We start from the raw sequence: 1,153,433 nt of genomic DNA on the forward strand, positions 1-1,153,433 counted from the left end.
CACCTCCTGCAGGACAATTGATAAAGTTTCAAATCTTCCAGCCTCCTATTGTCAAATTGAAGCTATTCTGCTAATGGTCTCCCTTCCCTCTCCAATGCTGCTGGAGTTCGGTGACATGGCAAAGACTGCTGCTGCTCCCGCTGCTGCCTTTCTCGGGGCTAGGTAACGCTCCAGTTGCAGCGGTCGGAGCAGCCTGGAGATGTCGCTGCCGGCGGAGGGCTGTGTGCTCTGCTGCGCTTGTCGGAAGGGGTGGTCTGAAGGCGGGGAGAGGAGGGCTCCTCTTGGTGGACGGAGGCCCCGGGCGGAAAGTGGAAGACGCGCGGGCAGCCTCGCTCTCATCTCCCGGGCCAGAGGGGCGCGAGGCTGAGTGACAGGCGGCGAAGAGCGAGCTGGGGCCCGGGAGCAGAGAGAGAGAGAGAGATAAGGAGGTTCAGAGACAGGAGGCAGGCACAGTCTGCACTGGCAACTTCGACAGTGCGCGGTAAAAACATACCATCCTCCTGTGTTTATTTACTGTCGGAACATGTGTGTATTTGAATGTGGCACGAATGTATGGGAAAAATAACAAACTCATAGAAACCTATATATTTCCACCCTCCCCCATCCCCCAGCAACAACTCCTCCCTATGTTGTACTGTGTGTTCCCCCTTTATACGTATCCTCAGTTTGAGCGTTGTTCACTTCATAACTGCAACATAGAAAAATTGAAACTTTGCATTTGTGATTTCTTCGGGTTCTGTGTGTTTGTCGTGCTCACTGATTGCGTTTTCCTGGGCTGCAGTTAGCATTTTTTAGGTCGTCTATCTCCTCTCTTGACATTTAGATTTATGCTTCAAATGTTGGCCCTTCACCCCCATTCTCAGGTATGTGCAGCCAATCTCCAGAAGCTCGGACAGCTAATATTCAGCATCAGGAACCGTGAACTGATTTTGTTTTAACTCCTTGGTGCATTGCTTGTTCTGTATAGCAAAATGGCACAGATTGGAGATCATAGGATGGCGATCTAAGCTCTTCAATGTTTGCACTGCTCAATGGTTTAGCTGCTGCACTAAGCACTTGTCTCCTGAGGCATCCGGAAAGTGACCACAATACCCTGCTGTAGTATAGTTATAGAAGGGCACCTTCAACACTTTCTCAAAGTGGACCAATAAATGGTGATCGTGATATCAACATAGATTACAAAAAAACAATATTAGAATACTGACTGTTTAGCACAGGGCAATTAGAAGTGTTACCAATTTGTTAAAAATCACACAACACCAGGCTATAGTCCAACAGGTTTATTAGCTTTTGGAGCTAGTGCTTCCAAATAAACCTGTTGAACTGCAACAGGTGATTTTTAACTTTGTCTACCCCAGTCTAACACCAGCTGCGCCACATCGTGGGTACAATATGTGTGTGTTTGAAGATGGGGATGTACAGCTCATGGTGTTTGATCTAGTGAAGGTTCTAAGTACAGTATATTGAATCCAATGACTGAATGCCATTTATAGTCTTTGTTGACATAATCAATACAAGCTCAGCAGAGGGATGATGAATGTACATTCAAGTTTTAAGAACTGACGTATAACGAGTGACTTTAAAGCTAATTTATTTTGAGATAGATTGTTTTGAGGGGTATAAGTAAATATTGTATGTTATTTAATAATCTTGGTGTCAATCTTCTGGGGGCTGTTTAACTAAGAGGCATCTACAGAAGCTCAAAAATAGTGTTCAAATTTAACTTATGAGCATGGTGAGTATATGAACCAAGATGTCTGGGAATGCTGTTGGATGGATAACTAATTCAAGAGGGACCCAGATAATTGTTTACGCTGGAATTTAAATAACTTACATAAACTTTGAAGTGAATGTAGCACAATAGTCTGATCAGAATCTCCTTGTCACTTCAAAAGGGTTTGAATGGGATTAGCCGGTATGCATGAAGTGGCAGATCAGATACAACGTGAAGAAATGTGAAATTATCTCTCTTTTGGTAGGAGGAGCATATGTGCAGCGCATTTCTTATTTGGTAAGAGGTTAGAAAATATAGATAGTAGAAAGTGAGAACTGCTGATGCTGGAAATCAGAGTCGAGAGCATGGTGCTGGAAAAGCACAGCATGTCAGGCAGCATCCGAAGAGCAGGAGAATCTACGTTTCGGGCATAAGTCCATCAGTGATTCATTCCTGATGACAGGCTTATGTCCGAAACATCGATTCTTCTGCTCCTTGAATGATGTCTGACCTGCTGTACTCTTCAAACACCGCACTCGAGACTCTGGAAAATGTATATGTACAGATGGACCTAGCTGTCATTGTTGATGAGTCATTGAAGGCTAATATGCAAGTGCAGCAAACTATTAGGAAGGCTAATAGAATGTTAAGTTTTAGAAGACAGAAATAGTGAAGTTTTTCTTTAATTGTGTAAGTGCTTGGTTAGACTACACTTGGAGTACTGTTGCAGGTTTAATATCTTTCCCTCAAAAGATTGTTGCCATAGAGGGATGGCAACAGAGGCTTAATAGACGTGTTCCCAAAATGGCTAGGCTATCCTGTGAAGAGAGATTGGGCAAAATAGGCCTGTGTTGTTTATAGTTTTGAAGAATGAGACATGATCTCATTGAAACCTACAAAGCATTTAATGTGTTACAAAGGGTAGATAAAGGCAAGTTGCTTCCCCTGGTTGGAATATTTAGAACCAGAGCACAATTCAAAATTAGGAGGGTTTTATTTAGGATTAGGGTGAGGAGAGTTTCTTAGGGTTATGAGTCTTTGGAATTCCCTACTCCACAAGACTGCGGAAACTCGACCTCTGAGTATGTTTAAAGGAGAGCACGATAAACGTTTGGTTAGCATGGGAATAGTATGGGTAAATGACATTGAAGTGTTTTATCAGATATGATTGTATTAAATGGTTGAGCAGACTCAGGGCTGAATAGCCTACACCTGTTCCTGCATTTGCATATATTCAGGAAGATATTTTTAATTTATATTTAATTTGGATTTTTAAAAAATAAGTCCATATGACTCAGCGCATCTGAAGGAAATGTTGAATACAGATTAACTCGCAATCCGAAAATGTGTGGGGGAAGAACCAACAGAAATTTATTACTTATAAGTGTGAATATGCATACAAGAAGGAAAGTGACAAATCATTCTCCACATACGGGCAGAATTAGTATAAAATGAAGTAAGAGTCCAATAAATTTTATAACTTTGTGCCCTAAGTCTTAAATCTAATAAAATAATTTATGTAGCTGAAACAGTAGAATGTAATTTGTCGACGTAGTGCTCAAATTGTACAAGCATCAAGAATGTGATGGCTCAATATGTGGGAAATATTTGAGTGGAGCAATGGTGCATAAATATCACAGGATTAATCCAGCAAATCCTAGTCTTATCCTTCAGTACTTTGTCCCAATGAAGATAAAGTTGAAAGCTGTTGGAATAATTGGTGTAAAGCTATCCATGGTACCAAAAAGTAGTCCCTACAAGGGAGCTACTGAACAGTAAGGGTGTTGTCATGGAGGATTTGATTTATTAAGGAGATGGAACCCTCGAGAGAAAATATATACATGACTGACATGAAAACAGAAATTGAATCTGTCTAAATTGAGGCAAAGGATTTGGGTAATATATAGATTACAAGTCCCTAAGTCTGGATAAGCTGTATCCTGGGCTGTTGTGGGAGACAAAGGAAGAAATTACAGGGTCCTGACTCAAATTTTAAAACTGTCCTCCACAGGGAAGATGCCAGAGGACAGCTAATTTGGTTCCACAAGAAGGGTGGTAGCAATAGACCAAGGATCTATAGCTGAGTGCATCTAACATTAATGGTAGAGAAATTATTGTAGAAAATTGTGAATGAGGAAATTCAACTCCATTTCGAGTAGCAAGGTTTGATCAGGGATAGTCTTCACGCTTTGTCAGAGGAGCTTCTGCTTAACAAATCTGGTGGAAATTTTCAAGGAGCTGACCAAGTGTTTGGATGAGATGTAGTTTTCTGGATTTCAGCAAGTCCTTTGACAAGGTCCCACGTGGGAAGTTGATAAACAAAGTAAAAACTTATGGGATCCAGGGTAACTTGGCAAGATGAATCCAAATGTGGTTTAGTGGCAAGAGATAGAGGGTGGCGGTAGAAGGCTGTTTGTGTGACTGGATACCTGCTTGCAGTGCTGTATCACAGGGATCAGTGCTGAGTCCCTTATTGTTTGAGATATTCATAAAAGATGTGGATGTAGGTTTGCTCGCTGAGCTGCAAGTTTGTTTTCAGATGTTTCGTCACCATACTAGGTAACATCTTTGAGCTCCAGATGAAGAACTGATGGTGTAGCCGGCTTTCTACTTATGCGTTGGGTTTCCTTGGGGTGATGTCATTTCCTGTTCTTTTTCTATGGGGGTGGTAAATGGGATCCAAGTCAATGTGTTTGTTGATCCAGTTCTGGTTGGAATGTCGTGTTTCTAGGAATTCTCGTGTCTCTGTTTGGTATGTCCTAGGATACCCAGTGAACACAGTCCACCTATTTCTCAGCAACAAACCCAAACAAGCAGACAAATCACGTCCAGAAACCCTAGCCACACTTCCCCTACGTCAACGACATCTCGGAAATGACTGCCAGACTACTCGGACCCCTTGGCGTCATGGTAGCCCACATACCCAATAACACACTAAAACAGCAGCTAATGAACTTGAAATTCTCTATACAGACAACAAGCAAAACTAATGTCATTTACAAAATACCTCGCAAGAAGTGTAACAAACAGGCAGAAAATTAGCCACCAGGATACATGAACATCAACTAGCCACAAAAAGACATGACCCACTCTTGCAAGTATCCTACGTACGGATGAGGAAGGACACCACTTCGACTGGGACAACACATCCATCCTAGGACAAACCAAACAGAGACACGCACGATAATTCCTAGAAGCATAGCATTTCAACTGGAACTCTATCAACAAACGCATTGACTTGGATCCCATTTACAACTTCTTGAGAAAAAAATAGGAAATGACATCACCAACCCAAGGAAACCTAAACACACAAATAGGAAGTGGGCTACACCACCAATGCTTCACCCAGAGGCTCACTGAAGATGTTACCTAGAATGATGATGAAAAGTCTGAAAACAAACCTTCCAGCTCAGCAAGCAAACGTACATCCAGGACGTCAACCTGAGCTACAAATCTTCTCAAACCTCGCTCATAAAAAATTTAGATGAGAATGTGGAGGGACAATAAGTACATTTGTGAATCACATAGAATTAGCCAGGTGGTTAACAGCGAGGGGGGAAAGTGTTAAGTTACAGGAAGAAATCGACTGATTGGTCAGATCAGCAGATCTGTGACAGTTGGAATTTAACTCTGATCTGTGTGAGGTGATGCACTTTGGAAGGGGGAACAAGACAAGGGAGTACTCAATTAATGTCAGGATACATGTTGTGAAACTTGAAAGGGTTCAGAAAAGATTTACGAGGATGTTGTCAGGGTTGGAGGATTTGAGCTGTAGGGAGAGGTTGAATAGTCTGGTGCTGTTTTCCCTGGAGCATCAGAAGCTGAGGGGTGACCTTATAGAGGTTTATAAAATCATGAGGGGCATGGATAGGATAAATAGACCAAGTCTTTTCCCTAGGGTGGGGATTCAGAACTAGAGGGCATAGCTTTAGGATGAGAGGGGAAAGATGTAAAAGAGACCTAAGGGGCAACTTTTTCACACAGAGGGTGGTGTGTGAATAGAAGGAGCTGCCAGAGGAAGTGGTGGAGGCTAGTACAATTGCAACATTTTAAAAGGTGTCTGGATGGGTATGTAAATCGGAAGAATTTAGAGGGATAATAGCCAAGTGCTGGCAAATGGGACTAGATTAGGTCTAGTGGGCGTGGATGAGTTGGACTGCAGGGTGTGTTTCAGTGTTGTACATCTTTGACTAAGAAGGTCAGAAGAACTGACGAATCTTGGGGTGCTTGTCCACAGATACCCGCAGATGGCAGGACAGGTTAATAGGGTGGTTAAGAAGGAATGCCTGCCTCTGTCAAATATGACATAGATCATAAGAGTTGGGAGATTATTTTGGAGCCATCTGAACTTTGGTAAGGCCAAAGCTGGAGTTCCATGTACAATTATAGTCACCACACTACAGGAAGGATGTGACTGCACCAGTGTGTAGCGGATTTGCCAGGATCTTAACTGGAATGGAGCATTTCAGCTATAAAGAGAGGATGGATAAGCTCAGATTGTTTTCTTTGGAGCAGAGAAAGCTGAGAGGGGATCAGATTGAGGCATGTAAAATCATGCAGAGAGTGGACAGAGTGAATGGAAAGCTTCTGTACAACTTGTTATTGGATCAATAACCAGGTGCCTTCATTTTAAGATTCAGAGGAGATTCGACGGGAAAAAATGTTCTCACAGAGTGTTGAGGGAATCTGAAATGCACTGTCTAGGAGAATAGTTGAGCTAGAAAACCAAAACTTTTAAAGTGTTTTGATGAGAAATTAGTGTCATAACATTCAAGACTATAGGCCCAGTGCGGGAATGAGAGTCAAAAAGGTAGTCTATTTTTGGCAGTATTGACTTGAAAGGCCAAAAGTTCAATGACACTGTAGGGAGGAAGAAGAGCATAAGACCATAAGACATAGGAGTGGAAGTAAGGCCATTCAGCCCATCGAGTTCACTCCGCCATTCAATCATGGCTGATGCGCATTTCAACTCCACTTACCCGCATTCTCCCCGTAGCCCTTAATTCCTTGTGACATCAAGAAATAGACAAATAAATTGATCATTTGATATAAAGTCAATAAATAAAGTCAACTACCTCAAATACACCCCAAAGAAGGGATATGGGAAGAAAGAATGAAGTTTTCTTTTTACGCCATGTTCAGAACTCCCTTATGCAGAATGTAAAAAGCTAAACAAGAGTAGAACCATTACAGAACCTACTAATAGGAATTGACCCGGAGCAGATGGTTAAAATGAGCACAGGATAATGAACAGTGATCATAACAGAAATGTTCAAAATAATGATTGAGCACAATGCAAGACAAAAATCAGAGTAATCGATTTTTGGAAGAAAGATGATTTGTGAGGGCATGGAGGGCATAGATTAAGTAGACAGGAAGAGAGAGATCAACAACCAGCAGAATAGTTTGAAGGTAAGTGGCAGAACGTTTAGAGGGCAGTTAAGGAAAATCATGGAGAATGGAGCTAGCAGAGGTAGACTGTGAGGAAAAGAAATCTAGTGTTAGAACAACACTGGGGAAAAATTAAAATGGTGATTAGTTGAGTTCAAGAGAAATGTATTAAACTCAGACACAATTAATTAAACATCATAGATAAATGAGATAGTGAGAGTAAAGAAAAATGCGTCACTTTCTTGAACCATTGGTCAATGTTGTGTAGGTGCACAATGCTGATAGCGAGCTGTTCCCAAGGTTTTAGCCAAGTTAACATTATAAGAATAGCGGTATAGTTTGAAGCCAGCTTGATGTTTGTTTGGAAGGGAACTTGCAAGTGATGTAGTTCCCATGCATCTCCTGCCGTTTACCTTCTAGAAGTGACATGTTTGGAAGATACTATTGATGGAGCCTTAGTGAGCTGTTGCCGTGCATCTTATAAATGGTGCACAGGGCTATCACTGTGTGTGGTATAAGAGAAAGCTTAAAAGTGATGGTTGGAGTGCCGATCAACCAGGTTGCTTTGCCCTGTGTTTTGAGTTGGAGGATATTCTATCAGACTGCTGGCTTGTGACTAGTAGATGGTGGATAGGCTTTGGGGAGAAATGATGTGAGATTATTGCCACAGAGTTCCCAGCCTCTGATTTGCTCTTAGTCATAGAGATCTACAGCGCCGGGAAAAAAAAGTCCCTTGGCCCATCATGCCAGTACTGAACAGAAACAACCACCTAACTATGCTAATCCCAGTTTTCAGTACGTGGCCCATAATCTTGTATGTCTTTGCATCACGAGTGCACATCTACATACTTCTGAAGTAGTATGAGAGTTTTTGTATGTTCCATCCTTACAAGTACTGAGTTCCAGTTTCCCACCAACCCCTCAGTGAAAAGAATTTCCTTAACTGCCCTCTAAACGTTCTGCCACTTACCTTCAAACTATTCTGCTGGTTGTTGATCTCTCTCTTCCTGTCTACTTAATCTATGCCCTTCATAATTCAGCCACATTGGCCTCCGTATTTATATGGCTAGTTCAGTTTTTGGACATTGGTGATCTCAGGCATTTGCTAGGGGATTCAGCAATGGTCATGTTAAAGGAGCAGTGGTTAGATTCTTTCTTGTTTGAGATGGTCATTGCTTGACACCTGTGTGGCACAGAAATTACTTGCCACTAATCAACCTGAGAGAAAGTGAGGACTGCAGGTGCTGGGGTATAATAGTCAAAAGTGTGGTCCTGGAAATGCACAGCAGGTCAGGCAGCATTCGAGGAGCAGGAGAGTAGACATTTTAGGCACAAGACCTTCATTATTCCTGAGCTTCAACTCTGACTGGATCTGACTGTATATGGGCTACTTCAGCTTTTGAGGAGTTGCGAATGGTGCTGAACATTGTGCAGTCTTCCAGTAAATTCACTTTATGATGAAGGGAAGGATTTTGATGAAGGAGCTGAAGATGGTCAGGCTGAGGACACTACCCTGAGGAACTCCTGAAGTGATTTGTCCTGGGACTGAGATCATTGACCTCTAGCAACCATAATCATCATCCTTTGTTAAGTTTGATTCCATCCAGCAGACAATTTTCCCCCTGATTTTCATTTGCCTCTAGTTTTGAAAGGAGAACACTTTGAAGTTCAGGTCTTTTGTAAGTGTTTGAACTAAGGCTTAAGATATGTTGACTTAAATGTTATTTACCACAAGTCAGCCCAAGCTGATCAGGAGGTGAGTGGGCCTTATGAAGCCCAAGTTTGAATGTCAGTGAACAGGTTAGGTTAGCTCAGTTGGCTGAATGGCTTGTTGGCAATGGAGAGTGAGGCCAACATCGTGGGTGACGTTACCATGAAGCGCACTGTTTCTCAACCTTGCTTCTCCCCTGAGGAAGGTGACCTCTAGTTCAACCCCGACCAGTTGTCTGATTCTCTAATAAAAGAGGAACCCGGTGGCCTGGTAGGACAGTGGTGACCTTACCTTTGTTGCACAAGTGTTGCTTGATCGCACATTGATGACTCCTTCCATCAATTTACCGATAATCAAGTGTAGACAGGGGGATTAATTGGCCAGATTGGATTTGTCCTGCTTTTTGGTAAGGACCTACCTGAGCAGTTTTCCATTCTGCCAGATAGATGCCAATGTTGTCACTGCTGAGTCAGAGTTCATTTCAGCATGTGGAAGCCTGGAGGAAGTTGCAAGCATTGGAGGAAAAAGATGAATTACCTTGGATTTGTCATTTTGGTGCATGCTGGAGAGTTTTTTTGGAACAAGCCAAAAATAATTTATTCATAGTTACAGGTGTTTTTAAGTTGTAATATAAAATTTAGTTGGATTTGAATAGAATTTTTACTTATCAGCAAGGCACATTTTATACAAAATATACTTTGAAGTTGGCATTCACTGTGTTTTGTTCATTATATTTTTAAAACAACCTCAATGCAGAGGTGACTGGTTCTGAAAAATCTTAGACATACAATCTCCATAATAATTAATAACTATTTTAAAATTAATGTATTATTTCAATATCAATTAGGTATGTTATCAAAGGAAGCATATTTAAGCATGTGTAGCTTAAATATGCAGTAAAACCTGACCAGTAAAACTTGACAACAGGAAAGTTCAGACTTGACTTCAGTAGACATCTGTACCTGTTATTGAGCCAGGTGGTGTTTTGCTAATGTGCTTGAAAGTTAATTTAAATGATGATCCAAGCAATACTATAAATCTTTCCTTCAGTCAGATGGAGAATTTCTGAAGACATCATGGAGAGTGACAGTGGAAGCAGCCACATGGATTACCTTTATGGTGACCTGCTGCAAGAGGACAGTTTTGGTAAGAAACAATATAATTTCTTAATGCCAGCGTGTCACATACTTAAACTGTTGAGCATATGGCTACAGTTTTAGCACAAATATCCCGTCTGTGATCTCTAGTCACCATTATATCAATCCCAGTTAGTCTCCAAGTACAAGTTGATGGGGAAAGTTGCCCCATATCCATTATGTCCAGTACGAGTGTTTCGAGACAAGAACAGCGGTAGACCATTCGACACCTCAAATCTGTTCCATTCAATGAGATCGTGGCTGATCTGTGGCCAAATTCCATGTACCTACCTTCAGCCCATTATCCCTTAACAAAACTTTATCTGCCTCAGATTTAAAATTAACAACTGATTTTTGCATCCAGCCATTTGTGGAACAGAGTTCTATACATCTACCACTTTTTGTGCGTGGAAATGCTTCCTAATATCTCTCCTAAATGGCCTGGCCTTAATTCTCAGACTTTGCCCGAGTTCTACAGTACCCAACCAGTAGAAGTAGTTATCTTTATCTACCATGTCTTTTCCTGTTATTATCTTGAAGAATTAAACGAGATCAACCCTTAACCTTCTAAATCCTGCAGGCTGCCTCAGTATAGGGGATGACTGTTAGTTTCTGATCTTAATGGCGAAGTATAATTCTCAACTCGCAAAGAAGCGCACAATAGGAGATCTGCTCATGATCCAGAACTGAAATGCATTGCAGCATGTTAACTGTAAAACACGATCAATACTTTGAAGAAGACTGACAAATCCCGAATAGTATTGAATATAATAGCTATACTTGTAGCTATACCAGTGTTTCTTCAGTTAGACTGTGTGGGGAAGATATACATGACTCCCAAACTTAGAGATGTGTTGTGAAGGCAGAGGATATATTTTCTTGGTGTGGATGGATAAAGAAGATGCTGAGGTTGCGCATCCCTAGGAATGTTTATTTCCTTTTGTGCTTTTTGATGCATTTCCTGCATTTTGAAATCCACATTTCAAATATGAATGAGGATTTAACTTTTGATCCTGTCTTGCTAACACCAATCTTGCTATTTGGACATTAATTATTTTCTTCGCACCCGAAGATTTCTTGTGGTTATTTTGTGGTGACCTAGAGGAAATGCAGTTTTGTGTTGTGCAATGAGATGCATTAGGGTTGCTCATTTACTTCCATTTGTTATGTTAATGGTATAAAAATAATTATTGTACAGAAGGGCTAATGCCTGAAACGTAGATTCTCCTGCTCCTCGGATGCTGACTGACCTGCTGTGCTTTTCTAGCACAACACTCGACTCTGATCTCCAGCATCTGCAGTCCCTCACTTTCTCCTAGCACTTGTGTAAATGCTGTACAACACTTTAGCACTGTGCAATGTGCTAAATGATCCCAGGTGCATAAATAATTATACTGATGACCAATTTAGAATTGACCCTTGAACTTGCAGTGTACTATCCTTGTGCATACTGAAAGCTGGATGTATTAACACATGTTCCTATGTACCGTGGAGGCACACAGAACACGTATTCACACTGTTTCAGTTTCAACAAAATAAGTGACCGTTCTCTGGTCTATTTCTCAGGAAAATCCCTGGGGCAGTTGGTCAACCTGCTAGGTTTAACATTTCACAAAGCTTGACATTTAACTGTCGGTCATTGTCTAACTGGTGCATTCTCCATGGCAGTGCCTGTACAATCAGAATTCACTTGCCAGCCAATCAACACTCCTCTCCTACAGTATAACTGCTATATTTCCTTGCACTGGTCTTTCTTGTGAATTGTCCTGATGAGTGAGAAAATGTCTTTTTTGGGGTGGTGGTGCTTCATGGAAATTCCATGTCTAAGATTCTGTGCACATTGTACCGTTGTCCCCCCATATCCATGGAGGATATGTTCCATAACCTACCGCAGAACCCCGAAACTGCGGTTAGGAGCGAACTCATGCATTTAAATGGGAAATTTACCTTCCCCATCTGGTCCCTGGTTCCAGAAGATTCCCTATAATATATTCAGGCTGTAGTAAACCGCAGGTAACTGAAACCGTGCAAAGCGATTCCATGGATATGGAGGTCACCCTATAAGTGTGTTTTCTTATGTTTAATTGTTATTCTTTAAGTATTTTAAATTTGGGAATGTTGAACAAATATGTACCAATTTGAGTTACATATTGATTTTGTGATACTGGGAAGGTGGACTGAAGTTAAGGTCCTTCAATTCACCTGCTTTGTGGAATATCCCAAGCTTTAGCAAAACTGGGCTGGGTGGTTGGAGTTTGGCAACTTGTTTTGTCCTGGGGGAGTTGAAGATGGTGCTGATTTGTCTGTCATCAGAGAGGACGTAGATCTGATATGAGGTGATGGTGGGTATCATAAGTCTAAACACTGGTTTGTAAATTTTGAGGAAGGGTGCACAGATGTAGAGTTTAGTATTTTATCATTAGTTCCAGGAAATTTATCTGGAACTAAATACAGTGGTTGCTGGAAATCTGAAGTAAAATCACAAACTACTGCTAATACTCGGTAAGTCTGGCAGCGTGAAAGTGGAGAGAGAATGGAGTTAATATTTCAGTCCTGACCTTTCATCAGAATGGGGAAAATTGGAAATATACAGTAACAGGTTTTGAACAACTGAACAAGATGGAAGGTGGGAAGAAAAACCAAAGAGCAGTCTTATGGTTGGCATGGAGGTGCAGGAGAGCTTATGTTAGGAAAGGTTTAATGGCACCCATTTCCCGACCCCCTTTTTGGTTTACTGATGACTGTATTGATACTGTTATCTACCCATCCTAATGTTTAACATTTCATCAACCTTTGCCTTCACATAGTTAGGCTCTGACTCTTCCTTTCCTTGCCTTGCCTATCCTATATTGTCTCCATTCCTGGTGTTAGGCTTTCAATTTTTTTGTTAATAACTGCAGGTTGTTCTGCTTTAATGCACAGTTCGTTTTTGCAAGTTCACTTTAATGCGATTGATGAATTGGGGACACTGTTTCTAAGCGCAAACTTTTAAAATGCATGTTGGCTGTAATGCAATTACATCACCAACACTTTAACCACTATTTCTAAAGCACCATTTTTCTATAATATGGAGTTGCAATTATTATAGAAAAACATTATAGAAAAACTACCTGTGTTTTGTAATCAATCTGTTCAGAGATGTTACTATGCACTTCTGGACGTGAAATATTGACTGTACATCCATTGAGTTCCCTACTTCTCCATTTCCTTACTCCCTGTTTCCGATCTGGATGCTTTTCCATTCTAAAGTTTCTCCATCTCCATCCCATTTTTTTCAGATAATGTAACCATCCGTACTTGTGCTTCGAATATGTGTAATTTTTTCCTGAACGGTGGATTCTCTTCTGCCTGCCTCCATTGTCGTTCATGGGGTCCTCAATCATGTCTTCTCTGTGGTTTTTACCTTTCACCCCATCAAACTGCCTGTTAATGGATCATCCTGTGGAGTGATTGCTGTCAACCTCCTTTCTCTGCTTTAGCATTCTGAAGGGATCACTCTCTCCAGCTAACCTCAGTCCACTACTTGGTCACCCTCAGCATCCCTCCTTTTCCCAAGGCACCTCTCTGTGCAAGCACAGTTGAATAAACCAATTACCCTTTTAGTCCCTTTGGTGTTGAAAATTCTATTCACATCTCCCAATCCCATTCTCTTTTGCCTAATACCACGGGTCCTGTTCTTATTTAAACTTATCTGTATTTTGCCCTGTCACAGACCCTTTCATCCATCTTTCTACACTCCCCCTTGGAATTATGGTAGGTTTTGAAAATTTAAAACTATTTCCTGTACTGATGAAAGATTCTGTTTCTTTGCACAAATGCTGCCTGACCTGAGCATTTTTCTGTTATTCTTTATGGAAATATGTGTTTGTCTGTCATCTTGAATCTCTTTTTCCATCCCCACTTTGTCTTTCTGTCTCTGACCAACTCTCTGTCACCTTTGCCTTTACTCTCATGATGTTCTTCTGTTCTCCCTGCTAACTGAGCAGTTATTGTATTTTTATGTATTCCAATTCTTGGCTAACAACTACCCACGTGGTTTCAGGGCTACAAAGTAATGCGTTCAGTTTTGATTTGTGTGCTTTTAATCATTTTTGAAGTATTTGTTGGCTTTCTCTTTGTGCATCTTGTAGTTTCTCCAGCGAAGACTGAGAATGAAAACTCTGTAGATATCTATGATGGCCTGGACACAGACTATCAAGGAGGTGAACAGTCTGCATCACGTATGTTGAAAATAATAACATTCACTAATTTTTCAAAACATTTCAATGCTTAAAGGTTGTAGTGTTGATGCCCTCTAATCCTTCAGTTTTATAGCAGCATGCTGAGAGAATGGCCTCTTATTTTGGCGATGCTTAATCATTAGGGAAAAGGAGCCAAGTAGTTCGCTGCAACAGAATAGAATCACTCGTACATTTGGACAGTTCTATCACACATTCACAATGTATATCTGGGCCACAAGTCAGTAAGCTAAGTCTTTAAAATAATAGCACTTGTCAGACACTAAAGGTGTCATCCATTTTGTGTTTAAGTTAGAATTTGCTGTGTGTACTTCCATCTTACAAACTGTGTAACTGATTAGATCAGAGGTGTTTGAAGACAATCTGTCAGCAACCTATCCATTAATTGTAGTTTGACTTAGCTTCAATGAGCTGAGAGCAAATGGGTCATGATACCTCTGCAATTCCAAGGAAGACTGCAGTCAGTAACCTATCTCCCTATACTGGTTCTATGTTGAGATTAAGTATAATGCATGATTTGGAGATGCCGGTGTTGGACTGGGGTGTACAAAGTTAAAAATCTCACAACACCAGGTTATAGTCCAACACGTTTAATTGGAAGCATACTAGCTTTCGGAGTGACTCTCCTTCATCAGGTGATAGTGGAGGGCTCGATCGTAACACAGAATTTATAATGCAAGTCTTGAGGAGCTGGACATCATCAAAGCTGAATCGGTCTAAGCACAAGACAATATAACTAATAACTTTTCAGCATTTGGAGATTATTTAATGTAATTTCCAAAGATGTTGGTTATGATCTGGCCATCAGTCCTCTTAATTTTCTTCCAATTCCCGGCTCTAAGATTTTTTTTTAGACAGAATCCATTTTTGTAAGAGCTTCCACTCACTATGCAACAAATAAAAGGGATCAACAAAAAGAACATTTTTCATAATAGAGCTTAAAAACCTGAAGAAATGCTTGAACAGCAAAGGATGAAGGAAGTCAAGATAAACAATATTTGCACTGTTTGGTGTGAATTGATTCAAAAAAGTGGAAGTACTTTGAGAATGATGAGTAGATTTTAGCCTTTCAGATGTTGAGATTTGTAAATCAACATTTCAAGATGAGACAAGGGGAAAGGAGCCACTACTAGGGTAGGGGAATGGCAAAGAGAAAATGTCAGCTGAAAGGAAGGAGCAGAATCCAAAGTAATTCCTACATGATCATTGGCTGAGAAAATTGATCCCACAAGCCATCCAAATCCAAGTTCAAACAATGTAATACTAAAACCAAAGCAACCAGAAAGGGAGAGGAGACCATGAACAGAGAGCCTTCAGAGAAGTGGAGTAGCAGTTGCAGGTGCCATCTTGTCGTCTTTGTGAGGACTTACCTCAACCCCCATAATTAACTGAAGTGCAGCTGATAGGTTCCATAACCTTTATTTTGGATGTTTGATTGTATATTTCACGTACCCATTCTGGTACATTTATAATTTGTTGATATGATTACATTTCTTGTATTCTGTCCTGTTTAGAACATTTGGAAAGAAGCTAAAAGATATCAATTTACTTTGCCATTATTGTACAAGATAAAATTGAACAAAGGTTCACCAAAACAGATAAACTAATATAAAACCCACAAAACTTCTCTAAGCGCTAACTGCTTTTATGAGGTCAGTTGTTGGAAATTGTTGTTGCACTGTGGAGCCTGAATTACTAATGCACAAGTTTCTTTGCTTTGTAATTCTCATGTTGCAGGGCATGCAGTTGATATTATAGGTTGATAACTTGTAAATCCTTACCTGGTACTAACCAATAACTTCAGCCGGTGGTTGCATTTTTTTTTGGTCTTGAGTTCAATGCTTTGAGAGTTGAGTGCCTTATTTGGGATGGCGCCTGGATCCAATATTGAGGGAGAACGTTGCTGGTTGACCATTGTTTTGCATGTTTGGGTATGTAAACAGGATCCCTTACCTTGAGTCAAAGGTGACCAAACAATCCTTATGACAGCTGTCCTGGCCCACATTTTTCTTACAACTGACATCAAGATTTCATATATTTAATTTGCTGGTAATAAGTCTCTGCACTGAAACTGACAGCTGTGTATCCTTCTGAAGTGACATTGGTAATCCTTCAGAAGGAATACATTGACTATCAAATGCTTTGTGACTTCCCGAAGCCATGAAAGATACTATTCAAACACAAGTTCTTTAGTTACAATCTCGACTCATCAGTATAAGTATAGAATATTTGCCTATTGCTACTTGCATACCATCTAAAATCAATTTTAAAGGAACATTTCTGGGGGATTAGCATCAGTTAATTTTGTAACGACATGTCTCCTATACCTTAAAGGTTTTCTTTAGAAGAAAATAACTTTGTTTTTCAATGATTTATCAATGTGTTACAAAGTTACATTTTTGTTGCAGGTGACACTACAGGGAAGAGTAGACCTGCTAAAGATTGTTTTGATCTGTATGAGGAGATCCTCACTGAAGAGACAACTGCAAAAGAAATCTCTTTGAAAGAGGTACATGTTTGGTTGTCGCATCATTTGATTTACGTAAGGCCACCTTGTGAAATGAGCAAAGGCAAATTGCAGAAGTAAAAAGTTCATTTGATCCATAAAGCCTATCCCTTACTGCCACTTTCCAGTTGCTACTTAACTGTAAATGTACAATAAAGCTGTTTGCTGGATACAGGCTCAGTTCAGTTGAGCATCAACCAGAAATGTTGTCAGGATCAGCAACCCAATCAGTTTTGAAAACTTATTCCAGCCGCTGCTACTAATGTATTTAGATTGAAATTTGCAACCTTCGAATCAGCAGTATGATGTGTCAAAAGCTCATCTTTGGCAGTAGTGAAGACTGAGTCCAAGTAGCCTTTTATATCTTTGCAAAATTCTTGAGATGAGTGTCACTCTGTCCTAAGGAATGTTTCCTGCATAGATTAATTGGACCTCTGAATCCTAAATTGGCTTTTTTTTAAAAAAAAATTATTTTCATAGCTACTGACTATTTTCTTCTCCCGTGCCATGTGGCTTGTCATTGTAGCATCTTGTGGCAGCTTTCTAGAGCTCAAAACCTCCTCACTTGGTCATACAAAGTTTTTTCCTCCAACCAGTAGCAGAAAGCGGTATTTTTGCTTGTTCTGATTCGTCCTTGCACACAACCTGTTAAGAAATATTATCTTCAAGAATGTAAGTGATGAATGACAAAAATGAGCTTTAAGGCAGACATATGTCATTACCACTTATTTTTATCATGACAGTTTCAAGAAAAATTTATTGAAAGAGAAAGAAAAGTTGAAGAATTATTGAAGAAACTGCATGAAGTACAAATCCAGGTAATTGATGAACATTATCGTCCCACTTGTTTCATGATAATCATGAATTTCATACAGTTTTTGAGAGTTTGAAAGATGAGGCAATATTGCTTGAGACGAAAGAAAAACTTAGTCAGTTTCTGTGATTTCTGATCATTTTCAATTTTGAAATTTATTGGTGTTGGTCCCTTCTTCCATCCTGCTGCGTGAGCATCTAGCTTCAGTACTCAAAGGCTCTTTCGAAATCTTTTTCACTGAGTTTTAATATGTGGACCACATTGGGAAGAATGCATTTATTGTCTGTCACTAATTTTCCTGAGAAGGTGATGGTTGGCCTTGAAATGCTTGTGGAGATAATGTTCTCACAAGTATGTTCTAATGAGATTTCTAGGATTTTGACCGAATTGTAATAAAGGAACAGTATGTATTCCAAAATAGATGGCAATGGGCTTTGAGATGGTGCTTGCATAATATGGCACACTTGTCCTTGACAGTAGAAGTGTATCAACAGTGAGTTGCTGCATTGCATGATTCTCATGTAGCCCTTATTGAGAATAGTAAACTAGATTGAATTGCTGCTGTGTAAACCAAAGGATAATGAGTGTGGAGATGTCAAATAAATACTTGATGTTGTGCAAGATATGGAAAACCCTTTCTCCAGCCCATCCCAAGATGGTACAGACTCCCATTGTGCAGCTAAGCTACCATGACTAGAAAATAAAGTTAGTTGCAACATTATGCTAAGGGAAAGGACTTTCACAAGAATTTCCTTTATTCGCTCATGGGATGTTGACGCTGCTGGCTGGCATTTATTGCCCTTATTGAGGCAGTTGAGTCAACCTTATCGGCGTGGGTCTGGAGTCACATGTCAGCCAAGGCAGGTAAGGATGAGGAAGATTTGTTTTTATGATTGGAGTTACTTATACAATCTGGGCATGGCGGGTTGGTGAAGTAATACAGGTTCAAACTGATGTAAATTCAATGTTTCAAAGCTATTATGTAAACAAGGATCAATTTGTGGACTTTTTGGTAAAGGGTCATGGCATAAACTCTGGAATCATTTTAATTGTTGAAGACCGTGATGACAAGGTAAGGATCTGTGTATGTGGTTCAGTGAACTAAGAAAAACTTTCCTTGTCCCTGTTGATCTAACTAGAAGGGCACAGAAGATGATAGAAAAAGGGAAGTAATGGTACTTATGCTAAAAGCAGATGGAATTCATTTTATTTACTGTATGTATGAGGCAGGTTAGTGTGACGTTGTGTTCTACTAGTTGCACTATCAGAAACAGTTGACATGATTCCACCGCCTACAGTGTGATTATGAATTGGCTGTAAAACAGTGTTCCCCCTTCTGTTTCTTCCCAGAACTCCACCCTGTCAAATGAAAATACCCAGCTAAAGAAGAATATATCAGCACTAATAAAAACTGCTCGCCTGGAAATTGTCCGGAAGGATGAAGAAATTAATCGGCTTAACAGAAGGTAAAATAGTCGTGACACTGAGATAAAGTTAAAAGGAAAATTCTGTGCATGTGTGTGTGCACGCTACGGCTGACTTGAACTGTTACTTTCTAAGGCTACAATATGGTTGAGTTGTCCTTAATATAGAGTCATAGAGATATACAACATCGAAACAGACCCTTCACACCCGGCCGTTTTCCCTGGAGCATCAGAGGCTGAGGGGTGACCTTATAGAGGTTTAAAAAATCATGAGGGGCATGGATAAGATAAATAGGATGGGGGAGTCCAGAACTAGAGGGCATAGGTTTAGGATGAGAGGGGAAAGATATAAAAGAGATCTAAGGGGCAATTTTTTCATGCAGAGGGTGGTACGTGCATGGAAGGAGCTACCAGAGGAAGTGGTGGAGGCTGGTACAACTGCAACATCTAAAAGGCATCTGGATGGGTATATGTTGTAGAATAAGGGACTATCCAGAGGAATCAAAGGTAGGTGGACTAGACAGGATGTGGTAGTAAAGGATCTGAAGGAAAGGAAAAAGTGTTTTGTTTATGTATTGTCTTTTACAATCTCAGGACAAGTTGAAATATTTTGTAGTCAATTTTCAAGTCTAGGGACTGTTTTAAAATAGGGAAAACATTATGTAGCTCGAGCAGCAGTGCAATAATTTATTTTAATGATCTTGTCTGTGAACTAGTTTGGGCAGACCCTGGGAAAACTCTCATGTTTGCATAGGGCCTGGTACATCTGGAAAAACTAGATATCATTAGTTTGAATTGGAGATGCATTATCATTGAGTTAAGAGGCAGACAGTTTTTCCATTGAATCAGTGAAGTTTGAGGAGTAGATGCATGGAGTATTATTTAAGGCTTTGACATTTTGAATAAGGAGAGACTATTTTCATTGGTCAGGCAATGGCACTTATAAACTTAAAACCATCACCAAATAGAGATAAACTTAGAAGCAATTTCTTTACACAAATTAAGAGCATTTGATGCTCTGTCGTAGAAAATGAGTGAAACAGAGCTCGCTGTATCTTTTCAGTGAAAATCTGATAAATGTATAAAACGAGGATGTAGGTCTCTGAAGTGGGAGGAGGCAGCGGGGATTTGTTTTGTATGATCCTAGACTAAGAGCAGGTACAAATATGATGAGCAGAATGATCTCCGATTCTGTGAATGTCTTGATTTGAAACCAGCTTTAAATTATGATGTTAGCAGTTCCAATTTTGCCATGGAACATTAACAACAAAATTTGAGCCTAGGCATCATTGTGCAACAGAACCACCCTGATAAGCCATTGAATATGACACCATGAATGACCTTGTTCCTCCAGTTTCTCATGTCAGTGAGAGCTAGGCCTAGAGAAGACAAACCTTTTAACATTGGAAATGTATATTGCCAGATGGAGTCAAGCTTTTTTAAGTGGACTACATAATAGAGCAGGCAGTTGCATACACTTTACTAACTGTTGTACTCAGCAAAGAAAGAAGTACAGGTAGTACTTCTATAACGCAATGGTTGCGTTCTTGTGTAATGCCGCATTCCCACTTTAGAAACAACACTTCAAGTGTTGGTGATGAATTGCATTCTAGCCAACATATGTTTTAAAAGTTCATGCTTTAGAAACAGTGTCCTCAATTCATCAACCACATTACAGCGAATTTATAGCAGAGCGACCGTAAACTAGCAGATGCCTGCATCACGCTGCGCTTATAGATATCTGACCATTGCTACTGCAAATGGAAACCCTAATTTGTTCTTGCCTTTCATTTTTCACATTTCTTTGCAGTGTTGACTCCTTTCATCGTGCTTGTCTTGTAGACACCAGTTGCCGTTAAATCCCTTCTTGGAAGGTCAGAACTCATGGTTGACTTGCTGGCTGGAATCCACAAACAGATGCTAGTAGTATTAAATAATGGACAAGAATGAGCATTAAAATCCCAGTGCTTCAACTTGTCCCATGCCCTCTGACCTGGGACATGAAGCATTGCTGGTGCTGTCACATTTACGATCACTAATATGCTAACAGTGCGGTACGGAGTCAAACAAATGATCTTCCTGGATTGTCAGTTTCATTTAATCACTTGATAGCTAGTGAATCATCAAGGAGGTGGTGGTAAAAGTGGCAATGCCCAATAGTCACAAAACACAGTCGTCTTTAAGCCATATTCTTTTAACAATAGCTCCACCACATCCACTTTATTGCATAGGAAGGTAATGAGTTTCTAAACCTTAGTTTTAACTTTTTACTCTTATGTGATCATTGCCTTTCTGCTGTTTATGTATACAGAACAACCTTGATTATTTGAACATTAATTATCCAACATCTCAGGGCCCTGTAAATTGTTATGAACTGTATATAAAAACGCTCACTGAGAGAGACATCCACCAGGACGAAAACAGTTCTTTTGTAATCCTGCATTAACAACGACGGCAAATAACGCAAGAAAAAACTGAGCTGCAACCTGAAGTTCCTGTTCTTAGGGAATCTTGAGCACCTGTACCAATCTGCAATACCACGGAAACAAATGTTGAATTTTCTTTTTGTCCAGTTGCTTGTGCTCTTTTCTCTCTCGCGCTCTCTCTCTCTCTCGCGCTCTCTCTCTCTGGCTCACTCACTCTCAGGCTGTCTCTCACTTAGTCATTGACACGAACACAGGATGCTCCTGAGTGGACCAAAAGTTCAGTTAGAATGTTCAGTATTGCTTCTTTAGTTTACGATCAGATCAGTAATCTGCACAAAATAATCCCTGTCTGTCTCGTTCGGATAATCGAGTTTGTTCTGTATTGGTAATATGGAGAGTTACCTTTATGAATAGTTTCTTTTTGTTTTCAATCAGGCAGTCACTTAATTGGATTGGAAATCCAGGACTTCGTCATTACCATAAGCAACACCACCATCCCCCTGGGTCGTTCAATGTTCCAACTACACCACAAACTGACAACAAATGTCCCAGTCCAATACTTGACTGTCCATCCAGACCTGCACACTGCCAGCCTGCTGCTCATTTAAACAAACAGAGAAATTGTTTGGAAGGTGGATCACTCCGAGATGCAAGCCAACTTTTAGAGCCAAAGGCACAATGTAGTTTGAAAAACTCTCTTCCCAATTCTCAGTCAGTCCTGTGTGTGAACTCTTCGAGTAAACTATCCCCCCACACAGGTAAAGAATCAGCCCATCGAAGCAATGTATTGATGGATAAAGTGAGGCCCTCTCAGAGTGAAGAGAAAAGAAGAGTTGATAAAATAAATGGTGAACATTTGGGTAAACATACAAACATTGAAAAGTTAGACGATTCTATCACAGAACTCTCAAACCTTCGGAAAAAAAGCAAAGGATCCAATTTTCCAGAAAAGTCTGATAAAGTTGAGCAAACTTCTCTCAGCATAAGACCACATTCTGAAATCAGAGGCTCAAGCCGTCACACCCCGGAAAAGAAGAGGCATCACTTCAATCAAGATGAACTTATCAACTGTTCAAAAGAGAGTCTAGAGACAAGAGACAAGAGAACCTATGCTGAAAAGCAGGAGAGACATAGAGAGAAAGATGCAAGAAAATGTGACCCCAGGGAGAGAGAACAGAAAATGGGCCAGAAAAAAGATCAGAAAAGTAATAGGGAAGTTGACAAAGATAAGCTAAGAACTGACAAGTTGAGAGGTCACACAATTGAAAAGGAAAGAGACCCAATAAAGCGCCATGATAAAACAAAAGACTATTCCAAACTGACGAAACCTGCAAGCCCTCAAAAGCATTCTAGGCGGAACAGTTGTACAGTATCGGAGCACACTGTTGGAGAAAGGCGAGACTGCAAAATTGACGTTAAGAATTCAGGAAAGGAAAGAAATGTTGAGGATAATGGAGATCGAAGAAACAAACGTTCAAAAGTGCATGATCATGAGACTTCCAAGGACAGTCCCAAACAATGTGGTAAAGATGATAACAAAAACCTAAAAAATGATAAAATTAAAAAAGACGACAAGAGTAAATCTGAACAAAAAGATAGAAGAAACCATAAAGTTAGCAGGCATTCTTCAAGGGATGGAGGGGACTGTGCTAAAAGAGAGAGCAAGCGTCGAGAAGAAAAACATAAAACCAAGTCATCTGAGAGTCCTGAAAATACGACCAAGAGGCCTTGTACGGATCAGACACCAAAGAAAAAAGAAGAATCAGTCTGTAATGATAGCATGGCTAACTTGCTCACTTCAGCAGATGAACAAAGTTCAGTAAGAAACACTGATCCCAAGTTACATTTTATGGAAAAATTGCATCTTACTGTTTCTCCGGTGAAAAAGCCATCCACTATCCTTTCTGTAGGAGATGATGAAATGCAGTATAGCCAACTGCTCAGTGAGGATGAGGTGGTGGAAGTGGCGGAGAAAACAGCATCTGCAGAGGTCGGCTTTACTTTGGAGAAAATTTCCAGCCAGTCTGATGAAGCACAAGCAATGGACGTAAACTGCGGATCTACTGAGTCACCTGTGGGAGGAACTCAGACACAAGCAATGGATACAAACTGCGAATGCACTGAGTTATCCATGGCAAGAACTGAGATCCACACTTCTTGGGACACTCCAAAACCAGTGGAACATGTAGTTAGCCAGAAGGAACCACTTCAGGTTGAAGAGGAGGAAGGTGTTCAAGTCACATTAATAGAAAATGCTCCAGATCAACCCATGGAGTGTGACTGCATTGTAAATGACTCTGAAAAATTGGCCTCAGTCGTTGTAGAGACCATGGGAACTGTGGAAGTAGTCAGTGAAGCAATTTGTGAAGTGACTGAAAGTGCAATGCCAACTGTAGAAATTGAAGGCACTGACCCTGCAGAGGATGTGCAATCTGCTAGAAATGCTTCTGAAGCTGATGATGAATGTGTTAGTAGAATGAGTGGAAAATCTCCACGGCCTACAGAAGCTGACTGTGTTTCTGCAGATGGACCATGTACAAGTTCAGATTGTCTAATCGAACTTGATAGTGCAGTCAACAGTGAGAAGGTTGTATCTCTGAATATTGTTGAGAAACCTGAAGATTCGGGGAAGTTTGTGGATGTCAAGGCAGCAGATACTGAAGAATGGACTCGGAATTCAGAGCCAGATTTCACTGGTTGTGAGTTGCAGCAGCCAAATGGAAGTACTGTGTATTCTTCTTCAACTGTCAAAGAAACACCTGTTGAAAATATTTGTATAGCTGAAGACCAGGAAGAAAATTCCATTCAAAGCATTGACTTTACTTACATAGGGTCCATACCGGAACCAATCAGTCCCTTAACCAGTCCCTTACGGCCTGTTAGGCCTTCAACATTAGAGACTTCTGGTACACAAAAGGAAAAGGATGTTGACGACAAGGGTAGGTGTTTGTTTGCATATTCATAATTGTTAGAAGCATTTCCTCCTTTCATACATAATTGAGGATTGGCACAAAAGTATTTTTAACAAAATACATTCTAATACAAATTGTTGGTATTTTGTTCAGATAACAAACCTAACACTTTGTCTGAAAAGTAAATGAAAATTGCTAAGGTGATGAAACATTTGCTTTATTTATCTGGTCGATGTATATAGTAGCTATGTGATGTGGTCAGCACGTCCATTTGACTTCTCAGTCTGACTTTTAGTCCCATTCCTTTCCTTCAGTGATTCATTTTCACTGAACCAGGACCAGGACCAAGCATCGGGAATTGTTTTCTTTGGAGCAAAAAGGTTTAAGATGCACAGCAGTGTAAGAGATTTTCATAAGTTGAAATTCACTCGCAGTGTAGGTAGTGCAAAATTGTACAGGTAAACGCCATTTAGTAAATGACTCAAATTTAAGACAATTTGCAAAAAAAAAACAGAAACGTGATAAATATTTTATTTAACTTGATGAGCTGTAATCTGGACTGCTTGCCTGGAAGACTGGTGAAAGCAGATTTGAAGGTAGCCTCTTTGAAGGGGATTTGATTTAAAAATTTAAAAGCAAAGTGTATTGTGTTGAAAGCTGGCGAGTGAGACTAGGGAGTAACTTTTTCAGAAAATCAACAAATAGCTGCCTTCAGTGCTCTACAAGCTTAGGCTTAACAGCACTATGTATTCACTAGGGGCATTAGAAATTGCGATGAGACAGTGAAGATGAAGAATAGGACACAGATACAAGATTAAAATAATTTGCAAGGGATTTAAATCCCCAGCAAAAGTAAGAGTAGTGGGCAAATTGGGGCATTGGCGTGTTGAGGATGGAATCTGTGACGGTGTGACTGAGGCATCGTAAATATTTTGGCATGTGTGCTTTCAGAGTGGTAATCAAAAGACTGGAAGGAGATGAAAGACACTCTCAGAATATGAGAACATTAGAAAACAGACTCATTAAGGTATACTTGGTGGATAGGTCACTGCTCGGATGGTATGCTATGCTCTTCAGGTCATTGAAAGAAGGCAGACCATTGAAGTAATCAGTGAAGCAATTTATGAAGTGACTGAAAGTGTAATGCTAATTGTAGAAATTGAAAGCACTGACAAAAGCAGAAGATGTGCAATCTGTAGGAAATGCATCAGAAATCGACAATGAATGTGTTGTTAGAATGAGTGGGAAATCTCCACGGCCTATAGAAGCTGACTGCGTTACTGTATATGGACTAAGTGGGAGTTCTCATTGTCGAATTGAACTTGATCATCATAGAACCAACATACCATTACATTAATCTTTCTATCATCTTTATGCAAATATCGCCATGAACATAGAACGGCAAGTAAGAACAGGCCCTTCGACCCATGATGTTGTGCTGAGCATTTATCTTAATCTAAGACCAACCTAACCGACACGCCCCTCAATTTACTGCCATCCATGTGCTAGTCCAGCAGCCACTTAAATGTCCCTAATGTCTCTGAGTCTACTATCATCTTTGGCAGTACATTCTATGCACACATCACTCACTGTGTAAAAAACTTGCCTCTAACATCTCCCATATACTTTTCTCTACTCACCTTAAAATGATAAACCCTTGGGACAGCCACTTCTACCCTCGGGAAAAGTCTCTGGCTCTTTACTTTATCTATGTCTCTCATTACCTCGTACCTCTCTTCCTCCTCCTTTCCAGTGTGAAAAGCCCTAGTTCACTCAACAACGCTTCATGAGACAAGCCCTCCAATCCAGTCAACATCCTGGTAAATCTCTTCTGCACCCTCTCTAAAGCATTTGCATCCTTCCTATAATGAGGACACCAGAACTGGACTCTAAATTACAAGTGTGGTCTAACCAGAGTTTTATAGCGCTGCCGCAAAATCTCGCGGCTCTTAAACTCAAACTCCCTGTTAATGAAAGCCAAAACGCCATCTACCTTCTTAAAAACCGTAGTAACTTTGAGGGATCAATGTACGGGGACCCCAAGATCCCACTGTTCCTCCACAACTGCCAAGAATCCTGTCTTTAACCCTGTATTCAGCATTCAAATTCAACCTTCCAAAATGAATCACTTTGTATTTATCCAGGTTGAACTCCATCTGCCACTTCTCCACCAAGCTCTGCATCCTGTCACTGTCATGCTGTAGCCTGCAACAGCTGTTGACACTATCTACAGCACCACTGAACTTTGTGTCATCAGCAAACTTACTAATCCACCTTTCTGCTTCTTCATCAAAGTCATTTATAAAAACCAAAAAGAGCAGAGGCCCATGAACAGATCCCTGTGGGACACCACTGATTGCCGGCCACCAGGCAGAATACTTTCCATCCACTACCACTTGCTGTCTTCTTTCGGCCAGCCAATTCTGTATCCAGGCAGCCAAATTTCCCTGTATCCCATACCTCCTAACTTTCTAAATGAGCCTACCATGGGGAACCTTATCAGATGCTTCTCTGATATCCATATATACCATACCCACTGCTCTACCTTCATCAACTTGTCTTGTCACATCCCCAAAGAATTAAAGAGGGCTTGTGAGGCATGACCTGCCGCCCTCAAAGCCGTGCTGACTATCTTTAATTGAGCTATGTTTTTTCAAATAGTCATAAATCCTATCTCTCAGAATCCTTTCTAATACCTTGCTTACCACAGACGTAAGACTGGTCTGTAATTCCCAGGGATTTCCCTATTCCCTTTCTTGAACAGAGGAACAACATTCACCTCCTTCCATTCATCTGGTTCTACTCATGTGGAGAGTGAGGATGCAAAGATTGTCTTGCTCCTCGTTTACCGTAGTAAGCTTGGATATATTTGGTCAGGCCCTGGGGACTTTTCTATCTTGATGCTTCCCAAAATTTTCTGCACATACACTTTCTTAATATCAATCTGTTCAAGCTTATTAACCTGTTCCATGGCGTTCTCATTATCAACAAGGTCCTTTTCTCGTGAATACTGAAGCAAAAATCTCATTCAGTACCTCGCCTATCTCTTCAGGCTCCAGGCACAAGTTCGCTCCACTATTCCTGATCAGTCCTACCCTCCCTCTGATCATTCTCTTATTCCTCGCATTTGGGTTTTCCCTAATCCTTCCACCAAGGCTTTTTTGTGCCCCCTTCTAGCTCTCCTCAGTCCATTTTCGAGTTCTTTTCTAGCTACCCTTTAATTCTCTAAAGCTGTGCCAGAACCTTGTTTCCTTCTTCCTCTTAACAAGAAGCTCCTCTTCTCTTGTCATTCAAGGCTCTTCACCTAACCATTCCAATCCTGTCTCAGTGGGACAAAGTTATCCAATACTTGCAACAAGTGCTCCTTAAACAGTTTCCACATTTCTGTTGTGTATTTCCTGTAGAACAATTGTTCCCAATTTATACCCCATAGCTATTATACTGTCTAATAGCAGTATAATTTCCCCCTCCTCCAGTTAAATACCTTCCCATACTGTCTGTTCCTATCCCTCTCCATGACTGTGGTAAAGGTGAGGCAGTTGTGGTTACTGTCACAGAAATGCTCTCCCACCGAGAAATCTGACACCTGGCCTGGCTCATTGCTTAGCACCAAATCCAATATGGCCTCCCGTCCCCAGTCAGTCAATCTACATATTAAGTCAGGAATCCTTCCTGGACACACCTGACAAAATCGGCTCCATCCACACCATCTGGACTAAGGAGGTTCCAATCAATATTGGTGAAGTTGAAGTCACCCATTACAACAACATTGTTACATCTGTACCTTTGCAAGATCTGCTGTCCAATCTGTTCTTCGATCTCTCTGCAGCTTTGGGGGATCTGTAAAGAAAACCCAATAAAGTGACTGCACTTCCATCCATACTGACTCAGTAGACAAGCCCTCCTCAACCTCCTTTTCTGTAGCTGTGATGCACTCTCTAATTAACAATGCTACTCCCTCCTCCTCTTTTTTTTTAACCCTCCTTTTTTTTGAAAAGATCTAAATCCAGCAACCATTTCTTCCCCTGTGAAATCTGTGTGTTATGGCTACAACATCGTAGTTCTAAGTACTGATCCATGCGATTGAGAAAAACTAACGTATCAAGTTTCCTCAACAAGAGGATAAACTAGATGTGGTCCAAAACCAATTGTGGAAAGACTCTTGGAATCCATAATTTGAGATAGTGAGGACCGCCAATGCTGTCAATAAATGTGGTGCTGGAAAAAGCACAACAGGTCAAGCAGCATCTGAGGAGCAAGAGAGTTGATGCTTCATGCATAACCCTTCATCAGTTTGAGACTAAGCGAGTAAATATTAACTAACAAGCATTTCTTAATCACAGCCAAATATTTGAAACTGGGATTCCAGTGCTGTATTAGGAGAGGGGAACAAACAGATTAATATTAGATTATCCTAACAAACTTCCATTATAGTTAAAATGGATTGCAAAGTGGTCTTTGCTTCAAAAGCATTGTAAAGATGTGAGTTTAAAAGGTTGATTTGAGATTTTTTTTCCACCCTTCATTCCCTCACTCCCTCCCAAAGGATCTTTTTTTGAAATAATATGCTGGAGGGATCAACTTTCTGTTGGACTGAGAGTTGGTCATATGAGTTGGAATTTTACCTGTCTTACTAAATTAATGACTTTGTGACTAGGTTTTCTTTCAAGTTCCGAAAGTGATGTCTATAGTGAGAACTGTACCATGAATAAGCCATGTGAGGTTATTTTGTAACTTACTTCAATCTCTTGCACCACCAATCCTTCATACCAACGTGTCCTCTAATTCTCAACAGCACAGTCCCAGGGATCCACTCAGATATTAACACGTGCCCAGAGAACCATATTTTTTAACTTTCAAAAAGGCACTCGTTAGCTATCTTGAAGGAAACAGGGTTATGATTGTAAATAGCTGCAAAAATATTGTCATCAAGTCAACCACGACAGAAGACAAATTGGAGATTCTCTCTGAATCTGAAAACCCTCATCTGAACATCTCTCCTGGAATGGTATTTGTACAATTAATTTTAAATAGCTTGAATAATTTACCTGATGCATATTTAAATGTGATACATGTATGATTAAGATTTTGTACAATTCTAATTGAATTGCATAACTGATTCCTACCATCAAATGCTAGATTAAAGTTAGCATAATGTGAATTATTTGTTTTTGTGAGTCTTTTCTAAGGTTGTGAAAAGTGTGGGCTTTCTGTATTTTACCTCATGGAGTATCTGTCTCAGTGCAAAAGATGTTCAAATTATTTATGAATTATTAATTCTGCTTAACTTGCTTTGTTGCACATTTCTCCTCGTTTAGATTCTACCCTGAAAGTCCAAGGTGATTGTCCTTCAAGGAACTACACTCAAGAGCTGAATAAAAAAGATCAGGAACCGTTGTGCAAGACTGGAGCAAAGGCATTGGGCATTTTGTTCGAGAACTGTTTTTCAGAAGAAATAGAAGAAGGAGAAATTGTGAGTGATGATGAAGCTTCTGTACCTGAAGTACAGAAACTAGTGAGTGACGTTCAGATGGAGAAAGAGAACAATGACAAAGTGAAACGTAATCCAAGTAAAAGCAGACCCAAAGAAGAAGTAAGATTGGTAAACTGCTCCTCCGAGGACTTGACCAAAATAAAGAGTAGTAAAAAACAAAAGAAATCGGAAAAGGTGACTTCAAATCAAAATGCTGATGTGGAAATTCTCAACCCCAGTTCTGCAGAAAGAGATCAGATTAAGTCCTCGGTCTCAAATTTGATGGGAGCCTTAATGGTGACTCGCAAGACTGTTCGTAAAAAATACATGAAGCTCCATAAACAGTTTGAAATCCATAAGTTTCAGCGGATAGTTGAAATTGCCTCTGCCGACTTCATCTCTGTTGTTAAAAGTTCCAATTTTCCAAAGTCCAGGCGGCCATTAAAGGCCTCAATCTGTGCAGAAATTGAAAACATTCTGATGCAGGCTAAGTGCAATGGGATTGTAAATAGCATTTTCTCACAGCAGGCCCCAAATATGAAGGAAAAACTCTGGATGTTTGTGGACAAGCAATTTGATTTTATGTTTGAAAAGGTGCGTGACATGTTTATCTCTTGTGAGAGTATAAGTCTAGAATTGGCCTTGGAGGAGAAAAGGGAAGATGAGAAGTTTAACAATAAACAGAAGAAAAATACAGTGGTTAAACAGTTCAAGGACAGAGTTGGCAACAAATTATCAAAGTTGAAAGTTTCCCCCCCTCCTTCAGGGCCATCGTCGACAAATACCTTGTCAAGCAAAAAGAACTCTGGCAAAAATAAACCAGCCAATGATGACCGGAAACTTAAAGGAACTCCAGTATTAAACAAGCATTTGAAGAAGAGTGTAGTATGTTCAGCTAATGGTATCCCCAAGGAAGATGACCTGAGCACAAAAGGCAAATATGAGCTGCCTGTGACTCAGGTGAACTTGGTTGATCCACCAGCCAGTTCCAACACTGTGAAAGACTGCCATGATAAAACAGAACTTGGCATTCTGACTGAACAACAGGCCTCTACTCTCACATTTAACTTGGTAAGTGATGCTCAAATGGGTGAGATATTCAAGTGTTTATTACAAGGCTCAGACTTTCTGGACCAAGGGATTACAACTTTGGAATGTAATTCCTGGCCTATCCCAGATAAGGTACGGCCTGACATCGGAGCACAGATCTTGAGTAATGATTCCACTTCAGAGAAACCTCCACCAGTGTCTCAGCTGGATACTGCTACATGGCCTCCTGTTACGCCAAACACACATACAGTTGGGTTAAGGCCACCACTTGATCTGGACATTCTAGATGAAAGTTGCATGCTGGAAATTCCAGATAAGGTGATGCAAACCAAAGATTCTGTGATCAGTCCAGGTGACGATTCACATCGACAAAGGATAATCAAAAGTAGTTCAGTTCCAGAACGTACCTCTGTTCCCTCTATTCTCATGGAGGATTTGGCAGTTTCTCTTACAGTCCCCTCACCTCTGAAATCAGATGGGCAGATCAGCTTCTTAACATCTCAAAATGGGGAATCTCTGCATGAGGAAGTCAATAAAGCAATTTTGACTGCACATTATAGTGAAAGTGCTCTTCTTGATGAAGAGGATGCTTCAGAGCAAGATATTCACTTGGCGTTGGACTCGGATAATTCAAGCAGCCAGTCAAGCAATTCTTCAATGTGGAACAAACAGGTTTCAGCCTCCTCTTTTCAGTATCAGCTCCAAACCCCAATGCAGGCAGTCATAATGGAAAAATCAAATGATCATTTCATTGTTAAGATTAGATGCAGGCCCCCTGATACCAAAACTAGTCAACAAAGCCCACCTTCTGTGGGATTTGAGCTGGAACCAAATAATGACCTTGGCACCGAGGCAGTCAATGAGTCTGCAGTGCCTTGCAGCAGCGGGGGTGTAGTGCTTGGTCAGGATCAGGCACTGTCAGAATCAAGTCACGATCAGTCTTTAACTGCAAAACATCCAGAAGATAGCAGCAAAAACATGGATAAGTTGGAAATAGATGCTGATGTAAAACTAGCTCATTCTGAGGAAGATCGGCCATCAATTGAAAAGCACAAAAATGTGGAGCCTTTACTTAAAACTCCCAGGGACAGTGCTGCGAGTGAGATCTTGACCACAGCAACGTGTACAGAAATGGTTTCAGGACGTGGTGCTTTGAGTAGCAGGAAGAGGAAGTGTAACGTGAAAGCGGATTCCACCATGAAAAGATCACGAAAGGAGAATGAGCTTTTGAAAAGCACTAAGAGCAAAAATAAAGAAAGCAAATGTAAACGGACATCCCCCTCTTCAGCAAAGAAAGCTCTCAGCAGCAAAACAGTAGTTACTTCAAAGAAAACAATGGTAAATCCTTCCCAGCCTACAACCAAGTCACCAACTAGTCTTCCTGCTAAAAATGTCATCAAGAAGAATGGTGAAGTTGTGGTAATGTGGACCAGGTAAGAACACTCAATTTGTAGATATTCAAAAACATTTGTAGAAATGCCATCCCCCAGATCCATTATTATTAGCACCTCCTTTAATGTAATTACAAATATTCACTGTTGCGAATCCCATTTGTAAGGTGCACTTTGTTTATAACTGTGAAGCTTTGGTAAGTGGACATAGTCCATATTGAGGAATGACCATTATTGAAAAGATGGCAGAGATAATGTCACTGCATTCTCACCTCTTTCTGCATTGGGCCCCATTCTAACCAAACTTTGTCTCTGGGCTCCCCTTCTGGTTCTCATTTTGCATATTAACAAGAACGGTAGTAGACTCGCCAATTTTAAGGGCATTTAAATGGTCATTGGATAGTCATGTGGACGAAAATAGATTTGTTAAGGTTAGATCGGCTTTGATTGGTTCACAGGTCGGCACAACATCAAGAGTCCAAGGGCCTGTATTGAGCTGTTATGTTCTATATGTTCTATAACAAACCATCTAGTGTATAGTAACAGCATTGGCGAGGCAAAGGTTTACACAAGATGGCATAAAATAAGGGCTGTGATGTGGAGGTATTGGTGTTAGACTGGGGTGGACAAAATCGGAAGTCACATGACACCAGGTTTTAGTCCGACAGGTTTATTTGAAATCACGAGCTTTTGGAGTGCTGCTTCTTCATCTCTTCACCTAAGTGCGAATTGACTTTGATTCAGGAAACCTGGATGTAGAATTGGTTTGGGTAGAGGTTAAGAATAGTGGAGAAAGAAGTCACTTGTAGGGCAAATTTAGATAAATGTGAGGTGCTGCGGTTTGGAAAAGCAAATCTTAGCAGGACTTATACACATAATGGTAAGGTCCTGGAGAGTGGTGCTGAACAAAGAGATCTTGGAGTGCAGGTTCACAGATCCTTGAACGTGAAGTCATATGTAGACAGGGTGGTGAAGAAGGCGTTTGACATGCTTTCCTTTTTTGGTCAATGCATTGAGTGTAGGGGTTGGGAGGTCAAGTTGCGGCTGCACAGGACATTGGTTACACCACTTTTGGAATACTGTGTGCAGTTCTGGTTTCCCTGCTATAGGAAGGCTGTTATGAAACTTGAAAGGGTTCAGCAAAGATTTACAAGGATGTTGCCAGGGTTGAAGTATTTGAGTTATTAGGAGAGACAGAATAGATTAGATTAGATTACTTACAGTGTGGAAACAGCCCTTCAGCCCAACAAGTCCACACCAACCCTCCGAAGAGCAACCCACCCAGGCCCATTTCCCTACATTTACCCCTTCACCTAACACTATGTGCAATTTAGCATGGCCAATTCACCTAACCTGCACATTTTTGAATTGTGGGAGGAAACCGGAGCACCCAGAGGAGACCCAATTAGACACGGGGAGAATGTGCAAACTCCACACAAGACAGTTGCCTGAGGCGGAAATTGAACCCGGGTTCAATAGGCTGGGGCTGTTTTCCTTGGAGCATCGAAGGCTGAGAGGTGACCTTCTAGAGGTTTATAAAATCATGAGAGACATCAATAGGGTGAATTGTTAAGGTCTCTTTCCCATGATTGGGGAATCCAAAACGAGGGCGTAGGCTTAAGGTGAGAAGGAATGATTGAAAAGGGACCTAAGGGGCAACCTTTTCACACAGAGGGTGGTGCATGTTTGCAATGACTTGCCAGACAAAGTGGTGGAGGCTGGTACAATTACAACATTTAAAAGACATCTGGATGGGTATATGATTAGAAAGGGTTGAGAAGGCCAAGTGCAGCAAATAGGATTTATATGGGATATCTGTTCGGCATGGATGTGCTGGACCAAAGGGTCTGTTTCCGTGCTGTACATCTCTAAGACTTTAAGTCTACAGGTCTCTGAAGAATAACTCCAGTACAAAGAGAAATATGGTGTGCTTCTGATAAAGGTGTAGTGATAATCACTAAGTTTAATCCACATAAGAACTGGTAAAATAAGAAAATAGCCTTGATTAATTTATAGAATATTTTTGAACAGTGTAAACTGGAACTGATCAGACAGCAGGTTATATTAGACTGGGTATTGTGCAAAGTGACAAGTTTAGACCATTAGACATAGGCGCAGAAATAGGCCATGCAGCCCATTGAGCCTGCTCCACCATTCAATAAGACCATGGCTGATCTGGAAATCCTCAGCTCCATCTTCTTGCCTTTTTTCCATAACCCTTGATACCCTTATTGATTATAAATATGCCTACGAGTAGTTCTGGGATAATGCACGTTTCAGCAGTGCGATTTGACTATAACGTCACCGACGAATTAGGGAGTGGTATTTTTGAGATTCCTTACCTTCATTGGCAATGGCTCGATTCCAGTGGGGATCTGTTTGCACTTAATTCTGCATGCGCATCGATGTCTGCGCCAAAATCTCTGCACATGCGCCGGTGACTGCACCATTCTGTGCATGCGAGAGGTCAGTGCTGGTCTTGGTGCCATTCTGTGCGTGCATGATGTCAGTTGCCGGGAGAGCAGCTTTCAGTGAGAGGTATTGTACGGGGAGCAGTTTTCTTACAATTTTTAAAATGTACTGTTAAATTTACTTTTGTTTCGTTAATAAATGTGATTTCAACCTTCATTCAGGCTGTGCTACACTTGGCGTTAGACTTTTGGGCGGTGTTTGAGCGATCGTGATATTTATTTGCTGGTCTGCCCCAACCCCACTTTTCCCCTAGGCCCCATTATTTATAATCAGTGATTTTTGATTAAGCGAGGTTTTGCTGAAACACAACCATGGTGTTATAGGAGAACTACCTTTATTTCAACCTCTGAATTACCTGAATAACCCAGCCTCAAAAGCTTTCTACAGTGAAGATTTCTTCGGATTCTCAACCTTTTTGAGAGAAAAAATTCCTCCTCGTCTGTCTTAAATATGTGACCCCTTATTTTGAGATTAAATACTGTGGTCCTAGACACTATCACAAGGGAAAATAGCTTTTCCACATCAACCTTGTTACGTCCCAGAAGAATCTTCTATGTTTTAATAAGATCCTCTCTCATTTTTCTATGTACCAGCAAGTAAAGACACAATCTACTCAACCTATCCTCATAAGCCAATCCATCCATATCTGGTATCAGCCCACTAAATGTTTCTGGACTATCTCCAATGCAGTATATATTTCCTTTGATGAGGGGTCCAAAACTGTTCACAGTATTCCAGCTGTGGTCTGACTAATTCTGTGTATAATATTAGGCAAACTTCCTACTCTTATACTGAATTCCTTTTGAAATAAAGGCCAACATTCCATTTGGTTTCCCTTTTACCTGTTGAACTTGGATGCTATCTTTTTATGATTCATGAGTGAGGACTCCCAAATCCCTCTGTTCTGCAGCTTTCTGCAATCTTTCTCCATTTAAACTGCCCACTTGCTTAATTTCTCAGCAGGTTTTATCTTAAGCACTTACTGTCCCACCTATTTTTTGTCAACTGAAAACTTGGCTATAGTATGATAATTATCTCCAAATAAAGGCACCTCCGGGTTGCAGAGATTATAGTGCTTTTTTGCACTCAGTTTGAAGGAGATAAAAGTGGCTCCAAGACCATTTTAAACTTAAATAAGAACAATAATGTCTGCCTGAAAGTGGACTGGGATATTAGTCTAGAAGAAGAATTAGTAGAAAAGTGATTGCAGATTTTGGGGGATGCATTAGAATAATCGGATAAATCCTACTTTAAGGTGAAATTCCTAGGGGATTACCCATCGTACACTGAAGGAAAGGAAAACATTAAACTTGATGAAAAGTGTGTAATTGTAGGGGTCTAATAACTGGTTAGAATGAAAAGAACAGCAGAATGACAAGGATGTTGCCAGGGTTGGATGTTTGAGCTATAGGGAGAAGCTGAATAGGCTGGAGCTGTTTTCTCAGAGTATCTGAAGCTGAGGGGTGACCTTATAGAGGTTTATAAAATCATGAGCATGGATAGGGTAAATAGACAAGGTCTTTTCCCTGGGGTGGGGGAGTCCGGAGCAAGAGGGTGTTGGTTTAGAAGAAGAGGAGAAAAATTTAAAAGGGACCTAATGGGCAACTTTTTCATGCAAAGGGTAGAGCATGTATGGAATGAGCTGCCAGAGGAAGTTTTGGAGGCTGGTAAAATTTCAACATTTAAAAGACATCCGGATGGGTATATGAATATGGAGGGTTTAGATGGAAATGGGCCAAGTACAGGTAGACGATCCTTTATCCGGAATTCGGAAGTGGGAATTTTTCGAATTTCAGAGTGATAGTTTGATGGTGAAATTTTTAAAAGTCTTACCAAAGGAGCAGACTTACGAAGTAAAACACACCTTGAGAAAGAATTGAGGGCCTGCAGGTGCTGGGCTATGCCCCCCCCCATGTCGCATTTGAGTGACATGGATCAAGTGGGTGTTGACTTGGGGTTACTGTTTGCATGCCAAACAGCCTTGGTAATGAGAAAAAAACTTCACAAAAAAGACCTTCAGATTTCAGAGCTTTTCAGATTTTGGAACTTCAGATAAAGGATCACCCGCCTGCCCTGGCAAATGGGACTAGATTAATTTAGGACATCTGGTCGGCATGGATGAGTTAATTTGAAAGTCTGTTTCCATGCTGTACATCTCTAAGACTCTATGATGTGTTCATTAGGGCAAATAAATTAGAGCATAAGAGGAAGCTAGCCAGAAATGTAAGATCAGATAGCATGAGTTTCTACAGATTTAAAAGAAGGGTACAAAGAAATTTCTTCTGAGGGTGGTGAACGTCTGGAATTGTCTGTCCTAGAGAGTGGCTAGATCACAAAGTATTTAAAGAAGCAGATGGCTCTCAACATTTAGAAAATTTGATGAATGGGCACAAAAGAGGACTTGAAGCCTGGGACAGATCAGTCACAATCTTTTAGGATATTGGAGCAGGTTTGAGGGACTGAATGCCGTACTCATTCTTCTATTTCTAAATTTTTTTATGTTTCTAAAAATAAGCTCCACTCTTTAATGGACAGGAATGGGGAATTAAAGTAGATGACAAAGGAATGCAATGACTAAATACTGCCACTCCTCTGCCCATTAGCTCTTGCTAATTTCTCATTACTTTTATCCTTCTTACTAATTTTGGTTTGAAGCTGGGATCTGTGAGCTAAAGGTGACTCTTGCGTAATAGTTTGTGTTAAAAAGCAAAAAAACGATGAAAAAAAGCTTTTGTTTTTAAGTGAGACCAGGCCTCGAATTTAATTGCAGGTTTATTCCTATTACTGCGACTCCACTTTCAAGGAGCTACGAACCTGCACTCCAAGGTCTCTTTGTTCAGCAACACTCCATAGGACCTTACCATTAAGTGTATAAGTCCTGCTAAGATTTGCTTTGCCAAATGCAGCACCTCGCATTTATCTGAATTAAACTACCATCTGCCACTCCTCTGCCCATTGGTCCATCTGGTCAAGATCCTAATCGAGGTACACTACACCTCTACACCTCCAATTTTGGTGTCATCTGCAAACTTACTAACTACCTTTTATGCTCGCGTCCAAATCATTTATGTAAATTGCAAAAAGTAGAGGACTCAGCACCAATCCTTGTGGCACTCCACTGGTCACAGGCCTCCAGTCTAAAAAAAACCCTCCATCACATTCTCTGTCTTTTACCTTTGAGCCGGTTCTGTATCTAACTGGCTAGTTCTCTCTGTATTCCATGAGATCTAACCTTTTTAATCAGTGTCCCATGGGGAACCTTGTTGAATGCCTTACTGAAGTCCATATAGATCACATCTATGGCTCTGCCCTCATCAATCCTCTGTGTTACTTCCTCAAAAAACTCAATCAAGTTTGTGAGAAATGATTTCCCATGCACAAAGCCATGTTGACTATCCCTAATCAGTCCTTGCCTTTTCAAATGCATGTACATCCTGTCCCTCAGGATTCCCTCCAACAACTTACCCACCTCCGACATCAGGCTCACTGGTCTATAGTTCCCTGGCTTGTCCTTACCACCCTTCTTAAACAGTGGCACCACATTAGCCAACCTCCAGTCTTCGGCACCTCACCTGTGACTATCGATGATACAAATATCTCATCAAGAGGTCCAGCAATCACTTCTCTAGCTTCCCACAGAGTTCGAGGGTCTGATCAGGTCCTGGGGATTTATCCACCTTTATGCGTTTCAAGACATCCAGTACTTCCTCCTCTGTAATATGGACATTTTGAAAGGTGTCATCATCTATTTCCCTACAGTCTATATCTTCCATATCGTTTTCCACAGTAAATACTGATGCAAAATACTCATTTAGTATCTCCCCCATTTTCTGCGGCTCCACACAAAGGCCGTTTGCTGATCTTTAAGAGGCCTTATTTTCTCCCTAGTTACCCTTTTGTCCTTAACGCATTTGTAAAAATCCTTTGGATTCTCCTTAACTCTATTTGCCAAAGCTATCTCATGTCCCCTTTTTGCCCTCCTGATTTCCCTCTTAAGTATGCTCCTACTTCCTTCATACTCTTCTAAGGATTCACTCGATCTATCCTGTCTATACCTGACATGTGTTTCCTTTTTCTTAACCAAACCCTCAATTTCGACCCTCATCCAGCATTCCCTACACCTACTAGCCTTTCCTTTCACCCTAACAGGAATATACTTCCTCTGGATTCCCATTATCTCATTTGAGTTTTATCGACCCCTGCATTTCCATGTCTCATCCACCATCCGACCATAATCTAATTTGAGAAAACGAAAAATTGATTTTAAAACTTTACAACACTGTTTGCCTAAGTTGATAAATTGTTACTTTCTTAGCTTAAAGAAGGAGCTCTTAGCAAGTGTCTCGTCCTCCTGTCCTAAAGGTATTCGTTTAATTTTTAAGAGTCTTCTCAACATGAAATTGTGATAATTAAATCTGTGGGAAGTTTGGCTTTTTAAATTAGCACAAAACATGCTACAAATGTATTTATCATACACGTTATTTGACTTGAATTTTGCAATTCTCTGTGCTGATCATACTAAGTCTCACCTGTTTTCATCTAAATGCTCTTTAAATGATGCCATTGTTTGATGTGATAATTATTCTCAGTTAGCTGTTGAAGTATAGACTCTCATTCTTTCAGGTTTGGAAGAAGAAATTTTTACAACTTGAAAATTTAAGTTTCTTTGCATTTGTACTTATCTCTCATTCCCTCTGAACCCATCTGTTTCCCCCTTTGCTGTCTGTGCCTGATTTGTCCATTGAATTCATGTGTCAATGAACTCTGATTAATCAGATACTTAGAAGATTTTGTTGTTGACTAGCTGCTCAGTATCTCTCATTCCCCATTGTCAGCTATGTTTTCAGTGCAAAATGTTGTAATTTAAACAAAGGGCATGTTACCACATGATGGATGGTTGTTATCCTGTTACAGCAAATATTTGACCCATTAATGTCTGCTCTTCATCGATATCTCCTAACCTGCTGAGAGTTTCCAGTATTTTCAGTCTGCCTGTATATTGTTGTAAATGAATCATTTAGTTCGGACAAATTGCAATTTTTGTCTTTGTTTCTTTACACTTGTTTTAGGTTATGCTCTCTAATCCCTTTTCGTTTGTTCTTTTCAGGGAGGATGATCGAGCGATACTGATGGGTTGTCAACAGAAGGGAGCAAATGAAGAGACCTTTGGTTACATCGCTGGAAAACTGCATCGGTCCCCTGTTCAGGTAAACACTTGATACCTACAAAATGAAGCAACTCCTTGTTACTTCGTTTAGTAATACGTTGGCACTCACAGTAGAATAAACTTGCTCAAAATATATTTTTCAAACAAAGTAATTTCTTTGATGTCAGTTCCTCTTATCTGAGGAGAATTCTTTCCCATTTTTAAAGTTGTCACTGTTACGAAATGCCACGGACCTACCCTAAACGCAACTAAAGTTAGTTTCAGTACAAAATTGGATTGGCTATAGAACACAGAGGGTAGCTGTAGAAGGGTGTTTTTCTGACTGCAATCCTGTGACAGTAGGTGAAGTCTTAAATGAATATTTCTCATCTGTATTCATAAAGGAGAAAGACATTATAGCTACAGATTTCAATTGGATTGGTTCAGATCTCGAGCATGTTAATAATAACAAGGAACTATTAGATGTTTTAGTGTGTATAAAGGTGCATAAATCCCCAGGGCCTGATGAAATGTGTTCCAGGCTATTGTAGGTGGTAAGCAAAGAGTTGAAGGGACCCTGGTGGAGATATTTAATACTTCACTAGCTACTGGTGCAATGCCAGATGATTGGAAGATAGCCAATGTGGTGCTTTTATTCAAGAGGCTAGCATGGATAGGCCAGGTAATTATAGACCTATTAATCTGACATCAGTGATAGGGAAATTATTTGAAAAAATTGGAAGGGGCAGAATTAGCCAGCACTTGAAAATGTCAGAATTGATTAGGGTTAGTCAGCATGGATTTGTTAGAGGAAGATCCAATATGATTTAGTTGAGTTTTTTGAAAAGTGACTAAATGTATTTGAAGAGAGTAGTGTAGTTGATATGGTTTACATCGACTTCAGTAAAAACTTGGACAAGGATCCACGTGGAATGCTGACCCAAAGGTAAGAGCCGATGGGAGCGGTGACAAATTGGCAAACTGGATCCAAAATTTGTTTGCAAGTAAGAGACAAAGGATGATGATGGAGGGTTGTTTTTGTGATTGGAAGCCTGTGATGGTGCTGGGACTCTTACTGTTTGTTGTGTACATTAATGACTTGGATGTGAATGTAGAAGGTATAATTCCTAAGTTTGCAGATGACATGAAAATTGATGTTTATGATGGGGAGGATGGCCTCAGGCTACAGCCTGATATTGATCAGCTGGTAAACCAGACAGAGCTTTAATTTAATCCTGATATGAGTGAGATGATTCATTTTGGGACGCCTAATACAGGAAGGATATATACGATGTAAGTCTCGAGGGAGTACTGAGGAACAAAGGGACCTTGGTCTCCAAGTCCATGCACCCCTCAAGTTGTGATGAAGGAGGCATAATGAATGCTGTCTTCATTAGCTGAGTTGTAGAATATAGGGACAAGGAAGTCTTGTAGCAACTTCATAAAACATTCGTTAGGCCACAGATGGAATACTGGGTGCAATCTGGGTTACCACATTGAAAAGGATGTGATTGCACTGAAAAGGGTGCAGAGGAGATTCATCACAATGTTGCCTTGGGTGGAAAGTCTGTTATGAGGAGAGACCGGATTGATTGGGTTTGCTTTCCCTGGAGCAGAGGAAGCTGAGGGGGATCTAATTCAGCTATACAAAATTGTTATGCATCAACAGGGTAGATTTCCTCATGGTAGACATGTCTTAGATGTGAGAGTTAGTTTTGAGTGAGGAGCAAGTGGTTCAGAGAGGATTGGGGAAATTTCTTTTCACCCAGAGGTGTGTAGGACTATGGAATGCACTGCCTGAGAGGAAGATGAAGGAGCTACTCTGGCAACATTTAGGAAGCAAATGGTCAATCACTTAAAATGCCAGGGCATAGTAGGCTAAGGACCAAAGGCACATAAATGGAATTAGTATAGTTTAGTGTATGTTGGTTGGCATAGATATGGTGGGCCAAAGAGCTTGTTTCTGCGCTTTTTTGGCCATTTATTTGCACCATCATTATGAGTACCTTTTTTTCACCTTTAACAGAGCTTCAGACTTGTCTCAACTGATTTGCTGCTAAAACCCTCATTCAAGTCTTTTTTTTAAACCTATGGTCTAAATTATTCCCATGCTTTTGTTGGTGGTCTCCAATGTTGTACTCTCCATAAAGTTGAAGTTAACTAAAACTGTTTTCTGCTTCTTAACTTGCACCATTCAACGAGCATTCCTCTCCTTGCAGAACTGTATAGATTGCTGGACAAGCGCATCTTAATTTTCAAAATCTCAATTCTTGTTTCAAAATCCATTCATGGATCTGCTATTCCCTATCCCTATAGCTGATTCTGACCTCTCAACTCTCCGAGATCTCTGCGCTCCTCTAGAGCTGATTTCTTGAGTTTCCTTAATTTTGATATTTCCACCAGTGCTGATCCCAAACTGAGATACCCTCCCTACCCCTCTCACTCACTTCTTTTAAACTTGCCTCTTAGCCATCAGATCAGACAACCATAAACACGGTAAAAGAGCGTATAGCCCCCAGGGCAAGTTCGCAGTCTAGTTACTAGAAAAGCAGTTAACAGATGATCCGAGAGAAATTACCTGAATTATGGAGGGTTTGACAGGGAAGCAACAGCAACTTGGATTTATCTACCACCTTTAACGTGTTAAAATGTCCCAAGGTACTTCACGGGAGTATAATAAAACAAGTGTTCCAAGCAATTGGTATGTGGAATTTATTTTCTTTTCAGGTTTCAGAACGGTTCCATCGTTTGATGAAATTATTCAAGAAGTCAGGAAACATGAACAACTGAAAGATTGTGCATCTGTCCTTTTGTATTTCTGTCCTGCCAAGAGCATTCAAGCAGTTTTGAAGAAATATTAAGCCACAGAGATGGCTGACAACCCACGTTTCATATCCAGTGATTTTTCCATACTGTTAAACTTAGAAATGATTCTTGTGATTGCATCTCTGAAGCATTGATTTATGGAGACATATCTCAGAATGGCACACACCATACAGGAAGGACCTTTGTACCTAATTATGTCACCTTTAACCCTGAAAATCATCATTTTATACCGGACTAGCTGATGTTAACTTCGCAGCAAGCTCATTAACATATATCTTAAATCCCATGTTTTTTTCAGTTGAAGGTTCAGTGAAAGTGAATTGAAAATCTCAAGTTTTTAAAAATACATTCTTTGTTCTTGCTGTGTTCCCTCTACATTCGTCTATATTACCATCATTTGACTATGTATCCCAATGTGCTCACTGAAATGTACTGTCAGATTAATAGTCTGTAAAGTATAAAATATGTATTTGTACATAATGCAGTTTATATTTTTGTGAATATCTTTCAAAACAGGTTTGAAACTTTTTGAAGCTGTTTGCATTCACACCTGTGTAACATTTTATAGAAATGCTGTAAATTTGTTAATATTATAAATATAAGTTTTTGAAATTTACAGATGTTAAGTATGTTTCAAACTGTGAAAGACTAATTATTGTAATTTATTTTTGCTAGGTTGCAATGTGAAAAGTAAAGGTTACTTTTTAATTTTTCTATGTTTTTTTTGTATCACATCCAGAAAAAGTGTGTAATGTTTGTTGCAAGCACAGTTAGAATAGTTTAGATGTCTTGCTTGGCTTCAGTGCTAAAATTCCTTAATATATATCTCTTCATATTTTCAACTTACATGCTTCTGCTATTTCCCAATTCAAAACCAACTTCATAGATAGGTCTGGCACTATTAGATTGAGGACTGACCTCTTAAGGTGTCGGATGGGTTAGTTCAGTGTTAGCAATGGTTAGAATAATAGCTTACTACTTATTTTAGGTTTGTAGTTACATGACTTTTCCAGAATAAGTATTAAAATTGAGAATTTGAGGAGTTGGATATCTGGAAAATTTCAAGTCGCTAGAAAATAACTGCCACCATTGGTGGTACGTTAACAAAAAATCAAATAGTCAAAGGTTGTGCTTGAGGGTAAAGTGATTGCAACATCTTGAGATGGTATAGCTTAATGAGCTCTTACTTATGGAAAAAGCCTGCAAGTTCATTACAATTGCCAGTGCAACATTATATGAAATGTCTAATGCCAGACAGGAGGTTGCAGTTGACATCAGAATACTGAATACTGAAATCTCAAATGCTGATGCAACCATCTTGATAAATCTCATGATTTAATGTCGACTGCACCAAATACCTTGGGAGAAATTCACTTGCATAGTGCCTGTTCTAACACTATCGGTGAAAGTAGAAGCAGCATTTCATTTTTTTTTTCCTATTTGTGTTTTGACCTTTTGAAGCATGTACCTCAAGGGGATAGAATCATACGTACAGAAGAAGCCCTTCAGCCCATCAAATGTACATCACCAGAGCTGCACTAAATCTGCACCAGTCCCACTTCCCAGCAGTAGGCCCATAGCCTTGAATGTGTTCTGGATTTCTATAAACCTTTTGAATGAAAAGTACTTTGGAAAGACTTTGGAAAGACTTTGAATGCTAGATGAGTCCTTTTTTTTAAGATTCAGAAGAATGGGATTTTTGTTACAGAACGTTACAGGATTCTAGCAGGAATGGGCCATTTGGCTTTCGTAATCTGCTTCACCATTCAGCTTGATCAGGGCTTATCATGGCTGTGGTCTCAGTTCCAGTTTTCCGCCTACATGCCATAGCTTTTGAACCCTATGTCTAACGATGTATCTACCAAGCGATGCAGAGCAAAGGCAAGTGAAGTTGAGGTTCAAATAACCTCTTCACTTTCTGGTTAATTGTGTTGCTGACCTTTCTAAGTATTTGTTTGCTGGTAGTGGATAATAAATCCCAAATTAAGTTTCCTCCCCATTTACATTGTATTGAAAGAAAGTAGAGAAATGGTTGCCCTGACAGCCCTCATCACGCTTATAGAGAAGAATCAATTTTGCAATGATAGTTTTAGTAGTGCAGAGGTGAGGATTAGGATGCTGCAATTGGCTGCAGGCTCCAGTTTAAGAGGGAAAACTTTACCGTTCCAGATTTTTAAAATGAGATGGATGAAGTGAGTTCTGCAATCTTATAGACTGACTTAATTACATCTATTGCTTTGGTACCTGCAAAGCATGCTACCCTGGTCAATAACCAGGAGGACTCTGTTTTTCCAGCTTTTTGCCAATTTTTGGTTAAAATTGTAAAAGGTTTGTCTTTGCTGCCTTTTACTTCAGGTATTCATTTCTCATTTTAAGCCCTACATTGCTGTAAGTTTGTCTTAATTCAAATAGTGTCTTAAATTCTGTCTATTTAGTATCTTGATTATTCACTGTCCTTTTGTTCATTCAATGCTTTGTATATTGTCTATTCTAATGCTAAAGAACTATCCATTTGTAGGACTGTAGACTGCTCGGGCTAGCTGCATTATATAAAATAGTATTCATGGTTATAAGGCATGGTTCTGCCCCTGCACAGTTTAAATTAATAAGATCTTGATTTCACTTTTGTAACTTTATTTTTTTAATAAAAACCCTTTTAAAGTATACTTGCTTTTGTATTAAAACATCAAGTTCTAGTTCAGTCAAACTTGGTGCTGCACTGCTTGAGTCATAAGAATAGTTCATTTCAAAGCAACATCACTTGAGGAAGGACAAATGTGCTTTGTGCTTTTATTGCCACCGATTCCATTCTCCTCCCTGATGACAACCCTGACAGGCTGTATGTCACTTTGTTGATTTATTTCAGATGTAATTTTTAATTCCGTGACATAGACCGTACTTCTTGCCTATGTTGTTGTTTCAGGTCCTTCTCCTGCAATACTCCTGCTTCGACAGAACAGATATCTGGTAGATCCAAATTTGCTACTGGTGAAATCCTGACACGGCTGTGGGGATGATTCCAGATTATCAGTAATGCACCAAATTAAAATTCAAAACTTTTAAAATAACATTGCAATTTGACCACGCAGAATGGAAAGGTATAACAATTTGAATGACTAGCTTTCACTTTTCCCAGGCACACTTAATTGTATTGGGAAAGAATTGGAAACTTACCAAGCTTGAGTGGCTAAAAGGCCTGCTCTTATTCTTGTTTAATGGAGGACGCAGGAACAGTTGCTAAAACAGTAATAAATTCAAAGTTGTGTGGCAGGGAAGTGATGGAAAAATATTAGCTAACTTGTTTTATTAATCTTAGCCAGAAGAAGCAGTGAGTCTGCAGCGATTTTGTTCAGAATAACTCAAGAGACATATACTTACTCGGTAAAGGAACTAGTCATTTTGCTTTGAAGGACAATATGAAAATTGTTACTCATTTAATAATTGCAAGAGTGAACAATCTCCTGCAATTTAGTATAAAACCTAAAAGCCTATGAAGTTAAAAAGCAACAAATCATTAGTGAGTTCTCTTCAATCTTCTTTTGAGTTTCAAGGTTTTTAAATATTACAATGTAATATTGTGTGCACTTGGCAAGGTTGTTATTTGGACAATGCGAACTAAGTTGCACCTTAATTTCACTGATATTGGATGAAATCTGCAAGTATGTAATAGCACTGAACTATGAATTAGTTTTCCAGGAGATCCCTGGTTGGAAAATTGTATGCATGTGATATTGCTGCTTTTCATTCAGATGGTTTGAATTTATCCCATTTCTTAGAAGGAGCAAAGCTGAAATGGAGTGTTTGTGGTAATGTTGCATTAACAACCTCCAGAATGTACAATTTAAATGTTTCCAGATCAGGTTGCACAGTTGAATCCAATAAATGAAACACAGGAAACTGTTGGATTGTCTTGACAGCATGACTTATTCGATGGTGCCCTACCCATTTAGTCAATGTGAGAGTCCCACATCCATACTATGCTATTGAATCTTGGTGGCCCATAAAGACATTGGCTGGTGCTTTGAACTCAAGTACCAGTGTAAAATCAAAGGTAGCAAATCCTTTCCATTGTTTTAACAATCCAAAAGTACCTTCTGTACACACCCAAGTTGACATTTCTACCTGATTGTTCAATGGGCTGGATTCTCTTCAGCTGTACTGCCTGAGAGCTGAATGCATGACAATGGAGGAGGACAATATATGACGTTGGGAAGATGACCTACAAGTCCGTGTTCATGTAACCAAGTTTTATAATATTTACTCACCACTCTGTACTGTGAATCAAGGTTGCCTGACGCTTAGCTGCCTTGACATATGTAAATGATTGCCAATCTCCTTGCTCGCCTACTAATTGCAGGTAAGACCGTGTAGAGGAGGTGGCATATCAGACCAAGAATAGGTTACGGTGGTGGACATGCTGTGGTTATACTGCTGGATTAGCAATTCAGTAATTTGGATCATGGTAGCATGAAAATTTAGGTTCACTTTAAAAAGCTCACATCAATGAAATAGTTGTCAGAAATCTAATAACCCAATCTAAGTCATTCAGGATATGTAGTCAGGTCTATGTGTAACTCCAATCTCACAGTAACATGTTAACAATGCCCAGAATTCAGAAGAAGCTTCTTTAGCCAAAGAATGGTGAAAATGTGGAACTTGCTACCATATACAGTGGTGGAAGCAAATAGTTTAGATGCATTTCATAGGAAGCCAGGAGACCACAGACAATCATGTTGGTAGAGTTAAGTGAGAAAAGATGGGTAGGTGATGGAGTAGAAGGCTAACACCAGCATGGAGTAGATAGGCTGAATGATGTGTCTGTGCTTTTCCAGCTTCGCACTTTGTAACTATAAAGTGGCCAATCGAGAAACTAATTTGTATCCCAAAATGGTTCGATTAGATGGCATTGAATTTTTTGAAGAAGTGTCTTCATTTTGTTTCTGCCATTCAGTAATCTGTACCTTAACTTCAATCACTTGCGTTGGTGAGGACTATTATGGCAACCATCTTGCAACTTTTGTTTAATACAATGTAAATTGGGAGAAAACTTAATTTGATTGGTTAGACAACGCTCAATCAGTAAACAACAAATAGTTAATTAGAAAAGAGAGCAGCATAGTTAACCAGAAAATAAAAGGTTTTTTTCTGCATTCATTGAATCAGGGATGAACTGTATATTAACTTCACTCACTTGCCTTTGCCCTGTGTCACTTGATAGATTTGTTTCGACAAAGTCAAAAATTGAAACTGACAATAGGGCTGAAGTGTTTAAAGAAAAGGGAGGGGTTAGGCTTTAGAGGAATTTGAAAAAAAAATTTTTAAATTAAAGCAAAGTACTGCAAAAATCTTAAACACAAAAGCTGTTGAAGAATCTGAGGCGTTCGGACAGCACCTACAGACAGTAGGTGCTATGTTCTCAAGATTCTATTTATGAAGCATTTTAAAATCGAGGCCTTTCTTAATTCGAAGCTAATGCAAACCAATGAGCATTGCACTGAATAACATTTGTTGCAAAAAAAACACAGGCAGCAGAATTTTGAATGATCTTGAGTTAACAGGCTAGAAATGTTAGATGCTGGCCAGGTGTGATGATATACAGAGGAACCTCAATTATTCGGCATTTGATTATCTAGCACGATTGCAATGTCCCAATGCTCGGCTAAACTATGTTACCTGGCATTCGATTAATCAAACAAAATACTCCCTGCTCATGTCCTTCAGATAATTGAGGTTCCTCTGTAGTCAAATCAAGAGATAATAAAGGAAGGTTATAAAGTAGATCAACTGAGATGAGGATGGAGTCAGGTGGTACTTGTGACGATGCTGCACCTTTAATGAGGTTATTCTGTCCATGGCTTTTCTTTCAGAGAGGTTGTAAAATGCACAGACTCCAAAAAATCTGGGGTTGAAGGATTTCAGGGCCAATTTGATTGTAGCTAACAGATTCTGCCTCAGGCAAAAGGCTTTTAAGCTTTAAACAAAACACTTATACAATGAAAGGCGAGTGGTCAGTGGTTCCATTTCAGTTTTTCTTTGGCTTGGTTTTAGCATAGAAGAGTTGGGAAAAGCTGCTGGACCCAAAGAAGCAGGTCCAGGCTGGTTCTCTCTCTGACGTTTCTCCTGTCAGAATCTGAGTTTGATTTGACCTTTTGTACCAAGGGGTGCTTACAGGGATTGTTGCAAGTATTTGGAACAGCATCATTAAGTTGGGACAGTTTAATGGGTTTTCAGATAGGCCAAGTTATTCAGTATTCTGGTCTCTTTTACTTGTGTTTCATTCAATAATCTTGTAAATGAATTATGTTTAAAACTAAATGGTTTGATCAGCTGCATCACTCCTGGAATATCTGTGTTACACCTGCTAAAAACAACTAGCAAAGTTAGGGTCTGGGGCTACCTCCTTGAGGGGTTTGGCCTGGTCCATAATTATATTATGAAGGTGGAAATAGATGGTCTTAGCTATTGTATGAATGTAAGGTTGGTAGATCATTTCAGGGTCAAGAGTAAGACTGTGGTTATAAACAGTCTGATTCAGCCTTGCACAGTGACCAGGGAGAGGCATGAAATTGATGGGCAATAACAGTTTGTGGTAAGGAACTAAATGATTTTAGTCGACCCGATATTTAATTGGAAGAAATTTCTGCTTCTCCTGGTATGTGACACTACACAATCTGAGAGTTAAAAAGCTTAGTACTAAGACAGTGTTGAGAATAGAGATGAAGTTACTTTTCAGTCTAGAGGATAGTATGCAATGATGTCACACAGGAATCCCTTTTAGTTATTCTCTGTTGTCATGTATTAATGAGCTGGGCTTGAAACTCCTTGGTATAACTTCAAAGCGTGCAAATGACATGAAACACAGTGAAGAGGACAGTAACAAGCTTCAAGAGGTTAAATTAGTTAATACTGCAGCGGTTAGATTTGCTGCAGCTCTGACACTTAGTTCAGATTGCCTGTATTTACAGTTTTACTTTTGTACATACCTCTCGATAACTTTCCTCCATAACTTACAAAAGTTCTACTCTTTTTGTAGTTAGATTCAAGTCTCACAATTGGTTTTACACTTAAGCATTTTTGATGTTTGCCGCAGCAAACAGAAAACAAATACCATTCAGTCCGTTATTTCTTATGAACTTCAAACACAAGATTACTACCTTTTCCAACACCTGTGTTTAGTTCAATACTATTCAGGGAGTTTTATTCAATTTGGTAAAAATATCAACCTCCCCCTTTTTGGATTGTGATGGGGCTGCTGTATACCTCCAGTATTTTCTATTTAATTCAACTTTCCTTTCTCGCCCTCGAGGATATCCTTGGCTTTGACAGCTGAAGACCCTTCTTTTCTAAGCATGGTCATTTTCAAGTTATGGTCTTGGAAACTATAAAATGTTTTCTAATTAATTTTCCAAAGGCACGTTAGATAAAAAGGTCTAAACTTGTCATATTAGGTTGTTTTAGGTATTAAAATATTCTTTGTTAGAAGTCATTTTGTGCAAAATAAACCACAATAAACTTATGTTGATTTGCTTTTTCCTCAGTGTGCAAGAGAAACAGTATGTAGTTGATTTTGTAGTATTCTGACAAAGCTAGGATAATATCCTGCTTTCAATTTTTTTGGCAGCATGCTCAACAATTAAAAGTACGGGAATGAGTGTAAAATAAAATTTAAAAATAAGCTGGTGGTTTTATTACTTTATTAGTGACAAGAAGATTGTGATCAGGATCATCAAATTAGACTGATTGACATAAAGGATAATGAATACAAAGTAATTTCTGTAAAAATCATGATTCCACAATAAAATACTGCTTGACATCACGATCAGAATCTCTGCAGGGTGGAATTCGGCTCATCAACACCACACCGTCCCCGCAAAGAATATCACACCCAAACCAACCCCATCCTTGTAAGCCTACATTCCCCATGGCTAACACACCTAGTCTAAACATTCCCAGACACTATAGGCAATTTAGCCTGACCAATCCATCTAACCTGCACATCTTTGGACTATGGGAGAAAACAGACACTGGGAGAATGTGCAAACTCCACACAGATAGCCACGCCACGGTAGCATTGAACTTAGGTTCCTGGTGCTGTGAGGCAGCAGTGCTAACCACAGAGCCACCATGTCACTCTGATATACTATATTTGATGACTAATATGAAATTCATCTTACTCTATTAAAGGCAAGTTTCAGAATTAGTATTAAAAAATTTAAACCCACACAAAGTTATTTAGTAAAGGCAGTTTTAAGCATGAGGATGCCTAAAGGTTGTCTGCAAGAGAATTGTAATCCAATCAAACCCGTTAATGTCCATATTTAATTTGATATCAATGGTGCTCGCTCTTCATCAGTGTGAATCGCAGATAGTGGCCTACGTAAAGATAAAAATGTACATCATTATTTGATTGAAGACAAATTTTCATATAATAGGATGATGAGGATGTGAAGATTTTCTTTTTGTAGACAAAAAAATATACTATTTTAAAAAAGATGTTTTGAACATGCAGGTGATTTACTTTCTAATCCAGATATTCAATGCTCTGAAAAATATTCTAATAATGGATATCTAGTAAACCAAGTGCAATATCAACTTTTCAATGGTTAACTTAATTTGAAAGATATATCAATCATCCACTAACCAACCCACACTCCCATTCTATTTCTTGCAGTCCTTAAAGTACAAACCAAAATAACACAGAAATACTGATGTAATTTAATGCTAACATTTTTCACATGTGTTGTTAAAGCAGTTGTATAATGATGTAAGAAAACTTTATTATTCATTCAACAGAATGAAGATAACACTGTTTCCAGTGCTGAAATGCCCTTCATATCTTGTTGGTGAGTGGATTTCTTAAAATGAAGCAGTTTCTAGGATGAAGGTACATCCACAGTGCTGTCATGTGGGGAATTCTAGGATTTTAACTTGAGGCAATGATGAAAGAATGGGGATATCGCGCTTTTTTTATTTATTCATTTTACGGGATGTTGGGTCACTGGCTGACTCTCATGTATTGCCTGTCCCTAGTTGCCCTTCAGAAAATAGTGGTGAGTTGCTGCAGTCCATGTGCTGTAGGTTGACCCACAATGCCATTAGGGAGGGAATTCCAGGATTCTGACCCAGCAACAGTGAAGTACAGGCGACATATTTATGAGTCAGGATGGTGAGTGTCTTGGAGGGGAACTTGCAGGAGGGGGTGTTCCCAAGTACCTGCTGCTCTTAAGCTGCTAGATGGAAGCAGTCATGAGTTTAGAAGGTGCTGACTGAGGATCATTGATAAATTTCTGCAGTGCATCTTGTAAATAGTACGCACTGCTGCTACTGAGCATTGGTAATGGAGAGAGTGGATGCAGTGCAAATAAATGGGCTACTTTGTCCTGGATGGTGTCAAGCTTCTTGAGTGTTGTTGGGGCTGCACTCATCCAGGCAAGTAGGGAGTATTCCATTACAGTCCTGGCTTGTGCTTTGTAGATGGTGGACAGGCTTCAGGGAGTCAGGAGGTGAGTTACTTGCTGCAGTATTCCTAGCCTCTGACCTGCTCTTGTAGCCACTGCATTAATGTGGTGAGTCCTGTTGAGTTTTTAAACCATGATAACTCCCGGGATGTTGATATTGGGGAATTCAGTGATGGTAATACCATTGAATGTCAAGGGACGATGGTTAGATTGTCTCTTATTGGTGATGGTCATCATGAGGGCATTTGCGGAGCACGAATGTTACTTGCCACTTAGCCCAAGCCTTGATATTGTCCAGATCTTGTTGCGTTTGGGCACTGCTTCAGTGTTTGATGAGTCACAAATAGTGCTCAGCATTGGCAAACATCCCCACTTCTAACCTTATGCTGGAGGGAAGGTCATTGATGAAGCATCTAACTGTCAGATATGACTCCAACCATTGAAAAGTGTTCCCTCGATTCCTATCGATTTCAGTTTTGCTTGGATTCCACAATGCCCCCACTGTCAAATGCAACCTTCATGTCAAGGGCTGTCACTCTCACCTCACCTCTTGGATTCAGCTTTTTTGTCCATGTTTGCAACAAGGTCATAATGAGGTCAGAAGCTGACTGACAGGGAACCCAAACTGGGCGTTGCTGAGCAGGTTATTGCTGAGCAGGTGCTGCTTGCTGTTAATGATACCTTCCATCACTTTACTGATGATGACTGTAGACTGATGGGGCAGTAATTGGCCGGGTTGGGTTTGTCCTGCTTTTTATGTACAGGACATACTTAGTTAGTTTTCCACATTGTCAGTTATGTGCCAGTGTTGTAACTGTATAACTGTTGCTTGGGGAGCAGCAAGTTCTGGAGCACAAATTTGCAGTACCATTGCCTGAATGTTATCAGGACCATAGCTTTTGCAGTATCCAGTACTGCTAACCATTTCTTGATATCACGTGGAGTGAATTGAATTGGCTGAAAAGCTGGTATTGATAATTCTGGGGACCAGTGGTGGAGGCCGAGATGGACCATTCACTTGGCACTTCTGGCTGAAGATTGCTACAAAAGCTACAACCTCATCTCTTGCAATGTGCTGGGCTCTTCCATCGTTCAGGGTGGGGATATTCGTGAAGCCTCCTACTGCATTGTTTAATCGTCCATTATCATTCACGACTGGGTGTGGTAGGACTTCAGAGCTTAGATCTGATCCGTTGGCTGTGGGATCACTTAGCTCTATCACTTGCTGCTTGTATTGATTGGCATGCAAGTAATCCTGTTTGGTGGCTTTACCAGGTTGACACCTCATCTTCAGGTATGCTGCTCCTGGCATACCTTCCTGCACTCTCCATTGAACCAGGGTTGATCGTCTGACTTGATTGTAATGGTTGAGTGGGGATATGTTGGGCATGAGAATACAGATTGTGCTGGAGTACAATTCTGGTACTGTTGATGGCCCACATTACCTCACTGATGCCTAGTCTTGAGCTACTAGATTGGTTGGAAGTCTATCTCACTTAGCACAGTTATAGTGCCACACAACACATGGAAGTTATTCTCAATGTGAAGTTAGGATGTCATCTCCACAAGGAAAGTGCAGTGGTTGCTCTTTCTAATACTATCATGGACAGATGCTTTTACAGCTGGCAAATTGGTAAGGATGAAGTCAAATTTGTTTTCCCCTCTAGTTGGTTCCCTCATCACCTGCAGCAGACCCAATCTAGCAGCTATGATCTTTAGAACCTGACCAGCTCGATCAGTAGTGCGTCTGCCGAGCCAGTCTTGGTGGTGGACATTCAAATCCCCCACCCAAAGTCCATCTTTGCCCTTGTCATCCTCGGTGCTTCCCCCAAGTTTTATTCAACATGGAGGAATACGAATTCATCAGCTGAGGAAGGATGGTATGTGGTAATCAACAGGAGCTTTCCTTGCCCTTGTTTAACCTGAAGCCACAAGCCTCCATTTGCTCCACTTTGCCAGAGTGGCGAGGAGAGAAGGAGTGGTGAAGTGAGGGCTGCAGAGAAGGGTGAGTTTTCCCGCATTCAAAGGGACTTACCTCGGGAGAGGGCCTCCATTTGCTGAAAGGTGAGTGGGAGGAGCAAAGGACTTCTGGGAAGTCATATATTTGTGTGGTTGCGTTTCCCGAAACATTACTCGGGTAGTGTCTCCCACCCATCCTCCTCTTCTAACCAAAAAAAGGTTCTGTGCGCCAGATTGGTAAGATATCAAATTTATTTTTTATTCCTTATTTTTCAACAGTCTCTTTGGGAATTTAGAATAGTGGGAATGGAAGTGAGGGCAGTTGAGTGTGCATCCTGCAGAATGTGGGAGGTAAGGGTCACCACTAGTGTCCCTGCTAACTACATCTGCGAGAAGTGCACCCAACTCCAGCTCCTCGAAAACCACGTTAGGGAACTGAAGCCAGAGCTGGATGAACTTCAGATCATTCGGGAGGCAGAGAGGTAGTCACTCCTCAGGTACAAGAAAAATGCAGCTGGGTTACAGTCAGGGGACGGAAAGGAAACCGGCAGGCAGTACAGGGATCCCCTGTGGCCATTCCCCTCAACAATAAGTATACCATTTTGGATACTGTTGGGGGGGACAACTTACCAGGGGAAAACAGTGGGGCACAGGGCTCTGGCACAGAATCTGTCCCTGCTGCTCAGAAGGGAAGGAAGAAGAGGAGCAGAGCGATAGTCATTCGGGACTCCATAGTTAGGGAGACAGATAGGAGGTTCTGTAGGGACAAGAGACTCACGGTTAGTGTGTTGCCTCCAAGGTTCCAGGGTTCGTGATGTCTTCGATCGTGTTTTTGAGACTCCTTAAGCGGGAGGGGGAGCAGCCCCAAGTCGTGGTCCACATAGGCACCAACGACATAGTTAGGAAGAGAGATAGGGATTAAGGCAGAAATTCAGGGAGCTAGGATGGAAGCTTAGAGCTAGGACGAACAGAGTTGTTGTCTCTGGTTTGTTGCCCGTGCCATGTGCTAGTGAGGTGAGGAATAGGGAGAGAGAGGAGTTGAACACGTGACTACAGGGATGGTGCAGGAGGGAGGGTTTTGGATCCTTGATAATTGGGGCTCTTTCTGGGGTAGGTGGGACCTCTACAAGCAGGATGGTCTTCATCTGAAACAGAGGGGTACCAATATCTTGGGGTGGGACATTCACTAAGACTATTGGGGTGGGTTTAAACTAATCCAGCAGGGGGATGGCAACCAACATTGTAGTTTAAATATAGAAAAGGTTGAGAGTAGGGAGGGCCGAAATCAAGTTTCAGGGACGCAAGATGGCATCGGCAAGTAAGATGTTGGTTTGAAGTGTGTCTACTTCAACGCCAGGAGAATCCGGAATAAGGTGGATGAACTTGCAGCATGGGTTGGTACTTGGGACTTCGATGTTGTGGCCATTTCAGAGACATGGATAGAGCAGGAACAGGAATGGTTGTTGCAGGTTCCAGGATTTAGATGTTTCAGTAAGAACAAAGAAGATCGTAAAAGAGGGGGAGGTGTGGCATTGTTGGTCAAGGACATCATTACAGTTGCAGAAAGGATGTTTGGGGACTTGTCAACTGAGGTAGTATGGGCTGAGGTTAGAAACAGGAAATGAGAGGTCACCCTGTTGGGAGTTTTCTATAGGCCTCCGAATAGTTCTAGAGATGTAGAGGAAAGAATAGCAAAGATGATTCTCGATAGGAGTAAGAAAGACAGGGTAGTTGTCATGGGGGACTTCAACTTTCCAAATATTGACTGGGAACACTACAGTATGAGTACTATAGATGGGTCAGTTTTTATCCAGTGTGTGCAGAAGGGCTTTCTGACACAGTATGTAGACAGGCCAACAAGGGGCAAAGCTACATTAGATTTGGTACTGGGTAATGAGCCCTGCCAGGTGTTAGACTTGGAAGTAGGTGAGCACTTTGGGATAGTGATCACAATTCTGTTATGTTTACTTTAGTGATAGAAAGGGATTGGTGTATACCACTGGGCAAGAGTTACAGCTGGGGGAAAGGCAATTACGATGCGATTAGGCAAGATTTAGGAAGCATAGGATGGGTAAGGAAACTGCAGGGGATGAACACATTAGAAATGTTTTGCTGATTCAAGGAAAAGCTCCTGAGTGTCCTAGATACGCATGTACCTGTCAGGCAGGGAGGAAACTGTAGAGTGCCAGAGCCGTGGTTTATGAAGGAAGTGGAATCTCTAGTCAAGAGAAAGAAGGCAGCTTATGTTAGGATGAGATGTGAAGGCTCAGCTAGGGCGCTTGAGGGTTACAAGGTAGCCAGGAAAGACCTAAAGAGAGAAGCTCAGAAGAGCCAGGAGGGGACATGAGAATAAGGATCAGGGTAAATAGTCATTGTCTACAGGAATAGTGCCAGAAGACTAGAGGAAAGCAAATGTGGTTCCCCTGTTCAAGAAGTGGAGTAGAGACAATCCTGGTAATTATAGACCAGTGAGCCTTACTTCAGTTGTTGGTAAAGTGTTGGAAAAGGTTATAAGAGATAGGATTTATAATCATTTAGAAATTAATAATTTGATTAGGGATAGTCAGCACGGTTTTGTGAAGGATAGGTCTTGCCTCACAAACCTTATTGAGTTCTTTGAGAAGATGGCCAAACAGATAGATGAAGTAAACGGGTTGATATGGTGTATATGGATTTCAGCAAGGCGTTCGATAAGGTTTCCCCACAGTAGGCTATCGTACAAAATGTGGAGGAATGGGATTGTGGGAGATATTGCAGTTTGGATCAGTAATTGGCTTGCTGAAAGAAGACAGTGGGTGGTGGTTGATAAGAAATGTTCATCCTGGAGTCCAGTTACTAGTGGTCTACTATAAGGGTCCACTGCAGTTCGTCATTTTTATAAACGACCTGGATGAGGGAGTAGAAGGGTGGGTTAGTAATTTTGCAGACGACACTAAGGTCGGTGGAGTCGTGGATAGTGACGAAGGATGTTATAGGTTACAGAGAGACATAAATAAGCTGCAGAGCTGGGCTGAGAGGTGGTAAATGGAGATTAATGTGGACAAGTGTGAGGTGATTCACTTTGATTGGAGTAACCGGAATGCAAAGTACTGGGCTAATGGTAAGATTCTTGGTAGTGTAGATGAGCAGAGAGATCTCGGTGTCCAGGTACACAGATCCTTGAAAGTTGCCACCCACGTTGACAGGGTTGTTAAGAAGGCATACAGTGTTTTAGCTTTTATCAATAGAGGGATCGAGTTCTGGAACCATGAGATTATGCTACAGCTGTACAAAACTCTGGTGCAGCCGCACTTGAAGTATTGTGGATAGGTCTGGTCACCGCATTTTAAGAAGGAGTGGAAGCTTTGGAAATGGTGCAGAGGAGATTTACTAGGACGTTCCCTGGTATAGAGGGAAGGTCTTACGAGGAAAGGCTGAGGGACTTGAGGCTGTTTTCGTGGAGAGAAGAAGGTTGAGAGGTGACTTAATAGAGACATATAAGATAATCAGAGGGTTAGAAAGGGTGGACAGAGAGAGCCTTTTTCCAAGTATGGTGACGGCGAGCACGAGGGTGCATGGCTTTAAATTGAGGGGTGATTGATATAGGACATATATCAGAGGTAGTTTCTTTACTCAGAGAGTAGTAAGGATATGGAATGCTTTGCCTGCAACGGTAGTAGATTCGCCAACTTTAAGTGCATTTAAGTCGTCATTGGACAAGCATATGGACGTACATGGAATAGTGTAGATTAGCTGGGCTTCAGATTGGTATGACAGATCGGTGCAACATCGAAGGCCAAAGGGCCTGTACGGTGCTGTAATGTTCTATGTCTGTGTTCATGAGGACCGGAGTCAACATTTGAGGACTCCCAGAGCAACCCCCTCCTGACTGTATACCATTGTGCCACCACCTCAGCTGGGTGTGTCTTGCTGGTGGGACTGAACATATCCAGGGATGGTGATGGTGGTATCTGTGACATTTTCTGTAAGGTATGATTCCATGAGTATGACAATGTCGGGTTTTTGCTTGACCAGTCTGTGAGAAATTTTGGCACTAACCCCCAGGTGTTAGTGAGGAGGACTTTGCACGGTCGACAAGGTTGTTCGTCTACTGTCTTTTCCAGAGCCTGATGTGCATGTTGTCCCTTGTCCATTTAGCTGGCTGGATGCAAGTTTGGTAAGTGCAGTTAGAGATGGCTTAGTGGATTACAAGTGAATCTTGCAGATAGTCCATTTTGCTTCCATTGTGCATTGATCATGAAGGGAGTATCATTCAAGTGGGTTGCTTTGTCCTGAATGGAATTATCTGGAGTGTTGCTGGAACTACTCACATTCAAATTAAAGTACAACATCCATCAGAATCCCATTGGAAATTCAGAAGTAAATTCTTTACCCCAGGGGGCTGTGGAAGCTCTGTTATTGAGCAGGTTCAAGACAGAAATCGATAAATGTCTGGAAACTAAATGACATTAAGGCATATAGAGATTCTGTGCCAAAATGGCAATGAGGAGATGATCAACCATATTCAAGTTGGTGGCAAGCTCAATGGGCTGAATCCTGTTCTTACTTGCCTACTCAAAAGTGGATGTGGAACCCGTTAGAGCAAAGAGTAGTTGAAAAGAATAATAATGATGCTTACAGGGAAAACTAGATAAGCAGATGAGGGAGAAGGAAAAAGATGGTTACAGTGGTACTGAGAAAAGAATAGTCCAAGGTTTGAGTACAGTATAAATACTTGCACAAACTAAATGGTTCATTTCTGTCGTATTCCTGTGTAATCATTCTTGCCTATTCTTAAAATGTCACCATTCCCTCATTCACTCTTACACTTCAGCGTTCTTTTCAATTTAAGAAGATGAAAATACAAGTACAAACCTCCTTTTTTGAAATATTTCCACTACAAAGAACAAACCCAGCAAGGAACCCTGAAGACAGAAGAAAAGAAAATTGCAGATGTTGATTATTAAAGTGATCTTAGTTTTCAAATTTTACTTTTAAAATTGTGCAGTTTCAACTCTCTATATTCTATGCATCACCCGCGTTGTGCTTACTTACAAAAAAGAGTGAAAAGCCTCCTTGTATGAATGCAGCCCACTCAAAACACAATTTTTCATATAGATATCCACCCAGTGTTGGTCCTACAAATGACCTGATTTAAAAAAAAAGGTAAAATTCAATTTTGAAGGATTATTTTGTACAATTGCAAAATTTATGGTTTTCTGATTACAGCCTTTATTATCTTTAGCAGTACCATCTCTTCTGGTAGGTCAATGTGTCAGCTCCAGCAGCTTAGAGTTGTGATGACCATATTAAACTCGTGAAGCTAAAATTAAAGTTAAAACTTAATTCAAAGCTTGTAATATGTACTAGCAGCAGTAGTTATATCTACAAACCTGGAGGTACAATGTTTCGACTAGTTAACAGCACTGGGCAATAGTTGTGTGGCAAGACTGTTTAATGGCATTACATTCTTGCTTCTTCACACTTCGATCAATGTGAGTGAATTGATACATAAGTATCAAATAGCTACTTCGTTGAAATTGTGAAATTAATTATATACAGATGGCATAATTTGAGGCAATGTTATTTAGAACATTAATTTGGGTCAGGACGTTGGGTACAAAATAAAACACTGCAGTAAATAAAACTTCCACATTTACTAAATGCTACAAAAAAAATGAAATGGATCCAATGTATTGTTTCATAACATGATATTCTCTAAGTATAAAGAGCTAGAATTGTTTAACAGGAGTCGTAAAAGGTGTGACCAATGCAATTTGAAAATGAGATGTGAATGCATACAATAGTATGGCTGAACTCGTTAAATAAATTAGTGTTTGTATTTTATTAAGATATCTTCATGTAACAGGTCCTTCCTGGAGCATGTTCCTTCTCATCTGCTGTCACAAATTTTAAAAAAATTTAAGCAGTGGATTACAAGTTGGGAAGTGCAGTTGGAGGTGGAGTTATCCCAGCTCCAACGCCCTGTGCCATTAATCGAATGGATCCCCCTAATACCTAAGTTCTATAGCTTCCCCAAACATTGAGCTGGTGATTTCCCTCTTGACCTGATTGGCCAGCACATCTGGTTACAAAAACTTGAATATTACTCTTGATTATATGAGCACATGGAACTAAAGAATTAAAACAGACTAAGACACAAAAGTACTGGATACCTCATTAGATATACCAAAACTACTAAATTACTAACCTAAGAAATTAAACATATTTCTATATAGAAACACATGCAGATACATACCCCAAACACCAACATGCTCCAAACATTCCAGACACGAGACCTAAAGTACCAAGTCCCTCTTCAAATCCATTCTCACTGGATGAAAAGGTGAAAGTCAATGTCAATTATTACTATCAAATCTCACTAGGTCATTAAAACTTGTTCATTGGTATGCTTCTGTTTTTAAAACTTCAGGTGTGATAAGTCATCAACTTCTCAATTAGCATATCAAATGTAAATTCATTTTAAGAGTTTGAATCATCACTAGTCTAGTAATCCAAAGACTCAGACTAATAATCTGAGAACATGACTTGAGATTGTGAAATTTGCATTTAAAAAGTCTTGAACTCAATAGCAGCAGATAGGTTTGTTAGAGACAGTAGGAGAAAGTGAGGACTGCAGATGCTGGAGATCAGAGCTGAAGAAGGGCTCATGCCCGAAACGTTGATTCTTCTGCTCCTTGGATGCTGCCTGACCTGCTGCGCTTTTCCAGCAACACATTTTCAGCTTGTTAGAGACACTCAAAACTAGATTGAAAGTTAAATGAATCAACCAATTTTATTATTATCATGCTGTCTCCAGCATGGGTATATCTTGTTGACTCCGTGAATGGATTAGTGGCAGCCATGGAGACCGTGGTCCTGGAGAATTCAGTGACTCCTGGAAATGCACTCCATTGCTTTAGCCATTGGTACTCAACATCAGTGGTAAGGCAAGGGATAATCAGGAGCTTCAACTTTACTCAAGCATCTCTTCCTCTTCAGGAGGCAAGATAGTGCAAACAGGTATCCAGTCAGAAAGAGGAAGAAAATACAAGTGCCCCAAGTTTTCTGAGAATCACAGAATTGTAATGGTGCAGAAAAAGGCCATTCAACCATCATGTCAGCATTGGTTTCCTGAGCATTTTAACTTCATATCACACTCTTCCTTCAACCCTGTAATCCTGCATTTTGTTTCTATTTGAATAATTATCCAATTCCCTCCTGAATGCTTCAATTGAATTCATCTCCACCATATTTCCAGGCCATTGTCTAACTACTCACTAGCTCAACAAGTTTTTCCTCATCTCACATTTGCTTAGTTGCAAAACACTTTAAACTGTGCATTCTGGTTCTTGATCTAATTATAGCTCCCAAAATAAGGTCTATCAACAGTGGTAGAGGGGAGAGTTGGTTAATAAGATGATCCAAGGAGCCAGCCACCATCCTTTTGGGGGAAGACCATAACTTCCATGATATCAACCTGAAGGAAAAAAAGGACTGCTGCTAAGAAAGACCACCAAAAGCTACCAGAAAAAACTGCAAGACATTTGGGACATGGAATAGCATTGTGTCCTAGCCTCCATTTTAGAGAACAACTTCAGGATCAGTAAAGCATTCACATCTGTCTTGAGCCGTACATTCCCTTTCCTTTCTAATTAACTGTTGTACCATTTCTAAACTGCTGTTTCTGAATAAATGATCAGAATGTTCTTATAAATTGTCAACTGCCTACATTAGGTAGTTGTGGTCACAAACCCCAGTCTCCAGAATCAACAGTAGTATTAAACCTAAATAAAAACTGAAAGAACTATGCATGCTGTGTAAATCAGAAACAAACACAGAAATTGCTGGAAAAGCTGAGCAGGTGTATGAAGTGAAATCAGGTCTGGTGACTCATCCCAGTTCTGAGGAAGGGTCACTGGACCCGAAACGTTAACTCTGGCTTCTCTTGACAGATGCTGTCAGATCTACTGAGCTTTTCCAGCAATTTCTGTTTTTGTAGTGTAAACCTATCTATCTAATTGAGGCATTAAATTTCTGTCTGTCATTTAAACAAAGTTTTACTTCAGTAGAGTGTTCAATTATCACATAAGCATTTCAATTCACTTCACAGATTTGGCTTGTAAATTCTCACTGCAGGCTAGCATGAGGATTTATGACTACGCTGCACCAACTTTCATAAAATGCAATGTGAAATGTTCATGCCTCTTACTCATGTCAGGTATTTCCAAATGTTGCATGAATCCAGAGTGAGAACCCAATGTGACAATAAGGTTGGAAGCTCTGCTAGGCAATGTCGTCAACTATGCCTTGGTGTCACCAGAAGTTTCAACACCCAAATGACACTTTGCATCAATCCAAACAGCACTTGTTCACACAGGCACTATACTCCCATTATGTTTCATCATAGGTGAATCTGTGCAGACTAATGGACAAGAAGGCTTTCTTTTCCTGTGCATTGACAAAACAGAAAATTGTACACAGCAAGTTCTGAATTTGGAAAAGTCATGTATCTCAAAAAGGCAGACTACTTGGATAAATTAACAAGTACACCAGGGCCAGAGCAGAAAAACGAGAGATGGTAACATGAATATTTATCTACGCATTTCTAATTTTCCATTTCAGGGTTATAACAAAGTCTGACTGTAAATAATATAAAGTACTGCTCATGCTTTCAGGACAGCATGGTGATGGTGTTCAAACATTGACAAAACTGACATAATAAACCTCTTGAAGGTGGGCAGCCAGGAAATCCAAGGGGTGCTTTCTAACTGAACAAAGATGGAAATGAAGACCAAAATCTGAAGAGATGGTGAGTGCAGAATATAATGCGTAGATAAATATTCATATTACCATTGTCAAAGTCAGCCAGCTAAACTTTCCTCAGTTACAATCAACATGATTATTAAAAAAAGTATCTTTTAAAGTTGAAAATAATACATCATAATTTTAAAATTCTTACTAAACACAGGAGATAATTTCTGGGAAAACAGGAATTCCACATAAGCTGAGCGAAATCCCACTGATTACCAGCATCAAAACAAACATCCAGAGCCGGCTGCAAAGGAAACAAATAAAATTGAATCTTAGAAATGTTTCTATTTTGAGTCGGGTAAGTATCATTCATCTAGTATTTGAGATATGTTCTTTAAAAAAAGATTATGCCCTCTCCCCATAAACTAATAACCGATGATGATTGAGTACCAGATCAACCATTTTCAGTTGGTTTGCCAATGATTTGCAGATTGATTGTGTCATAAAGTCAAAAATTATTAAAACAACTGTAAAATGGAGCATAATTCCTGGAAATGTAAAATTATCCTCCCGATGAGAAGTTTGGAAAAGTTTTTTTTTCAAAAATTAGGAAAAATATTAATGATGTGGAGGTGCTGGTGTTGGACAGGGGTGGACGAAGTTAAAAATCACATGACTCCAGTCTATAGTCCAAAAGGTTTATTTGGAAGTACAAGCTTTTGGAGTGCAGCTCCTTCATCAGGAAGCTAGTGGAGCAGGATCATAGGACACAGAACTTCTAGCAAAAGATCATAGTGTCAAACAACCGATGTGATATACTGAACAAACCTGGATTGCTGTTAAGTCTTTCATCTTTTAGAATGGATTGCAGGTTTTGATTCATTAATATGTAAATCCCAGAACTTCTTTCAAGTCACATTCCCAAGATAACTTACGGTTTTATAAAAAAAAGAGGTGACATCTCAGCTCAGACAATGCATTAACGGTGTGAGTTTAGAGTCTGTACGTATTCTTATCTTGAGTCAGACTGGTTCTATTTCCAATGTAGGAATTTTTAAATGATCACATGGATTATAAAAAATATTGACTGCCTACAGATGTGTGCTTTCTGAACAAAATAGACTGTGTCTGTCAATACAATTCTGCAAATGCAAATTCACCCCATAGACTTGTGTGTCTGCGTGCATGTGTATGTTTGAGAGTGCTTATGTGTGTGCATGCTTGACAGACTGTGTGCGTGAGTGAGTAAATGCCTATGAGAGGGTGTGTGCAGGGGAGGTGTGTGTGTGTGTGTCTGAGATAGTGTGTATAAGAAAGGGTTGCGTGAGTGTGAAAGTATGTAAGAAAGTGTGTGTGTGTGTGTGTGTGTGTGTGTGAGAGAGAATAGTGTAGTGGGGTCACCTGAAGTGTGACATGAAAACTATTAAGTATGATGCGCACAGCGATTTGGCTGTACGTGGATAAGGGAGAGCCTGTGGATGTGATGTACTTAGACTTGCAGAGATTATTTAACTGACAGCCACATCAAAAGTTGTTGCACAGAAATAAGAGCTTACCATGTAGCAGATAATATATTGATGCGAATAGTATATTGGTTAGGTAACAGGATATGGAGAATAGGCATAGATTGATTATTTTTCTATTGACGAGATGTATTAAGCGGAATGCCACAGGATTCAATATTGGGGCCTCACTATTTACAATGTATATTAATGATATAGGATAAAAGGAACTTTACTTGAGGATTGCTGTAAAAGCACATTTTGAAGTTCTTCATTTTGCACTCATCAGGACAGGAAATATCAATGTAAAGGGAAAACAACCTGTTTGTAGTGGCTGAGAACTACAAACAGTTTTTTCCTTTGCTCTGGTGCTTCTTACAAATCTTGCTGATGCATGCAAGGTATAAAACTTTGACAAAATGAGTACTGCTGAAAAAAGATCCAACTTCTGTACTACTAAACAACTGAATATATGGTTGCTAAATTGTTGATGACACAAAGATAGGAAAGAAAGTTTGAAAGGACACAGAGAGACTGCAAAGGAAATGGTAATATAGAAATATTATGAGGAAATGTTGTTCAAGTTGGCCCTGTAATGATTGAAGTTTAGAAGAAAGAGGTGAAGTTATTGAAGTATATAAGATCTTGAGGAGACCTGACAGGGTAGTCTGCTTCCCTTGACTGCAAAATCTAGAACAAATGATCACAGTGTCAGCATAAAGGATTTAGGACTGTGATACATTTTTGAGGGTTTGAGAATCTTTGAAATTCTCTGATTCAGAAGATTACGGATATTCAGTCAATTAGTATATTCAGGACAAGGATCAACAGATGCTTTGGGCACTAAGGAAATCAAATGATATAAAGATATGAAAGAATGGAGTTGATGTACAAATTCATCCATATTATTATTGAATGGTGGAATAGGTTCAAGGGAATGCCTGTGTCCTGATGAAATGCTTTTGTTTGAAATGTCGATTTTCCTGCTCCTCGGATGCTGCCTGACCTGCTGTGCTTTTCCAGCTCCGCACTTTCGACTCTAATCTCCAGCATCTGCAGTCCTCACTTTCACCCTGTTTCTCTAGTGCTCCTACTTACACTTCTAAATTTACATTCGGTGTTACCGGATGTCAAATCTTAAGAAGCATGATGGATCGCCTAAATGTAGTGAATGTCATAATTACTTTGTAAATACTTACATGACAATGGTCTCTGACATGTACAGCCTGCTCAGTAAACAGACTTCAGAATTAGCAGTTTTTCCCACACTGACAGACTGTACTGCTTTAATCAAATAACAGAAGGAAACTATTTGACCTTTCATGTCTATATCAAGTCCATGAAAAAACTATCAATAAGATCTACTCTCCTTTACTTTCCCTACAGCCTTGAAATTGTTTTGCATTCAAATTTTTAGCTAATTTCCTTTAGAAAATATTACCAGCCTTGCAGACAAAGCATTCCAGATGACAACATAATATTACTGAAAGTAAAAACTTAAGAAAACAAAACAAAATAATACATACCACTTGATATGAAAAATTGGTGCTGGTCCCAATAAAAAAAAGCTAACAGCAATCAGCCAACTTCCAATAAGCATTAGCCACTTCCTAATTCTCTGGAATTGGGAGGAAGAATGAGAAAGATAATAAAATGTAAATAAATTAAAACTGAACAAGAAGAACACATTCTCTCCCACCTTTTTACAAATTCCAGATTATGTTTTGTAAGATTTCAATGTAACAATATGTCTGCGTAAGATGTTCTACACCAACGATTAAACCTTTGGCGATGATAGTGAAAGCATGAATCAGATACAGATCTCAATAAAACTTGGCTCACAATTAGATGTGAATCCAGATCCTGGAATTTTATAAAACGGAGCTGTGATGAAATGACATTTGATAAAACATGTAGAGGGCTGCTTATTTAGAATGTTGTAAAATATTGTGGATGTCTCAGCTGCAGTGGTGGAATTCATCACAACTCTCAAAATATGAACAGAGATTTCAGAGTATGGTGCTGGATGTTGATTGGGCTGAAACCTCCTCTGTGAATTGAATGCTCTAGATAAAGGAAAACCTCCAGGAAGACCTGTGTAATGGTAATGAGGTGGAGCTAACTCAGCATGGTAAAACCAAGGAAACCTAAAGACATAAATAGAAAGCGGGTCATGCCACCAGCGCTTCATACAGAGGCTCACTGATGATGTTACCTTGTATGGTGACAAAACGTCTGAAATGAACCTTCCAGCTCAGCGAGCAAACTTACATCCAGAACCTCAATCTGAGCTACAAACCTTCTCAAAACTCGCTAATACAGATGTGGTGTTCCCAAGTATCAGTTGTCCTTTTCTTTGTAGGTGGAAGCTGTCAAGAGTTTGGAAGGTGCTGTTTAAGGATATTTGATGATTTTTTTTCAGTGCACCTTGACAACAGTACACACTGCTGCTGAGTGTCATTGGTAGAGGGAGTGGATGGTTGTAGATATGATGCCAATCAAGTGAGCTGCTTTGTTTTATTTTAATATCATTAATTGTCACATGTACCTAGGTACAGTGAAGGTTTGTTTTGCATGCAGTACAGGCAGATCACACCACAGAAAGTGCAATAGGGTAACATAACAGAGGAAGGAATATAAAGTTACAGCCGCTGAGAAGGTGCACAGAGAGAAAGACAGAGAGAGCAACAATAAATTTAAAATTTGAGAGGTCCATTCAGAAGTCTAATAACAGCGGGGAAGAAGCTGTTCTTGAATCTATCCATACGCATATGCAAATATTTAGTTCTTCTGCCTGACAGAAGAGACTGGAAGAGAGTATAACTGGGGTGAAAGAGGTTTTGATTATGTTGGCTGCTTTCCCGAGGCAGCGGGAAGTACAGATGCAGTTAATGGTTGGAAGGCTGGTTGCGAGATGGATTGGGCTGTGTTCACGGCTCTTTGTACTTTCTTGCAGTCTTGGGAAGAGTAGAGTCATTGAGAGGTACAGCATGGAAACAGGCCCTTCTGTCCAACTTGTCCATGCCGACCAGAGATCCCAACCCAATCTAGTTCCACCTGCCAGCACCCGGCCCATATCCCTCCAAACCCTTCCTATTCATATACCCTTTTTAATATTGCAATTGAACTAGCCTCCACCACTTCCTCTGGCAGCTCATTCCATACACATACCACCCTCTGTGTGAAAAAGTTGCCCCTTATCCATGCAAAATTGCCCATAATAGGTTATTCAGGGATGGGTAGGTTAGGTGCATTAGTCAGGGGTAAATGTAGAGTAAAAAGTGAGGTCTGCAGATGCTGGAGATCAGAGCTGAAAATGTGTTGCTGGTTAAAGCGCAGCAAGTCAGGCAGCATCCAAGGAACAGGAAATTCGACATTTCGGGCATAAGCCCTTCATTCCTGATGAAATGCTTATGCCCGAAACGTAGAATTTCCTGTTCCTTGGATGTTGCCTGACCTGCTGCGCTTTACCAGCAACACATTTTCAGCTCTAAATGTAGAGTAATACAGTCAGGGAATGGCTCTGGGTGGGCCACTCCCTGGAGGGCCAGGGTGGACCTGTTGGGCCAATGGACCTGCTTCCACACTATATGGATTCTATGATTCAGAGTGAACAGCCATCCCATGAGAAATAGCAGCCAGCAATTAACACGTTTTAACCCATCGCCTGTCTCCTGGAACAGAAGCCTTTCAAATCTTTATGCACTATAGATGAAAAATGTAACACTATAGTAATAAGATTTGAATATGCCTAAGAACTGTGTGCAAAGGGGCTCTTGTGAGAGCTGTATATTGGGATTTTATTGCTACCTCAAACTGGTGCTGTGATTGCTGAATAAAGAGACTATTTTCACCACTCACCAATTGTGATTCACCACTCACCAAACAAATTGCGTATTTGAACATTATCCCACAATATCAAGCCAGGGCAATAATCCTTATACAAAGAAAAGCGTGCAGGAGGACGTGCCAAAAGTTGCATCAAAGAATACCTAAAAACTTGGTGAAGCCCCAAGACAGAACTATTGCACGTTTCTGTGGTTTTATGTCTAAATGAGGAAGATTCTTCCCATATTTGCTTAATTCTGTTGGGCTGTACAATCTGAACACAAAACACTTGTTTTGACAATCTATAAAAATGGTACAATATTATAAAGATATCAGGAACTTCAGAATTTCTACCTGAAAGAAAAAAATCAAGGTCCGGTTAATCATTTTGTACCCTCCTGCTGATCACGAGTGATAATTGAGCTGTTGACTAATCATAGAAATTAATTTCAGATCCTAATAAAAGATGCAGTAAGACCTCATTAGAGGAGATCTTTTGAAACTACAAAAGTTTGAAGTCACCTTTTTATTGAACAAAAGGATAAACATCTTGCTTACAAGAAAATTGAGAACTTATTTTGATAACAGTCAATGTGTTGCAATGAGTCAGATGAAATGTATGAGACCCATTCATTAATTACAGTTCTTACCTTTATCCATTCCTCTTTGTCCTGATCAGAGTTGTCAAATCACGCTGTGATACATCCAGACAGAATGCTTTCTATGGTGCATCTATAAAAATTGGCATGAGTCCTTGTGGACGTATTGTCCCTGATAGTATCAAACCTCTTATTGTTGGTAGAGCTGCACTCATCCAGGCAATTGGGGAATACCTTATGATACTCCTGACTTGTGCCTTGTAATTGATGGTCAGGCTTTTGAGGAATCAGGAGGTCAGTTACATATTACAGGATTTCTGGCCTCTTGAAGCCACAGTATTTATATGGCTAATCCAGTTCAGTAGCTAGTTAATGGAAATGCCCCAGGATGTCTGTAGTGGGAGGGGAATTCAGAGATGGTAATGCAACTGAATGTCAAAGGGTCATGGATAGATTGCCTCCCACTGGAGATGGTGACTGCCTGGCATTTGTGTGGCATGAATGTTACTTGCCTCTTTTCAACCCAAGCCTGGATATTGACCAGATCTTGGTTGAGAGTGTGGTGCTGCATTTGTACATGGACTGCTTCAGTGTCTGAGGACTTGAGAATGAGTGTAATCAATCATCAGCAAACATCCCCACTAACGATCTTATGAGGGAGAAAAGGATGTGATGAAGCAGTTGAGGATGATTAGGCCCAGGACGCTAGCCTGACAAACACAGCAACCAATTTACATAAGATATGTTCCCAAAAACTGCAATAAGATAATAACTGGATGATCCATTTTTGAGAGGTGGTGACTGAGGGATAAATCTTGGCCAGGAAATTTTTTTTGTTTATAAAATAATGTTTAGTTACACCTTAGAGGCGAGAATGTGCTACACTGCAGTGCAGTGTCAGCCTTGCTTTTTGGACTCAATCCTAGGGAATGAGAATGAACCCATAATCCTTTGATTCACTTGCAACTGAGTGACAGATGAAATGTATCTGAAATTTTATTTATTTTATTCATAGAAATGATATTATAAACAGGTTTTTGAAAAAAGACTGTAAACTTTGTAGGTACGTAAATTCATAAATTGGAATGATGATTGATTTACAGCATTTGTTTGAATCGAAGTATTAAAATTGAATATGCTTAAACGCTGATGAACAAAATCAATAGAACAAAAGAGGGATTTATAATGATGGGTAAAGAATCTGCATTTAGGAGATAAAAGTTTCAAAACACAAAAGACATTCAAGCTAGTCTGCATACTTACCGGTACTTCATCACTTAAATATCCAAGTAATGGGGAGGATAGAGCATATGACAAAGCGAATCCTAGAAATACTAGTCCTATATATCCAGAGTGCAGGTTGAACTGGAGAATAAATAAAAGAAAGTATAGCCAACACTGATCAAATCATAACTCAAGTAACATTCAATGGGCTTTAATCCAGCAGTCAAATGGTTTTTAAAAATGTATATATTGATGTTGATCATATTATGACATATCACTCTTAGGTATTTTAAAACAGCCATCCTCAGAGAAAACATTTATTCAATTTCTGGTTTTACGTTTATAAAATCCAGTGGTACACTTTAAGAGAACATTACATCACATGTTGGATGCTGAAAAGTTTCTGTTAATATTCAGATATACTGTAAGGCCATTTGATAATGTTATCATAGGCCATTTGTGGGCGGCACGGTGGCACAGTGGTTAGCACTGCTACCTCACAGCGCCTGAGACCCGGGTTCAATTCCAGACTCAGGCGACTGACTGTGTGGAGTTTGCACGTTCTCCCTGTGTCTGCGTGGGTTTCCTCCGGGTGCTCCGGTTTCCTCCCACAATCCAAAGGTGTGTGGGTCAGGTGAATTGGCCAAGCTAAATTGCCCGTAGTGTTAGGTAAGGGGTAAATGTAGGAGTACGGGTGGGTTGCAGTTTGGCGGGTCGGTGTGGACTTGTTGGGCTGAAGGGCCTGTTTCCACACTGTAAGTAATCTAATCTAATAATATGTACAAAACCAGTGATACACTATTACCTTACATCTAAATACTGAAACATAATAACATGAGAATTTCAGTCCCTTCTTGAGCCTATTCTCGTCCTGCATAGAATTTAGAATACAGAAACAAGGTCAGTTGACCTATGTGGTTTTATGGTTCATAAGGTGGTTTGGGTGGGTCTTCATGAAGGTTAGAGTGTTGCTGGGGAATCAGAGTAGAACCTTTCCCAAATAAAATATCCCAAACTGCACACTTTTCTTCTATCTTCTCTTCCTGCATGTTTTAAAGGGAAGACAGAATTAGAATTTGGAAGCAGGCACGAGTTGGTCACTTATGGGCCTCAAGATAAATGGTAGATGGGCTATAGGACACCTCGTCGACCTGCCAAAATATGCAAGATAGGTCTGGGCAGGGCAGGACAGAAGTAGGTCACCTGTTTCTCTACTTTCAAATATGCTGAACTTAAGGAAACACATAGGATACAAATAAAGAAATTCAAAGACAAGAATTCTTACCTTCTCAGTTACAAACAGTGATATGGTGGGATCCAGAAAGCCAATACAAGAACTTATAGAAATTACAATCAGGCACACAAATGTTATTTTGGGGATTGCAAGTAGTTTCCAGAATGATTCTTTGCTGGCAATTCCATCTAAAAATCAACAGCTTTGATCAACATATATTCCACTGTATTTTAACAATAGCATCCACAGTTGCATTATACAGTTTTGCCGAATATGTCACATTTTCAACACTCTTATTGCAAGCATTGCACACTTACCTTCATCGCTCAGACCATTGTGCACAATAGGAGTTGGGATGTTATGTTTAAGTTAGAGTCATAGTCACAGAGTTATAGAGATGTACAGCATGGAAACAGGCCATTCGGTCCAACCCGTCCATGCCGACCAGATATCCCAACCCAATCTAGTCTCACCTGCCAGCACCTGGCCCATATCCCTCCAAACCCTTCCTATTCATATACCCATCCAAATGCCTCTTAAATGTTACAATTGTACTAGCCTCCACCACTTCCTCTGGCAGCTCATTCCATCCACCCTCTGTGTGAAAAAGTTTCCCTGTAGGTCTTTTTTATTTCTTTCCCCTCTCACCCTAAACCTATGCCTTCTAGTTCTGGACTCCCTGATCCCAGGGAAATGACTTTGCCTATTTATCTTATCCATGCCCCTCATAATTTTGTAAATACTAAGGTAACCCCTCAGCCTCTGATGCTCCAGGGAAAACAGCCCGAGCCTGTTCAGCTTCTCCCTATAGCTCAAATACTCCAACCCTAGCAACATCCTTGTAAATCTTTTCTGAACCCTTTCAATTTTCATAACGTCTTTCCGATAGGAAGGAGACCAGAATTGAACACAATATTCCAACAGTGGTATGACCAATGTCCTGTACAGCTGCAACATGACCTCCCAACTCATGTACTCAATACTCTGACCAATAAAGGAAAGCATACCAAATGCCTTCTTCACTATCCTATCTACCTGCGACTCCACTTTCAAGGAGCTATGAAGCTGCACTCAAAGGTCTCTTTGTTCAGCAACATTCCCTAGGATCTTACCATTAAGTGTATAAGTCCTGCTAAGGTTTGCTTTCCCAAATGCAGCACCTCTCATTCATCTGAATTAAACTCCATCTGCCACTCCTCAGCCCATTGGCTCATCTGATCGAGATCCTGTTGTAATTGAGTTAACCTTCTCCGCTGTCCACTACACCTCCAATTTTGGTGTCATCTGCAAACTTACTAACTGTACCTCTTACGCTTGCATCCAAATCATTTATGTAAATGACAAAAAGTAGAGGACCCAGCACCAATCCTTGTGGCACTCCACTGGTCACAGGCCTCCAGTCTGAAAAATAACCCTCCACCACCATCCTCTGTCTTCTATCTTTGAGCCAATTCTATACCCAAATGGCTAGTTCTCCCTGTATTCCATGAGATCTAACCTTGCTAACCTGTCTCCCATGGAGAACCTTGTCGAACGCCTTACTGAAGTCCATATAGATCACATCTACTGCTCTGCCCTCATCAATCCTCTTTGTTACTTCCTCAAAAAACTGAATCAAGTTTGTGAGACATGATTTCTCATGCACAAAGACACGTTGACTATCCCTAATCAGTCCTTGCCTTTCCAAATACATGCACATCCGTCCCTCAGGATTCTCTCCAACAACTTGCCCACCACCGACGTCAGGCTCACTGGTCTATAGTTCCCTGGCTTGTCCTTATCACCCTTTTTAAACAGTAGCACCACGTTAGCCAACCTCCAGTCTTCCGGCACCTCATCTGTGACTATCGATGATACAAATATCTCAGCAAGAGGCCCAGCAATCACTTCTGTAGCTTCCCACAATGTTCTCGGGTACACCTGACCAGGTCCTGGGGATTTATCCACCTTTACCCGTTTCAAGACATCCAGCACTTCCTCCTCTCTAATATGGACACTTTGCAAGATGTCACCATCTATTTCCCTACAGTCTATATCTTCCATATCCTTTTCCACAGGAAATACAGATGCAAAATACTCATTTAATATCTCCCCCATTTTCTGCGGCTCAACACAAAGGCCGCCTTGCTGATCTTTGAGGGGCCCTATTCTCTCCCTAGTTATCCTTTCGTCCTTAATTTATTTGTAAAAACTCTTTGGATTCTCCTTAATTCTATTTGCCAAAGCTATCTCATGTCCCCTTTTTGCCCTCCTGGTTTCCCTCTTAAGTATACTCCTACTTCCGTTATACTCTTCTAAGGATTCACTCGATCTATCCTGTCTATATCTTATATATGCTTCCTTCTTTTTCTTAACCAAACCCTCAATTTCTTTTGTCATCCAGCATTCCCTATACCTACCAGTCTTTGTTTTCACCCTAACAGGAATATTCTTTCTCTGGGCTCCTGTTATCTCATTTCTGAAGGCTTCCCATTTTCCAGCCGTCCCTTTACCTGCGAACATCTGCCCCCAATCAGCTTTTGAAAGTTCTTGCCTAATATCATCAAAATTGGCCTTTCTCCAATTTAGAATTTCAACTTTTAGATCTGGTCTATCCTTTTCCATCATTATTTTAAAACGAATAGAATTATGTTCGCTGGCCCCAAAGTGCTCCCTCACTGTCACCTCAGTCACCTGTCCTGCCTTATTTCTCAAGATTAAGCCAAGTTTTGCAGCTTCTCTAGTAGGTACATCCACATACTGAATCAGAAAGTTGTCTTGGACACGCTTAACAAATTCCTCTCCATCTAAACCCTTAATACTATGGCAGTCCCAGTCTATGTTTGGAAAGTTAAAGTCCCCTACCATAACCACCCTATTATTCTGACAGATAGCTGAGATCTCCTTACAAGTTTGCTTCTCCATTTCCCTCTGGCTATTAGGGGGTCTATCATACAATCCCAATAAGGTTATCATCTCTTTCTTATTTCTCAGTTCCACCCAAATAACTTCCCTGGATGTATTTCCAGGAGTATCTTCCCTTAGCATAGCTGTAATGCTATCCCTTATCAAAAATGCCAGCCTCCCTCCTCTCTTGCCCTCCCTTTCTATCCTTCCTGTTGCATTTGTATCCTGGAACATTAAGCTGTCAGTCCTGTCCATCTCGGAACCATGTCTCTGTAATTGCTATGATATGCCAGTCCCATGTTCCTAAGCATGCCCTGAATTCATCTGCTTTCCCTGTTAGGTCCCATGCATTGAAATAAGTGCCACCACCACCAGCACCCACCCACCCACCCCCCCCCCCGCCACCTTACTTGTTTAAATCTTCCCAAGCAGCTCTGGCAAATCTCTCTGCCTGTATGTTAGTCCCCTTCCAATTTAGGTGCAATCCGTCCTTCTTGTATAGGTCACTTCTACCCCAAATGTGATTCCAATGATCCAAAAATGTGAATTCTTCTCCCATACACCAGCTCCTCAGCCATGCATTCATCTGCTCTATCCTCCTAGTCCTGCCCTCACTAGCTTGTAGCACCGGGAGTAATCCAGATATTACTATTCTCGAGGACCTCCTTTTTAAATTTCTGCCTCTCTGTAATCTCCATTCAGAATCTCAACCTTTTCCCTTCCTATGTCGTTGGTTCCAATGTGGACGATGACCTCTTGCTGGCCCCTCTCCCCCCAGTTGCACAAGAAGTTGATGAGGCCACTTTTGGAATACAGTGTACAATTCTTTCAAGTTGTGTCTTTCAAGTTAAGAGCAGCAACAACAAAATTTACTTTACATTTCAAGTCTGGTGACTCTTCATCAGAAGTGATGAAACGTCACTGGACTTGAAAGTTAACTGCTTTCTTCCACTAGTGCTGCCAAATTGGCTTAGCTTCACTAGCAATTTTTGTTTCGCCAGGATCCGCAGTACTTTGTTTTGTAGTAACAAAATTGAAATAATTATACCTTGATTAAAATAATGGAGAGCATAAAAATGAACTTGAACTTCATTTGTTTATTTGCTAATTTTTTTGATTTTTACATGTTTTACTTCTCATAGGGAATAGTCAATGCTTGTAAATTTCTGGTATTTGCACTCCAATATCCAAATAATAGTAATCACTGGCATTAGCAGATTCCTTTGAACAAAAGGATATCCATATCTGCTCATTGTTCAAAATATTATTATACCCTACTTCCATATTGGCTGGTTTACTTAGAGTCATAGAGATGTACAGCATGGAAAGAGACCCTTCAGTCCGACTTGTCCACGCTGACCAGATATCCCAACCAAATCTAATCCCACCTGCCAGCACCTGGCCCATATCCATCCAAGCCCTTCCAGTTCATATACCCATCCAGATGCCTCTTAAATGTTGCAATTGTACTAGCCTCCACCACTTCCACTGGCAGCTTACTCCATACACATACCACCCTCTGCGAGAAAAAGTTGCCCCTTGGGTCTCTTTTATATCTTTCCCCTCTCACCCTAAACCTATGCCCTCTAGTTCTGGACTCCCCAATCCCAGGGAAATGACTGTCTATTTATCCTATCCATGTCCTTGTGATTTTATAAACGTCTATAAGATCACCTCTCAGCCTCCAACACTACAGGGAAAACAGCCATAGCCTATTCAATCTCTCCCTATAGCTCAAATCCTTGAACCCTGGCAACATCCTTGTAAATCTTTTCTGAACCCTTTCAAATATCAAAACATGTTTCCAATAGGAATGAGACCAGAATTGCAAGCAATATTCCAACAGAGGCCTAACCAATGTCCTGTACAGCTGCAACATGAACTTCCAACTCCTGTACTCATTACTCTGACTAACAAAGGAAAGCATTCCAAACGCCTTCTTCACTATCCTATCTACCTGCGACTCCACTTTCAAGGAGAGTCCAAGGTCTCTTTGTTCAGCAACATTCCCTAGGACCGTACCATTAAGTGTATAAGTCCTACTAAGATTTGCTTTCCCAAAATGCAGCACCTCATATTTATCTAAATCAAACTCCATCTGCCACTTCTCAGCTCATTGGCCCATCAAGATCCCGTTGTACTCTGAGGTAACCTTATTCGCTGTCCACTACACCTCCTTTGGTGTCATCTGCAAACTTACTAACTATAATTCTTATGTTTACATCCAAATCATTTATATAAATGATGAACAATAGTTCTTTGTAAGACCAATTTCAGATTTACCCTCTGGTACCTTGTGTATCACCTTTTCAGGTACGAGCAAAGGAGAAAAGAGTGAAGTGACATAGAATATCTGATGACCACCAAAACCAAATATTCTTTCACATCACCTTGATTCCATATAAGGAGGATTCATATTTTGTCCTGTTTGATTTGCAACTAATCTCTGGTTCTTCTCTTCACTATTCTGGTAGTGTTCGTCCATTCCTGTCCTGAAGGAGTTCACACTTGCTGGACATGGGTCTAATGGCACTGAACAACTTTCAATACTTTGCTTAACTGGCCATGCATTGCTTGAGCACTCAGACAGAGCTTCAGCAGATATTTTGACCATGAGGGGTGGCACAGCCAAGTCCAATTCTGTTCTTACCTTACATCCATATAACATCACTTGCAAATACAGAGGAACCTCAATTATCCAAATATCAATTATCCAAATTTCAGATTATCTGAAGAAGATCTCAAGGTCCCGATAGAAACATTACATCAAAGAGGTTTCAACACTGATCGCGCATTTTGTTTACAATGATTAAAAATGAACCCGGCCTACTGAAATACTGCCAAGAACAGCCCTGGACATCGATGGGAGCCCAGGCACCATCTCCAAATGATTGACCGCCCACCCTCTCCCTCGCTCCGGTGAACGGGGTTTTTGGGGAGGGAGGGGCAAGGTTGGACGGGGTTGTAGGGGCAGACGAGGACGGATTGGGGAGGGCGGATGGTGGAGGGGGATGCAGAGTGGCATTGGAGAATGGGGAATGGGGGAAAATGGGGGCAGAGGTGCTCGCACGTGGTGTACTGCTGCCTAGTCTCCTGAACAGTGAGCAGACTTAGCAAGTACTCACTGTGTCAATCCCATTGAAATGGGGGGGGGAGGCTTCAGCAATGCTGCAGGTCCCTTACCTACCCGTGTGTCTCTGCTCATAAACAAACCTTGAGATAGAGAGAGGGAGCAAAGCAGGCAGAGCGGCAAAAAAGGAAACTTCAGAAAACTCCAAGCCCCAGAGGAGAGGCATTGAATCAATTAACCAAATAATCAATTATCTGAATGAAACAGTACCCGTCCATCTCATTTGGATAATTGAGGATCCTCTGTAATTAGGTAGAAAAACCAAGTCTAATTTTTCCCCAAATCAGAGGACTCAATTCAGTTATGATGGCCAGTTGAGATCAACTCACTATAGAGATCCTGATTTATTTAACCCAATTATTTACTGTCATAACTAGGTGAACTATTAAACGAATTGCAATAATTTTCTAATTAAAAAAATACAATTATTGCCTTACAATTTCCAAGAAATTTCCAAATGCCACAATTCATTACACAACAAGACATATATCTATGGCAGCCATCCAACATAATATTTAACAATATTTCTACAAGCAAGTAAAAATATAGAGCTTTACCATAATTTGGTAGAATACACATGTTCAAAGGTACCATCAAAAGAACGATACATCCCAGTGCAATGAAAGGAACTTCATACCCAAATGTCTGGTACAGAAAACCTCCAACAGGTGGACCCATTACGAGGCCAAGCCCAGTGAATATTTCCAGAAGTCCCTGAAAAATATGTTTGTAGTTTACGTTCTAGTGATTTGTTTGCTAGAAATGGATTTTCCTTCCCAGGATTCTCCATTCCCCTCTCAAATACTGTTCCACAGACATGCACTATTTTACAAAATAGACATTATCTACAAATGATGATTGACAAAATAGTTGTTTGTAGGGTTATCACAATGGAGGCAAATCTGGTCCTTCTCTGACATCCATTTCTACTATATGATGGAAAAAGAGTTGGTTAAAACTCAGTTTCAATTTAATTCTCACTTTTGTAACTTATGTCCTTGTTGCCATGTATTACATTTTTGCATTTGCTGAAATCAGCTAAGATACCACACTGAGAATCATGGAGAACATTGGGAAGATGGAATCAATAGCTAGAGAACATAGTTCGTGGTGAACAGAAAACAATAGCATCACTTCCTCTACCTGGAAGTTCAGCCAGTCCGTACACTACCTTGATATCACATTTGATCCCTGTAGTAATTAGAAAGAGGGCCAGGTAGATCTCAGTAATTATGAAATCCTTGATTGGGGTTGTTAACCTGGGCTAATCAGGGAGCCCTTGCTGACACTGATAAACAGAAGATGCAAACAGTCTCCTCACTCTCGGGACTGGATCTGAGCTAACTGGTCAGAGTCCATGTACTGTTAATGTGTGAATAAAGGGTGACCTGGTGATTGGATTCCAGCCTGTGTGCAGTTATTTCAATGTTGACAAGAGAAACCAGTATGCTATTGAAGAAAATCTGCTTGCAACAGTTGTCTTTGAGTTGGGAATTGCATTTTTGGCATCATGCCTTTTATCTGGGAAGCCTAACTTGTTTGATCCTGCCATCGAAGACTGAGCCCAGTGTGTGGAAAGAATGCACTATTTTGTTCCCAAAGAAATGACACTGAGGCAGATGAAAAGTAATAAACAATGCTTCTGACTGCTTTGTGGACACACAACATTTTCGCTTATTAGGAGTCTAACTTTCTTGAGGCACCAGATACTAAAATCTTTCAAGAGTTGATGGATTTAGTTAAGCAATATTATGACCCTAGGTCTCCACTAATTCTGAAATGCTGTCAGTTTTATTCAGCAGTTTGAGAACCATGAGAATCTGTATTGGGATTTTTGACAAGGTTACAATGACTGGCAAAGGCATGTGATTTTGCATTAGCCCTGAAATGAGACACTGAAAGAATGTTTAATATGTGGGATTAATGACGTAACAATGCAAAAGCACCTCCTAGCTGAAGCCCAACTGGACTTCAAACAGACACTACAACTGGCTTTGTCATTAGAAAATGCAGCAAGTGGAGATGAGCTACTGACTATCCCAGTGGAAGTGGACATCCTCACCTGTCTAACAGAGCTTGGGAAACACTACTTGAGTGTAGGCAATCGCACAGCCTCATGCAGGAGATAACCTAAGGAGAGGGACCCTCGGTCAGCCCACAGCAAAACCTCAAAACAAAGCTGAACCTCAGCTAAAATGTTCAACAGGATCTGGCCAGCAAGCTACTATAATTGCTGTCGATATGTGGACTCGAGGCAGCAAAGGAATCCTATGGGTCCTGACTTGACTGACAGGCCAGTATCTAGGAGAGCACACAACCTGGAAAGTCCATCTATATGTGGGTTGGAACAGTTAAATTGCTTAGCGACATCGAAATCTGAACCAATCAAAATAAATGTGTGGTTAAATGATCACCCAGTTCTCATGGAGGTCGATACCGGCGCAGTTTTATCAATGATTGCAGAACTAGTCTTTAACAAGATTTGGGCGGAAAATGTGTTGCTGGAAAAGCGCAGCAGATCAGGCAGCATCCAAGGAACAGGAAACTCGACGTTTCGGGCACAAGCCCTTCATCAGGAATCATTCAGGAATCATTTTCAGCCTTGATACTCTAGCATCTGCAGACCTCACTTTCTCCTTTAACAAGATTTGCTCTGGACTCTAACCTTTTGCAAGATCTCAGCCAAACTGAGAACCTATACTGGGAAACTATTGTAGATCAAGGGTATGACTTCGATTGCAATCTTCTTAAAGAAGTAGCCGGTACAATTACTATTGATTGTAGTAAAAGGCTCAGGCCTAAGCTTGATGGAGTAGAATTGTTGAAAAAGATTCACCTTTATTGGCTCAATATTTTTAAATTAGAAAATGGCTGCCTGAGTGAAGTCCTAATTAAATACCTGGAAGTTTTTCAGGAAGGTCTAGGGACTATCAAAGAAGCCAAGGCCACCTTACATGTTAACCAAGAAGCAACTCCACGATTGTGCAAGGTCCGTCTAATTCCATTTGGGTAAAAGTAGAGGCAGAAATCAGGAGTCTGGAAGGTGAAGGAATCAAATCAGTATAGTTTGCAGAATAGGTAGCATCGGTCATACTGACTTGTGAAGCCTAACGACTTGGTATGCCTTTGTGGGGATTTTAAGCAAATGGTAAACCACTTTTCACAGCTGGATAAAAACCCAATCCCTCGCATAGAGGACTTCTACATAAAACTAGCTGAGGGGGAAGCTGCTGTCCTTCATGTAGCTTGACATGATCCAATGTCCCTACAATTGTGACTAGATGAGGGGTCCAAGAGGTATACCATAATTAATATCCATAAGGGTTTATACCACATCCAGGACTGTCATTTGGGGTATCATTAGCCTGATGCCCTTGTCCAGTGGACAACGAAGAGCATTTTACAAGGTCTACCCCAGGTTGCAATGTATCTGGATGAAATGCTAATAACTGGGAAGACCAATAAACAGCCCCTGGAGAACTTGAACATAGTGCTTAAACATTTTTGCCAGGCAGATGTATACCTAATACAGGAAAATGGTGTTCCAGGCACCCAAGTGATCTACTTGACTACAGAGTTGAAAAAACCAGGTTACACCTGTTGGAAGATAAAGTGAGCAAGCAAAGATGCGTTGGCTGTGACTGAACCAGTACTTAAGTCCCTTCTTGGGTTGGTAAGTTATTACGGGAAATTCATATCTAACCTGGTCTTCATCTTGGCACATTTACACCTGCTATTGAAAAATGATCAGCCTTGAAAATGGTCATGTAGCCTTCAGGGAAGTGAAAAAGCAGGTATTGTTGTCTAAGGTATTAGACCAAGTGAGAAGTGGTGCTGACATGTGATGCGTCCCTGCATGGTATTGGGATATGTTGGCTCACTGATGGCCCAAAAGAGAGGAATGGCTGATGCTTCCTCGACTTTGGCTGATACTAAATGCAAAGACACCCAAACAGAGAAGGAAGATTTGTCCGTCATATTTGGTGTCAGGAAGTTTCATGAATACCTTTTAAGGACGTAGATTTTTAATAGCAATGGACAGCAAACTCCTGCTAGGGTTATATAAAGAAGACAAGGCACATAGCGGCCATAGCATCTGATCGAATTCAGTGGTGGGACCTTATTTTCAGTGTATGTAATTCACAAGTTGGAATACTGTCCAGGAGGCCAAGTGGCAAATGCAGATGCATTGAGCCACCTCCCACTGGCTGATACACCACTGGTGGTTTCTCTCTTGGAAGAGTCCATTCTGGTGTTAAAAACTTTCTGTTAAAAACCCTTCCTGTTACCATTGACAATATCTGACTGTGGACACAAAGATCCTATCCCGACAAAATTAAAACAATTGGTGTTGATGGGGGAAGTAAAAGGGCCATTATAACCTGAACAGAAACTTTTCTGGATCCAGCAAGACCAGATCACCGGAGAGGAAAGTACATTTTTTACGGGGAGCAAGAGTGATTGTTGCAAGTAAAGGTCGCTGCCAGAACTCCAACAGGGTCATCCAGGCGTTTCCAAAATGAGGATCTAGGCAAAACATCACATCTTGGTGGTCAGGATTGGATGCAACATAGTTGTATTGGTGGGGCAGTCCCCAGAGTGCCACCAAGGTCAAATTACCACCAGCAGCTCTCCACATTCATGAGAATGGAATGGTAAATTGTGAACTCGGTTACACTTTGACTATGGGGTCAATGTTCTTGGTCATTGCTGAGGCCCATTCAAAGTGATTGGATGTGCACAGACTTCATTTGGCAAACTTGGGGATGATTGAAAAGCTGTGAACATCTTTCACAATACACAGACTCCGGAATTATTGGTCACATATTGGGATGTTATTTACTAGCAGAAATTTTGAGTATTCCCTAAAGTCGAATGGCATTCGGCGTGTTCAGGCAGCTCCATACCATCCTTTGTCCAATGGTCTGGCAGAAAGAGCAGTCCAAATCTTGAAAGCAGGCTTAAAGAAATGGCATACAACTTCGCTCGATACCAAACTGTGTTGGTTCTTGTTTGATTATAGGATCACTCCTCACACAACTACGGGGTTAGCTCCAGTAGAGTTGCTGATGGGGATAAGGCTCCATACCAGATTAAACATTTTACTCCCAGGAAGGGGGAAGGTGCCTGTGTATGTGTGGTGGTAATGATGGTGATGAAACGGCAGCAGAAACACCCGTCACATGCCTCCTTTAAGCAAAGGAGACAGTTTACTTCAGGGTATGAAGTTTGGTATCGCAAGCACAGAAATGGATCTGCAGGTGAATGAGGCGCGGTCCACATGAGGTCAGATCCTGTAACTTAAAGTTCGGGTAGTGAGTCGATGCTGAACAAACATATGGATCATTTGAAAGCTGCTATCTCATAAAAAGGGCTGGAGCAAAACAACCTGGCCCTTTTGAAAAAGCAGATAGGTCAGAAACCAGGGGTTCATCCCCTCCATCAAGAGTCTGAGAGGGATGCAGCCTCAATACCGTTACTGCCTGAAGAGAGTCTCCCAAGATACTCAAGCGATGGGTCCATGCCCAAGTCAGTGGAACTGAACCTGAGGCAAAAGCATCCCAGGAGAAGCTACTAGAAAAAGAACAGACCTACCTACCCCAGACTTTTTTGTTGGTGGGGGTGGGGGCATTGAGAAGAATGTTGTGATTTGAACAAAGGCCAAATGGATCTCATTGAGTATGAGATTGATCCAGGTTAACAGCCTCAATCAGGGAGCCTTGGCTGACAGATATAAACAGATGATTCAGTCTCCTCACTCTAGGGACTGGCTCACAGCTAGCTGGTCAGACTCCATGTATTGCATGCTCGTAAATAACAGGTGACTTGGTGATGGGAAACTGGCCTCTGTGCAATTATTTCAATCCCTAAATCAGTATCCAATCTCTGCAACTGTTCCAGTTCATTACTACTGAAAACTTCATTCCTTTCTTTGTTTCCTCGAAACTGGTTGGTCCCTCTCACTCTGTCTTTCAGATAACCAAACACTGCTGCCCATGTCGTTAAGTTGCAGCAAGTATGATTCTTTCATACCACCTGCACCAGCTGGCATTCAGTGACTTATGAGCAAGTCATGTTTTATGTTTAAATTCTCATTCCTATTTTTAAATCAATTCATGCTTGTCCCTCCCAGTCTATGTAATCTCCTTCAGTCCCAAAATCCTTGCATTCCTATAATTCTAGCTCTTTGCACAGCCCTGATTTTAATCATTTTAGTATGTTCCTTTTAGGGTGAAGGGCAAGGCTGGTAGGTGTAGGGAATCAACTAGGATAAAGTGAGGTCTGCAGATGCTGGAGATCAGAGTTGAGTTGTGTTGCTGGAAAAGCGCAGCAGGTCAGGCAGCATCTGAGGAGCAGGAGAGTCAATATTTCGGGTTGGAGCCCTTCATCAGGAATCAGGTGTAGGGAATGCTGGATGGCGAGAGAAGCTGAGGTTTAGGTCAAGAATAAGGAGGAAGCATGTGGCAGGTATAGATAGCAGAAACCGAGTGACTCGTCAGAGGTACATAAAGCAGCAGAAATATACTGAAGAGGGAAGTCAGGACAGCAAAAAGGGGACATGAGATAGCTTTGGCAAATAGGGTTACAGAGAATCCAAAGGGACCTTACAAATACACTAAGGCCAGAAGGGTAACTAGGGAGAGAAAACAGCCCCTTAGAGTTCAGCAAGGCCACCTAGGTGTGGAACCGTGGAAGCTTGGTGGGTTGGGGAGGGGTGCAAATTAAACAAGTACTTTGTATCAGGGTTTACTGTGGAGATAGAGAACGTGGGGAAATAATTAGCAACATCTTGAAAAATGTCCATATTACAGAGGAGGAGATGTTGAATGGCTTAAAACGCATAAAGGTGGATAAATCTCTGAGATCTGATCAGGTGTACCCTAGAACTCTGGTGAGTTAGGTAAGTTGCAGCAGGGTGGGTTTGATCGGGTGTTTATCTTGTCTTTTTGTACTAGGAGCAGGGGAGTGGCAATATTCGTCTGAAAGGGTCTCCCATTTATTAGATTGTGTTAAAGAGCAGTATGGTCGGTTTGTTATTCTTAAGACCCTTATATATGGTGAGGAATATGGTATTTTGAATGTCTACTATCCTCTGGCCCACTCTCTTGAATTTCTGACTGATGCACTATCTAAGCTGATGGCCTTGATGTCACGGCATATTATTACGGGGAGGGGGGGGACTTTAATTGCCAGATGGATCCTGTGCTGGATAGAATGCCCAAAGGCCCCCCAAATCTTTCATCACAATCTAAGCAGTTGGGTGATTTATGTGTGGAACTGGGGTTGGTTGATGTTTGGAGACGTTTACACCCTATGGGCAGAGATTTTACGTTCTATTCCAATCCTCATAAATGCCACACAAGGATTGATTATTTCCTAACTCCCGTGGCTTTTTTAGATTTGGTGGTATCCTGTTCGATTGGGAATATTGCCATCTCTGATCATGCAGAGGTGTATTTAATGGTTAAGATTAAGAGTGATGCAATGGGTGCACCATACTGATGAATGGATCCCTTCATCCTCAAGGACAGCAAGTTTGTAGAATACTTCTTTCGGGAATTTGAAGCTTTCTTGGCCACCAACTCAGGTACAGCTAGTAATCCGTCCATTCTTTGGGAGACGGCTAAAGCCTGTGCTAGAGGGATAGTTATCTCATACACTGCCAGCCCGAAGTGACAGAAGGGATGGCAGCAGTGTCTGCTTGGACACTGAAGGCAGCTGAGACGGCACATTACAGTAGGCTGTCGGTGACTAAGCTGCAGTGGATCACAGTTCTCCGATCCACCTTAAACTCCCTGCAAACGCAAGTAAGGGACATTCCTTTGCAAAACAGAGGCTGTTTGAGCATGGTGATAGGCCGGGTAAATATTTGGCATATTTGGTCAGGAAGAAGAATGCCTTCCAGTCCATTCCTTCGATTAGGGAAGGGAATGGGACTCTTACTTATGATGCTAAAAAGATTAATGAGGCATTTCGGAGATTTTACTCTGAACTCTACCAGTCTGAATGCTGAGAGGACAGATGGGATAAGATGGAGTCTTTTTTTTAGGAATGTGGATCTTGTTGGGGTGTCTGCTGAACAGGCGTCTCTCCTTAGTGCTCTGCTAACAGCCCAAGAGATACAGGAGGCAGTGAGGCAACTTCAAAGTAGTAAGGCTCCGGGCCCTGATGGCTTAACCAGTGAGCTTTATAAAGAATTTGTAAACATACTCTCAGGACCAATGCTAGACATGTATAACTATTCATATAGTCAGGATTACCTCCCACCATCCTTGAGAGAGGCTAATATCTCTCTTATCCTCAAGAAAGGGAAGATCCTAGAAGACTGTGATTCTTACAGACCCATCTCGCTTTTAAACTCTGATTTTAAAATTTTATCGAAGACTCTGCCATTGAGGTTGGAAAGAGCGTTGCCCTCTATTGTTAAGGAGGATCAGACAGGCTTTTTTATACCCTGGAGCGGTTTGGCCTGGGTGAAGTGTTAACTCAATGGGTAGGGGTCCTTTACAGTGATCCTCTGGCAGCGGTTCTCACTAATGGTAAAAGGCCCGGTAATTTTAACATTGGTAAGGGCAGTCGGCAAAGCTGTCCTTTCTCACCTTTGCTCTTCACATTGGTGATTGAGCCGCTGACAGAGGCCATTCGTGAGCACCCTAGTATAGCTGCCCCAAAAGTCAGGTTGAAGATGCATAAGATCACATTATATGCAAATGATGTTCTCATTTTTCTTTCAAACCTGGCAGTTGCGGTGCTCTATTTGATACAATGTATTAATTCATTTGGCTTTTTCTCAGGTTACAAGAACAAAGTTTCAAAATCAGAGGCTGTGCCTATGGAGGGGGGGAGACATCTTAGGGGAATACCGGACGTTGAAGGTAGGTTCCCCTTTAAGTGGGCACAGGGAGGCTTTCTTTATTTGGGCCTCTCTGTTACCCCTAGTTTTGGTCAGTTTGTTCATTTGTTTGACAAGATTAAACAAGACCTTCAAGGATAAGGGTCCCTTCCAATGCCATGGATAGGTCGAGTTGCTGTTATTAAAATGAATGCAATCTAATAGTTATTAATACTGTCAAAGTGTAGAAGGGCAATGAGATGGATGGAGGGTGATATGTCTAAACGTCTTTCCATACTCCCATAGTTGGAATGCCAGGTTTCCAGCCAGGGACAATGGATCCTGGGTTTAAGTCCAGGGAGGAAAGGGGAATCTCTTATTTGGGTGACCTGTTTGAAGATGAAGCATGAACGTCATTTGATCAAATAATTCGTAAGGAAGGATTATCGAGTAGGGTCCTCTTCCATTTTTTTTCAGGTCAGAGATTTATTCAAAATAAGACTAGGCTTCTGACTGAGTATAGATCTGACGTGGAAACGAGGGTGCTTCAGGCTAAGAGCACTCCTTCAGTGAGTACTCTCTATCATTTGTTGGGGAGGGGGGCGGGCAGGGTGGGGGGAGGTTCCTCGAGCATTTACAGGAGGTCTGGGAGAGAGAGTTGGGGTAAAGATCACTCTGGAAACATGGGAAGACATTTGTGAGAATGCAAGGAAGACTTCAATATGTAATAGGACCCATGCTACGCAGTTAAAGGTTCTTCATTGGGCTCATCTGGCCCCAGATCATCTTGCAAAATTTAAGCAGGATGCGTCTTCAATGTGCCCCAAAGTGTAAAATAAATACGGGTCCCCTCACTCATTGTTTGTGGTCCTGCCACAGGCTCCGTACGTACTGGAGCGCGGTGGCAGGAGTAACAGAGAGGATCTTGGGGACTGAAATCAAGTGGACCTGGTTTCTCTTCTCCTGGGTTTGCTGAATTTAAGTCCCTTAAACGAACATGGGAAAAAACATTTTAGCATCCCCAGTTTTTGTGTGAGGAAGAACATTCTTTGTGCTGGGTGTTTGAAACCCCCCCCCCCCCCCCCCAAAGGGGTCTGTGGGGTGGCATGAGTTAATTATGGAACACATTCCTTTGGACTTTCTTACAAACATGGCGCACCAGAAAATGGACAATTTTTATAAGACATGGCAGCCCTTTTTGAATTATTTGGAAGCGGATCTGTCCACCAATTTAATTAGAGCTTTTGTCTAGCCATGGTGGTTTGGTTTAATAAGCCTAATACCTTGAGAGGAAGAATTTCAAGCAAACGTGTGTTTAATAATTGATGCTCTCGAAGGTTGAGCGATGTGGTTTTGTTACACTGAGCAGCATTATTTATTTATTTATTGATGTGTAATGAGTGTAGTTGTGAGTTCTTTTGTACAGTAGTATAGTGGTTGGTTTATTGTTGTTGTCTTTGTTGTTATGTTATATTTTCATACTTTTGTAATTTTATAATTTTGTAAAGAAAAAATTTTTCAACAAAAATATTTTTTAAAATGGTATCTGTATGGGGAAATTATTGGAAGGGAGTTACAGGGATATGGGTGAAATGCTGGCAAATGGTACTAGATTTATTTAGGATATCTGGTTGGCGTAGATGATTTGCACCAAAGGTTTTCCATGCTGTACATCTCTAATACTCTATGATTCGAACACGAGGCACCACATGTTCAGTAGCCTAGTCCTGAAGCTCCAGAATACCCTCCCTACACTTCTGCTTTGAGACCATCCTTAAAGCTCAATGTTTGATTATTTTGATCTCTTTCAGTGGATTTTCTTTGGGGTTGGACAATGGGCACTGGAATTGCCACAATGGTGGAGAAAGAATAAGGAACAACAGACATACTAAGAGAACAAAGCTTAGTAGAAGATATTCTTAAAATATTCTTACAAAGTATAAGTACATGTATAAAGTGTACATATATGTGCATAAATGCCATAAATAATTGCTAATCTTACTGGTAGACTGTGAATTATACATTAATTACGTTACTGAAAGAATTAAATTCATTCATACCATGATTGTGGCTACATTGTTTGGAAATGTTGAGGCAAGAATTGAAAATGAGGCAGTAACGCTTCCAGCAAATCCTATTGCATCCATTGATCTTATGATGAAACACAACGTGATAAATATAGATCCATTTGGAGCTTTATCCAATAGGCTGAGAACAGAAATAAAAGACATCAAATTCAGAAAAAGGACAATACATTCTTTCTGATCTACCCCTCTACCACCTCTCGTAACTCTTCCAATGTTGCTTAATCAATCATCAACTACTTGTTTAATAACCATTCCTGGATGAGCAAAGATTTTCTTCTAAGTACTGGAAAGTCAAAAACCAGTGCCCTGTGGCCTCACAGCACCAGTTCCAGCCTTGGGTGACTGTGTGGACTTTGCATGTTCTCCAATGTCTGCATGGGTTTCCTCCCACAGTCCAAACCTGTGCAAGTTAGGTGGATTGGCCGTGCTAAATTGCCCCATAGTGTCCAGGAATGTGTAGGATAGGTGGGTTAAAGAGTACAAGTGGTTATAGGTGGTGTCCCGCAGGGTTCAATACTGGGGCGGCAGCTATTTACTTTATATATTAGTGATCTGGATGAAGGGACTGGGGGGATTCTGATGACGTTCACTGGTGATATGAAGTTAGGCGGACAGGCAGATAGTACTGAGGTGGTGGGGAGGCTGCTGAAAGACACTTTGGGAGAGTGGTTCAGGAAATGACTGATGAAATTCAAGTGAGCAATTCAAGTGAGTCTCGCACTTTGGAAAAACGAATACAGGCATGGACTATTTTCTGAACGGTGAGAAAATTCACAAAGCCAAAGTACAAAGGGATCTGGGAGTGCTAGTCCAGGATTCCCTAAAGGTTGACTTACAGGTTGAGTCAGTGGTTAAGAAAGCAAATGTAATGTTGTCATTTTTCTCAAGAGGGTTGGAATGTAAAAGCAGCCATGTGCTCTTGAGACTTTATAAAGCTCTAGTTAGGTCCCATTTAGAATACTGTGTCCAATTTTGGGCCCCACATCTCAGGAAGGACATATGGCATGGAGCGTATCCAGCAGAGATTCACACGGATGATCCCTGGAATGGTAGGCCTAATGTAAAATGAATGGCTGAGGATCCTGGGATTGTATTCATTAGAGCTTAGAAGGTTGAGGGGAGATCTAATGGAAATGGACAAGATAATGCATGGCTTAGAAAGGGTGGTTGCTGAGAATTTGTTTCCATCAGATGGGGAGACTAGGGCCCGTGGACATAGCCTTAGAATTAGAGGGGGTCAATTTACAACGGGAATGAGACATTTCTTCAGCCAGAGAGTGGTGGGCCTGTGGAATTCATTACCATGGTGAACAGTGGAGGCTGGGACATTAAATGTCTTCAAGGCAGAGATTGATAAATTCTTGATCTTGCAAGGAATTAAGGGCTACAGGGGAGAGTATGGGTTAAGTGGAGTTGAAATGCCCATCAGCCATGATTAAATGGCGGAATGGACTTGATGGGCTGAATAGCCTTACTTCCACACCTAGGTCTTATGGTCTTAGGATAGGGTGGGGGGGTGAAATATTCTTTGTTGGGTTGACGCAGACTCAATGGGCTGAATAGCCTCTATTTGCACAGTAGGGATTGTATGATTCTATGGTCCTTCCACAAACTTTGCTCCCTAGCTCTGATTGTCTGAGGTTGAACCAGTTTGTCACCTTCCAACTGCATCTCTGTGCTGTCACTATGACCACCTATTTGCACTTTAGTAATATCACCCAACACTGCTCCTGCCTCAATCATCTTCAGGTGAAACCATCATCTATGGTACCTCCAGTCCTTGGTATCTCCAAACTTAACTACTGCAAAATATACCTGACCAACCTGCATTTGTACCATCTGCAAATTTGAGATTACATAAAGGTCTGCTGCACGTGTCCTTATTAGCACTAAATCGCATTCATTCATCAATCCTCTGCTTCTGACCTATACTAACTCTTCATTAAACAACTACTTGATTTTAAAATTTGTATCCTTATTTTCAAATCTCTCCTTGGTCTCACCCCATCCATATCTATGCAAGCTCTCTCTATTCCCAGATTCCTCTGAGTTATCTGTGTTTATCAAAATCTACTCTTGAGAATCCATGAATATCTTCTTAATTCTTTCACAGGATGTGGGCACTACTGGCTGGGCTAGCAGCTTTTACACATCCCAAATTGTTCGTGAAAGGATGACATTGATGAACTGTTTTCTTGAACTACTGTAGTACATGTTGTGTAGGTATGTTCACAGAGCTCATAGAGTCCTGTAAGAGTTTTGTTGTGTTTGAATGAGATCACCCCCCATTATTATCATCACAGTCAAGGCCAACTCTATTTAACTTTTTATCATGGGATGACCGCTCCATCCCAGGAATTAGTTCAGTGAATCTTTGTCACACTCCCTCTATGATAATTATATCTTTGAAGATTCTTCTTTTTGATTAGGTGGAGAGACACACGTTTTGGTTCCCTTTGTTCCCAATCCTCTCTCCTTTTGCTGTGCCAATGACCAGTGATGGCCATTTAAAAACCACAAAATTTTGAAAATCAATGGATAGTTTTTAGATTAGATTAGATTAGACTTACAGTGTGGAAACAGGCCCTTCGGCCCAACAAGTCCACACCGACCCGCCGAAGCGCAACCCACCCATACCCCTACATTTACCCCTTACCTAACACTACGGGCAATTTAGCTTGGCCAATTCACCTGACCCGCACATCTTTGTGATTGTGGGAGGAAACCAGAGCACCCGGAGGAAACCCACGCAGACACGGGGAGAACGTGCAAACTCCACACAGTCAGTCGCCTGAGTCGGGAATTGAACCCGGGTCTACAGGCGCTGTGAGGCAGCAGTGCTAACCACTGTGCCACCGTGCCGCCCACTAATAAGTTGCCGGCATAATAAGAGACGAGTGAAGGAGCATCACTCGGAAAGCTTGTGATTTCAAATAAACCTGTTGGACTATAACTTGGTGTCATGCAATTTTTGACTTTGTCCACCCCAGTCCAACACCGGCAGCTCCACATCAGAATTTATTTTTCATTGACTGCAAAAGCGGGGCTCTTAAAATTTTGTGATGGACATAAATGTAGAAAAGTTATTATACAATCTTTGAGAACCAGTCTTTAGCTATTGGAGTTGGGGTTCAAATTGTGGCGCTTTTGTATACAACTATCACAAAGAATCAACATTTACCTCTTGAAAATAAATGACCACATAGATTTTGTTCTCAATATTGCGAGGGAAAAAAAAATCAGTCTGGTAAAATTCTAGTTCCTGAATTTTAAAGAATTTGTCCCTGATTTAATGTTGTAATTGCATTCCAACCCCCTTCCATTGTGAAATTTACTGAAATTATTATCATGATTTGGAGATGTCGGTGTTGGACTGGGGTGGACAAAGTCAAAAATCACACAACATCAGGTTATAGTCCAACAGGACTATATTTGGAAGCACTGCCTCTCCATCAGGTGTTTGTGGGACGTGACAGTACGGCACAGAAATTATAGCAAAAGGGTTACAGTGTCATGGAGCGGTAATGAAATATTAAACAACTTTAGTTAAAAATCACACAACACCAGGTTATGGTTCTTAAACAAATTTACATTATGTCTTTCATCTTTTAGAATGGGATATGGTGGTTTAGGTTCTTTAATATCAGAATTACATTCTTAAGGTGGCATCAGCCTATTTAATATTAGGTGTCATCTCAGCTCAGACAATGCATTAAATGTGTGAAGGTAAAGTCTGCACCAATGTTGAATCAATCCTATTTCTAAAGTGGGGCCCACAGAATCTTACATGGATTCATGCAGTTTTTGAACAAAGCAAATGTAAATCTCCAAATACAAATTCACCCCATAAACTTACATGTGTGCAAGAGAGACAGAGTGGGTATGTGTGTGAGAGTGTATGTGTGTGTGTAAGGATGTCGGTGTGTGTGAAAGAGTGAGTGTATATGTGTGTGTAAGCTTGGTCAAGTATATGCATGAGTGTGATGGGATATCAGCCTGTGAGATGGTGCATGTGGGGGGGTGAGTGCAGGGCTGCTCGTGTGTTTGTGTGTGTGTGAGAAAGAGAGAAAGTGAGGGGGGGTGGAGAGAGAGAGAGACAGAGAGAGAGAGAGAGACAGAGAGAGAGATGACATGAACTCAAGGTCACAGTTGAGGCCTTCCCCATGGGTACCGAACTTGGCTATCAGCCTCTGTTCAGCCATTTTACATTGTTGCTTGTCCTGAAATCCAACCTGGAGGATGGTCACCCAGAGGTCCGAAGCCATATGTCCCAGACCGCTGAAGTGTTCTCTGGAGGGGAGGAAACAGTCCTGTCTGGTGATCGTTGCATAGTGTCCATTCATCTGTTGTTGTAGTGTCTGTTCAGCCTCGCCAATGTACCCAAGCCACAGGGCATCCCTGCCTGCAACGTATGAGATAGACAACGTTGGCCGAGTCACATGAGTACCTGAGGGGTATATGGTGAGAGGTGGCCCCACATGTAATGGTGGTATCCGTGCTGACACTCTGACATGTCTTGCAGCAGCTGCTGTGACAGGGTTGTATGATGTCATGGTTGATATTGTCCTGAAGGCTGGGCAGTTTGCCGCAAACAATGATCTGTTTGAGGTTTGGTGGTTGTTTAAAGGCAAGAAGTGGAAGTGTAGGGAATGTCTTGGCTAGGTGCTTGTCCTCATTGATAATGTGTTGCAGGCTGCAATGAAGAACATGGCATAGTCTTTCAGCTCCCGGGAAGTACTGGACAACAGCCAAGGACCAGCTAGCAAGTATATGCTATATAAAATCCAATGGATAACTTACCCAAAAATGACAGTATACCAGGCAGAAAGGAACATTCCAGACAAGATTCTGTGGACGCCACTTTAGAAATAGTATTGATTCAACATTGGTACAGACTTGACCTTCACACATTTAATACATCGTCTGAGCTGAGATGACACCTATTATTAGATAAGCTGATGCCACCATGAGAATGTAATTCTGGGATTTACATATTAAAAAACCTAAACCACCATATCCCACTCTGAAAGATGAAAGACTTAATCTAAATTTGTTTAAGAACTATAACCTAGTGTTATGTGATTTTTAACTAAAGTTGGTTAATATTTCATTACAACTCCATGACACTGTAACCCTTTTGCTATAAATTCTGTGTCGTACTGTCACGTCCCACAAAAACCTGATGAAGATGCAACACCTTGAAAACTAATGCTTCCAAATATAGTCCTGTTGGACTATAATCTGGTGCTGTGTGATTTTTAACTTTGAAAAGTACTGTTGAAAAGTGCTTTGCGGTAGTTGTATATAACTTGAAAAGCACCACAATCTGAATCTCAATTTACACATTCAACAGCCAAGGACCAGATTGCAAGTGTATACTAAATAAAATCAAATGGATAGCTTACCCAAAAAGGATGGTAGACCAGCCAGAAACGAACATTCCAGACAGAAACATAAATTTTGCTCCGATTTGTATAATCTGCAAATATATAAACAAGTTAACAGGAATTTTAATCTGTCAAAACAAAATCTCAACTTATTACATTTATATGGAATACACACTTTTACAAGAAAGGCTACATTATAAGCTTTAATCAATTTTGCAGGGCTATAATAAAAAAAACGGAAGTATATACTGATTGTGTAAAACATTTGGGTCAATGGGCTAAGGAGTGGCTAATGCAGTTTAATTTAGATAAAAATCACACAACAGCAGGTTATAGTCCAACAGGTTTATTTGGAAGCACTAGCTTTGGAAGCATTGCTCCTTCATCAGGTGGTTGTGGAGAATAAGATTGTAAGTCACAGAATTTATAGCAAAACTTTACAGATTGATGCAACTGAAATTTTATTGAAAAAGACCTGGATTGTTTGTTAAGTCTCTTATCTTTTAGAATGACCATGTTGATTTCAGTTCTTTCATATGTAAATCGCAGATTTTTTTAAAGTTACATTCTCAAGTGAACTTTAACAATCGGTGTCATGTTGGCCCAGATAATGTATTGAAGGTGTGAGCTTCTCTGTGTGATGCTGTCTATGCCACAATGGTTAGACTGATACTAATCTAAAAAATGGATTTACAGGATCATTTTAATTTAGATAAATTAATAGATTAATTAGATAAATGTGAGGTGCATTTTGGAAAAGCAAATGACAGCAGGACCTACACACTTAACTGTTAGGTCCTGGGGGGCACTGCTGAACAAAGAGACTTTGGAGTGTAGGTAGATAGGATAGTGAAGGCATTTAGTATGCTTTCGTTTATTGATCAGAACACTGAATATAGTAGTATAGGAGTTGGGAGGTCATGTTGCAGCTGTACAGGACATTGGTTAGGCCACTGTTGGAATATTGCTTGCAATTCTGGTCTCCTTCCTATCAGAAGGATGTTGTGAAAGGGTTCAGAAAAGATTTACAAGGATGTTGCCAGGGTTGGAGGATTTGAGCTATAGGGAGAGATTGAATAGGCTAGGGCTGTTTTCCTGGAGCGTCAGAGGGTCAGCGGTGACCGTAAAGAGGTTTATAAAAACATGAGGGGCATGATAGGGTAAATGAACAAGGTAGTTTCTCTGGAGTCAGGGAGTCCAGAACTAGAGGGCATAGGTTTAGGGTCAGAGGGGAAAGATATAAAGGGGCCTGGGGGTAACTTTTCACGCAGAAGCTGGTGCATGTATGGAATGAGCTGTCAGAGGACATGGTGGAGGCTAGTACAATTGAAGCATTAAAACGGCATCTGGATGATTATATGAATAGGAAGGGTTTGGAAGAATATGGACCAAGTGCTGGCAAACGGGACTAGGATATCTGAACTGCATGTACGAGTTGGACCGAAGAATCTGTTTCTGTGCTGTACATCTCTATGACTCTATGACTTTATTTGCAACTGCAAGTCCAAGACGCTCAACACTCTGAATTAGAATTAAATCATTTTTCCTCACTGTCACTGGGTCAAAAACCTGAAACTCCATCCCTAATGTCATTGTGGATATAGCTACACAAAATAAACCTCAGCACTTCAAGAAGTCAGTTCAACGCCTCAAACTAGTGTAGTAGTGGGGTGGGAATCAGAGAAGTAGGTCAGCATGTGGAGTGTTTGAAGAAAGAAAAGGAGCTAGATCAAGTAAGTCCAGTAGGAATAACAGGCAGGTCCAGGTTAATGGACACAGAGACTAGTGGCCTGAAGCATATTTAGTTTAAGACAAATGAGCTCAGTCTAGATTAGTACATGGAACTACGGTGTGGTAGCCATTACAGAGATTTGATTAATAGAAGGGCAGGACTGGCAGCTCAACATTCCAGGGTTGATTAGGCAGGGAAGTAGAAGGAGTGGAGGAGTTGCATTACTGATGAAGCAGAATGCCATAGCTATAGTAAGAAAGGACATCTTGGAGGAATCTCCAGCAAGGTCATATGGGTAGAAGTTAGGAATAAGAAAGGTGCAGTCACTGTGATGGGGTTATACTATAGACTTTCCAATAGCCAGTGGAAGTCAGAGAAACAAATATGTAAGCAGGTCATGGAAAGATGTAAAAACAACAGGGTTGTGATAGTGGGTGATTTTGATTTCCTCAATCTTCACTGGGACTTTCTACGTGCCAGGGACTTAAATGAGGCAGAATTTGTTAGGTGCATCTAGGTGGGATTCTTGAAACAATATGTAGATAGTTGAACTAGAGAAGGGGCCACATTATCTGGGGAATGAACCTGGCCAGGTGATCGAAGTTTCAGTTGGGGTAAAATTTGTGAACAATCATCAAAATTCAATAAGTTTTAGATAGTTATGGAATAGGATAAGATTGGTCCTCGAGTGAAAGTGCTACATTGGAGGAAGGCTAATTATAGCAGTGTTAGGCAGGCACTGAAAAAATTGCACTGGGGCAGCTTTTTGAAGATGAATTTAATATGTGGGACCCTTTTCAAAGCAAGTTGACCAGGGTTGAGAATCAGCATGTTCTGGAGTAGAATTTTGACATTTCCCTTGCAGTTTTTCTGAATTTCCTGAATTCTGCCAAGCAGCCCCACATAAGTTTAAATTCTTACCTGCAGATCTGGCTACTCAATTTGCTACCACATTGGTCTCAGATTGGTTCAGTAGAGCCTGGTACTCTATCTTTTCCAGTATCTGTGCCAATAAGCCATGAATCAAATTATCTGCCTCTTATATAATTCTTCCAGCCAACATTTAAACTTCTAATCCATTATTTCTCATTCTAATTGGATATAATAAGTAATGACCCACAAATATTGATGCACTGCTTTTTAATTTAAACCCTAACTCCTCAACTTTTCTCAGAAGACTTGAGGAACCAATGTCAGTAATCCTCCTAACACAATAAAGCCAGGAGGCTCTGCCATGTATTTGCTGCAATAAAAATTGTAGCTATACTTTACATCCAGTTAATTGACCAGGAATATTAGTAATAAAATGCTTTAATAAAAGAGACTGCGCTTTTCTAACATTAAATATATGTTGTCAGTGACAAGTTTTACTAGGTAATAAAAACCTTAAGGTTGCAGTGTGAAAGAATAAATATATTAAAATATTATACTTACATATTTTCCTAATACAAGTGAAAATACAAGATTAAATAAAGCAAAACATCCAAAAATCATTCCAACAACAGTGTCATTGGCTCCTTTCCTTCCTGCCTGCAAAGAAAGTAATACAATAAATGTAATACACATGCTTCAGTGGATTGAAAGTAGCAAATATGACTCTTGACTTAAAAGAGATGGAAACAAAAAGCAGGAACCTAAAGGCAATTATTTTAATATTTGCCATTGTTAAGATATCAGGTACTACTATTAGAGAATTTGTAGCTGGACTCTTAGTAAAATTCAAGAACATGGTTTTATGAAAAGAAAATGGCACTGAACAATTTATTGGAGTTCTTTGAGAAGTAACATACTATGGATTGAGTTGAAATAGTGGATATTCTGCACTTAAGTTTCTAGAAGGCATTTGGTAAAGTACCACATCAAACATTATTCCAACAAAATAAAACTTTAGGTGCTCCTTCCTCTTAAGAAAGACCATTAGTGCCAATAGAAACTCAATCTGAGAGAGAACCTTATGCAGGCTCCCCAGAAGTTTCCTTTCTGAACAGTCAAGAGATACCTAGCCCTTCCACCTCCACCTTGCGGAAGTGCAAACCAGAGAGAGGCAGCTTGCATTTGGCTGGGGCATTATCTGCATATCTGGGTCCTCTAGCCGAAAATGCTCCTGGGGTTATCTGTCCAGAGCTCTAACTTCAATGATCTCCATGCCAACTGTGAACCCGAGGACTGCACTGATATATAATGGAAAGGAAAAGAAAAAGAGAATGCTGAGAGGAAAATAGGTGGCACAGATGAAACTCCATTATAAAGAATGTCACATTTATAAATATGTGCTCACTTTATATCATCACCTGTGTGGTCAACTGTCATTTTAGCTGCAGTACAAGATAGAAAGCAGAGAGGATAGTCTTCCTTAGAGTCATGCAATATCCCCTTTCAGTAGGATAGCTTTTTTATAGTACCCATAGTAATACACAACAATTTGATTATTATAAGGGGGAGCTTCAGATGTTGTGAAGGCTGAACATTTCTAAACAACAGATCAGCCCCCACCCCCCACCCCCCCCCAACCCCCCAACCACATCAAAGAGACTGGATAGATATTGGATCATGCCCATGACTGACAATATCTCCTTAACTCGACTAAATACCACGCCCACTTCGTATTCAATGTACTGGAGGTTGGTGCTCTGTCGAGATCAACCTCCATGCGTGGAGGATGCAGACAGTTTTTGCCAATAGAATGTGACCTGTGATGTTGGGGAATGCTGGTCAAGATGAATGCCTGGAGAAGATACTGTAGGGGCTGAGAGTCTTTGGAACCATCTTCCTCAAAAGGCAATTGAAACAGAGTCCTTGAATCCTTTTGACGAAGAGGGAGACAGATTCTTAAGCAAGGAGTGAAAGGTAATTGGCCAGGACGGGTCAGCAGGAATGTAATGTCATCAGGTCAGTCATGATCTTACGGAATGGTGGACCAGGGTCTAAGAGCCGTGCCTTGCTCCTGATTAATACATTTGCATTATTAGTAAGCTGCCTATAGTCAAAACCTGTTGAATTTCATCCTTGGATTCTTTATTTTTTCCACAGGACACTTTTTAATAATGTGATTTACATGTTTATCAATTCTTGATACATGAACAGCATTCTCAATCATGTCAAGATAATTGCTGTGTGACAGAGTCTTCACAGAATCACAGAAGTGTTACATGCCAAAGCAGGCCGGTTGGCCCATTGTGTCTGCACTGGCTCTCCAAAACAGCATTATGACTTGATGCCATTCTCCTGTCTTTTCCCTGTATCCTTGCACATTATTTGAATAGAAATAATCATTCGATGCCCTACAGAATATCTCAATTGAACCTGCCACCACTATACTCCAGGCAGTGCACTCCTGACACAAACCACACATGTGAAAACATTTTTCAAGTCTAAAAAAAAACCTTCTTCATATTAAACACTAGAAAAACTCAACTTCAATTTACCCTATATGCTGAACCCTTGCTACTGACTGTCTCGTCTCAGCCTGAATCAGATTGCTCACAATTTCTGCATCCTATACATTCCTGAGCTGAATTTCCAACTCCACATTCTTTCCACTAAAATGGTCGACTAGTATCTCGATGCATTTCACCACACCTTATGGCTACTGTTAGATCTCATATTTTTCCAAAGATAGTCCAAATCAGATGGTAGATTCAGGTACAACTTTATTTTGGTACAACTTTGTTGCAGCTTCAGATTTTCTTTTCAGTAAGACATGCAAAAACTTCAGATTGTGTTCAGTGGCGCTGAGATGTCCCTCTGTAAGTGGCTTTCTCAAATCGCACCTTACACAGTTCACAACAATTTCAATGTATTTCCAATTAAGATCACTGAATGACAAAGATGGTCAGACTGGTAGTCCACCCATGTTCATAATGTTTTCACAGACTTTAACAATGAAGTCATTTCAACTGCCTGAAACTGGTTTGAATTTTTTCTTTTGTATTTGTGTAGATCTATAGCTACTATGGAATCTATATACATGATTATCTGAAGAATCTTAACTAAAACCTACTCTTAATGTTGTAACATGTTGATTAAATAAATCTACAGAAACAACTACTTAGTGTAAAATGTTTTTAACTATGTAAGTTGCACATTCTATCCCAGTCAGAAACCCTGACTAAACAGTCCTGTTATTGTTCGACTTGCTGAGATTATATTAAGAAAATATTTTCCCACGGCTCTCTATCTATTGTCAGCCATGTTCTGTTGTAATCTGTCAGCCATTTTCTGTTCAGTTATGGGCAGCCGTCGGCCATTTTGTGCTACTTAATTATGGGCAGCTCTATAAAGCTCCATAAAATTAATTCATGTAGTCACTTCCAGATTCAACTATTCCAAATGTTCTCCTGGTCATTCTTGGTTCTTAATCCTCATTCAACTTTGGCCCATCTAAAATCAATATCTTATGCTACTCAGAGTCCCATTCACCCACACTCTTAGTTCCGCTGACTTATTCAGGCCCAATGTTCTGAAATTCTCTCCATAAACTTTCATATTCCACTCCAACTTCAAGTCTCTTCAGAAAATCTGTCACTTTGATGGAGAATTTGGCAATCTCACCTAATATCTTCATCTTTGACTTACTAACCAAAAGACCAGCTTTTAATTGGTTCATATGCATATAATAATTACCTAACGAGATCAAGTCATTTGGTTTCAATTATTTGCATTTATATATAGTGTCTTTTTATGTATGAATGAATTGTTTTATGAAATTCTTCTTTGTTGAAAAAGCATAGGATAGTTTCAAAAGTTGAAACTAAACAACAAACAGATAACCTAATTCGGCAAGTCACTTACTACAAATAAGACAAGTGTCTGTAAAGGTAACATGTTCTAAAAACAAAATTATATTCACCAATGAGAAATAGTTGATAAAGAATATCATCAACAGAATTATTTGAACTAAATTTTAACCAACAGTTTGCCAATCAAGCACATTATATTAGTGCAATACCCTTGAACAGTAGAAGTAGCAAAGCATATTCATAGGGCAGCATGGTGGCTTAGTGGTGGCAGCATGGTGGCTCAGTGGTTAGCACTGCTGCCTCACAGCACCAGGGACCCAGGTTCAATTCCACCCTCAGGTGACTTTGTGGAGTTTGCACATTCTCCTTGTATCTTTGTGTGTTTCCTCTGGATGCTCTGGTTTCCTCCCACAATCAAAAGGTGTGCAGGTTAGGTGAATTGGCCATGCTAAATTGCCCATAGTGCTCAAAGATGTGTAGGATAAGTGCAATAGTCAGGGTAAATGTAGAGTAATAGTGTAGGAGAATGGGTCTGGGTGGGTTAACTTTTTGGAAGTTTGATGTGGATTTTTTGGGCCAAATGGCCTATGTCTGCATTGTAGGGATTCTATGGAGAGGACAATAAAAAATCCCCTACAGACTTGAGGGACTTTAAGGACTTGAGAAGGCAGCTCACCATCGCCTTCTGAAGAGCAGTTAGGGATGATCAATAAATGCTGGCCTAACCAGTGACACCCAAGTCCTGTGAATGAATAAAATGTTATGAAACCAAGTCAAATTACAAAATGCATGAACTGTATTTTCAATGATGTCTTCAAAAAGAATATAACTCAGGCAAATGAAGAACATGTTTATTACCTCTTTTGGAAAGAAAGGTGCCAAAATTGAATAACAAATCATAGAACTAAAGTTCAATGATGCTACAGAGACTAGTGTGAAAATTTGGGATCTTGTCCACTTCTGTGATTCGTTTCTTGAATTTTCATTTTGATCACCTGCAACTGTCACAAATTTAAGACATCAATTTCCAAACGAAAACTGTACAACATTATAGGAAATGTTGAGTTCACTTACAAGAACATTTAGCAACATTGAATGAGATAACATATGTAGTAAAGACTAAAACATATAACTTGTAAAGTTACTCTTCCATTTCCTCCTTTTAAAGTTGAAAATATTATATTTCAGTGGTCTTATTTCATAACTTAAACAGGCTGAATCACTAAATTTGTGCCAGATTTTGGGTTGAGATGTCTCTTTTGGATCTCGGTCACCATAACTCAATACCACACTCAAGAAATTGTACCAAAATACTGTACAGTTCGAAAGGTGACTACCTCCAATGTCTCCTCAAGTGCTTTGATTGTACTTTTTCCATGGTGCTAGGGAGATTACTCATCTTGCCATTCCCTCTTCTCTATTTCGACACACTTAGATACTATCTTCGAAAGTGGATCATATAAGAATTAACAGAGCAGCTAGAACTCAACTGTATTTGACGCAACAAATGTTGGTCAGTATTTTAAAGAAAAAGATGAATACTTTTCTGATGGCTATTCATACAGTCATAGAGTCTTAGAGATGTACAGCCCAGAAGCAGACCCTTCGGTTCAACTCGTCCATGTCAACTAGATATCCCAACCCAATCTCGCCCCATTTGCCAGCACTTGACCCATATCCCTTTAAACCTTTCCTATTCATATACCCATACAGATGCCTTTTAAATGTTGCAATTATACCAGCGTCACCACTTCCTCTGGCAACTCATTCCATACACACACCATCCTCTGTGTGGAAAAGTTGCCCCTCAGGTCCCTTTTACATCTTTCCCCTTTCACCCTAAATCTAAGCCCTCTAGTTCTGGACTCCCCCACCACAGGGAAAAACTTCGTCTACTTATCCCATCCAAGCCCCTCATGATTTATAAACCTCTAAGTTCACCCCTCAGCCTCTGAAGCTTCAAGGAGAATGGCCCTAGCCTACTCAGCCTGTCCCTATAGTTCAAATCCTCCAACCCTGGCAACATCCTTGTAAATCTTTTCTGAACCCTTTCAAGTTTCACAACATCCTTCTGATAGGAAGGAGACCAGAATTGCATGCAATATTCCAAAAGTGGCCTAACCAACATTCTGTACAGCTGCAATATGACCTCCCAACTCCTATACTCAATGCTCTGACCAATAAAGGAAAGCATACCAAATGCCTTCTTCATTATCCTATCTACCTGTGACTCTACTTTCAAGGAGCTATGAACCTGTACTCCATGGTCTCTTTGTTCAGCAACACTCCCCAGGACCTTACCATTAAGTCTATAAGTCCTGCTAAGATTTACTTTCCCAAAATGCAGCACCTCGCATTTATCTAAATTAAACTCCGTGTGTCACTCCTCAGCCCATTGGCCCATCTGGTTAAGATTCTGTTGTAATCTGAGGTAACCTCCTTCGCTGGAACTACACTTCCAATTTTAGTGTCATCTGCAAACGTACTATCTATACCTCCGATGTTCACATCCAAATCATTCATATAAATGACGAACAGTAGTTGAGCCAGCACTGATCCTTGTGGCACACCGGAGATCATAGGCCTCTAGTCTGAAAAACAACCATTCACCACCACCCTCCGTCTTCTACCTTCAAGTCACCTCCGTATCCAAATGGCTAGTTCTCCCTGTATTCCATGAAATCTAACCTTGCTAACCAGTCTCCCATCGGGAACCTTGTCGAATGCCTTACTGATGTCCATATGGATTGCATCCATCGCTCTGCCCTCATCAATCCTCTTTATTACTTTTTTAAAACCTCAATCAAATTCATAAGATATGATTTTCCATGCGGAAAGCCACGTTGACTATCCCTAATCAGTCCTTGCCTTTCCAAAAATGTGTAAATCCTGTCCCTCAGGATTCCCTCCAACAACTTGCCCACCACCAATGTCAGGGTCACCGGTCTAAGGGTTCCCTGGCTTGCCCTTACCACCTTTCTTGAATAATGGTATCACATTAGCCAACCTGCAGTCTTCTGGCACCACGCCTGTGACTATTGATGATACAAATATCTCAGCAAGGGGCCCAGCAATCACTTCCTCGCTTCCCACAGAATTCTACAGTACACCTGATCAGGTCCTGGGGATTTATCCACTTTAATGCGTTTCAATGCATCAAGCACTTCCTCCTCTGTAATATGGACATTTTTCAAGATGTCACCATTTATTTCCCCACATTCTATATCTTCCATGTCCTTTTCCAACACTGATACAAAATATTCATTTAATTTCTCCCCATCTCCTGCAGCTCCACACAAAGGCTGCCTTGCTGATTTTTGAGAGGCCCTATTCGTTCCATAGTTACTCTTTTGCCCTTAATGTATTTGTAAAAACCCTTTAGATTCTTCCTAACCCTATTTGCAAAAGCTACCTCATGTCCCTTTCTTCCCCTCCTGATTTCCCTACTCCTACTGCCTTTGTACTCTAAGGATTCACTCGATCTATCCTGTCTATACCTTATATATGCTTCCTTCTTTTTCTTAACCAAACCCTCAATTTCTTTAGTCTCTTTCAGAGAAAACCGTGAAGTCTCTCAATTTTTGATGTGATATTGGATTAAATTGATAGTACGAATTTAGTACAACTTAACTAATTGAAAAGGATAACAGGATCATTTGAAATGATTTACACAGAATTTTCACAATGCAATTGAGCATCAGTTGGAAGAAGCACAGAGGAAAGTACTCTGAATGGGAGACTTCAATATCCATCATCAAGGTGTTGGAAATTGGAATAGTCTGATGAGATGATACTGGATTTGAAATGTTAACTGTGCTTTTTTCCACAGATGTTACCAGACGTACTGAGTTTCGCCAGCAATTTCTGTTTTTGTTTCAACTCTCCAGCATCCTCATTTCTTTGCTTTATCATTATGTTGGAAGTTGGGAATTCTTTAACACTGCATTTTCCTGGTATTTACTGTGTAGCATATTTCACTTAACCACTATTACAACAGTAGTTAGCTTTCCAAATTTCCAGCCCATAGGAAAACAAAACCAAAGGCACAAAAATCACCAGGATCACCGAGATCATGATGCGCCACTGAATTGATATCAATGACTTATCTAGCACTGTATGCACCCTATTACCAAAATATTGTTTGGGAAAATAAGTTTTGTTCTTAGAAAGAATGTTAAACTAATCCTCAAATTTAGGCAGGCAACGGGACAACTGTCATTCTGGTGTCATGAGTAGCTGACCATGATCAGTGGCCGAAAGGGCTCAGACAGAAGATTGTCAGCCCCCAAAATAAGGTATATTAACGGGGTAAGTATGTCAGAGACGGAATGTCCATTGGAAAGAACCATCACCTTCTTGGTAGAAGATGAAGAGTTTAGGAGAAGAACAAAGACTTAATCAGGCTACCCCAAAGACTATAAAACATCAGAAATAAACACCCACCACTCAATACAGTCAGGGTCCACTGTCTCTGTGGGATGGCTTCAGGACCAGTAAAGCTTTCTCTTCTATCATGTCTAGTAGATTTCCTTCCTTTGTCTAATTAAATAATGCATATCTTAAACTGCTGCTTCTTAACCAACCCAATGAATTATTTGAATATGCTTCTAAATGGGTCCTTGCCTATATTGGGTAACAGTGATCACAGATCTCTGGCATTTGACAAAGAACAGTTTCGTAGCACTGCCGTCAACTGATTCCTGAAGGATATAGCTTTTGGAGAAGCTTGCTGCTGATGACAACGTAACCAACAGAAAGGAAAAAAAAAATTACATCAGGTCTTTGCTGTTCTGTTTGGAGTGAACACCATACTGTACTTGCAGAGAAGAGGACACTTCTTCATATTGAAAGAAAGCACGCAAGAAATAGTGCCAGGCACCAACGTGGTGAAGTTACAACACAAAATAAATGCAAAATATTCAGAAAATGTACAAAATAGACGAAACTAAGTGTTCCAACACCCAATGGATCAAATCAGAACTCTGCAGTCCTGTCACAGCCAGTCCTGAATGATGGTGGACAACTGAACAACTAACAGTAATGGTGACTACTTTCAGTGCACAAACTGCAGAAGGTTCATTGTTTTGGGGCCATTTAGTAATGGTCAACAAATGCCACGCTTTCCAATGGCGCATACAAACACAGAATTCTGGAGAAATTCAGTTAGTCTAACAACATCTATGGAAAGGAAAATAGAGTTAACGTTTCAAATCCAGTATGAGTCTTCTTTGGAACTGAAAGCTGTTTGAATTTTTTAAATATGCTTTTGATAGAGGTGGAGGAAGGAGAATGTAATAAAAATGGAGAAGGGAAAGGTGGTGTATAGGCTAGTGGTGCACTCCTTGATCACACCTTACACCATCACCCCCCCCCCACCCAAAAACCACCTTCCCATGCATTTACAAAAGGTATAATACTTGCTTATTCATCTCCTCCCTCCTGACTATAAAAGGCCCCAAACACACCTTCCAGGTGAAGCAGCGTTTTATTTGTACTTCGTTCAATCTAGTCTGCCATATTCGTTGCTGACAATGTAGTCTCCCCTACATTGTGCAGAGCTGCTGGTGCTGGACTGGGTTGGACAAAGTTAAAAATCACACAACACCAGGTTATAGTCCAACAAATTTATTTGGAAATAAAAGCTTTCAGAGTGCTGCTCCTTCATCAGGTAGCTGTGGAGCAGGATAAGACACAGAATTTATAGAAGATCACAGTGTCATGCAACTTAAGGTATCTCCTTAAGTTATAGGAGAAAATGAGGACTGCAGATGCTGGAGATCAGAGCTTAAAAATGTGTTGCTGGAAAAGAGCAGCAGGTCAGGCAGCATCAAAGGAACAGGAGAATTGACATTTCGGGCATAAACCCTTCTTCAGGGATCTCCTTAAGTTATCTCAAGAATGTGGCTTAAAAGAAGTTCAGGGATTTACATATTAATGAACCCAAATCTTGAACCCTTTCTAAAAGATGAAAGACTTAACAGCAATCTTGGTTTGTTAAATGTATTGTTTCAATTGCATGAAATTGTGATCTTTTGCTATAAATTCTGTATTTTATGATTCTTCTCCACAGCTACCTGATGAAGGAGCAGCCCTCTGAAAACTAGTATTGTACTGTCTAATACACCCAATGCCACCCTCACCCTGATGGCCACCTTTGTGTGTGGCTGCATCAAGCTGTGCGTGAATCCCCTGTACGCAAACACCAGGTGTCACTATGTACTGAGGTTTTACCTGTCCCCGGTGTTGCGAAGGATGGGCCTGGCCTCGCTGCCGCGGAATGCTCCGAGCAGTTGGACTGTTCCGTATCACCTGGCCTTCGTGGAGAAGTTGATGAAGAAAAACACCTTTGAACACAAGTCCATCAGGAAGTGGTCAGCACGTAGTGTCCTTGAGACCCTATGGGAAAAGGAGAGGGTGGATCCTATCGAGCGGTTCCCTGAGCAGACTGTCAAAGCCATTTGGCAGAATGCCTCATCGCCAGAACTTTCCAACAAGCACCAAGACATGGCTTGGCTGGTGGTGAGAAGGGCTCTGCCGTGAGATCCTTTATGCATGCCCGGACTCTCTCCTGCACCGCACGCTGCCCTTGAAATGGCTGTTGGGGGGACGAGACTGTCATATACCTCCTTCTGGAATGTGCCTATGCAGAAGAAGTCTGGAGAGAAATGCAGTGGTGTTTGTCGAGGTTTGTCCCGAGCAGCTCCGTGATGCGAGAGTCCGTGTTCTACGGTCTGTTCCCCGGGACGCACACCGAAACGAACATCAACTGTGCCGGGAGAATCATCAACTCAGTGAAGGACGCTCTCTGGGCGGTCCGAAACCTGTTGATCTTCCAGCTGAAGGAGTTGACCCTGACTTAGTGTTGCAGACTGGCACATTCCAAGGTCCAGGACTACGTGTTGAGGGACACGCTGAAGCTTGGGGCAGCTGCCGCCAAGGCGCAGTGGGGAAAGACCACTGTGTAACATCTGCCTGCCTAAGAAGAACAGGGGGCCCATGCAATCATTTGGGCTCCGCTGACGCCTCAGCTAAATATATGGACATTTAATTAATAAACATACAGACCTGTACAATACAAATGATAAATTCTGATCTCTGTATGCAAATGTTTACGTATGTATGGCATGACCAACTGTACAGACCATCAAATTATTTTATGAATAAAATATATTTTTGAAATTAAAAAAAAGTTGTACTGCCAAATAAACCTGTTAGACTATAACCTGGTGTGTGTGTTTTTTTAACTGTGTCCTTCACTACACTGGCAAGGCTAAACACAGACTGGGTTTGCATTACATCTTGCCTCTGTCTATAGCAATGATCCTGACCTCCCGGTTGCCAACTATTTCAATAAACCACCTTGCTCTGGTGCTTCTTATATTTCTGTCCTGGTATTGCACAACTCAACCACGAGGAACGATGATTTGAAGATGCCAGTGTTGGGCTGGGGTGTACAAAGTTAAAAAAAATCACACAACACCAGGTTATAGTCCAACAGGTTTGTTCGGAAGCACACTAGCTTTCGGAGCGACACTCCTTCATCAGGTGGTTGTGGAACAACGTATTGTTCTGTTGTTCCGAGGAACAACAACACAACCCCTGAATGATTTAACTTTAAAATCTGCCCTTAAACAAATATCCCTCCGTGCGCCGCATTTTTTTTAATTACACTCCATTGAACGAAACCCTACTCTTGGGAACAACCATTACTTTTCTGGCCTTTCGCTGCTGGAAGTTTCACTAGAAACAACTATCAGGTAAACACAGGGGGATGGGGCAGACTCACCTTCGGTTATTTGACCGGACATTGTATTTTGGTCGGAGCAGACGTTTGAGACCGGCCGATGGAAACAAACTCCTTGCTGCGTATCCCGAAGAAATGAAAAGGATCGGATCCGATCAATTTGTCCAGTTTGATCCGCCCAATCTTGTAGGCAAAACTTTTCAAATCCCCCCACCGGCCCTGTTTTATAAATGGAAATTCTGATTAAAAGCATTCAATTTGTTGGTTGCTTTGAAGGACTTTGTCCACACAAGTTGTCCCACTTCTATTGCAACAACCATGTGAAAACGCAGCAACACTCACGCTCACCCCAGTGACTCATTACAGAATTACATCTGATTCAGTTTTTTTCAAGATTTGGAGAAGCAGGTATTGGACTGGGGTATACAAAGTTAAAAAATCACAGAACACCAGGTTATAGTCCAACAGGTTTAATTGGAAGCATCAGCGGCGCTCCGAAAGCTAGTGTGCTTCCAATTAAACCTGTTGGACTATAACCTGGTGTTGTGTGATTTTTAGTTTTTTTCAAACACGACAACTGTCTGTAAATGTAGAGGTTATTGTATCTTCAAAGTTATGGTGTATAGAATTAAATCAATCGAAATCTCCATTCTAACTGACTTAACAGGTAATAGACTAACTATGTTTGTTAATACATTCGCATAAGTTGTACAACACTTTTGCTCTTATAATTTTTCTGTCAGATGTATTTTCTTTCACTAGCTGCTTAAGGAGCGAGAGGGAGCTCCTAAAGCTTGCAGTTTCAAATAAACCTGTTGGACTATAACCCGGTGCCGTGTGATTTTTGATTTTTGAATTAAAATGATAGTGAACAACAACAGAAACTGCTGGGAAAGCTCAGCAGATCAGGCAGCATCTGTGGAGAGAAATTGGAGTTAACGTTTCGGGTCGAGTGACCCCTCCTCAGAACTGATAGTGACCAAACCAACATTGGCTCAAGAATCCGCAGTCTGTCTCAGGGGATTGCTCAGCCCCTTGGTTAATGGAATTATGCTGCAGCTTGAGGAGGAGTCCTGCACCTTAAAAGAAATAGCAAAGTAAAGCTGGTACTGGAAACACTCAGCTGCACAGGCTGTGTCTGCCCAGTCTATCTCACATCCAAGTACAGGCCTGTCAGTCACCCAACTCAAGTAATCTTGCTACGTATAAATGGCAATTATCTTCCTTTCTTAGGATCAACTTATGGTGTCATGATCTTCACCTTAGGTAGGACTAGGAGGTAGGCCTTAAATCCAACTCAGCCAGAACGGGATCACAAACCCCATGCTATTGGCACTTAATCACACTGACCATCCAGCAAATTCCATCCCGGTCCCAAATTGTTGTCCCAACATAAACATTTTCTTGCACGCTCTAGCCTGGAGCTGGATAGTAATGGTAAAGGCTCCAATTTTGTTGCATCATATGGCTGATGAGGAATCTCTCTTCTCTTATGCTCTTGTCAATGATACATGTTGGAAGGATTTGCAAGTTCATATTCAACATATTGACCAAGTCGCAAGCACACCATCTTTGGTCATCAAGTCCTGAGTTGAATTTGAATCCAGAGTTTCAAGCTCAGGACGCTATCCACTAGGCCTCCACATGTGGTAAAAGCTTATTGAAAATAATTGCTTAGTGCTGAGGAATGGATTTTTTCTTCATTCTTTTTTGGGAAAGGGGCATTGCTGACAAGACCAGAAATGCGTAGCTGATGTTAAATTTGATCCCAGGTTGCCAGAGCAGGACTAGTGGCTCTGGATTACAAATCGAGCAACATTATCTCTACACCACCAGCTCTCCTCATAAGACATGAGAAATGTTTTTCTTAAACGTTCCACCCATTGGGTGGCCCTAATGTCAATGAATAAATAATCAACCCATGTACATTTTTTTAAGAGGAGTACAACTAATAAAAAACACGTGAACTTTGGAAAAATTTTGGAAAATTAAATATTCTCGTCAATGTGCACAATGAATTCCAGTATTGTAATTGTAGTACAAACTAGTTGCAGAAGAACTACATGAGGACTTTATTTAACGGTATATTTTGCATTACTAATACATACCAATCTTTATGAATTTTAATAGCAGTATGCTTCAACTATATCTTGATTGGATAGCTTAAACTAATTTTTGTACCAATGAAGTAAGATAAAAACAGTAAGGCAGATTTTATGACATCCCCCTCCCAGCTGTTTGAGCAGATTACCAAATAGAGTCAGATATCTTTTTATACCATCCATTTATTGCCCAATCATTACTTTTGCTGCACTACTGCAAGTATGCTGTTGCGCAATTCTGCCTGATTATACTGCAAATATCATTTTCAAACTGTATCCTAGTCTGATCAAGGCCTGGGTTTTGAAAGCTAATATCTATCTTGTTTATTTAACAATCTATTGATGCCAGTCCTATTCACTATAAAATTAAGGCAAAAATATTCTACAAATGTCGGTTTGTGCCAAAAGAGTTTTAATCTATTTATAAAAATCTACTTTTGTTTGAGACAACATTTAATTGAAGTCCACAGTTTAGATTCTAAAGTTCCCAGCCTTAAGCAGGCTTTGGCATGGTGTTTACTGGATAAACAATTTGGCGAATTCAAGAAGTTGAAACCGGTCCCTCTGTAACTGGATCACACAGATATTTTGTATTAGGTGCAAATAAAATTAGTCTTCTTGGTACAACATGAAAAGAGGGCGGGGTGGGGGTGGGGGCATTGCAGATTATTTATGGAGGAAGGGAAGAAGGTGCACCTGTGCTATTTCTAATTATTTCAGCCTCTTGGGATTTTTTTTGGCATGATATGGGACAAGCACAGGCTGGTGGGAATAATTTAGTTTGGGATTATGGTTGGCATGGACTAGTTGGACCGAAGGGTGTACTGTACGACTCTGATTCTTACTTTGCTGCAGCAAGTTATTTATTTAGTCAGTATCTGGAAAATGACTAAGGTTTATTCTAGTAAAAAATGAGGTCTGCAGATGCTGGAGATCACAGCTGCAAATGTGTTGCTGGTCAAAGCACAGCAGGTTAGGCAGCATCTCAGGAATAGAGAATTCGACGTTTCGAGCATAAGCCCTTCATCAGGAATAAGAGAGAGAGAGCCAAGCCGGCTGAGATAAAAGGTAGGGAGGAGGGACTAGGGGGAGGGGCGATGGAGGTGGGATAGGTGGAAGGAGGTCAAGGTGAGGGTGATAGGCCGGAGTGGGGTGGGGGCGGAGAGGTCAGGAAGAGGATTGCAGGTTAGGAGGGCGGTGCTGTGTTGAGGGAACCGACTGAGACAAGGTGGGGGGAGGGGAAATGAGGAAGCTGGAGAAATCTGAATTCATACCTTGTGGTTGGAGGGTTCCCAGGCGGAAGATGAGGCGCTCCTCCTCCAGCCGTCGTGTAGTTGTGTTCTGCCGGTGGAGGAGTCCAAGGACCTGCATGTCCTCGGTGGAGTGGGAGGGGGAGTTAAAGTGTTGAGCCACGGGGTGATTGGGTTGGTTGGTTCGGGCGGCCCAGAGGTGTTCTCTGAAGCGTTCCGCAAGTAAGCGGCCTGTCTCACCAATATAGAGGAGGCCACATCGGGTGCAGCGGATGCAATAGATGATGTGTGTGGAGGTACAGGTGAACTTGTGGCGGATATGGAAGGATCCCTTGGGGCCTTGGAGGGAAGTGAGTGTGGAGGTGTGGGCGCAAGTTTTACATTTCCTGCGGTTGCAGGGGAAGGTGCCGGGGGTGGAGGTTGGGTTGGTGGGGGGTGTGGATCTGACAAGGGAGTCACGAAGGGAGTGGTCCTTGCGGAACGCTGATAGGGGAGGGGAGGGAAATATATCCTTGGTGGTGGGGTCCGTTTGGAGGTGGCGGAAATGGCGGCGGATAATACGTTGTATGCGCAGGTTGGTGGGGTGGTAGGTGAGAACCAGTGGGGTTCTGTCTTGGTGGCGGTTGGAGGAGCGGGGCTCAAGGGCGGAGGAGCGGGAAGTGGAGGAGATGCGGTGGAGGGCATCGTCGATCACGTCTGGGGGGAATCTGCGGTCCTTGAAGAAGGAGGCCATCTGGGTTGTGCGGTGTTGGAATTGGTCCTCCTGGGAGCAGATGCGGCGGACTCCAACACACGAGACCAAACCCAGTGACCACCGAGTACCCTCAATCCCGTACTTCACTGGCTCTCCCTGATTCACTGAAAATTTTGAAGGTGTTCAGCTACTACCATCCTTGATTATACATTCCAACAACTTCCACACCACAGATGTTACATTAATTATTTGTAAGTCCCTGGTTTTCTCATCCACCTTTCTTTTGAGCATACAGAACTTCTTAAAATGATAGCTGTGGTTCAGATGTTCAGACTGTACTTGGCCTGAATTTCTAGATTTACCTGGAGGAGACATGAACTCCAGCTCCTATGAAAGGGCTTTGACACAAAACAGCTAATTCTTTTAACAGATGCTGGCTGTAAACATTTCCTTCAATTTTCCAGCATCTCCTGTATTTTACTTCGGACATAGCCATTCTGTAGGTGTCAGCACAGGCTGATAGTACATACTCTAACTGAGTTGGATGGTTCTGACCTTAAGCAGTTGGATCCCAGAAATGTAGGCTGACATCCTGTGAATAATTAAGGAGTGCTGCAATATCAGAGCTACATGCCATCTTTTGAAAACTTAATCCACCCTCTTGTGGGGGGGGGGGGAGAACTGGCATCAAGCTATCTTAGGTCTATTTTGAAGAAAAGTGAGCAAGCCATCATCCCTAAATCATTCAAATACCATGTTTGGTATAAATTCCAACATTACAACAAAAACCAAGATTTGGAGATTTGGTGTTGGATTGGCTTGTACAAAGTTAAAAATCACACACCAGGTTATAGTCCAACAGGTTTATTTGGACACACTGTCTTACAATCTTATCCTCCACAATCGCGTGATGAAGGAGTAGAGCCCAGACAGCTGGTGCTTCCAAATAAACCTGTTGGAGAACCAGGTGTTGTGTGATTTTTTTCAAAACTTTAATCAAAAATCAATGAGTTTGGGACTGTGTGCAAACTGGCTGTTTGACACTACACACGCAGGACTTTAAAAGCACTTCACTGGTCAGTGGCGTGTAGGATCTCATGGCGCATTGACAGTGTCCCTACAAAAGCAGAAACTGCTGGGAAAACTCAGCAGGTCTGCCAGCATCTTTTGAGAAGAAGCAGAATTGACGTTTCAGGCACACTGACCTTTCCGGAGAACCCGTCACTGGACCCGAACCTCAACTCCGCGTTCTGTCACTGATGCTGCTGAGTTTTCCCAGATTTGGAGATGCCGGTGTTGGACTGGGGTGTACACAGTTACAAATCACACAACACCAGGTCATATAGTCCAACAGGTTTAATTGGAAGCACTAGCTTTCGGAGCGACGCTCCTTCATCAGGTGATAGTGGAGGGCTCAATCGTAACACAGAATTTATAGCAAAAATTTGCAGTGTGATGTAACTGAAATTATACATTGAAAAATTGATTGTTAAGCCTTTCATCTGTTAGAATACAGTGATGGTTTCACTTCTTTCACGTGTTTTCCCAGGTATTTCTGTTTATGTTTCTGATTTCCAGCATCTTCAGTTCATTCCGGGATTTTTGTGTGACAGTGCACACACCTCTGAGCTGGGAGACCTGGGTCCAACTCCCACCGGATCCTGAGGTGTGTCATAACATCCCTGCACTGGTTGATAATAAAATACTTTGCACAGTGCTGAGGGCTATCGGTAATGTCCCTACCTCCAAGTCAGGTTCCTTCTATTGTAACGGCGTATAACAACATCGCTGTCTCACTTGGCAGGAGAGAGGACAAAGTTACAACGTAGGTATCGCGAAGGCGCCACCTAAACAGGTGTTGTTGTTGCTGGAGTCGTCGCCGCGGTAATGGTTTGCTGCCTGTTCCTTCAGGCGACTTGCGTGGCCACCTGTCTACTCGGTGACGGGAATCGCGGGGGAGGAAGGTGTGGGTCTTGCGCGAGACGGGGCGGGAGCGGACGCGGTGACGTCGCCGACGCACGCGTGCTCGCCCTTTTCCTCCGCCATCTTGTTCCCCTCCCCCTCTCTCTGTCCGGCTCGCGGTGAGTACAGGCTCGAGCAGGGGGCCCATCCGAGCGCCATCGCCGCCATCCTCGGGTCGGACCGCGCGCGCCCGCCCGCGATCGCACCGGCCGCCGCTAACGGTCACTCTCCGCTTTGTATTGCAGCACGAAACCGCCGCCTTCCGGCGCTACTAGACCTGCAGCGCGATGGCCGAGGAATGGTGAGTTGGCCCAACACCCGCCGCCATCTCCATCCTCCCTGTTTAGGCCCAGGCCCGCGGATCCGAGAGGAGGAGGAGGAGGAGGACCCCGGGGAAAGGCAGGGGGTGGAAAGGGGCTGCCAGGGAGCGACCGGGCCGCTGGGACAGAAGGAAAGCAGCAGCTTTGTTCGGCGACTCGCTCCCGCCGCTGTGCTGTTGGTTTGTCCCACATTTACGTGCACAGCAGCCCCCGGTGCTCTTTTGCAAGAACTTAGCTTGAGTTGGTGGGCGAGTAACCCTAAATGTAAAGGAAAAATCATAGGTAGGGCGTGTTTGCAGTATTCGGTGCACGGGGGCTTGGATGTCCTGGGACACAGATTTCAGAAGTTTATAACATCGTGAGGCGCACAGAGAGGGTGAATAGCCAAGGCCTTTTCTCCCAGCGTAGGGGGTGTCCACAACTAGAGGTTTAAGGTGAGAGGGGGGCGAAAGATTTAAAAGGGACCTAACGGGCAGAAGGCGGTATGTGTATGGAATGCGCTGCCAGAGGTGGTTGTGATAGAGGCTAGTTACATTTACAGCATTTAAAGAGCATCTTGGGTATATAACTGAGAAGGCTTTACAATGCTATGAGCTAAGTGCTGGCCAATAGGTCTAGATTAAAGTAGAATATCTGGTTGGCAAGTTGGACTGAAGGGTCTATTTCCGTACTGTACATCTGTTGACTGATATGATTCAGGTGGTGCAAGTGAATGAGAAGGTAATTGGAATGTTAGAATTTTTCGCAAGGGAAGTAGATATTAAACAAAATAGTTTTTTTCCCCCTGCACTTGTGCAGGGTTTTGATGAACTGCATCAGTATTGTGTACAATTTTGGTCATCCTGCTTGCAAAAAGAAAGTATATAGTTGTGTGAGAAGCCATTTGGGAAAGGTTCACTTGTTTCATATATGGCTTATGAATGTAGACAATACCCATTTTTAAAAAAATGAACAGATTGGACTCTTCTCATAGGGTCTCTACAGTGTAGCTGGAAGCTAGAGACAAAAAAAACCACAGATGCTGAAATCCAAAGTAGTCAAACAGCAGGCTGGAAGATCACAACAAGCCAGGCAGCTTCAAGAGGTGGGGAATTCAACATTTCAGGTATTAACCCTTCTCGGGGACCAGACACTATTTGACCCTTGGAAGAGCATCCCACCCAGACCTGCTTTCCCATCCTGTTGATGTAACGCAGCATTAATCATGGCTAGTTCCCCTAGCCTACACATGTCTGGCAATTTAGCATGGCCAATTCACCTAACCTGCACATCTTTGGCTTCTGGGAGGACACGAGTATGTGGAAACCCATACAGAATCTCCAAATGTCACACAGACAGATGCCCAAGGCTGGAATCAAACTGGCATTGAGGTCGTAGGGCTAATTGGAGTTTAAAAGAATGAGTGTGATTTGTGTTATAACAGGAAAGTGAAGTTGAGACAGCAGCTGGATCACCCATGATCATCATAAGTGGCAGAGCAGACTCACATAGATTATTTTTTAATCCCAGGTTCACAAATATATTCATGATAATGCTTCCAAATCCCTTAGAGATGGCGAATTCCAACGATTCACAAACCTCTGAGCATGCAGATTTCTCCTTTTCTCCATTTTTATTAATGGACCCTTCCCCATACTTTCCCCATATTATAGATTTTCCAGCAGTGGAATCATCTATGTCTGTCCTGTCAGGTATCTTCAGTATCTTGCATGTTTTAATAAGCGCATCTAATTGTTCTATATTTGAGAATATAGAATGACTCGCTTTGTGCCTCATCTCATGAACTACTAGGTAAATCTTTACAGTTCTCCCTCATAGGCTATCATCTATTACATTTGGATACAATCTGCACTGTATTCCAGGTGTGACTTCAGCAAAGCCCTGTGTAATTAGAATGAGACTTTATTTGTCCCTTCTCTCTGTCTTGCTAATTTCTGTGTACCTACATGCTTGTAACAGTACAGGTATTCTCCAAAAGTAGAGCGATCATATGAAAGTTTTCGTAAGCCGAAATGGCGTGAAGTGAAGATACATTAATTTATACGGAAAAAAAATTGACTTTTTTGTAAAATGGAAAATCGTCTGGATTAGCGAAAGCAGGTACGAATGTAGGTCTTTCATAAAAGCGAAGTGGTGTAAAACAAACTTCTGAAAACTAGGGGAAACCTGCACACTTAAAATCTCGGAATGTTTACATTTACCAGTTCCTGGGCCTTTTAATTAATATTGTTTTAATGTTGCTACCAAGTGAATACTTTCCACACATCACCTCTATCTGTCACTTGAGTAATCTAGTTCTCGTTGTAGCCTCAGTGTCCTCTTTGGTATTTATTTATGTGTCATAAGAAGTTGAAAAATTTGTTGCTGGAAAAACACAGCAGGCCAGGCAGCATCCGAGGAGTAGAAGAATTGATGTTTCGGGCATAAGCCCTTCTTCAGGAATGAGGTTGGTGTGCCGAGCAGGCTGAGGTAGACAGTTTGGGGGGGGGGGGGGTGGAGTTTGGGGGAGGGGTGCTGGGAATGCGATAGGTGGAAGGAAGTGAGGGTGATAGGCCGGAGAGAGGGTGGGGGCGGAGAGATCTGGAAGAAGATTGCAGGTCAAGAGGGCGGTGCTGAATCCGGGGGTTGGGACCGAGATAAGGTGGGGGGAGAGGAAATGAGGAAGCTGGAGAAATCTACATTCATCCCATGTGGTTGGAGGGTTCCTAGGCAGAAGATGAGGCCCAGAGGTGTTCACTGAAACGTTCCGCAAGTAGGCGGCCTGTCTACCCAATGTAGAGACCACATCGGGTGCAATGGATACAGTAAATATCGATTGCACCCGATGTGGTCTACTCTACATTGGGGAGACAGGCCGCCTACTTGTGGAACGTTTCAGTGAACACCTCTGGGACACCCGCACCAACCAACCCAACGGCCCTGTGGCTGAACACTTTAACTCCCCCTCCCACTCCACCAAGGACATGCAGATCCTTGGCCGCCTCCATCGCCAGACCCTGACCACACGACGCCTAGAGGAAGAGCGCCTCATCTTCCGCCTAGGAGCCCTCTAACCACACGGAATGAATGTAGATTTCTCCAGCTTCCTCATTCTCCTCCTCCCCCCCCCCCACCCCCCTCTCCTTATCTCAGTCCCAAGCCCCGGAGTCACCACCATCCTCTTGACCTGCAATCTTCTTCCTGACCTCTCTGGCCTATCACCCTCACCTCCTTCCACCTATTGCATTCCCAGTGCCCATCCCCCAAATTCCCTCCCCTCAACCCTTTATCTCAGCCTGCTTGGCACACCAGCTTCATTCCTGAAGAAGGGTTATGCCTGAAACATCTGGCCTGCTGTGTTTTTCCAGCACCACATATTTCAACTCTGGTCTCCAGCATCTGCAGTCCTCATTTTTCTCCTATGTGTCATAAGAAACCTTGGTACATTAAATATTTATTTTTGCCTATAGCATTGATATAAGTTGTAAATAGCTGAGGTCTCCCAAGTTGATACTTGCGGCATTCCACTAGTCACAGCCTATCATTTGGTGATATGCATTTCACCCTATTCTTTGCTGTTATAGGTTAAAACAAAATTTAGATCTTGTTACACCTGTCCTGTCAAGGGCCAGCAGGTTTGCAGTTTTACCCAGTGATTAGCTGGAATGATTTGTATGAATTATTGACTTTTGTTAGTGAAAGTGGTGAAAATATAACATTATTCCAAGTAGTAGCCCTTTTTAGATAACGAATATCTTGATCAAAGTGCACATATGGCTCTGAAAATTTCTTGAAGTCTGTTCATTTAATCAGGTTTTTTTAAAAAGGCTTAAAAATATATTGAGAATCACTGGTTGTATGAATTGAATTAAGCTACACTGTTGGAATGATGAACTTTTCTATGTCGGATACCCCTTCACTCTTGAGAATGAGTGAAAAATCTCTTCTGACAACTTGTAGCTCAAAACCATTGACTGCTTTCCTTAATCTAATCTAAGTTGAATATTGGCAGGTAGTGGAATTCTGCAACTGTATAATTCTAACTCTTTTGTCAGCATAACGGCAGGTGGTGTCATGGATGTGAATACTGCACTTCAGGAAGTGTTGAAAACAGCATACATCCATGATGGCTTGTGTTGTGGTCTCCGAGAGGCTGTCAAAGTACTGGACAAGTGAGTAGCTTTTTCGTAATTCCATAAGGGGCTCCAGCAATTTCGACTTGTAATAATATGATATATGTTAAACCTATTATACATGTAAATTATTGGAATTAGTGTTACAAGGAAGGCTGTGATATTGAAATGAGTTTTGTTCTAACAGCTTACTGCTAAAATCATTAAAATGTCCTGACTACTAAATTGCTAGTCAAAATATCTAGTTTTTAGCAAGTATGTGCACAGTTCTTGTTCTTATAAGTTAATTTCTGTTTAAACTGTTAAGTCCATTGTGAAAAAATGTTATCGCATCTTGCGCTTTTGCTAAATGTAGGTGTAACATTTCGTTGGGCACTGGACAGGGTATCAGACTTTTGGCTCCTGGACTTGAGACAGTAACTCCTACTGAATATGTAGTGTACTTAGCTACCTAGTAGCTTCACTATGGCAGTTGGTAACTTTGTTCCACAAAAGTCTCTTACTTGATGTACAGAGGCTGTTGCTGTCAGTTGAACTGTACCAAGAAAGCTAGATTTTTTTTTCTGTGGTAGACTGCATTGCTGGTTAGGCTAGAATTTATTATCCATCCATAGTTACCCTTGAGAAAGTGATCGTGAACCGCAGTAGTCTACCTGCTGTATATTGACCCACAATGCCATTTGCGGTGGAATTCCAGGATTTTGACCCAGTGACAGTGAACGAATACTAAAAAGTCAGGATGGGCGGTGGCTTGGAGGGAAATTTGATGGTAGTGGTGTTCCGATATATTTCGTAGAATCCCTACAGTATGGAAACAAGCCATTTGGCCCAACAAGTCCACACCAACCCTCCAAAGAGTAATCCACCCAGAACCATTTCCCTATCCTATTACTTTGCATTTATTCCAAACTAATGCACATAACTTACACATCTCTGAACACTGGGCAATTTTGCATTACCAATTCACCTAACTGGCAATCTTTGGATTGTGGGAGGAAACCCATGCAGGCATGGGGAGAATGTGCAAACTCCAGACAGTCGCCTGAGGCTGGAATTGAACCCGGGTCCCTGGCGCTAACCTCTGGGCCACTGCTGCCCAAACGATGTGATTTCCTGAAAATTTGCCCTGAGAAGGTGAGGAATTTCCTCTGGTGAGGAGCAGGAACTGGATCTCCAGATGGCCATCAGTGACAATGATCAACACAAAATCATTGATTCATTACAAATTGAAGGCTGAACTAAAAGCTGACTGCTGAGAGTTGAACACACAACCTTTGAATAGCAACTTTAACCAAGACATACAAGTCCAATGCACTCTCCATTGTGCCACAGAGCCTCACTGCCCTTGTCCTAGATGGAAGTGGTTATGGGTTTAGAAGATACTATCTGAGGATGTTTTCTGAAGGGCATCTTTTAGATGGTTGGATTTAGATGTCTGTGGTTGTATTGAGCTTTGGTACTGAATCAGTTTCAGGATTCTCCATTGCTTGTTAAACCTCATAAGAAAGAACATATCTTGTTTGTTGCTGTTGAACCTACATTCATATTCTTTCAAATTAGTAAAGGGCATTTCTTGGACCTGTCAGGATGTTGTCCTATCTTGAGAACAGGCTAAGTGTTTGAGGTAGATCCGATCATTTATATTAACATTACACTTATCGTTCAACTCTTGTGTGTGGTTCATAAATACCACATGCTTTAGTTTTCGAAATTGGTCATTTTGGCTTAAATTGTGGTTGCATACTGCCAGAAATAACTCAAGATAGTTTTGTGATTTTCTTTTAAACCCTCAGGCGACAGGCTCACTTGTGTGTCCTGGCAGCCAATTGTGACGAGGCACAGTATGTTAAATTGGTAGAAGCACTCTGTGCTGAACATGGGATCCACCTGATGAAGGTGAGTATTGCAATGAGCAAAGAACTATTGGTACCCTTGCAAAGCTGTATTCCATTGCCTTTTTATATTCTTAAAAAGTATTATTCTGGATTTTGATTTGTATTGTGAGCTGTATTCTGAAGCTTTGAAATGAGCTCCACATTCCCTGATCTTTCATTATGACTTGGGCTCCTTGCACCATTTCAATAGTTATTTCATTTTTTTGTTGATCAGGTGTACTCTATTGGTCGCCCTTCTATCGTGCAAACTTCTGACTCAAAATCAAAGTCTTGTATTTTTGAATAGTTCTTTGATTGTGATTGGTGATGAATGTTTTGGAAATCTTTATAATTAGAGTTGCTGCTGATATGCTTATAACCTCAGCCCACATTCCTGCCTATTCCTCAACCTTTTATACAACTTGTAATGGGTTGAAGGGTTATGGGCAGTTGGCAGAAATTGAGGCAGAGATGAGATTAGTCATGATTGCATTGAATGGCGGAGCAAGCTGAAGCACTAATGTGCGTATTCACACTCCTGGTTTTTCTATTCTTTCAACCCCTTGTTTAGGAAAAATCTGCCTTAAAAATATTCAAGAATTATGCTTCCACTTTTTTTTTGAGAAGACATCCAACAATTCTCAAATCAGAGCAAAAACATTACCTCTTTATTTTAAGTTATTCTTAAACGTGATCCCAATTGTAGGTTTTCCTATGAGTAAACATCCTCTCGGCATCTATCTTGTCAAACCCTCCCCAAAGACCTTGCGTTTCAGTCGAATTATTTCTTCTAAATTCCATTTGGCTCCTGGACTTAATGTGGCCTAGATGTGAGCCTTAATGTATCCAAGCTTATCACCACCTTCTCAAGGGTAATTAGTGATGGGCAATAAATGCTGGCCTAGCGCACGACATGCCTCCAGTGAATTTTTTTTGAAAGAACTGACATTTAAGCTCTTTGTTCTTGATAGCTGGGACATGAAACAAGAGGATGTTTGTCAAAACTCAATAAGTCACTACTTCAAAGGGGGGGGGGGGTAGGGTTGCATTATTGAGGCATTTATCTTTAAATTTATTAGAATGATTTGGCAATACTGTATCTGTGATGACCACTTGGCTCCCTCAACAGAAATCGAATGAAGGAAAATGCCAGAATTGTTACCCAAAAAATGTCTGAAATGCAGTATTTTTCCTTGCCATATGTTGGTGAACTTGGTGTTTACAAGATGCTGCACAGCTGCCTTTTTGTACATTGCAGGTTGATGACAACAAGAAGCTCGGTGAATGGGTAGGACTTTGCAAAATAGACCGAGAAGGGAAGCCCCGCAAGGTTGTAGGCTGCAGCTGTGTTGTTGTCAAGGTGAGTTACTTGAATTCAAGATTTAGTTTATTGATCAAGAAATATGGAGAGACTCTTCAATAGTTTTTTGGGCCTATGTTTGTGTATTTTATATTATATATTTTAGTACAATAAACTTTACTGAAATAAAATAATTACTACTGTTCATTCATAAAGTGTTGCTTTAATTTTTTCAAATTGTAGCTTGTTAAAACATTTAATCTGACACACATGAACACTTGTTTCTTTTTTAGGATTATGGGAAAGACTCTCAAGCCAAGGATGTCATTGACAATTATTTCCGAGGAAAGTGATATATTTCATAAATAAAAAGGAAAATTTATTTTTGTGACTCAAGATTTTTTCATTGAAATTATGCTGTTTGTGATATGGATATACATTTGTGTCAAAATGAGATGATTCTTCGTTAATAAGGTTGTAGTGTCATATAAAATGTACCAAAACCTTGATGGACTATTGATACAGACCATAAAGAATAACTATTACTGTATCGATGATGATCATTTGGCTCCCTCTACTGACGTAAGCAGTGAGGAAGATTGCCAGAATTGTTACCCAAAACTTCTGAGATACAGTACAAGTTCACCTTGCTATAGTGAAACTAAAACTCCAGAGAATATTGTAGTCCAGTTCTTTGTATGTATTGGGTGTTCTTTGCAAGGATGTAAGATTCAAATTCATAAGTAGTAGCAGACCATTAATTCCACCCCCACTTATGTTGTTTCAAACAATGCCTGTTGTGCTTATTTTGCCTGCAGTCAAGGAATGAGTACACTGCATTTTCTTTACCTATTCATTGACTTGTCTATATATCCTTGAAGACAGTGTATCTTAAACATTTGCTATCCTGTCCAGTGTAGTTACATAATTTGTGCCTGGCTTAAACATGTGTGATCCCTGCAGCACTTGTTAGTAACAGCTTATCAACCAGGAAAAGTTTTTTAAAATCTCTGGTTAGCTAATCATTTATGTTGATATTTCACTCCCAAAGTAACTTCTTTTGTAGGAGCCTTGTATGATGCCTTGATGTCTTTTTGTAATCCAAATACACTATATCTGATTCTGATTTATCCATTTTACTTGATACATCCTCAAAATATTACTACTCTAATGTATCCAGTTTTTGACAAAATATCATGTAAAAGATTGCTTATCAAAATTGAGACCGATTTCTAGTCAATGTCACTTTGGTGTAAAAGATGGCTTAAGGGCCGATTGGGGCATGGCAAACTGCTGTTCCCCATGAATCAATGCTTAGACCACTATTTCATTTTTTTAATATATGGTCAGAAGTGCTCTTACAGCTGAACAGGTCTTTCTTCCTCAAACCAAGTCCAGATGACCCTTCATAAACAAATTTGCCACTTGACTCCACTTGGAGTTGAATAGGTTAGCAGAATCTTCAGCCAAGTGTCAGATAAAATTTAATATAAAGAAGTGGCAAACGGGATGGAGAAAAAAATTGCAAAAGGACTTTAGTGAGTGTACTTGTGCAGGGAGCACAGTAAGCTAGCTCACAGTGCAGCGGTAATCAGGACGATCAATGAAATGTTGAGACTTATTTTAAAGGGGTATGAATATGATATTTAATGCAATTGTGCACTGCTGCTGAGATCATATTGAGTACGGAGAGCAGTTTTGATTCCCTTATTTAAACAATTACAGAGGAACCTCGATTTATCCGAATGAGATGGGCAGGCACTATTTTGTTCGGATAATTGATTATTCAGTTAATCGATTCCATGCCTTTCCTCTGGGGCTCAGAGTTTTCTGTAAAGTCTGCTCCCTGTTCAGGAGATAAGGCAGCATTACAGCACGCAACGCATGAGCCCCTGCCCTCCAGCCCTGTCCCCAACCCCCTCTGAGACTGCCCCTGCATCCTGCCCCCAACACTAGCCCCTCTGCCCCCCCCCCCCACACACACACACCGGGGCTGCTGGACTGGTCACCAACAACAAGACTGCTGCTACTGCCTTTTGGGGGGGGGTGTCTCCAAATAATGTACACCTGCAACTTTTTGACAGGTTCCACCTTTGTCCTGTACAGGACAATATCAGAGAGATTATCTGAGGAAGGGGGTTTAGGGTACATGCCTGTGTAGAACTCTAGGGAAAGTGTGGAAGCGAGAGAGAGGGCGGGCAGTCAGTCATTTAGAGATGGTGCTCGCGCTCCCATCAGTCTAGGACTCTTCTCGGCAGCACTTTTAATCACTGTAAACAAAAGACACAATCAGTGTTGGACACACGTTTTTGATGTAATGTTTCTGTCTGCACCTAGAGATCTTCAGATAGTAGTTCTGAAAAGGTTCGTTAGGATGAGCCCAGATATGGAAGGATTGCCTTATAAATAAAGATTAAATCGGTTAGAACTGGAATTTAGAACAATATGAAGGTAATCTCATTGAAACATACAGGACTCAAGGCTTGACAGGATAAATGTTGAGAGGGAGATTTCTGTCAGGAGAAAGTATAGGATGAGTATGTTGTCTTAGAGTGAAAAGATGCCTAGTTTAGACTGAAATGAGGAGGAAATTGTTCTGAGCCTTTGGGAAGTTGTGACAGATTTGTGGGGGCAGATTCCTTGTTTAAATTTAAAGCTGAGATAGATTCTTGATCAGTAGGGGAATTGAGGGTTAAAAGGAAAGTGGGCATGTGTCAGATCAGCCATAATCCAGTTGAATGGCAGAAAAGCCTTAAGGTGATCAATGCCCACTCTTGTCCATATTTCTTATAGTTTTGTATTTCAGATTTGATGGTGCTGCAGAGGAAGGAACTGGAGAGTAAATGTTAAGGAATCTTTGAAAGTGGCACAGCACTTCCAAGAAAATTGTTATCAAAGCATGTGGCATTTTGTACCTTGTAAAGTGAGGTATTGACTTCAAGAGCAGGGATGTTATTGCCAAACCATTATAAAATTCCGGTTCTGTCTAAACTTGAGTATTGCACCTTGTTCTGTGTACCAAACTTTACATTGTGCTATTGCTCCTGTTCTAATATTGGACCAGTAGTCTGGAGTCAAACTGAAAATTACGACGGTAAATGAAGACATTTACATTCAAGTGGTGAAAAATAAAGTCCAGAATGAAAACGCCATAGTAGGCCATATAGTTTATCGAATGTGCTCTGACATTCAAGCTGATCATTCACATCTACTATTTCCCCTGTATTCATTGATGTCGCTAGAATCCGAGAATCCATTGATTTGTGTCTTGAACACATTGAATAATTGAGGTTTACGGCCACTTGGAGTAGAGAATTTCAAAGCTTTTCAGTGAAGAAATTCCTTTTCCTCTAAGATTATAATTGGCTGATTCCCTGTCCTGAATTTGTGTCCTCTGGTCCCGTACTCCACAGCTAGCAGAAATGTCTTGCATACATCTACACTCTCATGACCTGTAAGAATTATATTTCAATGAAATCACATCTTGTGCTTTGAAGTAAAGGAATGCAGGCTTATTACAGGCAAAAATATGCAAGAGTTCTTTAGAGGCTGAAACAAGGGTATTAATCATAGGAATCAAGGAACTGGCAGGAGTTTTGAACAAGTATTTTGTATCTATCTTCACAGTAGAGGCAGAAACCATGTCCATGAAAAAGAAAAGCAGAGGCTAAAATAAGTAAAGGAACTGAAAACATTCATGGACATTATAAATATATTTGGAAAAAAATAATGGAACTGAAGCCTGACAAATCCTGATGGCTTGAACTTTATGGACCTAAATGAAATGATGCAGGACTAGAGGAAGCATTGGTTGTAATCTTGCAAAATTCTCTAAATTCCAGAAAGTCCCAGTCAATTGGAAACCTACAAATGTGATACCAATGTTCAAGGAAAGAGTGAGACAAAAAGCACCAAGTATGGCCCAGCTAGTGTAATATTTGACATTGGGAAAATGATGGAATACATTATTAAGGAGATAGAAGCAGGGTTTTTAGAATGTCAATAAAATCAACAGGTCAACAAGGTTTGGTGAAAGAGAAAGTATGTTTGCTACATTTATGAAGTTTTTGGAGATTTAACAAGAAGGGTGACTAAAGGGGAATCACTAGATGTTGTGTATTTGGATTTCCAAAAGGTCTTTACAAATAAAGATGTCAGGTAAAATGTTATTGCACAAAGTATGAGCTCATGGTCTTGGTGTTGGCATTTTAGCATGGGTAGAGAATTGGCTAACCCACAGGAAACAGAAACTCTAGAAAAATGAGTCACTTTCAGGTTGATAAACTATGAAATATAGAGTGCCACAGGGATCTTGGTTTCGAAAGAGTTCAGCAAATATTCATTTAACTGATTCCTGAAGTAAATGTTATTTTCTGAGGAAGGTTGAACGGTTTGGGCTTACGTCTTATAGTCATGAGAGTTTAGAAAGTGAGGGGTGAGCCTATTGAAACACCTAAGATTTTGAGGGTGTTTGACAGCATGGGTGCAGAAAGGATGTTTCCTCTGGTGAAAGAATCAAGAAACAGGAGCACAATGTATAAATAAGAGGCCTCTAATTTAAGGTGGAGATGAAGAGAAATTTTTTCTCTTGAAGTCTTTCAAATTCTCTTCCCCAGAAAGCAGTGGAGGCTAGGTCATTGGATAAGTTCAAGACACATTTTTGATTTCTTATGGGAGACGTGCAGAAATGTGGAGTTAAGACCACAGTCAGATCTGTCATGATCTTATTAAATTGTGGAGTTAGTTTGATGGGCTTTACTGCCTAGTTTAGTACCTATTTCGTGTAATTTTATGTTACTGGACTGGTAAGCTTGCTCCTCGGATGCTGCCTGAATTGCTGTGCTCTTCCAGCACTACTAATCCAGAATCTGGTTTCCAGCCTCTGCAGTCATTCTTTTTACCTGGTAAGCTTGAGTCTAGTCTAATGTTTCAGGGATATAAGTTCAAATTTACTGCAGCAGTTTGGAAATTTAAGTTCAATTGATGAAGTACATTTGGAATAAATCGTTCTATGAGTAATATTGACCATGAAACTGGTGGTTAGTTGTAAAATTCCATCTGGTGGAAAAATGTCTTGTCGGGAAGAAAAGGTGTTAGCTCGAGTTGGTCTGGTCTACATGTGACCCCAGACTCATGGCAATGTTTAACTCTAATGGCACACTGTAATGGGATACCAAACCATTCTGTATATCTTCAAAGGTGACTGAATGCCTTAGTGAGGTCCGTTCGAAATGTTCAAGGAAAATCATTGCTGGTGGCATCCACAACACATGAATGAACTAAACAAAATGAGCTGAACAGAGACTAATCCCTGCTCTGATCAGGATTCTTCAGGGCCTAATAAAGTTTTCTTTTATCTTTCTAAGATCTTCCCTGTTAAACATATATGTGGTGTTGTCTAAACCCTGGCTTGGGTTATCAGGCTGCTGTCGGTGACCCTCATGTCTCAAAATTCTTCATCTACAAATCGGTAAATTAACTGTGGGGGCTTGTCTAATTGTCAGTAAGGCCCGATGTGGGGCCAGCCTCATCTATCCAGTTAGGGCACACGCTGCTGTTTAGCTTTGATTCTACATTTGTACATAAAGGCAAACAAATTTAAATCCTAATGCCTGCTTTGGGTGGATAGAATCCTAATGTGTGCTCAGTTAATATTTAAATAATACAATAGATCAGGAAAGTTTCCCCATTTTGACAGTCTGGAGTTGTTAAAAAGGAAGAGAAAAGCACTGTTGGCTCATTTCTTATGCTGGAAATACAGATTTGAAAATATATTGTACAGTCCTGGCAGTGAATGATGTTGCATCCATGAAATATAGTCAATATCCTGACTGATTATTCCCTGCTCTTTTGGCATGAGTTGTGCAATTAACTTTAAATAGAATGGACTGTTGCTTTAATAAATTGCACTCCTGCTAACCATTTGAATGTTGGTAGCTGCAGAGAAATAAATTATCTGAGGGACAGTTTGGAACTCTATTCTAATCCAATTTTACATTTCTTGAAGTTAATGACCTGATAACATTGCCAGAAAATTCCAAACTCATGACGTGCACATGTCCAGAATTTGTTTTGGGTGTGCTTTTGCCATAGGAAGTGAGAGACATTTTTTTCTTTGGCTTGAATAATTCATTGTTTTACTGTAGACCAATCATATTCATATTGCTTGAAATGCATGTACCAAGTGCGAAAATGGATGTCGAGATATAACGTACTAGCTGCTCCTACCTGTAAAAACAGGTGATAGAGGCATCAGTCCCATTGCCAATGCGTAAATATTTTGTTCACCTTAGTTCAAAGTATAAAGGACCGGAAAGGCTTAAATTCAACACTTAAAAGTAAATTTAGTATTCTTGCGTGGAATTTAGGTATTTCTGTCTATATGTGCATTTTTGTCCATCTCTAATTGCCCTTGAACTGAATGGGTTGCTCAGCCATTTCAGAGTGAACCGTGTTTTGGTGGGTCTAGAATCATACTTAGATCAGACCTGGTTATAAGAGCAGCTTTGTTTCCCTAAGTGGAGTTTGCATTTTTTCCCCATGTCTGTGTAGATTTCCTCTGGGTTGCTCCGGTTTCCCCCACAGTCTAAAGGTGGGTGGATTGGTCATGCTAAATTGCCCAGAGTGACCAGGTATGTGTAGGCTTGGTGGATTAGCCAAAAGAAAAGCAAAGGGTAAATAGAATGGACTGTTGCTTTAATAAATTGCACTCCTGCTAACCATTTGAATGTTGGTGGCTGCAGAGAAATAGATTATTTGAGGGACAGTTTGGAACTCTATTCTAATCCAATTTTACATTTCTTGAAGTTAATGACCTGGTAACACTGCCAGAAAATAGGGTAGGGGGAATGCTCTTCAGAGGATCATTACAGACTCGATGGGTCGAATGACCTGCTTCTGCACTGTAGGGATTCGATAATTATTCTATAAAAGAAATGAGTGAACATGGTGTTTTATGACGATGAAAGTTTGATAGTCATCATTACTGAGACTAGTTATCAATGCCAGACCTTTATAATTTAAATCTAAATTCTATCAGCTGCCATGGATGGCACTATTGGACGAGCACCACAACTAGCTCGCCTATTTGAAAATGAAAATTTTGAGCCATAAAAAGTGTCATTAACAACAGTTTGATGACCCTCAGTGCTTTAGAATTGGCACATTGTCTGACTAATAGAAAACAGTCCAGACCCTTTTTCACAATTTCTTCACATGGTGTGTGAGCAATGGTAAAACCACATTTGTTGCTCACAGCTGGATATAATGATGATGTTCAAGTGACTTTCCAGGACTTCAGAATGCCCTGAAGGTCAATTGCATAGAGCTGAACCACATGTTGTCAGACAAGAGTAGATTGGCATGTTGGCTTCACTGAAGAATATTAGTGAATCAGTTGGGTTTTCATGGCAACATGTCACCTTTCTCAGTGCAATTTCACCATCACAGGGATTAATCTGATGAACCCCCTCAATAACGAGCTCTGCCTTGCAGTTTTCTACCACAGTGAGCCGCCACTAAATTAACTGGATCATGTTTTGAAACAAAATCTGGTTCACAAGCTGCTTAAGGAGAAAATCTTTATTTGAGTGTGGATTGCATTGTCCCTTCCCAGAGCCACGTGGTTGATTCTTAACTGCTCTTGGGAATAGATTTGTGAACCACTCAGTTAAATGAAATGGCTTTGTAAAATTCTAATTAAACTGAACAGAGAAGCTGACTATCATTTAGCTATTAAAAGCCATAAAGTCACAACCAACCAAGAGGAACTTGCAAAGTTCTTCCACCAGTAATATTTCAATTTGCCTGAAAATTAAGTCCAGGACCATCCACCTCCTTCCTGAGATTTCTACATTCTGGCTTAAAAAAGTCTATACGAATTCTAAGAATTTTCTGTCTAAACTTTTCATACAATGACTACTGCAGTTAAAGTTGGGGAAATTGAAAATCCCATTAATATTACCTTTTATTCTTGTCTGAAATTTGACTACATATCTGCTCTTTTGTTTCTCTTAAATTAGAGATTGTTCCTTTTTGTATTTTTAAGCTCTACCCTGATGTCTTCATTTGGGGAGATTTCTATCATATTAACACTCCTTACTGCAAAGTTAAACATCTTGCAACACCAGGTTATAGTTCAACAGGTTTATTTGAAAACACTGACTTTTGAAGCACTGCTCCTTCATCAGGTGGTTGTGGAGTATAAAATATAAGCGAATTTATAGCAAAAGGGTTTCAGTGTCATGGTGCTGTAATGATATATTAAACAAATTTAGATCAAGTTTTTCATCTTTTAGAATGGGATATGCTGGTTCCAGTTCTTTAATATGTAAATCCCAGAACTCCTTTTGTTACATTCTCAAAATAGCTTTAGCTTTTCTAATAATATATACCATCTCAGCTCAGACACCAGCACCTCCAAAGCATTCCTTATTGCAGTGATTGGTTTCCTAATTAATATAACATCCCCATCTCTTTTACCTCCTCAGGAGTCAATATACAGCAAAGTTGTATTTATTTCCAGAAGCATTTGCTAAATTACAGGATGATTGGCTACTCAATAAGACAAGACCCCATGGTGTTGAAAGACTTAGCATGGATAAAGGATTGGATAAATGATAGGGAATTGGGATTAGGGTGCATTTTCAGGTTGGTAACCTATAATTAGTGGAATGCCACAGGAATAAGTGCCAGGATCACAATTATTTACAAAGTCTACATAGCTTGGATGAAGAAAGTGAATGTACTGTAGCTGAGTTTGAATGCTACACAAAATGTGGTAGAGATATATAATGTGGAAAAATGTGAGGTTGAGCATGTTGGTAAGAAGAGCAGAATATTACTTAAACTGAGAAAGTTTGCAGAAACCTACGGCTCAACATAGTAGTCCAACTTGTTAATGCTGTGCAGATATTACACATTAGTCCCATTTGCCTGTATTTGGTCCATGTGACTCGAAACCTTTCCTATTCATATTCCCATCCAATGTTGTAATTGTACCAGCTTCCACCTCTTTCTCTTCCATACACACACCACCATCTATGAAAAAGTTACCCTGTAGATCCATTTTAAATCTTTCTCCTCTCACCATAAGCCTATACCTAGTTTTGGACAGTACCACCTTGGGCAAAAAAACAGCTATTTGCCCTATCTATACATCTCATCATTTTATAAACTTCAATAAGGTCACTCTTCAAGAGTCTGATGCTTCAGGGTTAATAGTCCTAGCCTATTCAGTTTATCCCCAATCTCAGCAACATTCTTTGCAAATGGAGTCATTGATATGTACAGCATGGAAACAGACCTTTCGGTCCAACCCGTCCATGCTGACCAGATATCCCAACCCAATCTAGTCCCACCTGCCAGCAAGCGGCCCACATCCCTTCAAACCCTTTATATACCCATCCAAATGCCTCTTAAATGTTGCAATGGTACCAGCCTCCACCACTTCCTCTGGCAGGTCATTCCATACCTGTACCACCCTCTGTGAAAAAGTTGTCTCTTAGGTCTCTTTTATATCTTTCCCCTTTCACCCTAAACCTATGCCCTCTAGTTCTGGACTCCCCGTCCCCAGGTAAAAAGACTTCGCCTAGTTACCCTGTCCATGCCCCTCATAATTTTGTAAACCTCAATAAAGTCACCCCTCAGCCTCTGACGCTCCAGGGAAAACAGCCCCAACCTGTTCAGCTTCCCTACAGCTTAAATCCTCCAAACGTGGCACCATCCTTGTAAGTCTTTTCTGGACCCTTTCAAGTTTCACAATATCTTTCCGATAGGAAGGAGACCAGAATTGCAAGCAATATTCTATCAGTTGCCTAATCAATGTCGTGTACAGCTGCAACATGACTTCCCTACTCCTGTACTCAATAAAAGCAAATTACTGCAGATACAGCTTTGACAAAGGGTCAGTTAGACTTGAAACATCAGCTCTTTTCTCTCCTTACCGATGCTGCCAGACATACTGAGATTTTCCAGCATTTTCTCTTTTGGTTCCTGTACTCAATACTCTGACCGATAAAGGAAAGCATACCAAACGTCGCCTTCACTATCCTATCTACCTGTGACTCCACTTTCAAGGAGCTGTGAACCTGCACTCCAAGGTCTCTTTGTTCAGCAACATGCTCTAGGACATTTCTATTAAGTGTATAAGTCCTGCTAAGATTTGCTTTCTCAAAATGCAGTACCTTGCATTTATCTGAATTAAACTCCATTTGCCACTTCTCAGTCCATTGGCCCATCTGGTCAAGATCCTGCTGCAATCTGAGGTAACCCTCTTTCCTGTCCACTAAACCTCCAATTTTGGTATCATCTGCGAACTTACTAAGTGTACCTCTTATGCTTGCATCCAAATCATTTATGTAAATCTTCTCTGCAATTTGAGAGTCTGCATAAACCTCACAAAAAAGCTAGCATATAAGTTCAGCAAGTAAAAGGGAGGCGAATGAAATGTTAACCTTTATTTGGAAGGGAATAGGAGTATAAAAAAATGGAAGTCTCGCTAAAACCATGCAAGACACTAGTTAGACTGCACCTGCAATGCAGTGCATAGTTTTGGTCCCACTATCTAAAAATACAAGTATGTAGGCTTTGGAGGCAATCCAGAGAAGTTATATTTGAATGATCCCAGGCATGGAGGAACGGTTTTACTTAGCTTGTACTTATTGGAGATTAAAAGGATGAGAGGCAACCTTATTGATTGTTAGGGGCAAGGGCTTGACAAAGTGGATGCAAAAAGATGTTGCCCTTTGTAGAAAAGCCTAGGATCAGCGGACATAATCTCATAGTAGGGGCTCGCCCATTTAGAATAGGTGAGTAGAGGGCAATGAGTTTCATGAATTCTTTACCACAGAAGGCTATAGAGGCTGCATTGTTAAGTATACTCAAGGCTGATATTAATAGATTTTTATTCAATAAGGAAATTAAGGGTGATGGAGAAGGCAGAAAATTGGAGTTGAGGAATCCAGATCAGACATGAATTTATTGAATGTTAACAGTCTATTTCTATGTCATATCTAAGCACAAAAGATAGAACTACCCATATGGTGTATTCTGGGTAGTGAGACTTCAATTACCAAGTGTTACACAGAAGCAATGCAACTGGATGTTGAAGTGCATAGGTACTGGATTTGGTCTTTAGGCAATACTCTGGATGTGAACATAGGAGGTATGGTTAGTAGGTTTGCAGATGACATCAAAATTGGAGGTGTAGTGGACAGTGAAGTTAACCTTGAGTACAACTTGATCTTGTTCAGATGGGCAAGGAGTGGAAGATGGAGTTCAATTGAAATAAAAGTGAGGTGCTGCAATTTGGAAAGGTAAGTCAGGGCAGGACTTAAGTACTTAATGATAAGGTCATGGGGAATGTTGCTGAACCAAGAGACCTTGGAATGTAGGTTTATGTTCCTTGAAAGGAGAGTCCAAGGTCAACAGGATAGTAAAGAAAGTGTTTGGTATAAATCTTCGAGTAAAAAATGAGGTCTGCAGATGCTGGACATCACAGCTGAAAATGTGTTGCTGGTCAAAGCACAGCAGGCCAGGCAGCATCTCAGGAATAGAGAATTCGACGTTTCGAGCACAAGCCCTTCATCAGAAAGTGTATGGTATGCTTGCCTTTATTGGCTTGTGTATTGGAAGTAGGAACATTGATTTGTGATGAAGGGCTTTTGCCCAAAACATGCACTCTCCTGATTCTCGAATCTGCCTGACGTGATGTGCTTTTTCAGCACCATGCTTGAAGCATTGAATATAGGGATTGGGAGACCATGTTGCAGCAGCGCAGGACATTGGTTAGGCCTTAGTTGGAGTACTATGTACATTTCTGATGTCCCTTCTATAGGAAGGATGTTACGAAACTTGAAAGGGTTCAGAAAAGACTTACAAGGATGTTGCTGGGGGTTGGTGAATGTGAGCTACAGATAGAGGCTGAAAGGGCAGAGCTATTTTCTTGTAGCATTAGAGGCTGAAAGGTGACATAATAGAAGTTTATAAAATCATGAGAGGCATGGATTGGGTGCATAGACAAGGTCTTTTCCCTGGGATGGAGGAGTCCAACACTAAAGGGCATAGGTTTAAGATGAGGGGAAAGATTTAAAAGGGACCTGAGGGGCAACTTTTGCATGCACAGTGTGGTGCTTGTATGGAATGAGCTCCCAGAGAAGGTGCTGGAGGCTGGTATAATCACAACATTTAAAAGGTATCTGGATGACTATGTGAATAGGAAGAATTTAGAGGGATATAGTTCAAATGCTGGCAGGTGGTACAAGATTTATTTAGGGTATCTGGTTGCATGGACAAGCTGGATTGAGGGGTTCATTTCAATGCCGTGTAGGTCTATGACTCTATCTTCTGCAACTACACTGGCACCACACCCCACCTTTTCCTCTGCTACATCGATGACTGTATCGGCGCTGCCTCGTGCTCCCACGAGGAGGTTGAACAGTTCATCAACTTTATCAACACCTTCCATCCCGACCTCAAATTCACCTGGACTGTCTCGGACTCCTCCCTCCCCTTCCTAGACCTTTCCATCTCTATCTCGGGTGACCGAATCAACACAGACATCTACTATAAACTGACTGACTCCCACAGCTACCTGGACTACACCTCCTCCCACCCTGCCCCCTGTAAAAACGCCATCCCATATTCCCAATTCCTTCGTCTCCGCCGCATCTGCCCCCAGGAGGACCAGTTCCAATACCGTACAGCCCAGATGGCCTCCTTCTTCAAAGACCACAGACTCCCCCCAGACGTGATCGACGATGCCCTCCACCATATCTCCTCCACTTCCCGCTCCTCCGCCCTTGAGCCCTGCCCCCCAACCGCCACCAGGACAGAACCCCACTGGTCCTCACCTACCACCCCACCAACCTTCATATACAGCGTATCATCCGCCGTCATTTCCGCCACCTCCAAACGGACCCCACCACCAGGGATATATTTCCCTCCCCTCCCCTATCAGCGTTCCGCAAAGATCACTCCCTTGTCAGGTCCACACCCCCCCCACCAACCCAACCTCCACTCCCGGCACCTTCCCCTGCAACCGCAGGAAATGCAAAACGTGCGCCCACACCTCCTCCCTTACCTCTCTCCAAGGCCCCAAGGGATCCTTCCATATCCGCCACAAATTCACCTGCACCTCCACACACATCATCTATTGCATCCGCTGCACCCGATGTGGCCTCCTCTATATTGGGGAGACGGGCCGCCTACTTGCGGAATGCTTCAGGGAACACCTCTGGGACGCCTGGACCAACCACCCCGTGGCTCAACACTTTAACTCTCCCTCCCACTCCACCAAGGACATGCAGGTCCTTGGACTCCTCCATCGCCAGAACATAACAACACGACGGTTGGAGGAAGAACGCCTCATCTTCCGCCTGGAAACCCTCCAACCACATGGGATGAACTCAGATTTCTCCAGTTTCCTCATTTCCCCTCCCCCCACCTTGTCTCAGTCGATTCCCTTGAACTCAGCACCGTCCTCCTAACCTGCAATTTTCTTCCTGACCTCTCCGCCCCCACCCCACTCCGGCCTATCACCCTCACCTTGACCTCCTTCCACCTATCACATCTCCATCGTCCCTCCTCCCTAACTTTTATCTTAGCCTGCTGGACACACTTTTCTCATTCCTGATGAAGGGCTTTTGCCTGAAACGTCGAATTTCCTGTTCCTTGGATGCTGCCTGACCTGCTGCGCTTTAAACAGCCACACATTTTCAGCTATGACTCTAAGAGAGCTATTGTGAAGGAGGAACCATTTTAAATAACGTACATATTTTGAAGATGTAGGGTCAATTTCCCTACAAACTAGCAAAATAGTTGAGCCAGAGAGAGTTGAATCATTGCCCCATGCCATTCAACATTATTACCATCATTGAAATCCCACTATTCTGGTCATTATTACCATTGACCAGAAACACAACTTGGTTGCCTCTAGAGATAACTGGCTACAAAAACAGACAGCAGCCAGGAGGTCAGCAGTCAGTAATACACCTCAACTCTCCAAAGTTTGCTTACGAATATGATGGAATATTCTTGATTTGCCTGGATGAGTGCAGCTCCGACAAAACTGAAGAAGCTTGATGCCATCCAGGACAACGCTTGATTGGCACTACATCAACAGATTTTCACTACCTCTACCACTGATGCATGGGAGTAGCAGTCTATAATATCTCCAAGATGCATTGCAAAACCCATGACCACTACCATCTAGAACAACGAGGGAAACAATATCATTGTTAAAACCCTTATTAAAACAGTATTAAAACCCTTGCACTTCCTATCATCGTAATGGGTCAACTTATACCAAAAAAAATCACCTGGGCTAAGATCTTCTCCCCTTCAGACTGATCTGTCTTCCTTCCAGATCTCAGCATTATTACTTTCTGAATTGTTCTCAGGTCTTGGGACTGCAATATATTTGACAAAGTCTCATAAGTAATGGCAATGATTATTCAGTCTTTTAAGAATTTGGACTTTAAGTTATAATCATGTCTCTCCGCTAGTCTGTATAGGCCCTTAATGAAATCACTGGATTTGCCACACGACGTACTATTCTGGTAAAACTTGTTCTTCACGGACTTGTATTAGTTGAGTTTGAACTAATTGTCAAGTGGTTTCAGTACCTCTTTGGATGCAACTCTTTTACCCCTTGGTGAGCAATAACATCATCTGATATACTTCAAGTTGTTATTGAAGTGTATTTATTTATTGACTTAATTTTCAGTTCAAAAGCTGTTCTATGCTTCAGGAATTATTTTTGTCAGGCTGTCCAATTTTAAAATTTAAAATCACACAACACCAGGTTATAGTCCAACAGGTTTAATTGGAAGCAACTTTGTACACCCCAGTCCAACACCAGCATCTCCAAATCAATTTTAAATTGTATTTGGAACATTTTGTTTTTAATTCCAGTTTACAAATTTTGCAGTATTTTGCTTTGATATTTAGTAACAGGTTAGCATTGCCACCATGTGTTACTTTATGGTACTGCTGTGTCAATTTCAAATGTCTAAATTTGAAAATAACCTTTTTTTTAAACAATTTGCATTTTATGAAACTCATAATTACACTACAAGAAGCTGATGTTTTTAAAATGAGAAAAATGGTAAATTGTTCCAAAACCATATAATTCAAGGCTCTGTGATTTATTTTTATCAAAGTCTTGTGTAAGCTTCCTGCTTTAAATCTGACTCCTCAGTTTTGAAATTGCTGTACTCAATCCTTTTCAAAATACCAACCCATTGCTCAACTTCATTTCCCATTCAAAGTACTTATGTGTGTATATTGTATTGACTTCCAACACGATGTTCATTTTCCCTGCAGCTCCATATTTGAATTTCTCTAAATAAAGCTCTAGCCTGCAACAGCAAAATGACCTTTAAGTAAAAAAGACAATGCATACTTTCCCTCCGCCTTGTCATCTTTTGCAGTTTTTAACATATTCATCTACTTCATTTTTCTCCAACACCTTTCTGCCCAGCTCAGTGGGATTATTCTCAATTTATGACTATCCATTGTAACAAACTATTCTTCTATCCCGCCAATTCTGCAGTTTACAAGGATCTTCTTTCCCTGTAACAACCCCTACCTCCAACCATTTTTCTCATTTATATGCTGTTTTTTGGTAACATTTTATGATATGGGATATGGTTCCACTTATGTGCTGACAGCACCCAACCTCTGAACTGCTCACTTTTTTTAGATTGTGGCTAATCCTCTCCATCAATCCACATTTTGTGCTGATTTAGAGTCTGATAATTGGGTGACCTGAGCCTTGAACGTGCTTAGGGTCAGTCAAACCCTCCCAGAGAATGAGGCCATCTGTTATTCTTCTAAACCACAGACAATATAAACTCATTCTATTCAATCGTACTTCACAGGACAACCCTATTTTCAAGCAATGAATCTTTGTTGTACTACCAGTATAGAAAGTATGCTTGCCATAAACAGCTATGAACTATCAACACAATGCAGGAGCAAATTACTGCAAATGCTGGAATCTGTTCTGGAAACGAAAGTGCTGGAAGTCACAGTGGATCAGGCAGCATCCATGGAGAGAGAGCAAGCTCGCATTTTGAGTCCAGATGACTTCATTAGAGCTGAAAAGCCATCTAGACTTGAAACGTTAGCTTGCCCTCCCTCCATTGATGCTGTCTAGCCCACTGTGATTTCCAGCATCATTTGTTTTCTGTCCATAACTACCAACTATCCCCTACACACATACAACTGGATGCATAAAAAAATGGTTTTATGGATGGAAAGAAATAAACTGGGAAATGCACCTGTCCATAGGGTTTGTTGGATTCTCCTTTTGACTCAGCAGGACGTTCTGCAATTTTCCTTCACCAAGTTCTTTCACTTTTTTGAAGGAGACAATGATGATACACTCACATACACGAGATCTTTTAGTTACTGGTTAAAGGGGTTGGTTATCTCAGCAGGCTGGAAGGCTTGCTTGCAAAGCAGAGATAATAGCATAGATTGAATTCGTGTACTGGCTAGGGCTACCATGAAGGTCCCACCTTCTCAACCTTATCCCTCATCTGAGGTATGGCATCCCTGAGGTTCAAGCATCACCAGTCATCTCTCTTTGAGAGCAACCCTGTGATCTTCTGGGATGATGTTGACTTAATCTACTTAAAAGTCAACAGCATACAGCTATTGGTTTGAGGAAAATAACTGACTTTCTGTAGATATTTTTGTTGCAAGGAGAGAGACACACACAATTTGCTCTTCCAGTAGTCCAAAGGCTTTTCACTGTAGAGTTCCCACCCCAAAGCTGTTCAGTTACCCTGAAAATCTGTTCTTGCCTGGTCTCACCCATATGTGACTCCAGACCATATGTGGTTCCTCTTAACTGCCCTCTGGGCAATAAATGCTGGCCCACCCTGTGATGCTAACATCCCTTGAACAAGTTTAAAAAGGAAATGAGTAGGGAGATGGAATTACTTCCAGTGAGGAATGAAGTTTCAAGCTCTCTTCTAATAGATTTGTTTTAGATTAGATTCCCTACAGCCCAACAAAGAGTAGCCCACCCAGACCCATTTCCCTCTGACTAATACAACTAACACTATTGGCAATTTAGCATGGCCAATTCACCTGACCTATACAACTTTGGAAGGAAACCCACGCAGACACAAGGAGAACGTGCAAACTCCACACAGTTGTCCAAGGCTGGAATTGAACCTGGGACCCTAGTGCTGTGAGGCAGCAGTGCTAGCCACTGAGCAACCATGCCACCCCAAATAACACCTACTCTCACAAGAAAAGGGTTAAGATTCAGCTTAAAGAATTATTTTCAGAACTTTTTATGAACTATCACAGAGTGAATTCAACTGCAATATCTGACTTTAATTCTCAAAAGAGACACCAATCCCTCATAGACTCCACAATGGTCTACATTGTCTCAGATATTGCTTCCTTTTGGTGTTATTGCTATCCCTCAACCTCAGCAACTTGTACACGATTCCATCGATTGCCAGTACAAGACAAGTTTGACAGTTGATTTTGGCAAAATTGTATTGGTCTGTAACAACATAACTTGTTACACAATGCACCACTCTGATGCATAACATTAGAGTTGCAAATACTACCTCTTAAATGTCTACTTGTGACCAAAAAAATAACAAATGAACATAGGAAGAGTTAACATGGGTCGGGTGCTGGCAGGTGGGACTGGATTGTGATAGCTGGTTGACGTGGATGAGTTGGACTGAAGGATCTGTTTCTGTGCTGTACATCTCTATGACTCGAAATAAATGCAAGGTGCTGCATTTTGGGAAAGCAAATCTTAGCAGCACTTAAACACTTAATGGTAACACCCTAGAGACGGCTGCTAAACAAAGAGACCTTGGAGTGCAGGTTCATGGCTCCTTGAAAGTAGGGTTGCAGATAGATAGGATAGTGAAGAAGGCGTTTGGTATGCTTTCCTTTATTGATCAGAGGATTGAGTATAGGAGTTGTGAGGTCATATTGCGGCTGTACAGGACATTGGTTAGGCCACTTTTGGAATATTGCATGCAATTCTGGTCTCCTTTCTATGGGAAGGATGTTGTGAAACCTGAAAGGGTTCAGAAAAGATTTACAAGGATGTTGCCAGGGTTGGAGGATTTGAGCTAAAGGGAGAGGTTGAACAGGTTGTGGCTGTTTTCCGTGGAGCATCGAAGGCTGAGGGGTGACCTCATACATGTTTGTAAAATCATGAGGGGCATGGATAGGACAAGTTGGGAGACCAAAGGGTCTGTTTCCATGCTGTATGTCTCTGCGTCTATGAACAATGCTTTGAAGAATTAGGAGAAAGTGAGGACTGCAGATGCTAGAGACCAGAGTTGAAAAGTGTGGTGCTGGAAAGGCGCAGCAGGCCAGGCAGCATTCGAGGAGTGGGAGAATCGACGTTTTGGGCATAAGCCCTTCTTCAGGAATGAGGATGGTGTGCCATGTGGGCTGAGATAAAAGGTAGGGAGGGGGAAAATTTGGGAGAGGGGCGCTGGGAATACAATAGGTGGAAGGAGGTGAGGGGGTGGGGGTGGAGAGGTTGGGAAGAAGATTGCAGGTCAAGAGGTAGTGCTGAATCGGGGGTTGGGACTGAGATGAGGTTGGGGGAGCGGAAATGAGGAAGCTGGAGAAATCTACATTCATCTCGTGTGGTTGGAGGGTTCCTGGGCGGAAGATGAGGTGCTCTTCCTCCAGGCGTCGTGTGGCCATGGTGTGGCGATGGAGGAGGCCAAGGACCTGCATGTCCTTGGCGGAATGGGAGGGGGTGTTAAAGTGTTCAGCCACGGGGCAGTTGGGTTGGTTGGTGCGGGTGTCCCAGAGGTGTTCACTGAAACGTTCCGCAAGTAGGCGGCCTGTCTCCCCAATGTAGACCACATTGTAGAGGAGACCACATTGGGTGCAGCAGATACAGTAAATGATATGTGTGGAGGTGCAGGTGAATTTGCAACGGGTGTTGCGAGCGGTGTTTCAGGGAACACCTCTGGGACACCTGCAATGACCAACCCAACCGCCCCATGGCTGAACACTTTAACTCCCCCTCCCACTCCGCCAAGGAAATGCAAGTCCTTGGCCTCCTCCATCACCAGACCCTGGCCACATGACGCCTGGAGGAAGATCGCCTCATCTTCTGCCTAGGAACCCTCCAACCACACGGGATGACTGTAGATTTCTCCAGCTTCCTCATTTCCCCTCCCCCAAACTCATCTCAGTCCCAATCCCCAGATTCAGCACCGCCCTCTTGACCTGCAATCTTCTTCCCGACCTCTCCACCCCCACCCTCTCTCCGGCCTATCACCCTCACCCTCACCCTCACCTCCTTCCACCTATCGTATTCCCAGCGCCCCCCACCTACCTTTTATCTCAGCCTGCTTGGCACACTAGCCTCATTTTTGAAGAACTAAGCTTTGGTACTTGAAATAAATGGAAACATATGCTAGTTTATGCCAGTAGAACTTCAAGGAATTACAATCATATCACAGCTATAGCATCTCACTTTGCTACGAATGTCATCTCAGCTGACATGTTTGACACCATTTCTTTCCCAATGTATCAATCTGATGTTATAGAGCAGTTATAATTTAAATCAGTCTTTTGCAGCTTTCATCAAGCAGGTTGACATTCCTTGATGACACGTGAGACATCCTGTGACCATGAACATGCATTTGCTTTAACTGTCTTCTCTACTTTAGCAAACTCCGTTTTTATGTTAAACCAATGGAAACAAGACCAGGATTAGACCTTCTGGGTGCCTGGATAATGATGTCGACATAGGCACATACTTGTGTGTTGTTACACGTTGCAATCATGTTCTTCAGCAAGTCCTCTCTGTCTAGAAATTCTTACATCCCTAGTGCCTTTTGTACAACTTTGAAATCTTAGTATATTCTTTATTCTGTTGCAAATTGATTATCACTTCTTATTATGTTGTTGAGACTTTTAATGAGCACAACATTTGCTGTTGCACTAACTATTATTTGGCAAACTCCAGTTTGGCTTCAAGCTATTGGGCAAGTAATTGTAGATTCAGTGCCAGGGTTAATTAATGCTGAAAATCAGCTAATGAGCTATTCACTGGTAAAATGTCAGGAGGAGTTGGCACACATTTGTAACCTTTTCTGATTTATTTCCAGTACACACTGTTATTGGGATCTTAGTTCTTATCCTTTTTCTGAAAGAACTTTTACTTTGTGTGAAGTGCTGTTGCCTTAGCAAGGCTCATTCTCTTTCTGCTTCTGCTGCTAATGATTTTTTTCCAGGTGAACAACTGACCTTCATTGCAATATTTGGAGAAAGAAGAATGTGCCTACTGTATTTCATATATCATCCATTGAATGATTGTTTTCATTGACTGCCATCAAATTGTTAAGCTCCAATCACTACACCACACATTGACACTTTACATTAATAAACATTTATGGGTTATTGAGCCAATGATTGTTCACAGCTCCATATTCTGCCCTGTATCATTACAAGCCTAATTCTGGAAAAGCGCAGCAGGTCAGGCAGCATCCAAGGAGAAGGAGAATCGATGTTTCGGGCATGAGCCCTTCTTCAGGTTTCCTGAAGAAGGGCTCATGCCCGAAATGTCGACTCTCCTTCTCCTTGGATGCTGCCTGACCTGCTGCACTTTTCCAGCAACACATTTTCAGCTCTGATCTCCAGCATCTGCAGTCCTCACTTTTTCCAAGCCTAATTCTGTCAACAATAACCAACTATGATGGATGGCACATGTTTTTGGAGTAGTTGTTGGAGTATTCACCCACCTTGTACATAGTAATTCATGTATGCCTGATAATATTACACTGCTGCATGATGTTTTTAACATTTCACATTATTCACTTAATATTATCTGTTCTTTACCTTCATGAAATATTTTACTGATAAAACTTTAACAAAGGATTATTTTAAGTCAAAAAATACAGAGATGAAAGAAATAACCCATTAAGAAGGATGATAATGATACCTGGTTAGAAATATAATGTGCATGAATGTAAAATGTTAATTACAGATGAAATACTGGAACCATTCAGAACCAGGATAAGACGCTTATAGAGTTACAGAGACATACGACACGGGAACAGACCCTTTGGTCCAACTCGTCCATGCCGACCAGATATCCCAATCTAATCTAATCCAAGTTGTCAGCACTTGGCCCATATCCCTTCTTATTCATATACCTATCCAGATGCCTTTTAAATGTTGCAATTGTACCAGCCTCTACCACTTCCTCTGGCAGTTCATTCCATACACGCACCACCCTCTGTGTGAAAAAGTTGCCCTTTTAGGTCCCTTTTACATATTGCCCCTCTCACCCTAAACCTATGCCCTCTAGTTTTGGACTCCCTGACCTCAGGGAAAAGACTTTGTCTAAAGTCAGAGAAGTGAAACATCTTTACTGTTAAAATTTTAATAAAGGATTCCCTTGAGACTGAAAAATAGATTAAATAAACTTCCAGTTACAAAAATGAAACACCATTACTGATAAATGTTTGATGAAACTTTATTTTAAGATTTACAGAATAAAGGAGAGATGAAAGGAGTAGAACATATCCCAATTAAATTGACTAGATAAGAACTCTCAATTTCACAAAGGATTTTCACTGAATAATTAAGGAATATTATTAACTGATACAGCATCACATTGAAGTGTGAGCAACCTTCCCAAGTGTTAGCACCCACATTTGCAAAGTAGGAGGAGTCCAAATATTATAATAAATAAAAGGCATTCTTAGGGATCCTCATATATCTCAAAAGAAATTGTCTTCTACCAAAGGAAGATGTCTTACTCAGAGATTTAAGGTAAAACTTTAAATGTCGATAGACATTCTATTCTTAAACATTTTATTCTTAGCTGCTCTCAGGTAAGATCACAAGATGTAGGAGCAGAAATAGGTCATCAGCTCATCATGTCTCCTCTGCCATTCAATGAGATCATGTCTGATCTGACAATTCTCAATTCCACTTTCCTACCTTTTCCTTTAAGCCTTCATTCCCTCATCATGACTTCTTAAAATTAAGCAAACCACTTGGAGAATTGTAAGATACTCAACAGCTTCTTCTCAAGTGGGATTGTTGTACAAACAGAAAACTAAGCATTAGTGGAATTTGCCAGCTTGAACTCTGCAGACGTAAGTTATCAAGGAAATGCTCCTGATCAAAACAAGCTCCAAAGGGAGACTTTAAAATGATAAATCACTTTGAAGGAATTGTTTTGAAGAATTGTTGAAAAAAATGGATTCTGTGTTAACTCAAAATTACAATTGATGAGGTGAAAATTCAATCTTTAGTGGCAGGAAATTCAATTCATTTGACCTTTATAGATTAGCTGCAGTAATTGACATTAGTGCACACTGTGAACACATAAAAAAGGATCAAAAGTTGGCCACTCAGTCCTTCTAGCCCGCTCTGCCAATCAATAAGATCATGCTGATCTGATTTTAACCTCAACCCGACATTCCTGCATATCCCTGATAATCGTTCATCCCTTTAATAATAGAGAATTTATCTACCTCTGTCTTAGAACATAGAACATAGAACAATACAGCACAGAACAGGCCCTTCGGCCCACGATGTTGTGCCAAACATTTGTCCTAGCTTAAGCACCTATCCATGTACCTATCCAATTGCCGCTTAAAGGTCACCAATTATTCTGACTCTGCCACTCCCACAGGCAGTGCATTCCATGCTCCCACCACTCTCTGGGTAAAGAACCTACCCCTGACATCCCCCCTATACCTTCCACCCTTCACCTTAAATTTATGTCCCCTTGTAACACTCTGTTGTACCTGGGGAAAAAGTCTTTGACTGTCTACTCTATCTATTCCCCTGATCATCTTATAAACCTCTATCAAGTCACCCTCATCCTTCGCCGTTCCAATGAGAAAAGGCCTAGCACTCTCAACCTATCCTCGTACGATCTATTCTCCATTCCAGGCAACATCCTGGTAAATCTCCTCTGCACCCTCTCCAAAGCTTCCACATCTTTCCTAAAGTGAGGTGATCGGAACTGCACACAGTACTCCAAATGTGGCCTAACCAAAGTCCTGTACAGCTGCAACATCACCTTACGACTCTTGAATTCAATCCCTCTGCTAATGAACGCTAATACACCATAGGCCTTCTTACAAGCTCTATCCACCTGAGTGGCAACTTTCAAAGATCTATGAACATAGACCCCAAGATCCCTCTGCTCCTCCACCTTACTAAGAACCCGACTGTTAACCCTGTATTCCGCATTCTTATTTGTCCTTCCAAAACTTGACGGGGTTGAACTCCATCTGCCACTCCTCAGCCCAGCTCTGCATCATATCTAAGTCCCTTTGCAGCTGACAACAGCCCTCCTCACTATCCACAACTCCACCAATCTTTGTATCGTCTGCAAATTTACTGACCCACACTTATTTTAGGTTAGAGGAGGAGGGAGCGTGGGAGACACTACACGTGTAGTGTCTCGGGTTCCTTCTCCACTCAAATAACAATCACTTACCTTCCCGACCAGCTCTGCGCTCTGACTTCACTTCCGCCCAGCTCCCGCTGCTCTCTGCTGCAAAAAGCTGCATAAAACATTAATAATACTGCATCCATTGCCTTTTGTGGAAGAGAATTCCAAAGACACAGAAACCTCTGACAGAAAAAAAATGTTTCCTCATCTCTTTTGTAAATGGTGGCCCCTTTTTTTTAAAACTATGACCCCTGAGTTCTAAATTCTCCCACAAGAGGAAACATTTAGGTGGCACGATGGCACAGTGGTTAGCACTGCTGCCTCACAGTGCCAGAGACCCGGGTTCAATTCCCGCCTCAGGCGACTCTCTCTATGGAGTTTGCACATTCTCCCCATGTCTGCGTCGGGATGCTCTGGTTTCCTCCGACAATCTAAAAATGTGCAGGTTAGGTGAATTGGCCATGCTAAATTGCCAGTAGTGTTAGGTGTAGGGGAATGGGCCTGAGGGGGTTGCGCTACGGTGGGTTGATGGGTCAAAGGGCCTGTTTCCACACTGTAAGTAATCTAATCTAATCCTTTCAACATCAGCACAATCAAGTCCCTCAGGACCTTAAATGTTTCAATTAAACACCTCTGATTCTTCTAAGCTCCAGAGAATAGAGGCCTAGCATGTTTAACTTTTCCCGATAAGGCAATTTGCTCATTCCCATTATTATCTTAGTAAACCTTCTCAGAATTGTATCCAATGTGTGAACATCCTCTGTATGTACAATGACCAGTATTGTGCATAGTATTTCAGATGTGATTGCACCAATGCTCTATATATCTGAAGCTTAATCTCCCTACCCTTGCCTCAATAAACACAACTTTCTATCAGTTTTTCTGATTACTTGCTGTACCTGCATACTAACCTATGACTCATGCAGTAGAATACTCAGATCTTCCTGTATCCTTGGGCTCTAAAACAACTCACCATTTGGATAATACTCTACTTTTTAATTCTTTCTACCAGTTTCACACTTTTCCTTACTGTACTCCATTTGCGACACACAACCATTCTCTATCCTTTTGTAGGCTCCTTATTTCTTATTCAAAACTCATTTGCCTACCTTTGTATTATCAGTAAATTTATCTATTATACCTTTGGTTCCTTAATCATCATCACTACATAAATTTTAAACAGTTGAGGCCTTAATACCAACCTCCGTGCTATACCATGACATTCTGCCAGCCTGAACGACCAATTTATTCCCACTCTCCTTTCTGTTAACCATTCAGTTGATAAGAAAGGTAAGCATCCTTATCACGTGCGTTCCCTTCAGAACCAGGATAAGACTCTTATAGAGTTCCAGAGACATATGACATGGAAACAGACCCTTTGTTAACATGTTAACTGTTAACTTGCCAATCTTCTATGCAAATCAATATGTTACCCTTAACACCATGAGCTTGTATCTTCTGCAGTAACCTGTGAAGTGGCACTTTATTAAATGCAATACGTCCACTGATCCCCGATTTTCTATACTACAAGTTTATTATTCAAATTAGTTATACATGACTCTGACAAAACTATATTGGCTCTGCCTGATTACCTTGAACTTGTCCAAACTCCTCTGGTAACACATTTAATAGTAGCTTCTAAGATTTTCTGTATGAAGATTTAAGCTAACTGACCTGTAATTTCCAGGTTTCTAGCTGCCTTTTTGTACAGCATTATCATTTTGTAATCTAAAGGAACCTTCTCAAAATCTCATGAGTTTTGGAAAATTAAAAGCAATGTATCAAACTATCTCACTAACTACATTTTTTAAGATTTCTAGGATGAAATCCATCTGGATATTGGGACTTGTCAATTTTTAGTTCCAACAATTTACTCAGTACCACTTCCCCAGTAATTGTAATTTCGTTGAGTTACTCCATCCCTTTCAATTCCTAATTTACAGCTTTCTCTGGAATGCTGCTTGCATCGTCCCAAGTGAGGACCAATACAAATCATCTGTTCAATTCAGATTCAATCCACCTCTGTTTAAGCTCCATTACTAATTTCTATCAATTTTCTACAGGACCAACACATAACTTCAGTAACTTTTTTTAAAGTATCTGAAGAAACATTTCCTATCTGCATTTATATTTTTGGCTAACTATCTCTCACACTCTAACTTTTCCCTCCTTGTTAATATTTTAAGTTAAAAATCGCACAACACCAGGTTATAGTCCAATGGGTTTATTTGGAAGTACAGTACTAGCTTTCAGAGCACTGATGAAGGAGCATCGCTCCGAAAGCTTGTACTTCCAAATAAATCTATTGGAGTATAACCTGGTGTTATGTGATTTTTAACTTTGTCCACCCCAGTCCAACACTGGCTCCTCCACATCATGATTAATCTTTTGGTCATACTTTTTTAAATATTCTGTCCAATTCTCTGACTTACCACCTAGCTTTGCACAATTTTATGACTCTTCTTTGACTTTGAAACTGTCTTTGGCCTTTTTTTTAAGTTAATCACGGATGGCAGGTTGTCCTTAAATTTTTTATTTTTTTGGCAAGTACCTATTCTACTCATTCTGGAAAATTTCCTTAAATGTTTACCAGGCATCGCTATTAATTTATCACTTAACCTAAATGATCAGTTCAATTTCACTAGCCCTTGTTTAAATTTAAAATATTAGTCTTAGACCTACACCTTTTTTCCTTAAACTGTATCTAAGTATTACATTAGCATATTACATTCATCATATTATGTTCACTGCTATCTAGGGGGATTTTCATTGCAAAGTCAGTAACGAATCCTATTTCATTGGCCAAAATCATGTCTAGTATAACCTGCACTCTGTTGGTAGCATTAGATGCTAATCTAAGAAATTGTCCTGAAAACATTGTCCTAAATGAGTTCTTCATCTAGACTACTTTTCCCTATTTGATTTTTCCAATGTTTAAGTAGGTTAAATTTCCCCGTGATAAATGCTGTCACTTTTCAACAACATACCATTATTTCTTCCTTGATACTAAGTCCAATCATGCAAATAGACTAGTTTATGATTGGCAGAGACCAGTTGGACCAAAGGATCGGATTTCATGCTGTATAACTCTATGAATCTATGAGATTACGGTTATGGAGCCTGTACACAAATCCCACAAGTGACCTCTTGCCTGAATCACTTCTCATCTTTTCCTCCACTGCTTCTGCATTCTGGTTTCCTTGAATTAGGTCATCTCTATTGTGCTAATATGTTCACTCCATATTTTTAGGTTAGTCAGGGGGGATTTTTTTAATCCTGCGCTCGCTCAATGCAGTGCCCTCTACTCAATGCAGTGCCCTCTACAGGGGAGCTGTGGCACCTGCGATAGGGTGAATCATGATACTTGGCCTTTTGCCTGGACTGCTGAAACTTAGAAGAACTGGAAGCAAGGATAAGGGTGATTTTTGATTCACAGAATGGAATGAAGAGGGGGACTGCAACTGGGAGGTTTGTGAAATGAACAATACGATTTGTTTCAGGGCAATGGTGGTGAATGGTCTCACATGGTGTGGTTTTCCCCAGGCCTCATATTTGGAGTGAATGTCATGAATTGGCTTTTGGCCTCTTAGTTGTGACCTGCTTCAGCTTAGGGTATCTCCCAACCCTTTTTGTTATTTCCCAATATGGCAGGTTGCATTTCAGACTGAAATATACATGTGCTTCTTGCTCATTGTATTAAGAACATACAAAATAAGAGCAGAAATGGGGATTTCAGTCGGTTAATATAATTTTGGCTGATTTCATCTTGGTCTCAACTCCATTTTCCTGTCTGCTCTTTGGAACATTCCAACAAATTACTAATTAAAATTGCTAATTAAAGGTTGTCTGCAGGCTACCTCCTGAACAGTAGGTGCTATGCAGGCTGAATGTAACGGCCGATGAAGGAGCTACATTCTCACTGATTGTTCCATGAATAGTGACAGAACGTAAGTACTTTTGTTTTCTTACCGTGGCTTAAACTCAAGCAACTACCAATTGCCATTGCTATAAAAATATTAAATAACTAACTAATTTCAGAGAGAAATTTCCATCTCTAGATTAAGTTTTTTTTCGCGAATCTCAGACATTTCAATCTATTGATTACATCGTTGTGAAATACAACACAGTTTGGGCCAGAAAGTGGCATTTCCATTCACTCCATATTTTCAGGTTAGTCAGGGGGGATTTTTTTTAATCCTGCGCTCGCTCAATGCAGTGCCCTCTACTCAATGCAGTGCCCTCTACAGGGGAGCTGTGGCACTGTGAGCAGGGCCAACCTCAACGAGCAAGTAAAGAATCCTCACAGAATCATGCAGACTGCAAATCAAAAAGCAAAACAACGAGAAATGTAAATTATTTTTAAATCACTGTACAGGAAGTGAAACAAAGATTCAGGCATGCACTTGGGCTTAAAGGAGGAACAAAGATTTAGTGAAGGAAACAATTTAAAGTTTAATTTAGCTAAAAAAAATTTTAATAGAAAGAGATGTCAAATTTGCAAATATATTTTTTCATAGCCAGGTATGTTTGTCAGAGGTTATTTTATTGTTAAAAACTGTTTTACTCTTGAATTCATTAGCCATGACATTCTCATTTGTTTTTAGCACAAGATTAGTGGTAATTAACTTAAATTTACCTTATTTGTAATTTCTATGCAAATTATTTTGGGAAACTCTCAAACAGAGAGGTGTGAGATTAGGCAGGGCATCATCGACAGCAATGTCTGAGTTCTGCATTTAAATATGTATGTGTGGATGTCAGGCTGTTATTAGTACAGCAGAATCCGTTCCGTAATCTTTTTATCTCCTACGCAGAGTCACAATCAAAACAAAATTGATTGTTATCATAGCATGCAATTCTGATTGACTAGAAACTTCTAACATAGCACTGGTCCCCCGACTTAAATCACGATCAAATTTTAACCTTTCTTTATGTGTCTTCTTTTTGGAAAAGTTTTTCAGTTACAGTACGATTAGTGCATTATATGAGGGACATACACAAGTCAATTTATGGTATGACCACCTCACAGCATATAGAAAGTGCTAAAGCATGGGTTTTAAAATTATTGTTTAATATGAATGTGTGACATTTAACATAATTAACACCATGACTGGGCATATGTTGTAAAACAAAAAAAAAGAAGAGGTTTGCAAACTAGCAATTATACCTGAGCATCTGATACATCTCTGAACATTCTCTAAAACATATTTTCTATTTTAAAACACATACTTAAAAAGTAATATTTAAATGTTTTCTTGTTCTTTTCTCTTTGGTTTAGCCAGACAGGTCAATGAGTATTCCAGCAAATTTAATCTGCAAATAACAATAGGACATCACTACTGGTCATAGGTTAGGGCAAGGCAAGTTAGCCAGTGTTCCTGTTCCTGACAGTTTCTGGAAAAGTGTGGCTAAGGACACCAGTGAGGAAAGCCATTGAGTTCAGGTGAATTTCCACTCCTTTCCTAAAAGTGAAAATAAAAATAAGCCAATATTTATTGCCTAAACTTGCACTTTAAAACAGTCATTTCGATGAGGTACTGAAGGGTACCTCAGACTGAACTAAATCTGAGTATGGAATCCATTCTATAAGAACAGGAGGGAAGGAGAAAATGGAAAGTGGCAAAAAGTGTTATTGTTGTGGATGTTTGCATCATTTATTTATATCATTCTTCTTACTGAATTTTGTTAGATAAATTTATCTTGTAAATATTTTGTCAAAACAAGGTTATGTTTCATTATCGAGTCTACAAAGCTTGAGTTAACAGCATGAGAGGTGTTTGCCAATTATTTAATCGCTGTGATTTTATTGATTGAAAATTCTGTATTGTCGCTCCTTTCTTGACTGCTTAAATCCATCAGTGAGCAACCTCAGTGCCAGGTTTACCCTGAGGTAAGCTTCAAGTCCAATCTATCACCAATGACATCCATTTCACCTCCATAATATTTGCCACCTCTGATCCCAGCTCTGACACTAATGAACATACATTTATGACTATGTCACTGCACACTCAACTTCTTCAATACTTTATATTTTCCCTGCTCCCTCACTTCAATACAATCCCATACAAACTTCAATACATCCAAAACTTTCATGGTAGTTTCCTACTGTATCCTCATCACAAAAAGACATTCGTTGTCCCAAAAACTGAGACTGTCTTAATCATTGAAATTAGTTTGTTTTATTCATTTTGAACAGAGATATCAAGACTGTTTCTGTACATGTATTTTCAGATAATTCACACTAAATATATTACAAAGAAACCCAGGGCCATTTAAATTTCCACAAGAGTTGATTTTAATGTTCAAAAAGCACAATCAAAATAAATAAAAAAAAATGAACAGTATATTGTTACCACTAAAATGTTGCTAAGTGGCCAATACTTATTATTCCATAGCCCCAGTACTAGAATCTGTAAGGAGAAAGTTTAACCAATCAGAGTGGTGTATCAATGTTATGTGCATCCTCTGAATATACCCTTTAGTAAATCACACACAGAGCTGAGGACACATTGTATTTACAGCATATTGGCAGATTATCTATTACGTGCAGTTTGCTTTTCTCATTTTCTAATGCAGGAAGGGTGATGAGATGGAGAGATCAGAATGTAGGTACTTTAACTCTTGAAACTATGCTGAGGTTTCCCTTGAAACAGATACAAGAAGATCAAAAACATAAAGGCTATTTCTATGCTACACAGTGAAGATGTCGACTGCATGTGGTATTAAATGTACAAATTTATAATGTGGTAATTGGGGTATTTAACAAAACTAAAACTGGACTGCTGCACAAGCAACAATTGAATACTTAGAAAAACAATTCATTGCAAAATAAAATTTTGGTATGTGATAATGCAATCCAACTGAAAAAAAATCTTGTCCTTTTTGTTCAGATTTTTCCCCTGTCTGCCAATATGCTGTAAAAATATACAATGTACAATTGCATTATTCTGTAGAGGAAGAACTTAGTTTAAAGGCTTTTAACATCAGCTTTAGTTAAAGGTCTCCATCCTTTAAACAACTTATTAAAGTCAATTTGATTGGTGTATTGTATATTAGGAACTACAACACAGGCTTAGAAAGAAAATTGCAACATTGGTTGTAAAAGTTAGATAGCTCTTTGCTTTATGTTATTTGTAAATTGAATCAGTCAATGAAAACTGGACACTTCCTAAGATGCAATAAGCCCATAAACTTGTTCAAAATCCTTATCCACACATCCCCTTTATTCATAGATACATCAAATGGGGAGACAGGAGGTGGATTGGGATACAGCTTCTATAAAGTGAATGAATTCCTGGTATTACAGTTTTAAGATTTAAAGAAAATATGAACTAGCATGAAATCAAATAAGTGCCCAAACCAAAAGTTCTTTTAGAAACTCCCAGAAATGGTAAAGACAAGCATAATATCAAAAAGTGTCAAGCTGTTTCTTATTGACTAAAATAGATTACCTCACAGTTTAAATTAAAATGTTTCTCCTGGATATCATTAAGGATTGTAATTTACAATTAAACACTAAAAGTCCAAGTAAAAAGACAAAAACTCTCCAATTTTTAATTTCCTGTTTAGACCAACAGTCTGGAACAATTCTTCTCTGCTTACACAACGCAGAATTCTTTTATTTCTGATTCTTTTAATAATTTGGTCATTTCAAAAAATTAATCATCACAAAGAGTTTATCTATACATTTGTGGAACAGAAGTTACATTGTAACACACCAACACTGTCTTATTTTAAGGCACAGCACATCGTTTATGTATATTCTTCTTGTCAAGCTTTACAAAAAGTGACTATCCTCATAAAAGCATTACGTTTTTGAATACAGCTGCTAACTTAGAGTAAGCTGTCACAGTAACTAAGTTACACAAACTGCAGGTCTAGATGTGATTGTCAATGTAGCCCAGTGCACCTTTAATGCAGGTTCAGCTTGGATAAGCAGACTAAAGTTTGCTAAAACACTGCATTATTGAGAACATCCAATGGCAAAGGAATGCCGTTGAACAACTTCATGCCGGATGCATTGGTAGCAGCTTCTTGCTTCTTAAAAGAACTAGTTCATTGTAAAAGCTGTTCAAGCATCCTGGGCATTGTTTAATCACTTGAAGAGTTGTAAAATACACACAACTTGCACTTTATCTATAATGAACAATATTTCCTAAGACCAACATAGTTCCTTATGCAGAGTTTTAATGTACCAGTCACTGTTCAGCAGTTTGAATTCACAATAGCCTCACATGACAAATCATATCTCTTCATTTCTTAAGACAAACGTGGAAGCCAGAGGTGTTTCAGATCACAGAGGGAAACTTCATATACTCCTATGTAGGTTGTTAACATTGTATCTCTGGCTGTACTGCTCAAGGCAACTACAAGTATTCCAGTTCCAGTGCTTGATTCAAAGCCAACAGATCAGAGTGGCTCGATATCCTCCAGAATGGCATATTGTGCTACATGAATAAGAAAGAAAAACAAAAAAGCCAGCATTAATAATAACTAAACCAGTATTAAGCACATGTTGATAAATAAACCTATCAATTTCAAAATGTTTCACCTCATACAAACAAAATGACAGTAAGGTTGAGAACTTACTTTAGCTACTGATAATAATGATGTTTCATTTATCAAGGGAGGAAGCATTAGAGAAGCTTGTTGATTTTGCCACAGTCACAGACTACATATAGATTTTGCAAAGACTACATGCTCCCTGGAAAAGGGGTTCCTCCGACAGGAGACCACACAGAATTTCTTAGGAACTTGGCCAAGACAATCACTGATCCTCAAGTGGTTCCCAAACACAATGAATAGAATATCCTTCAGGGATACTGCCTGTTGCATGTATATATTGCCTTTAAGAGAGTTCACCAGTTCCCGCCATGTACAGTGTGTCGAATGTTGTGACTCTGCCTGACAGTCTGTTGTGGGTCTGGAAGCTGCACATTCAGAAATTAGGCAGTTAGCTGTAAATGTCCGCTTCGTAATTTGTAATTACAAATTATGAACATGATGCTGCATGTGGGTGTTCCCAGACTGGACCATTGAAATTCCTAGGATGCTTGTGGACTGGATAGAATTTTTTAAAATTCCAAATAGCTCCTCACAGAAACTTGTTGGGGCAGCTAGGATCCAGTGGGCGTTGGATGTGACTGCCTCAGTTTTTGGTTGTGGGGATGTGGGGTTACTGGCATACCCGCATCCAATTGAAACTGGATGGGTAGGACATAACATTTGTCTACCTTAACTTATTTCCCTGATTGTGACACTGGAAGGTTTGGTACAAGGTATCTACAATGGTGCAGATATCCTCTGCATACTCCAAGGGCAGTATAGTAGAAAGTAGGATCATGATTTCTAGACAGCCTTCCCTATTTAAAAGCACAGCCCAGGTAAAAGTGAAATTACAGTGATCCACTGCAGGCTGCTGGATACTTGGTCTTGAATATTCAACGAAAATCCATGTCATTTCAAGAAATGGACAGAACTCCTGGATGTAACAATGCCATTTAGATGTAGGATGTTGAAGTCAGGAAAATAGCTGTGAAAGGCCAGGGAAGAGGCCTAGCCAGCGATGTCCACATCCTGTGGCTGAACAGATCTTTTTAAATATAATATATTTTTATTAAGAAAAAATAGATTTTTAAATATTACAACAAATACAAAACAATGCAATTCAAAACAGTACAAAAATAGTACAAAACTAAACCCAAATAATAAAAAAATTCCCCAACCCACCCTCCTATACAGAGAAGTATAAAATTTAAAAAAAAACTAAACTAGTTATTTAAATAACTAAATAAATACCTAACCACAAACAAATATATAGTAATAACTCAGCCCAGCCAAACAAAACACTCATACATTCACAGTTCCTCCTCCCTGGATATTGGACTCATGAAACACAATCGTTACGGCTATATAAAAGCCCTTGTTAGTGTGGCAGATAAATCTGTGTCCAGGTATTTCAAAAAGGCTTGCCATGTCTTGTAAAAATTCTCAGTTTTGTGGTGTACCATATTTGTGAGAAAATCCAGGGGAATATGCTCCATAACAATCTTCCGCCAACCCAACAGGCCTGAGGGGGGTTTCTGATACCCAACCTAGCAAGATATTATTCCTTGCACAGAATGTAAGAATATTGAAAGGTTTTGCCTAATGCGCGTCTGCAGGAAATACAGTGGGTAGGCCCAAAAGGAGAGAAATAGGGTCCTTCTCCACCCCTATACCTAAAATCCTCTCCATTGTACCCACCACAGCGCTCCAATATGTTTGAAGCCTGTCACAAGACCAAAGACAATGGGTAAGAGTGCCCATACAGACCTTGCACTTGGGACATGCTGAAGATACCCCTGGTTTAAATTTTGACAAACGGTCTGGGGCTAAGTGGACCCTGTGGAGAATCTTCAACTGTAAAGCATGGGTCCTATTGCAAATTGATATCTTCCTTGCATTCTCCCAAATATCCTCCCATGCCTCTGAAGAAACTTCAACACCCAGCTCTCTTTCCCACATCTTGCAGAGTTGATCAGACTCATCTGAGGTGGCACCCCCCAATTGGTGATATAGAGTATTGACAAAGATTGTACTCTTAGCCCTTAGTACCCCCTCTTTCTATGTCAGATTTGTAGGGATCAGTCAAAAGTGTGGTCCTTTTTTGAATAAAATCCCTAACTTGAAAAAAATGAAAGAGGTCTCTATTAGGTAACTTGTACTTCTGTACTAACTGATCGAAGGACATCATTACATTTCCTCAAATAAATCACCCATGCAAGATATACCCCTAGCTACCCAACATTTAAATCCTGAATCTCGGTTGAAAACTCGGCATACCCACTAAAGGTGTAAACAAAGATGTTTTGCCAATATTACCTTCCCTCTGCCGAATTGCCCTCCATGCTTTAACAGTATTGATGACTATTGGGTTATGGCAATATTCCCTAACTGTCCTCACCTTGTCCAAAAACAGCAAACTGGTAAGGCGGCACCTTGCCTGGAGACTTCGATATCTAGCCATATTGAAAGATGGTCCCCAAAAACCCAATCACTTACGTAGGTCAAAAGCGAGCTTAATTGGTAATTTTTAATGTCCAGGTCTACTCCCTCCAATCTGTGAGGCAACTGCAGTTTGGCTAATTTAATGAGGGGCCGTTTACGGTGCCAGATAAAGGAGCTGAACCAGCTGTTCAGTCTCCTGAGTGTTTGTTTATTGAAAATCAGAGGGAGCATCCGTATAGGGTATAGCAAACGAGGGAGAATATTCATCTTAATAAGCGCGATCCGACCCAACCATGAGACTGGAAGTGCCTCCTATCTTTGGAGATCTTGTTTAATTTTTTTCAAATAATTGTGTAAAATTGGCTTTGAACAGCCGATCCAGAACTGGAGTAATGAATATACCCAAATACACAAAACCGCCCCATGACCACCTCCTTGGGAATCTATAGTCACTCTCAAGAGCCAACTCTTTCGTAAGACCACCCATAGGCATAGCCTCTGATTTAGCAAAATTAATGTTATACCCTGAAAAAGCACCAAATGCGTGGATGTGTTGTATCAGCCAAGGCACTGAGACTGCTGGATTTGTCAAGAAAATTAGAACATCATCTGTATACAGCTAGATCTTATGTAATTTTGACCCCACTTCTGGAGCTGAATATATTGAGATCCCCATGAAGGGCCTCTGCCAACGGTTCAATCACCAACGTAAATAGTAATGGCGAAAGGGGACAGCCCTGCCGGCTGCCCCTAGAAATATTAAAATTGCTTGATTGTACCCTGTTGGTAATGACCGCAGTGAGAGGTACACTGTAGAGAACCTTTACCCATCTTGTGAAAACTTCGCCCAGACCAAACTAGTCTAGAGTATAGAAAAGGTACGGCCTCTCAACTCGGTCAAATGCCTTCTCTGCACCTAAAGAAATCACCAATCCCTGTATTGACTGCTGTCGGCATGCTTGAATTATGTTAAGCAGCCTCCTAACGTTATTGGAGGATCTGCGACTCTTTAGGAAGCCTGTCTGATCCTCTTTAATAATAGAGGGTAACACAGTCTCCAGCCTTAACGCAAGAGCCTTAGAGAGGATCTTAAAGTCCACATTTAAGAGCAAGATGGGCCTGTATGAAGCACAGTCTTCCGGATCCTTCCCTTTTTTAAGGGTAAATGAAATATTGGCCTCTCAGAGATGGTGGGAGACAAACATGACTGTATGAATCATTAAACATATTCAGCATCAGACCTGACAGTATACTTATAAATTCATTATAGAATTCACTGGGAAGTCCATAGCACCCGGAGGAAACCCACACAGCCACGGGATAATGTGCAAACTCCACACAGTCAGTCGCCTGAGTCAGGAATTGAACCCGGGTCTCTGGTGCTGTGAGGCAGCAGTGCTAACCACTGTGCCACCGTGCCGCCCTGAAGTAGTTAGTCCACCATGTTCATATTCAACAAGATCTTCATAAAGGAATAATGATCATCAATCCCTACAGTGTGGAAAGATGCTATTTGGCTCTTTGAGTTCCCACTGACTCTCCAAAGAGCATTCCACCCAGACCCACCCCCTACCCTTTCTTATAACACAGGTACTTATGGAAAGTAAAAAGTGAGGTCTGCAGATGCTGGAGATCAGAGCTGAAAATGTGTTGCTGGTTAGAGCGCAGCAGGTCAGGCAGCATCCAAGGAACAGGAAATTCGACGTTTCAGGCCAGAGCCCTTCATCAGGAATGAGGAGAGGGTGCGAGGCAGGCTAAGATAAAAGGTAGGGAGGAGGGACTTGGGGGAGGGGCGATGGAGATGTGATAGGTGGAAGGATGTCAAGGTGGGGGTGATAGGCCGGAGTGGGGTGGGGGCGGAGAGGTCATGAAGAAGATTGCAGGTTAGGAAGGTGGTGCTGAGTTCGAGGGAATCGACTGAGACAAGGTGGGGGGAGGGGAAATGAGGAAACTGGAGAAATCTGAGTTCATCCCTTGTGGTTGGAGGGTTCCCAGGTAGAAGATGAGGCGCTCTTCCTCCAACCGTCGTGTTGTTATGTTCTGGCGATGGAGGAGTCCAAGGACCTGCATGTCCTTGGTGGAGTGGGAGGGAGAGTTAAAGTGTTGAGCCACGGGGTGGTTGGGTTGGGTTAGTTGGTCCGGGCGTCCCAGAGGTGTTCCCTGAAGTGTTCTGCAAGTAGGCGGCCCGTCTCCCCAATATAGAGGAGGCCACATCGGGTGCAGCGGGTGCAATAGATGATGTATGTGGAGGTGCAGGTGAATTTCTGGCGGATATGGAAGGATCCCTTGGGGCCTTGGAGAGAAGTAAGGGAGGAGGTGTGGGCGCAAGTTTTACATTTCCTCCGGTTGCAGGGGAAGGTGCCGGGAGTGGAGGTTGGGTTGGTGGGGGGTGTGGACCTGACGAGGGAGTCACGAAGGGAGTGGTCTTTGTGGAACGCTGATAGGGGAGGGGAGGGAAATATATCCCTGGTGGTAGGATCCGTTTGGAGGTGGCGGAAATGATGGCGGATGATACACTGTATACGGAGGTTGGTGAGGTGGTAGGTGAGAACCAGTGGGGTTGTCTTGGTGGCGGTAGGAGCGGCGGAGCTCAAGGGCGGAGGAGCGGGAAGTGGAGGAGATGCGGTGGAGGGCATCGTCGATCACGTCTGGGGGGAATCTGTGGTCCTTGAAGAAGGAGGTCATCTGGGCTGTACGGTATTGGAACTGGTCCTCCTGGGGGCAGATGCGGCGGAGACGAAGGAATTGGGAATATGGGATGGCGTTTTTACAGGGGGCAGGGTGGGAGGAGGTGTAGTCCAGGTAGCTGTGGGAGTCAGTCGGTTTATTGTAGATGTCTGTGTTGAGTCGGTCGCCCGAGATAGAAATGGAAAGGTCTAGGAAGGGGAGGGAGGAGTCTGAGACAGTCCAGGTGAATTTGAGGTCGGGATGGAAGGTGTTGGTAAAGTTGATGAACTGTTCAACCTCCTCGTGGGAGCACGAGGCAGTGCCGATACAGTGATCGATGTAGCGGAGGAAAAGGTGGGGGGTGGTGCCAGTGTAGTTGCGGAAGATGGACTGATCCACATATCCTACGAAGAGACAGGCATAGCTGGGGCCCATGCGGGTGCCCGTGGCAACTCCTTTAGTTTGGAGGAAGTGGGAGGATTGGAAAGAGAAGTTATTCAAGGTGAGGACCAGTTCAGTCAGTCGAAGGAGGGTGTCAGTGGAAGGGTACTGTTTGGTGCGGCGGGAAAGGAAGAAGCGGAGGGCTTTGAGTCCTTCGTGATGGGGGATGGAGGTGTACAGGGACTGGATGTCCATCGTGAAGATAAGGCGTTGGGGACCGGGGAAGCGAAAATCATGGAGGAGGTGGAGGGCGTGGGTGGTGTCCCGAACGTAGGTGGGGAGTTCTTGGACTAAAGGGGACAGAACCGTGTCGAGGTACGCGGAGATGAGTTCGGTGGGGCAGGAGCAGGCTGAGACAATGGGTTGGCCGGGGCAGTCAGGTTTGTGGATTTTGGGCATGAGGTAGAAATGGGCGGTGCGGGGTTGTGGGACTGTGAGGTTGGAGGCGGTGGATGGGCGATCCCCTGAGGTGATGAGGTTATGGATGGGCTGGGAGATGATGGTTTGGTGGTGGGAGGTGGAGTCATGGTCAAGGGGGCAATAAGAGGAGGCGTCCGCGAGCTGGCGTTTGGCCTCAGCGTTATAAAGGTCGGTGCGCCAACCTACTACCGCGCCTCCCTTGTCTGCTGGTTTGATGGTGAGGTTGGGGTTGGAGCGGAGGGAGTGGAGGGCTGCACGTTCTGAGGGTGAGGTTGGAGTGGGTGAGAGGGGTGGACAGGTTGAGTCGGTTAATGTCGCGGCGGCAGTTGGCTATAAATAGATCGAGGGTGGGTAAGAGGCCAGCACGGGGTGTCCAGGTGGATGGGGTGTGTTGGAGGCGGGAGAAGGGGTCGTCAGAGGGTGGGCGGGAGTCTTGGTTGCAAAAGTAGGCATGGAAGCGAAGGTGGCGGATGAATTGTTCAATATCTCGCCGCGTGTTGAACTCATTAATCCGAGGGCGTAGGGGAATGAAGGTGAAGCCTCTGCTGAGGACTGATCTTTCATCCTCAGAGAGGGGGAGATCTGGAGGGATGGTGAAGATCCGGCAAGGTTGGGACCTATGGAAAGTACAAGGATTAGCTAATCTTTTTCTATATTATTTACATACGGTTGTATAAAGGTGTTGTGTTAAGATTATTGGTTTGGACCTTTATTAGTGATATATTTCAGAGGACTTCAAAAGGATGTATCTGAGATGGATGAATTATAAACAGATCATGTGTCCATGTTGGGGGAGGAATGTGTTCTGTTCAAACATTTTGAACTCACACCATGCTGTCCTGCTCCCTCTGTCCAGATGCAGCTGGTTTCCACCTTTCTTTTACTTCCACCTCCTTCTGAGGTGACCTCCATATCCAAAGAGGGTGTTGCTGTTGCCTGACCTGCTGTGCTTTTCCAGCACCACTCTAATCTTGACACACCTAATGTGTTGCCTAGAGGAAATGATATACACCATAAAGTTGGAAACCCTCTCAAACGTGTTTATTCATGATTCCCACTGAATCAAGGTAATATCTGTTATAGTAGATACCACATTTCCTGTGTGACTCATGGTCCTTGCATGGAGAGATGATGTTGGTGGGTGAATCAATGAGCCAAGTAACGAAGGTGCATCCTTCATCTCAAAGAAGTCTATTGAGTGTCAGGGAGACCTAAAGATGGTGCTTAATGCAAAGATAAAAGCAAGTTGGTCTGTGAGCATAATAGATGCTCACCAACACCAAATGTTACACAATGACTGATAGCTCTTATAGTTGCAGCATCTTTCTCTGTTGTGATGAAGGGCCTGCCAAGCTCTGTGTGCATTTAACGCTTCTCGAGATCAACAGGTAGCCTGCTATCCTGGAGAACTCACTAAGCTCTCTAAGAACCCTGATCCTCCATCCTCAGGGAAAAGAGAAATCCTTTATCACCCCCGTGATATTTCTACGGAAGGCAAACTGCAAAATGTCCCTAATATTGCCAGTTGCAGTCTGGAGGCACTACAATTTCGTTCCTAATTTTTCAGACATAGTCTCACTCTAGAAGCTTGACGTGATTCATGACAAAGCTTCAGTAGGGACCCCATCACCTATTAAACATTCAGTCTCTCTACCATTCTCACTGCAGTGTGTACCATTCACAAGCTACACAGCAACAATGTTAACTTCCTCCTATCTGTCTAGTCACTATCACAAATATCAACAAGCTGTTCTAAAGGGGAAATTGCCCAGTACATATGCAGCAATTACTTTGCTCATCCACTCCCGGAAGCACAAGCATTAGCAAGCAAGGTGGCCCTGATCTTGGAATACTTAAAGTGCTACCCATGGTCTTCATTCCTTATGGGAAAGAGAACCATTTAGACTTAATTGTCATAGTCATACAGCATGGAAATAGACCCTTTTGTCCAACTATTCCATGCAACCATGTTCCCAAACTAAACTAGTCCCACCTTCCTGCATTTGGCCCATATCCCTCCAAACCTTTCCAATTCATGTACTTATCTAAATGTCTTTCAAACGTTGTAACTCTACTTGCATTCATTCTACACACGGATCGCTCTCTGTGTAAAAAAGGTTTCCCTTGTGTCTTTTTCAAATCTCCCTTCTCTCACCTTAAAAATATACCCCCTAGTTTTGAACTCCCCCACCTTAGGGAAAAGACCTTTGCTATTCACCTCATTTTTGCCCCTCACGGTTTTATAAACCTCTATAAAGTCACCCCTCAACCTCCTATGCTCCACTGAGAAAAATCACAGCCTATTTTTATAGCTCAATCCTGCATTACTGGCAATATCCGGGTAAATCATTTCTGAACCCTCTCCAATTTAATAGTATCCCTACTGTAATAGGACAACCCAGAACTGCACACAGTATTCCAGAAGAGGTCTCACCAATGTCCTGTACACTGATAGTAGTTGCAGTAGGACAGCAACCCTCTCCATGACTTGCTATTCTAAGTTGTTGTGAAGGAAGTAACAGAATTTTGTCATTGTGTCTGCTCTTGGTAAAGCAAAACCTCCAGATGCCTTGCATTAAGCTGATTACAAGATAAGAGTAAGTTCTTGGAAGATCCTCTTGGGCTTAGAACATAGAACATACAACATTGCAGAGCAGTACAGGCCCTTCAGCCCTCGATGTTGTGCCAATCTGTGGAACCAATCTGAAGCCCATCTCTCCTTTTTTTATCTGAAGCCTTTCCATTTTTATCCATATGTCTATCCAATGACCATTTAAATGCTTTTAAACTTGGCAAGTTTACTACTGTTGCAGGAAATGAGTTCCATGCCCCTACTACTCTCTAAGTAAAGAAACTACCTCTGCTCTCAATATCTATCATCCCTCAATTTAAAGCTATGCTCTCTTGTGCTAGCCATCACCATCCAAGGAAAATAGCTCTCTCTGTCCACCCTATCTAACCCTCTGATTATCATGTATGTCTCATGCTTTTCCTTGTATACATGTTTTTCCTCTCTCCTCACAAAGTTTCCTTTCTCTACTTCCTCCTTTGTTTATTATGATCATGCTGCAGAGTAAGAGACACTGCAACTATTTGTCCACGTACTCAGGCAAGATTATATAACTGTCTTAGCTTTTCTGCATCTCACCACAATGCTTCTACCAACATTTTGTGTCACAGATAGACAGGGTGGTTAAGAAGGCATTATCCATCATAGCTCAGACATTTGAGTGTAGGAGTTAGTAAGTCATGTTGAGGTTGTACAGGACATTGATGAGACCTCTTCTGGAATACTGTGTACAGTTCTGGTTGCCCTGTTACAGTAAAGATACTATTAAATTGGAGAGGGTTCAGAAACGATTCACCAGGATATTGCCAATAATGGAGGATGGAGCAATAAAAATAGGCTGCGATTTTTCTCACTGGAGTGTAGAAGGTTGAGGGGTGACTTTATGGATTGGATTAGAATCCCTACAGTATGAAAGCAGGCCCTTCAGCCCAACAAGTCCACACCGACCGTGTGAAGTGTAACCCACCCAGATCCATTCCCTGATCCTATATTTACCTATAATGCACTTAACACTACGGTCAATTTAGCATGGCCAATTCACCTAACCTGCACATCTTTGGATTGTGGGAGGAAACAGGAGCACCCGGAGGAAACCCACGCAGACACGGGGAGAATGTGCAAATTCCACACAGATAGTTGCCCGAGTTTGAAATTAAACCCGGGTTCCTAGCGCTGTGAGGCAGCTTTATAAAATCATGAGGGGCAAAAATAAGGTGAACAGCAAAAGTCTTTACCCTAAGGTGGGGGAGTTCAAAACTTGGAGGTATATTTTTAAGATGAGAGGAGAGAGATTTGAAAAGGACACAGAACGTGGTTAGTGTGTAGAATGAACTGCTGGAGTAAGTGGTGGATGAAGGTAGAGTTGCAAGGTTTAAAAGACATTTGGATAAGTGCATGAATTGGAAAGGTTTGGAATGATATGTGCCAAACACAGAAAGGTGGGACTAGTTTAGTTTGGGAACATGGTTGCACGGAGTAGTTGGACCAAAGGGTCTATTTCCATGTTGTATGACTCTATGACAATTAAGTCAAAATGGTTCCCATAAGGAATGAAGACCATGAGTAGCACTTTAAGTATTCCAAGGTCAGGGCCACCTTGCTTGCCAATGCTTGTGCTTTCAGGAGTGGATAAGTAAAGCAATCACTGCATATGTACTGGCCAATTTCCCCTTTAGAACAGCTTGTTGATATTTGTGATAGTTACTGGACAGATAGGGGGAAGTTAACATTGTTGTTGTGTAGCTTGTAGGTGATACACACTGCAGTGACAACGGTAGAGAGACTGAATGTTTAAGTAGGTGATGGGGTCCCTACTGAAGCTTTGTCGTGAATCATGTCAAGCTTCTTGAGTGAGGTTGTGTCTGAAAAATTAGGAATGAAATTGCTCTTTTCCTTGCCCCAACATAAAATTATGTTCACCATCTTGGACTTAACTGTTCTCCCTAAATCTAATCTCCAGTACCATTCCTGGTATGTGTACCACATTAGAACAAACCAATAAAGCTGGTGCACTAATATTGCATGTTCCTTCTTTGATGTGGGCAAAGGTCAAAATTTTGAAGAGATACAATTTCTGCATTCCTGTTTCAAATCTGCACACCTCAACAGTTTTATTAATTATGAAGCAAATTAAATACTGCTTGGTAAAAATGGAGATTAATATCCATGGAAAATGAAGTTGCAGATAAGCCACAAATGTATGACTATTCCTGAAACCATGAATTATATAATAGAAATATGGAGAGTGTTTAAATGATTTTGTGGTATTTTCCTAAGTTTGTAGGAGTCAGATGTACTTAAATACATAGCATAAGTTTCTGAATCTTGACTGACTTTATGGGGGCGGGGATGAATGGTGGGAAAAATACAAAGATTCATTAATTCCCTCTTGGCTTAAAGGACAGGAAAAGCAGTTTATAAACTTTACAGAATTTTCAACACTCCAGCTGTGGTGGCTTATCCTTGTCAATCAGACATAGGGCAATGTGGACTCAGGATGGTAATGAAAATCAAATGGAACTGAGTTTAACTGAGAGACCACGTCTGGCAGCATCATCCCTCCGAGGTATCCGAGTGCAATTCCTTACTACACAGTGAAGTTTTAAACCAGAACTCTCCAGACCAGTGAGTGAACAGCAAAATCAGATTGGGATGCCTGGAACCCCAAAAGATATAATCTCTGTGTTGATTAATTTTTTAAAAATTGTAATGACATTAAAAGACTTGTGTGTCCTCACTTGCTAACCCCAAAGCTACTCATTAAGAAGAAAGGCATAACCACATTCTGCTCTTAAGTATCTGCCAGTTTGAATTTACATCCAGTTGGGAGGATGTTTACAAGAATAGCTTGATTTTCTTTCACTGTCTCTGGTGAGGCACCTCAGGCTCTGGCCAACCATCACCTCATGAGTTCACCCAAGATTGGAATGTCTCTGAGTGAGCTGCTGCAAGAGTAATTTACTAAGACCCTGCAATCTTGTTCCCCACCCTCCAGAGCAACAACCGCCCCCCCCCCCCATCCCTTTTTTCTGTGCTTCCTTCAATGATGAAACCCATGAAAGGAGGGGTCTACTATAGCAAATCAGGTATGACAATCCTCAACATTCCTTCATTAATCCCATTTTAGAAAGATTTCACTGTTTAATTCATTTACAACAGATGATGTTTTATTCCCAGCTGCAATTTCACAAGTTTTTTTTTGAGAAATACTACAGGGAGGAAAAAATATTTTTGTAGATCAGCAAAATTTCTGGGTTCAGAAACTGTTGTATTTTTAAATTATGTTAAGGAGTGTTACTGCTTATTCAATATGATATTCCAATTTTGCTTACTCTTAATCCTGTATCTGACAGAGCTGAGGCAGCTAATGAAAGGAGACTATTAATGGATTTAAATGTAAGGAATAATTATTTAGTCTCTTTTGGATCATTAATTTTATTTCATCTTCTGTTGCTAATCATAAATCAAAATGGTATCCCCTGTTTTGATTGCTGAGGATGCTGGTTGGAATTTTTCAGTGAATATGATGCACACCTACATGAAAATCATTAGAAATTGGAGAAAGTGCTTCAAAACAATAGTTACAAACTATGCTTTGCTAATATTTCAGAAAGCAGATATAAGCCCCTAGCCTGGTAATGTGAGGAACTTCTACATATAAAATCCCCTAAGGAGTTATAGTATTGACTAATGGGCATAGCAAATGGAAAGGCAGCTGAATTGAAAAATAGAATTCAGGTTTTTAATCTTGCTATCAAATATGTCATCTTTTTGTATGTATCTGTGATATTAATTACAATCTCCAGCACAAATGTCATATTGCTGCACTCTGAACAGCAAGCTGACATTTGCAAAAAGCATCACACAATAATCTGAATTCCCTGTATGAGGCCCATTCCCTGGACTCATTAAACAGATGTAATTATACCCATAGTAGTGCAGTAATAGGTTTATTGAGCTTATCTCAAATTCAACCATGGAAAATTGTGAATTGAATTCAATTCATCTGCTAATTTGTGGGCTGGCATGAGAAAGAATGATCGTGAAAGGTGACATGTTGCCATGAAAACCCAACTGGTTCACTAATATTCTTCAGTGAAGCCAACATGCCAGTCTACTCTTGTCTGACAACATGTGGTTCAGCTCTATGCAATTGACCTTCAGGGCATTCTGAAGTCCTGGAAAGTCACTTGAACATCATCATTATATCCAGCTGTGAGCAACAAATGTGGTTTTACCATTGCTCACACACCAAGAACAAGAAGAAATTGTGAAGCAGGGTCTGGACTGTTTTCTATTAGTCAGGCAATGTGCCAATTCTAAAGCACTGAGGATCATCAAACTGTTGTTAATGACACTTTTTATGGCTCAAAAGTTTCATCTTCAAATAGGCGAGCTAATTGCGGGGCTCATCCAATAGTGCCATCCATGGCAGCTGGTAGAATTTAAATTTAAGTATTAACGTCTGGCATTGATAACTAGTCTCAGTAATGATGACTATCAAACTTCCATTGTCATAAAACACCATCATGTTCACTCATTTCTTTTATAGAATAATTATCAAATGCCTACAGTGCAGAAGCAGGTCATTCGACTCATCGAGTCTGTACCGATCCTCTGAAGAGCATACACCCAAACCTAACCCTCTAACGTTACTTTTCTTTTGGCTAATCCACCAAACCTACACATACCTGGTCACTCTGGGCAATTTAGCATGGCCAATCCACCCACCTTTAGACTGTGGAGGAAACCGGAGCAACCCAGAGGAAACATACACAGACATGGGGAAAAAGTGCAAACTCCACTTAGGGAAATGAAGCTGCTCTTATAACCAGGTCTGATCTAAGTATGATTCTAGACCCACCAAAACGTGGTTCACTCTGAAATGGCTGAGCAACCCATTCAGCTCAAGGGCAATTAGAGATGGACAAAAATTCACATACAGACAGAAATACCTACATTCCACGCAAGAATATTAAATTTACTTTTAAGTGTTGAATTTAAGCCTTTCCGGTCCTTTATACTTTGAACTAAGGTGAACAAAATATTTACGCATTGGCAATGGGACTGATGCCTCTATCACCCGTTTTTACAGGTAGGAGCAGCTAGTACGTTATATCTCGACATCCATTTTCGCAGTTGGCACATGCATTTCAAGCAATATGGATATGATTGGTCTACAGTAAAACAACGAATTATCCAAGCCAAAGAAAAAAATGTCTCACTTCCTATGGTAAAAGCACATCCAAAACAAATTCTGGACATGTGCACGTCATGAGTTTGGAATTTTCTGGCAGTGTTACCAGGTCATTAACTTTAAGAAATGTAAAATTGGATTAGAATAGAGTTCCAAACTGTCCCTCAGATAATCTATTTCTCTGCAGCCACCAACATTCAAATGGTTAGCAGGAGTGCAATTTATTAAAGCAACAGTCCATTCTATTTAAACTTAATTGCACAATTCATGCCAAAAGAGCAGGGAATAATCAGTCAGGATATTGACTATATTTCATGGATTCAACATCATTCACTGCCAGGACTGTACAATATATTTTCAAATCTGTATTTCCAGCATAAGAAATGAGCCAACAGTGCTTTTCTCTTCCTTTTTAATTGCTCCAGACTGTCAAAATGGGGTAACTTTCCTGATCTATTGTATTATTTAAATATTAACTGAGCACACATTAAGATTCTAGCCTTCCAAAGCAGGCATTAGGATTTAAATTTGTTTGCCTTTATGTATAAATGTAGAATCAAAGCTAGACATCATCGTGTGTCCCAACTGTATAGCTGATGCTGGCCTCACATTGGGCCTTACCGACAATAATTAGACAAGCCCCCACAGTTAATTTACCGATTTGTAGATGAAGAATTTTGAGACATGAGGGTCACTGACAGCAGCCTGATAACCCTTGGACAAAACACCACATATATGTTGAACAGGGAAGGTCTTAGAAAGATACAAAAAAACTTTCTTTATTAGGCCCTGAAGAATCCTGATCAGAGCAGGGATTAGTCTCTGTTCAGCTCATTTTGTTTAGTTCATTCATGTGTTGTGGATGCCACCAGCAATGATTTTCTTGGACATTTTGAACGGACCTCACCAATGCATTCAGTCACCTTTGAAGACATACAGAATGGTTTGGTATCCCGTTACAGTGTGCCATTAGAGTTAAACATTGCCATGAGTCTGGGGTCACATGTAGACCAGACCAACTCGAGCTAACTCCTTTCCTTCCCGACAAGACATTTTTCAAGCAGATGGAATTTTACAACTAACCACCAGTTTCATGGTCAATATTACTCATAGAACGATTTATTCAAAATGTACTTCATTAATTGAACTTAAATTTTCAAGCTGCTGCAGTAAATTTGAACTTATATCTCAAACATTAGACTAGACTCAAGCTTACCAGGTAAAACAATGACTGCAGAGGCTGGAAACCAGATTCTGGATTAGTGGTGCTGGAAGAGCACAGCAGTTCAGGCAGCATCCGAGGAGCAAGCTTACCAGTCCAGCAACATAAAATTACACGAAATAGGTACTAAACTAGGCAGTAAAGCCCATCAAACTAACTCCACAATTTAATAAGATCATGACAGATCTGACTGTGGTATTAACTCCAAATTTCTGCATGTCTCCCATAAGAAATCAAAAATGTGTCTTGAACTTATCCAATGACCTAGCCTCCATTGCTTTCTGGGGAAGAGAATTTGAAAGACTTCAAGAGAAGAAATTTCTCTTCATCTCCACCTTAAATTAGAGGTCTCTTATTTATACATTGTGCTCCTGTTTCTCGATTCTTTCACCAGAGGAAACATCCTTTCTGCACCCATGCTGTCAAACACCCTCAAAATCTTAGGTGTTTCAATAGGCTCACCCCTCACTTTCTAAACTCTCATGACTATAAGATGTAGGCCCAAACTGTTCAACCTTCCTCAGAAAATAACATTTACTTCAGGAATCAGTTAAATGAATATTTGCTGAACTCTTTCGAAACCAAGATCCCTGTGGCACTCTATATTTCATAGTTTATCAACCTGAAAGTGACTCATTTTTCTAGAGTTTCTGTTTCCTGTGGGTTAGCCAATTCTCTACCCATGCTAAAATGCCAACACCAAGACCATGAGCTCATACTTTGTGCAATAACATTTTACCTGACATCTTTATTTGTAAAGACCTTTTGGAAATCCAAATACACAACATCTAGTGATTCCCCTTTAGCGACCCTTCTTGTTAAATCTCCAAAAAAAATTCATAAATGTAGCAAACATAATTTCTCTTTCACCAAACCTTGTTGACCTGTTGATTTTATTCTGACATTGTAAAAACCCTGCTTCTACCTCCTTAATAATGGATTCCAGCATTTTCCCAATGTCAAATATTACACTAGCTGGGCCATACTTGGTGCTTTTTGTCTCACTCTTTCCTTGAGCATTGGTATCACATTTGTAGGTTTCCAATCAACTGGGACTTTTTGGAATTTAGAGAATTTTGCAAGATTACAACCAATGCTTCCTCTAGCTCTGCATCATTTCATTTAGGTCCATAAAGTTCAAGCCATCAGGATTTGTCAGGCTTCAGTTCCATTATTTTTTTCAAATATATTTATAATGTCCATGAATGTTTTCAGTTCCTTTACTTCTTTTAGCCTTTGCTTTTCTACTTTTTCATGAATATGGTTTCTGCCTCTACTGTGAAGATAGATTCCTATCATTAATACTCTTGTTTCAGCCTCTAAAGAACTCTTGCATATTTTTGCTTCCTTTTATAATTTACTTTTAAGTTTTAACTTTTTAAAAAGTTTTCTTGATAATTTTCACTCTTACTCCAATTTATTCCTTCCTATTTTTTCGTCATGTTTTGCTGATTTCTAATTATCCCAACCTTCTTTCCAGGACAGTACATCCTTTTGTCAACTTAATATCATGCTTAATGTCATTCATCTGTCATGATGGTTCATCCTTCTCATAGGGTCTTTCTTTCTCAATTGAATATATCTTTGAAGAGAGTTATGAAATATCTCCTTCAATGTGTACCGCTGCTTCTTTACTATATTAGCTTGAACATACTTTGCAATTCGGCTTTAGTCAACAATGCCTTCATGCATTTTAAATTAGCTATATTTATGTTTGAGACACTAGTATCAGCTTAGTGCAAACATGCAAATAAATTGTTATTCAAGTGTAATCTCATTGCTGGATTATGGAACATTGTTGAATTCTCAAGTAAAACAAGGCCACCTTGTGTTTACAAATGCTTTATAAAGGAGACAGATTACTACATTTAGAATTGTTTTATTAGTTACCTTACATAACTCAAGATTTTAAAGTAGCTAATCTATTATGTTATGATCACTCTTAATTAGAAGATTTCTTGCTCTGAGTTCATTACTTAATCCTTTCTCATTGCATATTATCAGATCCAAAATAGCCTGTTCTCTTGCTAGTTCCAGAACATATTATTTTAAGAAACTCTCCCAAAACACTCTATAAACTCATTCTTCAGACTGTCTTTGCCAACTTGATTTGTCCCATCTATAGACAATTAAAATCTCCCATGATTATTTCCATATCTTCGTTGGACCCCCATTATTTATTGATTTATACTCCACTGTACCGTGTAAGTATGTCAGGCAGTTGTAAACCTCTCCCACCAGTGAATTATCTATTTTCTATTCCTTACCTTCAACCAAAATGATTCTACATTTTGATTCTCTGATCCAAGTTCATTTCTCACTACTAGAATGACATGGGTAAGACTATGAAAGTCCTTCAGTACAGGATGCTTGAATAGCTAAGGACTAAATTCTCCTTTCATTCCCTTTTCCATTCTTCCTGTATTTCTGAAATATCAAATATCCTTGAATAATGGTCCTGCGCTGCTTGACTGAGCTGTCTGGGAACGATTTGCTGACAGTTACTCCTTTCACAAGGATCTGAACATTATTGCCCTTTCACTGTGGCAGAAACATGGTTGATATTTCTAGTCTGTGGGAAAACATTTCAGAGCTCGGTTACATGATGGCATCTGCAGTGGCGAGGTGCCCACTGTGGACTTATGTTGGTGTTGGTGGTGGGTTGGGCCCAGTATGGGACCCATCAGCACTGGAGGTGGCTGGATTGAAGTGGGTGGCCCTGCGTAGACTCATGGTGATGGCAGTGTTGCTGGAGGTGGGATGGTGCCGAAGAACGGCGGGTCATTTCCAGTGGTGATGGCTCGGCGAAGGGACTCAAAGGGTCTTAGCATTGGGGTGGAGAAGCCTATCACTACCTGCAGACTTACCCTCCACTATTACCTTGTCATTTTTGTTTTAAGTTTTCAAACCTCATCTATACAACTCCTTATCCATTTAGTTCAAAACTAAAGATTGAGCACTACAGATACGATTTACCAGTCCACTGGTTTCAGCAATAGTTAGGTGAAGGCTGTTTCAAAGGTAGAGCTCCCTCCTTCCCCCTAACTGATGCCAATATCCCATGAATCTAAACCTACTTTTCCACCCATGAGCCTCTGATCGTATTTATCCTACAGCAGTTTGATCACGGGCCATATAATAATGGAGATATTATCACCATTATGTTCAGCTCTCTAATTTAGTTTCCTGGATGCTCATACTCACTCAACTCCCTCTTTCTTAGTTAAGAAGAACTACCTATATCATTGGTACCCACATGGACCAAGACAACTGGATCTTTTCATTCCCACTCAGTGTTTCTCTCCAGCTTCGGAAGATGTCCCTCACCCTAGCATGGGGCAAGCTACACAGCCTGCAGGACTGATGTTTTGGGCTGGAGAGGACAGTGTCCATCTTCCCAACTATGCTACACCTTTATATTCCTTTTTGCTCCCCCCATTTGAACATGCTCATCCTCCCTGCAGTCCCTGCTCTGATCCAGCTGTGAGAACATTAAATCTTTGCAAAGACTGAGGCTACTCCATTGTCACCTATGGATCACCATATTTGTCACTCTTACAGTTACACCCTCATAGGGCTCCTCGAATGCTCTCCAACCTGCTGTGCTTTTCCAGCACCACTCTGATCTAAACTCTAGTTACACCCTCATGTCCATTCTCAAAGAAACATTACCAGGGGATTTTAGAGAGGAACTTACAGCAGCAGAGGACACGTGTAAAATGGTTCAATCTTATTTTGAGTTGGACATTTTTCAGGCACTATTGTACAGCATGTGTTTTGCTGCTGTAATTTTGTCTCATTCTGCCTGTTTAACAGGAAAAACCAAAGTCCAGTCTCTTTTTCATCAGAACATTGACATGAATTGAAAATTGAGTGAAATAAATAGACCAGATTTTGATCCATGTTTTTCCACTGGAATCTTATAATTTGTCTCATTGCAATGACTGCTAATTCAAATGAGATAAGCAGGACCTCATTGACTATTATGCTATCCAAACTTTCCATCAGTAACTGGTTAAAACAAAACACATCCAAGACCATCTAAATCAAAATATAGTGAATGGATTAGCAACTGGGCCTCTAGGTACTGAGCAATTAATCTTCAAATTATCAGTCAACTTTAATCTGCATTAAAGTTTTAGTCCTTAGAAGATCTCCTCTGATACATGGTCCTGTGGGTTGCAGATTACAAAATAGAACTAATGTCACATTTTAGAATATTAAGAAATTCTAATGTTTATAGTTGCATAATTAACATGTTTTCATACAAAAGATGACTGTGGATGTTGCATTTTATAATGTCATTGTGTAAATTTTCTAATGATATAATCCTTGACAAAAAACACATCACAATTGGTACTTAAAGCATGCAGAAACCTTTTCTGATCCATGAAAGGCCATATAAAGGGGCACACACCATTTCTTAAAAACCATGCAAGAAAGGAAAGCAATTAACCACCACCTTAAAATTAAGATCAAATCTATTATCTAATAAGGTTTATTTAATTAATTCTACTTCACAAAGTGACTTTTTCAGAGTGCTGTCTCATCATGCTCTACAAGCTAACACATTAATGCACACTTGGAAAAATCTTTTCCAACATCACATAAATTCAAACAAAGCAAAGCCCAGGATAAAAGATCTAAATGGTGCACCAACAATATTTAGCAGACTTGTTACCTTTTTTGCTGCCTGTTCTTCTTCTACACCATCCCCAATAACAACATATACTACTTTTCTGCCAAACCTTTGCATAATTCGTTCAAAGCAACTTTCTTTGCCTGGAAGATAAATGAGGAAGAGTTCAGGGTGAATTTACCTGAGTAGCGGCATGCTCTTCATCTCGGGCATCTCCAATGACAACATAAGTAACTTTAGTGCCAAATTTGGACACTATACGCTGAAAACAGCTTTCTTTGCCTGAAAAACAATGCATGGCTCAGCCTTTCAATTTGTTTTACTATACTGCGTATCATTAAAATCTGTCTTTTGGGAACATACTCAAATTACCTTTGGGCAAAAAATTAAGAATGATAGGTTATGATATCCTCTATTCATTTGAATACAGACAACTGTTTTAGGTTTCATCTTCCTCAAACCAAAAGTAATGGTGTAGCTCAGTCTGTCACCCGTCTCTATTTTATCACTTTTATCACTTCTGAAGACATATCTTTTCCCCAGTAAGGATCTTCGATCCAATTGTTAGCTGCGTGTAGGCTGACAGTTTTAAAAGCTGGGTTTCTCAATGTTCCAAATTTTCCTATTTACTTTTTCTCCTTCTATCTACAGGAACCGAATCATGCTGGTACACAAATGCTGTCAAGGGAGGGTTTTTTTTGTCTAAATGGTTATTCTCCTTTGTGGAGAGACAGTAAATGCTGGTAGGGAGCTGCGTGACAGTTGGTTCCTGTTTTCAGCTGTCATTGACACACCAGAGATGAAATTAGCTTTTGATCAAAGTGCATTTTGGGCAATAGTGAATCAACGTCCCATTTTACACCAGCCAATTTTCATTTCAATTCACCTTATAATGCCCAATACACTCCAGCATGCCAGGGCCACCTGTAGAAATATGATAACAGGTCTCAGGAAGTGGTGGTGAAGACACTTGAATTGTTTGAATGCAAGTAGTGATTCTTATAACAGATACCTCTCCCTCTAATTTAGGCAAACATTATCCGTAGTTTCACTTGGTAGCATTCCCATGGAATACCAGTGGTAACCTCTCGATGTTTCTGTGTTGGAAGAATTTCTTAAGGTTGAATTTGGTTTCCACAATAATCTTGCTTTAAATTCCATATTTACTTTTTGAGCACTTTTTTTGGGAGGTCAGTACATAGATTTCTTTAGGTGCTTTTGTGGAAAGAATATTGGTCTCCGAGATTGGACTTTGTTGCACTTGAGTTCATGTTTCTTATCCATTAAATGGTGCCACCAGGTTCAATTTCTCCCCTGAATTGTTTCACTTTGCAGACTTGATAGAGTTTAACTTCTTTTAATATTGTCTTATTAATCTTTAAAAACAATTTTAAAATGCATAATACTAATGTTTAATATGCAAGGATCCTGCAAACTCAGTAAGTTTCACTGGAGTAACAACCGAACAATTTCACATCAATTTCTCATACAGTTATAGTATTATGCTTAGCTCAGTTGGTTGAACAGCTGGTTTGTGATGCAAAGTTACATCAACAGTTTGAGTTCAATTCCTTTATGAGCTGAGATTACCTTGAAGAACTCTCCTTCTCAACTTCTCCCCGTGCCTGAGGCATGGTGACTATCAGGTCAAACTACCACCAGTCATCTCTCTCTAATGAGTAAGCAGCTCTGTGGTCTGGTAAGACTGTGGTGACTATACCTTTACCTTAGTGTTCGAAACATAGTAGAAATTCACATACAGTTTCGGTGAGAGCAACTCGGGTCTCACACCAGTGAGCTCTATGTAAATAAGGGCAATTACAGAGCCAAGAAGAAAGAGTTATCTAAAACAGACTGGGAAAATAAACTAAAGGGAACGTTAGTGGATGAACAGTTAGCTTAATATCAATGGCTGGGAAAATGCTAAAGATCAGTGCTAAGGAAGAAATATCAGGATATTTAGAAGTGGAATACATTGTTCAAGATGCAGCTCATAATCACCTTCTCAAGGACAATTAGGGATGGGCAATAAATGATGGTCCAGTCGCAATGCATTCATCCCATGAATGAATTTTTAAAAAAGCTGAACACAATCAAACAGAGTTAACATGATTTTGTAAAAGGAAAATCACATCTGACAAATTTATTAAGATTTGATAAAGTGGAACTGGTAGATGAAGTATATTTGGATTTTCAGAAGGTGTTCGATGAAGTGTCACATATAAGTTTACACACAGGGATATGAACTCACAGTATTGGGGGATATGTATTAGCATGGACCGAGGACTGTTTAACACATGGATGACAAATAGTTCTGACTACTGTGTCATTTTCATGTTGTAAACTTGTAAATAGTAGAGAGCCATAAAAGTTTGTCCTGAGGCCTAAATTATTTAATATCTACCTTATGAGTTGGAGGTGGCAGTGTAATGATTCTAAATTTGCAGATGATATAAAAATAGGTGTGAAGATGTTCTGATAATGACATAAGGAATCTGCAAGAGGATATGGATAGGTTGAGCAATGGGCAAAAAAAACCCCTGAGTCGATGGAGTTTAATGCAGTAAAATTATGGGGTTATGCTCTTTGGTAGGAAGAATTAAATAGGAGACTGCTGTTTAAATGGAGAAAGAATCCAAAAAATTACCCAGCACGGGGGGATCTAGGTGTTCTTTTGCATAAAACACAAAATTTTAGTCTGCAGGTGCTGCAAGAAATTATTGCTTGGGTGTTTGAAGCTCAGAAACAGAGACCTTTTGTGACAACTGTACAGAGTAATGGTGAGGCTACACCTGGAAAACTGTGTACAGTTTTGGTCCCTGTATTTAAAAAAGGATATAATGACATTGGAAGCAATTCAAAAGAGATTCACTTGGCTGATTGCTGGTTTGGGGTTGGCTTATCCCGAACAGCTAATCAGACATTAGTTGGGGATGAGGATGGGGATGGGGATGGCAGAGTTGGTGGTGGTGGTGGTGGCTGCAGTATATATCATGGTCTGAAGTTGTTGAATTAATGTTGAGTCAACAAGGTTGTAAAGGATCTAAATGAAAAATAGTAGACTGGTCCTCCAGTTTGTACTGGGCTTCATTGGATAGAAATATGAGAATGAGAATGAGAGCAAAATGGTATAGTGACATGGTCTGCACGGAATGTAAGGGCTATATTTGCAGACTGAGCGATGTGTTCTGCAATGTTTTCACCAACCTACATTTATAAAGAGACTGAAAAGAGTACAAGTAAATCACAGCTTCATCTGAAAGAATATTTGGATCCTTGCACATTGAGGAGGGAGAATATAATGGACAAGTGTTATACCTCTTATAATTTTATGGGAAGGTGCTCTGGGAAGGGGATGAGGATCTGGGGCAAAAGAAAACAGGGAGAACTAGCCATTTGGATACAGAACTGGCTCAAAAGTAGAAGACAGAGGGTGGTGGTTGAGGGTTGTTTTTCAGACTGGAGGTCTGTGACCAGTGGAGTGCCACAAAGATCGGTGCTGGGTCCTCTACTTTTTGTAATTTATATAAATGATTTGGATGCGAGCATAAGAGGTATGGTTAGTAAGTTTGCAAATGACACCAAAATTGAAGGTGTAGTGGACAGTGAAGAAGGTTACCTCAGATTACAACAGGATCTTGGTCAGATGGGCCAATGGACTGAGAATGGCAGATGGAGTTTAATTCAGATAAATATGAAGTGCTGCATTTTGTGAAAGCAAATCTTAGCAGGACATGTACACTTAATGGTAAATTAGATTAGATTAGATTACTTACAGTGTGGAAACAGGCCCTTCGGCCCAACAAGTCCACACCGACCCGCCGAAGCGCAACCCACCCATATCCCTACATTTACCCCTTACCTAACACTATGGGCAATTTAGCATGGCCAATTCACCTGACCCGCACATCTTTGGACTGTGGGAGGAAACCGGAGCACCCGGAGGAAACCCACGCAGACACGGGGAGAACGTGCAAACTCCACACAGTCAGTCGCCTGAGGCTGGAATTGAACCCGGGTCTCTGGCGCTGTGAGGCAGCAGTGCTAACCACTGTGCCACCGTGCCGCCCACTATGTCCTAGGGAGTGTTGCTGAACAAAAAGACCTTGGAGTGCAGGTTCATAACTCTTTGAAAGTGGAGTGGCAGGTAGATAGGATAATGAAAAAGGCGTTTGGTATGCTTTCCTTTATTGGTCAGAGTATTGAGTACAGGAGTTGGGAGGTCATGTTGCGGCTGTACAGCACTTTGATTAGGCCACTGTTAGAATATCGTGTGCAATTCTGGTCTCCATCCTATCAGAAAGATGTTGTGAAACTTGAAAGGGTTCAGAAAAGATTTACAAGGATGCTGCCAAGGTTGGTGGATTTGAGCTATAAGGAGAGGCTGAATAGGCTGTGGCTGTTTTCCCTGGAGCATTGGAGGTTGAGGGATGACCTTATAGAGGTTTACAAAATTATGAGGAGCATGGATAAGATAAATAGACAAAGTCTTTTCCCTGGGGTCAGGGAGTCCAGAACTAGAAAGCATAGGTTTAAGGTGAGAGGGGAAAGAGATAAAAGAGACTTAAGGGGCAACTTTTTCACACACAGAGTGGTATGTGTATGGAATGAGCTGCCAGAGTGCAACATTTAAAATGCATTTGGATGGGTATATGAATAAGAAGGGTTTGGAGATATATGGGCTGGGAACTGGCAGGTGGGACTAGATTGGGTTGGGATATCCGATTGGCATGGACGGGTTGGACCGAAGGATCTGTTTCCATATTGTACATCTGTATGACTCTATAACTCTAAGAGTGGCTCAGGGTATCATGGAGGGAATGGTCCCTGTGGAATGTTTAGACTGGAGGAGAAGATGTGTTCAGTGATGGTATCTTACTGGAGATGGCAGAATGGTGGAGGATGATCCTTTAAATATGAAGGTTGGTGGTGGGAACAAGTGGAATTATCCTTAACTCTGGGAAAGAGGAGAAGGGATGACGGCGGGTATGTGGGGAATGAATCAGATAGGATGGTAGTATAATTGGAATAGTTGCAACATTAAAGGGGTAACTGGGAGCATGGAATGGAGTCTTTACAGGAAGCAGGGTGTGAGGACGCTGAGATAGCTGTAGGAGTCAGTGGATTTGAAATGAATACTAATTAGTGGCAAACAGCCCTTCTTTAACAAAATACTAACAGTAAATAATGCAACTGGGCATAATTATTTCTGCTTTAAAACAAACCCCATTCAACTAATTTTAAATAAATAACAATTTTCAAATACAGTCAATAAGGGCAACGCGGTGGCTCAGTGGTTAGCACTGCTGCCTCATAGCGTCAGGGACTCAGGTTCAATTCCCATCTTGGGTGACTGTCTGTGTGGAGTTTGCACATTCTCTCTGTGTCTGCATGGGGTTCCTTTGGTTTCTCAGGTTTCCTCCCACAGTCCAAAAATGTGAGGTCAGGTGAATTGGCCAAGCTAAATTGCACATAGTGTTAGGTGCATTAGTTAGGGATAAATATGGGGAATGGATATGGGTGGGTTACTCTTCGGAGGGTTGGTGTGGACTTGTTGGGCTGAAGGGAGTGTTTCCATACTGGAGTGAATCTAACCTAATATCTGAAAAAAAACGCTTATTTTTTCAAGGACGTGACCAGCATTTATTGCCTATCCCTAGTTTCTCTTGAGGAGATGGTTCATGCTGCTTTCTTGAACCATTGCAGTCTTGTTTGAGGATTTTGATCCAGTGATAGTGAAGGAATGGCAATCTAGCTCCAAGACAAGTTGGTGTGGCTCAGAGGGGTATAATGGTAGTATTCCCATGCATGGGCTGTAGATGTCCTTCCAGGTGGTGGAGGTTGCAGGTTTGGAAGGACCCTCAGTGAGTTGCTGCAGTACATTTTATAGGTAGTATACACTGCTGCCACTGTGATGTAACGAGTAAATGTTTGAGGTGGTGGATGGGGTGCCAATCAAGCTGATTGCTTTGTTCTGAATGATGTCTGAACTTGCTGAAATTGTTGGTGCTGGCCATGCCGGGCAACTGGAATGTATTCCATCTCAATTTGTGCCTTCTGGGCAGGCTTTAAGGAATCAAGAGGTGAGTTACTTGCCACAGAATCCCGAGCATCTGACTAGGTCTTTAGATCCACTGTATTTTTATAGCTGGTCCAGCTAGTTTCTTGTCAATGGAAACCTCTAAGTCACTACTCTTGACCTTATGATGGGGGACAGGTTATTCAGGGAGCAGCAGAAGATAGGCCTAGGACACTATCCTGAGGAATTCCTGTAGGGGCGATGTCCTGGAGCTGAGATGACTGACCTCCAACAACTATCTTCCTTAGTACCAAGTTTGACTCTAAATAGCTTTCCCTTTATTCTAGATTTGCTAGGGCATCCTTCATATCAGACTCAGCCAAGTGTTGTCAAATGCAGAAACTCTCAGCTCAACCCTGGGGCCAGCTGTTTAGATTGAAGTTGCCATGAGACCAGACGCTGACTGCTTCAAGCTGAACCCAAGCTGAGAATCATTGAATAAGTATCATTGAGTAAGCACTGTTTGATGGCACTGCTGATGAGACATCCCGTCACTTCATTGATGGTCAAGCGTAGGTTGATTATTTGATTAGGTGGATTTGTGGACACAACATATCTAGAAACTATTTCACATTGCTGGATAGATGTCAGTTACTGTAGCTGAAATGGATTGGCAATGGATATGGTTGACTCTGGAGCACAAGTCTTCAATTTATTGCTGGAATATTTTCAGGGCTCATTGTCTTTGCAGCATCCACAGCCTCCAGCTATTTTTCAATAGCAGATGGTTAAAGAGTAGCATCTGGGATGCCTGGGACTTCTAGAGGATGTAAAAATGGATTATTGATTCAGCAGTTCTGGCTGAAGCTGGTGGTAAATGTTTCTTATGTGCTGGACTGCCCCATCATTGTGGATGGGGATACTTGTGGAGCCTCCACTTCAATTTTAGAATTTTAACCATTAAACATCATTCATGACTGGATGTGGCAGGAGAGCAGAACTGAGATCTGATCTGTTGATTGTGGGATCACTTACTTGACCATCTACCTCTATCTTTTGAATGCTGCTTCTGCTGTTTGGCATGTGAGTAGTCCTGAGTTGTAGCTTCACCAGGTTAACACCTGATTATTAGATAAGCCTGATGCTGTTTCAACGAACAATGAGTTCTATGGGGATTTCTTTAGTGCAGTGTCTTACGCACTGGGTGGCCTGAGTTCCTGAGTGAACTTGAGGGCCCATGCTTGGAAAGAGTATGGCAGCATAGTGGTGAACATCATGGCAGCAATAATTATTTTGGATAAAAGGATAGTGTTGACAAAGGATTGGTGATACTGGCAATCAAAAGGTGATTGGTTAATGGTGTATTTGCTGTCTGTCCTACTCTGCCTTCTAATGGGTTCCCACGATGCCTCCAATGTATCTTGGGAATTGGTTATTCTGTTTAAGGAAGATAACACTCCTCTACTTTAATGGAGTTCACTACCACCCATTCCCCTGAACTTTCATTGGAGGAATGCGCTCATCGATTTACAGAAAGCTACTAAGCTACTAATAAAGTTAAATTAAACACAATATTAAAAAGTCTTTACTAAATGATTAATTGCTCTATGGATAGGGTATTCTTGCCTAGATACTGACCAAATAAATGTCGGTTGTGGTAACCAAAATATATCATTATGTTCTATTACATGCCCTAATCTCAAATATAGTTCAGTGATTATAATATAACAAGATATTCTGATAGATCCTTACCTATTTTGGTTGCACTGTATATATTTTCAATAGGGAAAACACCACCTAAGCTATACAATAGGACTTTGGCAAGTGCTGGCACAAGTTGCGTCGTAGTTACCAAAACATTAACACAGTTACTCCTGCAACACACAAAAGAGACAAAAACAAAATGAGTAATCTTCCTTGTCACATGAAAGAGTATTAATTGTTGATGTATTAACTGTCAGTTTGTCTCACTTGGCAGAGTTGCTTTTAGGTTCGGGTCTCAGTAGAGCACACAATACGTTGTTACACTTCAATGCAGTTCTAACGAAATGCTGTATTGTTGAAGCAATCATTATTTGAGTGAAACTTTAGACTTAGACTCAGAATTACATCATCGTTACAGGGTAGGAGGCAGCCACTCAGCCCATTTGTATCTGCAATCTGCCTTTAGCTGTTTAGGTTGATGTAAAATATCTACAGTACTTTTTGAGGTAACATGGCAGATTTCTCAGCTTCTGAGCTAACATTTCTCCCTCAACCAAGGCCATCAAAAATAACAGATAAATCTGCTATTATTTTAATTTATTATTTGTAGGACCATGGTATTTTTTAAAGTTATTCTTGTGATGCAGGTTACACAGAAAAGGTGCATTATGGCCTAAACTTAGTTATATTCAAGCCTTTTCTATTGACCTGTAAATACCAATTTGTATAGAGAAAAGACCTCATGCAAGTTGCAGTTCTTGCAGCATCTGATTCATACTTCTGTCAAGTACCTGCTCTCTGTCAGTGTGCTTCAAGTGTTTCAAATCTGATTGGCTCATGACAGAGCTGCATACATTATGGATGGAAAATCAGTAACATAATTTCCAAGATGTAAAAGAAAATAGTTTGGCCTTTCACTAATTGGAAATCCATAGTGAGAAACAGAATCATTTCAGTTAATTTGCATCAAAACTTCATCACTTAGTATATGAACTTTAGTCAGGACTGGACTTTAAGTTGTGTTGGCTCAACGGAATGGAATTAAAGATGTTACAAACATTACAATATCATATCAAAATCATAACAGAGCTGGTTTGCCAAATGGAAGCATTCATTACTCTGCATCAGGAGGTTATGGCTTTGAGCTTATAATATGAAGTGACACTCCAGTGAAATACTGAAGGAGCGCTGCATTATTAGAGGTGCTGTCTTTTGTATGTGATGTTGAATAGATATTCTGTCTGTTTTCTCTGCAATGGTGTGGATGAGCAGAGGGATCTTGGTGTCCATGTACACAGATCTCTGAAAGTTGCCACCCAGGTAAATAGTGCTGTGAAGAAGGCATATGGTGTACTGGGCTTTATTGGTAGAGGAATTGAGTTCCGGAGTCCTGAGGTCATGTTACAGTTGTATAAGACTCTGGTGCGGCCTCATCTGGAGTATTGTGTGCAGTTTTGGTCGCCATACTATAGGAAGGATGTGGAGGCATTCCAACGAGTGCAGAGGAGGTTTACCAGGATGTTGCCTGGCATGGTAGGAAGATCGTATGAGGAAAGGCTGAGGCACTTGGGGCTGTTCTCATTGGAGAAAAGAAGGTTTAGGGGAGATTTGATAGAGGTGTACAAGATGATTAGGGGTTTAGATAGGGAGAACCTTTTTCCGCTAATGAAGTCAGCTGTTACTAGGGGACACAGCTTTAAATTAAGGGATGGTAGGTATGGGACAGATGTTAGGGGTAGATTCTTTACTCAGGAGTTTGTGAGTTCATGGAATGCCCTGCCAGTAGCAGTGGTGGACTCTCCCTCTTTATGGTCATTTAAGCGGGCATTGGATAAGCATATGGAGGTTATTGGGCTAGTGTAGGTTAGGTAGGCTTCGGTCGGCGCAACATCGAGGGCCGAAGGGCCTGTACTGCGCTGTATTTTTCTATGTTCTATGGTTCATGAAGGCAGCTGACTATTACCATCTCCAGTGCAGTAGCAATGGACAATAATCACTTGCCTATCCAGTAGCACCCACGCCTCATTAAAAAAGTTATAAATTGTTTAAGGTCTTACGGTATTCTCTCAGAAGAATAGAGTGTGCTCCTGATGCCTGAAACACATTCCTTCCTCAACCAACCACACCCTCAAGAAACAAATGAACAGGCCATTCATTTTGCAGAATAGCTAGTGTGTTTTGTTGCATAGCTACAATGAACGGCAGCAATGTGTACCATCTCAGCAATGTAGCAGCTCACCAAGGATCCTTTGATAGCACCTTCCAAACCCACTACTCAAGAAATTAGTCAGCAGATGTATGGCAACCCCATCAGCTGCAAGACTCCGTTCCAAGTCACATAACATCCTAATTAAGAACAACACTGTCCCTAACGACATTAAGTTAAAAATCACACAACATCAGGTTATAGTCCAACAGGTTTAATTGGAAGCACACTAGCTTTCGGAGTGTCGTTCCTTCATTAGGTGATAGTGGGACGACACTTTAGGTGGTATCGACGCTCCGAAAGCTAGTGTGCTTCCAATTAAACCTGTTGGACTATAACCTGGTGTTGTGTGATTTTTAACTTTGTACACCCCAGTCCAACACCGGCATCTCCAAATCTTAACGACACTGGGCTTTTATTTTCCTGAAGTGGTAAAACTTTGGTTAGACCGCACTTGGAATACTGCGTCCAGTTCTGGTCGCCCTATTATAGGAAAGATGTGGATGCTTTGGAGAGGGTTCAGAGGAGGTTTACCAGGATGCTGCCTGGACTGGAGGGCTTATCTTATGAAGAGAGGTTGACTGAGCTCGGACTTTTTTCATTGGAGAAAAGGAGGAGGAGAGGGGATCTAATTGAGGTATACAAGATAATGAGAGGCATAGATAGAGTCGATAGCCAGAGACTATTTCGCAGGGCAGAAATGACTAACACGAGGGGTCCTAGTTTTAAGCTGGTTGGAGGCAAGTATAGAGGGGATGTCAGAGACGGGTTCTTTACACAGGGAGTTGTGAGAGCATGGAATGCGTTGCCAGCAGCAGTTGTGGAAGCAAGGTCATTGGGGACATTTAAGAGACTACTGGACATGCATATGGTGCCAGAAATTTGAGGGTGCATACATGAGGATCAATGGTCGGCACAACATCGTGGGCTGAAGGGCCTGTTCTGTGTTGTACTGTTCTATGTTCTACCACTAGCTTCTCAAAGACAATTACATCCAAGAAGTAATGATGAAAATCTATCCAGGGATGATCAGGAGGATTGCATCCCATAACAGAGGCTATCTGTTTGGCTGACTATTAATTTAACTGAAAGGAAACGTGGACCAGCTTTGTTACATGCATGTTATTTTCTCGGATTCTTTTTCCTCCGTTAGTATGGATGTGTGATCTTTCATGTTTGACCTTAGTTGATTATGGCTAGCAATCTTCCTTGCCTGATCTGTTTGCATTGTAGTTATGTAACTATTGCCTCCAATATCCTATCATATGGGAATATTTAAAATTAAAATCATAAAACATTAAATATATGTATATATAAATATAAAATAAAGTAAAAATAAAAAAAGTTAAAAATATTTAAAATATGTTTTTATATTAAGCCTACTTTTAAATTTATATTCATTAATGGGAATGACAGCATCACTGGCTAGGCCAGTATTTATTGCCCATCCCTAATGGCCAGAAGGCAGTTAAGAGTTAACCACATTGCTGTGGGTCTGGAGTCAAATGTAGACTAGATCAGGTTAGGATGGTAGATTTCTGGACATGAATGAACCAGGTGCGTTTTCCCAACAATTGACAATGGCTTCATGATCATCACTTGACTCTTAATTCCAGATTTTTAACTGAATTTAAATTCCACCATCTGCCATTGGTGGGATTTGAACCCAGGACCGCAGAACATGACCTGGGTCTCTGGACTAACAGTCTAACAATAATAACACTAGTACGTTGCTTCTCTCATTAGTCTCCCTCTTGATCTTCATCCAGGCAATTAATGACCTCAATGCAATTCACACGTAATTTATTGGAACACGTTGAAAATGTGAGAATGCTGTTACTCATTTTCATAGGTAAAACGATGATTGACAGTGTAAATCATTATTTTGCCCTGAACACGAAGCAATGATGTGACTGTGTTCTTGAAGTTTCAGGAATGAGTGACAGTTACACTTGTGTCAGAGTGTCCTGATTTAAACAGTATTGCTGATGAGTTATTAAACAGTAAATCTTACCTGGAGCTGATGATTGACAATGATTTAAGTGCATTTGACAGCCATGAGTCTGTCAGAGCCTCAACCTCAGCCCTTAACTGAAGCCAAGCATCTCTTTTTGCTGGACCAAGAAGCCCTAAAATAAAATGCAAGAAAATACACTTAGAAATACAGTGCGATCTCTTCCAGAAGGAAAAGTTGAGGACAGCAGAAAGTTTGATCTCGGTGTATTTGGGTGACAGATGTCACAGGCTAGTTACAGACAGTATATGTGAGAATTACACAACACAGATAAAGTTAAAAATCACACAACACCAGGTTATAGTCCAACAGGTTTAATTGGAAGCACACTAGCTTTCGGAGCGACGCTCCTTCATCAGGTGGTAGTGGAGGGCTCGATCATAACACAGAATTTATAGCAAAAATTTACAGTGTGATGTAACTGAAATTACATCAACTGTAAATTTTTGCTATAAATTCTGTGTTACGATCGAGCTCTCCACTATCACCTGATGAAGGAATGTCACTCCGAAAGCTAGTGTGCTTCCGATTAAACCTGTTGGACTATAACCTGGTGTTGTGTGATTTTTAACTTTGTACACCCCAGTCCAACACCGGCATCTCCAAATCATGACAGCACAGATAAGCGTGGGACACCTCAACAGCAGAGACATAGGGGCAGTTACAAGTCACGGCATATTTGTTTAATACTCTGAGCGTCTTTATTTCCCAAGTCAGCACCAGCAGTGAGATCTAGGAGAACATATGTGAAAATCATCCACATGGTAACAATGATTTTCTCTCCTTTCATTTTCTAATGAACTTGGAAGCTTGATACCTGGGTTAATTTGACCAGTTTAAGAGACCTAAAGTTCAGCTAAAACTTATTTAGAATACTCTATTCTATAATGTAGTGGAAATTTAAAGTAATTTTTCAAAAACAATGATCACTTTCTGCTTTTGTTTATAATTCCGATGAATTACTGATGCTACATTGTGTGAATGGTGAGTGATCACATTAAGAAGGTGATAATATAACTGGGGGTACTGGGGTACAGTTAGCTCACCTCTGTAAAATCTCTGCCTCAAGCCAACTATATACCTTTGGAACATTCAATTCCTCAATGTCCATAACAATTGTGGAGTATGCCAGGAACCTGAATAAATGCAGGTGGTTCCATATTTGATGTGAATTATATCATAGCAATGCAGTGCAGCCTGAATTGTGAAAATGATATGAAAGGGGAGCATTTGTTGCTTTTATTGTTTCCGCTCATCATCGTTAGCACCAAAATACCCTTCCTCTCTCTTTCAGTGGGAAAGTACATAATCGGTGGCCTACAGAATCCAAAATGTAGAATCTGCAACTCCCAAACTGAATGAGTGATATTCCTGCCATACAAGGAAATGATGTAAGTGGAGTACAAAAGTGTCCTCATTATCCTCTCTCCCAACACAAATTCTACAACTTGCTTCAACTCTTTTTCTGACGAGTGCTGTGTAAGTAAGTGAAGAACTGAAAATAAAGTTGCCTACAGTTTGAGCCACGTAGCAAGAGGCTGTGCTCGTCATTCACCAATCAAGGAACAGTAGTAACCCATTCAGCCCTGCCATTCAATATGATCATGGCTGATTGACTACTTCAATGATTTTTTTTATCCCCTCCATCCCATAACTTGTATGTTATTGGTAATCAGAAATATTTTAATCGCTGTATTAAACATATTCAAAAACTGAGCTTCCACAGCCCTCGGTGGTAGAGAATTCCAAACGTTCTCAACCCTCTGAGTACAACACATTCTCCTCATCTCAGATGCAATGGCATTCCCCTTATTTTTAAATTATGGCACCAGTTTGACACTTTTCAACCGGGGCACATCTTATTGGTATCTACTTTGTCTATCTCTTTCAGTATTTTGTAAGTCATTATTGTTATTATTAACATTATCAATCTATTGTTAATTTAAAAAATGAAGAATGCTGCTTTCAACTATTTAACGTAGCTTATTTGTGGTCAAATGTTCATCAGTGCAAGACATTCATCTCAAATCACATGATTGAAAGGGAAGATGAACCATTATGCAAAAAGAAATGGCTACCTTTTAAAATGCTTTGCCCCATCAGCTTCAACAAAATGTCCTTACGGTTTCAGCTACTTCTTAACACTACAACTCTTTGCTGAACTTTGTCCCTAATTTTGACAAATCCCATAAATTATCCCTATTCCTTTAAATTTCACTTAGATTGACAAACATTCTTCCTGCAGTTTGTTCTAAACAGAAAGATCTTCATTAACAGGGCATAGATTTGAATTTTGCATAAGTTTGTTAGCCAGTGTGCTAAGTAATAGTGGAATTTTGACTGTAGGATGTTTTGAGTGACAAGGGTTTGGAACAGGTTGACAAGTTGGCCACGAGTGACAGTTTCCTTTTAATGGCACCAAACTGGATGACTGAATGATGTTCATTCAGAAAGTAGCAGATCATTCAATTGCTGGTCAAGGAGCTGTGAGCAACCCAAATTGATCATAGAAAAGAAAATCTGACTTACCTCCTATATTGTTTTTGTAAGTGTTATATAATTCTTTTACACGCCTATAACGGAAGGCTAGTTTTCTCATCCAATCAACACCTCCCCGCACACCAGTTGCTAAGCAGAGGTTTGCGCTGGTGGCAGCTGCGTGAAAACCATCTGTTGCAAAGCTGTAGGTACTGCAAATAGAGCAACCGACATATGTTTATCATTTTAGCATCCTTTCTCTTGCCTTATTAATTTGTTGTAAGACAAAATTGTTACCTTAAATCCTGTCCATTGTCATCAGAGGAGACATCATCTATATGTACTTGATCACATTCCTGTTAAAAGATAATGAAATTACCAAAATGCAAAATGACTTCTCCATTATTGAAAAATTAAATTACAATTTTAAGTGCAATTAATGTTGAGTAAATCTCAGTCTCTTTGTTTTCAAAGAGACTGTGGAACAATCATATACAGCATGTTACAATGTGTAAAATGCTTGGTCAAGAATGATTAAATGATGAACTTTTGTAATGGGATATATTTAGTAAATACAAGAAAGATGTTCCTCACTCTCCATGGGAGTAGTATCAGCTGATTCAAGGGAGGCGAATGTTGTTACTCTGTTCAAGAAGGTGAATGGGAAAATCCCTGGGAATTACAGACCAGTCAGTCTTACGTCTGTGGTAAGCAAGGTATTGGAAAAAATACTGAGAGATAGGATTTATGACTATACAGAAAAACATTGTTTGATTAAAAATAAGAGAAAGTGAGGACTGCAGATGCTGGAGACCAGAGTCGAGAGTGTGGTGCTGGAAAGACACAGTAGGACAGGCAGCATCCAGTTGAAATGTTCCCCTCCCACTCTGCCAGGGACATGCAAGTGCTGGGCCTCTTCCATTGCCAAATCCTTACCACCTGGCGCCTGCAGGAAGAATGCCTCATCTTCCATCTGCAACCAGAGGGGATTAATGTGGATTTCACCAGTTTCCTCACTTCCCCTCCCCCCACCTTATCCCAGTCCCAAGCCTCCAATGTGGCATCGCCCTCTTGACCTGTCCATCATCTTTCCCATCTATTTGCTCCACCCTCCTCCCATCACCTTCTCCCCCACCTTCATCTACCTATCGCATTCCCAGCTACCTTGCCCCCAACCCCACCCCACTCCCAGTTATCTCTCAGCCCGAAATGTCAATTCTCCTGCTCCCCAGATGCTGCCTGACCTGCTGTGTTTTTCCAGCACCACACTCTCAACTTTGATTAAAGAGGGTCAGCATGGCTTTGTGAGGGGGAGGTCATGGTTCACAAACCTTATCAAGGATGTGACAAGACAAGTTGACGAAGGTCAAGCAGTGGATGCTGTGTACATGGATTTCAGTAAGGAATTTGATAAGGTTCGCCATGATACGCTTATTCAGAAAATTAGGAGGTATGGGATACAGGGAAATTTGGCTGTCTGGATACAGATTTAGCTAGCCAAAAGAAGACAGGGAGTGATAGTGGATGGAAAGTATTCCGCCTGGAGGTCAGTGATCAGTGGTGTCCTGCAGGGATCTATTCTTGGGCCTCTGCTCTTGTTTTTTATATAAGGGACCTTGCTGAAGAAGTGAAAGGGTGGATTAATAAATTTGCTGATGACACAAAGGTTGGCGGTATTGTAAACAGTGTTAAGGGCTGCTGCAGGCTACAAAATGACAGTGACAGGATGCAGAGCTTGGCTGAGGAGTGGCAGATGGAGTTCAACCTGGATAAATGCAAAGAGATTAATTTTGGAAGGTCGAATTTGAATGCTGAATACAAAGTTACAGACAGGATTCGTGACAATGTGGAGGAACAGCGGGATCTTGGGGATCATGTACATAGATCCCTCAATGTTGCCACGCAAGTGGATAGCGTTGTTAAGAAGGCATACGGTGTTTTGGCTTTCATTAACAGAGGGATTGAGTTTCAGAGTCACAAGGTTTTGGTGCAACTCTACAAAACCCTGGTTAGACCACACTTGGAATATTGTGTCCAGTTCTGATCGCCTCATTATAGGAAGGATGCTTTAGGGAGGGAGCAGAGGAGATTTACCAGGATGTTGCCTGGATTGGAGGGCTTGCCTTATGAAGAGAGTTTGAGTGAGCTCAGACTTTTCACACTGGAGAGAAGAAGGAAGAGAGGTGACTTGATAGAGGCATACAAGGTATTGAGAGGCATAGATACAGTGGATAGTCAGAGACTTTTCCCCAAGGTAGAAATGGCTGTCACGAGGGTTCATAATTTTAAGGAAATTGGAGGAAGGTTTAGGGGAGATGTCAGAGTTCAGTTCTTTACACAAAGTGTAAAGTGGTGGGTGCGTGGAATGCACTGCCAGTGGTGGTAGTAGAGTCAGAGACATTAGGGACATTTAAGCGATTGTTGGACAAGCACATGGATGGCAGTAAATTGAGGGGCATGTAGGTTAGGTTCATCTTGGATTAAGATAAATAATTGGCGTAACATCGTAGGCCAAAGGGCCTGTACTGTGCTGTACTGTTCCATGTTCTGTGTTCTGAATTCATGAGTGTTGCTTGCAGTAAAGGTATCACACAAACATTGTGCTGCTTGCCCATTTAAATGATTGTACTGTGCAGCCGGTGCTAAACATGGCATTGAGTGGCTGTCTGTAAGAGCAGGAAGTGCAAACTATGAGAGTTAAAGCAAGCTTGCGCTATTCAAACCCAGCGCACAGCTCTTAAAGGGGAGGTGCATTAGGCTGGTCAGGTGCTCTGTGCTCCTCAAAGAGTGATTTTGACATGGCACACACAACAATTAAAGCCAAGAATGTCTATCAATTACAATTATATCCAACATTTGAAGTCTCACTTCAACCACTTAGCACTGCTGCAAATCTCATACTAACATCTCACAGCTCGTACATGCTGTCATTTATTCAAGTATGACGGCCACATCACCTGAATATACTGAAATACTTAAGACCCTCTTGCACAACTTGGTGGCACATAGCTGGAGGCAGGAACATTCATTTGGTTGGGTACAGTTCTTCAACCAAACTTATACATTGATGGAAGCAGTAGTGTTGTAATCATCGGAGTGGCTATGTCTGAGCTCATTGCAGTTGATGGCTCCCTTGTACATAAATCCCTTTTCAAATACTACCTCCTTCACCACATTCTCATCCCAGACCCTCTCCTGATTGTCAAGTTGCAGATGTTGTAGGCAAGCACCTCTTGCTTTCTTCTTATCCCTCATCACAAGTGTTCCCTTGTGACAGTCTCCTTTTTGATATCCAAAAACTGCCGCCCAGCCGGGAATATCAAGAGGAGGAAGACAGTGATGAAACAGGCACTTACGTGTTCAGTGTCACCAACTCAGATATTGACCTTTTTTGTGCACTTTGGAGGATAGCTAGAATTGGTATATGGTCACCTCTTGGGTTTGATGGCTACTGATCAGGGTAGCAAAGATACTAATTCACTGGAGAGCAAGATTGTATATGAATCCTGCTGCAGATATTTGCTTGATCATGCAAGGATAACCAGAGTGGCTGTGCTAGAATTAAATCAACACTGCAGACTGACTGATGGCACAATACATCTACCCTAAATACTTCTGGTGGGTGCTCCCATGTGAGTGCAATGACACCCGCAAAGAAATGGTGTTTGTTGCTATGGAGGGAAATTTTGCAGTCAATATATCTAAAGTTAAAGTTTTAAAGAAAGATGAAACAAAACTAAGGATAAAAATGTTGAATTTATAATTGCACAATGGTAGTTACTGACTAATCAAACTTGCTTTGCTTTCATTGTTGAATCTGGTGTTGAAATTGCTCTAGTGGTTCAGTCAGCTTATTCCTTTAATGCTAATTTAGTTTCAATGATCTCTATTGTTGATAATAGATAGAATACTGGTTAATTAAAGTGATTCATTTGTCAATTTCCCCATTTCAAATGAGAGCAAATACGACTAAGAATTGTTAAATGAAGCAATATTTGTTAGGACATTTGGATTTTCATTGTTTGTATCATGTAGCAATATTCAAATCAGTAGGTGGCAGCATTGATTCACTTATCATAATCACCGGTTGCTTCACATTCATTTTTAAGCACATGGTGAAAATGAAATTATAATTATTTAATTCCTAACTTTACTAAAATAAAATTTTATAATGTACTTGATGTGTGTGGTACTACACTTTTATAAAATTTTCAGTAAAGCAGTTGATAACATAGTTAATTGCACAACATGCAGCCAGCAGAACAGAATTGCTAAGAACTATATTGTACTTTTCAATGCTCTGAAAGCATGGATTCTAGCTTATAGGCTGAATCTGATAGAAGCAACATCCAGTCTATCTCCATCAGCTTGCATTCACATAACCTTCTATAATGCAGTGAAGTGTCTCAAAATATCTTGAATTTCTTTTTGCATAGCTTACAATTGATTCCTATTCTTTGCCCTCCATGTTAAAAACATTAAAAGAAAATGTAAACTACCTACATTATACAACGAGAGATGATTTATGTGGTCATGTGGATGTAATAGTCATCCTGCCAGGTCAAGATGAATTTTCATTGTTCATTTGCATTGCTGTTGTTATTTAATGGGACTTTATAAACTGGAGTACCATAAATAACCCCTTGAAAGGGAGGACAAAGAAACTAAAGATATTAATGATGGTGGATAGTTATGAGAAGCTTGCAAAAGTTGAGTGCTAACATCACTACCATGACTAATAAAACAGCATTGGTTTGGAACAGTGTACGGCTGTTCTCCAAACAAAAAGGTCCATCAACAAATCATTTTAATTTCTCAATCAAACTAAACGCCTGCTGCTGTGTGACCTCAAACCTTAAGAGCTGTATATCTTTCATATGGACCTAATAATTTACTGCATATGAAAATGACCTCAGCACAGCTGAATCAATGAATGTTCTCCACATATAAATGAGTAGAGATTAGAGTAACATTCCTGTATCGAGTAGCCAAATATGATGAGGTTAAGCAAATATAGTCCTCAGTGTCAAATAACTGAATATATAAGATATATGAATAATGACTTATTTAATTTTTTTTGTTCAAAATTATAGTCAATGAAGAAATCATTAAAAACACATGAAGGAGAAAGGGTAAACTGTTCCAAATGCTGAACCCCATAAGCAAAATTAATGTCAATCATGTGATCAAATGTCACTAATGTAACACAACAAAAGTAACGTTTCATTGTAACACTCACCAATACTGCTAACGTTATTTCCAGCTCCCTCATTAACACAGAAACCACATGAAACCTGACTATTGACGCTTTTTGTATCTTTCCCAATTGAAAATTTTATGGCGCAGGGATCTACTGTATTAAGTTGGAACACCATATAACACATGCGTAAGAGTTGACAGAGGGGGAGGAATAGATTGATGGAGAGAGTTGGATTTCAGGTCAGGTTGGGTATACAGAGACCCTGCTAATCGTGAGTTGAGGGAATTCTATAAGTGCATCATGGTAGCTCTTAGAAACAGCCTACAAGTCATATTGTTTTTGTAAGAGACTACTTCAATAAAAGTGGAGTACAGCTTCATTTGGCAATTTGCAATAACAGTGACCATTTAACAATATCATAATTTGTTTCACTGTCTGGACTTTGGGAGTATGCACCACAGGAGATTTCTTTAACACAGTCAAGGTTGTGAGGAAGCCAAAAGTCTGTGCCTAAAGCAGGCTGGGCAGTGCTCCCGACTGAAGCAGCCTTCAATTAAAAGACCAACAATGTAGGTCAAACCAGAACCTACAGAAACCTAAAACAACCAGAGGTTACTGTCAGTATCTTAACAGCAATGAAAGACAAACGGTTAAGTTAATCGAACGTTAAAAAAAGAAAGAATACCTTGTTATAAAATACAAAACCGAATTTGAAAAAAAATTCCAAACTGTCACACCTTCATAAAATCCTTTTCTACTGGAAAATATGTGACACAGATATGAAAATGGAAACATTGACTATTTCCACACTTCCAATGCCCCATATAGGCACATGTCAGGGAATCAATGGTACAATGTTCCTGCTCTAACTCTAGTGTACATTTAAAAAAAAATGCAGAGGACATGTGTAGGTTCGTGGATTGGATAAAGAAATTGGTACATATAATGCATTTGAGAAAAGGAAACAAACAATGGCAGCTGATACCCATGGAACAGTAGAATAGAACGTGGCGAAACACTGGATTGGATACGGTGGAACTAAGAGAATCATGAGTGTTAAATTTCTGTGAGGTTTCTTTCTGTTGCATCAATAGAAGAGCCAAGTATTGGGGAGTGTAAATAACATGGTGGCTTTAAGTGGCTCTTCCACTGAAATGAGAGCAGATGAGTGGGAGATTCCCATGGAAATTCAAACATTAGGGTGCAAATATACAAACAAATATGGAAATAATGGAGGCACTCAGCAAGGTCTGGCAACATCTGCGAAGTGAGAAACAGAGTCTTTAGTCACGTCAACTGGACTTGAAACATTAACAGTTTTTCTCTCTCTACAGATGCTGCCAGACCTGTGGAGTTTCTCCAGCTTTCTTTCTGTTTGTTTCAGATTTCCAGAATCCACAATATTTCACTTTTATGCAAACATACAAATCCTTGAGATTTGATGAAGCCATGGAAATATCTGGCCGCAAATTACAAGATCACAATAGGAGATGACAAACTTATATTAAGCAATTGTGAGATCTTAGTTCGATTAAATGCAAGTTTGATGCTTGACTATAGAAATTGTATGAAAGCCACAGGCAGCATCCAAGACTAGATCTGTCAAGTTACGAGAAGAGGCTTGACATTTTATGAGGATTTCCACTGGAGCAAAGGATGTGAAAAGGAAACCGAATAGAGGTTTTAAAAGTTATGTACAGCCTTGAAAAACTATTTCCTCTGGTCACGAAAATGTAATAATCAATTTAAAATGACATTATGTGACTGAGGAGGGGAGGTTTGAAGATTTTTTTACGGAGGTAATTGTCATGCATTATCTGGAATTTCCACATAGAGGTCATTAAAATAGACACTGATGTGTCATTTAAGAAAAGAAATATTTTAAGCAGAGTGAATTACAATGGTGTGGGGAGCTCTCAGAATTGTGGGATTTTTTTGAATTGGTCCGTACTGGTGCTTTTATTATTATTGCATCAGACTTTTACTCTGCCTGATAAATCACTTTCAGTACAGCATCTGAACTTTTATCAATTTTTAAGTTAGAAAGGATTTTAATAGGAACTTCACAGTAAATTTCATTTGAAGATCAATCTGCTGGTTAGATAATTTTTTTTGCCAAATCATGAATAAAGTCATGTGTCAACTCACCACAAAATACTGAGGTTACATTATAATTCTCATTACTTTTGTTAAGACATTGAACATAACTACAAACCCATAAGTAAACAACCCCGATATTTAACTCTAACTGTAACGTGATAACTAAAGACACAATAAAATCTGTAACTCTACTCTGTGCTTGAATAAACCTTTTATATCAAAACCTGCAACATTTGTTCTGAACAAAACTCATGTGCACAAAGATACTTGATAACACATTATTTATAGCTACTTGATTAACAAAAAAAAATGCATAAATTAGTAGCCTCCACCTCAAAAGTGGTTTGCAAGCTTTTCAGTATTAAGGCACACTTCGCTGAGACAAAACTTTGACGACACGCCTACTGTTTTCATATTGCATGCATGGTATCGGAAGTCTGTGCATGAGTAGCTCTGAAGATTTGTTCAATCTATAGGGGTGTCAGGCATCAGCAGATATTCCTTTCAATAATAGACACTGAGATTCTGGAAGAGAACTCTCATTTCATCTCTGAAATCAGTTTTTTTCCCCCTCTCGTCAGCTCCCTCACACCCGGTCTTGAAGATGTGGTCTTGAATGTATGTTGTTTAGGATACAGTCAGTACTGATGCTACTGAGCTATTCTTGGTGATACATGCTGAATAGTCTCATCCAGAGAATATTCTTTGCACTTGATACCCCAGTAACATGTAGGCATACTGAATCAGCAGCTGAGGGTGTCAGAGGACACGTGTGGGCTGGGTGGATGGCTGTTGGTGGTAATTAGCAGGAAGTTGCTCTGCCCATGTTTGCTTAACCTGATACCATGAGGGTACAATGCTGAGTACTCCTATGATAATTCCTTCCCAACTGCATAAAACTATGCTGTCATCTCAGGTGGTTCTGTTCTGCTAGTGACAAAATTCAGTTGGAGGAATTTTCTGCTGATTAAGGACTGAACGTCAGACAAGCAATTTGAAGATTTTGCAAAAGTAGCAGGCTTGGGAGAGTTGGTGAGGCAGAGCTGGGTATTGTTGGCAAACTGACTGTGTCTTTTCACATGATGTTGTCAAGAGGCAGCACATAGATAAGATATATGAAGATCCATGGCTGGGTGCTTTGAGGACACCAAAAGAATTACTGTGGAATTGGGAAAAGAAATGACATTGTGGCTATTGTTGGGTAGATAGGAGGTGAGTGGAGTCTCATCCAGTTTGATAACTGTGGACAGGTATAAGACCAACTGAGTCAAAGCTGCAAATGGATCAAAAAGGTGTGAGACTATTTACCATTGCCACAATTACACAGGATTATACCATCGGTGACCTTGTTAAGAGTCCTTTTCATCACTGTGGTAGACAGAAAGGATTCAATCCAGCAATGGTGGGCACAATTTTGAGAGATGGTAACAGCATATTCAAGGACTTTCTGAAGAAGGGCGTGTTAGAGGTGAAACCATTGTTTATAAGGACAAAGAGGTAAAGTTTATTTCCATTTTTGATGAAAAGAATGATGCTGGCAAATTTGGAGGAGAGGGAAACACTACCTGGGAAAAGCCGATTCACCTCATCAACTATCACCATCTGGCAGGAGTCCATGGTCATTATTCAGCTGAACATAAAAATATTAACAAATTTATATCTACACGGGGAAGTGATCGGATGCATTTTGAAATGTACTATTTCCTCTGGAAATGATTATCTTCACTCTTCTGGGCCTTTGGCATCTTTAGTGGGGCTGGAACACACAGCCACGTTTGATGGAATTCTCAAGGGTAAACTGGCAAGAACCCACAAACTCCCCAGTTCAATATGCCCTGAAGAAGCACCTGCTCAGTCCCCTTCCTCCCTGGAGTGAGAGGTAGAGACCTGGCGAGTTGGAAACCTGCAGCTTCTCAACAACAGCTCCCTCTGTGATCCTGCTGCTGCGATTTACATCAAATTTCCAGAACACATCTGTATTTGAAATCTCATTGTTGGGAACTGTGGATAAAACCTTCTTCCATCCAAACTTTTCAGCCGGAATTCTGCATCGTCATACACCAAACCTTAATACTACAACATGCAATGACAAATGCAGAACAACCTACATTAAAATTAGTCCTGACAGCAATTAGTTATAATTAGTTTTCCTTTTCTCATGTTTAAGATGGATTTAAAAAGTGCTGGCATAGATTGTTGCTAAGGCTAAACTTTGTCCATCATTGGAAATGAGGAGGAGGAGGAGGAGGTAACATTCTGTTGAGCAGAAAATGTTTTGCAGATTTCTCGGATTAAAAGGAGATTTGAAAATTTAGAGCTTTCTTCGCTAGAGCTGAGAATGTTAAAGATTGACCTAATGAAAGTATTTATAGCTACTGAAAGGGTATAATATTTAAAGAAGTTACAATGAATCTACAGGCTGGTGAGGTGATAGGAGTAGGATTTTGAATTTAGGATAGACAAATATAGAAAGGACTTAAAAGAATTCTTTAAACAAAAGGTGATTAGGAATGTAGAAGTCTTCACCACAAACTGCTACTGAATCAAGCCCATAAATGTTAGTCAGGTAGTTGCTTGAAAATGAATAAGCTGCAAATGTGTTGCTGGTCAAAGCACAGCAGGTTAGGCAGCATCTCAGGAATAGAGAATTCGACGTTTCGAGCATAAGCCCTTCATCAGGAAAATGAATAAGCTTAAGGCAAAAGGAATTGATTAGGCCAGACCATACATGCAAAGAGAAGGAGTGGCAGAAACCTATTAATATGTATTTTGTGATACATTTCTTTGATATGTACTACAGTGTGAACACGGTATCTTCTTGTGAAGTAAAGGATGAACTATATTTTCACCCTAACAATATCAGCATGCATGTATAGAACTATTTAACATTGAGGTAAAAACAATGACTGCAGATGCTGGAAACCAGATTCTGGATCAGTGGTGCTGGAAGAGCACAGCAGTTCAGGCAGCATCCAACAAGCAGCAAAATCGACGTTTCGGGCAAAAGCCCTTCATCAGGAATAAAGGCAGTGAGCCTGAAGCATGGAGAGATAAGCTAGGGGAGGGTGGGGGTGGGGAGAGAGTAGCATAGAGTACAATGGGTGAGTGGGGGAGGGGATGAAGGTGATAGGTCAGGGAGGAGAGGGTGGAGTGGATAGGTGGAAAAGGAGCTAGGCATGTCAGACAAGTCCGGACAAGTCATGGGGACAGTGCTGAGCTGGAAGTTAGAAACTAGGATGAGGTGGGGGAAGGGGAAATGAGGAAACTGTTGAAGTCCACATTGATGCCCTGGGGTTGAAGTGTCCCGAGGTGGAAGATGAGGCGTTCTTCCTCCAGGAGTCGGGTGGTGAGGGAACGGCGGTGAAGGAGGACATTGATATCAGATGACATGGACTGGGACCCAAATCTGCAGGATCCAGAAGTATCTTTTCTTGTCATCTTTTGTAGATAGTATTGTTAATAAGGGTTGATGTTCATTGAGATAGATGTGAACTATCCACCATCAGGAAACCAGAACTGATAGTCCAGAACTAGAGAGCATAGATTTAGGGTGAGAGGGGCAAGATTTAAAAGAGATCTAAGGGCAACTTTTTCACATAGAGGGTGGTGCGTATATGGAATGAGCTGCCAGAGGAAGTGGTGTAGGCTGGAACAATTACAATATTTAAAAGGCATCTGGATGGATACATGAACAGGAAGGGCTTAGAGGGATATGGGCCAAATGCTGGCAAATTGGACTGGATTAATTTAGGATATCTGGTCGGCATGGACGAATTGAACCAAAGGATTTGTTTCCGTGCGGTATAGCTCTATGACTTGATAACTGGACTCACTGTTTAAAAATAAGAACTGTCTATTTAAGACAGAGATGAGGAGAACTTTTTTCTCACAAAGGGTTGTGGGTCTTTCACATGCCTCCTCAAAAGGGGGTGGAAACAGAGTCTATGAAAAGTTTTATAGCAGAGGCATGTAGCTCCTTGATAAGTAAGGGAGTTATTGGGAGAAGCATTTATGTGGAAATTTCAGCTCAACCTTGATCATATTGAATGGCACTGCAGGCTTGAGGGGCCACGTGGGCTTTTTTTGTTCCTAATTAATGTATTCATATGTTGGACACGGTGGGGGGGGGGGGGCAGGTATATCCATTCTTTCAGTTTCAATACCATGGTTAAGCCTTATTTTCTCCATCTTCAGTAGGTATCCCAGAAAGAGCAAGAGGCAGATCTGGGCTACCATTCATTACGCCATTCCAGATCAGCATTGTACTTTATTAAACAGAGATGCCCATGCAATTCTGAACCTTCTTTATTCATCAGCTGCATCAGAAATTGAAGTTGACTCTGGAATAACTTCGCGGAAGCTGGTATCCCGTCACCAAGCTAAGCTTTATTTACACAAGGAGAGTCCTTGACACTGATCCAGCTCACTCAGAGCCAGCTCTTAGAGTGAACAGGATGGTCTGACAGTCCTGTTCTTATCTGTCAGCTAGGGCTCCCTGACTGGACCAGATTAACTGCCCCAGAGAACTCATATTCTATGAGGTCCACTTGCCGGACTTTGTTACAGTCACTACAGATTCACTCCCTGTGACCGAGTCTTCAATGTCCCGAAGATCACTGGAGGATATTTCTGCAGAAGACTACAGATATTTCAGTTCTCTTTGATGAAAGGCTAGAAGGAACAGGAATAGGATGTACCAAGGATGATGATGGTCTGCCACAGGACAATGTTCTAGACTTTAATTTGCTCTTTCAGAAATGAGTAGAAGAGAATGATATTATCACAATGGCAGATGATCCATTGGATGAAGAGGCTCCTTGATCTTGCCATACTCTAACTATAGTGGAAAATCTCACCTACTACTTTTGAGAAGCCTCACCTTTTCATTGATCAAAGTAAGGAAATGGTGAATTTACATAGTTATTCCACTCAGCTGGGAAGACATGGAACAACCACAGCTAGCAGCCAGCAAAAAGCTATCCAGGACAAATGTCAGCTGATGTTTGCAATCGAATGGCATTGTCAAGAAGACAGGTAAAGACATGGGGTTTCTATCAGTAACTAAGCAGAGGTTCATCCAGCAGAGTTTCTAGAACTGATGAGTATCTTTGGAAAAGTTAACAATGAGCAGTAAATGAAACTTGGCATATTAAAATGAGGCATGAGTGTGGAGAGTCTAACTGCCTAAAGAGAATGCTAAACAGTCAGCTATTTGCAATCATGCAGCACAATTGAGCCTGTCAGCAACTCTATGAAGTACATGAACTATTCTTCTTATCACGAATGAGATTATTGTCAAAAGCATGTCCAATGCTGAGGTTGACTATTTGAGCAAGTTGTCACACCACAATACTATGCAGGGACATGCTACAGATTGTGGTCCTGAAGTTATTATGCCATTAATAATCATGTAATCCTTCCTGCTGAAGAGCCGAAAATTTTTGTTTCTGCAAACAGTTGCCACATGTTGAAGGAAGTATAGAACTGATACTACTCCTTACAGAAAGGGAAATTTCTACCATGGAATAGTAGGGAAGTTCTTATTTTTCATTTTCAGAATGCTTGTCATTCTTCTTTTCATCTCTCAGATTCATCCTTGGATGAGAATGCAATGTAGATGGGTGCAAGAGGGTGAATATCACTTCATTGTCTCCATTTCAAGGAATTGTGATCATTTGAGTTCTGGAGCATTCACTGTTAAATGAACTTTTCCTTGATTGGTTTTCACTACTGTTACAGTCAGCTCATCGCAGTTCTCACAGCCCAGAAACCTGATGTTGTGAGAAGATGTGATGCCACTCCAACAATGTGATTACATTCCAAGGAAATGATAAGGATCACACATATCTTGTACATTCTCCATTGGAGCCAAGAACAATGTTGTAGATTGATGGTACAGGCACAACAGGTTATTGGGGATGGGGGAAAACTGGAGGTGAAAGGTGGATGGAACAGTACATAACTCACGAGGTTAACAATGTCTGAGAAGAACAAATTTTGGAAGAATTGGAGGAAAGAACATAAGAAATAGGAACAAAAATAGGCCACTCAATCCTTCATGGTGGCTCCACTTTTCAATAAGATCTTGGCTGATCTGTCCTGGTCTCATCTCCTCTCTAATGCCAACTTATCACAGCCCTCAACCAGTATTCTCCCTGTTTCTTTTCTTCTGCGCAGACCTCTGAGGACTGTGCATGCCAGCAACTTGCAGTCAATGCTGAGATTCATGTTGATATTTGGCTCCAAATGCATCCTGGAGCAGACGTGTGTGTGAGCTATCACACAGCAAAGGTACAATGCTGTCTTCAAATCCTTAATGTGTCAGAAAGCTGTCCACAATCTCTTTGAATACTTTCAGAGATTTAACCTCCACAACTCTCTGGGGCAAAAAATTCCAGACATTCATTGCCCTCTGGGAGAAGAAACTCCTTTGCATTTCAGTTTTAAATGGAGGTCCCTTTATCCTGTAACTGTATTCCCTAGTTTGAGTTTCTCTCAGTAGTGGGAAACATTTCAACATCTACCTTGTCAAGTCCCCTCGGAATCTTAATTGTAAAAGGTTAACGATACTTACATTCTTAATATTAGTTTGATGAAATGGAATTGGGACATAATACTAGATTGTTCCAGAGATGTCCTTTCTTACCATCTTTTGTAGATAGTTATAGTTAATAAAAATTGTTGATGTTTCCTGACATGGGTGCGTATTCCTAAGTAGCAACAACTCGGATCTAATCTTATGACACTACCCAGGCTCAAACCCTTGAACTCCCTCCCTAACAGCACTGTGGGTGTACCTACACTAAGTGGGTTGCAGTGGTGCATGAAGGCAGCTCATCACCAACCTCTCAAGGGCAACTAAGGAACAGCAATAAATGTTGTCCCAACTAGCAGTGCCCAGATCTCAATAATTGAATTAAAAAATGTAATTTTAAATACTGTTGGAAAATACTAGGTATAAGTAAGTAATCAGGTCTAAATTGTGAGAAAAGAAAGTCTTAGCCTACAAACAAATCCGATTGGTAAATAATTTGCCTGGCTTTGAATAGTTTATGAACATTTTGTTAAATTTAAATGTCATATCTTTTCACTGTGCATATGATTGTGTTTTGACAAATGATATTGGACATTATGAGTTAATGATTTTATCAAGTACATTTTTAAGCTGTTGACTGGTCTAAAATCGATATCATGGATCAGTCCCTCATGATTAAAACTGTAAAGTTCTAACTCCACTGAAGAGACTTTATTTTATCTTAAAGAGTCTTTCCTTCACAAAGCATTCCTAAGAAGATTTTCCTAAACCATAAACAATTCGAAAGATTTCATAGATCTCATAGATTACAGGCTCAATACATTCAAACCCTGTCAATATCACTATTCTGCAAGCTTCCATTTGATTATTCCCAGAAAAGCTTTCCATGTTGGCTACATAACTGATCTCTTCATCACAAGAATTCTGTAATAATTTAACAGAATGTAATGTTAATTTTATTGGTCTTTAAGAATATTCAATTTATGAGGTACACTGAATAATTCACAACTGCCAAAAGTTCTCATAAACAAGGTAATCAAACTCACACTTCTTTAACAGGAAAAAGTTCATAAAGTACATTTTAGGATATAACTTCATTCATCAATAACTTCATGAAACACTAGTCTGTACATCTGAAAATATCACTTTGCTGATAAAAGGGGCAAATTTTCATTAAGTGTCAGAAGCAAAACACTGCAGGTGCCAAATCAGAAATAAATGGCCATGACCTGAAATGTTAAGTCTTATAGATTCTGCCAGACTAGCTGAGTATCTTGAAGCATTCCTTGTTTTTATTTCATTAACTGTCAAATTAGTCCAGTAGAACCATTTTCTCCTTTTAATTAGAAAGGTCATGGGTTCAAGTTCCACTCTTGCGGTTTTTGCACAAAATTTGGGTAGATAATCATCTGCCACCATGGTGTGGGCTTTGTCTCCAGCTGGATATTTGTACTTGATGCAGTAATACTTATGTTAGCTCCTGTAACGTAAGAACTAGACATGGGTAATATGGTACTGGAAGACTCAACAGACATTGGTTACAGCTCCTGATGTATACATATACTAGAGTTAGAGGCACTTCAGTGTCTGAGCTAATACTAAGCTATTCAGTTACAAACAGTAGTATGCATTCCAATAGTGTGTTATGTTTCAAATGGCTCCAGCTAAGCTGAAGTTTGAGACATTTATATCCTCAGGTCACATGCTATGATATGCTAATAACACCATGAGTCTCCTAAAGGCATTCTGCATACTAACTGTTGTGAGATAACAGAGCAGATTTTTTAGTCCAGTAGTATATGAGTAGTATATTGTCAGAGGTGCAATCTCAGTTTTAAACTGAAGTCTATGTGCCGAGATAAATAACATTCAGATATAGAAATTCTTGTGGAACTATTTGAAAAGGAGTCATAGTGTCGCCTTCCAAATTTGTTGCCAACTTTTCAGAGCACTAAATCCTCCAATCAGACTACCATCCTGCCTTCATCCCAAATGGCTTTTAATGTCACAAAGGATGTACAAAGTGATTACACAGAGGTAAACATTTCCTCATCATCCCTCTTGACTCATTTGTTACTCCTTATATGGTTGATCACACTCTCCTTGTCCAATCCCTCTCGGCATCAGTCATTTCTGATATAACGCGATAGTTCCATTCTTATGCGGTCTTGCGTTATAAGAAAATCACACAATAAATGCACCACTTAAACTAATGGGACCAGAATCATGTTATAGCCAGTGCAGGTAAGGAAAGTTTGTATTCCACAAATAATAGTCCAAATACTTCAATCACGTTAAAGCCAGTTAGCGCACCAGAAACACACCTTACAGCAGAACAGACTGTCCCTGGCACTCATCTGGCTCTATTCTTATGTATCAAGTCATAACCAATAATTTCGAAAGGTTACTTTCCTACTTCTGTTCCATTGTCTCTCATGATCTGAAAGGTCTATCCTTAAGCCCATTCTTGTTTGTCACCTACATGCTGCTCCTCAGCAATACCACCAGAAAACACAAGGTCAGTTTTCATGACTATGCTGACAACAGTCACCACGACCCCAAATACCATCCCTTTCAACACTTCTATTGTTTCTAAAAACTAAGGCTGTTTAATCAACATTCAGAACCCCCAGAGGTTTGCACCAATTAGATAATATTCCCAAACAATCAATTCCATTTGTGTCTCTCGGAGCTGATTGAGACTGAACCACACTGTTCACAACCTTGCTGACATTTAGAGTTATAGAGATGTACAACATGGAAACATATCCTTCAGTCCAACTTGTCCACGCCGAACAGATATCCTAAATTAATCTAGTCCCATTTGCCAGCACTTTGCCCATATCCCTCTCAACCCTTCCTATTCATATATGCATCCAGATGCCTTTTAAATGTTTTGATTGTACCAGCCTCCACCACTTCCTCTGGCAGCTCATTTCCATATACACACCACCCTCTGTGTGAAAAAGTTGCCCATTAGGTCCCTTTTATATCTTTCCCCTCTCACCCTAAACCTATGCTCTCTGGTTCTGGACTCCCTCACCGGAAAATACCTTGTCTATTTATCCTATCCACGCTCCTCATGATTTTATAAACTTTGATGAGGTCACTTCTCAGCCTTTGACGCTCCAGGGAAAACAGCCCCAGTCTATTCAGCCTCTCCCTCTAGCTCAAATCCTCCACCCCTTGCAACATCATTATAAATCTTTTATGAATCCTTTCAAGTTTCACAACATCCTTCCTATAGGAGGAAGACCAGAATTGTGGACGATATTCCAAAAGTGGCCTAAACAATATCCTGTACAGCAGAACCTGACCTGCAAACTCCTATACTCAATGCTCTGGCCAATTAAGAAAAGCATACCAAATACCTCCTTCATTATCCTATCTACCTGCGACTCCACTTTCAAGGAACTATGAACCTGCACTCTGTCTCTTTGTTCATCAACACTCTCCAGAACCTAACTATTAAGTGTATAAGTCCTGCCCTAATTTGTCTTTCCAAAATGTAGCATGTCACATTTATCTAAATTAAACTCCACCTGTCATTCCTTGGCCCATTGTCAGGACATAGCGAGACTTACTCCAAAATTATAAATAATCGAACATCTTCAATAACTCAGAGCACTTGCCACAAACTTCACTTGAGCAAAATTCAAAAGCATTTCACTTGGAAGTGGGATATCCCATCTGTAGATGACTGCACATGAGTTGGAGATACCGATTACTGGACCTGTGTGCTTCAACTTAGCAGAACGTGTCAGATGAATCTGAGAGGCTATTTGATTGCTCACACTGCATGCTTGCAGTATACACATGGCACAACCTTCCTAGAGCTCTCATAAGCACAAAGCACCACAGAGTCAAAATTTGTTGTCTTTATGTCTTGTACTTGAGATATTGGGGGCAGAATTTTCCCAGGCCCTGGACAATGTGGGCTATCGAGAGCAATTTGGGTGAACTGCATGAGGCGTCAAGCAAAGTCTTTCTCAACAGCAACACTGTTAAGTTACCTTTTCCAATCATGTGCCAAATGTCGAGATGAGATCCTCACTGGTGAGCAGTGAGAGGTCCATTAATGGAGATTATCGCTCATTATCAACCTCACTGCTGCCTACATTTATCTCATTAATGTGCAGGCTCCCATTCTCCCATGTAGAAACTAGTGACCGAGAATTGACGATATGGAAATCTGAGTGGGTACCCGGTGACTTCAACTTGTTGTTTCTCAAGTTGCTCTGGACTTTCCCTTTGATCTTTAGCACCAGCATTTCAGGGCACGCTCCACAGGCAGTGGCTGCATGTACCTTACTCCACAGACGTGGGTAAACACGCCAACTTCTCTGCATCATCATGGCCCATCTTGAATGCTTTACAGTATGTGCCTGCACTTTATAGTGCACTGTTACTTTTCATTGCGATGCTCCTGCGAGGTCACTGTGTGCACAACCATAAGCAGCCAGCTCGCTGACTGAACCAGGCTGCATCGCATGGCTGTTCACTTGCTCTCTTAGTGCTCACTCACTTGGTATCTACTTGGATGTTCATAGCACCTCTGCCTTTCAGTGTTTTGCCTCCACAGCTGCACTTGAAAGATTGTTGAGACCTTCAGTTTTTTTAAAAATCATTTTTGGTTTGGAGCTGTGAACTGCGAGCTGAAGGTGAACTTTGGACCGTGAGTAGCAGTTTGTTTTAATAAAAAAATAACAAACTGATATTTGTTTTTGAGGCCAGGCCGGAAAGTTAATTGCAGATTAGTTCTCGTCAAAAGTGCTCTATAGATTTGTTGACTTTGGAGATGCAATATGCTCAAATAGATATTGAACATTAACTGGGACCTCATCAGGAGAGGCCAGAGCTGGAATTGGCTTTTGAACTGCATTTGAATCAGAAGGGTTTTGGCTAGCATAGCTCCAGGATGGAGGTTTGATTGCTTCCTGATTCTCCTCTCATTATCAACTTATTGAAAGATCAGAAAATAGAATCTCAGCTTGAAGAATTAAATGAATATTCCTCAGAGCCTACTGGAACCAATCTGCATTGGTGACATCATAAATCACGCAACATACAATCCCAGAGATTACCAATCGTGGAAGTAACTTAAGTGACTTAAGCGATTTAAGCCAGTTACACCTCATTGATTTTTTTCCTGTTTGATTTATCCCTTAATGTCTATCCATATTTGTGACAGTCAAATTTGTGAGGGAGCTAGAATCATAGAAGACTGGGTTAAAATCACAGACATTAATTATATTACCTTATGATTTAACTTTGCTCTGCCATAGCTACTCCATTATTAACAAATTGTTATTTTTTAATTTAAGCTATAAAACTGCTATTGGCTTTTCAGAAAGGCTGGTACTGGTTATTCAGAAAGTCTCATTGGGAACCACTGGAGTCAATTTCCAGGTCAATGAGTATTTTAATTTTACACTGTAGTGAATACAGGGATAGGGAAGCTGATTTGATTTGGCTGTCTAGTCCTGTGCCATAACAGCACTAACAGTAGTTCTGTCTTGCCTTACAGTTTAGTGCAAAGACCAAGCCAGGGCAGCTTGTCATGATTGTCAGCAGACATCAGTTAAGGGTGTGGATATATTACCATTCAGAACAGTGCTACATCAATCTTCAGAACTGCATCATGGGTGAGCAGGGTATGTGGTCATACATTGCATTTATAAAAGTCATGAGGGGCATGGATAGGGAAAATAGTCAAGGTCTTTTCCCTGGGGTGGGGGGAGTCCAGAACTAGAGGGCATAAGTTTAGGGTCAGAGGGGAAAGATTTGAAAGGAACCTAAGGGGCAACATTTTCATGCATAGGGTGATGCATGCATGAAACGAGCTGCCAGTGGAAGTGGTGGAGACTGATACAAGTACAACATTTAAAAGGCACCTGGGTATATGATTAGGAAGGGTTTAGAGGGATATGAACCATGTCCTGGCAAATGGGCCTAGATTAGGTTAGGATATCTGGTCGGCATGGATGAGTTGCACCAAAGAGTCTGTTTCTGTGCTGTATATCTCTATGACTCTGGCCTTATATAATGCAAGCAAACACCCATATCTCAAAGTCCAAGGGGAGAAGTCCTCAGTTAGGTCAAGGGAGATAGCATTCAATCAGTGGTGTAAGCACAGTAAATCAAAAGCACTGTCTGTTATTATGCCATGGCTGAGGCATGGACCACTCCTTAGGGCAGTCAGGTTTAGATGCATTCCTCATCGGATGGGAGATGACTGTTGGGCATCCTACCACTCCTCTTGGTTTTTTCCTGCCTTATTGTAAGCTATCTTCCCTTGTAATGAGAAACAGGTGTGGGTTGGGTGAGATGAATGTGGGTAGCACATTGTTAGTGCTGTTGCAGGTTTGGGAAAGGTGGTGACTTATTCTGAATGATTAGGAGGCACACAGGCCATGCAGAGTTAATAATGCAATATTGAGAATTATTTCTAATTAATTCACTGAATGTGGGTGTCACTGGCTTGGAAATCGACGTTTCGGGCAAAAGCCCTTCATCAGGAACTCGCTCGTTGGATGCTGCCTGAACTGCTGTGCTCTTCCAGCAGCACTGATCCAGAATCTGGTTTCCAGCATCTGCAGTCATTGTTTTTACCCAGTACTGTCTTTGGTCAACGATGATCTGAGGCTATTGATAGTGAGGCAATCAGTGATGGTAACACCAATGATAATCGATTGGCGATGATTCAATTCTCTCTCTTGTTGGAAATGGCCATCGCCTGGCTCTTGTGCGGTGCAAATGTTACTTGCCATTTGTCAGCCCAAGTCCTGATATTGTTCAGGCCTTGCCGTATTTGGAAAAGGATTGCTTCATTTGCAGAGGAGCTATAAATTGTTCTGAGTGTGGTGCAATCACCAGAAGATGGTTGTGCCTGGGACATTACCCTGAGGAACCCCTGTAAGGCTGTCTTGGAGCTGAGATGACTGACCTCCAACAAGCACAACCATATTTGTGTCAGATATGAATCCAATCAGCATGTTGTTTCTCAATTCCCACTGATTCCTGTTCTACTAGGGTTCCCTGATGCCACATGTCATCAAAAATGGCCTTAATGTCAAGGGCAGTCACTCTTACCTCTGAAATTCAGTTCTTTTCTTCAAGTTTGAACCAATGAGGTCAGAAACTGAGTGGCCCTGGAGGAACGCAAACTTAGCGTCAATGAGCAGGTTGTTGGCTGTGTAATTGCTACTTGATTGGCAGAGCATGACCCTTAGTGGGAAGTGTTGCAGTACCAGATATTGCAGGAATATGACATAGGGCAGAGAAGATAGAGGAATTGACCCTGGTGGAATAGATTTACCCTAGTGATTGACCTTCCTGCGGTTTTAGTACGTGTTCCTCCAGATGTTTGAGGCCACTGACCTGGATGACAACTTCGGCAGGTTGGCTGGGTCAGGCGTTGCATCCTCTTTTGGCGATCCTGGGGGGAGAAGACTATCCTCCTCTACGCCATCCCATCTATCACAACCAGCACATCTCTGTCCACAAAACAGCAAACCAATCTCCCTTAGTGGGCGGCACGGTGGCACAGTGGTTAGCACTGCTACCTCACAGCGCCTGTAGACCCGGGTTCAATTCCCGACTCAGGCGACTGACTGTGTGGAGTTTGCACGTTCTCCCCGTGTCTGCGTGGGTTTCCTCCGGGTGCTCCGGTTTCCTCCCACAGTCCAAAGATGTGCGGGTCAGGTGAATTGGCCAAGCTAAATTGCCCGTAGTGTTAGGTAAGGGATAAATGTAAAGGTATGGGTGGGTTGCGCTTCGGCGGGTCGGTGTGGACTTGTTGGGCCGAAGGGCCTGTTTCCACACTGTAAGTCTAATCTAATCTAATCTAATCTTATCTGATCTGGGGCAGATGTAATGAACTGTGCATGACAGCTCTGGACTGCTAGTACCTGTCTGGGTGCACAATGGCCTTTCAAAGATCCCAGGATGTCCCAGTAGTGACAAGCATTTCCAGCTATGCTGAGCGTGGGAATCAGGCTAGCCTCGGACAAGAGGAGTGCCATTGCGGTGTGGTAGGTAGTTAATGAAGCAACTTTGGGGTGATTGCATGAGTAAATGTGCTAGCACTTGCAGCAAGTGAGAGAGAGAGAGAGAGAGAGAGAGAGAGAGAGAGCGATCCTCCATGAAACTCAGTGAAAATCAACTTTGCCAAAAATGTGTAAAGTTCAACTCCTGGAGTCAGTTCCATATCAATTCTGTTCTACTGTCGCTAGGAGGGGGAATAAAGCTATTAAGTATTCATAACAGGCAGTAGCTTCACTTAATCCTGGACAGCAACCCCATGTAAAAACAAATAAATAATGCATTCAACATATATTATGCAACGTGGAAACAAAAACGGTAGATGAAATGATGATTGCAATGAAGTTAAAAAGGTCCAATTGTTGCTGATAGGTCAAATTAACTCAGTAGGAAAGGAAAATACACTTTTTCCAAAACATAATCAATTAAAAGAATAAGCTTACTTTGATTCATATATTGCAGTTCTTGAACAACACGTAAATTTGGTCACCAAAAATGAATTTGGATAGTGTTAGAACGATATGTCCAACATTTTTGCCATTATAAGTAATATTGCTCATAGATTCATACAGGATATAAGTCTTTCTGTACTCAAAATAAAATCACTATTAATATTTTAATACCAAGCATTTAATTTCATCGCACATAATACAGTTGCATTTAACCTTCTATACCTAAAGCCTATATTTTCCATCAATGTAATTAGCATTGTTGTGGTAGGATTACATTTAATTTGATGAAAGAAGAATTTCAACACCATTGCTCATCATCTTCCTAGTTTTCCTGTCCTGTTTGTGGATTAATAATATTGGCTAAATCCTCAATCATGTTTAAAACTCTTGACTGCTTCTGGCTATCCACCTAAGTTATATCAGTGATTTATTTTAATAAGGCTCTTTTCACTTCATTATAATCATTGTTTCATTCACACTCACTTTAATCATTGCATAATAAATGTGAAATGCATTATTTACTTCTGTACAGGGGATGCTGTATGGGGTTAAGTGAAGCTGTTGCTTAACATGAAAACTTAATAGCTTTATGCTCCCTGCTAAGCTCAGTTAAACAGGATTGATGTGTAACTGACACCAGATTTCTCACGTTGTGCATACATACTGCTATTTTCAACTTAAAACCAAGTATTCATTCCCTCCCTGGGACAAAAATTGCATCTATCAAATATGCTCCTTACCCTTTAATTTACAACTTTTTTTGTAACTTTTAATCAGGAAAAGGAAAATGGATGAGATGAGGAATGAAAATCTGATCTGTTGTCATTCTGCTATTGGGGAGGAATGCCCTTCCTCCGTGACTCACTAATTAGTGTCTTGGCCAAGAACTGGCAAAACATATCCAACAAGCAGACAAGCCTGAGAGTCAGGCAAAGCTGGAAACTGAACTAATGGCCCTCGGCTGGAAGTCAAGGGAACTGACTGAGCTATCAAGAGTTTACCATCCTTTGAATCTCTTATTTGCTAATTCCTTAGTTTAAAACAAATTCACACATAAACCCACATCTAAGGTAAATCTGAATGATCAATTATCTCATTAAACAGTATATAGGATCTTTACTTTCAAAATAAAATGAAAAAAATCCTCTGAATAATTAAAATCGCCTACCATTTCAGTGCTGCAAAACAACATTAATTTTAATGACACATGTATCAATCTGTCCAACAGGGTTTGACATCATTAAGAGAAAAAACATGCAATTCATATTTCCCCTCGAATCATAAAAAAAGGCTTTAATTAATCCCAGTGAAAATCATGAAAAATGAAATTTGATAGAGTTCCCATGAAACTGAAAACATATCTGGACACAAAGCCATATTAACTTCTTCTGTTGATTATAAAATATCCATACCTCTAGATCATTGAAAAATAAATGTGTGTCAGCCAGATTGAAAATCATCTCTTCCATTCGAAGTCCGAGTGTAACTGCTATTGGTGGATCCTGTAAAACAAAGATTACCATCAGAATCAAAATGTTGCTCTGTAAATCCCAGCATTTATTTCATGATATTTACATTCTGTACAATTAATGAGAATGATATATTGCACTGGATTATACATCCAGATGAATTCCCCACACCCCAGCATAAACTTTGAGGGCAAGACATCCCACTTCTGCCTGACTGGCTTTATGCGCTTACAGTTTTCAGGTGACAATCTTTTTAATTAGTGTGAGGCAGGATTTCTGTCAATTCTCGCCTCATGAGTTTCTGCCTTATAAAGGTGCTGGCAATCAGAGGCTGGCAGACCTGTGCCATACCAGGATCACAAAAATAGATGGAAAGACAAGTTGTGAGTGAAAAACAGACAGTTTACAGAGAGATATTGATGGTTTAAATAAATGGCAAAAAATTGGCAAATGGAGTATAATGTGGGAAGATGCGAAGTTGCTCATTTGGAAAGGAGCACGAAAAAACAGGATATTATTTAAATAGAGAAAAACTGCAGAAAGCTGCAACACAAAGGGACTTGTGGGTACTTGTACACAAAACACTGAAATCCAGCACACAGATGAAGCAGATTGTTGTGAAAGATGTTGACTTTATTTCAAGCAGTTTGGAGTATAAGCATTGGGAAGGCTTACTGCAACTGCACAAGATGCTGGTGAGATCACATCTGGAATACTGTGAGCAGTTTTGGTCCCCTCATTTAAGGAAAGATCATTTCATTGGAGGCTATTCAGAGAAGATTCACTACTATGATCCCTGGTATGTTGGGGCCGTCTTTAGAGCTTGGGACTCTATTCACTAGAGCTTAGAAAAATGCAAAGGGATCTCATTGAAACATATAGGATTCTTAAAGGGCTTAACAGGGTAAATGCTGAGAGAATGTTTCTCCTCGTGAGAGAGTCTAGGACCAGACAGCATAGTCTCAGAATAAAAGGATGTCAATTTAAAACTAAGATGAAGAAGAAGTCTCAGTACTGAGACTTAACCTTTGCCACAGAGAGCTATGGGGGCAGAGCTATTGTGTACATTTAAGGCTGAGATAGACTTTTGAGCAGTTGGGGAATAGGAAAGTTGATGTGAGGAGTGTTGGATCAGCCATGAATGGACTTTACTAAAGCATTTGACAAGGTCCTTTGATGGTAAGGGGTGGGGGCGAAGAACAAATCACAAGGGATTCACAGTGAATTGTTAAGTTTGATACAAAATTGGCTTTGTCATAGAAGACAGAGAGTAATTGTGGAGGATGTTTCTCTGACTGGAAATCTGTGACCAGTGATGTTCTTCAGTAGGATTAGTGCTGGGATCTCTTGTTGCTTATAAGTGATATGAATAATTTGGATGAAAAAGTAAGTGGGCTGATTAGTAAGTTGGCAAACAAAACAATAATTGGTGATGTAGAAGATAGTGGGGAAGGTTGTCAACACATACAGCAAGATATAGATCAGTTGGATAATTGGGCAGAGAAATATGGGGTTATACACTTTGTGAGGTCAAATGGAAGAAGTTAGGTAAGTGGTAAATATAGGGGGTCTGGGTGGGTTGCGCTTCGGCGGGTCGGTGTGGACTTGTTGGGCCGAAGGGCCTGTTTCCACATTGTAAGTAATCTAATCTAATCTAAAGTATACAATGAATGGTAAGGCCCTTAGGAGCTCTGATAGATGGTAGAATCTTGGAGTGCAAGCTCATAGCTCCCTGAAAGTGGCTTCAGAAGGGTATAAGGTGGTAAAGAAGGCAAATGATACGCTTGCCTTCATTGGTCAGGGCACTGAGTATAAAAGTTGGGAAGTCATGTGGCAGCTGGACAAAACTTTAGTTAGGCTACATTCAGAGCATATAGTTTGTGTCATCAGATTATAGGAAAGATGTGGAAGCTTTGGAGTGGGTGCAGATGAGGATAACCAGATATTGCCTGGATTGGAATGTAGAAGCTATTCTGAGAGGTTGGACAGACTTGGACTGTTTTTGCTGGAGTGTTGGAGGTCAAGGGATGACCTGATAAAAGTATATAAAATTATGAGAGGCAACGATTAAGTGAATAGTTGGAGTATGTTTTCCCCAGGTGGAAATTTTCCAATACTAGGATGCATAGATTAAAGGTAAGAGGGGAAAAGTTTAAAAGAGATATGGAAGGCAAGTTTATTTTACACAGACAGTGGTAGATGCCTAGAGGGTGGTAGAAGCAGATAAGATAGAAATGTTTGAGATGCATTTAGACAGACATGTGAACAGATCTGAAATAGAGGGATATGGACCATGTGTAGACAGATGGGATTAGTTTAGAAGAGCATCATCGTTGGCTTAGACAAGGTAGGCCAAAGGGCTTGATCCTGTGTTTTACTGTTCTAGCAATAGTGGAGCAAGTAAGAGGATCTGAATGGCCTATGCCTGTTGCTATGCCATATTGTTTTATGGATGAGTGGCCACTGCCACTGGTGGAGGAGGCCTGAGACAAATAAGCATCAATGATGCCAATTTGTTAAGTGGGACTCCAGTTGCGGGGCAGAGTTGGGGCCTGTTTGCAGACCTTGGAGAAGTGAGTAATGGGCAGGTAGGATAGGGAGGGTATGGGGAAGGTTCTTGGAGGGGAAAAGCTAAGCAGTGGCAGGGGGAGGTTTGGAGGTGGTAGTGAGATGGAGGAGGCCTCTGACTGTCACAGAATGTGCAGGAAGGAAGCACCCTCCCTTTTTACAGATCTGTCGCCTACAAAGCTAACACAGCTGGAGGTTAGGTTGGGTGCAGGGTTCTCATGTCAACCATTATATTGGAGTGCAGTGGAATGAGGTTCTCAATTGGATATTAATTGCCTATTTAAAGACATCAATGAGATTCCACCCAACACCTCAACTGGGGCAGGATGGAGGCAATAATGCCACTGAAAGCACAAAAGCTTAATTTGTGGATCCATTGGGAGTGATTTTAATGAGGTCAGACAGGTACACCTCATAGAATATGAGCTTCCTGATTGTGACTGTTAATCTGGTCCAATCAGGGAGCCCTGGCTGACAGCTATAAACAGGAGTGTTATTTCCCCCTCCAACTTGATTTTGATTTAGTCCCTGCCCTCCCTTCACTGTTTGATCACACAGCATTGCCCTTTGATGTGAAGGGCACTGCTTGTCACAGGCCACTCGGGTGTTTTCCTACTTTTCCTGGTGGTGGAAATAAGAAAAAGAAAAAGAAAAAAAAAGAAACAGGGGATTCCCTGCCCTCCCCTTCACTATTTGATCACACAGCATTGCCCTTTGATGTGAAGGGCACTGCTTGTCACAGGCCACTCGGGTGTTTTCCTACTTTTCCTGGTGGTGGATATTGAATAAAGATTTGAAAAAAAAATAAAAAATAAACAGGAGTGTTATTTCCCCCTCCAACTTGATTTTGATTTAGTCCCTGCCCTCCCTTCACTGTTTGATCACACAGCATTGCCCTTTGATGTGAAGGGCACTGCTTGTCACTGGCCACCCGGGTGTTTTCCTATCTTTCTGGTGGTGGAAATTGAAATAAAGATTTGTACACTTTGAGTCTTTCACTGTGGCTCACACCTGTACACACACACACCATGGGTGCTGGGGAAAAATAAGCACTATCGCAGTTAGGCGGTAGTGTGGGGGTTAATAAAAAAGAAAAAACAGAAGAGAAACAGGGGATTCCCAAAAAGAAAAGGAAAAAAATCAGCAGGGATTACTGATCACACAGCAAAAAAAAATAAACAGGTGTGTTATTTCCCCCTCCAACTCTATTTTGATTTAGTCCCTGCCCTCCCTTCACTGTTTGATCACACAGCATTGCCCTTTGATGTGAAGGGCACTGCTTGTCACCGGCCACTCGGGTGTTTCCTTTCTTCCTAGTGGTGGAAATTTGAATAAAGATTCGTGCACCTTATGTCTCTCCCTGTATCTCACACCTGCACACACACACACCATGGGTGCTGGGGAAAAAATAAGCACTATCGCAGTTAGGTGGCAGTGTGGGGGTAATAGAAAAGAAAAAAAGAACAGAAATGTCAAAAATAAATAAATTAAAATAAATAAATAAATAAACAGGAGTGTTGTATTTTTTTTAAAAGAAGAAAAAAAGCTAATAATGATACACAGTTTTAGGGTTGAAAGACGATGTTCTACACTAGCAATTGGAGGGAGCTGGTATATTCAGTACAGCACCTGAGAGTCTGAGTTATTATGCCTGACTTGTGATCTTAAAAAAAACAGGAGTGTTATCGCAGTTAGGTGGTAGTGTGAGGAAGAAAAAGAAAATAAAACAGGAGTGTCAGGGGTTCTGCTCACTCTTGGAGTCAGCTCTGTGCTAGCTGAGTCAGTGTTTTGTACTCTACCTGTGTAAGTAAAGGGCGACTTGGTGATGGGATACCGGCCTTTGTAAGTTATTTTACCACTTGTTTGTTTTCACACTCCTGATATTCCATAAAATTTATTCCAGTAACCAATAAAAAATTTGAAAGTTTCACTTCAATTTACTCAATTTTCTTAATTTAACTTCCTTATTAAGGCATAATACAAGAAAGAATTCAGGAGAAGGATTTCCTGTATGAATAAAACATTAATGCTCTAGCCTCTCCAGTGTAGTTATTAATTATTTTGAATTGTGCAATTTCTGTAAAAATTGACTTGTTAGACTGTACACACACCAAATCAGCACAACGGAATGAATTTCCAACAATGCTGCTGAGTCACTTGTGAAACTAAAATGAGATCCATGATGAATTATAGACTATGGAGTATCATGTATAACCAATTGTTTTGACTTTGTCAGGCTCAACTAAACAAATGTGGAAAACTACTATATCTGAATTTTCTCACTTTCATATTTCCACTCTCTAACACTTCTCAGCTCAATAGAAATGGACTAACTCCAGGCTTAAAAGCCAATCATGTGAGTTCCCTGCAATTCTGCTGGTTCAACTTGGATGTAAAGTTCATCTCAAAATTTTGGGTATGGTAAAAAGACCAAGTCATTTTTTAAAGATTTTCTTTTCAGCTCTTTCAAAAACTTTTTGATATTGATTCTCTATTTCATTCAATATTTTTACGTTACATTAGAAGCTGAATTCCTTCCATGACTGTATATTTTTAACACACTGTGCCCACTGTGCATGAATGTCAATGATAATACTAAAAGAAAGAACCTCTATTGTGAGTTTGGTGCTTGCTTCAATGGGCACTAACCATTGCTTGTTTATGTCCATTTTCACATTTTGATACAGACTAATTAGATGGACCAAATATTTGAGGGTTAAATAGACAACATTGAGTTGGTGCACAAAAGGGTAAAACGTCAGTGTAACTTCTTGATTCCTCTCCATTGTCAACTTTACTGCTTGATATTGAGATACTGGGAGGTACTTTGGAGTGTCTGTTTAATTGTTTTTTTTCCATCTAATGGCAGTAAGAATTTGCTGTGGTGAGAACTGGGGGAAATCAGCAGTTTACTAATACTTTAATCACACATTTAACATAATCATAGCATTAAACAAAAATGAAACAAATCAAGAAACATGCCCAACCATTTGGGATTTTTAAAAAATCAAGTCATGGTATGTGACCACTGTTGCTGTGCAGCAATTATTGCCCATTAATTACTGCCCTTGAATTGAGTGGCTTGGCAGGCAATTTCAGAGGAAAGTTAAGAGTCCATCACAATGTTGTGGGTCTAGTGTCACATGTAGATCAGACCAGGTAACTTAATGGACATTACAGTTGTAAGTTCAATCTGTGTACCTTTCTCTTCAATACAATCTCTTGAGGTTATGGTGTTTTTGAGCTTATTTTCTGCAATAAGAAAAATGCTGAATACTTAAAAGGGACAATGCTGTGAATGTATGTTTATGGTAGAGAGTCTTATCTGCTACTTACATTGTGAAACCACCCAACAACTTCCACAACTTCGTTTTAATGGTTATAAAATTGTTGGCAGTGAGCCCATTATTTCCCTGCATGTGTCCAGGAGGTAAAAGATTCTGCCATCAGCATTCATTCATTCACGCATAAATTCATATTTAAAATGTGGTTGACAATAGTGGATTGAGGAGGGGTGAATATAGTTCAAGTTCACTGAAAATGAAATGGTGGCCTTGGGAATCGAGGCAGGATTCAGGGTGAGATCAAATAGATTACACAGTACGGGTAGTTAACATTTTTCCAATGTTAGGGCTTTAAACAGCTGAAATGGGAGACTGTAATTGGGTTTCAAAGTTGAATTTTCTCTCTAGTGCCAATGAGTCCCTTTTGATGAATAAATCATAGAGCTAAAAAAAATTACATTCATAATTTGAAATTGTTAATTGAAACCTTCTTGGCTTCGATAGATCTGTTATTTTCATTCTGAGTACTCCCTTGACACAAAAATTATAATTAATATGGCTTTTAATGGAGATGCTTAGACCTTGCCAAATACACGCAAAACAAAATAAATTACTCAAAAAAAGACTCCAAATTCAAACTGCTCAATGCAGAAACATTTCTAAAGAAACAACAGTAGTCTCCAGTGACACCTGTCCTGTTGTGTCAAGTGCTATTATAGAGGGGGCATCTTTTTAAAAAGTTTATGGACCAACTGGTACCCAGCTGCAAAAGCCATTATCAAGCGAAGGTCGTAACAGCTTAAATGCCAGTCATCATTATTTGTTGTTATGGCAAATTAACATAAAATGGGTTTATGCTAACTTATTTTGAATGAATGTTATCCTATCACAATTCACTGCACTTCTTCCACATAAACCTAATGAGAAAATGTCTTCTTTAAACAATCCCATTACATGTCTTTAAGATAATTAATTCTAGAAAAAAAAACCTTTTGCTGTAAATTGTGCAAGCAAATTTAAAAACTCACTCGTGACCCAATCCATTATAATTGATAAAAATTAGAAATGTTTCGATGTCTTTTTTGTAATGAGGAATTGAAGACCAAGTAACATGCTCATTTGTTTCAAAAAATATCTTTTAATTTCAAATAATTGTGATAAGCACAGTGTTTTTTCCTACTAAATAATATCTGTACACCTCATTATATTGTGGAGAAGAATTATGTATTTTTAATGATACTTGCTCTTAGCCTCTTCTAACTGCAATTACATGCACCATGCCACAGTTCTATTTACATTTTGGCAAGTTGGCCATTATTTTGACATTGTTTTTCACAGAATGTCTCATTCTCATTTAATGGCTCAGTAATTCTTCCTGTGTACATCCCGTGAAGTATTCCAAAGTACACTTGAACCTGTCACTTCACTAGATAAAATATACCACATACCCTGCAGTCAATAGCCTTCATCCTCCCACCTATCCTGTTACTGCCATAATAGCTGCAGGTCTCATTCTAATGTAAATCCTAAGGAGTGAACTGAGCATGGTAATAATTAAAAATTTATTGATGTCTAGACAACTAGAAGATTCATTTATACTTCCAGTTTCGTAGCTGAGAAAACAGAGACCAAATTACCTCTGTGTTATACATACTTAATATGTTTTATTTTATCACTGTGATTCAACATTTAGCTCCTTTACAACATAGAACATAGAACAATACAGCGCAGAACGGGCCCTTTGCCCCTCAATGTTGCGCCGACCTTTGAACTAATCTAAGCCTATCCCCCTACACTATCCCAAACATATATTTGAAGCAAGCACTTCAAATACTAATGACTCAGTTATATAAACTAGCATTCCAAAATCATGCTTGATTTAGCAATCTTTTGTATTATCAATAAACAGCCTGATAACCACTGCATAGCAAAATGCCAAATCCCAACATTCTGAATGTTGATTCAAAAGTTAACTATACATGAGATGTTCAATCAAATTCTAAATAGTTAGATTCAAAAGACCTCTATCTCAACCATCGTATAGTAAACATATTTATTTTTAAAATTTAAAGCAGAACACTGGAGATGCTGAAGATCTGAATCAAAAACAGATTTGGCACCATCTGTGGTGAAAGAAATATTAACATTTCGAATTCTATATGCTCTTCATCAGAACTCTCAAATTTTAATGACTGACTATTCTTATAACTGAATAAATATAGAAAGACAATTTTCTTAAATTGTTAATTAGCAATAAATAATTTCTTACATTTTTTTATACATCCCTTATGTTGTAGAACCAATTTCAATAGACAGGTGGCAGATGTGGCTGTGTTTTTGGTCTCATCAAAACATGGCACATCTGACAATGCAGCAATCGCGCAACGTGGAATGGTGTGCTAACCTTGAGTTTTGTGCTATTATTACAAAAGGACTTGAGGATGAGAGTAAAGAGGTCCAGCTACAGATATACAGGGAACTAATGAGATCAAAACTGGGGGAATGTATGTGGTTTTGGTTTTTTTTTAACCAGAAAGATATATATATATTTGCCTTAGATAGACTGCATGTTGAGATGAGGGACTATCCAATGAGGAAATATGGAATGTATTAGGTTTAGATATCCTGGAGTTTAGAAGGACAAATGGTGATTTAATTAAAACATGTAAATATCTTAAGGGTACATCTGAGAATCATGCTTCTCTGGCTGCGGAATCTAAAACACAGGGTCACAGTCTCAGAATTAAGCTTTGGCCATTTGGGATGAGCAGAAATTTCTTTATACTGTTAGAACTCTCAGTGATACTTTCTTATTTTTATTTGATTCTTTTATCAATTTTGGTTTGAGTTGCGAACTGAGAGCTGAAGATGCCATTTGGACTGTGGGCAGTAGTTTGTGCTATAAAAAGGGGACACACAGGCAGTTGTTTGTGAGCTCAGGCCCAGAAGTTAATTGCACATTGGTACTTGATCAACAGGATCCCGTAGACTCTTCGACACCAGGGAAAATGTTATGTTTAATCAAATAGCAGATGTTCAGCCATGAACAAAGTCAGTACCTGGGAAATGGAGTCAGCAAAGCTGGAAGGGAAGATGATGGTCAAACAGAGGGAGGGGCAGGGGCTGTAACTGGGGTTTGGACTATGTTTCTGTGGACTTCATTGAGGCAAAAGGTTTGTAAATTAGAAAACCATCACGAACCAGTGCAGGCTTGGTGGACCAAAGGGTCTGTCCCTAAACTGTACTGTGTTTTTTGTTGCCTATTCTTCTTTCAGTTTGGCTGTTGATGTTACAGCATGAAAGTTTGAAAGCTTTCTGCTTAACCTCCCACTGGAAGTTCAGAGAATAGAAATTTAGTCATAAGTATCACTGACTTTATCAGAGTGAACTGAAAAAGTGAACATGATTTATATCTTCAGAAAATCAATCAAGGAAAAAGTGCATCGTGAAAACTGCTTAAATAATCTGGCAGTTTTATTATTTTCTTTTATTTATCCCTTGACTGTGTTCATTTGACTGCCTTGTGTGAAGGGGCCCGAAAACATCATTGGGTTAAATCATAGTCATCAATTAGATTACTTTGTTTTTATTTTGCTCAGCTTTAGTTACTTTATTATTAATAAAATTGCTATGTCTTTTTTTTAAGCTACAAACCCAGTATCTTGAACTAATTATTCACAGAGTCTAGGATTGGTTATTCAAAAAGTCTGGTTAGGAATCACTGGCTGAAAATGTGTTGCTGGTAAAGCGCAGCAGGACAGGCAGCATCCAAGGAACAGGAAATTCGACGTTTCAGGCATAAGCCCTTCATCAGAATGCTGCCTGACCTGCTGCGCTTTTCCAGCAACACATTTTCAGCTCTGATCTCCAGCATCTGCAGACCTCACTTTTTAACGTTTTTGAAGGTTTTAAATTTACAATACTGTGAATACAGATGCAGAGAGGTTGGTTAGATTTGACTGTCGCCAAGTCATAATGACACAGAGGATTGTGAATGTTTGGAATTCTCTGCCCTGTAGTGCTGTGAATATTCAGTCATTGAGTATAATCAAGGCAGAGGTGATTGATGTTTTGATATTAAGGAAATTAAGTAATATAGACTCTGGGCTATTGCAGGAAGGTAGCAACTTCAGTAGATGATCAGGCATGATCTGACTGCATTGAACAATAAACAATCCAGTTGCAACATTTGAAGTTCTTTTTAATTTTAACTATCCCAATTAGGCATGCGTGGAGTAAACAAACAGGTAAAATGGAGAGATTTGTGACTTCATTTTCTGCCAAGTTCCAGTTTTGATAGCACAGTGATTTTGGTGGTCAAAGTCACCAGATCAGGCTATGACCTCATAAGTAAATGCTCATTAGGATACCATTGTTTCAGTCTGACCCTGATAACGTTATACTCAAGGCTTCACTTCCCATCTTTCGTATCCTGCAGGATCTATATCACCAGAGAATCCAACACAGATCCATTGCTAAGATGGTTTATACTTTTAATCTATATATAACAAACACATCCACTCCCAGAGCTTGTCACTGTGATCTAAAACTTGGCTTCAGTCCTGCATGAGCATGCTGCAAAGATGATCTATGAAGGTGATGCAATGTTTCAAAGAATAACCTCCCCAATAAAAAAACCCAATGAAGCATTGTCTCTACAGGCTGCTCCATTGATGGTCTGCAGGCAAATACCCACGGGATAATTCCAGTTTAGACAGTCATTTGAAATAGGAGATACAGGATTAGCTGCTTTGGATACAACTGCGCAAATGGTGTTTGCTTCCCTTTTATCCATATCTACCATTTGTTAGTCCTCTCCTCTGCAATCTTGGTAAAATCTTGTGCACTGAAACACCTTTGATACTTTTCAAGGATTTACAAAATTTATGACATCTCCTTGTGTCCCACATTCTTCACCATCTGTTTACAGTTTACTGAAATACAATCTTCCAGAGCCATCATTCATCAAAAGAATTTTTGAAACATGAAAATAGCGAACAAGCAGTGCAATCACTTATGCAAATAAAAATCCAATTCTAACCATTTAAATGTAAATTATGAATACATTGTAAAATGCAAACTATTGTTTAATAGTAGCATTATGATGCTTTAGATTAGATGAAGACTCCAATGAAATGTATTAGATGCACTACCAAACTTGAACAGGTTTTTAACAGACAAAACAATCAATTTTGTAGATTATCAACATGAATTAACATGTTGTGCTACTTTGAAAAAGTCACTTTTGAGCTTTACCACATGGTTTTGACCTTCCAATCAAAGATCTGGGAAGTCACACATGTAAAACTTTATTGAATCAAACATATCCTTTCATAAAATAGGAATTTTAGAAATTTACTGCAGGTGTTCTAGCATTTATATTGAATACTAATGTATATGAATTAAAATATATCGTTAGATTTGCTTCTTCCTGTCTGTGTATTATATACCTGAAAGACAGTTCAACTAAAACAGAATTTAGATACTATGTTACCTATATATTTTTGTTTATGAGTTTATGGGAAGTGGGGGTCATTGATTTGGGCAGTGTTTAAGTACCCCGAAGTCAGCGAGCTGCCTTCTTGAACTGCTTCAGTCCTTGGGCGGTGGAACATCCATAGTTGCTGTGCGGAAAGGAGTTCCAAAATTTTGACCCAACAAAAGGGATGGAACACCTATCAGAATGGTGTATGATTTGGAGGGGAGTTTATTCACCACTGATAACCAGAATTATCCCAAGTAAACTTTCTAAGTTTGCACATTAACATCACGTGTTTCTTGAATATCTTCCAAAATAACACAAAAGCCTGGTTTGTATCAAAGATCTTTTAAACAATTGTCAGTGAAACAGGCATTAGATAACATCCAGAAATACATTCAAACTGATTAGAAATTTGGTGGGAAAACCACTGTTGGATAACTGCTTCATGTATCTTTCCACAACATAATTATGACGCACTCGTACACAAATGATCATTCAAAAGCTCTATGTTTGACATTTGTTGACATTTCTAAAGGTTGGTTTACACCTTACTTGAAATACATTAACTTTTACCAGCAAATTGTACACATATCCAACTGATGAAAGATAAAATAAAAGATTATTTGCTTCATGACATGTGGACATCACTGATGAAGCCAGCTTTTATTGCCCATCTGTAATTGTCCTCAAATCAGCGCTGGTAGTGAGCCATTTCATTCAAAGACAGTAGATGGTGGTTTAAACAGAGGAGGCTTTTGGAAACACCACAGAGCAAGTTAGCACAGTGTCCAGCTCAGTGGGGTTTTTAGTATTTACTCAGGGATTCAGCTCAATGACGGAAGAAGTGCCGCTCTGGGCTCTGGGCTCTTAGAAAATGAGGAGCAGTGCAAGAAAGGAGCAAGGGATAGTGAGACCTGAGAATAGTGAAACTACTTAATAGAGCTACAATTAATTATTAAATGATATTTAAAAACTTGAAAACCGAAATACTTTAAACAAGAAGTGGAACGTGTGCTTATGCAAGAGAAATTTATAAAATTAGAGACAGAGGACAAGCCAGCTATATAAGGTGATGATATGGATCATGTTAATCAAAGTGGGACAAGAAGGGACAAAACTTACAAACATAAAAAGGTACCAGAAACTGGTTTTGATTAGGGAAAAAATGGTAATAACATCAAACAAGACAAATTAAAAAAAATAGTGCTGCAAAGATTATTATTTGGTTTAAAGACTGACAGCATTTTGGAAACATGTAAAGAATGAATATACAAAAATCGGACAAATTATGATATGAGAGTAAGCTCGCAAGAAACACAAAAGCAGACAGTAAGAGCCTTAACCCAGATATAAAAAACAGCAGCCAAAGTAAGTACTGGTCTCTTACAGAGTGAGACTGGAAATTCAAGAATGTCAAACAATGAAATAGCTACTGTTGCGAAGACACATCTTTGTGGTGAAAGTATCCCAAGAGTCTCTTAATCCCTCAGGACTGAGGATGACTCACTCCCAATCTAGTTTGAAATCTCTGAAATAGCTTATAAATGTAATGCACAATCTGCAGATTCTGCCACAGCCACACATGGGGCAGGCAGTGTTTGAAGGGTTAGGTAGATGGGTTTTTTGAAGGTTTGTATGTTGCTCCCTCTAATGTCTCCAGTTTACCTCTGCATACACCGATGAAATCTTTTGATTGTTCAGTGCTCTCTTGAATGGGCCTTGGAACTGTCAGATTTCATTGAGATGCACATTATGTTGCTTTGAATTGTTCTTGTGAATACATTTGCTCTGCAAACAATATCTTGGTAAATTAGTTTCTACACTGAAAACAGTCAAAGATCTCAACCTGAGAAATGAGCAAATGTGCGCTTGTCTTAAAATAAGAAAACAGAAAACAGCATTTCTTCTTCCAATTCTTCGAGCTTTTATAATTTTATTTAGGAATGACATATTTCTGTTTAATCATCTATCTCCATCTTCTCCTGTAAATCACCTATGTTTTTTCTATTCCCACTGTGTTTAAGTCTCTCAACACTGTATCTTTCCATCTGGTATTACATCTTGCTCTTTTGCTTTCTGACAATCCCATCTCTACTACATGCTTCAACACATTCCCATTCTTTCGCTGCAGCAGATAATAATAACATTTCAATCACATATTCTTTGCTCCTTCACAATTTTCACTGATCCCCTGATGTACTGTTTCCTGGCCTTGCCCTTTCTCTTTGCTCCATACATCCATCTCTGCATTAACATCTCATCAGTTTCTAGTCATCCTTCCTCTCTTCTTTATATGGCTTAACTTTCTACATTTTAAAACAAGGTTAGTCTCACAACTGTTCTGTTTTATTAAAAAATTTCCATTACTTAACACCTCACTTCACTTTGATCAGTTGCTTAGTTTTCATTTCCAAACCTCATCTTCTGACCTTGGTTGTTTAAAATTACTCACTTTCCTAAGGCATTTACTCATAGTCTTTGCACCCCTTCATTCTGATCCTCTTTCTTTGGCTCAAACTGACAGTCCATGCTTTGGGTTTTTGTTTGACTGATCTTCGTATTCCTTTCTTCCAGAATTTTCTCCCATTTTCCAGATACTCAGTCATCTTCTCATCATTCCCACTACATAGTTCAATATCATCATCAAATAACATTGACCATGGCGTATCCAGTTGCATTTGCTCAGTTTAAACATCCATGACCATCAGGAAGAGGAAGTGATTCATTGCGAATCCTTAACAATCCAACTTGAGTTTGAAACACTCATTCTTCTCTCCACTGCTTCTAAAAGTATGTATGTTTGTCTCCAGATATAGTCTCACCAATGCCCCATATGGTTGTAACAAGACTTCCTCACATTTTTACTCCAACCCTCTTGCAACATTCCATGTGCCTTTCTAATTACTCCTTGTACCTGCATATTAACATTTGTTTTGTGATTTTTGTATTAGGATGTTCAGAATCTTCCTTCTCACAAAGTTCTGCAGTTTCACTCAATTTAAGTAACATTCTGCTTTTCTATTTTTCTTACCAAAATGGACAACTTCACATTTTTCCACATTATTTTCCAGCTATCACATTTTTGCCAGTCACTTAAGCTTTGCAGGTTCCATGTGTCATAATAACAACTTGCTTTCTTGATGGAAATCATTATGTTTAAGGTTTTTTCATGACACTTCATCTTCTTCCTTAATTCTATGACACAAAAATAGGTGGGAGGGCATGTTGTGCCAATGACACAAAGACATTTGGATGTAGGTGTGCTGAGTGAGTGAGGGAAAAGTACTCGGGAGACAAAGTTTAATTCAGCAAAATGTGAGGTCATGCATTTTGGTTGGAAGAATCAAAAGACAGACTTTTACTTAAATGGAAACAGCCTCCAAAATGTGCAGCACAGAGGGATCTGGATGTTCTTGTGCATTAAACAAAACAAGTTGGCATGTGGGTGCAGATGGCAAATGGAATTTAGGCCTTTATTATGAGGAGGTTGGGGTTTAAAGATAGGGAAATCTGATTACAATCGTACAAAGTGTGAGTGAGATTGCAGCTGAAGTACTGTGTACAGTTTTGGTCCTCATGTTTACGAAAGGATATTTAAGAAAAGATGTTTAAGAAAAGGATGTTTAAGAAAAGGATGTTTAAGAAAAGATAGTGATATTGGAGGCTGTTCAAAGGAAATTCACTAGTTTGAGTCCTGGGATAAACAGACTGATTTCTAAAGAATGTCTAAACAGGTTAGACCTTCATTCATTAGCGCTTAGAAGATTGAGGAGCAATCTTATTGAAACATACAAGATTCTGAGAGGGTTTGACAGGATTGAGATTGAGAAAATGTTTTCATGAGTGAGGGAATCTCAAACTATGGGACATAATTACAGAATAAGAGGATACTCATTTGAAAGTGAGGTAGAACAGATTTCATCTGCCAGAGGGTGGTGAATGTCTGGAGTTATCTACCCCAGAGAGTTATGGAGGCTGGATCACTGCAAGTATTTAAAGAGGAGACAAATAGATTTTTGAAATATCAGGGAGTTAATGGCAATGCTGAGCTGGCACAGAAAAGGACTGGAAGCCTGTGCAGATGGGCCATGGTCTTGCTGAACGATGGAACAGGCTTAAAGTGCCTGATCCTCTTATACTCTTCTTGAATGCCCTAAACTTTATTGAAAGTCTTGTAAAATTACAAAGCATAAACTTAAAATCTACTTTTTATTTGCTCTATTCCTGTCTATGACAATTCTTTGGCCTGTTTAATGGCATCATTGTTGAATGATTTGGAGATGCTGGTGTTAGACTGGGGTGTGAAAATGTGTTGCTGGAAAAGCGCAGCAGGTCAGGCAGCATCCAAGGAGCAGGAGAATCGACATTTCGGGCATGAGCCCTTCTTCAGGAATCAATTCCTGAAGAAGGGCTCATGCCCGAAACGTCCATTCTCCTGCTCTTTGGATGCTGCCTGATTTATTGCACTTTTCCAGCAACACATTTTCAGCTCTGATCTCCAGCATCTGCAGTCCTCACTTTCTCTTAGACTGGGGTGTACAAAGTTAAAAATCACACAACACCAGATTATAATCCAACAGATTTAATTGGAAGCACACTAGCTTTTGGAGCGCTGCTCCTTCATCAGGTGGTTAAACCTGTTGGACTATAACCTGGTGTTGTGTGATTTTAACTTTATCACTGTTGAACGGCAGGGATTGTTTATAAACATATAGAATGAAAGTAACTTCAATGAAGTGATGACTAGATCTTTGTGGGCAGTTTACTTCAAGGTCAGTGATGTGCACTGTCATTTTACTGCTGACTACAACACCTAGGGCAGTGAGTTGTGTAGGTTCCAGGACTTTGTCCAACTTAGCATTTAGAAAACCAAAGCTTCACATGTTTGATTCCTCACAGAAATTTTATAATCTAGCCCCAATGCTATTGACGTCTCTAGGTGACTGGTTCCACACAGTGACTGTATAATATTCACAGTTAACTTTAAGTGTCTTCAATTGAATTAAATAGCAGTTTTTGCTTACATGCTCGGAGAGATACTGATATATTGCACATTTCCATTTCACGGAGTATAATTATCATTAACAATAAGAAGCTCAGTTAACATCAGTGATATTACTATTACTCTGCCATGGCTTTCTTATTTTGGAAGTTGCAAGAACTTTTTTTAAAGTGGTGGATTTTAAGGACATCTTGTATATAGAGTACACAAATGACAAATCATTACTCCATTTATTTTATCAATTTCATAGGCAGTGGCTAGAATTTACCCACAGAAACTATAACCTGGATCTGATTTGTTCAAAATCACATTGCCCTGCATCACCCTAAGTAAAAATAAAGGTAATGACGTTTATGTTCCTTGTGGTCCTATTTAAGGTGGAAGGGCACTGAAAGTGGATGGCGAGCTGGCTGCCTTCTCGCTTACCCAAGGTGCCCTATATATCAGGTGTTCGGTGAGGCATCAGGCAGGCCACTTGCCCAGAGGCTCTGGCTAGTTAACTAGTACATCTGGGCCACACTCCAGATTTATTTTTACTATTTTTCAGTCTTCGGGGAAACGAGGTTGAACTACCTGCAGTTTTCACTGCAGCATGGGCTACTGGTGGGGAAGGAAGATTTCCTCCTTTCGGGGGTTCTCCTCTACCAGGGGTCTTTAGCCGTCCTTCTCAATCGCTGGAGTGTCCCAGCCATGCCTGCCCTAAATCTCCAGATGTAGCTGAAGTCAGATATTTATATTCACTTCTTTTTCAGGATGGCACTATTGTCTTTGGGTACTGCTGGGACGACACAGCTTGTGACCAATCAGATTGATTGGCAGCTCTTTAGGTGAGATTTCCTATTCCTGAGGGCTGAAGTCCCACTTTGATCCAATTAAGGCCATGCAGTGGTAGTATTGCTGCTGAGAAATAAAATCTCATATCAGTGAAGTGCTGACTGATTTAACTTAGGGCAGTGGGTAATCCTGTCATTCGTAAAAGCCATCTACATATTCCACTTAGCACCACAATAACCTGCTTCACATTATAAAATTGTGAGAAGCTACCTCTGTTTCGTTTCCACTGCTATAGAAATTTATCTCCCAGTTTTTACCATTTTTCATGCTTTCTCTGTCTTTTTCCTGAGTTTTACTCTACACAATTCTAACTTCCGTACATCCTATCTTGTACAGAAATTTTATTAATTTACACTTCTGTCCTTTCTGACCTTCAATGGCATCTTGTTTTTTGATGTGTGCATTTCAAATTCATTGTCCTCATTTCTAACTTTCCCCATGTCCTTTTTGGCAATTTCCTCCAATCATATTTTGGAGCCCACGTGTTCTGTTTGGACTGTTTTTACTATGCAGCACCTATATGTTCTATTCCACCATTAATGACAAAGCCTTCATTCATGGGTAGGCCACTTAGGACTGAGATAAGGAAACATTTCTTCACTCACAGATTGGTCAAACTCTGCAGAGACTGAGTATATTTAAGAAAGATATTGATTATTTTTAGCTAAAGAGTATGGAGAGAACATGGAAATATGATGAGAAAGAGGATCAGCCATGAACATACTGAATACAGGAGTAGGCTTGAGAAGCTGAATGGCCTGCTCCTGATTGTAGTTCCTATGTTTCTGAAAAGAAAGACCCCAGTGTTTTAGAAAAGCCTTAGTGATGCCTAGTGTTTATTCAATGTTATAATATACTGGTGCTTGCATTGCCAATACTCTTGTTAAAGAGGTGGATAATAACTGTATAACACTTCTGGCTATGGTGTTAATGATAATACCCCTGTAGAAGCACTTCAGAGCTAAACACAACAAGAACGTAATAGTGGGAAAGGCCACCGCATTGAAAAAAGAGGAAAAACAGTAAATTGAAAGGTAATAAGCCCAAGCATGAGTTTGGATTGAGGGAAATGTTAACAAAGCAAATAATAAAAGAATAACAACTGGGCAGCTTTACAAAAATAAATAAAAAGTAGAGTAATGAGAGAATAATAGCTTTTAGATATAAAGAACAATTAAAACGCTACTAAAATTAACTAGATGGAAGCAGGAAACATATTACAAGATATGAAAGAAAAATAAAAGTAAAGAAACAAACTATGCAATAAACTGGACCAAGAATGATCCTGATATTGAAGGAGTAATTTTCAGCCAAGAATATCAAACAACTGCTATGTAGCAAGATGAAGAAAATGTAATTTATAAACTAAAGGTTACATGAAAAGGCAAAGAGTTAGAACTGAACTAGTGGAAATGCAATACTGTATAGCAGCTATTTTCTGATGGGGATTTAATGTGCCATGTTTGGAAAAGCTCCAAATATAATCTTTGCCAATTAAAATGCAAGCAGTGGAAAACAATGGACATTTTCCTAAACACACAAGTATTGTCATTCAAATATGCAACTTCAAGTAGAATCTGCCAATAAGTCTTGTTGGTATATGGGTATTTTGGACTAACACAATTGAGTGTTCAGAAGTCATCATAAACACTAACATCAGGTTTGAAGGAAGTCATCAAAATATCTGTGATACTGCTCGTACTTCTCCCTCAATAATGTCTATTTTCTCTTTAATATACCCTTCTGTTGTTACAACCCTGCCTGTGATTCTAATGCTAGGAGAAGGTGAGGACTGCAGATACTGAAGGTCAGAGTCGAAGAGTGTGGTGATGGAAAAGCACAGCTTGTCAGGCAGCATCCTAGGAGCAGGAGAGTGGATACTTCGGGCATAGGGCCTTCATCAGGAATGATGATGATTATAATACTACCAGCTTTCACATTTATTCAACAAAAAGACAAGTTACAAAAAGGGTAGATGTTTAAAATGCTGCCCTTCCTGTTTTGGGATTAATTATTATGCTGTGTTCCTTGGCCATCTGTTGACAAATCGGAATGATACAGATGGTTTGAAATATTGCCAAGTAAAGAACTGTCTTGTACTTTATAGAATGCAGAGAGTTACAAGCAAAAATATGCCACCTCAATAAATAGTAATAAGTTTACACTTCCATGAAAACAGCTGTTAAAATGCATTTATTCAGCTTCTCACCTTAATGCTAATATGAGTAATTTTTTGGAGATGTTTTTCTTGCTGGATAATTTCAGTTAAAAGGTCATGTGAGAGACAGTTCCCCTGGAGTCTTATTTCATGGAATCAACACATGACATTGATGGCCTTTTATTAGTTACAGCTGCACAGAAAGGATTGATAATGTTTGATAATGTTCACCGAGAGCTTTCTTTTGCTTGCCACTTTCTCATAAATGTCAGCAAGGAAGATATCCGGACCCTAGATGTCACAGTTTGTCACCCTGCGTTAGATCAACTGGTTAAATTGAGGTAACGCTGGGTATTTTATGAGGTTCTGCTGCTAGTGTGAAGTGCTATTGGTAAAGACACAGGTCAGACCATCAAAGCTACTGGGGAGGATTCATAATTGGATCCATAGGATTGGGAAATATCTGTTGACTTTGCTGCTCGTAATCCTGCCTGTTTTCAATTGTCAGATAAGGTTAAAGTTGTCTTGATCATAGACTCCCTACAGTGTGGCGAGAGGCTGTTTCGCCCATTGAGTTTGTACTAACCCTCCAAACACTTTCCCATATCCTCACATTTACCATGGCTATTCCATCTAGCCTGCACAAACCTGGACACTACAAGGCAACTTAGCATGGCCAATCCACCTAATCTTTCTCTTCTATTCTCTTTCAGAGTCGGGATCTACAGGGCCTACTTGGTCTAGTGTGATACAGGAAACCATATAATAGAATACTTGGAGGAGGCAACAATCGAGTTCGGCAAAGGAGGTCAGGTAGACATAATCTATTTGGATTTCCAGAAGGCCTTTGACTGGCAGAAGGCAGAAAGAAGGGCTAAAGGGGTCTTTTTCAGCACGGAGTTCTCCAGGGGTTGGTGTTGGAACCACAATTGTCCATGTTGTATATTAACAATCTGAATGAAGGACTGATGACAGAATGACAGATGACAGAAAGATAGCTGGAGGAAAAAGTAGTGATAAGGAAGTAGTGATAAGGAATTGGACAGGCTAGGCAATGTGGCAGAGGGAATACATTGGGAGAACATACGAGATTACATAATTTTATGGGAAGATCAGATGCGTAGACTACTTAGTAAACAGGGAAAGGCTGCAGAAATCTTCAGCACAAAGGGAGACGGGAGTCCTGGTTCAAATTCTTGTAATGTTAACATTCAGGTTCAGTTGGCGGTTAGGAAGGCAAATGCAATGTTAGCATTCATTTCAAAAGGGCTAGAATACAGGGACAGAGATGTACTGCTGAGGCTGTACAGACAACATTTGGAATTTTGTGAAAGGTTTTGGGCCCTGAATCTAAGGAAGAATGTGCTGACATTGCAGGTAAAAAAAAATGATCCTGGTGATGAGCGGCTTGTCAGATGAGAAGCAGTTGAGGACTCTGGGTGCATACTCAATGGAATTTAGGAGGATAACAGGGGATCTGATTGAAACTTACAGAATACTGAGAGACATGGATAGTGTGGACATGGAGAAGATGCTTCCGCCAGTAGGAGAGCCTGGGACCCAAGGGCACAACCTCAGAGTAAAGGGACAGCCCTTTAGAACTGAGATGAGGTGGAATGTCTTCAGTCAGAAGGAACTCACTACTGCAGGAGGCTGCGGAGGCCAAGTCACTGAGTGTAATTAAGATAGAGATAGATAGGTTCTTGATTAGTAAGGGGATCAAGGGTTATGGGGAGAAGACAGGAGAATGGGGTTGTGAAATATGTCAGCCATGATTGAATGGTGGAGCAGACCTGATGGGTTGAATGGCCTAATTCTTATGGTCTTTTGGTAGTCTAAGGAGAAGGGGCTCTTAAAGAAATGCAGTTTATTGCCTGATAGTAACTATGTACAAGTTATACTGATACAATGAACACTGTTAAAGATTCAATGAGGAAGACCCAAACAATCCAAAGCTGTCTCCCTGTAAATCCATACAAATATCACCATATTAAGTGGCATTCAAGGCACCTCCTCAACATTTCAAACTTCCTTATACAATATACATAACAGTTCCTACTGTGGCCAAGTGGTCAGATTATTGCTCAATTCTAACTTTATGATATATTGTTGAAAATTACTTGCTACAGAAAGAATCTGGAATTCTGGATTGGCTAGTAATTATTTCAATCATACACAGATAATTATTATTCTGCAAAAGGACGAGGAGTTTGCTCATCACACCTGATCTATAGTGAGGAATTTTCTTCCTTATAGACTAACTCTGGAAGTGGTTCTAAAAGTGGAAGGAAATTCTGCAAACAGGAAGGGTGTTTTTTTCTCCATACAATCATGTTCTCTCAACTCATTATAAGTGCATACATAGATAAACTGGCAGATTTTATAGGTAGGGTGTTCTGAATCCCACTGGGACCTTCCAGACTCCAATATCTGGGCATCCTATTAAAAAAGCAATCAACAGCATTTTACTTCTTTCAGTGGGGGAACATCACTCACCCCTGAAGATTTCAGAGACCAAATTAAAAAAAAGCAACACCATTCTTTCACAGTGGTGACACCTTAGGAAGTTCTCCTGAAGGCTGCTCAGGAGAAAAGGGAGCTTTTTTTTCTGGGGATGGCTTTCCCTGTGAATGGCTACAGGAGACCATCCTGACTGATGAAAGATAGGTTGGACAGAGGTCACTGCAGATATCATAGCCTTTGGGTGGCTGAAGAGAATATAGCTACAGTGCTGCAAGAGGATGAATGATCTGCTTCTCACTGCCAGGGTATGCATCACTCCATGCCTCATGTTCCCACGAGCATGAGTTAGCATTGTAATTTTACCACTGCCACATATGGTTTGATATTAAGCATCTCCAACAGATGCTTCATTTGCAATCAACATCTCTCACTTTCAATGCAATGACCAATGTCACTGCCTGTATCCCAGTGGTCCTGCCTCCCACACAGCTGCTGTGGTTCACATTTGCATCATCAAAGGAAGAACAACACTTGGCAGCTCACAAAGCACCATCTTTGGCTTTTCATCATAACTAGAACATGAACATCTGATAGCTTTTCACCAAAGACTTATTTGGAAAGGACAAACGACAATAAAAGATGGCCTTTTGAGTTGAGACCTCTTTTCAGTTCAGCCTCACTGGCCTACCCTGGTCAGGTTTGCTGACATCAGCCAGTGTGTCAGGCTTGTCAGCCTGGTGAGGCTTCACCTCTTACAACATTACAACAAGCAAGACCATATATAACTGAGACTTAGCTCAAACTAGTTTATTTGGACAGGCTGCACCCCTTACACTTTGAGCATTTGGACAAAGAAAGGCCTTAGTTATGAAAAAGCCAAGTTACTGAAGAGGATTATTCTCACTGTAGCTTGGAGGAAGAGGCCAGGTACATGCTTCACATAGTCATGTTTGGTTTCTTGTTTTTGTCTAACAAGGTTGTACCTTGATTGTAATAAGATTGGAATCTCATTGAGTATTCATGACATATAAATCAAGGCAAAAGAGGGGCTTCCTGTTGGGAAGGCAGATCCACCTGAAAGATTCCAAGAACTTAGTCATCAAACCCACAGTTGGAAAACTGCCCAGTTAACTTCCCACATCCACTTTTCCCATGTAGGTCTGGAAAATATCTCCCCGAGTTTCTTAAGGGTGAGGGATTTGGTAATTTAAACTCAAGGTGAATTGCCCCAAACTGTTCAGATTGGGGAACAACTTGAAAATAAAATTAGAAAGTGCTTCTGACTTCAATTAATTTAAGCATTTCTCATTTTATTATGGGCTTATTAATTAGTATTCATTACTTTTTAAATCTCATCACAAACTCCAGCAGTCCCCATTTTTCTGTATAGTACAACAATCACAGGAAGAAGACTGATCTTTCCTCCATCTGTCTCCAATGTTAAGGCTGGCTTTTAATTCCATACACTCAGATAAACCATTAGAGACTAGAAAAGATACACTGAATATGAGCGACAGCTGTCTTTCTTTGCAATTGCTTGCATTTAATGTAAACATCAGCTTTAGTAATCTATCACAATAAAAATCACACGGTTTCCAACACTCAGAGTCTGAACATGCTGGACAGATCACAAGAGAAAACTTTGAACTTTATTTAATTAATAAGAAGCTCATGAAACAGATATTTATCAAAAGTGCTGAAATGCTCTTATCTTTAAAGCTGTTACATAAATCATATAGAATCACTCCAGTGTGGAAACAGACCATTCGACCCAGCAAGTCCACACCACCCCTTTGAACAGCATCCCACCCAGACCTATCCCCCAACCCCATCCCTGTAACCCTACATTTCCTATGGATAATGCATCTAACCTACACATCCCTAACACGATGGGTAATTTAGTATGCCAATCCAGCTACCTTGCACATCTTTAGACTGCAAGCTGTTAGCTTGTGCAGATATACCGGAGATGAATGCATTCAAATAGCATGTTTCTGTTTGATTTGGCTGCAGGATCAGGCAGCATGAAATAAAAAATAGGATGGAGTCATTCGAAGACCAGTCCAGACATAACCTCTATCGAGGAGACAGTCAGCTCTGAATTTGGACAGAGAAGTGGACTGGCACAGTTACAGGTCACCCATATATAGCCCCAGTTGACAGTGTGGGCCAGGTTTGAATTGAGGGATTTCCACAATGGATATTCTGACAGGCTGCACTGCAATATCTCAGCAAAGCTCATTTGATAGCATCCTTCAAACTCAGAACCTCTAAGCCTGGAGAAGGGCACCAGACTCAAGTCAATACCACAATCTGCAAGTTCCTCTGTAAGTTCACATGCCATCCTGACTTGGAGCAGTATTGCCATTCCTTTACTGTTAGTGGGTCAAAATCCTTCTACACCATTTGTAACAACACTGTGGATATCCTTACATCACAGTGACCGTAGGGATTCAAGTAGTCAGTTCAAAACCATCTTCTCAACACTCTTAGGGATGAGTCAGACATACTTACTTACCAGGGGTGAATCAATAAAAATCATTCAGGGCTTTTGACTTCTCAATAATCAGGACAATGTGGTGAATGGTCAGCCAAAGATGGAAAGTGAGGCCAACTGTGGATTTTAGGAAAGCAGCATTTGGATGCTTAAATCAGCTATCCTTTTAACAAATTGATCACGGGGAAGCCTACTTTGAGGAACTGAAACTGCTAGTACCTTCCTCAAATAGCAATCTGCCACAATGTTTACTCCTATGTTCGCAGTAGAGTTGCACACACAGGTATTGGTACCTGCCCAACCTATGGGTGACCCAACTAAGCATACTCCTGTGAACTGATCCGAGAGTTTCTGGGCCATTTTCATTAATACAGGGGATTAAATAGCTGGCTAGCATCAGCCAAGAGTACTAGGCAACAAAGAATCTCTAACATAAAAAAAAATTCTAATTAATATAGATTGCCGCTCAGAATGGCTTGGCAATCATTTTGTTACTTGATTTTGTCATTTTGTTGACTATTTTGATTGAAACAAAAAACATTTTAATAATGTGATTCACAACTGTACAGAAAATTTAACACCGGTCAGTATTGGCTTGCTTGTAACCAAGAGTTTTATCTGAATAAATTTACTATGTTACTTTACAGTTACATGTTCTTTTTCTCAATTTAAATACATCAAAAAATGTTAAGAATTGGACAATTTTCTAAATGTTCGCAAAATTACTATGTTTATGTAATCACTGATAGTTGTGTGCCAAAGTTTCTATGTTGGGGTTTTAATATTGATTTTAAATGACAACAATTATATTTATCCAAATTATTTTTAAATTAATCTGATGTTATTTTAATCAGAAACTTCCACTTGAACATGACGTTTGCATAGACTGATTTGCTGATGTGCAAAAGAGGATGCGGGGTAGCACTGGATGTTGAAATAATCAGTGTTTAACAATTCCGTCCGGTTTGTGAAAAGTTCACAAAAATTGAACTCCGTACAATTTTTGAATTAATTGCAATTTAACAATTTATAAAGAAATATTAGACTGGACTTGACTTTGATAAGTCACCAGTTGCTCTGCATTCAAGGATGCCAGGCCAAGTAAGGGTGGAATGTGCAGAGGCATTGGCTGTAATCTTCCAATCCTCCTTCAATAAAGAGGCATTGCTGCAGAACTGGCCCATTGGAAAAGTTATCCTCTTGTTCAATAACTCTGGGAGAGTCCCTAACTTTGACCCTGAAGGCTCAGATTCAAGTGCCACCTGTTCCAGAGGTCACAGAATCATACAGTTGTACAGCGTGGAAACAGATCTTTCGGTCCAACTCTTCCATGCTGACCAGATATCCCAACCTAATCTAATCCCATTTGTCAGCATTTGGCCCATATCCTTCTAAACAATTCCTATTCATATTCCGATCCAGATGCCTTTTAAATGCTGCAATCGTACCAGCCTCCACCACTTCCTCTGCCAGCTCATTTCATACATGCACTACCCTCTGCATGAAAAGGTTGCCCCTCAGGTCCCTTTTATATCTTTCCCTTCTCACTTTAAACCTATGCCCTCTAGCTTTAGATTTCCCCAAACCGGGGAAAAAAGACTATAGGACAATGGATAGGGTGTTCATCCTATCCATGCCCCTTGTAGTTTTATAAACCTTTATAAGGTCACCCCCTCAGTCTCTGGAAAACAGCCCAAGCCTATTCCACTTTATCCTGTAGCACAAACCCTCCAGCCCTGACAACATCCTTGTGTATCTTTTCTGAATCCTTTCAAGTTTAACAACATCTTTCTTATAGCAGGGAGATCAGATTTGAATGGAATATTCTAAAAGTGGCCTAACCAATGTCTTGCAAAGCCACAACATGATCTCCCAACTCCTGAACTCAATGTGGTGACCAATAAAGGCAAATGTACCAAACACCTTCTTCACTACCTTGTCTACCTATGACTACACTTTCAAGGAGCTATAAACCTGCACCCCAAGATCTCTTTGCCTGGCAAAACTCGCCAGGGCCCTACTGTTAAGTGGATAAGTCCTGCTCTGATTTGCCTTTCCAAAATGCAGCACCTCATACTTATCTAAATTAAACTTTATCTGCCACTCCTCAGCCCATCAGATCAGGGTGTACATCGTAACATGCCTGAACAATTTGATTAAAAATATTCATTTATAAGACCTTAATCTGGGATAAAATTAACAATCACTTGGACAAGTGTGCATTAAGTAAGAAAGGCCTGCATAGATCTATTAAAAGAAAATTGGGATAGTTTGATTGAGTTTTTGAAGGCGTAACATAGATCACTGATGATGATGATGATAACACATTTGATGTCGTGATTTGGGCTTCAAAAAGGCATTTGATAAAAGGCCACATAACAGATTTGCCAGCAAAACAGCAGTCTATGAAATAAAAGGGAAAGCATGAATACAGAATTGGCTAAGTGACAGATAACAGAACGTGGTTGCTTAGTTCTCAGATTGGAGACAGATGTACAGTGGGATTTCCTAGGGGCTGATACTAAGCCCACAGTATGTATGGACACACATAATGACCTAGAATTGAGTGGACAATGCACAACTTCAAAATTTATAGACTGAACAAAATTTGGAAGTATTGTGAACTGTGAAGAGAATTCTCAGCAGAAGATACTGATTTTGAGAGAGCAGACAGGCTGATGGAACAATCAGGCACGTGGCAGATTAAATTTAATGCACAGAAATGTGAGTTTGGATATTTTGGTAAGAAGAATGAGGAGAGGCAACATAAACTAAAAGCTTCAACCGTACAACAGTTTCAGGAAGAGAGAGACTTGGGGTGCCTGTGCATAAATTGTTGCAGGTGACAAGGCAGGTTAAGGAGTGGTTAAAAGGCATCAGGATCCTGGGCTATATAAACAACACTATAGAAGACAAAGCAAAGCCATTCTGATTAACCATAAATACTGGTTCAGCTTTAACTGCAGTATTGTATCAAATTCTGAACACAGCACATTAGGAAAGGGTTTAGAAAGGGTGCAGAAAAGACATATGGGAAATTACCAAGATGAGACTTGACAGTTATGTATATAGACTTGGTGCTTTTCCTGGAAAAGCCGCGTTGAGAAAATATATTATGGAGCTGTTCAAAATCAAGAGGGATCTAGATACAGTAGAACCTGAGAACACAAATGCCATAGTCTGCAAAAGAACTTGCAGCAGCAATATGAAGAAAAGTATTCATATGCAGTATGTGGTTAGGAACTGGAATGCACTGTTCGAGGGAGGTAGATTCGATTGTGACTTTCAGAAAGGAATTGCATATGCACCTGAGGAGATATTGCTTGCAGAGATAAGGGGAAACAACTTTGGGATGAGACGGGCTCAGTTACTTGCAGAGAATTGTCATGGACACAGTGGAACAACTGTGCCATTCTATGATCCTACTCTTGTTGTGCCATGGTACCTTGGACATTTAGTATTGCTCACAGTCGAACAGAGTTTGCCAGTGATTGTGCTGTATTTCAGAAATGCTGAATGCAACACTACCTTTGTTAGTTGCACATTAACATCAACTTAAACTTAAGGAAAGTTTGTTTCTTCCCAAGTGTCCTTGCATTATCAAGGATATCTAAAACTTGGCAGTTTTTTTAAACAGCATCTCACTAAGCCGTCAAAAATATTTAAAAGATCTAGCAATATCACATATGTAGCCAAATTGAGATGTGTATACTGTCACTTCCTCTGAGGCAGTGAATACATTTTTACAAATACGTTTGTACCAAAATGCAAGCAAGCAAGAGAAATCACAGATGACTTTTTTTGAATCGGTTTAGAACAAAGGCTAGTTATCGGACACAATTTGAGTACGGAATGGTTTCAGTTGTGGATCAGCTCAAACTGCAACTATCATTAGCATGTGAAGTGTAAAGAACAGATTTGGACAAGTCGTAGATTGATATGGCTTTGTTTCACACTTCCTGCAGTATAACTTAAGTCATTGGCAAAGACTAGTCTAAATTGTTCCCAGCAGATCCCAGTGGCATAGTTTGGATCATTTTTTAGGAGAACGGGTGTTTAAACATGAACTTGCCAGACAAAATAAAATTAATTCAAAAGTTCTTTTAAGAAATAGGAATTTCACAATAAGGCTTAAACAGAAACATTATTACATCCATTTATCTAAAAATTCAAACAAAGTAAATTAAAAGAAAATATGGTCTTGTCAGCAAAAGCTTGATAGCACAAAGTTCAAATACTGGTTATGTGTTTCTCATCTATCAGTAACTTCAATACTATAGCCACAAGATCATTTAGAATCCCAACCCAACTAATCGGTTTTCCCCAAGTGAATTGCAAAACTGATTAGGTTGAAGAACATCATAGTTTCTGTGTGCCATGAAGTAATTTAAAGGACATTTTTTTCAAAAACTGATTTAAAGAAATCACAGAAGTTTTGGAGAGAGTGTGCTTGAACACATGAAACAGTCCTCCACCAACAAGATCAGTTAATCACTATTTAAACAGTTTAGTAAAAATAAAGGTCTTTGGCTTCCGCAAGGGTTACCAGAAATGCTACACTGTTCACCTATATTAGCATTTTCCTTCCCTCTCTGCCTTGAGAAAGTTTCTCTAATGCAGTGGAAAATAACATCGAGAACCACCAAACATATCTGCCTGCAGACTTGGTAAATGTGACGGGCACAGGCGTGGGACTACAGAAGTTTCATTCCACTGAAGAGTAAACATCTTGGGCATCAAAGGTCAAAATCGAGAGTGTGGTGCTGGAAAAGCACAGCGGGTCAGGCAGCATCCGAGGAGCAGGGGAATTGACATTTCGGGCGTAAGCCCTTCATCAGATGTCAATTCCCAGTAGAACATATTGACAAGTTGGTGAATTCCCTCATTTTATTGCATTGGACTGTTCATTTTCAGCTTCCTTATAACTTTTGAATATTAAAGTAACCTGTACTTTGATTCAGTGATCAATTTAATTGGATAATGTTCTAAATATAATTTTTTTAAAAATCAAATTAAAAAAAGATTCATGAAATATCCAAAAGGAGACAGATAGATACCCTTTCTGAGTGGAATTTGTCAGAGTTGGCAGAGATTCCAAATCGAAACTTTCATCCATTGTTCTCTCCTTCAGGTGCAGATGAGCATGTTGTGCATTTCTTAAATGTCTGTTTTTTGTTAAATACGTTATGCTTTAATTGTGATTATTAGAAGAATCAGATTGCATGCCAATATGACATGATATTTGTCAGTCAGACAGCCTGTGCAACTCCTTTGAATGAACAGCCTGATTGATTTGGCTTGAAAGCCAACAATGTTGCAAGCAAACACTATTATTTCTGTCAGTTTTACAAAATTAATTGGTGATTAAAGATTTTAAGAGTACGGTAGAGGAAATAGTTGTTTAATAAAGACTTTTGTACCTGATAAATAACCAGTTTTGCAACCAAAAATCTGCTTTCTTTAAAATTCTAGGTCAGTTGTATGTAAAATTCAATAGCTTCAGATTTGGATAAAATAAATATCTGGGATTGTAATGGTTTGCGATACTTTACATTGCACTCAGATAGCAGTTGCATTTGTTTCTTTAAACAGAAAAGAAAGCCAAGTGGACCGAATGCAAAAATTAAAATTTGAGACAGGAATAGGTTATATAATATAGCAAACACAACAGGAAAGCTTTGCAATGTAGTAACTCACTCAATTAGTCTTCACTTACTAGTTTGCACTGTATTATTTTAATACGATGTGGGTCACTGACCCACTCTTGGAAAAATCCAAGATCATAGGGAACTTGACCCGAATTCACCTCTGAACAGATTTTACAAGCTAGCTAGCATTAATCTTCTAGTCCTTTCTGATGTGACAAACTACTTACCACAAAATTCAAGGGTAGACTTTGATTAGTTTCCCATAATGGTAGATGTTGCTGGTATAGTATTTTGCTTTCAGTTCATGAGAAATATTACAAAAATAGACTAAATTTTGAGTGATGGCTGAATCTTCTATCTCCCACTTGCCTAACTGAAAGAATTCAACGATAATCCATTGAAAGTCAGACACACAATCATCGTGAACATGTATTTGTCAAGTAAAATGCCTTCCCTTCTGAATATAATCACTGTCATAACTGATATTTAATCCAACAATATCAAATAATTTCAAAGATCTATGCCATTGTAAATTTTCCCTTGACATTTAATCCTAGTATGTGTTTTTAATATTGAGGAATGGAGATTGACCATTTCACAATATGTCATAAACCTAAAGTTTAAAAGAACAAAGAGAAACTACTTTTTTAAAAAGTACACAAAGGCAATAAAAACAAGAGGGCAATCTGTCAAAGAGGCCACAGTAAAATATTACTGTCATTCACCTACAGCTACAATTTATTTTGCACATATTTGTAAAATAAAGCATGTATGACTAGACCAATAGAAATTGAATTGCTGTGTAATTTTAAAACGCTGTAATTTGTTCCTCTTATTCAGCAGAACATCTTTGGAAAAAAAACTACTTTCAATGATAAGTTCATAAACAGAATCAGGTCCATTTACAATTTAATACTTGAAAACATTCTAAATTAGCTACATTTTATTCAAGTTGTATTATGGAGACTGCTCGAAAGTTGTTTTTTAAAATTTAGCATATGCTCACACTAAGATCTACCATTAGTTTCTTAGTACTCTGAGACAGAAATAGCATCCATCTGCTGGAAGAAACATTGAAGTCATATAGCTTAGCTGGAAACTTTAATCTCAGTTTCCAAATGTACACAATAATTGACAAACGTACTCACTAGGAATCTAGGTGCAAAATAAATCTCCTAATCAAGAAACACAGGCTAAAGGCAGTAATTTCTCATAAATAATACACCTTTTGTTCACAAAGAAATCAAAACAAATTGCATGGTTGGCTTAATTTCTTACCTTACCATACTTTTGTGCATACGATCCTGTGAGCAGAGAATGAAAGATGATGATTGTCTCATCAAGATCCCAGACAAATACTCGCTGTGAATATTGAGATTAAGAAAAAATCAGTGAAATCATGCTTGTTGTGAATTAGTGTCACAAAACCATTTATTTTTATTGCAGATGGTTTAGAATTTGTTTGCTTTCTGCTCTTGAATTCTTCATGTTTGACTCCCTTTGCGGAATTTATTACTGAATATATTTTTAAAAATATTTCCTGAAGAATGAGAGAACATTTTACATTTCTGTAAAATTACAAACCAATTGAAGTTAAAATATAGAGTGAATATAAATATGTTCCAATTACTGTCCTTATATGACCATAATGTGTAGATCTATTTCTCCCACCACAGCATTCTCCTGATGTGTGTTTTAGCAGACACATGCATATTTTAAGATCTTGAAGGTCTGCTTTAGTCAGGTGACCTGATAAATGGTTATTGAGCATTTTAATCATTTCTAATGGGAGTACCAAAGAAAAAAAAGTAGGAGGGACAGGATATCTTCGCAGTTAGTGTTCCTTATCATCTCATTTTGACTGGGGATCACTTGAACTGTGGTGTTGGATTTGATCATTGAAAGTCATTCATCCTTCTCCGCCTGTTAATTAAATTCAACTGCAGCAAAACCTTCCAAAAGCAAAGGAGTATGATTCAAATTTATGCAAGTTGTCCTCATAATTTAATTCATTGAACTCTGCTATAATTCTAGTAAACCTACAATGCAACCTTCAAATACTAATCTCTTGCTCCTCGTGAAATCCAGTACCTAAAACTGTCGGCAGCACTCTCGGTAGGGCCTGTCAATTGCTCCAAACTGAAGCATCACTTCCTCCATTATGCATTTTACATCTATGGAAATGAAACCCAACCTTCCACTTTACTATCTGGAAATGTTGTATCAATGCATGAAGCTTTTAATGATTCATGTTGATGCTCACTCTAGTCCCTGCACGTCGCCTCAGTATCTTAACTTTCACTGTTAAGAAGCCACTGTAAGTTTTCAAACATTTTCAAGGTGAAAAAAAGTAGGGCCATTCTTTGTGTGATCAAAAGCAGATATCATCCTTTTCCATCCAACCCTGCCACTTGTGCTATTCTTTCTATCCTCTTTTCTGATTAAATACACACTGGCTTCCCTTCCAAGGTTTTCAGAGAATTTAACAGGTTGTTTTCCAGGTATTGCTCCTGATCAGCTTGCTGAGTACTGTTCCTCTTTCAGTTGCTGGTAATTTATAATTTTAAGTCAGTGAACATTCTGCTCCCCTAACCAATGATTGAAGCTGAGCTGTTCTACACCATTTGGGGTCCAAGACAGCACCTGAGCGTAGTGATTTGTTGCGATCTGTCCCCAGCAGATTGTCTCTTTCCATCTAAGCTCATCATTCTACTCTTTTCAGTCTCAATTTTCAGTCTGTCTGTAACACATATTCTACATTCTGTTCTACTACACCGATGTATTTATGCAAGATATGATTTGCCTGTATCGCACATGAAACAATACTTTTCACTATATCTTGGTACATGTGACAATAATAAATCAAATCAAAATCAAACCATGACAGAATGAATGAAAAAAAGTCTTCAAAGCTGATTAAAATGCCCCACCAATGGAGATCTCACTGAGGCTGAGTTGTCCCATGGACATGGAAGAGGAACCAGGATTGTTTTTGTCATTTCTGATCAATCTGCTCAAGAGGTGTGTTCTAACTGGTGGGAATTGAAGCTGGATTTCCTTACTCAAAGATAGGGGCTCTCCACTATCCACAGAAGTTCCCAGAAGGTGGGATTGCTTCCCAGGTTCTGAACCTACCTCAGGTGGGAAACTGGTTAAAGTCAATGTTTAACAAGGGTTGAGCCCTTAATTAGCATGCGTGCAGATTCCCTGTCCAACTGAGGATGGTAGGTAGGCAGGCTCTTGAAACCAGAAGGTTATCAGAGGCTTGAGAAATGCACTGGCTTCAGTACAAGGTAAATACCTGTGAGGCTGATTCAATAAGAAGATGTGTTGCTGGTCAAAGCACAGCAGGCCAGGCAGCATCTCAGGAATAGAGAATTCGACGTTTCGAGCATAAGCCCTTCATCAGGAATGAGAGAGAGTAGCCAAGCAGGCTAAGATAAGAGGTAAGGCTACTCTCTCTCATTCCTGATGAAGGGCTTATGCTCGAAACGTTGAATTCTCTATTCCTGAGATGCTGCCTGGCCTGCTGTGCTTTGACCAGCAACACATTTTCAGCTGTGATCTCCAGCATCTGCAGACCTCATTTTTTACTCAATAAGAAGATGCCCTATCAGAAACATTTTCAAATTTTAATTTGAAAAAAATACAAAAAGCAACAAGTTAGCTGCTTTGTTGGTGGTCGGAGGAGGTTGAGGAGGAAATGTAGGGGAGAACCCCTTCTCAGGGATGTCTATTGCTGAACCTCTGCCCAAACAGACCAGATGGACCTAGAGACCTGTTTAGATCATTGGAACTCTGTTCTGCTTCTTGTACCTAACATTTTAAGGCTGATCTGCACCAGCCCCCACATCCACAAAATTCCTCCCCCCCCCAATACTTTTGGAAAACTGGAGGTTGTCTGACAAATTTCAATGTGCCTCTACCTTTAGCAATGCTCCTCGTAATCTCAAGTGCCTTTTTGCCTTATGGGACCAGGCAGCCATCCTGGTCTGTTTGGATAAAATGCCCTACTGAGCAGTGTGCCTCCAGGTTTGCTGCAGTCATGTGACTTCTGCCAATGAGACACTGAGTAAGGGCAGCCATTTTGCAGCCATTTTAATGAAGTCACCGTAGAAGCCGGATCATCACTTTAAAATTTTGTGAAGCAGTCCTTAAAATCACGTAATTGGTCGGGAAATGAGGTCGGGAAGCTGGCTCACTGACCGGCCTTGTAAATCTTTAGGTCACATCAGCCTGCATTCCTGGTATCAGTGAGATCTGATAACTCAACCCAGGAAGTCATTGAGAGCTTTGATGTGTTCATGAAAACTATCACTGCTTTACAGTTGCATTGTTAAATGCATATAATTGCATTGTAAATTTGAATCTTTATTCAGCCTCACTTCCTTGTCTTAATTTGTCCTTTTATATTACCCAAAACATTAATGAGAATTCATGGCATTTCTTCTAAACAATTTTTTCCAATAAAGAATCTAGCAATGGTATTTTGGCCATATTCTTCCACTCTTTGGTGGATTTTGCATTAGTACCATTCTTTTTATCTTAGTTTGTCTAAACCAGATATGGCCTGTTCAGTATGACTGGGGCGTCACTGGAAAATACGGTTCAATAGTTGGTTGCCATTAATTTAAAAAAAAAGTAATGGGATATGAATGCCTCTGCGAGGCCAGCATTTCATACCTACTCTTAATTTCCCTTGTACTTGCTGGGTTATTTCAACCACATCGCTGCACATCAGGTTTCCTTCCCTAATAAACCAGATGTGTGTTTACAGTAATTGATAATAGTCACAATTACTGAGATTGGCTTTCAATTGCAGATTCATCAAGTGAATTTAAATTCCACCAGTTGCTGTAGTGAGACCTGTATTCGTGTCCACAGAGTTTCCAGATTACCAGACCACCAATATCACCACTAAGTCCCCACACCCACTAACTGCTTAGGCAGCAATCGAGTTGGACTGCCAATGACAAATACTGACTGATTAAAGGAAATGAATGTTTGTTAAGTAGGTAATTCTGTTCGGATATAAAAATAATGTCATGTAAGAATTGGAAATGTTAGCAAGAAGGAGTTCACAGAAAAAAATGTTCTGGTTCTAGTGTTAGCTGCAAAAGATTGCCTAAAATGTTGACTCTTCCACTCCTCAGATGCTGCCTGACCTGCTGTACTTTTCCAGCGCCACACTTTTCGACTCTGCATGAGATTGCTGTCGGCTGTAACCCTCAAGTAAACTCCAATAACTGGGTTGATGTTAACATATCATGCATGACAATGGCAGTCACTTTCTGAAGATTACTCCAATTTGATCCCAAGTACCAAGCATTGAACGCTTAAAGAGTGGAGATGAGGCCTGGCAAATTGATCAGTTAGCCGAACTGAAGAGGTAGAGTCCCTTCTCCTGGACTGAGAGGCCTGGGTCCAAGTCCCACCTACTCCAGAGGTACATAAGAACATCTCTGAGCAGGCTGATTAGAAAAATAGGTGTAGCAATCTCTACTCAACTATCTAATTTTTCTGTTAGTTATATGGGTGACAAAAAAGGACATCAATGAGGCACTGCACTGATTTCCATGACATCACAGATAACTACCTAGACTCTGAAACCTTGAATGTTGTCAGGAATTATGGTCTAGGTTGGATAAGATTCCAGTGGCACATTGAAAAACATGCATAATTTTGTTTCTAATGAAGTGACATTGTGGTAACAAATCATGTGTTTAAACGCATGTGAAGCAGTGCCACCAGGTACTCTGAATGGTAGCAACAGAAAAAAAAGGCTTCCCTATTCAGATAAAGTCTGTTCAACAAATATTAAGGCAGTTCATTTTTTGTTCACGTTGACTTTGAAGGGGAAACTAAAGGTTTGGAGAAATAGCACTTTTTTCTGCATGCATCATTGCTTGTAAATTCCCCATGAACACGAGTGGGAAAAACCAAGCATCCTTAGCTGATCCATTTTTTGGCGGGAAAGATGGAGGGAATGGGAGTCACCTTCAAACTGTTGAATACCAATCGAAGAATCTTCACTTGGAAAACAAGTAACATTAAATTTGAGGGGTGAAATTGAATGGATAAGTTAAAACAAAGAAATAAGGCAGTCTGAAAATAGTCAGAAAAAAGCACAGAGCAAAATAAATTAATGCAGTTCCAATTAGGCTGTACCATCTGGTTAGCTTAATGATGTGTTAAGTAAAATGAAAAAAAAATCAACCTTTATTATTGCACCAGTTCTTGTTTTGAAGTCAACACTTAATTCCCTTTTACACATAGAAACAATTGGAAGTAAGTGCATGTTAGTTTAGTGCTGGCATAGATTTGCCTAATACTTTTTACACAGAAATGAATTGGCCCATATGTTAATTACAACACACAGTGCAAAACATCATGACATTTACCCAACTGAAAATTAGTTCAAAAAGGCATCGTTATGCTGAAATGGTGATTGATATTTTATTGGAGGAGAAAGTGAGGTCTGCAGATGCTGGAGATCAGAGCTGAAAATGTGTTGCTGGAAAAGCGCAGCAGGTCAGGCAGCATCCAAGGAACAAGAGATACGATGTTTCGGGCATAATTTTATTGTCATAGTAAAGAAAGAATTTTCCCTGTGGGTTTCAAGTCAGCTGTTAGGCTCAAAATGGGGTCAGATTCCTATGCTGTCTGGAAACAGTTTTGCATCTGTGATCTTTCCCGAATTGGATAATTGGCAGCCAGAAGATAGTTGGAAATCACATAATACCAGGTTAAAGTCCAATCGGTTTATTTGGAAGCGCTAGCTTTTGGAGTGCTGCTCCTTCATCGGGTGGTTGTCCATGAGCAACACCTAGTGTTGTGTGATTTTTAACTTTGTACACCCCAGTCCAACACCAGCATCTACAAATCAGAAGATAGTTGGCCACCCAATTAAGGATGGCAGATGGGCTTTCAAGTTGGAGGAGCAATAACAACAATATCACTGTGTTGTTACAGGTAAGTTACAGAAAAGGCACTCCAACCTGGAAGGGTCAGCTCCTTAAATTCTTAAAATACCACGTGAGTTGACCAGGCCAGTCTTTGTACTGGTGGTAGTGGTGGTAAGGTCACATTCTATGAGGCAGCCTGCAGCTATAGCTCCAGCACAGGCCACCAGTCTGCTGCTAGGCAGCCATCTCCAGGGAGATACACTGTTCCTTAATGCCTGAAGGTTGATTAGAAACTTCCAAATGGCCTTTTACTGTAAACCCTAGACTGGTTTAATCCACTACCTACATGTTGAATCTCCTCCTGCTCCCCCTCTTTTACTTCTGAGGCAATTTGTGAAGCAAATTTTCATTTGCACCTTATTCACCTTTGGGACTAAATCCCCTCCCCATGACTAGTGTGTCATTCTTTCATTATTTTGCAAAATCATCAGCCTGATACATATAATCGATTTGTTGCTTTGTTCACTTTACTTCCTGAAAATGGCACCATTCCCTTTGAAAGCATCAGTACAACTCACCTCTACTCTTTGTGACAATGACTTCAATGTAAGCAACTCTTAAAATAGGCAAGTATCAACAGCTCCTGCATGTTTTGGATTGTAATAAAATAGTAATAACAGTAAGTGCACTTAGACAGCACTTTATCCTGTCCAAATAATGAAGGGTATAGATAGAGTTAATGGTAGTTATCTCTTCCTGAGGATGTGAGATTTCAAGACTAGGGGGCAGGTTTTTAAGGTGAGAGGAGAGAGATTTAAAAAAGACATTGGGGGCAAATTTGTCATACAAAGAGTAATTTGCATGTGGAATGAAATTCTTGAGGACGTGATGGTTGTGGGTACAATTACAACATTTAAAAGACATTTGGACAAGGACATGAATAGGAAGGGTTTGAGGGATATGGGCCAGGAGCAGGCAGGTGGAGCTAGTTTGATTTGGGATTCTATTCGGCATGGACTGGTTGGACCGACGTGTCTGTCTCCATGCTGTATGACTCCGACTCCGCTGGACAAAATATTGTCTCTTTACGGATAGTGTAGAGAACGGATTGAGATCTTTTTTGCATGTGGGTTTTAAGGTCAATACAATTGCCTTTAATATTTAAATAGCTTTAAAAAAACTTCTTTTGGATAAATATGTCTCAGTGACTAACCGCCACATTTATTAACTAAACAAATAAGATAAACATAAGATCGATCAAACCCGGTTTCATTCTGGGATTGACTTGTCCAGTATTACCTTTAGCTGGGACCTGAATTATGGCCAGTTAAACTTGGCGGGTGAATGTTGGGAAAGGGGAGGGGGAGCTACATTTCAATCTGTGGCTGTCCCAGCAGCTAATAAGAAAGAAGACTGGACCTTTTCTCCTCAGTGTATCTTCATTTTGAAGTGGCATCTCTATCCATCATGAATCAGCAACTCCCTGCACCCTACCTTGCCAACCCTGAGAGCCCACCTACTGTCATTAAGTGGATGATGATCCCATCCCTGCCATTAATTCAGCTTAAAAATCTGTGTTGTCAGAAATACAACTGATCCCGACTTTGCATTCTTGACTTGGGTCTGAAAGTCTAACCTTACCTGACAGTCTAAGTTTAAAGTGATGTGACTGGGTAGAATTATGATGCACAATGTGGCCTGTTCTTTTATGTTTCATGCTGTAGATTTATGGTTTTAGATAATTAAAAGAAGAGTTTTGAACAAAATACAATCTTTGCTTAAGGCCTGCATTGGATTTGCTTCGCTCATTTGAACTTCTGTAAATCTATCCCTCCATCCCTTGATTACCCTTTCCCACCCATAACAGTAGACACTGCAGCCAAATCCATTTCCTCCTCCATTTGGATTCCATCTTTGTGGTATATCAGCTACCACTGCTACAAATCCACCTTCTGTAGCGTATCTCATATCTCATTTCCCAAGTTCTGAGGAAAGGTCACTCGATCTGAAACATTAACTCTGATTTCTTTCCACAGATGCTGCCAGACCTGATGAGCTTTTCTGGCAATTTCTGTTTGTGTTTCATTTCTCAATTCATTCCCTACTGCTGTAGATAATATCTCCTGCTCCACCAATGCAGATACTTCCCCAATAGTGTTACTATTCAAAACCTAGCTCTGCTGTCAGTCCCTTTGTAATAGTTGTTGTAAATATGTGCCATGCCTTTAAGAGAACTTGTCTTGAAGGATTATGTACTCAATGCTGTGACTCTGCCTGGCAGTGAATCTGCTGTGGGTCTGCAAATTGGACAGAATGAAATGCTTTGCTGAAGCACTACTTCATAAATTATAAAATGTCTTTCTTTTTTCAATAAACTAACTCAAGGAGCTAATCAATTCCTGATGAGCAAATGATTATTCAACCTTTACCATCAAAAAGGGATTGTGAGCAGTTTTGGAAAACATCATTCTGATTGGAGTTTCTGTGCTTGAACAGAAAATGAACAAGTTATTGTACAGGTAGAAGACAGGCTTCAATCATGCTAAAGTGTCTGTGACAGCCCTGGCTATCTTTGTTATCTACCCAGTGCCAGGAACTGCTGAAATCACAGCTTGCTGGTAAACAGACAAGTCCTTATGAAGAGACCAGTTTAATTCATTTGAGAAAGAAGACTAGTGATGATGTCTGTCGGATTGATAGCAAGCAAGGAAAGGTCAAAGTCATATTGTAAGAATGCCAACAAAATTCCCTGGTTTAAACTGATACACAGCAGTTCTCTTAGCAGAATTTAAAATGTGTTATGGTTTCTAGATTCAGATGTATCCAATGCAGAAAAACAAGGCATTAGGATAGATTAGCAATTGACAATGAAGGTTTGCATAGGTTTAGCATATCAGGATTAATAGCAGGAGAGCCAAATGACCTCCAGAAGTGTCAGATTAAACTCTGTTCACATACACTTGAATTCATGTAATTTAGACACAAAGATAGAAAATAGTTTCAGGAGTGGAGCCTGCACTACCATTCAATATGATCATGGCTGATGATGCAATTTCAGTATCTCACTCCCGCTTTCTCTCCACACCTCTTTATCCCTTTAGCCGTAATTGGCCATGTCCAACTCCCTCTTGAATAAATCAAACAAACTGCCCCCAAGAGCTTCCTGTGGTAGAGAGGTCCCACAAGTTCACAACTGTCTGAGTGAAGAAATTCTTCATCATCTCAGTCCTGAATAGCTTACACTTTATTCTCAGACTGTGACTCCTAGTTCTGGACTTGTCAAGCATTATCTAGCCTATCTGGTCAAATCAGGATTTTACACGTTTCTGTGAGAACCCTCCCCCCCCCAACACCCACCTCCCCCCCACCCCCCATCCACCATCGCATTCTTTTAAATTCCAGTTACAAGCCCAGTTGATCCAGTCTTTCCTAATTCTTCATACGTTAATCCTGCCATCCCACACAGAAGTCTACAATATCCATGGACCATTTCTTGAGCAGATACAGTGAAAAGGCTCATTCTGTAAATTTTAAAATAGGGAGCTAGCAAAGACAATTGTTGCATTACTGATTTCATCCACCGCCATGGATGTTTTCCAGAAAGATTTGCAGAACGAACTAAAAACATATAGTGTCAAAGAACTACAGAAGCATGGATGTAAAGACAAAGTGATCCTCGCAGATCAACAAGCTCATAAGCTTTGAATACAAAGCTGATGACTGACACAATCATTAGAACACCAAAACGTAGCAAGACATGTGGAAGGTGTAGCCTTCCAAGGAAAAGCTCAGGTTTCAATCAAGTTTGCAAGGCATGTGGCAGAGAAGGCCATTAGCAGAGGCAATGCACTCGAGCAAAAAGCTGATGCAGTTACAAAGAGCTGTGCACTGACCCATATAAACCTCGCAAAAGGAGTATCTTCCAGCTACAATAAGGGCCATCTGGTATCCCATCAGAAATGCATACATGACGGGACCAGAATCTGACACTGTAAATGGTGGGACAAAAAGTGGTGAACATGCTTCACAGTCAATGTCGTGGAAGACATCTACGTCTGAAATATTTGCAAAAGAATCAACTTCTCTGTCCGTCACAAACTGCAAACTATTATCGGCCAAGATTAATGCAGGGACAACAGCCCTGCTAATTATGAAAAGTAATGTACCCATATGTTTTGCGAAGCCACAACAAAACCTACAAATGTAAAAATTTCATTATACAACAGTTCGTGTGCAGGATCAATAGTGCTAGAGTGTAAGTACAATCACTCTGCCTGGATGCTGCAGCATCTAGCAAATGAAATGGAAGGAGCATTCCTTATGTTTACAAAGCCTGTCAATGAAAGAATTCCAGAATTGGGTAACTAGATTTTCTTGGTTCCCCAGCTTTTGCCTGGATTTCCCCTGTGGTTCATGACTCCTAGGTGGAAGCTCAGTAAATTACAGAAAAAGACTGAAAGATTTCTAGTTACTAATGACATCATGGGGTATTGGAAGAGTGCAGGAAAATGCTCAAAGGGCTGAATGGCCTACTCCTGCTTCTATAAAACTGTAAATGATTATAAGTAGGATTTGGAAGTCACCTGCCATTTTTAAAGGGTTCCTGAGTTGGTCCAACTTGATAAGACTGGGCTTAAATCTCATCCAACTGCACATTACTAAAAACTAGTTTCTGTACCTCTGATATCAGACGTCTGGTACAATCTTCAACCTGCATGCCACAATAACTTTGTTCCTTGTTATAAAACAAAACTTGCTCAACTGTGGAGTTCATTCATCATGACACAGTGCCAGGTCTGACAAATGGAACTGAGAAAACAAAATGCTCCTGCCTAATATATCTTGCAAAATAAAGGATAGTCAGGAGGAAATCAAATGGTCACAGTCACAGACAGGTGCTATCCATTCCTAGTCTGAATACCTATTCAAATCAGCTTCATGCATCCATTTGCCTGTATGTCAGGTAAATGGTGGGTAGCTTAAGGAACAGGATGGGAAAAGACAGTAACGATGGCCCTAGTAGAGATTTTGGTCAGACTAACTACTTTTTGTGTGTTGTATTATTCTTGTCATGTTCTAAGACATCAAGGGTGTAGAATCACAGTATCCCTACTGTGTGGGAACAGACCATTCAGCTCATCGAGTCCACAGTGACACTCTGAAGAACATCTCATCCTGACCCAACATCTGGCCTCTCCTGTAACCCTGCATTTCCCATGGGCAACCCACCTAGCCTGCACACCAGAGGCAATCTCACAGGGCCAATCCACCCAAACTGTACATTTTTGGACTGTGGGAAGAAACTGGAGCACCCAAAGAAAATCCACTTAAACCACTCTACACAGACAGTCACCTGGGGGTGGAATCAAATCCATGTCCCTGGCACTGTGAGGCAGCAATGCCAACCATTGAGCTGCCGTGCCATCCTTAATTGGCACTGGTGTTTTACTTCTGACCATCCAATCGTAAATATGTACCACTGTGTTTTAGTTTCCGAATATGAGACATATTTCGAAAAACAATTGTTACGCAGAAAGCCAGCATTTGTTGCTCATCCCTAACTGTCCTCAAGAAGGTGCTGCTGAGTCACCTTCCCAAACCACTGTAGTCGACATGGTGTAGCTACACTAATGTGCTCTCAGAGAGGGAGGGGATTTTAAAGCAGCGACAACGTCAGGACGATATAGAGCCTGGAGAGAAACCTAAAGTTGGTTGTGTTCCCAAGAGGCTATTGCTCTTGTTCTTCTAGATGATAAAGATGGCAGGTTTGGAAGATAAGCAGAACACTGGCCGGTAGGTTAATACTGCTAAACATAATTTTACTTATTGTTTTCTATTTTCAATGTATTAGAAAGGAAGCAATACACTCCAAAATGTCTACTTGTTAAATTGAGATTGGCTTTAACAATCAATGACGAATTTATCATATCTTTTACTTTATTGCAAGACCTCATCTTTTCCTGACACCAGAGGAGAAACCCTCACCAACACAATGGTGGGCACTCAAGAGGAGTGAAGAGTATTAAAAATTGCTATCCTGACCACAATCCAATACAACTCTATCTGTCATGATTGTTATGACAGCAGCTTGTGCAGTGTTGGTGTCCTGCTCTCAGGAAGGATTCTGAAGAGTGTAGTTGGGAGCCCAATTTTAATTTAACACCATCAAACGAACATTCGCTGGTCACTCCCCTTTTGCTAGCTGAATCCCTGTCCTGCTTTCACTTTGTGATTTCTCGAATTCCACTTTCACTTCTGGTTTCCAATGCTTTCCCGCTTCCCTATTCGTTCTCCTACATCCAGTTCTTAACCACCCCTATCTCTCCTGAGGAACCTCCTTGAGATCTTCTCTCAGTCATTCGGCTTTTGCATCATACTGAGATACAGTCCCATAACTGGCCTTCAGCGATTTTGCAGGAGTCTATCTCTATCTGTGAATGTGTAACAGATGGTTATTCAATCATGGCATCATGATTCTGTCCTCACTAAAGGTTCGTACATACCTTTTTTTCTTAAGCGTTCTGTTCATCTTCCTGGCCGATATGTGGTTCGACCAACTGTTATATTCCTAACTCTCCCTTACTTGACACAACTAAGTCAAAAATGGAAGCATGTATCACTGTGTTATAAACTGCCCAGTTAACACACTATCCAAAGGATTTATTAAAGATTTACTGACTCCTTGGCAGTTCTCTTTTTAATTTGTATAAGCATTTGTATGAGTGGAGTGGGGAACGGCCAAATGGTTATAACAGCAATTGCAGTGAATGCCCTTTATAACAAGCAATGCTTTCTCTGACACATTTCTGTTGAATCTACCATGCAGCTCTTCATGATAGCAACTCATAATTGAAAACAAATTGAACTTTCAACAAATTGTAGTTTTCAATGTTGAAATTAGTGCTTTAGGTTCTGTTTATTTTTGGACCGTAAATTTATTCGGCAGTTCACAGTCTCAGAAATGTAACCACATGGTATGCAATGAAACTTTTATCAGGAATTCTCAGTTCAACTTGAATCTTCTGCTGTTCTCCATCCTTAAACCCAGAAAGGAATAAGACGGAATACGTAGTCTGAAAATTAATTGCTTGCTGAAACCATCATTGTGTTGCATTATTATCAGTCGGAATAAAATCAACTCACACCAATATGGGCTGAAAACTATTTTATAAATCAGGTTTTTGGAAAGAATGTTTTGCTGTAGTTCTACATAATGAGGCCTGCCTTTCAACCTTTATTGCAAAATACATGTAATTTTAAGCTTTCATCAATTAAAGTCAGGGCATACCTCCAAGTCGTTGTCAGGAGGTGGTGATGGATTATTCTTCCTTCCCCTTCCCCGTGACTTTGACCCTGAACTCCTACACGTTCGCTCATCCAGGTCTTTGACTGGTGTTGATGGGCTCTGCACTGTATCAAACTCCCCTGTAAAAGCAACCATTCAGATTAAAACTATCATCTTGAGTTTTTCTGCATACAAGGTATGAGCATTTACCACAAGTTCACACTGCTGTAGAAGAAAAGTGATTTCTGATGATTGCACAGCATTCAGCTTGACAGCGGTTCAGCAGCTGAATAATTATGTATAAAGAAAATACACCAGGCACAGTAAAAACAGTTCGACAATTTATTTAACTGTTGCCACAGCCAGAACTATTAAGGTTCAATGGTGTGGAAGCTTTTGTTTTTTTTAAAATCAGTTACTATGCATGTTTAGATGGACTATCTAAGAATATGGCAGAAAGGTGGAGTGAATATTCAATCATTACATTAGCACAAATGCATGCGTGAGGAAACTGGAGAACATTGGGAATGAGATCTTTGGCCCTTTTGGTGCTCTTCTACTTTAACTCTGCTGAAGTGTAGTGCAATGTTGTAACTGTGTCAGTTGTTCGATGGTTATGCATTCAAGACCAATTCCAGAAACTTGAATAAAAAAGTCTAGGTTCACATTCTGGTACTGAGGTAATGCTGCATTGCTGAATGTGTCATTTTTTTGTATGAGATTTAAAACGCAAATTCTATTTGCCTTCATGGGTGGAAGTAAAAGATCCCACAGAACAATTTTAGACAGTGAGGAGGGGAAGTCTCTGTCACATTCTGGTTAATATCTATCCCTCAGCAAACATCACATTAACAAAAATGTTTACTATTGTGAAATTACCTAGTAATTCCTTTGTGGAACTTTGGCATGCACAAATTAGCTATGGTGCTTTCAACAACGACTATACTTCAACCCTTCTTAATTGCCTGTGAGATGTTATAGATGTCTTCAGGTCAGGAAAGGCGCTATGTAAATACAACTCCTTAATTTCTTTATAGGGTGGAAAGTAGGCTTCCCTATAAAGTTTCTCCAACAACTCAGTTCCTTGCAATGTGACAGTTTCTCCAGGAGGGGTTCTCTCAGACTATGAGTTTCTATGTTAGTAATTGGCCTCTATATTGACTGAAGAACTAGCTCATGGCTTAGACAAAGTGTGCCCACTTGAGAATCAATGAGGAATTTCCATCATCTCTCTAATATTGTGTGTGTGTGTGTGTGTGTGTTGTGGTGGGGGAGGGGGAGCTTTTACAAGCTTAAGTGGACAATCTGATCCTACCTAATTGAGCTGAAGTATCATATCTATGGATTTTCAGGATCCCCATCTTTAGTGACTTAGTCTGGTCCACCTTAGAACTCCTTCATGCAAATGCCTGCTTTATAAAGTGGCAGCTTCACTAAGCTTGTGAAATAAAAAAAGCAAGGAGGAACTCATTTTAGAATTTTGCCTGTAAGATGAGACTGATGGCTTTGAACACAAGCACGTTAGTAAGTGAGTGAGCTGTGGGAGGTGAAAGAACAAGGACATTATGAAATTACAGCACTGTTTGGGGTAAGCCTTACTTGCACTCTTCATCATGTTTTCACCATTCATGATATCCAGCAATGAAACGGATTCACAGATCTGAAATTGAAAGGGCCTCACCCTTGGTTGGTTTGTACCCTCTTGTTTTGACAAACTCTGTACTGCAAACAGAGCAGTATCATTGTGATATGAACTATTTCAAGATATCATAAGAGCGATTCCTGCATACCAGTGTGGGAATAGATTACATAACTAAGTAGTGTTAAAATGATTTTCTGTGTGAATCTCTTTTGAGACGTCAGTGTGTCAAGAGCTTTAGTTGAAAGTTGCAGTTTGAATGTGCGGCATGCATGGGAAGGGATGGAAGAGCTATAAGGTTGTCTGAGGGCTTTGCATGGATCAGCAGTAAATGCATAACAGGCAGTGGACAACACTCTGTGGAATGCTGTCTTGTAACAACTATTTGGTATATGGCACCATTGAATAGCCTTATCTCAGCAACTTTGTTAAAGTAACCAGCATCCCCCCAGCATTTGTTTCCAGGTTTTGCAGGTGGATTAGTGCCTGGATTGCTCAATCACTTGCCTAGATACTCCATCTGCTGCCTCCATTTTTTGACTTCCACAGTCAGGCGCTGAGTTTTGCTGCAGCTGTTAAAGTATGTGAAGCAGCCCCAGAAATTCTACACCCGCCTCCCTCCACCAAGTTCTGCAAGTTCTCAGCTGTCGCCATATTCAATGATGGCGCATGACTAATTACCCAGACCCCAGGAGTTTTATCTGAAATGACCATGGTTGAGTGCCTAACTCTTATAGACCATCCTCCCTGCTTTAGTGCCACTGGTGGAAAATCCACTTCTAACTCTAAAACAAAATTGTGAACCCTAACTGGAACGAGAATAAAAAAAATAAAGATTGTGAGGAATGCAGTTTTACTCCAACCAGAGCACACAGTTCTACTCTTATACTCAGTTCGTTGGACTCCTTTTATGAATAAAAATATTAACACGTTACACCCACACCCATGTGGGTTACATATTATGTTCTGAGGATCTCCATGTAGCTGTAGGCTAATCTAAGCTTTCAAATGAAAATATAGTTCTTAACTCCAATAAAAAGTCTAGCTGAAAAAGTAAAGTAAAACGGACAAGATCCAGTAGATGTGTGCAGAAATGTTGTTAAATGATTAAAACTAATATATACTGACACAAATCCAGCAGCACCTCTCCCCACTGACACACCCTCCCCACCCACACTTATATTTGGGAAGTCTTTTGGAGTTGAGACCTCAACCTGATTAGTTTGCTGCTTATACAGAGAGTATCAGCTGCAACTGTGAACCTCCAAAGTTTAGTGAAGTTCAAATATAAAATTCAATTAAAAGACAAGGAAAGCAATAATGTTAATGCAGTGGACAAAATGTAAGCGCCTGAGAACATCAGTCATAAAATGAACACATGCACATGCGCACAGATGTCTTTGGGAACTCTCACAAAACTTGGAAGCTCAATTATTTGTTTTAAAAAAAATGCATTTCTGGTGTGCATTTCTAAGTAAGGATTCATGCTCAAGATGGATAATGTTATTCGGGTATCTATGGCAGTGAGAGCAACTGAAGACCACACAGGCCAGGAATCCCACATAATTACCCATGTTTAGTGAGTGTAACTGAAGGGTGTTACAGAAAAATGTTAACAGGAAACAGAACAGGTTTTAAAGCACTTATTGTTATGTCTCAATAATGAAAAACAGTCTAACTCGCTGGAATGGAAAAAGAAAATGTCTGTGATTGAAGAAGAATGATAAGCTTCCTTAATCAAAAATCTGTCAGGCTGCCAAAGACAACTGGAAAAAAAAGAGACTTCAGATTCAAGAATGTTCCAGTTTCTCAAGGAAGCTTTGATATCAAAGTTCAAATACCTGCAATTAAAACAGTCAAACTCTGGAATAATGGAGTTTGCCTTTTTCACACTGATATTAATGGAAAGTATTAGCTTCATTTTAAAAGCAGCACGGAGCTTTCAGAAGATAATTAAACCACAACAAGCACATATACTGGTTTGAGCTGGTTATAATGCATTTTAACTGTAAAAAGGAATTGAAAAATAAAATAATTCATGAAAATTTAAAAAAAAACATACTTTACTTCTCCTGTTCATTCTGAATTACGAACAACACACGTTTGAAACAGTTTGCTTTGTGTTTGCTATTTACTAATTCGGAAACCTGCTTCTGTTTAACTCAGCCTGGGCTGTATTCACTTTATGGCTAAACCTCAACATCACACACCATATAATAAAATGTCGAACTATACAAATCTATCAACAGCATTGGTTATTGTCCTCTGAGCTTTGCTCTCCACTTGGACCAAAGACAACTCGGTATGTTACACCCACACAAACCAACTGCGACTAGTGTGTGTGTGCGTCTGCATGTCTTTTGTACTTATGGTTCAGTCGCAACTGGAACTCATTTAACAAAATCTCCAAATCTGAGGCACCAGCCTTCCCTCTGTCAGTCTAACTGTATAAATATATGTTTCTGCTTTAGAGGAGCAAGTGCAGTAGTCAGCACTAAAGGGTTTGTTTTGACAAGTGTAAACCAAGCTGCTGGACCTTTTTATTTTTCTCTACGTCCTAATCAACACTTTCAACATAGTACCTTGAACCTTGCACAGAGTACAACAACAAAAAGTCCCAACATTTCACCCCCCATCCTCCACCCCCACCCCACTCCCCTGTTACATACAATTTATAAGAAAATTAAATGCAGTTAAATTCAGTTGTTTGAGTCTTACATTAGATATATATCGATTACCTTAACTTTGCAGCCCTGGAGAACAGTTTAAAGGCACTTGCACTCAAAGATATAAAAACAGAGTATGTTAATGTAGTAACTTAAACCAGGCACAATTTCTTTTGTTAAAAAAAATGATGGTACTTGATCTTCTAGTTTTCTGAAAAAAACAAATATAGTGTAAAAGAAAAGGAAGTTATTTACCTCCAGGAAGATCTGTACCTGGTTGTCCAGTGATAGAGGAAGGATCTTGTAGCTGATAAGTTGTTGACGTTGAAGAGGTACCATCAACACTATCATTTGAGGTCATATATGTGCCATATGTTGAAGTTGGATAATACTGTGCATACTGGTTTTGGCCGAACGCTGTGTAGGAAGGGTAATCCTAAAATGGCAACAATCATGTTTAAGTATAATCTCCTATTTGGAATAATCATTTGGTTACACTATTCATTCAGTGCAATAGTCATAAGAATGATTATAAATGAAATACATGTGGCGGAATAAAATCATACTCTTCTCAGGTGTAAAAAATACAGGATGTTTTTAAACAACTAAGATAACATTTTGGATGTACATTAATAAACAGAGAAGGTATGGAGTGGTACTGAGATCAATACAGGAGTAACCCTGGCATTTACCTGACAATGTAGAATATAGTTCATGACAGGTACATCATGTTCAAATAATGGCAGGGAAGATTCAATCTGACCAATTAGTACCCTATCGGCCTGCTCTTGGGTATCTGCAAACTGATGGAAGGGATCATCAATAGTGCTGTCTAGAAATCCACAGAATCCCTACAGTGTGGAAGCAGGCAATTTGGCCCATTGAGTCCACACCAATCCTCCAAACAGGACCCCACCCAGACCCAGCTGCCTCCCGTATCCTTGTAGTCCTGCATTTCCCATACCCAATCCACCTAACCTACATATTCTTGGGCACTATGGACAACTTATCGTGGCCAATCCATCTAACCTGCACATTTCTGGACTGTGAGAGGAAACTGGAGCCTCCAGAGGAAATCCACACAGACATGAAACCATAAGACACAGGAATGGAAATAAGGCCATTCGGCCCATCGAGTCCACTCAGGGAGAATGTACAAACTCCACACATACAGTTGCCTGAGGTTAAAATCCAACCAGGGTCCCTGGTGCTGTGAGGTAGCAGTGCTAACCGCCGAGGAATTGTGCCACCTTGAATAAACTCTGGAATAATCTGCTCATAGATGCATTCCACCAGGACGACTTGGCTCCAGACCTGATAACAGCCCTTACTCAAGCATGGGCGAAAGAGCTGAAATTCAGGAGTTAAGCTGAGAGTGGCTGGCCTTGATATGAAGGAAATATTTCTTTTTTGTCTGGCATGAGGAACCCTAAGAAAACTTATGTCAATGTTAAAATGGATTTCCACTGGCTGGAGTGGTGCTGAACAGAAAGAAAGATGTTTGTGGTTGCTGGAAATCAATCAACCTCAGGACATTGCAGTAGGGGTTCCTCAGGATTACATCCTAGTGGCCTCTTCAATGACTTTCCTTTCAGGGACCTTTGCGAAAATTTTGTGTGCATGAATATGTACTTCAAGTGCCGTAACCTTCAGGGCTATGATCCAAGTGTTGGAAAGTGGGATTAGGCTGGGTGACTCATTATTTTGCTGCTGCAGATGCAATGGGCCAATTGGCCTCATTCTGCATTTGGAAACCTTCCACAATTTCTTAGCTGATGACTGCACGATATTCAGCACCATTCACAGCTTCTTCGATACTGAAGCAGCCCATGCCCAGATAAAGCAAGATGTGGTCAACATTAAGGCTGGTCAATATTATGTCAAAAAACATTTGTGCCATTGAAGTGACAGGAAAGATAATCTCCGCTGAAACAGTTTAACCACAATCAGGCATGGATCTGATGGTCCAAATGGTCTCCTCCTATATTGTAAATGGCTCTCTGTGCTGGGTTCTTCAGGTCACCACAGCCCATACCCACCCTTAATAAGAATGTCAGAGTGGAGCCCTCCCACAATCACGAGGTTGGCGTAATGTTGGAGTAGTGTTAATGGGTTTAAGGCAAGATTTCCATTTCTTTCATGGGAGGATGTCCAGCCCTAAGAGAGCTGCCAACCTATCCGATGCTTTAGTAGCTCTTTAGCTCCAGCAGTACAAGACAGAACTAGTGACCAGGGCTGGCCATTACAGGCAGCCCCACATTGCTGAGGCACCAAGTTTAACTGCAAATTGGGCAGCTGAGTGTAGTGTTGGTGATCTGAGTTTGTGAAAGCTGCTGAACTTTCTACCAGGCTCGCGCCCCTCTCCAGCCAGTGCTTAATGGTGGATGGGAAGAGTACCTTAAGTCAGCAGCAAAACTGGCCACATTAAAAGCTCAACAACTCCCAGAATGGGTCACTGTCCAATGTCCTGTGGAATTTCAGACAGGTAGGGAGCTGGTGGGAATGTTGGCTACTGGATTTTTAAATCACCCACCATTTTCAAATCCATTGGCTGAGAGCAAAAAACAGTCCTCTGACCATATGATGTTCAGTAACATGACCATCTCTGAATCTCCACCAACTACCTCCAGCTCATCGATTGCAGTGGTTCAGGAAGACAGCTCACCACTACATTCTTGACGGCAACCAGGGATGGACAGTAAATGTGGCAAGCTCGCGACACCAATGTCTCACATCCCACAAGTGAAAAAATAAAAAAATGCTAGGAGTTACTGGTGATCAGGAACTCAACTGGATTAACTGGAGAAATACTGCGGTTAGGAACAAGACAGAATTTGAGCATTCTTGATTGGTATGACATCCACAAACAGTATTTCTCTCAACCACTGTCATTCAGTAGCAGCAGTGTGTACCATTAATAAGATGCACTTCAGAAATTCACCAAAGATTCTTAGACAGCACCTTCCAGACCCAAGACCACTACCATCTAGAAGGACAAGGGCAGCAGAGACGTGGGAACACCATCATCAGCAAATTTTCCATTAAGCCACTCGCCATCCAGACTTGGAAATATATTGCCTGTTCCTGCAGCATCAGTGGATCAAAGTCCTGGAATTCCCTCCTTAATGGCATTGTGAATTTACCTACAGTGAAAGAACTGCAGCAGTTCAAGAAGGCGGCTCACCACCAACTTCTCAAGAATAACTAGGGTTGGGCAATAAATGCCAATGACGCCCACATTCCTTAAATGAATAAACTTCTGAAGTAAGTTACTCAACTGACTCCCCAACCTCTTCCCACATGGCAAAAGCCAAAATTGTGTGTGACATTTTGCAGAGTGAGTCCAGCTCGAACACTGTCTGAGAAATCCATTACCATCTGGGACATAATCCAGCGATCGCCTTAAATCTCAATACCTCCAGCACTGATGCACAGTGACAGAACTGGCAACATATGATGCACTGCAGTAACTTGCCAAGCCTTCCAGGACAGCATCCTTCAAACCTAAGACCTTTACTAAACTGAAGGAAAAAACTAGCAGGAAGATCAGAGGAGCACCACTTCCAAGGTTCCTTCCTTGATTATATTATTGTTCATTTACTGTTGCTGAACCAAAGTCCTGGAACTCCCAATCTATCAAAGGGCTTTCATCTCATGGTCTGCAATGATTCACCATGATGTTCTCAAAGATCATTAAGGAAGGATGCTGGCCTAGCTGGAAATGGCAACATTCCTGTCAATGTATTAGAACTGTGTCAGTTTTTGCACTTTTGACTTTTACATTTCTTGAACTCTTTCTTGGAAGACACATGCACACTTATTTGACAATGATCTGGCTTCTCTGTGATATTAATGGTTAAAAAGGCCTGATTCCCAGGTATGAATGGTCACTTTAACTCTGATAACAGAAGGACAAAAGTGTACCTCAGTATGTGTCATAATATCAGAACTGAAGGGATTAGTGAAAAATTAGAGGATAAACAGAACACTAGACATATTAATTAATACGTTTCAAAATAATTAAGTCCAAATGTATACTTTCCTCATGAGCAATAGGAAATATGATTGGGAGATCTGCGGACAACACAAACGTTGGCTGGTGAATACTGATGACTAATGTTATAGTAACGGACAGTGAAGAGGATGACTGTCGACTGTCAGGAGATATTGATGGTTTGGTTGAGTGAGCAAAATAATGGCAAATAGAATTCATCTAAAGAAATGTGGAGGTTATGCATCTCAGGAAGAGAAAACGAAAGCAAGGGAACTGTGATGATGCTGTCACTTTAAAAGGTTATTTTGTCCTGCATTTTTCTGAAGAGAGGTTGTAGAGGCAAAAGTATTGAACTGGCTACAGAAGACAGCTTAAGTCAACAGCTTAGGAGGCCTTGGGTCTTTTTAACAGCCTGAATGCAGGTGTGGCCAGTCCTCAGAAACAAGGCTTTCTAGTTATTTTAGCTTTAGCAGCAGAAGCTGTTTGGGGTCTCAGAAGAGTTGGAAGCTTCAGTGAATGATTTCTAGCTGCTACTTCCTCTGGAATTTCTCATGATGTCTTTTCCTCCTGGATTGGAGAACTGCACATATGTCTAAATTTGTCTTTTTGTCCAGTGATGTGTTCATGGGAATGTTACTACATTGGAACAGTTAATTAGTAATAGATACTGTATCTATTATTCAATCAAGTTTTACAAAAGTTAAGTTATCCTAAATTCCTCTTTCTTTTGTTTGTACATTAAATGGATGTTTAAATGATTGCGTTTTGCTTAACGTCAAGTAGTTTAACCAGTTATGTCAAATCTGGAACAAGCACTTCACATCGACCTTTAATATAAGAAAAAGTTAGGGTTTAGGCTACCTTCTTAAAATATTTTCAGAGGGTCCTGTCTGGTTCATAAGAATACACAATAAACAGGAGGGTATTAAGAGAGGCAGAGGAAGAAAAACTTGGAGCACATGTCCACCGGACCCTGAAGATGATCCGACAGGTAGGTAAAGGAGATAGATTGGATACTTTTCTTCATTGAGTGACACAAGAGCAATATAAGACTATATAAGACACTGGTTAGTTACTAATGTAACACTACTGTTTAAGTAGGGAGGGAGGCAGAAAGTAACAACATATAGGACATTTAGCCCGACCTCAGTCATTGGTAAGGTTTTAAAATCCATTATTATGGATGAGAGTGCAGAGTACTTGGAAGTACATGGTAAAATAGTCATGATTTGGAGATGCTGGTGTTGGACTGGGGTATACAAAAATTAAAAATCACACTACGCCAGGTTATAGTCCAACAGGTGAATTTAGACATACTAGCTTTCGGACCGCTGCTGATAAAGGAGCCTGATGAAGGAGCAGTGCTCCGAAAGCTAGTGCTTCCAAATAAACCTGTTCAACTATAACCTGGTGTTGTGCGATTTTTAACATGGTAAAATAGGGCAGAGTTAAGCACGACTTTGTCAAGGGGGAATCATGCCTGACAAATCTGTTAGAATTCTTTGATGAGGTAATGAGCAATGCAGACAAAGGACAGCCAATGGACATAAAGTATCTGAATTTCCAGAAGGACTTTCACAAGGTGTCACACAGGAGTTTGCTAAATAAGGTAAGAGACAATAGTGATGGGGGCAAGATACTGACATGGATAGAGGATTGGCTGACTGGCAGAAGACATTGAATAGGAATAAAGGGGTATTTTCCAAGATGGCAGCCAGTGACAAGTGGAGTTCCACAGGAGTCTATGTTGGGACCACAATTATGTACATTATACATAAACAATCTAGATGAAAGAAGCAAGGGAATTGTTGCTAAGTTGACAGATGACACAAAGATAGGTAGAGGGACAGGTGGTGTTGAGGAGGCATGGAGACTGCAGAAGGACTTGGACAGGTAAGGAGAATGGGCAAAGAAGTAGCAGATGGAATACAGTGGAGAAAAGTGTGAGTCATGCATGCTGATAGGAAGAATAGAGGCATGGACTATTTTCTAAAAGGAGAAAGGGCATCAGAAATCTTTTAGCACAAAGATACCTTGGGAGTCTTAGTTTAGGATTCTCCTAAGGTTAATATACAGGTGTAGTTGGCAGTTAGGAAGGCAAACATAATGTTAACATTCATTTCAAGAAGGCTAGAATATAACAGCAGCAATGCACTGCTAAGTTGGTGTAGGGCTCTGGTTAGACCAGATTTGGAACATTGTGAGTAGCTTTAGCCCTTGTATGTAAGGAACAATGTGCTGGCCTAGGAGGGGGCCCAGAAGAGTTTTCTAGAGCAGTATGTCAATAGTCCGACGAGGGAAGGGGCCATATTGGACCTGGTACTGGGGAATGAACCAGGCCAGGTGGTAGAGGTTGTGGTGGGGGATTTCTTTGGGAACAGTGACCACAATTTTGTAAGTTTTAGAATATTCGCAGACAAAAATGAGAGTGATCCTAAGGGAAGATTACTAAACTGGGCCAAGGCCAATTATATCAAAATTAGGCAGGAGCTGGGAAATGTGGATTGGATACAGCTGTTTGAAGGATAGTCCACATTTGAGATGTGGGAGGCTTTCAAAGATAGGTTAAGATATTGCAGGATATGCATGTCCCATTGAAGGCAAAGGATAGGAAAGGCAGGATTCGTGAACCGCAGATGACAGGAAATAATCGTCGACTAGCCAAAAGGAAAAGGGAAGGGTACATACGGTCCAGGAAGCTAAGAACAGAATGAGCCTTGGAGGAATAGCGGACGAGTTGGACGAGTCTTAAATGAGGAATCAAGTGGGCTAAAAGGGGTCATGAAATAGCTTTAGTGAGCAGAATTAAGGAGAATCCCAAAGCATTTTATTCTTATAGAAGAAGCAAGTGGGTAACTAGAGAAAGGATTGGTCCACTAAAGGGTAATGAAGGAAGGCTGTGTGACAAACCTGAGAGAATGGATGAGATTCTGAATGATTACTTTGCATCAGTGTTCACTGAGGAGAGGAACATGATGTTTGTTGAGATTAGAGATAGAAGTTTGATTAGTCTGGAGCACGTTGACATAAGTAATGAAGATGTGTTGAGTAGGGTAGAGATTATTAAGGTGGACAAATCCCCAGGACTGGATGGGATCTTTGCTGAGGGAGGCAAGAGAGGAAATAGCTGTGACTCTGACAGAAATCTTTGTGGCATCCTTAAACACAGGTGAGATGCCAGAGGACTGGAAGGTTGCTTATGTTGTCCCCCTGTACAAGAAGGGTAGTAAGGATATTCTGGGTAACTACAGACCAGTGAGCCTGATGTCAGTGGTGGGAAAGTTGCTGGAGAGGGTACTGATGGATAGGATCTAGTTATATTTAGAAAATAATGGGCTTATCAGTGATAGGCAACATGGTTTTGTGCGGGGGAGATTGTGCCTTATCAACTTAATAGAGTCCTTTGAGAAAGTGACCAAGCTGATAGATGAAGGAAGGAATATATAGGATTGATGTCATATACGTGGACTTTAGTAAGGTGTTTGATAAGGTTCCCCATGGTAAATTAATAGAGAAAGTGAAGTCACATGGTGTGTAGGGTGTTCTAGCTAGGCAGGTAAAAAACTGGTTGAGCAACAGGAGACAGAGTAGTAGTTGAAGGGAGTTTCTCGAAATGGAGAAAGGTGACCAGTGGTGTTCCACAGGGTCAGTGTTGGGGCCACTGTTGTTTGTAATACACATAAATGATCTGGAAGAGGGCACTGTTGGTATCATCAGCAAGTTTGCAGATGACACAAAGATTGGTGGTGTAGCAGAAAGCATAAGGGACTGTCAATGAATACAGCAGGATATAGATTGACTGGAGAGTTGGGCAGAAAAGTGGTAGACAGAGTTCAATCCAGACAAATGTGAGGTGATGAATTTAGGCAAGTCTAATACCAGAGCGAATTATACAATGAATGGAAGAGCCTTGGGAAAAGTTGATGAGCAGAGAGATCTGGGAGTGCAGGTCCATTGTACCCTGAAGGTTGCTGCACAGGTGGGTAGAGTGGTCAAGAAGGCATATGGTATGCTTGCCTTCATCGGATGGAGTATTGAGTATAAGAGTTGGCAGGTCATGTTAAAATTGTACAAGACTTTGGTTCAGCCGCATTTAGAATAGTGTGTACAGTTCGGGTTGCCACATTACCAAAAGAATGTGGACGCTTTGGAGAGGGTGCAGGGAAGGTTTACGAGGATGTTGCCTGGCATGGAAGGTGCTAGCTATGAACTCAGGTTCATTAGAAAAAAGGAGATTGAGGGGAGACCCGATTGAGGTTTACAAAATCACGAAGGGTATAGACAGGGTGGATAGAGATAAGCACTTTCCCAGGGTGAAGGATTCAATAATGAGAGGTCAGGCTTTCAAGATGAGACGTGGAAAGTTTAAGGGGCAAGTACTTTACACAGCGGGTGGTGGGTGACAGGGACGTGTTGCCAGCAGAGGTAGTAGAGGCAGGCACGGTAGATTCATTTGCGTCTCGACAGATGCATGAGTAGGTGGGGAGCAGAGGGATACAGATGCTTAGGAATTGGGCGACAGGTTTAGACAATAGACTTGGATCAGCTCAGGCTTGGAGGACTGAAGGGCCTATTCCTGGACTGTAAGTTATCTTTATTCTCTTTGTTCTATGATGTTTGCAAAAATGTTTCTAAGTATGAAGGGCTTGTGATATGAGGAGCCGCTGAGATCTGTACATTATGAAGTTTAGAAGAATGAGGAGGGATCTGATTGGAACTTACAGAATACAGAGAGGCCTGGATAGAGTAGACCTGGAGAAGATATTTCCATTAATACGAAAGACTAGGACCCACGGGCACAGCTTCTGAGTGAAGGGATGATGTTTTGTAGCAGAAATGAGGAGGAAATTCTTCAGCCAGAGGATGGTTCATCTGTCGAACTCATTGCAGCAGAGGGCTTTGGAGGCTAAGTCATTGAGTATATTTAAGACAGGGATGGATAGGTTCTTGATTGGTAAGGAGATCAGGGTTTGAGTAGCATATTGAATGATAGTGCAGAATCGATGGGCCAAATGGCCTAATTCTGCTCCTATTTGTTATGGTCTTAAGGTCACAGGAAGGACAGGGAGATGTCCTTCCACAAGAGTGTCTCCATTGCTTGAAAATTGCAGGCATGAAGAAAGATTGGATGGGCTCGAGTTGTTTTCCTTAGAGTAGAGGAGGCTGAGAGATGTCCTATTCAAGGTTCACAAAATAATGAAGGGCTTAAATAGAATGGACAGGGAAGACCCATTTCCCTTGCCAAGAGTAAATTACTTCCGTTCTTCATCTAGACCTCAGCGACTGCCAGGATATGTTTGGCAGCAGATATTAAGTCAGTGATAACAAACTTACCATGAAAAATATTAAATTTAAGGCACAATGGGAACCAATAATTAGCCACATAAGGGCCACAATTAGGCCAAGAGTTGGTGGATGAGTTTGACATTACACTGTTGCTCATGCAATATGTGCAGAAGTGACTCAAAGTGAGTAGGTGATGGAACCGTGACCCTGTCATTTCACCAAGCTTTATGTTACCCCTGCCAGCTTGCTCCCTTGGAGAGGGGTGGGTGTGGGATGCATGGACGTAGCCTAAAATTCCAGGGGGAGAATTGGAATAGGTTAGCAAATTTTAAATAATTGTGCACCACGAAGATCAGCGCTTGTGTCTCAAACATTCATAACTCAGTCAATATTAATGACTTGGGAAAAAAAGGACTGAATACAAAGGCAGATGGGAAAGCAAGTTGGGAGCAAATTGGGAGCTTCAGCATATGTAAGGAAGTCAGTTCAGCAAAATGGGTTGTGGTCACAATGGTGCCAAGGAAATGGATGGAAATAGGAGGTAAATTCAAATTCAATTAAAGAATTATGCAATTTAAATAAATTTGAAATTCATTTTCAAACCTAGCTAAACAAAATTTGAAAACTTTTTTTTAAAGTTGCAATATTTCTCTGAGGTAGAATTACATTGAGAAATTGTAGCATAATTGTAGACGTTGGAAAGAGATTTGTGTTAGCCACTCTCAGACAATGGTAGTAATGGGATTGCTATAATTGATCAATCATCTCCAGATTTGAGGAAATAAAATTGATGGCAATCCCTTTTCTGACTGTTATCCACTGCTCCCTTTTGGGACTGTAGATGTACAAACACATATACGTGGTGCTGAGGAGGTTGGGAGCAGACTGAACCATGGTATCGAAGGCTAGCAAGTTCAAAACTGAAAAAAAGGTATCGTCATGGAAGCTGTGCCACACCCAGGGTTCAGAAACAAGTGTATTTTCTGTCACCAGGGAAAGGTGGTTAAGAGAAGAGAATTGGGAATAATACCTGATGGGAACTGTTGAAGCTTGTTGAATTGGAAACAGAGTTGCTGCTTGCATAAATACCAGGAGATGGTGTGAAACTGGATCCTAAAGTCAAAAGAAACAGTACATTTAGAAATTTCATATGTCTCAAAATGAGCATCACTGCAAAAATTGCAGATGCAGATGACAAAAATAAACACAGCAGTACACCTGAAAGTATTTAGTTTTGAATATTGCTGGAAAGAGATAATGTTGAAGAAGCTTTTCATTTTGCACTCATTAGGACTAATGCAAAAATGCCAAAACTCAAACAATCACAACAATTTATATGACAGAAGAAAATCAGGTAGGCGAAAGTGAGGACTGGAGATTCTGGAGATTAGAGTCAAGACTGTGGTACTGGAAAAGCACAGCAGGTCAGGCAGCATCCAAGGAGCAGGAGAATTGATGTTTTGGGCAAAATCCCTTCATCAGGAATGAGGCTGGGAGCCTCAAGGGTGGAGAGATAAATGGGAGGGGGGTGGGCTGGGGCAAGATAGCTAAGAGTATGATAGGTAGATGGAGGTGGGGGTCAAGGTGATAGATCAGAGGGGAGGGTGGACTGGATAAGTAGGAAGGAAGGTAGGCAGGTCATGATGGTGGTGCAGAGTGCTGATTAGTTGGAAAGTTGACCTGAAGTCAATGCTGGAAATGGTATCAGCACACTGATTGTAGGGGCCTCACATTTTGGAGGGAATTTTGTGAATTTTAATCCACTCAGGATAGTTCACTAAGTGTTGTCTAATTGCAGAATCAGATTAAACTAGTTCTGGATGCAATTCTTGACTGCAATAATGTTTTTTGTTATGTCCAGTGACAGCAAAAAGTTAACATATGCCATTAAGCTGTTGTTCTGCTGAGTAAACAGATTACAAAAGGAATGTAAGACAAAACCAAACTGATACATGACAAAGATGATAAGACAATGGCCTGGTTTTATTAGAAGATCAATGGTGTGGGAATAAAGGATAAATCACGCAGCAATTTCCAGTATCTGTACCTGTGTAGAGGACCATAAGTCAAGAAGCTGCTTGCTCAGTTTCCCAGTTCCTCCACTGTGATATTGCTCTACTTAGCCCAACAGATACCCATAAGACATGCTACAAAACATTATGACTCGTCCATTCAAGTGACAAGCAATGATCCCTGTAAAATTACATTATTGAGAAAGCTAGCCTTTTCAGTGGGCATTACTCTTAAATGCTTTAAATGGCTCTTGACATGTGGTATTTAGTTCATAACAACCTTTAGGTTTGCTGTGCTTAACTGGAATATTTATGATAAATTGCCTCACTGACACAGAAAATTAAATTTTAAAAGTGTGGAAGCTCATTATATTTATTATTTTTGATTTTTCTATTCTCAAGAGATTTAATTACTGTTTCCAAATTTTCAGTTTGCAATTGATCTAAATTTTAGATATGAAACTGCAATAGCTGCTCTTTTGTCGTACACCTATTGAACAGTTTAGGTGTGCCAGAGAATAAACATTGCAGGAAAAAACCCATCAAATTGCATTAGACAGGAATCCAAAGTTTTCAAAATGGGAAATCTTGGGATTTCTGCTTTGGGAGTTTCCATTGTACTTCTGATGATACTAACAATATTTTAAAAAAGGAATACATTTATTTTCTTTCTTGTATTAACACTTTTACAACCAAAGTCTTTGTTTATCTCTGCATTCACAAGATTTCAAACTTAAATAGAACAAGATTTTGTAGAATAAATGTGACTGATTTATGATTTTTGTTCTTGTGATTGAGAAACTTGACAAGCTGATCAGAAAAAAAATTTTCAGAATGTCCTTGTAGTAGCTTTGCATTGTTGCTGTTCCTTTGTTTTTGGGGTCAGTTAGCTCAGTTGGCTGGATAGTTGGTGTGCAATGCAGATGGATGCCAACAGCGTTCGTTTAATTGTAGCACTGGCTGAGGTTATCATGCAATATTCTTGTTCTCAACTTCTCGCCTTGCCTGAGGTCTGGTAATCCTCAACTTAAACCTGTCATCTCTCTCTCTAATGAGAAAGTAACCCTATGGTCTGGTAGGACTATGGTGACTTTACTTCTACTTTGTTACATAAGTGGAATTTCCAGTAAAGTTACTGCAGGAACCTGAAGCTACTACAAGGACGTTCAAGCTCAAATGTGACCATGCTGAAAATTCACAATGACCAGTGAAATAGGCTTTTAGCTAGAAGTTCTACTGATCTGGTGACAACTGGAATTGATCACAGTATTGAATCAATAAGTACTTAGTTTTGAATATTGCTGAAAAGAGGTAATGTTGAAGAAGTTTTTCATTTTGCATTCATCAGGACTAATGCAAGAATGCCAAATTTCGAACAATCACAACAGTTTATATGACAGAAGAAAATGGCTGCTGACTAGTTGAAAAGTTGACCTGAAGTCAATACTGGAAATGGCATCACACATCTTGGAGGGAATTTTTGAAATTTTAGCCCAGTCACGATGGGTCACTAAGTGTTATCTAATTGCTGAATCAGATTTAAAAATAGATCTTTTAATTTGGGTTTTTGCTTATTCATTCATAGAATGAGGGCTTTGTTGTCTAGGACAGGACTTTTTGCCCAGAGTTAACTACATTGCTGTGGGTCTGGAGTTGCATGTAGGCCAGACCAGGTAAGGATAGCATTTTCCTTCCCTAAAGGGAACTAGTGAATCAGATGAAATTTTTCCCGACAATCAATGATAGATTTATGGCCATCAGTGGACTCTTAATTTCAACTTTTTTTTCTGAATTCAAATTCCACAATCTGCCATGTCCCCAGAACATCTCCGGAATAACAGTCCAGTGATAATACCATTAGCCTGCCACATCCCCCTTTTTTGGTTGTGTACAGTCTGTACTTTGAATATTATAAATAGCTTGAGGAAGATACTGTCTAATTCAATCAGGCAATCACTGGGATGTGCAGCCTATGTGGTTGGCATTAAGATGGCACTGAAATCTATACATGACATTGCTCACTTGTGTGGTAGATAGAACATCCTATTGGATTGATGGCAGTAATGTATTAATAGATGATGTCCCTTGCATTGCCATTACATAGCAGCAACATGACACACTTAAACTATTCTTCACATTTTTTCAAATGTTTTATCCATTTAATTTGAGGTAGACCAGAACTTCTCATATCCAAACATGGTGGTCCTATTTGGGAGTTTAAGCAATATGCAATGAACAATGATCTGATCAGGAAAGCCAACATCTTAGGGAAGAGCTTCAATGCACTCTACACTGAAAGATGGGTGAGTTCAGGTTGAATGCTTAGTTTACATCCTTCCTGATTTAAACTCCATCAAAATCAATTGAACATAAAATTGGGTGGCTGACCCAAACCTTGTCATTGTCATTGCTAAGTGAGGCATGCATTCAATCTATAATTTGCTTTATTATGCTCTTGAAATTTCAGAGCACATATAAATATTGTAAATGTTAAAACTTTGGATATAGCACAAAACTATACTTTACTGAGCAAACATTAATGACATTCATTTCCAAATTTGTTAATAAAAAGACAAAAGAATTATTTAAAATAGTTTGAAGAACAGAACTTAAGCACTCCTAAAAAAATGACACATTTTATCAACTTTTTGTTTTGCTCTCATCAGGACATTTTGTAAGAATACAAATTCAAGGGCAAACAACACTTAGACTGCATATAAAGAAAATGCTAATGGATTGGCAACTGCAACTCTGATTGGGAGAGGTGTTGCCTTGGCAAATACAACAATTAATGCTGAATGCCGATGAAATTAGTTGTTTCATATTACTACTACAACATAGTAGTAACACAACTGGTGTTTATCATTTCCAGAATGTTGCCTTCAAGCCAAAAAATGTTCTATCACACAAATTAGTAACGTGGGCTGTGAATTTCAATGCTGTTGTGATGCTAGCTATGCAGGCCATGCGTCCTAAAGACTGGTGGATTGTATCAACAAGCAAGGTATTGCCCATATCCAACTAGTTCACACTTGTAAAACTTGCAACACTGGCTACAACATTAGATGTTATACTGCAATTGGACTGAATAATGTAGCTGAACGTGTGAGGAATTATGCTGACAGCAAATTTAGAATTGTCAATCCATCTCACATGCAGGTGTTGGAAGCTAGATATATTCATACACGGGCCCTTTTTGTTGTAGACAGAAATAAACTGTATATGCAGTATGCCTGTTTTAACTCAACAGAATAGGTGACAACCACTGCTGGCCAATTTCTCAATCAGAAATGCCCTGACCAAACAGAGTCTACCTACCTAGTTAAACAAAGATTGGCAGTTAACCGTCAATCATCACTTCACTGGTGTATTCTCCACAGTAATTCTTGTCCATTTGCCCAACCAATCAACACACTACTCTTCTGCAGTATAAATACTGGTTTCCTCTTGAGTGTGTTTTCTTGTAAAATGTTCCGATGTGTGCAAGATCAAAAACTTCGACAAGAGTGAGTCTTTTTCAGCAAAACTGAAGGAATTGATTTTGTTGGCTCTCTCTCCATCCTGGAACTGTCCCCAAACCGTGTTATACTGGCTGAGTTTTAACATGACCTACACACAGCCCTAACCTCCTGGGGATCTGTAGGTGAGAGACACAAGTTCTGCTGGGTGAAGGAATAAAATGTTTGTCATAACCTTTTAAATTTGTTCAGTTCTCTGGAACCTACAACAATCCTTCCTGGTACCTCACTACCTGGGAGCACAATAAAGGAAGCAAAAGGTCCGGGTAACCTGTTATTTTCTTGACCTCTGCAGCCAAGGACTCTCTGGGCCAATGCTCAGGTAAATCAGCTTCATTGTAGTTTGAGGGAATATCCCAGAATTTTAAAATGATTTCTAATTGTAACATTTAGATTGAGGTATTTCAAAGTAATCAGGCTGGTGGAATAGCTTTGTAAATGTAAGATGATTTCAAATCTTTGCACAACTGTTTTAAAAGCTTGAAATACTGGTTAAAAATTAATGGTTTGCCATCTAGAATAAGACCAGGATCAGAAAAATCAAAACTGAATTAGTTGGTAGGGTGACGGAAAGGAGAGAAGGACACAGCACCAACCTTGCATCTGATAGGAATATGCTGTCTGGCCTGGTTGGGGAGCAGCAAATCCTGGACTGTAGCTGAGGCATCCTGTCTGCAATGCAGATTGTGCTTGTGGAAGTCCACCTTCTGTCTTAATTCCTGATAAGAGTGCACACAAACTGGTTTAAATTTGAAATTTTCTAACATTGCTTCTTGAAATGAAGCTTAAATCTCTTTGGTTTACATTGAGGCAACTGTCTAAACAAAATAACTACCGTACTAATAATTAATCGAGTACAATTTCAGAGAGGTGCCTTACCATAAGCGGGCAATCCATAGTGCTGGCCTGTCTGAGAATACGCAGCATAGACTGCAGGCTGCTGCATTCCTGAATACTGGGTTTGTCCAGCATAAGCTGTCATTGATTGTACTGCTGGTGTGGAAAGAATGTGTGGGTATGGCCTGTGGAGAACAGAAAGCTATGTCAAGCTGTACATTACAAAGAGAGAAAAGGCAAGCTTATATCCACATTACAGAGCTAAACAGTGACATTGAGCCTTTATTCCCCCCTCTGGAAAATTTCTATGGGATTACTTCGTGATGTCAAGTTATTTAGGGAAAAGCATCAATGTCAATCTTACAATTCCAGCAAATCAAAGGGAGACAAGCTTTAGTGGGAGAGGGGTCTACCAGGTCAAAGTGGTGCTGTTGAGATCAAAGTGCAGGCTTTGGGTTTTGCTGAGAAGAATGAGGCAAGGTATGGTCTTGTCTTTTCTTCTAATCCAATTGCTACTTGGTGGGTAGTAATAGCAGGTAGAGCAGTGGTCTGCTCCTCCTGTGAGACGTGTGATCAGGTGGAAATGAAAGGCCCCTGACTAGTATGTTGCATGAATTGGTTGGAGTGGTAGTAAGGGACATACACAAGGCTGAAAGTTTTATCAATAAGAGTTTCAACAAAGGTTCAGCCAGAAAGATAGGTGACCATCAGGAGGGACAGGCAGGTCGTATTGGAGTCTCCTATGGCTATTCCCCTCTTCATACAGGTATAACATTGTGGATGTTGTTGGAGTTGGTGGGGGGTGGGGGGGGGGGGGGGTGAATGGATTGCCACTCAGGGGAAAGCAATAGCAACAGCCAGATCAGTGGTACCACAATAACCTGTGGGAGATAGAGGAATCGATATGACAGGCAAATCATGGTAAGAGGGTTATTGTAGTGGATGATTTTAACTTGCCCAATATTGATTGGGACCTCCTTCATGTCAGGGGCTTAGACAGGAGAGGATTTGTTAGTTGCATGTAGGTGGGTTTTTGAAACAACATGTCAATTGTTCAACTAGGAAAGGGGTCACACTAGACCTTGTACTTGGAAATAAGACTGGCCAGGTTATTACAGTTTCAGTGGGGGTGCATTTTGGGAACAGTGATAATGATTCGATAAGTTTCAAGATAGTTATTGAAAAGGATAAGATTGACCCTTGTGTGAAAGCACTAAATTGTGTGTGTGTGTGTGTGGGGGGGGGGAAGGCTAATTGCAACAGTATTTAGCAGGAACTGGAGAAATTAGATTGGGGTGGCTGTTTTAGGGAAATTCATATCTGATGTGGGAGTTTTTTAAAGGCTGAACGATCAGAGTTCAGGACCAGCATGTTCCTGAAAGGATGAAAGATAAGGATAACAAGATTCAGGAACCCTGGATAACAAGAGATATTGAAACTTTCATTGAAAAGGAAAAGGAAACATTTGTAAGGTTTAGGAAACTGAAATCAGACAAGGCCCTTAAGGAATATAAAGGAAGAAGGAAAGAAATTAGACAAGGAATTAGGAGGGCTAAAAGTGACCACAAAATTTCTTGGCAAGTAGGATTAAGGAGAAACCCAAGGAATTTTATACATATATTAGGAGAAAGAGGGTAGTGAGAGAAAAGGTAGGTCAACTCAAGAACAAAGGAGGGAATTTATGCATGCAATCAAAGGAATTGGATGGGATCTATAATGAGTACTTCGCTTTGGTACTTCTGAGGAGAAAAACATGGATGATGATAAGGTTAGGGAGGGGATATTGATATTCTGGGGCATGTTGACAGTAAGGAGAAAGTGTTGGTGTTTTGATAAACATTAAGGGGGGTAAGTCCCCAGGACCTATCCCACGATACTAACGGGGCGCAGGAGTGCTGTGTTAGAGACCTTTGTATTCTTTTTAGCCACAGGTAAGTGATGAATAGTTTATGCTAATCCTTTATTTAAGAGGGTAGACAGGGAAAATCTTGGAAATTTTAACTCAATAAGCCTTACATCAATGGTAGGGAATTTATTGGAAAAGTTTCTAAGGGACCAGATTTAATCACATTTGGGAAAATAAATGGACATTGTAGGGATAGTCAGTATGCATTCTGTGGGGAAGGTCTTCTCTCACAAATTTGATCAAGATTTTTGAGGAAGTGGTGGGTAATGTATTGGAGAGGATTCTGAAAGACAGGATTCATGATTACTTGGAAAACCATAGTTTGATTAGAGATAGTCAGCATGGCTTTGTGAGGGGCAGGTCATGCCTCACAATCCTTATTGAATTTTTTGGGGATATGTTGATGAAGGTAGAGCAGTGGTTGTGGTGTTTAGAAAGGCATTTGATAAGGTTCCCATGGTAGGCTCATTCAGAATGTAAGGGGGCATGGGATACAGGGAAACCTGTCTGTCTGGATACAGAATTGGCTGGCCCATAGAAGACAGAGGGTGGTCGTAGATGGAAAGCATTCAGCCTGGAGCTCGGTGACCAGTGGTGTTCCGCAAGGATCGCTTCTGGGACCTCTGTTCTTTGTGAGTTTTACAAATGACTTGGATGAAGATGTGGAAGGGTGAGTAGGTAAATTTGTTGGTGACACAAAGGTTGGATAGTGTGGAGGGCTGTTGTAGGTTGCAACTGGACATTGACAAGATGTAGAACTGGGCTGATAAGTGGCAGATGGAGTTCGACCTAGAATAGTGTGAAGTCATTCATTTTGGAAGGTCAAATTTGAATGCAGAATACAAGATTAAAGGCAAGATTCTTGGCAGTATGGAAGAACAGAGGGATCTTGTGGTCCATGTCCACAGATCCCTCAACATTGTTACCCAAGATGATAGGGTTGTCGAGAAGGCAGATGGTGTGTTGGCTTTCATTAGCAGGGGGATTGAGTTTAAGAGCCACTAAGTTATGCTGCAGCTCTATAGAGCCCTGGATAGACCACATTTGGAATATTGTGTTCAGTTCTAGTCGCCTCATTATAGGAGAGATGTGGAAGCTTCAGAGGCGGTGCAGAGAAGATTTACCAGGATGTTGCCTGGACTGGAGAGCATATCAATGAAAGAAAGGTTGAGGGAACTAGGGCTTTTCTCATTGGAGCGAAGAAGGATGAGAAATGACTGATAGAGGTGTACAAGATGTTGAGAGACATAGATAGAGTAGATAACCAGATACTTTCCTACAGAGTAGAAATGGCTGTCACTAGTGGTCATAATTTTAAGGTGATTGGAGGAAGGTATAGGGGAGATGTCAGAGGTAAGTTCTTTATGCAGAGAGAGGTGGGTGCGTGGAACGCACTGTCTGCAGTCATGGTAGAGGCAGATACATCCGGGACATTTAGGCGACTCTTGGATAGGCACATGGAAAATAGTAAAACACAGGGTATGTAGGTTAGTCTGATCTTGGAGTATGATAAAAGGCCGGCACAACATCAAGGGCTGAAGGGCCTGCATGTGCTGTAATGTTCTATGTTCTAAGTGACAAAGATAATTGATGAGGGTAAGGCAGTCTACATTGACTTTACTAAAGCCCTTGACAAAGTCCCTCATGGTAGACTCGTCCGGAAGATTTAAATCTAGATTAAATGGGATCCATGGGGAGTTGGTGAGTTGGATACAAAATTGGTTAGTTTGCAGATTGGTGGAGTTGTAGATACTGAGGAAGGTTGTCAAAGGATACAGCAGCATATAGATCAGTTAGAAAGTTGCACAAAGAAATATCAGATAGACTTTAATCCGGACAAGTGTGAGGCAATGCATTTGGGATGTCAAATGTAAGAAGAAAATAAACTGTAAATGGCAGGACCCTTAAGATCATTGATAGACAGAGGAATCTTTGGGTACAAGTCCATAGGTCCCTGAAAGTGTCAATGCAAGTAGATAAGGTGGTAAAAAAGGCTGACAGTGTGCTTGCCTTCATAGGTTGAGGCATTGGATATAAAGATTAGCATGTCATGTTACAGCTCTATAAAACTTTATGTTAGGCCACATTTAGAGCATCATGTGTGGTTCTGGTCAACATACCATTGGAAGGTTTTGGAGAGAGTGCAAACAAAAATACTGCCTTGATTGAAGTGTATTAGGTCTAAGAAGAGATGGGACAAACTTGGATTGTTTTCACTGGAGGGTTGGAGGCTGAGGGGTGACTTGATAGAAATGCATAAAAATATGAGTAGCAGGATAGGGTGGAAAGTCAAAACCTTTTCTCCAAGAGTGGAAACATAAAACACTAGGGGGCATAGATTTAAGGTGAGAGGGGAAAACTTCAAGCACATTAGACAAACAAATAACAATAAGAAGCGGGACTGAATGTGTTATATCTGAATGCACTCAGTATGAGGAATAAGGTAAATGAGCTTATGGCGCAGATCAAAATTGGTAGGTATGATGAGGTAGGCATCACACAGACATGGCTGCAAGGGGATCAGGACTGGGAGCTGAAAATTCAAGGATATATACCCTATTGAAAAGATAGGCGGGTGGGCAGAGAGGGTGGGGTTGCCTTATTAGTAAAAAATTAAATCAAGAACAAGAAACAAAGTAGGGCCAGACGGTGTAGAATCTGTGCGGGTAAAATTGAGCAACCGCAAAATGTGAATAAACCACCGCTGCAGTCATGTACAGGCCTCCAAATAGTAGCCAGGAGCAAGAGCACAAAATACACCAGGAGATAGAAAAGATGTGCAGGAAAGGCAAAGTTACAGTGATTATGAGGGATTTCAATATGCAGGTGGAGTGGGAAAATCAGGTTGGAAGTGGATTGCAACTAAAGGAATTTGTGGAATGCCTATGTGATGGCTTTTTGGAGCAGCTTGTGATGGAGCCCACTAGGGAACAGGCAATATTGGATTTAGTGTTGTGTAATGAGGCAGACTTGATAAGGGAACTTAAGGTGAAGGAACTCTTAAGAGCATGGTACAGGGACAATGAGGCAACCATGGCTGACTAGGAAAGTCAGGGATAGCATAAAAGCAAAAGAGAAAGCATTTAATGTGGTGAAGGACAGCAGAAAGCCGGAGGATTGGGATGCTTACAAAGACCACAGAGGGCAACAAAAAAAGTAAATAAGGAGGGAGAAGATTAAATAAGAGGGTCAGCTAGCCAACAATGTAAAAGGAAGACTGTAAAAGTTTCTTTAGGTACATAAAGGGCAAAAAGAGAGGCAGAAGTAGACACTGGGCCGCAGGAAAATGATGCTGAAGAGGTAGTAGTGGGAAACAAAGAAAAGGCTTAGGAGTTGAATAATTACTTTGTGTCAGTCTTCAGGGTGAAAGACACGACTAATATCTCAAAAATTCAAGAGAATGAGGGGGCAGAGCTGAGTATGGTGGCCATCACCAAAGAGAAGGTGCTAGAAAAACTGAATGGCCAGAAGGTGGATAAATCAGATGGACTACATTCCAGAGTTCTAAGGGAGATAGCTGAAGCGATAGTGGAGGCGTTAGTGGTGATCTTTCAGGAATCACTAGAATCAGGGAGGGTCCCAGAGGACTGGAAAATCATTTATGTGACACCCCTTTTTAAAAAGGGAGTAAGGTAAAAAATGGAAAATTACAGACTGATTAGCCTAACCTCGGTTGTGGGTAAGATTGTGAAATCCGTTGCGAAGGATGAGATTTCTGAGTACTTGGAAGTGTATGGGAATATAAGGCAAAGTCAGCATGGTTTAATCAAGGGGAGATCATGCCTGACCAATCTGCTAGCATTCTTTGAGGAAGGAATGGGCAGATTAGACCAAGGAGAGCCAATGGATGTGGTGTACCTGGATTTCAAGAGGCCTTTGACAAGATGCTGCACAGGAGGCTACTGAGTAAAATAAGGGCCCATGGTGCCATCAGTAAGGTGGCTACCTGGAAAAATTAGAGTAGGGATAAAATGGCCCTTCTCAGAATGGCAGTTGGTGACAAGTGGTGTTCCATAAGGTTCAGAGTTGGGACCTCACTGGTGAAGGAACTGAGGGCATTCTGGCTATATACGCAGATGATACAAAGATAGGTAGAGGGACAAGTAGCACTGAGGAGGCAGGGAGGCTGCAGAAGGATTTGGACAGGTTAGGAGAGTGGGCAAAGAAGTGGCAGATGGAGTACAAAGTGGGAAAGTGCGAGGTCATGTACATTGGTAGGAAGGATAGAGGTAAGGGCTATTTTCTAAATGGGGAGAAAATTCAGAAATCTGAAGTGTAAAGACTTAGAGCTCTAGGAGAAAGTGAGGACTGCAGATGCTGGAGATCAGAGCTGAAAATGTGTTGCTGGAAAAGCGCAGCAGGTCAGGCAGCATCCAAGGAGCAGGAGAATCGACGTTTCGGGCATGAGCCTTTCTTCAGGAATGAGGAAAGTGTGCCAAGCAGGCTAAGATAAAAGGTAGGGAGGATGGACTTGGGGAAGGGGCATTGGAAATGCGATAGGTGGAAGGAGGTTAAGGTGAGGGTGATAGTTGGGGCTGAGACAAGGTGGGGGGAGGGGAAATGAGGAAACTGGTGAAATCTGAGTTCATCAGATTTCATTAGAGCTCATTAGAGCTCTAGTCCAGGATTCTCTCAAGGTAAACTTACAGGTCGAATAAGTAGTTAGGAAGGCAAATGCAATGATGGCATTTATTTTGAGAGGACGTGAATATAAGAGAAGTAATGTACTTCTGAAGCTCTATAAAGCTCTGGTCAGACTACATTTGGAGTATAATGTGCAGTTTTAGGGCCCATATCTCAGAAAGGATGTACTGGCCCTGGAGCGTGTTCAGAGGAGGTTCACGAGAACGGTCCCAGGAATTAAAAGCTTAACAAATGAGCAACATTTGAGGACTCTGGGTTTATAATGGATGGAGTTTGGAAGGATGAGGGGGGAATCTAACTGAAACATACAGAATACTGAATGACCTAGACAGAGTGGATGTTAGAAGATGTTTCCATTGGGAGGAGAGAATAGGACCCGAGAGCACAGGCTTTGAGTAAAGGGAAGACCTTTTAGAATGGAGTTAAGGAGAAACTTCTTCAGCCATAGAGCAGTGAACCCATGGAATTCATTGCCACAGAAGGTTATGGAGGTCAGGTCATTGAGTATATTTTGAGGATCAAGGGGATCAAGGATTATGGGGAGAATACATGAGATGGGGTTGAGAAACTTATCAGCCATGATTGAATGGACTGAATGGCTTAATTTCTCCTAAGTCTTGTGGTCTTATGGGAAAAGTTCAAAGAAGATGCGTGAGGCATGTTTTTATTACACAGAGGGTGATGGGTGCCTGCAATGTGCTGCCAGAGGAGACAATAGAAGCAGTTATATTAGCAATGTTTAAGTGGCATTTAACCAGACACATGAACATGAGAGGTACAGACCATGAGCAGGTAGATGGCATTAGTTTAAGAATGGCATCATGGTCTGTATGTACGTAGTGGGCCGAAGGGCCCGTTCTATGTTCTCAAAATATAACATTGCTTTATGTGACACCATTATCAGAAATAGCATAGAAGATGTGGTTTTCTTGAGAAATTGTAATAATAGAATCCAGGCAGAGACATAATTCTGTTTGCATATAAATCCATGTATGAATAAAGATGAAGAAAACATTCCATTTGAACGACAAACTGTTTTTTGTACTTACTTGGAAGGATAGAGCTGTGGTGAGTATTGGTGTATTCCTCTTGGACTATAGCCACTACTTGTTATTACTACAGGAAAAAGAAAAGACATGTGAAACATTAAATGACAAGCAGAACAAATGCATTTTGATTTTGTGGCACAAACTCAAGTAAAGCAGGTGTGAGATGACAAAATAAACTTTAACAGTTAGGCATCTGCAGAATTAAGTGCATGATGCATGAAAAATAAAATTTAACATGGTTAAAGGAATTGCAACAAACACAGATTAAAACGTCAGCAAAAATGTCGGTAGGAATATAAAAATACTAGATTTTATGTTGTACTGATTGCATGCATTAGTCCTGCCATATTGTTGCAGCTGGAATTCAGAAGATACAAATGGAATATGGGTTTGAAGGCCTAAATATTGACCTGCAAGAGTCTAGGTTCAAAAATTTTAAGTTAGTTCTCATACTGTATGTTATTACCTGTGAAAATTCAACTTCTGAGAGGTGCAGTCATAAACTTTCAAGCAATGAACAGCTCAGTTTCAACTCTGGTGTGGGGATAGCTGAGGCTGGCAACAAACTCACAAATCATGTCACCCTACTCCTATGCCCCTACCACAGTGTAAAGCCAAGGAGACTTTAAAAGTGGGATCTCAATGAACTAATCCAACACTGACTTGCACCCTAAACCTGATGGGAATCATTATGTGCTTGAAAGGCAGTTTTGGGATTCTGGTGGCAGGACGTTGCTGCCAGGAACATTCTCAGGGTCAGGGGCCAGGGATGGGAGTTGGGGGAGGGGAAGGTCCAGATGTATTTGTGATTAGAGAGGAGGAAGGTCCAGGGTAGAGAGGTTCAGAGCTTGCTCATGTACCACAGAGGACTACTGTTGCTTCACCCCTCCATGCAAGGAAACTATGTGGGATTGGTTGTTATCATCGTGCCTGTTACATGTATATAAAATATAAATATATATTATATATACATATAAATGAGCTCACTCAATGCTGAATGTTAACCTCACAACTCCATCAATTCACCATATTACGTTTTCCATCTGTGTGTAATATTTTGATTGTGGATTCTGATAAATTTTGTTTGGTTACTTAGATTTTCAATGCTTAGATGCAAACTTAATTTACAAAAATAAAACCATATGTGTTTCAAGGTTAAGTTCCCCCCTTTGAATAATTTGGGGATTGCATAACTGAAAGAAAATGACCCCAAAAAAGTTTAAGATATCTCTGATCAATTAAATAATAGTGAACCAGGTCAGTAATGTTCCTAGCTGGATAGATTGAAGAAACTGTGGTATTCATAATACTATTCAGTAATAACAAATGACTGCTAAAGTAGATCCATATGAGCCCAGCTGTAAATGTCTCCATTTGTTCTTTTTCCAATTTAGATAAGGTAAGAACTCACAGGAATGGAATGAACTATTCTAATGTGGGATTTTCTTTTCACTCTTTCTATTTTCTTTTGTACATATAGAAATAAAAACATGACGATAAGGTTGAATCAAAGTCGCCTTTTATTTCCAGCTCTGCTTCTGACTGAACAGGAAGCGCTTGCCATTTTCTTGCTCAAGATTCATGACAGAAATTGCAAATATTTCATTCCACCCAGATGAAACAAGGAAATATAAACTTCAAATGTTTCATTTCCTTTGGAGGAATAAGGGAATTTAATTGATTGAATCTAATTGAACCATAAAATTAAAAGTTGATGACAAATAGAAACATCAGTATTGCTCTCAAAGGGGATATATCTATATCCTGCTACATTTGAAAAATATAATCTTGTCTTGACCAGCTTGTTTCCAAACAAAATCAAAATATCATGGTAGAGTTTCTGCTAGGTTGTGATGCTATTGCAAGCGTATTTCACCTGAAATAGGCTAAAACAATGAAAAAGGTCATGTTGGAAGGCAGCCCTGCTCTCAGAAAATTTTAACACCATTCTGTACAAAACAGCATTCAATAGCATTTATTTGCAATGCTCTGTGTTCCAAAGAGTTCAATTTGAGTTTCATGCTATTCAATTATCACTGAAAGTGTCGTAATGATCTACAGAAATCAATGACATTGAAATGAAATCACACAATGCTCATTCAGTGGAAATCAGTGGAAGTCAACGGACAAGGGATTAAGTTGATGCACAAGTTTTCTCAACTAGAAGTGATCAAGAAAATGAAAAGCTCAAGGATTAAAGGCAGAGGCTTGAGTCCCAGCTGCAAAGTGTGGGATTGTTTCACATAGACAAATCACTATAGTGATCATGATAGCATTATTACTATTAGTTATACCCTGCTATCAGAAGATATTATTAAACTGAAGGGGGTCAGAAAAGATTAACTAGGGCTGCAGGATTTGAGTTATAAAGGTAGGCTGGGACTTCTTCTTTATGGGAGCATAGAAATTGAGGAGTGACCTTATTCAGATTTATAAAATCATGAAAGGCAGATATAAGGTGAATAGCAAGAATCTTTTCCTTAGGGTGGGGAGATTCAAAACTCGGGGCCATATTTTTAAGATGAAAGGAGAAAGAATTAAAAAGGACATGAGGGCAACTCTTTTACACAGAGAGTGGTTTGTATGTGGAATGAACTGCCAGAGGAAGTAGTGGACGCAGATACAATTAAAACATATAAAAGACATTTGAATAAGTAAATAACAAGGAAAGGTTTGGAGGAATGTGGGCCAATGTAGGCAAGTGAGACTTGTTTAGTTTGGGAGCATGGTTGGCATGGACTTGTTGGACTGAAGGGTCTATTTCCATGCTGCATGACTTTATGAAAATTACTAAATTAGTTATTATAACACAACAGAGTTTTTAAATTGGTCATTTATCCTTGGAGAAGTGCTGAGCCAAAGTGGAAGCTATTTTGGTTCAGCTGATATGGGAGCCATGATGGTGGATAATGTGGAAAGGAGACAATGGTGATTGTGGCTTTTGGGAAGTCCACGGGCTGAGAGGTCAAGGTTGGGTGTTCGCAGAGGAAGATACAGCAGATACAAGCCTAGGAGAGTGGAAAAGGCAGCATCCTGAGATGGGAGGGTGGGGCAAAAGGGAGTTTGTGAGAGAGATTTCAAAGATGGTGCAGTAGGGGTGCAGGGAAGATGCTGAGGCGGAGTGTGCATTTTTTGATGAAGTAACAAAGAAGATTGATGAAGGCAGAGCAGTAGATGTGATCTATATGGACTTCAGTAAGACGTTCAGCAAGATTCCCCATGGGAGACTGATTAGCAAGGTTAGGTCTCATGGAATACAGGGAGAACTAGCCATTTGGATACACATCTGGCTCAAAAGTAGAAGACAGAGGGTGGTGGTGGAGGGTTGTTCTTCAGACTGGAGGCCTGTTACCAGTGGAATGCCATAAGGATCGGTGCTGAGCCCTCTACGTTTTGTCATTTACATAAATGATTTGGGTGTGAGCATAAGAGGTACAGTTAGTAAGTTTGCAGATGACACCAAAATTGGAGGTGTAGTGGACAGTGAAGAAGGTTACCTCAGATTACAACAGGATCTTGACCAGATGGGCCAATGAGCTGAGAAGTGGCAGATTGAGTTTAATTCAGATAAATGTGAGGTGCTGCATTTTGGGAAAACAAATCTTAGCAGGACCTATACACTTAATGGTAAGGTCCTAGGGAGTGTTGCTGAACAAAGAGACCTTGGAGTGCAGGTTCATAACTCCTTGAAAGTGGAGTTGCAGGTAGACAGGATAGTGAAGAAGGCGTTTGGTATGCTTTTCTTTATTGGTCAGAGTATTGAGTACAGGAGTTGGGAGGTCATGTTGCGGCTGTACGGGACATTGGTTAGGCCACTGTTGGAATATTGCGTGCAATTCCGGTCTCCTTCCTATCAGAAAAATGTTGTGAAACTTGAAAGGGTTCAGAAAAGATTTACAAGGATGTTGCCAGGGTTGGAGGATCTGAGCTACAGGGAGAGGCTGAACAGGCTGGGGCTGTTTTCCCTGGAGCGTCGGAAGCTTGAGGGGTGACCTTATACAGGTTTACAAAATTATGAGGGGCATGGATAGGATAAATAGGCAAAGTCTTTTCCCTGGGGTGGGGGAGTCCAGAACTAGAGGGCATATGTTTAGGGTGACAGGGGAAAGATATAAAAGAGACCTAAGGGGCAACTTTTTCTCGCAGAGGGTGGTACGTGTATGGAATGAGCTGCCAGTGGAAGTGGTGGAGTCTGGTACAACTGCAACATTTAAGAGGCATTTGTATGGGTATATGAATAGGAAGGGTTTGGAGGGATATGGGCTGGGTGCTGGCAGGTGGGACTAGATTGGGTTGGGATGTCTGGTCGGCATGGACGGGTTGTTTCCATCTCTATGACTCTAATTGGGGGTTGGAAGAAAGAGCTATGGGAGAATTGAGAGATGGGCGCAGGTGCAGGCTGTAGTCTCAAGACAGGGCATGAAAAAAGGGGATTGCAGTCCCAAGGCAGGAGAGTGGGTTTTGTCTTGCAATTGCAGGGGGCAAGCACAGAGTTGTTGAGCACACATCAGGATTGTGGGAAACAGTGGAAACAGGTACACAGGTCTGAGCAGCTGGGATTTCTGGTGGGCCCGAAGAGGCTGTCCTAAGAATTGGGAAAGAGGGTTTGGTGGCAAACAGGAATGATGGGCTGAACTGCAACACAATGGTTCTGTGAAACACATTGGGTGGTAGTGGTTTTCTTAAAAAATATTTATTTACAAGATTTTTTTTCAGCTTTTCTTATCTTGCTTCTTTAGGTGTAAACCTTGCTAGATGTCTGGCTTTCTTCAGCATGAGCACTGCCTGGATGGTGGGCGGGACTACACTCTTCACTTCTGTTAGCAGGCAGCTGAGTTCACCGCTGTTGTGAGAGATGAGTGGCAGGAGCAGTGGTGCCTTCGTTGCTATCCTGGGTCACATTTCATGGCCAGTTCCAAGATGTCAGGAGCTCAAGAACACTGTCCATGTAAATGGAGGGTATTATGAAATAACTTTCAGCTTGCTAACCCAGCAATAAGTGTAGGAATGGCAGTGGAGTGCCCAGTCAGAGTGATGTGTGGGTTGGAGGAGAACTAGCAGGTGTTGACCTATATATCCAGGTGGTCCATCTAGGTGGTAGTGGTCACGGGTTGGAACATACTATCAAAGATGCCTGGCAAGTTGCTGAGTTGCTTGTTTTCATTTCTCATGATATACCTTTTAACTTTCCCAACACTCCCACATTTACATTGTTATGTTGTTGATTCATTTATCACCTTCCCCATCCCCACTCCTTTGGAGGACAGTCATTTGTTTTAAACACAGAGTTGGTCACCCAGAGGTTACCTTGGGGGAGCGCGTATGGAGGTGCTGCAGAGGGAGGGGTTAGCCTGCCAGAAAAATGGATGGGACAAGCGAAACTCATGGGAAAAAGTTTGAAAATAAATGGTAAGTGTTTTTTTCGGCGATACTGAATGAGTTAATGAGCAGTTGTGGAAAACTATGCCGCAGCTGTTTTCGAATGTTTTCTGTCTACCCAGAAACTATGTCTGGAGTATATACAAAGGTCTCTTAGTTGACTGCAGGGTTCTGAATTGGGGGTCCAAATCACTTTGTCAGGGCTGATTCCCAGCTGATAAGCAGAGTTGATGACATTTTTATTGTCTCCACAACTCTTCCAGACTCTTGCCTGCATTTGAAAACTGCAGGTGTGAAACGTACATGTGTTTCATCAGTCAATTATAATGACAGAGGTCCATCTCGCCCAGCTGGCTGTGCTGCTCCTTCAGTACTGGTGATCACTCATGATTGCTGTGGAACAGTTTTCAGCATTCCTGAATGCTTCCACAAAAGCATGCTAACGTTTTAACATGTTTGAACGCTTCATTACTCCTGAAGGTTGATGCTAATTCAGGGTTATCTTCTGTGAACAGGATTGTTTCAAATTACTGCAGAGTACTGATATCCACCGCTGTTTCTAGCATTTTAGGACATGATCAAAAGCTCAAAGTTTTTTTTAGTCGAGATACCCATGAAGCAGATAATGGGTTCCAGATCAATTACTCTGATAAGCTTCTGCTAACTGAGTATTTGCACGTGCTAGAAATAGAAAGATACACGACCCAACTTTTTTAAGAAAAAGGATTTTGTGCATATGTTGCACCTTTTACACAAAAAAGGGTCCTAGACATTATCAATTTTCTGCTGCAGCCCCATGCAACACACTGACCAATTAAAAAAACTACGTGCCTGGTCTGAGAATTAAGACTGACAGTTAACTGATCTTTCTCCATCTCCATGCCAATGAAGGTCCAAACGATCATTGAATCCACAGTGTGGAAGCAGGCCATTCAGTCCATACTAAACATCCAAACAGCATCCAATCCTCTACCCTGTAACCCTGCATTTCCCATGGCTAATTGGCCTAAACTGTACATCCATGGACATTATGTGCAATTTATCGTGGCCAATCCAACAAACCTGCACATCTTTGGACTGTGGGAGGAAGCCAGAGCATCCAGAGGAAACATACACAGACACGGGGAGAATGTGCAAGGTCCACACAGACAGTCACCTGAAGCTGAAATTGAACCAGGGTCCCTGGTTCTGTGAGGCAGCAGTGCGAACTATTGAGCTACTGTGCCACCTCACCCTCTTCTCATACCATTTAAAATAGTGTCTGTTTTCTGATGTGTTTTTTGTGTCCTAGTTTTGATGATTGTATGATAAAAATCTTCAACTTCTGTCTCTTATTTGCAATGCTTAAGTTCTGTATTACCAAACAAAGTCATTTTCTGTTCTTTAAATTGCGTTACTCAGATGGTAAAGATATATTCTGATTGAAGAACACAATTTTGTGCTAAATTAATTCCTGGCTATATTTATGAAACTGCACCAAGTTACCATTCTCAAGTATATCAAAGGATACAAAATATTATTTGATTGGTACATGCAGGATTTTATGTTCAGTCCTAAATATGAGTCAGAGCGTAGTGTGCGCTTGGATTGCTAATTTCACCAGAGAGGAAACATTATCCCAATACAGTATCTGTGTCTATACTACTCCTGCATGTGCTAACTTAAAAGACTGCCAATTCTTCACAGCACTTCTCATTTATAACCTGGTACATGTCATTCAGTCATAATCCCACAGATGGTAGCCAAACACAGATGCCAAATATCTCAATCTGTGATTTCACTAATACTGATCGGGATTACTAATACATCTATGATGAATACGTTGTTATAAAAAACTAGCATACCAATGGGAATCTTACAGGATCATGTTATCACTACATCTCTTGATCAATAAGAATAAGGTTAAGAAAAATGCCTATTAGATATATCTTTTCCAAACTAACATATAAAAAGTACTGACTCTGGTGTGTAACAATTACATAACACATTACAAAATCATAAATAGTGTTTCTTTTGTTCTATCAACAGATGTGAATGCCATAATTTTCAGCATTTACTCCCCATCTCTAATGCCAATTGAGAAGATGGTGATGAGTCACATCTTGAACTGCTGCATTATATGTGGTGTATTTAAACCCACCATGCTATCTGGAAGGGGGATTCAGGACTTTTATCCAGTGACAGCAAAGGAGCAGAGATTCATGTCAGCATAATGTGTATTTTGCAAGTGTCTTGGAGTTTGCTGTCCTTGTTCTTCTGGAGGTAGAGAATATGAGTTGGAGAGGTGGTGTTAAAGTAGTAATGCATCTTTTAAATGGTACACAATACTAGCACGGTGCCCACAGAGCTCATCAAGCAGCTTTGGCCTTGGTGCTGTTGAACTTATTGTATCTTCATACAGCTGCACTCATCAAACAATTGAAGAGTATTTTATCGTACATTTGACTTGTAGTTGATAAACTTTGGGGAGTCAGGAAATGAATCAATCACTGCAGAAATCCCAGCCACTGACCTGCTCTTGTCGCCACATAATTTATAAAGTATGTCCAATGCAGTTTCCAGTCAATGGTAAACCCCCGGATAAAGAAAGCAGCTCATGGTAAAGTTAGTGAAAAGAAGATGGTTGGATTCTTTCTTCTTAGAGGTGATCATTGCCTAGCGTGTATATGGCATGTAAGTTGCCAACCCATTTGTCAATCCAAGCTTGAAAACTGTCCAACTCTTGCTGCATGTAAGCATGAACTATTGCAGCATCTGAAGCACATTGCATGGCACTGAAGACTAAGCTAACATCAGTGAACAGCACCACTTCCAAATCATCTTGGTCTATAACATGGCTAAGGTGGATTTACTCAATAATTGTGCCTTCTCAACTACTGAGGCTTTTAACAGGAGTTGACCCTCGAAGGGCTGAATGGCCTACTCCTGCACCTATTGTCTACTGTCTATTGTCTATTGACCTGTGGGAAGTGGGGGAAGGGGAGTGCAGTGTGCCTAACATATTCTATTGCAACTTCCATCATTCAAGTGCTCTTTGAATGAAGTAGCTCTGCCTGAAATTCCAATTTTCTTGTGATTTTCCAATGTTCATGTTATATCCCCAGCTTCTGAACACTTGGACAACACAAATTATTTGAGAATTCTGAAGAGAAAAGCAAACCTTTTAACAACAATCACAATCTCCAAAACCATTTTTAATCACCAAAAATTCACCATTTGAATCAGGCCCACTGTCAATGTGGCAGGCAGAAGAAATTTTAGCCCAATATAATTGGGACGACAAATACGTTAGATAAAATTAAGGTGCTTTAGTGCACAAGCAAAATATTCTAACAAGTAGACCTTTTGCTCTTCAAACTGTTAATTCCTGGCTGAACTATGCTGAGATGTCTTCACTGAAAATTTTTCTGAAGCCAGTTGAAGGCCATCTCAGCAAGAACAGAGAACAACTTTCAAATTAGTTGCATATTAAAATTCATTATAAGCAGCAATAAGTGTGATTATTCACTGCTTTGTCTTCTTTCGTAAAATGGTACTGCCACGTGATTATTGATGTTATGCAATGTCGTGGCAGCAATTTCAACAGTATCACAAACTGTCTCATAGACTAATCAAGCAATGGTCTTACACAGTCAAACTCATGGGATTATGCTGTACAGACCATCACCATTCTTTTGAATGTCCTGTCTCACCAGTAGTACAAACCAACTAGTGGCATGTTGATATACAGTTGGGACAGAATTGGATGTCGACAGCCTCATGGCACCAGGCCCATCCTGGACAAGTAAACCTCCTGCTGATTATCTCCCACTGTGCCCCCTTGGCTGATGAATCAGTTCTCTTTCATGTTGAACACCACATCATCAGAAGCACCAAAAGTGGCAAGAGCACACAGTGTTCCCTGGGTGAGGGATCTTCAATTTTCTTCAATGAAAGTGACTCAGTTACACCATGACCAATAAAAATGGCTGAGTCCTAAAGGACACAAATTACATAATTGCTAGACAGTGTCTGCAGCTGGTGGAGTGGGAACCAAGAGGGATAAAACTTACAGGACCTTGTCCTCACAACCTACCTGTTGCAGGTTCATTTTCCATATCTACATCGACCACCTTCAATTCTTACTCCCTTTACTACTGACATATAGTGGCAGTAATATGTATGATCTACAAATTGCAATGCAGTAACTCATCAAGGTACCTCTGACAGTGCCTTCTTAAACACATGACCTCTACCACATGAAAGGACAAAACCAACAGAGTCACACACCACTCTGATTTAGAACTATATCACCATTCTTCCACTATAGCCAGGTCCAACTCCTGGAATTCCCTAACAGCAAAGTGGGCATTCACACAGCCCAATAATTATAAAGGTGATACCCTAAAGGTTTTTGGTTGTTCCCTGGGATCTGTCTACAAATAGGGTACAAACACGACAACATTCTCCATTGCTAAGCACAAGGGACTAATGCTGACATGCTGCATTGAGACCTTTGCAATGGTTGTCTGCCCTTAAAGTGGGATACCATTTATACAGCAGTATAAGAAATGACAGTGCTGCATTTCTATGGGGCAGTCTGCACCAAATCGTATCAGAGAGAATGTGAATACAAAGTTCTCTGATATTCATCTGCCTCCTGTCCCTTTTTCTGGCACCTTTGGGTGCAAACACTGAAGCAGACAGGCAGAATGCTCTTCAGGAGCACATTAGGGGCTCTTTTATCCATTCATCATGTGTTGAATATTCATAATTCTAGCCCATGAGCAGTCAACCAGCACAAAAAGGAACTGTTTCAATTATTCATCTCTAAAATATCTACACATCCAAATAAGTTGCTTTGCACTCATAAAACAGAAAGTATTGCCACAATATCTAGTAGACCAGCCTTCTAAATGTTAATTTAATTGGTCTAAAATCTCAAATAATCTGTTTATGTTCCTGTCTTTCTGTCAGAATTAAATCTGTAACTCCACAGATCAAGTGCTACATAGATATTGTTAAACATACCTATGGTGCAGGTGGGAGGTGAGGCTAGGCAAATGGCCTCAAATATAGAGACACTATGTTAGGAGAGGCAGTGGTATAGTGGTAATGCCACTGGACTAGTAATCCACAACTCCACACCTGGGGTCTGGGGACATGGGGTTGAAGCCCACCACAGCAAATGATTAAATTTGGATTCTCTATAAAGAGCTGGCCTTTATGGCAATTGTGTAGCCATTGTCAATTGCTGCAAAAATCCATCTGGTCCACCAATGCCAGGATAATTAATTTGTTGTCCTTACCCAAGCTGGCCTGTATGTGACTTCAAATTCATTGCAATGGGGTTGTCTTTTAACTGCCTTCTGGGCAAATAGGATGGGCTAAATGCTCGTATAGCCAGTTGCACCTGCAGCCATTGAATGAATAAAGACTGTGCCATAAACAAAATTTGTAGTAGCACCAATGAATGAACGTCTGGGAGAGTTTCATAACTATTTAAAGCAAAACAGAGATGAAAATAATAAGTACCCCAATAGGATACTGCAGTGTAAATGGGAATATTCTATTGAATTTCAGATTGACACTGAGGGCAGGATTTTCTCTTTTGGAGTAGGACCATCGGAGTCAGATATAGATGATAACCCTGAATAGTGTTGGAAAGAGTCAGATGACATGGATTTGACTTGACTGGTCAATTATGAGCCAGAGGGCATGTGATTGTCTAATTAAGCATGACGGATGTGCTTTCAATGTTGGAAGGCCAGTAGAAGGCTTTCCAACACAGAAAAAGCAGCAGCCTGCTGTTGCAGGTAAGAGTGTCATCCTCTTAGCACTTTTACAGGATTTGAACTTAAACGTGGGCACTGTCACTGCAACTGTGGTGAGATAGGTAGGAGACATGATGTTCAGAGTAATCCTGGAGAAAGCATTCTCCCCTCCCCCAATCTGCTGCCGATAAACTACTTCCAGGCAGCTGCTCCGTTACAGGGCCCCTCAGGCGGACTGGAAAATTCTAGTTGGCTTCTGATCCATTACCTTAATTGACCTTTTAATTACATTAACTAGCTACACACTTCTTGTCAGTGGGTAGCTATTCCGCCTCAATCTTGTTGTCCTAAAAATGGCACATCTGCTAGTGGTCTGAAATTCGCCAGTCATCCACCTCTATTTCTGCTCCTATACTGGAGTGAAATACTGCTCTAAGCTTCTATATATAAAATCTGCTTGGCTTAACTGCAGCCTTGCTGCTAAATTTGCACCAAATTAATCAAGGCACAAATTAAAGGTTTGGGTATTGGACATCAATATTAAATTCAACCTTCTTCACAAACTGGGAGTAAGTCAGACCCCAACTGGATCCTTTCCAAAATAATAGTAGTACAGTATTCTTTCAACCACTTGACAGGACTAAAATAGATATATAATGCACACTGACTGTACATTTACTAAATCAATTGCATCAGAAAAAGACCAGACTGGGCAAGGACACAGAGTTTCTTTATTATACCATCTGCTATTCATTCACAATTTTGAGGATTAAAGTGGCACATTATAGAACACACGAATTACTCTCTCCTAATCCATCATATCTGTACTTCAAAGAATTTAGAGTATTGTACTCTACTTCGTTATATATTAAGAATATTTTTATAGCTTGTGTATTTGACTGATAACTGCTGTTATAGAAATTTCCATGCACAGCTATAGAGTATTTCGGAAAGTGTAGTCAAATACCCTTAGGACTAGAAGTTTTAGAATAAAGGGGTGCCAATTTAAGACTCAGATGAGGAGGAATTTTTCTCTGAGAGGGCTGAGAGTCTTTGGACTCCTTGCCACAAAAAGATGCGGGAGCCGAGTCCTTTTGTATACTTTGATAAATTCTTGATCAGTAGGAGATACAAGGTTTCTGGGGAAAAATGCAGGAAAGTCAATATGAGGAATGTTGGATCAGCCACGATTATACTGAATGGTGGAGCAGGCTTGACAGGCCAAAGGGCCTACTCCAATTCCTATTTTTTATGATCTTAAGGTTTTCAAAAAGCTGTACTACAGGAACCTACATTTTCTTTTTCTTCCTCAGTTGTAGGCTTAAAGTAGGTCTGACCCACAGCAAAACAATCTCCACCATGGGTAAAGCAGCGAGTCCACCCTAATTACATCAGGATTGAGTCCCATGTTATTAGCACCAATTTTCATTCAAACTGGCAGTCCAGAAAACTGAGCCAAGCGGATCCCCAAATAATTTGAGTACCCTTGAACATCAAGGGGTTTTCATTGTTTAGGAAGGACAGACAAAATGGGAAAGGATGTGGAGTAGTGTTATTAGTAAAGAAGAAATGCAATAGCAAAGAAAGACGTTAGTTCAGAAAATCATGATGTAAAATCAATATGGGTGGAGATAAGAAACACCAAGGGTTATTTGTAGGCCCCCAACTATAATGGAGGTTAAGGGAAGGCATAAAATAAGAAATCAAAGATGCATGCAATAAGGGTACAAATGGTGATTTTAATTTATACATGAATGGAATAAATCAAACTAGGAATGATATTGTGGTGGAGGATTTCCTGGAATGTCTACATGACGACGAGAAAGGATTAATTAACCATCTTGGTGTTCAGAGTCCCTTGGGGAAGAGCAACCATAATATAATAGAATTCTTCATTCAGCTGGGATAGTAAAGTTCTTGAATCTGACATTAGGGTCCTCAATCTACTTAAAGGTGACTACAAGGGGACAAGTCACGCATCGGCAAGGATGGATTGAGGAACCTTACTGCAAGGTGGATAGGCTATGGCTATTCTCAAGAATGTATGTATAAATTACAACTACTCATTCATGTCTGCACAAAAATAAGAGTGGCAAGGGTGCTCCATCATAGCTTGCAAAATAAAGGGATAGTATTAGGTTCAAAGAGGACATACATAAAATTACCAGAAAAAAACAACAAGCCCGAGGATTAGGTGCATTGTAGACTTCAGAAAAAGAGGACAAAAGATTGTTTAAGAGGGATATCTCATTCCAGGTATTTAGGGCCTGTGTCACAGAATCCCTACAGTGTGGAAGGAGGCAATTTGGCCCATCTAGTCTGCACCATTTCTTCAAAGAGCATCCCATCCAAATCCACCTCTCCCATCCTAATTTGTAACCCTGCATTTACCTTGGCCAATCCACCCAGCCTGCACAACTTTACACTGTGGAAGGAAACCGGAGCACCTGAACGAAACCCACCAGATGCAGGGAGAATATAGAAATTTCATACAGTCACCCGAGTGTGGATCAAACCCGGATCCCTGGGGCTGAGGCAGCAATGCTAACCAACAAACCATCGCACGACCCTGCTGCTTTGACTGGGTCTGTTTTTGACAGAATCAAGAAGATTGAGAGGGGATCTGATTGAAACACAAAGTTTTAACTGGGCTGGACAGATTAGATGCTGGCTGGGCAATCCAGAACCAGGGATCCAGTGTCAGAATACGGGGAAGATGAGTTCAGATGGAAACTGATGGTCGAGGCACATCTTTCCATCACCTGGCTGATCAGCAATCTCTCCCACTTGACAAATTCAAAACTGAAAATTTTATACGTTTGCTATCCATTGTGCTACAGTAATATGAACCTTAAATTAAATAAGAATGTTATTTTTCTTCAACTGTTGCAGTCTATATGGTTTTCAGTTGAAGTTTGATACCACTGAATGGTTTACTAGGCTGTTTCAGAGGATTGTTAAGAGTCAGCCACATTGCTATGGGTCTGGAGTCACATATAGGCTAGACCATGTAACTACCTCTGAAGAATATTAATGAACCAAATATGTTTTTATGACAACCTTACAACTTCATGATTATTATTGTTGAGATAAGCATCTTGCTCCATTGTTATCAATTGATTGAATTGAAATTCCCCAAAGACTTGGGTGAGATTTGAATGCAAGTTACTGAAGCATCAGAACAGATCATTAATGTTACTAATAACATTACCCAACTCCTACCATCTACTAAAACCATTTTTTCAATTTCCTTGTGGGATGATCCTTGAGAAAATCTTGAGATTTGCCAAGTCAGGACTTTCTTCCCTCTCATTTGACTAGGGATTAGAATTTCACCTTCAAGGCTAAAATTGGGAATTTTCCTGAGCATGCAATTGGAGATGCCCCAAAAATGTTTTGGTGTTCCAGGTAAACAATGGCTATGAACCCCTCCCCACCAATTCTCACAATCAATATGGAGAAAAGTGAAGATTTTAGAATGAAATCTTACCATTACTCACTTTGTCATGTAAAGACCAATAGGGCGCCCTTTAAAGCCTGGAGCCCTAGGCATCTGCCCAGTTCATCCTAAATGGTCAAGTCGGCCCTGTCTGTAATCGCATTCGCATAGTGGTATGCTCTATGTTTGTCGTGGAAAGATGGGCATTGGGTGGAGACACGTCCACTGCCTCTGGAAGGAGGTCACAGATAGAAGTGGGCTCAGTCATAAAAGATAGACCAATATTGATAAGGCCTGCTTTTGAGACCCAGTTCTATGGATGAAAATATTGGCAGCTTGAACTAGTAAATGAAGCAATGTAGACCATTTTTAATTATTAACCCTCTTCCCCTGAAATTCCCATATCATTCCCACTTCTTCCCCCAGTGCCCTGCAGTACCATGTTGCAATTTCTTCAAATTCCCACAATGCTGTCAAAATAAAGAGGAGAGAGTCGAACAAAATATTGGAAAATCATTTCCCCCCCAGAGGGTCATAAGTGTCTCAAAATGATTATAACATTTAAAGTCCATGTGTAAAAACCATCAGTCTTTTGGAGAAGTCATAAAACTGTCAAAGCCAACCTGGCAACACTTTATTTCATTTTGCATTTAGATTCTGCTGACTTTGACTATAGGTGACACTGAAACACCTCAGATTACAGCATTTTGTGATGAACTTAGAGCAGGCAACATTCCTCCAAGTCACAGTTCATGAACTCATGATTTACATACTCCTGATATAAATGAGGAGCTTTCCCGATCATGGCCACCTCCATGAAAATCACAGGGGATCTCAACTCGTTATCCTTAAAACGATACTGATAATGATATGTAGCAGGCTTCAGGAACTCCATCTGCACCTCTCTTGTGTTGATGAAATTAGCTGGTGCAGGGAAAGCAGGCAAGACTTTCAGATCTCGGACATCGTCACCATCTCTTCTCAACATGGCATCCATTTTGGTCCTGATTAGGGCCATGAAAATCCACCCCGAGATTATATTCCAGGAGCATTTAATTTGTACATCTGGCTTTATCCCAGGTTATTTCAGCCTGACCTTAATCACTGGGCAGCTACATCCCCCATCTTTCCTTCCTACAAGAATCGAAATGGGAATCATTGAACCCTAGGTTGTGGATGGAAAGCTGACTCCAGTGAAATACAGTTCTACTGCAAGCAATTCCACAGAGGCAAATGTTCCAAGACTAATTGACACTCACCTGGTATTCTCAGTGAGAGAAGTCATCAGAATGAATATCATGGGTAATGGAAATTCTGTGTGGTGTAGTAACAAGTATTTTTCTTTGACACTGTAGAAGTGAGGATTCAGATATAGGCAACAAGATAATACACAATAAAGTCATAACAAAATAATTACCTGGAATTTTCCAATGAAACGGCAATGAGACGAACAACCCTATCCACCACTCACCCACTATTTCTAACTAGTTATGTAATTTTTTGGAAGGTTCTATCATCTTCCCTATGGCAGAAGACCAAGCGACCTGGTGGTACATTCTGAAACCATTCAAGTCACACAACTCTCTTATTTTGAAAAAGAAACAGAACTTTCTGAACAAGTCAAAAGTTCTGATGAATATTTTACAGGAAAGTCACTGACACATTATCATAGTGGGGAAGGATGGGCTGGGGGTGGGTTGGTTAATACAACATACTACAGCTCAGTTACCAGACAGAGGGCTGATATTACAGCTGTAATTTTTCTTTATGATATGGCATGCCTGAACTATGCTCAGAGATCGACGGATGCCAAACTGAGTTGAGCAACTGTTACTTGTCCAGGGTGTCCATTAGAAATGGGCATTAAACAGCTCAAACATGCAAATTTAAATGCAAAATTCAGATACAAATGGGTGAAGGTTGAGTTGCTCTGTATAGTTGCACCAGGCATTCAGCAATCCAAGTAATAATCCTTGAAAATAGAGGTGGGTCAATTTGCGTTGACATGAGCCCCCAGCCCAATTAAATGCAGGAGGTGGGGCTGTTGGCAGCAGGAATAAAGGATTAATCTTTATGTCTGGCTGTAAAACCACCAAACGAATCTATCAAAGGTGATCCACCTGCAGTGTGCAAATCCCGTGTAACATGGGAAAAGGCCAAATGAAAAAGGAAAGTGCCTGCTCAGAAAAGTAAAGGCATGGTACATAGCAACTTTTTTTATTTTAATCTTTCTGGGGAGTAACTCCTGAGACCACAGAATAACTCTGTACTACTAAGTATACATTTAATGTCTTTCAGAATGACTGACTTGAGACTTGATCTTCCAGCATTGGAGTCAGCTGCCTTACAGTCCTCACTGTCCATTGAGCTGCAGTGGGGTTTCTGTTTGGCATCAGCAGCTTGCTGGCAACATGTTGGTGAGACCCAAAGCAGAATATGTTTCGGGATTCAGGCCAGCATGGACAGGAGGTTCCACTCTGTCAAATTTGCCCCTGTTTTGGGTGTAAGACAAATTCCTCAGCCATTATTAGTCTCCTCTAAAGCCACACTGCACAGGAAAACAAAAATAGAGAACTGCTCAGCTGCAGCACATAAATCAGAACACTTGACAGTGGACTGTGTTTATGAGCACATTCTTGATGTTTTACTGTTTGACAAACATAGTTATACTTTTTTTTTAATGAAACAAAAATTCTCGCAAAGGCATAGTTTAAAGTCCTGACAAAACTTTAAACCTCTTTTCCTATATTACTTAATAGTAGGTAAATAAGAATACTTGCAATTTTGAGGTGTTATGAAACGTTTACAGGCACAGCAAAGCAAAGAAAAAAGCATTAACAAACATTATTTTTACTGTCTCAACTTGAGCTTCGATTAGCTATTGCATATTATGTCCATTAACTTCTGACCCAGTGTTCAAAATGATGTATTACTTTTCCCCACATTTTTTTCCTTTGTCCCTTCCTTTCCTCGGTGCAGATGTGTTGTGCTGGCAAGTCTAGACAATAAGATTCTGTGAAGGGAAATACAGATAAGCCCAACCTGGTCCTCACCACATCCTATGTGCACTTAACAGCCAGAGAAAAGGGATTCCACTCAAGAGTATAGACCTAGATATTGCACTTTATTGCATTGCATTGAGATCTGCTGTAGCAACTTCTCATAAGATACACTTCTGACCTGAAACCTGATGTAGATCAGCAACTGAACCTGGGGTTTGGCTTATGAGGCAGTGATTTAGCTACTATACCTATTAAGATACTAGGCAAGTTGTGTTAATTCATCATAGAAAGACAATCTAGATATGAGCTCTGCCTTTATGACCAGAATTCTAAGTTGAACGAAACATGTCTTTGTTTGGCATCTTTCACCCATAAAAATGGAACATCAGAAAATAAAAAACAAATAATTCAGTTCATTAAATCTACTTCTTTCAAAGACCATGCACAATTTACCCTTTAAAGGATGAATTGTAAATATTGTAAATTTATACTTTTAACAAATTAATTATCTTTTATGACACCAACTGAAAACATTCAATAGTATTTTTTGCTTCTGCACTACAGATTCTATGTAATATATATGTCATGTGCGTCTTCATTTATGGAGTTGAATGGATCTCTCTGGTCTACACTAAAAGTTCTATGTAAACTCTGTTGTGCTATTGATTGGGACATATGGAGTCATCTTCATGGTGTGTTTTATTTGTTAGCAGAGGATGAGTGCATGAAATTATTAACTTTACCTGAATACATTTCTTATTTTGAAGATCTTGGTTTGCTAATAAATCATGTGACAGGCTGACATTAGCTCACTTGCTTATTTTAATAGAAACTTGGTGGAAGAATTTCTTTATTCATTAAAGGGTACTCAAGTTTCTGAAAACATTCAAAAAATAAGACAGATTATTATTCTGCATTGTTTCAATATCCATTGTAATCTGCACATGCTGATGTACTCTCATTGATACAAAGCATGAACAATGCTGTTGTAATTCGTGTTCTTGCTCTCCTTTTCAAAAGGAAAATCACAGCACAATTTGATCACAAATAAATTCCTTAGGTATTAATCCACTAGTGGGAATTGGTTGGAGAAAGTACATTTTACTGACTAAGTTCATTAACACTAGTACAGTGCTACAAGATCATCCATTTGTCTGAGTTCTAGTCTTGTTATCGGTCATAAAGTTATATAGCACAGAAACAGACCTTTCGGTCCAACCAGTCAATGAGTCGGGACAATTATGCCTGCTCTGAGTTGAACTATGTGGCCAGTGCCTTACCTGACCCAGTGTAACTGTCAAGTGATCCATCTCCTGTTGTTGTGGCAGTGTCACTGCTGCTCATTGGCTCTGTTTTGACTGCAAGAAGAGACACTACATAGAAGAATAAGTATAAAAAATGATGTAACCCCTAGTTTTTCATTCTGATTTATACAATGTGCTCGGGCATTCCCAGCTTTGGTTTACAGCCATATGGTTAATGCTTAGGATGTACCAATGCTGGAGAGTGGAGCCCTGAGGTCAGCATTTAAAAAATGCTCAAGTCACATTAACTCTTCTGACAGTTTAGGACTATTTCACACAGGGGACAACAACATTCGCTTTTAGGTAATTAAACAGTGTCCTGATATTTAGAAAAACATTTTGCACTATACACTGGACATGGCAATTTTCTGTACTCTGATTCAAAATGATTCCTTGGTAATACTGCATCAAACTTATCTTCAAGAAGGTTAATACCTTCTTGTAAGCTTGGAGATGTTAAAACTCTTTTGACAACACTAAGAAAGAGATGTAAATTTTGACAGAAATAAAATGTAAACAATGTAGGTTTTTACAAGACAATAGATACCAGAGAACGGTCTCAAGACAGTAATCTAATCTTGAATCTTAGGTGACGTGATAAACCACTTAAGCTCTAATCTTGCAATATAGGATATCCTATGAACCCTTCGTTCAGAGAGTAACCTTGTAACTTACTCCAAGGTATCAATTATTGTACATGTAAAAATAGAGTACACAACAGATAGTTATAAATCCACTAAAAATAAATGTAACTTTGGGAGAATGAGGTTTCTTGGTGGTTAACATGTTGCAAGTTGCTGCCCATGACATATCTGTTCTTCAGAGCTTTTCTACGTTGAGCATTCTATCTGGTTTGCTGATGTAGCAAACTAACAGCTACTCTATTGTGATGAAAAGACTGCTTAGCTGACCAATTTAAATATTTATGGCATGAGAGACACTGTAAGTTGAACTAAAAAGTATTATTTCTCTATGCATGGCAAAATTGACAAATGCTGAAAACTTGTAAACCAAACATCATTAACTACATATGTGAAGAAAACACAAGGCAAACACATTAGTTAAACCAAGAAAAAAGATATGCAACACTCACATGCAATTCACAACATCTAGAAAGGAGATAGGAACAAAAGAACTGAATTATGTGCTGTTTTGTATTTAAACTACGTTACCACTCTTCATTAAATGCATTTAAAAGCATATTCCCAAGAGAGTCAAAGCTTAAGTACTGGCCACTTGTAAAAAACTCATCAGGAATAATCAGGAAACTTTGCTTTGGCCAGGGACACTCTGGCTGTGAGACCATATTGTCCAATCCTTGACATTGCGTTATTGCAACCACATGCTATGCATCCTACCCACTGAGAAAAGATAATATCATCCTCTGATAAACCAAAATGTACAAACATTAACCTAAAGCATTAAAAGTGGAGTAATATTTTCAAATTGTAAAAAAAAACATGATTACATTGAATCAAATCTAATTTATTGCTCTGAGAAGGTAGTTCTGGCAACCCATGAGTAACATGTCATTCATAACAAACTAGATAGTCTGCCACTGTACATTGTGGATGTACTGAATACTGGTGGTGAAACTATTATTTACTTTGTAAAAATTGCAATTTAAAACAAAACCCTGGCTTGTTAGGAGTCCAAAACAATTAGGTTGCCTGTTGTGAAATCAGCTCAGGTGTGAATAATTTAATATTACTTATACCTGCTGTTTCACATCTAAATTTTAATCTTATAGTCTTACAAAAGCTTATTCAAAAAGTCAAAAACTATAATGCAATTAATTCCTTTCTCCAATGTTTTGGGGAAGCAGTAGTTTTTTTAGTTCACTTTAATATCATTTACTTGGGCCTGATAAAACTATTTTCCATTGAAATCCTTTTCATGGTCATAGCTTTACCTCTGCAGACCTGGATTATGTTAATTAGAATTGTTTGTTTGCAACTGACATTGACTTTGAACACTGCCTGTAAAAGTTAGTAATAATATTAAAATAAAGTTTTGTTAAGAGAGCATGAAGAAACACAACCCAGGAATTCTAGTTCTGTGAAATTGATGTAGTGGGGATTGAAAAGGAAGAGACAAAACAGCTATTCAGGCTAATTAATGGAAATACAACAGGTTTGAGTTGGATGCCAGATTTATAATCTCCTGGATTTTGTGCATGAATGCTATTAACAGGTCTGTTAGGTTAAAATTGAGGCTTTTAATTGTGCATTTTAAGAGATAAATTAACTTTGCACCATTTGTGAAAAATTAAATCCATACCATTAATTATAAATTGTCTTACCAATTAATGTGTGAAGCAATCATCTGGTACCGAAATCAATAAGAAGAAAATCAGATGGATTTCAGAAAAAGCAGGAAATTTACTAAGATAAGTTAAGTTCAAAAATCTACCTGCATGACATTGATGAGAAGTTGGGAAATGATCATAGCTGTTTAGTGTTTTTCAGAAAGCACTCTTCTTAACTCAGGTCGGTATCAAGACATCGGAGCCTAAACATCAGTAAAGCATCTGCCCTTCCCACTATCTTTTCCCTTGTGTGCGAAGCTGGGAGACTGTAATTCCTGGGCGTCATTTAATTGGCCTAACCCTGACTTTTGCTTGGTAATGATGGTTGTGAAGGGACGAGTGATGGAAGCACTTAAAAACTCACAAAATGGTACATTACCATACTTTGTTTCAGGTTGAGCTTGGGAATTAGAAAATAGATGAAAATATTGTTCTGTCATGATACCAAATTAAGAGTTAGTGGTACGTTTCATGAATTTTGTTGCAATAGGATCTGAAAGGGTTAACAAGGAGGAATGCATTAAGCACTGCCCAAAATGATGATGTCACAGGAACTTGGGAATGGGAAACAACTTTAAATTTTGAAGAATAAAATCTAACATTGAGGCTTCCCTTATTATTTTAGGAACAATGTCTATTTAACAAATGTAACTTTTACATAATTCGATTTGATTTGATTTATTCTGTCAAGTGTACTGAGGTACAGTGAAAAATGTTGTCTTATGTGCTTGACAGGCAGATTGTGAGATACAAGTGCATCAGAATAACAGAACAGAGTGCAGGGTACAATGTTACAGCTGCTGGAAAGATGCAAAGAGAGTTCAATATTTACATTAAAGAGGTCCATTTCAAAAGTCTGATAACAGTGGGGAAGAAGCTATTCCTGAATCTGTTCATATGTGTATACAAACTTTTATATCTTCTGTCTGACACAAGTCGGTGGAGCAAAGTATAACTGGGGTGGGAGGGGTCTTTGATTATGTAAATTGCTTTCCCAAGGCAGCAGGAAGTATAGATGAAATCAATAGAAGGAAGGTTGGTTTGCGTGATGGACTGGGCTATGTTCAAAACTCTCTATAGTTTGTTGTGGTCTTGGGAAGAGAAGTTGCCACACTACGCTGTGATGCATCATGTAATTGTTATCATGCAAGAAACTACATCTTGTTTAAGACAAAAACCTCTTACTGGTAGATCATCAAGTGATTCTGCTCTATCAGACTAGACCAAGGAGGCCTGAAGTTGCCATAGGGCAATGGAATTGTTGTCTCATTAGCGATAGATGACTGGTTGTAGTTTAACTTGAGAGATTGAGAGTTTGAGAAGGAGAGTTCTTCACGGTAACCTCAGCCAGTGTGAGAACTGGAACCCATGCTGTTGACAAGTGTGCATTGCAAACTAGCAACTGAGTAAGAGATCCCTACCAGGAAAGAGGTGGGAGTCAGTAAATCTATCCTATGGATCTTATATTCCGATCAGCTGTGGTGAGGACTGATCCTGCAACATACCTGAACGACCCATCCAATCTAGATCAAAATGGTTTTGAAATATGTTACTGTGTCATTGCCTTGAAAGTTAACTTCAAAATTTGGCTTATACAATTAAAATGAATTTACATATTTTATAATTTTAGTCACTAAAACCGTTTATGGATATTTTTAATCAACCTGTCCAGGTGTGTTATGATTCATCCCTGGAGCAAGTCAGACCTGTACCTAGGCAATCTGGCCCAGAGGTAGTGTCACTACGGTTGCCCCACAAGTGTCCTTTTAAAAACAAATCATATTCTTATGGCTTAAATATGTTAGGTGTGCTAAGTCTGATCATTAAGTATAAAACACTTTTAAACTAATGTGAAATATTCACTTATGTTTTTAAGATTGAAATCATGCTTAGCAACAGTAGTACAAAGGATTGGAGGGTTTTGATGCTGGTGCTGCTATGATTGTAATACTGTATTTTGTTTCAGCAAGGCAAAGCCACGACTTCATTTTTATTCAATGTCTTTTAGTTACAAATCTATAGCGACACTATGACAATATAAGGTCTGTTTTACATTTACAGCTTTCTAGAGGATTTTGATTTCTAACCTAATTATTGTTTTTCCTTAAGAGTAAAGATCATAATAAATGCACATAAATTTCATGTAATTGGAAATGTGCATTGAACCTTTGCATACCTTAGGCACCCCTTAAGATATGGGGTAGGGAGGGAAATATCCCAACATATATTACTTGCCTTTTAAGACTAAACCGTTCAATTCATAATTCTGTAGAATACTTCATGATTCAGTTTGACCACAGCACATAGTATAATAATGTTTGCATTTGACAGTACATGGGTTTGGAAATTCAGGATTTAACTGAATGATTTCAAGTGTGACAAGATGGTTTAAAACCAACATTAAATATTTTTCTGACAATGAGTGATTTCAGCTAATAGAAATTTCAAACATAAATGATTAAAATACCATCTTTGTATAACAATACACAGCGTATATCACTTTGAAGAAGAAACAGTCTGCAATAGCATTTGGTGCTTATTTTATGTCGACTTAGGCTATTCCATGGAGAGGATGTGATTTTATTCATATCATTACTGCATAGTTTGTGGACTCTTCACATTATTGCTTTTAATTCAAGGGTTTCCTTTGGTTACTATCAGGCAAGATTTAAAAAGACCATACTTGACTATGTTTCCTTGTCTTGTTTTTCAACTTTTCTAGCCTTTTCCCCTTTGTAAATGATTCTGATTTATATCTGGATTGCCAATGGGAATATTACAAAGATTGAAATCATGAAATTCTGGCTACAGAACAACAATGCAGGGTAATACCATGTTATTATGTCGTGCCATTAGTGTAGAAAAAAATTCAAAGGTGTTTCACATGAATATCAATAAACAAAATTTGATCCACAGTCATGTCGCCAATAAGAGGACAAACTTTAACACATTTGGTTCTTAAAGAAGGAAGGAGAAGTAGATTGCTGGATAGGATCACCCAGAGAATTCCAGAACCATTGCAGTGAAGGTGTGGCTGCCAGTGATGGAGCATTAAAATTGGGAAAGTTCAAAAGGTCAGTTTTGGAACAGCAGAGATCGCGTGGAGGGATGTAGGACTGGAAGAGATTAGATATGTAGGGTGAGACAAGGCCATAATTATCCCATTGTGCTTCACAGGGGCAAGTAAAACAAAGCATGACACCAAACTACATAAAGAGATGTTAAGTCAGATGACCAATACTTGATCGAGAGGTAAGCTTTAAGGAATGCCTTAAAGGAGGAGAGTCAATTGAAGCAGCATAGAACTTAGTGCATAAAAAAAGCAAGTAATTTTAAAACGAAGGTACAATTTAATAGACCTGATGCAGCTAAGTGAGCAGTATCATTATCAATGAATGTGATTTGGTGTGATCTATTGATTACTTGAAATTTTGTCGAACTGGCAGTGTCAAGATTGGTTTAGAATTGTCAAGTCTAGGTGGAACATAGCCCATGGAAATGAGGGTGCTTTAGCAGCAGCTCAGCTGAAGCAGTTGTTAAATTCGGCGGGGTTCTGGAGCGGTGTGCTGGGTTGGACATGTAATCAGAAACTCAGACTGCGGTACGATATGAAACCAAGGTTGTGAACAGTCTGGTTTAGTTTCAGTCAATTGTCAGGGAGAAGCTGAAATCAGTGGCTGAGGAATTGGGCTTGTGATGGAGTTCAAAGCTGAACTCCAGTCTTCTGAATGTGTGATTTGTGGAAATTTCTGCTCATTCACTACTTGATATCAGACAAAACATAAGAGACGGCCAAGAGGTTGAGAGGGGCGGTGATGAGGTAGAGTTGAACACTGATGCTGTGTTCTCAGGTAACATTGCTTAAGGGCAGCATATAGATGAAAAATAGGAGTAGGGTCAAGCATAGATTTGAGGGGGACATTAGAGGTAGTGGTGTGAAAGTGGAAAAAAAACCTATATCCATGTCATTGTCTGTGGCTAGAAATTGACTTTTTTGTTATGATTGCTGGTGCAGGCAGCCTCACTGAAAAACACACACACAAGTACACCGACTTGAGGGAGTGCCAATTGCTGAACTATTATGGAGTTTGTCTGACAGGAAATTGATTGGTGTCTCAACTATTAACACCTGCTTGTTAGTATGAAATGCAAACATTTCTCACCATTGTGTCTTTAATCTTGGTTGATTGGCAGCTGTTTAATCAGTGACCTTTGGCCTGAAATCTATGTCTGTTCTAGTGTGAGGTTTATCGGAAATTCAGTTTGCTGGGAATTTAGTCATTTATACATGATATCATAATCGGCAATACATGAAACTCTATTTCAATGGAAAACCTGAGAATATTTGTGCAGAAAAATTTACCCTTTGAGCATTTTTAGCCATGAACATTCTATTTTTAATTTCTTTCAATGGCTGATTGATTGTGAATAACGTTTAACTTGGTTTTCATTTATATGCATTAACTTTTATCAGTGTTCGAACTCTCCAGATTAGAGATATCCAGATAGAAAATAAACTTTAAGAGATTGAGAGGAGAGTGAAGCAGAATTATTTTTACACTGAAGGCTGTGGAATATGACTATCTGGTTTAGTGATTAGAGCAGAGGCAATGTCAACATTTGGGAATAGCTTCAATTGGAAGCTGAAGGAGTATCTTGGATTTGGGAATAGGCTAGGTACATAGATCATGATTCCGACTCAGGTAATAATGACTGAGTTGCAAACAAAGCAAGGGTATGTCAGAAATAATTTTGTCACACAGCGATTAGTCAGGATACATAATGCGCTGCCCAAAAATGTGGTGGAGACAGTTTCAGCTGAGGCATTCAAGAGGGCGCTCGATGGTTATTTGGATTGAAATGGCATGCAGGGAGATGGTGAAAAGGCAAGAGATTGGCACTAGGGAATAAACTAGGGAATGAAGGCATGCTGGGCCGAATGGTCTCCTTCTGCACTGTAACAATTCTGTAAGTCTGTGCTTGGGTCTATGATTCATCAGATATTCTGGTATTTACTCATTTTCACAAGTAACATTTCCTGTCTCTGTGATTTTGGATGGTTTGTGTCATCATAAAAAGGGAACGGTTAACCCAGGGCAAAGAATGGGTCCAGTTTCGACTTTATAGGAGTTGCTGTCTTTTGAAATACTTAAAATCTTGCCCAAATTTGGCAGACCTCAAGTTCCAGGTTTCAGTTAATTTCAAATTCAGTATGTTTTTTGGAAGCTGTCTTCCTGTTTTCAAGCAAGGTAATGTGTTTTGGGACAAAACCGGAATCTCAGGTTAATACTCAGATGTACCACTTTATTTAAAATACCATGTTATCATGGTCCTGCCAAAACTACTAATCGAGGAGGTTAAGTGTTAGAACAGCAGGATAAAGGAACAGGAGCAGGCTCCTCCATCCTTCTCCACCATTCAATCAGATTGTGGGCCTCAGTGCTGATTTCCTGCTCAATTTCCCAATCCCTCAATCCCTCAATCCCCTTAAGTCCAAATATTTATCCATCCAAATGTGAGTAAGCCCAATGACTCAGATTCCACAGATCGCTGAGGTATAGATTAGGTTAGATTAGACTACTTACAGTATGGAAACAGGCCCTTCGGCCCAACAAGTCCACACCGACTCGCTGAAGCGCAACCCACCCATACCCCTACATTTACCCCTTACCTAACACTACGGGCAATTTAGCATGGCCAATTCACCTGACTCGCACATCTTTGGACTGTGGGAGGAAACATTCCAAAGATTCATAATTCTTTAAGTGAAGGAACTTCTCTTCATCTCAGTCTAAAATTATCAACCTTTTTACGCAAGAATATGGCCCCTAGTTCTAAACCCTCCTAGCAGATAAAGCAACCTATCAGCATCTACCCTCATCTTCCTCAAAAATCCTACATGTTTCATCACAATCATTTCTTGTGCTCAACTCTGGACAGTATAGGCCTAAATTGCTCAGCCCCTCATCATCTGACAACTCCCTCATTTCCTGGAATCAAACCTGTAGACCAAACCTGTACAGTAGTCTGGATGTGAAAACACAGTAAGTCTCTACTTCCAATCCACTACTATCCATAATTCCTTTAGTCAGTTATGGATGGATCACTTTCTTGATGAAATTTATATTTCTCAATAGAGTGCATTTTCTTTGAGTGTTTTGATTTTCTTTTAAGCTTTCCACTGCCTATTAAGTGCCACCTTTTAATCTATTTTCCCAAGCAACCTGATCAAATTATACATAGTTGGATTATTCTAAAGGATTTGTGTTACATAACTAGGTTAATCACATTCAAACTTAGAAGACATGGAGCACTAAGCTCCAGAGGATCTTTAACAATGAGGTTACTAATAAGCCTATCTCATTATATAACCCCAGATCTGACCAGGGTCGGGGACATGCTGGGGGCCTGGGCTGGACGTTGCCGCAAGACATAGCGAGCAGGGCAGCGGTAGACGTCCGGTACGTGGCCACCGGCATCCGACGCCTTAAAACGACGGTGCTCGGACCCGACGTAGTGCACCAGTTGGAGGATGCTCAGGTGTGCGGTGGGATCCCGTCCGCGCTCACCCCAGCCCGGACGGAATTTCACATTGGCCCCAAGGTCCCGTACTTCCCGCGGGAGCCTGTGCCCCACAACCTGAGCCGCCTCCGGAATTATAATTTTGTCCCATTCAAGGACGTTAAAAGTCGTGCCCTGTATCGACTGCTGTTGCACACCGTCCACCTCTTCTCCCTCATCCACCGTCTGGACATGCCCTGGCGTGCCCATTTGCCACCGGGCAGTGGGGATCCCCAGTGGACGGCCCTCTATGCAGGAGTCCTCCCCCTTTCTCTTGGGGATCTGAGGTGGAGTGTGCTGCATGCAGCAGTCCCCTGCAACCGCAGATTGCGGTGGTTCACGGACTCCCAGCCCAACTGCTTGTTCTGTGGTGCTGTGGAGTCCGTGGACCATGTGTATATTGGGTGTGGTCATTTGCACTCCCTTTTTGATTTTCTTAAAAACCTTCTCCTCCGCTTTTGGTTGCACTTCAGTCCCACACTCCTGATCTTCGGGCACCCGGTGCGGAGGAGGGAGGGCAGGTCTGAAGACCTCCTCGTGGGTCTGCTCCTGGGCCTGGCCAAACTGGCCATAAACAGGTCCAGGCAGCGGGCCGTGGAGGGGGTCGTTAGGGCCGACTGCCTGCCCCTCTTCCACGGTTATGTTAGGGCCCGGGTGTCCTTGGAGAAGGAGCATGCGGTGTCCACCAACACCCTGGATTTGTTCAGGGAGAGGTGGGCGCCGCAGGGAGTGGAGTGCATCATTTCCCCCTCCAACTCTATTTTGATTTAGTCCCTGCCCTCCCCTTCACTGTTTGATCACATAGCATTGCCCTTTGATGTGAAGGGCACTGCTTGTCATTGGCCACTCGGGTGTTTTCCTATTTTCCTGGTGGTGGAAATTGAATAAAGATTCGTACACCTTGTGTCTCTCACTGTGTCTCACACTTGCACACACACACCATGGGTGCTGGGAAAAAATAAGCACTACCGCAGTTAGGCGGTAGTGTGGGGGTTGAAAGGAAAAAAAAATGATCTCACAGCTTTAAAAGAAAAAAAAGAGAAAAAAAAATATAACCCAAGATCTAAGGTAGCCTTAATGCTGGTTGGTTCCATGTTATATAATTCTAGGAAATCTATCGCAATATATTCCATTAACTCTCTGCTAGGATACATTTATCAAGTTGATTTATCCAACTGAAGCAAACATTAAGGAGTGCATCTTACTAATGAGGTAGAACTGGAAAATTAACTACCTATTCTGCCTCAATGATGACCCTCTCATCCACTTCTGGTCCCATCTTATCACATGTCATTTCCACTCAGCGAATATCCCAGAATTCAATGAGATCCCTTGTACTCATGCCATCTTAAAAAAAAACCCATTGTGCACCCAGAAAGGCACTGTCTGGAGCCACCCTGTACGGTACCTAACATTTGTTCCAGACATGGCAGAGAGAGGGAAATTGTAGGCATACTGTGCAGGACTTAGTTTTCCTCAGGTCCAGCAGTTGAGTCCACAGCACCAGATCATGACAGCCTAGTCTATGATTGCCACCCGGAGTAGTACAGTTTAGCTGGAAGAATGCCCAGCACTGCAGGAAGAATGCCAATGTCCTTCTCTCCTCTGCCAGTACAAGTGGCACCATCCTCCCTCTCTGATATCCCACACTCACTCTATCTCTGCTACGGTACACACCTCTCACATGGCTCATTCTTTACCAACCATACTAATGTCTGCAACATCTTCCCTCTCTTGGTATCAGTCACCCCAACACCTGATATCACTAACCCTGCAGGCCCTCTGCACTGACTGCTCATTTACTCAGCACATCTCTTTATCTTCACCAAACAAATCTGCCACCCACTCCCTCTCTCATTCCAGGGCAGAATGGCACATGATGGGTGGTGGGATGTCTGGCATTCAGCTCTACGTGCCGTATGTGGCTAGCATACTGACTCAGACTGGTTCAAGTGGCTGACCAACCACATCCAAGCTCCTGAATTGGAATTGGAAGCTGCTTTTGACTTACTCTGCTGAGACCCCGTGCCCCAGAGCTATCGCCATTGACTTCACTGTTACCTGCAGACAGCAACAGCAAGCTTCTTGTCGTTATGTTTGCTCTAAGTGGCAAGGTAGCCTCTGACTGAGGGAGCAAAGCATAAAAAGGTAGTGCAAGCATGCTGTGAGCATCCAGATAGCTCTCATTCGCTCTGAGCATTAAGACAGCGAGTGAAGGGCCTGGACATGCAGCCTGCTTTAGCCCTTGAGCTGGGTGTGTGTCCCTGAGTGCACAGTGTCCTTGCTGCAGTGTTACAATGACAGCTATTGGTGCAAGCTGAAACGCAGCATTGAAGGCAGACGTGTCCCGCAAGTGAGTTAGAGATGTGTGCCATGAGGGTTTTTAAGAGGCTGGCACATGTTGGATGCCAATGTCTGTGAAAAATGGGGCATGCATGGCCACTACCCACAGACTGTGCCCTGCGGTATAGGTACCCAGTGTCCAACATAAAGGTCATTTGGAGCATGCAGTGAGATGAATTCGCCAGATACCCAGTTTGGTTTCCATGTCGAGTTTTCTTAACGTTTAGTTTGTTTGCTGAGTTTGGTAAGATAGAAAGCTGAATATTAGTGAGGTGAGATGCCCAGTCAACTTGACGCCTAACATGCAATAACCTGGTTAATTGGCAATTTGCCCCCACTGCCCAATGAGAAACCCACTATTCTGCTTGTAAAAAGCATTATAGATGGAAACAGATACTGTCAATATTGAGATCAGTCTTGCAGGAATTCCCATCTGATGTGCCACAAATGTTGCCATATTCCACATAGTTCAGACCCCTGTAAGACTCCACCCAAAGTATCCACCTGACATCTTGAAGTACAGCCTTTGAACATTGAGGCTACTTCATTTTCAAAACCTGATCACATAAAATACCAAATTTTAATATTTATTTTGTTTACTGTGCTGCACTTAACCCTTGATCGTGTTACTGTAACATTTCCTGTCAAACTGCAATATCTGAACAAAAAAGACAAACGCTGCAGCTTTATTGCAAGGTAAATCTACATCCGTTTGAAAAGCAGATCCAAAATATTCTTACGAATTGAACAGTTTTTCACTTCTTTATTCAGTGTCCGAGTATTCAAAGCAATCCTTCCAGATTGCAGAAGAACAAGCAGGTTTTTTGCTGCAAACTATTTCTTGTGGGCAGCCAAGAAGTGGCGGGATCCAGGTCCCGTTCATCCCTGCCCTGATCACTCTCAGCCCATCAGAGGGAAGCAGTCCAACATTCACCCTCAATTTTAGTGATTTGCTGAAGATGGACTCTAGGCATTCATAGCTCACCAATCTTCTGAAAACGAAGCCTATTTATTCTAGGGAGACCTATTCCACCACATGCATCATTGTCTACATTCAGTTAGTAAGCAACCTGGAGTCAATTTTCACCTCTCGTCTCTGATTAACATCAGTGCTCAAAATTCAAAAGCCACACCGTTAGAAAAATGCAATTTCCATAAACGCTGACTTAATATAAGTTGTGGTAACATCTTGGAAATAACTTAATTGCAAAACGCACACCATAAAATATAATGTTGAAAATGTTTTTATTGCAGAGATTTTCAGTTAAAATATGGGATAATTTTCATTTCCAGTTTTAGGTCATTCTAAAGATTTGTGCATCCTATGAAGGCAAGGGTACACTGTGGAATTTATTGGTCAATCTTCAGTAACTAAACAGTGCTACTGACAAATTGGAACTGGTTAGCTTACTTGGCTCGCCCTGTGATTCTGAGTAATGTCAACAGCAAGGGCTCAATTCCCATTTTGCTGAGGTAGACTTAGGGTCTGCCACCTTGCCCTGCCCCTGAGAACTGTAGACAACAGCAAAAACAAATACTAAGAAAACACGTCAGGGCGACAGACCCACTGACTGTTGTCAAGTGTAATGACCTCAAGCAGCAACTTGTTTGGCTACTCTTGGGAATACGCTGGAATGTATGAAATATTGGCCTGAACATGTTCCTGATTATATTGCTGAAATTTGAAAATGTTTGAGGATTGGTGAAGAATATAATTCTATTTGTGCTATACTATTCCAACAAAAGTGGGTATACCTCACTTTTCTGACAGTTTTACACAAATTCATATCATTCAAATGCACAACAGTATTCAAGTTAAACATACTCCTGGTTTTTCTCAAAACATTTTAATCAGGTTCTCTGGTTCTTGGCAACTGCATGATGTCACTATTACTGCAGCTCAAGCTGTATATTACAGGACGAATGTGGCCACATCAAAGGAACAAGCACATGCTTAAAAAGCGAATGAGTGCAAATACTGGAAAACCGAAATAAAACCAGAAAATGCTGGAAATACTCAGCAGGTCAGGCAGCAGTTGTGGAGAGGAAGGCAGAATGAACATTTCAAGTAGATTAATAAAAAAAATCCAAGAACTGTGGATGCTGGAAGTCTGAAACAAAAACAGAAATTGCTGGAGAAACTCAAAGTCTGTTTTTTCTCCATGGATGCTGCCAGAGTCAATGTTATGGGTCCCATTCCGATGAAGGGTCATTAGACTCAAACCATTGACTCTGCTTTCTCTCCATAGACAGCGCTAGACTTTCTGAGTTTCTCTAGCCATTTCTGGTTTTCTTTTACATTGATAAACTGATTAAAAAGTCTTTGACAATGAATCGTTAACTCATTTTTCTCTTTCCATAGCTACTGCCTGACCTGGACTCTACACCATAAATTTTCTTTTAGTAATGCCAAGAGTAATGTTGAAAAAGAGTCAAATATTTGTTGCAATCTAATTGGATTTATGAGCTAACCTGAGAATAGGGATCCAATTTTTGTGGTAAACAGTGGAGGTACATGCATCTGACTTTAATTAGGAAAGTAGGAATAATGATTTTAAACTGCTTTATTATTTAAGAAATAGACTTAAACACTACAATCATCAGCAAACATCTCCACATTTTAAAAATCTCCTTATGATGGTTAGCTGTAGGTTCTGATGGAAGGTTGTTGATCTGAAATGCTAGATCTGGGGAAATGTATGAAGACTGCAAAAATGCGAAATGTGGTGGGCAGGCAGCTGAATTAAGCGGGGCCAAACCTCTGACTTCCTGATGGTGGGTTGAGATGCAGAGATTAAATCAGTGGTGTTTTAGGCCTCATCTCATCCTATGGCAGGTTACTGTGTGACCTCAGATATCATGAATACTCTCAGATATCATGAATATTCATTAGTGAAATACATTTTTAAAAATGGCACCTGCTGTCACAATGAAGTCAGTTGTATAATGAGAATCTCATACTGTTTGCTGCACATTCACTTGAAAGATGGTGTGTGCCACTTTACTTTGTAAAGCTGCGCCTGAGTGTTCCATGCTGAGTTGTACAGCATGAGGAAGGGAAGCAGGGGAATGGCAGCTTGTGGTTGGTGAGGAGAAATCAGTGGTGTGGAGTGGAGTTTTGGGGAACGTCACTGTGACTCAAAGAAGGATATAGAGTAGGTTTGGAGCATGGAAGTGTGGAAGATAGAGGGACTTCATCTCCAACTGTGATGGGAACAGTAGTCATGTAATGTAAGAAAATGTAGGACCTAAAGGATGGTGACAATCCTGTCTCCATGTGGTTCAAACTCAGGGAGTTAGCTGGCAGAATCCTTCCAAGGTTCTGTGTTCACCTACACTATTTAATAATTCTTACTGATCTCGGATCATGTTGTTTATAGTGTGTTGAAGCCTGCAGCTTTGGCTATGTCTCACAGAGTGATGTGTATAACACTGTACACGGAGATGAACTTTCAGTAAAGACAATGCGAAATTTATCATTCTTTTTACAATAAAGAAATACCCCAAACTCTCCTGACAACATCAACACATGCCATTCATGAGACATGCCATGACATTTAACTCTCTGACTAAGCCAGTTTCAACAAATAAAGATGGTGCACACACATGAAAGAAATGAAACTAATGGAAAGTGAAAAGCTTGGAAGTGAAGTTTAAATTTAAAAAATAGCCCAGTCACTTTTGAGCTTGTAGTATTTCTTATGTCAATAGCAATGACTGGGCAATAAAATTGTGGTGGTTTAAAAGAACCTCCAGATTGGACCATCTTACAGGCCACTCGTGCCCGTTGCACTGCCAGCTGATGGCAGCTTTCACCACTGAAAAGCTTCCTCACCCATCACGTGAGCTTGTGTCTTCTGGTCACACCGCCTGTACTTTACCTTTTGATTGTAATTGAGTGAGACCCAGCATGAGAGCAAAAGTAGCACTCACTTCCTGTTCTACCATTGGGAATGGCACATCACAGATACAATTCTGCCCTTTGTTTCTCTCTCCACAGCAGCTGCTTGATCTACTGAGTTTCTGCAACATATTTATTTTGTTTTCAGAGCACTGACTTGAATTTCTTTCAAAGTGAGGCTGTGAGGAATTGATCAGGACAACAGTTTCAATTCTTAGCAAAACATGCTGTTACTCTCAAGTTCCATGGTAATTACTATTATTTTTGTATACAACCATTTTATTACATGCTCAAGTTTTCAGAGAAAAAGGAAAACAGAAGGACTGCACTCATGTTCCACACTAACACGCACATGCACTGTACCATAATCTGCCATACTTGTTGCAGAGGCGGGGGTGCTGCAACCTAGCAACCAGTCTGCAGTGTTTAAAATAGTCATGGTGTCTCCTGAAGGGGGAAAGTCAGAATTGCATTTAGTTTGAGATTTCAGTAACATTTTATTCCTTATCATGATACTAATACATTTAATTATATAAATTGCAATCGTATAAAAAAAGTGATGGAATATGTTAAATGAGCACATTTACAGGTAATGTAAATGTAAAATTCCCTGCAGTGGAGCACAGTGGTGGAGTAACAACCTATAATTTGGCATAATGAATTACCCTGTAAAAGCACATCATAACAGGTGACAATAAAATAATGATGAATCATTAGCTCATCAGGTCTATTAGTAATGAATAATTGAGAAAAATAAGTGACAGATAAATCACTAACAGAAAGCAGAGGGGAAGCTGGGTGTAATGGTAATGTCACTAGACTAGTAATCTGTAACCCTGAGCTAATGTTCTGAGGACCTGGGTTCAAGTACCATCACGGCAGATAGTGAAACTCAAATTCACCTAAGAAGTCTAATTTAATTGTTTTTAAAACCCCATCAGATTCACTGATGTCCTTCAAGAAAGGAATTCTGCCCCTCTTATCTGGTCTGCATGTGACTCCAGACCCCAACAATGCAGTTGACTCTAATCAGCCCTCAAAGTAATTAGGGGTGCCAGCCTATCCAACGACATCCACGTCCCACGAATAAAATAAGGTTTGAGATATTGCAATGAAGATATATTGAGCACATTTGCTTACTGTAAGCCCCAGTTTTCCCTAACCTGCACATTCATTAGTGTAAGTGGTTTAATTTAGCTAAATAAATAACTGCATGTAGTTCAGCTAAGCCACAGAAATTATATAAACCAAATCTAAATAAGATATCAAAGAAACAGGATGTTTCCCCTCGGTACCACCACCTGTTGGTTTTTCTTGGCCTTGCTGCATCTCAGTGAATCCAACAAATATCTTCGGAAACGTTTTGTTGCCTCTGGCAATTTGGCAAACAAAATGATAGGCAACGTGTGGAGAATGAATTGCGAGGGACGACCACAACAAGTTGAAAAATCACTGAATCCCAAACCTAGTTCTGACACCACTAGTTAGATAATTTTTAATTTCTTATAAAAATAAATAACAATTAAAAACAGATTTGTGTAAAATAAAATCATGGTTAAATAAGAATGCTTATTAAGCAAACCCCTATTTACTAGTTTGGAAGGCTGAATTATCCTCTTCCCTGTCTTTCAGTTCACTCTCGGTATCAGTAAGATACAACCCATTACTGTACATTTACAGTGCAGTCAGAACAGGCTAATATAGATGAGGCTATTGCACAATAGTCTTATTTTGAAGTGCAGTTGCAAAATGATTTACATATACATTAATAGATGCAACTAGTTAATAATATACTATCAGCAACAGCAATGACTGGTGGGATATTTATTGCCCCATTCATTACATTAAAACAGGAAATTAGAATGACCCCTTTGGTCAAAGGTAAACAAATGTTAGAGAAAAAGGGAAAAAGTAATTAAAACTCATAAATCACAGTTCTGCACCCCATGTCACACATACTGCAATAATTCTCTTGCTCAAAAAAAAGGATCATTTGAGAATTAGATCAGGAAATGGCAGCAGGATTGATTTACAATGACACTGGAGATTACATAATTTATGGCGCAACTCTCAGTTTTGGAGTTTTCCCAAATCCAGTAGCTAAACTTATTATGGTCTGTGGACTTTTCCCATATAATCGAAAAAAAGAGAAATTAAAGTCTACAGAGAAACAGAAAAAGATTATCAGCATTTAGGAAACAGAAAGCTGCAATTAATTTATTTTAAAATACATTCATACATAATACAATTACTATTTATGGTTTCTTTTTATATACACAGAATGTGGAAATCATTGGGAAACATTAGCAATTTATTTCTACATGATATATCATTCACATCAATGGAATAATAACAATAAAAAGAATTAAGTAGCAATCTGATCATAGTTTGAAGAATATCAAATTAAATGTGTGAAGGGTTAGACGAACATTAGATGAGTCAAAATGTTGTACTCATTGTTGTCTGTCTTAGTCCACGTAAATTTAGAATTAGTTTTTTGTTTTCAGTAGGTAGATTTTGTCACATATCAAATTATTCACTTCTTAAACTATCGTCCTTTCATCTCAAAATATGGGATTGGAAGTTGTCAGCACCAGCCAATCAAACCTGTGGCAAGATGAATTGAAAAAGCCAGCAACTGGCTGATCAGAAATTTCTGGTGACCAGCAGTAATTGTGCATTGCTAGGAAATTTAGACATAGAAATTAATAGCTAAGTGTATAGGAGGGGTAACACATAGTAGCAAATAGGATAGGTTGAGACATACCGACCTAAAAACTGAGAACTATTTAAAACTTATAAAGAAGGACAGGACTACAAAGAAAATGTATAAAACAGGAAGTCCTTTGACCGCGTAGAGGTACGGTTGTGATAAACAGACCAAGAGGAAATCTGTTTAAAATCATGCATAATGTTGCAAGAAACTAATCACTGTAATATAGCGGAGAACTGTTCTGAACCAAAAAGAGGAATGATTATTATAAAATGTGCAACGTGGAAGAACAAATTAACCTCAGACAGAGCACAACTACAGCAGAATGTGCTGACCATAGACTTTTCTGGTTTTACATAGAATTACAAAGTAATAGTTTCAGGTGACTTACAGTCACATGCTAGTCAGGATCCCTGCGTACCTGGAAGAATTCTAAAACTTACATGTGGGACAAACTACAACTGGGGAGACAGTTTTTTCATCAGCCCTTTGTACATACTTGTGTAATAAAACGTTGTCTTGTTCGGACGCTCAGCCGTCTGGCTCTATGTCATTCAGACATTACAACATACATAATCAAAAGTTATTGTGGAAAAGAACAGCTCATGGTGTAGGGGATAACATATTGGCATGGACAGAAGTTAGACCAGTTAATAGGAAACAGAAAATAGGCATAAAAGGATGGATGTGAGGAAATCGAGAACTGGCATCACTTCAAAATGGAAGTGCCTATTTAAGACAGAGACAAGAAGGAAACTTTTCCTCTGAGTGTCCTGAGTCTTTGGAATAGCCTTTCTTTAAAGGAGGAGGAAGCAAAGTCATGTATATTTTTAAGGCAAAGGTAGGTAGATTCTTGATAAGAGGTAAAAGGTATCCAGAAGGCCAGAATTTGGAGTAATCAGATCTGCCATTATCTTATTAAATGGCAATCAGGGGTTGAGTGGCCTAGACCTGTCCCTAAGTTGTATGTTTGTCTAGTCCCCGGGCAACAGAAAATCAGATGAGCTGATGGTTTTTGAAAGTTGTAGTTATAAAGGCATTATGTTTTCTGGTTTCTCAAAGATGGTATATATAAAACAAAGAAGCTTCTAAAACTAACTTATACAGTAATGTTCCACACACAAAAAAAAATCAGGTTTGAAGCATGCCGGCAGTTTCCTTATTCGAAGGGTGATTTGTTTAAGATTGCTTGAAGAGCTGCTGTAGTTTTTTTGTACATTAAACTCTTTGCTCCTACTTAATACTTAAGTGGTTTTGTTTAACCATTGCTGTCAGAATCACCCAGCGTTTGGAAGTACTAGAGGGAGCAGGTTTGAAACGGTGGTAAGGTTTATGTAATTTAAAGAATTACAGTGAGATTCCTGCACATAGGATGCAGTTACAATAATTGACAGCAGGGATACTTGGCCTGATTGTGCCCACTGTTAATGCTCATTTATGTTCTATACCTTTGAAAACAATTTCCAGTTTGTTCGCTCGCTGCTGGTGGAGGTCACTTTGTTATTATACAGTATTCAGAGTGAGCGAGAGAGCGCCTGTCCTATTAAATCAGCATTTCCTTAATTCATTCAATCTCCACCTGCCTCTGGTCCGCTGTGGGATCAAGGTCAGGAACAGATCCAATAATGAGTCAGTTTGTTGACTGCATCTGAAATGCACTGCTCCTTGGCATTCTTGCAGGTATGAGTTGGATAGATTTCAGTTTACAAATTTGCATATTACATCTGGGTTAGATTTATTGGACCCTGTGATTTTGTTTTGAAGTCAGACTTATAATATCTAGAACCATTCCAGGATACATTTATTTTTTGGCTTGAAAGACCGTACACTCCAAAAATTCAGAAAACACACTGAGTGAAAGAGAAAAGATACTTTTCTGGAAAGGGTTCAAGTCCCTTTAGAAAGTGAACTTTGTTTCTTCAGCATTCACATTTACCTTTGGTAAGTTCTGAATGTGCTAGTGTTGCAAACAGCACTTTTGTGTACTTTAGGTTATGCCTTCTGCATGAATGGCATGGAATGCTGGGCATATTTACAGCTTAACTTATGAAGTTCTTTTCACAGGTCAGAGGGCCTTTAGGGCTGTTTATGCTCTGTCGGGTTTTGGGCACTTTTTCTTACATTATTACACTTCAAAAATAATTAATTGGCTGCAAACCCACTTAGGGGCATTCATAGATTGTGAAAGGTGTTGACAGAAAGGTGCTCTCTCTTTTATTATTTTGTCAGTTTCCAAGGTTGACATGTCTGCATCACTGACAATCCTAAACAGACAGCTGAAATTTACATAGTATAACATTTACAGAATGGCAATTACTGTTGGTTTAACGTAGATGAGTTCAGCAAAATTCATCCGTGTTTATTACTGTAAATACAATTGACATTACAAGTTATTTCTCAAGAATGCAGGGCTTTTAGAAAGCAGTTGTAAAAGTCATTTGAAATTATATCCAAATATACAGCTAAAGAAATCCTTTGGGCGTTGTAAGGTACATTCATTCTCACTGCTATTAGTATTGCACAAATATCATTACTAATGATTCTTTGTTAAACCCATTTTAGAAATGTAATAAGTTGTTATAAGTTATTATTGTTTACCCACACTCTCGAGTTGTTTCCTCAAGTTGTCTTGGGGAATCATTTCTTCGTGACAAACTAAGTGCTGCAGTTTTATGGTCCTGACTGGAATCAAATGAGCATGGAACAAAAATGATCACTGAATGGCCAATCAGCCTATTAACAGCATTGTGGGCTTATTGAGAAGCTGTTTTTGCCAAGATTTTTACATGTTTATGGAGGTGGATGAACTCTAAGAGCTGTTGGGTTCATGGTGGTGTAAAGCATGAGTATGGCAGGAGTAATGGGTAAGTAAAATGGTTTTGTCTTTTCCAAGTTCATTATGAAAGCCTTTAGCATGTCATGTATTTGTGTCTGTTAAAGTGAGTCATGAAACTGTTATGATTGGTATACATTAAGCACGATGTTTGCCAAATTGTGAATTTTGCAAATTGACAAGTTGTCTACGAATTTTGTGAAGATTTGTTGCTCAGGCTGTGGTTCAGGTTGGACGTTTGCTTGCTGAGCTGGAAGGTTTGTTCTCAGACATGTTAGGTAAAATCATCAGTGAGCCTCTGTTGAGGTGCTGCTGTGTCTTGGTCTGTTGTGGTGGGTGACATCATTTCCGGTTCTTTTTCTGAGAGGTTGGTAAATGGGGTCCAAATCGATGTGTTTGTTGATGGAGTTCCGGTTTGAATGCCAGACCTCTAGGAATTCCTATGCATGCCTTTGTTTAGCCTGTCCCAGGATGGATGTATTGTCCCAGCTGAACTGATGTCCCTCATTGTCTGTGTATATGGATACTAGTACTAGTTGGTTGTGTCTTTTAGTAAACCAAAGAGGAAGAGGACAACAACAGACTCCCCTTCCTAGATGTCACAGTAGAATGAAAAACCAATGGAGAGCTACAGACCAGCGTCTACAGAAAGCCGCACACACTGACCAGATACTCAACTACAGGAGCAATCATCCCAACACTCACAAACGGAGCTGCATTAGGACATTATTTATTAGTTCATTGGAAAATGTTCTGCAATGCACCCAGGAACTAGGAGATGCCAAAGAAAAGCACCTATACAATGTATTCAAGAACAAGTACCTGATAAGCACAGGCTGCCAATTCTTACACAACAAACTTAAACAAAAAGACACAACACATCCAGAGACTCCATACATTAAAGACACCTCGGAGATGACAACCAGACTACTCTGGCCTCTTGGCATCATGGTAGCCTGCAAACCTACCAACACACTGAACCAACTCTTGACGAATCTAAAGGACCCCCTATCAACAACAAGCAGAACGAAAGTCATATACAAAATTACGAAAGTGAGGACTACAGATGCTGGAGATCAGAGTCAAGATTAGAGTGGTGCTGCAAAAGCACAGCAGGTCAGGCAGCATCCGAAGAGCAGGAAAATCAATGTTTCGGGCAAAAGCCCTTCATCAGTCATATACAAAATACCCTGCAAAGACTTCAACAAACATTATGTTGGACAGACTGGCAGGAAACTAGCCACCAGGATACACTAGTACTGACTAGCCGACAAAAGACACGCCCAACTATCACTAGTATCCTTACTCACAGACAATGAGGGACACCAGTTCAACTGGGACAACACATCCATCCTGGCACAGGCTAAACAAAGACATGCACGGGAATTCCTAGAGGCCTGGCATTCAAACCGGAACTCCATTTAAAAAGCACATCGATTGGGACCCCATTTACCAACCTCTCAGAAAAAGAACTGGAGGTGATATCTCCCACCACAACAGACCAAGACTCATAAATAGAAAGCAGGACAGTACAATAGTGCTTCACTGGAGGCTTACTGATGATGTTACCCAGCATGGCGACAAAGCATCTGAGAAGGAACCTTCCAGCTCAGTGAGCAAACTTACAACTTGATAATATGTCACATAAAAGATCAACATTTTAATTGTGGAAATGTTTTCTGATGAATTAATAAAGCTAATCTCATGGCTAAAAAGGGTAGTGTATATTTCTCACTATTGAAACTGTAGTCTAATATAATAACAACGTGTACATATTTAATCTTTTCCCATTACATCTACGTTTTCACCTCAGAGCTCAGCTGAGATGACAGTTCTGAGGTCACTTTGTTTTGCTGGGAGTTTTACAGACTCTTGCTTGCAAGCAAACTGCCTAATCATTTTATAGATGCTTGACTTTATTTACATAGCTGATCTGAACAGTCTGTGTGAATACTTAGAGAATTTAACGGGGTCGTGGCTGAAATCCAACTGCCAAACTATTGTACAAATGGACTATGCAGCTGGTTTAAAGTTTATATACTAGAAGAGGTTTTCTGCTATTCATTGGTAAAGTTCGTAAAGTAGACAATGGGTAAGGTGGGAGAGATTTGGGAGTGGAGAGCTTGTTGTAATAGCAGCCCAGAGGGAGACAGAGCTAAATTAGCTTAAAAGTATTCACTAAACCATAGAGGCCAATTTAAAGACAGCCTGGAGTAGGTTACTTTGACATGGAGATGAGTGGAGATTATGACATTTCTCTGATTTTTCAGGTTATCTAGGTATGTGTTTGTTTTAGGTGTTGCAGATTTAGATCTAACTGAGTTCTGAACTGGGTTCAGATAGCACATATGACCCCAGACAGTTAGGCCAGGAAATGTTCTTGGAAGCCATTGATAGTTCAATGTAACTGAGAGTGGGGTGAAAGAAGTCAACAGGCAACATTTGCTTTACTAAGCTGAGGAAAGGCAGAACTCAGAGAAATTCAGCGACAGTTTAGTGAGGCTAGTGCTTTGATAAAAGCTGAAGTTGTGCCAAACTCTTGGGAGCAGTCTCAAGACTCCTGGCGAATGTTGTCTCAGGAAAAAGATACTGAAATACCAAGATGTGAGCAGTCATTGAGGCAGTCCAAGTTGGAGAGACTTTGTATGAGGCTGTTTCCAAGGCTATATATTCTAAAAAGAAGAATTGGAATCCCTTGTAAAGAAGATACAGTTTGGAGATGTTTTCTCAATTACACTGTTGCTAACATCTGGCCAGGATCTGTCTTAACTGCATCGACTGTTTAAAGTTAGTCAATGTAGGGGAGCAGGAAATATTCAACCATAGTTTGCTAATCCAAAGTTACTCATTTTATATCTGAGGGTAAGAATCTAAGTTGTACACATGGTGTATACAAATTCAAACTGCAGATTTAGAATTATTGTCTTATATGCTCAGTACAGTACATTGTTTTAGCCATGATCACCTATGTGTATGTTTTTTGAGGTGCATTTAATAAAGACTTTTTTTAAGGAATTTCTATGCAACCTAGGAATCCTGACACTTATTTTTTAAGCCTTGGCTCTTCCACACATTTCATTCTTTAAAAGATTATGGTCAATCAAGTCAGACCACTGCCAAGCTTGTCCACGTTCCCATACCTCCCCCCCCCCACCCCGCCCTCCCCCTGCCAACAATCTACATGGCACATCAGGAGAGTGATAGAATAAGGCTCTCAGGATCTGATAGCATTGATAATCAATGTTAACAGTCAAATCCCAAAGATGTAGATGCAGTGGTACAAGAAGTGCACCAATGACCTCCCAGGAGAGGTCAAACTCCATAAATACATTTCAAATGTCTTATCCCACTAATTGCACAACAAACTTCATATACTGCTCAACGTATCATCATTCATTACTTACTGCTGCAAGCCTAAGCTTCATTTTGGAAGCTTTTGCACATGCTATTAGCTATTTAAATTCAAGCCACATCTCCCATATGACACTACATCAGTGATAGCCTTACTTCTCTCTTGCATTACAAGACAGTATAATACTGGACCCAGCAGGATCTGGGAGACAATGCGTCTGCATGTCCTCACCCCGATGGAAGAGACACTGCTGTCCATCACAAAAGCGACAATGGCGCAGGGATAGGTAGTTATTGAGATGATAGCAGCAAGGCTGCCTCCTACACACCCCACCCTCTCCACCCTTCAGATGTGAACCTTGGTGGCAATGTTAGCCTTAGAGAGTGTGGGGGCAGAATTTGGTGAGCATCTCACTGTGATAGCTCCACAGTTGGGCACACAGAAACTCTCCAGGTCGCTAGCACTCAGTGACCAATACCATCTCAACCCCAAACAGGACAGGACCGTGTAGTGTTGAGCATCAAGGATGTCACTACACAGCAAGGCACAGGAGCAAAAGGCAGGGCACACGGGGGAGAATGGCCCTCAGTGCCCAGAAGCTGCAGCAGTGCAGACAGTCATGTGGGCAGTTCCAGCACCCTCAGGGTAAACTGGAGAAGTGAGTACATCAGCATCCCATCGCCTCAGCCACTGGTCCTCAGGACACAAATGATGGGACAGGGAGAGGGGAACCCAGTGACAAGTGCGAGTGTATCCTGCTCCCATGGAGACATGGCGCAGCCAGGAGGCATGCTGCTGGAGGACAGACTACACCCAGATCCTTTAGAGATCTCCTCTCAGACATTCATGAGCTGGCTGAGCTCCTTCATCTCCAACCTTTGGAAATTCATGCTGAGGGCGGGGCACTTGCATTTGTAAGAAAACCTCTCAGCAAACAAGGCAAGATGGTCTCTCAGGTTACCTAACTGAACCTCCAGGGCTGACAGACTCCATTTGCAAGCAGGTTCCCTTCACCCAAGCTACAGAGCTAAGGAGGACACTATGACACAGTGGCAGACAGAGGAGGAAGAGTTATTGACGGCTCTTTTGGTGGCATGTGTGACCAAGTAATCTACATTATTTGGTACATTTTTAAGAATTGCACCATTTGGACTCATTCTTGGTTGTTGTCTATTTGTGTCAGCACAATGCATAACTTAATGGCCACATGAGATATTTGTGTTGAGAACCTGCTGCAGCTTATGGAAGCAAGAGGCATATAGGGGTCAATAGGTCCTGTTGTCACCATCGTTCCTCATCCTACAACACCCCTGTTCCTTCCCTGGCCTATGTGTTCAGGGGATTGCTGTCAATGTGCAGAGGAACCTCGCTTATCTGAATGAGATGGGCAGGTATAATTTTGTTTGGATAATTGATTATATGGTTGATTGATTCAATGCCTCTCCTCAGGGCTTGGAGTTCCTGAATTTTCCTTTTCTCTGCTCTGCTTGTCTTGCTCCCTCTCTCTGTCTCAAGGTTTGTTTCTTAGCAGAGACACACAATTGTGTGTAAGGGACCTGCGGTATTGCCGAGATTCACCCCACCTCTCTAGCCTCAAAGGGATTGACATAGTGTGCATTTGCCAAGTTCGCTTCCTGTTCAGGAGACTAGGCAGCAGCACACCGTGCGCAATTCCCCTTCTCCCCACCCCACACCTCTGTCCCCCTGCATCCACCTCCCCACCCACAACCCTGTCAAACCCAACCCTGGGCCCCCTCCACTGCCTCCCCCACACACCCCTCCCCCATCCGCTCCAACCCCATCTATTCAAACCCGCCTGCCCCAACCTGTTAGAGCCCCCCCCCCCTCCCGGTATAGGGGAATGTTGGAGAGATCATCTGATACTCGAGGTTCCTCTGTAGATGGTCAGTGCTCCCCGTGGCAGGGAGGAACCCAGCAAATAGGGAGCTGATACATCAGGATTGCTAGGGATCCCATAGGTTTCTGTACACGATAGTGGGTGTGTGCATACTCATGTCTCCCTTTTAAAGTCCCTACTTTGCAGGGTGTCATTTCCTCCACCCACTCAGAGTGTAATCAAAACCATTTTCTTCCCCACTGTGCACTTTTGATTTCCAGCATGATTCAAAGTAACAGTATGTGCTCGTTGGTCACTGGCTTTCAGCCTATGCCTCCATGTGTCGTTGACCTGTGAAGAGCTGTCAACCCTGTCAAAATATGTTTTATGGATGAGATTGCTTTTCTCCACTGAATGTAGAGTACAACATAGAACAATAAGTAATAGCATTTTTTTTCTGCTCTGTGCATAGGTACTAGATGAGTAGGTGGGTAGGTAAAGTGGGAAAATGGAGTACTGAAAGCGTGCACTAAATCTACCTAGGGGTATGAGGAGCCAGGGAGATGAACAGAGGAGAATAGTATGTCTTAGAGGATATAGAAACCATGAGAAACGTATAGAGGGTCTTAATTAGCATTGGTTGGGATTGATGCAGCATAGGGAGCATGCGGGGGTGAGGGAGATGTGAGGGGTGAGCGGCTGGAGAAATATTTTATATTTTATTCTTTTATTTTAATATTTGGCCTGAGTGCTGGAGGCCCAGTTCACTTCAGGAAAATGCAACCTCGTCAACTCTTCCTGAGTCTCCTGGCCTGATGAGAAGTCTGGGCTTCCATATCTCCTGCTGCTAAGCAACGGACCCATGAATTAGTGTCTGTGCAGTGGGCTCCTATTCAGCATGCAGTAGGTCAAATAGACAGTTCACAATGTCAATCAGTGCATAGTCTCGTGTGGGATTGTCCAGCCTCACAGGAGGTTAGAATAGAGGCAGGCAGGGTCTAGATATATCAAGTGAACAGCAAACTGGTCTCTTGACTGTGCTCCTGGGAACGGGGTAACTGTTTACAGCCTCATTAACAGCATTTAAAAGAAGACACTTTCAGTTGGACTTCACTTTCCTGAAACACCAGGAAGCAACTTACGTGTCTGGTGGCTGACACCAGTCAAGTTGAGTGCTTCTCCCTGCTTGGGAGCCAGTTATAGGCCACCCTGTTGAAGGCTTACCCCCACTCAAACAGAGATGGCCCATCCTTTTTAGAAAGATTTGTGAGATGGCAGCTCCGTGATGAAACCCCTTTTCTCATCCATTGTAGGCCAGTGCTGCTCTCAAGCTGTAATGCAAGGCTTCTGATTCCCTCCCTAGCTTTAAGAGCAAAACCACTGCCTTTAATTGGATTGGGAAGTGGTGAAAATGCCAAGGATTGACTCTTTCTACTTCAGGTCAGGATTAAGACTTGGAAACAGTCTTAATATTGTTTTCTGCTCACGGAGAGAAAATCCAGCTCCAAGTGTTAGCACAAGCAGCATGGCTTTTAGTGGAAGTGATGGTTCATGACTTTGGAGGATGACCTTGAGCAACTCTGGGCCTAGATGGCCAACTCAAGATGGTCTAACAGTGATCTGAACTAGCTGGCTGAAAGGGCATAGCAAGGCGAGATGACAAGTACTGCATTTCAGAGAGGGGATAGCACATTCATCAGCTTGGCACAAGCTCCTCTTCCCAGAGCTGTGCCTCAGTAATATTGATTGATTCCTGAATTGCTGTGACACTCTGCAAGTTTCTATGAGAACTGGTATCTGCTTCCATCATGGCAGCAGTCTAAGCTTCTATGGCAGCACCCATACATTGAGTGGTTTATGCCTGTGCTGCAACGAGCACGGAGTCATTGGCTCGTAGATGTTGCATAAATTGTGGTCAACTCCACAAGTTGTTAATGGAGTTAGCAGCCTCTTCCATGCTCTAAGTTGGGGTCTTGGTATCCAGGTTGTGTGAGTGTGGTTAGTGCCAGGCTGGTGCATTCTCTTTGACATCACGTAAAGTCTTTCTGGCAGGTTTGTCAATGCCATAAGCATTCAGTGTATACCCATCACCCTTTGTCTGTAGCTTGGCCCACTGAAGTATTCATCTGTGTCTTCTGCAGCAGGGTTCATGGTTGATCCTTCCTCAGAGTGAATTGGCACCTGCACCTGCTTCCTGCCCTAACTATTCAGTACTGGTGTCTCGACATGTGCTGAAATCATTCTACCCACTTCACATACATCATATGTGAGCTAGTGTTTTGTCATTATCATTGGTACCATGATGCCTTTCCATGACTGCCTGATCAGGCTGCACTTCTACAAAAGGTATAAGGTTAAAACTGGATGGCTGAGTGGTCTTGGGGCATTGTCCATGGTGGAGGAGACAGAGGCCACGTTTACATCAACTGAAGCTTGTAAATCAGAAGAGAGTTGGGATGAAATTTGGAAAGTGGAATGCAATGAGGAAGATTAGGGACGGAGATCCCATCACCGACGGTTTCAGGCCACAGCCTCAATATAGCTGCTCCAATGATAACCAGCAGGGTCTCCTCTGAAAGGGATTTGCATGTCAGGAAGTTAGTTCCTTTTCTGATTGTGAACCAGTGCAGCAAGAGGGAGAGGAGTCCATCAGTGAATCTGATGCAGTCTGTGTGAGTGATGGGGCAATGATGGTTACACAGCTAGCAAAGCATTCAATCTGTGAGATATTATATGTGCTTGCAACAGTGCTAAACCTTTGAGGGTTAGGTGCAGCTATGAGTATTAATTAAGAGTCCTGACAGAGAGACAGATTGTAGGTGAGTGCTGTGTTGTGCATGAGCTGGGGTTAGCTTGAAATTGTTGGGGTAAGGCATTTGAAGATGGATTCACTGACCTTGATCATGTGAGGTCAGTGAGTGTTTCTGTGGCACTTCGTCATGGCTTGTCTCTTTGGCTTCTACAGCCATAACTACCTGGTGTCACTGCATTCCGAGAATCAGACTGAAGGGACTTCTGATCCCGTGCAGATGGAGAACTGTTCTCTTTCTCTGCATGTTTCCCACTAAGGTTTCCAATGCATTGTTTAAAAACATTGGAGCATTTGTGGCATTTTTCTCTATTGTAGTAAGTTGTACAATAACCTCCATAATGCATCTCCTCTTTAAGTTTGCAGGTTAACCATAACTGGTGCTAGCATGTCACATTTTTGAACCATCTGCTGAGGTTTGTAGTTGCTCAGCATGATGGTTACTGTTGACTACACACTCTGACATTATGATGGGCGGCAACTATGCATCGCAAACGCTGCCTCCGTTTGTGGAGCCTGACCATTTTTGCTTCTCTTCTCTCTTATTCACCAATGATGATCCACAACTTTTCTCCAGTTCAATGTATGAAAGACAAAAGCCATCTTCTTTGCCCCTCTGCCTCCAATTTCCAGCAGTAATTCCATACCCTTTCCCTTTTATTTTGAAAGAAAATTTTGAGCCTGCATTTGTCAGCAGAGGATCCCAGCTATCTTCCATTTTGGTTGTTGTCCAGTAAAGTTACAATGGGTGAGCTGTACAGGCTACTGGCCCTCTAAAGAGACTTGGCAGCTGGACCTGTCACTTGTTCAGTCTCGTTTCTCTGATTCTGGTGCTTTCTGTATCTCCTTTGCTTTTATCTCACCATTGGCAGCTGTGATGTCAGTAAGCTAGACCATACAGTCTTGACTTGCCTTCCCAAAGTGTTCTGGTTTTCTACTTCAATCTTCTCATTTAATGTTCTCTTTAAAATACATTTGCTTGACTATTTTGCCACCCCTACCAATATCTCCTTTAGGTTAGTGTACTATTTTGACTGAAAGGTTGAAAGGTAGTAGGTGTCAATGTGGATTTGATGTTAAAGTAAGTTCCGCCATGATCATGCTAAAGCATGGAGCAGGCTCTCCGAGTTGAATGGTCTGCTGCAGCTCCTATTTATCCATAGGTCAGCAACCCTTTCTCCGGAAACCATAGGACCAACTGCTTTTCAGATGAAGGATACTTTCGGATTTCAGGACACACTTACCTTGCCCTCTAAGATCTTTTACTCATCATTTTACAACTGAAAGCCAATTATTCATTTAACTCTTGGATTTGTTATACCTTAGTCTGTTGGGAAATGGATTCACATTATTTTTATCAAATACTAATGGTATTGTTAAGCATTTTCCCATTAACTCCCCATTCAGTATTTTTCATCTCCATTTGTTGCTATACTTCCCACTTACATCCATTTGGGTCTGTTTGAGCCCTTTGGAAAATAAAAACTTCCTTTGTTGCAAAAGGGTCCTCTAGATGCATTTGGGAAAAAAAAAGGCTTTTAGATCTGACTGGGGCAAGCAGAGTTTTTTTCAGCATGTCTACAGATCTATGCAGTCTATTTTCAATAAAAGACCTTTGGTTTCTAGACCTTTTTGGTTTTTGGACGTGTGGATAAAGGATGCCCAACTTGTGTTCATAAACCTTTGTAAAATGCCTTTGGCTTTTAAAAAAAAATCATTTATTGGATGTAAGCATCACTGGCTAGGCCAATATTTATTGCCCATCCCTCTGCCCTTGAGGAAGTGGTGGTGAGCTGCCTTCTTGAACTTCTACAGTCCATTTGGTGTAGGTACACTCATAATGCTGTTAGGGAGACAATTCCAGTGACACTGGAAAAACAGTGATATATTTCTAAGATGGGACATTCAGTGGCTTGGGAAGGAAGTTGCAGGTGGTGGTATTCCCATGCATCCCTTGCCCTTCTAGCTAACTGAATTATGGGTTTTAGAGGTCACCTTCTGAGGAACCTTGGTAAATTTCTGCACTGAAGGTACAATATAAATATGAATTCTTGTTAATGTCACGCTGATCTTCCATTTTGAGGCTAAATGTCACGTTTATGGTCCTTTACCCTCTGACTGTCCGCTTCCACTGAAATACTGAAAGAACTTCTCATTGCTGTACATTGTGTCTGCAGCTGCGCTCTTATTTTAGGTCTTTTTTCACCTCTTTAACATGTTACTATATGTTTTAATACTTTTCCAAATGAACCATATCTTTTATCTCCCTGCAAGGATTATAGATGCTGTCGATTCTCACTTCATATTTGATCTGTTTATTGATCTTTTATGGTGGAAGTTCTTTTAGTCAGAAAGTTTTTTCTATTTTTAGTTATGTGCATGTCCTGCAGACTTGATACCACCCATTTAAAGATGTTCTGTTTGTTCTTTACTGTGGCAAAACTGAACAGCTTCACAGATCAATTTGCCTCTGTTTGTGCCTGAACTTTTCTAAATTCGTTCTTTTAATGTTATCTATTTGGCTGTTTATCATAGCTATTTCTGAATCTCAAATTCTGTTCAATTTATTCATTCTGTAGTCACATTTGGTCAGGATTGCTAGACTTCTGTGTGGTTTTAATACTGAGTTGAGATGAACACTACCTCTTGTAATGTTCTGGGGCACCTAACAGTCATGTGGCTCATTTACATCTGACTTGTGACTCCTTGGATCTCCCAACTTATACGGAGTTATCCACTATAATAACTTCTCTTACTTTTTGAAAAAAAAGTTTCTTCATAAATCAACTCTCTTTCTTAGTGGACTATAGGTTACCCCTAGCATCATAGTGGACTGTTTCAAGTTAGTGATGGCTTTGTTTTTCACCTGCAGCAATCTGTTCTGTATTTTTCTACATCCTACTCGAACACCAATTTTACATCACAGATGCATAGCAATACATCTTGCAGTCTGTCTGCTTTATACTTTTAAACTATTTTCAGATCTGAAATTAAAGCAGCAAAGCCATACTGTCCAATCTTCATAGTTGAAGAAGCACAAAATTAGGAAACAAACCATCCAAACTCCTCACAGAAAATCACGAGGAATGTTTCTACACGAATTGTGGTTTACCTTGTCTAGTTCAGGCCAGAGTCACCACACCAAAGTTAATCTAAAATTAAACTGTTTACTTCACCCATTCCATGTTAAAAAAAAGTTAACCTTTCTTGTTCTTTTGTCTATAAAAACAACTTATCAACTGGACATTAATGGGGACAATTCTGAGGTGAAAGACTACAATGCAAAATCTTTTCCAATGTAGGAACACTGTCCTTCAACTCCAGAAATCAGGTGGCTGGATTTCCCAGTTTTGAAATGTGATAGAACAAAAGTGGAATGGTGAAACAGTAATGGAAAGATGGCCTAGACACTAGTATTCCACTTCCATTCCTGACTCTCACGATTTTCCTGAGGTTGGTGGGATAGTAGGGTTGGAGGTCAGAAAGTTGCCACCATATTTGTCAGTGACATGTCTTGAACAAGTGATGAGGGAAGCTCATTAGGAGCTGACCTTCTGACCTCCCAGGGTGATCATTGGAGTGGCTGACCTTCAGAGGTTCTCTGAGGATGGCCAATTGCAACTTGGCAGGAACATGGGCAGCAATGCTGAAACAGTTTCACTTATTGCAATAAAAGTGAATATCTGTACTAAAAATGTACTGAATGGTAATAAAAAAAATTAGTAACCAACCTTCCTAAACCTTATAGCAATATAACCTTATATTTGGCTTGTCCGCTTTGAACATGTTGATCCTGTATTAACATTCTTTATTAATACCACTCATGGGTGGTAGCAGTAACAATGGCTGACTATTCAGGTTGGAACATTCCCCATGTCCCAGAACTTCCACATCACAAATTGGATAGAATGCCCTTCCTGGGATCACTTTGGAGTACTCTTCTCTAAGTACCTGATCCCTTGAAAATTGTGCTTCATGGCATGCTGGAGATAAGGTGATCTGAAATCAAACCCACCTCTCGATTCCCAGTTCCAATGGAGAAATCTGGCCCTGGGAGTTTATTTGAACAAAATAAAATGGAGTGAAGTTCCAACTCCAATGTGAAGGGGTTTGACTGCCTTTTACCTATCCACCAAAGGGCCCTAGAAATAAAAGTCTCACACAGAGTCCCAAGTGAATGTATAACTGGAAATACAAGAATGCTCTGTTATTTAAGGAAGTTAAGGGGGTTGCAGTGCTTCAACTTGGTCAAACTTCAAAACTTGGCTAATTATTCTTAATTTACATCAATGATGTAATGCAGTTTATATCAAACTTTTCAGTACCATTATTTTTCACTTATGTGTAAACAAGCACAAATTTTAACAGATATTTAATCATAGGAAAAATATTAAAGTCACATGTGATGAGCATCCTATAGAAGGCAACATCACACTTATTACCTACCTTTAACTTCTGTGATGAATACCAAATTTGCAATTTTATTTTACAGCTGTAATCTTTCAAGCGTAAGGACCTGTATATATACTACCAACAGAAATATGCGTTGTGGCAGCATATTTCAAAAGAATAAATGGTCCTGCTTTAGAATGGAAATAAAAGGCTAACTCAGAACTGATACTTTCTTATCATTATGATTATTTCCATAATTATTTATGAGCATGTACCAGATTAATTGGTACTACTTGTGAGCTGTGCCCAGTTTCAAAGTTGAAAATGTCTCTGCTTTTTAGTCCGAGCTATATGTAAAGACAGACGTGTCTGCACAGAGGCATGCCTATAAATTTCCTCCTTTATTATTAATACGCTGAAGTAAAGAATAAACATCAAAGAACTTTCAAAAGCAGTCATAAAGAATATGAACAAAAGCAGTAAGTATGGAAAAGTAACATTTCCTATCACTTACCCGCTGTTCCATTTGATATAATTGAGGTGTTACTCAGGTTGGCCTTGTCCAGTTTTGAGCCAGCAGAAACATCACTACTGCTCACTCGATTATGCGGACTTGCTAGGTCCTGCATTTCCATAGACCTGTCAGGACATGAAAATTTCTTTCATCACAATTATAAGTAAAATATTCAATGTACAGGAATATAGTTTTTGAGTAGCTCCCAACACTTCAAAAAACTCATGTTACCATTATTACATTGTGATTTAAAGACTGTAAAATGATCACTTTGGGGTTAATTTGCACAATCTTTACGTAACTTAGTTTACTTGTTTCAAAACAGAAGAAAAAAAACAATTTGTATCGCGCATTAACCTTTACTGACATGGTTGTGCATATTAGGACCTTGCTAAGGCACCACTTTGTTGCCCAAAATACATCTTATGCTCCTTTTATTGTATCACATTTCATTCATGCTGTAGCTGTAACAAAATCCTAGAGCAGTGCTTTCAAACGAAAGCATTGATTTCTACTCGAAATTACGTCACACTGGCATGTGCCATGTCCTTGAGAAGAGACAATTTACTCATCTGAAGTCAAAATAGAGTTTTTGCACTATAAATGACCAACCTTTCTAACTAATGTTCTTTAGAAATCAGCTCAATTTTCAGAAGCCTAAAAATAATTAAAAAGCCTTAATCCTTTTCTTTAAAAATAGTCATAATTAAGTAGTACATATATTTTAATTGTAAAACTAAGTTAAAAATCACTTAATAAGAATTAAAAACACTGAAGTACACTTTAAAATATTAAATGATTTCCAAAAGTTTATCTCTTGGTGCATTTGATTTTTCAGGAGTCAGGAATACAGGTACAACATATGTAAAGAATAAGAAAGCTCTATGCATTCTCTAGTCTTGTTTTACCAAATGTGCAGGGATAATCGGAGATTCATATCTAACTGACATCGTTGCAAATTTTCATTGCCTTTGTGTAAATGACAGAAAACAAACTCTCGTGACTGGAGAAAGATGGGATGGTTGGCTTGAATCCAATGCCAAGTGGTTTCATTTGGTTCAAATATTCCCAGTACCTTGGAAAGGACACAACTCAAATTACTCTTACAAGGTCATCTTCTGCACAAATTATACAAGGGCTTATTGAGAATTAAAATGAAATTTTACAAACTGAATTCTTAGTTTGGCTTCCATTTAAGCTGTTGATGACACCTCGCATCACTGCAGGGAGAGTAGACAACCCTTGCAAAGCCATGGGAGCACCCCACCTGTTGCTCTCTGGCAAGAGAAGAAAATGTACTCACCTCTCATTGAAGAAAGCCGCAGTGACCTCCCTTAGACAACAGGGTATGGAACCCTGGGAGATCTTGCAAAAATTGCCTTCATCAGTTTGGAAGCAGACTGCCATCTCAAAGCTCACGGTGATGATCATCAGCATAGCTACTGGTGATGAGGTCTTTGCTGTGTTCTGAGGCTGCAGTCATTGGCTGATTTCAGTGAGTGCCTCATTAACAAAGCCGAAGTGTTTGCCACACATTTTCCTGTTGAGTTCCAAATGGGATATTGGATCCATGAGCACACAAGGTGGGTAAGGCTTCCTCCTGTGATCCCTATGCATTTCTCCGCTTCCAACCATGAGCAGCTTATCTTGCTGTGTGCCACCTCTGCTCATTCTTCCCATCATGCTCCTGGCCAAAGCAGGTGAACCTGCTGCATTCATCTTCAGGAGAAAGTGGTTTGAGGCATACGTGTCAAAGTCATTCCGCACTGGCCATGACTCTTCTTGTCGACATCAGTAACTTAAGAAATGCTTGAAACAAGGAAACACTTCCACAATGCAACAAGAGTCAGAGATATCAATTGGCAGCTAAGCTGTAGCCAGCAATTCATTTAAACATCACCTATGGGCAAGTGCCTCTTGTTGTTGCATGCACCTTCAGTTGTGTGAAGTTAGTAGTAGATGTTAACTAAAGCACTTTGTTTCAAAACGGCAGCAAAGTCATCAAAATGGTGTCATATGCTGATTGATATCACAACCTCTGCTTTCTTCTGGCAGACACTGCCTACATGTACTAATGTCGTCAACAAAACGGCATCTGGAATGGCTGGATGTGTGCGGGAATTCCATGGATGCCATACTGGAGGCCAAGTAGTTGGATGCTATGGAACCAAATTGTATAACAATGGTCTCTCATTTGTCCCTTCTAGGAAAGAGGGAAATTGAGATTTGCTACAGCATGTAAAATGGGGCAACTAATTAAATGACCAAATGTTCCTCCAGCCAGTGGAGTAGATGAAAATAGTACCTACGACTGAGGAAGAAGCCACATCAAGCAGGACATATCAGCCTTGGACAGGATTCCCAGGTTTTCTGATTAAACCATTACTGCAGAATTACAAGCCAGAAGATCAACTTCATGGCAACCAACAGCAGCAAGGGATTGGTACAATCATTGTGAATGGCTATTATTGGAGCAGCCAGTATAATCTCCAACACCCAAACTACAGCTACACAGTACAACATGAGGTTTAACAACTCATAGGATTGGCCAAGGTAATTGTTATCTCTGCACACCATGTAACATCTTAACTGGATATAAAGAAACCCTCACGATTCAAAGGAAATACTCCAATCAATAATGTACTTTGTTGGTTTCATACTAAATTCGAGTCTAAACTTACATTGCTCATTAGAATTACTGGGATTATTGGGATGCTGAATGAAGAAGTTTTAAGATATCTAGAAGCTGACAACTCTATAATTACATGTTAAAAAGAAATGCGAATGCCAAGCAGGTTTCTCAATAATGCATTGTCTCTTTAAGAAGGAGACGTCTGCAAAAACAAAACAACTGACTGGAGGAGGAGCATCAATTTAAAAAGCTTTGACTGCGCGCACAAATAATGAATTTTAAAGTAACAGGTCAGGATACAGCGAATGGGAAAGTATCAGGATCAAGATGGGATGTTCAGCAAGAGAAGTAAATCCATGGGAACATCACCACCTAGAATTCCCCCTTCAAATCATTCTTGTATATCACTGATCCTTTAAATTTTATTTTAAATAAATTCAGCACTTCTATTCCGCTTGACAAAGTGCTCAACCTTACGTTTCTCCACATTATATTCCATCTGCCCTTAACCTATCTATATCCCCCTCCATGTTTTGTGCCACCTTCATCACATCTTCCCACCTATTTTTGTGCATTCTACAAACTTGACTGTAGCGTATTCACTTCTGTCATTCAAGTTACTGATAATAATTGTGGCTCCAAAACGGATTTCTGTTGCACTTTACCATCCTGAAAATGCCTCCTTTACACCAACATTCTGTCTTCAATTAGCCAATCTTCTGTACATCTGTACTACTCCAAAATTGTTATCTTATTAAGTAGCTTTACGTTCGGTACCTATTGGAAATTACATCTACTGTTTCCCCTTTTCAATTCTGCTTAATTCCTCAAACAAATCTCGTAAGTTTGTCAGGTTTGATTGCATGATTTCCCTTTCATGAAGCTATGTTGACTCTGCTTGATTATAATATGTATTTCTAAATAGAAATTTATATTTTGAAAAGACTCAAATATTTTTTCCCTATCACAGATATTAAGCAAACTGGCCCATAGTTATCTGTTTTTAGTCTATCTCTTTTTGTGAGAAAGGAGGTTACATTGGCAATTTTCCAAACCAATATGACTTTTCCAGAGCCTAAGGACTTGTGGGAGATTACTATCAGCATGCTCACTATTTGAGTAGCTACTAATGATAAAGTGGCGTAGATTCCAAGGCATGATTTTACAAATTGTACGTTGAATGCAATTCTGCTGCCGCTGATGGTCCAACGTGCCTCATGAACAAATAGTTTTGCATTGCTAGATCTGTTTAATGCCTGTCTTATTTAGTTTGATGGTCCTGTTTACAATATGACGGATGGTATCCTCACAAAGACAGGACTTTGTCTCCATATTGACTACGTGGTGATCACTCCTGCCAATACTGTCTTGGAAGAATGCATCTGTGACAGCTAGATTGATGAGACAAGATCAAGGAGATTTTACAGTCTTCTTTTCCCTCCAGACAGACTACATGCAGAAAGGATGTTTTCTCAGAGTCTACTGTGACATTGCCAGTTCCAGTGCCTACTTTGCTAACAGGTGTGTCCTCCAGTTTCATTTGTTACTTTACACTTAGTGACAGTTTAATACAACTGATGGCATATGAGGCTGAGATTCAATCACATTGCTGTAGTTCTGGAGTTGTGTAAGAGTTACAACATGGAGATAGACAGCTGACCCAAATCAGCCTTTCTACCTCTGTATTCACAACACAGTAAAATTAAACTGTTGAAGACCCCATAGTCACTTCAATGGTTTCTAACCCAGACCCTTGAACAACCAATCCCAGACTTTGGTCATAATTAATTTCCAGACTCTGGTTTTCATTATCTGAAACAAAAGTCTTTACTAATTATTCAATATCTTTATGTACCCTCATCAGAGAGAAGATTAAACAACACATTACCTAATTAATACTTTAAAAGAGAAACCTTTGTTTTCAGCACACATTCACACATTCAGACAGACAAACAAACACAGATAAGGGAGAAGTGAAGGGAAATAGCAAATCTGCCCAGGTTACATAAATGGCTTTCATGATGTTTTGTTTCAAAGGCACAATTCTTGGTTGTTTTGTTGGAACTGCCAATCAGGATCACCTTCTCAGTTCGCTTAGACAAATGCAGCAATACTTCCAACTTAAATTTCTACTCAATGGAGGTAATGTGGTGGATTAGGTAGGGAGCTTTCAAATCTTTATGCTGTCTTGTCAGCAGTGAAGATAATCTCTGCTGAAAACACAATCTTCCCAAGGCCTTACTTACCATTCAACAACTGCTATCTGCTTAAACATAGGGTGTCTTCCAAACTTGCTGGAACCAATACCCAGGTACTGACTTCTTTAATAACCAACTTCTGCTATCTGTTTAAACACAATGTGCTCTTTGTGGGGGTTGCTGTGTCTTTTGGAACCCTTTTAACCAAGACTCAGTCCCATAGGGGCCAGCACAGCGCCTCAGTGGTTAACACGGCTATATCAAAGCACCAGGGACCTGGGTTCATTTCCAGTTTTGGGTGACTGTCTGTGTGGACAGTCCCTAGACTTCTCCCTGTATTTACATGGGTTTCCTTTGGGTGCTCTGGTTTCCTTCCACAGTCCAAAGATATGCTGGTTAGGTGGATTGGCCATGCTAAATTGACCATAGTGTCCAGGAATGTGCAGGCTAGGTGGATTAGCCATGGGAAATACAAGGTTACAGGAATGGGTTGAATCTGGATGAATCTTCGGAGGATCAGTGTGGACTTGATGGGCTGAATGGCTTACTTCCACATTACAGGGAGTCTGTGTATTTATGCAATTAGCTGCAAGGCCTGACCTCTTAAACAAACAAAGCTTGGTCTGTTCTTTTCCTTATACCATAAGTTGTTTCAAAGTCCATAAGTCATTCTCAGCTGACAATTTCAGTTCACAGCTCCGAACCAAAGTCGGTAAAAGAATAAAAATAATTAAAAGTCAGCAAGGGTTCAAACATAATGCAGACCAGGTGATGATGACAGATATCCTTCCCTAAAGGTCATTTATGACCAGCTTTTTCCACTAAAATTGACAGTATTCTTTTTAATATTCATTCGTGGTAAGTGGACTTTGCTGGTTAGGTCAGCATTTATTGCCTATCCCAGTTACCCTTAAGAAGATGGTGGGAAGCTGACTTCTTGAACCACTGCAGTCCTTCAGTGTACTCAAACCCAAAAAAGGTTACATTGTTGCCATTAAGCTAGTTTTTAATTCCAGAATTTATTGATTTCAGGTTTTAATATCTGCTTCGATAGAGTGTGAAACTATTTTGAAAAAACATTAGCCTGAAGTCCTGGATCACTAGTCCAGTGACATTTTCATTTGTGTGACTTGCCATTAGGGATGCCCCTTACCATTCCACAGCATTCTATCCTTTTGAACTGATGTATATGTATGAGGATGAAGCCTGTTAAGTTAATAACATTTTTGACTAATGTGTCTTAGAAAAACTATGCAATGCATATCAACTGGCCAAACAATATTTGATATATTTGCAACAACCAATGAAAACCAGAGTAGATAAAAGGCCAGAACGAGTCATTTTGTTGCTGGGGACAGAACGTTATTATTCTTATCTGTTTCTGGGGAACTTTAAAAAGCAAAGCTCACTGGACCTTATCAAATCCCAAAAGGTCAATGATGTGGATATGATAGTGAGTTCTCTAGGTCTCAGAAAATTTCAGCGTGTATGCCAAATTAAAATGTTGAAATGATTCTATGCCAAAGAGGACTGCCAGAACAGATGTATATTTACAGTAGGGACTGAAAATAAAATATTAGGTGAGATAATATGGAGATGCATTAACTGTTAAGTGTAATATTATGTCATCTCCTTGAAAACCACCGACTTATGAAAGTTATTTGGCTTCATAATTTGATTTGTGTACTCCAATCAGAAAAAAATGTTTTTTGCTACATATGATGTGAATATAATGGATGTGTTTGGGGAAAAAAAGAAGAAAACAAAAGATATAATGGATGTGTTACCCATAAAACATCCTCATAGAGTTAGTTCAGAGATATTAGCCAAATCGTGGGAAGAGCTTTAGAACACGACCGACAATGGTAATATTGAGCTGAGTCACTGGATTTGGAGATAACTGCTGGTTGTAGGTTTGCTTGCTGAGCAGGAAGGTTCATTTCCACACATTTTGTCACCCTACTATGTAACATCTTCAGTGGGCCTCCAGGTAAAGCACCTGCTGATAATTCCTGCTTTCTATTTATATGTTTGGGTTTCTTTGGGCAGGTGATGTCATTTCCTGTGTTGATAGGAATTATCAGCAGTGCTTCACCTGGAGGCACACTGATGATGTACTTAGGGTGACGTAATGTCTAGAAATGAGCCTTCCCAGCTCAGCGAGCAAACCTACATACAGAACCTCAACCTGAGCTACAAACCTTCTCAAAATTTGCTTGGAGATAACCTGCTGTGATAATGCTGAAACCAGATGGAGCATAATGTTATGATCCCAGATGATGGCAATACTGGATGATTGAGCAGAACCAAGCTTGACAGGCTACAAGTGTTATTTTTACAATTTCTTTACCATGGTGGGCACTCATTAAACATATTCACATGAGACTGCCAATGTACTTTTAACAAAAACCATCATAAAAATGTTTTACACCAAAATGAACAACAACAAACTCTATTGCACTACACCAAGAACAAGTTGAAATGGTCTTGATATGAATATCAGAAATAAAGATTGCACTCTTTTACCCTCAACAACTTTACCAAAACTAAGCCTTCAATGAAGGACAACCCTGTTTCCACTTCCAAATCCTTTATTCAGGTGGCACAGCTGAAATGGGTTACTTTTCAGCAAACATTTGCTTTCATTTGATATAATTTCTTTAGTTAATGTTTCATGCTGAGACCCTTATACAAGTTACGAATATGTTTCATCTATTTCTTTACAAGGGTTCCTTAAACCCCACTTTCACGGACTTCTGTTTCTAGATCTTTTCTCTTGCTGATATTGAGCCAATCATTCTTTATACTGGATGACAGTTTGCAGAGACTGCCAAGCCGTTACAGCCTTCTTTCTTTATGAATATCCTAATATTTTTGTCTGAAAGAAGCCTGCACATCCTAAATTTGTGAATGGTTGTTTCTCACATAACTTGTTGCTGTCCCTGTCTCCTATATTGCAGATAACCTCATCCCTAAGAAACAATCCAATTGTTTGTCATTTCTTCCATCTTTGTTTCCAAGGATCTTAATAAACATTTGAAAAAGCTCATAAAAATGAATTTTCAGACAGTGCACTGAATTAAAAATGCAACTAAAACTATGTTTCCTCTTCTAATACACACAATACAGCAATACACATCAAACGTGAAGCTATGTGTGGTTCTGTCCACTTTGGAAATGTGGAAGTCATGAAAAACAATGGGGTCATAACTCAAAATAAAGCTAAGATGACTAACAAAATTAAAAAGACAAGTCCAAAAGTTTTGAGTCTTAATGTGTGTTAAAATTGCAATAAGGTAGATGAATTAGCAACACCAATAGTTGTGAACAGTTATAATATAGTGCTAATAACAGAAACATATTTGCAGAGTTTACCCAAGATAAGAAATGAACAGCCAGGGGTATTCATTATTTAAGAAGGACAGATAAAAAAGTAAAGGATTCCAAAGTTCAGATTTTTTTGTTTAGATTGTTTTTTTAAAAATGAAGCTGCATGTAAGTTTATATACATGTCTAACTTCATGGATGATGCCCACCAATTAAATTAGTACCACTTGCAACAATTGAAGCACTGTAAAATTATTAATCATAAAACTTGGAAGACAACTTACAGTTCAACATCCATGTTAAACATTTATGTTCATTTATGCAAAACATGTGCTTGTAGGTAGCACTTGAACTACTCATTCTCAATTACAATTGCAATGGTTGTATACAAGTAGGTCATTTAAACATTATATTTTGTTATTATTTTATATATACAAGATTTGATCAGGCAGTTTTCAAGAGCTATTGTTGCTTATGCACATTTCAGTGCTACTCCAAGTACTGCGTAACCATCGGAGATTAGAGTCATAGAGTCATTCTAAAATAATGATACTTGAGTGGAAATTTTGACATTCACATGTTTTTGGGGTATTTTGCAACAGATGGGATGTTTCCCACAACTTTAAATGAATGTGACAACAAAAAATAGGTCAATAAAACATATGGAAACAGTGTGATAAACTGCAGCTATCAGTTCTGACAATTATTGTGCTACTAATTTTGAGATAGTCAAGATAAAGCATCAATCCTCCCACTTCCTTCAAACTAAAGGAGTTGCCATGGGCACCCGCATGGGCCCCAGCTATGCCTGCCTCTTCGTAGGATATGTGGAACAGTCCATCTTCCGCAACTACACTGGCACCACCCCCCACCTTTTCCTCCGCTACATCGATGACTGTATCGGCGCTGCCTCGTGCTCCCACGAGGAGGTTGAACAGTTCATCAACTTTACTAACACCTTCCATCCCGACCTGAAATTCACCTGGACTGTCTCAGACTCCTCCCTCCCCTTCCTAGACCTTTCCATTTCTATCTCGGGCGACCGACTCAACACAGATATCTATTATAAACCGACTGACTCCCACAGCTACCTGGACTACACCTCCTCCCACCCTGCCCCCTGTAAAAACGCCATCCCATATTCCCAATTCCTTCGTCTCCGCCGCATCTGCTCCCAGGAGGACCAATTCCAACACCGCACAGCCCAGATGGCCTCCTTCTTCAAGGACCGCAGATTCCCCCCAGACGTGATCGACGATGCCCTCCACCGCATCTCCTCCACTTCCCGCTCCTCCGCCCTTGAGCCCCGCTCCTCCAACCGCCACCAAGACAGAACCCCACTGGTTCTCACCTACCACCCCACCAACCTGCGCATACAACGTATTATCCGCCGCCATTTCCGCCACCTCCAAACGGACCCCACCACCAAGGATATATTTCCCTCCCCTCCCCTATCAGCGTTCCGCAAGGACCACTCCCTTCGTGACTCCCTCGTCAGATCCACACCCCCCACCAACCCAACCTCCACCCCCGGCACCTTCCCCTGCAATCGCAGGAAATGTAAAACTTGCGCCCACACCTCCACACTCACTTCCCTCCAAGGCCCCAAGGGATCCTTCCATATCCGCCACAAGTTCACCTGTACCTCCACACACATCATCTATTGCATCCGCTGCACCCGATGTGGCCTCCTCTATATTGGTGAGACAGGCCGCTTACTTGCGGAACGCTTCAGAGAACACCTCTGGGCCGCCCGAACCAACCAACCCAATCACCCCGTGGCTCAACACTTTAACTCCCCCTCCCACTCCACCGAGGACATGCAGGTCCTTGGACTCCTCCACCGGCAGAACACAACTACACGACGGCTGGAGGAGGAGCGCCTCATCTTCCGCCTGGGAACCCTCCAACCACAAGGTATGAATTCAGATTTCTCCAGTTTCCTCATTTCCCCTCCCCCCACCTTGTCTCAGTCGGTTCCCTCAACTCAGCACCGCCCTCCTAACCTGCAATCCTCTTCCTGACCTCTCCGCCCCCACCCCACTCCGGCCTATCACCCTCACCTTGACCTCCTTCCACCTATCCCACCTCCATCGCCCCTCCCCCTAGTCCCTCCTCCCTACCTTTTATCTCAGCCTGCTTGGCTCTCTCTCTTATTCCTGATGAAGGGCTTATGCTCGAAACGTCGAATTCTCTATTCCTGAGATGCTGCCTAACCTGCTGTGCTTTGACCAGCAACACATTTGCAGATGTGAAAATGGTAACCAATTCTAAGCAAATAAGTGCTATTTGTTCAGCTTTCATTAATGAGCTTTCAGGAAGCATTGCAACAGTTTTCCCTACTTAGCATGGAACTCTTCTCCTCATCTGGAGTTCATTCAATAATGCAGATGCTAAACACATGCATCTACGATGTTTATTAATAATATTGCTGAATTTGAAACATAATTGGTTTAGTCCTGCCATTGCCTGAAAGAGCTGCGCGGGAACAGTTGGGCTTATAGTAGGTGAAGCACTCACTCCAATAATCAACATGTTGTGTTCATCACCACCTTAAGTGGAGTTGCATGTAGATGCAGGTACACTTGCCTTTATTGGTCAGTGCACAGAGTATAGGAGTTGGGAGGTCATGTTGCGGCTTTACAGGACATTGGTTTGGCCACTTTTGGAATGCTGCATTTAATTCTGGTTTCCCTTTTATAGGAAGGATGTTGTAAAATTTGGAAGGGTTCAGAAAAGATCTACAAGGATGTTGCCAGGGTTAGCAGGTTTGACCTATAGGGAGAGGCTGAATAGGCTGGGGCTATTTTTCCTGGAGGGGCAGAGGCTGAGGGGTGACCTTATAGAGGTTTAAAAAATCATGAGGGGCACAGTTAGGGTAAATAGGCAAGGTATTTTCCCAGGGGTACGTGAGTCCAAAACTAAAGGGCATAGATTTAAGGTGAGAGGAGAAAAATATAAAAGGGACTCAAAGTACAACTTTTTCATGCAGTGGGTGGTTCTTGTATGGAATGAGCTGCCAGAGGAAGTGGTGGAGGCTGGTACAAAGACAACATTTAAAAGGCATCTGGATGCTTACATGAATAGGAAGGGTTTAGAGGGATATGGGCCAAATGCTGGCAAATGGGGCTAGTTTTATTTAGGATATCTGGTTGGCATGGACGAGTTGGACTGAAAGGTCTGTTTCAGTGCTGGACATCTCTATGACTGTACGTGATGTTTGGCCAGTGGGCACTTTCAAAAGCAAAACATCAGACTATTGAAAACTGTTACTCATTTTCCAGAGTCTAAATCAAAAAAAACTCCACATTTGATGTGTCAGTGAATGACTGTAAACAAAAAAGACAGCAAATAAATATAACATTTTTAATACAAATAATCTTCATAACTTGATGCTGTTTTGATTCTGAATGAAAAACTTAGTAGATTCCACTAAAGGGAACAATTTGATCTGCTGTCACAAACTTATACATATTTGTGCAAATTTACTCTTTTGCTTTATTTCCTGAAACTTGCTGGTCTCAACTTGATAATCAAATTATTTGGATGAGTTACGACGTGTACCCATGGCCATCACATCCTGAGTTGGAACTTGAACCAAGCTACCTGGCCCAGTGGTTGGAACACTGCTGCTTTGCCATGGCACTTCTTTGACAAGTTAAATGGCAGTTTCATTTCTTGAAAGATACAAAATTAATAGTATTAAAGGTTAAGTCCTGCTGGTTTGGTTTCTGATGCTGACACAAAGATAGTCTAAGCGAATGATCTTGCCCCGCAACTATCTGAAGCAATTAATAGTTCTAATGTGACAATTAAAGCAAACAATTTGTGAGGAAATTAACACATTTGTTTTTAAAGGAAATACCCTCTTCCAGATGAGCAGGAAACAACCATTACCATATTTTTTTCTTGAGAAAGTATTTTGGATAGCTTTGAAACTGAGTACAGCAAGTCACTTTTGGGAAAAGATGGTTTGAGATTGTGTGACTGTAACTCAATCTGCAACTATTCCAATTGATTTCAGTACTACTGAAGAGCAATTAATGTAATTTTACCCATATCAATAGCAGAATTCAATTAATATATTAGATGGTTATAATTAGATGGAAAATGTATTTTCACAGGTGGATGGATTTTGACGAGAAACAATTCACAATATGTATCAATGACTTGATGTGGGAACTAATTGTAGTATCTCCAGATTTGCGAATTACACAAAGTTGGGTGGGAGAGCGAGCTGTGCGGAGAATGCAGAGATGTTTCAGTGTGATTTGGACAGGCTGAATGAGTGGGCAAATGCACGGCAGCTGCAGTATAATGTAAACTAATTTGTACGGTTTGTATTAACAGGATACATTCAAGCCCTAGGATCGGAGCCCAGCACAAAAGGATGACATCATAGGCAGACAGTAAGTTAACTATCTTGTAGTTTACTTCCAGATTGAAGGTAATTAGGGAAATACTTACAGAGTATAAACCAAAAGACCATTTTGAAACTTTTAAAATTCAAATTAATTTGAATTCATAGGACAATGATACCAGTACTGGGGAAGGAGGGAGCTGTTCCAATGGGATGGGCTCCACCCGAATTACACCGGGAACAGAGACCTGGCAAATGGTATAACCAGGGCTGTGGATAGGGCTTTAACGTAAATAATGAGGGATGGGTGTGGTTTGGGTTCAGTTGCATGGAAAATTAGGGCAACAATCTAATGTTGGGGGGAGGATTTAGCAGAAGTTAAAGTTTCCAGAACATGTATAACAACACAGAGGGAGGGTCAGAAACTTTAGGTACATTAGATAAGGTGACAACTATGAAAAGAGAAGCAGTCAATGCTGGACTGAAGGTGTTATATGGGAATACATTGAGTAAGGAGCCTGTAAATGAGCCTGTTGCACAGACTGAAATTGGCAGGTACGATGTTGTGTGTATCACAGAGACATGGCTACAAGGGGCTCAGGACTGGAAACTAAATATCCAAGGATACACATACTGTCAAAAGGACAGGTAAATGGACAAAAGGGACAGGACTACCTTGCTAGTTAGAAATGAAATTAAATCGTTAGCAAGAAGTGAATTATACTGTTGGAAGGAATAGAATCTGTGTGGGTAGAGTTGAGAAAATGCAAAGGAAAGAAGACACTGATGGGAGTTGTGTACTAGCTTCCTAGCAGTGGTCAGGATGCAGGGAAGAAAATATATCAGGAGACAGAAAAGGCATGTAAGAAAGGCACTATCACAATAATCATGGGGGACTTCAATATGCAGGTGGACTGGGAAAATCTGGTTGGTAGCGCATCTCAAGAAAATGAATTTGTCGAATGTCTACAAAATGTTTTTTTTTCGAGCAGCTGCAGTAGAGCCCACTAGGCAACAGGCAATTCTGGATTTGCTGATGTGTAATAAGGCAGACTGGATTAGGGAGCTTAACATGGACAAACTCCAAAGGAAGAGTGATCATAAAATGATGGAATTCACTCTGCAGTTTGAGTCTGGGAAGACTGAATCAGATTAATGGTATTAGACTTGAGTAAAGGCAACTACAAAGACATGAGGAAAGAGCTGATCAGGGAAAATAGTGGAGCAGCAATGGCAGGACTTTCTGGGAATACTTTGAGAGGCACAGCAGAAATTCATCCCAAGGAAAAAGAAACATACCAAATGAGGTTGAGAGAATGATGGCTGACGAGGGAAGTCAGGGACAGCATGAAAGCAAAAGAAAAAGTATACAATGTTGTGAAGGTTGGAGGAAACCAGAAGATTAAAAATCAGCAGAGAATATCGAAATAAGCAATGTGAGGTGAAGATAGAATATGAGATTAAGCTAGCTAGTAATATAAAAAAATTGCAAAAGTTCTTTTAGATATTTAAAGGTAAGGGAGAGTCAAGAGTGGAAAATTAGGCTGGAGAAGTAGCCATGGGAACAGATAAGTGGTGGAGGAATTGGATAGGTACTCTGCATCAATTTTCACAGTGAAAGACACCAGCAGCATACAAGAACTTTCATAGAGTCAGGGGTCAGAGCCCTGCATTATAGCCATTAGTAAGGTTGAAAGATCTGAAGACGGATAAATCACCTGGACCAGATGGACTACACTCCAAAGTTCTGAAGGAGACAGCTGAGGGGATTGTGGAAGTATTGGCAGCAATCTTTCATAAATCACTGGAACCAGGGAGAGTTCCAGAGGATTGGAAAATGGCTCATGAATCACCCCTCTTTAAGAAGAATGGGAAGCAGAAGGCAGGAAAGTATTGGCCAGTTCGCCAGACTTCAGTTGTTGGTAAGACTTTAGAGTCCATTATTAAGAATGAGATTGTAGAGTAGTTGGAATTGCTTGGTTAAAATAGGACAGAGATAGCACAGCTTCATCAAGGGGATGTCATGCCTGACAAATCTATTCAAATTCCTTAAGGACTCCAACAGCAGAAAGATTTCCCCTCCCCCGGCTCCCATCGATTCCAATTTTGCTAGAGTTCCTTGTGGCCACGCTGGTCAAATACAACCTTGATGTCAAAGGCAGTCACTTTCACCTCATCTCTGGAATTCAGCTCTTTTGTCCATGTTTGAATCAAGGCTGTAATGATAATAGGAGTTGAGTGACCCTGGTGGAACTTAACCTGGTCAGTGATGATCAGTTTATTGCTGAGCAGGTGCTGCTTGGTAGTACTGTTGTTGACACCTTCCCTCACTTCACAGATGGTCAAGAGTGGACTGATGGGATGACAATTGGTCGGGTTCGATTTGTCCTGCTTTTTGTGTACAGGGCATACCTTAGTAATTTTCCACATTGTCACATAGACGCTTGGAACAACTAGATAGAGCATGTTCTGAAGCACAGGTCCTCAGTGCTATTGGTGCAATGTTGTCAAAGCCCAGAACCTTTGCTGTATCCAGTGCCTCCAGTCATTTCCTGATAGCATGTCGAGTGAACTGAATTGGCTGAAGACTGTCATCTGTGAAGTTGTGGACCGCGGGAGGAGGCCAAGATGAATCAACTCAGCACTTCTTGTTGAAGCTTTCTGTGAATGCTTTAGCCTTATTTTTTGCATTAATGTGTGGAGGATGAGGATATTTGTGGAGCCTCCTCTATCAGAGAGTTATTTAATTATTCACTACCATACATGACTGAATATGGCAGGACTACAGTTTAGATCTGATCCACTGGTTATGCAACCTTGCTGCTTATACTGTTTGGCACATGGAGTCATATAGTCATTGAGATGTACAGCATGGAAACAGATGCTTCGGTCCAACTCATCTATGCCGACCAGATATCCAACCTAATCTAGTCCCACCTGCCAGCACCTGGACCATATCCCTCCAAACCCTTTCTATTCGTATAACCATCCAGATGCCTTTTAAAATGTTGCAATTATATTAGCCTTCCTCTGGCAGCTCATTCCATTCATATACCACTCTCTGTGTGAAAACGCTGCCCCTTAGGTCTCTTTCTCCTGTCACCCTAAATCTATGCCCTCTCTTTCCGGGCTCCCCCACCCATGGAAAAGATTTTGTCTATTTATCCCATCCATCCCCCTCATGATTTTATAAACCTCTATAAAGTCACCCCTCAGCCTCCGACGCTCCAGGAAAGACAGCGCCAGCCTGTTCAGCCTCTCTCTATAGCTCAAATCCTCCAACCCTGGCAACATCCTTATAAATCTTTTCTGAATCATTTCAAGTTTCACAACATCTTTCTGATAGAAAGATACCAGAATTGCACACAATATTCTAACAGTGGCCTAACCAATGTCCTGTACAGCCGCAACATGACCTCCCAACTCCTGTACTCAATACTTTGACCGATAAAGGAAAGCATACCAAGCGCCTTCTTCACTATCCTATCTACCTGCGACTCCACTTTCAAGGAGCTATGAACCTGCACTCCAAGGTCTCTTTGTTCAGCAACACTCCCTAGGATATTACCATTCGATCTGTGTCCACATTTGATATGTGGGAGACTTTCAAAGATAGGTTAAAGATATTGCAGGATAGGCATGCCCCGTTGAAGGCAAAGAATAGGAATGGCAAGATTTGTGAACCATGGATGACAGAAGAAATTGTACAACTAGCCAACAGGAAAAGGAAGGGGACATAAGGTCCAGGCAGCTAAGAACAGAATGGGCCCTGGAGGAATAACGGAAGAGTAGGACCAGTCTTAAACGAGGAATCAAGTGGGCTAAAGGGGTCATGAAATAGCTTTAGTGAGCAGAATTAAGGAGAATCCCAAAGCATTTTATTCTTATATAAGAAACAAGAGGGTAACTAGAGAAAGGATTGGTCCACTAAAGGATAATGAAGGAAGGCTGTGTGACGAACCTGAGAGAATGGGTGAGATTCTGAATGATTACTTTATATCAGTGTTCACTGAAGAGAGGAACATAATGAATGTTGAGATTCGAGATAGAAGTTTGATTAGTCTGGATCATGTTGACATAAGTAGGGAAGATGTGTTGGGTAGGCTAGAGGTTATGAAGGTGGACAAATCCCCAGGACCAGATGGGATCTATCCCAGGTTGCAGAGGGAGGCAAGAGAGGAAATAGCTGCGGCCCTGACAGATATCTTTGTGGCATCCTTAAACACAAGTGAGGTGCCGGAGGACTCGAAGGTTGCTCATGTTGTCCCCCTGTACAAGAAGGGTAGTAGGGATATTCTGGTGAGCCTGATGTCAGTGGTGGAAAAGTTGCTGGAGAAGGTACTGATGGATAGGATCTATTTATATTTAGAAAAGAAAGGGCTTATCAGTGATAGGCAACATGGTTTTGTGTGGCGGAGATTGTGCCTTACCAACTTAATAGAATGCTTTGAGGAAGTGACCAAGTTGATTGATGAAAGAAGGGCTGTAGATGTCATATACATGGACTTTAGTATGGCGTTTGATAAGTTTCCCCATGGTAAACTAATAGAGAAAGTGAAGTCACATGGTGTGCAGGGTATTTTAGCTAGGTAGATAAAGAACTGGTTGAGCAACAGAAGACAAAGAGTAGTAGTTAAAGGGAGCTTCTCAAAATGGAGAAAGGTGACCAGTGGTGTTCCACAGTGGTCAGTTTTGGGGCCACTGTTGTTTGTGATAAATATAAATGATCTGGAAGAGGCCATTGTTGGTCTGATCAGCAAGTTTGTAGATGATACGAAGATTGGTGGAGTAGCAGAAAGCCTAAGGGACTGTCAAAGAATACAGGAAGATATAGATAGTCTGAAGAGTTGGCAGATGGTTTTCAATCCAGGCAAATGTGAGGTGATGCATTTAGGCAAGTCTAATTCTACAGCAAATTATATATGAACGGAAGAGCCTTGGGAAAAGTTGATGAGCAGAGAGATCTGGGAGTGCAGGTCCACCGTACCCTGAAGGTTGCTGCACAGCTGGATAGAGTGGTCAAGAAGGCATATGGTATGCTTGCCTTCATTGGACGGGGTATTGAGTATAAGAGCTGGCAGGTCATGTTAAAATTGTACAAGACATTGGTTCGGCCACATTTAGAATACTGGGTACAGTTCTGTTGGCCACATCACTAAAAGGATGTGGATACTTTGGAGAGGATGCAGAGAAGGTTTATGAGGATGTTGCCTGGTATGGAAGGTGCTAACTGTGAAGAAAGGTTAGGTTTGTTTTCATTAGAGAAAAGGAGATTGAGGGAGGACCTGATTGAGGTTTACAAAATCATGAAGGATATAGACAGGGTAGATAGAGATAAGCTTTTTCGCAGGGTGAAGGATTCAATAACAAGAGGTCATGTTTTCAAGGTGAGAAGTGAAAAGTTTAAGGTGGATACACGCAGCAAGTACTTTACACAGAGGGGGGTGGTTGTCTGGAACATGTTGCCAGCAGAGGTGGTAGAGGCAGGCACGGTAGATTCATTTAAGATGCATCTCGACAGATGCATGAGTAGGTGGGAAGCAGAGGGATACAGATGCTTAGGAATTGACCGACAGGTTTAGACAATAGATTTGGATCAGCTTAGGCTTGGAGGGCCATAGGGCCTATTCTTTGTTTTTTGTTATTAAATGATTAAGTCCTGCTAAGATTTGCTTTCCCAAAATGCAGCACCTTACATTTATCTAAATAAAACCCCATCTGCCACTTCTCAGCCCATTGGCCCATCTGATCAAGATCCCATTGTAATCTGAGGTAGCCTTCTTCGCTAACCACTGCACCACTTCCAATTTTGGTGTCATCTGCAAACTTACTAACTACACCTCTTATGCTCACATCCAAGTCATATATATAAAATTATATAAACTACATGAGTAATTCTGCTTGTAGCTTCACCAGGTTGATACCCCATTTTTAGATTTGCCTGCTGCAGTTCCTGGCATGCCCTCCTGCACTCTTCACTGAACCAGAGTTGATCCACAGGCTTATTGGTAATGGTAGAGGGGGGAATATGCCAGGCCATGAGCTTGCTGATTATGTTGAAGTATAATCAAAGTATAAGAGGGGAGCCAATGGCCTAGTGCTAGGATTGCTGGACTATTAATCCAGAGATCCAGGTAATGTCTTGAGGACCCGGTTTTGAATATCGCCATGGCAGATTGTGGGATTTAAATTCAATTTTCAGAAGTCTGGAATTAAGAGTCTGATAATGAACATGATTCCATTGTCAATGATCGGAAAAACCCATCTGGTTCACTAATGGAAGGAAATCTGATATCCTTACCTGGTTTGGTCTACATGTGACTCCAGACCCACAGCAATGTGGTTGAGTCTTAGCTGTCCTTTGCCAATTGTGGATGGGCAATAAATACTGGCCTAGCTCGCCACGTCCCCATCCCATGAATGAATGAAAATAAAATTCTCCTGCTGTTGGCCAACAACATCTCATGGATGTCCAGTTTTGAGTTACTAGGTCTGTTCAAAGTTGATGACATTTGGCATGGTGATAATGCCATACAACACAATATATTCTTAATGTGAAGGAGCGACCTTATCTCCATTGGATACTATCATGGGCAGATACATCTGCGTAGGCAGATTAGTGAGAATGAGGTCAAGTATGTTTTCCATCTTGTTGGTTCTCTTAGCACCTGCTGTAGACTCAGACTATTGCAATGTCCTTCGGACCCAGTCAGCTCCATCAGTACTGCTGCTGCCAAGACATTGAAATGCCCTGCCCAATGTACATTCTCTAGACTAATTCCTTGGATGAAGTGGTTATTTTATTATGCAAGGTTGAGTCTATATTCATTTGAGTTTAAAAGAATAAGAGATTATTTGATGGAAACATATAGAATTCTGAGGGTTTGAAAGAGTAGATGCTGAGAGAATATTTCCTCTCATGAGGGAAATCTAGAACTACGATGCTAAAGCATTCACAGCAATATTCAGCCAGAATAAATAGTCACCCATTTAACATGAAAATGAAGAGGAATTTCTTCTTGTTAGCCTTTCGAATTCTTTGGGCATTTCATTAACAAGAGACTCCATGGTTATAGGATCAGACAAGAAAATAAATGCCAAATCAGATTGGCCATGATTTAATTGAGTGGCACAACGGTTTGTTTGGCTGAATGGCCTACATCTGGTTCTGTTTAATGACCTCATGATATTAAATTCTTACATTCTAAACCCATGTACATGTGCTCCAGTATTTATAATGTAAAATGCACAAGTAAACAACCTACTACTAATTTGTCATATAAGCAGCTTTTGGACCAAAGTTCTGTAATTAAGAGAAAACAATGAATCTAATTGTAGATACGTTTAAAGACTTACTGAATAAAGTCTACGTAATTATCAGTTGAGCGCAATGAATTTAATTGTAAGGGTGGCAAAGGCAGTGCTGCTAATGTGTAATGACACTGGATCATTAATCCAGCAGCCCAGACTCATACTGTGGGGAGATGGATTCAGTGGCTGCTGAATTGATTAATAATTCTGGAATACAAAACTTGTCTCAATAATGATGGTCATGAAACTTTCATCAACTGTTGTAAAAACCCATTAATCTGCCATTCTCATCCGGTGATGTGACTCCAGACCAATGTCACACCTAAATACCTTCTAAAATGGCCTAGCCAGTACATTCCATTGAAGTTTTCTTGGGTTGAAGGCTACAGGAAAAAGCTGGGAGTTGGTCTGGGTCTTTCAAAGAACCTGGACACATGCCTCTTCTACACTATAACAATTCTGTGACATTTCATGAATGGAACCAGCCAGTCACTTCTGGTGCTCTGCATTTCAATTAACATACCAAATGCTTTCATTAGCATTCTAAAGGTTAAGTGGAATAAAATTTATTTTGAACAGAATGCAATAAATCTGCAAGACACAGCCCATTAAAATTGCTCTGCTGCACATTTTCTATATCTGCAGCTATTTTCAAATGCATATATGTAACAAGAGAAGGGTTGTTATATGGCTGACAATCGATAAATGAACTGGTTTGTTTGGATCAGGAATCCTGAATACTGTTCCCACAAAGACGGTCCAGTGGTAAAACTAGTATTTCGAACCACTTAGTTATTCACTCTGCAACTGAATCTAAATTTAAAGTTTATCGTGTAAATTTGTGAAACTAATAGCGCATTAGACCAAATTTTTAAGATATTGAATTGACTATAGTCAATATATTGTGCAATGAATAAACCAACAATTCAGCAATAATTTCCACCTGAATCAGTTTAATTTATCTAATATGCAAATACAGTGCTTGGATTATAATGTGCATACATAATTATTGCTCAATTTCATTTATAAAAAGTAAAATCAACCTGTCTGGACATGTTAGGACATACTGTAGGTTAGGTATGACTTGAACCCAGATCTTGTGGCCCAGAGATAGGGATGCCAAAACTGCAGCACAAGATCCTCTGTACTATTTCCATGCTTGCATTGGCTATTTATCTGTAATCAATTGCATAGTTTGACAACTATATTAACAACTATACTTAAATGTATCCTGTATTATCTATGCTAAAAGTCTGAAAAATGTCAATTGTAAGCTACATTTTTGTGTAAAATCGAAAAACATTTTAAAAGTTTATTTATTTAAAAATCAACCTCTATTACAGCCATGGGCTGAATTGACGGAAGATTTACAATCAACCACTCTAAGTAAAATATAAAGAACAAAAATGATAGAACAACAGAGAACAGATTCATTCATCAGACAGGGGTAATTATATTATCAATGGGTTCAAAGTTTAACAATGAGATGTTATTAAACTGTTCTTAAATCTTGTTGTTTTACATCCTTATTCTGTTGTGTGGTTTTAATAACTTAGCCTAATACATTTCAGTCAGTTATTTGTTCTACACAGAAAAATTATAAACCTAATAGAACATATCAAACATTACACAATACAGACATTTCATTTCACTTACATCTGTGAGAGACAAATTTCAATTTTATTAGCATTCCACGACAAGTCAAAAGTTAACTATGTAAATTCCAAACTCTGAATTGCTCATCTTGTCTTTCGCTTGAATACCTGCTCTTAATATTGTCAAAATGGCTGAATCAAAACCTAGAATTTGATGGTATCACTCCAAGAATTTTCCTAACATGAATCCACACCTACTTTAATAATTTCCTTGATTTAAAACATTCCATCTGCAAACATTCTTTGGTTGTAACTAATGACAGATCACAGTTTCAGTTTAATGATGAACCCATTTCTCAAGCAATTAATGCCCCTACATAAGGAACTATGCAGGAAATGCTAATTCTATCTATCAGTTTTTATTTATTAATTATACAGTACGTTTACTTTAATTGCATAAAACATGGAATGTTCAATTACCTGGTGTTCTGAGGCTCTGTAACATCTGAGTCTGGCTGTGTTTTCTTTACCTGCAAGAGTAATAGCTACCAATTACTTCTCTTTGAGTAACTACGTCTTTGATCAAAAACATACAGAATACTCAGATCGCTATTTAAAAAGAACTGTTTATGCATGATATCTGGATAGACGAAACTCTCTTGCTCATCATTATCTCCTTTAAATATCTTCTTAAACCTTTATAGCAGCAGTACTTTAGGCTAACTGCACAGGACTAGCAGCAAATCACACTTCCCATACTCATTAGAATATGAAATGCACTTTTATTTCAGTCATGCAGTGTTTTGCCTAGAAGCAAAGAAGTTAAAGAACTAGATACCAACATTTGAAGTAGAAAACAATTCTGTTTTCAGTTCACCAGAGCATTAAGTTATCCTTTTGTTCTGATCGGCTCCTTTCTACATCTTCACTGGAACAACCCATTACTAAGATGTGTTGCTCTGTGAATTTAATCATGTAGAAAGGTGAAACTGCAGGAATTTTATTCCATCCACATATACCAACAGATCAGTTCTGTCCCCAAACCCTATAGCTTCAAATATTTAAATATAGTCCTATGAAGTTCCATGATACAGTCCTTCTCAATTTGCTTGCTTCACCTTATTTCATAAACAATTTACTACAAATGTTTCAAAGGCAATTAGGCATAACAGAAAGTGTTGGCCTGGCTAAGGATGCCCGTGAAAGAAAACAAATTACACAAATTCTTCCCCGGCACATCTCTTATTTTAGCCTGCAGCACAGAGGTTATTTTTCCATTTACCTACTTAAGAAATGGAAATAATTATCTTTTTAAAATTGTCCAGATTTATTGTACACATCTAAGGGCAGTATTAATATTCAGGCTTTACGCTGTCAGTATTGACAAGCTGGATGCTCATGGGATTGCATCATACAATCTTGTTCCTCACCAATTGTTCACAAAGATACTTTCCAAGGGGTTACCTTCTACTACAAAAAAATTCCAAAGACTGCAGATGCTGGAAGTCAGAAACAAAATCAGAAATTGCTGGAAAAGCACAGCAGGTCAGATTTAGTTGGTTACTTCTGCTTTTTTGAGTTTCCTAGGAGATTTCATGGCTGTGGAATAAATTGGGGGAGGGGCAGAATAGAGAAATGAAGTTATTAATCTTGTTGCTCTGTTCATCATCTTAGAGCTGGATCATCATGGCTAAACATATTGATTCATTGAGCGGGATTGATAGAGCAGTTAATTTTTTTCTGTCTGGTATTTTAATAAGTTCATATGCCACTACATCAGCATTATGAGAGGGAAGGCTGGTTGACATTTTATTTCTTTACCCTAGTCTTGGGACATTGAAACTAGTATAGTCTTTTTTTTCCCGGAAATGTTATCTTACCACCAATTATTTCAGGCCAATTCAAAGAAATTTTCTTCAAAACAAGAAGTGGTTTGCCCTGGTGAAAAGTTCAAAACTAAAAATAAACCAGAAAGTCCAAGTTTACAATGTATGCGCACTTCTAATAGACATGCATGTTGTATGGGGTATGAGTCTGAAAGGGTTAATGTCGAGGAGTACCTTCAACATCAGCCACTATAATATTATATGGACTTGGCGGGAGAATATCTTAGGATTTCAGTGAGACACACCATCCAGGTTCCTCTCATTGTCTCTGCAACAATGTTGATCACATTAGTGTAACCTGTACTTAATTGCCAATATGCAAAGAATTATATCTTATTTAAGACATTAGACTACTAAGAGGCTTTCCTCTACCACACCAGATCAAACAGATCCAGTAGATTCCTACTTTAAAAGTGGATGTTGCTGCAAACCTATCCCACTGGTGAGCAATAGTCTAGAATGCCTTATACAAACGGTGATGTGCATTGTTCATATAATAGTGCACACGTGACAGATATGTCAAAATTAACTTAGCTGTAAAGTACATTAACCAGTTAACAGAAATCCACTCACCACATTTCATGCATAATAAAATGGAACTGGAATTGTATTGATCTATTCTAGACAAACCTAAGTTAAATATGAACATCAATGCCAGCATAAATTTTTTCCAATTGGAGGTTGCACATATTCTGAGTTTAAAAATATTTGAAGGCCGCAACATGTTTATAAAAAGCTACCAATTGATCATGAACTGAAACAGAAATTGTAATATTCACTGTATATTTTAGTACAAAATGAGCATTCAGAAGAAAATATCTTTGAAATGGCAAGAAAATAAATGTCTATTCCATAGGCACATTTTTTACTGGTAGCATTTGCCAAGATTCTGTACTGCTCAGGTATATAGCACTGTACTCTGTAACGTCTGTAAGTATTTCAGCCTGCTGTATATATTATGATGTATGAGGAAACCACTGAAGGGATCAAGGGTGCACAAAAAGAAGTGTTATAAATACTTCGACTCTTTTATAATTAAAGTGCCAAATTCACAAAAACACCAGCAATTCAGAAAATGTTACAGAGTAAACCAAACCCTTTTTAGAAAAGTCTTAGAAAAATGCAAGGTAATATCTTCTAATATATTAAACCAATTTTGTACGTTATGAAAACCTTCTCTTTTCACTCCACCCTGCTCTAAACTTATAAACACAAACACAGCAATGCAAGTAAATAGCAAATATATATTCATTTTACATTTTAAAGTAAACCAGAAATACTGCAAGACAAAAAAAAATTGGATGGAACTCTGCAGTTTGTTGTTCAGAATGAATAGATATGTTGTACTTCTGAACAGGGAGTGCTGAGTTTAGATCCTGGCATTTACTACTACTTGGACTTTATTCTCACCCTTGTAACAAGGATCCTTCTCGACATGTCTTAGTTAGGCTGTCTGTGCGGAGAAAAGACACTGCAAAGATGGGGTGAGGGAGAAAGAAAGGTGATATTTTTCATACATGATTCAAATGTACACATTAGCGTAATCCTGAGGTCTTCAGGTTGGACAATTTTATGAATGGTACAGACGTGAGGGTCAACTGGATTTTTCACACTTACAAGCTTCACTGTGCTTTGGGATAATACCAAAGTAGACACTGTGACTAAACCAAGAATTGGTCATTGTAACTGCACTCTGCTTGTACCTCTACTCAGCACAGGGCTGATGTGCTGAATGACCTCCTTCTGTACTGTCTGATGCTATCAAGTAAAATGTCTTTTAATGGTTTACATCTTAAATCAGATTAAGCAAAATCTGTTCTGTATACATAATTATTTTGTCCAAGTTATTTGCCATTAGTATCTTGCAACACATCTATCCCATAATTCATAGGGCATTTAGGAGATACGACACAGAAACAGGTCACTAGGTTCTACACATTTATGCCAAAACCATTGCTTCACCTGAGCTTCCTCCTTTATCCTTCTCTCCTAATCTATCATTGTAACACTTAGTTCTCTTCTTTCTCACATGTGTGTTCATAAACCATTTGCTTTAAACACTTCCTGTGGCTGCACTTTCCATATTTTCAACACTTTTTGGGTAAAGAGGTTATTCTGAATTCTCCGTTGGATATCTTGATGATTATTATATGTTGATGATGTCTAGTTATCGCTTCCCCACAAGTGGAAACCCTCATCTTTATATCCATGAAAATTCTGAGACCTTTTATAATTTCAAAGACATTGACTAGGTCAGCCCTTTTCAACAATTAAAAGAGACTCAGTCCGTTTATCCTTTCCGTGGACAAAAGGTGGACCTTTACATTTCTGGTATCACCCTTGTAAATGTCTCTTTCTCAATGCTTACAATTTGGCAGCCAAAACTTCACTGAATACGCTAAATGTCATCTAAGGTTAAATACAAGCTTAGCATAAAGGTTCTTAATTTTCAACTTTATTCCTTTCAAAAACAAAGCTTTGTGCTTAATTTCCTTTTAGCCTTGTTAATCGGTGGTGCAACTTTTAGTGATATGTATTTACACTCCAAAATCCTTCTTCCTTTAGCCCACCAATACTTGTATCTGGCACGTCATAAGTAACCTCCCTATTCTTCCTGGGTACTGGTGCATATTGCGCTATTTTATTTTTCTTTACAATAAATTAGATATAATGTAATAATTGAAGCACTGAGTACCTCATAATTTGTTGCAAGGTTGAAACTGCAAGCTTTCTCTTAAGAAACAGTTGGGGATTCTTCTCTCACTTACAAATGAAAAAAAAACTTTTAAAATTATGCGATGTCCTAATATTGTTATGATTCTAGTTGACTTTAATCACTGGCAGGACAGATCTCAGACTGAAAACTGGCTTGACAGATCAGACTTTTTTGGTTTTAACAAGATGATTCTCCAATGAAAAAGAAACACATAACACTGCACACTCAGTTTTAACAATAAAACAGAGGATATTATGCAAAATAAATGAAGAATGAAATTGAATGAACCAAATTATTTATATATAATGCAAGTTTAAAGATTTCAAAATACATGGTAAAATACAATTCCATTAATCCTAAAAGCACTCCTTTCAAGTACTTGCACAGGACAGAATTCCCTTCTCTTTCACATCCAGAGAGACTGAGTTTAACTGTTCCTTCAATTCATTCATACAACTACGTTTATACTTTCTCAGCATCAAATAACTCTTTCAGGGCTGTAACCAAACACTTCTGGTCTGGAATTCTCAAACTAAACTGCTTACACTGAGGTAACCTATTCATAACTGTTCTAACCCATCTCCTTTCAATAAAAACAACTGTTTCTACACATCCAGCTTCAGTAAAGTCTTCTGTAAAACTGTCCAACTTTATTTCAGAAGGTTTTTCCCCTCAAGCTACGGATGTCTTCCAAACTAAAAAAAAGTATCTGACTTTGAAAACTTAAAACTTGTCCAGTGTACAACTGTTTACTTTGTTTGCTTGTAAAACAAAATCTCCCAATGTAATTCTCATTAGCCTCAAATAATTCCCCCAGAATGTCTTTTGAAAGAAATACTTCAAATTTTTGGACTACAGAAGAATCTCGATTATCCAAATTTCAGATTATCCGTACATGGTCCCAATGCTCGGTTAAACAATGTTAATCAGCATTCTATTATCCAGATTATCCGAATGAAATACTCCCCTCCCGTGTCCTTCAGATCGTGGAGATTCCTTTGTATATAGTTTAAACCAAATTAGAATTCCAGTTGTTACGTTAGCAAAGAAAGTTAATTTGCATCTGGACAGATCTGACAAAAAAAAGGATGAAAGACTAGATAATTTTTTTAGAGGTGTTAATTAGAATAAGTGTTGTGAGAAATCTCTGCTATTGTCTAGATTTTGCCCTGCTAACACTTTATGTCCACTAAGCTGGGCTCAGTATAAAGAGACAGCAGCTCTGATAAAGCAACATGACTCACAGTAGCACCAAATCATAAGTTCTGGAGTATATTGGGATGCAATGTGCACTTGAAAGTGTAAAATTGATAAAGATACCAGTTATCCTGACACAATTTTGACTCACAGTTGTGTGAGCCTCAGAGCAGCCGGAGAAAAGAAGTGAGCAGACCTAATTTTTAAAAAAAATGATTGTCTGGGGTTTCTCAGGACCACTCACAAGAGACTCAGTTCCTCCATACACATTCAACTCCATCTGCCTTGTGAAATACTTGGATGCAGGTTTGTCTCAGTTCACACTGATAATATGTGTATATAGACAATATTTTGGGATTTGGATTTAAAATAGAGACAGATAGATGAGGATCCATTCTGTGAAGGTATTGTTGTTAAAAACGTGTCAGGAAGTCATTTCGAACTGTGATCCAAATGCATCAACTCCAGGAAAGTATGTGACTGAAGCCAAGTGCTTGAAAGAATCCCTGTTATGTCAATGAGAGAGGCAAGGACCAGAGGGTATAGTCTCAGAACAAAGGGGTACCAATTTAATACTGAGACAATGAGGAATTTCTTCTCTCAGAGGGTTGGGGGTCTTTGGAACTCCTTGCCATAGAGAGCTGTGAGGGCACAGTCCTGAGTATATTAAGGCTGTGATTGTAGGGGAGTCAAGCAGGAAAAAAGGCAGTAAAGTGGAAGTGAGGAATGTTGGATCAGCCATGATCTTATTGAATAGCGGAGAAGGCTTGAGTAGGCTGGTACTAAACTTAAACCTCCGCTCTCTGGCTCCTGAGGTGCTGCAAGCCAGGAACTGGCCCTCAGTGTGGTCCTGCACTTGTAGAAAGTGATCCAGAAAGGCAAGATGGCTCCTCAATTCACCCACAGGAATATCAATGTAATGGTGGATGGAATGGTGGAAAGTGGGACAGTGCTCTTTCCTGTTGACCAGCAAAAAGACCATCTCATTAACTCAGTCAGTTTGGATTGAGTCAGTAGCTCAGGTCAGTGCAGCATCCCAGTTGAAATGCAATGCCCAGCAATCTACAGAGAAGGTTCATTATCTTTGGCACTCTGTAAAGATAAATATCACTCCCTTCTTTCTGCTGCCTCACACTCACAGGGCCACCACTTACTCTCTGCCACTGTAATCTCAGCTCACCAAGGCTCATTGACTACAATCTCATTATTCCATGCAATATATTCACTCGGTGAATCTCATCCTCCTCATCCTCCCAAACTACTAACCATTCCTGCTGTCTGTGCTTCGTGTTCACTCACTGGGGACACTTCCTTATTGTCTGCTACTCATGCATCACCACTAACTGACCTTCCTCCTCTGCTATCATACAAAGTCACTTCCGTTGTCTCACAACAGGATAAACTGGTCCAGCCATTGAATTAAATGATCCTCTTTATTGGCTGCGTTCATACATCTTGACAGACTGTAATTCCTCTTGATGCTACTAACGCCTGATCCCCTTTGACATTCACATATCCCCAAGTGACTGATGCACATAAGGTGTGTTGGCTGTGTGAGCTGCTGACACATGCCATCAGTGTGACATTGATATAGCATAGAGCCTTACACCAACATGTCCATCCTTTTCCGTGTTTAGTGCATCGAAGTGTGACTAGCTGCCTGCCTTTTCCTTTGAGCTGAAAGACAGTTTGCTGCAGATGGTGGTAGCCCCAAATAAGTGCAAATTGAGTGAGCACTGAGAACAAAATCTAAGAGGCATTAGATGCATCAAGTGGATGCATGGGACACATTTGTGTCCCTGCTGGCAAAAGGGCAGAAGCATGCAAGGCAGAAGGATCCCTGCACTCTACAGTGAAGTCCTGGAAAGTTGAGGTGGTATGTCAGCTAGTACAAAAGCGGCCATGATGATGCTGGTGGTTTGTGTGGATTATGGGTGGAAGCTGACATTGTCTGACATTGGAAACTGTGCAAAGACATAAATGGATGAAGGCTCAGAGAAGTAAGCAGTGAGCTGCTACTGCCAGGTTACCGCTCTGAGATTTAAATCAGGAATTGCCACCAACTAATTAGTAGAACAAGAAAGGAAGAGAATTAGGAGCTGCATACAAATGAGGTGAGAATACCTAATAATGAAGTCCAAAAAGGATGCAGATAAGGCAGTCATTACTTATTAACGGAAATTCAGAAATCATCATTAAAAGCCAAAGGAGACGATCTGGAACATTTTTCTTGGCATCGAGAATCTGATTTTTTTCATTTTCGTACATTTTCCAACTTTCTTACCATCATACTATCAAAGACACCAAAAAGTTCTGCTCAGTTTTGCAACATAACTGTGCAAAATGCATTAATGATGGAAGAAAAGACAGCAGTTGTTTGCTGTGTTAAAACTCGCTTGGTGGTGTTTTAAACGCCACATAAACTATGAATGCTGAATGAAATGGTTCTGCTACAATGACCAATCATTTTAATTTGCCTGCAGAAACACATCTACAAAAAGCAACATAATTAAGTGAAAGATCTGACCTATCTAGAAGTGGGATCTTGTCAAATAACTAACACTTAGCACTAAACAGTAATCAATTACCAAGGGAAAGGACATTGTTTACTAATGTGCTCAAGAATGACATTGCAACACCGCTTTATTCACATCATACGTAAAAGAAAATAAAAAAACTTTCTTGCCATTCTCAATGTACGATTAAAATTTCAAGATTCGATGAGAAAAATACGAACATACATTTTCCTTGTGAAAATCTGACTGGTCCCTTAATGTTTGTGAAATAAAACATTTCTTACTTTCACATCCTCCATTTTGTATATACTGTATTTTGCACTGTGTCTTGGTAAAAAATGAGTTATGTACTAGATTTTCAATTTGGATATGAGTCTAAGTGGATTGTTAAATACATCACCCACATTTCCCTCATGACAAAATGACTAGTGCCTTTTTGTATTTGCTGCAAAAATGGTGGCAAAGTACATAGAAGTTAACCAAAATGGCTGTGTACCTGTTGACTCCTGTAATGCTTGTGTGACATTTTAAACTAAACAGGAAACTCATTTCCAGCCAAAGTAAATGTGTACCCTCCCAGGAAGATCCAGTTCTCAGTCAGTTTCCCACAATGGAGGTGCTGGCACAAGAACAGCCCTGATTCCTGTTTCCCATCTGCCCCAATGCCTATTTCAGTATCAGCTGTAGATGTCATTTCTTTTACCTTTATCAACATGGCAGGTAGCAACATGAACCATTTGTGTTGTGTAGAATGACTTGGTTTCAATTTCATATTTAAAACAATGCAGTGTCAGATAAATTCTAGACCAGGGGTGGGGAACCTGTGGCCTTAAGGCCATTGTGTGTGGCCTTTTGAATGAATCCATACTTTGCAGAACAAATCTTTTATTTTTTATTAATATGTTTTTTCGTTCTTTATTATTTTTATTTTAATCTTAAAATGAATGTATTTAAAATACTAGAGAGCAAAAGAAAATTCAACGAAATAATCCTCACAGACTGACCGCCACAATTAAAAAATTAGTAAGTCATAAGGGCTATTTCGACACTTGCTATGCTCATGATTTAGTTATTTTAGTTAATTAGTACATAGTAGTTAGATTTTTACAAAATAATGTGAATTTTGAAGAATATATAATTGAAGTTTCTTGGATGCGGCCTAATTAGATTACAACTAACATAATGCGGCCTTCCAATATGAAAAGGTTCCCCACCCCTGCTCTAGACCAAGTTTATCAAAGTAATTTTTATTCTAATTTTTTTAAGTGTGTTAATTGCATTTTTGTTTTTTTTTGTTATAATGTATAAGGTTTCTTGCCAATCAATTGTGAATATTAATGCAAACAATATTTGACAGGAAATATACACCCTAAGAGTCTCCACAGATGATGATATCGAGATAGTGGGAGAACGTGCTTCAAAATCAACCAGCAAATGTTATTTCATATTTATTGCTAATTCTTAACTATTTATTATTCAGATTATATCAGGAAGAATAGAATGATCTCTTTCTGATTTGGGTCTGAATAACATTTGTCAATGGCAACCAAGACAGAAATATAGTGCCAAACGTTAGTGCAGACCACTCAGTTGTCTCATGGCTAAAAGTTGACTTGCACATTTAATCTCAAACATAATTTCACTTTTTTTTCATCCGCTTTGTGCTGGTAGTAAAGAAAATTCATCATACATTTTTTTGTCAAGCATCTGACTTCTATCCTACAGCGATTAATGATAAAACGTTAACCTGCAACCTTTCGATTAAGCAAGAATGAAATTCATTGACTAAAGCAAATAAGAAACATATGGAGGAACTAGGGTTGCAAACTCCATAAAACAATACATGTGATGGCAAAGTTACATATTTGTTAAGTATCTATTCAATCATCGATTTTAAGGTTATGGAGTCCATTGTTATTCAGTTTTCCCCTCATAAACCTAAAATTATAATTCAGCAAGCCAAAATCTGTAAGTAATGTTTTCTTCTGAATGTTACTTGCCAAAGATACATTAAGAAACCATTTGTCCCATCTATTTTAGACACATCAGCATGCCTAGCTAATGAAATTTAAACAGTAGGATTTACAGCACCCACTGAAAGGCACTCAATCTATCGGTCCTCCAACAAAACTTGTTCCAAACACTTATCAAATTCTAATGTAAACTGACTAATAATAGTCAACTCTGCAGTTAAAGTCAACTTACACAAAAAAAAAGCTTTGGTGTCTGTTATATGCAAGGTCAATTCTGTAGAAGTGAATTACCTTGCATGATATCTGTGATTAAATCCTCATCGAAGCCATACTTGGTGATGAGTGGTTGGAAGGTACTAAATGCTTCTCATTTTGCTTGACAACTACTACTTCTCAATTTCTATTTTCGAGAGATTTTCTTACTTTTTAACCATCCAACCGTATCACCTATTTGGTAGTACTCTGAACTGTTATGACACACTTTAACTTTTGCACTGGAGTGTCAAAGTAATTTCTGCATTGAAATCATGGTACACAGCTTGAACCTATAAACTTCTCATACAACAACTAAGTCAAGCGGAGACTTAACATAATGACAAGATCGGAACCTGAAGTACCTGATAACTTTGTACATAAGGTAAGCTGTCTCTGGACAGCTTAGTCCATCTTGGATTTACTCATCAAATGTTATGTGCCACTTAGTTCACGCCCCTGTGTGTGGCTAATAGTCGCCAATTTAAAATTTCAGCAAGTATAAATAGCATAAAACTTCTCCTGAACTGGGTTGCAAATAGAGCTTTTTCTCTAAAATACTGCTTGTATTTACTCTTTCAAACTGAATTGAACAAGTCAACAATTAGTGACAATTCTGACAGCGAATAAACTTTAATGTTTACAAATAAAAACATAATGGAAAAGAAACAGGACATTTGTTACAAATGTCAAGGTCCTTAGTGTACAAACCTAGCACTTCTATACTGAAGTTTATTAAATTAAATCACCATGGAGCACAGGGAGATGTTTTTAATGTGCGTATCCCTGAAAAGTATTCCTTAACAGGCCTTCATATTGTTTTCGATTTGAATGCTGTTTATGGTGCACCGCTGCTGACCCTTCCTTCATTCTAATCTCCTGGCAGAAAAACGAACAACTTTTTAAACTTTCATTTCATCCTAAGTATACATTTGTTTATGAAGAAATATATATACACACAGACACACACAGACACATATTTTATATATACATACACATGTATACATGGGTTCGAATATACACAAACTTAAGTATGAAAAGCTCTCTGAATTTATTATATATTCCTGTCATATCTGAGGAATTTAAGAACATCAATAAGCTTTGTGATGCTATGAAGCTCACTCTGCATTTTAATTAGGTCTGCCCCTCAAATGAATTTACTTCGATTAGTATATTTTATGCTGAACCAACAAAGTCTATCAATCTCAATCATTAAGAACTTCAGTTCTCCCAATGTCTGTAGGCTCGGTCATAATGTAAACTCTGGATTTCTGTACTAATTTCCCAGTGAGGATTCTGTAAGATATGTTTGGTGAAAGAGAAAGAAAATAATGGAGTCCAGTGAGGCTGTTCAGAAGGCTCTGCAGAAATCTCGGTCATATTCCCTCAAACACCCAGTTGTCACTGAGCACTGAAACAGAAGATGTGTGCTTGGATATATGTCCAGAGTTGTATGTAAAAAGGCATTGGTTCTCTCCAGGAGCTTTGAGGATTCTTTGTAGGGAGAGCTGCAAATTTTCTCAAGATGCAGGTCACGGTGGCTCAGAAAGTCACTGGTACAATGAATTCCTTTACCCTTTTTGTCCTATTTTTCAGGGCACCCTAGTTTGTTATCTTGACAGTTTCATCAAATTACTTTATGGCCACAAGTGTCTACTGTCAACTCAGATCATGGTAGCTTTCACAAGGAATTACACTTCCTAATGCCCAATTAGTGCACGGCATAGGCATCAGCTTTTTGCATTTTCAAAAATCATTAATAACATCTGATTAAATGATTAATACCTGCAATTAGCAGTGTGCTCCACTAAATGCAAATCTACAATTCTTTAGAACATACCATTCAGCATCAAGAGTTGAACATCCATAAAGACCCCAAGGCACAAACGTATGTTTTTACTTCTCGTGAAAGTTTGAGTATTTAACTTGAAGTTCATGAACCTTCTAAAATTTGCACAGGAAAAATCAGATGTAGTTTCTGGTATTTTATAAATGAGTGAGATTCTTAATTCTCATTTGTTTCCTCAATTCTAATCCAACACATCAAAAGACTTCAGGTCTGAGATATAGACAGTTGCTTTAAGATTCCTGGAATGGAGTTGACCACCTTCCATTGCCACAAAGAGTGTGGTGAGCCAGACAAAGCAGTTGAGGCAATAATATTGTATGATTCCAAGATGACATTGGATACAGCACTTGGAACTAAAGAGATCAAAGGATACAAGGAAAAAGCAGGAACAGGCTGCTGAGTCGCTGGATAAGCCATGATCACATTAAATAGCAGCACTGTCTCAAAGGACTGACCCCTCCTTATTTTCTATGTTTCTATCAGTCCTGGATTGGACCTTCCTCAGACTGCTAAGCTTGACTTTGAACATCCAGCCTTGATTTGTATACTTCAGAATTCCATGTATGAAGACATCTGAGAAGACTGAACTGAGAAGTCATTGTTGGTGATGGCAGAATCCTCAGAACCATTTTTCTGCTTTTCAACGAGGCAGAGATGCATGGTGGTGGTTGTATGCTAGTGATTTTAGGACCTGAGCACCTTCTCGTATGTCCTTGCTCCAACCCCAACACACTAGACCTTGTCATCACATTGGATGCTTCCACAGCCAACCCACTGTCAGGCACTAATGGTTGCCATTAACAGTTATTGGTTCTACCAGGCTGGCCTTTACCCATTCCTTTGTGTACCCAACTGTTGCTCCATCTCCATCTACAGGCATCAGCTTTCCGTATTCTTAATGCCACCAATCAAAGCATATATGTTTGAATAGACGATTTGCCCCAGTGAAGGTTCTCTGGGGAGAAGTTTCTGCGGCTGTCTCTTGACCTCACCTTTCTTCATCGTTGAGAAGGTCTCTCTTCAAGGTTGCCAGAAAGAGGACAGGACGCTACCTGTTATCTGCCATCTATTGTGTACATTAGGTAGCTTTGCAGATCCATCAAAAAGATTTGGTGTGCTGCTACTGTCCTTTTTATGAAAAGAAATTTGAGATTGGCGTACAAAATACTCATGCAGGGCTGACATTTTCTTAAACACCACTAAGAAATATCTTCTCTAATATCACTACTTCTGGTTCACTAACAATGGATGACCTTGTTCCCCACAGTGCACTCTAGGTACACAACTATCCACAACTAACTGCATAACAAATATACCAGTCCTCTCTTAAGATCTACATTTAGTATATGCAAAAAGAGCACCCAACAGTCACATAGAAATCCCCAAAGTATGGAAATATTGAAAGCTTTATAGTAAAACATAGAACTAATCTGAAACAAACAAGAACAGAAATTGCTGAGAAACTCAAGCAGAGCTGGCAGCAATGGATCATAGAATCCCTACAGGGCAGAAAGAAGTCATTCAGCTCATTAAGTCTGTGTCAACCCTCCAAAGACCATCCCAGCCATTTCCATAACGCCCCAGGAGGTTTTTAACAATGGCTAACCCAACCAATCTGCACATCTCTGGACACTACATGTAAACTTTCAGCATGGCTAATCCACTAACCTGCACATTTGTGGACTGTGGGAGGAAATCAGAGCATTGGCGAAAGCTGATACAGACATGGGGAGAATGTGCAAACTCCACATAGTCACCCAAGGCTGGAATCGAGCCCAGATTCTTAGTGCTATAAGGCAGTATTGCTAACCATGGTGCCACTATACCACAAGAAGATAAAAGAGAGTTTATGTTTTGAGTCCAATAGCCCTCCTTCAGAAATTCAGAAGGCTTTATAAACTTTCTGACCACATGAGTTCTCAGCAACTAGTGCTAATAAACACATTCCAGCAACTCAAGTAGTGAAGTGTATGAGAAGGAAATTAAAAGTTAAAAAAGGGTAAAGAAATAAAATTCCAAAATATCTTTCAACATATTACATGTTATTCTAAAAATAATATTTCACATAACAATAGGATTGTATTTTAAATGAAATCTTCTAAATTTCTAAGCATTTTATTTGAAATATTGTGCCACAATTCTTTATTGATTGTAATTAACCAAATATTTAACAAGTCACCGACCGGTGTAATTTATGTTAACTGCTGAGTTTGGATTGTCAATGTCATTTTGTAAAGTTATGCTTTTAATTAACATTATCCATTTGGGAGCACATCAGAGCCATAATGAATATTTAAAAAGTTGTGGTATCAATTACTTGACAAAGGTTACATTTATATAAAAAAAGACTGTTTTGTGGAGATTTCTCTTGTTAAACATCAGTCTGTAAAGCAGTCACAAGAATAAATATTTGAAAGAATATATTATTCTGTAATAAAACAATGCCTACTTATTTACAGTGACTTAAACTGGACATCTTATTGTGCATATGCACGTGAAAGAGACAGACTCTCAGATCACTGAAATAACGTTATATATAGTCGATATTCTATAAATGAAAAACAATACTGTAATGTTGGTAGCATGGCCCAAATTTCCTTCTTCCTAGTCCCTACGCAGTTGGGTATGACATAAATGTGCCATTCTAAGTCCAGTATCATTTTCAAGATCAGTAGTTGTTACGCTTTCATGGGAGGCTCTCATGGGATTTGCAAACAATCATGCTGGACCTGGTCAATGACCCCAAGTGATATGGACTGTAGAGTCACAGTCACACAGTAAGGAAGCAGACCCTTTGATCCAACTGGTCCATGCTGACTATAATCCCAAACTAAACTAGTCCCACTTGCCTGTGTTTGGCCTTTATCCCTCCAAACCTTTCTTATTCACACACTTATCCAAATGTCTTTTTAAACATTGCATCTGTACCTGCATCCACCACTTTCTCTGGAAGTTCATTTCACACAAGAACCATTCTGTGTGTAAAAACATTGCCCCACATGTCCTTTTTAAAGCTTTCTTCTCTCACCTTAGTATGTGCGCCCAAATCTTGAAATACCCTGCTACAGGGAAAAGACATCTGGCATACACATTATCTTTACCCCTCATGATTTTAAAAACCTCTATAAGATCACCACGTAACCTCCTACATTCCAGTGAAACAAGTCTCAGCCTGTCCAGCCTCCCCCTATAACTCAAACCTTCTATTCCTGGCAACATCAGAACAAGAATGCCCCAATAAAGCTGGCAGAAGAATCTTAATGACTAAAACAGAAATACAAAACACTCTAACAAGACAAAAAAACCCACTGGCTATTAAGCATTAATGAAGAGGAGAAATAGAGACCACTGCAAGGTTCCCTGTTTTAATTGATGTTGGTTCAGGAATGTCCTTTTGCACGTTTACTGCTGAGGTTCACCTGGCTCCAGTGCTCCAAGTAGATGAATGGCAGCGGGGAGATAAGCTCGGAAAGCAGAGGTTAAGACACTCCAAGGATGGAGACCATTGGCTGGCCGGAGATCATATTGAGATTACTTGAGGTGTTTGATTGTGAGTCGTGGGCTTTCCGTGATCATGGAAAGAAGACATTGCCATGGAGGTGTCAATTCAGAGTCATAGTCAGACCATGGGTTTAGAAGGAAGAGATCATGGATTGGGTAGGGCAGGAAGGGAGATCATAGATCAGGAAGCTGAAGTGATCATGGTGGTAGAGTTGTACATTTCATAGCTCACTGTGCCCTGCAATCATTAAAACTATATATTGCCAGAATTTGACACATGCAGCCTCATTGAAATACATAAATAATTAATCCACCCCTTGGAAACAACTTGGTTGCCCCCCGTTTGTCTTCAGTAAAGCCAGAAAACACACAGCCAATGTGCACTGGAGTCAGGTCTCACATTTAGCAGTATACCCTGCTCCCCTTCAAGTCCCAAACCCAAAGCTTCCAAATCCTGATGAGATAGACTCTGGGTGGAATTTTCTCTTGTTTTGAAAGAAAGTGCTAAGACAGGCTTAAAATGGGGAGGGAAATCTGCCACTTTTCCATACACAATTACGCTCTTCTAAACTGATTGCATATTTGTGCCCAGGTAAAGTACAACATTTTGTTGGCTGGCTGTGCTGAAACCTATAGGGATCTCTCAGGCTCCAACATCCATATTAAAAGGCCCTGAGAGCACTGCACCTCCTGCAGCATTATTTAACTTCTGCTCATCAGCTCCAGTCACATGTGCAGATGTCAGAGACTAAGTCTAAATTGGAGCTGCGCCTTAGCAACGCCTCTTGAGAAGTGAACGCTTTGTTTCCTATGCACGGCAACAAGAGGCAACCCTGACTGACGAAGGCACAGGGATATGGGTGGCTGTGGTGTTCAGTGACTATATAGAAAGTTCAGGGGAACCTTGCTTGAGTGCTCCACGTGGATGAATGATCTGCTGTACACTGCCAAGGTAATATATCATCTTTGACACAATGCTACAGTCTCTTGTGAGAGTAAATCAGCACAGTAAACTTGTCACTCCAACAACCCTGAGTTTCTTCAGGGTAGTGACTTCAGTCTAGTCATCTTCATGTTCGTTCATGCTTGCACAATGTTGGGCACTATTCATGACTCCTCATACACTGAAGCAGTATGGATTTAAACACAACAAAACTTGTACACAATCCAGGTTTGTTCTTGCAAGTAACACTCGCACCAATAAAGTACCATCTCTAACAAGCAATTATCTGAACATTGCCCCTTGATGTTCAATGGTTTTAGTATCGTTGAATCCCTCACTCTCAACATCCTGGATGTTACCACTGACCAGAAAGTGAACTGGACTAGCCACATAAATACTACAGCTACAATAGCAAGTCAGAGGCTAGGAATTTTGCAGTGAGTAACTCACCTCCCGCCTTCTCAGTGTTAGTCCATCATCCACAAGGCACAACTCAGGAGTCTGATGGAATATTATCATCTTGCCTGGTTGAGTTTAACTCCGACAAAATTCAAGAAGATCTATACCATTCTGGACAAAGCAGCATTCTTGATTGCCACCATATGCACCACCCTCAATATGCATTTCCTTCATCAGTGAAGCACAGTGGCACACAGTAACAAATCACTGACAAAACACACAACAGTAACTCACCATGCTTCTATGACAGCACCCTCCAAAGCCCTGAACTCTACCATCTAGAAGGACAAGGGCATGATTGACACCACCTTCTGTAAGTTTGTCTCCACAGGACACACGCACCTTACTGGGAACTATTCAGTCATTCCTTCACTGTTGCAAGGTCAAAATCCTGGAACTGCCTCCTAAACAGCACTGTGGATGTCCCTATACCCCAAGGACCAGAGTAATTCAAGAAGATAGCTCATCACCACCTTCTCCAGCTCAATTAGGAATTGGCAATAAATGCTGGCCGAATTGGTGACACTCACACCCCACAAATAAGTGAAGAAAAAGATTGTCAGAGAGGAGGCTTGATGCCAAGCAACTCCATCAGATGCCTCATTTTCAATTGCAGCCATGAGACCTGAAGAAGGGTTACACACAAAAAATTGACTTCTCCACCTCTTGAAGCTGCTTAGCTTGCTGTGTTCTTCCAGCATCCTGCTTGTCTATCGATGCAGTACTACATGTACACATAGTATGCTTAGGTAGAGCAGGTTAGGCAGCATCTCAGGAATAGAGAATTCGACGTTTCGAGCATAAGCCCTTCATCAGGAATAAGAGAGAGAGCCAAGCAGGCTGAGATAAAAGGTAGGGAGGAGGAACTAGGGGGAGGGGCGATGGAGGTGGGATAGGTGGAAGGAGGTCAAGGTGAGGGTGATAGGCCGGAGTGGGGTGGGGGCGGAGAGGTCAGGAAGAGGATTGCAGGTTAGGAGGGCGGTGCTGAGTTGAGGGAACCGACTGAGACAAGGTGGGGGGAGGGGAAATGAGGAAGCTGGAGAAATCTGAATTCATACCTTGTGATTGGAGGGTTCCCAGGCGGAAGATGAGGCGCTCCTCCTCCAGCCGTCGTGTAGTTGTGTTCTGCCGGTGGAGGAGTCCAAGGACCTGCATGTCCTCGGTGGAGTGGGAGGGGGAGTTAAAGTGTTGAGCCACGGGGTGATTGGGTTGGTTGGTTCGGGCGGCCCAGAGGTGTTCTCTGAAGCGTTCCGCAAGTAAGCGGCCTGTCTCACCAATATAGAGGAGGCCACATCGGGTGCAGCGGATGCAATAGATGATGTGTGTGGAGGTACAGGTGAACTTGTGGCGGATATGGAAGGATCCCTTGGGGCCTTGGAGGGAAGTGAGTGTGGAGGTGTGGGCGCAAGTTTTACATTTCCTGCGGTTGCAGGGGAAGGTGCCGGGGGTGGAGGTTGGGTTGGTGGGGGGTGTGGATCTGACAAGGGAGTCACGAAGGGAGTGGTCCTTGCGGAACGCTGATAGGGGAGGGGAGGGAAATATATCCTTGGTGGTGGGGTCCGTTTGGAGGTGGCGGAAATGGCGGCGGATAATACGTTGTCTGCGCAGGTTGGTGGGGTGGTAGGTGAGAACCAGTGGGGTTCTGTCTTGGTGGCGGTTGGAGGAGCGGGGCTCAAGGGCGGAGGAGCGGGAAGTGGAGGAGATGCGGTGGAGGGCATCGTCGATCACGTCTGGGGGGAATCTGCGGTCCTTGAAGAAGGAGGCCATCTGGGCTGTGCGGTGTTGGAATTGGTCCTCCTGGGAGCAGATGCGGCGGAGACGAAGGAATTGGGAATATGGGGCTCAACACTTTAACTCCCCCTCCCACTCCACCGAGGACATGCAGGTCCTTGGACTCCTCCACCGGCAGAACACAACTACATGACGGCTGGAGGAGGAGCGCCTCACACCCCGTGGCTCAACACTTTAACTCCCCCTCCCACTCCACCGAGGACATGCAGGTCCTTGGACTCCTCCACCGGCAGAACACAACTACACGACGGCTGGAGGAGGAGCGCCTCATCTTCCGCCTGGGAACCCTCCAACCACAAGGTATGAATTCAGATTTCTCCAGCTTCCTCATTTCCCCTCCCCCCACCTTGTCTCAGTCGGTTCCCTCAACTCAGCACCGCCCTCCTAACCTGCAATCCTCTTCCTGACCTCTCCGCCCCCACCCCACTCCGGCCTATCACCCTCACCTTGACCTCCTTCCACCTATCCCACCTCCATCGCCCCTCCCCCTAGTTCCTCCTCCCTACCTTTTATCTCAGCCTGCTTGGCTCTCTCTCTTATTCCTGATGAAGGGCTTATGCTCGAAACGTCGAATTCTCTATTCCTGAGATGCTGCCTAACCTGCTGTGCTTTGACCAGCAACACATTTGCAGCTGTGATCTCCAGCATCTGCAGACCTCATTTTTTACTCGAAGATTTTACTATGCTTAGGTAGAGTCAAGCATGGCTTCATTAATGCAAAATCACGCCTGTAAAATTTATTAAAGTTGCTTGAGGAGCTAACAAGCAGGATAGATAAAAGGGAATCAGTAGATGTAAAATATTTTAATTTCCAAAAGGGAGTTGATAAATAACCACAATGCAATGGCATATCATACGAGTAGTGCTGGGACCACAATTATTCGCAATATATATTCATGACTTGGATGAGGGAAATGAATGTACTATTTCCAAGTTAGAAAAAGACACAAAAATATTTGAGAAGACAAGTGGCGAGAATGATAATGTCTACAGAGAAAATATAGACAAATTAAGTAGGTAGACAGAAACTTGGTGTATGGAATATAATGTAGAAAAATGTGAGGTTATGCACTTTAACAGGAAGAGGTGAATATTATTTAAATGTAGAAAGACTGCAGAAAGGTACAGCATAGAGAGTCATAGAGTCTTGGGGATTTTCATGTACAAATCACAAAAAAAACGAGCATCCAAGTTCAGGTACTTTGATTATTTGGTATTTGTGGTATGCTATTAATTTCCTCTACCACAACTGCTGATGAAAAATATTTATTCAACTTCTCCAACATTTCCTGATTCTCTATTGTTATTTATCCAGCCTCTTTCCTTAAGGGGCTAATACCCACTCTGGCCTTCCTTTTCCTGTATTGAAAGAAGCTCTTACTGTTCATTTTTATATTACTTGCCATCACAGATTGTATTCTCTCTCTGTTATAATACTGGTGATCATTTTGTTGACTTTTAATAATTTCCTAATCCTCTAGTTTGCCAATAATGTTTGCTACATTGTATGTTTTTCAATTTGATGCTATCCTTAACTTCCTTGGCTAACAATGGTTGGTTTATCCCCTTCCTCATTAGGATCAATGTTCTCTCTAAGCGAAGCTGTGTGGATTTGTGCATGCCAATCAGCGTACTGATACAATAACTTCAAGGTCCAGAGGTCACTGCTGCACATGGACCTTAGCTCTCTACATGGGGGTTGGAAAAGCTAGAGGGAATATAGATTGAAATATGTCTTTGCTGTGAGCAGGAGTTATTTTCTTCAACTTTGCCATTGTTTGTCAACTGTCTTTTCTGCAAAAAATCCTTTCCGAGTCCACTCCAGCCAATTTAGACCTCATCTCTATGTAAGTTCACAGAGCACAGTTGTTAGAATTTGTAAATGTTGCTTCTGCACAGTCTGTAGGGTGCAATAAGTGAGAAAAATATTTTGCATTATTTAATCAGCTTACCTTTTAAACAGGTAGATATTGGTGAGCTGTTGAACGTTGGTTAAGTATGGCTGACATATAATATCCCATGTATAACTGAAGGATCGTGATGCCAAATAAACACATTAGTCACTTAGATTAAAAAAAAATTAGATTAGATTCCCAACACTATGGAAATAGGTCATTTGGCCCAACAAGTGCACACCAACCTTCTGAACAATAACCCCTTAGACCCATTCCCCTCTGACTAACGCACCTAACACTATGGGAAACCTCGCATAGCCAATCCACCTGACCTGCAATCTTTGGATTGTGGGAAGAAATCTGAAGAAACCTACACAGACACAGAGAGAATGTGCAAATGCCACACTGACAATTGCCCGAGGCTGGAATCAAACGTGGGTCCTTGGCACTGTGAGGCTGCAGTGCTAACCACTGAACCACTGTGCTGCCCTAGAAAATTGTTTTTCTAATTTTCAACATGCTAGCGCTCCACTCGTGTCAAAAATCAAACAATTGATAGAGTAACAGTGGACTCATGTAGCTTTGAGTGAAATCTTTTGAGAAAAATTTCCATTTTTATGGCTTTCATCTGAAACATTAATGCTCAAAAATGTTCCTAAGATTTTCTGCACTTATTTTCTTCTTAGCCACTGTAGCTACACAAATAAATGCAGGCACATTGCAATAATGGGAATTCTTTTTTGATATGAAAGCATAAATAAAACAAGGCTTATCTAAAATTTGACTTGTATTTCTGATAAAGCTACCTTATTTGTAACTTGAAAACAGAAACAAGACATAGTTCTCAGCAATAACATGAAACAAAAGACTGCAGATGCTGAAGATCTGAAACAAAAACAGAAATTGCTGGAGGAACTCAATAGCTCTAGCAGCATTTGCAGAGAGAAAGCAAAGTTAACGGTTCGAGTCCAGTGGCCCTACTTCAGAGGGTTTGTTGAGTTTCTCCAGCAATTTCTGTTCTCATTTCATAGATCTCAGCCGTTTAGCCATCTCAGCATTTGTGCTAATATTCACCTGATAAACGTTTTGGACTCCAGTTTATGCCGAGCTTTGTTGAAAAATGCTGAGAAAAAGAAAGAGATGTATTTTCTTTTAGCAATCGATGTTTCAAATTGTAAACATTTGTTAGTAATAGCTCCCACACTCTCTTATGCTGGCTCTCATGTTGACTTAGGCACTCTAACTAAAAATACTAGTAACAAATGTGAAATTTTCCTGATAAAATTCACATAGAAACTGATTTGCAAGTCATTTTCAAGACTACAAAACCACTCCACTTCCACAGCGTGACTGATATATTCCTGAAAAATCACAAACAGCTGGACTGTATGGTAATAGCTCCAGTTAAAGTATTACAGCTACAAGAATTGTGCTTGGTGTCTGCAAAATTTGCATAACTTATATCAAAAGAGACCTTTCCAAACAAAGTAATTTTTCTGATAAATCCACATCTATCTTAATAGACAGGGGGACAGGCTTTAATGAGTTATATATTTCCAGGCAGGAAGACTATGAACTGGTTGATTTTGATACCTAGATTGGAGTTAAATTTTCAAACTCTTCATGGGCATTATGAATGATTTGATGCATCCTAAATGAGTATGTATTTGCTTAACCACAGATCTTAAATACGGTGAACAGTTTTGGTCCTCATATCTGAGCAAAAATGTGACAGCATTAGAGGTAGGTGAGAGGTGGTTCACTAAGTTGATCCTGGATATGGAGAGATTTTCTTATGAGGAGAGGTTAACTCATTTTGGCCTGTACTTAGTGGACTTCAGAAGAATGAGAGGCAGTCGCATTGTAAGGTCTAAGATTCTTTTTAACAGGGTAGATGCTGAGAGGTTATTTCCCCCAGTGGGAGAGTCAAAAACCAAAGGACAAAAATTTCAGAGTAAGGGGTTGCGCGGTTAGACCAAGATGAGGAACAATATCTTCTCTCAGAGGGTAGTGAATCTGGTGAATTCTTTACCACAGAGGGGTCGAAAGGCTGAGTCATTAAGTATATTAAAGGCTCAGACAGAAAAAAATTTATATTAGGAAGGAAATTAAAGGTTATCAGGATAAGGGAGGAAAGTGGAGTTGAGGATTATCAGATGAACCATGATCTCATTGAATGTTGGAGTAGATTCGATGGGTTAAATGACCACTTCTAATCCAACGTCTTTTGGTCTTGTTAAACTCAATTTTCAACAGCACGCATCTTAGTTTTTAGGCAAACTTTCTTTCAAATAAGACTATACATACTCAGAAATTGTAGAATAATATTATGCTAGTTTGGGGACATTCGAGATTGGAAACCTTGATCCAATGATTTTTCAACCCAAGGCAATACAGAGCATTACACTACTGAGAGGTGATTATATACAGATTAGTGCCTATCTGCAGGATGCAGCAACATGCCAAAGCCTCTTTAGCATCTCCCTAACTCATGCCATCCATAACTCAGAAATACAAGGCAGAAGATGCTTGGGAACACAAACATCTCCAAGGCAAACTACATCTTGCATCAAACATAAATCATTGTTCAATACTGGTGAGTCAAAATCCTGCACAATTCTGTTCAATAGCCAGTTGTCAGCAGCCTCACCATATAGACAGCAAAATTGAAGATGATATTTCACCACCAGCTTTCTAAAGGGCAAATTGGGAAGGGCAAGATATGCTGGTCTTGGCAGTAACAGCCATACCTAAATATTGAATTTGTCTGTGAAAGTCTTTGAAGGTGTATGGCAAAAAGATGGAATGAAAAAATGTTTTTGTTGACTTTAGGGTTCCTAGGAGTCTGTTAACTGTGGGAGATGAAATGTCAAAGGTTTGAATGGTTTGGTAGCAATGGTTTGTAATGGGTGTGTCCGTTTAGAGGTTAATTTCAAGAAATGAGTAATCTGTTTTCAAGAGAGGGACTGTTAAGAACCTGAAGACTTTATGGGTCCGGTACTTTGTTTTTGCAGCAAAGCTAACTGCATATTTCAAATTATTTTACTTTATCATACATTTTTTTGAAAGTGCGATAAAGCATTAAAGGTCAGGCTGTGCCTGAAGCACGACGTGTTATGCTTACTTATTCAGATGTTTTACAAAATAATATTTCCAACCAAATAAAATGTTCATTTAAAGATATTTGGCAATAGTTTAAAATCGGAAATCTCACTTCAGAGGCGAGATTAGCAAATGCATGTTCCCCGTCAAACCACACACAGTTCTAACTGGGAACAATATTGCCATTCCTTCATTGTATTTGGGTCAAAATCCTGGAAGTTCCTTCCAAATAGCCCTGTGGATGTCCCTCCAACTCAAGCACTGCATTGGCTCAAGAATACCGCCCTACACAACCTTCTCCAGTGCAACTAGTGATGAATTAGAAATGTTGGCCTAGCTAGCACCCAAAGCCTGTGACTGAATAAAATAAATCTTTAGTGTTTAAATGATGCTTATACACTGCTTGCTGTTTATAATATTGCATGGACTACTTAGAGTGGTCACTGCCTTACATTTTGGTTTAAAGAAACCAAATCCTTTTGTAATATTTCAGTAGCTGCACAACATTTCTAGGAAAAATGTTTTTTGGCATAGTACCTCTTCCAATATGTCTATGCCATCTTATGTTAACCATCTAGGGACAGGCAACATCGGAGCTACCATCCAATCAATGTTCTTCATTGATATAATTGAAGAACACCTCATGCTCAAGGGATAACATGCCCTTAGGGATTTATTGTAACCTGATTATATAGTCTTGTCTAAAAAAAATTCCACCTTAACATATTCATGCAATCTCAAGCAATCAATTAACTTGTATTGTTACTGAAATTCACCATGCTGTGTTATAGCACACAATTAAAATGTGCCAGAAACTGGCTGATAGACTCTTGCTTTTTAAATTGATTCTGAGCTGACATACAAGTATTTTGCCTAAAAACCACTCATTTCAAGAAAAATTGTTGTTCATTGGAAGAATCACACAAAATATGAGCAACCAAATTCTAAAACTTTGACATGTCCTATTTAAAAATACTCAAATATACATGTGAAGATAATTGAACTAAAGAATTCTATTGTGGGATTCTGAAAACAGTTCACAAGTATCGATTTGCCTGCTTATAAATGAATAATGAAAGGTAGTCAGAAAAATAAAAGGCAGATTGCAAGTTCCTTCCCAGTACATTTTACTCCAATTCCCCTTCATAGTGTCCATTGTGAGATACTGGAATGCTGTGGCCACAAGGTTAGGCAGGATTCTCCATTAGTGTTGACCTGCCAAACAAAATAGGGTCGTGATCCTCAGAAGAAATCCGGCACTTAACTAATCCTGGTTTCTACTAGGATGAAATATCTGAAAAGAATTTGCTAAAGGCTGAGATTTAATGTTTATTGAAAAAGGACAACTGTCAATCATATGTGTAAATAGCTGTACTGAGCAAGATAGGAAACAAAATGTGTAAATGAGCTTTTTAAGTAATGGGGGGGAAAGAGATTTCCTCATGCGTATGTGAAAAACAATTAGCAACCAGTTCATTATAAACAGGCTTAGAACTTTGTTAGGTGGGAAATCCTCAATAGATGAATAAGTCTTGCTTAGAACAAGGTGTTAAAAATTATACATTTTGAATTTACGAATCTTACATTACAGTGCTCATGATGACTTCCAACATGCATTAAACCGCAACTATCACAGGCAGTATAGTCAACATATTCTTGCTGCTATTCATTTGAACACATTTTAATTCAGATGCCATGAATCAACGTTATGCTGAATTATAGCTTTTTAATAAAAAAAAGCACTTGGGTAAGATTACCCAATGTGAAAAATGGGTCTGGAGAAAGAAGAGCAATGTGAATCTAATTGGATTGTTCTATCAACGAGGCAGAACAGGTGTGATGGATTGAATGACCTCCTTCTGTGTTGGATTCATTGATTCTATAAGACAATATGGCCTAGCTTTACACTATCAGCACTCACTGTTACTATGGAATAAATCATTAGCGACTTCCAACATCTACCCTTCTGCAATTAAATGTGGAAATCAAAAGGTTAATCATTGATCTGCCCAGCTCCTCCAAAAGCGATGCTACTGAAGTACCTTGCTGAGGGATTCAGAATTAAAATACACGGCGGGCATGAAGTTGTGGTATTCAGCCACTTATTACCCACAAAACACATTGGGTTTGTCTGTTTCAATGAAAGTGAAATCTTAGTTATTGCCAAACAACCTCTCTGGTACTGAGCATTTAGTTTTACACATGTAATGTGTTTTTCCTTCAGATTTTAATTATTGTTGGAGATTTTAAAGAAAACCTAAATAGTATTTTTCATTACTTTGTTTTCTTTTATCTTGCTCCCTTAATCTCATTGTCCTTTTCCTTATATTATTTCACTTCATGTACATCAAATTAGAAACTAAATTAAATTGGAAATTTGATTCATATTTCCTAGTTTAAGTTCTGTGTATACCAAAGTCAATATCCCTCAAAACTGGGTAGATACTTTGTGCTTATTTTAAAGGACTTCAACATCCAGCCTGCACAATATGTAGCATTAATTGGCTGGTCACTATTATCATGAGAGGTTAGTATCACTGAAAAATAATCTATAGTTCTTAAAGGAGAAGTATATTTTGGCTGGACAGAAGGATATGGGAAAGCATGGGTCCCAACGTGTTCAGATGCAGCACTGGATGCCTTGGTGGTGATAGTGAAGGAAAAATTTCCTTAATCTGTAGAGTGCCTGAAGGTTTTCAAGACATATACTCAAAAGGTAATAGGAAAAGATAACTATGGCCCTCAATGTCAGAACTCACATGACACCAGGTCACACTACAAAAAGGTTTATATGAAATCACAAGCTTTTGAAGCACTGCTCCTGCACCAGGTGAAGTGAAGAGAAGCAAAAAGGCACAGAATTTACAGGCAGAGAGATCGAAACATCATACAAATGGTGTGAATGGAGTGTCAACAGGCTGAGTAACAAGTTTCTTTAAGTGATCAAACGTGTTGGACAGTGTGAGTAAAGTGTCAACAACTGAATAGCTAGTGAAGGCATGATCTATGATCCGATTAATTGAGGCAGAGAGATAATTATGAAAAATTAAAAATAATGGTCATTTAAGCGGGCATTGGATAGGCATTTGGAAGTTATTGGGCTAGTATAGGTTAGGTAGGATTCGGTCGGCGCAACATCGAGGGCCGAAGGGCCTGTACTGCGCTGTATCCTTCTATGTTCTAAGATGGTAGTGTAGAGAAAATATGGTCGTCAATGTAAGGGATCCTGATCTGAGGATGTAGCTATGCTACTGCAACACATTTAGTGAGGTAAATGAACCATGTAAAGGGTGGTCATGGTTAATGAAAGCATCTTCAAATCCACATCATGCCAACTGCATTGCAAGATTCATATACAGCTCCATACCACAAGGCTTTCACTCACCTATCAACAAACTCCATCAATCAAGATTCATAATCATATGCTACACTGCACTCTAGCATTCTTGCACCCTTCACATCCAGTACTGCCAGCTGTAGGATCACATAATTGCAACAGCTCAAAACACACTTGTTGACAGATATCATTTTTAATTGCAGAACAAGGATTGTCTAACCACAAATCACAGAGATTAAACTGGGAAGTGGGGTGGGGGTGGGAAGAAGGGCAGGAGAAGGGAGACGTGCATATGGACCTGTTGTAACCCCCATGGAAAAGTCATGGCTTTTACTGGGATGGATGCTGCTTAGACTGGATCCATTAGTGGCTTTGAAAACATAAAAGTGACAGTGTACAGATATCTAATTCTTTTTCACATTCTAGTGTCTTTTAGGTTTGAATTGAACCAAATAGATACTCTGATAGTGAGAAAGTGAAGGAAAACTGTGTGATTATATAATGGACTGAGGAATCAAGGTTCCCATTACTGTCATTACATTCAGGTGTGTTCTTAACAACCTACCCTGCCAGAAAAGGGTTCTTTTGTTTGCTTCGTCCTCTTGATTCTATCTCTCTTGGGCTTTTCATGGTATAGTCAGTGGAATTTTGTGATTGTGAAGTTGTGCAACTTAGAGCAGACTATCACAAATCTTGGCATCCAGTTGATTATGTGAAAGGAGGTAGTTTTATAACTTAGGGAAGAGTTACCTCAATGAAAGAAGTTTTGTTTAAAAGTTCAAGAACCAGAAATGTTCAGTTAAAATCCTGAAAGGGCTTTTTGAAACTGAGAAACTCTAAGCTTAGTTGTTTGGAGGCCTCAGGAAGAGGCTTTCAAGTTTTCAAGACGGATAATGAAGCCACAGTTAAATTAAACGTGATCACTGTAAAATAAAGGGAAATTGTCTCTGATGGAAGTACTATAAAGGAGGGTTTTTTTGGGATTAATAAGATTGCATTTTATCTTGTGTTTTAAATTCTTTAAATTTGTGTTGCTTATAAAGAGGTTGGTTTGCCCTATTTTCCATTCATTTGTTTTGCATGATAAACATTTGTTTTATTGTTAAACCTGAAACTGCAGCATTGTGTTCATGTATTTCAATGAAAGACCACTTTGGTAAATCCAAATAGGAAAAAAAATATGATCTATCAAGGTTTCAGTCTGGGGTCTGGATTTGGACATCAATACCATCAGCTGTGATCGTAACAAGTGCCGGAATCTAATATAAAGAATATGTTGACAAACATTTGGAGCTTTCTCAGGATGTAATAAGAAGAATAGATAAGGTGAAGCCAATAGATGTACTGTAATTGACTTTTCAGAAGTCTTTCAACAAAGGCCTACACAGGAAGTATGTAAAATCAGATCATATGAGTTTGGGAGTGTTATGCTCGCATTGACTAAGAATTGTTTAACGGATACAAATCAAAGAGTTGGAATAAATAAGTCATTCTCAGGCTGGCAGAGGTTAACTAGCCAAGGACCACAATGATTAATACTTTGGTCCCAGCTATTCACAATCTATGTCAATCATTTAGATGTGGCGGTGAAATGCAATATTTCCAAATTTACTGAGATGACACAAAATTGGGTGAGAACGTGAGTTGTGAGGGGATGCAAAGATGTTTCAGTGGGATTTAGACAGACAAAGTGTGCAAGAACAAGACTGATGGAATGTGTGCTATGGATTAAGTCGATGTCTTCATTTAGATTTCAAAAAGGCGCTGTCATGGTACCACATCAAAACCAATGCAGAAACAGTAATATCATGCTGTAGCAGATAACATCCTGGCATAGACAGAGGACTGGTTAGATAAAAAGAAACAATAACCAAAAATGAGTTATTTTGGTAAGATGCAACAAGTGGTCTCCACAGGAATCAGTGTTGCAGCCTCAACTCTTTGCAACTCTCACAGTTTGGAGATTTCACAAGTTAACCAAGCTTTCTGCTCAGGTGAAACTGTTTTCCAGAATTGAAAGCCCAAATTTTCTGCTGGGATAATATTAAAACTTCTGATTCTTTTGATCTGAACAGAAACTAAACTGCCAATGTTCCTTGCTTATTTCTTTTTCTGTACGTCTTAAATTTGGCAGATTAAAAACTCATCAAATAACACTACAGGTATCTGTCTGGGCCCTTACTAAATCATGTTTCTTGGAAATGATGTACTTAGGTCATTTTTCCAAATAACTCCTGCCTCTTTTAAAAAAAAAGTTGTCTTCACAGATCCAAAACCAAACCCATCAGCTTCTATTTTAAGAACATCAGGAACAGGAGCAGATAATTCAGCTTCCCATTGTATTAAATGGCAGAGTTGGATCAATCATGACAGACCTCAACTTCACTTTCCTGCCCACTCTTTATAGCGTTTCAATCAATTACTAATTAAAAATCTGGGCATCTGCTTCTAAAACATATTCAATGTCCGAGCATCTACCGCACATTAAGATTCACTACTGTTTGACAGAAATAATTTCTTCTTTTCTCAGTTTTAAATCTGTTACCCCTTGTCCTAAAACTATGACCACTTGTTCCTGGTTGCCCCCCTCCAAGAGTAAACATCTCTCTGCATTTACTTTGTCAATCCCCTTTATTATCTTATATATCTCAATTATATCTCCTCTCATTCTTCTAAACTTCAGAGAGAATGGGCCCAAAGTGCTCAATCTTTGTTCCACACCTCTGGACTAGTGAACCTCCTCTGATTGTCTCCAATGCAACTACATCCTGCCTTAAGTAGGCAATCAAAATTGCATGGAATATTCAAGATGTGGACTCATTGGTACCTTTTTGCAGTTATAGCAACATTTCCGTCCTTTCATACTCCTGTCTTTAATAGTACCTTTGAATATTCAATTTGCCTTCCTTATTACTTGTCGTACCTGCATACCAGTTTTCAGTGATTATTGGATGAAGTCACCAATATGCCTCTGCACTGAAGCATTCTGAGATTTCTCTCCATTTAGTTAGTAAAATTGCTTTTCTATTCCTCCTTCCAAAATGGAAAACCTCACACGTATCCAAATTAAACACAATCTACCAAATTGTGGCCCATTCTCTTAACCTATCTATATCCATTTGTAAATTTCTTATTTCTTCATTTCAACTTACTTTCCCACTTATTTTAATGTCATCTGTAAAGTTGGCTATAGTACTTCCTATCCCTGAATTCAAATCATTAATATAGATTGTAAAGAGTTGGGGTTAGAGGACTGAATCTTGCGACATCCCACTAGTTAAATCTTGCCAAATGGAAAATGACCCATTTACCCCAACTCTCTGGTTTCTGTTGGTCAGCCAATCCTCTGTCCAAGCTAATAAACAACCTATAACCCCATATAATCTTACCTTGTGTATTCATCTTTTGTGCAACAATTTGTATGCCTTCTAGAAGTTTAGATGTACTATATCTACATTATCCACTTTGCTTGTTACATTTTTGAAGAGCTCTAGCAAATTAGTCAAATGTGTTTGACCTTTCATCAAACCATGCTCACTCTGATGGATTGTGTTTTGATTTCCAAATGTCATGTTATTACTTCCTTAAGAATGGTTTCTAATAATTTCCCAATGACACATGTTAAACTAACTGGTCTATAGCTTCCTACTTTCTGCTTCCTTCCTTTTTTAAATAAGGGTGTTATATTTGCATTTTTCCAATCCACTGAAACATCTCCCACATTCAAGGAATTTTGGTTTATGGGAACCAATGGATCCTTATCTCTGCTGCCACTTCATTAAGACACTAGGATGTGGTCCATCCTGTACCTGGAGACTCATCTGTCTTCAATCCCAATACTTTGCTCAGTATTTCTTTCTTACTGATTATGATTATTCTAAGTTCCCACCTTTTCATAACCTCTGTTTTATCTGTTACTACTGAAATAGTACTGGTGTTCTTCATTGTGAAAATTTAAGCAAATTGTTAGTTTAGTAACTCGGCCATTTCTGTTCTTCCTACTAATAACTCCCCAGTCTCACTCTCCAAAGGAGCAACATTCACTTCAGATACTCTCTTCCTTTTTCTAGATATTTGGTACTGGCATTGTTTCACAATTTGCCTTGTAAGGGGGTAAAAGGCTATCAGGAATAGTTGGGAATGGGAGTAATCAGATCAACAATGTTCTTTGAGGGGCTGACTGGCTTGGTTCTACTCCTAATGAATATGTCATATATACTTATAAAATGAGGAAAAATTTGGGTTATCCATTATAGTTGGAAAAACAGAAATGCAGAGAGATGGGAAATACTGATGTCGAAAAGAATCTGGATATCTTGTTAAATAAGCCACTGATAGGTATCATGTAGGTGAAATAATTATGAAGGCAAGTACAACATTGCTCTTTTATTGCAAAAAAAAATTGAATATAAGAGTACAGACGTTTTCCAAGAGTTGCATAAATCCTTGGAGAGATCCACCTAATATCAATGTGGCTATACTTCAAAGGAGAACTTCGATTGTATTTGAAGTATTTGCTTGGTCCTGTCTTAAAAGGCTGGCCACTTGAAACTTGATGAAACAGGACGTGGCTGGGAGAACAGTTTTTGACTATCTGAACACAGTGGCCAATCCATCAAAGTAGATTTTACAGGAATTTTGCCTGAATATATGTGGAGGTGGCTTCAAAATGGCCTGTCCTCCCACTGATGTTAGAGGATGCAGCAGAGGCCTCGTTGATGGAATGTCTCCACTGCTTTTGTGTTGCTAAACACAATCCAGATCTTGCTGCAGCACAGGAATGTGGTGGTGACAACTAATCTGTACACTGGGACTTCTGTTGGCTTGCAGACCTCTTTACTGTCAAAAGCGTTTGCCACAGTTTGCAGAAGGTTGATGATACAATTGATCTGGTGTTAGACCTTCAATGGGGGGCCTTCTGAGACAGACAACTGCCAGAATAGAGAAAGTACTGAACATTTTCAAAAGTCACTTCAACATATAAGGGAGGTAGAATACCAGATGTGGTTGATCAGAGTTTTGTTTAAAGTAAAGCCAATTTTCTTGTGTACAGAATTGAACAGTACAAGACTGGCTTCCAAATTCATTGTAAAATGGGCAAAGAGAATTCTTGATGAAGGGCTTTTGCCCGAAATCTCGATTCTCCTGCTCCTCGGATGTTGCCTGACCTGCTGTGCTTTTCCAGCACCACACTCTCAAAGAAGATTTCAGTCATCTGTGAACTGTAGATCATATATATTTCTATCATTGAGTTTAGTTTTACATAGAGGTGACTGAGTTTAAAGAGTTTTATATCTACCAGACATTTAAGGTTTATACTTTTGAGAACAAATTGGATGAACTTAAAGCTAGACTCACCTTCCAAAGGGAATTGAGAGACTGCAGTGTGCTCTGTTTTACAGAGACATGGCTCACTCCTGCTGCACCTGACTGTGCCTTACAGCCTGAGGGTTTCTCAGTTCACTGAATGGATTGCTTGGTGTCCTCAGGCAAGACAAAGGGCAGTGGGGTCTACCTCCTGATCAACATCTCCTTGTGGTCAGACATGGCAACTCTGGCTAGTTACTGTTCCCAGGATCTAGAATACCTTACAGTGAAGTGCCGTCCCTACAACCTACCCCATTATCCTGGCAGTGGGCTACATCCCTCCCCATGAGGAACAGAGGAGTGCACTTGACAAAGTATACGCTATAGTGTTGAGACAGAATATACCGAGGCCTTGTTCATCGTTGCTGGTGACTTCAACCAGGCGAACTTCATGAACATGTTACCAAAATACAACCATCACATCTCCTGTCCCATCAGAGATGAGAATATCCTTGACCATGGCTATACAACCATCAAAGATGCCTGCCACTCCATCCCCTGCTTGCCTTTTGGAGATCAGACTACAATGCTATGTTTCCCCTCCTGGCTTAGAAGCAGAAATGGAAGTGTGAGGAAGTGTGAGGAAAGTAGTGCAATGTTGGTCTGAGGAAATAGAAACGCTTTTACGAGACTGCTTACAATCAACGGGCTGGTCCACATTCAAGAACTAAGCGGTCAACATAAACGAGTATGCCACTACTATCACAGACTTCATTAGTAAATGTTTAGAACATTGCACATCTAAGAAACTATTCTGTAAGTTCCCCAACTGGAAACCATGGATGATTCAGGAAATCCACTCCCTCCTGAGGCGTTCAAGGTGGGCGGCCCTGACCTACACAGAAAATCCAGGTATGAACTTTGTGAGGCCATTGGAGACTCCAAGAGGCAATACCAAACTAGACCAACCATACAGACATGCATCATTTATGGAAAGGCATACATGACATAATGGGCTACAAAATGAAGTCAAACAGAATCGTGGGCAACGGTACATCCTTATCTGATAAGCTCAAAGCATTCTATATGTGCTTTGAGCACAATGTCAGTGAAACAATGTCACCTATGTAACAGCCTCAGACCCACCTGTACCATGGTCACCACTGCAGATGTTAGATGGGCCTTTTTGAGAGTGCATTGATGGAAAGCATCTGGCCTGGATGGAGTCCACATGCTCTCAGATCCTGTGTGGACCAGCTGGCTAGCTCTTTAATATGATCTGAAGACCCCACCTAATTCACGAAGACCACCATCACTTCTGGGGTGAAAGAAAAACCCTGCAGTGTGCCTCAATGACGACTGCCTGGTGGCTCTGACCTCCACAATTATAAAATGCTTTGAGAGGTTAGTCATGGCTCACATCAACTTCAGCCTACCAGATTGCTTTGATCCTTTGCAATTTGCGTACTGGCGCATCAGTGCATGTCAGATGCCATCTCTCTGGTCCTGCACTCATCCCTGGAGCATCTAGATAACAAGGATACCTACGTTAGGCTTCTACTTATTGACTACAGTTTCACCTTCAACACCATAATTCCAAACAAATTCATCTCGAAACTCTGAGAACTAGATCTTGACTCCCTTCTCTATAACTGGATCCTCAATTTCCTGAGCCATGGACCACGAACAGTAAGAATCGGTGACAACTCCTCTTCCACTATCGTCCTCATCAGTCATGACCCACAAGGCTGCATTCTCAGTCCCCTACTATACACCTTATGTCACAACTCCTGCCCCAACTCTGTTTAGATTTTGCTGACAACACCATCATCGTAGGTTGGATCTCAAACAATGATTAGACAGAATACAGGAAAGAAATTGAATGCTTAATCGCGTGGTGTAAAGACAACAATCTTTCCATCGACCTCAGCAAAGTGAAGAGGCTGGTCATTGACTTCAGGAAGTGGAGTGGAGGGCACGCCCCTGTCTGCATCAGTGGAGCTGAGGGGGAGATGGTTGACAGCGTCAAATTCCTGGGAGTGATGATCACCAACAATCTGTCCTGGTCCACCCACATTGACATGACAGTCAAGAAAGCACAACAACATCTCTGGTTCCTCAAGAGGCTAAGGATTTTCAGCACGTCCACAAGGACACTTATGATGTTTGTAGATGCAGCATAGAAAGTATCCTGTCTGGATGCATCACTACTTGGTATGGCAACTGCTCTTTTCAAGACTGAAAGATACTGCAGAGAGTGTGAACAGAGCCCAGTCTATCACACAAACCAGCGTTCTATCCATTGTCTCCATCCATATGCCCCTCAGCCTCAGGAAAGCAACCAACGTAATCAATGACCCCTCCAACCCCAGTTATACTCTCTTCCACCCTTTTCTGTTGGCAGAAGATATAAATGTTAGAATATACATATGAATAGATTCAAGAACAGTTTGTTCCCTGCTGCTATCAGACATTTGAATGGACCTCTCAAATATTAATAATGATCTCTCTCTCTCTGCACATTCTGTGGCTGTAACACTGTACAGTATTCTGCACTCTGTTCTGTACCCTGATGCACTTTATATGGTATGATCTGCCCGAACGGCAAAACAACACTTTTCATTGTATCTCAGTACGTGACAACAACAAATCAATCAAACTACGTGAGGATATTTAACCTTTGATGAGTTGAATAGCCACTCTCTGGTAGATTGTAAGTAATATAGGGCAGTCAGACAGCTTTGCTTGATCCTGATCCAGATTTTGAAGGCTTGTGTTTCAGACCATCCACTCAGGACAGGTGTAACCAAAACACAGGTGAAAAGCCTACCTCTGCCCACCTTCAGTGGTGGAGATAATGAATAACATGGGTCCTTCTTACATTTCCCTTATAACCTATACACTGCAAAAGTGGTCGTGAAGTAGTGTACACAGAGGTATTACCAATATTAGAACCAAAGTATGATGCTAACATAAAAAGAAAATAATAAAGTAATTTTTGCTCTCACTTATCTCCACGATGTTGTTGAAAATGTTGATTTATTTTGAAGATATGCTGCATATATCACTGTCTATCTTACATATATCTTAGCACTTTACAGGTTGACAATATATTATGCGTGGAAATAGTTTTGCTACTGGAATTATTGAAGGCTGCTTTCAGTTTGAGCAGCTAAATAAATATATATTTCCAAGTTGACTTTGGTGATATCGATGATATAACTAAGTTAATTGTTGAAGTCTTGTGTATTGCTTGATTGGTAATTCACTTCTGCAGATGGTTTAAGGATGACTGTCAATGTGGACAAATTTTGAACAATGTTGGGTTCTATTTCTTGGACAAATACCAAGTACAGGGAGAAAAGAAGCAAAGCTGTTGACAAAACAAGTACAAAAAGCTGTAGATGCTTGCTAGAAATAAAGTTAAAAAATGCTAAAATATTAAAAATTCACCAGGGCTCTTTAGACAATACTTTTCAAACTCACAACCGCCATATTCTGGAAGGACAAGTATGGCTGACACACTGGAACATCAGTACCTATAAGTTCCCCTCCAAGCCCCTCACCATCCTGGCTTAGAAATATTTCACTGGTCCTTCAGTATCATTAGGTCAAAATCGTGGAACTCCTTCCACACAAGCATGGAAAGTGCACCTTCACCAAATGGTGAATCAAGAAGCAAGTCCACCAGTACCTTCTCAAGTGCAGCTAGGGGTGGGAAATGACATTTCCACTTTAGCCTGATGCTCAAATATCCTTTCACACTACCAGACCAAGCTTCTGATGTCTTTTAGTTAAAACATCAATTTTAACAGAACAAAACAATTAGTTTTTCCAAGTCAGTCTGCTTTGCTTTTAAAACGTCAGTTTCAAAAGCATTATCAGAGTTTCATGAAGTCACCTCATTTCCAGCCAGGCCATTACTTAAAGAGAAATACCCCTTCAACAATCAAACTAAGAACAAGACCCAACGTCACTTTAACATAGTCACATTATAAATATGCAGAGGAGCAGATAAGCAATTTCCAATAGCACCCTGTATCATTCAGCAAGGTTTCAGAAGAGAACTTCATATTGCTTGCCACCAGCAGTGACTGCATGTTTCTTTATCTCTAAGGATAACAATAAAATTGCTTACCTCACGTATCAAAATAAGCATTTTATTCTTTTGTTGGAAAAGTCTGATAATTTCCTACATTCTAATTTACTCCACTAGTAAATAAAAGAGAACCTAATGACTTATCATAAAAAACATTAAAACTGTATTTTCTGAAGGCACACTGTGCAACAACAGCAATTAGATTCCCTCCAGTGTGGAAACAGGCCATATGGCCCAACAAGTCCATACCTCCACACAGCAATCAACCCAAACTCATTCCCCTGAATGATGGACCTAACACTATGGGCAATTTAGCATGGCTAATTTCCCTGACCTGCACATCTTTGGACTGTAGGAGGAAACTGGAGCACCCAGAAGAAACCCACGCAGGGAGAATAGGCAAACTCCACACAGACAGTGGGCCAAGGTGGAAATCAAACCCAGGTCCCTGGTACTGTGAGGTAGCAGTGCTAACCACTGAGTCATTGTATCACCAATGTTACAGATTTGCAACTTCATTTCCAAAATTCAACCTTTACATGCTTATTTTCATGACAAAAACAAGAAGTCTTCCCCTAAATCAGATTTATCTTCCAGACTTACTTTTATTAACCTGAAAAACTTCAGTCTCATTTTTTTGGTTAGAAATTGTATGCAAGAAAAGACAGTTTGGCATAAGGTAACAGAACTAACGCAGGGACATTTGAGTCTTTGCCCTCCTTCTGCACCATAATAACTTTGTGATTTTTAACTTTGCCACCTTTTCCACCAGATCCACCTTTTTTTCATGATCAAATCATCTCTCTCTCTAATTTGTCTCCAAGTTTCCAAACTGGTGCCTGTTACTAAAATGAGTCAACTTGTGTGCCTGGTTGTAGTCATCCATCATTTCCGCAGCATCCTTTATTTTTATGAACCTTACACTCATTTAGCTAGGACCTTATTCTCACAGGAACAATTATTTTTAAATCCTACCACCAGACCCACTTCCCTAAAGACCCAAAGTCTTCTTCAAATTTTGTGGATTTGTATCACCTAACATACATCTTTCCCTCTCCAGCATCTTCCACAAAGGTTTCAGTCTGTTTTCTCTTCAAATTTCTAAATGTCTGTCTGTGGGTTCCTGATATTAACCCAAAGGTACTGGGAAACAACATTATTTACTCTGTCACAGTCACTTGATTGATCTTAGATTAGATTAGATTACTTACAGTGTGGAAACAGGCCCTTCGGCCCAACAAGTCCACACCGACCCGCCGAAGCGCAACCCACCCATACCCCTACATTTACCCCTTACCTAACACTAAAGGGTTTGAAAATACCTCCAAAGCCTTTTGCATGAGAATACTGTAGTGTAGTCCTTTTGAGCCAATTCAATATTGAGCCAACTGTCTCAAATGACACATAGTACATTTCCAGTTCTTTCTCACTGAATTTAGGTATCAATCCAATATTCTTTACCAAATTAAAAGAATGAAGTGTTGGCTTTGCGCCACTTTCGCTGTCTGCTTCCAGTCATCATAGAATCATAGAATCTCTATAGTGTGGAATCAGGCCATTTGGCCCATCGAGTCCACACTGACCTGCTGGAGAACAACCCACGCAGACCTAACCCCGTACCCTACCCTTGTAACCTTGCATTTTCCATGGCCAATCCACATCCCTGGACTCTGTGGGCGATTTAGCATGGTCAATCCACTAACCTATGCATCATTGGACTCATTGGTCTTTATGCTGTCTCTTCAATTTTGTCTCCTTCCAAATCTTGTCTATTTCCTTATTCCTTTCCTCTCTTTCAAACTGCTCTCATTTCAAGTTTTCATATTACTCTTTTTTGTCTTTCTCGTTTAAGCACAAGTGGTTTTTTAAAATTTCTCTTTTTCCTTTCACGCTTTCTAAATCATTCTTTTTCTCATCTCATTCAAATTTTAATTCTTTGCTTCTATCTTAATTTTTGCGAACGTGACTGAAAATCAGCACAGCTACTCTTTCATCCTTAAGTGCTTAAACATTACTTCAACCGTCTATTGCTTTCCAAGTTCTTAATTTCAATTTGATCTTTAATTCCTCAGTCACAATCTTTGAATTAATCTTTGTTAACTGCTCAAAGGCACCAAGAGATAAATACATTCTTTGCAGAAAAGTCTAAGCATTAAAAGTCATATTGAAGGATTTGCAACAAATTCAGCCAGCAGTCCCCAGCATCACAGATGCCAGTCTTCAGTCAGTCCACGTGATATCAAGAAATGGCTGGAAGTATTTGACACCATAAAGACTGTGGATGCCGACAATGTTTTGGCAATATTACTGAGGACTAGTGCTCCAGAACTTGCAGTGCCTCTAACCAAACTGCTCCACAAAGGCTACAACACTGGCATTTACACAATAATATGGAAAATACATCCTGTATTCAAAAAGCAGGACAAATCCAACCCAGCTGATTACCACCCCATCAGTCTACTCTCAGTTATCAGTAAAGTTATGGAAAGTGTCATCAGCAGTGCTATCAAGCAGCATTAGCGCATTGACATTCAGTTCCTGGGCAATGGACAAAAGTACTGAATTTCAGAGGTGAGGTAAGAGTGACTGCTTTTGACATCAAGGCCAGATTTGACCAAGTGTTGAAACCCATTGCCATTGCAATGGAGTAAAGGGGAAAACAGCAAAGATTTACCAAATAGATTAATAAGGAGGAAAAAAAAAGAGCATGAGAAATAGTTAGCCAAAAATATAGGAATGGATAGGAAGAGTTTATTTAGGTAGTTAAAAAAAATAGATAATAGATGTTGCTCCTATAGAAATTGAGCCTGGGAAATTAGTTTTTTTTTAAATTCATTCACACGATGAAAACATTACTGGCTAGGCCAGCATTTATTGCCTATCTCTAATTGCCCAGATAGTAGTTAAAAGTCAACCACATTGCTATGGGTCTGGAGTCACATGTAGGTCAGACCAGGTAAGGATGGCAGTTTCCTTGTCTAAAAGGCATTAAGTGGACCAAATGATACCAACAATCATCAACGGATTCAAGGTTATCATCAGACTCCCAATTCCAGATTTTTAATTGAACTCAAAACTCTACCATCTCCATGGCAGGATTTGAACCCAGAACGTTATCTGGACTTCTGGATGAATAGCCCAGCCATAATACCACTACAACATCGCCTCCCCTCGTAATGAAGGATAAAGAGATGGCTGATGAATTAAACAGATATTTTGCTTTGTGTTTCACTGGAGTGGATGAAAGTTGCATCCCAGAAATAGCTATAAATCAGGAATTGAAAGGGAGGGAGGGAACTCAAGAAACTTACAATCACCTGGGAAATAGTACTGAGTAAATTGTTGGAACGGTGAGTGGACAAGTGTCCATGTTGTGATGGATTTTATCCTAGGATATTAAGATAGTTGAGATGCTGGTGAGATAGTTAATGCATTGGTTTTAATTTTCCAAACTCATTAGATTCGGAGAAGGTAACTTTTGATTGGAAAATAGCCAATCTCTAATTGCCCAGATAGTAGTTAAAAGTCAACCACATTGCTATGGGTCTGGAGTCACATGTAGGTCAGACCAGGTAAGGGTGGCAGTTTCCTTGTCTAAAAGGCATTAAGTGGACCAAATGATACCAACAATCATCAATGGATTCATGGTCATCAGACTCCCAATTCCAGATTTTTAATTGAACTCAAAACTCTACTATCTCCATGGCAGGATTTGAACCCAGAACGTTATCTGGACTTCTGGACGAATAGCCCAGCCATAATACCACTACAACATTAGTTTTAATTTTCCAAACTCATTAGACTCAGAGAATGTAGCTTTTGATTGGAAAATAGCCAATGTTACTCCTTTATTTAAAAAACGAACAAGGCAAAAAACTGGGAACCACATGCCAGTTAAGCTTAACATACATCATAGGGAAAATGTTGGAAGCTATTATTTAAAGTCATTTTAATAGAGAACTTGAATAAGTTCACAGTAATTAGGCAGACACAACATGGTTTTGTTAAAGGGAAATCATGTTTAACTAATTTGGAGTTCTTTGAAGAAGTTTTTTGTGCAGCAGAATGTCACAAATGGTGTGACGCAGAGGTCAGTGCTGGGGTCTCGACTCCTTACAATTTATATTAAAAATTCAGATGAAGGGACTGAAGGTATGGTGGTTATACAGTATTCTGGATTAGTGGTGCTGGAAGAACACAGCAGTTCAGGCAGCATCCAAGGAGCAGCAAAATCAACGTTTCGGGCAAAAGCCCTTCATCAGGAATAAAGGCAGAGAGCCTGAAGCGTGGAGAGATAAGCTAGAGGAGGGTGGGGGTGGGGAGAAAGTAGCACAGAGTGGGGGAGGGGATGAAGGTGTTAGGTCAGGGAGGAGAGGGTGGAATGGATAGGTGGAAAAGGAGATAGGCAGGTCGGACAAATCCGGACAAGTCATGGGGACAGTGCTGAGCTGGAAGTTTGGAACTAGGGTGAGGTGGGGGAAGGGGAAATGAGGAAATTGTTGAAGTCCACATTGATGCCCTGGGGTTGAAGTGTTCCAAGGCGGAAGATGAGGCGTTCTTCCTCCAGGCGTTGGGTGGTGAGGAAGCGGCAGTGAAGGAGGCCCAGGACCTCCATGTCCTCGGTAGAGTGAGAGGGGGAGTTGAAATGTTGGGCCACGGGACGGTGTGGTTGATTGGTGCGGGTGTCCCGGAGATGTTCCCTAAAGCGCTCTGCTAGGAGGCGCCTAGTCTCCCCAATGTAGAGGAGACTGCTTCAGGAGCAACGGATGCAATAAATGATATTAGTGGATGTGCAGGTAAAACTTTGATGAATGTGGAAGGCATCTTTAGGGCCTTGGATAGAGGTGAGGGAGGAGGTGTGGGCACAGGTTTTACAGTTCCTGCGGTGGCAGGGGAAGGTGTCAGGATGGGAGGGTGGTTTATAGGGGGGGGCGTGGACCTGACCAGGTAGTCACGGAGGGAACGGTCTTTGCGGAAGGTGGAAAGGGGTGGGGAGGGAAATATATCCCTGGTGGTTGGGTCTTTTTGGCGGTAGCGGAAATGTCGGCAGATGATTTGGTTTATGCGAAGGTTGGTAGGGTGGAAGGTGAGCACCGGTGCGTTCTGTCCTTGTTACGGTTGGAGGGGTGGGGTCTGAGGGCGGAGGTGCGGGACGTGGACGAGATGCGTTGGAGGCATCTTTAATCACGTGGGAAGGGAAATTGTGGTCTCTAAAGAAGGAGGCCATCTGGTGTGTTCTGTGGTGGAACTGGTCCTCCTGGGAGCAGACACGGCGGAGGTGGAAGACTTGGGAATACGGGATGGCATTTTTGCATGAGGTAGGGTGGGAAGAGGTGTAATCCAAGTAGCTGTGGGAGTCGGTGGGTTATACAGTATAGTTTGCTGGCAACACAGATAGGTAGGAAAATGAGTTAACCTTTTGCAGAATACTCCCAATCCATTTTCATCTTCAACAGACTTTGCACAAAAAAAGGTGGAAATTCTCCATATGCAGAGTTTTCTGAAAGCATTGTACCATCAGAAAAGTGATAAAATGAAACGAAGGATTTAAGAAATCAATAAATGAGAAACCATGTTAAGAAGAAAAATTTTTAAAACTTCCTTGTATTTGCATTTTTAAATATTGAAGTTCATAGTGAGGCATTCAGATTAGGTCTTAGTAAATCTGCAATTAAGATGTGAATATCTTTATTAACATAACGTAGGTATTTGTGTCACTTTGAGCTCTCAGTAAATGGGTCAAAATTAAAATCCTTAGGTGGAATTTTTCCATAGTTTGATTGATTTGGGCATTGATGACAAATGCAGAAATCTGTGCCAAGAATGAAAGATTCTGATTCTCAACATTAAGGAAAATGTTTCTAATTAATCCCTGAAGTTTCAATGGTGAGATCAGAATCTCACTTATAAAAGATGACTGACTACCTTATTACATGTAATTTTTTCTCAATAATCCCTCAACTTGCCTTATTTGTATGAGGCATAACTTTCCCCTTCTCTCCTGAGAAACTATACTACAATGATGTCCAATCTGAAAGTAAAAGGGGTTACCTAGCGGTTGCAGCTTGCTTCTCTGGATTGCCACTTTAATTCCCTTTACAAACATATTTTTGAATGCTCTACTGATAGCGTACTTCCTTGTCTTTCATTCACTGAAGTCAGTGCTGGGAAACCACCAGTCTCACCAAATTATCATGGCTGACTCAAGCCCAAATCAGAATCCACTCCAGCCTTTTCGCACTTCACTTCGGAACTCAGAGATACCTTTGATTTGTGTGCTTCTCTGAGATCACTGAGCACAGGGATACATAACCATCTCATACATCTACTCTGGATGTATCTTATGGTAGTAAGTCTCATTTCTTTGAGCTCACTCACTTTGCATTTACTGGGAGACTGCTAGCTTGTGTGGATTGCATAGATTTGTAGGAATGTGGAGATGCTGCAATAGTGAGGTTGAGCTGCACAGGGAGTGGTGGAGGCTGGTACAATTCCAACATTTAAAAGACATTTGGATGGGTATACGAATAGGAAAGATTTGGAGGGATATAGGCCGGTTGCTGCCAGGTGGGACTAGATTCGGTTGGGATATCTGGTTGGCATTTTGGGTTGGACTGAAGGGTCTGTTTCCATGCTGTACATCTCTATGACTTTGTAACAGGCATGCGTGTAGCTGCAGAGTTAGAGTGTGAAGCAGCAGTGAGGAGATGGTGGCACCTACCCTCACAGAACGCAGAAGATGACTGATACTGCTGTGCTGTGGATTCTGCCTGATCCCAGAGATGTAACTGGCCCTGACTGCTACATGTGTCCATGCTGATTAGGTTTAGTGCCTGGTGATCTGCCAGGTGGAGGAGGGTTCTACTCTCAACCATCCATCGCCAAAGAGGCTGACTGCATAATTAAAGAATGAGGAATAGAAGACAGCGTGAGAAAAGTCACTGTGAGCCATACCAGATACCTGCCTTGAAACCTCTTAGTTTAAAAATGGGAAAACATAACTTATACTTCAATATAAAACATTAGAAATGCAGGTAAGGTTAAAGCTCATAAATATTTTCCTAATCAGCCTGTTTCGAGATGCTATTTTATAACGCTAGAGCAGGTGGGATTTGAACTCAGGTGTCCTGGTTTAGAGATAGTGATGCTACGACTGCACCACAACAGCCCTAGCTTCAAACTTATAGCGGAGCTCATTAAAACAAAAATAATTACATCGCAAAATAAATATCAGAGTGCCATATAATCATTGATGCTGTGTTTGTTAGCCAAACACCTACTGTCCATGTCTTAAGACTTTCCGTGAGTTATCACCCTTATGCTTGCTGACTTCTTGTGACACCCTATCAAGCAACATCTTGACTTTAAAATTCTTGTGTTTTTTTTTCAAACCACTCCATGGCTTTACTCCTGTCCATCTCTGCAATTTAATCCAGTCCCTTAACTCGCAGAAATATTTTGTGCTCATCTAATTCTGGTTTATTCTCAAAAATAACAGATCCATCACTGGTCATTGTGCATTGAGTCATCTCCATCCCAACCTTTGGAATTCCCTCCTTACTCCTCTCACTCTCAATCTTTCTGAAGTGACTTCTTAAAATGCACTTCCTTGATCAAGTTTTTGGTCATCTAAATGAACACCTCAGTATGTGATTCAGTACCATACTTTTGTGTTCATCATATTCTGGTGAAATGCCTTGGGATGTTTTATAACACTACTGATGTTGTTGTCGGTACTAAGTCAACCACATCAAAATGAACAGAACAGCCTAAACAGCGCAAAATATAACAATATAAGAAGTTATTTTATACAGATTTTGGTATTAGGCATGAAGGATCCTGCAAGTAAGAAGATACATCTTGATCTGGCAAATAAACCTGATTCTGAGACATTTCTTAGAAATTAGGCTACAACATAGTACAATTCCTTCTTTCCACCTCTTCATGGAAAGTTAAATGTGCCAACTATTTCGGTGAAATTATCTTTTAATTAAACCGTCCTAGAATAAAACTACAGTACTGAACCTAGGAAATTCCCCAGAGATTCAACTCCTTTGTCCTGTTTAATAGCTCAACCTGGAAGCCTTGGGGTTTATTTAGCGTCTCGGAGTATTTCATGCATTATTAATGCAGCAATTCATACATTTATCATCTTTTCTAACTATTTATAAATATCTGTGAGGAATTTTAAAAATGGTTGAAACGTGTTACATGGAAATTGGATAAAGGCAAGGGCTGACATAGAAAAAAAATGCAGAACATCTTAAAAAATAACAAACGTTTTAGCGTTGATTTTTTTTTAAAAGCGCTGCCTCTGTGATTCAAGAATAAAATGTAAACGGCATGTTGTGGAACAACTGAATTACCTGCTCATTTTTATCATCTTCATTTACAATGCAATTTAAAATTTACTACATGTTTTCTGTGGTTTGTTTTAATCTTTGAACAACTGTCACAAAACTATCATTAGGTTTGACAGACGACTGGTTGGTTGGTCTATCACAGTTACTGTTACACATGAACACTATCTTGATGCCAACAAATGAGCTACTGGAAATGCTTTTAAATTTTGTTGCCATTTTAATTTCAATTAGGAAGTTTGTTTTATTAACAATTTACAGTTACTAATATAATACTGTCACCAGTATTATTTCAAATAAACATAAAAAGTCTTGTCCTACGTTCAGAACGTTTAGAAACCTTCTAAAATAATTTCAGATGGAAATTATTTTGTTCTTTATGTTTTTTTGAAATTTTATTCAAGCGTTTTAACCAGAATATAAACCATTAATTATAGAAGTCTTACACTGTAACAACGAAATAAACTATTTTATCTCCTTATTACTAAGTAAATCACCTGATAATATGAATTAGCAATACACATCAATTCAACATATTTCAATTGAGAACTGAAGCCTGCATGCCCGAGTGTTGTGTCAGTGCAAAAATATAGAAAATTTATATTATTATTTATTTTAGAAACTAAAGCAAACTAAATCAAAGAGCCAGCTGTATCTGAAAAGATGTTGTCACATACAGCAAAGGTACTTGCAATCTGCCGCAGTGGGGAACCATAATTAATTAGTTTCTGTGTAATTATGAACCAATTGAACTTTTCAGCAACATTTTCAAAGTTGTCTGTAATTCCTTCGGCTTTGTTTACCTTGTCTGGTATGACCTTCAATTATTTCAATAGAATAAACCTACATAAGAGCTTTTGAATTAAATGCTTTCTATGGTGCAGCTGTACTCTAATTTTCCAGATATGCAGATTTAAAAGAATACACTGAAGGTATTTCACATCAAATTGTTTTAACTGAATTCAAAGTAGTATTAGGATTCAAGGTAAAAAGAGAACTCAAAGATGTAACACAACTTAAAACAAAAGTGCACACCGGTTGGAACACAGCATGAGATGCAGGACTCCGCAATTTTTTTCCATCCCAAATACAGTATTCCAGAGTCGCATGCAACAAATTAGATGACAATAAATAAAATCATATGATGACTGATACGTAAAATACAAAATACTCATGATAATGTCTGTTTCCAAAATCTTTGGTGATTATCATTGAACAACTGAATATGATAATTATAATCCAGCAAAATACAATGCAGCCCAAAAGCATGTAGTATTTCTCAGGAAATATTTGAATTAATATATTTCTAGCGTTTTGTCATTTAGATGTCCATATAGATATCAAGTAATCATACAATTAAATAATAACATTATGATAGGTTTAGAATGTTGAATTTTCTCTAGAATAAAGATAACCAATATTAAAATGGTTATATGAGAACAGAGTTACAGTATAAAGTATCACCAGAAATTGAAAATGCACATTTTATAAAAATCAGTTTGGTTTAAAAGTGTTTTTACAAAGTTTAGCAGTTGCTAAATTACAGATTCTAAAATTATTTTCCCATCAGTTTCAAAACCATAATGAACACCTATTTTATAACCATTCCTTTAATAACAGGAGCAGAGTTTAGCTGTCCATAAAGTTACTTGATAGAGGTAAAGAAAACATATTTTTTCTCAGTAACTTTAGCAGTTTTATGAGATTTACACAAAAAACGAACAAACTTTTCCAGCAAAACTATACCTGTAACATATTTATTACGGAGTTTCAAACTAAAATAGCAGTCACAATTTATTTGAAACACAAAGACACATTTAAGTTATGCAGATTTGATAGGTACAAACTGAACTAAATATATTTACTGACAGACAAAGAGTCAAAGTGTATGTACAGTAGTCCACACAAAAAAAAATTCATATCATTAAAGTTTACTCTCAACTAAGTATCAAACGTTGTTCACATTCCCCACAACATGCACTTCTGTGGGCATTTAGGTTAATTACTGAGGTAAAATAATCTGTCCAATATTCTTAACATACAATGCCAAACTTTTTTTTACTACGGCTAAGCTTTAAATTACAGTTAAGAACATCGACGGAAGAAAAGCAACTGGGCAACCCACATACAAGCTGCTCGCTTTAAACACCAAACATCAGTTCATTCCATACAGGAGCTCTGTAGTTTTGTGACATGAGTCTAGCGACTTAAATGAGACAGGAAAACCTTCCCTCCTTTGCACACTGCCATACCTGTTATTACAATGAAAGTAGAAGTCAGGTTCTCAAAACAATCCAAAGCCCTAAAGGAGAAAAACTGATTTCAGACACAGAAGTGCGCAGTCTGTGGTATTCTGTTTCCTCCACAAGCCTGATAATGAGACACTCCTGTGGTAACCTCTCAGTGGCTGTGTCCCGTGAATGAAGCAGACTTTCAAGAAGTCAGCAAACATTTTGCCAACTCATGACATGGCCTCAGATTGCAAGCACCAACAGTTGTTCTTTAAATTGAAACTCGATTTTCAACACATATATGTGCCATATAGAGAACAGTATCATTCCAACCCGGAGTAGTGTTTCTGACAACCAGATGATTAGGATAAATTTCTGGAAGCAAATTAAAGATGGAGGAGGTTGCTTGTTTTGCAAATTATGGCAAATTATTTTTGTATGCTATGAACAAAAAAATGTTTTAAACATAGTTTTAAACCAAGCATAACTATACTCTTTATGAAGAAATTGAATTTTATTTTTCTGAAATATTTTAGTATTTGGGTTTCAGTTCTCTGTCTACTCTTATATCTAAAATGATTTTGAATGGATTTGTAATTTAATCCTCCCTCCGTCGATCTTGACTTCCTTCTCACAAATTGTTATGAGACATCATTACAGATAAGATGACATAAATATTTCAGATATCTTTCTTACTGGTGTGCACTGAGTAAAAGGAATTCTAAACTTCAATGCCAGCTAGATGAGCAGAACATTTGCCTGCAAGAATAAAATGAAAACCTAGCAATTCTGATCAAATTTTGCTGTAAACAAGCACCTTCTAGTACAAAACAAAAAGAAACTGCAACCAGAAGGCTCATTGAAAAACACAGTTCATGGAGTTTGAATGTAGAATGAGTTTTTTTTTCACTTGACACAATGAACTGAGAAATAAGTTCTGTAATTCTGAAGTAACAGGACACTCTTGCCTTACAAATACTGTAACTTATCTCTATAACACGAGCTTGCCTTTCAGTAACAAACCGCATGGATGCATACACTGAGGAGCACCAGCAAGCTCCACGACTACTTTTTACATTCCCAGAAATGAACTGCATAAGTTATAAACAATTAATGTTTCTCCCTGAGCCAACGCTACAAGGACTCCAGAGTTCCATCCATTGCAGCATGCAGTCCGTCATGGAATGGAGGAAACAATTCTCAGGTAAGCTGTTCAATTATCTCGACATTGGGCAGATATGTGGAACAACGGTCTCATTGTTTTACTGGAAACGAAGTGAAAAAAAAAGGTAAAGTCTTACCAGGAAAAAATTACAGCTCTTCGGTTAAAACTCCACAATTTTCATTTTGTTTTCACCTCTACAAGGAAGATATCAAATTTTGTTTCTTTTTTTTCTTTACCTTAGTCGGCCGGGTCGCCAGTTAAGTATTAGGAATATGCCACAGATTAGGAATTTAGCGAATTGGCTATTTTCTCAACATTGTTTTTTTTATTTATACTGCTGATTTTTTCCCCCTTTAAAGCTGTAATCATGTTCCAAGGTTCAGCGCTGTTGATTTAAGTTTACCATGAGGATAGTCGGAATAGTAAACAAGTTTCAGACTGACCAATAGCTTTCCACACTCTTCTGTTTATAGCAAGCTGACTTACATTCAGAGGTCACCTCGTCAACAGCTCCTGTCTTTCACTAGATATATAATGTGCTGCATTTATCCCAGGGCTCATCGGCGTAGCCACATCCCCAACCTCTGCTAGCCTGCTGTCACTTGCTGACGCATCTGCTCTTTAGCATGTGAAGTTTCACTCACAGAAGGGACTTTGGGGTTTTTTTTGAAGAATGTAATGTTATTTTCACGTAACTCCTTAAAAGTTGGACAAACGGTAGAAAATTCAAACTTTCCTATTGGTTAAGAATTTCTTTTACTTTCTTTCTTAATGGATTAATGAATTATTTTATAATTCTTAAAATTGACCACGTATTTATAAATTCAATAAATGTCTAGGAATTCATTTGTTTGGCTATTTATTTCACGAACTACAGTGAGAGATGTAATGATTTTTCAAGATCTAAATTGAATTTTATCTGAATTTAGAATTTTGTTGCAAGAAATTCAATTTCTGGTTAATATTTTAGATATTCAATTTAAAATAAAACCTGTTGATCATAAAAGAACAATATCCCTTTAAGAGTCAACTCAAAAATAATGCCAGTGATTGAAAAGCTTAAATTGTTGAAACAAATTGAAATTGAAAGTTTAATCTGGAAAAAAAGTCTGAAACCCACCAATTTGCACTAAATAAGCAAATGGAATATTCTTTTTAATAGTCTTCTGTAACAAATCTTCCATACAACTAAACCATTACAAATATCACCATTTAATTAACCTCACACAAAAATCACTGTGCCACTAACTTAAACAAAGGAGAGAAGAGACTGAAGATGGCAACCTTCCTCCATGGTGGAGACCAAAGCAACGCCTGTCACAAATGGGGTTTGAGTGAAGGTTACACCTGCAGCACATTTCTGGTTCACTTTTGTCACCACTGCAATGTTTAAGTGACGGAAAATGTCCAAGCTCTATTAAAGCTAATAACACATGATTGATGTGCTGCGTTAGGAAGCTGTGTCAGTACAGATTAGAACATCTGTGCCGTCACTTTGACAACTCAAGCACTTTATTATTAGAAAGGATCTTAGGAGGCTGAAAATTCTCTTAAATGTTCCATGGTTTAAAAAAATTGCACTGCATGATGTGGAGATGCACGAAAATGCCTTGCATTGTCAATTTTAAACACTTTAACTTATTTTATATTATTTTATATTAAATATTTGTTCAAAGGGGCACCTTTGGAATCTTTCAGTTATAAGAAAATTAAGTCTAGGCACCTGCATAAAATTAAGAACTAGATAATGTATGCTGCACTCAGAGCTTTTAAACTGTTTGCACTGACAATAAAGTGAACAGAATATCTGACTGAGTCACAGTCTACTTTAAACATACTTCTACAGGAATGAGAACATTGTACCGTATTTGGGTGCAATCATAGATACAGCCAAAGTAATTTGTGGCATATCAGTTGGGTGAAGACTGTGCTAAAATACTGCTTACAATATCAAAAGAAAGACTGGTACATCACCTGAGAACAAAGGACGAAGTTCAGATACAGCATATGCAATTCAATTAGTTATACAGCAAAGTACCAGGGTTGGAAAAGGCAGCATACAAGTAATGCTGCAGCCAGGACTGCTGGATAAGTCTGCAAACTGTGTTGTGGAAATACATTTCAGCAGTCACCCTGTCTGCAGAAAGAAGCATTTTTGTCTGAAAGCGCCGATCCCTTCAGGAAATACCTAGACTACTAAAAAAAATTAGAATGCTATTAGCTGCAGCCCTTGTCATATTTCTTCAACAGCACACAGGTAAACATCATCCTTCGCCAAGTACTCAAAGATACTGCCAGAAAACTAATGGAATACAGGCAAATCAAAGAAATTCATGGAATTTCCTTGCGTATAGCCAAATGTCTACTTTCATTTCTAGTGGTACCATACTTAATTTAAGCAACATCTTTTTTGTCAGATAGAAATTGAACTTTATTTTGTTACTTTTGTTCTGATGATGTAATGAGTTACACTTTTAAAAATAGTTTGAATCTCTCAAGAGAGGCACGAGTTAGTTATTAATGCTTTAGTAATATTTATTATACATTTCATTGGGCTTCATGAGTCAGTGTGGTTTAAAAACATGTATCAAAGCTAATGCTTTCAGGATTTTTGGTGCAACACAATGAGTAAGTGAAAGTAATTCCAAGTTAAAAAGCTAATTCATCCATTGTTTAATTTTTTTCAACATCGACTGATCTCATGGTGAACACTGGTGCATTAAAAATGACAGTGAATTTAAAGTAGCTGTGTATTTATCTGTTAAGTATCATTCATTGTAAAGGCGCTGAAAGATAAAAGCCTGCCAATGTAAAATTGCAAGAACTGAAATAATTCAACTATTACTGATACACCTTCCATACTACATATTTTAACATCTTAAAAATCATTGCAACTTCAAGAGACTTAACAGTCTAAATTGAAGGAATAGCTTTGAGAAATGGAATACAAAAATAATTTTTAAAAATCCATCAAGAGCATACACTATTTCCCTTCACCAGGACAATATGCATGTAACCTGACCAGCCCTGGAGATGGCGCCATAGGCACTACATCATGAGTTTGAACACTTCCATTCACTTTTAGGATGTTATTTTTCTGCATTTGCTCCAAAAAATATTTCATCCCATGTGATTCAAGCTTTACATAATATCGCTTTCATGAATAAAGACAACACATTTCCTTGTAAACATTGCAGCCTTAATACAGGAGGTTTGCAAATCTTGGGACCTCAATGATATCAGGAACCTTTTTCAGTTATACGCTACATCAGTTATTAATAATCAATATAAGTACCGTGGACAGATCATTAACATTAGTGTTGTTCCTTAAATATGCATTTTAAAAAATGATTGTTACCATGGTTACCTACTTGCAGGCACTGTAACACATTCTCCCTGGAGCCCTTCTGCAAACAAGCAAACCACCTTCCTGACAGGGAGAAATATGACCCACAGCCTGACTCATGTCCTACTGTATAGGGAAATGTAGCAAAGACTACATTTGATCATTCCAACTCTCCAACTCCCTCCACATCACCTCCTTCCCCACCCTCGCCACCCTGACCCACCCCCAAAAAAAATCAGGCCATCCCGCAATACATTCTGGAAAGGGTAAAGATTGATGCAATATTAAAAGAAATTAGTGACTGAAATAAGTCCCGGGTTTGAAAGCAGAACAGACACAGCCCTCATTCATTATTAACCATGTCTTGCGCCTGTGTCAGCGCCTGATAAATAATTTAGATTAATCTCATTACAGAAGATTTCATTACAGGATAATTTAATTAAATGATGAATTGGCTCCCAGATGTCAACGTGAGTGCCATCTTTTAAATAATGCTGATGGTGGCATAGGGATTTGCAAAGGTTCCCAGCCCAGACTGGGGAAAGTGCATTATTACACATTCTGCCAAGAAACCGATGAGGAAGGTCAGCCAATTTGGTTTGTAATAACTAAAAGTCATAATCGGGAGAAAGTTTAAACCCTTGCAGGATCTTCTTGAATGGGAGAGACTTTTAGACAATTGAGTGAAGGTGGTTTAAGTAATAAAAACATGTGCAAGGCTCTTATTGAACCATAGACAAATAGGTGTCTCATCTCAGCAAAGTGATATGAAATGCAATGCTTGAGAAATTATTTAAAACCAAAATGTCATGAACAAGAGAAGCGAAAACATTTACTATAAATTGAAAGGACCTAATTTTCAAAAGTATGTATTTAATTAAAACCACTGTTCTCGTACATTGAGGATTTGTGCTCAATATAGTATATGTCTCTATGCTAACATCAAACACATTGAACATCCTGCTCTTCATGAAACGAGCCCCTAATTTCTAAATGCTGAATTTCTAAATGTTGGTTCTATAATTTTGATGTTACCTGTGGGGTAAAGGGGTTCAAACTTACTGATCTCTGAAAGGTACTTTTTCTTTAATAAATTCAGAGTTCAATGTGGAGCTGCCATTTTTCAGTGATTAAAATTAAAATTTAATGAAATATTTTATTTATTGAGGTCAAAAGTTAATCCTTATGGGCTCTCAAATATATATCACTAATTTCATCTTATTCAAATATAACAGGTTCAAAAGACTCTAGAGAGAGAAAACCCTTTCATAGGCTTTGATGGAAAACAATTAAGTGGTTTTAAAGTTAATTAAATGACAAACAAATCACATTTAACCACAGAATATTCACATACTTGGTCCAACTCAGTTCTTATGCCTGAAATTTGCCTTTCAAAACTAAGTCAGAATATGGAGAGGAAGTGGCCATCAACTTTGGCAAACTTCCACAAATTAGTTTACATTTACCAGTCACTGGTGTATCATAAAAATGCAAATGAGCCATGTGGTTAATTCTGATGTGGGAAATATTTGTGAATGATAACAGAAATGTCTTGCTCATTTTAACATTAGTGAAATTGCAATATCACTCCACACACATGCAGCTAACAAGTCTTGCTAGTAAGTTAGCTAACAAGGTAACACCATTGTTCTAAGAATCGTATATTTGTAAAGTAAATGGAATCACCATCGTGGAAATGGCTCACTTGGTTTTGGGGCAACAAAATGGTGGTGAACGCATTACTAAAATTATTCTGGTGGGCCTGCTAAAAATTTATGTTTAATTCTTTGTATGAGAAATGGTGACACAATTGAAAGTATATCACATTGCCACATAGAAATTGTGTATGCAATGCTGCATGAAATTAAATAGAAAATCTCCATAACCTTTTTTAAATTTGCTTTCTCTGCCTTAGTTTTAGGCACTGAACTATAACCTTAACAAAATGGCAGGCAAACAATATATACCCGTGTGTCTGCCAAGCCTTCTTTGCAGTTAATATTTGTAGAAGAAACATTTTTAATTTTGTCTGGAAATAAATACACCACCAAAAGACCAGTAGCAAACACACTCTTATCCGGGAGAGAAAAGCTATACTGCAAACATTGGTTGTTTCTATGAAATTAGGTTTATTATTTGGAAATATACAAATATTAAAATATTACAAAGAGATGCTGTTTGAAATTTTATCAGGAAATTAAATCATATGAATCAGAAATTGAAAGGTACTTCTTCAGCGACAGTCGGTAACACAAGTAGTATGTTCTCAGTTTTTCTACTTGATAAAACAATAAGATAAAACAGTAATCCAGAACAGATGCAATAACAAAATGGGGGGTGAGAAATCCAATTTCTCTTACCTTAGATACTGTAGAAGACAGCAAGTTAGTTTGTAGGTATGTTAGAATGCTAATTGTTTAAAGTTTCAATATTGTACCTCATTAATCTGTTGCAGGAACTGCAGCCTACACGTAAGCTCATTAAATGTTTATGTGGAAGTGCTTCATCCAGTATTTTATTTATTTTCAACTTCAAGATACTTTTGGAAACAATGCAGTTAATTATAATCAACAAACTTTGAAATGCTACACTTTGTAGTAATGATATTTTCTTCGTACTTTTCCAAATAGTATAAGTATGTTATAGTGATTTGTTCATATCTGTAGGTCTCTGGAGGTTTTATACTTTACAGAACTTTATAATAATCTGCTGTCTTCACACATTTTGATATGTTTTAACTGCTTTTACAAATCATTCATGAGTTACTTCAAGCTTATTTGCATAACGACTTTGTAAAACAAATTCTTCAATATGTATACACAATATGTTACTTGCATAAATTCTTCAATATTTACAAGTAAATCAAAAGATGAAAATAATCATAATCTAGAAAACTGGACAATATCAATAATATTTAATGCCTGTCATTTTAAATATTTCTATTTGATATAATTTACAATCTCAGTGATTTAAAAAAAAATTCCCAGCAAAATCAAATGAAGAAATTAGATAAGAACAGAAGGTGCTAGAAAAAATCAGGAGGTTTGGAAGCATTCATGGAGAGAAAAAAGAGAATTATTGTTTTGAGTCCAATGTGACTCTTTTCTGGAACAGATGCTGGCTGACCTGCTAAATTTTCTCAGCATTTTTTGTGGATTTTTTTTTCAGATTTCTAGTTTCCACAGCATTTTGTGTTATCTAGTGAAATTACAGACCTGTTCTAGCAGCACAGTTTTTAAATGCCAGTGAGTATTATCTTGTTCTTTATTGAAGTCCAATGCTAGAAAGTAAGAAATTATATATCACACTTCAACTTATTGTGTTGAAAATTCTAGATTTCCATTGTTTTCAAAGAACCATTTGATCCCCATTTGTTATCTTAGGTCCAGATCACTTACTTTACTCATCAAAGGTGGGTAGTAGAAATAATTATTTGTAATTCAACACCCAGAACATTTACACATTGGGTGGAATGTTCCAAGATCTTGAGCAAAGTGTACAATGGCAATAAGGTTGGGAAAATACTTGAGAATGAAAATAATCAGACTTCCGACATTGAAAGAGGGAATTTCTGATTTTCCCTTTAAGTTTTAAACAAATAAGCACCAACAACCTTATTTATATACATCTAAATTTTATTAATAGCTAATCTCACCTCATTTTGACACAGGTCCCCTTTTTCTGCTCCTTCCTGAAAAAACTAGATGGTGCCATTACCCAACATGAAAGTCAGAGTTATAACCTGGCCCCACTAACTGGCAGACTGCCACTGTTCAGAGTCAGGGAGAGGGGACACACCAATGCCACACCTACAGCATGTGCCAGCAGCTTACGCTGTGTATACTTCAAGCAAACAGCTATGTCTGAAAGTCAAAGTGAACCAGTCTTGGTGCAATGAAGGGGGCCACCACATTCAGTCCAGGGGTCTAGCCAAGGTAAGGTCAGGCACATGGTCGGAGTAGTTTCTAAGAATTGCTAGCTTTGAAATCCAGGGATTGGGCCACAGTCAGACATGCAGGTCTAGAACAAGCATTCGAGGCATTACATGTAGGGCTAGAGAGACATCTGTTCAGGCTGTGCTGTGCTTAGTGGGGCCATCCTCCTAGGTCGGTCTGAGGTAGGGGTGAATCTGTGCACCACGGTCAGTCCTGGTGAGAGTGGGGTATTAATGGCGGGGGAACTCATTAAGGGCAGTCAGTGCAGTACAGGGAAAAGTGGGTACTCAAGACTGTGATTAGGTTTCATCAGCCTGTATCATTGATGGAGTGATTATGGTGAAAGGAGGAAATTCTCCGTGGAAGAGTGGGATCACTTTCTCCTTAGGAGAGGGTGGAAAGCTGAGGTGGAGGTGTTGCACAGTTTATAATTACCCTAGCCTCAAAATGAGGAGAGTAAATGACCAACAAGAATATGGCCATTTGCAAAGTCATGACCTCAGGAAGTAAATGGGGAACATGGCTGTAAGATTAAGGGAGTGAACAGAAATAAGAAGAGGTTGGAATGTCATTGGAGATGCAGGGGAATACAAAGGCTGGGGATGTGAGGTTGTACATCTTTCATCTCAGGTTGAGGCTGCAAGTCATTCATGAAGAAAATGCTGAAACCTTGTCATCTTTGCACCAGATTCAACTGGCAACAGGACAGGAAAATGGTTGCCACCAGATGCAGCTTGGGTGGAGTAAGTTACTGTATTTCACTTTGAGGGTGAAGTAAAATTATTTGTCTGTAAGGATCTGCTAAGGCAACTAGTGTTAGTCATACATTCACTGACTCTGTCATGCCATGAAATTGGATTCGATTTAAAGGCCATTCTTTTGGCAACATTATGTATGAAAGCTATGAGTTATGGCCTCATGCAACCACGAGTACTACAAGACTTGCATCAATTGGCCATTTGTCATTGCCAGATATGTAAAACTACTCAAACACATGCTTAAATGTCTCACTTAGCTTTGCCATTTCTGCAACACTTTTCATTTCTGATCCTTGAAGGCAATATTTTGGAGAGAACCTGCATTTAAATCAACCAATGTAGCATTTGCACTTTGGTTCTGCAATATCCATCTGCAGATTAAGAGATCCTTATTTAAGTATGACATTGGCATCCTTACGAGGATGAAGCCTTCATGACACAATGCACAAGGCCATAATATGTTTCATTATTATTGATGTGAGGCATTTGGAGTTTTGTTACTGATATACTGTTTTATTTCTGACATTTCCAACAGGTTATCTGATCACTCACCTGAGGCAGAACCAGCACTTGGAGAATACATTGTGGCATTGTTACAAATCAGATGACAGTGTCAGAAGAGACATCGACTGGCACATGGTCACCATGAGAAAAACTGCAGGAGACTCCAATGGCTCCTGCACCACCCTCAGCAGATGGAGGAGAATTACAATGTCTCAAATCTACTGGCCTCTTTGTCATTATTGACTGCTGTTGGAAATAAAAAGCAGACACAGATGAAGGATATCGAGGTCATCATCACTGAACTGTATCATCTGTTGGACAGATCTTGTGCAGAAGGAATGGGTGGCCATGCCCTCTCAGTGCCTGCCAAAATCACAATGTTTGTGCCAGTGGGTCATTTCAAAGAGAAAATGAGGAGCTGTGTAGCACCATCCAATGTGCAGTCCACAAACACATCCAGGTGTTGACTAATTTAGAGCCCTCCTCCAAGCCAAGGAGTGTCTAGGGTTGAAGGTCTCCAACACGGCTGGCTTCCCCCTTATGCAAGGACATGAGGAGGTGAAAGAAACCTGGTCCCTCTGGACTGCGCTAAGAGGAAGCTGCGGGAGAACCTGTGTCTGGTTCTTCTTCTGTCTGGGTACCGACTGGCACCAACCTGCCCCCCCCCCAAGAGCAACGGGCACTTGGAGTGAGATTGAGGCCCCTCTTCCCCTTCTCTTCTAGCCACTGATGCTGAGAACCAATGACTACACCAATGGAATGCAGCCAAGTGCACAGATACAGCAAAAACTGAATGTGCTGGACCTGAGGGTCTCCAGGGCAGTCCCCAACCTATGCATGGAGGAAGGCAAGTGCATGCATGCTAGAGCCAACATTTTACTGCTAATGTTGGTGGACCCCTGTATCCTTCAACCTAGTTTATAGAGTGCTTCTAACAAACCTGCTGTGCATTGTAAAGTTACTGATGGTCAAGTCAGAGGCTTAAGGTATTTCCTCCTCAGCCAGCAACGGAGACCATGTCACTGACGTGCTCACCAAATTGTAACCTTGAGGCTAGTCTAGGAACAGAACCCACTGTGGTGAAAGTCTCTGAGCTGGTCGAAGTTGCAGGTCAAAGGCTTGCTGGTGTACCCTATGACAGCTGAGTGGCTTTAATGAGAGAGCAGTGCAGAAGAGCACAATGAAGCTCACACAGTGGCTGGACATAAGGTCTTTGGTGCCCCTCTGTCAGCAGTCTCCCCCTTCCCTGGCTAATTCCGGCATCGTTTCCTCATACGTGGTCAGGAACCTAATACCTCGCCTCTGGTCTTGTCCATCTCCGCCCAGCTGTGAGTTAACTGTTCCTGTACTGAGGCCAAGGGAGGGATTGGGTATGATGGAAATGGATGGGAGAGATGTTTGTGGTGACACAGGGACAGGAGAGATGATGAGCTGCTCCCGAAGAGTGAATGAGGGCAGGGAGGGAAGGGGAGATTGGTGATTTGGGAAGACAAGGTGTTTGACAGCCAGTGAGTGGGAATGTTGCATGTGATAGTGAGAGTTGCAGTCCATGAGCAAGAGACAGTGGCAGAGTTAGAGTGAATGGTGATTTTTTTGAGCGCAAGGTGGCAAAGGATAAATGGTTGCACCTAACCTTGCAGAGTGCTTTCAGCATTGCTGGGTATTTCTCGATACAATGTACTGACTCAGGTCACTACTTTCATCCAAGCTATGATTTAGAGATGCCGGTGTTGGACTGGGGTGTACACAGTTAAAAAATCACACAACACCAGGTTATAGTCCAACAGGTTTAATTGGAAGCACACTAGCTAGTTTACTTCCAATTAAACCTGTTGGACTATAACCTGGTGTTGTGCGATTTTTAACTGTCTTCATCCGAGCTGCTGTGTTTGGAGCTCTGGAGGAAACAGCACTGCCAGTCTCTCAATTGATCCATCCACAAGGTCCCTGTTAGAGAAATGGGTGCCAACTTCCCTTTTTGTCACAATGGTTGTGTTCCAACAGTGCCGGCTCACAGTGTGAAGGCTTGCAGTGTCTGAGGTGCAGTTAAACTGGGGTTAAAAATGGCAGTGGCTGCTTGAACATCACAAAGTCTTGGGAGCAGTGAGCATTTCTGACATCCTTCAGCATGACAGCCCGGCCCTGAAGTGGATGCTGTATAATTAATGAACTGAAGATTGAATGATTGTGTGAGAGATGTTGGATGGGCCAGAACTTTCCCTGAAAATGACAATTAACTAAAGAAAATGAAAAGTTGCTGTAAAATTTAAATCTTAATTATATTTGACATGTAAAAGGCTTTCTCACTTTCAGAATAAAAAAAATGAATATTATTAACTAGCTAAGGTAAGAGACGAATTTTATTTGCAGGATTTGCTGCAAAGATTTTTTGTAAGTTGACGAGTGCAACAATGCCAAGACCATTGCCCCAAGAACAAGTGTGCAATGGAGAAAATACAATCAATGAATTAACCAGAGTCGAAGAAAGAAGACTGCGGAAATACTTTCTGACCATAGCTGTGCCCCACACTGCCTCATTCGTTAGAAAACTCTCAGCCATTCCCTTGCATTGCAGTGTTCTGAAATCACTGCATCAACCTTCAGCAATCTCCTCAATCTTACAAATTCAACCCAGTGACAAATTTAATTTGCTTACAACTCACCTCTCAAACATGGACTCTCACCCATCCATATCAACCATATTGCTCATCACCTCGTAACTATGATTGACAGATTTTATCCCTTCTTATAGATGAAGCTTATGTATAATATAATACACACTCTAGTGCACACCTTCTTATCACCCTTCCCCATCTCTCTCGCTTTGTCTCACACACACGGACAGACACACACATTGGAGAGAATGCCTGGTTTATAGTTCAAAGAGGCAACGGCTATGACAATCCAATACTGGATGAAATGTTGTGCACATTTTCATTGTAACTCATCTGAAAAAAGAAACATTTTGCTGGACAATTTCATCTTCCACTCACCCAAACAAGTGCAAGAAGGCCAAATTTCAAACAATCGTGACAATCTATGTCATAGGAAAAATTGATGCTACTGGTTAGCAAGTCAACTCCTATTGGCTGAGGAATTGAAAATCTGGGAACTATAAGCTCACCCATCTTCTACGTGATCAAAAAAGACCCAAGGCTTGAACATAATTCTTTTGTTTCTAGAGAACAAATCAAAGTTGCCTAATTTGAAAACACATGTAACACCAGATATTTTGTTTTGGGTTTTGCAAGCGTATATGTACAGACTGTACACTGCCAATTAATAACTGCTTGTCATACAGAACATCAACATTACTACAACGAGACAGGGAATAAAGCTTTTGTCTTGTATTCATCAGGATTAGAATGCAAGAAACAGACTTTAATAAAAGGTCACTAACTAATACAGCATGAGAGAAAGGTGCTGATTGGTTGGGCTTGGAGAAGCAGCAGGAATAGTTAACTGGTGGTCTTAGTTTACATACCAACAAGGTAGATTCTGATTGGTTACAGAGTTTCCATAGGAAAACAACATGGATTGGCAGGCTCCATGACCTCTTTTGTTCAAGATCTTTCCATTGAAGATGCACTTCTCATGTTGACAAGAGCCATGCCCAGAGGAGATCCCATTGCAACCTGCTTGTTTCCCAATTGGCACAACCTTCATGTGCTGTATAAACTGGTTGGCCCGAAACGTCGAATTTCCTGTTCCTTGGATGCTGCCTGACCTGCTGTGCTTTAACCAGCAACACATTTTCAGCTCTGATCTCCAGCATCTGCAGACCTCACTTTTTACTCGAAGATTTATTCCTTTTTGGGGCTGTTTCTTACATCCTAGTCCTGATGAGTGCAAAATGAAAAGCCCAAACTAACTGTCTATCCTGAACAATAATGAATTTTCTGATGACTGCACTACACTTGCTGGAAGTGACATTAATTCATATGTGGGGATCCGTTCTCTGATAATAAAGGATCATTTTCAACCAGTGTGCTATTTTTGAATTAGCTGGCAGTTTGAGGAGCTGCAAATCGTCAGCCAATCAGAATTGACTTACCAACTAATCAGCACCCCTTTTCTCCCTGGTTATAAATTGTTGTCATTTAAATTTGATCTGATGAGCATAAAGCAAGAACCTTTTTGGCAATATTCTTTTCAATAATAATAAAGTTCTGTATTATACTTTATCCTGTTTATTCTTCTCCTTTACCCTATACCCAAGATTAATATCTCTCTGTGGTCCCTCATACACAACTTATATGGATGAAATAATGGCAAGACCAAAATATTTGAGATAAATGAGGGCAATTGAATTCAATTTTTTAGAAAATAGGTTTGCAGTTTGGCACTGTTGGTGACTGGGGAATGGGAAAGCTGATTTAGTTGAATTGGTGAATTGTCAGAGAGATTAGATAGAGAGTGGTTCTGGGTGGTCACTGACTCTATTCCTTCTCCTCCCCTTCTCCTGTCGTTGAGAGACTGGGGTATTTAAATGAACAAACTCTGCTTCTTCAGCAGAGTGTCAGAATTCTGTTTCACTGAACTACACTTTGCTGCTATATGATAGTCAGATTTAAACTGGAAAGCCAGCACTGAGTTCTGGTACAACAGCACTTATTAAGCAGAATGTTAAAGCTTTAAATTTTGCAACAAGGCCAGATGAAGATCATTGCCCAGTGTCACTTTACCCAAAGGCTCATCCTAGAACTCTAGCGATCTCTGTTGTACAACATAACAAAACTGATGGATATAACTGTAATCCTTGGGAATTCAAGACTTGATTGAAAATGTAATATTTTCATAACTGAAAGGGATAGTCAATGCTTGCAAAATATTTTCTGTTGCATAATTTGACAGCTTCTTATGCTCGCATTTGAGAATTCTTGAAAATTCAACACATTTTATAATCATTCTTTGAATCTTATTATTTTGGGTCTGAGTTATATTTGCTGTGCTCAACATTATGACCTAATTTTTGGTGAGTAGCACAATTCTTCCTTTTGGACACCATGTATAATAGCCAGCTGTTAAATAAAAATCCTTCTATTTCTGGCTTCTCATTTTCAATGAAAATGTAGGGTTGTATTTTTCCAGTTTCAGGACGGTGTAGTTTTCAGGGCATTTCATGGTGGAGGTCCCAGCATGGCAAATAGTAATTTTTCTCATTCTGATTTCTGTTCAACAACTTAATAATTATGCAATGGGTCTCTTTGGCACTCTTCTTGCAATTACAGGGCAGGAGAGGTGAAATTCCTGCCACATCCACGACCATACAAACTGTTCATGCTATTTTTAAAGCCCAGCTGCACATTACCTCTGATTCTGCAAGCCAGGAACTACCTCATACACTGTATATTTAGGAAACATTTCCGAAAGGGAAGCTGGCCTCCTTCTTTCCATGTAGAAGTCCTGGTCGAAAGGAGGGCCCTACTCTAAGTGGTGCACCACCAGAGGAGGTTAATGCAGTTACCAATCAATGCAATCCACAGAGGGTGGCAACCTCCAAATAAACACAAATTGAATAAGAGCTAAGAAATGAAGCTAACAGCCTTAAGATTCACGCGATGTGAAAATACATGAGTTGACTGTGCAAAGTGAGCTGGCAGGAGCATGCAAGTCCAAAGGTGTCCCTGAACTTCAAATGACGTCCTTCAGGGCTGAAGTGGAATCAGAGTTGGTCCTTGGTCAGCCATGGTAATCTGGTGGGGCTGGTGGTTTGCCCATTCCAAGTTTGGTGGATGAAGGGCGGAGGAGGATGGGGCATTCATTGACCTGTTGGTGAAGGGACATTAAAATGGAGGCCTAGGGAAGTAACCAGTGAGCCGTAGGTAACTGCAATGACTTTAAACTCACTGTCAAGTACTTGGGAGGGAGAAGAGAATTGCAAGCTGCATACACATGAGGTAAGTTGGAGATGTCAATGAGATGCAAATGGATGAAAGCAAAGTAGTCACCATTTATCAGCGATGTTATTATCTTTCCATTAAAACCTTCAGGGGAAAATGAGAAAGTTGTGACGACACAAGAATTGGACTTATTCTTTCTCATTTATTTCCCAACATTTTTTGCCATTGCCTAGATTGTTCAAAGCATGGGAACTTTCTGCCCCACATTTTTCTTCCTATTAGTTATGTATTCAACTTGTTATACATTCAACAGCCATTCAATCTGTACATAGTAATAGATTTCACCCAAACTAGAGAAACTCACCTCAAGCCAAATATAATTAATTTCCATTTTTTTCAATTAATTTACTCTGGGATTGATAATCTTAATATAATTATTCTGCAAGAAAAAAATGTTTTCTCCTTCCATCACAACGTTGTCTATTCTCCAAGTCATGGTCAATGATATTATAGAGAGAAGGCTTATCACAATAGTGTACTCAGAACAGAACAGAAAGTCATAACAGAACACCTGTATAAGACTACATCAGATAAAAGAGACTTATTTTGTGGTACTAAGTTATTTAATGCATTATCATCAAGACAAAAAAAAAACTTGAAAAGAATGGGCCAAAAACAAGAAAAGGTAACTGTGCTTGAACTTAATGTTTTCATTTGGGCTACTTAGAAACCATTAGACAAAGCCAACTGTAAAAGTTCTACACTCCAGGCTATGACTGAAAAAGTGAAATGAAGTACAGCGGGCACAAAGGCTGATGTGTATATCCGGTTTCTTCGCGAATACAAGTATAACAACTATCACGTGCTGCTAGGAACTGAAACCCAATTTAAAATATCAATAGGGAATATGTGTCCTCTTTCTCACTCTAATACACAAGATTTACATCGGAATGTGAAATGTATTCCTTGAATGACGACTAACTAATAACCTTACAACAAGCCTAAGGTAGATAGGTTCACAGGAAACACATCAACGTTTTAGAAGCATAATGCAAAATATAAAATATTGACTGAGACAGGAACTGGCATTCTAGAAAACTGTCATAAAAAGCACCTGTCTGTTAGCATATGCAATTTTGACCAGGTTTTTGTGCTAGCATTTTAAGAATTCTTCAAAAATCAACACAATTTATGATCATTTTTCTCATTTTTGTTTTCTTTGGACCAGAGTTATGTTTGCTGAGCTCAACTTTGTGACCTAATTGTTGGTAAGTAGCACAGTATTTTCCTTTGATCACCATCTTTAAGCTCATGTATAATAGCCAGATGCATGATAAAAAAAACCTCTTTTTTGCCGTGGTAAAACCAACATTACAGGAGTGTCCATAACTGCAGCAGGAACTGAGTTTTACATCAGGGTTCCCAGGTTGTTGATTGACCAGAAGCAAGGCTCCATGAGTTGCTGTCCAATCAAGCTTCCACAGCTCTTTAGTCCCTGCTGGGTCACTTGGAAGTTTCACCATTGCAAAGATTACAGTAAGTCCCCAGGGCAAGCAAGCTGTGATGCAGCTGCAGTTGGAAGGAAGTTGGGTTCTGTCAGGGCCACTCAGCTCCTGCCATCATTACAGTCTTGGTTCAAACATGGAAAAATAGAATTGAATTCCAGAGGTGAGGTGAGAGTGACTGCTTTTGACATTAAGGCTGCACTCAATCGAGTGCAGCATCAAGCAGCCCTCGCAAAACTGGAATCATTGGGCATTAGGGGGCAAACTCTTTGCTGGTTGGAGTCATACCTGGCACATAGGAAGATGGTTGTGGTTGTTGGAGGTCAGTCATCTCAGCTACAAGACATATCTGCAGGAGTTCCTCAGGATAGTGTCCTAAATCCTAACTATCTTCAATTGCTTCATCATTGTTCTACCTCCATCGTAAAGTCAGAAGTGGGAATGTTTGTCAATGATTGTATAATGTTCAACATCATTCAAGACTCCTCAGGTACTGAAACAGTCCATGTTCAAATGCAACAAGATCTAGAAATATCTACGTTTGGGCTAATAAGCAGCCATGACATTTATGCTACACAAATGCCAGGCTATGAGTATTTCCAATAAAAGACATTGTAACCATCTCCCCATGACATTCAATAGTGTTACCATCACTGAATCCCTCACTATCAACATGTTTGGGGTTCCCATTGACCAGAAGCTCACCATATAAATACAGTAGCTACAATAGTAGGTCAGAAGCTTGGAATACTGCAGTGAGTAAGTCATCTCTTGACTCCCCAAAACCTGTCCACTATCTACAAGGCACAACTTAGGAGGGTGGTGAAATACTCCTCACTTGCTTGGATGGGGCAGCTACAACAACATTCAAGCTTGACACCATCCAGGACCAAGCAGCCTATTTGGTTTACACTAGATCCACAGGTATCCACTCCCTCTACCACTGATGCTCTGTAGAAGCGTACAAGATTCACTGCAGAAATTCACCAAAGGAACTTAGACAGCGCCTTCTAAATCTGCAATCACTTCCAACTAGAAGGGCAATGCTGTCAGGTACACAGGAATACCGCCACCAGCAAGTTTCTCTCCAAGTCACTCATCATCCTTACTTGGAAATATATTGAAATTCTGGAATTTCTTCCTTAAGGATACTGTGGGTCAACCTACAGCAGGTGGACTGCAGCAGTTCACAAAGGCAGCTCACCATCATCTTCTCAAGGGCAATTAGGGATGGGCAATAAATACTAGACAGCCAGCAATGCCCATGTACCACAAGGGACTAAAAACAGAAGTCTCGGGTCTTTCTTGCCAGAGCCAGGCAAATAAAGGGGTTGAGGATCCAGAGCAGGCAAGGCTGGGGGTTGGGAACAGTATGGGGAGAGGGAAGGATTTGTTTTCAATGTGCACAGAGGGCCCAGAATACAGGGAAACTGCACCTTGCTTTTCCAGCAGACCACCAGGTTTTACTTAGAAAGTTGCATACTTTTGATTTGATTTATTATTCTCACATGTACTCAGAGATAGTGAAAAGTATTGCTTTGCATATTAACCAGACAAATCATACTTTAGATCAGTACATGACGGTAATAGATCAGAATGCAGAATATAGTGTTACAGCTACAGAAGTTGTAGAGAAAAATCAACTCTGATATATGAAAGATCCTTTCATAAATCTGATAACAGCGGGGAAGAAGTAGTTATTACATCTGTTGGTATACGTTTTCAAACTTTTGTAACTTCTGCTTAATAGAAGAGGGTAGAAGAGAGTGTAACTGGGATGGGAGGGATATTTGAATATGTTGTCTGCTTTCCTGAAGCAGTGGGAAGTGCAGATGGAGTCAATGGATGGAAGGCTGGTTTTCCTGATGGACTGGACTGCAATCACAACTCTTAGTAATTTATTGTGGTCTTGTGCAGAGGAGTTGCTGTATTGAGCTCTGTTCTGTCTATGGTGCATCTAAAAAAATTAGTAAAAATCTTTGTGGACAAGCCAAATTTTCTCAGCCTTCTGAGGAAATAGAGGTGTTGGTGTGCTTTCGTGACTGTTGTATCAACATGGATGGACTAGGTCAGATATTTTCTTGGCGACAGTCTCCCCTATTGTGAATAAATCACAGCAGTGGCAAGAAGGCACCCATTATTGGCCTTTAAAAGTCTTCAATTGGTGAACAAACAATGGGCAAAAATTGGAGGTTGGAGTATAATGTAGGAAAACTAAACTTATCCATGGAGAAAGAATGCTGAGCTTTGAGTTACAGAGGGATTTGAGTGTCCTGGTGCATGAATCGCATAAAGTTAGCATACAGTTACAGCAACTCATTAGAAAGACAAATTGAATGTTGTTGTTTATACAAGGAGACTGGGATATAAAAGTAGAGATGCCTTGCTACAGTTAATAATGACACTGGTGAAACCAAATCTGGAGCACTGTGTATAGTTTTAGTCTCTTTATTTAAATACGATAGAAATGCGTTGGAAGTCAGTAATAGAAGGTTTACTCTACTGATACCTGATGAATAGTCGTGGTGCAAGGGAATAGGTTTTTTGCCATCAGTTTTCTGGAATCTTGGAGATTACGCTGGATTACAAAATGGATTAGCCAGGTGAAACCCTCTAACTACAAATCGAAGGTAGTTTACTCATGCAATGGTTATTAATCTTACAACACATAGTGCAAGGAAACTGTAATATCACTTTCAGACTGGAGAAAGAGCTTGCAAAAAAGATATACTTTGACAGAACATTTTCATCAGTGTGCTTTGCCCAATTACAGTGCACATATACTACTTTTCAGCAGTTCATCGACGGCCAAGACATAGTAAATACTTAAGCAGAAAAGCTCAACAAACATTACCAAGAGAACTTGTGGAGAAAGAAATGATAATCAGGGCTTAAACTCATAATGGGGTAAAATATTTGTTATGTCAAAATTCATCATGAAAGAATTTATATACAGATTTTATATATTACATTTGTTTCACATTTATTAGGAATTTTGTTCACTTACAAACATATTTTTACATTTGTACTATTCCATGCAGTTCAAATTTCAGATTTAAATTGGACTCCGCCAAAAATTTAATTGGAATACAACCTATATCCAATGGATCTGATATATCAGGAGGTGGGGAGGTACTTGGGGGGAAGCATAAGGGTTGATGAGGCAGGACAGTAAGAGATCATTCCTATTTTTACTCCCTCATGCTGTTGTAATTGAATGGAGCAAAAGTATTGTGTGCACTTTAATAATGTTACAAATAACTCCCCTGTAAGACTATCAAATTAAAATAAAAAAAACTACAGTTCAGACTGTAATTTTCTTTTTTTCGTCAAAGACTGAATCCAAAGAGACAAGTTGTCTCACACTACTCAGGTTTACTCTCTCTACAGTATCAAAGCAGTGTAATTGTATAACTATTGCCAAACAAAGTTTAAAATGTTATTTTTAATATTTTTCATTTAAATAGAATAAGAAGCTCCACACATACAAATAAAGGATAAGAATAAAACATCAGGTCCAATAAACCCACTGCAACCAGCCATGGTGGAACCACAAACACCACTGACCCACCCCTAACCATTTAATTGCTTAAGAGGAACCAAAAACAGGAAGACAATCTGTAACCAATTTAGAAGAGAAACCTAGGAATTTTCCCTCAGACTCGCTGATAATGTAACGGACTTGGAACAGCTCTCCAATGTCCACGGTTCTTGAGTGTAACTCACGTCTTAGCATTTATTTAAAATCTTACAACCATTTTTTTTAACTATCAGTGTACTTCCTCCTCTGTCTCCTTCTTGCTCTGACACCTTCAATTAGATGAATCAGTCCCAAGCTCTTGTTTCTGTCTCTTAAATACACACCCCAAGAATTGTGGTGGTCTCTTACTGATAACGTCACAGACTCATACAGCATGGAAACAGACCCTTCGGTCCAACAAGTCAAACAATCATAGAAATGTACAGCACGGAAACAGAGTCTTCGGTCCAATTCGTCTATGCCAACCAGATATCCCAACCTAATCTTGTCCCACTTGCCATATCCCTCTAAACCCTTCCTATTCATACACCCATCCAGATGCCTTTTAAATGTTGCAATTGTACCAGCCTCCACCACTTCCTCTGGCAGTTCATTCCATGCATGTACCACCCTCCGCATGAAAACATTGCCCCTTAGGTCTCTTTTAAATCTTGCCCCTCTCAACCTAAACCTATGTCCTCTCGTTCTGGACTCACACACCCCAGGGAAAAGACCTTGTCTATTTATCCTATCGATGTCCCTCATGACTTTATAAACCTCTAAAAGGTCACCCCTCAGCCTCCGATGCTCTAGGGAAAACAGCCCCAGCCTAATCAACCTCACCCCGTAGCTCAAATCCTCCAACCTTGGCAACATCCTTGTAAATCTTTTCTCAACCCTTTCAAGATCCACAACCCCGACTCAGGTGACTGACTGTGTGGAGTTTGCACATTCTCCCCGTGTCTGCGTGGGTTTCCTCCGGGTGCTCCGGTTTCCTCCCACAGTCCAAAGATGTACGGGTCAGGTGAATTGGCCATGCTAAATTGCCCGTAGTGTTAGGTAAGGGGTAAATGTAGGGGTATGGATGGGTTGCGCTTCGGCGGGTCGGTGTGGACTTGTTGGGCCGAAGGGCCTGTTTCCACACTGTAAGTAATCTAATCTAATCTAATCTAATCAAACATCCTTCCAATAGGAAGGAGACCAGAACTGCATGCAATACTCCAATAGTGGCCTAACCAATGTCCTGTACAGCTGCAACATGACCTCTAAGTCCATGTTCCCAAACTAAACTTGTCCCACTTGCCTGTGTTTGGCCTATGTTCCTCCAAACCTTTCTTATGCATGTACATACCCAAATGTCTTTTAAATGCTGCAATTGTACCTGCGTCCACCACCTCCTCTGGCCTTTCATTCCACACATGAACCACTCTCTGTGTTTAAAAAAAAATTGCCCCCCACGTACTTTTTAAAACATTGTCCTCTCACCTTAAAAATATGCCCCTAGTTTTGAACTCCCCCATCCTTGGGAGAAGACCCTTGCTATTCACCTTATCTTTTCCCCTCATGATTTTATAAACCTCTAACCAGGTCACCCCTCAACCTCCTATGCTCCAGTGAAATAAGTCCCAACCTATCCAGCCTGTTTTTATAAATCAAGCCCTCCATTCCTCTCAACTTTCTCTTTTGTAAGAAGTCTTCCTTAGCTTTCTTATCACCTTCCTCATTGATTGCATGTGTCATTCAACTAATCCTCGCACTTGCCAAAAAATGGTTTGAGTAGTTAGTCTACCATTTTCTCACCTAGCCTCAAACTGGCTCCCATAATATACACTGGGTGGGTATCAGCAGACCAAATGTAAATAAATACTTAGGTGTCAATTGAGCATTTAAAATGATCCCAATATCATGGCTGCCATCCAATAAAACAGTTGGCATGGGCAGGTAGGAATGGGCAGTCTTTTGTTTTGAATGTTGGGAAGAAGGGTGGTACGATCTACTGAGGGTGCCCTTTGCACATTGGGGGAACCCACTGAGATAAAGGTATCGCCCTTCCTTCCAACCTACTATATTACTAAGTCTGCCTCCAAATCCTGCTCCCTATTGTACTAAAGAAAACTCTTACTCCAAACTCCATGATTGGCCTCACTCTGGGAGCCTTAAGCCTTCTCAGTGTGTGTTCCTGCAGTCCTGGTAACACCCACTGTGGAGTTCTGGTGCTGCTGACCAATCAGATTGGGAAGTTATTCCACCCAATGATGGGAAGAATTCCCCTTGCCAACCAATTTAGCCTGGCTGCAGCTCTTTATGGTTTGTTGACTGGCCATATTCCAAGTTGGTTGGCTGTGCACCCACCTTTCTCCTGGGGCATTGGGGGAATGAGCAATGAACTTGCACATCTCGTAATTTTTTTCTGCTCCCTTGTAATTCATTCTCTTGCACATGTTCTAGCTTTTGCACCCCCATGTTAAAATTGACCAGATGTACAATTTCAACAACCTCAATCTGCTTTCCATAGAGATGCTCTCATAAGCCATCTGGCATTTTTGCGAAACTTTCTTTTATGAATGTTGCGTTTTTCCCAATATCTTGATCTCTTTTTTTCATCACTCATATTTCCCAGCAATTTATTCTCAATGAATTAAAATGTTGAGAGTTCAGGACTGCAATGAATTCACAGTAGTCTGTTTGTGAGAGTGATGATTTCTTGTGAATAATGTCTGTAAATACATCAATTCATTTTCTACATAGTTTACTGTATAAATTCTACCATGACTATCCATTTCAAATAATATTGAAAACTTTTTAATCAGTAAGGGAATCTCGAGTAATTGGAAAAAGGTAAGAAAGTGAAATTGAGGATTAAGAGATCAGCCGTGATCTTACTGAGTGGTGCAGCAGACTTGATGGGCTGAGTAAACTATTTCTGCTCCTACTTCTTATGGTCTTATAGGCTGATTTTTCCTGAAATTTAGCAAGGAGTCAATTCCAGAGAGTTTCATGGAGGATTTCTCTCTTTGAGCTACAGCGTATACTTCCACTTACACAATTTTATGGCACTGACCCTGTTCGCCCTACAGCAGGCCGTCACTGCACTGCCGGTGTGAGTAAGCATTTGCCATTGCCGACACCATATTTAAAGCCCAACTACAACACTGCCAGCCAGGAAGTGACTTTCACAGTTTGAGTAAGTGAAGAATTCTATGAGAGATGGCCAACAGAGGAAAATTGGCTCCCTCTTTGTTGACAGAGGCCTGGAAGTCCTGGCAGATGTGGTAGCAGATTGGGGGGGCGATCCTGTTTCCTCACAACAGCCAGAGGAGAACACGGCACCTGCCAGCTGCCCGCGTCAATGTGGTGCCTGAAGGAATGCCAAACAATGCAGAAAGAATGATTTCCTGACCTCTGCAAGGGTAACAGGTATTAATTTCCTTTCTATTACATCCCATTGACTCTGACGCCGCTACTGCACCCACCTTCCACCAAGCATCATGCTCTATCACTCACACCACTATATTCTGTCACCTATCCTATCCTGAGACTGGACGATGACTTTGTCTGACTGTGTCACCACCCTCTCTGACAAAAGCATTTCTTTATTTTATTCATTTGTGGGACTTGGGTATCACTAGCTGGCCAGCATTGATAGCCTATCCCTATTTGCCCTCGAGAAGGTGGTGGCGAGCTGCCTTCTTGAATCGCTGCAGTCCACTTGCTGTGGGTTGACCCATAATGCGGGTAGGGAGGAAATTCTAGGGTTTTGACCCAATGACTATGAAGGAACGGCAGTATATTTCCAAATCAGGATGGTGAGTGGCTTGGAGGGGAACTTGCAGGTGGTGGTGTTCCCAAATACCTGCTGCCCATGTCCTTCTAGGTGCAAGTGGTCGTAGGTTTGAAAGGTACTGTCTGAGGATCTTTGGTGAATATCTGCAGTGCCTCTTGTAGATCATGCAACTGAGTGTTGGTGAGGGAGGGAGTGGATGCTTGTGGATGCATTGCCAATCAAACAGGCTGCTTTGTCCTGTATGGTGTCTTGAGTGTTGTTGGAGCTGCACCCATCCAGGCAAGTGGGGAGTATTCCATCCCACTCCTGACTTGTGCCTTGTAGATGGTGGATAGACTTTGGTGTGCCAGGAGGTGAGTTACTCGCATCAGTATCCCTAGTTTCTGACCTGCTCTTGTAGCCACTGTGTTTATGTGGTAAGTCCAGTTGAGTTTCTGGTCAATGGTAACCCCAAGGATGCTGACATTGGGGGATTCAATGCTGGTAATACCGTTGAATGTTAAGGTATGTTGAGTGTCTCTTATTGGTGATGATCATAGCCTGGCATTTGTATGGCATGAATGTTACTTGCCATGTGTTGACCCAAGCCTGGATATTGTCCATAACTTGTTGCATTTGAGCATGGACTGCTTCAGTATCTGAGGAGTCGCAAATGATGCTTAACACTATACAATCATCGGCGAATATACCCACTTCTGACCTTATGACAGAGGGAAGGTCATTAATGATGCAGCTGAAAATTGTTGGGCCTAGGAAACTACCGTGAGGGGCTCCTGCAGAGATGCCTGGAGCAGAGATAATTTACCCTCCATAACCACAACCATCTTCCTTTGTGCCAGGTATGACTCTAACCAGCGGAGTGTTTCCCCTTGATACCCATTGATTCCAGTTTTGCCAGGGCTCCTTGATGTCATACTCGGTCAAATGTGGCTTGATGTCAAAGGCTGTCAATCTCACCTCATCTCTAGAATTCAGCTCTTTTCTCCATGTTTGAACCAAGGCTGCAATGAGATCAGGAGTTGAGTGACCCTGGCAAAACCCAAACTGAGCCTCACTGAGCAGGTTGTTACTGAGCAGATGCTGCTTGATAGCATTGTTGATGACCCCTTTCATCACTTTACTGATGTTGGAGATTAGACTGATTGGGCAGTAATTGGCCAGGCTGGATTTGTCCTGCTTTTTGTGTACAGGACATACCTGGGCAATTTTCCACATTGTCGGGTAGATGCTAGTGTTGTTACTGTACTGGAAGAGCTTGGGCTAGGGGAGTGGCAAGTTCTGGAGCATATGTCTTCAGTATTATTACCAGAATGTTATCAGGGCCCATTGCCTTTATAGTCTCCAATGCCTCCAGCTGTTTCTTGATATCACGTGGAGTGAATCAAATTGGCTGAAGACTGATATCTGTGATGCTGGAGATCACTGGAGGAACCCCAGTCTTGACTTGACTAAAGACAAATTCCCTATTATTTTTAGTCACGACCATTTGGTTGAAGCACACTCAGTGTGTTTGCGGCAGAAGCTGCTAGTACATGCTGTAGGTGGGACATTGACAAAGCACAATGTCATACAGCAACATGTCCACCCCTCGACAGATTACTGCTGGCAAACATGACTGGTTTTGTATCTACACGAAAAGGCAAAGCAAGACTGAACCACTGTGAACCTGTAAGTTCTGAATGAAGCAGAAATGCATCATAAGGCAAGGCAAGGCAAGGCAGAGATGCTGTGAGCTCCCAAGTAGACATAAAGTGCGTGAACACAACAAAGCAAGTTAAGAGCCCTGAGACATACTCTGGGTGGATAAAATGGGTGATTGCACCTGCACACAAACCAGCTTGGCAGTAGCGCTGTGATGTAAAGATTCAGTGAGCTCCAAAATGCAGGATTGAAATGTTGAGCTCTCAGAAATGAGTATGCGAAGTGCCATGATGATGTGGTGACTCTGCCTCTTTGTCAATGCCACCTTCTGTGGAGAAAGGCTGCAGGCAGTCACTGCGATGTGTGCTGAGATGTCGAACCCTGGTCAAGGTGGAGGCCTGGAGGAGAAACTGCTGTGACTTTCAAGCTGAGAATTGATGCCATCTATGTTTTTTTTTCTGCTGCCTGGGAAAATAGCAATTTCCCTGCATAGAAATGAGGTGAGATTAGTGACATGTGAACGCATGCAAATAGGCCCCTTGCCACTCAATAGTAAGATTCTCATCCAGTTGTTGAAATCTGATGTGGAAAATTGGATTGTTTCTTTGACAAGTTACTATAAGTTAGCTCGCTGAGATTGAAGGTTTGTTTTCAGACATTTTGTCACCATACTAGATAACCCCTCATCAGTGACAGTCTCTGGTGAAGCGCTGGTAGTATGTTCTGCCTCTCTATTTTTAGGTCTTGGTTTCGTAAGGTGGGTGATGTCATTTCTGTTTTTTTCTCTAGGGAAGGTAGATAGGGTCTAAATCAATGTGTTTATTGATGGAGTTCTGGTTAGGACTTTGATATTGAGAATCACATTCTTGCCCAACATTCAATACAAGCTCAGCATTTAGGGGCTGGAAAAATTCCAGTCTTCATTACTAGCTCTTAACAAGTGTCTTCAGATGCCAGGATGAAAACTCAGTGTCACAATTTCCTTTGCAAGAGGTGACACGCAGCTGGCAGCATAATTTGATCTCTGAGCCCTACATCACTCTGCACAGGTTTTGGCCTGAAGGGTACCTGTGGTAACACAACACAGTCTTCTAACATTATAGTGTATAAGACTTGCATTTTACGTATATTTCTAAGTAGAGACAAGACAGGATTTTGTAACATATATATCATAAATATATGTGTGTGCTCTTCAACCACCCAAACACATCCACAATTTACTGGGGCACTTTTGATCAATTTAATAAATCTATGCGCAAACAAGATTGGAAAAAAAACATGCAAATTTAAAGGTATCAACGTATGTACAGATTGCCATCAAGTATATATTCAAAATGAAGGTACCACATGCCACCATTTTGAATATGGACATAATTTCCTGTCAATCCTTTTGCATAGCAGCCTAGGCTCTTGTTTCCTTTCCTTTCAGCTCTCAGTTGTTTCAATACAAGTAATGAATGTATCCAATAAATACTGTCTTCCTGTTGTTTCAACAGATCAGTTTTGTGATTATTTTATGGCACAAAATCATGGGTCACTTGTCTCCCTTATTGCAAGCAAAGTAGTTGCTATGATGAATGTGTCCAAGAGAATTGAAGAAAATTTTGGGATTGTACACAGTAATAAATGATAAGCCAAAGTTATTTGCCAAAGGATACATGATAGTTCTCAAAGTAAAAAAATCCTTGGTTCTGCTCTTCTAATCTTAATTGGAAAATGGAGTCAATAAAATCTTGGCTGATGTCTACTCTTGATGGTGGAATTAGAAAGCCTTAGGCCTTCAACATATCTGAGGCACCAATCATAGTCTAATGCAGACAAATATCATGAAGAGTTCTGGGGGCCTGGCACTGAGGAAACAAAAAGTCATTGGGTAAACAGCAGCGATACCTGTGATACTGCATCGTTACAGTGTTATCAACCCTGTATGTGAGCATGTATTACATGAGAGATACACTTCTAGTTTATGCTTCTGGCTCCTTGTGGGTACTGAATGGATATCATCAATTGAAAATGATGATGGAAAGATCTTAATAAAACAAACTTATACACAGCATTTCACAACCTCAGGATATCACAAAGCACTTCACAGTCAATTAATTATTTTTGAAGTGCATCAAGAGGAAAATGAAAGTTTATATATGTAAACAAAATCTACTTCAACCTAATTAGGTTCTCTCTACTGTGGTAATATTTTTGTATGCCATTACTTATATGGGAAAAGATAAAAGTCTACTTTGGTAAGTCAGACTCCTAGTTAGTTTACTGCTGAGAGTCATCTGGCACTTCTCTGTACTAAACCAAAGCTAAGACTTTTAGTCGTTTTCCTTTCAACTTTCCTTTTGTTTAGCTTTGCACAGAGGCAGGTCAAAACACATTTCTTTTTGTTTATTTATTTCTCAGTATGACTTTTACTGATGTTCTACTACCAGCCTTACTCTTTACATGGCCCATAACGGCTGCAAATTACTTCAAGATTGTTTGAACTGAAACACAACAGCTTTTATTCTGCTCAGCATTAACTTTCTTTACAAGGAAGGTATAAGCTAAAGATAAGCTTCTTTGTTCTGCATTAACTGCATTTCTGTCAATGATATTTTAATTAGCATTTTAACAACTAAATGCATCTTTATAATGTCAGATATTGGTCAGATCAGGTCAGGACAGTAGGTTTCCTTCTCTAATAACATCAATGAACTGTTTGGATTTTAACTGACAGTTTCAGCAATACCAGCTCTTTTTTTGGATTTTATTTTGAAAGGGAAGTCAATTCTTCAAACTTCTGACTTCTGAATTTGTTGTTTTAAATTTGACATTACATTTTGTAAACATACATTTCTTTTTCATACTGCATTTACATCTAACATAACCTTTTTATAGTCAGCTTCCATTATTAATTGTTCTTACAAGCGTAGGAGTTCTTAAAGTCAATAATAAAATTATATATTTTTTAGAATATCTTTTAATTCAACATTATGGGCATTTGGTTGGAGATGTTGGAGTGTATTAATCAATCAAATTTATTTTTTTCAGGACCCAATAATGGATTTTCAGAACCTTCAGTTTTCCTTAGTTGTATGACTGGGTATGCGAGAGCAATATTTTGATTCAATTTGAAATAATTTTTTTACAATAATGACCATCCAGTGTATGAAATCACAGTAACCACCACATGACATGCATTAGTTTCTACAACAAACTGTAAAATTGACCTGAAACACCGCAAAAGTTTAACACTACTTCAGAACATTTCTTAAATCAAACCAGCTGCTAGTCGCTTTCAAAATGAAAGCAAATCATCAACAATACAATACTGTAATAATGTGACCTTGTGACAAAAGTGAACATGTGACCTATATAAATGTCTGGCAAGGAAAAACTGGAACCCTTCCATTCTCATAAACACCAGAATCCTAAATTGCTTAAATCTTCTGTACAGCTGTGGGTCCCTTGCCCCAGGCACCTAAGAGCAAAAAGAATCGAACCTCCAGATCATTGCTTCCAAATTATTTCCCACTGTGACCCGATTTTGAGGCTTAAAAACTGTCGTGACCCCTCAGTGTGAACAGTGAAAGTGGAGCTGGGGGTTGGGAAGGGGAGTTAGCTGTGACAGTAGAGTGCAGCTTTATAACTCGGTCAGCGTTCCACAGCAAACGTTGCTGCCCCACAGCCAATGACCCCAGTTGTCCTGACCCCATTCCCCACCTATCACCCTCCCCCCTACCCTTCAACACACACACACACACACACACACACACACACACACACACACAAACACACCGCATCATAACAAGAAAAGGTACAAACAACCTTTAACTTTAAATCACATCTTGCTGCACAGATTGTTCAGATCACTTTTTCTCAAGAGTGAAAATATACAGGCCAAATATATTTTTTTTCTCCTACTTTCAAACTGGTAGACCTACTTTATGTTTATTTGCCTCCATTTATAGAATTAATTTGGAACCCGTTAGAAGTAATAATGTAATTTTCATTTATCACACAAATGGGTTTAATCCTTTGTATTTAAAACTGCAGTTTTTTTTGTCACATGCCTCAACAAGCCAAAATCCTAAATTACGATGCTTGGATGCAACTATTGTCAAAGCTTCAAGTATCTATAAATGTGTCTCTGCTCAGCTCCAATGATAAACTTGCTGCGTAAAGCTGGATTGAAGGTCTCCACTACAATTATCTTAACGGAATGTGGTAATACAGTAAATGTGTTAAGGAATAATTAGTCCACAGAACAACAATTCAAATCCTATCACAACAGTTTAAGAATTTGACATATTTTTTAAATAAAAAATCCAAGTATTTTATTAGTGTGCTTCATGGAAGGAAATCAGCCCTATTTATGCTTTTGATTTGCATTTAATCATCTTCTGAGGATAACAAGTAACAGATAGTAAATGCTGGACTTGCCAGAGATGACTGACCCACATCTTTGAGGCTTGTGAGGATCCCACAGATTACCATGGTAATGTGCTAACATGCCTGACATGTTCAGAGAGTGTGAAGAAAAGGTATTCATTAGCTAAATATTAAACTGTCACCTCTTCTGGATCCGTAGTCCAGGCATTTGCAATTCCTGGAGGCAGCTGGCCCATCAAAGGATCTGAAGAAGAGTCATACTGGACTTGAAAAGTTAATTCTGTTTCTCTCTCCACATATGCTGCCAGATCTGCTGCGTTTCTCCAACACTCTCTATGTTTGCTTCAGATTTCCAACATCTGCAGTATTCTGCTTTTTTTTCAATCTTCTGGTAAGATGATGGTGGAGTAGGGCTTCTGAGTCTGGGCCTCGCTTGATCCACCCACTTTTCATTTATTTCATTTCTCTCTCTCTTCTCTTGCTTTTTTTCTCTTTTATTTTGTTTTACTTATGTCTGAGTGAAGAGTTTGGACCGAGTGACGGCATTGCCGGTTATAAGAAGGCCGAGCAGTGTGAACTCGCGGCAGCAACAGCGTTCAGGTCCCCGGCTGCTTCTGTCAAGGCGGTCCTAGTGCTGGCTCAACCCCTTGTTCAGGGTTCGGGTGGGGAAAAAAGGTTCCAGGAGGCTGTAGCAGTGGAGTGAGTCCTGTCGTTTCTTGTGGCTGCTTTGGAGATGGTTGAAGATGAGGCCTTTTGCTTCCTCGGCAGGGTGAGAGTGGGCCTAGCCTCCTGAGCACGTGTGGCAGCAGCAGCGGGAATGGGGCTCCTTGGGGAAAGCGAGCCCAGCACAAAGGGAGCGAGCCTTCAGGGAACTCGCGACATCAGTGGTTGTGGGTCCAGCAGTGCGTGATGGTACTGGAGTGGGGCATCTTCAACGCCGGTGGGCCCAGCGCAGGACCTGAGGCATTGGCGATGGCATCGGCTTTCAACGGCAGGATAGTCTCTGTGGTTGGCATCGGTCAGCGCCGCAATGTGGTCGGTCCCAAATCGATATTCTGGGTGGATTAACAGGAGCAGCGGTTGCTTCGGTGGCAGTGTGGCAGGCCTGATGTGGGGATGCCTGGAATGGACTGTGTGGGGAAGGCAACACAAAGAGGAGGAGATCAAGTCCCTGTATGATATGCGGTCCCAGCGTGGCTAAGCTCTTTTGAAAGACTGTAATGTTTGACATTTAACTTTATTCTTTCTACCTTATTCTTATAATTCAGTACCTAGGTACTTGTACCTAAGATGGTGCCTTGTGTGGTGGCATTGTACACTTTTCATTGTTCTCCTGTACTTCTGCACTTGAGTACGCATGGCAATAAAAATCTAAATATAAACCAAAAATCTAAAAAAAAATTCAAAGATCTGCTGCCTCCTGTAAAGTTGGATTTTGAATCCTGGAGCGTAGAAATTAGAAATTAGTTAAGTGCAGATCTATACTCAATGCATGCTATTTTAGCCAAAATAACCTTTTGAAGTGGTAAGGTACTCCTTTGGCACCCTTTGTAATTCCAAAAACAGACATGTTTGTGCATAAAAGTGCACAAACTATGGGACATGGGTGTTGCTGGCTCCATACCAGCACTTATTAATCATATCTATTTGCCCTTGAGAAAGTGTTGATGAGCTGTCTTCTTCAACAACTGCAGTCCTAATATCACAGCTGTGCATCCCCAAAGCTGTTAGAAAGGGAGTTTCATGATTTTAACCAAGCCACAATGGAGGAATGGCAATACATTTCCAAGCCGGAGTAGTATGTGGCTTGGAGGGGTATTTTCAAATGATGTTGGTCCCATTCCTTTGTTCTAATCCTTCTTCGTGATAGAGGTTGCAAGCTTGAAAGACGCTGTTGTAGGAGTCTTGGTGAGGTTGCTGCAATGCATTTGTGAATCGTATGCACTGCGACTGCTGTGCATTGGGGGTGAAGGGAGTGAATCTTGGTGCTGGATAATTGGCTTACCAATCAAATCAGCTGCTTTGCTCTGGATGGTATTGATCTTTTGAGTGTTATCAAACTTACACACATCCAGGCAAGTGGTGAGTAGTCCATCACACTCCTAACTTGTGACATGTAGATGGTGGACAGGCTTTGGGGAGTCACAAACTGAGTTACTCACTGCAGGATTCCTAGTCTCTGACTTGGTCTTCTAGCCATGGTATTTGTGTGATTGGCCTGGTTCTGCTTTTGGTCAGATGCTGATAGTAAGGGATTCAGTGAAGGGCGTGATATTGAATTTCAAGAGTCAATGGTTAGATTCCTTTTTGTTGAAGATGAGTCATTGCTTGACTCATGTGCAATGTGAATGTGACTTGCCATTTATTAGCCGAAGCCTACATATTGTTGCAATCCTGCTGCATATCCATCTGCTGCTTCAGTATTTGATTCTGAACATTGTGAAATCATCAGTCAACTTCTCCAATTCTGAAATCATGATGGTCATTGATGAAGTTGCTGAAGACTGCTGGACCTAAGCCATCACCCTAAGGAATTCCTGTACAGGTCTCCTTGGACTGAGATGATCAACCTCCAATAACAACAACTACCTTCCTTTGTTCAAGGTATGCCTTCAGTCAGCAAGGATGTTTCCTCCTGATTCCATTGACTCCAGTTTTGTAAGGCTCCTTGCCATCATATTCATTCAAATGCTGTCAAGAGCTGTCACTCTTCACTTTTCTCTGGAATTCAGTTCCTAGTCCATGTTTGGATCAAAGCTGTAATCAGTTCAGGAACTGAATGGACTTAGCTGACCCAAGGTGTGCATCAGGTTATTGCTGAACATATGACCGTTGATGATCCTTCCCTTAAATTTCTGATAACAAAAGTGATGATTGAAACTGCCAAAGCTGTCAAAGAACTGTTCAAAGAAATGTGGAGTTAAAACAGTGCTAGTTATTCCAGCATGCCTGTTGTGTAAGGTTCATGATGCTTGGCACATTTCCTAAGCTATTATTTGCACAATGGGTTTTCTATCAAGTGAATATCTTAATGAATAGTTCCAACAGCAAATATAATGGAACCACTTCCTTCCATGAGCTATTAAGCACCAAAGTGAAATATTTGTTTTCATGTAGGATTAGTTGAAGGAATTTCTATTTTTATATTAATGACAAGTATTTTTTCAATAGTGACATAATCAACCAGTGCAGATAGTGGAACTGTCTGTTCCCTCGCGTGAGCAATGGTTAGAAAGTTGGGAAATTTCCAATCTTACCCTTAAGGTTTAAATAGTGAGTTCACAATCTCATTAATGAGTGACAACAATTTTACTTTCATCTATTTGGTTCTCATCATGAACTAAACTCACCTCATTTCTAAGCAGCTCCCAACTCTCTCCTCCGTCTCTGTGAAACTAAGTGGCATCAGTTCTCAACATGAAAGTCAGAGCGTTTACCTGACAGGAGTTACTTGCTCCTCTAGACCTTCTTCTAACTCAGTTTTCACATCGAAGTCCCAGCTCCATGGACACTGTCCTCCATTTTTCCTCCACCTAAGATGGTATTGCTGTACCACCAGCCTGGCCACATTAACCTGGCTGCTTTCGGATTAACTCACACATTACTTCAGTCCTTGAAGACCTCGCTGTGGAGTTTTAACATACCTGTAAGAGGCCTGTTTCTGCCAGATCAATTTCTGCAAAGGACAGACACACATCTCATTCACCTACACAGGTTGCATCTTCTGATTCCCAGCTCGATTTCTTAGGGCTGACTCACCTTGCACCTACCTGGAGTCTGCCAGTCTTTTTGGCTTAATGGCTGCAGTTTCTAATAGCTTGGAGCATTGAACATCAAGTGGGTGAACATATGGCCATATGACACATACCTTGAACAAAGGAACATAGTTGTTGTTGTTGGAGAATGGCCATCTCAGTCCAAGGAGATCTGTACAGGAATTCCTGAGGGTGAAGTCTTAGACCCAACAATCTTCAGCAACTTCATCAATGGCCATCATGAGATCAGAATTGGAGAAGTTGACTGATGATTGCACAATGTTCAGCATTAAATACTGAAGCAGCAAATGGATATGTGGCAAGATTAGATTAGATTCCTTACACAGTGGAAACAGGCCCTTTGGCCCAACAAGTCCACACCAACCTTCTGAAGAGCAACCCGCCAGTTTATGGTGATGCACAAGCAGGGCAGGTTATAAGGTGTGCCTAGGGAATGAGTAGAAAGATCAGAGGGCAGAAAGAGACAGTAGTCTGGGAGCATGAAGTGGTTGAGAGCTGTGGAGTGGATATGATTCATGCAATAATAGGGGTTGTAGCCGTGGCAAAATGAGTGTGCAGTGGCAGAGGTAGAGTGAGCCATGGTCTTGGGAGTGTGAGGTAGCAGAGAGAAGTTGGTAACACTTACGCCTACAGGGTAAAGAAGAGTATTCACCTTTGCCCTGTGCTGCTGCACATTGCATTTTACCTGTGACATTGAACTGATCCAGGTTACTAACTCATTCCAGGCTGGTTGAGACATGTGGCATGTCCTCCTTTACCAGTCAGCACAAAGAGCACTGCACTCCTTTACACTACCTATCAACTGGCATCTACAGGTCCATGAAGTGGGTACCAGCTTCCCTCTTGGAGCCATGTTCTCATATTAGCGGCAGAGCAGCACAGAGTGAAGGGGTCCTCCTGGCTTACAGTCTGATGTTGTGCACAGACGGAGATTAAATATGGTGCCAGCAACATGAATGTCATTGACTCCGGCTGGCAGTACGCATTTCCTCCTCCCCTGCAGATGGGTCTTGAGATGGGTCTTCTTGCATAATTAATATGACAAAGACCATAAGATTACATGAGAAAATTCAACATAAGTTGTGAAAGACTGGGCACTGTGAATCCCACTGGGAAAAAAACGTTGCCATAAATGGGAAGATTCAGTCCATTACTTTATTATCTGTCAGCATGCCTCCCAGCGTTCGCCCATGGTAATTATCAGGTGAGCTGTCATTGTGAGCAAATTGGTGTGTGTACATGGGCTGGTGTTGTCACTGGGTTGGCATCAGGGCAGTGGGAGTGACTAGTGCATACTGTGACATAAAGAGCATGAAGAACCATGGGAAATGTGCAGATGGCATATGACAGCAATCAGAACAGAGGGACCTTGGGAGATGGGTCAGGGGCTTAACTTGGTCAGGAGGTATGAGGGATTTTGAGGGTTTATAAGGGTCATAGTTGGCATAATGTACGTGGGAGTCATGCAATGGAATACAGGGCAATAGGCAGCATGGGTGGGCATGTTTGGGGCAATGAAAGTGAAGAGAGTGAAAACTGAATAAATATTTTGTGTTATAGTTTTTGAATACTGTACTTGATGTGCAGGCAGTTATTGCTCCAAATAATCCTCACACACACATACTGTCTACTCCAACCCCCCCAAACTCCTGAAACGGCATCCTCCTTGCTTTTCCTGGGTTATTTCGCTGGACAACTAATCCAGTTCAGGATTGATAGGGTCAGATCTAAACTTCACTGAGTTGCTTGACCAGGTAAAGTATTCCTTTGGAGAGGTATGTTGCCCTAGCTGAGAGATAAGGTGCTGTCTTTGATTCTTAAAAGTAGACATAAATATGTTAACTGTGCATAAAATTATTGGAACTGTCAAGCTGACCTCTCAACAGAGGGTATTCCCAGGATAAGAGACTGTCCTTTTAATTTCACAGTAGTGGCTCTTCGTCCCATTCCACTGCTTCCAGTCACCACCAAATGGTCTCATCCTGAAAATGTCAATTTGTCACTGGTATGTCATGAGGACTACAAATTGAATGCATATTATAAACTTGAGCTCCAGATTAAGAAACATCCTGAGGGTCAGGACTGAGGGAGGGTTGACTGCAGCAGCTGAAATACACGCATCAGAAAGACTAGAGCAAAATTAAAGTTGTTGATCCTTTATATCTGTGCTCTGAGGTTAGTTTATAACATACAGTTGCTTGTCATTTTTAACTAACAAGTAGGACAGTTATGCACAGCAAAAGCATACAATTTATTCATTGTTGCTGCTGTGCTGATGGAGTCCAGAAAAACCCTTTGTATATCAGGGTCAATTCTACAATGTTTAAAATTGATTCAAGCCAGTGAAGCCAGCTGGCCAGTGAGTCACTTTCCCAATCTGTATTTTGTATCCCTCGCGGAAGCACCCAACATTTGTCTAAACTGTTACAAATGACACCTAAGTGAAGTCACTAATCCTGAACTCAGATGTTGCAAACTGGGCTAGGCCCAGAACTCAGCAATAACAGTATGTATTCTAGTGCACTTGTTCTCACATTTTAGGCATTGCACATCTATATAAATGCAAATATCTGGCCAATATGTATACATGATTGATGGAATTTGTAACTTAAAAACAATTAATGAATCACAGAAGTTGGAGCTGAAAAAAATGTCAATAAAATACAAGCAAACATTTTTATTTTTATCATGCCTCTAACATAGAAAATGTATTTGCCTTTGGAGTTGTTGGGCAAGAAGTTATTTATGGCCCATCTCTGGATGCAGGAGTATTGGCTCAGGATGGGCCTGTGTCCATTAGCATTGAGGTAAACAAGATGTGAATTCGGTATTTGCTGGCTCATTCTTTGGCTGATTGCAGTGTTTGTTTGGGCAGGGTTTGTGCTGCTGTCTAAGTGCTCAGTGTGCGACCAAGCAGCATACACTGGTATTATGTGGTGTAGTCAGCTGTTCCTCTTTATGGCACATTATCCACCTTAAAGGGGAGTTTCGCACAATGGAGGGGAGTTGCAGTTGACCCCCTATATTTATGCTGCCGACATACAGAAGGCTTAACAAATGGAGCTTCAGGGAAGACAAAGCATCTGGCTTCACTGTAACAGTGGAGGAATTAGCCATTAACAGCAAGGAGATCTTCAAGGACTACAACACACAAAGAGCCAGCTAGCAAGGAAGTCAACTGCTAGAGTCTGGCCCTGACAACCTGGCAGCAGTGCCTTTAGAAGTTTAACAACCTCAAGTGGGTTGTCAAGGTCAGTGAATGAATCTCCACATTACATCTCCTACCTACCAAACGACCAATCGTGTGCCATGGTCATCACACCACATCTTATATCACTCACCGAGCAACAATTCCTGGCACTCAAAACTCACACCCAACATTCCGCCCTCACCAAGATGCCAGCCTCACAGCCAAATTCCACTGATTCCATGTATGTCTGAAGTAAGCACTGTCCCCAAATGCAGTGCAACGCAATTACCCACAAGCTGCCACCTCTCTTACAGTCCAATGATCACTGGGAGCAGAGCAGATTCAGTATCTCCTGAGTCTGTGGTGGCGATGGTTTCTCTACATCATGGGGACAGTGGTGACAGAACCTGTTGCATCAGGCCTTACTGTAAACACTGAAGATAATTTTGTGTTTTCTTGCCTTATGCTCTGTTTCAACTAGGAGAAAGTGAGGACTGCAGATGCTGGAGATCAGAGTCGAGAATGCGGTGCTGGAAAAGCACAGCAAGTCCGACAGCATTCCAAGAGCAGGAGACTTGATGTTTCGGGCATCAGCCCTTTATCAGATTTCTTCATGCCTGAAATGTCCATTCTCCTTCTCCTCGGATGCTGCCTGACCTGCTGTGCTATTCCAGCATCACACTCTCAGCTCCTTTTCAACTCCCAGATCACTCTCATTCTGCTGCCAGGCAGGATTTGCAGGTTACTGGCTGTGTACCGTGGATTGCTTATTTTCCAACTACTCCCCTACTACTTCTCATACCCCAACCTTGCTCTTTCTGATTTTCACTGGCAATTGTCACATGCCTAGTCATAACACATCTGGGAGTGAAAAAAAAGGCAACAACTTGGCACTGATGAAGTGGACCTACCCTTCGATCTAAGATGCAGAGTCATTGCCTCAGATATTGGCATTGCTTGTACTTTAGTGGCTAGTATAGGGTTGAAGTCAGCGTGGAATCAGCCATGGATTCCATACAGGCGAGAGAAAAGATTAGTACATGTGCCAGCTCACCTGAGACTGAGGTTGCAGAAGAGTACTGCTCCAGCATTGCTGCCCAGATGAAGACCTATATTGGGGCATGCACAGCACACTGATGAGCGTGCACATAGATGTGCTTCATGCATTGGCTACCCTACCTGCCAGCTTTCTGCCACTGCCAAGGAACATTGAGGAGTCTGCCTCCAACTTAGTCAAGCATTTTTTTGCAGAGCTTACCAAATGCTCTGTCTATATACTCCATCTCCTGTATCTCTGTATGGACAAGTGGCACTCCAATTGCTGCTGCCATGCACGTTGTAGCCTTATCAAATTATTTGCCCCCCACCCAACACGATCCATCTCCAGGATGAAGTTGCAACATCCTTCATCAAACCCAGAAACTCGGCACTACATCTTCAAAAAACATTCCACTCAGAGACTTTGCAAAAACAGAAGTCAGTTGACATTACCTTATCTGCAACTTAGGTGCCAGGGTTTTTAAATGATATTAATAATTGGTCCATCTTGCAGATGTATGAAAATTCTTTACTGACCCTTCTGATCCAAATATGTATACTGTGCATCAAATCAGCCAGAACGGCTGTTTGATATCATAATCTGACCAGTTGAGAAGTGTCCAGTGAATACACGGTGTACCTGCAAACCACCTTCCTGTCATGGGGCGGAACCCACACTGCACAGAAAGTGACCAGAAACCTGCAGGCTTCACATTCGGAGAACACCTATCCTTTCCATAGCACCAGCTCTTATGTGGAAAGTGAAAGGAAAATGGTTAAATGATCTGTTATTTCTATAAAAGGCTCAACAATCGATTTTTGGACAATCTTCTCCTACTCTCATCAACTTTTAAAAAAACTGCCTTTTATTTCTGGTGAAATAAAACAAAGGTGAAAGAGGTCGAGAGAAATTCTGTGAGGCAAAAACTATATAAACAAACTGAACACCAGGAAGTATTCAAAGATATATACCTTACAACACAATAGTGATTCTCATGAGCTCAGCAAAGTGGACCTCATAGAAAAAACCCAAAAGAATTGCGGATACTAAAAATCAGAAACAAAAACTTAAGGTGCTGGAAAAGCTCAGCACGTCTGGCAGCATCTGTGAAGAGAAATTGGAGTTAACATTTCAGGTCTGGTGCCCCTCCCTCAGAACTCTTGATCTACTGAGCTTTTGCAGCAACTTCTGTTTTTGTGTGGACCTCATGGATTATGCATTCCCTGATTGGGGCTGTTAATCTGGTCCAATTAGGGAGTGCTGGCTGACATATAAACAGGAGTGTCAGAGGTCCTGCTCAGTCTGAGAGCTGGCTGTGAGGGGTTGGGTACGTTTTGGCGCTGTCCTTTTGGCGCCGATCATTTGGCCCCGCTGTTTTGGCTCTAAACTGTTTTGGCGCTCATTACTTTGGCGCTGAGCTGTTTTGGCACCAATTCAGAATTTAAAAAAAGTCTTGTAGAGCCCGGAAGAAATTCGTTTTTATTGCATTGTAAGAAATAAATCTAATTATTTTTTATTCATTATTTTTAACCGATTCATTATGAAAACACATTTCTACATTTTGCTACATTTATCAAACACATGTAGAGAACCATCATGTGAAAATTTTGGTTTGTTTCTCTTGCTTAGAATGTTTTCAGCTATTTCTGGTATGGGCTCTCCAAGAAAATAGAAAGAAAATTGTATCACAGCTTTCCAATGTGAAGACAGAAGGTCTTAAGTATCATCAAGGCAGTAGATGACTATTAACAATTGTTAGATGAGAAAATGATCACAAAACGAGATTTGAATCTACAGCTGGTCATTACAGCTTTGACTATCAACTCTTGCTAGTTGAGAAAATTACATCGGGTCGTTAGATAATGAATAGGTTAAAAATAATGAATAAAAAAGAATTAGATTTATGTCTTACAATGCAATAAAAACGAATTTCTTACGGGCTCTACAAGACCTTTTTTAAAATTCTGAATTGGCGCCAAAGTAATGAGCGCCAAAACAGTTTAGAGCCAAAACAGCAATGCCAAATGATCAGCGCCAAAAGGGCTGCGCCAAATAGTCCCATTCCGGGCTCTGAGGGTGCTGGACCAGTATCAAGTAAACTACAAGAACAAAGAGAACAAAGAAAATTTACAGCACAGGAATAGGCCCTTTGGCCCTCCAAGCCTGAGCCAATCCAAATCTACTGTCTAAACCTGACACCAAGTTCCTAAGCATCTGTATCCCTCTGCTCCCCACCTACTCACGCATCTGTCCAGATGTATCTTAAATTAATCTACCGTGCCTGCCTCTACCACCTCTGTTGGCAATGCATTCCAAACGTCCATCGCCCTCTTTGTGAAGTACTTGCCTTATGTATCCACTTAAACTTTCCACCTCTCACCTTGAAAGCATGACCTCTCGCTACTGAATCCTTCACCCTGGGAAAAAGCTTGTCTCTATCCACCCTGTCTATACCCTTCATGATTTTGCAAACTTCAATCAGGTCCCCCCTCAATCTCCTTTTTTTCTAATAAAAACAAACCTAACCTACTCAACCTCTCTTCATAGCTAGCACCTTCCATACCAGGCAACATCCTCGTAAACCTTCTCTGCACCCTCTCCAAAGCGTCCACAACCTTTTGCTAATGTGGTGACCAGAACTGTACACAGTATTCTAAATGCGGCCCAACAATGTCTTGTACAATGTTAACATGACTTTCCAGCTCTTATACCCAATACCCCGTCCAATGAAGGCAAGCATACTATATGCCTTCTTGACCACTCTACCCACCTGTGCAGCAACTTTCAGGGTACAATGGACCTGCACTCCCAGATCTCTCTGCCCATCAACTTTTCCCAAGGCTCTTCCGTTCATTGTATAATTCGCTCTGGAATTAGTCTTGCCTAAATGCATCACCTCACATTTGTCTGGATTGAAACCATCTGCCATTTTTCCGCCCAACTCTCCAGTCTATCTACATCCTCCTATATTCTCTGACAGTCCCTTATGCTTTCTGCTACTCCACCAATCTTCATGTCATCTTCAAACTTGCTGATCACACCAACAGTGCCCTCTTTCAGAACATTTATGTATATTACAAATAACAGTGGCCCCAACACTGACCCCTGTGGAACACCACTGGTCACCTTTCTCCATTTTGAGAAACTCCCTTCAACTACTACTCTCTGTCTCCTGTTGCTCAACCAGTTCTTTACCCACCTAGCTAGAACATTCTGCACACCATGTGACTTCAGTTTCTCCATTAGTCTACCATGGGGACCTTTATCAAACACCTTACTAAAGTCCATGTATATGACATTTAACAGCCCTTCCTTCATCTATCAACTTGGTCACTTTCTCAAAGAACTCTATTACGTTGGTAAGGCATGATCTCCCACACACAAAACCATGTTACTTATCACTGATAAGCTCATTATTTTCTAAATATAAATAGATCCTATCCCTCAGTACCCTCTACAGCAACTTTCCCATCACCGATGTCAGGCTTACTGGTCTGTAGTAACCTGGAATATCCCTACTACCCTTCTTGTACAGGGGGACCATATGAGCAACCCTCTAGGCCTCCGGCACCTCACCTGTGTTCAAGGATGCCACAAAGATATCTGTCAGGGCCCCAGATATTTTCTCTCTTGCCTCCCTCAGCAACCTGAGATAAAGCCTATCTTGTCCTGGGGATTTGCCCACCTTAATAACCTCCAGCACACCCAACATATCTTCCCTACTCATGCCAACGTGATCCAGACTAATCAACTGCTATCTCTAATCTCAAGATTTATCTTGTTCCTCTCCTCAGTGAACACTGATGTAAAGTAATCATTCAGAACCTCACCCATTCTCTCAGTTTTGACATACAGCCTTCCTTCGTTATCCTTTAGTGGACCAATCCTTCCTCTAGTTACCCACTTGCTTCTTATTTAAGAATAAAATGCTTTGGAATTCTCCTTAATTCTGCTTGCTAAAGCTATTTCATGACTCCTTTTAGCCCACTTGATTCCTCATTTAAGACTTGTCCTACTCTTCCGATATTCCTACAGGGCCCATTGTGTTCTCAGTTGCCTAGACCTTATGTATGCTTTCCTTTTCCTCTTGGTTAGTCATACAATTTCTCCTGTTATCCACAGTTCATGAATCTTGCCCTCCCTATCCTTTGCCTTCAATGGGACATGCCTATCCTGCACTATCTTTAACCTATCTTTGAAAGTCTCCCACATCTCAAATGTGGACTTCCCTTCAAATAGCTGTGTCCAATCCACATTTCCGAGCTCCAGCCTAATTTGATATAATTGGCTTTGGCCCAGTTTAGTACTCTTCCCTTAGGACCACTCTCTTCTTTATCTACGAGTTTTCTAAAACTTACAGAATTGTGGTCACTGTTTCCAAAGACATCCCCCACCACAACTTTTACCACCTGTTCTGGCTCGTTCCCCAGTACCATGTCCAATATGGCCCCTTCCCTCATTGGACTATTGACATACTACTCTAGAAAACTCTCCTGTATGCTTCTTACAAATTCTACCCCATCCAGACCTCTGCGGATCTGACGCTATGTGTATCCCAGTCAATATTGGGAAAATTAAAATCTCCCATTACCACTATCCTATTGCCTCTACATCTTTCCATAATCTGTTTACCTATTTGTTCTTCTACCTCATGCTCACTGTTAGGAGGCCTGTAGTACAGCCCCAACAGTGTAACTGCACCCTTATTTCTCAGCTCCACCCATAATGCCTCACTACCCAAGACCTCCATAGTGTCTCCTTTAGCACAGCTGTGATATCGTCCCATACCAGTAATGCAACCCCACCCTCTCCTTTTACTTCCCTGTCCTGTCTGAAGCGTCTATATCCTGGAACATTTAGTTACTATGCCCTTCCTTCAACCAAGTCTCTGTGATTGCAATAACATCATATTCCCAGGCACCAATCCAAGCCCTAAGTTCATCTGCCTTACACACTATGCTCCTTGCATTAAAGCAGATGCATTTCAGGCCACTAGTTTTTTTGTGCTCATCTGCTCTCTGCCTACTCTTCCCTTTATTAATGCTATCTTCATGATTCTTACAGTCTCCAGTCTCCAGCTCGCTGCCTACTTGTTTTCTCTTCTGATTCCCAGCCCCCTGCCTCATTAGTTTAAAACCTTCCCAAAAGCAGTAGCAAAAACTCCCCCAAGGACATTGGTTCCGGTGTGGTTCAGATGTAGACCATCTATTTTGTAATAGTCCCACCTTCCCCAGAACCAGCCCCAATGTCCAACAAATCTGGACCCCTCCCTCCTACACCATCTCTCAAGCCACATATTCATCCTGCCTATTTTTTCATTTATACGCTGGCTAGCACGTGGCACTGGTAGTAATCCCGAGATCGCTACCTTTGAGGTCCTCCTCTTTAACGTCTCTTCTAGCTCCCTGAATTCTGCTTTCAGAACCTCATCTTGCTTTCTACTTATATCGTTGGTGCCTTCTGCACCAAGACAACTGGCTGTTCACCCTCCCCTTTTAGAATGCTCTGCAGCTGATCGGTGACATCCCTGACCTGAGCACCTGGGAGGCATCATACCATCCAGGAGTCCCGTTTTTGCGCTTGTAAATAAAGGGCGACTTGGTGATGGGATAGCAGCCTCTGTGAAGTTATTTTAAATGCAAACTTAGTAAATACACTGAACTCATATTGGCTCTACTTGACGAATGAAACAAATGTGATCGACAACTGTGGTAAAAGTATGGCAACAATAAAGCTTACATAAATACAAGGAGGAAAGGAACTCCACAGGAGTTTGGAGATATAAAAGGAAACAAAGGGTGCAATGGCAGTAAGAACAGTTGCAAAAAAGGATGTGAAAATAAATTTGCAAAGGCTATCAACCAACAGCAAAGGTTTTTATGAATACATTGAAAGAGATTGATAAAGGAGAGTAGCATAATTTAAAAATAAATGCTTGTGAGACTCTAGTGGACAAGGAAATGGAAGATTGTTAAGTAAGTACATTATATCCATTTTCACAGTGGAGGAAGAGGTCAAAATATAAATAGTACAGGGAACCTAAAAATAAGTCATGAGGAGAAAGTTAGCGGACTTATGTAAGTAACAAAAAGGTAATGGAGAAAACAATGGGACTTAGGGAAAAAAAACCTCCAGGACCTGATTGCTTATCTCACAGAACAGTAAAAGTGAAGACATTACAAATATGTTAATAATAATTCAGGAATTATGCCTTTCAAATGGAAAGTCATGAAGGTTACTCTATCGCTTAAGATGTGAAATAGGAGAAACAAAGTACAGGTCATTCTGCTATAACGCCACTGTTGCATCCCTCAGCAACCTCGTGCTATAGAAAATTGTGCTATAGAAAACTGTTATAGAAAATCGAGCTGTGAAAGATTGCTATAGAAAATCACAATGTCTGTTCAGTAAAAGGCTCCCATTATCAAAACAGTGTCCATAATTCATCAATCGTGTTGCATCTAATTTGTGTTAATGAAACAGGCGTTATATCAGAACTTTGATGTTGTGTTGTAGCATTTAATGGAAATAAAAAATGGGGACGATGAAAAGTGGACTGTTGGTTCCATATCACCTGCTTCCCATTATTTTACAAAGTCAACATGTGCTCTGGTGACTGAACACTCATTAAAGTGTTCAAACTGATCAAGGAGAGCCAACATTTCCAACAGGTATGACATGACTACAAACTGAATTAAAGTTTCTGAGGTCACCAGTTCTGAGGATGGAGGGAATAGGCGTGTACATCCCCTATGATCTCAATTAACATGTTTTCAACTAACAAAGTATTTCTTCATTAACAAACGAGTCAAGACCAGACAAGACCTTCAAAGAAGATGAGTAAGGAGGAATCGTAAAACACTTGCAGAAACACAACTCTGATCGTTGAAAATAACAATATATCTTTCACTCAAAGATAGGTAGGAAAGTGAGTTGTAAAGAGGACATAAGGAGTCTACAAAGAGATATAGCAAGGCTAAGTCAGTGAACCACAATTTGGATAAGTGTGAAATTGTATATGTTGGCAGAAAGAATAAAAATGAAGCATATTATCTCAGTTTTGAGATGTTGCAGAGAGATTTGGAGGTCCTAGTACATGAATCACAGAAAGTTAGAATGCAGGTACAGCAAGTAATCAGGAAAGCTAATAGAATGTTTTAGTTTATTGTGAGGGAACTGATTTTATAAGATGGGAGGTTATGCTTCAGTTATATAGGGCATTGGTGAGACTGTATCTGGAGTACAATGTAAACCACTGGTAGCCATACCTAGGGGGAAGAATGTTAATGTGTTGGACGTGGTTCAGACAAGGCTTACTAGACCAATACCTGGAATGAACAGATTGTCTTATGAGGAAAGACTAGACAGGCTAGGCCTGTATCCTCTGGACTTTAGGAAGTTTCATTAAATCAACTTTGACTCTAAATTTTCTAACTTCAACTGGCATTTCTTTAAGGTTCCAGATGCTGGGGAATTGCCGACTGGAAAATTTAATTTCTCACTCAATTCCCATAAAGTAAGTGTGTCTGCATTCTTGCATGGTTCCGATATATAACTCCACTGTGTATTGGTCCAACAACTCTCTTGCCATCAGTATATCAATTTATGTAAAATTGCTTTATAAATGAATAAATAACAAACAGGCATTTAGGGAAAGAATCCAAAGAGTAAATTCTATGAAGGCCAAGTTGAAGATGTTGAAAGTGAACAAGACTTGAAAAATGCACCAATTAGGATGTTAAAGCATTAAGGGAATTAACAACAGAATTTGGGCATGTTCTTGCAGCTGCATTTGGAGAAACTTTCCGAAGGAAGAGAAAGGAAAAGGCTCATGGTAATTTTATTGAGGTGTTGAAGATCCAAAAGGATACAGACAAGATGGTTTGGATTTTTCATTCTGATACAGAACCAAAGTACAATGAATGGGCTTTATTAATAGCAAGGAGGAGCTGGATCTGAGATCCTTTCAATTTCTGACACTGGCAATTTTTATCAGCTCAGAATAAGGAGGCGGGTAGGAGGTCCACTCGTATGACATTGCCATTGCCATTGCAAAAGTGACAATTTCAGAACTTCTGCAATTTTGGAAGAGAAGAGCAGATTTTGGTGGGTAAAGTAGATCACATCAGTGACAGAGGTATCATGAGCTCTGGTTTGAAGTTAAAACTAAATAAAAGGTAATTCCAATCAATCTTGCTCACTTTACGGGTCATAATAAAATGCTGTAGCGTGATTTGGATATTGTTTGATCATAGTGCTCAGATTTGACAAGAATAAGTGACCATCCAAAAGTGCATTGTCGGGATGGAACTTCTGACAACTGGCAAGTGATCAAAGGAGAGGACAGTCTTGTGAATATGGAGAGGTCATAAACACATTAGAGAACATTATTAACGACATAAAGTCCTATTCTACATTGTAAATTCTGAAATGCTAGCCCAGCTTGAAATCCAGATCTAATTGTGTGAAATGTCCCAATTGTTTTCATTTTTTCCTTTGAAGTTCGGCTGAGTTATCGGCTTGGCTGTTTCAGAGTTTTGAGATAGTTGAACTCTGTATTCAAAGGCTCCAATGGGTTCGGTTCAAGAAACTTTGTTGGCACAGTTTACAGTGGAACACCATTATGAATACTTGGTTTTTGTTCAAAGAACTAATAGATTCTGATCAGCATGGTTTGATTATACAGCTGTCCAGGGGAATGTGAGTTTGACAGTTTGACAAATCTATACACTTATAAGAGGATAAGAGGTGGTTTTATAAGTGGCTAGTCAAGTTGAATTTGGTTATTTTGGTAGAATTATGAGCCTTTTAATGATATTCAAATATCATTCTAAGATGTGTGAGTTCTGCTTACAATAGAATTTGGAATACTGGGTTGGGGGGCCGGGTGGGGTTGATAAGGCAGTATTGTGATGGGAGAGATTGAGAGGGCAAGTGAAGAGGTTTCAGGTAGTATTGAAGGTGGAGTGGATACATGGACATTGAGGGCATTGAAGGGGTTTGAGAGGTTGGGGGAGGTAAGGTGGATGGTTGAGTGAGGGGATGAATGGGTGAAGTGTTGGGGCAAGACGTTACTGGGAAACAAGGTGAAGGACTTCTGTCACATATCTCCCGATTTGGGCTAATGTTGATGCCTCTGCAAAGAGAGGGGTTTAAACTCATCACCATATAAGTCTGCCTCAGATGCTGCCATCAGCATCAGGCCTAACTCCAGGTCATCCCCACCTCTGTTGAATTAAAACAGGGCTGGCAGACACAGCTGGGGGGAGACAGGATTAGGAAAATTCTTTCTTTCTGCCTCTAAGGTGCAAATCCAATAAATAGAGACCAAATTCCTCAAATTCCCTCCATTAGTAAATTGTCTGACATTTGAGCTGTGCTCCTGTCAGTGAGAGGACATCCAATGTCTTGCAGGGTACTTCTCGTGAACAGCGCTAGGTGGGGCCCTACACTGTTAATTCAGACTGGAGTGCCTGAGGAAGGACCGGGTAGGTCAGAAAAAGTAGGACATCCAAGCATGGATTGCATGTGGGCTACTTTGGTTATCTTAAAGATTAACAGGCATAATTTAAGCTGCGGGTTTTCTTGCAGGGATTACAGGCCAGGACCCCTAGGCATGCTGCAGTTTTATCGTTCAAATAATCCCGTGTGACTGATAGAACTCATCTCCTGAAGTCAGGCGACATTGTCGGGGAACAGTGTAAATGCCACCCATCCTGACCCCTATGCAGGTGGAAAGTTGATTTAACCAGAGGCTTGACATTCCCAGAAATCCACCTTCTGACAGTTCTCCTGTTCCTGATTTCCATCTTTAAAGATGGTGAATGTGACCATGTGCTTTACCACACTAGAGTCAACGTTTGGAGATGAATGAGGGAAAATGTAAAGACTTAGTTAGGGTTTTGGCGACTGCATTTGACAGCCTGTAATTTTCTATTTAGTCCAACAGGTGCTAAGTTGCAGACTGGCAAGCTCAGGAGGGAGAAATCTTTGTCCAGGGGGTGGGGAACATCTGGAATGGACTGTGAAGCAAAACTGAGGGTCCAACTGTTTCAGCAAATTCAAGAAATGAGTTGAATGACTATCTGAAGACAGATTCCTCCTTCTTCAAGATACTCATTTCAACCTGCTTCTTTGACTAAGCATTGATGAAATGTCCTAATAACTCATTATGTGGATTAATATCAACCTCTGTTTGAGAATGCTCACGCAAAGCTGTTGTGTTAAAAGTGCTATACAAATGCGAAATGTTGCATTACAGTAATGATATGTTTACATATTGTCACTGCCAAATGGACCCTAAAAGTTTGTAGAGAGGTACTTCCTACAGTTCCTATAACAAGACAATTATTTCACTTATTTTAAAGAATAAATGCAACAGTTAAGAGGCATTTGGATGGGTATATGAATAGGAAGGGTTTGGAGGGATATGGGCCAGGTGCTGGCAGGTGGGACTAGATTGGGTTGGGATATCTGGTCGGCATGGACGGGTTGGACCGAAGGGTCTGTTTCCATGCTGTATATCTCTATGACTCTCTGCCTCTAATAACTATAAGCATTTTTGCACTAAATGCATTTTGCTTTGGTACATCTAGACATCAAGTTGTGCTTTTTAGAGTGTGACCCATTAGAGTGCTTAATGGTGATTGTTTGTGCAAACTGCTAAATTTGTTAACGTGAAGGAATGCAGTAGTTTCCTGTCAGTAGCACCAGAATAGCCACGACTTGAGAACTTAAACCATCCAATGAAAGCTCAGCTGTAATGATCACAGTTTAACACCTTAGTCGGCAGGAAGTGAGTTTCTTAACTCTTATAAAAACAAACTATCTAGACGTGCTGATTGGAAGCTTCAGAGCTACGGTACAGAATTTCACACACTGGGCCCCTTTCATGGTAACTATTGCACAATGTTATATCGGAAAAGCTGGCCAGGATGTTGGTGATTATTTAGTGCATTCACTTCCTTCTCTCTTTAAGTCACAAGGGAGAAAACAAAGCTGGAAGAAAATAACTAGATAGTTGAACACCAGTTCTAACACCAGAAGACGATGTCAGGAGAGAAGGAAATCATTCCAATACAATGTTGAAGATCAGAGACTGAAAATTCCCACCACTTACTATGTAAGTTCACGAACAGTGGCTATGCCTCGAAAATTGATAAGGTTCATAAGTTCATAAAGGCCAACAAGCTCTGATGGTCTGAAGAAGGTCAATGAAGATAAAATAAAGAACTGGGATCATCTGATATACAGAGAATGACTACATCAGAGGTCTCACACAACAGTATGACTGTGAACACAGATCCAGAGCCACCTACACTTCCATAAATGAATGCATTGTCAACAGGCCAGTAATAGAATCTTAGTCACTTGATATATTGCAAACACCAATAAGGACTCTGTTGCTATGTATCCATGGAGATGCAAGTAGAGGGAGTGGTAGATGCAGGGGTAAGTGGTTTACTTTTCACATACCATCATGTGCATGTAATTATTGACATAATGTGCAGGAAGGTTCTATCTTGTGATCATAAACCTACAACTTGGACCTATTTAATATCGTGGACTCATGATAACGATCCATTTAAAATCAATAACATATAAAAGGTGTTAGAAATTCAACGGCCTGGGAACTGTACACTGTAAGTGCATTGCTGGTACTGTACCTCAGATATAAAAATAGACTTAGAGTTGTATTGTGTAATATAATGTCTAAACAAGCCTCCAATGCCTAAAAATATCTCAAGCAATTCAGAGGTGTAACAAGACAACCTGAATACCAAGGAGGAGAAAGTGAGGACTGCAGATGATGAAGATCAGAGTCAAAAAGTGTGGTGCTGGAAAAGTACAGCCGGTCACTCCTGATGAAGAGCTTATGCTCGAAATGCTGACTCTCCTGTTCCTCGGATGCTGCCTGACCAGCTGTGCTTTTCCAACACCACACTTTTTGAACCTGAATACCAAGCCAAAGTAAAATTAAAGTTTATAGGCCTCTTAAGATTGCAGATCACCGACTCAAAAAATTATCCAAGTCATAGCAGTCAGGAACCCGGTAGGATTCATGCCACTTAATGCAGATGAATTTCCTAACACTAAACTAGCCAGGTTTGCCTTAATTTTCCATTGATCCCTTCCTCCTCATAACTAACAACATCATTACTCTAACACTATTACTTTTATTGTCATTGCTGTCTTATTTATAGCTGATGTATACGTAGATCATAACATTTTCAGTAAGTGCATCAGGGTTCTAATCAAACAAGAATGCCTCCTAAATGATGGCTTTAAATATTGCTTTCTTGATTGTTATAATCTTAATTAAAAAATTTTAAAAGACAGAAAATATAAATGACCTTCACAACAAATGACCTTCAATTTCCTGCTCCTAGAAATGGAATCAACAATTTCAAAAGGAAATTGGATGGCGAAGTGAATGGCATAATGGTGATTGAGAGAGGGAGTGGAACTGACTAGTTCTCTCCACTGGGAGCCGGCACGGACTCAAGGGTCTAAAGTGTCTCCTTCAGTGCTGCAAGTGACTCATTTTGTGTAGCTATAATGTTTCCAGTTGTCATTGGACCTTTATTAGCAGTGCTTTGAAATATATTCTTCCATATCAATAAATGTTATGTTTTTTAAGGTTTGCCATTACTGTGATATTCATAGCCCCAATACCTTTACATCATGATGGAGAGAAATAAGTAAACATGAGACAATTAAAATAACCTCATCTTTAAACACTAGTTATGGGAATAATGCTCACTCTATGACTAAAACCTTATTTCAACATCAAAATGTTAACTGATTTGAATAGACTTATATTTTCATTTAGATTTTGCAATGATTTTTAAAATAATTCAATAATCAGTAAGTTGACTTGGCAGCAACTGTGACTACACTAAATTTTCCACTGCTGGTTTTAGTAATGATTCTGTCATAGTGGTAGAAACTGGAATATGGTACTCCCATTCGTAATCATAATGATGACAAATTTATTGGCAAGGCCTGTGCCACCGAGCATGAGTGTGCGTACCACTACTACATGCATCAAGGTCAATTTTACTGATATCCAAAGCTGCAGGCCAAAACAGACACTAGGACCCTGGCCTATGTTAAGGAGAGGCCAAACAGCTGCTTAAGGACCTCTCTGAGACTTTGGTATCTGATGAGTGAAAGGGTTTCTGGGCCTGTTCCACTTGGGATTTTTCAGTGGCTGCTGTAACATGATCCTCGCCACGACCAACAGGCAAGCTTAACTCCTTTTAGAAACTAAATGTCATTCCTATGAAGCCAGGTGGAGCAGGAGTGCTATCCCAATTTCATATCTTTGCAATTGTCACTCGTCCTGTTGTTGTCCCACCCTCAAGGACATAACCTTACTCACCAGATACTTAACTGAGTAAAATGCTTGATAGACACCAACAGCACACATTCAAGATATATTATATGAAAGCCAATTTTGGGACATACTGCTGCCTGTAGACACAAAAATGGGTTAATACCAATTGTCAAACTTTTCCCTCTTAAAAAAAGTACCCTAAAATCCAGTTAGAGTAACTGTTAACTTGGGCTTGATTTTACTGTGCTAATTTTTTTATGCAAGTCCTAACAGCACAACTAATTTAAACTCTAATGGGAATCTATTGTCAAATTGCATCCATAATTATTTCAAGACTCTGCGACTTTATTTGTGTGTACATAAATTGCACTTCTCTAATGCTTTGGCTCAGTAATTTCTCAAATGAGGCCATTAACACAAAGCACTTTTTTTGAAAGTCTAAAACATTGTCAAATCTGATCCCAATTATTTGTAACTGATTACTATTTACAGGCAATCATGACGGTGATACCATTCTTTGACCTGAGGGTATCTTATTCAGTTGATCACTTCTACTGTGTGCATAAAATTACTTGACATTGAAAATGGGTTTCTAAATATTTGAAAATTAGGGAAATGATTAGGCAAGTTGAAGGATAAATGACCCCCACTGATTCCCTTCCTATGTGAGTGGCAATTATCACAATTAAAAAAAGACTCAGCATTTTTTAGGCCTTTGCTTTCCTTCCTCCATGACACATTTTCTCAAGCCCACATTCGATAGTGTATAGCCCAATTTCAATCTCTCTCTTCATCAAGCCTCATCAATAAGCAACTTATTGTAAGTGCCTCATGCTTTCTCTCTAAGGTAGTTTTTTAAAGATGTTCACAACATCCAGTTTGAAGAGAAACAAAATGATCCTTCTTTAAGAATAAGCAGAAATGAGGTAAAGAAAGAAATACAAATCCGCAAATGCGAATTAAGTCGATGGGATGAATTTGCATTTGCAGATTTGTATTCACAGATACATTCTATTTTGTTCAACAAGCACACAGTATATAGGCAGTCAATCTGCACATTTTACAAATTTCTACTTTGGAAATAGAACCAGTCTGACTCAAGGTTGGGATACAGACAGACCCTAACCTCACACCTTTAATGCACTGTCTGAGCTGAGATGTCACCTTTTTTTTAAAAAACCTTAAGTTATCTCAAGAATGTGACTTAAAAGAAGTTCTGGATTTACATATTAATCAATTGAAACCTGCATCTCTATTCTATGTGACTGAAGACTTAACAGCAATCTAGATTTGTTCAATATATCGCATCAGTTGTATGACACTTTGATCTTTTGCTATAAATTCTGTGCCCTGTGATCCTGGCACACTAACTACCTGACGAAGGAGCAGCACTCTGAAAGCTTAGTAATTTCAAATAAACCTGTTTGATTATAACCTGGTGTTGTGAGCTTTTTAACTTTATTGGATATTGTCACTTTACATTTCTATTCCTTTCTCCCCAACTTTATCCAGTGTCCAAATAAATGCACCAATGCTATTCACCTCAACTATTCTCTGCTGTAATGTAAATTGTTCCTTTAAAGTTTGGTGGTTGTGCATGACTCTTTAAATTTCTTAGCACTATCACAAAGAGGAATTATTTATCATGGAACAAGATCTGCACGGTACCTTCCATGGAGATGCGTAGTCACACACCTGGGCAGTTTGGAGAGAACTCTGGTAGTGGCTTCACTTTTAACCACTGTCGAGGTAAAGAGGTTTCTCCTGCATTCCTTTTGGATGTATTATGATCTTCAGCTTTGGACTTACTTGTTCCAAATTGAAGTATTTACTCTATCAAGCTCTCTCTGAATCTTATATCCCTTTGTCAGGCAACCCTAGTGTTCTCTCTTTTCGAGAAGGCAGTACTAGTCTATTCAAATTACCTGTAATTTGTTTTTATAATAATAACTCTGTGCATAGATCTCCAAATGTGATCCAACCGAAGTTCAATGCCGATTTGTTACATTCTCTGATTTTCAATTCCGTTCCCCCAGAAATGAATTCCAGTGCTTTGTTTTTTCTTAATGTACCTATTAACCTTTTGATTTCTATCTGATTTATTATTGTCACATGTACCTAGTCACAGTGAAAAGTTTTGTTTTATGTGCAGTACAGGTAAATCATGGCACATAAAATGTATTAGGGTAATAGAACAGAGCAAAGACTACATGGGCGGCACGGTGGCACAGTGGTTAGACTGCTGTCTCACAGCGCCTGAGACCCGGGTCAAGGACTCTGTGTGGAGTTTGCATATTCTCCCCGTGTCTGCGTGGGTTTCCTCCGGGTGCTCCAGTTTCCTCCCACAATCCAAAGATGTGCGGGTCAGGTGAATTGGCCATGCTAAATTGCCCATAGTGTTAGGTAAGGGGTAAATGTAGGGGTATGGGTGGGTTGCGCTTTGGCGGGTCGGTGTGTTTCCACACTGTAAGTAATCTAATCTACAATGTTACGGCTGTAGAAAATGTGTGCAAACAGCAAGATCAACATTAAATTTGAAATTTGAGAGGCCCATTCCCCAAATTTAATATTAGTGAGGAAGAAGCTGTTCTTGAATCTGTTGGAACATCTGTTTAAGCTTTTGTACTTTCTGCCTGCTGGAAGAGATTGGAAGAGATAATAACCGGGATGGGAGGGGTCTTTGATGATGTTGGCTGCCTTTCCAAGGCAGCAAGAAATATAGATGGAGTCAATGGATGGATGGTTGGCTTCGCAATGGACTGGGCTGTGCTCAGAACTCTCTGAATTTTTTATGGTCCTGGGTAAAGCAGTTGTCAGACCAAGCCATGATGCATCCAGATAAAGTGTATTAGTTACCTTTAATAATTTGAGTAACGTTAGATCCCTTTATTCCTCTACCACATTTAAATTGTAGAGGCTGACATTTTGTGGTCCTGTGAGGATGGTTTGGAAGTGAGTGGAATAGGAGTGGGGTGGGGTAGGGTTAGGTGGGTATGCTGGGGAAAATAGGTTGGCAATCCAATGGGATTCCTCCATAATGCATTTCCTTCAAATGGAGAAGATTCCTGTGAACTGGCAGGGACCAGGATTGGATGTATATGATACGGAGGCAGGCAGCCTATTGTGGACTAAATTAAGTCTGATTTGTTGGCAGCACAAATATTTTAGCCTTCTGCCATATATAGAGGAGGAAGCCTGAGAGACCATCAGAGCCAGAGGTTTCATATCTCATGGAGGGGGGCCTTGATCAGGAAAGATCACATCAATCATCAAGATGATCAGTCTGGAGTTTCCTCCCTCTCTGTCTTGATGGACATAACTGCTTCAGCCCAATGGAGGGTGCCTCCACTTTTAAGACATCCTCATAGTCAGGACCTTCAACAACACCCATCTCTCATGGTGGGGCAAGCTCCAACTGTGATAATAGCATCAGGAGCATGCCACTATCTTTAACAGGAAAGCGAACATGAAGACAGGCGATTAGGAGGCAATCTTTAGGATGATTGTTTCGTCAGGCACTCTGTCAGTAAATATGGGTTTGGTCTACATTTGGTCCAAACATTAAGGCCTGAAGCCCATTAAAAAATCCAGGCTTTAGTTTCCAAGGGCACCTGTAATTAAATTAATTGTCCATTTACTCACATGCAAATTTATTCATGTCTCCTTGTACTTTGTTGTCATCCTCATTGTTAACCATACTCCTCACTTTGATGTCACATACAAATTTGAAATTGTATTTCTGATTACCAAGTGATTCATTTCCTGACAAAGTGATAGCTCATTTTGAAATGCACAGTCACTCCCAAAACATAAATTTACTTTCACCGTACATTTCATGACCTCAGCTGCCTGAGCCATTGCTGGTTATGTGGTCACCTAATTCTGGTTACAAATAGCATTGGGCTGTTAGTGTGGATAAGTGTTTGAAATATGCTCACACCAAAAGCTTAAATGATGGCACTGGCTCATTACTGATGCCATTTACAAGCACCACAAATATTTAATGGCTAATGATTTTTATAATACTTACAGTAAGATCCAGACTGATAAATTTACAACTCTTACATCTACAATAATCCATTATAAAATACCCTAGGGTATATCACTTACAAGGTCATCTGCAAACACCTAGGTAATAATATACTGCAGCTGCTAAATTCAAATAAACTTTTCAAACAGGGTCATCTAGAATCAATACTACAGTAATATCAAAATGTATGATATATGATATTAAATCCTATATCTGATAGCACTATTTGATTTGCTGAGTGCCCCTTAACTTGAACTTATTTGAATGAATGAAATAAGAAGCAAATAATCTTTAGTATACAGGATTGTGTTTTTCTGTTGCTAAGAAGTAACAAGTAACAATTTTGTAGCATACTGCACTAACATGACACATGATACGGCACGACAGAGTGGCACATATCTCTGTTTTCGTCTTAGGCTTGCATTTTATAACAAAAAACATAATTGTTTGCTGATATCCCATGACATTGCCTATGGACAAAGTATAAATTAATATTTTATCTTTAATTCCATGCTGAGAGGATGAGACTGGACAACTGTAGAGAATTCCTTCGAAATCAATGACACTGTGACCATTACTCCTTGTCCCCTTTGGATGTTATCTCTCAAAAACTTGGCAGATAGACAGAACACTGTTCATGAACCTGTGCCAAAGAGTGGAAGACAAACTTCTGAATCAGCACAAGTCATGATGTGTGGGGCTACAGAAGGTGTATCTTAATAGCTTGGCTTTATCCACTATCAGACAGCACTGATCCTGTGTTATCTGGTCTTGGGATAGTCCCATTTCCTGTATCTCCTGCTGTGAGGCTATCTATTCTTCACAATGTTGCACTTTGGGCAGGAATTGACGCTGCTCACAGTTGCCAAGAATGCTCCAGAAATTCTGCTGCATTCTCTACAGTTATCTTTAATCAAGATCAGAACTAATGAAAAGCGTTAAGTTACATTGTGGCATAAATTAAGGAAATTCCCTAGTGTATGTAAGGAGAGAGGCCATTTCATACCATAGTGTCAAGCCAGTGATTATCCTATACAGCTTCTCACTTCAAAGTAACTCATTCATTTTTCACCATTATTAAGTAGTCAGCTAAATAACTAAGCAGTTCGACTGTGAGTTTGTCACAAATCATTCAGTTCTTATAATGGAAAGAGAAAAGCTCACACGCTGCTTCAGCTTTAAGAACAAGAGGAAAATGTCTTTGAATAGGCAAGAACTGCAGAATGCTTCTGTCGGATTGATCATTAGGAATTGGATGATGTGAACATGTGAATACTGAGGAACTGACACAGTAGATGAAATGTGGGGTTGATTTATAAATATTTGAGAGGAGTAGATGTGTGTATATTGTTAAACAAAAACACTTATGATTTCTGGCACTTGGTATAAAGGAGAGAGAGAGAGAGAGAGAGACAGAGTGTACTATTTGAGACCGCGAAACAGAAGTTGGTTGCTAATAAGTATCATGCAGTTGAGATGTTCGGTGTTGAATATTGGATATTGGGTTGGTGGATGAAGAAAAAAGGGAACATGACATTAAAGAAAAAGTAGACACAGCTCACATAACGATAACATACAATAGAAATACAAGCACAGAACATAGAACATAGAACAATACAGTGTAGAACAGGCCCTTTGGCCCTCGATGTTCCGCCAACCTGGGAACTAATCTAAGCTCATTCCCCGACACAATCCCATCACCATACATGTGCTTATCTGAGGATTGTTTAATCTCCCTAATGTAGCAAAATTAACTACATTGGCAGGCAGGTCATTCCACGCTCTTACACTCTCTGAGTAAAAAACCTGCCTCTGAGATCTGTCTTAAATTTACTGCTCCACAATTTGTAGCTATGCTCCTTTGTACAAGCTGATGTCATCATCCCAGGAAAAAAACTTTCACTGTCTACCCTATTTAATCCTCTGATCATCTTGTACGACTCTATCAAATCCCCTCTTAGCCTTCTTCTTTCCAAGGAGAACAGACCCAAGTCTCTCAGCCTTTCCTCATAAGACTTTCCCTCCAGACTAGGCAACATCCTGGTAAATCTTCTTTGCACCTTTTTCAATGCTTCCACCTCCTTCCTGTAATGGGGTGACCAGAATGGTACACAACATTCCAACTGCGGCTGCATTAGCATTTTGTATAGTTGCAGCATGAAATTATGGCTCCAGAACTCAATCCCTCTACCAATAAAACCTTACACACTGTATGCCTTCTAAACAGCACTATCAACCTGGGTGGCAACTGGGTGGACTCCAAGATCCCTCTGCACACCCACACTACCCAGAATTCTGCCGTCTTGTTACTCTTCCCAAAGTGAATCACCTCACATTTATCTGCATTGACCAAAATCTCTCCGCCCAATTCTGCAGTTTATCCAAGTCCTTGTGCAACCTGCAACAGTCTTCCACACTGTCCACCATTCCACCGAGTTCAGTGTCATCTACAAACTTACTAATCTATCCAACAAGCATTCCAAACAAACAGTGGAGAATAGTTGATTGATAAACATTGTAGCAATCTGATGTTCAGAGACAACACAAAGAAATCTTTCAGGGAAAAAAAATGCAGTGGATTACAACAACTTACAGCATGCAAGGAAGGTATTAAAACACAGAATGCATAACTGAACTGTTCAAAAGCTAACCTTTTGAAAATAAAGCAGGGAATTGAAAGTCACAGCACTGCTAGATTATTGAAGCAAAAACTGGCAGAAACTGAATGGGTTTCCAGGCCTATATATGCAATGTCAGGGGATGAATTGAAGATCGTAAGCCTTCAAAAACGATCTCAATAGACAGCATTAAATTAGAAACCTACTTGGAAGGGAGCTGTTGCTAGAGTTGGCTGAATGCCTGGTGATGGACTGTTAAGATTAAATCAAAAGTTAAGTCATTCACTCAGTTTGTAAGGATAAGTGACAATAATACCACCTGGCTAGTCGGTTCAGGTGAAGAACTGCAGACCTAAAAGTAAGAAAATTGTATTAATACAAAAATAGTGCAGCAGAAAGATTGTTGCTGGAGGTAAGTATGGCTTTCAATAAATGCGATGGTTAGTTTGAGATGAATCTCATTCAGAAATATATGTTTTTCTAAAATTATTGTTAGTATATTTCTAACATTCAACAATATCATTGCAGCTTTATCAAATGTGTATTGTTCCTAATTTTTATGGACATTTCCTTGGGTGATGCATCTCGAGGCTTAGTGTAACTTTTTTTAAAAAATGGTCAAAATGCAGAATAAAAGTAAAATTACTTTCCTGATGTATGGTTGTCAAATTGTTTAAAGTCAGAAAATTCTTAACTAGCCACTAAATGATGCAAATATCAATTACTGACAGAACATTATCTCCAACAGCCAAGAATTGTGAACATCTACTACCATAATACTGATTCATAAATGTAATAAATTCAGGGGGTCCACAATACAGCTGCAATGTTTATCTGAAAGCAGGTACTCCTTGCAATCCATTTCTTCACAGCAATCAGACAAGACAACTTTTCCTCATCACTGGATTGCATTTGATACATGAATGAAGCTGCCCAAAACATGCCAATACTCACTGTTTAAATTCACAATTAGCTGAGGCACCGGAGGGAGGCCAATTGTTGTGGAACTTTAGCATGAATCTGCATCTTCAGGAGACATTGGGAGTAAACTTTGCAAAATGACAGAAGCAAAGAACCATACTTAAGCAAGAACCATAAAATGCACCCCCACGGGATCAAAGGAAAAGGATCAGAAGTAGCAATCACAGCCAGGTGTTTCTGTCTCAGCCAGTAATTGAGTAATAGATTACCTCTCATCCAGCAAAGTATGATGGCATTGTGGTTATCTCATTGGATTCGTAATAACGGAACATTGAGGCGGGGGTAAATTCGTTCCGACTTCAAAATCTGCATCCTTGTTTTCAATCCCTCCATGGCTTTGCTGTTCCTAATTTCTAATTTCATTCAGCTCTATAACCCTTTAGGTTATGAATTCATCAAAGTCTGGTTTCTTGAAAATCGTGGTTATAACTACACAAGCGCTGGTGTCAACACCTTCAGTTGGTTCGGCAGGAAGCTCTGGAATTCCCATTTTAAACTCGTCCCTCCTTTCGTTCTTCATATCACCTTCAAAGCCTACAACTTTGATCAAGCATCTGGCTATTTTTTCTAATATTGCCTTATGTATCAAATTTTGTTTTATAGTGCTACTGTGAGACGCCTTAACATTTGGGCAAAAAGTTGGCAAATGGAATGTAATACAGGAAATGTGAGATTATGCACTTTGGCAGAAGAATATAAGAGCTGGATATAATTTGAATAGGCAAGGACTGCAGAAAGCTGCAGTAAAAAGGCATTTGAGTCCTAATGCATGAATCATAAAAAAATCTAGCATTCTAATTCAGAGAGTTATAGGGAAGGCAAATGGAATGTCGGACTTATTTCAAAGGGAATGGAATATAGAAATAAGGAGGTTTTGCTAAAACTATACAAGACACTTGTTAGGTCACAATTGGAATACTGTGAACAGTTCAGGTCCCCCCTTATCTAAGAAAAGACATATGGGCATTGGAAACAGTCCAGAGAAGATTCACTTGGTTGATACCAGATATGAAGGGATGAAGAAAAGTTGAGTAGATTGGGTTTTTACTCCTTTGGAATGTAGAAGAATGAGAGGAGGCCTTTGGAAATCATAAAAGACTCTTAGGATGCTGACAGAGGTTGGTTGTTTCCCTTGTGGGTGAGTCTATGATCAGTGAGCGTAATCTCACACCGAGGGTCTCCTGTTTAAGACAGAAATGGGGAGGACTTTATATCCCTCAGAGGGCAGTGTATATGTGGAATTCTTTATTGCAGCGGACTTCTGAAGCTGATTCAGTAAGTCTGTTCAAGGCTGAGACAGACAGACAGACATTTAATCAGGAAGGGGACTCCAAGAGTTTAGGGAAAGGGCAGGAAAGTAGAGTTGAAGATTATCAGATCAGCCATGATCTCTGAATGGCAGAGCAGACATTGATGGGCTGAATAGTCTACTTCTGCTCCCATGTCTTATGATCTCATTTTATTGTGCTAATGTTGTTTTATAAATCAATGTTGTCATTCCAGGCCCGCCAAAAGAGGTATAGGGAATCTCAATCAATGCCACTTCAAATAGATGTGCTCCCTAAAGTCCCTCTGTGGTTTGGGCTCCTGGTAAGAGCTCCTGCCTTTTCTAACAGTCTGTCCTGACCTGCACATCCTTTGCTCATTCTCCAAACATGTTTAATGCCAAGAGAAATCTCTCCCATACCACCCAAGTCTGGTAGCAATTGGTTTAGAGAAGCCTTGGTTACCAAATAAGTATTTCAGCAGCTGTCATATATTTCCTGTAGACTTTTAACAAGCATTGAAAAATAAATTCATATCACTGTGCATCATCCAGCAGAAATAATTCAATAACTACCTCTGCAATTCTGGCCTCCTTCCTATCGGAAAGATGTTGTGAAACTTGAAAGGGTTCAGAAAAGATTTACAAGGATGTTGCCAGGGTTGGAGGATTTGAGCTATAGGGAGATGCTGAACAGGCTGGGGCTGTTTTCCCTGGAGCATCAGAGGCTGAGGGGTGACCTTATAGAGGTTTACAAAATTATGAGACAAAAGTTTTTTTCCCTGGGGTCGGGGAGTCCAGAACTAGAGGGCATAGGTTTAGGGTGAGAGGGGAAAGATATAAAAGAGACCTAAGGGGTAACTTTTTCATGCAGAGGGTGGTACGTGTATGGAATGAGCTGCCAGAGGATGTGGTTGAGGCTGGTACAATTGCAACATTTAAGAGGCATTTGGATGGGTATATGAATAGGAAGGGTTTGGAAGGATATGGGCTGGGTGCTGGCAAGTGGGACTAGATTGAGTTGGGACATCTAGTCGGCATGGACAAGTTGGCCCGAAAGGTCTGTTTCTGTGCTGTACATCTCTATGACTCAAGTGATCCCTATAAATAGTTCCAGTGAGGAGAGTATTCAAGACCTTGAATGCATGTTCTGCTTTGGAAGGCTAAGAGTAGGCTGAAGAATGAAACTTCAAAATGGCAGTGCTTGCAAGGAGTCAGAGTTCATGATGGTCATTACCAGCATACAAAATAGCAACAGAAACAAGCCATTTGGCCCCTCAAACCTATCTTGCCATTTAATAAAATCACGGCTGACCTGTTTGTGGTTCAAACTGCATAATCCATTCTACTCCCAATAATCTTTAATTCACTTGCCTAACAAGAATCTATCCTTATGTGCCTTAAAAAAAATTTGTAACCTCTCCCGCCCCAAATCATCTCTTTAGGCAAAGAGTTCCAATGTTACATAACCGCCTGAGAGAAAAAAAAGCTTCTCGTGTTTGTCCGGGATGGGAGACTCCTAATTTTAAAACAGTGCTCCCTGGTTCTGAACTCAGTGACATGAGGAAGCATTCTTTCCATGCTCTCCTTGTTAAAACCATACAGGATCTTGTACATTTCAATCAAGCCATCCCTCTTATTCTAAATGCCAGCAGAATCATGACCACCATGCCCAAGTTATCCTAAGATAATGTACTCGTTCCAGGGATCAATCAAGTAAACCACTCCTGAATCACTTCCAATGAACTTACATCCTTCCTCAAATAACGAGACCAAAACTGCACCCAGAATTTGAGATGTGATCTATGAACATACATGTGAACATATGAATTAGGGACAGGACTAGATCATGGAGCCCCATAAGATCTGACTGAAACCTCAAATCTAATTTTGTACCTAGCCATGCCAATCTGCCAGGCTGTACGCCATGAGTTCACCAATGCCGTGCAATAACTGAAGCATAACATCTTTACATTCATATTCAATTCCTCTCATAATAAAAGATAGCATCCCATTTGCTTTCTTGATTATGTACAGTAACTACACATTAACTTTTTGTTGACTTATGCACTAAAACATCTAAATCACTCAGAATCTTTAATTTTCACAGTTGTTCTCCATTTAAGTAATATGCTGCTTTTTCATTTTTCTTGCCAAATTGAACAGGTTCACATTTTCAACATTATTCTCCTTCAGTGATTCATGCACTAGGACTCCCAGATCTTTCTGCCTCTCAGAGCTCTACTATCTCTCGCCATGCAGATAATATGCTTCTCTTGCATTCTTTCTGCCAAAATGGACAATTTTACACTTTCCAATATTGTGCTCCATTTAATTAATCTATCTATATCCTTTTGCAAACTCCTCATGTCTTAGTCACAACATGCTTTCCTATCTTTATTTGTGTCAACTGTAGATGTGGCTACCATGTCTCCACTCCAGTCATCGAAATCATTGACGTGAATTGTATAAAGTTCAAGACCCCAGCAGGACACCAGTTTTCATAATGTGTCGCTGTTAGATAAAGACCCATCTATGCAGACTCTCTGCGTTCTGCTAGCCTGCCTATCTTTAATCCATGTAAATATGTTATCCCCTGCACTAAGAACTTTTATTTTTTGCAACAGCCTTTGATATGGCTCCTGATCAAATGCCTTCTGAAAATCTAAGTATTGTATGTCTACAGACTCCCCTCTATCCACGAAACATGGGAAATTTTGGAAACACCGAAGCATCTACTACCTCCTTAACAATCTTTTCGAAGAACCTAGGGATGAAGTCCATCTGGACCTGAAGACATGTCAGCCTATGGATCCATCAGTTTGCTTAGAACCACTTCCCCCGTAACTGGAATTTAATTAAGTTCCTCTCTTCACCTGATTTAATCATTCACTGCCATTCTTTACATTCTGGCCAATCATCTAACCTGCCACTTATCCTTGCACTGTTGAAAGCTTTACCTCACTTCTTTAGTTAATTATGGATGAGATTTTCTTATCCTGAAATCTCTCTTTAAATATCTGCCATGATTCTCTATTGCTCTATCCCCTAGCCCAATGTATCTGTTCACTTCAGATAGTTCAGCTTTCCTGTCCATATGATTGCCCTTATTTAAGCTTATACTACTCTTGGACCCCAGTCAAGATTAGAGTGGTGCTGGAAAAGTACACCAGGTCAGGCAGCATCCGAGGATCAGGAAAATCGACGCTTCGGGCAGGAGCCCTTCATCAGGATTTTCCTGCTCCTCGGATGCTGCCTGACCTGCTGTGCTTTTCCAGCACCACTCTAACCTTGACTCTGATCTCCAGCATCTGCAGTCCTCACTTTCGCCTTTCGCCTACACTTGGACCCTGTCTTCTCCCTTTCAACTGGACATAAAATTCAATCATATTTTAGTCGCTGTTTTCTAGAGGTGCCTTTACTGTGAGGTCTTAAATTCATATTGTCTCATTAGACAGTACTAAGATCTAATAAACTCATCTCTGGTTGGTATAAGAATGTGCTGATCTCAGAAACTATCCTGAAAGAATTCTATAAACTCCGTATAAAGGCTACTACTACCAATTATTTTACCAGTTTATCTGTAGGTTAAAGTTACCCATGATTATTACCATTCCTTTATACCAAGCATCCAACATTTCTTACCATGTGCTCCATCCTGCCTTGTGGTTACTGTTGGGGGCATGTAGATGGCCCACTCTCACTGCCTAGTGTCCCTGTATGTGTGCTGCCAGCAGTTATTAAATGCACATGCTCATCCCTTTACCAGTACACAGTTCACATCAAAATTGTATGCTTTCACACGGATAACCTACAGGAACCTCTTAGCAACCAAACACTAGGACTTGGAGGTCAGTTTTAGGTGCTCAAATTTCATCATGACATCTTGAGAAATGATACAATTCAAAAAGGAAAGGACAAGTTATTAAAAATTTCAAATGTTTCATTAATATTCTCTAGAAAAGCAAACCTGCCATCCTTATCCAATCTGGTCTGTATATGACTCCAACCCTACATTGATATAGTTGATGTAGGGGAATGGGATAAACATCAGAAACATATATGATGATGATAATGATGATCATGTTCGAGTTATCTGTTTAAATAGAGTGTGCTAACAGGAAGTAGAATGTTTAACCTGTTGTGGAGATGATATGTGTATAGATCAAGGTGTGAATAAAGTGTCTTGCAGGAAGGTTTATGGAGTCCAGCGGCATTACTTTGGGAAACATAGCTGTAGCATAAAAGGAAAAAGGAAGCATAGACGTAAGTAACTGAAGTGGACCTTAAGGTCAGAAAGAGCAGAGAACATTCATCAGGACATCAAAGGCATTGTCGAGGACTTGCAAACAAATCTGGAGTTTGAGCAGCAATGAGCATGACTTCAACCAACAACTGAAGAGTGGGACAGACAAATGAGCAGATGCAGGCACTGCTTCAGTGCTCAGAAGAAGCATGGAATCCAACTTTTCACTCTCAGAAACACTGCAGGTAATCAAGGGGCCACACCATGCCCAGCAGTGGCAGCATGAAGAAAAGGATTCTCCATGTACAGAACTGGATCAATCTTGGATAAGCAAGAGCAGGATGATAGGAATTATTGCTAAAAATGTATTAGCAGGAAAGGCATTGGTGAGAAAGCAACATCGTATGAAGACATATTACGGACATTTGATGCAAATTTCAGTCTTCATTGATATCTGTTTCTTGAACTAACAAAATTTAATAGAGGGAAACACAGGCTAGGGAAATCACGGATTTGTTCATGAATGGTGTTTTTGACGCTGGCAGAGATTGCACTTCTGAAGGTTTGAAAGTCAATCAGAATTGACTTGTCAAGGAATTGGCTTCCTTTTCTGTTAGCAATTTAATTGTGGCTTCCTCCGAAATTTGGCATTCATACATCTGTCCTAATGGGTCCAAGATGAAAAGCTTCAAAAGCATGTCTCTTTTCTCAGCAATACTTAAGCTTTGACCATTTATTAACCATCTTTTTGTTGGACAACAACAACTGGAAGGTCCATATCCTCCCATGTTTGTTTTCTGTAACTTCTGCTGCACCAATGGTTGGCAAGCCTCCTTGGAAATCTGCTCAGCAAAGCAAACATTTTGTTAAGAAAATCTCAATATGGTAAGGAGGAAAAAGTATACTAGATATTGAATGCGCAAGCAGAAAGGTGCTAGTTGCCAACAGTCTAATAATATGTAATCAAACACAACAGTTCAGCAGCTTACAGAAACATACTGATGCAGACCCAGGTCTGTTTTACTGTCATATGCTTATTTGAGTGAGTTGCATGCTGGGAAATGGGGAAGGGGGTAAGGGGAGGCTGTAAAATGCAACTGTAGACTCAATTTGCACAATTAACACAGAACAAGCTAGGTTTTCAGACACCAGCAGGAAGGCCATTATTTGCCCTATGAACAGCCTCTGAAAATCAAATGCAACACACCTTGGTATGAAATTGGTCAGTTCACTTTGGAAGAAATAACAGGAATGCAGGGTACTGGGCTAATGGTAAAATTCTTGTCAGTGTAGATGGACAGAGACATCTCGGTGTCCAGGGGCATAAATTCCTGAAAGTTGCCACCCAGGTTGATAGGGTTGTTAAGAAGGCATATGGTGTGTTGGTGTTTATTGGTAGGGGAATCGAGTTTCAGAGCCACGAGGTCATGCTTCAGCTCTACAAGATGCCGGTAAGGCCGCACTTGAAGTATTGCATGCAGTTCTGGTCACCGCATTATAAGAAGGATGTGGAAGTTTTGGAAAGGGTTCAGAGGAGATTTACTAGGATGTTGCCTGGTACGGAAGGGAGGTCTTACAAGGAAAGGCTGAGGGAACTGAGGCTGTTTTTGTTGGAGAGAAGAAGGCTGAGAGGTGACTTAATCGAGACATATAAGGTAATCGGGGGTTAGATGGGGTGGACAGTGAGAGCCTTTTTCCTCAGATGGTGAAGACTGATTGAGGGGATACAGCTTTAAATTGAGAGGTGATAGATTTAGAACAGATGTTAGGGGTAGTTTCTTCACTCAGAGAGTAGTAGGGACGTGCAACGGCTTGCCTGCAACAGTCATAGACTCGCTGACATTAAGGGCATTTAAATGGGCATTGGACACACACATAGATAATATTGGAATGGTGTAGGTTAGATGGGCATCAGATTATTTTCACAGGTCGGTGCAACATCGAGGGCCGAAGGGCCAGTACTGCCATGTAATGTTCTATGTTTTATGACGTTCTGACCCACTCCTGTCGTTATCAGCTGAGCCATTGAGGCTCTAGACAGAGGCTGGGTCTGAGATTAATAGGGCTACTCACAGATTCTGTGACATCTTTTCTACTTGTAGAGACAGTGTTTTATTTCTTTAAAACTTTATTTGCACAATTACAACTACAAAAACAAAAGCAGCCGTTAGGGACGTGGAGAATAATTTTGTGCACTGGTAGCTGCTGCTAAAATCATTAGCAGTGTGAGAGGTTGTTTGGACAGCTGTTTCAATTTTGATTACGGAAAAAAAAGTACATTCTATGAGTGAGAAAAGAAGTCTGAGTGAGTCCACTGGATCAAAGGGGTCTTTTACAGGGGAAATGCTTTATGGGCTTTTAACTATTACAGTCAATTCAGCCTTTCCATTATTCGAAGGATGTAACTGCTGAAGATCCTAAATTACAATTCTGTCCCTAAAGTGAAAAGCCACATCTGCTTAAACTACACAGCAAATACCTTCTGATTTTCCCGCTAATATAATTGCTTTTCATCACTAGCTCTTGCTATGTGTAAAATTAGAAAAAGCTTTGCACTTGCATGATACTACATGTGGAAAGTAGGTTGAGAAAATTTTGTCAAAATTAGAAAAGGAAAGTTTGATTTCCTTCCATACTTGGCTTTGACTTTGTATGAACAGGCCCGAAATTTGGATAGTTCTAATCTTAAGTTAGAATCAAAGTGCCTCACGGGTTTCCTTTTCCTACCAGTGAATACAGACACCAAACAAGTTACCAAAAACCAAATACCTAAACTTGTATTTAGATGGCTGCCTACTGAAATGACTTGAAAAATGTCACACAAGGAATGAAAGTGACTGTTATACAAACATTTACAACAGCCTTTTAACAATATACAAATGAAATGAATTACCATACACTCTGTACAGAGATGGACAGAGAGTGGGTGAAGAATGGAAGGCAATAATAAGTAAAGATGTAAGCTGGACCAGAATCAAAACCAAATGTGTTTTTCAGCTTTGTGCTTGAAGTCACCAAGTTGCAAACTACGAATGAAAACACTCATTCTTTGGGCTTGAGTAAAATACAAATTGAGATGGTTTACAGACCTTAGAAAATAAGTACGGTTGCTTTTCTAGCTGAAGGTTGAACAATTCTAAAACTTGTCAAAACTGGTTGAGGTGAGAAAATTGCTGACAGCAAAATCAGGTGAGAAGGGATTGGACTATATACGTTACCACTGTCTGACATTCTGAAGTGGGTATGGTCACTGGTATAGAATCCCTACAGTGTGGAAACAGGCCATTTGGCCCAACAAGTCCACACCGACCCTCCGAAGAGTAACCCACCCAGACCTATTTCCCTATTACCTTACATTTCCCCTGACTAATGCACCACATCCACACATAACTGCACATCTTTGGACTGTGGGAGGAAACTGCAGCACCCGGAGGAAACCCGGGGACACGGGGAGAATGTGCAAACTCCACAAAGACAGTCACGCGAAGCTGGAATCAAACTGGGTCCCAGGTGCTGTGAGGCAGCAGTGCTAATCACTGACTGACATACCTCACACTATTATACAACAGAAGTTTGAGAGAGTCAGTGCAATCAGTCATCAGCGAGGAATAATCTGGTCAATCACTGAAATCCTGAAGTCTTGTTTGACAGATTGACTACCCATGGATGGACTCTTGCATGCAGGAAGGCCAGTTCTAATCACGTGAGTATATTTGAAGTGATTTACATATATACCCAATAAAGAAACTGGTTAACAACTCTGATCAATCAGCCTGCCTTGCTGGCAGCATTTGTGGAATTTACTAAAGTGGTGGTCAATAAAACTGAGTACTTCAGAAGATGACAGATAGATTTGAAAACAAGCAGGTTTATAACCGTCCCCACCTCAGTCGGGGAGTTGGGGTTACAAAGATGCCGAAATTGCTTAAGGGATCTGTACATCATCCCATAAAACAAATCAAATACTGATTTCGAAAGAATGGAGGTGATTGGCATGCTGATGAGGAAGTTGGGAAGGATCCTCAGGACTACGAGTTTGCTCAAGCATAGACTCAGAGTTGATGGAGCTGTGCCCAGCCCAACCTGAGTATTTTCAGGGTAAAATGAGGGAAAACCAAGTGAAGAGCGTCAAAGTCAATTTTTTGTTATTGATTCAGAATCATCTCATAAATGATGTATTGTTCTCAATTCCACCACTCCCAGTGGTACTCCTTTTGTGGAAAGGGTTCGCAGGTGGACTTGGCAACTGCGACAGTATCAACATCTGTGAAGAAGCCACACACGACAATATTCCTTTCCAAATGAGGCATAAAAAGATGTCAAGGGTTGGTGTAGTCCTTGTTGGAGCACAGAATCCTGAAGTACATTGTCAGTCATGTTAGTTCTCCAACATGGTCAGCTACGAAACTAGAGGTTAACATTAATTATAGAATCTTAACTGGGAACACTTTGGCTTGCACACTCATGGTGGTGGCAATTGTGGATTGGACTGCAACCATTCCCCACAGCTTTGGACATCTCACGTCTCACGTGATTTTGGTTTATACTGATGAGGAAAGGACATTTATAGAAATCTGCTTTTACTTTCAAGGGGAAACAATATACCTGTTTTGAAGATAGCTTCTTCATACTCTGTCACCACATGGAAAATTATTTGGCGACTTTTAATTGATCAAATCAGTTGATATAGTATGTAGGTAATATCCTGTTATTCTCTTTACATGGGACAGGAGCATATAGAGATACCTGATGACCTGTCAATCCTAATTGAATCAGGATTTCAGGTTAACACTGGGAAAGTATAGATTAGCATTGTGAACGTTCAGTACTTAGGACTGACTATATAATCAAGAGAGAGGCAAACTGAAGCAAGAATATGTTGGATTAGTAACCCATAAGCTTTGTCTAATGTTCCAGGGACATGGGCTTGAATCCCAACGTGACAGATAGTGAAATTTTAATTCAGTAAAACTCTGGAGTAAAAGGTTAGTCTGATGGTGACCATGTAACCACTGATGATTACCTTAAAAAAAATTTGATTCATTAATGAGCTTTAGTGAAGTAAATCTACCATTCCCACCTGATCTGTGAGATGACTCCACGCCCATACCAACTGCCCTTTTGGTTAAATAGGAATGAATAATAAATGCTTACCTAGCCAGTGACACCCACATCCCATGAATGAATTGTAAAAAGGCAATGCAGGAGTTATTACACCTGAAGGATCTGACTGTCATTTCTGAGATTAACTGGATACTGCAGCAAGTGTTTTGAGGGAAATGCGGGAACAGCCTCATCACAGTTTTATCTCTAGTGGAAAGGGACAGGCTGGAAATGGAGTGAAGCCTGTGAGGATGCTTCTGTCCAGCTTAACGTAAGTTTCCAGCCAGCTTCAGCAGAACTAGAGACCATTAGACCATAAGATACAGGAACAGAATCAGGCCATTTGGCCCATCTGCTCCACAGTTCGATCATGGCTGATATGATTCTCAATCCCATTTCCTGCTTTCTGCCTGTAATCTTTGACCTCCTTACTAATCAAGAATATATCTATCTCCATCTTAAACACACTCTTTGGCTTAAATTGACCGTCACAAAGATACTTCTTAGAAACTGCTGTTAGTGACACCAGAATAATGACTGTATTATTGAAGGAGGAATGTCTCAAGGCAAGTTCTGGTCTTTCCCTCCATTAAGATCAAAGGAGACGTTCTCCTAAACATGGAACATGTGCCCTACCAAGGGGGCCACCTCTTATCTAAGGCTGACATTGATGTGTAGATCCAACATCACAACCAATCTGTGAGCGCTGCCTTTTTCCGCCTAAGGATGAATCTTCAATGATTGACATCCATGCCGATGCCAAGATCCTTATGTCTAAGCCAGTCATCCTCTGATTCTTCTATATGGTTCTGAAACCTGGCTTATGTAAAGATGCCACCTCAAGACCCTATATATGTGGGAGACCCTCATTCAGAAGACACTAATATTGTGTGAAATACACTTATTAGCCACTTTCTGGGCCACTGAAGCATTTTTCAGCCTGTACTGGAACACAGAAAATCCACTTTATGACTGACCACACTTTATTCGCCTCTAAGAGGAGAGGCCGGAAGATGAAACAGTTTCTCTTATTGTAGAGCTAGGTATATGCCTTTGCAAGCAGAAGGAAAACCTGGGGTTTGATCCTTAAACAAACCAATGCTGGCAATCCCCTTACCATTCTGAGATGAGCTCCAAATCTGAATTGTGTAAGAAGTTTGGAAAACAGGAATGGCGATAAAAGCAGGAAACCACCAGGAGGGAAGACTGTATGTGTCAAAGGTTCAAAACCTTCAAACTAAAAGTACAAGTATACTATTTAGCCCCTCAAACTTGCTCCATCATTTAATAAAATCATGGTTGATCTGTTTGTGTTTCAAATTCTACATTTCCATCTACCCCTGATAACTTTCAAATCCCTTACCTAACAAGATTCTATTTACCTCCGCCTTAATGATACTAATTGACCCCACCTCCATCATCTTTGATGAAGACAGTTCCAAAGTCACACAAAATCTCAAAAAAAATTCTCCCCAACCCAGGAAGGGCGACCCCTAATTTTAAAACAGATTAAATGAGTTCAGGAATGATCCACAGGAGGGGACATTCTTTCCATGTCCACTTGGTCAAGGCCATTTAGGATTTGACACAATTCAAAAAAGTCACATCTCACGCCTCTATATGCTGGTGAAAACAAGACCAGCCTGTCCAACTTGTCCTCGTAAGGCAACCCTCTCACCCCAGATACCAAGTTAGTGAACCTCACCTCAACCAGCTCCAGTGCATTTACATACTTCCTTAAATATGGAGATTAAAAATGCACATAGTATTTAACGTATAGTCTCAATAATGCCATGTATAACTGAACCATAACATTCTTACTTTCATAGTCAGTTTTTCTCATAATGAATGATAGAATCCATTTGGCTTCTTGATTATGTACTGTACCTGTACACTAATATTTTGTGACTTGGGCACTAGAACAACTGAATCCCGCTGCATCTCAGAATTCTATTCTCCATTTAACTAATACTCTTACTGCCAAAATAATTACCTTCACATTGTTCCACATTATACTTCATCTGCCAGAATTGTGCCCAGTCACTCAACCAATCTACATCTATCCGCAAGCTTCTTATGTCTCTCTCACAACAAACTTTCTTACTAATTTTGACCTTGTCTGAGAATTTCGCTACCATGCCTTCGATGAGGAGAACAGTTATTGACGAAAACTATATCAAAGTAAAGTCCCATCACTGCGAGATTTCACTTGTCACATCTTGCAAATTAGACAATGTACCATTTATGCATATTCGCTACTTTCAGCTAGCCAGCTAATCTCAGAGTCATAGAGTCATACAGCACAGAAGAGGCCCTTTGGCTCATCAAGTCTCCACTGACATATCTACACTTGTCCCACTTTTCAGCACTTGGGCCCATAGCCTTGAAAGTTATGACACTTCCAAGTGTTCATCCACATACTTCTAAAAGGTTGCGAGGTTTCCCACCTGCACTACCCTCCCAAGCAGTGCATTCCAGATTCCCATCACCAAACATTGAGAATAAGCTTTTTTCTCTCAAATCCCCTCTGAGCAACCTACCCTTCCCCTTCACTACTTTCTAATAACCTATCCATGTCGCTCATAATCTTATAAACTTCAATCAGGTCTTGTCTCATCATTCTCTATTCTAAAAATAACCCAAACTTACAAAGCCTCTCTTTATAGCTAAACTATTCCATCAAGACAACATCCTGGTGAATTGTCTCTGCACCACTTCCAGTGCAGTCGCATCCTTCCTGTAGTGTGGAGACCAGATCTGCATACATTATTCCAGCTATGGCCTTGCCAAAGTTTTATACAACTCCAACATAACCTCCATGCTCTTATAATCTATGCAATGACTGATAAAGCAAGTGTCCCATATACCTTCTTAACTGCCCTATTAACCTGCTCTATTGCCTTCAAGGATCTATGGACAAGCACTCCAAGATCCCCGTGTTCCTCTGAGATTCCTATGTGCTGCCATTCATTAAGTACTTCCTTGTTTTGTTATTTCTACCAAAGTGCCCTATTCAGGGTTAAATTCCACCTATCATTGATCTGCCTTTCTAAACAACCTGTCGATATCCTCCTGTAACCTATGGTGTTCTTTCTTACTAACAACCAGCCAGCCAATGTTTGAATCATACTTGTGTCCATACTGGTATCTTACTCCTGATAGCTTTTAGTTTCCACAATAACACCTCATCAAATGCCTTCTGCAAATCTAAGTACAGGCTCCCATTTAAGATGCTCCTCCATATTTTTTCCTGATCAATATGTTCAGAGCTGTTATTACACACCTCTAGAGTGAGTGGGACTTGAACCCGGGTTTACTGGCTCAGAGATAGATAAACCACCCCTGTGCCACAAAAGGTCCCCTGTTATATCTTCACTCTTTTTCTTTTGTTCTTTTTTTATATTCAGAGATTTTTTTTAGCACCAAATCACCTTTTAGATATTTTCTAGTCAACCTGCTCAAGGATGTTATTACACATTTTTGGAATACTGCATTCAGTTCTGGTCTCCCGGCTGCAGGAAGGATGTTGTTAAACTTGAAAGGTTCAAAAACGATTTACAAGGATGTTGCCAGGGTTGGAGGGTTTGAGCTGTAGGGAGAGGCCGAATAGGCTGGGGCTATTTTCCCTGTAGTGTTGGAGGCTGAGGGGTGACCTTATGGAGGTTTATAAAATCATGAGGGGCATGAATAGGGTGAATAGTCAAGGTGTTTTTGCCAGGGTAGGGGAGTCCAAAACTAGATAGCATAGGTTGAAGGTGAGAGGGGAAAGATTTAAAAGGAACCTGAAGGAGAACTTTTTCACACAGAGGGTGGTGTATGTATGGAATGAGCTGTCAGAGGAAGTGGTGGAGACTGGTATAATTACAACAGTTAAAAGGCATCCGGATGGGTACATGAATAGAGGGATATCGGCCAAATGGTACTAGATTAAGTTATCTGGTCGGCATGGACACATAGAACATAGAAAAATACAGCACAGTACAGGCCCTTCGGTCCTCGATGTTGTGCTGATCCAAGCCCACCTAACCTACACTAGCCCACTTTCCTCCATATGCCTATCCAATGCCCGTTTAAATGCCCATAAAGAGGGAGAATCCACCACTGCTACTGGCAGGGCATTCCATGAACTCACGACTCGCTGACCAAAGAAGCCACCCCTAATGTCTGTCCTATATCTACCACCCCTTAACTTAAAGCTATGCCCCCTCGTAATATCTGACCCCTCGTAATATTTGGACACATTGGACCAAAGGGTATGTTTCCATGCTGTACATCTCTATGACTCTTTGAACTTATAAAGGCAACAATACTGACATAGTTACGATTACTGGCCCATAGCTTCATTGTTGTTTCTGATACTCTGAGGTATTCTTGAGCTGTTGTGCTGGCTCCTGTGAGGCACTCCTGGAACAAGAGTACACTGAATCTTGGACTACTCTTCTTTCTATCCTAAAACAAACCTTCATGTGAATGGTTTCCGAGGACCTCTTATCTCATTAGGAACTGTGGCAATTTGCTACACTGCATCCTGTATGTGATACACATTAGAACTGCACTGCACCCAGATGCAAGTATTGCAATCATTTGGTACATTCTTTCATTAGTCAGGTGAATTGAAGCATGCAGAAACAAATAACTCTTTTTTAGGAATCCTAAACTAAATTATTGACAAATCTACACAAGTATCTGGGTTTTCTTGTGCACCAGTTGCTGAAGGTGAGCATGCAGGTGCAGCAGGCGGTAAAGATGGCAAATGGTATGTTGGCCTTCTTGTGAGAGGTTTTGACTACCGGAACAGGGATGTGTTGTTGCAGTTATACAGGGCCTTGGTGAGGCCACACCTACAATATTGTGTGCGGTTTTGGTCTCATTTTCTGAGGAAGGATGTTCTTGCTCTCGTGGGAGTGCAGCGAAGATTTATCAGGCTGATTCCGGGGATGGCGGGACTGAAGTTTGAGGAGAGGGGGATTAGGTTAGGATTGTTTTTGCTGGAGTTCAGATGAATGAGGGGGGGTTCTCATAGAGACTTATAAAATTTTAACAGGACTAGACAGGGTAGATGCAGAGAGGATGTTCCTGATGGTGGGTGTGTGCAGAACCAGGGGTCACAGTCTGAGGATTCGGGGTAGACCATTTAGGACAGAGATGAGACATTTCTTCACCCAAAGTATGGTGAGCCTGTGGAATTCATTACCACAGGAAGTAGTTGATGCTAAACATTGAATGTATTCATGAGGTGACGAGATGTAGCATTTGGGGCAAATGGGGTCAAAGATTATGGGGAGAAAGCAAAACTAGGATATTGAGTAGGGTGATCAACGACGATCGTGATGAATGGCCGAGGAGGTCTGAAGGACTGAATGGCCTTCTTCTGTTCCTGTCTTCTATGTTTCTATGGAGAACTGTAGATACTCCCTGGAGCAACAATCTACAGTTATTCAAGTCTAGAAAACTCAAGTGCTGGTCGTCACGGTCAATGCTTAAAGACTGTCAAATAGGAATTTGTTTGCACTTTTCAGATTCATAAATCAAATGTCATCCAAGCTGACAAAACACTTGCAAATTTTGAGTCTTAGAAATGAATTAAATGATTAGGCAATTTCTTTTCTGGAGGTAGAGTTTCCTGGTGCATCTCTCCACAGATGGCAAAGAAATTATAGTCCTTAAGAAAGAGAAAGGCACAAGTCATAGAAGCATAAAAAGAGCTATTCAACTAATCCCTCCAAATTTCCAATGGCCTTGCAAATATTTATCTTCAAGTCATCCCTTATAGAAAGTCATTATTCAATTTGCTTCCTCTGTCCTTTCTGTCAAATGTATTCTCGGTCACACCAACTTGCTTTGAAAAAAATACTGCTTCCCTTCTCTGCTATGGCTCTTTTCTCAGACGATAATAATTTAACAGAGGGAATGAACATCAAATACTAAATGGGAATATCGGAGCGCATTGGACCAAAAATGTCCACTATAACCATTATGGTTGGTTTGTAAGTTAAAAAAACTTCACACCAAATCCACATTGGTGTGTCTGATCTCCCATTGCGACTTCAGTGGAAAATTGGTTCAAATTTCAGAAAAACAGCTCAAACCTTTTACAATGTTTCTCCAGTGTTATTGCTGATTTTTAATCAAAATAATGTTGAGACCTCTGTGAACATTTAACCCTTCTATGTAGCATATCAAACGACTGCTTTTAAACCACATTTGGTAAAGTGTAGCTGCTTTGGTGATGGGACTGACTTTGAGTACAGAATAATGCTCATAGGCAATTAGATCACACACTCAATCACATCTGTCATTCCTTGAGCAGCAGCTTAACAGTGTGGCCCTTAAATGCAGTGTATATTTGTATTTTATTTATTAATCTTACTTAGTTTCTCAGGGCCAAGAGAAATATGAAACATTTTCACCTAAAGGCAGTGAATTTGCAGTTGATTTTGTTTTAGTGCATGTTTTGGCGAAAACCTTTACTTTAACAACACTCGGTAATTCCACTGAATAGCTCAAAGAGCGAAGATGTTGCCAAACCTAAAGTTCCTTTTTTTACAATTTTCAACACATATGCCCATTGTGATCTGTGTGTAGCTTTGTACTGAGATATTGTATGTGCACATAATTACACTGATATTGTTCAAATTTCATTTCATTAAGAAGTTTCAACAAGTCTCAGTTGGGTAAATATTAACTTCTCCCACCTGATGCAAATGGGGCAATAATAAACTAAAATAGTGATGCAATACTTAATGACATGCCTGCACTGTTGTGAAATAGCCTTCCTGCTGAACAACTGAATCACTTGCCGTTTTCAGGTGTAGAGCGTTTTTAAATGTAGACTGGGAATCTTCAGATATACAGAGGCAACTTGTACATTTCTACTGCCACCCCTACTCCATTATATTCTCTTGACTGTTAGCATTTTGAATCATGTTGGTACTGTGCTCCCTCCAAACGTTTCTTCTCTGTCCCTCCACAACAAATTCTAGTTGAAGCTAGCAGTATCCATGCCTAATCCACTTTCAACCTTCCAGTCCCCATTCAAATTGGAAATATATTCCCACATCAACCTCAATTCAAAATTGACTCCACCTCCTCCCAGATGGTATCACCTTCTTTTTCCTATCCAAATTAATGCTGGCCCTGTCCTTTAATCTTTCCCTTCAGCTGGTGCTCACACTCTCCCTTTAGCTTACTTTCCAGTTAATACTGGCATTCTTCTTCCTCTGTCCCTATTCATCCTCAAAGCAAAACATTGAATTCTGACCTCTCATTTTCCCCCTTCCTTATGCCATTCAGTGGTGCTGAGTGCTCTCTTCCTATCTCTCCAGTGTTTTGCTGCTTAAAGTAATTATGGGGATTACACCCTCTTTATCGCGTAGTAATTTCTGACACTATTTGTGATCTGACTGTTTCTGATCAGTGCTATCATATAAACGGATATCCAAAAGGATTCTTTTTGCACTGCAGTAAAGTGTACTTCATGTGAAGTTATGGGACATTGCACACTACTTTCAAAGAGGAGTTTAATGTATTGAAACTAAAACCACATTCTTTGCTCAGCTGCTGGATAAATAGCAAAAATACTAAATTTAATTTGTTCTTGTAAAATACGACATATAATACTGGTTCGACATTTCTCTAGATATGTTTTTCCAAATTACATCACCGGGCTGGAAAATAGTTTCCAAACTTCTAACCTATGGAGTATAAATAGGATCTGTGGTTTTCATGTTAAACCAATTTAAAAAAAGTTCCTCCCCAATAAAAAAAACACTGAAATCAAATTTTTAATGTTAACTCCGAAAAATAGCAAAGCATTTATGCATAAGATTACATTATTAGATGATAATTTGTTAAAGTTATTGTTACTAGACTAAGCATATGGATTTCTCCTATAGTAAAAGACAAATGCTGCAGACATTGTTATTGCTACTAGAATTAACAGCTGCCAATCCATGCATGTGTTTTGTCTAATAAGGTGAACAAAATTAAAATATTTATTATTGTTTTCATTTTCTTTATTATTAAATGCCGAAAATACTCAGCACGCATTGTGGTTTTGTTAAGTGATTAAATGCAGTTTTTTTTCCTGTACTTTCTTGGTCATTAATATTCTGCATTTTCCAATTAAAGAACAAAATCTATAATTCTTTCATTCCCTGCCTCTCTGGGTTCTCTACGAGCTGGAGAGAGGGCTAGTGGGGAGATGTGACAGGGGAATGCTTGGATTGCTCTGTGAATTGAGAGAGCTTTCCTGATGAGCAGGTCTGCTTTCCAGTCAGCCAGGATGCACACACGCACACAGGCTGCAGCAACAGCTAAGATGCCTGACAGGCAATGCCCCCCCCCTGCCTTCTCTTCAATCAAAACACACCTCCTTGACTCTCATCTTGGTTAGCTCTCATACTTCGGCTAGCCTTTCGATTTACTTGATTATGCCATTGCAAAGTAATTCGGGACATCTTCCCATGTTAAAGGTATGACAAAGATGTTAGTTCCTACTGAAGAAGGAACAGTTTCCGAATGATGCAAGTTTCTTAATGATTCACAGGAGCTCGAGTGACACAAAGGAATTCAAGCTGTGTAGTAAAATAAATTAAGTGGAGTAACCTCAGTTTTGTTAACTGAAGGGAACTTATGAAATATTGAAAACCGAGAGCCCCATAGATGCAAACTATAAATTTCTAAAAATAGTACTTGAGTTCTGAGACTGGTAACCCCAATTTAAAAGAATCTGAGTAGTATGGCCCCTCAGGTTATAGAAGTAACCTTCTGTGTGCAATAATTAAATCACATTATATCAAACCGTCAATCAGAGCTATAACCCTCAAGGCAGAATCTTTGTGTTTCAGCTTTCTATACTGTTAATGCTAAAACTGAGGTTACTTTCTGCAACAGGCCAAAGTTACTCACTAACTTTCAGTTGACAGTGCCATTTCAGGTGGCAAAAATTGACAGAAATCATTTTTCTTTCAACAAATATTCTCCCCTGTCCTCCTGGAAGCATGGCCTATTGTCACGAGGAATTAAGGGCTACGGGGAGAATGCTGGTAAGTGGAGTTGAAATGACCATCAGCCATGATTGAATGGCGGAGTGGACTCGATGGGCTGAATGGCCTTACTTCCACTCCTATGTCTTATGGTCTTATTATTTGGGGTCGGCTTCTTACTCATCAGTCTTGTCCCGATGATTCACCCATGTGACCATTCTTCAAATGTGAATTTTGACTGTTTGAGGACAATCCTATCTAAACCTAACCTCTACAAATTTTCAGTTCATCCAATTTCGGTGCAGGAACTCTTCATCCTAATGCAAGGATTGTTACGCTGAGTTTAATACTGCCATCAATTTAGCTGAAATAATTAATCCAGCACAAAGGAGGGGGTAAAAAAGCTCTTCCCTTCTCTGTTCAGCATGATTCAGTTGTTAACTATTTGTGCCCTCATTTGGTGAGCAGCTCAAAGTCTTGCTCAGCACATTACCTGGGGTCATCTAAATTGCAGATGCAGAGCAAACAATATTTAGCTGAATCTTATATTTTTGCCTAAGTTCCAGTTGAGTCAAGTTTTTGGGACATATTTTTCTTTGCGAGGCCTACTAAATTTCCTTGCCGTATCTTATCAGACTTGCCTCATTAATTATCTCCCCTTCCTCACTGGCATCTCTCCTATCTGATTCTACGTACAATTTAGCATGCATTGTTCCCATTGCTGGGAAATCCTGCAATTGACTGGCACTCCTGGGACGAGTGACAACTTTAAAAGATCATTGTGTGCTCAGAGAAGCGCTGTCAGCCTGGAGCTGCTGCATAGTTCATGACATTTGCCCCAGGCATGGCAAATAGGGGACATTGGTCCTCCGTTTTGTGGGTAGGGACCTGGAGGTCCTACTGGGTAGGCTGGTGAACAGGTTTGTTGGCCTCTTTCCCCAGGACCAGCGAATGAGGCTACAACAACAGACCATGGCAGCCTGGTCTGAGGTTGGCACCTGACTCAGTGCGGTCTCAGCCATCTAGAGGAGCATACCAATGTAGGAAGAAGGTAAATGATGTTCTCTACCCTGCCAGTATAAGTGTCTTCATTTTTTCTCAGATACCTCACACTCACTCTATCTCTGTATTGTATCCACTTCAAGGCTCTTGCAACAGTGAGAGTGGTAGAGGATGTAACCTCTTCCCTCACTCGCAATCACACACCCCACCCCACAATTTCACTAAACCAGTATCCCTCTGTCCTGCCCACTCACTCACTCGGAACATTTCCCATCTGCAGCAAAGCCACCCACTTCCTTCTCCCATTACACCTACTTCTCTCTCATTCCTGGAGGAAAACAGTTCATAATAGGGCAGAAAGGGTTAAGATGGCTAATGGGCGGCCCAATATTCAGCTCTTTGCTCCTTATGTAGATACTATTCTGACTGACTGCCCTGGACAGCTGACTGACTGTATTCCAAGCTCCTGGACAACTTACAGAAGTTGACTTACTGCGTTGGAACGCTGTGACTGAAGGCTCTCTCCCTTGGCTAGACTGAGGATTGCTGACAATCATGACAAGCTTCCTGGCTTTGTGTAAAATGGCACAGCAATGCAACAGCACTCTGAGTCGGGTATCTCTGGCGATGACCAAGCACCAAAAGGTAAGGCAATTCAAAGCATGGGTGCTGTGAGCATTCAGATAGGCTCAGAGTGAGTGAACACTATGAGAATAAGGAGAACAGGCCGGAGATACAGCCTGTTTTAATCCACGAGGTGGGTACGTGTCCCTGAACACACTGTCCTTGTTGCAGCATTACAATTAAAATACAGCAGGAACTTGGTTAGGCCACTTTTGGAATATTGTGTGCAAGTCTGGTCTCCCTCCTATAGGAAGGATGTTCTGAAACTTGAAAGGGCTCAGAAAAGATTTACAAGAATGTTATCAGGGTTCGAGGGTTTGAATTATAGAGAGAGGCTGAACAGGCTGGGGCTATTTCTCTGATGCATCGGAAGCTGAGGAGTGACTTTATAGAGGTTTATAAATCACGAGGGGCATGGATAGGGTAAACAGACAAGGTCTTTTCCCTGAGGTGGGTGAGGACAGAGTGGTAGATGTGATCTATATAGACTTCAGTAAGGTGTTCAACGAGGTTCCCCATGGGAGACTGGTTAGCAAGGTTAGATCTCAGGGAATACAGGGAGAACTAACCATTTGGATACAGAACGGGCTCAAAGGTAGAAGACAGAGGGTGGTGGTGGAGGGTTGTTTTTCAGACTGGAGGCCTGTAACCAGTGGAGTGCCACAAGAATCGGTGCTGGGTCCTCTATTTTTCATCCTTTATATAAATGATTTAAATGCAAGCATAAGAGGTACAGTTAGTAAGTTTGCAGATGAGACCAAAATTGGAGGTGTAGTGGACAGCGAAGAAGGTTACCTTAGATTACAACAGGATCTTGACCAAATGGGCCAATGGGCTGAGAAATGGCATATGGAGTTTAATTCAAATAAATACGAGGTGCTACATTTTGGGAAAGCAAAACTTAACTTATACACTTAATGGTAAGGTCCTAGGGATTGTTACTGAACAAAGAGACCTTGGAGAGCAGGTTCATAGCTCCTTGAAAGTGGAGTCGCAGGTAGATAGGATAGTGAAGAAGGCATTTGGTATGCTTTCTTTTATTGGGCAGAGTATTGAGTACAAGGGTTGGGAGGTCATATTGCGGCTGTACAGGGCATTGGTTAGGCCATTGTTGGAGTATTGTGTGCAATTCTGGTCTCCTTCCAATCAGAAAGATGTTGTGAAACTTGAAAGGGTTCAGAAAAAATTGACAAAGATGTTGCCAAGGTTTGAGGATTGAGCTATAGGGAGAGGCTGAATAGGCTGAGGCTGTTTTCCCTGGAGTGTCGGAGGCTGAGGGTGACCTTATAGAGGACAATTATGAGGGACATGGACAGGGTAAATAGGCAAAATCTTTTCCCTGGGGCCGGGGAGTCTAGAACTAGAGGGCATAGGTTTAGGGTGAGAGGGAAAAGACATAAAAGAGACCTAAGGGGCAACTTTTTCACACAGAGGGTGGTACGGGTATGGAATGAGCTGTCAGACGAAGTGGTGGGGACTGGTACAATTGCAACATTTAAGAGGCATTTGGATGGGGATATGAATAGGAAGGGTTTGGAGGGATATGAGCTGTGTGCTGGCAGGTTGAATAGATTGGGTTGGGATATCTGGTCGGCATGGATGGGTTGGACCGAAGGGTCTGTTTTCATGCTGTACATCTCTATAACTCTATTCATGATAGGGGGCAGGACGGCAGTACAATGGTTAACACTGCTGCCTCACAGCACCGGGAACCCATACTTGATTCCATCCTCGGTCTGTGTGGAGTTTGCACATTCTCCCCGTGTCTGCATGGGTTTCCTCCAGGTACTCCAGTTTCCTCCCACAGTCCAATGATGTGCAGGTTGGGTGGACTGACCATGCTAAATTGCCCATAGTGTCCAGGGCTGTGCATGTTAGGTGGGTAAGCCACTGGTAATGTGGGGCTAAGGGGTGGGGGGTGTCTGGGCGGGATGCTCTTTGGAGAGTCGGTGTGAACTTGATGGGCTGAATGGCTTGCTTCCACAAAGTAGGGGTTCTATGATTTTTTTTGTTCAATAATTTCCAAACATTCCCTGAATTTGGAACTTGTCTTAGGACACCCAGAAACTGTACCTTTTCGCAAGCCGGTCTTGCAGACCTTGCGTTACCCAGGGCTAACCATTACTCTAATTACAGTAAACTGCACAATGAAAATTACGTCAACTCATAAAATGATTCTAACCATCTCAATATGGTGAAATATCAAAACACTGATCGTAGATATCACATTATAGTTAACAGGCATTTATTTACAGATTAAAGGACAAAATGACCAATCAGAATCAGACAATGCCAGAATAGTTCAGTAATCAAACATAGATGTCACAACAATATCCATCTGGGCTTAATTTACTTGTTCTTTTCATTGACTGCTCCTGCTGCCTTTGGAGGTTCTTTATGATTTAAATAATAGTTCATAAAAGACGAGAACCTCATTCCTGTCCTTTTTTTTCTAATCTTGGATCCAAAATTCTGTGTGCACAGGGTAAATCTCACTTCAATGGAACTCACTTCTGCAATTTTTTAAGCCAAGCTATGAATTGCAGAAAGCCAACCATATTCTATTCTAGTATTCATACTGTTCTCTAATTAGATCCAAATTACAAAATAACAATGTCAAAGAACAAGTAACAGGGTAGCTTCATTTACTCAATGAATCTCACAAGACGTTTGCTTCAGAAACACCTTGACAAAAAATATAATCAACTCAAATTTGCATATAAATGAATCTCATGTTGCAATGTAAAATCCGTTCTCATCCACAGATTGGATGCCATTCGTGGAACATTTTATAATAGCATGGATAGCCCATTACCTGGATCAGAAAAATAAATAAATTCACTGAGGTTTCTAAAATTTTAAAATAACCACTCTGCATTACCGTTGGAGCAAAGGTGATTTCCTGTGACTAATCCAGGCAGGCTACATCATGGACTTAAAGTAACAACACTCAGTTTTCAACATAGGAATAGTGAATTGATCAATGACTGACATATAATATTACTGCATGTTGAAGTCCCTGGTAGGATTGTGTTGCAATCTCAGTGACCAAACATGTTTTCACCAGGACTTTCTGTGGTCTTATGATGCTAGGTTGATCATTCAAAAAATAAAATTTATTCTTGCTTTTAAACACTATATATGATGTGCCATGTTTGGATTGAACTATTTCAGAAGAAACATAAACAAAATTTTGCTAATTGTCTTATAGTGCTAGTGAGCAAAATTACAATTAGTTGAATATTTTCTATTTAACCCTCAGTGTAACATCAACCGTATTGAATATTCTTGTTTGAATACCTTCAAGTAAGATTTAAGGGAAGAATTTCTTACACCAGATTGGGTGAAATTTCAGTTAATTTCTGGGGCATGGTGTGAGTTGATGACCATGCAAACATTTGGGACCGAATCTGAATCTGTCAGATCTAAACTACAGAATGTGGGCACATGTCTCCTGCTTGTTTTCTCTTGCTTTACAATAGGCATGTTAGCATCAGCTCTACAGATGTGGCCCACCCACCTTGGCTATTGCACTAACCACAGATTGGGTCGTGGTCAAATCCATGTGAAACTAGCAGTTGGAAGTTCTACCATACGTCCAATTTTGAGCAGAAATCCAACCATTTCAGGCAGTTAGTCTTTTCAAAATCACTACCTCAATAACCTAGTAAGGTGATTTTTGTTTTCAAGCAGAGTGTTACCTTAATTTTGATCTATTTATATGTGACAGTATCAAATAAATTTAGCAGTTTGTATTTCATACTGAAATTAAAGACCAGGGAAGTGGGGAGAAAACAAACATTAATGATGTTGTGTCAAAATATTGGATTCCCTCCCTAACAGCATTTTGGGTCTACCTCCATCACGTGGACTCCAGCAGTTCAAGAAGGCAGCTGACTGCCACTTTCTCAAGGGCAACTAGGGCAATAAATACTGGTCTGGTTAGCAACGCCCACATCCCATTCATAAATATACTATAAAATATTTAATACTGACAAAATTAAAAGTACTCTTCTGCAGGTAATTACTGTTAGTTTTGTGGATCTTAAAGTTTAATTGGGTCTGGAATGGACACTATTTAGATATGAGATAAAGTGATACAAATCCAACTCTATTTATTCAACAAAATTAGTTACTTTTAAAGTTTGTTACTCTCTACCTTGACAAAATGTTTTTGTATTCACAGCCATAACAATATCATTTCATTATAATAAGCAAAGGAAAACTGAAAGCTACTTTGCAGCGATACCTTGGCTATATTAGATTAGATTAGATTCCTATATTTGGGTTATGCCTTTATTCTGGAATATTCTATGAAAAATTGTGATAGTTTTGCGTTTTGTTGAGCATGATATATTTTCAACAATAACTTGTGAAGCACTTTGTTTAATACTCATTCAAAGAGTTGTGGAGAATAATCCTGTCCCAGCGTGCAAAGTTCTTATCTATGCATTGCATTCCGTTTAAGAAGTGCTTGATCAAATAATGCTACCTCATCATTCATCACAGCACCAATGCTGGTATGGTATTTCACCATCCCACTCTGTCAAAATCACTTCAGTAGCCCATCAATCACTCCTGATTTACACAAGTCCCCACATTTTTGTACAATCTCCCTCAATCACATCAGGTCAACCCTGCTTCCTGCTTCCAAGCAAGCAACAGGGGATTCAGAAAACTACTGAGAAACATTTCCCAAAATAAATTGAAGTCTCTACAATTAAACCCCATGAAAGCTGCCTGGCATACCATCAAATGTAATCACAAGGATAATAAACTTATTAAGGCAAACAGTTATAGCAATGCTGTGAAGCTTAATGCCATCATAATATAACACTGAGCAATAGAAAGTAATTTTTACCCCTTGAGATTATGGTAACAAATTAGGAAAATTCTAACAAGATTACAGAAATCTAATTTCAGTATGATGACATACAACTTCATTCTTAAGCAGTAATGAATAACAAATAACAGTTTTCAATATATTAAGTTTGAAATTATAAAATATTAAAATGCCTAATGAAAATTACTGAAGCACTTCATCTCAAGTCAACGAGTATAGGTGTAATATCAAGTAAGTAACAAGGACAGATTCTAAAAACCTGGAGAAAATTTTAAGATTGTGATGTGTACCAGCTTAAGTAACTTTAGTATGCGACCCTGTTGAGTTTTCATATGCTTGAGGGACAATAGGGATTGTATGCCTCTTAAATTACTACTACTTCTTTCCATTGTAGGCAACTATTCTCCATTAGTAATGGCAAAAGAAAATGAAATGTGATCAGATTTACCTTTTTAAAGAGAAGGCACTAGGTGTGATGCTGCAGGAGTACAGTATAGGAAGGCGTTGATATCTTGGAGATATTTTGTGGGAGAGTGTAGGACTTAGAGGGCATAGATATTCTCTCATCAACTTGTTCAGAGATGTTATTATACACCTCTGAAGCAGGTGTGGCTTGAACCTGGGCCTTCTAGTTTAGCGGTAGGGACACTACCACCGTACCACAAGAGCCCTACTTAGAAGGCATAATTTTAGATTAATAATTTGCGCATTTAAGGTGGGGATGAAGGGGAATATATTCTCACAGAGGTCAATGAATCTGTGAAATTAATTACATAGAAGACTGTTGAAGCTGGGTCATTAAGTATACTCAGAGAGACAGAGTTTTAATTCATAAGGGAGTCAAAGGTTATGAGGAAAAGGCAATAAAGTGGAGTTGAAGATTTTCAGATTAGTTATGATCTCACTGAATGCCAGAGTAGACTCCTTGGGCTGAATGGCTTACCTTTGCCCATATGATTCCATTTATGCAGTCCCTTTGATGTACATGAACTTCACTTCTGCTTGAGATCTTGAAGGATTCTTTGATGTGACTCTAATGCTATTTATTGGTAGGAATCAGAGGGTCAAAACAAAGAAGTCGTTTTGCTGTGACTGTGTCCTTTGACTCTTGGGCCTCAGTTCGGATCTTAAAAGCTTAGAGATCAGCTTGAAAAAAACCTTCAATGGTCAGCCTCCCAGTATTCAGTCTTGGCTGAGGGTCTGACCACACACAGGCATCCCTAGATATCAGCAAGATGCATCCAGTTGGGAGTGGAAAAGGCATGCATGTAATCACTATATCTCAGGATGACAGCCCATCCACAGAACCCAGTTCTCATCTTCAGAAAGTTGGAAAGGAGATCAGTCACAAATAGCCAGTGGCATGAATGAAGCAATAATGGCGGTTGGATAGTTATCTTTTAACATAGCAGAAACATTTAGAATACAATTGTTGGACCCCAGAATTTCCATTGGAGAGCAGAACTTACTCCTTTTATGCGTTGACCCTTAGAATGGGCACTGGTATGGGCAATAATGAACAGACCTCATTATGATTGCACTGGCGATGTGAATTATGAAGTCGAGGCATGAAACCTGAGTAAGAAAAAATGATGGCATCTTCTTTGGAATGTACAAGTACAGGACTGGATTTTGCAGTTGCTCTGGTGGTGCTGTATTCAGCATGCACAGTTACTGATGTTGGAAAGGCTGCACTATTTCCAGAGAGTGCACAGCTGCATTATTCTGAAAGTAGCAGTGGGCCAACAGTGCAATTCAGTGTAAGTGGCCAGTGTGCAATTGGGGTAACTGCTCAATCATTCCAAAAGAATTAAAATTTTACACATTGACTTCAAAGCATAAGGGGAGCCACACTTTTTAAAAATTAAAAATGATATTTTGAACAAAAGATCTCTTAAAACTCTGAAAAGCCATGTTAAAATTGAAAATCCATGAGCTGTGATTATGATGACAATTAATCAACTTTTTAAATGCCACTATTTAAAATGACTTAACTGATCAAAATCACTTCATTGATCAAACATAATTAAATTTAAAATTTTGTTAGAAATGTTTACATTTTAGTATGTCTATCCAAAATGATTTTTGAACACCTTATGAAATGCGATTGCGATAACATCATTTCACAATTGCAGGTTTTTGTAGTTTGTGACAAAACTACACCCACAACCATCTGCTGTTTCCACCCGCACTAAACTGCTTGACTGGGCTTCACTGCAACCCATACTGGAACGAAATTCTCCCTCAAGGCAGCCAACATTCACACCATTCACTGGGATCATGGTGTGTAAATACATTTAAGGCATGGATCTTCCAATCGGAAAATCTTTGTTGTGACAGCGCAGACAGGAGTTCCACATTAGGACCGAGCAGAAATCTTGGAAATCCGAAAGCACATTCCCTGGGAACCTCTGCTGGGGAATTATGCAGCTTTTGGAATGCTCTGGACAGCTTCTCAAATCTGAATTAGAGTCATAGACTTTGAAAGACTAGAAATTATTTACCTTAATAGTCAGCCAGGAAATCATTTTAAAACACAATGACTATTAAAATGAGATCTCCAACTCACCAATGATTACACCCCCCCCCGACAAACCTGAAGAATTGATCCACTCCAGAACATCCCCATGGACACACCTTTGCATGACTCCACACCCCCTATCCCGGAGGAACACCCCCATCCAACCTCACCCCCAACCATGGACCTGACCCCACCCCCTATCCCAGCATCCACCATCACAATCTGACTTGACCAGGGGGTAAACTTACCTCCTCATTTACCTTCTCTCAGCACAGGTCCACAATCTTTTAACCGGAATCCAGAAATCCAATAAGTTCAAAAATCCGAAGCTTTCCTTTTTTTTTAGATTAGATTACTTGTGGAAACAGGCCCTTCGGCCCAACAAGTCCACACCGACCCACAACCCACCCATACCCCAACATATACCCCTTACCTAACACTACGGGCAATTTAGCATGGCCAATTCACCTGACCCGCACATCTCTGGACTGTGGGAGGAAACCGGAGCACCCGGAGGAAACCCACGCAGACACGGGGAGAACGTGCAAACTCCACACAGTCAGTCGCCTGAGGCGGGAATTGAACCCAGGTCCCTGGCGCTGTGAGGCAGCAGTGCTAACCACTGTGCCACCGTGCCGCCCTTCCTTGTGAAGATTTTTTCTCCATAACAAGATTGTTTGATGCAAACACTTAACCCAACTCCATACCCACTTGACCCTTGTCACTTAGATGTGACGTGGCAGTGTGGCTCAGCACTGGCAGCTGTCAATTCTGTCTCAGGGCTCGTAGTACTCACAGGGGCATCTGCTGTTCGGTAAGTTTAAAAAAAAAATTCAATGCTAACTTGTCATTTATTCTGAAATCCCGAAAATTTTCAGCATTCCGAAAACCAGCTGGTCCCGAGGGTTTCAAATAAAGGATTGTGTACCTGGAGTTGTTGAATTGGTTCTTGAACCTGTAAACCATAGAAGAGGGCAGTTATTGCCATAAAAAAGGGGTCTTGAGTCCAGTGTCGATGTACACTGCTGTTAGCTGCTTGGATTGCTATAATCGATTGACCTGTTTCAGCTGGGAAGTCTCTGTGCGGAGAGGCGGGCCACATGTACAAGGCCTGGCCAAGACGAGGGGCCTCCACTTATGCACACATGGCTGGAGGTGGCAACATGAGCCTTGGACCGCATCAGACCAGCAAGGTACCACAAAACAGCATGGAAACGGTGTCTGGTGGCACACAGAAGAAAGGACAGGCTGGAGAGGATCAGACGGCAGACAGCGGGGAGGTGCAGCAGCCGATCCAAGCTCCTTCAAGACAGACGGAGGAAATGGAAGAGGAGGGAAAAAAGGAGGCAGAGGATTGGATTACTGTCAAAAGCAGGAAGAGGAAACCTCGCCAGGCCCCCAAAGCCACCTAGCAAAGGGGGAAACAACACCTACACGATGAGGATACAGGCAGCTCTTCCAATGGTGAGGACGGGCGCAAGGAGGGACATCACCAGAGGGAGAGACAGAGCGCCGCAGGGAAAAAGGAGGGCAGCACCACCCAAACAGGAAAAGATGATTCCTCTGAGGGGACGGGTAAAGACCTCCCCCCACCCAGTGAGAACCACGAGATACCCACCGGCCCACAGCTCCAGGTAATTCGGAGCAGCAGTCTTGTGACAGCCCCGCTGCCAGAGAACTGGACGGTGCGAACCCTGGGCCCGACCCAAAGACACCAGAGTGGGGAAATGGCGCCAGCATAGAGCCAGACAGCTACCTCAGCCCTGGAAGGGTCCAGCAGTTTGCACACAGCTACCCCAGAGAGGCAAGACCAGCAGCAAATGGACATTGGTAACCTCGTAAACTGTTAAAATGGGGATAAAAATTGCCAGCATCAATGTGCGTAGCATCAAATTGGCTACGCGATGCGTTTCTACGATGGCCTTCCTAGCCAACGTTAAAGCCGACATCCTGTTTCTGCAGGAGTGTGGGATACCGCACCTCAGCAGCTACAGGAGATGGTCGAGCTTGTGGGCCCATGGGCCATCAGTTTGGTCGGGGGGCAACGATAGCCACGCCCCCGGCCTGGGTATCCTGTTGCGAGGAGGCAATTTCACCATCTCCGAGGTTAAGGAGGTGGTGGGCGGACACCTCCTCGTCACTGACGTCATGTACAGGAATGCTCCCCTGAGACTGATAAATGTGTACTCCCCAGTGGGTAAGAGTGAATGGTTGGCCGTCCTGCAGCAGCTTCCACTGTTGCTGGCTATGTCCAGGCTGGTCATTCTGGCTGGCAACTTCACCTGTATCATTGATGTGGATGGACGATCTGGCGAGGGGGGGGTGGTGAGAGACAGTACGCCACGTCCAGAGCCCTAATGGAAATGGTAAAAGATGCCAAGCTGCACGATGTCTTCAGCACCCCTGCAGGCCGTGCGCAGCGTAGATACACCTGGTCACGGGCGGACCGGTCTATCCGCTCAAGGATAGATTACCTGATTGTGTCCCAAACATTCTCAGTCAGATCCACCGACATCAAGCCGGTGTTTTTCTCTGACCACTGCCTCCTGCTGGCCGACTGTCACTTACAGGACGAGCAGCGGGCTGGTAAGGGAACGTGGAAGCTGAACACAAAGCTGTTGACCCTGGGAAACATCGAGGAGCTCAAGAGGGATTATGCAGGTTGGAGAACTGTGACGCCCCTCTTTGAGTCCCCAGCGGAATGGCGGGAAACAGTTAAAGGGAACATCAAGACGTTCTTCATCCTCAAAGGTATTCAGGAGGTGAGAGAGAGGCGGGGAAAACTGTCCCAGCTCTAGGAAAGTATGCAGAACCTGCTCCTGCTGCAAACGATGGAAGTTGATATCACAGAGGACCTCACGGAGATGAAGGGCCAGCAAGCCTCGCTCTTTGCCTCGGAGGCCTCCAAGATTACCTTCCGGTCCAGGGTCTGCTCGGTGGAGCAGGACGAGACGTGCTCACTTTTCTTCTTCCAGAAGGTGCACAAAGAGAGCTCTGTGCTCAGCAGCCTGAAGGAAGAAGATGGCTCGATAACGTCATCTCAGGCTGATGTCATGAGGATCAGCAAATCCTTCTACGCCAGTCTGTATGACCCAAAGCCAACCAACAGTGTGGCCTTCCAGTCATTCCTGTCCTCTATCATGGAGGTCTTAGACGACAGAACACGGGAGAGGCTGGACCAGTCGCTATCTCTGGACGAGCTGACCAAGGCCCTTGAGTTCTTCGAAAAGAATAAAACTCCCGGAAGCGATAGCTTACTGGTCGAGCTGTATTCTGCTCTGTGGGACTTGATTGGCCAGGAGCTGCTGGAGGTGGATGTCAATATGCTTCGGGCAGGTACCATGAGGAAAGGCATCATCACCCTCATCTACAAGCTGAAGGGAGAGAGGGAGGAACTCAGAAATTGGAGACCAATCTCACTATTGAATGCGGATTACAACATTTTGTCAAAGGTGATCGCCAACCGGGTCAGGTCTGCTCTGGGGTCAGTGATTCACCCTGGCCAAACCTGTGCTGTACCGGACAGGAAGATCACTGAGAGTCTCGCATTCCTCAGGGATACAATTGCCTACGTGCAGGACAGAGGGTTGGACACCTGCCTGATCAGCCTGAACCAGGAGAAAGCCTTTGACAGGATATCACACACGTATATGAGAGATGTTCTCTCTAAAATGGGCTTTGGGGAGGGAATCTGCAATTGGATCAGACTGCTGTACACCAACATCGTCAGTGCAGTCTCAATCAATGGGTGGGAATCAGATAGCTTCAGTCAGATCTGGAGTCAGGCAGGGCTGCCCTCTCTCACCTGCCTTGTTTGTGTGCTACATAGAGCCATTGCCTGAGTCCATCAGGAAGGATGCGAGCCTGTTTTCTGCTTGGATCCGCTGTCTGTGCGCAGACTCATGTGCATATGTGGCCAGTTTGAACAGGTTCGGGGGCCAAAGTAAACCGAGGCAAGAGCGAGGCCATGCTGTTCGGGAACTGGGCCGACCAATCCTTGATCCCCTTCACCATCAGGACCGACCACCTGAAGGCATTGGGTATTTGGTTCTGGGGAGGGGGGTTGCTGGGGCGTGCACCAAGTCTTGGGAGGAGCGTATCAGCAAAGTGAGGCAGAAACTCGGCAGATGGAAGCTACAGTCGCTTTCCATTGTGGGGAAAAATCTGGTCATCAGGTGTGAGGCACTGTCATTGCTGTTTTATGTGGCATAGGTCTGGCCTATTCCCAAAACCTGTGCCACTGCAGTCACCCGGGCCATCTTCCAATTTATATGGAGGTCAAAGATAGACCAGGTCCGAAGGGACTCGATGTATAAAGATCTGGGCAACTGGGGAGAAAACACACCCAATGCCACCCTCACCCTGATGGCCACCTTTGTGTGTGGCTGCATCAAGCTGTGTGTGGATCCCCAGTACGCAAACACCAAGTGTCACTACGTACTGAGGTTCTACCTGTCTCCAGTGTTGCGAAGGATGGGCCTGGCCTCACTGCCGCAGGACGCTCCAAGTAGTTGGACCATTCTGTATCACCTGTCCTTCGTGGAGAAGTTTATGAAGAAAAACACCTTTGACCACAAGTCCATCAGGAAGTGGTCAGCATGTAGTGTTCTTGAGACCCTTTGGGAAAAGGAGAGGGCGGATCCTATCAGGCAGTTCCCTGAGCAGACTGTCAAAGCCATTTAGCAGAATGCCTCATCGCCAGAACTTTCCAACAAGCACCAAGACATGGCTTGGCTGGTGGTGAGAAAGGCTCTGCCTGTGAGATCCTTTATGTATGCCTGGACTCTCTCCCGCACCGCACGCTGCCCTCGAAATGGCTGTTGGGGGGACGAAACTGTCACACACCTCCTTCTGGAATGTGCCTACGCAGAAGAAGTCTGGAGAGGAATGCAGTGGTGTTTGTCGAGGTTCGTCCTGAGCAGCGCCGTGATGCGGGACTCCGTGCTCTACGGTCTGTTCCCCAAGACGTACACCGAGATGGACATCAACTGTGCCTGGAGGATCATCAGCTCGGTGAAGGACGCTCTCTGGAAAGTCTGAAACCTGTTGATCTTCCAGCTGAAGGAGTTGACCCCGACTAAGTGTTACTGACTGGCACATTCCAAGGTGCAGGATTACGTGTTGAAGGACGTGCTGAAACTTGAGGCAGCTGCCGCCAAGGCACAGTGGGGAAAGACCATCGTGTAACATCTGCCTGCCTAAGAAGAACAGGGGGCCCACACAGTCATTTGGGCTCTGCTGACACCTCAGCAGATGAGCTGGATAGTAAATGTACAGACTTGTATATATGAGAAATAAATTTCGATGTCTGTATGTAAAGCAATGTAATGTGTGCACAAGAATGGCATGACCAATTCTATAGAGATTCAAATAAGTTTATGAATAAAGTATATTTTTGAAATAAAGAAAAAGTCTCCTGTTTGAGAAATCTGGCAGAAAACTCCTCAATATATAATGAGACAAATCTCCATCTGATCTCGGTCTAAAAGAGGGACTCTGACCACGACCACTTGATTCGGGCCACGCAATGAGCACCATCGACCACAAAACTCAGACCCTTGATTTATCATCAGGTGAAACGTATCCAAATTACTGATGGAGTGGAAACAGACAAGAATAATGGTGACATTGGCCATTGGACTCACTAATGTCAATGAGCCAAATACAATATGCAGAGGGTTATGAAACCAATTGTGTAATGTCACAAGTATAAATGTTTCAACTGAACATTTTGGCAGGCAATGATTGGGACCAGCTTCATCCATGTCACTTTCCACCCTCTCCTTATCGTCCACCATGTCCTACCCAATCTCCCTGTAGGCCTGCCTTTTCATCCTCATTCTCTAACAGGATCATAACTATTGTTAAGGCTGGAGGAAAGATGTAACAAAAATGTTGCTATGGTACCTGAAAGAATTGTGTTAATATATCGTAGAAGATTCTCTGCAATCCACTTCCTCAGGTTACAGCACATCGGATGTGCAGCCCCACACAGACAGGCCTAAGAGAATGAAGACTCTGAAAATAATATCAACTCAATCCTTATACTTTCTAATAGGTTGGTATTTGGGTAAATTAAATTCTTATGAAGATACTAAAGTCAAAAATGTTAAAGGTAAGCTTACCTATGTAATTATGAAACAATTTTTTGCCTTTGTGATATTATAACAAATAACTGCACACAGGCTGGTATCCCATCACCAAGTCACCCTTTATTTACACATGCACAGTACACTGGCTGTGACCAGCCAGCTCGGAGTCAGACCCTGAAGCCAGGAGACTCTGCATCCCCTGTTTATATCTGTCAGCCAGGTGTGCTGATTGTTCTAAGTTCACAACACTACTCAAGGAGCTCATAGTCAATAAGATCTACCTGGTTCCAATTGCTATAATAACCCTTATTATCAATATCAGATTTTTCCTTAATTAGGAGAAAAATGGCTAGAAAGCACTTTTGAGAAAACAATTGGCATAGAATCCCTAAAGTGTAGAAGCAGGCCTTTCAATGTCAACTCTCCAAAGAGCAATCCACCCACACCCTATCCCTGTAACATTACATTTCCCAAGGCCAATCCATTCTAACCTACACATCTTTGGACTGTGGCAGGAAACCCATGCTGACATAGGGAGAATATGTAAACTCCACACAGAGACTGGAATGGAACCCAGGTCCCTGGTACCATGAGGCAGCAGTACTGTCCACTGATGTACCATGGCAACCTGCTAAAAGGAAAACAGATAGCAGAATGACAGCATAAACAAGATATTACAATGACTGTTGTTTCCATGGCAGAATCTCAACAACAAAACCTCATACTTTCAGTGGTATTTGTCAGAGTGATCAACAGCTAAAATATTCTATATGTCAGTACGTGCCAAGGCACCATCACAGTTAACTGGAAGTATTTTTGCACGTATTTGGCCAGGATCATGAGGAACTACTTTCCAGTTAAGAGCTGGATATAGAAATATCTAACCTTCTGCTAGATAAATAGATGTAATATAGGCTGCTGAAGTTTTAAACCTGCCATCACATGTTGCAGGTAATGTTTAATTGTCGATTTATGAGAAGGCTGCTTTGGAGTGATGAGCAGGATCACCTTCTTGCTGCACCATCTCTATTTTCACATCTCTGGAGGGAAAGCAATTGGGAGTGCAGCTGGGCCTACACATTAACCTATTATTTGTTTTCTTCACTCACTTTTTAATAAACTTTCTATTCATACCTGGAAAAGGCTACCAGTGAATCAAATCAAACAACATTCCTGCTGTTCATTTCCGAATGGCAATAATACTTGATAAAGATAAAGCAATGCTTTGGAACCTTTACCCAAACATGCAAGGATTTTTGTTTCCTATCTCCCTTTTCCTTTTTGTTCCTTCTATACGCCAAGGCAGGATTCTAAGACCTAGCTGTCGAAAAACAGATGCAAGTGTCGTTGTAAACAAATATTTCCAATCATTTAAAAGTGTACTGTTTGTTTATTAGAAAGTTACCTCTAAGTGTTTCCCTGTCCCTTCTGTAATTCAGCTACAGTCACATAAACTGATCAGTAAAAATGATGCTGCACTTGTCCCCTTTTACTGACTGGGCAGCCACTTTGAGCCAATCTCTTGGTCATTTTGTTTGAGGACTGTTCAATGGCATGCAAATAAAGTTTCCCTCTCAAAATCATTCAAGTCATGAAGCTACTGCTGCTGGACCTGCACAGGGGCAACTGTTAATCCCAAAGTCTGGAGAAAGGAAAGCTCTTAAGAAAACATGGATTCGCGTTTCCATCTCCACTTACATCTACGTATTTCACCCGGGCAAATGCATTACCGTCACAGTTGATAGAAATTAGATTCCCTACAGTGGGGAAACAGGCTCTTCGGTCCAACAAATCCACACTGACCCTTTAAAGAGGAACCCAACCAGACCCATTTCCCTCTGACAAACGTACCTAACACTTTGGGCAATTTAGCATGGCCAATTCACTTGACCGGCACATCTTTGGACTGTGGGAGGAAACTGGACCACCTGGAGAAAACCCACAGAGACATGGTGAGAATGCGCAAACTCCACACAGTCAGTTGCCTGAGGCTGGAGTTGAACCTGGGACCCTGGTGCTGTGAGGTAGCAGTGTGAACCATGAGCCACCATACCACTTTGTAAATTTCTTTGAATAATTCTTCTGAATTATTTCTGATTAATGTTGTCTTATTGCAGTGGTAATTCACTCAAAAGATTTCTTTAGAAGTTACTTACAATAAATTTTCATTTAAGGGGAATTTTATATTACCTTGAAAGGAATTTATTATAGTGTAATTGCTCGAATAATCCTGGAGCTGTCAGTTTAGGCTCTAGTGGGGTTGAAGTCAAAAGACTTTTGTCAGTGAAAGATCAGCAGGATATTTAAAATTAATTAGTGGCACTGCTAATGTGTAGTAAAAACAGTTTTAAAATATTGAAATAGATTGTATCTCACATGGTACTTCAAATTATTGTGACTTGCATTTGGGAGACCCAGTGAACCAAAGAAAGTGGGAAAGTTAACAAAAAGATAAAGAGTAAAAAATGCTCACATTCAGGAACGAGACTTTTCTGGGGAAGATAGGAAAATTGAGGATGGGGTACGAGACAAACAAAGAATAGCCAAGGGTGCATGTTTCTGTACATATGGGAGTTAAATTCCCAAAAATTGATGTTGGTTTGGGAACTCTGCATCAATTTGCCCTTTTCTGGCTTTTCTCGAAGTGGGTTCTGAGTCCAGCAGAGAATGCAGTTGAATCTGTTTGGATAGCAATTAAAAAGACAATTAAAAGCGTTTTTAATCTTACATTCCTCCTGTCCCCACAGTACATAGTTACAATGCAATTTGTGAAGCTGCTGAGGGTCACTGAGGTGAGTTCACAGCAGAAACTGTGAAACTGACATGTTAGGAAGGCTTTGATCAATTACACTGAAGAGCTTCAGCCATGGTCAGGTGAGAGCGTGTTCTTCAAAGGATTTCTTCTGTAAGAGAGTGCTATTGTTTCTTGACAGGTGATTCTCAACTTCTTCGAAGGTCCTTCATATTCCTTGCACTTCATTCAAACCTCAGCTGCACATTCCTGAGGTCATTCTTCAACACGACCTTCAGGCAGTTTGTACAGTTCCAATTCTATCACTGATGAGAGGACAAGAGCTAAGAACATACTACAGCCAATCACTTCAACAGTATCAGCCCCCACCCCCCACTAAGTTTTCCCTACAGTTACACTCCCCTCAATATAATAGGAAGGATGGCATCAATATCTAGCTGAAATGAGGTGAGAACTTTAACATGTGTTAGGGAAAGATGGCAGAGAGATGTGAGCATTCACAATGACTTGAGTGTGCAGGAGAAATGGATAACATTTGTGAAGGGTCACTTTGAGGCATGAGTGCGTGAGGGAAATAGGCTGAGGATAAGTGCATCTGTCAGGATGGGAACGTGAAGTGCTTGCAGCGACGAGTTCTGTCCAGGACAATTGTAGAATTGTGGATAGTGGAGCCTAAGACCTTCTTGGTCACCTACATGCACACTGGATATGCGGGGTGGGGGTGGTTGAGTAGGACAGGAACAAATGATGTTCTCATATTGTACAAAAAGGCAGGTCCAGTTTTGAAACAAGCAATCGCAATTCACCTCACTGACCGTTAAATAGCTCAACAATTGAAGAAAATTGTGAAACTTCTATCTGTATGGAAATGAAGTTTGGGAAGATTTGATTCTCTAGTTTTCTTTGCCACTGATCTGACCAGTCCTGAAAAGATTTCTCAACCCTTGAAGGATCAGCTCAAGTTTAGGGAAAACTTCAGAATTCACAGAGTAGAATTTACAGAGAGACAGCGACTGATTTAAACAACTGTGTTTTTATTTTGGTAGATGTCAGCACAAAGCCGCATCAGCAAAGAATAACTGAATGAAAGACTCATAAAATTGGCAAATAGCTTCCACACAAATCAAATCACTCCAAAATATGCTGTCAGATAAAGCAAGGATACCTTATTAATTGACTCTTGAAGCTCTTCAGTTCGTGACAATAGCAACAGTAAGCAAAGTTAACAAATCATCATGTCATGCATGAGTTGTGCTTTTTCTAGTTGCCAGAACAGTGCCTATCATTCAAAGATACATATGGGCTGCATGCCACAGAGAGACACATTGGACAAAGATGAGCAGAAAGCCTAATCATCAGGAAAACTCAAGGCACAGCATGAAACTCAACACATGGAAGCATTTAGCCAAAGTCTAACACAAAAGATATTCCCAAGATTGTACCATTAAAGTTCAGGAAATACCTGTAACCAAGTGGCTTCCAGTTACTAATCAAATGTACATGAGGTTGCTCTGACAACAGGTCTGACTAATTGACAACAGAAGAAGAGTTGAAGCATTCATTATAACTAAGATTATGTATCCCAAAAATATGGTCAACATGAATCTCAGATTAAAATTGGCATTGGTGTGAGTGCTAACATTATTCTGTTATTCATCATAAGTTGAGTCCATCTGTAATCTCACATATCTATATCCAGAAAGATTTGACACCAATAATACCTTCCAGGTGCAATGCACACCGACATCAGGCTCTCTGGTCTATAGTTCCCTGGTTTGTCCTTACCAACCTTCTTAAGCAGTGGCACCACGTTAGCCAACCTCCAGTCTTCTGGCACCTCACCTGTGACTATCAATATTACAAATATCTCAGCAAGAGGCCCAGCAATCACTTCCCTAGCTTCCCACAGAGTTCTAGGGTACACCTGATCAGGTCCTGGAAATTTATCTACTTTATGCATTTCAAGACATCCAGCACTTCCTCCTCTGTAATATGGACATTTTTCAAGATGTCACCATCTATTTCCCTACATTCTACATCTTCCACAGTAAATGTTGCTGCAAAATACTCATTTAGTATCTCCCCCATTTTCTGTGGCTCCACACAAAGGCCACCTTGCTGATCTTTGAGGGGCCCTTTTCTCTCCCTAGTTACCCTTTGTCCTTAACGTATTTGTAAAAGCCCTTTGAATTCTCCTTAATTTTATTTGCCAAATAGAATGTAGGTATGATCTAAATGGACTTCAGTAAGGCGTCTGATAAGGTTCCCCATGGGAGACTGGTTAGCAAGGTTAGATCTCATGGAACACAGGGAGAACTAGCCATTTGGATACAGAACTGGCTCAAAGCTAGGTGGAGGTGGAGGGTTGTTTTTCAGATTGGAGGCCTGTGACCAGTGGAGTGCCACAAGGATCGGTGCTGGGTCCACTACTTTTCATCATTTATATAAAAATGATTTGGATGTGCGCATAAGAGGTATGGTTAGTAAGTTTGCAGATGACACCAAAATTGGTGGTGTAGTGGACAGCGAAGAAGGTTACCTCAGATTACAACAGGATCTTGATCAGATGGGCCAATGGGCTGAGAAGCAACAGATGGAGTTTAATTCAGATAAGTGCGAGGTGCTGCATTTTGGTAAACAAACCTTAGCAGGACTTATACACTTAATGGTAAGGTTCTAGAGAGTGTTTCTGAACAAAGAGACCTTGGAGTGCAGGTTCTTAGCTCCTTGAAAGTGGAGTCGCAGGTAGATAGGATAGTGAAGAAGGCGTTTGGTATGCTTTCTTTCATCGGCCAGAGTATTGAGTACAGGAGTTGGGAGGTCATGTTGCGGCTGTGCAGGACATTGGTTAGGCCACTGCTGGAATATTGCGTGCAATTCTGGTCTCCTTTCTATTGAAAAGATGTTGTGAAACTTGAAAGGGTTCAGAAAAGATTTACAAGAATGTTGCCAGGGTTGGAGGATTTGAGTTATAGGGAGAGGCTGAACATGCTGGGGCTGTTTTCCCTGGAACATCGGAGGCTGAGGGGTGACCTTATAGAAGTTTACAAAATTATGAGGGGCATGGATAGGATAAATAGACAAAGTCTTTTCCCTGGCGTGGGGGAGTCCAGGACTAGATGGCATATGTTTAGAGTGAGAGGGGAAAGATATAAAAGAGACCTAAGGGGTAACTTTTTCACGCAGAGGGTGGTACGTGTATGGAATTAGCTGCCAGAGAAAGAAGTGGAGGCTGGTACTATTGCAACATTTAAAAGGCATTTGGATGGGTATATGAATAAGAAGGGTTTGGAGGGATATGGACCGGGTGCTGGCAGGTGGGACTAGATTGGGTTGGGATATCTGGTCAGCATGGACGGGTTGGACTAAGTCTCTGTGACTCTATGACTCTAATCCTAAATTGTGCGCAGTCCAGTATTGAACATTCTCACGAATGTTGTGTTCATATACTGTACCGTTCATATAGAAGATGAAACTAGACACAATTGAATGCAATTACTTTACCTGCAAGATTGAACTTCACACTGATCGTATAAGTCCTTCATTGTGCGCTCAGAGAACTGGAACAACACATTTATGTTCAGACTTCAGGTAACGGAAAATATCCACATTAGATACTCACCTTGATGGAGCTCCAAGTTCTCTGGTGCTAAGTACTTTTCCAAATTGGATGCAAAAATTGACTATTGGTCAGTGTACCTCTCCCCTGACCCACTGGAGCTAAGTACTTTCCAGACCTCGTTTAGCAGATATTTTGTTGGTGGGGGTGAAATGTCGAGTTGGTCTTGCGTCTGGTCAGGAGAGGTGAATGTTGGGTGTGACAAGTGGATAGAAGAGGTTGGAGTGTCAGGGTCCTGTGATGGAGGTGGGGGAGGTGGGGGGGAACCACGGTTGCATCCAGGAGGAGGACTGGGTTCTGGTTGGGCATGAGGATTGCCAGATTCCACTGGGGAAGGGGTTGTGCAGCAGGGGATGGGACAGAGTGAGTTTGGGGTCAGATAAGCTGGCCAGAGATGCTCTCTTCCTCATGGAGACAGACAAAGCACATGGCTATATATTGAACAGTGAGACAAATTAATATAAATCAACTGAACTTGTTCTGTTCCATTTATTCATCCTGTGGAATCACAACGGACTGAGCTAGATGATGACGATGGCCAGGAGATGGCTACACTGTCGGATGAAGATGACTTGCAACAGTGCCTTGGTTTCTTCCGATCATTGCCATACATGCCACGTTTTGAGGCTGGACTCTCTTCACTCAGAGATCTTCTGTGACACCAATATATTGTTAAATCCTGAAAGATGCTCTCTTGCCTGACAAATGCATACTCAAGCACTACAACTAATTGAGATCAGTCATCCTGAAAGGAGACAGATCTCAAAAAGGTCTTGGTGGTGAATGTTTATTGCAGGACAACAAGCCAATTACATTTTGGATCCAAAGTCCTTACAATCACTCAGGCAACATCGAAGTTAAACTCTGGAACTGGTGTTTGGACTACAGCAATTACACACATACATCTTTGACAAACACTTAGTAACTAGACTGATCATGTGCCTTTGTTAATGTTTTCTGCCAAGCCACTTCACAAGTGCATTAATGCAATTCCAATGTCATCTCCTCAAAATCTGGAAGTGTAGTACAAACTGGGATCCAACGTTATAAATTCAGATAATCTGAGTCTGCTCTCAAATCCAAAAAGCAATGAATAGAATAGGTGGATGTCACTGAATATAAGAATTAGGGCATATTTTATATTGATCTAGTCCACTGTAAACATAATCAAGCAGAACAAATTCAACATGCTACATCTGATAATGACCAAGAGTTGAAGACATCCTCACTAGCAGATGACCTGAATACATTAAGCAGATTCCTGAACAAGTGCATTCAGCTTGGCTACACTGAAGTGAGTTATGCCAATCCCTTGACTACACGTCACAGATACTACCAGTGCCATTGACATGTTAATTTCTACTTTTAGTTTGTTGGGCATCCCACAGCAAACTGTATCAACCAATAGTCCTTAAAATGTAGGAAACCCATTCCAAGACATATGCAGGAAATGAAGAATCCAGCAAGTCATCTCTTCCCCACTTTATCCATATCCCAATTGCCTCAGAATGCTCTGTCTAAATAGTTAATGCAATGATCATGAAGGGTAAAGCAACTCATCAAGACTTCAGAAATGCCATATTAAACCTCTGAGCTAGACTGAGGTAAAAATCTACCATCACCAGCAACTCTGATGTTCAGAAGACAAACGTGTAGCGTTCTTTCATCTCATATACTTCCTAGCTAGATGAGCAGGACAACTTGCTGGAAAACAAAGAGTGTGAATGGGACAGGAACACAATCGAAGACTGTGTAGATAACTTCCTCCATTTCCCTCTGGTCAAAACAGGTAACAATAACATTTATACCTGAATATGTTGAAGGATACAGAGAAAATATGCTCGGCTCATATGATATCAGGATGACTGACAGACATGTTTTCAGGAAAGAACAGAAGGTATACTTGAATTGTATATGATCATCCACAGATAGTCAAAGGTGATGATTTGGACACTGTGTTAACACCAGATAACAATGACCCCACAGGGAACAGTTCATACCACTCTATACAAGCAGACAACACATCAGTGTGAAATTGTGCAACAGCAACCTGTCAACCGAACATTTGTGGAAACATTATCATTACAGATTGAAACAACTCTTAAATGCATCTGTTATTTTTGGTTTGTACCCTTGGAAGTGTTATTCATGGGATAAATAATATTCTTTAAAAGTAAGGGGGGGGGCAACATTGTGATATTACACGTATCTACAATCAGGCAGGGGCTTTTGTTGCACACAGTGGTAACATCGTAAGTCTGGGCTAAAAGTTCCTGGTGCAATTCTGACCTGTCACAAAGGTTTGTCACACCATTTCAAAACAAGGTTTATTAAACACAAATCTCAATGATTAAGCAAGCCTTTACCTTGAAGAGAGTTAAGTGATGACATCAGTGCTATGTCATGTGAAACTTTTCTGTAAAGGTATGAATTCCATCTTGAGCAGCTACCTCTATATCTTATAATCCATCAGGAAAGTCAGTTAATCAACCAGTGAGTCCAGACTATTCCAATGTTATGGAGTTTTAACATCTTCAGTTGTTGTATGAATAAAGCTTTTGATATTTGTTCTCAGTAGGAAACCAGTCTCAATGTTCATGTTTTGAGAGTTAACATAACAGTAAAATCCAAAGAACACATCAGTCATTTTGTGGTTATTTTGTGCCTATTAAAAATATCAAGCTTTGTTCATAGATTAGAAATTATGAAAAGCTGTTCCTCTTTGTGATTTTAATATGTAATTTTTGAATTCAATGTCCAAAGAGATAAACTCATTAATTGAATGCATTGTAAAAACCAAATAATAATTGACCAAAAGCCAATCACTACAGTGTTGTACGTTCTGCCAAGCTGCAGCTATGTGGAGCAGGAGGTTGAATTTCCATTTCATTTTGTAATCTGTTTATGGTGGAAAAAACTCAAAACCATAATTAAAAAATATAAAATTTTATGAATAAATTCCTTTTTGTGTCTTCAGTTCATGTGACTGCTGCAGTATTGGAAGTGACAACTTATTCCCAATTCCTGTGCTGATGACGTTCTGAGTCCTCAGCTGGCTGTCAACTCTGCAACAATCCTTTCCATTTTCCCTCTACTCATTGTACAGATCCCAGACAAATGCATGGAACTCACTCCCCAGACCCCATCTTCCCCCGTCCAGTAGCAAATTTGACTTTGACAAATTACCAGCATCCCAACAACCAGAAAATTTGTAGTTTTGGCATGTTCAAATATGGTAGGGAAAAGAAATCTGTTTGGTAAACAGATCTTCACCGTATTGTATTTTAGAATAGTTTTCTCAGCAAAATACCATTGCTATAGATGATTAAACTAAAATCTTTAAAACATTTCATTAGAATAATTGTTCTGTTTTTCCCAAAAATACAATCCTACTTCATTAAAAGATAAAATTGACATTTTATCAAAACTTTGTTTTTTTTTGTTAATGCAACATGTTCAATGGAACATAGATTGTTTAATATATCTGAAATCATGTGTAATTCTCTATACTGGACAGGGTGGTAATGGATAATTGGTCATCATCAGATTGATTTAAGGATAATGTCTACCCCGATCTTGAGTTTCTGCCATGGGTCTTAATGTGAGGGAGCTGACTGATTCTTGATCAATGCATGCGGCAGCATATCCCATAAGGAAATGGGATCCAGAGAGCAGGAATTTCTTCCTTTGCTTTCCTTCTCTGTTGCTGCTGTAATGTATCAGCAAGATACTGGATTCAAAATGTGATGCAGTTTGACAGACATGTTGTCACCATTTTGAATGATTTGTCGTGATCTTCACCCTGTCAAGGATGTCAAAGCTGCCGTGCTTCAAGGAGAGTTTTAGAATATCTTTGGAACATTTTAATTGTCCTCTTCTGGAACGTTGACCATTTCAGAGTTAAGAAAATCAAGACGTGACAGTGGAGATGCTCTGTGGCCATCTGGACACTGTATCCAATTTACTGAAGTTGATTTTACAGAAGTTTTCCCTGTATCCTTGTCAGCTAACTTTACAAAAGACATTAAGGTTTGCTCAATGGTCCTCCAATTAAATCCAGACGATGTGGTGGAGGCACTACTAATGGAATTTTCCCAGCTCTATTTATTGCTGATACATAGTTCAATACAGTGAAGATCTGTTTGCCAAACAGATTTTTTCCCCCTTCCATATGGGAATATGCAAAAACAAGCTACATATCTTGCAGTTGTAGGGACACAAATTTAAATCTTGAAGTTGGCATACTGTATTATGCAGTACAGAATATGGTGATGGCAACTGCTCTGCATAGTAGGACTTTGCTGACTTTTGGTGCCCTTTGTTGTCAAAGACCCACAGTGATAGTTTGTAAAAGGCTGAGCTAGTATAATTGATCCTGTGTTAGATCCCCTTGTCAATATTGGCTCCTCTAGAGAGGGGGCATCCAAGATTTGTTAAGTACAATTGCAACACTTAAAAGGCATCTGGATGGGTATATGTATAGGAAGGGTTTGGAGGGATATGAGCCGGGTGCTGGCAGATGGGACTAGATTGGGATGGGATATCTGGTTGACATGGACGAGTTGGACCAAAGGGTCTGTTTCCATTCTGTACATCTCTATGATTCTAAGTGGTCAACATACTCCAGTCTCTTTTTTAATCTAAATGGGAGGTCAGATATTTGGCTGATCACGTGTCCATTGATAAGAATTTTGTTCTGGCAACATTCAGGGACAGATTGAGTTTCTTATATGCAAAATTGAAGAGATTGAGAATGGCTTTCAAATCTGGTATAGTGTGGGTAATAAAACTTCAGCTATTTGAAAACCGTAGGTCATGATGTATATCTTTGGCGGCCAGTTTAGTTTTGGCATGTAGTATTTGAGGCTAAAGTGTTTTCCGTCTAACACTCAGTTTTGCATTTAATACTGAGATCAGAGTGAAGTTAACCTTTTAAAGTGAATAGATGCTGTCAGGTAGTTCATAAGTAGTAATAAAGTGATCACAAAGCCTTACATGACTCCAGTCCAAAAGCTGAAGGCAACTGTTTTCAATTTACCATTCAAGACATTTGCAATGTATCATTATGGAACAATTGTTGGATTATGATGGCTTTTCTTGAACATCAAAATTTTTGAAGCACAATCCACAAACCCAAATGAATTACTGAGTCAAGTGCCTAGGTCAGGCCAATGAATGAAATGAAGGGGTGCTTTCAACATCTTCCTTGGCTTTATCTGGAATCAAGACACTATGGTGGATGTTACTGTTCTCCCATCCATGGTGATTCGTTCTACAATAGGTTACTGGGGAATAGTCTGGGAAGTATCCGTTATTACTGAGTTAGGATTTACTGAAAATGGTCATTTCTTGGCAGAAAAGGCCAAGGAAAGGCAGCATTCCAATAGCTGAAGGCTAACATTGAAATACAAATCCGGGGGAATAAAGGAAAAAAAAATGATAGGAAGAGGAAGACTGAGAAATCCAACAAAATGTGCATCATCATGAAATGCAAAGTGTTTTTTGAAACCATCAGAGTGGTTATACAGAATCATGGAATCATAGTTTGAACAGCACAGGAAAGGATCCCTTGGCCTATTATGTCTGCATTGGTCATCAGACATCTATGTATTCTATTTTCATTTTCCTGCACTTGGCTTTTTGTGCTGTGGCATCTCACGTGCTCATCTAAATACTTCCTAACTCTACATGGCATGCTTTCCTTCATTAGATGGGATATTGAGTACAAGATTTGGTAGGTCATGTTACAATTGTATAGGATTTTGGTTTGGCCATATTTGTAATACTGCGTACAGCTCCAGTCAGCACATTACCAAAAGGATGTAGATGCTTTGGAGAGGGTGCAGAGAGGTTCACCAGGATGTTGCCTGTTATGGAGGGCACTAGCTATGATGAGAGGTTGAGAAAGTTAGGATTATTTTTATTAGAAAGATGGAGGTTGAGGGGGGGACCTGATTAAGGTCTACAAAGTCATGAGAGATATTGACGGGGTGGATAGCAAGAAGCTTTTTCCCAGAATGGGGGACTCAGTTACTAGGGGTCATGAGATCAAGGTGACAGGGGAAAGGTTTAAGGGAAATATGCACAGAAAGTTCTTTACACAGAGGGTGGTGGGTACCTGGAATGTGTTGCCAGCGGAGATGGTAGAGACGGGTACAATAACATCATTTAAGATGTATCTAAACAGATATATGAATGGACAGGGAGCAAAGGGACACAGATCGTTGGAAAATATATAACAGGTTTAGATAAAGAATCTGGATTGGTGCAGGCTTGGACGGCTGAAGGGCCTTTTCCTGTGCTGTAACTTTTTTTGTTCTTTGCTTTTGTTCTATGACTCCATAAATGATTCCTTATTCTAACACTCTTTTAGATTGAGAGGCTCCAAGTGGATGAAAGGATTTTCTGCAAATCCTCCCTAAACTTTCTGCTCCTTGCTGTAAACCTGCCCCCCAGCCTGCCTACTAAAAGGAAAACATTTTGTCAATCTATGTCCCTCATAACCTTGTACACCTCAGATCCATCGCCAACCTTCTCATCAATAGATCAAGGTCACATGGACAAAATCCTCTTCACTCACAGTTTTATGATTCTCTTCTTAAGGATCATCATGTCATCCAGCAAAGCAGAGACATTGAGGATAGAAAATTAAATAGACATCTAACCTCAGAGAAAAGCTACAATAAAATTTATTCTAATATTGAATGCATTTGGGATGTATCAAAGTTTTACTGAAGGAGGGAAGGTTGTTCAAGAAAGTTATAATAATGCAAATATTATATTTCATATATCTAACTGGTAAATTTGAAGAACACCTACGTAATGCAATGTTTCAGATTTACTGAAAGAAACCTTTAAAAATAATTGTTCCACGTATAATTTTGCTTGAAATGTAATTAGTTCTGAATATTCCAGCTACAGACTTCAAAGGATTTTTCTGGACTAAATGGAGAGCAGATTACTCCTTCACTCTTCATAATGCTGCCCCTGAGTATAATAAAATTCTTTTAAAATGTATTTATAGGAGTGCTATGAACAGACGAGATGGTCCTTGCCATGTAAAAGTTCTGGTAAAACTCTTGTGTCCATTCTACATGCTGAAAATCCATTTCCCATATCATATTATCAATAATATAAAGCCACACAGAAATCCCTCAGAAGGTACACTCACACACTCCAATGCTTAGGTTTCCAGAACAGGATCATCTGTTCAGTTGTGAATACAAGGTCAAGGAAGCCCATCAGATTCAATGCACTGATAATTAGAATTTGTTTTCAGTGGAATTGGGGAAGGAAAGTATTTGTCACAGAAATATAATTATTAACTTGGCAGAATTGATTTACATGAAACTGACATAGTGAATGCTGACTGATTTGAATGTTCATGCACAAAAACCAGCAAAGCTTCTGGTACTGCAAAACTTCCTTTAGTTCATATTAATTTATTTTAATTGTAAGACATCATAAAAAGTGCAATACAGCATTGCAGATTGTAACTGTCCTCCAATGTTTTCTGAATTCCTGAAGCATACTGGAAATTGTGGAGAGTTTGTGCCTGAATAGTTTATCTTCGTGACAATTTCCTGGTTTTTCCCCCTTAAACCTGCAAATTGGATGATTATTTATCTAAAGGTGATGTCCTCTTCAATGCCTCAATTTAACTGGCCTCCACTATACTTACAGCAGCTCAGTCAAAACCCAAACTACTTGCTGTTTTTAACTCACCTTACATTTTGGGCATAGATTTGCTCACTGAGCTAGAAGGTTCAGTTTCAGATGTTTCATCACCAGAGTCTAGATTAGAGTGGTGCTGGAAAAGCACAGCAGGTCAGGCAGCCTCTGAGGAGAAGGAGAATCGACGTTTCAGGCAAAAGTCCTTCATCAGGAATAGAATCTATTCCTGCTGAAGGACTTTTGCCTGAAACATCGATTTTCCTGCTCCTCAGATGCTGCCTGACCTGCTGTGCTTTTCCAGCACCACTTTAATCTAGACTCTGGTTTCCAGCATCTGCAGCCCTTGTTTTTATCCTGTTTCATACTAGGTAACATCATTAGTGAGCCTATGGATGAAGCACCACTTTTTAATTACATGTTGAGGGTTTGTTGGGTTGGTGATGTCATTTCCTGTGTTGATGTCATTTCCTGTTCTTTTTATCAGGGGGTGGTAAATGGGATCCAAGTCAATGTGTTTGTTGATAGAGTTCAGGTTCTAATGCCATCTTTCTAGGAAATGATTGCCAGACCACTCAGTCCTCTTGGCATTATGGTAGCCCACAAACCCACCAACAAACTAGAACAGCAACTAATAAAAAGCAGACCATACCATTAGTGCTTCATCCGGAGGCTCACTGATGATGTTACCTAGTATGGTGGTGAAACATCTGAAACTGAACTTTTCAGTTCTGCGAGCAAACCTACATCCTGAACCTCAATCTGAGCTACAAATCTTTTCAAAACACGCTGTCACCTTGCATTTGTTTTATTTGCAAAATACTTTAAAAACTGTCCTATTGAGACATTGAGTCATAGAATCATACAGCATAGAAACAGACTCTTCAGTCCAACTAGTCCACGCCAACCATATTCCAAAAATTAAACTTTGTCCCACTTGCCCGTGTTTGGCCCATATCCCTCCAAACCTTTCCTATTCATGCCCTTGTTCAAATGTCCTTTAGTTGTTGCAACTGTACCTGCATCCACCATTTCCTCTGGCAGTTCAATCCACACATTATCCATTCTCCACGTAAAAAAAATGCCCTCTAGTTCTTGATACCTTTACAAGTGGGAACAGTTTCTCCCTAACCATTCTGTCCAGGCTAACAAATGCCCAGTTTCAAATGAACTTTTTCTGGGGCCATAAACAAAAAAGCTAGTGAGTTAGTTGGTGCATTGTTTTTAAGTTTCCAAATCCTCCTGGATTTGGAGACAGTTCAATTAGTTTGGTAGTAAATGTAGCTCCTGTATTCAAAAAGGGAGCAAGATAGAAAGCAAGAAACTACAGGACAGTTAGCACAGCATCTGTCAGGGAAAATGTTAGAAGCTATTATGAAAGAAAAGGAAGCAAAGCTCTTGGATAAATTCAAAGGAACCCAAGACATAATCATGGCTTGTGAAAGGGAAATCATGTTTGACCAATGTACAGGAGTTCTTTGAGGAAGTAACGCATGCTGTGGATAACGGGGAACCAGTGTCCTGTACTTAGATTTCTAGAAGGCATTTGATAAAGAACAATGTTAAAGCATACTGCAACTGGGCATTTGTTAGCCTACAAATCCTACAAATGACTTAGTTCCATTTTTCTGGTGATTGTAATTTTCCTGAGCTTGGCAGCCTATATAAACCACTCACATCAGCAATTTCTCACATCAGAGTTTCTACTGACTGTTGAGCATAACTGTAATATTAAGGTGGTAGATGACAATTGGGAGTTGCTGGAATTAACAAATGAAACTCATAGACTACCAATGGTGCATCAATGTCAATGAATTCATGCATTACATAGCAAGTAATCAGGTGAAAATTTGATTTGTTTTATTGGAGAGACAAATACAAATATTAACAGTACCTTTTGTTATTAGCATGTTTAGCTTGATATTTGCTGGCATTTTAAGTGTAGGAGTACGATACTGGCATGGATAGAAGATAGGCTGGCTAACAGGAAACAGAGAAGATACATAAATAGGTCTTCTTCACATTGGCAACACGTAATGAGTGGTGTGCCATTGGGGTTAATGCTGGGACTTCAACTGCTCACAATTTATAAAAATTATTTGAATGTAGGGATGGAAAGTATTGTTGCCAAGTTTACTGATGACACAACGACATAAGTAGGTTAAGTGAATAGGCAAGTAATGCAGCAAATGGAATATAATAAGGGAAAATGTGAAATTGTCCAATTTGCCAGGTGGAATAAAAAAGAAGCATAATATCTGAATGGTGAGAGTTTGCATAGCTCTGAGGTGCAGAGGGATTGGGGTGTCCTAGTGCATGAATCATAAAAGGTTAGTATGCAGGTTCAACAACTAATTATGAATGCTGATATGTTATCATTTATTATGAGGAGAATTGGATAGAAATATTGGGAGGTTATGCTTCAGTTTTGTGCAGCCTAGGCTTCTGTCCACTGGAGTTTAGAAGCATAAAATGACTTGATCAAAACATCTAAAATCCTGAGAGGACTTGATAGGGTAAATGTGGAGGAGGTGTTTCATCTAATTGGAAAATCTAGAACTTGGGGTCACTGTTTAAAAATCAGAAGTTTTCAATTTAAAGCAGAGATGAAGTGAAATTATTTTGTTCAAGAGTCTTTGGAACTGTCTTCCTGAAAATGTTGTGGAAACAGATCGTTGAATACTCTAAAGGCAGTGGTTGATGACTTTTCAAGCCCTTGTTTAATATAAATCTATTTGAGGTAGGCAGACATGTGGATTTGCAGTTACAATGAGATCAGCCATCATCATAATTAAAGCAGAGCAGTTCAAAGGGCTGAATGGCCTACTCCTGTTCTTTGTTCCTATATAGACATTAGTGGAACTTGCAACAAAGGCAATATAATGACCATGGAGTGCCTTAAGCTTAAACAGACTGGGCCAATCAAATTAGCACAGGTAGCCACAGAAGATGAGTTTGTGGAATGGCCTCGTAAGAATTTACTGGAGCAAGGCATTGCTGAACTTACTGGGAATAAAACTTTCTCAGATCTGATATTATGTAATGAGACAGGATGAATTAGTAATCTCTGAGGAAAAAAAAATGTTATGGGAAATGATTATAATCCAATTGAATTTCACATTAATTTTGAACAAAACGTACTCAAATCACAAAAATCTTAAACATAAATGAAGCCAATTACTTCGGTATGAGGGGAGAACTGGCTACATATTTTCCTCCTCATGGAGAAATCGCCATCACTGTAAATAAACATGAGAACCTTTCATAGAAAAGATCAAAATGTTCACAAAAATACATTTTATTGGAAAACAAAAACTCAGTAAAAAGCTCCATTTATAGCTTACTACAGAGGTTAAGAATAGTACTCGATTTAAAAGAGGCTTATAAAGTTGTAAAGAACTGTAGCAGGTTTGAGGATTAGTCATGTTTTGGAAACGAACAAAGGGCAATGAAAAAGTTGACAAAAAGGAGAAGAAACAAAAAATATTGGAAGTAAGTTAGCCAGAAGTGGAAAACAATTATGAGACCTTTTTACAAAATATAAGATATAAATAAACATCAATACCTTCGAAACAGAAACAGGAGAAATTAGCAAGGGAGGGAGCAAATTGCAGACATTCAACAAATATTTTTTGTCTGTCCTCAAAAATGATGCAAGTTACATACCAAAAAAGAATATAGCTTAAGGGCTAAAAAGATTAAGAAAATTAAGGTAATTGACATCAGTGGGGTAAAGCATTTTTCTTGTGTATCAGAGGCAGATGGGTTCGTAATGTTTGATGATCCCTGGCCTCAGGACTGACAACAGAGGATTCTATGCAGCCCATATTATCCTTAATAACTCACAAATTTGACTGCATGAGGTCTTTTACTGAGAAAGTAGCTATTCTCTTCAGGAGCAACACTGAGTATGTACAGAAAGGGTCAGACTCTTTGTAGGTTGGATTGTTTAATACTGTTGATGATGTAAGAAGCTCAGAGTGTGCCGTCCAGTAGTCGCCTCCAGTTTTGAGAGCACCATGCTAGGGCTGAGCAGTTGAGGAAACTGGCAAGGGCTCCACCCTCAAAGGATGCTAGCATCATCCCTGAGCATGTTGGGCCTTCCAATTCAAGGTTCTGTGACAGAGGGTGCACACAGTAGCCAGTGCCCCACATGTACCTTCATAGAAAGGGATAACACAGGGAACAGTTACAAAAGGGACAGAGAAGCAGGGTTGCTTCCATTCCATCTTTATGCATAGGGGGAAAAACCTTAAGAAATTAACAAAAAAGCAAGGTGCCAAGTCATTAGATGTGATTAGTGGGTCACCTACTGGGTTGCTTGTAGGATGCAAGTCCAATAGCTTTTCATTTAATGATGACTGCTTATGTCTTCACGCATTAATAACAAACAAGTCTGACTGATTTTAAAAGGAATACAAAGATAACACGTGGATGAGAGCTGGGAGAGAATGGTATACTGTGGTGGAATGGCCTGTGTTTTGGGAGAATGTGGAGTGGATACTTCTTTGTCAACCTCTTTCTGCTTCTTCTGCTTTGGTTCCATTGCTAGAAAATTACAGCCATATCCCACCAACATCTTTTATTATGAGTATGCTTTAAAAAATGGCAATGATTGGATTTTTTGTTGTCATGTCCATTGAAGAATAGACATTGGGCAGGGTACCAGGGATAACTCCCTGGCTGTACTTCTAAATAGTGCGACAGGATCTTTTCCATTCCCCTGAAAAGGCAACTGCACCTTTGGCTAAAGGTTCCACCCAAAGACATCATCTCCTCCAGTGCATTGTGCTCTCTGCTCTGTACTGGAGAAGCAGGATTCATGTTTTTTGCTGTTAGCCCCTTGAGTGAGATATAAATGCAGGGCCTTGTGGTTCAGAAGCAAGAGTAATAACTAACTTAGCCATTGCTTTTGATGGCAACTTGAAGTCTTCAGATGTGTGTGCGTGTTAGTGATTTCTCTTTGTGAAGAGGAGGGACAAGTTACAGAATCATCTGATGTGAGCTAACAGGTGCTCATGTCAAACATTGTTGATTCAGTGTGGCTCTTGTGACCATAACCACAGACTATGCCAGCCTGGATCAGAGGCAGATGGGGCCTGGGCAGTCTTCCTCCCACACTTGGGCACCAGGCTTCTCTGGTGTGGTACCTTAATTTGTTTTTTCCTTCTTTTATTTCTCTGCCTTGTCTTTCCCCAAGGAGAAGTGGTGTTGCAGGACCTTGTCTTCATCTAGTTCCAAGCCTTATTGTCTTGTCCTTTCATGCACAGCACAACAGGCAGCCTAACTTGTTCAGTAGAACGGAAGTGTACCATCAAGATAGGAAAAACCTGCTTAATTTTCTTAGGAGACGTGATGTGTCATTTGTACACATTTATGTTTATTTTAAAATTTGAACTTTGAACTAGTCGCATGTGAGTATAATCTATGTCTGTCAACAGGCTTAATGATTAGTGTATAAATATTTCTGCAGCCATGGTGTTTTCTTTTAAAACACAGCATAAGGTGGAGTTTTCTTTTAATTCAGTCCCGGGATTTGAGCATTGCTGGCTGGTCCTGCACTTATTGCACTAGCTACCCTTAAGAAGGTCGGGGGGGGGGGGGGGGGGGCGGGTGTGCGCGGGTGAGCTGCCTTCTTGAACCACGTCAATCTATTTGCTATAGGTAGACCCTCGATACCATAGGGAGGGAGTTCCAAGATTTTGACCTAGCGATACTGAAGGAAAAGCAATTTGCATGTATATCCTCGTTTACATATATACATGTATATTTTTCAAGTCAGCATGATGAGTGCCTCGGAGGGGATCTTACAGGTAGTTGTGTTCCCATCAATCTTCTGCCCTCGTCCTTCTAAACAGAAATGCTCATTGTTTTTGCACATTTTTTCTCAGGAGCATTAGTTAATTTCTGCAGTGCATCTTGCAGAAGTTATACATCGCTTACTACTGAGTGTAAGTCGGGCAGAAAATTGAATGTTTGTGTAAAAAGTGAGGTCTGCAGATGCTGGAGATCAGAGCTGAAAATGTGTTGCTGGTTAAAGCACAGCAGGTCAGCCTGTTCCTTGGATGCTGCCTGACCTGCTGTGCTTTAACCAGCAACACATTGAATGTTTGTGTATGTGGTGCCAATCTAGTAGACTGCTCTGTCCTGGTGGGTGTCAAGCTTTTTGAGTATTGTTGGAGTTGCACCCATCCAGGCAAGTGGAAAGTACTCTTTCTTCCTTCTGACTAGATAGTGTACAGGCTCTGAGAGTCAGAAGATGAGTTAGTCACAGCAGGATTCCTAGCCACCGATATATTCTTATCACCATAGTGCTTTATGACTTGTCCAGTTCAGTTTCTAGTCAATATAGTTTTGTTTATGTTGGATTATTTTTATGAGCAAGCAGAATAAATAATTGTATGTTAGGCTTCAGGTAGAAGCTTCTGGATATTTTGCTTGGCTGAAGTGAAATGTCCGAAGCTTGAAAAAAATCATTTTAGTTTCAACTTTGCAGAAGTATTGACATGTGTATAACAGTTGGTTCCAAAGAAAGGAAATTGTTTAGAATTGATAAAATAAAAACTGATTTCTCAGTGTAAGGAGTTTCATTACAGATGCAGAAGTGTTTGGTTAAAACTCTGAAGGGTTTATTTAAAACTGAGAAAGTCTAATTTTGGTTGTGTGAAAATTCAAGGAAGAAGTGATCAGAATCTCAAGCAGGAGAAATCAAAGCGACAGCTAAGTCAAACTCTATATGTGATAGGGAAGAGAATTCCCCAGCTGGTGTTTGAGTACCGTAAGGAATGTTCCTGGAAATAATGGAATTGTCGTTTACAGTGAGTTTTAAAATCTTTAAGCTTGTTATTATATGCAAACAGTGTTGTTTATTCTATTTTATCTTTGTTTCTTTTGTATAATGAGCTTCTGTTTTATTGTTAAAAACAGATTTGCAGCATTGTCTGTTTGCGTTTCAAAGAAAGATCACCTTCTTAAAACTAAAGAAAGAAAACAAAGTATGATTTGACCAAACCAGGAACCTTGGATGACGAGAGCAGTGGAGGTTCTCGTCAAAAGGAAAAAGGTAGCTTACATAAGGTGGAGGAAGATAGGGTCAAGCTCAGCTCTACGGGATTACAGGCAGGCGAAGAAGGAGCTTAAAAATGGTCTGAGGAGAGCCAGGAGGGGGTACGAGAAAGCTTAGCAGAACGGAATAGGGAGAACACAAAGGCATTTTACACTTTTGTGAGGAATAAGAGAATGGTCAAAGAAAGTGTAGGGCCGGTCAGGGATAGCATAGGGAATTTGTGTGTGGAGTCTGAGGAGGTAGGGGAAGCCCTAAATGAGATTATTGTTTCTGTCTTTACGAAAGAAATGAACTTTGTCGTGAATGAAACCTTTGAAGAGCAGGTGTGCATGCTGGAATGGATAGAGATAAAGGAAGCTGACGTGCTGAAAATTTTGTCAAACATTAAGATTGACAAGTCGCCAGGCCTGGACCAGATTTGTCCTCGACTGCTTTGGGAAACGAGAAATGCAATTGCTTCGAGACTTGCGAAGATCTTTGCATCCTCGCTCTCCACTGGAGAGAGGCAAATGTAATTCCTCCTTCAAAAAAGAAAATAGGGAAATCCCTGGCAATTACAGACCAGACATCTGTCATCTGCAAGGTGTTAGAAAGGATTCTGAGGGATAGGATTTATGACCATCTGGAAGAGCATGGCTTGATTAAATGCAGGCAACACGGCTTTGTGAGGGGCAGGTCACAAACCTTATCGAGCTCTTTGAGGTTGTGACTAGAAAAGTTGATGAGGGTTGAGCTGTGGGATGTGGTGTATATGGACTTCAGCAAGGCATTTGATAAGGTTCCCCATGGTAGGCTCATTCAGAAGGTCAGGAGGAACGGGATACAGGGGAACTTAGCTGTCTGGATACAGAATTGGCTGGCCAACAGAAGACAGCGAGCGATAGTAGAAGGAAAATATTCTGCCTGGAAGTATGTGGTGAGTGGTGTTCCACAGGGCTCTGTCCTTGGGCCTCTAATGTTTGTAATTTTTATTAATGACTTGGATGAGGGGATTGAAGGATGGGTCAGCAAGTTTGCAGATGACACAAAGGTTGGAGGTATCGTTGACAGTATAGAGAGCTGTTGTAGGCTGCAACGGGACATTGACAGGATGCAGAGATGGGCTGAGAGGTGGCAGATGGAGTTCAACCTAGATAAATGCGTGGTGATGCATTTTGGAAGGTCGAATTTGAAAGCTGGGTACAGGATTAAGGATAGGATTCTTGGCAGTGTGGAGGAACAGAGGGATCTTGGGGTGCAGGTACATAGATCCCTTAAAATGGCCACCGAAGTGGATAGGGTTGTTAAGAAAGCATATGGTGTTTTGGCTTTCATTAACAGGGGTTTTGAGTTTAAGAGTCGTGAGATCTTGTTGCAGCTCTATAAAACTTTGGTTAGACCACACTTGGAATACTGCATCCAGTTCTGGTCACCCTATTATAGGAAAGATGTGGATGCTTGGGAGAGGGTTCAGAGGAGGTTTACCAGGATGCTGCCTGGACTGGAGGGCTTATCTTATGAGGAGAGGTTGACTCAGCTCAGACTTTTATCATTGGAGAAAAGGAGGAGAAGAGGGGACCTAACTGAGGTATACAAGATAATGAGAGGCATAGATAGAGTCGATAGCCAGAGACTATTTCCCAGGGCAGAAATGACTCACACAAGGGGTCATAGTTTTAAGCTGGTTGGAGGAAAGTATAGAGGGGACGTCAGAGGCAGGTTCTTTACACAGAGAGTTGTGAGAGCATGGAATGCGTTGCCAGCAGCAGTTGTGGAAGCAAGGTCATTGGGGACATTTAAGAGACTCCTGGACATGCATATGGTCACAGAAATTTGAGAATGCATACATGAGGATCAATGGTCGGCACAACATTATGGGCTGAAGGGCCTATTCTGTGCTGTACTGTTCTATGTTCTATGTTCTATTTCAGTCTGGGGTCTGACTTGTCCAAAAATAACACCATCCGGGATTCAGACAGAGATCGTTTCACTTGTAGCATGCCTTTGCTTCCATGTCTTTCTTGCTGTTATGAGACTTCTGAATGGACCTCTCAGTCTTTATGCACCTTCCATGTAGCTGTAACATTATATTCTTTGCTTTATTCTATTACCCTTATGTACTTTACATGGCATACACTGCACGCAAAACAAAACCTTTCACTGTACCTCGGTTCGTGACAATAATAAATCAAATCAAATGTCTGGGTGTCAGATGTTGCTCAAAACTAACTTCCTCATGGGATAGTTGTTGTACAGGTCAGTCTGCTATAACGCACATTTAGTTCACGCAAATTCACTATTACACGATTGACAAATTGGGGACATTGTTTCTAAAGTGCAAATGTTTAAAGTGTGAATTGGTTATAATATGATTCCGGCCCCATTAGTTTAAATGGTGCTGCTCTTACACAATTTTCTTTAATGTGGGACTGCATGAGAACGGAACTACCACATTAAAGCAGAATCAAATGTACCCTAACTTCACTACAATGTCTGGATGTCAGTCAGAAAGTATGTGATGCCTGGGACTCCTGAAAGATGTCACTGCTGGAAGATATTGTGACAGCAGCCCATGAACAATCCTGCAAGATGTGTTTCCTGTGCTCAGAGAGCAGCTGGACAATCACTGATTGAAAGCATTTTCTGTTCAGGAATCTGACTGAACGGTCTATTGGTGACTTGATAGCTGTGTGACTGCGATCAATGACCCCGGACCTGAGGGAATCCATCAATGATGCCAACTTGAATACCCTGTGTATTCCGAATGGCCCATTTATCTCAACGTGGAGGCATAATCCATCCCAAGAGTAGGGCACCTGTGACCTCCCTCAACTGATCTCTGGAATGACCGAAAGCATTAATATTTAGGGTGTGGCGACCATGATGACTCAAGCTAAGAGCCATCAGTTCACTATAGAACAGAGCACAAACAGTGCTATGACCATTTACCTGGGCAAGGCCAATCTCCTACTGCACCAGTGCTGTGATATCTGCACATAGCTGGTTTGGAACAGTACACCCACTGTCTCATACAGTGCTTTATTCCCCCATATACCTTAATGCAATCCTTTGGCCTCCTAACTGGGCACATGCGTATGCCGTGGTTCCTCCTCACTAGTTTGTCCAATGTCTGACTAATCCACTCCCATCCCAACTCCCTCACTGCTCATTCTTTCACTAAGGCCTCCATTCTCACGCTACCATGTGATGTGTGGACGCCAGTAGCCTTGTATCCTCTCAGCAGGCCATCTGAAGAGAGATCCTCATAACTACAAGACCTTTCAGTGCCGGTTGTGACAACTCTGGTGGAACAGCTGAATCTAACTTTACATCTATTAACTGTGTTGCTCATTGCATCCATTAACAGCCATGGCTTTCCCAATGCGTCCCAGACATGCCACTTTGCTTTTCCACATTGCCTTCTGATTTAAAATTTAAATCTGCTGCTCAAAAGCCTTTTGATGTATTCCACGAGCTCAAGGACTGGTTAATTAGAAGTATGCAAGTTGCCAGCTCCCACACCTCAAATCCTCCACCCCAACCCTTCGAACACTACCTCATGGACTAGAGCTGTCAGAATCCAAGGACACTACTTGGGAACGCAATTTTCAATGCATATCTTCTCACAAACCTGCAGACATGGGAGGTTGCACATCCAGTCCTGGGTGTCTGCTATGTTTACATTTGATTGGCAGATCCTGTTGGATATCAAGTGCAGGTCGTTCCTTTCAGAAATTAGGGAGAAGCTTCACTCAAGTGTTAAAACGTGGGAAGGAATAGTTTTTGTGTTCATATATGCAGGACACTGGTTACCATCTTGCTAACTTGGCTGTCCAGTTAATATGCACGCTGCTCAATGGCTCGTCATGAGGAAATGTGGTTTAAATAGCATCGGAGGACAGTCAGTGTGAAGGCCTGCCAATTTTCCTTTTGCAGAAATATTGCACTTCCACCATCTCGCTACCCCACTGAGATCTCCCACAACTCTCTAATAATGGCATTTGAGGTTAAAATGTAGATTTGTGAGTCAGTGGAAAGTTAATCTGCCCAAGTCGCAATGATATATTTTGTGGTTGGGTGATCAGTGGTTTGCTGCCAGAGCTACCAGGCCACCCAGTTATAGTCATTTTAATCAACTGTATTTGCTAGAAATAATTTTCCTTTTTAAACCACTTACCACAGCAATCACATTGGACAAGAGACAGAATATGACTATAGACACTGTAAAGTATAGAACCACTTAAAAGCTGTTTATTAACTTCAAATAATATAAACCAAAATAAGTTTCAAGATCTGCTGCTTGGAAATATATACTTACTTGCTGGATGTAGTTGTTACATTTTAATAAATTTGGAACTGCAACGGTCTGAATGATGTTAAAAGTGAACGTGCTCTCCAAATAAACATATCTAGAGCACAATCAAAATTGTTGTGGTTGACACATTTCCAACTATGAACAGAACCACTGGATTTCAGCCAATCAACATAAAACATAAAGGCTGATCACGTCAACATTAATATTTAACTTGAATAGAAAACTATAGTAACTCTATATAATATAATGGAAATATTTTGTCCACCAAGAAATGAAGAACAGCTGCCAAGTTATAAAAAAAGAGAAATAGTTTGTTTTCTTCATTTTTAAGAAAAGAAAGATTTTGTTCAAAACAGTAGTGTTTTACTGCATTCTGAGTTGTATCATAATGTGGTCATAAATGCACACATCGGGTCTAAATATCTAACCAACAAGTTACTGCCAATATATACCAGCAATATTCCAATCTACAATATTAAATCAGTCCAGCAATAATATTTCAGACGCATAGAGGACATTTTTTTGCTGACAATTTAAGAATTAGTTGCATTTAGACAGAAACCAGGAAATGGAAAAAAAATGTGAAGCCTAGGGCTTATTTTCAAAGAAACAGGACTTTTGGACAAAAAGAAATCAGTTTTAATGTGAGAGACAGTATTCTGGAAAGTTTTCCCAAAATATACAACTCCAACTATAAACAATGTGGTTATTACCTGATGTACCACAATACACACTGAGTGAGGAGCTTGAATGTTATTCCAAAATGCAGACTGTTTCATGAAATGTTACAGACAGATTACCTTATTCAAAAAACTTGAACACAAGTGTGATTTTCCTTTTACATTTTCAGATCTACAGTTTGAATATAAAACTGTACACAGAAGAGGGTGTTATTACAAATGAATCCTGTGAAAAACAGGTGTTGTGAAATATCTACACAGCAGTTGGACAGTGGGTGGCTTGATGCTGCAGGCAGGTTGCCATTTTAATACTTATGTTTTATGCATTTTGATAACCAAAGACATGGCAGACATGATGGAAGCCATTTCATGGGTGACTATGTAATTTAAATTATGGCATACTACTTTTCAACATAGTCAAAAATATCTATTTCTATTGATCTAATAAAATTATTTTTTGCTGGGTATTCACTTTACGTATTTGTCTAGAAATAATGAAAAATGGTATCCGAGGAAAAACGGTTGGGCACTAATCTCATCAAAAGCTCAGATTGTGTAAAAGAAACACTGTACTTGCCAACAAGAAAAGATCAAAGCTAGACCCAACAATAACAGAATAACAACTGCCAATCTGTTCAAAGCTCAAGGAAACCACAGTGCAAAAAGAGCTGTTTGAAATGTCTAAACAACCTGCGATTTCCTCACTGCTCTGCTATTAACAGTGACTAGCATTTATATAGCATACTTAATGTAGGAAAATGTCTCAAGGTATGTCAGAGTAGTGCAATCAGACAATATAAAAGTGACTTTTATCAAATTAGTTGGTTAGCCACATTCTCAAATCTATTCAAGTTACTTTATCCCTCAGTCATTTTTATGACTCTTTAAGTCAGGTATAGGGTTCAATACTAAGGAGGCAACTTTTTTCCAAAGAAACATTATTTTACAATACCACAGTGCTGAAACAGCAAGTTAACTAACTTGTTGGATGGTATTTCTCTTTCCACTAGTTAAATGGTGATATCAGTCCATTTGCAATAGGCCTTTGGTTTAGTAGCAGTATTCTCAACTCTGACACATTCTCAAGCCTGACTCAAGACTGCTCCAAAGAGTGGAGGCTAGAACATCATCCCTACTGGGTTGATAACCAGTTGGATCACTGCATTCAGATGGAGGGCTACATTTTCAGTGGTAAAATGTAGCCTATTCCAAAAATCGAAGTGTCCTTTTTTGCAGACACTGATGGATTTGAAGTCTCTTTTTAATATTCACGTTTGCCTTTATATCAGTAGAAATTGTTTATGCTGATAATCCAAGTTAAAAAAAATAAGTACGTAAATGTATCCTAGGCATTTGATAACAAAGCAAATATATAGCATAGCCTTAAGTCTATATCAGCAAGGCTCCATTGCCAAGTTCTTGTCTTTCCCAGCTAAAAGGTCAATGGGTAGCAGATGCATGGCAACACCATCATGTGCAATTTCCCCTCCAGGCAACACACATTCTGATTTGGAACTATATCATAGTTTCTTCTGTATTGCTGGGCCCAAATTCTGGCACTTCCTTTCTAACAGCGCTATGGGTGCACCTGGACAGCAGCAGTTCCAGAAGACAGCTCACCACCATTTTCTCAAGGGTGACTAGGGATTTACAATAAACGCTGGCCCAGCCAGCAATGCCTACATTTGTCTAAAAGTAAGTCTTAAACATATCATTTCCCTCCACAGTTATTAAGAAAAATATTTAGTGCACAATGTTGCACCTTATAATAATATATTACCACTTTTACTTATTATGTTAAATTATATTCTTAATATTATTTTTATGCCATAGCCCTCAAATGGATATTAGAACCCAGATTTTCACTATTGAATCATGTGGTTCAAGTCGGAAAATATCCTAACTTTGCATTTGTTCCTGGGAAACTAAGAGGACCTTTACCAGGTTGGAATCCTGTCCATCAATTCCTGGAAGTGGAAGGTAAGAGCCATAGAGCAGACATGTGACAAGGAAGGCTGATTATAAGGTACTCTCAGGTCTCTAGGATTCTCCTCTTTTTTCACAAGTTATTAGGCTGTTTAGCTTCCCTCCGTCCCCACCAATCCTCATGGTCCCTCACACCGTCTTTGCCAACTCAGGTTCCCACACCTGATACACCACCTCCATCGTCACCCACCCAATATCGTCACTGGGGTTCAGGCACCCTATGGGGATGAAAAGAAATCAAATAAACCTCTCACGCATATACTCTTGACAGTGAAAAATCTCCCATTCTTGAAACACATTCAAAACTTTTAAATCCCCTCAAGTGACTAATCTCCTTATAAAAATGTTAATTTGTGACATCCAAACTGCATGTTAAGGCCCTTGGAACAGATAGAATGAGTATGTTTGCCCTCGACACTAAGTTTGTGTGAATCATGCTCCACCCCCTTTCCCTAATTTGCAAAAATTGCAAATATCAGGACTTCCACAACCAGGTCCCTCCCACTGGCATTTTAAAAAAGCCTGCTGTGTGAAAATCCAGCCCGAAGAGTTTGCTGTCTCAGTGACTAAAGCGCACTCTATTGATGTCACTCAGAATTATTTACTTGGCACTGGCAGTCAAAGACTACAAGGTATTACTGCCCAAAGACATTATCTCCCAAAAACTTCACCAGTGCACCAACACAACTACAAAACTTCTTTTTCACTGCCTTAGAGTAATCATTATTCAACATTTATTCAAGCAAAACATTAACCTAGCGATTCCATCATATGAAAGAAAACAGACACAAATTGATTGTAATACATTGCATCAATTTTAGATTTTAAAAAAAGCACATTTTTGAAACTTTTTTTTATCTCAGCAGGCATTAAACCTTTGAAGAGACCCATCTGTATATATGTCTGAGATTCAGACCCCTGCACTATGACACTAAACCTGTTGCTTTGGTACTGTTTCTGTTTCAAAGGAAAGCTAGAGTATTTTTCAACCCTACATTAAAAAAAACTACATCCGTCCCATGGGTCACTGAAAATCCTTTCTCACTTCAGCCGCCTTCTTGAACTCAGTCAAAACATTTGCAACTTCAAAAGCAAGTCTAGCTGGCTCCACTGCGGGCCCAGGTTGCTTTGCCCCAGAGAGGCGAGCTTACTTGGGTATGTTAATTTTTTTTGCAGTCTGTTTGACTTCCATGGGCATTGTACAACTTGACAGGAAAGCTGAAGGTTATAATGTGCCTCTTTCTAAGTAATGGCCCAAAATTTCAATCACATTGAATGTGCTCAAATTTATTTCCACATGAAGACTTGGGTACATTTTGCTTTTGGAAATGTTGTGCTTCTGCGGCTGATGAGCAGTTAGTCCTCATGTTAAACCAACTGTGTTAGAGAAAATAAACACAGTAGCTTATGTCTATAACTACGCATACAAGTAATTTTTAAAAAATGTCATAAATGCTCAGGAATTTTCCACGCCGTGCCTGTTTTTCAGGAACTGAACAGCTTGCTAAGTCTCCAATATGGCTGTATGAAATGTCTGCAGTTATTGGAAGGGGGGAGGTTCAGGGCAGTTATGTAGTGGCATTATGGTAATGTTATTGGACTCATAATCCAGAGATCGAGCTAATATTTTTGTGACACAGGTTTAAATCCCACTACAGCAGATGGCAAGCCTAATGCTAATGCTAAAACTCATCGGATCCTGTAGAGGAAATCTATAATCCTTACCTAGTCAGGCCTATGTGTGATTCCAGAACCACAGCAATGTGGTTGACTGATCTGAAATGACCACTATTCAAGTGGCAAGTAGAGATGGGAAATAAATGCTGGCCCAGCTCGTGACATCCTGATTCCATGAATGAGTAAAAAAATCATGAATTTGATGTGCAGTCATTTTACCTGAATGTGCATTTGGAAAGGTTAGTGGTACGCCTTTCAACCAACCTTATATTAAATCAACATGAGCTGATACACTACTTCCCTCACTGGTTACTTTCTGGGCCAACCGTCCAGGCTTCCTAGTCTGATCATATCCACTCATCACTTACTGTGGTCCACCAATAGCATCACAGCAGCTGGCATTCAGTTGCATATGTCTAGGGAAATGAGTCAGAGGACTAATATTGGGAGCACCTAGAGTCTCAACATTCAGACACAGGGACTGTACCCCATGACCCCACACGTTCACCTGAAAGTCTAGAGCATAGTACAACAGAGAATGTGTTACAGAGAGGAAATACCAGTTCTAGAATCAAAGTACTGCTGTACAATATATGTTTCACTTGTACAAGGAATCGTAGTAATGAGATAGCTTCAAAAAAAAATCTCAGTGAGCTGGCAGAATATTGTTGAAATAAAATTCTCAGGAGGAGGATTGGTAATGTGTTGAGAAAGTGTTTATCAGCAAATGTTTCCTTGACTCTTCAACTCAGACATGAGGCTTGCACCCGTGTTTCCTGACAAATCACAAAGTATTCACAAAAAGTGGGAGCAAATTGCTGCACATGCTGGAATGTGTACTGAAAACAACAAATGCTAGAGATTACAGTGGGTCAGGTAGCATCCATGGAGAGAGGGCAAGTTAACGTTTCAAGTCCATGTGACTCCTCATCAGAGATGAACATATCAGTGCTCACATGTTGAAATCCCACATATGCCAAGGACTCTGGCAGCAGTCTCAGTGGATGAATTCTACTTTGCATCCTAAGATTTCAGCAACCTAGCCTCATCTTTATCCCGAATTTTCAATCTGAGTTTCAGCTTGGTGGCATCAACTGCAAAATCATTTTCTTTTTGGCACTCTTCACTTGTCTTCTGTCCTGATGAAGGGAGTGTACGTTTAAGGGATAGTTTCCTAATCAAGCAGGCTTCTTCATCATGAACGGATTTGAGTTTTTTTCATCACATTCCTGACTTGTGCCTTAAAAATGGTCAACAGGGAGGCAATCAGGAGACAATTGGTTGTTGAAGACCCAGCTTTGGTAGCCACTGTCTTTATATGGCTGCTTCCATTAAGATTGGTAGGGATTAGTAAAGATTGTTAAGAATGGTAATCCCCAGGATGTTGATGGTAAATTCTGTGCTGGTGATGGTATTGATTATCAAGTGGAGATAGTAAAATTGTCTTAATTCTGGCACAAATATTATTTGCCATTTACCAGCTATTTTTGTCTAAATTCTGCTACACAGAGGTGCAGATTGCTTTAGTATCTGAGGACTCTTGAATAAGACAGACTAATGCAATCATCAGCAACAAATCAATTTCTGACATCATGATGGAAGACAGGTTATTGATGAAGCAGCTCAAAATAGTCAGGCCAAGGACACTATCCTGAGGAACTCTTACAGCGATATTCTTGGGCTGAGATGTTCAGACTCCAATAAACTCAGCCATTTCATTTCAGTCAGACGGGGGAGATTGTACCTCACCAACTTAATAGAGTTCTTTGTGGAAGTGACCAAGTTGATAGATGAAGGAAGGGCTGTTGATGTCATATACATGGACTTTAGTAAGGCGTCTGATAAGGTTCCCCATTGTAGACTAATGGAAAAAGTGAAGTCACATGCTGTGCAGGGTGTTCTAGCTAGGTGGGTAAAGAACTGGTTGAGCAACAGGAGACAGAGAGTAGTAATTGAAGAGAGCTTCTCGAAATGGAGAAAGGTGACCAGTGGTGTTCCACAGGGTCAGTGTTGGGGCCACTGTTGTTTGTAATATACATGAATGATCTGGAAGAGGGCACTGTTAGTATCATCAGTAAGTTTGCAGACGACATGAAGATTGGTGGAGTAGCAGAAAGCATAAGGGACTGTCAGAGAATACAGGAGGATATAAATAGACTGGAGAGTTGGGCAGAAAGGTGGCAGATGGTTTTCAATCCAGACAAATGTGAGGTGATGCATTTAGGCAAGACTAATTCTCGAGCAAATTATACAATGAACAGAAGAGCCTTGGGAAAAGTTAATAGGCAGAGAGATCTGGGAGTGCAGGTCCATTGTAGCCTGAAGGTTGCTGCACAGGTGGATAGAGTGGTCAAGAAGGCATATAGTATGCTTGCCTTCATTGGACGGGGTAATGAGTATAAGAGCTGGCAAACCATGTTAAAATTGTACAAGACATTGGTTCGGCCGCATTTAGAATACCGTGTATAGTTCTGGTTGCGACATTACCAAAAGGATGTGGACACTTTGGAGAGGGTGCAGAGAAGGTTTACAAGGATGTTGCCTGGTATGGAAGGTGCTAGTTATGAAGAGAAGTTGAGTAGGTTAGGTTTATTTTCAGTAGAAAAAAGGAGATTGAGGAGGGACCTGATTGAGGTTTACAAAATCATGAAGGGTATAGACAGGGTGGATAGATACAAGCTTTTTCCCAGGGTAAGGGATTCAATAACGAGAGGTCATGCTTTCAAGGTGAGAAATGGAAAGTATAAGCGGAATACACGCGGCAAGTACTTCACACAGAGGGTGGTGGGCGTTTGGTACGCGTTACCAGCAGAGGTGTTAGAGGCAGGCACGATAGATTCATTTAAGATGCATCTGGACAGATGTATGAGTAGGTGGGGAGCAGAGGGATACAGATGTTTAGGAATTGGGCGATAGGTTTAGACAGTAGATTCGGATCAGCTCAGGCTTGGAGGGCCAAAGGGCCTGTTCCTGGGCTGCAAATTTTCTTTGTTCTTTGTTCTTTGCCTCCAAACTGTGGAGTTTTGCCCCAGATTCCCACTGACTTCAAATTTGCCAGATCCCCTTAATGCCACACTTGAGGTCAAAGGCAGTCACTTTCACCTTACCTGGACTCTAAGAGCATTACTTACTGTTCCTGAACCAGTAGCCTCTACCTTGGGAGAAAAAAATGAATTTGGCTTTTCTACCAATCACAATTACTTCCATAAATGGCTCACCTACTGATTTCTATGTTAACTTGTAACTTTAGTCTTCTCCAATGAACACCGATTCAAAAACAATATGCCTTTCTCCTCCTTGACACTTCATAGTTTGTAATTTTAATGACTCTTTTGGAAAAAATAAACATTAATTCTTTGCTTTATTTACCTGTCTATTTCTACCTTCATTTGATTCCCTCTTGTTGTGGCACTGTTTGTAGCCTTCTGTTATTCTAATTATCACTGATAACTGATGTATAATTGCTCTATGCTTTCTACTTCTTTTCCCCTTATTTTACCACTCTACAGTTTTTTTTGCAAAATCTTCTCAAAGTTATAAAACCCTTTAAACACTTTGTTGTACTGACTCCCACCTTGTTCCTGTTCATCTTTCCTCCACTTACCATTAAGTTCTGTTCCACAAAATGGAGTGGGTTTCCCTGGAACAAATCTGGAAAATTTCTCGAATTGACTCGCTGCTCCAACAGAGGGAAAAAAAAGCCCTCCAAAAACAAGCCACCTGCAGGAACAGCTGAGCTGTCAGTAAAGAGTGAAACAGATAGATAGTGTTGCCAGTTCTCTCAGCAGGGGTGCTTCGATCGACACCTGCCTTCTGCTCCTGGCATTACTGACATCTCCTTCTCGAGGCAGGGCTGAATACAGGAAGAAAGCAGCAGTGTAGCTGGAAACAGAGGCAGGCGTCAGCCTTCTGTTCTCCCTCTGACAAAGCAGGAAAGAAATTTGTGTCCTCATGTACACAGCCACCCACCCATCCCACCTCAGTATATAGATTATATTAACAGAGAGGACACAATTAAGATTCATTTGGATGCTGCATGCTGTGCGAAATTACAAAGAAAGTAAAAGAAAATTGGCGTTATGTTGAGAACATTGTGGGGTGTTCAAATTCATGAAGCGCTGATCAGTACAGATAAAGCAGACTGCTTTCAATGACTGAAGCACATAGAATGAGATCTGAACAGAAATATGAAAAGTTAATAAATGGGAGTGTAGTAGAGAAGGAAGAGAGAATCTGCTACAGTGTGGAAGCAGGCCATTCGACCCATCAAGTCCACACCAACCCTCTGAAGGGCATTCCAACCAGACCCACCCCCTCCTACCTTATCCCTATAATCCTGCACTTTCCATGGCTATTCCACCTCGTCTGCACATCCCTGGAGACTATCGACAATTTAGCATGGCCAATCCACCTAACCCACACATCCTTGGACTGTAGGAGATAACCAAAGCATCAGAAGGAAACCCACGCAGACACAAGGAGAACGTGGAGAGAGTCATGAAGTCATGAAAAGAGGGAGAAGATAAAAAGTTAAAATGGAGGAAATAGAAAAGTGAACAGACAGAAAATGGTGTAATCTGATAATTCAATGAATTGCACAGTAACATGGGAATCTAATGTTTATTTACAGTTACACTGGCAACAGTACTGGGATAGGAATGTTCCAGTGGGATGGACTTCACTTGAACTGTGCTAAGATCAGTGTCTGATGAACTGAAGAGCTAGGGCTGTGGGGAAGGCTTTAAATTTAATAAATAAAGGGAGAGGTTCTAGAAAAAGAATATGTCAGCTTACAAAGCAAAACAATATATCAGTATTACAGAGCAGCTAGTGAGGAAAAGATACCCAGAGTGGGACAAAAAAGATAGAGTATCCAAACATAAAAAAAAGTCAATAAAGTCAAAGCAGGAAAAAAAATGCAGTAAGACAAAGCTAATGGCTCTTTGCTTAAATGCACACGGTATCTATAACAAAATGAATTAATTAATTAATCAAATAGAAGTTAATGCATGTCATCTTATAGCCATTGCTGAGACATAGATACAAGGAGATTAATGCTGCAAACTAAATATTCAGGGGTATGTGACATTTGGACAGGACTGGCAGGAGTAAAAGGTTGGTGGGCTAGGTTCATTAACAAGGCTTGGATGAAGAACAATTACAAAAAAAAATCCTGGATCGGAGGATGTAGAATCCTCTGGGTATGGTGGAAGTCAGAAACAACAAGTGCGGGAAGACGATGATGGTAGTATTCTATTGTTCCTTTAATGAGAGTTATGCTGCAGTACAGAATAAATCAGAAAATAATGGTGACATGTACAAAAGACATTATATTAATAATGGGTGGCTTTAATCTTCATGTAGATTGGGAAAATCAGCTTGGTAGAAGTGACTGAATTTGGGACAGTTTCCTAGAACAATATACCAGTATTGGGGATCAGGATATTGTGAATCTGGTGACATGTAATAGGGCAGGTTTAATAAATGATGAGGATAAACCAAAAACAGGGATCACAAAATGACAGAATTTAGCTTTCAGTTTGAGAGGAAGAAACCTGGGTCAGATGTAACTGTGGTCAAATTAAATAAGAGTAATTACAAAGGGATGAGGGCAGATTTGGCTGGAATTGACTGGGAAAGGAATTTAACAGAAAAGATAGCTGATGAACCAATGGCGAGCATTTAAGAAAATAGTTCAGAATTCATAATGAAGATGAGGAAGAAGGACTCTATAGGGGATAAACTAACCACGGTTAATCAATTAAATTAATTGAAAGAAAAAGCAGGCAATCAGGTATTAGTGGTAAGTCTTGTTTATGGCCAGTTGACATTGCTCACATCAGAGTTGACCCATTTCTTATTTTCACACTAGCATTTACATCCATTTTGTACCTGTATCACTCCTTTACCATCATCATCACTCTCTTTGTCTGTGGTTCTGGAACGCTTGCAGTCTCTTCCCTACTCCTGCTTCTAACACCCCAACCCCACGAACAGCGTAACAAAATCCCCATTTCCCAGCTAGTTCTAGTTCTGAACTGTGAATCATATTAGACTTGAAAACTTAATTCTGTTGCTCTCTCACCAGATGCTGTCAGACCTTCAGAGTTTCTCTAGCGCTTCCTACTTTTTGTTTCAGATTTCCAAACAAGATCTGTCTTTAATCAAATAAGTTCTGTCTGGTGTGTTGTGTCTGCTGATATATTACTGTACCAAACTGAAAATGACATTCTTCTCAGTCAATGTCCTCATCTTTCCCCTCAGGAGGCAAGTGCTCCTCTCCCAGTTCCTCAGTATCGTTAACATCCTCTTTTGCTTGCTCCAGTTGTGCAGAGCACAGTATTCCAGGATTATGCAGCACATTCTGTATAGAGTGTACTGCAAGGTCCCATCAGGGTAATGCAAGCATCTGAACCTTATCTTGGTGAATGGACCTGAAGATGGAAGCCTAAAGAAATAAATGGTGAAGTGCATTCACTAGGTAACCATTCTGTCTTTCAAGTTGGGTACTGGCACCATCCAACTTCTCACCAGTGTGCAGGAGAATTGCAAACACTACATAAATGAGGAGAGATTAACTATTGACATACTAACACATGGAAATAAGACAGTCACCACTTACTCGCGAGATTCTCACATAGCCACTGACATGGGAAGATCTGACTATTCCTTCTCCACACTGAGAAGTAGATTCTTTTTATTTTGGCCGTGTTCTCGCTCATTTCTCACCACTGCCCACATCACTCAAAGCTTTGGAAAATTCCACCGGGAATAACAGATCACACAGGTTGAGGAGGAAATGTAAGCACCAGTTAAGCAATCTGGCCGAATGCCAATGCAGATGTTGCTTGCACTTCCATGTCGTAGCACACCTCTTTGGCTCCAATCTATTTGAACCCCACGGCAAAGATGGCAACCCACTACTTAATAATTAAAGAACACAAAAGATTCTAACTCTGCCACTCCCATGTCTGGAAATGGAAAATCCTGCCTTAAAGGGCTTAAATAAAAGAGCAGCAATAACATAAGAATGCCAATAACCTCCACAATAGCATATATCACCAACATGTGATAACCTGACCTTATCTTCAGAGTTGATGATTGAACTGCTGTATGTTTCGAGAAATTCTATATGTTTATTCCAAATTTGTAAAATCATGGTTGGGATTAGGAGAAGAAGAGTGGGTGAGTGAGAGCATTTCTGAAAAGATTTAAAAACTCTGTGAGAGAGTTCAGAAGTAGGGAACTAAATAATTTCATCACTGTTGGTAAATACATTTATTCTGTTTACATATTACTGTCACATAAATCAATCAATTTTGAGGTGATTAGCTGCACACTGCTTTAGTCAGGTAGATTTGTCGGAAATTATTTTGTGCGCAAATGCTCAACGTATTCAAGAAAACCCAAGAGCGGGGAGCTGAGACATCATGAACATCTAAGCCTGGATCTGCAGCCTTGCAGAAATGAAAATGAGTAGTGGTTGGAGGAAATCATTTCTGGATTAGTGAAGTAGGTTACATTTTAATTAAATTTAACCTCTTGTATGCACATAAATTATCACTGCTCAAATAGACTTCAAATGCTTCTACAAAAACCTGTTCAGAAACCATTACTTCTTGGTCCATGAGCTGTGTCGCTGGAAGCAGCCAGAAATCTCCCGGATCCCTTAAGGTTGACCCTTGAAGTCCCAGTAATCCATACGGATAGTGCAGTGTATGAAAGGCACCATATAAAAGCTGTACTGAGAAACTGCAAAGCCTGGGTAACTTGAAATTAAAAATACCAGATGGCTTGAACTCCAAGGTAGGTACTTCACTTACGATTGACTTTGAAGTTCTGAACAAGTGGGTGTATAACAATGACTTCCTTTCATCTTTTGCTCAACAACATCAGTTTAATTTTTCAGAATAATTTTCTGACTCAGTTCTTTTTGTAACAGATCTTGCCAATCTTGACACTTTATTGGCATTTTTTAATATAATGGTGATTCCAAGATCCTTCATTGAAGGAACGTCCCCAAAGCCAAATAAGGAAGCAGCTAAGTAACAAAAAAAAATCTCTTTCTGGTAGTCTAAATATATGCAGAAAATAAATTCTTGACATTTGCAGTTATCTTATGGAAACAAATTATTTAATCTGGGAGTTATTTTGTTTTCTTTATTGGTGATGACTGGAAGAATGTAAAGCTACACGCTTTTTATAAAGAAAAACCTGTACATTGCTAGATGTAGTCTGATTTAGGCAGGAGATGCAAATACCTCTCCCTGGGTGTTTTAACACAAGTATATGGTAAATTTAGATATCAATATGTGAGAATTGTAGCCTTCATACTTTCACAGGAACTGTGGCCAAGAACCACCAGGACACTGTCTAAATGGTTTGAAATGCCTGCAAGTCAGATTATCACCTCTGTGGTGCTCCATACCATACATGATCATCTGTATCTAAACTTACATTATCACAAATAGTTTGAATATTCTTGCATGGCTGTTTGTTTTCAAGTTCAACAAAACTAATTTCCCTAACTGCTTATTCCTCAGACCATTTTGAAGAATAATGACTTCCTTCTAATCTGTATTTTTAATTGAAGCTGGTTAATCTTGTTTCCTTTTCTTCAAAACTTTATGTAAAGTTAAACACCATCTATGTAGTCACTCTAATCAACACTCAGCACATCAAAAACTTTTCGACCACCCTTCAAACATCTCTAATGAAACAGTTGCAATGCTGTGCATTTTCTTTCATAATCTTGACATCAAAGTGACAAGAATTTTAAAATTCTATCTGTGGTTGCCTGAGAGAAGACGGTGATGTGCTGTCATCTTGATTTGCTGCAGTCTGTGCAGTGTGGGTACAGGGCAAAAGTGAGGACTGCAGATGCTGGAAACCAGAGTTTAGATCAGAGTGGTGCTGGAAAAGCACAGCAGGTCAGGCAGCATCCGAGGAGCAGGAAAATCGACTTTTCGGGCAAAAGCCTTTCATCAGGAATGCCCTAAATACTGTTAGGGAGGAAGTTTCAAGACTCCTACCCAATCACATTGAAGGAACAGCTATATAATGATTCCTTGGCAGGATGATGAGTGGCTTGAAGGGGAACTTGCAGGTTGTGATGTTCCCATGTATCTGCTGCCTTTGTGCTTCAAGGTAGAAGTGATCATGGGTTTTGAAGGTGCTGGTTAAGGAGCTTTGGTGAATTCCTGTGAATGCATCTTGTTGACGGTAAGCATTGTTGCTACTTCACATCAGTGATGGAGACAGTGGATGTTTGTGGATGTGGTGCCAATCAGTGGGCTGCTCTGTCCTGGATGGTGTCAAGTTGCTTGAGTGTTGTTGAAACTGTGCTCATCCAGTCAAGTGAGGAGTATTCCATCACATTCCTCACTTGTGTCTTGTAAATGGTGGACAGGCTTTGGAGAGTCAGGAGGTGAGCTATATACTACAGGATTCCTAGCTTCTAACCTGCTCTTGTAGCCACTGCATTTAATTGGCTAGTCTAGTTCAGTTGCTGATCAATGGTAACCCCCCCCCCCCCCCCCCGCCAAGGATGTTGATAATGGGTTCAGTGATAATAACACCATTGAACATCAAGGGATGATGGTTAGATTCTCTCTTGTTATGGATGGTTATGGTCTGGCATTTGTGGGACGTGAATTTTAGCTGCTATTTGTCAGTCCAAACTTAGGTATTGTTCAAGTCTTGTTACGTTTGAACATGGACTGCTTCAGTATCTGAGGAGTCATGAAGAGTGCTGAACATTGTGCAATCATCAGCAAACATCCCTACTTATAACTTTATGATGGAGGGAAGGTCATTTTTGAAGCAGCTACAGATAATTTGGCATGGACACTACCCTGAGGATCTCCCGCAGTGATTTCCCGGACAGAGATGACTGACCTTCAACAGCCACAACCTACTTTCCTTGTACAGGCATGAACTTTGACAGTATCGAGAATTTCCCTGATTCCTATTGACTCCAGTTTTGCTCGGGCTCTTCAATGCCACACTCAGTCAAATGCAGCCTTTATATCAAAGACAATCGCTCTCATTTCGCTTGTGCAATTCAATATTTTGGCCAAGTTTGAACCAATGTGTTTCCATGTATCTGCAGTCTTTGTTCTTCCAAGTTGTGAACTTCATGGACTTGGAATTGTCACTAACGTATGCTCAATGAGTTGCTGATGGTACATTGCTGCCATTCTGTGCCACTGGTGGAGAGAGTGGACTAATGAAGTAGAGATCCATGTCGTGGATACTGATGAGCTCCTTGATATTTCTTGGACCTGCACTCATTCAGGTGAGTAGACAGTAACTCCATAACACTCTGACTGTGCCTTATAGCTGGCCACCAGGGTTGTGAGGAGATGAGTTATTTGTCACAGAACTCAGTCTGTGAGTTGCTCCTGTAGCCATTGTATTTATGTGGCTGATCCTGTTGCACTTCCGGTCAACAGTAATACCCGGGATGTTAATGGTGTAAAGTTCAGTGATGATAATGCCATTAAGGGTCAAGAGGAGATGATTAAGTTCTCTACGGCTGGAGATGATCTTGCACAGCATTTATCTAAGGTGAATGTTAGGAACCATTGATTAACTTTAGCCAGAATGTTGTCTGTCCCTTGATGCATATATGATTTGGAGATGCCGGTGTTGGACTGGAGTGTACTAAGTTAAAAATCACACAACACCAGGTTATAGTCCAATAGGTTTAATTGGAAACACACTAGCTTTTGGAGGGTCACTCCTTCATCATGTGGCTGTCCCATGGACTATAACCTGGTGTTGTGTGATTTTTAACTTGATGCATATAGGCATGGACTACTCCAGAATCTATGAAGATGTGAATTGTATTTACCATGGTTCAATCATCAGTGAACTTCTTCACTTCTGATCTTAGCATTGAGAGAAGATAACAATGACAAGGACACTGCCTTGGAGAACTCTTGCAGCAAAATTCTGGAACTGAGTTGACCAGTTACCAACATCACAACCTTTTCCCTTTCCCCATAACTCCACAAGTAGGAGGTTTTCCCGATTCTCAATGACTTCATTAGATTCTTTGAAACCTCTCTTTGTCAAATGTGCCATGGGAATCATCAAGGACTACAAAATAGGAAAAGGCACTTTAGCCCATCAAGTCTGTGCCAGTCAAAAACAGCCACAAACCTATTCTAATCCCATTTTCTAGCACTTGGCTGATTGCCTTTTATTAGGAGGAGAACTTCTTCAAGGTAGGCATCCTTGGAAGAGGCTTCGCAATGCAGTTAAAATCAACGAGGAGAAATTGAGGACTGCAAATGCTGGAGATTAGACTCGAAAGTGTGGTGCTGGAAAAGCACAGTAGGTCAGGCAGCATCAGAGGAGCAGGAGAATCGATATTTTGGGCAAAAGCTCTTCATCAGGAAAGTTTATTTTGCCCGAAGCATCGATTCTCCTGCTCCTCGGATGCTGCCTGACCTGCTGTGCTTTTCCAGCAGCATACTCTTGACTCTAACCTCCAGCATCTGCAGTCCTCACTTTCACCTGCTAGCCTTTTATGCCCAGGCATCACAGATGTAGATCTAAAAACTTCACAAATGTTATGAAGGTTTCTGCCTGTACCATCCTTACGATACTGTGAGATCTAGATTTCCACCATCCTTAGGGTGAAGATAAATTTCCTCACATCTCCTCTACCTCTACCATACCTTCTACCTATTATCTTAAATCTATATCTCCTGGTTATTGATTCCTCCACCAAGAAGAAATATTTCTTCCCAGCTGTTGTATCTATGCCTGTCATAATTTTATACATCTCAAGCGTGTGCCCCCTCAGTCTCCTCTGTTCTAAGGAAAACATTCCCAGTCTGTCCAATCTCTCCTCATAGCTAAAATTCTCCAGCCCAGGCAACATCTTGGGAAATCTCCTCTTCATTCTCTCCAATGCAATCCATCCCTCCTATAATCCACACAATATTTGAGCTCTGGCCCAAACAATGTTTTATAAAGTTCCATCACTTCCCTGCTATTAAACTTCATGCCTCAGCTAATAAAGGCAAGTATACGATATGCCTTCTTAACCACGTTATTTACCTGACCCATTACCTTAAGGAACCAATGACCATACAGACCAAGGTCCCTCTGAGCCTCAGTGCTTCGCAGAGTCCTTCTAATCATCATGTATTCCCTTGCCCTGTTTTACCGCCCCAAGTACATCACCTCACATATGTCTGGATAGTATTCCATTTGCCTCTGAACAGCACCGCTGAAAATTCCATTTATATCCCAGTCTCAGGCTATCCTCCTCACTATTTACTCCTCACCAAGTAGTCTATTCCTAACAACTGTCATCACTAGTTTCTGACTTTGCTGGAACTAAATAGTTGCCAGTTGATTAGGCTGGCTGGTGATGCTCAAGGGTCTAACATTCAGTGTCTGAGGTGCGACAGTCCTATTCTCATGCTATTACAGTTACCTCATTCCAATTTCTCTGTGTAACAGCTCGTTAATCCTTCATTGTAGGCACTTTGGCCACAATTGGTGGGGTGGTGGAAGGAAGTCACAAGCCAGGTATGGAGAGTAGGCGACCTTCGCCACCAAGTAGCCAGCCTCTGGTGGTGAGAATGACACACTGTGAGCTGGTACCAACTGAGCAGACTTTCATTGACGGTCATGCAACAATTATACATTGGAATGTTGGTTCCTGTGCTTCCTATATATCACCCCAATAATGTAGAAAAGTTTCTGTCCGTGATTCTCCATTCCTTCACAAGTTTCAAGTTGAAACCCCACAGATAGCAACTTCTAGAGACAGTTCAACTGGCTAGAGCATTCCCTTATATGCTGTAATAAATCCATGATAATGTTAAATCTTATTAATGAGGTGCAACTGCATTTTTAATAGCATACTAAATTATTACAATCAGCTTCTCTTATCCTAGAAAATTAATTCTGTATTTCTGTTATGTCAAAGTTTTGCATTATGATAAAAAAAATTAGTTAAAGCTTGCTTATTATAGTTCTGCTTTCTATCAATGTCCCCAGATCTTTATTTCAATGTGTAAAATTTACAAGAGCTGAATACATCAGACTTCCTGTTTTTTTTTGTCTGTGGGAATTCTTTACTGTAATTGGCTTCTTACCCTGTTTCATCCTGTCAATAGTAGAGAGATTCCTTTGACATTAGATTTGAGATAATGTTGTGAAAGGAAAAACTCATATCACAGAGCTCAGTAAATCTTTGTGGTCTATCTTCTTCAAGGTCAGGGGAAAACACCATCACTTTGCCGCTGAGCACAAAATCAGGATAACTACTATGTGCCTGATTTATAATGCATGGTTCAATGTACCCTTCTCTCTCTCTCTCTCTCTCTCTCTCTCTAAATATACATCATTTTGAAAACTCTGATATTATTTACTCTAAATGAAAGATTGCTTTGGGCAGGCAATAGCCAAGATTCCTAACAGGGCAGATAAATTAAACATCAATGTATTTAATATGTCAAAAATCCACAAGTCTGTGATCACAGGCATAAACTTAGAAGACATTGCATATGCAGACACTTCTAGTTTCCTTACAGAACACTGATAAGTTGTATTATTCAAGGAGACAGAGAGGAAACTGCTTTGATGAGTTTCAGTTTTTGATTGGTTAAGTTGCCTTGATATAGAAAAGTCATATAATAAGACATATTGTTCCATTGATGCTCATTATATCCTAGGATGGAAAGCATGGTGTCTTCTGCCAAGGCATCTTCTGCAAACAGGTAATAGCTTCATTAATACATATACAAAGATAAAGTTCCAATGCCAGACTGGAGTCCTTGTCTATAATGTATAAACTCCACCCAGTGAAATTGTAAAAACAGTGACCTGTTCAGGAATTTCTGGAGCCTTCCTCTATTTATTTATGTCATTTAGATGAACCCACAATGTAGTTTCATGGGATTTTTGCATAAATTTCGGGCTTGCTAGTGATGTTCACATCCATAATTTTCTTTGAACTGAGTGGTTTGCTGGGCTGTTTGAAAGGGCAGTTAAAACTTTGCTATGAATCCAGAGTCACATACAGACCAGGCCCAGGAAGGATGACAGATTTCCTTCTTAAAACCTCATTAATGAAACACAGAGTTTTTAATGATGACAGTTTCACAGTCACAACCACATAGATGGGCCTTCAACTCCAGACTTTATGAATAGAACTAATTTGGCTCTCCAAAATACCAGTTCAGTGACATAGCCACTACATCACAGTTTCTTCCTACATAGGTCACATAGGTCACATGGCGCATTATGGTGACTCTTGGGAATCAGTAAATGCTTGGTTGGTCATCCTGGTCCATAAAAAATTTACTGCATGCGATTGGAGTCCAGCATCTGCCTCTCTCCAAACTCAACTATTGCCTGACCTTCTCTTGAGAGGAAGCAGTGAGCTCATGTCAGAGGTTTCCTGCCCACGTTTCAAATCCAACAGTAGACTGAAACTGCATGGACAATTTGCCTTTAAATTTCAAATGAGGTTGACCATCTAATTGAATTGGCTTTCCTACAGAAGACATTAAATGGGCTTTATCAGACCTCCGGAGATAGAATGGGAAGTGCGAGATCTCAAACTAGCTGAAACTGTGAGAATAGCCCAATGGCTTCCCACTGGTACAGAAGACTTCTAATGTTGGGGACTTAAGTACCTACAATGGTACAGGAACACACTGTCCTCACCCTCCCCCCACCTATCACACTCTTCTCCCCCATTCTCACTCCCCACTACCTACTGGCATCAGGAATAGCTGCTGCTTTGTGAGAAGACCAACAGGTAAATGCTGCAGGTCTTTCAGATATTTTGCACCACTTCATGGCGCAAGAGAGTCCCCTTGGTGGAGAGTTTACACTCCCCAGCCCCACTTCACTGATTGCCAGGGCCAGAAAGCAAATAAGAAGACCTTACCTTTACTTCCAACGTGTCTCTTTTTATTCCTGCAGCCATTGTAGCAGTCATCTCTATGATTCCGGATCACCTCTTTCTTCATTGTTTCTTGCCTGTAAAATGGTGCTCATTGAGCTTCCCACCCTCACAGGCACAGGTCATACTTTCAGTCTCAGTGGCAGCATTACTGCTCCTTCTGCAGAATTCCAGCCTATTGCACCCCCCACCCCCTCATACTCTTCTGACCAAAGCAGAGTACCCAGTACTTTGGCATATTGGTTCAACATGAACTGAGCCTTAAACTCCACATCATATGCGTCACCAGCATCCCTTTCTTCCACTTGTACAAAACAGCAGATCTTTACACTTATCATCATGAATGAGACTTAAACATTCTTTTGTTACCTTCAGCTCCAAGAGTTCCATGCCTTGCTCTTTGAAGTTCTACTTTCCCAACATTCGTGCCCAAGCCCAGCTTCACTGAAGACTTGTGACTCAGTAGGTAGCAATCCCTTTTTCAGAACCTCTTGGTTCTTGTCCCACTCCAGGACATGTTGACCACAGAAGGAGTACTCAAGCTATGGTTTAACAAGTTGATAATTATCCTTATGATTCTTTTAACATTTCCCCACTATTCCCTAAAGAGGAAAATTGGGAAGATATACAAGTATCACCTTTCTCAATATTACCGTGCAAGACAAATGAAACCTGATGAACCGTCTGGAAATGTCCTACAATAATGGCAAACTAAGCCTTGTCAAATAGGATCTGTGAAGTCCTTCTCACTAACGCTTGGGGGCTAGTGCCAAAATTGGGAGAGCTGTCTCACAGACTAGTTGAACCTGATATAGTCATATATATGGATTTGCACCTTACAGATAATGTTCCAAAGACCTTCACCATCCCTGGGTTTCTCCTTTCCCACTGTCAGGACAGACCCAGCAAACATAGCGGCATAGTGGGATACAGTCGAGATGGAGTTGCCCATACAGCCTACAACATTGATTCCAGACACCCTGAAATCTCATTGCACAGTTAAAACAGGTCAAAGAAAATCTCCTGGTAAAAAATGAGGTCTGCAGATGCTGGAGATCACAGCTCAAAATGTGTTGCTGGTTAAAGCACAGCAGGTTAGGCAGCATCCAAGGAATAGGAAATTCGACGTTTCGGGCATAAGCATTCTGATGAAGGGCTTATGCCCGAAACGTCGAATTTCCTATTCCTTGGATGCTGCCTAACCTGCTGTGCTTTAACCAGCAACACATTTTCAGCAAAGAAAATCTCCTGCCTGATAGGTGTACATAAAATTATATGGGCAGGTGGATAGAAAGCAGCTGTTCCCCTTACTGAAAAAGTCCAGAATAAGGAGGCGTAATTTTAAAGGTGGGAAGCTGGAGGTTTGGAAAGGAGTTGAGGAAAGGTTTTCTCACCCAGACAGTGGTGCACTATCTGGGAGGGTAGTTAAGGTGATTGGCCTTGCAATCTTTAAAACGTACTTCACATTCAAGGCTATAGGCCCAGTACTGGGAAGTGGGACGAGTGTAGATTTAGCATAGCTTTGGAGAGACAGGCTAGATGGGCCGAAGGTCTCTCCTGTACTGTTGTGCACAATTTGATGAAATATAGTCTGACCAGTTGCCGCCTCATCACTCTATTCACAATCATCAATAAAGGATGAAAGGAGTCATCAACATTGATTGTCAGTTTGGGTTCTACCAGTAACAATCAACTCCTGACTTCATTACAGCCTTGGTTCAAACATGGACAGAAGAACTGAACTCCAGAGGCATGGTGACAGTGATAGTCCTTGACATCAAGGCTGCATTTAACCAAGTGTGGCATCAAAGAACCATGTGCTGGATCACAGCATCATTACAGGACTTTGAGCTCACCCATGTGATTTCTATTGTGTAGCTGTTCCTTGGAACAAGGATAGTGCTTGTTGCAATGAATTGTGTATTGAACATTTTAACATGTGGAGTTGTTGCACTGCATTCTAGCTGCCTGGCCAGGAACCTCTCCTGGTTTTGGAATACATTTCCAGATTTGCAGATTCATAATCCATCCGTTTGGTTACATTACGTTACATCTTCCTGGCCATCAGGCCCTGAGGTGGGACGTGAACCTGGAACTTCTGGCCCAGAGATAGGGACATTACCACTACACCAAAGCCTTCCTAACATTTCCATTATCCCCTGAGTCCTTTACAAAATACAGAAGGGAGGGCCACTGAGCATCCACGTTCAGCCATGTGCAACAATGTAATGAGTATAGCATGGATCACTAACATGAAAAGGTCACCTTGCCACATGATTATAGATGTTTTCCACTTACACCACCCGCACTTTAAACTTTAACTGTAACTAGCAAAAATCAAGAGAGCAGAAGATGTGCTCACCCCTTGTTCCATTGTTGAAAACAACATGTCACGGTTTACAGTGCACCCTAATTATCTGTAATAACTCAGCATATCCAACAGGAGAGAAACATCATTTATTGTTGAACAGCAAAATCAAGCCACTACACATGGCATACATAGCTAGTGCCAGCCTGGGACACACAGCTATGCAGACCCAACCCTTGGTCGGCTTTATTTTTTAACACTTTTTTTCTCTTTCGATATCCATTGTTATCACACACAACCGAATGTGTTTTCTCTCCATCACCATGTAATGGTGGATGTGTCTTTGGTCCTCTGTTAACCACCAGCAAATCAAATGTCCAATTGAATACTTTATATGCAAAGCCCTTTATGGGCAATGCAAACCCTGAGTCTGCTTTAGAATGGGTTCAGATGATGAGTTCCAGCTGGATAGGTCATTGCTTGTTACCATGGAAACTCATACTCAACAAGCTCCACAAGGAGATTAATTCGTGATTCCCTAATTAGCCGTGTAGGCGTTATAACAATATCTAATTGCTTACTCACTCTTACAATTGATATACTCAATTACCACCAACATCCTGTTTACAATTGAGTGTGAGTGGCTTAGATTGTACTTGTGCAAGTGAAAACAAAGTAAGTGTTAATATTTGCACTAACTGCCAGAATAATGAAAACCATCCAATTGTATAGCCACTCACCAAAGCTAACTCGCCTCAATAACTTTAAATTGATCACGTTAAAGCATAATGAAAGCTCGACTTCTCTGTGAAGGTTCAAAAATTAGATAATTGCATTTAACTTTTATTAAATACTTTTTTCCCTAAAATTAATATTTTGAAATATATATGCTTTTTTAAAATCAACCTCCGCAAAGTATTGCTGAAAGTATCAACTTCTATTGCATCCTCCCTAAAGATTGCAGTTGCTGCTATTTCTGATTTACCTCCTGGAGATAATGTACAGCAGCAGGGCCTACAGGATTACTCATGACTATCATTCACTCATAAGTGACTTAGCTATTACTTCTTATATGCTAGGCCGAATTATACTGTCAATTCAATTTGTTAGATATTCAGAGAAGTTGAAATTCAGTACATTTTTTTCATTTGCTTGGTATTCAGTGACAGAAAGCCAGTATTAGACCTTTAGACAATAGTGCCATCCCAACTTATATATAGCACAAGTGATGGAGAGTTTGATAATTCTCCTATTGAGACAAGATTAAAAGCAGGAGCTAACAGTTCATAATTATTGATACACACCTATTGTGCTTCTTACAGTATAAGTACTTGATACACTTCCACTCTGTGGCTTTCATGTAAACTGCTGCTCATATCCGAAACCCTGTGACAACCCAGTGATATATTGTCAATAGATGGGACATCTTTACAGCTACTCTCATAAATGGGTTTCATAACATCACTTATCACAATCTCTTATTGTGACTTCAGGATATCAGCAAAACATCCAAAGGAACAGCATTCCTCAATGATAGTAGAGTCAGCTTCGGCAAATTTTATTTGATAACACCCTTGTGAAATTGGGACAAGCTATTCTTTGAAAGGTGCTATATGAATGGAAATTGCTGATGCTTCACCAAAGCCACACCACTCTTCAACTAAGAATGAAAACAGGAAATTGGGAAAATTCCTGTGCAAATTCAAAGTCCGCGAGATGCAAGTGTGATTTATTTAATAATAATACAAACCAATTATTAACTAAGATTAAATTAAAACTAAAGTGAACTGTCTGGTGTTCCTTTATTTTGTATTTCCATCATTCTAGGAGTGCAGAGGCATTAAGAAAATAGTTCTATAATTGCATTTGGAGTTGGATCCAAGAGCTTTCCTGGGTCTAACAAATGGAATCCAAATTTCTATTTCAAGCATATAGCATCTCTCACAACTTGTGGCTGTGCCAATATGAAAAAATGTATAGGAAATAAAATATGGACTAGCTGACTTTTACAATACAGGATCTAATTTTACTGTAATTATGCTTATCAAATATTTTTCTTCCTACTAGTTTTAGTAGGTGCAGAAATTGATAAATGTCAGGTAAACTTTCATGAGTTTATCTTCCAATATTCTTGGTGTAGGTGTTGCTCATCTGTGATGGTCCTTGAATTGTGTGACTTGCTGGACCATTTTGAAGGACAGTGAAGACTCAATCGTACCACTTTGGGTCTGGGACTCAGTACAATCAGTCCGAGTAAGGACAGCAGACTGCAAGGATATTAGTGAATCAAATAGCTCTTTTCACAATAATCAATGTTTGTCTCATGGTCAAACCATCAATTCTAGATTTTACTAACTGAGTTTGAAGTCCACCAGCTACACTGGTGGGGTTTGAACTCATGTCCCCAAAGTTTCTGGATTTTTAGTCTAATAACATTACAACTACTCCACCATTTCCCTTAAATTAATAGCCAAGTAAATATACACACATCCTTGAGGGCTCTTGTGTATAATAATAGTGTCCCTACCTCTGAGCTCAAGACTCTCTGGGGTAAGACTATGGTGACTTTTTTCTTACATCTTTTATTCTTTTATTGTTAAAGGAGTGTAGGCATCACTAGTAAGGCGAGCATCTGCTGTCCATCTATAATTGTCCCTCAACTGATGGCTTGGTTGGCTACTTCCAAAGACAGTTATGGATAAATCACATTTCTTTCCAGATTTTTCCCTACCTTCTGCCACTTTATGCCTGCACTATTTAACTGCAGACAATTAAGGTTAACAATACAATTCATTGCCATGTTGCGTCTTCAAAGTTATATAGGTTAGTTCTTTCTATTTACTAGACATGATGACAACAAGTCCTCAGCGGTAGCAGCGGTCAGCTCACTGTTTGTCAATCTAGTGCTTATATAACACAAATATTTAAACAAGAATATTTGCTTGTAGAATGGAGTAACAAACAATTTTGGTAGCTGACATAGTGTGCAAAAATGATCAACTATATGCATTATATGCAACTATCTTGTTATAAGATTTTCTCTGTATGATTAGAAATCCACGACATTATATAAAGTTAAAAATCACCCAATACCAGGTTATCGACCAACAGGTTTATTTGGAAGCACTAGCTTTCAGAGCACTGCCTCTTCATCTGGAGGTTGTGGAACATGACCAACCACCTTAAGATTTCCACATGTTCCACAACCTCCAGATGAAAAGGCAGTGCTCTGAAAGCTAGTGCTTCCAAATAAACCTGTTGGACGATAACCTAGTATTGGGTGATTTTTAACTTTGTCCATCTCAGTTCAACACTGGCACCTCCTAATCATGAATACATTAGATAAGTAATTCGATACTGAACAAAACTTAAAGAAAATGATTTAGTAATTTTAAGACAAGGCAAAACATAAGGAAAACAATTAGCTGACTACAAGCAGAACTGTGTGCTGTATAATGGAAGTATCCTGTTATAAAAATGAGCAGTGCCAAATCTCAACAAGAATCAGTGTTGTTCCTAAACAAGACTTTACCTTATGATGTGCCACCTTTAAAAGGAGGGGAGGTGGTTGGGTGAAGAGGTGAGGTGTATAGCAGTAACACAGGATCAATATTTTTGTCAGTGAACTGCAACCAGGCTTTACTGCATGCAACTATTTACATAATCAGAGAGGGCAGCTTTAAGAGAGGGCATCTAATTTTGAATACTTTTCAGATTCAGGCTCTAGTTCTTTCTGATTTGATGTCAGTATGCCACAGCTCAGTTTGTACACGTGCTGTATGTACACCCAGAGTAAATTCCTTTTACTCCAGTTTTATTTTGCCATTTATTTTGTGAGGTGCAAGGTGGGGGAGAGGATATACATTACTCCGTTATTTTAAAACACGATGTGAATCCTAAGATCCTACCCACAAGTCCATTAGCTGGAATTATTAAAAATGCAGACTATTTAGTTTGAAACAAAATTGCTCATTTTCACTCTATAGAAATAAATTGTTAATTGTATGAATTATAACAATAAATTTATAATTAAGGAAAAAAAGAGAAAAATTCTTATATAAACATTCTGCATCAGTTCTGATGAGTCATAGCAAAAGATTTGAATATTTTTAATAATAGACTTTATTCTGAAAATTTAGCTACTATAGGATGACATGAAAGACCTGCAAGTAGATTGACTCTTAACTGCAGCAGGATGCATACACAATCTAAAATTTTGCTTCAGCACATCACCAAAGCCACTGAATTATGGTGCTTAAAGGCTGAAAAAAGCTTAGATTAAGTAGAGATATAGAAACACTGAAAGATTTCTCAGTGGCACAGTGGCTCAGTGGTTAGCATGGCTGCCTCACAGCGCCAGGCACCTAGGTTTGATTCTCAGCCTCAGACAACTGTCGATGTGGAGTTTGCACATTCTCCCTGTATCTGTGAGGGTTTCCTCCAGGTGCTCTGGCTTCCTCCCACAATCCAGGTCAGGTGAGCTGGTCATGCTAAATTTCCTATAGTGTTCAGGGATGTGTAAGTTAGGTGCATTATTCAGGGGTAAATGTAGGGTATGGGTGGGTTACTTTTAGGAGGGTTGGTGTGGACTTGTTGGGTTGAAGGGCCTGTTTCCACACTGTAGGAATTCTAATTCTAATTTAAATAAAAACACTTTGAAGCTTGTTAATATATAGCAATGTCTATTTATGTAATTGCCAATTAGACAACTCTATTCAGTAAAACATAGTTAAAACCTAAACCCATTTTTGTTTGTGTTAATTAGCTTATTTTTTTCCCTCCAGTTTAAATAGGCAAATTTCATATCCCAAATTTCATGGGTCGCAAATTTCCTGCCACCTTGCTGGACTAAGTCACCCTCAAACACTATAGGTTAACTATAATTTATTAACTTACAAAAACACAGGCACCAAAAGTAATAAAAACAAAGAATGCTGGAAAAACTTGCAAGTCTAGCATAATCTCTGTTTGTCTCTCCATCACTCCTGCCTGACCTGTTGAGTTTTTTTCCTGGCATTCTCTGTATTCATTTAAGTTTTCCAGCATCCACGGTATTTTGCTTTTCCCAAAAACAATTCAAAACAGTAGCATTTGTTGCTTTACCAAAATTAAAATAGAAAAAATACTGGGTGCGTAAGTCCAAGGTTTGAGATCTGATTTGCACTGTTCATTCTCTTTGCACTGATTTGATTTACAAGTCTATTGAAGCTTCTTTTTAACTCAGACAATATTATGGCTATTTATCTTAGAGGATACTGTGATGTAGCCATGTCATGATTGTTAGCAAATGTGTGCAGTTGGAATATTGCATTCTTTTGGGTTGCAGTAAAATAGTAACATTTAAAAAAAAATAAAATTCCAACATCAATATTCTAGAAATGCCTTTTGAGGCAACAGCTATAATTGGTGGAAATTCTGGAGGGAGGAAGGACAGTTTAAAAGGCTGCAATGAATGATATGCAGGTGTGCGTGCCATGTGATACTTGGAGTCAAAAAGTACCATATGCCACAAATAAACCTATATTCAATCCATATGTGTGGTATAAGAAGCTATTTGAATATTTCAGTACAGTTGAAAGTACGTAAGAAAGTGTATGTGAGGAAAGTTTACTAATATTTTATTCACTTTTTGGGTAGTTATTGTGTCCACAATTAAAAATCAACAACAAAGTTAGCCACTCAGTAATGTTCTCATTTTTTTTGAAATTACTATATGGGCCTTTACAAAAATACCAATAATAATCAGACAGATGGAATGATCTATATTACAGGTTAGTTATTATTTTCCAAATCTATAAAATGACTTTTCATGTACTTTTACATCAATTACAACAATAAACATTTTAATCATATAACTAGTTGGATAAAATCAGATCCACAGTAGCACAACAATTTTTTTAAATCACATATTAGCAATTAGAAGAATTTAAATTTATAGATTGCCAGAATACATAAAAGTTTCAAACCCAAATTTAAGCAAATTATTCTCAATGGAGTTAATTTATTTTTCTATTTTAATTTCCCAAAGAATTACTTAACTTCAATACATGAGTAGCAGACCTCTCACATTCTAATGGAAGTACACTGTGGTAAAACTCCAGTTAGACTTTAGGAGGGAAGAAAACGCTTAAATGGCAAAACACAACTGCAGTTTTGAACATGCTTGGATTTAGACATTTATGAAGTCCACAGTGATACTTTACAGTCCAGTTACACAGTTTGAACTCTTTTATGTGAATTCCTCTTAATAACCACTGCTGAAGAACAAATAACCATAGAAAGCAACTCACTGAAGTTTAAAGGATGGGCACCAAGTTCCACAAACATAGTTCTCAAAACAGTCTAGCACAGAAAATAAAATTGTTTAAAAAAAACCTCTTTTTATTTGGGCTTCGCTTAGGATCTATCAGTTAGAGCAAAATGAAAAATCAGTCTTCAGCAATCTCATTTTTTGGAGTTATTCTCATTTGAAAATTTCAGCAATTCTCAATTTGCGTTGGATTTTTTTTTCTGAAATGGCAGTGGATTGTTTTAATGTTCAGAGTCTTAAAATGAAGAGTGGGTGGAGATTTGGTTTGTTAAAGATTGTGCATTGCTGTTTTGATGTAGAAACATAGTGAGGTTTGACTTAACTAAGAGGTGCCAGTAACACTGTAAAGTTGAAAAACTATCTTTTAAACTTCAATTCTAATAAAACATAGCAATATCATGTCTTGTTCAACTGCAATTAACTGAAATATTTTGGACAAAGGAAGAGTAGGCCATCTAGACTTAATAGGCTGTTCAAACATTTCAAACACAACTCTTTATGCCCCTGAAAGTCAAAAATTTAGTGTTCAATGCTTTAAATATATTCAAAGAGTGAGCTTCCACAGTCCTCTGGAATACAGAATTCCAAAGATTCACCAAATTTGAGTAATTCTCCAAATTCTCATCTCGTTCCAAATTGGGAACGCTGTTATTTTTAAATTGTGCTCCTGGTTCTAGATTCCCCATCAGGGGAAACATCTTTACCTACATCAACTCTGTCCAACACACTCTGAATTTTGTTGGTTACAATGAGATCACTTCTCATTCTTCAGTGCTCCAGAGACTACAGGCCCAGTTTGCCCCATAGGACACTCTGGCCATCTGGGAACAACTCTGGTGAACCTTTACTGCACGTCTTCTAAGGCAATGATGTCTTTCCTGAGATAAGGAATCTAAAAATGCACACCGTGTTTTTAATGCACTGTCTAACTAATCTCCTATACAACTAAAGAAAGACTTTGTTACTCCTGCTCCCCTGCAATAAATTCCATTAGCCTTCCAAATAGCTTGCTGCACCTGCATGCTAGCTTACAGTGATTTATTGACAAGGACACTTAGGTCCCTTTGTATTTTTCCACTTTTCAATTTTACAAATACTTTTCACATCTGTTCTTCCTATCAATGATAACCTCACATTTTTCCAAATTATGTTCCATCTGCCATGTTCTTGCCCAAGCCCAAAGCTTCTCTAAATCATTCTGAAAATGTTTTAAGCATTGCTCACAACTTGCATAACTGAATAACATTTACAAATTTGGAAATATTACATTTGGTCCCCACATCCAAATTATTGATATATATCATGAAAGGCTAGGGACCAAGTAATGATCCTTGCAGTACCTTACTAGTCACATTCTGCTAATGTGAGAATGATCCATTTATTCCTACTCTTTGCTTTCTGTCTGTTAGTCAATTATTAATCTATGCCAATACATTAACTCCATGTGTTTTGATTTTGCTAGCTGACCTCCCATAGGGTACCTTAGAAAAAGCTTTCCAGAAATACAAATATACAACATCCATTGACTCCCCCTTTATCAATTTTGTTAGTAACATCCTCAAAAACTCCAAACTCAATTTTTCCTTCACAAATCAATGCTTACTATACTAATTAGATCAGTTTTATCTACAAATCCATTTATCATATTCTTTATGACAGATTCTTGCATTTTCTCGACAACTAATATAGGGCTGATGGGTTTGTAGCTCCTCGTTAGTTTCTCTTGTTCCTTTCTTAACGAGTGCAAGCATTAAAGCTGCAGGAATCATTCCACAATCTGGAAATTTGGAGAAGAATCACTATTGCATTGATTATCTTCACAGTCAACTTGTTCGACACACTGAGATATAGACTATCAAGTCCTGGGGACTCATCAACTTCCAACCTCATTCATTTCTTCAGTACAATCTTCTTACTAAGAGTAATTTCCTTCAACTCTTCATTCTCCTTGTCACATGAGTTCTCTAGTTCTAGAAGAATTCTTGTATATTCTTCAGTGAAAACAACCACAAAACAAGTTGAATTTACCTTCTCTGTCAGGTATCGATTTCCAATTTTAAATTCTCCTGACTCTGTTTTAAATGGGCCCACATTCATCTTAGCCAAACATTTCCTTTTAAATACCTGTAGAAGCTTTTAGAGTCCTTTTATTCATTTTTGCTAGATTGCATTAGTATTTTATGTTTTGCCCTGGCAGATTCTTGGTGCTCCTTTGCCATTGCTCTTCTTCCTTTGCTCTTTCCCAATTCTTAGATGTATTGCTATTTCTGGCTACTAACCATTTTCTTTAAATCTTAAAAATCTTTCACATTCTTTGTCAGCCACTGTTGACATCATTTTTGAGTTTTTGCAACTTGAAGATAAGTTGCTGTTAAGCCATATAATAGTTCTTTAAATACCATCAATTGCCTATGTACAGTAACGTCTTTTAACGTGTTTTCATATTTCCATTTGTTCACCGAGTTTTCATAATTTCCCTTTTTCAGGTTTTGACTATTGCCATTATTAAATATTAATACATTTGAAGAAGTAGATCAAAGCCTAGATGTGTTTTTTTCTTACATAGTTGTTTCTTTGGATTGTGACTCAGTGAAGTTCAGAAACACGGAAAATAAAAGTCAACTCTATCTGCACTTAATACAAAGTTAAAAGTCAAACAATACCAGGTTACAGTCCAACCGGTTTATTTGGAAGCACTAGCTTTCAGAGTGCTGCTCCTTCATAAGGTGTTTGTGGAGTTGCAGTGCTCCGAAAGCTAGTGCTTCCAAACAAACCCGTTGGACTATAACCTGCTGTTGTATGATTTTTAACTTTGTCCACCCCAGTACAACACTGACATTTCCAAATCATTTAATACACATCACAGAGTTCAATCTTCTCTGCAAGCTTTCTTCTTAGATCTCAGATAGAAAGCTTCTGCAACAAGATAGATGTTAAGCACAAAATTTAAATAGTAAACTAGAACAGTTCTAGATTTTATACCTTGAAGTATGTTTCACTGAGTCATTTCTTTTCACAAATGCCACTGTCTCCTAATATGATAAACAGACAGAGGCTGGTTAAAAGAATGAAAAGGAGTCAGTATGCATCAGGAATGGCTCATCTCCAAACACTTCAAAGCTTTTGCATTTCCCACTATATTTACATCATGGTGCAATGGAATACTTGCCATTTTACATGATGGATGGAACAGCAAAATCAAATAAGCTCAACATGAGCAGTCCCATTGATTGACATTTTACTTTTGTTTATTCTTACATAGGATATGGGCATCACTGGCCGGGCCTGCATTTATTTGTCCATCTCTGATTGGCCTTAATAAGGTGGTGGCGTGGCACCTTCTTGAACCACTGCAGTTCATCTGGGTATAGCTACACATTCAGTCCTGTCAGGAAGGCAGCTCCCAGAGTTTGACTGAGCAACACTGAAGGAACAGTGAGACAGATCCAAGCCATGTGGCCTGCAGGGAATTTGCAGGTGACTGCATTCCCAAACATCCACTGCTCTTGCCCTTCTAGAGAGCAGAAGTTGCAGGTTTGAAAAGTGCAACTGAAACAGCCTTGGCAAGTTGCTGCCCTGCATCTTGCAGATGGCACTGACTGCTGGTAAATGGTGGAGGGAGTGAATGTTTAAAGTGGGGTACAGCATGCCAATCAAGTGGACTGTTTATTCTGGATGGTGTCAGACTTTGAGTGGGATATCCCTGTTTGGGGCATCCATTTTTATTTCTTTACTTGGTCAAATTCCTAATATTTTCTATCAAATGCTACACAGATTCTAACTGTTCAAGATGGTTCACCACTTCCTTCTTCGGACAACTAGTAAGAGGTAATTAATGCAGCTTTTTCAGTGTTGCTCACAAGTGCAAAGTGAGGTATCATTATTTTCTGAAATTACTAATTTATGTGAATATATGAACAGGAGTTTGAGTAGAGTGGAAAAGTAAGGTACACAAAGAAGTGGGGAAGACAGGTATCACTAGGTTAAGAAATTATAAGGAATTAGGTGGGGCCAGAGTCGGAAAAGTACAATAAGATCTACAATACATTTCCTGTGCCATTTTTAAAAATGCACAGAGGGTGGTAAATAATGTTCATGATTTGCAGACAGCCATGTGGGAATCTGACATTTTTTGGTAGTGGAGACTTCTCAACAAAGGCAAGTCTTGGTACTAAATATCCTGGGAATAAGTGTATTTAGAAAAGCTTAGGAAAGGAAAGGAAGGAGGAGGGGTGACAGTATTAATTCAACAAACATTGAAGCATTGAACGGAGAGGTGATCCTACAAGGACCAGGAACAGAATCATAGCGCGCTACTCCTGAAGGTGGACTCAGAAGTTTGTGCCATTAACATTCTCTTGCTCTTTCCTGTTTGCTACACAATTCTAATTAAAATACAAAGAGCTGTGGTACTGTGCACAGAAGACATGCGATTCTGTAGCAGGACAGGCTTATATTGTCGAAACCCAATATCAGCTGACAGTGCAAATACAGGAAAGCTCTAAAGTAACCAACCACCTGATCAAAGACAGAGGGCTCTGCATCACTACTAGAAGGGTCCAGTGGTTGTCAGAGTCCAGTATTCATTCCAAGTCCATTTTTAAAACCCTTCAGAACCCCAGCCTTACTCTGCAGATGTCTCTCTATACATTCTCCTTCTAACTAGTGGCTCTGCATAATAAACCCCCTCCTCACTGTCAATCCCCTCCACATTGTTTCCTCTCCCTGATACTATGGGTTTCTTTGTATGGACTGATCAAAATACCTCAACAGCACCTTCCTAGCTGCCCACATAACTCATGATTATCTTTTTGATTACAAGTTTAACAGAGCCTTGACTATATGCCATGATTCATCATCCACTGCTCTCCTAGGAAAAGAATTGTAAAGCCTAATTACCCTCTGAGAGTAAGTAAAACCCTCTCAGTCTTAAATGGGATATCTTCATTTTTAAACTGTACCCAGCAATTCTTGACAGCATTCCCCTCACACCTGAAGGGTAAACATCCTCTGAGCAACTACCCTGTCAGGGCTCCTCAGGATTTTATATATTTCAATAAAATCTCCTCTCATCCTTCTGAACTTTAATGGCTATAGGTCCTGTTCCAACCTCCCTAAGTACTAAAAGAGACCAGAGAAGGTGACTTTGTGAGTACAGCAGTGCAATAATAGAAGAGGAAGATCAAAGTCAAGGACCCGGATATTTAAAGCGGAAGAAGAAAAATGATGTGAAGCCATTGTTAAAAAGAAGGCTGAAGGGTGGCCCTGATAGAGATCTTCAGAATTATTAAAGACATTGATAGGATAAATATAGAGGGAACATTTTCTTTTGTGGGGAAGAGGCACAGTCTTCAGAATTAGAGTCACCAAAAAAAGCCAACAGGAAAATTAGAAGAGACCCAAAGAGTGGTAAGAATATGGCATCCACAGTTACAGAGAGTGGCTAATGTGCATTTAAAGAGGAAACTAAATAAGCACGTAAGGGAGAACAAAATGATCCATTTCTATGCCATATATCCTGCGAAATCAAATCTGTTCAAACCTTCCTCACAAATAACCCCATCATTGTGGAAACTAGGAAAGTGAATATTCGCTGACCATCTTCTAATGCAGTGACATCCCTTTCAAAATAAGGAAGCCAAACAATATTCTAGATGCCGTCTCACTATGGCCCTGTATAACTGTAGCAACACTGCCCTACACTTGTCCTTAATTTCTCCTGCAATAAACACCAACATTCCACTTGTCATCCTCACCAGCTGCTGTGCATTCTAATATGTTGTGACTCATGAACAAGGAAACTCAGATTCCTCTGCTTCATAGAGCACTACAACGTATCTCCACTTAAATGATATGCTGTTGCTTTTCTACTCTTCCTGCCAAAGTGGAAAAGTGTACATTTTCCTACATCATACTCCATCTGAGTTTTGCTTTCTCACTTACTTAACTTTTCTAAATCTTTTGTGGACTGCTTATATTATCTTAGCAAATAACTCACCTTCCTACTTTTAAATTAGCAACAGACTGAGCTTGCAGACAATATTTCTCTTCATCCAAGTCTTTGACACAGATTGTAAATTGTTGAGGTCCCAGCACTGATCCAGCATTTCACTTGTTGCCAAACCAAAAATGATCCACTTATTGCTTATTTTCGGCTTCATGTTTGTTATTTAATTCTCTACGTGTGCTAATAAATAGCATAGAGAGATAATATATAATATTTCCTAAGTCTTAAGCTCCCTTTTAAAATCTGTACACAGGATGTGAGTGTCACTGGCTAGGACAGTATTTATTGACCATTCCTAGTTGCCCTTGAGGAGGTGGTGATGAGTCATGATATTGAACTGCTGCTTTCCATGGGGGTGGGTACACCTACTTCTTCTTAGGCAGTCCATCCTGACCAAGGAGGGGTGACTTTGTCCCACTCCGGGGTTGTAGCTCCAGAGGTGACTAAATAGTCCAGTGCTGGAAACACACACCCTGTCAGAGATGGGGTAGGTCGTGTTTGATGAGGCAGGGAAGGGGGTGTAGTTTGCCCCACTTCTTCCCCTGAAGGCATACGGCCTCTGCCAGTGTCTATCAGAGACTTTTAAGATAGTTGGCATCTTTGTGGATGGTTGTTCTCCAGTTTGGGTGGTTTTGGGCAAAAGCTTCCCACTAGTCAGTGGAGATGTTGCAATTTATTTTAAGGGATAGCTTGAGGATGTCCTTGAAGCATTTCTTCTGCTGTCCTGGTAACTGCTTGCCGTGATAACATTCGAGGTAGAGAGTTTGTTTTGGTAATCTTGTGCCAGGCATAGACCATAAACTGTGCTTTGACATGAGGGATGATGACCTCAAAAACCTCTGATAGTGGCAGTCTATCCTGCCACTGGATGTACAGGATTTTCTGGTGGCACCATTGGTGACATTTCTCTTGGGATTTGAGGTGACTGCTCTATGTTATCTATGTCTCCCATTGCACACAGAAGGTCAGATACATTGCTGCTGTGTAAACCAGGTGAGAGTTTGAAATATCTGGCATCAAATGCTGCACTGGAGGCCATGTTGAGTTTCTTGTCGATTTCTGCTCTCACCAAAGGGAGGCTTTTGGCTTATGAGACTTAATTCATGTTCAGCGTTCCGTCTAATTTTTTATCAGCTGAGTGAGCCTCCATGGCCATCGTATGGCAATGACATCAGGAATCAGAAGTCAATGCTGCCACTGGTGTGCTAACGCTCATCATCATATGCGGAACATCAGAATAGCTGCACACATGCACAACTGTGCAACTTAGAGGGAAGGCGATCGATGCTGTCCTGTGGTTGACTGTAGATCTTGATAGTCAGGTGTGCCATTGCAGGAGCAGGTTGGCAGTGGACATTTGTCTTCAGGATGTTTAGTTTAAGGCGTAGTCCTTTGTATGTCCCCATGAAAACTTCAATAATGATTTAAAACTTGGCTTTTGAGCATGTGCATGTGCATGTGCAAGTATTGTCTATGCACAGCTAACAGGGCTGAGCTGGCCCTGGTTCTAGACTGGAGATGTAGTTTGAACATTTTCCTGTAGAGAAGCTTCACTCCAGTGGGAGGCATCGTGAATATGGGGTAGAGTCTAGCAATGAGGAAGACGGAGAAGACAGTTAATCTGACGAAACAACTTTGTTTGACTCCAGTCTGCATGCACACCCACAGAGCTGTTCGGAGTGGAGTTCCTGGATTTTGCCCCATAAGCATTGATAAGGCACTGACACATAATCCATCGGGAAACTGACTTTTGGTATAGAGGAGGTAAAAATTACAATTGGAGAAAAAGAGGGAAAAACACTGAAGATATATCCACAAGCTGGTAAAAATGAAGGAAGAATCTTTTAAGTCAAAGCATAAAATGTATCAGTCAAGCATGAGCCGATAAACTTTATCAACTTGCAATTATTGAACATGTACATGCTTCAAAACTGATATTTTCAAACATACCATTAAGGGTTAATTGGATGTGACAATGAACAATTGAAATAAAATGGAAAAGTAGGCGGAAGGTCAGGAAAACAGGCATTTTTGCCTGGGTCAATGCCACAAGATGTAGGCCAACTTGTTGCTCAGGCTAAATGGCTAAAGGGGGATTGGAGTTACTTATGGTGAAGAGAATTATTAGTTAAGGCAGCAGTTTCCACAGACAGAATCATAACTCATGGCTACCTGATAAGGTATTGAAGTGCGTCATAGAAATCTTAGTGAAAGAGATCATTTGTTATTTAGTGAAGTGTAGAAAGGAAACTCTGATCCCTCCATAATTATCTGCGTTTAAGTAATTGCCGTTACATATTAAACAAATGGCTGTAGATAGTAGGGAGAGACGCCCCTGTCCCTTCATCAGGGGCGATTGAACAACAAACAGTCTAAATACCAAGGACCAAATGACATAAAATGATGGACATAAACAAATAACTTCATGAAAGCTCACTGGAAAACACATAGCATTGTAGGGGGCAATTGCAAACATTACGTAATCATTATGATCTTAGGAAAATAAACAATCACAGCATCACAAGGTACCACCCACTCTGTATAATGCACCTAGCAAATATCTACGGAGGGGCATAACAGTCAGAGGAGAAGCAGCAAACACTGAGGTCAATGTAACCATTGTAATGTGGAATGTATAAATACCTTGTGCTTTGATGGGAGAGGGGGAGTGTCTTAGAGTCTGTCTCGAGTGACCTCTTCTAGGCTGCGTGGTAAGGAGCTCTGGATAAAGACTGATTTGTGCTACTAAACACAGGACTAAGACTCCTCTTTAAAATCTCTCTACAACACTAGGTCAAGACAATGTGTGGCTTAGAGTGGAACTTGCAGTTCATTATGCTTCTATAAATCTGCTATCCTTGTCCTTCTAGGTGGTAAAGGCTGTGGGCTTGGAAGATGCCGTCAATAAAAGCTTGGTTAATCTTATTTTGTGAAGAAGGCTTTGATATGTGAGACTTTCCAAATACCCTTTGGAAATTCAAGTACACTACATTTACAGTTACCCCTTCATCCACCTTGTTTGACATTTTGTCAAAAGAACTCTAATAAAATTGTCAACTACAATTTGCTTTTCACAAATGTCTTTTGACTCTGCTTGATTAGATGTTTTCTGAACTGTTACCTCCTTATTAATACAGTCTAACATCATGATCTATATGTATAACCCAGACAGGGACAGTCCATGACACAGCTGCAAAAATTGCCGATGGCACAAAACATGGATGAAATGTGAACTGAGAGGTAGGAAGGGTAACAGGGTCAGTCAGGCTTTTGGAAGGTGAGAGTGCAGAAAACACTTACGATTGGTTTCAGATCAAAGTGACTTTATTTAGTTGGATGGATCAGTGAAACTGGAGTTATTGTCCTTGGAAAAGAAAAGGAGATGTTGACCTGGTCTAGCTGCAAATGGACACAGTATCTGATGAATCATAAATTGTGCTGAACACTGTGCAATCATCTGCAAACATGCCCATTTCTGAGCTTATGGTAGAGGAAGATGGATGGTGGGTCCTTCCTTTCAAATTATTCTTTATAGTAGAAATTTACTTATTCTGAGATATCCCCTCTTAAATGTCTGTCAGTGCATCTCTACTGATCTGTCCCATTGCCTATTATGCTTGATCACTTCTTTCATTGATAACTGATAATGAGCAGGAGGATTCCTTGTCATGTTTTTCCTGATGCCATGAGATTTTATGGGACCCAGTGTCAATGCAACGAGCTGGCATGGCATCTCCATCCAGACTGTATACCACCACATCTACTGGATGCCAGTGAGAGGAATGGTGCCTGGGACATTGTCTGTAGGGTATGTTTCCTGACTACATCGCGGTTTTGCTTGACCAGTTAAGAGGCAGCAATCCCAATTTTACCATAAACTTCCAGATATTAGTGAGGAGGACTTTGCAAGGTCAATAGGGCTGTGTTTGCCAATGTTGATTCTGGTGCCGAGGTCGGTAACGATTGGTCAGTTCAATTTCATTCCTTTCTTCAGACTTTGTAGCAGTTAAGTGGTTTTCTAAACTATTTCAGGGGACAGTTAAAAGTCAAGCACTCTGGGTCTGCAGTTACAAATAGGATAGGCCAGGAAAGGATGACAGATTTCCTTCCCTAAAGGGCCTTATGAGCCAGAAGAGGTATTTTATGATAATTAATTCGATATTATTTAATTCAAATCTTACAACAGTTTTTTGAATCTATGTCCCCAGAACATTAGCCTGGACTTCTGAATTAATGGTCCAGTGATATCCACACCACTGCCTCCTCTTTGAATAGATAGGAAAAAACATATTCCCAATTGGAAAACTGCCAAGAGCCAGAGAACACCTTTGAGTTAGCCTTGCAGATGATCATATGGGCAAGATGGCCAAATGGCTTCCTTCTATGATATAACCATTCCGTAATTCAGTTCAACAACTCTGTTATGCCATTCAATTGGATCATACTTGATTTGCAACCCCATATACTTTTCTGGGCCTAATATTGTTTAACTAAAGAAATCTGTCAGTTTCAGTTGTAAGTTTAAAAGCTGATTTAGTATGACATTTGCAAAACAATTTCAAACTTGTGGCACCCTTTGCATTTAGAAGTGTTTCCTAATTTGTCTCTTGAGCAACCTGCCTATTACTTTTTTCATGATGTGCCTCAGTCCTAGACACAAGCTTTGGTTCTTGATAGAGTGATGGAAGAGCACAAAAGATTAAGTACTAACCTAGATGAGGTCATCAAGTTACTCAACATTACAATATGGTATATAATGTCACATTGTTTTAACTTGTCTGTGAAACAAAAGCAGGAGGGCATAAATTTAAGATGGTCACTCAAACATCTTTGGAAAGGTAAGATGCAATTCAATGACAGTGAATAATAAAATGTATAGTTCTTTCCCATTGTTGCTGAAATTTTCTTACAAGAGAATTAGTTGCTCAGACCAGAAGAATATTAAAACAGATCACATGAATCAATGTTGCTTCTTTAATAAGGTTATGCTGTCACTGGATTCTCCATAGTTAGGGGAACAGATAGGGAAACAGAGGATGGGAACAAGAGAGACTCAGGGTTGGTGTGTTGCCTCCCACATGCCACGGTTCATGATGACTTTGATCGTGTTTTCTGGAACCTTGTGGGGGAGGGTGAGCAGCCCCAAGTCGTCGTCCACATTGGCACCAGCGGCATAGGTAGGAAGAGAGATGGGGATTTAAGGTAGAAATTCAGGGAGCTAGGTAGGAACTTAAAGCTAGGAGAAACAGAGTTGTTATCTCTGGTTTATTACCCATGCCACGTGCGAGCAAGGCAGGGAATAGGGAGGGAGAGGAGTTGAACACATAGCTACAGGGATAGTGCAGGAAGAAGAGTTTTGGATTCCTGGATAATTGGGGCTCTTTCTGGGGAAGATGGGACCTTTATAAACAGGATGGTCTTCACATGAACCAGAGGTGTACCAATATCCTGGGGGTAATTTGCTGAATTAGTTTAAACCCACTCTCCAGGTGGGTTTAAACTAATTCAGCAGGAGGATGGGAACCCAAATTGTAGTTCTAGTTTATAGGAGGTTGAGAGTAGCAAGATCCGAAATACGGTTTCAAGGTGGCAAGAGGGCACTGGCAAGCAGGAAGTTGGTTTGAAGTGTGTCCACTTTAATGCCAGGAATATCCGGAATAAGGTGGGTGAACTTGCAGCATGGGTTAGTACCTGGGACTTCGATGTTGTGGTCATTTCAGAGACATGGAGCAGGGACAGGAATGTTGTTGCAGGTTCCAGGATTTAGATGTTTCAGTAAGAACAGAGAAGATGGTAAGTGGGGTGTGGCACTGTTAGTCAAGGACAGTATTAAGGTGGCAGAAAGGACTCATCTGCTGAGGTAGTTTGGGCTGAGGTTAGAAACAGGAAAGGAGAGGTCACCCTGTTGGGAGTTTTCTATAGGCCTACGAATAGTTCCAGAGATGTAGAGGAAAGTACAGCAAAGATGATTCTCGATAGGAGCGAGATTGACAGGGTAGTTGTTATGGGGTCTTTAACTTTCCAAATATTGACTGGGAATACTATAGTTCAAGTACTTTAGATTGGTAAGTTTTTGTCCAATGTGTGCAGGATGGTTTCCTGACACAGTATATAGACAAGCCAACAAGAGACGAAGCCACATTCGATTTGGTACTGGGTAATGAACCCAGCCAGGTGTTAGATTTGGTGGTAGGTGAGCACTTTGGTGATAGTGATCACAATTCGGTTATGTTTACTTTAGCACTGGAAAGGGATAGGTATATACCGCAGGGCAAGAGCTCCTGCTGGGAGAAAGGCAATTATGATGCAATTAGGCAAGATTTAGGATGCACAAGGTTATGCTGTCACTGGATTCTCCATAGTTAGGGGAACAGATAGGGGAACAGAGGATGGGAACAAGAGAGACTCAGTGTTGGTGCGGAATGGGAAGGATGGGGAAGGAAACTGCAGGGGATGGGCACAATTGAAATACGCAGATTATTCAAGGGCCAGCTACTGCGGGTCCTCAATAAGTATGTACCTGTCAGGCAGGGAGGAAGTCGTCGAGCGCAAGAGCTGTAATTTACTAAGAGGAAGAAGGTTTATGTTAGGATGAGATGTGAAGGCTCAGCTAGGGCGCTTGAGAGTTACAGGTTAGCCAGGAATGACCTAAAGAAAGAGTTAAGAAGAGCCAGGAGGGGACATGAGAAGTCATTACTGGATAGGATCAAGGAAAACTCTAAGGTTTTCTATCGGTATATCAGGAATAAAAGAATGACTACAGTAAGTTTAGGGCCAATCAAAGATAGCAGTAGGAAATTGTCCGTGGAGTCAGAGGAGATAGGGGAAGGGCTAAATGAATATTTTTCATCAGTATTCACACTAGAAAAAGACAATGTTGTCGAGGAGAATACTGAGATACAGGCTATTAAACTAGATGGGATTGAGGTTCACAAGGAAGAGGTATTAGCAATTCTGGAAAGTGTGAAAATAGATAAGTCCCCTTAACCAGATGGGATTTATCCAAGGATTCTCTAGGAAGCCAGGGAGGAGATTGCTGAGATTTTGGCTTTGATCTTTATGCTGTCATTGTCTACAGGAATAGTGCTGGAAGACTGGAGGATAGCAATTGTTGTTTCCTTGTTCAAGAAAGGGAGTAGAGACAACCCTGGTAATTATAGAACCGTGAGCCTTACTTTGGTTGTGGATAAAGTGTTGGAAAAGGTATAAGATATCAGATTTATAATCATCTAGAAAGGATTAAGTTGATCAGGAATAGTCAACAGTTTTGTGAGGGGCATGTCGTGCCCCACAAACCTTATTCAGTTCTTTGAGAAGGTAACCAAACAAGTGGATGAGGGTAAAGTGGCTGATGTGGTGCATATGGATTTCAGTAAGGCATTTGATAAGGTTCCCCAAAGTAGGCTACTGCACAAAACACAGAGGGATGGGATTGAAGGCAATTTAACGGTTTGGATCAGAAATTGGCTAGATGAAAGAAGACATGGGGTGGTGGTTGTTGGAAAATATTCATCCTGGAGTTCAGTTACTAGTGGTGTAGTGCAAGGATCTGTTTTGGGTCCACCACTGTTTGTCATTTTTATAAATGACCGGGTGAGGGCATAGAAGGATGGGTTAGTAAATATATGCTGAAAATGTGTTGCTGGTTAAAGCACAGCAGGTTAGGCAGCATCCTAGGAACAGGAAATTCGACGTTTCGGGCCAGAGCCCTTCATCAGGAAAGGATGAAAGGCTCTGGCCCGAAACGTCGAATTTCCTGTTCCTAGGATGCTGCCTAACCTGCTGTGCTTTAACCAGCAACACATTTTCAGCTCTGATCTCCAGCATCTGCAGACCTCACTTTTTACTACTTAGTAAATATATGGATGACATTAAGGTCAGTAGAGTTGTGGATAGTGCAGAAGCCTGTTGTAGGTTAAAGAAGGACATAGGTAAGCTGCTGAGCTGGGCTGAGAGGTGGCAAATGGAGTTTAATTTGGATAAGTGTGAGGTGATTCAACTTGGAAGGTGCAACAGGAATGCAGAGTACTGGGCTAATGGTAAGATTTGTGATAGTGTAGAAGAGCAGAGAGATCTCACTGACCATGGATGTAGATCCCTTCAAGTTGCCGCCTAGATTGAGAGGGTTGTTAAGAACCTATATGATGTGTTAGCTTTTATTAGCAGAGGGATTGAGTTTCAGAACCATGAGGTCATGCTGCAGTACAAAACTCTGGTGCGGCCACACATGGAGTATATGAAGAGGAAGGGTTTGGAGGAATATGGGCCGGGCGCTGACAGGTGGGACTAGATTGAGTTGAGATATCTGGTTGGCATGGACGAGTTGGACCGAAGGGTCTTTTTCTGTGCTGTACATCTCCATGACTGTACAATGCGTACAGTTCTGGTCACCGCATTATAGGAAGGATGTGGAAGCTTTGGAAAGGGTTTAGAGGAGATTTGCCAGGATATTGCCTGGTATGGAACGGAGGTCTTATGAGGAAAGGCTGAGGGACTAGATGCTGTTTTCATTGGAGAGAAGAAGTTTGAGAGGTGACTTAATTGAGACATATAAGATAATCAGTGAGTTAGATAGGGTGGACTGTGAGAGTTTTATTCCCTGGATGGTGATGGCTAGCATGAGAGGGCATAGCTTTAAATTGAGTGGTGATAGATATAGGATAGATATCAGAGATAGTTTCTTTACTCAGACAGTAGTAAAGGTGTGGAACGTCCTGCCTGCTACAGTAGTAGACTCGCCAACTTTAAGGGCATCTAAATGGTCATTGGATAGATATATGGATGAAATTGGAATAGTGTAGGTTAGATGGGCTTCAGATTGGTTTCACAGGTCAGCGCAACATCAAGAGCCAAAGGGCCTGTACTGTACTGTAATGTTCCATGTTCTATTGGCTTTTTTTCCAGACAGATCATAAAAGCAGTGATTCTGAAATGTCTGGGATTAACTACTTGAGAATGCTTTCAAGTTTTTTTGAAAAAAACCCACCTGAATAATGAAAGGGGAGCAGCCAGTTCTCCCAGCTCAACTTTTTTCCGGTTTGGTTTGGACTTTAACAGTCTGGCTGTTCACTGAAAGCAGTCAGTTATGAAGCTGCTGGTACCAAAGAAGCAGGTCCCTGTTGATTCTCTCTCTCTCTGGCATCTCTCCAGTCAGAACCTGTGTTGGATTTTTCCTTTTTTTTGTAAAGGGGTATTTATAGGGATTGTTGCAACTATTTGGAACAGCATCATTAAGTTGGGATAATCTGTTGGGTTTTCGATAGGTTAAGTTATTCTGTATTCTTTTAGATTAGGTTAGATTACTTACAGTGTGGAAACAGGCCCTTCGGCCCAACACGTCCATACCAACCCTCCGAAGAGTAACCCAGCCAGACCTATTCCCCTACATTTATCCCTTCACCTAACACTGTGGGCATTTTTGTTTGTGTTTCATTCGGTAATCGTGCAGGTAAATTCTGTTTTGTTTAAAACTAAGTGGTTGGGCCATCTGCATCACTCCCAGAATATCCACTGTACACCTGCTTAAAACAACCAGCAAAATTAGGGTCCAGGCTACTTTCTTGAGGTCCTGGTCCATAACATGCAGAAGACTGTACAGATTTCCACATTGTAGAGCTATTTCAATGTAATAAAATTAAAATTCCAATCACAGATGTAAAATGTTCATCAGATGTGAAGAGCAATTTCTGTTGCTTTTTGGGAATAGTTGCATTGTAAACAACCACATTGTAAACAGTTTCATAAGCAACTTAACAGTAAAGCCATAAGTAAACTGTACATTTCACACCAACTTTTTAAATGTTAACTGTGTTGTATTCTTTTCATACTGCGTAGTTTGTAATTGATTAACTTGCGGAGATCTTTTATTCAGTCCTTTAATGTTACCCTCCATTTTGTCATATTGATTATTTTATTTATTCTTTCGTGAACAATTTGCTACTCAAGCAGTGGGTGATATGGGGTTTGTTTCGCTCAATTGGCTAGATGGCAGGTTTGCACTGGAGAGTGATGCTAACAACATGGGTTCAATCCTTGCACTGACGGAGTTTACCATGAAGGACTCTCTTTCTCAACCTGCCTGAAGTGTGGTAACCCTCAAGTTAAACGGCCACCAGTCATCTCTCTCTCTCTCTCTCTCTCTCTCACTCTCATTCTCTACTGGAAGAACAGTCCTGTTGTCCATGCTGACTTTACCTTTACCTTGCTTTCTTGAACCACTGAATTTCATGTGGTATAGATAAGTCTACAATAGTGTTAGGGAGATAGTTCTAGGAGGTTGACCCAGTGAAAATGAAGGATATAGTTCCGAGTCAGGATGGTGTGTGGCATGGAGAACTTTCAGGAGGTGTTCCTGTGAAATTGCTTTCTTTATCCTTCTAGGTGCTAGAAGTCACAAGTTTGAAAGGTGCTGCTGAAGGAATCTTGATGAGTTGATGCAGTGCATCTTGCACCAGTGGTGCAAGGCGTACACATTTAACAACCAAGTGGGTTGTTTTCTCCTGGACATGTTGAGCTTCTCATGTGTTGTTGGAGCTGCAATCATCTAGGAAAATGGAGAGCATTCTATCACACTGCTTTGTGCCTTGTAAGATGGTGGACAGATATTAGGGACAGGAGGTCAGTTACTTATCGCAGAAATTTATTTGCTTTATTTTTCCAAACTGTTACTCTTTATCTGACCTGAATAAATGAATTTTTTTTTCAGAGAATTGTGTTCCCCAAGATATTAAATTATAAAAGGAATATGAATCAGAGCATTACTACTTATAACAGTTCTTCAGCACACTCAAAATGGTTAACATGGTAATTATGGTATCAATGCAGGATGTGAACATATTGCTGAAGTATTTCTGTAACATAAATAACTCCAGACATGTACCAGCTCCAGTCGCTCAATGCACCAAAGCTTTCCAGACCTATTTTATGCAGCTTTTACATGGGCACCTTGCCCGTACATTTCATGCAAGTACTGCACTGTGCTGGAATGAGTAACAACTCAGTTTACCAATGTTCAAGCCCCACCACGCAATGCTAACTGACTTGATCATGTTATTGCAGAATAAAAACAAAGGAGGCTTATTATCAATTGACTTTATATGACAAAGCATCTTAACAACTTAATAACCTTTTTCTCCCAAGAATCCAGCACATTGTCAAATAATCGCAGAGCACTCAAGTTCAAGTAAAAGACTTTGTTTGTCATTATTAGAAGGGTATTCACAGCAACACTACAGAATGTAGCCAAGTGCACATCAGTGCCATCTGCTCACACACACTTTCACTAATCAATCAAGCACTCAAGCAGTGAGAAAAGTCAGCAGTGAAATGGATGGGATGGGGGGGGGGGTGTGGGGGTTGGTGTTGGCAGTGGGGCAAATGAAGGAACTTACAGCTGTTCGTCTGATGCTGAATAAGCAAGATCCTCAGCTTAAACTACACAAAACACAGCACATAAATCTTCTGGGAATCAATAGTTTGTTTCTAACTGTAGACTAATGAGCAGGACTGGGAACTCCACTGCAGCTTACATATTCTTTCCGAGTACCATTTGCCCTTGATTTATGGAAAAGAAGCAATTTACTTTTTTCTCTCCTCAACAAGCAATAAATGCTGCTGATCACTTATAGTAATGGTCATTTTGAGCATTAAAATATTACATTTAATTATTGAAATCACTTACAACACATACATACATGTATGGATGCACCTTTGTAGTTAAATGATTATCCATGAAATGGAAAAGCAGCCACTATCTTCTTCTTGCTTGAAACCAAGGATGCCAAGGTTAATTGCAGTAATAATTCTCTCTGGAATGAAGTCAATTAATTTAGCGCAGATCATGGAAAGGATTAGAATATGCTTGACAGGTATGGTTTCCCATACACTGTGCAGTCCACTTGCATATTGAGCTATTCGTTAGCTGAATTAAACTTTATATGACGGAAAACTCTGCCCTAATTCTTCCCTACTCTTCGGAGGGTCAGTGTGGACTTGTTAGGCCGAAGGGCCTGTTTCCACATTGTAGGGAATCTAATCTAATCTAATCTAATCTTATTTTTACACTTTCTAAATGAGGTGGTGTATCACTCATTTCTCATTTACCAAAGTGTTCTTTTAACCATTAACATAACTTAGGAGCATGATGAAATACTTCTAGATGTCATTTTACAGAATGTAACTGAAAGGACAATGATGCTATGTGATGACTGATCTGCAAAAATTTACACCAATATGTTATTATAAGAAACATTCTGTATTCGTTGAGCAGAGTTTAGGTTAGCTTAAGGTAGAGGATTTGATGACCAACTTCAAGAATCAGTAGATTTCTAGGTTAACATACTTCCACAGCTTTATTCATCTTGAAACATCTTGCTTTTTTTTCAGTCCTCTGCTCCTGAAGACAACCCAACAGCAGCTCCCCTTTCAGTAAGTGTTTGGCATATTTGAACCGGTGGACAGAATTTAATGCTGAGGATCTGGAAAAAGAGATGGGTGGGGACACTGTATAAAGTAGGTAGCACACTTTCAAATTCCAATACTAGGTTAAGCACACAGAATTATGCCAGCAGTGGCTGGAATTTGTTCAGCACTCCAGCAGCACGCAGTGAGGAACTAATTCTCATGAATTTGTATGCAACAGTTTTTAAGATACAAGCTCTTGTTTGCAGCTAAAATTGCTGAAAATCCCTGATAATTGAAAGCCCCGTCCCACCACTTTTGTGCATTTCCATTTTTGTAGATTGGGTTTAATGGATGCCCTATGATTCAAGCATTTGAACATTCAATCATCTCCAACAGACTTTGTTTTCCCAACTATCTATGGAACTCTTGTAGGATAACGGTAGTATCCCTACCACCGAGCCAACAGACCCCTCTTAAACGTCCCACCTGTTCTATAACATGCCTGAATAGGATGCATAAAATATCTATGCCAACTGCCTGTAACAGAGAGGGCATAAAACAGACCAAGTCTGAGCAGGTCAGTTTTCTTGCATTTGTTTTGGATTGCCAGATTAACCAGTTTGAGAGGTGATGTATCCATGTGAATATGGTCCCAGAAACTCTGGGAGGCAGATTGGAATTGGATGTTGGGGATGCTCAGGTGCGAGAGAGTGAGGAGGGGACAGGCACCTTGGAGGAAGGGAGGAACAGTTAGCCTTTGTGATTGCAAAGTTTAGACCAGAACGTGACTAAAAATAGGCACATCAAAACTGACAAAGAATTATCAAAGCATTGTGAAAGATATTGAACTACTATCTATACATTCAAAAATGTTAGAGTACAAAATGTTGGCTTTCATAAATGATTATTCAAAGGATTTTCAATATATTTAATATTTTTAATCAATAAAACATTTTTAAGTAGTGATAAGTACTTTATTTTATTTCAGCATGGCCCCTCAAGTCAGCCCATTGCTCTATCTTCTGAAAAAGAAGTAAGAATGAGTGGGCACAGATTTAAAGAGATTGGCAAATGTAGCAAATGTGATGCGAGAAGAATCTTTTTCACACAATGAGTAGTTCAGAACTGGAATACACTGCCTGCAAGTGTAGCAGAAGCAAATTCGATTCACGCATTTAAAAGGGCATTAGATGATTATGTGAATAGAAAAACCCTACAAGGGTAGGGGTAAAAGGCAGGAGAATAATGATCAGTCATAATGCCCACTGGAGACCTGGCACAGACACAATGGGCTCAAGGCCCTCCTTCTATGCTGTATCTCTTCTGTGATTGAAACTTGAACTTCAAAACTTGTACTATTCATTATACTAAACACTACTATACATGGTCATCATAGATATACCCAGGCTCTAATCTCACAGTTACATTAGGTAAGGCCTAATTTAACTTCTTCATGTGCACATATCCATGACTCAAATGCAATCTCATTCTAGACCCTAACTCCACCCCCCCCCAACAGAATGCCATTTATGTTCAGTGACGTGCAGCTCCATGTCATCATCACACAATTGCTCCCAAAGCCCTTCCACAACAAGCTGCAGCCAATGCTAATGGCAAGCACTCATTCTCTTTCCTCACAGAAAGCACTGATACTAATTCTCCTATCGTTTGCTATCCTCATCATTTCACATGTTCAGACTGGAAGTGCTTTCATTCTATGGTGGAAAAATCACTGCTTCCCAGATCTATCCACCTTTTTCTCTGTAGATAAATAAGCTAAAAACATTTTTCTGTTATCAAAATCTGAACACTTCAAAGTTATTCTGGTTTTGATAACCCTGGGTATCTACCAGCATTTAAGTGATACCAGGAGTTCTGCACTACTGATTACAAACAAAAAAACGGTGGTCACATTCAACTTGTCATAAAACATGGTTGAGTTGTCGTTTACAATGCAGTGAACTTAACATTCTAAAATAGTCTTTCATAAAAATAATCTGCAAATGCACATTAATTACAGCTAGAAAAATGGACCAAATTAGATTCTAATGTCTTTTTCTCCTACAGCACTACTACATTATGAACTGAATTGCATCAGGGAACAGAAAATTGCATTTACCATAGTATTATAAACGATCAAATGGAATGATGCAATTGCTCTCACAAGATTATGGTAATCAAATCACTGGTTCTAATGATAGAAATCTAATACATAACCACTTTTCCTTTTACATAAAGATCACAGTACTCAAATACTGTAGGTTGTTTTTTAAACTAAGGCTGTAAAATTATAGGCAGATGTTTATTGTGTATCCTAACTGCCATGAAGCCATCATTACTGCCTCTCCCACATAGTCAGGTCTCACGGTGATGGTGGTTTTTCTTATTACTAGTGACTTCCTGAAATTAATTCTGGCATTCTAGACATTTGACAAGTACTTCTACTTGGAAGGGAAAGGAAAGAACATTTCTACATAAGACAGTCTTTGACAAATAATCCAGATTAATAGTTTCCTTTGCAAGTTTGAGTTTGAAACCTGATGACAACATGGAATTGAATGTATATACATGAATAAATATGCAAAATGGTCTAGATTTTTTTAATAATGTTACAAACATTATCTGCAGCACAGAGCACAGTATGGAAGATTTTATTAGTACGATATGTGTCGTTGGTGTGGTGCTAGAAAAATCCAATATATGTCCTCGTCTTCTAATAGGCATTTGTCACAACACTCACCAGTACTTGACTACACTGGCTGTGAAGGATTTTATCTTAATGTAAAAAGGCTTTCATGTTTCTGCTCTCTTAGTAACTACTGTTGTTAATGTATATGGTACAATTTTATGAGCTGTTAAATCACATGACTTAATTTTGAATGCCTCCTGGCATTTTTTCAAAATATCTCTGCCATCAGATAATTAATTGTGTGAGATATTATGTATATTATGTAAACATATCTCTTAGACATTATCTGTACAATACAGAAACATAGTATATAACATATACAATGTTTCTCTATACTGTACAGAATAACAACCTCGAATATAGCCCACAAAGTAGCACAACCTATGATTATGATTAAACAAATATACATCTCACTAAATATCATAATCTCAAACTATTGATATGCTGATATTTTAATTTGCTCATTTACTAGGATTATAAAATACAGCTGATAAAACTATATAAGGTAAATGTGATCATTTTGAGGTATGAAACTGTGCTTGGATGTAAAATCACATAATTTTCATAGTCAATGGAATATGGTACTTCACATGATGGCTAACTCTGTATTTGAACTTCTTGATGCAAGGGACAAAGTTCCAAGGGACACATATCCGTGGCGATATTTTATAAGTTATAGAAGCAGTGAATGAACTCTGCCACTTGTATTCTCTTCGAGCGTTTGGGTTATCACAGAGGGCTGATAGACAACTGCACCTTGTGTTCCTGCCATAAAACACAGAAGGCAATCTGTATGTACCAGCAAGCAAAGTAGATATCGCATTATTTTAACACACTGCAGAAACACTACTTTTTCTGACAAAATGCAACAGGTTTATAAATATAGGAGTCATACAGACAGATGGTAGGCTGAAACTGGTTAACAGAGCAAATTAATGAATTACGTTTATAACAAATTTGTGCCACGCATTAATTTTTTCCACTTAAGTTCACAAAAGAGGTCAAACTCAAATATAGAAATTGCTGGATAAAATGAATTGAAGAAGGGTCACTGGTCCCAAAACATTAACTCTGCTCTCTCTGCATAGATACTGCCAGACCTGCTGAGTTTCTCCAGTAAGTTTTGTTTTTGTTTCAGATCTCCTGCTTTTGCAGTTCTTTGCTTTCCTTTTAAGAGAGCTCAAACTCTTTTTGGAGATATTTTCTTAGTCTTACCATTACTTTTTTTGGCTTTGAACATAAAATCTTGTCAATATTTTTTCAAGTTAAAGGAAATACAAACTATTGCAATGCAAAGTTGGTCACAGTTCACATTTTGTGCTGTTGGTGAAGTGAAAGCATGGCTGAAAGCCCAGAACACCCTGATAATAGTTTTGTAATGGTTTTACAATGATATAATAAATTTAAAGCCTACATTTCACAACATCTAAACGGCAAGTTAATCTGTAATAAATACAGGAATTTAATTTTCTGTAGGTTGCATAAAATATGAATCTACAATTCAAACAAACTTTTTTCCATGCAAATGACATGCATAACTATTTGTTTAAAACAACAAAATGAGTTCAAGAGGGCCAAATGGCCCAGTCCTGTACCTATGAATGTGCTCCAATTGTACTCGCATCACTATGTTGTGCTTTTGATTAAAGTTATCAAAATAACTGAATTCAGTCGGGTGACTTCTATCTGCTTCTTACATGGCTTAAAAAACAAATTCAACCAAAGCTGATACTTTTCCTTAAAAAGACATTGGGCTGAATCTTACCATACTTTGGCGAAGTGTCATTTTTGTCAAGTGTCAAGTATCAAATCAATTTCCCTCTGCAAGGTTTAGTGAGACTTCTCATGTTCATAAAGTCACCTTATTAACTCTGTACTAAGCCTCTATTTAGCCTTGTTGTCCAATGCTAGCCCAGTTCTTCCAAATGCTATAGTTGGAATTAGTCGCCATTGCTGTGATCCCTGGGGTTGGCTTTTGTGCATCTGGTCAGATGTTCTCAATCTGGAGCAACCTGCCTAGTTTGTGACATTCATCTGGACATGGCGGTCTGGAGAATAATGGTGCCCCGCTTTGCAGACAGGAACCTGGGGGTCTTGCTGGATGGAGTGGCGCAGGGGCAGCATGTCCTCTCCCCCAAGATTGGCAGAGAATGCTGTAGTCAGCCTGGTCCAAAGTTGTTACCTGGGTCAGTGCCATCTGACTGGATCAACACCTAGCAATGTAGGCACACTTCTGCACTGACCCTACCTTTGCTACTGAACCCACCTTCCACCATGTAATATCCTCTACGGTTCTCACGCTTTTCTGCAAAATTGCCCCTCATTTGCTCTTAGCCGCCCATTTCCCCTAGACTTCCAATCCTGCATGGCCTCAGCACCTCCCAGTCACTCATTCAGGGCACCTCACTGACTTTCCCCCACTACACTAGAAGGAACAGCTGTGACCCACACTTTCATCTCACTGAGTCCCTCCATTTCTGTCATTCTAGAAGAAAAATGCCCATAAGAGGGCAGAAAGAGCCAAGATTGGTGGTGAAGTGCCTGACATTCAGGTCATTATCCCCTACGAGGACAGAATCCTTATTCTGGCTGCCTCAACTCACTGAATAACTTTGCCTCAGCCCCTAGACTGTTACCAGAGGCTGCATTTAACGCACACTGCTGGAACCCTCTTGGATTGACTGAGGACCACTCCTCTTAGACTAGGACATGGTCATTTGACTTAAAGCACAAGCAGCATGTTTAACATGTCTGCTTGCTGGCACATAGGGCAGCAATAATGTTGACATAACATGGTGGCATAAAATAACATGTAGCAGGGTTGATCAGTAAGTTTGTGGATGAAACAAAAATTGGTGAGGCTATAAATAATGATAGCCATGGATTACAGGAGGACATAGGCTATTTAAATGAGATTACCAATGGCAAATGGAATTCAGTCCAGAGGTGACGTTCTGGGGCAGAACAAACAAGGCAAGGGAATACATGATAAATGGTCAGACCCTGGGAAGCACTGAGGATCAGAGGGACTTTGGTGTGCATGTACACCAGTCCTTTAAAGTATCAGGATTGGTGGTCAAAGTGGTTCAGAAGATATATGGGATTCACTGTACGTGATTTTGTAGCTGAGATGTAGAGTTTAAGAGCAGGGAGGTGATGCTGGAACAGTATAAAACTTTGGTTAGGTCACAGCTAGAATACTGCGTACAGTTCTGGAATCCACATTTTAGGAAGGATGGGATTCTTGTCGTTCGGGTGTGTAGAGGAGATTTACCAGGATACTGTCTGGGCAGTTTTAGTCATGAAGAAAGACTGGATAGATTGGGGTTGTTTTCTTTAGAGCAGAGGATGCTAGGGGGTATGTGATTGAGACAGGTATAGCTAGTGTGGACAAGAAGGAACTTTTCCCCTTGGTGGAGGGATCAATGACTGAGGACATATACTTAAGGTAAGGGGCAGGAAGAGGGGATGTGAGTAAATATTGTTCATTCAGAACATTTTTCACATTCAGAGGGTGGTGAGAATATGGAGCTCACTGCCTATAAGGGCAGGAGAGGCAGGAATCCTCACAACATGCATGATGTGCAGTTGCAATGCAAAGGCATACAAGACTCTGGGCCAAGTGCTGGAAAATAGGATTAGAATACTTAAGTGTTTGTTTTTGAGAGGCACAAACTTGCTGGGCTGAAGGGTCATTTTCTGTGTTGTAGATCTCTATGACGATGATCACACCCATCCTTCGATGATAACGTGTCGACAACCATGGCAAGCACCCTGGTTTTGTGTCTATGTTAAAAGGCATGTCAAGACAGAAGCATCATGTGACAGTTAGCTGTGGCTGAGGAGGCAAAATATTAAATCATAAGGTGAGGCAGGGACGCTGAGAAAATCCAGGTAGGTGCAAAGTGAGTGAGTACCAACAGAGCAAGTGAGCAGCCCTGAGATGCGGCCTGGTCCAATCCATCAGTTGGGTGCCTGAGCCTGCAGGTAAAGTGTCCTTCCAATGACAATTGCCAGTTTTCACCAAAGTGCAGCATTAAAATGCATAAGTGTACTGTGAGTGGATTGGAGCGAGGCTATGTTGGTGTAGAGTGGCTGGCACATCTTGAAAGCTGATATCCATGGACATAGAATGCACGAGGCTGCAGACAAGGGACTGGGTCTTGAGGGGCTGGTGCTAGGTGTCTTAGATGGATTCTTGAGGAGCAAGTGGCTCTGAACTTCATACTGGAAATTCTCAGTGTCTAGTTTCTATTCAGCATGTGGTAGAATAGGAGAGTGCATGTTAATGAGGTGACAATGAGTGATAATCCCTATTAAGAGGTCTCTTACCATTCACTCGCAAGAATCTTGTCTCAATGTCCAGAGTTCAGTTGGAAAATACCAACTTGTTGCTCCTGACATTGAAAATTCTCCTAAATTCCTCGCTGCAGTCCAGGTCATTCAGGTCCTGGGTAGATTTCACCCACTATATTCCCTCACCTGTCCATCAACAGATGCCTATTAATATTAGAAACTGAATTAACTTTGCTCTGGTGCCATGGTTACTGACTAAATTTCATCAAAAATCAACATAGTGCCAGTTTCGGTGAGGCCTTCTCTTTGTGAGCTTCTGAGAGACACTGCACATCTTTCTCTTCTGCTCACCTCATTATAAAAGCACTACACGTCTATGGGCTCTTGCTACTGTGCATTCAGTACTGGTGCACCTACTCATCACTGCCAAGACTTTCTGAGATTCGCCCTGCCGGCACCATATTTCACGCCCAGCTGTGGACCGGGTCAAATGCTACCAGGCACCAACAGTCCTTTACATTCATATAGTGGGACGGAAACAAAAACAAACACCTGAGGCACACACACACAAGCATCAGGAACACATCGTTATGGGGCCCATTGTCTTTTGCAAAAAGAGGCCCTTGTGACAGAATAGAGGGCATTGTGTCTAAACTCAACCTCAGCCAGGGGTTCATGTAACAAAACTAAAAGTCCCATTTGCAGAGGATAGCCCTTATCCCAAATTTAACTACCCTCATCAAGCATTTGACCTTTGAAATGGAACAGGAACATGGGAGTTCTCAAGAATGTAGGTGTTGTGGCAGCCTCTAAGGGTTGAGACTTTAAAGACTTGATACCATTGACAACAACTGACATGTCCATATCCATTTCATTTGATAAAGTCTGCAGCATTATGATACTAATGTAACATATGTCTGATTGTTCATGGCCTGCAGGAGGAGGAAGCCAGCGACATTGTTAAAGCTGCTGCCTGGACTGCAGTACTGATCTCATCATGAAGAAACCAGATGAAGCATTCTGATCTGCACAATGTACATCAGTAATGATACAGTTGTGAATTGAGGATTGAGATCAATCAGTGGATCCTCAGAAGCATTCAGTTGCAAAATTTTAGTCGAGTGCTATCTTGAAAGCCCCGGGGATATGATTCCTACCCACCCATTCAGGCCGTAAGTCCCACACCAGCAGATAGCATACTTCTATGATGATATCCTGAGTTAGCCTCAGTGGGTGGTAACAATGCACCTCGCTTAATTGGAATGAATGGCATTGAGAGAGATTGACACCAAGGCCTTCTCCACATCTTGTGGGGTGGCTTCTGTCGAGACTGTTTCATGTGGAAGCTTTTCAGAAGCTGTTGGATGTTTCTGCTGGTCCAGGGCTTGATGGTGCACCCGTTCAATCTCCATTTCTCTGTGCTTTCATTCCACTGCAGCCCCAGTGAAAATGATCCATTGGTCACAATTCCATTCAAACTGTGTGGGTAACATCAGAAACAGAATTGTTTTCTAGTAATGTGAGCAGTCAGCATTTACATCACTCACAAATGACAGTGTAGCACATGCCTCCATGCAGTAGGCCATGGAATACCTATACATGAACCTTTGACATATGTATACTGATGTATACACCACAGGCCATATCGCAGAAATACTGTAGAAGTTTGTAACAGCAAGAGGAGTTATGTCGCCATAGTCTTAGCAGGTCATTGGGCTGCTCTCTCATTTGAGAGAGACGACTGGTGGTGATTTAACCTGAGGTCCACCACTCCTCATGCGGGTGGGAGAAGTTGAGAAGGAGAGTCCTTTATCATAGCCTTAGCCAGTGGAGGGGATTGAATCCAGACCGGTGGTATCACACTGCTTCACAAACCAACCGTCCAGCCAACTGAGCTAAACCAACCCCCACAGTCAGAGGACTGAAACATCACCCAAGAAAGGCAGCATTGCATATAAAGAACATGTTAGCAAATTCTTACAGTTCAAGCTGAGAGAAAAATCAGCTCCTTGTGCAGCCTACGAAACCTTGGTTTGTCTTTCTGAATTGTGGCCTGTAGGTGACATTTTTCAGATCTCCTGTGATTACTTCTGCTTCACTATGATCAATCTATAATGAGCAATGACAAGAACATTTGCAGACAGGACTTGTATCTCACGTTTGTTTCTCTCATTACATGTGCTTCACTGCTGAACTCTATGATTACAGGTTTCTTTAATCTGTACTGTGTGAGTCTGTGATGAATCTAATCACCTCTTGTAGGTCTTACATTGCTCACAAGTAGAGAGTGCATGCTCAGAAAACAAAAGAAAAATCCACTAAAATGCCACCCACTTTGTGTGTGGTCACAGATATTTCCATTTTCCTTATGCATTTGCAAATCAAATGAGGATGCAGGGAAATACAGTTTGTACCTGGCAGAGTGAGGGAGGCGCGGTGGTAGTTTGGCGCACTGACCTGTATACCGCTGAACCCAAACGCCAGCTCGCGGACGCCTCCTCTTATCGCCCCCTTGACCACGACCCCACCTCCCACCACCAAACCATCATCTCCCAGACCATCCAGGACCTCATCACCTCAGGGGATCTCCCATCCACCGCCTCCAACCTCATAGTCCCACAACCCCGCACCGCCCGTTTCTACCTCCTGCCCAAAATCCACAAACCTGCCTGCCCCGGCCGACCCATTGTCTCAGCCTGCTCCTGCCCCACCGAACTCATCTCCCAATACCTCGACACGGTCCTGTCCCCTTTAGTCCAAGAACTCCCCATCTACGTTCGGGACACCACCCACGCCCTCCACCTCCTCCAGGATTTTCGCTTCCCCGGTCCCCAACGCCTTATTTTCACTATGGACATCCAGTCCCTGTACACCTCCATCCCCCATCACGAAGGACTCAAAGCCCTCCGCTTCTTCCTTTCCCGCCGCACCAACCAGTACCCTTCCACTGACACCCTCCTTTGACTGACTGAACTGGTCCTCACCCTGAATAACTTCTCTTTTCAATCCTCCCACTTCCTCCAAACTAAAGGAGTTGCCATGGGCACCCGCATGGGCCCCAGCTATGCCTGCCTCTTCATAGGATATGTGGAACAGTCCATCTTCCGCAACTACACTGGCACCACCCCCCACCTTTTCCTCCGCTACATCAATGACTGTATCGGCGCTGCCTCGTGCTCCCACGAGGAGGTTGAACAGTTCATCAACTTTACTAACACCTTCCATCCCGACCTGAAATTCACCTGGACTGTCTCAGACTCCTCCCTCCCCTTCCTAGACCTTTCCATTTCTATCTCGGGCGACCGACTCAACACAGACATCTATTATAAACCGACTGACTCCCACAGCTACCTGGACTACACCTCCTCCCACCCTGCCCCCTGTAAAAACGCCATCCCATATTCCCAATTCCTTCGTCTCCGCCGCACCTGCTCCCAGGAGGACCAATTCCAACACCGCACAGCCCAGATGGCCTCCTTCTTCAAGGACCGCAGATTCCCCCCAGACGTGATCGACGATGCCCTCCACCGCATCTCCTCCACTTCCCGCTCCTCCGCCCTTGAGCCCCGCTCCTCCAACCGCCACCAAGACAGAACCCCACTGGTTCTCACCTACCACCCCACCAACCACCGCATACAACGTATCATCCGCCGCCATTTCCGCCACCTCCAAACGAACCCCACCACCAAGGATATATTTCCCTCCCCTCCCCTATCAGCGTTCCGCAAGGACCACTCCCTTCGTGACTCCCTCGTCAGATCCACACCCCCCACCAACCCAACCTCCACCCCCGGCACCTTCCCCTGCAACTGCAGGAAATGTAAAACTTGCGCCCACACCTCCACACTCACTTCCCTCCAAGGTCCCAAGGGATCCTTCCATATCCGCCACAAGTTCACCTGTACCTCCACACACATCATCTATTGCATCCGCTGCACCCGATGTGGCCTCCTCTATATTGGTGAGACAGGCCGCTTACTTGCGGAACGCTTCAGAGAACACCTCCGGGCCGCCCGAACCAACCAACCCAATCACCCCGTGGCTCAACACTTCAACTCTCCCTCCAACTCCACCGAGGACATGCAGGTCCTTGGACTCCTCCACCGGCAGAACACAACTACACGACGGCTGGAGGAGGAGCGCCTCATCTTCCGCCTGGGAACCCTCCAACCACAAGGTATGAATTCAGATTTCTCCAGTTTCCTCATTTCCCCTCCCCCCCACCTTGTCTCAGTCGGTTCCCTCAACTCAGCACCGCCCTCCTAACCTGCAATCCTCTTCCTGACCTCTCCGCCCCCACCCCACTCCGGCCTATCACCCTCACCTTGACCTCCTTCCACCTATTCCACCTCCATCGCCCCTCCCCCTAGTCCCTCCTCCCTACCTTTTATCTTAGCCTGCTTGGCTCTCTCTCTCTTATTCCTGATGAAGGGCTTATGCTCGAAACGTCGAATTCTCTGTTCCTGAGATGCTGCCTGGCCTGCTGTGCTTTGACCAGCAACACATTTGCAGACTGAGGTGCAGGTTTAGCCTGGTAATCTAGAAATCTTCAAGATCCTTTCTTCCTTCACTTTCTGCTGACATCATCAATTCAGAACTTTCACATGGTGCAACCCAACTCTTTTATTTCTCCCTGTTTCTCAACTCTTGAACCTCAACTCTACAGGTGGCCAACCATAGTGATGCACTGTACCTCGTAAAGGTCATAGTGGCTATGAACATCAATGATCCCCTCTCCATAGCAGCCTGTGTCCTCCAATGTACAGTCCCTTCCTTATAACTGGGGATGGGTCCCTTCACAATGACAGTCCCATCTGCAGCTCAGCATGCTGTCTCCAATCTGCACAAGTGACTTACCCAACTTCCCCACCACAGCAATGGCTCCTGATAACTCCTTTGACTTTCAGCAAGCTGACCTCTAGGACTGAACATGACCTAACCCTTGATTGACTGCAAAGAACAGAGCCAGTTAATGAGTAACTGGACTCTGGATTAGTGGTGCTGGAAGAGCACAGCAGTTCAGGCAGCATCCAAGGAGCAGCAAAATCGACGTTTCAGGCAAAAGCCCTTCGTCAGGAATAAAGGCAGAGAGCCTGAAGAGTAGAGAGATAAGCTAGAGGAGGGTGGGGGTGGGGAGAAAGTAGCATAGAATACAATGGGTGAGTGGGGGAGGGGATGAAGGTGATAGGTCAGGGAGGAGAGGGTGGAGTGGATAGGTGGAAAAAGCTAGGCAGGTAGGACAAGTCCGGACAAGTCATGGGGACAGTGCTGAGCTGGAAGTTTGGAACTAGAGTGAGGTGGGGGAAGGGGAAATGAGGAAGCTGTTGAAGTCCACATTGATGCCCTGGGTTGAAGTGTTCCGAGGCGGAAGATGAGGCGTTCTTCCTCCAGGTGTCTGGTGGTGAGGGAGCAGGAGTGAAGGAGGCCCAGGACTTGCATGTCCTCGGCAGAGTGGGAAGGGGAGTTGAAATGTTGGGCCACGGGGCGGTGTGGTTGATTGGTGCGGGTGTCCCGGAGATGTTCCCTAAAGCGCTCTGCTAGGAGGTGCCCAGTCTCCCCAATGTAGAGGAGACGGCATCGGGAGCAACGGATACAATCAATGATATTCGTGGATGTGCAGGTAAAACTTTGATGGCTGTGGAAGGCTCCTTTAGGGCCTTGGATAGAGGTGAGGGTGGAGGTCTGGGCACAGGTTTTACAGTTCCTGCGGTGGCAGGGGAAAGTGCCAGGATGGGAGGATGGGTTGTGGGGGGGCGTGGACCTGACCAGGTAGTTACGGAGGGAACGGTCTTTGCGGAAGGCGGAAAGGGCTGGGGAGGGAAATATATCCCTGGTGGTGGGGTCTTTTTGGAGGTGGCGGAAATGTTGGCGGATGATTTGGTTTATGCCAAGATTTGTAGGGTGGCAGGTGAGCACCAGGGGCGTTCACCACTGGCTGACCTGCTACTAATCTCTGGACTACTTGAACTGGTTCAACAGGACAGACAGGGGCACACTCTTGAGGCTGCAGTGCCATGATACTGCTGGCCCTTATGCAACAAGTGGTCAAATGACGTCTCCAACCCCTAGATGCTAATTTTCAGATGCTGCCCTTGACTGACTCTGATGACAAGCCCTGACTGACGACATTCCCCTTGACTTGACCAAAGACTGCTCTCCTTAGACTTGGGATGTCGCCATTTGGGTTCAACAGTGTGGTTGCTATGTAAGCTGCTGAAACATGTTGTGGCTGTGACACTGAATCAGCTTGGTGCCACACAACAATGTATATACCCTCTTCACTAATCACTGCTGACAACTACGACAAGCTGCCTGGCTATGTTTCTGCTCTAGAAGGCAAGGTAAGACTGAGTTTCTTGTCTCCTTTCAGTTCTGAATGCAGTAGGTAAATGCAAAAAGGCAAGATATGACAAGGGAGAGATACTATGCGCATCCACATACGTGTGAAGTGGGTGCTAAGTGAGCAAAAAGACCCAAGATGCAGTCAGCTCTGATTTACAAGATGGCTGCCTATTGCCAGCATGCAAAGCAACCTGACAGCAGCATTGCAATGAAAAGTGTTGGTGCATTCTAAAGTGGATTGAAGAATTGAAGTGGAGAAGTGTTTTTCAAGTTAGTCCGAAATGGGCTATGGTGATGTGGAGAAGCATGTCCAGTGCCAACTAAAACAGAGAGGAGAGCACATGGTCACTACCTGTGGGAACCTGGAGGAGCAGGCAGCAAGCCGGATAGCTGTTCTAACATCCATGTTGCTGTCTGGTTACTTTCCACCACGTGGGAGAATAGGCAATTTCACATAAACGAGATGTAAATGCATGTGAATAGGCATTTTGCCTCTCACTTGCAAAATTCTTAACTCAGCATTCAGGCCTGGTTTGGAAAATCAGGTTTTATTTTAATGACATGGAGAATCTCACTTTTACAATCTCACCATGTTTTTTCCAACTGATATGTCATTGCCCATAACATCCAGGGGCTGGGAACATTTAGGTCATCATTTCTGCTTGATAAAGGTCTAACTGTCATAATTTTAAAGGTGATTAAAACTAACACTTAGAAAATATTTAACATGGTAAACTGGGTCATAATTTCATGAAACTGATGACTCCAAAATAAAAACCAAAAACTAGATGTGATTTCTCATGATAGTGATGGCTATGAATAAAACAAACAGAAAAATGGATGCTGTCCTACTTATCTAACCATTGTTTGTTTCTAAGGCTTTGTGACCTAAATATTTCCAGCAGCTATATAGGACAAGTCTAAAGGATGAAATTACAACCTTTCTTAATGATTCTCTGTTTGGAAATCTACACCACAGTGCTAAAAGCATTTTTCTAACAATAAAACTTTTCTGTAAACATGGATTACTGCTAAGTAAAAAACACCAACTTGTGTAAGTTGTGACCCTTCATAATTAGCGTGATATAACTGTCACTGACAAACCAATATGATCAAATTTTAAGAGAAATATAAAAAGTTCTTTTAAGAAAATCTGGAATGTGAACTTATGCAATGAGTCATACTCTGCTCCTGTTAAATTATCAGCATTGTTCATTTTCATCTTAAAATTTCTTAATCACTGAACATTAAAATGTTTACTCTATGCAAGGTTTAGGCCACCAACAATTGTCACTGGCAGACAAATAAATAATTCACTACTTTTCATTAACTGTGCAGCAAGTGAATTTGCCTATGAGATCATTTAGAAGTAAGGAATGGGTTTTCATCAGATATATACATTGGAGAGAGGTACAAATTGGAAAGTACAGATGTGGTGGTCAATTATTTGTCCTAATTAGAACAAGGTCTAAATTAGTTTGATCAAAATGAGAACATTATATCATGTTTTCTTTCTTATTTGCACATTGCCATGAATAAAATTGGTGAAACTTGGTTGCCTACAGAGAAATATCTCAACTTCAATTAGTATCTTTCTCTGCCAACTGGTTTCATTTGGGAACTCGCAGACATGAACCCATAACTCTGCAACTTGAGATTGAGATTTCTTAATGATACAACTAGCTTTTATATATCTTTGTAACCTGGTGCTAATTTGTTTGCAACACATGCTCAATTGGATTTGATCCAAAAAGACAAATTTTGGAAGAGAGAACAAATCTGAACTACATCAATTTGAATCAATTCAGATTCACAATCGCCAACAGTGAAAATACTATATTCACAGGAAACTGATAAATTTCTAATCCCATTTGCTCAATTAGAAAATAGAGCAAAAATATGTTATTGTGCATGAATGATATATTCCCTTTATTTGAGCATGATTTCCTCCTTCATTTAAAAAGCCTGAAGTTCTCCATATAAATCTGAATGTTGCAGCAATGTTGCACATCCAACATCATGTGCCTATTATGTCTACACCTGAGATATGATATCCTTCTTGCTTTTCATTACAAATGGCTTACTCATCCATGTAATCTATTGACCTCAATTTTAGTACAAGTTTTTTTTTGGAAATGAGAAATAAGGCATCCAGTGGAGAAAATGACTATGCTCTGTGTATCCGAAGGTTGAAGAGACTGATTTCTGAGGGTTTGCTGTCACTCGCTGACTTGAATATCCCACACACATATCCCTAAACACCAGTGGGCTAAGGCATAGTGTGGTTGGATCGATGCCCGTAATTCATCCTCAACAGTCTCTATTTACAATGTAATTTAAAATAAACAAAGAAATATGACTGTCACTAAGAGTAGTTAGTATACTGAAATGTTAGATAACGTTGTAACCATTGCCACAGCAACATGTTTAAGAAAATAACAGTTAACAGCCAGCAGCTGCGCTATTACAGAATTATCATTAAAATTAGCCTAGATGCTACTCTTGGCTGAGAAAGGATAAGATATAAGTGAGGGCAAGGAAGTGGCAGACATCATGATACAATTCTCCTGTTATTTAAGAATAAATAATAGTAGTATAATTGCTAACACAATATGGTCATTATGTGTTACTTATTAATCAGACAGTACAGCCAACAAGTGCTTCCATTGGCTTTAGTGGTGACTACAGAATTAACACATACAGTGGTTCAACTGTCATACAAGCAGCTGGTTACAAAACATTAACACTCATTTGACAACATAAATCCTTCCTTAACAAATTCCTGAATGGTTGCAAGCCGCATCACAGAGAGCAGTGTTACTGCTGCTGAATAAACAATAGGCTATGGTTTCCACAAAAATAGTATATGAAATATAGCTACAAAAATATTGTACATATTTTTAAATTGTATGTCTTAAGTAGTAAGGATAAGCTGGCAACAGTCCTGTTAAAGTATAGGAGACTGCTGACACACAATATTTGGACTATAAAGCAAAAATGTAAATTTGCTAATAACATATTAAAATTAACAGCTTTTTACTTTTGTTAGCATCTACTGATACAAAATAGGGGATTCAAGCATTGATAAACAGAGATAGATTGATTTTAATTATTGGATCTGGCAATTCATTAGCTTTACTTAATATCAAATTGTAAACAGTTCTTATTACTCTGTAGCTCTTCCAGCTCCAATATATAAGGAATGTACAGGATTCATATTAAGAGAGGAAGAGCAATATTTTAGCAATGGAATAGCTTCACAATTAGAAATGATACCAGCATTATTTTAGTTTCAACTAAGCAATGTTTTCAGTAAGTACATGTCCTTGGTCAGAGTTCACAAACTTGTTAGAATATGTTTACCAACAAAAGCAAAAGAAAAATCAGATTTTCAATCGTTCATGACCACACTGAAATCTAACAGAAAAATAACAATGCTGTTTGGCTTAATTTTCCCATTCAGGCTTAATCACACTTTATTAAAACATTAAAGGGAATCAATAAATGCAACATATTAGCAAATTTCCATTATCAAAAGATGCAAGATACTGTACATATTTACAGTTGAATAGCATTTTTAAAAAATGCATTTTAAAATGTAATATGCCACAATCATGAAAGATACATCTTATGCAGTTGAACACATTTTGATGAACTAAGAGAAAGCTTAACTGACAATGAAAAACGGCCAACCTCAGTAAAACAAAACTCAAGCACGTCAATCATCAAACAGTACCAACACCAAAAAGAATTATTTTAAGAACTTCCCAGTTCCTTTTTCCTTCTCATTTTTACAACTGCATTGCATTGTAAATGTCTTATTCTAAGATATTCACTTTTAGACAAAAAAAACATGATTCTCGATTATTTTTAGGCAACTTGTAAAGGATAACAAACAAATTAATTTGACAGTCTCAACCAGGTTAGATTTCATTGTAATTTGGATAAAGAACTGTGAAAAACCCAGGCCATGAACTTGTATCTCAGACTATAGCTTCCACAATGATGCTCAGTGAACCCCTTTCAAAATGAAAGTCATTACAAAACAAAAAGAGATATTGTAATTCACTCACCGATCGTTCATTTAAATCCTGTGGGTCTTCCATGTGGGGGTTCCTTGACTCCTTCTTTGTAATTTGCTGAAGCTTTTACTGCCCTTCAAGATTATAGTATGCTTGCTGAAAAGAAACCAGACTGTATTTGCATCTATTCTTTACCGGTAAACTTATTTTAATCAATTTTTTAGAAGGCACTTGGGAAATTGAGTTGTTTCTTTTTTTAAAAAAGAAAATATGTGCCACATATTATATTGGAAATACTTGAAACATGGTCTCATTTGGTCATGTAGCTCTTTAAAATACAGCAAAAAAAGTAGCTAGTCTGGAGGTGCTTTAAAAATGGGAGCAGCTCCCGTAAAACCAACTACACGGCCGGTTCCTGAGAAGATAATATTAGAAAATAGAGTTTGAAAATACAGAGTAAAATACTCAACATGCATTTAGTGATAACCCATTCTAACTATAATCAGCCTGCTATTCTAGCAGAAAAGGTTCTTATCCAATTACCAATCTACAATCCCTTCTCAAAGGAACAATAAATTCCTTTAGGATTATGTGAAATACACATAATGATAGAGAACAGGCTGCTTCTCGTAACGTGCAAAATGATAGGCACTAACCTAGTTATGTTAGGCTGATTAAGTAAGTTGCATACTGTGAGAAATAGGAGGGTGATAGGAATGGCAAGATCCTAATAAAATCATTGTCCCATGTTTAATGAAGATTGCATATTCCAGCTACGTCATTTTAATCTCTAAAAATGAAAATATACTTTCATGATACACTTATTGTGTCAGTAAAGCATTTTTCATTCTCATGTTTTTTTTCCCAGCTGCCTTAAAATATTCAACTCCTGGCTAAAGGTTTCAAATGACAAAACTAACCCACTGTGATAGTTGCAGGAGGCCAATTAGCACCTTTCAAACAGCCTTGATATTACATGTATGCAACACACTGATGTCCACTAATGCACTTTTGCAACCAGTTGACTTATTTCCATCCTTTCTAAATGCACTAATATTTGTTTCATATATATTTATATTTTCAATTGTTAATTTTTTTGTAACAATGTAATTTTGTTAATACTTCTGAAACAGAGTGAGTAGGCCATTGTTCTACGGCACTGCATTTATTGCAGCAATATCAAATATCAGTGAGGAAGCAGCATGCAAACAGACTGTCATCTACTTCAGCTTGCTTTTACTTATTTAAGAATGTTCCATAGATAAATTTAATTTGAAGGACTGCACAGTTGGCATAATTTCAAGTCTCCTACATAGTTTATAAAAGCAGTACAAGCATATTTACACATTTTTTACACTAGGAAAAAATATTGTTCAACAACATTTCAAATGCTGAATATCTTGAAGACATTATTTCGCTTTAAAACATATGACAAGATAGAATCTCCTGAACACATGCAGGAACCTGTATGCTGAAAAATACAGTCAAACATGTCATCACAAATGGGCCTTTTATCAGCTTTTTGTATTTAGTTTAATGAGAAAAATATTGAGAACATTTATCTAATGGCATCAAAATGAAAACTAAAACATGTATGTCGTTAAAAGCCTACAACATTTTGGCGGACACAACATCGGAAAATGTTTCAGGGCAGTACAATGGTGGTACTGCCCTTATTTTAGATAAGATGTCAAAGCAGTCCAATCTGCCTGCTGAGCCAAACATTTTCAAAAAAGAGAAGGAAGCCCTCCTGATGAATAGGGCTCCCTCAACGAACAAAACCAAAATTAGATTTGTCTAGTCTTTCATACTCTTTTTTTTAAATCTTGGGACCACAGTCTGTGCAAATTTTCCCACATGATAAAACAGTACTGATTTGGATGTTAGAGGGCCCTGGCGAGCATGCTGGGAGATGCAGACAGTGAAACATTGCACAGATGATGCGTGTGCAGCGTACCTTTCTGTTGCCATCGGTATTTTACCAGTGCCAGGACAAGTGGCACATGGGCCCTTGACCCAGGTCAGTTGGAACCTTTATTGGAAGATTAAATGTCACTTAAGGGCATCTTTGTGTCACTACCAGTGGCTTGTGGGCACCCTACCATCAGTGCAGATATACCTTGGCAGCATCCCTGCAGGCTCAGGTGTAGTCCCTCCTGATCAGGAGCCCTCTGGCCCATGAAGGGCCCTCCTAATAGTAAAACTTACCCTGTTGAAACACCCACACCTACCATCATAAATGGCCACTCTGCCCTTCACTGGTGGCTGCCTGAATGGCCCTGGCAAGCTGGATCCATTTACCTAGTTCTGGATCCACTGATGTTACTGATAGCATTGGCCACTCCTTCCTAAGGTGCTGCTGGAACTGAAGGGCTGCCCTTTATCTGATTGTCATGCAGCCCAGTGATAGGGACCCATCTCGTAAAAGTTCGGGAGCCCACAGGTCAAAGTCCCAATAACTAGTCGAGGCGGAATTGCCCCTGATTTTTCCAGCAGTAGGCAAGGTCACCACTGGCCCAAAAATTCCTAGCCATTGGCTGCACTTTAAAAGCAGTATGATGCTGGGAAGGTTGTTTATGTGCCACAGTTATCAGTATTATTCAACATATGGTACTAAATCTTGATTTTACTTACTACAGATTACACATTAGATTTGCACATGCAGCCTGCAGCACTGATACAAAATATACAAGACAGAAACAAAAAAAGGCATTCTTTCCCCATATATTGAATTTGTGTGTTTTCCCTCCAAACTTCACTTGATTACTGAAACAAAATGCATTTAGCTCAAATATTCAGTAACTTATTTATTAATCTCTTGTAAAAATGCTGTAAAATGGCAGCTACATGTATTCATACTTGATATGCTTTCATATATATCTCTGGTATCTGAGAACTCAGTGTAAATACTTACTACCATTACTGTAACTATACTTAGACCTTGAGTGCTTTACCAGCTTTAATTAAAAGAGGGCTGCTGTAGAAGCAACATAAAGCAAAGAAAATCTACACAAAACATTACGGAAAACCTATTTAGACATAAACCGACATTAAGTTACTTAACCAAAGCCCTTTTCATAATATTTCTATCAGAGTCAAAAATCAGAGATAAATGTTTAACTTATAGAAAATGTTAAGAACTGCAGTAGGAAGACATTAGTTGAGACTATTTTTATATTTCAGATTCAAATGTGGTGTTTTTCATTAGCTTACTGCTCTTGTTACACTGAAAAATGATAGGCAGGCACATAATTATTTTTTGAAAACGTATTTCCCACTCGTCACTCATGGCCATTTCGGCAGACCTTAAAATGGGCCTCACTGCAGCATCTATACATATATTAAGATTTAATGTAGGTTGCAAGGTCCAGTTGTCAGTAAGTCATGAATATGTTGCTCATACTCAGCCCATTGGTGCTGGAGCTCAAGCTGCCTAACCAGCAGCCCTTAAAGTGACCACTGCAGCTCACTCTAACGACAGCAAACATCAGTGATTTTAATGCTCATTTTCGCCCCACAATGATCTTCCGCTCTGATACTGCCATGCTATGCACTTTCCTGGGACTGCTTGTAACCATTTAAAATGTTAAACTTTCCGCTGGTATAAATGGATGTAATGGACCTCTCACATACCACCATGCAATTTTTACAATGTTGAAAATTGCCTCCAATTTTAATAAACTAACAACTGAATGATCGAACTTTGTTTAGCTTCTAAAATGTCTGAAGGCGTACTGGAAGACATCTCAGTGCTGGAATAGTGATTGTATTAATATGTATATTCTGAATTTAAATTAAGGAAATTTCCATAATAAATATTTAGAGCCAAAATTCCAACCTTAATTATCCATCTTGGCACTTTGTCAATTTGGCACATACATTGAAAAATCCAAATCTAATGATTAACAAATTAAACAATCTCTATCTGAATTATGCATTAAACAAATATCATACATGAAGGAAGGGAAGATACAGAACTAAAGTTACAAAGAAAATAATGCATTCCCTTTCTTACAATCATCATTGAATTAAAACTGCTCCTGCTATTTATATGGTCTCCACCAACAAAGAACTAAATAGATATTCTGAAGGGAATTTACTCCTATAAATATTAAGCATTAACCTTTTTGACTATAATGGAAACTTTACAAATCTTCAGATGTGAGCATAAGTCTTTTTTCTATTCAAGGACAAACTGATGGATATATCCAAAGTTAGTTACCACTTAATTTTGGGATTAAAAGACATTTCTGTTATAAGACAGCTAGAAATGATATACTGCAAATATAATTAGTAAGTATACAGATATTTGAGTTCATATAAAACTTGTCAGATATACTCTTATTTAAGAAGAAAAGGAGACAAAAAAGGCAACTATTGGCCAATTAGCTTAATGTCTGTTATTGGCTAAATATTAGAGTGCATTAGAAAGTATAAAATAGCAGTGTGATCAAGCAGAGTCAGCATAGCTTCATGAAAATAAAATCAAGCCTGACAAATGTTCTGAATTTTTTAAAAAGGTGACAAGCAAGATAGATAAAGGGTAGGTAGTGGTTGTAATATATTTGTATTTTCAGAATGCATTTGATAAGGTACCAGACATCAGACTACTTAAGATAAGAGGCCACGATGCAGGGAGGTGTATAGTATCATGGATATTGGCTAACTAATAGAAGACAGAGATTTGGGGTAAGGGATGACATTTTCAAAATGGCAACCTGTAACTAGTGGAGTGTCATAGGGATCAATAATGCGGCCATATTTATGGACAATATATGCTAATAACTTGGATGAGAAAAGTGAATTTACTGACACCAAGTGCGTGGATGATGCAAAAGTAGATGGGAAGCCAAGTGTAAAGGGTGACACAAAGTGTCTGCAGAGAGATATGGACAGCTTAAGCAAGTGAGCAAAAGGTTTGCAGATGAAATACAATGTGGCAAAATGTGAAGCTAAAACTTTGTCAGGAAGAAGAGAGGAACTGATTTTTAGTTGGAAAGACTGCAGAAAGGCTATAACACAGACTGTTTGGACAGTCCTCATACATAAATTACAAAAAGCTAGCATTCAAGTTGAGCAGGCAAAAGGGAAGGCAAATGGAATGTTGGTGGTTTATTCCAAAGGCAAAGGAAATATAAAAACAGGGAGGTTTCACGAAAACCTTACAAGGCACTAGTCAGACCATAGCTGGAATACTATAAACGGTTTTGGATCCCCTATTAAGGAAAGATATAATGGCATTCAAGGCAGTCCAGAGAAAGTTCACAAGTACGACAGCAGGTATGGAGAGACTGTCTTTTGAGGAGAGGTTGAGGAGGATGGACTTGTACACATTGGAACTTGGAGGAATGAGAGATAACCGTATTGAAACATACAAGGTACTTATGGGACTTGACAGGAGAGGTGCAGAAATCTTGTTCCCCTTATGGGAGAGTCTAAGACCACAGGACATAATCTCAGCATAAGGGGTTGTATTTTATGACAAAGATGAGGAGGAATTTCACATCTCAGGGGCAGTGAATCTGTGGAATTCTTTCCCACATAGGGCAGTGTCGTTAATAGATTGTGATAGATTTTCAATGGGTGAAGGAATCTAGAGTTAGAGGGAAAAAGTTGGCAAGTGAAGTTGAGGATGATCAGATCAACCATGATCACATTGAATGGTAGAGCAAACTTGATGGGCTGAATGGTCTCCTTCAGTTCCTATATCTTATGGTCTTTCATTATTTATTCACTTCTTTTGTAGAAGACTAAGCAAGTTAAGCATTCCTTCATTAACCTTCCAAAGGAGAAAATGTCTGTTTTCCTCAGCCCAACTTTTAAATATAACAAGACATGGAAGCAATGTTCTACCTTACAGCCGACATCATTCTAATCTATACCAAGAGTATCTATATCCATTTTAATTACACAGAATCAGTTGATGCATGATTAAATTCATAACCCCAAGAATTTCAGTAAATTATAATGGCGATTATATAGGTGTATTTTCCCCCAAATGATTTCTGTGAAACCCTAGGGTGGGTATCTGCTATTTTCATACTGCATTTACTTCATCTGTAAAGATGTTTGCTTTCCAAATTTGTGTTGTGTCTGAGGAAAATACTTTGAGCTATGTGGCACTAGAGTGAAATACAGGCAGCAGAGATAATTAGAACGTTTTAAGCAATGAATTCAGTGCCACAAAAGAAGCATGTGGCTTCCGCAGACATTTTCCTACAATCTTGCACTTCAGTACAATTTTTCCGAAAACATATTGAAGTCAATGTGCTAAGAAATGATTTTGTTTTGTTTTAAACGGAACAAAACACTCCACCTACTACCAGTAAGCCAAGGATCTCAGCAAACCTCTTTCCTTGAAAGAAGCAAAATTTCCATGAAAGGGCAACTATAATATCACTTCCCATTCAGCATGAAGTTAGTAGCACGGAATCCAGCTTGATTGTGTACTGCTTCTAAGTTGCAATGAGGTAAAATGGTACAACATATAAAATCTGTGAGGGGCATGGACAGGATAAATACATAAGGTATTTTCTCTGGGACGGGGGAGTCCAAAATTAGACAGCATTGATTCAGAGTGAGAGGGGAAAGATTTAAAAGAGACCTAAGGGGCAACTTTTTCATGAAGAGGGTGGTGCATGTATGGAATGAGTTGCCAGAGGAAGTGGTGGAGTCTGGTACAATTATAACATTTAAAAGGCATCTGGATGGGTATACAAATAGGAAGGGTTTACAGGGATATGGACCAAGTGCTGGCAAATGGAGCTACATTAATTTAGGGTATCTGGTCGACATGGATGAGTTGGACTGAAGGGTCTGTTTGTGTGCTGTACATCTGTATGACTCTATGACAGCAAGGGTAGTGGTTAATGAGTAAGAATGTGTGAAGAACTGACCTACCATGGTGTATTTGAAAATAACCAAGCAGCATTCAGAGCTAGCAGGGAGACTGGAAGACAGAGGCGGAGCTTTCTTAGATGGAGTGGGCAATAAGGCAGCAGGATCCCAAGCTGCCATTGTCCTGTCCAATTAAATGATCCTGCCACCAAACTCACCAAGGTATTGGCGGCGTGGGGTCGAGGCAGAGGGCTGTAAATTGCATCCTTAAAATGCTGCCTATATAAGACCATAACACCATAAGACATAGGAGTGGAAGTAAGGCCATTCGGCCCATCGAGTCCACTCCGCCATTCAATCATGGCTGATGGACATTTCAACTCCACTTACCAGCATTCTCCCCGTAGCACTTAATTCCCTGTGACATCAAGAATTTATCAATCTCTGCCTTGAAGACATTTAGCGTCCCGGCCTCCACTGCACTCTGCGGCAATGAATTCCACAGGCCTACCACTCTCTGGCTGAAGAAATGTCTCCGCATTTCTGTTCTGAATTGACCCCCTCTAATTCTAAGGCTGTGTCCACAGGTCCTAGTCTCCTCGTCTAACGGAAACAATTTCCTAGCATCCACCCTTTCCAAGCCATGTATTATCTTTTTCGTTTCTATTAAATCTCCCCTTAATCTTCTAAACTCCAATGAATACAATCCCAGGATCCTCAGCCGTTCCTCGTATGTTAGACCAACCATTCCAGGGATCATCCATGTGAATCTCCGCTGGACACGCTCCAGTGCCAGTATGTCCTTCCTGAGGTGTGGGGACCAAAACTGGACACAGTACTCCAAATGGGGCCTAATCAGAGCTTTATAAAGTCTCAGTAGCTCAACGGTGCTTTTATATTCCAACCCTCTTGAGATAAATGACAACATTGCATTTGCTTTCTTAATTATGGACTCAACCTGCATGTTTACCTTTAGAGAATATGTTCAGACAGCTCACTGGAAAGAGTGTAACAGTCCTTGAAAGGACACAGAGGAGATTTGTCAAAATGGCTCCAGCAATGAGATTTTAGCTTCAAGGCTGGAAGAGCTGATTTTTTTTTTCTTTTGCACCAAAGGCGATTGAGAAAAAATTTATAGTGCTCAAGATTATGACAGAATTGGATAAGGTAAAGAAAGAAAGGCTGTTCCCAAAGAATTGGGGGAGCTTACAGGCACACAATTTAAGATTTACGTCAAAGAATGGGAGGGTAAGTGAGGAAGCACCTTTTTACGCAAGTGGAAACTCATTGTCAATGAAGCTTGTAAACGTAGAGATGATGAATGATTTCTAAAGTAAGGATGCATTTGAGGGAAATAAACTCACACGGCTACAGAATGGGGTAAAGTGTGGGACTGATCAGTTTGCTGTCCAGAGACATGGACTCACTGATAAGTGACTGGGGAAAGACTAAAAAATTTGCTGAATTGAATTCAGGTAATCCTTGGAAGAGAATCTAAAGGACATATACTTCTCCACTTCTCTTCCCAAATCAACAATCCATTCTATTGAAGGTGGTGTAGGACAGCACAGAAAATAAAATGGCAAGTTTGACAAAAAAGATAAGCTCAGACAAACGTGAAAAGGAAAAGAAATAAAATACCATTGCAAGCAAATTTCAATTTCAACTAGGCAAATTAAAATTTCACAAGCAATCCAAAATCTTGCACAGCAAAATGGAAATCCAGCAAACTCGGAGAGCCATAAAAAGCAACAGATTCAAAAATAGCAAAAGTAATAGATAAAAATAATGGACAATAATTAAACATTCTGTGAATTAGTACAGCATGAGAAAGGGTGGTGTTATATCCCGAGGGAAGGCAACCAGGTCCCACATTGTTATATTTCAAGCTATACTCTCTTCTATTTCCTTAAAAAGTACATTTTTCTGGACTGACAATCTCCGTGCCACTGATACCTGATGGCAAGTTCAAACCAGCAGTGACTAGAGGACAAAGCCAACCCTCACACTCTACAATGTGACACACCTTGCATAGCTGAACACCCCAAACGAGCCAAAAAAAAGGATTTAGAGACAAGATGTTGACCTCAGCTTCCAAACATTGCAACCTGGCTTGCCATGTTATTCCAGCCTCCTAATTTTCTACTTTGGATTCCAGCATCTGCAGTTTTTTTGTCGCCAAACAAAGGAGACCATCGAAACCCATTGGGCCTTAAGTGATCTAAACAACTCCCCAATTACTTCCTCCAAAACACAATTGGGAATACGACATCAAAGTCCAGCTTGTTAGGCGAGTAGCTAAATTCAATGCCCCAATCACATGCTTGGAGCTGCTGGTTGTTGGAAACATCTTCAATTGTACAGCTTTGACTTTCGTTTGTGCATCTGTTGATAAAACACAAAGATATACGCGGCTCCAGGCTTAGCTGAATACCTGCCTCTGACCTCAGTATTTTGCAAATGTTTGATTTCTGAAAAGAAACCTGTACCTTGCCTGCGAAGTGCATCAGCCAACTTACCTCATGGCACCTTCATCAGCAACTTGACTGTCTCAAAGCATCTACAAAAGAGACTGCTGTGCACAGCCACAGCCAATGAAGCAACATAAGAAGATAAAGAGCAGGAACAGGCCATCTGGCTTGTTGTGCTTGCTCCGCCATTCAATAAGATCCTGGCTGATCTTTCATGGACTCTGCTCCACTCACCCACCCTCTTACCATAACTCTTAATTCCTTAACTGTTCAAAAATGTTCAATGGAATATTGATTTACTGAACTCTCCTAGGCATTTGAGCTAATTCTGATATCTTGGTTTCTTATATTTTACATAATTTCTCTTTTTTTTCTTGAGTGAATGCGTGCGTGTGTGTGTGTGTATGTGTGTGTGAATATGTTACATAAGCCATTATCTCGAGTGTTTAAATGCATTAATAAACCCTACTTTGTTTTAACCAAAAAGGATTTGCAGAGGGCAATTTAAAACTGGACTTCACAAACAGGGTTTGGAGACACATGCTGTTGCCTTTGTAGAAATCAGGGAAAAGAACTCAAAAAAAACTAAGCCAGTTCCTAATATGGACAGGAGAGGACAGAAAAAAGTCAAATTCCATTCATGATGTGGAGGAGCTGGTGTTGGACTGGGGTGGGCACCCTCTCGCAACCACACACACACTTTCCCAAGCATTCACAAATGCAAACACACATCTCTTATGTGGACTCACACTCACATGCACATACTCACATGGGCACACACTCACTCTCTCTCTCTCTCTCTCATGCACACACAGAGACATATTTGTCTGTGGGGTGAAATTGTATTTGCAGTATTATCTTTGCAGATACATTCTCGTTTGTTCAAAAAATGCACAATCTGCAGGCAGGCAATGCAGGCAGTCAGTCCATGTAATATTTTGTAAATTCCACTTTGGAAATAAAACCAGTCTGACTCAAGATTGGGATACAGACAGACTCTCACCTCACACCTTCAATGCATTGTCTGAGTTGAGGTATCACCTTTCATTATAAAACCTTAAGTTATCACAAGAAGATGACTTAAGAGAAGTTATGGGATTTACATATTAGTGGACCGAAACCTGCAACCCATTATAAAAGATGAAAGACTTAGCAATCCAGGTTTGTTCAATATATCATTTCAGTTACATTACACTGTAATCTTTTGCTATAAATTCAGTGTCTTCTGATCTTATACTCCACAACCACCTGAAGAAGCAGCGCTCCGAAAGCTGGTGCTTCCAAATAAACCTGTTGGACTATAACCTGGTGTTGTGTGATTTTTAACTTAATTCAATTTAGTTCTCCCTCTTATCTGTGACAGTGGTAAAGGGAATATAGATTCAGATTTGTGTGAAAAGAAGTCTGCAACACTTCAATAAATTAATCATTTTTGGTATCTTTTTACAGTGGATTATCAATGGTACAAAAAATGTAAAATTAAGTCAAAGAGAAGAACTGAGACAATTTAATTTGAGGAGCGAAAAGGTAATGAGAAAACAATGAGAATTAAGACAATCAAATCAACAGGACCTGATGGTTTCTATCCAGCCAATGAAATGAAATAGATGAGGAAATTGTAGGTGCATTCGTTAATTTTCCAAAGCTCTCCAGATTTAGGAATTATGCTTTTAGATTGGGAAATTGCTTGTGTCATTTCATTATTCCTTTGGCAGACTTCCATCTCATGAGATGATGGCTTGTACCTGGATGCTCAATTCAGTGTTCTACATCACTTGCATGGCTCAGGAGCCCAAGTCTGGAAGGGCATAAGACCATTAGAAAGCGGAATAGAGTAGGCCATTCAGCCCCTTGAGCCAGCTCTGCCATTGTTTGATCATGTTTGATCCGACATTACTCATGTTTGCTTTCTTCCCCGTAATTCTCGATTCCCCTACTAATTATTAATTTATGCATCTCAGCTTTAAGTATACGCAATGCCTCTGCCCACAAAAAGAGTCACTTTGGCAAGGAGTTCCAAAGACTCACAATCCTCTGAGAGAAGAAATTCCTCCTCATCTCAGTCTGAAATTGGCGCGCCTTTATTCTGGGTCTATGCCCCCAGTCCTATATTCTTTCACGAGAGGAAACATCCTCCCGTCATTTATCCTGTCAAGCCCCTTAAGAATCCTATAAGTTTCAATGCGATCATTTCTCATTCTTCTAAACTCCAGTGAGTAGAGTCACAATCTGTTTGATCTTTACTCACAAGGCAATCCCAGAAATGTTCTTAAATAACAGAACCATAACTGTTCACAATACTTCAGATGTGGTCTCACCAGCACCTTGTACTGTTGCAGCAAGATTTTCCTGCTCTTATATTCCAACCCCATTGAAATGAGGGCCAAGGCCTCATGAGCCTTCCTGATTACCTCTTGCTCCTATCTGCTATTGGCTTTCTGTGTTTTCTGCACAAATATCCCCCCAATTTCTTTGGGTCTGCAGCTTTACTCCACTTAAACAATATTTTATTCTCCCTTCCAAAATGAATGACTTAATATTTTTCCCACATTATATTCCATTTTCTGCTCACTTACTCAACCTATCAACATCTCTCTGTAAACTGTCTGTGACCCTCTCACAACTTCTCTTTCTATCTGTTTTCATGGTCACTGCAGCTTTTGCTATAGAGGCCGAAAAGATGTAGGATCTGGTGGATTATGTTTTTTCTGGGCCCTATTCTTGAATAGCTGAGCCTGCATTTCCTCTTCTTCACCCAAAGCTTCTGCAGTCAGGGTGGTTTCCATCGATCACAGCTGGTGACTGTCTCCCCGTTGTCTGCTTCATTGACTGTTATCTTTATATCTCACTTGTGAGTTTCCCTGTAGTGGAGATAAGGCAGATCATGCAGCCAGTTCACTATACAGAGGTGTTGGAATATACAGCTGTAGCACACCCGATGGACATAGCCAAGTCAGCACAGATGTCCTTGGCTTCATGATGAGTATATGCTGATGGAATTAGCACTCTCCAGTTCCTCCAAGTGGGTGACCTCATCCTATCATGAGGTGCCGAGGATACTCTGAGACAGTGAAGATGGAAACTCTTCAGCTTTTCCTCTTGCCTAATGTAGGTTTTTCAGCCTTCACCACTGCACAGAAACGTGCTGAGGTCACATTTGGTAGACCCAAAGTTTGTTTTTCTATTATTTCACACTCTCTTGTTCAACTTGGGCGTATTAACCGCAGCTGTTGTAATGTGTGTGTGTTGATTTCAGCATCAATTGACAGGCTCCTGGCAATAATGTGTATAATCAAACACAAGAAGCTATCAATCTCCAGCATGACATTGTTAAGGCTGATAAATGATGATTTAGCAGCACAGTGGGTCTTGACATTTATCTTCCTGATGCTTATGGTCTGCAAAGTGAATTGGCCAGTTTACCCTACAGGACCTTCATCAGCAGTTTGACTTCTGTGCACAGTCAATGAAGGAACCTGATGGGGATATTGAGTTACTGGACTCTCTAATTCATGTGCTAATTCTGATATTTTAGATTTTTCTTTTTTAAGTAACACCAGTGGAGACTTTTTCCTCTGATTCCCATTGACTTTATTTTTTTCTAGGGCTCCTTGTTGCCACACACAGTCAAATGCAGCCATGCAGTCAAGAGCAGTGACTGTCACTTCATGTCTACCCTTTAACATCATTTGCCAGTTCACTTTAACTGGGTCTGCTTTTGTGCTCTAATAACAGCCCTAATTTAAGTTTAAACTCCAAGTCTTAGACCCACTCTTCTCTCTATCAAACTGTATGTAAATTCAATCATATTATGACCATTACCACCACTGCCTTCACTAAGTGGTCACAAAATAATCCTGTCTCATTGTACAACACCAGGTCCAGTACAACCTTCTGGCTGAGTGACTCCAGATTATGCTGTTCAAAAAAAACTATCCTGAAAAGATTCTATGATCTCCTCATTGAACTAATTTTCCCATCTGATTTTTGTAATGCACATTTAGACTAAAGTTCCTCATGACAATTGCTGTACCTTTCCACCCAGCACTCATTATTTCTTCTGAAAAATTCCATTTTTTATATAACATGTGGTTACATTTATGGGGTCATAGAGCACTCCCACAAATGACTCAATGTTTATCATTTCTCATCTCTTCTGAGCCATCTCTGCATCCTCATCTCCTGAACTTAGATCATCCATTTTTATTGCGCTAATATTATCAGTAATTTATAGAAGCACCCCTCCACCTTTTCCTCCCTTTCCGTCCTTTCTAAAGGTCACATACCCTTCAATATTCAGGTCCAAATCTGTCCAATGGTTATCAGATCTTACTTTTGTTAAATATATAGATCGTCTCTGTTTAACTGCTTTGTCTCAAGGTCTCCACGCACTTAGATACTTGTCTTTCATTTTACCATTTTATTAATTTTGTAACTTCTAGCCATTTCTGTTTATTTATTCTCTGGACCTACATATCATGGTTTGTTTATCACTTGAACACATACTTTTGTTCCATCTTGCAAACATCAAAACATAGTAAACAGCAACACGAAAAGAAATAGGTCATTTAGTCCTTCGAGCTTGCTCCACCATTCAATATGATCATCGTTGATCATTCACCTCAGTATCCTGTCCCTGCTTCTTCAATGAATTGGCCTCAACTGCTTCTTGTGGCAAAGAATTACATGGGCTCGTCCCTCTCCAAGTGAAGAAATTTCTCATCTCAGTTCGAAATCGCGTTCCCCAGACCCTTAAACTGTGACATTTGTTTCTGTATTCCTTTGTCACTGGAAATATCCTTCCTGCATTTACCTTGCTTTGCCCTGTTAGAATTTTATAGATTTCTATGAGATTGGGAGTTCTAACTGATTCAATCTCTCTTCATACATCAGTCCTGTCAGATGAGGAATAGTTCTGGCATATTTGTTGTACTCTCTGTGACCAGAGCGTCCTTCCTCAAAACTTCACACTCAAAACTCACCAGGGGAGCTCTCATCAAGGCCTTGTACAATTGCAGCAAAACATCCCTGCTTCTGCATTAGAATCCTCTTGCTATGAGTCATAGAGTGATAGAGATGTAAAGCACAGACACAGACCCTTCAGTCCAATTCATCTATGCTGACCAGATATCCTAAATTAATGTTATGCCATTTGCCAGCACTTGGCCCATATCCTTCTAAATACTTCCTATACATAAACCCATCCCGATGCCTTTTAAATGTTGTAATTGCATTAGTGTCCACCACTTCCTCGGCCAGCTCGAAGGACAGCATACCATTTGCTATACCTTCATGGTTACTTTCACTGACTAGTGTACAAGGACACCCAGCTCTTGTTGCCCTCTTTCTTTTCCAATCTATCATCGTTCAGATAATAATCAGCCCTCCTGTTTTGCTACCAAAATAGCTAACCTCATTTAAGCACAAGGTACATCATCTGCCATGCGTTTGCCCACTCACTCAACTTGTCTAAATCACACTGAAGCATCTCTGCATCCTCCTCACAGTTCACCCTCCCACCTAACTTCATGTAAATTTACATTTACTTGCCTCATTTAAGTCATAGTGTCATAGAGATGTACAGCATGCAAACAGACCCTTTGGTCCAACCCGTCCATGCTGACTAGATATCCCAACCCAATCTAGTCCCACTTGCCAGTGCCTGGCCCATATCCCTCCAACCCTTCCTATTCATATACCCATCCAAATGCCTCTTAAATGTTGCAATTGTACCAGCCTCCACTACATCCTCTGGCAGCTCATTCCATACACCTACCACCCTCTGTGTGAAAAAATTGCCCCTTAGGTCTCTTTTATATCTTTCCCTCTCACCCTAAACCTATGCCCTCTAGTTCTGGACTCCCCAACTTCAGGGAAAAGACTTTGTAGATTTATCCTATCCACGCTCCTCATAATTTTGTAAACCTCTATAAGGTCACTCCTCAGCCTCCGACGCTCCAGGGGAAACAGCTCCAGCCTGTTCAACCTCTCCCAGTAGCTCAGATCCTCCAACTCTGGCAATATCCTTGTAAATCTTTTCTGAACCCTTTCAAGTTTCACAACATCTTTCCGATAGGAAGGAGACCAGAATTGCACGCAATATTCCTAACCAATATGGCCTAACCAATGTCCTGTACAGCCACAACATGACCTCCCAACTCCTGTACTCATATTGTTAATATTTGTTGTGAATAGCTGGACTCCAAACACTGATCCTTGCAGTATCCCACTATTCAGTGCCTACCACTCAGAAAAAAAAAGACCTGTTTATTTCTTCATTTTGCTTCCTTTCTGCCAATTAGTTCTCAATTCATATCAGTGCATTACCCTCCCTGACTCCACCATCGCATGCACTTTAGTTTTATATGCTAATCCCTTATATGGGAACTTGCCAAAAGCTTCCGAAAGTCCAAGTAAACCACATCCACTGACTCCCCCTTATCAACTCTACTAGGAATATCTCAAAACATTCCAGTGGATTTGTCAAGCATGATTTCCCCTGCATACATCCATGCTGATTTTTTTCTCAACCCGTCATTGTTTTCCAACTAAAAGTAGGGCCTTGGGTAGTTTTGTAGAATAGAGAGACCCCAGGATTCAGGTTCTTAATTCTTTGAACTTTGCATCACATATAAATATCGTGCTTAAGAGGATGTTTAGCATGTTTGCCTTCATGGCTCTGATCTTTGAGTATAGGAGTGGGGACGTTATGTCAAGGTTGTACAGAACGTTGGTGAGGCCTTTTTTGAAGTACAGTTTGCATTCTGGTCTCCCTATAATACAAAGGTTATTGGGCTGGAGAGGGTTCAGAAGAGATTTGCCTGTATATTGCTGGGAATGGAGGCTTTGAGTTATAAAGAGAGGCTGTACAGGCTGGGACTTATTTCACTGGAGCGTAGGAGATTGAGAGGTGACCTTATAGAGGTTTACAAAATATTGAGGGGTATAGGTAAAGTGAATGGCAGGTGTCTTTTCCCTAGGGTAGAGGATTTGAAGAATATGGGGACATATTTTTAAAGTGAGGAGAAAAATTTTAAAAAGACATGAGGGGCAACGTCTTTCACACAGAGTGGTTTGTGTGTGAAATGAATTTCTAGAATAGCTGATGGATGCAGGTACAGCTACAACATTGAAAAGATATTTAGATACGTATATAAATAAGAAATGTTTGGACGGATCTGGGCCAAGCTCAGGCAGGTGGGGCTAGTTTAGTTTGGGATAATGGTCGGCATGGACTGGTCGGACCAAATGGAGTGTTTCCGTACTTTTTGACTCGAAGTGTTTTGCTATTGTGTATTTTCTAATACAGCCTAGCATTTTCCCATTAATAATGTCAGGTTAATATTGAAAGATGAATTCACTACTTCTCTGTCACTTCCTGAAATACATTGGGATATAAATTATCAGGCCCTGGGGATTTATCAGTTTTTAATCCCTTCAGTTTCCTCAACACCATTTCCCTACTCTTGGGAAGTTTCAGGTTCTCCCTTTTACAAGAGCCTGCAGTCCTCAACATTTTTGGGATGTCTTTTGTGTTATCTTTTGTGAAGAAATAAAATATGTATTTAATTCCTCTACCTTTTCTTTATGCCCCATTATAATGTCTCTGTTTCTGACCGTGAGAGACCTACATTTGTCCTAACTAAACTTCTTCCCTTCTCATATTTATAGAAGCTTTTACAATCAGTTTGTATGTTTCCCACAAGCTTACTTTTGTACTCAATTCCCCTCCGTAATCCCTCCTTTGCTAAAATCCATAGAATTCCCACAGTGTGGAAACAGGCCATTTGACCCAACTAACCCACATCAACCCTCCGAACAGCATCCCACCCAGATCCATCCACTTACCCTATCTCTGTACCCCAGCATTTCCCATGGCTAACGCATCTAACCTACACATCCCTGAACACAATGGTCAATTTAGCATGGCCAATCCACCTACCTTGAATGTCTTCGGACAGCTGGAGGAAACCAGAGCACCCGGAGGAAACCCACGCAGACACAGGGTGAACATGCAAACTCCACACAGACAATTGCCTGAGGCTGGAATTGTCCCGGGTGCTGTGAGGCAGCAGTGCTAACCAATGAGCCACTATGCCTCCCATCAAATTCTAAACTGCTCCTATTCCTCAGGTCTGCTGCTCTTTTCGGCCAGTTTGTGTGTCCCTTCCTTGGATCTAATACTATCCCTGATTTCCCTTGTTAGCCATGGTCAGGTCACCTTTCCTTCTTACTTTTCTGCCAGACAGAAATGAACAATTGTTGCAGTTCTTCCCTGCAGTCTTTAAATATTTTCCATTGACTATCTACCATCATCCCTTAAAATAATGTTCCCCAATTAATCATAGCCATCTCGTGCCTCGTGCTATCATGCAGGTTGTTCTGCTATAATGTGACAGTTGCGTTCCTCTGCAACCTCATGCTATAGTTGTACCCATTCATTAGAAAGTTCACATCATCCTAGCAATGTCTACAATTCGTCAATCACATTATAGCTAATTCACGCTGACAAAACACCCATTAAAGCAGAATGACCTGTAATTTCCTTTATTTAGATTCAGGAATTTAGTCTCAGAATCAACCACGTCACTCTGCAACTTAATGAAGAATTTTATCAGGTCTTGGTCACTACGCCCCAAAGGGCCTCACTCAGCTATACTGCCAATCAGTCCTTTCTTACTATACAATATCCATTCCAAGGTGGCCTGCTCTCTACTTGACTCCTCAATGTAATGATCCAGAAAATGGTGTTACTAATTTGATTTTCCCAATCTATATGTGATTAAGGTTACTCACATTTACAGCACAATTACTCACCTTTATTGTTTGTGACTCTAATTTCCTGCTTAATGCCTTCCCCAACATTATCATTACAGTTTGCTTGTCAATATTGTGACAATGCTATAATTTTAAGAAGTGTATACTGTCCTTCTTTTTAATAAAGAGCGGTTGAGACAGGTGTTGAGCCATATGTTCCAAGCCAATAAAGTAAACAGCTTGTGAGGCCTTGGTTTTGTTTTAAAGTCAGAACAGTAGATGCAGCCTGAATGGGTGGGGTCGAGCCCCCACAGAATCAGGATTTTAGTGTAACTTTCAGTAGTTGTTGGCGTTTTGAAGCTGCTATATATCTCTTCCTGCTACAGCAAAATGTATGGGATTTCTCTCTCTCTCAGCATTTTCTCTTGACACTGGAGAAACATTGCATGTGTGACAATCTATTTTACTGAATTTGTCTTTGCCAAAGGTGTATTTATGGGATGTTACCATCTTGGAACAGCTAATCAGTGATAATTAACACATATATTATCTTGTTACCAACAGAGTTACAGTTAAGTTAATTTTTTTAAAAATGCTGATTTTGTCTACATTTTAACTGGAGTGTAAGAATAAAGTATGCTTTGGTTCAAGCCCTGCAGTTTGACCCATCAAATTGTATCCAGAATGTAATATATTACACTTGCCTTTTAAAATCAGAAAAAGTCGGGATCGAGGCTATCTTCTTAATATATTTTGAGGAGGTTTTGTCTGGTCCATAACAGGATACAACACGTTGTCTTCCACTTGGTGTTTCTAAACTCTATCATACAGATTCCACTTCACCAAACCTAATGTCCTTCCTCACTGTTGCACAAGTTCTTCTTTAATCAGCAATGCTACCCAATCTCCTTTTCTTATTTGTCTGTGCTTCTAAAAAACTGAATATCCCTCAGTCTTCTTTTTCTAGACATTGTCTACAAACACTTTTAATGACTATGTTTGGCCACCATGACAGAACATGATTATCACAATGAGAGTGACATTAAAACATGATAATGATATCACCATCAAAATGTGATGCTAACAACAGTACTTTAGTCGCCCCAGTAAGATTATCGGCAGATTTGGTCTTCTTCATGTTAATCCAAAAAATAACCTTAGAGGTTTAAGAATGTGGTTGGGAGCTGTGGAAAGTCCATTGTATAGCAACAAGTGCCTGAAGAACAATACAAATCTGGTTGATAGTGTGTTAAATGAAACCTGCTCTATATTTTTGGCATGGTCCCCAGACCTACTCAGTGTGATTTAACGTTAAAGATATTGCAAATAATGCACAATCGAAGAATCAAATCAGAATACATCTACCTATATTACACTCATCAAATTGCTAACCATCTTAACATAAGCACAGCTCTGCAAATGATCCTGTGAAGTGTGTATGACTCTCATGCTCTTTGTTCTGATTGGTATGAAACTTATTTAACCTACAAAGCTCTGTGGCAACTTATAACAGTGTTACCACTCACTTAAAACTAACATGTTCAATTGAAATAAATCTTTGCAGGAATGCTGTGTGAGGCTCTTCAGATCTAACTCATCATCAACTAAAAACTATATGTATTAAAACACGTAAAAAGAATGATTGAATCCCTACGATACAGAAAAAGGCCATTTAGCCCACTGAATCTGCACTGACCTGTTGAAGAGCATCCCATCCAGACCAACTCCTGCACCTCCCCAACCGCCAACCCCACCACCCCACATTTCCCACTGCCAATCCACCTAGCCTGCACATCTTTGGACTGTGGAAGGAAACAGCAGTATTTGGAGGAAACCCACACAGACACGGGGAGAATGTGTAAACTCCACACAGACAGTCACCCAAGGTTGGAATTGAACCCAGGTCTGAGCACTGTAAGGTAGCATTGCTTCTTCAAAGTTGCAAACATGAAATACTCTGACGGGCTTCAACAGGCGGTAAATATTTGGAATGAAAAATTTGCCACCTCATTGAATGATGACAAGGCAAAGACTATAAAACTGAAAAAACAAAATACAAGCAGAAATTGATGGAAATACACAATGGAACCATCAGCAGCTGAAAAGTAAAAAAAATCCATTACAACTTTAAGTGGAAACAGTCAAGAATGCTCCAAACTGGTCACTGACTTTTTAAAAAATTTTCAAATACTGAAAGATTCATTGTCCTAGAAGTTTCAGTCTTTGTTTTTAATTCAGCTCGGTGGCTCCTTCATATCAGAAAGGGACTATAAACAGAAATACATATCATGGTATTGTACTTGAATTAAGTAGTGGGCGGCACGGTGGCACAGTGGTTAGCACTGCTGCCTCACAGCGCCAGGGACCTGGGTTCAATTCCTGCCTCAGGCGACTGACTGTGTGGAGTTTGCACGTTCTCCCCGTGTCTGCGTGGGTTTCCTGCGGGTGCTCCGGTTTCCTCCCACAGTCCAAAGATGTGCGGGTCAGGTGAATTGGCCATGCTAAATTGGCCATAGTGTTAGGTAAGGGGTAAATGTAGGGGTATGGGTGGGTTGCGCTTCGGCGGGTCGGTGTGGACTTGTTGGGCCGAAGGGCCTGTTTCCACACTGTAAGTAATCTAATCTAATCTAAACTTAATTCTACCTTCTAATGTAAGCAATGTACAGGAAGCACCAAATGCATTTTGATACTGCACATCATGTAAACATATTTGTGTGCAGTACACATTTTAACTACACAAATTAAATGCCATAGTTGTGTAAAACAGTCAAATATAATGTTGCTGTGCTGACAGCAAGTAGAGTTTTAGTCCTGCTCGTAACATTTTAATCCTGAGTCTATATTCATTTCAATGCAAACTTCATACTGTACTGCTACTGCTCTGCAGATCACTTCTCATAAATTCAATTATATTTTGCAGGAGTGATTTTACAAATCTGGCTCTGAATTGGGAACATTATCTTGTAGAATCATTTATGAAATTCAAATGCTGCTGACAACAACTAGAAACATATATCTGTGGGCACTGGGATGATAAAGTTTTAAGCATCCAGATAGTTTATGGTAACCTGGAGCATTTTTACGATTCAATGAAATTGGCACCACTTCCCAATTGTCCCACATACAAGTTTAGTCTATTTCATGTTTCATACCTTGCACTGCTAAGAGACCAACTAAAAAAGGAATCAATAAATAAGGAAACAAATAAGAGAAAATACCACAAATATTTAATAACTTGATTGAAAAAGGTGCAATTCCAATTAACGTAATTACTATATTGAAGAAGAGCATGTCCAAGACATTATAGAGCAGTCATCTTACTGCAGGTGGTAGGAAAAATGATGGAATCACTACCAAAGAAGAGAATGGCAAAGAAACCTTTATTAATTGTCAATATGAATTACAAACAGGAAAATCTTGTTTGACTAATCCTACTGAAGTTTTTGAGGAGGTGATAGAGAGAGTAGACAATGTTAATACAATTGATCTAAATTTTCAAAAGGTAAGGTAGCCCACAATAGCCGAATGATAAAGATCAGCACATGTGAGGCCAAGGGACCATGTGACAGAATGGATTGCTTGCTGGCTCCAAGACAAAAAAACGAGAATGGGAGTAAATTGTAGAGTTATTCAGAGTGACAATGTTTAATAACTTGACATCTAGACATTGATTTAAGCAACAAAAGATATTCAGAAATTTACAAGCATTTTACTGTAATCTATAAATCAGCACAAACACCATCAATGCAACCATTTACTGAATTAATCTAAACCCAGCTTATGTTTTGACAACCCACCACCATATCATCCATTTGACATCTTGAACAATGAATGAATCACAAGTACTGCCCACCAAGAGCAGTTCAACAACAACAAAACTGGAAGAAGGATAGGGAGAGGGACGGAAGTAAATCAAAATGGTGTTGAAGGGAGAAATGAAGCACTTCAGCTCTCTCAGGGTCCACCTGCCTCTAAATGCTTTGTGAGGGTCAGTGGACACTACATGTTCCCTCTTCAAAGATACCCAGGCACAAACGTAGCTGCGGAAGAGAGGCAGGTAATCAAAAACTATGATCTTCTGCACAGTCTACAGCCTAGACCTCAGGTCTACGAGAAAGCCCACAAGGAGGTCTGTCAGCTTTCTCAGCCCCTCCACACTAGTTGCACAAAGAGCCCACAACATGGGATAACTGAAAGAACAGTCAGGGTTTTCTTTTAAAAACATATCTGAACAGGGATACAATCTCTCACAATCAGTATACACATTGTCCACAAAACTGCACTGTATCATAAAACAAACGGTTGGGCTTGGAGTCCATGAACCCCTTTAACCCACGGTTGCATGGGACAGCTATATGCAACATCCTTCACCTCAGATCACTGATGGAAAGCAGTAGGTCTCCTGTCTAGAGAGCCCTTCACTGTGGAATGCCAAAACACATCCAGGTGGTGAATAAAGGAGAAGAAGTGGACAGTGTTCAGCTGCAGTCCAGACAGGAAATGCCTCCACACCATGTGGAAGGATACAGTGAGGGGAGTCTCCAGGAAGTTGCTCAGGTCGTCGGAGTGGGTTCCTGGGGTACCTTTTGGAATCCCAAACCCAACTTTTGATATTTTCTAATCAATCTGTTCAGAGATGATATGATGCAGCTTTGGAACAGGCGGGGGTTGAACCAAGACCCTCTAGCCTAGAGGGACAGACATGACACTGTTTCATAAGAGTCCAACCAAGGTCTTTGCTCCTTTCTTTTTCCTGTCTAACAGTGCTAATCATAGACCCCTGAATGTTTTGTGACTATCCTCAAATCACTGGCCTAACCAGGTTTTTTGCTTAATCAACTCTTCAGAGATGTTAATTATAAACGCTCTGGAGCAGGTGGGACTTGAACTCAGATCTTCTGACTCAGAGGCAGGGGCACTACTACTGCACCATAAAATCTTTAAAGACAACATCCAATGAATGTTATCTACTCTTAACCAACTGATTGATCCCGAAAGAAATCTATGTTTTTAACAAAAGGTTAGGAGGTGGTGCTGACCGAGGATCAGTTCTGTGACCACTGCTGTTCATTATTTACATTAATGATTTTAGACTTTGGAATCAAAAACATAACTTTGAAATTTGCACACGATATCAATTTTGTGGGAGATAGTTGATATGGAGAACTGCAACAAATTACAGAGGTTGGTAGAGAGAGGTTTAAGTGAAACTTAAATGCCAACAGGGATTGGTTGGGCCAAATAATGTGTTTTTGTGCCTTAATAAGTAGTAACTGAAGGAGAACATTGCAATTGCTCAAACAGAAGCACCATTCAATCAAAGATAATGAACAAATGCATGAAGGGAACATGGAGAAAAATTATTGCTCTCTTAACTAACAACTGTACTTAAATTTACAGGTGAAATTTGCTTCCAATCTGTTTGAGCAACTAATCAGTGCAAAGAAACCATTCTATTTATTTGCCACTGTTTCGTCATATCCTTGCACCCAACTTTAATTCTTCTTCACTCTGAAGAAGATGTTGCAAAACTTCAATTTTCCATTTAACCTCAAGATGAACTTCACAACCGGTAGTTAATTCACCAAAACAGCAGACTTATCAATCTATACCATTGCCTGTCTTACCCTCTCTCTCTTTGGAAACCATTATCCATGATGAGATTACGTCAAACATTGATTGGAATATTGTGTGAAATTCTAGTCTCTTTCTATCGGAAAGATGTTGTGAAACTTGAAAGGATTCAGAAAAGATTTACAAGGATGTTGCCAGGGTTGGAGGATCTGAGCTATAGGGAGAGGTTGAATAGGCTAGGGTTGTTTTATCTGGAGCGCCGGAGGCTGAGGGGTGACCTTATAGAGGTTTATAAAATCATGAGGGGCAAGGATAGGATAAATAGACAAAGTCTTTTCACTGGAGTGGGGAAGTCCAGAACTAGAGGGTATAGGTTTAGTGTGAGAAGGGAAAGATATGAAAGAAACCTAAGGGGCAACTTTTTAACACAGAGGGTGGTAGGTGTATGGAAATGAGCTGCCCAGAGGAAGTGGTGCAGGCTAGTACAATTGCAACATTTAAAAGGCATCTGGATGGGTATATGAATAGGAAGGGTTTGGAGGGATATGGACTAAGTCCTGGCAGGTGGGAATAGATTGGGTTTGGATATCTGGGACATGGATGAGTTGGACTGAAGCTGTACATGCTGTACACCTATATGACTCTAAGACTTAAATTGTGAAGTACTCTCATCAGATTGATGGTCAGCGGTTCATTTTTTTGAAATATGTATATTTTCATTAAGATTTTGTTTAAAATGTAATATTTTAGCAAATGTGTCTTCTTCGTATGCTGTTTGTCAAAGATCTACTTGAATGAACGGGTTGATCTACAAAATAACTGTTCTCAATGTTAATGGTTCATTAAGTATAAAAATTTTACATATTTTATAGCATTTAATTCAATTATTTACCAACTGGCTGAATGCTGAAGGTATTATATGAATGGTGGAAATCTAAAATTATGGTTAGCTAATCCCAATCAATTGAATACAATTGATTTCAGGAACATAAGCAAAGAATATTGCTCTGATGAGACAAACGTTGTTGAAGAAGACAGCATTTAATAGAGTAATCTGCTTTTTGAGATACTGAACTCTAAATTTGATAAATGTCTGTAAGCATTTTCTTTTTTGATATGGAAGCTTTCATCACCTTACAGGCATTTTTTTTTAAGCATGAATTGTAAACGGCGAATAAATATACTTTGGTTTTTTTTCTCATTTGTTTACGATATGTAGGTGTCATAGCAGGGCCAGCATTTATTGCCCATTCATAATTGCCCAGAGGACAGTTCAGAGACAGTGACATTGCTATGAGTCTGGAGTCACATATAGGCCAGACAAGGTAAGGAGATAGACCTCCCTCCCTGATAATCCACAAGTGCGACATGGTCATCATCAGACTAGCTCTTTATTGCACATTTTTATTGAATTCAAGTTTCACCATGTGTCACAGAGAGATTTGAACCCATGTTCCCAGAACATAATAACCTGCAGTTTGCAACTGAATTTCACATTTCTTGAAATATGAAAAATGCTTATGTGGAAGAAACATTACCATATGCAGTGACTTATTACAAAATTGCACCTATACTTTAAAAAAATGAAGATAATTAATTTTGAACACATTATTTTATAAAATAGGGATCAAATTGTTAATTCCCTCAATTGAAACTCAAGAATCAGGTAAATTATACAGCAACAATTACGATATTTTTACAGGAGGCTCCCAAGAACTGAGGATGTCACCGAGACAGGGAACGAAACGTCTGCAACACAAATTCCCAACTCGGCGAACAAAATCACAACTACGATATTTTCTGTAATACTGGTTGTGTGTGATTTACCATTTATCATGGTGTCTGATGGTAAAGTTTTGGAAACAGTTTTTCTAAGTAATTTCTATCAATTTCTGAAAAATTCACACTGTGGAAGAGGTGCACAAATGATAATGCTACTAACATAATTCAATTTCTAAATATCTGCATTTAATAAATACACTTTATATGTAATAAATCAACTTGATTAGATACAAATTAGAATGCAATTTTAAAATTTGGTTAGAAGAAAGGGCATTAAAATCACTTCCTTTTTATTTCTCATTTTAGATAAATCCCAAAGGAACTGAACAGACTACAAAGTCGCTCACGTAAATCAAAAACAATAAACAAAGTCACTATCCTATATTTCAAGCAATGTCATTGCAAAAATTTCAAGAAATGTGATAAATAATACAGTCTATGTTATCCACCATGTCCAATGTATTACTTCCTCCAAATAATTCCCACCAAACAAATGAATAAAAAATGTAAATGACAAATCCAGCGAATGTTTCACTGTAAAGTTGCTTAAGGGGTGAGAAATTAACAACCTAACTAGAACTACACAACTACAAACGGAAAATAAATTAAAACAGCTCAGATTAAAACAGCTGTGAGCTTGCTCTTACTAACTTCCAGTATACAACATATATCTAACTTTTAAATTTGTTCCCAGAATGGAAGCATCATTGGCAAGATTGGCATTTATTGCTCATCCCTAGCTGTGCCAAGAGGTTTAAGGTGGGCTTCTATGTTGATGTTGTATAGCTTGCTAAGCCTTTTCAAAGGCCAGCTGAGTTTATCACACTGAAATTAGATTAGAATAATTATAGGCCAAATTGAGTAAGGATAGCAGGTTTTCTCCCTAAAAGGCAATTTAAGCTTAATTTTATTTTTTTGCTGCTAAATCCTCACTGAACCTTTGTTACCTCTAGATGTGATTATTGGAGTACACTCCTGGCTAACCTCCCACATTGTACGCTATGTAAATGTGGTCTTTTAAAACAGCTGCCCATGTCCATATTTGTGCCAAAATTTACCTATCATGAGCCTCATCCCCACAATTATTGAACTTAAATGATCTCTCCACAAACAAACCCTGATCACGACATTCTCATCCTTAGTTTCATCCCTTCCTATTTCTATAATCCCTCCCACCCTCTTTACCTTCTGCAATATATGTCCACATCAAATTCTGACCTCTGGAGCAGCCTTGATCTTAATTGCTTCACAAACTGCAGCCATGTTTTCAGCTGCCTTGGCCCCAAGCTCTAAACCTCTCCACCTCTCTTTCCTTCTTTATTGTGCTCCTTTGAACCTACCTGGGACAGACCAGAATTTGGCCATGTGCCCTAATATAGCTTGCTTTGGTTAGGTGTCAAACCTTGCTTTATAATGCTATCCTGAGGAGCCTTGGATGTTTTATTTCATCAAAGGTGCTATACGTATAATTTCAAGAAGTTGTTATTAATGTTGTAGTATGACAGCACTATATGTGTTTATGACAATCTAACAGTTTCTGCAAGTTTTATACTCCCAGGTTTTTAAAATATAATAGAATTCAAGCTATTTATCCAATTTTATTATGCATGATAATGCACCATTTTATTATACTTCTGTTCTACTCAATTACATTAAAACATTAGTCATGCAGTAACCTTGACTACTAAAAAAATTACAGTGTACTTTGATACATTGCAAGGAAAGTTGTTGAACACATGATTATTCTGCAACTGAAGGAGATTTTTAAAAACTAAATCATTTGAACTCCTTCACTCATGGAATAAGCATCATTTGTATCACTCCCTGTATAACTTTATATATTTGTAACTTCCACTTTGTGCTGCAACATCCACAACTCAGATAAAAGTCTCAAGATTTAATTTTTATCTAAATTATTTTATAATCTATGTGGAAATATACGACTGCGGTGTAAATGTAACTAATGTATGCTGATACTTTATTTTCCAGCTGTAAATTGATATAGCTCTAACCTACACTCCCATATCAACCGACCAATGCTGTCTATTAAATAATAATAATTAAATAAAACTTGCTTCTTCTTAGTGCTTTTCACAACTATCAGACAAGGGGTGGCACGGTGGCTCAATGGTTAGCACTGCTGCCTCACAGCTCTTGTCTTGGGCAACTGTCTGTGTGGGTTTCCCCCGAGTGCTCCAGTTTCCTCCCACAGTGCAGGTCAGGTGAATTGGCACGCCAAATTGCCTGTAGTGTTAGGTGCATTAGTCAGAGGGAAATGGGTCTGGGTAGGTTACTCTTTGGAGGGTAGGTGTGGACTGGTTGGGCTGAAGGGCCTGTTTCCACACTGTAGGGAATCTAATCTAAAATGGTCTCTTCCTGCACTGTCGGGATTCTATGACGTCAAAGAACTTCACAGCCAATTAAGCTGTTTCTTTGTGCAGTCATTGCTGTAATGAGGGACCTATCAGCACACAGCAAACTCCCATCATCAGCAATGTAATAGCAACTAGTTAATCTGTTATTGCAATCTTATTTCAGGCAAAAAATATTGGCCAAGTCATGGAAGATAACTGTCCCACTCTTCTTCAAAATAGTGCCATGGCAACTTTTATATTCATCTGGGCAGACATTTCTGATTGCAGTTTCAGGTCTCCCTTAAAAGTTGCCACATCCCTTAGTATAACACTGGAAGGGCAGCCTTGATAGTTGTGCTCAACCTCTGGAGTGAGTCTTGAACTTTCAAATTCAGAGGTGACTGCACAACCAATTGAGCCATGGCTGAGCCCAACTAAGTTTTTATATTCACAATTTTCAAGTGCAATTTAAATTCAAGAGATTTCTGCTTTCATTCATTAAATAGAAAATGTGTCTAAAATATCCTGCCTATAAAATATTGACAATATTGATATTCTCATAACATTCCTCAGTCAAAATGTTTATGGAAACAGTATACAGGTATCATTTTATGCACACAAGTATCACTTTATGGAAAGAGGTTAACACCTCTGTTAAAATAATAGAGAAATACAATAAGATTGCATTGCACATGTGTGCCCTCATTGGTTATATTTATCAAACAGACAGGTCTAACATAAAATATAGAGGATGAGAAATTAAGAAGTTTTGGATAGCTGAAAGATATTAAATGATTTCTAATGTAATGTCTTTCCCCCACAATTGAAGTTGACTGGATCAATGACTGGATCCTGCTCATCTTTGTTCCCTTGTGATTCATATTTATCACACTGAGTGTGATCACTTTTATTATCAACACCCTACAAATAGTAACCAGAAAATGTCAAATGAATGTACTTTTGTTTACACAGTTCTGAGAATCAGAATTAACACAGCAGCAATATTACAGAACTGGGTGAGGCCATAAAAACAGCAAATTCCTACTTCCAGTATAACTTATTCAAGATGCCCAAAACCCATATTTTGACTTTCACCCGTTTTTTGCCTGTGCTATTTCTGAGCAACTTGAGATTTCCTCCACACACACACAAAAAAGATCAGTGTTTGGATATCTTAGCTTTGCGGTAATCTATTTTCACCACAAAAAAAGTAATGTGACTTAATGAACAGGCATAAACTAGAAACAAAATATGTTTTCTAATGGGGCCTTTTGTGTGATTCAAACGTCTTTAATAGCTCCTTTATATAGTATTGAATTACTGTTCAGAGCAATATGCTGCAAATGTATATAATACATTGATATTGATATAGTAAGATTAGGTAATAGCAAAAATATGCATGCTTTAGTTTTATTTTCCTGCTTGTCATATTTGTTTCATTTTCAATTTAGCCAAAGTATATTTTCAGAATAAGTCTAATCTTGAGGTAATTTCCTTACTATTTACTTGAAATCATTTAAAAAGTGGTATATTTTGCATCACCTTATTTTTTTTCGACATCATGGTCAGAGAGCTGCATTATAATCACTAATCTTTAAGACCCCAAACACTTGGAGCGGGTTATCTCCGTATTATAGGACAGGATGGTCTCGAGAGCTGCAGGCATGTTTTAATCTTCTTTACAAAAGAAACGATGTTTTTTCTCCGAAAGACGTGAGGAACTATTACATGTGGGTTATCGTCTGACGGACATGCGAAATGTTACTGTCCATCCATTATTTCCCGGATTGTATATGATTCTCGTCGCTAGTGCTGACTGCAGACATTTCGAAACTACAGAAAAACAGCTGTTGGTGTAAACGCTAGCTAGTACCGAGACACTTTTTTTTGTCTGTTTAAAATTCATTTATCACCACCACAGTCGACTAATTGACACGCACCAGATCCGGGTGTATTCGACACACACTGGGGTCTACAATATCTGTTGCCAAAAGAACCTATTTGCTGTTGGTGATGACCAGTTGTGTGATTAAGGTGCGGCTTGTTCGGCCTATTGTACTGTATGGACGGAGAGTGGCAAGTGCTCCTTCGGACGGCAATATGGAAATAGCAAATGGGGTGGACGGGTTAGCGAGGTAAGGAGGCACAATGCTTTTGAAACAGTGACTGCGCCCTGTATCAATGTAACTATAAAAGTCAAAGACTGTTTTCCACAGGACAGGACAATGATTGGTTTAGGCAATTCTCAAACATAAAACGCATTCGACGGTTATTGTGCGAAGGTGAAATTCCCTTTGCTTGTTAAAGACTTGGATTTAGTAATAGGATCGAAGCAAGGAGTACAAAGAAGCCCTAAGTCGTGTTTATTTGTTTCTCACGAAATGCAATTGGTGAATTTGAACCGTACCTACTTTTGCTGCTATTTTACTTTCATTCTGTGAAATAAGCTGGTGATTCCGGTCACCAACACCGACTCACACAGGAGCAATACTCAGCAGGAACCCGCTGGTCAGGTTCACCAATTCACCGCATTTTGCCAGTCCAACTGCAAATACATGTTTTCGATTTAACCCTCTCTACTCCCAAAGGAAGCGATGAAAGGAACGCTGTTTTTTTTTAGCTGGGAATAGTGGAAAAGTGACAAATAAAAACGGGAGAATATGGAATCAGCGTACTTACTATGTATTTTCTAAATACTGTATCACACACTTCCCCCACAGCTCGGATATTTGTTGGGTATTTCTCATGCGGCATAGAATTTAAAGTGATGCTACTATTCCTTAGAGCGTGATCTCTCTTCCCCCGCCTCCCACGGGATGTAAAAGTGAAGAAACTTAGCAGCTAATCTCCAAACGAGGACAACTTATTCCTTGCGAGGGTCGCGCTGTCGGGAAAATAACTGTGAAATACGTGTCGTTAATCTGAAATCCAACCTGGACGTTTACATAAGTATCGAATTCAAATAATGACAGCCAGGAAAGAAAAACCTAATGGACAGCAGCCCAGTGGGCTTGAGGAGTGCTACCCTACCCCGAGAAGCATGGATGTGGATGTGTGTGCTGTAAGAGTATCCCCCCTCTCGCTGAACGCCAGACATAAACACTAAATACACGTGGACTTCCTCAACACAATAACCGGCTTCAAACGCGAGCAGTGGGGGAAGCCAGTTCAGCTACACAGCAGCGTCTGCACATCCTGCTGCCTGCTCTCTCTAAACTCAGCACCAACTTATGGAGACCAGCTCCACGACGTTGGGCTGTATTCTCACGGTTTACTTTCCCCATGACCACGTCTCCGTTTTGGATCGGCCTTTCGCTGGTTCTTTTGACAGCTCAGAGATTCCCAGCCCGGTGCACGGACGGTTAACCATGCGCGATACCGCCCGCGGGACCACTGCCTACAAATAATACAGACAGCAAGACTTACTTTCTCAATAAAATTCCACTTTCTTCCACTCAGATTCTCTTCCTGGGAATAGTTGATGGCTCCGGTCTTCTTGCCAGCGGAGACGGAGGGGGCGGGGAAGGAAAATGGGGGACTGTTTGTGTTTTGCTTCCTCGGTCTGTCTCCAGCACTGAACAAATGAGAGGCAGACAGTCCGAGTGTATCACCGACCCCGGGCTCACACTCAATCCGAGTGTATCACCGACCCCGGGCTCACACTCAATCCCAGTGTATCACAGACCCCAGGCTCACACTCAATCCCAGTGTATCACTGACTCCGGGCTCACACTCAATCCGAGTGTATCACTGACTCCGGGCTCACACTCAGTCCCAGTGTATCACTGACCCCGGGCTCACACTCAGTCCCAGTGCATCACCGACCCCGGGCTCACACTCAATCCGAGTGTATCACTGACTCCGGGCTCACACTCAATCCCAGTGTATCACTGATCCCGGGCTCACACTCAGTCCCAGTGTATCCCTGACCCCGGGCTCACACTCAGTCCCAGTGTATCACAAACCCCAGGCTCACACTCAGTCCCAGTGTATCACTGATGTCCAGCTCACACTCATTCCCAGTGTATCACGAGCTCTAGGCTCACACTCAGTCCCAATGTATCACTGATCCCGGCCTCACACTCAGTCCGAGTGTATCACTGACCCCGGGCTCACACTCAGTCCCAATGTATCACTGATCCCGGCCTCACACTCAGTTCTAGTGTTCACTGATTCTGGGCTCACACTCAGTCCCAGTGTATCACTGATGCCGGCTCACACTCAGTCCCAGTGTATCATTGACCCTGGGCTCACACTCAGTCCCAGTGTATCACTGATCCCGGGCTCACACTTAGTCAGTGTATCACTGACACCCAGCTCACACTCAGTCCCAGTATATCACTGACCCCGGCTCACACTCAATCCTAGTATTCAATGCTTCCGGGCTTACACTCAGTCCCAGTTGATCACTGACTCCGGGGTCACACTCAGTCCCAGTGTATCTCTGATTCCGGGCTCACACTCATTCCCAGTGTATCACTGATCCTGGGCTCAGTCCCAGTCTATGACTGACTCCAGACTCACATTAGTCCCAGTGTTTCACTGGTCACCAGACTCACACTCAATCCCAGTGTATCAGTGACCCCCAGTGTCACGCTGGGTCCCAGTGTAACACTGACACAGGCTCACACTCAGTCCCAATATATCACTGACTTCAGGCTCACACTCAATCCCAGTGTATCACTGATCCCAGGCTCACACTCAATCCCAGTGTATCACTGACCCCCAGTGTCACACTTGGTCCCAGTGTTTCACTGGACACCAGACTCAACTCAGTCCCGGTGTATCACAAACTCCAGGCTCACACTCAGTCCCAGTGTATCATTGATCCCGGTCTCACACTCAGTCCTAGTGTATCACTGACCCCGGCTCACACTCAGTTGTAGTATTCACTGATTCCGGGCTCACGTGCAGTCCCAATGTATCACTGATGCCGGCTCACACTCAGTCCCAGTGTATCACTGATCCCGGGCTCACACTTAGTCAGTGTATCACTGACACCCAGCTCACACTCAGTCCCAGTATATCACTGACCCCGGCTCACACTCAATCCTAGTATTCAATGCTTCCGGGCTTACACTCAGTCCCAGTTGATCACTGACTCCGGGGCCACACTCAGTCCCAGTGTATCACTGATCCCGGGCTCACACTCATTCCCAGTGTATCACTGATCCCGGGCTCAGTCCCAGTCTATGACTGACTCCAGACTCACATTAGTCCTAGTGTTTCACTGGTCACCAGACTCACACTCAATCCCAGTGTATCAGTGACCCCCAAGTGTCACACTGGGTCCCAGTGTAACACTGACACCGGCTCACACTCAGTCCCAATGTATCACTGACTTCAGGCTTACACTCAGTCCCAGTGTATCACTGATTCCAGGCTCACACTCAATCTCAGTGTATCACTGACTTCGGGCTCACACTCACTCCCAGTGTATCACTGACCCCTAGCTCACACTCAGCCCTAGTTTATGACTGATCCCGAGCTCACACTCAGTCCCAGTGAATCAATGACCCCAGGCTCACACTTAATCCCAGAGTATCACGAACTCCAGGCTCACACTCTGTCCAATGTATCACTGACCCCGAGCTCACATTCAGTCCCAGTGTATCCCTGACACCGAGCTCACACTCAGTCCCAGTGTATCCCTGACCCCGAGCGCACACTCAGTCCCAGTATATCATTGACCCCGAGCTCACACTCAGTCCCAGTGTATCACTGACCCCGGGCTCACACTCTGTCCCACGGTTTCACTGGCCCCAGACTCAAACTCTGTCCAAGTATGTCACAGACTCTGGGCTCACACTCAGTCCTTGTGCAACACTGACCATGGTCTCACACTCAGTCCTAGTGTAACACTGAGCCCACGCTCACACTCAGTCTCAGGGTATCACTGACCCCAGGCTCACACTCAGTCTCAGTGTATCACTAATCCTGGCTCACACTCAATCCCAGTCTATCACTGACCCCGGGCTCACACATAGTCCCAGTATATCAGTGTGCACGGACTCACACTCAGTCCCAGGGGATCATTGATTCCCCAGCTTGCATTTTGTCCCAGCGAATCATTGATCCCGGGCTCACACTCAGTCCCGGTGTATCACAAACTCCAGGCTCACACTCAGTCCAAGTGTATCACTGACCCCAGGCTCACACTCAGTCCCAGTGTATCACTAATCCTAGCTCACACTCAGTCCCAGTGTATCACTGACCCCGGGCTCAGTCCCAGTCTACAACTGACTCCAGACTCACATTAGTCCCAGTGTTTCACTGGACACCAGACTCACACTCAATCCCAGTGTGTCACTGACCCCCAGTGTCACACTTGGTCCCAGTGTAACACTGACACCAGACTCAACTCAGTCCCAGTGTATCATAGACCCTCATCTCACACAGTCCCAGTGTGTCACTGATCATGCACTCACACTCTATTACTCACCACGGGCTCACACTCATTCCCAGTGTATCACTGATCCCGGGCACACACTCAGTCCGAGGCCAAGACCGACTCCGGACTCACACTCAACCCCAGTGTATCACTGACCCTCATCTCACACTCAGTTCAGGGTGAGGACCAGTTCAGTCAGCCGAAGGAGGGTGTCAGTGGAAGGGTACTGGTTGGTACGGCGGGAAAGGAAGAAGCGGAGGGCTCACACTCAATCCCAGTGTATCACTGACCCTCATCTCACACTCTGTCCCAGTGTATAACTAATCCTGTTCCCACGCTCAGTTCTAGTGTGTCACTGACTCAGGACTCACACTCAGTCCCAGTGTATCACTGATCCCGTGCTCACACTCTGACCCAATGTATTACGGACCATGGGCTCACTCTCAGTTGCAGTGTATCACTGATCCCGTGCTCACACTAGGTTCCAGTATTTCACCGATCCCAAGCTCACCTGAAATCACAGTGCATCACTGACCACGGGCTCACATCCAGTCTCAGTGTATCACAGATCCTGTGCTCACACTCAGTCCCACTTTATCATCTGTCAGGAATCACATTCAGTCCCAGTGTATCACTGACTCAGGGATCACATTCAGTCCGAGTGTATCACTGACTCCAGGCTCGCACTCAGTCCAGCGTGTCATTAATCTTGTGCTCACACTCAGTCCCAGTGTATCACTGACCCTGAGATCACACTCAGTCCCAGTGTATCATTGACCCCTGTTTCACACTCAGTGTCAGTGTATCACTGTTTCAGAGATTACACTGAGTCCCAGTGTATCACTGACCCCCAGAATCGTACTTAGCCCCAGTATATTACTGACACTGGGCTCATACTCAGTCCCAGTGTATCATAGACCCTCATCTCACACTCAGTCCCAGTGTATCACTGATCCTGTGCTCATACTCTATTACAGTGTATTACTGACCACAGGCTCACAATTATTCCCGTTTTACCACTGATCCCGGGTTCACACTCGGTCCCAGTCCTTGACTGACTCCGGACTCATACTCATCGTAGTGTTTCATTGACCCTCATCTCACACTCGGTCCCAGTGTATCATTGAACCCATGCTTACACTCTGTCCCAGTTTCTCATTGCTTTCCAGCTCACACTTAGTCCTAGTATATCCCTGACCCCAGGTTCACACTTAGTCCAGGTGCATCACTGACACTGGACTCACACTCAGTCCCAGTGTATCACTGACTCAGGAATCACACTCAGTCCCAGTGTTTCACTGACCCCCAGAATCATACTTAGTACCAGTGTAATACTGACACCAGACTCACACTCAGTCCCAGTGCATCATAGACCCTCATCTCACACTCAGTCCCAGTGTATTCCTGATCCCGTGCTCACACTCAGTTCCAGTGTGTCACTGACTCAGGACTCACATTCAGTCCCAGTTTATCACTGATCCTGTGCTCACACTCTTTCCCAGTGTATTACTGACTCAGGGCTCACACTCAGTCCCAGTATTTCACCAATCCCAAGCTCACCCTAAATCACAGTGTATCACTGACCACGGGCTCACATTCAGTCCCAATGTATCACAGATCCTGTGCTCACACTCAGTCCCACTGAATCACTGACTCAGGAATCACATTCAGTCCCAGTGTATCAGTGATCCCGGGCTCACACTCAGTCCCAGTGTATCACTGACTGAGGGATCGCAGACAGTCCCAGTGGGTCACTGACGCCCAGACTCATACTCAGTCCCAGTGTATCACTGACTCCGGGTGCACACTCAGTCCCAGTCTATCACTGACCCCGGCTCACACTCAGTTGTAGCATTCACTGATTCCGGGCTCACACTCAGTCCCAGTGTATCACTGATGCTGGCTCACACTCAGTCCCAGTGTATCATTACCCCTGTTTCACACTGAGTCCCAGTGTATCACTGACCCCCAAAATCATACTTAGTCCCAGTGTATCACTGACACCGAGCTCGCACTCAGTCCCAGTTTATCATGGCTTTCCAGCTCACACTCGATCCCAGTGTATCCCTGACCCCAGGTTCACAATCAGTCCAGGTGCACCACTGACACTCAATCCCAGTGTATCACTGACTCAGGAATCACACTCATTCCCAATGTATCACTGATCCCGGGCTCAGTCTCAGTCTATGACTGACTCTGGGCTCACAGTAGTCCCAGTGTTTCACTCGACACCATACTCACACTCAATCCCAGTGTGTCACTGACCCCCGGTGTCACACTAGGTTCCAGTGTAACACTGACACCAGGCTCATACTCTATCCCAGGAGAAAGTGAGGACTGCAGATGCTGGAGATCAGAGCTGAAAATGTGTTGCTGGAAAAGCGCAGCAGGTCAGGCTGCATCCAAGGAGCAGGAGAATCGACGTTTCGGGCATGAGCCCTTCTTCATTCTTGTTTTCCAGCAACACATTTTCAGCTCATACTCTGTCCCAGTGTATCATAGACCCTCATCTCACACGCAGTTCCAGTCTGTCACTGATCATGTGCTCACACTCAGTCCCAGTGTATCACTGACCCTGAGATCACATTCAGTCCCAGTGTATCATTGACCCCTGTTTCACACTGAGTGTCAGTGAATCACTGTTTCTCAGAGATTACACTGAGTCTCAGTGTATCACTGACCTCCAGAATCGTACTTAGTCCCAGTGTATCACTGACACAGGGCTCATACTCAGTCCCAGTGTATCATAGTCTCTCATCTCACGCTCAGTCCCAGTGTATCTCTGACTCCGGGCTCACACTCAGTCCCAGTGTATCACTGATCCCGGGCTCAGTCCCAGTCTACAACTGACTCCAGACTCACATTAGTCCCAGTGTTTCACTGCACACCAGACTCACACTCAATCCCAGTGTATCACTGACCCCCAGTGTCATACTTGGTCCCAGTGTAACACTGACACCAGACTCAACTCAGTCCCAGTGTATCATAGACCCTCATCTCACACTCAGTCCCAGTGTATCATAGACCCTCATCTCACACTCAGTCCCAGTGTATGACTGATCCCTTGCTCACACTCAGTTCCAGTGCGTCCCTGACTCAGGATATACACTCAGTCCCAGTGTATCACTGATTCCGTGGCTCACACTCTGTCCCAGTGTAGTACTGATTCAGTGCTCACACTCAGTCCCAGTGTGTCACTAATCATGTGCTCACGCTCAGTCCCAGTGTACCACTGACCCTGGGATCACACGCAGTCCCAGTGTATCATTGACCCCTGTTTCACACTGAGTCCTAGTGTATCACTGTTTCAGGGATTACACTGAATCCCAGTGTATCACTGACCTCCAGAATCATACTTAGTCCCGGTATATCACTGACACCAGGCTCATACTCAGTCCCAGTGTATCATAGACCCTCATCTCACACTCAGTCCCAGTGTATCACTGATCCCATGCTCACAGTCAATCACAGTGTATTACTGACCACGGGCTCCCACTCATTCCCAGTGTATCACTGATCCCGGGCTCAGTCCCAGTCTATGACTGACTCCAGACTCACATTAGTCCCAGTGTTTCACTGGACACCAGACTCACACTCAATCCAAGTGTATCAGTGACCCCCAGTGTCACACTAGGTCCCAGTGTAACACTAACACCAGACTCACACTCAGTCCCAGTGTATCATTACCCCTGTTTCACACTGAGTCCCAGTGTGTCACTGACCCCCAGAATCATACTTAGTCCCAGTGTATCACTGACACCGAGCTCGCACTCAGTCCCAGTTTATCATGGCTTTCCAGCTCACACTCAGTCCAAATACATCCCTGACCCCAGATTCACACTCAGTCCAGGTGCATCACTGACACTGGATTCACACTCAGTCCCAGTGTATCACTGATCCCCAGAATCATACTTAGTCTCAGTGTAACACTGACACCAGACTCATATTCAGTCCAAGTGTATGACTGATGCTGTGCTCACACTCTATCACAGTTTATTACTGACTCAGGGCTCACACTCAGTCCCAGTGTTTCACCGATCCCGAACTCACCCTAAATCACAGTGTATCACTGACACCAGATTCACACTCAGTCCCAGTGCATCATAGACCCTAATCTCACACTCAGTCCCACTGTATTACTGATCCCATGCTCACACTCAGTTCCTGTCTATGACTGACAGGGCTCATACTCAGTCCCAGTCTTTCACAATCCCGAGCTCACTCTAAATCACAGTGTATCACTGACCACAGGCTCATGCTCAGTCCCAGTGTATCAGTGTCTAAGGGATCACACTCAGTCCCAGTGTTTCCCTGACCTCCAGAGTCATGCTCAGTCCCAGTGTATCACTGTCTAAGGGATCACACTCAGTCCCAGTGTTTCCCTGACCCCCAGAGTCATACTCAGTCCCAGTGTAACACTGACACCAGACTCACACTCAGTCCCAGTGTCTGACTGATGCTGTGCTCACACTCTATCACAGTGTATTACTGACCATGGACTCACAATCATTACCGTGTATCACTGATCCTGGGCTCACACTCAGTCCCAGTATATCACAGACCACGGGCTCACACTCAGTTCCAGTGTATCACTGACTCAGGAATCACATTTAGTCCCAATGTATTAGTGATCCCGGGCTCACACTCAGTCCCAGTGTATCATTGACCCCAGGTTCACACTCGTCCAGGTGCATCACTGACACTGGGTTCACACTCAATCCCAGTGTATCACTGCTTCAGGGATCACACTCAGTCCAGGTGCATCACTGACCCCCAGAATCATACTTTGTCTCAGTGTAACACTGACACCAGACTCACACTCAGTCCCAGTGTCTGACTGATGCTGTGTTCACACTCTATCACAGTGTATTACTGACCATGGACTCACAATCATTACCATGTATCACTGATCCCGGGCTAACACTCAGTCCCAGTCTATGACTGACCCCGGACTAATACTCAATCCCAGTGTTTCATTGACCGTCATCTCACACTCTGTCTCAGTCTATCACTGACCCTCATCTCACACTCAGTCCCACTGTATTACTGATCCCATGCTCACACTCAGTTCCAGTGTATTACTGTCAGGGCTCACACTCAGTCCCAGTATTTCACCAATCCTGAGCTCACCCTAAATCACAGTGTATCACTGACCACGGGCTCACACTCAGTCCCAGTGTATCACAGATTCCGTGCTCACACTCAGTCCCACTGTATCACTGACTGAGGGATCACAGACAGTCCCAGTGTTTCCCTGACCCCCCAGAATCATTCTCAGTCCCAGTGTATCCCTGTCTCAGGGATCACATTTAGCCCCAGTGTATCAATGACCCTGCGGTAACACTCAGTCCCAGTGTAACACTGACCCCGGGCTCAAATGCACTTCCAGTGTATCACTGACACCGGGCTGACACTCGGTGCCAGTGTATCCTTGACCCCCGGAATCATACTCAGTCCCAGTGTATCACTGATCCCATGCTCACACTCTGTCCCAGTCTATCACTGACTCTCATCTCACACTCAGTCCCAGTGTATTACTGATTCCGTGCTCACACTCAGTTCCAGTGTGTCACTGACTCAGGATTGATCAGGCTACTGTTGGAATATTGCGTGCAATTCTGGTCTCCTTCCTATCGGAAAGATGTTGTGAAACTTGAAACAGTTCAGAAAAGATTTACAAGGATGGAGGACCTGTGCTACAAGGAGAAGCTGAATAGGCTTGGGGCTGTTTTCCCTGGAGCGTCGGAGGCTGAGTGGTGACCTTATAGAGGTTTACAAAATTATGAGGGGCATGGACAGGATAAATAGACAAAGTCTTTTCCCTGAGATTAGGGAGTCCAGAATTAGAGGGCATAGGTTAAGGGTGGGAGGGGAAAAATATAAAAGAGACCTTAGGGGCAACTTTTTCATGCAGAGGGTGGTACGTGTATGGAATGAGCTGCCAGAGGATGTGGTGGAGGCTGGTACAATTGAAATATTTAAGAGGCATTTGGATGGGTGTGTGAATAGGAAGGGTTTGGAGGGATATGGTGGTGGCAGGTGGCACTAGATTGTGTTGGGATATGTGGTCCGCATGAATGGGTTGGACTGAAGGGTCTGTTTCCATGCTGTACATCTCTATGATACTATGACTCACATTCAGTCCCAGTTCATCACTGATCCCATGCTCACACTCTGTCCCAGTGTATCACTGACCACGGACTCACACTCAGTCCCAGTGTATGACAGGTCCCATGCTCACACTCAGTCCCACTGTATCATTGACTGAGGAATCACATTCAGTCCCAATAAGTCACTGACGCCCAGACTCATACTCAGTCCCAGTGTATCACTGACCCCCAGAATCATACTCAGTCTCAGTGTGTCACTGTCTCTGGGATCACATTTAGTCCCAGTGTATCAATGACCCTGCGGTAACACTCAGTCCCAATGTAACACTGACCCCGGGCTCAAATGCACTTCCAGTGTATCACTGACACTGGGCTGACACATGGTCCCAGTGTATCCCTGACCGCTAGAATCATACTCAGTCCCAGTGTATCCCTGAACCCCAGAATCATACTCAGTCCCAATGTATCACTGACTCCCAGAATCATACTCAGTCCCAGTGTATCCCTGACACCCAGAATCATACTCAGTCCCAGTGTATCAATGAACATCAGACTCACAGCCAGTCCTAGTGTATCAGTGACCCTGGGCTCACACTCAGTCTCAGTGTATCACTGACTCCCAGTTCACACTCAGTTCCAGTGTATCACTGAGCCTCAGGTCACACTCAGTCCCAGAGCCAAGCCTGGGCTTGTATTCTGTTGATGCTTCTCGTCTGTCAGCTTGCTCTCAGTTCCTGTTTTTCTGCCCTGCTCCGACTCCAAACTTCGAAGCAGCACTCGGTTGTTTCAGTTGAAGTTTCAGAAACTATCAGAACACCATGGCGCAGAAATGTGTCTCCTCATGAGCAGGAAACAAGGGAACCAAAAAAGTAAGTGCTTGTATTTGTTTTTACCATCTGAAATGGAAGCATTTTCTCTGTTTAATGTATGCTGTACATTTTACAAAATTTCTAGTTTCAATTTAGTGTCTGAATCTCTGTGCTGACTTGGTTGTGGAGTATGCTGGGATATTGGAGGATTGAAACCTTTCTGTATCTGGTGTCGTGCGCATGCGCAACACCAATAGGTCATGCTATGAGCTTTTGTCACCCACTTCATAGAAACATTGTTAAAGCAGATCACGTTCAAGGATGCTTACGAATTGCAAAACCATACTAATACCTCCTAACAGAATGCTCCGTTTAAAATCTGATTGAAGATTTGTAGCTCGGGTATCCGTTGTTGTGGTTCTGCTCGCCGAGCTGGAAGTTTTTGCTGCAAACGTTTCATTCCCTGGCTAGGGAACATCATCAGTGCTGTTGGAGCCTTGTGTGAAGCGCTGCTTTGATGTTTCTTCCGGTATTTATATTGGTTTGTTCTTGCCGCTTCCGGGTGTCAGTTTCAGCTGCAGTGATTTGTATGTGGGGTCCAGGTCGATGTGTCTGTTGATGGACGTTCTTGCCGTTTCCGGGTGTCAGTTTCAGCTGTAGTGGTTGTATATGGTGTCCAGGTCAATGTGTCTGTTGATGGAGTTTGGGGATGAATGCCATGCTTCTAGGAATTCTCTGGCTGTTCTCTGTCTGGCTTGTCCTATGATAGTGGTGTTTTCCCAGTCAAATTCATGTTGCTGGTTGTCTGAGTGTATGGCTACTAGAGATAGCTGGTCGTGTCGTTTTGTGGCTAGCTGATGTTCATGGATGCGGATTGTTAGCTGTCTTCCTGTTTGTCCTATATAGTGTTTTGTGCAGTCCTTGCATGGTATTTTGTAAACTACGTTAGTTTGGCTCATGCTGGGTATTGGGTCCTTTGTTCTAGTGAGTTGTTGTCTGAGCGTGGATGTTGGCTTGTGTGCTGTTATGAGTCCTAAGGGTCGCAGTAGTCTGGCTGTCAGTTCTGAGACGCTCCTGACGTATGGTAGAGTGGCTAGTCCTTTTGTTTGTGGCATGTCCTCGTTCCTCGGTCTATCTCTTAGGCATCTGGTGATAAAGTTGCGTGGGTATCCGTTTTTGGCGAATACCTTGTACAGATGTTCCTCTTCCTCTTTTCGCAGTTCTGGTGTACTGCAGTGTGTTGTGGCCCTTTTGAATAGTGTCCTGATGCAGCTTCATTTGTGTGTGTTGGGGTGGTTACTTTCATAATTTAAGACTTGGTCTGTGTGTGTTGGTTTCCTGTGTACCCTTGTGGTGAATTCTCCGTTGGGTGTTCTCTCTACTAACACGTCTAGGAATGGGAGTTGGCTATCCTTTTCCTCTTCTCGTGTGAATCGGATTCCTGTGAGTGTGGCGTTGATGATTCGGTGTGTTTTTTCTATATCTGTGTTTTTGATGATTACAAAGGTGTCATCCACATATCTGATCCAGAGTTTGGGTTGGATTTGTGGTATGGCTGTATGTTCTAACCTTTGCATAACTGCCTCTGCTATGAGTCCCGAGATTGGTGATCCCATGAGTGTTCCGTTGATTTGTTCGTATATCTGATTGTTGAATGTAAAGTGTGTGGTGAGGCACAGGTCCAGTAGTTTAAGTATGCCGTCCTTGTTGATAGGTTCGGCCTCCTGTGTTCTGTTATGTATGTCCAGTAGGTTGGCTATTGTTTCTCTGGCTAGGGTTTTGTCAATTGAACAGTGCCGTCACATCGAATGATACCATGGTTTCTTCTTTGTCTATGTGTGTATTCCTGATGACGTCCAAGAATTCCTGTGTTGATTGTATGGAGTGTTTGGATCCGCTGACTAGGTGTTTCAGTTTTTGTTGTAGTTCTTTGGCCAGTTTGTATGCTGGTGTCCCTGGTAGTGATACTATGGGTCTGAGTGGGATGTCTGGTTTGTGTACTTTGGGTAGTCCATAGAATCTGGGGGTGTTGAGAATGCTCCGTGGATATACCTATTATTCTCAATAGATTGAAAAATATGACATCCTATGTTGGAAATTATAAAAAAAGTTTCAAAATGCACTTGGATCAGTGAAGATTGTTCGAGAAAATTGTTCAAAGGAGTTGTCCTTGTGTGATTTCAAAAGTGAGCAAAATGATTTGAATACTTCTTTGTAAAATCAGAAATTTCAAGAACAGAAAACAAAATAACTGCAAATCTGAAACAAAAACAGAAGTAGCAGAGGAGCTTAGCAGGTCAGACAGCATCTGTGGAGAGACCATTCATGTCTAGTGACCATTCTTGAGAACCCTTGAGGATTCATCAAGAGGGAAGGAGTTGAGGATTATTAGATCAGCGATGATCTCATCGAATGTCAGAGCAGATTCTCAGGGCTAAGTGGCCTATTCCTGTTTCTGTGCCTAGATGTCAGCGATACTTCAGAAACTGTGGAGCTGGCACTGACCTTTACGGAGTCTACATCATGATTCAACGATTTGAGCAATGTCAGAAATCACACAACACCAGGTTATAGCCCAACAGGTTTATTTGAAATCAGAAGCTTTCGGACCGTAGACTTCACTAGGTGAAGTGATAGAGAAGCGCAGCCACACAGAATTTGTGGGCAGAGAGATCAAAAGATCACACAAATGGTGTGAGAGATGTGGCAAATAATAAGTCTCTGCAGGTGGCAAAGAGTGTTAGATGGTGTGAGTGAAGTCTCAACAGCCGAATAATGAGCGAAGGGATGACCAAAAATCTGATTAAATGAGGCAGAGAGATAATTACAGAAAATTAAAAATAAGGTGGGTGGTGGAGACAATACAAGTGACTGGAATAACGTGGAGCACAAACAGAAGCTGCTGGAAAAGCTACTGAAAAAAAAGAGAGGAAGGGGCACTGCACCCGAAATATTAACTCTGATTTTTATTCATAGCTGCCACCAGACCGGCTGAGTGCCCCCAGCAACCCCTGCCCCTGATTGTGATTTCAGCATCCACAGTTCTCTCAATTTTTATTTGACTGTAATAACACGATAAGTATAAGAGTTGCATGCTGAGGGTCTAACCAAATTAGTAAGTAATCCAAAACTGTGCAAACTAATTAAATTGGAAAGATCATCACAATTTATCAAGGTGATGGTGTCAAAACAGAACAATAAAGAAGATTTTACAGATAGAGAACAATGTGTCACATGGAGCACGACATGTACCCAAGATCACACATGAGACTTCACCTACCACATACATAGCAGGTACCCATGCGACTTGGCCAATGTTGTCTACCTCATACACCGTAGGCAAGGGTGCCCTGAGTCATGATACATGGCAAGATCAAGCGGAAGCTATGATGATGGATGAATGCACAATGCGCAAAATCGCCAGACAGAGCTGTTTGCTCCCAGTTGGGAAATATTTCAACTGTCAAGGACATTCAATCCCCAAGCGTCCTCCAAGGCGTTGAGATACACAATAACGCAGAAGCGTCGAGCAGAAACTGACAGTTATGGTCCATACTCATGAAGACAGCCTCAACCGTGATCTTGGGGTCATGTCACACTCCATGTGACCCCACCACACTGTTCTATATCTGTAAAATCTTCCTTACTGTCCTATCACCCACTGCTCACCCAAATGTGGAGGGTCCTGGAAAAGATGCCCTAAAAACAAACGATTCCGCTTTCTCCTGGTTAAGGAACCAGACACTGGTTAAACAAAGAGAACTTCAAATTTTGAAATATTAGAACACTGAAGGTTAATTTGAAGAATGTCCATCCAGAATAAAAAAGGAAATGTAACCATATCATGTGAGGTTTCAAACTTCAGATTGATATTGCTGCTCTAGACCTACCTTCCTGAGAAGGGGCAGGTGAAACAGCAAACAGGGGGTAGACCATCTACTGGAAAAGAAAGACTGATCATGTCCCTCATGTCCATTGAGTTTTTTTTCCATTCAAAATAGAATTTTGGACGCACTGCCATAATCAGCCAATTGTATAAAAACTCATTGATGCCTACAGTTTAGCCTTAACAAATATGTTGCCATTATCAGTGCTTACTCCCTGATCCTTGATTCCAGTTAAGGTAGTAAGGGAAAGGTCTGTTCTGTTCTGACCTTGAGGAAGTTCTCATTGCAATTCCAAACTAAGAAAGGATCATCTTTTTGGAGTCAATGTCAGGAGTTAAAGCTTTGGAGAAATAGGGCAAGAAAAGACAACGCATTCACTAGCTGACAAATTGTGTTCATTATTACAACCATCCTCTTCTTCCCGAAGGACAAATACAAAACTACATGAAACGTTCACAGCATTAGACTTTGTGATTATTACATCGCACAGGTCAAATATCTAAGTAATGGCCTTTGTACTGAAACCATGCAGGCCACTGATACTGGACAGTTTGTTGAATTGTTTGATCGGGAATGAACATTCACTCAGCACCAAGACATGACAAGGTCAAAAAAATCCAAGAAGAATAAAATCAATGTCTCATCCCTAAAGCAGCTCAACTGAAGACAAGAATTTCAAATGCAACTCATGACTAGCCTGGAAATTCATCTAACATTCAAATGTTATGAAGTTGAAGGCAGGTACTGTACCTTTAAGAGAAAGAGAATGCTGTTCTGAACAGAGAGCTTACAAGCACTTGTGTATATGACGAAATTGCAGTCCTTGAGTGCACTGGAAAATTGAAAATACATAGCATTTGGCTGTGAAATGGATACCTCAATTTTGGTTGCTGTTTTGATAACAATTCAAATTTAACCAATCAGCTTAAATTGTGTCCCAATCAAGTTTGATTTTTTCATTTTGTCAACATCAAACCAATGAGACGATTTGATGTGGGGGAATATATGAACGTGGTCATTTGGAAAATTGGTCAGAGAACAACTGGCTTAGAGAGAGAAACTCCTGGACAGTGAATTGCCCATCTAACACATACTCGCAGCAAAAGAAGATATCCCAGGGAGATCAGTAGCCACAAGAGTGAAGACATAGAAGAAGACAGGGGCTGTGTGGTTTTGAAATTTAGTTGATGTAATTTTAGTAAGTGTGTTATTGGAAAAACATATTGTTATAGTGATGGAGGCAGATAGTAAGCAGTTAAGAGAAAGAGGGGCTCAGAATTGTGAATAGTTTTTGTTTAATGTTCACTTTTAGAGCGAGAAAATAAATTGATGTTATTTTCCATAGATAGAAAATTTGGAAGTTCTCTGTCACTTATATTTACACAGATCACACGGTGAGGTGAACTTTTCTGGGTGTTTGGTTTAATTTACAGAAAAGGTTAGCCTCCAAGTCCTAACACAAGCCAATTCCAGAACCATGGCATTAAATAAAGTCAGCTGTCCTAGACTCCTGTGACTGTCATTTCTCACATCAAAACTCTGTGCATCCATCCACCAAATTTGGGAGAATAAGAACTTTCTCTCAACTTCAGGAATCTGACATTTACAACCATCTTCAAGAAGGATGATACATCATGTTGTACAAACTATCAAGGTTCTTCTCACTTGTCCATAGCAAGGAAAATACTAACCTGTATTCTCCAGACTTATTCACTTCCTTTGGCTGACAAAATCCTCCCAATGACACAATGTTGCTTTTAATCTTTCAGAGGACTGTTGGCATGGTGGTTGATGGCAGAAAAAACACAAATGTTGTAAAGAACAATATTAAGAATCCTATGTTGCATTCCTGATCTGAAAAGGATTTGACTGAGTAATTTGCAAAATTCTGCAGATTGTGCTTCAAATTTGGATGTCCAGGAAACTTCATCACAATTTTGCAATTGCTTCATCACTGAAAGTGTCTTGAGTGAGAGATCTGAAATAGATACCTTCAAGATTTGGACAGAGGTTGAGAAAGACTATATGATAGTCCCAACCTGCTTGCAAGTTACCTGATAGTGGCTATTCTCTGGTGTTTAGGTTAAATACCATATCGATGGCAAAATTTAGCCTCAGTTCTCTCAGTGTCAAAACTAAACTGACCATCATAGACACACACAATCTATAGTTTGCAGGTTACTGCAATATTGATGTCAACCTTGCTAACCACAATTGATCTCTTAAACTTAGGAGACAAAAAACTTAAACAGGTCTTGAATATTGCCAAAAGAAAACTCACACATGAATCCATACTTGGTCAGCCAAATATTCCACCTCCCATACATAGTGAAGGAGACAATCTGGTGTATGATAAGCACTTCCTATAATTCAGCAGCCTCCTCTCTCAAAAATCCAACATTGACAAGAGATCCAACGTAGATCATCTATACAAGCACAGCTTTCGAGAAACAATGGCAGTGAGTGTTTGACAACAAAGATCTAAACAAGTCAACACAAGTCCCCATGCACATAGCAGTTGTCATTACCTGCACTGCAATAAGAACTGGATTATGTGCCAATTCCACATGAATTGTGGAAATGTGTTAAAGAAATTCCATCAGTAACCTGTCCACTCCTTCCTCTGCATTCATTGGAAGAACTGAGAACAAACACTAGTGTCCAAGTTGAAGCTGTCTTCACAAGCATTCAAGCAAAGCTCCTGCAAAATCAACTTTGATAAACTGAACACTGTGTCTGAGTGGCTGAAAACTGCCTTTCCCAGTACGAATAATTGTTCTGGCATGCCTTTGTTAGTTTGTGTTTTTTTAATTCTGAGATTGGTATATTTTTACTCAATATTAATATCTAGATATATACAGTATCACTTAATTATTTAGTACAAATAAAACTGTTCCTTTGTATCAAGATTTACAGACTTTTCCTAAATCTGTATCAAAATGTGATAACTTGTTAAAGTCATGTGGATAAGTATAGTATGTTTTGGGCTTATCTGATTGTAGATAATACACTCCAAAACATAAAGCATGACTAAAATGAAAATATCAGTCAAGGAGAGGAAGACAGTTCTACATTTGTATTAAACAACATTCTGATTGTGTCTTGGTAAGATATAAGAAATTCTCACAAAACTCTCAATTGATATTCAAATCAGGTCCTCTGAAAGGACAAATGCCCAACTTTGGCGTACTTTATTAGTAACAATTGTTGAAAATGTGGGGACTGTAAAGTTGATACATTTAAGAACGTTTCCTTCCGGGCTGCTGCTTCACTAATCAATATAGCACAAATTAACAATGCACTGATCCAATTTTCTAAAGTACGAAATATTGAGGCAAGTGCTCACCTCATGATAGATACTGCCTTAACGTGGTATCCATTTTGGATGGTGAACATTTTGCAGGCAAGAATGCCCTGAGGCATAGTACATTGGCAAGACCAACCAGAGGCCACGGCAACGGATGAATGGACACCTCACAACAATTAGCAGACAGGTGTTTTCCCTCCCGCTCGGAAAACACTTCAGCGATCCGGGAACCTCAGACCTCTGGGTGACCATCCTCCGAGGCAGACTTCGGGACAGGCAACAACGCAATGTGGCTGAGCAGAGGCTGATAGCTTAGTTCAACACCCAAGGGGATGGCCTCAATCAGGACCTTGGGTTTATGTCACAATACAGGTGCCCCCACTGCACTACACACATAGACAGACGCACACTCATAGACACAGTCACTCCTACAAACACACTCCTGCAGATACACACACTCCTACAGACCCATACACTCTCAGATTCTCTCTCATATACTCCCACATTCACACGCACCCTCTCACAGACTTATACCCCTTTACACTCATACACATAAACACACTCTCTCACAGACACTCATGATGCTCCCCCTGACACACACACCCACATGCACAGGCACACCACAAGTTTGTGCAGTGAATTTGTACTTGCAAAATTACATTTTATTTTGCTCAAAAACTGCATGAATCCATGCACGAATCTGTATATCCCTTTTTTAGATTAGAATTAGTCTGGACATTGGGGCACAGACAGTCTCACACAGGGCACCTCACATCTCAACTGCATTATCTGGGCCAATTGTTATTCACTTGAGAATGTAATTTTAAGGAAGTTCTGGAATTTACATATGAAGGAACTGAAACCGACATGTGCATTCTAAAAGATGAGAGACTTAACAAACAATCCAGGTCTTTTTACAGTATATAATTTCAGTTACACCACACTGTAAACTTTTGCTATAAATTCTTTGTCTTACAATCTTATTCTCCACAACCACTTGACGAAGGAGCAGCGCTCCGAAAGCTGGTGTTTCCAATTAAACCTGTTGCACTATAACCTGGTGTTGTGTGATTTTTAACATTTTGAGGGGACAGGGGAAGGGGTTAACTCATGTTCGTTGAGTTTCTTGACCAAATTATTTACACGTAATTAATGTTAGCCATGGTTACAAACTAAACATTTTTTCATGTAGACAGTACTCTCCCAGTATCAACTTCACGCAAATGACCTAAAACCAGCGATGTACATATAGATGCTAAAACGTCGGACGAATCAAACTTGTCTGAGGCTCAATAAAGGTCGCGCCAATAGGCAACTGCGTTGTCCCTTTCCAGTTGTGCTCCTGGGCAGCGGGACGCGTGATCAGCTTGTGCTCCCTTGGCATAAACACATTCCAATATAACACCTAGTTCACTCCTTGCGTTGAGAGATCAGTACCTGCTACAATCCGTTTTGCAGCAGACCTGTGGGGCTTCCAAATGTTTGGAGAATAGTTCACTGTGTCCCAGTTCATCTCAGTTCAGGTGAGACTTCTGCAGCGTTCCAGCTTAAGTGCAAAGTATCGAAGATCCTTATCTAAATGGCAAAATTATTTACTACTTCAACTGGTATAATCCAAACGATAAATGAAACAAAAGTGTCTTTTTTTTTGCACTTTGTTATTTATGGCCACTACGCGCAATCGAATGGTAATACAGTCTCCTTCAGCTGACAGGAGTTATCCAATGCTTTTGAGGCAACCTCTATTGTACAACTGTCAGTCTTAGAAAAGGTGCCATCACTGCATATTCTGTTATTTATTTAGAACCTACAGTCCAGCTCCAGAGACTTTCTTGCTCCCACAGTAAGGAAACCCAAACTAATGGCTCGAGGAGTCAATCATTTCTCCTAAACCGATAAAACGATTAAGGCAACAGACTTAGCTAAAAGTCTAATGACTTAAACCAAATCTTCTCAGCGTTACACTCTACTTGTTGAAAACAGCAGCAGCAAATTCAAGAGATATTTCAATGTCTGTGACTCGCTTAATGAACAACATCCGATGGGAGTCAGGATATTGGCAACATCAACAGCCCATGTGCTGAAAGGTCAGCATCTCCCAACAATGAAGGCACTATGAAATCGACTGCTGCAGGTCCTTCCCATAGGACAAGTTTTAACACTGCCTTCAAAGTCAAAAGCGTTACATGGATTTAGAAACAAACCCTTCAACGTATTAAAACAGAGCTCGCAGATTTAGGACGCTGATTCAAGTGACTGGTCCAGGTGATTGGTTTCTGTCCTAAATGTTCCATTTGATTTAGTTAGTGGTTAACTCAGTCTTCCACCATTAAAAAAAACACGAAATTTCATTAAGGGTACTTAAATGAAAGCAAAACTTTCGTCTCTCTGTGATGCACACAATCCGTGCCGGAGCCAGTCAACTGAGATATACTGTCATCTCGAATCGTCTCGGTTAGCATGCAGAATAATGTTAGCATGCTGCATAATGTCAGCAAGCAGGATAATGTTAGCATGCAGAATAATGTTACCATGCAGAATAATGTTACCATGCTGAATAATGTTAGCACGCTGAATAATGTGTTACTATGCAGAATAATGTTAGCATGCTGAATAACGTTACTATGTAGAATAATGTTAGCATGCTGAATAATGTCAGCATACTGAATAATGTTAGTACGCAGAATATTGTTACTATGCTGAATAATGTTAGCATGCTGAATAAGGTTAGCATGCAGAATAATGTGAGCACGCTTAATAATGTTACTATGCAGAATAATATTAGCACGCTGAATAATGTTACTATGCTGAATAATGTTAGCTCACAGAACAATGGTAGCTCGCAGAATAATGTTACTGTGCAGAATAATGTTATCACGCTGAATAATGTTACTATACTGAATAATGTTACTATGCAAAATAATGTTAGCGTGCAGAATAATGTTAGCTCACAGAATAATGTGAGCATGCTGAATAATGTTACTATGCTGAATAATGTTGGTACGCTGAATAATGTTACCATGCTGAATACTGTTAGCATGCTGAATAATGTTACTACGCTGTATAATGTTAGCATGCTGAATAATGTTACCATGCTGAATAATGTTACTGTGCTGTATAATGTTAGCATGCTGAATAATGTTAGCATGCTGAATAATGTTACTATGCTGAATAATGTTACGATGCTGAATAATGTTACGATGCTGAATAATGTTAGCACGCAGAATAATGTTACTATGCTGAATAATGTTAGCTCACAGCGTAATGGTAGCTTGCAGAATAATGTTACTATGCTGAATAATGTAGGCATGCTGAATACTGTTACTATGCTGAATAATGTTACTATGCTGTATAATGTTAGCATGCTGAATAATGTTGGCACGCTGAATAATATTACTATGCTGAATAATGTTACCATGCTGAATAATGTTACTATGCTGAATAATGTTACTATGCAAAATAATGTTAGCTCGCAGAATAATGTGAGCACACAGAATAATGTGAGCATGCTGAATAATGTTACTATGCTGAATAATGTTAGAATGCTGAATAATGTTAGCATGCTGAATACTGTTACTATGCTGAATAATGTTACTATGCTGTATAATGTTAGCATGCTGAATAATGTTAGCACGCTGAATGATGTTACTATGCTGAATAATGTTACTATGCTGAATAATGTTACCATGCTGAATAATGTTAGCATGCTGAATAATGTTAGCATGCAGAATAATGTTACTATGCTGTATAATGTTACTATGCTGAATAATGTTAGCATGCTGAATAATGTTAGCACGCTGAATAATGTTACAATGCTGAATAATGTGAGCACGCTGAATAATGTTACTGTGCAGAATAATGTTACTATGCTGAATAATGTTAGCTCACAGAATAATCGTAGCTCGCAGAATAATGTTACTATGCTGCATAATGTTATCACGCTGAATAATGTTACCATGCTGAATAATGTTAGCAAGCTAAATAACGTTACTTTGCAGAATAATGTTACTTTGCTGAATAATGTTAGCTCACAGCATAATGGTAGCTCGCAGAATAGTGTTACTATGCAGAATAATGTTATCACGCTGAATAATGTTACTATGCTGAATAATGTTACTATGCAAAATAATGTTACCATGCTGAATAATGTTAGCATGCTGAATACTGTTACAATGCTGAATAATGTTACTATGCTGTATAATGTTAGCATGCTGAATAATGTTGGCACGCTGAATAATGTTACTATGCAGAACAATGTTACCATGCTGAATAATGTTACTATGCTGAATAATGTTACTATGCTGAATAATGTTAGCATGCTGAATAATGTTACTATGCTGAATAATGTTACTATGCAAAATAATGTTAGCTCGCAGAATAATGTTAGCTCACAGAATAATGTGAGCTCACAGAATAATGTGAGCATGCTGAATAATGTTACTATGCTGAATAATGTTAGCACGCAGAATAACGTTAGCATGCTGAATAATGTTACTATGCTGAATAATGTTACCATGCTGAATACTGTTACTATGCTGAATAATGTTACTATGCTGAATAATGTTAGCACGCTGAATAATGTTACGATGCTGAATAATGTTACTATGCAAAATAATGTTAGCTCGCAGAATAATGTGAGCATGCTGAATAATGTTACTATGCTGAATAATGTTACCATGCTGAATAATATTACTATGCTGAATAATGTTAGCTCGCAGAATAATGTGAGCTCACAGAATAATGTGAGCATGCTGAATAATGTTACTATGCTGAATAATGTTACTATGCAAAATAATGTTAGCATGCTGAATACTGTTACTATGCTGAATAATGTTACTATGCTGTATAATGTTAGCATGCTGAATAATGTTACTATGCTGAATGATGTTACTATGCTGAATAATGTTACTATGCTGAATAATGTTACCATGCTGAATAATGTTAGCTTGCTGAATAATGTTACTATGCTGAATAATGTTACTATGCTGTATAATGTTAGCATGCTGAATGATGTTAGCACGCTGAATAATGTTAGCATGCTGAATAATGTTACTATGCTGAATAATGTTAGCATGCAGAAGAATGTTACTATGCTGTATAATGTTACTACGCTGAATAATGTTACCATGCTGAATAATGTGAGCACGCTGAATAATGTTACTATGCAGAATAATGTTACTATGCTGAATAATGTTATCACGCTGAATAATGTTACTATGCTGAATAATCTTTTCATGCAAAATAATGTTACCATGCTGAATACTGTTACGATGCTGAATAATGTTACTATGCTGAATACTGTTAGCATGCTGAATAACGTTAGCATGCTGAATACTGATACTAAGCTGAATAATGTTACTAAGCTGAATAATGTTACTATGCTGAATAACGTAACTATGCTGAATAATGTCACCAGGCTGAATAATGTTAGCACGCTGAATAATGTTAATATGCTGAATAATGTTACTATCCTGAATAATGTTAGCACACCTAATATTGTTAGCACCCTGAATAATGTTACTATGCTGAATAATGTTACCATGCTGAAAAGTGTTACTATGCTGAATAATGTTACTATGCTGAATAATATTAGCATGCTGAATAATATTACTTTGCTGTATAATGTTAGCATGCTGAATAATGTTAGCACGCTGAATAATGTTACCATGCTGAATACTGTTACTATGCTGAATAATGTTAGCATGCAGAATAATGTTACTATGCTGAATAATGTTAGCATGCTGAATAATGTTACTATGCTGAATAATGTTAGCATGCAGAAGAATGTTACTATGCTGTATAATGTTACTATGCTGAATAATGTTACCATGCTGAATAATGTGAGCACGCTGAATAATGTTACTATGCAGAATAATGTTACTATGCTGAATAATGTTACTATGCTGAATAATATTATCACGCTGAATAATGTTACTATGCTGAATAATCTTTTCATGCAAAATAATGTTACCATGCTGAATACTGTTACTATGCTGAATAATGTTACTATGCTGAATACTGTTAGCATGCTGAATAACGTTAGCATGCTGAATACTGATAGTAAGCTGAATAATGTTACTAAGCTGAATAATGTTACTATGCTGAATAACGTAACTATGCTGAATAATGTCACCAGGCTGAATAATGTTATCACGCTGAATAATGTTAGCACGCTGAATAATGTTACTATGCTGAATAATGTTACTATCCTGAATAATGTTAGCACACCTAATAATGTTAGCACCCTGAATAATGTTACTATGATGAATAATGTTATCATGCTGAATAATGTTACTATGCTGAATAATGTTACTATGCTGAATAATATTAGCATGCTGAATAATGTTACTATGCTGTATAATGTTAGCATGCTGAATAATGTTAGCACGCTGATTAATGATACTATGCTGAATAATGTTACTATGCTGAATAATGTTACAATGCTGAATAATGTTAGCACGCTGAATAATGTTAGCACGCTGAATAATGTTACTATGCTGAATAATGTTAGCATGCAGAATAATGTTACCATGCTGAATAATGTTATCATGCTGAATAATGTTAGCACGCTGAATAATGTTACTACGCAGAATAATGTTACTATGCTGAATAATGGTAGCTCACAGAATAATGGTAGCTCGCAGAATACTGTTACTATGCTGAATAATGTTATCACGCTGAATAATGTTACTATGCTGAATAATGTTATCACGCTGAATAATGTTACTATGCTGAATAATGTTACTATGCAAAATAATGTTACCATGCTGAATACTGTTACTATGCTGAATAATGTTACTATGCTGAATAATGTTAGCATGCTGAATAATGTTAGCATGCTGAATACTGTTACTATGCTGAATAATGTTACTATGCTGTATAATGTTAGCATGCTGAATAATGTTAGCACACTGAATAATGTTACTATGCTGAAAAGTGTTACCATGCTGAATAATGTTACTATGCTGAATAATGTTAGCATGCTGAATAATGTTACCATGCTGAATAACGTTACCATGCTGAATAATGTTAGCATGCTGAATAATGTTACTATGCAAAATAACGTTAGCTCGCAGAATAATGTTAGCTCACAGAATAATGTGAGCATGCTGAATAATGTTACTTTGCTGAATAATGTTACAATGCTGAATAATGTTACTATGATGAATAATGTTACCATGCTGAATACTGTTACTATGCTGAATAATGTTAGCACGCAGAATAAATTTAGCATGCTGAATAATGTTACTATGCTGAATAATGTTACTATGCTGAATAATGTTACCATGCTGAATACTGTTACAATGCTGAATAATGTTAGCATGCTGAATACTGTTACTATGCTGAATAATGTTACTATGCAGTATAATGTTAGCATGCTGAATAGTTTTAGCACGCTGAATAATGTTACTATGCTGAATAATGTTACCATGCTGAATAATGTTACCATGCTGAATAATGTTAGCATGCTGAATAATGTTACTATGCTGAATAATGTTACTATGCAAAATAATGTTAGCTCGCCGAATAATGTTAGCTCACAGAATAATGTGAGCATGCTGAATACTGTTACTATGCTGCATAATGTTAGCACGCAGAATAATGTTACCATGCTGAATAATGTTATTATGCTGAATAATGTTATCATGCTGAATAATGTTACCATGCTGTATAATGTTACCATGCTGAATAATGTTAGCACGCTGAATAATATTACTATGCTGAATAATGTTACTATGCTGAATAATGTTACCAGGCTGAATAATGTTAGCACGCTGAATAATGTTAGCACGCTGAATAATGTTACTATGCTGAATAATGTTACCATGCTGTATAATGTTAGCATGCTGAATAATATTAGCATGCTGAATAATGTTACTATGCTGAATGATGTTAGCATGCTGAATAATGTTAGCATGCTGAATAATGTTACTATGCTGAATGATGTTACTATGCTGAATAATGTTACTATGCTGAATAATGTTAGCATGCTGAATAATGTTACTATGCTGAACAATGTTAGCACGCTGAATAATGTTAGCATACAGAATAATGTTAGCATGCAGAATAATGTTACTATGCTGAGTAATGTTAGCATACTGAATAATGTTAGCACGCTGAATAATGTTAGCATGCAGAATGATGTTACTATGCTGTCTAATGTTACTATGCTGAATAATGTTAGCATGCTGAATAATGATAGCATGCTGAATAATGTTAGCATGCTGAATAATGTTACTATCCTGTATAATGTTACCATGCTGAATAATGTTACCATGCTGAATAAAGTTAGCACGCTGAATAATGTTACTATGCAGAATAATGTTACTATGCTGAATAATGTTATCATGCTGAATAATGTTACTATGCTGAATAATGTTATTATGCAAAATAATGTTACTATGCTGAATAATGTTAGCATGCTGAAGACTGGTACTATGCTGAATAATGTTACTAAGCTGAATAATGTTACCGTGCTGAATAATGTTACTATGCTGAATAATGTTACTACGCTAAATAATGTTACCAGGCTGAATAATGTTACCATGCTGAATAATGTTACTATGCTGAATAATGTTAGCATGCTGAATAATGTTAGCACGCTGAATAATGTTAGCATGCAAAATAATGTTACTATGCTGTATAATGTTACTATGCTGAATAATGTTAGCATGCTGAATAATGATAGCATGCTGAATAATGTTAGCATGCTGAATAATGTTACTATGCTGTATAATGTTACCATGCTGAATAATGTTACCATGCTGAATAAAGTTAGCACGCTGAATAATGTTACTATGCAGAATATTGTTACTATGCTGAATAATGTTATCACGCTGAATAATGTTACTATGCTGAATAATGTTATTATGCAAAATAATGTTAGCATGCTGAATAATGTTAGCATGCTGAATACTGGTACTATGCTGAATAATGTTACTAAGCTGAATAATGTTACCGTGCTGAATAATGTTACTACGCTAAATAATGTTACCAGGCTGAATAATGTTACTATGCTGAATAATGTTACTATGCTCAATAATGTTACCAGGCTGAATAATGTTAGCATGCTGAATAATGTTAGCACGCTGAATAATGTTACTTTGCTGAATAATATTACCATGCTGAATAATGTTACTATGTTGAACAATGTTACTATGCAAAATAATGTTAGCTCGCAGAATAATGTTACCATGCTGAATAATGTGAGCATGCTGAATAATGTTTCTATGCTGAATAATGTTAGAACGCAGAATAATGTTACCATGCTGAATAGTGTTACTATGCTGAATAATGTTAGCATGCTGAATAATGTTAGCATACTAAATACTGTTACTATGCTTAATAATGTTACTATGCTGTATAATGTTAGCATGCTGAATAATGTTAGCACGCTGAATAATATTACTATGCTGAATAATGTTACCATGCTGAATAATGTTAGCATGCTGAATAATGTTACTATGCTGAATAATGTTAGCATGCTGAATAATGTTAGCACGCTGAAGAATGTTACTATGCTGAATAATGTTAGCATGCTGAATACTGATACTATGCTGAATAATGTTAGCATGCTGCATAATGTTAGCATACTGAATACTGTTACTATAGTGACTAATGTTACTATGCTGTATAATATTAGCATGCTGAATAATGTTAGCACGCTGAATAATGTTACTATGCTGAATAATGTTACCATGCTGAATAATGCAAGCATGCAGAATACTGTTACTATGCTGAATAATGTTACTATGCTGTATAATATTAGCACGCTGAATAATGTTAGCAAGCTGAATAATGTTACTATGCTGAATAATGTTAGCATGCTGAATAATATTAGCATGCTGAATACTGTTACTATGCTGAATAATGTTACTATGCTGTATAATGTTAGCATGCTGAATAATGTTAGCATGCTGAATAATGTTACTATGCTGAATGATGTTACCATGCTGAATAATGTTACTATGCTGAATAATGTTAGCATGCTGAATAATGTTACTATGCTGAATAATGTTAGCATGCTGAATCATGTTAGCATGGTGAATACTGTTACTATGCTGAATAATGTTAGCATGCTGAATAATGTTAGCATACTGAATACTGTTACTATGGTGAATAATGTTACTATGCTGTATAATATTAGCATGCTGAATAATGTTAGCACGCTGAATAATGTTACTATGCTGAATAATGTTACCATGCTGAATAATGCTAGCATGCAGAATAATGTTACTATGCTGTATAATGTTACCATGCTGAATAATGTTAGCATGCTGAATAATGTTACTATGCTGTGTAATGTTACCATGCTGAATAATGTTAGCATGCAGAATAATGTTAGCTCGCAGAATAATATTACTATGCTGCATAATGTCAGCATGCAGAATAATGTTAGCTCGCAGAATAATGTTACTATGCTGAATAGTGTTAGCATACTGCATAATGTCAGCATGCAGGATAATGTTAGCATGCAGAATAATGTTAGCATGCTGAATAATGTTAGCATGCTGAATAATGTTACTATGCTGTATAATGTTACCATGCTGAATAATGTTAGCATGCAGAATAATGTTAGCTCGCAGAATAATATTACTATGCTGCATAATGTCAGCATGCAGAATAATGTTAGCTCGCAGAATAATGTTACTATGCTGAATAGTGTTAGCATACTGCATAATGTCAGCATGCAGGATAATGTTAGCATGCAGAATAATGTTAGCATGCTGCATAATGTCAGCATGTTGAATTAATGTTAGCATGCAGAATAATGTTAGCTCGCAGAATAATATTACTATGCTGCATAATGTCAGCATGCAGAATAATGTTAGCTCTCAGAACAATGTTACCATGCTGAACAATGTTAGCATACAGAATAATGTTAGCATGCTGAATAATGTTACTATGCTGAATAATGTTAGCATGCTGAATAATGTTAGCACGCTGAATAATGTTACTATGCTGTATAATGTTACCATGCTGAATAATGTTACCATGCTGAATAAAGTTAGCACGCTGAATAATGTTACTATGCAGAATAATGTAACTATGCTGAATAATGTTATCACGCTGAATAATGTTACTATGCTGAATAATGTTACTACGCTAAATAATGTTACCAGGCTGAATAATGTTACCATGCTGAATAATGTTACTATGCTGAATAATGTTAGCATGCTGAATAATGTTAGCACGCTGAATAATGTTAGCATGCAGAATAATGTTACTATGCTGTATAATGTTACTATGCTGAATAATGTTAGCTTGCTGAATAATGATAGCATGCTGAATAATGTTACCATGCTGAATAATGTTAGCATGCTGCATAATGTTAGCACGCTGAATAATGTTACTATGCAGAATAATGTTACTATGCTGAATAATGTTATCACACTGAATAATGTTACTATGCTGAATAATGTTATTATGCAAAATAATGTTAGCATGCTGAATAATGTTAGCATGCTGAATACTGGTACTATGCTGAATAATGTTACTATGCTGAATAATGTTACTATGCTAAATAATGTTACCAGGCTGAATAATGTTAGCATGCTGAATAATGTTAGCACGCTGAATAATGTAACTTTGCTGAATAATATTACCATGCTGAATAATGTTACTATGCTGAATAATGTTACTATGCAAAATAATGTTAGCTCGCAGAATAATGTTAGCTCGCAGAATAATGTGAGCATGCTGAATAATGTTACTATGCTGAATAATGTTAGCACGCAGAATAATGTTACCTTGCTGAATAGTGTTACTATGCTGAATAATGTTAGCATGCTGAATACTGTTAGCATACTGAATACTGTTACTATGGTGAATAATGTTACTATGCTGAATAATGTTACCATGCTGAATAATGCTAGCATGCAGAATAATGTTACTATGCTGTATAATGTTACCATGCTGAATAATGTTAGCATCCTGAATAATGTTACTATGCAGAATAATGTTACTATGCTGAATAATGTTAGCTCACAGAATAATGTTAGCATGCAGAATAATGTTACCATGCTGAATGTTAGCATGCAGAATAATATTACTATGCGGTATAATGTTAGCTCGCAGAATAATGTTACTATGCTGAATAGTGTTAGCATACTGCATAATGTCAGCATGCAGGATAATGTTAGCATGCTGAATAATGTTACCATGCTGAATAATGTTAGCATGCTGAATAATGTTAGCACGCTGAATAATGTTAGCACGCTGAATAATGTTACTATGCTGAATAATGTTAGCATGCTGAATACTGTTACTATGCTGAATAATGTTAGCATGCTGAATAATGTTAGCATACTGAATACTGTTACTATGGTGAATAATGTTACTATGCTGAATAATGTTACCATGCTGAATAATGTTAGCATGCTGAATAATGTTAGCACGCTGAATAATGTTAGCACGCTGAATAATGTTACTATGCTGAATAATGTTAGCATGCTGAATACTGTTACTCTGCTGAATAATGTTAGCATGCTGAATAATGCTAGCATGCAGAATAATGTTACTATGCTGTATAATGTTACCATGCTGAATAATGTTAGCATGCTGAATAATGTTAGCATGTTGAATAATGTTACTATGCTGTATAATGTTACCATGCTGAATAATGTTAGCATGCTGAATAATGTTACTATGCAGAATAATGTTACTATGCTGAATAATGTTAGCTCACAGAATAATGTTAGCATGCAGAATAATGTTACCATGCTGAATGTTAGCATGCAGAACAATATTACTATGCGGTATAATGTTAGCTCGCAGAATAATGTTACTATGCTGAATAGTGTTAGCATACTGCATAATGTCAGCATGCAGGATAATGTTAGCATGCAGAATAATGTTAGCATGCTGCATAATGTCAGCATGTTGAATTAATGTTAGCATGCAGAATAATGTTAGCTCGCAGAATAATATTACTATGCTGCATTATGTCAGCATGCAGAATAATGTTAGCTCGCAGAATAATGTTACCATGCTGAATAATGTTAGCATGCTGAATAATGTTACTATGCAGAATAATGTTACTATGCTTAATAATGTTAGCTCACAGAATAATGGTAGCTCGCAGAATAATGTTACTATGCTGAATAATGTTACTATGCTGAATAATGTTACCATGCTGAATGTTAGCATGCAGAATAATATTACTATGCGGTATAATGTTAGCTCGCAGAATAATGTTACTATGCTGAATAGTGTTAGCATGCTGCATAATGTTAGCATGCAGAATAATGTTAGCATGCTGCATAATGCAATAATGCAAAAGAAGCGGGTTTGAAAAACAACCAGCATTAATAAGATTAGGCCACATTTGAAAATTGCAAAATAAAACAAAGCATTTGGAAACGTTTCATTGCCGCGTGACGTTGAGGGTGAGCCCATCTTTGTTTGATTTTGATTTTCCATTTTCACCTCCCCCCCGCCCCCCCCGCTTTAGAACATGTGCGCGTACAAACCGACCGATCGATGCCTTGCTGTCCGTTTACGTTTCATTAGTTACATAAGTACACTTGGGATTTATTTCGAATCGTTCAGATGATCTTCTAATGCAGTCATTGTTCCGAGCCCCCATTCCCTTCAGCTGTACCTGCAGCAGAGGTCATGTGCGCCGGAACAGACCTAGACCGAGGGTATTCTCTCCAATTTTGTTGGGTAGCAGTGGGACTGGGGGTCCTGGGAGAAAGGGGAGTAGGGGAAGGCTTTGGCACTGATGTTTTGGAACTTAAAACAAACTCTATGTCCTCAGCTAAAATATTAACAAGTGTTAAAGTGCACAACATTCATTAATGCAGACAGCTGAACTGTTTTTTAATATCCAGAAAGCAACAGATTACCTAACGTTTAATGCGCCAGTGATGTTATATGAGTTGCGATGGCAACTAGATGGTATTGATGTACTTAAACAATAAATAAAATGTGCTTATTATTGCCCTCTTTATACTTAGCTCAAATATAAAGAGAGATAAGCTGGGCTGACATTTCCTAATGAGTGAAAGTAAAATGAGATGCCTGCAAGTGCATTACAGTCTCACTGAATAGGAATCATTAAAGTAAAATTAAAACTCCCTTTCATTAGGTATGAAGTCTGTAATTTTGGACAGAAAACCCGCTGTGTGGTTTGAATTTCAGCAGCCTTTAAAAGCACCAAGGAAACAGCGTCCATAGAGCGAGAAACATTTAACTATGACAAGTAAACCATATAAACAGAGGCATATTACTGCGGCAAGATATAAAAGGCAGGTTCACGTCATTCAGATGGTGGGGAGGGGGTGGGCTTGTTAGTTGATGAGATTGGTAGCATATCGTGCAGTTAGAATTCAATCCCTGTAATAGCTGCATCCTGCCTCCATCTATTAAGCTGTGCATGATCAACTATCTCAGCGAGTTCTGCTCATTCTATGTCTCAACCTCTGCACTGCAGGCAAGTGGTAACATGCACAATGATAAATCGGAGATCCCCGGTCCTTTATGGATTATGGCTCTTGCCCAAGCCTTAACCTTAAAGGCCACAAATTGCTCAGAAATCAATGGTGGACTCACATCTGACTGCATTCACTGCTGGATGGGTTCACTTGGCTGTGGAGCTTAACTGGGACACAACTGGGGTTGCAAATGTCGCGGTTTGGATGAATTTTAATTTTTAATGTGAATTTAAAATGCTAATTGATTCACATAAAATCCCAGTTCTGATGACTCAAAGTCCATGAAGCAGCATGATTCCTTCTGCATGGATCAAGGGAATTCTGAGTACTTACTCTGTTATGGGGCTTGAGTACATAATGAAGGCTGACACGTCAATACAACACTAAGAGAGTGGTCCCATTCTGGAAATCCGATATTAAAATGAGGATCCTACACCAGCCTACATATATAAATCATCAGTGAAGTGCAAGGATTTTCAATGAATATTTTGACCAATATTTATCTCAGTGATAGCATCACTAAAATAGGGTTGGTTTGAAATTTTTCAAAATTCCTTACATTGAGGAAGCCCCCAATGGACTGGAAAATAGCAAATAGAGTCATAGAAATATACAGCATGGAAACAGACTCTTCGGTCCAACCCGTCCATGCCAACCAGATATCCTAACCCTATCTAGTCCCACTTGCCAGCACCCAGCCCATATTCCTCTAGACCCTTCCTATTCATAAACCCATCCAAAAGCTTTTTAAATGTTGCAATTCCATACACATACCACCCTCTGTGAAAAAGTTGTCCCATAGGTCTCTTTTGTATCTTTCCCCTCTCACCCTAAACCTATGCCCTCTAGTTCTGGACTCTCCAACCCCAGGGAAAAGACTTTGCCTATTTACCCTATCCACACCCCTCATAATTTTGTATTAACCTCTATAAGGTCACCCCTCAGCCTCCAACACTCCAGGGAAAACAGCTCCAGCCTGTTCAGCCTCTCCCTATAGCTCAAATCCTCCAAACCTGGCAACATCCTTGTAAATCTTTTCTGAACCCCTTTCAAGTTTCACAACATCTTTCCAATAGGAAGGAGACCAGAATTGCTCGCAATATTCCAACAGTGGCCTAACCAATATCCATACAACCACAACATGACCTTCCAACTCCTGTACTCAATACCTCTGACCAATAAAGGAAAGCATACCAAACGCCTTCTTCACTATCCTATCTACCTGCGACTCCACTTTCAAGAAGCTATGAACCTGCATTCCAAGGTCTCTTTGTTCAGCAACACTATGAAACAACTTCATTCAAAGAAATGATAGAGATAGAGAACAAGATATTTTAGGCCAGTTAGTCTGTAATATAGCTTGTAGTAAAGGAAGATTGCTCTGGTCTATTATTAAGGAAGTTGAGTCTTGCTGGAAGAAAAGCACATTTTGCCTTGCCTTCATTAGGATGTTTGATGAAGACAAAGACAAGGGAATAACCAACATTTATACTGCATAGGAAGGGTGCTGATTGGTCGTCGCGTGGATACTAATTGGTAAAGGCATTGTCATGCAGTTTGCACTCATGAATGCACTCTCGGTCACCCTCCCCACAGGCGGTCCTGGTGGGGGGCTTGTGTCCGGGACGTCGGTTCTCCTGCTCCTTGGGTGTTGCCTGGCCTCCTGTGCTTTTCCAGCGCCATGCTTTTTGACTCCTATGATGCTCTCCCCACCTCCTGAGAATGATGCTGTTCACAGACACTGATTCTCCTCAGGCTCAAGTGACCATTCAAGTGTGAACTTTGAGAGAGGATTCTCAAAGCAAGGAATTTTCCCTCATTTGATTTTTGACTGACATTATTGAGCAGGATCTCCTGGAAAACCAAGCTCAAGGTTATCACTCACAACAGGAACAAATTTAGATTAGTGAATCCTGCAATATTTAACCTACGACCTATATTCAGTGCCATACTACAGAATGCATAAACTGCATGCCATCACTGGTCTGCTTTAAATGCATTTGACATTATTCAAATAGTTACTAAACAAGTAACAAAACCAGCAAAGGCAAATTATTTAAGAAAACTAGCTCAGAATATAAAAATGGATAACAAAAGGCTCTGTAAATATATGAAAAGGAAGAGAGTAATCAAAATGAATGTTGATCCACTGGACGATAAGACTGGGGAAGTATTAATGGCAAACATAGAAAAGGCAGAGTCACGAAGTGAATATTTTGCTTCAGATTTTATGGTGGAGGACACTTGTACCATCTCAATAGTATGAGATCATGCAGAGCTTACAGAAGGGGAGAAAGTTAGAACAATTATTATCAGTAGGGGACAAGTTATTGAGCACACTATTGGGATTGAAGACAGAGGTCCCAAAGCCAGGTGGACTATATCCTAAGGTCTTAAAGAAACTGGCGGCAGAGATATTGGATCCACTGGTTTAATTCCAAAGTTGTTGTGTTTGGAAAAATGCTAATTAGTGCCCTTATTCAAAAATGGAGGGAGGCAAAAAGGAAAGCAGACCAGTCAGTTTTATATCTATCATTGGAATCTTGTTAGAATCTATTATTAAGGAAGTAATTACAGGCCATTTGGAAAGTTAAAATGCAATCTATTATAGTCAGCAAGGTTTTATGAAGGATAAATTGACTTTGAATAATTTACTATAGTTCTTTGAAGACAACACACAAAGTGGAAAATGGGGATCTTGTGGATGTAGCATATCTGGACTTCCAGAGGGCATTTGATAAGGTGCAACACAAAAGGTTAATACACATGGTAAGGTCACATGGAAGGAGAAGTAATTTATTATCTTGGAGAGAGAATTGGCTAACCAACAGAAAGCAGTCAAGATAAATGGCTCATTTTCTGGTTGGCAAAATATTATTAGTCCGGTGGCATAGGGTTCAGTCCTCAGGCTATTTATGATCTCAATTAATGACTTAGATGAAGGGAATGAAGGTACCAAAGCCAAATTTGCAGATGACACTAAAGTGGTGGGAAAGTAAGTTGCAATAAAGAAATAAGACACTTACAAATTGATATGGATGGAGTCATAGACTTAGTGAATTGATCACTCCGCAGATTAGGATTGCTGAGGGAGAAAGGGAATGGGTGACCAAATGGCTGAGAAGGAGCAGGAAGGCAGTGCAGGTGTCTTCTGCTGTCATCTCCCTCCAAAACAGGTATACCTTTTGGGGGAGATGGCTGACCAGGGTAAAGGCAGCAGTAGCTAGGTTCATGGCACTGTGGTTAGCTCTGCTGTTCAAAAGTGTGAGAAAAAGAGTGGAAGGGCTATAGTCATAGGGGATTCAATTGTAAGGGGAGTAGATAGGTGGGTCAGTTGTCGAAAACGAGACTCCTGAATGGTATGTTGCCTCCCAGGTGCACGGCTGCAGCAAATTCACAAGAGGGAGGATGAACAGCTAGTCATCGTGGTGCATATAGGCACCAATGATAAAGGTTAAAAAAATGGGATGAGGTCCTACAAGCAGAATTTAGGGAGTTAGGAACCAAGTTTAAAAAGTAGGACCTCAGAGGTAGTGATTTCAGGATTGCTACCAGTGCCATGTGCTAGTCAGAGTAGGAATGAGAGAATAAGCAGGATGAATGCGTGGCTTGAGAGATGGTGCAGGAGGGAGGGGTTCAGATTTTTTGGGACACTGGCATCGGTTCTGGGGGAAGTGGGACTATTACAAATTGGATGGTGTACACCTGGGCCGGACTGGAACCAATGTCCTTGTGGGTGCTTTTGCTAATGCTGTTGAGGAGGATGGGAACTAAATGAGGAGGCTAGTGGACAGCAAGGAGTTAGTAACTAAAGCCTGTAAGGAACTAATAATGAAGTCAGCGTGGCTAAGGGAAAGAGTAGGCAGGGAGCAGAAAATGAATGCAAAGGGACTGGTGGTCTGAGGTGCATTTGATTTAATGCAAGAAGTATAGTAGGGAAGGCAGATGAACTGAGGGCTTGGATTAGTACCTGGGAGTATCAGGTGAGGTGGCACGATGGCTGAGTAGTTAGCACTGCTGCGTCATAGGCACCAGAGTCCTAGGTTCGATTCCAGCCTCGGGCTGACTGTCTGTGTGGAGTTTGCACATTCTCCCTGTGTCTGTGTGGGTTTCCTCCCACAGTCTAAAGATGTGCAGGCCAGGTGAATTGGCCATGCTAAATTGCCCATAGTGTTATGTGCATTAGTCAGAGGGAAATGGGTCTGGGTGGGTTACTCTACGGAGGGTTGATATGGACTTGTTGGGCCGAAGGGCCTGTTTCCACACTGTAGGGAATCTAATCTATCTGCCAATAAAGTCCTATGTATTAATACAGATAGCTTATTGTACATGGGTGAACCACACTGTGTCAATCCTAAATTTGTTGTCAGCATAAGACCTCGTGCCTTTCACATTAGATATGGTTCTGACAGGCATTTATTGGATAATGTCAGAAGCTGTGTTGTATGTTTTGCAAGTATGGGCTGCTTGGGTACAGTCAATACCTTGCTTGTTACAAACAACCAAAGGGATGTGCTGTTTGATATGATCTTTTGAGGTTATGACCGACAAGCTTAACATCACATGGGCCACTGAAATTCATGCACCACACCACTCATTTGTGCAATAGGCAGAATGTCTTTTACATTTGATGGTAGTCTTTTACCAGTGACAAACTCAACTTATGTTACTACTGCATAATAGAAATGCAAAACAGCTAATTTCACCTGTAGCTAAAACATCTGAGATACCTTAACCATCAAGGGAAATCTGAGGCAAACTGGGCACTTTTCAGTACCAAGAATAACCAAAATCGCAACTTCCATACGTTTGTGCAATATGCAGCAAGAAATTATTTGATCAGGGTTGCCATTTTGCCACAAGATGGCCTTGACGTGCCTATTTCACAATTGTTTACACTGTGCACAGATAACGTCGTCCCTATTTATGAGGTTTCTGATATGGCCAATCTTATTGCTTGTGGAACTGTAGGAATCCCTACATCAACATTGACCAGTGAAGGCAGGTTTCTGATAGACAGTAGGAGAGAATCTCTTGGCCAATTTCTTCTTTTCACAATTCTCAAGTTCCATGCTACCAATTACTGTTACTATTTATTAAAGAGCTAATTACTATTACTACAGTATTTATATAGGAGGCTGCAGAGGGAACTTAGAAAATCTTAATGCAACCAGGCAAAGTTAACATGGGTTTGCGAAAGGAAACTAATGTTTGATTGATATTAGAGTTCTTTGAGGAGGTATCAAACAACAAGTATATGTGCTGTTAGTGGACCTCGAAAAGACATTTGTTATGGTGTCATATCAAAGTTTTCTTCACAAAATAAGAGCTCAGTAAAGGTGACATTAGTTTGGATAGCAAATTTGTTAGGTAACAGAAAGCAGCAAGTAGGGATAAATGGTTATTTTTTTCAGAATATCAAGCTGAAACTAGTGGAGAGCCACAGGGATCAGCTCAGTGGCCTCAGCTAGTTACAATGCAAGTCTTGGATAAAGAGCCCAAATGTATGATTGCTAAATTTGCTGATGAAGATGTCAGGAATTTGAAAAAGAACAGAGATAGCTTAAATGAATAGGCAAACATTTGGCAGATGGAGTATAAGTTGGAGAAATGTGTCCTGTCTACTTGTTTGAAGGAAGAACTGGAATACAATACATTAATTTAATGGAGATCAAAGGGTTTTGCAGTACAGAGGGATCTAAATGCCCTGGAACGTGAATCACAAAACATTAGTATACAGATACATCAAGTAATTTGGAAGACAAATTGAATGTTGCTGTCATATCAGGGGAAATGAAACATAAAAGAAAGTAAGTCTTGCAATAATTGCACAGGGCATTGGTGAAATCACATCAATAGCAGGGATAAAATTTTATTAGAAGCTGTTCAAAGAAATTTGACTTGAATGATTCTTGATAGGAAGGAGCCATCTTATGAGGAAAGATTGGACAGACTAGGCATGTATTTGCTGAAACCGAGATGAATGTGAGGCAATCTTTGTCACAATAGTGAATTTTCAAAAGAAAACTACTGATTTTCAAATTCCTTAATTTAATTTTAATACACGGGACTTCCACAGACTCAAATCATTTAAAACAAAACACAGGATTAAAATGGCCACAGGAATTAAATCACCACACAGATTAGCCAAGCCATGTGACCAATGTAGAACAAAAATCATCTGAACTGACGTTAATATTTTTAATGAAAGGCACTGACATTAGCCACTGTCAGGTGTGAAAAAAACCCTCATTGCCTGTTTTGAATAACACTTTCATGATAAGTTTCACATATTGGCAATGGAAGATATTTCCTGCAATGATCAAGCTTAGAAACAATACTTTTTGCACAGCTGTGGAGATGAATTGACGATTGGACCTAGCTGGAGAAAATTATCTTTCTGAGCCTCTCACAAAGGTAACTGCCTGAAACAGAAATGATTAAAAGTTGATTGAAATAAAAGAGCAAATTATTATTTAAATGGGAAGCAGATTCATAGCGCATCAGCGCAGAAGAATCTGGGCATCTTTGTGAATGAGTTGCAGAAAGTGGGTGTGCGGGTGCAGCATATAATAACAAAGGCAAAGAGAAGCTTGGCATTTATTGCTAAAGGGCTGGATTATAAAAGTAGTGTTGTTACAATTATATAAGACTTTGGTGAGACCACACTTGGAATATTGTGTCCAGTTTTGTCTCCTTGCTTGACGAAGGACGTGGTGTCACTGGAGGCAGTTCAGGGAAGGTTCACAATGTTGACAGTTCATAAGTTCATAAGATATTGGGGTAGAATAGACCATTCAGCCCATCGGGTCTGCTCTGCCATTTCATATGCTTCTCCCAATAACTCTTCAACCAATTATCAATTAAAAATCTGTCTAACTCCTCCTTAAATTTACTCACTATCCCAGCATCCACAGATTCACAACCCTTTGGGAGAAGTGGTTTCTCCTCAACTCTGTTTTAAATTTGTTACCCCTTATCCTATGACTATGACCTCTGTTCTAGAATGCCCCACAATTGGATGCATCCTCTCCACTTCTATTTTATCTACATCTTTTAACATCTCAAATAACTCAATTTGATCTCCCTTCATTTTTCTAAATTCCAGAAAGTATAGGCCTAAACTGTTCATTCTTTCTTTATACAACAAACCCCTCATCTCAGGGATCAATCCAGTGAACCTCCTCTGAACTGCCTCCAATGCCGCTACATCTTTCCTCAAATAAGGGGACCAAAGTTGTGCACAATACTCCAGTTGTGGTTTCACTAATGCCTTGCAACAATACTTATTATAACAATCCTTATTGCTCTAACAATATTTGTTACCTTTATATTCTATTCCTTTAGCTATAAAAGCCAACATTCCATTCACTTTCTTTATTATCTGCTGTACCTGAATGCTCATTTTCTGTGACTCATGAATGACTACACCTGGATCCCTCTGCACTGGAGTATCCTGAATTTGCTCCCCATTTAGATAATAGGTCGCCTTCCCATTATTCCAACCAAATGCATGACCTCACACCTATCAATGTTAAACTTCAGCTGCCACATTTTTATCCACTTTCCTAATCTGTCTATATCCATTGGAAGGTTTTTATTTCCTCATTGCAATCTGCCCATTTTTGTGTCTTCCAGGGATGAAAGAGCTGTCATATGAGGAGTGGTTGAATAACTTGGGTGGCACGGTGGCTCAGTGGTTAGCACTGCTGCCTCACAGGCACCAGGGTCCCAGGTTCGATTCCAGCCTCGGGCATCTGTGTGGAGTTTGCACGTTCTCCCCGTGTCTGCGTGGGTTTCCTCCCACAGTCACAAAGATGTGTCAGGTAAATTGCCCATAGTGTTAGGTGCATTAGTCAGAGGGAAATGGGTCTGGGTAGGTTACTGTTTGGTGTGTGTGGACTTGTTGGGCTGAAGGGCCTGTCTCCACACTGTAGGGAATCTAATCTAATCTATACTAGGGAGTTCAGAAGAATGAGGCAGTGGGGGGATCTGTTTGAGGGACATAAAATGCTAAAGGGGATTGATAAGTCAGATGTTGAACAGATGCTCTCCTTGTGGGGCAGTCTCAACCAAGAGGCCATAGATATAGAGTGAGAGGAGGTAGGTTCAAAACTGAGATGAGGAGAAACTACTTCTCTCAGAAGGTTGTGAATCTGTGAAACTTACTGCCCCAGAGAGCAATGGAAGCAGAATCAATCAGGAGATTCAAGAAAGAAATTGATATGTTTTTGATGAAAAGCGGGAAAAAGGACTATGGGGAAGCAGGCAGGAGATTAGAGTTGAGGCAGGATAAGATTAGGCATGATCATGTTGAAGGTGGAGCTGGCTCGGAGGGCTGAATTATCTAATCCCGCTTCTAGCTTCTATACTTCTACCTTCCTATGTTGATTAAAAATTATCAGAACATTGAGAACAGAATGAACAACTAAAATATTTGCAACTGCTGATGATATAAAACAGCAATTAAACAACCATTGTCTTGGGTTAAATCCTTTACATCTCAAGTGTGTAAGCTGTAAAATAATTTCATCTTTTTTCATGCAGGACAATATCCTTTTTAATTTGGTACCTGTATATATGTCTGCTTGATGTACACCTTTGTCATTTTTCTCAGTGATAGCAGACGATATAATTGCTCTTTCTTTGGCCCTTAATTGGCCCCTTATACTAACATTGAGTAACTAGATTTTTATTAGAGGAACACACAGCCTTATGCTAAAAGAGCATAAATCTTTGCTGCAGTCAACTGAGGAAGTTGAAAAAAGAGGGCGGACAATTCACCCTTCCCCACCCAATCTAACATCTCGCTGAAGCATATAAGGTCCTGAGGGAACTTGACAGGAATTATGGTGAAAATTTCCCCTTATGAACCAGGGAACATCATTTAAAAAGAAAGGTCTCCCATTTAAGATGAAACTGAATAGAATTTATTTTTTTCTCTCAAGGTTCATTAGTTTGTGGAATGCCCTGGTCCTAATTGCGTGACAAATAACGGTAGGTATACACAAGTCTGCAGCCAGAATGGTTTCAATGTGGAAGGAGACCGTTAGGCCCATCATGTCCGCACCAGCTCATTGAGCATTTTAAATTTCTACCAATTTCATGCCTTTTCAACGTAACCTTGTCCTTCTAATTAAAAAAAACATAATCAAATGCCCTCTTGAATGCCTAAATTGAAACTGCCTCCACCATACTTCCAGTATAGGAAGATGGTCTTGGTTGTTGGAGGACTGTCATCTCAGCTCCAGCACATCTCTGCAGGAGTTCCTCAGAGTGGTGTCCTAGGCCTAATCATCTTTAGCTGCTTCATTAATGACCTTCCCTCCATCATAAGATCAGAAATGGGGATATTTGCTGATGATTGCACAATGTCCAGTACCATTCACAACTCCTCGCATACCCAAGCAGTCCATGTTCAAATTCAAAAAGATCTGGACAATATCCAGTTCAGGCTGACAAGTGGCAAGTAACATTTATGTCACACAAATACCAACAATCACTATCTTGAATGAGAGACAATCTAACCAACACTCCTTGATATTCAGTGGTGTTACCATCACTGAATCTCCCATTATCAACATCCTGGGAGTTACTATTGACCAGAAACTCAACTGGACTCACCATATAAATACAGTGGCTACAACAGCAGGTAAGAGGCTAGAAATACTGCAGTGAGTAACTCACTTTCTGACTCTCCAAAGCCACTCCACCACCTTCAAAGTGCAAGTCAGGAGTATGTTAGAATACTCGCCACTTGCCTGGATGAGTCCAGCTCTAACAACACTCAAGAAGCTTGACACCATACAGGACAAAGCAGTCCACTTGATTAGCACCATATCCACAAATGTCCACTCCCTCCGGCATTGATGCTCAGTAGCAGCAGTGTGCACTGTCTACAAGATACACTTCAGAAATTTACCACAGATCCTTAGACAGCACCTTCGAAATCCACAATCACTACCATCTAAAAGGACAAATGCAGCAGATACATGGGAACACCACCTCCTTGCAAGCTCCTCTCCAAGCCACTCACTATCCTGAAATATCGTCATGGAATATATCATCATTCCTCCGGTGCATTTCAGTCAAAATTCCCTCCCTAAAGGGATTGCGTGTCTACCTACAGTAAATGGAAGGCAGCAGTTTAAGAATGCAGCTCATCACCACCTTCTCAAGAAGTCCAGTAAAACATTATGGGTATTCCTTTACTTAGCAACCCTGGAACATGCTCCCAAAGAGCTCCAATTCCTCTCATTTTTGGAATACTGGATAGTAACTGGGAAATAATTATAGGACTTGAGAATAGCCCAGGGTTCGGGTCAAGTTACAGAGATTGGATGGGATGAGATGCTGAATGCATTTAAGCATGTGTATTCTGATGTTAAATTTGAAATCTTGCTGTACAAGTTGTAACTGCAGGTCAACAATGATGGGAAAACATGACTACATGTTTGGAATGAGGTGAAATTTATGGAGGGTTAGAATGGGAGGCTGGATAAGAACATGTCAGAGTAAGCGAGCCTTGAATTGTGACAATGACATGAATAAAAGTCTCAGCGGCATATTCTCTCACTCTGTCAATTTACATTACTGTGGTGGAATAAGTGGTTTTCTGAAAACATGAAGTTCGAACCTGAACTCAGAGTGGACTAGAACATCAGCTTCTAAAGTCTTATTTAACTTAAAATAACAGCCAAGAATGATTGTGAATTGCTGGTGAAGGTATGGAGACATACCAATCGAAGATATTCCAGGAAGGCCAAAAAATTGCTATGAAAACAGCTCTCTGAATGACTAAGAGAATAAAATATAACAGAGAAGCAAGGTTACTGCAGATACCAAAGATGAAATACAATCAAGAACAACACATTAATATAAAGATTACAGGAAGGAAATTAAAAGAAGATAAGAAAGGCAAAGGAAGAACATGAGAAAGGATTAGTGGGGCACATGGAAGAGAAGCTAAGGATCTTTTGCAAATATTTAAAAGGTAAAAAGATAAATTAAGGAATTGTAGGTAAAAAGATAAATTAAGGAATTGATTAGAAACAAGGAATTTCCCGATGGTAGACGGCATGACTGAGACAGTGAATGAGCACTTTTCTTTGGTTTTCACAATAGAAGATTAAGTTAATGTCACAGATGAAGCATGGCAAGCAGGAATATTGGACAGAACAGGAAAAGTTCGAAAGGAAGAGCCAAGAAGGTTGGAACCATTTAAAGTTACCACTTCACCAGGTCCAGATTGGAGATGTCCTAGGTTACCAAGGCTGCAAGAGCTAATAATCTTAAATAAAAGCACAGAGTGTTGTTAATATTCATTGACATGAAACACTAACTCTGTTTCTCTCTCCGCAGATGCTACCTAATGCTGGTTATTCTCAGCATTTTTTGAATTTTATTGTTTCCTAGATTATTGAGGAAGAGAGGCTGCAGATAATAACATTCTTAAAAGTTTCTTGGATACAGCAATGGGGTCAGAGAACTGGAAAGTTGCAATTGTTACAGCTTGCACACGAAGCATAAAACTGGTAATTATGGTTGATCAGCCTAATGTCAATGTTGGGAAAATTACTGAAGATGATTGACAAGGACAAATTAATTGTCAGTTGGAGAAGCGTAGGTTAATAAAGGATAGCCAGGATGGATCTATTAAAGACATTTATGCATGACCAACCTTACTCAGTTTTGTAATAAATCAACAGAGGATGGCGATATGAAGATTTGACCCTTTACCAGTATAGGATTGGACATGGCAATGTAAGGTTTAGATACGGAGCAGCTTTATTGTGAGAAAGCCATGAGCAACATACACATTTAAAGCTAAGTTCAGGCAACAACTTACAGCTTTATACTTCTCATCTCAACACTGGGTGAAGGAGCTTCTTCCCTTGTTTTGGTCTTCAGTGTTTCCTGTTTCTTTCTTCTTGTTTTTTTGTCTTTTTTTTTGCTGCTTTATCGGATCCCAGACAGAGGGCCTCTTTTTATGCTGTAGCCTCTTAAGCAGACTCCCCTGAGACTGCCAATTAAGTTCCTGCACAGTCAACTACACAAGCATGCATTTCTTGTGAGTTAACATGAACAGCACTTCCTTGTGCATCGGCAAATATATGTTCCTCAGTGATAAAATGCACCTTCTACAATTACATTATTTCAATATGCAAGCAGATTTAAATCACAATTTCTCATGATTCATTTGCTTTGTGGGTACAAAAATACAAAATCACAGAGTAATGAAATAAATAATGTATTATGTTTGAAGAAATGTGATTGTACTTTGTGTCCTGAATATCTTGATATTATTCTTATCTCGACAGTAAGTGTCTTTCAGTGCAGTCTGTGTTAGCCATCACACGTATCACTTGTAACATGGTGTCAGGAATTTTGCAACTGAAAATGTATGGATTTTCAGAGCAAGCTACTTTGAAAGAAACAGCAATCAAAAAGTAAATAAAAGTCTGCAAATTTCAATTACTTGGTGAGTCAAAATGGCTGGATAATTTCCAATCTTTGCTCCTGTGGAAGTGAAAGAAGATATGTGACAGAATTAGACTCTTCCACTCTCAGTGGCAAAATTAGGAAAGGGCTATTCAATTGACTTGTTTTAAAAAGATGAGCAACAAGATTAGCAATCCAAGGTCTTGTGGCATCTGCAACGAGCCACTGTGGGGAGAGCGGGCCAAATCGAAGGAGATTGAGCCCTGGGAGGCAGTGCAAGACAAGCAAGGCTAAGCACCTAAGAAAGATTGTAATGTTTAACTTTTAACTTTGTTTCTTTATTTTCCTATCTTGTACATCAGACGTTGTACCGAAGATGGAACTGAGAATGACGACATTGTGCACTTTCCACTGTACTCATGAACTTCTGTACTTGAATATACATTTAAAAAAAACTAATCCTAATTCTAACACTGCCATCAATGATGTGAAAGAGTTCTACCAGCTGTATTGAAGCCTCAATCCCACTGAGGAGCAGCACCCAGAACGGACAAACAGAACAAGACCAGTACAACTGGGAAGTTAATGTACTGTCAAACTGGAGTTCCATTTTCAGGTCTGTAAAATGAGTCAGATTATTATGCATTGTTTCCAAAAGCCAGACCGCAGAGATTCTGAAAGCTTTAAGGACACATTATGAATCCTATGTTGTTATGGATGGCACATATGTGACCACACTGGCACATTAGGTGAGTGAGATTGGACAACCAAAGGCTGATCTTATCAGAGACAGGTTTGTCTTAGGCACAAGACATCAGGTCAAGGGAGTACAGGTTTTAGAAAGTTATCGACAAGTGCACAAGCTATGAGCTGGTCAATCAACAGCGACAGCCTATTAATGGGTGAATAGATCAGTTTCTGCATTGCACTGAAAGACTTTCTAGGATGAAGGAGAAGAGCACATTGTTAAAAAAAAAATACTTGCAAATAATTCAGCAGAAAGAGCAAGGCCATAGGATAGGGTGTAAACATTGTGGTGGACATCACACAGCAGGCTTGAAGGGCTGAATAGCCTACACCTGCTCCTAGTTTCTATCTTTTGAAAGAAGTACAGCAAATGTTGGCTGGACTGATACTGCAGATAGCAGTCTATCCTATAAGGAGATGTTGGTTTGACTGGGCCTGTATTTAATAAAAGACACTGGTATGCCCCAAGTACTACAGTGTTTTAAGAAGGCAGCTCACTACTTTGTCTAGGATGGGTAATAACTGCTGGTCTAGGCAGCAATGCCACATCTCCTGAATGAATAAAAAAAATGAGCTTCACAGACCTGTAAAACTGGCTGAAGATGGTGATCTAAAAATGAAGTTCTTGAACACGTGTTTCCCTCTTCCGTTAGGCAAAAGATACAGAAGCCTGAAAACAGGCACCAGCAGGGTCAGGAACAGCTTCATCCTGCCCTTTATTACACCGATGAATGGACTCTCTAGCCTCAAATAATGCTGACCTTGCTAATGTTGACCTCGCCTAGTGCAAACCCTGTGTAATTTAATCTGTAGGCCTCTAAGTCTTTTGATCTGAACATCTTTGCTTATTATGATCTGCCTGTACTGCTCATAAACACAACTTTTCACTATACTTCGGTACGCATGTTAATAATTAGCTCAAATCAAAATGATGGAACAATCCTCATGTCAAGAGGACAAATGAAGCAGATAGCCTATTGTGATGGGAAGAATGAAGATCTGATGTTCCAGCTAGTATACATTATGCAAGGTCTACTCAGTTGAAGCAAGTCTAAAACATGGACTAGTAAATGTACCAGTAGAGAATTGCAGTGTTTCACAGGTCACCAAGCATTTGACAGTGAAATAGATCCTAAAGGCTTAGAAAGATAATTTTACAGGTCTTAGATGTCTCCTTATTGAATATCATCTTGAAGTGGGAGAAGAGTGTTAGATCAATGCCATCTGCCAAGAAGAATTCTAACTATTCTTGAGTCCAGCCCCAAAGTCAAGATAAAGAACTGAAAATTAAGGAAGTAATCAAGAATGTGGCAACTTTTACAGACTGGATTAATAACATGGTAGCAGTGCAAAAAGCCTTGGGAAAACAGAGCATACATAGACCTAAAGAAACTCAATATAAGTTTGAGAAGATTTTAATATCCTATGGCAAATACTCAAGAAATTTTGCCCAAAACAAAGGCCTTTTCTATCCAGGATGCAAATGGTAGTTACTGGCAAGTAAAGCTAGTTGGGGAACATCGACAACCTCCATAAAGCGTATGCACTCTATATTGAAGCAAGTAGGAGACAGGTTGGTGTAAGTGGACCTCCAGCAGGGTATTTTGTCTGATAGAGCAATGTTTATGTTATTTTCCACAACATGAGAAACTATGTATGGATTTCATGGTATTGAAGAATCCAACAGATATTCATTACGGCTAGCTATTATATACAAACATTGCATTCACAGGTATGTAGTTGTCTGAGCTAACATTCAGCAAATAGATTCTAACAAAGCAGTATGCTTTCATTAACATGTCACACTTCAAATGATGCAAGGTAAAATGGAGTATGAGATCTTTATACCTTCAAGTCACATGCTACAATACACTATTTACGTGCTATAATGCAATATCCCCCTTTGTCTAAAGGTAAAATCTTATCCCAAACAGATGTGCATGCTTATACACAAGAAGGTGTTGTAATTTCAATAATTTTACAAACAGATAAAACAGGTTTTACAAGATTTCAAATCTCAATCTAACACTTTGGAGATTTGATATCTTGTCCTGACCTGACAATTATATATCCATCTGGAGAGGTGAGCATTCTTCTCGGTGTACTTGTTTGACAACGTGGTTGTCTTGCTACTGTTTGTGTTACTCAATATCACCTCACAACCATTATCCTCAGAGTTTTCTTCCTCACTGTCTTTCTGTGTAAGCAGTGTCTGAGTTGATTTTTGTTCTTCACAATGTAACACCCTGATCAGCAATGGCTTCACATGATCTGGGCTGAAGGAATATTCTGGAAACTTGTGCTGATATTTGTGTTTGTATTTCTGACTTGCATTATCTCCAAGGGTGCAGTGTTAGCCATTCTCTACCTGCTCACTTATTCTGTATCTCTTTTATTCTCCTCTTTCTGTTAAGAAGAATGTCCTGTGTCTCAGAATGTTAAAAATAAAACTGATTGTTGGGCAAGGCTGTTTGCACTTGCCTTCCTAACATATGCTATGCTGGTGATGGTAATCCCTTCTCTGTGCAGTTGTACAAAAATGCAGAAGGCAATCTTTATTGCTCGACATTTAATGATCATTGATTTGACAGAGCGTACCTCGTGTTCTACTAAACTAAGCATAGATAGTGGGGTGACAATGTGCTATGAGTCACTTATGGGTTGCCAGTGTACTGCGAGCTGTTGACAGACATTATCTGATTCAAGGACCCTAATAAACTGTAAATAGTGCTGATCATGTCACATGCTCAGTACATGTACCTATTATTAGAGCAAAAGGACAGTCGACCCTTTACCCCGTTAACTACAATGACAACACTTCAAATGTATTTTACAAAATGGTATCAAATGTAATGGATGAAAATTGCACTGCAAGTATCTTTTAAGATACATTATCTGATTCCACCTTCTACATACAGGTTGCAAAGAACACCAAGATAATAAAGGCAGGCAAATCTGTCAATAAACACAGTGTTTTATTTCATACCAGCAAATCTTTTTTTGCATTAGCCGAAATCAGAAAGAAATATCACACTTCACCACCCATGCTTCTGCCACCCAAACCCAACAGCGCTAACCAATTGAGTTTAGCAATGGCATTGCCATCTACCTGTCAAGGCATAAAGTACTGGCATATCCTATCTATAAGCATGGTCACTGATGTTCAACTTGGGTTCTGTTCGAACCAATCAACCCAGAACTTGGCACACCTTTGACTGAATTCCAGAAAAGGTGAGAAGAATAGTTGCCTTCAACTACAAGGTAGCACTTGAGCAAGGTCGAAAACACTAAGTATAGCCAAAGTCTAGAGCGATCAGGGAGAAAACCCTTCATGGATGGACTTCTACATGACAAAAGGACTGAGATTATGGACGTTGGAGGCCAATGATTGTAGCATGTGGAGATTTTTCTAGGTGTTTCTCAGGGAAGAAATTTCAGCAACATCCTCGTCATAGAGTCATAGAGATATACAGCATGGAAACTGATCTTTTGGTCCAACTCGTCCAGGCCAACCAGATATCCTAACCTATTCTAGTGCCATTTGCCAGCACTTGGCCCAAAATCCCTCTAAATCCTTCCTATTTGTATAGCCATCCAGATATCTTTTAAATGCTTTAATTGGACCAGCCTCCACCACTTCCTCTGGAAGCACATTCCATACTCGCATGAGCCTCTGTGTGAAAAGGTTGCCGCTTAGGTCCCTTTTATATCTTTCCCTTCTCACCCTAAACCTTTGCCCTCTAGTTCTGAACTCCCCCACTCCAGGGAAAAGACCTTGTCTGTTTATCTTATCTATGTCCCTCATGCTTTTATAAACCTCTGCCCCTTCAGGGAAAATAGCCCCAGCTGATTCAGCCTCCCCCTGTACCTCAAATCCTCTGACCCTGGCAACATGCTTGTAAATCTTTTCTAAACCCTTTCAAGTTTCACAACATCCTACCGATAAGAAGGAGACAAGAACTGTACACAATATTCCAAAAGTGGCCTAACCAACATTCTGTACAGCCGCAAAATGACCTCCCAACTCCTGTACTCAATGCTTTGATCAATAAAGGAAAGCATCCAAACATGTTCTTCACTATCCTATCTGCTTGTGACTCCAGTTTCAAGGAGCTATAAACCTGTATTCCAAGCTCCCTTTGTTCAGCAACACTCCCTAGGACTTTACCACGAAGTATATGATCTCTGTTCTGATTTGCTTTTCCAAAATACAACACCTCACATTTACTTACATGAAACTCCATCTGCCATTTCTCAGCCCATTGACCCATCTGATCAAGATCCCATTGTAATCTGAGGTACCTTCTTCACTGTCCACTATACCTCCAATTTTGGTGTCATCTGCAAACTTACTAACTATACCTCCTATGTTCACATCCAAATCATTTATATAAATGATGACAAGTAGTCTAATCCTTGTGGCACTCCACTGGTCACAGGCCTCCAGTTTGAAAAGCAACCCTCCACCCACCACTCTCTGTCTTCTAACTTCGAGCTAGTTTCTGTATCCAAATTGCTAGTTCTCCCTGTATTCCATGAGATCTAACCTTGCTAACCAGTCTCCCATGAGGAGCCTTGTCAAACACCTTACTGAAGTCAATATAGATCACATCCACCACACTGCCCTCATCAATCCTCTTTGTTACTTCTTCAAAAAACTCAATCAAGCACGTGAGGCATGGTTTCCTATGCACAAAGCCATGTTGACTATCCCTAATCAGTCCTTGCCTTTCCAAATACATGCATATCCTGTCCCTCAGGATTCCCTGCAACAACTTACCCACCACTGAAGTCAGGCTCACTGGTCTATAGCTTCCTGGTTTGTCCTTACCACCTTTCTTAAACAGTGGCACCACGTTAGGCAACCTGCAGTCTTCCGGCACCTCACCTGTGACTATTGATGATACAAATATTTCAGTAAGAAGCCCAGCAATCACTTTCCTAACTTCCCACAGAGTTCTAGGGTACACCTGATCAGGTCCTGGGGATTTATCCACTTTTATGTCTTTCAAGACATCAAGCACTTCCTCCTCTGTAATATGGACGTTTTTCCTTACATCTATTTCCTTACATTCTATATCTTCCATGTCCTTCTCCACAGTAAACACTGATGCAAAATACTCACTTAGTGTCTCCCTCATCTCCTACAGTTCCACGCAAAGGCCGCCGTGTAGATCCGTGACTACCTGGTCAGGTCCATGCCCCCCTACAACCCACCTCCCATCCTGGCACTTTCCCCTGCCACAGCTCTATCCAAGGCCCTAAAGGAGCCTTCCACATCCAACAAAGTTTTACCTGCACATCCACTAATATCATTTATTGTATCCGTTGCTCCTGATGCGGTCTCCTCTACGTTGGGGAGACTGGGCGCCTCCTAGCAGAGCGCTTTAGGGAACATCTCTGGGACACCTGCACCAATCAACCACACCGCCCCAAGGCCCAACATTTCAACTCCCCCTCCCACTCTGCCAAGGACATGGAGGTCCTGGGCCTCCTTCACTGCCGCTCCCTCACCACCAGACGCCTGGAGGAAGAACGCCTCATCCTCCGCCTCAGAACACTTCAACCTCAAGGCATCAATGTGGACCTCAACAGTTTCCTCATTTCCCCTTCCCCCACCTCACTCTAGTTCCAAAATTCCAGCTCAACACTGTCCCCATGACTTGTCCGGACTTGTTCTACCTGCCTATCTCCTTTTCCACCTATCCACTCCACCCTCTCCTCCCTGACCTATCACCTTCATCCCCTCCCCCACTCACCCATTGTACTCTATGCTACTTTCTCCCCGCCCCCACCCTCCTCTAGCTTATCTCTCCACACTTCAGGTTCTCTGCCTTTATTCCTGATGAAGGGCTTTTGCCCGAAACGTCGATTTTGCTGCTTCTTGGATGCTGCCTGAACTGCTGTGCTCTTCCAGCACCACTAATCCAGGACCTTTGAGAGGTCCTATTCTCTCCCTAGTTACCGTTTTGTCGTTAATGTATTTATAAAAATCCTTTGGATTCTCCTTAACCCTATTTGCCAAAGATTTTTCATGTCCCCTTTTTGCTCTCCTGATTTTCCTCTTAAGTATAGTCCTACTGCCTTTATACTCTTCTAAGGATTCACTTAATCCGTCCTGGCTATACCTGACATATGCTTCCATTTTTTTCTTAACCTAACCCTCAACTTCTCTGGTCATCAACATTCCCTACACCTATCAGCCTCTCCTTACACCCAACAAGTATATACTGACTCTGTACACTGGTTATCTCATTTTGAAAGTTTCCAATTTTCCAGCCATGCCTTTACCTGTAAATATCTGCTCCCAATCAGCTTTTGAAAGTTCTTGCCTAATAACAGTCAAAATTAGCCTTCCTCCAATTTAGAACTTTAGAATCTGGTTTATCCTTCTCCATCACTATTTTAAAACTAACAGGATTATGGTCGCTGGCTCCAAAGTGCTCCCCTACTGACACCTCAGTCATCTGCGCTGCCTTATTTCCCAAGAGTAGGTCAAGTTTTGCACCTTCTCTAGTAGGTACGTCCACATACTGAATCAAAAAATTGTTTTGGACACCCCTAACAAATTCCTCTCCATCTAAACCCTTAACACTATGGCAGTCCCAGTCTATGGTTGGAACGTTAAAATTCCCTACCATAACCACCCTATTATTCCTACAGATAACTGAAATCTCCTTGCAAATTTGTTTCTCAATTTCCTTCTGACTATTAGGAGGTCTATAGTACAATCCCAATAAGGTGATCATCCCTTTCTTACTTCCCTCATCCACCCAAATAACTTCCCTGGATGTATTTCCAGGAATATCCTCCCTACGTTCAGCAGTAATACTATATTTTATCAAAAATGCCACTCTTCCTCCTCTCTTGCCCCATGTTCTATCCTTCCTATAGCATTTGTATCCCAGAACATTAAGCTGTGAGTCCTATCCATCTCTGAGCCACAGTTCTATAATTGCGATGATATGCCAGTCACATGTTCCATGAAGAGTGGAAGTTTAGACACAGAATTCAACATCTAGGCTTGGGCTAACACAATGGGAGACAATATTTCCAATAATCCTGCCAACAAGAAATAGTGCAACTGACAATAATGAAGGAACTAGACTGTCTCCATGCGGATAGTTAAATAGATTAAGGAGATATTTATAGTGTTGCCCAAGTTTGATACCATGAGCAATTGCTTTCTTCAGAGGATCATATGCCTTTGAAATAAGTTGCATGCTCTTATAGTTAATACAGATTCATTGCAAGCATTTGGAAGGGAATGGCTGATATGCACATGTGGGTCTGACATTGGATACTGTGCCTTGAGGTATTGGGTATAAGAGAAGAATCTTCCAAATTTCTTTTTTCTTTGAACACGTCTGGTATTTTTTTAACTCTCTCTTTCCCAGGAAGTCATATGGTCTTTGGTAACATTGGGAATGAAGAGGCTCAGTTGGGACATGAACATATAGTGCAGCATGCTGCAATCACTAGCTTTCTGTCTATTCCTGAGCAAGGAAGACGCTGAGTACTCTGTTATGCATGTCTCTAGACCACAAATATTTTACATGTAGATTCCCACTGCAATCCCCATTTCTTGAGATTCCCTTACCCTCCCCATTTCTGCAGACTGACTTACCGAGTTTCTGTGTTTTCAATAAGCTTGGTTTTCTGTTTCTCCCAGAGGCCCCTCTGTCCCCTCTTTATTACTTTTTCAAATCTGTGTTCTTTAAGAAACTGCTTTCACAATACATCATGCATCTTTTTGTCCAGGCATTATTCTTCCTTTCTCCCAGTTGAAATTCTGGGAATAAGCAATATTTCCTGTTCTTAACTTCTCAGTTATCTGCTCATCACAATATTGATTTAAAATCTCTTTGTCCCATTTTAGATCAGTAAGTCTTAGTATTAAAACAAAACTACAGTCAAACAGGAATCCTAGTATTGTGATCTCTGGCCTTTTAATTGACACAAATTGCCTGTCCTAGACATGGTAGGTATGCAGTCATAAATTGGTTGGGAAATATCTTGTGCAGTACTAAGAGCTGAGTCAATGACATTTACCATTTCAATTAAAAGGTACAAAATATTTCCCCCCTTGCTTCCCTCCCACAGAGGCTGCAGTTGTGATGTATGATATAGATAGCTGTTCATTATTATTTTTGTGGTTTCCAAGTATAATCAAGAATAAAGAAAAACTGTATTTATCCGAGGAGGAGACATTTCAAATGCAGGTAAAAATAGCCGTAACGTTTTTAAAATGGTACTTCATATCATGATGATATAAAACATAAGCTATTAATCTCCATATCTCAGTGATAAACTTTAGCTTTGGTTTGAGAAGAAACAGCTAAAAATGAGCAAGATAATTTGAAATGGATTCTCAATTCTCCTGACCAGAAAATAATCAAACTCACAGGGGTTTTCAAAGTAATGTCTGACTAACATGGCTGAAACTGTCTATCATGTCTTGAACAAACTATCTAACTCTAACTACTTTGAGACTAAAATTCATCATCTGGAATTTACAGCTTGAACTGAGACAGTCAAAGCTCTTGAGGGATGAGACTTTTCAACTGCAGATATTGGCAGAACAAAGACTTCAATCAGAAGTTCATTAATCAAAGATGTACATCACTGGGAATTCTGACTCTGGATCATTGAAACTCTTCGTTAAAAATGGGTTGTCCCCTTTGTGGGCCACGAAGTCAGTATTCACACATTAAAACCCCTCCTGTGAGAAGCCATGAATATTAAGGGTGCATTTTTTTTGCTTTCAAAAACATCCAGTAAAATCAAGAAGAACATCTCACAGAATGCAGTAACTCACTCACACACTCACTCACACACACATACACATTTACTCACTCATTCACACACTCACTCACATAGAAGTGATGTGCATGGTTCTGCAAGAGCGATCCCACCAGAGAGAAAATCAACGACACACCAAAATCTGCTCCGTACCAGAAGAAAACCCAAACCAGCTCAGCTACCACTTTTCCAAACGACTCTCAAGATCCACATGTAAATGCATAATTCTTTTATGGATGAACTGTAACTTTTTTCAAATCTACCTTCCCTCACTTTGGATCCTGTTTTGTTTCTCACGACTGTGTCAACGTGTCACAGAATTTGGGACATATATTACATGCGAGTTAATAAAATAAAGAAATAATGCTAATTTTGATGACCTCAATTGATCTAACTAGTTTCTTTCTTCACACTTTTGCTCATGAAGCAATTAGAGAATTGCAAAGCACACAATTTTAAAAATACAATCTCTGCCATAACAATGTCAGGATTGGAAAGACAGGAATTCCCTTTGGAACTGGTTGTAACAATATGCCTGCAAGTATACTTGAAAGACTAATTAATAATTTTGTTCATGCTTCTCCATTATGCTGCAGAAAAATGACTGTTGTTTGAAAATTATGCTTGCCTCTTTCACATTCAATATTACCTGAGGACTGAAAATTGGCAAGAGATCGACTTTCCTCAAAGTGGCTTACAGCTCTGGATGGAGGTTTGCTCGCTGAGCTGGAAGGTGCATTTCCAGACGTTTCGTCACCTTACTAGGTAACATCTTCAGTGAGCCTCCAGGTGAAGCACTGCTGCTGATTCCTGCTTTCTATTTATATGTTTGGGTTTCTTTAGGTTGGTGATGTCATTTCCTGTTCTTTTTCTCGAGGGGGGGTGGTAGATGGGGACTAATTCGATGTTCCGGTTAGAATGCCATGCTTCTAGGAATTCTCGTGCGTGTCCCTGTTTGGGTTGTCCTATGATGGATGTGTTATCCCAGTTGAAGTGGTGTCTTCCTTATCTGTATGTAAGGATACCAGTGAGAGAGGATCATGTTGTTTTGTGGCTAGTTGCTGTTCATGTATCCTGGTGGCTAGTTTTCTGCCTGTTTGTCCAATGTAGTGTTTGTTACAGTCCTTGCACGGTATTTTGTAAATGACATTAGTTTTGCTTGTTGTCTGTATGGGGTCTTTCAAGTACATTAGCTGCTGTTTTAGTATCTTGGTGGGTTTTGTGGGCTACCATGATGCAAGGGGTCTGAGTAGTCTGGCAGTCATTTGCGAGATGTCTCTGATGTAGGGGAAAGTGGCGAGGGCTTCTGGATGTGTTTTGTCTGCTTATTGGGTTTGTTGTTGAGAAATCAGCGGACTGGGACATTGGATACCCATTCATTTTGAATACACGGTATAGCTGATTTTCCTGTGCTCTGTGTAGTTCCTTTGTGCTGCAGTGTGTGGTGGCCTGTTGAAATAATGTTCTGATGCAGCTTTGTTTGTGAATGTTGAAATGATTGCTTCTGTAGTTCAATATTTGGTCCACATGTGTTGTTTTCCAGAAGATGCTGGTTTGAAGATTCCCATTGGCTGTTCGCTCTCCTGTGACATGTAGGAATGGCAATTTGTTATTGTTTTCCTCCTCTTTAGTGAACTTTATGCCGGTAAGGGTATTATTGATGGTCTTGAAGGTTTCCTCTAATTTGTTTGTTTAGTGATGACAAAGGTGTGATCCATGTAGCGGACCCAAAGTTTGGGTTGGCTGGTTGGCAGAGCTGTTTGTTTGAGTCTCTGCATTACTGCCTCTGCTAAGAGCCCTGGAATCGGAGATCCCACGGGTGATCTGTTGATTTGTTGTTGAAGGTGAAGTGGGTGGTAAGGCATAGGTTCACTAGCTTGACGATACTGTCCTTGCTGATGAAGTTAGTGGTGTTTGGTGTATGTGCCTTTGGGTCTTCTAATAGTGTAGTCAGTGTTTCCTTGGCCAGGTTAATGTTGATTGATGTAAACAGGGCTGTTACACCAAAGGACCTCCATCATTTTACCCTGTTCTATCTTAGTGTCTTTGATGGTCTTCAGGAATTCTTGGGTGGAGTGGTGTGAGTCTTCTACTAAGTGTTTAGTCCTTGGTGTAGCTCCTTGGCCAATCTGTAAGTTGGTGTTTCAGGTAGCAAGACTATGGGTCTGGGGGATCCTGGTTTGTGAATTTTGGGTAATCTGTAGAAGTGTGGTGTGTTGGATCCATCTGGAAACACTGACTGGAAACCCCATGTTTTTAAAGCAGTCACTAAATATATGATATTAAGATCATAAAGTAAGGATCAGAAAAAGGTTATTGAGCCTATTGAGCTGAAAATGTGTTGTTGGGAAAACGCAGCAGGTCAGGCAGCATCCAAAGAGCAGGAGAATTGATGTTTCGGGCATGAGCCCTTCTTCAGGAATGAGGAAAGTGTGTCCAGCAGGCTAAGATAAAAGGTAGGGAGGAGGGACTTGGGGGAGTGGCGTTGGAAATGTGATAGGTGGAAGGAGGTCAAGGTGAGGGTGATAGGCCGGAGTGGGGGTGGGGGCGGAGAGGTCAGGAAGAAGATTGCAGGTTAGGAAGGTGGTGCTGAGTTCAAGGGATTTGACTGAGACAAGGTGGGGGGAGGGGAAATGAGGAAACTGGAGATATGAGTTCATCCGTTGTGGTTGGAGGGTTCCTAGGCGGAACATGAGGCGCTCTTCCTCCAGCTGTCGTGTTGCTATAGTCTGGCGATGGAGGAGTACAAGGACCTGCATGTCCTTGGTGGAGTGGGAGGGGGAGTTGAAGTGTTGAGCCATGGAGTGGTTGGATTGGTTGGTCCGGGTATTCCAGATGTGTTCTCTGAAACATTCCACAAGTAGGCGGCCTGTCTCCCCAATATAGAGGAGTCCACATCAGGTGCAGCGGATGCAGTGAATGATGTGTGTGGAGGTGCAGGTGAATTTGTGGTGGATATGGAAGGATCCCTTGGGGTCTTGGAGAGAAGTAAGGGGGTGTGGACGCAAGCTTTGCATTTCTTGCAGTTGCAGGGGAAGGTGCCAGGAGTGGAGGTTGGGTTGGTGAGGGGTGCAGACCTGACGAGGGAGTCACGGAGGGAATGATCTTTTCGGAACGCTGATAGGGGAGGGGAGGTCTTTTCGGAATGCTGATAGGGGAGGGAGGTCTTTTCGGAATGCTGATAAGGGCCTTATTGAGCCTATTGAGTCTGCTCCACCATTGAATGAGATCATGGTCGGTAGTCACAGGTGAGGTGTTAGAAGACTGCAGGTTTGCTAATGTGGTGCCACTGTTTAAGAAAGGTGGTAAGGACAAGCCAGGGAACTATAGACCAGTGAGCCCGATGTTGGTGCTGGACAAGTTGTTGGAGGGAATCCTGAGGGTCAGGATGCACATGTATTTGGAAAGGCAAGGACTGATTAAGGATAGTCAATATGGCTTTGTGCGTGGGAAATCATGTCTCACAAACTTGATTGAGTTTTTTGAAGAAGTAACAAAGAAGATTGATGAGGGCAGAGCAGTGGATGTGATCTATATGGACTTCAGTAAGTCGTTCAACAAGGTTCCCCATGGAGACTGGTGAGCAAGATTACAGAACTGGCTCAAAGGTAGAGGACAAACGGTGGTGGTGGAGGGTTGTTTTTCAGTCTGGAGGCCTGTGACCAGTGGAGTATCACAAGGAACAGTGCTAGGTCCTCTACTTTTTGTCAATTCATATAAATGATTTGGACGTGAACATAAGAGATTTAGATAGTGAGTTTGCAGATGACACCAAAACTGGTGGTGTAGCGGACAGCAAAGAAGATTAGTTCAGATTACAATGGGATTTTGATCAGAAGGGCCAATGGACTGAGAAGTTGCAGATGGAGTTTAATTTAAATAAATGTGAGGTGCTGCATTTTGGTAAAGCAAGTCCTAGCAGGACTTACACACTTCATGGTAAGGACCTAGGGAGTGTTGCCGGACAAAAAGACCTTGGAGTGCAGGTTCATAGCTCCTTGAAAGTGGAGTTGTAGGTAGATAGGATAGTGAAGAAGGCATTTGGTATGCTTTCCTTTATTGGTCAGAGTATTGAGTATAAGAGTTGGGAGGTCATGTTGCGGACATTGATTAGGCCACTGTTGGAACATTGCGTGCAATTCTGGTCTCCTTCCTATTGGAAAGATGTTGTAAAACTTGAAAGAGTTCAGAAAAGATTTACAAGAATGTTGCCAGGGTTGGAGGATTTGAGCTACAGGGAGAGGCTGAACAGGCTGGGGCTGTTTTCCCTGGAGCGTCGGAGGCTGAGGGGTGACCTTATAGAGGTTAATACAATCATGAGGAGCATGAATAGGATACATAGATAAAGTCTCTTCCCTGGGGTGGGGGAGTCCCGAACGAAAGGACATACGTTTAGGGTGAGAGGGGAAAGAATTAAAAGAGACATCAGAGGCAACCTTTTCGTGCAGAGGATGGCACGTGTATGGAATGAGCTGCCAGAGGAAGTGGTGGAGGCTGGTACAATTGCAACATTTAAGAGGCATTTGGATGGGTATATGAATAGGAAGGGTGTGGAGGGATATGGGCCAGGTGCTGGCAGGTGGGACTAGATTGGGCTGGGATATCTGGTCGGCATGGACGAGTTGGACCGAAGGGTCTGTTTCCATGCTGTACATCTCTATGACTCTCTGACCTTTCAGTGTCAAATTCTGCTCTGTACTGATCTGCCCACCTGTCCAAGCTGTCTATATCGTCCTGTAACCTAAGACCTTCCTCCTCACTACTAACCACCTGGCCAATCTTCATGGCGGAAGTGAGTACTGCAGATGCTGGAGATCAGAGTCACGATTACAGTGGTGCTGGAAAAGAACAGCAGGTCAGTCAGCACTCCAAGGAGCAGGAAAATCGACATTTCGGGCAAAAGTCCTTCATCAGGAATAGGTCTGGGAGCCTCTGTGGTGGAGAGATAAATGGGAGGGAGGTGGAGAGAAGGTAGCTGAGAGTGCAATAGGTGGATGGAGGTGGGGGGTAAAGGTGATAGGTCAGAGGGGAGGGCAGAGCGGATAGGTGGGAAGGAAGATTGACAGGTGGGACAGGTCATGGGGACGGTGCTGAAGATTGGAACTGGGGTCAGGAGGGGGGAGAGGAAATGAAGGAACTGGTGAAGTCCATATTGATGCCATGGGGTTGAAGGGTCCCGAGGTGGAAGATGAGGTGTTCTTCCTCCAGGCGTCAGGTGGTGAGGGAGCAGCAATGGAGGAGGCCCTGGATCTGCATGTCCTCGGCAGAGTGGAAGGCAGGATTGAAATGTTTGGCCACAGGATGGTGGGGTTGATTGGTGCGGGTGTCTTGGAGATGTTCCCTGAAGCATTCTGTGAGAAAGCATCCGGTCTCCCCAGTGTAAAGGAGACCACATCCCGGAGCAACAGATACAATAAATCGCATGTATGATAGTGCCGGTGAAACTTTGATGGATGTGGAAGGCTCCTTTGGGTCCTTGGACTGAGGTGAGGGAGGAGGTGTGGGCGCAGGTTTTGCAATTCCTGCGGTGGCAGGGGAAGGTGCCAGGAGGGGAGGGTGGGTTGTTGGGGGTGCTTGGACCTGACGAGGGTGTCTCGGAGGGAACGGTCTTTGCGGAAAGTGGATGGGGTGGGGGGGGGGGGGAATATATCCCTGGTGATGGGGTCAGTTTGCAGGTGGTGGAAGTTTTGGCGGATGATGTGATTTATGTGGAGGTTGGTAGGGTGAAAAGTGAGCACCATGGCAGTTCTTTCCTTGTTGCGGTTGGAGGGGTGGGGTTTCACGACGGAGGTGTGGAACGTGGATAAGATGCGGTGGAGGGCATCTTCAACCACGTGGGAGAGGAAATTGTGGTGTTTAAAGAAGGAGGCTACCTTGTGTGCTCTGTGGTGGAACTGGTCCTCCTGGGAGCTGATATGGCAGAGGCAGAGGAGTTGAGAATACAGGATAGCATTTTTGCAGGAGGTAGGGTGGGAGGAGGTGTAGTCCAGGTAGCTGTGGGAGTTGGTGGGTTTATAGAAAATGTCAGTGTTGAGTCGGTCATCGTTGATGGAGATGGAGAGGTCCAGGAAGGGGAGGGAGGTGTCAGAGATGGTCCAGGTAAATATAAGGTCAAGGTGTTGGTGAAGTTGATGAACTGTTCGAGGTGGCACCAATGTAGTCATCAATGTAGCGGAGGTGGAGGCGGGGAGTGGTGCTGTTCCACGTAGCTGACAAAGAGGCAGGCATAACTGTGGCCCTTGCTGGTGCCCATGGCTTGGAACCCTTCGACCCCAGGGCATTAATGTGGACTTCACAAGTTTCTTCGTTTCCCCTCCCCCCTACCCTTACCCCAATTCCAATCTTCCAGCTCAGCACCGTCCCCATGAACTGTCCCACTGTCAATCTTTTTTCCCGCCTATTTACTCCACCCTCCTCATAGACATATCACCTTTACCCCCACCTCCATCCACCTATTGCACTCTCAGCTAACTTCTCTCCAGCCACACCCCCCGCCCATTTATCTCGCCACCCCTGCGTCTGCCAGACTCATTTCTGATGAAGGGCTGTTGCCCGAAATGTCCATTTTCCTGCTCCTAGGGCGCTGCCTGACCTGCTGTGCTTTTCCAGCACCACTCTAATCTTGGCCAATCTTCATGTTAACTGCAAACTTATTTATCATTCCACCCACATTCTCATCAATACCTTTTATATATAACACATATACTACCCAGCACTGATCCCTGGGGTATGCCACTGGACACCAGCTTCCAGTCACACAAAAAAACCTCCTACCCTTTGACTCCTATCACTAAGTCATTTTTGGATCCAACTTGCTAAGTTGTTGGAATTCCCTTCCTAAGGGTATTATGCACCAGCCTACAGCTCACCATGGCTTTCTCAATGGCCACAAAGGATGGACAATTGCTGGCCATGAGTGAATAGAAGAAAGGCTACGCTGATACCATGTGCTTAGACCTTATATTTATCAATCTGCCACATGGGATGCTATCATCCCATTAGAGAGAGACAACTGGTGATGGCTTAACCTGGGTGTCACCATGCCTGAGATGAGGGGAGAGGCTGAGAAGAACAGTCCTTCCTGGTAACTTAAGAGTCATAGAGATGTACAGCATGGAAACAGACCCTTCGATCCAACCCGTCCATGCCGACCAGATATCCCAACCCAATCTAGCCCCACCTGCCAGCACCCGTCCCATTTCACCCCAAACCCTTCCTATTCATATACCCATCCAAATGCCTTTTAAAAGTTACAATTGTACTAGCCTCCAGCACTTCCTCTGGTAGCTCATTGCATACACGTGTGAAAGGTTGCCCCTTAGGTCTCTTTTATATCTTTCCCCTCTCACCCTAAACCTATGCCTTTTAGTTCTGGACTCAAAATCTTCTGTGATGTAACATCAGCTGTCCTTCTCTCTTTAAATAATATCCAGCTCCTCTATTCTTCCTCCAAAGTGCATACCCTGTTCATGCCACCCAACAATGATGAAGGATCAGAGACAGTTTTCCATATCAGGATGCAGTGAGTCATTTGAAGGGGAACTTGAAGTGGTGACAATTTCATGTACCTGCTATCACTAGTTCTCCAGAAGGCAGATATTATGGGTTAGAAAGGTGCCATGAAAGTGTTTTGGTGAATTGCCACAGACATCTTATAACTAGTATACTTTGCGACCATTGGTGCTGAAGAGCAGGAATATTTAAAGGAGAGCCGATGGAGTGCCGATCAAGCAGGCTACATTGTCTTGGGTTGGGTCTAGTATATTAAGTGTTGCTTAAGCTGCATGCATCACGGATTGTGAGGAGTATTCCATCATACTCCTGACTTGTGCCCTTTGGTTAATGGATAGATTTTAAGGAGTCAGGAGGTGAGTCACACGCTATAGAATACCCACACTTCGGCCTGTGCCTGCAGCCACAACATTTATTTTAGCACAGCATTATCAGAGAGACATGCAGGCCCCCGTTTTGAAGTTCAGCCCTGACAGGAATCTACCTCAGTGCTTTGCCACGAAATGTGAGATCTTTAAACAAACATACCATAAGGCTTTGTTAATTGTGTGTATCCAATTGGTTGGCTCAATTTATTAAGCAAATCTTTCTTTAGATGAATGCTATAATCCCCCTTCATAAAGAGCTAACGACTATTTTTAAAGCACTTTCTTGAAACTAAAACTCAAGTACCTCTTAGACCATGACTTCACTCGCAATTTTATAACTTTGAGGTTAGTCAGTCCAGGATAGACGAGTGAATTTGATGACAAATAAGCTCCAGCGACAGTAACACGCAAATACCTTGGTAAGTGATCAAGCTAAATACTGTCAAGGGTGTCATTTTTAATTTTCATGGGAATTAAAACTGGCAACATCAGAGCAGCTGCTGATTATCCAGCCCATCAAAAACATAGGAGAGGCTGCTTCGATCAGCAGATCCTGTCAGCCTGAGGACTGACCAAAACCGTGCTTGAACCTCATTTCAAAGTTTTTAGCGAGCTGCAGGCGTCAAATGGCTGGCCCACTGTAGTTTGCTAGGTGTAGGAAGGCAGAAAATTCCACTGTATCTCCACTGAGCCTGTCAATATTTTAGGTTTTGGAGGAGAAGGAGATGACAGCTGATGGGGTGGGGATGGGAGTGGGGTGGAACGAGAGAGGCGTGAATAAGCCCCAAAAAACACTGCACTTTTTTTGTATGCCAGAAGAGGAATTTTATGCCTTTTGTGTTATCTTTAGAGACAGTTTGCTAAGCCATTCAAAGGCTGATGAGCCTGGATGAAGGAGTTACGCTGCACATTTCACAAATTTTTCCCTCACTTTTACAACTGTACGGGCTTGATAGCACCATGGCTATGTTACTCAATTTGTAATCCAGAATCATACAGTCATTAGCATGGAAACAGACCCTTTGGTCCATCTCGTCCATGTTCCCAAAATAAACTAGTCCCACTTACCTGCATTTGGCCCATATCCCTCTAAAACTTTCCAATCATGTACTTATCCAAATGTCTTTTCAAATATTGGAATTGCACCTGCATCTATCTCTTCAGTCGATCAGTGGGTAGCACTGCTGACTCACAGTGCCAAGGACATGGGTTTGATTCTGACCTCGGGTGACTGTCGATGTGAAATTTTCATATTCTCCATATGTCTAGGTGCTCTGGTTTCCTCCCACAGTCCAACGATGTGCACATTAGGTGGATTGGCCATGCTAAATTGCCCATAGTATCCAGGGATGTGCAGGCTGGGTGGACCAGCTACGGGAAATGCAGGGTTATGGTAGGGTGATGGGTCAGGGAGGGATGGTGTGGACCCACTGGGCTGAATGGCTTGTTTCCACTGTAGGGATGCTATGAAAAAAAACCTTTCCTGTGACAGTTTATTCCATATATGAGCCATCCTCTGTGTGAAAAGGTTGCATTCTAAATCTTGGAGCAAATTACTGTGGATGCTAGAATCTGTACTGAAAACAACAAATGCTGGAGATCACAGCGGGTCAGACGGCATCCACTGAGAAAGAGCAAACTAATGTTTCAAATCTAGGTGACTCTTCATCAGAGCTGGTGAAGTGTGGAGGGGCAGCATTTATGCTATTGTTTGGGAGGGGGTAGGTAGTGTGGTGATGGGGTAGTGGGTGTAGGGTGCAGCTGGAGAAAAAATGATGATAGTTCAGATTAAGTGACTGGAATGTGAGAATCCTCTAGTTTTTAACTCCCTCACGCTAGCGAAAAGAACTTTGCTATTCACCTCATCTATGCCCCTCATGATTTTATGAATCTTGATAAAGTCACTCTTCAACTTCTGATGCTCCAGTGAAAAAGTGCCAGCCTATCCAGCCTTTTCTTATAACACAAACCCTCCAGTCCCAATAATATCCTTGGAAATCTTTTCTGAACCCTCTCCAATTTAATATCCTTCCTGTAGCAGGGTGACCAGAACTGTACACAAAACTGAACAAGATGTCCTGTACAACCTCAACATGATGTCCCAACTCTTACACTCAATGGTCTGAGCAATGAAGGCAAGTGTATTAAATGCCTTCTTAAGTATTTGGTCTATCTGTGGTGCAACTTCCAAAGAACTATGGATCCGAACCCCTAGGTTCCTCCGTTTGACAACACTATCCAGGGCCCTATCGTTAATTGAATAAGTGTTGCCCTTGTTTGTTTTACTAAAATGCAATACCTCATATTTGCACAAATTAAACTGCCACTCCCCAGCCCATTGACCCAATTGACCAAGATTCCTTTGTATTCTTAGATAACCTTCTTCGCTGTCCACTTCACCAGCAATTTTGGTGTCATCTGCAAACTTACTAATCATGCTGCCTAAATTCTCATCAAAATCATTTATGTAAATAATAAACAACAATGGATCCAGTACTGATCCCTGTGGTACAGCACTGGTCAGAGATCTCCAGTCTGAAAAACAATCCCCTACCACCACCATTTCCTACCGTCAAGCCAATTTTGTATCTGATTGGTAAGCTCTCCCTAAATTCCATGTGATTTAACTTTACCAACTATTCTACCTTGTGGAACCTTGTCTAAGGCTTTATTATGATCCATGTAGACAACTCCTACTGCTCTGCCCTCATTTGTCTTTTTGGTCATGTCCTCAAAAAACTCAATCAAGTTTGTGAGACAAGATTTCCCTTGCACAAAACCATGCTGACCATTCCTAATGATAGCGTGCCTCTCCAAATGCATGTAAATCGTATTTCTCAGAATCTCCTCCAGAAACTTACTCATCACTGATGTCAAACTCACCAGTTTATAGTTCCCAGGATTCTCGTTACATTATTTCTTAAATAAAGGCACAACATTAGTCCTTCACCACCTCACACATGACAGTAGATGGCATAAGTATCTCTGTTAGAGGCCCCACAATATCTTCCCTAGCTTCCTACAATGTCCTGGAATACACTTGATCATGTTCCAGAGATTCATTCACCTTTATGTTTTTTAAGACCTCCAGCACCTCCTCTTCTATAACATGGAATGTTTTCATGACATCAATATTTATTTCCCTAAGTTGTCTAGCTTCAATGTCATTTTCCACAGCAATAACTGATGCAAATTAGTCATTTAGTATATCTCCCATCTCCTGCGGTACTGCACACAGATGACCTGGTTTTCTTTAAGGGAGCTTATTCTCTCCCTAGTTACAATTTTTGCTCTTAATATACTTATAGAATCTCTTTGGATTAGCCTTAGTCTTATCTGCAAGGATATCTCATAATCCCTCTAGCACCCAGCAACTTCTACTGCAAATTTTAAACCAGTTCATTAAACAAATCTGAAACAGATGTCAACCAAGAAACTATAGATACCTTTTGTGGATATTAAAGATAATAAATCTACCTTCTTTACCAATTCATAGCATTTTGAGAGCCGCAGCAATGTAGTTAACTCTAAACTTACCTCTGATCAAGTATGCCACCCAGTTGTACAAACCTGTTGTGGGAAAATCCTAATATACTTAGCGAAGGAATATCTACCTTATCTATAGGTGAATGACTCTTCGGTCCTCTGAAAGGTCCTAGTAAGCCAGTCAATTGTATCTAGCTACTGCAAAACATGAGAAATGGACTGAAACTCAACAGAGCACCTGGATTCAACTAAGGCACCAGAAAATATAATGATACGCAGAGCCCTGCAAAGTCTTCCTTATTAACACTTAGGTGCTTGTGGCAAAATTGGGAGAGCTTTCCCACAGACTAGGCAAGCAAAAAGTCTCCCATAGTGATACTCACATGGAGCACATCTTATAGATAATGTAAGCAAGCACCATCACCACCATCCCTGTTTATGGCTTGTCCCACTGGAGAGGTAATGGCACAATAGCATTTAATTGTGAGGAAGTTGTCATGAGAGCCCTCAACATTCATTTTGGAGCCCACAAAGTCTCATCGCATCAGAACAAACATGGGCAAGGAAATGTCCTTTTGATTATAATGTACTGCACCCCTCCTTAGCTGATAAATGAATTCTCCTGCATGTGGACCTCTATGTTCAAGGCAGCACTGAAGATAGCAAAGGCACAGAATGTACGTTGAGTGGAGGTTTTCAATGTCCATCAGCAAAAGTGGCTTAATAACCTCAGATCAACTAGGCTCAGCCTTAAAGGATGTAACTGCTAGACTCAACCTGTGGAGGTGATGCCAAAAATAATACGCTTCAAGTTGTCCTCACTAATTGATCTGTCATTGATGCATCTATCCATGACAGCACTGAGGGAATGATAATTGTGCAGACTCACCTTCATAACAAAAATACCTTCCATCGTGTTGTATGGTACACTTATCATGCTAAATTGGTTAGATTTCAAACAGATCTAGTGACTCAGGACTGGTATTTATGACGTGCTGTGGGTCATCAATAGAAACAGAATTTTATTCAAGTGCAATATATAATCTCCCGGCCTGCCATATCCCTCAATCTACCGTTGCCATCAAACCAGGCATCCATCATATGTTCTCGGAATCACTGGCTGGATCTTAATGCTTATCCCAAATTGTTCTTGAACTGTGTGGATTGCTGGGCCATTTTAGAGAGCAGTTAAGAGTTAAATACTTTGCTGTGGGTCCAAAGTCACATGTTGGCTAGATCAGGTAAAGATGGAGATTTCCTTCCTTAAAGAACATTTGTGAACTGACCTGCAACTTATGAGAATTGACAATGACTAAATAGTTGCCAATAGACTTACTTTTAATTCCTGAACTTTATTCATTGCTTGCTGTGGTGGAGTTTGAACCCTGTCCCCAGAGCATTAGCCTAAGTCTTTGGATTACAAGCTCAGTGACATTACCACTATGTCACTGTCACAACAGCAGTGCAAGAGTGAGCAGCAGCACCAAGTATATTTTAAAATGGGGTGTTAAACTGGTGAAGCCACAACACAAGACTAGACATGTGTCAGCTAGCAGAATCAACACCGAATGATCAGTTCAGAGATCCAACAGCCCGTTAATCATACTAAGCTCTGCAGTCCTGTCATGTCTACTAGTGAATGATGTCGGACAATTAAACAACTCACGGTGGCACAGTGGTTAGCACTACTGCCTCACAGTGCCATTGAACCCGGGTTCAATTCCCGCCTCAGGCAACTGTCTGTGTGGAGTTTTCATATTCTCCTTGTGTCTGCGTGGGTTTTCCCCAGGTGCTCCGGTTTCCTCCCACAGTCCAAAAATGTGCAGGTTAGGTGAATTGGCCATGAAGAGGTAAATGTAGGGGAATGGGTCTGGGTGGGTTGCTCTTCAGAGGGTTGGTGTGGACTTGTTGGGCCGAAGGGCTTGTTTCCACACTGAGAGTAATCTAATCTAATCTAAACTCACTGAAGCTGGATGCTATACATCCTTAATGACAAAAGGCAAAGCTGAACATTTGCAATGAAGCCCCAAATATCAGCCTTCTGTAACTCAATTCATTTCACATGATATTAAGCCATGCAGGCCCTGGGGCGTGCACAGTCTACAGGGCCTGCAAAGGTCCGTGGGGCCTGACAACATTCCAGCAACAGAACTGAAAACTTGTGATCTAGAACTAGCCATATCCTTAACCAAGCTGTTCTTGTACCATTTCAACACAAGCACCTACCTACAATGTCAAACTTGTCCAGGTACATGTCCACAATAAACAGGACAAATCTAATTCAGTCAATTACTCTTCCAATAACTTACTCTCCATCATCAGCAGAATGATGGAAGGTCTCACTGACAGTGCTACCAAGCAGAGCTCACTCAACAATAACCTGCTCATTAATGTGCATTATGCATTCCACATTTGCCCAAATGTAGATAAAAGAGTTGAACTCAAAACCGGGTGCTCCGGTTTCCTTCCACAGTCCAAAAATGTGCAGGTTAGGTGAATTAGCCATGCTAAATTGCCCGTAGTGTTAGGTGAAGGGGTAACTGTAGGGGAATGGGTCTGGGTGGGTTGCGCTTTGGTGGGTCGGTGTGGACTTGTTGGGCTGAAGAGCCTGTTTCCACACTGTAAGTAATCTAATCTAATCTAATCTAAAAAAGGAAGTGCGGGTAACTTCCCTTGACATAAAGGCAGCATTAGACCAAGGGTGTCAAGAGTTCAAGCAAGCTGGAGTCAATGGGAATCAGGTGGATCCACTATGAGACCACTAGTTAGTATCACACCAAGCAATAATTTGTGGTTGTCAGAGACCAGTTTTCTGTATTCCAAGATAACTCTGCGGGAGTTCCTCAAGATAGATTCCCAGGCCTAACTATCTTCAGCTGCATCATTAATGTTCTTCCCTCCATTGTAAGTTCACAGCTGAAGAAGTTTGCTGATAAATGCCTGATGTTTGGCCCCATTCCTGACTCCCCAGATACCAAAGCAGTCCATGTTCAAATACAGGAAGACTTGGACAACATTGAGGTCTGTGCTGACAAGTTGAAACTAATATTTGTGCTACACAAATGCCAGGCAATGGCTATTTCCAACAGGACAGAATGCAACCATCATCCATAACATATAATGGAATTACCATCACTGAATCCCCCACTATCAACATCCAATGGTTTTCACTGATTAGAAACTGAATGGACCAACCAAATAAATAATGTGGTTGTAACAGCAAGTCAGAAGCTACGAATTCTGAAGAGAGTAACACACCTCCTGACTCTCCAAAGGCTATCCACCATCCACTAAGGCAGAAGTTAGGAGTGTGATAGAATCACCACAAGCCCTGATGCGTGTAGCTCCAACCACATTCAAGACATTTGACACCATTCAGGACAAAATAACCCATTTAACTGGCAGCCCATCTCTCACCTTCAGCATTCACTCCTTCTACCAGTGATGCACTATGGCAGCAGTACTTGCCATCCACAAGGTGGACTGCAATTATTTACCAAGGCTCTTGTGATCTCAACCACCGGGGATGATAAGGGCAGCAGATCCATGAGAATCCACCACCACCAGCAATTTTCCCTCCAAGTCACACACCCATCCTAACCTCGGAATTACATTGACATTGCCTCACTGTCGCTGAGTCAAAACACTGGAATTCTCTTGCCAACAGCACTGTGGGTGTGCCTATCCCCAAAAGACTACAGTAGTTCAAAAAGGAGGTCACCACCACCACCTTCTCATGGGCAATTAGGGATTGATAATAAACGTTAGTTCAACCAGTGATACCAGGTAAAAACAATGACTGCAGATGCTGGAAACCAGATTCTGGATTAGTGGTGCTGGAAGAGCACAGCAGTTCAGGCAGCATCCAAGGAGCTGCCTGCTCTTCCAGCACCACTAATCCAGAACCAGTGATACCAACAGGCAGGGAATGAACAAAGTAAGAGATAAACTAAAATGATGAAACCATAGAATGAGTACAGCACAACACAAGAGAACCTCAGCTAGTTCTACTCCACTGCCTTTCCCCGGTTGCTCTGCAAATATTTTCTCTTCAGGTAATTATCCAAATCAGTTTTCAAAGCATGAGTCTAATCTACCACCACTACATCCTCAGACAATTCATCCCAGACTACAAAGACTCACTGCCTGAAAATTATTTTTCTTATGTTGCCTCTGGTACTTTTCAAATTACCTTACATTGGTGCCTTTCGGATTTCAACTCTTCTGACAACAGGAATAATTTCTCCCTACCTGCTCTGTTCAGATTTCTTATGAATTTAAATATATCTATCAAATCTCCGCTCTCAGAACTTTCTCTTATCAAGGCAAAACTCTCAACTTCACCAATCCCTTCAGAAACTGAAGCCTGCCTACTTGTAGCTGTTTTTGTAAATTTTTTTTCCACTCTCCAATATCTTCACATTCTTCCTTAAAATATGGTGTCCAGTATTGCACATAATATTCCAGCTGAGGTTTATGTTTTTTAAGTATTTTATCAAGGTTCCTTGCAATTTCCTAACTTTTGTACACTATGCTTCAACTTAAAGCAAAATTACTGAAATTTGATTAATTGTGTTCTGAACTTTCCCTGCTATTTTCAATGATTCGTGTACACGTACATCCAGGTCTCTCTGTGTCTGAGCTACATTTGGGGATTTTTTTCTTTTATTTTCTATGGTGTTCTTGTGTTGTTTCAGTCAAAAGCTAAGATAGGTTAATTTGGATAAATGCAAGATATTGCATTTTGGTAAAACAAACAAGGTTGGGACTGATACAATTAATGGTAGGGTTCTGGGTAGTGTTGTAGACCAGAGAGACCTAGGGGTTCAAATACGTAATTCTTTGAAATTTGCATCACAAGTAAACAGGGTGTTTAAAAAGGCATTTAGCATGCTTGTCTTCATTGCTCAGACTTTGAGTATAGGAGTTGGGATGTCATGTTGAGGTTGTGCAGGTAGTTGGTGCGGACTCCTCTGGAGTGCTGTGTGCAGTTCTGGTCGAACTGCTTTAGGAAGGATATTATTACATTGGAAAGGATTCAGAAAAGATTTACCAGGATGTTGCCAAGAATGAAGGGGTTGAGTTATAAAAATAGACTGGATAGACTGGGACATTTTTCACTGGAGCGTAGGAGGCTGAGCGTAGCAGATTTGTAAAATCAAGAGGGACATAGATAAAATAAATACCAAGGGTCTTTTCCCAAGTGTGGAGGAGTTCAAAACCAGGGGATATATTTTTAAGTTGAGAGGATAAAGTTTTGAAAAAGACATAAAGGGCAACCTTTTTACATAGGGAGTCATTCACATGTGGAATGAACTGCCAGAGGAAGTGGTGGATGCAAGTACACTTGCAACATTTAAAAGAACATAAAACATTACAGCGCAGTACAGGCCCTTCGGCCCTCGATGTTGCGCCACCCTGTCATACTAATCTGAAGCCCATCCCACCTACACTATTCCATGTACGTCCATATGCCTGTCCAATGACGACTTAAATGCACTTAAACTTGGCGAATCTACTACCGTTGCAGGCAAAGCATTCCATACCCTTACTACTCTCTGAGTAAAAGACAGTTGGATAAGTATATATCTAGGAAATGTTTGGAGGGATAAGTGCCAAATGCAGGCAAGTGGGAGTGGTTTTTATGGGAACTTAATCAGCATGGGCCAGTTGGACTGAAGGGTCTGTTTCCATGCTGTATGGCTCTGACTTTATAAAGGGCAACAAATCAATATGAGAATCAACCTTCTTGCATGAATGATGAGTTTGCTAATAAAAAACTTAAGCTTGTGTAAACACTTCAGTGACAGTCACAGTAAGTAAAACACTTGAATAAGAACTTGAAAAATCTAAATGTTACATTTGCAAACAAATTCAACAACGAGGTAATCAATGAACATTTGATGAACTTCAAGTCTCAGCAACTTTGAGAAAAAGACCTTGGTCAGAAAAAGGAATGGCTGATAAATCAGAACAGTTAGATGACTAATGAATTAAAGGTCAAAACTGGCAATTTACTATAACTACACCACGAAAAGAGCAATGAAAGCTTTGAATTCTAATGCAATTTGGAGAACAATGAAAATGGGATGTGCATTATGGAAGAACAGGTACAAACATTAAAGGCAACAGGAATCCAGGCAAGTGAGAAAATTCAAGAAAGACCATTTAAAATTCTAAGACAATTGGACAGATATGATTTGTGAATTGCATGAAAAACTAAAAGTGTTGGAAAAGAAAATAAAAGTCTTGAGTGAAGAAGCCACGGACATTGCTCAGAAAGTTAAATATGCCACAGTTGGAATGGGATCAGAAGAAAGTAAAGCATCAAAGCCAAAAAGAAAGCAACAAACATTTATTTAGACACAAAAAGCATCTCAATAACAGTTTTGGAATTGCCAAAAAGGGTATTGATTGAAAAAAAGAAATGAGTTGTTGCCTCACAAAGAAGCCATTTGGGTGTTATGGTTTCAAAAAAAGAACGTACTATGTTTGAGTTTGGAAAATGAACTTATAGATTTCACAGATAGCTGATGAAAACAGTGACAATTTGACAGTGGGCCCTAATGGAAACATCCTTTATATACCTTTGAGTGAAAGGTGTGTCATTAGTAAACTGCTGGTGCTGAGTTATGTTAACGTAATGATGTTCAAATCGTTTTTATCCTACCGGATAAATGTACTTGCTTTTGTTTATTACAGCATCCAAGAACTTTAAGACCTCTAGAACTTGTATTTTCAAAGCCACTGTGAGAAAACTTTCACTACCGTGAAGCTTTTTTTTACCTCTAAGGGCAGAGATGTTATGAAAGTGTTTCATTTGAAATATTAATTATTAACATTGTTAGCTGGACAAACTTTGAAAATAACACTTTTTTAATCAAAAGGAACCTGCTACAGCAGCAGAAATGTTGCATTTTCATAGAATGCAAGTTGCTTGACTGGAGTCACTGACTCATCATCACTTTCAGAGAGAGGTCACATGATCCAATTTAAGGGTGTGAAATACATTGGTTTTGAGCACATGTAGTCAAAGAGTATTTGCCACTGACAACAACCTTTAACTTCTCTCCAACAAGGTTTGAGTTGAAACCCAACTGGAAGACCACATCACTGCAAATAGATGGCTCTTAAAGGAGAAGTCTGAATGTACACTATTGCCATCAAAAAAACGAGATCTCAAACACCTATAACCAATGCAGGAAGAAACCACAGTGCCAATAGTTTGCATGAAAAGTAACTTCTGCTGTTAACTAGCATTTTGACAAATTTGAGTCTTTTTTTTCTGAACTCAACTGTTACTTTACCAAAGTGCTTGGAGGAGTGTGTGTGTGTGTGTGTGTGTGTGTATTACTCTTCAAGAAGGGCAGTTGGATATATTTTCGCATTTTCGAACTTTTGTTAATCATCTTTGCTTGAAAGTTTTATTTTGCAATGAATCAGCTTGTCATTTGGTAATTTAAGGAACCTGGCTGACCTATTTCTGTTACTGAGTTACACACACGCTAATATATATAATTCACCTTACTTTTTAAATTGAATAGTCCCAGCCTATCCTACCGATTTTCTAATTCAAATCATCCATTCCTGCCAACATCCTGGTAAATCTTTTCTGAATCATCTTCAATTTAATTATATCCCTCCTGTAGCAGAGTGACCAGAATTGCACTCTGTACTCCAAAAGAGACCTCATCAACTACCTGTACAACCTCAACATGATCTGAAAATGTGTTGCTGGTTAAAGCACAGCAGGTCAGGCAGCATCCAAGGAACAGGAAATTTGACGTTTTGGGCCAGAGCCCTTCATCAGGAATGAGGAGAGTGTGCCAGGCAGGCTAAGATAAAAGGTAGGGAGGAGGGACTTGGGGGAGGGGCGATGGAGATGTGATAGGTGGAAGGAGGTCAAGGTGAGGGTGATAGGCTGGAGTGGGGTGGGGGCAGAGAGGTCAGGAAGAAGATTGCAGGTTAGGAGGGCGGTGCTGAGTTCGAGGGAATCGACTGAGACAAGGTGGGGGGAGGGGAAATGAGGAAACTGGAGAAATCTGAGTTCATCCCTTGTGGTTGGAGGGATCCTAGGCGGAAGATAAGGCACTCTTCCTCCGACCGTCGTGTTGTTACGTTCTGCCGATGGAGGAGTCCAAGGACCTGCATGTCCTCGGTGGAGTGGGAGGGAGAGTTAAAGTGTTGAGCCACAGGGTGGTTGGGTTGGTTGGTCCTGCCCCACCGAACTCAGCTCTGCGTACCTCGACATGGTTCTGTCCCCTTTAGTCCAAGAACTCCCCACCTACGTTCGGGACACCATCCACGCCCTCCACCTCCTCCGTGATTTTCGTTTCCCCGGTCCCCAATGCCTTATCTTCACGATGGACGTCCAGTCCCTGTACACCTCCATCTCCCATCACGAAGGACTCAAAGCCCTCCGCTTCTTCCTTTCTCGCCGCACCAACCAGTACCCTTCCACTGACACCCTCCTTCGACTGACTGAACTGGTCCTCATCCTGAATAACTTCTCTTTCCAATCCTCCCACTTCCTCCAAGCTAAAGGAGTTGCCATGGGCACCCACATGGGCCCCAGCTATGCCTGTCTCTTCATAGGATGTGTGGATCAGTCCATCTTCCGCAACTACACTGGCACCACCCCCCACCTTTTCCTCCGCTACATCGATGACTGTATCGGCGCTGCCTCGTGCTCCCACGAGGAGGTTGAACAGTTCATCAACTTTACCAACACCTTCCATCCCGACCTCAAATTCACCTGGACTGTCTCAGACACCTCCCTCCTCTTCCTAGACATTTCCATTTCTATCTCGGGCGACCGACTCAACACAGACATCTACTATAAACCGACTGACTCCCACAGCTATCTGGACTACACCTCCTCCCACCCTGCCCCCTGTAAAAATGCCATCCCATATTCCCAATTCCTTCGTCTCTGCCGCATCTGCTCCCAGAAGGACCAGTTCCAATACCGTACAGCCCAGATGACCTCCTTCTTCAAGGACCGCAGATTCCCTCCAGACATGATCGACGATGCCCTCCACCGCATCTCCTCCACTTCCCGCTCCTCCGCCCTTGAGCCCCGCCCCTCCAACCGCCACCAAGACAGAACCCCACTGGTTCTCACCTACCACCCCACCAACCTCCATATACAGCGTATCATCCGCCGTCATTTCCGCCACCTCCAAACGGACCCCACCACCAGGAATATATTTCCCTCCCCTCCACTATCAGCGTTCCGCAAAGACCACTCCCTTTGTGACTCCCTCGTCAGGTCCACACCCCCGACCAACCCAACCTCCACTCCCGGCACCTTCCCCTGCAACCGCAGGAAATGTAAAACTTGTGCCCACACCTCCTCCCTTACTTCTCTCCAAGGCCCCAAGGGATCCTTCCATATCCGCCACAAATTCACCTGCACCTCCACACACATCATCTATTGCGTCCGCTGCACCCGATGTGGCCTCCTCTATATTGGGGAGACGGGCCGCCTACTTGCGGAACGCTTCAGGGAACACCTCTGGGACGCCCGGATCAACCATCCCAACCACCCCGTGGCTCAACACTTTAACTCTCCCTCCCACTCCACCGAGGACATGCAGGTCCTTGGACTCTCCATCGGCAGAACATAACAACACGACGATTGGAGGAAGAGCGCCTCATCTTCCGCCTGGGAACCCTCCAACCACAAGGGATGAACACAGATTTCTCCAGTTTCCTCATTTCCCCTCCCCCCAACTTGTCTCAGTCGATTCCCTCGAACTCAGCACCGCCCTCCTAACCTGCAATCTTCTTCCTGACCTCTCCGCCCCCATCCACTCCAGCCTATCACCCTCACCTTGACCTCCTTCCACCTATCACATCTCCATCGCCCCTCCCCCAAGTCCCTCCTCCCTACCTTTTATCTTAGCCTGCCTGGCACACTCTCCTCATTCCTGATGAAGGGCTCTGGCCCGAAACGTTGAATTTCCTGTTCCTTGGATGCTGCCTGACCTGCTGTGCTTTAACCAGCAACACATTTTCAGCTCTGATCTCCAGCATCTGCAGACCCCACTTTTTAACCTCAACATGATGTCGCAACTCCTTTACTTAAAGGTCTGCGCAATGAAGGCGAGTGTGCTAAATGCCTTCATAACCACCCTGTCTACCTGTGTTGAAAATTTCAAAGAATTATGTACCTGAACCCCAAGGTCTTTTTGTTCTACAACACTACCCAGGGACCTACCATTAATTGTTTAAGTTTGCCCTTGTTGGTTTCACGAAAATGCAATACCTCACATTTCTCCAAATTAAACTCCATCTGCCACTCCTTAGTCCATTGACTCAATTGATCGAGATCTCTTTGTGCTTGACTGTTTATAGAATGAATGGCTATACCAATGCTATATGAGTTTTATATATAAGCATACTTTTAATGTAAGAATTTCCACATATGATATTTGATTTATGACACATTCGCAAAAAAAATTTAACTGTACCCTTCTGATTTTGAAATGCTTATTTTAGTATGACATTATGTTTAAAAAACCATTTCCTTTTAAATATAATGAGTGGGATTAGCAAGGTACAAAATACACTTCCTTCGACATATATTTCTTTTATATAACATTATATGGCCTGGGGAACATTTCAGAAACAAAGTTTATAAATATATTTAGAATAATGTAGATAAATTGAATTCTGTATACAGATATTACTTTGTAATATTAAAATAAGTATGACATAAATTCCAGGAAACATTTTGAGAAAGCTGGAACTTTTTGTCAATGGTAGATATGTTGATTATTTTCTTGCAGCAAGTTGGCATTGGCATGAGTGAAGTATGCCAATATAAAGTGTCATACATTAAAGTATTGACACTGAAGTCAGTTTCAGGCATCACCTTTAATTATCTTTCACAAGTTAAAAAAAATTCTCACCTGACACTTCTTTCTATCCTCTCCCTCATTTAATGCACAGCTAAAAAGTAAAATTTATTCTTCAAAGTAAAATGTTTTCCATCAGATCATCTATGACCTTCTTCACAAATTGTCTCATTCACTTTTTGAATCCAATTTTCCAATCTTCTGGCACTTTTCCAGAATAGGATTCTTGGAAGATTACTGACATTGCACCCACTATCTCTGCTGCTACATCTGTAATATTCTTAGATGCATCCCATCAGAATACCTTTTTCTTATATCATGCGGCTGCATTTCAGAAGTCAAATTGTTTCCAAGGCTAGTTTGACAATGACTGCGAAAGTAAGTGTGCAAGGTAAGTGAGGGTTAGGGTGTCAAATAAGTAGGTAATGGGCTACAATGCCACGTGGGCGAGAGAATTGGATGACAGGTGAGTAAGAGGATAGTGTAGCAAGTGAGTGAGGTATTCGGAATCCAGGTAAGTGAATAGCTCTATAGGGCACTGATGAGACAGCATCTTGAGTACAATGAATAATATTGTCAAACTTGAAAGGGTTCAGAAAACATTTATGAGGATGTAGCCAGGGTTGGATGTTTTGACCAATAGGGAGAGGTTGAATAGGCTGGAGCTATTTTCCTGGGAGCTTCGGAAGCTGAGGAGTGATCTCATTGAGTTTTATAAAATCATGAGGGGCATGGATAGCGTGAATAGCCAAGGTCTTTTCCCCAGGGTTGTGGAGTCCAAAACTAGAGGGCATAGATTTAAGGTGAGGGGGAAAGATTTAAAAGGGACCCAAGGGGCAGAGGGTCGTGCATATGTGGATTGAACTGCCAGAGGAAAGAGGCTGGAACAATTACAACATTTAAAAGATATCTGGATGGGTATATGATTATAAAGGGTTTAGAGGAGTATGGACCAAATGCTGGCAAATGGGACTAGATTATTTTACAATATCTGATTGGGACAAGTTTGCTTGAAGGGTCTGTTTCTGTGCTGTACATCTCTATGAATCCACGACTCTATTGGTTAATTTATTCAAGAAAGTATACACACCAAAAGCTGTTCCAAGAAGGGGCTCACTATGTAATATCTGGAATGGGCAGGTTGTTTCATGAAAAATATGTGGACAAGCTCGGCTTGTATCCACTTGAGTTTACATGAGAAAAAAGTGACTTGTTAGAAACGTATAAAATTTTGAAGAATCTTAAAGTAGAAGAGAATCACATATTGGATTCACTGTTTGAATATTTTTAAGGCATAAGTAGATAGATTCTTGTTAAGCAAAGGGTTGAAAGATTAGCCGGGTAGACAGGAAAGTGGATATGATGTTACAATTAGATCACCAATAAGCAATGGGCTTAGTTTGAGAAAGGGGGTGTCAGATAAGTGACAGTGCCTGGTCTGGCTGTGGAGGGAGGGGGGTGTAATATCAGGCTGAGTTGGTGTGGGGATGGGGTGCTGGTCTGCAGTTGAGTGGGATGGGAGCTTAGGCTGGGAGGGGTGGGGAGTATGGAGTTGGGGAATTTGGGTTTGAGTTTGGGATCAAATGAGGTCTGACAAATGCTGGAAATCTGAAATAAATACAGAAATTGCTGCAAAATCTCAGCAGATCTGGCAGTATCTGTGAAGAGAAATCAGAGTTAATGTTCCATGTCCAGTGATCCTTATTCGGAACATTCTGAAGAAGGGTCATTGGATCTGAAGTGTTAAATCTGCTTTCTCTCCATTGATGCTGCCAGACCTGCTGAGATTTTCCATCAATATCTGAGGTACTACATGGCAATGTTGAAATAATTTTAACTACAAAATGAATAAAATATATATAAAATATAAAGAATCATTCTTATTTTAATTATACAGCAACTGGACCTTTTTCCGAGAATGTGGTGAAAGGTCACTGATTAGATTTGGAACCGCCTAATTTCTCATAAAGTCAAGGATAATTGATTTGACAGCAATTTAGTTGAAAATTAAGCTAATGAGCCTATATAAATGGAATTTTTTTGGTTCCTCAACGGAAGTGAGGGCTGGTCAGATCTAGTGGAGGGTGAACATTGGGTTGTATTGTGTGAGGAGTCAGATGTGTCAGTTGGATATGTGTTAGTGGTGAGTCTAAAGATAAGACTTGCCATTATGACTCATTCTTCGACTTTAAGGAGTTGTTTTCAGGGGAATTCTTATTAAAGATAATTTTAAAATTTCCCTGACAAATCTCCTGGAGCCACCTGAATAGAGAACTCCGCATGCTCCTAATGGACAGTCTCAGTCCATCCTGCAGAAACGACTATCTGACCATTGGAAAGCCTGGGCCTGTATAGCTATTCCTTCATTGTCACTGAGTGGCAATTCTGAAACTCCCTTCTTAACACATGGACTGCAGCACCACCTTCTCAAGGAACAGACAACAAAGAATGGCTTTAGCAGCAATGCCCACATTCCATGAAACAATACTTTTAAATAAATTAATGGCATTATATTGATTTTTCTTTCTCGACTTCAGCAATTAAGGACAGGAGAGAGAAGGTGGGTTGATCCATTCACCTTTCTATGAAGCTGACCGAGGGCATACGGTAAGGTGATAAAACATTTGAAACAAAGCAAGAAAGTCAGCTATCTTCCACATTTCAAACACATTTTCAGCCAATCTCCGCTTTGATTGGATTTAAATTAGAAAGAGTAAAATAATGCCCCAAACTTAAGCGAAATCCAAGTGTCCTGTGAAATGCGAAACATTGAATACACGGGGAACATGCATTTAAAACTGATCAGCAATTTGGCAACTTTCGGCTTCTGCCCTGTCACTGTAGCATTAGTTTTACTTACCAACTGGAAATTTCAATCGTAGCTTACTTTCGACAGTTTCTTTTGCACCCCCCAAATCGAATGATTTGCCAGTCTCCCTTCCCGGGGCGCGCTATTTCCTTTCCTCTGATAAAAATTGATGTCCAGCGTTTTGTTAGAGCGGCGGCCAAGAGGGCCAGTGTCGAACTCTCGACTACTATATTCGAACCGTGTTATGTTTAATAATGCCCATTCTTTCTGGGACAGGATTATTTCGGCGCTAAAAGTAAGAGTGGACCAGGTAAACCACGGGGATTTTCTGTCAGACTAAAGTCAGATTTATCTCCAGGTTAAGATCGGAGTATTTTTTTTTTCTTTATAATTTCTTCATTGTTGTTGTAGCTCTCCGATCGTCAATGGGTTCCTAGTTCTTTCAAATGACGAAACTCGAGAGTCGAACCATTAATCGAGTCAAACACCAAGTGGCACCGGATTATTTATATTTCATCACCCACTTTGTAATGAAGAGTTTACTTCCTGGTAACTAGAGGCAATCATTTTGTTGTATAGTGCACCTATTAGATTATGCATCATTTGTTTCTCTTAAAAAAATACTAAGCCGTTTTCAGTATTACTGTGCAAAGTAGAAGCATTTTAAACACAATGTTTGAAAGCTTGCGAATAGCAATCCATACCTTCAATTTCATCTATGTGAAAGATTGTTTTGGATCCTATTTAAAATAATATAATTGCTTTGGAGCGATCTATTAATCGCCTGAAGCAAAATGACATGAATGGAAAACTGAATATAAATCAAAGCGAATTGATTCGAACATGTATCATTTGTTTTTATCAGTTTGTGCCAAACAAGAATTTCGTTGTTTTTTAATGAATATCTAAGGTATAGCATGACAATGTTGTGTAGTATAAATAAAAGATGAATAAAATGTAAAGAAATGTTCTTAGTGTAATTATAGAGCAACTGGGTTTTTTCAGAGAATGTGGTGAAAGGTTACTGATTAGATTTGGACCCACCTCATTTCTTGTGCAGTCAAGGATAATTTATTTGACAGAAATTAGTTGAAAATTAAGGCAATGAGCCCAAATGAATGGAATTTCATTTTTTCTGATTGCTCAATAGAAGTTTTTTTCTCTGAATTATTTACTTAACATCTGTGTAATATGATTAGCTTTATTAAGAACATGGATGCACTTAAATAACTCACTAAAAATTGTTTTGATTTCTAACATTCAAAACAATCTATAAACTTGAAATGACTGACCTACTGTATGGCTTCTTTACTATTTTGTGTTATCGAAGCTTTTCCAATCTTGTGCCGAGGAAACAAACATAACACTAACGCCTAACATTATGTGCTCATTACCAGTTAAGCTAAAATTTCATAAAGCATGAACTCTACTGAACAGCTGTAAAGCGCATACAACTGAACTTCAAAAATAGATGGATAAGAAATAAAAGAAAAATGATTGTTGCAGAGTTATAATAAACTCTATACCGAATTCAAAATGTCAAATTTATTAAATTCATTTCACATTTCTAAAAATAAGTAATCTAGGTTACAGCTAATTCAGCAAAAAAAACCTTTAAATCAAAATTCAACTCTATTCCCAAGTGTCTCCAGAAAAAGGTTTGTCATATGACATTTATAACTCCAGTGGTCAAGGCATTCGCCAACTGTCCTGAGGCTTTCAGACCTGACACTTTCCTGTTCTACCATTCCAGAGGCAAATGTGCAGAGTTTGACAGGAGGCTTCCTTGACAGTCGGCTGAACATTTTCCAGTATTCATTCATGATCATCTCTTAATAACATAATCATATATTGTACTGGATCAAAATTGAAATGTATGTATCTCCTCAATTGTTCAAAACTACTTCTTCTGCTAAGGGAAATACCTGCTATTCTAAGATTAAGTCAGGGCCTGTCATAATATGACTGGCAGCATCATCAAAATAAATTAAAATTTCAAGCTGTGACAAAGCTCAAAATAGACAGGACTGCTGTTGATCCAAAAATCTCTCACAGCACGTCGACACTAGTATCTGGCTCAGAGCTTGGGGAGCTGAAAAAAGAACATAACTTGTAGACCCATGAAAGCAATTAGACCCTTTGTCCAACTGTCAGTCTGTGGATATGAAAAGACCAAGTATTTCAATTGTTGACTTAAAATTTTCCTCTAATTAGTGCAGACTGATCCCAAAACTTATTGAAAACAGGACCAGATGGGCCTAACTTTGGAGGTCAGCTGTTGTGAAAAATATGTGTTTCTAGCTTCTTGCCAAGCCAGACCATGATTCTTAGAGTGCAGGGTGAGTAAATGCCATTCAGCTCAGCAGTATTTAATGCCACGTAAGGAAGTTTAACTGGAAGCTCTGCTGACGATGTTAAACAAGAAGACATTCCCAGAAGTGTCTGTCAAACAAGGTATAAAAATAATCTGGGATGCGTCACATCATTAATGGTTTGCTAAATGTGACTTTGTCAGTTGGGAAACTAACCGAACTGCATTTCACTTTTAATTTCTGATCAACACGGACATTTAAGCAAGTTCAAGATCTGCCAAAATTTATGTAAAATTAAATATACAATTCTCTACAACTTATAATTTCACAGACTCAACATTTGGAAAGAGAATTTTTACAGAATGCATTTATCTTGTGTAACTTTCACAATATTAACAATATGCTCAATAAGAAGATACTTGTCAGACAAATGAATGATACTTTCAGCTATGTATATGTTCTAAAAATCTTTAATAAGCTATATGTCTTTTCATGGCTGAAGGTTTTCAACTAACTTTTTTAATTCCCTCATTCCTTTCTCTTTCCTTTGTATTCCCAACGGTCCCTCTCTTTTTTGCTATTGAAAAATGACTTTGCTTTTTCGAAGCTAGTATGTAAACCATTAATAGTCTGAAGTTTCAATTTAATCAGAAACAGCATTTTGCAAAAGTGAAATTTCTGCACATTTGTGAAAAACAATGACATTTGTCCAGATGAAATTAATCAGTTGGCATTGATTTTCACAGAAGAAAAATATGTTTTTTGTGAAAATTGTAAGAAAGTCATGCTAAAATTTTTCAAGTCTGTGGACTAAGCTATTGAAATTTTATAAATGTTTTCATGTGTCCTCCAGTTTCTTGTTATTCTTCAGTATTGTATTGCCATAGAATGACATATTTTGTTCATCTCACCTTTGCAACACGTCTTAAACTCTAATTAAACTCTAATTAGGCTTTTACTCTCAGATTATTTTCAAGCTTGCACCTTTTAATAATAGTCGTTAAAAATGGTTAGGAATGATTAAGTGATTTACTTAATAAGGAGAACAAAAACATCATGCTCAATTATAGGTAGAATATTGATACTAGGATTTTGAGGAGATTAGGAATTGTTTGCAAAAGATGTCTTTCATGTTTAGCAGTTTAGGAAATTGTTTGCAATATGATGTAATGTTGAGTGGCTAAGGGCCACTCTAATAGCAGTCATTTCAAGAAAAGGCTTGTGTCAAGATTAAAACCATCCACTTCATAATTGTATTTGGCGATGTTGGGCAAAGACAGTTGATGGAGCCTATCTTATAAAATAGTCCAGGATAGAAATTGCCAATACAAGTCAGATGGATGAAATAATATTTGCAATATTTTCCTTGAATGTTGAGATGTCTCCTCCACATTAGGATTCCAATGCTTAATAAAACCTCTGTAATAAAACAGATATGGGAGATCTTTTCAAGTACTCATTTGGTGATTTTAATGCATTCAGCACACCAAATGAAAAGTCACTTATTTTGTTTTGGAGGAACTTGGTTATCATTTTTCATCAGGATAACTGTTGATTATTATTCATGCATTTTGATATCACGAAATTTAAGAATAATGGAAAATTACCAATTAAGAAAAAATGCAAAGAAACAAGGGGAAGATCAAGGTAATTGGGATAGAATACAAGAAGAAATTAAGAGGAAAATGCTAAAGCAGTATTGTGAAAGTAGAGAATTAAAAGATGGTGAAGAAACTATGGGTGAAATCTTACAAGAATGATATGTTCTGTGGCCAGGTTTGTGGCAGAATCACATGAGAAGTCTGATAAGGTCTGTCTTGATATTGGGAGAAATTTGTTCATCCTTTATACATCTGCGAGGCACTAAGGCAAGTTTCTCATTCGGCAGCAGTGAGTTGCTGATTGAGGTGGATTACTGCTTGTTAAGTGGTTTATTAAGTGCACAAGTCACTTCATTAAGATGCAGCTTTCTATCTTTCCGATCAAAGCAGACGTCAAGAATTCCCAACGCACACCTTCAGCTCATCCCTAGCTGCAAGGAGCCTCCATGTTTCTCAGCATCAAACACCATTGCAAGGCACAATCCATACATAAACACACACACACACACACACACGTGTACACACACACAAACACACACACATACACACACTACAATATTTGACAAACGCAGCTGGGTCATCATGATGTCAGAGCAAATTGCTGCAGGTGCTGGAATGTGTACTGAAAACAACAAATGCTGAAGATCACAGCAGGTCAGGGAGCATCCATGATTCCTGATGAAGGGCTTTTGCCCGAAACGTCGATTTTGCTGCTCGTTGGATGCTGCCCGAACTGCTGTGCTCTTCCAGCACCACTGATCCAGAATCTGGTTTCCAGCATCTGCAGTCATTGTTTTTACCAGGGAGCATCCATGGTCAGAGGACAAGCTAACATTATAAGTCTAGACGACTCTTCAGCAGGGATGAAGTGAAGTGGGGAGGGATGGCATTTATACAATGATTGGAGTGGGGGTGAGGAGGGTGGTAGTGAGTGTAGAGTGCTGATGGAGAAAAGATGTTGATGGTTCAGATTAAGTGATCAGAATGTGAGAATAGAATAGCAATGGTGTGTCTAACTGCCACACTGGAAAGAACAGGCAGTTCCACTGGATGAGAGAGGGGAGAGAGGACATGGTGACAGAGAATGTAACAAGTAAAGCTAAAAGAAAGAGAAGGAGTGAGATCTGGTTCACAATTTGAAGATGTTGAACTCAATGTTACATTCAGAAGGCTGTACAGTGCCTAGTCTGAAGATGTGATGTTGCTAACTACTAAGTAAGTCAGTTCACAACGAACAAAGACGTATTCCTGCCCCTGACCCAGTCTTTTATACCATACAAAGCATCGTACAATCACTCAAGTGAGATTGTCTTCTAATTGGCTGTTGCTCTGACTCCATTCCCTGCCTCCTCGCATTCCCGGATGTCCGATCCCAGGTGACCCTCCTTTGTCTCTGAAAAGGAGCACCACGCGGCCTCCTTTCGGGCACGAAACGGCAGACTTGCACACTTCTGGGGCGCGAAACGGCCAATCATGTGACCTCCCGGCACTCTTCCGGAGCGCGAAACATGGAGACCACATTACCCCGCGTCTCGGAGCATCACGTGATCATCCTCTGCGCACGCATCAGAGGACCACGTGACCGCCGAACGCCGAGGACACGCCCAATCGCAGTCTAGAATCCATTCTACCGGTAAGCCATATATATATTTACAGGACATTTAAGCGACACTTGACTAGGCACATGGATGATAGTAAAGTGTGAGTTAAGCGGATCTTGGAATAGGATAAAAGATTGGCACAACATCGAGGGTCGAAGGGCCTGTACTGTGCTGTACTGTTTTCTGTTCTGTTCTATCCCAGTTTGTGCTGTGATTCGCTGGAACATTGCAGCATACTGAGGACAGACATGTGGGCAGGACCCTGTGTTAAAATGACCAGCTACACGAAGGTCAGGATCCTGCTTGTGCGAAACCGGAGATATTTCACAAAGCGGTCAGCCAGTCTGCATTTGGTTTCTCCAGAGTAGGCCACATTGTGTGCAGTGAATACAATACACAAGATTGGAGGACTGTTTAGGCCCTTGGATGGTGAGTAGGGTGAAGGTGAAGGGGCAGGCTTTGCACTTTCTACAGTAATTTGGGAAAGTGCTGTGGGAAGGGGTGGTGTTTGTGGTTATGGAATGGACTAGCGTGTTTCGGAGGGCAAGTGAGGGGAAGATGTGTCTGGTGGTGGCATTTTGCTGGAGTTGTCTGAAATGGCAAAGAATAATTCATTGAATGGGGAGGCTGGTGGGATGAAAAGTGAGGACAAGGGGGACCCAATAATGCTGTTATGAGTGATGTAAAGGGGGAAGGGCAGAAGCTCGAATGATAGGTCAGATGCGGTTGAGGCCCTTCTCAACCACAGTGGGCAGGAAACCAAGGTTATGGAAGAAGGTGAGCCTTGTCAGCAGCGCTGTTTTGGAAGGTGGCATCATCCGAGCAGATGCGACATAAGCAAAAGAACTGGGAGGATGGGATGGAACCCTTCCAGTACGTGGGGTATGACAAGCTGGAGTGAAAGTACCTGTGGGAGTCAGTGGCTTTGTAGTGGATAGCATTGTGCAGTTTATTCCCTGAAATGGAGACAGAGAGATCAAGGAAAGGAAGGGAAGTGTAGGAAATGGACAATGTGAAAGTTCTAGGTTGGGGGGGAGCGGAAATTGGAGGAAGAATGAACAAATTTGTCAAGGTTCTGTCGGGAGCATGAAACAGCACTGAAGCAGTTACCGATATACTGAGGAAAGAGTTGTGGGAGCGAGCCAGTGTAGGACTGGATCTTCATGACAGCTTTCTAATTCACTAAGACCTTTAGGAAGCACATATCTGCATTTCCAGGTGGACCAGCAACTAGCAATGAAAGGCTACAGAAAGGACAAATTGCGGTCAGGCACCCAGCTCATGGACTGAGCCAGGCTATATCTCAGGGCTGCTTGCTTGCTCACTTGACATTTACTTATTTAGTGCCGACTTACCTCTGCACAGTGTCCTTGCGTTGCCAAGCCTGTTGGAGCATTGGCACTTTAACAGAGCCTAAAGCTAATGAATACAGCTGTATCGACATGATTGTTTGTGCAGAGACCCACACAGGCTTCTTGCCAGGAGGGATCTGAAGGTGGTTATCTAGTGTATGGCACACCCAGACATCAATCTAATACCCATTGCATGTGCCAGCTGCCTGTGAGGCAAACACACTGCATGATCATTCAACAAAATGGCCGTGTCAGAAAGTTGGTGGGAGTTAGACCTCAGACCAGTCAAAGTGTGGTGTGTGTGTGTGTGTGTGTGTGTGTATTGGGGGGGGGGAGGTAGTGGGGGAGATGTGGGTTGTTGTTAGTCAGGAAATTCTGAGACTGTCAACAATGGGCACAGTCTGTACACAGTCAAGAGGATTAACCATAGGCAATTGTCTAGTCCATACTCCATCGGGCACAGTCAGGGAATATGTGTCTGACTGCAATTAGGGGACTGGTCAGTATTATTCCTCATGGGAATTGGATACCATTAGCCAAGGAACTGCAAACACAGCAGTCAGAGGTCCAGTCAGTCAAGCCTAAGGGCCGTTCATTGAAACGTATCAAATCTGCAGCAAATGCAATCCTGGGAATCCTACTGTTCACCACTAAGGATGGTGCAGCAGGTCGTAAAGGGGCACTGGGAGTATCTCTGCCAAAAAGGATAGGCAAATCAAACTGGTGGGGCAAGCAGAGGCACATGTTGAGGTGGGGACATGGATGGTGACAGGGGTAACTCAGGTTATATGGAGAGTAAGTAGAACAGCATTTGAGGGCACGATAGGCCATAGGAGGAGTTTGTTTCTTCACCCATTTGTGATCTATACAGAGTAAACCTGCTTCAGATTTTAAAACACTGGTCAAACATGACTTATACCAAGCCATTGGTCTTTACAAATCTAACCTAGCCATCTCAATGCTGCTGACATTTGTGACTATAATTAAAAAAAAGGCGAGTGCTGGCCAATAGCATCCCAACACTTGGTGAAATTTCCATGATTACTGTTTGAGGAGGGGACCATTGCTGCAACATAAGTATGATGATGGACTCTACTGAATTCAATGGAATGTTGAACGATTGACTTGGGTCTGGAATGGGGACAGGGTCGGAGTGCAGTAGGCACTCACATTTTGACGTAAAGTGCTGCTCTTTCAACCGGTGAGACATCTTCACCAAGTTGGCATAGATGCTGTGACCAGGCCCAGGGAGGGGTTGTGCCGATACAGTTCCTGCTGCTTAGACTGGGCTGGGAGAGGCTCACCAGTAAAGTCTGGACAGAATGAGCTGAATCATCCTAGTGTACTGTGCTGTGCACAATTGGAGCAGGTAATGTCGTGCTGCCTGGATGCTGGGGAGCTGGGGAAACCTGGTGCAGCCTTCTGAGGAAGAGGAGGACAGCCACTGCAGAGGAGGAAGATCTCCTTGTGTGTGTGAGACAGACCTCAGCTATATCAAACACTACGAGACAGACAGGACCTCATTGATTGCTGGTTCCAATCGATGAGAGCAGAATGCTGCAGCATTTATAATCTTCCGATGGCTTGACTGTATGTAATGTTTCCCTACTGGTCAGGGACAAACTGTGGTCCTTAGTGGGCCTTGGGGAGAGTGTTACAGTGACTTAGAGAGGGATCATGGGATGTGGTTCAGAACAGGTAACATGTGTGACCTGGGAATTAAACAGCATCTTGGTAGAGAGAATGGTGTTGTTAGCCATGCTGCCCATGTAATGTAAGCAGAATGGCTTTGTGATTGCTATGCCACTACAGAATCAGTGAAGGGCAATGTTAGATTGGCATCACATTTTTGGGTGCACAATAGCTTTTCAAATGTGGCATAAGTGCCTGGGTTCCTGTCGCAGATACCTGCTGAGTTCAGTGTTATTTCACAAACAAAGTGTGGTAAGTTTGAGCTCAAAACAGATAGGAGAGATGCTGTAGGCTTGGGATAGGTAGCTAATGAAGTGAGTTTGATCAGGTAAGGTGAGAAATCTTGTTAAGTGTTGTGGTGAAATCCCATCAAAAAAACTGCAACTGACAATCAGCCCATAGAAACTACAAGGGAGAAGAGTGAATCCCCTGTCAGGAGCAATTGGAAAAGAGATTAGATTATGATGAAGTATATGAAGTAAGGCAAGATATTATGCATTCACATTCTGATTTTACATTTTTTTTCCAAGCAGAATGCACACAACATTTACTCAGTTTCAGCATTACTCCACTTTACAAAGAACTGAAAGAACTGCAGATGCTGGAAATCAGAAACAAAAACAGAATATTAATTCTGCTTTCTCTCCACAGATGCTGCCAGACCTGCTGAATTTTTTGAATCATCTCTGTTTTTGTTTATTTCATGTTTATTTGTTCCAAAGTTAGGTTGTATCAAAATTGAGCTCAATATCCTATGTTGTATTTCCTCATGAGATACAGCACCTGTATTCATTAGATGTTTAACTTAAGTACAGATTGGTCCCACCATATGTCTGAAAAACCTACCGCACTCTTACTGGCACAAACCTGAGTGAAATTTGAACCAATTTCAAATAGTAGATAAATCAATATCAATTATTGTTTTGGTCACATTAGAATAACATGTTCTGTGATTGGTATCAAATTTGGAAAGACAGTATAGGATATGAAGACAATACAAAGTCTTATGTTGATTCCAGACGTGAAGCTTCACACTATCCAGGACAAAGCAACCCATTGTACTGGCAGCAAACCCACAAATGTTCTGTCCCTCTACCAACAGCTCTCAACAGCAGCAGTGTGTACCATCTACAATGTGTACTGCAGAAAGTCACCAAACTCCTTAAACTGCAGCTTTCAAATCCATGAAAAATTATTTTTCATAAACTACTGAATTCTAGTTGATAAGCGTCTAGCAGAAGTTCTCCCTTAACCTTAACAGCTGCCCTCGTAATCACTCTGTAGTCCGTAGATTTCTCTGCTAACAAACTGGTGTAGACATTCATAAGCTCTACTTATTATTACCATCCAGAAGGATAAAGGCAGCAATATAATTATAGAGAGAGATAGAGAAGCTGGTGTCTTTTCCATTTCATTAATGTTGTGATCCCAGCTGATATAAACAGTGCTCAAGTTAGATCCCAGAGTGAATCTGGCTTGTTAGATTCTAAATTTATCCTGAATTTTCTAACTTGCTCGCCGAAGTGCTCTTTCAAATGAGACTGACATCCAATCTGCCACAGCCCATGTCAATGTTTCTCAGTCTTCTGCTGTTCAGCTCATTAATCATGCAACTGTCTTCTCCACTGCCCGTCTCGTGGAGTAGTGCAGCAGGAGGGGTGTAAGTGCTCAGGGCTGCCAGGATTTTGTGATACTTATAGCTTTGGCACTATATTTAAATGCCAGCTGGGCATTACTTCTGACACTGCAAGCCAGGAGCGGCCCTTCACACTGTGGCCCTCCATTGTTATACCCAAGGAAATGGTTCAGAAATGCAAGTTGGCTCCTCAGTTTCCCCACAGGGATGTAGAGGTGCTGCTGGAAATGAGGACAGTACTTTTTCTTGCTAATTGGCAAAGGAGGTCATGCCACCACACTGACCAGCCTGGATTGATTTAGCGAACTGGAAAAGTCCAATGTCCCAGTGGGTGAAACACTATACATAGCAGTCTCTAAGTAAGTACAAAGTAAATGAACTCTGAGAATGTAAGGTGAGAGCAATAAAACACATCCTGTGATAGCTATGAAGGGATCTGACAGAAGTATACAAGTCTTGGCTGTCCCTGAGCTCCAAAGTGAAGATCTGAAGGGCAGAAGTAGTGTGTGAGTTTGTCTGGTAGAGAAACAATGATGATGTGGTTTGGCAGAATGATCCCCATAAACCTGGATGGATTATGTTTCAACAACATTCTCGAAGCTCACACTATCCAGGACAAAGCAACCCATTGTATTGGCAGCAAACCCACAAACATTCTGTCCCTCTACCACCGGCTCTCAATGGCAGCAGTGTGTACCATCTACAATGTGTACTGCAGAAAGTCACCAAGCTCCTTAAACTGCAGCTTCCAAACCCACGACCACTACCATCTAGAAAGATAAAGGCAGCAATACATGAGAACACCACCAACTGCAAATTCCCTTCCTAGCCACTCACCATCCTGATACGGAAATATTTTCCGTTCCTTCAGTGTCATGGGGTCGAAATCTGCAACCCCCTAAACCTTTTTCATTCTCAGATTTTCCACCCTCCCAATTTTCTAGTTGATTCCCAAATGACTATTTCCCTATTGTAACTGTCTGTGTAAGATATCATAGGAATCTGCCAGGACTGCCACTTCTTTGATCTTTGATACTTAATGCTTGATCTAAAGATGTTATTTGTAACCAGAGTACTATTTCTGAATTATTCCATAATCATGATATCTTTCATTGTCAAAAATTTTCTGTAACAGTTATTTTTTTCTTGCAAGTAATGCAAATATTTGATTTTTCTTAAACTCCTGAATTCTAATTGATAAGCTTCAAGGTGAAGTTCTCCCTTAACCTTAACAGCTGCCCTCTTAATCACTCTGTAGTCCATAGATTGATCTGCTAACAAACTGGTGGAGACGTCGAAAGCTCTACTTATTAGGGCATTCCTCAACATCTCAGATCCAAGCATCTTTTGATCTCGTGAATTTCACAGTTATTTTTCAAATAAGCTGAAATATCTTTCAACTCCATCATTCTAAATTTAGGCACTGAATGAAGATTTCTCGTTCAATCAAATTTCTCAGGAATCACAATTATAATCCAAATCATTATCTCTTCTTTGTTCCCTTAGTGTGTGCTGTTCTCTAACCACGTCACATTGTCTGATTTCTCTCTCCCTCTCACGTTCCATTTCTGTTTCTCTTTTTAAATGTCTTTTTCGATTTCTCTTTTCTTCTCTTTTTCCTCCAATTCAAGTTTTTCATTTATAACTGAATCTTTGCTAATTCTAGTTATGATATATTACTCCGGGGTTCTCTCCTTTTAACAATACCTGTTAGGTAAGCACTTTAATCTTATCATCTTTATGAACCTCCGCTTTAATTTTTACCTTCCATTTCTCTGCTAACTCTCTCCGTTTAGTCTTATTCAAAAATTACAAATACCACCATCACATCTTACACTCTCAGAAAGGTTGTACCAACAGTCAAAGCCATTTTAAACTTCCAATCTGTGTGATATAATTCACAGCACTCCTGATTACATACTTCCTATCTCCATGTACTTGTTGACTAAAGTAATCAGTAACCTCTCATAATTTCAAATAATTATTTTCCAACAAGAATCTCCACTTTGTTATGATCCGAACTGATGATAATACTGGGCAAGTCAGATCCCAGATTGAAACCTGAATTGTTAGATCCTAAGTTTTTTTTTAAACCATGTAAGTCAGTTACTGAACACATCCATGACAGGCTGCCCGTGTACTTTCAATACAATCAACAAAACATTTACGAAATAAGTTTTTTAAAAAAAAGAACTGTGTTACACTAGACAAAAAGAAGTTGGCAAAAAAATTAAATTCCCATTATTTCCTGTTCAGGGAGTGCAGGCATTCCCGCTGGATCAGCATGTATTGTTCATCTCTTATTGCCGAACATGGTAGGTGTTGTGAATTCTTGATATGGATGTCAGAGCAGATACCTGGTGGCATCTGCTTGCCACTTGCTTCAGAGGATCTTCATGTCAGCCAACAGGCATCAGAACATCTCAAAGCACACTCCGTGGGACTGGCCACATAAACATTGGCATCTGACAAGGCACATCTCCAATCTACCTTCAACATACTTCTGCACTTCAATGCTGCACCTCAGGCTATCTTTGTAATATTGCATCCAAAACATATGCACTCAGGGTCATGTGCCCAGCTCATGGACTGGGCTAGCTGCATCGCTGGGTTCTTTGCTTCCTCTCATATCGCTTACACACTCTGAGCCAACTTAGATGCTCCCAATAGCCCTACTTTCCTTTACTGTGTCTTTTTGCTCATTATCCCCTTAGCCTAAAATATCAGGCTCACAGTACTGTGTATCACTGTGCCATTTAGCATAGAAACAAACCCAGCAAGCCTTTCATGCTGGCCAAGAACTAACTAAACCAGTTTATAACAAAAGTATATGCATTTATATTATTATAAAAAGAATCAAGCAGGTGTTTAGAAGAATTATTTTAAAATACTTAAATTGGAAGGAGATGAAGATGTAAAACACTGTTAGAGTGGGGCAGGAGAATGGTACGAAGTGGATTGTTCTTGCTCAGGGTGCTAACAGGTGGGACTAGATTGGGATGGCATATCTGGTTGGCATGGATGAGTTGGATCAAAGGGTCTGTTTCAGTGCTGTACATCTCTATGACTCTATGGCTGATAAAGATTTGTGGTGTAAATATGGAAGTGTTATCAAAGAGACTAAATACAGCCATTAGGACATTGCAATCACAGATTGTTATTTTCTAAATATGTACACTCTCTACCCTAATCTAGTCCTATGGAACCCCTATTTGGTTCAATTCTGAGCTGAAGTTTTTGTTCACCTCTCTGAATCTGTCCTTCAATCTCTTTGTCTTAGCTATTTACTTTACTAAAGGCATTTCACAATTGATTGGTAATGCTGCCACTTTTGAAATATTTTGGACATTCTACTTTCTATGATTCAGACTGTGTCAGTTGGATTTTACCTGTATTTGTGCTTTCTATAAATTGAAACAATGATCTATTAAAAATAATGTGATTAGTGCTACTGCCCCATAGCATAGAGACCTTCCATTCCAGGGATCATCCGTGTGAATCTCCGCTGGACACGCTCCAGTGTGTCCTTCCTGAGGTGTGGGGACCAAAACTGGACACAGTACCCCAAATGGAGCCTAACCAGAGCTTTATTAAGTCTCAGTAGTACAATGTTGCTTTTATATTCCAACCCTCTTGAGATAAATGAGAACATTGCATTCGCTTTCTTAATCACGGACTCAACCTGCATGTTTACCTTTAGAGAATCCTCGACTAGCACTCCCAGATCCCTTTGTACTTTGGCTTTACAAATTTTCTCACCGTTTAGAAAGTAGTCTACACTTTTATTCTTTTTTCCAAAGTGCAAGACCTCGCATTTGCTCACGTTGAATTCCATCAGCCATTTCCTGGACCACTCTCCCAAACTGTCTAGATCCTTCTGCAGCCTCCCCACTTCCTCAGTACTACCTGCCTGTCCACCTAACTTAGTATCATCGGCAAACGTCGCTAGAATGCCCCCAGTCCCTTCATCCAGATCATTAATATATAATGTGAACAGCTGCGGCCCCAACACTGAACTCTGCGGGACACCGCTTGTCACCGGCTGCCATTCCGAAAAAGAACCTTTTATCCCAACTTTCTGCCTTCTGTCAGACAGCCAATCTTCAATCCATACCAGTAGCTCACCTCGAACACCATGGACCCTCACCTTGCTCAGCAGCCTCCCATGTGGCACCTTACCAAAGGCCTTTTGGAAGTCTAGATAGACCACATCCACTGGGTTTCCCTGGTCTAACCTACTTGTCACCTCTTCAAAGAATTCCAACAGGTTTGTCAGACATGACCTCCTCTTACTAAGTCCATGTTGACTTGTTCTAATCCGACCCTGCTCTTCCAAGAATTTAGAAACCTCATCCTTAATGATGGATTCTAGAATTTTACCAACAACCGAGGTTAGGCTAATTGGCCTATAGTTTTCCATCTTTTGTCTTGATCCTTTCTTGAACAAGGGGGGTTACAACAGTGATCTTCCAGTCATCCGGGACTTTCCCTGACTCCGGTGACTTTAAAAAATCTCAACCAATGCCTCCACTATTTCTTCAGCCACCTCTCTCAGAACTCTAGGATGTATCCCATCGGGGCCAGGAGATTTATCAATTTTAAGACCTTTTAGCTTTTCTATCACTTTCTCTTTTGTAATAGCAACCATACTGAACTCAGCCCCCTGACACCCTTTAATTGTTGGGATATTACTCATGTCTTCTACTGTGAAGACTGATGCAAAGTACTTGTTAAGTTCTCCTGCTATTTCCTTATCTCCCATCACTAGGCTTCCAGCATCAGTTTGAAGTGGCCCAATGTCTACTTTTGCCTGTCATTTGTTTCTTATGTACTGAAAGAAACTTTTACTATCATTTCTAATATTACTGGCTAGCCTACCTTCATATTTGATCCTCTCCTTCCTTATTTCTCTCTTTGTTATCCTCTGTTTGTTTTTGTAGCCTTCCCAATCTTCTGATTTCCCAGTGCTATTGGCCACTTTATAGGATCTCTCTTTTTCTTTAATGCATTTCCTGACTTCCTTTGTCAGCCATGGCTGTCTAATCCCTCCCCGGATAATCTTTCTTTTCTTAGGGATGAACCTCTGTACTGTGTCCTCAATTATACCCACAAACTCCTGCCATTTTTGCTCTACTGTCTTCCCCACTAGGCTCTGCTTCCAGTCTATTTTTGTCAGTTCCTCTCTCATTCCCTCAAAATTACCTTTATTTAACTGTAACACCATTACATCCGATTTTGCCTTCTCTCTTTCAAACTGCAGACTGAACTCTACCATATTATGATCACTGCTTCCTAAGGGTTCCCTTACTTTAAGATCTTTTATAAAGTCTGGTCCATTACATAGCACTAGGCCCAGAATAGCCTGCTCCCTTGTGGGCTCCATGACAAGCTGTTCCAAAAAGCCATCCTGTAAGCATTCCATGAATTCCTTTTCTTTGGATCCACTGGCAACATTATTTACCCAGTCCACCTGCATATTGAAGTCTCCCATGATCACCGTGACCTTGCCTTTCTGACCTGCCTTCTCTATTTCCCGGTACATGTTGCGCTCCTGGTCTTGACCACTGTTAGGAGGTCTGTACATAACTCCCATTATGGTTTTTTTTTGCCAGGGAGGCTTGGTGGGTTAGCCATAGTAAATGCTAGGTTATGGGGATAGGGTGGGAGAGGGTGTGATGTGTCTGAGAGGAGTGCTCTTCTGATGGTTGGTGAAGACTTGATAGGCCAAATGGTCTCTGCACGGAGGGATTCAATGATTCTATGATTCTAGAATCTTGGTGAAAAGTAAACTAATTGATTTCTCACTGATATACATGCAACAGATCAGTTTTATGTCGTCATTGCTTCAGGTGAATATTATACTGCATCACACCACATGCTTATGTATCAAACTAAAATAGTAGCACTATTTATTCATGGATTATTCACCAAGCTATTGCATTAATAGTTGGTTATTGAATTCAATCCAAACATTTTAGCAAATCACAAAAAGCTCGCAAAACGGTTACATTGACAAACAAGTCAGTCAAGTTCCTTTGCAGATCTTTCAAACACATGCTTTTCATGGAAGGAATACCCATTTGATGCTGTAATTTTTCTCAGAATTTCCTAACATATTAGATCACTTACAGTGTGGAAACAGGCCCTTCAGCCCAACAAGTACACACCAACCCTCTGAAGAGCAACCCACCCAGATCCATTCCCCTACACCTACACCTAACACTATGGGCAATTTAGCATGGCCAAATCACCTAACCTGCACATCTTTGGACTGTGGGAGGAAACTGGAGCACCCGGAGAAAACCCACGCAGACACGGGGAGAATGTGCAAACTTCACCCAGACATTACCCGCGGCAGAATTGAACCCAGGTCTCTGGCGCTGTGAGGCAGCAGCGCTAACCACTGTGCCACCGTGCCCCCGAAATCTGTCTGACATTTGCCTCCATGTCTAGTGGATCTCCATAAAATCAATACTTTGCAGTATCACAAATGAGGTTGATTCTTGAACCCATCAGACAGAATACAATATGTCATAACAAGAGATCAATCTGTGAGACAGTGAATCCCATTTGAAGGGGGGTTTGGAGGAGATGGTGGAGTAGGGGTAATGTCACTGGATGAGTAAACCAGAAGCCCAGGTTAATGGTCAGAGACATATGTTCAAATCTCACACAGCAGCTGGGGGAATTTTAATTCCATAAATTTGGAATTAACAACTAGTCTTGTGGTGGCAGTGGAACTGTTGTCAATTGTCATTTAAAAAAAACCTAGCCCTTTGAAATTGCCTTGTAAGTAATTCAGTTGTTTCAAACTGCTACAAAATGAATTAAACCAAACAAACCACAAAAAACTGACATAGACTGGAAACAATAATGGTAAACCCAGTCCTGTTGACTCTGCAGAGTTCTCCTATAATTCTGGGGGCTCGTGCCAAAATTAGGAGAGCTGTTCCACTGAACAGTGAAGCCTGAGACAGTCAGATATATGGTATCATATCTTCCAGATCATGTCCCAGCCTCTGCCTCTATCCTATCCAATCGCTACAAGACAGGGTGATGCAATGGTTTAGTGGGGACGGAGTTGCCCTGAATGTCTTCAACATTGAATACAGACTGTGTTGAATCTCATAGCAAGAGGCCAATCACCTCCTACCCACCCCTCAAATGATGAGCCAATTGCAGATTCAGTTGTGACGCATTTAAGAGAACATTAGATCATTGTGTTAATCAAAATAACACATTAGATTACAGAGAAAAGGCAGGAAATTTGACAGTCAAGATGCTAAGGGAGCAAGTGCAGACATCATGGATAAGTAGCCTCCTTCTGCACCTTACCATTTTGTGATTCTGATCATATACGTCTCCATGTTGTAATGGAGAATTGAAAGATGTGCTGGGAGCCATAGAGCACAGATATTCTCTCTGGAGACAGTCAGTGTTCATAACCAAGAGTAGCTCAGCATCACTGTTACTGACCGAACTGGCTAATCCTAAAGGAAATAGCTTCTAGACCAGGTCTGTGGCAGGAGAAGGAGGGGAACAACAAGATTGAATAACATATTTAACCTTGTCTTCCGCAACATATCCTTCACCAAAGATGCATGTAGCAGCAACACGTGGGAGCACAACTATTTGCAAGTTCCTTTGCAATCCACACACCAGCCTGACTGATTGAACTCACACTTCTTTCCTTGTTAATGTATTTACCCACCATGGACTGCCACACTTCAAGAAGGCAGCTCATTCTCATGGACAACATTGGGATGGGCAATAATTTCTGGCCCAGTCAACAATGCACACATCCTGTGAATAAATAGGAAAGGAAAATAACTATATCATAACAATTAAAGAAAGGTCATGCTGATGGTCATTGTGAAGTGTTGGTTTTGTGGGAGTTACCATGATTACATTATTTAATTACTCAGAAATCCAGTTATATATATTAATGTTCCTTGCATTTGTGTATGATCAATGACTACCTTTCCAAAGACAGATGACTGTCACTGATGAACTTTATTAATGTTGCTGATTTTTTGTTCTGACTTTTTTCTGTCAGGGACAGTAAAGATCAGGAACCATCTTCCCAGATGGCAATTGCTGGAACCATTTTGAAGATGTTTCTTTTAAAAAATAAGTTACAGAATACAGAAAACCCACAGTTGGGATTACAATATAAGGGGTAATTATAACCATAAGACCATAAGACACATGTGTAGAAATTAAGCCATTCGACACATCAAGTCTACCCTGCCATTCAATCATGGCTGATAAGTTTTTAAAAACATGTTCCCACTTTTTCCTCATAACCTTTGATCTCCTTGGCAATCAGAAACATATCTATCTCTGTTTTAGATATACTTAATGACCCGGTATCCACAGCATTCAGTGGCAATGAATTTCATAGATTCACCACTCTCTGGCTGAAGCTGTTTCTCCTTATCTCCATTCTAAAGGGTCTTCCCTTAACTCTAAGGCTGTGCCCTTAGTCCTAGTCTCTCCTACCAATCGAAATATCTTCCCAACATCCACTCTGTCTATAATTCTGTAAATTTCACTGAGTAAAACCTGGGCAGGTAAACCACACAGAGGGGCTAATTGGCAGAAAGTTGGCAGGAAGTAACTATTCTGTCTTTTTATTTACCAAACTGAGCAAGCGGCAAGGAACATATTTCAATCCTGAGATGATCCTACTTTCCATTGGAACAGGAGTAGACCATTTAGACTCCAACGCATCCTCGATTTGATGCTACATGAATGATTTGCAACCTAATTTAATAAACCATGCTTTGCTGCATAACCCTTTGGTTAGGAGAGTGTATGCGCACATGCGTTTGTGTGCTTGTCCACTGAATTTTAAGGACAGTTATCAATAGTGATGACACTCAGGAAGTCATTTGTGGGGAATTGGAGGCAGCATGCTGAAACACATAAGAAACAAAAGTTGTGAAGACAGGCAACTGTAGGGGGGAGGGTTGTTGATGGTCACATCAATGGAAGTACAGAGCATTATTATGTTTGACATGAATACATTGTATTCCCTAGGATCCAGAGGTAAAATGGGAATATGAGCAGGTTGGGTGGGAATGTGAAGATGAAAGCTGGACTGAGAGACTGAGCCTGCAACTCACTCTCTGAATCTCGGCCTGCATTGTGTTCCACTCTACCTAAATCGCAAGTATGCGATCCAAATGGAAATTGGAGTGGGCAGAGTAAGTATTTGACTTTTTCTCTGAGGCAGGGGCTCCATTTTTATGTGATATGAGACCCTGCAAAGGGCAAAGCATTAAACAGACACTCAGAGAATAGGTGAAAGAGATCTGTTATTACCCATAAACTGATTTATATATCCCACATATCCCTAATTATGAGCAATGTTGACCATGTCATTCAACATTACAAATTAATCCTGCTAATGGCTTTGAAACATAAGTAACATCATGTCAGGGATCTCAAGCATCACTAGATGAGCAGGCACACTCCTAGCCTGGTACAATAAAGAATCTTCCTTTAAAGGGGCTGAGGAAATGAACTTCTGGCAACTTGCTACCTATCTAGGTTCTCTTCACCCTGTTTTCACCTGAAATGAGGCAAAGGGAGGGATTGAGTAAGATGAAAGTGGTTAGCACAGATGTTAGTGCAGGTTCAGTGGGGGAAGCGTGGTGAGTTGTCCCGAGGGTGGGAAGGGTAGGTGTTGTTGAGGATTGGGTTGGGTGAAAGTGAGCAAGGGAAAATGCTGCGTACACTTGTTAGATTGGAAGACCATGAGTATTGGAGGGAGGAGGGTGCAATCATGGAGTTAGAGTGAGTACAAAGTAGGAAAGAGAAGATGTGGTCCTTACCATTGGAGTGGGCAGAATATCATTAAGTTCCTTCCTGAACTGCCGGTTGTTCCTCTGGACAGTGGACATTCCACTGAGCTGGAGGGGTCTTCAGACTAGGGTGGGGTTTGGTGCCATATTTTCCAGTAGTCCTGGGGAAAGAAGACAGCACCAACCATTCACCAGGACCTCCAGGTCAGGGCCAGAAAACTGTTCTGACAATGTGCCTCCATTGGTCAGCTCCAATGCACATCATCTAACCTTGTGACTGTGAAGGGCAGTTTTGGGGTTGTGAATAACCTTGCTGGGGTTCAAATACTGGTCTTGTGGTTTGAATCCCAAAAGGTCCTGGTAGTGATGAATACGTCTACAACTGGTGAGCACAGGATAGTGTGAGAGTGGCATCAAAGAGGTGTAGTGCATACACATTGAGTTGAGAGGTAAGCTTAGGTGAGATAACTTGTTCAAGCTCACAGAAAGAAACCTTACACAATACCTCTTGAAACTGCCACCTAGCCAATGTTTGGTAAAATTCAGCACGTAATTTCATTCTGAATACATTAAGGACTTATTCAGAGCCTTGGAATGGATTTACATTAGGAATTAGGTAGAGTGTCTGATCGAAGGATTGCATGGCCTATGGAAGGAACAAGATATTGAACTGCACAGATTTTGTTTGTTCCTGTGGCAATGTTAGTGTGATGCGAGATACAGCAGATGTGATACTTTATTTTTCATGCACCAATGTTGGCCTTGGTCCTAAACTTGCTTATATAGCTACTTCACAAACAGCAAGACAAAATCCTTTTCACTGGTAGCCTGAAAGAAGGAAAGCAATGTAGAAACTGTCTGCAATTGTCTTATAGGCAAAAGTGAGGACTGCAGATGCTGGAGATCAGAGTCAAGATTAATGTAGTGCTGGAAAAGCACAGCAGGTCAGGCAGCATCCAAAGAGCAGGAAAATCGATGTTGCGGGCAAAAGCCCTTCATCAGGAATGAGGCTGGGAGCTTCGGGGGTGGAGAGATAATTGGGATGGAGTGGGGCTGGGGGAAAGGTAGCTGAGAGTGCAGTAGGTGGATGGAGGTTGGGGTGAAAGTGATAGGTCAGAGAGGAGACTGGACTGGATAGGTGGGAAGGAAGATGGACAGCTGGGACAGGTCATGAGGACGGTGCTGAGCTGGAAGGTTGGAACTGGGGTAAGGTGGGGTAAGGGGAAATTAGGAAACTGGTGAAGTCCACATTGATGCCCTGGGGTTGAAGGGTCCTGAGGCAGAAGATGAGGCGTTCTTCCTCCAGGCGTCAGGTGGTGAGGGAGTGGTAATGGAAGAGGCCCAAGACCTGCATGTCCTCGGCAGAGTGGGAGACGGAGTTGAAATGTTTGACCAAGGGGCAGTGGGGTTGATTGATGCAGGTGTCCCCAAGTTGTTCTCTGAAGTGCTCTGCGAGAAAGCGTCTAGTCTCCCCCAGTGTAGAGGAGACCGCATTAGGAGCAATAAATGACATGTTTGGAAGTGCAGGTGAATCTTTGATGGATGTGGAAGGCTTCTTTGGGGCCTTGGATGGAGGCGAGGGGGAAGGTGTGGGCACAGGTTTTGCAATTCCTGCAGTGGCAGGGGAAGGTGCCGAGAGAGGAGGGTGGACTGTTGGGCTGTGGACCTAATCAGGTAGTCAAGGAGGGAATGGTCTTTACGGAAAGTGGATAGGGATGGGGAGGGAAATATATCTCTGGTGGTGGGGTCAGTTTGTAGGTGGAGGAAATGGCAGAGGATGATGCAATGTATGCGGTAGTTTGTGGGGTGGAAGGTGAGGACCAGGGGATGTCTGTCCTTGTTGTGGTTGGAGGGATGGTGTTCGAGGGCAGAGATGCGGGACGTGGATGAGATGAGCTGGAGGGCATAATCAACCACGTGGGAGGGGAAATTGCGGACTTTAAAGAAGGAGGCTATCTGGATGTTCCGTGGTGGAACTGGTCCTCCTGGGAGCAGATGCGATGGAGGTACAGGAAGTGAGAATAAGGGATAACATTTTTGCAGGAGGCAGGGTGGGAGGAGATGTAATCCAGGTAGCTGTGGGAGTTAGTAGGTTTGTAGAAAATGTCAGTGTTGAGTCGGTTGTAATTGATGGAGATGGAGAGGTCCAGGAAGGGGAGGGAGGCGTCAGAGATAGTCCAGGTGAATTTAAGGTTGGGGTGGAATGTGTTGGTGAAGTTGGTGAACTGCTCAACCACCTCGTGAGAGCATGAGGTGGTGCTGATGCAGTCATCAATGTGGCGGAGGAAGAGGTGGGGAATGGTGCTGGTGTAACTACGGAAGATGGACTGTTCCAAATAGCCAACAAAGAGGCAGGCATAGCTGGAGTCCATGCGGGTGCCCATGGCTACCCGTTTTGTATGGAAGAAGTGAGAGGATTGGAAGGAGACGCTGTTGAGGGTGAGGACCAGTTCAGCCAAACGACTAAGAGTGTCAGTGGAAGGGTACCGGGGAGGACGTTGGGAGAGGAAGAAATGCATTGCATCATCCTCCGCTATTTCTGCCACCTACAAATGGACTCCACCACCAGAGACATATTTCTCTCCCTGCCTCTATCCGCTTTCCATAAAGACCATTCCCTCCACGTCTACCTGATCAGGTCCATGCGCCCTAACAACCCACCCTCCCCTCCTGGCACCTTACCCTGCCACCGTAAGAATTGCAAAACCTGTGCCAATACCTCCCCCTCATGCCCATCCAAGGTCCCAAAGGAACCTTCCACATCCATCAAAGTTTCACCTTCCATCATTTACTGTATCCGTTCCTCCTGATGCGGTCTCCTGTGCATTGGGGAGACTGGACGCCTACTTGCAGAGTGCTGCATAGAACATCTTCAGGACACCCCACCACCCCGTAACTGAACATTTTAACTCCCCCTCCCACTCTGCCGAGGACATACAGGTCCTGGGACTCCTCCATCGGCACTCCCTAACCATTTGTCGCCTGGAGGAAGAACGCTTCATCTTTCGCCTTGGGATCCTTCAACCCAACAGCGTCAATGTGGACTTCACCAGTTTTCTCATTTCCCCTCCCCCCACCTTACCCCAGTTCCAACCTTCCAACTCAACACCATCCTCATTTCCTGTCTCACCCAACCTTCTCACCCATCATTCCATCCTCCCCTCTGACCTGTCACCTTCACGCTCCCTTCCATCCACCTATTGCACTCTCAGCTACCTTTCCCCCAGCCCCAACCCCCTTCCCATTTATCTCTCCACCCTGCAGGCTCCCAGCCTCATTCCTGATGAAAGAATTTGCCTGAAGTGTCAATTTTCCTGCTCCATGGATGCTGCCTGACCTGCTGTGCTTTTCCAGCACCACGCTAATCTTGACTGCAATTGTTCTATGTCTAAAAATGGAAGCAGCACAATAGGTTAACGGCTCCCTCACCCTAAATGCGCTACTGGAACATCTGGATAACGAGGACACCTACGTCAGATTCCACCTTATTGACCTTAGCTATGCCTTCAACACCATAATTCTAATAAAATCAACACCAAATTCTGAGACCTAGGACTCTGCATCCTCTCTGCAACTGAATCTTCAACTTGCTGACTTGCAGTATGCAATCAGTAAGGTTAGGCAACAACACCTCCTCCACGATAACCCTCAACACCGATGCCTGCAAGGCTGCTTCCTCAACCCTCCAACTATATTCCTTATGACTGTGTGGCCAAATTCAACTCTAACTCCATTTACAAATTTGCTGATGTCACCACTGTAGCAGGTCAGATCTCAAACAACAACAAGATAGAGTGCAGAAAAGCAATACATGGCTGAGTGGCGTAGTGTAACAAAAACAATCTCTCCCTCAATGTCATCAGAATTGAAGGAGCTGGTCATCAACTTCAGGAAGTGGAGTGCAGAACATACCTCTGCCTGTATCAATGGTGCTGAGGTGGAGGTAATCGAGAGCTTCAGGTTTCATGGAGTAAATATCACCAACACTTTGTCTCGTTTTATCCAACTTAATGTTACAGACAAGAAAGGACACTCATGTCTTTATTTCCTCAGAAGGCTAAGGAAATTCAACTTGTTCATAACAACTCTTGCCAATTTTTGTAGGTGCAGCATAGAATGCATCCCACCTGAGTGCATCAAAGTGTGATATGGCAACTGCTCTGCCCAAGACTGCAAGAAGTGATAGAGAGTTGTGAATGCAGCCTAGTGAATCATGAAAACCAGCTTTCCTTCCATTAACTCCTTTTAAATGTCCTGCTGTCTGGGGAAAGCAGCCAACATAATCATAGACCTCTCTCAACCCAGGTATACTGTCATCCACCAGTTTCCATCAGGCAGAAGATATAAAAGTTTGAAAACAAGTATCAATAGTTAAAAGAACAACTTCTTCCTTGGTATTATCAAACTTTGAATGGATCTCTCATATATTAGAGTTGATCTTTGTAACTGAAACGCAAATTCTACATTCTGTTCTATTACCCTGATGTACATATGTAAGGTATGATTTGCACACAAAACGATAGTTTTCATTATATCTCAGTACATGTGACAATAATAAATGAAATGAAATGAAATCAGCTCAAATCCAATCAAGAAGTAATGCTGAATTAACATCAGGAAAGGACCAAAGTCACAAGCATTATATTTTCTGAGTCCGCTAACTCACTTCACTGATAAGTTTGAGCACAATGGAGGAGCCCACATCTGTGGGTCCATCAGATTGCATACCCCATGTAGGTACTTACATTAAAATTCACTCACATAACAAAGAAAAACTACTTAATCAACATTCACTCAATTGCATAAACTGCTGGTTGATGATACACAGTCTCTTACACATTGGGTTTTATATATATTTATAAAAGGCTATTGTTGGATTTAATTCTACAATTGTACAGCACTTGCTGAACAATTGTAAGTATACTAATGGCTAAATTAACAACCAACTTATGATAATCAGTCAAGTTTATGAGATGGTTCAGTTACTGTTGCTTGGAGTGACATGCATTCACCTGCAGGGACCTGTCCCATGCAGCAAAAGGAATATATTCAAGGCTTGTGCAATTTTTGAATTACTAGGGAGCTTGGGGAGTCTCATTGCTATCTCCACATTATCGCTTTAGCCAATTAGTGTCAACTCGCCAATAAAAACAGTGCATTTTCTCCTGTAATATAAACTGCTGTGATCGTTTGAAATTTGGCATCCTTGCATTTGTCTTGGTGAGTGCCAGATCAGAAACATGTTTCTCTTCTCAGCAACATTCAAATTCTGTACTAGTACACAACTATTTTGTCAAACTTTTTTTTGTTAATAATGCAAGATTAACAAAATAGACGCATTTATATGGTCACATTGATAAAAATCTAATTCTATCACGACAGGTATATGAATATCAAACCAGGAAAGGATTGCTAAATACTAATCAAAATGCGTTTGAAAGGAAAGTTTCGAAGGACATTTTTGAAAAAGGTGAAGATGGAGAATTCTTTGGAGGAAATCTGAAAGAATGGTATTAATGATCATGATTTGGAGATGCTGGTGTTGTGTGATTAATGATCATGATTACATTGAAATGAGTACGAAGTCAGGAATGAATGGAGCCTTTGTCAACTCTATCATAATAACAGAAGTAGATCGATTCATGTACTTCCAAAATAATCTGAAAGATAAAAGCATTAATGCTGATCAAACAATATTTAAAACTTCCTGTTCTCTAACTATATTAATTTCTTCTATTTGCTTATGTGAAGTGTCTCCATCACCGAAACTACAGAATTAATTCAAAATTGAAAGCAATCTCAATTAAACAATTGATAAATTAACTTAATACTCACAAATTGAATCACATGGGCCTCATAAACTAATGTCATTGTGTTTCTGCTGGCAGAAAGCAATAGAGTGGAGTGAAATGAAATACAAATTCATGCTTAAGGAAAACTGAGTTACTTCTGGGGGAAGAAATTTTAAAATGGCGTGAAGTTATTTTTGGCTCCAATATCAGCGTCTCAAGTCCACATGGACACTGCCTTGCCTGGGAGGATATCAACACTGTTATAAATTGTGGAATCAAAAAAAACAAACATGATCAAGATGACTGCTGGGAAACATTTAACAATACGCAAAGGACTGCCAAAGCCAAAATTGTCTTTAATAAACCATAAACCATGAAGCTATGGGAGGGCATTACAGGTTCAAAGAATGTTGGTCATTGTGAATGTGACTTAGCATGGAGGCTGTGAGTAGGGTTGGAAGAATCAGTCTTTTGGTAAGCTTATTCATTTGAAGTATTATGTATTAGAAAAATTATAGGCTGTGATTTAGAAAGATCTCTGTTGAGCAAAGGATATCAACTGTAGAGGATACCACAATACATCTGTACACCAAGGACCAACCATTTTCCTTTTACAATTTTCTGCACACTTTGTGAGGCTGCAAATTCATTTCAATATTGCAACATACATGCTACTCAGATCAGGGGCTGTTTTATTATTCTATGCTGTGGGACTGAAACCTCTTTTTGAAGAAAAAAATTAAATTAAAAATAAAATGTTTATGCACTTACATCGAGGGATATTAGAGTATGACCCTTTTTGTCAACTTTAGCCCACACCAATGGATGTAAGCTGACCAGTAAGTGTGTTAATGTGGTGGTGGAATATTTACAACTCTGTTGACAATGTAGAGGGATCACACCCATTTTATTTTGGGTTTGTCAGTTCAGGATATTTACTTGTTACTTGGACATTTAAGTCATGGCTCTGATCTGCAAACAGAACACTGGCTGTAACTTTAACAGGAAAGAGTGACACTGCCACTAGGTTTCAGACCAATCCAGGCAATTGGACAGTGCAGGAAGCAAATAGACAATTGGAACAATACTTGAAAGTATTTTTTTGAAGGATTTTTTTGAACCTTTGTATCTAGCTGAAAGCATTTCTATCATATAAATTCTCTATGTTGCACTTGAAAAATGGTGGCTCTTTTAAGTATTTGGTAGTGAGCTGTGTGTTAGTTATGTATCTATAAATATCATCTGTTGTAGAGATTGGATATGGAACTGGTGACATGTGGGTTTCTGATCTGTGTGTATGAAATGATCAATGATTAATTTGTCAGTATCTTTGGAGCCAAGATATTTCTTAAACTCCTATGAGAGAGGGAGTTCCTGCGGTGATAATGGGAGATTGTTTACATTGGCGAGTTCTATAACGAGACAAAGTAAGCATGAATGAGCATTAGCTTGCTTTCAGTTTAGAAAGATCTGGGTGTTTTGTATTCAGGAAAAACCCATACCTCAGAAAGCTTATGTTTCTCAGTTCACAGAAGTCCTGGTTGCAGTTAGAGAAAAGAGTTCATTCAGAAAATTTATGAAATAAGTTAACTCAGTGTAAGAGTTTGATTGTGAGAATTCCAGATCACAGCTGTTTGGTTGGAACCCAGGAGGCATTATTAAAGCTGAAAAAGTCTAATCTCAGTTGGGTAAATAATCAAGAATGAGTTGATTAAACTCTCAAGTCTGGGAATTGGAAACTAACTGTTAACTTAACCCTATAGATATCACAGGTTGGCAAATTCTATGTGGTATTTATGTACTGTAACATGGTGAGGTGGGAAGGATGGGATTGTATATTACAATGAATTCCAGAAACTTTTAAATTGTGTTCTGATAAAATTTGCCTATTCTAATATAATTTTGTACCTTTTGCATAACAAACATTTGTGTAATTATTGAAATCAATTCTGTATCATTATGTGCTTATGTTTCAGTCAAAGATCACTTCGTCAAATTAAAAAATAGATCATCTTCAATCCAGATTTCAGCTTGGAATTTGATTTGTCAGTCATAATCTTAGCTGGGTTCATGAGAATTGGAGCTTTTCCAGGATTTTATTTAACAAGGGATTGAAGGCTTAGAGGGAAAAGGCAGGACAATGAGGTTGAGAAGCATATCAACTATGTTCACATGGGAGAGCATACACAATGGGTCATGTGGCCTAATTCTGCTCCTGTACTTCACAGTCCTACGATTTCAATTCACTGGATGTCACAGGGATCTGTATCTTTCTTTTTAACATAATGTGTATGAGGTGGTTCTGGATGTAAAATGGCTACATTGTGCTGAAGTTTATTGCTCAGAATTTGAAGATGGTACTAAGTGTTTCTATCTGTTTACTGGAAGTGCTCGATATAACAATGGAATATTTGAAAGCTTTCACAAAAGCTAAACCATGAGAATTAGCATATAAACCAAAGGTCAAAATGAAAGGAGGTTCTTGGAAGAATGAGATGCTTCAAGTAATTAGCTGACATGTGGAATTGATAAACAAGAAACCTGCAATTGGGATGTCACAACAGGAATCAACAAAGTTACATTTCGAAATGAGAATATGTGAGTTTAAAGAAAAACAGAAGGATAATATAAATGGATGACAAAGAAAAACAGAGAAAACTGGAAAGTGAGGAGAGAGAAGAGCAGAAGCAGATGAAATTGAAAATAAACTTGAACTGCAAAGAGCTAGGGAACATGGGTTAACAAAATAAAAGTTAGGAGTTATAAAGGAAGGAGGAAGGAATATCTTGAATGATGATTCTGATTCCAATTAGGAAATTGATTTGTATGGCTTTGCTTGCCAGTTTGTCAGAAGAAAATACTGTAAGATCTATGATGGGTCAAATATCTACTTCCAGCCCATTTCTAAAATTAGCTTCCAACTGACTACAAGAAGGGATCTCGTGGGAGGATTAGTCATAGAGAGTCATAGAGTCATAGAGATGTACAACACAGACACAGACCCTTCGGTCCAACCCGTCATGCCGACCAGATATCCTAACCCAATCTAGTCCCACCTGCCAGCACCCAGCCCATATCCCTCCAAACCCTTCCTATTCATATACCCATCCAAATGCCTCTTAAATGTTGTCATTGTACCAGCCTTCACCACTTCTTCTGGCAGCTCATTCTATACACGTACCACCATCTGCATGAAAAAGTTGCCCCTTAGGTCCCTTTTATATCTTTCCCCTCTCACCCAAAACCTCTGCCCTTTCATTCTGGACTCCCCCAAACCAGGGAAAAGACTTTGTCTATTTATCCTATCCATGTCCCTCATGATTTTATAAACCTCTATGAGGTCACCCCTCAGCTTTCGACCCACCAGGGAAAACAGCTCTAGCCTATTCAACCTCTCCCTATAGCTTAAACCCTCCAACTATGGCAACATCCTTGTAAATCTTTTCTTGAAGCCTTTCAAGTTTCACAACATCTTTCCGATAGGAAGGAGACCAGAATTGCACGCAATATTCCAACAGTGGCCTAACCAATGTCCTGTACAGCCACAACATGACCTCCCAACTCCTGTACTCAATACTCTGATCAATAAAGGAAACCATACCAAACACCTTCTTCACTATCCTGTCTACCTGCGACTCCACTTTCAAGGAGCTATGAACCTGCACTCCAAGGTCTCTTTGTTCAGCAACACCCCCAAGGACCTTACCATTAAGTGTATAAGTAGGCCTAATACTTACTTGAATGTGGAAACGATCACAATTAGAATGATCTTCCTCACTCTGCATTTAAATTACTGGCCACCCTTATCCTTCTCTTTCTTTCAATACAATCTTCTCTTCCTCCTGTCAGGCTCACTTTGGACCTTGTGTAAGTGTCTTCATCAGCTGACTATTCAGGATGGGTGCACTGCCCCGAGGAAACAACTGATGGCAGATCTGACATGTCCTGATTATGTAAGAGGAACAACATTGTTCCCTCATGCAGCCATTTCAAGCTAATGATCCAAGGACACAATTGAGTTCATACCAGAAGTTAGGCAGAACCTAACTTCTAGGCTAAAGTCACTGAACACTTAGAATCATTTTTACACTTTTAAAAACAATTTTCATTCATTCATAGCATGTGAGCACCACTGACAGGGTCAGCATTTACTTGCCATCTGTAATTGGAAGGTGATGTGATTTTCTTGAACTGTTGCAGTTATGTGGGGTTGGTGTCTCACAGTTTCTTTAGTGGGTTCCAGAAGTTTTGACTAAGCTACATAAAGTAATAATCATATGGTTTGAAGTGCATTTGCGATATGACTTGGTGGTCAACTTGTAGGTAGCTGTGTTCCCATGTTTCTGCTGCCTTAACCTATGTGGTAGTCAGCTTAGTGGAGCTGTTGAACAAGCCTTGGCAAGTTGCTGCAATGTACCACGTGGGTGGTATACAATGCAGAGAAGCTATGTGCCAATAGTGGAGGGGGTGGCAATTAGTGAGATACTTGATCCCAGATTGTGTGGAGCTTCTTGAGTGTTTTGAATTGGTTTCATTATTAAGTGGAGGGTACTCTATTGTATCCAACAGGAAAAGGTATAAATTTTGAACTAGCCCTGTCATTTTAGTGTGAGAAATCAAGCAGCAGGACAATAAGGCTTTTCATAGAAAATGTCTTTTTACAAATACATCAATATCATTCAAGATACTGTAGTCAGAGCAAGCCATTGATTTAGCACACACAAAAATAAAACATAGTTCCTGTCATGGTAAAACCAAGAGAAAGATGGCACTAAAAATGGCATTTGATTAAATTGATTCCAAGTGCTTGATAAGACAGGTGGAAGAAGATAGAGAGAAGCAAACATTTTCCATGGATATCAGTTTCTGGATTCAGTAATGTCTCCAGTTTCAGAAAAGAATGTTTTTAGCAGATTTTCATGATAGAATTTACCAGAACACTGACATTCTGCATCTTGAGAAATGGAATGCATCTAAAATACAAAGTCCTTGTCTGGGCTGAAAGACTTTCCAAGATTTTTTGTTTCATTGACTTACATTTTTTGGAAGAAACATTTTTTGAACATGAACTGATGATAATTCACGCAGAAACACATAAATTACCTACCAACCAATGCTGACATTATAAAAAGCCATGAAAACTCCCGCTAAGCCAAACCAGTTGCTTTTCCCAATACTAACGTTTGCTAGTGCATCTGGCTGGACCACATCAAGTAGTTTTAAGTCTTAAAATCTACTAAAGAAAACTTCCACAAATTAAGGCAGTTAAAATCCAGATCTTTATTAAACAGGAGAGCAAAAACATCCATTTGCTTTATTCCCCTGCCTCCAAACATGCCCTTAACCCTTTATCCACTACCCTCTCCATTCTCAGCTATGTCTGTGCAATTCACTTCCCTGCTTTGTCCATCCCCTTTCTCAAAAAGTCAAACCCACCTGCCTGATCTGTGTTTTTCTCTGTTTCTCTCCTACCTTCCTTCATGCCCTTTTCAGTCGATTCTGCTCATGAGATTCAGTCCCCATTATCTTGACCCCATTCTTATAAAACACCTCACTACCCGACATTACTTCCAGATTTCCACGTTATCTGACATTGTAAATACTCCTGGCCTGAGGAACTTTTTCAAAGTTATCATTATCACATCCCCAGTCTCTTCAAAAAACTCACCATGGCTACCTTGTACCATTGCTTCCTTTCAAAGTTTTCATGCTGGAATTAAAATGAGTCTCAACAGTCTATCAGCAATTGTATTGAAAAAAATTTGGTTCAAGGAAGGAAATTTGATGTTTTGATTGACTTGTGCCCGCATGTGACTTTAGACCCACAGCACTATTTTGACTGCCATCTGATATTGCGTAACAAAACATTCAGTTCCAGGGCCAGCCAGGATGCTGGCCTAGCCAATGACACCTAAATCCCATGAAATAGCTTTAAAAAAGTCAACCATCCATCACCCTGGTCCTTTTTGACCTGCAATGATTCTTAGTGTCCAAACACCTGGAATTTGAAATTCTCATCCTCCATCACTATCTCTCTCCTGACTGATGTAACATGCTTCAGCCTTACAATCCTGCCAACTCTGGCCTATCTAGTCAGCAAAATATTATTTTTAAACATGCCTCTTCTGCTTCCTTCATTATAATTTGTGCCTTGAATTGCCTGGGTCCCACACTAAAGAAAACACTGCCCAAACCCTTCTGCATCACCAACTCTCTTAGAGTCTTAGAGTTATACGGAAACAGACCCTTCGGTGCAACTCATCCATACCGACCAGATATCTTAAGAGTAATCTAGTCCCATTTGCCAGCATTTGGCCAATATCCATCTACATCTTTCCTATCCATATACTAATCCAGATGCCTGTTAAATTTTTTGATTCAGTATGTGGATGTACCTACAAGAGAAGATGCAAAACCTGACCTACACTTAGGAAATAAGGTAGGGCAGGTGACTTGAGGTGTCAGTGGGGGAGCACGTTGGGGCCAGTCACCATAATTCTATTAATTTTAAAATAGCGATGGAAAATGATAGACAAGATCTAAAAGTTGAAGTTCTAACTTGGAGGAAGCCGATTTGTCAAAGATATTATTACAGCGGTGGAAAGAACGATGGATGAAGACTCGCCATCTGAGGTAGTTTGGGCTGATGTTAGAAATAGGAAAGGTGAGGTCACCCTGTTAGGGGTTTTCTACAGGCCTCCTAATAGTCCTAGAGAAGTAGAAGTAAGGATTGCGAGGATGATTCAGGAGAAGAATGAAAGTAATAGGGTGGTTGTTATGGGGGATTTTAACTTTCCAGATATTGACTGGGAAAGCTATAGCTCGAGTACATTAGATGGGTCGGTGTTGGTCCAATGTGTGCAGGAGGGTTTCCTGACACAATATGTAGACAGGCCAAAAAGAGGTGAGGCCATAATGGATTTGGTTCTGGGTAACGAACCAGGCCAGGTGTTAGAATTGGAGGTAGGTGAGCACTTTGGGGTCAGTGACCACAATTCGGTAACTTTTACTCTAGTGATGGAGAGGGATAAGTGTGCACTGCAGGGCAAGAGTTATAGCTGGGGCAGGGAAATTATGATGTGGTGAGGCATGACTTAGGATGCGTGGCTTGGAAAAGTAGGCTTCAAGGGAAGGGTGCAATCGATATGTGGAGCTTGTTCAAGGAACTGCTGCAAATGTGTTGCTGGTCAAAGCACAGCAGGCCAGGCAGCATCTCAGGAATAGAGAATTCGACGTTTCGAGCATAAGCCCTTCATCAGGAATAAGAGAGAGAGCCAAGCAGGCTAAGATAAAAGGTAGGGAGGAGGGACTAGGGGGAGGGGCGATGGAGGTGGGATAGGTGGAAGGAGGTCAAGGTGAGGGTGATAGGCCGGAGTTGGGTGGGGGCGGAGAGGTCAGGAAGAGAATTGCAGGTTAGGAGGGCGGTGCTGAGTTGAGGGAACCGACTGAGACAAGGTGGGGGGAGGGGAAATGAGGAAACTGGAGAAATCTGAATTCATACCTTGTGGTTGGAGGGTTCCCAGGCGGAAGATGAGGCGCTCCTCCTCCAGCCGTCGTGTTGTTGTGTTCTGCCGGTGGAGGAGTCCAAGGACCTGCATGTCCTCTGTGGAGTGGGAGGGAGAGTTAAAGTGTTGAGCCACGGGGTGATTGGGTTGGTTGGTTCGGGCGGCCCGGAGGTGTTCTCTGAAGCGTTCCGCAAGTAAGCGGCCTGTCTCACCAATATAGAGGAGGCCACATCGGGTGCAGCGGATGCAATAGATGATGTGTGTGGAGGTACAGGTGAACTTGTGGCGGATATGGAAGGATCCCTTGGGGCCTTGGAGGGAAGTGAGTGTGGAGGTGTGGGCGCAAGTTTTACATTTCCTGCAGTTGCAGGGGAAGGTGCCGGGGGTGGAGGTTGGGTTGGTGGGGGGTGTGGATCTGACGAGGGAGTCACAAAGGGAGTGGTCCTTGCGGAACGCTGATAGGGGAGGGGAGGGGAACAACTATCGAGTGTCCTTGATAAGTATGTACCTGTCTGGCAGGGAGGAAAGGGTCGTGTGAGGGAGCCGTGGTTTAATAAGGAATTGGAATGCCTTGTTAAAGGGAAGAGAGCGGCCTATGTAAAGATGAGGCGTGAAGGTTCGATTGGGGCGATTGAGAGTTATAAGGTAGCCAGGAAGGATCTAAAGAGAGAGCTAAGAGCAGCAAAGAGGGGACATGAAAAGTCCTTAGTTGGTAGGATTAGGGAAAACCCAAACGCTTTCTATAGGTATGTCAGGAATAAAAGAATGACTAGGGTAGGAATAGGTCTAGTCAAGGATAGTAGTGGGAAGTTGTGTGTGGAGGCTGAAGAGATTGGGAGACACTGAATGAATACTTTTCATCAGTATTCACTCAGGAACAGGACATTGTTGCCGATGTGAATATTGAGTCACAATTAATTAGAATGGATGGCTTTGAGGTATGTAGGGAAGAGATGTTGGAAATTCTGGAAAGGGTGAAAATAGATAAGTCCCCTGGGCCTGATGGCATTTATCCTAGGATTCTCTGGGAAGCAAGGGAGGAGATTGCAGAGCCATTGGCCTTGATTTTTATGTCCTCGTTGTCTACGGAATAGTGCCAGAAGACTGGAGGATAGCAAATATGGTTCCCTTGTTCAAGAAGGGGTGTAGGGATAACCCTAGTAACTACAGTCCGGTGAGTCTCACTTCTGTTGTGGGCAAAGTCTTAGAGAGAATTGTAAGGGATAGGATTTATGAACATCTGGATAGGAATAATGTGATCAAGGATAGTCAGCATGGTTTTGTGAAGGGCAGGTCGTGTCTCACAAACCTTATTGAATTCTTTGAGAAGGTGACTAAGGAAGTGGATGAGGGTAAAGCGGTAGATGTGGTGTATATGGATTTTAGTAAGGCGTTTGATAAGGTTCCCCATGGTAGGCTACTGCAAAAAATACGGAGGTATGGCATTGAGGGTGCGTTGGAGGTTTGGATTAGGAATTGGCTGGCTGGAAGAAGACAGAGGGTAGTAGTTAATGGTCAAGGTTCATCCTGGAGTGCAGTTACTAGCGGTGTTCCACAAGGATCTGTTTTGGGACCATTGCTGTTTGTCATTTTTATAAATGACCTGGAGGAGGGTCTAGAAGGTTGGGTGAGCAAGTTTGCAGGTGATACCAAAGTCGATGGAGTTGTTGACAGTGAGGAAGGATGTGGCAGGTTACAGCGGGGTATAGATAAGCTGCAGAGCTGGGCAGAAAGGTGGCAAATGGAGTTCAATGTAGCTAAGTGTGAAGTGATTCACTTTGGTAAGAGTAACAAGAAGATGGGGTACTTGGCTAATGGTCGGATACTTGGTAGTGTGGATGAGCAGAGGGATCTTGGTGTCCATGTACACAGATCTCTGAAAGTTGCCACCCAGGTAAATAGTGCTGTGAAGAAGGCATATGGCGTACTGGCTTTTATTGGTAGAGGAATTGAGTTCCGGAGTCCTGAGGTCATGTTGCAGTTGTATAAGATTCTGGTGCAGCCGCATCTGGAGTATTGTGTGCAGTTTTGGTTGCCATACTATAGGAAGGATGTGGAGGCACTGGAACTGGTGCAGAGGAGGTTTACCAGGATGTTGCCTGGTATGGTAGGAAGATCATATGAGGAAAAGCTGAGGCACTTGGGGCTGTTTCCATTGGAGAAAAGAAGGTTTGGGGTGACTTGATAGAGGTGTACAAGATGATTCAGGGTTTAGATAGGGTTGACCATGAGAACCTTTTTTCCACGTATGGAGTCAACTATTACGAGGGGGCATAGCTTTAAATTAAGGGGTGAAAGGTATAGGACAGATGCTAGGGGTAGATTCTTTACTCAGCGAGTCGTGAGTTCATGGAATGCCCTGCCAGTAGCAGTGGTGGACTCTCCCTCTTTATGGGCATTTAAACGGGCATTGGATAGGCATATGGAGGATAGTGGGCTAGTGTAGGTTAGGTGGGCTTGGGTCGGCGCAACATCTAGGGCCAAAGGGCCTGTACTGCGCTGTATTTTTCTATGTTCTATGTTCTATGATTTTTATGGTATTCAGCAAGAACTTGCAAAAGTTGATTGGAGGTGGATGTTCACACATAAAGGGATGGCTGGAAAATGGGAAGCTTTCAAAAATGTGATAACAAGAATCCTGAGAAAGTATGTTCTTATTAGGGTGAAAGGCAAGGCTGATAGGTGTAGGGAATACAAGATGATGACAGAAATTGAGGTTTTGGTTCAGAAAAAGGAGGAAGCCGATGTTAGGTGTATTAGGCAAGAACTTTCAAAAGTTGATTGGGGGTGATGTTTGCACATAAAAGGACTGCTGGAAAATGGGAAGCCTTCAAAAATGTGATAACAAAAGTCCAGAGAAAGTATGTTCTTGTCAGGGTGAAAGGCAAGGCTAATAGGTGTAGGGAATGCTGAATGACTAGAGAAATTGACGTTGGTAAAGAAAAAGAAGGAAGCATATGTTAGGTATAAACAGCAGATATTGAGTGAATCCTTAGAAGAGTTCAAAGGCAGTAGGAGTACATTTAAAAGTGAAATCAGGAAGTTTAAAAAGGGGACATGAAATTGCTTTGGCAAATAGGGTTCAGGAGAACCCAAGGGGATTTTATAAATACATTAAGGACGAAAGAGTAACTAGCCCCTCAAAGATCACAAGGCAGCATACATGTGGAACCGCAGGAGATGGGGGAGACACTAAGCGAGTATTTTCCATCAGTATTTACTGTGGAGAAGGACATGGAAGATATAGAATATGGGGAAAAAATGGTGACATCTTGAAAAAATGTGATATTACAGAGGAGGACATGCTGGATATCTTAAAACACATAAAAGTGGATAAATCCCCAGGACCTGCTCAGGTGTACCCTAGAACTCTGTGGGAAGCTATGGAAGTGATTGCTGGGCCCCTTGCTGAGATATTTGCATAATCAATAGTCACAGGTGAGGTGCCAGAAAACTGGAGGTTGGCTAACCTGGTGCCACTGTTTAAGAAAGGTGGCATGGAAAAGCCCGGGAACGATAGACCAGTGAGGCTGACAACGGTGGTGGGGCAAGTCATTGGAAGGAACCTGAGGGACAGGATTTACATGCATTTGGAAAAGAAGGACTGATTAGGGATAGTCAACATGGCTTTGTGCGTGGGAAATCATGTCTCATAAACTTGATTACGTTTTTTGAAGAAGTAACGAAGAGGATTGATGAGGGCAGAGCAGTGGACATGATCTACATGGACTTCAGTAAAGCGTTCAACAAGGGAGACTGATAGCAAGGTTAGATCTCATGGAATACAAGAAGAACTAGCCATTTGGATGAAAAGCTGGCTTGAAGGTAGAAGACAGAGGGGGTTGGAGGAGGGTTGCTTTTCCAATTGAAGGTCTGTTACCAATGGAGTGCCACAAGGATCGGTGCTGGGTCCACTGCTTTTCATCATTTATATAAATGATTTGGATATGAACATGGGAGGTATAATTAGTAAGTCTGCAGATGACATGAAAATTGGAGGTATAGTGGACAGTGAAGAAGTTTACCTCAGAGTACAATGGGATCTTGATCAGATGGGACAATGGGCTGAGGAGTGGCAGATGGAGTTTAATCTAGATAAACGTGAGGTGCTGGCAAATCAAAACATGACTTATACACTTAATGGGAAGGTCCTGGGGAGTGTTGCTGAACCTTGAAGTATAGCTTTGTAGTTGCTTGAAAGTGGAGTCGCAGGTTGAGAAGGGAAACATTTAAAAGGGACTTGAGGGCCAACTTTTTGACAAGAGTGTGATGCATGTATGGAATGAGCTGCCAGAGGAAGTGGTGAAGGCTGGTACAATTATAACATTTAAAAGACAACTGGAAGGGTATATGAATATGAAGGTTTAGAGGGATATGGGCCAAGTGCTGGCAAATGGGATGAGAGTAGGTTAGGATATCTGGTCTGCATGGACGAATTGGACTGAAGGGTCTGTTTCCATGCTGTATATCTCTATGAATCCATGTTACTACAACCACCTTCAGGGTAAGGAATTATTTGGCAAGCAAACACCTGAATAACTCCATCATGACATAAATACTGAGGATGGGGTCTCCATTGCCACCATTGTCCCCACAACACAGTACAAAGCACACAACAAATCCTGACCCCCTTGAAATCCATCCCTTAAACCCCATCCTGACCTCCACCTCATCTAACCCTTAACACTAGGTTCCATTTGCCATCAAGGATGATAAAGTGAGGACTGTAGATGCTGGAGATCAGAGCTGAAAATGTATTGCTGGAAAAGTGCAGCAGGTCAGGCAGCATCCAAGGAACAGGAAATTCGATGTTTTGGACATAAGCCCTTCTTCAGGAATGAGGAAAGTGTGTCTAGCAGGCTAAGATAAAATGTAGGGAGGAGGGACTTGGGGGAGGGGCGATGGAGATGTGATAGGTGGAAGGACGTCAAGGTGAGGGTGATAGGCCAGAGTGGGGTGGGGGACCAGTTCCGATACCGTACAGCCCAGATGGCCTCCTTCTTCAAGGACCGCAGATTCCCGCCAGACGTGATCGACGATGCCCTCTACTGCATCTCCTCCACTTTCCGCTCCTCCGCCCTTGAGCCCCACCCCTCCAATCGCCACCAGGACAGAACCCCACTGGTTCTCACCTACCACCCCACCAACCTCCATGTACAGCGTATCATCCGCCGTCATTTCCGCCACCTCCAAACGGACCCCACCACCAGGGATATATTTCCCTCCCCTCCCCTATCAGCGTTCTGAAAAGACCACTCCCTCCATGACTCCCTTGTCAGGTCCACACCCCCCCACCAACCCAACCTCCACTCCCAGCACCTTCCCCTGCAACCGCAAGAAATGCAAAACTTGTGCCCACACCTCCTCCCTTACTTCTCTCCAAGGCCCCAAGGGATCCTTCCATATCCGCCACAAATTCACCTGCACCTCCACACACATCATCTATTGCATCCGCTGCACCCGATGTGGCCTCCTCTATATTGGGGAGACAGGCTGCCTACTTGCGGAACATTTCAGAGAACACCTCTGGGACGCCCGGACCAACCAACCCAACCACCCTGTGGCTCAACACTTTAACTCCCCCTCCCACTCCACCAAGGACATACAGGTCCTTGGACTCCTCCATTGCCAGACCATAACAACACCATGGTTGGAGGAAGAACGCCTCATCTTCCGCCTGGGAACCCTCCAACCACAAGGGATGAACTCAGATTTCTCCAGTTTCCTCATTTCCCCTCCCCCCAACTTGTCTCAGTCGAATCCCTCGAACTCAGCACCGCCTTCCTAACCTGCAATCTTCTTCCTGACTTCTCCGCCCCCATCCCACTCTGGCCTATCACCCTCACCTTGACTTCCTTTCACCTATCACATCTCCATCGCCCCTCCCCCAAGTCCCTCCTCCCTACCTTTTATCTTAGCCTGCTGGACACACTTTCCTCATTCCTGACGAAGGGCTTATGCCCGAAACGTCGAATTTCCTGTTCCTTGGATGCTGCCTGACCTGCTGCGCTTTTCCAGCAACACATTTTCAGCTCCTTTTGCCATCAAGCAGCAAGTCAGAACATACAAGTCTGTAGGCATTATTACTAAAGGATATATTAATGAGCCAACACGCACTAAGTAGACATGCTGCTTAGTATTCCCTTCACTCCAATGCAGTGCTCCCCTTGTGACTCTGGAAGTAGTGGAGGCAGTCTGCTCCCTTGTCTCTGCTCTCATAGAGTCATAGAGTCATGGAGATATACAGCATGGAAACAGACCCTTCGGCCCAACTCGTCCATGCCCGCCAGATATCCCAATCCAATCTAGTCTCACCTGCCAGCACCTGGTCCATATCCCTCCAAACCCTTCCTGTTCATATACCCATCCAACTGCCTCTCAAATGTTGCAATTATACCAGCCTCCACCACTTCCTCTGGCAGCTCATTCCATACACATACCACCCTCTGCATGAAAAGGTTGCCCCTTAGGTCTCTTTTATATCTTTCCCCTATCACCCTAAACCTATGCCCTCTAGTTCTGGACTCCCCACCCCAGGGAAAAGACCTTATCTATTTATCCTCTCCATGCCCCTCATAATTTTGTAAACCTCTATAAGGTCACCCCTCAGCCTCCAATGCTCCAGGGAAAACAGCCCCAGCCTGTTCAAACTATCACTACAGCTCAAATCCTCCAACCCTGGCAACATCCTTGTAAATCTTCTCTGAAACCTTTCAAGTTTCACAACATCTTTCCAATAGGAAGGAGACCAGAATTGCATGCAATATTCCAACAGTGGCATGACCAATGTCCTATATAGCTGGAACAAGACATCCCAACTCCTGTACTCAATACTCTAACCAATAAAGGAAACCATACCAAACGCCTTCTTCTCTATCCTATCTAACTGCGACTCCACTTTCAAGGAGCTATGAACCTGCACTCCAAGGTCCCTTTGTTCAGCAACACTCCCTAGGACCTTACCATGAAATGTATACATCCGTGCTAAGATTTGGTTTCCCAAAATGCAGCACCTCATATTTATCTGAATTAAACTCCATCTGCCACTTCTCAATCCATTGGCCCATCTGGTCAAGATCCTGTTGTAATCTGAGCTAATCCTCTTCGCTGTCCACTACACCTCCAATTTTGGTGCCATCAGCAAATTTACCAACTGTACCTCTTATGCTTGCATCCAAATCATTTATGCAAATGACAAAAAGTAGAGGACCCAGCACCGTTCCTTGTGGCACTCCACTGGTTACAGGCCTCCAGTCTGAAAACAACCCTCCACCACCACCCTCTGTCTTCCACCTTTGAGCCAGTTCTATATCCAAAAGGCTAGTTCTCCCTGTATTGCGTGATATCTAACCTTGCTAATCAGTCCCCCACAGGGAATCTTGCCGAACGCCTTACTGAAGTCCATATAGATCACATCTACTGCTTTTCCTTCATCAATCCTCTTTGTTACTTCCTCAAAAGACTCAATCAAGTTTGTGAGACATGATTTTCCACACACAAAGCCATGTTGACTATTCCTAATCAGTCCTTGCTTTTCCAAATACATGTACATCCTTTCCCTCAGGATTCCCTGCAACAACTTGCCCACCACTGAGGTCAGGCTCACTGGTCTATAGTTCCCTGGCTAGTCCTTACCACTCTTCTTAAACAGTGGCACCATGTTAGCCAACCTCCAGTCTTCTGGCACCTCACCTGTGACTATCGATGATACAAATATCTCAGCAAGAGGCCCAGCAATCACTTCTCTAGCTTCCCACAGAGTTCTCAGGTACACCTGATCAGGTCCTGGGGATTTATCCACCTTTAACCGTTTCAAGACATCCAGCACTTCCTCCTGTGTAGTATGGACATTTTTCAAGATGTCACCATCTATTTCCCAACAGTCTATATCTTCTATATCCTTTTCCACAGTAAATACTGATGCAAAATGCTCATTTAGTATCTCTCCCATTTTTCTGCGGCTCCACACAAAGGCCACCCTGCTGGTCTTTAAGGGGCCCTATTCTCTCCCGAGTTACACTTTTGTCCTTCATGTCTTTGTGAAAACCATTTGGATTCTCCTTAATTCTATTTGCCAAAGTAATCTCATGTCCCCTTTTTGCCCTCCTGATTTCCCTCTTAAGTATACTCCTACTTCCTTTATACTCTTCTAATGATTCACTCGATATATCCTGTCTATACCTTACGTATGCTTCTTTCTTTTTCTTAACCTAACCCTCAATTTCTTTAGTCATCCAGCATTCCCTATACCTACCAGCATTTCCTTTCACCCTGACAGGAATATACTTTCTCTGGATTCTTGTTATCTCATTTCTGAAGGTTTCCCATTTTCCAGCCGTCCCTTTATCTGCGAACATCTGCCCACAATCAGCTTTTGGAAGTTCTTCTAAGAGAAAGTGAGCACTACAGATGCTGGAGATCAGAGCCAAAAATGTGTTGCTGGAAAAGTGCAGAAGGTCAGGCAGCATCCAAGGAGCAGGAGAATCGATATTTCGGGCATGAGCCCTTCTTCAGGAATGAGGAAGGTGTGCCAAGCAGGCTAAGATAAAACGTAGGGAGGAGGGTCTTGGGGGAGGGACGTTGGAAATGCGATAGGTGGAAGGATGTCAAGGTGGGGGTGATAGGCCGGAGTGGGGGTGGGGGCGGAGAGGTCAGGAAGAAGATTGCAGGTTTGGAAGGTGGTGCTGAGTTTGAGGGTTGGGACTGAGACAAGGTGGGGGGGAGGGGAAATGAGGAAACTGGAGAAATCTGAGTTCATCCCTTGTGGTTGGAGGGTTCCTAGGTGGAAGATGAGGCGCTCTTCCTCCAGCCATCGTGTTGCTATGGTCTGGCAATGGAGGAGTCCAAGGACCTGCATGTCCTTGGTGGAGTTGAAGGGGAAGTTGAAGTGTTGAGCCACGGGGTGGTTGGGTTGGTTGGTCCGGGTGTCCCAGAGGTGTTCTCTGAAATGTTCTGCAAATAGGCTGTCTGTTTCCCCAATACAGAGGAGGCCACATCGAGTGCAGCGGATGCAGTAAATGATGTGTGTGGAGGTGCAGGTGAATTTGTGGCGGATATGGAAGGATCCCTTGGAATCTTGGAGGGAAGTGAGGGGGGAGGTGTGGGCGCAAGTTTTGCATTTCTTGCGGTTGCAGGGGAAGGTGCCAGGAGTGGAGGTTGGGTTGGTGGGGTCTGTGGACCTGACGAGGGAGTCACGGAGGGAGTGGTCTTTTCGGAACGCTGGTAGGGGAGGGGAGGGAAATATATCCCTGGTGGTGGGGTCCGGTTGGAGGTGGCAGAACTGACGACAGATGATACAATGTATATGGAGATTGGTGGGGTGTTAGGTGAGGACCAGTGGGGTTCTGTCCTGGTGGCGATTGGAGGGGCGGGGCTCAAGGGCGGAGGAGCGGGAAGTGGAGGAGATGAGTGGAGAGCATCGTCGATCACATCTGGGGGGAAATTGCGGTCTTTGAAGAAGGAGGCCATCTGGGTTGTACAGTGTTGGAACTGGTCCTCTTGGGAGCAGATGCAGCAGAGACGAAGGAATTGGGAATATGGGATGGCGTTTTTACAGAGGGCAGGGTGAGAAGAGATGTAATCTAGGTAGCTGTGGGAGTCAGTCGGTTTATAGTAAATGTCCGTGTTGATTCGGTCGCCCGAGATAGAAATGGAGAGGTCTAGGAAGGGGAGGGAGAAATCTGAGACTGTCCAGGTAAATTTGAGGTCGGGGTGGAAGGTGTTAGTAAAGTGGATGAACCTCCTTGTGGGAGCACGAGGCAGCGCCGATACAGTCATCGATGTAGTGGAGGAAAAGGTGGGGGGTGGTGCCAGTGTAGTTGCGGAAGATGGACTCTTCCACACATCCTACGAAGAGGCAGGCATAGCTGGGGCCCATGTTGGTGCCCATGGCTGCTCCTTAGGTTTGGAGGAAGTGGGAGGATTGGAAAGAGAATTTGTTCAGAGTGAGGACCAGTTCAGTCAGTTGAAGGAGGGTGTCAGTGGAAGGGTACTGGTTGGTGCGGCGGGAAAGGAAGAAGCGGAGGGCTTTGAGTCCTTCGTGATGGGGGATGGAGGTGTACAGGGACTGGATGTCCATGGTGAAGGTGAGGCTTTGGGGACTGGGGAAGCGAAAGTCATTGGGGGAGGTGGAGGGCATGGGTGGTGTCACGAATGTAGGTGGGAGTTCTTGGACTAAGGGGGACAGGACCGTGTCGAGGTATGCAGAGATGAGTTCGGTGGGGCAGGAGCAGGCTGAGACAATGGCTCGGCCGGGGCAGTCAGGTTTCTGGGTTTTGGGCAGGTGATAGAAACGGGCGGTGCGGGGTTGTGTGACTATGAGGTTGGAGGCAGTGGATGGGAGATCCCCTGAGGTGATGAGGTTATGGATGATCTGGGAGGTGATGGTTTGGTGGTGGGAGGTGGAGTCATGGTCAAGGGGGCAGTAGGAGGAGGTGTCCGCAAGCTGGCATTTAGCCTCAGCAGTGTACACATGCTCCTCCTACTGCCCCCTTGACCATGACCAATTGAACTTCAACTTTTAGATCTGGTCTATCTTTTTCCATCATTGTTTTAAATCTAATAGAATTATGGTCGCTGGCCCCAAAGTGATCCCCCACTGACATCTCAGTTACCTCCCCTGCCTTATTTCCCAAGAGTAGGTCAGGTTTTGCACCTTCTCTGGTAGGTACATCCACATACTGAATCAAAAAATTTTCTTGTACACACTTAACAAATTCCTCTCCATCTAAACCCTTAACACTATGGCAGTCCCAGTCTATGTCTGGAAAGTTAAAATCCCCTATCATTAACCACTCTATTATTCTTACAGACAGCTGAGATCTCCTTACAAGTTTGTTTCTCAATTTCCCTCTGACTATTAGGGGGTCTATAATACAATCCCAATAAGGTGATCATCCCTTTCTTATTTCTCAGTTCCACCCAAATAACTTCCCTGGATGTATTTCCAGGAATATCCTCCCTCAGCACAGCTGTAATGCTATCCCTTATCAAAAATGCCACTCCCCCTCCTCTCTTGCCTCCCTTTCTATACACTCTGTACCATTTGTATCCTGGAACATTAAGCTGCCAATCCTGCCCATCCCTGAGCCATGTTTCCGCAATTGCTATGATATTCGAATCCCATGTTCCTAAACATGCCCTGAGTTCATCTGCCTTCCCTGTTAGGGCCCTTGCATTGAAATAAATGCCGTTTAATTTATTAGTCCTACGTTGTCCCTGCCTGCCCTGACTGTTTGACTCACTTCTGTTCTCAACTGTACCCATCTCAGATCGATCTCTTTCCTCATTATCTCCCTGGGTCCCATCCCCCCACCTTGCTACTTTAAATCCTCCCGAGCAGATCTAGCAAATTTCCCTGCCAGTATATTATTCCCCTTCCAATTTGGGTGCAATCCGTCCTTCTTGTACAGGTCACTTCTACCCCAAAAGAGATTCCAATGATCCAGAAATGTGAACCCTTCTCCCATACACCAGCTCCTCAGCCATGTATTCATCTGCTCTATCCTCCTATTCCTGCCCTCACTAGTTCATAGCACTGGGAGTAATCCAGATATTACTACTCTCGAGGACCTCCTTTTTAAATTTCTGACTAACTGCCTGTAATCTCCCTTCAGAGTCTCAGCCTTTTCCCTTCCTATGTTGTTGGTTCCAATATGTACAATGATCTCTTGCTGGCTCCTCTCCCCCGTAAGAACATTCCGCACCCTCTCTGAAACATCCTTGATCCTGGCACCCGAGAAGCAACACACCATTCTGCTTTTTTGCTGCTGGCCAGAGAAATATCTGTCTGTACTTCAGACTTGAGAATCCCCTAACACAGTTGATCTCTTGCAACCTGAAGTACCCTTTGTTGCATTAGAGCCAGTCTCAATACCAGAAACTTGGCTGTTCGTGCGACGTTTTCCCGAGAATCCATCACCCCCTACATTTTCCAAACCAGCATACCTGTTTGAAATGGGTATATCCACAAAAGACTCCAGCAATAGGTGCCTACCTCTCTTACCTTTCCTGGAGTTAACCCATCTATGTGACTGTATCTGAGACTTCCCCCCCCCCCCCCAACTTCCTATAACTGTCATCCATCACATACTGTTGCTGTTGCAAGTTCCTCATTGCTTCTAACTGTCTCTTCAACCGATGCATTTGATCTGATAAGATTCATAGCCAACAGCATTTATGGCAGATGTAATCTGCAGTAACCCTTAAACTCTCTTTAAGCTCCCATATCTGACAAGAAGTAAATATCACTGTACTAAAGGCCATTTTTGCTCCTTCACAATGTACAGATCCAGAAATTAACATTGTCTTATTCCTCTATAAACACTGCCCCAGGTTAAATTAATAGCTATGGCTTATATTTTAAGTTTAATCAAGAGACATATCTCCAAAAACATATAATCAAGAAAGAACCCACTCTACTCACTACTGCAGATTCTCTGTAGGCCACACGTAAAACAACAATTAACTTATCTGATTCTGTGCTGTGAACTTCACCCAACAGTTCCTCCAAGATCAGTTGTGAATTTTACTGTGTTAATTTTCCCAGATGCACTCTGATGTCCAACGACACATGAATTCAAAACAGCAAAGGCAGTAACTGTGCAGGTTCTCTCTCTCTCCCTCCTGCAATGACCTCACCATGTTCTTCCTTTGTTTGATCCTCTCTCAACATTGATGCCTATAGCTTCCCTCCTCATTTTGGAGGTGCTCATGAGGGATCCTCCACAGATTGCTGTAGCTAGATCCTGAAGGGGCAGGCTTCGCACAGGGCCTCGCTGGATGGATGGTTCCTCAGATGTAACAGGTGAGGAGGCAAGGGACGATGTTGGTGTCCACCAAGGAAAGGGACTCTCATCTGTTCATTTGACAGTGACATCTTTCGCAGGGTGTTCTGGAAAGCCCAGTGAGACCAGTGCAGCTGGCCTCCACTCCAAGCATCTTGCATCATCAGTGACACAAAGTGACCCATGACACAGAGAGTCTCACTTCTTGAACAAATGCCAATGTGCTGACCCTGCAACCACCTATGATGCTGCATATGGCTCTCCACAAGTTTGGGCTGTCTCTTATTGGAGAGCGATGTGCTTAAATCTCTAAGCCACAATGGCGCACATGCACGGCATGGACTCCTTGATAGTCAGTCACTGGCTCCATATTATCTTAAGGATCTTTGACATTTAGGAACATATTTACGTGACACAAGTCCATTAAGAAGAAGTAGGCCAATCCACCCATTGAGTCTGTTCTGCCATTCAATGAAATCACGGTTGATCTGAAAATCCTTAACTCCTTTTCTCCATAATCAATCTTCTCTGGACTGCCTCCAATGCCAGTATATCATTTCCTAGATAAGGAAACCAAAACTGTTTATAGTGTTCCATGTATCGTCTAAGCAGTATCTTGTATAGGTTTTGCAAGGCATCCCCATTTTTATACTCCATTCCATTTGATATAAAGGCTACTATTCCATGTGTTTTCCCTCTTACCCAATGAACATAAATGATTAATGATTAATGATTTTATGATTAATGCACAACGACTCCCAAATACCTCTGTGGTCCAACTTCCTATAGTCTTTCTCTATTCAAATAAAATTTAGCTCTCCTATTCTTCCTAAAAAATTACATAATTTCATATTTTCCCATGTTATGTTCCATCAGCTAAGTCTTTGTCCATTATTAAACCTGTCTATGTTCCTTTGTAGACTCTGTCTTATCCTCACCAAATGCCATCCAATCTATTTTTGTGCCATCCACAAATCTGACAAATTCCCTCAGTCACGTCATTATATTTGGTTGCATTATTATATTATTACATTATATTATTATTATATTTATTATATTATGTTATCAATAATCCAGTTGAATTTAATAATTTTTCATTTTGCTTTTGTGATGATGCTTTGTGCAATTAGATCTTATATTACATCATTTGCTTTAGAATAGTGAACAGGCTTCAAAATCTACTACAACAGCAAAAACAGAAATTGCTGGTGAAACTTAACAGGTCTGGTATTATCTGTGTGTAGAAAGCAGAATTAATGTTTTGAATCTGATGACTTTTCATCAGAAGTCATCAAAATGTAATTGTTTGGTTGTAAAGTGCTTTGGCACATCGTCAATTGAGAATGCACTATATAAATGCAGTCTTCGCTTTTGCTAAGGCCAAGAGGAGGTAATTTTGACTTTTGCTGTACTATAAAATGAGCTGTAGTAAAATGGCAGCCCTGTTCTCCATCTCTCATGATTCTCTCGCCATCATTTTATTCTATCACAGAAAGTTAAAATTACTTTTCCTATTGTAAACACGACAGCTTGATCTTTGGGTTGTGGTCACCTTACGTGTTAGAAATGAAGCATAGAAAAAAACTATTGGTGCACAAGCTTTAACATTTACAATTGACCTGCAGTTGGAGCACTTCTGAAAATAGCCAACTGTAATGTAAATGGAGAGTTTCTGCAAAACCGGAAGAAGAAAACTCAACAGCAGAAATTTCAGGAAGAAAGTTACAAACGCAATGGAAGTTTAAAGACTTCTGTAATGAAATGGTTAAACAAAAGGAGCCTACTGTGTCTCATTAATTCTACTAATAAATAACAAACGTTTGCATAATGTTACAGTTGACATGAACAGCCTCAGTGGCTTTCTAATTGCTACACCAGGCTACCAAGGGAGGAACAAAGGAAAAATTTAGCACATCATAAATTCTTCTGCAGTCCTGCTGAGTTAGTTAAGAGCTGCTGCGGTTCATATTACACTTTTATTACTATCATCTTGCACAAATTTCAACTTCGGTCGTGGAGGTAGGCAAATTACTAGTTTAACTATTTGTAAAACTGCTTAGCTGCTGGATGGTAATTCAGCTTTAAAATACATTTGCATTGAAGAAATAAAGTTCGACATTATTGAGGAATTTTACATTTTTACTGAGACATTGCAAATATGGAATAAAGTTTCCATTTAGACACAACTAACAGTCTGAATGCGAAATGTGCTCAAAATTGTGCTAGATTTCTGAAGAGTATTTTTACTCAAGTTTCTGCTCTTACTTGCATATTGCTGAATAAAAAATATCCCATGAACCAATGCTACTGAGCAGCTTTTAGATCATTTTATGTTGCATTAAAATACACCTTGATGAATTTAAGAAAAGTAACTTAGTGTACTTTTATCAGCAAAGACGAAAGTGGATTTCTCACAAAATAAACGGAGTGCGGTTGTGTAGTGGTTCAACGGATGGGGAATAGATTGGAATAGTTGCAGATTGTTTTCCTTTAAGAAGAAACGTTATGGGAAGCAAGTTGATGTAGGTATATAAAATCATGAGGTGTCTGGGAAAGATTAAACAGGGAGAAATATTTCCCGTTAGTGGAAGAATTGAGAATCAGAGGGCACAGATTTAAGATAGTGGGAAAGGAAGCAATGTCAATATAATGGAAAATTTCGTCAGAGAGCAACCCGGATCTGGAATGTATGGTTTGCGAATATGTGAAGAAAGCTCCAATTAAGGTTTTTAAGAAGAATTTTGATTAATACCTGGAAAAGGAAGCATGTGCAAGACTATGGGGAGAATATTGGATTGTTGCACCAGATAAATTTGTTAAACATGATTTCCTTTTCACAAAACTATATTCACTCTGCCTCTTTACCTTGACTTCTTGATATACCCTGTTCTAATGTCTTTAATAACAGCTTCTAATATTCTTCAGATGACAGGCCTTAAGCCAACCAGAGTTTCCCACTTTCTCTCTTCCTCCCTTGTTTTAGTAAAGCTGTTATATTCACTATTTTCCAATCTAACGGAACATTCCATGAATCAAAGAAGTTTTAGAAAATTCAAACCGTCACATCAACTACTCAGCAGCCACTTCATTTAGGACTTTAAGATGAAGTCAGTGTAGGCACAATGGGCCAAATGGTCTGCTATGCACTGTAACAATTCTGTGATTTGTGAAGGCCATCAGGATATGGACACCTCTTACTGCATAGCTGCAATACTTCCCTGGTGATTTTAATTTTCTTGAGTTTTTTTTAATTCCTTCAGGCCATTTGGACATTGCTGTCTGGGCCAGTATTTATTGCCCAAGCTTAATTCCACTGGAGCAGGTGGTAGTGACTTGACTTCTTGAGATGTTGCCACCCATTTGATATCGGTACACCCACAATGTTAGTAAGAGAGTTTCAGGATTTTGATACAGTATCATTGAACAAACAGCATTGCCTTTTCTGGTCACTTCAAGAAGACCTTGCAGGGGATGGTGTTCTCGTGCATCTGCTGTTCTTGTCCTTCTAGATGGAAGGAGGCATGCATTTGGAAGGTGCTGTCTCAGGAATCATGGTGAACTTCTGCAGTGCAGCTTGTAGATGGTACACGCTGCTGCTCCTGAGCATTGGTGATGATTTCTTGATTTACAGTTATTTCTCTTAATTTCCATCTTAAAAAGGAGAACTCTTTCTCATAAACTGTGTCCCTTGGTATCCTCCACAAGTAGAGACATCCCCTATCTAGTCCCATCGGGATCCCATGAGTTTTGATAAGTCCACTTCTCATTTTTCTAAACTACAGCAGGTGTTGACCCAACATTTATTTCAGAATTGAAACCTTCATCCCAGGAATGAATCAAATGTATATCCTCTGATCTGCTTTTAATGCAATTCTATCTTATTCCAAATAAGGAGAACGAAACTATACATGGTACTTGGGAAATGGTCTCACAACCTCAACAAAACTCGCTGACTGGTAATTTTTTTTCCATTTGCATTAAATGCTAACATTCATTATCTCCCTAATTACTTACTGTACGTGCATACTAACATTTTGTAACATTTAGATTAAAAACCTCTACTTAGGTTCATCTGAACTTTAGTGTTCTGCGTTTTCTCACAATTTATACAGTATCTGATATCATAGAAGATATCATAGATATCAGAGAATCCCTGCAGTGTGGAAACAGGCCATTCAGCCCATCAAGTCCATACCGACTCTCTGAAAAGTAACCCGCCCAGACCCTTACCCTAGTACTCTACAATTACCCCTAACTAATGTACCTAACCTACACATCTCTGCTTTTCTATTCTTCTAACACAATGACATCTCTGCCTGATCACATTATAATTCTCTAATATCCTGATATAACCTCCTTAATGACGGATTCTAGCAATTCCCCTATGAGAGCTGTTAGGCTAATTTGCACATTTCCTGCTTTTTGTCTCCTTGCTTTCCTGAATGAAAATCTCACACTCACTCCCTGGTATCTTTTTTAAAATGACCTCTCAAAAAGGAAAACATGCTTCACTTGTTGCTCCACAATATACTTTTCAGTTTAATGGGTGGTTATTGGAATTTAATTGCAGCTACACAGTTCCTCATTGTGTAGCAGAATACTGAGAAGGGCCTCTGCTCCCTTTGCACATGGCTTTTCCTCTAACTGCCTTCTACCCCTCCACTTGAGGAATCCAGGTAAAGGAAAATAACCATCAAATATCATGTCAATTATGTTCACACAAAAGTGATGATATGTTGATTTTAAGCTACAGAGCAGAGTTCGAACAAAGACTTATCTGACCACAGTTAACATTAAAGTTAGCGTGCAGGAATTTATTCCACTGTTACTGAATTGTGTACATTTATTAATCAGTGTTGGAGATACAAATAGATTAATGTATTGGGAACTGATGAACTAACTTTCACCAACATGCTGTTTCTTTCATTGCTGAAGAAATGAAAATCCCTGGTGCAGGGGATTTCACCATGGTACGATTGGTCTTGTAAGGGGCAAGAAGCAGTCCCAGGTGAGGACTCTCAATGTGAGTAGAGATTCTGCATAACTGAGCTCCTGTCATTTTACAGTGTTGGTTCTGCTGATTGTTGCTGGAGTTATGGTAAGATTTTAAAGGAATTGCTGAGTGAATTCAGGTCTATTTTCAGTATTGCATTGATCAGGGATGTGAATATCGTAACAGGAATCTTGTTGTTCTGAAACAAACGGCTGTTTTCAAAAGGAACAAAGGCGTCAAATGGTATTTCTCCAAATGTTCAACATAGTGGAGCACTTGATTCACTTCAGCAGTTTGGCCTTAAACTTAGTGCAGGAAAGGATGCCTCTTTCAAATCACACCATCTAGTTTTTTTGAATGATATTTAAATTGCTAGCAAATCTAACAGGAGTGGACAATATGCCTTCAAAAAGCATATACTTTTTGTTGTGATTATTGAAGCACAATAAAGACATGTGCACTCAAATCCTGTGTCTTGTGCTCCCACTCAGAAAAAAGAATATAGCATGAGTTTTTCTTTGAGCCCAAATGTTCTAATAATGTGGTCTATAAATTAAGGCAGTTATGATGTGGAGATGCTGGTGTTGGACTGGTGTACAAAGTTAAAAATCACACAACACCAGGTTATAGTCCAAAAAGTTTAATTGGAAGCACTAGCTTTTGGAGCGCTGCTCCTTCAGATGATTGTCAAGCTTTAAGACAGTTATGGTTATGTTCTGTAGCTTGGCACTCTTTCTGTAAGTCACAAAGCTCCACATTCAATTCCCATTTGGGGTTTGATCACAATAATCATGACTGATATGCAGTGCAATCCAGGGGAAGTACTGCACAATTGAAGATGTTATCTTTTGAATGAGATTTTACATTAAAGCATCATATGCCTGTTTCAGTGGATGCAAAAGATCATGTGTCACTATTCTGAAGAAGATCAGGAAAGTTATTCTGGGTGTCCTGGTCAACATTTATCATTCAATCAACAACACAAAAACAGAACATCTGGTCATAAACACATTGCTGTTTGTGGATATTTTCTGTGTATAAACTGGTTTCTGTCATTCCTACAATATAGCAGTGGCACCATTTCAAAAGTACTTCATTGGTTGTTTGAGATATTTGGTGGTTGTGAAAAATACTGTACAAATGTAATTCATTCTTTACCTGTTCCTTACTTTTTGGGTTCTGAATTTATTTCATCATCAGTTAGCTCAAGACAGTTGGAATATAATAGCAGTGACGTGCTTCTAAGACTTTTGCAAGTTCTAATTAGGCCCCGTTTAGAATACTGTGTCCAATTTTGGGCCCCACACCTCAGGAAGGACATACTGGCAGAGTGTGTCCAGCAGTGATTCATATGGATGATCTCTGGACATATAATGATCAGCTGAGGATCCTGGGATTGTATCCATTATACTTTAGAAGGTTGAGGGAAGATCTAGTAGAAACTTATAAGATAATGCATGGCTTAGAAAGGGTGGAGCTGAAAATGTGTTGCTTGTCAAAGCACAGCAGGTCAGGCAGCATCCAAGGAACAGGAAACTCGACGTTTCGGCTCTGGCCCGAAACGTCGAATTTCCTGTTCCTTGGATGCTACCTGACCTGCTGTGCTTTGACCAGCAACACATTTTCAGCTCTGATCTCCAGCATCTGCAGACCTCACTTTTTACTTAGAAAGGGTGGAAGCTGGGAAGTTGTTTCCGTTAGGTGGGGAGACTAGGACCCATGGGCATAACCTTAAAGTTAAAGGGGGGTCAATTTAAAATGGAAATGAGGAGACATTTCTTCAGCCAGAGACTACTGGGCTTGTGGAATTCATTGCCACGAAGCACAGTGAAGGCCGGGACGTTGGGTGTCTTCAAGGCAGAGATTGATAAATTCTTGATCTTGCAAGGAATTAAGGGATATGGGGAGAGTATCGGTTAATGGAGTTGAAATGCCCATCAGCCCTGATTAAATGGTGGAGTGGACTCGATGGGCTGAATGGCCTTGCTTCCACTCCTATGTCTTATGTTCTTATGGTCTTATCATTCTGTGAGACTTCACATAGGAAGCAGGGACATGCAAAATTACCTTTTCCATATTAAATCACAGATATTGTACTGTTCTGTTGAAAAGTGAATGTACTCTAATAACAAATTACCATTGTTTCCATTGGTATATTTTAAAAACCCATTAGAACTGTAAACTTTTAAGGTCAGGTCAGATAGAGGTAAATGCATTAAAAGAGTGGAGATCAGGATGCTTTCCTTTTTAAGTGCAAAATTCAAATTGAAGATTAACTTCTTCAACCAAATAATGGCCAGTAATCACAAATTCACTGTTGTGAGGTACTCTCACAGTCTGACATTGTTATTGGCAATTATAAGCCTTCTGAAAGACCACCGCAAAATTGAATGGACAAATTTTCAACAATTTGATAGCTACTAACAATGATGTCATGCACTGAACAAATGAGCAAGATAATCTCTCATGCATGTAGTGACACAACCAAGACAAGTTAAGCAGGAAACAACAGAATTTACTTCTGTGGCTTTGACTGTCCTTGTGATGGTGTACAAGTGTGAAAGGAGAATGCATAGTATTCTGGTGTGTTGTTGCTTTTGAAAAGGATTCACCAAAGAGCTTAAAAAGTGCTGAATTGTCTCTGACAATCAAGTCACGTTCAGTGTATACAGGGTTCGCAATTTGTTTCAGCACTATCCAATGTACGATTCCTTGATTGAAAATCATTGTTGACAGTGATTTGTTTCAGTAGTTTGTCTTTTATTCAGACTCATTCTGCAAATTTATTCCTGTTCTCAAGCCACAGTGGACTCACAGTAACTGGTCAAGTATAAACAGTAAGAAACCTTTTACAGCAATTGGATTTTTGGAGTGCCGCAGAGCAGCAGATTGCCATCAGGCTACTATAAATGGCTGATGTGAATCTCCTGCTGATTTTAACTGTCAAGAGTCAATGCATCCATTAGGCAGGCCATTTAATACCTCCCAGTGAATGAGTTGCCTTGGTTCAGACTTCAGTTTAAACCTTGGGGATTGTATTGAGTTCAAGACACCCTGACCTGAACCAACAATGATGAAAGTACAACTGAAGCTTGAGAGACCACAATGACAGACAGTTGGGGAAATGGGAATGGAAAATATCACACTGGTGCAGTAATGGGTGCTCTTCTGAGGTTAAGACTGAATACGAGTAATATAGGGGAGCCCTGTATTACATCTGTTTTTTATTTTGGCTATGTAATAAATAATCTAAAATGTTTGATTACATCACCGGAGAAACATATCCCACTCCCCAGCACTGATTCTAACAATCGTACCCAACCAAACTATTGTATTCTGTGTAAGAAATAAACATGTTTTGTGATTGTTGGAGACCATTAACCTTTTCCATTTGTTTTCAAATGTTATGTCCCCCAACTAGGAAGGGCAGCTTACCAAGATATGGGTGCACTTTCCAAGGACAAGGACTAGAGTTATCTTGTATTGCTATCCCACTACATTGACTACACCTCTTGACAATGTCCTTACATTTAGAGCAAAATTGTTGTGATGAACTTATTTCCATCGGCTGCAGTGCTGCAAATAGACATATTAACACAATATGTCAATGGATAATTGTTTGGAAATGTAGAAGTTTGATTGATCGGTACCTGAATATCGAAGGTGACAGGACATTTGGAAGGATAGAGAGCTAGGAAATGGTCAAAGAATGGTTTTATTAATTAGTCATAGAATTGACCCTCTAGTGAGAATGTTCTAAGTTCAGGAAGTTAGGATTTGAAAACACTTTGAGTTGAGATGAGAAATGAGAAATGCAAGAATTCACTCTGGGGGTGATGTACACGCCTCCGAACAGTAACCACGTGGCAGAATGGAGTATAAAGGAAGAAATAATTAGAGCTTCTCAGAATGACGATAATCATGGGAGATGTAACTAACTTAAAAACTGGGAAACTCAGCATACAGGCAAAGATAGCATCGAAGAAGAATTCATAGAATGTTTTTAGGATAGATTTTCAGAACAACACAATCCGGTGTCAAATAGAGCGAAGGCTAGGCTAGACTTGTATTACAATTAATGACCTTGTATTGAAGGCAAAATAATCACAGCAAGTCAGGCAGCATCCATGGATGGAAAGCAAGCTAATGTATTGAGTCTAGATGACTCTTCATCAGAGCTGACATGAAGTGTGGAGGGGTCAGCATTTATTCAATAGTTGGGATGGGGATGCGGGTGTGAAGTGCTAGGGGATAAAGGATGTTGATAGTTCAGATTCAGTGACTGGAATGTGGGAATGGAAGAATAATGGTTTGTCTAAACACCATACTAGAAAGAACAGATAGTCCCACTGGGGTGTGGGGAGGGGAAAGGGGACATGGTGGCAAAGAATGTAACAAGTAAAGCTACAAGAAAGGGAAGGAATAGGAGTCAGTCCACAATTTGAAGGTTTTCAGTGCAGACTCCAGCATCTGCAGTAATTTGCTCCTACATTGTGTTGAAGGCAGCCCAGGCAGCAATGAACATAATTTGATTTGGGGGAGAAAAGAGTGGGTCCAGGATGCTTAAACTTAAATAAAAGTAAATTGGGGCCTTGAAAGCAGAATTAGCTAAAATGAACATGCAAATCAATTCAAGAGCTAGGCCAATGGATATTAGCGACAGCCATTTGAAGGGATATTTCAGAATGCTCACAAGAGATACATTCCCCATGAAAGAAAAACTCCAGGAGAAGAACCCACCATTTGTGGTTAACTAGAAATGTGGAATGTAATGTAAATGTGTAAAATGTAAATGTGAAAATGGCTAACTCAAAAAAAAGTATCAAACTTAAGGAAAAAGCTGATAATTACACAAACATTGATGCCAGATCAACATGGAGAGAATAGTTTAAAGAAAAACTAGGATTGACTTAAAAATTAAGGGGAAGGAAAAATTGCAATAAGAGAGAAATCTAGCTAGAAATATAAAAACAGATATGAGGAGTTACTACAGAAATTTAAACTGGAGAAGAGGTAATGAAGTTAATAGCATAAAACATATCAAATTCTGAGTTAGTTTTGTAGGAAGTGAGTCTGGGAATTAATAATGGAGAATAAGGAAATGGCAGATGGACTGAACATGTATTTTACATGTCTCTGTGTTGGACACAAATAATATTCCAGAAATAACTGCAAGCCTGAAAACGGATGAAAGGGAGGTACTCAAAAAAATTACAGTCACCAAGCATATGGCACTGAGCACATGTTAGGATCTCGATGGACTTCTCCTTAAAGTCTGAAAAGAAGTGGCTGGTGAGATAGTTAATATATTGGTTTTAACTTTGCAAAATACCTACATTCAGGAAAGAAACATTAAAATGGAAAACAGCAATTGTAACTGCTTTATTCAAAAGGTAAGGGAGATAGAAAACAGGAAGCTATGGGCTAGTTAGCTTTACATCTATCTCAAGGAAGATATTGGAACTTAGTATTAAGTTGGTTATAGCAGGCTACTTAGAAAAGTTCATGGTAATCAAACATGTCAGCATGGTTTTGTGAAAGAGAAATCATATCCAAAAAGTTTATTTGATTTGTTTGAGGAAACAAAATGTGCAGTGGATAAAGGAGAGCTGCATTGTACTTGGATTTCCAGAAGGCATTTGATAAGATGTTACATCAAAGAGAAAGAACAAAGAACAAAGAAAATTTACAGCCCAGGAAGAGGCCCTTCAGCCCTCCAAGCCCGAGCCAACCCAAATCCATTCTCTAAACCTATCAACAACTCTTAAGCATCCATATCCCTCTGCTCCCCACTTACTCATGCATCTGTTCAGCTGCACTTTAAATGAATCTACCATGCCTGCCTCTACTACCTCTGCTGGCAATGCGTTCCAGGCACCTACCACCCTCTGTGTGAAGTACTTGCCACATTTATCCCCTTTAAACTTGTCACCTCTCACTTTGAAAGCGTGATCTCTCGTTATTGAATCCCTCACCCTGGGAAAAAGCTTATCTCTATCCAGCCTGTCTATATCCTTCATGATTTTGTAAACCTCAATCAGGTCCCCCCATAATCTCTTTTTTTTCTAATGAAAATAAACCTAACCTACTCAACCTCTCTTCACAGCTAGCACCTTCCACACCAGGCAACATTCTCAAAAACCTTCTCTGCACCCTCTCCAAAGTGTCCACATCCTTTTGGTAATGTGGCAATCAGAACTGTGCACAGTATTCTAAATACAGCCAAATCAAAGTCTTGTACAATTTTAGCATGACCTGCTAGCTCTCATACTCAATATGCCTTCTTGACCATTCTATCCACCTGGGCAGCCACCGTCAGAGTACAATGGACCCGAACTCCCAGATCTCTCTGCTCATCAACTTTTCCCAAGGCTGTTCCATTTACAGTATAGTTCGCTCTAGAATTAGACTTCCCAAAATGCATCACCTCACATTTGCCTGGATTGGACTCCATCTGCCACTTCTCCGTCCAACTGTCCAGTCTATCTATCATCTCCTGTATTTTTTGACAGTCCACTATGCTTTCTGCTACTCCACCAATCTTTGTGCCATCTGCAAACTTGCTGATCATACCAACAGTGCCCTCTTTCAGATCATTTATGTATATTACAAACAACAGTGACCCCAACACTGACCCCTGTGGAACACCACTGGTCACCTTTCTCCATTTCGAGAAACTCCCTTCAACTACTACTCTCTGTCTCCTGTTGTTCAACCAGTTCTTTACCCACCTAACTAGAACGCCCTGGACACCATGTGACTTCACTTTCTCTATTAGATTACCATGGGAAACCTTATCAAACTACTAGAGTCCATTTATATGACATCGACAATCCTTCCTTCATCCATCAACATGTTCACTTCCTCAAAGAACTCTATTAAGTTGGTAAGACACGATCTACCCCGCACAAAACCATGTTGCCTATCACTGATAAGCCCATTCTTTTCCAAATGTAAGTAGATTTTATCCCTCACTACCTTCTCCAGCAACTTTGCCGCCACTGACATCAGGCCCACTGGTCTGTAGTTACTGGAATATCCCTATTACCCTTCTTGTACAGGGGGATAACATGAACAGCTCTCCAGTCCTCTGGCACCTCACTGTGTTTAAGGATGCTACCAAGATATTTGTCAGGGCCCCAGCTATTCCCTCTCTCGCCTCCCTCAGCAACCTGGGATTGATCCTATCCAGTCCAGGGGATTTGTCCACTTTAATTTACAAAGCTATTGCTTTTAAATTTGATTATGACACAAAGATAGATAGGAAAATAAGTTGTGAAAGAAATATATTGAGGCTACAAAGGGATAGTGAATGGATAAAGATTTGCCAAATAGACTATAATGTGGGAAAAGGTGAAATTGTCCATTTTTGTAGGAAGAATTAAAAAGAACGATATGGTCTAAAATTGCAGAGCTTCACATTGCTGAGTGTTCCTGGTGCATGAGTCACAAAAGGTTAGTAAGCAGACATAGTCGGTAATTAGAAAAGCTAATAGAATCTTATTGTTTACCAAGAGAGAATTGAATAAAAAGTGGGGAGGTTATGTTTCAGTTTACAGGGCATTGTTCACTCTGACAATTCTGTGAAGAAACAGTGTAGGCAGCCATGGCATTCAGTGAAGATTTTGTTATCTCAAGGACCTGGATACTGTATTGCAAGAATGTCAAAGGCCTCACATGAGAAGTCACAGTCATCGGATTCGTTGCTGAATGTCACATTCTATTAATGGAGCCAACAGCCTCATTCAGCTCAATTCACCATTCCTGCTTCACAGACCTCAAAACAATTACTACCAATTGTGATTCATATCTCAAGTATGTAGTTCTGCCTCATCCTTACTCACCGTGTATTGCTGCAAACCTTATCATTACTCATAGAGTATTTCTGTGAGCCCCTCTAACTCACTGAGTATTTTTGATATGATTTGATTTATTATTGTCACGTGTACCTAAGTGCAGTGAAAAGTTTGTTTTGTGCGCACTACAGGCAGATTGTATCACACAAAGTGCATAAGGTTAATAGAACAGAGCAAAGAATACAATGTAATGGCTGCAGAGAAGTGCAGAAAATGCAAGATCAACATTACAATTGAAGTTTGAAGATCCATTTGAAGTCTAATCACAGCAGAGAAGAAGCTACTTTTGAACCTGTTGGTACATGTGTTTAAGCTTTTGTAGCTTCTGCCTGATGGAAAAGGTTGGAAGAGATTATGCCTGGGGTGGAAGGGGTCTTTGATATGTTCGCTGCCTTTCTAAGGCACTGAGAAGTGTAGATAGAGTCAATGGATGGAAAGTTTGTTTGCTTTATGGGCTGGGCTGTGTTCAAACTCTCTGTGGTTTCTTGCAGTCCTGGGCAGAATAGTTGCCATACCAAGCCATGATGCATCTGATAGAGTATTTTCTATGGTGCAAGTATAAAAGTTGGCAAGAGTCCCTACGAACATGTCAAAACTCCTTAGCCTCCTGAGGAAGTAAGGGCTTTGGTATGTTTTCTTGACCATTGCATCAACGTGGATGGTCTAGGACAGATTGCTTGTTGGTGATTGTCCCTCCTCAGAATATGATGCTTTCAACCATCTCCACCTCAGCTCCATTGATGTAAATAAGAGCATGTCCTCCATCTTGCTTCCTGAAGTAAATGATAGCTCTTTGGTTTTGGTGATGTGGAGGGAGAGATTGTTTACTTTACACCATGCCACCAAGCACTTTAACTCTTTCCTGTATTCTGTCTCATAATTGTTTGAGATCTGGACTACAATGGTCGTGTCATCAGTGAACTTGTAGATGAAGTTAGGATGAAATTTGGCCACACAGTTATGAGTGTACATGAAGTATAGTACACTCATGTACTATAGTGTATGAGTGTATGAATGCAACCTTACAGGCTGCTGGTATTGACTGTCATGGAGGATTGCTTTATGCCTCATTCTTACTCATTGAGTATTGCTGTGCTCCTTATCCAAACTCAATGAGTATTATTGCAAGCCTTATTCTTACTCATTTAGCATTGCCATAAGCCTCATACCCACACTTCCTTGCTTTCACACAGGCATTAGCTATTCAACCAGGATGATAAGACACATGTACATTACACCCCACTCACCGATAGACTCTCTCACATGTAGCACAAGCTGCCAAATAACTGGAGGCAGCACCACCCAACTAAAGGAAAACATGCCTGACTATATCTCTTTAACTTCATGGAGGGGTATCCATGATTAAGGCCATGGCTAGCAACAGAAGTCGTAAAACTTGGAGGTATTCTCAGACCAAATCCTTCTTCTCACGTTCCACATTCCCTTCTCCCAGAATCTCTCTTGATTTAGAAGCTACATAAGCTATGGGTGAGCACCTCTTGCCTTCCACACCTCTTACCGTGGCCAAACAATGCTTCCCCTGTGATATTCTATTTTCAGATTCTCAAGAACAGACACATGGTTAGACTGTGATGAAAGATCAATTCATGAAAGAGCAGGAAAACAGTTGTGAAGAAAACATACAATCACTCATATTTACTCCTGCAGTTACCGGCTCTCACGCTGGTACCTTGGGGCGGCATGGTAGCTCAGTGGTTAGCACTGCTGCCTCACAGTGCCAGGGACACAGGTTCGATTCCAGACTCAGACAACTGTAGAGTTTGCACATTCTCCCCGTGTCTGCGTGGGTTTCCTCTGGGTGCTCCGGCTTCCTCCCACAGTCCAAAGATGTGCGGATCAGGTGAATTAGCCATGCTAAAATTGCCCATGGTGTTAGGTGCATTATTCAGAGGGAAATGGGTCTGTGTGGGCTACTCTTTGGAGGTGTGGACTTGTTCAGCCAAAGGCTCTGTTTCCACACTGTAGGGAATCTAGAACGTGACTTACAGATAGAATTAGGAAGTCATGAGATATCAGGTGTGAGTAACCTCCAGCGATGGTAGAGATAATAGGAACAAGGTGCTGTTGGGTGATGTTGCCCACAAGTTCTCCAGCAGGAAACTCAGATGAGGACTTTAATAGTTGATTTGATGAAGACTGATGGGTAGGCATGATGACATTCTTGGTATGGTGCGAAGCCTGACAGTGAGCCTGTAGCTAATGTTAAAGAGATTGGAAGACTCCAATACTAACTCAATCCAGATTGAGATTGAAAATGGCAGCATTGATGTTAAGTCATCATTCGCTGTTGACTGGAATTCTTACCTGCCTACTCTGTATACATAACACCTTCACGAAAACAATGCTGAGTGTGACTAGCACAAGGAATATGCATGTGCTTTTCAAACATCAGTATAGAACTATAATTACACCTTTAATGCTAAAAATATAAATATTTCACAACAGAATTTTGTATCCATGACTCTTAAAAAGATATTGTAATATTTTGCCATGAAGCATAAAATCACACTCTCTCTAAATTCACATCTCCTCCCCTCAGAAGTATGTTGGGATTAGGCTATAAAATTGGGTACCAGGACTGTGTACCCATTGGTTATTTGCTGCCTCTGATGTTTTATTAGCGTGAGGGAGATTTTGGAAGATCGGCTTGGCCTTAGTCCAATTGAGACCCTTAAGAGGCTAAATTAATAGCCACTGAGTGCCTCTCTCTCCCCATTGCTGGTATTTTAACAGCAGTGATGGTGGGGGTAGGGGGGGGCGGAGGGTGGTGGAGGTATGCCATATTGCGGACTTGGGTGCCCTTGTTATTTGGGCACCTTCACAATATGACTCACCCCAGTGTGTTCACACTCCACATTCTCCTGATCTTTGTTCCTCATGTCCTCTCCATCCAGTCTTGCCTCCAGGTGGAATACCTCTGCTCCTCCTTTTTAATCCAACTCAGGAGATAGAACATAGAACACAGAAAAGTACAGCACAGAACAGGCCCTTTGGCCCATGATGTTGTGCTGAGGTTTAATCCTAATGTAAAATATAATAACTTAACTTACACACCCCTCAACTCACTGCTCTCCATTTGCCTGTCCAGCAGTCGCTTAAATGTCCCTAATGACTCAGATTCCACCACCACAGCTGGCAACACATTCCATGCATTCACAACTTTCTGTGTAAAGAACCTCCTCTATACCTTCCTCCTAATATCTTAAAACTATGACTTCTCGTACCAGTCGATCCTGCCCTGGGAAAGAGTCTCTGGCTATTGACTATCTATTCCTCTCATTATCTTGTATACCTCGATCAGGTCTCCTCCCTTCCACCTTCTCTCCAGAGAGAAAAGTCCGAGTTTTTTCATCCTTTCTTCATAAGGCAAGTCCTCCAGTCCAGGCAGCATCCTGGTAAACCTCATTTGCATCGTCTCCAAAACCTCTGTACCTTTCCTATAGTAGGGCGACCAGAATTGGACACAATATTCCAAGTGTGGTCTCACCAGGGACTTGTAGAGCTGTACCTCGTGGCTCTTAAACTCAATCCCCCTGTTAATGAAAGCGAAAACACCATATGCTTTCTTAACAACCCTATCCACTTGGGTGACAACTTTGAGGGATCTATATACTTGCACACCCAGATCCCTCTGTTCCTCCACACTGCCAAGAATCCTGTCTTTAATCCTATATTCAGCATTTGAATTCAACCTTCCAAAACGCATCACCGCATTTATCCAGGTTGAACTCCACCTGCCATTTCTCAGCCCAACTCTGCATCCTGTCTATGTTGCGCTGCAGACTGCAATAGCCCTCGATACTATCGACGGCACCTCCAACCTTTGTGTCATCTGCAAATTTACTAACCCACCGCTCAACCCCCTCATCCAAATCATTTATAAAAATGACAAAGAGCAGAGGCACAAGAACAGACACCTGCAGGACCCAACTCAACACTGACCTCCAGGCAGAATGGTTTCCATCTACAACCACTCTCTGCCTTCTGTCAGCCAGCCAATTCTGAATCCAGATAGCCAAATCTTCCTGTATCCCATACTTCCTGACTTTGAGTGATCCTACCATGGGGAACCTTAACATGAAGTCCATGTACACCACATCCATTGCTCGACCTTGGTCGACCTGTCTTGTCACCTCCTCGAAGAACTCAGTAAGATTTGAGAGGCATGACCTGCCCCTCACAAAGCCATGCTGACTGCCTTTAATCACACTATCCTTTGCCAAATAGTCATAGATCCTATCCCTCAGAATTTTTTCCAAAACTTTGCTGACCACAGACATAAGACTGACTAGTCTGTAATTGCCAGGGATTTCCCTATTGTCCTTCTTGAAAAGAAGAACAACATTTGCCTCCTTCCAATCCTCCGGTGTGACTCCCATGGAGAGTGAGGAGGCAAAGATCTTTGCCAGCAGCTTAGCAACCTCCTTTCTCGCTTCCCGGAGCAGCCTAGGATAAATCTGGTCTGGCCCTGGGGACTTATCAATCTTAATGATTTCCAAAATTTCCAGTACATCAATTTTATCAATTGTGATCTGGCCAAGCTGTATCCCAGCTCCTCAAAGCTTTCATTCACAACAAGGTTCCTTTCCTTAGAGAAAACTGAAGCAAAATACTCATTTAGGACTTCCCCTATCTGCTCAGACTCTATGCGCAATTTCCCAATGCTATCCCTGATCAGCCCTACCTTCTCCCTGATCATTCTCTCATTCCTCACGTATGAGTAAAATGCCTTTGGGTTTTCCCTTATCCTATTTGCCAAGCCTTTTTAGTGCCCCCTCCTGGCTCTCCTCAGTCCATTTCTGAACTCCTTTCTAGCAAGCCTGTAATCCTCTAAAGCTGTGCTAGATCCTTGCTTCCTTCACCTTACGTAAGCAGCCTTCTTCTTCTTTTTGACGAGAAGTTCCTCTGTTCTCGTCATCCAAGATTCCTTAATCGTACCCCTTCTTACCTGTCTCAGAGGAATAAATGTATGCATCACTCGCAACAACTGCTCCTTAAACAGGCTCCACATGTTTGCTGTGCCCTTTCTGTGGAACAATTGCTCCCAGTCTGTACTTCCAAACTCCTATCTGATAGCATCATAATTTCCTTTTCCCCAATTAAATATCTTCCCTCGGTAACTGTTCCTTTCCCTCTCTCAGGCTATGTTAAATGTGAGACAGTTGTGATCACTGTCACCAAAGTGTTCTCCCACCGCGAGATCTGACACCTCTCCTGGCTCATTGCTGAGCACCAAATCCAAAATGGCCTCTCTCCTCATCAGTCTATCTACATACTGAATAAGGAAACCCTCCTGAACTCACCTGGCAAAAATGGCTCCATTCAAACCATCTGCACGTAGGAGGTTCCAGTTGATATTGGGAAAGTTAAAATCATCCATAACTGCAACCCTGCTACCTCTGCATTTTTCCAGAATCTGCCCACCTATGCGTTCTTCAATTACTCTACTGCTATTAGGTGGTCTGTAGAAAACCCCCAATGAGGTGGCTGCTCCCTTGCTGTTCCTGACTTCCACCCATACTGACTCAGCAGACAGACTTTCCTCAACAACCTTTGTTTCTGTAGCTGTGATGCACTCTGATTAGCAATGCTACACCCCCCTACTCATTCTCCACCCTCCCTGTTTTTTTTAAATGTTCTAAACCCTAGAACATCAAGCAACCATTTCTGCCCCTGTGAAACCCATGTCTACATTATGGCCGCAACATCGTATCCCAAAGTACTGATCCATGCTCTAAGTTCGTGACTCTTATTTCTGACAGTCCTTGCATTGAAGCAGACACACTTTAACCAATCCCTTTGCTTCATCACATGAAAAACCTTCCCGATGGATTCATTACATCCTGTCACTGCCTCATCTGCAACTGCCCCCTCTCAGGTATGTGGCTCTGATTCCCATCCCCCTGCCAATCTAGTTTAAACTCTCCCAAATCACACGAGCAAATTAACATTGAGGACTGACTTCAGTCCCAGCAGTGGCCACTGCTCCAGGTGGGGCTACTGAGACTAGATAGCTGACAGCCATTTGATTGGCAGACAGTGCCTGCAAGTGGAACTTCTTCCCCAATGAGATTTTAAAATCATTGGTGGAAACGAATTGCCCGAGGATTGTTTATACTTCACTCTGCGCAAATTCTACATAGAAATACCATTGGATAACTATCACTGAGTCTGCAGCTCGGCAGCAACTGAGATCAGCATACGCAGATTGTACACAAGCACCTACCTTTTCACACTGTATGATTGCTCACTCGGCAATCATAAAAGGTCTCTACTGTGTAACTAATAGGCCACCTAGAGCAAAGGGAAATGAGAGGGAACATTGCCAATGGAAAGGAATAGAGCAAACAAACCTGTTTTAATATTCTCTCCTTTCACCTCTAACCATGTCTTATTTAATGACATCACCATATAACTATCGAGCTTTATCTTTATGGTAATATGGGACATAGTCATTCTTCAGCTAAAATTACAATGGAAAACAATTGTGCTTTGATTGTACATCTCTATAGTAATAGACCGCTGCTGTGCAAGCGAATGAAGTAGAACAGCTTGGCTAATGCAGTCAACTTATCCCCATTGAACTCTGCAACCACACAGTACAGCCCCTTAACTGAAATTACTTTGTTCATGGATAAACCTGCTCTGTGTGCATGATTGCTCACTCTGATACTCTGACCTGTTTCTAAACTGCGATTTAACTCCAGTTGGGTTGTTTGTTCTGATTTAATGTCACCTAATTCTATCTTCACTGTTGTCAAATATATTGAGAAATAGATGGTATTTAAAACACAATTTCCTCAACTCCCCATCCTTATTAACTCCATGTGCACTTAAAAAGAATGTTGAAACCACAGTCCCCTAGACTAACGATACTGAGGCCCCTTATCGTGAGCTGTCCAGATGCTGCCAGTACGTGCCAATGGTGACCTGTAGCACCTTGGAGTCTACAAGAAACGAAAGAGTAAAAAAAAACTATGATATGTATCCTTTTCTATGTCCCTTAAGAATTTGTACACTGAGACATAACTGATAGGGGATTGCTTAGGTTGCCTCTGTAATACAGGAAGCCCATCCATGATGTGTCATTTCCTGTTATCAGAATGTCAATGTCAATACAGATCAATAATTTGTAGCACAATGACACTAATCAGAAAATAACATTGCATTCTTTCCTTTTTTGATGGTATGGCAACTTTGTTTTACACTTCCCATCAATATGTTTTAAGGGTGCGCCAAAATAGACTGAACAAGAAGTAAGATTTTTAAAAGGACACCATAATTTCAATGTTATACAGAAAGATCAAAATCTTTGCCAGTAAATCAATAATGATTCATAGATTACCAAAATTATTACAAAACATTTAAATTAAGTTTTAGGATTTACTAGGAGGTGTCAGTTTACCAACTGGAATTAAAGGGCACACAAGGTCATCACAGATAGCTATTTATCTTTCTATTGTTGTATGAGATATTTGAGACAGAAGACAGAATTTTCATTGTGGGGTTCAGAACCTAGCACTGCCATGAATTTCAGATTCTGATCCCACTCCTTATCTGGGTTGCTCTCACAATGATGTATTCAAATGATAATGTCCTAATTGGGCAAGAGGCAAAGTCAATGCCTGATCGGATGCAGTGAGTGCTTTTCAGATGGCAACTACCTGTCTGGTCAGCAGCAAACATAGGTGACGGCCATGTTAGGGACTGCCTATGTCTTTAATGAGGAGTGCAGGCAAATCAAGACAGTGTCAGGTATATATAGATGGCATAAAGTTGCTTGGGCACAAAGCTATGTTATGAATTGACCCTTAAATTTCATTAAAATACAAATGAAATTAACTTTCTTTTGTCTGACAGTAATTTAGACACCTCTGTATTAATGAGTACTATCTGCCTAAATCAGACTTCAAATTTGCTTTCTCAAATATTGTTAAAGTTAAGAAGATTCTTAAGGAGCTGAAAGGGCTGTGAATTAGGGGTGAGTGGGATTTTTGTTTTGGATGGGGTGATGTATAATGGAGAAGGTTTAATAAATGATATCAAAGTAAAACCATGATCATAATATGCTCCAATTTAACATTCGGTTTGAGAGGGAGAAACTTCAGTCAGAAAATATTGTGCTTAATGTAAATAAGGGTAATGTGACAATGCTGTGGCATTATGAGGTGAATTTTGTCCTGGTTTCTTTTCAGAGACAGGTTAAATAAGAGGTGATGAGCAGCCTGAGGTAACGTAAACAGCCTGTAAGGCCTTTTATTTAAAAGTTAGAACAATAGAAGCAGCATGGATGGGTATGGCCAGCTCTCACAGACCTGGCTTTCTAGTTTTTTTTAGCTTTTAGGTTCAATAGTAGCTGCTGAGGTTTTGAAGACTTAGCAGAATTTTTTTTTCCCCATTTCTTGGTTAAAGCTAGAGGCTGGAGTTTCTCTTCCTACTGCGAGCTTGTGAGAAATTCTGATTTCTGAATTTGTCTTTTTGCCAACGGGTTGTGTTTATGGGATGTTACTATGTTGGAACAGTTAATTGTTAATAGTTACTGTAGCTATTATTCTGTTAAGTTTTCCAATAGAGTTAAATTATCTGAAGTTCTTCTGTCTTTTGTTGAATTTTGTATATAGTGCTCGAATAAAGTGTGTTTATTTAACGCTGAGTACTTTGACCAATCGAATTGATCTGGAGCATAACACTTTACATTGACTTTCAAATAAGAAAAAATTAGGATCTAAGCTACCTTCTTAAAATACTTTGCGAGTGCTTGAGTTGTCCATCACAGTAATGATAGAGGAATGAGTGCAAATCTAGTTGGAGTTGACTGGAAAAGAAGTCTAACAACAAAGACATTTGAGTAACAATGGCAGATCTTTGAGAAAGTAGTCATAGCTCATAAAAATGATATCTCCCAATCAGAAAGAATTATTCTAGGAAGGGGATAAGCTGACAATGGATAACCAAAGGAGTTAAGGATAGAACTGAATTGAAAGAAAAACATACAAAGTGGCAACGATTAGTGATAAGCCTGAGAATTGGGAAATTCGTAAAAACCAACAAAAAATGAACAAAATAATAAAGAAGAAGAAAATAAAATTTGAGGGTAAATATGTAAATTAAACCAGACAGATAATAGGAGCTTCTTTAAATATGTGAAAGGGAAGAGATAGGTCATTGTTATTGTTGTGGTCCTGTTCGCCGAGCTGGAAGTTTTTGTTGCAAACGTTTCGTCCCCTGGCTAGGCGACATCATCAGTGCTTTGGAGCCTCCTGCGAAGCGCTTCTTTGATGTTTCTTCCGGTATTTATAGTGGCCTGTCCTTGCCGCTTCCGGTTGTCAGTTTCAGCTGTCCGCTGTAGTGGTTGGTATATTGGGTCCAGGTCGATGTGTTTGTTGATGGAGTTTGTGGATGAATGCCATGCCTGTAGGAATTCCCTGGCTGTTCTCTGTCTGGCTTGCCCTATGATAGTGGTGTTGTTCCAGTCGAATTCATGTTGCTTGTTGTCTGTGTGTGTGGCTACTAGGGATAGCTGGTCGTGTCGTTTCGTGGCTAGTTGATGTTCATGTATGCGGATTGTTAGCTGTCTTCCTGTTTGTCCTATATAGTGTTTTGTGCAGTCCTTGCATGGTATTTTGTATAATACATTAGTTTTGCTCATGTTGGGTATCGGGTCCTTCGTTCTAGTGAGTTGTTGTCTGAGCGTGGCTGTTGGTTTGTGTGCCGTTATGAGTCTTAAGGGTGGCAGTAGTCTGGCTGTCAGTTCAGAAACGCTCCTGATGTATGGTAGTGTGGCTAGTCCTTTTGGTTGTGGCATGTCCTCGTTCCGTGGTCTTTCTCTTAGGCATCTGTTGATGAAGTTGCGCGGGTATCCGTTTTTGGCGAATACCTTGTATAAGTGTTCCTCTTCTTCTTTTTACAGTTCTGGTGTACTGCTGTGTGTTGTGGCTCTTTTGAATAGTGTCCTGATGCAGCTTCGTTTGTGTGTGTTGGGGTGGTTATTTTCATAGTTTAGGACTTGGTCTGTGTGTGTTGCTTTCCTGTATACCCTTGTGGTGAATTCTCCGTTCGGTGTTCTCTGTACTATCATGTCTAGGAATGGGAGTTGGCTATCCTTTTCTTCTTCTCTCATGAATCGGATTCCTGTGAGTGTGGCGTTGATGATCCGGTGTGTTTTTTCTATTTCCGTGTTTTTAATGATTACAAACGTGTCATCGACATATCTGACCCAGAGTTTGGGTTGAATTTGTGGTAGGACTGTTTGTTCTAACATTTGCATAACTGCCTCTGCTATGAGTCCCGAGATTGGTGATCCCATGGGTGTTCCGTTGATTTGTTCATATATCTGGTTGTTGAATGTGAAGTGTGTAGTGAGGCACAAGTCCAGTAGTTTAAGTATGCCGTCTTTGTTGATAGGTTCCGTGTCCTGTTTTCTGTTCTGTATGTCCAGTAGGTTGGCTATTGTTTCTCTGGCTAGGGTTTTGTCAATCGAAGTGAACAGTGCCGTCACGTCGAATGAGATCATGTTTTCTTCTTTGTCTATGTGTATATTTCTGATGATGTCCATGAATTCCTGTGTTGATTGTATAGAGTGTTTGGATCTGCTAACCAGGTGTTTCAGTTTCTGTTGTAGTTCTTTGGCCAGTTTGAATGATGGTGTCCCTGGTAGTGATACTATGGGTCTGAGTGGGATGTCTGGTTTGTGTACTTTAGGTAGTCCATAGAATCTGGAGGTGTTGTTGCTTTCCGGTTTCATTCTTTGTAGGTCTGTCCGTTTTTTTGTAGATTCCTTAGTGTGTTATTTATTCTATTGGTGAGTTGTGGTGTGGGGTCAAATTTCTTCATTTGGTGGGTGTTGGTATCGGCAATTAGTTGTGCTTTTTGGATATAATCTGATTTATCTAGGATGACCGTCATTCTGCTTTTATCTGCTGGTAGTATGATTATGTTCTTATCGTTTCTTAGTGCTTTCAGTGCTTCCCTCTCCTTGGTGTTGAGGTTATGTGTTTGTCTTTTTCTTATCATCATTGTTAACATAGGACTCTTAGAGAATGAGGCTGGGAAAATAACTTGGAAACCCCATAATGAGGAAATGGCTGAGGAATTGAATGAATACTTTGCATTAGCCTTTGCAGTAAAAAACAACAACAAATGGAGGAAAGGAAATAAAAACAATAACTATCACTAGAGAAAAAGCGCTAAGGAGATAATGGAACTAAGGACTACAATGGCCCCTGGACCTAATGGGCTGTATCCTAAGATGGTAAAGGAGTTAACTACTGAGATAGTGGATGAACTGATAGCAATCTTCTGAGAATATTTAGGTTCTTGAAAAGTCCTACATAATTAGAAAACTTACAATGTAACACATTTATTTAAAGAGAAAAGGAAATGAAAAGCAAGTAACTAGAAACCAATTAGTTTAGCATCCATTACTGGAAATTATTAGAGTCTATTATAATGGTTGTAATAACAGAGCATTTAGAAATAAATAATATAATCAAGCAGAGTCATTATGCCTTCATGAAGGAGAAATCATACCTCATAAATTTATTAGAATTCTTTGATGAGGTAACAAAGCAGGATGGGTACAGGGGAATTATTAAATGTAATATATTTGGATTTTCAGAAGGTGTTTGGTAAGGTGACACAAATGAAGAACTGAATAGGATAAGAGATGATGTTATGGTGTATGATGTGCTGGCTTTCATTAGCAGGGGATTGAGTTTAAGAGCCACGAGGTTATGCTGCAACACTGTAAAGCCATGGTTAGACCACACTTGGAATCTTATGTTCATTTCTGGTTGCCTCATTATAAGAAGGATGTGGAAGCTTTAAAGATGATGCAGAGGAAATTTACCAGGATGCTGCCTGTACAGGAGGGCATGTCTTATGAAGAAAGGTTGAGGGAGCTCAGGCTTTTCTCGTTGGAGTGAAGAAAGATGAGAGGTGACTTGATAGAGGTGTACATGAAGATAAGATGCATAGATAGAGTGGATAACCAGAGACTTTTTCCAAGTGTGGAAATGGCTATCATGAGGGGACATAATTTTAGGATGATTGGAGGAAGGTTTAGGGCAGATGTCAGAGGGAGGTTTGCTACACAGAGAGTGGTGGGTGCACAGAATGCACTGCCAGCAGTGGTAGTAGAGTCAGATACATCAGATACATTTAAGTGACTCTTGGATAGGCACATGGATGATAGTAAAATTATGGTTGTGTAGGTTAGTTTGATCTTGGAGTAGGATAAAAACTCGGCACAACTTTATGGGCCAAAGGGCCTGTACTGTGCATTACTGTTCTATGTTTTATATTCTATGTTGTTGGGGGTAGTTTATCAGCATTCTTATGGAGTTAGCTTACTAATAGCAGACAGAAATTTGAGATGGGGGGAGATTTCTTGATGGCAACCTGTAACTAGTGCTGTGTGACAGGGGTCAGTGCTGGGGCCACAATTATTGACAATATATGTTAATGACTTCGATGAGTCATGCAAATGTACCATAGCCAAGTTAATGGATAGCACAAAAATAAATAGGAGGCAAGAGGTGAGGATGACACAAAGAGTGATATGGACCGGTTAAGTGAATGGCCAAGTACTTGGCAAATTGAAGCCAATCTGGGAAAATGTAAGGGAAGAAGAATAAAAGAGCTGAATATTTTGTAAATGGAAAAAGACTGCTGAAATCTTCAGAGTAGTGGGATTTAGAAGACTCCAAGCATATAGCACAAAATATCTCAAAAATGTCAATGGATAATAGGGAAGGCAAATGGAATGTTGGCCTTTATTTCAAAGGGAATGGTGTATAAAATAGGATATTTTGCTAACACTACACAAGTCAAATCACAGCTGGAATACTGTGAACAGTTTTATTGAAGGGAAGGTATGCTGGCATTGGAGCCAGTCCAGAGTAGGATCAGTAGGCTGATCCCAGTTATGGAGGGATTATCTTATGAGGAAATGTTAAATAGGTTGGATGTACACTCATTGTAGTTTAGAAGAATGAAAGGTGATCGTATTGAACCATGTGAGATTTTCAGGAGATTTGTCAGGGTCGGTGCAGAAAAGTTGTCTCCCCTTGTAGAATAATCTAGGATTAGAGGACATCATCTCAAAACACTGGCTCACCCAATTAAGACAGAGATAAGGAGGAATTCCTTCTTTCAGAGAATAGTGAATCTGTGCGATTCTTTATCACTGAGAGCTAGAGAGGCTGGTTTGTTAATATAGTCAAGGTGGTGGTAGACTGATTTTAAGGGAACCAAAGATTATGGGCAAAAAGTAGGAAAGTGGAGTTGAGGATGATCAAATCAGACATGATCTCATTGAATGGTAGAACAGACTTGATGGGCCGAATGGCCTACTTCTGCTTCTCCATTTACTGACCTTATGGTCGTAACATTCCATCTGACCCCTGGTTTATATGTATCACAATCAAAGAGCTACTATAAATCCTATGGTTTATGTAAAGCAACAAATTAATATTCCAAGAGTTATAGAAATTGGATGATATTGTGCCTGTCTTATAGGATGCCTAAGTATCCACTATTGTGAACAGTTCGCATATGCATTAGATATGCCAGAAGCCCTCTGTCAGCTATATCAGTTATAGAATAGAATAGTAATTTATTGTCACTTGTATTTTTACAAAACGTAGAGTGAAATGTATTTAAGTCGCCATATTCTGGCACCTATATTAATAACAGACATCATGTATGAAAAGAAATTAAGACAAAGTCATTCTTTGTTCATTTCACAGCTCACAGGTTCTTACTAGGCATGCCCACCACGCAGCTGATGAACTCCAGGTTAATATAGTTTATTTAGTCCCCATTTTAAACTGTAATGATTTATGTCAAAGTAGACCAACAGTCAAGCTTATGTTTAAACAGTTTAAAGGTTATTTTACTAAAAGTATTACTGAAGGTACCTTTTGGATTAAGAGATGAAATTATTGACAGGAAATTACAGATGCTAATATTAAAACAATTACAGATAAGACAAAAATAATATTAATGAGAAGAAAGTACCAGTGAGTTTCTGTAACACACTGTTTGGGCCTATTGCTGGAGTTCTCTGTTGCTGAAGTGAAAGCATTCACATATGAAGTTACATCCTGCCATTTCAGAGGCTTCTCAAGTTGAAGAGGTAGAGTTTACCCATACAGGTAAGTTCCTCAGAAGAGCAGGGAGGGAGAGAAGTTCTGTAGTTTATTACTTTCTGTGTGACTTTCCTTCAACAAAACTGTATTTGATTCATGCACACCATTTTTGCTTTGTTCATCCCTGGTCACAAAAATAAGGAGATATGGTTTTTTCCACGACTCCTTCTTTGTGTTCTCTACCCTATGATGTCTGTACAGTCAGTTTTCTAAGGTTTTAATGCGGAAAATTGTCTGTTTCTAACTGTCAAGACATGTTTCTAACCATGACAACTGATTACTCCAGGTAATAAAACTTGATTCATTTTATTCCCTTTTAGTTGCGGGAATCAGCATTTTAAATGTTGCAGTTATCAATTTGAATGGAATTTGTTTCGATGTGTGTTGATGCAGGAGACGCTGCTTGGCTCTTTAGAAGGGTGTGTTGTTTCTCTGATTTGAGACTGAGTCACAGTTCAATTGGTGTTGAAGCAGATGGCCTCTTGCAGTCTCCATCATGAGAGAGTCCTTTACTTAATTTCTAATGTCTGTATTTTGGAAATAGAAATATTCCTTTAACATGTTTTTCTTCAAAACCTAAGGCATTAGACAGCACACTGAGAAAACCTGTACCTTTACAGGAAAGGAAATTAAATATATATACTTTTTTAAAAATAGAATTACATTGTGAAGACATTAATCAAGAATATATGCACACATTTAATTTACATGCACATGTTTGATGCAATATGGCCTCTGAGGAACTTTTTGGTCAAAGCTTATTGAGGGAGTTTCTTCCTTCTCTTTTTTCCAGTTTGTTTTGTAGCCATCTAGTTTTAGCCTTTGGTCTTCACTGAACTCTCTAACCTGCAATTTTCTCCTCAGTGAGGTTTACAAAGAATATGCCTGACAAGTCCATAATTAAGCTGGTGGTAACATTTCTAGTTACTTTCTCGGATTTACATCCTTTAGGTTCTCTCACTGAGATACCGAGTTAGCACTGATCGCTCCAGGGACCTGTAATGTCTTCCGTCTTCAGCTGAAGTCCCGTTTTTGTTTTTTCAAGGTTATCATTCCTGCATATTTCAAAATGATTCACTTTTTTAATATCTGACTCAAATCAGATTTCTTAAAGTTTCTGTTTGGGCAAGGTTAATTATTTTCACATTATGAGTCCGTGCTTTCGTTGCTAGCTTGTTGATCCCACCTCTCAGCTTGCAAGACATCTTGTCAAAGTGATAGTGTGAGCTAGGCTTTGGGCCTTTCATCTCTGCAGATTGCTCTGAAACAACACATTGTTGTTTGCAGCAGCTCCTTGTGTCGTTGAGCACCGGCCGAGCTATTTGATTCAGGTCTTACTCCAATAAACCCTTTAACTTACTGTCTGTGATCCTGATTCTTTTTGTGAGGAATCTGACTTTGGGAATTCTGTGGATCCTTTTACCACACAGATGGCTTGTCTTTAGTCCTTTGTTACTTTCTTAGACTCTTTGTCGAAGTTGGACATCTCCTGCACTGTATCTCGGCCCGCTTAGGGATTTCACTGGTCCCTGTTTAAGACTGTGGGTTTTTGGTTAACTACTCCAACCCTCATGGGTTGTACTGCCCCCTTGAGGACCTCTTACCTTTATCAGCTAGCTGTAACCCTGCAATTTCTTGCTGCAACTTGGGTTTTGGGGTGGAATACATTTCAGCCTCAGAGGTTATTTCTGAGTGGAAATTCAGTCCTTTGTGTGGCTAGGCTTTTGAGACTCTACTGTCACCAAATCTATAATAAGCTCACTCCTTAAATGTGTTCTCACCAATGGCACCTCAGACCACACCCAGTTCATTCTTTGACAATTACCCTGGTGTCTGTCCTGCTTTGGGAAATCTTGCCATGTCCATGCTAAGAATATTTGCAGATAAGAAGTACCTTTAAGTGATAGTGCCATTTGGGACTCGAGTCATAGATCATAGAGATGTACAGCACAGAAGCATACCCTTCAGTCCAACTCGTCCATGCCGACCAGATATCCCAACCCAATCTAGTCCCACCTGCCAACACCCGACCCATATCTCTCCAAACCCTTCCTATTCATATACTCATCCAGATGTCTTTTGAATGTTGCAATTGTACCAACCTCCACCACTTCCTTTGGCAACTTATTCCATACACGTAGCACCCTCTGTGTGAAAAAGTTGCCCTTCAGGTCTCTTTTATATCATTCCCCTCTCACCCTAAACCAATGCTCACTAATTCAGGACTCCTCCACCCCAGGGAAAAGATTTTGTCCATTTATCCTATCCATGCCCCTCATGATTTTCTAAACCTCTATAAGGTCACCCCTCAGCCTCCAGCGCTCCATGGTAAACAGTCCTAGCCTATTCAACCTCTCCCTATAGCTCAAATCCTCCAACCCTGGTAACATCCTTGTAAATCTTTTTTGAACCCTTTCAAGTTTCACAACATCTTTCTGATAGGAAAGAGACCAGAATTGCACGCAATATTCCAACAGTGGCCTAATCAATGTCCTGTACAGCCGCAACATGATCTTCCAACTCCTGTACTCAATACTCTGACCAATAAAGGAAAGCATACCTAACGCTTTCCTCACTATCCTATCTACCTGCTCACGAGCTATGAACCTGCACTCCGAAGTCTCTTTGTTTAGCAACACTCCCTAGGACCTTACCATTCAGTCTGTAAGTCCTGCTAAGATTTGCTTTCCCAAAATGCAGCACCTTGTATTTATCTAAATGAAACTCCATCTGCACTCCTCAGCCCATTGGCCTATCTGATCAAGATCTCATTGTAATCTGAGGTAACCTTCTTTGCTGTCCACTACACCTCCAATTTTGGTGTCATCAGCAAACTTACTAACTGTACCTCTTATGGTCACATTCAAATCATTTTTATATAAATGATGAAAAGTATTGGACCCAGCACTGAACTTTGTGGCACTCCACTGGTCACAGGCCTCCACCACCACCCTCTGTCTTCTACCTTTGAGCCAGTTCTGTATCCAAATGGTTAGTTCTCCCTGTATTTCATGAGAATTCGTTTTTTTTTTCCATTTCATGCCTAAAGAACAAAATCTGACTGTTGTTTTAGTCTCTTCCCTTTCTTTTGTTTTGAAAGTATTTATCTTGCTTTTTCTATTCTAGTCCTCCCACATGTCTACTCATCCAAATTGTGGAAGACGATAGGTGGAGAAATTTGTTTAAGCTCAAGAACCTTGCGCTTTCAACAGTGTTTCCTCTATATAATTCACAAATGTCCACTAAATGATACTTTTCTGGATAAGTCAGCTTAATTGTGAAGGGTTCTTTAATTTCTGTTAACATGCATTTTGTGCCTGCTTTTACAAACATTTGTCTGCATCCCAAATTCAGATATAATAATACTTAACATAAAACAATTATCAAATCTTAGACGCTTCAGGGTTTTCAAAGAGGAATTTGTCTTTACTCACAAAAGATCTGGTAGATGTCTGTAACTTCACTGAGTTTACAAAAGGTTGACTATGTCTCTGACTAGAAATACTGCTGGTGGCTTTCCTCATATACAGACAGCTTTCTAATAATATGGCCTGGTTTGGCATAATCCTGCAATTCTGCCCTTTACATCTTTCCTTTTTAAAATTTGCAGGTAGGCCTTCCTATTTTTCAACCATTCTCTATCTCTTTAGGATGTAAATTCCTTTGCATCTTCTATCTTTTTGCTGGTGGTACAGATGACATGATGCATGTCTATCGTGATTCAGCGGGCTGTGGATTGATTCACAGTCCTCAGTTTTCACCGCAAATGCCCATCCCAAGCAAGCTTCTGTTTCTCAAAGTGCATTTCTATACTGAAGCTGAAACTATTTTTAAACTCCAGAACCAAGTAATTTCTTTTTTTCCATCGTACATCTGCTGTATTCCTGGAAGTAGTACTCATTAGTCAAGTGCAATCTTTTTCAATTCTTTCAAATTCCAGATATATTTGTGTGGATTTCTTCCATGAATTTTGAAATAGCTGACAATATAAATGGCCCCAAACCTGAGGATTTCTTCCATCGTTTATTTGTAATCAGTAATTGCTTTAGGGGTCAGAGTGAAACAGATCTCTTCGGTTTATCATGTTAATTTAACCTGGAAGATCAACATTTGCTCTTCTTCAGGTAAACGTAGCTGACTTCAAGTGTTAACATCTTCCCTACAATAACAAAGACCTCAAGCAATAGGCCCCAACAGAATATCATAGATAATTATTGGAGGGTTCTTCTTAAGTGCGTTATTTTATTTTATCTGTAATTGTTTCAACTTTTTTATTTGTAATTTCTTGTTAAAAGCACCATTTTCTTATCACGAATGAACCTTCAGTGATAACATAATAAACTTTTACTTAAACTATCTACTTAACTTGAAATATTGCAAATTAATAAAGGAACTACACAGGCTGTATTACTGTGTTCACAGACCATATGGTGGACATGGGGCTAGATTAGAGTGGTGCTGGAAAAGCACAGCAGTTCAGGCAGCATCCGAGGAGCAGTAAAATCAACGTTTTGGGCAAAAGCCCTTCATCAGGAATACCATGGTGGACATGCCTAACATTCAGGACAATTGGTAATCTCATGTCCATCATTGTAATCTATTGCAAAATGAACCAAAGCCAATATTTGAACTGGAAGTAGGGATTTATTCTGTCACAAAACAAGCTTAAATTTGATCTGCGAGGAATTTGGAATAGAAGGGATGTAATGGTTTAAACTATTTGAAGCCAAACCAGATTTACAACATTAAGTTTTCATTCTGTAAAAAATGTCAGCAATCATTTAAAATGCAGTTCTGCTACTTTTTTTTCAAAAATAATAAGGAAGGATTTCACATTTTACTTTGTGCATTTGAAAACAACTTTGCAGGATTTGAGGTTTCAAGTTCTGTGCCAGTGCCTCAGGTTTGGTGGCTGCTATTAGTTATTGTTTCAAACTCTTTGCTCATCAACTCTCTGGACAACCAGTGCCAATTCCAACTTCCAATGCTGAAACTCTTTGCCCCTCTCTTTCTCCTCTTAATCTTCCATGTCCTTCTGGGCTTGAAACTCTAAATGGTCCCTCTCAGGTTGTATTTCCACTTCATTTTCTCAACCTTTAAACTTTCCTATTTTCTCATCTCTGTTTGGGCTAAAGTCACGTGGTCTAATTCTGATTCAACTTTCGCTGCTGGTTCAGAAACAAATTTGAATTGCTCAGCCTGCATTCTCAAGAGATCTGGTTTGAGAAACCTTAGTTTTAGTTGGGATTTTAAATGTTACCTGGTTAGTTAAGGCTTTTAGCTGTTCCACATATAAAGACTCTAAACTTAACTAGTCAAAACCCTTCTGATCAACAAACCTCTGAGCATCAAAGTTTACCATCTTATATATTGTTACTAGTTAAGATTGGCTGGCTAACATAAAGAAAAAGTGAGGACTGCAGATGCTGGAGATCAGAGCTGAAAATATGTTGCTGGAAAAGCGCAGCAGGTCAGGCAGCATCCAAAGAGCAGGAGAATCGACGTTTTGGGCATGAGCCCTTCCTGAAGAAGGGCTCATGCCCGAAACGTCAATTCTCTTGCTCATTGGATGCTGCCTGACCTGCTGCGCTTTTCCAGCAACACATTTTCAGCTCTGGCTAACAGAAGGCAAAGGGTAGGCATAAATTTGACTTTACAGTTTGACAAAATGTAATGAATGATGTACTGCAGCGATCAGCACTGGGACTTCAACTATTTATGATTGATAAAAATGACTTAAGTGTAGAGATGGAAGATATAAAGTTAAAAATCACACAGCACCAGGTTATAGTCCAACAGGTTTAATTGGAAGCATCAGGTGACAACCACCTGATGAAGGAGCGTCGCTCCAAAAGTTAGTGCTTCCAATTAAACCTGTTGGACTATAACCTGGTGTCGTGTGATTTTTAACTTTGCACACCCCAGTCCAACACCGGCATCTCCAAATCATCTCCAAATAAGATGGAAGGTATATTTGTCAAGTGTGTTGCCACCATGAAGAAAAATAGGAATGTTAGTTATTAAGAGTTTAAGAAAGGATTTAGATAGATTAAACAAGTTAGCAAAGATATGGCAATTGGAAAATGATTTTGTTCATCTTGGCAGGAAGGATAAAAAGTTGCACATTATCTATATGGTGAGAAATTGCAGACTTCTCTGTACATGAATCACTAAATGTTAGTTTGCAGGTATAGCATGTAATTATAACATTTAGTAGAATGTTGTTATTTATTGTGAAAGAACTGAAGTCATTATCAGACTGAAACATTAACTCTACTTCCCTCTCCACAGATGCTGACAGACCTGCTGAGTTTCTCTAGTAGTTTCTGGTTTTATTTCAGAAGGTGGGAGGTTATGCTTCTGTTATATGCCAGTGTACTGATGGGATGCCATCTGGAGTATTGTGCACAGTATTGGCCAGGGAGGAGAAAGTGATGACTGAAGATGCTGGAAATCAGAATTGAGAGTGTGGTGCTGGAAAAGCACAGCCGGTCAGGCAGGATCCAAAGGAGAATCAACATTTTGGGCATAAGCCCTTCGACAGGAATGAGCTGATTGAGCTGAATGAGCTGAGCATTCCTGATGAAGGGCTTATGCCTGAAGTGTCAAATTCCTGCTCCTTGGATGCTGCCAGACCTGCTGTGCTTTTCCAGCACCACACTCTTGACAGTCTTACCTGGAAATAATGAGTTGCCTTATGGGGATAGGTTAGACAGATTAGACTTGTCCTCACAGTTATTTTCAAATCCTTGCTGGCCACAGATGAGGTGCCTGAGGACAGTAGAATTGCAAACATTGCCCCATTATTAAAAAAGGCAGGATGGGATAGACCAGGAAATTGCAGGCCTGTCAATCCGACCTTGGTGATGGAGAGGTTAATAGAAAGAATTTTGAGGAACAGAATATATCTGGACGAGGAGAGGTATGGATTAATCAGGGATAGTCAGCATTGGTCAATTAAGGAAGGTCATGTGTTTGACTAACTGAATGAATTCTTTGAGGAGGTAACCAGACTGTTGGCGAAGGTAGTATGTTTAGTATTGCCTCCATGGCATTATGGACCAAGCCAGACCCCCTCAAAACATTTCAAGAAGGTAGCCCCAGACCCTAACTTTGCTGGTTGTTTTAAGCAGGTGTAGAGTGGATTTTACAGGAGTGATGCACCTGGTCCAAACCTCTTGGTTTTAAACAAAGCAGAATGTATTTGCAGGATTACCAAATGTAACACAGACAAAAGAGAATAGAATACAGAGTAACTTAACCTATCCAAAAACTCAACAGACTATCCCAATTTAATGATGCTGTTCCAAATTCCTGCAACAATCCACATCAACACCTTTTGGTAAGAAAGGTAATATCAAACACAGGGTGTTATAGGAGAGATAGAGATGGCAAAGAGATTCGGTATGGAACACCTTCTTCCATGGAGCTGTTTCTTTGACCAGCAGCCTCAAAAAACTGACTGACTGCTTGCTCTGAGCAGCTAGAATGCTAAAACTCAAACCAAACCAGAGAAAACCAGAGCTGGGAGAACTGGCCACTCCCCTTTCATTGTACAAGTGTTTGCTTTAAACCTTAAAAGCTTCTTCAAGTACACCAATCCATACATTTCGGCAACTATGCCTCATATAGAAAAGAATGAAGGACAACACAACTTTGTTAAAGGAGCAGCATTGTCACAATGGACTTTAGCAAGCCAGTTGATCAGATTCCTCATCGTAGGCAAGACAAGAATGGAAGAACCTTTGGGATCCACTGTAATGTGATATGTTGGATGCACGATGGCACAGTGGTTAGCAGTGCTGCCTCACAGCGCCAGAAACCCGGGTTCAATTCCCACCTCAGGTGACTGACTGTGAGGAGTTTGCACATTCTCCCCGTGTCTGCGTGGGTTTCCTCCGGGTGCTCCGGTTTCCTCCCACAATCCAAAGATGTGCAGGTCAGGTGAATTGGCCATGCTAAATTGCCCATAGTGTTAGGTAGGGGCCAAATGTAGGGGTATGGGTGGGTTTCGCTTTGGCGGGTCGGTGTGGACTTGTTGGGCCGAAGGGCCTGTTTCCACACTGTAAGTAATCTAATCTAAAAAAAGGTTTAATTGGAAGCACACTAGCTTTCGGAGCGACGCTCCTTAAGATGCTTCGAAACCTAGTGCGCTTCCAATTAAACCTGTTGGACTATAATCTGGTGTTGTGTGATTTTTAACTATGAATAATGGAGGTAGGTTAGTTTGCTCCCTCCACAGTTCTTTGTTTTATTTTACCAATGTGGAGTCAAAATTGAGGTCTGCAGATGCTGGAGATCAGAGCTGAAAATGTGTTGCTGGTTAAAGCACAGCAGGTCAGGCAGCATCCAAGGAACAGGAAATTCGACGTTTCGGGCCAGAGCCTGATGAAGGGCTCTGGCGCAAAACGTCGAATTTCCTGTTCCTTGGATGCTGCCTGACCTGCTGTGCTTTACCAATGTGGAGGCAATGGCCTAGTGGTATTATTGCTTCACTCTTAATCCAGAAACCCAGGTAATATTCTATGGACCAAGGTTTGCATACCACTGTGCTAGATGCTGGAATGTGAAATCAATTGTAAAAAAAATCTGGAATTCAGCCTAATGATGATCATAAAACTGTTGGTGACTGTTGGGGAAAAAAAAAATCACTAATGCTCTTTAAGGAAGAAAACTGCCATCCTTACATGGTTTGATCTGTATGAGCCTTCAGACCCACAGCAATGTGGTTGGCTCTTAACTGTCTCTGGGCACTAAGGGATGGGCACTAAATGCTAGCCTAGCCAGCCATGGCCACATCTTATGAAGGAATAAAAAAAACTGTCCCAAAGAAAGGACAGATGCTAAAGCACATTCATCCAAGCCAACAAGGAACTGAATCAAATCTGAAGAAGGCAAGAGATATGTTCTACTCACCAAACATGAGCTACAAATTCCAGTCATACATCAGTTGGTACATTGCTCATAATTAATGCCAAGCTAAGCAATATAGACAGCCATTGATGACACATCAACATTCTCAACAGACCCATGGAACAAATTGGGAAAAGTACATTTCAGCCATTATGGCATTCCAAACATTGTCATGACAGACAATGGTGCTCAGTTCACAAGTGAAGAATTCAATCGCTTTATGAAAGATTTGGAAATTCCACATTATACATCATCCTGACACTAATCTTTGTCCACTTGTGCATTTAGTGAACATCTGGAGGTTGATATAGTCACAAGTGAAGTGCTGGAAGACTGGAGGTTGGCTAATACGGTGCCACTATTTAAGAAAGGTGGTAAGGAAAAGCCAGGGAACTATAAACCGGTGAGTCTGACGTCGGTGGTGGGCAAGTTGTTGGAGGGACTCCTGAGAGACAGGATTTAATGTATTTGGAAAGGCAAGGATTGATTAAAGATCATCAACATGGCTTTGTGCACAGGAAATCATGTTTCAGAAACTTGATTAAGTTTTTGAACAAGTAACAAAGAGGATTGATCAGGACAGAGTGGTAGATATGATCTATATGGATTTCAGTAAGGTGTTCGACAAGGTTTCTCATGGGAGACTGGTTAGCAAGGTTAGACCACATGGAATACAGGGTGAACTTGTCATTTGGATGCTGAACTGGCTCAAAGGTGGAAGACAGAGGGTGGTGGAGGAGGGTTGCTTTTCAGACTGGAGGTTTGTGACCAGTGGAATGTCACAAGGATTGGTGCTGTGTCCATTACCTTTCATTATTTGCATAAATGATGTGGATGTAAACACAGGAGTTTTGGTTAGTAAGTTTTGAGATGACACCAAAATTGGAGTGTAGTGAACAGCGAAGAAGATTATCTCACAGTACAATGGGATCTAGGTCAGATGGGCCAATTGGCTGATGAGTGGCAGATGGAGTTTAATTTAGATAAATGCAAGGTGCTACATTTTGGAAAAGCAAATCAGAGCAGGACTTATACACTTAGTGGTAAGTTCCTGGAAAGTGTTGCTAAACAAAGAGACCTTGGAGTACAGGTTCATAGCTCCTTGAAAGTAGATGTGCAGGAAGATAGAATTGTGAAGAAGGCATTTAGTACACTTTCCTTTATTGGTCAAAGCATTGAGTTGGGATGTCACATTGCGGCTGTAGAGGACATTGGTTAGGTCACTGGTGGATGTGTGCAATTCTGGTCTCCTTCCTATCGGAAGGATGTTGTGAAACTTGAAAGGGTTCAAAAAGACTTACAAGGATGTTGCCAGGGTTGGAGGATTTAAGCTACAGGGTGACGCTGGTAGGCAGGGTCTGTTTTCCTGGAGCGTCAGAAGCTGAGGAATGACCTTATCGAGGTTTATAATATTATAAGGGGCATGCATAGGAAACATAGACAAAGTATTTTCCCTGGGGCAGGAGAGTGCAGAACTAGAGGGCATAGGGTTAACGTGGGAAGGAAAAGATATAAAAAGGTCCTAAGGGACACCATTTTCATACAGGGGGTGATATGTATATGGAATGAGCTGCCAGAGGAAGTGGTGGAGGTTGGTACAATTGCAGCAATTGAAAGGTATCTGGATGAGTATATGAATAGGAAGGGTTTAGAGGAATATGGGCCAATTGCTGTCAAATGGAACTAGATTAGGATAGGATATCTGGTTGGCATGGACAAGTTGGTTCGAAGGGTCTGTTTCCGTGCTGTACACCTCTGTGACTCTATGACTCTAAATGGAAAGACTATGGTAGCAGTGCAAAATACTGATAAAGAAATTGAAGAAAACGCATACAGATGTCTATAAGGTACTCTTCAAGTGGGCAAATGGCAAATGCTGAAGGCATGGGATGTAGTCAATTTCAAAAACTAATGTCATGCTGGACACAAGCTATTCTTCCAATAGCAAGAACGCTGCTGAATCCTGTAACAGCAACAAGTGTGAGTGAAAAAAATCAGTACGAAATAGCAGTATGATAAATTTCAGAGCAACAGGAATATTAATTATTACCAACGATGAATATTGGAGAGCCAGGCAGTGTGCAAACATTCAAAGATTTCAACTAAAATCAGTTCAATTGGAACTTGGGATCTACAAGGAGCATTTATCACCTTAATCATATACAGTGGAAGTAAAAGACCCTGTAAGGCAAAATAATTGCAAGGATTCAATTGCAAAAGCTGATCCTCAATGGCATGCAGCTGGTCAGAAAGAGGTGACTGCATCATCTACAAGGAACACATCAGAACCAGAGGTTCATAATAGCCCAAGAAGAGACATAAAGCAACAATGGCTACCACAGCAATAGCAAAACAAAACACAGAATTGACTTTCTCAGGTGAAGGAACATCACCCAGCTGAACAGCCAATGACAATAACATGCCGTATAATTCAGAGACCAGCATGATTTAAGGACTATGTGTACAATGTATGCACAGAGACTGATGTAAATATCAATTGATGAAGGCATGAAAACAGTAATTGTATATAGTATACAGAACAAAGAACAAAGAAAGTTTACAACCCAGGAACAGGCCCTTTGGCCCTCCAAGCCTGAGCCAATCCAAATCTACTGTCTAAACCTGTTGTCCAATTCCTAAGCATCTTCTGTATCCCTCTGTTCCCCACCTACTCATGCATCTGTCCAGACGCATCTTAAATGAATCTAACATGCCTGCCTCTACCTCTGCTGGCAATGTGTTCCAGACACCCACTACCCTCTGTGTGAAGTACTTGCTGCATGTATCCCCCTTAAACTTTTCTCCTCTCACCTTGAAAGTGTGACCTTTCATTATTGAATACTTCACCCTGGGAAAAAAGCTTATCTCTATCTACCCTGTCTATACCCTTCATGATTTTGTAAACCTCAATCAGATCCCCCCTCAGTCTCCTTTTTTCTAATGAAAACAATCCTAACCTACTCAACCTCTTTTCATAGCTAGCACCTTCTCCAAAGTGTCCACATCCTTTTGGTAATGTGGCAAACAGAACTGTACACAGTAGTCCAAATGTGGCCGAACCAATGTCTTGTACAATTTTAATATGACCTGCAAGCTCTTATACATAATATTCTGTCCAACGAAGGCAAGCATACCATATGCCTTCTTGACCACTCTATCCACCTGTGCTACAATCTTCAGGGTATGATGGACCTGCACTCCCAGATCTCTCTGCTCATCAACTTTTCCAAGGCTCTTCCTTTCATTGTATAATTCGCTCTAGAATTAGACTTTCCTAAATGCATCACCTCACATTTGTCTGCATTGAACGCCACCTGCCACTTTTCCACCCAACTCTCTAGAATATCTATATTCTCCTGTATTCTTTGACTGTCCCTTATGCTTTCTGCTACTCTGTAACTAGGTAATTAAAATGTACACAATAATGTATGCTATTTTAATTTTTTTGGTTTCAAAGAGGCATGTTTGAATCAAAATGCAATAATGTACAAATGATTGTCCAACTCTACAATAGCCAAGTGGCTTCCACCACTATAGGTGAACATCTTAAGATTTATGTCAATAGATTCCTCAAGTTGAACACACTACTATGTTGTAAACTTGAAATGCCATTGTAACAGACATGGCCTGTTATGGCCACCATTTTAAACAGACATTTCTAACTTAATCCACTGTATACACTTTTAGAGCAGAAATATTTTTAACAAGTTTTTCTTAAAAACATGCTATCAGATGGGATATGCAAATATGGTGATGCTGGAAAATCAGATAACCAAAACCCATGTCTAAAATGATATTCAGCCTTTTCCTTGTGCAAGTAAGGGGTTATTGCTAGTTCTGACATCTCACTACCTACCTCAGTGTTACATGGGTAGAGAGGCCGTCTCGAGAGACCTGTCCTTGACACCATTGCCCTTGCAAACTACCACTGCATCTTCAATTTTCATTCCTCTTCGAAGTCTTTGAATATGAAACTCCTTCTCACATTTGCTCCCAGAATTCCTGGGATTCCATGCTGGGAATTTCACATCAACCAGACTTCCATTGCTACTGCCGTATGGAATCAGCTCTTACATAAGTCAGAAAGATTGTTTTATTTCCCTGTCTTACAGCACACAGTGCATCAATTGGACCAAGTACTGTGATGTAAGCCAGACTGACACGAAACACCTGCATACTTAACTTTGAATAATCTGTTTATCTTCTGTCGATAAATGATTAACAAATTATGCTCCCATTCTATGATTGACAGTGGTGAATGAATCATGTATTGAGCACAGCTTACAGTTTAGAAGTAACAATCTGAAGCTGCTAGAATCTTGCATGCTGTAACAAATTTATTTTATGTCGATTTGAGCAAATGAAAAGGAATAGGAAAACTATCGAATTTGTGGGTGGTCATTATTGTTAAACATTGAAGGCATAATCGCAATAAATTGTGTTCAGTATTTTCGATGTTACAGGTTGTTACAATTATGGTAAATCATTCTGTGTTGAATGATGAAGGATCTAGTTGACATATACCTCTTGTAAGTTATGATATAACATAGAACATATGTTATATTGTGCTTATGTTTAACTTTTGGTTTACATCTAAGAGAATCATAGAGATGTACAGCATGGAAACAGACCCTTCAGTCCAACTCGTCCATGCCGACCAGATATCCCAACCCAATCTAGTCCCACCAGCCAGCACCCGCCCATATCCCTCCAAATCCTTCCTATTCATATACCCATCCAAATGCCATTTAAATGTTGCAATTGTACCAGCCTCCACCACTTCCTCTGGCAGCTCATTCCATACACCTACCACCCTCTGTATGAAAAAGTTGCCCCTTAGCTCTCTTTTATATCTTTCCCCTGTCACCCTAAACCTATGTCCTCTAGTTCTGGACTCCCGAACCCAGGGAAAAGACTTTATCTATTTATTCTGTCCATGCCCCTCATAATTTTGTAAACCTCTATAAGGTCACCCCTCAGCCTCTGACGCTCCAGGGAAAATGGCCCCAGCCTGTTCAGCCTCTCCCCATAGCTCAAATCCTCCAAACCTGGCAACATCCTTGTAAATCTTTTCTGAAGCCTTTCAAGTTTCACAACATCTTTCCGATAGGAAGGAGACCAGATTTGCACACAATATTCCAACAGTGGCCTTATCAATGTCCTGTACAGCCACAACATGACCTCCCAACTCCTGTACTCAATACTCTGATCAATAAAAGAAAGCAGACCAAACACCTTTTTCACTATCCTATCTACCTGCAACTCCACTTTCAAGGAGCTATGAACCTGCACTCCAAGGTCTCTTTGTTCAGCAACACTCCCTAGGACCTTACCATGAAGTGAATAAGTCCTGCTAAGATTTGCTTTCCCAAAATGCAGCATCTTGCATTTATCTCAATTGAACTCCATCTGCCACTTCTCAACCCATTGGCCCATCTGGTCCAGATCCTGTTGTAATCTGAGGTAACCTTCTTCGCTGTCCGCTATACTTTCAATTTTGGTGTCATCTGCAAACTTACTAACTGTACCTCTTATGCTTGCATCCAAATCATTTATGTAAATGTCAAAAAGTAGAGGAAATAGCACCGATCCTTGTGGCACTCCACTGGTCACAGGTCTCCAGTCTGACAAACAACCATCCACCACCACCCTCTGTCTTCTACCTTTGAGCCAGTTCTATATCCAAAAGGCTAGTTCTCCCTGTATTCCGTGAGATCTAACCTTGCTAACCAGTTTCCCATGGGGAACCTTGTCGAATACCTTACTGAAGTCCATAGAGATCATATCTACTGCTCTGCCCTCATTAATCCTCTTTGTTACTTCTTCAAAAAACTTAATCAAGTTTGTGAGACATGATTTCTCATGCACAAAGCCATGTTGACTATCCTGAATCAGTCCTTGCCTTTCCAAATACATGTACATCCTGTCCCTCAGGATTCCCTCCAACTTGCCCACCACCAACGTCAGGCTCACTGTCTATAGTTCCCTGGCTTGTTCTTACCACCTTTCTTAAACAGTGGCACCACGTTAACCCAATTGAGTAATACATTATTACATAAATATTTCATGTAACTAATTTTGTGCAGCTGCGATAACTAAGGTACTGCTTTTCATTTTTCGAGAAAGTGAGTCTGCAGATGCTGGAGACCAGAATCGAGAGCATGGTGCTGGAAAAGCATAGCAGGTCAGGCAGCATCTGAGGAGCAGGAAAATTGACGTTTCGGGGAAGGAGCCCTTCATCAGGAATGAGGCGTTTGGGTCGGGGGAGGTGGGGGGGGGGGGGGGGCTAGTGAGATAAATAGGAGGAGTGGGTTTCGAGGGAAGATGGCTGACGATACAATAGATAGATGGAGGTGGGAGTAATGGTGCTAGGTCGGAGAGCGGGGTGGAGTGGAAAGTTGGGAAGGAAGATGAACAGTAGGTCAGGTTATGTGGAGTTTCACATCTGCACCAACCAACCTCACTGCCCCTTGGCTGAATACTTTAACACCTCCTCTCACTCCGCCAAGGACATGCAGGTCCTGGGCCTCCTCCATCATGACACCCTAACCACCTGACACCTGGAGGAAGAACGCCTCACCTTCCCCCTCGGGACCTTTCAACCACAAAGTATAAATGTGGACTTCACCAGTTTCCTCATTTCCCCTTCCCCCACCTTATCACAGTTCCAACTTTCCAAGTCGGCACCGCCCTCATGATCTGTCCTACCTGTCAATCTTCCTTCCCACCTATCTGCTCCACCCTCCTCTCTGACCTATCGCTATTACCCCCAACCCCATCTACCTATCTCACTCAACTTTCTCCCCCCCTCCCCCAGCCCCACCCCCTCTCATTTATCTCTCCACCCCCTTGGCTCACAAGCCTCATTCCTGATGAAGGGCTCTTGCCCAAAACATTGATTCTCCTGATCCTCGGATGCTGCCTGACCTGCTGTGCTTTTCCAGCACCACACTCTTGAATCTGCTTTTTATTTTTGTCCACTGCAAGTTTCATCAGACGATTCAATGATTTGATCATGATTTAACCAGCTTTTGGAGTGAATTTACATTGATGAAGTACAGAGGTACTTATCTATAACTTGGAGATTTTGTACCTATCGTACACCTGTTAAATGTTATTAGAATGATGTGATGCCTGAGTACCAACTACACTTGTGCAGTGTGTACAGTGTTGTCATCAATCCATCTTCTCCTGCTAGCCTACGGGCTTCCTATTAGTTTACAGTTCAGGATGAATAAGCCTCAGCAGAAGAGGTGATTGACCATGCTAACAAGATGCAATTTATTACAATCTAGTGACAATGTACATGTTGCAATAATATATAGGCCGATTAAGCATTACTGATATTAGGTAGGTCATACATGGTGTCCCGGAGAAGATGGGGCCAGTCTCCAAGTGCCGACTGCCCTCGGCTGTCCAATGCTCCACCATGTGGCTGTGTTATATGTCAGAGTGGGCAGACCTCCAGCTTGGCTCGGATTAATATATTCATATGCATTACCTGGTACAACATTGAACAGGTGCTTGAGAGTGCAGTATGGTGGAAGGCATACACAATCTCTTCTGGTGGCAAAAGTATCCCAGCTACCGTTGTGATAAGCGCTCCTGTATACGTGTGCAGGGTGTATGACTAACAAGATCTTAGCCAATCACATACGTAAATTGGGGACTTAGAGCCTCTCTAAGACCCCCTTTTGTGAATTTAGATTGTGGACTAATTTTCTGGTGCAATATTTCTTTGGGAGTACACACATTGTGCTACACACGTAATAATGACATCAGAACACAAGTAGACCATTCAGTTATTCGATCCTACTCCAGCATTCTGTGAGATCCTGGCTGATCTGGAGCCAAACTCCATTCCTGTCTTTGGCACATATCCCTTAAAGCTTAGATTAACAAAAAATGATCTCGCTCATTTTTAAAATTAATATGTGATCCTGCATCCACTGCCATTTGTGGAAGAGAGTTCCAACATCTACCATCTGTAGAAGGGCTTCCCAACAAGCCTCCTTATTGGTCTGGTCCTAATTCTCAGACTACATTTCCTAGTGCTAGACTTGCAAACCAGTGCAAATAATTTACCTTTCTCTCCTCTATTAATATCTTGAAGACTTCAATCAAATCACCTGCTAACCTTCTAAATTCTCTGAAAAACAGGCTTAAATTGTATAATTTCTCTTCACAACTTGATTCCTGAAGTCCATGTATCATTCTTGTAAACCTACATTTTAAACATTCCCGAGGGGCAGTGCCTGCTCACAGCATTCTAAGTGGGGTCTAACCAGGGTTTTGTTTAACTGCAACATAACTTTTGCATCCTTTTACCCCAGTCTCTTAGATATAAAGGCTAGCATTTCATTAGCTTTCTTGATTATTTTCTGCACCTGCTTGTGCCATTTTAATAAACAATGCACCTGAACTCTGAAGTCTCTTTGGATATCCAATGTATTTAAATTCATACCATCTAGAAAGTACCCTGATACATCCTTTTCAGTTCAAAATTGATAACCTCACACTTGCTTACATTGAACTCCATCTGCCATAATTTTGATCATTCACTTATTCTGTCAATAGTCAATTGTAATTTTACGCTATCATTTACAACGTCTATAATGCTGCCTCACATGTGTCACAGCAATTTTGGATTTATGACTTTCTATGCCATTACTCAAGTTGTTAATGAATAATATGAATAATTGAAGCCCTCACACAGATCCTTGTGGGACATCATTGGTCACATCCTATCGATGTGAATACACACTCATTATCCTGGTGTATTGTGATATACACAATACACAATTGTTGCCTGATTTCTGTTGCCTCCCTCGCAACCTATTTCCCAGGCAGGTCAGTAATTTGCCATCAATTCCATGGATTTCTGCATTAGTCAACAGTCTCTTTTGAGTATGACATTCAATCAAATGCCTCGTGGAAATCCATATAAACAATATCCATAGACATTCCCCTGTCCACTACCTTAGTTACCTCTTCAAAATATTAACAGGCATGACCAACCTATCATGAATCATGCCGGCTCTCCCTGATTAACTGCAAAATTTCAAAGTGTTCAGTTACCCTATCCTTGATTATAGATTCTAACAGTTTCCCCATCACAGATGCTAGACTAACTGGTCTATAATACCTTGCTTTTCCACTTTCACCATGCAAATTTCCAAGGGGCGACCCCTGTATCTAGGGTACTCTGAAAGATTATAATTAGGGCAAATACATTGTGCTGCACAACTTACTTTAACATCCTCAGATGGAAACCATCAGGTTCTGATGATTAGTCATTCTTTAATTCCATTAATTTCCTTTTTATCAGCGTTTACTTATGTTAGTTTCTGAACTATTAATTTAGATCAGATTAGATTCCCTACAGTGTGGAAACAGGTCCTTCCGCCCTACCAGTCCACCGAGGCATAACCCACCCAAACCCATCTCCCTCTGACTAATGTATCTAACACTACGGGCAATTTAACATGGCTAATTCAGCTGACTTGCACATCTTTGGACTGTGGGAGGAAACCATAGCACCTGGAGGAAACCCACGCAGACACGGGGAGATTGTGCAAACTCCACACAGACAGTCGCCCAAGGGCGAAGTAATTATTTAACATGTCTGTCATTTCCCTGTAGTCACTGACAAAATCCTCACTTTCAGTCTTCATTCAGTACTGCTCCAGATCACTCCCTTTCCCTTTATCTAACTATAAATTTTCTTATTGATCTTCATGTTTCTGACAAGTTTCCTTTCATAATTCATTTTGGAGGCTCTTATAAGCTGCTTTGTTGGCCTGCTGTTGCCCTTTGTATCTTTCCGATTCAGCAGGATCTGTGCTTTTTTTGCATTTTTGAAGTCTTTTCTTTTTGTTTTAGATGTTTTCCCATCAGCCTGTTCAGACAAGTTATTACACAACTCTGGAGCAGTGGGACCTCAATCTAGATGTTCTGGCTCAGAACCCTCCACTACACTACAAGAATTGCTGTCCCTTATTTCTTCAGTTGTCCATGGTTGATTTTTGTTATCTGTGTACCTCAGTCCAGGATTGATCATAATTCAACGTCAGTTATTTTTATAAAAGGTGAAATATATTAAATCAATTTGAATTATTAATAAAAACAGAATGTGCTGGAGAAACCAACTACTTTGTCAGTATCTGTGGAGAGAGAAACAGAGTTAGTGTTTTGTGTCCAGTGTCCACTGGAGTCTAAATGTTAACTGTTTCTCTCTCCACAGATGCGATCAAGCCTGTTGCGTTTCTCCAACACTTTGTGCTTTATATCAAATTTCCAGCATCCACAGTATTCTGCTTTTGATTTGAATTCTTACCTTATTTAAGTAATCTCCAATAATATTGAACATCACTGGAATAGATTTTGACTTAATAACAAAGTATAAAACAAGTGATGGGAGAAATCTTTATTTCCACAGAAGCCAATAAAGAATCCCAGGATTATACAGCTGTGAAAGAGGCCATTCCACCCAAGGCAACACCTGGAAAGAGCTGCCTAATTAATGCCATGCCCAGGTTCCTTCCCAAAGGTAAATGTATATGTTGCTTTTCAGTCATTTGTCTAATGCCCTTCTGACTTCTACTATTGAAACTGCTTCCAGCACTCATACAGTCTGTAATTGTTTTACCAACTGTCTTACTGGCCAATCCACCAATGGAAGTAGTTTCTCTTATTTACTTAATTAATATCCTTCATAATTTTAAGCACTTACATTTAAATACTCCGTTAATCCTCTCTGTTTTGAAGGAATCTTATTACAGACTTACAACACAGAACTAGACCCTTCGGTCCAACTCGTCCATGCAGACTAGATATCCTAAACTGAACTCGTCTTATTTGCCTACATTTGGCCCATACCCCCCTCAACGTTTCTTAATCATGTACTTGCCCAAATGTCTTTTCATTGTTGTAACGGTACTTGCCTCTACCACTCTCTCTGACAGCTCATTCCAATCACACACCACCCTCTGTGTGAAAAATTTACCCTTCAGGTCCCTTTTAAATCTTTCCCCTCTCACTTTAAACGTATGCCATCTAGTTTTGGTCACCCCACCCTTAGAAAAAAACCCTGGCTATTCCTTATCTATACCCCTCATGATTTTATACACCTTTATAAGGTTATCTCTCTGCCTCTGACACTTCAAAATACTTCATAGCCTGGCCCCTCCGACGTCTCTGATCGCCGTTAGCCGCACTATCTCTAAAATATCTGCACTCACCCACTTCTGACCTCGGACGTTGATCATTTTACAAGTGATGGCTCTTCAGCTGCCTAAACGTAAATTCTGAAATGCTCCAACTTTCTCTGTAACTTTCTTCTTAGTTGCTCCTTTCTTTGACCAAGCCTTTGATAATGTTCCTAATGTTTTCCTCTGAGGCTAAGTGCAGCATTTGGTTTTGTAATACCTCTGTGAAAAATCTTGTGATATTTTGTTACAATGAAGTAACCATAAAAATATGTCATATTGTGGCAAACTGACTGATTTTCAACTTGTAAACCCTTCCTATCGAGATATGGCAGGTATTACGAGTGGGAGAGTCTCTTGATCAACTGCGGGTTTGATGCAGACGGAAGCTCCTTAAGTAATTTAACTGCTAGCAGCAGCCTGGTGACCTAACCCAGGAAAAACACTCATTGCAGTAACAGACAATAACCATGATTTTGTCCACTTTATGCATCACTCGACCTGGAAAGCTTCTAAGTCAATAAATACAAGTTATTGTTATTTACCCTCCTATATAAACAATATCTCTTATTCCTAGTACCAGACTATTGACAGCTATATAAATCAGGAAAAAAAGGTAAATCAGATTGTCAAATAAGTATCATTTATTTTAGACTGTTGCACAAAGTCAAGATTTACTTTACATGTTATGCTTATTTTCAGTATTGTACCTATTCAGCTAGATTAAGGAAGTGTATTTTTGTTGAGTGAACAAAAACAAACTCTATTTTGTTAAGCAGGTAAATTATAGTTAATATACAAGCTCTCAGCCACATTTTGAGATAATAAAGCTACAAGACCTATCTACAGTTGTACATTAATTCCAAACAAAAGTAAATCGCTTCAGCTTCCCCACCTGCGGGGAATTCATTGATCATCCGACATAAACAAGCAGTACTTCCTGTAGCCTAGTCTGTATATCATTGAACTGTTCCAAACAGACACAAACAAACTTGACCTAATGCTTGCAAAAAACTAATTTGCTGGTGTCTGATTACTTGAATTCCAGCCTAATTGTGTCATGGCCTTAGATGAAACAGATAATAATGTGGTGAGAGGTGAAAAATGTAGGAATGAGAAGAAAGGACAGCAATCCATATGTCATTTGTGCTGCACACTATCATCTTAGCTCCCCATAGCCCTGCATTTTATTTGACGACTTTGTATATTTCACAGAGTTTGTTCAGCCAGGGACTGAAAATTACAGCTGCTTTATATATGTATGTGTGTATGTGCTGAAGGGGATGGACTCGGTCTCTGGCACGCAACGTTTGGAGGTCTCTTAAAAAACAGAGGGTCATCATGTAGGTCTCAACTGACAGCAACCACACAGTGTGAAAAACAGCCAACATGAAGCACCCTGACAGATGTTATGCAGGGATCAGTGTTAAGTGCCTTTTCAGGATATTAAAACAGCTTCATAACAAGTGAAAAAAGTGAATTGTCACCGACATCGTGCTGGTCTCCTTGAAGTAGCACCCCTCCCACCTCTCTCTTTCTTACCTTCCGCCTTCCTCTGCCCCCACTCCCGACCCTTCCCCCACCCCCCCTGCCAACCTTCAGAACCCTAACCACCATCCACCATCGGTAGTCTGGGAACCATTACAGGCCAGAGATCAATAATCTTAGCTGTGCTGGAATTTCAGTAATGATTTCCAATAAACCACATTTCAGGTTGCTCTGGATAAAGGACCAAGACAAGCCATGAATATAATATAGTTAAGACTTTTATTCAGAGACTGGGATAATGGAAGAAAGATTTTAGTGATAAGGCACAAAACAGGCATTCTGAACAACCAATCTGCTTTGTTACTGGCTGTAAACTGACACCCCTAATGAAATAAAAATGTCTCAGTGGAGGCACATAACTGCACAATTGGTACTAACACTGAATTCTGTTTGTAATCGTAGTGATGGGTGCTAGGCAATATGTTGACATTTCACAGGCATTTTTCCATTAGAAAGAAAACAATTATGTTCACAATAAAATTAAGCCCCTTTCTGTGTCCATTGAGGAAGAATTACAGATTATATTTTGTCTAAAAGGCCATCTGTGGAAGAAATGTTTGCCTAATACTGGGGCAAATAGCCAGAACCTGTGTAGAATATACTGCCTAATGAATAATCTGGCCATTGTCTTTGTTACTTTCAGTCACTTAAGCATAACTCCAAATGCAATTTGAGATTTTAAGAGATAAAGAATTTGGCAGTATTTTTAAAACTACTGTTGAGCCATCACACAAAAGATTTTAGTACTGAGGTACTTGACCTGTGCTGCAGACTGCAGACAGAGAGAAGCCCTTCCAAGTGCAGGGGGAGAGAACAACTGCGGTTATAATGGTTTCCCCTGTATCCCCCTCACAGCGTGCAGTTGTCTGATTCCAATTTGGACCACATGTCCAGCCATCAATCTTTGTCTGCATTTTGGTAAGTGCATGCTACAATCATTATAATATCTTCTTTTGGAGACAGTCATTTCATAAGAAATAATGTATGTTTTTTCTCTTAAGCTGCCTTTTGTGTGAAAGGAAAAGCTTCATGCTCATTAGGACTATTGTTACTGGTCGTAATCAATGCTTTGATTGTTCTAGTGCTGCTTGTGGAGTTTCCTGCTCTCGCTTGTACAGTTGGCCCATTTACAGTGACCATAGAGGAAAGCAGTACCAATTTAAAATGCTTCTATTTCCTGTTCCTTCTCCCCTACTCCACCCCCACAACTCATTGTGCAAAATCTCCACCTCGCCACCAATCCTGCCCCCAGTATCTCATAGATCTGCAATGTAAGTTCTGCAGAATGGATCATAATTTCCACACTAGCTCAGAGAACAACAGAACCCAAAACATGCTTCCAGCATTTTGTAACTAGTTGTTTATGGATAATTCTTCTCATATTCTTTTGCTGTCGAAGATTTTGAATTTTGTAGGCTCAATAGAAAAAGCATCCTTTGTTCTTTTTCCCATTCTAATTCTTCCAACAGCAGTGTTTTAATTATTATCACAAATTGAAAGTTAAAAAAAATGCTCTGCTGAAGATATAGTTTAAGTTTCAATGTATTTGACCTAGACCTTTGAAAGCTCAAACTCTGTTGTGGCTGTGGATTCATGTCCACTGGGGACTAAATAGAGATTTCAGACCATGTATTTTCCTGCCATTCAACACCATGAGAAAAAGCAAACCGACTGTTCATATTATACGCCATCGTACGAAATTGTAACCAATTGATGTGGAAATTGAGTTTTTTTAAATTTCCTAACTTTCACTTGTTTCCAGAAACACACGTTTTCAGTGACCGTACAAGTCTATTTGAAGTTCTACATCATTGAACTCACAAAAACTTGCCTTCATTTACAGCTGTTGTCTCAAGCAAAGAAAAATCATACAGAGACAGTATGTAGTATCTCTAACAAGGGTTTAGAGACCAAAGTGTTCATAGGAACATATCAGACAGAAAATAATGCCATATTAAAGTAAGAGATGTTTGGACAAGTGATTGCAGATATAGGTTTCAGTGAGTTTCACAAGAGGAAAGAGTGGGAGGGCGGTGGAAGGGTTTAAGCAGAGAATTCCAGACTATTTTGGCTGCTGAAAACAGGGTTGTCAATGGGGTGGGACAAAGGAAATTAAACAAACAGGCTTATGGAGTGTGGAGGACTTGGAAGATCGCAGGGTTGGTGGTGGTTAGAGAGAGAGAAAAACAGTGAGACTGTGTGGAGATTTGAACCACAGTATGAGGATTTTTAAAATTAAGTCATTGGCAGCCTAGAAAGCAATGTAGATTTGCAGGCAGTAAGTGGTCTGGGGAATTTGCATGCCTTAAGAAACAAGAACAGAGTTTTGGATGAACTCTGTACATGGAAGGTGGGAGGTAGGATGCAGAGAAGGAGACCAGTGGAATAATCTGCTCTGGAGATAACAAAAACATGGATGAGGGTTTCAACAGCAATTGAGCTGATGCAGAGTTGGGCAGGAGTGTTGGGGGGCGGTGGTGGGGGTGGAGGTAGACCAATGCTGTGACAGAAATGTAGGTCAGGATGTTCAATGATGGTGTGGAAATGGGCTTAGAAACTTTTCTCAAGATCTATTAAACATAGATACTCCAAAGGGCCTGTCTTAACCTCAGACAGAAGGAGTGATAGAGCTTTTGGCTAGGGAAGATGTTGTGTTGGGGAATGTTGACGATCAGCTGAATCTTAGATTTTCTTGGCTAATTCCAATTTATGTTGAGTTTTTCGGAAAGTTTTTAGCCTCGAAGTTTCATGTGTTTCCTTGTTGCATCTTCCCAAACGCAACATACCAATTATCTCCCCTGCTCCTGTGGTATCTCTCATATCCAAATCTGACCATAGCTTATTGTGAGCCATTCCCACTGAACAGGACCAACAGTGGAGGCCATGACCAGACTGTGCCAGCCTCGTCCAAGACTGCCACCAGAATTAGAGCAGTTAATCTCAGCTTTGTAGGAAAAGTGCCAGCATAAGTGCCACCATCCGGTACTCAGATGCACTCCATCTAAGCTACTGTACCCATCTGTCATCAAGGTTTATTCTCTACCACTCCCACTATTGATGGCAATATCTTCCCTCACTGACTGTCACCGATCCTAATGCCCAATGTAAGCCCTCCACATTCCCTGCTCACTTGCACCAAACCTAACAGCTGTGCCATTCACTTTCATCTCCCTTAACATCAGCCTCTTACTCACACTAGGAGGAAAGCAGCCCACATAAAGAGTCAAAATGGGTAGTGGGTTGCCTGACAATCAACTTCTTGCCCCTAATGTGGACAGTTTCCTGACCTTTAATATTCCTGAACAGCTAACTGACCATGCCTAAGCCCTTGAAATATTACTGGTGTCTGCCCTTGATTTACTGTGCTGGGACTCCTGACTGAAGGCTTGACACATTGACTTGACTGAGGCCAGCTGACAGCAGTGTCAAGCTTCCTGGCTCTCTATCTGTATTAAACAACAAGACAGAACAGAAGTAACGTGAACCCTATATCTCTGGATGAAGGGCCAAGGCACAAAAATGCATGGCAATCCAAGGCACTAATGCCATGAGCATTCAGGTTTGGTCAAAATGAGTGAAAGATATAACAACGAGTGAAGAGCTCAGAAATGCAGCCTGGTCCTGTGGCAGTGCCTACGGAGCATGTCCTGAGATGTTGGTGCCCAGTGTCCAACATGGAGGTCCTTTAGAATGTAAGAGATAGGAGCAGGAGTAGGCCATCTGGCCCACTCTGTCATTCAGTAAGATCATAGCTGATCTCTTCATGAACTCAGTTCCACTTACCCACCTGCACCACTTAACCCTTAATGCCTTTACTGTTCTAACATCTGTCAACGTTTACCTTAAAAACATTCAATGAGGTAGCCTCAACTGTGTCACCGGGCAGGGAATTCCACAGACACACAAGCCTTTTGGTGAAGAAGTTCTTTCTCAACTCACTCTGAAATCTGCTTCCCCTTATTTTGAGGCAATGTAGCAAAGTGAAGTCACTCTGACTTCCACATCAAGTTTTCTTGATGTGAACCTTATTCAGCACATTTGGAAAGATAGGAATATCAGTTAGGGGAATTGGGCTGTCAACCAGGCATTTGCCAAGCAAAAATCTCACTTTGACTAATTAAGGGAGTCATTCTTTATGTTTTTTCACAGGGCATTCTGAGTTTATCTCAAGGCAGTAAATAGTTGCATCATATAAAGCATAAAGGGTGGAGCATGGTTCTTGTGGTGCAATGGTTGCGTCTATACCTCTGAGCCAGGAGGCTTGGGTTCAGCCCTACCTCTTCCAGAGGCGTATCATAATATAGACCCATAGAGTCATAGAGATGTGCAGATTGAAACAGACCCTTCAGTCCGACTCGTCCATGCTGACCAGATATCCCAACCTAATCTAGTCCCATTTGCCAGCCAGTGTGTGAAGGATGGCAGTTATAGGAAGGGGGTGGGGGGGGGGGGGAATGTCTCAGATACAGTCACATAGATGGATTAACTCCAGGAAAGATAAAAGAGGTAGGCCGTTAGTGCAGGAGTCTTCTGTGGCTATCCCCATTTCAAACAGAGTATGCTGTTTTGGAAAATGTTGGGGGTGATCGATTCAAAACAGAACATAGCACGAACAGCCAAGTTTCTGGTATTGAGACTGTCTCTAATGCAACGAGGGGTATGTCAGGTTCAAAGAGATCAATTGTGCTAGGGGACTTTCTAATCTGAGTTACAGACAGGTGTTTTTGTGGCTAGCAGAGAAAAATCAGAACAGTGTGTTGCTTCCCTGGTGCCAGGATCAAGGATATCTCAGAGAGGGTGCAGAATGTTCTCAAGGGGGAGAGGGGCCAGCAAGAGGTCATTGTCAACATTGGAACCAACATCATAGGAAGGGAAAAGGTTGAGATTCTGAAGGGAGATTACAGAGAGTTAGGCAGAAATTTAAAAAGAGGTCCTCGAGAGTAGTAATATCTGAATTACTCCCGGAGCTGCAAACTAGTGCGGGCAAGAATAGGGTAATAGAGCAGATGAATGCATGGCTGAGGAGCTGGTGTATGGGAGAAGGATTCACATTTTTGGATCATTGGAATCTCTTTTGGGGTAGAAGTGACCTGTACACGAAGGGCGGATTGAACCTAAATTGGAAGGGGGCTAATATACTGGCAAGGAGATTTGCTAGAGCTGCTAGGGAGGATTTAAACTAGTAAGGTGGTGGGGTTGGGACCCAGGGAGATAGTGAGGAAAGAGATCAATCTGAGACTGGTACAGTTGAGAACAGAAGTGAGTCAAACAGTCAGGGCAGGCAGAGACAAGGTAGGACTAATCAATTCAATTGCATCTATTTCAATGCAAGGGGCCGAACAGGGAAGGCAGATGAGCTCAGGGCATGGTTAGGAACATGGGACTGGGATATCATAGCAATTACGGAAACATGGCTCAGGGATGGGCAGGACTAGCAGCTTAATGTTCCAGGATACAAATGCTACAGAAAGAGAGGCAAGAGAGGAGGGGGAGTGGCATTTTTGATAAGGGATAGCATTACAGCTGTACTGAGAGAGGATATGCCCAGAAATACATCCAGGGAAGTTATTTGGGTGGAACTGAGAAATAAGAAAGGGATGATCACCTAATTGGGATTGTATTATAGACCTCCTAATAGTCAGAGGGAAATTGATAAACTTGTAAGGAGATCTCAGCTATCTGCAAGAATAATAGGGTGGTTTTGGTAGGGGATTTTAACTTTCCAAACATAGACTGGGATTACCATAGTGTTAAGGGTTTAGATGGAGAGGAATTTGTTAAGTGCGTACAAGAAAAATTTCTGATTCAATAAGTGGATGTACATCCTAGAGAAGGTGCAAAACTTGACCTACTCTTGGGAAATAAGGCAAGGCAGGTGACTGAGGTGTCACTTTGGGACCAGCGACTATAATTCTATTAAATTTAAAATAGTGATGGAAAAGGATTGACCAGATCTAAAAGCTGAAGTTCTAAATTGGAGAAAGGCCAATTTTGATGGTATTAGGCAAGAACTTTCAAAAGCTGATTGGGGCAGATGATTGCAGATAAAGGGATGGCTGGAAAATGGGAAACTTTCAGAAATGAGATTATGAGATTCCAGAGAAAGTATATTCCTGTCAGGGTGAAAGGAAAGACTGGTAGGTGTAGGGAATGCTGGATGATTAAAGAAATTGAGGGTTTGGTTACGAAAAAGAAGGAAGCATATGTCAGGTATAGACAGGATAGATCGAGTGAATCCTTAGAACGATATAAAGGCAGTAGGAGTATACTTAAGAGGGAAATCAGGAGGGCAAAAAGGGGACACAAGATAGCTTTGGCAAATAGAATTAAGGAGAATCCAAAGGGTTTTTACAAATACATTAAAGACAAAATGGTAACTAGGGAGAGAATAGAGCCCCAGGTCAGGCAGCATCCAAGGAACAGGAAATTCGACGTTTTGGGCATAAGCCCTTCTTCAGGAAGAAGGGCTTATGCCCGAAATGTCGACTTTCCTGTTCCTTGGATGCTGCCTGACCTGCTGCGCTTTTCCAGCAACACATTTTCAGCTCTGATCTCCAGCATCTGCAGACCTCACTTTCTCCTCAGAGAATAGGGCCCCTCAAAGATCAGCAAGGCGGCCTTTGTGTGGAGCCGCAGAATATGGGGGAGATACTAAACAAGTATTTTGCAGTAGTGTTTATTGTGGAAATGGGCATGGAAGATAGAGAATGTAAGGAAATAGATGGTGACTCCTTGCCAAATGTCCATATTACAGACGAGGAAGTGCTGGATGTCTTGAAATGGGTAGAGGTGGATAAATCCCCCTGATCAAGTGTACCCTAGAACTCTGTGGGAAGCTAGAGAAGTGATTGCTGGACCTCTTGCTGAGATACTTGTATCATCGATAGTCACAGCTAAGGTGCAGGAAGACTGGAGGTTGGCAAATGTGGTGCCACTGTTTAAGAAAGGTGGTAAGGACAAGCCAGGGAACTATAGACCAGAGAGCCTGACCTCGGTGGTGGGCAAGTTGTTGGAGGGAATCCTGAGGGACAGGATGTATATGTATTTGGAAAGGCAAGGACTGATTAGGGGTAGTCAACATGGCTTTGTGTGTGGGAAACCATGTCTCACAAACTTGATTACATTTGTTGAAGAAGTAATAAAGAGGATTGAGGGCAGAGTGGTAGATGTGATCTGTATGGACTTCCGTAAGGCGTTTGACAAGGTTCCCCATGGGAAACTGGTCAGCAAGGTTAGATGTCACGGAATACAGGGAGAACTAGCCAATAGGATACTGAACTAGCTCAAAGGTAGAAGACAGAGGGTGGTGGTGGAGGGTTGTTTTTCAGACTGGGGGGCCAATGACCAGTGGAGTGCCACAAGGATCGGTGCTAGGTCCTCTACCTTTTGTCATTTACATAAATGATTTGGATGTGAGCATAAGAGGTACAGTTAGTAAGTTTGCTGATGACACCAAAATTGGAGGTGTAGTTGTCAGTGAAGAAGGTTATCTCAGATTACAACAGGATCTTGATCAGATGAGTCAATGGGATGAGAAGTGGCAGAAAGAGTTTAATTCAGATAAATGTGAGGTGCTGCATTTTGGGAAAGCAAATCTTAGCAGGACTTATACACTTCATGGTAAGGTCCTAGGGAGTGTTGCTGAACAAAGAGACCTTGGAGTGCAGGTTCATAGCTCCTTGAAAGTGGAGTTGCAGATAGATAGGATAGTGAAGAAGGCATTTGGTCTGCTTTTCTTTATTGGTCAGAGTATTGAGTACAGGGGTTGGGAGGTCATGTTGCGACTGTACAGGACATTGGTTCAGCCACTGTTGGAATATTGTGTGCAATTCTGGTCTCCTTCCTATCGGAAAGATGTTGTGAAACTTGAAAGGCTTCAGAAAAGATTTACAAGGATGTTGCCAGAGTTGGAGGGTTTGAGCTATAGGGAGAGATTGAACAGGGTGGGGCTGTTTTCCCTGGAGTGTTGGAGGCTGAGGGGTGACCTTATAGAGGTTTACAAAATTATGAATAGGGTAAATATGTAAAGTCTTTTCCCTGGGGTGGGGGAGTCCAGAACTAGAGGGCATAGGTTTAGGGTGAGAGGGGAAAGATATAAAAGAGACCTAATGGGCAACTTTTTCACACAGAGGGTGGTACGTTTGTGGAATGAGCTGCCAGAGGAAGTGGTGGAGGCTGGTACAATTGTAACAATTGAAAGGCATTTGGATGGGTATATGAATAGGAAGGGTTTGGAGGGATATGGGCGGGTGCTGGCAGGTGGGACTAGATTGGATTGGGATATCTGGTCGGCATGGACAGGTTGGACTGAAGGGTCTGATCCATGCTGTACATCTCTATGACTCTATGACTCCAAGACTAGCCCCATATCTCTCTAAACCCTTCCTATTCATATACCCATCCAGATGCCTTTCAATTGCTGCAATTGTACCAGATTCCACCACTTCCTCTGGCAGCTCATTTCATATACGTAGCAACCTCTGCGTAAAAAGAACAAAGAATAAAGGAAATTTACAGCCCAGGAACAGGCCCTTCAGCCCTTCAAGCCTGAGCCGATCCAAATGTACTGTCTAAACCTGTCAGTCAATTCCTACGCGTCTGTATCCCTCTGCTCCCCACCGACTCATGCATCTGTCTAGACGCATCTTAGATGAATCTACCGTGCCTGCCTCTACCACTCGGCTAGCAAAACATTTCAAATGCCCACCCTCCTCTGTATAAAGTACTTGCCGCGTGTATCCCCCTTAAACTTTCCACCTCTCACCTTGAAAGCATGACCTCTTGTTACTGAATCCTTCACCCTGGGAAAAAGTTTGTCTCTATCCATCCTGTCGATACCCTTCAAGATTTTGTAAACCTCAATCAGGTCCCTCCTCAATCTCCTTTTTTCTAGTGAAAATAAACCTAACCTACTCAACCTCTCTTCATAGCTGGCACCTTCCATACCAGGCAACATCCTTGTAAACCTTCTCTGCACCCTCTCCAAAGCGTCCACATCCTTTTGCTAATGTGGCAACCAGAACTGTACACAGTATTCTAAATGTGGCCAAACCAATGTCTTGTACAATTTTAACATGACCTGCCAGCTCTTATACTCAATACCCCGTCCAATGAAGGCAAGCATACTACATGCCTTCTTGACCACTCTATCCACCTGTGCAGTAACCTTCAGGGTACAATGGACCTGCACTCCCAGATCTCTATGTCCATCAACTTTTCCTAAGGCTCTTTCATTCATTGTATAATTTACTCTAGAATTAGACTTGCCTAAATGCATCACCTCACATTTGTCTGGATTGAAAGCCATCTGCCATTTTTCCGCCCAACTCTCCAGTCAATCTATATCCTCCTGTATTCTCTGACAGTCCCTTATGCTTTCTGCTACTCCACCAAACTTTGTGTCATCTGCAAACTGGCTGATCATACCAACAGTGCCCTCTTCTAGATCATTTATGTATATTACAAACAACAGTGGCCCCAACACTGACCCCTGTGGAACACCACTGGTCACCTTTCTCCATTTTGAGAAACTCCCTTCAACTACTACTCTCTGTCTTCTGTTGTTCAACCAGTTCTTTACCCACTTAGCTAGAACACCCTGCATACCATGTGACTTCACTTTCTCCATTAGCCTACCATGGGGAACCTTATCAAACACTTACTAAAGTCCATGTATATGACATCTACAGCCCTTCCTTCATTTATCAACTTGGTCACTTCCTCAAAGAACTCTATTAAGTTGGTAAAGCCAAACGCCAGCTCGCGGACGCCTCCTCTTATCGCCCCCTTGACCACGACCCCACCTCCCACCACCAAACCATCATCTCCCAGACCATCCAGGACCTCATCACCTCAGGGGATCTCCCATCCACCGCCTCCAACCTCATAGTCCCACAACCCCGCACCGCCCGTTTCTACCTCCTGCCCAAAATCCACAAACCTGCCTGCCCCGGCCGACCCATTGTCTCAGCCTGCTCCTGTAAAAAATGAGGTCTGCAGATGCTGGAGATCACAGCTGCAAATGTGTTGCTGGTCAAAGCACAGCAGGTTAGGCAGCATCTCAGGAATAGAGAATTCGACGTTTCGAGCATAAGCCCTTCATCAGGAATTCCTGATGAAGGGCTTATGCTCGAAACGTCGAATTCTCTATTCCTGAGATGCTGCCTAATCAGCCTGCTCCTGCCCCACCGAACTCATCTCCCAATACCTCAACACGGTCCTGTCCCCTTTAGTCCAAGAACTCCCCACCTACGTTCGGGACACCACCCATGCCCTCCACCTCCTCCGTGATTTTCGCTTCCCCGGTCCCCAATGCCTTATCTTCACGATGGACATCCAGTCCCTGTACACCTCCATCCCCCATCACGAAGGACTCAAAGCCCTCCGCTTCTTCCTTTCCCGCCGCACCAACCAGTACCCTTCCACTGACACCCTCCTTCGACTGACTGAACTGGTCCTCACCCTGAATAACTTCTCTTTTCAATCCTCCCACTTCCTCCAAACTAAAGGAGTTGCCATGGGCACCCGCATGGGCCTCAGCTATGCCTGCCTCTTCGTAGGATACGTGGAACAGTCCATCTTCCGCAACTACACTGGCACCACCCCCCACCTTTTCCTCCGCTACATCGATGACTGTATCGGCGCTGCCTCGTGCTCCCACGAGGGGGTTGAACAGTTCATCAACTTTACTAACACCTTCCATCCCGACCTGAAATTCACCTGGACTGTCTCAGACTCCTCCCTCCCCTTCCTAGACCTCTCCATTTCTATCTCGGGCGACCGACTCAACACAGACATCTATTATAAACCGACTGACTCCCACAGCTACCTGGACTACACCTCCTCCCACCCTGCCCCCTGTAAAAACGCCATTCCATATTCCCAATTCCTTCGTCTCCGCCGCATCTGCTCCCAGGAGGACCAATTCCAACACCGCACAGCCCAGATGGCCTCCTTCTTCAAGGACCGCAGATTCCCCCCAGACGTGATCGACGATGCCCTCCACCGCATCTCCTCCACTTCCCGCTCCTCCGCCCTTGAGCCCCGCTCCTCCAACCGCCACCAAGACAGAACCCCACTGGTTCTCACCTACCACCCCACCAACCTCCGCATACAACGTATCATCCGCCGCCATTTCCGCCACCTCCAAACGAACCCCACCACCAAGGATATATTTCCCTCCCCTCCCCTATCAGCGTTCCGCAAGGACCACTCCCTTCGTGACTCCCTCGTCAGATCCACACCCCCCACCAACCCAACCTCCACCCCCGGCACCTTCCCCTGCAACCGCAGGAAATGTAAAACCTGCGCCCACACCTCCACACTCACTTCCCTCCAAGGCCCCAAGGGATCCTTCCATATCCGCCACAAGGTCACCTGTACCTCCACACACATCATCTATTGCATCCGCTGCATCCGATGTGGCCTCCTCTATATTGGGGAGACAGGCCGCTTACTTGCGGAACGCTTCAGAGAACACCTCCGGGCCGCCCGAACCAACCAACCCAATCACCCCGTGGCTCAACACTTTAACTCTCCCTCCCACTCCACCGAGGACATGCAGGTCCTTGGACTCCTCCACCGGCAGAACACAACTACACGACGGCTGGAGGAGGAGCGCCTCATCTTCCGCCTGGGAACCCTCCAACCACAAGGTATGAATTCAGATTTCTCCAGTTTCCTCATTTCCCCTCCCCCCACCTTGTCTCAGTCGGTTCCCTCAACTCAGCACCGCCCTCCTAACCTGCAATCCTCTTCCTGACCTCTCCGCCCCCACCCCACTCCGGCCTATCACCCTCACCTTGACCTCCTTCCACCTATCCCACCTCCATCGCCCCTCCCCCTAGTCCCTCCTCCCTACCTTTTGTCTTAGCCTGCTTGGCTCTCTCTCTCTTATTCCTGATGAAGGGCTTATGCTCGAAACGTCGAATTCTCTATTCCTGAGATGCTGCCTGGCCTGCTGTGCTTTGACCAGCAACACATTTGCAGCTGTGATCTCCAGCATCTGCAGACCTCATTTTTTACTCCATGATCTCCATGTTGTCTATCAATGATAAGCTCATTCTTTTCTAAATATAAATAGATCCTATCTCTCAGTACCCTCTCCAGCAACCTCCCTACCACCCATGTCAGGCTCACTGCATGTTATCTGGAATATCCCTACTACCCTTCTTGTACAGGGGGACAACATGAGCACCTTCCCGTCCTCTGGCACCTCACCTGTATTTAAGAATGCCACAAAGATATCTGTCAGGGCCCCAGCTATTTCCTTTCTTGCCTCCCTCAGCAACCTGGGATAGATCTTATCTGGTCCTGGGGATTTGTCCATCTGAATAACCTCTAGCCTACCCAACACATCTTCCCTACTGATGTCAACGTGATCCAGACTAATGAAACTTCTATCTCTAATTTCAACAAACATCATGTTCCTCTCCTCAGTGAACACTGATGCAAAGTAATCATTCAGAATCTCACCCATTCTCTCAGGTTTGGCACACAACTTCCTTCATTATCCTTTAGTGGACCAATCCTTTCTCTAGTTACCCGCTTGCTTCTTATATAAGAATAAAGGTTGTCCCTTTGGTCTCTTTTACATCTTTCTCCCTCACCCTAAACCTATGCCCTCTAGTTCTGGACTTCCCCACCTCAGGGAAAAAACTTTGTTCATTTATTGTATTCATGTCCCTCATGATTTTATAAACTTCTATGAGGTCACCCTCAGCCTCCGATGCTCCAGGGAAAACAGCCCCAGCGTATTCAGCCTCACCCTATAGCTCAAATCCTCCAACCCTGGCAACATCCTTGTAAATCCTTTCTGAACCCTTTCAAATTTCACAACATCCTTCCAATGGGAAGGAGACCATAATTGCACACAATATTCCAAAAGTGGCCTCACCAATGCCCTGAATAGCCACAACATGACCTTCCAACTCCTATACTCAATACTCTGACCAATAAAGGAAACACTCCTTCACTATTCTATCTACCCGTGACTCCACTTTCAAGGAGCTATGAACCTGCACTCCAAGGTCTCTTTGTTCAGCAGCACTCCCTAGGATCTTACTATTAAGTGTATAAGCCATGCTAAGATTTGCTTTTCCAAAATGCAGCACCTCACATTTATCTGAATAAACTCCATCTGTCACTCATCAGCTCATTGCCCCATCTGATCTAGATTCTGTTGTATTGTGAGGTAACCTTCTTTGCTGTCCACTACACCTTCAATTTTTGTGTCACCTACAAACTTACTAACTATACCTCCTATGTTCACATTCAAATCATTTACATAAAATGATGAAAAATAGTAGACCCAGCACTGATTCTTGTGACACGCCACTGGTCGCAGGCCTCCAGTCTGAAACACAACCTTCCACCACCACTACCCAAATGGCTAGTTCTCCCTGTATTCCATGAGATCTGACCTTGTTAATCAGTCTCCCATGGGAAACCTTGTTGAACGCCTTCCTGAAGTCCACATAGATCACATCTACCGCTCTGTCCTGATCAAACCTCTTTGTTACTTCTTCAAAAAACTCAATCATGTTTGAGAGACATGATTCCCCACGCACTATCATTATTCAGTCCTTCCCTTTCCAAATGCATGTAAATCCTGTCCCTCAGGATTCCCTCCAACAACGTGCCCACTACTGATGTCAGACTCACTGGTCTGTTGTTCCCTGACTTTTCCTTACCACCTTTCTTAAATAGTGGCACCATCTTAGCCAACATCCAGTCTTCTGGCATCTCAGTTGTGTCTATCGATGATATAAATATCTTAGCAAGAGGCCCAACAATCACTTACTTAGCTTCCCACAGAGTTCTAGGGTATACCTGATCAGGTCCTGGGAATTTATCGACTGTTATGTGTTTGAAGACATCCAGCATCACCTCCTCTATCATGAACACTGATAAAATTGCTTCTGTAGTTCTGCATGTATGTTCCATGCACCCTTATGGACATATCATATCTATGGACTCTATCATATGGATATTTTTCAAGATGACACCACCTATTAACGTGTCTGAACACATTGGCTAGAAATATCCAAGTGATGGAGGGAGATTCTCCCAGCATTGAGATGGCCATGAATAGGTGTAGTGGAAGTTAAAGGAGGATAGGAGGACAGTTGTGAATATTTTGGAATGTTAAAATGATCAAAGTGAGAAAGATCCTAATTTGAATTGAATCATTTTAAACAACAAACATATATAAGTCAAGATTTTACTTGGATTGCAAAAGGATATGCAGCAAAGCTATCTTGGTGAGAAACTTGGCGTGATATTTATGTGGGAAAGTCTGGTCTTAGACATAATAAGCATATTTCCTCAATTAAATTAGTCTTTCCTTGTGACTGTTTCTTCCCGAATTCCTCCGATAGATACTTTGGATTTTACCGCTTGTCAGAATTAATTGTCCTTATCAAGAGCTTTAGCTTTCAATCTCCCATTGCTGTCAGATATCATCAAAACAGTGACCAAATTGTGGAAATGTTTACCAAGTCAAAGTGCCACGATCAGTTCCAGGGAGAAAATACAATTCATGTTCTTAAGTGGAGCTATTTTGCAAAGATGTGCAGGCCATCAAAGAAGAAGCAGATTGACAAGTAGAGTACTGTGCCTCAGAATGAGGCGTAACATGTATATGACATTACAAAAGGAAACTCTAGATTAGACTGATGTGCCTGTGTGCAGTGAAAAGGGAAGCAAGTATTCAAGCAGCCCACGGGAGATCCACCCACATTTAATATGGTGGTAAGTGTTCCTGAAAAATACTTGGGGCAAAGAGGTCTGGGGAAATGATGAGACCATCAACCAATATGTGGCAATTAACTTCTAAATGTAAAATTGGTACAAAAACCAATGAACTGACTGATTAATTGAAAATATTTATTTGGCTGCAACCCTACTGGAGCAAAATGTCCAGTCAAATTGTAGAAATACACATTCTGAAAAGAGAAAAGAGATCTTTGAGTGTGAGGAATGTAAAGCTTTGCTTCTGACTTCATACTCCCTGCAGGGACATCTGCTGATGCACTGAAGTGAACAAACTTTTAAATCTGATCTATGTGACAAAGCCTTTGGAATGCCTTCTGTGATTAAGAGTTGGAAAAAAGGACATACTGGAAAGAGGGAGAACTTTTGTCAATATTGTGGCCAGGAATTTGCCAGCAGTGGAATATAGTATGTGCACATTTGAAGCCCCTTGTGAGGCTCCTTATTTTGACCGACCTTTCAGTGAAAATGGTGGATTAAGGATGCATGGAACGTGCACGCAAGACTACAGGAGCAACTTTATCAGTGTTCATGATATAATTTTCTTTATACATCTTTATATTTCATAATGTACGCTTCAGTCAGAAGGAGAATTTAATGAACAATTGAGGATAATGATAATGAAGATACATTTCCCTTTCTTTGATGGATATTGATCACCTACCTCACCAAGTTGATCTCAAAGAATTAAATTTATGGATTTTATCACAGATTGTAGAACCCTTCTTATTTTCAATTCTATTTCTGTACTTAGAGAAAACAGACACGTTGAAATCCAAATAACGACTTGACATATATATGTTTGTTGTTAAAAATGAATCAATTCAAATTATGATTGTCAGTTAAGAGTAGAAAATATGTAGTGTTTAATGATTTGATTAATCTGTGTTTGATTATTTTACTTCTTTCTCAGATCAATGTAACTGTACTTCATTGCTTAAAAATATGCATGTAGCTCAAGAGCTAATAGTACAGAGTTTCCAGATAAATTCTGGGTTCCAGCTGAGACTTTAGGCTAAATCTTACCAGAAATCAGCTAAGTGTATTTTTCTTTGACAACTTTCACAGTAGGTTTATCTCCATAAGGTGAAGTGGGCGCTGTCATGTTAACATCCTAAACTCGCCTCATTAACCACGCACCAGGCCCTTATGCCTCATGCTGGTCCTTTTTTCTGTTTCTGTCTCTTTCTGACAATGCAAAAGACAAAACTTAAAGACTCTGAAAAGACAGTGTATGAATACAGGAAAATTCCTAGATCTACCCGATCAGCTCCTGAATTATAGATTGACTGACACTCTACAGTCACCATCACAAAGTAAAAGCAAAAGAATATGAGAAACAACTTATCATACCATTGTGTCTGGATTCTTGAACTGCAGAATTTCTTTTTCCCTATCTGTTTTTCTCCACACTTGTATTTGTGTCAAACCATCTGTTTTTGTCTGTCTTATTCAAGAATGTCTTGGTGTTTGAACTTTTAAAGGAGTATAGCTTATGTTGTATAGTAACAAGTGGTCCATTTTTGATTTTTTTTAAAGAATAAATTTATTTACAATTAATTGTTATTTTGCAGTTTGATGAACTTTGTTATGAATTATGTTTGGCTTGATTAGCAGTCAGCCAGACAAAGCAGTCATTTTGGTGGTTTAATTTGATAGTGATGCACATCATGACTTGTAGAATAGTGGGACTTGATTATCACACTCCCTTCCCAACTCAGTTGTGACAAAAGTTTGACAACCTGGGGTCTGAAAACTTTAAATGCTGATAATGTGAGATTGGATGTGGAGTAAGATTACTTGGTAAGGGATAAAAACATTGTGCCAAGTTTCTCTTAGTGTAAAATAAGATGGCATTGGCTTAACAAGTCTGGTGGAAATGCAAGGGGGTATAATTACAGCAAATGGTAATTCAGTGGAGTTAGTGCAAATTCAATTACAGTTAACGCGTCTCGAACATAAAATAAAATTGAGGCATCTTGAGATAGAAAAAGAAATTTAAAACAGGTAATAGAGATGAAATGGCTTCAGGAAAAGAAAAGAATAAACATCTGAGAGAGAAGAAGGAGCATAGGAAGGATAGTTTAAGAGGCTGAAACTAGAGATTTATCAGAATGAGGTCAAAAATAAAGAAAGGGACAAAGATGTGAGAGACATGGAATACTGGCTTAAATTTGGCAGCTAAAAGAGACTTCAGATGCTGAAGAGGGCTCGGGTGAGCAAAGCCCATAATCTAAAATCCAGTGAGGGAATGTTTGAGGAAAAGGATGTAGATGCATTCTTCATATCAGGCGAAACAACCTCCAGTCATCTCCCTCTGAGAGAGCAGTCAATGATCTGGTAAGACTGCGGTGCCTTTAAGAGAGTAACAAAATCAATGAAGTGCTCAAAGGAAAATTGGGCAATGTCAATGCAGAGCAAATTGACAGAAAGGACTTATTAAGTTTATGCATCTCTGACAGGAGAGATTTCTATGAACTATGAAACTAAAAAAGCTATTCAGGGTGTGCATGAGTTACATCCTGAAATGTACAGGCAAAGGTTTCTAAATCTAAAGAAAAACTCTGGGCAAATCTACATTACATTTGAAAAGGTAGAACGAAGTAATTTTGACATGTGCATGAGGTATTGGTGTAAAAATCAAAAATGAAGGTCTCAGAGAAATGATTCTCTTCAAAAAGTATAAAAACTCATTACCTTTTGTAATTTGAACCGTATTGAGGACCAGGTTAAAGAAGGGGAAGCTGGAAATGCCCTAGATCCCCTCCTCAGAACTCAGGGTGGAAGTGAAAGTCAAGGGCTGAAAGTTTTCCATTGAGATGTCTTCGTTCAAAATGTTGCATGTTATGTATGAAAGCTATTGGACTTTCTGGAGTTTGTAAGAGCAAATCCAAAAAGGAACTCACATGAAAATTGCAACAGATCAGATTATAGTTTTACTATAACCAGTACACTAGAGTTAAAAACTATCGACTGTGCAGGGAAGGTGAATAATGTATATAATGGCTTTTTGTCAAAAAAAATGATACCCATTTTTCATCAAATAAAACTGCTAAATCTATAACTATGTTAAGGGGCAAGAGTTACTTTTGCTGGAGAAAGACATAGATTTTACTCCAAAGTGCCTGTTCAAAGCCAAAGTGTTAGTATCCAGGATATGTGGAAAATATATCTCAGTTCCATTGTACAAAAAAAAGCAGAGCGTGATTTACTGTCTCGAGCAGTGGTAGCAAGAATTGTTAAGAAATTACGGTGGGCTGACTTGACTTACTTCTAGCTAATGAATTGGCTGAAGTGTAATTTATAGCTCATTCTACAATCATAGAAAGTTTGAGTGAAATAAAAGAGATTGGATACAGAAACAAATTCCAGTATTGACAGCGTGTGGTGACCAGAGCAATGGCTAGATGAACTCAAGCATTGGAGGTCAAAGGAATACGCAAGTATTCTGAAAGTGAGATTCAGGAGCCAGCACAGGTAGTTAGGAGAGTTACTAAGGTGACTTATCTGGAAGACACTCCAGATATCGGGGAAAAGAATCAGTCATGTCACAGAACTATGTTAAAATGCTATAACATAGAAAGGAAGATAAGAAATAGTAAGTATGTAAGGCGGTAAGAGTAATGAAGGGACAGAGACAGAGACAATGAGATAAAAAGAGAGGTAGACAGTTGAAAAAGTGTACCTCCTTAAATCCAACTAGTCAATATGAAAATATCAAGCAATTCATATGGTTAGGAAAGATAAGAAAACCTCTTTAAGATACACCAAAATATATTATGTCAGTCAGATGTGATATTAAAATGGACAGACCAGATAATAAAACAACACCCTTATCACCTAATCCATAAAAAAAAACAAGCCTGCTTGGAAAGGAAGATTCAATACATGCTTGAAAATCAATTGTTTGCATCTAGTTAAAACAGTTGGCTGGTTGGATCACGGGCGCCATTAGTTGCTGAGTTAAATGGGTTGACTAGATTCTGCATAGACCATTGAAAGTAAATTCAGTAAAAAAAACAGATTAATACCCAGTTCCTCATTTAGCAGATTATATTGATGGTGTTGGCACTGTCTCATGTGTTTCTAAAACTAATCCATCGAAGGGATATTAGCAAGTGCAGTTAACAGTAACCAATAAAGAGATTTCAGTCTTTGTTACATCAAATAGATTATATCAATGCCAAATTACACTATACAGGTTTAAAAATGCCCCAGTTACTTTCCAAAGACTTAAGAATCAATTCACAACTGAAGTACTAAAATGTGTAATTTATTTAAATGATATCATAGAATAGAACAACACCTGCAAAGACCATGTAACAAAAATAGAAGACCTGTTTAAGCATTTAAAGTTAGTTGGCTTGGTAATAAATCTTGCCAAAAGTGATTTCACTTTCAGGGTGGCATGGTGGCTTAGTGGTTAGGATTGCTGCCTCACAGCATCCAGTAGCCGGGTTCGATTCCAGCCTTGGGCAACTGGACTTTGCACATTTGCCCTGTGTCTGCGTTGATTTCATCCAGGTGCTCCGGTTTACTTCCACAATCCAAACATGTGCAAGTTTGGTGAAATGGCTGTGCTAAATTGCCCACAGTGTTCAGGGATGTGTAAGTTTGGTGCATTTGTTACAGGTAAATGTAGAGTAGTAGGGGAATGGGTCTGGGTGGGTTACTCTTTGGAGGGTCAGCATGGACACGTTGGGCCAAATAGCCTGTCTCCACACTGTAGGGATTCTATGAAAACCATAAGTAAATTACTTAGATCTATCACAGAGCAGGTTGTGCAAGGATGAACTCTGAGTTGCCTGATCCTAAAAAGAAGAGATCATGGGATTTCTGGAACTGTGCTAGTTTTATCACAAGTATGTGCCTAGCTTCTGCATGACAACTGTCCTGTTAATAGAATTGTTGCAAAGCAGGCAAAGATGGTATGGTCAGCAAAATGTCATGAAAAATTGGAGAAGTCGAAGATAATTCAAATGAATGAATTGGTGTTGACTGCCCTAACTTTATTAAATCTTCTAAAATGGTAATTAATGCTGTTGCTATTAAGTCTTCCAATAAGACTTGGAGGTAGGTCTTATTACAAGATGATGCCACTGAGGTACTTTTATATGAAATTAAACCATACAATACGAAAGGGGACTTTAGGATTATTACTAGCTATTCAATGTTTTGAAGTGTATATCTATCATGATTGCAAAGCAAGTCTGATATCCACCCCTTCACTTATGTAGAAAATGTAAAATTTGAATTGCAAAATTATTTTAATGGACCATATGAATTCAAACTTATAATTTTTCTTTTTATTCCCTTTTGGAATGTGAGCATTGTTTGCCTGTTCCTCGTTGCCTTTGAGAAGTTGGGGGCAAGCCTCCTCCTTGAACCTTTTCGCATCAAAACCATTACCATTGCTGGAAATACAATGTAATAATAAATGCATTGTTAATAATGTATTGCTGGGGCAATTTAGGAATTTGAGAGCAAAGATAAAAGAAGTTTCATCCATTCTGCATAAAGAATGAATTAATGGCTGTGTCTTATTGTGTACGTGTCATATTTATCTTACATTTTAAAATAGAATTTCCTTTAAGGGTGGAAGGATGTCCAGTACTCTAACCAGTGACGTTGTGGGACATCTTACTAGGGCGTTATGTGGATTCACCACTTCATTACGACTTCCATATTCCCTATCTGTTGAATATTGGGAGTCCTTTAAAAACTGCAATTTCCCAGTATTTACTGAACAGCATGAGATTTCATTTAACTGCAGTAATTAACTTTCCACAATTCAAACTTTTCAGAACAAAGGGTAGAATTATGAACCCCAGTGAACTATCATCAACAATTTATCTGGTGTCAAATACAACCTGTTATCAGTTTGTTGCTTTCAAAGATAAGAAGTTCAGAGGAACGTCAATTATCCAGCATTCAATTATCCAAATTTTAGGTTAGCTGGCAAGATCAGAAGCTCCTGATGTTTGACTAACCTTTGTTATCCAGCATTCGATTAACCGAATGAAATGCTCCCTGCCCGTGACCTACGGATAATCAAGGCTCCTCTGTATTTATTCTTAGAAAGAATGGCAAACCACCTTTCGCATGAAGGCAGGCAAGTAGACATTGATCATCTAGCGTCATGAGTAGCTGTCCCATGTGGTCAATTGTGTAAGTTACCCACCCCTAGAAATATGACATAGCAAAAACATGCTCAAACAAAAGGTTCTCATCAAAAACACCTTGTAAGCAGCTTTGAGAGACCCTCAGAGACCTGTCTTCTCTGAGCAGTTCTCATAAGACAAATGGAAAGTAGACTTGAAGGAGAGGAGAAAGACTGAGGGAAGAGTTCCCTAACACCTCAGCCAGGAAACAGGATGCTGCCCATTTTAACAAGACCGAAACATTCCATGGCAACAGTCTGTTTGTCCTCCGGTATCAGTAAATTGTCCCTGGTTGTCACAATGGTACACAGTACATTATTAACTGAGATAGCTAAACTGCTGCTTCTTAACAAGCTCAATAAGCTATAGAAAATGACTTACAAATTATCAACTGCCTACATGAGGTAACTGTGATCACAAACCCCTAATCTCAACAACCTTTCATTGTAAAACTTAGAATTCAATAAGATTTTTTACGGCCTTATCTAATGAAGGTGATGCTTTTAAAGTCTTGTAAATCTGCACTCCAAAATCACTCAAACTCCGCATTACCAAACTTTCCTCCATGCAAAAATAATCATTTCTACTTTACTAAAATATACCGACTCACTAACATTGATTTCCATTTGTCATATTTTATCCACTTCACCCTGTTATCAAATTCCCTTAAAGCTTCCATACCCTGTGTGTTTCAATAGAAGTGTTTCACAATATGAATTAATGGGACAGATTAGATAGAAACAGATTGTTTCTAATGCATAACATGTCTACAGCAAGGGGACGTAGTTGGATTAAATTTAAACCATTTTGTACAGAGGACAAAAGGTATTTTTAGACTGTGAATTCGACACAGTAAATGTTTGAAGCAAAAACTATGTCAACATTTAACCATGCTGGTTAAGTGGTTAAAGATTACCATTGATCACAAAGTGAACTGGAATAGCTGTATATGTATATTTTATGGCAACAAGAGTGGGTCAGAAGTTTGAAACTCTGTGGCAAGTAATTCCCGTCCTGTCGCCCCAATGCCTATCCACTGTTCACAAGTCGTAAGTCGGGAGAGTGATGAAATATTTTCCACTTGTCTTGATGGGTGCAGTTCCAGGAACAATCAAGAGGCTTGACACCATTCAATTCCTGATGAAGGGCTCTGGCCCGAAACGTCGAATTTCCTGTTCCTTGGATGCTGCCTAACCTGCTGTGCTTTAACCAGCAACACATTTTCAGCCTTGACACCATTCAGGACAAAGCAACTTGCCTGATCGTTGCCCCATCCACCATACGGAACATTGACTCTCTTTACTATTGACGCATAGTGGCAGGAGTGTGTACATGATGCCACGTGCTCTACCATTTCAAAGGGCAGCAGGTGCATGGAAATGCTACCACCTACAAGATCCCCTCCCATCCTGACTTGCTGTTGCTTCACTTGTTGGGTCAAAAATCCTGGAATTTCCTTCCTGGCAACACTGAGGGTATTCCTACAACCCAAAGACTATACCAGTTCAAAAAGCCAGCAATATCCAAATCCCTTGAACAAATTAAAAAACAGAATGAAGGGAAATGGGAACAGAAACAACTGTCGATATGGAAGGTAAGCATAAAATCGATGTCAGGCTATTAAAAAGCAGCCTAGGACAAACCATAGTGACAGGTGTAACTGTATAATTGGCCCATGCTATGTTTGATCTGGGCATCTAATGCACATAATAGGGTGTCCCCAGCAATATCATCTCTCAAATGATCAAGCACAAAAATCAGCAAATATTCATTTTTTAAAAAAATTAAATTTAAATGTAGAACTGGTTCTTAGTTGCCAATGATCAGCTTCAAGTCTTGAGTGATTGAAACTTCTATTGGAGGGTGAATATCCCCATTCTTAGATTGGTTTATCAATAAAATAAAGGGAAAATGAGCATTCATTTTAGACTACTCTTTTCCAGCAAATCCAAAAGGATTTCCATTGTCCAATACTTTTAGTTTGGGCACTTGTATCCTTGCAAACAATCATCTTTTAAGGCTAAAAACTGGTGTAAAATGCAGTTTGGGTTCTTAAAAATGACCAAAGCCCACGGGCTCTTGCAAAACCAGAAGAGCAGTTTTGAATCTAAATCACTGCTGGTGATGTGTGGCTACTTATATAAAAGATTTATTTTCCAGTAGCACATTTCTGGAGTATGGGCAAATACTTTAAAGTACTCACACCTTATCTGCAGGCTCATCATTTCAATATCACACTATCTGGTGAAAGTGTCATGCATTAATAACGTTTGTTGTTTGAGACCTGTACACTCATATCTATCAGAGTTACATTTGAAAATAGCCTTGCTGAAGTCTGTGTGGCAACCACAGTTTGCACTGGACATGCCATTTATCCACATCGAGCGTTTTGCAATGTTCAGAGCATATTCAATGCTGGGGTCCAGAAAAAAGGCACATTCAAAAAGAACTGATGTCACATTCAGTTATTTGGTTTGCTCACTCTTGATGTGCTTTCTGGCTGGGTTCTTAAAGGAATGGAATTGTTTTTATTGGGAAGTGAAATGGAGGGATTCCTGCTGTGGTGCTGCATATATATAGCACTCACTGGGAAAATTAAACTGACTGAAAGATTTGATTTTAAATGCAGCACAGTGTTTAAAGGTAAAACACGCATCTATCCTGGTAAAATATACAGTGTGTTTATTTTATTATCAAATGTTTTTCACCATATTCATATTGCTTCAGAGATTTTTTTTCTGCGACTGGGAACTATCGGAATAATTTAGATCTACTGGGGTTTTAAGAGCAAAGCATATCTTGCTTTTCTACGCAAGAAAAATCCCATCCAAGGAGAAAGAAAAGATGTTTATTTTTCCTACTTATCAAAACAAAATATATGTAAAACCCACTTCCTCCCCAGTTACCAAAAAAAACCCTCCCTTTTGTGTATTAGGAACTGAAAGGAACAGGCATTCCTCTCCAAGCTGTTCATCACACTATTGAGATGAAAGTGGAAGCAACCGGGTTAACCAATCCTTAACCGGTATTCTCCTTCCTGTCAATGGAAAAGAAAATTTGTCAGGGTGTAAATGATCTGTTAGTTCATTATCACTGCTTAGTGCTACCACTGAAATTCAATTTCATCCCTAGTCATTTTTATTGACTAATTGCCCGAACACTGTTAACAGTGAAATCATGTTTGCAGTGCTATTAGCATGTGAATTGAGCATTGCTAATCAGTGAAATAAAGCAAGAAACTGGCAGCTATCTGGCAATATGAAAAATTTTCCAGTTATGTCCTATGCACAAAAGGCATGACAAATCCAATGTAACCAATTACTGTCCCGTCAATGTTATCTTGACTCTTATACAGGATAGGGTGTTACTGGCAAGGCTAGCATTTGTTACCTGTCCTTAATTGTTCTTGAACAGGGTGGCTTTCAGATTTCAATTAAGGATCAATTACATAGTTATGGATCTAGAGTTTCAAGTAGTCCAAACCAAGTAAGGACGGTAGATTTCTTCCCCTTAAGAGCATAAGTAAACCAAATGGGGTTTTACAGCAGTCAATGATAGATTCATACTCACCATTATGGAGACATGCTTCCAATTAAAGATTTTTCATTAAGTTAAATTTGAATCCCATCAGGCTAGTCGCAATTACACCCACACCCTCAGAACATTAGTCTGGACCTCGGGATTACCAGGTCATTGACTTTAACACTGCACTACAATCCCTCCCAATGCCTACTCCCAATTACCTGTAAAGTTATGGAAAATAACATTAACAGTGTTACTAAGTGATCCTAAAATGGCTATAGATTACTTATTGAAGCTCAGTTTGGATTTCATGACGATTATTCAGCTCATGACCTCATTGCAGCCTTAGTCCACACATGGATAAAAGAACTGAACTCAAAATATGTGGTGATAGAAACTGCTGTTAGCATGGAGGCAGCATTTGGCCGTGTGGCACTGAGTGGTTATAATAATTGCTGACAATGAGCTCAGGAAAAACTGCACTGGTTGGAATTGTAGCTCACACAAATGAAGATGGTTGTGGTTGTTTACGGTTAATCATCTCATTTTTAGGACATCATTACAGGAGTTCTTCAGAATAATGTGCTAGTCCTAATTAGTTTCATCAATGACCTTCCATCTTTTTTTGTGTCATATGAAAACTTGGCTATGTTACATTCACATTCCTCATCCAAGTCATTGATATATATTGTAAATAATTGTGGTTCCTGTGACACTCCATTAGTTACAAGTTACTCCATCTTGTAAATGCCCCTTTTGTTCCAACTTAGTGTTCTATTCATTAGCAAATCCTCTCTCCATGCTAATTTATTACTGCCAACATCATGGACTCTGACATAACTGAGTTTTGGCTTGGAGGTGCTGGTTTTGGACTGGGGTGGACAAGGTTAAAAATCACATAACTGTTGTTTTAAGTGTGTCCAATAAAAAGGCTGCAGTAGTGAGTAGAGTGGGTTCTTTCTTGATTATATGTCTCTTGATTAAACTTAAAATATAAGCCATAACTATTAATTTAACCTGGGGCAGTGTTTTGTAGAGGAATAAGACAGTGTTATTTTCTGGGTCTGTAGATTGTGAAGGAGCAAAAATGGCCTTTAGTACAGTGATATGTACTTCTTGTCAGATATGGGAGTTTAAAGAGAATTTAAGGGTTACTGCGAATTATATCTGCCATAAATGCTGTTGGATGCGAATCTTATCAGATCAAATGGATCGGTTGGAGAGACAATTAGAAGCAATGAGAAAGTTGCATCAGCAACAGTATGTGATGGATGGCAGTTATAGGAAGGGGGGAAAGCCTCAAGTACAGTCACATAGATGGGTTAGCTCCAGGAAAGGTAAGAGAGGAAGGCACCTAGTGCAGGATTCTTTTGTGCATATACCCATTTCAAACAGTTTGCTGTTTTGGAAAATGTAGGGGGTGATGGATTCTCAGGGGAATGTAGCACGAACAGCCAAGTTTCTGGTATTGAGACTGGCTCTAATGCAACGAGGGATAAGTCGGGTTGCAAGAGCTCAATTGTGTTAGGGGATTCTCTAGTCCGAGGTACAGACAGACATTTCTGTGGCCAGCAGCGAAAAGCAGAATGGTGTGTTGCTTCCCTGGTGCCAGGATCAAGGATGTCTCAGAGAGGATGCAGAATGTTCTCACGGGGGAGAGGTCATTGTCCACATTGGAACCAACGATATAGGATGGGAAAAGGTTGAGATTCTGAAGGGAGATTACAGAGAGTTAGGCAAAAATTTCAAAAGAGGTCCTTTAGAGTAGTAATATCTGAATTACTTCCAGTGCTACGAGCTAGTGAGGGCAGGAATAGGATGAGATTAATGCATGGCTGAGGAGCTGGTGCATGGGAGAAGGATTCACATTTTTGGATCATTAGAATCTCTTTTGGGGTAGAAGTGACCTGTACAATAAAATGGATTGCACCTAAATTGGAAGGGGACTAATATACTCGCAGGAAAATTTGCTGGAGCTGTTCAGGAGGATTTAAACTAGTAAGGCGGGGTGGGGGAGGTGGGGGGGGGGAGCGGGGTGGGGGGAGCGGGAACCCAGGGAGATACTGAGGAAAGAGATCAATCTGAGCCTGGTACAGTTGAGAACAGAAGCGACTCAAATAGTCAGGGCAGGCAGGGACAAGGTAGGACTAATAAATTAAACTGCAAGGGGCCTAACAGGGAAGGCAGATGAACTCAGAGCATGGTTAGGAACATGGCACTGGGATATCATAGCAATTACAGAAACATGACTCAGGGATGGGCAGGACCAGCAGCTTAATGTTCCAGGATACAAATGCTACAGGGAGGATAGAAAGGGAGGCAAGAGAGGAGGGGGAGTGGCATTTTTGATGAGGGATAGCATTACAGCTGTACTGAGGGAGGATATTCCCAGAAATGCATCCAGGGAAGTTATTTGGGTGGAACTGAGAAATGAGAAAGGGATGATCAATTGGGATTGTATTATAGACCCCCTTATAGTAAGAGGGAAATTGAGTAACAAATTTTAAGGAGATCTCAGTTATTTGTAAGAATAATAGGGTGGTCATGGTAGAGGATTTTAACTTTCCAAACATAGACTGGGACTGCCATAGTGTTAAAGGTTTAGATGGAGAGGAATTTGTTAAGTGTGTACAAGACAATTTTCTGATTCAGTATGTGGATGTACCTACTAGAGAAGGTGCAAAACTTGACCTACTCTTGGGAAATAAGGCAGGGCAGGTGTCAGTGGGGGAGCACTTTAGGGCCAGTGACCATAATTATATTAGATTTAAAATAGCGATAGAAAAAGATAGACCAGATCTAAAAGTTGAAGTTCTAAATTGGAGGAAGGCCACTTTTGACGGTATTAGGCAAGAACTTTAGAAAGCTGACTGGGGGCAGATGTTCACAGGTAAAGGGATAGCTGGAAAATGGGAAGCCTTCAGAAATGAGATAACGAGAATCCAGAGAAAGTATATTCCTGTCAGGGTGAAAGGAAAGGCTGGTAGGTATAGGGAATGCTGAATGACTAAAGAAATTGAGGGTTTGGTTAAGAAAAAGAAGGAAGCATATGTCAGGTATAGACAGGATAGATTGAGTGAATCCTTAGAAGAGAATAAAGGAAGTAGGAGTATACTTAAGAGGGAAATCAGGAGGGCAAAAAGGGGACACAAGATAGCTTTGGCAAATAGAATTAAGGAGAATCCAAAGGGTTTTTACAAATACATTAAAGACAAAACGGTAACTAGGGAGAGAATAGGGCCCCTCAAAGATCAGCAAGGTGGCCTTTGTGTGGAAAATAGGGGAGACACTAAATGAGTATTTTGCATCATTATTTACTGTAGAAAAGGATATGGAAGATATAGACTGTAGGGAAATAGATGGTGACATCTTGCAAAATGTCCATATTACAGAGGAGGAAGTGCTGGATGTCTTGAAATGGGTAAAGGAGGATAAATCCCCAGGACCTGATCAGGTGTACCCAAGAATTCTGTGGGAAGCTAGAGAAGTGATTGCTGGACTTCTCGCTGAGATATTTGTGTCATCGATAGTCACAGATGAGGTGTCGGAAGACTGGAGCTTGGCAAACGTAGTGCCACTGTTTAAGAAGGGTGGTAAGGACAAACCAGGGAACTGTAGACTGGTGAGCCTGACCTTGGTGGTGGGCAAGTTATTGGAGGGAATCCTGAGGGACAGGATGTATATGTATTTGGAAAAGCAAGGACTGATTAGGGATAGTCAACATGGCTTTGTGCGTGGGAAACCATGTCTCACAAACTTGATTGAGTTTTTTGAAGAAGTAACAAAGAGGATTGATGAGTGCAGAGCAGTAGATGTGACCTATGTATCGATCTCAATAAGGTGCGACAAGGTTCTCCATGGGCGACTGATTAGCAAGGTTAGATCTCATGGAATAAAGGGAGAACTAGCCATTTGGATACAGAACTGGCTCAAAGGTAGATGACAGAGGGTAGTGGTGGAGGGTTGTTTTACAGACTGGAGGCCTGTGGCCAGTGGAGTGCCACAAGGATTGGTGCTGGGTCCTCTACTTTTTGTCATTTACATAAATGATTTGGATCTGAGCATAAGAGGTATAGTTAGTAAGTTTGCAGATGACACCAACATTGGAGGTTCAGTGGACAGCGAAGAGGGTTACCTCAGATTACAACAGGATCTTGACCAGATGGGCCAATGGGCTGAGAAGTGGCAGATGGAGTTTAATTCAGATAAATGCGAGGTACTGCATTTTGGGAAAGCAAATCTTAGCAGGATGTATACACTTTATGGTAAGGTCCTAGGGAGTGTTGCTGAACAAAGAGACCTTGGAGTGCAGGCTCATAGCTCCTTGAAAGTGGAGTCGCAGGTAGATAGGATAGTGAAGAAGGCATTTGGTATGGTTTAATTTTATTGGTCAGAGTATTGAGTACAGAAGTTGGGAGGTCATGTTGTGGCTGTATAGGATATTGGTGAGGCCACCGATGGAATATTGCATGCAATTCTGGTCTTCTTCCTATCGGAAAGATGTTATGAAACTTGAAAGTGTTCAGAAAAGATTTACAAGGATGTTGCCAGGTTTGGAGGATCTGAGCTATAGGGAGAGGCTGAACAGGCTGGGGCTGTTTTCCCTGGAGCGTCGGAGGCTGAGGAGTGACCTTATAGAGGTTTACAAAATTATGAGGGGCATGGATAGGGTAAATATGTAAAGTCTTTTCCCTGGGGTGGAGGAGTCCAGAACTAGAGGACATAGGTTTAGGGTGAGAGGGGAAAGATATAAAAGAGACTTAATGGGCAACTTTTTCACACAGAGGGTGGTACGGGTATAGAATGAGCTGCCAGAGGAAGTTGTGGAGGCTGGTACAATTGCAACATTTAAGAGGAATTTTGATGGGTATATGAATAGGAAGGGTTTGGAAGGATATGGGCTGGGTGCTGGCAGGTGGGACTAGATTGGGTTTGGATATCTGGTTGGCATGGACGGATTGGACCGAAGGGACTGTTTCCATGCTGTATATCTCTATGACTCTATGACTGTATGATCAGGTTATAGTCCAACAGATTTATTTGGGAGCACTAGCTTTTGGAGTGCTGCTCCTTTATCCGGTGGTTGTGGAGGTTAAGATCATGCTCACAGAATTTACAGCCAAGGGAGTCCAGTGTCATGGAGATGTGATACAGTAAATAATCTCATATTAAAACTTTCATCTTTATAATGGGATAATCTGGTTTCTGTTCTTTTATGTATAAATCCCAGAACCTCTTTTAAATTACATTTGCAAGATATGATTTGGAGACGCTGGTATTGGACTGGGGTGCACAAAGTTAAAAATCACTCAACACCAGATTATATTCCAACAGGTTTATTTGGAAGCACTAACTTTCAGAGCGCTGCTCCTTCATCAGGTGATTGTGGAGAATTTGATTGTAAGACAAAGAATTTATAGCACACGTTTACAGTGTGATATAACTGAAATTATATATTGAAAAAGACCTGGACTGTTCGTTAAGTCACTCATCTTTTAGATTGACCAAGTTGGCTTCAGTTCTTTCATATGTAAATTGCAAAACCTTTTTTAAAATTTTCATTCTCAATTGCTCTTTAACAATTCGTCTCATGTCGGCCCAGATAAGGTATTGAAGGTGTTAACTCCCTGTGAGGCTGTCAGTGCTACAATAGTCAGACTGATTCTAATCTAAAAAACGGATTTACAGAATCTTACATGGATTCATGCAGTTTTTGAGCAAAATAAAATGTAATTCTGCTTGTACAAATGCACCCCACTAACGTATATGTGTATGCGTGCATGTGGGTGGGCGTGTGTGTGTTGGGAGTGGAAGGTGTTATGAGTGTCTGTGAGAGGGTGTGTGTGTAAAGGGGTTTGAGTCTGTGAGAGGGTGTGTGTGTGTGTGTGTGTGAGTGTATGAGAGACGGTCTGAGAGAGTGTGTGTCCATCTGTGTGTGTGTGTGTGTGTGTATAATGCAATGGGCTCACTTGTGTGACATGAACCCAAGGTCCCAGTTGAGGCCATCCCTACAGATACCGAACTTGGCTATCAGCTTCTGCTCGGCCACTTTTCGTTGTTGCCTGCCCCAAAGTCCGCCTTGGAGGACGGTCACCTGAAGGTCCAAGGTCAAATGTACTGGACCGCTGAAGTGTTCTCCGACTGGGAGGGAACACTCCTATTTGTTGATTGTTCTGCAATGTTCATTCCTCCGTTGCTATAGCCTGTGTTTGGTCTCGCCAATGTACCATCAGGCATGGTACACAGTATATGAAAGACCTGAAACCAACATGGTCATTCTAAAAGATGAGAAACTTAACAAACAATCCGGGTCTTTTTCAATATATAATTTCAGTTACATCACATTGTAAAATTGTGCTAAAAATTCTGTGAGTTACAATCTTATTCTCCACAATCACCTGATGAAGGAGCAGCGCTCTGAAAGCTAGTGCTTCCAAATAAACCTGTTGCACTATAACCTAGTGTTGTGTGATTTTTATCTTTGTATTCCCAAGATAGCTCAGCTTTTTAAACAGTACGTGTGAAGTCTGCTGTGTCCCAATGCTATGTCAGACTGACAAACCCTCTGTATAGTTTAACAGGTTTTTACTTGGATTCATGCAGTTTTTGAGTAAAATAAAATATAATTCTGCAAAAACAAATTCACCCCATAAACTTATACATGTGTGCGTGTGGGTGTGAGTGCACATGGTAGGTTGTGTATGTATATATATGTGTGTGTGTGTTTGATGGGGTATGTGTGAGAGGGTGGGTGTATGTGTGAGCATATCAGAGAAATTGTGTGTGTGTGTGTGTGTTTGTGTGTGTGTGTGTGTGTGTGTCGAGTGGGGTCACCTGTAGTGAGATATGAACCCAAGGTCCTGGTTGAGGCCATTCCCAGGGTACCGAACTTTGCTATCAGCTTCTGCTCAACCACTCTGTGTTGCTGCTTGTCCCGAAGTCTGCCTTGGAGGATGGTGACTCAAAGGTCCAAGGCTGAATGTCCTGGACTGCTGAAGTGTTCCCCAATTGGGAATTAACACTCCTGCCTGATGATTGTTGTGCAGTGTCTATTTATTCGATGTTGTAGCCTCTGCTTGGTGTCACCAATGCACCATGCCTCAGGGCATCCTTGCCTACAACATATGAGATAGACCACACTGGCCAAGTCGTAAGAGTATTTGCCACTTCCATGGTGGGAGGTGTCCCATGTGTAATGGTGTTACCCGTGTCGATAATCTGACATGTCTTGCAGTGGCTGCTGTAGCAGGGTTGTATGGTGTTGATGTCCTGAAAGCTGGGCAATTTGCTATGAATCATGATCTGTAATTTAAAAGAAGTTCTGGGATTTACATGTCCCATTATAAAAGATGAAAGTTTTAATCTAAGATTGTTTACTGTATGACATCTCCATGACACTAGACTCCTTTGGGTATAAATTTTTGAGCATGATCTTAACATCCACAACCACTTGATGAAGGAGCAGCGCTCCAAAAGCTAGTGCTTCCAATTAAACCTGTTGGACAATAACCTGGTGTTGTCTGATTTTTAACTTACTGAATTAGGAGAGGTGATGATATTTTCCCCATACTATTATTCAAAGACTCAGGTCATGTTCTGGGGACCTGGATTCAAATTCTGCTATGGCAGATGATGAAATTTAAATTCAATAAAAGTCTGGAATTAAGAATCTAATGACCAAGAAACTGTTGTTGGTTGTTGGGGAAAAGCCCATTGGTTTACCAATGTCTTTTAGGGAAATAAACTGCTGTCCTTATCTGGTTTGCCTACATGGGACTCCAGATGTCAGCAAACCAATATGGCTGACTCTTATCTACCCTCTGGGTAATTTGGGATGAGCAATAAGTGCTACCCTAGCCTGTGACTCCCTTATCTTTGTATGAATAAGAAAAAGTAGCCTGACATGTGGTTCCTTGTCAAATGCCTTCTGAAAATCCAAATATGTTACATTCATCACTTCCCTTTGATCTGTCCTGTTTGTTACCTCCTCAACGAATTCTAATACATTTGGCAGGATTAATTTTACTTCATAAAGCCATGCTCACTGTGCTTGATCACTTTAAATACACTGTTATTTCATTTTTTCTCGTAAATTCTAACATTTACCCCATGACATATTAAGCTAACTGGCCGATAGTTACATGTCTTTTTGTCTTGTTCCCTTTTGAAATAAAAGTGTTATGTTGTAACAGTCCTTTAGCATTTTTCCAGAATGTAAGTGTTCTTGAAAGATTCCTACCAGTGTATCAATAATGTTTGTAGCTACTAGGATGTATATATCAGGTCCAAAGGGCTTATCATTCCCTGGCTCCATTATTTCCTAGCACTTTTGTCAATTGATAGTTACTGTAGTTCTCTCATATCCTCTTTTTGTTTTGTGATTATTTAGTATCTTTGCAATGTCATGAGAGTTTTCTACTGTGAAAATTGATGTGAAGAGTTCAGAAAGAAAGGAGGAGAACATGCCCACATCTACATCAATGGAACTGAGGTTGAGATGGCGGAGAGTGTCAAATTCCTTTGAGTGATGATAACCGACAATCTGTCCCGGACTTCCCACCTAGATATAGGTCAAGAAGGCACAATGACTCGTCTTCCTCAGGCGACTCAGGCAATTCGGCATGTCCATGAGGATCCTCTCCAACTTTTACAGATAAAAGATTGAAAGCATACTGTCTGGGTGCATAATGGCCTGGTATGGCAATTGCTCTGCCCCAGATGTTAAGAAACTACAGAAGGAGGTGAGCACAGCTCAGACCATCATGGAAACCAATCTTCCATCCATGGACTCCATTTACCTGGCTCGTCACTGCGCAAAGGCTGCCATCATCAGCAAAGACCCTTCGCACCTCAGGAAAGCTCTTCTGCTACCTCTTCTGTCAGGCATACGATATAGAAGCTGGAACACACACAGCAGTAGGTTCAGGAACAGTTTCTTCCTGGCTGTTATTAGACTGATCAATGTACTCTCTAACTGCAAATAATGCTGATCTTGCTAATACTGATCTTGCCTAGCGCATGCCCTGTGCAATGTCACCTGAATGCCTCTGTCTAAGTTTTTTTTGCACCTTACAATCTGTACATCCTTGCTTACTATGATCTGCCTGTACTGCTTGTAAACAAAGCTTTTCACTGTACTTCAATACATGAAACAATCAATCAATCAATCATTCAACTCCTCTGCCATTTCCTGGTTCGGCATTATTGTTTCCCCATCCTCAATTTCCATGTTAACTTTGACCTCTCTCTTACTTTTTATTGCTCTCTGGCTGGATATTATATATAGATTTTCCCATGACGTTTATCTTCTTTATTATTTTTTGGATGTCTTTTGGTGTTTTTTTAATAACTTTTCTGATCCTTGGCCTTTCCAGTAATCTTTGCCATGTTGTAATTTTTTTCTTTCAATTTGATGCTATCCTTAACTTCCCAGGTTATCCATTCTCAGCTTATTCCCTTTCTCAAATCCTCTCTCCTCACTGGAAATATCTTTGTTGTGAGCCATGAACTTTCTTCTTAAATATTTGCCATCCTGAACTGATTTTGCTGCTAAACTCCTTTCCCAGTCCACTCCTGTTAGCTCTGCCCTCAGTGATTTGTAATTATCCTTATGTATGTTTAGTACAATTGTTTCCTCTCAAACTGAATGTTAAATCCTACCACATTATTGTCACTGTTTCCTAGGGGATCTTTAACTCTGACATCATTTACTAACCCTATTTAATTAAACATTAGATCCAAAATAGCCTAATCCCTTTTATTCTAGGAAACTGTCTGGAAAATGCTCTAAGAATTCTTCCTTGTTATACCTCTGCCAATCTGACTTTCCAAATCTACGTGAAGATTGAAGTCATCCATGATTAACATACTAACTTTTCTAAATGCCCTCATTATCTGTGATTTATCATGTATCAAACATCCTTGTTATGTTATGGAGCTTATAGTTTATTCTGACCAGTGTCTTCTCCTTTTTCTTATCTCCACCTATATGGATTCTATATCTTCTCATCATCGATCATTTCTTGCAATCATGGTTACTCCATTCCATACTAACAATACAACTTTGCCACCCTTTTCCTTGTTCCTGTCCTTTCAGAATGTCACATACCCCTGCATTAGTCATTCCCAGCTTTGATCTCCTTCTAATCATGTCTCCATAATAACTATAAGGTCAGACCTATTAACCTGTATTTGTGCCATTAGTTTATTTATTTTTGATTTGGAGATGTCAGGGTTGGACTGGAGTGTACAGAGTTAAAAATCACACAACACCAGGTTATAGTCCAACAGGTTTAATTGGAAGCACACTAGCTTTCGGAAGATTCATCAGCCGTACCCATAAGGTAGAGCAAAACATCACCTGTTCACAGCGCAATGCCATCCAGGCTCTCAAAACCAATCACAACATTGTCATCAAACCAGCAGATAAAGGAGGAGCCGTCGTCATTCGGAATTGAACAGATTACTGCAGGGAAGTGTATCGACAACTGAACAACCAGGAACACTACAGGCAACTACCAACTGATCCAACCAAAGAACACACCTGTGAATTAAACACATCGATCAGGACTTTGGTTCCAGTCCTTCAGAGTTCCCTATGCGCCCTCATGCCACGTACTTCTCATGTAGGTGACTTCTACTGCCTTCCGAAGATACACAAAGCCAACACACCAGGACATCCCATCGTATCGGGCAATGGGACCCTGTGTGAGAATCTCTCCAGCTATGTTGAAGGCATCTTGAAACCAATTGTACAGGGGATCCCCAGCTTCTGTCTCGACACTACAGATTTCTTACAGAAACTCAGCACCCATGGACCAGTCGAACTGGGAACATTCCTCGTCACAATGGACGTTTCAGCACTGTACACCAGCATCCCCCACAAGGATGGCATCGCGGCAACAGCCTCAGTACTCAACACCAACAACTGCCAATCTCCAAACACCATCCTACAACTCATCCGCTTTATCCTCAATCACAATGTCTTCACCTTTGACAACCAGTTCTTCATCCAGACACATGGAACAGCCATGGGGACCAAATTTGTACCCCAATATGCCAACATTTCCATGCACAGGTTCGAACAAGACTTCTTCTCTATGCAGGATCTCCAACCAACATTGTACACCAGATACATTGATGACATTTTCTTCCTCTGGACCCATGGCGAGGAGTCACTGATAAAACTACACAGTGACATCAACAAGTTTCATCCCACCATCAACCTCACCACGGACTACTCTCGACTGTCTGTCTCATTCTTGGACACATGCATCTCGATCAAGGACGGACACCTCAGCACCTCACTCTACCTCAAGTCCACAGAGAACCTCACAATGCTACATTTCTCCAGCTTCCACCCAAAACATATTAAAACAGCCATCCCCCACAGACAAGCCCTACGCATAGACCGGATCTGCTCAGATGAGGAGGAACATGACGGGCACCTGGAAGTACTCAGGGATGCCCTCACAAGAATGGGGTACGATGCCCACGTCATTGACCGCCAGTTCCGACATGCCACAGAAAGGAACCGTAATGACCTCCTCAGGAGACACACACGTGCTGCAACCGACAGGGTACCCTTCATTGCTCAGTACTTCCCAGGAGCTGAAAAACTATGCCATGTTCTTTGCAACCTGCAACACATTATCAATGAGGATGAGCACCTCGCCAAGACCTTCCCCACACCTCCACTGCTTGCCTTTAAACAACCACCAAACCTCAAACAAATCATTGTTCATAGCAAGCTGCCCAGCTCTCAGGACAACACCATACAACCCTGTCACGGTAGGCGCTGCAAGATGTGTCAGAATGTGGATATAGATACCACCATTACGCGTGGGGACACCTCCCACCTTGTACGGGGCAGGTACTCATGTGACTCAGCCAACATTGTCTATCTTATACGTTGCAGGCAAGGATGCCCTGAGGTATGGTACATTGGGAAAACTGAGCAAAGGCTATGACAACGGATGAATGGGCACCGCACAACAATCAACAGACAGGAGTGCTCCCTCCCAGTTGGGGAACACTTCAGTGGTCCAGGACATTCGGACCTTTGGGTGACCATCCTCCAAGGCGGACTTCAGGACAGGCAGCAGCGAAAAGTGGCCGAGCAGAGGCTAGTAGCTAAGTTTGGTACCCATAGGGAGGGCCTCAACTGGGACCTTGGGTTCATGTCACATTACAGGTGACCACCATTGCACTCTACACACACAAAGACAGTCCTACACACACACACACACACACACACACACGCATCCTCTCAGAGATTTAGACCGTTCTACACTCATGGACACACATATACACTCTCTATCACAGACACTCACAATCCCCCACTCCAGACATGCACACACTCCCACACTCACACATGCACCCCCTCACAGACTTAAGACACTCTGCACTGACATACACACACATATATACACTCTCTCTCACACTCACAACCCCCCAACCCTGACGCACACACACACACACACACACACACACATATATTTTGTGGGGTGAATTTGTAATTGCAAACTTACATTGTACTTTGCTCAAAAACTGCATGAATTCATGTAAAACTCTGTTATCTCATGTTTTAGATTAGAATCAATCTAAACATCATGGTATAGACAGAGAACACAGGGGCTAACACCTCGAACATATTGTTTAGCTGTCACCCATTGTTACAGCTAACCTGAGAATGCAACTTTTTTAACGTTTTGTGATTTACAGATGAAAGAAGTGAAACTATCATGGTATTCTAACAGATGAAATACTCAACAGACAATCAAGGTATTTTTCAATGTATAATTTCAGTTACATCACACTGTTAAGGCTTTTGTTCGAGTGAAACTTCCTCAGAACTGGACCAAAAACGCTAACTTTGATTTCTCTCCATAAATGCTGAACTTTTCCAGCAATTCCTATTTTTGATTATGATTTACAGTATCTGCAGTTCTTACAGTTTTTGGTTAAACATGATTTTCTTTTCACATGACCATGTAGACTCTGCCTGATTTCCTATGTTAGAAGGTATGTAAACTGGCCTATAGTTTCCTGCCTTTTGTCTCCTACGCTTTTGGAATAAAAACAAGATTTTCTGTCTACTAATCTAATGGGACCTTCTCTAAAATAAAAAGACTTTATTGGAAAAGTAATGCATCAACTATTTCACTAGCCACTTAGTATCAGGTGTGAGAATGAAGTCCACTGGGAACCAGGAACCTGTCAGCTCATAGCTCCAATGATTTACTCAGTCTGACTTCTCTTTTTTTTTGTATTTTTCCTGCAAACATTCTTCTCTCCCATTCCCTAATTTATCACAGCTTTTAGCATGTTACTCATATCCTCTATAATGGAGACTGATGCAAAATATCTGTTCATGTCATATGCCGTTTCCTTATTTTTCAATATTAAATCTCCAAACTCACTTTCTAAAGGATGAACCTCATTTTGTTAATTTTTCAATAACATAAAAACTCTTACTAGATATTTTTTATACTTCTGGCTTGCTTTCTTTTTTAACATTTTTTTTCGATTTTGTCCCATTCTCTGACTTCTCTGATTTTGCACAATTATATGCTTTCTCTTTGATATTATCTTTAACCTTTCTAGTTAAAGATATTTGGTGGATCCATCTCTTTAAAATACATATATGATCTGTATTCTGAAATAGCCCTTTAAATATCTGCCACTGCATTTTCATTGACCTATCCTTTAATGTAATTTGCCAATTCATCTTAGCTATTTCTTTGCTCACGCTTCATAACTGTCCCTTATTTAATTTTTAAAAAAATAGTCTAAGTCCCATTCCTCTCTCCTTCAAAGTGAATGTAAAATTCAATAATGTTAAGGGCCCCTTGCATATGGGATCGTTAATCCTATCTCATTGCATAATACCAAGTCTTGTTTGGCCTGCTTTCTGGTTGGCTCCAGAATATGTTCTTCTGAGAAACACAAACACACATTTTGTTAACTCCTCAGCTAGATTACCCTTGCACATCAAACTTTTTCAGTTAATACTAGATTAAAATGTTCGAGAATTATCACCATTCCTTTCTGACAAGTTCCCATTCTCTGTATGGGTATCATAGTTAACGGATTTATTTATTTCTATTTGTGCTCTTGGTTTATTTGATCTGTGCATTCAGCCATACAACCTTCCTAAATTTGATCCATAACAACCATCATTATTTTTTAAAAACCTCTCTATTTCTTTAGTTAGGTGAATCACTAGAACACTATTCAGATGCAGACTGCTCTATTAGTACAGATCCCTCGTTCCCCATTACTGGTGCCTGTGCCTAATGAACCAGGCCAACTGGCTCCTCCTCCTCTCACTGCCTCTCCAGTCCTGAGCACGTGTCCCAATCCTGTGACTTGGCAGGCAACAGTGCTATCTGGACTCGTGCACTTGGCTGCAGGGTCAATCTGTCTGATAGCAGGGCTGGGTCCTACTGTCATTACATGCTTTATATCTCACCTCACCTGAAAAGCTTCCTGTGTCACTGCATCATCATTAGTTAGCTCATCCGTGCTGCAGCCCCCTTGGATTCTCATCTAAATAAGCAGGAAGAACTCCAACTTGTGGCACAGTTGAAAAAGTAAAGGCTACCAAGCTCCTGCCTTGGCTTCCCTTATCTGCCTCACTCGCAGTTACTCTCTCGTCTCTGATCACTGATCAAATCCGATGATCTGATTCCAAGAGGTGTGACTGCCTCCTGTTTCAAAGAATCCAGGTAACGTTGCCCCTCTGTTACGCAACACAGACTCTGTACTTTAGCCTCCAATGTGAACCCTGAACTGATGCTGGTTGAATTTCAAGCAGGTGAGTTTGCCTTGGACTAAACTGGCATTCAGGAGCTCCCACATTCTGCAACCATGGGGGCAAATCAGCCATTCTTAATGTAACTGCTTAATTATTTTATTCAATGATATATTTTAAGTACATTTTAATGGGTGCTGGAAATATATGTATTTACTTATAGTTGGAAAATACTGGAAGGTTTTGAACTGCTTGGTCACTTGTTGGAACAAATGCTTCTATCCCTAGCAATCTTCACTGGATTGAACCTCTGATTCAAACATCTGGGCAGTCGGCAAAGAAACAAAAACAAGAAAATCAGAAGGCAACAGCATCTGTTTGTCTCTCTCTTCTGGTTGAATTTTGGAAGCTTGATGAAGTCATCACCTCTGTATTTTTAATACCTGGCAAACCCTGAGAAAGCTGAACTGTGGCCATTTATCGCAGACATGGAATCGGTTTGATTTCCAAATGAACTGAAACTTTGTTTAAAACACTGACCATCGGTATGTGACTATCAGCAATTCATTTTTATTCTGGATAACAGAATCAAAGTGAAACAATTGGCCATTCGATATTTATACTCATGGTGAGACCCATAGAGTGGTGGGACCTGACTATCAGTTTTGTAATCTGATCATGGTTTATTTTATTAACCATAACCATCTGTTGCTATATGATGTTGAACCTTAAGATAGAATATACCTCACTCACTGATACTCACTAAATAAGTAACTTCTTCTCCCCAGCAGAATAAGTAGCAACTCCGAGAGACTGCTAAGATAGGAAAAGCAAAAGCAATGGAGCACCTATTTTCTTTATTCCTTCACCTCCTTTAATCGCCCAACTCCAACACTCTAGTGAAGTTACACTTAACTGCAAAGACACATTCGATTGCCTTGTTTATATGTTCGTAACATACAAGGCCTTTCAATGGAGGCATTGTTAAAAGGTGAGATGTTCATAATTTAAACTGTAGATCCCATTTAAATACTAATTTAACTACAGGCAAAATTACTAAGAAGTTAGTTTTGTTTACTCTCCAACTGCTAAAATTCAGTCTTGGGTCAAACTGACTTCAATGAGTGTATTTATATGTTCCTAATATAAAAGGCTTAGCTGATTCAGTTACAAAGAAACTGTATTGTGCTGCTTCTTTAATTAACTAAACACAACTGCTTTTCCAGTGTAGGTCTTGTTAAAACTCTACTTAAAAGTGGGAACTTCAGAAGTGAAATTGTGGATTTCAGTGAAATGCTGACAACAAACTGTGTGTAAAATTAGATTTAAACTTTCTTACCCAGCTAATGTCAGCATTCTGTCCTTTTATATGATTCTGATTAGGCTGCATTTAGATCATGTCTCTGGTCCCTCTAGACTGCACACATTTCAGAGGTTTTGCACACTTTGAACAATGTACTGACCCATCGACATCCAAAGGTTCCAAAAGCCATTGTCACACATGGGCCTCAAAAGTCCATGCAGGAGAAAAAAAATAGGTAAGATTAGATTAGATTAGATTAGATTACTTACAGTGTTGAAACAGTCCCTTCAGCCCAACAAGTCCGCACCGACCCTCCGAAGAGCAACCCACCCAGACGCATTCCCCTATATTTACCCCTTCACCTAACAGAACGGGCAATTTAGCACGGCCAATTCACCTAACCTTGCAGAGCAGTTGGCATCTGATAGTTTTTAATTCACCAAGTCGCATGCTATTTTCACCCAGAGTAAACTAATCTCAGCATATTTAGCGTACTGAATGCTATTTGTAGGTAGATGCCCATTATGGACCAGGCCAGACCCCTCAAAACATTTCAAGAAGGTAGCCCAGACCCTAACCTTGCTAGTTGTTTTAATCAGGTGAAAAGTGGATATCCCAGCAGAGGTGCCACTGGTTTGACACAATTGTACAAGTTTTAAAAAAAACATACTTGAAAGCCTGTTTTCTGAGGCAGTATCTGTTAGCTATAATCAAACTGGCCCTAAAACCCTTCAACTTAGACTTTTTGGAGTCTGTGTATTTTACGACCTCTCTGACAAACAAAAACTAAGGGCAACACAACCTTGTTAAAGGATCAGCTTTATCACATGACGTAAACACCTTTACAGCACCAGAAGCAATATGACGTCAAGCACTTTTCTGACCCTCTTTTGGCAGAGGGAAACTGACTGCCAAATTGGGACCTAGTTGGAGCCAGCTTCTGCCTAAAAAGCAGATGTAATGAGGTCCAGTTCTAAAACCTGCCCATCCTCCACCAACCATCATTACTCTTCACTCACTTCCCTCCACCACCTTGCACTGGCTTTCATTGAATCATGGTACATAGTTCACTGCTCTCACTGTGCTAACCATTAGAACAACAGACTTGTTTGCAAGTGGATGGTAATGTCAGTTCAACAGGGAATATTATTACTATCCTGTTCATTTAAGTTGGTTTTCTTTCACTAAGCAACAGAGGTTCATTGTATTCAAATTCACCATAAAAAATCATGGTTTTTGTTTCATTCAGGTCAATATCCAACAAATGCTGTATTTTGGGTTATATTTACCACTAATTGAATTTGATCATTATGATGGAGATATTATTTTGACTTTGTGCAACTTTAAAATAATGCTTTATGGATTTTAGGTTTGAATATGTAAGACATTCCAGTAATCAGTGCTGTTGTAATACCACTTATCTAAATTAATAGCATATTGAATAGTCAGTATGTTTACACTATGACCTCTGGAGACAAATAGCTTTCCAACTGAACCTTTACCTAACGTGACCCATGTAATCACATAATTATTAGCAAAAGATTACATTGTATCTCATTAGCCAAAGTAATTACATTGATTTTTCCATTCTGTGCTTCATTAATTTTGATATTTTCTCCATTCACAACTATAGTTTTAGTTGTTCTGAGATTAACATTATGCCAATTATTATTTGTAACTTTTCATTCCAATAAATTGTAGGAAATCACAATGTCTAAATGTTTTGGGGCACTGGGAGAAGTTGAGACATATTTTGGCTTGTTTTGCTTGGAAGTGGGAACCGTAATATCCTTTCTTAATCATCTAGTAGCATTGTAAACCAACACAAATAAACTCACCTATCAGCTGTTTACATCAAATACTTTTAAGCAATATTAAAGAATAAGATGTAATTTGTACTTGATTTTCATTGTACCATCCATATTGTTTTTGCAGATGCTTCTACTGTAATGATTATGTTCCAGGGCTAAATAGTTTGAAACATCAGAAAAGTCACCATTAAAATATATAAATGTTTTGCCCTTTAGGAATGGAAAACTACCATGTGTCCCCATGTGATTGCAATTCCACATTAATTTTTCTTTCATTGTCCTCTGAAGTACTTGATAAAGCCACTTAGTTATATCAAACTGTTACTAATAGTACAAGGACAACCACCTTGTCAGAGCAGCTATAGTTAGATATTGAACGCTAACAATATCCACGTCCTAAGAATGAAATGATGAGTACAATTAAAAACAATTTTGCTTTGTAGGACATATTAAAGTACATTATACATTCGATAGAAAATTATCTTAGAAGCTTAATTGGGAATGCTCATTCAATCCCATATAAATGTACAAAACATTACAATACATGGAAAGCTTGCTGATTGCTGTCAAACTTCAGCATTTTTACCTGACTACTTTTCATTTTTATTCTTCCCTCTGCTTTTTCACTTGCAGAGTGAGTCAGTCTGGAATGCTGTGGGACTATTCCTGGGCTGTCATCAGTGCCACCCTCATGGGCACAACCGGTGGTGAAAGTTTTTCTTTCACAGTTTGACACAAAATTCTTTACTGCCAGCAATCTGGTCATGATGAGCTAGACTGAGAATTAAATTCCTTGGAGTTCAACTCTTTCCTGTTATATATACTGGGCAATGTGAAAAATCACAGCTTCAGGGCAACAGGACTTTTTGCCTTTCTGAACCTAACTGCCAGCTGTTCACCTACTTATCATCAGCATCATTGGCAGTCCCTCTCAGACGAGAATGACTCTCTTTCACTGTCAGGATGAGTCCGTAGGTGGCTGTACAGACCGATGTGTCTTCTGCAGGCTCTGTTATACTTGGGGCAGATGGTGGTTACAGGAAAAGGATTGGGGTGGGGGTGGGGGGGGGGGGGGAGAGGGGAGGGGAGGGAGTGGGGAGGTGGCATTGATGTGTCAGTGCGATCTTTTCGCTGTTTTCCCCTGGCTTCCATTTCTTTCCTGATGGCAAGTCTTGATGGTCTGCCTCCATTTTGGATGGTCTTGGCCCAGTGATTCCCAGGTGTCTGTGGGAACGTTGCGCTTCGCCAGCGAGGCCTTGAGGGTGTGCCTGAGGCGCTTCCTCTATCCACTTGCTGTTTCAGAGCTGGGAGTAGAGCACCTGCTTGGGGAGACTCGTGTCGGTCATGAGGGTGACATGGCCAGCCCATCGTAACCAATCAAGGTGGGGTGGTCAGTGCCTCGATGCTGGGAACGTTGGCCCAGTGCTGGTGCCCCTTTCTTCCCAGTGGATTTGCAGGATCTTGCGTAGGCAGGGTTGATGATACTGCCCCAGTGCCTTGAGGTATGTGCTGTAGTCAGTCCATGTCTCAGCCCAAAACTAAAAACTAAGTCAAGATAAAAGGCCAGGGTTTCTGAGGAGTTAAAATCACATGCAGGTTGCTAATCTGCTACTTCTTTACAGTGAGAAAGAGCTATGTATTTCAAACAAGATTCCAACCAGGGTTCCTTCAGAAATGTGGCTCCACACTTTAAATCTGACAGGTTCTGCACAGTGCAGGATAGTTAGAGAAGGCAACTATCTCCCAGCAGTCAGCCACTGTATTCCGAAACGTAAAGGTCCACCATCATACAGAGCCACTTTGACAACTCCTTTGAAAAGGGTAGTGTGTTAAGTTGATATTATATCAGGTTGCTTTTAGACTAGGGTGCCTGATGTTTGGGTAAGGTGCCAGTTATGTAGGATGCCAGGTGTGCAGGGTGCCAGATGGACAGGGGTTGGGTACCAGGGAAGTAGATGAGAGGTGAGTATGGGCTTCAGGCAGCTAGAGGATTAGCGGGTGGGATGCCAGCTAAGTACCGTGCCAAGGCACAAGGTAGCAAAAGGCCAAGGAAGCCTTGGGGTCTTTAGAGTAAATTGGAGTTGGCAGGAGACATTGCATCCAGCAAGGATACAGGGAGGTGTTATCAACTACCAGGGGATGTGAGGTCCCAGAGGCAGGAGGAGGGGAGGCTGTTGGTACTGGGAAAGGAGAAGTCTCGAACTGGAGTGAGGGGGTTTGGGGGGAAGTGGGTGACAGAAGAGGGAGTGTCAGATCTGGTGGTGACGTGGAGGGGAGGGTGTGGGGTCCTGAGGAGAAGAGATGAATCAGATCTCGAGGAGAGACAAAGTACGGAATGGGGAGTGGCAGTGGGGGATAGTGTCACATTCTAGGGAATGAGTTATATCAGATCTCAGGCAAGAGAAAGAGGGTGTATGAGATCACTGTCTGGGAGGTAAAAGTTTACTTTCCATTTGTTTTTATTCCAAGATTGCATTAGCATCGAATGGATGTTTTCAGAGCCTGACTCAAATAATTTAAGAACGTTTTCCCTGATTCAAGCACTCGTCCTTGCAAAGGTTTTAAGCAAAATAGTGGCTAATAGGATCACAGCAGGAATGTGGTAGTCCCACTATTGCTCTGATTCTTGGCTCTTTTTATAACTTAGAATAATAAATGCACTTTTCATGGGTAAAATGTGTCTCTTTTAGGCCTCAATTTCCTTACAGCGTTTTGGGTGCCTCTTATGCCATAACTTTCTTCAGTTGAGAGAGCAGGTGGATGTTATGAGCTGAACTTTGTTGTATGATGATAACGTTTTATTGAATTTCATGGAGGGTTTCTCTCTGTGAGGTTTATAGTGGCTTTGTTCATGTCATTGTTCCAAACTCAGTTTATTAACTATCTACTATGTTCCGGGGTGCCCCCTCATCCAATGGATTCTACCAATGGCTGTACCCAGAAGAACTTGCACTCCTTAGATGTCCTGGAATTGACCAGCATGCCTAGCACCAGTGCCATCTTTAAAAAGCACACAAAGAAGCACTGTCACTCTGGAGCTGCCCTGCATACTTCATGATGCTTGCGCTAGATATTGCAGATAAGGGGAAATTGGTACCCACTTTGCAGACAGGCACCAGGAGGACTTGGTGGACGGGTGGAGCATTAGTGCTGGACAAGAGTGTCTTCCTTTCCCAGGATGGGCATGGGACATGATGCCATCACACCCTGCCAGCTTGGTCTGAGATTGCCACCTGGGCCATTGGTCTTCCAGGTAATTGGAGAAAAGCTCATCAGTGTCGAATGGAAGTCAATAATTTTCTTGACTCCATCTGCGTAAGTGCCACATTCTTCCCCCTGCTCCCTTACACTTACTCTACCTTTGCTACTGCACCCACACTCTACCAAGGTTCATGCTCTTTTCCTCTCACTGTTGATTGCAGAATCTTCCCTGGGTTACATCCAATTCTCTTACTAACCCGGCATGCCCTTTGTGCTGCCTCTTCACTCTCTCGGAGCCTCTCATTATTTTCGACCACCTGTACCACCACTAACACTTGAGCCACTAATTTGCACCTCACTCAATCTCTCCCTTTCTATCATTCCTGGAGAATTTTCTTTTTATTCATTCACATGTGGGACTTGAGCATCACTGGCTAGCCAACAGTTATTGTCCTTTCTTAGTCACCTTTGAGAAGGTGGTAGTGAGCTGACCTCTTGAACAACTGCAGTCCATGTGCTGTGGGTTGACTCACAGTGGCCTTAGGGAGGGAATTCCAGGATTTTAACCCAGTAACATTGAAGGAATCACAATATATTTCCAAGTCAGGATGGTGAGTGGCTTGGAGGAGAACTTGCAATTGGTGGTGTTCCCATATATCTGCTGACCTTCTAGACAGTGGTGGTCTTCTACAGGTGATGAAGGAGCTACGCTCTGAAAGCTTGTGATTTCAAATAATCCTGTTGCACTATAACCTGGTACCTTGTGACTTCTGACTTTGTCCATCCCAGTCCAAAACCGGCACTTCCACATCATGTTAAAAACTGACTGATTCAAAAATCGACTTCTGGGGAATTACACTTCCTTATAGATTCAGTCACATGACTTTATCTCTTCTGGAGACAAAAGACATTCCCTGGCAGGAAGGACACATTGGAATCCAATGGATCTTTCACAAGTGTAAATAGAAGCTGTTGGCTTTGATCCATTCACCTCAACACAAAAGACATTAGTTGATAAGAAACATTGAAGTGTGAAAAGCCATGACAGTAGTTGGGAGAAGGATTCAGACTGGCATAAAAAAATGTCATAATGTCTTATTGGAAGACAGATAACATATTGGCCAATGTTTCTTCCTGCAACAGCAGTAACCGAAAGAGCAAACTGTACATGAGTAGATAGAACTGCAATACAGAGAGAGATGAACCAATATTGAAGAGCCTTGGGATCACTGTAGTCAACCATATCACAGGTACCATGAAAGAAAAACAAAGGATACTATCCCCCATTTTGTTCTATCTTCAAGCTTATCTGTGAAACCAACCTCTTCATAGATTGACTAAAGTACCCATCACAACTGCTGAAATATCTCTTCAGTTTTAATGTCTTTAGACAACACAGCAACTAAACTGTGAAACAAACAGACCTCAAATAGAGACTAAACTTGATTCCATTTTTATAAGAATTGTTTGTGTCTTCATCTTGTTTAGGTCAGTGTGAAAAAACATGAGTGAGACATAAATTTCTTTAGAAACCTCTGGGATAAAAGTGTGAAAAATATACATACCATTTTCATTTTTAAATACGAAAGGTTTGCTGTGGGATTACTTTAAATTGGCTCACTCTGTCCAAGAAAAGCACCCAGCCACCTTGATCACGGGCAATTTAAACAAATGTCTTAAAACTGTTTGTGACACCGTGTACCAGCTCACTAACGTTGCTTTTTTTAGATGACTTCCTCTGATGCCTTTTGACCGAGGCGCTTTGAGGAAGTCATCTTGAGATCTGTAAACCATGTGTCTTTGAGAGATCTGTAAACTATGTGTCTTTGAGAGATCTGTAAACCATGTGTCTTTCCTGGCTGAGTTGGTGCAGAATATTTTGCAATTTGTAAGACGAGTTTCTTTTTAATTTGATAGCACCAAGTGCCAAAGCATCTTTTCAGAATAAATGCCAACTTTGCTTCCAAGTGTTCATTGTGTATTTACATTTACAGCCAGGTTAAAGTGTTAGTGCTGCTCTTCCTTCACTTATTTACCCACTACGTGATGGTGAAGACCTGCTTTTAGTCCACTGGGTGATGGCAACACTATTGCTTAACCACTGAGTAATGCATCAGCATTAATATCTAGTGCCATAAATATTGTCACTTTTGCATGATTCTATAACAGGGGGCAAATTGTATGGAATCCTGCCGTTGTTAGGAATATTTTCATATTTGTCCGCGGGATGTGGGCATCTCGGCATTAATTGCCCATACCTAAATCCCTCCTGAATTGAGTAGGCTGTTCCAGAGGGCAGATAAGAGTTAACACATTTCTGTTAGTTGGGAGTCACATGTTGACCAGACCAGGCAAGAATGGCAGACTTCACATTATCATTCAAATTTAACATTAAAAACCACCTTGACATTTTACAATGGTTCAATGTTATTCATTTCCTGTTTCATTAGGGCTTTGGGATGTTTCAGTTTGTGGAAGACACTGTATAAGTCTGTTATATGTCTGTTTATCTACCTATTTTTCTCAGTTGTTTACTTTCTATTGTTAAAAACAAACTTATATCTTTAGTTTATGGTTGTCCCAAAGTCAAGAGTGCAGTAGTTCAACACTTTAGACCATCCTTAGAGGAAAATTGGCAGGGAAATATATTAAAAATATCCAATAGAGTATTTATCACATATATCAAAGAAATGTACATTGAGAAATCCACTCCAGCAATTATATTTAGTATTACACACCTTTTTTTTATGAAAGCTGAGGTGTGATTACTTGTAGTTTTGCTGCTCCACACTAGTAGCTGTACTCAGCACCAAGTCTGTCAGACAAGTGTTTCATAGAAAAGGAGGTCACTTCAGAGGATTTCTGTGTATTAAGCCCGTATTGAGTTGGCAATCTTTAAAGTGATTTATGACATGCTTAGTGATTTCTCTGTTTAGTTCAACACCTGTGAAAGTGATTTCCTTGTCAAAAGTACAAAGATTGGATAAGGTTTCCACGGATGATGGTGTCCTCCAGTCAGGAGGTAAACTCCAGGAGATGTAAGATCAAACACTGACAGGAAACATGGGTGTAATATTCATAAGTACCTGTCAAGATTTATACTACCGGGAGGTAAGTAAATGGTCCAGGAATATAATTAATCTCCTGATATCTGACAAACCATTATCCCAAATTCTGTGTGATTTGAAATGCAAGATCATTTCTCACATAAAAAGCTGCTAAGTAGTTAGGACACCTCAGACATTTAAGTTCAAGACTTCATATGGTCAGTTACTCTAAGTTGCATTTTGTTAGAATTTTGATTTTAGTTTTTGTTTGCTGTATCTTATAATGTTAGTATACTGTGATTTCCCAGGTATTACTTGCATCACCCATGTAACGCTGTCTTTAATTTTTGTTGGAAAATTGCACAATTATTTGAAATACATTTTACAAGAATTTTCACTCTACCAAAGGCATTAGCTCACTAGGGAAAGGATTATGCTTGGTTTTTATTTCAGGTTACAAAACCACCCACCCACAGCTGGCAGAAATCTTCTTTATAACTGCCTGTCTCTAGTCATGATGCAGTCATTATGAAGAGACTGGAATTTTCACTGCAACCTGAGTGCAAAACAGAAGTGGACCAAGACAAAAAGAAATCTCCCCAAAATAAATTTCCAGTTTTTATTGGTTGCCTGTGGGACCTGGAGGAGTTTTCTTCTGTAGCAGTTCATCTATCCCCTCCTCCATCACCAATTTCATGCCTGATAGCCCAGCAGCAACCGATCCTGGCCCTGAATTGGGGTTTTCCACAGTCCAGCTAAGCTCAAAACATGGATTGCTGAGGATTCATTCCTTTTGTTCTGCCCAGCCTTAGAAAAATTAATGACCTTGTGATTTCTGGTGAAGTCCTAGCCTAATTGCATTTCCAGGACCAGATCATGAGGGTTTGGAGCTCTTAACCAGTTTGTTCAAAGTAAATCTGGGTGTTCAGCTCGGGTTGTTCTGACACTAAACTGAGAAGCTTCATTGGGACAAATCACCCAGCTTTGCCTCTTCAACTGGTGGCTGTGTGTATGTGTTTTCAGTGACCGGTAGCAGTGACTGAACCAGCAATCTGGATCAATTACTGGGCAGTCCGTTGATGAATATGCATACATTTTCATGAGCAAAATAACATGAGCGTTCTCAGTGTTCATGGTGGTCTCCGAGAGCTCAAGTGTTTGTTTACAGAATCAGCATAATTCTTGATGTTGTTCTTGTTTCTTTAAAGGCTTTATAGCCTCTTAAACAGGATCCAAGACCTAAAAAATTCAACCATAAACCCAGGAACATGTGCTATATGATAAGTATGAAGTAACTGCAAGACTGGAGTTGTCTTCTCCATGTGTTTAATAGTAAACTAATCTTCCTGTCTGCTGCAATACTTATGCAAGCATTGATGTGCTTTTGAATACTGTACTGATATTGAGATGGAATTGTAATTCAGGAATGAGATTGGTAATTTGAGAGTGTATCACACTGAAAATGGGACATTTTTTAGTGCAACAGCACTATATGTAGAGAATATTGTGGAGAATATAATGTTACAGAAATGTTTTAATAATAGTCACATACAGACCTGAATTAATTGGAGAGATGGGGCTGGTTGTGCACTCCACACCCATTTTCCTTGGGTTTCGTAGACATTGGGTTTGGGCACCTAAATTCTGGTACTATGTCAGCTACTTCATTGTTAACATGCTTCAGCTCAACTAAATAGATGATTGGACAATCATTGAGCTGTCCATCAGCCTTTAAGTGGCCAGTTGATTTTAGCCACTGTGGAAGGAGACCTATGCTAGTTAGGATTCCTTCCAGACCTGGCTGCATGGACTAGTGCCAAGCAAATTGTAGTGGGGAGATACCTTTGTAAATTGCCTGGGCCCATCATAGGCAGCCCCAAAGACCACCCTCCCCCTTTAATGATCTGCCCTGGTCTCTCAAAACTGGCACCCTACTCTTTTCACAAGGGTTTGAAACCTGGCTTCAGCAGAACTCCAGATTCTGCATTTGGGCTCCTCAGTGTGGTGGTCCAGCAATGACTAGAGGTCCCAGTAGCACTCCTTTTGGCTGGTTGCTAGCTGAGATGAGTGTTCCTCTCAAGAGAGGGGCTGAAGCCCCACCTCCAACCACTTAATGTTGTTCTGAGTATTAAATGGCTGAGCAGCCATTCTAGGTCATGGGTCCTGCAGGATGGCTTACCCATTGATTGTTTTAGCTTAAAAATGTGTTGCTGGAAAAGCGCAGCAGGTCAGGCAGCATCAAAGGAGCAGGAGAATCGACGTTTCGGGCATGAGCCCTTCTTCAGGAATGAGGAGGGTGTGGCAAGCAGGCTAGGATAAAAGGTAGGGAGGAGGGACTTGGGGGAGGGGGTTTGGGAATATGATAGGTGGAAAGAGGTTAAGGTGAGGGTGATAGGTTGGAGAGGTATTGGGGGCGGAGAGGTTGGGAAGAAGATTGCAGGTCAAGAAGGTGGTGCTGAGTCTGATGGTTGGGACTGAGAAAAGGCGGGGGGAGGGGAAATGAGAAAGCTGGAGAAATCTGCATTCATCCCTTGTAGTTGGAGGGTTCCTAGGTGGAAGATGAGGCGCTCTTCCTCCAGGCGTCGTGTTGCTATGGTCTGGCGATGGAGGAGGCCAAGGACCTGCATGTCCTTGGCAGAGTGGGAGGGGAGTTAAAGTGTTCAGCCACGGGGCAGTTGGGTTGGTTGGTGCGGGTGTCCCAGAGGTGTTCTCTGAAACGTTCCGCAAGTAGGCGGCCTGTCTCCCCAATGTATAGGAGGCTACATCGGGTGCAGCGGATGCAGTAGATGTGTGTGTAGGTGCAGGTGAATTTGTGGTGGATATGAAAGAATCCCTTGGGTCCTTGGAGGGAAGTGAGGGGGGAGGTGTGGGCGCAAGTTTTGCATTCCTTGTGGTTGCAGGGGAAGGTGCCGGGAGTGGAGGTTGGGTGGGTGGGGGGGTGTGGATCTGACAAGGGAGTCGCCGCAGGAGTGGTCTTTCCGGAACGCTGATAGGGGAGGGGAGGGAAATATATCCTTGGTGGTGGGGTCTGTTTGGAGGTGACGGAAATAATGTAGGATGATACAATGTACCTGGAGGTTGGTGGGGAGGTAGGTGAGGATCAGTGGGGTTCTGTCTTGGTGGCGATTGGAGGGGCGGGGTTTAAGGGCAGAGGAGCAGGAAGTGGAGGACATGCGGTGGAGGGCATCGTCTGAAGGGAAATTGCGGTCTTTGAAGAAGGAGGCCATCTGGGCTGTGCGGTGTTGGAATTGGTCCTCCTGGGAGCAGATGCGGCAAAGGCGAAGGAATTGGGAATATGGGATGGCGTTTTAACAGGGGACAGGGTGTGAAGAGGTTTAATCTAGGTAGCTGTGGGAGTCAGTCGGTTTATAGTAAATGTCTGTGTTGAGTCGATCATCCGAGATAGAAATGGAGAAATCTAGGAAGGGGAGGGAGGAGTCTGAGGCTGTCCAGGTAAATTTGAGATTGGGGTGGAAGGTGTTAGTAAAGTGGATGAACTGTTCAACCTCCTTGTGGGAGCACGAGGCAGCGCCAATACAGTCATCAATGTAACGGAGGAAAAGGTGGTGCCAGTGTAGCTGTGGAAGATGGACTGTTCCACATATCCAACAAAGAGGCAGGCATAGCTGGGGCCCCTACGGGTGCCCAGGGCCATTCCTTTGGTTTGGAGGAACTGGGAGGATTGGAAAGAGAAGTTGTTCAGAGTCGAAGGATGGTGTTAGTGGGAGGGTATTGATTGGTATGGTGGGAAAGGAAGAAACGGAGGGCTTTGAGGCCTTCATGATGGGGAGTGGAAGTGTATAGGGAGTGGATGTCCATGGTGAAGAAAAGGCGTTGGGGCCTGGGAAGCGAAAATCATGGAGGAAGTGGAGGGTGTGGGTGGTGTCCCGAACGTAGGTGGGGAGTTCTTGGACTAAGGGGGACTGGACCATGTCAAGTTATGCAGAAATGAGTTCGGTGGAGCAGGAGTAGGCTGAGACAATGAGTCGGCCGGGGCAGTCAGGTTTGTGGATTTTGGGTAGGAGGTAGAAACGGGCTGTGCGGGATTGTAGCACAATGAGGTTGGAGGCGGTGGATGGGAGATCCCCTGAGGTGATGGGGTTATGGATGGTCTGGGAGATGATGGTGTGGTGGTGGGAGGTGGAGTCATGGTCAAGGGGGCAGTAGGAGGAGGTGTCCACGAGCAGGAGTTTAGCCTCAGCAATATAAAGATCGGTGTGCCAAACTACTACCGAGCCTCCCTTGTCTGCTGGATTGATGGTGAGGTTGGGGTTGGAGCAGAGGGAGTGGAGGGCTGCATGTTGCGAGGGTGAGAGGTTGGGGTGGGTGAGAGGGGTGGACAGGTTGAGGCAGGTGGTGTTGGAGCCAGGAGAAGGAGTTGTCAGAGGGTGGGCGGGAGAATTGGTTGAAGAAGTAGGCGCGGAGGCAAAGGCGGCGGAAGAAATGCTCAATGTCTCGCCATGTGTTGAATTTGTTAATCCGGGAGCATAGGGGGATGAAGGTGAGGCCTCTGCTGAAGACAGATCTTTCATCCTCAGAAAGGGGGAGGTCTGGAGGGATGGTGAAAGTACGGCAGGGCTGGGAGCTAGGACCTGATGTGTGGCTGGAGCTGGGAATGGGGCGGGGTTGGGCATGGGGGCGGGGTTAAGTGTGGGGGCAGAGATCAGTGTGGGGGCGGGGTTAGTCATGGGGCAAGGATCGGAGTGGGGGCGGGGATCAACGTGAGGGCGGGGTTAGCCGTGAGGTTGGGGATTGGTGTGGGGGTGGGTTTAGGCGTGGGGGCAGGGATCGGGTGGGGGCGGGGTTAGGCATGGCGGTGGGTTTAGGCATGTGTGCGGGGATCAGTGTGAGGGCGGGGATAGGCACGGGGGGCAGGGACGCATGCGGCGTGGTCGTTGTGCAGGCGAGTGACGTCACTGGGGGTGGAAGCAGATGCGGCGACGGCAACTCAGGGGGTGAAAGTGCCTGCAGCGAATGCAGAAACGGTGTTGTTCCCGGTGGTTGTGGTCCCTGCGGAGGCCAGGAATCTGTCGGCAATGGTCTTCCTGGTGATCGTGGAGGCGATTGTCCTAGCGGCAATCGCGGAGGCTGCTTGATCGGTGGGTGCGGAAGTGACGTAATGGTTCGCAGCGGCAGTTGCTGCAGCGGCCGCGTGGTTAATGGCGCCTGAGTGCTTCCGGAGGCCGATGGAACATTCTGGAACAGTTGAGGAATCTGGAGTGTTGGGGTAAGTACATGAAAGTTTTTAGTACTTACTATCTTTAATTTCCGATATGGCTAGGAAGAACTGTTTGTTTAGTGTATGGATTCTTCTGTGGATGAAGAACAGTAGAGGTCCTTTGCAGGTCTGTGAGAGTGTTGTCCTGAGCTGGGGTAGGGCTGACTGCAGGGAATGTAGGTAGCGGCGCATGGCTGCAAGCGTGGAGCGGAGGATCTGGAAGGAGGTCTGTTGCTGGAGGCTTTGGATTTGTTGTAGGTACTGGTTATTCTGGTTGGGTCCAAATTTTGTTGGTCTGAACATAGTCCGGAGTCCATGCGGGGTCAGTTGGTTCTGTAGACAGGTGCTGAGGAAGGAGATGTGGCTGTGGGTAGTGAGTCTGTTTGAGGACGTGGCTGAAGAGCTTCAGGGCAGAGGAGATGACCTCGGTGGTGCAGTGAGAGAGGGACTCACTGAAATCCTTGTAGAGGGAGGAGGATAGCTTCTTCAAGGAAGGCAGCCTTGAGCATTTCTTCTGCCGCCTTCGCCTCAGCGCCTACTTCTTCAACCAGGACTCCCGCCCACCCTTTGACAACCCCTTCTCCCGGCTCCAACACACCCCATCCACCTGGACACCCCGTGCTGGCCTCTTACCCGCCCTCGATCACTTCATAGCCAACTGCCACTGCAACATTGACTGCCTCAACCTGTCCACCCCTCTCACTCACTCGAACCTCTCACCTTCGCAATATGCAGCCCTCCACTCCCTCTGCTCCAACCCCAACCTCACCATCAAACCGGCAGACAAGGGAGGCACGGTGGTGGTTTGGCGAACCGATCTTTATATTGCTGAGGCTAAACGCCAGCTCGCGGACACCTCCTCCTATTTCCCCCTTGACCATGACTCCACCTCCCACCACCACACCATCATCTCCCAGACCATGCATAACCTCATCACCTCAGGGAATCTCTCATCTACTGCCTCCAACCTCATAGTCCCACAACCCTGCACCGCCCGTTTCTACCTCCTGCCCAAAATCCACAAACCTGACTGCTCCAGCCGACCCATTGTCTCAGCTTGCTCCTGCTCCACCGAACTCATTTCTGCATACCTTGACATGGTCCTGTCCCCCTTAGTCCAAGAACTCCCCACCTATGTTTGGGCCACTCCCCACGCCCTCCACCTCCTCCATGATTTCCGTTTCCCTGACCCCCAACGCCTTAGCTTCACCATGGACATCCAGTCCCTGTACACCTCCACTCCCCATTACGAAGGCCGGAAAGCCCTCCGCTTCTTCCTTTCCCGCCAACCCAATCAGTACCCTTCCACTGATACCCTCCTTTGACTGACTGAACTGGTCCTCACCCTGAACAACTTCTCTTTCCAATCCTCCCACTTCGTCCAAACCAAAAGTGTAGCCATGGGCACCCGCATGGGCCCCAGCTATGCATGTCTCTTCGTTGGATATGTGGAACAGTCCATCTTCCACAGCTACACTGGCACCACCCCCCACCTTTTCCTCCGCTACATCGATGACTATATCGGTGCTACCTCCTGCTCCCACAAGAGGTTGAATAGTTCATCCACTTTACTAACACCTTCTACGCCGACCTCAAATTTACCTGGACCATCTCAGACTCCTTCCTCTCCTTCCTAGACCTCTCAATTTCTATTTTGGACAATCAACTCAACACAGACGTTTACTATAAACCGACTGACTCCCACAGCTACCTAGATTACACCTCCTCCCACCCTGCCCCTTGTAAAAATGCCATCCCATATTCCCAATTCCTTTGCCTTCGCCGCATCTGCTCTCAGGATGACCAATTCTAATACCGAACAACTCCACATGGCCTCCTTCTTCAAAGACCACAATTTCCCCTCAGACGTGCTTGTCGATGCTCTCCACCGCATCTCCTCCATTTCCCGCTCCTCCGCCCTTGAACCCCGCCCCTACAATCGCCACCAGGACAGAACCCCACTGGTCCTCACCTACCATCCCACCAACCTCCAGATACATCGTATCATCCTTCATTATTTCCGCCACCTCCAAACAGACCCCATCACCAAGGATATATTCCCCCCCCCACCCCTATCAGCGTTCTGAAAAGACCACTCCCTCCACGACTCCCTTGTCAGGTCCATATCCCCCACCCAGCCAACCTCCACTCCCGGCACCTTCCCCTGCAACCGCAAGAAATGCAAAACTTGTGCCCACATCTCCCCCTTCACTTCCCTTCAAGGCCCCAAGGAATCCTTCCATATCTGTCAGAAATGCATCTGCACCTCCACACACATCATTTACTGCATCCGCTGCACCCGATGTGGCCTCCTATACATTGGGGAGACAGGCCGCCTACTTGTGGAACGTTTCAGAAAACACCTCTGGGACACCCGCCCCAACTAACCCAACTGCCCCGTGGCTGAACACTTTAACTCCCCCTCCCACTCCGCCAAGGACATGCAGGTTCTTGGCCCCCTCCATCGCCAGACCATAGCAACACGATGCCTGGAGGAAGAGCGCCTCATCTTCCGCCTAGGAACCCTCCAACCACAAGGGATGAATGCAGATTTCTCCAGCTTTCTCATTTCCCCTCCCCCCGCCTTATCTCAGTCCCAACCATCAGACTCAGCACCGCCTTCTTGACCTGTAATCTTCTTCCCGACCTCTCCGCCCCCACCCCTTCTCCGGCCTATCACCCTCACCTTAACCTCTTTCCACCTATTGTATTCCCAACACCCCTCCCCCAAGTCCCTCCTCCCTACCTTTTATCTTAGCCTGCTTGGCACACCTCCCTCATTCCTGAAGAAGGGCTTATGCCCGAAACTTCGATTCTCCTGCTCCTTTGATGCTGCCTGACCTGCTGCGCTTTTCCAGCAACACATTTTTAAGCTCTGATCTCCAGCATCTGCAGTCCTCACTTTCTTCTCATTGTTTGTTTTCGTCAGGATGTCAGGAACTACTGTTTCCTATTTAGTCCAACTATGAGTTCAAATCCCATCATAATAGCTGAGCAAATTCAAGATCATTTAGATTCGATTCCCTCAAGTGAGCAGTGTAGTGGAATATTTTTCACTTGTTTGGGTAAGTGCAATTCCAATACTACTCAAGATGATGCCATTCAGGATAGTCACCTGCTCAATTGGCACAACATTCAGAAACATCCTCCGCCAACCCTCCATCCCTCCTCCACGCCCCCCTCCCCCAACCCAGTGCACTGTAGCTGCAGGGTCTACCATTGACAAGTTGCAGGACTGTAATTTGCCAAGGCTTCTTCAACAGCATTTCCAAACCTACAAAGTCATATGCTTCGAAGGAGAAAAGCAGCAGGTGCATGAGAGTTTCTCTCTAAGGCCAATAGTATCCTGACTTGAAACTATATCACTATTGCTGGATCAAGATGCTTTCTTCCTGACAGCACTGACTGGTTCACCAGTACCACCCCAAGAACAAGTAGGGATGAACAACAATAGTAAATGCTGCAGGCAGAGTGCGCTGGTGGGAGAGGTTCTGAATTATGATACTGGCATTCACAAAGTGTTCTTTATTTATATTCATTTATGGAATGTGAGAGTTGCTGCCAACGCCAGCATTTGTCGTTCATCCATTATAGGATAATACGTTAATTGTATCTGGCATTTTCAAGCAGATTAAAGGAAAGCTGACACCATTTTTGAATGGAATCTGATCCTCTAAAAATAACTTGCCAAGTCTCCCATCACTGACCAGAGACTAAATCCCACAGAGAAATTCAGGATATATGAACTCCTGTAGGAGAGAATTGCTGTCCTCAAAGTAAATCCCTTCCTACAATGAAGTCCTTGAAGATTGCTCTGACCCCACAAGGCCATTTGAAAAATTTGATAGAAAGCCTGGCCCCAGCATCAATTTTGGTGGATCCTCACCTGGAAGGTGAAAGGTTAAGACCATTAGATATGAATAATAGGTGCAGCAGATGACCATATAGGCACTACTTCACCATTCAATGTTGTCATGGCTAATGTTTCGGTTCAACTATACTTTATTGCCTGCTGCCCACATCCCCTATTCAATGACAGACCAAAAATCTATTTATCTATCTATCTATCTATCTATCTATCTATCTATCTATCTATCTATCTATCTATCTCATCTACTCATCCTTTTGTCTGTCTGTCTATCTATCTATTTATCTATCTACCTATCTGTCTATTATATTTTAGACATTGACCTCTGATGTAGAGCTATCCAAAAATTTACCATCCTTTGAGTGAAGAAATTACTCCTTATCTCTGATCTAATTGACATCGCTTAATCCTGAGATGCGCACTGCTGCCTAGCTTCCTCAGTAAGGCAAACAGCCTTTCAGTGTCAACACTGATACACCTCTACAGAGTTTTGTATGTTTCAATTAGAACACCTCTCATAGTTCTAAAGTTCAACAAACATAGATACATCTAGTCAGCCTCTCGTTATAAGGCAACTCTCTGATTGCAGAGACAATCCAGCGGGCTATTGCAGTATCACCACCATGCAAGTATCTCCTCCATGAGTACAGAACTGCAAACAGTAACTCAGATATGGTCTTATCAAAGCCCGATACAATTTGAACAACATTTCTTTATTCTTGTATTCAAAGTGCTTTACAATAAAGGTCAATGTGTCAGTTGCCTTTCTAAGAACATGTACAATGCATGCTAACCTTGTATGAGTACACACAAGTGCCTATCAGCATCAACTCTTAGAATTTTCACTCCTTTCAAAAAATACTGCAAACCCACAGACAACCTCACGATGCTACACTTCTCCAGCTTCCACTCAAAATATATTAAAACAGCCATCCCCTGTGGACAAGCCCGATGCATACACTGGATCTGTTCAGATGAGGAGGAACGTGACAGGCACCGGGAAGTACTCAGGGGTATCGTCATAAGAATGGGGTATGATGCTCAACTCATTGACCACCAGTTCCGACGTGCCACAGCAAGGAACCATAATGACCTCCTCAGGAGACAGAACGTGATGCAACCGACAGGGTATCCTAATTTGTTCAGTACTTCCCAAGAGCCGAAACGAGCGTGTTCTTCGTGGCCTGCAACACATTATCAATGAGGATGAGCACCTCGCCAAGACCTTCCCCGCACCTCCACTGCTTGCCTTTAAACAACCACCAAAATTCAAACAGATCATTGTTTGTAGCAAACTGCCTGGCTTTTGTGACAACACCACACAACTCTGTCATCGTAGGTGCTGCAAGACATGTCAGAGTGTGGACATGAATACCACCATTATGTGTGGGGACATGTGGCAGGTACTCATGCGACTCAGCCAACATTGTCTATCTCATATGCTGCAGGCAAGGATGTCCTGAGGCATGGTACATTAGTGAGACCGAGCAGAGGCTACAGCAATAGATGAATGGGCACCACACAACGATCAACAGACAGGAGTGTTCCCTCCCCAGTTGGAGAACACTTCAATGGTCCACAACATTCTACCTCGGACCTTCGGGTGACCATCCTCCAAGGTGGACTTCGGAATAGGCAGCAGCAAAAGGTGGCTGAGCAGAGACTGGTAACTGAGTTTGGTATCCTTGGGGAGGGCCTCAACCAGGACCTTGGGTTCATGTCACATTACAAGTGACCACCATTGCACTACACACACACACACAAACACGCACACACACACACACACACACACACACACACACACACACACAATGCACACATACACATGTACGTTTGTGGGGTGAATTTGTGCTTGCAGAGATACATTTTACTTTGCTCAAAAATTGCAAAACTATTAACTCATTCATTTAGATTAGAATCAGTCTAAACATTATGGCACAGATAACAGCACACAGTGGGCTAATATCTTCAACATCTTATCTGGGCCGACACCAATTGTTAAAGTTAACCTGAGAATGTAACTTTTTTAAAAAGTTTGTGATTTATATATGAAAGAAGTGAAACTAACATGACCATTCTAACAGATGAGAGACTTAATAAACAATCAAGGTATTTTTCAATGTATAATTTCAGTTGCATCACACTGTAAACTTTTGCTATAAATTTTGTGTCTTACAATTGTATACTCCACAACCACCTGATGAAGGAGCAGCGCTCCGAAAGCTAGTGCTTCCAATTAAACCTGTTGGACTATAAACTGGTGTTGTGTGATTTCAAAAAAATATTGTTTTCTTTACTTAGAAATAAAGTGAATAATCTCACACTTCTCATATTCTATTTTATTTGCACTTTAGTGCCCAATCACTTAAGCTACCTGTCTCTCTTTGCAACCTTTAGTGTCCTTTGCACTGCTTGTATTCCCATCTAGCTTTCTTTCATCAGCAAACTTAGATACACTGGGAATTCCTGTTTTAAGTCTCCTTTTCAAAGCTTTTTTGTCATTTTAAAGTTATTTCTGTCCTATGTCACCTCTCTTTATTTAAAGCTATTCCCTGTGTGGCTGAATTTGAAGTCGGGTCCCAGGACATTACCTGAGTTTCTGGAACATTGCCTAGTAAATGAGGAGAGAGAAGACAATACGGAGGTTGGGGGGTGGGGGTGGGGGGGTGGGGATAGAGTGAGGATAGGAAGGAGTATCTTAGTGGGGCAGAAACAGGCCTAAATAATGGGTCTGCTGGGGCAATTGTTGTAAGAAAGTGGAAACAGGCTGTGTGACTTTAGAGGACTGCGAGTTGAGCTGCGGAGAGGAAATCCTGAAGGAAGATGATGTCATGACAGTTATGGAAATAGAAAATTTATGGTCAACAGTGGGGAAAGGGCGAACCCTGACTTTGATAACAAATTGCTAAGGATGGTCTGTGTTTTCTGCATGCTGGTCTATCCAGTTTGCAAAGGATGAGTGCCAATTCTCAGGCGCTTTCTCTTATCCCACCCTGGACTTAATCCCGGAACTGAACATCAACTTGTTGTTCTCTGTGCATGGTGAGTTCAGTCTGGAGAATCTCTGTACAAATGGAGCTTTGTAGAGGGAATGTCTGCAGCTCTGTATGGAAGAATTTACAGATGTATGGGACGGATGGCGATCTCTGTCTAGGGGTTGCTCCGTAACAATTCAGAAGCACTGTCCAGATGAGGTCCTTTCTAGTATTGTATACAGGCAGAGCTCTGTATAGATAGAATTCTAGCATGCATTGCATTTGTGATGACATATTGAAGGACGTCATTCAGATAGAGTGTAGATAAAATTCTACACCAGTCATGCTCAAGATAGGTAAATAATACTGAAACAGCTTCACTAGAGTGGCAAGGCAGGAACCTTGCTCCCTATATTGGGAGGAAGACTTTCTTCGCCATTTCTTGCAGTCAGAGGTGATTCAATAACCTACATGGGCATTAAAGAGGTTGCATGGTGGCTGACATGTGTAAGTCGGTTAACTGTATCAGGTTAGATCAGTCCAAGATTTACTCCAAGGAACACAAAGTAGAACGCAAGAACTTCTTGAATATCTTGCATAACTATACCTGACCAAGAGGATATCACAAAAACAAAAACCTGTGGAGTCTGCAAACTTGAAATAAATACAGAAAATGTTAGGAAAACTCAGCTGGCCTGGCAACATCTATATAGTGAAAACTGAGTCAAAGTTTCAGATCAATGACCTTTCATCACTGAAAGTGTGGCACTAAACGATGTCATCAATATGTCAAAAATGAAAATTTTCAGACTCTGCTTAAAACCTCTCCAGTAGCATAAAGAAACCTCCCAGCAAGGAGATTGGACCCATTCCAATTCACCTCCAGGTCCCACCTATCCCAAAAACTATCGCAATGATCCAAATATCTAAAGTCTTCCCTCCCACACCATGCGTTCATTTGAACGACCTCCCTATTCCTATACTCATTGTATATGGCACTGTAAGTAATCTAGAGATTCCAACCTTAGTCGTCATCCTCCTTAATCTACTGCCTAACTCTCTAAATTCCTGCTGCATGATCTCATTCCTTTTTTACCTATGTTGTTGATACTGGCATGTACAATGACTGCTGGCTGTTCACCCTTCCCATTCAGAATGCCCTGCAGCTACTCTGAGACGTCCTTGATCCTGGCGCCAGGAAGGCAACATATCATTTATGAGACTTGTCTGTTGCCACAGAACAGACTATCAGTTCCCCCTCTCACTCAAGCTCTCCCAGTCATTTTATTCCCCTGCTATGTAGCAGAGTCAACGCTGGTACCTGAAACATGGCTGTTGCTGATTTCTTCTGAAAGGCCATCCTCCCTCAACAGTATCTAATGCAAAGTTTGCCTTTTCCCCCTTCACTCATCCAATTCCCCCTCCTCCCTCCAAACCCTCTCCTCATCCACTTCCTCCCTCCAAATCCCTCCCCATAATCCACTTCCCCCTTCCTCCAAATCCCTCCCCACATTCACTTCCCCCCTCACTCCAACTCCCTCTCCACATCCACATCCATCTCCCCCTCCAACCCTTTCCCCTCATCCACCTCCCCCTCCAATCCCCTCCCTTCATTCATACCCCTCTCCTCCCTCCAATCCCCTCCTCACATCCACTTGCCCCTCCTCACTCAAACCTCCTCCCCTCATCTACTTCACCCTTCCTCTCTCTAATGCCCTCCCCCATCCACTTCCTCTCTCCAACTCCTTCCATACATTCAGCTCCCCCTTCCTCCCTCCAACTCCCCCCTCCCCTCATCCACTTCCCCCTCTTCCCTCCAAATCCTTCCCAGGCCACTTCTGCCCACATTTACTAATTCGATTGGATAGTATATTAGAGTGTGTTATAAAGGATGAAGTAGCAGAGCATTTAGAAATACGAGGGAATCATGCTTCACAAATTTATTACAGTTCTTTGAAGTGGTTAGATGCAGGGTAGATAAAGGGGACTCAGTAGGTGTGGTATTTTAAACTTTTGGAAAGCATTTGATGAGGTATCACGTATTTGGCTTCCTAATAAAATATGAGTCCATTCTGTTGGTGAATATTTAGTACATTAAGGTTGGTAGAAGATTGATTTATTAATAAAAGAAGGAGCATTGGGGCAAAGGGTAATTTTCAGGAAGGCAAATGTACCTGGTGAAGAGTCACAAGGATCAATGCTGGGGCCACATTGCTTACATTATATGTTAAGGTGTTGATGAGGATAGTGCATGTACTATTATCAAGTGGTTGATGCAAAAATAGGTGGAAAGGTGAGTGATGAGGATGGTACAGAGTCTGGGGAGGGATATGGACAGCACAGGTGAGTGGGCAATATCTTGGCAAGTGGTACATTATGTAGTTTGGCAAGATTAACAGAAGAACTGAATGTTACTTAAATATCGAAAAGACTGCAGAAATCTACAGTACAAAGGGATTTGGGATCCTCCTGGATGAATCACAAAAAAACTAGAATCTAAGTTCAGCAATTAATAGGGAATGCAAATGGACAAATGGGCTCTTATTTCAAAGGGTATGGATTATAAAAATAAGGAACTCTTGCTAAAATTATACAAGGCATGAACAGTTTTGGTCCTCCTATATAAGAAAAGGTTTATTGACATTGGAGACAGTCCAGAGAATATTGATCCTGGGCGTGGAACTATTTTTTATGATTAGAGATCGAATAGATTGGGCTTGTTATCATTGGAGCTGAAAACAATGAGAAGTAACATTTGTGAAATATAGGAGATTCTTGGAGGGTTGGACATGGTAGATGAAGAGAGATTGTTTCCCTTGTGGGAGAGTCTAGGACCAGAGAATATAAGAGTCATCCTTTTAAGACAGAAATGTGGAAGGCAGTTTTTTTTCCAAAGAGTATTGAATCTGTCAAATTTGTTACTGCAGAGAGCTATAGAGACTAGGTTGCTAAGTATATTCAAGGCTAAAATGAATAGATTTTTAATTAGTAAGGGAATCGAGAGTTATTGGGAAAGGGTAGGAAAGTGGAGTTGGGATAATCAGATCATCCATGAATCGCCGAGCAGATTCATGGCTCCAATGGCTTACCTCTGTTCCTCTAGCCTAAGCAGCAGGTATGGATCCACTAATGAATCCAGAAAATATCTCAGTGTAGCTTTTTAAACGATTTTTAAAGTGATAATTTTCAGTGATGTAAAACCAGGTTACTCACGGGTAAAAGGTCACACACTTTGATTAAAAGTAGTTACTTTTTCTGATAAACCCAATTTCAGAGGCATTCATAAAAGTCAATCAGGTTATTAGCCTTAAATATAACAATATGTATTTTTAAAATGTAAAGAGTGAGAAAATACCAATTACCTTGCCTGGTTGCACTGGTCTATACCATATGTAAATAAGCTTGAGCAGTTTACTGACCACGTCCAAATGGAGACTCTAACCTCTGGTTTATAATATATTTTCAGAACATTTTTCAAATTAGTTATCATCTAAGTGTTGTTAAGGCTTATTCAGTACTCAGGTTAAATAAAGGCTGCAATGACAGAAAAAGAAAATGATTGTTAGATAATTATAACGAGGCAAGCTGAGGTGAGATGTAAAGCTCACAATTGAATCTGAAAACAGATGTTTTTGTTGAGCTGTGCTTATTCAAGTTACTTTTGAATTTAGTAGGTCTTTACCCCATCATAACTTTGACCATAGCTCAAATAGCCTCCTGCTTAGTGGAAGGTAAACAAAGATGGCAAAAAGACATGTGGCACAATGGTAGTTTCCCTACCTCTGAGCCAGACCATGGAGCTGCATCATTCCACATCTACACATACACTAAAAAATGATAAGGATGGCCATTTAGTTCATTTTAACCCATCAATTGAGGATATTTAATCAAACTTGACCCCACAATGTCCAATAGCTATTTAAATGCTATCTGTGACTCTGGTAGCTCTCTTACTCCCATGTTCAGGACAGGTTACTGGTCAGAATATAAAGATTGGCAGAAAAAAACTAAAAGTTTTATCCATACAAATTATTTAAATCATGAGAGAAAACTGGCCAGGAAAATAAAAAAAAAGACAATAGTTGCTATACCTGAAAAGGAAAAGAGTAAACAAAGTGAGTGTTAATCCCCGGAGAATAAGGCATTAATAATAGATTAAAATGACAGATGTAGTGGATAAATATTTTGATTTTAATTTTTTTAAATTTAATTTTGATTTATTGTTGTCACATGTACCAAGATATATTGAAAAGTGCCATTTTGCATGCTCTACAGGCAGATGATACCATACAAGGTACATTAGGGTAGCAGACCAGAGTGCAGAATACAGTGACAGTCTGCACAGAAGGTGCAATGAGAGACAGAGGTGGGGGGGGGGGGGGGGGGGGGGGGTGTGTTGGTGGAAGAAGAGAGAGCGCGGGAGAGGTCAATATTAACATTTGAGAGATCCATTCAAAAGTCTGATAACTGCAGGAAAGAAGCTGTTCTTGAATCTATTTGTATGTGTCCACAGACTTTTATATCTTCTGCTGAATGAAAGAAGGTGGAAGAGGGTATAACCAGGCTGGGAGAGGTCTTTGATTATGTTGATTGCTTCTCCAAGGCAGTAGGAAGTAGAGACAGAGTCAATGAATGGAAGGCTTATTTGTGTGATGAATTGGCCTGTGCTCTTGAGTCTCTGCAGTTTCTTTCCGTCTTGGGAACAGCAGTTGCCAAACCATGCTGTGATGTATCCAGATAGGATGCTTTCTCTGGTGCATCTCTGAAAATTCACATGAGTATTTGTCAACATGCTAAATTTGCTTAGCCTCCAGAGGAACTAGAGACATTGCTGTGGTTTCTTGACCGTTGAGTTGGGATTGGTAGTGATCATCACTTCCAGGAACTTGAAGCTCTTCCCATCGTCACCTCAGCACCATTCATGTCATCAGGGATGTGCCCTCCACTCTGCTTCGTGAGGTCAATGACCAGCTCCTTCATTTTACTGATGTTTGATGGAGAGATCGTTATTTTTACACCTTGCCAATAAGGACTCAATATCTTTCCTGCATTCTGTCTCTTTGGATTCACTAGAGGATGTAAAAACCCTCTGAGTAATAATTGTAAATTAGGAGTTTAAAGAAAGAGAGGAATTCAGTGAATTATTAACACAAGGACAACAGAGCTGAGTATTTTGATGAATTTAATTGCAGTTTGATAAGTATCTGGAGCCTGATGGACTTCATCCTAGGATTGTAAAAGAGAACGCCAATGAGAGAAAGGCTGCCTTGGTGCTAATTTTTTTGAAATGCATTAATTTTTGGAAAGATTCCATCAAACTGGCAAGCAGCAAATATAAATATTCAAGAAGGGAGGGAGGCAGAAAATAGCAAACAATAAACCAGTTGGCTTGTTGTTTATCATGGGAAAAGTATTGGAATTGATCTTTAAGGACATTAGAATATGGAAAAACACAAGGAAATTGGGAAGAGTGGGCATGATTTTGTAAAAGAAAAATTGCATTGAACCTGTTTACTTGAACCCTTTGAAGGAGTAGCACTCACTAAGGATAAATGAGAGCCAATTAATGTACTGCCCTTAGATTTTCCAAAGGAATTTGATAAGGTTCTTCAGTAGAGGTTATGGCGTAAAGCAGGAGATCATTCTGTAGGGGTAGCATGTTGACATGACTAAACAAATGGCTGATAGGAAGCAGAGAGTATGCATACATTGGTCTTTTTTTTGATTGGCAGGATGTCATTAGTGGAGCCCTGCAAAGGTGTCTGCTGGGCCTTTGCATTTTACAATTTAAATCAATGACTCAGATGAGGGAATCGAAGGCATGGTGGCTAAATTTGCAGACAATATAAAGAAAGGTAGGAAAGTGTGTTTTGAAGATGATAGAACAAGGATGTAGACTGGTATAGATAGATTAAGCTAATGGGCAAAATATCTGGTAGATGGAGAATAATGTGGAAAAATGTGAATTTGTTAACTTTGGCAGGAAGAATGAAAAAAAGCTGGGTATTATCTAAATGAGAAGGATCGCAGAATTCCAATGTGCAGATGGCCTTGGTGTTCGAGTGCATGAGTCTGCAGTAAGCGATTCAGAAAGGTCATGGAATACTAACCTTTATTCCAAGAGCAATTGAACATGGAACATGAGTGAGAATGTCATACTTCATTTACAAAGGGTATTGGTGAGATGAAATCTCAAATAGTGTGTGCAGCTTTGGTTTCATTATTTAAGGAAGGATGAAAATGCCTTGGAGGCAGTTCAGAGGAAGCTCACTAGACCAATATCTGGAAAGAGTGGCCCATCTTATGAGGGAAGACTGAGGAATCTGGGCAACAGTCTGGGCAAAAAAGTGGAAAATGTAGAAATGGGTTTGCTGCTTGGCCTTACTCTGCACAGGAAGAATTCTTTATTGCAGTGTCTTCATGAATCATAATCCCTAACAGCCGATCAGAATATAAAACTGACTTGCACAAAACAGATTTACTTCTGGGTAAAACCAGTAAAGATTTAAGGAGATCACAGATTTTTGTCATGCCCTATAACCTGAGCCCAAAATCCTAGCAGTGTATTGTCGGAAATCCTGTCTAATGTGGTGATAAACTAAGCATTTCATATCAAATGTGCTCACCTTGTTGGCTTCAACATTATTTTTAGCATGTGAACTGCATTACTCACCTCCTGTAATAGCTGAGAGAAGTTGCAGTGTTAAATTATTTCCTTAAGACAAGATTTGGAGCACAGTTTGTACTTTTAAAAATAGAGCATTCAATAAGCTGGTGTTGTTTCCAGAGACTAGGTCAGTATTGTATATGCTGTAAGCTTCTTGATGTACGGATGGCTCTGTTTAATCTCTACACTGACAAACATGATCAAATACTTGTTGATGAGAATGGTTCTGGGAAGATACATGGCAGTTATGAGGAACGATAGGAGATGTTAGAATTGTTTTCCTTGGAGATGAGAAGATAAGAGGACACTTGATAGTAGTTTTCAAAATCATTAGAGGCTGCAAAGCATGGATGGGGATAAACTGTTCCCACTTGTGAAAGTATTGAGAATCGTAGGACAGAGTTTAAAAACGTTTAGCAAAAGAAGCAGATGTTAAGTGAGAATTTTGTTTTTTCCACACAGTGACTAACTTGGATCTATAATGAACTGCCTGGGACTGTGGTAGAGGTAGATTTAATGAATGCACTCAAGAAGGCATTATATGTCTAGATAAATTATCAGAGACCTTGCACAGATTGATTGGGAAACGGCTGGAGATTGGTACCAAATTAAAATGTTCAGAGAGCCAGTACAGACACAATGGACCAAATGGCCTCCTTCTGCATCATACCAATTTTGTGATCCTACTGGGCCCATGAATAGGGAACAGAGCAATATCTGGCAGAAAGCTTAAGAAAGTGTTCAATAGTAAAGCTCACAAAATGTATAATTTTATGTCTCATCTAGAAGCAGGCTAAAGCTAAATTGCTTTCAATAGGTACTAAGTTAAAAACCTGCTTTGCAACTTCTACATTGGCTCAGTAACAAAGCAATCAATAATGAGGATCATATAAAACTTGGATAGTTAACTGGAGAATGAGGCAACTCTTGGCAGGAGCAAAGGGTTCCCCATCCCTTTTCCGTCTTAGTGCAGAGTTCACCCTGGATCATTAGATTTTTCCTCGACTAATCCTTGGTGGCTAATAAATCGTCATGTGCACATGTACATGTATTTCCAGTACAGATCTCAGAGGTTTTCCCAATATGTCATGGTGGGATAGCTTTTATGGAAGATTGAAGACCATCTGTTCCACTTTAGAGACTACCTAGATAGAGATATCATAGCTACAGGAGGTCTTTCCTGGGAAAGACCTATTTAAGATACTTCCTTTCTTCGGTGGAAAAATAATAAATCAATAGTCATTGGCAATGACTCGAGCAGGAAAGGGGTCCTTGATTACTCAACAAATATAGGGAAAGGATTTGAAGGATAAATGTGGTGACAGAGCAAATGTTCATTGTGTATTAAAATCAGATATACTTCTTTAGGTAATTAGGCATATATATTCATTTAAGCATTTACACACACTTGCAGAAGTCTTCATCATGTCTCTCTTAAAGGTTTTGCATCTCTGTATAGATCAGTCATTATGATAAAGTGTCCCTCAGGACTTATCTTTCACCTGCAATTCTTGCCAGAACATGGTAGCAGACTACCTGGCTGTGGGCGTATCAATATAAACCCAATCATATTCAATCAAGATCACTGTGCTTGGATTTCTGGTTGGAGTTGTTGAATCATGTTGAGGAGAAGATACTCTGGCTTCTAACCACAGCCCCCACCCCGCAATCACTCCATTGTAGTGAGCCTAATGTTAGACTGGCTGGGAGCAGTTAATTTACTGCAAAGCTGTACCATGTCAATCTATTTGATTTAACGCCTCAGTAAATAAACCCATAGAATCTGTATAAAGCCACAGAAACATAGATAATTAGAGCTAACAAAAAAATAAAAAAAACAAAAATTTCTTGACTCGATAGTTTGGTTTCAGAGATCTAATATGCACCTATTATGGGAAAGAAAATCAAGCAAAGTTTACAAGAGAGGGCTGATCCCTACTCACTTGTTTTTCCACTTGTGCCTCAACTGAAAATGAATACCCCGCCCCCAAACCCCCACCACCCCACACCCCAATGTCCGCCGTCTCAGATCTCCATTTCATAATGCAAAAGCCAAGTGGATGCATGATCTTTTCTACAAAATTGGAAGGATATAGCAAAAGTTGGCATTCCAACAAACACTGTTAATACCAGTACGTAAAGGTCTCATAGTGACCCTGAGTTTGAGGGTTTTCTTGTTACCCTGTTTACACAGCCGGTAGGAATTCATTTTCCATCCTAGTAATATGAATGAAATCCTTCTGTTGTGAATTACAGTGCATTACCATAAAGCAAATCTGTTAAGATTCGTAGCAGAAGACGTCAATGCTGATTTGGTTCTCTAAAGCGCAATTAAGTAGATTTGCTATTTGGCAAATTGTAGAGGCCTCACTTAAAATGAAATGATCAAGGCTGCAGTAAGTATCAAAGTATCAAGTAACCTGCCACTAATCTTTGTAATGAGAACATTTCTCCAATATGAAATTGCAGGCACATTCTCTTGGAGCTGAGGCTAAGACCTGGATTGAAGCAAGAAAATAAATGATCTTTCCTTTTGTCAAAGGTTAGATGGAGAGCTTTGAGCCAGACTTGAGGATAGCAGTGATCAATGGATAAAGAGGAATGAATAAAATGTGGACCATGTGGATCTTCAGCAACAAGGAATGCCTTTTCCATGATTGTTTCATCAGCAATTTAAAAGAGGCAGGCTTTTGCTGCAAACAATTGAGTCTTCAGTTTTCCTGGACTCTTCCACAAAAAGAATTAGCTCTGAAGCCAAGAAAGCAATGAGCGTGCAGCCTGCCCTACCTCGACGCATTCGGGACCTGAAATTCAACTCAGTGGCACCAGTCTGTTTACACAACTAGAAATCAAAATACTTTGCTGTGGAACAAAATTAAATCCACACGGGTGGGAGATTGCACTCTGCAACAAAGTTGAATTGGATAACTCGGCAGTGTTTACATGGCCTCCAGTAATTTAGAACAGCTGCAAATACTGCACAAAACGGAATTAGCTGCTGCCATGTAAACAGGGTATTAGGGATGAGTGAAGTGAGTCCAATCTGAACAGAACAATACAACAACAAAGCCAGCAGAAGAGATGGTGAATTAATTTTGTAAAACAAAATAAACATTTTATATCAAGGAAACCTACCTTTTCTCTATAAGTTTTCGTGACTTACAAGAGAAGATTTTCAAAGCAGACTGCAGTTAAGCACTGGCAGTCTTGGGGTGCCTGATACTAATGTAGAAATAACTCTGAAGTATCTTTTACAGAATTGGGAGTGTGAAGTAACGTGTAGAGGAATATTTCTGAATCTAACTCAAGTTGAATAAAAAATATGGATTTTTTCCAAATGGTTAATTTTTCTGCAACTCTAAGTTTCTAATTAAGTTTGGTTTCAAATCAACGTCTCTGATAACATCTGAAGACCACATTTCATTTATATGAGCTTAGCTTTCTCCTAATGAATACAATGATCTCCATGTATCTTGAATTCAGAAAGTGAGTGTAAAAAGATTGAGGAGGAAATGTTAGTCTGGCATGCAAGAGCGCAATATGGCCCATCATTCACAATAAAACCAAAAATAAAATGAGGGTCAAACTTACTGAAATCAAGCTAAAGGATATAGTGGACGTTTGACCTCCCAAACCACGTGAAACAGAAATGATGGCTATGGACTAAAAGGTGCCAGAGGGATAAAGGGATTCTCCTTCATGTTATGTTCTTTGAGTGATAAAGAGCTTTTGGCTCTATTCCCAATGTCTAAAATTATGACTATCCAAAATGGTTGTCTATCATGCATTGTGTAAACAGAAATCTAATCCATCTATTGACTTTAAATTACATGCAAAGCTTGATATTGATCACATTTCTGGACAGTAATCAGACAGGACAATCTAAGTACAAAAAAAAGTTCTCATTTTAGAATGGTAAAGTAAATGAATTAAAATGTCTCAAGTAATTGCCAATAAAGATCTTGATAAGAACCAGTTCTATTTGAAGCTATCAGGCCCCTCTGAGTCATACCGGAATTTGTTACAAGATCGTCAAGACTTGTAAAGCCACTTTGATTCCATACTGGAAAACCATCACCAAAGTTAGCACAGATTTAGAAGGATCCTTAGTATAGACTTTGAATAAAGGGAAGAAATCTTTTAAAAAACTATTTTCGTTAATTTTGAATATGCCATGTTTTGTATTCATTAAAAACTGGCAAAGTTTAACTTTCCCTATGTTCACTAGTGATATCAGTATTAAACATTTTTACATGGACAGTGGACTTAACAATCACTTTCTTACCCAAAATATAGCATCCTCTGGAATGTCATCCTGTTCTTGGGCCTTGGATGTTAGCCATCTAAGGTCAAAGTGATCTGACTGAAAAATATCACAATCTGACAGATTAAAGATGAGACAAAAGCCATCTAAATGTTTCTCAACAGTGTGTTCTAATCCAAACCTCACAATCCTCCAGTGCAACATTTCCGACAATAATCCATCTTACATGAAATCTACGGCAAAGTGAAACTATTAATTCAAAGGAAAATTATTGACAGTTTACTGATTGACCCCATATCCACTGAGGTTTTGGTTTGAGGTTCTACAAGTTAATTTTATTTAAGATCCTTATGAGCTCTCAGCTCTTCATCCCACTCTTGTGATCTGAATTTGAGGCCAGTTCGAGAGGTGGAAATATAATGTTGTAACTAAAAGTGACAACTGCTCATTATTAAACCTGGATTACAAGAAATTGCTCAGCAGCTCGGATACCGGCAATTTGCTCACTAAAGCATTAATTTTTGTCATCATCACATAAAATCAAATACAATTATAGATTATAATTGTAAACACAGGAATACAGAGTTCCATTATAGTTATGCAACAGAGATCAATGAAGCATTTTTTTAATGTGACAGCAGCATTGCTGTCTCTAAGACAGAAGGTACAGAGTTTAAACTCCCTTGGAAGACAGATTTCTAGCTTTGACTCTGGATTGATATCCAATGGGATATTTATATCCAATGTCCAATGTCTGTTCCCTCTCCCTCAGAAACCATTCCACTCACAAGACTACATACCTCAGCAGCTGCTATAAAGATTCAGCCATCTCCCAAAATGGACACAGATTTTTTTAAGGATCAACTGTTTTTAGATGTCTTACAGTGTGTTGCACTTCTTACTTTTTAATCACAAATATTATTAGGAAGAATTTAATAACAAGTTTTAAAGTTGGAGTGAAGGCTAAATTACTATTTATTATTTATTTGCCTTTCACAAACTTTAAAAGCAAAGCATAACAGCAGTAAAGGACCTTATCAAAATCAGCATTAGAGTCTGCAAGAGAATGGTCCCGTGACTCTGCTTCTGTTCTAGATACCATATTTTACAAATCTATCATATTTACAATCACATTTCTTTATAGAACCATTTGCTCAGCCATGCTTCCCACTGGCTCGGTTGTCTTTCATAGCCCATAAGTGCAGAAGACCTGAGGCCACAGCAGACCTCTTGATGGAGTAGTGGGCCACCGGGTATCTCTGGTCTCCATGCCACATTAGATTTGATTTGATCTGATTTAGTGTTGTCACATGTACCTAGGTACAGTAAAAGGCTTTGCTTTTCAAGTAGTACAGGCAGATTATAGCAAACAAGGACATATAGAACATAAAGTGCTTCGACAGAATGAGGCATACAAGGTTATGACTGCACAGAAGGTGTGCAAATGCAAAGTCAACATTTCATCATGTGGTAATAGCCCAGTTCATTTGTGCAAATAAAATGGTCTGTATATATCCAGTCGTCCGAGGGCTGGTACAATGACCAATGGTGCTTAATTTCCGTGTGTCCTCCCTCCACTCTATAAATTCTAAACTGCAAATCCTCCATTCAACAGATATTGTACAGGTCATGCCAATAAATGATGTTAGGGATGAAATTCTAGCAATAATTCAAGAGTCCTAAGAATTATCGACCTTCAGTACAGGTGTCATGGTGGCTCAGTGATTAGCACTGCAGCCTCACAGTGCCAGGGACTCAGGTTTGATTCCCACCTTGGGTGACTGTTGGTGTGGGGTTTGCACATTCTCCCCGTGTCTGTGTGGGTTTCCTCCAGGTGCTCCGATTTCCTCCCACAGTCCAAAGATGTGCAGCTCAGGTGAGTTGGCCATGCTAAATTGCTAAGTTGGAGAGTCCAAATGCGGACATTTTTGAGGTCCCCCTGCAGGAAATAATTTCATTAGATGCAAGAGAGATGCAGAACCTGGGAGAATGGAATGGAGTTCTTACAGGAAGTGAGATGTGGTGTATATCAGTGATCAAGCCCATTCCCAGAACTGAAACCAGAAACATTGAGGAAGGGAAAGGAATAGTCAGGCATAGACTAGGTGAAAATGAGAGCAGGGTGGAATTTGATAAATTTTTATCCAATTCTGGGCAGGAGATGGAAGTAGCCATTTCAATGCTATTGAGGAGGAAGAATTGTGGAAAGGACCCCAATTAGGACTGGGATAAGAAATGTTCCATGTCCTCCACAAACAGATGGGTGTAACTGGAGCCCATGTGGGTACCCATGGCTACCCCTTTTTCTGGAGAAAGTGAGAGGAGATGAAGGGGAAGTTGGTCAAAGTGAAGACGAGTTTGACCAAGCAGAGAAGGCTGCTGGTGAATGGGACATTTTTCATGCCATTTTTCCAGGGAGAAGTGGAGGACTCTCAGACCATCCTGATGGCATTACACATCAATGGTGAAGAGGAGATCGCTGGTGACTGCAACCTGGAAATCTTGATACTGATGCTGAACTTTGAAAGACTCATGGATGTAGATGTGAAGGGTTTGGACAAGCAGAGAGAGACAATTGAGTTAAGGTAGGAAGAAACAAGTTCAAAGGGGCAGAAAAAGGTTGAAACAATTGGTATGTCCATGTAGTCTAGTTTGTGTATTTTGGAAAGAGATTAGAAGTGGGCTGTACAGGGTTAGGGGGACTATGTGCTGGAGAATGTTGTGGGGAGATCCCCAAATGAGGTATGGGGTTAATGACAGTTGTAGTCACAAAAGCCTGCTTCAGTGGTAGAATCATGGTCTAGGGGGAGTTAGGAGGAGGAATTTGAGAGCCAGTGCTCAGCCTCCATAAGACAGAGGCCAGTGTGCCATACAGCTACAACACACTTGTTGGCGGTTTGAGCCTGATTACCTATTGCACCTGTCTGCTGCCTTTCTGTGTTTGATGCACAATCCAGTCCCTTTGTGCTGCAGCTTTCTGCAGTTTTTCTCCTTCTGTTCTTCAACTTCCTTTCTCCAGGTTCTTTTCATTTCTTTACATGATAATAGGTACACTAACTACAATGCCTATTTGTTACTGGTTAAAGGCAACAGCTTACAGGAACTGGTGGGAGAAAGAAACTAGCTTTATTTTAGGTATTATTACAGCAGAGGTAAAGACTTAGCACCTACACTTCGAGCAGTCTAAAGACTCCTCAATGAACCAATCACACCCATAAGCTGATCAGCTGATCAGGAGCCAATCAGAGAGTTGCTGCCTGACCAATGACCTTTGCACCCGGGATGGTCACAGCTGCACAAGCCCACACTGCTGGCCAAATCTCACTCTGCACATTCTCTAATGCTCTGCTGACTATTATCAACTCACTTCATTTATGGACTGAGGTTCGGTTACTTCTTTTTAAGAGTGTAGCAATTCCTGCCGCAGGCTTTAGTTTTAAAATAGTTGTTTTTGCAATTTAGCCCACAATCAAAAATGCAGCAAATAAAACAAGACCACATTTATAAGGGCATGTGACATCAGACTCAAGAGTGTTCACTTTTCACTGAAACACAGGGGTGGTAATTCTGTTGTCTGTTGTACTGAGCACTACTTTGCAGAGACCAAATGCCAATGTTCTGACACTTCCTTCTACATCCCCTGGACCATGCTCCCTTCAATTGTCAGGTCACTGTTCCTAGGACTGTCACTGAAATCATTTCCACTGGAGAATTTCCCAAAGCTTCTCATTTTATAGCCTCCAGTCTAATTCTCCTGCATCTACCACTTTTCCCTCATCCACATACAGAACTATCCTGGTAGACCCATTGTTTTAGCAAGTCCCTGCATTGCCTAATTTAGTTCTTTCTGTCTTCACACTAGTTATTTTCTTGCCTCCTCCAATCTCTTACATTTGCCACTCTTCTTGGGTCTTACTTCATTTCAACAATTTCCAGCCTCTTCTTTACATAAGAACATAAGAAGATAAGAAATAGGAGCAGGAGTAGACCATCTGGCCCCTTGAGCCTGCCATTTAATAAGATCATGGCAGAGCTTTTCGTGAACTCAGCTGTCATGACCTTTAATTCCTTCACTGTTCAAAAATCTATCCATCTATGCCTTAAAAACATTTAAGGGAGTAGCCTCAACTGCTTCACTGGGCAGGGAATTCCAAAGATTCACAACTCTTTGGGAGAAGAGCTTCCTCTTCAACTCAGTCCTAAATCTTCTCCCCCTTATTATGAGGCTATGCCCCCTAGTTCTAGTTTTTACCGGTGACACCCATTTCTCTGCACCTCCCCCTCTACCATCTTGCACCTTGAATGGTCAACTGTCTCTATGCGTCATTTTTGAACAGAGGTCTGAACAGGCCCCATCCTCCATCATTTTGAATGTTCTGATGATGCAACCTTCCTTCTGATATATCTTCCTTTCACCTCAACCACCAAACCCTTGACTAGGCACTGCTAAAAAAAACCTTTTTCTCTGATGTCCCTTTTGCTTCTTTTACCAATTGTTTCAAATCTGTGCTTTCTTGCTCTTGATCCTTTCATCAGTGAGAACTGTTTGTCCCTGTCTAATCTAATACTCATAAAATAATGACAATTGTCAGAAAGACATGAGGATAATAAATTGAGATATTAATTTACATATCAACTAGAAAAGTCAGATGGGCAAAGTTATCAGATATGAGGGGGTTCGTAGAATGGTTTTAGGATAGTTTCTTAGAACAGCAGTTTTTGGACCTCACCAGAGAGCAGGCAGTTCTAAACCCAGTGGTGTCAATGACATAGAATTAATTTATGATCTCACAGTGAATGCACCCTGAGGTAACAGTGACCATAACATAATTCAATAAAAAATTGACTTAAAGGAGACAACAGTTGTTCCAAGAATAGTTTTAAGATTATGAATGACAACACAGCAGATCTGGCTACAGTGAATTGGCAAATTAGGTTAAATGATACAGATATAGTGGCAGACATATAGGGGATATTTAAGAATATACAGAATAAATGTATTCCAATGAAAAAGAAACATTCTAAGAAATTTACCCATCATCTGTGGTTAACTATAAATGTTGCGTCAAACTTAAAAAAAAGTATAACATTTTGCAAAGGCAGGTGGCATGTTAGAAGATTGGACACAGTATAGAAAACAGTGAAGAATGGCCAAGAATTTAAAAAAGAAATAAAATTAAACTGCTGGAGAAAGCTAGCCAGAGATATAAAAACAGGTAGTAAGAGTTCTATAAATATTTAAAGAAGAATTCAATGAGTAATGAAGTAGGATGGCATGATGGTCCAGTGGTTAGCTCTGCACCCTCACAGTGCCAGGAACTCGGGTTTGATTCCACCCACGGGCAACTGCGTGGAGTTTGCATATTCTTCCCATAGGTTTCCTCTAGTTTTCTCCCACAGTCCAAAGAGGTGCAGGTTAGGTGAGTTAACCATGGGAAATGCAATGTCACAGGGATAGAGTGGGGTGTTGGATGTGGGTGGGATCCTCTTCGGAGGGTCAGTGTGGACAATGTAAGTTAAATGGCCTGCTTTCACATTGCGGAGATTCTATGATTCTCATTATCATCACTGGCGTTCCCTCATAGATGAGCATGACTCTCTTCCACTCTCAGGCTGAGTCTGTAGGTTGCTGAATGAATCGATGCAACTTCCACAGGGTCTGTTACACTTAGGGCAGAAGGTGGTCATGGGAAAGGGTGGGTGGGGTGTTGGGGTGCAGTGGCATGTTCGTTATGCCGTTTTCCCATGGCTTCCATATTTTCCTGACGGTAATTCTTGAGGTGCTCGATGACTTCTGAATGCTCCTCCTCTAATTTGGACAGGCTTGGGTCAGTAATTCCCAGGTGTCTGTGGAAATGTCGCTCATTGCCAATGAAGCCTTGAGGATATCCCTGAAGCGCTTCTTCTGTCCACCTGGGGCTCGCCTGCTGTTTCGAAGCTGAGAGTAGAGCTTCTACTTGGGGAGTCTCGTGTTGGTCACACGGACAATGTGCCCAGCTCAGGGAGCCGATCAAGGGTTGTCAATGCCTCGATGCTGGAGATGTTGGCCTGGTTGAGGACACTGGTGGTTGGTGAATCTATGATTTTATGATTCTATAAGTGCTGGTCCGATTGGAGAATTACAAATGGAAACTAGAGATGTGGCAGATGAATCGAGCAGGTATTTTACCTATGTATTCGCTGTAGAAAATCTCTGGAAATTAATCAAGGTAGGTAAGAATGTGGATTTGGGATTATAATCAGAACAGCTCTGATCTTATTGAATGACCGGGGATGAATGACCTACTTCTGCTCCAGCTTTATATTTCTATGCCCAGGTTTTGCATACCTGCAGCAAATCTTCTCTCAGCCTTCCAGAAAGTAGTCCTAACATCTCCAATCAATCTCCACAACTTGAAGGTTCCTATCCCTGGGAGTTTCCTACGCTGTCTTCAAGGCCTTCTCATCCTTCTGAAGGTACAATACTCAGAACTGGACATAATATTCTGATTGAGGCTGAATAGCTTTTATACCATTTCAACATAACTTCATCAATGTTCTCTGTGTCCTTATTGATGAACTTGAGAATACTGTAACAATTAACAACTGCTCTCGCCACCTTTGCTGCCTTGGGTACATGTACATGCAGGTCTCTCTGCTCATGATCTGGTTTAGAATTGCTCACTTTATTTTATACTGTCATTCCATGTTCCTACTAAGATGAATCATTTCACGTTTTTCTACATCAATGTTCATCTTTAAATTGGGGAGATCAAATGTGGAATGAGAGATAACACCTCTGTTCAGTCTGTAAGTAGTGTGGGCACAATAGATCATGATGGGCAATCAGTGTGGCTAGAAATAAGGAATAGAGACAGAAAGAAGTCACAGATGGGAGTTGTCCATGGCCTCCAAAGAGTCAGACAAAATAGAAATCAGGAAATAATGGATTCTAATAATGGAGCCCTGCAAGTGGGGCACTATAATGATCATAAGTAACATTAATCTACATATTGACTGGACAAATCAGATGGACAATAGTAACATGAAAAACAGATTTATAGAGTGTATTGGGATTGTTTCTTAGAGCTGTATGTTGCACATACCTGTGGGAACAGACCAGTGATGTGTCATGAGGTAGGATTAATAAGGAAAATCTTATGAAAGGGTTAGTGATCAAACGTGCGATAATTTCAAAGTCAGTCTAAGAGAAAGCAACTTGGCCTCAAACCAGCATCCTCAAATTAAATAAGAGCAGTTGTAAAGGTATGGAGCACATTGTCTCAGAAGGATTTCGAAAATAGACTGAGGGGAAAGACAGTGTGTGATGGAAAAGTACAGCAGGTCAGGCAGCATCCAAGGAGCAGAAGAATCGACGTTTCGGGCATAAGCCCTTCATCAGGAATGAAGCTTGTAAGCTGGGGAGGCTGAGAGATAAATGGTAGGGGGGGCTGGTGGAGAAGGTAGATGAGAATGCACTAGGTAGATGAAGGTAAGGGAGAAGGTGATAGGTCAGAGAGGAGGATGGAGCAAATAGACGAAAAAGGTGATGGACAGGTCATGTGGGGGGTGTCGAGTTCAAGGCTTGGGACTGGGATAATGTTGGGGGAGGCGAAATGAGGAAACTGGTGGAAAACACTTTGATCCTGTGTGGTTGCAAGGTCCCAAGGTGGAATCTTAGGTGTTCTTCCTCCAGGTGTCAGGTGGTAAAGGTTTGGCGATGGAGGAGGCCCAGGACCTGCATGTCCTTGGTGGAGTAGGAGGGGGAGTTGCAGTGTTAGGCCATAGGGCAGTGAGATCGGTTGGTGTGAGTTTCCCAGAGATGTTCTCTGAAACGATCCACAAGAAGGCGTCCTATAAACCCGATGTAGAGAAGACCATATCAGGTGCAACGGATACAGTAGTTGACATTGATGGAGGTAGAGTTAACTTTCTGTTAGATGTGGAAAAATCCTTTAAAGCCTTGGGTGAAGGTGAGGGGAGCGGTGTAGGTGCTGGTTTTGCAGTTCCTGTGGTGGCAGGGCAAGGTGCTGGGAATGGGGTGTGGGTTGGTGGGGGGCGGGGGGTGTGGAGGTGGAGGGAGGGGCGCATGGATCTGACTAGGGAGTCATGGACGGAATGGACTCTCTGGAACACTGATAGAGGTAGGGAGGGAAAACTATATGTGGTGGTGGGGTTCATTTGTAGGTGGCAGAAATGGTGGAGGATGTATACTGAGGTTGGTGGGGTGAAAGGTGAGGACTGGGGGGGGTGGGTCTGTACTTGTTGTATTGGGACCGGTGGGGGTTCAAGAGTGGAGGTGCGCGATGTGGAGGATATGCACTGGAGGGCATTGTCAACCACATGGGAAGGGAAATTGCGACTTTCTAAGGTGGAACTGGTCATCCTGGGAACAGATGCAGCGGAGGTAGAGGAATTGGAATAAGGTATGGCATTTTTAGGGGGGGGGGGTAGAGTGGGCGGAGGTGTAGTCTAGGTGACTGTGTGAGTCGATGGGCTTGTAGTAGATGTCCGTGGTTAGTTGGTTGATAGAGATGGAGATGAAGTGGTCCAGGAAGGGGATGGAGGTGTCTGAAATGGTCCAGGTAAACTTGAGGTCGGGGTGAAAGGTGTTCGTGAAGTTGATGAACTGATCAACTTCCTCGTGGGGGCACGAGGTAGGCCCGGTACAGTCATCAATGTAGCAGAGGAACAGATGGGGCTGATGCTGTTGTAACTGCGGAAGATGGACTATTCCACATATCCAACAAAGAGGCAGGCATAGCTAGGTTCCCTGCAGGTGTCCATGGCTACCCCTTTGGTTTGGAGGAAGTGGGAGGATCGGAAGGAGAAGTTCTTGAGGGTGAGGACCAGTTCAACCATGCAGATGAGGGTGTCAGTGGAAGAGTATCATTTGGGATGGTGTGAGTGGAGGAAATAGAGGGGTTGGAGGCTTTTGTCATGGCGGATGGATGTGTACAAGGAGTAGATGTCCATGATGAAGACGAGGCATTGAGTCGGTGCTGGGGAAATGAATACCCTGGAGGAGGTGAAGGGTGTGGGTGGTGTTATGAAGGTAGATGGGGAGTTCCTGGACTAAGGGGGGACAGGATGGTGTCAAGGTAGGCAGAGATGAGTTCAGTGGGACAGAATCAGGCTGAGACAATGGGTTGACCAGGGAAGTCAGGTTGGTGAGTCTTTGGTAGGAGGCAGCATCAAGCGGCGCAGGGTTCACGGGCAATGAACTTGGAGGCTGTACAGGTAAATTTCTGTCGGATATGGAAGGATCCTTTGGGCCCTTGGCCGGAGGTGAAGGGGGTGATGTGGGCACAGCTTTTGCACTAGCCATGGGCACCAATATGAGACCCAGCTTTACCTGCCTCTTTGTCAGGAACATGGAACAGTCCATCTTCTGTAGTTACACCAGTATTACACCATCTGTTTCTCTGCTACATCGATAACTGTATCTTCACTACCTCGTGCTCCCCCGAGGAGGTTGAACAATTCAGCAACTTCACTAACACCTTTCACCTTGATCTCAAATTGACCTGGAACATCTCAGACATCTCCATCCTCTTCCTAGACCTCTCCATCTTCATCTCCATCAACTGACTAACCATGGACATCTATGATAAGCCCACTGACTTCTGCAGCTACCTAGTCTACACCTCCTCCCACCTTATCTCCAGTAAAAACGCCATCCCTTATTCCCAAATCCTCTGTCTCTGCTGCATCTGTTACCAGGATGACCAATTTCACCTCAGAAAATCCCAGATGGCCTCTTCTTCCAAGAGTGCAAGTTCATTGCCAGTGAACCCTGCGCCGCTTGATGCTGCCTCCTACCAAAGACTCACAAACCTGACTTCCCTGGTCAACCCATTGTCTCAGCCTGATTCTGTCCCACTGAACTCATCTCTGCCTACCTTGACACCATCCTGTCCCTCCTTAGTCCAGGAACTCCCTTCCCACGTGATTGGTAATGCCCTCCAGTGCATCACATCCACATCCCGCACTTCTGCCCTTGAACCCCACTGGCCCCAATGCAACAAGGACAGAACCCCCCAGTCCTCACCTTCTAACCCACCAACCTCCGTATACATCGTATCATCCTCCGACACTTCCACCACCTACAAACGAATGCCACCATCAAATATATTTTTCCCTCCCCACCCCTATCAGTATTCCAGTGAGACCATTCCCTTTGTGACTCCCTTGTCAGACCTACGTGCCTCCCCTTCCATCCCCACTACCCTCAACATCCACCCCCCCACTGGCCCTCATGTCCATTCCGGCACCTTCCCCTGCCACTGCAGGAAGTGCAAAACCTGCACTCACACCACTACCCTCACCTCCGTCCAAGGCCCCAAAGGATCCTTCCACAGCAGCAGACGTTTACCTGTACCTCTGCCAATGTCACCTACAGTATCCGTTGCACCCGATGTGGTCTCCTCCTTGTGGATCGTTTCAGAAAACATTGCTGGAACACCCGCAATAACAAACCCCACCGTCCCACGGCCAAACACTGCAACACTCACTCCTACTCCACCAAGGACATGCAGGTCCTGAGCCTCCTCCATTGCCAAATCCCTACCACCCAACGTCTAGAGGAAGAACGCCTCATATTCTACTGTGGGACCCTGCAACCACACGGGATTAATGTGGATTTCACCACTTTCATTATTTCTCCTGTCCCCACATTATCCCAGTCCCAAGCCTCCAACTCGGCACCACCCTTATGACCTGTCCATCAATTTCCCATATATCCGCACCATGCTTCTCTCTGACATATCATATTCTCCCTCACCTTCATCTACCAATCAGATTCTTAGCTACCTTCTCCCCCAGGCAAAATGAGGAAGGCAGGTAATTCAAACCAATGTTTTGAATTGGCTTTCATTGGTGGAGAAGACTATAAACATTCCAAATGTAATAGATGTACAAGGTGCTAGTGCGACAAAAGATCTAACTGTCTCTATCATGAAAGATGAAGCATTTGACAAATGACCAAAGGTAGATCAGTCACTGGGATCTGATAGCCTACATCCAAGGCTTCTAAAGGACCTGGCTGCAGAAACAATGGAGGTATTCGTCAAAATATTCCAGAGCTCAATGGATTTTGGTAGAGTTCCAGCAGATTGGGAAACCACTAATACAACAGCCCTGTTTGAGAAAGGAGGGAGACAGAAGGCAGGCAAATTATAGGCAGTTACTTAACAAATGCTATTGGGGTAATATCAATTATTAAAGAAGGAGTAGCCAGAGCTTTTAAAAAATCTCAATATAATCAAATGCAGTCAACATACTTTTGTGAAAGGGAAACCATGTTTGACAAATTTACTGGAGATCTTTCAGGAGATAACAAGCAGAGTCGATAAAGGAGAAGTGGCAGGTGAGAAAATTGCCTGGTTTTTGGGGATCCTTCCTTTTCCCAATCTGTGGGAATTTGGGAATGGGGATGGCAGTTGAGTGGGTGCCCTAGCTTGCTGACCTCCTGATCCCACTCTCACCCTGACAGCCTCTAAAATTACATGTTTTATACACTCATGGTTTCACAATTTGCATCTCTGGTGACAATCTCTAGGACCCAGAAGCTGGTGGTGTCTAATTGGCTAGCAGGCTCAGGCATGGCAGAATTTCAACGGATAGACTTTTATCTGAAGGTCATTGGTCAGCACTTTAAATACCTAACTGATGCTTCATAAAACCATTGGTAACTCTAATATATGCATGTATTCTTTGGTATTTGTGCTATCTTATCTTTCCAGAGAAGAGAATCCCCAAAAAATCAACACAAACACAGAGGGTAATGTTGCTTCATGATTGCATCATCCTATAAAATCAAAAAGTAGTCTTTGAGAATTGCTTGCAAAAAGGCCTTGAAAATGTATTTTGACCTCTGCTGCTGAGTATTTCCAGAATTTTCCGTTCAACAGAGTCATAGAGCCATAGAAAAATGCAGCACGGAAACAGACCCTTTTGTCCAACTTGTTTTTGCCAGCCAAATGTCCTAAATAAAGTCTCATTTGCCAGCATTTGGCCCATATCCCTCTAAACCATTCCTATTTATGTACCCATCCAGATGCCTTTCAAATATTGTAATTTTATCAGTCTCCACCAACATCCATATGCATTGTACACTCTGTGTGAAAATATTGACCCTTAGGTTCCTTTTGTATCTTTCACCTTAAATCTATGGTCCCTAATTTTGGACTGCCCCATCCTGGGAAAAATATCATGGCTATTCACCCTATCCATGCCTGTCATGAATTTATAAATCTCTATAAGGTCACCCCTCAACTTCCAACACTGGGGAAAATAGCCCTTGCCTATTCAGCCTCTCCCTATAGCTCAAAGCCATACGTTCATTTAAACTATGACTCATCACAGTAGGCAGGTAAAGCAGATCTGCTGAACACCTCTATGAATCACTCATGATTGAACAAATGGTCACCTCCACTTGGAATAACCCACTGGCGTTGTTTAAACGTTTGAGCTTCTGACGTGCAGGCCAGGTGCTTTTGACTTTCATTTGCAATTGTACACTTGATAGAAGTGTTGTGGCATATTTTGGATTTTTCCTGGTAAACATCATGGATTTAGCAAGGCTTTTGATAAGGTCGTTCATCACAGACTGGCAAAAAAAGTAGGAGCCTATGGGATCTAAGGCAAAATGGCATGTTGGAACCAAAATTGTCTTAGTGGCTGGAAGCAGATGTCTATGACATGTGCGTAGATGAGGGGAGGGCTAAGGATAATGTAACCTCTAGTCTGCAAGAGTATGGAGTTGTATTTGTAGTGCTTCTTGGTCTGTAACGTGCACCAACTGGAATGAGTCCTGGAACATCATAACCATGACCTCTATATTAATGGTATAAATTAATTTTTTGGCCTAAGTTTCAATTTTTGTTGTTCTCTAAGTCCCTTCACTTGAGGGACTTAAATTCTATTGTTCATGTCTTTCCTTAGGGTATTTGGAGGAGATTCTAATCGTTCTACCATGGGATTCTACTAACCTTTTGTGAGAACTTCGATGGGAGAGTTGCAAAATTCTCGACAAATAACATTAAGGTGTTTACTTAATTCTTTAATGAATTATTACAGCTCTTACAATGCGTTTACAGCAACTGCAGGTTGTTCTGCAAGAACGCGTGTTTTAGCAGTGCGAATTTACTATGACGCGATTGACGAATTGTTGTTTGGATAACATAAACATTCTACTGAATGGGTATAGCGATTTTCTATCCCCGATCTTTGACAGTGCGATATTCTAAAGCGCGTGGTTGCAGAGGACCACAACTGTTTGAGTTATAATAGAATGACCTGTAATGGAATAAAACCTTGCAGATGTCCAACACCCTATCTGCTTTCATTGTTGGGCTGAATTTTGCTGGGCATAGGGCTTCCTGTGTCCACCATGACCAAAATACAGGGCAGGGGAAGCTTCCACCACATACTAATGGCAATTGGTAAGAGCAAGAGAGTTTCCTTGTCAGTTATGTGAGTAGAAAGAAATTGGAGCCTCAGTCACCACTATCCACAACACTCAGCTACAACATGCATGCAAAAGTGTATGGTGCCACAGCAAATCAGACCCTATGGGAGACTGTTTGGCTCAATTGGCTGGACTGCAGGTTTGGATCAGATTGATCCCAACTGCATAAGGTTCAATAGCTTTTCTGGTTGGGATGGTTTTGGGACCTGCCTCTTTGCCTGATTTGAAGGGCTGTGGATCAGACTAGTGTCCAAGGTAGAGAAGACGAAGATGATTTTGTTCATCTCAATATGAAAAGTGATGTCTGGTTTTGGATAAGTGAGACATTTCCCAAATTTTGGAATTTTCTCTCCAATTTGCTCCGGTTCTCTCCTGTTGGGGTTTAGATCATGCATGACTGAAGTCTTGTTACTCACAGAGGAGACAACATTTCTCGGTGTATCACATCTCATTCGATTGTGATCTGAAGCAGGAGTCCTGGCTGACATTCAGCCCCTTATCTAACTACAAAAGCCAATTATTACAACTTACAACTATCAGCAGTGAGATAAACTGACTCTGAATGATAAGCAATTCAGTATGAAAATGTCCAGGTCTGTAAGACTTAAGTACTGCCCTGGGTGGTGCAGTTACCTCCTGGATCATTAGGGAAGCCTGGAAATACTTTCACTGCAGTTTAAAGTTATTTTTGACTGTCTGCAGTATGCCTAATGCAATGATTTGGAAAACAATTAAAGATTATAAAGCACAGTTTTTATTTCTGAAATATCTTGGAACTTGTTATTTTGCTTATGTATTTCTGGGAAAGAAAAATATTTTACCAACAGCTATACATTTAGATACGTGTAGACAAATGCATACATTACAGCAAAAAATAGCAATGATAATAATAATAATTGAAGCTCCGTTGCCTGTGGATAAACATAGTTTAATATACATGGTTGCAGCATTTATATCACCCAGAAGATTGTGGATTTAAGCCTCAGTCCAGGTATTGGACTCCTGGCTGACTCTTCACTGTAACATTGAGAGCATGCAGCATTGTTTGGTCTGCAGTCATTGAGATGAGGTGTTAAACCAAGATTAAGTTAGCCTGTACAAATGCATGTTAAAGATTTCATGGAAAATATGTGATGGCCAGCAGGGAGTTTTCACTTGGCCAACATCCTGCCCTTAACAAACATTACAAAGAACAAATCATCCAAATATTCATTCACCTGATTTTTGTGGCTCCCCCTATAACAGTGACTGTTCCTCACAAGTAATCCATTGACCATCTTAAAACCTATAGAATCTCGAAGATGTGAATGGCATTGCAAATATGTCAATCTTTCCTTTACCTCTGACTCAATTCTCCATTCATAAAGGTCAGGCCAATGCTGCTTCTGAAGTCCAGATTTTTCTCTTCTGTTTGAGGATGGTTTGATGTTTGAATTATGTGAAATTTTAGTGGTTGGATTATTTTGTGCCAAAGATACATTGTGTAACACCATGCTCATTATCCCACAATTATAAATACGGCCAGCTTCCCATTTCCTGTTTTGCAACTGCGACCCTGGATTTTGCAGGATTTTCCATCATGCCTTCATTTATTGACTGGCATGACCTCACGTGACTTGAATTGCCACGACAACTGTTGACATAGCTTCTCTAGAACATTTTCATGAGGATTTATCTTGTATGTATACTTGATGTCTTTCAGTCATGTCCCATCAAGCCTCTATAATTCATCTGAAGAAAAGAACATTTTATCTAGCTTTTCCTCACACGATTCGAATTTTTCATCTCTTTCCTTCTGCTTCCCTTTTCTCTCATCCTTTTCCTAATTTCTTATTTCCTCTGTCTTTATTTTATATCTATCTCTCCTTTCTCTTGTGGTTTTTCCTGTTATCTATTTTATCCCTCTTCCAATCATTGCAATCTCTTCATCATCACATTCTCCCTAACATCTTCTTTCTTCTTTTATGCGATCTTTGTGAGCATTGCAAACATTTTTAATTGTTCTTCTGAGTTGTACCTGTAATCCTGAGTAAAGTATTATTGGAAACATTGGTTAACTGAAAGTGAAACAAAACATTGTGCAGGACTCCAGATCTGAGTCTCCAGTTTGCAAAGAGAGAAGAAAGACAGCCTTGTGTTTATATAACTTCTTTCGCTGCCTCAGCATGTTCTAGTCACTTTACAGCCTAGGAAACCAATAACAATCAAATATTTATATAGAACCTTTCATGTCATAAAACTTACTAAAGTGCTTCACTACGGCATTTTAAAACATGATATGACATCGAATTACATAACGCAATACGAAGTTCGACATCCAAAAACTCGATAAAATAGCTTATATTACAAATAGTCATTCCATGGTACAGAATTTGAGTACTGCTTAAAAAAGGACATATTTTGTTGAAACGTTTCATCTTGCTCTCATCAGGACATTAGCAAGAACCATTAATGCAAATATACATTCTGTACTGTATGAGAAGAGAGTGATGATGGTTACTCTTAGTAGAAGCTCTTAGTAACTGTGTGAATATGTGATCAAAAGCTTATGCTAGGGTTAAGGGTAATATCAAGACTATGGTTTCATTGCAGACATTTACCACGGAGAAGGATGCCATTGGTGACAAATGAATGAAGTTTGGTATGGAACCAAAAATGATTAATTATTCCTTCATTGAGAAGACCAGCTTAGGTTGCTAATCCTTAAATGCTTTTTAACTGAATGGCAAGCACTTCAAAAGGCAGTTACCTGTCAATCCCATTATTGGTTCTGCAGTTACATGTGGTTAGACCAGGTAAGGATGGGTGATTTTCTTCCCTAACTCACATCAGAGAATCAGATGCATTTTTACAAAATTCGATGGTAGGTTCATGGTCACCATCACAGATGAACAGCTTTCAATTACAGATTTATTAATTAAATTAAAATTTAACTTGCTAACATTGTGGGATTTGAACCCCTGTTGGGCAGCATTAGCTTGGACCCTTATTTTACCAGTCCAGTGATTTTAACACTTGCCCAACTACTTCACTGTCCTCATTACTTAATTGAAGGAAATGTCTAATCATGCCCTACTGGATATTAAATAAACTTGATCATTTAGCTGAGTGTTGTCTGAGCACGTGAAAAATAATGCTGTCTTTTTAATGATATTACCAAAGGGCAACATGTCATTGAGGACCAATGATTCAGGGCTGAAAATGTGTTGCTGGAAAAGCGCAGCAGGTCAGGCAGCATCCAAGGAACAGGAGAATCAACGTTTCGGGCATAAGCCCTTCTTCAGCCCTCCTGAAGAAGGGCTTAAGCCCGAAACATCGAATCTCCTGTTCCTTGGATGCTGCCTGACCTGCTGCGCTTTTCCAACAACACATTTTCAGCTCTGATCTCCAGCATCTGCAGACCTCACTTTCTCCTGGACCAATGATTCAACCATGGGGATCACCAAAGATAATAGTGAGGGAGCAGGAGGAGCAGCCTCAATTAAGTTTTTTTTAAAACAAGTTGTTCAGCCATATTACAGCACACCTCTGGAGGAGGTGAGAGTTGAGAGATAGGGACACTACAATTGCATCCACAAGAACCTGCTTCTTGATAATTTCCTAATCAACCTGTTCAGAGACTGTACACCTCTGGACCAAGTAGGTCTTAGATCTGGTCCAGGTATAGGGACACCACAGCTGTGTCACAAGAGCCCCCAGGCGCTCTTTCTAACCAAGTGAGACCCCTGACCACAGATTGATAAGACAGGAACTTGATGAGAGCAATCATGCCAAGCTGGTCAATTAGAAGAGGATGGTGGGATCATTGCTGTTAAGAAGCTGCAGACAGGTTGAGAAGGATGATGAGGAAAAGTTTATCTTTGTCTCAGTCACACAAGATGTGACTTTGATCAGGCAATTTTGCTTTCCATTGTAATGTTACGTTGGCCTAGATCTGATGGACCATTAGCTGAATGTTTAAAATTGAGTAGCAGTTGGATTTTAGACATTGAGGCTTCCTCACACTTGGCTTTCTTAATATTCAGTTTAAATTGGCCATCTGTTTTTCTGCTGGTACTATATATTCACAACAAAAACAAGAACTCTTCTCGCAGATATTTTGAATTATAGCTAGAGTTGTTGTAACTTAATTGTTGGGGAATGAAATTAAAGGTAGAATCAGCCTGAACCACCCAGAATGCTGACAGACATCCCCAAACGTTTAGTGCTCTCTTACTAAGGGCAAGCACTTACAGACATCTGCTAACTTTTAATCATCCCCTTCCCAATTATTTTATATCGTTGAGATCTGGAGTTTCTCAAAGGGACTAATTTTAGACTGTTACACACACTGCAGCATTTTCTAAAGATTACATTTCATAATTTATCTTGATAAGAGTGATTACAAAACTTGAGTGTGTTGGCAATCAACAAATTGCATTGTTTCCTTTTATGGAGAGGCTTCCCACAAAGAAAACCGGTTGAAGTAGCCCCATAAAAATGGCCTTCGGGCAACGTGTTCACATTGATAACCCTAGACGTTATGTGGAAATGGCAGTTTGACCTTTAGCCCTGTTAGGGTCTCAAACGACTGCTGTATGACCTGGAAGCCTTGACACTGCTAGAGTTCATGCTGCTATATATTAAGTCACGTTTAGAAGTCTGAAGTGCTAACCTCAAGGAAAAAGACATTTCAGAATTACATCAAAACATCAAAATATTTCTTCTCAAGCCTAGTGCTGCTTCTCACAGCAAGCTCAAGGGACTCCATATAGACAAATCTTATTTTAATTGAGCAACATGCATTCATAGACCAAAGCAATACATCAATGAATTGCAGCAACTTTTTTTGTGTTTCAGGACACTTGAATACATATGTCTGCATCACAAGCAACAAGTTACGGAGGTGCTGGTCGAATTTAGGTTTATTTATACAATAGCACTTTGTTGAAAGATAAAGTCTTCAGGATGAGTAGCCTCACTATAATGTCCTGTTTGTCGACTCATTCTCTGAGCATTTGAGTCAGTAGGTTTCTGATTTCTAATCCCCCACCTGTCACAAGCCATTCACTCACCAGCCTTGCTATTAACATACATCAAAGTATTTAAGCAGTGTTAACTCAAGTAAACAAACTGCCATTAAAAATACGGAGAAGTCTTTAAAGTGCAGGAACTTTGGATAATGCCTCACCTCTTCAGCGATGGATTCAGATTAGAGTTGGGGGAAGGGTCAGGTAACAATGCAAAGACACCGATCTGTTTCCACTTTGTTTGGAATCTTAATAATAATGATATATTATTTCCAAATTAGGATGCAATATTTCTATTAAGGCCTAAGGGCTGAAGCCTGTACGTCACAAATGGATAAGATTCTTTGAAATACGGCAGTTGCCCTAACATTTGGTTATTTATTTTTAAATAAATAACCTTTTAAAATGATGAATAAGCATGTTCTTAAACAGTTTGAAGCTTCTTGACAGTATAATAAACATTTCGTCTGGCTGAAGCTTTGTTTGAAGGCCAATCTGATATAAAGGATGCCATGTCCAATTATGTGGAACAGCAGGATGATTGGCTGAGATGCTACCCTGGCATAAATCTATTTCACACTCCCATTTGTAGGAGATCTGTATCTTTCATGATCTCAGTGGAGCGGCAAGGATGGAATGGTAGCAAGTTGTTTAGTCTGTACTTATGTGGTAATTGGCTGCAGCTGGAGTTCCGACATCCCCCCTCCCCGTCCTTCTGCGGCAACCCTCCTTTCAAAAACCTCCACACAAAGGAAGCCATATCTTGATTAGGCCTCCCTTTTACCACTGCCTGCAGAGTGTAAAACGCTAGACATCCGAATTAAATTTGTCATCCACCGGTCTCAGGGGAATGTAGATGCATCAAAACATTGGGAAACCGGCCTTGTAGTTTTACATTTCTCCATGCTTTTAATCACAGGAGAAGCTAAATTTAAAACTCAGGAAATGTCCCTTATTTAAAGTAATCAAGATTTTTCTGAATACCAAATCTGGAGGGCTTACTGACATTTTTCAACTTTATTTTGCAACTTTTCTTGGCACTGTAAATATTGACTTTGTACAGTCAGATTGTAGATTGGTAACGTGATAGTAATACATTTCAGTTCAAGTATTTTGTATGGTCCTTCCTTTCATGTACTCATTCTCCACAATGAAAGACAAATGCTACTCTTTGACTGTCTAATTTCAAGTTGGTAGAAACACGTCTGATATATTTTCAATATATTTTCACAATGATTTCAACTAAAGTGGAACCCTTTACTGACAGGGTTTCATGGTTGGAGATCCTTTTCAGAAATACCTGAAAGAATGGCATAACTTCCTGTTTTGCCATGCTTGTTAACTCTTTCCAGCCTACTCTTCTTATGACAGTGACATCAATAGCTTCGCTGGGTGTTAGTTTACTTATATTTTTTAGGAAATCTCTGTATCTTTGTTGAGGCAGATTATTCGGAAAGCTGTCTATATTTTCCTCGAGCTGTATTATTAGTAAGCTTCCTGCTGTTTGCAAATTTCTGTGCACACATTTCTAATGATTCCTGTGCATGTATCATAATGATGGAAGTGTACTCATTATTATTGCATTAGTTAGCTGCTTGCCTGGGTAGGGCGAATGGAAGATTAGCCTGCAATACCAGCAGTGGTCTTTAGTGTGTCCAGTTTTGGTTCGCACACCTCAGGAAGGACATACTGGCACTGGAACATGTCCAGCAGAGATTCACACGGATGATCCCTGGAATGGTTGGTCTAACATACGAGGAACGGCTGAGGACCCTGGGATTGTATTCATTGGAGTTTAGAAGATTAAGGGGAGACTTAATAGAAACTTACAAGATAATACATGGCTTGGAAAGGGCAGACGCTAGGAAATTTTTTCCATTAGGCGAGGAGACTAGGACCAGTGGACACAGCCTTAAAATTAGAGGGGGTCAATTCAGAACAGAAATGCGGAGACATTTCTTCAGCCAGAGAGTGGTAGGCCTGTGGAATTCATTGCCGCAGAGTGCAGTGGAGGCCGGGACGCTAAATGTCTTCAATGCAGAGATTGATAGATTCTTGATGTCACAAGGAATTAAGGGCTACAGGGAGAATGCGGCTAAGTGGAGTTGAAATGCCCATCAGCCCTGATTGAATGGCCAAATGGCCTTATTTCCACTCCTAGGTCTTATGGTCTTATGGTCTTATAGCTAGGCTGCCAGATGCCATGAGGGAAAACTTGATTCAGTGCATGGTTCGGATCTGGAATGCCCCTGGCTAAGATTCCAATGGAGACAGTATTTCAGAAAAAGAATGGGATAATTATCTGAACGACAATGATTTCATGGGAAAAGTTAGGGACTAGGACTTGGTGTGCACTGGCAGAATAGGTCTGAGGTGCCAAATTGCCTACACTTGCTCCCAGTCTGATTAGATTCCCTCCAGTATGGAAACAGGCCCTTTGGCCCAACAAATCCACACTGACCCTCCAAAGAGTAACCCACCTGGACCCATTCCCCTACCTTATATTTACCCCTGACTAATGCACCTAACACTATGGGCAATTTAGCATGGCCTATTCACCTGCCCTGTGCATGTTTGGATTGTGTGAGGAAACCGGAACACCCAGACACATGGAGAATGTGCAAGCTCCACACAGACAGTTGCCCGAGGCTGCAATCAAACCCGGGTGCTGTGAGGCAGCAGTGCTAACCAATGAACCACTATGCCGTCATTGTTCTTCTGCTCCAATGAGCCCACACAGATTGGATCAGCTAAATGGCCTCCTCCTGTGCTATAGCCATTCTATGATTCTATAATGTGAACAAAGGAAATAAGAATGAAGGTGAGCAGTAATGAGAATAACAGGAATGGAGGGCAATTGAATTGGAAGGTAGATGTAGGCAGGATGGACAGTAGGATTAATCAGGAAATTGATTAGCGGGGTAATGAGGGTCACTGGAGGATGGAGAAGTGTTTGGAAATTCAGTGGCTATTCTTGAGTTATTGGATTGAGAGAAGCAGTCCTCCTTATCTTGTTTCTGTCATATTTCAAAATCTAACCCTGTTCCTGTGGCCTTTAAGGATCATTTGTTATGTCACAGAGTCATGATTTTCCTGAGTGCAGCTGATGTTGGTGTCAGCTGCCTCATGGCCCACCAATCTTAATTTAAAAATCACACAACACCATGTTATAGTCCAACAGATTTATTTGGAATCACTAGCTTTCGGGTGATGAAGGAGCTGTGCTCTGAAATCTAGTGCTTCCAATTAAACCTGTTGGACTATAACCTGGTGTTGTGTGATATTTAACTTTGTACATCCCAGTCCAATACCGGCATCTCCAAATCATGACACCAGTCTTAAAGAAGAGACTTCAAACATCCCCATTCTGTCTGCACAAATAAACCAATAATTACTTCTGATATGAGCACTGACCACTGCAGTCCTAGTGCCCAAATGCAGCAAAATCTGAACAACATTCAAGGCTGGGCTGATAGGAAGCAATGGTCTGGTGGCATTTTCACTAGGCTGTTAATCCAGAGACCCAAATAGTGATCTGGGTTCAAATCCTACCATGGTAGATGGTGGAATTTGAATTGAATAACAATCTGGAATTAAGAGTCTAGTGATGAGCATATATCCATTATTGGAAAACCCATCTAGTTCATTGTGTCCTTTAGAGAAGACAATCTGCAATCTTTATTTGGTCAGGTCTACATGTGACTCCAGATCCACAGCAACTTAGTTGACTCCTGACTACCCTTTAGTATGGGCAATAAATGCTGGCCCAGCCAGTGATGCTTTCATCCCATGAATGAATGATAAAAAAATGACAAGTAACATTATGCCACTCAAGTACCAGGCAATGACCAACTGCGAGAGTATCTAATCACTGCAGATGGGAACTCTGTCATGATTAACTCACCTCCAGAACCTCCAAAGCCTCCCCACATTTACTAGACAAAAGTGAAGATTGTGATGGAATATTCCCCATTTGTTTGGATGAATGTCCAACAATACTCGAGAAGTTCAATACCATCCAGGATAAAGCTGTCTATTGATCGAAGCCACATTTGATACAATCAAAATTCAGTCCTTCCACCAAAGGTGCAAAGTGGCTGCACTATATGCAATCTATAAAATGCACTGCAGCAACTCACCAAGGACTCTTTGACAGCCCCTCTACCATTTAGAAGGACAGTACAGCAAATACATGGAAACTCCACCTCCACTTGCAAGTTCCTTCCAAGTCACATACCATTCTGTCTTGGGAGTATAGCATTGTTTCTTCTCTGTTTCTCAAAGTTCAGAAATACCCATCCTGATCACACTTGTGATATACATACACATGTAGAAGTGGTTCAAGAGAACACTTCATTACCCCCTTCTAAAGGTCAATTAGGGCTGGTCATATTCAGTGAAAGCATCAAATATCCAGTTAAATGGGTGGAACAGTAGCTAATGGAGCTCAGCCAGAGAAATGTGAGGTAATACTCTTAAGGAAGATTAAAATACACAATAAGTAGTAGGATACTGAGAAGTGTGGAGGGACGGGGGAACATTGGAATTAATATCTATAGGTGCCTGAAGGTAGATAGTGAAAACAGCACAGTAGGATACTTATCTTTATTAGGCGTGATATAGGATATAAAGACTGGTAGGTTATGTTGGAAATATATAAAACACTGGAACACTGTGTTCTTGTCAGCGCATTATAGGAAAAATGTGATTGTATGAGAGGGTACAGGGAAACCTCACGAGGATGTTACCTGGATTGGAGAAATTTAGATGAAGGAGAGATTGGATAGGCTAGGTTTGTTTTCTTTAGAATAGAGCAGACTGAGGGGAGACATAATTGGAGCAAATACAATTATGAAAAATCTTGGTAGAGTTGATTGGAAGACTTTAATCCCCTTGGTTGAAATGTCTGTAACTCAGGGGCAAAAACCTAGTGGCATTCACCCAGAAAATTCATTCCTTCATCTTCAGAGTTGTAATTTCAACACTCTTTCTGTTTGAGTGTTAGTCTTTAGAACTATGCTCCTAGCATGAGCTCAGCTCTCTGGGAAATGCTGAAAATGTTCAGCAGTTTGGCAGCATCTGTGGAGAGAGAAACAAAGTTAATGTTTCAGGCTGACAATCTTCTGCCAGAAGTGGGAGATGTCCTAATCAATGGCAGCCCTTGTATTGACAAGGCAGTTTTCATTCATGTCCTGCTACCTGTTTGTTGGGATTGAGCAGAGGGATTGGAAGCCATGATTTCAGTGGAGCCAGGTGCTGCAATCACTTGAGACTTTGCAAAGCTGAAGGAAATTGGGACTCCTAAGGAAGTTTGAATCATGGCAGCTTCCTGGAAACCCCACACTCGCACCTGCATAAAGTGCTATGGAGGTTGCACCGAATCTGCACATAGTTTGAACGAAAGTTCTTTCTTGGCTGGCTGGGGCAACCCTGATACCATGATTCTTAGTGCCTGACTCTGTTAAGTTTGCCATCGATCTACCATAGTAATCAGTAAGAAGAGGATTTGCAGCCTGCCTATCATGGCCTACATCATTTTACTGTTGCACCCACATTTATTCTTGTCTTCACAGGCCTAGGTAAAATTTTGCCCTCTGTATCTGGTTTGAAATTCCCATAAAATTTACCCTATGTGGCAATCAGGAAGGATATTGACATTTCCAATACTTCTGAGCAAAAAAAGATGTACAAAAACTACCATCTATAACACACTTAATTGGAATATTTTGTCAAAGTGACATGCCCAAATATGATATTAATAAAACTTGGATGGAACAAATGTTGTTTATATAGTGCTGGCACCTACTTTCTGTAGGTATTTAGTGAGCAGACAAGTACTCAAAGGATAAAAAAAATCACGTTCTGCACCAGAGCTCTCCAGAAACGGAAAAATTTGGGCTCAAAGCCATCTCACAGCATGAATTTTCTACTTTTTTCAGAAAATGAAATAATCAGTTACTCGTGTCAAGGATAAAAAATGAATGCAGAAGTGATGAGAAAATGTGTCAAATACAAGGTTTCATAAAAGTTAAATAAATTATAGTAAAAATGTGCATATTTAAATAATGCACAGAGTTTTCATTTATAACTTAATGAATAACATTTCCTGGCAGCAAATTTAGATTTATACAGCCTGCTTTCAAATACTGCCCCTGCTTTCTCATTGACTTTTACAGGCACAGGAGGTCCAGATACAGGTTCCTGTTTGAAATTTTGCCCATTAAAACGTTGATTATAATTCATGTTGAAATGATTCTTCCCAAGCAAATATGATAAATTTTTGACCTAAAAATAGGAAAAATGTATTATATTAGTGTTTATCCAATTCAAAAACTCAATGGGACATCTCTTTTCCAAAGTCAACTTGAAGATAATTCTCAGGAACATTTATATTGATCCATGAGATGTGGGCATCACATCAAAATTGCAATTGAAAAGCTGGTGCAGAGCAAGTCTTCAGGAAGAGCCATAATCCATGTAACAAAGGCACACCTATAGAAATTTGTCAGGGAGCTACATGATTCAGATAAAGGAACAAATGTCAAGGCAGGAAAATGTGGAAACTTGAAAGGGATAGTGTTTCCATACACCTGCTGTCGTTGTCCATCTGGACTTTAGCTGTCATGTTTTGGGAGATGCTATGAAAGAAGCTTTGGAGAGTTGCTGCAGTACACCTTGTAGATGGCAAACACTTCGAACACCATGTGTCAACAGTGGAGGCAATGAATGAATGTTTAAAGTGGTGGATTGGGTGCTAATTAAGCTGGCAAATGTTGAATATTTCATCATATTCTTGACTTGTCACTTGTGAATCATGCGGAAGTGAGCCATTTGGAGGAGAATGTAGGCAGCACGGTGGCTCAGTGGTTAGCATTGCTGCCTCACAATGCCAGGTACTCAGGTTTGATTCCTGCCTCAGGTGACTGTCTTTGTGGAGTTTGCACATTTTCTCCATGTCTGCGTGGGTTTCCTCTGGGTGCTCTGGTTTCCTCCCACACTCCAAAGATGTCAGACCAGGTGAATTGGCCATGCTAAATTGCCTGCAGTGTTAGGTCCACTAGTCAGGGGAATGACTAATGGACCTAACACTGCAGGGGACTAATGGACCCAGGGGAAATATCAGATTGGGGAATAGGTCTGGGTGGGTTACTCTTTGGAGGTCATTGTGGACTTGTTGGGCCGACGGGCCTGTTCCATACTGTAGGGAGTCTAATCGTAACCTGCTCTGGTGACCACAGTGGATAGTTCATTTAGGTTTATGCCACTTAACAATGCAAGCCTGAATGTTGTCCTGTTGAATGCGACATGGCAGCTAGTTCGCTTAGGTATATGAGACAAACAACTGCAGTTAAATGCAATAACAATGGAAAGAGAGATTACTCCTGAAGAATCAATTATCAAGTTTAATAATGGTCTTTAGACATTGTTGAAAGTTTGGAATAATGACGATTAATACTAATTTGAGACAGAAGTGTCATCAGAAAATCTTCGGCTATTTAACAATCAAAAAAGGATCTCACATTGAAGAGAGTTATCCGGATAGTGGTACGAGCTGAAATATGAAGACAGGATATAGGAATGATCTGAATAGAAAGTGAACCTAGCTCAAGAGGTTCATCAGACTTTGACAAATTTCTAAGTTACTAAAACATGATAGACTAACACAAAACATCTTTAAGTCCCTTTAAGCTCAAAGTTACTCAGCTTAATTTGGAGGTTTGAAAAAAGCACATAAACAGAAACAATGTCCAACTTTAACATGCTATTCAACTTTTTTAAGAATCTGTGACATTTCCAGAGAATGTGCAAGAGCCAAAAAATAACCAATGAACCATGTAACCAGCAATGCTTATGTTCGGAAAGAAGACAAAACCTGACAGCAAGCACCTTTGAAAAAAGCACAGCATGCAAAGACATACTTTCATTAGAATACCTAGCATTCTATTTCCACCTACTATTATAGACTACCTTTAGTAAATACAAATCAACCTTTCTAAAGGGCAATAGGTAATTCATCTGAACAAGATATGACACAGATCCTACTGGTTAATGGTCAACCAATTAATTTCAAATTTGACATCGAAATGAGTATTGTTGTATTCAGAAAGAAAATCACTTGGTTGAAACAAACAAAACTTCAGCTTCCTGGCAGAGAACTGTACAGAGCAGGCAGAATCAATGGAATTTTGCGAGATACTCTTAAAAAGTAGAGGCTAAAATGATGTGGAACAGGTTCAAGTCTTCAGAAACCAACACTGACTAGAATTTCATATCTTCAAGGTTTGTGTGAAGATTTGTAGCTCGGGTGCTCGTTGTTGTGGTTCTGTTCGCCGAGCTGGAAGTTTTTGTTGCAAACGTTTCATCCCCTGGCTAGGTGACATCATCAGTGCTTTGGAGCCTCCTGCGAAGCGCTTCTTTGATGTTTCTTCCGGCATTTATAGTGGTCTGTCCTTGCCGCTTCCGGGTGTCAGTTTCAGCTGTCCGCTGTAGTGGTTGGTATATTGGGTCCAGGTCGATGTGTTTGTTGATGGAGTTTGTGGATGAATGCCATGCCTCTAGGAATTCCCTGGCTGTTCTCTGTCTGGCTTGCCCTATGATAGTGGTGTTGTCCCAGTCGAATTCATGTTGCTTGTTGTCTGTGTGTGTGGCTACTAGGGATAGCTGGTCATTTCGTGGCTAGTTGATGTTCATGTATACGGATTGTTAGCTGTCTTCCTGTTTGTCCTATATAGTGTTTTGTGCAGTCCTTGCATGGTATTTTGTACACTACATTAGTTTTGCATTACATTAGAATTTCATACCTTTTTAAAAAAATCTACTGATTTTGAAGAACCTCTTACTAGTGGTGAGCATATGCTGAAGAATTGAGACTATAATGTCCAAAGAGTACCTGTTCACCTTAAATTCATTTTCAGGTCACAGGGTTTTACACACCCACCCAAACCTCACAGGTAATTTTCACTTTGCTCAGCTTAAAGTGACAGGAGTCAAATTTTAGCAAGCATGAACTGTAAAGGAACTGTGGCAGCAGACAGAGAAAGCAGTCTATGTCGGTTTGAAACTAGCACAAGGACCTTGGAGGGCATTAGGAACCAAGAATGTTCCTGATTTTTAATCCACTGGGTACAAATATAGTGAGATCATGCTTGAGCTGAGAAGTTCACAGTCTTGAGCTTTTGAAGGAATGTTGGGGGGCTACGTAGCCAAAAACAGATGGAAGAATCCCTACCAAGTCCCATAATTTGGAGAATAATTAAACACTGAGGAGAAATTGAAGTGAATTCTGGAGAGCTGTGGTATACTTAGTGGTCTCAGAAGGAATAGGAGAATTAACACCCAAGGTCTCCTCATGCATAGGTGAAAATAAGTCTAAAATAGTCAGCATTGCATTGAGACTTTTGGGCTTAAATATTGTCAGCTTATGAAATACAGAATAAAATTAATAATTCCTGGTTTGCTTCATTCTCATACATTAAAAGTTTTGCTTACGATGCAGAATTTTGTCATGCAATTTCTTTCAGCATAACTGTGAATTCAAATTTCATTGACCAGAAGTTGAACTGGATAAGCCATAAAAATACTGTGGTTACAAGAACTGGTTAGAGGCTTGGAAATCTGGAAAGTAACTCAACTTTAATTCCCAAATGCCTGCCTACCATCTACAAGGCGTAAGTCAGGAGTGTGATGTAATACTGAATACTTGTAGCTCCAGCAATACTCAAGGTGCTCAACACCATCCAGGATAAAGCAGCCTGCTTGACACACACCTCATCCTCTACCTTCAACATTACACTCACTCCACCATTGACGTACAGTGGCAAAGATGTGTACCATTTGAAAGATGCACTGAAGTAACTTTCCAAAGCTTTTTTGATAACACCTTCCAACATCTTCGCAAACTCTTCCACATAAAAGGAAAACGGCAGTCGATATATCAAAATATCGCCACGTGCAAGTTCCCCTTCGAGCCACAGACCATCCTGATGGTCTTTCTCAGATTGCCGTTCCTTCGCTGTGCTGGGTCAAAATCCAGGAACTTCTGTCCTAACAGCACTGTGGATGGTCTGACACTCCAAGGATTGCAGTGGTTCAACAAGGTAGCTCACCATTACCTTCTTCAAGGGTTCTTAGGGATGAGCAATAAATGCTGACCTAACCAGTGAGATGCACATCCCATGAGCAAATATAAATAAAAATATGAGGACAGAGAATAAGAGTTTATTGTGAGGGTTTTTATAAGAGAGTAATGGTCCTTTGGGTTGAGACTTAACAAACAGGCAAATCAACAGCATTCAGGATTTTATATTTAAATGCTAAACTTGGACAGAAAAATAAATGGGTGTGGAATAATTTGGTATTTTGGAGTTCTGCTTGGATCAGTAATTTGTAAATGTTTGCCCTGAGCTGACTGCACGTCACATTTGATAGCTCTGAGACAAACAATAGCATGCTCAGATAGGTTTAAAGCCATTTTTTCATGTTTCTGCCTTGCATGAGATAGCACTCATTATACAGCAAGCCAAAATCTAGACATTATGGACCCTAGTGGTATGACACTGTCAATGGGAAAATTACAAAGGTTGAATACACTCCAATAAGGTTACTTCTGTAACTGAGACTATTGAAATGGAAAATTCCCATTAACTATTAGCTCATGTGTGGCACTGAAAAGAAGCATTAATATAACAATTGAAAATTAGTTTTCATTCTATATAAATAATAGCCACTTTAAATTGCTTAAATGTTTACCAAGTACGATTTACAATTGAAGCCATAACACCATATTTTTGGATGCTGCAGGTAATGGTGACTGCACACAGGCAGCTGTGACTCATTCAGGATATCACAATTTCATGAAAGGTTCAGCTACTTCAGTTATAGTACATTTAATGAGATACTTCAAATTGTGCTACAAATTGTAAATAAAAAAGACTTACCAGCAACATAAAAGGCGTCTGCCAAGTGCACTGTGCCGTTAGGCATTTGTTAGTCTTGAAGTTGCTTGCTCAGACACAGTATTTACCAGGACATTGTAATTACTTGCCATACCTTTAACTGACAGTTAAGTACATTACTTCATGGGACACCTTTGAGTGTGATATTTTGGGAAAGCACATTTAATGTGCTTTCAGAAGAAATAGCACCCAAAGTTCCATCATCCTTCTTAGGTAGATGTAAAAGATCTCATAGTGCTTTTCAAAGAAAACTAGAATTCTTCAAAGAGGAACGTGATAAACAGACTAACTGGACAGTTAGCTTATTTTGTTTTGTTGTGAACCTTGCTATATGCAAGTTTTCTGCCACATATCCCCATCTGATAATCGTGAAAACACTTTTAAGTATTGAATTGCAATAGAAGTATTTAATTGGCTGTGAAGTAGTTTTGGTTGTTCAGCAGTTGTGAAATTGCTACAAAAATGTAGGTTTTATCTTTAATATCTGTAAACAAAATCAGCACACAGCAGATATTTTTTAAAGTTTCAGCAAGAAAACAGGAACTGTCCAGTTTATTTAAATTTGAGGGTAGAGCCAGAATAAATTTCCATCCTTTTGCCTCTCTGTGTACTTTGGCTCAGTCAATGGCTCTCAGTCTTGTCTCTGAGTCAAACATTTGCGGATTTAAGCCCTATGCCAAAACTTCAATACATTTGACATATAATGTAGACTGACATTTCAGTGTGGTACTCTGGGAATGCTGTTTCGTCAGAGAAACTGTCTTACAGATGGTATTCTGAACTGAGGCTCTGCCATTTTAGGTAGGTAGAAATTACCTCAAGGCATTATTTGGAAAAGTTATCATTTTACAAACTACAAAAAGCAGATCTATGAGACTGAGTTAAGCACTTGTGATTTCTGTGATTCTGTTTCATGCCAATTATATTTGTTTGCATACAATAGTGACGACACTACCAATGCATTTTTTTTATTAGCTATGATAACAGGAATGGCACTATTTGTGAACAAGTTCTTGAAGTTCTAAATTGGAGGAAGGCTAATTTTGACAGCATTAGGCAAGAAATTGCAAAAAGTGATTAGGGCAGATGTTTGCAGGTAAAAGGACGGCTGGAAAATGGGAAGAAATAAGATAATAAGAGTCCAGAGACCATATATTCCTGTTAAGGTGAAAGGAAAGACTGGTAAGTGTAGGGAATGCTGGATGACTAAAGAAATTGAGAGTTTGGTTAAGAAAAAGAAGGAAGCATATGTCAGGTATAGACAGGATAGATCGAGTGAACCTTTAGAAGAGTATAAAGGCAGTAGAAGTATACTTCAGAGGGAAATCAGGAGGGCAAAAAGGGGACAGGAGATAGCTTTGGCAAATAGAATTAAGGAGAATCCAGAGGGTTTTTACAAACACATTAAGGACAAAAGGGTAACTAGGGAGAGAATAAGGCCCCTCAAAGATCAATAAGGCAGCCTTTGTGTGGAGCCATAGGAGATCGGGGAGATACTAAGCAAGTATTGTGCATCAGTATTTACTGTGGAAAAAGACATGGAAGATGTAGACTGTAGGGAAATAGATGGTGACATCTTGCAAAGTATCCATATTACAGAGCAGGAAGTGCTGGATATCTTGAAACACGTAAAAGTGGACAAATCCCCAGGACCTGATCTGGTGTACCCTAGAACTCTGTGGGAAGCTAGGGAAGTAATTGCTGGGCCCCTTGCTGAGATATTTGTATCATCAATAGTCATTGGTGAGGTGCCGGAAGACTGGAGGTTGGCTAATGTGGTGCGTTTGTTTAAGAAAGGTGGTACGGACAAGCCAGGGAACTATAGACCAGTGAGCCTGACCTCGGTGGTGGGCAAGTTGTTGGAGGGAACCCTGAGGCAAGGACTGAGTAGGGATAGTCAACATGGCTTTGTGCATGGGAAATCATATCTCACAAACTTGATTGAGTATTTTGAAGAAGTAACAAAGAGGATTGATGAGGGCAGAGTGGTAGAAGTGATCTATATGGACTTCAGGAAGGCGTTTGACAATGTTCCTCATGGTTAGCAAGGTTAGATCTCATGGAATACAGGGAGAACTAGCCATTTGGATATAGAACTGGCTCAAAGGTAGAAGACAGAGGGTGGTGGTGGAGGGTTGTTTTCAGACTGGAGGCCTGTGACCAAGGGTCGGTACTAGGTACACTACTTTTCATCATTTATATAAATCATTTGGATGTGAGCTTAAGAGGTATAGTTAGTAAGTTTGCAGATGACACCAAAATTGGAGGTGTAGTGGACAGTGAAGAAGGTTGCCTCAGATTACAACGGGATCTTGATCAGATGGGCCAATGGGCTGAGGAGTGGCAAATGGAGTTTAATTCAGGTATATATGAGGTGCTGTATTTTGGAAAGGCAAATCTTAGCAGGACTTATACACTTAATGGTAAGGTCCTAGGGAGTGATGTTGAACAAAGAGACCTTGGATGCAGGTTCATAGCTTCTTAAACCTAGAGTCACAGGTAGAAAAGATAGTGAAGAAAGCATTTGGTATGCTTTCCTTTATTGGTCAGAATATTGAGTACAGGAGTTGGAAGGTCATGTTGCAACTGTACAGGACATTGGTTAGGCCACCTTTGGAATATTGTGTGCCATTCTGGTCTCCTTCTTATCGGGAGGACATTGTGAAACATGAAAGAGTTCAGAAAAGATTTACAAGGATGTTGCCAGGGTTGGAGGATTTGAGCTATAGGCAGAGGTTGAATAGGCTGGGGCTGTTTTCCCTGGAGCATTGGAGGCTGAGGGGTGACCTTATATAGGTTTATAAAATCATGAGGGACATGGATAGATTAAATAGACAAAGTCTCTTCTCTGGCATGGGGTTGTCCAGAACTAGAGGGCATAGATTTAGGGTGAGAGGGGAAAGATATAAAAGATCTAAGGGGCAATTCTTTTTAAGCAGAGGCTAGGTACGTGAATGGAATGAGCTGCCACAGGAAGTCGTGGAGGCTGGTACAATTGCAATATTTGCAATATCTGGATGGGTATATGAATAGGAAGGGTTCGGAGGGATATGGGTGGGATGCTGGCAGGTGGGAATAGATTGAGTTGGGATATCTGGTCAGTACGGACGGTTGGACCGAAGGGTCTGTTTCAGTGCTGTTCCTCTCTATGTCTCTATGACTCTAAACTGCTGAAATCATTCAAACATTCAGTCAAAAATTACCTGAGAAAGAAGAAATTTTGCTACTGTTCGATTTGTTGGACATAATCTTCTCGGGGTTGTTGACATAACGGAGATTGTGGACGGCAGAGAGGTGAAAAATACTGATAATGTTGAGTCTCCCTTTTAAATAAAGTGTGCAAGGGCTTGGAGGAGAAGGACTAGCAGAAGTATTCTCATGAAGACTGATTCATTAGGAGGAGGCTCATTGGCATAATGGAATCATCTGCCACAGTAACCATTGGCTCAACTTCCTGTGCCCAATGTATAATTTGCGAGTTCTAATAAGGTGTTTAGATAATTTAGTTAAATTCAATTTCATTCAATTTTAGTTAATTAAAAATCTCAAATTGATCCCTTCAAGCTGTTTTCAGATGTTTCAAATTCAGCAGAGATATACTGTAAGGCAATATTAATTTTCTGAATTAATGGACAATGTCAGACTTCATTATATACAATCAAGCAGAAACAATATACTCATCTAAATCCTTCTTGAGTAACCAGCAAAAGACACTAATATCAGAAATGCGAGACAGGCATCAAACTAAATATCCAAAAGCAGCTTCCAGACAGCATATCTCATCCTACGTTGGAATACAAGGTATCTCCTGTTTTCACGTGACAAAAATGCCTGAATACTGTTCTTGAAAATTAGGTTTATTAAGATCATTCTAAATCCTGGCCTAAGGCAGGAATTCACTCCCCATGCCACAGGATGTTTGAAGCATACAAAAAAAATGACACTAGAAACCCTGTTTTATACCCAATTTGACATTGATTCTTGTGTCTCCTGAATTAGTAATTGAAATCTAATTCATGAATTAATGTACTAATCGTCAACTTGATTGAACCTGGCCATGTGTATTCGTTTCCCCCCCATTTAAGACAATGGATTGGCTTAGAGTGTTTCTATTATTTTAAATTTACAGAAGCTCTTATTCATCAGTGACCCCATACCTTGAAGGTGCTTTGTTCATAGCTTTCTCAGTCTATTTTAAGAATAATTCTTAAAAGTCAGTGAGATGATGAAATTAGTAGAAATTAATAAAAAAAACAGCCTTTATTCACTATTAACTTAGCCTTCAATTACAGTACAATTAAAGTGCTTCTTCTATTCAGTTATCTGTTGCTGTTGCTACTCATAATGCAAGCTTATCAGTGTTCACAGCTTGCTACTGCAATAACGTGGGTCATTTGCTTCGTTGGACCAGCAGAATCCAAGCATTTATGAAAAGCCTCTAAAGATGGCTGTGCCACGTAAAATAGGTCTTTAAATTAAAACCCCAGGTCGTATACCACTGTAGGATCTAGAAATTTAGCAGACAGCATTGTTAGCATTAAAACCTATAAGAATTATTCAGGCCAGATTTGTAGGTTGGAATTCTCAGAAGGTAATGAGCCCTAATGCAACTGATCTTTCCAAAAAGGGGCAATAAAACAATTAATAATTGTTGCTGCAGTGTTGTAGACTTGGGGAAGTGGGAATCACTGGGTACACCAGCACTTATTGCCCATCCCTTGTTGTCCTTGAGAAGGTGGAGGTGCGAAGCTTTCTTGAACCGCTGCAGTCCATTTCATGTTGTAGACCCACAATGCCCTCAGGGAAAGAAATCCAGGATATTGACTCGATGATGCGCAGGGAACAGTAATATATATCCAAGTCTGGATGGTGAGTAGCTTGGAGGGGTGTTGCAGGTAAAGGTGCACTAACTTGCAGGTGGAGATTTTGCCATGTATCTGCTGCCGTTGTCCTTCTAGATTGTAGTGCTCATGGTTTTGAAAGGTGTTGTCTAAGGAATGTTGTGAATTTCTTCAGTTACTCTTGTAGATAGCTCACACTGCTGCTACTGAGGGAGTTAGAAAGAATGGACACTTGTAGATGCGGTACGAGTCGAGCAAGCTGCTTTATCCTGGATGGTGTAAAGCTTCTTTAGTGTTGTTGGAGTTCCCCTCAACCAGGCAAGTGGGGAGTATTCCACCACCATCATGATTTATGCCTTGTAATGATGGATATATGTTACTTGCTGCAGTATTCCTAACCTCTGACCTGCTCTTGTAGCCACTGTGTTTACTTGGCAAGTGCAATTCCGTTCAATTTTCGGTCAATGGTAACATGTGGGATGTCGATCGTGGATGATTCAGTAACAGTAACACCATTGAGTGTCAAGGGACAGTGGCTAGATTTTCTGTTTTTTGGAGATGGTCATTACATGGCATTTGTATGGTGGAAACATTACTTGACCATTTTCAGCCTAAGCCTGTATATTGCCCAAGTCTTGTTGCAGTTGGACATGGATTCAACATTAATGTCCCCTGAGGGGTTATGACTGGTACTGAACATTGTGCAATAATCAGCAATCATCCCATTTCTGACCTTGTGATGGAGGGAATGTCATTGCTGAAGCAACTGAAGATGTTTGGGCCTTGGACACTATCCTGAGGAACTCCTGCAGAGATGTCCTGGAGCTGAGACTATTGAACTCCAACAACCACAATCAGGTTTCTATCTGTCACAAATGACTCCAACTAGTGAAAAGTATGACCCCTCACACTCATTGATTTCAGTTTTGCTAGGGCTCCTTGATGCCACATTCGGTTGGTCGCAGCCTTGATGTCACTCTTACCTCCCCTCTGGAATTCAGCGCTTTTGTCCATGTTTGAATGAAGGCTGTAAAGAGGTCAGGAGCTGAATGGCTCCGGTGGAACCCAAACTGGGCGTCAGGAACCATAAGTGACCTTTTCCCAGTCTCTTCATATGAGCATTGAATGTGCATTAAAATCTCCACAGTCCATTATAAATCTTGTAGGGTTCAACCCGCTGTGCATAAAAGTAAAGTTTCTGCTCTTCTTGCTTTGGTAACCAGTCCCCATTTCCATCCAGTGTTTCTCATGGTAACTATGAAAGCTTATTTCTTCTTCTTCAGAATTAATCCTCTTCAGAGCATGAAAAAAGTGAAGCTTGTTTAAAAAAGCTGTGATGTTTAACACTTGTGGCCTGTCAGAGGGCTATGGCTTCATTCCATGGCACAGGGAGGAGTCCAGTGGCAGTGACACAATCCAAGTAACAGCTCTGCCTCAGTAACTGTACCTCTAAACCATTACCATAGAATGCCTACTTAACCTGGCACTTAGAGCCACGGTGTGTGTTGCCCCAACAATGGCTACTGCTAACAGTGATAGTGCTGATCTCTCTGATGGGGCTGGCAGCTTTTGACAGCAGGTTTCCATTCTTAATAGGAATGGCAGCCCTGAAGGCAGCTGATGCATTGACCACTGTTGGCAAAATCCAGTTACAAATCCTACTGCTCACCAGGATGGAATTTCTCAGTGTCCTCCTGTGCCACTCTAATCTTTTCCATTTAGAATCTCTGCAGAATTCTGTCCTGTCACAATTAACCCAACCATACAATGTAACATAAGCAGTGAAATAAAAAGTAAAAGGCGAGAATATGAAATAAACTGAGAAATTCTGAGTATGTACAGTAGATCATCAAAAATTGTAATGAGAGATATAAGTTATGGCATTTGAAGTAGTTATTCTGAGTGAAAGTTACTATTCAAGTTTTGTTGTCAGAACGCCGATGTATATTCACCACTTACGTACCATCTCACATACAGTGAGATTGCTTGTGACGCCAACAGCCCACTTTGGAGCATGTTAAATTTCAAAGGATTTCTGCAATAGTGCCCTGATGGCAAATTGAGCCTATTTGGTATGAATGTTCATACTGCTGCGGAGTTAATGTAATTTGTCTTGTCCCGTTTCAATATGCTAGGGAATTGAATGGAGAGGCTGAATTTATAAACTCAATTGCTATCCAAAGGGTCTGTTCACATATAGCACAGTGACAATGCTGAAAGCACACAGCCACCAGTCCGGCTTGATGAAACGATTTTGTGGCTGACCTGTATCTCAATCAGTACAAAGATCTGGAGAACCGCTTCCAGTGCAAGAAATCACTTATGCCACTTGGGAAATGTTTTGAAGGAGTAATCAGTTGGAGTTAGAGCGTACATACACAATTACAAAGATAAAATACATGAACTACGTATACCTGCGGAAACTTTACTCAGCTTTGTAATTGTGGAGGAATGGAGGAGACAGACAGTGAGATAGTTGACATAAATCAGAGGATATGATAACAATAATGCATTTGAACACTAATCCATGTGTAAGTGCTCATGCATGTGTGTATTGAGTGTTTTGGGCACTTAAAGTAATATTTAATTTCCAAAGCCTGATAATGGCATTGGTTATTGGCAATCTAGTTTAGGTGAGGATCATTATCAGTATCCTAAACAATCTGTGGATTGGGAACCTGGTGACCCTGTTGAGTGGTTTGATGGCAAAATTATTGAATAAGTAGCAAGCAATGATAATGAAAGCCAGTGACTAGTGGTGTTCCACAAGGGTCAGTGTTGGGATCACAACATTTCACTTTATACATTAATGATCTGGATGAAGGAACTGAGGGCATTCTGGCTAAGTTTGCAGATGATACAAAGACAGGTAGAGGGGCAAGTAGTATTGAGGTGGCGGGGAGGCTACAGAAAGATTTAAACAGGTTAAGAGAGGAGGCAAAGAAGTGGCAGATGGAATACAACATGGAAAAGTGTGAGGTTATGAACTTTGATAGGAAGAATAGAGGCATAGAATACCTTCTAAATGGGGAGAAAATTCAGCAATCTGAAGTGCAAAGGGACTTGAGAGTCCTATTCCAGGTTTTTCTGAAGGTAAACTTATAGGTTGAGTCGGTGGTTTGGAAAGCAAATGCAATATTGTCATTCATCATGAGAGGACTAGAATATAAAAGCAGGGATATATTTCTGAGGCTTTATAAAACCCTGGTCAGACCAGAATTAGAGTATTGTGAACAATTTTGGGTCCCATACAGGAAGGATGTACTGGCCCTTGAGCGGGTCCAGAAGACGTTAATGAGAATGAACCCAGGAATGAAAAGCTTAACATATAAGCGATGTTTGAGAACTCTGGGACTTTATTCAATGGAGTTTACAAGGATGAGGGGAAATCTGATTAAAGTTTACAGAATACTGAATGGCCTGGACAGAGCGGACGTTGGGAAGATGTTACCATTGGCATGAGAGACTAGGACCCACTGAAGACTGTGAAGGCCAGGTCATTAAGTATATTTAAAACAAAGATAGATAAGTTTTTGATTGCCAAGGGGATCAAAGGTTAGAGGCAGAATGTGGGAGAATGGGTTGAAAAATCTATCAGCCATGATTGAATGACAGCGCAGACCTGATGGACTGAATGGCCTAATTTCTGCTCCTTTGTCTTATGTCCTTATGATCTTGGAAACTTGGACAGGGGTGTTTTTTTCTTTTTTAATATTTATTGCCCATTCCTCAATGCTCTTGCGAAGGTGATGGTGAGTGGAATGGAGGGTAACTTGCAGATGGCGGTGTTCCCATGTATCTGCTGTCCTTGTCCTGCTCGAAGTGATCATGGGTTTGGAAGGTGCTGTCTAAGGATCTTTGATGAATTTCTGCAGAACGTCTTATGGATAATACACACTGCTGCTCTGAGTGTCAGTGGTGGAGCGAGTGCATTCTTGCGGATGTGGTTCTAATCAAGGGGTTATCCTTGCCCTGGATGGTGTCAAACGTCTTGAGTGTTGTTGAAGCAGCATCCAACCAAGCAAGTGAGGAGTATTCTAACACACTCCTGAATTCTGCCTTGTAGAATTAGGGGGCATATTTTTAAGGTGAGAAGAGGAAGTTTCAAAAAGGACATGAGGGACAACCCTTTTTACACAGAGAGTAATTTATGTGTGGAATAAACTACTAGAGGAAATACTCAATGCAGGCAAAGTTATATCATTTAGATATGTACATGAATAAGAAAGGTTTGGAAGGAAGGTAAGTGGGATTATTTCAGTTTGGGAACATTATTCCTAGCTCCTGACGTGCTCTGTGACAAGTACGGTTGAATTTCTGTTCAATACTAACCCCCAAGATGTTGATAGTGGAGGATTCAGTGATGGTAACACCATCAAATGTCAAGAGGTGGTTAGATTGTCTCTTACTGAAGATGGGCATTGTCTGGTGTTTGTGTGGCATGAATGTTATTTGCCATTTGTCAGTCCCTAAGCCTGGATATTATCCAGATCTTGTTGCACTTGAACATAGACTGCTTCAGCATCTAAGGAATTGTGAATGGTGCTGAACATTGTGCAATAATTGGCAAACATCGCCACTTCTGACCTTATGATGGAGTGAAGTTTATTGATGAAGCAGCTCAAGTTGATTGGTCTAAACTATAATATGTTCTCTGGTTTATAGATACATTGACAGGCACGACATCAAGATATCTACACAATACTCAGAAATGATTCCAGCAATTCCATTGATCTCACCAGATCCTCATCACCTTGCAAGAATTTCATCTGCCAGGGCTGGTAATAGATGTCTTTGTTTCTAGTCTATCTGCTCCATGAAATAAACCAAACTTGTGGCAATCTCTCAAAACAAAGGGATCATGACTTCACTTGCTTTCTGTAGCTTTCATTCACATCCTGTATTGCTGGTTATTGTCCATCTGCCATGGCATTGTTTGCAGAGAGGACAGTGAGAGTATTCTGGGCTCTGAGGAATCCAAAGAAGTGAAAATAACATCAATATCCTCTTTGTAAATGATATGTTTGACTGTGGAGAAAAAGATGCAGGTTATCTTTACTTGGCAGAATAACTGTGTGCAAAGTGGTTCAATAATACTTAGCATAATCCAGCCAGATCTGAATTAGTTGTGCATCAGGTATGCTTATTTGCTTTGGCAAAACAGGAAAATTTGAGGTAAGTTTATTGGAGTTTTCTAGATTATGGACACAACTTGGACAAGGAAATTTGTTCACTTTGATGAAGCAGCAGGTTAGGAATAAAAAAAAATCAGTTGGGAAATATTTACTTCAAAGAAACCCACTTGGAATAAGTTGACATTGGAGACTACAAGTGGATTTAAGAAACAAATTATAGTGTTCTACAGAGAGAAACAATTAAGAGACATGATTTGAAGCACATAAGAATGCAAAGAAAATGATTAAGCTATTTGGTCTCTTGAGTTTGCTCAAACATAAGATCATAGCAGATTTGACTTCATTTCACTTTCCTGTGTTCTGCTATGCCTCATAACTCTGAACTCTGTTGTAAATCATAAATCTGTTTCTCTCAGCCTTAAATATATGCAATGATCCAGCTTCCCTTGCTCTTTGGGGAGAGGATTCCAAGGATTAATGACCCTCAAAGAAACTATCCTCCTCATCCCTGTCTAAAATAGGAGACTCTTTATTTTTCAACATCGCTCACTAGCTCTCGATTCCGCCCCCCCCCCCCCCCAGGAGGGCAAACATCCTCTCAGCATCTACTTTGTCAAGATCTCTCAGAATTTTATAAAGGTTAAATAAGAGAACAACCCTCATTTGTCTGAACTCTAGTGCATAAATGACAATCCCCTTCATCTCAGAAATCAATCTTCTCTGAACTGCAATGCATGTAAAGAATGAGCTGTGTCTATTAAAAAGGATAGATGTTATTGGGCAAAGGGACCAACTCTTTCTAAAAACTCACATACTATAAATAATGTATTGAAATCACCAACATACAGAATGGAAGGTCATATGGCCAAGAATTCCATCGAATTATAAGCTGAAATGCACTGTGGGATCCAAAATTGGATAGGTTAATGAAGTGCTCATCAATCCACAATGGGGCACTCAGACACATTGATATTCGTCATCATAAAAAGGTTTAACAGTCACTTCACTTCTTTAACCCATTGTAAATTCAATTCTCTGTCACTGGTTGTGGGTTCTTAGACGCCATTATATATGTAAACTTTTTATTAACCTAAACCAACTATGGGGACCAGGAATGTGCTAATTGATCAACTATTCCAGATAATCAAGAGGTCACATAAACAATGTAAAAACACATACTTAAGTAATAGAAATATAAAAAAGGGGATATACACATCACTGTGAAACTTTATTTGCAGCATAAGTCACTGACCTGCTCTTAACACTGACATCGAGAAAATGTTGCTTGATTTTCCCCTTGAGCCTTAATTGCGAGTTCAGAATTTTAGTCACTCAGCATAAGTCACTTAAATAATAATGCAACTTTGCCTTAATTAAAACTTAGCAGCAAAGAACCATCTCACTCACATCCTAAACTGACTACTCAGACATTCAAGTATTTGTGAAAAAATAGACTCAAAATTGAATCAACGGTTGATATTTCTTGATGCAACTCGATTGAACAACAAGTATATTTGAGATCAATAATTTTTTTAAAAACAGTGTAATAATTGGGCAGAATAATACAGTAAACTTCCCAGTATCTGAGATGTATAATGTTTGCTGATTTATTAGGAATACCAGTTCATAAGGTGCCACATAAAACAACATTTGCTGTATATCTTTCCCTACCTTTTCTTATTTAAATGCAGGAATTTTAACATCTGAATTCTCAACAGAGGAATATAAAATATTTTTCCTGCTGTTTTAAAGGATGCTTTAAAACAAACTTTTCCCCCATTAACGTAGCAGAGGGTGAAATATTGACAAAAGTGCATGAAACATTTGTGTGAAAAAACTATTGATAGCATTTACAATCTTAGCCATCTTTTAAGAATAACTCTTTATTGATTAACGTGTTTTTGGTGTGTTTTTGTGAACCCCTAGGGCCAGTGGAAGGTAACTTGCCCCTTTACCCTCCCATATATGACTCTATGACTCTCACCATTGTTTAACATGACAAAAGTACAAAACAAAGAACAGAAGTATTTTTTTAAAATGTCTTTTTTGCTTCTCTGGGAAAATGATTTAAATGCTTAAGCTAATCTTTTCTGTATTATTTTGTTACAAATAATCACCGCGGGAGTAATGGAAAAAAATTGTTGGAACATTAAAGTCTGACTTGAACCAATAAAATTGCCTCAGTTTTTGCCAGAGAGGATACAAAGAGATTTACAGACTTTGGGCAGAACTACCCCCACCCCCGCAGTGTGGCGAGAGAATGGTGAGTGGGAGGCCTAAGTAGGCTGAGATTGAAAAAAAATCAGTTCTCGACGTCGAGAAAATGTTGCTTGATTTTCCCCTTGAGCCTTAATTGTGAGTTCAGAATTTTAGTCTAGAGTAGTGATGAGTGGCATATTCGCATCTCATTAGTACTCCAACTGACCCGACTAACATTACTATTCCAATGTTTCTCTCCTTCGGTGAGAATCCAGATGGTGCAAAAATTGAAACAATCATGCCTCCATTGATGCAGTGATGCTACCAATTGCCTTTAATTTGCATATCTTCAACCTTTGCACCTTGGCTTATTTTTTCGCACAGACAGAGAGACAGGCAGTTCAATGACATAAGACCATAAGATGTAGAAGCTGAAGCAGGTCATTTGGACCAATGAGTCTGTTTTGCCATTCAGTGAGATCATGACTGATCTGATAATCCTCAACTCTACTTTCCTGCCTTTTCCCCATATCCCTGATTCCCCTACTGATTAAATATCTTTAAATCTCAGCCTTGAATACACTTAATGACCCAGCCTCGACAGCCTCCTGCAGTAAGTAATTTCACAGATTCACTACCCTCTGACAGAGGAAATTCCTCCTTAAGTGTGCAATCCCTTATTTTGAGATGATGCCCTGTGGTCCTAGATTCTCACACATGGACGAACAACCTCTCAGCATCTAGCCTGTCTGGTCCCTTAAGAACTTTACGCATTTTAATAAAGTTGCTTCTCATTCTTCAAAATGCAATGAGTTAAAGTAAAAACTACCCAACCCCTTCTCACAACCTCTCCTCGTGCTAGAATCAACCTCGTGGACTGCGTCCAATATCAGTATTCCTTTCTTTCAATCAGGTAAACATAACTGTTCACTAGTGTCTTGTATAGTTTTAGCAAGACACACGGCGAGAACTAAACAGTAAATGTATCAGCTAAACAAGAGTTGGACATGTCGCTGTATGGCCCTGTGTCCAACAATGCAGAGTACAAATTATGGCCAAAAGCAAATCGCTCTGTGAGCACTGACTGCCTCATGTAAACTCGATAGGGCTTTTGCTAATGAAGGGCTTGAGGATTATTAGATCAGTCATGATCTCACCTGGAAGGACGCACCTGCCTCTCTTCCAACCTAGTTTACTGCATCAGGTGCTCCTGATGTGGCTGTCTCTTCACAAGGGAGACCAAAGTAAACTTAGGGACCAGTTCGCCGAGCATCTCAGCCAGGCCCTTGGGGGCCGACCGAAACTCTCAGTCAGTGCCCATTTTCATTCCCATTCCCACTCCCTTTCTGACATGGCCATCCTTGGCCTCTTCCATTGCCACAACAAACCAAACCACAAATTGGAGGACCGGCACCTCATCTTCCATCTGGGCAGACTACAGCCCAGAGGAGTCACCCTTATATTCTCCAATTTCAAATAATCTCCCTTCACATTCCCCAACTCCCTTTCCAGCTCCTCCACCTCCCTCCAGCCACCTACTGGATTCATTCCTCTTATTGACCAATCAGGTTGTACCCTCTGTCTGTCTTCACTTATTCCCATATCACCACCTTGTCCCTGCAACTCCCCTTACCCCCACCTTCAGTCCTGAAGAAGGTTACACCCAAAACTTCTCCACCTCCTGATGCTGCCTGGTTTGCTGTGTTCTTCCAGCCTCCTGCATGTCTACCTTGAATTCCAGATTCTGCAGTTTTATTTTTGTCTCTGACTTTCAATGCTAGCAGCTCGTTATAAAGAGCAACTGGTGATCTGTGTGACATCTTCTAATGTATCTAAGATTAATTCAGATAAATGCTAGGTGCTGCATTTTGGGAAAGCAAATCTTAGTAGGACTTATACACTTAATGTAAAAAGTGAGGTCAGCAGATGCTGGAGATCAGAGCTGAAAATGTGTTGCTGGAAAAGCGCAGCAGGTCAGGCAGCATCCAAGGAACAGGAGAATCGACATTTCGGGCATAAGCCCTTCATCAGGAATGAGGAAAGTGTGTCCAGCAGGCTAAGATAAAAGGTAGGGAGGAGGGACTTGGGGGAGGGGCGATGGAGATGTGATAGGTGGGAGGAGGTCAAGGTGAGGGTGATAGGCCGGAGTGGGTGGGGGCGGAGAGGTCAGGAAGAAGATTGCAGGTTAGGAGGGCGGTACTGAGTTCGAGGGAATCGACTGAGACAAGGTGGGGGGAAGGGAAATGAGGAAACTGGAGAAATCTGAGTTCATTCCTTGTGGTTGGAGGGTTCCCAGGCGGAAGATGAGGCGCTCATCCTCCAACTGTCGTGTTGTTATGTTCTGGCGATGGAGGAGACCAAGGACCTGCATGTCCTCGGTGGAGTGGGAGGGGGAGTTAAAGTGTTGAGCCACGGGGTGGTTGGGTTGGTTGGTCCAGGCGACCCAGAGGTGTTCCCTGAAACGTTCCGCAAGTAGGCGGCCCGTCTCCCCAATATAGAGGAGGCCACATCGGGTGCAGCGGATGCAATAGATGATGTGTGTGGAGGTGCAGGTGAATTTGTGGCGGATATGGAAGGATCCCTTGGGGCTTTGGAGAGAGGTAAGGGAGGAGGTGTGGGCGCAAGTTTTGCATTTCTGCGGTTGCAGGGGAAGGTGCCGGGAGTGGAGGTTGGGTTGGTGGGGGGTGTGGACCTGACGAGGGAGTCACGGAGGGAGTGGTCTTTTCGGAACGCTGATAGAGGAGGGGATGGAAATATATCCCTGGTGGTGGGGTCTGTTTGGAAGTGGCGGAAATGACGGCGGATGATACGCTGTATACGGAGGTTGGTGGGTGGTAGGTGAGAACCAGTGGGGTTCTGTCCTGGTGGCGGTTGGAGGGGCGGGGTCGGCGCTGCCTCTTGCTCCCACGAGGAGGTTGAATAGTTCATCCACTTTACCAACACCTTCCACCCTGTCCTTAAATTCACCTGGACCGTCTCAGACTCCTCCCTCCCCTTCCTAGACCTTTCCATTTCTATCTCGGGCGAACGAATCAACACAGACATCTACTATAAACCGACTGACTCCCACAGTGGAGTCGCAGGTAGATAGGATAGTGAAGAAGGTGTTTGATATGCTTTCCTTTATTGGTCAGAGCATTGAGTACAGGAGTTGGAAAGTCATGTTGCGGCTGTACAGGACATTGGTTAGGTCACTGTTGGAATATTGCGTGCAATTCTGGTCTCCTTCCTATTGGAAAGATATTGTGAAATTTGAAAGGGTTCAGAGAAGATTTTCAGGGATGTTGCCAGGGTTGGAGGATCTGAGCTACAGGAAGAGGCTGGGTCTATTTTCCCTGGAGCGTTGGAGGCTGAGGGATGACCTTATAGAGGTTTACAAAATTATGAGGTGCATGGACAGGATAAATAGACAAAGTCTTATCCCTGGGGTTGGGGAATCCAGAACCAGAGGGCATAAGTTTAGGGTGAGAGGGGAAAGATAAAAAAGAGACCTAAGGGGCAATTTTTTCACGCAGAGGGTGGTATGTGTATGGAATGAGCTGCTCGAGGATGTGGTGGAGGCTAGTACAATTGCAACATTTAAGAGGTATTTGGATAGGTATTTGAATAGGAAGGGTTTGGAGGGATATGGGTCGGGTGCTGGCAGGTGGGACTAGATTGGGTTGGGATATCTAGTCGGCATGGATGGGTTGGACTGAAGGGACTGTTTCCATGTTGTGCATCTCTATGACTATGACTCTATGTCACCGATGCCATTTTTGCCAAAGGTGCAAGTTAAATAGCTAAGGTATTAGGATTCTCTGTCAGAGGGCAGCGAATCTACGAAATTATTTAAAGCTGAGTCATTATGTATATTCAAGGGTGAGGTAGACAGATTGTTGTACAGAAAGGTAATCCAGGCTTATGGGGAAAAGGCAGGAAGGTAGAGGCGAGGATTATAGATTGGCCTTGATTTCATTGAATGGCAGAACAGATTCGATGGGCTGAATGGCATACCTCTGCTCCCATACCTATGGTCTTAATCCCAGAATGGCAAAGTGAGGAGCTGAGTAGCCATTACATGTTTGAGCACAAGCCCTCCTTCCCAGAAGTTAATTTGGATGGAGGTGGAAAGGCAGGAGGAATTAGGTCAAGCTGCCAAATTAAATGCTGCCTCTAAACGCACCAAGAAAGGGAAAATAATTGATAAACTAATTAAACCAAGAGCATTAAATCAGAATTAATGCTGTAAATCAAAGGCAAAAATAAAAATTGTTGGAAAATTTCAGCAGGTCTGGCAACATCTGTGGAAAGCAATCAGAGTTAACGTTTCCGCTTGAGTGACCCTTCCTCAGAACTGATAGTAACTAGGAAATGTGTGTGTTTGTGTGTGTGTGTGTTGGGGTGAGGGGGGTTGGGGGGGGATGGTGAGGTGGGGGGGGGTTGCAAGGAGTAAACAATAGGTGGGGATACAGCCCAAAGAGAGAGAAAAACAGTTAGATAGGCAAAGGAAAGAATGATGACTTTATTGGGATGGTGAATAGCTGTTAATGGAAACTCTAAGTGGCTAACAATGGATTGTGTCTAATGGCACACTATGTGATACCAAGGCCTATTTGTGGGTGTTGGGGTAAGGACACGAGAGAGCTTAAGCCCTAAAGTTAGTGAACTTGATATTGGCTGCAGAGTCCCCAAGCGAAAGTGGGGTGCTGTTATTCCAGCTTGCACTGAGCTTTGCTGGAGCACAGCAGCAAGCCTGAGACAGAGATGCTGGCCAGGGAATAGGGTGGTGTGTATTAAAGTAGCAGATAATTGGAGGTTCAGGATCTTTTTGTGGACAGAATGCAAATGTTCTATGAAGCGGTCGCCCAGTCTACTTCAGTTCCCCAATGGACCACATTGTGAGCAGCAAATGCAGTAAATTAGAAAAGGTAAAGCACTGCTTCACCTGGATGGTGGAGTTGGGATCTTGGATACTGAGGAGGGAGGGAGAAAACAGACAGGTTTCTGCAGTCTCAGTGGGAGATGCTGTCAGGCTGTGAGGAGGTATTGGGAGTGAAGGAAGAGTGAATGAAGGTTTTTTGATAGATTAGATTAGACTTACAGTGTGGAAACAGGCCCTCCGGCCCAACAAGTCCACACCGACCCGCCGAAGCGCAACCCACCCATACCCCTACATTTACCCCTTACCTAACACTACGGGCAATTTAGCTTGGCCAATTCACCTGACCCGCACATCTTTGGACTGTGGGAGGAAACCGGAGCACCCGGAGGAAACCCACGCAGACACGGGGAGAACGTGCAAACTCCACACAGTCAGTCGCCTGAGTCGGGAATTGAACCCGGGTCTGCAGGCGCTGTGAGGCAGCAGTGCTAACCACCGTGCCGCCGTGCCGCCCACCTTGAAGGTGTCCTGGATGAAATGGTCCCTGCAAAACGATGACAAGGGAGGGGAGTGGAATATGTATCTGGTAGTGATTCCTCATTGGAGGTAGCAGAGGTGACATAAAATCTGAGCAGATTTTACTTGTGCCTATTAAAAGTGATTGGGGAAGAGATGACAAAGGCACATTTGGAGATAAAAATAAATCATTAACAAAGGGAAAAGAACAGACGGACAGCCAATGCATTTAACCAACATTGATAATGAGAGATAAAGCAAATCCAAGGAACTAAATATACATTAGTTTAACATCAATGCAGAAAAGATAATGACATCCTTCCTTAAAGATATAAATTAAAAAGCTGAAAATATAATAGAGTTGTTAGCACAGATTTAAACAGTAAAGATTGGTTCTGCTTGATTGAGTTTATTGCATTAAATGAAGAAGAGGTCATGTAGCAGATATAATACTCTGGGATTTGTATGAAGGGTTTGATATGTTATCATATTGTAGATTCATGACTATGATCACAACATGTGGAATCAGAAGATAAATAACAGAATGGCCAACAAAACTGGGTACAAACAGAAAACAGTTGATGTTATTAGCTGCTGCTGAGAGTGGGAACATTTTGGGAAAGATGCACTACAGTGATCAATGCCAGGAACACTGACCTTCACAACTTATATTAGTGATTCACAAATTGGAAGGACAATTTTAAAAGTTATCGTTAACTGCAGATAACTGGGATATAAAACATTTTTATTTAAGGAATAATATGGTCATGTGCTCCTTGGATAAGAAGAATTTAAAGAAGGTTGAAATTTAATATCCAGACAGTTAAGTCAAATGTATTTATAAACAGAGTGAGGAAAGCTAATTGAACAGAGACTGCCAGTTCTGACTAGTTACAAGACGATTCCAGGTATGAACAGACCTTCATATGTTGCACAGAATTTATTCAAGTCATCACAATGAGTACAAAACTTAATAAAGGCTCTGTAATTTGTCAGGAGAAAGTGAGGACTGCAAATGCTGGAGATCAGAGTTGAAAAGTATGGCGCTGGAAAAGCACAGCAGGTCAGGCAGCATCTGAGGACCAGGAGAATCGACATTTCGGGCATAAGCCATTCCTGATGAAAGGCTTATATCCAAAACATCGATTCTCCTGCTCCTTGGATGCTGCCTGCCCTGCTGTGCTTTTCCAGTGCCACATGTTTGACTCCGACAATATCCAGCATCTGCAGTCCTCACTTTCTCCTATGTCTGGCTGACTGGGTACTTGTCTGTTGTTGTTTTCTAACAAATGAAGTCAACTTCTTTCTTCTCTTCTTTCTGCTACACACTTGGCTGCTATAAGTTACCGCTTATTAACTCTTGTTAGGCATTACCTCAGTGTATTGTCAATGGTATCTTTGAGGTTTGGTTGGCTTGGGAATGCATGCACACCACATTGTTAGACTCAGATTGGCTAAATGTTCTGACAAAGTGTGTCTGGACTCAAAAAATTAACTCTGTTTTTCTGTCCATGAATGCTGTCAGATTCGCTGAGTTTCACCAGTGCTTTCTGATTTTGGCAAGATGGTATGAGATTAATTTCTGATTGGTTTATTAATTTGATGGTCATCTGCTATAACTTCCCTAAGTTGTCAATTACTTTAAAAGGGAGTACTACCTTTTACGGAAGTTTTCTTTGTTCTCCAGAAAAAAAAACAGGTCACATGTTTTACAAGAATTTTAATGAGACCACACAACATAATTATCAGGAATCAAACTTTATCACTGTGCGGAATAGACTACATAAAACATAACCCTGTTGCATACTTTAAAGGTATGTGAATGTTTCTCTTTCAGGCACTTTCAGTTAAAAAGCTCGGCCAAATTAGGACACAGGGTTAAGAGTCAAAACTATTTTAATTCACACACTTTGCTTTGACAATTAAACTATAAGGTGGCCTTACACTTGTCCTGTAATCAAGCTATGGAACATAACAATGAGTAACTTATCAGCCATGATTGAATGGTGAAGCAGACTTGATGGACTGAATGGCTTAATTTCTGCTCCTACATCTTATGATTTTATGAAGACCCATGTAGTGATTGGAATGAGGCCAGCTATGTGGACCTCACAGAATATGAGTTCCCTGACTGGGGCTGTTAATCTGGTCCAAACAGGGAGTCCTGGCTATCAGATATAAACAAGAGTGTCAGGAGTTTTGTTCACTCTGCGAGCTGGCTTTGAGGAAGCCAGACTGGTGTCAATTACTATGCACATGTAAATAAAGAGTGACTTGGTGACAGGATAATAGCCTCTGTGGAGTTATTTCAGCCCACTTTGTGTAGTGCTATGTATTGCACTATGATCACTGTAGCACAATTTAATAATTATTACCTGACTGGTTTGATCATTACGCATAACTCAACCAAATGTAATTGTTGAAAAATTAACTTAATCCTACGGAGGAACAAAAGGACCTTTGACTGTGGTCCACGAATCAACACAAATATAAAGACGGGTTAACAAGGCCACTGAAATAAACCAGCACTGGCATTCATTTCTCGAGAAGTAAAATTATGTTAAATTTGTACTGAAACTTGGTCAGACCACATTTGAGCATAGCTCCCACCTTCACTTTATGAAACTGATATAGACGCAATGGAGAACATTGAAACAAATTACAAGGTTGGAACCAGGATTGAGTGACTATGCTTTCCAACAAAGGCTAAATAGGCCGAGGCTCTTATCACGAGAGGAAATGGGAGCTTAATGGGACAAGTTGTTCGAAGTCTTTAGTTAATGAAAAGGTTAGATAAGATAGATAGAGAGAAAATGTTTCCAGTTGTGGAGGAGTCTAAATCTAGATGTTATAAATATTAAAATTGTCACAAATAAATTCAACAGGGAAGTCAGTAGACAAAAATTTATTTTAAAATTGGTCACACTGTAGACTTTGCTGCTGTAAGGAGTAGCTGATATAAATGGTATAAATCTATTTAATGGGAAGAAAGAGGAGAAATGAATGGAACTTTATTCAAATCTGGTTAGAGATATTAAAAGTCTCTCATGGACCATCAGTGCCTTTGGAGACCCATCAAGCCAAATGGCCTATTTCTGTGTTGTAGACACCATGTAACATGATGCATTTGTGACCTTGTTAGTGTTACAGTTTTCAGCAAAGTTATATCAGGGCCAGCTGAAATCCGAGTATCCAGAAACACTTCTGTAAGTTGAATTTCTGTAAGCAGCTTTTAATTACACAAATGAAGTTATTGGAAAGTAACATATCTTTCTAGTATTTGGCTCCACTCTATCAACAACAATAAGTATTGATTAGTTGATGTGCCACCAATGAAAAAGTATAATGTGCTAGCTGTGCAGTAATTTATTCTTATTTTTGAAAATATTAAATATTTTATGACACGGAGAGCCTATGCAAACAGCTGTTCTCAAAAAATGTAGGACTAGAGATGCGACAAGTTAATGCATATTATGTTTGGGCTATCTTTATGCTCTCCTCCTGTGATTTTAATGGTGGGAAGGGCATTTAATCAAATGAGTGAGTCTGTGGCAGGAAGGCCTATGGATGGCTTTGCCAACCTGCTGTCATTTGAGACCCCTATGTAAGTAATCAATGCCCACTGAAGGCCCTCATGGGATTGCCATGGGCATTAAAGCAACAGTTGATGGGCCTCTTGAAACATGGAGAGCTCAATGAGCAAACTTATTACAAGTTGGGTAATGGGCATGATTTGTTCAGGGGGACTCATTGCCTGATTGAGGGGCTGAGCATTAGGAAGTGAGCTGGTCTAGCTGAGAACCTGCAACCTTGCCCCCTTCTCCTGACTCAATGCCCCACAAAACACTGCTTGTCTTTACTTACTTCTGGCCCTTTGATTTTGGGTCTTGGGTGCATCTTGCCACCCAAGGCAGCACCATCACTTCTCCGCTGGTGCTACTTAGCAAAAGAGCTGTAGGCCTTTGACACCTCCTATTCTTGATTCTGTGGAAGGCCTGAATTCCTCAACTGGCTTGCAATTGTGTGAGCTTTCTTGAAATGAGGCCTTGCAGGTCTCTCATCAGCTGTTTAAGTGGAGGTCAATCTGCTCCCCACCATCCCCCATCAACTCCCTCCCCCCCCCCCCCCCCCCCCGCGACACACACACACACACACCATTCCCCTCTTCCGTTTCAATAGGGATGCCACTACATTTCTGTACCTGTTCCAAAGATTAATTATTTGGAAGTAAATGACCTCTGTAATGCCTCATAAAAGAAAGAACCTGCCTCAATGTGAGTGTTTGGTCCATGGGTCATGTCTAAGAACTTGGTCAAACAAAATGGCCTTTAATATTTTACTTGGACTATTTTGTAAAATTCTGAAATCTGCTGAGTCTTGGCAAATATATGCACCTGTGCAGATCGTCATAACATTGTTGTCTTCTTTAGCCTAGACAGAAGGGCACTGCTATAATCTGCTGACCAAAACATATCCAAAACAAGAATGGTGGAAAACAACAGTAGAATCGTGCCCAGCACTAAAAGGAAGAAATTATGTGCCACACAGTTGTTAGCTCTAATGCCCTAATACTGGCTATTATTGCAGGACTATCAACACAAATCCAGTGTTTACTTTGCAATCGCTATGTTCTATCTTTTCAAAGGTTTGACATGCAGTCTGAGAATGCAGCAGAGAACTCCTTCAAGCATTTAAGACGACTCTGTATTTGGGAGAATAACTACAGGGAAGCCAAGAATGTTATCCAGCTAATTCCCCTCTGATTAAAAATTGTATTGGTCATTCCCTTGACCTAATGAATCCTCAATAGGAGCTGAATCACAACTCAATAGTCTGAACTGAGAGAAATAACATGCTAAATCCTGGTGACAAAAGTGCTGATCCCTTCAATATTGGCCGAGCCATTTGGGGATAAAACAACTGCTGGGGGCTTTAAAGAAATGGGTCTGACTGACTTTTAAAGAGCAGAAAATCTTCCAGTATTTACGGGGAAGGCTCCAGTAAATAGAAGCTATTCCAACTATCATTAATAAAACAAAATCTTCACCATACATCACATGGTCACTAAGCCTCTCTCATGTTAGTGAAATGCATCATGATTCAAGTATCAGGAAATGTGAGGCCTGGTTCCAAACTGATATTCTCTTCTCTGAATTCCTTTGGAATTAAGAATTAAAGTATTGTTTCCTATCTTTCATTCTTGAGCACGTTTCTTTCTACAAGTCCCAGTATCCCACTGGTAACATGATTATTTTCAATAGTGAGTCTCAAAACCATAAGGGCATCATTGAGCCCAATCTTGATTTTGTCAGAGTCATAGAGATGTACAGCATGGAAAAAGACTCTTTGGTCCAACCCATTAATGGTGACTAGATATTCCAACCCAATCTAGTCCCACCTGCCAGCACCCGGCCCATATCCCTCCAAATCCTTCCTATTCATATACCCATCCAGATGCCTTTTGAATGTTGCAATTGTACCAGCCTCCACCACTTAATCTGGCAGCTCATTCCATACATGCACCACCCTCTGTGTGAGAAAGTTACCTCTTAGGTCTCCTTTATATCTTTCCCCTCTCACCCTAAATCTATGCCCTCTAGTTCTGGACTCCCTCACCCCTTTGTGCAGGGTAAAATGTTCTAACCTGAGTCAAAAAGTTGAAACAAACAAAAACAAAAATTGATGGAGAAATTCAGCTGACCCTCCCTGAACTCAAAATGTTAATCCTGTTTTCTCTCCATAGATGCTGCCAAACTTGCTGAGCTTTTCCTGCAATTTCTGTTTTTGTTTCATATTTCCAGCATGCATGCATCTTTACCAAAGATGTTTTACCAAAAACTTGGAATTCAAGACCTGACAGCACAATCGGATGCCCTTCACTTAGCGATGGCAGCAGTTCATAAAGATTCATCAACACCTTTGCAATAGCAACCAGAAATAGCTATTGAATGCCCATCTCACCAGAGATGGGCACATCCTGAGAAGAGTCATCAGGCTCGAAACAATAACTCTGCTTTCTCCCCACAGAAGCTGCCAGACTTGCTCAGCTTCTCTCGCAATTTCTGTTTTTGATTCAGAGCTCCAGCACAGTCCTTTATTTCATGCATTTTAGATATTGCTCTCCAGATATGTGTGACATGACCAGTTGCCAGATGTGACTGTATGAGATTTCATATACAGGTATTCACAAAGGATCTCTGACACTCTTAGACAAATGGTTACACAGATGTACCTAACTAAGTGTAGAGATATTTCATTTCCCTCACAGACAAATGGCCTCACATCTGCTTAAGCACTGAGGTTATGCTAATTAACAAATATATGACAAACACAGCAAAAGTGTAGCTCAAGTAAAATGTTGTCCTTTTATGGTTAACACCAGCTTTTCTAGTGAAGAATAAGAGAACAGGCAATGCCTCACAGAGAGAGTCATCTTCCATGTAGACATTAGAAATCAAGACAAGAGTTATCCAAACTGAATGGAGGTGGATTCCAGAGCATATTGCTTAAGAATGCTTTGAAAATGACCTTGAGTAGGGTTATGGCTGTGATCCTATCCTCTATGAGCTTTCCCGGTGTGGGTTTCCAATCCAGTGGCGATCTTCGCGTGTCATCTAGGGAAACAATTATAAGCTTTATCAACCCAGGGCTCCTCCTTTCCCAACAGTGCACATGTCCCATGCTGTCTATACTCATCAGCATCAACGAAGAAATTGCAGAGTGGAAAGCGCTTCATCAGCAGAACATATAAGCTTGTGACAGTTTAAAGACTTTACCTGTTTTGTGCATCATTCTCCTTCAGCTGCACTTCACTGGTGCCAGACTTATGGTATCTTGCCTTATTTCTTCATTTTCTGCCTTTATATCCAATGTTTTGGTTTATTGTTCTGTATTTTAAGATGGTGCTGGAGAGTGGTGGTGCTTTGCACACTTTTCACTGTATTTTGTAACAAGGGTACACATGACAATAAATAAATCGATCAAATCAATCAAAGTATGGAAGCTACTTATATTTTTCCAAGGTCCTCTGCTGAGAGTCAAGAGCAGAGGCTAGAGCAGTGCGGACAGCTTCAGAAGGAGCAGGTATACAGTTAGCAGCTGGCTAACTCAACCACATTCCCATCCACGAGGACACAGGGGGCAGACAAGAGGTCTGGCTAAATGGAGGTGTGACCACCATCTCAACAGAGGATCACTTTTTTTAGAATCCCTGCAGTGTGGAAACAGGCCCTTTGCCCCAGTAGGGGCAGCACAGTGACTCAGTGGTTAGCACTGTTGCCTCAGAGTGCTAGGGACCTGGGTTCGATTCCAGCCTCAGGTGACTGGCTGTGTGGAGTTTGAACATTCTCCCCGTGTCTACGTGGGTTTCCTCCCACAGTCCAAAGATGTGCAGGTTATGTGAATTGACTGTGCTAAATTACCCATATTGTTAGTTGTATTAGCCAGAGGGAAATGGGTCTGTGTGGGTTACTCTTTGGAGGGTCAGTGTGGACTTGTTGGGCTGAAGGACCTGTTTTCACACTAAAACGAACCTAATCTAATCTAAAAATGTCCACACTGACCTTCCGAAGAATAACCCACCCAGACCCATTACCCCTATCCTATATTTACCGCTGACCGATACACCTAACTTACACATCACTGAACACTATGAGCAATCTAGCATGGCCAATTCACCTAACCTGTTCATCTTTGGACTGTGGAAGGAAACCGGAGCACCTGGAGGAAACCCATTCCAACTCAGGGAGAATGTGCAAACTCCACACAGACAGTCATGAGGCTGGTATCTAACCCGGGTCCCGGGTACTGTGAGGCAACAGTGCTAGCCACTGAGCAACCATGCTGCCCCTAATGACAAACAGAGACCCTGCAAGCATGAACCCGTGACTTGTAAAGCCCAATGCTGCACCTGGTCACTGTGGGGATTGAACCCATGACGTTGGTGTTATTAGCACCACGCTCTAACCACCTGAGCTCTTTGACCTACACTTCTTTTAGCATTCACCACCCAAGTCTGAGGATGGGCAGGCTGTCATGGCAATATTTGCATCCATGTACAGCTAGATCTCTGCCCACTGGGCCAGATGGCAGCACATTGACAAAGGCCAACAAAATGCCTGTCACTGCAGGGTCACCTGACCTAAAATGGTCTCATGTTCCAACAGCAAATGAAGGGAGAAGACTCCTCTCATCATCTGTCCTGTACTATCTACTGATGCCTAGTTGGTACCATGTCCAGCAAAGTCATGTTCTCCTCTGACTTTTAATATAATGAGCTGTAACCGAAATGGATTCTTCTCAAACTGACTCTTCTTTTAAAATAAGTATTAAGAATATTACAAAAAATGGTTACTGAGAATCACTTGGTTATTTCAAAAGGAAAAGGAAAACCCCCAAGTAACAAAATGAATACTCATTTATAATGAGATTTCCTCATCTGAAAGTATATGCTTCAGAAACAGTGACACAGTGATTGTTTCAGATGTCCAGAGCGAATGTCTACATACAAACACACAGATTGTGACTGGTCAACTAAGTCCAAAACTTACTGGGCAAGGCAGCCATTTCATCTTCCTTTTAAAATAAAAGCTCTAAGTGCTGTCTGAACATCAACTGTAAAGAGAGCAACAGAAACAGCAGCAACATCAACGCCTTTAAAGCTGCAGGCAGTAACATTTTAAGGCCTTCAAATCTGTTCCTGCAGTCCATCACCACAGCAAATTGACCTTATCTAACCAAATGAGGAGTTATGAACTTCATGATCTACTGGAAGCCCATCACTTTGATAGAATCCAGTAATAATTCTAACATCTAACTCTCAGGAGTTCAAACACCTTCTTCACCAGGCTTGGTATGCATGATTTAAACCCTGACCGATGAGACAATATTGTCAATTCCATATATTCTTACATAAATTATACTAATCTCCTTGATTGCATTTGCATTCATGTATGTGTGAGTGGCAGAGTAAGTGATGCAGTGTTAGATTTTCAGGGAGAATGTGTAAATAAGCTTTGTTTAAACTCACTAAAAGTTTGCTGCTTTTTTCTTAAAAATGACCACACATGAAGGAGTTAAAAATACACTCATATCTTCCATTTCAAACATGCACTAACTATAGACAGTAAGTAAGGGAAATGGGTTTCAACAATAGCAGTTGGTAAAAAAGTTTTTAATAAAGTATTTGTTTCAGAATCTATGACAACAGACGTTCTTCGTTACTGTGTATCGGAAACCGGCATCTCTCAATCAAAGAGAAGATCCCAAAATGGGTGAAACTATGCATTGGGTTGAACTTTTTTTTTGTCAGTTTTATTGTGTTTCGTGTAGGGTTTCTCCGTGCCAGCAATATCTCTTGCTGTATCTGACCAGAATCATTTCCTTAGCTAACTACTCTGCCCCCATGGTGCCCCTCTTGCCTGATACTAGCCCCATTGTATCGCTCACCAGACCTGGAACTACTCTCTATTGCTGGAAAACCCCAAATGTATTGGCATCCCTTTCAAAGGTCAGTGTACTCCTGGATGAGTAATGTTAGTCTAGAACTGTCTTGCACAGTTCCTGAAATTTGTCCTGGACTTGGCAGAGAAGGGAAAGTTGGTGACTCATTTTGTGGGAGGGGACTTAAAGCTCCTGATGGGATCTCTACAATGTCTGACACAGGAAATTCACTATCTGCAGGAACAGTGGGGGAAGTCATGATTGCAGAGCATGATAACCTGGTCCAAAGTTTCCAGGTGGGTCAGTCCAGTATGCAGCCATCTGGTGGAATGCCCAGAAATGTAGGAAGGAGATAAATGACTTTCTCCACTCTGCCATTGTAAAATGCATGGTCTTCTGCCCAATACCTCACCCTGACTCTATCTGTGCTACTGTGTCCATTTGTCACAAAAGTTTGTCTTCCATCGATTTCACTGCTGCTCGCAACATCTTTCCTCACTTGCTGTCACCCACCATAACCCCTGGCAGTATTAATCTAGCATGCCATCTCAGCTGCCCACTCACTTGCTCTGGATACTTTCCTACTAGCACCAAAAGTAATAGTTGTGCCAACACACTTTCATCTCTCTTAGTACCCACCTCTCTCTTAATCCAGGAGGGACACAGCCTACAAAAGGGCAGAAAATATCAAGACAGGTAATGGGCTGACAATCATTCAGCCACTAACCCCTTATGAGCAGAAGATACTGACTCTGGCCACTCCAAACAGCTGACTGACTGTCTCCAAGCTCCAAAGGATAGAAGTTCTTAATCAAAGCCTGGCCTTGGCTGACTCTGCTGGGAGTCACTGCTGAAAGCTATGCCCCTTGACTTGACTGAGGGCTGTAGACTATAGTGACAAACTTCCTGGCATTGTGCCGATAGTAAACATCACAGCATGTCAGCAGTGTTGTGAATATGGAATCTCTGGCTGAAGGATAAATGTTTAAAATGATAAAGTTGTGAGCATCCAGGTAAGCTCAGAGTGAAGGGTTGCAAAGAAGGCGAGAGAATAAATCGGAGGCACAGCCTGCTCCAGTCTATGAGCTGGGTGTATGTCTCTGAACATATTGTGCCCTTGAGGCAGCAATACAATGGTAGCTGTCTACATCTACATCTTGAAAGTTGAGTCCCAGGTAGAGAGGATAGTGAAGAAGGCATTTGGTATGCTTTCCTTTATTGATTAGTGCATTGTGTATAGGAGTTGGGAGGTCATGTTGCGGATGTACAGAACATTGGTTAGGCCACTTTTGGAATATTGCATCTGGTCCCCCTGTTATAGGAAGGATGTTGTGAAACTTGAAAGGATTCAGAAAAGATTTACATGGATGTTGCCAGGGTTGGAGGGTTTGAACTATAGGGAGAGGCTGAATAGGCTGGGGCTGTTTTTCTTGGAGAGTTGGAGGCTGAGGGGTGACCTCATAGAGATTTATAAAATCATGAGGGACATGAATATAGTAAATAACCCAGGCTTTTCCACAGGGTGTGGAAGTCCAAAACCAGAGGGCATAAGTTTAACATGAGAGGGGAGAGATTTAAAAGAGACTTAAGGGACAACTTTTTCATGGAGAGGGTGGTGCTTGTATGGAGCCAAAGGCTGGGTGGAGGCTGGTACAATTGCAACATTTAAAGGGCATCTGGATGGGTATATGAATAGGAAGGATTTAGAGGGATATGGGCCAAATGCTGGCAAATGGGACTAGACTAATTTCCGGATATCTAGTCAGCATGGATGAGTTGTACTGAAGGTCTGCTTACGTGCTGCATAGCTCTATGACTCTATCTATAAAAGTGGGGTATGTGGGATACCTGGTGTTTAACATGTGGGCTTCTTTGGAGAAAGCCCTAACCTTCATGTCCAGAATTCTCAGCTTCTAGTTTACATGCAGCAGAGCGTAGAATACGAAGATGCATATTAACGGGCAAGATATCCAGGAGATAAGGTTATTAACGAGCAATAATCCCTTTAATAGGCAATTCACTGCTGTATAGCAAGGATCTTACTTCAACGTCCGAAACTTGGTTGAAAGGTTATTCCTGACAATGAGTTAGAGCTTGTGGGATTTTTAACATGATCCTGCAACAGATCTTGGTCTATGTTGTTCAGGGCCCCATAAGATTTCACCCAAAATGTCAGATCTTGACAACCTTTGCATTCGTCTGGGAGTTCTTGGGGCTTTCTCCTGTGAATATAAATGAATCTATGCCTCTCAGGTCTGCAGCTGTGTTCCAGTTTTCTACCCAATATTTCAGCAACAGTCCAGCCAGAATACTCACTTGCATCTGGAATTCCTCATGACTGCATATTGTTAGCCACCTCCTGGTGGATTGGTTTCTGCTTTGGGCACAATTGGAAAATTGGACACAAATTGAGCTTGAAATTGCATTGGTTAGGTTTGGTTTCAAGTTTCTGCTAAGATTTGTTTGCATAATTACAAACATAAAATCTTCCAAGAAACAATGCAATTGGTCAGCCTCTTTAGAACATAATCATGGATGTTGCTGTAGTTAATATGCAGTTTTATTAATTCAAGTGAAATGAGGTATATCATGAAAGTAAATATTGTTAATTAGTATCTAGTCCTTCATCTATGTGACCTGAATTTAAATCGCTGAAAATAACAAAAAGAATATGATGAGCAATTTCATTCATGTACACAAGTTAGTTTATTAGGAAATCAAGCATTGTTTTAAGGAATAAAAACTATTAAGTATGTCTCTTTCCAAAGATACTGGCAAACCTCAGCAAATAGCTGCTATTAGCTACAATTGGTCCGACCTCCCCACACGCATTATTTTGATCTGGAAGATGTGGCTAGTTTTTGTGGGTGGGGCTAACTTCAGGCAAAATTACTTAAAAGCCAACATTAAAGGTTATGAAAATTTAATTTCTGTATTGCTGGAAGTTTTGTTTAATTTTTCTCAGATTTTCTCCAGATTGTAATCAGAGTGCATTGATGATAAAATGAACTCAAACAAACAAAACACTATCCCTGGTATGATGTTCCTGTTCCATCCTTAATGATTCAATGTTTAGCTTCTCTCCTCTTTTTGTGCATATTTGTGAAAGTTTTACAATTTAAAAAATAGTTTTGATGCGTTTACTATCATATTCCATTTCTTCCATTTTCATCAACCTCTAGGTAATCTTTTGTGTTGGAGTGTTTGTTACTAATAAATACTTGTTAGCAAAATGACAATGTGTACAGCAGACAGCAAAGATAAAACTCTTATACTGCAAGATGCCATTAATTTGTTAAGGCAATGAAGATAAGCACTCATGTTTCTGCCCCCAGCATTTCTCATCTCTCCTCTCTTGCTATTGAATTAGGAAGTCATGTGGAGGTTTTACAAGACATTGGTGAGGCTTCTTCTACAGTATAGTGTGTGCAGCTCTGGTTGACCTGTTAAGCGAGGGATATTATCAAACTGGAGAGGATTTAGAAAAGATTTACCAGGACTTCACCGGGAATGGATGATTTGAGATATAAAAATAGACTGGGAAGACTGGGAGGGTAGGAGGTTGAAGGGTGATCTTATTGAGATTTATAAGATAATGAGAAACTGGGATAAGGTGAAAGACAAAGATGCTTGTCCGAGGATGAGGAAATTCAAAACTGGGGGCATATTTTTAAGTGAGAGAAGAAAGATTTAAAAAGGACATCAGGGGCAACTGTTAAACACAACATGTTTTGTGTGAGAAATGAACTGGCAATGAAAGTGGTGGATACAGGTACAATAACAATGTTTAAAAGACTTTTGAATAAGTTTATGAGAAGGAAAGGTTTGGAGGGATGTGGGCCAAGTGCAGGCAAGTAGGACTAGTTTATTTTGGGAACATGGCCGGCATGGGCTGGTTGGAGCGAAGGGTCTGTTTCCATGCAGTATGACTCTATGACTTTATAACTCAGCCTTATTATTATTTCCTGGCTTTTCTTGTTATTTTTATGTGCACTTTTACATGCTGTTTCCCAACTTTGCTTTGCTATTTCCATGACTCTTTTTTTCTTTTATTACCTTTTTTACGTATGTTGGGCAAGCAGATTGTGTGAGCCTGTCACAGAAAAAAAGGAGATTTCATGCCTGGCTTCATTTATGTGTAATTTAAATAAAATTGCCTACTAAAATGTCAGGCAGAAATTTATGTGCTTTGTGAGTTTTGCAGAGCTTTGGCAAATAAGATACTTGCCTGAATTGCAGCATGTCTACGCCCCTCTAATATTGATGCCAACTAGCATCACTCAAATTGTTGCGTGGGATTTGAATCGACAGCCTTGAGCGTACTACCCAAACACAAAGGTGACCCTATTGTTTCAACCCAACTTATTTTTCAGGTCCCAGCCAATTAACTGTGCCTTTCTTAACTCCTACGACAGGTATAGTTTCGTTATGAGGAATCTCTGGGCGGGATTTACATTTTACATCAGGGATCCTGATGCGAGAATCAAATCTGAGTCCTGGCCTCACAGCTTATCAGAAATAATCCTCCAAGCATATTTTCAATAACCATACTATTAAACTTTTTACAGTCAGTTGGTGAAGAACCAGGTCACTAGTCAATTTTTACTTTGTCTTGGATATAATCACAATGTGTGACATTACAATTCTATTGATACTAACTGCACAACACAATGTACCACAATCACCCCACCATCCAGTTTCAATGAATGTCTTTTGAGAACATTGAAGGCTCTCTTTGGAAAATGATTACATCCAACAAACTAAATTAACAAGTGATAGCACCTTCAAGAGGCTCTGCAGCAGTGATCAAATCCTCAATGGAAACTTACAAAATTTAAGCGAAAATCCAGTTTTTGGAGAGATGATACATTGCAGCCACCGAGGTGCTCATCAGTTAGTTGTGGAAGTGTACCATATGCTGACCATGGAGTTCCTCAGGGATGACCTGGGGAGTTCCTCAGGGATGACCTGGGGAGTGTCTATGTGGGAATCCCGGAGGAATGTTTTGCTGCCAAGAGTTGCCCCTCCCTTGGTGCATGGCGGTCACCATTCTGCTGCCAAAGAAGAGGGTCCTTTGTTTACTTAAAAACTGGTATCCGGTTTTCCTCCACAACATAGATTACAAGATGTTTGCCTTGAATCTGTACCGGACCACATGATTCACCCTAACCAGTCATAATAGTCCCGGGCTGGAAGATCCAAAACAATATTCACGTGGTCCGGGACCTGATCCAAGGATGGATCTGCCAGTGCCCTCCTGTCCCTTGGTCAGGAGAAGGTGTTTAACAAGTTGGATCACAAGGTACTGGGACATGGTTCGTCACTTGGCCCCAACTCAACACTGACATCTACTTCAAACCTACTGACTCCCACAGCTATCTGCTCTACACCTCCTCCCAACACCCCACGCCCCTTAAAAATGCTATCTCTTACTCCCAATTATCTGCCTTCACCTCATCTGCTCCCAAGAGGAGGATTCCACTCCAGAATATCCCAGATGGCCTCCTACTTCAAGAACCGCAATCTCCCTTCCCACGTGGTATACAATGCCCTCCAGAGCATGATTCCATTTCCCGCACCTCTGCCCCACCCCTCCAACCCAACAGGATAGAACCCGCCCCCCCACCCGCGGGCCTCACCTTCCACCCCACCAATCTCAGGATACATTGCATTATCCTCCACCATTTCCACCACCTACAATCAGACCCCACCACCAGGGTTATATTTCCCTACCCTCTCCTATCAGCATTCCACAGAGACCATTTCCTCTGTGACTCCCTTGTTAGGTCCACGTCCCCCACATACCCACCCCCACTCCTGGCACCTTCCTCTGTCATCGCAAGAGGTGTAAAACCTACGCCCACACCTCCCTCCTTACCTCCATCCAAGATGCTAAAGCATCCTTCCACATCCAACAGAGATTTTCTTACACCTCTAAACACCTCATCTACTGTGTCCGCTGCTATTGATGTGGTCTCCTCTACCTTGGGGAGACAGAATGCCAACTCGTGGAATATTTCAGAGAACATCTTTGGGACACACATACCAAGCAGCCCCACCGACCTGTGGCTAACCATTGCGACTCCCCCTCCCACTCTGCCAAGGACATGCAAATCCTGGGCCTCCTCCGCTGTCAAATCCTAACCACCTGCCACCTGGAGGAAGAATGCCTCATCTTCCACCTTGGGACCCTCCAACCACATACCATCAACATTGATCTCACCAGTTTTCTAATCCCCCCCCCCCCACCTCATCCAAGATCCAAACCTCCAAATCAGCACTGCCCTCTTGAACTGTCCTACCCATCCATCTTCTTTTCCACCTATCTGCTCCAACCTATGACCATCATCCCACACCTTCATCTACCTATCACATTCGCAGCTCCCTTCCCCCACCAGCACTATTCCACCCACCCCCCCATTTATCTCTCAGTCCCCTTCCCACAAGCCTCATTCCTAATAAAAGGCTTATGCCCAAAACGTTGAATCTCCTGCTCCTCGGATGCTGCCTGACCTGCTGTGCTTTTCTAGCAACCCACTTTTTGACTCTGACTTTTGTAAGCCTGTGCAGAGTGTCCAGTTAAAGTTAATGGGTCCCTGACCATGTCCCTTCACTTTGGGAGAGGGGTACGTCAAGGTTGCAGCCTGTCTGGCCAGTTGTATTCCTCGTGCATGGAGCCTTTCCTGTGCCTCTTGTGGAGGAGGTTGTCGGGGCTGGTTCTGTGTGGCGCGGACATGGGGGTGGTCCTCTCAGCTTACACCGACGACGTGTTCCTCACATTCAGTGACCCGGCTGACCAAGGGAGGATGTGCGAGTGCCAGGCAGTGTACTCAGCAGTGTCTTCTGCCCGGATCAGCTGGGCAAAATGTTCCAGACTCCTGCTTGATCCATGAGTTACGGGGGTTCAGCTGGAGTACCACCCATCCTCCTCCACCTGGGGGTCTACCTCAGCCCGGCTGAGGAATCCTGGCTAGCCAATTGACAGGAGCCAGATGCCAAAGTCTCGGCTTGCCTAGGCTGCTGGGCAGGACCACTCGGAGCGCTGTCTTACAGAGCTCAATGCCAGTCATAAACCAGCTGTGGTACCGGCTGGTCCCTTTGGTCCTTCCCCCTGGGTTTGTCACAAATATCCAGAAGATGCTAGTTCACTTCTTTTGGGATAAGGTGATGCATCGGGTCACGGCAGAGATTTGGAGTCTCCTCGTGAAGTAGGGTGGTCAGTGGTTGGTGTAGCTCCGCACTCAGGCAGCAATTTTCCACCTTCATGCTCTGCAGCAATGACTTTATATCGAGCTTCCTCCCAGATGGTGTGCCCTGGGGATGTATTTCTCCATGACCTCATTTCTGACACGCAGCTCCTGTCGTAGACTGTGAGGGTCTTCACATTTCACTTAGAATGCTGCCCAGCAATAGGACCTCAGCAGTGTCCGGAACACGTCGACTTGCGCCAGGTCCTCCCACTGTCAGGAATAACGATTATTGTCAGAGAGCCGCTGCTCAGGAACCATCACCATGGCCACAGGGGTGACCAGAGCTGAGCACATGCTGGGTGCTGGGGACCTGGATTGGGTGCTGCCCCAGGATTGGCACGCAGGGCAGGTGAACATCCAGCTCACAGCCACTGCCATCATCACCTGAAAACGGCGGTGCTCAGACCTGACATGGTGCACCACTTGGAGGGTGTTCAGGTGTGTAGTTGAATCCTGTGTGGAGAGAATTTCACATCAGCCCCAGGCTCCTGGACCACCCTCAGGCGCCCGCATCTCACAACCTGAGCTGCCTCACGGGAAAGCCCTCAGTGTCCTACTGCCAGGCATGGAGCTGATTTTTATATGGACTGCTGCTGCACACCATCCACTGTGACTCCCTCATCAGTCTGACGTACTTATTTAGCACTGGGCTGTGGGGGTCTGCAGTAGAGTGTTGTCTATGTGAGAGTTCTCCATCGGGACCAGGGGGTGCAGGGTGTTGCACACAGCAGTACAGTATAACCGCAGATTGCAGCAGTTCACAGACTGTCTGCTCACCCGTTTACTATGGAAAGCTGTGGAATCCATGCATCATGTATATATTGGCTGTGGGTGATTGCACTCCCTGTGAAAAGTTTTTTGCTGTGCATTTGGTGACATTTCATTCCCACCCCCCTGATCTTTGGGCATCCATTGAGGAGAGGTATGGGCAGATCGGAGGACCTCCTTGGGGGTCTGCTCCTGGGCCTAGCCAGGCTGGTTATAAGCATGGCCAGGCAGCAGCCTTGTGGAGTAGGGTATCTCTGCTGACTCCTCCCCCTTCTACAATTACGTTTGTGCCAGGGTAACATTGGTAAAGAAGCACAGGGTGGCCACCAATACTCTTGATGCCTTTATAGTGATGCGGGCACCGCAAGTGCTTTATTTCCCTTTCCAACTTCATTTTGATTTAGTCCCTTCCCTTGCTCCCCACCTCTTCCTCACCATTGATGGTTTACATTGCCCTTAAAGGGCTTTGGACATAAATTATTCAATTAGAAACATGGGTGGTTTACTGGTACTGGTTAATAAGATGAAAAAAAAGTCAGTGATTTGGTGATGCGGCAAAAAAAAGAACATTTAGTTGAATGTAAGATTACTTATGGATATAAAATATTAAACAAAACTAACAACAGAAGGTCACTTGTGATGCAGTGGTAGTGTCCCTATCACTGGACCAAGAGGCCTAGGTTCAAGTCCCACCTGCTCATGCAGTATATGATAACAAATCTGAACAGGTTGATTAGAAATTTTTTAAAAAGGCAAACAACAGAAGGGCACTTGTGGTGCAGTGGTAGTGTCCATGCCTTCCAGCTAGGAAGACATGGGTTCAAGTCCGACTTGCTCCAGAAGTGTGTCTAACTAAATGAGTTGATGGAAGATATGGAACTACTTTGATAGGGTTCCCTTGAGAGGGATGTTCCCTCAACGGACAAACCTAGATTACTGATTCAAAATAGTTTGCTGATTTATAACTAACAATAGAAGGGCACCTTTGGTGCAATGGTAGTGTCCCTACTTCTGAGCCAGGAGGTCAAGTCCCATCTAATCCAGAGGTGTGTTGTAATATGCGTAAACAGACTGGTTTTGAAAATATCTGTAACATAGCAGCCTCCCAGTTCAGGAGGGAGAGCGAGCATCTGATGTTGGAGAGCCAGTAAGAAGCCCCTCTTGCATGAAGAGCACAGCAGCCTCCGAATATCAGTAAGGGAGAGAAGGGCTGTTCCAGAGTGAATGAATCCTGACAGCCCTTTCAAAACCTTCTAAAATAAATACATCTACAACTTTCAAATTGTTTTAGCAGGAGGGCTCTCTAACACCAACAAACCCCAAATGCACTCGCTCAGTTCCCCATTTCTTTCTTTGTGGCCTTAGCTTTAGCTTATTTTCAAGATCAACAATGAGGAGGGAGATCTTTAAGTATTTCTGGAACATCACATCACCCTTCCCTGCAGCCCCTCCACTCTTGCTAATCATAAAACTCCATGTGGCATGGGGGGGGCGGCTTTAATAAGTTTCTTGTGAGCTTTGACTAGCTACCTATCTCTTGGAGTGAGCTGTGCCAGCAAACTGGCAAGCTGGCTGGCACTGGGAAGACACGGGGCTGACCCAGTTCCACTCCCAGCAGCCCTTAGAAACTCAGCTGTATATATTTGAAAAGGCTTCAAATTCCTGATGAAGGGCTTTTGCCCGAAAAGTCGATTTTTCTGCTCCTCGGATGCTGCCTGACCTGTTGTGCTTTTCCAGCACCACTCTGATCTTGACTCTAATATCCAACATCTGCAGCACCCACTGTCACTGGTGGATGTTTGAAAGGCAGTACAAGTTATTATTTACACCTACCTTTACGCTGCTTATAACATTACACTCATGGAGTAAAGTTCTGCCTATTTTCAGTTAGCACGCACGATTAAACGCCTCATATTAACAGAGGTCTTTCATTGCTGGGGGGCATTTACATCCACTGGATCAGTCTTGTCCTGTCAAAGCACACCTCATATTGATTTTCATATCGGGGACAGCCTTGGTGAAATTTGTGCTTTGAAGCCGTTGTGTCTTTTGACAGCAAAACAATAGGCAGCAGAAGTTTGAAGGCGCAAGCACTGGAAAATAAAACACAATTTTAAAAACAAATATAAATTCTTATTTACTTTCCATGTCAGCATAAATATTGGCACCAGTACTGTGCAATACATTTTCTTTATGTCTTACTGAAACCTTCTCTGAGGTTGTTACCATTCTGTCTGCCGTAAGGTTGTTGAAGTGCAGCCTTATTATGTTACGTTTCTTGTCATGCTATTCATTGCAGCAAGCAACTTGGCACAAAGCACACAGAACTTAGCTCCAGACGTTTTGTTATGGTTTGGGTGGGGTACCTCATGTCAAATTTAATCTTTCAGTGCTGTGAATTACAATGAGTGTAAAACACTGTTAAAAATGCAGATTGCTTGAGAACTCGTCCAGAGGTTTTCAAAGAATTATGCACCTGAAATTTTAAAGTGAAAACAGCAATAGGAATTCTGAAAATACACAGCTATCGACCAGTATCTTGGAGAGATGAAAAATACTGGCTGAGCTGTTGAATGGTCTCAGCATCTGTAGCTGTTTCCATAGCTGCAGTTGTAAAACTGCTATTAGTTCAATTTGAGAAAAGTATGTAAATTGGGACAGTCATCTAATTAACTTCTGGCATATTGCAAACCTGAAGTTTTGATGTAACAGGAACCAATAGTCATCAAAACAACAGACCAGCAAAGATACTCGCTTTTAGTTCTTGTTAGGTAAGCTTCTTTGTACTAGGAGAAAGTGAGGACTGCAGATGCTGGAGATCAGAGCTGAAAAATGTGTTCCTTGCAAAAGCGTAGCAGGTCAGGCAGCTTCCAAGGAGCAGGAGAATCGACGTTTCGGGCATAAGCCCTTCTTCAGGAATGAGGCACACCCTCCTCATTCCTGAAGAAGGGCTTATTCCTGAAACGTTGATTCTCCTGCTCCTTAGATGCTGCCTGACCTGCTGCGCTTTTCCAGCAACACATTTTTCATGCTTCTTTCTACAACAGGCTCAGAGCCAACATGACATATTCCACTGCTGAGCAACGATTAATTTTTCAAAGATCTAAAAAATGGCTTTCTTAAATGCACCCAAGACCTACCTCCACTTTTCATGAAGACTTCAGCATTTGTTATGTTTTCTTTCATCTTCTATTGATGTTTCTTTGGAATGGCCTTACTGACTTTGGCAGACTAAAAGTATTACATTGATGGTAGTAACTCAGAGGTCTGATCTTTCTCTGTCATTGAGAAGAAAGTCATTGAAATAAGTATCCCCTTAATACTGTACACCAGTAATAAATCATAATGTCACGGTAATTAAAATCATCTGGTAGAATGTTTAAGAAGTCTTTGTCAGTCACGGTACCCAAAGATTTTATTGTAAGTGACCAATGTAAATAATTTTACAGATAACTATCTCTGTCTTTGAGAAAATGTAGTTTGTAAACCTTTAGTCCAAGAAGATTCCATTTGATTGAATGAAGCAAATTTGTCCTGCTTTGTGGCTAACATTTAAAAATAAGAAAAAATAATATGAAACTAAAGCGAATGGTACCTTTTGTTTTTATAACCACAACATTCCACTCAGATAACAAATCAAAGGTTTGTATAGATGATGAGCTTTGTCTTGCTGTGGGGCAGTGGGAAAGATCAGGCATCTGTCTATGATATAATACAGTCAGTTTCCTAACTCAGTCATGTTGTTGAGATCTGGCGTCTTTCATAGGCAGAAACCCGAATGCTTCTGCTTCCTTGCAGCTAATTCTAAAATAATACCACAGTCGCCTGGATCAGATTGCCTGCCTACTTTATAGTTGGAGACTATAAAGGTGGAGGTGGAGTAATAGGTGGAGAAATATGCATAGAACTTCAGAAAAATTCATACAACACTTGGCCTTTGTGTTTACTTATTAGCCAGCAGTGGCACAGTTACGGCAGTCTCCTTTGATCCTGAAACTTTTGTAATTTAATCATGCGGATGCTATGTTAAAAAAAAATTCTTGCTAGGTTTAGCACTGCAGGTACGGTCTCTTATTTATGATTATGGTACATATTTACATTCCTTAAGACATAAATGACCAAGAATGATTGTAATTGAGAAGTCCTGGGACATGGAACTTAAGAGATATGTAGAAACGGCTGAATGGAAAATGAGATCAAGAGTTTGTCAGTGTTTTCTCATTATATGGAGGTGTTGCCACAGTGATAATGTCACTGGACTTGTAATCTAGACTAATGTTTTGCAGACAGCTCTCCTACCCCCTATGGAAGACAGTTGGAATTTGACGGCAATAAAAATCTGGGATGGAGAGCTATCATAAAGGCAACCATATAACCATTGTTGATTGTCATAAAATCTCTTCAGTTCACCAATGCCCTTTACAAAATGAAATTTGTTACACTTACCTAGTCTGGTTTACATGAGACCCCTAGAGCAATGTAGAGGACTTAATGTTTGCTTTCTGAATTACTTGTTGCAATCAAGGAACAGGGATGTAATCTTTCTGCTGGTTTGACCCAGACTTAGCACAAAGAAAGATTATTGGAGATTAATCTGTGGTTATTGGAGATCAATCCATTCAGCTCCAGGATATCGCAGTAGATGATTCTCAGAATGGAGTCCTATACCTAAACATCTTCAGTAATGATGCTTCCTCCATCATAAGGTCAGAAATGGAGATACTTGTGGATGATTGAACAATGTTCAGCATCATTCTCAATTCCTCAGGACTAAAATAGTCCACATCCATAAGCAGCATGATCACCACACTATTTGGCTTTGGCTGATAAGTGGCAAATAATAGTTGGCCTCATAAGAATAGGAAGTGACCTATCCAACTCTAACCATTGTTCCTTGACTTTCAATAGCATTACTGTTGCTGAGGTTCCTCATTACCAACATCCTTTGGGTTTCCAATGACCAAGAACTAAACTACTAAACTGGACTTGCCATATAAATACAGTGACTATAAGGGCAGGTCAGAGGCTAGGCATTCTGCATTGTGTAATTTACCTCCTGTCTCCCCAAAGCCTATGCACTATCAATACAAGGCACAAGTCAGGCATGTGATGGATACTCTCTCCTTGTTTGGATGAATGTAGTTCCAACACCATATTAGAAGCTCTATATCATCCAAATAAGCTAACCCACTTCAATTAACAGCTCATCCACAATCTTCAACGTTCACTCCCTCCAACACCATGAAAGTGACAGCAGTGTGTATAAAAAACACTGCAGCAATTTACAAATTCTCTTTAGAATCCTTATAGAATGGAAGCAAGCCATTCAGCCCATACTGACCCCTGACAAACATTCCACCCACCCATCCACTCCCCTATCCCAGAAAACCTATATTTCTCATGGCTAACCCACCTAGCCTGCACACTTAGCATGGCCAATCCATCTACACATCCTTGGACTGTAGGAGGAAACCTACGCAGACACAGAGAGAATGTGCAAACTCCATGCAGTCACCCAGGGACTGGAATTGAACCAGGGTTCCTGGCATTGTGAGGCAATGGTGCTAACCCCACCATGCCAGGTCTGCCGTCCCTTTAGATAGCACCTACCCAAACCCATGACCTCAACCACCTGGAAGGACAAAGCAGCAGTCACAACAGAACTCATGACCTGCAAGTTCCCCTCTAAATCGCACACCACTCTGCCTTGACACTGCATTATCATTCTTTCATTGTTCCTGTATCAAAATCCTGGATCTTTCTACCTAACAACACTGGGCTGAATCTTATATTGTTTGCGGTAAGTGCAAGTTTTTGGAGAAATATTCTCCGTGAAATCTGGGAGGGTTTTGCATCTCATTAACTACTTACCCTACCCCTGTGATGTCCTTCACCTCCAATTCCACCTCCATGTGACCACATGATATTCCCAGAACCACTCGCCACACAGCGGGTACCTGCCAAACAACTGTCAGCTCTTGCACCATCTTTGAAGTACTGCTATTCACTTGCAAATTAATTGGCAATCTGGTTTTGTCTCTCAACAGCAATATAATGGCACAGTATCCACAAAGCAATGCTATTCATAGCACATAGCCAGTATGGCTGACTCTCCCTGAAACATACTACCCAATTCCCTCACCCTAATGACTGTTTAACACTAGGCCACACAGATTACCTGTTCATAGCTATGTCCTGTTCGAACATCCCCTCAGACAGCACTATCCTGTCTCCAGAGCAACTGTAGACCCTCAGCTTGTCATTGTCCTATAGGGGATCATACAGACAAACAAACTGGAAAAATGCAAGCAAAAGCTTTTGTTTAGGGACAGCAAAAGTGTACATAAACAAAATCAACTGAGGCTGAAGTTTGCCTTCACAATGCTGGCTTCATGATCAATGATTCCATTACAGGCCATGATTGACTCATCAACTGGAACCGGGTGTCAGTGAGGTTCTGTCTGACTTGTCGCGCCTGATGCAGCTGGGTTCAGTCATGGACAATGACAGTTTACTCCTCCCCAGTGCCCTTGTCTTCCTTCCCCTCAGCAACAACAGTGAGGAACTATTTGGAATTTCTGACATTTTATATCAGATCATTGGATATCCTGATACTCTTTGTCACTGGTGTAATAAATCTGGGGCACAGGAGTGGGATTTGTTTCCCTGTTCATGTCTTATTTTCTTCAAGCTTCTGGAAGATTGAAATTGCTTGCAATTCATTGTGAGAATTCTAATGATGTGTTTTTGATCATACCATAAATAACAAACAGACAGACAGAATCTTTAATCCTTGTGCATGTTTCAGTTTCATTTATCATGGGTTACTATGAGTTATGTCAAAATCCCAGTTTGAGTTCTCTGCTCAAAATAGTGATTGGGTTTCAACAAAACCCACCTTCTGATTTGAAAGGTAGTGTGCTACCTGCTAAGTAAGCTGGCAGTTTAGCAAATAAACTGTGTTGAGGTTGCAAGTGTTGGGAATTCTAGGAGCACTTGCTCAGTGATAGCATGAATTGTGCTTGCATCCAAATTCATCACTGATTTGTTTGAGATTAGGATTCATGGGATTAAATAATGACTGCTCTATGGTCCTGAAATCTGTGACCAGATATATTGGTAATAATAAACATGAAGGACAGAAGATGCATGTTTGTCCAATTTAAACAAACTATTTTCCATTCTGAATTAAGTTGGTAGGTCATAGTAAAATCTGATTATGTGTCCCTGACAAAAGGGAAGGCACTTTAACAGAGCATCAGTGCTAGTAATCAATATCAAATTAGAAAATGTGAATGATTTTATCATTGCTTCAGTGTGTACAGAACAGCTCCCTTGAAGAGGATCCAGCAACACTATATGACATAGCCTTCATACACTATCAGAAAAATTAGTAAAGTTCGGTGTCATTTGATGATATGTACTGAGTGTCTGGTTATTTTAACATTCTTTCTGAAACATTTCTAAAGCTGGTAGTTGGGTTAGTTGTTGTGGCACCTGACCATGGGGCTGCTCTGTCATTCAAGAGAGACTTTAGTGATTTATCCTGAGGGCCATGATACTTCAGGCAAGGGGAGAGGTTGAGAAGGCGAGTGCTTTATTGTGACCTCAGTCAGCAATGGGAATTAAACTCACACTGTTGGCATCTCACTGCTTCACAAGCCAAATTTCCAGCCAATTAAGCTAACAAACCTAGATTTGTATTTACTGTAGATGGATGGACATGAAATTTTCTTTAATGCATTCTCAAGATCAGTGATATTCCTACCTTACTGAGAATGGCTCATTAGGTAAAAGTTAGAAACAATGATGAAGGCTGGAATCATATACAGACCAGGTAGGGACAACAGGTATCTTTCCCTGGGGACATCAGAGAACCAGTTGAATTTTATGAAAATACTTTTACTGACAACAACATTTTAATTGAGAATTTTTGTAATAGCATTCAGATTCTCAGATTGCTGTGGTAGCATTTGGACTCATGTTTTGCAGATTATTAGTTCATGCCTCTGGATTAATAACACAATACAAATAGCTTCTAACAGGAACCTAACCATAATATTCAGGACATTCAAAAGCCAAACACACGTGAAGTTTGGCCCTTTAACTGGAAATGATAATAATTATACTTTATTGGTTATGTTGCAGCTGTACAGGACATTGGTTAGGCCACTTTTGGAATATTGTGTGCAGTTCAGGTCTCTCTCTTATCAGAAGGATGCTGTGTAACATGAAAAGGTTCAGAAAAGATTTACAAGGATGTGGCCAGGGTTGGAGGATTTGAAATTTTAAAGGGACCTTAGAGGCAACTTTCTCACACAGAGGGTGGTGCATGTATGGAACAATCTGGCAGAGGAAGTGGTAGAAGTGAGTATAATTACAACCTTTAAAAGACATATGAATAGCAAAGGTTTAGAGGGATGTAGGTCAAGTGCTGGCAAATGGGACTAGATTAGATTAGGATATCTGCTCGGCATGGATGAGTTGGACCAAAGGGTCTGTTTCTGTGTTGTACATCTCTACAACTCAATGACTCTACGATAAAGGTAGATCATTACTCAATATGGCCATAAGACATAGGAGCATAAGTAGGCCATTCTGTCCATTGAATCAGGCCTGTCATTCAATGCAATTGTGGTTACTCAGGTAATTCTTGTCACCACTTCCTGCCTGATGCCTGCAACCCTAACTATCCATCTACCTCAGCCAGAATATAGTGACTGACGCACCTCCTACAATTTGATGTGGTAAAGAATTCGACAGATTTGCTACCCTCTGAAAGAAGAAATTCCTCCTCATCTCTGTCCTAAATGGGTGACCCATTATCCTGAGATATGTCCTCTGGCCCTTGACTCTCTCACAAGGAGAAACAACTCCTCCACGCTTACTCTGACCAGGACCCTAAGATTCTCGTACGTTGTAGTAAGGTAGTCTCACAAGTTTTTGAACTCCATTGAGTACAGACACAATTTACTCGACTTCTCTTCATTTAAACAATTTACCATACCTGGGATTAACCTCATAAATCTTCTCTAGACTTTTAATGACTTTAAGTCATTAAAAATCATAGATTCACACAGCACAGAAACATACCCTTCAATTCAACTGAACTGCGCTTATTAGATATCCCAATCTGATGTAGCTCTATTTGCCAGCATTTAGCCCATATCCCTGTTAAACCCTTCCTATTCATGTGCCCATCCAGATGCCTTTTAAATGTTGTAATGTACCCACTTCCACCACTTCCTCTGCCAACTCATTCCATACATGCACCACCCTTTGCATGAAAAAGTTGCCCCTTAGGTCCCTTTTAAATCTTACCCTTCTCACCCTAAACCTATGCCCTCTAGTTTTGGACTCCTCTGCCCTAGGAAAAAAACCTTTGGTATTCACTCTATTCATCCTCCTCATGATTTTATAAACCTCTATAAGGTCACCCCTCAGCTTCCAATGCTCCAAGGAAAACAGTTCCAGCCTATTCAGCCTCTCCCTATAGCTCAAACACTCCCACCCAGGCAACATGCTTCTAAATCTTTTCTGCATTCTCTCAAGTTTAAGAACATCTTTCCTTTAGAAGGGCGACCAGAATTGAATGCAATATTCTAAACGTGGCTTCACCAATGTCCTGTACTCCCACAACATGACATCTAAACACTTATAGGCGAAAGTGAGGACTGCAGATGCTGGAGATCAGAGTCGAGAGTGTGGTGCTGGAAAAACACAGCAGGTCAGGCAGCATCTGAGGAGCAGGAAAATTGATGTTTCAGGCAAAATCCCTTCATCAGTCCTTCCTGATGAAGGGTTTTTGCCCGAATTGTCGATTTTCCCTGTTGCTCGGATGCTGCCTGACCTGCTGTGCTTTTCCAGCACCACATTCTTAAATCTAAACTCCAATACTCAATGTTCTTGACAATGAAGCATGTCAAGTGATTTCTTCACCACCCTGCCTACCTACTTTCAAGGAACTATAAACCTGCACCCCTTGATCTTTTTGTTTGGCAACACTCCTCAGGGCCTTACCATTAATTGTCCTGGTGTGTCCCAACAAAATGAAAAACCTTTCATTATCTAAATTAAACTCCATCTGCCACTCCTCAGCCCACTGGCCTATCTTCACAGTCCCCTACACACCTGTTTTGGTATTATCTACAAACTTACTAACCATACCACCCATATTCACATCCAACACATTTATGTAAATGATGAAAAGCAGTGGACCCAGCACAGATCCTTGTGGACCATCATTGATCACAGGCTTCCAGTCCAAAAAACAAATCTCTACCTCCACTCTCTGTCTCTTACCTTCAAGCCAATTTTGAGTCCAATTGGCTAGCTCCCCTGGATCCCATGTGATCTGACCTTACTAATCAGTCTACTATACATAACCTTATCAAGTCCACATAAACAATATTTGCTGCTCTGCCTTCATCAGTCCTTTTTGTCAAAAGAATTAACCAAGTTAGTGAGATGTGATTTCCCATGCACAAAGCACTTAGATGAGAGGGACTAAAATTGTTCACTATTCCATGTGTGATCTGATGAGGATCCTTATACTTTGAGCATCCCTATTTGTACACGCTACTCCTTTAGAAATAAAGGTCCACATTCATTTGCCATCTTCATTAGTTCCTAAACTTGTATGCTTGCTTTTTGTGATTTATGCAAGAGGATTCCTAAATCCCTCTGTGTTGCAGTTTTCACTATCTCTTCCATTATCACTGTAGCTGCATCCTTTAATATCCTAGGATGGATCCTACCAGGTCTGGGTCATGTTTTGGTCTTTAGCCTCACTAGTTTCCCTAGTATGTATCATCTAGCAATAATTACTGTATTCATTTCCTTTCGCTTTTTTGCCAACTGATTATTTAGTATGTTTGGAATGCTGTTAATGTCTTTACCAGGAAGGGCAAAAGGGTTGGTTCCAAGCACTGCACCCAGGGCATTCAGCTCAACTGTATAATCATCCCTTGCATTCTGAACTGCCTCAGTGGGAAAATTCCCCACTATATGTCTTTTATGTCTTTTCTAAAAATAAACCTAGTTTTGTTCACACAATAAATCCAAAAGTCTGTTGCAAGAATTTTTCGTAAGATTTAGAAGAATTTTGTACAGATATCTTATTAATCAATTGTGCTGACCCCAAGATATGCAATGCCACTGGAGTAGAGCTAACAGGACCAAGGGTTAAATTTCATAATTTATCTGTCATTATTTTTTAAATTAAACTCATACCCAGATGGCAACAGGTTTAAATAATTTCTTCTTGTTTTTATATCATCAATTAAAAAACAGTCAACACCAGCTCTTAAGAATTAACCTCACTGATGGTGTTTAACAATTTCAGAAAAGAGTAATATGGCAAATTGACCTCAATCTAATTAGAAAGAATTTACTGATAATGTAAAGTAGATTTTATTGAAACTTGGAGTTGCAGGGGAGTACAACAGGTTAGAAAGAAATCTGTTAAATAAGAAAGATATAAGGGGTAGAAAGCTCTGGAAAAAAGGCAGGTGGGGGCATTTGTATGACTGTAGAGACATCAGGATGTCAGACAGGGAAGTATCAGAATAATTTGGAAACATCAGGGCAGCTTCGGGCAAGGCAAGGGCAACAGAATGGTATCATATTCACATCACGCATTCTACATTTTGCATGGTCTGATAAAGCCTCAATATCAGACTAAATGCTCAACTGAAACCACTTCTGCATCATTAATTCACCATTTCTTTTACAGAATTGAGCACAAACCCAACCATTGATCTGACTATCCATACACGTGTGCATAGATATACAGCAAGTAACATTAGAGCACTTAAAATGAACCGGAAATTTTATATTCCATAAACATAAGTATATCTTCAGAGCCTGAACAAATCCTTATTTTACAGTGAAAGTAACAACCAGTGCTGCCTTTTGAAATAGAGATCTGTGCTAAACTAAACTGAAAATCCAAATTTATGAGGAGACACAGAAAGGTGAAATATTGTACACGCGCATACACACACACACATAGACACAAGTGCGCGTGCACACACACACAGACACAGACATAGACACACAGACACACACACAGACACAGACACACACACACAAAATTGTCGTCCATATTTTATTTCATTCTTTCACAAATTTGATGCATCACTAGCAAGGCTAATATTTGTTACTAATACCAAATTGCCATTGAGAAGGTAGGAGTGAGGCAGTTCCTTAACTCACTGCAGTTTGTGGGTGCAGCTACATTCACTAGGATGCTAGGAAGTAGTTCCAATATTTTAATGCGGCGACAATGAAGGAATGTGATATAGTTCCGAGTCAGGATAGTGTGCGGCATTGTGGGGAAAGTTGCAGGTGGTGCTGTTCTCATGTGTGTTTTGCACTTGTCCTTCTGGATAGTAAACATTGTGGGTTTGGAAGATGCTGCCGAAGGAACCTTGATGATTTCTGTTGTGCATCTTGTAGATAGTACACACAGCTGTCACTGTACATTGAGAGTGAAGGGAGTGCACAATGAAATTGTAGAGGTGATGCCTATCAAGCAGGTTGCTTTAATAAAAATAAAATACTGCAGATGCTGATATTCTGAAATAAAGAAAGCAGAAAGTGCTGGCGATACTGCCAGACCTGCTGTGTTTCTCCAGCACTTTCTGTTCTAATTTAACTGGGCAGCTTTTCTGGGATGATGTCCATCTTCCTGGGTGATGATGGAGCTAAGTGAAGGTGGAACTAGAGATGAATTAAACAGCACAAAATTCCCATCCTCTCACCTGCTCTCATAGCCACAGCATTGATATGGTGGGACCAGTTCAGTTTCTGGTCACTGGGTAACTCCCATGATGTTGATAGTGGGAGTATTGTGGAAAAGAGTTAGATTGCAGGCGATAAACATTGCCTGGCACTTGTATGACGTGAATGTTATTTAGCACTTTCCAACTCAAGCCTCAATGTTGTCCAGTTGTTGCTGCATATGGACATGGACTGTTATTAGTGTCTAAGGAGTTGCAAATGGTGCTGAACATTGTGCAGTCATCAGTAAATAGCCCCATTTCTGACCTTATGACAAAGGGAAGGTCATTGATGAAGCAGGTGAAGATGGTTGGGCCTACCCTGAGGAACTCCTGCAGAGATGTCCTATGATGGATATGCCTTATCTATCATAACCATGCCAGATTTCTTTGTGACTCTGAGTGGAAAGCTTTCTCCAATCCCATTGACATAATGCTTGCTGATGCTCTGGGATGCCATATTCTATCATATTTCCCTATTGTCTAGAGCAGCCCTCCTCTCCACCCCTCAAGTTTAACTCTTTTAAAGGGTTTGGCCCCCAAGTTTGTAATGCAGCTGAATGACCTTGGCAGAGCACACATGCATGTATGCAGTTCTACCTGGATAAATGCGAAGTGATTCATTTTGGAAGGTCGAACTTGAATGCTGAATACAGGGTTACAGACAGGATTCTTGGCAGTGAGGAGGAACAGCACGATCTTGAGGTCCAAGTACATAGATCCCTCAAAGTTGCCACCCAAGTCAATAGAGTTGTTAAGAAGGTGTATGGTGTTTTATCTTTCATTAACAGGGGGATTGGGTTTAAGAGCTGCAAGGTTTTGCTGCAGCTCTGTAAAATCCTGGTTAGACCACACTTGTGCCCAGTTCTGGTCGCCTCATTATAGGAAGGATGTAGAAACTTCAGAAAGGGTGCAGAGGAGATTTACCAGGATGCTGCCTGGATTGGAGGGCCTGTCTTATGAAGAGAGATTGATTGAGCTCAGATTTTTCACACTGGAGTGAAGAAGGCAGACAGCCGACGTGGTAGAGGTGTACAAGGTAATGAGAGGCATAGATAGAGTAGATAGCCAGAGACTTTTCCCCAGGGCAGAAATGGCTGTAACAAGGGATCATAATTTTAAGGTGATTGGAGGAAGGTACAGGAGAGACATCAGAAGAAGGTTCTTTATGCAGTGAGTGGTGAGTACATGGAATGCACTGCCAGTGGTGAGAGTAGAGTCAGAGACATTAGGGACATTTAGGGAGCTGCTGGACAAGCACATGAATGGCAGTAAATTGAGGGGTGTGTAAGTTAGGTTGATCTTAGATTAAGACAAATGCACGGCAAGACATTGTGGGCTAAAGGGCCTGCACTGTACTGTTGTATAACAGAAACCGAACATCAGTAAGTCCTTCCATCACTTTACTGATGAACAGGAGTAGATTGATGAGGTAGTAATGGTTAAGTTGAATTTGTCTTTATTTTCAAGGGCTGATAATTTTCACATTGTCCACAGGGTGTTAATGTTGTTGCTGAACTGGAACAGCTTGACTAGGGGTGCAGCTAGTTCCTGCACACAAGTCTTCAACCTTATCACCTGGAAGGACTTGGTGTCCTACTGCAGTATCCAGTGTCTTCAGCCATTTCTTGATATCATGGAGAATGAACGAATTTGACTGAAAATTGGCTTCTGTGATGCTAAGGACTTATGTAACTTGCAAACCTCTTTTCTTCTGCATGAATCTCTGAGAACTGTGCCTAGCAGCGAAGTCCAGAACAGGAAGGCAATGGTGAGAATGGCATGGCATACCAAATGCCATGTTTGGACCATCCTAATGTGGGAAAATGTGAAGTTGTTCACTTTGGCAGGAAGAATAAAAAAGTAGAATTCTACTTAAATAGAGAACATAAGCAGAATACCCAGGTGCAGGGGAATTCTGATGCATGAGTCACAAAACATAGGTATAGCACATAATCCACAGAGGAGGTTTACTAAATTGACGTCTGAAATAAGTGGGTTTTCTTTTGAGGATAGCTTGAACAAGCTAAGCTTGGCAAAGCTTACTTCTGACATCTGTCCAATATCTATCATCCCTCAATTTAAAGATATGTCCCCTCATGCTAAGCTAAGCTTGGCAAAGCTTAGCATGAAGGGACATAGCTTTAAATTGAGGGATGATAGATATTGGACAGATGTCAGAAGTAGTTTCTTTACTCAGAGAGCAGTAGTGGTGTGGAACGCACTGCCTGGAACAGTACTAAATTCACCAACTTTAAGGGCATTGAAATGGTCATTGGATAGGCATATGGACGAGAATGGAACAGTGTAGGTTAGATGGGCTTCAGATTGGTTTCACAGTCGCCACAACATCGAGGGCTGAAGGGCCGTACTGCGCTGTAATGTTCTATGTGCTATGTTCTAAATTGAGATAATCACACTTGGAAGTATTTGCTGCTTTGCAGTGAAATGATCCTGGAAAAACACAGTAGGCCAGGCAGCATCCGAGGAGCAGGAGAATCAAGGTTTCGGGCATAAGCCCTTCTTCAGGAATGGAGGGCTTATGCCCGGAACGTCGATTCTCCTGCTCCTCTGATGCTGCCTGGCCTGCTGTGTTTTTCCAGCACCACATTTTTCAACTCTGGTATCCAGCATCTGCAGTCCTTACTTTCTCCTAGTGAAATGATCCTGTCAATTTTACACATAGCAAAGTTGCACAAACCCCAATAAAGTGACAAGTGGATCTGTTTTGGTCATGATTTGGAGATGCCGGTGTTGGATTGGAGTGTGCAAAGTTAAAAATCAAACAATACCAGTTTATAGTCCAACAGGTTTAATTGGAAACACATTAGCTTTCGGAGCACCACTCCTTCATCTGACAATCACCTGATGAAGGAGCGGTCCTCTGAAAGCTAGTGTGCTTTCAGTTAAACCTGTTGGACTATAATCTGTTTTGGTGGTACGGTCTGAGGGAGGAATGTTAGCCAAGGACAGCTTCTTGTTCTTCAAATCCTTTTCTTTAACATTCATCTTATTAGTTCAATGAGCCCCTCGTGGAATATCTCAGCTGTAAGACAGCGCTTCTTTCCGTAGCTCTCCTCAAATGATGCACTGAAATGTCAATTAGATTACACATTTAAATCCCAGAGCAAGGATTACATTCACAACCTGCTAATTCAGAGGCAAGAATTCTACTAACTGTACCAGGCTGCCACTTCACAGGAAAGAATTGTCCCACCTGATAACTCTGAAAAGACCAGGAATTAACAGCACAATTTAAATTCAGGAATAACACAATTTTAAAAAGTCAAAATATAAAATCAAAAAAGTATCTGGATTTGGATGTCATGAATATTGGGATTTTCTTTTAAAAGCCAGATGGTAAAAATGCTCATTGTGAACTATTAGTTTCTGTTGCACATGCACCACTCAGTCATTAAATGCTAATTAAATCTGAGGCAATCCCAAAAGAATTTACTGAAAATTCATACGATACTCTTACTTGTTGGAAGATGTAGACATTAAGAATCTTTCACTTCCAGATAAATCACGTCAATTTGATGAAGTGTCAGACAATAAACTCTTGGCAAATGTAAAACTCGTGAAAGAAAAGGGGAAGTGGTGACATGGATACAAAACTGGCCGACCAACAGAAACCAGCTAGTGGTGAATGGTTGTTCTTTTTAGACTGAATGACGTTTTTAATGGACTATCTCAAAGTCAGCTTAGGATCCTTTCTTTGCTGGACAGATATATAACAATGACTTAAATCTTGTTGTACAGAGCACAAAAGAAGCTTGGAAGTATTGTGAACTATGAGAAGAATAGTGTAAAACTTTGAAGTGACACAGGGATATTATTGGAAGGGGAAGACAAATGACAGGTGAAATTTAATCCAGAGAAGGATGAATTGATTCATTTTGGTAGGAACAAGAGAGGACCTGGTAGTACATGGTGGTAGAGCAGGTTTAGAGAGTGGTTCATAAAATACTTGACATCCTGAGCTTTATCATTGATAGCCATAATGTGGAGGTGTCAGTGTTGGATTGGGTTGGACAAGGTCAAAAGTCATGCAACAAGTTATCGGAGCACTGCCTCTTCGTCAGTCTTCACCTGAATGGGCAACGCTTTGAAAGCTTGTGATTTCAAATAAACCTGTTGGACTATAACCTGGTGTTGTGTGACTTTTGACCTTTATCAATGGTGGCAGAGAATATAAAAGCAAGAAAATTATGATAAATAGGAAAATGTAGTTCAGCCTCAACTAGATTAATGTGTGAACTTATGAGCATCATATTTTAGTAAAGATGATACTGTATTAGTGAGGATATGGAAAAGAATTATGAGAATGATTCCAGGGAAGGGTAACTTCACTTATGTAGATATGTTGGGAAAGGTTGGACTGTTCTGCTGGGAGGAAGTTGAGAAGAAATTTGATAGAGATATTCAAGAAGATGAGGACTCTGCACAGTGTAGACAGAGAGAAACTGTTCAAGAACCAGAAGATGCTAATTTAAGGTGATTGGAAAACAAAGCAATAGTGACATGAGGAAATACTATCACATTCAGTTAGTTGTCAGCTTGTGGAATGTACTGTCTGAGAGTGTGGTGCAGGCAGAATCAATTATGGTTTTGATGGATCATTATCGGAAAAGCACAGCAGGTCAGGCAACATCCTAGGAGCAGGAGAATCAATGTTTCGGGCATAAGTCTTTCATCGGGGGAATGGTGGGGAAAAGATGATTGACACTAGGTGAATTTCTCTTGCCAAGAGCTGGCACAGGCAGGATGGGCAAACAGCCTTGCCCTGTGCTTTAATTATTCTATGATTCCATGAACAATTCTGAAACAGCTTGGAGATAGCAGTCATGTGCAACATGTATTGACTCTAACTTAGCTCATAAGCTGTACATTGTCAATGAAATATATTTTATATTTCCGTATAGACCAGTCAGAAAAATAGGTAATGTGTTCCTGTTCGCACATATCTCATCATCTATCATTGTGCACATTGTCATAACACAGAAATTTATTTGCTCAGAAATCTACCATTTACCATAAAACTGTCCCAAGAGTCAAACGATTTGGCAGTTCGCTTTCAGATCAACAACTAAGAGATTAGTATTTGAAAATTTTGAAGAAGAGGTCATTAATCTGTTTTCAAATGGACTGTGACAAACAATCCCTAAAATGAAAGGGAAGTTATATACAAATGAAAATGCAAATTAAATTTATCAGTGGAAATACATCTTCACTAATTTGCCGAGAAAAGAAGATCATGACAGAAAGTCCCAGAGCCGGTCAGCAGACTAGGCAGTGTATGTGAAGAGAAAAAGGGAGGTGACCTCTCAGGGTTCCAACCAGAGATCATCTACCTAAAATATTAACTCTGTTTCTCTTCACAGATGTTGCCTGATCTTTTGAGATTTTCCAGAATTTCCTGTTTTTATTTAAATGATCTTTTAGTTGCAGATCATTCATCAAGAAGAGTCCACAGGGCAAGAATTCCAAAATTATTCAAGTGCCCTGTTAAGAGGAAGACATCATTCATAAAATATTATCTGACAATTTTTCATGTTGATGGGCTCAAATTTTTCATTGTTTAAAAAAAAGCAACAACCAAAAATCATAATCTCTAAAAGCAAATCATTAAAGCAAATCTTGAAAGAATTTGTTTATTTAAAAATGCAACCTAAAACACCTAAATAAGCAACAATAATTTGTTTAGGTTCCAACTGTAGTGATTGTAACAAGGTCAGCCAGGTGGATTGCACAGAATATGAATTTCTCAATCAGCGATGTTAATCTGGTCCACTGAGGAAGTGCAGGTTGTCAGACGTAAGCTCTGTCCACAATGAGAGCTTGCTGTGAGGGAGCTGGAGCAGTGTCAAGGAGTCTCCACATGTAAATAAAGTGTGAACTAGTAATGGGATACCAGCCTCTGTGGAGTTATTTCATCAAAAATATTGGATTGTAAACACATGACCATATGACCCTGGTGATATCAAAGACATAAGGAACGTAACAATCTGAAATAAATCCTAAAAATTCAACAGTATCCTTCTTTCAAGTAATAAGTGAAATACAAGCTATAGCAGAGGTAGTAGTCAAACAACTATGTCAAGCCAACCCGTACACAATGCTCAAATGTGTCTCTCCAACTGTTCCATTGTTATGAAAATAATCAAAAACAATGCTGTGCACTAACATTTAGTCAACAAAGAAAATTATCATTCACTAAAACAGTGTGTCAACTCTAGTCAGTCCCACTTGTATCAGTCTGTGCATGTGGATTGAATGAATATTGTTAACATCACTTAGGTTTTCCCAAGGTACAGTTGTAGCTTGACACTGTCTATTTGTCTGGTATCCGCTGCTTTCCAGAATGATGTTCATTCTCTGGGGAGTGTCATTCTGTGATGAGTTCTGTTGCTGTGGTGACCACTGTTGTTGATTCATTTCTGCTGATGGGGAACAGTGGACCTCAGGTTTGAGAGCATTCTGTAATTTGTGCAGATAGTGAGATAATATTTTTCCTGGTCAGCTTCCTGTGGTTCAGGATCAGCCTCTCCCATTTGAATTCATATGACTGTGGCAATAATAATAAAAAATCTACTTTTTTTAAAAATCAAAGTGAGAACAGGTCCCAAATTGCCACTTGGGCTGACTCTTCTTGAAAGCTATGCACATTTATACTCAGGGTGACTATCCTTTGCTCAGTTCTGATAATGATTTGACAGTTCTATCAAAGAGGAATTTGGCTTTCTTTCATTTCACCTTGATTTTGTTTAACACTTGTTACTACTTCTGGCTTCAGTAGCTTTCTTCGTAGGTTCTGGAAGAGTTATTTGGGTGGTTCTTCGCAATAATCATTCGACTGAACTATTTTCCTGTCTTCAGTAGGATTATTTCTTCACTTTGGGATTACTTTGTACAAGTAAAAGCAAAATACTGTAGATGCTGAAGATCTGAAACAAAAGACCAAACCCCAAGCCCTGCAGCAGTTCAGCAAGTTAGTTTACTGCCACCTTTGTCAGGGCAATTAGGGATTGGCAACAAATACCAGCTAAACCATATATGTACACACCCCAACAATGAGTGAAAAAAAGGAGTCCTTCGATTCCTTCTGGAGTTAGAATCTAAATATGTGATCACACTTTAAGGGTTGACTGATATCCTCAGCAGAACTGGAATCTATAGATCTTTGAGTTCTCAGTGAAATAAAGCAATTTGTTTTTTTTTAACCTTGTGCTCTTTTTTGAAGTGATGAAAGAAGAAAGCAATGAAAGAGTTCCAGTTCTTGTTTTCATAAATTCATTTCCCTTCCCTCTCTGCTCTGCTGCTCAAAAGTTGCTGTTGAAATCTAGTTCAGTGTGTATTCCAGTGTCTAGCTTCCATTATCTTTCCAAGCTGGTTAACTGGCAGGGTAGTCTTCCATCGTCTAAAATGTGAAATGATCATGCATGTGTGAATTAAAGAGATGAGAATTTCTTGATGTTGACTCGGTTGCTTGGTTTCAATTTCTTTAGATTTAAAGGATAATTTTGGTGATAGTTTTGTTTATTCCAAATGGGTCTCACAAAGTTTGTGAAAATATATGGTCAGGTGAGCAATGGAGTAATTTCAGGTCCATTTTACATTCTATATATAAAAAAAATTCCAGGATAGGTCTCAGTTATGGCAATTAGATGACGCAAATTGAAATTTGATATTCCATATTTACTACTATCATGACATATGTTAACAGCAAATGTAAAGATTTTCTGCCAATCATGTCAGATGCAATAATCCATTAGATCTTTCTGGCAGCATACAGGTTTTTGCATTGAACCCTGTCAAGAATTATCCCTGACTTTGGAAAATTCTGAGGTTAGAAGACCAAATATATGATTGAATTTTAGGTAACTGACTTCCAAAGGATGGACAGCCAAGACAAACAACATCGCTTTGACTTGAAGCATTTCTATTCGGTGTGATAAAACACAATTCGTGACAACATCAAACTAACTTCATGAAAATTATTGTATAGTAATGTATTGGAAAGTAATAATTCTTCACAGTGCTCCAAACCAGTTGGGAGCTCTTCATTATTGTCTGACCTCTAGATGGTTCTCTTAAAACTCTTTAAGATGCTGTCAATCATTATAGATGCTGGGAATGTACATTTTCAACCATGAACGAATTCCATGGCAACTATTAGTTTCCAGCTTTCACTGTTGGATTACAGCAATCAAGATTTGTTTTTATTTATTAGTTTTTGCCAAGTTTCTTTTCATCCCTGTATTGAATTAATAAAATATCTTGTTCAATTTCAAAATGCCTTGAAAAAACTGACCTTTTAGAAATCTTTTGTAAGAAAAACAGCATTTGAAATAGCTGTCAAAAATAATGGCTTGATTAATCAACATCATACCTTGGAATGTGAAGTTATTCCTGTCTCTTTTCTAGCTTTGGTCAGCTTCTGCACAGATTTTGCAATGTTAGAGGAATCATTGAGCAAACACTGAAGAGACACATATGGCAACATTGCTTAAGAAAAATAATCAGAGCAAACAGCTGATTATTTTTCTTTTGTCCCCAAAACCCTATTTATATCACACCATTATCTAGGCAAATTACAATATATGACTTGAAAGTTGTATATTTTTCACTGTAGATAGTTTGCTGCTGAGAGTATCACTCCCTATTTGAGCTGCCATTTCGATCTGGGCACGTATAATGGAATGCAACAGCATACAATGGGCTATTGCATCTGCCATGCTTTTGTTGCTCTTTGAATGAGAGTTATTTTATTCGTTCACAGGATGTGGGTATCGCTGGACAGAGCAGCATTTACTGCCCATCCCTAAATGCCAAAAGGACAGTCAAGAGGCAGACACATTGTGCTGGGTCACATATTGGCCTGGTAAGGCTGGCAGTTTCCTTCCTTACAAGACATTAGCGAACCAGCTGGATTTCCCCATCAATTGACAATGGTTTTATGGACATGGTTATACTCTTAATTTTAGATTTGGTTTATTGAATTTAAGTTCCACCATCTGCCATGGTGGGATTCAAATTTGGATCCCGAGAACATTAGATTAGATTAGATTACTTACAGTGTGGAAACAGGCCCTTCGGCCCAACAAGTCCACACCGACCCGCCGAAGCGCAACCCACCCATACCCCTACATTTACCCCTTACCTAACACTACGGGCAATTTAGCATGGCCAATTCACCTGACCCGCACATCTTTGTGACTGTGGGAGGAAACCGGAGCACCCGGAGGAAACCCACGCAGACACGGGGAGAACATGCAAACTCCACACAGTCAGTCGCCTGAGTCGGGAATTGAACCCGGGTCTCTGGCGCTGTGAGGCAGCAGTGCTAACCACTGTGCCACCGTGCCGCCCACTGTCTTGAAATAAATAGTTTAGCAATAATATCACAAATGCCATGACAACAATACGATGAGGCCATCATCTCTCCTTACATTTAAATTCAGACTATACAAACAGCTCCTCTTTCAACATATCCTTGTAAACCTGAATAATTTCATTTTTCAGAGATATGTATTTATATGCATATCCAATTGCATTGTGATTATTACTGTTAGGTTGAATTGTTCCCCGTACAGATAAGAAAAGTGAATTGACATCCTGTTAGTGCACCAGTCTCTTGGTACATGACTGAAGTATCAGCCTAAAATTATGTACTTTATGTCAGTGGAGTTGTTTTTGACCCTACAACCTGCTGATGCAGGTGAGTGCACAACCACCTTGCTACAGTTGGTACCTGATACATAGCAAAGTGATAGGCTTTTGCAAAGGAAATTGGACATTTATCTCTTATTTATAAACATGAGAAAAATTCAGCAACATTTATTATTCAGCAAGAAGACCGTTAAGATTCTTTAAACTGAATCAGGTTATGAATTTAGCTGACAGCATATTGTGGAGTCATGCTCTTACGTTGCAGCACGAGCTTTGCATAGAAAATACTTGATGGTGCTGGCGTGCAACAACAGAAGATGAGGGAGACAATTTCATGCTCTTCACCAGGACAATGGTGGTAGTTTGGGAAACGTTTAATCAGATGGAAGGGTGCTGAGTAAGTAATGGGAACCCTGTTATCTTTCACCTTGACCTCACGTAATTTCATGTTGGGAAGCCTCATGGATGGATGCTGCCAATTGAGACCCTTAAATGGGCATTAATCCCATTGACACTGGTATTCGTCCAACAGGGTGCAAAGGATTTTCTATGGAAGACGTCCAAAAGCAATGCCTGCTGTGGTTTCTTGCAGGCTTCGGTGAGATAGCAGGAGGAGTGGGGGAGGAGTGGAGAGGTTTGATAGGTGCCATGGGAGTGGAGATCCCTTGGCTGAAGACTTGACCAAGGAAAATGAGGTCTCACCAAAAGACAACCCTTCACATTGCTGCAGACCTCTGTCATCCCCACCCTCATCCTGTGACCCTCCTTCCAATATACAAGTATGTCATTATGTCTTATTCAGTCGAGTACATAAAAAAATATAGAATTCAAAATATTTTCAGATTTAGGATGTATTGGTTTATAACAGAAATGAAATGCATGCTCTTTACAAATAAGGTTTGAGCGGAGATTGGGTGTGCCATTTTGTATCGGGTTGTATTAGCATCGTCATTGTTCTACAGTGTTGTTGTTGATTTTTCTTCTGTTCTAAATTATTGTGAGATATATTTTCCTGCTATTGCATTGGATTATATGGAAACCATCATGGGCAAGTTCATGGAGGGAATTTGGGTGAGCTGAGATTCTTTTCACTTGATTTACCTCTCCATTCAGACAGATAGTGGAAGAAGCGGTGATTATGGTACCTGTGTAACATATAAATCAAAACAAAATCAACCCATTTATGTATATCTTCTAATTTTTCTACCTTTCCTTCACTCTTGGAAGATGACTTTTTGTGCTGTAGTACTAATTCATGAGTTCCACAGTACAGTAATGAACTGCTCTTCAATTGTGCATCTAATTTGGCAAGGCATTCAAATATAACAAGAAACATCCAACAAAACATTCTCACATTGTCTTGACTAAATAGTTACAAGTGTGCTCACTGTGGCATTGATAACAATCAAGAAATTGACACTTTCTCCTCCTAGATGGTGACAGTGAAGGCAACTTTAATACTTCGAATACTATGTTAGTGCTTTACTAAGAAGCATTATTTCAGTTTGGATTTATTGAAAAATACAAAGCATTTTTGTTGACCAGTGTTTGTTTTCAAATATGTTTTACTTTTTTTCACATTTGTTAAATATCAAATGGTAAATGTGAGCCAGATCTCATACATCCATGGTAAGGGCTACGTAAATTGCTGGATGGTAACATTTTGCTTGGATTATGGGGAGTTGCCTCTGTGGACAATGATTGGACCAATTTCAAGTTTTACTGCATCACATTAGCATAAGTACAGCAGTGCTCTTTTAAAGTAAATTTGTAAACAGCCATGCTATTATGTTTCTCATTAGCAAGAAGAATACAGAAATAAGTGGTAGCTGCCTCTGCACAATAGGCATCCCTGTTGCATGTATATTAATCCAAGCGTTCAAAAGGCTAATCGCTACAGACCGATCTACAAAGCATCTTATTTCATTATCAAATTTCTCCATTGGACTCAGCCAGGCTTGTCTGATCTCCAGGCTTTCTCAATAACTATTTTATTCTTAACATTTCACTAGCCAGCATTCCAAGGAGGAGTAAGTGGAAGAATGAAATGCTAATTTCTTTATCCTTATCAAGTACCCATGGGAAAGGTCACAGGTAATTTCTACAGGTGCACATTGTATAATAGCAACTCTGTGCTATTAGCTGGAAAAGAAAAGCACAGTGCCGAGTGTGGTCTCTGCTTGAAAAAGAAATTGGCAATGACTGACCACCAAGAAGGAAATGGAAGAAAGGGCTAACCCTTTTCATTTCTGCCAAGGTCGAACTGCAACAGTGAGATTTTTTTGAGAAAAGCACCGAGATAAGATTACATGGTCATTGAGAAGTCATTTTTTTATACACACAGCAGTGGGAGTAGAAACCTTTTGTCCTTACAACTAAGTAAATTCAAGGTGTGCCTCATCTTCACGTGGAATATACGGCAAGTAAGAGGCTGTTCAGCCTAAATAGTCTGAACCATTTGTAAATGTCGCATTCCAGGATTTATCATTAATCAGGATAGATGTTGCAGGCTTCAACATTCACAGGCATAAAACTAGATCTTTTTCAATGATTTTACAGACAAGCCTATTTTCTCCAGTTTTATTATTGTGTTATTCTGTTTCACAGGAGTACATGTGTCTGGAAACAGAATTAGGAATCACTTGCTACCTGATTAATAACATTATTGTCAGTTATCTTAAGTACAAAACTTAACAAATTAACATCAATGGGACACCACCTTCCTGAAATATGTTAGATGAAGCATTTTTAGTTTGCTGACAAACACATCATTGAATGACTGGTCACATCAAGATCTAAGACCATAAAAGGTAGGTGCTGAAGAAAGCCATTTGGTTCATCAATACTTCTTTGCTATTGAATGAGATGATGACAGATGTGATAATCATCAACTCTGCTTCACTATCTTTACCCCATAAACCTTGAATAAAAGTCTGTCTAATACAGCATTGAATGTATTTAACAATCAAGCTGCTGCAGCCCTTTGTGGCAAAGAATTTGACATACTCACTACTTTCTGAGAGAAGACACTCCTCCTCCTTGCCTCTTACTACACTGTCTGGCTCTTGACTCTTCTACAAGAGGGCGAAAGTGAGGACTGCAGATGCTGGAGATCAGAGTCAAGAGTGGGATGCTGGAAAAGCACAGCAGGTCAGGCAGCATCCGAGGAGCAGGAGAATCGATGCTTCCAGCAAGAGCCCTTCATCGGGAATGAGCCTTGTGAGCCAAGGTGGTGAAGAGATAAATGGGAATGGGAATGGGGCTGAGGGGAAAGGTAGCTGCAAGTGTGATAGGTAGACAGAGTTGGAGGTTAGAGAGGTGTGTGCAGCGGATAGTTGGGAAGGAAAATGGACAGGTAGAAAAAGTCATGAAGGCAGCACCGAGTTGGAAGGTTGGAACTGGGATAAGGTGGGGGAAGGGGAAATGAGGAAATTGGTGAAATCAACATTGTTGCCATGTGGTTAGAGGGTCCCAAGCCGGAAGATGAGGCATTCTTCCTCCAGGTGTCGAGTGGTTAGGGTGTGGTGATGGAGGAGGCCCAGAACTGACATGTCCTTTGTAGAGTGGGAGGGGGAGTTGAAGTGTTCGGCCACAGTTTGGTGGGGTTGGTTGGTGTGGGTGTCCCAGAGATGTTCTCTGAAATGCTCTGTGAGTAGGCGTCCTGTCTCCCCAATGTAGAGGGGACCGCAGTGGGAGCAACGGATACAGTAAACGGCATGTGTGGAAGTGCAGATGAAACTCTGATAGATGTGGAAGGCTCTTTTGTGGCCTTGGACAAAGGTTTGGAGGGAGGTATGGGCAAAAGTTTTGCAATTCCTGTGATGATAGGGGAAGTTGCCGGGAGGAGAGGGTGGATTGGTGGGGGGCGTGGACCTGACAAGAGAGTTGTGGAGGGAATGGTCTTTACGGAAAATGGATAGGATATCTGTTAAGACCATTCCCTCTGCAACTCTCTTGTCAGGTCCCCCCCCCTCCCCCCTCCCCACGACCACCAACCCACCCTCTCCTCCCAGCACCTGCTCCTGCCACTGCAGGAATTACAAAACCGGCACCCACATCTCCTCCCTCACCTCAACTTTGTCCAAGGCCTCAAAAGAGCCTTCCACATCCATCATAGTTTTACCTGCATTTCCACACATGTAATTTCCTGTATCTGTTGCTCCCGATGCTGTCCCCTCTACATTGGGGAGACAGGATACCTCTTTGCAGAGCGCTTCAGAGAACATCTCTGGGACACCTGCACAACCAAATCCATTACCCCTTGGCCAAACACTTCAACTGTCCCTCCCATTCTGCCAAGGACACGCAGGTCCCGGACCTCCTCCATCACCACACTCTAATTTGGAGGAAGAACGCCTCATCTTCCATCTTGGGATCCCGGTCATGTTGCGCCTGTACAGGACATTGGTTAAGCCACTGTTGGAATATTGCGTGCATTTCTGGTCTCCTTCTTATAGGAAAGGTGTTGTGCAACTTGAAAGGGTCCAGAAAAGACTTACAACGATGTTGCCAGGGTTGGAGGATTTGAGCTATGGGGAGAGGTTGAACAGGTTGGGGCTGTTTTCCCCAGAGCATCAGAGGCTGAGGGGTGACCTTATAGAGGTTTATAAAATCATGAGGGGCATGGATAGGGTAAATAGACAAAGTCTTTTCCCTGGGGTGGCGGTGTCCAGAACTAGAGGGCATAGATTTTGGGTGAGAGGGGAAAGATATAAAAGAGACCTAAGAGGCAACTGCAACATTTAAAAGGCATCTGGATGTGCATATGAATAGGTAGGGTTTGGAGGGATATGGGTCAGGTGTTTGCAGGTGGGACTAGGTAGGGTTGGGATATCTGGTCGGCATGGACGAGTTGGACGGAAGTGACTGTTTTCGTGCTGTACACCTCTATGACTCTATAACCACACAGCATCAATGTGGATTTCATCATTTTCCTCATCTCCCCTCCCCATACCTTATCCCAGATCCAACCTTTCAACTTGGTACCACCCTCATGACCTGTCCTACCTGTCCATCTTCCTTCCCACCTATCCACTCCACCCACCGCTCCGAACTAACACCATTACCCCCACCTCCATCTATCTATTGCACTTTCAGCTACCTTCCCCCCAGGCCCACCAACCTCCCATTTTTCTCACCACCCCCTCAGCTCACAAGCTTCATTCCTGATGAAGGGCTTTTGCTTGAAACGTCAATTCTCCTGCTCCTCAGATGCTGCCTGACCTGCTGTGCTTTTCCAGCACCACACTCTTGACTCTTCCACAAGAGGGAATAACCTTTCCACATCCACCCTATCCAGTCCATGATGAACCTTGTATGCTTTAATAAGGTTGCATCTCATTCTTTTGAATTCCATTGAATACAGGTCAACCTACTCAAAGTCTCTTCATAAGAAAACTCCTCCAATCCCAGAATTAACCCAGTGAACTGTCTCTGGATGACCTCTAATGCCTATATGTATTTCATAGAGTCATAGAGATGTACAGCACGAAAACAGACCCTTCAGTCCAATTTGTCCATGCTCAACATAGATCATAAACTAATCTAGTCCCATTAGCCAACATTTAACCCATATCTGTCTAAACCCTTCCTAATCATACACACATCAAGTCACCTTTTAAACGTTGCAATTGTACCAAGTCTCTACCACTTCCTCTTGTGCTTGTTCCATACATGCACTACCCGCTGCATGAAAAAGTTGCCTCTCAGGTCCTTTTTAAATTTTTTCCTCTCTCACCTGAAACCTATGCCATCTAAGTTTTGGACTCTCCAGCCTAGGAAAAAGACTTGGCTGCTCACTTTGTGGGTGGTATGGTGGCAAAGTGGTTAGCATTGCTGTCTCACAGTGCCAGAGATCCGGGTTCAATTCCTGCTTCAGGCAACAGTCTGTGTGGAGTTTGCACATTCTCCCTGTGTCTGTGTGGGTTTCCTCTGGGTGCTCTGGTTTCCTCCCAAAGTCCAAAAATGTGCAGGTTAGGTGGATTGGCCATGCTAAATTGTCCTTAGTGTTGGATGAAGGGGTAAATGTTGGGGAATGGGTCTGGGTGGGTTGCTCTTCAGAGGGTCGGTGTGGACTTGTTGAGCCAAAGGGCCTGTTTCCACACTGTAAGTAAGTAATCATGTGAACTCTATCCATGGTCCTCATGATTTTATAAACCTCTATAACGACACCCATCAACTTCTGATGCTTCAGGAAAAACAGCCCCAGGCTATTCAGCCTCTCTTTATAGCACAGACCATCCAATCCTGGCAACACCCTTGTAAATTTTGTTTGAACCCTTTCAAGTTTGACAACATCCTTCCTAAAGCAGGGAGACTAGAACTGAATGCTGTATTCCAAAATATTCTAAATTTCCTTAAAGAAGAGGACTAAAACTGTCACAATTTTCTCAGTGTAGAGTAATTAATGTTTTGTACAGTCTTAGCAAGACTTCTCTAATTTAATTCTTCTATCCCTTTGAAATAAATGCAACATTCCATTAGCCTTCCCTTATACCTACTGAACCTGCACGCTAGGTTTTTGTGCTTTATGCATTAAAACTGCTAAAGTAATATGCTGTAACATTCTGCAGACTTTCTCCATTTAAAATTGTTCTGCTTTTCAATTTTCCTCCTGTCGACGTGCATGACCTCACATTTTCCCATATTACATTCCAACTGCCAAGTTTTTGTCCACTCACTTCACCTGTCTATATCTCTCTGCAGAGCTTGTCATCCTCACTACTTGCCTTTGAAATTATTTTGTGTCATCTGCAAACTTTCGCTCCCCTCACCCAAGTCAGCAAATGTATATTGACAATAATTGTGGCTCCAGCACTAATTCCTGTGGCCCTTTCTAATTACAGTTTGCTATTCTGAAAATACCACCTCTGTCCCAAGTCTCTGTCTTGTGTTTGTTAGTCAATTCTCTAATCATGTTCATAGACCCCACCCCCGCACAACAGTATGGGCTTTTATTTTATTATGTGTGGTACTATATTTTTGAAATTTAAAAATATTACACCTACTGGTTCCCCTTTATTTGTCTGACTTGTTATTTGTTACCTCTTTAAAGAATTCTAAGGAATGTGTGTAGCATGATTTTCCCTTCATGATGCTATGTTAGTTATGTTTGATTATATTATGTATTTCTAAACAATGTGCTATTAAATCCTTTATAACAGTCTTAACCTTTTCCCAATGACAAGTGTTAAGGCACCTGGCCTAGAGTTAGCTGCATTTTTGTCTCCCTGCCTTTTGAATAAGAGTTTTACTTTGGCAATTTTCTAATCCTCTGGGCCTTTTCCCCCATTACTATCTAAATTCACCTCATTAATATAAAGGTTCCTATTCTATCATCGGCTGGATAGAAATTAGAAGCCAACACAAGGCAGGCTAGATACCTGGTGACTCCGGCTCTTCACTTACTCTTCCTGACCTCCACCTTGGACACTCAGCACCAACATCTCAGCACAGGCTCCAAGGACACTTGCTGCTTATACCTCATGTCCATGGATGCAGGCAGGTAACAAGTGCTAAGCCTCTGTGCATTATCTCTGATCTCTGATCTATTTACAGTACAATTCTGCACCACCGTCCTGAACTTTGGAGCACACTACCTCCTCTCATTATAATCTTGCTGCATGAAGAGTTTTTGCTTTGGGACAGGGCTGAAAATGTGTTGCTGGTTAAAGCACAGCAGGTTAGGCAGCATCCAAGGAACAGGAAATTCGACGTTTCGGGCCAGAGCCCTTCTGCCTAACCTGCTGTGCTTTAACCAGCAACACATTTTCAGCTCTGATCTCCAGCATCTGCAGACCTCACTTTTTACTACTACTTTGGGACAGGGACCAATTTTAGGGATTGGACCAGGCTGTATCTCAGGGCTGCACAAATATTCTCTTGGTACTCACTCACTGAGCACTCCCCTGCTTGCTTGCTCACAGCGTCCTTGCCTTGTCTTACCTTTCCTTTTCAAGTATGACCCTTCGACTAGAGCTTACAGGCTCATACTAATGCAGTATTGCCTTAGTGCAAAGCCAGAACCAGGCAACTTGTTATATTGGTCAGCAACCATCAGTCAGGGGAGCTGGCATCTTGCTCCATGGCACATTTCTACATCAATCACACCTCTGCACCAAGTGCCAATGGCTTACGTCGGAAACATGCAAGTAAAAGCCAGATCTCAAACTGGAACTGGAGTAGTCCTCAGTGAAGTCCAGGCAAGCACTTGTCAGTCAGTGGGGAATCCCTGGACAGTAAGTTGAAGGCAGCCCTGACTTGGGATTCATCTAAAAGGTGCAATCATGGTCAAGGAGACAATGCCTACATAGTCTGGGGAGTCAGTCACAGTCAGCTCTCTGGGGCCAGTGCAGCCAGTTTGCACAGTTGTAGGAACAAGATCAGGGAGCTGTATAGATATCAGTCAGGATTCAGATTGTTCGGGCCTGTCTGGCTAAGCTGCTCAGGGTTTGGGCTACACTCAGTCTGGAGATGGGGGATGGTGGCTGGGGGATAGGTCCATCTATTAGAGGTCAAAGAGTTCAGTAGGGGAATTGAATCTGCCTCTGACATCCCCATCTCCAGCCTACTCCGGGCATTCCCAGTCTCCAGCCTACTCCGGGCTTTCCCAGTCTCCAGCTTGTTCCAGATACTCCCGGTCTCCAGCCTACTCTGGACATTCCCGGTCTCCAGCCTGCTCAGGGCATTCCCGGTCTCCAGCCTACTCCAGGCATTCCCCGTCTCCAGCCTACTCCAGACATTCCTGGTCTCCAGGCTGCTCCGGACATTCCCGGTCTCCAGCCTACTCCAGGCATTCCTGGTCTCCAGTCTACTCTAGAAACTCCAGTCTCTAGTTTGCTCCAGCCATCCTCTTCCTCCAGTCTGCTCCAGATTGCCCCACTTGAGTACAGCTCCAACAACCCACAAGAACCTTGACAGTATCAAGGACAAAGTTGCCTGCTTGATTGGTTGGCACATATGCAAATGATCTTGCCCCCTGAGTCTAGTCTGCTCCGGATGTCTATTTTCAGTTTGGTTCAAATGCCCTGTGTTCAACCTATTAATCAGGTGGACATCCAAATGAACAAACTGCTAAGATTACTGAAACCCCACAGCATCCCATTTGTTGTGAAAATGTCATCCCACTCTCTCTCCCCTTGCCCTCCATGACTCTTCCTACATCTTTCCTATACGCCCCAACCTTGAATTGCAGCCATCCTCCATAACAATCCCTTCTCTCATAACCCCTCCCATAAAACCATAACCATCAGCATCTGCAATACTCGTCCCCACCCTACACAATCCACCCTCCCTCTCTCTTAATCTATAAAATCTGTCCCACAAATGGGTAGGACACATTTCTGGAAGGTTTGCACCAGTAAAAGGTTTCCTCTTGTCTGGGTTTCTAGTTATATTAATTAATAGAGATTGATTGTTATGATTTTGTCAACCACTCTACTGTCCGCTCTCATGCTGAACAGGACGATAGAAGACAGACCATGGTGCTGTATCACTTTTAATAAAGAGACATGGGGCATGCAGGTCACATGGGTATACTTAATCCAATTTAATTAATATAATGAAGGACACATGTACCCACTCTGCTGGCTCGATCTGTTTGTGATTGGCAAGTAGTAATGGCCTTCTCTGGTTTCTTTGGCATCTTACTAAATGGTGCATTGGCAGAATTAACAATACTGACCTACTTGGTTGTTCAGCCTTATAAAACAAAACACAGGTTGCCATAGTCACCTGAAAGAAATGAAGGCACAGTTGGAATAAACATCTTGAGGGATTTAAAACACAAGATAACTGCACAAATTGCATACTGACAGCCGTTTGGTGTATAATCAATGATAAGAATTTACTCAGAGATTTCCACTGCAGACTACCAAATTCCATCTTGCATCAACACTGATATTTGGTTTTCCACAGAACTTCTCTGTGCTTGCCAGTAATATTTCTGTTTTCATTTCCAAATGCCTCACAATATAGAGATTTGTTTTTCCAAGGTGGTGTAGAAATGGTTTAGTCTGAGTTTTAGCATGTTGATCTGCTTTTGCTGAATATTGCACTGTGTCTATTCACTTTTACAGATCCTTGTTCATTCATGCCTGTGTATCATTATCAAGAAATTACAGCTACCTTGTATACATACATTATTTGAGAAAATTGATAAAGGGAAATGACAGAATTATCAACCAGCTGTGGGGAAATTAAGTGCATATTTAGAGAAGCTAAAAATGATTTTTAAAAAATCAGCAGATCAGAGAAAGCCAGGGTGGTTTTGTAAAGGTAGGTCATGTCTGACACACCTGATTGATTGTTTTTGTTTTTTTTTCTTTAAGTTGAAAAGTACTGTGTTCATCTTTTGTATGGACGGTAAAGTTCTGGTGGGTATGTGAATGAGAATCTCTGCCTGGACGGTTCTGTGGAAAATGGGACAGGATACCCCTGGTGAGTGACTTCTGTACGTGTTACTGGCGCAACATTTCCTCTCCTCATGTTATGTCTCTTCCTTTGTTATACATTTGCTTTTGAAGGTGTCTTCATGGCTTTTCATTTAGACACACCAAGATTCTCCCAGAACTTGAAGTCAACATCAACACTTCTAAATAAAATCTTTAAAGTGTCCTTGTAACATTCCCTTTGACCACTATAAATATGGATCCCAGACTTCAACTGTCTATAAAAGATTGGCTTTGGTAAATGAGTATCAGGCATTCTGCCAACATTACCAATTCAGTATCGCATGGTTACTGCGGGATTCATGTGGTGCAGTGGTAATGTCTCTATTTCTGGGCCAGGAGGTCCAGGTTTAAGTCCTACACACTCCAGAGGGTTGTAATGACATCCCTGAACAAGTTTATTAGAAATCATCGATTGTGTGGCTACTTTGCATGCCAGGAGATAGGCATTTTTTTTCTGTGCGTAGACTTGTATGACTTCCTAAAAACAAATCCATGAATACAATTTCTATTTTATGTTGCAATCCTTTGTTAATTCTCCAAGAAGTAACTCACAACACCATTACAGGGTGGGATCTCATGTTCAAGAGCTCATTGCTGGGTTGTCCTTCTACCAACAAATTCTTTCAACATATTTCCATCACTGACCAAGTCAAACGCCTGGCTGCAGCAGTGGCCGTGATTACCTTGGCTTGATGCACCTGCATGCTCCTAGTCCCTTGGAATATAAATTAATGTTCTTAACCAAGTCATCTGGATGAGCAAACCCTGTGCAAGACCACCAGGTAATTTCCTGCCGTTTGTCATTAGGTGCATGGAAACAATAAGTGGTTTCTATATCTCAGTAAGACAAGCAGAAGCAATTCATACTTCCTCAGAGATGTCTGTACAATAGTCAAAACAATTGGTGACTAGCCAGCATCTCAGTCCTTCTGTCAGAATCCGTCACCCTTTATAATTCCATCTTCCTGCCATCTGGTTTTGAGCTCAGGACTTACAATGAGCTACAATGTAAGTATTTTCTAACATTCAGAGATGTTGTTACTCACCTTTGGAGTAGGTGGACTTGAAACCAGGCCTCCTGGTTCAGAGGTATGGACACTACCCCTTGCACCAGAAGCACCCTCTAGGCTACATTTTAACACAAATATAAATGCAAGATATATTAAAGGACAAAGAAAGGACTGCAAGAATAGAACAGTGTCTTTCCAGGAAACAGGGTGTGAGGATATATAATCCAGGTAACTGTGGGAGTCAGTGGGTTTGTAATGCATAGTGGTGGCCAGCCTATCCCCAGAAATGACAACAGAGATGTCAAGGAAGGGAAGACAGGAATCAGAAATAGACCTGATGAAGGTGAGAGCAGGGTGGTAATTGGAAGTGCAATGAATAAACTTTTCCAATTCAGGATGAAAAAGAAAAGCAGCACCAACGATGTCATCAATGTACCAATGAAAGTGTTGTGGGGGGGGTCCAAGTAGGACTGGATCAAGGGATGGAAGTTCCACTTGGGGACCTTCAACCTTCAGGACTCAATATCAAGTTCAATAATTTTAGGGCCTGAGCACCTTATCCCATGTTCTTACCCAATTGCAACACAATAGACCCTGTCATCACATTGGGTGCGACCACAAACTGAGTTGAGAGTGTGGTGCTGGAAAAGCACAGCAGGTCAGGCTGCATCTGAGGAGCAGGAGAATCAACGTTTTGGGCATAAGCCCTTCATCATTCCTGATTAGATTCCCTACTGTATGGAAACAGGCCATTTGGCCCAATAAGTCCACAGTGACCCTGCAAAGAGTAACCCACCCAGACCCATTGCCCTCTGACTAATACACCTAATTCTATGGATAATTTAGCATGGCCAATTCACCTAACCCACATGTCTTTGGACTGTTGGAGGAAACTGGAGAACCGGGAGGGGACCCATGCAGACATGGGAAGAATGTATCAACTCCACGCAGACAGTTGCCCAAGGTTGGAATCAAACCTGGGTCCCTGGAGCTGTGAAGGGTCAGTGCAAACCACTGAGCCACCGCGTCTATGAATGACTTATGCCCGAAATGTCGATTCTCTTGCTCCTCGGATGCTGCCTGACCTGCTGTGCTTTTCCAGCATCACACTCTCGACTCTGATCCCCTGCATCTGCAGTCCTCACTTTCTCTTTGCTACCACAAACAACCCATTGTCACCTCCTAATTAGATTACTAACAGTGTGGAAACAGGCCCTTCGGCCCAACAAGTCCCCACCAATCCGCCGAAGCATATCCCACCCAGACCCATTCCCCTACATTTATCCCTTCACCTAACAAACGGGTAATTTAGCCTGGCAAATTCACCTAGCCTGAACATTTTTGGATTGTGGGAGGAAGTCGGAGCACCCGGAGGAAACCCATGCAGACACAGGGATAATGTGCAAACTCCACACAGTGAGTCGCCTGAGGCAGGAATTGAACCTGGGTCTCTGGTGCTGTGAGGCAGCAGTGCTAACCACTGATCCCCATTAACAGATATTGATTCTCCCAGACTGACCTTCATCCATTCCTTTTACTCCCCAATAACTGTGCGTTTCTCTTTCACTCTCTGATCTCCAGTGTAGCTCTTTCACCTAGCCATTTGTGAACTGGTGACTGTCCTATTCTTCATGTTTCCCTACACTAAGAGTTGGGTGTGATGGGTTACTATTGTCAACATTTAAGTTCCTGTATGAATGGCAAAATATTTCACTGCACTAAAGGTGACTTGCAGATTCTCACACTGACTCTCTTTAAGCTCTGTTAGCACTCAGAAGAAAAGTACCAGAAGAGCATTATGAAAGTTTATCAGCCTGGCAGGCCACATAGAAATTAGAATATTATATGAAATCAGAGAATTATCAGTACAGAAGAAAAGCTTTTGGTCCAAGTTTCCAGTGATGGTACATGCTCTACAACTGGAACTGTTTTCTGTAAAATCCATTCCTTGCTACTTTCCTGTGGTTTTTGTTTATGTTGTTTTATTTTTCTCCCCAAATATTATCTGATTACTATTTATACATGAAGTACTAATCTTTATTTCTCATAAGATCACAGATGTTGTGAAATAAAATCACCATTCCATCAAACAGGCTCATCATTAATTTTCCTTCACCGTCAAAGATGATCACTTCTTGCATGTGGTAAAAACAATGACTGCAGATGCTGGAAACCAGATTCTGGATTAGTGGTGCTGGAAGAGCACAGCAGTTCAGGCAGCATCCGAGGAGCAGTAAAATCGATGTTTTGGGCAAAAGCCCTTCATCAGGAATAAAGGCAGAGAGCCTGAAGCATGGAGAGATAAGCTAGAGGAGGGTGGAGGTGGGGAGAAAGGAGCATAGAGTACAATGGGTGAGTGGGGGAGGGGATGAAGGTGATTGGTTGGGGGGGGTGGGAGGCTGGAGTGGATAGGTGGAAAAGAAGATAGGCAGGTAGGACAAGTCATGGGGACAGTGCTGAGTTGGAAGTTGGGAACTGCAGTGAGGTGGGGGAAGGGGAAATGAGGAAACTGTTGAAGTCCACATTGTTGCCCTGGGGTTGAAGTGTTCCGAGGCGGAAGATGAGGCATTCTTCCTCCAGGTGTCTGGTGGTGAGGGAGCGGCGGTGAAGGAGGCCCAGGACCTCCATGTCCTCAGCAGAGTGGGAGGGAGAGTTAAAATGTTGGGCCACAGGGCGGTGTGGTTGATTGGTGCAGGTGTCCCAGAGGTGTTCCCTAAAGTGCTCTGCTAGGAGGCGTCCAGTCTCCCCAATGTAGAGGAGACCGCATCGGAAGCAAAAGATACAGTAAATGATATTGGTGGATGTGCAGGTAAAACTTGGATGGATGTGGAAGGCTCCTTTAGGGCCTTGGATAGAGGTGAGGGAGGAGGTGTGGGCACAGGTTTTACAGTTCCTGCGGTGGCAGGGGAAGGTGCCAGGATGGGAGGGTGGGTTGAAGGGGGGCATGGACCTAACCAGGTTGTCACAGAGGGAACGGTCTTTGCAGAAGGTGGAAAGGGATGGGGTGGGAAATATATCCCTGGTGGTGGGGTCTGTTTGGAGGTGGCGGAAATGTTGGCGGATGATTTGGTTTATGCGAAGGTTGGTAGGATGGAAGGTGAGCACCAGGGGTGTTCTGTCCTTGTTATGGTTGGAGGGGTGGGGTCTGAAAGCGGAGGTGTGAGATGTGGATGAGATCCATTGGAAAGCATCTTTAACCACGTGGGAAGGGAAATTGCGGTCTCTGAAGAAGGAGTCCATCTGGTGTGTTCTGTGGTGGAACTGGTCCTCCTGGGAGCAGATACGGCGGAGGCGGAGGAATTGGGAATACGGGATGGCACTTTTGCAGGAGGTGGGGTGGGAAGAAGTGTAATCCAGGTAGCTGTGGGAGTCAGTGGGCTTGTAAAAAATGTCGCTATCAAGTTGGTCGTCATTAATGAAGATGGAGAGGTCCAGGAAGGAGAGGGAGGGGTCAGAGATGGTCCAGGTAAATTTAAGGTCAGGGTGGAATGTGTTGGTGAAGTTGATGAATTGCTCAACCTCCTCGCGAGAGCACGAGGTGGTGCCAATGCAGTCATCAATGTAGCGGAGGAAGAGGTGGGGAGTGGTGCCGGTGTATTTACGGAAGATCGACTGTTCTATGTAGCCAACAAAGAGACAGACATAGCTGGGGCCCATATGGGTGCCCATGGCTATCCCTTTGGTCTGGAGGAAGTGGGAGGTTTCGAAGGAGAAATTGTGAAGGGTGAGGACCAGTTCGGCCAAACGAATGTGAGTGTTGGTGGAAGGGTACTGTTGGGGACATCGGGAGAGTAAGAAACAGAGGGCTTGGAGGCCCTGATCATGGCAGATGGAGGTGTAGAGGGATTGGATACCCATGGTGAAGATGAGGCGTTGGGGCCGGGGAAATGGAAGTCTTGGAGGAGGTGTAGGGCATAGGTGGTGTCTCGAACGTATGTGGGGAGTTCCTGGACTAGGGGGGATAGGACAGTGTCGAGGTAGGTAGAAATGAGTTCAGTGGGGCAGGAGCATGCTGAGACAATGGGTCGGCCAGGGTGGACAGGCTTGTAGATCTTGGGAAGGAGATAGAACCGGGCAGTGTGGAGTTCCCGGACAATGAGGTTGGAAGCTGTGGGTGGGAGATCTCCTGAGGTGATGAGGTTCTGTATGGTCTGGGAGATGATGGTTTGATGATGGGGGGTGGGGTCATGGCCAAGGGGGCGGTAGGAAGATGTGTAAAGTCATCTCTGGATGTTTTCTAATGTGACTTTGGTGCCCACTTATAGTTCTACAAGTCTTTCCACAGTGGCATCAAGATTCGTGGTTGGTTAAATTGGTCTTTCTAGCTTGTCGTTTGTACTGAACTGCTCAAAAGAAACAATGCCAATGTTTGAAATTGATCCACAGTAATTCTTTCTTGTGCATATTTCTCTCAGTCTGGTGTAGACGTGCCATAGAGGTGATTTAGATTGGAATGCCTCGAGTTGGGCAAGTTGGAAGCAGTGGGGGAAGAATTTCATTTCTTTATTTTTATTGAAACAAATGAGCTAAACAATCATAGTGGGCAGTTCTTTCAAAAACTTTATCATTGGACATTTGGATGTTTGTACCTTTCCCTCCCCCGTTTCTACTCCCCCGTTCTATCTGTATTTTCCTTAAGCAACAACACTGGAGATCTGCTCGTGGAATGTATGTATTTACAAGAGAGAACCTTTAATAGTGAGGTTTAGCAAAATGTTCTCAACTGAAATATTTGTAATTCTTCTAATTCATAGTACTTGATCATTTGTTGTTTCATTCTGTTCACGATGTAATCCTTGATACAAACAGTATGATTGTCATGATGCTTCTTGTTGTACAGAAGTTCCTGAAGAAGGGCTTATGCCCGAAACATCAATTCTCCTCCTCCTTGGATACTGCCTGACCTGCTGCACTTTTCCAGCAACACAATTTTCAGCTTTGATCTCCAGCATCTGCAGTCCTCACTTTCTCCTACTTCTTGTTGTGTCTGTTGTCCGTCTAATATGCTGTTTCTCTGTTTACTGTCCTCATTGTATTCCTGATGAAGGGCTTATGCCTGAAATGTCAATTCTCCTGCTCCTTAGATGCTGCCTGACCTGCTATGCTTTTCTAGAGCTACACTTTTCGATTACACTTACTATATGTCCATTAATAATTTTATGTAAGGTTGTTAATGTAACTTTTAGTTTTTCCAAAACGCAATATAAACCCGTTTAAAAAAGAAACAAAGCAAAATGAAATGGAAGTGAAATAGCAAGTATTTCTGATTAAAACAATGGATACAAAGAATGAAAATTCAGCCTTTGGCCTAGCTCATACACTGATGTTGTAACATGGGAAAAGATTGACAGGTTTTACAGACTGTAAAGCACAGAGATATTTATTGTTTGGTGTGCATCATATGGGATTAGACTAGGCCTACTTCTAAATTGAATACTTGGGCCAAAGCATATGGATTTCTGTGAAAGAATGTGGTAAATTTTGATGTATGATTCCTGAATCTATTGAGGGCTGCAATGCACATGTGTAGAAGTGCAATCAAATCTAGGTTGCAACCAGGACTAGTTATCTCCAATAAGTAAGTTAGTCTCAAGATGAAAGGAATTGTGGTTATGAATAATGTCCATGATGAAAGATAACATTTCCCAGACATGACTTGCTTTTAGTTTCTGGCACGCAAAACAGTGGCAAAGTAACTGCAACTTTAGAAACTGAAGGGACTGAAGGCAGAGCCCTTCCTTGCAGTGCTGCTAGACATTAAGTTATTGCTGAGCATGCTATGGAACATCAATATCCTGTAACTAATGTTGGTCATGTTTCTATGGAGGGTTGTCTGCTTTGTCTAATGATATCAGGAAAAAATGAATGATCGCTCATTCTGAATTGTTCAAAAATACAATATTCAAGAACTTGAACTGTGCTGATCCTGACTAGAGTTATCCAGTTTGAGGTTTCTTTTATATATGTATACTTTCAGATTAAATTGCAATTGTATTCTTTCCTGGAGATTGCAGGGGCCATCCAAAGGTATCCCTGCTTGATTATCTCTTCTGTTGAAAAAACTAGCAAATGCCAGGAGACAAATCAGAGAAATGTCAATCTTTCATCAAACTGTATAACCTACTTGGGAAATTAGTCATGATTTGGAGATGCCGGTGTTGGACTGGGGTGTACAAAGTTAAAAATTACACAACACCAGGTTATAGTCCAACAGGTTTAATTGGAAGCACTAGCTTTTGGAGTGATGCTCCTTCATCAGGTGGTTGTGGAGGACACAATTGCAAGACACAGAATTTATAGTAAAAATTTACAGTGTGATGTAACTGAAATTATACATTGAAAAAGTGTGTCTCTCTCACAGATACTCACAACCCCCCATCCCAGACACACACACACAATCCTACAGACACACACACTGCCACATTCACACATGCACCCCCTCACAGACGTAGACAATCTACACTCACAAACACACGTATATACATTCTCTCTCACACTCACAACCCCCCACCCCAGACAGACAGACAGACAGATACACACACGCACACACACAGACAGACACAGACACACATACAAAACCCACATGCACACATATACATATGCGCTTGTGGGGTAAATATGTACTTGCAGAGTTACATTGTACTTTGTTCAAAAACTGCATGAATTCATGTAAGACTCTGTTAACTCACTTTTTAGATTAGAATCGTCTAAACATTATGGCACAGACAGCTGCACACAGGGGGTTAACACCTTCAACATATTATCTGGGCTGACACCAATTGTTACAGTTAACCTGAGAATGTAACTTTTAAAAAAAAGTTTTGTGATTTACATAAGAAAAGTGAAACAATCGTGGTATTCAAACTGATGAAAGACTCAACAAACAATCTAGGTGTTTTTCAATATATAATTTCAGTTACATCACATTGTAAACTTTTGCTGTAAATTCTGCGTCTTTCAATTGTGTCCTCCACAACCACCTGATGAAGGAGTGTCGCTCCGAAAACTAGTGCTTCCAATTAAACCTATTGGACTATAACTTGGTGTTCTGTGATTTTTAACTTGGGAAATTACAGTATTGTGCCATTTAAGATTTTCATCTTTTGCATGGAAAATTGTTGAAGGCTAACTCAAATATCAAAACGTGTGATACAGAAATAGACCAAATAGGTCTAATTGCTCTGTCTTTATTTGTATAAAGTTAAAAACCACACATCAGGTTATAGTTCAACAGGTTTATTTGAAAGTACTAGATTTGAGAACGCTGCTCCTAATTAAGGAGTACTTCCAAATAAACCTGTTGGACAATAACCTGTTGTCGTGTGATTTTTAACTTTGTCCACTCCAGATGGACACTGGCACCTCCACATCATTAATTTGTATGCACCACACAAGCTCTTTCTTTTTCACTCTTGCACACCCTTCATCTTCCTTTCTCTCTCTTATCCTTATCTATAGTTTCTATTTATCTGTATCTAAGCTATTCCTTCATAATCACACTTTATGATAGTGGACCTCTCCCTGGGCTCTGACTCCAACAATCTGCTCACCTCTCCCCCAGCCCCAACCTCAGCTTCAGTACAAATACCACTTTCCAAGCTGCTGTCAATTCTGATGAAGAATTGAAATGTTAACTCTGCTTTCTCCCAATAGATACTGAAGACCTGCTGAGTTTTGCCAGCAATTTCTAGTTTTGTTTCAAATTTTCAGCATCTCCTATTGTTTGTTTTATTTAAGAGTGATTGTAAAATATTTATTTAAAGCCACATTGTTTCATTTAAATTCTTTATCAAAGATGGACTTTAATTGAATGTTAAAATGGCTGATCATTGTACCCAGAAGAAGCATTTTGACTATTTTCAGTAATTTCCAGGTCAAAAATGAATATGACATCTCTTGCATTAAATGAACATTCTAACCAATACAAAGGATCAGAAGACAATATATCTAATTCAACCAGTTCTGAACAAATGATACTGTTAAAAGCCCATTGTTGCTTAATTTAACACAGATGTGACCACAGTTATCTGATACAGAACATAATGGTTTCTGATAAAGGAACATCAAATCTATCTTGTTAACTGAGTGCTTCAACTGGTCACATGACTAAACTTACAGCTTGTTTGAACTAACTTTTAGTTACACAGCTTTGATTTTCACGTGTCTGTCTGCTTCTGACATTGAAGAGCGAACAGTTCCAGGCTTAGCTAAATGCTAACCTCTGGCCTCAATATCTCTCAAAAGTCTGACTTCCGGAAAAAAAACTGTACTTCTCTTGAGAAGTAAACCAATTGCCATCTTGCAAGAACTACACCTTCACCATCAATTCAACTGTATTTGAGCTCCTATGTAAGGGACTTCTGTACACAGCCAAATGAAAAAACCCAAATGAGAACAGACTTACTGAGCTCATTAATATAAATTAATTTGGAACAAAAAAAAACACAGAACTGTGGATGCTGGAAATCAGAAACAAAATCAGAAATTGCTGGAAAATCTCAGCAGGTCTGGCATCATCTATGGAGAGAAAGCAGAATTACTGTTTCAGATCCAGTGACCCTTCTTCAGAAATGATTGTAACTGGGAACAGGTTGGTATATATACTGAAGATGGGTTGGGGGGAGAACAAACTATAAATAAAGATGGAACCCAGAGAGAGAGAGAAAGAAAAACAGTTTGGGGCAGCATGGTGGCTCAGTAGTTAGCACTGCTGCCTCACAGCGCTAGGTATCTGGGTTTGATTCCCTCCACGGGCGTCTGTCTGTGCGGAGTTTGCACATTCTCCCCGTATTTGCATAGGTTTCCTCCAGGTGCTCCGGTTTCCTCCCGCAATCCAAAGCTGTGCAGGTCAGGTGAATTGGCCATGCTAAATTGCCCATAGTGTTAGGTGCATTAGTCAGGGATCAATATAGGATAGGGAATAGGCCTGGGCAGATTACTCTTTGGAGGGTCGGTGTGTACTTGTTGGGCCTAATGGCCTCTTTCTATACTGTAGGGACTCTAATCTAAACCGTTCAACAAAGGAATGGGTAAAGGTCAGCATGGAAGAATGAATAGCTGCTAATGGTGATCTTGGCCAACATTTCTTTCTCGGGCTTGCCATAGTGCTCCAGTGAAACCCAGCACAATGTAGATGAACAATTTCACGTTTTCAATGAGGGAACTCTGCAACCTTCTGAACTTAATATCATGTTCAACAATGTTAAGGCCTGAGCACCTTCTCCGATGTCCTTACCCTAGCCCATATGTACCAAGCCCTGTAATCACATGGATTGCTACCAGCTACAAGCCATTATCAGCCAGGAACTTTCCTAGCTGCTGCCAGACCTGCTGAATTATTCTAGCAAATTCTGATTTCTTACACCAAGTCCAATATCTTTAACTTTAAGAAATTTGTAACTTCTCTGGGTCCCTTTTTTCTCTCCTCTGGATGTATGAGGTGTGCAGTGAATCAATTTCTCAGGTTCTGAGAGCAGTCAAAAACTCCATATTGTATTAAGACTGAAGAATTTTTAAATAAAGAAATTAATTCTTCAGATTTGGATACTACTGGCTAGTCCAGCTTTATTGGCCAATTAAGATTCAATCATGTGGCTGTGCATCTGGAATCAGAACATGGAAGGGTGGCAAGATTTGTTTCCTGAGACCATTAATGAATTTGATTGTTTTTCCCAACAGTCAGTTGAGGTTACATGATTGTCATTAGGCAGAGCTTTTTCTTAAACTCAATATTTTTAATTAAATGTTACCATTCACCCTGTGAGACTTGAGCCCATATTTACAGATGCTAGCCTGATATGCTGGGTTTCGAGTCTAGTGACATTACCACTATGCCACCTTCCCAAGATGCTTTTTATATTGAACATCACAAACACTGTTGGCAACTCACACCAATGCTTATGTTTAAAAGGGAAAAGATAATTTGAAAAAAACACTTCTATGAAATATTACAGCACAGTACAGGCCCTTCGGCCCTCGATGATGCGCTGACCTATGGAACCAATCTAGCCTACTCTATTCCATTCTTGTCCGTATGCCTATCCAATATGACAATTTAAATGCCTTTAAAGTTGGCGGGTTTACTACTGTTGAAGGCAGTGCCTTCCACGCCCCTACTACTCTCTGATTAAAGAAACTACCTGGGACATCTGTCCTATATCTATCACCCCTCAATTTGAAGCTATGTCCCCTCATACTAGCCATTGCTATCTGAGGAAAAAGGCTCTCACTGTCCAACCTATCTAACCCTCTGATTATCTTATATGTCTCAATTAAGTCACCTCTCAACCTTCTTCTCTGTAATGAAAACAGCCTCAAGTCCCTTGGCTTTTCCTCATAAGACCTTCCCTCCATACCAGGCAACATCCAAGTAAATCTCCTCTGAACTTTTTCCAAAGCTTCCACATCCTTCCTACAATGCAGTGACCAGAACTGTACACAATACTCCAAGTGTGGCTGCACCAGAATTTTGTACAGCTGCAGCATGACCTCATGGTTCCGAAACTCAATCCCTCTACTAATAAAAGCTAACACACTGTATGCCTTCTTAACAGCCTTATCAACCTGGGTGGCAACTTCCAAGGATCAATGTACCTGGACATCAAAATCTCTTTGCTCATCTACACTGCCAAGAATCTTACCATGAGCCCAGTACTCTGCATTCCCGTTATGCCTTCCAAAGTGCCTCACCTCACAATTTTGTGCGTTTGCCACCTCCATTTTCTACCTCTCAGCCCAGCTCTCCAGCTTATCTATGTCCCTCTGTAACCTACAACACACTTCGTCTCTTTCCGCAACTCTACCGCTCTTAGTGTCATCTGCAAAATTACTAACCCATCCTTCTATGCCCTCATTCATGTCATTTATAAAAATGATAAACAACAGTGGATTCAAAACAGATCCTTGCGGTACCCCACTAGTAAGTGAATGCCAGGATGCACATTTCCCATCAACCACCAGTTTCCGTCTTCTTTCAGCTAGCCAATGTCTGAATCAAAATGCTCAATCACTCTCAATCCCATGTTCCCATATTTTGTTCAAAAGCATACTGCGGGGAACCTTATCAAATGCCTTACTGAAATTCATATACACCAGCTTTACTCTAATCCACCTGTTTGGTCACCTTCTGAAAGAACTCATTAAAGCATGACCGATGAGGCATGACCTACCCTTCACCAAACCATGTAGACAATCCCTAATCAACTTATTCCTTTCTGGATGATTATAAATCCTATCTTTTATATGCTTTTCCAACATTTTCCCAGAATCGAAGGAAGGCTCACAGGTCTATAATTACCAGGGTTGTCTCTACTCCCCTTTTTGAACAAGGGAACAGCATTTGCTATCCTTGAGTCTTCTGGCACTGTTCCTGATGAAGGGTTTATGCCCAAAGCATTGATTGTCCTGCTCCTCGGATGCTGCCTGACTGCTGTGCTTTTCCAGTATTACACTCTCGACACTATTCCTGGAGACAATGACGACATCAGATCAAAGCCAAAGACTCAGCAATCTGCTCCCTAACTTCCCGGAGTATCCTCGGACAAATGCTATCCGGTCAAGGGGACTTATCCATTTTCATACTTTCCGGAATTGCTAGCACCTGTTCTTTGTGAACCTCAATCCCATCTAGTCTAGTCGCCTGTATCTCAGTTTCTCCTCGAACACATTTTCTTTTTCTAGTGTGAATACTGATGAAAGGTATTCATTTAGGACTTCCCCTATCTTCTCTGACTCCACGCACAACTTCCCAGTACTATCCTTGATTGGCCTAATCTTACTCTAGTCTATCTTTTATTCCTGATACACCTGTCAGAAATGCTGTAAATTCACTCACCTTATTCCGGATACTCCTGGCTGCGAAGTAGACACACTTCAAACCAACTTCTTGCTTGCCGGTGCCTTCTTGTGACCTTGAAACCTTAGTTCTAGCCTCACTACTCACAACCTCCTCTACATTTGAATTACAATTCAGGTTCTCATCCCCCTGCTGAATTAGTTTAAACACACCCGATGAGCATTAGCAAATTTCCTCCCCAGAATATTGGTACTCCTTTGGTTCAGGTGTAGATCGTCCTGTTTGTAGAGGTCCCACCTACCCCAGAAAGAGCCCCAATTATCAAGGATCCAAAATTCTCCCTCCTGCACCATCCCTGTAGCCGCGTGTTCAACTCCTCTCTCTCCCTGTTCCTCGCCTCGTTAGCACGTGGCACAGGCAACAAACCAGAGATAACAACTCTGTTCATTCTAGCTCTAATCTTCCACCCTTGCTCACTGAATTTCTGCCTTAAATCCCCATCTCTCTTCCTACTTATGTCGTTGGTGCCTATGTGGACCACAACTGCTCCCTTTCCCCTTCAAGGATCCCGAAAGCACGATCTGAGAGATCACGAATCCTGGCACCTAGGAGGCCACATACGAACCATGAGTCTCTCTCATTCTCACAGAACCTCCTATCTGTCCTGTTAACTGTGGAGTCCCCAGTTTCTAATGTTCTGCTCCTCTTCCCCATTCCCTTCTAAGCAACCAGGGACAGACTCTGTGCTGGAGACCTGTGCCCCATTGATTATCCGTGGTAAGTTTTCCCCCCACCCCCAGCAATATCCAAAACATTATACTTGTTGTTGAGGGGAATGGCCATTGGAGATCCCTGCACTGCCTGCCGTTTCCTTTTCAGATCTCTGATGGTAACCCATCTACCTTCTTCTTTTACCTGAGGTGTGACTACCTCACTGTAACTCCTCTCAATAACCCCCTCCACCTCCCGAATGATCCAAATTTCATCCAGCTCCAGCTCCAGTTCCCTAACACGGTGTTTGAGGAGCTGAAGTTGGGTGCACTTCCCACAGATGCAGTCGGCAGTGACACTAGAGGTGACCCTTACCTCCGACATTCCGCATTCAACTGCCCTAACCTCCATTCCCACTATTCAAAATTCCCAACGAGACAACTGAAAAACTAAAAAATGAAGAAAGTAGTCACCTTACCAATCTGGTGCACAGCACCTTTTTATTGTTAGAATACAAGGACAGGTGGGAGACAGTACCCGAGTAGTGTTTCGGGTAAAGCAACCTTCCAAATGTAAAGCCTTACTTACTCAGCAGTCCCGTGTCTGCTCCTGCTCAGTGTGCACTCCGCCTGATAATGAAGTAAGGTTTTATATATTTTAAATTTACCTTCCTGTCAGGCCTCTGGTCCTCACTGTCACTCCTTCCACTCCAACTGCCTCCAAAAATAACTTCACCTATGGTTAGGACAGGAAAACAGTAAGTAATTCAATTCATGTGGAGGCAATGGCTTCGAGGGATTATTATTCCAGGAGCTCAGCTAACGTATGGGGACCTGGACCTGGACTCCGGTCCTAACTCAATATATGATGGAGAATTTGAATTCAATACATATCTGGGATTAAGAGACTAATGATGACCCTAAAACCATTGTCACATTTTGGAGGAAAACTCAATTGGTTCACTAATGTCCTTCAGGGAAGGAAATCTGCCATCCTCACCTGGTCTGGCCTACATGTGACACCAGACCCACAGCAATGTAGTTGCCATCTGAAACGAATGAGCAAGCCTTCAATTGTATTGATTGCTACGATATCTTGATTCACTTCTCCCTCTCATCAATGACAATGACTGTTTGTCAGGATGGATATCATAGATACATTTGGAATCTGATTGATCAGGAAGGATTTCTGCTCTGACTCTATCCATTTTCATGGTACATTAACTGGAATGATTTTTTTTTAAGTAGCTATATTTCATCCATGTTTGATTTAAGAGATATCCACTGCCTTTGTGAAGTAACAATAAGTGCTAGTTCCTTATACTGTTGATTTGGACAATTTGAGTGAATGGAAAAATGCATGACGGGTGAAGTATAATGTGGATAAAAATGAGGTCAACCACTTTGGTAGCAAAAACAGGAAGGCAGATTATTATTTGAATAGTGATAGATTTGGAATGGAGAAGTGTAACAAAACCTGGGTGTCCTTGTACACCAATTAATGAATGTCAGCATGCAGGTACAGCAGGTAGTGAAGAAGGCCATTGATATGTTGAAAATGTGTTGCTGGTTAAAGCACAGCAGGTCAGGCAGCATCCAAGGAACAGGAAATTTGACGTTTCAGGCCAGAGCCCTTCATGGCCCTTCATCATTGATATGTTGGCCTTGGCAGCAAGAGGATTTGAATACAGCAGCGGGGGTATCTTTCTGCAAATGTACAGGACCTTAGTGAGGCCACACCTGAAATGAATTGAATTGAATTGAATTGAATTTATTGTCATGTGTACCGAGGCACAGTAGAAAGCTTTGTCTTGTAAGCAATACAGGCAAAACACATAGTTAAGTAGCATAGATAAGTAAATAATAGGTAAACAGTGGCAAAAACAAAAACACAAGTACAGGCAAATGTTAAGAGTTTGTGAGTCCATTCACTATACTAACAATGGTAGGGTAGAAACTGTTTTGAAACCAGCTGGTGCATGTGTTCAGGCTTCTGTACCTTCTCCCCAATGGTAGAGGTGTTAGAAAAACATTGCCAGTGTGAGATGGATCTTTGCGAATGCTGGCAGCCTTTCCTGGACTGTGGGCCTGGTAGATGGATTCTATAGATAGGAGGTTGGCCTTTGTGATTGTCCGGGCTGAGTTCACCACTCTCTGTAACTGTCTCCGATCTTGCATGGTACAGTTGCCATACCAGGTAGTGATGCATCCAGACAGAATGCTCTCGATGGCACGCCTATAAAGGTTGGCAAGGGTATTTGCAATCATTCCAAATTTTTTTCATCTGTCTGAGGATGAAGAGACATTGTTGGACCTTTGTAACCAGTGTGTCCACATGAAGAGCCTAAGAAAGCTTGTTGTTGATGACCACTCCCAGGAGCTTAACACTCTCCACTTGTTCCACCTCTGTGCTGTTAATGTGTAGGAGGGCATGAGTAACATTCCGCTGAAAGTCAATAATGCGTTCCTTGGTTTTGCTGGCATTGTGAGCTAGGTTGTTCGCAGTGCATCATTTTTCCAAGTCTTCCACTCCCATCTATAGTCTGTTTTGTCGCCATCTGAGATTCGACCGCCTATGGTGGTGTCATCAGTGAACTTGTAAATGACATTCGTCTGGTATTTGGCTACACAGTCATGGGTATACAGTGAGTACAGTAAGGGGCGCATATTCACCCCTGGCAGGAGGGTTCCAGTGTTGAGTGTTGGTGAGGATGAAATATTGTCCCCAATCTTCACTGATTGTGGCCTGTGGGTCAGGAAACTGCGGATCCAATTGCAGCGTGTGGGGCTTAGATTTAGCAGATTGTTTCTTGAGATAACAGGGCTGATGGATTCGTTAGGATTATATTCTTTGGAGTATAGAAAAATGTGGGGTAAGTTCATAAAAAACTATAAAATTCTAACAAGACTAGGCAGGGTAAACACAAAAAGGATGATTCCAATAATGGGGGGAAGGGTGTTCAGAAACAGGGCCACTGTCTCAGGATATGGGGTAAATCATTTAACATTGAGATGAGAAATTTCTTCACCCAGAGAGATGTGAGCCTATCAAGCTTTGCTATAGGAAGTATTTGAGTTAAAAAAATCACTGCATATTTTCAAGAAGTTGGATTTAGTTTTTGGGGGTAAAAGGATCAAAGGTTATGGGGAGAAAGCAGGAACTTGGTACTGAGTTGGATGATCAGCCATGATCATGTCGAGTGAAAGAGTAATTGGCTTATTTCTCCTCCTATTTCCTGTGTTTCTGTTCCAAAAATGATCCAACAGGACAATGCCACAGTTGTATGATGTTCAACTGAAATTGGTAAAGAGCAGGACAACTCAATTCAAAAGAAATCCAATAATTTTTATTACCTTTTGCTACTCTTGCATATACATCTCCCAAGTTCCTGTTCCCAATGAAGCCTTTCTTCCTGCCATATTGGCAGATCTTTATGGCACCGAATAGCCAGTTAAAGGCTGCTGGCATCCAAAACTATCATTCTGCCCTGGCTCTCCCAACAGATTAAAAGCTAATTTTCAAATATTACAACACAAAATCTTTTGCTTTCAAGGGAGAACTTTCAAACTAAACACTTCTGGCAGTGAGTCTTTGCTGTCAGTAGAATTTATAGCTAATTCTGTCGTATTTATGTAGGATTTGCCAAAGTGGTCTGAATCTCATCTGCAGCATGAACAGAATTTCCAGTCTGCATTTTTGGAATGTGTAGCACTCTGCTGAAAGTACGCACACAGAAACCTGTGCTGAACCTGTTAGGTTAGCTTATCCCTGCATAACAATGCAAAGTGTTTAAACAGCATTGGATCTTCCCTGTTTGAGGCCCCAGGTTAGGATGGATTTTGACACCAGAAGAGAAGCAAGTTTGGCATGAATGATACATGAGATTTATTTGAGTACAGCTCATGATGTCTGGGGAGCAACGTTTCTAAAGTATGTAACTTTTCCCTAGTTAATTTTCAAGATTGCATTAATGCTGGTCTCGAACAGAGTTTCAGAGGAATCTAACAAGCTCACAGTACTCCCAATTGGAAATGATTCCTGTAAGGATTAATGATCCAGATCAATTTGTATAATACCTTCTTAAACAGTGTCATTTTTGTTGTAGTTGATGTCATATCACGATCATACATTAGGGAAAGTTCCTGGGTACTGAGATAGGAACACATCCATCAGTATGTATACCCAGCCAAAATACATTAAAAATGTACCTTTCCTTCATTTATCTTCAGATTTTCCCATTGGTAGTGCATGGTGTAATCCCTCTGCCATGATTGTCTCTATTGATCACGGATTTGGCAAACTTTAACAATTACTTTGACAAAGGTTTTGTTTTTTGAAATGAGGTATTTGGAATTTTATGCATTGAAATTGCTATATAGTGTGCATACCCTATATTATTGATTTCAGAGCTGTCTCAGTTCTGGCAGCTTGCCATACTCCCAATAAAAGCAATTATCTTTGTCTTATGCTGATAATCTTCAGTCTGCCTTTAACCAGCGTTATCTAAAGCAATTTTTAATTGAACTGTGCAAATTTACTTCACGTTTTTACATCATAATCATATTGGGATGGGTGAGAATATGGTGTTGAGGCCATAATCGGATTATGCCTGACCGTATTGAACACCGGCACAGGCTGAAGAGACTGAGTGGCCTATTCCTGTTCCTAATCTCTATAATCATATTGCAAATAACAAGTGTCTTGAAATTGGGTCATGTGACATCTGTTGCTTGGACCAAAATTGCTTTTCTCATTCCCAGAAAGGAAATTCACAATGTGCCAAAATGTGGAAGGAAACATAAACGAGGCATTATTGTCCATAAGTGAAACAAATATTCAAATCTTTGCTTATACAATATATGTCTGAAGTTCCTGCTCCAACATTGCTTTGCCCTGAGGCAGTTCACTGGCTACATTTCGATCAGCATAGAAACTGGAAGCTGGAGTAGACAATTTCTTCTTCCAGCCTGTTTCACCATTCAGTATGATCATGGCTTAGCCTCTACCTCAATGCTATATTGCCACTTTCTCTCTTTATATCCCTTTATGTCTTGAATATCTAAAAATATTATCAATGTCTTTCTTAAATATATTCAGTGGCCTAGTCTTCACAACCGTCTGGGGTAGTGAATTTCTCTGGTTGATCACTCTCAGTGAAGAAATGTTTCCTCATATCAGTCTTAAATGATCTACCTCATATCATGAGACTGTGGCACCTGATTCTAGACTCACCAACTATGGGAAAAATTCTCCCTGCATTTAGTCTATCCCGCTCTGTTAGAATTTTATATATATCATATAGAATTCCTGCAGCCAAGAAAGCATGTAAATCACCTGAAAATTGAGCTGGAAAAGACAAACATTTTCCTGATGTTCCTGATTGTTACCACACATGGATTTTCCAGACCCTGAGATTTTCTGATTCCCTGCCATGGTCAACACCATCCCTATCCACACCAGCCCCCTCACCCCCCCACCCCCCACCCACCACACACACCACACCCGACCACACCCCATACCAACCCAAATTGTGCTATTCCATTACACTAGCCAGCAGTCCAGCTACAATGTTCTATCAGCTCTATAAAAGTGACGTCTCTGTTGTGTGTGAGCTTTTGGAGCTTGGAGCCACCTTGGTAATGGTGCCACAGAGCTGCTCCTAATGGGGCATAAACACCACATTGTAGGCAGTGTTAATGACATGTATGTTTGTCTTTTATAGAGATAAGCACATGCATAGAATTTTGGCCTGGACATTCTGTTGGCCAGACAGACCTTATTCCAGTATAGATGGGAATTGCTCATGTAAACCCTCTGAAAGCTCATTGTGGCACATTCAGAAGGAATTGCCTGGGATATTGAATGTTCCACCAGGCAATTCCTTTACACCTGAAAGTCTCCATTTCAGTTTGAGACTTCAGATTGCTCTGCTGAAATAAAATAAAATAATTATTCAGGAAATGTTATTGAATGTATAGTCTAAATCTTGACTAAGCATTGAAGTGACCCCAAATTTAATTATACAGCCTGAACTGTTCCTCTCCAGACCAGTCTTAAAGCTCCTTGGCCCTGGTGTGACACCTTTCCTAGGAAATGACACACAACCTCCAATGTCCACCCCATCCCCATGGACCCAACCCAAATTCCCTCCCCTGGACCTGACCCAGGAGACTCCAGAAAGATAGTAATGTGGAGGGATCTGGATGCTCGTGTGCATGAAATAACACAATTAACAAAGAAGTATAGCAAATAATCAAGAAGGCAAATGGAATGCTTTTTGAAAAGTTATGTCATGGCTAAATGGTATTGTTGCCTGGGATGGCATTCATTGCCCATCCCTAGTTACTCTTCAGAATGTGGTAGTGAGCTGACTTATTTAACCACTATGATCTATATGCTGGAAGTAGATCCACAGTCACATTAGGGAGGGATGCTTAGTGACAGGTAAGGAATGGCAATATATTTCCAAATCAGAATGGTGAGTAGATTGAACATATTGAAAATATGTTCCCACATATTTTCTGCCCTTCTCCCTTTAGATGGCAGTGGTCATGGGTTTGGAAGGTGACGTCTAAGGATCTTTGAATTTCAGCAGCGCATTTTGTAGATGGTACACAATACTGCTATAAAGCATTGGTGGTGGAGGGAGTGGATGTTTGTGGATGTGGAGCTTATCAAATGAACTGCTGTCTCCTGGATGGTGCTAAGCTTCTTGAGTGTTGTTCCAAGGAAATGGCTAGTACCATGAATCCCAGGAGATGCCAACAGTGGAGAGTTCTTCCATCTGTGGAAAGTGGAAGAATTTGATGAACAATGGGGGCATGATGGTGCATAGCTAATGAGGATTGGTTGGGATGATAAGGTAAGAAAACCCATTAGGCCTCACAAAGAGAAACCCTTCATGAAAAGCACCAGGAATGACACTTAGCCAATCTCTGGTAGGATTCAGTCAAAAGCAATCTTTGCTGAACCTTCTTTATTTATTCTCTTATTGGTGCAGCATGGGCTAATTAAGTCTAAGCTTAATGTGTAAGTCAGGGAGGATGTGAATATTTCCTAATTAACCTATTCAGCAATCTTATTAAACAACTCGGGAACAGGTGGAGCTTGAATAGAGGGGTCTTGGCTCAAATGAACAGACATTACCGCTGCACCACAAGAGTCCTCTCAAGGAGGATGCGAAGTCAGTGGAACAATTAGTTTCAGGCTGGGACAATGAATTAGGGAGTTGATTGAAGGTAAATTTAATGCAAGTGTAAAAGACTAGAGGAGAAAGTGGAGAGTAGGGAAGGAGAAATAGGTATGAGAGATATTGATGAAATGGATGGAATGAGAGACAGAAAATGGGGGTGTGGGGTTGGGAATTAGGAAACAAAGGAAAAAGATAGCAAACAGTGTGTCAAGGTCCATTCTTCACTGTGGAGATAGAAGGGATGAGGTAGTTGAGAGGAGATAAATGAAAAGATAAGGCACAGGTGTGAGGCTTAGAAAAGTGGGTTCTCTGGTGGATGGAAACATTTGAGAGTTAATGGGCCTTTGTTCAATCTTTTTTCTCATGTAGGGAGTAAGCTACACTGGGTCAAAATCCAACTCTCTCTCATTTTGAAGGGATGGGGAAAAGGAATCTTCGAATCATTAAGGAGAAAGTGAGGACTGCAGATGCTGGAGATCAGAGCTGAAAATGTGTTGCTGGAAAAACGCAGTAGGTCAGGCAGCATCCAAGGAGCAGGAGAATCGAAGTTTTTGGGCATAAGCTCTTCTTCAGGAAAGAGGCACACCCTCCTCATTCCTGAAGAAGGGCTCATGCCCAAAACATCGATTCTCCTGCTCCTTGGATGCTGCCTGACCTGCTGCGTTTTTCCAGCAACACATTTTCAGATCTTCAAATCATTACCAAGTTGAGGCGGCACTATCCACTTTTTCCTTTTAATGGAAATGTGCAAGTTTCATTATAAATTTGAGTATTGGAATTCAAATTCAAAATGTTGATGAAAGAACTGCAAATATATCAAATATTGTTGAAATTTTAAGATCAATTATGAATCTTTAAGACACCTATAATAGAAGCACTAAATGCCACACTATCAGTACTGATTTATTGCACTTTCTTCACCATAGCCAAACCACAGCCCTAGATTGAACAGAATCAATGCAAATGTCACTGTTATTTGGCTCTTGTCCTTAGCAGCTTAGAGGTTTGGCAGGTTGTCCTTTTTTTTGACATAAATTAGCCAATTGCTAAGAATCTTTACTTTTTAGTTTAAACAGTAGCCAAACCACATCAAGAACTGTTTTACAGGTTCCAGAAAATGTACTGATGGATCAGATGTGGTTAGTGCATTAGTTTACTTATGTTTGGAATCCACTAATCAATATAAAAAAAGCAAAGTAAGCTTTTATTGGCTGTTTGGATATACCCACCGCACATACAGAAATTTCTGTGTGGAAAGTTTTGTTGCCCTATTTGTCTTGCCTCGTCAACGTTGCTGTGTCTCCTGTGTATGCTACTGGAATATTTCGGCACAGAATGCCACTCTGCTCACAGAAAGATAATTCTGTAAATAAAGGACAATAAACAGATTAAAAATGGCTGCCGGAAGGCCTCATTCCAGATTATTGCGTATTTGCATGTTACTGCATTGATGTCATATTTTGTTTAATAATCAGATTTACAAACATACATTCAAATATTCAAATTTAAGTAAGTCAAACTGTTATGAGCTATGTGTGAAGCTAAAAAAGGATATTTTTTCATATATGTATTAGTGTCTTGCCAATTTTAACTAAGGTGGTATTTGTGCTACCTTTTGCACTGCAATAACCTTTTAAACTTTGCTGGAGAAACTCTGACCTGTCTTCAGCTTAAAACAAAAGGACATTCTTTAAGTGGTGTTGAAGTGGTATGACAAATAAAATCAGGTGGGGGGCATCTCTGTCAAATCCCAGCCCGACAAATCGCAGCGGTGATTGCTCCCTCCGAGTTACCTGTGATCCTGACTTGTCACCTGGGATTGTGTCCTGTAGAGATGGTAGCTAAATGCCTCCCAACATTTCACTTGTTCTGCTGATAACTAGCATCCATTATGAAGGTGCTGGCACTGAATGGACATGATAGTCCAATCTCTAAGCATTTCAAGTACTTTATCAAACCCATTGAAAATTGGAACAATTCTCTGCATATTGAGGTCGTGGACTTCCCTCCTAGAGATTCCATTCTTCCTATGCTTGGAGTAAGATGAGGAATTGTGGAGAAATTGAAGGAGAAAATAACAGAATCTAGGAGAGTGCAGCAGTTTTCTATTGTATCTAAACTGTGGATGACAGGTTATCTTCTTGCCTTTAGTTCTGCCCTTTCCTGAGCGTGTGTTCCTGAACGACAGCAGGGGTGGTGAATCAAGCAGTGGAAGGATCCTTCTGGCAGTATTAGCTGCTTGTCAAATATTTCTTATTGTAAATCTACAGTTTGTGTGAGGGAGACAAAGAAGAGTTAATTTGGGAAGGTGCTGACTAACTTGAGAATAAGAAGATATGACTGAACAATAACAAGACATCTTTCAAAGTACTAGAACATTTTTAGATATGTATCCTATGTATTGGCTGTTTTGTGCTTCTAGATGGTAGTAGTCATGGGTTTGGAAGTGCTGTTTAAGGGCCTTTGGCGAATTCTGCAGTGCATCTTGTAGGTGGTACCCACTGGTGCTGAGTGTCAGTGGTGGAGGGAGGTGATGTTTGTGGATGTGGTGCCAATCAAGTGGGCTGCTTTTCCTGGATAGTGTCAAACTTCCTGACTGTTTTTGAAGTGAATCTCATCCAGGCAAGTATGGAGTATTTACCAGGTGGTGAGTTACACTCGGCAAGATTCCCAGCTCCTGACCTGCTGTTGTAGCCAAAGTACTTATATGACCAGTCCAGTTCAGTTGCTGGTCATTGATAATCCCCAGGATGTTGACAGTGGGGTCTCAGTGGTGATAACATCCTTCAATGTTGTGGACAATGACTAGATTCTCTCTTGTTGGAGATGAGCATTGCCTGGCATTTATGTGGCATGATTATAACTTGTCATTTTTCAGTTTGAGTTTGGATATTGTCCAGGCCTTGCTGCTTTTTTGAAAGGATAGCTTCGGCATTTAACAAGTCAAGATTTCTGCTGAATATTGTGTAATCATCAATGAACCTCACTATCTCTGATGTTGTGGTGGAGGGAAAATCATTAATGAGGCTGGTGAAGATGGTTGGACTGAGGACACTACCCTGAAGAATTCCTGCAGAGATGTCCTGGACCTGAGATGACTGATCTCGAATGACCACAATTATCTTCCTTTGTGCCACCTATGGCTCAACCAGCCAAGCTTTCTCCAATGATTTCCATTGACATCAGTCTTGCTGGAGCCCCTTGACACTTGATCAAACATAACCTTGATGTCAAAGGTTGCCACGCTCACCTCATCTGTGGAATTCAGCTCTTTTGTCCATCCTTGGATTCAGGCTTTAATGTGGTCAGAATGGTTCAGCAGTTATTGCTGAGCAAGTGCTACTTGATAACATATGGTAGTTACATATACACTACATGGAGACGAAACATTTGGAGCCAAAGAAAAAATATTGATCTTTGCCAAATTGGTGAGTATTTTTAAAGGGGAAAAGGGAAGTAGAAAAGCAATGACAATGAGGAATGAAATAGTTTACCTGTGATTAGAATAACTTATTTCAGTTTATAGGTGAAGATGATTGAAGAGAATGTGGTGAATAGTCTGGTTGTTAACAGTTTCACATCAATTAAATACCTGCAGTAAATATTTTAAGGGAATGAATTCCACTGCATAAGATATCGGTGGCTAAGGAATAAAACCTCCAGTGCTGAATCGAATGTGTCCATACACAAGAATCTCAATTCAAGGAATTGAATGGGTGACGTTCAAGAAGGATATGAGGATGGGAGGATGTTTAAAAGATAATTTTCAATTCTTTTGGCTTTTTCATACAGCATGATAAGTATGAACTTCTTTCCCTTAGTCAAAGCATAATGAAGCATATCATTAATATTCTACAACCAATTGTGTTTTCCCTGTGATAGTTTTCTAGAACAGGACCAGCACTCAAATTAGCAGGAGAAACTAAATCGAGAAACTATTACATGGCATTTCAGCACTTTGAAATAAATCAAATGCTTCACCCAACACATTACAATCAGAGTGTAATTACTGATGTTATACAGATAAATACAGTTACCAATCTATACTGACAATGCAGCTCTTCCAGCAATAAGGAAAATTATCAATTAATCCATTGACAATGGGAGAATTTCATACTTGATGATAAGTTTGCAGTTTGTACTTAGCTCCAGAATTGCCAAAAATCAAATTTTCACTTCTTTTGTAAAAGACACTTCAGCATTAATCTGATTTTCCTTATGCCTACTTTAAATAGCAAAGAACTATCTGATATATTCCAGCTAGTCATGTTGCAATGAGTCTCTTGGGGACAGATGCTCTTTATGGAAAAGCCTGTCCTGACATCTGCTTTCCTCTGTCAGTACACCAGTGAAAGCAAGCCATGCATAACTTTTATCAAATAGCATGCTTTTCAAAAGTCACAGGGCCTATCAATAACACACAAGTGGCTTATAACACCTGCTCATAGTTAGGAGTTCTTTCACAAAACGTTGCTACTTCCTTAAGTGTAGGTGGTCTATGATACCTTATATAAAGTCATAATTTCAGCCCCATTACTTGCCTGATGGGAAAAAGGTTCCTCTTGCATTCATTTCGACTCAGCATATGGTGATCGGTGATGACCTAATGCGACATGATTACTTTTTCCTTTAAGTCCAACATTTTGCCATTCATCATTGATCATCAAAAATGAGAGCAGGAGTAGGCCATTCAGATCATTGAACCTGCTCCACCACTCACTAAGATCATGACCGGTCTGCTGTGGCCTCTGCATTTCTGGGCATCTACAATAATTCTTAACACTCTTGCCAAAAAGCATGTCTGCTCAGCATTTATTATGAACTAAGATTGACTTAATTTAGGAAATGATGGTAGACTAGCCATGATGATAAATTGGCAGCACGGAGCTCATGAGTTTAAATCTGACTAACAGTCGATGAAAGCAGTAATTTGGATGCAAGCACTAAAAAAAGATACCTACAAAGTGCGTCAGATTGATGTTGAGACCTGATACATTGATATCCATCATTGTACACTGCACATCATACCATTCCCACACTACATGGCTTGGCTGTGAATGGACTGGACAACTCTCTAAAACTCATATGCTTGAGTTTTGCACTTTGTGAGGTCTGGCAATATGAACAGGATCTGTTTACCTGGGTTCTGCTCCACAATGCAGATTGGAGGTGCAATTCTTTAGATTAGATTAGACTTACAGTGTGGAAACAGGCCCTTCGGCCCAACAAGTCCACACCGACCCGCCGAAGCGAAACCCACCCATACCCCTACATTACCCCTTACCTAACACTACGGGCAATTTAGCATGGCCAATTCACCTGACCCGCACATCTTTGGACTGTGGGAGGAAACCGGAGCACCCGGAGGAAACCCACGCAGACACGGGGAGAACGTGCAAACTCCACACAGTCAGTCGCCTGAGTCGGGAATTGAACCCGGGTCTTCAGGCGCTGTGAGGCAGCAGTGCTAACCACTGTGCCACCGTGCCGCCCACTAAGCTTAGCTTCTTTCATTCGCTGATGCAATTTTGGCACGACCCTGTTAACAGCAAAGAAATGCTGGCACAACAGGAGCTGCTCTGAAGGATTTTGTGGCTTATAAAACATCATTTTTTCAGCAAAAACTGAAAGAACTGTGGATGCTGTAAATCAGAAAAAAAACAGAAGTTGCTGGAAAAGCTCAGCAGGCCTGACAGCATCTATGAAGAGAAATCAGAAACGTTATGGGTCCAATGACCCTCCCTCAGACTATCAGAATGTTTTAACATTTTTCATTTCCAAGTGGCTGCCATGTTTCTTTAGCAACTATATGACAAAAATCAAGGTTGTCAAAATTCGTTCATAAAGGCTTATAGTTTTAGGATGCCTGTCCGTATGTCTTAAAAAAAGGATTGGGGGAAAATACTTGACATTGTTGCAGGTCAATACCACTGGTGTTCATTCTGAGACATGCTTTTCCAAGCTTTCATTTACACCAATAATTGTGGATGATAAGACTATATTTAGCCCGTCATGATTTTAAACAATTCTTATGATATAATATTGCAAAGCTATGGTTGCAGAAAATAAATTTCAAATGGATTTCCAGCTATAAAAGTTACGCAAACCTTAATTATCTTTATTTCAAATAATTGAAGTTGACATCTAGTGGGATCCACTCTATAATTATGACTTAAAACATGAACTAAGCTCTGGCCACATGTTAAACCATTTGATTCGATATTGGGTCTGAATCATTTCAGGCTACTTGCCAATTGCATTCATCTCCTTCACTTGGGTGAGATTTGCCAATTCCTTGCCAGGGTACCAGATGAATTATTGTCTGAGAGGCAAATGTGTGGTAAGGACAAAAATGGTTTGAAATATTATGATTTCCATTTTTGAAGATTGTTTATATGAAACTTTGAATCTCTATCTATGGATTAACAGAATACAAGCTGGCATAGAGTGGAAGGCTTGGGAGTTTGGTCAATGCAGGAGTTCAGTAAAGACTGGAAAGGAGCTGTACCTGCATTTTCTAGCTCTCTTGGATGGTACAACTTCAGGAGTTTTAAAGCAAAAATGTCATCATACGAATTTGGTGAACTGATCAGTCTGTAAGTCTTCACTAAGAAGGACTGTTTAAATAGCTTGCTTTAGATACCCGAAGGTAGAGAGAAAAGCGAGAAATTACAGACCAGTCAGCCTGGTGGCAATAGTGTGGAAAATGGAAAATGCTAGAGTCCATTATGAAAGAAGTAATAGCTGACCGTTTGGAAAGCAGTGACAGGATTCAACAGAGACAGTGTAGAATAATGAAAAGGAAGGCATGCTTGACAAATCATCCAAAATTCTTTGAGGATGTAATTATGGAGTGGATGAGGGGGGATGTGATTTATCTGGATTTTCAGAAGGCTTTCAACAAAGTATTAAATAAGGGATTGTGCTGTGTAAAAATAAAGTGCATAGGATTGGGATCACGTATTAAGATTGACAGAAAATTGGTTGGCAGACAGGAATCAAAATTCAGAAATAAACAGATATTTTTTCCAAATGGCAGAGATCAGATAGTGGAATGCTGCAGGGATCAATGCCAGGACCCCAGTTATTCACAATCTTTATTCATAACTTGGATGAGGGAACCAAATATAATATCTTTAAATTTGCGGATGACTCAAAGCTAGTTGGGAGGGTGGGTTCTGAGGAGGGTGCAGAGATGCTTCAGTGTAACTTGAGTGGGTGGGCAAATGCATGGCTGATGCAGGATAATGTAGATAAATGTAGGTTATCTACTTTGGTAGCAAAAATAAGAAAGTGCATTATTATTTGAATGGCCACAAAGCAAAAGCAGGGAATGTACAATATGACCTGGGTGTCCTTGTATACCAGTTACTGAAGGTAAGTGTGCAGGTGTAGCAGATGGCAAAGAAGGCAAACGAAATTTTGATCTTCAAACGAGAGGCTCAAGTCGAGGTTTCTGCAGCTGTACTTCCATTCTAACTGATTAAAGATTTAAGAGCTATCTCAAGTGTGTTCAATTCATTTGTATGAGTTGTATGGCCCTTGGACCTTTTCCTTATAAATTCTGAGTCGAAGGTCTTCCTCTCTCACTAGCACCTGATGAAGGAGCAGTGCTCCAAAAGCTAGTGTTTTCAATTGAACCTGTTTTGACTATAACCTGGTGTCATGTGATCTTTGACCATGCAATTATACAGGGCCTTGATGAGATGCAGCTTTGGCCTCTTTATGTGGCGAAGTTTGTTGCTGTGATAGAGAGTAAGTGCAGTGAAGGTTTACCAGGCCGATTCCTGGAACGGTGTGTCACAGAGTCACAGAGATGTACAGCATGGAAACAGACCCTTCAGTCCAACCTGTCCATGCTGACCAGATATCTCAACCCAATCCAGTCCCACTTGCCAGCACCCGGCCCAAATCCCTCCAAACCCTCCCTATTCATATATCCACCCAAATGCTTTTTAAATGTTGCAATTGTACCAGCCTCCACCACATCCTCTGGCAGCTCATTCTATACATGTACCACCCTCTGTGTGAAAAAGTTGCCCCTTAGGTCTCTTTTATATCTTTCCCCTCTCACCCTAAAGCTATGCCCTTTAGTTCTGAACTCCCCGACCCCAGGGAAAAGACTTTGTCTTTTTATTCTATACAGGCCCCTCATAATTTTGTAAACCTCTATAAGGTCACCGCTCAGCCTCTGAACCTCCAGGGAAAACAGCCCCAGCCTGCTCAGCCGCTCCCTGTAGCTCAGATCCTCCAACTCCGGCAACATCCTTGTAAATCTTTTCTGAACCCTTTCAAGTTTCATATTTACGATAGGAAGGAGACCAGAATTGCATGCAATATTCCAACTGTGACCTAACCAATGTCCTGTACAGCCGCAACATGACCTTCCAACTCCTGTATTCAATACTCTGACCAGTAAAAGAAACCATACCAAATGCCTTCTTCACTATCCTATCTACCTGCGACTCCACCTTCAAGGAGCTATGAATCTGCACTTCAAGGTCACTTTGTTCAGCAACACTCCCTAGGACCTTACCATTAAGTGTATACGTCCTGCTAAGATTTGCTTTCCCAAAATGCAGCACCTCACATTTATCTAAATTAAACTCCACCTGTCACTTCTCTGTCCATGGCCCATCTGGTCCAGATCCTGTTGTCATCTGAGGTAACCCTCTTCACTGTCCACTACACCTCCAATTTTGGTGTCATCTGCAAACTTACTGGACCTCTTATGCTCACATCCAAATCATTTATGTAAATGACAAAAAGTAGAGGACCCAGCACTGACCCTTGTGGCACTCCACTGGTCACAGGCCTCTAGTCCGAAAAACAACCCTCCACCACCATCCTCTGTCTTCTACCTTTGAGCCAGTTCTGTATCCGAATGGCTAGTTCTCCCTGTATTCCATGAGATCTAACCTTGTTAATCAGCCTCCCATGAGAAACCTTGTCAAACATCTTACTGAAGTCCATATAGATCACATTTACTGCTCTGACTTAATCAATCCTCAAAAAACTCAATCAAGTTTGTGAGACATGATTTCCCACGCAAAAAGCCATGTTGACCATCCCTAATCAGTCCTTGTCTTTCCAAACACATGTACATCCTGTCTTTCAGGATTCCCTCCAACAACTTCCCCACCACCAAAATCAGGCTCACTGGTCTATAGTTCCCTGGTTTGTCCTTACCACCCTTCTTAAACAGTGGCACCACGTTTGCCCACCTCCAGTCTTCCGGCACCTCATCTGTGACTATCGATGATTCAAATATCTCAGTAAGAGGTCCAGCAATCACTTCTCTAGCTTCCCACAGAGTTCTATGGTACACCTGATCAGGTCCTGGGGATTTATCCACCTTGACCCATTTCAGGACATCCAGCACTTCCCCTTCTTTAGTATGGACATATTGCAAGATGTCACCATCTATTTCCCTACAGTCTATATCTTCCATATTCTTTTCCACAGTAAATACTGATGCAGAATACTCGTTTAATATCTCTCCCATTTTCTGCAGCTCCACACAAAGGCCGCCTTGCTGATCTTTGAGGGGCACTATTCTCTCCCTAGTTACCCTTTTGTCGTTAATGTATTTGTAAAAACCCTTTGGATTCTCCTTAATTCTATTTGCCAAAGCTATCTCCTGTCCCCTTTTTGCCCTCCTGATTTCCCTCTTAAGTATACTCCTACTTCCTTTATACTCTTCTAAGGATTCACTTGATCTATCCTGTCTATATCTTACATATGCTTCCTTCTTTTTCCTAACCAAACCCTCAATTTCTTTAGTCCTCCAGCATTCCCTATACCTACCAGCCTTTCCTTTCACCCTGATAGGAATATACTTTCTCTGGATTCTTGTTATCTCACTTCTGAAGGCTTCCCATTTTCCAGCCATACCTTTACCTGCGAACATCTGCTAATCAGCTTTTGAAAGTTCTTGCCTAATATCATCAAAATTGGCCTTTCTCCAATTTAGAACTTCAACTTTTAGATCTGATCTATCCTTTTCCATCACTATTTTAAATGTAATAGAATTATGGTCGCTGACCCCAAAGTGCTCTCCCACTGACACCTCAGTCACCTGTCCTGCCTTATTTCCCAAGAGTAGGTCAAGTTTTTGCACCTTCTCTAGTAAGTACATCCACATACTGAATCAGAAAATTTTCTTGTACACACTTAACAAATTCCTCTCCATCTAACCTTTAACACTATGGCAGTCCCAGACGATGTTTGGAAAGTTAAAATCCCCTCCCATAACCACCCTATTATTCTTACAGATAGCTGAGATCTCCTTACAAGTTTGTTTCTCAATTTCCCTCTGACTATTAGGGGGTCTATAATACAATCCCAATAAGGTGATCATCCCTTTCTTATTTCTCAGCTCCAACCAAATAACTTCCCTGGATGTATTTCTGGGAATATCCTCCCTCAGCACAGCTGCAATGTTATCCCTTATCAAAAATGCCACTCCCACTCCTCTCTTGCCTCCCTTTCTATCTTGTGGGCGGCACGGTGGCACAGTGGTTAGCACTGCTGCCTCACAGCGCCTGTAGACCCGGGTTCAATTCCCGACTCAGGCGACTGACTGTGTGGAGTTTGCACGTTCTCCCCGTGTCTGCGTGGGTTTCCTCCGGGTGCTCCGGTTTCCTCCCACAGTCCAAAGATGTGCGGGTCAGGTGAATTGGCCAAGCTAAATTGCCCGTAGTGTTAGGTAAGTGGTAAATGTAGGGGTATGGGTGGGTTGCGCTTCGGCGGGTCGGTGTGGACTTGTTGGGCCGAAGGGCCTGTTTCCACACTGTAAGTCTAATCTAATCTAATCTATCCCACCTGTAGCATTTGTATCCTGCAACATTCAGCTGCCAGTCCTGCGATTGACATATAAGAACAGGTTGAATGGGTTAGGAATATGTTTGCAGGATTCAGAAAAATTAGTGACAATCTCATAGAGAACTGTAATTATCCAACAGGGCTAGATAGCGTAGATGCAGGAAAATGTTCTCAATGGTGGGGACATCCAGACCAGGGGTCACAGTCTAAGGATTAGGGGTATACCATTTAAGGCTGATATGAGGAGAAATTTCTTCATCCAGATTGTGTTGAACCTATGAAATTTGCTACTATATAGAAAGCAGTTGAGACTACAACATGGTATAATTTCAAGATGGAGATGGATATGGCTCTTGGGGGTAAATGGGATCCAAGGACACATGAGTAAGGCAAGAAAATGCTGTTGAACCGGATGAGCGGCCATGATCATGATGACTGGTGAAGCCAACTAGAAGGGCCAAATGGATTACTCCTGCTTCAATTTTCTATGTTACTATGACTGAATTGAATAAAACCCCAAATGTTCTTGACAAAGTGGGCATAGAAAGAATGTTTACCTTTGCACATGAGATGAGAACTAGGGGAGGAACTATTTTAAAATTAAGGTTCACTCTTTTACATCAGAAATTTCTGCCTCAAAATGCATTGCCATTGAATATTTTAGGGTGGAGGTATGTAGATTCTTGTTAGATATGGGAATCAAAGGTTATTGCAGGTTGATGGGAATGTGGAAGTTTTAACAGAAATAGATCAGCCAAAGTCTTATTGAATGGCAGAAAAGGCTAAGAGGGCAAATACCTACTTCTGCTCCTAATTTGTATTTTTATGTGTTTATAAGAGTCAGATTAATTGAAAAAAAATCAAAAAAAGATAAAAGTTGAACTGAAACAGAATGAAGTTGATGATATGAAAACAATGGACTGACACTTAATATCTCTAGGTAATGGAGACCAAGACCTTGTTGATTGATCCTTCAATGATGAGCAATGCCAGACTCACAAGCTGGGACAGTACCATATCAGACAAGAAGCTGTCAGTTTTTATATCGAGCCAGACAGTGTTGCTGTAAGTTACAATTGTTATCGTATGCTATCTGATGCAATTAAAATTAGATAATGTTAAAGCAGATGAAAATATCGCTTGCTTTGCAAGGCCAACATTTATTGCCCAGCCCTTGAGTTTATATAACACCATCTGCTGTGACAGGATTTAAACCTGGATCTCCAGGACATTACCTGGGTCTCTGGATTAACAGTACAGAAAAGATACAATTTGGCCATCACCTCCCTTCCTGTATTCTAGTACATTTTATTTTAGATTATTGTAAAGGCACTATTGCTAGTGTCTTTGCAGTGTTTTTTTTAAATCGGCAGTCTTTTTAAATTCTGTATCACTGTTGAACAGTGGCAAGTCATTCTAATAAAGCAGTAAAGTGTATTTACTTCCTTTGTAGTGAACTACTGCTTTCAGATCTGAAATACTTTCTTGCAAAGCACATGCACTTTTAAAAAATGCACAGAACATTAAATTCTGTACTTTATCATTACATTTCAAAGTGTGAAAATTCTGTTACATTTTGTTCTAAAGATTGGTATAATCTTCTTAGTTTTATGAATCAAAATGGAGGATTCCCTCTTGCTTTTACTCCTTCGAGGTAAGTTTCCTAATATTTTGAACAGGAGGAAATGTTTGTATCCTTTACTTTGTATCCTTATAAGAAGCAAGTGGGTAACTAGAGAAAGGATTGGTCTGCTAAAGGATAATGAAGGAAGGCTGTGTGTCGAACCTGAGAGAATGGGTGAGATTCTGAATGATGACTTTGCATCAGTGTTCAGTGAGGAGAGGAACATGATGAATCTTGAGATTAGAGATAGAAGTTTGATTAGTCTGGATCACATTGACATAAGTAGGGAAGATGTGTTGGGTATGTGAGGTTATTAAGGTGGACAAATCCCCAGGACCGGATGGGATCTATCTCAGGTTGCTGAGGCAGGCAAGAGGGGAAATACCTGGGGCTCTGGCAGATATCTTTATGGCATCCTTAAATACAGGTGAGGTGCCAGAGGACTGGAAGGTTGCTCATGTAGTCTCCCTGTACAAGAAGGGTAGTAGGGATATTCTGGGTAACTACAGACCAGTGAGCCTGACTTCAGTGGTGGGAAAGTTGCTGGAGAGGGTACTGAGGGATAGGAGCTATTTATATATAGAAAAGAATGGGGCTTATCAGTGATAGGCAACATATTTTTGTGTGGGGGAGATCATGCCTTATCAACTTAATAGTGTTCTTTGAGGAAGTGACTAAGTTGATAGATGAAGGGAGGGCTGTTGATGTCATATACGTGGACTTCAGTAAGGCATTTGATAAGGTTCCCCATGGTAGACTAATGGAAAAAGTGAAGTCACATGGTGTGCAGGGTGTTCTAGCTATGTGGATAAAGAACTGGTTGAGCAACAGGAGACAGAGAGTAGTAGTTGAAGGGAGTTTCTCAAAATGGAGAAAGGTGACCAGTGGTGTTCCACAGGGATCAGTGTTGGGGCCACTGTTGTTTGTCATATACATGAATGATCTGGAAGTGGGCACTGTTGGTACGATCAGCAAGTTTGCAGATGACATGAAGATTGGTGGAATAGCAGAAAGCATAAGGGACTGCCAAAGAATACAGGAGAATATAGATAGACTGGGGAGTTGGGCGGAAAAGTGGCAGATAGATGTCAATCCAAACAAATGTGAGGTGATGCATTTAGGCAAGTCTAACTCTAGAGCGAATTATACAATGAATGGAAGAGCCTTGGGAAAAGTTGATGGGCAGAGAGATCTGGGAGTGCAGGTCCATTGTACCTTACAGGTTGCTGCACAGGTGGATAGAGTGGTCAAGAAGGCATGTAGTATGCTTGCCTTCATTGGATGGGGTATTGAGTATAAGAGCTGGCAAGTCACGTTAAAATTGTACAAGACATGGTTCAGCCACATTTAGAATACTGGGTACAGTTCTGGTCACCACATTACCAAAAGGATGTGGACTCTTTGGAGAGGGTGTAAAGAAGGTTTACGAGGATGTTGCCTGATATGGAAGGTGTTAGCTATGAAGATAAGTTGAGTAGGTCAGGTTTGTTTTCATTAGAAAAAAGGAGATTGAGGGGAGACCTGATTGAGGTTTACAAAATCATAAAAGATATAGACAGGGTGGATAGAGACAGGCTTTTTCCCATGGTGAAGGATTCAATAACAAGAGGTCATGCTTTCAAGGTGAGGGGTGGAAAGTTTAAGGGGGATACACACTGCAAGTACTTCACACAGAGGGTGGTGGGCATTTGGAACACATTGCCAGCCGAGGTGGTAGAGGCAGGCACTGTAGATTCATTTAAGATGCATTTGGACAGATGCGTGAGTAGGTGGGGAGCTGAGGGAAGTGGGCTTAAGAAGTGGGCGACAGGTTTAGACATTAGATTTGGATTGGCTCAGGCTTGGAGGGCCGAAGGGCCTGTTCCTGGGCTGTAAATTTTCTTGTCTCTCTTTTTTCTTTTTGGGTTAATTATGCCTTTGTCCCTGACAAGACGGCAATTTGCATGCTTTATTGGGTTTAAATATATTCCGAACTGTTCTGCAGATAGTTCACTGCACTCGAAATGTTAATGCTCCACAGATACTTCCAGATCTGCTGAGTCTCTCCAGTAATTTCTGTTTTTGATTTGTTTCTGATATCCAGCATCTGCAGTTCTTTGTTTTATTTTGGTGTGCTGTGGAATTGTATATCTCATTGAAGTGTAACATGTTACTGAAAAGCCCTGGTGTGTGAGGGTAAAATGAGAACATTAATAAATATGTGAAGGGGTTCAATCAAAATGAGCGAGGTCATCAGAGCCACAGCGACAGCAACCCAGAAGGAAATCTTAAAGCTGGCAGGTTATTCATGCTTCATCAGTAGAGAGTAGTTGGAATCTTGCTTTGTAGGATTGAAAGACAACTGTGCAAAAAGTTCATAAAATGGCTTGATGAGCAAAGTGGTGGAGTACATTAATTTTTCTTTCACTGGGGCAGAGTATAAGTCTTGGTATTGGACCCCTTCTGAGTGCAATTGTGGTAATAAGGCCTGCATTGTTTCAGCGATGTCACTAGTTTAGCTTCAATTTGCAATTCATTGGCGGTTCATTCATTGTACAAGAATACTGACTAAAAATGTGGCCTCTAACAGTCAGGAGCATCACATTGTGCACATTAATTGCTTCCTTGGCATCTCAGATAAGCAAGTGTCATTACAATAAGGAAACCTGAAATTCCCTTTTCACAACCATATCCTGCACTGATGTGAAAGTGTGCGAGGACATGTCTAAGGTGTGGAAAGGTGCCTTGTCTTTTCGGGGACTACCATTGTGGTTTACTACAAAATTCTAGTTCCAATTTACCATGAACATGTTGGTATTACTGCGTACAGTTTGATAAGAGTTCCTTGTGGAGGAATGCCAATGACTGACTTGAGAAGCCTCCATGTCACAATCTGTGAATTACACTGTGATTCATTTTTTAGATTTAAGGTCTGAGGAGTTCCTTCAGTAGAATAATGCTATCTTAATAACATTTCTCTCAAATTATCTGCTCACTGAGTTCACATGGTGGATTAATTGTCACCTAAGTGTGTTGCAGAAGGAGACTGGACTGAGAAAACTATCAGCAGGTACAGCAAGAACAGTAATCTCCACGGACTGTCAAACAGCCTCGAGGGAATGAACCAGCAGGTGCAGATCCACTGAGGAGGCTCAGGATCAGGTAGGGGTGATGGCCTAGTGAAATGATCGCTAGATTATTAATCCAGAAACTCAGTTTTTGTTCTGGAGGATAGGGTTTGAATTCTGTCACGGCAGATGGTGGAATTTGAATTAAATTAAAAACAAAGCTGGAATTAATTATCTATTGATGACCATGAAACTATTGTTGATTGTCAGGAAAACCCATTTGGTTCACTAATATCCTTCAGGGAAGGAACTCTGCCATCCTCACCTGGTCTGAGCTGGTGTACATTTGTTTCCAGACCTACAGCAATGTGGTTGACTCTCAGTTGCCCTCTGAAATGGCCTAGCAAACTATTCAGTTGTACCAATCCCTATAGAGTCTCTCAAAGGCAACTTGGGATGCACAATAAATGCCAGCCAGTGACACTCACATCCCACAAATAATTTTTTAAAAAATCAAAAATACAATAAACAAAGTTCTGTCCATAACAAAACAGCCCATGTTTAAAAATAAACTCAAAACACATTGTCCTAAATTTGAATATTTTTATTGGACAGGATTTGCTAAATAATCCCAAGTGTGTGAAGAATTACATTGACAATCAATTTTAAGATGATCAGTTGGGCCTGCAGTACCTTGTGATCTTGTGCATGCTAGAAACTGCATATATTAATCCAGAAAGCCTAATCCTTTGCAGACAGAAAGAACATCTACATACACTGTGTCTATTTCAACTGAACAAAATGGGTGACAGTCGTATTTGGAGAGAAATATTTCAAACGTCTTAACTCGATCTTCAAAATGGAATCAGTAGTTGCTGGGTAGGAGAAGCATTTATAACAATTAAACCACAAAGGCATTGCAAGCAAAATTTTACCTAAATAGTGATGGAAAATAAACCATCAATATAAAGTATGTCATATAGACCGAAGCAAGTGAGGCTCCTTGTTAGCAAAGACATGAGAAGGTGGAGAGAAAATGCAAGCTCAGCTAGCATAGATGCAAATGTTTCCATAACCTCAAAGCCATCAGGGTTCCAGCCAGGCTATGTGAGGTGATTTACATGAGAACACTAATGCATGTAGTTTGCAGATTACTCAATAACATACAGGAGGTCTCTGCAGAAATTAAGGAAGTTCAGTCCTGGGGATTTAATTATTAATTTAGCTGTGGTTTCTTTTCAAATCTTTTAATAAAAGATGTAGGTGACTTACTCTGTGAAATCAAAAAATGTATCACCAATCGAAAGAAAAGATGGGTATGATGGTGGAGTCTTGTAAACCAGTTGATATTGTAAACCAGTCAATGTCCAGTCTCCTAAATGTACACATTTTGCTCAGATTAAGGCAGGTAAAATTTGAACCAGTTTGACCAAACACAGTGATCACTATAGCCAGTGATGTCTCCCTGGTACATAAAATCAAGGCAGAATAAATAAGACACCTACAGATTTTCTATAGGTATATCAGAATAAAAGAATGACTAGAATAAGATTAGGGCCAATCAAGGATGGTAGTGGGAAGTCGTGCGAGGAGTCAGAGGAGATAGGAGAAGTGCTAGATGAATATTTTTTGTCAGTATTTGCACTAGAAAAAGACAATGAGGTCGAGGAGAATACTGAGATACAGGCTATTAGACAAGATGGGAATGAGGTTTACAAGGAAGTGTTAACAATTCTGGAAAATGTAAATATAGATAAGTCTCCTGGGCCGGATGGGATTTATCCTAGAATTCTCTGGGAAGCCAGGGAAGTGGTTGCCGAGTCTTTGGATTTGATCTTTATATTGTCATTGTCGACAGGAATAGTGCCAGAAGACTGGAGGATACCAAATATTGTACCTTTGTTCAAGAAGGGGAGTAGAGACAACCCTGGTAATTATAGACCAGTGAGCCTTACTTCTGTTGTGGGTAAAGTGTTGGAAAAGGTTATAAGAGATAGGATTTATAATAATCTAGAAAGGAATAAGTTGATTAGGGATAGTCAGCACGGTTTTGTGAAGGGTAGATCATGCCTCACAAACCTGAATAAGTTCTTTGAGAAGGTGACCAAACTGTGATGAATGAGGATAAAGCGATTGATGTGGTGTATTTGGATTTCAGTAAGGTGTTTGATAAGGTTCCCCACTATGCGATTCCACAAAATATGGAGGCATGGAATTGAGGGTGATTTAGTGGTTTGGATCAGAAATTGGTGAGCTGAAAGAAGACAGAGGGTGGTGATTGATGGGAATATTTATCCTGGAGTTCAGTTACTAGTGGTGCACTGCAAGGATCTATTTTGGATTCACTGTTATTTGTCATTTTTGTAAATGATCTGGTGAGGGCATACAAGGATGGGTTAGTAAATTTGTGGATGGCACTAAGATCAGTAGAGTTGTGGATAGTGCAGAAGGCTGTTGTAGGTTATAGAAGGACATGGATAAGCTACAGAGCTGGGCTGAGAGCTGGCAAATGGAGTTTAATGTGGAAAAGTGTGAGGTGATTCACTTTGGAAGGAGCAACAGAAATGCAAAGTACTGGGCTGATGGTTAGATTCTTGGGAGTGCAGATGAGCAGAGAGATCTTGGTAGTTAGATCTTTGGAGGTTACCACCTAGGTTGAAAGGGTTGTTAAGAAGGCATATTGTGTGTTAGCTTTTATTGGTAGAGGGATTGAGTTTCGGAACCATGAGGTCATGTTGCAGCTGTACAAAACTCTGATGCGGTCGTACTTAGAGTATTGCGTACAGTTCTGGTCACCACATTATAGGGAGGATGTGGAAGCTTTGGAAATTGTTCAGAGGAGATTTACTAGGATGTTGCCTGATATGGAGGGAAGTTCTTACAAGGAAAGGCTGAGGGACTTGAGGCTGTTTTTGTTGGAGAGAAGTTTGGGAGGTGACTTAGTCGAGACATATAAGATAATCAGAGGGTTAGATGGTGTGGACAGTGAGAGCCTTTATCCTCAGATGGTGATGGCTAGCATGAGGAGGCATAGCTTTAAATTGAGGGGCGATAGATATAGGACAGATGTCAGAGGTAGTTTCTTTACTCAGAGCTTAGTAGGGGCGTGGAATGCACTGCCTGCAACAATAGTAGACTCGCCAACTTTAAAAGCATTTAAATGGATAGGCATATGGACATAATGGAATAATGTAGGTTAGATGGGCTTCAGTTTGGTTTCATAGAATGGCGCATCGTCGATGGCTGAAGGGCTTGTATTGTGCTGTAAGGTTCTATTCTATCAGTCAGAGGGTTATCAGTCTATCTCCAAAGGTTAACATCAACCCACAGAAAAATATAAGTGGTACATCTCTATCAGCTCAAATGCATTACGATATGTAAATTAATAAAAGTGAAACACATATTAGCCAATTTGGTGAACAGGCTTTTTCATGCTGTTATCCTTTCAATTTTCTAAGGAATATAATTTTAAATTAATCTCGCCGGTTTAATCTCTGAAACTAATTTCAATTTTGAATTTATAATCAGCAAGCCATTATTGCTGGATGGGTCAAATTTCTGGGATATCCTCTGGAATAGCACCATCAGTGCATTTATAACACATGTACTGCCATGGTCCCACAAGAAAGCTCCCCACCCATTTCTTAAGGGCACTGCGAGGTGGACAATAAATGCCGGCCCAGCCAGCAAAGCCTACATCCCCATGAATAAATTTACAAAATTACTTTGATGTAACTGACCTGATTTTGTTTACTTATTAATTAATAATCTACTAATCATATCACAGAATGTTTTGGTGCTTTTGGCTATGATTCTAAGGCTAATAAAGAACGGTTAGTTCATAACTTTGTTGTCTGTATTCATCTTTAGTAATTCATGAAAAAAGGCTAATTCATTCTGTGTAGACCTAGTAGGCAAATTAGTGGTGTGAATGCCAATATAATCTAAATTTCTAAACTTTGATTTGGTAGGAAATGCCAGACAGTTTCACGATAATGAGTTAAGGTATAATTGTGATTAATGATTCATCTAGTATCATTGGTAAATGCTCTTGTTAAGGTGTTGCATACATTTATTTAGGGGCTCACAGTTAATGTGGTTGAAATTGACAACTGTGTAACTATTTCGTTATATGTACTGAAAGATCCTGGAGAAAACCACTGCTTTCTGAGATCATTGAGGTTGTTATTTTATGAATAAGTGAACTCCTATTTATAGCCTGTTTCATTTGGAGTAGGCAGATGGTATGTTCTGCTGGGCAAGGCCAAGACTGTTTCAGCAGTAGAGGAGACAGAGTATAAGACTGTCATGTAAAGATGCTGACATTTGTTGGTCAGCAGTGAGAAACAGCTTGGAAGCAGAGGTTGCATGTTTAAAGTCACATAGCTTGATTGTGATTCATGTTAATAGGTCTGTCATATGACTTTTTAAAGATAGAAATCAAACAAATTTTTTTATACTTCACAAGAAAGTCATCTTGTTTAAAGTAAAATCTCATCCAGTGATTTCAGTGATGGGAGCCCGAATTTACCTTTCAACTCTTAGTGGGAGCCAGAATTGGCTTTACAACATTTACATAGAATTTCCAACTTGTTTTGTTATATTAGACATGAAGGATTCTTTAAAAAGTGCTTCAGCACTTTCACACTGTCAGGCGATGGAGCCTTGATTCAATCGTTCTCACTCATCACCATGGCATTTCAACAGCAGCTGAGAAGTAATTGGAGTTCTCAAAAAGTTTCCAAGATGATAATAGTGAATGTTTAGTCTAAGATTTTGCTCAGAAAAACTTCTTTTTTTAAAATCATGATTTATTTTGTCACACTTACAACTGCTTGTTTTAAATATTTGATCTCATGAGTATCTCACAATAAGGTGGTGGTATAGGAACCTTACAGTAATCTGAAATAAAAACAGAAATTGCTTGTGATGCTCAGCAGGTTGGGCAGCATCAGTGGAGAAGAATTATATTGACTTGAAATGCTAATTTTGCTTCTCTCAGATAACATTCTTTCTTAGGCTTGCCCAGATGAACATACAGTAGAAAGAGTAGCTCCACTAGTGAATGTCATTTAAAAGAATCATTAACAATTTACAATTTAGTTTTTGGTAAATTGCTCTTCTACAATTGTAAAAGTTTTTGGTGATTTACTTGTTCAAAGTTGCTTTTGATGACTTACGTGGAATGTGTTGATGGTCCTCAACAATTCTGCATAAGCCACTTGCTCCCAGATGTAGGTGCAATATTATGCAATCCCTCTTGATTACAACATGACAAAAGTGAGACCAAACAGACCAAGCTGTAGGGAGAAGGAGGTAGGAGAGAAGAGCTCTCAAAGTGTACAGAGACAATTTGCTTATCTGAATGCTAATGAGGATTAGTGTGTCCGATGTCTGTACTTCACTGAATTCTGCCACCTACCTATGTTCACAACTGCAGCCTCAGAATGGGGAAAGGACCATACTGCAAAAAGCTGTGAAAGTGATAGCGGCTATCAACCTTTACGTAATTAGATCCTTCAAGGTAGCAGCAACAAATACCTGGACTACACATTTGCTGTCCAGTACTGCATAGGGGAAGTCACTGGGGCTTGGCGACAAACTCAGATGACACTCAGATGACAAACAACATGAAATCGATTGGGACAAAACCCAATTATAGGCCAAGCCAAACAGAGAACAGTCAGGGAATTCCTAGAGGCATGGCACTCATCCACAAATTCTATCAACAGACACATCGACCTAGACCCTATATACCGACTACTACAGCGGACAGCAACTGATAACTGGAAGCGGCAGATTCAAACCACTATAAATGCCGAAGGAATCAGCACAGAAGCGCTTCACAGGAGGGTCCCAAGCACTGAGGATGTCACCTAGAAAGGGGACGAAACGTTTGCAACAAAAACTCCCAGCTCGGTGAACAGAACAACAACGAGCACCCGAGCTACAAATCTTCTCACAAACTTGGTGACAAGTGTGAACTATCTTTCTTCTCTCTTGCCTTCATCTTCCCCCTTACATTGCTGCATTGGTCACACCATGTGTCACAAGGAAGAAGCAAGCACACTGAGCATACATTCTCACAACGGTTGACTCCCTATAGTACATCGGGGCATGAGATAAGGGACAACTGAGATCTGAGAAGGAGAATCTTACTGCTTGATGCAGTCTGAAGCAGGCCCAGTCAATAATGGTCAATAGGGGTCTATTGTCTATTCCTCTCTTATCCTGTTCCCAGAGCTGCCTTGTGCACACCAGTGTCACCTCACTGATCTTACATATGATTGTGTAGATGAGTTGCGAAGAAGAGATTTGCTATGAACTTCCTAGTGGTGTAGTGCTGGCTATAATTATAATAATTTGAAACTGCACACTATTTACATCCTGGAGTCAACTTTATCATGGATGAAATGTAAATGACACATTTTATTTGCAGAATATCATGGAATTTGGGAACAAAATAACAAGGAGGTGTGCAAATATATGATACACTTCATGTTCTCTGAATATTTCTAACAGTTTCATCACAGATGGCTTATTTTTCAAGGTGCTGTTACTGCTGTTTTGAAGGGAGATGCAGCAAGGTATCACATCCAACAATGAGCTGAAAGGCCAGTTAATGTGACAATGATAGTTGATGGATAAATGTTGGCCAGGGTGGGGAATGTTTTGCTCTTCTTCAGAAAACTTTCTCGATGGAACAACGAATTTAGTTTGCCATTTTATTATACAGTATAAGGGTTTGCTGTAAGTATCACCAGGAATTGCAAACATTTGAATTAGGAGCAGAAATGGACCATTCAGTACCTTCAGTCTGCTTTGCCTTTCAATAAGATTGCGACTGATCTATTCATGTTTCGAATTCCACATTCCCATTTATCCCTGATAACCTTTGACTCTACTGTCTAACAAGAAGCTATTTACCCCCGCTGCCACATGCTATCAGTGTGGCAGACAGTTGCAAACCCTGAGAGAAGAAAAAATTCTTCTCTTCACCATGGCCAGTATGGTGGCTCAGCGGTTAGTACTGCTACCTCACAACTCCAGGAACCCAGGTTCAATTCCAGCCTTGAGGGACTGTCTGTGGGGAGTTTGCATGTTCTTGCTATGTTGGTTTCATCCAAATGCTCTGGTTGGTTTCCTCCCACAGTCTAAAGATGTGAGGCTAGGTGGGCTATGGTGATTGGGGTGGGGTGCTCTTTGGAGGGCCAGTGTGGACACAATGGACTGAATGACCTCTTTCAGCACTTTAGGGATTCTACCTAAAAAAAAATTAACCCCTAAGTTTAAACTAGTTCTGGACTTAGCCACAAGATAAAATATCATTTTCACATCCAACCTATCGAGATCCCTCAGGATCTCAAATGTTTTAACCAAGTTGCCTCTTAGTCTTCTAAATTCCATTGACAACAAACCTCATTGAACCAAAGTATGGTCATATGACAACCCACCATGTTGTTTCTGACTAATTTCCTTGAGTTTTTTGAAGTGGTCAGCTATACATTTGTTAATACTTGGTTCTAATACCTCATGTATGATGGATGGAGAGCAAACTGGCCTCTAGTTTCCTGTTTACTGCCTCCCTTCCTTCTTGAACAGAAGTTTATATTTTCTACTTTCCATTCTAGTGGAACCTTTCCTGAATCTAGGGAATTATTGACTATTGACTACCCAATCTCACCCTTCAAGACCATAATATCATAAGGTATAGGACTAAAATTAGGCCATTTGGTCCATCGAATCTGCTCCACCATTCAAGCATGGCTGGTATGTTTATCAACCTTATTTTCCTGCCTTGTCCCCATAATCCTGGAAACCAATCAAGAACCCATCTATCTACATCTTAAATACAGTCAATGACTTAGCCTCCACAGCCTTTTGTGGCAAAGAGTTCAACAGATCAACCATCCTCTGGCTGAAGAAATTCCTCCTCATTTCAGTTTTAAAGTGTTGTTCCTTCACTTTAAGGCTGTGCCCTTAGTGCCTAGTCTCTCCTACTAGTGAAAATATCTTCTCCAAATGCACTCTATTCTGGCCTTTCAGTATTCTGTTTCAATCAGATCCCCCCTCATCCTTCTAAATTTCATTGAGTACAAGCCCAGGGTCCTCAACCATTCCTCATATGACAAGCCCGCATTCCCGGCATCATTCTTGTAAACCTCCTCTGGACACCCTCTTAGGCCAACATTTCCTTCCTTAGATACATGGCCGAAAACTGCTTATAATATTCCAAATAAAACAAAAGAACTGTACATGCTGTAGATCAGAAAAAGAAACAAATTTTGCTGAAAAGCTGAGTAGGTGTGGCAGCATTTGTGGAGAGAAAGCAGAGTTAACATTTCGGCTCCAGTAACCCTTCCTCAGACTGAGGAATGGTCACCCCACAATATTTCAAATGCATCCTCAGCAGTACATCTCTGTTCTTGTATTCTAGTCATTTTGAATTTAATGCTAAAATTACATTTGTCTTCCTCGTTGCCAAATGAAATTGCATATTAACCTTCTGAGAATTCTGAACTAGGACTTCTAAGTCTCTTTGTGCTTCAAATTTTCAGATTTCCAGTCTTTTCTTATTTCGAAAATAGTCTGCACCTTTTTCTTCCTCCCAAAATGCATCACTTCACACTTTTCCATGCTGCCACTTCTTTGCCCACTTTCCTTGCCTATTCTTGTTCTTCTGCAATTTCCATGCTTCCTCAGCATTTCCTGTCCCTTTACCTAACTTTGTGTCATTTTACAGGATCAACTTTCATTTTATTTACTCTTTTCCTTTTTAAGTGCCTGTAGAAAGACTTGCTGTCATTTTTTTAGATTTCTAGCCAGCTTTCTCTCACATTCTTAATTTCTTTCACCTTTTTAACTTTTTAGTTATATTTTATACTCCAACCAAACATCTGGCCTGGCACTCATTACAAAGACACTTCTCCAGTTCTGCAGAATCTCTGGTAAAGTTCCGATGACTGAATATGAGAAACCTTGAGGAAATTCTTGGTGCCTTTGCTCAAGTCATGGACTGAGACTCAAAGCAAAGCCTTCTGGCTCAGATCAAAGAATGAAGCCTGAATCAAATTAACACATTTAGCTATTAACATTTCATTTCCTGAATAAACTGTGACTTCAAATTGGCAAGCATGGATACCAATGGTAAGAATAAGTCCCAAAAATTAAGAACTGGATGTTCCCAGCAAAATTATAGAAGTCTATAGAATAAGTATTAGAAACTTTTTCTCTGAGCGCAAATATAGTGCCAAGTGCATGAATCTGTAAAATCTACTCTGGCAACAAAACATTATTTTAACTGTTGGATAATCTGTGATGAAGTACGTTATAACTAATAGATTCCATTTTTTGTTTTTTCTCTTTCTCAATCCAATTAAAATGTTGTCCAAAAAAACACAGTGAGTATAAATTAAGTGCTATGTGAGAAATTAAATCGGGTACTATTTGTGCGATAGTATAAAAGAGGTGATAATGAATCAACAGCCTGCTTTCAGCACATTTTGTAAATTCTATTGACCAATACAAATAAGAATCAGATGGATGTAAAACCAAAATTGACATTATTTAATGAAAGCAGCAAGAATATAGTGGTAAGCAATTGTGATTGGCATTGACAAAACTACAGAGGGCTAAATCATCTGGTTTATTTGGCCAAGTCCAAGTTGAGTTGCATTTTTGGAGAATTTTTCAGGGTGAGGCTTAATGGATTTTCTTGCCCTAGCCAACAAAATTGTCGAGTAATTTACCTAGCTCACCCCTGTGGGGTTTCTTATATCTGATTTCTCTCAACTTACAACTTGCCATTCCTGGAATAACTCGACACTCAGTGGACATCTGCCCAAAGACTGGCATCCCTTCTGCCCGCACCATTTTTAAAAGCTCGATGTACACCTGGATGATCACTGGCATTCCAAAGCTCTCCTGCTGGTTGAACAGACATAAGCCAATCTTGTTGATGATGAGGAAGATAGCAGAGGTACCTGAACATCCTCCAAGACACAAAGGAGATGGGTCCTCTTCCTGGATGACCAGCAGATGAGACTGCACCTCCATACTCTGCCAGAATAGTCTGAGGCTGCTATCCAGGTCAGTGCTATCTCCTGCATAATAGTGAACTGTCTTCTTGATCCATTGGATTCCTTTGGGTCTAGGGACACCCACAGTGCTTTTCAGAAGAGAGTTCCAGGATTTTGACACAACAATAGCAATGAGGGAATGGTACGGGAAATGACGGTATACTTCAGGTGGTGATGTTCCCATGGATCTGCTACTCTTGTTCTTCTAGATGGCAATGGTTGTGTGTTTGGAAGGTGCTGTGGGAAGAGCCTTGGTGAGTTATTGTAGTGCATCTTGTAGATGATACACACTATTGTCACTGTGAGTCAGTGGTGAAAGGAGTGAATGTTGAAAATGTTGGATCTGGTGCCAATTAAGTGGGCTGCTTTGTCCTGCATGGCGTCAAATATCTTGAGTGTTGTTAGAGCTCCACCCATCCAGGCAAGTGCAGAATATTTCATCATGTGCCTTGCTAGCAATGGAGAGCAAGTGGGGAGGTAGGAGGCAAGTTATCCATCTCAGGATTCGTAGTCTCTAACTAAGACAGAAAGAGTCAAGAAAAAATGTCAATGATGTTCTCTTCCAGTACTCTTGATGTTTTTAGGTTCTACATATGTAATTTGATCTCATATTTGGAAGTGCCATTCCAAAATTTGCAGATGATGGCAATTGTTTTGAGGGGTACTGTTAGTACAAAGAAAGTGTGTAATACATTGGCAAAATGGACCTGTAAAATGACAAATTAACTTCCATACACATTTGTCTTTATTCATTCATGGGAAGTGGGTGTTGCTGGCTGGCCAGCATTTATTGCCTGTCCCTAGTTGCCCTTGAGGAGGAGGGCGCGGCAGGTGGTGAGCTGTCTTCTTGAACCATTGCAGTTCACTTGCTATTGGTTGACCCACAATAACACGTTCAGTGTTTGCTGCAGCCCCCTACCTCACAGGTTGGTATTTACCCCACCCACACTGAATGTGGTCATGGTAATTTTCTTCTGCATTTTGATTTCCAGCAGAAAGGAAGGTGAGTAGGATGTAGCCAACATGGCAATGGCATCGAGCAAGTGGCCAGCTGAATCCACCAGGCACACTCTCTTGTCCAGACCTCCTGCTGTCAAACTTTCTTAGGTGAGTTTGGTAAGATGGGAGGTTGAATATTAACGAGGCAAGGTGTAGCATTACCAAGGTGTTTAACAAGCCTGAATCCCCATGAATTGGCATCTTGCCACTGTTGAGTGAGAATCTCACCCTGCCACTTGAGAGGAAAATAAAAGATGCCAAGAAGGGCCTTGCCACATGACTTATTATTGTCCCCATCATTCAGAACCCTGCAAGTTTTTGCCCTGATTATCTGGCTGACCTCTTGGCGAAGGAATGGAAGCTCTTACAAAACAAAAAGAAGGATAATGCTGACAAAAATATTGCAAAGAGACTGACAAAATCAATCAGGAATAGAAATGTATGACGCTTCCTACTCTTAAGTTCTCTCATTGACAAGACTATTACTATAGTGTTGAATTCCAACATGTGAGGCAACATAAACTTGAATTGGGTCAAAGCTTTTGATTAACAAGTAGTAAAAACAAACAATTGAATATATCACAACTGCATACCTTGCTATTCCCTTTTTATTATCTGGATGTCTCAAGATCAGGCAAGCTTACAAGTCCCACCTCCTCCAGAGATGTGTAATAACATCTCTGAACAGGCTGACTGGAACATTCTTTCCAAACACAATTTGTATCTTGCTGATTCTGAAGGTGCCCCATGACAGTGCACATATAGCCACCATGTTCTTTTCTAGCTGAGAAAAGAACTACACAAATTCTGCATTCTCTTCCTGGAGAGTGATGCATTTTTAAAAATTTGATATCGCTTTAACATTATAATGCCATGAATTTTCTGGAGAGCAAATTGGATGGGAGAGAACCAACAGAGACAAATATCCATGTAACGTGCAAGAAGTTCTCCGCTCAGTTTTGCAGTTGGGTACAGGGCCCTACCATGATTGTCGGTACCATCTACCCTCAAACAATATTCCAGAGATCAACAGAACAGGCTGAGTGAAGAAAATGTCCAGGTTTCAGTTATCATTGGACTTGACCTCTTTGCTCAATGAGCCTGTCATAAAAATAGCTTGAGTGATGGATGTGAAGATCCCATAGGTGCCCACCTTAAGTCCTGACCTTCACTTTCAATAGAATTTTATGTATGAAGGGTTTACATGTTTTTCTGGAGAAATTCATGTGTGTGATCAATAGTGACACCACTGACCAAGCAAGGATTGTCTTGTCAATGCTGCTTTACCCTTTGCACCCTTCTTTTGCAAGTGCCCAAGAAATGCCAGCTTTGGCGTTGAAACCTGCCAATGGCACTTATTTTAAGTAGTGGAGGTCACCTGCATCAATGTGCACAGGATAGAATTTCTATAGGTGTTCTTCAAGCTGCGAGTCTCTGCGAATAATCTATGAAAGTCTCAGACAAACAATGAAAACTGGTAGTTATGGCATTTTTCTCAGGCTTTCAATGATCCTTGTATGAAATCATAATGGATAATCAAAAGAAAATCAAATGGAAATTACTGCAGATTATATTCCATGTCTCATGAACACACCTCAAAAGGAATTGATAACATACAAGCTTGTTTATTACTCTGCTTAAGATCTTGAAATTTAACCTTGACAACGCTGACTTGTTATAGAGTCAGAGTCATAGAAATATACAGCATGGAAACAGACCCTTCCATGCCCACCAGATATCCCAACCCAATCTAGTCTGACTTGCAGCCACCCAGCCCATTTCCTCCAAACCCTTCCTATTCATATACCCATCCAAATGCCTCTTAAATGTTGCAATTGTACCAACGTCCACCACTTCCTCTGTCAGCTCATTCCATACACATACCACCCTCTGCGTGAAAAAGTTGCCCCTTAGGTCTCTTTCATATCTTTCCCCTCTCACCCTAAACCTATGCTCTCTAGTTCTAGACTCCCCCACGCCAGGGAACAGTCTTTGTCTATTTACCCTATCCATGCCCCTCATAATTTTGTAAATCTCTGTAAGGTCACCCATCAACCTCCAACGCTCCAGGGAAAACAGCCCTGGCCTGTTCAGCCTCTCCCTATAACTCAAATCCTCCAACTCTGACAACATCCTTTTCTGAACCCTTTCAGGTTTCACAACATCCTTCGGACAGGAAGGAGACCAGAATTACACGTAATATTCCAACAGTTGCCTAACCAATGTCCTGTACAGCTGCAACATGACCTCCCAAATCCTGTACTCAATACTCTGACGAATAAAGAAAAACATACCAAACGCCTTCTTCACTATCCTATCTACCTGTGACTCCACTTTCAAGGAGCTATGAACCTGCACTCCAAAATCTCCTTGTTCAGCAACATGTCCTAGAGCCTTACCATTAAGTGTATTCATCCTGCTAAGATTTGCTTTTCCAAAGTGCAGCACCTCGCATTTATCTGAATTAAACTCCATCTGCCACTTCTCAGCCCATTGGCCCATCTGATCTAGATCTCTTTGTAATCTGAGGTAACCTTCTTCGTTGTCCACTACATCTCCAATTTTGGTGTCATCTACAAACTTACTAACTGTACCTCTTACACTTGCATCCGGATCATTTATATAAATGATGATAAGTAGAGGACCCAGCACCGATCCTTGTGGCACTCCACTGGTCACAGTACTCCATTCTGAAAAACAACCCTCTACCATCACCCTCTGTCTTCTACCTTTGAGCCAGTTCTGTATCCTATTGGCTAGTTCTCCCTGTATTCCATGACAGCTAACTTTGCTAATCAGTCTCCCATGAGGAACCTTGTCGAACGCCTTACTGAAGTCCATCTAGATCACATCTACTGCTCTGCCCTCATCAATCCTCTTTGTTACTTCTTCAAAAAACTCAATCAAGTTTGTGAGACATGATTTCTTGCGCACAAAACTATGTTGACTATCCCTAATCAGAACTTGCCTTTCCAAATACATGTACATCCTGTCCCTCAGGTTCCCTCCAACAACTTGCCCACCACCGATGTCAGGCTCATTGGACTATAGTTCCCTGGCTTGTCCTTACCACCCTTCTTAAACAGTGGCACCACGTTTGCCAACCTCCAGTCTTTCGGCACCTCACCTGTGACTATCGATGATTCAAATATCTCAACAAGGGGCCCAACAATCACTTCTCTAGCTTCCCACAGAGTTCTAGGGTACACCTGATCAGGTCCTGGGGATTTATCCATCTTTGTGCATTTCAAAACATCCAGCACTTCCTCTTCTGTGTTACGGACATTTTTCAAGATGCCGCCATCTATTTCCCTACATTCTATATCTTCCATATCCTTTTCCACAGTAAATACAGATGCAAAATACTCATTTAATATCTCCCCCATTTCCTGCAGCTCCACACAAGGCCTAGGTCAGGTCCCAGAGCCTAAGTCAGAGAAGTGATGATAAACCTGGAAATAGCGGCTGAGCATCCGAATGACATAAACGTTCCTCAGCATTTAAATCAAATTTTCCACTCTGGGTATGATCCAGCTCTGACAGAAGTTGCACAGTTACTTACCTGTGATTTTTCTGGCCTGTATTCAGGAAGAATCCTGGCGAGAGCAGTGTTAGAAAATCTCTGTGGAAACCATTCCTCCTTCTTATGGCACTAGCTGCTGTAATCCGAAATGTATTGACAGTTCAAATTTCCAAAGTCACTTGAAAGGATTTGAAGTTATGGAGAGAATGTAATGTAAGTGGGCAAGGGAATAGGATGGATGAGCAGTCAAGGGAGATCAGAATGTTGAGGGAAGAAGTTGGAAAGTTGGTGGTGGAAGTCCAGTGGGAGGAATCACTTGTATAGTTACCGAGGAACCAGACATGTTCTTTTATTGCATATTTCTAGAGAAGTGAGTCAGAAACCTCCAAAATCTTTGATTCTTAAATCGTATTTGGAGATTCCTTTAGTCCTGGACAATTCCTGCACACTTGGAGAGATTGAACTTCCAAAATGTCCTGATACATGTCTGTTGGAGTATGTTCTTCAGAGGGGCTTGCTGAACACTTCTTACTTGTACATGGAATATAAAGTGTTAGGTTTGCAACTCAATGTTGCTTATATTTGTCAGCAATCACCAAGAAATCCTTTGGTCCCTCAATCCAAGTACTGACCATTCAGAGTCTGGAAAACCTGGACCTTAGATTTACTGAATAAATTACACAACAAATGTAACCTGGTTCCTTACAACTGAAATTGCAGGAGTGAGTGACATGTTTGCAAAACTGTTACTAATTGCAACCTTTACTTTCTTTATAGAGAATTAAGTTCCAGTAAAAACACACTTAATTTAAGAGCATTAAGCATGAGTAAACAAGCAGAGGGGCTTGTTGAACACTTTTTACTTGTACATGGAATATAAAGTGTTAGGTTTGCAACTCAATGTTGCTTATATTTGTCAGCAATCACCAAGGAATCCTTTGGTCCCTCAGTCCAAGTACTGACCAACATGGCGACTGAAGCAAATAAAAACTGAAAGTGCTGGAGAAACTCAGCAGGTCTGGCAGGGTCCGTGGAGAGAGAAACAGAGTTAATGTTTTGAGTCTGATATGATACTCCTTCATACTGAGTTCCTCCAACACTTCCTGTTTTTATTTCAGATCTCCAGCAAATTGTTTTTATTTAAAACCTGAAAGGACAGTTAGGGAGACTAATAATTGTCAGTTTGAAAAGGATGCACAAGAATCTAAGTGATGAAAGAGATGGAATATAAGTCAGAGAAGTGGCGATAAACCTGGAAATAGCGGCTGAGCATCCGAAGCATATAAACGTTTCTTGGAATGAGTTCCTTATGTTTGTACGCCACTGCAAAGTAATAAGAAGAAAATGAAGAACGAGAATTTGGGGCTAATTTTCATTAAGTATTGCAGCCAGCCTGGTTTATCATTGGGTGTATATGGTAGTTCATGTTATATCGTGTTTCATGAATACACCTTGAAAAGAATGGATAACCTAGGAGTTCTGAGGAAGGGTCACTCAACCTGAAATTCTAACTCGGATTTCTCTCCACAGATGCTGCCAGGCCTGCTGAGATTTTCCAGTAATTTCCGTTTTTGTTAACACAGAAGCTTGATTATTCAATTTTTAAAGGTTTTTAACTGTAACCTCGACTGCACTGATAGGGACACTGCTCATGATTCCACCAGTCACCGTTTTACCAGGTAGGAAACCTGACCTGGAAAGGGCTGCAGTGTTGGTGGTACTGCAGCTTTCTATCCTTCCTTTCCCACCCAAGGACGGAGTGGGATGTGCCATTGGAATGAACCTCGCACCAGCAGGCTGTGGATGCTCCATCATTTAACAATCAAGGCTGCGATAGAAAGGTTTTGGGTCTCTCAGGTAATCAAGGGATGTAGGGAATGTTGGGAAAGTGGAGTTGAAAGCCAAGGCCAGGCATGAACATAACGGAAGGCAGAACAGGCACATTTGGCTGTAAAATCTTCTCCACTTTCGTTTTGTTATCTCCTTATATAAGTCACATGGAGCACCATTAGCTCTGATCTTCTAACCAAATCTCCGTAAATATAAATGTCTCATTGAAAAATGGATGAGTGGAAGCTAAACCCATTTAGATGTGACAAAGTGAACTTAGAAATTGCCTTGTTTAAGACATTGTGCACATTCACTTCAGTTTGGCACTTCACCCAAATGAACATGCGATAGAACAAATGGGTAAGACTACAACTGCCGTATTACTTTGGAGCAGCTCCTTTTCATTGATATAGGGAGAACAACCTGTTTAACAGAATAATAGAAATAAATCTCACTGGAGCTTGAACACTGACTCAACACCACACATCTCTTTCTCCTCTATGTATCGTATTTCTCCTCTTTCTTTTCACCTTAGCTTTTCTGTTGCATCTCCTTTCTTCAAATTTAACTTATTTCTTATTTTCTTCACCTATTCCAAGTCTGTTGTTTCCTGGGTGGTTATAGTTTCTGACGTCAAGTATACAAGCTAAGCAGATAACTGTACTTAAATGCAACAGACTGATAGCTGGGATAGGCAACTTGCTGCAGTCTTTGGATCACACAAATATTAATCAATAATGCTGTTGAGTACAGACTAGAATACATCACCACTATTGAATGCAAACCTGACCCAGCAGAAGGCCTTTTCTTTTTGCCTATTTAATATGGCTGCCTCAGCTTTCCTTTGTACGGTGACAGATGATCCAAGCCAGCTTTGGCTTTCCTGTGTGCTGTATTGCACTTCTGAACAAAGTTTTCTTAAGTTGCACCTCTCCGCAACCAGTGATCTGTTTTTTGGCCCTGCACTGCCCCCTTGAGGTCAACATCATTCAGCATACGAACAACATCAACAGAAGCGATGGAATATTCCATGGCTTTCCTGAGCCTCAGTTACAAACTATCAGCATCAAAATTTCTAAAACACGCCTTTCTTCTCAAAACCTCTAGATTTTTACATTGAAGAAATAAGAAGTAAATGGCTTGATATTTCTTCAGATTTACCATTCCCAATTACAGATTTTCACATAACGTATTTTTAGAAGTCTTTTCATTGTTCTGGAGTTCTGTGAATGTTAAAAGAGAGGTGGCATCTAGATAACTAATAAAACAATCCAAGAAAACGGAGTGGCCATCTTTTAATTTATTTGATATTCAATGATGCAGATCTATAGCAAAATAAAATCCGTGAAAGTATTGATGAAACCTCTTCCCTTAAAACATACTGGTTCATACACTTTTAGATAATAACTGAAATGTTGTGCTAACAGTTCAAAATAATTTATACATGATTCATTTAAAACAGATTGGTCCATAGTAATTAAATAATAATTCATTTGTTTGAAAATACATTATGCCAAACATCACTTGTATTTGCATAGGTTGAACATTTAACTCATTTCAAGTTTCTTTAAATACTTGATTTTTTTTCTGGATCACACCTTTCACTGCTTCTTCGCTTTTTTTTGCACAGTATCTATTCCAAATTAAGCATTCAGTAGCATTTCTTATTATGGAAGCTGCGTACTTTGCAAGGAAAATTCTTGTACAGAGAGATGGAGTCATTGTTCACCAGGGGCGTCTCTGTATTTTTGAAAGAGTTGCCCTCATCCAAATAGCTTTCTCGTTAAAAGCGAGCTGTTAAAAAAAATGAAGTTTTCTTTAAAGTCCTCTACTGTTACAGTGTCGCAGCCATCAAAGCCCCCTCCTAGCCATTTTCATTTACCTTGTGACTCTGACCCTTTGTGATGCTGTGCAGTTTCAGAGTAAACTGATCTCCAAGGTCCCCAAGGATGTTATTCTCATTTATTCACACAGCTCTTTGACTGTAACAGTCCGTGTTTGGCAGCAGATCAGCTCTCACTGATTCAAGATGCACAATACAGTACCTTTTTATTTTTCCCCTGGCCTTTTAATAAGGCCCATGTTGTCAGGGAATTTCAATGGCTATCAATCGATTGGCATGTTACATTTCATTCATAGCTGCCAGTAACTTTGGGATGACTACAAGAGATATAAAAGCTAGACAATGCTGAAAGAAATTATCTTTGGTGTCTTTGTGTTCTGACATTTCTCCCAGTTCCGTAGTAGACTGCTTCATTCACTGCAAGGAGTTAACACCCTGTTTAATTGTTGCCACACCTAAACCCTATAAAGAACCACATTGCTTATGCTTGGAACTCTGGCCAATTTACTCCGAGGTTGCATGCAAGTATATTGAAACAGCTGCTCATTGGGAGCCCAGTTTCAGGTGTGTGATAGATCAGTTGAACTACCTTTGGTGCCATCTGTGTGTCTACAGGCAGTTTCTACCTTTGACAGCTGTCCCACCTCTCTGAACATCAAATGTTTGTGTGTAGTCTCTGGAGAACTATAAGACAAGGCTGCGGCAGTGACCGTCCCATGAGGCCACTATCATGAGATACTGTACCTGCCAAATGGTGTGTCATAAAGAGCTCACATTACTAGCTGGTAAATCATCTGATTAAAAACGTCCTTTCGTTTTTGCATCAATAACTGGAGGTAAAAATAAATGGAATGATCTTGAATGCTGCACAACCTTCACCATATAGGAAGGAGAAAAGATGATTAACCTCTATCTATCGACCAGAACACTGATATGATTTTTTAAAAGTGTACATCAATTTATCTGACTTGTTTGATAATAAGCACCTCAAATCTATTTCAATTTTACCCTTGTCATTTTATCCATATATCCTAATGCATTTCAATTTATGTTTTTTTAAGAAGTATAAATGCATTCAAAGTCTCTTTATGGATTGCAGGCCATTGAATGTTTAAGCTGTGCTATTTTCAAATAAGTGCAAATGAAAAATATTAAAATGAAAGCAAATTTTCAGTCTTAGAATGATCACAAAATATGATATACAGATGCACAGAAATAGAACTATGCTTGAGTCTCTTTAAAAACTGATTTGCTTGTTTGTTCAGGTTTTTGGCCTCTTCTCCAATTCACGAAGCATTGAGACAACCCGAGTCCAGTTACTCATTTACTAGACTGAAATAATTATTTTCCGCCCATGCCACAGACTTCCAGTCCTTGCTAATAATTCCACCCTGATTTAGCTATTGTTGCAGGTTAAACCAGAGAGCTGGTAATCCTGACATCATATTAGACACCAAGTTTAGGTTCTGGCACCACATCCTATTCATTATAAAAGCTGCCTCCTTCCACATCCACACTGGCTGTTTCAATTTCTACCTTGGCTATTCTTAACCACAGACTCAACTATTCCAATGCAACCCAGCTTCCATACTTGCTAAACTTTGGCTTAACCAAACAAAACTGTTGCCTATATTCTATCTGCACTCCATCTGCTCATTTATCACCCTTGTCCTCAGTGTCTCAAATTTCAAATTCTTATCCTTGCATTTAAATCTCTCTAGGGCACTGCTCCTTTCTTTTTTGTAACATCTTTGCATTCCTCACTTCTTTTCCCTGGACTATCCATTCCTTCAGTTTTGGTCTTTTGTTCATCTCTCCTTCCCTTTACCCCATCATTAGTGACCATGCTTTCAGCTTCCTGGCTGTTTCAATCTTCCTAGCTCCTTTCATCTCCTTCTCTTTCTTCAAGTCCCTCTTTAAACTTATCATCTGTCCTGGCCAATATTTATTTTTCAAACAACATATTTAAACTCAATTATCTTGCCATTCACTATAATCCTGTTTTTGGAGGCTTGCTGGGAGCAAATTAATAATGTTCCCACTGTGGCTACACTTCAAGAGTACTGTTTCAACTGTAAATTACAATGGGACATCCAGAACTCATGAAAACAGCTTCGTGCATATAGATTGTTTGATTCTTTCTTCCCTTCCTCTTTACCTTTCTTTCCTCACACTCCTTACAAAATTTTTTGTTCTCCTCCTTCAAGATCTAAGCATTTTGATGATGTCTCAATGAATTGCTTTGGGGTAATGTAGGTTGTTCTGTTGAACATAATGAGCCTGTTTTAAAGCTTTGTGAAAGGTGGACAACTCTCAGGCCTACCAAACTACTATCTCTATCTGTACATCACACTACTGTTTAGGTAGTGAATCACAATGTGCAATGTCCAAGGTTTAAGATAAGGGGCAGGAGGCTTAGAGCAAGTTGAGAGAAAGTATTTTCATCCAAACGATTACGTGTATATCTGGAACTCACTAACTGAAAGGGTGGTCAAGTTGAAAACCATCTCCAAATTTAAGAACTGTTTAGATAAACACTTGGAACACCACAATGTACAAAGTTAGTGCTCAAGTGCTACAAAACGGGTTCAGACTAGATGAATGTTGAGGACCTGTATAGACCTGATGGGCTGAAGGATCTCTTTCCATGCTGTAAAAAACTCTACAACTCGAACTGTGCTCAGTTCTGACTATGAGTCAGTGACCTTGAAAAACAGGCAGGAATTTTAACTTTGGATCAGGAATCCAACTTTGACATTAAGTATAAATCTGACCCCATACCATGGCGGGAGCAGTAATACCTCCATCTTTAAGCACATTGGAAATTATTAATGGCCTTTAGGGAAGGAAATGTGCCAGCCATCCCTGGTCTGGCCAATATGCGACTCTACTTTAAATACCCAGAGCCATGTAATTTAATCTTAGCTATTGTCTGAAATGGGCCTAGAGAGCCAATCAGTTCAAGGGCAAATTTGGATGGGATGAAAATACTGGCCTTGACAACAATGCCCACAAAATAAAGGGAATATAATTGCCAAAGCAGCTGGACTGCCATTGCAGAGAGTATGCTATAAGATAGCATGCAATGGCCAAGTTGGGGGAGGAGGGGAGGGCAGGGAGGAGAAGGTGGTGAGAGCAGACTGTCAAAGCTCTAAGTGATGGTGGAGAACCAGATCCATAGTCAGCCACCTCCAGGCATCCATTCAGTAGGCAGAGCAGAGGGCAAGCATGCTGACTGGCATTTATCAGTAAGGAGTTGGACTCTATTCACTGACTTATTGGCTTTTTAGCTGACCTAACAAACTACCCTCACTTGCAGGTGAGTAGGTGTTCCTCATGTGATCTGGTCTCTGGGGGAATAACTAGGAGTTGACCATGGAGGGGAACTGGCATGCTGAATATGTTGGGAAGTGCCTGCCTGAATGCCTCTGTTCCTGCTCCTGTATGGGGCCATGCTCCCATCTTTTTACTCTGTTTCTCTTTCCACAGTTGCCAAATTTGCTGAGTACTCCTGATGTTTTCTATTTTTAACATCCACAGTATTTTTTCTCTTGTACTGATCATCTAAGATCAAAAGCTGACTTTAATATCTGGCTAATACTGCAAGCAACCCATTCTGCTTTTCCAGTTCAGCTGCAAGTTTCTGGTAACAAATCAACATTAGAGCTTGTTCATTGTTTCTGTGCTGGGTGTAAGGTTTCTAAAGTGTTTTTAGTCCAAAAGTACAAAAGAATAACCAGCAGTTTGATTTGGTTTTGGAGGAAATGTCTTGGGATGTATTGCAATGCAATCCAAATACAACTATAAATTTCAGACGTATGTAAGAATTATAAAAAAGTTAAATTAAAATTAATATCCATGACATAAACAACTGTGCAGAACATGCAATACTGTTTTGAGCAATATACACCAAGTTTTAAAATAATAATCTTCGGGGCTAACATTTTGCTTATCATCTGGCAAATACTTAGCTCACCTTTATCCAATTTTGAACTCTAAATGTTCAAATCAGACCAAACGTCTGCAATCATGCCACATCCAGTCATTAATTATTTAACTAATGGGAGGAGGAGGCTTTATGAATGTTGCCCCATTCTCAATATTGGCATTACTCAGCCGGTCAGCTCAAGGGACAAGGCTGAACAATTTGCAACTATGTTTATACAGCTTTGCTGACTGGATGGTCCACCTTGGCCTCATGAAACATTCAGCTCAGTGAATACAGCTGAAGACTTATGCTCCGGAACTCTGAATTCCAGTTCATCTATAATGTAGGTATTTACTGACAAAATGGAAAATTGGACAATAATGACTTGTACACACAAAGCAGGACAAATCCAATCTGGCCAATTACATTCCTGCATACTCTCAATCATCCACAAAGTGATGGAAGAGATGGCTGCTAGTTCTAACAAGCAACACTTACTCAGCAATAACCACCTCACTATTGCTTAAGCTGTTTTCTGCCATCACCACTGAACTCCAGATTTATAAGCAGTTTTGATTCCAGTATGGACAACCCTCTGAATTCCAAAGGCAGCATCAACTGAGTGTGGGATCAAGGAGCCCTGGCACAACTGAAGTCAGAATCAGGAGGAAAACTCTCCAGTGATTGCAGCCATACTAAACGCAATAAAGAATGGCTGCAGTTACTGAAAGTCAATCATCTCAGCCCAAAGATATTACTGCAGGAGTTCCTCAGGCCAACCTCCCAGGCCCAACTAGCTTTAGTTGCCTCATCCATGATTTTAGGCAAAAGTGAGGACTGCAGATGCTGGAAATCAGAGTCTAGATTACAGTGGTGCTGGAAAAGCATAACAATCCTTCCTGATGAAGGGCTTTTGCCCGAAACATTGATTTTCCTGCTCCTCGGATGATGCCTGACCTGCTGTGCTTTTCCAGCACCACTCTAATCTAGAGTCATCCATGATTTTCCCAACAACATAAGGTCAAAGTGGGGATGGCCATTAACCCTTGAACAGTGAACTGCACCATTTGCAATGTAGCAGCCATGCCTACTTGCAGTGTGACCTGGACAAAATTCAGAAATGCACAGCTAAGTGAAAAGTAACAATGTTTTCTACTTCCCTGGATGACTGCAGCTCCAACAACACACAAAAAGCTCAGCAGCATCTGGGACACATATGGTCAACATACCATATACCACCTTAAACATTTCCTCCCATCACCCTCGTCCATAGTGATAGCTACGTGTATTAAATATATGATGTTCTACAGCAACCTACATTGACTCATTCAACAGCACTCATTCGACTTATTAACTAGAAAGGTGAGTACATCATCACTGCCATTCACAAATCACACACCATTCTGACTGGAAACTGTATCATTGGTTATTCATTGTTGTAACGTTTAAAACCTGGACAGATAGCTAAAGTGGTTAAGAAGGCATATAGAACACTTAGTCAAGATTAGAGTGATGCTGGAAAAGCACAGCAGGTCAGGCAGCATCCGATGAGCAGGAAAATTGATGTTTCGGGCGAAAGCCCTTCATCAGGAGTGAGCGTTTTTGCCCGAAACATTGATTTTCCTGCTCCTCGGATGCTGCCTGACCTGCTGTGCTTTTCCAGCATTATTCTAATCTTGACTCTGATCTCTCATATCTGCAGTCTTCACTTTCGCCTTATAGGGCACTTACCTTTATTAGCCAAGGCATAGCATTTAAGAACAGGGAGGTTATTTGGAACTGTACAAAATACTGGTTAGACCACAACTAGAGTACTATGTGCTGTTCTGGAAAATGCCTTATAGGAGAGATGTGATTGCACTGGAGAGGCTGCAGAGGAGATTCACCAGAACGTTGTTTGAAGTGCTTGGGCTATGCACCTAGAAAAATTGGCCATACTGCGGTTGTTTGCTTTGGAGCAGCGGAGACTGAGTCGGGACATGATTGAGATGCATAAAATTATGAGTGCTATAGACAAGGTAGATAGGAAGAAACTTGATGGAGAAATCAATGACAGGGCAGTGGGGGCGGGGGAGGGGGCGGTGGGAGGGGAGGGGTGGGGAATATATTTAAGGTAAGGGGTGGGAATGCAAGGAAAAAATTTTTCACCCAAAAGATGGTGAGAATCTGAAGTTTACTTCATGTAATTCTGGCAGAGATGGAAACCCTCACACCGTCTAAATAGTATGCAGATATATACTTGTGATGCCAAGCTGTACAAAACTATGGGCCAAGTGCTGAAAAATGGGGTTTATGCTTGTTTTTGACTGGGTGCAGACTCAATGGGCTGAAGGGCCTTTTAACTACGCCATAGATGACTATGACTCTGTGGCTAAACCTCTTCCTATTAACACTGTGGCTGTACACCGAACACTCAGCAATACAAATTGGTTATACAGCACCATCTGATCTGTGCAGATGTCTGCAGATACTCACCGGCATGTCGATGCCATGTCAATGCATTCACTTCTGGTTTTTCCAGCTGCTGCCTTGCACAGTCCTCGGGGCAGTGGCTTGAGAAATTAGTGGGAATATAGTTTTTTTTAGATTAGATTAGATTACTTACAGTGTGGAAACAGGCCCTTCGGCCCAACAAGTCCACACCAACCCGCCGAAGCGAAACCCACCCTACATTTACCCCTTTTATCTAACACTACTGGCAATTTAGCATGGCCAATTCACCTAACCTGCACATCTTTGGACTGTGGGAGGAAACCGGAGCACCCGGAAGAAACCCACGCAGACACAGGGAGAATGTGCAAACTCCACACAGACAGTCGCCTGAGTCGGGAATTGAACCCAGGTCTCTGGCGCTGTGAGGCAGCAGTGCTAACCACTGTGCCACCGTGCCGCGTTCTCTACCAGCTTTTCCAAGGCAATTTGGAATAAACAGTAACAATGTTTTTGCCTTTGTTGCTTAAATCCAAAAGCTGAATAAATAAAATCACCAAAGTTACTTCTCCCAATTACACCTCAAGATTATTTATAGAGTAAAACACTGAGCATAAGTTTAGCATGACATTTTCAACAGCAAAAGAGGAAATTAAACCAGATAATTGTTTAAAAGGTATAATTACTGCCGAAAGGGACAATTGCCACAGGAAGGCTGCAAGAATATTAATGAATATTAGATACTGCATTTGTGTTCTAGTAACATGTTCATTTGTAACGTGGCTTGAATATTTTATGTATACCAAGTGCTTCCTTGCCTAAATTTCTAGCTTTGGGTGTTCTGTTTGTTTAGGAGATCCAGGCCCAGACTTCCTGGTGCAAAAAGACTCTATTCCTGACAGGTGGGAGTGAGATTCAGAATAGTTGTGCTAGACCAATTTCATGCATGCCAAAGCTTCCTCCGATTTATGTGGGCAGGTGCATAATACACCACCCACAAACCAGAGGGAACAAATGGATGAATTATGTCATATGATGTATTTCCTACATTTGTGCTCTTAGGAATACTTGACGTAAGAAACATGAGTGCATTGCTGGTATTCATCTCTGCTGATGGCATTCAAAATGCGTGGAACTGGAAAGGCAACAGTTTCCATATTGCAAACAACTGCAGAATCTTTAGTGGCATAGTTAGCCCATTGAGTTACAGGTCAGCCTTGCTCTTGCTGTCCTAGTGGGAGCCTCAGTTGCCCCATCAACAAAAATAGAAAGTCTCAAATGAAAAGGTAGCCACCAAAGCTGTACATTCAGGAAAGAAAGCAAAAACTCCACATAATTCACATCACAATTGGATCATGTATTTAGATTTCAAAATTAGACTATTCTATACCCAAGTGATTTTCAGACTGCTAACTTCTAGGTGAGATAAAAGATACTGGTGAAAGTTTACCCTAATCCTAACCCCTCCTGCTCTCCTTAGCCTCTGAAAAAGAATTAATGGTAAAAAAAAATTGTTTCTTTTGTTAAACCAACAATGATATGGCAAGTGGTTCTGAGATGGGGAATATCAGTCTCCTCTTGGATCCGTTGAGCAAGTTCCTTCTCCAAAGCTGTTGAAAATTCAATCTTGCAGGTACATGTAGTCTATGATGTAAATCATATGATTCTTGTACATTTTAATATAATGTATTTTAGGATTTGGGTTTTGAATTAGTGGCATGTGGGCTTTGGTCTGTATGGATGGTGGGATTTAATGATTAACTCGTCAGCGTTTTTATAGCTGTGACTAATGAAACCAATTTAAAAGAGAGACTTCCTGGATATCTGATTGGAATTTACTTGCTTCGGGGAGTTTAATAAGTTGACATTGAAGAATATTAGTTTGATTTCAGTCAGAAAGTTGAAGTTCAGTGTATAAAACAGATCTTTAGAGCTTGAGGTTAGTTCAGAAAAGATAGAATTAAGTTACCTCAGGTTTCATTTGAAATATATATTTGGTATAATCTTGAGGAGGTTATTTGAAGTTGAAAACCTATAAGTTCAGTTTTTTAAAAACTTCATTCATAGGACAGAGGCATCACTGGCTAAGCCAGCACTTATTGCTCATCCCTAATTGCCTAGAGGGCAGTTAAAAGTCAACCTCATTGCTGTGGGTCCAAAGTCATAGCATAGCAGTTGGGTGGCAGATTTCCTTGCCTAAAGAACATCGGTGAACCAGATGGGTTTTCCCAACAATGGTCACCATTAGACTGTTAATTCCAGATTTTTAAATTGAATTTGCATTCCACCATCTGCCATACCAGGATTCAAACCTAGGTCCCCAGGATATTACGTAGGTCTCTGGATTAATAATCAAACTATAATATCACTTGCCTTTTGTTTTCACACCATGATTGTGTTGATAATGAAGGAAAAGATGATCCAACTCTCAAGACTGAGAAATGAAAGCAACAATTACATCAAACCTGTAGATGTGATAGAGTGTTTGAGTACTGTATGGAGATGCTGTTGGGATAGATATAATATTGTATATCTATATGTGTTTCAAAATCTTTCAAATTGTGTTGAATGTAAATAAATGTAAATTTATTCAGTCTCACCTTCCTTTCTTCTGTGGAATATACTTTTTGCATGCTGGTGCTTCAGTGGAAAGCTCTCTTGTTAAAACAAGAAAAACATCTATCAAGCCAGACTTCAGTCTGTGATCCGACTTGTCCAGTAATAACATCATCTGGGATTATAACATCTCATGTGATCTCAATCCTGCTGTTGCTCACCATTAATTTGTATTTTGGTCTAGCCATAGTCATCTGGAGGAGATTTTAAAAACCACTGCTATATGAAATAAAATTGTACACTTTACATATTTATCTAGTTTTAATGTTCTCTATTCTCTTGTACTTTAATGTTTAAACTTGTACTTAAAAGTTTGTGAATTAGTTCATAATGCAAATGTAAATACAAAAGTAATGATACCGAAATTGATGATTTATTTTTATTTATTCTTTCAGCCAGCAATTTGCAAATGCTTCTAAACCTGAAATTACTGAGATTCACACTAAAAGTAGATGTTTGACAACTATCGGTAGTGAGCCAAACAACATAGCAAATTTCCACATTTCGTCTGCTACAGTCTCCATTGAATCAGGATTATATGATACACCTCAAAATGTGTCATGTTCATCTGTAAAAGGCTTCCTTCAGTATTACTTCAGCCATTAAACATTTCCTGTGAAACATCTGGGACAATTTTAATGTTAAAGATTGTGTATATATGCAGGTTGTTGCTGATACCAGCATTTAATCAACACATGCACACTTTACTACCTGATATATTACTGACAAATGGAATTTCTTGCTTAGTTAATTTGAACAGAACTGATCTTTACAGGTCTCATTACTGAGAACAGTGTGTTGGCACCAAATAAAATAATTAAAGCATTCATTATTTTCCCTAAAATGCCTCCATTCCTCTCCTGAAAGCATTAATTCTTACTGAAGCACAAATCCAAAGATAGCAATACAGCAATACCTCTAATAATTTGCTTAACTGGCTATTCTTTATGACTCCACAAAGACAAGGCTGCATTGCCATGTAGCCCATCAGAGCTAAGCAAAGCTGGGTGGTCATGTATACACCTTCCTGCAGGAGTCATAAGGAACAGAAATTCTGGCTGATTTTCATTCTGCTAAGTGAGTGCTCCTGCCAATTGTAGCACACCCCAGGCTTGAATTAACTAACTCAGTGCAGATTGTAGTCGATTCTATGTGGAAATTTACTACACTGTATAGCTTACCACTGATAGTTGGCCAACATCTACTTTTAGTATGAATCTCAGTAATTTTAGCTGTTGTTCACATGGGTGTCAGATGGTTATGGTGCTCTCTGAAATCACATGCCATTGGAAAAATCATGAGTGCTGAAACTTACTTGATTCCACTCACACACCTTATTACTGTCTGTTGTACCTTCATTATAGCCTCAATTTTAGCATTGATTTGTTTCCATTTCATGTATTTGTTATTTTATCCTATGGTTTTCAAGGAAGTTCTCTGAGATTTTTATTTTGGATATTAATTGTTGGTGGAACAACAATAAGGGCCAAGGAGGAAAACATTGCCTCAGCCATTCAAAGGAAATATGAACAGTGAAAGGCATTCCTGCATGTCTTGCTTGCTTGCATCTAGTCTCCACAAGCAAATAACACACCCTAGATCAGTTGCAGGTTTCTGCAAAAAAAAAAGCCATGTTTATGTTCCACTTTTCCTGACATCAATATATCTCCAACTGCTTGACAGTTTAAGTCCTTTTTAAGTTGTTGCTTGATTATACAGAACTGAAATCTTGCTGAAAAACAGAGACAGCTTGTTAATCCTTACCATCTTGCATTCATCAGGACACATACAAGAATACCAAGTTTCAAAGTTATTAGAAATTTATACTGCATGAGAAAAAAGGATGCTGATTGGTTGGCAATTCGACTTCAATTGGCTAAGATATTTCCATGGAAAATGCACCAGGGAACAACAATCTCCCAGGCAACGGTTTAATTCAGAAAAGGTGTGAAGCCTGGACATGTTCTTTATTCCTGCAAAGGACAAAGCCTTACATACAAAAATATGCAGGGTCTTGAAGAACAAATGAGCTACGTTGCGAGTTAGGCTAATAATCTTTCTATCATGAATTATCCTGGAATAGTAAGATGTCTCAATGATCTGCCTAACATGTGGAGTTAGTTATTTCATTCTGCTATTATGTGGTAAGAACAGGATTGGTATTCTCCACAAAGGAGATGCTGCAGCCAAAAAGCATATATATGGATAATGTGGTGTATGAATGTCATGCTGGTGTGATGTTGGTTACATAATCTGTACATCCCAATGACCTGGTGGACTATATCAAACAGTAGATACCCTTGACTGTTTACAACAAGCAGAATATTGACTGTACTCAACCAGTTTATAATGGATGTGACTAAAATGAAGTCCCAGGAGTTTGGTATTTTGAGTTAGTTTTTTTTTAATCTCTTACATTCTGCAGGAATTGGTTTTTACCCTTAATCTTGAAAATGCAATTTTTGGACAAAGGGGAAGAAGCTGACTGAGTACGTGTGAGTAATCCTATTTTCTACTCTCTCATCTTCAGCTCATAGTAAATAATTCAAAAGAAAGCTTTAATGTTATTTTGGTCACTTACCTTATTTACAATACACTAGTAAAAGGGAACAAAGAAATCATAGATATTATAAAACATGCAAAAATAGTTACTCTTAACTGCATATAATAATAGAAATTGCAAATCTTAGCATTGTAAAGTTATTGATATTGCTAAAATGTAATGGCAGTGAAAAGTTTGAGAATTTATGAATTAATGAATATATAATGGTTATGGCAGGAGAAGTGCAGTGACTACAGGATATGGGTGCTTCTGGATGCTGCTGTGATCTACAGGAAATACGCAGGAAAAAAGTATTTGTTTGGCTCAGTTGATGATCTGGAAGTTGAGCTGCAGCATCAGGGTTGGGGAAACTTATGAAGATACTTTACAGTGTATTCCAGGAGGCAGTCAAGTGAGTAGGCCAAGTGAATGGGCAAGAATCTGGAAGATGGAAAAGTTGTTCATTTCAGAATTAAAAAAAAGTAATGCTTAAATGAAAAACGACTACAGAATTCTGAAATTCAAAGGGATCTAAGCATTTTAGTGCTTGAGTCACAAAACATTAGTATGCAAATAAAACTCACGAAGAAAACCCGAATGTGATGCTTTCTTCTGCTGGAAGAGGAACTGGAATTTGATTAAGGATGTTCTGCTTCAGTTATACTTGGCACTGGTGAGATAACATTTTGAATACTGTATGCAGGTTTAGTCTCCTTATTTAAAGAAATGTATTGAAGGCAGTTCAGAGAATGTTTACTCAGTTGGTATCTGGAATGACTTGGAATGCTGGTCACAGCAACACCCACATTCCACAAGTGAATATTTTGAAAATTGATTGGGTTGTCTTATGAGGAATGGTTGGCCAGGCAGGGTTTGGTTTCACTGGAGTTTAGAAAGGTGAGAGTGACTTGACTGAATGATATTGATCCTGAATGGCATTGGCAAGATGGATGTGGAAAAGGTATTTCCACTAGTGGGTGAGTCCAGAGCTTTGTGGAACTGTTACAACATTCGGGAACACCCTTTCTGTACAGATGACAGGACAGCTTTCTTTCCCTCATAACATCGGAACTCTGCCTTAGAAGATGTTGGAGTCAAGGTTATTGAATATTTTTAAGATGTAAATCATAGATTCTTGGTAGGCAAGGGAATCGGAGATTATTGTGGGTAGTTGGGAATGTGGAATTTGAAGCATGTAAAGATCAGGCATGATTTTATTGCATAATGGAGCAGACTCGAGGTGCCAATTGACCTACTTATGCTTTTAATTTGTGTGCTCATATGTTTATGTAAATACTTAACTGGGGTGTGTCAACATCACCAGCGCAAAAATAGAATAGGGCTATATAGCCTGGAGCCAAAAATTGGGAGGACAGTGGGCTACCTTCAAAGAAGAGATGTTTTAATCACAATCAAGGTTTATTTTCACAGAAGGGGAAATTAGGGCAAATACATCCAGACCTTTCTAAATAAAAATGGAGATTAAAATTGAGTTGAACCAGAAACATTTGCTCCTGACAGGTGTCATTCAGATAAATCTGAGAACTAGCCCAATTTCAAGGAGTTCAGAAGGAAAGTGAGAAAAGGAGTAAGAGAATCAAGGAAGGATTATGAAAAAAGATGGCAACTAATGTAAAAGGGGAAACAAAAAAAGAATCCCAAAGTCTTCTAGAAGCACAAATTGTAAAAGGGTGGCAGAAGTTGGGTTAATTAGGGATCAAATAGAATTTGCACATGAAATCAATGGGTATGCCTGAGGTATTAAATGAGTAGTTTGAATTCTATTAGTTTTAAAACAGTGATGGAAAAGGACAGACCAGTTCTAAAAGTTGAAGTCCTAAATTGGAGGAAGGTTAGACCTTTCAAAAGCTGATTGGGGGCAAATGTTCACAGATAATGGGGAGACTGGAAAATGGGAAGCCTTCAGAAATGAGATAATGAGAGTCCAGAGACAGTATATTCTTGTTAGGGTGAAAGGTAAGACTAGTAGGTGTAGGGAATGCTGGATGACAAAAGAAATTGAGGGTTTGGTTAAGAAAAAGAAGGAAGCATATATCAGGTATAAACAAGATAGATCGAGTGAATCCTGAGAGTAAAAAGGAAGTAGGAGTATACTTAAGAGGGAAATCAGGAGGGCAAAAAGGGAGCATGAGATAGCTTTGGCAAATAGAGTTAAGGAGAATCCAGAGGGTTTTTACAAATACATTAAGGACAAAAGGGTAACTAGGGTGAGAATAGGGCCCCTCAAAGATCAGCAAGGCAGCCTTTGTGTGGAGCCACAGAAAATGGGGGAGATACTAAATGAATATTTTGCATCAGTGTTTACTGTGTAAAAGGACACAGAAGACATAGAATGTAAGGAAAAAGATGGTGACATCTTGAAAAATGTCCATATTATAAAAGGAGGAAGTGCTGGATGTCATAAAATCTATAAAAGTGGATAATCCCCTGGACCTGATCAGGTGTACCCTAGAACTCTATGGGAAGCTAGGGAAGTGATTGCTGGGCCTCTTGCTGATATTTGTATCATTGATAGTCATAGGTGAGGTGCCAGAACACTGGAGGTTGGCTAACATGGTGCCACTGTTTAAGAAAGGTGGTAAGGACAAGCAAGGGAACTACAGACCAGTGAGCCTGACGTTGGTGGTGGGCAAATTGTTGGAGGTAATTCTGAGGGACAGGACATATATCTATTTGGAAAGGCAAGTACTGATTAAATATAGGCAACATGGCTTTTTGCATGAGAAATCATGTCTCACAAATGTGATCGACCTTTTTGAAGAAGTAACAAAGAGGATTGATGAGGGCAGAGCAGTGGATGTGATCTATATGGACTTCAGTAAGGCGTTTAACAAGGTTTCTCATGGGAGACTGGCTAACAAGGTTAGATCTCATGGAAATCAGGGAAAACTAACCATTTGGATACAGAACCGGCTCAAAGATAGAAGACAGAGGGTGATGGTAGAGGGTTAGTTTTTCAGACTGGAGGCCTGTGACCAGTGGAGTGTTACAAGGATTGGTGCTGTGCCCATGACTTTTCGTCATTTATATAAATGATTTGGATGTGAGCATAAGAGGTATCGTTAGTAAGTTTGCAGATGACACCAAAATTGGAGGTGTAGTGGACAGTGTAGAAAGTTACCTCAGATTACAATGGGATCTTGATCAGATGGGCCAATGGACTAAGTGACAGATGGAGATTAATTTAGATAAATGTGAGGTGCTGCATTTTGGGAAAGCAAATTTTAACAGGACGTATATCCTTAATGGTAAGGTCCTAGCAAGTATTGCTGAACAAAGAGACCTTGGAGTGCAGGTTCATAGCTCCTTGAAAGTAGAGTCGCAGGTATGTAGGATAGTGAAGGCGACATTTGGTATGCATTCCTTTATTTTTCAGCATATTGAGTACAGGAGTTGGGTGGTCATTTTGCGGTTGTACAGGACATTGGTTAGGCCACTTCTGGAATATTGCAAGAAATTCCGGTCTCCTTCTTATCGGAAAGATACTGTGAAACTTGAAAGGGTTCAGAAAAGATTTACAAAGATGTTGTAAAGGTTGGAGGATTTGTGCTATAGAGAGAGGTTGAATAGGCCAGGGCTGTTTTCCCTGGAACATTGGAGGCTGAGGGATGACCCAATAATCCAGAGATAATTACTTCTGAGGTGCTGCCTTGTAATTTGGCCCGTAACTGCTCACACTCTTAGCAGAACCGCTTTCCCAGTTCTGGTACCGATGTGGACCATCACAACTAAGATTTCCCCCTCCCACACACGCTGTCCAACTTACAGCAAAGCTTCTGAACCTTGTATCTGACAGAAAGTAGTGCAATATGGACTCTCACTCTCAGCTTATATGCAATACTAAAGGTTAGCATGCAGGTATAGCAAGTAATTAAGGCAAATGAAATGTTACCCTTAATTCAAAATAAATGGAGTATAGCAGTCTCATTATAGCAATCCTTCAAAATTAGGAGGCTTCTTGGCAAGAGTACAATCCATGGCAACAGAATGTGGAGTTTCTTTAACATGGGAGCCTGTTGCACTATAGCTAATATTTGGTTCTGGCTGAGGCTAACCAGGAAACACTCCCACCCTTACTGCCTGGTGTAGGTGCAGCATAAGGATTTAAAGGTTAATTATCAACTTGTTGACCATATTGTGGATGCACCTCCTGTGTTTGAGAGGTGCAGCTCAAACGCAGAGCTTCAGGCTCAGAGATAGGGACGTAATCCATTGAGCCACAAGACCTCCCAGTGTGAAAGCAGTGAAATCTTGTTACAACTATACAGGGCATTGTTGACACCACACCTAGAATTATGAATAATTTTGATCTTATTTAAAAAGAGATATAGTTACTTTGGAGGTAGATCACAAAAATTCATTTAGTTGATTTCTGTGGTGAAGGATGTATCTAGTGTGGAAAGCTTAAGAAGATTGGATTATACTCGTTGGATTTTAGAAATATGAGAAGTAATCTCATGGGAGCATATGAGATTCAGGGGCTTGAGAGTTAAGATGCCCCTGATTGGGAAATAAGGTATAGCCAGTGTTCTATTGCAGATAATAGGTTTTGAAGATGGAAAGGAGGATAAATTTCTTTCCTCAGTCATCCATTGTTATGGTTCAAACATGGACGTACTTGATCAAGTGTGGCATTAAGCAGCCCTAGCCAAACTGGAGTCAATGGGAGTTGGGGAAAACCCTTTACTTGCTTGGGTCATAAGAAGATGGTTGTGGTTTTTGAGGTCAGTCATCTCAGCTCCAGGACACATCTGTAAGAGCTCCTCAGCGTAGCATCCTAAGCCCAATCATCTTCAACTGCTTCATCAATGACCCTCCCTCCATCGGTAAGTCAGAAGGGATGTTTGTCAATGACTGCACAATGTTTAGCACCATTCACAAAAAACGTAGATTCTGAAACAATCCATTTCTAAATGCATCATGACCTGGACAATAACAAAGGTGGCAAGTAGCTTTGGCACCACACAAATGCCAGGCAAGGAGCATCTCCAATGAGAAAACATCTAACCACTGACCCTTGATATTCAACATCCTTGGGGTTACCATTGACCAGAAACTGAACTGAACTAGCCATTTAAATCCACAGACTACAAGAGCAGATCAGAGCTTGGAATAATGTAGCACATAACTCTTCAAAGGCCTGTCTACTATCCACAAGGCACAGGTCAGGTGTGTGACGGGTGATTCCCCACTTGCCTGGTTGGGTGCAGCTGTAATAACACTTAAGATACTAAATGCCAGCTAGGACAAAGCAGCCCGCTTGATTGGCATCACATCCACAATATTGAGCAACTGCAACATTGATGTTCATTAGCAGCAATGTGTGTTATCTACAAGATACACTGCAGAAAATCATCAAGGGTGTCGATAGTACCTTCCAAACACATGACCACGTGAATCTAGAAAGACAAGGATAGCAGAAAAATGGAAACACCACTATCTGCAGGTTCATGTCCAAGCCTAACTATCCTAATTGGAAATATATTGGCATCCCACAGATTAATACAAAAAATATCTTAATCCAGATCTTCCAACTTTCTTGTCTGAAGCTGGTAAAATCTAGCATCAAGTCTGAAAAACCAAAGAATTGGAGCAAAGTCAGGCCACAAAGTGAACCTGGAAGGATGTTCCACCTTTTGGTAAGATCACAACAAAATTGTTTCTGCCTTGATCTCCAACTTCTGACATGCCCTTCCATCATTCTTGCCTCAATTGAAGATCAAAAAGCAGTCCAACACAGAACTGGTTGTATTCAATTCTATTGCTATCTATGGAAACTACCCAAGATCCTTTTTTAATATAATTGTGGGGCATAAGTATTGCTGGCTAGGCCAGCATGGAGTTTAATTTAGATAAATGTGAGTTGTTGCATTTTGGGAAAGCCAATCTTAGCAGGACTTACAAATTTAACAGTAAGGTCCTTGGGAGAGTTGCTGAACAAAGAGACCTTAGAGTGCTGGTTCATAGCTCCTTGAAAGTGAAGTTGCAGGTAGATAGGATAGTGAAGAAGGCATTTGGTATGCTTTCCTTTATTGGTCAGAGTATTGAGTATAGGACTTGGGAGGTCATGTTGTGGCTGTTCAGGACATTGGTTAGGCCACTGTTGGAATATAGCGTGCAAGTCTGGTCTCCTTCCGATCGGAAAGATGTTGTGAAACTTGAAAGGGTTCAGAAAAGACTTACAAGGATGTTGCCAGGGTTGGAGGATTTGAGCTATAGGGAGAGGTTGAATAGGATAGGGCTGTCTTCCCTGGAGCATCAGAGGCTGAGGGGTGATGTTATAGAAGTTTATAAAATCATGAGGCATGGATAGGATAAATAGACACAGTCTTTTTCCTGGCGTGGGGGAGTGCAGAGAGGGCATCGGTTTAGGGTAAGAGGGGAAAGATATGAAAAAGACCTAAGGGGCAACTTTTTCATGCAGAGGGTGGTACGTGTATGGAATGAGCTGCCGGAGGAAGTGGTGGAGGCTAGTACAATTGCAACATTTAAAAGGCATCTGGATAGGTATATGAATAGGAAGGGTTTGGAGGAATATGGGCCAGGTGCTGGCAGATGGGACTAGATTGGGTTGGGATATCTGTTTGGCATGGACGAGTTGGACCGAAGGGTCTGTTTCTGTGCTGTACATCTCTATGGCTCTATGATTCTATTGCCCATCGCTAGTTGCCCCTTGTGAAGATAGTGAGCTGCCTACTTGAACCGCTGCAGTTCACCTGCTGTCGGTTGACCCACAATGTTGTCATGGGTTTGGAAGATAAGATCATTTAGAAATGCTATAGTCTCTGGGACTTAAAATTGAGTTCCGTAACTTAAAAAATGGCCTCGGTACTTCACTTTTATTACACCCCACTCTCCCCTGATCATGGCTGTGTTTTCTAAGCTTGGCTTGCTCTCAGAGCAAACACATTTTCTCATTTCCACAGCTAAAATTTTCACCTATTTATCGATCTATCCATCTATCTATTACTCCTTTACTGCCATTATCATGTATTTATTCTTTGGCTGTGAGCACACTCATCATCTGTTGCACTTACTCCTTCACTTTCCCTGTCTAAAACATAGAAGCCACAAGTTTCCAGATCCTTTCATTTCTGAAGAGTTATACTAGACAAATTTTAACTCTGTTTCTCTCTTGACAAATGCTGTTAGATCTGCTGAGTTTCTCCAATATTCTCTGTCCCTGCCATGGTGGGATTCAAGTCCTAGCTCCCCAGAGCATTCCCCGTGTCTCCAGATTACTAGGTAAAAGTGAGGACTGCAGATGCTGGAAACCAGAGTTCAGATCAGAGTGGTGCTGGAAAAGCACAGCAGGTCAGGCAGCATCTGAAGAGCAGGAAAATCAACATTTCAGGCAAATTCCTGATGAAGGGCTTTTCCCCAAAACATTGATTTTCCTGCTCCTCGGATGCTGCCTGACCTGCTGTGCTTTTTCAGCACCACTCTGATCTAATCTCCAAATTACTAACCCAGTGCCAAAACCATGGCACCATTGCCTTTCCATTGGATCATCTTTTTTGATAATCAAATCATTTTAAACTCAGTAAGATGCATTATGGAGATATCTAATGAGTAGACCAGAGGCATAGCAACACCGTTATCACTGTTGGAGTGTTCCTAATTCAAAGTTTATTCCACCCAAAATCTCACTGAAGAACAGAAAATAGTCAACCTCAGATTTCAAATGCCTTGAAGGCATGTTTTAAGCCACAAGTGAATGTAAAATTTGAACATTTTATTATCAATATTAAGGCCCATAGCAAAAATAATGTCAGTTGATCACTACAAGATTTCAACTACACGGTCCACCGAATCTATCAATTTGCATAAATAGCAAGATAACCTAATTATCTATTGTGTCACAAAAGGTTTCAAAGTGAAAGCATGTCAGGAGAACAATCAACCTGTGCACATGCAATGAGTTTGGAAGTCAGCAGCTAGAATACATCCATAGCACAACAGAGCAGACCTTGCATGACGCTCACAGACTGAAAGCCCAGAGAAATTATTGATAAAGGATGGGATGCAAGTCACACAAAGGAAAAGAGACCAGATCATACAAAAGAAAAGAACATGTCTATCATGGAGAAAGCCTATTCTTGCTGTAAGAAATCAGATAATTTTGTACATGAATACACGGCGAGGGGATTGCACAACACACACGTACCGATGGCCACAAGAATGTTCAGTCAAAGATTCTGACAAATCACTGGGCACCATATAACTGATTGGATCAATCATATTGGTAGGTTTCCATTTTGGAAAGAGGACTGCAGAGAACCATTATCTGGTGAGCATAAATTGTCTGATAGACACTGTGTATTAATACAATATTGTGGCGTTCACACATCTGTGTGAAGTGGTTCGACATGGCAATCCAAAAATGAAATAGTTAAAAGCAACGTAGACACATTATGATGGTACCATGCCAAGACGACAGATTGCTCTGAGAGCCTAATGTCATGACAAGAACAAAGATATGAAGTTCTAAAGGAAAAGGTACTCATCTCAGCTGGAACATCTCTAAATCTTGGACTGGTAACCCTGAATGTGTCACAGCACACTTAATCACTGATCATAGAACAGGTCTTGGAGGAGTACAATGATATATTTAGGATGTCTTCCTGAACAATATAATTTCAAAACAAAGATCAATTCAGCATCTGCTGAAAAAAACGTTTGAGCTGCCTGAAAGCCAAGATTAAAGCTCTGGGAGAAAAGGGAGCAATCAAGACAGTTACCTCTACAACAGAATAGCTTAATAACATAGTGTCAGTGAAACAACCTGGAAAGCTGAGAGTCTGCAAAATCCAAATATCTGGACAAGCTCAGAAGAGATCTCATGATCCCATGCCAACCATTAAATACATTTTGCTACAACTTATAAAGTCAGAGTTTTCAATACTCTAGGTGGCCACTGGGAAATGTGGTTGGATGAAAGCAGTAGCTCTCTGACTATATTTGGATTACCGTTCAGGAATATATATAGTTGTTTGTGCATTTCCGCAGTTCCAGAGGAAACAATGAAGACAACATGAGACACTTACAGATCTTGCTGAAGTGAAATCTGTAGTGGCTGATCTGTTAGTGACGAAATGAAGAGACAGTGGAGGAAATATTGATCATCATTGTCAAAATTCAGTGCAACTGCTAGTCAGAGTTTGCTAAATGAACCTCAAACTAAACAAAGAAATTTGCTATTTAATATGCCCATGATCATGTATATATGTCAGATCATGTACTGACAGCAAATTTATTGGAAAAATGTCAGTCAGTTATAAGAGATATAATAGCAGACCATTTAGAAATATATAAAATGATCATGCAAACTCAGCATAGCTTCATGAAGGGGAAACCATGTCTTGAAAATTTATCAGAGTTGCTTTTTTTGAGAATGTAACAAATGGAATAGATAAAGGGAAGTAGTGAATTAATAAATTTGGGATTTTCAGGAGGCATTGGATAAGGTTCCATACATTAGGCCACTTAATGAGGTCAAAGCCCATATTGCTGGAAATAGTACATTAACATAGAAAGAGGACTGGATAATTAATAGAACGCAGAGAGTTGGGATCAAGGGGGCATTTTCACAATGGCAACTGCAACTAATGGAGTACTGCAGGAATCAGTACTTTATTTACAATATATGTCAAGAACTCAGATGAGAAAAGTAAATGTAATATATCAAGTTTGTTGATGGATAAAGAACTAGTCTTGCGATGTGACTCTGCTAACTTGACACAACTTGTGCTTAAGTTAAAGTAGCGATGTTCAGGTCTGACTACAGTCCACTTTAAAACAATTAACTTGCTCCAAACTATCTGAAAAGAATATCATTTCGGTTACAAAGATACTACCTAAATATAACATGCAAATGAGCAAAGCAGATGTACATAGCTGACATGCTGCTGACAGCAGGACTCCTGATGAAGAAAGTAGAGGATTCTAATGACAGAGTGTAGAGTCTTCCAGATCTAACAGAAAACAGCAGTTCGATATGCTCTGGAAATCATCACCCAGCAGAGCCACTTAATATAACAGGCAAGTCCTTGTTCAAATCAAATGAACTTCCAAACAAGATGCCATTCTCCAATAATTAACAATGAAAAGATGGCCTGAAGTCATCAAGGCTACAAGTGTTGCTGTAAGAGCATATTGGGCATACAGAAACAAATTTCTACCCTTGGGTGGGACATTGTATAAAAAAAATTAGTCATTATCAAAAAGCAAGAGAGATGTTAAAATAGCTCTCCTAATCCCTTTCTTCAGCTCATTCCTGGCTATCCTGTATCCCTCCAATGCTCTGTCTGAACCTTGTTTCCTCAACCTTATGTAAGCCTCCTTCTTCCTCTTTACTAGACATTCAACCTCCCTCGTCAACCAAGGTTCCCTCACACGACCACCTCTTTCCTGCCTGACAGGTACATACATATCAAGGATACGTCGTATCTGTTCCTTGAAAAAGTTCCACATTTCAACGACATCCTTTCCTGACAGCCTATGCTCCCAACTTATGCTCCTCAGATCCTGTCTTGCAGCATTGTTTTTACTCTTCCCCCAATTGTAAAACCTACCCAGTTGCATGCACCTATCCCTCTCCATAACCAAGGTGAAAGTCACAGAATTATGGTCACCATCACCAAAATGCTCACCTACTAACAAGCCCATCACTTGTCTCGGTTCGTTACCAAGTACCAAATCCAATATGGCCTCCCCTCTGGTTGGACAATCTACATACTGAGTTAGAAAAGCTTCCTGGACACACTGCACAAACATTGTCCCGTCCAATTTACTTGATCTAAAGAGTTTCCAATCAATATTTGGGAAGATGAAATCACCCATGACCACTACCCTGTGGCTTCTGCACCTCTCCAAAATCTGTTTCCCAATCTGTTTCTCCACATCTCTGCTGCTATTGGGGGGCTTAGAGTAAACACCCAACAAGGTGACTGCTCCTTTCCTATTTCAGACTTCAGCCCATACTACCTTCAAAGGCAGATCCCCCTTGAACTGCCTTTCTGCAGCCATTATACCATTTCTAATTAGCAATGCCGCACCCCCTCCTTTTTTAACCACACTCCCTAATCTTACTGAAACATCTGTAACCAGGAATCTCCAACAACCATTCCTGTCCTTCTTCTATTCAGGTTTCCGTGATGGCCACAACATTGTAGTCCCAAGTACCGATCCACGCCTAAACTTCACTCACCTTATTTCTGATACTCCTTGCATATATACACTTGAATAAAAAGTGAGGTCTGCAGATGCTGGAGATCAGAGCTGAAAATGCGTTGCTGGTTAAAGCGCAGCAGGTCAGGCAGCATCAAAGGAACAGGAAATTCGACGTTTCGGGCATAAGCCCTTCATCAGGAAACAATGGCTGATGAAGGGGTTGTGCCCGAAACGTCGAATTTCCTGTTCCTTTGATGCTGCCTGACCTGCTGCGCTTTAACCAGCAACACATTTTCAGTATATACACTTGAACCCATCTCTGTGTCCGCAAATATTCCCTGTCAGTGCTACCTTCTCCACAGCCTCCCTACATTCTTGGGCAGCCTGAAAAACAGCTAACCTATTTGCTGGATGACAAGTCTGGATCCCATCCCCCTGCCAAATTAGTTTAAACCCCTCAAAGAGTACTAGCAAACCTACCTCCCAGGATATTGGTGCCCTTCTGGTTCAGGTCCCACCTTCCCCAGAATGCAGTCCAATTGTCCAATTACCTGAAGCCCTCCCTCATACACCATCCTTGCAGCCACATTTTCAATTGCACTCTTTCCCTATTCCTTGCCTCACTGTCACGTGACACCGGCAACAACCCAGAGATGACTACTTTGTCCGTCCTAGCTTTTAGCTTCCAGCCTAACTCCCTGAGCTCCTGAATGACCTTCCCACCCCTCTTCCTACCTATGTCGTTGGTGCCAATGTGCACCACGACTTCTGGCTGCACGCCCTCCCTCTTAAGGATTCTGAAGACACGGTCCGAGACGTCCCTTACCTTCCTGACCAGCTCTGCGCTCCGACTTCACTTTCGCCCAGCTCCCGCCGCTCTCTGCTGCAAAAAGATCGTTGGCATCGAGTTAAGTTCTGAAAGGTCAGGAAGGTAAGTGATTGTTATTTCAGAACTTACCTCAATGCCAACGATCTTTTTGCAGCAGAAAAATACTACTGTATTTCATACTCCATTATTGTTTTGGTAGTTATGATTCCAAATTAAACTAGGCATGGTATATTATTCATTATAATCTCAGAAGGATTAAGTCTTTGGGGGCGAAATTGGTCACTGTCAGTATTGTGAAAATGGGCCGATAGTGAAGCAGCAGATCATATTACACAGCGTCTGATTCAGTTCTCCAAAGAAAAGAAAATTGTGCAAATCAACCAACTTCATCCCCCTTTGCCCAATTGAAAAGTGTTGTGTTAAATTACTATGGTACAATTCCTAGCTCAAAGCTAATTGCATGTTTAGTTTCATTCTGGAATAAATTAAATGAAGAAAGGAGGTGATTATCTGTACATATGTGTTTTGTCTGGTATGCTGTGTGTGTAAGACCATTCCCTGGTGACCTGTGGAGACTGGACAGGCAATGGATAACTTTACTCTGGAACAAAACAAAAAACCTGCCAAAGGACAGGATGTTGGAAAGACTTCCAAAATAACAGCATCAATGGGAGTCTTTCATTAATGCGCAGCGGGTAGTGCATTGAGGTGAGAAGGTACTTTATGCGTAATAACAAAAAAAAGCTTCGCGTTTGCGCAAGTGTAATTCCATCTCTATGTGGACACATATTAAGTTGGCGTATACCACCGCTACCTGTCTTTCGGGTTACTTGTGATACTTGTATATCATGGTATCTCGTGATGAGTAATAGCATCAGACTAATTTAAACAATTAGGCTTTTGAAAAGGCTTTATTCTACCTGCCAGAATCTCCTGTCTCATTTGTAATTTAGTTAATCTTGATTTGTTTTCCAGGGAAGCACTGACATAATATTTCTGAGAACAATACGACTACCAATGTAGCAGGAAATTCTGAGGAATATGTGGGACAGTCCTAGGAGGTTTTTTAATTGATCTGACTGTAACAAAGGAAGCTTCACAATATCTTTTCACTACAATTTTTCCTGTTCAGGGATAGACAAATTGAAGACTAATGGTTCTGAACTTAAAGATCGGGATATTTACTGCTTCGGATTTCCAGATGGTTCAATAGCTTTTAAAATATACGTTTTTCCCATAGCTCAAAGTTATGATGTATATTGGCTCAGATTCTCAGGTTTGTGGTAAAGCATGGGAACTGATTACTGACCTGGAAGAAGAGATGCAGTCAAAGCGCAACTTATGGTGAACCAATGAATGACAGACCACTGCTTCAGGCTTTCCATTGTAATCTGCATTGATGCTGAATAGAAGTTCCTATCCAATTCAGAGGAACAATAGCCCAAATACTAACAGACTGCCATCAACAGTCTCACAAATTCAGAGCTGATGAGAGAAATTTGTTTGGAAATTACACAAAATCTGCTCTTATCCAATGTGGCCAAAAATGTTTCTATCAAATCCCTTTTCCTCAAGTGCAAATGTCAAAAAGTACAGTTTTGAAGTAATCAGAGATTGTTTCCTAAATATATTCCATGGTATGCTATACCATGCTCAAAAACATATCCTTGGTTCATTATCTGCTGATGGTTCATGTTGAGCTGATTTCTTGGCAGTTTCTGTCAGGGGTGGTTTACCAATGATTTTCACTCTCAGGAATAGAATGAAGAGGCAGTTCCTAATAGAGGCAAGCTATAGTGCTACCTCAGCTGAAAAGTTGACTAAACCTGTGCTGTTGATGTTATTCAGAAGTACACGTTAGTCATCGCTACTAAATGACTCTCAAGCTAAATTCAATAGCTCCTGGAAATGGGTGCAAGGATTGAAATGTATGATTGATCTGCCTCTCTAATGTGGTCAGCTTGCCAGCATCATATTGCCTCCAGAACGTTCCTTCAGGTGTTCTAAATATGTGAGACCTGCATTGGTCTGCTACTGTACTGACTGTAGCCTCAACTTTTCTATCTCATAAACCACATTCTCTGACTTGGTTTTAACCCAATAGTACATTTTTTCTGTACGTAGCATTTTACCACTTCTGCTTTTTATTGTGGTGTTTCTCTATTACTTTCTTGAGGTATTGAGCGATAATATTTGTCACAAGGTTGCACTTTAACACAGGTGAGTCTATTTTCATTCTCCTGCCCATCAATACTTCAGCTGGTATTACCCATTGTTTATGATGTGGCTCTATAGCTGAGGAATATAAATTCCTATTCTGTGTTCTTTGGTGTTAGGGACAGTATGGTCACCTCACCACCATTTCTGCTTCCCCATTTGACCGAAAAATGGAAAATTTGTCACCTGATTGATACCTGCTGCTGAAGGGGCCTTTCTGAAATCCTTACCCACAAATTCAGGTCCATTGTCCAAGATTAGTTCCTCTGGGAAACCATAACTTCTAAAAACTCACTTCAATATTTTCTAATCACCAACTGCTGATACTACAATCTAGTTTGAATGGTTATTTACTAAAACACCTTCCCTATGAAATTGTATAAATGCATTGCATGTATTACACATGGTGTGTCTGAAGATTTTGAAGAAATTAATGTTACCATTGGCACTTATCTGTTGCTGGTTTATGTGCAACATGGCAATCTACTTTTTTGCAAATGCTTGACCAACATATTAACTGTTGAGCTCTCACTCTACTAAGGTTGCCAGTAGCTTGTGGTATGTTTCAACATAAAATCTCAGTCCTGTGAAATAGCTTACAAATCTTTCACATCTTCATGTAACAGCCAATGCTTCCTTTTTAAATGCTCAGTTTTAATTCAAGCTCTTGTATGAAGTATGTTGACTGTCTTGCTGTATTGGTCTGTTCCTGAACAATAGCTACGCCTGGTTCTATGGACAATGCATCTGTGGCCAATTTTGTAAATAAGTCTGGGTTACAATGAGCTATTAGATCTGTGAAGAGTAGCGTCTCATTAATTTTCTGAAAAGCTGAGTTCTATTCTTGATTCCATTGTTCATCTTTTGTCAAAAGCTCTCTTTCCTATGAGTTGAATAAGACAGCCCAAGTTAGGGCATAACCTTTCCACTTAATTCACCATGTTGAAGGAGTGCTGTTCATTGTTTATGTACTTCCGTGTGGGAAATTGCAGAATTTCTTATTCTCTTGTCCTGATTAGTTCTCCAGAAATATTTTATTCCAGGATTATAATCCCAAATAGATAGGCCTGTTGTTTGACTTGTCAAATTTAGTGTAAGGCTTGAGTTCTGTAGTGCCCTTAACATTTCTCTAGTGTTACGACCATGTTCCTTTTTGTTTTGACCATGCACTAGGATATTATTCATGTTGTAAATTGTTCCTCATTTTCCTTCCAAAATTCTTGTCAGCACTCTGAAATATTTTACAACGTTTGAAAGATATTTGGAATAGGTACATGAATATGAAACTCCTAGAAGGAAATGGGCTAAATGCAGGCAGATGGGACTAATTTTAATTTGAGAAACTAGGTTAGAATGGATGAGTTGGACCAAAGGGTCTGTTTCCATGCTATATGACTCCATGACTTTATTTCTGGTGCAGATGAGCTAACGAATGTAGTTGGTAATCTTGGCTTGTGATCTGGGACGTTTGCTAAAATTCACTGTTTGAGTCTAATTTAGGAAAGAACTTGCTTAGACCACATTCTTGTCAACTGATGAAATTGAATGAATTTCTCTGTTCATTCAACTTTTGAATAACTTTGTAAATTCTTGTTAAAATTCTTTTCCATTCTCTTTTGGAGTGCTTAATTCACTCTGTCAGGGCAGCCTAGTCATATACATAAATTTGTCTTTGCTCGTGGAGTGTTCTGATCCTTCAGTATGTGGAGTGTCTCTCTGACATCTCAACCTTTGTAGCTGAGTTTATCAGTGAATCAAATATTCTCCTGGACCTTGCAGGTTATGCTCACAGGTCAGACATTCGTTGACTTCAACTATAGTAGGCTGTTGCCAATATTAGAACAGCCACCCTTACATTGATTTGAAATTCTATTTCAAACCCTTTGTACTTTTAAATGATTGGCTGGGACCTCATTTGATTCACGTTGACCTCACTTAGGACAGTTTTCTTCTTCATTCTTTATTTCTTGGAGTTTTCTTACATTTTCCAGTAATCTGTAAATCTTCCCATGGATTATCCACTGTATCTGTGATGGTGAAAGTGTCACTACTCAGCCATCCAGTGTCCTCATCACTCACATCAATGGCAGTCAGCTCCTCTTGTTGGGCACTCAATGTGTTTGTGTATTGCTTTGACTCAGGCCTTATACAGTTCATTATGATCAAACGCATTAATGTCCATTCTCTTCACATTTGGCAGGCCTTCAGGAAGTTGATCGGCCATCTTGGGACCTATCCATGTGACTGTGTCAGACAAATTCCCAATGTCTCCTCAAAGAGTAGACTGGTTTTAGTGCTGAGTACGACTATTCCAACATAAGGTCCACTTCAGAATAAAGGAAATCTGTCAATTCCTTGCTGCTGATATCCACTGCCAACTCATTTCTAATTGTTTGACCTTTACAGCTCCATATCCATAATATCCTGTGAGTCAATATAAATCTGTTAAAACATGTCAATTGATTTTCACTGTCATTGAGATTGTTGATTGAACATTATCCTTTCTATAACTGGATTTAGTTTGTGGCCAAATGTCTTGATTAATATTTTAAATTCTGTAGTGCTTCCTTCCATGTTTGTTTACTAGAACATTTTGTGCCATTGGGCCTACAGGACACTGAATTTGTGCTGGTACCTCTTTGCCTCCAAGCCTTTACATGCTCTCAAGTGAAATAGCTGTGTGGTGACCTTGTAGAGGTTTATAAAATCATGAGGGGCATAGATGAGGTGAATAGCCAAAATCTTTTCCCCAGGGCAGGGGAGTTCAAAACTAGATGACATAACCTTAAGATAAGAGGCTAAGATTTAAAAGGGATCTGAGGAGCAACGCTTTCATATAGAGGGTGGTGCGAGTATGGAGTGAGCTATCAGAAGAAGTAGTAGAGTGGGGTACAACTACAACATTTTAATGGCATTTGGACAGATAACTGGAAAAGAAAGATTTTGAGGCATATGGATCAAACACAAGCAAATGGGATTAGTTTACTTTAGAAAATGTGATCAGGATGGACACTTTGGGCCAAAGAGTCTGTTTCCGTGCTAGATGGCGCCATGACTCCATGACTTTTCTCTTCCACTCATTCCTCTTTAGCTGTTGGCCAGAGCTATGCCCTCATGATGTGCAGCACTCAGCCAACCAGGATGAATCCTAAGACCTGCTCTTCAATGTATTTTAGGGCTTGTCCAGTACTATGCATGTAATGGAATCATTGTCCCAACAAGTCATCACATTTTGTGCAGAAATATTGTTTTCATTGTGTGTATCAATGTGCATTGTGCACTACAACCATCAGTCATGCCATCAGCAAACAACATGGGTATTCATCCTTTCGTTTGCTATAGTGGCTCAAATACACCTAGGAACAGTGGACTCCATCTGACTAAAGGCATCATGACTACTGCTCTGGTACATATCAAACTGTGATGACAGCATACCGCAGAGTGAAGCTACACTACCAAATTGTGTTACTTTTATAAAGTCCAGACCTGGTCAGATCACATATCCACCAAGGAGTTATCTGAATGAACAGAGATAATCTATCTTTATGCACCCTTGTAGGTGTTTATTGGAAATATAAAATTCCCATTCTTTAAAGAGAAAAGGGGGATGTTGGCATTATGGCATAACTTGCAGACCAGATACTTGGGTACATCTAGGACAATTACATGACATCACAACTTGTGACATGCCAGGAAATCTCACCTTAGATCACTGTCTTTATGTAATGGGGTCAGTGCAGTGTGTTTAGTCTGTTTAGCTTAGTGTGTTTAAGCTATATGTCATGTAACATCAGTGAGCACAGAACCAGACTGTGTGTTAAGCCTATGATTTTGTAGCCATGTAAGCAAGTAGTGTTTGCAAGTTGAGACAGATGTCTTGAAATTTATTTTATTCAATTATGGGATGTGGGTGCCACTGCCTAAACCAGCATTTATTGTTCAGTCAGGACAACTAGGGATGGAGTATAAATACTGGTTTAGCTCACATCCCATGAATGAATTTAAAAAATGAACCTTCAAGATATCTGTCTCTACAAGAACCGAGCTTGTTATGATCAATATTTGACAGGCTAAAAGATAGAAAATCACAAAGTACGTCAGTAGACATTTCTGCTGCTAACCCCACTAATCAATATGTAATTAAGAGATTGCTTTGGTTGCTGTGCTGAGCTCGAAAATGGAAGGGCTGGCTTCAACTCAACACTGTATGCTTGCTAATGTCATGAAAATGTGTTGCTGGAAAAGTGCAGCAGGTCAGGCAGCATCCAAGGAACAGGAAGTAAATGCAAAACTTGCGCCCGCACCTCCCCCCTTACTTCCCTCTAAGGCCCCAAGGGATACTTCCATATCTGCCACAAATTGACCTGCACCTCCACACACATCATTTATTGCATCCGCTGCACCCGATGTGGCCTCCTCTATATTGGGGAGACAGGCCGTTTATTTGTGGAACGTTTCAGAGAACACCTCTGGGACACCCAGACCAACCAACCCAACCACCCCATGGCTCAACACTTCAACTCCCCCTCCCACTCCACTAAGGACATGCAGGTCCTTGGACTCCTCCATCGCCAGACCATTGCAACATGACGGTTGGAGGAAGAGCGCCTCATCTTCCGCCTAGGAACCCTTCCAACCACAAGGGATGAACTCAGATTTCTCCTGTTTCCTCATTTCCCCTCCCCCCACCTTGTCTCAGTCAAATCCCTTGAACTCAGCACCACCTTCCTAACCTGTAATCTTCTTCCTGACCTCTCCAACCCCACCCCACTCCGGCCTATCACCCTCACCTTGACCTCCTTCCACCTATTGCATCTCCAACACCTCTCCCCCAAGTCCCTCCTCCCTACCTTTTATCTCAGCCTGCTGGACACACTTTCCTCATTCTTGAAGAAGGGCTTATGCCCGAAACGTCGATTCTTCTGTTCCTTGGATGCTGCCTGACCTGCTGCGCTTTTCCAGCAACACATCTTCAGATCTGATCTCCAGCATCTGCAGTTCTTACTTTCTCCTTGTTAATGTCATGGTCTACTAACTTTTCTTATTTTGCTAACATTCTCACCAATATGGTGCTCAGCACAACTCACCTCAAAAGTGTTCAGGAGTGTCTTTGTGTCGCTTTTAACCTCAAAATACATGGGTCACGCCCAAACAATGGATTCTAGCAATCTGATCTCCCATCAAGCAGCTCAAGTGGGAATAATACAATGGTAGAATACAGACTAACAGTCTCTTTTAGATTCGTGTACCTCACCAAAGTGCTAACGTGCAGTCCTGTTCCAGATGTTGATCTTAAGCAGATGGAAATCATAAATAAATGGGGTGTTGATTTTAGGGATAAAATGTGATTTTCATTATCAGTAACACTATCTGAAAGCTGAAGAAATGCTGTTCATGTTTTAGTGCAGAACTCAATGTTGATTTTTCAATCTTGTTGTAGTTTGTCAACCAAAGCTTTTTTAGCAGGGCCATTGATCTCCTTGCAGCATAAGTACAAATATGGATGAAAGAGCTCAATTCATGGCATTCTTGCGAAGAATGGAACAAATTTTTGAATTGGTGAGAGAGGAGGCAAGAATCTTACATTTTAAGAACTCTTCTTGCATAAAACACTGTGCCCTGTCACGGAGTGCTTTGGTGTTCTGAGTTAGGTGAGATGAGAATTTAATGAGGGGGGTTAGTGTTTTGCTGAGAAAGGGAGTTTAGTGAGGGGAGACTTTGGTGAGAGAGAGGTTTGATGACAGGGAAGTGTTTGGTGAGGGGGGAGTGTTTGGTGAGTAGGGAAGTGTTTGGTGAGAAGGGAAGTAAGGGGAAACTTTGGTGAGGATAAAGTTTGATGACAGAGAGGTGTTTGGTGAGGGAGGAGTTTGGGAGAAGGGGAGTTTGGTGAGGATGAAGTTTGATAACGGGAGTATTTGATGATGGGGGAGTTTGGTGAGGGGGAGGGTGGTGCTCTTTTCCTTTATCTTTGGTCTCAAGGAAATCAGGAGTTGGATGAGAAGGATATGCTTTGAATGTAGTCAAGAGTGACATCATAGGGAAAGAATATGCTCATTCAATGGGATTGGATGCCAGCACAACACCATAGTCAGTAAGAACACATGAATATTTCCACTGTCCGGGCTTGAAAGTTAAAACTGGTCCTTAGTTTAGATTAAGTGTTTAAAGCATAAGGATTAAGAAAAGGTCACTGCTAAATATTTAATATTATTTAAACTAGAGGAAATAAGTGGAAAAATAGTAATGTAGTTGTAAGTTATAGCAGCTTGCCTAGATGGGAGGCTTCTTTTATGTGATGTGAGAAATTAGGGAGTTTAGCAGCATCTGAGGCTGAGAAAGTGGCGGTTGCTAAAGGTGGAAGTACAGAGTGGGGGAGCAATATTAATTGGAGTTTCTATCATAAGGAGAACAAATAGATGTTCTTGTGGCCACACATGGCAGCAATGGCCCACTAACTTCATTCTCAGTAACCCATGGCGATGGAGAAATGAACGCAGACAGGGTTTCTGTGCTGGTATGTGCCCAAGAATCCCTTCTGAAACACAGCTCAGTGCAAACGTGATAGATTGACTTTTCTGACAGGCAGGGTATAGACTGAAATGATACAGTGTGGGAACAGTGCTTTTTCATGACACTGACTGCACTCCATTTTCAGAGAAGTGGGTGGAGCTCCTGCTTTGACATTTATCAATGAGCAGTTGGGAAAGTGTATATTCATGCTGTATTAAAAGGGCAATAGCAACTTGAAGAACCAGGCATTATCAGCATTTCTTTCACAATAAGAAATCCATTTTCTTATTGTCCAGATGTCAGTTGCAGAATACAGAATCTTTTACATCGTGGTGCATGGGCCATCTGTGTGTGCAAAATGTGCATCTCTTTTTCTCTTCCAAAGAGGAGTGATAGAGGGAAATCTACTGTGGCCCAACAAGAATTGGTGGTGAGAGAGAGAGTTGGCAAGAAGAAGGAAAATAGCAGCACTATACCAAATGGCACAAATGCAAACAGAACAGTGTTAAACGTTAAAAGGGACAGATAGGAAAGTAATGTTAAGGCCATGTCAGATCAGCCATGATCTTATTGGCTGGCAGAATAAGTATGAATGGCTGAATGGTTTAGTCTTTCTCCTATTTCTTATGTTCTTATAATAAAATCAATTCATGAATAAACCTTCAAGATTCCAATAAAGAGGATCCATACTACCTAGCAACTCTCTCATGATGAGGACATGATGAAGAGTACACGAGGGAGGTAAGGTTATGTGGTGAGGAGCATAATATGACTTCTTTGCTCTGTGGAAACTCCCCAGAAATAGAGGTGTTTATTCTGCCCAGATTAATGGCTTTAGGAATCAGGAAAGGAGAGCTAATATGGATGGGTTTCTAATAAACATTGGTACCCACAAGCGGTCAAACTTCAGAGAATGCAAACTTCGTTCCAATGTTCAAATATTCTTCTAAACGCTCGCATTTGAAAAGTTATATATTTGTTTACAGTAGTGATGGCTGGCAGTCCCTTAGAAGCATATCCAGTAGAAATCAGGGTCTTCATTGGCAGGGAGAATAAGGAGAGAGGTTTAAATAAAATGTCAGTTAGCTGGCAAAAATTTGCAAGTTCAGTGGCTAGATGTTGTGATAAGCATTGTACCCCAACACTTAGTGGAGGCTTACTTCTGTTAATCTCCATTATTAGTTTCTCATTATGAAGATTTGACTAGAATTTGTTCTTAAAGAAGTGGATCATTACAGGAACAATTGCTTTCCATGGAGGTTAGAGAAATACCACAAATGGATGTGGGAGTAGCCAAAACATTCGTTAAGGAAGGGGATGATGCAAAAGAAGTGCTCCACATGTCTTTGGTAATTCAGGCTCTGAAAGCAAATCCGGTGATACATTAATACAGTCAGTACTAAAACTAGGACTGAAGGAGAAATGGAGTGGTAGAATAGGACGTGGGGACATTGTCATAGACCAGAGGTATAATGTATGGTTGTTCATCAGCTAGTGATAATGCCCAAATTTGTGTAAGCAGCACATTGAAATCCTTACGCAGGACCTGGAGGAATATGGGAAACTAGAACATCGACAAACAGGTATTCTACCTGGCTAACTCTTCATAAGGCTGTCGTGTAGTTCTCTCAAGCATAACATCGTTATAAAATGCAGTGATCTATGATTTACAATTGGAGGTAATTGACTGGCACTTCAAATTGGAAGTGACAATTGCAAGGAGAACATCTTCCAGATCACACGATCACACCATGATTTACCACCCATAGATTTTAAAGGATGGAAAATTGTGCCCATTGTGCAATTTTGTCTTTTATACACTTCCTAAGAGTTCTGGATCACAGTTAAAACATCGATGTCTGTAGTCTGGTTTTTCGCACTATTGCCCAAAACTAATGCTACTTATGCAAATAGCAAATATACCATCACGTCAGATACATTTAAGATGAGTGACTGCCATGAAAACATTTCTGATGAAGGGCTTTTGCCCGACGCGTTGATTTTCCTGCTCCTCTGATGCTGTCTGACCTGCTGTGCTTTTCCAGCACTATTCTAGTCTTGACTCTGAACTCCAGCATCTGCAGTCCTCCCTTTTGCCTGCCATGAAAATGAGTCCTTTTAGTTTCTGTACTTACTTTTATCTCCAGTCCGACAGATGGAAATAAATCCAGATAACAAACGGGGTAACAGGGATAATTTTTAATGCTGTGAAAGATATTGAAAAATATCCCCCCCAATTCATTGATCCCATATTCTTAATGAAAGCTACAAAGGCAATGGAATGAATACTTCAGTACTGTGGCCTTGTGCCTGAACCACATTATGCTGGGAGCAGGATCAATGGATTCATACTTCCAGATTGTTTCTTGTCCATTTCATTCCCTTTGCACATTCCTTCTGCAGCCTCAATCAGTCTGTAAAGAAAGGTAAAAATCCTCAAATCACATCTGCTTAAAAAGAAGGTCTTGAGAAACTTGGCATAAGTTTCAGTCTGTCTGTTAAAACTACAACTGTACTTTAAAAAAAAGAGACATTAATAACAAATTATGGCTAGACGCTAATTCCCTCATCTCACATTGAACATGAAGTAGCAGATAACAGAAAGTTAGGAGAATTGTGCACATTTATACAAAGCTCATTCCTCCATAGATAGCCCTCTATTACACACAGAAGGTATATGAAGAATAGGAACATATTATAATCAAACATACTTGCTCATTGAGTGCTGGTCTTTTGCAACTTGGATCAAGATGTTTTAAATGGTGGAGTGTCCTGGCCTGCCTGCTGAAGACTCGGTGGAGAATGCACTTCTGCTGATACTGGCTGCCCCACAGACATTATTTGGCTGGTGATGGGGCTTCCACCCCTCACTTAGGGCAAACTCCTGACTCAGAGCTGGATAATCTAATTGGCTGACAACTCTCTAGGTTCAGCAGTGCCAGAAGATGTGGTTGTCAAGACTGGGACTAAAGAGGGTGCCCAGAGTCTATGAACTGGGCGCTGATTTTTATTCTTGGTTTGGTTGTGAGAGACAGGGGAATGCCTGGCTCCCTGAATGCAACTTTTACAACTAGCCACCCACACCCCCTAGTTTCAGTCCTTGGTGGAAGTTGGCTTGGAGGTGGCCTGAATTGCTAGTTGGGCTGAAAATGGGATGGGTTGGGAGTTGGGATGGAGGTGGCATGGATTGGGAATTAGGCTGGGAATGGGATGGATTGGGAGCTGAAAGCATGATTAATTGGGGGTTGAGATGGAAACAGAATGAATTGGGAGTCGGGCTGGAAGCGGAAATCATTGGGAGTTGAGCTAAGCAACCCATGAAGAACTGACACTATCAGTTCCTATGGGGAACTGGGCAGAAAGATTTCCTCAGGGGCTCCAAGTGTGTCGTCAAAAATTAAAATGAAACATGAAATACTCCTTCAGCCTTCGACCCTCACACTTTTATTACTGCCCATTTCACCCACATGCTCCCCATCCCCCACCCCTGCAATCTGATACCCTCTATGAACCTCCAGGGGCTCTCATATTGCTTGCACCAATCTATGCCACTCTAATTATTTATTTCATAAACCTACACAAACGTATTGACTACTTGCACCTATTATATGATGCTAAAGATTGCATGAAGCTCCTTGCAATCTGATGACCTCACACAGGTTTGAATGGGGATAAGACAGAACTTCTATGATTCTGTGTAAAGCAAACACAAAGTCAGAGGACTTATCACAGTATTAGTACCAATGTTGGTTTTGCATATGTAACTTCACCTTAACAAGCTATGATGTCTGAATAATATTTGGTTTATTGCAAGAGTCTCTTCTTGTTAAGCCTCATGAGTGTTAGTCATTTACCACTGTGAAGTAAATAGGCTATTGGATCCAAAGAAGGAAGGAGAGTAGCTTGCAGCATCATCCTACCCACTGACAACATTATCCTCCTACAGCTTCCATGCCAACTCATTTTGTATCCACTAATACCCATGCTCATAAGAGCAAAGATAAAGTCATGTTACTTAAATTTCGATAAGGTAGCTGACATTCAATTGAGAAAAAATCTGTGATTCATAAAAATACACTTTTTGACTGGTCTTGACAGTCTTAACACATTGACTCATCCTGATAGGACTTGACAAGTTCAAAATAGATTACATACCTTTTTATACAAATCATTTCCACAGGTAACAATCACAAAGCATACCTGATTTTACCCCTCTGATTTTACAGCCACAGCACTGGCATGTATCCAGCCATGTGGAAAATTGCTCTGCTGTGTATTATACGCAAAAAGGAGTGCAAATCCATCCTGGGCATATACCAGTTCATCAGTCTGTTTTGACCATCAGTAATATAATGGAAGGTATCATCAACAGTGCTATCAAACAATATTCGCTCAGCAATAAATTGCTCACTGATGCACAATTTGGGTTTATATCTAAAGGACTGGAGTGTAAGGATGCAGAAGTTATGGTGTATAGCAATACAAAACCCTAGTTAGTCCCCACTTGGAGTACTGTGAGTCAAGTTAGGTATCACACATTAGTCAGAATGTTTTAACCTTGGAGGGAGTACAATCTGGGTTTAAAAGAATGATTCCTGTACTTCAGGGGTTAAGTTATAAGGAGAGATTATACAAGTTAGGCCTGTTTTATCTAGAAATTAGAAGCTTAGGGGTAATTTGGTCAAATTCTTCAAAATGATAACCAGAAAAGACAGGGCAAAGATGAACTATTTCCATTGATTAGAGATTCTAGAACTAGGTTCATAGTCTAAAAAAATTAAGACATGACTGCTCAGGAGAGATGTTAGGAAGCACATCTACACACAAAGGGTGGCAGAGATTTTGAACTCAGTTAATTTTAAATTTGAGATCGATAAATGTTGTTAAGTAAATGTATTAAAGAAATATGGGCTAAACAGGTATATGGAGTTAGGCCTCAGAATTAGCCATGATCTCACTGAATGTCAGACAGTCTCAAGGTTTGAATGGCCTAATCCTGCTCTTATGTTGCTATGTTCTGCCAGGGCCACTCAGCTCCTGACCTCATTACAGCCATGATTCAAATATGGACAAAATAGTTGATTTCTAGATGTGAGGTAACAATAGCTGCAATTGAATCAAGGCCAAATTTGACCAAGTGTGAGCCCTTGCAAAACTGGAGTCAATATGAACTGGGGAAAGCTTTCTTCTGGTTGGAGTCATACCTGGCACAAAGGAAGATGATTCTGATTGATGGAGGTCAGTCATTTCAGCTCCAGGGTATCTCTGCAGGAGTTCCTCAGGTTGGTATCCAGGGCTTAACCATCTTCAGCTGCTTTGTCAATGACCTTCCCTCCATCACAACATCAGAAATGGAGATGTTCACTGATGATTACACACTACATAGCACCATTCACAACTCCATACATACTGAAGCAGTCCATGGTAAAAAGCAGACAGAACTGGGCAATGTCTAAATTTAGGCTGATAACGAGCAAGGAACATTTGTGCCACACAAATGCTATGCAATGAGAATTCCCAATGAGTGTGTCTAATCATCACCCCTTGATATTCAATGGCATCACCAACATTGAATATCCCACTTTCAACATTTGGGAGTCACTATTAACTAGAAACTGAACTATACTAGCCACATAAATAATGTGGCTATAAGAGCAGGTTGGAGGTTAAGAATCTTGCTGACAGTAATTCACTTCCTGACTCCCAAAAGCTTGTCCGCCATCTACAAGTCAGAACTGTAATGGAGTACTGGATGATTGCAGTCCCAACAATACTCAAGAGGCTTGATACCATTGAGGACAAAGCAGCCCACATGACTGGCACCCCATCTACAAACATTCACTCCCTCTGCCACCAACACTCAATAGGAGCAATATGTACTTTACACAAGATGCATTGCAAAATTTCATCAGGGCTCCTTAGATAACACCTTCCAAAAGCACAACCACTTCCATCTAGAAAGACAAGTGCAGCAGATACCTGGGAACATACTCTTTGCAAGTTTTCCTCTAGCCACTCACCAACCTAACATGGAAGCATATTGCTGTTCCTTCAGTGTCACTGGGTCAAAGTCCTGGTAATCCCTGTGTAACAACATTATGGGTCTACCTACACCAAATGGACTGCAACAGTTCCAAAAAACAGATCTGACCACCTTTTTAAAGGCAACTAGGGATGGGCAATAAATGATGGCCGAGCCAGCGATGCCCACGTCCCATGAATGAATTTTTTAAAAAATACAAAGAACAGACCCGATGTGACATTCGCTAATCTCCACGCTCTAGGTTTCACATTCGAGGGACCCCAATATTAGATTTGAATGGGCTCGGCTAGCCAATTCAGTAGCTAGCTGCCCCTGTGAAATACAAGCTATAACTCTGAGCGACCCTCAATCACAGCCTCTTGAAATTGGGAAATGTCAGCTCAGGGCAGGAATTGCAATTCCTAATGCCTTCTGCCATTTTCACTACAAGGCAGAGGCTCCCTGTTAATGGAAAAGCTAGGGGAAGGATGCACCCCTTGGGACAGACATTGCATACTGCAAAATCCACTGCACCAACCCTTACAGCCTCCACGATGTTGAAAGAAAGCTCTTGATGGAGGTGCACTTACCTTCTACCCTTCCTGGCTGAGAACGCTCACCGTCTAGGCTCCCCAGTTGCTGAACTTCACTCACCAGCTCAAACACTGTGGCTGGGAAACAGTCTTTTATTAGTCATTATTTGGTTCCTTAAGGTCCTCAACTGGGGCAAGGGTACATGGGCTGACTTAGCCATTGCCCCTGCCACTGTAAAATTGTAGAGAGTTTGGGGTAGAGAGGAAATCAGTGAGAAGAACATTTAGAAAATTTTATGGGATCCACCCCTGCCTGTTAGCCTTTGAGCATGGGAATGTTAAATTCTACCCTGACTTTTTTATTCCCAAATAATGAGTTCCCAGTCTCTTTGATCATTTCTTTGTGTACTATTAACATGTGCTGGTGAACATTAAGACATTCAGCTAGGGATTATGAACAGATCTGTTTAACAAGAGGGTCAATAAAAGAACAAATTAAACTGGAATTCAGAAGCTGATAAGAAGGTAGAAACAGCTCTCTTTTGACTGAAATTAGTACAGTGCTATAATTATATAATGTAATTCCGATGAGGGATGTTTTCTTCATGTAGTTTAAGGCTTAAGAATATTGTAGAAAAGTTAATCCAGAGACAGTTCAAGAGTACATGTTACTATCTTTAGCTCTTGTGTTTAATTATTACCCAATAATACTTAGCATAAATGACATCTAGATTGTGTTATCCAATCGTTTATTTTAGATATTTTGGTAGTGGAGTATTTAATACCACAATAAATGTGTGAGGTTTGTTATATGATAAGCTTCACTCATGGTAGGTTATCAATGCTGATCTTTAACAAAATGTCAGCCTGAGCAAAGACATGAGCCTGAAGGGATATAGAGATGGGTTTCTGGAAGCAATAAATGACATTTGAAGGACAGAGGTCAAGCTAGCATTTACTTGCATGCCCCAGACCCCACAGTAACTACCAGTCATGTGAGGCCTTGCTGGTGGACATGGCATGCTCCATCTCAGATACAGACATGACCACAAAAAAGAGGATGTAATGATGCTTTCCACAACCTGCTGCCAATGCTTTATAATGGCTACCATGGCCAGGCCCAGGAAAAGACCTGTAAGGATGTCTTCCAATCTGCCTTCCCCTCTCTGCACTGGGTATCTGAAGATGGAGTACAAGTGCAATCTAGAATTTCAGAACAGGCCCTTTATGAAGTAAGCAGGGACTATTACAAACTACATGAACACATCATGCAGTCCTCTAGGTGGCAAACACTACCGGTGGTCTGGGATCTGGTTGCCTAGGAATGTTGCATAGTCAAAAGAAAACCCAAAATTTAATGGTCAATGGAAAATTACAAAGACCTTACAAATTGCAGCTTACTCGCTGAAAAGGAAACTTATAAAAATCACATCAGTGTGTTGTTATCCATTGTGATGATGCACCCCATTTCTACCCTCTTAAATATATACGCAGAAGGACAGATGGTTTTTGAATTGCAGAGGACAGTTGTTTTAAAATAGAGTTGTATTTATGGAGCTTTTGGAACGGCCTACACGTGGACAGCTCTGATGCAAGTCTTTTTTCAATCAGAAGATTGAAAGGTGTTTGCTGGACCAATTGAATTTTTTTTAAAATTGTAATTGTTCTGCTAAGTGGGGATTTTATTTAAGATTTGTATGTTTGATTTTCTTTATTTTGTATTTTCTGCATGCAGAATATTAATCTTTTGGGTAAGGAAGGGTAGATTATTTTATATATAAGAGGCTATTTGAAAGCTACTTCTTTTTAGGCTTAATGTCATTGAAGGCATACAAGAGACACAGAGCTAGGTGGTGAGTAGATTTAGAGAAGTGGTTACACAGCAGGACTAGTCAGAAAGATGGGTAACTGTCAGTAAAGGTAAGTAGGTAGTTCAGAAGTCTCCCATGGCTATTCCTCTTCAAACAGGCACTCAGTTTTTGGGTACTGTTTAAAAGGATACTCTCTCAGAGGAAAATAGAAGAGGCAGTCAGATCTTGAGCATGATGAATAAATCTGATGTAAGGCAGGGTTTGTCAAAATTTAAAAGAATAATTGTCATTGGGGACTCTCCTGTCAAGGGCACCGATAGGAGATTCTGTGGCAATGAGTGCGAATCTAGAATAGAACGTTGCTTTCCTGGTGCAAGGGTTAAGTTCATCTCAAAAAATTTGAAATATATTGTTAAAGGGCAAAGTGAAAAACCAGAAGTTATTATACACATTGGTAGGAATGACATAGGGAAAAAAAAAGGTTTTCCAGAGAGAATTTAAGAGGTTAGGACGAAGATTAGAAAGCAGAAGCTCAAAAGTAATAATCTCTGGTTTACTCCTGGTGTCGAGCTTGAATGAGCAAAAGGATAAAGGAAATAAATCAATAGCTGAGGAGGTGGTGTGATTCTTAGGGATTAAGGTTCTTGGATCATTGGGATCTCTTCTGGGACTGAAAAGACAGTTCGAATGAAATGGGTTTCACCTGTACTGGAAAGGGACCAATATCCCAGCAAATAAATTTGCTAAATCTTTTGAGGGAAACTGGAAACTATTAGGGAGGTAGGGAGGGGGAAAGTGGAGGGATCCTGAGCAACAGTAAATAGAAAGATAGATGAAGATGACTCTGAAAAGACCAATTTAATTAAAGACAGATTAGAGCAAGTCAGAGAATGAAGTAATTCTGAAGGATTAAACTGCATTTATTTCAATGTAAGGACATCTCAAAATGTTTGAAGCATATTGTTAAAGGGGAGACTGAGAACATATAAAGGTGGATAAATCTTGGGGACCTGATTTAATGTATCCAAAGATGTTGTGGGAAGTTAGGGAGGAAATTGCGGGGCCCCTTGCAGAAATATTTGTATCACTATAACTACAGGTGAGGTGCCAGACGACTGGACAGTGGCTAATGCTGTACCTTTGTTTAAGTAAGGTTGTAAGGAGAAGCCTGGGAACTACAGACCTGTGACTCTGACTTCAGTGGTGCGTTAGTTGTTAGGCGTGATTCTGAAATATAGGATTTATATGCATTTGGAAGGCAAGGAATATTTTGGGATAGTCAGCCTGGTGTTGTATGAATGAAATTGTGTCTCACAAACTTGATTGAGTTTTTTCAAGAAAGTAATTTTAAAAATTGACGAGGGCAGAGTGGTAGACATAGTTTGCTCGACAAAGTTTGGCATGGTATACTAATTAGCAAAATTCGATCACATGGGATTCAGGGTGAGCTTGCCAATCCAATACATTATTGGCTTGATGGCAGGAGACAGCAAATGGTGGTGGTCATAAGTATCCTGTGACCAATGGTATTCCACAGGGATCGGGGTTGGATCCACTTCTGGTTGCTCTTTATATAAATGACTTAGATGAGAATATAGAAGATATGGTTAGGAAATTTGCAGATGACACAAAAATTGATGGAACAATGAACAGTGAAGGAAGCTATCTAAGACTACAAAGAGATCTTGATTAAGGTCTCTTTGTTCAGCAACACTTCGTAGGACCTTACCATTAAGAGTAAAAGACTGCTAAGATTTGCTTTCTCAAAATGCAGCACCACGCATTTATCTGAATTAAACTCCATCTGCCACTTCTCAGTCCATTAACCCATCTGGTCAAGATTCTGTTGAAATCTGAGGTAACCCTCTTCGCTGTCCACTACACCTCCAATTTTGGTGTCATCTGCAAACTTACTAACTATACCTCTTATGCTCGCTTCCAAATCATTTATGTAAATAACAAAAAGTAGAGGGCCCAGCATCGATCCTTGTGGCACTCCACTGGTCACAGGCCTCCAGTCTGAAAAACAACTGGAATATTGCGTGAAATTCTGGTCTCCTTCCTATCGGAAAGATGTTGTGAAACTTGAAAGTGTTCAGAAAAGATTTACAAGGCTGTTGCCAGGGTTGGAGGATTTGAACTATAGGGAGAGGCTGAACAGGTTGGGGCTGTTTTCCCTGGAGCACCGGAGGCTGAGGGGTGACCTTATAGAGGTATACACAATTATGAGGGGCATGGATAGGGTAAGTAGACAAAGTCTTTTCCCTGGGGTCGGGGAGTCCAGAACTAGAGGGCATAGGTTTAGGGTGAGAGGGGAAAGATATAAAAGAGACCTATGTGGCAACATTTTCATGCAGAGGGTGGTACGTGAATGGAATGAGTTCCAGAGAAAGTGGTGGTGGCTGGTACAATTGCTCCATTTAAGAGACATTTGGATGGGTATATGAGTAGGAAGGGTTTGGAGGGATATGGGCCGGGTGCTAACAGGTGGGACTAGATTGGGTTGGGATATCTGGTCGGTATGGATGGGATGGACCGAAGAGTCTGTTTCCATGCTGTACATCTCTATGACTCTATGACTCTAATTGGGTCAATGGGCTGAAGAGTGGCAGATGGAGTTTAATCCGGAAAAATATGAAGTGTTGCATTTTGGTGAAAAGGAAGGTGGGTAGGGCTTATGCGATTAAATGGAGAGACACAGATAATGCTGTAAAAAAAGGAGACTTAGGGGTTCAAGTTTGAGTCACATATAGATGGGATGGTTAAGAAGATGTTTAGCACACTTACCTTCATACTCAGACCTTTGAGTGTAGGAGTTGGGACATTATATTGTACAGGACATTTTTGAAACCTGTTCTGGAGTACTGTGTCCAGTTCTGGTCACTCAGTTATACAAAAGATATTATTAAGCTAAACAGCATTCAGAAGAGATTTACCAGGATGATGCTGGGAATGGGGGGTTTGAGTAATAAAGAGAGGCTGGATAGGCTGGGACATTTTTCACTGGAGTCTAGGAGATTAAGGAGTGACCTTACAGAGGTTTACAAAGATATGAGGGTATAGATAAGATGAATGACAAGTGTCTTTTCCCTAGAGTGGTGGATTCAAGACTAGGGGGCATATTTTTAAGATGAGAGGAGAATAATTTTAAAAAGACATGAGTGGCATTTTTTTTTACACAGAGGGTGGTTCATGTGTGGAATGAACTTCCAGAGGAAATAATGGATGTGGGTACAGTAAAATGATTAAAAGGCATTTGGATGCAGACATGAATAAGAAATGTTTGGAGGGATGTGGGCCAAACACAGGCAAGTGGGACTAATTTAGTTTGGGATTATGGTGAGTGTGATCATAGTTGGACAGAAGGGTCTGTTTCTGTGTTATATAACTCTATGACATGAATGAACCAGATGGATTTTTCATGACAATTGACGATGGTCAACATATTTATCATTAGACTCTGAATTCCAGATTTTGTATTTATTGGATTTAATTCCATGATCTGCCAAGTTGTAATTTGAACCTTGGCCCCTAGAGCATTACCCGAATCTCTGGCTTAATAATCATTTAATGATGATATCATGAGGCCATCACCTCTCCATAAAGCAGTTTATTGCCTGACAGCAATAGGTACAAATCATCATATAAATAAAAAAAAGGACTGTGCATGCTGGAAATCTGAAAGGAAATATAGAACTGTGCGTCTTTTGATGAAGGTTTACTGTACTAAAAAGGATTAATTTTGTTTTTTCTCTCCAGAGATACAAGTCACATTGACAAGTGTAGTATAATTATACAGTGTATCAGGACCTGGCATACTATTTTGAATTCAATTGGGATCATACATCATCAGATTGACTGGAGGTGAATGCAGCTTCAACATTAAATCTTTCAGAATTACTGCCTTAACTAATTATATTGTGCCCCTCCTAATATTTTATTCCATAGTTAAAATTTATGCATTAATGTACACCACTACTTTAACATTGAAACTTACCCACATGTAGGGCCCCGCTTTTCCCGTCCCTGCAAAGCTCCAGCTTCCCAACCTAATATCCAGAGGTATTCCTTCAGAATGAATTTGTGACGTAAGCTATGTGTTTTATGTATTAATATCACAGTTTTAGTTTGGATTTCAAACTCGTCATGTATGGCTTTTGGCTTCTTTTGTGAAGGGTTTTTAATTAATTAGGTCAATCAGTCTTTTGCACCCTATGATTCTGCCCCACTAGCTACCTGATGAAGGAGTGGCACTCTGAAAGCTTGTACTTCCAAATAAACCTGTTGGACTATACCTGGTGTTGTGTGATTTTTAACTTTATCTGCCCCAGTCCAACAATGGCACCTCCACATCAAGTCTTTCAAGAATCATAAGATAATCCAGTCTTTGTCAAAGCAGGGAACCCCTGGAGTGGTCATGGAATGGGGTTTGGATGCACTGGCTTTATCAGCTTGTTTTTGATTTAAGATAATCAAGGATTGATTTCAACTGAAGAAACCCAGTGATTAATAGCTTTTGAAAAGATCTCACTGGGATTAGATACACTCTATAGTTTACCTCCTAGAAAGGAGTGTAGAACTGTTAAGGGAATAAGTTACCTCAGTAGAACATTAATTGGAGTAATTTCCAGACTAGAATATTTGATTTGAAATTAACAGTGTTGGAAATAGGAGTTCCTTTAAATTTTGTTTCTAGTATTTCCTGTGCAGCATATAGCATTTAACTGCTATAAGAGCAACGACTTGATATTTTTCCAAAAATACACCATTTTTAATAAACAAGGCATTTGGAAGTTAACAATAAAGACCACCCAGGCCACAATGTTCCATAAGTTGATATGTAGACCTGTCTAGCACCATAAATGTATTTCACTTTGTTTGAAAAGGTAGCTGGACAAACAAAGTGACCAAAAGATCTTTGGACCTTAATATTACAGAATGTATTGAAAGATACAACTATGACTGTGTATACAGGTTTGCCAGAAGAACAATCTGCAGATTATGAAATTGTTCAAAAAGAAAAATTCCATTTTTAAAAATCATTTGAGGAATGTTAGCATTGGTGAATGGGCCAGCATTTATTGCCCCCTCCAGTTGCCCTTGAGAAGGTGCCTTCTTGAACAGCTGCAGTTCACCTACTGGGGCTCGACCTACAATGCCATCAGAGGGGGAATTCCAGGTTTTTGACCCAGTGACAGTGAAGAAACAATGATATATTTCCAAGTCAGGATGGTGAGTGGCTTGGAGGGGACCTTGAATTTGGTGGTGTTCCCTTATATCTGCTGCCCTTGTCCTTCTAGAAGTGGTCGTGGGTTGGAAGGTGCCTGTCTAGGATCTTTGGTGAATTTCTGCAGTACATCTTGTAGATAGAACACACTCCTGCTATTGAGCGTGGTGATAGAATAAGTCTATACTTATTGATGTGCCAATCAAGAGGGCTACTTTGTCCCGGACGTTGTCAAGCTTCTTGAATGGTGTTGAAGCTGCAGTCATCCAGGCAAGCTGGGAATATTTCATTACACTCCTGACTTATACCTTGTAGATAGTGGATGGGCTTTGGGGAGGCAGTGAGTGAGTTACTAGCCGCAGTATTCCTAGCCTCTAACTTAATCTTGTAGCCACTGTGTTTATGTGGTGAGTCCAATTAGTTTTCAGACTGACATTCTGTAACTAGAGGTGTCCCACAGGGATCAGTGCAGGGGCCACAATTAATCACAATATCTTATTAATAGTTTGGATGAGGAAAGTGAATGTACTATAGTCAAGTTTGTACAAAAGTAGATGGGAAAGCAAGTGTTGAACTTTTAACTTTATTCCATTTTTTTTTCTAGTTTGTATTAAGAAGGACTTTAATGTTAACTATTATCTTATTTCTTTATTTGTCTACTTATTCTACGAAGTTATCACTTAATTTTTTTAAACTTTGTTTCTTTTACTACTCATACCTAATTTTTTTGCACATAGGTACCTTTGCACTTAAGATGGTGCAGTGTGTGGCAACATTACACACTTTTCACTGTACTCCTGTACTTGAGTACACCTGACAATAAAATCGAAATCTAAATGTAAGTTTTGAGAATGATACAAAGAGTCTGAAGAGACAGGTTAAGTAAACGGGAAAAAATTGGCAGTTTGAATATAATGTGGAAAGATGTGAGATTATGAACTTTGACAGGAAGAATAGATGAGCTGAGTATTAGTTAAATGGAGAAAGACTGCAGAAAACTATAGAATAGAGGGATCTGGGAATCCTTGTCCATGAATCACAAAAAGCTAGCATCTACGTTAAGCAAGTAATAGGAAAAGCAAATGGAATGTTAGCCTTTATTTCAAAATGAAAATATAAAAGTAGAGAAGTTTCGATGAAACTATACAATGGACTAGTCAAAGTACAGCTGGAATTCTGTGAACAGTTTGGGCCCTTTATCTAAGGAAACATATACTGGCATTGGAGGCAGTTTACTAGGCTGGTACCAGGTATGGAAGGACTGCCTTATAAAGAGAGATTGTGTAGGTTGGGTACTCATTGGAACATAGAAGAATAAGCAGAAAACTCATTGAAACATATAACATTTGCAGAGGACTCAATTGAGTGGACATGGAAAGATCGTTTCCCTTTGTAGTTGAGTGTAGGACTAGAGTGCATAATCTCAGAATGAGGGGTCACACATTTAAGACAGAGTTGAGGAAGAATTTCTTCTCCCAGAGAATGTGAATCTGTGGACTTCTTTACCACAGAGGTCATTAAGTATATTCGTAAAGACATAGTGACAACGAGCAGGAATAGGCCATTTTGTCCTGCAAAACTGCTCTGACATTCTATGATCACGACTGATCCTCTATCACAACATTATGTCCCTATGTTCTCTCCATGTCCCTTTATGCCCTTAATAGCTAATATTTCTCAATCTCTTTCTGAATATACTCAGTGGCCCTGTCTCCATATCTTCTGGTGAGATCCAATGGACTTACTAAGAGAATCAAGCCACAAGACTCCAGGGCTTTTAAACTAACCAAAATACTTTACCAATTAGAGCCAGTTACAATCTGCAATTCAATTAAGATGAACATCCTACATAGATGTGATGGTCAAGAAGACATAATAATGCCTCTGTTTCCTCAGGCAGCTTAGGAAATTTGGCATGTCCATAAGGACCCTCACCAACTTTTACCATAGATAACATACTGTTCGGGTGCATAATGGCCTGGTACAACAACTGCTCTGCCCAGTAAGCAACTACAGAAGGTTGTGTGCACAGTCCAGACCATCATAGAAGCCAACCTTCCATCCATGGACTTCATTTATACTTCTTGTTGCCATGGAAAGACTGATGACATCGTCAAAGACCCCTCCCACCCTAGTAATGCTCTCTTACAACCTCTTCCATCAGGCAGAAGATACAGAAGCTTGAACACACACACACACACACACACACACACCAGCAGGTTCAAGAACAGCTTCTTCCCTGCCATTATTCAACTGATGAATGGACTCTCCAACTGCAAACAATGTTGATCTTGCTACACGCGCCTCCTGTGTGGTGTAACTTATAAGCCTCACTCTGTCTAAGCGCCCTATGATCTGTATGTTCTTGCTTACTATAGTCTGCCTATACTGCTCGCAAACAAAGTTTTCCACTGTACTTAGGTACATGTGACCACAATAAATCGAATCAAATTAGCATGTAGTAAACATGGATAATTTTTGTGATAGATCACCCATTCATTAAATAGCAAATGTGAACAAGGAAGGCTCCATAGATTTCTCACCAACTCTTCCCGGATGCTAATGACATGATGGACCCTTATATCTCAGTAAGCTTCCCTCAGGATTACAAATTTTTTAATTGATCTGTCAATGAAATTCCCACTGAGGATCTTCTCCATCATATACTGCTTTAATGACTGCTCCTGTTTCACCCTTCTGTCCTGGGCTTACATTTTGCTGAAATCAAAGTACATTCCGGTGTTTACTTTCTGTCAGAACTCCAGCTCGTCATCAAACTGCAAAGTGTCCATGCACTCAGCTGCACTGAAGTACTCTTATTGGCAGGCTTCTTCCAAATGCATCACAGCTTCGACACAATCCACAGTCATCCCATGTCCACTTCTTCCAGAATTTTGGTTTCAATTCTCTGCTGCTTTCTGAATTCATTCTAACAACACCGAGCCATTAACTCCTCATTTCAGCTATCTTCCAAACTGTACAACTAAGTGGCCCACTCCTAAAATGGAGTCTTTCCCATCTCTGTCTCCAACTGAATGAGACCCCGGGACTGCTTTTTCAGTGACCTTTGAACTGACCTGACTGATCTGTTGAATACTTTGCAAAAACGTAAAGGGCAGGGCAGATCTGAACATTGCCACTTAACATCTTTTGGAATCATTGGTCTCTGAATGATACATACTTTCAAAATTCCAGAAATGGAATCAATCATAAAACCCTCTTTATGTCGCAGGCCATTAATTCACATAGTCATTTCTTTAAAAAGTGTGCAAATTTGTCAAACACCTTTTACCTTTAGTTTATCTCCTTTGAATCTATAAATGTTCACTAATTCAACCTAATTATCACAAAAGGAGAGGTATCTTCTCATGCATCAAATATGATGGTAAACCAATATGTATATTGAGAGACACTTTAAGTCTGTTACTAATGCTGGTTGATGATGCCATTTGTCTTGCTGGAGAAAGTATTAATTGGATGTAAACATAAAGGTTATAAACTAATCCCATGTTACGGAGTTGGACAAAGGAGTGTCTAGTAAAAGATGAACTTCCAGTTGGAACAGTGAAACAACTCTAGGGTAAGGAATTGATTTTATTTTGGAAAAACAACATGACTATTCATAAATATTGGCCTCATTGAGGAGATGAAACAATTAGCTTTGACAGAAAAAACTGAGATGACATGGGAGGAAAACTCCAGATTGCTTCCTGACCATATTGTGATGAGATCTCAGGCTCATAAAATTCGACAGGAGGAAGAGGTGACTAGGATAAAGCAAGATAACTTAAAAATTCTGATATTGGATACAATTTTCAAAAATTATGATGAAAAGGATGAAGGTAAAGAGAATGATGCGGAGAAATATAGCCCATCTTTTATTAGTAGAAAAGCAACAAATAGACCCTGGATTCAGGAATAGCCACCTGTACAATAAGTCATTCAGAATCTAATTTAGCCTGTTCTGCCATTGAATAAGCTCATGGATAATAAGTATATTGTCTTGTTTTTCCATCCTTGTCTGGCTATAATCTATCATATGCTCGAAACGTCGAATTCTCTATTCCTGAGATGCTGCCTGGCCTGCTGTGCTTTGACCAGCAACACATTTGCAGCTGTGATCTCCAGCATCTGCAGACCTCATTTTTTACCCATAATCTATCAATCCCAGGTTTATTAATTATCACTTTTTGTGGAATAAATTGCTGCACTACTATCATTTTTTGCACAAAGAAATATTTCTTAACTAGATCTGATCTTAAGGTAATGCATCAGTTTCAATTTGAAATTTAGGAGCCCTTCCCCAGGTTTAAACTGCTCCTGCTCCCAAACCCACATACCGTGTTAAAATCAGAATTTTACCATGTACAACAGAAATTACTAGTTGATGAGCAAGGAAGAGAATTTTCCTGCTCCTTAGTCCAGTATCTAAGGTTAGTTGGATAAGCCACAATGCCACCTCCATAATAATGCATTCTTATGTAGTTTCAGTAACATTATAAAATGGCCTAAAACCTCAATTAAACTCAATTAATTCAGTACAGAATTGAATTGAATGCAGCATCACTTTGAAGTAGTCATTATCACGCAGGATAATGTATTTATCTAGTATGTGGCCAGCTATTTGAGGTGCATTTATACATCAATATTGACAGTTCTTCTGGTTGAGCCTTTGTTTCAGCTATTGTTTTCCTTGAATCCAAGGATAGATTGTTTCATTCAAAACTGAGTGATTAAAAAAGAAACAGATCTTGGTACTTAGGCTAATCATTTAGATGCATTTTAGATTTAAAGAGTGTAATTTTAATCTAACTCAGGCAGCAAACAGGTGGGCTTGATTCTACTTTTCATTAAAGTCAATACGAAGAAAATGTCATGAAATTTAACACAGGGCTCTGACCTTAGCCACCTGGATTATCTTCAAGATGCGATGTTCAAATTTAAGATGCAAGGTGTTTATGACATCAGACTTTAAGCCAATCTTATCCAGATTATAAAGAAAATGTCCTTTATTTGCCTGCTGTATGATCTACCATTTTTCTAATTATGCTCTGGAGCGGCAGGTCAAGAAAGTGCACCACCACTACATTTGTATAATCTGACGGTTTTAAATGGAATAGCCATAGTACTTACATGATCATACATTAATTTGGGAGTGCATTAGGGGCCCACTGGCGTCATGCTGCCCATGATGTGACAATGGTAAATGTAAAATCAATCACTTTTCTAATGTCCCTAACTCAGATGAGAAGAATAGGTGAGACAGAATCCCTCCAGGTGATGAGCCAAATTCACATTCTACCCTTTTAATACAAAGCTAAAGAGGTCAGCTTTGTCACAAATACATGAAAGACCACCAAGCTGAAGTTCATGTGTCTTAATGAAAATGATTGACAGCAAAGATCAAACAATAGGTTCAAAAGGAATTTTCTTCAGAGTAAAATGTTACAGGGCAGACCTGAAGAAATGGGATTACTATATTTCCACTTCCATTAGTCTAGTCTGTGTTAAATGTCATGCACCTAGGGACATCCTGCTCCTTTAAATGTTGTATAGCAATGCTTTCTTTTGGTTGTAATTATTCGCATGTTAAAATGAATCACTGGTAAAGCTTCTCATAACTGGGCATTTTACCAACACAAAATCAAACCAGTGTTTAGATGCAGGCTCTGTGCTGAAGTTTCTTGTGTCAATCAAAAAAAAATCAGCATTCAAATGTGGAGCAAACTGAAGATTATTTTCTGAAGAATTACGATCCAATTATTTACAAGACAGTCATCCAACGTGTTGTGCACAGCATAATGTGTATGTCTTTGTAGTAGTTGCTAATGTAAATCCAAGTATAAACAGCTTTTGTGACGCGTGATACTGATGCAGGAATTTTAATTCTCGGATGATCAGCCAGCAATATATATGGGCACATATAAATGTTGCTGCCTGAAGCAGGGATCCAGAGGCAACGTTCTGAGTTCAGATGGCGTAACGTTGGCACCACAGAAGCTACATGACTGTCAATTGGGGTTAGGTTGGTTTGAGAGCAGATATCATTGAAGCTTTTGTCCCTTACCTCATCATGAAGAATGCTTACTTACCATTAGGTGTCTCAGTTTGGAGCCTGGCAGATTCTGAAGAGCAGTGTAACCATGAAAGTCATTCTGCTCAGTAAACTATTTAAATAACCATGACGTGGAGGTGCTGGTGTTGGACTGGGGTGGACAAAGTTAAAAATCACACAACACCAGGTTAGAGTCCAACAGGTTTATTTGGAAGCACAAGTTTTCAGAGTGCTGCTCCTTTGTCAGATAACTAGTGGGGCAGGAACATTGACTGTAAATTCTGTGTCCTATTATCTTGCCCACTAGCTACCTGAAAAAGGAGCAGCACTCTGAAAGCTTGGACTTCCATATAAACCTGTTGGACTATAACCTGGTATTGTGTGATTTTTATTTAAATAACATTGGAGTGCTACCTACATGTAAGGAAACAAGCTTCCATGTAAGTCAGACAACATAGCTACACAGCTTCAAGACATCTGCAAGGCAAGAGCAGAAAGCTATATTTGGTTGTTGACTTCCATTTATCCCATTTTCATCAAATTCCTCACTTGGGCTTTTGCTCATTTTACTAATGTGTTGCTGCATGGTGTTTAGTTAAGAATAAAAAGTGTTGGGAGTTTGGGAGAAAATGTTGCTCATTTTTCATTCATTGAATTATGAGCATGCTGTCTCCATTGTGAAGTAATGAATTGTACGGTACAGTCAAACTCTCCACAAACTCTGTTATTAGCATTGAAGTAAACTGAACATGTGCTCATGTCAGACTGGAAAGGCTTTTGAGGCAAGAAACTGCATGAAAGAAGACTGCCTCAATTTAAAAGTTGCGGTGCAGACACATTGGCTAATTATAGAGATATGAGGATGGAATTGTAGTTTCCAGCTGCAATTTTAATTGAATCGTCAACGGCAAGAGTGAAGAAACTGTTTATGACAGTAGCGTTTTATACATGAAAAACTATTTACAAGTGGAAACTATAATTTGCACTCAAGATAATAAGTGCTTGAATAATACTCTTGTAAGTTTACACATTGTACTGACTGAGCAGGTTGATTTAAAGATCTACTGAGACAAAACGACAATTTGTGGTTTAGTGGTAACAATACTGGATGAATAATCTAGATAACTCAATCTGGTGAGGTGGGTTCAAAATATCACCATAACACCTGCTTAGGGCATATTGTGACTGTGTCTACCTCTGGCCAGAAGGTCTAACATCAAGTCCAACCAGGGGGATTGCATAACATACCTGATAAAGTACCTACAATGGATAACGGAATGGAAGATTGTGTATGGGAGCAAATACGGAAGGGTTGAGGATGTCCCAACGGCGTATAATATTAGACCAAATGTCCTATTTCTGTGAGTGCAATATAATTCTATGTAATATTCAGCAACTGAATGTTTTTCTGTTCAACTCACTGCTTTTCTTCCCTTAAAGCATATACTTAAATCCGTCCTTGACTTGGAAAATGAGGTAACAGAAAGTCTTTGTTTGATCTGCTGTTACCCTGGCTGGCTAATCTCCTAATCAGTTCAGTAGCTACTTAAGAAGCATGTTTGAAAAGGAGACTGGCATGTGTCAAAGTGGTCAACTGCTGATATTTGAAGGTGTAGGTGGTTTAAAAGGTGAAGATAATTGTAAGTTTGATTGTCATTTGCTTCTGGCTGTTTAACTGTCAAAGTTCAGTCGATAGAACATCTATTTTCTGCTTACCCAATAATACTCACTTAAAGTCTCTGCCATTTTCTCAGTATAGACCAGAAAAAAAGGGCTTAGCTGCTTTTTTAACCCTCCACTTCTAGACATAGAGAACTTGTGGAAGAGCTGATTACAGAACCCTCTAAGTTACTCCAGGAAAGCAGAGAAACCCATATTCTCAGTATAGGCAAATATGAGGCTGGTCCTTCTTTAACACTTTTCTAAAGTGTGGCTAAAATAGTAAAAGTGGGCAGATGGATTTCCTGTGGATCTTGTAATCAGTAAAGTTTTGAATCTGTCACTTAATACAATTAAGTAAAGGAAAAAAAAAGAGTTTTCATTTATTCCGCTCCCTCAGCATGCCACAGAGTGCTTTAAATTCAAGAAAAGAATGTTTGAGCTGTAATCAGAAATGTTTGTAATAAATCACAAAAATTAATATTTTATTGGTGTACATTTACAAAACTCTTATTTGAAAGCTCATTTGGAATAAAAATTCACCTGCCCTTTCAAGCTTGCTGCGTCTAGGGACAGCCACAAGGTGGAAGACAAAGGGTCAGTTTGACTTCAAATATATTCTGCGTATTTATTGCTGGAAACAACATCAGCAAGCTCCTGCTGGTTCACATTTCATGTGGGAAGCTCAGTGAGGGTGGCTTCATAACGGAACATGTGGACTCTCCTGTACAGTGTGATGCAGAGCAGTCTGATGCTGATTCACAGATCCATGGCCCTTTCCCAATCCATTCCTGTCATTCCCACTGAATAGGGAACAGTTGCTTTGCAGGATAGAAATATGGAAAGTTAAGCCACTGTGATTCATCTCATAACAGATACTTATAAAGCAATATTGAATTGCAGTCTCAAAGAAGGCAAATAAATCGTCCTCACCAATTTGGGATGCTGCTGATTTCAGGCAGGCCGATAGCCAGCTGGTGTGATCAGGACACAGTATAATGCGTCATTTTGAGTCATGTCAAAGTGACTTTCTGTCCATGGGGAAGCCTGTCCAGCTTTAATGAGGTGATGTTCCTGCAGCATAAGGACATGTTAGAGGTGGAAACACCATGCCCTAATGAAGGGGTGAAGAAGATGAAATACTTCAAACCAACTTGATAGTTGTACTGTACAGGGGTCTCCCCTCTAACCTAATGGTCCTACCAGCTCTGGACCTTTTGTAAATTTATCCTTTCTATGCAGGTTGCCAAGACATCTTTGTTCTTGTCCACTTTCTGTGTTGGTGTTGTCAAAATCTCCCTGGGACTTGATCCTGATACAGACCTTCTTACTGAGTCTGCATCTCAGGATGCCCAACTTCATGAATAGGATGATAAGTGCAGATGCAACCAGGTAGAAGGCTCTCAGAACGTTGTGCACATGTGTCAGTTTGAGACATCCAACATCGACTGTATATACTCGGGTAGTAATCGATCTTTTGTAAAAGTCGACCCCTTATTTCTGGCCAAATAACCTGGGATTTTCCATATATCTTGTGTAAAAGTTTACCCTAGTTCTTCACAGAATATGAGTCATTGTGTCGGCTGTGGCATTCCACTCCAGCTTTCCAGTCTGCTGGTTGTTTCGCTCTGCCCGGCCTTCCAGTCCACTGACTGTGGTGTTCAGCTCCGGCTTTTCAGAATTACCACAATTCAGTTTTTTAAAATTAATTTAGAGATCAGTTGGGCTTCTGCTAATGATATGGTTTGAGTTTTGACGGCATGAACTTCAGCCCCTCAAAGGTAGTATCCATGTAATAGTCGATCCCATAAACTTAACCTTAAAAGGTAGTCAAAGAAAGTTGACTATTACTCAGGTATATATATAGTACCCTTTAGTAGGGTGATGTGCTCTTCCTGTCAGATGTGGAAGATCAGGGAGAATTTGAATTTTCCTGGAGTCTATGTCTACAAGAAGGGTGTTTGGATGTGAATCCTATCGGACCGAATGGATTGATTAGAGTGACAGTTAAAAACGATGAGGAGTTAACAAGAGCTATGGGGTGTAAGGAAAATGGAAACACCACAGATATAGTGGTTGACCTCCAGAAATGTAGGAGAGGAACCAGGTAGTGCAGGAGTCTCCTATGGCTATCCCCATCTCAAAAAAGTATACTGTTTTGGATACCATAGAGGAGGATGGCTTCTCAGGGGAGTATAGACAGCCAGCTGTCTGGTACCATGACTGGCTCTGCAGAGGGGCTTGTCCCCTCTCTGAGAACTAAAACTGAAACACCCAAAGAGGAGCACCTCACCTCATAATCTGTAAAAGCAGTGTGAAAATTGGTATAACCTGCTTTTCAGCAACTTCTAATGGTTAATTAAAGTAAATCCCCGACCCTCTCTTTAAAATAAGCGAGTAACAATGTATTTATTTAACTCTAACAGTGAACAAATTAACTAACTATTAACACACCAAATAAATCCCTTCCAACTATTAACTATACTTGAATAAAGCTATATTCCAATGATCTGCTGTTCCAATAAATACAAATCCCACTCGTTAAAAAATAATAGAATATGGTCTCTCGAAATTACAGCCAGGTTACGTGTCTTCTGGAATGTGCTGTGCCTTCTCCATCAATTCTTCTGTCAGGAACATTAACTAGTTGTGTCATTGGTACCATTGTTATTTAGATGGTGCTTTCTCTAAGACAGCAAGGTGGCTGTAAGAGCCAATGATTCTCTCTCAACAATGGAATGCCATTAGCTCTGGTTAACAGCAGCTTTATCCAGGGCTTTGTCCAACTGCCCCTTTCTTTTACACCCTTGAAAACATATTCCTTACAATTGAATTGGTCCTATGTTGTCAAAATCATCAGACTTAAGTTTAATAGATTTTGGTTTCTAAGTACCTGGCACAAATTGATTGACAAAATTCAAAAGCCTGTTGTTTTGGTAAAACCTGCTGCTTGGCCTGCTGACTGTATGGCTCTTCAATACAAAGGTTTCAATTCCAGTGCTGTCTGTGTACTTGCAAACTTTCAAGCTACTGCTCACAAACATCCATTTTAAATTTCTAAGCACATGCTCTTTTAGGGGGACTACGCAATGCTTTCCCCCCACCCAAATTCTAACTCCCTGCCTCTTAATCTACAAATACCCTCACCAACTTCGCAACACTTAGGGAGGGTATTCTGGAAGACAGCTCAGTGAAGTTATGTGGGTGGTACTGAGAAATAAGAAAGGAATGACCACCGTGTTGGGATTGCATTAAAGGCCCCTCAATAGTCAGTGAGAAATTGAAAAGTAAATATGTAAGGAGATCTCAGGTATCTGTAAGGAAAATAGAGTTCTAATGGTGGGAGATTTTAACTTTCCAAACATATACTGATGCTGTCATAGTGTATTGGTTTAGATGGGGAGGAATTTTTTAAGTAATCAAGAAAATTTCTTTTTCAGTATGTGGATGTACCTACTAGAGAAGGAGCAATATTTGGCTGTCTGTTGGGAAATAAGGCAGGGCAAATTATGAAGGTGTCAATGGGGAGTACGTTTGGCCTAGTGATCATAATTCTATTGGTTTTAAAATTGTTATGGGAAAATATAGAACTGATCAAAATGTTAAAGTTCTAAGTTGGAATATGGCATTGAACAGGAACTTTCAAAAGTTGTTTGAGGGAGGTTATTTGCAGGTAAAGGGATGGTTAGGAAGTGGGAGGGTCTTGAAAAATGAGATAATGAGAGTTCAGAAACAGTACATTCCTGTTAGTGTGATGTGCAAGGCTGGTAGGTGTAGTGAATGCTGGATGACTAGAGAAATTGATGCTCTGGTCAAGGAGGTATATGTCAGGTATTGACAACTGAGATTGAATGAATCCCTAGAGGAGTATAAGGGCAATAGGAGTATACTTAAGAGAGAAATCAGGAGGTTAAAAAGGGGACATGAAATAGCCTTTGAAAATAGAGTGAAGGAGAATCCAAACAGATTCTATAAGTACATTCAGGGCAAAGCAATAACAAGGGAGACAATAGCGCCCCTTAAAGATTGACGAAGCCACAGATGTGTGGAATCACAGGGGATGGATCAGACACAAAATGAATATTTTAAGTCACTATTTACTGTGGAGAAGGCCATGGAAGCTAGGGAACTTGGGTAAATAAATAGTGATGTCCTGAAAAGAGTTCATATTACAGAAAAGGAGGTGCTGAAAGTCTTAAAATGCATAAAGGTGGATAAATCCCCAGGAGCTGCTCAGGTATTTCCTAGAAATTTATGAGAAACTATGGAAGGTGGCTCCTTACTGAGATATTTGTATCATTGACAGCCACTGGTAAGTTGCCAGAATATTGGTGGTTGGCCAATGTGATACCATCATTTAAGGAAAGCTGTGAGGAAAAGCTAGGCAACTATAAATCAGTGAGTCTTACATCAGTGGTGTGTAATTTGTTGAAGGGGATTCTGAGGGGCAGGAATTGCACATATATAGAAAGGCAAGGACTGTTTTGGGAGAGTTAACTTGGCTTTGTGCAATGGGAATCATGTCTCACTAAATTGAATGAGTTTTTTGAAGAGATGACCAAGAAGATTGATGAAGGCAAAGTGGTACTTGTTGTCGGTATGGACTTCTGCAAAGCATTAAACAAGATTCTGCATGGTAGACTGGTTAGTAAGATTAGATCACATGGGATCTAGAGGGAGCACACTAATTGGATACAAAACTTGCTTGGAATTAGAAGACAGAGGGTGGTGGTAGAAGGTTGCTTTTTGGACTAGAGGCCTGTGATCAGTAGTGTGACACAAGGATTGACGCTGGGTCCACTGATTTTCATCATTTATATAAATGATTTGGATGTGAATATGGGAAGTATGCTTTGTAAGTTTGCAAATGACACTACAATGGGTGGTGTAATGGACACTAATGATGGTTATTTTAGAGTACAATGAGACCTTGATCAGCTGAGGCAATAGGAGAGGAATAGGAAATGGAGTTTAATTTAGATAAATGTAAGGTTTTGTGTTTTGCTGAGGCAAAACATGGGAGGGCTTGCACGATTAATCATAGGGCCCTGGAGACTGTTGCCAATGAAAGAGACCTGGGGGTGCATTTGCATAATTCCTTGGAAGTGGAGACACAGGTAGACAAGGTGGTGAAGAAGGCATTTAGCACGCATGCCTGCATAGATCACAACAGTTGGGGCACCATGTTGTGGCTGTACTGGATGTTGCTGATGCCATTTATAGAATTTTTAATAATATTCTGCTCATCTTTCGATAGGAAGCATGCTGTTAAGCTTGAGAGGGTATAGAAAATAACAAAGATGTTGCCAGCACTGGTGGGTTTGAGTTATCGGGAGAGGCTGAATAGGTTGGGGCTTTTTTTTTGTTGGAGCTTCAGATGCTGAGGGTGACCTTATAGAGGTTTATGAAGTCATGAGGGGCATGCTTAGAATGAAAAGCCAAGATCTTTTCTTAGGGTGGAGGAGTCTAAAATTAGAAAGCATAGGGTTAAGGTGACAGGGGAAAGATTTAAAAAGGAACTGAGGGGTAACGTATTCACACAGACAGTGGTACGTGTATGGAACAAGCTGCCAGAGGAAGTGGTGGAGGTTAGTTACAACATTTATAAGGCATCTGGAAGGTTCTATAAATAGAGGGATTTGGACCAAATGTTGGCAAATGGGACCACATCAGGTTCGGATGTTTGGTCAACATAGATGAGTTGGACTGAAGGATCTGTTTCCCTGCTACGTAACTCTATGACTCCACCAGAAAATCCAGCCCAAGCCAATGGTATTTTGCACTAACATAGTTTTAGTAGTATTCACACTTCTTACATTTTCAACTATCCATCGATATCTGGTTTTGTCTATAAGCATGTAATTTTAATCATACCTCCCTCAGTTTAAGCTTTTACTGGCTCACTATATTAACTTTGGTTCCAGAAAATAAGTAACTTTGCCTTTCTAATTGCAAAGAGATCTATCTGGTGATAAAGTGTAATCCATTACATGTCTTTCAATGTACAGTTACTGATTGCTAAAAGTCACAGGATATACTATAGAGGAAGTAATGAAATTTCTGTCTTCTAATTTAACATGGAATATGATATATGGTCATATGCACGTGATATAATTCTAAAATGTTTAGAATCATAATCCTTCACTAGTTACATGTTCCTTTATTTTCAGGTTGCTAGTTGGAAGGAGGCAACAATGATCCAACAGTTTATTTTTACGAAATGCACTTTCAGTTCAAACACCCATTCCCCATTCATAGGTGTGAATTGTTTTTGACACCAGCAGGCATTAGACAGCCAGGAGAAAATGAGGTCTGCAGGTGCTGGAGATCAGAGTTGAGAGTGTGTTGCTGGAAAAGCACAGCAGGTCAGGCAGCATCTGAGGAGCAGGAGAGTTGACGTTTCGGACGGAGCCCTTCATCAGGCTTCCTGATGAAGGGCTCCGTCCGAAACGTCAACTCTCCTGCTCCTCGGATGCTGCCTGACCTGCTGTGCTTTTCCAGCAACACACTCTCGGCATAAAACAGCCACTGAGCATAACAAATAGTATGGGTATCTTTGATGTAGTTAATTCGGCCATACTTTGTAGATCTGCCATTGGTTTGCTCAGGCTGCATTCAGTAAAAGTAGAAAACTTGTGTTAGATAAACATAGAATGCATAAATTACTTTTATGTAACATAAGCTTGATTTGATTTGTATTATTGCTGTATTTGAATATTGAATAACAATGTTAATTACATTTATATCTTGTTGGATGCCATTTCTGTGATCAATGGGTAAAAGGTTCGGCTTATTTTGGTGACAATGGTAATGTCATGAAACACAATGCTGGGACAGAAAATGTTACCATGATATTGCCAGGAATGGATGATTCGAGTAATAAAAATAGACTAGATAGGCGAAGACGTTTTTGACTGGAATGTAGGAGGTTGAGGGGTAACTTTATAGAGGTTGATAAAATCAAAAGGGGCAGAGATAAGGTGAATAGCAAAGGCCTTTTCCCTAAGGTGGGGAAGTTCAAAGCAAGGGGGTATATTTTTAAGTTGAGAGGAGAAAGATTTACAAAAGGAAATGTGGTGCAACATTTTTACACAGAGAGTGGTTAGTGTGTGGAATGAACTGCCAGAAGAAGTGGTGGATGTAAGTAGAGTTACAACACTTAAAAGACATTTGGATAAGTACATGTACAGGAAAGATTTGGTGGGATATGGACCAAATGCAGGCAGGTGGGACAAGTTTAACTTGGGAATATGGTTGGCATGGACTAATTGGACTGAACAGTTTATTTCTGTGCTGTGTAACTCTATGACTCTGAAACTTTATGATATGGTACTAAAATGGAAAACATGAAGACTGGTAAATTGGTCATCTGGGCAGTTGAATTGAGTAATAAGGTGGCAGAAAGCATAAGGTGGACAGCAAAGGGGCTGGAGATAGGTGAAGGTGTTTTGGAAAAGGGGATAAATGTAAGTGAACTGAAAGTAAAAGATTTCAGAAACTTTGTTGATGGTTAATAATGAGTACAGAAGAGTTTGGTAAGATGAAGGGCAGAACCTTACAAGTGCCTGAATAGTGTCAGCTGTGGTATGATTTATGACAGACACATGTGAGAAATCTGACAAGGCCGATCTCAATGTTGGGAGCAACTTTCTGCATCTTTTCAGCATCTGCTGGGTATCAAGGTGACTTTCTCACTTGGTAGCAGTGAGTCACCAATTAAGGGGGAATCATAGCACATTAGACACTTTACAACCAGCACAACTCATCTTATTAATATTTTGTTTCTTAGCAAATGTAACGAACAGGTTGGATGTTGAGATATCTTCATATGGGAATCCCAGCGGCTCCCTGGTGACTGCAGCTCACTGCTGATTGCAAACAGCCACATTGTTAGTTTCAACACAGTTGCACCTCAGGGCACACTCCATGGGTACTGGCCACATGCCAACCCCTCATGATCCTCTTGGCACATTTCTGGTACATTTGCAGGATCCTTAGGAAGTACTAATCTGTATTGCAGAGCACACCGGCAGTAGGCATTGTAAGACTGCTGCGGGGATACTTTATGCTCAGGAACAGGCATCCAGCGCACAGATTGGACCAGTCTGCATATCAGGGCCGTTCGCTTGCTCCCTTAGCACTTGCTCATTTTGCACCTACCTGTTTGCTTACTCCATCCATGATTTAGTTTACTTTACCAGACCATGCCTGTTAATGCATTGACATTCCAGGCAGAGCTAAAGGGTCACAATACCGTTGTACTGACAAGGTCATTTGTGCAGACACATAGACTGGCAGCTTGTCAGTAAGGATCTGTTCAAAACAGGGATACCTTGCTGTCCAGCACACTGAGATGCCAATGTAAAGGCTATAGCATGTGCCAGCTGATTGCACAGCAAACACTATGCACATTCATTCAATCGAATGGCCATGTCAGAAAGTGGGAGGGAGATAGTTTTCTCAGTTCATGCAAAGGTCTATCAAAGAAGCTCTGGGACCATGAGTGAGGGGCTCAGTCTGCTCCCAGCCCAGGAGCTTGTCCATGGTTAGGGGACCCGGCTGACTACAGTTCAAGGAACGGGTAATGGTCTTTGATTTGATTTGACTTGATTTACTGTCACATGTATCTAAGTACAGTGAAAAGTTTTGTTTACAAGCAATACAGGCAGATCATAGTAAACAAGGACATATAGATCATAGGGTGAAAAAAAATTCTTGGACAGAGGTGCATAGGATATATTGCAGAGGACATGCACTAGGCAAGATCAGCATTATTTGAGGTTAGAGAGTCCATCCATCAGTCTAATAACAGCTGGGAAGAAGCTGTTCTTGATCCTCTTGTTGGGTATGTTCAAGCTTTTGTATCTTCTGCCTGACGGAAAAGGTTGTATCAGAGCATTGCCAGGGTGGGATGGGTCTTTGATGATGTTGGCAGTCTTTCCGCAGCAATGGGAAGTCCATGGACGGAAGGTTGGCTTCTGTAATGGTCTGGACAGACCAGCTGTAATACTAGGCCATTATGCACCCAGACAATGTGTTTTCAGTGGTGCACCTGTAAAAGTTGGTGAGGGTCCTTGTGGACATGTCAAATTTCCTGAGAAGGAAGAGGCATTGTTGGGCCTTCTTGACCGTGGGAAGTCCAGGATAGGTTGTCATTATTGACACTCCTCGGAACTTAATACTCTCGACCCTCTCAGCCTCCACTCCTCCATTGATGTAGATGGGGCATGTTCTCCTCCTTTCTTTCTGGAGTCAATAATCAGTTCCTTAGTTTTGCTGAAGTTGAGAGAGAGGTTGTTACTTTTGCACCATGTCACCAAACTCTTTCTGTATTCTGCCTTGTTGTTGTTTGATATCCGTCCCACCACAGTGATAGCGTCAGCAAATTTGTAGATGGCGTTTGTTTGGAATTTGGAAACACAGTCATGGGTCTACCTGATGTACAGTAAGGGGCTGATAACGTGTCCAGTGGTGGGGGGAGGCAGGGAGGTGAGGTGGTGTGGTGGATTCCAGTGTTGAGTGTCATTGTGGCGGAGGTGCAGTTATCTATCTTCACTGATTCTATGGGTCAAGAAGCAAAGGATCCAGTTGCAGGCGGTCGAGCCGAGACTTACATCTTAGAGTTCTGAGATCAGTCTGGAAGGGATAATGGTGTTGAAGGTGGAGCTGTAGTCGATGAGCAGGAGTCTGATGTCCGTGTCCTTGTTATCCAGATGTTGTCCCGGTCCAGGGATGGCTGCAGGGCTGGGTAAATGGCACCCGCTGTTGATCTGTTCCATCGATCGGCAAATTGTAGAGAATTGGGGCAGGCTGGGAGACTAGAGTTGGTATGGGCCCTGCCCAACCTCTTGAAGCACTTTGTGGTGCCACAGTGGCTCAGTGGTTAGCACTGCTGCCTCACTGCGCCAGGGACCCAGGTTCGATTCCAGCCTTGCATGACTGTGTAGACTTTGTACATTCTCCCTGTGTCTGTGTGGGTTTCCTCTGGCTGCTCCGATTTCCTCCCATAGTGCAGGTTAGGTGAATTGGCCATGCTAAATTGCCTGTAGTGTTCAGGGATGTGTAAGTTAGCTGCATTAGTCAGGGGAAAATATAGGGTAGGGGGAATAGGTCTTGGTAGGTTACTCTTCGGAGGGTTAGTGTGGACTTGTTGGACCAAAATGGTCCGTTTCCACACTGTAGGAATTCAATGAATGATTCTCGAGGTCAGGGCAACTGGGCTGTATTTATTAAGGCACATTGCATGTGCTTTCTTGTAGGTGTGCTGTCCTGTAAGGTCAGCAGCAGCTGTTAGGGGAATCACTCATGGTCTGTACATGCAGCAGTCAGGGCATTGGTTGGTCACATCTGGGGACTATTTGTCAAAGTTAGTCAGAGTTCTGGACTGAATAAAGTCCTGGGAATTGGTCAGTTGATTACTGGGAGGGTGCAAAGGGATCTGTAGGGGCAGAGGATGCATCACTGTCAAAATGGGCTTGGGTTTCAAGGTCAGGGCTGAAAGGAGAGGCATACTAGGAGGAGGGGGAAAAAATAGTGAAGGGGAAAACTCAAGAACTCAAAGTGAAAGGATAGGACGTGGAAGAGCATTGCTGACCATGATAGTCTGTGGGTGAAGGGTTTAATGACAGTGAACACTATAGTGGCCTCCACAGTGTGAGGAAGGGTGGGGCAGGGGAGCAATGCATAATGCCAGGGATCAGGAGGATAGTTTGAGGTGAAGATTAATGTGGCCAATTTCCACATGGGGGGCATGGTTGGAATTTTTTATTGGAGTAAAAGGGGATGTGGAGTCTCAGTTGGACCAGATACTGATGTTGCCCACCACATGGTGCATTTCCTGGCACCATTTACCATACACTCAATGCAAGATGCATCAGGAAAACAGCTGAGAGAACTCCCAGGATGGGCAGAGTTCATGTCAGTTTGATAGGCAAAAGTGTGGATGCTCAGACATTGAAGAGACAAAGACATGAAGCAGGTATTTGCCACTTCAGCAACTCATTTTATGCGTGGGAAACAGTTTCTCCCTATCTGCTTTGCCCAGCCTATTTGTAATTCTGAAAGCCTCTATTAGATCTCCTCTCAGCTGCCTCCTGTCCATGAAGAATGGTCCCAACTTCTTCAATCTATTGTCATAACTGAAGTTCCTCATTCCTGGATCCATTTTAGTAAATCACTTCTGCAATGTCTTTAATACATTCACATCTTTCCTATAATGTGGCACCCATACTGTACACAAACTCTAGCTGAAGTTTAGGGTGTAGATTTGTTCGCTGAGCTGTAGGTTTGATATCCAGACGTTTCATTACCTGGCTAGGTAACATCATCAGTGGTGACCTCTGGATATCACACCTACAGCTCAGTGAGTAAACCTACACCCTAAACCTCAATCTGAGCTACAAACCTTGCAAACATCTAGCTGAATTCTAATAAGTTCAATATCACCTTATTGCTTTTGTACTTTATGTCCCTATTAATAAAGCTAAGAACATTGTAGGCTGAATAAAGCCTAAGAACTGCAGATGCTGAAATCAGAAATGAAAACAGAAATTGCTAGAAAAGCTCACAAGGTCTGGCATCTGTGGAGAGAAATCAGAGTTAACATTTTGGGTTAAATGACCCTTCTTCAGAACACTGTAGACTTTATTAACTGCTCTCTCCAACTGTAATGCCGCCTTCCAAAATATGCGCACAAATATACCCAGAGACTTCTGCTCCTGCATCCCTTTTAGAATTAGAACCCCTAATTTATTTTGTCTTTCTGTGTTCATCCAAATGAAGTGCATTGCCTCACACTTCTCTGTATTAAACCTCATCTGCCCACACCAGCAAATTGTCAATGTCCTTTTGGAGTTCCACACTGTCATCCTCTCGTAATTCTTCAAATTTAGTGTCACATGCAAATTTTAAAATGGTCCCATGCACAGCAAGATTCACATCATTAATATTGATCAAGAAAAGCAAAGGTCCCAATACCAGCTTCTGGGAACTCCAATACAAACCTTCCTCCAGTCCCCCAAAAGTATTGTTCTCTGTTTCTTATCTCTCTGCCAATTGACCATCCATGTTGCTGTTGTCCTTTTTGTTCAATGACCCGTAACTTTCTTCATAGAGACGTGGAGGTCTGCAGCACATAAAAAACATTCAGCCCAGTGCTGGTTTAGAACTAGCACTCACCTATTCTAATCCCATTAGAATGTGGAACCAACACTATACAAAAACTCTAGCTGAAGTCTAATAATAGGAGAACGTGCTGAAGATGCTGAAGATCAGGGTCGAGAATGTGGTGCAGGGAAAGCACAGCAGGTCTGGCAGTATCTGAGGGGCAGGAAAATTGACATTTCAAGCATAAGTTGAAAAGTGTGGTGCTGGAAAAACACAGCAGGCCAGACAGCATCCGAGGAGCAGGAGAATTGACGTTTCCGGTGTAAGCCGTTCTTCAGGAATGAGGCTGGTGTGCCAAGCGGGCTGAGATAAAAGGTTGGGGGGGGGGTGGAATTTGGGGAAGGGGTGCTGGGAATATGATAGGTGGAAGGAGGTGAGGGTGAGGGTGATAGACCAGAGAGGGGGTGGGGGCGGAGAGGTCGGAAAGAAAATTGCAGGTTAAGAGGGTTGTGCTGAATCCGGGGGTTGGGACTGAGATAAGGTGGGGGAAGAGGAAATGAAGCTGGAGAAATCTACATTCATCCCATGTGGTTGGAGGGTTCCTAGGCGGAAGATGAGGCACTCTTCTTCCCGGCGTTGTGTGGCCAGGGTCTGGCAATGGAGGAGGCCAAGGACCTGCATGTCCTTGGCGGAGTGGCAGGGGGAGTTAAAGTGTTGAGCCACGGGGCGGTTGGGTTGGTTGGTGCGGGTGTCCCAGAGGTGTTCCCTGAAACGTTCTGCAAATAGGCGGCCTGTCTCCCCAATGTAGAGGAGACCACATTGGGTGCAGCAGATACAGTAAATAATGTTTGTGGACGTGCAGCTGAATTTGCGACGGAAATGGAAGGATCCATTGGGGCCTGGAGGGAGGTGAGGGGGGAGGTGTGGATGCAAGTTTTACATTTCTTGCGGTTGTAGGGGAAGGTGCCGGGAGTGGAGGTTGGGTTGGTGGGGGATGTGGACTTGGCGAGGGAGTCGCGGAGGGAGTGGTCTCTCTGGAATGCTGATAGGGGAGGGGAGGGAAATATATCCTTCGTGGTGGGGGTCTGTTTGGAGGTAGGGGAAATGACAGAGGATGATACGATGTATCCGGAGGTTGGTGGGGTGGAAGGTGAGGACCACTGGGGTTCTGTCCTGGTGGGACTGGAGGGGTGGGGTTCAAGAGCGGAGGTGCGGGAAGTGGAGGAGATGTGGTGGAGAGCATCATTGACCACGTCGGAGGGGAACTTGCAGTCTTTGAAGAAGGAGGCCATTTGGGCTGTTCGGTAGTGGAATTGGTCCTCCTGGGAGCAGATGCGGCGGAGGCGAAGGAATTTGGAATATGGGATGGGAGGAGCAGGGTGGGAGGAGGTGTAATCTAGGTAGCTGTGGGAGTTGGTCGGTTGTAGTAAATGTCTGTGCTGAGTCGGTCGCCCGAGATAGAAATGGAGAGGTCTAGAAAGGGGAGGGAGAAGTCTGAGACAGTCCAGGTAAATTTGAGGTCAGGGTGGAAGGTGTTAGTAAAGTGGATGAACTGTTCAACCTCTTCTTGTGAACATGAGGTAGCGCCAATGCAATCATCGACGTAACAGAGGAAAAGGTGGGGGGTGGTGCCAGGGTAGCTGTGGAAGATGGACTGTTCCACATATCCGATGAAGAGGCAGGCATAGCTGGGGCCCATGCAGGTGCCCATGGCTACTCCTTTGGTTTGGAGGGAGTGGGAGGATTGGAAGGAGATAAGCCCTTCATTAGGGCCATTCCTGATGAAGGGGTTATGCCCAAAATGTCAATTCTCCTGCTCCTCGAATGCTGTCTGACCTGCTCTGCTTTTCCAGCACCACACTCCTGACACTGAAGTCTAATAAGTGTCTTATACAAGCTCCGATGGGGTGGCACAATGGTTCAGTGGTTAGCACTGCTGCCTGACAGTGCCAGGGACCCAAGTTCAATTTCAGCCTCGGATGACTATCTGTGTGGAGTTTTCACATTCTCCCCTCCTGTGTCTGTGTGGGATTCCTCTGGATGCTCTAGATTCCTCCACAATCCAAAGATGTGCAGATTAGGTGAATTGGCCATGCTAAATTGGCCATAGTCTTCAAGGATGTGTAGGTTAGGTGCATTAGTCAAGGTGCATGTAGAGTAATAGGGTAGGGGAATGGGTCAGGTTGGGATATTCTTCAGAGGGTCAGTGTGGACTTGTGAGACCGAAGAGCCTGTTTCTACACTGGAGGGATTCTATGATTTTCCAGTGTTTGGTCCTTAGCCTAGTAGTAAGTGAATGTCTAAATACTTCGTATATACTATGCAAGTTTTCTGTCTCTTTCACCCTTACAGGCAGTGAGTTCCACATATCCACCACTCTCACCACTTTTTTTTCTTACATCCCTCTAAACCTTCTTCCCTTAAATCCTACAGTTGTAGACACACCTTTTTAACTTTATATTCCATCTGTCTTGCAATAAAGGGCATTACACCATTTATGTTACTGATGACTTGATGCGCACCTTCTTCTTGTGATGCATGTCCAAGGATATAGTGATTCCGTTGTGTTGCAGAACTCTGTAGACTTACAACATTGAATGATTGTGTTGCTTTTCGATTCACCTTACCAATGTCAACAGGCTCCCGTTTTCCCATATTTATTTTGTCTGCTACATTTTCCACTGTCCACTCAGAGCCCATCTATACTTCAGGGTGCACTCTTTGGGTGGAACCTTCCCAGCCCCTGATCTCATCGATGAGAAAGTTAGGAGACTTCTGAAAGGTAGCCAGTGAGGTATTTCTATTTTGAGAGCAAAAGGTCCTAATTTCGTACCTGATATTGAATGACAAGGTTAGTTTTTCACTCGTGAGCAGCATCAATATGCAGTTAGAATATTGTGAATTTTGATTCCTTGTTTGGTACTGAAGGCAGCATACGCTAAGGTTGATTAGCTTGATGCTGGATACAGACAGACATTTTTATAAAGAGCATTTGAGTAGGTTGGACTTAGAAGAATGAAAGTCAGGCTTATTGAAACATACAAAATTTTTAGGACAACTGACAGATGCTGACAGGCCGTTTTCCCAGTAGAAGAGTTCAGGGCCAGAGGACATTTTCTCTGTGGAAAAGTCCAGGACCTGAGCCCATAATCTCAAAGTAAGGGGTCACCCAATTAGGTCAGATGTGGATGAATTTCTCCTCTCAGAGAGCAGCGATATGTGGATTCTTTGCATGCAGAGACTGTTATTAGTATATCAAGGGCTGAGAAAGACTGATTTTTAATCAGTAATAGTTATTTGGAAAGACAGGAAAGTGGAGTTGGGGATTACCAGATTAACTATGATCTCTTTGAATAGTGGGGAAAACTTTAGGGCAAAATTACCTCCTTCTGATTCTTTTTTCTTATGGTCTCCCCTCATACCCCCCTCACTGCACAAGCCCAGTTAACTTTAGAACCTGCTCTCCATCACCTCACACCACAACCCACTCCACTCTTTGCTCCTATCTCCTCCCTTTGCTCTTTTTCCCACCCTGCTTTGTTTGGTTTCCCTACCCTCACCTCTGTATTTGAAGCATCTAATCTCCTTCCACTCCATCAATCTTCCATTCCCTGTCTCTCCACTTTCCCTTCTACCCCCATGGACTCTTCAACCCTGACACATTCCTGCCCTCTACTCCTCTTACCCTTTCACACTTCCATCAATTTGTTCCCCTGTTGTGATCTCTAACTATTGTCCCCTCTTCCATTTCAGTCTTCCTGTACTCCTCACCTCCCCAGATTCATGCTCTCCTCTGTCCACTGCTACCAACAGAAACCTCATGTTCCATTCTTTCATGCTTCCACCCCAACTAATACTCTCATATTCTCTTGATCCTCTAACCCCCATTCCCTACTTCCCCACATTGCACACCATCAATCCCTGCCCAGGGGATGCAACAATCTGGTAGTATTATCATTGTTAATCCAGAGACCCAGGTAATGTTCTCAGGTCCAGGGTTGAAATCCTGTCACAGCAGATGGTGGAATTTGAATTCAATGAAAATCCAGAACTAAGGATCTAGTGATGACCATGAAACCTTTGCCACGTATTGGGAAAAACACATCTCGTTCACTAGTGTCCTTCAGGAAGGAAGCTGCCATCCTTGTGACTCCAGATCCGCATCAAGGTGGTTGACGTTTTAACTGTCCTCTGGGCAATGTCTTCCTTTACTGAATGAATAAAATAATTCTTTCACATTCCACACAACCCCACTCTTTCCTCCTCATCCTCCGTCAGTTGTTCTCCTCTAACTTCTCTGTCAGCCTCAGCTCCCTACCCGAAGGAGCTGCTCTGATATTTTGTTGTTGATCTCAGGCATTACAAGAATGGGATTCAGTGAAGAATTTGAAAGAAGTGATGAACCACTTAATTATGGTTCCAAGACATGCACTGCATGGTAGAGCTTCTCCTTAAATATTTTTTGTCAATGATATATTTTATCCATTTTTCTCATCTTGCTGCTTCAGGTATAAACTTGCTGAGATACCTGGTTTTATTGGGCAGTAGCACAGCCTGGATATTGGATAGGACCATGTGCTGGGCTATGGTGACTCAAGCCACAGCAGCCTGTCAAGTTCCTTGTTATTATGGATGGAGAGCTGCAGGTACTGCGGGTAATGTGGGTCCCTTTGTTGAACTGGGCCACAGTGCTTTCCAGCTCCAGTAGCTCAGCAAGGAAGGTACGGTGGAAAAATGGCAAAGTCGTTGCAGACTGTTGGGAATGAGCTCCAATGACAGCGAAGGAATGGCAATATAGTTCCAAGTCAGGATAATATGTGGCCTGGGAGGAATGTGCAGATAGTGGTTATCCCAAGCATTTGCTACCCTTTCTTTTCTGGTGCTAGAAGTTGCAGCCATTGGATGGTAGAGTCATAGAGTTTTACAGTTTGGGAAGAAGCTATCGGAGTTGAGAGTGTGGTGCTGGATAAGCACAGCAGGTCAGGCAGCTTCCGAGGAGCAGGAAAATTGATGTTTAGGGCCAGAGCCCTCATTCCTGATGAAGGGCTCCGGCCCAAAACGTCGACTTTCCGCCACTTGGACGCTGCCTGACCTGCTGTGCTTTTCCAGCACCACACTCTCAACTTTGATCTCCAGCATCTGCAGACCTCACTGTTTCCAAGAAGCTATTTGAACCAACTAGTCTACATCAGTCACAAATAACCTACCTACTCTCATTCCATTTTCCAGCATATGGTCCATAGCCTGGTACGCTTTTATGTTTCTTTGAAATACTTTGTAAATGTTTGGATAATTTCTGCCTCTACCGTCCTTTCAGACAATGAGCTTTCGATGGTCACCACCCACTGGATGAAATATTCCTTGTACCCTTTATCTTAAATCAGTGGCCCCTGATTATTATTCGCTACTAAGGGAAAATGTTTCTTGTTATCTCCCCTGATTTTGGTCCTCCTAATTTAATACAGCTCGATCAGGTAACAATTCCACTCCCGTCACCGCACCTCGCACCCCACCATCTCCCCACCCCACCAGCACTCTGCTCAAAGGAAAACCACCTTTGAGTGTCTGAACTCTCCTCAAAGCTCGAGCGCAGCACCGTCCCTTGTTAATTTCCTTTGCCCCCTCTCCAGTACAATCATAGCACTCCTGTGTACAATACTCCAGCTGTGGCCGAACTAACATTTTATACAGTTCCATATAACCTCCTTCCTCTTATATTTAATGATTTGACTAATAAAATCAATTATCCTATATGCCTTCCTAATCACCTTGTCGACCTATCCTGTTCTATGATCTATGGTCATGCACACCAATGTCCCTCTGATCCTTTGTACTTCCTCAGGTGCTACCATTCATCATCCCAAAATGGATCACTTCATACTTTTCAAAATTAAATTCCATTTGCTATTGTTTTGCCTATCTGACCAGTCCAACTATCTCATCCTGTTATTATTGTTTTAACAATTTTTCATGTAGAAGTGGTATTGAATAGAAGAACAGTACAATGACATCAATCTTTCTTCAACAGCACCTTTCAAACTCAAAATCTTCATCATCTATAGAGTGAGTATTTGAACACCACCACCTGCAAGTTCCCCACTTCTCTCCAAGAAACATGTCATCCTGACTTCGAAATATATCACTGCTCCTTTGCTGATGGTGCATCAAACTCCTTAACAGTACTGTGGATATACTTGCACCATATGAACTGCTGGCTCTCATCACATCATCATATAATCATACAATGGATGTTGGCATTGTTCACACCCCTTTGAAAGAATGAAAAAATTCCAAGCATTGCCCTTTAGGAAAGAATAAAAGGCAATGGAAAATGTTCAGAAAAGATTGACAAGAATTGTTCCACAATGAGACACATTAGATATATTCCCATTTAGTCCTTAATACCTTTGATTCCCTTGCCTAGCAAAAATCTATTTGCCTCCATTTTAAATATTGGGTAAGGCAATTGGGTAAGGCATTGTTGCTAGTCCTTTAATCCAGAGACCCAGGTAAGTTTCCAGGAATTTGGGTTTGAAGCCTTCCATGGCAGATGGCGGAATTTGAATTCATTTTAAAAATCTTGAATTACGAGTCTAACAATGACAATGAAACCATTGCTGATTGTCAGAAATAACCCAAAGGTTCATCAACATCCTTTAAGGAAGGTAACTGTTGTGCTTACATGTTCTGGTCTATTTGTGACTCACATTCACCTTGAAGCTGATGACAACTGAAGTGCTTATTTTCACCAGTCAACCTTCACTTGATTGAATGATTTAACTTCCTAAGTTGGAATCTATTGCAGATTGTGTTCAGAAACAGTGATTTATTTTTGGAAAAAGAAAATGAGTCATTATTTGTTCCGGATTACTGGAATGAATTTTAGCATTTTTGTCCCGCAGCTCCATTTATTTGGTGGAAATTCACAATAATGTGCTTGATTTAACTGATCCTTTGAAAAAATTAGGGATGTACAATAAACATTGGCCTAGTCAGCAACACCCACATCCCATGAATGAATAAACTGAACAATTCAGTCATTAGTTCCACAGTCTTCTGAGGCACAGAATTCATAAGTCATAGACCAATTTGAGAGAAAAAATATTCCTTTATTTGTGTACTAAAAGGTTAACCTCCCTAATTTAAAATAGTTCTGGACTCTCATAAGAGAAACATGATTTCCAGTTCACATGATTAAGACCATTCAGGATCTTACAAATTGAATCATATCACACTTTGCTCTTCTAAACTCCAGTAAAACAAGCCCAGCTTATCCAATCTTTCCTCATGTGACAATCTCACTCGATTGAGTAAGTGTCCTCTGACCCACTTCCAATGAAGCTGCAAGATTCACTGAATGACCTCCTTTTGTGCTGCAGTTGTGTTATAATTCAATAGATTTACTGCTTCAAAGATTAGCATAGGGTTTGAAATTCTTGGTCCTTCCACATAGTTCCAGACAGACAGACGTTTCTGTGGCCAGCAGTGGAAAACCAGAATGGTGTGTTGCTTCCCTGGTGCCAGGATCAAGGATGTCTCAGAGAGGGTGCAGAATGTTCTCACGGGGGAGAGGGGCCAGCAGGAGGTCATCGCCCACATTGGAACCAATGACATAGGTAGGGAAAAGTTGAGGTTCTGAAGGGAGATTACAGAGAGTTAGGCAGAAATTTAAAAAGGAGGTCCTCGAGAGTAGTAATATCTGGATTACTCCTGGTGCTACGAACTAGTGAGGGCAAGAATAGGAGGATAGAGCAGATGAATGCATGGCTGATGAGCTGGTGTATGGGAAACAGATTCACATTTTTGGATCATTGGAATCTCTTTTGTTGCAGAAGTGACCTATACAAGAAGGATGGATTGCACCTAAATTGGAAGAGGACTAATATATTGGCAGGGAGATTTGCTAGAGCTGCTTGGGAGGATTTAAACTAGTAAGGTGGGGGGGGGGGGGGAACCCAGGAAAATAGTGAGGAAAGAGGTCAATCTGAGAATGATACAGTTGAGAACAGAAGAGAGTCAAACAGTCAGGGCAGGCAAGGACATGGTAGGACTAATAAATTAAGCTGCATTTATTTCAATGCAAGGGGCCAAACAGGGAAGGCAGATGAACTCAGGGCATGGTTAGGAACATGGGACTGGGATATCATAGCAATTACAGAAACATGACTCAGGGATGGGCAGGACTGGCAGCTTAATGTTCCAGGATACAAATGCTACAAGAAGGATAGAAAGGGAGGCAAAAGAGGAGGAGGAGTGGCATTTTTGATGAGGGATAGCATTACAGCTGTGCTGAAGGATGATATTCCCAGAAATACATCCAGCGAAGTTATTTGGGTGGAACTGAGAAATTAGAAAGGGATGATAACCTGATTGGGATTGTATTATAGACCCCCTAATAGTCAGAAGGAAATTGAGAAACAAACTTGGAAGAAGATCTCAGCTATCTGTAAGAATAATAGGGTGGTTATGGTAGGGGATTTTAACTTTCCAAACATAGACTGGGACTGCCATAGTGTTAAGGGTTTAGAAGAAGAGGAATTTGTTAAGTGTGTACAAGACAATTTTCTGATACAGTATGTGGATGTACCGACTAGAGAAGGTGCAAAACTTGACCTACTCTTGGGAAATAAGGCAGGGCAGGTGACTGAGGTGTCAGTGGGGGAGCACTTTGGGGCCAGCAACCATAATTCTATTAGATTTAAAATAGTGATAGAAAAGGATAGGCCAGATCTAAAAGTTGAAGTTCTAAATTGGAGAAAGGCCAACTTTGATGATATTAGACAAGAACTTTCAAAAGCTGATTGGAGGCAGATGTTCGCAGGTAAAGGTACGACTGGAAAATGGGAAGCCTTCAGAAATGAGATAACAAGAATCCAGAGAAAGTATATTTCTGCCATGGTGAAAGGAAAGGCTGGTAGGTATAGGGAATGCTGGATGACTAAAGAAATTGAGGGTTTGGTTAAGAAAAAGAAGGAAGCATATGTCAGGTATAGACAAGATAGATCGAGTAAATCCTTAGAAGAATATAAAGGAATTAAGAGTATACTTAAGAGGGAAATCAGGAGGGCAAAAGGGGGACATGAGATAGCTTTGGCAAATAGAATTAAGGAGAATCCGAAGAGTTTTTACAAATACATTAAGGCCGAAAGGGTAACTAGGGAGAGAATAGGGACCCTCAAAGATCAGCAAGGCGGCCTTTGTGTGGAGCCGCAGAAAATGGGGGCGATGCCAAATGAGTATTTTGCATTGGTATTTATTGTGAAAAAGGATATGGAAGATATAGACTGTAGGGAAATAGATGGTGACATCTTGCAAAATGTCCATATTACAGAGGAGGAAGTGCTGGATGCCTTGAAACGCATAAAAGTGGATAATTCCCCAGGACCTGATCAGGTGAAGCCTAGAACTCTGTGGGAAGCTAAAGAAGTGATTACTGGGCCTCTTGCTGAGATATTTGTATCATCGATAGTCACAAGTGAGGTGCCAGAAGAATGGAAGTTGGCTAACGTGGTGCCACTGTTTAAGAAGGGTGGTAAGGACAAGCCAGGGAACTATAGACCAGTGAGCCTGATGTCGGTGGTGGGCAGGTTGTTGGAGGGACAGGATGTACATGTATTTGGAAAGACAAGGACTGATTAGGGATCATCAACATGGCTTTTTGTGTGGGAAATCATGCCTCACAAACTTGATTGAGTTTTTTGAGGAAGTAACAAAGAAGATTGATGAGGGCAGAGCAGTAGATGTGATCTATATGGACTTCAGTAAGGCGTTCGACAATGTTCCCCATGGGAGACTAATTAGCAGCATTAGATCTCATGGAATACAGAGAGAACTAGCCATTTGGATACAGAACTGGCTCAAAGGTAGAAGACAGAGGGTGGTGGTGGAGGGTTGTTTTTCAGACTGGAGGCCTGTGACCAGTGGAGTGCCACAAGTATCGATGCTGAGTCCTCTACATTTTGTCATTTGTGGGCGGCACGGTGGCACAGTAGTGGGCGGCACGGTGGCACAGTGGTTAGCACTGCTGCCTCACAGCGCCTGAGACCCGGGTTCAATTCCCAACTCAGGCGATTGACTGTGTGGAGTTTGCACGTTCTCCCCGTGTCTGCGTGGGTTTCCTCCGGGTGCTCCGGTTTCCTCCCACAGTCCAAAGATGTGCGGGTCAGGTGAATTGGCCATGCTAAATTGCCCGTAGTGTTAGGTAAGGGGTAAATGTAAGGGTATGGGTGGGTTGCGCTTCGGCGGGTCGGTGTGGACTTGTTGGGCCGAAGGGCCTGTTTCCACACTGCAAGTAATCTAATCTACATAAATGATTTGGATGCGAGCATAAGAGGTACAGTTAGTAAGTTTGCTGATGACACCAAAATTGGATATGTAGTGGACAGCAAAGAGGGTTACCTCAGATTGCAACAGGATCTCGATCAGATGGGCCAATGGTCTGAGAAGTGGCAGATGGAATTTAATTCAGATAAATGTGAGGTGCTGCATTTTGGGAAAGCAAATCTTAGCAGGACTTATACACTTCATGGTAAGGTCCTAGGGAGTGTTGTTGAACAAAGACACCTTGGAGTGCAGGTTCATAGCTCCTTGAAAGTAGAAATGCAGGTAGATAGGATAGTGAAGAAGGCGTTTGGTACGCTTTCCTTTAATGGTCAGAGTATTGAGTACAGAGGTTGGGAGGTCATGTTGCGGCTGTACAGGACATTGGTTAGGCCACTGTCAGAGTGTCAGAGGCTGAGGGGTGACCTTATAGAGGTTTACAAAATTATGAGGGACATGGATATGGTAAATAGGCAAAATCTTGTAGGGAAGTCCAGCACTAGAGGGCATAGGTTTAGAGTGAGAGGGGAAAAGATATAAAAGAGACCTAAGGGTCAACTTTTTCATGCAGAGGGTGGTATGTGTATGGAATGAGCTGCCAGAGGAAGTGGTGGAGGCTGATACAATTGCAACATTTAAGAGGCATTTGGATGGATACATGACTAGGAAGGGTTTGGAAGGATATGGGCCAGGTGCTGGCCAATGGGACTGGATTGGATTGGGATATCTGGTCGGCATGGACAGGTTGGACCGAAGGGTCTATTTCCATGCTGTACATCTCTATGACTCTAAATCTCTTCTAAACTATCCCACAGTTGTAGACTTTCAGTTGAACAAGGGTATTTCTAGTTTCACAAATGTAGGCCTCTCAGCTTACAACCCTGCTGGTTTTAATATTTTTTAACTTGGGAGTCTTGTATGTGGAGCTCTGTCTTGACTATCTCAGTTAAACCTACTGTTTGTTGAACCCTTTGGTTAACCAGAATATCAAATATTTTCGCCAGCACTCAGAGGTTCAACTGAAATCTGCAGGAAAGAGATGCTCCCTGTTTTGGAGTTGGATTGTTATAAATTGAAACTAAAAAGCAAAAATCATTCTTAAGACCACAGCTAAATTGTTGGATTGAGTTATTTTTCAGCAATTAATCATTTTAAAACTTTTTAAAAATATGTTGGCAGTAACGGGATTGCATCTCCAATACTTTAAACCCTGTTTCTAAAGTACGATTTTTCTATAATGCAGGGTTGCACAAGGAAGCAACCATCACATTTTGGAAGAACTACCTGTATATCACTAAGATGACAATCACATTTAAAGAAAGCATTAGGAATTGAGCATATTCTGTTTAGTCAATCTGACATGTTGTTCATGGCTTGGCAAACCATGAGGATATCTTGATCATGCACAAGAATTAAGCAAAGATTAGTGAATGGTGATTGTTAGTAATTCAGTGCATAAGAAGGAAGACTGAAGACAGAAGGAAACCTTTAATCAACAGAAGAAAGAAAATGACCTGTGCCAAGTGTTGTGAACTGGCATCTCAAAATGGATCAACAGTGGAACCATTGCTTTTATTAAGTACTGTTTCTTTTATATTTGTTGTGATAAACTTAAGACATTTTGTAAAATTTGTGAAGACTTAGTGGTATCTAGAATGGCTCTATTAACTAATCAGGATGAATAAACGTTTGCATAGCGTTTTTTTTCAAATTCAGTCCATAATTGTATTTGACTTAAGTCTTAAAGGTAAACTGAACACCAAAATATTACAACATCCACTATCTACCTACCCATACTGCTTATTGACTCTTTTGCTATTGTTTATGTTCCAGGAATTTTGATCACATGATTAGTTACTGGAAGCCCAGTGTTTTACAAGAAATCTACAGGGAAGTCTAACTGTTGAAGGACCATCACCCCAACATAAAACATAGGATTTTCCTATTGAAGCACATGGGCCATTATGCCATTTATGACCAAATGATTATTCTCAAAATGACCTCAAACTGGTCTTGGTCTTTTTTTTTAACATTCATTCTTTGGTTATGGACACGGTGTTAAGGCCAGCACTTATTGCCCAATACTAATTGCCCTGAGCAGATAGTCATGAGCTGCCTTGAACAACTGCAGTCCATCTGGTGGCAGTACACTCACAATGCTTTTAGCAAGAGAATGCCAAGATTTTGATCCTTTCACAAGAGTTTGTGCTTACTTAAAGCGATTAAACCTTGAGCTCTTAATATGTCAAACCACCTACATATTCTACCATATGTAGAATACCACATGGTGGCCCAAATTTTACTGGAGACTGCATATAAATTGGCTTTAAGACTGAAGGGAAGTTATCTAATGCAGATACAGATCTGTTTTATTTCTAAATACATGAGTTTCTAAATTATCATGAGCTACCTATCCCTTCTCCCACCCACATTCCAAACCTTCCAAGCCTTGCAACTTCTTTACAGTCTCAATCAAGTCCCTCCTGCCCACAGCTGGATAACTGTGGAAAGCCTGGAACTGTTGCAATTAATTCATGTTGAGATGATCAAAACTGACTGTGATTTTCCTGTGTAACTGGGCCATAATTGTGGTACAGGCTGCATTTTTTCAAGGACAAAAGATGTTTTATACTCGCGCAAAAAAGACCTGCTGCATAAGTATTTTCTCTAAGTGAAAATGAATGGCAGAACTGGAAGTAAAACAAAAATGTGATTTTATGATTTGACAACAAGATGGAGATTGAACGTCAACGCTCAATGAATGTCATCTGCCTCAATAGAAAAATGAAAATTAAATGAAATTGTGCTCAATGATATAAAATGCCAAAGTGCTGAAATCTTATTTAACTTAAAGGCTAAATGTAGAGATTGTGAGCAATCTGCAAAGTGTCAATAGATGCTTGCTTTGCCTCACACAAGCAATTAGAGTGTTTTTTGATCTATAGTTTTTTTTGACAGTAAAGGCTGGACTTATTTACTTTACTACACTGCACTGCAGACATTTCCTGAACAAGGCAGCATACATTTCAAACTGTGGTTTGCTATCGCAAGGGAAGGAAAGAGGGAAACTGCTAGTTCAGGAAATACTTTGATTAAATTATTTACACATGTCTGTCTGCAAGATTGACTACAAAGTTCTGAAAGATATATTTTAGGTGTTTGGCTGTAATGGAAACCAGCAGTACCTTTAGCTATTACATCTGTTTTTCTGAATATGCTTGTATGGATCATAGTTATAAAATATCAGTAGCTCGGCACACATATCCTGATGATACTGCTGAATCCTCACGTTATGCTTCCTTAGCAAATAGCGCTGAACCAATTTACAGATGTGATATTTCACATCTGGAAATATTTTACAGTTGTAAACAATTTTCATATCGGTAAAAAATTATGTAAAAAACTGAGATCAAATCTAATGAGTGAACCAATTAAAAAACTATTTTGTTTAATTCTCCTTTAACTGTAGCATTTGGTAGTTTATGCATGGTCATGCCAAATTTGGTCAGCATACAACATTTTATGTATCTACCTAATGCAACAAGTGCAGTACCAGTTCATAAAACCTAATTTTGAAATCATCCTACATAGACCATCAAAAACCCCAAAGGAGCACAAAAGACAGAAAAGCTAACTTGGCTTGGGTAAAGAAGCTAGTAATTATTGGAAAGTCTTTAAGTATACATAAGTCAGGTTTACTCCAGTTTTATAATATGCCTTGCTGACTCTTTGTTCTGTATTTTTCAGCACTTTTCCAGAGAAAGGATGAGGAAAGAGTTACGAATAAATGTTCTTTGAAGAGTAAAGATTCAGATGAAAAGTGCCTAAATTACACATGAAATTGTCATTGAAGTTGTTGTACAAACTACTGTCAACAAAAGCATTTTGATATTTTGTTTTGGGTAATCATTTGACAACCTCTGTATTGAGAGAGCTGATGACCTAGACTCTCGGCAGGGGATTTCTCTCGAGCCTACATTTAAGTTGTGTGCGTATGGAGTTAAAATCCAAAATAAAGGCATCAGATTCAGAACAATAAAATGCAGAAGTCCGCAAAGTCAACTCACTGATATAGGGATGCATAGCATGTTTAATATCATTACACAATGTAGGCTATGAAGATTGAACCAAGTGAGAATGATGATAATATCTACCTATATCTTTGTTTGCTATGAGACAAAGCAATTTAATAATCCACTTAAATAAAAGTAAATTACTGCAGGTGCTGCAAATCTGAAATAATAACAGAAAGCACAGGAAAAACTCGGTAGCTCTGGCATCATCTGAAGTGTGATAAACAGAATTTATGTTTCGAGCCCACGACAACTCCAGCTCACATTTGTGCAGAATGTTGCCAAATATTTTCTCAGTCATTGTCTGAGGAGATTAAGGATCTTAAAATGAGCTGTGCCTGATTTTTCTTTCCATGGACATCAATGGTGGGATGTATCATGGTAGCAGCTCCACTAAAAGCAGGTTTGCACCCTCACTGGTGTTGAATTCTATCCCCATTGTGGACGTAATGTTGGAGGGGCATAAAATTGACATGATAATTCAGTTCAGGTAAACATGCTGGTGGTATTGTTACACCCTGGATTACATTATCATTTAGGTGGACACAGGTTGTGAAGAAAATTCCTAAAAGAAAAATATTGTATGTAAGACACACCATAGATGCCAGCATCAGGGACTCCAACTAAGGTGTCTGTAAGGATTTGAAATATTTGTACTTATATTTCTTAAACATTTTCAGAGTGTGCTGATGGAATGTAATACTCATGAGCAGGTTAAACAGTACAGCACAGAGAAAGAAAAGTTATGGTTATATGTTATACACTACAGGGGCCTGAATGACATGGGCCTTGATGAGATCTTGGCACAAACATGCTGCAAGGTATTGATCAGCTTTGGGAACAGCTCGCTGTGTCTTTTATGTAACTGCCTGGTGTCAAGGCAAGGCAGCAGCCTGTTGCCTGTTAAGGGGATTATTGCTTGTTAGCTACAAATCATGTCTCATTAACATGCAGCTTCCTATTTTACCAAATGTACAGGAACTTTCAACAAGGAAGTCATAGCAAGTATCCCTATTTCTAACCCTATCACAACTCACTGCCAACTCCAAATGAGCTCCGCATTGAACATTGGTCAACAACATCACAGGAAACCCTCCATGAGCACTACCCACATGCACACAGATATTGTTCTCAAAGTGTGCATGCCTCAATGAACCATCATGGAACAGCTTTGATCGACTCACTGTACTGCACTTACTGTATTTCTGCACTTCAATGCTGCATCTCGTGGTGCACCCAGCAACTATTTCCATCATGTGCAAATAGATTACAGTGCAGACAGCACCATGTGCCCAGCTCATGGAATGGACCAGGCTCCAGCCTGTTTGCTTGCCCTCTTAACACTCAGTCACTCTGAACCTACCTGAATGCTCACAGCATCCCTGTTTTCCCTTGCTTATTTGTGTTTTGGTTCCTCAGCTAGATAAGCCTTCCTGAAGAAGGGCTTATGCCCGAAACATCGATTCTCCTGCTCCTCGGATGCTGCCCGGCCTGCTGTGTTTTTCCAGCATCACATTTTTCAACTCTGGTCTCCAGCATCTGCAGTCCTCACTTTCTCCTAGATGCACCAGGGTCATAGTACTGTTGACTTGCAGACACAAAGGCAGGAACATGTCATGGTTGTCAGCAATCCTTAGCCAAGTCAAGGAAGATAGCCTTCAGTCAGGGAATCCTGACACAATCAGTCCAGGGTAGCCTCCAATCCCAATCCAGGGACTTGGTAACAGTCAGTCAATGGTCATGGCGTTTAGAGTCACGATGCTTTCCACATCAGGGATAAGGTGCTAAACGTCAGGTAGCCTATCGTCCATCTTGACGCTTTCTACTCTGTTGCGGTCTTGTTTCCAGTAGAATCAGAGAAAGACAAGTGTTCAGAGAGATGAAAAAGGATGGTAAGCTGTTACTTTCAATGCAGGCAGGGGAGAAGTGGTGACCTGAAAGAGTGAATAGGCAGTGAAGAGGGCATTCAGAGTTAATAGCTTCGGAATTGGAGTGGGCGACAGCAAGTTACAGAGGATGTGGTGGGTATTCGTGAGAGTAATGGAGCATGAGCCTTGATGGGAGTTGTGTGCAGTAGCAGAGATACAGTGAATAGGAGGTAGTGGAGAGAAGAGAGTGACACTTATGCTAGGAGAGTGGAGAAGGTCACTGACCTTCTTCCTAAAGTGCTGGGCATTACTCCAGATGGCTGAGACTGCACTGACCCATATAGCAACATTGGACCAGGCTGGCATGGTCTGGTGTTGAGACTTCCACTGCCAGTCTTAAGGCAATAAGACGTCCTTCCTGTTAATCCCTCTGTCCAGTGGGACCTCTAGGTCCCTGCCACAGAGAGAATGGCCAGCTTTTCGTTATCAGCCATGTCTGAGACCAATGTCAGGAATAGTGTAGGAGACCCCTGGGCTACCAGTGACTGTCTGGATGTGTGATAGCCTTTTATAGATAGCCAGGGATGCCAGTCAATTCCAGGATATTTGCTGAGTGGCAAGTTGTTCATGGAATGACACATGGTAAGATGGGGCTGGAATCAGGTGAGAGGTACTCCTTTGGTGTGGTGTAAGTAATTAATGAGGTGAGTTAATGCCTTGGATTGGCATGAATAAGGAGGTCTGTAGGTCTGTGTTCCATACAGTATATGGCTGTGTGTGTAATGATGTTGCCCTTGAAAGTGTTTCAAACCAGTGGGTAGTGCAGCCCCCTTCCTCAAGGTGGAGACACTTATGCAAACCATTGCAGCTGTGGGTGCTGCCATTTTCTTCTCCATTGTGAACATGATGGAAAGTGACAGTGAATGCTCTTCAACCAGTGGCTTCCATTTCAGCCTCTAAGTGTCAGTGAGGCTCTGAACATCCAAGTTCCCTTTGTGATAGCCTTTCCAGTAAACCCCACAGGATCTCCCTAGGTCCCCAACCACACTGTCAACAGAAGCCTTCATCTCCCCAGTGTTCTTCCCAGCTTCGGGCATTTGAGGTGTATAGGCGATATTGTCCCACCCTTTGAAACCAGGATAGTCCTGACCATCGATGACCTCCCTTCCATATGACTCCAGTTATTCCATGCTTTAATATAATGCCCCCTTACAAATACGTTCCTGCCCTTCGCAATTGTCATTTCATCTTTTCCCCAGCCTGCAGCTCCCAGTTCCCACAAATAGGTTCCTGGATAATTTTCCCCACCTTGTTCCCCATCACCTACTTTCTCCTGATGTTCTCTGAAGACAACAAATGGAATGAGTGTGGCTCCCCCTCTCAAGGAGCTTATCTGGATAGCCCAGGACAAGAAATGCCCAGAAAGCTGAATGATACTTGTTCATTTCCTCAATCGCATTGCCCCCACCCCACGTCCACACCCCGTCCCCCCCCCCCCCCCCTCCCACCACCCCCCGGACTCGCCACTCTGGTGTGTAGGAGATAATCCAAAATTCACAGGATAGATTCATTAGAATGAGAAAGAAAATTGACAAGGAAGACCCATAATCTGTGGTTAACTAAAGATGATAACATCAAACTTTAAAGAAAAAGACTGCTTATAATGCAAAGATGGACGGTAAGTCTGATGATTAGGCAAAATATAAAAACAGCAACGAATTAATAAATTCAAAAAGGAGGGAAATATTAGATTATGAGATTATGACAAGAAGATGACTGATATATAAAAACAGTATGAATTTCTATAGATAATTTAAAAAAAGAATAGTTGACAAAGTGAGTGTTGGTTCAACAGAAAGACTGGGGGATTGATTCTGGAAAAATGGAGATGGCAGGTGAACTGAACATGTATTTTGCATCAGTCTTGACTTTAGACAATTTAAGTAACACCTTAGGAATAGCTGCAAGTCAGGAAATGAAAGGGAGGGAGGAACTCAAGAAGATTACACTCACCAGGAAAGTGATACTTGTAGTGATTGTAACAAGGTCAGTCAGGTGGAAATCATAGAATATGAGTTCCCTGATTGGGGCTGCTAATCTAGTCGTACCAGGGACCCCTGGCTGACAGATATAAACAGGAGTGGCAGGGGTTCTGTTCATGCTGAGAGCTGGCTCTGAGGGAGCTGGATCAGTGTCAAGGACTCTCCATGTGTGAATAAACGATGACTTGATGACAGGATACCGGCCTCTGTGGAGTTATTTCAATGCTGAAAAACCTTTGAAACTGTGGGCTGACAAGTTCCTGCTTCCTGATGGATTCCATTTAGGGTCTCAAAGGAAATGGTTAGTGAGACTGTTAATGCATTGGTTTTCATTTTCCAAAATTTCCCAGATTCAGGGAAGGTTCCATTAGATTAAAAAATAGCAAGTTCAAAACAGAATGGAGACAAGAAACAGGAGACTCCAGGCCAGTTACCCGAACATCTTTCATAGGGAAAATACGAAAAGTTTTTGAAACATGAGACTTGAACACACAGAAGACCCAAATATCACAAAGCAGGGATTCTTTACTCCAATCACATCAGAGCATTGCAAACATGTAAGAAAAGGAAAGATAAACAATGAACTATTTACACTCGGTCCATGGAATGAACATTTGTGTTATATAGGGCTGAGGAAATCTTTTGTCTATCTGATCAGCCTCCCATTAGTTAGAATAGTAGAATCCCTATGTGGATGCAGGCTCATTAGCCCATTGAATCCATACTGACCCTCTGAAGATCATCCCATCTGGACCCTCCCCCTACCCTATCCCTGTAACCCTGCATTTCCTTGCCTGCATATCCCTGGACACTATAGGTAATTTAGCGTGGCCAATCCAATTTAGCATGGATTGCCTGCACATCTTTGGGTTGTGGAAGGAAACTGGAGCACCCGGAGGAAACCCATGCAGACATATGGAGAACGTACGAATTTCAGAGAGTTGCCCAAGGGTGGAATCGAATATGGTACCCTGGCCTTATGAGGCAGCAGTGCAAACCAGTCATTTTCTCTCCATCAAATATACTTTTGTTTCCAGTGATTGTCCATTTATCCGTCCCAGAGAACTGAAATGCTCCCTAGCTCATTGCCCTTTATCACCATTGCCACCACCCACTGGAGGTCCCTTTGCGTACTCCAAGTCTGAAACTTGCCACCTTGGCAAATACACAGCAGGCACAGAAATCCAGTCTGCAAAGCAAGTTCATGATTAGGGGCTTCAATTGCATCTTGATGACTAGAATGCTTGAACGCCCATTAATGGCAGTGTTCTTTTCTTGCATCACAAATCTTGGCAAATGGTAAAGGTGGGAGTTATTTCTAGCATTTGCTCAAGAAGACCTTCAAAGGGATCCAGGGTCTGTGATGAATCACCTATACTCCATCTAGGTCAGTCCCATTATAACAGGTAGACTGGTCAGGATGAGTTCAATTATGTTTTTCCCTTTTGTTGGTTCCCTTACTGCCTGCCACAGATTCAGTCTTGCAATGACATCCCTTAAAACTCAATCAGCTCAGTCAGTAGTGGAGCTGATGAGTTGCTCTTAGCGATGGACATTGAAGACCCCCAGCTAGAAGGCATTTTTTTGCCCTTTCCCCCTCAGTTCTTCTTCAATTTGGTTTTCAACATGCTGGAGGGCTGACTGATCAATGGTGGGGGGAGGGGGTGAGGTGGAGTAAAGGGGAAGGTGATGGGGCGGAGTGGAGATGGTAATCAGAATAAGGATTTGTTACCCATGTTTGAACTGTGCATTGAGACTTCCTGGAGAACAAAGTAAATGTTGAGGACTCCCAGAGAAACCCCCTTGGGACTGCATAACACTGTACAATCTCTCTGATTGTAGGCCTCATCTCAATAGCAAAATACAGATGGTGATGAGAGTATTATCAAGGTAGGATTCCCCAAGCATGAGTATATTAAGGTGTTGCTTGACTGGTCTATAGGACAGATCTCCAAAGTTTTACATGATTTGGGTCAATCAAATGTTGGCAAGGATGGGTTTGCAGTGTCAACACGGCTGGGTGAACATTTGCCAGTTTGGAGTTTAGGCAGTCTGTCCACTTTTATACCTTGTCATAGGCTTTTTGTTGGATTGGTACAAGTGAGTGGCTAGGTAAAAATGAGGATTGCAGATGCTGGAAACCCGAGTCTGGATTGGAGTGGTGCTGGAAAAGCACAGCAGGTCAGGCAGCATCCACGGAACAGGAAAATCGACGTTTCGGGAAAAAGCCCTTCATCAGGAATAGAGGCAGGGAGCCTGCAGGGTGGAGAGATAAATGAGAGGGGGGTGGGGGTGGGAAGAAAGTAGCATAGAGTACAATAGGTGAATGGGGGTGGGGAGGGAAGTGATAGGTCGGAGAGGAGGGTGGAGCGGATAGGCGGGAAGGAAGATTGGCAGGTAGGACAGGTTATGGGGACAGTGCCGAGCTGGCAGGTTGGAACTGGGCTAAGGTGGGGGGAGGGGAAATGAGGAAACTGGTGAAGTCCACATTGATGCCCTGGGGTTGAAGTGTTCCGAGGCGGAAGATGAGGCGTTCTTCCTCCAGGCGTCGAGTGGTGAGGGAGCGGCGGTGGAGCAGGCCCAGGACCTGTATGCCCTTGACAGAGTGGGAGGGGGAGTTGAAATGTTGGGCCACAGGGCACTGGGGTTGATTGGTACGGGTGTCCCGGAGATGTTCCCTAAAGCGCTCTGCGAGGAGGTGTCCAGTCTCCCCAATGAAGAGGAGACCACATAGGGAGCAACAGATACAATAAGTGATACAATGCAATACAAACGGATACAATACAAGTGAGTGGCTGGCTACCCTATTTCATATGTTATCTGAAACTACAATACAATGGTTCTCCTGTCATATGAATGTCAGACTAAGTAAAGACGGCAGATATCATCCCCTGAAGGGCAAGTGGTTTTGCACAATAATCACCAAAAGATCCATGATCACTACTATATGAGCTTTTATTTCAAGGTTTTGATAATTTAAATTAGCATCATCTGGCAGGGCTGGATTGGAACCTATGTCCCCTGGACAATAAGCTGGGCCTCAGAATTACTAGGATAGTGACATTACCACCTGCCACCACCTCCCACTATCAGTGTGATGCTCCACAAGAAGTAAATTCCACTTGATAGGTAAATACTTGTTGAACATAAAGAGAATTTGCTGCGGTTCTTGGGGTTGAGCTGTATGAAATGTTATTCTCTACCTGTGAGATGTGACAGCTATAACTCAATGGTAGCATTTCAAACGCTGATTTGGAAGGCTGTGGCTTTCATTTCTAGACAGTCCCAGAGAAATACTGAAAGACTGCTGCATTGTCACAAATGCCATTTTCAGAATGCAGCATTAACTGGGGAACATTTTTATTCTCTCGGGTGATTACGAGAAAAATTGCCATTATTTTCATGAAGAACAAGGGAGCAAATATTTACCCCACAACCAACAGCACTGACAGACACAGAGAATGCAGAAGGAACTCAGCAGGTCTAGCAGAATCTCTGGAGAGAGAAGGAGAGTTAATGGTTCACATCCAGTATGATAGTTCTTCAGAACATAACGAAAACTTTCATTCTGATTTATTATCACTGTGTGACAGTGCTCTCCCTGTGTCTCTGCTTTGTCATTACTATGTGACAGTGCTCTCACTCTCTCTAACTGAAGGTTTACTCATGGTAAAATAGAAAGCTTAACTTTCTTAACTCTGAAAAGATCAGCCATTTATAAGATGTAAGCTGGAGTATTTCAATTCTTAGATTCGCATCCCTCAGCTGTCATCATCATTTTATTTGATCCTAGGATGAACCTGTTGTAAAGTTTGCTGATGAGAGTCTAAATGTGATCAAAAGATAATAGGGTATCTTTTGTATATGGTAATTGACCTAGAAGGTAATCAACCTATTGAAGAATTATGCTTTTTCGTAAGTTCCCAAAGAGGAAAGTGAAATTTACAGAAAAAATACAGCTTGAATTAAGATTACAACATGAACTGGAATTTGGGGAGTAAAATGAGAAGTATGTCACACGAAATAGATCATCAATAGGAGTGATGATCACAGCCCTTATCCCCTACACCTGACTGCTTGACTACTGCTGGCTAAATAACTATTCGAATAACCACCCAAATATACCTTCTCTCTACCGCACCCGTCTACCCTTCCTCCTCTGACTGCAGCTCTTGTCCCAGTCTCATGTGAAGCTGATAGACAAGTAGAGATCTATAAACTTTTACCTTCTGCAGATCAGACCAGTGATTATATGGACCAAGTGCTTAAAAGTGGACATAAATGAACAATTGGGTGGTTATTTTTGATCAGCTCAGACACAATGGGCTGAAGGAACTTTACCTGTGCTGTAGTTTTCTATGAGTCTATAACTCTGTATTCTGGTCATCCATTCCAGACCATTTACTATCTTGACCTGTTACAGGATTCTGTTGCTGATAGTTCCAGTTTTTACAAATTTTTAACATGCTACTTTTCTTCACAGAAGAAGAAAGGGCTTATTCCTGAAGAAGGGTTTATGCCCGAAACATCGAATCTCCTGTTCCTTGGATGCTGCCTGACCTGCTGCGCTTTTCCAGCAACACATTTTCAGCTACTTTTCTTCACAGTTTGTTTTTGTCTGAGGACGACAGCTGGTCTCTAATCACTTCTCAGATGTCTCAAGGAAAGTAGGTCATGTAATTCTTATGTGTCTGCTTGCATACACCAAGAATTCGAATCGCTGGGTTGTAAGATCTGAACAACTGATTTTTAGGTTTAGATTTTTATGTTGGAATATTCTCCTGTAACTGCAGGAAAATGGCAACAATTCAAATAAATGCAGCAGGTGCTCCCTTTCTGATTCAACAACAAATCTAGGAATACATTCTTAAACTGACGATGATACATTATAGTTAATTTGATTAATAAAACTAGTTTCAGTTCATCTAATCGTTTTCAAGCCCTGTAGGGCTTCTTAATCATTGAATGGCATTTAGATTAATCATATTTTCCAAACTGGCTAGCAATCAAATTAAACTCCAGACATAATTAAATTGATTCTTAGGCAACATTGTGCTAATCTTTTTCTTATGGTTAGAGACTATCATTAAACATATGGCTGCTATATCAACCATATTGCTCTATGTGAATAGATATAACCAATATCAGACTTTTCTATCATCTAGAAGCACTTATTATGTGTGATTTTGTTGCTGTGTTAAGCTTACTATGTCATGTTGCCAACATAGTGACTGACAAATTGCAAGCTTACCTGAAAGTTACAGCAAGGACAGCCATGTGACCCTTTCACTTAGATACAGCCATCTAAACGAGGTGAATGGACAAGTGCTTACATTCAAAATCCAGATTTTAATTTGGAAAATAATAACATTAATTCACCATTATTTAATTTAAACAGGATCGTACTCACCTCTCTTAATGTTCTCTTCATTGTGTCAGTCACCACCTGATTCTCCTGGAATCGCAGAATTTTAAGCTGTGAATAAGGAAAACATAACACTTCTATTTATTTGTATTCATCAGAAAAATATTCTATCTTTTCTCACTGGTGCAGTATGTTGCATGACGAGTTTTCTTAACCTTGCAGTAAAGGACTGAAACAAATGTATGAAAACTAAGCATCAAAGTACTTTGATGAGAGTGGAATGACATGGTGCATATAATCTCTGAATTAAAGAATTCTGAAACAGTTATCTGAAAACACCTCACTTGTGCAATTCTAACAGCATTTTATTCCATTTCCCAAGACTGGATCCTCTGTCGTTTTGAATGAATATAAACCTTTGTTTGACTAACTACTATTTTACTCTATTACATAAAGACAAACATGAAACCAAATGATTTCTTGTCAAAATACCAGTTAAAGTGGCCTTGAGACACACCTGGCGGCGGTTCAAACTGCTCTGCTCAGCAGCAGATCTAATAAAATGTGCTGATGTGTAGAGTTATGGGGAGCCCTTCAGATAATACTGTTCATACCTGGACAGGGGATTACTGGAACACAGCAATTTGTTTGAGATTTAGTCTGTCAGATCATCCACTGAGAGCTTTTGACCACCCTAATCTTACAGAGAGAATGAAGATGTATGTTGACAGGACCAAATTTAATCTAATTTCTTCTGGATTTAACCTTCTGAACATTTTAACCTGAGTGGGTGTTGCTGGTAGCATTTGCTCCATTGAAATTGCAAACATTCGGATGACTTTTATTATGTAAGTTCCTATCTCTTTTCAGAAAAAAAATGCCTAGAGTATGTCACAATACAGTTTCAGATGAAGAAGGCTCTTCAGCCGAAATGATCTTGGACCTTACTTTGTGTGATTATCGCACAAGAAAAGATAAAAGCCATTCAGGTGAGCAAAGCAATCACTCCCCATAACTCTCTGACTATAAAAGCAGGCCTTGAATCCTCTGGTTTTTGCACCCTGCCTAACCCAGGACCATACAAACACTACCTACATGCACTTGGAGGCTACTATATCCAGCTGGTGGCCTCCTTGGAATGGGGACCCTTTCTGCTGCCTTCGTATTTCTGGTGCACAACACTTTATGAGCTTTTCTAGCTTGGAGCTGGGAGCTCCTGTACCTATTAGGTGGGATTTAATGTGATGGCCCCACTTAACTCCATGAACGAGCCCACCTCCCTGTGGCTGGAAATCCTGGAGCTGATTTTTATATCCGTCAGCCTGTTGATTCAGGGCAAGGCTTCCATTTCCTGGAGAAATTACTCAACTGGAAGTCCTAGGCAGTGTGGGCCTGCAAGCAGTCCCCAGTGAGGGTCATGGCTGGAGCTGGTTCGCAAGGTGAATGGAAGGAGCCAGGTTGGCAGTCCATGGTGAGAGCTGTGTGGAAGCCAAACTTGAGTCCACATGGGAGTTAACACATTGGTTAGCAGAGGAGGCCAAAAGGGAGAAATCCCCTCTAGACCCAAATCTCAACAAAGTTGCTTGGGTTTCACTTGCCAGCCTCAGCATATGGCTTGAGTTCTCCCCATTCCTGATAAAATGCCAGCAGCAATGGGGAAGCCCTTAAGTGGCCAGTAATTGGTCACTTGAGGGTTCATTGAGCTGAGGGAGGGTGGCCCACCTAACACTTATCTCACCCTTGGCAAAATACCAATAACAAAAAAATAGACTGGTATGCCCCTACGATCTCACATAATTTTTACACCCACCCTGCTTTACAATTGACTCTTGGAGGTTGCGTGAATATCAGCTTGTGATAGGAATTTCTGAGATGACTCCTTCACCAGTAACTTCCATGGAGTTTCACCCAGTGTGACTTCAAGCAATGATTGGCAAAAAGGTTCTGCTGACCTTTTTCTGGAAATTGGAAGAGTGAGGTATTTTGCCCATCTGTTGCTATTTGTTTTGTGGAAACCCTGGGAAGCTGTAAATGGCATTCTGCAGAAACGTCATTGGATGCAAAATGCTAATGCTGTTTCCCTTTCCACAGGGGCTGCCAGGCCTATTGAGTTTCTCTAGACTTCCAGCCTTCTTATTTCGGATCTCCAGCATGTATAGCATTTTGCTTTTATTGAAGTGTAAATGGTGGTGAATAAGGAGAACCTTTACAAAAATTCAGCCCTTGTTATGATGCTCTACGGTCAATTTCTAAATTTTTATTTCCAGCAGAATCCTTAGCTGCCAATTTTTTTGGACAGTTGTGTTACCGGTCTCAGGATCACGATGATCAAAGTAATGAAAAGGGCAGAAATAGTTGAAAGTTAGTTTATAGATAAAATCTATAAACTAAAATTTAGTTACTGACTTTTCAGTTTATTTAAAAAAACACATTGTGGAGCGAATGCAGTTTGGTGATTTAGTAAAATGTCTTCAAAATATTTGAATTAAATGCTTAACGCTGCACTGACAGACTTGAGGTGATATCCAGAGTAGACTCCCAGGCTCAGCCTGGACTCCTGGACTCAGCGTGGAATCCCGTCCTTGAGATACTCAGGGTGAAGCTAGCATGGACGCCCGACTTCAGTACGGACTTCTGGCCTTGAGGTGAATCCAGAGAGGAGTCCTGGCCTCAAGTTGAGGCCTACATGGACTCCCAGCCTGAAGGTGAATCCAGAGCAGATTTCTGGGCTCAAGGTGAATCCCAGCGCAGTCTGGAGGCGACATACTGGAGTGGACTGAGTGGGAGGATCCGTTATTCTGAACTTTTTATTTCATTTTCCTAATCTATTCCAATGATTTTGTACTTTTGTACCAAAGATGGCAGAAAAGTCTGTAATGCTGGGCTTTTAACATTTTCATTTTTCTAATATTCTTCCTTGGAATTTGCACTTAAGAATCTATGCCTAGGGTGACTTGTAAACTTTTCACTGTGCTCATGTGAGTACAAGTGACAATGAAGCTAATTTGAATATTCTCATCTGGTGTCATTGGTAACAAGCTTGTGCTGACTTGAAGCTTTACTTTCCACTGCTCTCATCAAACTAAGGTGCAATCATATATAACATTCATGCTAGTCATTTTGAGTAGATGCATATCATTGTAAATATTTGTGCAAAAGATAATGTAAAATTAATTACATTATGCAAGATTGTATTAGAAACAAATGGATGTCTGTCAATAGAGTATAGGATTAGAGTTCTTTCTGTTCCCTGAGTATTTAATAAAATTGGAATATTGAACTGTTAAAATGTATTAGATTTCAGGGGAACAGAATATTGGGAGCATAGTAACTGCTGCTAATTTAGGATATTAATTTCACTAAAACTGTAGACAAGAAGCTATATTATTCTAATTCTGAACTTATTACTGGCACAGAGCAAAGCTGTATTTAATCCACAAATAATGAAAACAACATTGTGCAAACTTACTGGTTTGGCTCAAAAGAAATGTTATTAAAATATCACAATTTAATTGACTGATGAGCAGACATTATTGTATAATTTGGTCACTGATCCTAGGACTGAATGCAGGTGGATTTCAGGTTATAGCTCCCCTTTTCGAGAGAGAGAGGGAAAAAAACCAAGAGTTAAGTTTGATTACTAAAACTTCTGAGAGGCAAAGTTTCATTTCTAACATTTACTTTCTGCACATCAAGTTATAACCTTCATGGAAATGCATGATCAATTTGATTTATTCATGATCAAGCAAGAAAAAAGGATTTTCTTGGTGTAATACTCAAAATGATATTGTAAGTATATCTGTGTAGACCGTTTTAATATTTCACACCATTGAAAATGCTTGGGAACTTTTTGCTCAATATGATGATGTAATTTAGATAAAGAATTGGGTAGCTAAAAGGAAGCAGAAAGTACAGATAAATGAGATATTTTTGGACTGGCAAGCTTTAACTAGTAGAGTACCATTTCTGTGACTGGGTCTAACTACTTACAATCTATACTAATAACTTGTGAGGACTGAATATATGGTGTTTTCTGTAACACCAAAGTAGGTAAGATAGTATTTTGTCAAAGGCAGTTTGAGAGTTGACAGATGGATACAGACATTTAATGAGTGAACAAAAAAATTGACAAATGGAGAATAACGTGAGAAAATGTGAACTTGTCCAATTTGGCAGGAAGAATAGAAAAACAGTACATTATTTAAATGGGGAGACATTGCAGTGCCCCATGATACAGAGGGACCTGGGTGTTCTAGTACATGAATCACAACAAGTTAATTTGCAAGTACAACAAATAGTTAGAAAAGTAAGTGGAATGCTGAGTGCAAGAGGAATGGAATATAATAGTCAGGATGTTAGCTACAGCTACAGCTGTCACTGGGACAGAGTGGGAGGGAGGGGATTGCTAAACGGGGCTACCATCACAGAAGTTGAAATAGAATGCAGGAAATTAAAGTGAAAGCCTCCAACTAAGAGCATGGGACTTTAGCAACACAGTCGATGTGTCTGTTTTGTAACCATGAAAAATCATGTGATGTTAAAATGGACCACGTACAGAATACAGGAATCACATCCTGCATCATGGCATAAGCATTCTAAACTCTGATAACAAATCTATCATAGCCAGTTAACTTCCTGAGAAACGTTAACTCTGATTTCTCTTCACAGATGCTGAGCTTTTCCAGCAATTTCTATAATGTTTACGGTGACTGGGTGATGCCTGTGAAGCAGTAAGTCAGCAGTCTGGGCTCAAGTCACATCGAATTTTACTTTGAGGTGTTTTCAGATTGCCTTTTTGCTGACTGTGAATCATTTGAGTTCATGTGGAATTTACTGTAAGCCTTTGGCCTGTTCCCAGGTTATGTTATTAAAAAGTTAGAATTCTTCTAAAATAAAAGTCAGGATGCTTTTGTCTACAATTATACAGATTGATGTGAGACTATAATCACAGTACTGTGTACAGTTTTGGTTTTCTAATTTAAAAAGAATTGAATTAGAAGCATTTTAGAAAAGGTTTACCTGACTGATATGAACAGGTTAGGCCTTTATCCATAAAGTTTGGAAAATTGAGAGGTGATCATATGAAAGCATGTAAAATCCTGAGGGAACTTGATAGGGTGGATGCCGGAAAGGTGTTCTCCTTTTAGAAGAAAGTAGAACTGGGTGACATAGTTTAAAGATAATAGATCTTGCTTTAAAGAAGAAGATGAGGAGGGTTTTTTTTTCTCTCAGAGAGTTGTCAGTCTGTGGAAGCCTCTTACTCAGAATAAAGTGGAAGCTGGGTAACTAAGTTTATTCAAAGCTAAGTTAGACAAGTAATTGATCGACAAAGGAGTGAAGGATTCAGGGATCAGACAGGAGGAAAAAGCTCAGACCATAATCAGGTCAACCGTGACCTTATTGAACAGTGGAGCAGGATTGAGGAGTGAAATGACCATAGTTCTGCTCCTGAATTTTATAAGGATCAGACATCCATTAGGAAATCCACATTTTTTTTCATTCAGGAGATCCCATTTATCTATTTAAATTAATATAAAAGAAAACGAAGATGATAAGCAGGATTTGATGGCAAACTGGCTAACATTCACTCAGTGACCAATCGCAGCTTAGCTGGTTGTTCATCTTAAAGGTAATTCATTAGCTTTGAAGAATTTTGCTTGAAACTTCAACATTTACAGTCTCATGTCAGAGCATTCGGCTTCTTCTTAAGTCACTCAACGTTTTACCTCCACCGTTATTTTTAGAACTCCATGTCACATGCTTTTCTTGAGCTAATTTGAATTTCTGCTCACTTAATCATTATGCTTTGAGATAACAATATCATCTTGGTGCATCAGGTTTTGATCTTGCATTCTAATTCAAGGTTAGTTAATTTATACATTTCAACAGTATTCCTAGCATGAGGATAAAGGGAATATATGCCATATCCACAGAGCTATAACTGGATAATGGCACAAGATGTCCAGTATTGAATGTAAATGGTAATCTCTGTGTTCCTTCCATTTTGACTGCTGCACATCAGCTGAATCTATATCAGCCACTTGCTGTTCCCGGGGATCTGCAGCTCTCTGGCTCCTTGCATTGTCATTGTTTTCTCCTCTTATATTGGTTAAATCATGAAACATGCAGCAATTTGATGATGTTACTCTTCCTGGCTGGATGGCACTGCATTGGTTCAAACAATCGAAGTATCATGTACTAACTTGCTAGTACAATTTGGGGGTTCTTGACAGATACCATTAGCAAATTCTGTAAAAGATAGCCCCCATCTTCTAAAAGCCATTCTTGCATTCTATATTGCTCTTGAAAGTTGACTAATCCTACTTCACTTAATTGTGAATAATTGTAATTAATTAAGTCGGACTCATTTCACCTCATGTGACTTTGAGGAGCAATGCTGACATTGAGCAAACTGCCCTGAAGCAATTACCTGTCATAGTGAAGTTGTTTGTCACAACTAACCAACTATCTAGGCGAGTTAATTTCCTGAAGTTCTGATACCAGCATCAATCCGACAACGTAGAATATTACATTATGTCTTATCAACCAAAGGTATGACAAATCTAACCAGGACAACTCATGCCCAATTGGACTTCCCAGACCACAGTGGGATGATGCAAGAAACTGGGTAAAAACAATGACTGCAGATACTGGAAACCAGATTCTGGATCAGTGGTGCTGGAAGAGCACAGCAGTTCAGGCAGCATCCAACGAGCAGTGAAATCGACATTTCGGCAAAAGCCCTTCATCAGGAATCAACAGTGCTTACTCACTGAGAACCTGTGTTCAATGTCAATTAGCTTATATATTTCCAAAACCATTTCACGCCAGACCCGGTCAAATGTTTTGAAAAAGACATGGATACAAGAAATACATGCAGAAAGAGAGATACGGATAATGTCCCTTATTTAACACTAAAATTATGGTCAATGAAGGCAATAGAAAGCAATCTAGTAGCTGGTCACAAATCAGTGCTTGTCTCTGCTTTTCGAAGACTAACCACAGCAGGCATTGATTGCAGCAATGTCCTTGGTCCAACCACCTTCAACTGCTTCACCAACAAAAAAAACATTGTGGAGAAATTCAGCAGGTCTGGCAGCATCTCTGGAGAGAAAGCTGAGATAGTGTTTCGGGTCCTTCAACCCTTCTTCACTGTTTGTTTCTGATTTCGAGCATCCACAGTTGTTTTAACCTACTTTTTCAGTGACCTTAAGAATGTCACAGATTCAGACTGGAAGCTGCTCACTTACGATTTTTTTTAGATTAGATTACTTATGGTGTGGCAACAGGCCCTTCAGCCCAACAAGTCCACACCGACCCGTTGAAGCGCAACCAACCCAGACCCATTCCCTTACATTTCACCCCTTCACCTAACACTACGGGCAATTTAGCATGGCCAATTCACCTAACCTGCACATCTTTGGACTGTGGGAGGAAACCGGAGCACCTAGTGGAAGCCCACACAGACACAGGGAGAATGTGCTAACTCCACACAGTCAGTCGCCTGAGGCAGGAATTGAACCCGGGTCTCTGGCGCTGTGAGGCAACAGTGCTAACCACTGTGCCACCGTGCCGCCCATCACAACATTCAACTCCATTTGCACTGCTGCCTCACAGCTCCAGAGACTCGGGTTCAATTCCCACCTCAGGCAACTGTTTGCGTGGAGTTTGCATATTCTCTCCGTATCTGCGTGGGCTTCCTCCGGGTGCTCTAGTTTCCTCCCACAGTCCAAATAAAATGGGCAGGTTATGTGAATTGGCCATGCTCAATTGACCGTAGTGTTAGGTGAAGGAGTAAATGTAGGGGAATGGGTCTGGGTGGGTTGCACTTCGGAGGATCGGTGTGGACATGTTGGGCTGAAGGGTCTGTTTTCACACTGTAAGTAATCTCATCTCATCTCATCTCTTAATGTAATAGGGCATTGTTATGATTATACTTGACTCTGAAGATATAGGCATTGTCAGTCTGCTGGAAGGGCTGGCATTTTTTGTGCTTTCTGGTTTAATAAATTAAATATCTTGCTAAATTACTTCAGAGGGCAGTTGGAGTCAACCATGTTGCTCTGGGATGGGAGTCACATCTAGGCCAACTGCGCAAGAATGCTTACCCAAGCTTTCCTTTCTCGTACCCAATATTTATTAGCAATCAAGTTATCTTACTTTCCTTTGTCACTTTTGAATGCCTGAGTTTGTGCAATTATAAATCCAAATTTGTGAAACAATTGAATTTATATTGCATAACTGCACTACCATAAGTACAGGGTAGCATAGCTTAGTTGATATTGCACTGTACTAGTAATCAACAGTTATGAGTTCAAACAGAAATTTGTGAAGTTTAATTTAATTACTTTGGTATATCAGATAAGTGTCCATCAAACAATTGTCACAGAATGGAAAACTGGGCAGTTTGGGAGAGTGAAGCTTTTAAAGGTTAATTGCTTTCTTTAAAATCTCGTGTTAATTGCTGATATAAATTAGCATTTAAGTAAGATGTCTTAGAAAATAGAACATAGAACAATACAACGCAGAACAGCCCTTTCAGCCCTCGATGTTGCGCTGACCTGTGAACTAATCTAAGCCCATCCCCCTACACCATCCCATCATCATCCATATGCTTATCCAAGGACTATTTAAATGCCCCTCATGTGGCTGAGGTTGGCAGGCAGGGCATTCCACGCCCTTCCCACTCTCTGAGTAAAGAACTTGCCTCTGAAAACTGTCTTAAATCTATCACCCCTCAATTTACAAGCTGACATCATCATCCTAGGAAAAAGACTCTCACTGTCCACCCTATCTAAACCTCTGATCATCTTGTTTGTCTCTATTAAAGCACCTCTTAGCCTTCTTCTCTCCAATGAGAACAGACTCAAGACCCTCAACCTTTCCTCATAAGACCTTCTCTCCAGACCAGGCAACATTCTGGTAAATCTCCTCTGCACTTTTTCCAATGCTTCCACATCCTTTGTGTAATGGGGCGTCCAGAACAGTATACAATATTCCAAGTGTGGCCGTATTAGCGTTTTGTACAATTGCAGTATGACATCATGGATTTTGTTCTCAAATCTTGTTTGATTTGAGTTGGAATCTAAAATTTATTTCAGGCTTAAATAAGGAAGTTCTCTATTGAGAGCAGCTCGTGTAGTTAATTCATTAAAGAGCAAGCTAAAGAAAATTCTTGAACAGTGGAGCAGAGTTGGCTTACCTAAGCCAAAAACAATATAAATACAGGAGGTGTAGAGTGCAGCCATCATTGAGAGCAACTGACACAACATGGATAAAGACAGGTAAAGTAAGGGAAACGCCTTATTTATTTTCGAAGGACAAAAGAATAACTGGGGAAAGACTAGGACTCTTTAAGGGCCACGGCAGTAATTTGTGCATGGAGCCAGAGGATTTAGGTGTTGTTCTAAATTAATACCTTGTGTTGGTGTTCACCGCTGAGAGGGACGGTGTGAGCATAGAAATCAAGGAGACGGACTATGATGCAATTTAAAAAACTAGCAAAGACAGAGAGGAGGTTCTGAGTGGTCTGGAAGTCTTAAAAGTTCTAAAAAAAAACATTTCCAGGATCATTGAACTGTCTCCCAGGTTGTTGAGTGAGGCAAGGGAGGAAGTAGAAGGGGCACTGGCAATAATTTTCAATCCCTCGCTGGTCACAGGAGAGGTGGCAGAAGACTGGAGGACAGTCAGTGTGGTACCAGTGTTCAAGAAAGGAGGAAGGGATAAACCAAGAAACTATAGGCCAGTCTAACCTCTGTGATGGGGAAACTGTGAGAAGCAATTATGAGGGTCAGAGAAAATAGACATTCGGAGAGGCAGCAATTAATAAAGAAAGGTCAGCATAGTTTTGTTAAGGGGAGGCCATGCCTGCCCACCTTGATTGATTCTTTTGAAGAGGTAACCAAGTATGTAGATGAGGATAATACTTTTGACATAATCTACTTCATCTTCAGCAAGGCTTTTGATAAAACTGATAGGGAAGGTAAGACCCCAAGGGATCCAAGAAAATTTAGCTAATTGGAACCAGAATTAGCTGAGTGGCAAGGAAGCAGAGGGGGAAGATAATTGATGAGGGCAGGGTGGTTGATGTTGTCTATGCAGACTTTAGTAAGGCCCTTAACGAGGTCCCTTATGGCAGTTTGATACAAAGGGTGAAGTCACATGGGATCCACAGTGAGCTGGTAAATTGGATACGGAACTGGCTTAGTCACAGAAGACAGAAAGTAAGTGTGGAAGGATAATTTTCTGTGTGGAGGTCTGTGTCCAGCGGTGGTCTGCAGGGATCAGTGCTTGGACCCCTGTTGTTTATAATAAATGTAAACAATTTGGAGGAGAATGTAGGTCACCAAATTTGTAGGTTTGCATGTAACATAAAGTTTGGGGGATCTGTGGATAGTGAGAGGGATTGTTGGAGGATACAGCAGGATATAGATGGGCTTGAGACTTGGGTGGAGAAATGGCAGATGGAGTATAATCCGGTCAAATGTGAAGTGATGCATTTTGGGAGAACAAATGCAGGAGGTAAATACACAGTAAATGGCAGAACACATAGTGGCATCAATGTAAAAGAAATTTAGGTGTACAGGTCCATAGTTGCTTGAAAGTGGTGACACAAATGGATAAGGAGGTCAAGAAGGCCTAAGGCATACTTGCTTTCATTGGTTGAGGCATAGAAAATAAAAATTGACAAGTTATGTTGCAGCTGTATAGAACTTCAGGTACGCCATATTTGGAAAACTGAGTCCAGCTTTTGTCACCACACTACCAGAAGGATGTGGAGGCTTTAGAAAGGATACAGAAGTGGTTTACCAGGATGTTGCCTGGTTTGAGGGAAATACTCACGAGGAATATTTTGCATCAGTATTTACTGTGGAAAAGGATATGGAAGAAATAGACTGTAGAGAAATAGATAGTGACATCTTGCAAAATATCCAGATTACAGAGGAGGAAGTGCTGGATGTATTGAAATGGTTAAAGGTGGATAAATCCCCAGGACCTGATCAGGTGTACCCGAGAATTCTGTGGGAAGCTAGAGAAGTGATTGCTGGGCCTCTTGCTAAGATATTTGTATCATCGATAGTCACAGGTGAGGTGCCGGAAGACTGGAGGTTGGCAAACGTGGTGCCACTGTTTAAGAAGGGTAGGAAAGACAAGCCAGGGAACTACAGACCTGTGAGCCTGACCTCGGTGGTGGGCAAGTTGTTGAAGGGAATCCTCGAGGGACAGGATATACATGTATTTGGAAAGGCAAGGACTGATTAAGGATAGTCACCATGGTTTTGTGCATGGGAAATCATGTCTCACAAACTTGATTGAGTTTTTTGATGAAGTAACAAAGAAGATTGATGAAGGCAGAACAGTAGATGTGATCTATATGGACTTCAGTAAGGCGTTCGACAAGGTTCCCCATGGGAGGCTGATTAACAAAGTTAGATCTCATGGAATACAGGGAGAACTAGCCATTTGGATACAGAACTAGCTCAAAGGTAGAAGAAAGAGGGTGGTAGTGGAGGGTTGTTTTCAGACTGGAGGCCTGTAACCAGTGGAATGCCACAAGGATCAGTGCTGGGTCCTCTACTTTTTGTCATTTACATAAAAGATTTGGATGCGAGTATAAAAGGTACAGTTAGTAAGTTTGCAGATGACACCAAAATTGGAAGTGTAGTGGACTACCTCAGATTACAACAGGATCGTGACCAGATGGGCCAATGGTCTGAGAAGTGGCAGATGGAGTTTAATTCAGAAAAATGCAAGGTGCTGCATTTTGGGAAAGCAAATCTTAGCAGGACTTATACACTTCGTGGTAAGGTCCTAGGGAGTGTTGCTGAACAAAGAGACTTGGAGTGCAGTTTCGTAGCTCCCTGAAAGTGGAGTCGCAGGTAGATAGGATAGTGAAGAAGGTGTTTGGTATGCTTTCCTTTATCGATCAGAGTATTGAGTACAGGTGTTGGAAGATCATGTTGCAGCTGTACAGGTCATTGGTTAGGCCACTGTTAGAACATTGCATGCAATTCTGGTCTCCTTTCTATTGGAAAGATGTTGTGAAACTTGAAAGGGTTCAGAAAAGATTTACATGGATGTTGCCAGGGTTGGACGATTTGAATTATGGGGAGAAGCTGAACAGACTGGGGCTGTTTTCCCTGGAGTGTCGGAGGCTGAAGGGTGACCTTAAAGAGGTTTACAAAATTATAAGGGGCATGAATAGGTTAAATAGGCAACGTCTTTTCCCTGGGGTAGGGGAGTCCAGAACTAGAGGGCATAGGTTTAGGGTGAGAGGGGAAAAGATATAAAAGAGACCTAAGGGGCAACTTTTTCACACAGAGGGTGGTACGTGTATGGAATGAACTGCCAGAGCAAGTGGTGGAGGCTGATACAATTGCAACATTTAAGAGGCATTTGGATGGGTTTATGAATAGAAAGGGTTTGGAGGGATATGGGCTGGATGCTGGCAGGTGGGATATCTGGTCGGCATGGACAGGTTGGACCGAAGGGTCAGTTTTCATGCTGTACATCTCTATGACTCTATGACTCTATGAGAGATTGGACAAACTTAGCTTGTGTTCACATGAACATCAAAAGTTGAGGGGCGACCTGACAGAAATTTTCAAAATTATGGGAGGCACGGATGGAATGAATAATCAGGATATTTTCTCCCGGGGTAGAAATTTCAATTAATAGAGGACTAGTTTGAAGTAAAAGAGGGTAAGTTTAAAGAAGATGTGAGAGGTAAGTATTTTACATGGAAGATGGTAAATGCCTGGAATGCACTGTCAGAAGAGGTAGTGGAGATGGATGCAATGGCAACAATTAAGAGTTACCTTGAGAGATATATGAATAGGCAGGGAATAGAGGCATAGGGACTCCAGAGATAAAAGGATTTTAGTTTAGAAAGGCATCAAATGTTGGCACAGTCTTGGTGGGCTGAAGGGCCTATTCCTGTGGTGTTCTTTGTTCTTTGTTTCCTTTGCGTTATAGTTCAGGAGAGTCATTGGATTGATATCTGGCATGAGAGGGTATTCTCATGAGGAAAGGTTAGACAAGTTGGGCTGGTTTCTAAGAAGAGTGAGGTGTGGCTTAATTGGAATACAGAGGATCCTAAATGGTCTTAACAAGATGGACATGGAAAGGATGTTTCCTCTTCTGGAAAATGCAGGAATCCTGAAATCTTCTCTAAGCACACAAAGGGTAAAAAGGTAGTAAAATGAGGACTGGGGCCAATGAGAGACCAAAAAGTGAAATATTTACGAAACAAGATGCATAACTGAGGTGCTAAGTTAATACTTTGCATGTCTTTATGAAGGAACCAGATGCTAATCAGGCCACAGTGATGGAGGAGTCGAAAAGTGTGGTGCTGGATAAGCACAGCAGGTCAGGCAGCATCCAAGGAGCAAGAGAATCAGTGTTTCAGACATAAGTCCTTTATCAGGATTGTAAGGCATATGCCCGACACATCGATTCTCCTGATCCTCGGATGCTGCCTGACTTGCTGTGCTTGTCCAGCACCACAATCTTCGACTCTGATCTCCAGCATCTAAGTCCTCACTTTCTCCACGGTGATAAAGGAGGAAGTTTTGAAGGAGGGAGTATTGAATAGGATATTTATGCTGTGATTGAAAATTATTTAGGCCTTAGACATAATTGTTTAGTTTTCACTAGACACAGAGGAAATGCTAGCGGACTGGAGAATAGTAAACATTACCATTTTGATCAAGGAACACTGTAAGGGTTACAGACCATTCTGTTTAAATGAAACAGTGGAAAGGCTTCTAGAATCAATTATTTATGGTAGAATTAGTAGTCGAATGGAAAATGGACAACGGAGGAACGGACACCGCGCAACAATTGCCAGGCAGGGGTATTGTGTATCCCCAGTCGGGGAATGTTTCAGTGGTTGGGGACATTTGGCCTCAGATCTTCGAATGACCATCCGCCAAGGCAGACTTAGGGGTATGCAACAATGTAGCATGGCCGAGCAGAGACTGATAGCTAAGTTTGGTACCCATGAGGAAGGTCTCAACTGGGACCTTGGGTTCATATCACTCCTGAAGAAGGGCTTATGCCCGAAATGTCAATTCTCCTGCTGCTTGGATGCTGCCTGACCTGCTGCGCTTTTCCAGCAACACATTTTTCAGCTCTGATCTCCAACATCTGCAATCCTCACTTTCTCCTAGGTGACCCCACTATACTATACACTCTCTCTCACATACACACACACAAGCACACATACACGCACACTCTTACATATTCATGCACTCACGCAGACCCTTTTTCATACACACTCTCTCAGACACACACAGATATACCCCCCACACTCACACCCATGCATGCACCCTCTCACAGGCTTATCACACTCACACACACACTTTACTAAGCTGGCACACACGTAAATACACACTTCCTCACGTGCACTCTCATGTACACACAAATACTCACATGCACACACTCTCTCTCCTGCATGAGCACACATATAAGTCTATGGGGAGAATTGTCTTTACAGAATTATATTTGCAGATACATTCTATTTTGCTCATAAAATGCACAGCCTGCAGGCAGTCAATGCAGGCAGTAAATTCATGCAATATTTTGCAAATTCCACTTTGGAAATAGAACCAATCTGACTCAATTTGATTTACAGACAAATTCTGACGTCACACCTTTAATGCATTGTCTGAGCTGAGAAGCCACCTTTTTTTATAAAACCTTAAGTTGTCTTGAGAATGTGAGCTAAAAGAAGCTCTGGGATTTACATATTAATGAACTGAAACCTGCAACCCATTCTAAAAGATGTAAGACTTAGCAACAATCTAGGTTTGTTAAATATATCATTTCAGTTGCATGACACTGTAATCTTTTGCTTTAAGTTCTGTGTATTATGGCCCTGCTTCACAACCACCTGATGAAGGAGCAGCGCTCTGAAAGGTAGTGCTTCCAAATAAACCTGTTGGACTATAACCTCGTGTTGTGTGATTTTTTACCTTTGTCTAGACATGTTTCTTTTATTCACTAATGGGATGTGGGTGCTGCTGGATGGCCCAGCATTTATTGCCCAATTATTGTTGTCCTTGAGAAGGTGGTGATGAACTTCCTTCTTGAACCACTGTAGTCTACATGTCCATCAAACCTTTTGGACATTGTGAAGTATAACTCAACTGGTGCCATTCACTTTGACTCCTTGTATTTGACTTTAATGCCATCAGAGTATCTAAGTATGATCTATGTAAAAATGTGTATAGATTAGAGTGGTGCTGGAAAAGCACAGCAGGTCAGGCAGCATCCGAGGAGCAGGTATATAACCTTGTCAGTGTAACCCACATTCCAATACAGAGAATGAGTGGCTGGAGGATAAATACTACCTTTGTTAGTACAACTCCTTTCCCAACTGCAGGAGTAGCATAAAGTTTGTGCTGGTTTCACTCATCACAATGGTATTTACTGCATTCAGCTCATTTTTGCAATAGATAATAAATAATTTCTTCTACTATCACTGCTACTTAAGATCCAATTCTCATCATCACAAAGTTCCTGCCAAAATAAAAATGTAGTTGCACATGTGCTAAATCGACAACCCAACAATCTGGAAAAATGGCATAAGCGCTGTTCATTTATCTAGCTAATAAAAAAGGTACAGTTACCATAACTACAATCACAGATGTTAATTTGCTTGAAATTACAGCAGTAAAAATTGCCAGTTTGTAACCTCTGTGCATGGATGCTGTTTGTTATTTTATGTGGTGAGGCCCTGCTCCCGCTTCCAAGTGCTTTTATTTGTTTCAGTTGTACAGAATCTTTGGGTGTTCACAGAAAGCTGCACGGCGCAGTTTGATGCTGTTGCTGAAAATTTCGTTCTGTTTTTGAGCCTCCCCAACAGTTTCCAATCTGTGGAATTTAATTTGTTGGCAAGAGATTTTACCTACTGGCTGGAGAACTGGTGGGAATCTCTCATTGTCTCCGCTGGGAAAGGTCAACTGGAACAAAGAGCCCGTCAGGTACTTACTGGCACATGTTAGGTCTTCCTCAGGATAAAGAACCCCATTGACTGATACTCCACTTTTCAGTCGCAAGCAGCCAGCTAATCAAAGGAAACCTCTCCATTGCCCACCAGCTCAGCCAGCAATGATGGCTGTCACCAGTAAACATCTACTAGAGGCCTAGGATTGAAGATGGACACAGGTCACAGATACCTAACAGAGGAATGGTATTGGTCAGGGTCACTGGTCAGGGTGGTGGGGTTCAAGAGACAGGACAAGTGGTTGGCTGTCAACGGGACACCCTTCCCATTGCCTTTGAGCAAGGGTTTGCTCCATAAACCCCAAGCTAACCCATTAGAATGTGGCATTTAAGTCGCCTCACATGTCAGTCCCCCTGCCTGGAGCTGGTCAACTAGCAGTGACAGCATGATCAGGCCCTTGGATGAATATTAATTGCCAAGTCAATGTTCTCAATGTGACAGGAAATCCATCCTCAAGCTTTCTGGACTTGACCATAATCAGGTGGAGACTGAAGGTGACGATGGAAATGACTTAATCGCCAAACTTGCTGTTGCAGGATGCATTAAATTCCACACAATTTTTCTATGATGGAAGCAATTTATCAAAATTACTTCATGTATTATATCAAAGGATGTAGTTTTATCACTGTAGTTTATAGTTAGTAAGATCAAAGAGTGGAGCTTTATAGGGGTCTGAGTGCCATAGAGCTTTGGTGAGATTTATGGCAGAGGCAAACCAGAGATCCAACAAAGCCCATCTCAACATCAGGAGCAACTCACTTCATCTTTCATGTTTTTGACAAGCGGTGAGGTGAGTTTCTGTCTTGGCAGTGACAAATTGCCAATTGAGGAGAATTATTGCTTATTCAATGCCTTGTTAATTCTTCAAATTGCCTCATTAATATTCAGCTTCCTATCTCACAAAATGGATAAAATGAGCAGGAGAGCAAGAAATCTGAAATGGGAATCAGAGAGAGTACTTTGCAACTTCAGTTCACCCCTTGCTCTAATCAACCTCCATGTTGGACACTTGGCATTAACAATTCAGGGAACACTCAATGAGCATAGGTCCCATGCACCCCATACCCATGCACATTGGCACTAGAGGGGGATATGTGGGTACATCTTATTGTATATCACACTGTGTCACCTGCTGCCTGTGCAGTTCATTCAATTAAATGGTTGGGGGTAGTCCTCAGTCCAGTCAAGATCTGGGGCTGCTGTTGTTCAGGGGTCCCAGTGCAATCATTCTCATGCATGGTCCTTGCACAGTCCAGAGGCTTGAACACTGTTAATTATCCACTTAGAATGTTCATGGTAAGGGAATCTGCCTAACCTGAGTCTGGCCGTGGGTGGTGTCAGTCCTGCAAGGCCATCACAAGAAGTCAGAGCAATCACATACAGTCATTAGGAAGCTGCAAACACAATGGTCAGGGTCTCATCAGTCAGGTTTAGGAGCTGCTTATTGAAGTTGAAGAGGGTCTGCAAGGGCAGCAGGCCATGACTACCAAAAGGAATGGAGGAGTTAATCATTGTTGGGGGGAGGGGGCCAAAGCAGAGGTGGGGACAAAGATAATGATGGGAAAAAACTAAGGGTGAATGGGAAAAGCATGTGAAATGCATCAGAGGGAATGGCAGAGTGATGCAAGCGGGAAATTAATGGCACTGAGCAAAATCCTGGCATCCCAAAAGGGACTGTAGGGGAGCAGAGTGAACATCACCAAGGTACAATGCCAGAATTCAGGCAGCTTGGATGTTTGAGGGAATGTAAGCCATAACAGTTATGTGCTCTGAGCAATGGGGTTTCATTGCCAGTGAGGCACAATGTCAGTTTGCTAACACTGTTCTAGGTCCACAAAGAATGGTGCAGAGACAGGGTATTCTGGCATCTTTGTAGATACTGGTGAATGGGAGTTGTTACAGGAACAGGGCATGGCAAAATGAGGCTGGATTCAGGCATCATGGGGCAAGGTAGATAATTATTGCTGCAATATGTGGCAAGAAATTCATTCCAAATAAGAAGAATTATATTTAGAGTAGGACAAGGCAACCAGATCTGACAAGGGAAGTCAGAGACAGCATAAAAGCAAGAGAAAACACACAAATGTGGTGAATACCAGTGGGAAACCAAAGCATTTAAAAGCCAGGGAACAAATAAAAAGAGCAATAATGGGAGAGAAGATGATATATGACAGCAAGCATGCTAATAATACAAAAGAAGATTGCAAGAGTTACTTTAGATATCTAAAAGGTGCAAAAGAAGCAAGAATGATATTGCACCACTGGAAAAAGATGCTGGAGAAGTAGTAATAGGGAACAAAGAAGTGGCAGAGGAACTGAATAGCTGCTTTGTTTTCAGGATGGAACATAACAGCAGCATTCCAGAACTTCAACAGTGTCGAGGGCCGAGGTAAGTGTAGTGACCATCACTAAGGAGAAGGTGCTGGGGAAGCTGAAAGGCCTAAAAGAGGATACATCATTTGGACGAGATGGACTAGACCCCAGAGTTCTGAAGGAAATAGCTGACCATATTGAAGAGGCATTGGTGGTGATCTTTCAGGAATCACTGGAGTCAAGGAAGTTCCTAGAGGACTGAAAAATGGTGAATGTAACACACGTGTTTAAGAAGGGAGGGAGGCAGAAGACAGGAAACCATGGGCCAGTTAGTTTGACCTCAGTCATTGGTAAGATTCTAGAGTTCATTTCTAAAGAGGAGATTGTGAAGCACTAGAAAATGCATGGTAAAATAGGACAGAGCCAGCACAGCCTCATTAAGGGAAGGTCATCTATTCGTGGTATACATTAACAAACTAGACAAAGGAACTGAGGGCATTGCTCAGTTTGCAGATGACACAAAGATAGGTGAAGGGCCAGGTTAATATTGAGGAGGTTGGAGAGAGGGCAAAGAAGTGGTGTTTGGAATACAATAGGGGAAAATGGAGGGTTATGTACTTTGGTGGAAAAAATAGAGGCATAGACTATTTTCTAAATGGGGAAAGACTTTGGAAATCTGAAACACAAAGGGACTTAGCAGTACTGGTTCAGGATTCTTTTTAAGTTAACCTGCAGGTTCAGTTGGCAGTTAAGAAGACAAATGCAATGTTAGTATTCATTTCTATAGGATTTGAATGCAAGAACATAAATATACTGCTGAAGCTGTATCAGGCTCATTCAGATCACATATGGAACGTTGTGAGCAGTTTTAAGCCCCATATCTAAGGAAGGTTGTGCTGGCTTTGGACAGCGTTCAGAGGAGGCTTACAAGAATGATCATGGGGATGAAGGGCTTGTCATATGAGGAGCAGGTGAGGACTCTGTGTCTGTACTTGATGGAGTTTAGAAGGATGACAGGGGTTCTCATTGAAACTTACTGTATACTGAGAAGCCAGAATGGAGTGGGCTTGAAGAAGATGTTTTCACTAGTATGAGAGACTAGGGCCAGAGGGTATAGCTCAGAGTGAAGGGATGATCCTTAGGAATGAAATGAGGAACAATTTCTTCACTCAGTGTGATGCATCTGTAGAACTCATTGTCACAGAAGGCTGTGGAGGCCAAGTTATTGAGTATATTTAAGACAGAGATGGGTAGGCTCTTGATCAGTAAGAAGATCAAGGGTTGTGGGGAGAAGGCAAGAGAATGGGATTGAGAAACATACCAGCTGTGATTGAATGATGGAGAAGACTCGATGGGACAAATGGCCTAATTCTGTTGCTATGTCTTATGGTGTTATCCAAAAAAAAATGTGTTTGGCTTTGCAATAGAAATCCCTCCCAAAATCTCAATGCAACTTGGATTTGACTAAGAAAATGTGTGATTCTTCCCAAGTAATCTTTCTTTGAATGAATCTTCAATTGATTTTGTTTAAGGAAAAAAATTATCTTAGGTGTAACTAATTTTTTTGTTGTTCCAACTGAAAACCTCAAAATGATTGCTACAGCATGAATAAATTATGAATGGTACAACAATGCCCTCTAATGGATGGCTACAATTGGTGACAAGGAAATTCAGGACAGAACTAAATAGTACTACCCTGCAATAAATAATGTTAATACTGAACATACTGATGCCCATTTGGCCCATCAATGACAGTGAGAGTTTTTGGTGTGTGTTGCTTTGAGAAGAAAATGGCAGCTCTTTAATGCCACTAGTCACCATCAAAGTTATGCTCAAACAAAAACAGGAATTGCTGGATAACAAGTGTGATGTTTATATTGAATTGGGTCAATTCATCAAAGCAGATCTATAAACTCAGAAGATAAAGGAATGTGCCAATACTCAGAAGGGACCAGGTGCAGATCTAAAGCTGAAATGATAATACTGAGCGAAAGTCCAAACTGGTGAGTGGCAGCGTGGAGAAAGAGTGATGGAAGTATCTTACAGTACTTTAAGGCCAATTGGTTTTTGGGTCAGTTAGGATATAGATAAAGTAACCAGAAAGAACAGATTCTGCTGGCAACCATTACATTCAGCCTACCCTTGATAACCTTTCACCCCTTTGCTAACCAAAAACACATCCATCTCTGCCCTAAAAATATTTAAAGACTCTAATTCCACTGACTTTTGTAGAATCACCTTCATCACTGATGGTTCTTTGCAGACGAGGATGACTCTGTTCCACTCTCAGCATGAATCCATAGGTGGCTCTGCTGACCCATACAGCTACCACAGGCTCTCTTACACTTGAGGCAGGTGGTGATCATGGGAAGGGGTGGGTGGGGCAGTGGTGTGGCTGCACACTCGTGCTGCTATTTTTGCCTGGCTTCCATTTTTTTCCCGATGACAATTCTTGAGGAGCTCGACAACTTCCCAGGTGCGCCTCCTCCAATTTGGACATCTTGTGCCAGAGATTCCCAGGTGCCTGTGACACACCACCGTCTGAGAAAAGTTCTTCTCATCTCTGTCTTCAATGGTACACACTTGATTTTCAAACAGTGACCCATGATTCCAGAGTCTTCCTCAAAATGAAAAAATCCTGTTCACATTTACCATGTCAAAATCCCTCAGAATCTCACATGCTTCAATCAACCTGTTTATAAACTCCACGTCTAGTCTTTTCAATTTTTCCCCATAAGCCAAATCACTCAGTCCAGATGTTAGTGTGGTAAACCTTTCTCTGAAGTGCTTCCAACATATTTCCATCTTTCCTTCTGTAAAAAGATCATTGTACTCCAGATGTTGTCTCAGCACACTGCCCTATACAATTGAAGCATAACCTCCATACATTTGTATTCAATTTCCCTCACAATGAACAATAATATTCTACTAGCTTTCAAAATTATTTATTGTATTTGCAGACCACTCTTTTGCAATTCATGCACCAGGACATTCAAATGCCCATGTATCCCAGAACTCTGCAATCGTTCAACATTTAATAGCACGTTGTTTTCTTGATGTTCCCTTCTGAAATGGATAATTGCCATTTTTCCATATTGTATTCCATTTACCACAACTTTGTCCACTCAATTAACATATAACTGACAGTTTGTTGCTTCTTTCTGCACTGTCACAACTTACTTTCCTATCCATTTTACAGCATCAGAAAATTTAGTAATATACCTCTGATCCCTACATCAAAATCATTTATTTAAGTTATAAATAGTTGAAACCCCAGCTCGTTACCACTCATTATATCTTGCTAGTCTGAAAAAGATCTATTTATGTCTACTCTTTGTTTCTTGCGAGCCAGCCAATCCATGCCAAGATGTTATCTTCCACATAATAACTTTTTATTTTCCACAATAACCCTTCCATCCTATCAAGTGTCTTTGGAAAGCAAAGCAAAGTGTATCTACCAGTCCCTCTTTATCCATGACAGATGTGAACTCAATGGCCATGTACCTGCAATGTTGGCAACTTCTAGTTGTGGTAGGCCTGGAGCCAGGGACTCCTGGTTATCAGTGAGGAGGCAGCAGTGGCACTAGAGTGGGAGGTCTCTTGGTTGCAGGGTGAGTGTGGGTCCAGCATGGGATCCAGCATCAGCAAGGGTGTTGGTGACGTAGCCCCAGTGCTGAAGAGATGGTGCCTGAACATTGGCGACACTGATGTTGGTGGGTTCAGCACAATTGACAGAGGGATGGTGTTGCAGGTGTCAATGGTAAGTTGGCTCAGGGCTCAGGTCTCATAGTGGAGGTGACACAATGACAAGGGAATATCTTTCAGCTATATCTTTTGATCCTTTTTATTCCTAAGCTACTTAAAATGGTGTCGGATTGTGGCAACAGTTGAAGCTTTTCACTGTATTTTACTGTGTCGCTTATGTTTAGTACAAGTGACAATAAATCATCATTCATTCAAAGAACTCTAACATAGTCGGTTCTGCTATAACCTGCATTTCTTCAACGTGAATTGATTATGATGTGCTTGAAGAATTCAGACCATTGTGTGTAGAATACGAACTTTCCTGAGCTGTATTGGTTACAATGCAATTCCAGTCCTGTTGGTTTAAACGGTGCTTTTACTAAGTGATTTTCTTCTCAAGCAGGATCACACGGGAGTGGAACTATTGTGTTAAATCAGAACAGACTGTGCATTGGGGTTACTCTTTCATAAAACCATATTGACTCTGCCTGGGGTTTTCATGAGTTTTTCTGAGTGTCATACTAAGACATATTTAATAATCACTTCCAAGATCTTTCCTCTGTCAGACGTTAAGGTCTGCAGGGTCTGCAGGTCCCTGTTTTCTGTTTTTTTCAGTTTTTGAATAAATAATTTACGTTTGTTACTTTCCAATAGAGCGGAACTGTTCCTGAATCTTGGGAATATTGAAATATTAAAACCAGCACACCAATCACCTCACTAACCACTTTTTTTAAAGACAATAGGATGAAGTCCATCAGGACCCGGGGATGTGTCAGCCTGCAACAATTTGCTCAGCGGCACTTACCTGGAAATTGTAATTTCCTTGAATACCTTCCTCCCTTTTATTTCCTGATTTATAGCTATTTCTGGTACGTTATCTATAGCTCTACAATGAAGAATGATGTAAACTACATGTACAATTAATCTTCAACTCCTTATTTCCGTGAGTAATTTCCTAAACTCACTTTCTTAAGGACCAGTGCTCATAGTATTAATACTTTTCTTTTCGTAAGTCTTTGAAGAAATCATTACTATCTTATTTTTATATTTCCTGCTAACTTTCTCCTATACTTTAAGAATATAAAGGAAGCAGAAAATAACTTAAACACAAAATTAGGAGGTCTACAGGGGACCATGAAATGTCCTTGGCAAGTAGGAATAGGGAGAATCCCAAGGAATTTTATACAGATGGGGAGCACGAGGGTAACAAGGGAAAGGGTAGGTTCACTCAAGAACGAAGGATGGCAATTAGGTTTGGAGCCAGAGAAAGCAGGTGAGGACCTTAATAAGCACTTTACTACAGTAATCACTAAGGAAAAAGACATGGATAAGGGTAAGATTGGGGAGTAAAATGCAGATATTCTGGAAAATGTCGATGTTATGAGGGAGGTGGTGGTGGATGTCTTGAAAAATATTAAGGTAGGTAGTTCCCTGGTGCCTGATGGTATCAATCCCAAGATATTGAAAGAGGTAAGGGAGGAGATTGCTGGGATCTTGACAGAGATCTCTGTATGTTCTTTAGCCACAAGTGAGATACCAGTAGACTGGAGATTAGCCATTGCTGTTCCTTTTTTTAAAAACATGGCTAATCCAGGAAGTTACAGACCGGTGAGCTTTACATTGGTGGTAGGGAAATTGTTGGAAAAGATTGTTAAGGCAGGATTTAATCATATTCAGAAAAGAACGGACTTATTAGGGATAGTCAGCTTGCATTGTGTGGGGAAGCTTCTACCTCACAAACTTGATTGAGTTTTTGAGGAAGTGATGAAAATGAGTGAGAAAAGTAAAGCAATGGATTGTTGTCTACATGGACTTTATTAAATTATTTGACAAGGTCCTGCATTGTAGACTGGTCCAGAAGACTGAGGTGCATGGGATCCATTGTAATTTGGAAAATTGACTATAGGAGATAGAGGGTAATGGTGGAGGATGTGTTTCTGACCAGTGGTGTTCTGCAAGGATCAGTGCTGGGATGCTTGTTCTTTATAAAATATATAAATGACTTAGACGAAAATCTAGGTGCTCTGATTAGGAAGTTTGCAGATGACATGAAAATTGGTGAAAGTATGAATCATAGGGAAAGTTATCCAACAGTACAGCAGGATATAGATCTATTAGAAACTTGGGTGGAAAAACGACAGATGGAGCTTAATCCAGACAAGTTTGAGGTGATGCATTTTGGGGAATCATATGTTGATCCCTCTTTCACAGGATGTGATCCATTGCCATTGAAGAAACAGTGATGCAATTGCAAGTGAGGATGGTGTTTGGTTTGGAGAGTAATCTCCAGGTAGAATATTTCCATGAATCTGCTGCCCATTATCCTTCTAGATTTTTAAAGTTTACAGATTTCTAAGTTGCTGGAGAAGAAGTGCTGAGCTCAGATGGTGTGGAGATGGATCAGGCTACCATAATGGAAATTGCCAGTGTTTATGACGGATACAACAAAACATTGAAATTGTAAGTGGTTTGACTCAACTTCAGACAGTGGACAAGAAGAGGGCAGATGTCTGCAAGAGGACATGGAATTTTGGTGTTGAACAGTGTGGCAGTTAATTTGACTCCCCAAAGGAAGAGATTGTAGCTCAGTTAGGACTGGAAGTTGGACATGCAGCCTTACAACACAGAGGGGGTCTGGAACATGCTAGAAGTAGAGAATATTATCAGCATATTTATAGCAGGCTGTCTTATACCTGAAGATGATGCTACTAAAAGGCAGCCTTAAGAAAAGGAAGGCTGGAGTTCCAAAGATAAATTGAAGGGGCTCCCATGGTGATGGTGTCATGCTGGGAAGAGAATATGAAACAGAAATCTATCTCAGAGACATTTTATCAGGTTTTAAACAAGTACAGACGCAAGGTAAGGAGGGAGGGGGTGGGAAAAGCAAGAACCTAAATTATGAAGGCATTATTTTGCATGGCAAAAGGAGACCATAGTATCCTTACAATATGAAAGCAGACCATTTGGTCCATCAGGTACATTCTGACTCTTTGAAGAGCATTGCATCCAATTCCAGCCCCATACCCTATTCCTGTAACCCTGCATTACTCATGACAAATCCACCTAACTACACTTCACTAGACAGTACATGCAATTTAGTGTGGCCAATCCACCTATCCTGCACATCGTTAGACCATGGGAGGAAACTGGATCATCCAGTGGAAACAGATGCAGACACGGGGAGGATGTGCAAACTCCACACGGATTGTTATCCAAGGGTAGGACTGAACCTGGGTTCCTGGTGCTGTAAGGCAGCAGTGCTCCCCTCTGATTCACTGTGTTTCCCTGAAGATAGATACTGAATGCCAGGACTCGTCCGTGATTTGAATCCAGGACCTCTTGCGTTTATTTCATCTACCCAAAATGAGAATCATACCCCTGGACGGAAGGGGGAGATAGAAACAAACATTGAATATATCTGCAACAGTAGGCCACTCAGCCCTCCCTGCCTGCTGTGCTGTTCAATATAAACATGATTGATCATCCAACTCTATACCACGTTCCTGCTTCCGTAGCCGCACCCCCACCCATACCCCTTGATCCTATTAATCCTGAGAAATATATCTAATTCCTTCTTAAAATTATTCAATTATTTGCTCTCAACCGCTTTCTGTGGCAGAGAATTCCACAGGCTTGCCACTCCCTAGGTTCACAAATTTCTCCTGATCTCAGTCCTAAATGCCAATCCTGTACTCTTAAACTGAACATCCTCCCTGCCATTACCTCATCGAGGCCTGCTAGGATTTAACAGATTTCAATGAGATCCCCCTTCATTACTTCTAACACTGTGAATATTGTCCTAACTGATCCAAACTGTCTTCATAGGTCAGTTCTGCGGTCCCAGAAATCAGTTTGGTAAACCTTTGTTGTGCTCTCTCGATAGCAATTCTTCTTTAGATAAGGAGACCAAGCCTTATATAATACTCCAAGTATTGTCTCATGAAGGCCCCATAAAATTGAAGCAAGATATCCCTGCTCCATTACTTAAATTGTCTTAGTATGAAGACCAACATACCATTTACCATCTTCAATGCCTGGTGTATCTGCATGCCCACTTTCAACAATTGGTGTAAAAGTGCATCCAGGTTTCATTGTACCTCCATCTCTCCAAACCTATCAACATTCACACAATAGTCTTCCCTCCTGTTTTTGCTGCCAAAGTGTATAACCTCATAATTTTCCACTTCATATGGCTGCCATTTCCAGAGTTCGATAGATTCGGGTCGGTTCCTGAGGAGTGGAGGGTGGCTAATGTTATACCACTTTTTAAGAAAGGTGGGAGAGAGAAAGCAAGAAATTATAGGCCAGTTAGTCTGACCTCAGTGGTGGGAAAGATGCTGAAGTTTATTATAAAGGATGAAATTACGGCACATCTGGATAGTAGTAACAAGATAGGACAGAGTCAGCATGGATTTATGAAGGGGAAATCATGCTTGACTAATCTTCTTGAATTTTTTGAGTATGTAACTCTGAAGATGGACGAGGGAGATCCAGTAGATGTAGTGTACCTGGAATTTCAGAAAGCTTTTGATAAAGTCCCACACAGGAGGTTAGTGAGTAAAATTAGGGCGCATGGTATTGGGGGCAAAGTACTAGATTGGATTGAAAATTGTTGGCTGATAGGAAACAAAGGGTAGTGATAAAAGGCTCCATTTTGGAATGGCAGGCAGTGACCAGTGGGGTACCGCAGGGATCCGTGCTGGGACCACAGCTTTTTACAATATATGTTAATGATATAGAAGATGGTATCAGCAATAACATTAGCAAATTTGCTGATGATACAAAGCTGAGTGGCAGGGTGAAATGTGATGAGGATGTTAGGAGATTACAGGGTGACCTGGACAAGTTAGGTGAGTGGGCAGATGCATGGCAGATGCAGTTTAATGTGGATAAATGTATGGTTATCCACTTTGGTGGCAAGAACACGAAGGCAGATTCCTACCTCAATGGAATCAATTTAGGTAAAGAGACAGTACAGAGAGATCTGGGTGTTCTTGTACACCAGTCAATGAAGGTAAGCATGCAGGTACAGCAGGTAGTGAAGAAGGCTAATAGCATGCAGGCCTTCATAACAAGAGGAATTGAATATAGAAGCAAAGAGGTGCTTCTGCAGCTGTACAGGGCCCTGGTGAGACCACACCTGGAGTACTGTGTGCAGTTCTGGTCGCCAAATTTGAGGAAAGATATTCTGGCTATTGAGGGAGTGCAGCGTAGGTTCACGAGGTCAATTCCTGGAATGGCGGGATTACCTTATACTGAAAGATTGGAGCGACTGGGCTTGTATACCCTTGAGTTTAGAAGGCTGAGAGGGGATCTGATTGAGATATATAAGATTATGAAAGGATTGGACACTCTGGCAGCGGGAAAAATGTTTCCGCTGATGGGCGAGTGCCGAACCAGAGGACACAGCTTAAAAATACGGGGAAGACCATTTAGGACAGAGATGAGGAGAAACTTCTTCACCCAGAGAGTGGTGGCTGTGTGGAATGCTCTGCCCCAGAGGGCAGTGGAGGCCAAGTCTCTGGATTCATTTAAGAAAGAGTTGAATAGAGCTCTCAAGGATTGTGGAATCAAGGGTTATGGAGATAAGGCAGGAAGAGGATACTAATTAGGAATGATCAGCCATGATCATATTGAATGGCGGTGCAGGCTCGAAGGGCTGAATGGCCTACTCCTGCACCTATTGTCTATTGTCTATTGTCTTTTCCCACTTACTCAACTTGTCCAAATCACACTGAAGCACTCCTGCGTCCTGCTCACTGGTTACCATTCCACGCAGTCTGTGTCATCTGCAAACCTCGAGAAATTACATTTCGTTCCCTCATCTAAATAGTTAAGATATGTTGTGAATATCTAGGGTGCAAGTTCTGATTGCTGTGGTCCCCACAGGTCACAGGCTGCCACTAGGAAAAGGACCCATTTATTCCTACTCTTTGTTTCCTGTCTGCCAACTAGCTCTCTATCCATTTTACTGCACTATTCCTATTCTATACAGTTTGATTTTTCATGTTAATCTCTTATCTGGGGCCTTATCAAAAGCTTCTGAAAATCCAAGTAAGCCACATCTACTGATTAACCCCCTTATCAAGTCTGCTACTTTAATCCTTATAAAAATTGCAGATTTGTCAAGCATGACTTCTCTTTGCTGATCCTCTCTCTTTTTTTCGAGTGCTCTGACTTTAAATCTTTTATAATGGACTCAAGTGTTTTCCTAACTCCTGACGTCACGCTAACTGACTCTATAATTCACTATTTTCTGTCTACCTCCCATTTTTAAATAGTGTGGTTCTCTTAGCTCCCCTCAAATACATAGGAACTGTTCTAGAGTCAGGAGAATCTCGGAAGATGACCACCAATGCATCAATTATTTCACAGCCACTTGCTTAAATTCTCTGGGAGGTAGATTTGTCAGCCCTGGGGATTTCATAGAATCATAGAATCGCTACATGTTGATGGAGGCTATTCAGCCCATTGAGTCCATGCCAACCCTCCAAACAGCATCCCACCCAGACCCACCCTATCCCCGCAATCCCCACTTACCATGACTAAACCGCCTAACCAGCACATCCCTGGACACTATGTGCAATTTAGCATGGCCAATCCACCTAACTCGCACATCTCTGGACTGTGGGAAGAAACCGGAGCACCCAGAGGAAACCCTGCAAAGACTAGGGTGGAATGTGCAAACTCCACACATGGAACTGCCCGAGGGTGGAATGGAACCTGGATCCCTGGCACTGGAAAACAGCAGAGCTCACCACTGAGCCACCGACCTTTAATTCCCATCAATTTCCCCAACTCCATTTCCCTTCCATTATTAGTTTCCTTGAGTTCCTCTCTCTCACCAGACATGTGTTCCCTAACATTTTTAGGATATTGATTGTGTCTTCAATTGTGAAGTCAGAGCCAAAACATTAGTCTCCATTGCAGCTGCAAGCTATCCTTGAATGAAACAATGGGACAGATTGAGTGTGGTGGACATGTCTGGCCTGGCCTGGACGTTTGAGCTGGGCCAGGTGGGGAAAAGACGGTGAGGTGTCACAAATCAGTGAGTAGGCAGTCCAGAGGCCATGGAGGGTTAGTAGCCTGGTGGGTTGGAGTGGATGATAGTGTGAGGGAAGATGTTACATACAATGGTCAGGATGGTGTGTGTTGAGTTCGCTTTAACCGCACATCCGAAAACCCAAAAGACCTAAAAATCAAAATTTGTTTCTCAAAGCGGATCTGAATGGATCCGAACAGACCTGTGGCCATGCTGTGTTCAGGCCTTCTGGAAGAAAACTTCAGGTGGCATGAGCAGGCGTGAATGGACCTATATCTGAAAACTAGTGGCAGCCTGTGACCTGTGGGGACCACAGCAATCAGAACTTGCACCCCAGATATTCACAACATATCTTAACTATTTAGATGAGGGAACGAAATATAATTTCTCCAAGTTTGCAGATGACACAGACTGCGTGGAATGGTAACCAGTGAGCAGGACGCAGGGGTGCTTCAGTGTGATTTGGACAAGTTGAGTACTCAAAAAATTCTCGGTTCCAAAGTTTTCGTAAAAAGGATTCCCAATCGGTACACTCAGAGCCTTGATGGGAGGCATGTGGCATAGTTAACCTTGAAGTAGCAGAGAGAAAGTACTAACCCCCACAGATGCTGCCATTTTGTGACATTTCTGGCTGTTCCTATGGGTTGTGGAAATAGCACTAACCCTGGCAACCCCTGGATCAGTCTGACAGGGGCCTACTGTTGTGGCTTTCTCTGACAGTACTGGGGAGAAGAGGACAGCCCTCTTCTGCACCACCTTATTCATCAGGCCCTCTAGATCTCTGTCTGCAAAATGGCCACTAATTCTCCTTTGTTAGACTTTCCTGGGATAAATGACAAAAACTATCGATGACAAGTCTGGACTGACAGAGCTTGACCTGTTGCCAACTATGCAGGTACAAGGAATCCTGGATCATCCCAGTGATGGCAAATACTTTCACCTTTAGGGAATGGGTGAAAATAATGATTTAGATGCTGTAGGAACTTGGTGAATGTGGTTTAGGAAGATAGTGTGAGAAATCTCGCTCAGCCCCATGCAGAAGAATCTTCCATAAAAAGCAACAAGATTGGGACTTAACCATTTTCTAGAAACATTCAGCTGTGCGTGTGCATGTCTCTGATACTTCAGTCTGTAAATCATGTTGTTAGTGAACTTCAAGACACCTACCTAAAAAACAACTTTAACATTTGTGGTGCATGTCATGCAGACTAACATTTGGAAGCCTACAAACTACATTAGCAGGACCGTCGACCAGAGTGCTGACAGAAAGGTGAAGCACTGATTTAAACACTTACCTTGAGCATCGGGGACCTCCATTTTTGTTTCAGCAGCAGGAAGAGTGGGAGCATTGACCAGGGACCTGACAGGAAGATGAATCGCTGATTTAAAAATTTACCTCATGAATAGGCAGAGTGCACACTGAGCAGGAGCAGACACAGGGCTGCTGGCTAAATGAAGTAATATATGTGGGTGATGGCATTGCCCGAAACACTACTTAGGTCATGTCTCTAAGCCATCCTCCTCCTCTAACCAAAAAAAAGTTCTGTGCATCAGATTGGTTAGGTAAATAGTTTTATTTTTAATTCTTTATTTTTCCACAGTCTCTTTGGGAACTTAGAACAGTGGGGATGGTGATTAGGGCAGTTCAATATTCCTCCTGCAGAATGTGGGAGGTAAGGGTCACCACTAGTGTCTCTGCTGACAACATCTGTGGAAAGTGCACCCAACTCCATCTCCTCGAAAACCATCAGGGAACTGGAGCTGGAGCTGGATGAACTTTGGATCATTCGGAGGGGTTTTTGAGAGGAGTTACAGGGAGGTAGTCACACCTCAAGTTCAAGAAAAAGGCAAATGAGTTACATTCAGGGGACGGAATGTGAAACGGCAGGCAGGGCAGGGAACCCCGGTGGCCATTCCCCTCAATAACAAGTATACCATTTTGCATTCTGTTGGGGATAGGACTTACCAGGGTTAAGTCATGGGGCACAGGTCTCTAGCACAGAGTCTGTCCTTATTGCTCAGAAGGGAAGGGAGGAGATGAGCAGAGCATTAGTCATTGGGGACAGATAGGAGGTTCTATGGGAACGAGAGAGACTCACGGTTGTTTTGTTGCCTCCCAGGTGCCAGAGATCGTGAAATCTCGGATCATGTTTTCAGAATCCTTGAGGGGGAGAGGGAGCAACCCCAAGTCGTGGTCCACATAGGCACCAATGACATAAATAGGAAAAGAGATGTGCATTTAAGGAGAAATTCAGGTAGCTAGGGTGGAAGCTTAGAGCTAGAAGAAACAGAGTTGTTATCTCTGGTTTGTTGCCCATGCCACGTGCTAGTGAGGCCAGGAATAGAGAGAAAGAGAGAGAGGAATTGAACAGGTGGCTACAGGGGTGGTGCAGGATGGGCTCATTCTGGGGTAGGTGGGACCTCTACAAACAGGACGATCTTTACCTGAACCAGAGGGGTACCAATATCCTGGGGGGGAGGAGACATTTGCTAATGCTCTTTGGGTGGGTTTAAACTAATTCAGCGGGGGATGGGAACCTAAATTGTAGTTCAGTGTCCAGGAGATTGAGAGCAGTGAGGTCAGAAATGAGGTTTCAAGGTCGCAAGAAGTCACCGACAAGCATCAAGTTTGTTTGAAGTGTGTCTACTTCAACACAAGGAGCACCCGGAATAAGGTGGATGCACTTGCAGCATGGGATGGTACCTGGGACTTCAATGTTGTGGCTATTTCAAAGACATGGTTAGAGCAGGGACAGGAATGGTTGTTGCAGGTTCCAGAATTTAGATGTTTCAGTAAGAACAAAGAAGATGATAAAAGAGTGGGTGGTGTGGCATTGTTAGTCAAGGACAGTATTATGATGGCAGAAAGGACATTTGAGGACTTGACTACTGAGGTTGTATGGGCTGAAGTTAGAAACCGGAAAGGAGGTCACCCTGTTGGGAGTTTTCAATCAGCCTCCGAATAGTTCCAAAAATATAGAGGAAAGGATAACAAAGATGATTCTGGATATTAGTGAGAGTAACAGGGTAGATATTATGGGGTATTTAACTTTCCAAGTATTGACTGGGAATAGTATAGTTCGAGTAGTTGAGATGGGTCTCTTTTTGTCCAATGTGTGCAGGATGGTTTCCTGACACAGTATGTAGAGAAGCCAACAAGGGGCGAGGTCACATTAGATTTGCTACTGGGTAATGAACCTGGCCAGGTGTTAGATTTGGAGGTCCGTGACCGCTTTGATGATAGTGACCACAATTCAGTTATTTTTAGTTTGGTGATGGAAAGGGATAGGTATATGCCGTAGGGTAAGAATTATAGCTGGGGAAAAGGCAATTATGATGTGATGAGGCAAGATTTAGGATGCATAGGATGGGGAAGAAAACTGCAGGGAATGGGCACAATTGAAATGTGGAGCTTATTGAAGGAACAGGTTTGGAAGTCCTTGATAAGTATGTACCTGTCAGGCAGGGAGGAAGTAGTCGAGCAAAGGAGCCATGGTGTGCCAAAGAAGTTGAATCTCTTGTCAAGAGGAAGAAGGAGGTTTATGTTACAATAAGACATGAAGGCTCGGTTAGGATGCTTGAGAGTTACAAGTTAGCCGGGAAAGACCTAAAGAGAGAGCTAAGAATAGCCAGGAGGGGACATGACAGATCCTTGGCAGATAGAATCAAGGAAAACCCTAAAGCTTTCTATAGGTATATCAGGAATAAAAGAATGTCTGCAGAAAGATTAGGGTCAATCAAGCACAGTAGTCGGAGGTTGTCTGTGGAGTCCAAGGAGATAGGGGAAGTACTAAATGAATATTTTTTGTTAGTACTCACACTAGAAAAGGTCAATGCTGTCGAGGAGCATACTGGAATTCAGGTTACTAGACAAGATGGGATTGGAGTTCAAAAGAAGAAGGTGTTAGCAATTCTGGAGAGTGCGAAAATAGATAAGACCCCTGGGCCAAGTGGGATTTATTCCAGGATTCTCTGGGAAGCCAGGGAAGCCTTTGACTTTGATCTTTATGTTGCCATAGTCTACAAGGATAATGCCAGAAGACTGGAGAATAGCAACTATTGTCCTCTTGTTCAAGAAGGGGAGTAGAGATAACCCTGGTAATTATAGACCTGTGAGCCTTACTTCCATTGTGGGTAAAGTGTTAGAAAAGGTTATAAGAGATAGGATTTATAATCATCTAGAGAGGAATACATTTATTAGGGATCGTCAACATGGTTTTGTGAAGGGTAGTTCGTGCCTCACAAACATTATTGAGGACTTTGAGATGGTGACCATACAGGTGGATGAAAATAAAGTGGTTGATGAGGTCAATATGGATTTCAGTAAGGCGTTTGATAAGGTTCCCCATGGTAGACTATTGCACAAAATACGGAGGCATGGGATTGAGGGTGATTTAGTGGTTTGGATCAGAAATTGGCTAGCTGAAAGAAGATAGAGGGTGGTGGTTGATAGGAAATATTCATCCTGGAGTTCAATTATTAGTGGTGTATCGCAAGGATCTGTTTTGGGGCCACTGCTTTTTGTCATTTTTATAAATTACCTAGATGAAGGCATCAAAAGATGGGTTAGTAAATTAGTGGATGACAATAAGGTCAGTGGAGTTGTGGATAGTGCTGTAGGATGTTTCAGGTTACAGAGGGGCATAGATAAGCTGCAGAGCTGGGCTGAGAGGTGGCAAATGGAGTTTAATGAGGAAAAGTGTGAGGTGATTCACTTTGGAAGGAGCAACAGGGATAAAGAATACTGTTCTAATGGTAAGATTATTGGTAGTGTAGAAGATTAGAGAGATCTCAGTCTCCATGTACATAGATCCTTGAAGGTTTCATCCCAGATTGATAGGGTTGTTAAGAAGGCATATGGTATGTTAGCTTTTATTGGTAAGGGACTGAGTTTCAGAGCCACGAGGTCATGCTGCAGCTGTACAAAACTCTGGTGCAGCCGTACTTGGAGTATTATATACAGTTCTGGTCACCGCATTATAGGAAGGATGTGGAAGCTTTCAAAAAGGTTCAGAGGAGATTTAGTAGGATGTTGCATAGTTGCATAGAGGGAAGGTCTTATGAGGAAAGGCTGAGGGACTTGAGGCTGTTTTTGTTGGAGAAAAGAAGGTTGAGAGTTGACTTAATTGCGATATATTAAGATAATCAAAGGCTTACATAGGGCATACAATGATAGCCTTTTCCTTAGATGGTGATGGCGACCACGAAGGGACATAGCTATAAATTGAGAGGTGATAGATACAGGACAGATGTCAGAGGTATTTTCTTTACTCAGAGAGTGATAGGGGTGTGGAACACACTGTCTGTAACAGTAGTAGACTTGCCAACTTTGAGACATTTAAATAGTCATTAGGTAGACATATGGATGAAAATGGAATAGTGTAGGATAGATATGCTTCAGATTAATTCCACAGTTTGGTGCAACATCAAGAACCGAAGGGCCTGTACTGTGCTGTAATGTTCTATGTTCTATGGTGGCAGCAAGTAAGCAGTAAAAGCTAGTCCTGAGAGTTAGTTATTGGCAGTAATTGGATGCTAAAGGTTGAGAGGTGAAAGTAGTATCGAAGCTGTGAAAAGTCTTTTTAGATTAGATTAGATTATTTACAGTGTGGAAACAGGCCCTTCGGCCCAACAAGTCCACACCGACCCGCCGAAGCGCAACCCACCCATACCCCTACATATACCCCTTACCTAACACTACGGGCAATTTAGCATGGCCAATTCACCTGACCCGCACATCTTTGGACTGTGGGAGGAAACCGGAGCACCCGGAGGAAACCTACGCAGACACGGGGAGAACGTGCAAACTCCACACAGTCAGTGGCCTGAGGTGGGAATTGAACCCAGGTCCCTGGCGCTGTGAGGCAGCAGTGCTAACCACTGTGCCGCCCAAAAGTCACCATGAAGCTATCTCAATTCAAAGCTGAAATTGCAACTATAGCATGGTCTAACATGCTATAGCCAAAACTAAAGTGGACAAACTTGTACTGAAGCACTGAAGGTTGTTTACCTCAATCTCTGTTTCCAAAAAATACCCAGCAGTTTACAAGTGGCCCTGAGCAGCGACATTATTTTTTAGAACAATTAAAAATGTGCTGTTAGCGCAGTTCTTAGAACAAAAAGGCCCCTGAAAATTGTGTTTTTCTTCACTAAAAAGGATTATTGATCATCATGGTCAATCTACTATCATGCCTTTCAAAAAAAGATGTAAAGATAGGGGGAAAAGGCACGCATGACATTATAACTTCCTGTTTCTGTGAATACCACCTTTGGGAACAAGCCTGCAACTTTTAAAGGAGCATAAAAGTTTAAAACAACAACAGATAATTTTGGCAAAGAGAAATAAACTAACAACAAGTCTCTAAAAGCGCCATCCTACAATGCAGATCTTTATATTTTATCTTAAAGAAAACAAAGCTATACAGAAGGAAGATCAAAAGCATATGTCTAAACATAGATGGGAAATCCACTGATATTTTGTAAAAATTTCAGTTATTTAAAGGAAGAATCAAACTTTATTTCATGGATCAGAAGATAGCTGACAAAGGTTAGCAGGCCTTTAAACATCTTCTCGCTTTGGGAACTAAAGTGTTTCAAAAAAATAAATTCCTGGTATTTCTGACAGTGACTGTAAAGATCTGAGCAAGACTTTTCAGATTTAAGAAGAATCTGAAACTCAGGTCAACTTCAAGCACCACAGGATTGAGTTCATATCATACTACAACAGCCAGGTAAAACAATTGATCAATACACATAGGCAGGTATTGACAGAAAGGTATGAGTGTGATTTTACCAAAGCCTACTTAGCGAAAAGGCTGATAAGCTGGTCATTCAGGGATGAACTCAGACTCTCTAAGAATGTAAATCTTAGCATAAGCAAGTGGCAATTCTGCAAGCTCTGCATTAAACCACGGTAGACCACAGGAGCAGAGAAAATAAAGAGATTGGTGAATAAATCTTTACTTTGGCCCTGCATAAATACCTAATCAAACATGTCAACTCAATCAACCTTCACAATTCGAGAGAACCTTTCCGTCCTTTCCTTCCTCCTCTGATCTTGGTGCAAAGCTAATGCCAATCCTTTCCATATCCTTGGACACAATTACATTCTACCAGCTGACTATTGCATAAAATTCCTCTTTGTGCAACAAATAAAGATGCCACTAGTATTGTGGCTGTTAACACATTGACCACCATATATAGTATGTTCCACATCCCTCAGCAAGTTGTAGCTGACAATCGTGGGCAGTATACCAATGGACCCACCCAAAACCTGCAGGAAATATCGTCTTCAACACATCATCTCTTCTCCCCACTATCCTTAGTCACATGGTCCTCCATAATGCATTGTTTGTACCTTAATATGTATGATCATTAAATGTAAAGCACTTTGCCAAGGTTTTCACGAAGCTATATTTATCTGTGAACTACTCCTTTAGACAATATTTACTCTCACTGGCAGCTCTCTGTTCGGAAGACAAATCCAGACAGTTTTTCTGTTCCACCACTCAACCAGATGTGCACACATTGTTGGAAAGAAAGGAGAACATAATTCATTGATCCTGCTCTTGCATTTTGACAAAATATACGAGTATAAGATTTTCATTTGAACACATGGGTTTGTGGAAAGATTTAATTTTGATGAGTCCATCCTCGGTCATATGACATTGTAATGAGCACTGGTCAAGTATTGCAAAGAAATTGCATGTTACAAACTGTATATCATGAATCACCCACCACACAGAATTCCAGCTCAGATATTGAAGGTATCATGCTAGATATATTCATGCCTTATGATACAATTCCATCCGCTACGACAGATAGCACAGTGCATAGTGAAAGCACAGCAAGTCATTAAAACTGCTTACGTACTAGATATTGTCACGTCATACCTCCAACAAACCATCATTTGATTATTTAGAGACAACTCTGTATATGCTTCCTTGTGCATGTTCATGCATTAATGTTCCCATTCTTTAAAGTGAAAAGGTGGATATTTTATTATGCCATAGATGCCATATCACAGAAGCATTGTATCATTAAGATGGTTACATGACATCACAGTGTGAAACATCCTGATATAAAGGTACCTGCCTCTTTATGTAATGGTGTCAGTGCAATGTGTTCAGCTTTTGTCGGCTCTGTGTGTCTAATGTACAGTAATGTCAGTAAGCATAGACCCACAGTACACGTGCCTAGGATATTGCAGACATGCAAATGGTTGGTTTTCTTAATAAACTTCAAGGCATCTGCCTTAACAAGAACCTGACTTTTATAGTTGATGTGATGTGGACTAACATATAGAAAACTATACTGCAAACAAAGCTAGAATAAGGAGATTTAACCAGGAAGCTTGGGAAAGATGGTCCCTGGACCTGGAGATCAACAGAACCAGTCAAGTTATTTGGAGAGCAATAGCTGCTTGAACCTGAGGTGGTAACTCAAAAATTAAATAATTTAAAGTTTTCTTTGCTGGGGAGGGTTGGCATTATGATAAAAGGTACAACACCGAAGTATTTTTTATTCATTCATGGGATGAGGATGTTGCTGGTTAGGTGAGCATTTATTGCCCATCACAGATGGCAGTTGAGAGTCAACCACATTGCTGCAGGTCTGGAGTCATGTGTTGGCTGCACCAGATAAGGATGACAGATTTCCTTCCCCAAAGGACATTAGTGAACAAGATGGACTTCCCCAACAATAGGCAATGATCATCATTAGACTCTGAATTCCAAAATTTGATTGAATTCAATTCCATCATCTGCTGTGGCAGGATTTGAACCCAAGTCCCCAGAACCTTACCTGGGTCTCCAGACTGACAAGTCCAGCAATAATACCATGAGGCCATCGACTCCCCCTTAAAGTAAAAGGAGCTATTTACAATGTCAGCTAACATGGAGGCCAGGAATAGACATCAGATGACAGGTTGATGGAGGGTGGGTGGGGGGAGCGGGTTGTCATAGGAATGGATTGGGACAGATGTTAGTGCTTCACATGGACAAGATTAGCTTGGGGAAGATGTAGGCGAAATTAGAGAAATGAGGGTTTAGACCTGGGATAGTCTGGAGCTATGGCTGGGGAAAGTGTTGATCAAACGAAATATGGGGAGCACTTTCACCAGTCATGGCACATGAGGAACCATCTGCAAATTGAAAATGAATTAAAATTATGACTTTACACTCAAAACCTGGAGTGGGTTTTGACCCTAGTCTTTTCACTTAGAGGATGAAGTGTAGTAAACTGAGGCAATATAAAATATTTTCTCGACTGTTGCTAATTCCATTTCTGATTGGTATGACTTAGTTCACTAGAGTATAATAAATGTTATCTACAGTTTCCCTTTCATCTAGTCTGCATACCCCAAAGGTGGTGTCTACTGGCTCACCATTCACCGAGTCAACTAACCCATTAGGAGGAGTGTCTCTGATGAGAAGGATTATCTTAATACTTGGTGTCAAATCATTTTAGCATACAGAGCCAAATGGTTTGCCAGATTCCACTTGCAAAATTGATTGGTTAGTTTTAATGGAGTTTTTATTTATTGTTCTTTGCTGAAATATCACCAAAGTTGCTTTCCAGAGTTTGTTCTGTTTCTGGTTCTAATCTATCTTTTTTCTCTGAAGTTCTCGATCAAGTGAATGCTGCTTATAGTGAAGAATAGAACATTTTTTTGTTTTGTATCCAGTGACAGCTTATATAGTGTAAGCAGAAGGACAAACTAACAAAGGAAAGATGCAATGAGTGGGGAAGAAAGAAACTCCCATTATGTTAGCAATGAAGAGCAGGAAGATCATTTTGAGAAGTCATTTAGGGATTTTTTTCAAAATTGACAGGAAAACCACGGTCACCTGTCAGAATGGCAGATGACCTCGGCATAAGACAGAGTGGTTAGGAGCCTTGCTCGAGGCACAATGGAAGCAGACCCCTTTCATGGTTTGCAAATCCCTTGTGTAAGTGACAGTTTGAAAAAGAGATGGCAAGAATTGGTTTAATCTAATCTAAATCCAGCAAATCCTGCTTGACCTGTCATGCTTATTCCCTCTGAGGAGAGCACAGGTGTACATTGTGTCTGTCAAGGTGTGGATATCTGTGGTTGTGGTTTTAGCAAATCCTCCTTTAATGAAGGTGGCAGCGGGTCAGGCTATAAGAGCACATTCTTCCACTGCTATGCATCAACAAGTGCAAATGTTAAGACCTCAAGTTGATGGCACTCGCTTAATAACTCTGTCAACAACGAATACAATAACCTAATGGCTTTTCACAAGCTTCATTCTTTGACTAAAATCATTGTATTTAACTGTAACATATTATTCAGCTTAATTTGAAAAAAAGGATGTTTAATCATTTATACACTCTACAGTAAATTCTCCTTACCTCATCAATCCCTTTGCCGCAAGACTTCATCCCTAATACTTAATAAGAATTCAGATGCATGGGCTCTGCAGCAAAACGTCTGGAACATTTTTCATTGCCAAGTAATGTTTTTGAAGCAACCTACTTAAAGCTGTGAATTTACTTATTATAGAAAAGAAATTCTGTTCATTCCAAATTAAAATTACACATTGACTGCTTTGGAAATTGACTCAGCGTGACAAAGCAAATTGCAAAGCTCAATGTAAGTAGCTCTATTTGCATCAATATTAGCAAAGCTTACTGTAATAAACTAGGTAATTGATACAAGCACTGGGGTGTTTACTGTGATCATGTGTTTTGGCCAATGATGTTGCAAAATATCAGGCCAGCCGAGGAGATTTTGGCAGCATTAAATTTCACGTGTACTGAAGACATTTGGATTCTAACGTTTCAGGATTCAATGATCTAATCAGAGTTGAAAAAAGATGCATACGAGCATCAATGCAAGTTTTATATCACAATCGAAACATTTCAAAAGATTGAAAGCGATTCATCACAGAAGATGATTTAACACGATTTCTTTAGCTCTTGATTGCATCTGAAATGCAAAACTCAAGGAATCACTTGTTTTTGATCAGATTTATTTTAACCATCAGACCCTTGAAAGCAGCTATTCTTATTACAATAAGATTTCTGCATTCTAGTGGATTACTCTGCTTTACTCAGTTCAGTGTTGATTATGATTCTATGTTTTAATAAACCTTCTTATAATGAATGAGTCTCCTGCCATGTTCACATTTTTTTTGATTTAATATGATTTGAGTTATTGTTGTCACGTGAACCAAGATACAGTGAAAGGTGTCCTTTCATGTGCTATCAGCCATGATATTCTTATGACCACTTTTCCAGCATCCGCAGTTCTTAGTCACTGGAACAGCATGGACTGAAGTTGCACAACAGAACCCTGCCTTTTGTGGGAATTTGACATGAGGTGGCATCAAGGGTGCATTTGACCGAGTGTGGCATCAAAGAGCCATAGCAAAACTGGAATCAATAGGTATCGGGGGTAAACGCTCTGCTGGTTTGAGTCATGCCTGCCTCATAGGAAGATGGTGGAGGTCAGTCATCTCAGCTCCAAGACATCACTGAAGGAGTTCCTCAGGTACTGATTGAGATCCAACCATCTTTAGCCGCTTCATCAGTGCTCTTCTATGTATTATAAGGTCAGAAATGGAGATGTTCACCAATGATTGCTCAATGTTCAGCACCATTCACGGCCTTTCAGATAATGAAGCAATACATGTTCAAATGTAACAAGATCTGGAAAATATCCAGGCTTGGGCTGATAAGTGGCATGTAATATTTGTGCCACACAAATGTCAGGCAATGACCATCTCCAATAAGGGATAGTGTAACCACCGCTCCTTGGCAATATTTGGTGTTACCATCACTGAATCCCCACTAGCAACATCCTAGGGGTTACCATTGACCAGAAACTTAACTGAACATATCATATTAACATAGTAGCTACAAGGGCAGTTCAGAGGCTAGGAATACTATGGCAAGTAACTCACTTCCTGACTCCCCAAAGCCAGTCCATCATTCACCAGGGACAAGTTAGGAGTGTAATGGAATATATGCCATTTGCTTGAATGGTTGCAGCTCCAACAACACTCAAGAAACTTGATACCATCCAGGACAAAGCAGCCCAATTGATTGACACCGCATCCATAAGCATCCACTCTCACTCAGCAGCTGTATTGTGTACTACCTATAAGATGCACTGCAGAAAATCACGAAAGGTCCTTAGACAGCATCTTCCAAATGCATGACCACATTCTTGACTCTGGCACTAAGGAATCAATGCAGCACTCTGGAGTCACATTTATTAGAACAGAAATGCCAGTCTGAGCCCCTGACTATGAAATCCCCCACAACAATCACTCTTCCATTTTTCTTCCTGCTTCCCTGTACAGTTGAGTCACCTGTGGTGTTTTGGGTTCGGCTCTGACTGCATTTCCCTGAAATGCATGGTCATCACCAATTTCCAAAGTGGAATATTCATCAGCAAACACAATAGACTCACCAGCTATTGTTTGGTTTTCTTACACTTCCAGATGGTCACCCATTTCCTTCTTTGCCTGTATGCCCTGTTGGTTTTCAGCATTGATTCCAGGTTCTGTGAAATCTCGTAGCATCAAGTCAAACATGGGCAAGAAAACCCCCTGCTGGTTACCACACACCACCTCTCCCTGAGCTGATGAATCAGTACTGAAAACTGCTTGGAGGAAGCACTGACAGTGGAAAAGGTGCAGAATGTACTCTGGGTGAGGGACTTTTACATCTGTTCCTAAGAGTAGCTCAGCAGTAGTGTTAAAGATCAAGTTGGTTGGGTTCTAAAGGACATATTGCTAGGCTGGGCCAGAAGCTGGTAGTGAGGGACCCAAACAGAAGGAAAAATACATGTCCTCTTCTTCTTCAATCTATCATTCACAGTTATATCTATTCATGATGCTATAGGGTGGCACGGTGGCTCAGTGGTTAGCACTGCTGCCTCACAGTGCCAGGGACCTGAGTGTGATTCCCAGCTCGGGCAACTGTCTGTGTCGAGTTTGTACATTCTCTCTGTGTCTGGGTGGATTTCCTCCCACAGTCCACAGATGTGCAGGTCAGGTGAATTGGTTATATTAAGTAGCCCATGGTGTTAGGTGCATTAGTCAAGGGTAAATATTGGGTAAGGGAATTGGTCTGGGGGGTGGGGGGGGGTGCAGTTACTCTTCGGAGGGTCAGTGTGGATTTGTTGGGCCAGATGGCCTGTTTCCATACTATAGGGAACCTTATCTAATCTGATGACAATATGAGTAGGAGTAGCCACTCCATGGTCTTTGTGGTGATAAGGTCGGGGTCTCACATTAAGGATACACTCCAAATTTCCGTGTCACTATCACTGAACTAAATGGGATAGATTTTGAACTGATTCAGCAGGGCATTACTAGGCATCCATTGGATGTGGGCCAACAGAAGGAGAATCATACTTCAAAACAACCCGCAACCTCATAGCCCAGGATACCCCCCAACTTTACCATTACCATGATCAATCCTAGTACAAAGCAACATGCAGGATGACCTGCCAGGAGCAGGTCATCCTAAAACTCAGTGTTAACCTGGTGATGTTATAAACAGGACTACTTGTATGCCAAAAAGTGACAGCAAGAAGCAATAGACAGAGCTAAGTGATTCCACAACCAATGGATCAGATCTAAGCTGTACAGTTCCTGCCACTCCAGTTATAGAGTCATAAAGTCATACAGCATGGTAACAGACCCTTCGGTCCAACTAGTCCATGCCGACTATGTTTCCAAACTAAACTAGTCCCACTTGCCTGCATTTGGCCCATACCCCTCTAAACCTTTTCCTACTCATATGCTTATCCAATTGTCTTTTAAATGTTGTAACTGTACCTGGATCCAACAGTTCATCTGGCAGTTCATTCAACACACAAGCCATTCTCTGTGTAAAGAGGTTGCCCCGCATGTTCTTTGTAAGACTTTCGCCTCTTACCTGAAAAGATGCCCCCTAGTTTTGAATTCCCCTACTCTCGGGAAAAGACCTTTGCTATTCACCTTATCTATGCCACCCCTCAGCCCATTGACCCAATTGATCAAGTTCACTTTGTAGTCTTAGGTAACCTTTTTCACTGTCCACTACACCATCAATTTTAGTGTCATCTGCAAGCTTACTCACCTTGCCTCCTATACTCCCATCCGAATTGTTTACATTAGTGACCTACACAATTGGACCCAGTACCTATTCCTGTCAAACATTGCTGGCCACAGGCCTCCAGTTTGAAAACAACCCTCTACTACCACCCTCTATCTCCTACCATCTGGCCAATTTTATATCCAATCGGCAAGCTCAGTTAAATCTCATGTGGTCTGACTATTAATTAGTCTACTATGCAGAACTGTGTCAAAAGCAAATATTAAAGTCCATACAAACATTGACTACCACTCTGCCTTCATCAATCCTTTTGGTAATTTCCTCAAAAATCTCAGTCAAGTTGGTGAGACATGCTTTCCCTTGCAAAAAAACCAAGTTGACTATCCTCTCCAAATGCATGTAAATCTATCTTTCAGAATCACCTCCAACAATTTACCAACATTCGATGTCAGGTCCACAAGTCTACAGTTCTCAGAGTTTTCCTTACAGCCTTTCTTAAATTAAGGCACAACATCAGCCACCCTCCACTTTTGCCCGAAACATCGATGTCGCTGCTCCTCTAATGCTGCCTGAACTGCTGTGCTCTTCCAGCACTACTAAACCAGAATCTGGTTTCCAGCATCTGCAGTCATTGTTTTTACCTATCAGCCACCCTCCAGTCCCCTAGCATCTCACTCATGGTATAGGTGATACAAATACTTTTGCTAGGGGCCTCGTAATTTCCTCCCTAACTTCCCACAATGTCCTGGGATACACTTGGTCAGATCTTGGAGGTTGATCCAAATTTATGTTTTCTAAGCTCTCCAGCACTTCCCCTTCTGTGATATGAACAGCTTTTGGAACATCAATATTCATTTCCCTGCATTCTCCAGACTCAATTTCTTTCTCCACAGTAAAAGATAATGCAAAATATTAATTTAGTATCTTGCCCATTTCCGGATATTCAATACAAAAATGACCACATTGATCTTTAAGGCGCCCTATTCTCTCTCAACCTGATCTTTTGTTTTTAAAGAATTTATAGAATCTCTTTGGATTATCCTTATCATTATGTGTCAAGTCTATCTCAAATCGCCTCTTTGCTCTCCTGATTTCCCTCTTAAGAACGCCTCTGCACTCTTTCTACTCTTCAAGAAATTCATTTGATCCCAGTTGTGTATATCTAAGATATGATTCTTTCTTTTTCATGGCTAGAACTTCAATATCTTTATTCATCCATTTTTCCTTTACTTTTACCAGCCTTATCCTTCACTCTAAAAAGAACATAATGTCGCTGAACTCTCATTATCACAATTCTCAATGCTTCCCACTTGTCCCTTTACCTGTGAACAGTCTACTCCAATAAATTTTTGAAAGTTCTTGTCTCATGCCATTAAAATTTGCCTTACTCAAATTAAGAGCTTGAACTTCTATGGAAGGCTTATCCTTTTTCCATAACTATTTTAAAACCTGTAGAATTATGATCACTAATCCCAGAGTGTTGCCCTAACACTTCAGTCACCTGGCCTGCCTCATTGCCCAAGAGAAGGTTGAGATTTGCTCCTTCTAGAGTAGGTATGTTTATATATTGAAAAAGAAAATTTTCTTGAACACATTTAACAAACTCCTCACCATTCATGCCTTTAAAACATTGGCAGTCCCCCAGTCAATATCTGGAAAATTAAAACTCCCCAATATTACAACGCTATTATTCTGAGATTTCTATACATAACTGTTCCACAAATTCCCTCTGACTATTAGGGAAGCCGATCGTACAACCACATCAAGGTGATCATTCTCTGTGACTCTCACTTCACCTCTGGAAATTTGTTTTTTTATCCATGTTTGAACTGAGGGTGTAATGAGGTCAGGAAATGAGTGGTCCTGGTGGAACCTAAACTACCTTCAGCAGCTTCATCAATGACCTTCACTCCATCATAAAGTCAGAAATGGAATGTTTGCTGATGATTGCACAATGTTTAACACCATTCATTACTTCTCAGATACTGAATCAGTCCATGTCCAAATGTAGCTAGAACTGGAAAATATCCAAGCTTGAGCTAAGAAGCAGCAAATAATATTCACACCATATCGGCATATAGCCAACATGAAATAATATAGCCATTGTAGCTTGACATTTAATGGGATTACTATCCCTGAAAACCCCACTATAAACATCTTGGGGATGACCAGAACCTGAACTGGATGAGTCAGAGAAATACGGTGGCTGCAATACAAGATCAGAGGCTAGGAATGGTAGGTGAGTAACTCACCTACTGACTCCCTAAAGCCAGTCCATCAGCAATAAAACACATTGCAGGATTATGATGGAATACACCCCAGTTGCCTGGGTGAGTGCAACTCCAACAACACTCAAGAAGCTTGATACCATCCAGGACGAAACAGGTCACTTGAGTGACACCATATCCACTTGGAATCACTCCCTCAGCTGTTAATGCTCAGTAGCAGCATTGTGTGCTCTCCACAGGATGCACTGCCAAAATTCACCAAAGTATCTGAGACTGCAACATCCAACACAGAACCAGTGCCTCGAAAGGTCAAGAGTAGCAGCTGCATGAGAACGCTGTGTTATCTTCCAAATTGATAATAAAAAATTGTTTTGGCAGGGCACCCTCTCAAGCTTTTATATTGATGACAGAACGCATGAAAGAATTGCCAAGCCAGAAATAGCCTTTCAGCAAATTTTGAACATCCGTGTGCGAATGATGAGAAGGTTGCCTGCGGAAGGGTGCATCTGGGAGATAATACTCACATCTGGTGTACAGATTTGAGACTTGGACTGTAGATTCGTGCCATGCAGCCAACAGGACAAAATAGCAGGCACTGGAGTATGCACCATAGTTGACCAAGCACAGCACCCTGGATTGGCTGGCAAGGTAGTCAGAATTCTAATTTCCAAAGCCAATTGTCAATACATAGTGTTACAACTAATGCTCAGGGAGGGCACTGTCACTCTAGCCACAGGACACAATATAAAATAACAATACTTTTGTCAAGTTACCAAGATGAACAATGAAATTCGTTGCCTACATCAGATTTTCAACAGAACAATTTATTGATTAGGTTTCTTAATGAAGAATTATTAACGATCAAACATTTGTTTTGATTCGCTTATGTGTTATGGGTGTTGCTGGCTGGGTCAGCATTTATTGCCAGTCTGTAGTTGCCCTTGTGAAGCAGATGGTGAGCTGCTTTTTTGAACCATTGCAATCCATGTACTGTCGATGGATACACAGTGTTATTTGGGAGGGAGTTCCAAGATTTTGACCCAACAACACAAAGGAATGGCAATATATTTCCAATTCATGGATGGGATGGGAGGTGAACTTGCAGGAGATGGAGTTCCCATGTATTTGCTTCTGTCCTAGATGGTAGTGGGCATGAATTTGGAAGGTGCTGTCTAAGGTACCTTGGTAAATTTCTGCAGTGCATCGTCGATGGTACATATTGCTGCTACTAAGCATTGGTAGTGGTGGTCAAATGAATGTTTGTAGATGAGTTGCCAATCAAGTGATCTGCTTTGATCTGGATTGTGTCAGGTTTTGGAGTGTTGTTGGAGCTACATTCATACAGAAAAGTGGGGAGTATTGCATCACACTTGTGATTGGTGCCTTGTAGATGATGAACAGACTTTGGGGAGTTAGGTGAGTTACTGGCTGCAATATTCTGAAGCTATATTCACATGGCTGGTCTAGTTCAGTTTCTTGTTAATGGTGATCCCCAAGACGATGATGGTAGGGTGTACAGTGATAGTAAAGCCATTCAATGACAAGGGGCAGTGGTTAGATTGTCTCTTCCTGAAGATGGTCATTCTATGATACTTGTGTGGCACGAATGTTACCTGCTTCCTGTCCATTCCTGATGAAGGGTTTATGTCTGAAACATTGACTCTCCTGATCCTTGGATGCAGGCTGACCTGCTGTGCCTATCCAGCACCACTCTTTTTGACTTTGCCATTTTTCATCCCAAGCCTAGATATTGCCCAGGTCTTGTTGCATTTGGACTTGGACTGCTTCAGAATGGTGCTGAACATTGTGTAATCATCAGCAAACATCCCCACTTCTGACTTTATGATGGAAGGAAGGTCGCGGATGAAGCAGCTGAAGATGGTTGGGCCGAGAACACTACCCTGAGGAACTGCTGCAGAGATGCCCTTGAGCTGAGATGACTGACCTCCAACAACCACAATCATCTTCCTGTGTGCCAGGTATGATTCAACTAGTGGAGAGCTTTTCTCTAATTCCCTTTGATTCTAGTTTTTCTAGGAATCCTTGATGTCACACTCAGTCAAATGTGGTCTTGTTGTCAAAGGCTGCTATTCTCATTACCTGTGGAATTTAGCTCTTTTGTCCATGTTTACACCAAGGCTGTAATGAGGTCAGGAGCTGAATGATCCTGGTGGAACTAAAACTGGGTTTCAGTGAGCACATGAGATTGTGGTATAATGTGTATTAGGCATTCAGTATACATACAATAAGCTATGAACAATCAGTAAAGTAGAAATATCTGTTATATCTCTTGAAATATTCCCAAAGTACACACACAAACTTTCACATATTCTTCACGAAATGAGGTTAAAAAGCATTATTTTCCAAACAGAGGTAGGACTTCTGAAAAATATAAACACTATGACCAATTAGTTATTCGGGAAGACAATTGAATAATAATTAGATGTTGTCTGTTGTTGTGACGTCCTGGTATGTGTGGCTAAGTCTCTAATCATCATCAGGAAACACAATCCTGAGATATTCATTAAGAGACTTGATCTGTTAGAATGATATACATCAAAGGTTAGAAGAATAATGGGGAAATCGCAAACGCCTAAAAAAATTCAAACAAGGTCGATAGGGTAAATACCAGAACGATGCTCCTGCTGACTGGCAACCTGGAATCAGAGGTCACAGTCAAAGGATATAGAGTACACCATCTGGGACTGACATTAGGTGAACTGTTTTCACTCAGAGAGTGGCAAACCTGTGGAATGTTCTGTCATACAGTAGTTGAGGCCAAAACATTTCATGTTTTCAATGAGGAGTTAGATAAAGTTCTTAGAGTTTAAAAGGATTGAAGTTATGGGGCAAAAATGGAACAGGGTACTGAGTTGGATGACCAGACTTGATCATTTTGAATGGTGAAGTGGGCTCAAAGGGCCAAATGTTGTACTCATGCTCCTATTTCTCAATTTCTATGTTTCTTTTAATCATTATTTCAAAAGACCAAATAGGTTTCACCCCGAATGGATGCAGAAGATTTTCTTTTCAGAAATGGGATAAATCAGATGGACAGTTTGTTTTTAGCAAGTATTCCTCCTGTAAACCCAAATAAAACACAATCATTTCAAAAAGCTTCAGATGAATTGACTGCAAAACGGCAGTTTTAACCAGTGACATAATTTCTTGGAAGCCTTGTTATAGAGTCATAGAGATGTATAGCAAGGAAACAGACCATTCGGTCCAACTTGCCTACGCCAACCAAATATCCCAAACTAATCTAGTCCCATTTGCCAGCACTTGGCCCACATCCCTCTAAACCCTTCCTATTTATGTACCCATCCAGATGCCTTTTAACTGTTGTGATTGTACCAGCCTCCATCACTTCCTATGGCAGCTCATTCTATACACGCCTCATTCTCTGAGTGAAAAAGTTTGTCCCTTAGATCCCTTTTATATCTTTCCCCTCTCACTCTAAACCTATGCCCTCTAGTTCTGGACTCCCCTACCCCAGGGAAAAGACTTTGTCTATTTATCCTACCCATGCCCCTCATGATTTTATAAACCTCTATAAGGTCACCCCTCTGCCTCTGACGCTCCAGGGAAAACAGCCCCAGCCTATTCAGCCTCCCTATAGCTCAAAT

General features: G+C 41.0%; 4 protein-coding genes and 2 non-coding genes across 26 annotated transcripts; 4 read left to right on the top strand and 2 right to left on the bottom strand.

The window, feature by feature from the left end:
* Positions 1-332: 332 nt before the first annotated feature.
* Positions 333-43,032, top strand: casp8ap2 (caspase 8 associated protein 2). Of its 2 annotated transcripts, none has more exons than XM_060849752.1 (10): positions 333-481; positions 9,867-9,962; positions 14,083-14,172; positions 16,599-16,699; positions 17,440-17,514; positions 18,861-18,976; positions 21,796-24,299; positions 29,591-32,228; positions 39,766-39,865; positions 42,532-43,032. In XM_060849752.1, the coding sequence occupies exons 2-10, from the start codon at positions 9,893-9,895 to the stop codon at positions 42,592-42,594; spliced, it is 5,757 nt and encodes a 1,918-aa protein (XP_060705735.1). In that variant the 5' UTR covers positions 333-481; positions 9,867-9,892; the 3' UTR covers positions 42,595-43,032. The 2 variants fall into 2 exon arrangements, with proteins under 2 accessions (XP_060705735.1, XP_060705734.1); XM_060849751.1 differs by having other exon boundaries at positions 9,871-9,962.
* Positions 43,033-50,307: 7,275 nt separating this feature from the next.
* Positions 50,308-114,019, bottom strand: slc18b1 (solute carrier family 18 member B1). Of its 7 annotated transcripts, none has more exons than XM_060849756.1 (15): positions 113,495-114,019; positions 107,748-107,924; positions 100,820-100,962; positions 96,657-96,752; positions 93,509-93,582; positions 88,077-88,224; positions 77,741-77,897; positions 71,219-71,355; positions 69,973-70,074; positions 65,809-65,900; positions 62,989-63,084; positions 60,286-60,360; positions 59,082-59,175; positions 58,902-58,951; positions 50,308-51,003 (listed from the first exon to the last, which is right to left on the bottom strand). In XM_060849756.1, the coding sequence occupies exons 2-15, from the start codon at positions 107,767-107,769 to the stop codon at positions 50,949-50,951; spliced, it is 1,341 nt and encodes a 446-aa protein (XP_060705739.1). In that variant the 5' UTR covers positions 107,770-107,924; positions 113,495-114,019; the 3' UTR covers positions 50,308-50,948. The 7 variants fall into 7 exon arrangements, with proteins under 7 accessions (XP_060705739.1, XP_060705738.1, XP_060705740.1 ...); XM_060849755.1 differs by having other exon boundaries at positions 112,957-114,019; XM_060849757.1 differs by lacking the exon at positions 113,495-114,019 and adding an exon at positions 108,967-109,525.
* Positions 113,748-121,701, top strand: rps12 (ribosomal protein S12). The gene is made up of 6 exons (XM_060849761.1): positions 113,748-113,832; positions 113,959-114,014; positions 118,068-118,184; positions 119,939-120,041; positions 121,278-121,379; positions 121,613-121,701. The coding sequence occupies exons 2-6, from the start codon at positions 114,001-114,003 to the stop codon at positions 121,670-121,672; spliced, it is 396 nt and encodes a 131-aa protein (XP_060705744.1). The 5' UTR covers positions 113,748-113,832; positions 113,959-114,000; the 3' UTR covers positions 121,673-121,701.
* Positions 117,893-117,966, top strand: LOC132809492 (small nucleolar RNA SNORD101). Its single transcript, XR_009642360.1, has one exon. It is a non-coding gene; the product is annotated as a small nucleolar RNA SNORD101 (small nucleolar RNA).
* Positions 121,702-121,865: 164 nt separating the features above from the next.
* LOC132809569 (small nucleolar RNA SNORD100) lies at positions 121,866-121,953 on the top strand. Its single transcript, XR_009642421.1, has one exon. It is a non-coding gene; the product is annotated as a small nucleolar RNA SNORD100 (small nucleolar RNA).
* Positions 121,954-151,800: 29,847 nt separating this feature from the next.
* Positions 151,801-697,204, bottom strand: eya4 (EYA transcriptional coactivator and phosphatase 4). 14 transcript variants are annotated; one of them, XM_060849764.1, is made up of 20 exons: positions 696,959-697,204; positions 587,215-587,319; positions 357,141-357,190; positions 335,238-335,362; positions 317,166-317,234; positions 301,651-301,728; positions 282,798-282,864; positions 275,241-275,383; positions 274,958-275,080; positions 269,862-269,944; positions 259,807-259,987; positions 255,250-255,386; positions 242,335-242,418; positions 211,064-211,153; positions 187,619-187,677; positions 187,373-187,533; positions 184,844-184,958; positions 180,672-180,793; positions 172,943-173,043; positions 151,801-153,203 (listed from the first exon to the last, which is right to left on the bottom strand). In XM_060849764.1, exons 2-20 carry the CDS (start codon positions 587,245-587,247, stop codon positions 153,123-153,125), a joined length of 1,902 nt encoding a protein of 633 aa, XP_060705747.1. In that variant the 5' UTR covers positions 587,248-587,319; positions 696,959-697,204; the 3' UTR covers positions 151,801-153,122. The 14 variants fall into 14 exon arrangements, with proteins under 14 accessions (XP_060705747.1, XP_060705749.1, XP_060705748.1 ...); XM_060849766.1 differs by lacking the exon at positions 696,959-697,204 and adding an exon at positions 618,365-618,516 and having other exon boundaries at positions 259,825-259,987; XM_060849765.1 differs by lacking the exons at positions 172,943-173,043; positions 696,959-697,204 and adding exons at positions 173,082-173,182; positions 618,365-618,516 and having other exon boundaries at positions 259,825-259,987.
* Positions 697,205-1,153,433: the final 456,229 nt, after the last annotated feature.

This window comes from Hemiscyllium ocellatum, chromosome 3 (genome assembly GCF_020745735.1).
Source record: "Hemiscyllium ocellatum isolate sHemOce1 chromosome 3, sHemOce1.pat.X.cur, whole genome shotgun sequence".
Classification (NCBI taxonomy): Eukaryota; Metazoa; Chordata; class Chondrichthyes; order Orectolobiformes; family Hemiscylliidae; genus Hemiscyllium; species Hemiscyllium ocellatum.

Coding starts and splice junctions, on each gene's coding strand:
- eya4 (XM_060849764.1), bottom strand. CDS start 587,247: ATGGAAGACCCACAGGATTTAAATGAACGATCG. Junction 255,387..259,806: donor AGGTACAGATCTTCCTGGAG/GTAAATAACTTC, acceptor TTGCTTTTACAG/GGGAGTTTGATACAGTGCAG. Junction 242,419..255,249: donor CTCCTGACAACGACTTGGAG/GTATGCCCTGAC, acceptor CAATATTCACAG/CGAGTATTTGTCTGGGATCT.
- casp8ap2 (XM_060849752.1), top strand. CDS start 9,893: ATGGAGAGTGACAGTGGAAGCAGCCACATGGATTACCTTTATGGTGAC. Junction 9,963..14,082: donor GCTGCAAGAGGACAGTTTTG/GTAAGAAACAAT, acceptor TGCATCTTGTAG/TTTCTCCAGCGAAGACTGAG. Junction 14,173..16,598: donor AGGTGAACAGTCTGCATCAC/GTATGTTGAAAA, acceptor TTTTTGTTGCAG/GTGACACTACAGGGAAGAGT.
- slc18b1 (XM_060849753.1), bottom strand. CDS start 107,958: ATGCTTTTAATCAGAATTTCCATTTATAAAACAGGGCCGGTGGGGGGA. Junction 77,898..88,076: donor ACAATGTAGCCACAATCATG/GTATGAATGAAT, acceptor CATATTTTTCAG/GGACTTCTGGAAATATTCAC. Junction 71,356..77,740: donor GTGTATTCTACCAAATTATG/GTAAAGCTCTAT, acceptor GTTGATTTTTAG/ATGGAATTGCCAGCAAAGAA.
- rps12 (XM_060849761.1), top strand. Junction 120,042..121,277: donor ATGGGATCCACCTGATGAAG/GTGAGTATTGCA, acceptor TGTACATTGCAG/GTTGATGACAACAAGAAGCT. Junction 121,380..121,612: donor GCAGCTGTGTTGTTGTCAAG/GTGAGTTACTTG, acceptor TTTCTTTTTTAG/GATTATGGGAAAGACTCTCA.